This window comes from Pleurodeles waltl, chromosome 6 (assembly GCF_031143425.1).
Source record: "Pleurodeles waltl isolate 20211129_DDA chromosome 6, aPleWal1.hap1.20221129, whole genome shotgun sequence".
Taxonomy (NCBI): domain Eukaryota; kingdom Metazoa; phylum Chordata; class Amphibia; order Caudata; family Salamandridae; genus Pleurodeles; species Pleurodeles waltl.
In genome coordinates this window covers 1,135,909,345-1,137,062,777 of record NC_090445.1, presented here as the reverse complement: position 1 = coordinate 1,137,062,777, position 1,153,433 = coordinate 1,135,909,345, and the positions used below count along the sequence as shown (strand labels likewise).

Sequence of the window (1,153,433 nt, the reverse complement as noted above, 5' to 3'; positions counted from 1 at the left end):
AATGTACTCCGGAAATCTGGGTAAGGTTCAGGAAGGAGTGCCTTCTAGGATGTCGTTTTCTTGGCCTTATAGTCCTGCAGTCAACCTTTTAAAAAGAGGGAATAATTACAAAGGAGTTCTTGTGGCTAGAATCCCAACAACCCCTTTTCCCTACACTAAACACAGTAAATCTGAGAAATGATGCAATATCTGCGAACAACTGGAGGACCCCGTGTGGGGGTGGATCAAGTTGTCTTCGGCTGGGGCATGGCCGAGCAACCCATGAAAATGCCTGGGCGGCTTTAAAGCTCTGGGGACTTTGCCCGCATGTAGCTACTGGCTGGCGACATCCTTTGCCTTTAACAACTCGCGAGTACCAGGCTGTGGTGCGCAGGGACAGTCACCCTGGGAGAATGTTCTGGGGTCCTGGAGCTCTGTGGCCTACCTCTCCTCCGGGTCCTTGCCACCGCGGCCCTCGGAGGCCCCGTAGAGACAGGGGAGCTTGAGGGCGGGCCACGATGTGTGTGGCCCGAGGCTGTGAACTGTTTGCAGCCTGGATCAGATCAGCTCTAGGCATATTCATCTGCGACACGCCTAGAGGTGAGCCACACAGTTCCTGCACCCAGATGGGCCTTATTACTGTGCCGCCGCTGGCCCTGAATCGCGACGCGGCCTATTCTTGAGAACTGGTTCCTGTGCTGAATGGAGTTGCGCCCGCCTGCCGGGCACAGGGGGACTGCTGCGGCTCTGTTTACCGGTACCCTTCCTGCTCCCCCTGCTGTGGCGGGCCCATGCCCCCTACCCCTGGGGGTCCCACACGCCCGAAGTGGACCCATGAGGACCTCAGGGATTGAGGGATACATAGTAGCATCCGGCAGCTGATGCGGATGAGAGACATGCTAAGACTGATCTGTATAATTTGATGTGGGAATCCGCAATGCCTGTTTACACTCGCACATCTGCTACACTAATATAACCTACCATCAAGACCTCACACCTGGAAAGGGATGTTGGACGTCAGTCCCTTTGCATCACGTGCCTGAAAATCATTCCTGCAACACCTATACTCTGTTCCTGTGCAGGGCATACTGCGACTGAGTATTGTGGACTTCTTCCCACTGACACTCCCTCTCAGCATGCTAGCCATGTGGGATATGCTGACTGCACCTCCACTACTCAGCTTTCTTGGGGTCCACAAATCCTATTCCTGTGCTTGCCAGCCAGGCTCTAGTACCCCCTCCTATGCGCCCTCCTGCATGCAGCCTGCAATCGACATCACAATGGGGCACAGAGACCCCAAACAGCAATAGCTCTCCTTCAACCCCAATCACCCCGCGGAGTCTGGACTCCGAGACTCCCCCAGGCGATGACCCAACCATTGACACTGCATCTGCCCCTCCATTGGATGGGACTACTGCAATTATGGCCGAACTGCAGGCGGGTTTTAAGGCCATTGCTACACGTTTTGATGCGCACACCATGCGTACTGACCACATAAATGAACGCTTGGATCGCCATGCCACTAGGCTGGATTGCACGGAACACCGCATATCGGACCTGGACGACAGAGGCTCAGATGTCAACCAGCAGCTGGAGAGGGCAGAGTGCCTACTGAAGACCAGAGCCACCAAAAATGAAGATCTAGAGGCACGCTCTTGGTGGAGGAATCCACTAACACGGGCCACATGGATCTCTTTGTTGAGAAGATATTGGTGGAACTGTTTGGAATAGAATCCTTCACGGACACCTTTACCGTCGAAAGGGCCCACAGGTCCTTGGATCGCAGCCAGGGCCCCCTCATGACTGATAACTGCCGATTACTTATTTTTCATGATCGAGATACTGCTTTACGCCTGGCCTGTGAGAAGGGGCTGCTACACTACCAAGGCATAGCTCCGTCCCTATATCCTGACTTTACACAGATGTTGCAGGAGGTGAGATGCAAGTATGCAGATGTCAAGCAAACACTTCCGAAAGGTCGTCTTTGATATGGTATGCTTCGCCAGCTCGTATGCGGGTTGAACTAAACTGTAAATTCGATGTCTTTACCGACGCCACACTTTTCTGTAGAAACACAAAATCGAAATGACCCCTCATGAACATGGCTCTCCCGCAAACTTTATTGCCCCTTCTCCTTTGGGTTTGAATTCTGACTCTTCATCGTGACGATCCATAGCCAATAACCCTTCTGGAAGCCTGCCTCTACTGTCGCACCTGCCTGGATGCCCACATGAAGCAGACAGTCATAACGCTACAGTTATTGATGCACAGTTAGCCAGCAGATGCTGCACTTCATTAGTTCTCCATTACAACTGGACACCCGATCATTTTGGAGCGTTGTCACATCCCCAGGTGTACGCCTACATGTTAAGTCTGTTAGTATGTTGGGGAATTGTTGGGATTCACCGGTATTTTCACACTCTGGTGTGGGGGGAGGGTATGGGAACAGTAGTTTTTGTTCAATTGCTGCACAGTAGCTTTACTTCTAGGTGTGCCCTCAGGTTTCATGTTTCTCACACTTGCCATCCATCACACATGAATTGTATTTTACCTGATGGCACAGGTTAGGGGCACTTGACCTATTATGCATGACTTGGAATATCAGAGGATTAAACAATCCCTGGAAGGGAAAGTAGGTATTACCATACTTAACTAGACAAGGCATTAAATTGGAATTCCTTCAGGATATACATTTAGGACCCCAAAGCTCTTACACCTATGCCTCTACCTGGCACGCAAACCATTTTTACTTGCACATTGCAGCTCCTATTCCCGTGGTGTATGCACGTTAATCCATAAGAGCATCATCTTTGTCAGCCGAGACTCAGTCTCTGATCCTGATAGCCAATATCTTATTGTTTCTGGTGCTTTGGCTGGCAAGACTATATTGTTAGTCAATGTATATGCCTCCAATGTTGACTCCCCTGAGTTATTCTCCTCGGTGGAGGTCTTAACATTTCTTGCTTCCCCAGTCTGGATTCAACTGGCTCTTCTATCAGCACCAAACCACGTTCACTCAATGCCCTTGCGGAGTTACTTGATACCTTTCACCTTATGCCTGGTGCTCTAGGCACCCACACAAAAGAGAGTACACCTACTATTCTGCCCCACATAATGTATCGACCTAAATTGACCATTGGTATCTTAATCCTGGAATGCTGCTGTGGCTGTCCCCTATTGTCCACAACACCGTACTTTGTCAGACCACTCACCAGTAATAGCTCTGTTGCGGATCCTCTGTACATGCCCCCCATGGGCTCCTAGCACTTCCCTTCCAATGCACTATACAATGAAGTATTTTGCACCGAAGTTCATGATGCAGTTACCAAATATTTTACCATTAACGCTGGGACTGTACAGACACAATTCATGCTTTGGGAAGCCTGCAAATCGTATATTAGGGGACTGTGTATAACGAAACATGCAGGAGTCCTTCATAGCAAAAGGGGTGATTTATCCAGAGTTGAGCAGCAACTGTGTGATCTCGACCAGCAAACTATATCTCACGCTCCTCCCTCCTCTCTGTATAGCAGATCTCTGCTATTCCAAGAGTTTTGGTACCTGGCCATCCAGAAAGTTGCCTATTTGAGTAAATACGCTAAGGCCAGTAGGTACCGTGAGGCCGAAAGACCAGGCCGCACTTTAGGACAGGTAATTCACCCTCCATACAGGCCTCCTATGTTACGGGTATGCTTAAGGATGGTACCATGGCAACTGACGCCACCATCTTGGCCAGGTTCATGTCTTATTATAAACAACTGTACACATCCTGAGTGAGTACTACTGAGGTAGCTTTAGCTAAAAGGAGATAATTCAGGCTATCGACGTGCTGAGTGGGTTTAAGGCCCCTGGCTTACACTGCTTCACTTGTGATTTTTATAAAGTCTATAAGACTATTCTGGCGCCACATTTGCTTGAGATGTACGCCAAACCCCTGGAGCTAGGTACTATCCCTCCCACTCTCCGTGAAGCAGTCATTACTCTGTTACTTAAACCGGGCAAGCCCTCCCATTCCCTGCACCTCATACAGATCCCTGTCACTACTAAACCACAACAAAATACGGGTCAAGGTTACGCTGCACACCTTTCTCTACTCATGGATTGCATTATTTCCCCCATGTAAGCAGGCGTTGTACCACACCGGTCCACTTCACACAATCTCCATACTGCGTTTGCTATGATTAATCAAATCTCCCCTGTTCTTCCAGTGGTAGCCGTGCTCTTAGATGCAGAGCAGGCATTTGACTCCCTTGAATGGTCCTTTTTACATGCCACCCTTACAAAGTTGGGAGTTCTGAGAGCATTTTGTGACCTCATATCACCACTATACACAGCCCCTCTGGCATGTTTATACCTAAACAGCACGCTCTCTGACTTTTTACCTTTAACATGCGGCATCCAGCAGGGATGTCTGCTTTCCCTGCTACTGTTCATTATCGCCATGGATCCGTTAGTCCGACACTTTCCAGAAAACTGCCTAGATAGGGAGCTATGGTTCCACCAAGGCCCGTTATTGGCATCTCTTTACGCAGACGACATATTGCTTTTCGAGTGAGACCCCTTCCCCCAACTAACCTTCCTCCTTTGATAGAGGATTTGATTTGGAACCTTCTCAGGTGTGCTAGTCAATTGGAATAAGTCTGAACTTTTTCCACTCACGGAAGCAACAACTCCATGCGCTCTTGCCTACCCCCTTAATTTGCGTGAGGACTCTCCTAAAAACCTTGACATTTTCCTGCATAGGGATAGCTCCAAAGTGATCTGTAGCAATTATGGCCCGTCAATCTATAAACTTAAGACCCAGATCGACTGCTGGATCCGGTTGTTCTTATTAACGGCTGGCCAAATCACGATAATTAAAATGGTGGTTCTGTCCCGGTTTCTGTACTTGTTTTTAAATATTCCTAACATTTTGACGAATAATTTTTTGATACCCCACATAGCCTACTTATAGGCAGACAAGCGCCCTTGTATTTAACCATGCACAGCCATCACTTGTTCAAGATCTTGCATTGCAAAAATCATATGTTTGCGTTGGTAACTACTTTATGTTTGTCCCTCCTTAGGGTGGTTTTTTACCGCCTTGGCCATCGACCCTGTTACATGGATAATTGCACTTTTGCCAATAACTTTGACTGCGAGTGAACTTCTTTTTCCTTTTGTCTCTCTCACAACGGTGCTTTGAATCGGCTCGCTTATGTCAACTGTTTTACTTTTTATTTTCAGTTTGTGTGGCAAGAAGAGTCCAGTTAGGAATTTACAACGCTAATAGTTCTACCTTGAGCAAACACGAGACACATTGCATTGCAAATCCTTGTTTTCTTACTGGAGCGGATGAAGCGGCGGAGAGTTCTTGGACTTCTCAGGTGCATCGGAGCTGAATCAACTCCTCAGGAGCACCGGAGCTGGAACAGGTGGGTCTTCATGGACAGGAGACTCGACGCGAAGCAGCTTATTGCAGGTAGGCATGGTTTAAATAGACCATGCCCAAACCACACTCAAAGATGGTTGCGGTGTATCTGGAGTTCTTGCCAGAGTTCAGCCTTCCGTGCATATTATTCGTACTTGATTCCTAATGTTATCCTAGATGCTGGAAGGATGTTATGACATTTTACCAGAATCCATAATATCTTGATACTGACAAACGTGTACAAAGTAATAAGGGAAAAACACAATGGTAGAGACAATGATTACCTAAACGTATGCAATGTAACAAGGGCACTAAACAATGGTACAGACAATGAATACCTAACTTGGTGAGCATGTGCAGTATAACAAAGGCACAATGAGCTTTAAGCGTGTGTTCCTTGACAGTAAAGTCAAGGTCCCTCTCCAGGTCAGAACGTTTGCCACCTCTTGTTGCCAATAGGTAGAGAAAACTGGGGAAGTCCAGACAAGATAGAAGAAATCAGCTGTCATCACCATGCTACGGAAGCATGGGTGGGGGAGTTTACCAGCCCTGTGCAGGGGTGTCAGGTTTAGGTAGTTCAAATGTAAGTAATTCAATTGAATCAGTCTAAGGTGAGTGGAGATGGCTACCATGTGTGGGACCATGCGGGCCTCCCTCCAGTCTTTGTCATCAAGATCACCAACCCATCCCACCCACCCACTGGATTCGGAGTTTGTCATGGTCATGTGGAGCATTCACAAAGAGTGAACAATAGACCTGAGAGATCACCACTTAACTATGTGGTCCATCACTAGCCTGGCCTCCAAAGGTCTAAACTCTGGCACCTCCATGTCTGTCAGGATGTTAGCCAGAAGCCTATGTCGCAATTGCAGATATTTGTGAAACTGTGTCCAATGGAGCTCAAAGCAGCCTTGTATTTCCTGAAAGGGAAAGATATGTTTCCCAGCTCAGACATGTCCCACTTATGGAAGCCCTCTAGATCAGCAGTGTGGTGAAGCCAGAGGCCCCCACCACAGGGGAGTCATCCCCGTCAGTGTCCCGTTCCAGCCTATGAGACGCAGAGCAAACACCAGCAAATGAAGATCACACAAGTGATTTCTGGTAGGGTACGGGGTGCCATATAGCGAATCTAGGATGCGGCCAAAGCTCAAGGAGCAAACTTCCCCAGTATATGTTGGGTCACTCCACCCGTCACAGAACCAGCCATTTCTCACAATCAACCCGGAGGCTAAGTAGTAACAGCGCAGGTCTACCACTTCCAGGTAATAAAGGGCTTGGCAACCGTTTTGAAACGCAATTCGGGGGCAATCACCCAAACCAGACGAACAAGCGAAAGACAGAATTGAGAGCGCAAAACTAACTCAAAGGGATCGGAAGAGGGAAATGTTGAAAGATGTAGAGAAAAAGAAGTGGTGTCCACCATTTCAAACAGGGGATGCAGCCCATTACGTGTAGGGGGAGCCATGACCATTTCTGCAGGTCGCTCTTTATTGCGGATACCAGCAGGGTCAACCTAAGGCATCTCGTGAGTTCAAGGAGCAAGGAGATATGAAATGCCAAGTACTTAAAGGAGAGGTGCAGAAAAGGAATGTCCGATCGTCAAAGGTGGGTGGCAGCGTCACCCCCCAGTTGGTACCAGTACAGATTTGGAAACGTTTACATTAGGGTCGGAAGCTTCTGTGAACAAGGCAAGACAATCATCGGCGTACAAAATAATTTATTCCTCTGGCCCTCTGTCCCACGACCATCCACAAAGGTGGGCCTCACAGCAAATCAGCCTTGCCAAAGGCTTAATGGTAAGAGCAAACAATACTGGGGACAGAGGGCAGGCCTGGTGAGTGCCTCATTGGGTAGGGAAGCAGTTGGACAGAGAGCCATTAATCCAAACTGGGCGTGGGGTTGGGAGTAGAGGGCCTGATGAGGAGTCTCATGTAACCCCTATAAGCCAGTGCATTCAAGTACAGCCTCAAGAAAGGGCCAGAGTACCATGTAAAATGCCTTCTCAAAGTCCAAGGGAAGTAGTGCCACTATCGGGGGGTGGGGTGTCAAGGTACATGCCTACCACAGAGAGTGCCACCTGCATATAGTGCCTGGTACTGCAACCAGGCATAAAGCCAAACTGATCACAAAGAATCAAGTAGGGGAGAGTAGGCCAAAGACTGTTGGCTAGAATCTTAGAGTATAGCTTAATTTCAGTGTTAATAAATGAGATGGTCCTATGCGAAGAACACCTCTGAGGGAGGTGCCCCAGCTTAGGGATGACCACTATCAAGGCAAGGTCTAATTCAGGAAAGAACATGCCACTTCGGTTTAGAGTTTAAGCAGGTTGGGGTGTAACACAGTGCGGAACCAACCACAATACTTAACCGGAAAGCCATCATACCCAGGTGTTCGACCCCGAGGGCATGTCAGCGGGGGAGTGGCTTTGGTCATCAGGCATACAGGTCGCGGTAACAGGACGCTAAAGTCAGTAGAATGTCTGGGGTCCGAGAGAGTCTACAGCCATCTGCATCTATCAGCACAGGATACAGCGTCATCAGCAGCGAGCCAATAAAGGAGCTGCCCAGATTTGTGGCCGTGCTCATAAATGTTTCTCAGGCTCGTACTCCAGCATTGGCAGGAGTCGTCGAGAGCAAGCCCTGTTTGGTCCAAAGTACCTCTTTATTTCCAGGACAATAGAGGCCACAAATTGAGGATCTGAGTTACTGGGCATTCAAACGCCACATTGGTCTCTGGGTTCAGTCTGCAGTACCAAGTGTCAGGGTGAGAAAAGCATAGTCTGATATTCCGTGTGGGAAAACTGTTACACTTTGCACATGGCACATAACTCCCGGCTTTGGAAAGATCGATATGAGAGTCACGGTTGTGTGCAGCCTAAGTGTGAGTAAAGACCCTGTCTCGAGGGTACCAGGTCCTCCGTACATCACAGAGACCCAGCTCCTTCATCCAAATGGTGAGTTGACAGGCACAGGAAACTCGCCCATGAGTAGAGGAACAGGAGATATTCAATTCAGGGTTGGGCACTGCATTAAAGTTGCCACCAAGGATGGAGACAACCAGAGACAACTTCGATAGTAAGATGGTCAAGGAGGAGAATGTCCCAGCTGGAGCCTGAGTAGGTAGGTAGACAGATACAAGGTTGTAATAGTGGCCTTCAAGTATGCCCTCCACCGCCACGTAATGCCCCTGAGGGACTAAATGGGATTGGTATATAGTAATGTGGAATCGTTTGTGTAGTAGGATAGCCACCCCCAAAATCCCTGGGTAAAACCTGGGTGGATGACTCCCTCATAGCCGTATCGACCAAGAAAGGGTCAGTGTGAGCCCAGTAGATGAGTCCTCTGGAGCATGAGAAACTCCAGTTGAAAGCGCTTAGGAAAAGGCAGCACCGCTGTGCGTTTAATATGATCCAGGAGACCATTCATGTTTCAGAAATCAGTTTAAAGGAGGGCATGGTGTGCTAAGGTAGACTTAAGGAATGGCCCGAAGGGAAGCCCAGGACAGAGTGTGCGTGCACAATCATGAAGGAAGGGGAATTGCAGGATTGATAAGGACGCATGCGGACCAAGATGTAGCAATAAAGCAAGAAGTGGCATTTGAAACACAAATCAGAAAAAGAAGACCACAAACAAAAACCCCAAATCCCCCCCCCCCCCAACTACCTCCACTCCATACTTCTGCCCCAAAGCATCTGTCGCCCTAAATGGACCTCAATGGAAGCAAAGAGAACACCAATTGAAAAAGGGAAAAGCAAAAAGGGGAGCCTACAGTGAGCGCAAAAACACTCATTCCCCTACAGAAAAGCAATATGTTGAGCAAGGCAGAGAAAAGTGATATAGTCCATAAACTGCAGATTCAGCCTTTCCAAAGGATCATTGTCTGTTCACAGAAGTCCGGAGCCAGGTGTCTAGGATCAGCCCAGGCAGTTTGGAAATCCACTCTCTCAAGAGTGTGTGCTGGAGAAGTCCAGTCCTGTCTGCCCAGACACCCGTCGATCTAGAGGTGGAGGGCTCTGACTCCAAGCCCGACGAGTCCCGCCCACAGTCATCCTGAATGTGGGGTTTGTAGGTTTGTGTCCACTGTGTCTTCTGATATCCCAGGGAGCCGACAGTCGTTCCTCCGCGGGCCCACCACCAGGGCCTGGCCTATCTGTCGGGGCATGAAGGTCCTTCCTTTTCATTGATCCGTTCCCAGACCGATTCAAGGGTCTCAAAGAAAATAGGATTTGGAGTTAAATAGGACCTTAAGTCAGGCCGGGAACAGAAGCATGTATTGAAGGTTTAGTGTCCAGAGTCTTTGCTTCACCTCCATAAAGGAGAGAACGCGCTCGAGTGGCCCTTGTATAGTCAGGAAATAACAAAATGTACATTTTAAAAACACAGGTCAGACTGCCCATGGGTCTGAGGATTGTGTCTCAGTTTCTGAAATGGAAGATCCGAACAATCAGAGGTCGTGCCTGGGCATGGGAAGGGGGGGGGGGGCGGTGAGAGGGGGCACTAGGCAAGGGATGGACAGGCCAGTCCCACGACAAGTCAAGGAGACAGGACCGAAGCTGGGACCCATGAGCAGAACCAATATGCCAGGATCTTTGCAGTATCCGGAGCCTCTGACCCCTCTGGAAAGTCCACCAGATGCAGATTGTTTCAGCGGGAACAGTTTACAGCATCTTCCTCCACAGCTGCCACCAGCCACTTCAGGAGGGACACATTGGGGGATATTTTGACCTCGGCGGTCTTTTTGAAAGACCGCCGAGGGACCGCCGTGTGGAAGACCCCCAGTGGTGGCAGTTTTCCACTCAGCCCATTATGACCGTTGGCAGCTCTCCGTCCTTTTTTGGACGGAGAGCCACCAACAGCCATACTGGCGGGAGGCGGGGAAGTGGAGGTTGCTCCACCTCCACCGCCACGCCAACAGAACACCGCCCAGCAAATCACGTCCTGTGATTCGCCGTGGCGGTGTTCTGTTGGTGGTGTGGTGTCGGCGGAGCTGCCCCCATGGCTCCCGTCCCCTCCCGGAGGATCGTCAGACCAGGTAAGTCGATCGTCCGTGAGGGGAGGGGGGGTGGGGGGGTGCGTGTGTGTATGTGAAGGGGGTGTGAGTGCGTGTATGCTTGCGGGGGTGTTGTGTGTATGGGAATGGATGCGTGTATGTCTGTGGGTATGTCAGTATGGATGTGTGCGTGAATGTTTGAATGTGGGTGTGCGTGTCTGCCTGTGTGTGTGTATGTAGGCATGTATGTTGGCGTGTGTGCGTGTGAGTGTGTAGGTGGTGCCTGCGTGCGTTTCGTGTGGGAATGGGTGATGTGATGTTGGTGGTCGGGGTGGGGAGGGGGACCCTGCCACCTTTGGGGGGTGGCAGGGGTGGTGGGGGGGTAGGGGAGGGAGTCAGGGTGGGGAAGACCCCTATCAGTGCCAGGGAAGGAATTCCCTGGCACTGATAGTGCTTACCGCCATGGATTTCATGGCAGTTCAAACCGCAGGAAATCCACTGCGGTAAGCCAGGTCAAAATACTGCCGGCGGTATAGTGACGGCCACCGGGCTGGAGACCCAGGTCTCCAGCCCGGCGGGCGGAACGGAGATCCAGCGGATGACCATGGCGGTAACCGCCATGGTCATCATTCCATGAAGGGAGACCACCAGCCTGTTGGCGGTCTTATCGCCGGTTCTCCGCCTTCCGCCAGGGACGTAATGACCCCCATTATCTTCCACAGAGTACTGTCAGCGTTCGGCCTCACCAACCCTGGCAGCCACGTTATAGAGATCCTGGAGGAGAAGAGCTACTACCATCTGGACCTCATCCACTCTATTTTCCAGGGCCATTTTCAGTCCTGAATGGCCTCAATGAGCGTGGCTAGGTGAGGCTGGAGTGGTCCTGCAGAATTCGCCAGTCAGAATGGACCTCCAGAGCTTGTGGCACTGTGCAGTGTAGTGAAGCAGTCCATATTGATCTGAGCCAGGGCAGGTGGTGGGCCTTATCCTTTCCCATGCTGCGGAGAGCGAGGTCCAGTCCGCAGGGCACCTCCAAAAAAAATATCTCCACCTGCCCGCTTGGCAAGCAAGCGGATGAGCAGCCAGGGTGCAGCAGTCAGTAGAATACCGAGGATCGAAAAGTCAGCGAGGTGGAGGTGATGCCTATAGATATCACTTCCAGCCTGCTTGCACCATGGCAGCACAAGTAACTGGGTCACCTCCAGGTGGAAAGTAAGGCGCAGGTAGGACCTGGATGGGGAGTCAGTCAGCAGGGCCACAAACCCAGGCATGGGCTCTGATGAGACAGGGCATCCCAAGGTCCAACTCAAACCCCCCCCCCACCATGTTCCCCACTGGGCTAAGAGGAAAAGAGGTATCAGGCAAACGGTGATCTTTGGTTCGACGCTCTCGAACTGTTCGACGCTCTCGGGGCTGTGGCACAGGCCCCCCTCTGTGGTGAAGCAGGCAGAGGCAGAGCCAGCACAGGTAAAGGCTGGCTTAGCCCTGACCTGCTTAAGGCTCCAGCAAGAAGGTGTAAGACGGTGAGGAGGGAGAGTGGTGCACCAAAAGGGCCCAGAAAGCTTTCTGGGGGCCAACAAGAACGGCCCCAGTTGTGGAATTTGTGGAGTGGGGCTCAATCACAAGGTAGGAGGGTCTCTGACCCTTTATGTTTGGAGACTGCTGGTAACTTCTTTATCTCTGCCAGTTTAGGTGAGGGTGAAGGGGCCCGGGGACCCATGGGTGAAGCTGTTCCTACCTGTGCATTGGGTCAGGCTCTTAAAAAACGGACTAGAGGTTTGGGCAGCAGAAACAAATAGTAACACTACCCCTAAAATGACCCCCTCTGTGAGAACTTATTTTAAACTTAAGCCTGGGGTGGAAGTCTTCCCATCTAAAAAATTGGAGACTTTACAGGAAAGGCATTCTCAAGGCACTATGGAGATGCATGTCAGACTGATATAAGGGTCTCTGGATTAGGGGGCTCCCTCCAAGTAATGGAGATTCCTTTAAGTGCTGGTGAGGAGCCATCCTAGGGGGATGATGCCCCCCCCCTCTCTCCACAGGCAGCTGGCATCGAGGCTCCTCCTGTCGGATGGGTAGTACAGAGCTCTTTGGAGGATAGTGTCCCTTGTCAAGACCCAGTTGATGAGTTGGACCCCTCTCAATGTGCTTCTGGTGATAACCCCTCAGTAGAAACAATGTTACTCTCCCTTTCTAAGGATATTGGGAAAGGATTTTCCATATCTGAAAAAAATCAGGCAGAAATAAGAGAGGCCTGTGAGGCTTTGGAAAGGAAGCTTGATCTCCTGTCATTGAGAACTCAGGCTCTGGAAGTTACAGTGGGAACTATGAAAGAGGAAATAGAAGGGCATAAAGTCGATATTCAGGCTTTGAAAGAATCTGAACAGGTTCTCCAGAGTAAATTGGAACAATTGGAGAATAGCTCAAGGAGAAATAATTTGAGAGTCCTGCATGTTCCGGAAGGGGCGGAAGGAGATGATTTGAAGGCATTTCTAGTATCACTCTTGAAGTCCATGCTCTCATTAGAGGAGAGTGAAGAAGAAATTGCGCAGGACATTCAAAGGATACATAGAGACCCCTTCAGGAAAAATCCAAACATCAGCAAGCCTCAGAAAATCCTGATTAATTTTCTAACATATGGTCTGAAGGAAAAAAACTTGTTGAAGGCACTTAAGTTGAGAACCATAAAAGCGCAGGGCTTTTCCTTTGAGTTCAAATCAGACCTCTCCAGGATCACCATCAATAGGCAGTGGGAGTTGTGGCAACGGCTTGAGGAATTTAGATTGTTGAGGGCTTCTGCACAACTTAACTTTCCCGCTACTCTTAGGGTCATGTTTAATAATAAGATGTACAATGTAAGGGATGTGAAGGCTGAGGGTGAGCAGCTGGCAGCTTTCAAGTCGGGGGGGCAGTGCTACTGGAAAGTAACATCTGTGGTCCTCGCCCGGGAGTCACGTGCGCTCTAATTGTGGACATATCTCGGTTCACTATTTGAAGGGGGTTCTCCAAGGGAGGGGTGAGGGGATGGGTCACAGGGTGGGGATCATGTGGGTAAAAAAAGAAAAAAAGTTCCTATTTTACCTCAATAAATGTGGCGCCCAGTGGGTAATGGTTGGTGAGAGTAGTGAATGCTGGGACCCCAGGCGTAGTTCTTTCCAGATATTTTCTTGGAATGTTAATGGTTTAAGAACAAAGGGCAGAAGAGATAACATTTTACAATATCTAAAAGTCTCTCCAGCTCAAATTTTAATTCTACAGGAGACTCATCTAACCATAGAAGAGGGGGTGAACACTTTAAAAAGCCAAAATTGCTACACTCCTATGCTTGTACGGAGCTGAATTTTAATACCAGGGGAGTGAGTATTTTAGTCAAGCATGGGATCAAGGCAGGATTATTGGAGATACGATCTGATCCAGTGGGTAGATGGATTATAGTCAAATTACGAATTTATAACAGAAGATTTACAGTGGCTGGGTTCTACAGCCCGAACTGCGACGATACTGGCCCTTTGGAAAAGTGTTTTTCACAGCTAGTAGACTTTCCGGATCCAGTTATAATCGCTGGAGACTTTAATGTTGTGCTAGATAACAAACTGGATAGATCTGAGAAGTGCAGGTCATTAGGAACTCCAAAATCTCTATGCTTTTTGAGAGGAATGATGAAAGAGTGGGGGTTAAGGGACTTATGGCAGCAGAGAAAGAGGGATCTAAGATATCTTTCTTTCTACAATAAAAAATATAAGCATGCCTCTCGTATAGATTACTTTCTTATTTACTTGAGGCTCGAGGGTTTGGTAGGCAATATTACCTATCTGCCCGCCCACCTCTCAGATCATGCAGCAGTGACATTAGACTTAAGGTTAGTTGGAGGGTCGGGTGCTAGTAGATGGACATTTGACCGTACGCTACTACAAGATTTGGAGGTTCTGAATCAGTTACGAATCGGGACAGAGGTTTTTTTTAAAGCCAATCTGGGATCGACTTCCTTGGCAAGGGCATGGGATACTTTTAAAGCAGTTATGAGAGGCAAAATTATGAGCATAGCCAGTTATATGAATAAGCAGTTGAGGGTTGCTACTTCTCAGTTGGAACAGGAAATGCATAAAGTAAGGAGTCAATTATTGGTGAGTACTAAGAAGGAGGAGGGTGAAGTTTTGGAGAACAAGTTGAAGGAGTTGAGATCTCAGTTTGAGGAGGTGTTACAAGTTAGGGTTGTTAAAAGAGTAGAGGCTACCAAGCTTGTTCACTTTGAATACGGTGAGAATACAGGGAAATTATTAGCCTGGAAATGCAAGCGGGACTTAGTGAGGAACTATATCAAGGAAGTCGAGATAAATCAAGCAGGCAAGAGATCATCAAGTAGCAAGGTAATGGAGGTTTTCTTCTCTGATTTATATAAATAAGAGGCTGAGGTAAGAGAGGAGGATATTGGTAAATGGTTGGCGGATGATATACTCCCAACTATCTCACAAGAGGAGCAAGTTTTTTTGAATAGCCCGATCTCTGCTGGGGAAATTAGGAAGATGCTGATTGGTAGTAAGGACGGCAAGGCACCTGGGCCAGATGGTATTCCTATGGAATTTTATAAGACAATGGCTGAGTTAATAATTCCAGTTTTGGTGGAATTATTTGCGGCGATTTTTGAAGATAGGGTCCCTCTTCCGGGTTCATGGAATGAGCCTACGATAGCAGTAATTCTGAAATCGGGTAAGAGTCCGTTTAAGTGTGAGTCTTATAGGCCTATCTCCCTGCTGAACTGTGATTATAAGATATTTGCTAAAAGTTTTTCTGAGAGACTCAGCAGAGTGGTGGGTCGGTTAATCCATCCAGATCAGAAAGGATTTATCAAGGGTAGATTTCTACACAAATTGACGTATAATCTGGTGGGGGCAATAGACATGGCCACATCTTTTGAAAAGCCTCTGGCTGCTGTTACCCTTGATGCAATGAAGGCCTTTGATAGAGTGAACTGGAAATACTTAGATTTAATTTTGAGATCAGTTGGTTTAGGAGAAAATCTGTGTGGAACAATAGGTCTTATATATAAAGATCCCATTGCAAGAGTCTTAGTAAATGGCAATCCTACAGAGCCTTTGAAGATAACAAGGTCACTAGGTAGGGGACTTGTATATAGAGCCACTGACAAGGAAAATAAGAGGGAACTCGGTTATTGTACCCTTCAATTGTAATGGATGGGTGAAAAAGGTGGCCCTGTATGCTGATAACCTCTTAGTATATACAGCGGATTTACTATCTGCCTTGCCTAAGCTGCTGACTTTAGCTGAAGGCTTTGGTAACGTGTTGGGGTATTGGGTGAATACTGAGAAAACGGAGGCTATGGCATGGAATCATAAGTCAGTGGGACAAATACAACTGAAGAGAGAAATTAGATATTTAGGGATTTTCTTTACACAAGACATCGATCAGCTTGCAATGACAAATTTAAAGCCAGTGGTAGAGGAAGGGTGTAGATCTCTTCAGAGATGGATGTATCTTCCCCTGACATTGGTTGGAAGGGTCAATTTGGTAAAAATGATGATTCTGCCCAAAGTCATTTTTCTGTATAGCTCTATACCTTTATTGATGCATAAGCAGTATTTGCTAAAGCTTCAACAGGCTATTACTTCCTTAATCTGGGCATCAAAAGGCCCTAGGATGTGATGGAAAAAATTGAGGAGAAATAAAGAAAAAGGGGGGTTGGCTCTTCCGGATTTAAACTATTATGCTTGGGCATTCCAACTGAACTCTGCAAAAATGTTGTTTTCTATTCCAGACTCCTCGGCCATTGGAGTGATGTTTAGAGCTATGCTGGGCACTGTCAATGGAGCCTCAAAGGGATAACTTTACAAATTTGGAGATCCAAAATTCTTCAAAAAGATAAAATTGAAAACTCTTCGCGACTTTGCGGCAAGTTGGTATCATATGGGGGTTGCGGCAGGAGTTAGCTATTACAGCCCTCATGCCCCGATTTGGGATTCCCCAGGTACTCCTGAATGCTTAAAGGACGTCTTAGCACTGCCAATGAAGAAGGCAGGTCTAGCGACCTGGGGGGATCTATTTAGCGAAGAAGTGGTAATCTCCCTAGAGGTGCTTGAGGTTAAGCTGGGGGGTGCTTTCTCTAGATTGAAATATGTCCAAATAAAAGGCTGGTTACGGGAATCTCGAGTATCATTTGGGACTGCAGGCTTTTTGGAGGAGTGTGTGTTAGCAGAGTCCCCCAGACTCAAGCGGGTTTCAAGTTGGTATTGGGAGATATTAGAAGGATTGCGATATAAATATGTTTTATGAGTGTCTAGTGGTGGAGCTTTTCTGGAAAGATCTGTGTAACCTTCTCTCTAGTATGTTGGGACGGGAAATTCCGGTAACCCTCCCTCTGATTATTTTCGGGCAGATACAAGGGGGAGGTGTGAAAGGCATAATGGACATAAAGCTCATAAGAACTTAATTTTCTCTTCTATTTTGGCGGCCAGGAGGGAAATATGTCAAAAATGGACAGTGAATGCCCCTCCTCTTCTCAAAGATTGGCTGCAGGCCCTCTTCTATATTGCAAGAATGGATTTGGAGGTGGGAGGTTCAAGTAAGAGGAAAGGGGAAATGTGGGCTCCTTTGTTCAACTGGGGAGGAGGCCAAGCACGGCCTTAATGGAAGAGAGGGTATAGATCGAGGTTTGTATACTAACGTCCAATTATTATTTCTCCTCTCCCTCCTCTTTCGTTAGACTGGCTGGTGTGGATATTCTATCTACCGTTCGATGTCTATATGAGAGGAAATGGGGGCTGCTTGGCATGATCAGCTTCACTCTGGAAAGGGTGCAAAGACCAACTATGGGGCTGATATAGGAGTTCTTGTGAGGTGTATGAGGACTATTCATAAAAAAAATTAAAAAAAATAAATAAAAAGAGTGTCTGTGATTATTGACTTTATTATTATGAGTGAATTACTGAAGTAATTGGCTAGGGTAACAAATAATAGGTCTATGCCAACACAATTAATAATTTGCTCTATATTTTTCTGAACCATGTCTAAAAGGCAGACCTAAGCAGGAATGCATCGGGTTTAATAATGACTAAATGAAATGTAAAGTGACACTTTTAGAGCACACAGAGAAAAGGAAAGTGAGTTAATTAAAGATAACAGTGCCATATGCAACACATAAAGGGAACCTAATAACCAGTGAGAGAAAGTAAATATTTGATAAACACAAGTAACGTACTCAGAGTGATAGCAGGGTTTCTTCCCAGTTGTTGTGGCTCACTGCATCCAGTTTTAAACACAGAGAAGAACAATCTTAATATAACGTCGTGGAGAGTATTTCACTTAATGCCCTGCCATCTTTACACATGGCACAGTGAGTTCCTCAAACTATGTGCTTGTATTTCATTCAGAACTAAGGTCCTGATGTAGATATTTGTGGACAGTTACTCCATCACAACAGTGACTAATATCCTGTCTACCAAAATCTAAACCCCATAGGCTATGATAGGATTTAGATTTCAGGGGACAGGATATCCGTCACAGTTGTTGACAGAGTAACATGTCCGCCAATATCTAAACCAGGCCCTATATCTAACTAAAGGCCGGAAGACCTTGAAGTCCCTTCATACCCAAATTGAGCCCTTGAGTGTTCTCTTACTGGACAAACAAGGAGAATTCACAATCAGATCACTAAAACACTGAAGGAACCATGTCCATGTAAGTGTCTTGTTGGCTTCGGAACTGTCCAGAATAACCAGTGCCACTGTAGGTTGAGTTAATGTCTCGCAATCTTGGAGGACCGCTAAATAAGTCCATATAATTAGATAACAAAACTGTTTACTCTTATCAAACCATGGACCAATATCTGTAATATATGGTGTAGAGAAGATATGTGGTGATCCAGTCAATGGTAGCAGACTCAATCTAGGAGGATGAGAGACGATGTGGGATTAACACTATAGATAAATGCAATACCCTCCAACTGATCATCAATATGTATATCAAAGCTACAGCTTTGAGTACCCCTCTTCAAAAGGCATCATATTTTGCAGGATTTGTTGGGGAAAAAAAGGACAGGTGTACACTGCTGAAGCCAGATTACTAGCAGTGCTGGAGTGTTTGGGTTGATAAAACTTCCAACCTAGTTCTTAGTAAAAAAATAATCTTGAGATATCAATTACACTCCCAAGGTCAACTTCAACTCTTGTGAAAAGAAGATTAGGTGACAGACAAGGAAAATATGGGACCAACATGCTGGTTCTTATGTACTTTTCAAGGACATCTTTGACAGTCATGGAAATCTGCAATTCAGTGGCTCGGATGTGCAAGTATTATGTTTAGGGAGATCAAAACAATGTTTGGCATCCATCAACCTGAGCAGATACTCAAGTCGAATTAGAATAGCAATAGTCTCCATGATGCCTAGAGACCCTAGTGACTGAGCAGAGAGATTAGAAAACACGCTCACAAATACTGTTCATTATAATGTGAATCTCTTGGCAGAGGAAAATATTCAGGAACAATTAATACCATGCTCACAATTTGTATATGAGGTGCAGTATAGGTCTGTTATACCTCTCTGCAGAAACAGCTAGGGTTGGGAGATATTACATAAATGCTCATTTTCTGATTCAAAGAAAACCTTGGCACATTTCTTGCATCTATCATGCCTTACCGTATAGGACCTAGGAAGCAGAGCTTAAAATCTCTTCTAAATAAATACAGAAAATTATCTCTTTAACAATCGCTCTGTGACATGTGGAAGCTAGGTCCAAGGTTGGTTTCGAAATGCTATGTTTTATAGTTGTCTTGTCAAACATGAAAAAGGGATCATGGCATTTAAACATGTTAATGAAAAAGTAATTCATGAACTAAATAACTATAAAGCTCTATTTTTCTTTCCCTACCCTTCCTTCTAAGTGTAAACTTAATTTAGAAAATATAATAGAAACATTGTGTCTATCAGAATGATTAGGTTTATCTAACGACAGAACGCAACTGAATATGCATTTTCCTTAATCTAAAATTAGCTCATTTTTATCATAACTTTGTTAGATCAATAGTTTTCCATCAGATTTCATTCAAATAGCTACAAAACGTTTGACAGTATGTAAAATATATTTTCTGGTGTTGGTTAACGGCATGGAATGCTTTTGCTAAATTAACTAAACATTATACTAATATATCTAAAATAATCTTTGTAATCAGTGAGGGGTTGACGTTTTCACTGACATTTGGCCTTGAGGCTAGTAATGTTGGCATTTAGGGCTTAGGTTTCTCAAGTACTTGGAACAAGACCTATTTCCTCTCTGTACACAGGCTGGCCCTGAACATTATTAAAGGTTCTTACAATCCAACTTATTCTATCCAGGATGGCTGTTCCAAGGCGTTCTAAGTAAAATTAGAAATTGTGCCTTAATGTTGAGTGCAATCTATGGCTATTTACTGCTTTGCAGACAACTGAGGGTTGAGAAAACTAATTTGGATGCCACTAAAGACAATGGGGGTTGGCCAATTTGGAGCATTAAAATACCTGCTCCAATAAATGGATACTGTAGATCAATTTTGATTTTTTTCCACAGTCCAATTAATTTCAGAGCAGCACTCATTCCCAGGCTTTGGACATTTTGGTAACCACACTTTGACAGACCAAACAGTCATAAAGTATACATTTCCTCACAATTCACTATAATCCATTAACAAAAATAGGGCAAAGATATACATAAAACTACTGAACTCCGAGCCAGACCTCATAGCTTTTAAAATACTGGCAATGCAGGCACTGTCAAGCACTTTATTCAACAAGACGACATTGATCTGAAGTCTAAACACATCCACATTTCATGTTCACTACAAATTGATACAGTCTAGCATCCTTCTCGTCAGCACAATCTTAGGTCTGGTGTGATGAACATGAATGTACATAGGGTAATCAGCAGTGGGGAAGAAATACACTTTTGTGTATTGCTAAAGTGCATGTTTCTTTACTCTAAAGTTTTCAGAGCATAACCCTAATGGCAGTACAATTTCAGAATCGCAATACAGTCTATTAGTTTGTGTTGCCAATTAAAGTCCACCTTAAAATTACTGACAAAAACAGGTTCCTTCCCATAAAAGATACTGTTTGATGATCAGAGTGGGACCCCGTTTCATACAATGTTGGTGGATTAATATAAATGTGTTCATAGCTGGAGCACTCACCTCTATCAATAATTACTCACTTCTGCAGCAAGTAGCCCTGCCAATGTCCACAATGGTGAAATACTTCAGGTCTTGTTGCTGTTTTTAAAGCCAGTAGTAGCACAGTGTTGAGGACTTTCCATGGATAGTAGAGATGATAGCACACGCCTTCTTCTTTCACCTCTGCCATCTCTTTCGAAGATCTGTACAAACTCAAATTTTCTGCATTGTTTTAAATAACCTATATCCAATGTTTTTGTTGCAAATATCACAAATAAATATGAAATGTGGATCAAGCACTCTAAAACTTTAAGCTCCCTGCCTATGATGGATCGATGTCATTAATAAGGCTCTTGCCCATGATGGCAAAAATCTCTCTTCCTACCAAGTTCTACGTAGAACACTGTAACGTACAAAATACATTTCACCTTATTAAATTTGTAAATTAATGAATGGTGCAAATCCAACAATGTCTTGAAGCAGAATGAGTGCTCGCTGAAGTGGAGGTTCCACGTCAATTTCCACATGCCTTTTTCGCAGAATGTCCAAACTTGATTCAGTCACATTATGACAGTGTTTCACTTTCAGAGACTGCAGTTTGGGGCAATATTCCGCTACAGACCTGTAAAGGGAAATCACAATTGTAGAATGATTTATTAAGTTCACACCACAAACCTGCACAATTTCTACACACATTTCTTTTTAAACCACAAGATCTGTTTCGGTACTTCACATGATGGCACTACTCAGTTTATAGGTATGATTATATCGCAGTGCTCCTTGGTAAATATCCTAAATTGACGTCTCAGAATGATAGTCATTAAGGAGGGCTTTAAAAAATCTTTCCCACAGGTCTCTGATTCCCACCGACCCACTCTACACACCTGTCAATTCCTTACAAGCCACAAGGTCAGAGTGGATAACAACCTCTCACATCCAGAATAGGAAAAGGATTGAGAACATAAGAGAAAAATTACCAATACAATAAAGGGACCTGCTCCGCTAATATGTGGTACCAATATACCACAAAAGGTGCATCAATCGCTCACACTTCATGGCGCTGCATAATACAATAACTGCACCTTATTCGTCATCAGGCATAACATAGAAACATGTCCCTCAAAGGTTTGAAGCAAAGACATAATTTCCAACCACACCCACCCACCCACGATGTATCTTGTTATCAGAATGGATAAGCGCTAGAGTGCCCCAAATAGGGGTAGTAAGCACTATACAAAGGTCACAACACACTACTTGACTTAAAAATAATGCTGTATCTCTCTATAGTTTTACATCATCAGATTGCACGTGGTCTCAAAAAGCCACCTCCCACTTTATGCCTAAAACCTGCATGAACATTAACCTTTACTTGAAACTATTGATAATTTTCCTCACATTTCTATTAACTTCTCCTTACCTTTCATCCACTGCATGTTTTCTCTCTCTGGGTATAGTCTACTCTAAGTTGCATGACTGTCTGCTTATTCTCTATTATTGTATCTATGTAAATTGCCCACACTTTATTCATGGATCACTTCTTCTTTCATATCCTAGAAACCTAGCCACACCTATTCGCCGCCAGCCTGCCTATTTATTCCAGAAACCATTTGCATGAGGTCACATAACCCCACCTAATTATCATACTTAACCCCTATTAATTTATTCCACCTACAAAAAAACTGGATCACATGTATGGATCCTTTTTTGAAAGCACAAGACTAATCCCAATAACTACGTGATTAAGCACTAATTCTTTAGTTCCAGAGTTGGGTTTTACTCACCGCAAGTTGTCTCAGCTTCTCGGCAGAGGTATAAGCTGAAATATTTTCCCTCAGTACAACTGATCATATATTGGAAAGTTGGAATCTATGGCTTCCAGTTCAGAATGTAGAGTGCTGTGCACTGCAGATTATCAGTAGGAACTTGTTCAAGCAGCTGACAACACCTTTGGTGACTCTGTCAGGTAATCTACAAATAAATGTTTATGCCTACACTATTCAACTTCTGCGGTCTACTTCGTTACAACTAAAATGGGCTGACAACCTGGAAAGTGTAGGGGGTGCTGCTTGTATTTCCTTATATTAGGAAGTCAGAAATCCAAAGTGGCAAGGTCAATGCCACCCTCTGACTAGACCACTGCAGTAGCCAAGGTGAACCCAGCTACGCTCTTGGATGGGGTACTACTACTAGTGCTACTGCTAGGGGTAATTAACATTAGTAGTACTGGTGCTTTTCTTAAGACAACTGGGATCAGATGTCCTATGGCCTTTTGCTTTACAAAGAAAGCACCAGGGTTTCTTGTTAGAAGAAGAGGATTTGGACAACCCCAGAAGAAGTTTGTGGACCTATAGAAGACTCTTTCTTTTTGTCTTTAGATTTCTCCCCATCCTTCTCTTGGGACTTAAAAGCATTCTTTATTTTCTGATCACCCCCACTATGAGTTTTCTTACTCACCCTGGTGTGGACCCATTTGTCTGCCTTCTTTCTCAGTTCTTGGGGAGAGGTCAGCTCAGAGTCCACAAGGTATTGGCGCAGTTTTTCAGACACAGTTATTCAGGATGTGCTCTCTCATGATCAAATTGTACAGCCCCTTCTTAGTCATGTACATCACTACCCTGTAGCTAGCCTTCCAGAGCCTTAACTGCACAGTCTACTAAATCATCCCAGTCTTGAGAGGACTCCTTCTGGATTTCCCTGAACTTCATCCTGTATTCCTCCGTTGTAAGCCCAAACTCATCAATCAGTGCCTCTTTCAAAACTTTGTAGTTATCTGCATCCTCTTCTCTAACTGCTGAAAGTTTGTCTCTACCTTTGTCTGCAAAGGAGATCCACAGGAGAGCTGACACTGCCTCTGGGGGACCTTTTGGATTTTCCAGGCCCTCTGCAGAACGGTTACCCATTTGTAGATGTCATTCCCAGATTAGTAAGGGGGAAGTATCCTGCTGAGATTCCTGGAGTCAAAGTTTTCCTCTTTGACCCTGGAGTCTCTTGTGCTGCCACCATGGGGTTCTAACCCCAAACTCTTCCTTTCCACTGATAGGGCCTCCTTTTGAAGAGCCAGCTGCTTGCTTTTCAGCCTGAACTTAGTTTCACAAGCTTGAGCAGGTGGTAACCCCTATCTAATTCTAACCCCTGAGTTATTAGAATAGGTGGAGTCAGCACAGGATGGTGAGGAGAGTGAGGATGAAGTTGAGGAGGATCTATTCCTCCTGGTAACCTTTCAGGCCCTCCGAGGGGGAGTAAAAGTGGACCTCCCTATGTGCCCCCCTTCCATACTTTTAGTACCTCCCTCTACAGGCCCAGGGTTGTCCTTAGGGACTTCCGTTGAGTCCTTTTGGTCCAGCTCAGAGTCAGAATCTGAGGTAGGGTACTTCTTGGCCTAACTCTGAAGAGTCATCCCTCGCACCTTTGTCTCCCTGCTCTACCTGCCCTTCAGGATTCTGGAGGTCATACTGCATGAGCATTTCTAGGAGCAGAGGTTTAGTAGGGTTACTACCGGTCTTTGGTTTTCTAGACCTACATAGAGTTATACGTTCATGGAACTTAAGAATGGTATATCTAGACTGCTGAGTCTGTCTAGATTCCTCAACTGAAGACATGGTTACTAGTGTAGCCTATGCGTATCAACCATACCCTAGTGTCCTAAACGTCTTCCCAAAGATTGGCCACAGGGCTATGCCAGGCTCATAACAACCCAGTCTAAGAAATATTTTGAAAAATACTGATTTGCAAAAAGTACAGTATGTACCTAAGTCAGCAGTTGTTTCCTGTGGAAACTCACTTATGACCAAGTGGTAAAGCAATGCAAGTCTTTATCCCAACCGCTGCACCACCAACGTAGGAGGCTGGCTCAGTATATGGTGTACACCTATGGGTGGGGAACCTTGTACTGATCCCAGGCAACCCTTAGTGACAGTGTAGGGGCTCTAGATAACCAGAGCTCTCAGAGTTATCTGTGGAGAGCAGCTAAGCCTATCCAGGAGGTTGACAAGCATTGCAAATACCACACAAGTCAGTCAGTGATGTACACACAGGAAAGAACCACACCAGTGTTTGAAAAAGATGCTCTATTTATTGTAACACACTCTAGAACTAACTTTGGTATATCTCCTAACCGGAGGTATGGACATACAAAAATATATTTAGCAACAGGTAAGTTAAGGCATAAAATAACATGGGCCCCTATTGGGGGTGCCAAACCATATACTAAACAAATGGAATGCGAAACTCACTCCCAACCCACACTACCACCCAAGGACCCGTAGCACTGGGGAAGTACTGAAACCCCAAAGGTAAGTGGGTAGGATTCCCCAGGCACCCGTGTGCAGAGTAGTAATCACAGGTCAGTGTCCATGGGCTAACATGGGGAAGTCGTGGTTGGAGTTTTCGTGTTTTAGGACCCTCCCAAGAGGACCCCTGAGGAAACCCATTGGGAGAAGGGAGGTTGGACAGAGCCCCCACCCGTGGATACCCAGAACAGTGGAGTATCTATACCAGGGAGCTGAAAGGCATAGGGGTGAAGTCCTGTCAGAGCCTCCCGTTTAAGTCAGTGGGAGCCTCGGTTGTCCAGCTGCTGTTGAGACCTGTGGACCAGGTCAGTGGAACCCAGGTGTGGATTCCTGAACAAGAGAGCCTAAGGGAAGAGGGGATAGAGTCCAGACCACCAGGAGGTGCCCAGATGGCGCAGGAGGGCAATGCCCACCTTTCTTGGAGATGCTTTCCTGTAGGACGGTAGACGAAAAAGTGCAGCTGTGGAGTACAGGTGATTCAGGAATATCCTAGGAGTAGTCCACAAGCTGTTCCACGCTGGTCAAGTTGCAGAGTGGTCAGCGGGGCCACCAACAAGCCTTGGCAAATGCAGGGGCGCATTGCACGGAGTTTCCAGGATTGCGGGGATCAGCAAGGTCCAGATGACCTAACCGTGGCAGGTAGGTCAGGGCTAGGCCTCAGCACACAGGAGAGTCAGCAGGAATCGGTGGAGCCCCCAAGCAGGACCCTCTGGCAGCAGGCACAGACAGTCACAGGGAGGTCGCAAAAGCATAGCACAGAGGTTTCCAGGTTGCAGAGGAGACTTGCAGAAGGTTCCTGAAGTCATGCAGATGAATTTAGGGTGCCACCCTCACGGGAGCCCTTAAGTAACCCAGGAAAGGGGTTGGAAACTTATTGCAGTGACCCACCTATCAGAGGGGGTCAGGGACGTCACCCAGCTGGACTAACCAGTCAGATGCTCCCAGGGGCCTCTGCCCATCTTATTTCCAAAGTGGCAGAATCAAGTGGCGACCTGGCGGAGCCCCATGCAGCTTTCTAGGGGAGGATCTGGACAGGGGGGGTTGTCACTCCCATGTCTTTTGTATGGTTTCGCACCAGAGTGGTAACCAGGGGTTCCTGCACTGGAGCAAACCAGTTTATGCAAGGAGGGCACCAAATGTGCCCTTCAATGTTGCTCAGAGGCACCCCCACCCCAGCGACACCTATTTATAAAGAAGAGTTGGTCACACCTCTAGCTTACAGGAAATGCTTTGTTCGCCATTACCCTGACTGAGTTAGGCTCAGCAGCAGACGGGACGAACAGTGTCTGGGATTGGCAGAAGCACGGGCTGGCATGCAGACCCTGCAAGGCTGTACAGGCAGGCTTTGGAAGATCCCCTAGGGAACCCTCAGAATACATGGCATCATGTAACTGGCACTGGAACGAGTGTATTTGCATGATTCTAACATGTTTTATACCAAACATGTCTAGGTTGAGTAAAGCCATTATGCAGCTGGACAACTTGTGTTGACCAGTGTCCACTACATACCTTAAGATGGCTTCCCCACACTTACAAAACCCCAGAAATGGAGTCTGGGGTTTGTAGGGGCACCTCTGCTCATGCAGGGGTGCCCTTACACTTAGAACTATTCACCCTGCCCTTGCGCTGAAGTGCCTACCTTTTGGGTGATTTACAGGGTCAGGGTGCGGTGACCATGATATAAGTCAACCCTTATAACTGTGGTGAAAGGTGCATGCACCAATTCACACAAGCTGCGATGGCAGGCCTGAAATCAGTTTGCGTGGGACCCCATGGGTGACACAATACATGCTGCAGCCCATGGGGGACTCCGGTGTACCAATACCCTGGGTACCTGAGTACCAAATACTAGGGACTTATATGGGTGCACCGGTATGCCAATTGTGGAGTGCAAAATATACAATGCAACTAAATTTAGGGGAGAGAACACCGACACTGGGGTCCTGGTTAGCAGGATCCCAGTGTTCTACTGTCTAAACATACTGACCCTGGCAAAAAGAGAGGGTAACTATGCCAGAAAGATACTACTTTTCCACAGAAAGAGACACTGCTATTCAAGAACCCACACTGTGGCTCTACTTCTGCCGTTCATAGAATATATGGATTACCTGGTAGTTTGAAAAGCTAAGAAAACTTTCTAGGTAAAATGACCTCTGTCTATGACTAGCCGCTGATATAACTCCAGAGTCACAATAAGGGCAATGCACAGGGCATCCTCAGTGTGAACAAGGCCTAATATTTACCTGGCAGTATAGTCTTGAAAGCAAATGAAGCTTAGCTCTCGAAGTCTCTGGGCCTGCCATTTAGAGCATGTGCAAGAGCAATCCCAGCCGAGCCTCGCTTCCATGGACATTTATATTGCACCAGTGCTAAATTGGTTAAGGCAACATACACACAAACCTTTACGTCACAGGTTTTACCTGTAACTACGTATATATTTATGAGTCATTCAGATTGGCACTACAGAGTCCAACACATCATTCCATATAACACACACACACACACACATACATACATACATATACATATGACTGATAATTTTCTAGGTAATTAGTGTCTGATAGAGACTTCAAACCAGAGATGCATCACCTTGTGAATATTCCCAGACATCAGATTGGATCGGGAAACTTTTGCATAGCAATCCCCTCATGCACCAACGGTTGGCATTGTGCCGCATTGCTTAACCTCGTCCCACTCCATCCCTCGCAGAAGTGATGTTGGGACGCACGGCCACCAGTTCCTTTCGTTCCGTGCCAACCGATGCGGATCCGGAGCTTCAACTGCTACAGATACATTGTGTTTTTCCCCACAAAAAATGCAAAGTATGCAAAAAATGTCACTCAAACCTACAGTTTTTAAGCCCTCTAGGGAACCTTCGGCAAGATGTCTGTTGCAGATGTCCAGATCACCTGCCTTCAGTGCCTTGCCTCTGGTCAGAGGTCAAAGTCTTGTACGTCATGTGCCAAGACAAACAAAAGGGTCGTCTGCGATCGAGAGGCAAAACTTGCGGTCGCGACTGAAGTCGAAGGCACAAACGTGTTTCTGAGGTCATTCTTGTGGCTGATCTTCATTAAAGTCAGGTACGTCAAAGAAGAGCTATAAAAAAATAAAAAATCTAAGCATGGTTCACCTGTGTCTCGCCACTCAAACCATTTGGGGTCATATGGCGTAGCTGGCACCTTTTGGCCTTGGAGCAGTTCCCCTCTAGTGGAGTCAGCTTCCTTGCTGATCCCGTTTAAGACCCCATCTGATCAGGTGGCGACACTGGACAAGCTCCAACAGCTTAATATGACTATTTGTGGACGAGGTCTTTGGTACCAGAATGGATCCCACAGGAATGCCTTCAGGCACCATCGATCCAAGGAGACCTCTAGTTGGTTTACCATTGGCAGATTTGTCCTTGACACTAGCTATGCCTCTTGGCCTTGTCCCAGGGTCAATACCGTCACCAGATCCAGGTCCACTGAATCCAGATCCAACAACATCGCTGGCTCCAACCTTGGAGCCGCACAGTACCACGGTTATATCGACTGGCGGCACTGGCTCTAATACTGCCATTGATTACATTGTTGACGGTTGAGGATTCAATTGTTTTGTTGGATACCAAAGTCTGTGCTCCTCTGCCTAGACCTAGCACATATTGCTTATTCTGAACCTGACTATTCTAGAGAGGAGTTCATTTTTGATGAAGAATATCGACTCTTTGACCAAGGTGACACTTTTGATTAACACCTGGATGCCGGTGGACTGAACCCCTCTCCAGACACTGGTCTGGATTCTGCTAATAAGGCCATTACTACTGAGGAGACTGCATCTTTTGTGACAGTGATCAGAAGGTCGGCAGAGACCCTTAATCTTATCCTACCTACACAGGAGGCAAAGAAATTTCCTTACAGAGTTTTTGAACCCGCCATAGTCATCTCAGGAGCCTTTATTGTCTTTTAATGAGGTCCTTACAGACGTGTTGGGAGGCACCTAGGCAAACCAAGTTCTTGACAAGAAGACATAGGCCTGGGTGACCCAGATATTTTACTACTATATCGAACTCCAGAGAGCCTTGTTGTATAAGCTTCTATGAGTGTTACAAACCTAAATGCCTTTCAACTGACCGCACCGGGCAAAGTTAAAATCTCTTTGATCAGTCTGGCCCTCAAGGTCGGTTAATACATCATGTCTTCTTCAGAGATATTCCTGTGCATTATGGGAGAAAGTATTTGATGTTCTGCCGGCAATCCCTGAAGAAGTATTTCAGATCTTGCAATGTTTGGTTTCTGATGATCTGGGTGCTACAAAATTGGTCCGGAACACTAATGTCTGGGAAGAGCTATCGGCACCAGCATTGTGCTTATACACGATGCTTGGGTTTGTTCCACTGGATTCTCCACCCGTGTCCAACACTCAGTCATAGATATGCCCTTTGACGGCTCTAGGCTGTTTGGGGCAAAAGCTGACTCTGCCGTTGAAAGGCTCAAGGAATGTAAGGACACCACCCGTTCTTTGGGTTTAGCATCACCGAAAAGACAGATTCCTCAACGACCCTCTTTTCAATAATTTGGAAGGGGTTACTCGCAAAGACAAAGGCAGTATTCCTCTCAGCAACAACAGACCTCTCAATTCCCTAGGGGAAGAGGTCCAGGGGCTGGTCAATAGTGTTTAGGCTTCCAGGGGCAATGTCCTACACAGAGCACAGACTCCCTCCTACAGCCACCACAAAACCTCTTTACTATAACAATGGTAACACATGATCAGCTGCTTGGAGGTTGAATCACCTATCACCTCCCCAAATGGAGGGGCATCAGCTCAGATCAATGAGTGCCCCAGATCAAGGTTACTCCGAACCCTTCCTTTTCTCTAAACATACTACCCACAATACACCATCTCCCAAGGGAATCACTGCCTATACTCCAAGGAGACGTTTTATCTCTAGTACCCGAGGGAGCAATGGAGAAGGCACTGGGTTTAGAAATCAAGACTGGTTCTTACTCCCATTACTTTCTGACACCGAAAAAGAACAGAGGCCTTCGTCCCATTTTAGATCATCACCCTATGAACTTTTTCCTAAAGAAAGACAAGTTCAAGATGCTTACTCTGGCTCAAGTTCTATCTGCCCTTGATCCAAGAGATCAGATAGTTGCACTGGACATATTTTCATATTCCTATTTCCATCTTCTCATCCAACTGTCTGGCAGGCATTAACTGCGGTTTCAGGTGAGTCAGGAGCATTTTCAATTTTCTGTGCTCCACTGTGGCCTTACTAATGCACCTCTGGTGTTCACAAAAGTGATGCTGGTGGTCACAGCCATCTGCAGAGGTTGGGAAAAAAACCAGTCGTCCCATATCTTGATGAGTGGCTAATGAAAGGGGATTTGTCTCAAACAGCTGTAAACCACCTCCAGACGACAGCTAATCTATTAATAATGTAGTGGTTTTTCATCAACGTGCTGAAGTCACAAATGACTAATTCACAATGACTTCCCTTCACCTTCACTTGAGCCATCCTAGACATGTTGTTCTCCAGAGCTGTCCCTCCAATTCAACAAGTCCAGGACATTCATGATCCAATGTTTCAAACTACAGCCTGGGTCTCAGTGAGGTCAGCTCTGAGGCTTCTGGGCCTCTTGGTATCCTGCTTGTGGGCAATGTCAGGTGGCACATACAGGCTCTGGAACAGGATCAGAACTCTCACTGGGCTCAGTACCAAGGAAATCTGTCAGATTCCATCGAGGTGTCAGAGAAGGTCTGCAGCTGTGGCTTGACTGCAATTGGACCGGCAACAGACCTCCTTCCGTGCCCCACCCTATACTGACCGCTAGGATGAATGCATCATTACTGGGTTGGCGAGGTCATCTGGGAGAGGTGGAGATCAAGGGTCTCTGGTGGAGGCTCATTCTGCATCAGCCTGCTAGAGCTGCAATGGATTCACCTGGCACTGAAGGCATTCCCACCGACCATCAAAGGTGAACAGGTGCAGGTTCTCAGACAACATGACCAACATGTGGTAATGCAACAAACAGGACGTAGTAAGGCTGTTGGCTCTGTGCCAGGAGGCTCTTCATCTCTGGAAACAACTGACAGCACAGGGCATTTCTCTTGACAGCGCAGCACCTGGCAAGATCTTTCAAGACCACAGCAGACAAACTCAGATGACCTTGCCCAATGGATCTCAAATGGCAGTTATACTTGGAGGTGGCACATGGTGTCTTCTAAAAGTGGGAAGAACCTGGCTTGATCTAGTTGCCACCACGCTAAATGCACAGTGTGCAAATTCTTGTGCACTGGAGTTCCCAAGGCAGTCTTCTTTAGGAGATGCCTTTCACCTACTCTGGGGCACGGGACTCCTGTACAACTTTCTGCCCTTACCTCTCCTGGCTAAAGTACTCAAGAAAATCAAGAGAGACTGGGCCCAGGTGTCCTAGTGACTTCGGACAGAGCTAGGAGAGTGTGGTGCCCGGCTCTTCTGGCCATGAGCACAACTTTCAACCCAACTGCCTCTTCGGGAGGATCTCCTATCGCAGCAGCAAGGAGGAGACTTGCACTCGAGCCTGACAGCCTATGGGTCCATGTGTGGAGATTGAGCAGTGTCAGTTAATGGCATTCGATCTTTGTCCTGAAGTAGTTATTGTTACTTTGGAGGCCAAACGCCTTTCCACCAAAACTGTATGTGCTTCAAAATGCTTGTTGTATGGTGTTCCTTTCGTCACATCCAACCCTTACAAGCATCTATCTGATATTTTGTTTATCATTGGCCAGCAAGGCTTTGCTGTGGCCACAACTAAAGGTTACTTATTGGCCATTTTGGCCTTTGTTGCGATGTGTTTTTTTTATCTTCAAAGGGGCCAACCCATATGTTCCCACCTAATCCTTTCATAGTGGAATCTAAATCTGGTTGTGACCTGACGTGCTTGCCCTTTCAGCCTATGCACAGTTGGCCATTATGCCTACCTATGCTTAAAACAGTGTTCCTCATCGCCAGATAGGTGAGTGAATTTCAGGCCTTATCGTCACCATTGTCTCCTTTTTTCCAGGCAAGTTGGTCCTTCGAAGAAAGGCTGCATGCTGTCAAAGGTTCTCATATCCTGTCATATAAGGAAATCCATTATCTTATCAGCACTTTATGCGTTCTATCAACAATCAAAGATGGAGGAAAGATTACATCACCATTATCCTAAAAAGGTCCTTAGTTTGTACATCCAGAGAACTGGAGAATTTAGACTGAATGATCACCAGGTTTTCTGGAGCAAAGAAGGGCGGCATATAAAAGAGCCATCTCTAGATCGATTGCCTTATGTATTAAGATCTGTTAAGGGCTAGGCAAGAAACAGCCCCTGGAAGGTTTGTGTGCTCACTCCACCAGACCAAAGGTACATGGCATGCCAGTGTTGGACTTCTGCCTGGCTGCTATGTGGTCATCCCTCCACACTTTCACCAACCACTACGGCCTGGATATCCAGGTCCAGAGGGACAGAGATTTGGCCCAATCTGTACTGCAGGATTTCTTGGTCTGGGTTAATTCATAGACCCATCTAGGAGGTACTGTTGGGCAACTATTCAAAATGTAAAAAATCTGCGGCTATAGGTCTCTATCAGAAAAAACAAGCTACCTATCTTCCGTAATGTCTTTTTAAGTGGAGAATAACCTAAGATTCCTCATCTATCATTCCTCCTACCTGTTCTGTGGAATGTTTCATTCAGCCCAATCTTAATAAGATTCCATCTCAAAAGTTCTGCATTGTTTCAAATTAGTTTCTCTAGGCTTTATATCTGTTGACATGGACAGAACTGAGAATGAAACCCTCACCACACTAGTTGGCAGTTTATATATACTGGTCCAGATGTCAGTTCTACGTGGGACGAAGTGCCAAGTGAAAGAATAACGCCACTTGATTCCACTTTTCAGTATGCGAGGGAATTACTAACCAAATGTTTCTGGATCCAGTCTGATGCTGGGGATATACAAAGGGTAAGGACTCTGCAGGTAGACAGAGCTTTTAACAGAAAAGGTGTTACCCAAGTTAAGTAACTTGATCAATGAAATTGTCACAATAATTTTCCTACCCTCCTCTGGTACAGAAGAGGTATCTAAAATGCAGCCCGTTAATCTTTCACAGCCATTTTCGGAAACACCGGGCAAACCATCCATGCCATGGTAACTATGGTATTGGGCCTTTCAAATGTATTTAGGTGCCATTTGTGCCTCACGGTTAAGGTTGTTAAAAAAAAAAACTTGACCAAAGGTTAAATGTACAACAAGTTTGTGTTATGCCATACATTTTTCAAAAGGTCCCAAAAACAGTGTGAAAGTGACAATTCATACGTCACTGCTTTACAGTGACTAGTTTTTATATGTGAATTTAATGATTTCGCTGATCAATTAGTTAGGCATCAGTGTATTGGGATGACAAGTACACAACAGAAATTACTTACTCTGGGTAATCCCTCTTTGGAGGAGGTTATTCAAGTCACAAGTGGGGTACAGAATTATCATAAATAAGTAAACATTAAGAGAATTGAATGAAATGGAAGGCGAGACCACTGCAGCAGTAGAAAATAATAACACGCGAGGAAAGAGATGAAACCTAATGAAATCGTTTTTTCTAAGCAGCCCAACATTTACTTTAGATGTGGGAATTTACCGCATGATGAAAGGTAGTAAGCTATGTCCAGACAGAAATGAAACATATAGATTTTGTTCCAAGCTGGGACATTTTGCCAATGTTTGTCAGACTTTGCGTGGCACTCAAGCAAATGTAAAAATGTTATTGAAGATGAGGTTTCAGAACACATAAGCCAACATTCCCATCAGGAATTTCCAGACATGGTGCTGCTAGTTACCAAAGAAGTAGTCACCCCAGGGGATCTTCCGGAAATTGTAGAACCTTACATTGACGTTGAAGTGGGTGGTAAAAGTCTAAGGCCCTCATTCTAACCCCGGCGGTCTCAGACCGCCGGGGCCAGGGTCGGCGGGAGCACCGCCGACAGACCGGCGGTGCCCCGCAGGGCATTCTGACCGCGGCGGTTTGGCCGCGGTCAGAAAGGGTAAACCGGCGGTCTCCCGCCGGTTTACCTCTGCCCTTAGAATCCTCCATGGGGGCGCAGCTTGCTGCGCCGCCATGGGGGATTCTGACACCCCCTACCGCCATCCTGTTCCTGCCGGTTCGCCCGCCAGGAACAGGATGGCGGTAGGGGGTGCCGCGGGGCCCCTGGGGGCCCCTGCCGTGCCCATGCCAATGGCATGGGCACGGCAGGGGCCCCCGTAAGAGGGCCCCACAAAGTATTTCAGTGTCTGCCTAGCAGACACTGAAATACCTGACGGGTGCAACTGCACCCGTCGCACCTTCCCACTCCGCCGGCTCAATTCTGAGCCGGCATCTTAGTGGGAAGGTTGATTTGCCCTGGGCTGGCGGGCGGCCTTTTGGCGGCCGCCCGCCAGCCCAGGGCAAATCCCAAAATACCCTCAGCGGTCTTTCGACCGCGGAGCGGTATTTTGGTGGGGGAACTTCGGCGGGCGGCCTCCGCCGAAGTTAGAATCACCCCCTAAGTTTATTAGCTGATACTGGTGCCAGGATCACTCTGAGTATTAAAGACCTTTTTCTGGAAATGTGGGGAAATGAGAGCTGCTTCATTCTGAGAGATCCTGGGTGTCCTATAAATGGAGGAATATAGAGTTGTTAAACTACACTGAAGATTTGCTTGAATTCAAAGGGAGCAGGATACAGGTGTAACCTTATGTTGCCTTCAAAGGGCTAAATATCTTGGAGTGGTTTCATCAGGACTGTTTGGGAGTGTTCTAAGGCCAGGCACAAAGGAACAGGTCTTGCTGATCAAAGATCAATCTGCTTTGATGAGCTCATTCGTGAATTCCCTGGTGATTTAGGTAAGAGGATGTATACACTGGATCAAAGTGAAAGAAAATGCTGTCCCAAGAAAGCATAATGTAATATTATTACAAGTCAGTCTAGTCCATATTAGACAATGGTGATTATGGAATAATGACGTTCCTACTCAAGCTTGTGTATTGTCTCTAGAATGACCTGGAGTCTATTTCCTAACTTTTAAATAGATAGTTTGTGTACAGTGTCACTCTAGTGAGATGTGCAGCTAAGATTCCTGGTCCAAGTTTGAACAAAGATGAAAGATTGCCTTAAATGGTCCACAGATGACCTGAATACTCAGAGATCCCTGAATCTTCCTGTTGATGTGTAAATGTGACCAGCGGGGAGATTGGTAAGCAGGTATCATCACCTACCTCAACATGCCGAATTCTGTGGGAATCTCTTGTCATTGTTTTTTGTTGTTTTATGAGGAGACATTGTTCTATTACCAGAGGGAAGGTGGTACACTGGGGATCTGTTTGCACAGGTCAAGGGCGATAGGTCAATGACAAACTGCTATTAACTCGTATTTTAGCATTTGAGGAGGTATGTGGTGGCAAGAAGAATGTTCGCTGTTACTAAGACAAGACTACGACCAGCAAAACAACTGAGAACGAAAAACTATGAATACACTTTCCTGACTGTGAGTGTTAAGGGCATGAAAAATGTTAGTAAAACATTTAGAATATACACCCTTTTATAGAAGAGCAGTTCAGAAATAGCTTTATTACAGGAGACAGACATAAACAGAGGAGTGGGACTTTCACTGAAATGTCAGGGTGGCAGTTTTGCAATGAGCACTAGGAGTATGTCAGAGGAGCATCAATATAGATAAGATCAGGAGTGCCCTTCAAAGCTTACATAATTATAGGAGAGCAGGAGAGACACTATATTGTTGTAGTTGGTAAGTTCTATGGAATATACGTTTTTACTTGCCAGTATGTATGCTCCAAACACTGACCAAATTCGCTGCCTACAGCAGTTGACGAGGCAGTTTGTAAAATAAACACACATTCTAGTGGTATTGGGAGGAGACTATAATGGAGTATAACGTAAGTGACATGCTAAAAGATAGGTCCCACCCTCCCATGCCCTCTTTGTCAGTGGTAAGAGCAGCACTAGCTATTGAGGAACAGGCAGTTAAATGGGATGGGGATGGTTACTACTCAATTCCGTTGGCGGGCAGTAATCCTTATCCTCACCAGTACATTATTTAAATAGCAGATTGGACAAGATATATAGTTCTAGATCACTATATACTTCGACGAGTACCCCTGTAGAACTATAGCAGAATATAATTCATTGTTACGGGGATTCTACCGAGGCGTTCAGACAGCAACTGTTACACCTTTGAGGCTGCAGGTAGCCATCTTGGAATATGAGATTTGGCACTTCTTTAGAAATCATGAAGACAGTGCTGAGCACTTTGATGGAATGTGAGGCATTTAAGGTAGTGATTAGAGAGCACTACATGTCAATGGTTTATGAAGCACAAATGGACATAGTTAAGGAATCAGATATACTTGAAAATCGAATGCACAGCCTGAACATGGAAATAGCTCAGACAGGCTATCAGTTATCTGAACTGAAAGAAAGTCGTTCTAAAGCACTGGAAAGATTATAGAACCTAAATGACAAACAAACGCAGGGAGCAATATATAGTGGGGAGGTTGTTAAACTGGCTGATTAAATCAAGAGTCTAAGGGAATTCCAATAAGAAGTGCCTGGGACAGTGGAGGGGAGATAAAGTACACACATCATGATATTTATTAATTAGACATTTTGTGATTATTATTCAGTGGTCTAGGTGGCAAAAGACCAGGCTACACCTGGGTAGCTGGAAGACTTCTTAGACAAGGACAATTGCCCTAGACGAAGCATAACAGTTGGATACACAACTGACAGTCCTAGAGGTCTGGAAAGCAATTCCTCATCTAGCTAAAAGGAAACTTTCTCGAACAGCTTGTCAACTCATTGGATTCTATTATACAAATGCAGCTATAGTGGCACCAAAGCTTCCAGAAACACATGTTGCTACAGTGTGGAAGGTATACACACCCCCTTTCACTAGAAATACATTGATATGAATTGCTTTCCAGGCCAGGTAGAGATCTGTAAGAAGTATATTCTTACAGACCCTTGCCCATGAATTACAATATTCTTAGGAAGGCCACTGCTAAAGGTATACTTAAACTGCTGTGCACTGTGCATCTAGACTACAGTGGGGTTGTTACAGACTGTAATACTTTCTTGAGCATACAGTGTTTGTTTTACACGTTGGAAAACTACTTTAGACACAGTGCATTCACTAGCGGTAGTTGCCAGAGATTTAGAGAAAGAATTCAACACAGTTAATATATTTTTGCTCAACTAGGTTGATCAGGAATAGAGAGATTAAGAAGACATGGTTTATGCTATTGAACACCTAACTTAAGAGTGTGGACTGAGTGTCAGAACAATACTCAGTAGGTAGAGGCAAATAGCAAAGATCCACACTATTGCATTAATAATTGCCCTGATTATGGAGCTTCAGCAAAGGTGGAAGAATCCATGGGCCAAGAACATGGTATTATTTTTATCAGCTCCCTACGTACAGGAGCAATGCGGACTCCCGCAGGAGGAGGGCAGCCTGCTGGGCCAGAGGGGGCCTTGAGGCTCCCACTGTGGACCCCTTCACTTCGTGCTCATGGCCAAGGCAAAGCAAGTTTGTTTTCATCCTTGCATTTTTCAAGCACAATATCTCATGTAGTGTATGTAAAGAGTTGGTTCTTTCTCGTCATCTGCTGCTGAGACCACAGATCATGTATGTTCTAAACTTTTAAAAACTACCAGTATGTTACCTTGCCTAAGAGACCCGCCCATTTGGCCGCGCTTAATATACATTAGTGATAGTCAACGTCTCCCCCTTTTAGCTTACTAAAAGGACCACCCCCGAGTGAGTGTCCAGCCGATGTTGGAGACACGTTTTGGATGCATAGGAATATAATCACATCTCCACCAAACAAAGAAGCACTTTATGAGTGCTGTGGGATAGGTCGTAGGGCTTGTCATCAGGCCAGGCCCTGTGGTCAAACCCTGCAGCGCATGGTTGAAGAGCAGAGGGGAGTGCACTGTGCACTCCCCTCAGAGTGCATGGGAGTTCGGCCGACTATCTTGGGCTGGCTAAACACACATGCACACAGGGCTCTCTCCAGCCCAGTGAGCCTGCACAGGCTCCCAGTCTGCGATTGGCCGCGTTGCAGGCCGGGAGCCTGTGTATGCGAGCAGCAAAGGAGCGGAGCAGCGCAGGTGTGGAGGTAAGTTTTAAAAAATGTTATTACACCCCCAGGAATCCCCGCAAGCTGCGACTGGAGAAAACTGTCCATGGCAAGGGCGCGAGTTACAGTTACCTTAGGGCGCGAGTTATAGTTACCTGAAATAACTCTAACAGCTGAATATATATATATATATATATATATATATATATATATATATATATACACACACATATGTATATATATATATACATACATATATATATATATGTATGTATATATATATATACACATACATATATATATATATATACACATATACATATATGTATGTATATATATATATACACATACATATATATATATATATACACATATACATATATACACATATATACACATATATGGAAAATGTCACTTACCCAGTGTACATCTGTTCGTGGCATTAGTCGCTGCAGATTCACAGGCTGTGCACATCCCGCCATCTGGTGTTGGGCTCGGAGTGTTACAAGTTGTTTTTCTTCGAAGAAGTCTTTTCGAGTAAGGAGACCAAGGGACTCCTCCCATTTCGGCTCCATTGCGCATGGGCGTCGACTCCATTTTAGATTGTTTTCCCCCGCAGAGGGTGAGGTAGGAGTTGTGTATGCTAGTAATAGTGCCCATGCAATGGAGTAATGTACACAATGTAGTTTAAAGTAATATATTTTCAAATTTACAAATTTACAAATGTTCAAGATCAACTTCTTAACGGCTACAGGCTCCCGGGGAGGTGGGTGGGCGCATGTGAATCTGCAGCGACTAATGCCACGAACAGATGTACACTGGGTAAGTGACACTTTCTGTTCGATGGCATGTGTAGATGCAGATACACATGCTGTGCATAGACTAGTAAGCAGTTATATCCCCAAAAGCGGTGGTTCAGCCTGTAGGAGTTGAAGTTGTTTGAAACAATGTTCGTAGTACTGCTTGACCTACTGTGGCTTGTTGTGCCGTTAACACATCTACACAGTAGTGTTTGGTAAATGTATGAGGCGTAGACCATGTAGCTGCCTTACATATTTCGGTCATTGGAATATTTCCTAGAAAGGCCATGGTAGCACCTTTCTTTCTGGTTGAGTGTGCCTTTGGTGTAATAGGCAGTTCTCTTTTTGCTTTAAGATAGCAGGTTTGAATACACTTAACTATCCATCTAGCAATGCCTTGTTTAGAAATTGGATTACCTGCATGAGGTTTTTGGAAAGCAATAAATAATTGTTTTGTTTTTCGAATTCGTTTTGTTCTGTAAATGTAGTACATTAACGCTCTTTTGATGTCTAATGTATGTAGTGCTCTTTCAGCTACAGAGTCTGGCTGTGGGAAGAACACTGGTAATTCTACTGTTTGATTCAAGTGGAACGGTGATATAACTTTTGGTAAAAAAATTGGATTTGTCCGTAGAACTACTTTATGCTTGTGTATTTGAATAAATGGTTCTTGTATGGTAAATGCTTGAATTTCACTCACTCTTCTTAGAGATGTGATGGCAATTAAAAATGCAACTTTCCATGTTAAGTATTGTATTTCACAAGAGTGCATGGGCTCAAAAGGTGGACCCATGAGTCGTGTTAAGACAATGTTGAGGTTCCATGAAGGAACTGGTGGTGTTCTTGGTGGTATAATTCTCTTTAGTCCTTCCATAAACGCTTTTATGACTGGTATCCTAAATAGTGAAGTTGAATGCGTAATTTGCAGGTAAGCTGAAATTGCGGTAAGATGTATCTTTATGGAAGAGAAAGCTAGCTTTGACTTTTGCAAATGTAGTAAGTATCTTACGATGTCTTTGGCAGATGCGTGTAAGGGTTGAATTTGATTATTATGGCAGTAATAAACAAACCTTTTCCACTTATTTGCATAGCAATGTCTAGTGGTAGGTTTTCTAGCTTGTTTTATGACCTCCATACATTCCTGTGTAAGGTCTAAGTGTCCGAATTCTAGGACTTCAGGAGCCAAATTGCTAGATTCAGTGATGCTGGATTTGGATGTCTGATCTGTTGTTTGTTTTTGTGTTAACAGATCTGGTCTGTTTGGTAGTTTGACATGAGGCACTACAGGGAGGTCTAGTAGTGTTGTGTACCAAGGTTGTCTTGCCCATGTTGGCGCTATCAGTATGAGTCTGAGTTTGTTTTGACTCAATTTGTTTACCAGATATGGAAGGAGTGGGAGAGGGGGAAAAGCGTAAGCAAATATCCCTGACCAGCTCATCCATAACGCATTGCCCTGAGACTGATCTTGTGGTTACCTTGAATGCGAAGTTTCGGCATTTTGCGTTTTCCTTTGTTGCAAATAGATCTATTTGTGGTGTTCCCCAATTCTGGAAGTATTTGTTTAGTATTTGGGGGTGAATCTCCCATTTGTGGATCTGTTGGTGATCCCGAGAGAGATTGTCTGCTAACTGGTTCTGAATTCCTGGAATAAATTGTGCTGTTAGGCGAATGTGGTTGTGAATCGCCCAATGCCATATTTTTTGTGTCAGGAGACACAACTGTGTTGAATGTGTCCCTCCCTGTTTGTTTAGGTAATACATTGTTGTCATGTTGTCTGTTTTGACAAGAATGTGTTTGTGGCTTATTATTGGTTGAAAGGCTTTTAGCGCTAGAAATGCTGCCAATAGTTCTAAGTGATTGATGTGAAACTGTTTTTGCTGAGTGTCCCATTGACCTTGGATGCTGTGTTGATTGAGGTGTGCTCCCCACCCTATCATGGAGGCATCTGTTGTTATTACATATTGTGGCACTGGGTCTTGGAAAGGCCGCCCTTGGTTTAAATTTATACTGTTCCACCATTGAAGCGAGGTGTATGTTTGGCGGTCTATCAACACCAGATCTAGAAGCTGACCCTGTGCTTGTGACCACCTTGCGTTCGGGACAATGGCTATGCATGAGGACATCATGCCGAGTAGTTTCATCACCATTTTGACTTGTATCTTTTGTTTTGGATACATGGTCTTTATTACATTGTGAAATGCTTGAACCCTTTGTGGGCTTGGAGTGGCAATCCCTTTTGCTGTGTTGATTGTCGCCCCTAAGTATTACTGTGTTTGACACGGCAGAAGGTGTGACTTTGTGTAGTTGATTGAGAAACCTAGATTGTGGAGGATTTCTATGACGTACTTCGTGTGTTGTGAACACCGTTTTAGCGTGTTGGTTTTGATTAACCAATCATCTAGGTACGGGAACACATGTATTTGCTGCCTTCTGATATGTGCAGCTACTACTGCCAGGCATTTTGGAAAACAATCTTGGCGCAGTTGTTATTCCGAATGGCAACACCTTGAACTGGTAATGTACCCCTTGGAAAACAAACCTTAGGTACTTTCTGTGTGAAGGATGTATCGGTATATGGAAATATGCATCCTTTAGGTCTAGTGTTGTCATGTAGTCTTGTTGTTTGAGCAGTGGGATTATGTCCTGTAATGTCACCATGTGAAAGTGATCTGATTTGATGTATGTATTTAATGTTCTGAGATCTAGTATAGGTCTCAGACTCTTGTCTTTTTGGGGTATGAGAAAGTACAGAGAGTAAACCCCTGTCCCTTTCTGTTGGTTTGGTACTAATTCTATTGCTTCTTTTTGTAGCAATGCCTGAACTTCTAGTCCTAGAAGATCTATATGTTGTTTTGACATTTTGTGTGTTTTCGGTGGGACGTTTGGAGGGAATTTGAGAAATTCTATGCAATAACCATGCTGGATAATTGCTAGGACCCAAGTGTCTGTTGTTATTTCCTCCCAATGTTTGTAAAACTTGGTTAGTCTCCCCCCCACAGATGTTATGTGTTGGGGATTTGTGACTTGGAAGTCACTGCTTGTTTTGAGGAGTTTTGGGACTTTGGAACTTCCCTCTATTCTTTTGGAATTGTCCCCCTCTATATTGTCCCCGAAAACTTCCCGCTGATACTGGCTCTGGTAAGTGGGTCTTGTTTGTGAGGTTGTGGGTTCTGTGCTTTGTCCTCGAAACCCCCCTCTAAACTGTGTTTTTCGAAATGTGCCTCTGCTCTGTGGGGAGTAGAGTGCGCCCATGGCTTTGGCCGTGTCAGTGTCTTTCTTAAGTTTTTGGATCGCAGTGTCCACCTCCGGCCCAACCAACTGCTGTCCGTTGAATGGCATATTCAGCACAGCTTGCTGTATTTCTGGTTTAAATCCTGATGTACGCAGCCATGCATGTCTCCTTATTGTTACTGCTGTGTTGACAGTTCTAGCAGCTGTGTCTGCAGCATCCATTGCTGACCGTATCTGATTGTTGGAGAGACTCTGTCCTTCTTCTACTACTTGCTGCGCTCTCTTTTGGAACTCCTTGGGCAAATGTTCTATAAAATGTTGCATTTCGTCCCAATGGGCCCTATCGTATCTGGCCAACAAAGCCTGTGAATTGGCAATACGCCACTGGTTTGCTGCCTGTGCCGCCACCCTCTTGCCTGCTGCGTCGAATTTTCGACTTTCTTTATCTGGAGGTGGTGCTTCTCCTGAAGTATGTGAGTTCGCTCTCTTGCGCGCTGCCCCTACTACAACTGAGTCCGGTGTTAGCTGTTGTGTGATGTACACGGGGTCTGTTGGTGGCGGTTTATATTTTTTCTCCACTCTTGGAGTAATGGCCCTTCCTTTTACAGGCTCTTCAAACACTTGTTTGGAGTGTTTTAGCATTCCGGGTAGCATAGGAAGACTTTGATACTGGCTGTGTGTGGACGACAGTGTGTTAAAAAGAAAGTCGGCTTCAATGGGCTCAGCATGCAGGCTGACATTATGAAATGCCGCTGCTCTTGACACCACCTGTGCGTAGGCTGTACTATCCTCTGGTGGCGACGGTCTAGCTGGATAACATTCAGGACTATTATCCGACACTGGTGCGTCATAAAGGTCCCATGCGTCAGGGTCATCTGGACTCATTCCTGTAGGAGTTGGGGATTGCATCATTGGTGGAGTGGCTACCGGTGATGGTTGCGGAGAGCATTGTGGAGATGGTGGCGGGGTTACTTGTTTAGCCACCTTTGCCTGTGGCTGCTTGTCTTTTTCTTGGAAGGCAAGTTTGCGTTTCATTTTAATCGGAGGGAGAGTACTGATCTTCCCTGTTTCTTTTTGGATATGGAGCCTTCTTTGTGTATAGTCTGGCTCTATTGTTTCCAATTCCTGTCCAAATCTATGTGTCTTCATTTGTGTGGACAGTCCTTGTTCCTCAGTGTAGGAACTTGTTTTCGGTTCAGAGTCTGGATGTTTCGGTATCAAAACCTTTTCGGCTGCTTTTTTCGGTTCCGACGAAACCTTCTTTACTTTCGGCGTCGTGGTCTCTCGGTGCGACCCATTTCGGTGCCGCTATCTCGGTGCCGAACCTGCTCGGAGCCACTATCTCGGGCCCGAGATTGCTGTGTGGCGGTATCTCGACCGGAGTCGGATGACTTCGCCACCAGCGTGCCCTTTTTCGGTGCTGATGATCGGTCACCTATTTTTCGGGTTAAGCCATGGCCTGTTGGCGGTGGCGTCCCCTGGGCTTTAGTGGTTTCTTTGTGAGTTTTGTGTTTCGACGTCTTACTCACGGTTTTCGGCGTTTCTTCGGGATCGATCTCATCCGAGTCTGATTCCTGGATGGAGAATGTTTCTTCCTCCTCCTCCTCGAAACGCTCTTGTCCTGTCGGCGCCGACGCCATTTGCAGTCTCCTTGCTCTTCGGTCTCTTAGTGTCTTCCTGGACCGAAACGCTCGACAGGCTTCACAAGTATCTTCCTTGTGTTCCGGCGACAAACACAAGTTACAGACCAGATGCTGATATGTATATGGATACTTGTTATGGCATTTTGGGCAGAAGCGGAATTGGGTCCGTTCCATCAGCCTTGAAGAGACACGTGGCCGGGCCGACCAGGCCCCGACCGGGGATCGAAAAAACCCCGAAGGGCCACCGGAGCTCTTCAAAAGTCGGTGTCGATCTGTTGTAACTAACCCGATAACTAACGCAAACAATACCGATGATTTTTCCGAGATTCTAACTAGCTTTCCGACCCGAAACACGGAGCGAAAAGGAACACGTCCGAACCCGATGGCGGAAAAAAAACAATCTAAAATGGAGTTGACGCCCATGCGCAATGGAGCCGAAATGGGAGGAGTCCCTCGGTCTCGTTACTCGAAAAGACTTCTTTGAAGAAAAACAACTTGTAACACTCCGAGCCCAAAACCAGATGGCGGAATGTGCACAGCATGTGTATCTGCAGCTACACATGCCATCGAACATATATATATATATATTTTTTTTTTCTACCCATGAAGTTGCCGAACAGGTTATTTAAAGAGATAAACAGCATGCTATTAACAATGTTTTGGGATAACTACAGGCACAGAGTGGCCATACATAAGCTCTGACTGCAGACGTCAGTGGTTGGTTTGGGGTTTAACTGAATTCAAACTGAATAACTCAGCAGCAAAGTTACAATGGGAGTGTGTAGGAAAATGGCTCCTTATTGCAGTTACCCCCTCCACTTTTTGCCTGATATTGATGCTGACTTGACAGAGTGTGCTGGGACCCTTCTAACCAGGCTCCAGCACCAGGGTTCTTTCACTAAAAATGTACCATTGTTTCCACCACTGGCACACAGATAAGTCCCTTGTAAAAGGTACTAGTGGTACTAAGGGACCTGTGACCAAGGAAGGTCCCTAAGGGCATCAGCATGTGTTGTGCCACCCTAAGGGACCACTCGCCTAACACATGCACACTGCCATTGCAGATTGTGTGTGTTGGTGTGGAGAAAAAGGCAAAGTCGACATGGCATCCCCCCCAGGGTACCATGCACACAAAACACTGCTTGTGGCATAGGTACACCACCCCTCTAGCAGGCCTTAAATCCCTAAGGCAGAGTGCACTATACCACAGGTGAGGGCATAGCTGCATGATCAATATGCCCCTACAGTGTCTAAGTCCAATTTTAGACATTGTAAGTCTGGCCATATTAAGTATATGGTCTGGGAGTTTATCAAAACGAACTTCACAGTTCCATAATATCTACACTGAATACTGGGAGGTTTGGTATCAAACTTCTCAGAATAGTAAACCCACACTGATGCCAGTGTTGGATTTATTAAAAAATGCACACAGAGGGCATCTTACAGATGCCCCCTGTATTTTACCCAACCCGTGCAGGACTGACTGGTCTGTGTCAGCCTGCCACTGAGAGACGAGTTTCTGACCCCCTTGCGTGAGAGTCTTTGTGCTCTCTGGGGCCAGAAACAAAGCCTGCACTGGGTGGAGGTGCTTCACACCTCCCCCCTGCAGGAACTAACACCTGGCAGTGAGCCTCAAAGGCTCAGGCCTGGTATTACAATGCCCCCAAGACACTCCAGCCAGTGGAGATGCCCGCCCCCTGGACAAGCCCCCACTTTTGACAGCAAGTCCTGAGGGATAATCAGAAAAACAAGGAGGAGTCACCCCTCCAGCCAGGTCCACCCCTAAGGTGACCAGAGCTGAAGTGACCCCCTCCTTGAGAAACCCTCCATCTTCCTTTGGAGATATAGGACCAATAAGGATAGGGATGTGCCCCTCTCCCCAGAGGGAGTGGTAAAAAGGAGGGTGTAGCCAGTCTCAGGGACAGAAGCCTTGGGCTACTGCCCCCTGACCCTAACACACCCCTAAATTTAGTATTTAGGGGCGACCCTGAACCCAGATCAGCAGATTCCTGATGACCTCAAGAACGAAGGACTGCTGAGCTGAAAATCCCACAGAGAAGAGAAGGAGACACCAAATGACTCGGCCCCAGCCGTACCGGCCCGACTCCTACTTCGAAAAGCTGCAAGAAAAGAAGCAACACGTCCTGCAGGATCAGTGACCCCCTGAAAAGCCGCCAGGGGACTGCCTGCCTCACCGAGAACCAAGAAACTCCTGTGGACAGCAGACCTGTCCAAAGAAAAGACCAAGCAACCAACTTTAAAGGGACTCTCACCTCACTCCAGAAGTGTGAGTCCAACTACCCTGCACCCGACGCCCCTGGCCTGTGTCCAGAGAAACCAACTATCCAGAGTGGACCCCCAGACAACTCCGACAACGTGTCCAACCTGGGCTGACCTCTCTGCACCCCCATGACTTCTCCTGCAGAGGGAATTCCTAGGACCCCCCCCGACCGCGACTGCCCGGGACGAAGAAATCAGATTCCTGAGGAAGCAATGCACCCGCAGCCCCCAGGCCCGTGAGACACCAACCATCAGTGCAGCAATGACCAGCAGGTGGCCCTCACCCTTGCCCAGTCAGTGGCTTGCCCGAGAGGCCCCACTGCGCCCGGCCTGCAGCACTTAAGTGACCCCCGGGTCCCTCCATAGAGTTCTATTGAGAACCCGACGTCCTGTATGAACACTGCACCCAGCCGCCCCCGTGCTGCTGAGGGTGTGGGTTTTGTGCCTACTTGGGGCCCCTCCAGTACTCCTCCACACCCCCATGGTTTGCCCTCCGACAACGCGGGTACTTACCTGCAAGCAGACTGGAACCACAGTACCCCGTCTCCATAGGCACCCACCTTATTTCGGCTCCTGTTTGACATCTGCACCTGACCGGCCCTGTGTTGCTATTGCTGGGTGTTTGGGGTTACCTTGAACCCCCAATGGTGGGATACCTATGCCCCGGAGACTGAAACTGTAAATGTGGTACTTACCTCAGAAACTGTACTTTACTTACCTCCCCCAGGAACTGTTGAAAATTGCAGTGTCCACTTTTAAAATAGCTTTTTGCCATGTTAAAGAAAACTGTACGATATTGATTATATTCAAAGTCCTAAGTATTCCTATGCAAAGAACCTTTCATTTAATGTACTTACCTGCTAAATGAATCTTGTGGTTTTAAGAATAAATTAACAAAACAATATTTTTGTTTAAAAAACCTATTGGCCTGGAGTTAAGTCATTGAGTGTGTGTTTTCACTTATTGCTTCTGTGTGTACAACAAATGCTTGATACTACCCTCTGATAAGCCTAACTGCTCGACCACACTGCCACAATTGGAGCATTAGTGTTATGTATTATTGCCTCTGTTAAGCCTCCAGGGGAACTCCTGGACTCTGTGGACACTATATCTCATTTTGATATAGTATATACACAGCCAGCTTCCTACAGAATGCTAAACAGCTCTGTGATGTACCCTTCCTAGAAACAAGTAATGTTCAGGTCCATTTCTTTACAGATGTGTTACACTGAACTTATTCATCAGACCAAAATATCTGACTAAAAACAAACACTGATTCTAACCAATTCCCTACACTGCAGGGGCAGATAGCTGAAAATGCCAATTCAAATGATTCATATGCTCTGAACTTACCAATCATCCACGTACCCTGGCTCAGTGGAATAGACTGAAGACAAAGACTAAAGATATGGGAATGGGAAGTAATCTGAACATTTGGGGCCAGAAGTATCATCACGGCCGTTTGCGATTTGGAAATAGCGATTTTTAAGAAATCGCTATTTCCGACTCGCAAAGTGCCATGTATCACATTTGCGAATCGGTAATAGCGATTTCTTAAAAATCGCAAATGCTATTACCGATTCGCAAATTGCGATACCGGCCCCATTCGCAGCTATGGGCCTGTTGGCCCATATCTGCGAATTTTTTGCATTTCCAAAATTGCGATTTCTGAACCAGAAATCGCAATTTTGGAAATGCAAAATCCCAGGGTGCTGGGGGGCTAAGGCCCCCCCTGCTGCACCCCAAAAGTTTTTGGGGGAACATGTAAGGTGCACACATGCCGAAAGGGCATGTGTGCTTTACATGTACATTTTAAAAATGCATTTTAAATGCATTTTTAAATTTTGCACATGGTTACCACCAAGTTCAACTTTGTGGTAATTAGCGATTTCTAAATGCCAAAATCGCATTTAGGAATGGCTTCATACATGTGCTAAGAAATCGCAAATAAGGAATCCTTATTTGAGATTTCTAATTTAGAGAGTCACAATTTGCGACTCTCTAAACAGGGTCGCAATTTTAAAGAATTGCTATTTTAGCGATTCCTTAAAATTGCATTCAGAATGTATTTCATACATTCTGAAATGGCATTTTGCATTCGCAAACGGGCATTCGCACTGTTTGCGAATGCAAAATGCTTTCATACATCTGGCCCTTGGTCACCTATATGAGAACAGTTTGACTAGAGCATTTCAAGAATTAAAAAAAAACTACAAATTACAAAAAACATTTGGTGACCTGTCCTATCTAAGGACTGGGTCCCTAGAATGAGTGGCCAAGCACCCCAAAAATGAAGGATAAGCATTTTCAGGTACAGGGTTCTTGCAGATTTTCTACAATCTTGAAAACTCCACTACAGAGAATTCAAGTTGGCTTTCCTCTCAGTGCCGCTGTTGAGGTTAGGTAAAGACTGGGCTTCAGGGTGGGTGGTTCCTATGTCAGAAGAACAGAACTGATATGCGGAATGCCTCTTGTGAGGTTAATTTCTCCCTTACAATGTTCAGGAGTGACAAAACCCCTAAGAGGAAACTAGAAGTGTCACCAGACTAACTGCTGCCATAACTGAGGCCTAAACACTTTGGTGTTGAATACTCGATTTCAGGTTTGAGATGTTGTGTACATGCAGTTATCAACAGCTGCTTTATTTCAGGGAAGAAAGGGGAATACTCTTTTCCTAAATCACTATGATTAACCTATGTGCAGCTTCCCACTTTCACCTACTCGCATACAAGGTAATGCCAAAGCTTTTAATAAACAATGGGATCGCTGTATGCCTTGTGTTCTCGTTTTAGCCACTTCTTCGATATTTGATATACTGGGGAGTGTAGATAAGATATTTTTCTTAAATCCTGCATGTAGCCACCCTGCTCTTTAGCCTATGAATATTAAAACTTATTTCTCGCAGAAATAGACTCTGTACAGATCAATCATTCAGCTGCAGTCATGGATCATGCACAAACACATAAAAACGTATAGGTTAAATGGACAATACTTTGCATAGAAGCAGAGAAGACCCTGCTCTAAACCATCGTTCTAGTATCAAGTGTGGAATTCCAGATTAACAGACAAATATCTCATCTTGTGTTGGCCAACACGTGGGGAAAGTTATGAATGTAGCCCTGAATCTGAAGCTCTGTTTACAACTACAGAATGGACAACACAATTAGACTTGTAAGGTCCCTACTGTAAAGAATTTCTTTCATTGAAGAAAGTTGGGCTGTGGAGGGGATTTGTAGGTATTGACCATTCACAGTACATTACTGTCTCAGACATTCTGGTGGTTTATGACCTGTGTTCGGTTTTTCTTTTTTTCTTCTCTTTCTATTTTGTCTATTTTATATTTCTTTCTTTCTCTGGGTAGTGCCCTTTATTGCGACTTTTATTTTACGCTCTCTCCTACTAGCGCTTCGACGCTCTATTGAGTAGGAATGCGCTTTATACATTTTGGCATACATACATACATTCTATTTCCTGCATTATCTTGCAATTGTGAAATAAATACTACAAAAGTATTTTTGTGCATTTTTTAAATGTTGACCAAAGTGATGGAAGCCATCACAAATATTTTATCTAACTGAAAATGTGATGAATCCGAAAATGCTTGAATGCACACATGAATCTGCTTGTCGAATGCCTACACACTGTTTGCTAAGGTGCCCAGTATCTAGTAAAACCCCACCAATTGCTTATGGCTTAAGGCCCATGATTATTTATTGTAAGCGATTCTTCCTTTTATTGACTTTCACTTCATTTATGTTCAATATCATATAACAAAATGTAAAACATGTATTATGTATTATAATAGTGTCCTTTCAGTTTATATTTTTATAGAATGTGCAGTATTTTGGCATAGGTCTAGTGGTCCCCTATATGAAAAAATGAGGTAGGAATTCCCGTATGATTTTTCAAACACTATACCATGAATCACGGGAACATGTTTGTGCAACAGCTCTGATAACAGTAAAAACTGCGCTGCTTCAGCTCTCTCAGGCTTAACTGCGCATTTAAGAATCCAGGAAGCTCGTTTTTCCACAATCAGGGACACTGGCTAACAAGCTGGTTTCTCAAAGACAGAGACTGGCCTTGCTGTGACACAGCAGCCTGCCTTCATCAGACCGATATGTGAGGATGTACTGCACCCCTCTCAAGGACAGACTAATCAGTACTAATTCTTATTTGCAGGGACTCAGGCGGAAAGGGAGTTATATAGAGCCACAGCACTTGTGATATTTGGTACTGTAATTGTACGTAGCCTCTGCACTAGCATGGCTTCAAATAAAACCTTATAAATACCAGTACAGATTTGTTGTGTGTGCTGCCTTTTGGGAACGAGTGAGGGGAACCTAAGAAATGAACAGTGGTCCCTGGCTGGTAATGTTGGTTCTTAACATGATTCCCTTTCAGGTGAGTTTGGCAACGATTAATGGAGGACACCACCTGTCTGATTTCCCCAGTTCAGATGGTAAGCTAGTATACTTGCACTACCTGGGAGCTAAAGGAATTCAACTGCAGATAGCCAGGGCTGTCCAGGTACACAACATGCTATTTCATAAACCCATCATATGACTAGGTTAGGCCTGCAGTGGTGTAATTTACATGTAGCTAGTTCTCGTTTGCAAGGGCTAGTGAATGTGAAAACAGCAAGTAGCAGTAGTAATAACAGTGCAGTGGTTGTAATTCTATCCCTGGTCAATGAGAAACACTCCATTGCGAGGTACCTGATAGATTCATTCTTGACCCTTAGGCAACCAGTCAGATCTAGATGTTCCAGATCCCTGCAGCATTTGGCTACTTCATGCACTGCAACGTCTGTAATGTTGGCATTCACTGCGAGGGAGAGGGATCTTAGCTTGCAACTGTTTTGTGCCAAGTAGCACACTACCTCATCCTTCAGCTGCCGACATGCAGTCACATCAATCGAGTTTAAGTCCTTGCAGTGGTCGGCTAGGCTGCGCAAAGAAAGGCCATCCACCCACTCACAGTGGGCCATAGAAATGTTTTGAAGGTGCGGACAGCTTAGACATATGGCCACCAGCGACTGGCGGCTCAGAAGAAGACAGTTGTTCAAGTTGATGCTCAGGAGGTGATGGTTTTGGCCCACAACAGGAAGAAGCTCCCGGTCAGTCAGCCACTCAGAGCAGCTCTGGAGGTTCAGTCGGTGCAGCACCTCGTTCTCCTTCAGCATGTTACAGAATGCAGCTTTAGGCAAGTGCGGACCAATCTGATATAAAAACAGAAATTCAGAAACTGAGCCTCAGTAAACATAAAATGTCATTTATTTCAACAAAGAACCACTTTGCATGACAACCTGTCGAAATTTGATGAGACTGGCGATCAAATTAGTGCACAGCAATAAAGCTACAGCCATCATGATGCAAGAAAAGACCAGAAAGGGGAATGGCACAGTATATGACCCATAAAACCTGAAGCACAAGAGAAATAACTGCAGGGGTAAATACATTTACATCACCTCGCCCTAGAAGCACCGTTGTGCTCCGAATGTCCTGCAGCAGTACTATAAAAAGGGAGCTAGAGAGGTTGGCCGAAAGTGCACCTAAGAGTGCTTACTTATCCTTACTAAACCTGTCAGTTTACTTATTTTTATTTCGGAAGTGGTGAGACATTTCCTTGCTCCGTGCAAGCTACTCCTATGGAAGAGCTGCCTGGATTCACTCCCAGTATTCCACTATTCACCTAGACTCACTACAACCGAACAATTATGGTCTCCTTGTCCCTACTCTTTCTAGTTTACTAACATTGATTGCTGCGTTACATTTAACTGTACAAAACAGTACCCAGTGCCCTGTCTACTTAAAAACATTCTAGATTTCATAAGGAATGTGTATTGTGGGACACCATGATCTATCTGGACAATGTCTTTATAATTTTATCAACTTAACAGATGGGACGTTTTCTCCCCTGTGCTAACGTCTAGGGATCTTGAACTCCACCAGAGAGAGTCCACCACTCAGAGCTTGATGGGAGGCTGAGCCTCAGTCTATTTACTCAACATTATCTCTAGTCAAAATGTTGGATTTTGTATTTTTTTCACAAATCCTCCAATATGTGGATTGGCTGGTATTTTCTTTGCCAACATTTACTGAGTTTGAGGAAACTGGAATTATGACTTAAATGCCTTCTTAAACATTCTATGAATCCCAACAACCGGAATCCGATATAAAACATGATAAATACTGAAATGCGGAAGGGTGAGAAAATCAAGTGCCTAGTTTTCTATATATCTGACCGAAAAGCAGGAATACAGAAGTAAGCTCCAGAGTGGTAAAAGTAAACACATGAAGCGCATAGAGCGAAGGCTCGAACAGAAAAAAAGCGGTTCTGGTTCATACTTACAAGGGTGCGGACAGGTTATTACCAGCATCTGTGAAATCTGTTCATGATTCTCTCTTGAGAATTTTCATCCGTATTCCCAAACTGCAGAAGGCTAGTAAAACTCTACTAAACATCTAAACGTTAAAGTCAATTCTCCAGTCCGGTGTCACAATTCTTAAACTGATGACACTTGTCCTTCAGCATGCTCCATAACTATTTCATTGCTGTTAGATGCAAAATTTCCTGGCTAGCAGGAATGAAAGTTTCAATTATACTAAAGACACTTTAACTGTTACGATTCTACAGGTTAAATGATAAAAGCTTAATTAGCTATTCCTCTTCTATTGAAAGATCTTCGAGTGGTGCTTGCCTTTAGGATTATTGGTATCGTACAAAAATGAGTGCCTGAAAATATGTCCATTTCATACTAATTCCTTTTAAACTTTATCTGCACCAGAACACATTTACAATTTGTCATCTCTCCTTCCTAGGCTTCCAAGAAGCGGCTAACAAAGGTAAAGAACCCACCTCAGAAGCAGACATATCGGTAAAATGGATAACCATGGTAATGTGATACCTGAGTGGAGTCGAAGCAGTGGCAGTTTCTCAGATAAAGCTGGACCAGAGACTGGAAAGACTTGCTAACTCTTTGTAATCGCACAAGTTGATCAACTGGCAGGTAGTCCAAGATACGTGGGAACAGAACATCTTCCCAGGGTAGATCTAGTAAACTAAGACAAATATAGAAAAAACAAGTGATTTAAGTTGAACAGAGTAGAGACTGGTAGCTGTATGCCAAGGAAAAATAGTAATCACTCAAACTCATAAGCTAGATTCTAGGATCCTGACTGGTTGTACCTACCACTTCCGCAGGGAAACAATCCTCTGAATTCACTACTCATTCATTGTAATAATAATCCAAGATACTTCTTCCTTCACTTACCCCAGCCCCCATCCATTCAATTGCCCATCTCTAATTTTAAGAGAACTCTCCCTACCAATTATGTCCACATACTGTACAGGTTTTTGTTATTTCTTTAATAATTTGATTATTTCAATAATATGCCCCCTATTTTTTCTTTGGGAATCTGCCTAAATTCTAGATGCAAATTCACTTAGAAATAGAGGGGCATAGTAGTTTATTCTATATTAAATATTTGCTCTCATCCACACAAGTTACTAAACTTTAGTTATTAAGGTACTTCGAGAGCACAGACAAAGTTACATGGGAAGCGGAGCTCTTGCTATGAATAAATGAATGAGGGGGGTTTGTAGCGTGCACGGCCACTCATAAAGTGTCTGGTGCAGAGAGCAAAATGATACCCACCCCAAGCACAGAAGCCCCAATCCCTAGAGTCAAGTTATCAGTTGCCTTCTGAATACGGCCTCAGGAAGAATCCTCCTAAGGTCACATGGAAGCTTGTTCCATGCTTTGGTTGCAAGAAATTAAAATGCTTTGCCACCCTTCCTCTTGCTCTTAATGAGAGGGACGACAAGAACCGCAGCAAATGCTAAGCGCAGCACTCTAGAGAGGCAATAAGACACAAATCTCCTCCCAAGTTAGCCTGGGCTGGCTTGAAACACTGCCCTATGAACCAAAACAAGGGATTTAAGTAAGTTCCGCCTCCAGATGAGATGTAATCAGAGCATGGATCACAGTCCTCCTGCAATGTACAGGCAGGCGGTAAAGACATTTTCTAAGACTGCGCAGCATCGCAAAGCACTGACTCTCTACCATAGAGATCTGAGGTTGCACGGATGGGTGACTGTTCAGCTTGACCACCAGATTTTAAACCAACAAGAAGGTGGGTGGCGGGGGGGTTAGATGTCCTTTCCACCAATTCGATTCATGGGAACCAAACAGAAGAATCTCAATTCTGTTGGTATTACATTTAAGCTGGCTGCTCTGCATCCATTCAAAGACCACAATCATGCAGTCTTTGAAGGTTGATTTAACAAAAAGCAGTTGGGTGTGGTCAGCATACAAGATACATTTGCAGTCAAATGACTCCACTACGGAGGCCAAAGGTGACAATAAAGACATTAAAAAGGGTGGGATTTAGAGAAGAACCTTGATTGACTGCTTTATCTCCAAAAGGTGAAAAGTGCTATCCAGACTGACTGATCTCTAGATGCCAAAAAGGACTTAAGCCAATCCCATGCTATGCCAACCACACCCAATTTGGCAGACGAATTAAGAGAATGGTTTGGGTGACAGTACTGAATGCACCAGACAGATCAAGGAGTATATGTGCTGAATTTTTGCCCTGATTAAAAAATCATTTAATGTGGTCAGAAATCTCCAATACCGCCGTCTCTGCACTATGAAGGGGACGGAAACCAGACTGACTCAGGTTTAGCAATTGCCTGCTCCAAATAATTGGAAAGCGGATTGTTAACCAGTTTTTCCAACATTTTGGCAAAGGCCAGCAACAGAGAAATTGGTCTATTGTTTTTGAAGATGTTAGGAGGTTAAGAGAAGGTTTCTTGAGAAGAGCAATCACTTTGACAAGTTTCCATGTGGCTCTCATGGCACCAGAAGATAGAGATTAAAAGTTCTATTAATTACCGGATTGATAACATCTAGCACTGCTGTCAGCAATGCAGGCAGCAGACATCCAGGGGAGATCCCAATATAACAGTATCAACAGTGTCAGGACAAGGCCCCCAGGTTCTACTGCAATTGCAAGGGTGGGTGACATTGGTGTGGAACAGGGTGCTTCCCACCACAAAGAAGCAGCATATGGTAGCCCAAAAGGAGAAATGACAAAAATAATTAACAGCCCCTATCCCAGACTACACTGCACAACAGAGTGGCTAGTGTGGTGTGCAGTTAAACACTGCACACAAATTTCCTGGTAGGATACAAGTCACAGTGAATTCTGCATTAAGAATTCACCTATAACCCTCTTCCTTAAAGATCTACAGGATTTCACTATTATGGCATTGTATCAGTCTTGTGGCTTTAAATGTACACCATTTTTAAAGCCTTTGTTAGGCCTTTCTACTTTGGAGCATATGGCATTCAGACCTGGTACAATGTTCCTCCGGATCGAGGACAGAGCGGAACAACGCCACCACAAAGCCACCAATGTCCTCCTTCTCAGCCCCGATCGGTACCCCTCTAATGAGGATATAATGCCTGCGTGACCGATTCTCCAGGTCCTCCACCGCCATCTGAAGGACAGGGAAGTGGAATTCCTATCGCCCGACGCCCGGGACATCTTGTTTGGGGTAAGGGCAACAAGTTTTTATGTTTACTTTGTCCTTGGGACAAGTAGGCCCAACCCTCCGCAGCACAAACCCTTTGGTTGCTTGTTTACAGAGAGTGGAACTCTCTGCAGTTGAGGTAATGTGTTTCCATAAGATAAGGCTGTTCGAAGTTGTATTTATGGTTCATTATTTCAAAGCCTTCATTATTAGGGTGAGTGCTGTAAATAAATGTTTTAAGGTCACACTTCACTACTGACGTTGGTTCCAGTACAAAAAATAAATAAATGTGTATACACATGTTTGAAAAGTTTAGGCTATGAGGCTAAGTATAATGCTCCCTGAATGCTCTCTGATTAGATGCAAATGAAGTGTCATTTAGTAAAATGTGTTGATGCACGCTAGTATTTCCCAAAAATATTTCTAATGGGAAATCAGTGTAACCATTTTCAACACGAATATGGGAAGCATGAAAATAAACAAACACTGACAAAGCCAACTGATCTGACATATTTTTATAAGTCTTTTAGTTTCATCAATGCGTGTCTTGTTTTGACATGGCTTTTGTAACACTTTATTGTTGTGGGAGCTACCAGGCCCTCAACATTGTAACAAACACTGGCAAACCCCCCCCAAAAAGTTTTTGAACTCTAAAAGCACACGTTTCCACCAGTGGCATAACAAAGGCCCCGCAGCCGCCCTCCAGGGGGCCCCTTCAGCACAGCACCTGCCCTGAGTGAGTCTAGAGAGGGGGCTCCTCCATGTTCTTTGCAAAGGGGCACCCTCCAATTTCGTTACGTCACTGATTGCCACTGTAGTTCCTGACACTGAACAAAACTACTTTGTGTGCCAATATGCTCCTTGTGGAAGAGCAGAATGCAATCACTCACAGTAAAGCCAGCCGAAAGAGAGAGAAATAGAAGTTTAATAAAAACAAAATGTCTTTGTTAACATCAGACCTAATTAGGGACCAAGACCCACATGTAGGTAGCTTTTTGCATGTCGCAAACAACGACTTTCGCTGTTTGCGAGGTGCAAAAAGCACATTGCGATGCACAAACCCAGTTTTGCGATTCGGTAACCTGGTTACTGAATCGCAAAACGGGTTGTCGCAATTAGGAAGGGGTGTTCCCTTCCTAACTGCGACTTGAAGTGCAATGTAGGATTGTTTTGTGACCGCGAAAGTGGGCGCAAACCATTTGCAGTTTGCACCCATTTCAAATGGGTGCTAACACTTTCGCAAAAGGGAAGGGGTCCCCATGGGACCCCTTCCCCATTGTGAATGTCACTGTAAACATTTTTTCAGAGCAGGCAGTGGTCCAGCTGAAAAAATTAAACGAAAAAGTTTCATTTTTCGTTTTTGTAATGCATCTCGTTTTCCTTTAAGGAAAACGGGCTGCATTACAAAAAAAAAAAAAGAAACTGCTTTATTGAAAAGCAGTCACAGACATGGTGGTCTGCTGTCTCCAGCAAGCCACCATCCCTGTGAGGTCCGCTATTCGCAAGGGGGTTGCAAATTGCGACCCACTTCATGATTATTCATTAGGTGGGCATTTGCGAAGCCCTTGCAAATCACAGATGGTGTCAGGGACACCATCCTACATTCGGATTTGCGACTCGCAATTTGCGAGTCGCAAATCTGAACCTACCTACATGTGGCCCCAAATTCTTAAAGAAAGTCACAAAAGTGCACCCATGGTATATGTCGTACCCCTATAAAATATTTGTGAACTGTATTTTAGCATGGGTAAATACGCATGTGTAGATTTACTCATGTGAAAATCTATTGAGCATTTGCAAGTTCATTTTCCCTCCAGCCACTTTCTTCCCAACCCTGGAAGAAGTTCTAATTCTGCCATTGTCAGGAGTAAATGTCCAACCTTTCTTATTATGGGAAAATATTAGAGAGAAGCTGGTGAAAATCTTTAAAACATGCAGGTTAGTAGGTTTGCAGACTCAAAGGCATTCCAGCCCTGGAACTATTGCTTACTGCTTCCTCCAGCCCCAGTATGGAGATCTGCAGAAAGGTGGCAAAATAAGGAAATTGCTACAGTAGGGATTGAAATTGCAAGTATTCAAGCCCTACTATGGTAGTAGCCCTGGCATAATCAGAGAGGCTATTATCAGAGTTCTTACATAATGAGATTGCTGCCATAATTTGTCGCCACACTACATGGCACCAAAGGGACAAGTAGATCTTTTTACAGGACAAGTAGATTTGAGAAGCAACCTGTCCCCTGGACAAGTAGATATTTTAATAAATTCCACACCCCTGGAAGGAGGTCCTGCAGGCGAATAACCTCCTGTTGTAGATCCGCCACCTCCTCACCACGGGCGGTTTCATCATCTTCCACCTGTGTTATCCGCTCGCCCAGGGAGGTAAGCTCAACCCGTAACTCCTTCACCTCCTAAGATATGTCCTTGCGGAGTTCCTGTAAGTCGCTACGGAGAGATTCAAACAGGAAGGTAAGAAAAGCCTTTGTAACTGGTGCTGCTTCATCATCTGCTGTCTCCCTCCGAGTCTCAGGGCCCTTCGTGAACGGCGGCTTCTCCTAAGCCTCTCCCGGAACCGGACGTCCTCCAGTGAGCATGTCCGTACCGTCCAGTCCAGCTTTGCCTTGGAGGTCGCCATCACCCCTGCCCTCTAACTGTGGAGGCACAGGTATATCAGCCGAACCTCTGCGCGTCGCCCCCAGGGGTCGTGTGTTCCTGGTCATGCACTCCAGCCAGTGGCCGTCTGCCTTTCACGCTGGAGGGTGCCCCACTGTCTTCTTCACACAGCAGTCCAACTTAGCTTTGCGTTAGGCCTTCGTGGGCCGACCGCACCGCCGGCCAGAGGCCCAATCCCACTATGTGCCCGCCAGCTCCTTTAGCACAGCACCCTGCAGGACAGCTGCACCTCCGTCCTCTCCGTCTTCTCGGGCCCCATTCCGATAGGCCCAGCAGGCAGGTACCTCCGCTCCCAGGTCCAGCACCCTGTATAGCGCTGGACTCTCAATGCAAGCCCTTCTCACCAGAAGCTCTCGGCCCTGTGCGCTGCCGCTTCTGCGGCCGAGCTGCTGGCCGCCAGGTCCAGGGCTAGCGCCACAGCAGGGGCCACGGCTCTCATCCCGCGCCGGCCTCAACCACCAGCCCAGGACGCGCCGCACCTCGCGCGCAACAGTCCAGCCCCACGTCAGGCACCACGGCCCTCTAGGTCGGGAGTCCTGAGGTGATTTTAGAGGCCTAGGCGGCGGAGATCAGACCAGCGCGTCCGCTCACGCCGCCATCTTGGCCACGCCCCTGTGAAGTGTATTTAAAACGTAGGACATGTACTTTTATGTTTTACATGTCCTAGTAGTGAAAAACACTTAAGTCTGTTTTTTTCACTACTGCAGGGCCCATCTCTCCCATAGGACACATTGGGATTGCCTGATTACATTTTATAACTGTAATTTCCAACTAGGAGAGATGGGACCCTTTAATTTGGAATCTCTGGAATCCCAATTTAAAATTACATCTTATGGTGAAGTCGGGTTTTCAATAATAATTCTGAAAATGCCACTTTTAGAAACTTAGCATTTTCTTACTTTAACTATCTGGTGCCTTCTGCCGGTCTCTGAATACACGCCTGGATGGGTGACAGGTGGGCTCTTGTGCTTTCCCTCCAGGCTGCCAAACACAAAAGGGAGGTTAGGTATGACTGATGGACCATCCACAGCCTGACGGGCCATCCTGGGCAGGATGGGAAGGAGGAGCTGACACTTACACCTGAATGGGTTGTGTACTGATCTCAAACAAAGGGCTCATAACCCCCTGTAGTGAATCTGGAGCCAGGGCAGGAACTATGAACTGCAAAGGCTTTTCTCTGAAGTCTCCTCCACTTTAAAGGCACCACTGGGTATAAGAACTGGACCTCGGACACCGCCAACTCAGTACACTTCTGGTCCTGTGGATACTTCTTCCCTGCAAACAGGACTCTTAGTTCAATTCTGAGAAGGAAAAACGTCAGCGGGACTTGTCTGGGACTGTATTCAACTGTGCTCCTTCACATTCAGCATAAAGGTTTGGATTTCACCTGTTCTAGTATAACCGGATAAACGCAGTTGGCACTTTATGCTTTTAAACACTGATCTAATTCACTGTTAATCTCACCAATGCTTGTTACTAATTTCTTTGTGACCAACTCTACAAATTTGCACTCCCTTACCCATCCACTGATTGTCACTGTTCACCCTCCCACTTGGCCTGATACTTTGCTCTTCTAGTGCATTTTTGAACTAGGAGTGCAAATCAACAATTCTGATGCTGTAATCGCAGGCCACCATGTCTGCTGGGGGCATTTTTTATTGGGGTTCATTGTGGCATAAACACAAACAGTTTGGAGACATTTAGAATGGACTCAAAAGCAACTCAAGATGGAGTAAGGAAGTTCTCAATTGGACCAGAAAGAAGCTGATTGTAATATAAAAACCTTCTGATGTAGAAGATGGGATTGTTTAAGATTCTGCAGCAAGATACCCGAGAGCTTACATACCCATAAGAATTTTGTCACAATCTTATTGAAATCTTAAAACAATCATTGGCAAATCCAATATATCTGGCATTGGCTGCAGAGACTTTTGACTCTGTTAGTGCTTGTTTTGTTTTGTCACAGTTTTTTACTTAATCAAGACAGGGCGCAAACGCGCAGCGGATAAGATCGCTGAAGCGATTCTATTTTTAAAAACTGCTCGTAATCCTTCACTTTTTACAAATACTAAACGCTGGAAACTTTTGATCTTTTTTAATTCAACACACACATGACGCGAGCACGGTTCTCTTAAAGCACCAATTTTAAATGCTTTATCAGCACCTTCTTTGTGGCGGGGGAGGAAGGGGGAAACATAATTTTGTTTTGCACTAAGGAACTTTGTGTTTTTACTTTTGACCAACTAGAAGGTCAGTAAGAGCCTTTACTTCCAAAGGGTCTCAGCCATATTGCTTTACTTGGTTAGGGTGAGGGTGTCGATCCAGTCTTTTTTTCTTGGCTGCCATGCCCCCTCCAATTTCATGTGCCAGCAAACTCTACTTAATCAAGTCAGGCCGCGGATGTGCACAGCGGGCGCCCCGAAGGGTGCGCCTAAGGCAAGCCCGTCTGGGCCTGTCCATGCCCGAATGGGCCAGAAATGCTGCCAGTTTCAATATAAATTCTACCTGGATACAATATACAGGGGCACAACTTAGAAGTTATATGTCTACATGTAGTAAGAGGGAGAAGGAGACCCCTTTCCCTCCAACTGAAGGAGGGAGCCACAGGTATAGCACCTAGGAACTTGAAAATTGCTCCAGGATAGACCACCCAGATAAACCCATAAGACCCCCCCTTCTATGAACCATAGTATAGTTCTTGGAGACTTCAACTTACAATTAGAAAATAGAGAAGATGGTGAGACTCTCATCCTCCTTAATTCCATGACCTGCTTTGGTTGGAACCAAGTGGTTACCGATAGAACGCATACTGGGGGCCACACACTAGATGGTATTTTCTCTACACGAGTTCACCACGATAGGAAAGTGCAGGCAACTCGAGTGTCTGGACCATTGCCTGATACCCGTTGAGGTGAAATACAAAAGAGGGAATTAACTTAAGCAGACCACCACTTCCAGTAGAAATTTGAACCGCATATGAAAAGGGGATCTTACCCTAGCCCTAGAGAGAAGCTAAGAAAAATTAAAGGACAGTACAGGGCAGAGCATGGCAATCTTTGACTCGTAGGTCAAAGAGGCAATCAACACAGTAGCACCTTTAAGGGAGATCAAACCTAAAATAGGGGAAAAAAAAGTTTGTCCCCCTAGTACACCGAAGAGCTTACAGTCCAGAGATCGTGCAGAAAACAGGAAAGGAAATGGAAACTCGATCAGAGTCTGCCGAAAGAACAAAACTTAGAGAACTGTGGGGCACTTATAAAAGTGCCATAAAAGATGCCAAAACATGATACTTCTCTCAGAAAATTTGAAATGCAGGCAACGCTTCCAAAGAACTATTTACATTAATCAGGAAATTAGGAGCCCCAATCCCCCTTCAGGAGCTAGAAAATTTGCAAACATTCTGCAAAAGTGTAGCTACCTTTTTCAAAGATAAGGTCCTGAAAATATCTGCTGAATTCCAGGAGCACATGATCTGGAACTTAATAATACACCAGGGAGTGGAACGACCGTCCAGATTGTCACCCCTAACTACTACGAAAATTATCTCCTATAGGTCCAAAATTCACTCAGGTTCCCACAATGACCCCTGTCCCCCCAGAATACTGCAAATGATAAGTGAATGTATAGCAGCACCTCTAGAAAAGATCTATGTAGAAATATTAGAATCAAGAAAGTTTCCAAACACTTGGGAAGAAACTGTCATTATGCCTATAAAAAAAAAAAAGCCGGGAGGAGACCCACGAGACCTTAAAAATCTGCGCCCTATTGCTCTCCTTCGAATGCTGGCTAAAATATTAGAGAAGCAAATGAAGAACTTGTTAGCTTTCTGCTGGCACATGATCAACTGGACATCTCCCAACATGGATTCCGTAAACACCATAGTACTGAGTCTGCACTATTGGTCACCACTGATATCATGAGAAAACAGGTTGACCAAAAAGGATGCACCATTCTGATTCTATTAGATCTGTCAGCTGCATCTAATACCATATCACCCCAAATTCTGATCTACCACCTCCTAAAGGCAAGTCTGAGAGGCTCAGGTTTGAGCTTGTTGGAGACCTTTCTCCAGGAGAGAATTTTGGCAGTGAAGTGTGGGGATTTCTGCTCACCCCCTTACAAACTTCCTTGTGGGGTCCCTCAGGGATCACCTTTGTGTCCATCCCTTTTTAATCTCTATGTCACCCCCCTGGCCAATTTGATTTGTTCCTTTGACTTCCAGGTGTCCTCATATGCTGACGACACCCAAATCATTGTTACCTTGCAAGACAGTGTAGACATTACAGAGGGCAGATTTCAATCTTGCATGAGAGAAGTCAATAAATGGATGAAGCAGAACTGGTTAAAAATGAATGGGGACAAAACCAAAGTTATGGTTTTTGGTGCGAACCCCACCATCGGGAACCACAACTGGTGGCCTGAGACCTGTGGATCCTTACCTAACCCAATAACTGCTGTCAGGAATCTTTAAGTCATTTGTGACCCAGGATTAACCTTTGATGCCCAGGCAAATAAAGTCACAAAGATGTATTCGGCTACTCAAAACTCTTAAGAAAATCTTGCCTTATATCCCACATGATCTTAGGGTTACGGTAGTCCTGGCCCTCATTGTGTCTAGGCTAGACTACTGTAATGCCATTTACCTGAACATCAATCAACTTACCCTGAACAAGCTACAACTTGTTCAAAATTCGGCAACCGACTAGTACTCTGGATACCCAGGTCTGCTTCCATTAAGGAGTGCCTTAGGAGTTTGCACTGGCTTCCAATTAGGAAACGTATCACCTTCAAGACATTGCGCTTGGGGCACAAAACTCTACACTCCCAAGGCTCCAAATATTTACAAATTGCAATTAGCTGGCACACACCTAATCGCTCATTAATGTCATCAAACTTCAGATTAGCAAAGATTCCTAGAACTCACAAAGTAAAACGCAGAGATAGGGCCTTCTCAACAGCAGCTGCTAAACTATGGAATTCTCTTCCAACTGAGATCAGAGCTATCCCCTATCTGCTACCATTTCGTAAGCATCTCAAGACATGGCTTTTTTCCTCTAGATCTAGGATCGCTTAGGCTCTATTATCTACATAGTGCTTCGATACCTCCACTCTGAAAGCGCTTTACAAGAATCATAAATACAGTTTTTGTAAAACGTAATTGCTGTGGGTGCCACTGAGTCATCGCCAATATAAAACAAGCAGTGCTAAAGCCAACTGGTCTCGCCTTAACGCTAGTACTGCGTTGTTGGCTTTGCCAATGTTTGTAGGAATTGTTTAAATAAATACTGTAGGAAAAGGAAAAGGAAACACATATCTTATGGCATCCAACAACTGTACAGTGAATTCAATCTTTATAACTGGCGTGGTTTATTTTTCCAATACTTTTCACTCTGGAAACTCTGAACAGAATTTAAAAGGAATAAGGAGGTGGCAGAAGGTAACATTGGAAACACTTGCCAAGGGCTAATTTACTTTTTCCCTTGATTCATTAATTTGGTCATCATGAGCCTCTAGGATATGTGTCATTCTAGATACACCTTCCATCTAACGTCAGACTGAGTGCAGCAGATAGCCTTTTCCCAGCTCCATAAAAGCCTCTGCATGCCAAAGCTTGCGCTTTCATTCAATATGTTGCATGAAGCAGATTAAAAAAAAAAACATTAAAGACAGCTCTTCATCAAAACTGTTGCTGTGCCTTTTGCAGACAAGCTGGGAGGAGTAATGAGCAATACAGTCTGGTGTGGGACAGAGCTAGTAAACACATGCATTCTCATGGAGTGCTGAATGAAAAAGGAAAAATAGTTCCCGAAATGTGAGTAGTGGAAGGATCAAGTCAGCCAATCAAAAGGATCATAAAAGAAGCTATTCTCCAGGGGAGGGGCAAACACAAAAGATGAAGGCAAGCAATTGAGTAAGACACTAGGAAAAATAAAGCCCAGTAAAGGGTGACGGGATAAGCACAAAAGAGCAACATGGAGCGTGGGGCGTTTGGCAGCAGAGAAGCACTAGAGAGAGACTGCAAGCAGCACTTATGAGAGAGCAACACAGACAGGAAGAAGCATATGACAGAGAGAGCTGGAAAACATGAAATGTCATGGAGTGCTTAACCAAATACAGAAAAGTAGTACCCTAAAAGTGACCAGTGGAAGGACACAAGATAGCCAAAAAAAGGATAGTAAAGAAGTTATGCTGTAGGGATGGGTCAAACTCAATAAGAGGAAGGCAAGCAAAATAAAAGTGAGAATAAAGTCAATCAATAGCAATTAATGAGCAGGTTGCGACCCTGCTGTGAATTCTTGGTAAGGCCCATAGCTATTTTAGTACGAGAGACCTAAAGACATGGAAAAGGCAAAATAGTTAATGTGCTTAAGATGATGGGTGTAATCGTTACGTTCAGGCTACCAAGCCAATAACATACTGAAAGAAAAAACATGGGACACTATCATGTTTCTTTTTCAAAACATCTAAGACACAAATGGCTTGTGGACATGGTTGCATCACGACATTTTGAGAAGTGCACACCCAAATATTTGTAGCATTTGGAATATCCCAACTTGTTTTTTAATCTTTGAAAACTTTTCTTGTTATTACAAAATGTCCAATACAAAATGAACATTATGACCAATAAATTTACCTTAGCAGATAGAAAGGCACAATTGTCCAGTACTCGCACAACTTCACACTCAAGGGCACAAAGAGAGATTGCGTAGCACAAGCTGAAAGTTATTCCAGGGTGCCAACGTTGTTCTGAGACATTTAAAAACCTCAGGGTCTATCTGCTGCACACAGACCCCAACACAGTCCGTGAACCGAATACTACAAAGGAATTAAATGGAAATGAAAGCACAACCCCAGCACAAACCCAGAGCCCTGCACACTTCACCAACAAGAGCTAAAAATCTAAGCTGCCAGCCTCGAACCCAATATAAAAGAGCCAATGCTGGCAATTCACTGGGGCATGAAATTAGAGAAAATCGTATATTAATGTATGTTTTAATTTTCAGATTCCATAATAAGCTACTAAAATGCCTTTCAATTAAATAAGTACACCAAAATGTATTTCGGCTTAGTATTTTACTTGCTTAAATTACCATTTGGCTGCATTCTTGAAGCCCACAAATACTTACAGTAGTAGGGTACCAATTAGACCTCAAACTTTTCAAAATAAAATACTTCTCCATAAAGAACTAAATTAAGGAGACCTTCAAAATAAAATTATTAAGAACTAAGGGCCATATGTACGAACACATTTTCCCATTGACACAGAATGAGAAAAACCCGTTGCTACATCTGGCCCTAAATACCAGAGACCGACGTTCCATTCTTTTCCCTTAAGTATGTTGCACCTATTACACTGCCGCTTGTGCTACTGTAAATTCATTTTTTCTTCACTTGACAGTCTCCCTTAGGTGGTTAACTACAACCCTTGAATTGCACATAGCGCTGCTACCCCCAGCCCTTTGGTTGAATACTCCTGGTGTTTGATCACAATCTTATACATGCAACATAATAAAATGCCAGGACAATGTTTGTGGGTATAATATGTCGCAAGTTTATTGATTACACAGGTAGGGTTATCTTCAGCCAAAGAGGCCCCAGCCCAGTCCAGTTGCCCCTTAAGAGGCCTTGTGGCCTCACTCCGCCTCCATCACACCTTTGGGGGCCATAAACGCGAGGTGGCCCACCCTCCCAGTACGGAGGCCCCTCGAGCTCATCTCTACCAGGCGGGGGAGCGACGCTAGGATGCTGTCCGCCTTAAAGACGCCCTACGTGCGTCGCGGCCATCCACAGAAATGGACCTTAGGGGCTATCTATAAGTCCCCGATTCCCTGCTATTTGGAACAACGTACAGAGAAACGTATGGAGTTAGAATCCGTACATTTGTCTTTATAAATGACGAACTAGTACATTGTCTTGGATTGAAAAAACATGTATGGCTTACATAAAAAAGAACCATTATGAAAAATCTCATGTTCGAGGTTTACTGATCAACATATAACACGCAACAGGAGAGAAGTAAAATACTGCGACGGAAGGAAAGGCAAAACTGGACACCAACTTCCGCTAAAACCAGAGTCTAAGCGCAGTATAATAAGACCCAAACCTGGTTCCGCTTTCAACCGGCAGGGTTAGGCTGCTCAGCACTATTGCCCCAGAAGTTACTAGAATGGGTAACACTATTGCAGGGATTGAAAATGCCTGGCCTTGCCCAGATTTCTAAGTAGTGCCTGTACCAGTAGTATCTCCTCGGCAAAAGGCTCCTCAGGCCTCCTTTTCAGGGGTTTGTGGGGCTTCCCCAGCTCGCCGCGGCGATCCAAGTCTGGCAGACCACTCAACCTCAACCCTTCGGCAATAACTGACCTGCTGTTCTCTGCAACTGCCCACTCGCCACACCTCCACCATCCTGCGATGCCACAGATGCACTCACCCTTCTCTGCTCCATTATGAATCTGCAGTATAGCCCTCTTCCCTCAATGCCAAGCTATTCATTTCATGACCCAATATTGCGGGCACACTCACTTTTCCCACGCGAGCGCCCTCTGTGCAGCGGAGAGGGGGGAGGGATTTTGCAATGCGTTTGAGTCTGTGTGTGCAGTGTGTTTCAGCAGTAGCTGTTTATACATGGGGAGAATGTCTTAGTGCTGTACCTGCACTGTGCATGAACACCCTATCAGCAGACATGCCTGTGTCTACAGGGGGTGTTTTTCTCAACAGGGTTAACGTATCTGTATATAGGATGTGTGCGGACCACTCGTCCAATTGCTGACTAAGGCTATAAGCTTTGTATAGAACTCTTTTGAGCTTCACATGGAAGTCCACCGTTGAAATTATTATGCTGCACTCGTAACCTTACCAGAACCAGTACATGAATGAAAATGGAAGGTAGAAAAGGAAAGACGACTAAACGACGCAAAGGGCGAAGGAGGTAGGTGACAAGACATTAGATCCTCTGATGGCACAAAAATAGGGAGAACAGCAAAAGAAAATAAATAAATAAAAAAGATTTCAGCAAAAAACAAGGTGAAAACAATGATCTTGGAAACTGCAGACCAAGGAAACAGAACATAGAGCTCATTATGCAGTTCTTATTCTTCAGTCTAGTCACCGGATTTCATTTCAAGGACACTGCCACTCTGGCGAGCTTTTACCTGAAGTCTTAAACATGACCTCTACCACTAAAGTCTCTGGACTGTCTACGTTATGTATCTCTGTATAAATGCACAATTGTTCTGGCTTACCAATAACTCCGACCACTTCTAGGTTATGTACCTTTGACAACACATCATGTAATTTCCAAGTTAGTATTTATTCTCTTATGTTCCCTTTTAGATTGGATTACAAGGCTATCCAGTCGATACAGCAGCAGTCAGTGTTTTATCGCAAGCGACAGTGATAATTTATTTGGCACAATAAGGCAGTACCGGCAACACTTTTCCCAGTGATGCTTTGAAATACAGGACCTGGGAGTTCAAGAAAAGTCAAGGCAACTAAAAAGAATTAGAAACATCATTTATTTCTTTGAGTATAACTGGAAGTAAATGCAACTACTTAAGAGAATAGTGTGCACCATTGATGTTAATTTTGCTAACTGAATCGAGGACGCTAATGCACCTTCTGTAGAGATCTGAGATAACTTACATGAAAATGTTGGAAGAGAAGTTTATCGGTCTGGCATAAAGCCTCGTGAATCCTATAGCAAAAAAACACGGAAGTATGACATTTCAAAACAGTATTTATCAACAAATTTGTTTGTGGGAAGCAGACCTAGAAAGACGTTTTAGGATGTAATCCCTAACTTTAGAGCATCTCTCTGTAGGATACAGGGACCTTCACCCACCAAATTGGCATGATTCATCACTGGGTCCTAATCCTCATTGTGTGTGTGTGGGGGGAGGTGGGGTTACTAATACCCAACAGGCATTCTTTCGGTGCATAAGGTAGGTGGCATTCCTCAGGACGGAATCAAAGCCCGAATCTCTAACTTATATTGGAACACAATTATAGTTCCTAACACGCTTCAGTTTAGTGCAACGCATCATGCTAACAATAACTCATATGTAGTTTCCATAATAAGCATAGCCCTAAGGTAATGAGATGTCACTGGTAGATGCTGTGCCAGTCCTCAGGGGTGTGCAACATGCTGTGAAGGAACAGAAGTGTGAACTTGCCAGAATGTAGGACCAGACTGAGGATACTGAAAGTATATTAAGGCGAAATAATATACAGATGATGGGCCCTCCAGAAGCCATTGAGGGCCTAAAGCTGGGTCTGTACCTGGAAGACTGGGTGGTGACTGAGGAGTACTAAGGTAGGCCCAAGCAGATGTTGTTGGTACAGCTGACTCAGAGTTCTGGATAGGATGGAGCCCGTGGGAGCCCCACCCAGTCCTCTGGTGAACCAACTACTCAATTACAGGGCAGAGATTTGATTCTACAATGTGCACGAAATATGGCCCCTGGTATGTGGAAGGAGGCGAGATGCACGTTTTGCCTGATTATACGATCACCCGCCCTGACCATATAAATGTTATTTAAAGAAAACATTTTGGTACGACAGACCCTTCCGATTAGACCGATTTTTTTGTTCTTGCTTCATTAAGTTATTAACAATATATGTAATGATTGGAAACAACGCTATGTGTATTTGCCGATGTTGCACTTTTATTGTCGCACAGCTCTCCACAGGTTGCGAGCTCCATAACCATGATGCATTACGTCCCTGTTTCAAAGATTGTGTACCTCTTCTGGCAAAATGTTAATAAAAATATATTTTTTAAAAAGCATAGCCCTAACTAAAAATAATCAGGGCCTCGTGGAGTATGTGGGCCTGGTCACGTCTGGTTGAAAGACTTTCTCCCGAGTATTTAACCGGTAGATAAATCTGCATTAATTTCACTATGTCTCCAAATGAGACCCGAGAGTAACCTGGTGATCACAAGTCCTAATAGTAGTACTGAGTGGGTGAATGCATCTACTGCACTTTGTGGTGTGGAACCTGGGGCTGCCGCATCTCGATCCTATTGAAACAGATACCTAACCTGTAGTATGTGCTTTATATTGATAGATTCCCAGGGATTATAAAGAAGAAGCTCAGCTAGCCCTGCAGCCCTTGAAGAGAGTATTGCTAAAACTTTCATACTTACTTGACTCCTCTTTTTTTCGGCACTCCTGGAGATTCTGAAGAAGTCATTCTTCCTAGAATTGCAACGCTTCATTACATCTCTCAACGGGGCTAACAAAAGACAGAGTAAAGATGGACACGTTATATCCTACCCTGGAGGATGAGGGGCTGGACACTCCGAATGACTTGCTTTACTATGCGGCAGCTCATCTCCAGTGACCGCTATGATTGCTGCATGTCACTTCTAATCCTGAAAGAGATCTGTTAGGCTTTGATTTTGGGGACACTCCATAACTGTAGTGGTTCTTGGACTACAACTCCTATTGCACCATCCCAAATGCCTTACTGAAGGTGGCGACATTGTGTTGGAGGAAATACGTACATCATGGTAACAAGGCATCATCATATGCGCCTAGCCTGCTGCTCTGGCCACCCCTGCCGTGCAGGCATTTGAGGCTGGTCTACCTGGTAGATGCCTGGACCACAGCTCTATACAAGACGTCAGGGATGTGGTAGTGGTTGGCAGGCTGAGCAGTTGCAGTTCTGACTGACGAGAGGGCCTTAGATCCAGCTCAATTTCTCTAATATTCCACTTTAAGGGGTTGCAGGGAGACTATGGAACCTCAATAAACATCTCACACAGGTATTGGAATTGATGTTAACCTTAACGGGATCGGGACGCATTATCTCAAACATTTAAGGGGCTTTGAGAAGCGATTCCACACATGTCGGCTTCCAGACCCTTACGGGGTGGTGGGAGGAGGTGCTTGGGGTCCATCAGAACGACCATGCGGAATGCTCGATTCCAGTTTATACAGTTCAGCTATCTACACCACACATACCTTTCACCAGATAAGATAGGAAAAATTTACCCAGGCACAAACGGCGGTGTGCCCAGATGCCAACAGGCTGAGGCAGACTTTCTTCATAAGGTGTGGCTATGTCCGGTAATAGTGGACTACTGGCAAACAGTGACCTCCTGTATATTCGACATCACCGCCCCTATTTTGCCAAGTGACCCCCATACATTGCCTTCTCCACTCCGGGGTAGTGACGAAACAGATTAAACAGTTAAGGGTGTCTCAGGGTATAGACCTTGTAGTAGCAAAATGTCGCATTGCCATGTCCTAGAAAGCAGAAACTGTCCCTCTGGCGACTACCTGGCAGATGGATTTAATCCTTTGGGTGTCTGCAGAGTTTTCGGTCCGGGCTGATGCCAGGGCCAGGGATGGGAGATGTTGTAACCTTATAGAACAGTGGAATGATTACTATACTAGACTGAGGGATGTGCCCACTCCACCTGATCAGATTACAGATGGCTAGGCATGACACCTTGCGCTGTTCTCTGAATGCTGTAGACCACCAGTTGGGAGATAGAGTTCATACCTTTTTTGGGATTCGGGTGCGAGGGATCGGGTGGGAGGGCGAGCTGCGATGGTTATTTTTCTTGTTATTGTTTTCTAATTTATGCATGTACTGCTCTATTTCTAAACGCACAACAGTAACACAGTATCATGATGTAAATGGCACCTGTTACTAGTAAAATCAATAAAGATATCTAAAAAAATAAATTAAGAGGAAGTTTTTTTTTTTTTTAAAGTGAAACAGGTTCTCTAAAAAATGCATCTTGTTGCGACCAAGACCACCTCAAACTCCTCCTCAAATTATTTTACAAGTAAAACATTTTTTCACCTTAGCATTGTTACAAAGCATTCATTTTAATTGGCAGTTCCAGGAAAACAAATTATGAATCCTAGCATGTGTGTGCGTTATCCAAACTAATTGACTTAGAGTGGTATGACAAGTGGGCTTCTTTACATGACAAGTAGGTTTTTAAAGGTTTACGTCCCCTTAAGCAGCAGATTTTAAAAAATCCACCACCCTGCCTCACTTCTTCCCCTTTAGGTGGTGACTGGATTAGAGTGCTTTCTGCTGTGGAACTTCTTGATGAAGGGTCTGAGTGCTTGCATCATGGTGTGGCTCTGTGTACTAACTGGCTCTCTGTTGTCCAAGTGGCCCGCAGCATATGAAGCTTTAAAGCTGGAACAGCTACCTTGACCCTACCATAACACCATTTTATTAGTAACCTCCTGCGGTGTGGAACAGGTGCAAACATTTTTACTTGGGCTGATTTTGGTTTCCAGTCCAGCCCTACAGTCAGGGCTAGAGTATTAAGGGTGCCCAGATTTCAGCTGGGGCCCAGGTGCTTCCTTCAGTTCAAAGGACAGTGATTAAAACCTTGTAGCACCACAACTGCACACTCAGTAATTCTTTTTGTCAATTGGCCCTTGCAGGTGTCAAAGTCTAAAGGTACATAAACGGAGATAGTCATGCCCCTGCTTCCAGCCTATCATAGGGAACAAAGTTGAACTCTGTCTTTTGACTTTACAAGTCAGCCAAGAGATAAAGCCAGAACTTAACGTGCTTTATACTAGTAGGCAGATGAAAACTGAAGAGAATGTGTGTTATAATGCTCGTAGAAAAAGGAGGGACAGCTAGAAACATTCGGTCCAGTGTTTAATTGTAGAAAGAATGTCTATTCTACGGAATTTATGTAATGCATTGCACTTATGTAGACTGATGTGTGTAACTGCAGTAGTACTGGTTATTTGTGTGGCACACAATACAAAATTAATTGCGTTTGCCACGCGATATAAGTTTAATCACCAAGACAATTTGAGGATTGAGTTTATGCAATTTTATATAGCGCTAACTTGGTCCAAAGGAATTAGAGCACTGTACGATTTGAGAACGTACAGAGGAAACCATGTACGAAAAAAATAAAATACAACTAGTTGAACAGCAGTAGTGCAAACAAAAAAAATTAGCACAAACCTACTGAGATACAATCAAAATGTCAGCAGACGATATATAGAGAAGCCTTGAAGAAGGTTAAAACAAATATAAATAACAGTACAATTTCAAACAATCAAACATTAACAGGTAGAAGCAAACTCAGTGTGTGACTTCAAACTAAAGGACAATAAAGACGAGCAAAACAGCAGCTGAATCACACCATTGTTAAGGAAGAGAGAGGAGTTAGGACATGGCATGGAAACGTCTCTGACACAAGATAACTTTTATTTCCTTTCTCAAGGTAGGTAGGCAACAGATAGCACAGGACAGTAGGAATAGAGTTCCAAAGAGTTGCTGCACTCCAGACACAGACTGACACAAGGTTGTTTCACGTCTGAAGGCAATCGGTTGGCAAGTGACAATGGCCACCAGAGACTTTCAGGTTTAAATGAGATAGCTGGTGGTCACTGTGTATAATATTGTGTGGGTGTAACACACTAGCTTGAACTGAGTTCCAGCTTCAATATGAAGCCATTGCAGCAATACAAGCACTGATATGACGTCATCAAACTTCTTGATTACAGAGTCAAATTGATTGGCAGCATTCAGCTGTGCTCTGAGAGGGGCAAGACGGGCTCTGGGTAATCTTGTGAGGACTGAGTTGCAGTAATCAAACCTGAGGAAAACAAAGGATTGATCAAGGGATTTCAGATTCCTCCCTCCAGAATAAACTGTCAAATAGTCTAGAGCAGTGTTAAAAAAAAACTGTGGTCCAGGGACCCCAGAAGATCCACAATGCCTACTCAGGGGGTCCATAACTGCTTAGAAAATTAAACAATATTAACAGATTAATGAGTACATAATTAAATCAGCAAAATTTAAAGTTGAAACATTTCAAAAGTTCTATAAATGTGAAGGGATTCGAGACTGGAAGGTTAAAATTAAGTTAGTATCCTCAAATAGCTAAGTGGGCGTAGTGCAAGTGCAACAAACAGAATATAGTATAGACGATGAGTGGCCTAAATTGAATTTAGAAAAGGGCCAAACTTCCGATTGAAGTTATTTTTGTATATACTTGTTTGTTAATTAGATAAAATATTTCTAAATGTATTTGTTTCATGAATGCTTGTTTTGGCAATTTTGTGTACTGTGTCACATTTACAATTAACGAAAATGTTCATGCAGGAGTCCTAGGCTTCCATTAATGACTGAGTGGGAGGTCCTCAGATTCCAATAACGATTCAGTGGGGGGTCCCCGAGTTCTAGTATTGATTAAGTGGCGTTCAACTGAAGTCAAACTGTTAAGAACCTCTGGCCTAGAGTGATCCGAGTTGGAAGTAAGCACTTCTGGCCATTTCACATATGTGGAATTGGAGCTGCAGCTTGCTGTTGATGAGGACTCAACGATTTGGCATTGTCAGTGATGGTGGGGTGACGTTCGTGTAAACGTGAAAATATTCAAATACACCATGGCAGGTTATACAGTGATGTTTGCAATTAGTGTGCAGCCAATTGCCTTAATTTAACAATGGGAACTGAACGTTGTACTTGCTGGTTGCACAAATAAATGTGTAATAAGAAACAATGAAAAATCCAGCCGAGATGCTAAAGTACGAACTGCAGGTTACAAGTAGTGCTCTGCAGCAGAGAAATTAATACTCCAAGTTATTTTACTACTCCTGAAACCTCAAACCGTATTTCTCCCGCAAGTACATTAACTCACTTAGGTGAGACTTGCTGGGTAACAATCCTCTCTAAAAAAAGTGCCTTAACCCTAACGAGATCCCATAATGTAGCCTGTCTGACTGATACAGTAAGCAATAACAGTAGTTTTCGAGAGCAACTATGGGCCGGATCATGAAACATTTTCGGTCAGCCTTATTACATTCCCTAAGTTGTAAATATGGCAGTATTTCGTGTGAACACCTTTACCAGCATATAATCAAATAGAGTTTAGGCAGTCATATTAATAGTCAAAAGTGTTTGCGCATGTTTAAGCAGACGGACTGCAGTTATGGTACAGGGCAGCGTCACACTATATCACAACACCACCACCATGTTCCAATAACACAATACCGCCTACCACAAGAATACCACAAGAATAATGCAAGACCACAACATAACAAAACACTCCACAACATAACAAAACACAGCAACAAAGCTTCAAAACAGCAAGACAACAGAAAATAGCAAAACACAAAAAACACAAAACACAAAAAATAAACCAACTAACTGGATGGCATTAAGACGTCACAACACAAAATAACAAGAACACAACAAATTAGTACACCAGCACAACAAACCAGCCCAACAAATAATTATTACAGATGCAAACACAGATCACCAATACAACATAATCACACCAAAACATAACACACAGTCTCACAAAATATAAAACCCAACACAATTAATATCAGTAGTGTTAGCATATTACTTCTGTGTTGTGTCGTGTTGCATTCTGTGCGTTTTTAAGGGTTCGGTCGTGCTCTCTGTAGAGTGTGTTATTATGTTCCATTAGTGCTGTTTTGTGTGTGTGTGTGTATCGTATTTCACAGTGGTGAGTTTGGTATTTTGAGTAAGCGTAAGTCTACGCCACGCCATCGGTGCTGCTATTTCTACTGCCCTTCCAAAATCTTCAGATACACATTCGGCACATTTCTCTTTACCTCAAACAAAACATACATGATATCACTTTTATTTGCTCGCCATAAATGCCGGAGTGAGTTCTGTCATGCCTAATGTTCAAGTGGGCAGAACCTTGACACAACTCGTTCCATCAAACTGAGGGTTCAGTTCTGGTCTCATTAATATTATTCTTTGTGTGTTTAATCATGTATACTCCCTCTCACTGTCAACAGCACTCACCTGCACGTTCTATGGTTGATTTTGGCCATTGAAAGCGAAAACACAAACGATCATATGATGATGGGTCCGGATCGTGAAGCAGGAGATGGATGAATGCCGTAGGGCGAGGGAGTCACAGTGAAAATATCACTATTTTGGGTGGGGCATGATCATCATCGTGTACCCGCATATAACCAGTAGTAGCAGTATAAATCACCAGGTGAGAAAGGTTGCATGAACATAGGCAGTACCGAACTGCGGGAGAATAAACGTGGGATGGGTAGGTAGGTATTACCACAGGATCAGCAGGTCTACTTCACTAGCTCTCCTAACGCCAGTTTCCCAGCTGTCATTGACGCAAAAAAGAGTTGCCGCGTGTAGATTACACGTCAGAGCCCCTGCGTGCCGCCCTTTGAGTTTGATTGCAGTGCACCAAATACTGACCAGCAAATAGCAGCCCATAAAACATGTAGGTGCCTTACTCCTAAGGATAAAACTCATCAAGAGAAAGATTAACTCGTGAAATAACTTGTTACTCCTAAAGCTAAAATTCAACAATCTCGTGAAATAACTTAAAAACTCACACGTTATTTTAAAACAGAAGTCATTTTAGGAAAATATTAAACACATTTAAAAAATCTGTTAGGAAGTCAGACCTACGTTTGTATTTTTGAATAGAAATTCTTCAGTCAAAGCTTGTTTAATTACCTCGCCCGTTCTGGTACTAGCCTTTCCACGTTTGAGCCGGCGACACATTGTCACTCTTCTAAGATGGCCGCTCTATTAACATTACGATGAAAAGTTACTCAGACAAAGACTCACTTTCAACGCGCGTCGCCATAGAAACAGAAAGCTAGAAAAGACAGCCCGGACTTCTTGGATGAGGATACCCAGCAGGGAATGAAAAATTTGCTAGCATTTTCGCTAAGAATTTTCAATTCTATGAATCTGAGACTCCGGTCCTGACATAGAATCACGTTGAAGAGTGTAAGAAAAAACACATTATTTCCGGTTGAGTCGGTTAAGTCATATCCAGTTAGGTCGGTTAGACATGAGCTAAGGAGTTAACTATGATCTAAAATCGTCAGCAAAGGATAGAAGTTATTTGGAAAGCAGTGCCTGGTGTATGGAGACTGCAGCCCGCCCCTTTCAAAATGTGAAAGACACCGGCAATACTGCCTGGAACGTGCAGCATTGCCCGCCTATGCAGGCAAACCAGTGAACATTGCCAAACCACCAACTGGACTCCCACGTAGCTCCAGAAACGCAGAACTTCTGATATCACTAAACTACATTTCACAGAAGAGTTCTAAAATTAGTTGTGGGAAAGACTTTGTAAGCAGGCACTGTAGCCAAGCCTGTCAAAAGAAAAAAAAAGATGAAAAAAAAACAACTACCAGACACCTACTGGGATACTCCTTGCTAGTCCTCTCATCAAACGAATTCTGCCAGCCTCTCTGGTATCAACCATAACTCATGCAAGGAGACATACAGAGATTAGTCAAACACGCAGGCACAGAACTGTGAGAGGGGATAGGTTGTCACCACAACCTCGAACGTAGCAGCTCCAGTTTTACACACCCCTCCCAACCACTGTCTCACAATCTTGAACATAAAATGGTGTCCATCCCAGCCCTTGAGCCCTTCGTGGTCGAGGGTCCTCCATCAGCACAGGCCGCCTGATGGAAAGACTGGGTAGAGAGACCGGAAAACTACTTTGCAGCAGTGGCGTTGGATAACGGCAGAAGTCGCCCCATGCTCTTAAATCTGGGCGGTGCCACTATTCACAAACTAGGAAAGTCAGTGGTTGAAGAAGGCCCACCCTACACTTACCAGTCCCTAAAAAGGGCCCTCACAGCACACTTTGCACACCTTGCGAACCCGGACTATGAGCGTTTTCCTACTGCGACAGGCCAGGCAGCTCCCTGAAGAGTCTGCCGACACATTCTGTGTAAGGCTTAAGAAACTTGCAAGCACCTGTACGCTGCAAAATGTAGATGGCGAAATCCGTGCGCAGTTCATACAAGGCTGTGCATCAGTCAAGCTGAGAGAAAACATACTGCAGGTGCCGGGGATGTCCATGGCGAACATTCTCACGATGAGTCGATTGAATGAGCTCTCAAAAGTGAATGCTGCACACATGGAAGCAGCGCTACAGAACCAGGTCAAAGCGGAATCTGTGAACGCAGTAAAATCTATAATGATGGAAAGAAAAAGATTCACCAACAGCCCGCCGCAAGCTCACAAACGTGCTACTTGTGTGGATGGCCATACCGTCATCAAGGGCCATGGCCTGCCCAAGGTAAGAAATGCTCTAACTGCAACAAAATGAACCACTTTGCCAAGGGATGCCGGTCAGGTGCACATCAAAAACAACAGAGACCTAAACCGATTAATCTAGTGCAACCGTCGGTGACTATGGTGGAGGACGACGACATGGATGACGATAACGAAGGAACAGTCCACATTGTGCTATCCATGCAGCCAGGAGGATACCCCCGAAGACGCATACCAAAGTGTACCATACTTCTATCGGGCCACCAGGTCCTTGCTCTATTCGACACAGGAGCATTCATTAATATCCTAGGACAATCCGTATTACAAACTCCAAAATGGATTTGTGAGTTGGATACCATCAACTACTGTTAGCTCCATAGTCCAGCGCCGTTACAACCTTCACCACTCATGTAGGCCTACCAAGGTATAGGTGCCTCAGTTTCGGGATGTGAAGTGCAGCAGAAGTCTTCCAGGACACTATTCGGGGGTGCTAGCTGAACTGCAAGGAGTCATCATCAGCAATGACATCTTGGTGCACCCACCCAGCATTGAATTACACCTTGCCCTTTTGAAGGCAACCTTCAAGCGACTACAAGAAAGTGGTCTGACTCTACAGAGAGAAAAATCTGCATTCTTGAGGAGGGAGATTGCTTTCTTTGGCTATCGATTTTCAGGAGAGGAAGTCATGCCTGCTCCACCAAAGGTGCAGGACATTCAGTCAGCCACCACCAACGTCTCTGGTGTCCACAGCTACTCTGGAGGGTCATCTATTACAGCTGTTTCATACGGAATCTCACCGCCTTGACTGCCCCATTGAGAGAACTAACCAAATCTAATACCATGTGAGAGTGTGGCCCCGATCAGGAAGCATCCTTCCAAGTCACCAAAATGCCCCATCCGAACACACCACGCTGGTCTACTTTGACCCCCAACAAGGAGTCAGAACCGTCGGTGGATGTGAATCCCACTGGTCTAAGGGCTGTCCTGTCTCAGAAGCAAGGCAATGGTGAGTGGGCTCATGGACACCGAACAATAATATTCCTATATCGATAAAGAGGCCATTGCTGTTCACACGGCCCATAAGCCGTTAATACCACTTTTCAATAGCTCCTCATCTGAACCACCTCCAAGGATCGAGAAGTGGATCCTACGACTGCCACAATACCACTTCTCAGTAGTGTATCGCCCTGGGTCCCAAAATCCCGCAGACTACTTCTCCCGGCATGTAAGACAAGCTACCCCTCGCGAGACTTCTGATGCCGAAGATGTAGAAGAATACGTGCGTTTGGTCATGGAGTGATGAGGACCTCTCCCCATTTCTCTGGATGAGATCAAAGCAGCAACTGCAGACAACAAATGTCTTCAGTTAGCCATATCTGTTATGTCCTGTGAAAATTGGCATCAACTTCTCCACAATGTGGCTCGGAAAACTGCGGATGCACGTCTGACACTGTCTTCATTACATAAGATCAGGCACAAGTTAGCTGTGTGCCCCGGAGGGATGCCTTTTGAGAAGTCCAGGGCTCATGATGCCGGTCTCGCTACAGAAGCGGGTAGGAGAACTAAGGGGTGGTCAATGGCCAAGACAAAGTCCACGCTCAGAAGAAAGGTATGGTCCCAGGACTGGATGATCAGGTTGAGCGTGCAATGCGCCAATGTTCGAAATGCCAAGCAGTTGTTCCGGCTGAGCCTCCTCAGCCCATACTCACGGAAACAGTCCCTCCAATATCCCGTTTCACAGCCAGTGCCAACTTTGGGCTTACCTGACGGTCGCCACATGCTCCTGATGATCAATGATTTTTTAAAGTATCCAGAAGTGAAAATTATGGACTCTATTACGGCCTCACAGACTATTCTCAGTTTGGAGAAAGTAATGGCCACACATGGGCTACTGAGTGAACTCCGAACTGGCAATTGGCCCCCATTCTCCAGTCAGGAATTCACAGACAATTTGACATCTAGAGGTGTTGCTCACAGGAAGATCACTCCTCACTGGCCCCAGGCCAATGGAGAAGCAAAACGATTCATGAGAACTCTAAAAAAAGTCTTAAGAATTGCTGTGGCCCACAATCAGAGCGTAGACTTCGCAATATATGCTTTTCTCCGTGAGTACTGACTCACTCCTATTGCCACCACCGGAATACCACCTAGCACCTTATGCATGAACCGGAGGGTGGGCGACACCATCACTCATGTGAGAGAATCCTCCAGGGTCATCGACCAAGCGGCTGAGGCCTTATCAAGAGGGAAAAGCCTACATGATCGCATGTCAAGGAAGAGACGAGCCAAACAAAGGGAAGTCCAGGTTTGTGATCTAGTCCTGGTGAAGAATCGACGATCTGGGAGCAAATTCTTGCAGCCTTTTGAAAAGGAGCCAGGAGTTGTGAGCATCACCAAAGGAACCATGATCACAGCTCATAAAGGTCATGAATACATCACAAGAAACATTTCTTTCTTTAACCTGTTCCGGCAGCCTGACCCCGAGATCAAAAGCGCTGACAGCACCCAAAAGGTAATCAGGGTGCAAATGATGAAGATCGAGCTGATGACAGCCCTGAGGTAGTTGGTGTCCCCTGGTTGATCACCGGATGAAGCTGTGGGTCAGTCCCCACCCGGGGCTGAGTCCGAACTGATAAGAAGCGTTCAGCATGGTGTACTGGTCCAGGAAGGGAATGGATCAATAACGAACACCCATCTGCCTCAGAAGAAAGGCATGGAGTGGTACAAACTGCGCCCTCGACCAGATACCTCTACGTGACTAAGAGGATTCGTACTAGGCTGAGCTCCACATCACTCAGTTTCAGCAACCTTACATACATTTGACACTGACTGTGATGACCATTGTTTGTGCATTTTGGAAGTTTCCCCCTCACCTCCTCCTCTGTGTCCAGTTTTGCAGATTTGTTTTGTGTGTTTTTTATTTTTTTCAGGGTAAAGGAGGAATGTTGTGATACGACAGGAGGATTTTTGTGGTGTGCCCCACCCATCTGGACATGATGAGAATGCCCCCCGTGACGCTGGTGGGGAAGTAAATAAAAGGCCTGGGGGAAGGTTCCTCAATGTCAGAAAATGAATTAAGTTGTCAGTGTCCAATCCAGTTCATGAGCAGCGCACTACAAAAACCCTGGGCTGCGCCACACAACACCTCATTAGTACCAATTTAGCACCCAAATATAACAATAAGCAACAGAAAGATGACCAGTCCACCTTTGCAAAGGGCACTTCCACTGCACGGCACACATGTTGTTGCAAGTTTAGTAACTTTTGAACCGTTTGACCTAGAAACCATTTTTTTGTTAAAATGTGCAGATTATGTGGCAGGTGATAGATTATGTGGGAATTGTGGCAGATCGATAATTATGCGAAAATCACAGCGGCCGCACAATTGCATAATTTCCGTGGCCCTGGATATAGTGACAGAGCCCTGACAGGAAAGGACATACAATGCATTTTACAGAACTATATTGCAAGTACTTTGCCTACAAATCAACATGCTGTCTTGGAAAGGTATTAATTAACTATTTGTTGTTTAGTAGAACAACTTTATTTGCAAATCCACAACGCTGTTCAGGCTGCGCCCGTAGAAATAAATGTTAAGGGCCTGAATAAAAAGTTTCCTGTAATCATGTAAAAATGTCCCTAATAATATATGATCCATCCATGCCAAGTTTCCTAGGTCTGTGCACGAGGAACTTCTTCAATCCAGGTTTTTCTTTGCATACTTGGTTTTTTTTTTTTGTGTGTATGATCCAGCGTTGACACTTGATTGTCTGGTACAACCACCCATGCCTAAACAAAGCAGTCTGAAACATAACTGCATCTTTACCACGCATGCCTTTACAACAAATTTTGTTGTAAATGCATGATTTCTGAAAGAATATGCATGGTAAATTGCCCACCTCAGCCCCCGCCCTATGCCCTAACACCTGATGCCCCAGCCCTGCAATCCATCCTGGCCCAGCCGTTAAAACTGCTCCTCCCCCCGCCCTGAGCCCTAAAACCCAGCCCTCAAAATTACCCCATACCCTCCCCCCGCACTGAGGCCTAAAACCCTGCCCCTTGCCAAAAACTACCCCAACTCCAGCCCCTCTGCCCAAAGCCCTAAAACCGACCCCTCACCCTTAAAACTACCCTGACCCCCCCGCCCTGAGCCCTAAAACCAACACCGTCCTGCCCCTGAAGCTAACCCTTCTCCTCACCCTGCAGCGAGGCCTAAAGCCCTTCCTCCTGCCAAAAACTACCCTGACCCCAGCCCCCCACCCCCTGAGTTCTAAAACTGCCCCCACCCCTGAAAACTGCTCCTTCCTCCCCTTCCTTGAGCCCTAAATCTCGACCTGAGCCCATAAAACAACCCCACCCCTGATCTATTATTAATAGATGCTTAAGGTTAATTTTGGTATTGCCTCCTGAAGTGTGATAGAGCTGGCCCTTATGGGAGTCAGTAAAAACTTTACAATGTGTGTTTTTAATAAAGTGCTTCTGCTGCTTTTTTTGCTGTATCTTTGTCCTGCAAATAACAAGTGTTAAATTTGCCTGATTTAGAAGGTTCTCCATTTATCAGCCACAGAAGAATGTAAGGATGATTGCCAGGATTTAAAAACATAACCTGCAGATCACTACATACGTCAGTGGAATGCATTCATGGGACTAAACTATTCTTCCTGTTTTTTAGAACCAGTATATCTTTTAGAACTATGAAACACACTGTTAAAAGCTGTAAGATGGGGAGGTGTGGCCAAGCCGGCAATGTAGTCGGACGTGTAGTCCGGAGCTCCCGCTATCGATATCTGCACGGAGGGGCCATTATCCTGGAAGGGGAGCCAAATCGGACCCAAAGGTGTGTTCCTGGACCCCCTCCAGCCACAGGAAGCCCGAGGAGTAGTCAACGGAGCAGGCGCACAGAGGACCGGGGAGCGCTCAGGGCCGCGCTATGGTGGCTGAGAGCCAAGGGCCGCGGCCCATTAAAAGTTAGCAACGCGAAGGAGGAACAGCCTCCCGATTGGAGCCCGGGAGGAATGCCAGATTCGGGAGGCTGGCTCAGATACACCCTGGGAGCAGCAGTGAGCAAAGGAATGGAGGGGTGACGGTGGCTGCAGTTTTAGAGGTGAGGCCCGTCACAGAGAAGACAGAACTGGCTGTAGCCCTAGAACGTTAACAGGATGGCAGTAGCTGCGGTGCAGCACAGCCTGGCGGCGGGAGGACAGGAGGCAAGGCCTGGCGCAGAGAAGGCGGCGGGAGGACAGGGTGGGCCGGACCCAGTGGGTGAGCACAGAAGGGAGCTCAAGCACAGCAGAAGAGGCCGCAGACTGCACGGATAAGCGGCAAGGTGGGGGAAGAATAACCCCGGGGAGGCAAAATCGGTGACGCCCTACTCGGCTGACCTAATGCGCGGGGACTGGAAGAAGCAATAGGGTGGCCGCGGCAGGGAGACAGTAAAAATAAAGGCCCTGAGAGTGACCCCCTCACCCCCAAACCCCCAAGAAACTCATGGGGAAACAACGGATCGGCAAGTACACACCAGTTGGGCCACCCCCTGCGCGCTCCAGTTGAGAATGACGGGGGTAAGAGGCACTAACGCAAAACACCACAACGATTTTGGCAGCTATACAGGAATCTAAGGCTGCCTTAGAGACTCGGGTAGCAACACTTGCAAGCGAGGTGGATCTCCTGCGAGATGATCACAACAAGCTGAAATACAGAGTCAAAGCAACAGAAGATACGTTGGGAACAACAGCTCTGCAGGTGAAATAGCTCACTCAGAAGATGCCACACATGAATAATGAACTGAGAATGATGGCGATCAAATTGGAGGATGCCGAAAGCAGGTCTCGAAGACATAATATCTGCCTGGTGGGGGTCCCGGAGAAGGTGGAGCCCTCATCATTTGAACTATACATAGAGACATGGCTGAGCGATGTGGTGCTGGGGGGAACACCCACCAAGTTCTTCTCGGTGGAGCGGGCCCAACGGATCCCAACGACCCCTCCACCACCAGGGGCATATCCGAGACCAATAATAGTCAGATTAATTAACTTCAGAGACAGAGATGTGATCCTCCAAGAGGTGAGGAAAATGGGCCCCTGGAAAATTGAAGGTAAGGAGGTAAACATCTGCCCAGATTACACAAATCTGGTGCAGAAACAGAGGGCTGCATTGACCTCAGTCAAATAGATCCTACGCCAAAACAACATGAGATATGCACTGTTATACCCAGCGAAAGTTAGGATCGAATACGAGAAAAGGAGACATTTCCTAACATCACCTCATGAGGCCTGGGAATGGGTGGAGGAACACGGACTCCACCATAGAAATGGATCCGGAGAGGATGGCAGCACGAAATGGACTAAAACAAAGAAGAAACGCAGGGTGTCAAGGGCTCGGAGGGGTTCCGCCGCCGCCCCGACACAAGAGTAAATCAAAGCTGCGCAGATCAAGGCGCTCCAAGATCTCAGGGGGAAAACCAGGATTCAGATGTGCGACAGATGGAAGGAACTCATCTCAGACGCGGGGGGAAGCGGTACAGAGCAGTCGGGCTTGGAGAAGGAACCGGAGGAGGAACCGTCTCGTCAGGTGACCCCAATGACGGCAGATCTGCTGGGCTAACACATAAACTAAGTTCTAGTAATTTGTGAAAAGGACATAAACCAGCGGGATCAGACAGGTGGGGACCGACGGGGGGCTCCATATGGGGCCTCTCCTCCTCCCCGTTCCTTTTTCCTTCATGCTCCTTAGTGCAGGGACAGGACAGAAGAAACTGAGCCTCGATAAGTGGAAGACAATCTACAACGACGGCACTGGACCACGCCTCAGAGAAATTTACAGCAGGGGGCGAGGCCCCCCATTTGGGGGTTAGGGCTGATACATGTCATGAATTGGGGGGCGTGGTTAGTTCCAAAATCACTGCATGGTAAGGTAGGGAGGGGGAGTAGTTGGGGGGGGTCACGGTTAACAGTTCAATTTAATCAAAGGGTTGAAGGGACAACCTACGCCGGTACAATGGTCACTGGGGGTCTATGGAGGGAAAACTCTGGATATACAGAAAGACTATTCTTGTTGGCACCACTACAATGGGTACCGAGAAACTACCCCTCCTAAAATGGAATGTGAATTGGCTGGGGCCCAAACTCAAACGGGGTCTGGTACACAAAGCACTCTCTAGGTATCTGTCAGATTTAATATTCTTACAAGAAACCCACCTCATAGATACGCAACACAAAGCCATGGAAAGGGGGAAATACAAGATAGCAGGACGTACACAATACACATCCGGATCTAGGGGAGCCATGGTTCTCATTAGAAAATCCCTCCCATTTCACACTTCCAGCACGTGGGTGGACCCATACGGATTTTAAATAGCAATACTAAGGGAGTAAGAAAACATACCTATATTACTATTCAATGTATACCTACTCCCAGGACTGACTACAGGGCAGAGTGCTCCAAAAAATAGGCTCATATACTAATGGGTGGAGAGTTCAATTTAGTGATGGACACGTGGCTAGATAGAATTAACAAATCGGAGAAAGGACGCTCAGCCACTGATAAACTGGAGGGGTTCACGCATGCAACGGGCCTTAGCGATGTATGGCGATCCCTTCATGGACAGGAAAGAGGGTATTCATACTACTTAGCTGTTCATGACGCCCACTCAAGATTAGATTACTTCTTTACCTCCGCAGATTTGCTACCTAGAATTAAAGAGGGGGAATACCTGGCCAGGGGGGTCAGTGATCATGCTCCATTGCAGATGGCACTATCTCTGGGAACCCAGCCACCAGGGAACGGGTGGTGGATGGAAACTTGGTGCTTACAAAACACAAAAGTGGTAGAAGACCTAGGACAAGCATCACAGCATTATTTCACAGAGAATACGGGTTCGGTACAGAGCCCGGTGACCATGTGAGAGGCATATAAAGCCACTATTAGAGGGGTGGTCATAGCGGGAGAGGTGGGGGACCGAAGGTAAAGACGGAAAAGATTACTCACACTGGAAAACAAACTCATAGCACTAGAGCAGAGATATGAAGTACTGCCGGAACAGGAAACAAAGAAAGAGATGGTACAAAAAGGGAGGAATACAATATAGTGGCCAAAGATGAGGTAAGGCGCCAATACCCTTAAAAAAGTAAATGTCTATACGAGGAAGGTAATAAGACAGGTAAATTATTAGCATGGATAGGCAAGAAGGAACATAGTGACTCCCTTATCAGAGAAATTCAGACAATTTGAGGGGAGATAAAAAGGAATCATGGAAGTACTGGCCACTCAAATGGCGGATTTCTACAAATCCTGCATAACCATACCAGAGGCAGAAATAGATAGCTTCATCTCTGATTGTCCCTTGGCACAATTATCCCCACTTCAAATCACGGAGTTAGAGGAGGATGTCATTGAAGAAGAACTGACAGAAGCGATGGGTCAATTACAGATGGGGAAAGCCCCGGAACCCAATGGATTCCCCATCTAGTTTTTTCGGAAACTTGGCAAGGGGCTGATACCACACTTGCACGCAGCTTTATTAAAAGCCTTTGAAACTGGGGAACTCCCTAAAGATGAGATCAGCGACGATTGTCCTTCTACCCAAGCCAAATAAGCCCAGGGATCGGATAGACTCATTTCGCCTGATATCGATATTAAACGCTGATGCCAAAATCTTAGTGAAGGCACTGGCGATCAGACTCAGGAAAGTAATAAGAACTCTAGTCCACCCGTATCAAACTGGGTTCATACATGACCATTCAACGGCCATGAATCTCTGACGGCTCCACAATAATTTGGCTTTGATAACAAACTCTGCCAAAGGGAGAGCCATACTCTCCCTGGATGCCAATAAGGCATTTGATTCCGTGGGATGGAGGTACATGTTCGGCACTCTAGCCAAAATGGGATTCGGTCCGAAATTCCGGAGATGGATTGAGTTTTTATATAATAACCCCATCGCAAGAGTGAGAGTTAATGAACACACCACGTAAAAATTCAATCTACCTGCCCCCTGTCGCCGATACTTTTTGCACTGGCGATTGAGGGCTTGGCCAATTGGATAAGAATGGACCCATTGATCAGAGGATAGACAACCAACAGTTGTAAAGAAGAACAAATTTCATTGTATGCAGATGACATTCTGCTATATATAACTCAGACGCCTTCCTAGGTTGGACGCCGGGAAGACGTCTTTCGAGCCTTTGGGGAGGTACCAGGGTTTAGAATCAATTGGGACAAATCGTTGATACTCCAGATGGATACATGGAAGCCTGATCGACCATTGACACTGCCACTCAGGGTGGAACTAGAGAAGTTCAAATACCTAGGTATTTGGGTTACAAGCCGACCATCCCTCTAATGCAATGCAAATCTGTCCCATCTGCTAAAAAGGGTTGAAACAGAAGTCAAACATTGGCAAGATTTACACTCTTGGGCCTCATTCCCAGTTTACTTATTGCCTTTATCTTGATCATAAGGTTTTACGCTGTGACATTTGTAAGACCTTTACTTTTAAGTCCCTAAATGACAGGAGAGAGGAGGTTGGCACTGTATCTAATAGATAAGGAAAATTCCCACCCTTGTATGTTCAGGAGAAGATACAGTGAAAAGTGCCCCACCTAGCAATTTGACAAAGCCAGTGTGGAAAAAAGGCTTATACAGTATCCTGAACTTGATTTATTTGATGCAGCGCTTGCAGACAGATTCTCTCATACTTAACCTGAATCTGTAAAACACCCTAGAAAAGACAATTCACTCAAATGATGGCCAACCAGCCACTAAAAGGAAGAAATCCCTAAATAACACTTCAGTAATGATAACCACAAAAAGACCTCATTGAGGACAAGCATGTTGGCAACATCGATGTTGACAAGACCATCATCAGCAGCAACATGGATGTCTCCCTTATCACTTTTGTCAATACTGATGGCTTTGATAACAACATTGATGGCATAACCCTCAGCGATGGCAGCAACAACATCGTTGACATCGGGAACTCTGTCAATGGCGATACTGTCAAAGACACGTATTTTCACCATTAAAGGTGACAACTTCTCTACCACCCAAATTCTGGAATCAGTGCAAGATGAAGATGCAAGTTACCTAGCATCACAGACAGCATACAGTCCACAACACTTGAATGCGCACTACATCCCAGATTTTGAGCATGGAATGAAGGTGGATGAAATCTACAACAAATACAACTACAGGCAACATTATGTTCCTCATAATTCGCACTCATTTGGCTCTTCCTGATGCAGTAGGGAGCAAGGAGTGGTCCAAGGGCCTGTGGCCTTCTTATCTACTTTACACACTTTCCAAAGACTGCTTCCTTAGCAACCTATGAATCATCCTCCTGAACCTGTGATACCTGCTGTACCTGTTTCTTCACCACCCCTACCTCTGTCCTCGCCAGGTATGCCTCCTCGCCTACCTTCACCAGCATCATCCCCTCCACCCCATCCACCCCCAAAGGAAACATCAACAAGACCAGTCTATAAATCTCTTGTCCCATAAACTCCTGAAGATGTTGAGGAGGATGACAATATGATACATTTTATCTAGTCTGAGGAGAAAGGGGAATTTAAAGCAAAAATATGACAGATGTATCAATAATGGAGATTACCTTGTTATTCTAAAAGAAGATAATAACCTACCAAATACATCAGTTGGTATATGACATTTTCATTTATTAATGGAAAGAGCTGCCAAAAAATTCAACCTGCCAATTACATAAATTGAACAGTAATATTTCCTTTATGATTTTAGAAAACATCCATGAAAGTCTATAAAAACCATACCAATCTTGAATTTTGTGTAGTCTGAAGGACTAAAGCTAATGTCGACACCTGCAACTGTTCCAGCGGTCATATCATGTGTTGATAAGAAGAACAAAGCCCCTAATTCAGCTCCAACTTGTCTGACATTTACTCTGTAATACCATTGGCTGCTCAGAAGAGCTCTGAAATTCACCATCTTCTGGCTTTCCAGACAGGGACAGTAGGCATTTGGACAATCTGGGCCAAAGAATTAGTTCAGCAAATACTAGTAAGGCAACCAACACGCTGGCAATTCATGGACATTATGGTAGTCAGATGTGGCATGACACTACATCATTACTTGATCTTGTCCCAGAAGATATGAAGTAGACTGCTAAAGCTGTCCTCAAAGAGAGAGAGAAATTACTTGAACAGCCATATTTGTTGCAGCAATGGAATCAGCAAAATCAGGTTTTCACCAGCTTGTAGCAAAAACTGTTTTGATAATCAATCTATCAATCAATCACTGCATTTGTAAAGCGCGCTACATACCTGCGAGGGTCTCAAGGCGCTGGGGAGGGGCGGGTGCTACTGGTCGAAGAGCCAGGTCTTGAGGAGTCTTCTGAAGTTTTTATATAATAACCCCATCGCAAGAGTGAGAGTTAATGAACACACCTCGCAAGAATTCAATCTACCTGCCCCCTGTCGCCGATACTTTTTGCACTGGCGATTGAGGGCTTGGCCAATTGGATAAGAATGGACCCATTGATCAGAGGATAGCCAACCAACAGTTGTAAAGAAGAACAAATTTCATTGTATGCAGATGACATTCTGCTATATATAACTCAGACGCCTTCCTAGGTTGGACGCCGGGAAGACGTCTTTCAGGCCTTTGGGGAGGTACCAGGGTTTAGAATCAATTGGGACAAATCGTTGATATTCCAGATGGATACATGGAAGCCTGATCGACCATTGACACTGCCACTCAGGGTGGAACTTGAGAAGTTCAAATACCTAGGTATTTGGGTTACAAGCCGACCATCCCTCTAATGCAATGCAAATCTGTCCCATCTGCTAAAAAGGTTTGAAACAGAAGTCAAACATTGGCAATCCCTCCCGATCTCATTGATGGGAAGAGCTGCATTTTTTACGATGGTGGCCCTATCTTGTTTCCTATACATTCTGCACAACGCCCCCTTTTCCATCCCAGACACATTCTTCCACAAAGTGGACTCCCTGGTCCGTACACTTCTCTGGTCCGGCAGGCTACCCAGAATTAAACTACACACACTACAAAGGTCAACATATGAGGGGGGTATAGCCCTACCAAATATTTGAAAGTACTATGAGGCGGCACAAGTAAGCATAGTGAATCACTGGTCTTTTGCTCCAAGGGATGACCCGGCATTCCAAGGGGACAGGGAACCGATGCACAATAATAGTTACCTACATTGGCTTTACGGCGGTAAACTGAGTCTTGCATTTAGCCCAGCAACAGTGATGGTCATACAGATGTGGAGAAGACTCACTAGGGAGATGGGATGGGCCAAACGCCTGACCCCAAGGACACCCCTTTGGAGGGCGCTTGACTACCTAAGGTAAACACCCTAAAGGGTATAGGGGCTGGGACGTCATAGGGATAACGTGCCTGGCTGACAGATGGGACGCAAATGGGATGGCACCTTTTTCACACCTCAAAACAGAATATCAAATGTTGAACGCACAATGATTACAATATGCCCAGCTACGGGCAGCCCTGATCCACAGTATCCCCGAAGAAGAGGAAACACAGGGAGCCGCCACATTGGAGTTGAGACTCCTGGAGGGTGAGATACAAAAGAAATTAATATCACTGACATATGGTACAATCATGAGAAACACAAAACCCTCATTAACTAATTTGTGGGAGAGGTGGAAAAGAGACTCCAGGGTCCTGGAGGAGGCTGACTGGGCAGAAGCGCTTACGTTCCCAGCTGAGGTAGCTATCCCAACATTGCTCAAATTAATACAACTTAAAATACTGCACCAGGTATACTACACAAGATCTATGCTTTATAGGATAGGGAGGGCAGTAAATGCTAACTGTCTGCGAGGTTCTGGGGACATTGGCACATTTGATCACACCTTATGGAGCTGCCCTAAAATCACCAGATTCTGGAGAGAAGTGGGAAAAGCCCTGGAAAGCGCCACAGGGCACACTCTAGAACTAAAACCGGAAACTGCACTTTTAGGGGCATGGGGCCAAACTAACCACACAAGAGATCAAAAGCTAATGATTAACCTTGGTTTTATGATCGCAAAAAGGGACATTGCCAGAAGGGATCAGGGATAGCACCGGGCCATAATGAATGGTGGGAGGGCATGGACAGATGCTGTATACTTGAAAAGGAAGTATACCGGGATAGAGGCAAAGAAAAGAAATGCGAGAAGATATGGGGGGGATGGGAGGTGGGACAGGCACAAAATTGAAATTGGAACAAATCCAGGCCCGGTGTATAATTTTAGAAAAGGAAGGAGAGAGGAGGGCCAAGGAGACACTACATAGTCATAGAAGGGATCATGGAAATAGAAGGGTGCAGGAACTGAACGCCCACAATGCTAGACCTCCTCAGGAAGGAAGAAAACAACGCTATTTAGAGAAAATGTACCGGAGGTGGGGGGGAGAGTTTTAGTTCTCATTTATATGCCTTACGTAAATGTTTTACTACTAGAGGTGTATGCACTGTTAGTTTTTGATGTATAACCCATAAACTAATAAAATATACTTTAAAAAAAGCTGCAAGATGAAAATGTAACAAAATATTGTATTATTGCAGTAGTTCCCAACCTTTTGACTTCTGTGGACCCCACTTTATCATTGCTGGAATCCGGGGACAACCCAACTGAATCATTATTGGAATCTGGAGACCCTTCCTCCCCCCACTGAGTCATTACTGGAAGCTGGCTACGCAGGCCTATATATTGTCAATGATTTCAACCACAAAGCAGTACACAAACACATACACAAATGATAACCCATTCTATTTAAATAGTTTAATTTTTTTTAGGAACAATCGAGTTTTTGTAAATTCAACATTAAACACACATCGTCCATACTATATTTTGTGTGATGCTCCTGCACGGCTCCCATGAATCAATTTGAGATTTAATTTAATTTTTTTGCCTCCTTGACATTTACAGTACTTTAAAAAAAAATGTCAACTGTACATTTAGCTACTTTATTTATATACACTTTATTATTCTGTTAATGTTAGTTAATTTTCTAAGCAGTCAAGGACCCCCTGACAACGTTTCGCAGACCCCCAGGGGTCCTCCGGTCCACAGGTTGGGAACCACTGTTTTATTGAATAACCCCTCTAACTGCTCCATACTAGGATCAGACCCAGAGGAACACTGGTGAGCCTGGCTTTTAAAAGTCCCTTCAGGTGCAGATTCCTTTCAACATAAATAAAACTACAACACTACTAGAGCGATGTGATGCAGAGTAGCAGCCAAAATAATTTTCACAACAGTGATGTAGGACGAGTGTGCTGGTGGAACTGTGAGCATTGACAACATTTTAACTAATGTGCACTATACCCTATCTTCCGCCATCAGAACCAGCATTTGATTTATTGAAAAGATTAGAGAAGTTTTGGAACACCTTAACAGTTCTTGGAAAACTAAGACTGCCCTGACAAGGCTATGATGTGTGGTCACCTTAGTCTTCTGACTCTAACATAGTACCCAGGGGATTCATTTTTTGGCCGCTGTACACCTTGGGTGACCATTTATAAAACCTGTGTCCGTTTGAAAAAGTGAGCATTTTGTCCGCTCATGTGCACTTTTCTTAATCCCAAGCAATGTCTTCTTCATGAATATCAATAACTGGAAAGAACTGCATAAAATATAAGCTTTTTATGACTGGCAAAGACTGGTAAAATGAGTGAAATGAATTTCAAAATCACAGTTTCATTTACAAAGAGGTTACGTTTGTTCTGTGAGATTAACTTGGTATTTTATTGTTGCATGGCCTGTAATAGTTTGAATTGACATAGCGGGGTGTGTGGAGAAAATTCCATCTATAATTTTAATTTATATTTTTTTTACAGTTTCCATTTCAGTCATCTCTTTTGGGAGATAGAATCTAATTGATTTACCAGTTCAATTGGCTCAATATAACATTACTGTCTCCTCCTCATATCGGTTAACTCCAACTATAATTTTATATATTTAATTTTTACTTATTTTATTACATTTAATATGCCACAAATGCATTTTATGGTTTTTATAACAAAAGTAGCCTTGCAAATAAATAAAAAAACGTCTTTTATTCTGAATGCTCTTCAACTGTTACGTGAACATCTGTGTGTCCCACCTGATTCATGACAGTGGCTCTAGAAATAAAGGATCCATCTGAAAATAGACAACTAGCTTCCCAATTGCAGCTCAATTCATTTTGTGAATGACTCCCTAAATAATACTTTTAGCTTTAATGGTGATCTCCAAATACTGATCCTACTACAATATCATGATAAAAAACAAAACGCTTTAGGACTTTGAGCCGTACCACGAAAGTGCATCTATAATTGGCATCAATAGGTTTATGTTTATATTTGCATAGAAATGCTGGTCAGATCAGTAAGGTTACAGAGGAATACACTATACTTAAAATGTACTTAAGAGTCCAACATAATGTTTTCATTTAGCCCCACTTAGGCTGACTTTAATTGTTGTGCCAAGCTTATCGCAACACTTTTAGGGCTTTCTGACGGTACTTGATACTAAAGAGTCATTATTAATGTGCCTTGTGTAGTAATGTTACGGGATTCATTTTGGATGAGTGAGAGAAAGGGGAAGGTTGGATCGGATTATGAAAAGTTAAGAAAAGCAATGGAAGGGATCAGGATGGACAGCAGAGATGATATAGAGGGAGAATACTACCACACCTGCAACCTCTGCAATCACTGAAGAATAAAAGAATCGCTGCAGCCTATATGTAGGTAGTTAGAAAAATGGTCTCATCCTCTGGCTCCTGTACATCGCTCCAAGTCAGATCACAATCCAGCTTTCTTAACTTCTTCCAGAAATAGGCAACCCACTTAAGTCTGGATAAATAGAAAGAACTGCCACCCTGCTCAACTTTTAGACTTTCTGAATATCACAGAGAGGAGTTGTTTTCCAATATTGGCTCCTTTATATATATTCACATTCTTGAATCATTCCCGTCATCAGTTTGGGAATCCCCAGTACATTTAAATAGCAGGTTAAAGTGTAAACATAGCCCTAGGCCTGAAACAACATGTTTATTTAGTAGCACATTGATCTTGAAGCAACCCGAACTTCAGCCAAAGAGGCGGAAGTATCAGCTATCCATAGCTCAGATTTCTACCGCACATCATGTGTGAGGAGTCCTCAGGCATAGCACTGCTCTAACCTTTCAGTGACTCGAAAGGGAGACCACCCTGGTCTACCCTGGATCTGATCCAGCCCCATCTTAAGCTTCCATAGTACTGTGAGTTGTCTTTAGGGAATTTGACTACTTTCAGGACCAGGTAAACCCTTTGTCTTGCAATTAGTTGTAACCAACTGCCACCATGGCTGACAGAGAGAGGACATCTCTCTTCAAATCCTGTTCTTCCTGTTGGCAAAAGAAGATTTACACTGTTGGGCCTCATTCCCAGTTTACTTATTGCCTTTATCTTGATCATAAGGTTTTACGCTGTGACATTTGTAAGACCTTTACTTTTAAGTCCCTAAATGACAGGAGAGAGGAGGTTGGCACTGTATCTACTAGATAAGGAAAATTCCCACCCTTGTATGTTCAGGAGAAGATACAGTGAAAAGTGCCCCACCTAGCAATTTGACAAAGCCAGTGTGGAAAAAAGGCTTATACAGTATCCTGAACTTGATTTATTTGATGCAGCGCTTGCAGACAGATTCTCTCATACTTAACCTGAATCTGTAAAACACCCTAGAAAAGACAATTCACTCAAATGATGGCCAACCAGCCACTAAAAGGAAGAAATCCCTAAATAACACTTCATTAATGATAACCACAAAAAGACCTCATCGAGGACAAGCATGTTGGCAACATCGATGTTGACAAGACCATCATCAGCAGCAACATGGATGTCTCCCTTATCACTTTTGTCAATACTGATGGCTTTGATAACAACATTGATGGCATAACCCTCGACGATGGCAGCAACAACATCGTTGACATCGGGAACTCTGTCAATGGCGATACTGTCAAAGACACGTATTTTCACCATTAAAGGTGACAACTTCTCTACCACCCAAATTCTGGAATCAGTGCAAGATGAAGATGCAAGTTACCTAGCATCACAGACAGCATACAGTCCAACACACTTGAATGCGCACTACATCCCAGATTTTGAGCATGGAATGAAGGTGGATGAAACCTACCACAAATACAACTACCGGCAACATTATGTTCCTCATAATTCACACTCATTTGGCTCTTCCTGATGCAGTAGGGAGCAAGGAGTGGTCCAAGGGCCTGTGGCCTTCTTATCTACTTTACACACTTTCCAAAGACAGCTTCCTTAGCAACCTATGAATCATCCTCCTGAACCTGTGATACCTGCTGTACCTGTTTCTTCACCACCCCTACCTCTGTCCTCGCCAGGTATGCCTCCTCGCCTACCTTCACCAGCATCATCCCCTCCATCCCATCCAACCCCAAAGGAAACATCAACAAGACCAGTCTATAAATCTCTTGTCCCATAAACTCCTGAAGATGTTGAGGAGGATGACAATATGATACATTTTATCTAGTCTGAGGAGAAAGGGGAATTTAAAGAAAAAATATGACAGATGTATCAATAATGGAGATTACCTTGTTATTCTAAAAGAAGATAATAACCTACCAAATGCATCAGTTGGTATATGACATTTTCATTTATTAATGGAAAGAGCTGCCAAAAAATTCAACCTGCCAATTACATAAATTGAACAGTAATATTTCCTTTATGATTTTAGAAAACATCCATGAAAGTCTATAAAAACCATACCAATCTTGAATTTTGTGTAGTCTGAAGGACTAAAGCTAATGTCGACACCTGCAACTGTTCCAGCATGTCATATCATGTGTTGATAAGAAGAACAAAGCCCCTAATTCAGCTCCAACTTGTCTGACATTTACTCTGTAATACCATTGGCTGCACAGAAGAGCTCTGAAATTCACCATCTTCTGGCCTTCCAGACAGGGACAGTAGGCATTTGGACAATCTGGGCCAAAGAATTAGTTCAGCAAATACTAGTAAGGCAACCAACACGCTGGCAATTCATGGACATTATGCTAGTCAATGTGGCATGACACTACATCATTACTTGATCTTGTCCCAGAAGATATGAAGTAGACTGCTAAAGCTGTCCTCAAAGAGAGAGAGAAATTACTTGAACAGCCATATTTGTTGCAGCAATGGAATCAGCAAAATCAGGATTTCACCAGCTTGTAGGAGAAACTGTTTTGATAATCAATCAATCAATCAATCACTGCATTTGTAAAGCGCGCTACATACCTGCGAGGGTCTCAAGGCGCTGGGGAGGTGGGGGGTGCTACTGGTTGAAGAGCTAGGTCTTGAGGAGTCTTCTGAAGGCCAGCAGGTCCTGGGTCTGTCGTAGGATGGTGGGGAGAGTGTTCCAGGTTTTGGCGGCGAGATAGGAGAAGGATTTGCCACCGGCGGTGGTTTTTCGGATGCGGGGGACTGTGGCGAGGGCGAGGTTGGCTGAGCGGAGGCTTCGGGTGGGGGTGTGGAAGCTGAGTCGGTTGTTGAGGTAGGTGGGTCCGGTGTTGTGCAGTGCTTTGTGTGCGTGGATCAGGAGCTTGAAGGTGATCCTTTTGTTGATGGGGAGCCAGTGCAGGCCTCTCAGGTGGAGTGTGAAGTGGCTGCGGCGGGGGACATCGAGGATGAGTCGGGCCGAGGCGTTCTGGATGCGTTGGAGTCGTCTCAGGAGCTTGTTTGTAGTTCCTGAGTAGAGGGTGTTTCCGTAGGCGAGTCTGTTGGTGATGAGGGCCTGGGTAACGGTTTTTCTCGTGTCGAGGGGGATCCATTTGAAGATCCTGCGGAGCAGGACGCGGAGATGGCGTTGACTTGCCTGGTCATGGAGAGAGTGGAGTCGAGGATGACCACCAGGTTGCGTGCGTTGTCCATGGGTTCCGGGGCTGTGCCTAGTGACGTGGGCCACCAAGAGCCGTCCCAGGCTGATGGGGTGGGTCCGAGAATGAGGACCTCCGTCTTGTCTGAGTTCAGCTTCAGTCTGCTGTCCTTCATCCAGTTGACTACGGCCTTCATTCCTCGGTGGAGGTTAGCTTTGGCGGTGTGGGGATCTTCGGTGAGTGATATGATCAGCTGGGTGTCGTCGGCGTAGGAGATGATGTTGAGGTTGTGTTGTCGTGCGACGTGGGCGAGGGGGGCCATGTAGATATTGAACAGTGTCGGGCTGAGGGAGGATCCCTGTGGGACGGCGCAGATGATCTCGGTGGTTTTGGAGCAGAAGGGTGGGAGGCGGACGCTCTGGGTTTTGCCGGAGAGGAAGGATGTGGTCCAGGCCAGGGCCTTCTCTTGGATACCGGCGTCATGGAGGCGTGCTGATAGGGTGCGATGGCAGACCGTGTCAAAGGCTGCTGATAGGTCCAGGAGGATGAGGGCGGCTGTTTCTCCTTTGTCCATCAGGGTCCGGATGTCGTCAGTGGCGGCGATGAGGGCGGTCTCGGTGCTGTGGTTACTGCGAAAACCAGAATGGGACGGGTCCAGGATGTTGTTGACTTCGAGGTAGCGGGTCAGCTGTTTGTTGACAATCTTCTCGGTCGCTTTTGCCGGGAAAGGGAGCAGGAAGATGGGACGGAAGTTCTTGAGGTCCTTGGGGTCCGCCTTGGGCTTCTTCAGAAGGGCGTTGATCTCGGCGTGCTTCCAGCTTTCTGGGAAGGTTGCTGTCTCGAAGGAACAGTTGATTGTTTTCCGGAGGTGGGGCGCGATGTCTGCGCTGGCTTTGTTGAAGACGTGGTGAGGGCAGGGGTCCGATGGGGATCCGGAGTGGATGGAGTTCATGGTTTTGATGGTGTCTTCGTCGCTGACGCTGGACCAGGCGGTCAGGCGACTGGTGCGAGTGGTAGTCGCAGGGGTGGTGGACTCGGTGGTGGGTGCGGGGGGGTCGGGGTTGAAGCTGTCGTGGATGTCGGTGATCTTGCGGTGGAAGGATGTGGCCAGGGAGTCGCACAGGTCTTGAGATGGCGGGATGTCGTTGGTGATGGAGCTGGGGTTGGAGAGTTCTTTCACGATGCTGAAGAGCTCTTTGGTGTTGTGTGCGTTGTTGTCTAGGCGGTCCTTGAAGGCAGTCTTCTTGGCGGTCCTAATGAGTTGGTGATGTCTGCGGGTGGCGCTCTTGAGGGCTGTGTGGTTGTCTGGTGTTCGGTCGTGGAGCCATTTCTTCTCCAGCTTCCGACAGGTGTGCTTGGAGATCCGGAGGTCCTCGGTGAACCAGGCGGCTTTCTTGTTGGTGTGGTTGGTTGTAAAGGTCTTGAGAGTGGCGAGGGTGTTGGTACAGTCGTTGATCCACTGTGTGAGGTTGGTCGCGGCAGTGTCTGGGTCGGTGGGGTCGGTGGGTGGTCTCAGGGCGAGGGCGGTAGTCAGTTGGTCCTCGGTGACCTTGCCCCAGCAGCGGCGTGGTAGCTGTTGGGTGCGGTGGTGTGTGGTGGGTTTTCTGAAGGTGAAGTGGACGCATCTGTGGTCGGTCCAGTGTGGTTCGGTGGTGTGGTTGAAGGAGATGTGGGGCTTGCGGAGAAGATGGTGTCGAGCGTGTGTCCAGCGGCGTGAGTGGGTGTCGTTACGAGCTGTTTGAGTCCGAGGTTGGCGAGGTTGTCGATCAGGGCGGTGGAGTTGGCGTCGTTGTTGTTCTCGAGGTGGAAGTTCAGGTCCCCGAGGAGGATGTAGTCCGTGGAAGCGAGGGCGTGGGTGCTGATGAGGTCGGCGATGGTGTCACTGAACTGTGGGTGGGGTCCGGGAGGTCTGTAGATGAGAGTTCCTCTGAGGGTGGTGTTGGGGTCGGTGTGGATCTGGAAGTGCATGTACTCGGCGGTGGTGAGGGTGTCATCGGTGTTCGTTGAGATTTTGATGGAGTCTTTGTGGATGATGGCGATTCCTCCTCCCACTCTGTTGGTGCGGTCTCTGCGGGAGATCTTGTAGCCCTGTGGGATGGCTATGGCGATGTCTGGTGCTGAGGTGGCGTTCAGCCAGGTCTCCATCAGGAAGGCGACGTCGGGGGCAGTGGAGTCTAGGAGGTCCCAAAGTTTGATGGCGTGCTTGCGAGCGGAGCGGGTGTTGAGGAGGATGCAGCGGATGTGGTTGGGTTCTCTGGCTGGTGGTGTGGAGGGTTGGATGCTGGTGAATCTGCAGTTCCGGCAGGTGAAAGGCCCCTGGGTGCATTTCGGGGTGGCCCGGTAGCAGGGGTGGTCTCGTCTGGTGTTGAGTGCGTGGAGGGTGCTTGCGTCATAGTGCAGTCTGGCGTTGCGGGGGTGCGGGTTCCAGGGGTTCTGGTGCTAGGTGCGGTCCAGGTGCGGATGGGCACAGACGGGCTTGCCTTAGGCGCGCCCACTTCGCGGCCTCCATATGAGGGCAGAGGGAGGGAGGAGCAGCTGGGAGGTGGGAGCGGGGAAAAAACCCAGGGGAAAACCCGGGAAAAAACGGCGGGAAAAGACGGCGGGAGAGTGACAACAGAGCACAGGGGTACAGAAAGCAAAACACAGGGGCACAGAATGAAAAAAACGAAATGGCACAGAAGCCAAGCGCAGGGGAACAGAAAAAAGGGAGCGAGTAGTCAGGCGGCAAAAGCGGCAACGGAGATTCAACCCACAGGGGGCTGCGTGGCAGATGGGGGGAGCGACCTGCCTGGTGACAGGGTCAAAGGTCGCTCTCTACCACCGCTTCGCGGCCTCCATATGAGGGCAGAGGGAGGGAGGAGCAGCTGGGAGGTGGGAGCGGGGCGGCCAATGGGAGTGAAGGGGGCGGGGCAGCAGGGGCTCAGCAGCAAGGGAAAAACCCGGGGAAAACCCCAGGGGAAAACCCGGGGAAAAAACGGCAGGAAAAGACGGCGGGAGAGGGACAACAGAGCACAGGGGTACAGAAAGCAAAACACAGGGGCACAGAATGAAAAAAACGAAGTGGCACAGAAGCCAAGTGCAGGGGTACAGAAAAAAGGGGGCGAGAAGTCAGGCGGCAAAAGCGGCAACGGAGGTTCAACCCACAGGGGGCTGCGTGGCAGATGGGGGGGAGCGACCTGCCTGGTGACAAAGACAGTTGAGATCCAGAGCCTTCCATTCAGAAGTACAGTTATAAATCCTTAACATGCCTTTCAATGGCATCACCTTGTTTTGAAGGCATGTAGAAAGACATTAGGTCTTTTACAGTCCCATAGGTCTGGTTTGTCCAATTGTTGTGGCTCACTAAGATCTCATAATTACATGAGAGGATTTAACCAGTAAGGAACCCGTGGCCAAACATGTTATCCCCAGACACAACCCGGCTATGACCTCCAATTGCAATCAAGGGCAAGGATATGGAAAGTCATCAGGATGAAAGGAAAGCTGTTCTCAATTACATATCAATGAAAAAACAGCTTGACTCAATGACTGTGCACCATCTGCTATCCTGAACGAAGAAGATAGGGAGGCATATTTCCCTGTTTGCCCCTCATGGGCGTGCACAACATCGGACAAATGAGTGAGGCAAATTGTTCACACAGGCCAAATTTATTCAAAGACCACCTGTCTGCCTGCCCAAGAAGGAACATTGTCTCCAATTGAGGGAGCTGCAACTGAAAATTCCCCTTTTCATGGAAGCAATAGAAAAAGTCCCCAAATCCCAAGAAATCAAGGTTTTTACTGGATTCTTTTTAAGAGGAAAGAAGATGGGAAAGTGGAGACCAATCCTGGACCTCAGACAATTAAACAAGTACCTAAAGAAACAAACATTTTATAAGGTCACACTTCAAAAGATCCTCTTGATGATACAAGAGGGCAATTACCTGCTGTCCTTATATCTACGGGAAGCATATTTCCACAACCCATCCAGCAGAAACATAGGAAATGTCTCCACTTTTTGGTAGCAGGACATCATTATCAGTTTAAGGTTCTCCCTTTCTGACTCAAATCAGCACCTAAGATTTTCACCAAGTTCACAAATCTTGTTAGGCCTCACATCATGTATAGGCCTCATTCCCTTTAGTAGGCATCGAATGAGACTCGTCCAACAACCACTGGTTGTGGAATGGAAGCAAAACGAAAGTTCATGGGACAACAGTGTCCAAGTCATGACAGGGCTCAAACAAGCACTTCTGTGGTGCAGTTTCTAAACAAAAAACCCGGTCTGTCTTTCCAACCTGTAACAAAAAGGATTGTACTAACAACAGATGTGTCTAATGGACGGCTGGGGAGCTCACTTACAAGAACTTTCAACCAGAGGTCACTGGTCAAATGCAGAAAGAAGCAGGCCTGTAGCCAGAAGTATATTTTTAGGGGGGCATGGCCCTCAGCTGTGACCAAAAGTAAAGCTGTCCCCCATAAGGGGCATTTGTACCCAATACTGTTTATACTAATACATTCTGACTCCTAGAATACTGTGGCACAAGAATATTACATGATAAGTGCATGTAGGGAATTACAGATGTACTATCCCTAAATCCACATATACATACCTTGAAGATACATAAACCACAAATGCACATATGTGTGGAGTAAGGTATAGAAAATCTATACTTACATGTCAATATTTTGGATTCAATATTTTGTCTTTAATATTATGTGCTATCAGTATTCCGGTTTTGATATTCAGGGTGCACACCATGTGATTCTATGTGAAGGAATGCATGGATTTGTTTAAGGTACATATTAAAGCACACTCAATCAACTTTACACAATCTAACTTTAACTCATGTCATTTAAATGGGATTTACAGCAGAGAGGTGTAACGTTGTAAAGTAGTCTGTCTCACAGCTTTGTGTATTTTCTAAATTGCTCAAGATTTGTGAAATGTAAAGTTTATAAAGTTCTTTAAAAAAAAAATAAGGTGGCATCATCTCACAGCCCTTGCTCCAACACCTCTTACCTCTAGGATGGATTTCCAGCCTCCACACTCAACGTTTGTTTTGCTGAAGGATTACCTAACTGGGACATTCTACATCAGGTAATTATCACACCTCATAGGCCCAAAAGAATAAACCTTACCTCAGGTAAAGTTAGGAAACTTCATCTGCTTCGTAAAGTGTGGAGTTTTCCTGCTCCATCCTACTTTGGAAGTGAAGTTTTAATTCAAGTTGCCACTAATTTAAAATACCTTTCCAGAGAGCTTGGAGCATATCGATCAAGAACATTTGCGAAATCAGTGGTGACCAGTGTGTTTTAACATTTTAGGCCAGGAAAAATGGTGAAAACTATATAGATTTAGATTTAATTTTATAGACGAAGTTGAGAAGGTCCACATTGAATTTCACTCTAAAGTTGTGACAAAAGATGGATAGTTTAGTTACATTTAGTCAAATTCACCAATCAAAACTGGATGGGCTTGAAGCAGGCATCAACATTGGTATACACCCCTCACAGTTACAGGCAGGTTGTGTAAAAGGTGTTGTACAAAAGGATACCTTCGTTAAACATCGACCAGCAAGACAGGTAAACATGGTAAAGGATAGGTGATTTGGTGAGCCCGTAATGGGTCCATTTTTGGTTTGTGGCTTGGCTGATGGCACTAGTTTCATCTCCAGTTAGAGGAACAGTAAATAAGCAGGCAGCAGAACTGCCTCTAAGGCTCAAAGTGGTGGTTTCATAATTTGCATCTAGGTTACGTGGATACATGGATGATAAATACCCATCTGAAGCTAAATACAACAGAGACAGAGAATACAACCTGTAGACATTGATAAAAAATCCAGTTATTGTCATGTGGCCTAAGGATCATGAGTCCCCTCCAACAGTAACACGAGGAGTCAGAGAACTAGGGTAACTATGGATTTAGACCAATAATTGATACCGCATGTTAATAACATCAGAGTACTTTCTACTATGTTGCATCCTTAATTACCATGGATTCCAACAGAAACTGCAACCTATCCTTACACTTGTATTCTCCAAACTTGAGTACACCAACAGTCTATAACTTAACTCACTGGCATTCATCATAAACAAAGTACTCTCATCCAAAATCCTGCTGCCTTCTCTACTGTTGGAAAATGGCCCTCTCTGAAGGGTCATCCCAAACAATTTGCCTTCCTCCTCCTGTTTTCCTGACCTAATTTTTGTTGGCTTTAGGACTCTGTACACTTTATCACTTCTAACCAGTGCTAAAGTGCATCTCCATAACAACATGGTAACATTGGCTCATACCCACTTGGCATATTTAATTTACTTGTAAGTCCTTAGTAAAGCTCACTACATGTGCCCAGGACCTGTAAATTAAATGCTACTAGTGCGCCTGCAGCACTGATTGGGCCATCACCCATATGTAGCCCCTTAGCCATGTCTCAGGCCTGCCATTGCACGGCCTGTGTGTGCAGTTTTACTGCAACTTCGACTTGGAAAGCCTTAAACTCCCCTTTTTTGACAAATATCACCCCTAAGGTAGGCCCTACGTAACCCATAGGGCAGGGTGCTATGTAAGTACTTATGTGTTTTACATGTCCTGGTACTGAAAAACTCCCAAATTCGTTTTCCACTACTGTGAGGCCTGCTCTTCTAATAAACTAGCATTAGAAATGCCCTCGTATATTTTTAAGAGGTAGATTCTGATCTGGAAGGAGTAGCCCTGTCATGTTAGGGTGGCCAGAATGGTAAGTGAAAACCCTGCTTACTGGTGAAGTTGGATTTAATATTACTATTTTAGAAATGCCACTTGTAGAAAGGGGGCATTTCTCTGCACTTACTGCCATCTGTGCCTTACAGCCCTATCTCCAATCCTAATCTGGGCTGTGCTGGTTGACAGCTCCCCTTTTACATTCCATCCAGACAGCCATAAACACAGGACCTTCGGTCGCATCTGCATTCATCTGCATACTGAATGGGTCTCCCGGGGCAGGAAGGGTGAAGGGGCTCTCTCTCACACTTCAAAGGCCAGTGGCCTGCCCTCAAACAAAGGACTGATAACCCCCTACATGGATCCTGGCAGACAGGACTGGGCTGATAGGGGAACTTGTGCACTTCAAAACCACTCTTTGAAGTTTCCCCCACTTCAGAGGCATTTTGGGGTATATATACCACCAAAAAGAAGAAAACCCCCCATGCGTAGGAAAAAATTCATGCAACGCCTGAAGAAATTGACGCAGCGCCTGCTCCTTCTACTAGCGCGTCAAAGATTTTCAAAGCATCATCCCTGGGCATCAAAATATCATCGCAGTGATGAACCAAGGCTGCGCTCTTGAAAATCGATGCATCACCTTGCAGTGTGGAAAGAAACAACGCACCATCTGTGCAGCACCTTATTTTTCAACGCATCTCATCCTCTGCGGTACCCATGCGTCGTTATTTTTTACGCATCCCAGGTACTGTGTGTTACAAGGATATAACCACTGATTCTTAAGCATTGAGACTTGTGCATATTGGATTTATGGTATTTTTGGTCTTATTTTATTCAGATAAATATTATCTATTTTTCTAAACCTGTGTGGTGTATTTTTGTGGTGTTTTTACTGTGTTACTGTACGAGTTATTGCACAAATACTTAACACATTGCCTTCTAAGTTAAACCTGCCTGCTTTGTGCCAAGCTACCAGAGGGTGAACGCAGGATAATTTGGGTTGTGTTGTGACTTACCCTGGTAGGATTGGGGGCCCCTATTTGGACAGGATGCATACCTCTGCCTACTAGATACCCAATTTCTAACATATACGATCACCCAAGAGAACAGAAGACTCCAGACTTGCAACACTCCACTGGTTACATATAGCAAGAAAAGCAATGTTCATGGCACTTTTCATTGTCCACAAAGCCTCAGAGGAAAAGGACTGCTATACATATAAGCTATTTTCAAGCACTTCAGGCTTGCACCCCTTATGACAAGGTACACAAAAGAAGGATGAGACAAATTCAGGTCACCACAGGCAGATTCCGCAATTACTTGGGGAAGGATACGAATGTAGGCAGACCAGTTGTTCCTCTTGGTCCCCTGATCCCTAATGAAATTGGGCATCATTGTTTAGTTGCACCACTTACCACCATGCCACCTTACCATAAGAAATCTGTAGGAATGTACTTCTTTTTCAGTAGAAGCCGCCAAGATCTGGAACTCACTACCGGCCAGCATTCAAAGCATCGAGAACCATACATATGTCAGAAGCTAGTTGAAAACATGGTTATTTCCAAGATATTACACACTCACACATTGCAGCAATAAAATCCAGAAAGACAGTCACACTGAGGCTCAATCTTCAGCCTGCTATTCACAAAGTGAAAGCAACCCAACCAGCAAACTACTTTGGATAGACAGCTAAGTTAAAAAGGGCTGACCTATTGTTCGCTGGGGACAATATAGTTATCCAAATTCATACAGAACACTTCTAGCCCACACTAATACTAATACCATAACCCTCAGTAGTCAGCATCCAACTAAAACTTACACATCTTATATTCACATAAAACATATATGCTATGAGGACTGTCCATCGCCAATACTGTGCAGTCAATAAACCAGCCATCACTAAATGAACAGACATCAAGTACCTGAAGAGATCTGTCACACACTGCGGGTCAACAAGCAGACTTTAATGTAGTCCAGCACTGCTGCTCCCAAATAAAATACACTATGGTTGCTTCTTTACATCTCACAATAACACAAGGATATGGGATGATGGTAACAATGCGCACCCCAGCAGATCTCTACACTTCTCTCTCCCTTCAACCATGCCAATCAGACCCACAACTACACACTACATTTCTGATTGAACAACCCAGTGCATTAACCAGCTAAGCAGACTATAATAAGACATAAAGTAAAGAGGCCTACCTAGATGTTAAAAAAGACATCAATTATGCATGTGTCTCTCACACCTCATCATCCACCACACTGCTATGCGCATCCCATGATACGCTAACTGCTACTTGTGGTCATTATGCATGGCAACTGGTTCTAACAACGTGAAACCTTTGCCCAGACAACTCTAGCTGCATACAAATGGCAAAATAATGAATTAATACTATCACAAAATGTGCTGCATTAAGCCACATAATGTATGTTTTTGCCTGCCACATAATTTATTCAACCTTACCATATATTTATAAATTGAGCCTCCCCTGCCACATATTTCCAGCGCCCCTGCCTTTACTCCGGCAAGATTATCTCATAGTTAACTTTCAAAAATCGTCTCACTTTGCAGTCAGAGAAAAAAAAGAAAACAACATCTCCACATTAAAAGAGTAAGCAGCAATGAGTCAGAAGAAATAGCCTGCCATTTATGATTTGTCTTTGGACGTGCAGTGATTGTAACAAAATAAAAACATGCATTATTTACCTTCTGCACTCCAGTGTGTTTTTTTCAGTTAGACTGTATGCATTTGAAAACGATGCAGTTTTTTAAGACTTATTTTAAACAGAGTTTTCCATAAGTACTGTGCAAGCTGCCTCCTTCATTTGTTGGGGGCTAAAGATTAATATGGGCTGGCCCAGCTCTCAAATGCAATACCCCCCATCCTCCCCACTTCCTCCGCGGCTTCGGCCCTGGAAAGAAGGCTTCACATCATTGCGTTGGAGCTCCATGCCATACTATTAGGCATTCTAGCGTTCACCACTAGTATAGCAGGTCATACAGTTCAAAACAGAATAAACAACACAACATCTATGTTTTACATATCCAGACAAGGGGGAATGTGGTCCCAATCTTTCACAGAAGGGATTCAATTACTGTGGGACTGGGCCATTGCTCACAAGATCAACACTGCCCAGGATGCCACTTTGGTGGCTCCAGGTGGAGGCACAGTCGGATCCACCGTTCCTCGCCACCCTCACGGATGCCCTAGGTCAGTATATTGGTACCAACTGGGACACTGCAAGTTCCAGAGCAGTCAAATGGGAGACACTCAAAGTGGTCCTGAGGGGTGTTTGCATGTCCTCTTCACTGGTCCTCAGACAAACCCTGGAGGGAGATATATCAAAGGAGGAGACGGAACTCGCCCAGTAAGAAAAATCACTTCACACTGCACCTGAGAATAAGACACAACAGGACCGGAAACGTCACAGTGTGTGTGCATTGTGGGATTGGCTTGAGAAACATGTGCAGATGGTTAGCCGGCGACAATTGTAAATGGAGGGGGATAAGGCTGGCGGCCTATTGGCATGCTTGATAACATCTGAGACCATAACACAACTGAACTTGGCACGTCCCACCAAGGAGGGGCAGGTAGTCACCAATCAATGAGAGATCAATGGAGAATCTGAGGCCCACCTGCGGAGGACATACTCCACTGCTTATGAGCAATCCTGTCGACTCTGAATACCTAGCCGGGCTACTGTTGCAGACGCTGCTGGTTGCTGACAGGGAAACGCTGGAGGACCCCTTCGCTCGTCAGGATCTACATTCTGTGATTGACTCAATGAAAAATGCCAAGTCACCAGCAGGAGACGGACTCCCTGTAGAGTTTTATAATGCCTTCTCGAATGTTCTCATTGATAAACTGTTAACAGTATTCCAAGAGGCATATACCATGAAAATACTTCCTCCCACGATTCAGGAGGTTATGATAATTCTCATTCCGACTCGGGCAAGGATCAGCTGCTTGCAGGCTCGTATCACTTGATCTCCCTGCTGAAAGCTGACCGGAAAATATGAAGCCAGGTACTGGCATCTGGACTTCTTCCATACCTCCCACAGCTGGTCCATGCAGACCGTCGGGATTTATCCCTTGGAGAAACACACTGCACAACATCAGACGGCTTGCGCATGTACTCCACTCTCCGGGGCTGTAGGCTGGCCTCTTCACCTTGGCCTTTCTCGATATCGAACAGGCTTTCGACTCTGGTAGATGGGACTATATGTGGGGGTTGTTAGAGGCATACAGCCTGGGCCCAAACTACATAAAATGAATGAAATTATTATACAAACAACCTACCGCACAAGTTCGGACTGCCTGCTATGTGTCCTCTGTCATCACCCTCCAGCGGGCCACAAGACAGTAATGTCCGTTGTCCTCTGCTGTTTGCTTTAGCGATGCAGCCTAATGCCTGTCGTCTGCACCAGGTTCTGAGGGACTCGGGATCCAGGTGAGGAGTACGGAGCATGTGGTTTCACTGTATGCTGATGATGTGCTGGTGTTCCTGCAACAGCCGGACTTGTCAGTCCCCCTTCTGTCAAATTTAGTGCAGGAGTTCGAGGAACATTGTGGCCTAAGGGTCAATGCATCTAAGTCCACCCTGTTCCTTATAGGGATATTAGGTACGTTGCCCGAAGAGCGACTTCCAAAGGCAGGCATTCCATGGCACTGTGATAAGATAACAAACCTGGCTGTCTACCTCACCCATGGAGAACAACTACACCATTATGCTAACCTGGGAGAGTGATGAAGGTGTTGAGCCCCTCCATAGACTTCTGGAATACACTGAGACTTTCCCTGATGGGAAAGATAGCCCTGCTGAAGATGATGTTTTGCCATGCTGCCTGTATGCTTTTCAGGGCGCCAAGAACAAAGACCCCAGTGAGTGTTCAAAGACAAGCTTATCTTACAACTATTATGAGCAGGGAAGTGTCCGAGGGTTGGACTCACCAAGCTCTGGAGGGAATGGAGTAGGGGGGGCCTCGAGGTTCCGGATGTGGAACTATCATATCTGTTCGCACATCTCCAGCAAGCAGTTCACTGGTTGGACGGAGCGGATAATTGGGAGTGGGCATTGTTGGATGGAACCCATGATGGCCACCAACTGGAAGAACTCCTCATGAGGGTCAGGGATGTCCCACACACCTTGCCCCACATGATCCGCCTGACCGTGCGATCTAAGAGGTGATTTGGAGGACACATTTTGCTCCTGACCTGGATGTGTGGATTATACGTCCGTTTGCTCAGATAGCTCAAGTGATGTTTATGGAGAAATGGTGGGAGGGTGGCTGTATTATGCTCTCTGATTTATATCCTGCCAATCGTTTCATCACCATGCAAGAAGTGTTTGACGCGTTTGGGTTGGGCCGGTGTCAGTTTTTACAATATGCTACGATAGCGGCCACAGCTCGCCAACTCTGACCATCGCTCCCAAGGCCCCTGCTCTGTCTCAGACACTGGTTACTTTGCTGGAGGTTGCTGGTGGTCAAAAACTGATCACACACTGATATATGGGCTCTTTGGTCTGACAAAGATGTGGAGCAAATCCGAGCAGAACAGCGGTGGCAAGAGGCGTGTGAAGCCCCATTACCATTAGGGAGTTGGAAAGATACACAGGAGAGTTTGAATGGTGTCAGTAAATGACCAATTCAAACTAACCCATTATAACTACATTCATATGGTCTGTCTTTCCTCGAGGAAGCTCCACACTATATATCCATGGAGAAGCCCCTCTGTTGGCACTGCAGTGCTTTGAATGCAGACCTCTTACATGTAGTTTGGGACTGTCAGGTCATACTCAGGTTCAGGAAGACTATACTAACGCATATTGAGACAGTGACCGGTTGGACGGTTCCTAGACATATGAAACCTTGTTTACTGGGTCTACTCCCGGACCACCCCAAGAAAAAGCTTAGCAGTAAATATACATTTCTCTGCATCCTAGTTGCCAAGCGGCATATTGCAATACACTGGTTGAGCCCCAAACCTCTGCTGATAAAAAGCTGGAAAGATGATCTAGTGGAATGGGCAGGAGCTGAAGAAGCTCATATGCACCACACTAAACAGGATAAGAAACTATGCGACATTTTGCTGGTCTGAGGGAGATGATCCACACTTTCATGACCATGCAAGATGACCGTTCAGGCAACCTAGAGAGAGATTTACCTGCTCTGATACCCTTAAACTAGTCCCCCTAAAGGTGGATTCCGCTGCATGGCCTTTGCCCCATAGACCTAGGCACCTTACATACACGGTCCCTATACAGTATACCTTACTATTTCTTCTGTGAAGCCTTAGGGGAGAGGAGTGGGTGTGGGGCAGTAACCTATGTTGGGGAAGTTTTTAGCATGGACTTCAGAATCCTATCATGATTAGAGCTTACAACCAACAAAAAATTGCTGTACTGGTGGTCCCAGTGACATTTCCTTTGCTATGCTATGCTACATATTCCGTGCCATGCTCATTTATGTATATTTAATGTGATCCTGTTTGTCTATGCAGACAAATGTCAATAAAAATATTTTGCAAAAAAAAGTGGATGCACTCAGTCAAAATCTTTTAGACTGTCACAAGTGGAAGCTACACCAGAACCAAGTGGATTTCATATTCAGGCAGTGGGATCACCCTAAGATCGATGTCTTTGAAACACAGAGCAACCAGAAATGTCAGTACTTTGGAACCAGATTCTGGCATCCAGAGGCAACGAGCAATGCCCTTTTGAACAGTTGGTCCAAACTATTTGCTTGCGCCTTTCCTCCATTTTCCCTGATCCCCAGGGTGGTGAAGATGGATCATCGCACTTTGATCCTAATTGCTCAAGTGTAGCCATGCCAATACTGGTACAGCAAACTCATATGGCTGATGACATGTCCAGCTATTTTTCTAAAATTACATCCCAGTCCTCTTTGGAGACACCACAGAGAGATACTACAACATGATCCCACGTCGCAGAGCCTGACAGCATGGTACAAGACCAATCAGAGTTTGGTCATTTGATCTACCACAAGACTGTAGAAACATCCTTGCACAGACATGTGATCTGTCAACTACAAAACCCTATAACACTAAGAGGAGCTGTTTCTGTGTCTTGTGCAAGAGCCAGGACTTTCAACTACTTCAAATACAACCTTATCAAATACCCCAATACTTGTTGGATGTGACAAAGAATGGGCTCAAATACTCTTCATTCAGATTGCATCTGGCTGCAGTCATCTCTGTTCTCCGAACGGATCATAAAACAAATTATAAAGGGACTTGCCAGGGCATTCCACCTGTATAATGCCCTCCAATTCCTTGAGAACTCAATACTCTCCTCAGCCAGTTAATGTAACCTCCCTTTGAACCAATAAACAAGGCACAACAACATTTTATCTCATGGAAAACAGCACATCTCCAAGGATTAACATCAGCAAGGAGAGATGGGGAAATACAAGCTTTCACCGTCAAGGAACAATTCCTTCATTTCACAATGGAAAAAATCATCTTAAGAAAAATCTCAGACTTATACCCAAAGTTCCTACTGACTTTCATTTGAATGAATCAGTCGCCCTCCAATCTTGTTTTCTAAATCCATCTACATCTGCAGAAAGATCATTACATTCTTTGGCCTTATGGTAGATGCCTCAGGCTTTACATTGCGAAAACATGGGACATACCCTTGTCAGAACAGCGGTTTGTGTCTTTTGGACAGCCAGGAAGAAGTTGTCTCATGTCCAAACAGGGGTTAGCACATTTGCTCTCCTGAATTGCCTTCTGTCACACCGAGGCCAAGCACCTACTCCAGGGAACAGTGAGGGCAAATTCCATCAGGAGCATGACATAAACTACAGCTCTCTATGCTGGTATGCCCTTTAAAGATATCTGCCGAGAAGCTACCTGGAAGAAAAGGCACACGTTCATGAAGCACTACTGCCTTGACATGGACACAGAGCCTGATGCAGCAGTGGGACAGGCAGTCCTCGGAAACCCTTTTCAATTAATATGAGTCTGCTTCCCGCTCTTGTTATGCATTATAATGTGTACAGTTTGTTATTCTGATTCAAGCATGTGAAGTATATAAAAGATCCAATGTCGCAGAAGAAATTTGTTTCTTACCTGTCACTCCAGTTCCCCCGAAATGGGAAATTTTCATATATTCACATGTGACTCTCCCTCTTCCCGGGTCAGAGACTCATTCATAATATACTCATCTCACACATTCAAACTCTGACCTATGGTGACCTTGAGAGGGCGTAGGGGAGCTGATAATTCTACCTCATTGGCTGAAGTTCAGGTTGCTTCAAAGGAGGTGTGTGCGTCACTATACACACACTGTTGTTTCAGGCCTTTGTCCAACACAAAGGAGTCACAAGGAATCAGGGTAGTCAGTTCACTCCTCCTACCAATGCTATTAAACATAAAGGAACTGACTATCTCTTGTGTAGGACAAATACAATAAGAGTACCCTGAAGAGGAAGCTAATGTAGCTTAAGCATGAAACACCTCACCCACCTATTGGGTGGCATGCTTAATCATCTGGCCGCTCCTGGCATCAACCCAAATGGGTCCTCTGGCACATCCTACTACCCAATTGGTATATATATTTAGAGGGTGCTTAGGGGGATATTTTGATCGCTGTGATGCTTTGCCACTCCTAGGGTTTCCCAAAAGGGAAGAGGGAAAATAAAAACTGAAAGTTAAAAACACCTATTGAGTAGAATATTTGTTTTATTTGAAACCCCCAGTGGTGACATTAAAAGAAAAGTGGTTGATATGTTTCTTCCTTTACGACCCTTTCAACCTGCTTCTCTAAGATCTGCAAATTTAGTCTCTGCCTTCCCAGTCTAAGGCGAGATGCCACGTCCATGAGGCATGCCTCAGGAGTAGTGCAAGACGCCCGGCCAGCCCCGTTTCACCAAAGCTTGGACTTCGTGCCAGAACTGCAAAGAGGCCCTGTCTCTCAATATCAGCGCTGCCCGGGCACAGGCACTTCAAGCTCTCATCTGAGTTTGGTGGACAGCCTAAGCCATGAAGCACCTAGGAGTCCAAATAGCCCCGTTCACAGCACAGGTGGCAGCACAGCACAGTTATATACTGCTGCTGCCAAATATTTGAAACAAACTACAGCAATGGCACATATTATACTCTTCATGGCTTGGCAGAGCTGCAGCAGTGAAAATTTCGACCCTACCCAAAATCCTGTATCTTTTGCAAACCATGCATCCCCGTGACCCTCTTTCGCCAATGTCCGCTGACGCTCAGCAACTTCATCTGAGGTGGAAGAGGCCAAGAATGGCAGCAGGACATTTCTACCTGCCAGCAGCACAGTGGAGATTGGCAATTCCATTCCAGGCATCCCAATTAAGCAACCTGGCGAAATGGCGGGCAAAGGAAACTGATAAACAGTGGTACCTCATAGGCCATGCTATTGCAAAAATATCCATGGAAAAAGTGTTTTGGACAGAAAAAAAAACCCTTCTTAATCATTTATATGTGATATTATCAAATTGTGGAAACCCATTATGTGTCAAACAAGATCACTAATATCCTACAAAAAAATAACTATTATGTAGAATGGCCACAACTAATTTTTTTCAACCAAGGTGCAAACATTTCTTTTTTTTAATTGTTTATTTAAGCATAAGATAAACACATACAACTATGACCTATATTATAGCATAGTGCTATAGGGGGGGAATATCAGTCCAATCGCACATGCTATGCCAATAACAGTTTAAAGACTCCAGTTCCAAGTCCACACATCTGCTATCTGAGCGTGCATGAAGAGATAAGGAATCCGTGATATTAGATTAGGGCGAGCCAACCAACATGAATTCCTCAAGCAGACCGATAGAGCAGTGCCCACCCCTACAGAGACAGTACAGTACATTGTAACACATTAACCAACAACAGTACACTGTAAGTATAGTAAGCATTGACAGACCAGTGGATAGCGCTACTAATGACCATCATTCATCCAGTGCAATAGATACGGCCGGGGGGCACAGGGGAGGGGGCCTGTGATCCCTCCCCGGGGGGGGGGCACCTGGGGAGGGATCACAGCAGCATCCCAGAATGACACAGGAGTCAGGGGGAGGGAGTGGGGGGATCACTCACGGCGACTCCCCTCGCGTAGCAAGACTGGAAGCGCGCCCTCCCATGATCACCAAAGCACACATTCATGCCTCAGGAACCCTCAAGCCCAGTACTCCAAGGCTCGACCACGACCAGGGCTCAACAAGCAGACGCATCAGTCAAAGGACCCTCTCCCTCGCTCTCCTGCACACCAGTCAACTCATTAATCATGGCACGCCAGGGCTCCAAATCCCGGTCTGCATGCTCATCCAATCGAACCCTCCGCAAGCGGCATTCCTCCGTGGTAGCCCATTCAGTTAAATCACTCAGCCAGGTAACATGCAGCGGGGGGTGCGGACTGGCCCAACGGACCGCAATGCGTCTTTTGGCCAAAATAAGCCCCAACTGTGCAAATCTATATGCCATTTCACAACCCTTTTTAGGGACTGTGATCATGCCCAGAAGGCAGTGCTTCATCGTCACCTGCACTCTCACAGCCGTCATCTCCCTCAGCGTCCTCACCACTTGATGCCAATAAGGTTGGACAGAGCCACAGACCCAAGTCATGTGATCAAATGAAGCCGACGGCTCTCCACAACAGGTACAACTGTCAGGCTTTGAGGGAAATAATCTATTTAAGTGTTGAGGTGTCAGGTATGCTCTATGTAAGTAATAGAAGTGCGTCAACTTAAACCTAGCATTGCTAGTCGCATCTCGCACCAGAGAACAGGTCCTACTCCATTCCCCATCTGTGAGCGCCGTTCCGAGACTAGTGTCCCATCAGTCTCTAATCCCCTGAATGCCAGTCAGTCTGTCACCCTTGAGAGCTTTGTAAGTTTGGGATAGCAGACCACGGTCACCTCCAGGATCAAGTATTGACGCCAGGAGGCGAGATTCAACTGGCTCCTCCGGAAAAGACGTCCAAATGCCTCTGACCGTCTGCCAGATATTTGCATATTGTAAGAACTGCCTTGGACCTATTCTAAACAAGGATTCTGCCTTGTCCCTCATAATGAACGTGCCATTATGAAATAAGTCACCAGCATTATTGCAACTCCCTGCACGCCACTGTGCAAAATCCATTACCTCAGCAGCCTTAGCAAAAGGTCGGGCCCACCACAGGGGAAGCAGGCACGCGTATGGGGCCTTACGCAGGACCCGCACCACCGCCCTCTCCCAAGCTCTCGACACCTGCCTTGCGGAACCCCAGAGGCACCCATTAGTATATGTGGGAGGCGTGCCACACAGACAGAACCAGCTAACAAATCCTTCTCCCAATTGGGCGCATCCTCACACCACCGGGCTGCGTACTGTAGCAACCCGGGTAAGTAGTATAAGAATAAGTCTGGCAGTCCCAAGCCACCATCAGCCAGGTCCAATTTCAAAACTTCCATGCAGACTCGACATCTTTTGCCTGCCCAGACTAAGGATAAGAGCAATTTATCAAGCTGTCGGAATATCGAAAGAGGGAGCTCACAGAGTGAATTCTGCATAACATATAGGCAGCGAGACAGCAAGATCATTTTGCTGAGTGCGATTCTACCCATAACCGATACTGGGAGAGAGGTCCAAAACTGAACAGAGGTATGGAGGCCCTCCAGTACTCTTCCCATGTTTAAATTGAATTGCAATTGCGGTGAGTGCGCAACCCAGATGCCTAAATATGAAAAGGACTCAGTCTCCCAGGATAGGCCAAATTGGGAAAACTCCGATGCCTCTATCACTGACAGACCTGCCATTGGGAATAACACAGTTTTGTGTCTGTTAACGTGGAGGCTCGACACCTGCCCAAAATGATCCATCATTCCCAACAAGAGGGGGACAGCCCGTTCAGGTTCTGTGACGTACACTAGAGCATTATCTGCATACAATGAAATTATGTGCGTTCTCGCCCCATACGGATGCCCCATCTATCCAAGCCAGTTCGTAATTGAATAGCTAGCGGCTCCATGGCCAATGCGAACAGCAGTGGCGACAAGGGGCAACCCTGCCATGTGACGCGTTCGATAATAAAGGAATCTGACACAATCACCCCCATATGCACTCTCGCCGGGGGCGCTGAGTACAAAAGATGCACCCAGGAGAAGAAGACAGGACCAATGCCCATCCTGCGCAACACTTCCCATAGGTAGTCCCAGGACAAGGTGTTGAATGCTTTCTTCATATCTAGTGCCACTAGCACTGCAGGAAACACAGAGCAGTGAGTCTTGTGAAGTATATGCAATAAGCACCTTATATTCATATGAGTCCCCCTCCCCGGCATAAAACCGCATTGATCTCCCTGCACTAAATGCATCACCACTCGACTCAAACGAGAGGCCAAAACATTAGCTAGTAATTTAACATCAACATTCAGCATGGATAACGGCCTATACGAGCCCGGGTCGTCAACCTCCTTTCCTGGCTTTGGTAGCATAACTATCAAAACCTCTCACATATGCTCCGGTAGCAGACCCTCACTTTGCGCCTCATGGAGTATTTCCAACAATCGTGGAAGAAGCACAGCAGAATTTGTACGATAAAATTTGACTGGTAGCCCGTCCGGACCAGGCGCTTTCCCGGTCGCCATACCACTCAACGCCTCTCCCAGGTCTTCCAATGAAACCTATTCCTCTAATTCCTCCACCTGGGCTGCCGTAAGGCAAGGCAACCGGAGACCATCCAAGTACTCCTGAATCTGAGTCTCGCCCACTCTCCATGGTGAGGTATAGATAACTCGCATGTGCTCATGCAAGTGCACATTCACCCTCAACTGCCCTAAAATCCTTTCCTCAGAAGAGCCTCTGAACATCTGGATAATGGGGTTGGGCCTCTCTCGCCAGAGGAGCCAAGCCAGCATACTCCCAGAGCGGTCTCCTTCCCGGAACAGCCGCTGCCTATAGTTCCGGCGGACATAATTCTCTAGTCTGTCCCAGAGGTCCACAAATCTACCTCGCACGTCAAGGCAATCCACCTCCGAAGCGTCGCCACTATCATCTTGGCGCTGTATGGCTGCCAACACTTCCTACTGCCGTGTGAGCTCCCAGTCCAGGCGCTACCTGATTCTATATGTTTTGCTAAGGCTTTCGCCTCGAATAACTACTTTTAGTGCCTCCCATTCCAAGCCTCGAGTCCCTGACGTACCCCAATTCTTATGAAAGGATCCAACTAGCACATCCTGGAGATTTTTTTTTGTATTCCGGATCGCCTAGTAAGTCTGGACGCTACTGCCACAGGGGGATCACAGGTCTGTGCTTGTGCGTTTCACACTCCAGAAGGAGGGGGGCATGGTCCGACAAAAACCGGCCCTGGTAGACAACTCGGCGAATGTCCAGGGAGCAATCATTGGCTAGGAGAAATCTATCCAAACTGCTGTAAGACCCATGGATGGGCATGTAACCCAAAAATACTCTAGACAAGGGGTACATTTCTCTCCACACATCTACAAAGTGGAGATTCCTCATAACGTTCCGCAGTTTGGCAGTCATATGCGTTTTCGTATTAATCTTCGGGGGTCCATATCTAGCGCTCCATCGAGGACGCAATTAAAGTCACCAGCCTACAGGATGGGTATCCCAGTACAAGATACTAAATTCCTGTTGGAGCTGATGATAGAACCCTGCATCATCAGTGTTAGGGGTGCAGATATTCAACAGACAGATTTCATGGCTATCTAGTGTGCCGTGTAGAAATATGTAACGCCCCTGTACGTCTGCTTTTAGGCTTTGTAATATAAAGGGAGTCCCAGGGGCCACCCAGACAGAAACCCCTCTAGCGTAGGAGGAATAGGTCACCGAATATAGCTGCCCACTCAACTTTTTCTGCACTTTTTGCGCTTCATTCTTAACCAAATGAGTCTCCTGCAGGAGAGCAATATTTAGACCAAGCCACCTAAGATACGTATGTACTCTCTAGCGCTTCAAAAAGGAGTTTAACCCCATAATGTTCCATGTAACTATGTTTGTCAAGGTACCCACCATAGTCTAATCCATCCCACACACCCCACCACATCTCTGGGACGCCCCCCCACCCACACGCAGCCCCCACAACACATTCCCCCAGTTCGGCGCATGCGCAACCAGGTAAGTCGATGGCCCTAAGCAGAAGAACACCCACAGTGCTTACAGTGTCAAATACAGAACTCCAACTCAAAGAAGAACCCACATAAAAGTTCTCCATCCCACCCCGGGTAAACACTTCCCACAACTAGTGTCTTCCCAATCGTGTGTGTACCCTGCTATCAGTTCTATAGTCCAGAAGTGGGAGGCGATTGCCGTTCCCGCTCGATAACTAGATTCAGGTCCAGTCTGCGCTCCGACACTCCGCCACACGCCAATCGTCTGGCCCGCACACACACTGTACCCACAAATATAACCAACAACAACAGGGGGGGTTAGCTCAGTTCCACCACTCCGCAGCAACCCCCGGAACAATCATCGACCCGGACCCACGTCGCTTCTCATCCAAAGGCAGCAGCAAGAGGAGAGGGGAGGGTCAGAGAGAGAAGGAGGATTCAACAGTGGGAAGACCTCAAAGAATCATCCAAAATTAAAGTACCTGGCTCCAACCACAACAGAAGGGCCAATGAAGTATTCAGGTGTCCTCAGGTCCCACTTCCAAAGACAGTCTGCCTGCAACACAGGGGGACCCGGAACGAGAGGAACGAGAGGACGCCTCCGACTTGACAGTTTGAACCAACAGTTTAGCCTCCTCTCGCTTCTGTCTCCGTCGTTCAAGTCTCAGGGTGCCGTCCGAACGAACAATCACTCAGCTTCCTCGGCCGGTGCAGTGGCGTCGGGTGCTTCTGTGGGCTGCAGTATGCACCTCTGCTGTCCCTTGGGGTCTCCTGTCACTCTCTTCAACCAGGGAGTCCGCCGTTCCCGCCACATCGTTCCGCTCCAACCAGTCCCAAGCCGCTTCAGGAGATTGAACGAAATGCGAGCGACCTACATGGAGAACTTTCAACTTGGCCGGATACAGCAGCATATAAGTATAGCCAGTTCTTTTAGCTTACGTTTAACACCAGTAAAACATTGTATCTGGAGCTGCACCATCCTGGTGTAGTCAGGGAAAAAACAGATGGTGTGATTTTCAAATGTAGGATCTCCATGATTGCGCACCTCCTGCAAACTTACATCACGGTCTCTATAGTTAAGGACCTTGGCTATAATCATTTGTGGAGGGGCTCCCGGCGGCGGCGGTGCTGCTAAGGCCCTGTGTGAACGTTCCACCACAAATACAGCAGATAAGGGGGCTTCAGGCAACATTTTACAGATCCAGTCTTCCAGGAAAGCCTCAACATTCGCCCCCTCCAACCCTTCAGGAAAGCCCACTTTACGGAGGTTACACCGGCTCGCCCTACCTTCCGCATCTTCGACCCTCACTTCCTGTTTGTGCATTTTAGCTTCAAGGATGGCCACCGAGGCCTTCAGCGTGTCCATCTCAGACTGCAGGCACATCACTTGTTTCTCAGTGGCCACCGAGCGTTCCGCCACCACTCTTAGATCTGCTCGTAGCAGGTTGACATCAACCGCTATGGCCGCAATCTGAGTTTGCATTGCATGCCACGAGGACTCAATGGCAGCCAGGATTTGCGCCCGGTGGGTTCCACACCCTTCTCCAAAGGGCGTGGGGGATCTTTTTGTAGACTTGCACCCGAACTTTGTGCTGTGTATTGGTCCATCTGAGTTTGCTGCGTACCCTTATGCGTTCTCTCCTTGCCCATGGTATCTCCTGATCAAGCGGTATTTACGAAGGAACACACCTAGTGCCAGGCTCAATCCTTTCAGGCGCAAGGCAGGCAGTCGTGGTCCGTATGCTCGCCACCAAACACCGCTCAGTCTCTAACCCCCCACAGGAGTGGGGTGCCGGCACATGTAGGAGCAGCACAAGTGTTGCACTTGATCTGACGTATCCAATTCACAGCCTGCTAGTCTCGCACTCCGGAGCTGGACAACCCAGGATCACTACTCAGATCACCATCGCAGTGGAGTGTCTCCTCAAAAAGAAGTTCAGCGACAACTCCAACTGCCACTGTACGCCCAATGCAGCGCTGTAAGCCCCAAAAATCCAAAGCCTGAGCGCCCCCCGCAGGAGGCAAGCAACCGCACCCCACCGCCGCCCCAACCACTGCAACGGGCCTCCAATCCAGCGGGGAGGCCCAACTCCAGCTCTGCATTCACTTTCAGGAGTGGGCTGGGGGCGAGGGTGGGCACGGTGCCAAAATCCAATCAACACCTCACCTTGAGGGGCCCCCCTTCAGGATCATCCTCCTCAAAATCACTCCGCTCCATTGCCTCATACAGCTGATTTTTGCCGCATTTCAAATCGCGCCCACGATCGCGGCCGCTATCTTGGGGTCAGGCGCTCTTTCCCCACGCTCCCTTGCTGCCCGATTTCGGCGTCTGGCTCCTTTTTATTTTCTCCCCCGCTCCTCTCTGCGTCCTCTCCTCCGCTCCAGAGGACTCCAGGACCCAACCGCTTTGTCCGTGGGGGTACGGGGTAACAGGATCATGTAGCATTAATTAGCCGGGGTCGGGAGCACTCGTCTAGTGCTGCTGATCAGCCATCTTGCCGGCCACGCCCAAGGTGCAAACAATTTATGCTCTTTAAATGTAAAAGTCCTACAAAATAAATAAATAAGGAGTTATTAATTACGTGAACGATGCAATTCTCATGAATAGTGAGTAAAAGAGAAAGATTATTTTTCAAATAATAGAATCTTTTCGGGTGTGACCATCAGATGGTATATATATATATATGAGCTTTACAAATGATAATCCTTAGTCCTCAAAGAATACATTTAAAAAACAGTAGTCCAACTCAGAAGTTAATTTAGTGTTTCGACCCATATTTAAGCAGTATCTTCATCATCAAGTGTGCAGTCAAAATACATTTTTTGTAGCATTTTAGAATGAAACTTGTGGGACAGACAGTACTGTGTTCAAAATGAATTCATTGGTATGACAAATGAGTTAGTCACATTTTCGCTACATCAGAGGGGTGAAATCAAAGTGCATCATACACAGTCATCCATTGTGACACTATCTAAAATTAAGTAGAAAATATCAACAATTTACTAGATTCCTGTATATATGGTGTCTAAAAGAAAAGAATTGCCACTTATCCAGGCACACGGTACACCAGTTGTGCAGACTTCTACTAAAATGATAAATCGGTGTCAACCTCTGTGACGAAAAGAAAATAATCTTAGTGCGAATAAAGCAAGATAAGAAAAATAAATTAATAAGGACTTCAAGTGATCGGTGGGTAAAATCACTACAGTTAGGGTCGGGCCCGTGTACAGTCCCAAATGTCACGTAGCACGCACACAATGTTCCCAGCTAAATTGAGTGAAAAGACGGTGGTCACGTCAGCCTGCATGGCAGGGGTGGGAGGGTTTCGTATAAGAGACAAGAGAGCTACAATTACTTAGAGACCATTGCATCAAAGATTTTGGAGGACCGTATCATAATTAATAATGTTTCTGTGTGTGATTTAATTTAAAAAATGGAAAAAAAATAAGAAAATGTAATACCTGCATAACTTAGAATCAAGAAATATCTGTAACAAATCGACAAGGAGTTTCGGATCCAAACCAAGGGTACTACAGGTGGTGCAAAAATTACAGCTCCAAATATCTGAGAAATGCTTTAACAATCTTTCTAACTCTGACATAAGCACAAATACCGGCTAGCATGCCATAAACATTTGTAAACAAATTGAAAACAAAAAAGAGATACAGAAGTATCTAGCCATGCTTTTAAAATATAAAACAGGTTATCCATCTGTACATCTACAAACAGTCATATGACGGGCTCACGGGGCGCATATGTCGTTGTAATTAAAATTGTAATGATGTTCACACTCATGAACAGCCACCGAGCGGTTTATGCGCCCATGGCATAGACTTTGCCCTCTTATTATTTAATTATAATTGGAATCTATGTTTTATATATGTAAATCAAATGAGGAGTGAATGTATTATTTATTATCAAAGGTTATAATGTTTTTGCCTCTTTCCATGGTTATTTGTTTTAGGCTGTCCCGCATGTCTTTGTCCCTTCAGTGGAGCATACTCTGTTTACCACCTCTCTGAATGACACTATGGGGCTCATTCTGAGCCCGGCGGGCGGCGGGAGCCGCCCGCCTGGAGGGAGCCGCCAAATGACCGCACCGGCCATTCAGACATTTCCTCTGGGCCGGCGGGCGCTCTCCAAAAGAGCGCCCGCCGGCCCAGAGGAAATGCCCCTGCAACGAGGACGCCGGCTCAGAATTGAGCCGGCGTAGTTGCAGGGGTGCAACGGGTGCAGTTTGCACCCGTCGCGTATTTCAGTGTCTGCATTGCAGACACTGAAATACACAGTGGGGCCCTCTTACGGGGGCCCCTGCAGTGCCCATGCCATTGGCATGGGCACTGCAGGGGCCACCAGGGTCCCCGCGGCACCCCCTACCGCCATCCTGTTCCTGGCGGGAGACCCGCCAGGAACAGGATGGCGGTAGGGGGTGTCAGAATCCCCATGGCGGCGGAGCGCGCTCCGCCGCCATGGAGGATTCCCCCGAGCAGCGGGAAGTCGGCGGGAGACCGCCGACTTTCCGCTTCTGACCGCGGCTGAACCGCCGCGGTCAGAATGCTCGTGGGAGCACCGCCAGCCTGTTGGCGGTGCTCCCGTGGTCGGTGGCCCTGGCGGCCACCGGCCGCCAGGGTCAGAATGACCCCCCTTGTCTTCTTCTTCCTGGAGCTCTTTTTTCTTTTTTTGTGAGGCACTCCAAAACAGTGCACACATTTTCAATTCTCTCCCTTGTCTGCTAGTTCAGGAAGCAGTAAATGTGCTGTTTCTTTGAAATGGCGTCCTGACTCCTATCTTTTTGCTTTTCTGATTCTACGTTTCTCTGCCACTACCAGTTCATCAATTTTGCATGCCTGTGTGGAGCAGTGTTCTGTCTACGAACTTGTTTATATTGGTCAATGCTCTTCACCAATAGCATACCTTAAACAATCCTCTTCCTCAAGTTCACACCCATGCCATAGGAGGTAGGGGGTAGAAAAGGGCTGGGGGGGTTCAGCGCCCCCCCAAAATAACCTTGCTGGAGTTCAGATGTTCACTGCGCAGTAAAAAAGGCCCTTACATTTGTTTTTATCTTGTCACATTTGCTTAGCATACAAATAAAGAGATCAACTATCAGGCTCTGGCTTCCCACAATTTGCTCTTTATTCATTCTAAAGGGAACTTGGTGTTTACTTTTCTTTCTCTGACTGCAAAGTGAGAGGATTTACATCACAATCTTTCTGGGTAATGATACAGCAGCCTCAAGCCTGTACATATATCGTACTCCATTCATTTTTAAGCTATATAAACAGTCATTTTGGAAACACTACTGTTCCTTACTGCAGGCCAACCCTCTCCCGCACTATTGGCTTTGCAATTCTAGCTACTACCACTACCAGGACTTGAATCTGGATGGCACAGCACATCCTCAAGCCCCACAGGTGATACCTGGCCCAGGTCCCTGTCTTGTTTTTCCATGTCTGTTGTTCTATTGATGGTTTTGTGGGCAACGGCATGAAACCAACTATCAGAAGGAGAGGTTTTGTAGAGTACGAGGTCCTGTCCTCAGCCTCCACCAGAACATGGTGTGAGGCCTTCAAGAGTGAGGATCAGTGCATGCTGTCCCACACATCCTGAGCAAGGCATGACGCTCACCACCACAAAACAGAAAGCTCTCACAAGAAGTGCAACAGGCTTGTGCTGTGCTGTGATAAATGGCTGCCCACTAGGAGTAGAGCATGGCTCTAACAGCCATACAACGACGGGACTGTACTGTAGTAAATGGTTACCTAGTACCCTGCCAACCACAAGTGAACCACTTCGCCCACATGTATGCGGAAATGCCCCTATGCTGTGCCAAGTTGCTGCACGGCATACCAAATTTAAGGTGCTACTTTTGTATTCATGTAGTAACAGTTAACTTGTTCTGAGCTGAATTGTTGTCCAGCCCGAGGCACTGCTCCCATTGGTGTATGCGGCGTGTCATTTTTGTTGTTTGTATATAGTGGCCCCCAATTCCCTGCACACCAAAGTAAGTTATTGCTCTTATGGACATATACAGATAGGACTGTCCTGTGCAGGTCAGCTACCTACTGTATTGCACACCACATGGGGGGCACTGCTCTCATAGCCATGCACCAGCTGTACTGGGCTAAACTACCGCCCACTGGCCTGCAGATCACGACCAACATTGGTTTTATATTCATAAAGACCAGGTCTGTACTATCCTCATGTGAGAAACTGGGTTGTTGGTTGACTTGGGTGTGAGCCCTGGTTGAGGCGCAAACCACAATCCTTGTCCAGGTGAAGCACAAGCCAACCTTAAATAAATATCTTCTCAACCGTTTGGTAGCTTGGCACATAAGAGTCAGGTTTAACTTAGAGGCATTGTGTAACATATTTGTGCAACACTTCAAACAGTAATAAAGTGAAAACACCACACAAAATGGATCCCACTATAGATTAGAAAAAATGGACTTATTTTTAATAAATAAAATAAACCCAAAACAACAAAAATCCAATTAGTGGAACTGGAGATGTGCAAGTTTAAAGTGTTCAGTGAAAATATTGCCAAAAAACAGAAAGCACTAGCTGTGAACATCTGGTTGTACCGCGGCAAAGTCACAAGCTCAGGCTGACCGCAATGAAGCACAGGCTTGGTACAGGAACCCAGTTAGGCCTGCTGAACAAAGTACTTTAAATCCTGGTTTGTGGAACATTGCGAAGGTTTGTGTGGAAGACACGTCATGCAGCCAAAACAATACATCGGTTCTGAAATGCAGCGAAGCTGTGGTGCGAGATCTTGCATCATCGTTTAGGATCCTGTCAACGATGACCTGCGGTGCAGAGTCCAGCGTCAAGAATGTGTTGCGTAGTCGGGGTGATGTGTTGGTTCAAGGAGCTGTGAGGCTGCAACGTAGAGTCTGGCATTGTTGTCGAGGCTGCCATCGATGAAGGATGTGAGGGCCTATGCCAAGGATGCTTCATGCAGAGGTGGTTCCAATGAGGTGGCGCGCTGTAATGTGTTTCATGTCTTTGCAGAGTAGGGGATCCTCGCAGTGGCAGCAATGTGTTGGGCCTGCTGGGGTTGAGCTGCGCAGCAGATGAGATGTGTCAGTTCTGCTGAATGCACAGAGGCTGACAGAGTACCTTTGGCTCACTTTCAAAGTTCCAGGACTCGCTTGGCATCTCTTCGCAGGGTAGACTCACAGATGGCAGAGTCAAGCTGCTGAGGTCGAGGTTGTTGGAGCCTTCTGTCCCTGTGGCTCAAGTTAGTGGGCCAGCCAACTAGTTCTTGGAGTCACTCTGGGGTGCTGGGTTCAACAGATGCAGGTCCAGTCTTTCTCACCCAGGCAAGAGGGCAGCAGTCCTTCAGAGCAACAGTCAAGCAGAGTGGCAGTCCTTTCAGCAGCAAACAGCCCTTCTTCCTGGCAGAATATTCACCGGTCCAGAATTGTACTGAACAGTTTGTGTCTCATGTCCAGTATTTATACTCAATTGTACCTTTGAAGTGGGAAGAGCTTCTAGAGATCTCCCTTTGAAATGGCTTCCTGTCCTTCCTGTCCTAGCCTCAGGGTAACCTGAGGGGGTATGTATACTTTTGTGTGCAGGCAGGTCACAGCCTAATCAACTGAAAGTAGGGCTGTGCCCAGCCCTGCCCTCACATCCTGCCAGAGATGGCCCATCCACATACACCTAAGCTCTCTATTGTGTGTGGCTGTCTAGAATGAATACACAAAGCCCAACTACACTTAGTCATGTGACCCGGAGACAAGCTGCAGGCACTAAATTGCTAAGGCATGAAAATGCCAACTTTCTAGAAGTGGTATTTTAAAAAATTGTAATTTAAAATTCGACTTCACCATAAGTTAGGGTTTCTCATTACAATTCCAAAGACACCAAACATTAACTGCTTACCTGTTCCCATTTGAAAATTACAACTTATTAAATGTATTAAGGTAGCTCGAGTGTTGCCCTTTGGGAGAGGTAGGCCGTGCAGTACTGAAAAACAAATGTAAGAGTTTTTCCACTACCAGGGCATGTAGAACTTAAAAGTACATTTATTTATTTATTTGGATTTATAAAGTGTATACAACCCAACCGGTATCTAAGCGCTAGGTGTGTGAAAAGAAAGTCCTCGGCTGGAAACACAAATCTTCCCCAGACCTCCTAATCTCTTCTAAAAAGACAAGTTTTAACAGCCCAGCAAAATTTCAGATGTGAATCAATTCTTCTAATATCCACCAGTAACATATTCGAAAGCCTGGCTGCTGCTACTGAGGAGGCTCCCCCCCCATGAAGCCTTCCTAAATATGGGGGTATTTACCTTCTTGTTCCCTACTTTAAAAAAAGGCTGTGCTCGAAGAACACTGTCCTCCAAGTTCAACTTTTGTTTGTTCAACTTTTTAAATACACTGCACCCTGCCTTCTGGGCTGTTCAGGGTTTACCGTAGGGGTTACTTACATGTATTAAAAAGGAAAGTTTGGGCCTGGCAAAAGGTTTATTTTGGCCGGTCGACATAGAAGTTTAAAAAGTGCACACACAGGCTGAATGGCAGACCTGAGATATGTTTAAAGGGCTACTTAAGAGAGTGGCACAATCAATGCTGCAGACTCCTCATCCTAACGCATGTCATGCTGCGAAGCACGTGTGTCTGTGCTCGTGCCCGCCCATTGGCCGTATCCTGCTCCATGTTTTTTGCCGACAGCCTGCATCCTCTGGTCCCCGACGTGTTGCTGCTCTGGTTCGAGGTTCTCGACGCTCTGCCCTTTATGCTTTGTGCAGCCAGTTGGATTGAATGCCAGCTGCTGGAACGCCAAAGTGGGCTCCTTGTAGAAGCCGAAAGGAGCCCCTGCTGTAGTGGCAGGCTATTGGATTGCGTCTCACAGCTCTGCCCAATAAGGGTCTGGGTTTGATTAATTGAAAGGCCACTGGTTTCATGGCTGCTGACTTAAATCTGAAATAAGAAGAGAAAGTGCTTAAAAGAGCATACTCCAGTAGCTGTGGCCAATACGAAAACGGCTATAGAGGGTGGTGGTAGTAGCACCGTAGCATGGCTATAACTATTGCGTGCAGGAACGCTTTGCAAAAGTGTCTTAGTTTATTTTTTCTGTTTTCTCTCAAAAATGTTTTGAATCTCTGACAAGATTGACAAAGGATGCACCCACAAAGGAGAAAAAGGCATTAAAAGCCTGACAAATTAAAAAAGCAAAAACTTGGTGGTGTGATTGCTAATATTTCTGAAGTCAGAGACTTTCTTGCCCCTAAATCCATCTCCCCCTCAAGTTAGGATGGGACAAGTTATGTTGTTCTAGACTTTTCTCCCTCACTCAGAAATGTGCAATCCTCAGCTAAATCCCTGGCAGTGTCATTTAAAGACTTTGTGGGTAAACACTTCATGTTCGTAGCAGTACATGATTCTGTATAGGTGGGGCAGGTGGCATCCCCATAAGATGGACCTCAGGAGATACTAGGGCCCATATTTATACTTTTTTAGCGCCGCATTTGCGCTGCTTTTTAATGCAAAAACGGCGCAAACTTACAAAATACAATTGTATTTTGTAAGTTTGCGCCGTTTTTGCGTCAAAAAGTGGCTCAAATGCGGCGCTAAAAAAGTATAAATATGGGCCTAGATTCCCAGGAAAAGCAGTTTCTGGACTTGTAAAAAATCCTCAGATGTTGCACCCCTGGCTTTCCTCTACACCCTGTCTGTTTTGTCCTACAGAACTCAACTTTGCAAGATCAGAAGAGGAGTCGGGGGCAGTGACAGGTACAGTGGGGAATAAAAGGAATAGGAAAATACCTGAAATGGACTGCCTAAAGGAACAGCGACTGCTATGTCTGCTTTGTTAGAAGTGTCTCTTCATGGTGGGGCCAAGGGACTTTGTCAACTTCTGCAGCAAATATTGAGTCTCTACTGACTGGTCCTTCTCCGATGCTGAACGTTCTTCTTCTAATGCAAAAAACATTGAATGACTGTTTTAATCATCCCTCTCTATAAACGAGGCCTTAAGAGAGGAGGAAGGTATACTTAAGGAGGTTCTCAGTGAATGAAAGTCAATTAATTCTTGTATGCCTACACTCGTATGGCCAGTACCCACCCAATCTCTGGATTGGATGAGGCTCCGGCACAAGGGGTGGGGGGTCCAGGAAACTGATATGTATCAAGAAAGCCAATGCTGGTGAGAAGAAGGTTTCATGGGTGGGCCAGAATCTGGCGCTTTTGGCGCCTTAATGGTAGGAAAGGTATCAGGACAGGTAAAAACCTAAGTAACATCCCTCAGAAATCTAGGTGAGCTGGAGGCTTAGATAAACTATGCCAACTCAAAAAAAAGAACCAAGGGCAAATTAGGAGAGTAATTGAAGGGGAGAATGTTCTAAGAATTTGGTAAAGGAGGCCCTTGCTATTCCACAGTCTTATACCAGGACCGTAAGTAGAGGCATCAGTAACCCACTTAACAAGAAGGGAATAAGGGTAGCACAGCGTCAGGAAATGTGGTTCAGAAATGCCACCCCTCAGATAAGTAACAGTGTTAAGATTAGGAAATGCCAAGATGTTATAACTAATAGACAATTTGATCATGAATAGGATCTACTGCAGACACAGGGGCGCTGTAGGGATCCCAGAGAAAATATCTGTATTTGGATGTGACACGTAAGGGGGAGAAAGCAAGTAGATGGAAGCTGTTGAACAGGTCAAGCTTGCCAAAGGTATTTTCAGCCTGTAAGGCACTGGAGGTGATTAAAATAAGGGACATAGAGCAAGTAGCCTTCAGAGAATCCTTAGTAGGGAGAGAAATCACAAAGGTTAGTTTTAGTTCCCCAGTATTCGTTGGCCTGGTTTTGGAGGCCAGAGGTGAGTTGACTAAATTAGGTGTAAGAATTGAGCCTGTAGCAGAAGTAGAGACACCTCGATTAGAGTTGCCTCTGTTGGTTAATCATGATGTCCTTAATCTGGAAAAACTAAAGATAGTAACTAGTGTGGGAGTAAAGCAGCCTCTCTTCCACGTGGTGGGCTATCACAGTGGTACCCTTGAAGTAACTATTCCTGGACACTTAAATGATAGAGTGGTTGATTCAATCCCCTTTCACAATAGATTGGTGTGTCCAGGCATGGCTAGGGAGAGTGTCTCCTCCTGTAGGTGGGCTGGGGTGGAGATGGGGTGGGGCAGGTAGATTAGGTTGTTGCCACACCTGCAATTTGGGAGTTTTTCATTGAATATATAGGGGCTGGAACACCTAAATAGAACTATGGATCTTACAAAGATCTGGGAAGAGAGTAAGGTGATATGGAATTCAAAACACAATTTTCCCAGAGTGCACTAAAAAAAGTATGATTTGCAACTAATTACATTTCTCCCCGAGTTAGGTTTTGTTAGGCTAAATGGACGGTTTAGCGGGGATATCCTGGCAGCGCAAACAATCAGGTATGGAAATCAGAGCTGTCTGATCAACTATATGTTCATCCAGGCATGGTTGTTTAACATCTGTACAAACTTTGAGGTGCTAAGAATAACGGCAGTGACCACTGGGCCTTAAGCATGACTCTACTTGCTGCCCCATACGAAAGAGAGTGGGGAGATCCCAATTGAAGTATCTTACCCAACGCTTAACGACAAGAATTGATAAAAGATACATGTCCCTCCTAATTCAATACAAAATTACTAATGATATGGGGCTCCTTGTGAAACTGGAACTTAAAACATTGGACTAGTACTCTGAAACCATCACAGAGGCAGTCAAACGATTGCCGCCCCCCAAGTTATATTGTGTAATTATGAGGTCAAAAAGGAAATGCCCAGTGGGTTAAAACAGCCCTGGTTTCATAATGAGTGCTTAACAGCTAGAAGGATGATGAGGAAAGCAGGAGAAAACGCTTCTCAGGTACATTAATTGGGAAAGATGGTTACAACTGCATGAGTATTATGCGTTGATCAACGCTAAGAGGCAGGCTTATTATCAGTCAAACTGGGACCTTATGATTTGCACACTCCAGGATAAGGACATGAAAAAAATGTGGAAGCTAGTTCAGAGAGGGTGCACAAGGTCAGATCCCCCAATGAGGTGCACTGTCCAGAAAATACTTGGGTCATTTGCCTAAGCAATATTTACAAAGCTAGAGAGGTAACCGTGAGAGCAACCTGGCCCAAACCAGGGGAGAAGTCCTAGGAAACCTTCTCAGTACAATCTTTAGTAAAACTGATAGCCTCTGTTAGACCTGTCAGCTTTTGGCGTGGTTTCCCCTGTCTTTTAACTTCTGACTTCGTGTTGTTGATCCTGTGCAGAATTTCGTTTTTGCTGAGTTTACGGGCCATATGTACGAAAGCTTTTTCCCATAGACGTAGAATGGGTAAAATCCTTTGGTACATCTGGCCCTAGGATTCTGGGCACTTTACCAGTCCTGACCAATGATAAAGTGCAAGTGCTCTCTGTCTAAATGGTATTGGTGATTGGCATATCCATGATTGGCATATTTGATTTACCAGTAAGTGCCTACTATATTGCACTAGGTGTGCCCAGGGCCTGTAATCAAATGCTACTAGTGGGCCTGCAGCACTTATTTTGCCACTCACATGAGTAGCCCTGCAAACATGTCTCAGGCCTGCCACTACAGTGCCTGTGTCTGCAGTTTCAAACTGCCATATCGACCTCGCAATTGCACCCACTTGCCAGGCCCAAACCTTCTCTTTCACTACATTTACATCTCCCCTAAGGTAGGCCCAAGGCAGCCTAGACAGGGAGCAGTGTATTTAAAAAGGCCAGACAAATACTGGTGTGTTTTACATGTCCTGATAGTGAAATACTGCTAAATTCGGTTTTCTCTATTGCAAGGACCATCTCTCCCATACAGTGACATGGGGATTGCCTTGAAAGATCTTTAAAATGTAATTTCCCATTGGGAGCAATTAGAGATATGGAGTTTGGGGCTTCTGAACTCACAATTTAAAAATACATTTTTTGGTGACATTGGTTTTTAAATTCTAAGTTTGAAAATTACACATTTAGAAAGTTGCCATTTTCTTGCTTAACCATTCTGTGCCTTTGCCTGTCTGTGGAATACACGTCTGTGTCAGGATGACAGTTGGGCTGTTTGGGAATTCACTCTAGACAGTCACACAAAGGGAGCTGAGGTGTGCCCTGCATATCCTGATGAGTCTTCCTGAGCTAGAAACGGTGGGAGGAGCTGACACTTGCACCTGAATATGGAGGTGCCTGTCCTTACACAAAGCGGTCTCCAACCCCTGGAGAGTGTCTGGGCCAGGGCAGGAAAGGCAGGGTCTTGTGCACTACAAAGACTTTTCTTTGACATTTGCCTACTTCAAAGGCAGAAATGGGTATATGTACTGGGCCTCTGACCCCACATAGAATCCTTCTGGACTAAAGACATTCTGCCAGGAAGAAGAGTTTGATACCATAGAGGGGACTGCCACTCTGCCTGTTGATTTGCTGTGATGGCCTGCTGCTTGTGGATTCTGTCCTGGGAGTGAAAGGACTGGACTTTGCTTTTTAGATCCTGCTTCCAAATGTTCTCCAATGGATTGGACTGATCTTGCCTCCTTTTAAGAAGTCTCAGGGACATCAAAGACTTCATCTGCCAGCACCTGGGCTCTCTTGGTGAGAGTCCTCACCTACCAAGTGGTGCCAAATCCAGACTGTAGCGATGGCCTTTGGTAGTGAGTTCAGATGTAACCAAGAAGAAACAAGCACATCAACCTCCAGAGCAACTTCGGAACCATGCGGCTGCCTACACCAGAGCCAAGGTCCCCACTTAGTACAACAACCGCAACTGATGCTGCAGGCCCAACCCCGCTGCATCACCTCTAAAGTTTTGCCATACTGTGAGTCCCGAATGCCGTGTCACCGACGTCTGTAACACCCGACTCCGCTGCAGCACCTGTGGCCTCTTGGTGTGATTGTGACTCCGTGAAATCAATGCTTCGCATCATGACCTGCTAGTTTCATCGACCCCACCTTGTTGTAAAGAACTGACACCTCACCACTGACGTCGCATCACCTCCCCTGCAACCGTAAGGAACCAACGCCTCATCTCCCCTGCCTAGCAGTAAGGAACCGATGCCTGACTTCCCTGGTAGCAGTAAGGAACTGACGCCGCACTGGCTCCAGTGATGCCTCACCTCCCTGACTCTGTGCAACATCTTTGTTTCCTCATTTTCCAAGGTACTGTACCTGGGGTCCCTGCAACTCCGTGACCGGCCCTCACTCCCTTGCAAGTGGGGTTGAATTGGTGGGAACGACTCCGTCAAGATGTTATGATAACCCCAGTTGGAGTTTTTGTGTTTCTAAGTGGTATACTAAGATTTAATCTTTGAAAATTCGCATCTTTCCTTGTGAATGTTGGATTTTTGTCATTTTGGTCTTATATTACCCAGATAAATATTGGCTATTTTTCTAAACTGGTGTGGAGTACTTTTGTGGTGTTTTTTGCCTCTGAGATAAGCCTGGCTGCTTGTGACAAGCTATCAAGAGGCTGAGCAGGGGTTATCAGCTGTGTGACCCCCTAACCCTGACAAGAGTGTCGGTCCCTCTTGGACAGGGTGCAAACCACTGCCAAATAGAGACCCCATTTCTAACAGCCTCCCTAATTTTAACCAAGGCAGCTGGACCTGATAATCTTCCGACAATCGCAATAAAGTCACATCCCATCTGTTGGGCGACTTTCTTCTCAAAAGTTTTTATATCTATAACAAGGACAGGTATATTCCCAGCAAGTGGGAAAGGTGCAATTATCAAACCTATTCATAAAAAAGGGAGACAAATGACCCAGGCAATTTCCTTTTGATAAGCCTTCTTGACGTAGGAGCAAAACTGTACTCAAAAGTAAGACTTATCTCTCTTAAGAACTAGTTTGATGATATGGATATGGAACAAGGAGGCTTCAAGCAAGGGCATTCAACAGTTGATCACTGTTTCAGATTGTGGGCTCTGGAACAAAAGGTGATGGAAATGACAGGGAATTTGTTTTGTTGTTTTGTTGATTTTTGCTCAGCCTTTGATTTAGTGGATCATAGTATCCTGTGGGAGAAGCTACAGCAACTGTCAGTTCCCACTAGCTAATTAGCAATACTTCAGGAGCTACGTTCACTAAATTGGGCCAAGTATAGCTTGACCTAAACGGGCTTATCAGAAGAATTCCCTTAGGTAATGGGCTGAGGTAGGACTGTGTCCTGGCACCCATGTTGTTTTCTCTCTTTCTCCCAGACCTCCCTAGAGCCCTTGCAACCACCAATTCCTTCTTGCTAAAAATATGGGGCAGACACATTCCATGCCTCCTCTAAGCAAATGATTTGGCCATTTTAGACCTGACCTGAGTAGGCCTACAGAGGAAATTGCAAAGATTTAATATCTATTGTGAGGCCAATTAACTTAAGGTTAACCTGGAAAAAACAAAAATCATTGCTTTTGGAAAAAATATCAAACCGTTTAAGCGGTAATTGGGTAATAGGAATGTGGAGGTGGTAACCTGTTTCAAATATTTAGGAATGATATTTACTAAGAAACTAAACTGGGCTCTACATACAGAAACGGTGGAGATACATTCAGCTTCGACTATAGGAGGACTGGTGCATTTTAAGAAAACTTTTGGTAGTCCCTCATGGACTCCGCTTCTAACTGCCTTTAAAGCGATAGTCCCATCCCAATGCCTTTATGGGGCTGAGTTACTGTCTTTAAGTTTGGAGGCAAATTCGGGAGAAGTGTGATCGCAAATGCTTGAAGAAACTGTTTGGTCTGCCTAAAAGTGCAATGGGCCCGGCAATAAGATTAGAGGTGGAGCTGCAGGCTTGGAATATCCTGGCCTACAAATTAACCCTGAGTTTCTATGATAAACTTTGGTCCTCAAATGCCCAGAGTGCATCGCTCCTTTGTGCAAAGGAAATTGTGAGGAGTGAGCTAAGGTGGGCGTGCAGGCCAGGAATAGATTAGGAAAAGTTGCTGTGGCTTTACAAATGGAAAATTTCAAGCTGAAAGACATCTCCCACCTCTTGAAAGGTGAATTGAAAGAGGCATGCAGAAGAGAGTCAAGGCCATCTGACTTAAAGTATGTAAAGAGTAAACCCTCAGCAAAGTATATGTTGGAATCCTGGGATAATCAGAGGTAGAGTGTGCCTTATATAGCTGCCTAGCCTAATGGCCAGTTAACCTATTACTTTAAAAATTCTGGGTTGTCCTGAATGTTCAGTATTTAAGGCCTGAGAAGTTTAATGTACTCTTAAATGTTGAGACTAACTATACATGTTGACTAGGATTTCAAAATGTTTATGTAAATTTTTTATTAGATTATTTACATTTTTAAAGGATACATTATGTGATTTTAAAATTGCTTTTTTATAAAATAAAATGTTTCTCATCATAACAAAGCACTTGTACTTTTGGCAAACATAGAATTATTGAATTTTGCATGTGCCCTTGCAAAGTTCTCAAAAACAAGCTTGGATTAGAAATTTGTGGTTATAAATGTTTGTATCTTGAAGCCCCATATAATGGATTGGATGGTAGAAGTATTATATAGTGATACTTGTGGATTTTAACTTGATTGTGCAGAGCAGACTTGGTAGGGTTCTGTGGGTAGTTGAGGTTTTTGGAATCAGAATGGTGGAAAGTGAAGGAAGGGGGAATTATTTCATGTGTATTTAATTATTGTTTTAAACACTTTGATCTAAACATTAATAGACGTTAACTGAACTGAATGCAGGAGGAGTGATGCAGGCCCATTAGTATTATTTAATTTACAGGCCCTGGATACACTTCACACTTCAGAACGCCTAATTTTCGTATCTGAGATAGAACATCTGCTACTACCCTGCAGTGCACAATTACGGGAACTGGTTTCTATAGAAAGGCACACTTACTTCAAAACCTATGCCACCGCTTTCAGTGGCTCACCACTGAATGACTGCCACATGCACACTGGGTAGCACTGCTCACTATCAAACTCTGACATTGTGGCCTGGGGTTAAATATGCCTGGTGAAGTACCCAGCATACCATGTAGGAGAGAGGAGGCTATCAGCACTACCCCTCTAGCAGAGAGTAACAGACATGTCTGGGATTCAGGACCTCCCCCACTGCCGTGAACAACAGGTGGGGAGAGATCTTAGCAGCTCACTATGAGAGGTATGCTATGTTATTTGATTAGAAGCTCCAACTGCACTGCTCACCCACACAGATTTGCTGCTTCACTATTGTGACTGACCTGTATGAGGTTCAGTGGTTGCCAACCCAACCTTGCACAACCTGGATGAGACACCCCTTTCAGCACCAACCTGCCAGGAGTTTAGGTCCTACTCCCAGTGACCTGCATATACTGGAAAACACATATATAGTCAGAAAGCCGTAACAGGTCAGCCAATAGGTCAGTGGCTACCAAAGTCCCCGCAAAGCCTGGGATTCAGGAGCAGTGCTTTCATCACCACATCAACAAAGGCCTCTCCAGATGCATGACTGCACCCACCGCCCTGATAACTCCAGGGAAGTAAAGCTGTCAGCCCTGGACTGGGATATATAGAGTCACACTTGCAACTCCTTAAATCACACTCACACTCAATTTATCTCTGGCCCTGGTACACATTGAGGAACTCATAACGCTGCCAATGGTGGCTGCCCCCAAACTCCATAGTTATTCTGGAGTGATATGGCACCCTGGACGCAGATATGAAAGATTTAGGAAAGATCTATTTACACAACGGTCAGAGTGACCGTTTGATAGGTCGGTGTGTGGACCTTTTTTTTGGCTGTTTGAGGGCATGTTTAATGGTCAAGGTTTTTACTGTTTTACTTTCCTTCAGTAAGCTCAAATCCATTCAGTATCTTCCATATACCTCGAAAAAAACGTATACAGAGTTTGTGTACAATCCAAATCCGCCCCCAATTGGCACAACTGGGCCACTTTTATAGCCATGTAATTCACTATGGAAGCCTCGTTTATTTTGGTGCCCTATTTTGTTGTCCCAGTCCAACCCTAATTTAAACCACAGAGTTATGTGGCTGGTTTCCTGGCTAAAAGTCATAATGTAAAAAAAGGCAGAAACCTGTGAAAGAAATGTGGTTTATCTATGTCAGTGCTCACTCATGGAAATTATGTGGTAATGGCCCTAGGGAGACAAGATAGCCGCCTGTAGCCAGGCCACCTCATGAGTAACCCAATTTTGTGCTTTTAGGTCTTGAAAGTCAAGGGTATCACTTAGCAGTGTGTGAAAACATCAAAGCTCCTATTCTTTTGAAATTCACTGGGATGCCAAATGTCACCACCAGTGGCAAAGCACAACAGAAATACGAGCCGTTTGTTTCGGTCTCAAACTTGAATGGGATCAGTGCAATGTTAAATGGTTTCCCTGTTATTTGACAAAAAGGGTATCCGAGTGCAAGGAGAAACAGCATTTACAATTGATAATTAGGGCTCCTGTTTTCCATTTTTACAGATTTTTGGGGTCGTGCAGGACTTGGAGTTGCTGTTGGGGGCGGGACCGCTAAGCCCCTTCAATTTTCATCGTGCACCCGCTTCGCGGGTCGCACAGGACTTGGAGTTGCTGTTGGGGGCAGAACCGCTAAGCCCCTTTAATTTTCATCGCGCGCCTGCTTCGCGGGTCGTGCAGGACTTGGAGTTGCTGTTGGGGGCGGGAACGCTAAGCCCTGCAATTTTCATTGCACGCCCGCTTCGCGGGTCGCGCAGGGCTTGGAGTTGCTGTTGGGGGCGGGACCGCTAAGCCCCTTTAATTTTCTTTGCGCGCCTGCTTCGCGGGTCGCGCAGGACTTGGAGTTGCTGTTAGGGGCAGGACCGCTAAGCCCTTTTAATTTTCATCATGTGCCCGCTTCACGGGACGCGCCTGGGCAATGCCCGGGCCAAGGGCGGGCCCGTCCTGCGCCCTTCAGCGCCTGGAAGAGGCTGGGCTGGGCCACACCTCTTTATTTTATGCATTGGGGACCAGCGATCAGATCGTGAATTTAGAACAGCGAGGCCTGAGGAGTTTAAGTTTACTGCAGGTGAGCATTTCATTGCAGTGTTCAAGCAGAATTCTAGCTGGGGGAACAGAGGAGCCAAGCGTGCACAAGTGTGCCCAAGTGAGACAAGTGCTCAAGTGAGATTTTGACCAAGGAGCCTCCAGAAAAGTGAGAAAACGTGCCTGTTGGTCAGGGGAAGTGCAGGATCGTGCCCCTGGCGATTGGGGGCGGGACCAAGCCCCTTTAAACTGAACATTGCCCGTCCTTTGCCCGTAATTGACAGGAAGAGATAGGCTAGGGCCTATTCTCTGGGTTTTCTTTTCCCCGTTATATTTATCTTTGAGAAATTTTATTATTTTTATTAGGATGGGGAAAAGGAAAGCTAGTGGTAATCCCACTGGGCAGGGAGGGGCGAAGAAACTATCTCGACATGCTGCTGAAAACTGCACACTGACCCAAATTGACAATCTAATAGAGGAAGTAGAGAGCTTGCTAGCCACTAAATCCTGCAAGTCCACCAAGAGAGGGACTAACATTGCAACTAAATCTATCAAGTCTTTTTTTATCCCTGCAAACAGTGAGCTGCTGCCTGAATCACAACGGGGAACCCGGTTGGAGTCTACCATACTAGAAACCTCTGCTAACTTTATAGTGAGCCCCAAATTGAGCGTGTCTAACCACCAGGACTGCGTGTCACCTCCCATAAACTGTTCTAATCGCTTTTTACCCCTTGTCTCACTGGCAACCTCTAGCCCAGAGAATAGCGTACCAAGGGAAGCTGAGGAGGCATCAACAAGCCTAGTCACTCAGGGGGAACGTCCTGCTGAGGCACAGCTAGTACAAATAAGAGCAGAGATAGTGAGTCTAAGAGAGTATCTTACATCCTTCAGTCGCATGATACATGAGAAGCTGGACGGCATATCCGCCGTAATTGGGGACATAAGAAATTCCTCTTCTAAATCTGAGCTTAGCCCTCTATACAAAGCCAGCAAACTGAAATATCTACGGCAGGAAAACACATGGGAAAGAGGGCTGGAGTGGCATCACAAAACTGCCAATGGGAAGACCGTGTAGCCCCAGAAGGGGTTAATCTAAACAAACATGATGCCAATCTGATAAGAGGGGCAAACTATGAGGTGAACAGAAATAAGCCCCTCGATAACAGCAATAAAGACCGCCCATGGAGTACTCTGTCAAGCCAGACCAAGCATAGTCAGCACAACGTAGATATGATAAACATTCCAAAGTTAAATTGCGACTCAAAGAACAAGGGGACTCACTCAAAAATAAAGTAATTCATTGGATAAGGGGTGTAAAGAAGTGTAGGTCCGTTATACGGGATGACATAGTTATTGCTCAGAGATTCTCAAGTGACATCTCAGAAACGGACCTCATAGGGCTGAAATTGAACAGCCAGAGCTTAGTAAAGGGTCTTCTAGCGCTTGAGCAAAGATCGAGACCTGGTACCTCATCCCAAGTGACTCTCACCCAAACGATTCCACCACCAATGGCTAACTTGTTTTTTAGAGGCAGTCCTAATAACCCACTGCTTACTAATACATGCACTTCAAGGCGGGGTTGTAGGAGTAGCCCAATTTCAACTGTGGATTGACATAAAGCCCCCAGAGCGAAGACAGGGAGGGATGATGTACATACTAAAAGGTTCCAGAATCTTGTGCCCAAAGCAATTTCTCGCTGGGCATTGCAGAAGCAGAGGTAGGAATGCATTGCAATGACCAAGTAGAAGGAAGGGACTGTGGGACAGCACCCCCTATAAATAAGATCAATGAGAGATTGCAAAATGTTGGGGATGGTAATGATCCCCTAATCAAACTCCTATCCTGGAATGTGGCAGGTGTGCTATCAAAAACATCCAACCCGGAGTGGTGCAGTTTCATAGACCAACATCATATCATTCTACTTCAGGAGACATGGGCCCCTTCTATGATTTACAGAGCAGGTTACTGGACCTTCCAGAAGGCTGTGCTTCCATCGTCATCTGGAGGGCATCAGGGGGCCTGATAATTTGGTTAAAGCATGATCTGTTCCCCAAGGCAAAGGAGCTATCTACCCCCACTAGGGATATATTAGCTGTGAAGGTTGAATTTAGTAGTCCAAGGGGGCCTAGTCGCATAGTATTTGTAAACATATACATCAGACCTGGACCACAAAGCACCCAGATTGCTCTGTTAAACTTGCTTACAGATCTTTTGAACCATTTACAAAGGGGGGGCAGGGCTTAATCGTTGAAGGAGACTGCAATATGCAGCTGAGTTGTAAGGATGATTATCAACAAGAAGGAATCCAGTTTGCAGACCCCTGGGACAGATCAGGCCCGGTCCAGTTCACAACAAAGAAAACAGGGATAGCATTAGATTTACTTGAGAACTTTTTAAAAACTATGGGGCCAAGAATAGCAAATGGAAACACGAAGTCGGACACTCCGGCGTTGCCTGCATATAGGAAAGGACCATACTCAAACCATTTAGATTATAATTTAGTAGATGATATACTCTGGAATTCTCTTACTGATATGGTTGTCTCTCCGCGAGACGATAGTGACCACCACGCTCTCTGTACATCTTTCTCAACTTCCACATTTAATTGTAATACACTGACTAAATGGGTGAAGGGTAATGTTTTAGTCGCGACGAATGACTATAAAAATGTGGGATGGAAAATGGTGGCAGAAGATGCAAATTTTCAGATATCAATATATAAAGTGGTTATATCGATGCTTTTCCCTCTGAAATACACTGACTTTGCACTGGTTGAGTGAATTAACTTGCATGGTATCTTGGTCAACCGATTAAGACCATATTTCCAGGTGGCAAGGAGGCGGTTAGAAACTAGGGATAGAGCATTGGGATGGTTCTCTAGTTCCTGCCGACAGGCTAAAATACAGCTATTGGGAGCACTGAAGGTAGGGAGTCACCGAGAGATAAGAGCAACCAGGATTGTATACAAAACAACACTGAAAAATGCCAAAAAAGAGTAGGAAACCAAATATTGGAATGCTCTGGTAGATGCTCTCCGTGAGAAGGATACAAAATTGTTTTGGAAATTAGTGGCGGGAAAAGGAAATTCCCAAAACGTGGAGAGCTATCCAGCAATCCAGCCAGAAACCTGGGTGTCACACTTTGGTAATTTGTGTAGAGTTGCTCAGACTAGCTGCACCACTGTTCCTCCACCAACACCAGAGGGGTCTTTTATTTCTTATACACCAACGTCTGGGGCAGCCATTTCATCTAATTTTGATTTGGATCTCTTCTCCCTAAAAGAAACAACTCTTGCTCTCCAAACATTGCGTAAGGAAAGGCTCCTGGGCTAGATGGTATCCCAGGTGACTTGTATTTGTCTCGACCCAGAACTTGGTCTTTATATCTAAATGCACTTAGTAACGAGATCTTGAGGGGTGGTGGGCTTCCTCCCACATGGCAAGGAGCAATTATAGTTCCTGTCTTCAAAAAGGGGTCAAGGGAACTACCAACTAACTACAGACCTATAAGTCTAATTGATGTGAGTCAAAAAGTATTTTGCAAGCAGGTCCTGACCAGACTGCAGACATTGATAGAGGACTTTCAGATCCTCTCCAATTTTCAGGCAGGATTCAGGAAAGGAGTGAGTACAGTAGATCAGGCATTCAGGTTTAACCTCCTATGTTGGAAATACCTGATACTTAACAAGAGCCACTTGTATGTGGCCTTTATTGACTTGAAAGCCTCCCTTTGATATGGTTCCACGGGATTTATTGTAGAATGTCCTGGAATCTTATAAACTTGATAAAGAACTGCTGAGATTGATAAAGTATCTTCATGAGGGCACCTATGCTCAGGTTCGCCTGTCTCAAGGTGGAGATCTGACAAAAACCATACCTGTTGATAGGGGGGGTCCGACAGGGGTGTGTCCTGGCTCCCACACTGTTTAAACCTCTTTATCAATGGTGTGGTAGATCAGCTGATGCATTGTAACCATGATGCCCCGAAGCTATCAGGAGTCCCTGTCCCCATCTTAATGTTTGCGGACGATACTCTATTGATCTCAAGAACTCAAATGGGCCTCCAAAATGAACTTGATGCTTTTTCTAATTTTTGCGATAAGTGGGGCCTCAAAATAAATCCAACTAAGACCAAGTTTATGGCCTTCAATCCGCATAAGTCATTCAGGGGGAAAATGACCATAGCTGGACAATTGGTAGAGAGAGTTAGCCAATTTGATTACTTGGGGATTAGGTTAGCGGATGCTCAACAGTAGGCGGCACAGATTGGAAAAAGTTTGTCCGTTCCCCGGCAGAGGTCAGCAGTGATAGGGAGGAAAATTGTCAACATCTCGGAAGGGGAAATTTCACCTGCCATCATAGTATACAAGGCAGCGGCAGTGGCTGCTTCAATTTATGGTGCCGAGTTATGGGGGTACCGATATTCTAGAAGTTTAACTACGGCAGAAAATCGCTTTATGCGTAACTTTTTGCAGCTGCCGACGAGTACTCCTCTTATACCCCTCAGATTTGATCTAGGTCTAAATGAGATTCATAACGAAATTGCCCTAAGACCTCTTATGTACTGGGTCCGTCTTTGGACATCTGAACACCTGTCCACTTATCAAGCATCAGCAGCTGAGCTTTTAGCGGATGATGGCGTGTTAAAAATTCCTTGGTTTAAATATATTAGGGACATGAGTCAATTCATTAAAATGGAGGAGGTGTGGAGAGATCCCTATATTTTAACCAAGGAAGTAAAAGCACATATAAAGCGGTCCTATTGGGAGACAATTTTGGTGCAGATTTGGACCAAAAAGACCCTAGGCAATAGGACACTACAGTTTTTAGATTATAACTGCAGTCCCAAATTTGAGGCCTACATGGACAACATAAACTCTCCCCACACCAAAAGCCTTTTTTTAAAATTTAGGCTAGGGATTTTGCCACTCAAGACATTCACTGCAAGGTGGAACAAGGAGGACAACAACCTGAGCTTCTGTAATTTTTGCCATGATCAACTAGAGACACTTGCACATCTTATGTTCTTCTGCCCCAGATACTTGGTTCCAAGGAAGAAGTGGATTATTCCCTTATGTAGATCAATGGGGATAAGGAAATATAATACATCCCTACGAATTTTGATAAGCGACACAAGTGATAAAGTAGTTTTTGCAGTCGCAAGATATCTCCAAAGTGCATGGGCCATAAGAAGTAGAGGAATCCTTGCTAACTGATCGGCAAAACCAAAAGTACTGAAGGCTGAAGTAGACTATTAAGCGATATTAAGAAAGAAAGGCTCCCAGTTTTTTAAAATTTTATGCTTATCCTGTATTGTCATTGTAATTGTGTGTTTTAATATTTTATTTTAGAAGGGAATTGTCAAGACTTTTAATGTATCATGTGGCACTCTTCTTTTCTATTCTTAACTATTTTATTGTATGATTGTTGTATGTTGTTTTATTGGATACTTTTATGGCTTTTAGCCGAAATAAAGTTATTTATATACTGATTTTTACAAATAAACACAGAAAAAAAACATTATTTTTCGTAGCTGTATTTCTTTTTAACCCGTTGAATGCGGGCGTCGGCCACTGGCCGACGCCCACACTCCCTCCCTGGTGCGGGTCACGACCAGTGGCCGACACCAGGGAGGGGGTTAAAAATCCTCCGGTGCAATGCACCGGAGGATTTTTTATTTTATTTTTTCCACCGTAGGAGACGCAGAAGAGCTTCTGCGTCTCCATCCCACCCCCCTCCCGCCCCCTTATGACGTCAGCGCGCCGCGAGGCGCGCTGACGTCACATTTTTTCCCCACCGGAGAAGGAGAGACGGAGGTAAGCGTTCTTTCCTTCTCCAGTGGGGAAAAAAAGGCCAAAACGGCCTCCCCAGATGCCAGGGAGGCATTGATGGAAAGGGGAGGCTCTCCCCTTTCCATCGATTCCTCCCTGGCACCGTTTCCTGGCCGTGGATCGCAGCGCGGCTGCGATCCACGCCAGGAAACGCCCCTAGGCACCAGGGATCTTCTTTGGGGGGGTCGGCCCCCTCGTAAAAGGGCCACCCCCCCCCGGCAATATTTAAATTATTTACACTGTTTTGGGGGGCGATCGCGCCCCCCACAAAAAAAAAAAAAAAAAAAATGGCGGGGTCGGCCCTTGGAACACGGGCCGACCCCAGGGGAAAAAAAAAAAACATAGTTTTGCCTGGGGAGGCCGATCGCCCCCCCAGGGTAAAAAAAAACAAAAAAAACAAATTGTTGGTGGTCAGCCCTTAGGGTGACCATCAATGGGGCCATTTTTTTTTTTATACATGTGTGCTTTGCCGAGGGCAAGCACACATGTATAAAAAGAAAAAGAGTTGTGACATGAGTCTCATATATATGTGTATATATGTATACACATATATATATCTATATAGATATATATATCTATATAGATATATATATATATATATAGATATATATATATATATCTATATAGATATATATATATATATATATATATATATAGATAGATATATATATATATATATAGATAGATATACATATGTTTTTCAGGACAAGCATTGCAGCGTCCATGTGCTGCTTTTCTGACTTGTTGGTGTGTATCTGGGCTTCTAACAACGCCCACCTCACGCCCATCACTACCACTCCTTTGATGGCATTGGAAAATGATTTACCTTTGTCCCTCCTTGGGGAGGTTTTGCTACCGCCTTGGCCATCGCCCCTGGTACATGGCTAATTGCACTTTTGCTGTTACGTTTAACTGCGAGCGAACTTCTTTTCCTTTTGTGTATCTCTTCACCTGATGCTCATGGTGGCCATGGCGCTGTGAATCGTCTCTCTTATGTGAAAGAGTTTAACTTTAAATTATCAATTTATGTGGCAAGAAAAGTTGGGTTAGGAGTTTATAACGCTAATAGCGCTAACTCGAGCAGATGCGAGACCCATTGCATTGTAAATGCTTGTTATTCTTGTGTGTGTTGTTTTATAATGGTGAACAATTTCACCGCACTCCACGAGGACTGTGATCAAGACTCCTTGGTGAGTTGAAACACGTTGGTGGTTATTGACTGCAATAAAATACACGTTTATTTGTACTTCATGGAGTGCGGTGAAATTTTTCGGCATTAGATAATTTCTAGATTGGTCTTCCCTGTCACTGGGCACCGGCAGTGGAGTGTGCCGCCCAGCAACCCTTCAACCACTTTGTTTCTAAACATATAAATATATATATATTGTTATATATATATATATATATATATATATTTATACACAATATGCATGCATGCATGTCTTTTCTGTAGTGGCAGTTTTGCTGGATAGTACTGAGGGAATTAGAAGAGGAGGTAATGGGAGGCAGAGCACCAAAAATGACTGTTGCACAGGGTGTGTGGTAAGGTGAAGTAATACATTCTTTTTTTGTTTTTTTCAGTGTTTTCAGAGAATCTGCAGAATTGGAGAAGAAGCGAAGGTAAGGTGACGACATTTCCTGTTGTACACAACAAACATACCAACAAGCAATTTTGTGACTATCTGCCTTCTACGTAGGATAGTAATTTAGAGGGACAGTTTAGCCAGTTGCAGAGATGGCGTCTCGTTGGATGACTGCTGATCAAGCCCTAGCTCGGGTTATGGAGGACAGTTCTGATGTAGGCTCAGAGACTGAGACAGCAGACACTGAGACAGCATCTGAGGGAGAGGACAATGGGGCAGATTCTGGGAGTGATTTTTCAGTCGGCGGAGTCCCATCTGACGACACCTCTTCCAGTGAGTCTGAAGGAGACAATGACGACATCCGTGCTGTCCCTTCGCAAGCACATTCTGGGCAGCGGGACCACATTGGGTTAGCCGAACCCAGAGAGCATGTGCTTGCTGCCGCAAGCACAGAACGAGTGCTCTCTTGGCAGCTCCCCTGTTTGGTTCAGCCCCAAATTCCACCTTTTACTGGTGACGCTGGATGTAAAGTCGATACAGCTAACTTTTTGCCAGTCGACTACATCTATCTGTTTTTGGATGTTGACTTTCTTCAGAAAGTTGTGCAGCAAACAAATTTGCGTGCAGACCAATTTCTGAGGGAGCGCGGAGGCACTCTAGGGCCCCGTTCTAGGGCACGCCAGTGGACTCCCACTTCGCTGGCGGAGTTGAAGATATTTTTGGGCCTTACCCTCAAAATGGGGTTAGTACAGAAACCCACCTTGCAGTCCTACTGGACGACTCGCACGGTTTGGGTAACTCCCATCTTCGCACCATACATGAGCAGAGATCGTTTTTTGCTACTGCAGCGCATGCTGCATTTCAATGACAATTCTGCTGCATTGCCCCGGGACCATCCAGATCATGACAGGTTGTTCAAAATTCGGCCTGTCGTGGAACATTTGTCAGCCAGGTTTCCAGAGATCTATACTCCTGGAAAGAATATAGCAGTCGATGAGTCCTTGATCCTGTACAAAGGACGGCTGCTTTTCAGACAGTACATTGCGAGCAAAAGAGCTCGCTATGGCATAAAGCTGTACATGCTGTGTGAGAGCTCTACTGGCTATGTGTACAGCCTGAGAGTGTATACAGGGAAGGATTCTACCCTAAACCCTGTAGGTTGCCCTCCCGCGTTAGGGGTCACAGGTAAGATTGTATGGGAACTTGTCCAGCCACTTCTTCACAAAGGTTATAACCTTTATGTGGACAATTTCTATACAGGAGTAGAGCTGTTCAGTGAGCTCTACAAAGCTGACACTGTGGCCTGCGGTACAGTTCGTTGTAACCGCAAAGGATTCCCGCAGGAGCTTGTTTGCAAGAAGCTCCAGAAATCACAGAGTACTGCATTGCGTTCTAACGAACTGCTCGCAGTCAAGTTCCTAGATAGACGTGATGTATACGTGCTCACTACAATTCATGATGAGAGCACTTCTCCCATCACGGTTTGGGGTCAGATGGCCGGAGTCCACAAGCCCATCTGTATACTCGATTACAATAAGTACATGGGTGGAGTGGACAAGAACGACCAGGTTCTTCAACCATACAATGCGTGTCGTAAAACTCGCACTTGGTACAAGAAACTGTTTACCCACCTGATTCAGATGGCAACATATAATGCGTATGTTGTTTACCGTCAGACAACAACAGGAAGACTCATGACTTTCCTTGACTTCCAGTTGTCTGTAATTGAAAGCCTCACTGCTGTTACTGAAGAAGCAGCAGCCTCCACCTCATATGTTCTGGAGGATGTGGCAAGGCTGCAGGAGCGACACTTTGCTGATCGCATACCTAAAACACCCAAAAAGGATCGCCCATGTCGTCGCTGTAAAGTGTGCTCAAAGCATGGAAAGCGGCAGGAGAGTCGGTATTACTGTCCCCAGTGTCCATCACAACCAGGCCTCTGTATCCCTACTTGCTTTACGTTGTATCATACTAAAGCAAAGTTCTGGGAAATCGACTGAGGTTGAGCTGCTGTTGGGTAATCCTTTCAGTGGCAGTGCATGGATACCGAACGTCCATGGGCCACTGCTTCGTCAGGCAAGGAGCCACAGAATTTTACTTCATCATGGACTTCCTTTTGGCGTGGTCGGTGTTCTGTTCAATTAACATGCATTTTCTTCCCCCTACTGCATATACTAGTAGACAGAACATATGCCACATTGCCACGGAGTACCCTTTCTTCACCTGCATGTCTTCCTTACTTTCAACGGTAGATATGCTCTCTCAGTTCGAGAAATCACTTTGTAGGGCATACTTGGAAGCCCCCAACTTGCTTCCACAAACTAGTATAGGTTCACTTGGCTATTATACAGGATTAGCCAGGACTCTGATGAGAAAAGAGACATGGATGGGTAAGGAAAGCTTATGGTAGGAGTGCCTTCACAGGGTTATTGCACAGGTAGAAGGCAGATAGTAAAGGTAGTACAGATGTACATCATCTACACCTATGGATTCAAACCCATTGGTGCCATCCCAGCACTAAAGGAGAATGACTTGTATAGGTCAGTGTTTGACCTGCTTTTCATGTTCATCCTCCATCAGAACTTAGTAGATGTTCAGTTTGCTGTATAAGTGCATTATAGTCACATCACTGCACATAATGTTGGCTGGGACATATGCTACGTTCTCATGGACTCCCCTATGTACCAAACACTACCCTTTTCCATAGCCTATGACCTTCTCTTTAGGGAACATCATGAGAAATCCCCAGCATGTCTCCCTTAGTTTCAAAGGTAGATATGCTCACTCAGTTCGAGGAATCGCTTTGTACGGCATACTCGGACACCCCCAACTTGCATCCACAAACTGGAAGGAGTTGGATTTAGCACAGAGATTGCGCTAAAGGCGCATGAAAAACATGTCTTCCTGAGCCTCAGGTGGCTGTCACAGGAGTCATTAGTAAAGGTTTGTTACGCATGCATTTGGTAATGTTAAGGAAGAAGGAGGCAGGTAGCCTATGACCTTCTCTTTAGGTAACAGCATGAGAAATCCCCAGCATGTCTCCCTTAGTTTCAAAGGTAGATATGCTCACTCAGTTCGAGGAATCGCTTTGTACGGCATACTCGGACACCCCCAACTTGCATCCACAAACTGGAAGGAGTTGGATTTAGCACAGAGAGTGCGCTAAAGGTGCATGAAAAACATGTCTTCCTGAGCCTCAGGTGGCTGTCACAGGAGTCATTAGTAAAGGTTTGTTACGCATGCATTTGGTAATGTTAAGGAAGAAGGAGGCAGTTACTTGACAGGTGGTAAAATGTAGTCAAACTTATTCCGTTCTGTGGCGTGTGAATGTGATGGGCCCTTGTCTGGCAGCGGTAAGTTAATGTGAGTGGAGTGATTGATTGGATTGGGCCCGTGGCTGGCGATATGAAAGGGTTGTTTGTTGTGCGTGAATGGCGTGTGAATGGACCATAAAGAGGTTGGTGCCTGGACGCGGCTTTATGGCCCACCTTCAGAAGGCTTGGTTTCAACATTCAGATATTTTGATAAGTAATCATGCTTTAAAACCATAATTTCTCGAGGTGCTAAAACCAACCAGTGTGAGTGGTGGGTTAACTTTAACAAACTAGTACCAGGGGAGACCAAGGGTGCAGGACTTGCATGGCTCTCACCAGTTTTCCTTCACCCAGAATCCCCTTGAAATTACATTATGTGCTTAAAAAACACGTTTTCCTTGCATTCCAATGAGCAGAAGTCCAGGGATCTGCAGGGATCCTCAAAATTCCTACCACCCAGTGTTTCCCCACTTGTCCTGATAAAAACACAACCCCGCTTGTGTGCCTGCGCCTAGTGCCTGCTTCAGGAATGAATCACTCCAGGGTTAACAGTAGACCTCAAGCAAGAACTACCATTGACCCTTGTCAAGGGTGCTAGGCCTACCCACACAAGTGAGGTATCATTTTTATCGGGAGACTTGGGGGGACGCTGGGTGGAAGGAAATTTGAGGCTCCTCTCAGATTCCAGAACTTTCTGTCATCGAAATGTGAGGAAAACTTGTTTTTTTAGCCACTTTTTGAGGTTTGCAAAGGATTCTGGGTAACAGAACCTGGTCAGAGCCCCGCGAGTCACCCCATCTTGGATTCCCCTAGGTCTCTAGTTTTCAAAAATGTACAGGTTTGGTAGGTTTCCCTAGGTGCCGGCTGAGCTAGAGGCCAAAATCTACAGGTAGGCACTTTGCAAAAAACAGCTCTGTTTTCTGTGATGTGTCCACGTTGTGTTTTGGGGCATTTCCTGTCGCGGGCGCTAGGCCTACCCACACAAGTGAGGTATCATTTTTATCGGGAGACTTGGGGGGACGCTGGGTGGAAGGAAATTTGAGGCTCCTCTCAGATTCCAGAACTTTCTGTCATCGAAATGTGAGGAAAACTTGTTTTTTTAGCCACTTTTTGAGGTTTGCAAAGGATTCTGGGTAACAGAACCTGGTCAGAGCCCCGCGAGTCACCCCATCTTGGATTCCCCTAGGTCTCTAGTTTTCAAAAATGTACAGGTTTGGTAGGTTTCCCTAGGTGCCGTCTGAGCTAGAGGCCAAAATCTACAGGTAGGCACTTTGCAAAAAACAGCTCTGTTTTCTGTGATGTGTCCACGTTGTGTTTTGGGGCATTTCCTGTCGCGGGCGCTAGGCCTACCCACACAAGTGAGGTATCATTTTTATCGGGAGACTTGGGGGGACGCTGGGTGGAAGGAAATTTGAGGCTCCTCTCAGATTCCAGAACTTTCTGTCACCGAAATGTGAGGAAAACTTGTTTTTTTAGCCACTTTTTGAGGTTTGCAAAGGATTCTGGGTAACAGAACCTGGTCAGAGCCCCGCGAGTCACCCCATCTTGGATTCCCCTAGGTCTCTAGTTTTCAAAAATGTACAGGTTTGGTAGGTTTCCCTAGGTGCCAGCTGAGCTAGAGGCCAAAATCTACAGGTAGGCACTTTGCAAAAAACAGCTCTGTTTTCTGTTATGTGTCCACGTTGTGTTTTGGGGCATTTCCTGTCGCGGGCGCTAGGCCTACCCACACAAGTGAGGTATCATTTTTATCGGGAGACTTGGGGGGACGCTGGGTGGAAGGAAATTTGAAGGCTCCTCTCAGATTCCAGAACTTTCTGTCACCGAAATGTGAGGAAAACTTGTTTTTTTAGCCACTTTTTGAGGTTTGCAAAGGATTCTGGGTAACAGAACCTGGTCAGAGCCCCGCGAGTCACCCCATCTTGGATTCCCCTAGGTCTCTAGTTTTCAAAAATGTACAGGTTTGGTAGGTTTCCCTAGGTGCCGGCTGAGCTAGAGGCCAAAATCTACAGGTAGGCACTTTGCAAAAAACAGCTCTGTTTTCTGTGATGTGTCCACGTTGTGTTTTGGGGCATTTCCTGTCGCGGGCGCTAGGCCTACCCACACAAGTGAGGTATCATTTTTATCGGGAGACTTGGGGGACGCTGGGTGGAAGGAAATTTGAGGCTCCTCTCAGATTCCAGAACTTTCTGTCATCGAAATGTGAGGAAAACTTGTTTTTTTAGCCACTTTTTGAGGTTTGCAAAGGATTCTGGGTAACAGAACCTGGTCAGAGCCCCGCGAGTCACCCCATCTTGGATTCCCCTAGGTCTCTAGTTTTCAAAAATGTACAGGTTTGGTAGGTTTCCCTAGGTGCCGGCTGAGCTAGAGGCCAAAATCTACATGTAGGCACTTTGCAAAAAACAGCTCTGTTTTCTGTGATGTGTCCACGTTGTGTTTTGGGGCATTTCCTGTCGCGGGCGCTAGGCCTACCCACACAAGTGAGGTATCATTTTTATCGGGAGACTTGGGGGGACGCTGGGTGGAAGGAAATTTGAGGCTCCTCTCAGATTCCAGAACTTTCTGTCATCGAAATGTGAGGAAAACTTGTTTTTTTAGCCACTTTTTGAGGTTTGCAAAGGATTCTGGGTAACAGAACCTGGTCAGAGCCCCGCGAGTCACCCCATCTTGGATTCCCCTAGGTCTCTAGTTTTCAAAAATGTACAGGTTTGGTAGGTTTCCCTAGGTGCCGGCTGAGCTAGAGGCCAAAATCTACAGGTAGGCACTTTGCAAAAAACAGCTCTGTTTTCTGTTATGTGTCCACGTTGTGTTTTGGGGCATTTCCTGTCGCGGGCGCTAGGCCTACCCACACAAGTGAGGTATCATTTTTATCGGGAGACTTGGGGGGACGCTGGGTGGAAGGAAATTTGAAGGCTCCTCTCAGATTCCAGAACTTTCTGTCACCGAAATGTGAGGAAAACTTGTTTTTTTAGCCACTTTTTGAGGTTTGCAAAGGATTCTGGGTAACAGAACCTGGTCAGAGCCCCGCGAGTCACCCCATCTTGGATTCCCCTAGGTCTCTAGTTTTCAAAAATGTACAGGTTTGGTAGGTTTCCCTAGGTGCCGGCTGAGCTAGAGGCCAAAATCTACAGGTAGGAACTTTGCAAAAAACAGCTCTGTTTTCTGTGATGTGTCCACGTTGTGTTTTGGGGCACTTCCTGTCGCGGGCGCTAGGCCTACCCACACAAGTGAGGTATCATTTTTATCGGGAGACTTGGGGGGACGCTGGGTGGAAGGAAATTCGAGGCTCCTCTCAGATTCCAGAACTTTCTGTCATCGAAATGTGAGGAAAACTTGTTTTTTTAGCCACTTTTTGAGGTTTGCAAAGGATTCTGGGTAACAGAACCTGGTCAGAGCCCCGCGAGTCACCCCATCTTGGATTCCCCTAGGTCTCTAGTTTTCAAAAATGTACAGGTTTGGTAGGTTTCCCTAGGTGCCGGCTGAGCTAGAGGCCAAAATCTACAGGTAGGCACTTTGCAAAAAACAGCTCTGTTTTCTGTGATGTGTCCACGTTGTGTTTTGGGGCATTTCCTGTCGCGGGCGCTAGGCCTACCCACACAAGTGAGGTATCATTTTTATCGGGAGACTTGGGGGGACGCTGGGTGGAAGGAAATTTGAGGCTCTTCTCAGATTCCAGAACTTTCTGTCACCGAAATGTGAGGAAACTTGTTTTTTTAGCCACTTTTTGAGGTTTGCAAAGGATTCTGGGTAACAGAACCTGGTCAGAGCCCCGCGAGTCACCCCATCTTGGATTCCCCTAGGTCTCTAGTTTTCAAAAATGTACAGGTTTGGTAGGTTTCCCTATGTGCCGGCTGAGCTAGAGGCCATAATCTACAGATAGGCACTTTGCAAAAAACAGCTCTGTTTTCTGTGATGTGTCCACGTTGTGTTTTGGGGCATTTCCTGTCGCGGGCGCTAGGCCTACCCACACAAGTGAGGTATCATTTTTATCGGGAGACTTGGGGGGACGCTGGGTGGAAGGAAATTTGAGGCTCCTCTCAGATTCCAGAACTTTCTGTCACCGAAATGTGAGGAAAACTTGTTTTTTTAGCCACTTTTTGAGGTTTGCAAAGGATTCTGGGTAACAGAACCTGGTCAGAGCCACGCGAGTCACCCCATCTTGGATTCCCCTAGGTCTCTAGTTTTCAAAAATGTACAGGTTTGGTAGGTTTCCCTAGGTGCCGGCTGAGCTAGAGGCCAAAATCTACAGGTAGGCACTTTGCAAAAAACAGCTCTGTTTTCTGTGATGTGTCCACGTTGTGTTTTGGGGCATTTCCTGTCGCGGGCGCTAGGCCTACCCACACAAGTGAGGTATCATTTTTATCGGGAGACTTGGGGGACGCTGGGTGGAAGGAAATTTGAGGCTCCTCTCAGATTCCAGAACTTTCTGTCATCGAAATGTGAGGAAAACTTGTTTTTTTAGCCACTTTTTGAGGTTTGCAAAGGATTCTGGGTAACAGAACCTGGTCAGAGCCCCGCGAGTCACCCCATCTTGGATTCCCCTAGGTCTCTAGTTTTCAAAAATGTACAGGTTTGGTAGGTTTCCCTAGGTGCCGGCTGAGCTAGAGGCCAAAATCTACATGTAGGCACTTTGCAAAAAACAGCTCTGTTTTCTGTGATGTGTCCACGTTGTGTTTTGGGGCATTTCCTGTCGCGGGCGCTAGGCCTACCCACACAAGTGAGGTATCATTTTTATCGGGAGACTTGGGGGGACGCTGGGTGGAAGGAAATTTGAGGCTCCTCTCTGATTCCAGAACTTTCTGTCATCGAAATGTGAGGAAAACTTGTTTTTTTAGCCACTTTTTGAGGTTTGCAAAGGATTCTGGGTAACAGAACCTGGTCAGAGCCCCGCGAGTCACCCCATCTTGGATTCCCCTAGGTCTCTAGTTTTCAAAAATGTACAGGTTTGGTAGGTTTCCCTAGGTGCCGGCTGAGCTAGAGGCCAAAATCTACATGTAGGCACTTTGCAAAAAACAGCTCTGTTTTCTGTGATGTGTCCACGTTGTGTTTTGGGGCATTTCCTGTCGCGGGCGCTAGGCCTACCCACACAAGTGAGGTATCATTTTTATCGGGAGACTTGGGGGGACGCTGGGTGGAAGGAAATTTGAGACTCTTCTCAGATTCCAGAACTTTCTGTCACCGAAATGTGAGGAAACTTGTTTTTTTAGCCACTTTTTGAGGTTTGCAAAGGATTCTGGGTAACAGAACCTGGTCAGAGCCCCGCGAGTCACCCCATCTTGGATTCCCCTAGGTCTCTAGTTTTCAAAAATGTACAGGTTTGGTAGGTTTCCCTATGTGCCGGCTGAGCTAGAGGCCATAATCTACAGGTAGGCACTTTGCAAAAAACAGCTCTGTTTTCTGTGATGTGTCCACGTTGTGTTTTGGGGCATTTCCTGTCGCGGGCGCTAGGCCTACCCACACAAGTGAGGTATCATTTTTATCGGGAGACTTGGGGGGACGCTGGGTGGAAGGAAATTTGAGGCTCCTCTCAGATTCCAGAACTTTCTGTCACCGAAATGTGAGGAAAACTTGTTTTTTTAGCCACTTTTTGAGGTTTGCAAAGGATTCTGGGTAACAGAACCTGGTCAGAGCCCCGCGAGTCACCCCATCTTGGATTCCCCTAGGTCTCTAGTTTTCAAAAATGTACAGGTTTGGTAGGTTTCCCTATGTGCCGGCTGAGCTAGAGGCCATAATCTACAGATAGGCACTTTGCAAAAAACAGCTCTGTTTTCTGTGATGTGTCCACGTTGTGTTTTGGGGCATTTCCTGTCACGGGCGCTAGGCCTACCCACACAAGTGAGGTATCATTTTTATCAGGAGACTTGGGGGGACGCTGGGTGGAAGGAAATTTGAGGCTCCTCTCAGATTCCAGAACTTTCTGTCACCGAAATGTGAGGAAAACTTGTTTTTTTAGCCACTTTTTGAGGTTTGCAAAGGATTCTGGGTAACAGAACCTGGTCAGAGCCCCGCGAGTCACCCCATCTTGGATTCCCCTAGGTCTCTAGTTTTCAAAAATGTACAGGTTTGGTAGGTTTCCCTAGGTGCCGGCTGAGCTAGAGGCCAAAATCTACAGGTAGGCACTTTGCAAAAAACAGCTCTGTTTTCTGTGATGTGTCCACGTTGTGTTTTGGGGCATTTCCTGTCGCGGGCGCTAGGCCTACCCACACAAGTGAGGTATCATTTTTATCGGGAGACTTGGGGGACGCTGGGTGGTAGGAAATTTGAGGCTCCTCTCAGATTCCAGAACTTTCTGTCATCGAAATGTGAGGAAAACTTGTTTTTTTAGCCACTTTTTGAGGTTTGCAAAGGATTCTGGGTAACAGAACCTGGTCAGAGCCCCACGAGTCACCCCATCTTGGATTCCCCTAGGTCTCTAGTTTTCAAAAATGTACAGGTTTGGTAGGTTTCCCTAGGTGCCGGCTGAGCTAGAGGCCAAAATCTACTTGTAGGCACTTTGCAAAAAACAGCTCTGTTTTCTGTGATGTGTCCACGTTGTGTTTTGGGGCATTTCCTGTCGCGGGCGCTAGGCCTACCCACACAAGTGAGGTATCATTTTTATCGGGAGACTTGGGGGGACGCTGGGTGGAAGGAAATTTGAGGCTCCTCTCAGATTCCAGAACTTTCTGTCATCGAAATGTGAGGAAAACTTGTTTTTTTAGCCACTTTTTGAGGTTTGCAAAGGATTCTGGGTAACAGAACCTGGTCAGAGCCCCGCGAGTCACCCCATCTTGGATTCCCCTAGGTCTCTAGTTTTCAAAAATGTACAGGTTTGGTAGGTTTCCCTAGGTGCCGGCTGAGCTAGAGGCCAAAATCTACATGTAGGCACTTTGCAAAAAACAGCTCTGTTTTCTGTGATGTGTCCACGTTGTGTTTTGGGGCATTTCCTGTCGCGGGCGCTAGGCCTACCCACACAAGTGAGGTATCATTTTTATCGGGAGACTTGGGGGGACGCTGGGTGGAAGGAAATTTGAGGCTCTTCTCAGATTCCAGAACTTTCTGTCACCGAAATGTGAGGAAACTTGTTTTTTTAGCCACTTTTTGAGGTTTGCAAAGGATTCTGGGTAACAGAACCTGGTCAGAGCCCCGCGAGTCACCCCATCTTGGATTCCCCTAGGTCTCTAGTTTTCAAAAATGTACAGGTTTGGTAGGTTTCCCTATGTGCCGGCTGAGCTAGAGGCCATAATCTACAGGTAGGCACTTTGCAAAAAACAGCTCTGTTTTCTGTGATGTGTCCACGTTGTGTTTTGGGGCATTTCCTGTCGCGGGCGCTAGGCCTACCCACACAAGTGAGGTATCATTTTTATCGGGAGACTTGGGGGGACGCTGGGTGGAAGGAAATTTGAGGCTCCTCTCAGATTCCAGAACTTTCTGTCACCGAAATGTGAGGAAAACTTGTTTTTTTAGCCACTTTTTGAGGTTTGCAAAGGATTCTGGGTAACAGAACCTGGTCAGAGCCACGCGAGTCACCCCATCTTGGATTCCCCTCGGTCTCTAGTTTTCAAAAATGTACAGGTTTGGTAGGTTTCCCTAGGTGCCGGCTGAGCTAGAGGCCAAAATCTACAGGTAGGCACTTTGCAAAAAACAGCTCTGTTTTCTGTGATGTGTCCACGTTGTGTTTTGGGGCATTTCCTGTCGCGGGCGCTAGGCCTACCCACACAAGTGAGGTATCATTTTTATCGGGAGACTTGGGGGGACGCTGGGTGGAAGGAAATTTGAGGCTCCTCTCAGATTCCAGAACTTTCTGTCATCGAAATGTGAGGAAAACTTGTTTTTTTAGCCACTTTTTGAGGTTTGCAAAGGATTCTGGGTAACAGAACCTGGTCAGAGCCCCGCGAGTCACCCCATCTTGGATTCCCCTAGGTCTCTAGTTTTCAAAAATGTACAGGTTTGGTAGGTTTCCCTAGGTGCCGGCTGAGCTAGAGGCCAAAATCTACAGGTAGGCACTTTGCAAAAAACAGCTCTGTTTTCTGTGATGTGTCCACGTTGTGTTTTGGGGCATTTCCTGTCGCGGGCGCTAGGCCTACCCACACAAGTGAGGTATCATTTTTATCGGGAGACTTGGGGGACGCTGGGTGGTAGGAAATTTGAGGCTCCTCTCAGATTCCAGAACTTTCTGTCATCGAAATGTGAGGAAAACTTGTTTTTTTAGCCACTTTTTGAGGTTTGCAAAGGATTCTGGGTAACAGAACCTGGTCAGAGCCCCACGAGTCACCCCATCTTGGATTCCCCTAGGTCTCTAGTTTTCAAAAATGTACAGGTTTGGTAGGTTTCCCTAGGTGCCGGCTGAGTTAGAGGCCAAAATCTACTTGTAGGCACTTTGCAAAAAACAGCTCTGTTTTCTGTGATGTGTCCACGTTGTGTTTTGGGGCATTTCCTGTCGCGGGCGCTAGGCCTACCCACACAAGTGAGGTATCATTTTTATCGGGAGACTTGGGGGGACGCTGGGTGGAAGGAAATTTGAGGCTCTTCTCAGATTCCAGAACTTTCTGTCACCGAAATGTGAGGAAACTTGTTTTTTTAGCCACTTTTTGAGGTTTGCAAAGGATTCTGGGTAACAGAACCTGGTCAGAGCCCCGCGAGTCACCCCATCTTGGATTCCCCTAGGTCTCTAGTTTTCAAAAATGTACAGGTTTGGTAGGTTTCCCTATGTGCCGGCTGAGCTAGAGGCCATAATCTACAGGTAGGCACTTTGCAAAAAACAGCTCTGTTTTCTGTGATGTGTCCACGTTGTGTTTTGGGGCATTTCCTGTCGCGGGCGCTAGGCCTACCCACACAAGTGAGGTATCATTTTTATCGGGAGACTTGGGGGGACGCTGGGTGGAAGGAAATTTGAGGCTCCTCTCAGATTCCAGAACTTTCTGTCACCGAAATGTGAGGAAAACTTGTTTTTTTAGCCACTTTTTGAGGTTTGCAAAGGATTCTGGGTAACAGAACCTGGTCAGAGCCACGCGAGTCACCCCATCTTGGATTCCCCTCGGTCTCTAGTTTTCAAAAATGTACAGGTTTGGTAGGTTTCCCTAGGTGCCGGCTGAGCTAGAGGCCAAAATCTACAGGTAGGCACTTTGCAAAAAACAGCTCTGTTTTCTGTGATGTGTCCACGTTGTGTTTTGGGGCATTTCCTGTCGCGGGCGCTAGGCCTACCCACACAAGTGAGGTATCATTTTTATCGGGAGACTTGGGGGGACGCTGGGTGGAAGGAAATTTGAGGCTCCTCTCAGATTCCAGAACTTTCTGTCATCGAAATGTGAGGAAAACTTGTTTTTTTAGCCACTTTTTGAGGTTTGCAAAGGATTCTGGGTAACAGAACCTGGTCAGAGCCCCGCGAGTCACCCCATCTTGGATTCCCCTAGGTCTCTAGTTTTCAACAATGTACAGGTTTGGTAGGTTTCCCTAGGTGCCGGCTGAGCTAGAGGCCAAAATCTACATGTAGGCACTTTGCAAAAAACAGCTCTGTTTTCTGTGATGTGTCCACATTGTGTTTTGGGGCATTTCCTGTCGCGGGCGCTAGGCCTACCCACACAAGTGAGGTATCATTTTTATCGGGAGACTTGGGGGGACGCTGGGTGGAAGGAAATTTGAGGCTCCTCTCAGATTCCAGAACTTTCTGTCATCGAAATGTGAGGAAAACTTGTTTTTTTAGCCACTTTTTGAGGTTTGCAAAGGATTCTGGGTAACAGAACCTGGTCAGAGCCCCGCGAGTCACCCCATCTTGGATTCCCCTAGGTCTCTAGTTTTCAAAAATGTACAGGTTTGGTAGGTTTCCCTAGGTGCCGGCTGAGCTAGAGGCCAAAATCTACATGTAGGCACTTTGCAAAAAACAGCTCTGTTTTCTGTGATGTGTCCACGTTGTGTTTTGGGGCATTTCCTGTCGCGGGCGCTAGGCCTACCCACACAAGTGAGGTATCATTTTTATCGGGAGACTTGGGGGGACGCTGGGTGGAAGGAAATTTGAGGCTCCTCTCAGATTCCAGAACTTTCTGTCACCGAAATGTGAGGAAAACATGTTTTTTTAGCCACTTTTTGAGGTTTGCAAAGGATTCTGGGTAACAGAACCTGGTCAGAGCCCCGCGAGTCACCCCATCTTGGATTCCCCTAGGTCTCTAGTTTTAAAAAATGTACAGGTTTGGTAGGTTTCCCTATGTGCCGGCTGAGCTAGAGGCCATAATCTACAGGTAGGCACTTTGCAAAAAACAGCTCTGTATTTTGTCAAAAAATGGGATGTGTCCACGTTGTGTTTTGGGGCATTTCCTGTCGCGGGCGCTAGGCCTACCCACACAAGTGAGGTATCATTTTTATCGGGAGACTTGGGGGAACATAGAATAGCAAAACAAGTGTTATTGCCCCTTATCTTTCTCTACATTTTTTCCTTCCAAATATAAGAGAGTGTGTAAAAAAGACGTCTATTTGAGAAATGCCCTGCAATTCACATGCTAGTATGGGCACCTCGGAATTCAGAGATGTGCAAATAACCACTGCTCCTCAAAACCTTATCTTGATCCCATTTTGGAAATGCAAAGGTTTTCTTGATACCTCTTTTTCACTCTTGATATTTCAGCAAATGAATTGCTGTATACCCAGTATAGAATGAAAACCAACTGCAGGGTGCACCTCATTTATTGGCTCTGGGTACCTAGGGTTCTTGATGAACCTATAAGCCCTTTATATCCCCGCAACCAGAAGAGTCCAGCAGACAAAATGGTATATTGCTTTCAGAAATCTGACATCGCAGGAAAAAGTTACAGAGTAAAACATAAAGAAAAATGGCTGTTGTTTTCAGCTCAATTTCAATATTTTGTTATTTCAGCTATTATTTTCTGTAGGAAAACCTTGTTGGATCTACACAAATGACCCCTTGCTGAATTCAGAATTTTGTCTAGTTTTCAGAAATGTTTAGCTTTCCGGGATCCAGCATTGGTTTCACACCCATTCCTGTCACTAACTGGAAGGAGGTTGAAAGCACCAAAAATAGTAAAAATGGGGTATGTCCCAGTAAAATGCCAAATTTGTGTTGGAAAATGTGGTTTTCCGATTCAAGTCTGCCCGTTCCTGAAAGGTGGGAAGATAGTGATTTCAGCACCAGAAACCCTTTGTTGATGGCATTTTCAGGGAAAAAACCACAAGCCTTCTTCGGCTGCCCTTTTTTCCAATTTTTTTGGAAAAAACGAAATTTTCACTGTATTTTGGCTATTTTCTTGGTCTCCTCCAGGGGAAACCACAAACTCTGGGTACCATTAGAATCCCTAGGATGTTGGAAAAAAAGGACGCAAATTTGGCGTGGTTAGCTTATGTGGACAAAAAGTTATGAAGCCCTAAGCGCGAACTACCCCAAATAGCCAAAAAAGGGCTCAGCACTGGGGGGGAAAAGGCCCAGCAGCTAAGAGGTTAAATGCAGAAAAATACAGATAATTTGGCTTTTTTGAGTGAATGTCACGTCTGAGATTAATGTCCTTCAGACCAATAGCTGCACATATTGGAAGCATCGGGAGTTACAAAACTCAATGAGATTTGCTTACATTACTGCATATTTTAACATGTATTTGCGCCATTAGGCTACTTTTTTTTATTTTTTGGGTTTACTATTATAATATTTTTGGATGTGTAATGTGCTAAAACCTGACAGGCATCAAAGTATGAGTGTACGTTTATCAGTTAAATAAGTGTGGAAATATGCGAGTTATCACCTTATGTGTTCACAAAACACAAAATAAATATGGATAAATAAGATGGCCAAAAATGTAATATGGATAAGTACAAGTTAATATGTTAAAAAAATAAATACTACAAAACCAGGGGACTAATAATAACGTTTTGGTGTATAGTAGCCAAAGTACAGGCAAACGACAGCAAACCATCCTTCATGTAGGAAACTCTTTATAAATAACGCACAGGGCCGTTTTTCCTGCAGGGATAAGTGGTGCAACCTTTTTCACCTTTGTCGCTTAGCCTATATATCCCTTGCAGCAGGAGCTAATTCAGATTTGTTTGTTTGTCTAAAAGCAGAAGAAGTCTTCTGATAAAGCTGCCAATGGCCTTCTTAACCGCCCAATTTATTTTTACAGTTGCATAAAAGTTTTAAGGAATTGCGTTGTATCGGGTTACCAACAGGGCATAAGTATGGGGTATATGCAGGTAGATGGCATCCACCCACTATTTTCACAGGGTGGATGCTGTCTCCCCTGCCAAGAAGTTGGGCCCCAGTGAATTATGCTTAACTTGTCCAGGAGTAATTTTCTTACACCGGGACTCAATCAGCAGAGCTTGCAGTTGTCTGCGTTCCATCCTGGGCAGCGACGTGCAGGCAAAGGATGCCTTGCACTTTAGATTCTAGCTGGGAAGCTGGCTGGTCCCAAAAAAATGCCCAAAGTTAAAAGGCCATTAAGCTTTCTGTTGTTCCTTCTTGGTCCTTCCTGGCAGCTATGTTGAGCCTCACACCTAAATTCCAATGCAATGGAGGGGAAACAAAGGCACTCGGCTTGTTATCCCTTCATCACCTCACACTTAAGAGAAAGTAGGATCTGAAGGCAAGCTTTTCACTTTGCTCAATCCATGTATATAGGTGCTATGCATGCACTGTAAGAATATCAAGTATGTGCAGAAATAACAATTTAAGTACTTCTAATTCTCTTCATCTTATTTCTAGTGCTAATCCTCCCATTGTAGGGTGTCAGAATGCTTTACATCAATAAAAAGGATTGTTACATAAGAATCAATTGTCACATGTTAACAGATGGCTGACAGCTCATCGTCATGCAGATGATACTCAGTACAGAACTGTAGATCCTACTACACTTCAAAACAACATTCCAAGATGCATGAGAGTTTTAAAGTAATTCTGTTACCCATATGTTATGAATTCAGTAATGTAAATGGTCTCAGCCATTACTCATTTCTTATGGTTAAACTTCTTGTGGCAATATAGCACAGTCCATATTGTCTGAATTAATATATGACTAGAATACTGAGTTTTTTGATAATGGTAAAGGTGTGCTTATATTGCCAGTGTACATAATGGTGGTGTGTTAAGTAGGTTAATACATTTTATAGTTTTGATATTCACAATTGCAGTTGCTAGCATTTTTTAACTGTGCTTTGTTCTTGGTGCCAAATTTAGTATGGCCACTTCCTGTGATGTCACTTCCTGTGATACTACAAACAATGGCATGTGCCGTGATGTGACTTGCATAGTGCCTAACTTGATTAGTCACCCCACTTCTTTTTTTAAGACTATTTTTTACACACACCATACAAACCTCTATATGAATAGGGGTGCAACACTGTATGGAAAAAAAAGCATGCCACATGTATCAGCAGACAAGCTATGCGTATTATGTTAATTTTTTCCCAAATGCCTGAAATTTTTTTTTATAAAATCGCTCTGACGCCCCTTAGAACCCAATTTAAACCCACTTCAATAAATACATATATAAATAAATACATTCACATTAGTTTTTTTTCCTTATTTGGTCTTCTACATAATTGTATGCACACAAGCAAGGCATGATTCAGTTGTTGTAGGTTGGTGCTGTGTTGGACTGTGTTGCTTTGTTTTATATCAAAATCACAAGCCATGGTTTCAAGCTCCCTCTCATATTTTCTGATAATTTTATTTGTACATGTTTTTATCGCAGAGCAGCGTTATCAAGCCTTTTTTCTTTTGGCAATTTTGCAAAGCATTGCCAAAATTGACTGGCAAAGCCAATAGGTCCCAAATGCTAGGCCCATTGGCTTGGCCAGTGCTTGTTTGATCTGCATCTTGTGCCCTGTTCTGCCTTCTCCAACATTTGGATAAATGCTTAATGCCAAATGCCTAGCACTTATCATTGAGATGCTCTTGGATGCCAGACTCTAACAGTGAAAAACACATGGAGAGGACCTAGACTATGCTGTCTTCTGTTGGTTTGCTACCTTGCCCTGTATCCTCCCTGTCCTCTGCCCCTTAGGCTTGCCACTGCAAATTGAGTCACAGTCAGTTTGGCGTGGTCTTGTTACACTGGGGAACTTAGGGTGAAATCCGACAGTGGTAGCCTGGTTTGGACTTCAGTTGACTTAAGGCCACAAGATTCACTTCACCTACAATATCATTGTAAACCTGCCTACATAACATTTATTACACTTTGTCGATTTATGATTTTCAACCATTTGGACTATTGGTATTTTTTTTACTTCCCAATATGGGCTCAATTGGTATGGAAGAACGGTGAACACCTACATAAAATGTATACTGTTGAAAGGACGGTTCCATTGAACAAAAAACTTTCAATAGCTTATAATTCAGATGCAGAGAATAGACGCATGTTTCATCAATATATATCACATCATATAAAATCTTGTGCTGCAAATTTGATCATAACTCAAAAGTATGGTTTAAAGAAAATAAAAGAGATTGAGTTTGAAAATGGAGGAAATTGGATTATTAATCAGGGCGGATGTTTAACCACCTAAAGCAATAATCCCAACCCTTTAAAGTCTCTAAATTAACCTAAACTCAAACACCTAGTAGCTATGACACAGAGCAGACAGGCTTGACTTAGCGCAATGTGTAAAGTATTTCAGCAGTACCAAAATAGTAATATAGTTGAAATGCAACGCAATAAAAATTCCAAACCAAATTAGGTAAATAAAGTAAAATAAATAAGAATGAAACCAAAATGACAACAATCTAATAGGGAGAACCAGAGGTATGCTTTTTAAAAGTTTTTAAATAGTAATAGTATCAAGAAATATGAAGTACCAATGATAGTCAATTGTGGCAGTAGACTAGAACCTAGGCGCAGTTTAATGCTGAATATGATGGAGCATGAGTCAGATACACCAGCCTGGTTTGTCCTATTAAAAAATTGTACATTCTGACCTTTAGTCCTGTAAGTCCCAATCCACCACAAGAGTACAATTCTAAAGCCCCTTGGGACGACAGGGAAGGCACTTTCAGACTAAAAGGTGTAAGGCAGAGGCCATAGAACACGATTCAGATTTGGTCCAGTTGCCTATGGTTAGCCGGCTAGATGCAGGAAAAAGCCTCTTGTAGCCTTTTCTGTCCCTGTAGTCCCTGTAGTTTTAAGAGGAGGTCATTCATATGAATCTTGGAGTCCAGTTCTTTGTCCTGGGTTCATGAGAGTTCAGTTTCCATCATTAAGGGCTCTTCTTAGATCATAGAAAGCAGATTCAGTGTACTTCTGATCATCCTCAGGTCCAGGAGTGTTCTGAAGTGGCTGCCTGGAGGTGCTATGAAGTGCTGTATTTATGCCTAGCACACGCTAGTTAGTGTCAAAGATTCCTGAGCATGTCCTAACCAGTGTAGTAACAACTGCCAGGGCCAACCCTACCCACCCACTTTGGGTATTTCCAAGATATCAATGTCTTCTGCCACACTAAACTTGGGCTCTGAGTTCTGGTTGTGTGTGTGGGGAGTGTATTATACTAATCATAGTGTTCTCCCATATCTAACCCTAAAATTCAGTTTGGTGCAATCACTGTACCCACAATAAACCCAGAGACAGAAATCTGTTAGAACATAAGTAGGTGTTTTCAGCAACTAGACATTAAATACACATGATTTGTTCTGGTGTTCCGTTTTCCATCCTTTCAAGTGTGCCTACAGTGTTATATGTAAACTCAGCAGACCTATCAATCGGGATTTGACTCTGTAATATTAAAAGGGATGCTCACAGCACTGTATATTCAGTTCGGTTCAGAGGAGTAATGTCTGTCCATTTAGGTCAGCCTATCATTTGCTCCTGGGAAGCACCTTGCACCTTTTTCACACCTATTCAAATACTAATTACGGGCTGCCACAAATGGGAAAGCAAATGCAAATTTGACCTCCAGGACATTCAGGTAGAGAAAAGGTAACTTTCTAAACATTAGTTTTCCTTAATATTTATAATTGTTTGCCGGGGAACCGCAAGAAAAAAGAATACCTTCCACACTTTAAACCATATTCAAAATGGAACTGAGCAAGTGAAGGGGCGAACACTCATTCAGGGTGGTTGCGGAGGAATTTAGAAATCATTTTAACCAAAAGGAGTATTTTATACCTCAATTCTTAGGCAATTTTGCTAAAAATGTAGAATTTTCCCATTGGTTCTGTATGGATAATCATGAAATAGTCACATTTATCAAGGGATTTCTACTGTGGCTGCTGTACCCAAGGATGATCAATGAGTCACTCCTAAAGAACGGGTTTACAAAATTGAAACACATTGTTCATTTTAAAGAAGAAAATCTAATAAATTGGTTTAAAAAGCTAGATATTTTACAGAAAGTTATGAAGGAGCACTGATGCATCCATCTTTCTTTATCTGCAGCTTTCTGTTTCCATTTATCCATCCACGCATCATTCTTTCTTTCTCACATTCTCTCTTCTATTTCCAATCATCCCTACATCTTTTTCTCCTTTTTTCTTTTTCTTTCTTTCCTTCATTATCTCCATCGAGCCATCAATCATTCTTTTCTTTATCATCTATCCATGCAGCCTTTCTTCCCTCCATCCTTTTTTCTTTTTAAACTATCACCCTTTCTTCCTATTCTCCATCCTTCTTTGCCTTTTTACTATTCTAGTCATCCATCTATTCTTGACTACATCCTTCTCTTTATCCAGCAGCCTTTCCTTCCTTCCTCCATCCACTCATCTATTCATTCATCCATCCCTTAATCAATCTTTGTCCCCATCTGTCTTTCTTGCTCTCCACCTATTCTTCTCTTTGTTTTTCTCTTCATTCATCTGCCCTATTGTCTCCTCCTTATGCGTCTTCGGTTTCCTTCTGGATGCACATCTTCCCTCTGGGAGCCACCATAGTGCTTCTGTTTACCTTGGGATCCTGCTGGCTCTATGTTCTGGGGGACCACTTGGCTCTGTTTCCCATTAGGCACCACACTGATGCATCTTCAGTATACCACTGGTTCTGGGGCACACTGCAGTGCGTTGAGCCATGTTTCTCCTTCGTGGCTACTTGAAAACAACATGGTAACGGATATGTTTGTGCACCAGTCTAATGGCATGTTATTTGCCCTCGTAAATTCTTGCCCTTCTTCACTTAAAGCATAATATCGTCACAGTATAGGTTCAATTGATGCACATGCTCTACGTGAGTGTCAAGTTTTATGATGCATATGAGCTCATCTTAAAACATATATGCTGGGTCGGACGTTGTGTCTTGTATTTGACCTAGAAATCGTTGGAGATGTTGAATACTCCTGATTTGATGATGTGACATTTCTAGGGTTACATCTTCCTAGAATTACTGCCACCTAACATTTATGTATTTTTCACGTTTGTAGACTTTTGACACTGACTCAGTTGTGTGCACCGTCCACCCTGTTTGGTAGACCTGGTTTGATTTGTGCCTTCTGGATCAGGTAATTTTTATTTTTTAACTTTTAGTCCTGGTTGGTTGCAGCTCACTGTTCCCTTTGACTGTTCTCGTCTGTACTGGGTATTAGTTGAGCTGCTTGGACATCTCGGTTCTTTGCCAGTGCAACTGGCATTTGGTGATCCCAGAATTTGCTGTACATTCCTTGGCAATGATCAAGTCAACATTTAACATTAACATATGGTCTCAACAGGTTCATATCTTTTCAATATATGCTGTTTAACAATTACATCCTCTGATACATTTTCTCCCATTGCTTCAGGGTTACACTACTGAGGACGCTCTCTTTATTTTTCCCTGACTCCTAGAATTAATTAGTGTACGGGATGAGTTAGCTGGATCTAGGCCTCCGTTTAAGCCTCTGTATGAAAACTACTGAGGGGAGCTATAAAGTGCGTAGCCCCCCTTCCCTCCCTTTTACCTACTACCCAAGGGCAACACCACTGATGAGAAGCCGGGGGCGCAGTACACTTTATGTCTCCCTTCCCATCACATTGCTTCTGTGAGCTGGCACCTCATGTGTGGATATTTCATTTGCACTGTAAACCAACACATTTACTTCTGTGGAAAGTTATATTTAACTGTAACTCTAAAGTATAAATTGAGTAGTTCCGATACTACTCTCAAGAGGAGGAAACGCTCAGGGGGATCTTTTATGTTCCAAGCCTCTTTGTGTGCTCTTTTTGTGAATTTACTCTCTAATGTTATTCTAGCTGGAGCAGATATTCCCGCAGCATAGAGAGGTGCGGAAATCATCCTGATTTTCAAAAAGGGTTCAAGGGATGATCCTGTAAATTACAGACATATTATTCTGTTAGACAATGTCCCAAAGGTTGTTTGCAAACAGCTGCTTGAAAGGCTGCAAGAATGGATGTTAGATAGTCATATTCTGGCCACCTTGGAGGCAGGCTTCAGAGCTAAATGTAGCACAAACTCACTAGTTTTTTGTTTACCACACTATATTGGAAATATGTGATCATTTTAAGACAACATTTGTATGGGTCTTTTTTCGAACATTGGGCCGCATTTCACCTTGGGTCGAGGCATGAACTATGGACATTTTTGAAGGCTATGGGTTATCACATCACCTATTATCAATTATGAGAGGACTCTGGGGAGGCAATGGTGAGCTGAGTGACTGCATTGCTATTCAAAAAGGATTCACGCGGGGTTGCATGCTAGCTCCCACCCTTTTAATACTTTATATAAATAATGTAAATGAATTCTGGGGTGAACGACTCACCTAAACTTAATGACTGTAAAATCACAGCTCTGCTGTTTGCAGGTGATATGATGTTAAATTCACAAACCCAACGGGTTTACAAACATTGTTAAACAAGTTTCTCCTGGAAACGCTACGGCTTAGAGGTAAATACCAGTAAAACTAATTATATGGTCCTCAACCCGTAGAAATCAGATAGGAGGATTTACAATGTGGGGATACTGTGTTGGAAATGGTTTATACTTTTGACTACATGGGTATACAAATCTCAAAAACAGTATAATGGACCTCCCATATCACCAAAAGTGGACTGGTTGTGCAGCACAGATTTATTGCTGTTCTAAAGACACACAAAGCAACTGCATCAAAATCAGTGCCACCTCCTCTTCAACTATATAGCAGGAAGGCTCAAGGTACTGCCCTTAATGGATCTGAGATATGGGGCATTCAGAGTGTTAATAGTCTAATCATTAAAGAGAATAATTGTGTTAGATCCCTTCTGCCAGTGAGCACTACAGTGCATCCCCTCTTTCTGAACACGAGTCTCAGGGAAAGTGCTCATAACACGAACATCAGACCCCTTGTATTCTGGATAAGACTTCTGCATACTGAGGAGTTGGATTCTTATATAAATGGCTATTTGGTGCTTATAACAATGGACAAATGTAATGTGTTACCATGGTTAAGCTATGTTAAAAACTGGCTGTATTCCTTAATTTTACAAATATTCTGGGATAATCCAAGATGTAGTAACGGTTACTTAATTAATTTGTTGAAAGAATGTGTTAATCCTTGGTTAAGGAGAAATGGAAGGTGGTTTACATGAAGGGAGGCCTAACTGACAAATGCATATTAAGTCTTCACTGGAATTGAACCTTTTATGGAGGATGTAATTTCCACATTATTCCAAAAGTTTATATATTAAATTTCAATTAGTAATACTCCCCATAAAAGGTTTTACTGCAAAATGGTTGAAGGGGAGTACATCACCTGACAGATGCCCATGTTGCACTGCTGCGATTGAAAGTGAGGGGCATTTTCTATTTTCCTGCCCTGCTTGCACGCAGATAAGGCGAGGGTGGATTTGTCTGATATGAATGAACCTGGCCCTAAACATCACTAATCTGCACTAAGGATTTTAAAATTGGATACTCCAGGTTTTATCGTTTTTTGATTGAGGAAATGGAGACAAGAAGGAATCATAACAGTGACTGAGACCGGGTGCCCAGTACATAGTAGTCTTTGATGCCTTACATAGGAGTTGCACTTTAAACATGTTATATTTTAATGTTTTACAAGTGGATTGTTATAACTGTGTGTTTTATGTGAAAAACTCTCCAAAAGAAAAAATCAATGAATACATTGATGAATAAGCAGTTCTCATACCCGTGTAGGCTCCATCCCCTACACGGGGACACAGAACTTTGCAGTAGCTTTCCTACTGGATTCTTTTGTTCATCGCACTGTGTTGCATGGAGGGCTTTCCCACTTGGCAATGTTCCCCTCTCGTCTCCTCACACGCAACCCAACAGCCGTTGGCTTCTTCTGGAGATGATGTGTGACTGTCCAGCTGTGCCAGAACAAAGAAAATTAATGATTGTCATAAAGTGAAGCAGCTGCAGCTTGGGATTCCCAAGCCCCAGAAGGCTGTTGTGCGCTCCGCATCGTGCAAACGTACACAATGTGCAATGGGCTCAGGCCTCACTGGGTGTGTCGGCACAATGCACCAGGATACAGCTGATATGATAGATGATTTTCTTTTTTGTAAAGCTTTATTTATGATTTTTTAAGTAGTAAAGAACAAAAGCAACATAGCACCCAATTAGGGTTATTCAATATTACAATACTTTTTGCAAACCTGCGGGGGAAGAAAAAAGTTATCAATACTAGCATGTGCAGAGATCAAGTCCATACACTGGATGACGGAGGCAGTGCAGAGAAGGTAACAGTGTTGAAAGATGGAACATGCAAGGGATATTGGTTTATGTTCATTAATACGCAGTAGTGTGCACAGGGGATTGGTCCTGTGAGCCCCCATCAATTGTTGACCGGTAGTCCCTGAGAGGTTGGCAGATATCTTTGGGTCGTGAGGTGGGAGGCTGTAGCGCGCCGTACACTTCACTAGTAGTGTTGCAGTAGATCAAACTATTGATCCATGCCTTTACAGACGGACGTATACCACTACCCTGCAAAGTAATTCCCTGTGTGGCCAGTAACAGTGCAATTGCAGTGTATCTACGCATAGATTGAGGGACATCTGCCACGTGGCCCTATGATGCTACAAGAGAGGCTGGACTGAGTCTGGCTTCCGTCATTAGGGACAGGTGCTCAAATACCTCACACCAGTAGGCTCCTACATGAGGGCAGGTCCAATCTGGACCGCGCAATTTGGATCAACAGCTTCTCAATGGTGGGCCTGTAATTTAAACGGATCACATGTTCTTTGTCCCTGTGGATTATATTACCACGGTATTTAGTGGAATCTTCGCTCCAGTGCAGCGGGTGATTGTACCTCACCGCAAAGGTTACATCAGTCAATGCAAAGTGCTCTAATTTCACCAAGCTGATGTGTAACCCGCAGAATTCTCCAACACAGATAATCTATAATAAACCTGGTTAAGATTCCAAGCAGGCTGACGGATGACTAGCAGTATGTCGTTTGCATACATGGAGATTAATAGAGGGCCGTGTTGAAAATTTGGCCCGTGGTGCATGTGTTTCCTGTAAATGACGCACTAGGGTATCCGTGGTGATTATAAAAAGTAATGGTGACCTAGGGGATCCCTGACAGGTGCTCCTAGCGATTGTGAACTGGTCCGTAAGAGAATCATTCACTTGAAGCCAGACAACCGAGTGTGAATACAGTAGCATAATCAGTGTAATGAAGCCCTTGGGAAGCCTGAGTTTCTGCAGCGTCAACCGGAGAAAAGGCCACTCTAATGAATCAAAGGCCTTTTCTGCGTCGAGAAGAGCAACGGCTGCAGATATTTCTAGCAAAACCCGGTTGAGAACCACAAACACCTTGCGGAGGTTGTGGGCCATGGATCTGTGTGGAACTAACCCAGTCTGAACTGGGGAGATGATCTGTTTGATTAACAATGCTAACCTTGTGGATATTACTTTGGCCAATATTTTAGTATCAAAATTGAGAAGGGAAAGGGGCGGTAAGAGGAGCAGAGCTGAGTGTCTCTGTTGGGTATCAGCAAAAGCGTGACGGCAGCCTCATGCAAGGAGGAAGGCAACTCGCCATCCTCGAGGGCCTAAGCATACATCTCAAGTAGGTTTGGAGCTAGAATTGATTTATACGTCTTATAGATAATACCTGTAAGACTATCAAGGCCAGATGCCTTGTTGTCATTCAGGGTGTCAATGGCCTGTTCTATTTCCTCTGCGGGTATTGGTTTGCTTAAAAATTTATGCTGTGCTTCTGTGATCCAAACCATCGCAACCTCCTCGAGGTAGTCAGCTCTGGCCACGTCACCCCCCTTAGGTTTGGTGGGGTACAGTTGTTTATAAAAATGTAGGAGAACATCAATGATATTAACAGTATGAGTGACACATCTGCAGACATCAAGTTGGAGTTCAGATATGTAGACAGGACTGTGAGTCGAGTGCAGGAGATTGGCCACTGTGTGCCTTGGGCGCTCACCCTCCCCATAACCCCTGGCTCAAACATTTCTGCCTAGGTAGGCAACCTCTCCTTCTGCTAGGGAGCGGAACTCATCCATCAGTATGGAGTGTCGATGTGGTTCAGCACCTCCTGACCGTAGCATGTCGGATCTGTCAATGTCTTTAAGTTCAGTCTCTATGCATTTGATGCTGTTACGGATATCCCAAAGAACACGCGCATGCTTTGAGATGCAAACACCCCGGATGTAGGCCTTAAAGGCCTCCCATACGGTGGCCTGATGGGCCACTGAGCCAGAGTTTAAGTTGAAGTATTCTATTATGGAGTTGTGGCATTCTGTATGGAACACTGCAACTAAGAGGGCAGTGTCAGGAAAGCTCCATCTCCTCTCCAGACCTCTACTAATTGGGATATCAAGATTTATCAGTACTGGTGACTGGTCTGATAGTGTACGGGGCAAGTGTTGGACGCCTCTCAACAAATGGAGAGCATCTACTGATAGGAGCCAGTAATCAATGTGCATCCATATTGCATGTGGTGCGGAATAAAATGTATATGTGGATGAGGAGGTATGTAGGTGTCGCCACACAACATTCAAGGACTAGGTGTCACCAATGTCTTAGAACACTATAGAGGCCTGTGGCTTGCTGGTTGTATGCGTCCCTTTGAAGTCTAGTAAAGGGTTCTGCACCATGTTCAGATCACCCCCAAATGGTAGTGGCCACAAACCAACCCATGGTTCAGAAGAGCTTGGAAAATAAATCATGGTCATCTATGTCTGGTGCATATACATTCATGAGAAGTACGGTTTGATCAGCTAGATGACCAGAAAGCACCACATAACATCTCTTGTTGTCTGAAAAACTAGCTGTGAGACTGAAGGGGACAGTTTTGTGAATGAGTGTGCAACCCCCAGAATAGGCGCTGTAGCTAGAGAAGTACCAATGTTATCCCCAAGTTTTTGTAAAGGTTGGAGAGTTTTGTGGAGGAAGGTGCGCCTCTCATAGGAAGACAATTTTGCTCCATGTCTATTGAGGACAGATATTCTCTACTTTCCCTTTCAGGGATTTTTTAAGCCCGAATGTTCCAGGTTAGACAGGAGATCTCAGCTGATGTGTTCTGTTCCGCTAGTGTCTTAGTCATGGTGGGAAGTGAGTAATCTGCATAATCAGGATGGCTGTACGTGAATACCCCAGGTAATGGTGAAAAAAACAAGAAAAGGGAAAACAAACATCCCGACAAAAAGCAACCCGAATAACCCCTCACCCACATGGAGCGTCCAACTGCTCAGTGAATCCCTTAGAAACCAACATGAAAACATACATCACAAAAGACATCATAACATGGTATACACCAAGGGGGTGGGCAACACCACTGTCTGTGGGGCCTATTTGAAAAAAAGTGTTGTTTAATAGTAATTGGTTACAGGTGAGTTGTGGCCTATCTTGCCATGAACTGGGCCAATAAGGGGAGTATATTTTGCCATCAAGGAGTGTTTATCAGATAGATTGATTTATTACTCTCAGATTTATGGGTTAATTCGGTATAGAGGCATTCCTCACTCGGGTGGTTCGCGTGTAAGCTGGGGAGCGGTCTGGGCTCGAACGCAGAGAGATTACACCACCAGAGGTGAGTGTTCTACAGAAGGAAGGCCATCCGCCGGGGTTTCAAAGATCTGAGGTTTCCCATTGACATCTATGTGGAGCCTGGCTGGATACAGCTTGCCATATTTAAGCCCCTCTTTGTGGAGCAGTGCCTTGACTTCCTGGAAATTATGGGATGTCTCCTAGACCATCAGGGTTAAGTCAGGGTACAGGGAAATAGTGGATCCTTGCTATTGCAGTGGGCCCCGCTCACAAGCCATCCGGAACACCAAATCCCAATCTCTGAAGTTAAGCATACAGCCAATTATGGGACGCTGAGGAGCACTGGGAGACGGTTTGGGCCCCAAAGACCGATGCACATGTTCCACCACAAAGGTGTCCCTGAAGCTCCAGCGCTGAAACAGTTCAATCAACAGCCACTCCACAAACTGGTCTGGATGCCCCACATTGGTAGACTCCACCATGCCAATGATGCAGATATTTGTCCTGTGCGATCTTGTGTCTAGATCTTCATTTTTAATGGCACTGTTTTTGAGGAGCCACTCCATCTTGTCCAGGCATTTGGTGAGGGATGAGGTGCTGTCTTCCATGCTGGATACATGTCCCTATGCACCATCCAAACGATTATTGTGATGGTCTATCTTTTTTCCTAGATGATCCAGGCCACTTGACAAGGTTGCTTGTCAAGAATCAATGGATCGAACCCCAGCCCACAATCCAGTTACAACAGCATTGGTCCCAGTAAGCTGCTCCCTGCCAACAGGGTTGCTTCTGTACTGTTCAGCGTCAGAATAGTTTCAGGCTTACCAGATTGCCTGGCCTTCTTAAGAAGAATTTGGCTTTGCTTGGGATCGCCCTTCCCATGACATACGGTGGGTGAGCTCCATAGGAGAATATGATCCAAGGCTCCAATGACTAGGAAGACCAGGGCCCAGCAGTGCTACCCCCAGGTAAGGAATAGGAAGTTTAGGGGTGGGCAGTCTATGACGCAGCGCACCCAGACGGGCGAACAGCAATAAGTATCACAGCTCTGGTGTGTTCAGGTGCCCCAGATGGACGGTGTGGAGGGCCACCGGTAAAGGGGGTCAGTTTGGTCCTGCCAGCCCCAGGACGCAGCACCAAGGTGATATGGTAGATGAGCACTGGTGACCCAACCAGGATGCAAGCAGTGGGGGCAGAGGGAGCCTAGGTGGTGGGTCAGGCTGCCCAGAGAGGGAAGTGAAGGGCTCCAGCAATGTATGCAGTGTATTCAAGAAGCAGTGTGAAGCTGCTGTGGTCGGCCCAACGGCACATGCATCACAGGTCCTCCTCGTGGGCGTAGTGATCAGAAATAATAGTAAGGAGCAGCAGGGGCCACCAGTTGGGGAAGCAGCAACCGTGTGATCACCAAGAGGGCCAGTCGCCACGTAGCACTCACGGCTATTTTGGAGGTCATTGCAGGTGCTCAACTCTGGGGTGGGGTATGGATGTCCAGTCTAAGAGTGCGTTCCGGTGCGAAGCCTCCCCACTCACTCCACAGCGTCAGCCACCACCAGGCTGTCCGATGGCAAACCCCAGCACTGCCGCGTCTCAGTGCGTGCACCATGGCTCCAGCCGCTCAGGTCCTCAGAGTGTAGGTGGTTGGCAGCAGATGGCAGTCGCTGAGCGCAAGGGGCCCAGCTGGTCTCGATAGCCCATTCCTCAGGCTGTCCTGTGGCCCCTGTCATAGGTGGACCACCGAGGAGGGCTAGGCTTAATTGCACATCCACGGCGTATTGGCTCCTGTTTTACACATAGCAGCCTAAAAAGTATAGGATTACACTTGCGGGTGCTTGGGCGAATGTGACTGGCAGTGCCGGGGCCATTTAGTGTAGTTCAGCACCCGGAAACCATATTTTTTGGGCTGATGCAGCCAGAGCTTCACACATGCGTGGCCATTGTGGACAACGGCGTGGCAACACACCCAGATGGATGATTTTCTATGGCTAGATCAAATCTACCAGCTGCTTTCCACTCAATACTAACAATGGTTTCCCTACAGGAGATGATTGCATTTTATATTGCGTTTCTACTAATGAAATTTTAAACTAAAGTGGGGTTGACCATCGTGAACATTCTCATGCCTTGTTATCCGCAAGAGCAAAAAGAATAGATGATGGCCAGAAAGCAGAACAATGCAGACATTCACCCCAGGCACAGATCTGGGTTTAATCTATTGTTTTTGCTCACCCTGCCACCCCAGTTTGGACCAAGCCATATGCAACTCAGTCTTCAGCTTGCTCTCCATTGCAAGAGTCCAGCCCGAACTGCCAGACCAGGTCCTCCCTGGACTGGAAACAAGCATCCGGGGACCTGTTTCAGGATATTACCTCTCATCAGCCAGGCTAGTTGAGTCCAGTTGCATAGTGAGCTATATACAACTCAGGCTTGACCCTCCTCCCCATTGGAACAGCCCAGCCCGAACGGCCAGGCCAAGTTCTCCCTGGACCACAAACAAGCATTCTGGGACCGGTGTTGGGGTAGGATCACTCATTAGCCAGACTAGCTTCAATCCAGTGGCATGGTGAGCGAAGGACCCACATCTGAACATACGCTTCCCACTTAGGGTGACAAAAGCAAATAGAACAGATGATGGACGGAATGCTGCACAATGGAAACATTCCCCCCCCCCATTGACAGATCTGGGATTAATCTATTGTTTTTTTGTGCTCACCATGTGTGCTGCTTTACTCTTCAGAATATCAAAACTATGCACTTCAGGATATTTTAAGGCACAATGTAAAGCAATCACTCTCAAACACCTTCGTAAGTAGAATAATCAAGTTTATTTAAGGGGCAAGTTCTCAGCTAGCAAAACTAAACCACACTAATATATATATATATACATCAGGAGAATAACATGAGAATAATGATAAAGATATAAGCACTCTGTGAATAATTGCAAGAGTAAGTGCATATAATACAAGCACACACAATATACCTCAATGCTCAATAGCATGAAAATGACTGCAAGAATAAGTGCATATTACGCGCGCACACACAATATACTTCAATGCTCAATAGCATGAAAATGACTGCAAGAATAAGTACATATTACGCGCGCACACACAATACACTTAATAAATTGAAAACTTCACCGAAAAGAGCGTCTGCATCCCTCCGCCGTACACAAAGCTGGGGAACCCAAATCAGCTGGCACAGGGAGCCTCTGTTCGGGACAATCAGTCCTCCTGGCGTTGCGTCCAACCCAGAAGAGAGTTCCTAAACCAGCCCATCCAGGCCCCCAACTTTTATAGTATCTACTAACGCCCAGGAGTCTTTTCTAGAAAAAGACCCCCTCCTTTACAAATTGTGCAATCGGCGGTACCTTGTTCACCCTTCGAGACGTCTCCTCAGAACGGGCCAAGTTCCCAGGAGAGGACTCCAAGGTGAAGCTTGCATTCCTCCTTGTCTACAGGCGCATCCCCCTGTTGTTCTAACTGATAGCTCGTGGAATGTAAATAGCGCCCTTCGTACCAGGCAGATGGAGCGAAGTTGAGCAGAAAAACACCCCACCCTTCAGCTTGCCGAAGCTTGTGGAAAAACACAGAACAGTGCCTTACGCACCGAACCAGACTCGACAAAATGGAGTCGTGAACCAAAATGGAAGCGAAGGCCAATGAAAGCAGAGGCCAATGGTCCACACTCTGCACCACTGTTTACCTTGCACGTAGTGCTGCCACATGCACGTAGTGTATGTAGCAATACATTTCCACCCTTGGACCATTTGGACAATTTACAACTAAGTATATCCTATAAGCTGAAATGGCAATGCTCTTGGGCGAAACTGAGATAGAAGGTTAGGCACACACTGGATACAACAACATAATGAAATTAAAATAACTGTTATGATAATGATTACACCAAAGATATAACGCAGTTGGCCTAAATTAGGCAGCCATCCAAAAGCCCAATCCCACCACCCCTTGTCAACATCCTGCTGCACCCCCTTCACCAACTTATGCAGGGCCTCTATGTGGGAGTTGATTGATATGGAGTGGTCGGATAAATTGAAGCAACATAATCCTTCAAAATCACTGCAGCCATGGTTGTGTTTAAGCAGTAAATAATCAATAGCAGCGCGATTCTGCAAAGCAGCTCTTCTAATTCCCTGTACATCTAATAACAGCTCAGCTAAGGCAGCTGATGTATAGTTAATATTCTTGACTACTAAACATGCAAGTTTATTAATAACTCTGGTATTATATACTGCAAGTCCTGGCACCCCTACGATAGAACCAGCTAAACTAACATATTCTGTTTTGGACAGCAATGAAATTTCAGAATCACAGTCCGTAGGTAATTGAATAGTGTCTCTGGTATAGCGAGGGTGTAGAGCAGTATCCATAGGAAACATGAGAAAGCCTAAGCGTGACCAGGCACAAGGCCCTCCGGTTAGATTGGCTGGAATATAAGTAAAAGAAAGATTACCACAAGAAAAGAGCCAACCTTTAGGCAACTTAACATTTTGAATGTGGCTGGCCGCAGGCACCACATGTTGGCAAAACATCGAATTATTTACATTCAAACAGGTTAGGTCAGTCCGTGAGTGGCACAACGTCCGTTGTGCAGCAGTTAAGTTTTTGTCTCTTTTTTCCAATTTGAGCTGAGCACATTTACCTATTTTCATAGGATCACAGGTCAATGAATAGCACACATCCCCATTTGAGATGTTAAACGTGAGTATAGATGTCATGTTCCTCCACAACCGCCTGCCCACCTCCGGGCAATGACGGCAGTACTCATAGAGTGACAGATGGGAGCGAACGTCACTCAAATCCACCATTCCATCCTGGTTTGTATTGTTAAAGATGTGTAGTAATACAGCAGCAGGAGTGGGCACTGCCACTAGACAAGTGGTAATCAAATCTTGAACGCTTTGCATGTTACTCATACAGAAGTGAGATATATTCAGCACTTCCTGCGCTAGATGAATCCAAACATTGTTCGGTTGATGCAGCAGCGTTGGCATCTGCGGCTGACGGTTGAATTTTTGGGCTATGAGCCCCTCCCGCTCCCCGGTGGAGTCTCCCGAACGGGCTCCATACACCACACTCATGGCACAGGCACTCCACAGGATGATCTGAAAAGAACAAGGGACAAAACACGTATTATCATTCTCGCAGATAGCATTTGTCAGCGGGAACATGTTCCCATTTGTCTTGACCAGGTCGCATAACTACCAGGACATTGTCTGGTCCAGTGGCGATGACATCAGCGGGTTGAGGAGGGTTATTTGGGGATTCAATCCACACTTTGGCCCCTGGGTTCTTGTCAGTAGATCCGAACCCTCCTTTGCCTCTCACAGTGAGAAGAGCTGGGGCGCTCCCCTTCTTAACAACACCTCCATAAACCGGTATAATGACAATTTGGGCAACGCGATCACCAGGTTGCACCACTAGGTCTGTGTCACCACTGTTCAAGAGAATGACTTTCAACTCGCCTTGGTAGTCTGCATCTATCACGCATCCTAAAACTTGGATGCCCCTCAAGGCAAGCCCAGATCGAGGGGCGATCAGACCGTAATGCTCAGGGGGAATCTGAATTCCCACCCCAGTTTCAATCAGAGTGATGTCTCTAGGTTTCAATCGATGCATGTGTAAAGCATGTAAGTCAAGTCCTGCAGATTCTGGTGTAGCTCGATATGGGGCCAAAGCTCCTGGAGCTGTTTCCCAATACACAATGGTATTGCTCGTTGTAAACGGATTAATCTGTAAAGCAGGTGTGAGCATTCTCATGAGAGGTGTCTCAGCATTTGTAAGGGGTCGGTTGTTCAAAATTTGCAAAGCATCATACAAATGATCCCTCCACCCCTTCAGTGTCCCATCATTCAGTTTACGCAATTGTTCTTTCAGCAACCCATTCATTCTCTCAATCAGTCCCGCTGCTTTTGGGTAGTAAGGTATGTGAAAAATCCACTCAATATTGCGTTGTGCACAATAGTCCTGCACTAGTCTGCCCTTGAAGTGGCTGGCGTTATCACTTTGAATCTGGAGTGGCACTCCATAGTACAGAATCAACAGATCTAGTGTTTTCAGGGTGCTCTGCTGAGTTGCGCGCTTGCAGGGAAAGGCTATGAGATAACCAGAGTAAGTGTCTACCACAGTGCAGGCATACTGACACCCTCTGCTCACTGGCATTGGTCCAATGTAATCAATCTGCCAAATCTGTCCTGGCAATTTACCTCTACCTAGCTGGCCTCTCACCACCTGTGGGACCGGTCTGTGCTGTGCATGCTGACAAATGGGACATTCAATGATTGCTGTTTTAATCAAATCTAGGGGAAGATGCATCCCTCTAATCTCAGCCCACCTGTGAGTAGCCTTTTCTCCAAGATGTCCGCATTTCTGGTGTGCCCATTTAGCCATTCCCACCAAATCAGAACTCTGCGCCTCCACTTCAGCCTCTTGAATCTTGGCTCGATCGTCTGCAAGACAATTGAACCATCGGTCTAATTAGTCAGTTGGACAGTGAGCGTCCACATGATAGACAGTCACGGTGCTTTGAGGTAATATTTCCCAGATCTCCTGCCATAACTCCTTCCCCCATACCTCTTTGTTATGGATTTTGTACTGATGTGCATGCCACGTGGGAAGCCAAGTAGCTAACCCATTGGCGGTAGACCAGGAATCTGTATAAATGTGACATTTTCCGGGTAGCTCCTGTTTTAAAGCCTGATACACGGCATAAAGCTCTGCATACTGGCTACTTTTTCCCTGTCCTGTAGTTGTCAAAAGCTTCTTGGTAACAGGATTATAGGACACTGCCTTCCAGTGCCTTTTCGCTCCAACATATTTTGCTGAACCATCTGTGAACCACACATGTTTTTTGTCATCTGCAGACAAGTCTGCGAACGGCTGGCCCCACCCTACTGGGGATTCACACACTGAAGGTACATCATGCAACATTTCGGAATTCTCCACTGGAGCCTGCACTACCTGCTCATGCAAAACGGCGGTCCCTTTTGGACCCGCTCGTGCCCTGTCCTGAACATACCATTTCCATTTTATAATGCTGGCTTCTTGCGCATGTCCAATTCTATGAATTTTTGGGGAACTCATCACCCACTGCATGATGGGAATTTCAGGCCTTAAAATCACATTGTGTCCCAGTGTAATTTGCTCAGTATCAACCAGGGCCCAATAGCAGGCCAGCAGCTGCTTCTCAAAGGGAGTATACCGCTCTCCTGCCTCAGGTAACTTCTTTGTCCAAAATCCCAGGGGCACCCTCTTTCTTCCTTGTTTTTGCCATAAACTCCAATTGGCATACTGCCCCTGGACTGTCACATTCAACTCAATGTCTCCCTCTCGAATCGGCCACAAATCCAAAGCATGCTGAATGGCGTCTTTCGCCAATTCAAACGCGCACTGCTCCTGCTCTCCCCATTCAAACGCATTTTTCTTTCGTGTAACTTTGTACAATGGGGCCAAAATCTGAGACAAATGGGGTATATGTTGTCTCCAATACCCGAATAGTCCAATAAAACTCTGGGCTTCCTTCCGATTTCGCGGTACTGCGAATTCCTTAATCTTTTGTTTCACTTTTGGCAACACTTCTCTGTGTCCCTGATTCCACTGAATGCCCAAAAATTTCACGCTCTGAGACGGTCCCTGCACTTTCTCGGGGTTAATCTCCCACCCTTGATTCTGCAAATGTTCCACCACCCTGTCTAGCTGAATTTGCACCTGTTCTTGCGTCTCTCCCTGCATCATCACGTCATCTATATAGTGAGAAATTTGCACTCCAGGAACCACTGGTACTTCATCCAAATGCTCTGCCACCAGCCGGTGGCAGATAGTGGGGCTATGTAAATACCCCATGGGTAATCTACAGAAGGTGTACTGACGCCCCGCCCATTGGAATGCCAGCTGAGGCTGGCTCTCAGTAGCTATTGGTATCGTAAAGAAGGCATTGGCAATGTCAATGGTTGCATACCAAGTCCCACTGTGTTTCTGTATGTTCTCAATCAAGGTAATGGTGTCTGGGACCGCTGCAGTCAGAGGAGGTGTATGTTTATTCAATTGGCGATAATCAATGCAAATCCTCCAACTGTTATCACTTTTACGAACAGGCCAGAGGGCATTATTCCACGCAGTGGTGATGGGAACTATTACCCCGGCCTCTAGTAAATCATGTATAGTCTGGCTAATCTCCTCATGTCCTCCCGGAATTCTGTACTGATTCATTTGAATCACCTTAGTAGCTTGGGGAAGTGTTACCGGAGGAATCTTCAACAGCCCCACCCTTGCGGCGGCTATTGATATAAATCTTTTGGAACCAAATTGATAACATCCATCTTCCAAATGTAGGGTCATCCCTTTCAAAATGTCAATTCCAATAATGTATTCGGGAATGGGCACAATCAGGACAGTGTATTCTCTCTTTGGAAGTGCCCCTATTTTCATGGGAACCACTATCTGCACTGCCGGGGTTTCTTTTCCGCCCAATCCCGTAATGGTAAAGTACTGTCCCCTGAATTTTCTTGGATTGCCATGAATCAAAGTGGCCTCCGCTCCGGTGTCAACGAGGGCTCGAACTTTTTGAACATTTCCACGTTTCCAATAAATTTCTACTTTGACATGAGGTCTGTTATCTTTGCGAGCCCATCCCTGCACCGGAGTTTGGCCTGTTTCCTAATCTATTTTCACTCTGCGCACATCAGAGTCTGCCCAAGTCAAATCTGGATACAGTTTGCGGTAATTCTCAGGGAACTCCTCCTCCCTGTCTCTGCTTCGCAACCTCTCTGAGCTTACCAGCTCCCTCTCCCACTCTCTTCCTCAAGTTTTCCCAGAACCTGTCAGTTCCCGGTCTCTCTCCCTGCTCCGGGTTCCCTCTGCGCTTCGGTGCTCTTCCTCCCAATTTCCGTCCTCTGGGGATCTCTCTCTACTGTGGGGTTTTCTCCCTCTCTCTCCCTTTTCACCCTCACGCTCCTCCCCTCCTGCCTTTCTCTGGTTCACCACTTTGTTATCCTTCTTGTTCCCTTTCCTACTCCCCTCCTTTTTATCCAAACCGCGTTTGCGGTACATTTCCCACAGGTCCTTGGTGCTTATCCCATCGATTTCATTCCTGGTCACCCCATCTCGCATCAAGGCCTGAAACATGTCTCGCCTTGTCACCCTGTTGTTATCAGTACGATTCTCAGACCGTGAATTCCTCTCTGGCTTAGCCCATTCTCCTAAATCACTTAACTCACGCACCGCTTCTACCACCTGAGACAATGGGTTACCCGTCTGATTAATTAACAAAGTCATGATGACATGCTTATATGCAGGAGGAGCGGCCCTAATCAGCCGGTTTCGCACAGACACACTTAAAATTCCATTCATCAAATCATGGGCATTACCCATAAAGATAGCTGTTTTCATCCCTTCTTCCTTCAATCTCTGTACTGCATCTCTCAAAGTATACCAAGGTTTATCATTAGGCGGCCAGTCTGACTCTGTCGGATACTTCTGAGCACACCCTTGCGCAGCTAGCTCTAACAAATTGGTCATGGGACCATTCCCTGGATAGGTTCTAAACTCATTTTGAATAACCGGGTCTGTACTTAACATACAAAGCCTCGGGGCGTCGCCGTGATCCAATTGGACCCCCTGGCCCCCCATATCGTGCACCCGCACCAACCACGTAAGCAATGTTTCCCCAGACCTCTGTCGAAATCTGTCTATCACATCACTTAGTTCTTGCTGTGTATAATCCTCCAGGGCATCCAACATCACCCCTCCAGGATTAGCTGGGCTATGCTGTAACTTTCGCCGATATATGGGCTGCGCCCGGACAACATTCCTGCGCTCTGTCTTCTCCTGTCTAACATCTTGGCAGTCATCGCCCCCGGACCCATCTGAAAAATCAGATGTATCCCAGATGTTTCCATCCCAAAATTCAGGGTCAAAGGCTAATCCTGCCTGAGAGATAGCTAAATGCACCTTCTTTTTATTAACTTTCCCTCTTCGTTTCTTGTGTTTATATTTAGCTACGCTAACAGCCGTTCTCTCCGCAGCCAGTTGGTACATTTCCAACTTATCACTTAATAATTTATTTTGACAAGCTAGCATGGTAGAGGAATTTCGGGCTTCTACTAACTCCTTCTCCAGCTGCTCGTGGTCTTTTTGTAACTGTAAACATTTTTCATACAACTTTCGGTACGCAGAAAGCAAGATCCAGCCTCGCCTCCCCAACGCACAAATCTCCCTTCCCTTGTCAATTGAAACTTTCCGTAAACATATAAGAAGATCTTCAGGTTCCACATTCAACATACACGCATTCCAATTTTCACACAAACCAGCACAACGTGACCATTCCTGAGCTAAAAGTTTATATGGAGCAGTTTCCCACCCCGGTATTTCTATGTCTGGATTTGCTACATGAGAACCTGCTTTTGAGCTCGCTTTAATCTTATTAAGCATTTTCCCTTTTTTTTTTTTTTCAAATCCTGCAAACGACTACGCCAATTTGTGCTGCTTTACTCTTCAGAATATCAAAACTATGCACTTCAGGATATTTTAAGGCACGATGTAAAGCAATCACTCTCAAACACCTTCGTAAGTAGAATAATCAAGTTTATTTAAGGGGCAAGTTCTCAGCTAGCAAAACTAAACCAGACTAATATATATATATATACATCAGGAGAATAACATGAGAAGAATGATAAAGATATAAGCACTCTGTGAATAATTGCAAGAGTAAGTGCATATAATACAAGCACACACAATATACCTCAATGCTCAATAGCATGAAAATGACTGCAAGAATAAGTGCATATTACGCGCGCACACACAATATACTTCAATGCTCAATAGCATGAAAATGACTGCAAGAATAAGTACATATTACGCGCGCACACACAATACACTTAATAAATTGAAAAGCTTCACCGAAAAGAGCGTCTGCATCCCTCCGCCGTACACAAAGCTGGGGAACCCAAATCAGCTGGCACAGGGAGCCTCTGTTCGGGACAATCAGTCCTCCTGGCGTTGCGTCCAACCCAGAAGAGAGTTCCTAAACCAGCCCATCCAGGCCCCCAACTTTTATAGTATCTACTAACGCCCAGGAGTCTTTTCTAGAAAAAGACCCCCTCCTTTACAAATTGTGCAATCGGCGGTACCTTGTTCACCCTTCGAGACGTCTCCTCAGAACGGGCCAAGTTCCCAGGAGAGGACTCCAAGGTGAAGCTTGCATTCCTCCTTGTGTACAGGCGCATCCCCCTGTTGTTCTAACTGATAGCTCGTGGAATGTAAATAGCGCCCTTCGTACCAGGCAGATGGAGCGAAGTTGAGCAGAAAAACACCCCACCCTTCAGCTTGTGGAAAAACACAGAACAGTGCCTTACGCACCGAACCAGACTCGACAAAATGGAGTCGTGAACCAAAATGGAAGTGAAGGCCAATGAAAGCAGAGGCCAATGGTCCACACTCTGCACCACTGTTTACCTTGCACGTAGTGCTGCCACATGCACGTAGTGTATGTAGCAATACACCATGCCACCCAAGTTTGGACCCAGCCATATGCAAATCAGTCTTGACTCTGTTCCCCCACTGGAACAGTCCAGCCCAAACTGCCAGGCCAGGTCTTCCCTGGACTGGAAACAAGCCTCCTCGGATCGGTTTTGGTGGGGGGGAGGGGGTAACTCCTCAACAGCCAGACTAGCTTGAATCCTGTGGCACAGTGAGCACAAGACCCACATCTGGGCATACCCTTCCCACTTAGAAGAACAACACTGGCATATGGGAGAGGGGCAACCATGGAAAAAAGCTGGCCCTGGCATACTAGAGGTAATTCTGGCCCTGGCATTGTGTATGTAATTATTGGCATAAGGAGGCACCCATCAATCAATCAATAAGGATTTATGAAACATGTCTAATCATCCGATAGGGTATTCAGGCACTTGCAGGTCCCAGAGGCTTATTCGAACAGCCAGGTCTTGAGAGCCATTCGAAATTTCAAAAGTGAGGTGATGGTCCAGAGGTGCGTGGGGAGGCTGTTCCAGGTTTTTGCTGTGATGTGAGAGAGGTGTCCTCCACTTCTGCTTTGGTAGATGCAGGGAGTATCGGTAAGTGAAAGGGAGGCAGAGCATAGTCTCCTCGAAGGTTACTGGAAGTTCAGACGGTGGTGGATGTACGCGGGACCTCGGCTCTATAGAGCCTTGTGTGTGGGTCAGCCGCTCGAATTGGTATCTCTTCTGTACAGGGAGTCAGTGGCGTTGCCTGAGGTGGGGTGTGATGTGGGTGTGTCGGGGAGGGCCGAGGATGAGTCTGGCTGCAGCGTTCTATATGGTCTGAAGTCTCTTTAGGTAGTGTGTGGCTGTTCCTATGTAGAGGGTGTTGCCGTAGTCCAGTCAGCTGGTGATGAAGGTCTGTGTCACAGTGCGTCTTGTGAATAGGGGTAGCCACTTGATGATCTTGCATAGCATGCGCAAAGGGAGGAAGCAAGCGGAGGAGACAGCGCTGACCTGTGATTTCATTGTGAGCTTCTTGTCAATGATGATTGTGAGGTTTCTGGCATGGTCGGGTGCAGGTCCTAGGTTGATGGCCAACAGGAGTCATTCTATGTGTTGCTGCTATTGTCAAAGATCAGCACTTCTGTCTTGTCTGTGTTCAGGTGCAAGCGCTTGTTCTTCATCCAGTCAGTGATGCTTGTCATGCGTCTGTCAAAGTTGGTTCTGGTGGTGGAGGGGTCGTTGGTGAGTGAGAGGATGAGTTGGGTGTTGTCTACACAGGAAATTACGTTGAGACCGTGAGATATGACGATGTTGACCATATGGATCATATATGCGCTGAAGAGCGTGGAGCTGAGAGATGGGTTCTGGGAGACATCGCAGGTGATCTCCTTGCGTTCAGAGTTGAAAGGTGGGAAGTGGATCCACTGGGTTATTCTGGTGAGGAAGGAGGTGATCCATGTGAACACGTCCCCTTGGATGTTGATGTGGTGGAGTCTTTCGATCAGCATATGGTGGGATATGGTGTCGAAGGCTGCAGAGAGGTCTACGAGGATCAAAGCTGCTGTTTCTCCTCAGTCAAGGAGAATTTGGATGTTGTCGGTGCCTGTGATTGATGTGGAAGCCGGATTGGCAGGCACAGAATAGCTGGTTCTACTCCAGGTATGTCATGAGTTGCTTGTTGATGATCTTTTCCAGTACCTTTGCTGGGAATGAGAGCAGGGAGATTGCCTGGTAGTTTTTTGGTTTGATGAGGTCAGCTGAGAATTTTTTGAGTAGTGGTCTGACTTTGGCATGTTTCCAGGCATCAGGAAATGTTGCAGTGGTGATAGAGGTGTTGAGCAGGGTGTTGGATTCCTGACCGATCCTTTGGTTTCCAAGGTTGAAGATGTGGTGTGGGCATGGGTCTGTGGGAGCTCCTGAGTCGATGGATTTCATGGGGGAGGTGATGTCTTGGGTAGAGAGGATGTTCCAGGAGGTCAGAGTGTGATTCGTGTTGATTACTGTGGTGACGTATCTATTAGTGAAGTCCTTTGGTGTGGGTTGTGGTTTGAAGTTTCTGTATATGGTTGCAATCTTGTTGTGGAAGAAGTGGGCAAGGTTATCTCAGAGCTCCGGTGAGGGCGTGGTGTTGTTTTCGCTGGCAGCCAGGTTAGAGAATTCCTTGTTGAAAAGTTCCCTTGTGTTGTTGGCAATGGTTTTGATGCGTGGAGCAAGAGCTGTCCTCTTTTTTGGCCTCAGCAGGCAGTGGTAGAAGTTGAAGGAGGTCTTGAAGGGTGCTCTGTCAGTGGCATCCTTGCTGGTGCACCATCTCCTCTCCAACTGTTTGCCGTCTCGTTTTGCTGTTCTGAGTTCTTGGGTGTACCATCTGGCCTTTTTGGAGGATTTTCTCCTGTTGTTGCTCTTGATGGGGACGGTGCCGCGGACACAATTGGTGATCCAGGTGTTGAAGTTTTTCACTCCTTGTTCAAGGTTGCTTACGGTAGCGGGTTGGAGCTGCTGAAGGCATGTGCCCAGCTGGTTTCTGAGATTTAGTTCCACCTCCGGTGGGGGGGCACTGGTCATCTTGGGGATGGCTGTGCAGGGCCGGAGATGTTGGAGGGGACGATGGAGTGATTGACCCATGTGAATTCTGTGACATGGCTGTATTTGACGTGGTTGCTGCAGGTGAAAATGGGGTCAAGCTTGAGTCCTGCAGTGTGTGTGGGGTTGTGGATGATCTGGGTCAGTCTGATGCTGCTCATACTGTTGAGGAGGTGTGCAGTGTTGTCCTCATTGGGGTAATCGATGTGGAAATTTAGGTCAACGAGAAAGATGTAGTCCTTGGAGTCTAAGACTAGGGGTGCAATGAAGTCCGAAATGGTGTTGCAGAAGCTGAAGCCTGGGCCTGGGTGTCAGTATGCGAGGGTGCCTCAGATGGTTGTTTTGTCTTCCTTGTGGACCTTGAAGTTGAGCCATTCCATGGGGGTTGTGGTGTGGTCAGTGGTGGTGGTGCACTGTATGGTCTCTTTGTGGATAATGGCTGCTCCTCCTCCCGGCTTGTTGGTGCGGTCCTGGTGAATGATTTTATATGTCGGGGATCGCTGTGGCAATGTCTGGGGCAGATGTGGTGTTGAGCCAGGTCTTGGTGAGGAAGACGATGCCAGGTGCAAGGGAGGAGGTGAGGTCCCATAAGTCGGTGTAATGCTTGCATATTGAGCATGTATTGAGAAGGGCGCATGCGAGTTGGTGTTTTTGTTCAGGTGGTATCTGTGGTGTGTTTGGGGTGGAGCTGGTCGGTGTGCTGTTGTGTATGCTGTAGCAGGTGAAGTGACAGCAGGTGCAGGTGAAAAGTCCTAACATGGAGTGTGGGTCAGAGCAGTGGCAGTGTTTGTTGCCGCGTCAGAGGTTCAGAGTGGAGAGCTCGGCAATGGTGTATCTTCGGGGCAGGGAAGACCAGCAGTCATGGCGCTGGGCACTGTCCATGAACGGGCTGGTGCCTACAAACTTGCCTTTGGAGCACCTTTGATGTGCCAGCGATGCGGTCATGCTGCGGCCTGCATTAAGTAGGTCCTGGGCTGGGCGGGGTTTCTGTTGGCGGGAAAAATGGTCGGGAAAACACAGAGGGGAAAACCCAGGCAGCTGCAGTGTCACTTGATCAGTCCGGAAAAACCTAGGAACTGAAATCCACAGGCAAGTGGCAGGCTAGGTGTAGAGGCTAGGTGCCCGGGTGCCATTACAAAATGCTGGCCATGGCACAATAGATGTAATTTTTTACATATGGAGCATCCTTATCACACTTTGAAAATAAATGAGGGCAGTTCTTCAGGAGTGTCAGGTTTCATTGGCTTGGTATACCATGAAATCCCTTGAATATTTAATGAGTTCTCTTTCAGACTCATGGCTTTTCAGTAAATCTATTTGAAAATTGTGCTTTAAACTGCACTATTTTAAGTCCCTCCATAGAAGAGGTTTGGCTCACTCACTCCACTCGCTATTATTCATACGTCAGCACCCTAACTATAGGTGATATTGAAAATGGAGATTTTCTTAGCTTTAGTGAAGGAAAGTCTTGATTTTATTAAAACACGGAGGCGAGTATTATGCTTATCTTCTCTTGCTTTAATTCAAATAGCAGCCAAGAAACTACAAATCCCAGCAGACCCCGCTGGGAAACTACAATAACGAATATGTCATACAATATGTCATAGAGTATGTAACCAATCAGATGCACAGAGGGGTATAAACATATTGGCTGATAGCAACAAGTCCTCTTTTCTTGTAGAGCAGTTAAGATAGTCTGAATAAAGGTATTATCAACAACAAAATAATACATGCCAATATGAATGAAAATAGAGCCTCCAAACGATAGACAACATGAATAGTCTTTTGATCCAAATTGGGAATGAAGAGGTCTTGGAATAGAGTCGTTTCATGAGTCGGAGAAGATGCAGCTTGCGGAGTATCCTGGTAGGATGAAGGCAGGATCTTAAGTTGACTGGTTGGTAGTGGAAGTTGTACCTAATGAGAATAAAGGGAGGGTTAATAATGGACCCAAAGCGGTGGGATAATACTCGCCTCCGTGTTTTAATAAAATCAAGACTTTCCTTCACTAAAGCTAAGAAAATCTCCATTTTATTACAAGCACGGAGGCTCCTATTATGCTTAGTTCAAAGCATAGAAATTATTGAATTAGCTACATGGGATACAGGCTTGCAATAAAAGGTTCTAAAAGTTGAGACATTTGACCAATCAGCGGACTTGAGGATGTCCCCTAAGCTCAAACCTGTCCAAAAGGCTTTGGAAGCCATAGCTCCTCTGGTAGAATGGGCACCGAAAATGGAGGTGTTAATGCCAGCCAATTCCATCATCCATTTCACCCATCGTGCTAAAGTAGAGTCTACGAGAAACCCCAAGAATTCCATGTGATGAGATGGAATGAGGTTGGATTTGTCGTTGTTTATCAGAAAACCTAACTCTTGAAGAAGAGAAACTAACATGTCCACATGTTGTATGAGAGTGGATCTGTCCTGGTGAAGGATTAGGAAGTCGTCTAAGTATACGATAATTCTGACTCCCTGAGCTCGTAGATGAGTTATGACTGGTTTCAACACCTTGGTAAAGCACCAAGGAGCCGAGGAGAGGCCAAATGGAAGACATGTAAATCGATAAAATTGGCCGTTCCACTGAAATTGTAGAAACTTCCTGAAGGAGTAATGAATGGGAATGGAAAGGTATGCATCCTGTAGGTCTAAGCGGACCATCCAATCGTTTGTTAACAACGAATCTCGGAGATGGAGAATAGATTCCATCTTGAAATGGTGATAAACGACAAAATTGTTGAACAATTTGAGGTTTATCACAGGACGAAATTTCTTGTTCTTCTTTTGTACGAGAAACAAAGTGCTTGTAAAGCCTGAAGGGTGAGGAGCGCATGGCTCTATCGCATGCTTGAGGAGTAAAGAATGAACCTCGCGAGAAAGAAGAGTGTTTTGCTGTTCGGAAAACTTTAAGGGTTTTGGATGATGATGTTGGAAAGGAATCGAGTAGAGTTCTATGTGATAACCTGAAATTGTCTGCAGGACCCAAGGATCTGCGGTTAGAGACCGCCAATTTGTCACAAACAAAGCCGTCCGGCCTCCCACCAACAATGAGCCACAAGGAGGAACGCTTACCTGCGTTTTGGGAGCCTCTGGACCTGAAGCCACGTCTGAAGGAGCGATACCTTTGTGGATAGAACTGTGGCTTGTACTCCTGAGGGTATGAAGAGGAGCCTCTGGTCTGATTGACCGCACCCCTCTGGGTGTAGCGGCCGGCAAAGCGGCTCCTGCCTTTGCCGGCTCTTCCAAAAACACGGGAGTGAAAGATTTTGTTCATGGAAGACTGCGCCTTGTCCATTGAAGCAAAAGTTTGAACATATTTGCTGAGTTCTTTGAGGAAAGAGTCTCCAAACAGCAAACCGTTGGCTTCTGGACCCGTCTCCTTGGTTGCGAGAGAATTGAGTTTAGGGTCGATTTTAAGGAGTAGACTCTTCCGCCTTTCCTGTGCCATAGAGGCGTTAGCATTTCCAAGAAGACATATCGCCCTTTGGGCCCAATTAGAGAGTACAACCGGATCCACTTTCTGGCCCTCCATTCTAGCCTCTTCTGCTAGATCCAAAATTCTAGTGAGTGGACCGGAGATATCCAGCAGCCTGTCCTGACAGTTGGTCCAGGCTCTGTCCACACCTTTTTTGGGATCTTTCCCAAATTTTGTGAAAAACATTATGATATTTGGATCAATGGCCGGAGTATTAGTGATGTTGTTCGGTAGTGAAGGCCTGGGGCACTCAGATTTGAGTCTGTTACGTACCAGTTTCTCTAGAGGTTGACGTAAGTTCTTAAGTACGTATTCCGATACATGATCACAGGGAGTCCATTCAGTGGAATTTGGGTGACGGATAAGGGATGGGTCAAACATCGGTTGGCCCGCGAAGTCCACTAAGGTATTTTTTAATTTTGTTTGAGAAGACTCTCCCAGTTGACTCAGAGAAGTTTTACGCCTCTTCTCCGTAGGCCCTGGCCAGATCATTATGTCTGGATCCTCCTTATCCGAATCTTTATCCGAATCTGAATCACCCATGTCATCCTCAGTATCTCCCAGATTAGTGATCTGTATAGGAAAGGAAGTGCTAGGGGTGGAAGCCTGGTTAGAAACTTTTTTAGCCGGAGAGTCAGAGTCATCCTGAGCCTTGTCTGCCTTTCTTTTTTTGGATTTAGAAGGCGAGGCTGAAGAGATTAACTTTCTAATAGAGGCCTCAAATGTTTTAGAAACCCCCGAGATTGAAGCAGAAACCGCTTTCTGGACCGAATCTTTAATAAAAGAGTCCAAATCTTCCTTGAATTGCTGAGCGTCATCCTCTTCTGAGTAATTTTCCATATTCAGAGGAAAAAAAAAAAAATTGTAAATATGATATTCCGAATAAATAACTAAAATTTCCCTTTCAACAGGTTAAATAAATAAATGAAAGAACCAACCGTGAAATAAAGTGCTTGTATTGAGAAAAAACGGTGTTTGACAAGCCCAGTAGAGTGCACTATGACGATGTCGTAGAGGTTTAAAAACCTTTCCAAACGTAAAGGCGCGACCGCAGCCAAAGAAAAGGACGAAGAAACTTGAGCCAAAGGAGCGCTGCCGAACGCGTGTACGCTGAAGCAATGCCGCGGAGAACAGCCGGCAAGCCTCAGCTGAAGAAAAAACAGCTGATCTGACGCGCGTTCAGCTGTCAGAAGCTCCGTCCGCTCGCTTGAGAGGAATGCGGCGGATAGAGCGTGCGCGCGCGCCCCAGGCGTTCAAGTTAGAACGTTGGGGCGCGAAGCGAAGGGAAAGGAATTTCCCAAATATTCAGGAGAAAACGGAATGATACGGAATATAAGAAGACAAAACAACATACATTAAGTGGAAACCTCGAACAAACTATGCCCAGGTTAAATATATACACGCAAAACGAACATAAATAAATGAGTAGAAGATAGTACTTATCTTGACTGCTAGCAGCAAGAAAAGAGGACTTGTTGCTATCAGCCAATATGTTTATACCCCTCTGTGCATCTGATTGGTTACATACTCTATGACATATTGTATGACATATTCGTTATTGTAGTTTCCCAGCGGGGTCTGCTGGGATTTGTAGTTTCTTGGCTGCTATTTGAATTAAAGCAAGAGAAGATAAGCATAATAGGAGCCTCCGTGCTTGTAATAAATTGAGATTTGTCCGTGTTTCTTTTGTTATAATAATCATGCAGTTATTAGGGAACTTCATCATTGTCAATTATTGTGTTGTCATCAGGGTCATGTGGCATCACTTTTAGCGAAGACTGAGGCCCTTATTCACAGAGAGCTCAGGAACTCACAGTGGGGACTCCACAGCTGGAGGGATCTCCCTGGGCAGTTTTCATTGAGGTGATCCTGCCAAGAGTGTGGAGATCCCTCCAGGACTGCAGAGCCTCAGCCTCGGGTGCAGAGGCTCTTTGTGAAACAGGCCGGAATGTCAAAAATGTCTCATGGTGTCTCTTTCTGTGACTTCATTAAGATAAGTTGGGTGTGTGATATTAATTCCGCTACTTCTGGCATTTTAATGGATCGAGGTCCACGTTGCTCTCCACAGCAGAGATATAACTCCTATTGAGTGAAACATCTGGAAATGTAATGCACTCTAAAGAACTATCACAAATCGTACTGCCATTTTGTTTTTAAATCTATCGCTTATTTACCCTTAATACTGCACCGTGTCCTCTTATGTGGTTGCTACTGAATATTTTTGTAAGTGTTTAATATTGTTTTTTGTTAGGGTCTTGGCATTTCATCTCAAAACTCACAAAAAAGTGTGAAGCTGTAACAATCGAGAACTACATTCAAACTCCTACTTTCAGTGGGTATATTTCATGTTATTAATTATGATAATTGTTCTGCATTATATTATTCAGAGGCATAAGACATTTTTAGCCGTTTATAGCATATCTATTGTATTATTTACTGTTGTTTTCAAATTAGTGCATTATTAGCTGTGCCGTCGTTTTTCATCAAGATATATTCCCCTTGTGTCACTCATCTACCCTTCTGTCACCTTTCTTTGTTCTTTGCCTAGAGTGAACCCCCGGAAAAGCAGGGTCTTCAAAACAGAGTCTACGTTTTGGCAGCAACCCTCAGGATACCATTGGATAGAGCATTGAGACTAGGCACTGGAGCATGCGCAGAGAGCCGGAAGTTCTCTCGGAACACAGAGAAAGCCGACTCGTGGCAGGCGCAAGGAGCCGGAAACCCTATTTTTCATCAATCAAGCTTTGGAGCATGCGCACTACAGTCTCGGCGCCGGGAGCTGTCCGTTCAGCACCACGCGGTTCGGCCGGTTCGAGTGCGACCAGCCGTGCCCGGGACAACCTGTCCCCGCCCTCCAGCGGGTGCAGGTAAGTCCAACGCTATCCCGGTCATTTGTTATCTTGCTCTGATTTTGTACGGAGAAGGAGAGGGCACGGTGTATCCTCCAACCACTGAAGATGAATACAGGAGCGGCATCCCTGCTTTAATGGGGCACCTTGGGATGCAGCGTAGATCACATTCGGGTGCAGGCAGCCTCCTACCAATGTACAGCTCACCCAGAGATACTTCAAAGCTAATGTTGTCGCCTCTCCTGTCGCCGTCCTGCACCCCTTGGATGCAGTAAACACGTAGTTTATCGCTCCAGGCATCCTCACAACAAGATACAGTCGCTCTCTCTGCGCTGTTCTACACGTAGCCCGCTTGACTAGCCTGAGGTGGTTTGCAAACCGGGACCAGCCTTTAAAGGGCACATTGGTATTCTGCACAGAGCCAGATGCAGCCAGTGTTGAGCCAGGCTTCGCCAGACCGCACCAGTCGAGGGCCAGGCAGAGCCACCCAAAGCTAGGCATGTGGCGCTTAAGAAATAATGAAAAAAAACACAGTCTTGCACACAGCGACGTTCCTCTCATTTAAGGTTATCGCATCTGAGAACTGATATGCAGACAGAAACTCTGCAGTTATGGTACCCACATTTCCCTTAGATGTACTCACTGTCTATTGATGATTAAGTCTTTATATAAACTGGCAACCCCCGAACAATGTTTTAAGTAAAGGTTCTGTATTCCGGAGTTCACTGGATTTAGATACACTGACTGCACGGACCGCCACCATGGTTTAATTTTGTAAGAGTCTTGTTTGTTATCTTGTGTCCAAAGAACTGCTCCTTAAAATACATGGCTAGAACTCCCCGTGGTTTTAGATAAAAGCAGGCAGGAACCGCCTCATTATTTTCTTCTCAAAGGAGTTTCTAGTTATGTTTATATGATAATCTAACATCCTTGATTACAATAATCAACTCCAGCTTCCCCTTTAATTGAGTCAAGTGACTGTCATGTTTTTTGGTTACTTGTGAAATGCATATGCCAGCTATTTGCTTGCTTTTAATGGTCCAATCTAGTGATTTGCATGCACACGTTTTAGTTTCACTGCAGAACAGAATCTGTTACCTTTACAGATCTTGGTTAGTCAATCACGCCGATGAACAGCTGATTGGGAGGCACCACTGTTCTTCCATTGAGAGGGATTTTCAAGTGATCTCCATATTTGTGCTAAAAAATGGACGGCCTCCTTCGACTCCAAGGTCATGTCATTAATGTCCGGTAAATAGCTAAACTGTCCACAAACGCTCTGTGTGCTGATGGTCATGTGCTTTTGATGAACTGTGTAATCCAAGATTGGTTTCTTCGCTTCTCTTTAAACAGAGGGTATGTGTTTACGCAGTTACACTCTGCAAGTCATGAGCCACATCAAACCTCCTTCAGAAGGGAGGTCTACTGGTTCTATTATTAGGTCACCTGTGCTGTCCATGGGCCGCAAACAATGTTTTCATTTGAAATACCTGTCTAGAGGCAAATGTTATGGTATCGACTAAATATTGCAATACCATTCCTTTAAAGTGTGCGTCAAAAGTTTTTCAAGTTTTGACTGGAAACGTGCAAAGTAGGAACGCCTCCGTATGTCGCCTAAAGGGTCTGTTTGTTGATGTTCATGTGTTTTGAGTGTACTCTGAATTGCACAATGCACCTTCATACTTTCATTGAAATTGTCCGTCTCATTATGTCAATTTATTCTCTAATCTGTGCAATCTATGACCTCAAATTTGCTCGATTTGGTTTTTATTTTTAAGAGGGCTAGCTAAATTATGCAAGGCAATAAGTACCCCATGCTTCCATTAAAAAAAATATGTCAGGAGGCATCCACGTGTTTTAAACAAGCCAGACTTAATGTGATGTACCTTCAATATTCCTTTTAAAGAGTGTTTCTTGAGAGGTACGTGTGTTTCAGCTTAACTCTGCAATAGAGAAATCACCTCGGTCCCTCTCTGTCTTCCCCAGTGATGCAAGTGTTTAAATGAAAGTGAGCCGTTCATGAACCATAGTTTAGTTATGCTTCCCTTTATAGTGCCTGTTTGGTAGCCATGCACCGAGCATAGACAGCGACCCCTCTTAAAGAGGGTTTGTCATGATTTTTAGGTAAATTGTGCAATGGAGCGGCCAAGACTAGGCTTCTCTTTAAATACCATCTCTAGTGTTGTTCATGTTTTTTGTAACTGTGGGACGCAGAAACCACACTTGTTAAACTGCTTGAAAGTCTCTCTAGTGATGTGTGTGGCAACATTCTGCTAACCACCTGCTTCCAATCAAAGAGCCATATCGTGATGTATATGTTTAGCTAACTGAGATGCTCGGACTGGCCCCATCAAGCCCTTTAAAAGGTCTGTTTAGTGATGCTCATGTATTTCAAATGTATGAAGAAATGTTGAACACAGAACAGGGAAAAGAACAACGAATACGTCGAACAATTGACGATAGCTGCGTTATTGCTTATTTTTGTCATTGTTTTGTTATCTGGAATAACGTGGGTATAGAGGTGCAGATGTAATATGCATGTAAATGTATTTGTCATTTTGTGATGGAGGGGGGATTGGTGTCGTGTACCGGTATGACGCTGCTAAGGTGTTAGCTTTTTTTAATTAATAAAACGCGATACAGTTTTTAAAACACAGAATATCCGCACCACCTCGAAGGTCTTGTGCTGCGAGACAGTGCCCAGCGCTATAAGTTTTCCAGATGGGAAAGACAGGCTTCTGAGCCATCCCCTGTCCCACACAGTTTTTGGCCTTTACCAGTTGACGCCTGCATTCGCCCTAGGTGAGAAAATCGACCTTGAAACGTGCACCCGAGGACGTAGATTTAATTTATTATTTACCTATCCACTGGACCAGTGAACGTGTTATACGTCAAAAATTTATCCATTTACTCTGTGACGTGCCATGTATCGGCCCTCTCGCCCCAATTCGAGTGTATGGGTAGCTCTCCAGTAAAACAACCGTGTGCATATATGTCACAAACATTTAAGCAGCGACCAGCAGCTGCAGAATTTAAATGAGAAGTGTTTAATCCAGACTCTAGAAAGAGCAGTCTCAAATTAGCTGACCGCCTCCTAAAACAGTGTGAATGCTGGATTTCCAAACACATCCGTTCAACGTTTAAACTCAATTTCAAAACGGCAAGAAAATAAACATTATTTAAGCCTTTACTTTTTAACACCCCGAACATTCATTGCCCTAGTAGCATTCGTACATCACCATAGTGTCTGCGCTCAGGAACAGAGACGTGACCCCTAGCCCTCGCCTCTTCTCGGCAGCAATCCCCTGAGCGGCCACCTCCTTCTCCTGAACTTAAAATGATGTGCCTCTAAGGTCAAAGGATCATTTAGAATAGTTCTGCCATGTCTGATGGTCAAGGTCGTATCTGGCCCCTGTTTACTTAGTTTGTTTGGTTAGTTCCACGCCTTAAGCTGAATGATGAATTACTTGAACCAAAACATGCTTTCTTTTGAAGGACGTGTCTTGTGACGTTAACGTTTTTAGGCAAACTGTGCAATGCAGGAGGGGCCCTGTCTATGCTCCCTCCTGAGGGAAGCTGAGAGTATTGCCATGAGCTGTGAACGTTGATAACCAAAACTGGCGAATTTCAGTACTTTTGTGTATTTTATTTTGTTCCAGCGCCATAACTCAGGTTTTAAATGTATTTTCAGTAAATGTCATTATTTAGGTTGTACTTAATGAACAACCCTGGTACACACAACCAACCTTACCTGTCGCAGGAGGCAAACCCCAAGTTTTTGGCCAGGGCCAGATATTATTTGCAAATCAGATGCTTGCCCTTTTTCACAAGATTCTTGTGACTTCCAAATCCAGAACACCTAATATAACAGTACTTGCCTTGGTACCACGGACCCCAGCTGCTGTTTTTAGTGTTGGAGATTCACACGTCACAAGAGAATTGCAAACCTACAACCTTTTCTACATTTCTTTAAAGTTTAACCGAAGGAGGGGCCGTATTGAGGGACCCGCCTTTGAGGCCTATGGATCAGTGTGTGCCTATCCTGATCATGGCAGGACATTGGGATTGTGCCCCGCATCCTGTAATGGCTGCCACAAGAGAAATTTTTGTCTAGTCACATTTTTTTGATCCGCAGGACCAAAAAGGACAACAGTAGAAAAGGCTTCTTCATCCAGTGACATTCTTTTATTGTTCTTATTTTAGTACTCGCAAATTGTTTATCAACCCCAAGACTCGCAAATTATTTATGAGCCCCAAGACGTAGGGATACATGAAAGAATTAACCCTTTTGAAACCTGCTCAGCTATATTTTTAAACACTCATGTCTCAAAAACAACTGAATAGTTTACCTCAAACCAATGAACACCTGATTTCTGAGTAATTTTAATGTTAAGTTTGGTGTAAATCCGTTCAGCGGTTCTGGCTGTAGGCATGAGCAAAATGTTCGATGGGAGCTAAAATGGCAAAGCCCTTCTTTTTTTCGCCCCTTAACTTCTTTCCTGTGGACAGGGTTTCATGAAACTTGCATTGCCCAAGCTTAGCTGATAACGCTTGTAAATTGCCACATTTCGTGCAAATGCACCCACAGGGTCAACAATTACAAGCAAAATCAAAAAATGCCCTTTCAATGGAAAGTGCGTCTGAACCATAACTACACACACACAGAGACATACGTGTGTGTCTCTCTCTCTTATATATATATATATATATATCCACTCTAAAAAGGAAGCAGAGAACTCTGGGGAGTTCCCAAGTTTAGGAGTAATACTGTGTACTATGTCAAAAATAATGCCATTTGAGATATCAATGATGTCATAACTTATGTCATTGAGCATGCCATGAGGGATGCAATATATGAGGTCATAAGCAATGCTTGGCGGGGAACAAGTTATAGTTACCTCAGTAAACTATAAATGGTGAAGTTCAGTGCTTTTGTTTAGTTTAACATAGTATTTTTTACTTGATATTTTAACCTAAGTATAACCTCACTTTAAACTTTGTTTTCTTTCAGTGGATTTCTTAGTTTTTTTTTTAACGTAAAGTAAGATGTTATTATCAGACCTAACTATAATATCCCTTCAGCCTCTGTTTTTTTCAGTGAATTTATCGTTTTTTTTAACATAATGAAGCAAACTATTACCATCCCTAACTATAACGTCACTTTAACCTTTGTGTTTTTCACTGGATTTCAGAGGTTTTTGAAGTGTAAAGTAAGATCTTATTACACTACCTAATTAGAATGTTAATTCAATATTTGTTTTTTTCAGTGAATTTCTAGGATTTTTTAATGCAACGATTGATCTTACTACCATACCAAACTATTACGTCACTTTAACCTTTCTGTTTTTCACTAGATTTCCAGGTTTATTGTAATATAAAGTAAAATCTTATTATCCTATTTAACTAGAATGTTAATTCACCTTTTGTTTTTTTCCAGTGAATTTATAGGTTTTTTTCAATGCAAAGATTGATCTTACTACCATACCTAACTCTAATGTCTCTGGCCTGTGGTAAACAGGCCCTGCACCTGCCCAACCCCCCCACCCATGCACTGCCAGCTAATGAGAGCTCTCATCGCAATATAAAGTGGTGTCATTTTAAATAAAGCAGGTCTGCAGGGTTTGTAAGAGGTCAACATATCAATATGTAAAAGGCAGGCCTGTTAGCTTTGTCGAGGGGTGATAATTAACATACGAGGCAAGCCTACCAGCTTTTTCATGGGGTCGCCACATTAACATATAGAAGGCAGGCTTAGGTGCTATGTCAGAAAGTGACCACATCAGTGTATATACAAGGCAAGCCTACTGGCTTTGTCATGGGACACTACATCTTTATACAAAGGCAATCCTAATGGTTTTGCCAAGGAGTGAACCAACAATTTACAAGGCAAGCTTATTGGCTTTGTCAAGGGGTCATCAGATCAATATATGAAGACAAGTCTGTTGGCTCCTCCGACCACATAATGCAGCCATAAGAAAAATCACTAGGCATCAATGCAATCCTTAGCTAAAAAGCAAAAGCTGAAGCCCCGGGAATGTTTAGAAACACCTTGAACTTTTACTGGGGTCACTTTGTTTACACCGCAGGAAACATAGGGTTACTTTTAACCACTTCGCTGCCAGGCCTTTCTCCCTTCCTGTGCCAAGCCTTTTTTTGGCTATTTGGGATAGTTCGTGCTTAGGCCCTCCTAACTTTTTTTGTCACATTGTGTTTATTGGAATTATTTAAAGGCACACTTTTAATTGCAACATCTCCAGACACATAGGTCATTAAGCAATATGAATAGCACTTAGTCAGTACAGTTTCATAAGAATTAGAGTCAGACACATATCTGCAAACCACATAAGTATGTGATGTCAACAACAGAAATAATATAATTTCATCTAGCAAGTAAGAGCATATACAGTTTCTTTTACATTTCGCATTAATCCAGAGTGCCCCAAGTAAATCAAAGAACAAACCAAAACATGTATAAGTTTCAAAACATAAAGGATGATCGTCAAGTGAAGCAGAAGTGGGCGGAGCCGAGAAACGGCCCATCGTAGGAAGCAGCCGGTAAATGTCATAGTTACGCCATAGTGCAAGGAGGCAAATGGCATTATCATGTTTGGAAAAGGTGCAGCACTCGTATGCAGGTAAGGCATGAAAAAAGCCTTTCCTGGCATCCTCCATAATATCTGTCATGCGCTCCATTGTGAGAGCTTGCCATAGGCAGGCATGCCACTGGGACGTAGAAGGAGCCTCAGGCTTCTTCCATGTCGCAGCTAATGCCCTTTTGGCTGCCCTAAACACAACCACATAACAGATCATTCACCAATTGTTTGGTGTTAAAGGTTTGGAGAGTGGTGACCCAGAAGAACCAGTTCAGGAGTGCATGGCACTGGATAGCCCAGATTTCCTTGATTTGGGCTAAGATTTCTGTCCAACACGGTCGGATAGCTGGGCACTCCCACCATATGTGTTGGAAATCCCCTAGGAGGCCGCAGCCCCTCCAACACCGGTCTGAGGTATTCAGGAAGATCTTTTGAAGCTTTGCAGGGTATAGGCACCAATCATAAAGCACTTCGTAATGTGCTTCACGTAGGCCTACTGATAGGTTAAATTTCGTTATATCTGTCCATGTTTGCTATTGCTTCTCTGTGATTGGTTTTCCTAAAGTGCGTTCTCAATAAGTAACATAGTGGGGCGTGGAGGTGCGTGTGGTGGATTGCAAAAGTGAATAGAGAAAGGAGATGGAGCCCCAAGTGGCCCCTGCTCTTTTCACAAAGTGCTCTATGGGGAGAAGCTCCCTAGTGGCAGCCTCTCGCATTGGTGGGGTAAGATCCCAATGTTTCATTTGAGTATAGTGGTAGATGTCGATGATAGGAAATTGAAAGTTGCGGCAGCATTTCTCAAAAGTCAGACTCTCCTCACCATGAAACAACTCAGAAATAGTAAGACATCCGCCCTCCCGCCATCTGTCAAAGGGGCTTTGGTGGAGTGCTAGTTGAAAGGCTTCATCATAGTGGATAGGCGTATGGGGAGAGAGGAATGTCGTTAGGCCATTCATGTGGATTACCTTGTCCCATACTTTCAGCGTGGTAGCTGTTGGAGTACTTAAATATGCACTTTTTGGACAATTACATTTGGGCTTCCACAAAACATCCCAGATTGTCCTCCCCACCATTGCTCTATCTATGTGTAGCCATTGTTTCTTAGAGGCTTTAAGAGACCATTCTGCTATGATTCTTAATTGAGATGCTGCATAATAGTTTGCAAATTACGGCAGAGCCAATCCGCTGGCCCCTCGGGAGCCTGTCAGTAACTGGTGCCGTAGGCGGGCTCTACAGCCCTTCCATATGAAATTCGTCACCATGATACATATGGTTGGTAAAAAGCCCCTTTCTAATTCAATAGGGAGCCCTTGGAAGAAGTGTAAAATGCGAGGTAATACAATTATTTTGACTGCATGAATGCGTCCTATCCATGTCAAGAACAGTGGGGCCCAATGCTTAAAATCTGCTTCGAATTGTAGTAAGAGGATGATTTGCTTTATATAAATCTGTAATTCTGGGAGTGATCTTTATACCAAGATATGGGATTTCGATATTTTAAGCTTTTGAAAGGAGATAAGGTCGCTATGTTCCCCATCTCTACTCATGGGACCGTAAGATTGAGTAAAAAGGTTTTACTAAGGTTAACCCTGGAACCCCCCACTGATTCAAAGAGTTGAAGTTCAGTTTGTAGGGCTTGGAGATATGTTGCAGGAGCAGTGAGGGATAAGATAATATCATCAGCAGATAAAGAAATCTTGTGTTCCCCGGGGCTAAAGAGGAGACCGCAAATACAGGATTGTCCCAGTATTTTTTCTGCAAATGGCTGAATGCTCAAGGCAAACAATAAAAGGGGTAGGGGAGATCCCTGTCTAGTAAAGCGGGAGAGTCCAAAAAGTTCAGAAACCACCCCATTCACTAGTACTTGGGATCTGGGGGAAATGTAATTAGCTTGAATTAGCCAAATGTAATTGGAGAAAATGTTCTTCCAATTCAAACTTATGTTATGTCTGGAAAAGAAAACTCTAGTCCACTTGGTCAAAGGCCTTTTCGGCATCCAGCGCGAAGAGGATCATTGGAATATTTTTTTGTTAGCCTTCTCAATTAAGTGTATCACCGCCTTAGATTATCATGGGTGTGCCATCCTTTAATAAATTCGGACTGATCCGGATGTCTTAGTTCTGGCATGAGATCATCAGGTCTAATGGCCAATATTTGTGTATATAATTTAGCATCGGCATTAAGTAAGGTAATTGGCCTATAGGAAGCACAGAGTTGTAGGTTTTTCCAGGGTTTCGGGAGAATTGAAATTAGAGCTTTCCCCATGGTAGGAGTCACTGCGTGGGAATCAGCAATATAATTATATAATTCCGTCAAGTGAGGGGCAAGCTCAGCACTAAAAGTCTTGTAAATATGTGCATTAAGTCCATCTGAACCCGGGTATTTTGAAGTTTGAGAGTACTTACAGCATTTTGCACTTTCTCCCTGGTTATAGGACCATTTAATCTGTTGTGGAAAGCTGAAGGGACCTGAGGCAAGGTTACGGCCTCTAGGTAGGCCAATTGGGCATCAGCGTCCATGAGATCAGCAGTATACAATTGTTTATTAAATTGTTTGAATGCCTCCACCTTTATCTCTTTAGTATGATGAACAGCCCCAGAGTGCTCTCTAATGTGGCTTATATGCACTTTCTCCTGTTTAACCTCAATTGTCTCGCTAGATGCCTACCTATTTTGTTACCTTGTTTGTATGAAGTTTTCTTTAGGCGAAGAAGTGTTAATTCTGCTCTGTTGAAGTATATGGCTCTAAGTTTGCCTCTCAGTGCCGTAACCTTTCTCTAAAGAGGGAGAGAGGGCGTGAAATTATGCTGTCTTTCTGCTTGGGTCGGTTCCGCTTGTAATGCTAAGCGTTCTTTGGTCCTTTGTTGAAGCAAAGTAGACATCAAAGATATACATTTGCCCTGGATCACTGCTTTAAATGCATTCCAGTTTGTAGTTTGGGATGTATCTTGAGTGTTATTCTATTGGAAATATTTTCCGAAACGCTTTGCGGATCTCATCCTGAAAGAGATGGTCTTGTGTCAGAATAGCTGAGGAATACCACCAGCGCGCTTTCGGGGTCGAAGGGTGCCAGTCAGCACCACTTCCACTGGGGCAATTGTTGGCTAATGAAGACATAGACTATTCTAGAATAGGTTCAATTTGAGTAGGAGAAAAAGGTGTCGTTCCACGTTCTTGGGTGAAATTCACTCTAGGCATACAGCATACCTAACTGACGGAGAGTCAATATTGTTTTTTTTGTGAATCTACTGGCTTGCACCTGGTGTTGGTGAGTACTATCTACGGTGATATCACATACCATATTATGGTCTCAAATCAGAATGATGTGCCCTTCTGCTAATCCCCCAGTAAGGAAAGGAGAGGTAAAATAAATTCCGATTGGCCCGTGTTTGGTGCATAAAGTGTTACAATGGTGCATACTCGGCCCTCCAACCTCCCCTTGACCATCATTATACGCCCATCCTTATCAGATTTGCTGCCCGGGGCCTGTAATTTTAATGAGGTGTGAAATAGAAGTGCTACCCCATTATGTTTAGTGGTGGCTGACGATATATAGATTAAGGAATACATTTTATGTCACAGGTTGTGGTCCTCACTATGTTTCAGGTGAGTTTCCTGGAGGGCTATAATATCCAGGCACCTATCAAGAATATATTTCCATACTCAGTGTTACTTTGTGGGGGAATTCAAGCCCTTTACGTTCCAAGTTAGGGTATTAAAGACCATATGGGTGTATAAAATGAAAAGATGCAAAATGTCTCCCGGACAGATCCCCTCAGACCACATAGATTCTGTCCTAGTGTCTCCCTGCTCCACCCGGCTACCCCACCCCTCCAACCCCACCACCGCCCACAGACACCTGACGATCCATTCAACAGAACAAAACATAACAAAAGGAACCAACCAGAGTTTAGGGTAATGAACCCCTCACTGACTATTAAGTCCATCGATACAACAAACTAAATGGGTGTATTGGCACCTAGCCACCATGACGTCCCACATATTATTTTTTTTTTAAATATAGCAGTATCTGAGACTATAGTATGGCTAAGGCCTCGTAGATGGTGCCACAGCTAATGGCCACAGAGCATAATCCTAGTTAAGGTAGCCATCTACAAAATAGCAGAAACTAATGTAACCCCAAAGCTTTTGACTAGAGGAAGGGAGAAAAAACAGTCTCTACAATGGGTATCACTTACATGCTTACAGTATCACAGGTGCATTTAGTGAATCTAAACATCAGGAAGTCCCTGGAACAGTTCATCTCTTGTTGTCTCGTCATCCCCTCTGCTGAACACTCCAGTCTCCCGCTGAGGATTTGGCCACATGGACCGATGGGGGCCCTTCAGTACTATTGCGTGCCTCCTGGAGTGTCATTTGGGAAAGGCCCAACAGTGAAGCTGCTTCCTCAAAAGACGTGCAATGGTGTTGCTTCTTATGAAGTTCGAAGGCAATGTTAAAAGGGTATGTCCAACGGTATTTAACTCGGTCTTTATGGATCGCTGCCATTACCAGCTTGAATTGCATTCGTTGTGCTAAAGTAGCAGGAGCAATATCGTTGTAAAGGGAGCATGTCGCCCCTGGAAAGCTTAGTTTCCTTTGCACACACCACTCGCAGAATACATTCCTTGAATTTAAAGGAGTTCAACTTCGCAAGTAGATCCCTTGCTCTCTTAATATTCCCGAGGGATTGAGATCCCACCCTGTGCACCCTCTCCAACTGCACCTCCTAGTGTCCTTCGCCTAGGATATCCGAGAATAGGCCAACAACAAATGCCTCCAGATCCGGCCCCTCCACTTCTTCCTCCAAGCCTTTCAATTGGATGTTCTCCCTCCGAGATATATTTTCCAAATCTTCGCACTTGAGTAGAGCCATCTGCAGTTGCAAATGGAGGTGGTCTGAGGCTCGCTCCATCGGCTGTAGTCGACGCTCAATGTCCTGGTATTTCGTTTCCAGGTCCACTGTGCGTAGGCCGACGGAGTCAATATCTGTCTGGATAGAGGTCAAATGGACATTAATCTCAGATTTAAATGAGTCAAAAGAGGCTGCTATATATGATTTGAGTTCTTCTCTCAGTTCAGACTTAAGGTCACACAGCGAGGAAAGTAGGTGCTCTTTAGTGAGAGCCATACTTGTGCCTGTAGGGGCATCTCCGCCAGTCGCCCTTGCCGTCGTTGTAGGGAAATAATTAGACATTTGATTACCGTGGTTCTTCTTTGGTGGCATATAGGATGCTTTATCTCCAGAGCTCATGCAAAAGGAAGTAGGGTATGGCTATCGCTGGATTTTGTTCTCTCTCCGTTCCCCCGCAGCCGCTGTCTTCTCCAGCAGGAGCTAGGTGCGCATCTTTTACCTCGGGTGCTGACTTTTCCCCCTACGTGGGGATTCCCCTACGGGTACTCCCGACCAACACTGGAGCCTCCCAGATCTAACTGGTATAATGGTGAGTATAGGGTTCCTAGCACCTAGAATGCTCCATGCAGATTCAAATCGCCCGCCATGTCAAAGTCAGGCACATCAGGCAGGTAGGTATGACTACTCGGGACCTCCGCTGGGGCCCAGCTGACACCAACATCCTCCCCACTGCTAGCGCTCCATACCTGCCTCTTCTCAGCCCTCCAACAAGCCTGCTCTGTATTGCACCGCCCAGGCCTCCGCTCGAGTCCCACAAACGCTGCCTCTCTGCAGATGCCTGGAACAGGAGGTGGGCAGTACGGGGCCTGTCTCCCCGCTCAGCAACTTCAGTACTGTTTCTCCACCTCACGCCAGGTCCCTGCTCCACCTCAATGCCCCTTCCGATGCTTGTTGCTCTCGGATGTAACCACAGCACAATGTTAAGGTAGGCATCTTGAGCAGTTCTGTGAATTTCAGGGTAATGTCACCAGCGTAGAAGCTAATTCACTGGCGGTAGCATTTAATTTCTTCCCCCTCGTTTTTTGTCTGGTGTGAAAACCGGCTGATGACCTCGGATTTGTCGGTTTCTGTAGGGTAGCTGCTGGACCCACTGTGGATCACATCCACGTGGCCATTATGGCTGGCCACGCCCCTAGTCCAAGGGTCCCAAACTGCCAGACACCTACTAGGTGCCACACCCTTGGCTCACTGCACAAGGGAGAGCATGCTGACGGGACTTTAAACCCAGGGGTGTGGTACTTGCATCTTCTCCCCACTCATAACTTTTTGTCCACATAAGCTATCCATGCCAAATGTGCATCCTTTTTTCTCCAACATTGTAGGGATTCTAAAGGTTCCCAGAGTTTGTGGGTTCTCCTGGAAGAGACCAAGAAATTAGCCAAAATGCAGCTAAACTTTGTTTTTTTTTAGGAAAAATGGTAAAAAAAGTGCTGCAGAAGAAAGCATATGTTTTTTTTTCCTTCAAATGGCAACAGCAAAGATTTTGCGGTGATAAAATATCAGCTTTCAGGAACAGGCAGACTTGAATCAGAAAACGAAGGCCCAGATTTATACTTTTTGATGCAAAACTGCGCAAACACAGTTTTGCGTCAAAAGGTTTACTTGCTGGCTTGCGTCATTCCTCAGCGCCTGCTGGGTGCTCTATTTATGGAATGCCGCAAGCCAGCGCAAAGCTTGGGCTAGAGTCTAAAAAAATAAGATACCCGGTGGGGCTGGTGGTATTAGAAAAGGAGGTTGTGCGTCAGATAATGATGCTAGGCTGGTTAGAGGCAAATTAAATGCCACTAACTAACCTTGCGTCATTTTTTGACGCACAACCACCCAAAAAATGAGCCATGCCCACCACCTCAATGGCTAGCCCAGGGGACCAGTGTCCCCTGGGCAAGGCCATTCTACCCAGTCCCAGGCAGGGGGGGCCATGTTAGGGCCCCCCAAGTGCAAAACAAATATATATATATATATATATATATATATATATATATATATATATATATATATATATATATATATATATATATATATATTTATTTACCTAAACTTACCTGGGGTGGGATCCCCTATCCTTTGGTGTCCCGCTGGTGTGGGTGGGGGTGTTCCTGAGGCTTAGGGTGGGCATCTATGGGCCTATTCTATGATGTTTCACCGTGGATATGGGTTCACAGGTCCCTTAACGCCTGGTCAGACCCAGTTATTAAATAATGGCGCTAAGCAAGCTTAGAGTCATTATTTGGGTCCCCTTACTCCATGCGCACCATTTTTGCACAGGAGGGTAAATATGGTGCTAAGAAGTTAGCATTGTCTTTAAGACGAGAAGGGCTACTTTGCATCTCTTTGACACAAGGAGGGTTCGTGAATCCTAAAAATGGAGCTAACACCTATATTTTGACACTTGACAAGGCTAGCGTCAAAATATAAATATGGAGTTAAGTTTGCTCCACATTTGACACATCAAAATTAACTAAATACCTGAGGAAGTCCAGAGAGATGTGACTTGATCCCTCAGTGTTTTCTTACCCAGAATCCCCTGCAAACCTCAAATGTAGCAAAAAAAATCAAATTTTCCTCACATTTCTGTGTGGGATCACTGCACTGGCACAAAGTCCACTCAGTCTCCCAATAAAAATTATACCTCAGGTGTGTAGGTGGGAAAACATATTGAAATTGAGGGGGGAACCAAAATGGGTCCACAAGGGCACTTTGAAAAAAAAAAGTTTTTAGGCTGACAAGTGGGGCAGAATTTTTATCGGTATAAATGTGACAATGCTGGGTGGTAGGAATTTTTTGGATTCCTGCTGATTCCATAAGGTTCCATCACAAAGATGTAGGGAAAATGTGTGCTTTCAAGCAAAGTTGGGGAGGTTTGCAGGACACTGTGGGTAAGAAAATGGTGTGGGATGCATTGAAGAACACCACCCTTGACTCACACAGATGTTTAGTTTTCAGGTGTGTTTAGGTCTGGTAGATTTTTCAAGGTGGCAGCGCTTACCATTCCAAGTGGGACGATATTGGGAGTTAGCCAAGCTCTCTTGGCCCAGATGTAAAATCAAAACCCAAAAGAATCAAATGCCCTCTTGCTTGCCATTGGGATGAGATACTTTAGTTTGTAGGGGGGCTGAAAGATTATCCCCTTCAGTTGGGGTGGGGGGCATAGCAATGCCCATAGTGGTTGGCAGCCACCACCCCTCTATTTTTTTTATTAATTCCCTGGCTTCTAATGCGCTTTCTGCTCCCCCCGGGGAGCAGATGGGGGTATTTACTCCACATGCCCCCCTGTGGGCAGAACAACTTTGTCCCATTTATTTGGGGTTGGGGTATGGCAATAACCACAACCTCTTTTAAAAAAAAAGAAAACCTTCTCTGGTGTCTAGTGGGCTTTCTGCCCTTGGGGGCAGATGGGCTTTACAAAAATAGGCTGATCTGCCCCACATCAGTAATGTGCCTCCATGGGGAGCGACCCTTGCTCAAGGGGCCGCCCTCCCAAACAAAACACACATACATAACAATCTCTGGTGCCTAAGTGGTTTCTGCCCCCCTTGGGGGCAGATGGAATAATAAAAATAGACCAATCTGCCCCCAAGGGGGACAGAAATGGACCAAAATAATATGACCCCATGAGGATATTGCACAAGAGGCGCTCCCCTTATAAAAAATCCCTGGTGTCTAGTGGTTTCTGCCCCCTTTGGGGGCAGATTAGCATATACAAATAGGCTGATGTGCCCCAAGGGGGGCAGAAATTGCCTAATATAATATGCCCCATCTCCCCGGGGAGCTACACTTGCCTAAGAAGCCGCTCTCCTTATGTAAAATTTAAAAAAAATCCCCAGTGTCTAGTGGTTTCTGCCACCCTTGGGGGCCGATTGGCCTAATAAAAATAGGTCAGACAGAAATGCCTTTCCTTTCCTTTCATGCCTCTCTGACTCTGCCCCTTTCCCTAGAAGAAACTAATAATTTTCTCCTCGGGACATGCTGGAAGGTTAGGGGCAACCGTTGAGGAAGTCAGTGCGCGATGCATGCTAACGTCATCAGATGTCACGGGGGGTCAGAGGTGGCAGCGGAAGGGCTTCCACTACCATTCCTGCCCGGGGGGTTAGTTTGGTGGCCCCTGCGGGTCACAGCCAGGACATAACAGTTACGTCCTTGGCATAGAAAGGGTTAATAAATTATTTCAGCAGGGCGGCTGCACTCCTTGCAGCACCAACACTTTTTAACATGTTAGTGGTGCCCCTCCCCGATTGGGGCCCCACAAAGCAGGACAAAATATGTAAATTAGATAACGCCAGGCAGCATTATGAAGCCCTCCTTGCCGAGACAAGTGAATTATAACTGAGTGTTTCCTGCTGCTTATTTTTTATAATGTTAAATGGCTTAGTGCCAAATTATTCAATATTTTTTTTGTGATCCCACAGATTTATTTTTCGTTGGGGTCCTTGAAGGTAGTCGATAGACCACCTGGCCCTGCTAGCTTCCTACATGCAGCCTTTGTCCTCTGGGGCCATGGAGGAGCTGGCAAAATTCCCTTTGTGCTCCTGTCTGGCAGTCTGCACTGTTCAGTTTTAACCCATCTATAATTTTATGTTATGTATGGCCCCCAAAAACATCTGCCCCTGCTTTCAACTGCCGCACAGGGACAAAGAAGTAGGGGTTGGCGGAACTCGCAGAATTACATGAAAACTCAGTGAGATTCTGTGGAGTTCCGTGAATGGGCACATCGAGCTGCTTGTGTTGATTTCTAGTGCCAGGAGCTCATCCGCTCTCAAAAATCAGCATGATCCACACCATGCGACACGCCAGACGGCGCTGCTTCTCGAGTTGATTTTGCTGCCACTCAAGTAGATTTCCTACTCGAGCAGCAGCTTTCTGAATATGAACCGTTGCAATAGGGGATGCCAAATATCGTTCACACTTGCCAACTTATAGTTGTCGAGCCACCTGCAAGAGAAAACTCCATCACAACGCGTTGGCTGAATTTGGCCAGAACTCTGTGTTACAAGTGTTACGCAGAGTGGCCAAGATTCTGAAAACTCCTCTAATGGAGCGGAATTTATCACCCAACCCTACAAAGAAGTAATGAGGGAACCATTCATACCAAGGCTACTCCTCAGTGTCCCAAATAAAAAAATAATATGGCCTCCTGACACCCACCTGCACCACTCTGTGCATTCTTTCCATTCCCCTTCAGAAGCCAGCTCTCCGGGGCTGCTCGGACAAGCTGTCTAAGAGCCCACGTAGAACAGTCTGGAAACCCTTTATAAAGTAGCAACAGTGGTTAAGACATTCTGTTACCCAATGCTGCTATATCAGCTCAGCGAATTACTAAATTTAGAATCCAGTCATTCACGCTTATGGCTCTCATCAACAGTAGCATATTCTGTTTTGAAGCCAAGATTATTAGAAACATTTTCTTTTAATTCTTTTATTTAAAATAGACAATTATTTAGTCTACCAACGAACCTAAAGTCCACCCAGCCTACTGTTTTTGACATCAGTAAGGGGTTAAGTAAAGAGTTTGATTTTGGCAGGAAAAGGTAAGTCCATTGGGATGATGGAGGAAATTACCCCAGCCATACCGCCGAAGCTCCTCCTGATAAATCTAGAGTCCACCTGCCCCGCCGACAACACTAAACATTGTCAGGAACTGAAATGATGCAAAATTATGTAAAGTTTTGATGAAAGGCTCTGTCAAACACGGGGGATATCCGTCAAACATTTACATTTTTCAAAAACAAACTCCCAGAGAGGGAGTTTCTTATTGAAAAATGTATAAAATGTACAAATAATGGCCTCCACTTCACTGGGATTCTCTCCTATGATGTGGAGTCTGCCAAACCCGCAGGAGGACGCCACCGCCATGGTGGTGGCGTCCCCCCGCCCACCTTATTAGAATGTTCCAGCCGGTCTGACTGGCAGGAACATTGTAATAAAGTGTTCCCGCTGGTCAGACTGGAAGGAACAGTGCTATGAGAAAGCACTTGTCTCCCTTAAAGAAGCCGAGTGCTATCTCGTATCATGAGGGGGGCCTACCAGCACCCTCAGAATGCACACTGTATGCAAAGCACACAGTGCGCATTCTGACGGTGCTGGGCAGTGGGGCCCATGCAACGTAATCCTTCATTTGTGGAGAATATGAAACACCGAGACACAGTGTAAGAAAGATCAACAAGGGAACTGAGCAAATTAGAATAAATATTGTATAGATCCATGAATACATAATAATCACAACCTGACCTTTATATATGGGATAAAGTACAACTTGCTGTACATTAAAAATAATATTGCAAGTCACCAAGGAGTTCTGTGGCTTCGGTTGACTTGCAATGTAATTTTAATGTATGGCAGGTGGTACACTACTCCTTATAATAAATAGTCACACCATCCCTTTTCCTAAAAATCACTTAAATCCTTTGTGTTTGACATGTCATGTGAAAGAGATAGCATGTTTGCAAACATGAAAAATAAAAGAATCTCTAGTGCAAAATTAGGGACATCAAAAAAATCAGTTAGATATCTGTTGGAGCCGGTACGTAATATCTTTATTACAGGCGACTAGGGACTTCCCGAGTCACATGTAATAAGGAAATCAGTGCCACCTTTTACACAGAGATTGCAGGATCCCATGCATTATGCATCAATTACAGTTACCTGTTTCCGTTTAGCTTTGTATTTTGTATGCTGTTGGTTTTTCTTGAAGCATAAATAATTCCCATGAAGCAACATTACTCAACTCTTGAAGGCAACGATCTTCACTTGGTTTATGACAAGTCTTTTAAAAGTTACATTTTAAACCTTACAGTAATAAATGTGCACTGTCATGACTGCGGAAAGGCTGAACCATGCTCTAAAAGAGAATGAGACCCACTGTTTTTAAGGGTTTTTTTAGGTTTCAGGGATGAGTGGAGTTTGGGTGTTGTAAGCGGTTTTAAGGGGTCAGGTATGTGTGGGGTTTAGGGGCGGTTAGGGGTCAGCAAATTATAAGCATCCGAAGTAACTGTTTAACAATGTCAAATCTATGAATCTGAAATAATAACACCTGAAGTAAAGCACTGAAATAAATACCTCAAACAAACCTGCTTCTAAAAATAGGACCTGCAAGCACTGTATTTACACCTCAAAATAAGCACTGAAAAGCCGGTTTCGAACATAAAGACATTCTATGCATTGGTTTCTATGAAATGGTAAATGGCATTTATTCTGAAAACGTCCATTAAACAGTTAAGGTGAAATGGTTTCTCTGTAAAGGTATTCCATGAAACTGTCTTTTTGTGAAATCACATACAACCCAAAAAGACTTAGCCCAGACCTTTAGTTATAGCGTATTATAGAAATCCCTACTAGGTTACATCATTCCCCTTCATGGCAAAAGCTAATAGAAACCATGCCATATCCAACTGGAAATTAGAGTGGACAAAACATCAACAGAAAAGTCCCTGTAAGTGATGTGCATTTTCCCGTCATGCCATTTTAGTTGCCTTAGCAACAAAACGCAGCTCTTTTCCCAAATGGAGACATGCATTTTCAGCCTTTACAAGCTTTACATTTCGAAAGTGGGAGGGGCAGAGGTTCTGGCTTTGTTTTGAGATATTTGTGCAGCTTGTCAGCTTTGATTATGCCTGAGAAGCCACTGAACTAGATGCAGGCAGTGTGCTGTATCAAGTTGATGTGTAGTATTGTATTGTATTGTAACATCTATAGTGCTTACAACCCTTATGTGGGTTGTTGAAGTACTTGCCTACATGTTTACCGTGCTACGCACTGTAGGGTGTGTGGTTAGAAGTGTGTTGTCTTTGTTTTTGCCTGTGTGGGAAGTGTTTCCATGTTGTAAGTGATGACCACCGAGGTGCAGATATTGTGTTATGGGACACAGCTCTTAGATAGATAAGAAAGTGTGAGAGATACGCATGCTGTTTATGGTTTTCAGTACGTTGACAGCTTTGAGTAGCTCTCCTGGTCCCTCTGTGGTATTTCTGGTTTTTCATAGTCCTCTTAGCTGGTTACTGCAATGGGTTGTCCATTCTCATATTTTCAGTGTATGGTCCTGAGCAGGCATAGTTTGGAGGGAGAGATGGGGTGGGGTGTGATCTGATGGGGTGAACTTTGTTACTATCATATCATATATGATTGTCACTGTGAGATGTCAAACGTGGTTATAGTCTGTCACCAGCTGGAACTATCAGTAATTGACTAACTTAGAGTCCTCTGTTGATCAGCGTATGTGGCCGATTTCTTCATGTATTCCATTCCATGCCTGTTTAGTTAGTGATGTGTGGTGTAATGCAGTGGACTGGTACAGTGTTTGGTGATGAACATGACTTTTAGGGCTTCTCCTTATGTGAGTCTAAGAGGGTCAAGTAGTATCAGGGAGTTATTATGTAGCCTGCTTGAACTGCAATTGCCTGCCCAACCACGTAGTGGTATAGTATTAGTATTACTGCGGACAAGGAGGAATATATATGAATTGTCATTACTGTATAGCATCCAGGCTACATCACAAAATAAATTGATGGACGGAGTGTTGAAACTTTTCAAACACTCACCTGAGTCACAGATCTGGGTTTAATCCAATGTTATTTTGCTTGCCATACCCAGACCCAGCCATATGCAAATCAGTCTTGACCCTGCTCCCTATGGGAGCAGTCCAGCCGGAACTGCCAAGCCAGGTCCTCCCTGGAAAGGATTCAAGCATCCTGGGACGGGTTTCAGGGTATCACCCTTCTAGCTAGCCTGGCTGATGAAGGGTGATGCCCTGAAACCGGCCCCAGGATGTTTGTTTCCGGGCCAGGGAGGACTGGTACTGGCAGTTCAGGCTTGACTGTTCCCATGAGGAACAGGGTCAAGACTGATTTGCATATGGCTGGGTCCAAACTGGGGTGGCATGGTGAACAAAAAAAGTATGGATTAAACCCAGATCTGTGACTGGGGGAGAGTGTTTGCATTGTTCAGCACTCCGTCCATTATGATTTTGTGTTGCTATTATACAGGCTAGACACAGGACAGCCCTTCATAGCTTACCTGGACATAAAAAGTTGTGAGCTGGCATGGCTCTTCCATGTCTGTAGACTGTAGTATATAGATTGTACTTGAAGAAGCAATTATTGTTCTGGGTTCCAACCCAGAGTTATTGGATGAAATACTTAGCTTAGAAGTATTCATGTTTTCAGCTCTCTTCTTAAGTGTTAATGCTCTTGAAAGCTTCAAATCTTGGGTGACAGCGAGGACCAGAGCGTGGTGGCTTGTACTGAGAAAGCAGTTCCTCCTATTGAGTTCTTATAATAAGGTGATATAATGATTTGTGAAGTAATTCTAGAGTGGACTACTCTATTTTGTTTGTATTGCTTGTGTTTAACTTGCAGGAGTTCCTTTGGTAGCTCAGTGGATGATGCAGAGAGCCATGAACATTGTGCACCTAGCAAGTGTTTGTCGGTACAGTGGCTGCAAGACTGAAGTCATGTTATCATTTTGGGTGGAGGTGAAGAAGTCTTGCAGCAGCATTTTGGATTAGTTGTATTTTGCATATGATGAAACTGAGGATGCTAAGTTATAGTCAGTTGGCATAGTCGAGCCTGGAGATTACAAATGTAAAGATAGGTTTTAGATTGTGTTAATATCCAAAGTATGAGAATGTGCATCACAATATTTTCATTGTGTAGCAGCTGCTGTTTGTGATCTTGCTGACATGCAGTATGAAGATAGGTCTGAATGTTCACGATTATACAGTTATCAATCACTTGAAGATATAGCACTCCATTGTTTAAGTATGTTACTATTGTTACTTGTTGTTAGCTCCAGGACCAGCATTTATATGTGTATCTCCGTAAGAGTGCATAGACCTTTGCGTGAGGGCCAGGGGGGTGCTGTGATATCTGTTACCCTGCACTTCGCACCAGAGCCCAATCCTTTGCAAAGACCATCCGTACTGGACGTAGGCGTACCCTAATGAATGTAAGACCTAGCAAAGCATGTTTGTGAGCTCCACCCAGAGCTCTGATTGTCATCGCTTAGTATGACTTGCCACCTGCTGTTCATTCTTATAACTACGCAGTATGCCTACCGCTTATGAATGCCTGCTGTATTGCTGTTGATGTAAAGTCCAAATGTTATGATATAGCTGAAATAACAATAAAAAGATTTCAGAAAAAAAATGAAGATAGGTCTGAATGTTAGTATGCCTTGAAGTGACAATGAATTCCCAGTCCCCGAGTGCTCACAGATCAGCAATAGGCCCTAAAATTAAAGAATAGAGGGCCACAGGGCTGAATGTACACCTGTCACAAAAACGTTCATAGACTGAAGTTCTGTTACAGTACAGAATCTCATAGTGCAGAACATATTTGAGTTTGGCAGACAGGGTACTCTATCACAAACATGGTAGAGTACACTGCAAGTACCCTGTCTGCCAAAGTGATGCCCCTTAAGCTTTTTTTACAGTCAAGAGAACCATCATGTTTCCACCAGCGGAGCTCGCACTAACTGACATCCTAGATTCGTGGATATCAATCTGTCTTTCTAAATACCTCAATCTGTCTGCATTATTTATGTAGGATGTTCTGACATACATTTTCCTGTTAGGGACTGCCAGTTATAACCTGGCAGCCCTAAAGAGAAAAAAATAAACATGACCCACATACCTTGGGAGAAAACTCCCATGGTGTCAGGGTCATTAGTTTATTGTAAGACAGTGAGCCACCTGCTTTACCTCTAAATAAATAAGTTATGTTCCATCATTGCATGCCTTAAAGAAAGACATCCATAAATTGGAGTTAGTAACCCGTAGGGTCGTTGGCTTGTTTGTATATCTCAGTGATGTTTTCTTCACGCTAAATGGTTGCAAGTTGTGACCAGACACCTGAGATTATTGTTGAGTTCTCTAATCTGTCAAATTTTGGCGTGCTTGGAAGCAAGTTAATAACCACTTCATGCGCATACAGAAGACTAGATATTTGCGTTTTTAAATTAGTCTGCTTCTGTTTAAATCTTTAAAGTTGTTTCCCACTATTGCTACGTCGTAAAGCAATTCCAGGCCACTCTGACAGGGCTCTCGGAAAGCCTGTCATTGCGGCACCTGCTTTCTGAAATGATGAGGAGCAGAGAGCACAGCTCAAGCAGGGAGGGAGAGGAACGCTCCAGTGTGTCAAAAGGACAGGTATTATTTTTCTATTTTTTATTTGAGTCGGGGAAAGAATTGAAGAGTGGGTGGTGTGGCTTGGTAGTAGGACACCAATATTTTTCTTTTTTACAAAACTTCATTGGGGAGAAGACTGTAAGTGCACATGATGATGATGGTGGGTGACAGGAATACCAGATAGCTTTTTTTAAATTAGGATGGGATTCTCTGTATCTGTCAATATTGGGTGATCTCTTTGTTGATGGGGAACTGTTGGACTTCCAAACACATTGCAGTATAGCTTCCATCCACGCCAGGTTCTGATTTATGAACAAATTAAAAGGATTTTGGGTGCATTATTTTAGATTCGATCTTGCAAACCTGCAGTTCATGCAGTGTATCAAGTCCTTCACGCTATGGGTTACAGCAGTAGGCATTTTATATGGTTTTACAAGGCCTTTTTGCCCCACTGGCATCTGTCCTGATCCAATCTTTGTGATGCCTGGAAACTGGGCTCGGCAAGACCTTTCCTTGATACAGAATGGCACAACATACTAGGGTATCCTCATAAAGTATCCCACAATGCTCGTTTCAAATACATTCAGTTAAACATTTTGAATCAAGCATATCCCATTCTCCATCACATCAATAAAATATACCCTAGGGAACACTCTAAATGCCCTCTTTGCCACTTCTCAGATGTTGGGTTGCTGCATATGTTCCGGACCTGCCTTTCACTTTGTACTTAATGGGGCTGAATACTCAATATACTTTACAATACGACAGGGTGCACTCCCCTGAAGTAACATTTTTAAGTTTGTCTCCTCCTCCTAAGTTTGAGAAATTTGGACCTCATGATTCTGCTGAAGTACAACATTACAATAAACTGGAAGGCTGCAGCTTTGCCAGCTATTGCCACCTGGGTCTGGATCTCAATCCAAGAGCACTTTAAGGCAACGAAAAGAATGCTTAACCTTGTGGAACTTATTTTATAGCCCAAACCTGGGATACCCTGACAGAAGAGTTTAAAGCGTGCACCATGGATGACAATCACCCTCCTTAATTGTTTACTCGTGATGCAGACATTTTCTCAGTTTTTTTTTTTTAATTAAACTATTTTTATTAACATTTATCGTTTACGAAAACAGTGATATAAGCAATTCGAATCACAAATAAGCTCGAGCAATATACCAGGTGCTTCAGCCCCCCCCTCACCCCAATGGTAATCATATCAATGTTCAACAGAGGGCGGAGCTCCATTCCACATAGAACTCAAACATTCCCACCCGGAGTAAGCGCCTAAGCGCAGACATATGTGATATCACATACAGAAAAAGAGAAAGAAAAAAAAGAAAAAAACCCACAACGCAAACAACCAAACTATGTGTCCCATTTCCTACAGCTCATTGTATAAAGTCTGAGGCTAGAACAGAAAAAGGCATGGGGTTCATCTGACACTGAGTCGCCACACATCCATTCCCTCCCCAGTATCCCTCCCCATAGACTGATTCTTACACATGGAAAAGGTGCAGAGCCCTAAAACGCGGGCTACAGGTTGTGAGCGGTATGCCCCTGGAAAGGAACCTCACCAGAGGGTCCCAAATGTAGTCAAAGCTCCTCCTAGAATTGTCCAGTTTCTCAGATAAGCGCTTCATAGTGAGCCTGTGCCACAGTCCAGTGTACCACAATGCTATTGGGGCTGGTTCTGTTTTCATCCAATATGACGCTAGTACCGTCTTCACTGCACCCAGTGCCAGCCAAAGAATAGAGTGGTTGACCTGTGTTTGGTGTTGCAGTTCCGGAGCATGCAGGCCCAATAAAATATGTGGCGGTGAGGCCGGGACGGGGTAGCCCAAAATCTCTTTTAGATGTGACAGAATTTCTTTTCAGTTTGGGCGGATAATGGGACAGTCCCACCATATATGTCTAAAATCTCCCAACATCCCACATCCCCGCCAACACCTATCAGACACCTGGGGATAGAGTTTTTTAAGTTTCTGCGGGTAGAGCTACCCATTGCAGAGGATTTTATAATGTGCTTCTCTAGTGCCCATGGAGCGGTTGTATTTGACTATGTCCTGAAACAGGCAGAGCCACAGACCCTCCTCCACCGGGGACTCCAGAAGCTGCACCCAAAAGGACAAATGGCGGGGATGCAAGTGCGCTGCGCTGACGTCAACAACCAATATAGTGTGAAAATACTACTTTGCGCTGCCCCCCCGCTGAACAAATTTCTCGATGGGAAAAAGATCCCTGGTGGCCGCTGCCCGCGTATGGGGCTGAGTGACCCAGTGGAGTAGTTGATTATAATGAAAGTGGTCAGAAATGGGTAAATGGAAGTCTCTACAGCAGTTTTCGAATGTACATGTTCCCCATGGAAAAGATCAGCGATCGTCAAACAACCCCCCTCCCTCCACTTATAAAAAGGACCTGGAATAACTCCCAGGGGAAAGGCCGTGTTATAGTGGATTGGGGTATGGGGTGAGGGAAAGGTTGTGAGCCTGTACGCTGTTGTCACCATGTCCCATACCTTGAGGGTAGTAGCTGTGGGGGTGCTGAGATTAGCGTTCTTCGGTCGGTCTCCTTTGGGTTTCCACAGCACATCCCATAGTGTCCACCCTGTCACTGCCCTATCCATGTGCAGCCACAACTTGTCTGATTCTTGGGGTGACCACTCAGCGATAACGCAGAGCTGTGCTGCTCTATAATATGTGAGGGGGTCCGGGAGGGCCAAACCTCACTTGTCTCTGGGGCACGGAAGCAGTTTATTAGAGAGCCGAGCTCTTGTGTTTTGCCAAATGAACTGAGTGAACATCCTACGGAGCTCAGTATAAAAATCCATAGGAATGTCAATGAGCAGGGATTGGAACAGATATAAAAACCGTGGGAGAACCGTCATCTTGATGGTGTTGATACAACCTAACCACGAGTGCCAGAGTGTTGACCATCTCTTAAAATCTGCTCGTAGCGTCCCAAGGAGTGGTGGAAAATTTGCCTTGAATAGGTCAGCCACCCTGGGGGTGAGCCGGACTCCCAGGTATAGAATTTCTTTCTTGGCCCATACAAATGGGGAAGTGGCGGCTAACACGCTCATCTCAGCGGAAGGAACTGTTAAGTTAAGGATATAGGATTTCCCCCTATTCACTTTGAAGCCTACCTGCTCAAAAAGACCCAACTCCTCCTGGATTGCCCGAAGGGTCATACGTGGTTGAGTAACAAAAAGCAAGATGTGGTTGGCAAACAGTGAGATCTTATGTTGATCAGAACCAAATTGAATGCCTTGAAAGTTCAGATCGGCCCGTACCTGGGCTGCTAGAGGTTCCACGCTAAGTGCAAAAAGCAGTGGGGAAAGGGGACACCCCTGTCTGGTTCCTCTGGAGAGGTCAAAGAAATCCGAAGTCACCCCATTGATGCCGCCATCAGTTACCAATCTTGTCCTTACGGCAGTTAATTGCTGAGCAATATGTGGAGGCGGCACTAGCACGGACTAGACGGGAATTGATTCGGGACGGTCTGCTTTTCCATCTAATGAAGCATCTGCAGCTTTTCTTCTCCGAGTACAGGAAGAGGTTTGGTGTGGTTGGTTTTTAAAATTGAAGACACAATGTCATACATGCCCTGATGAAGGTGGCTGTGAGAAATATGTATTGATCCAGATATGTAAGTGCATCGAAACGTGCATCGGCAAGCTTTGTTGGCATATTTATTATTGGAGCAACACCAACTATAATGAACTATACCTCAAATAAGGAATGGATGGAGTTTTGTTAACAGATATTTGGAGCGATATCTTCAGTGTTGATGTATATGATATCCAGTTTGGATATGGATCTAAGAGACTCTTTGAGCGAATCATTATAAACTATTTGGAGATTACCGTTAGTTCATATATTCAAAAGCTGCATATATTAATGTATAAATATTTGTGACTTAAATGTTTTTGATATGATGATATGTATGGGTATGTGAGATGTGCTGTTGTGCATACTGAGTTGTCTTTGGTTTTGTCTTTCGGCATCAGTGTGTAATTTATTTGGTGAAGGGGGGTTTGTTCTATTCAGTATTCGATCAAAGAAGTGTACAGTATTTTGAATATACATGTAAATGGAAAATAGATGAGAATTATTATTAAAGAAGAGAAAAATTATTTCACATCCAGTATTTCAGTCTCTATCCTTTGGATTGAGCTGATTCTTTGAATGTTTATGAGAGCGATACTTTGTCTACTTACTGTACGTTTCCCTGAATCTCTCTCCGTATTTGGGCAGGGACCCTGTGTTCTACTTGATAAGTAACAGTCATGAAATGGATCAAAGACTTTGTACAGATGGTCCTCAAATCTACATTTGAACCTGGGAACTCACATTAAAAAATGGGCTTGCAAAACTGTGAGCAACATGTGACCTTATGGCACACTTGCACCACTCTTTCTCCTCAATATGTTTCCAACACCCACAACCGTGGGAGTTACTTTGCATTGTTCAACATGATGCCAGTACCCACAGCCCTTCAAGTTACTTTACATTGCCTTACTGGGTATTTACACTGTGTCTGTATAATGCCACCCTTACCATTTAAAAAGTGCTTCCTTCCTAAAGTAACATTTTTTGGTATGTAAAGTTGTGAATACAGGGACCATGAACCTAAGTTTCTTTATTACTGTGGATGTGCAACAAGAAATATACATCTCAAAGTATTTTATTGTATTGTAGATTTTATTAACAAAAATCATACTATTGTGTAGTGAGTGCCAAAGTGTATTTTCAGACTTGTGGCATGCTTCACTTTGAGGGAGCGCAATGTTGGCGGAATGTTGTAGTTGCTAAAATCATTTTAGGAAGTGTTTTGCTGTCATGCGTGAGTGACCAGTGTGGTGCTCGGCATCGAGCAGTGTGATGGAGGAGGAGATGTAAGAGATAGGCTTGTGAACTATAATTGTGGCTAGGCTAGGACTAAATTATATAGGCAGCCACACAACAACATCCTAGCCAGAGGCGCAGTGAGGTATGCTGTTTGCATGTAGACCAAAAGAGGGAGATAATCACTGGAGGCACAGTAATCCATATGGCAACTTGTGAGAGGCAGAGATGCCAGGATGCCAAATGGAGAAAAATGGAGATGGCCAACATGAGCAGTTGCCATGTAGGTTTTCCAGAGGCAGAGATGCTGCTTACTGCTCATCATGAGCGAGGAAAGTAGTGAAAGACGAATCAAGATTAGTACAATAAGAGAAAAAAACGACATAATTTTTGAAAGACTGTTATTCAAGCTACTGTATTTTCCGCACTATAAGGCGCACCTAAGAGCCTTAAATTTTCTCAAAAATTGGCCGTGCGTCTTATAATACGGTGCGCCTGATGTATGCGCTGAGTTCCAAAATCTGTAAAAATGTTGTTGTGCGACTTTGGTAAGCACTTTGCTTGATTGACAGTCGGACCATTTTTCGCTGACACAGGGACGTAATACTTACACTACGTAAGCTGGCAGCGATAAACCAATCAAAGAACATTACGTAATACGTACAGTACGTACGTTTACCTTCTCCCCTCCTCTGGTAGGTATACTACCAGTATGCTGCACAACAACATTTGTTTGTCTAAGGACTCCCGAAAATAGCACCAGTGAAGAGACACGCTTACGAGGCACAATTCAAACTACAGGCTATCAGTTACGCGGTTGTAAATGGGAATAGAGCAGCTGCGAAAGAATTCAACATCAATGAATCTATGGTTCGGAAGTGGAGGAAGCAAGAAAATGATCTGCGCCAAGTTAAGAAGACGAAACAGAGTTTCCGCGGGAACAAATCGAGGTGGCCACAGTTAGAAGACCAACTTGAACAATGGATTATTGAACAAAGAACAGCCGGGAGAAGCGTCTCTACAGTCACCATTCGACTGAAGGCAACAACGATAGCACAAGACATGAAGATCGAACACTTTCAAGGAGGTCCATCTTGGTGCTTTCGTTTTATGAAAAGGCGTAATCTCTCCATCTGCGCAAGAACTACCGTGGCCGCAGCAACTGCCGGCGGATTACAAAGAAAAGCTGCCATCTTCCACACCTACTGCAGTAACAAGATTACTGACAAAAAGATCCAGCCCAACCACATCACCAACATGGACGAGGTCCCCCTCACTTTTGACATCCCTGTGAACCATACTGTGGGGAAAAGGGGACCAGGACAGTATCGATACTCACCACGGGGCATGAGAAGTCGTCTTTCACTGTTGTTCTTGGTTGCCACGGTAATGTACAGAAACTACCACCTATGGTCATTTTTAAGAGGAAGAGGCTGCCAAAAGAAAAGTTTCCAGCTGGAATCATCATTAAGGCCAATCAAAAGGGCTGTATGGACGAGGAGAAAATGAGAGAGTGGCTGAGAGAGGTGTATGTAAAGAGACCGGATGTTTTTTCCACGCATCACCATCCCTGTTGATCTGCGACTCCATGCGTTCCCATCTTACCGCTACTGTGAAAAACCAAGTGAAGCAAATGAATTCGGTGCTTGCCATCATTCCGGGAGGATTAACAAAAGAACTCCAACCGCTGGACATTGGTGTAAACAGGGCGTTCAAAGGGAAGTTGCGAGCGGCGTGGGAGCGATGGATGACAGAACACACCTTTACTAAGACTGGGAGGCAGTGCCGGGCGAGTTACCCCACCATATGTGAATGGATTGTGGATGACTGGGCTAAGGTATCTGCTTTAACTGTTGTCCCAGCTTTCGCGAAAGCTGGCATCATTGCTGAACAGCCACCTGGCAACGAGACTGACTCCGACAATGATGAGAGAGAACCCGGCATGTTTGATGGCGAAATTGCCCAGCTGTTCAATTCAGACACAGAAGATGAGGACTTTGATGGATTTGTGGGAGAAGATTGATTAAAAAATAATGTGTGTATTGTTAAATAGTAGAATAAAGTTCAACTAAACTCACTGTTTTGCTTCCGTTACCTTTTTACAACACAATGAACACCGTTACCTTTTTTTGTAGACCGTATGTTTTAGCATGTGCCTTATAATACGGTGCACCTTATGTATGGGTTAAGTACAGAAATAGATCCCGTAATTGAGACTGCGCCTTATAATCCGGTGCGCCTTATGATGCGGAAAATACAGTACTCTTGTTACACTGACTGAAAGAAGTCAACATTTTGAGCAGACATCTGCACCTGAAACCCACATGAAGCTCTTATAGGCTGCAAACTTAACTAAAAAAGAATCAGTCCACCCAGTGTATGTCCTTCTACCTTTACTTCTCCAAGCGAGCCCAATATTTCCTTAGATACCAAAGACTCTTGCCTTTTCTACTTTAGATAAGGAGACATACTCCTGTCCATCTACCGTCGCCTCCCAAACAACTTTCAGCATTAACGGGAAATAATATTTTAGGGTAAAAAGAGACATGGTGGTGAAAGAGGACTTACCATGTTTACACTTTCATCTAGTACAGCAGCATAAGAAGCAGTCTGCTCCCATGATCTCAAACGGCAGTTAGGTCATCAGAGGAGCGAACACAAGTTCTATTAGTGTGTCACCAGGATCTGACAAAGGCCCTCATTCGAGACGTAATGAGATATAATGAAGGGCCATTCCCTTTTTACCCCTCAACTCCCCTTAGATCTGGTCATCATTTGAATTGCAGTGGAGTAGGAAATAACCATTCCACAATGATCATCACACCCCACACCACTTTGTCTGTGTTTCAGAATAAGTGTACAAATATAGTTTCTGCTCCCTTTCTCCCTCTGTATGTTTCTGCCTTGATCTCTGCTTGAAAAACCCTTGCAAAAAGGGCTCCTGTTGTGGTGGGTTCTGGGGAGAAAGAGGGTGGAGATGGTTGTGGAGAATATTCCTTTTACACTTTGTCTCGGAATAATAACATGCTGAACGAAATCATGTTTCTTTATAACTTTTCGGCTGCACACGAGACCCATGCAGGGCCTAAAATAACCTGCAAATGAGCTTTCAACCAGCTATTCTTCTGCGAAGTGACTGAAACCTTATTCAAATAACAATATGCAAGTAAAAGCTAAGTAGGGGAATCCACTGTATTAAAGCAAGATATCTCAGAAAATACCTTTTCTCAGCTATTAACAATTGAAACCACGCCACCAGCTATTCGTGCTCTCTGACATGTCTCCCATTTGTTGCTAGGCAACCTAAACTCCATCACCGTGACTGAGGCTAAAATGGATTCAGCCTTATTACATTTCACACTGCAGTCTATACTGAAGCCACATCTTAATGGGGAAACCTTAATTTCCATGCTGCAAGGTTTTTGACCAAAAGACATGGAGGATGACATTGTAGTGACTGAAGTGAGATATCAATCAGAAGAATGATATTTCAAGTAGACTGGTGTGCCTTTAGAGAGCAACACAGTTTGCTTTACTCAGCTGCTTATTTGTCATATATCTGAGTGAGTTTTTTCTTGTTTGCATATTTTGTGAAACAAATCACGTCTAGGTGACTGATGCATTGGGGTTGTCATTTAAGTGTTCATGAAATATATCGGAAATAACACCTCTGGAGACTGACTTCCATTACAGCGGTGGCTGCCTCAAAAGTCACTCATGAGTCTCTGCAGATCATAGTTGGAAAGCTGGTGGGTAACATTATGAAAGTACACAAAAGGCACAGCTTTTGGTGGGAAAAAATGGAAAAGGTTCCAGAGCTTTAGGCAAACATTGGGGACTTTCAGAAGTGTGCCGTTAGTTTCATTGGTCAATAAGACACCAAGGATGAGAAGCTAGAAAACCTGTATTAAGCAACTAAAGTAGAGGCCTTGGAGACGCCTGCCCTTCAGAAAGAGATGGATTTGAGAAGATAACGGTACAGCTTTATAAAAACACAGGTGTTTTCTGTCTTCCAAACACATATATGGTACAAAATGCAGGCCCATGGTAGATGACAGTATAGATAGGGGAGTGGTGATCATGCAGGACACTCAAAGTGTAGATATACTTTAGAGAGAATCTTGCAGTCCTTGAAGAGGTATTTTATTTTGATGTGTCAGCCCCTTCTAAAGATATGTGTTCTCCTGTAGTCTTAAGTGATGGTACTGTCTACTTTGATTACAGGGTAATAAAGAAGGGTAGTCGGCCTGTGCCTTTGTTACCTATAATGTGTGGAACTGAAGAGATGTTAGCCTAGGCCCACCACAGAAACCCCTGTGAGGAAGGCCAAGAAGTCTTAGGGCAAGAGGAAAGTGAAGTCCATTCTCTCACACCTCTCACTTCTCAATCCCTGCTGTGTCCAGACCTAGGTAATTAGTATGGTGTACTATGTGATTTACATGTACATTGCTTCTGCTAGCAATAAATGTTATGTTGACCATTTCATATACCATCTATCTTCTATATTTTTTTTCAAACAAATTTAAATATTAGTTTGATGATATAGACAATGTAGACATCAAATAAAATGTGAATGAACTGACTCAGAGCAAAACGATTTCTCATTATTTGTTGCTCAAAACCTTCCAAATGTGCAGTGTGTTACTTATTCCATTTGATATTTCATAACGTCTGTATGGAGGTGGAAGAGTGGAGCTCACTCTAAAAGTATTCCTTAGATTGGAATATCGTATATATATGTAAATAGCAAGAGAAACCAAGTTGTCTTTAAAAAAACGAAATCCTGTTCTAAAGTGTTATATTTTTGATGTAAGGTTGTGATGAATGAAGAATCCTGCAAAGCCTGTGTTATTGAACCTCCACATCCTCTCATGGTCATCATGGCCCTTGTGTCAGCTAAGAATTTCTGTTTTTCATTGTTCAGTAAACTACAGATTCTATTCACCTTTATTTCAGGTGATTTCTTTTTCTGAGATTGTTGATTTGGCAGTATCCATGATAAATAACTAACTTCTCTGTAACAGTTGAAAATGGACTCCCATTCATCTCAACAGTCACTTTTCAGGCCTTCAGATCTTGGTGTGTTTCATTCCAAACACTGCATAGGCAGTGGAATGATACACAATACATTCAATAACATGAGTTGAGAGAGAAACACTTTTCTGGGTGGAGCTAAAGTGCACTCTGTGGGCCCTAACAACAAACTGCTACAATAGTACTACTAAAGTGTAATCTTCACCTTTTCTATGTTTTCTATGGAGAGAGCCTCACATATGTAAGTTTGCTACTTAGTAGAAAATATGTAAGGGGGCAGGAGGAGTGGTTAATAAAATGGGGTGTACATACTGTCAAATAGATGGGGTTTAGGCAGTATTAAAGTGATGGTAAGCGAGGGATGTGCACCCTTCCATGTAAGTGTAAGCCCATGCTAGTCACAAACTACAGTTCTAAAGTTACCACAGCCAAAAAGGGCACAAGACTGTAGTAAATGTCCACCAGCTCAGAGCTGGAGTATGTCCAGCACCACCCATGGCCAATCACTAATAATGCAGCTTGGTCCCTTAGAAATTAATGACGATAGGGGCTTAAAATAAACCCACAGGAAATGTTAAATTGAATAAAATGGTTTAAACTATTTAAATAGCTTTTGTGAATTTAAAAAATAATGTAGCACACATTTTTATCAAAATATAATTAACTTACTTTTAATTAATTCAATATATCACTTTTAATAATTATTAATACAAAAATATTTCTACATTTGGTGGCATGCTTTTTAACTTTCACATCAGGAAAAACATTTTATTTTAATTTATATTCAAAATAATTGACCTTTAAATTAAAATTAAGTTATTAATGCTGTAACCTTTTTCTTTTGTCCTAAATTCCAACTAGGTATAAAAAAATATTTGTCATCAAGGCGGAGACCTCCCTGTAGTTAAGTTATAGGGAAAAATAAAAAAGTTTATTAAACTTTAAATCTTTCAACATTAATATAAATTAACTGTATATATTTATGTTAAATTCTAAAACTAACGTAATTTCTGGCGTATAAGACGACCCCCTACATTTCCTCTTAAAATATAGGGTTTGGGCTATACTCGCCGTATAAGGCTACCCCTCTTCCAACGCACGCCAAATAAAAATTAAAAAACATCAGATTTGATTTTAATATGGTAATTTTAATTCAAATGCTTATGACATGCAGGTACTTAGTAGGAAAACTGTCACTTATAAACATAAGGCTGTTTGTCATCAAACATGTAAACATAAAACAGTGCAAGTGGATTACACTTTTTCTAATTCACTCTAAAGCTGAAAGGAAGGATAAGACAATAAACCCATGGGAACTGCCATGCTGTTTGTTTTTTAAGCTGTCAACCAAACTGGAACTGATGATGATAGGAGGAAGATAACAAACAATAGAGAGAGAGCAAGTGCCGGGCAAGTCCCTTGCGAGTCAGCAATGCCCATCATAACTCTAAGCTATTTTTACAGGATTTGCTGGCGTGACAGTTTCCCTTTAAAAGCCTTCAAAATCCTCCTGTTCGTCATCTGATATCATAAGTACATCAATGACATCTTGTGATACATTTGTAAGGCAGTCATCGTATGGATCTAATTCCGTATCAGATGGTGTGGTCTCAGCTTCGGTTTTTTCTTCCTCTTGCCACAAGTAGTCGTCCTCCATACCATCTAATGAATTTGATATGCCACACTTCTTGAAAGACTTGATTACTGTTTCTGCATCAATATAATTCCAGGCATTTATGACAGACTTGCACAAAACATCCAACTATGGAGGACGCATGTTTCCTCCTTTTGTGAATGACTTTTCGCCACTAACCATCCACTCATTCCACTGTTCTCGAATGCGATCTTTAAATGGCTTGTTTAGGCACACATCCAGTGGCTGTACCAACGATGTCAATCCTGCAGGAATAACTGCTGCATCTGTGTTTATTCTTGCCAGCCTTTGCTTGGTGCTGGGAGTTAAATGATCCCTGAACATATCCCACACCAGTAGACTATGTTTTTGAATAAGTCCACCTGGTCGCCTGCTCCATACATTATCAAGCCATAGCTTTACCCCTTCTTCATCCATCCAGCCTTTTTCATTCACATGTACAAAACAACCAACAGGAAACTTGAGTTTCGGCATTGTTTTTCTTTTAAAAATAATCATTTGTCTCAGTTTGGCACCATCAGCTGTGCATGCTAGTATCACTGTAAAACTGGACGTCTCATGTCCTGTTGTTTTAATTAAAATTGTTTTTTCACCTTTTGGATGGACAGTTTCATTTCCAACCATATCAAAATTCATTGGAGTTTCATCCATATTTCCGATACTACTTAACGCATAGCCATGTTTATTGCGCTGTTGTATTACGTATCGATGGAAACTATTTACTTTGGCATCAAGATCTGCAGGTAATTTTTGTGCAATTTTTGTCTTTTGCCTCAGTACCAGATTATGCCTTTCGAAGAATCTAGTACACCAGGATACAGTGGCCTTAAATCTGTTGCTGTGATCTGGGTTAGATTTAGCCCATTGAAGTGCAAACAAACGTATTTTATTTCGTGTCACTACATAACCACTTTGGAGATATGTCTGCTACATGTTTTTCGAGCTCTGGCCAATGTGGGGTGCCTCTTCTTAATGCACACCTGCCCCTTGGCATACTCTTTAATGCTTTTTCATTTGCTTTCCAGTCCCGAACCATCTTTTCTGTTACTCCATATTGTCTTGCAGCAGCACAGTTATTATGTTCCATGGCAAAGTTTACAACTTTAAGTTTGAAACTGGCTTCATATTTCTTTCTTCTTGCTGGTGGAGCCATGATGGGGTCTTGACTGTTAGACATTTGTATACTGTACTGTATGTACTGGTGATGTACTGAATGAACCGATACAGATACTGGTGCTCTGCTGTACTGTATTCACCACCACATGTATCTGCTCACCAGATAGACTGCTTCACTCAGAATCGCCAATCCCAGTATACAACAACCAGCCAATCACGGCAAGCGATGCATTTCCTGTGCATACTACATACAAAGTCTGCTTGGATTGGGTGGGTCAGCTCTCCCTGCCTGCCTGCCCAGTCCTCCCTGTCTCCAAGACGATCCGAGCGGTAGTACACAGTGTGAGTACGCATGAGAGCAGGGAGAGGGGCCGGCTGGCCGGGATGCAGCACACGGTGGCTCAGCTAGAGGGCGCCTGTCCCTAAAGTTTCAGCAAGCCGTATACCAGCTTATAAGACGACCCCCGGCATATAAGACGACCCCCGACTTTTGAGAAGATGTTCATGGGTTAAAAAGTCGTCTTATACGCCGGAAAATATGTTAACCTGGTTTAGTGCTTGACTGACCATATATTCTTACTAGAACGTCAGTCTAATTTTCACTGACATACTGCCAGCCCCTATCATGCCATCTCTCAAATCAATGTTAGCATCCCCTAATGATATTAGCATTCTGAAGCATATAGTCCAACAGCAGGCCATTTTAACCCAAAATGTGCATTTTCATTTAGCAATACTTATTCCAAATATCAGCGAAATGCCCACACCATAAGCATAGTAATAGATTAATTATCATTATAAACATGTGCCAATGCTTTGATTGTGTAATAGCTACAGTGAGTATAAAACCTTATTATAACAATTGGAAAAATATACAATTCCCTTATTACTGCCCCATATATTTGCATAACAACCCGATCTATAAAGCATAGTACACTTCTTTAAATAATGGATAGTTTCCACAGTGGAAGGTAAGAATGGCATAGTGGGCATGTTTAGTATATAATACCCTTGTAAATTAAGTTACCCACTCTTGTTTTCCCCAATGTCCATACAGCTGTTCAATATATCCTTTATAATAAGGGCGCAATTCAACCTCAGCTGCTCCCCACACACTCCAGACAGCTATTGATTATTACTAGAGGTGATTGCTCAGTGTTTAGGTCACTGCTTCATCTCATGAGTTCTTCTCAGTACCAGGTTTGCCGCTTAGTGCCAGCATATTGTGTTATACCAGTGGGACTACTCATTGCTAAAGGTGCAACTCTGTGCAGGAGGGGTGCTGACTTCTGGTTGATGTTCAGTGTGCCAGTGGTGCTGCTCTTAGTTAAGTTTCTAAATGCCACAAGTACTTTTCAGTGCCATGGTTTTCCTTTGCCACTGGTGCTTTTCTGTACAATGATTCCTATTGGTTGTTACTGTTGCTGCTCTGTGCTTGGAGTTACTTCTCTCTTTAAGGAGTCACAGCTTTTTATATTGGGTGGTGCTCAGTAGGGGCAGTGCTACTCTGTGCTTTTAGAGCATTTGAGTGATGTGAGCCAGACGTTCTGCTATTTGCTGATCACAGGAGGAACTTATTCTTTCCTGTGGATGCTATACTGGAACAAGGGCAATCTCCTCATAGTGCTTTTTCCTTGCTTTTGTTGCTATTCAGTGCTAGGTACCATGTAACCGCCAGGTACCATGTAACCATGAAGCTGATCAGTGTCATGGCTGTTAAGGTGTACAAGTGCTCCTCTTCGTCTGTGGTCCTACTCACTTGCGTTGGTGTTGCACATGACATTTGGACTGCTAAATGCCAGTTTTTTATCTTTTTAATGTATTTTATTGAAATTTCGCATTACAGAAACATTTATATGACATACTGCCCTCCCATTCATCCCAAGTAGATTTATACATTCTTACAAATACAATAGACGGTTATATCCCAGAAACGCCTGCCAGCATTTATTTCTATGCATCCTACGGAGTTGCACAATTCAACTGTGGCTGAGCAAATCATACTACAATGTGTCGGCATGTGCCAGCCTGCTACCTATGGCCATGTTTGCTGCTCTGTGTCTGTGGTGCTGCCTTTTGTCACAGGTGTTTTCTTGTACTACAGGTGAAGTGCCATGGATAGTTCCTGTAAAGGTGTCCTGCCTATTATCAAATCTACTGTAGCTTGTGGAGAGTGCTGCTGTGTGTCGGGGAGCTGCTCTGAGAATTTGCTGTCTATGGCTGTTGAGGCTACTTGCTACAAACAGTGTGGAAGAACATTAGAGACAGCCGTGAGGATATTATAGCTCTACCAGGGATTGAGTACTACATCTTACATTTCAGACAGTTTGCCCTGGAATATAGACAACTAAAAGTTGGGAAGGCCAGGTTAAAGGTCATGAGTTTACATATGGCTATCCTACGTAGTGACCTGCATGCAGTGATATTGTGGTTGACCTTGCTAAGGCCCCATGTGACAGTGGTCAGTCGTATTTTGTGCCATAGGTAATCAGCTGTTAAATGGATACCAATTACTTCTCCTGGGGGACTATTCACAAAGGTAAACTTATGTGTGAATAAATGTGCATGTGTAAGTTTACTATTACACTTCTGAGTAAAAATACTTATTTTGGCTATCACCGTTTACAAGTATAAAGTTACTTGAAAAAGGAGACTTGCCTCTACTTCATAAAACAGGGAATGGACACACATTTACAAATGTAAAGTTACTACAGTCCAATTTACGAAGTGTAAAGTTACCATAGACAAAAAGGAGGAGTAGTAAGTTCAACACTCTACATGGTCAACTACTGATATTGCAACAAAAAATAATTGAAATAGATTTTTATATAAAAATATATACATTAAAAGGAATACATATGTTTTATGGTAACAAATTTAAAAAACTTTTAATGCAAAAATGCATACGTCTTTAAAAATAATTCCATGGATTTCAAATAATTCTGTACATAACGTTTTTAGACATTGTTAATTCTTAAAAAGTAAATACAACCATTTTACTTAAGGAGGATTTTTATATCAGATCTGTACAAGTATTTTTTATTTAATGTAATATGTTTAAATTATTTTAGCAATTATTAAAAGAAAGATGTCAGTTTAAAGTTACTGCTAGTAACTTTACACATGTAGACAAACTTCTCTGCCACCGCTGCCCCTGTATGGTAAATTATAGGGAAAAATTTAAAAGATTGGTACACTTTAAAAATCATCGAAGACAAATTTGGATGTAAACTCTAAATGTAAAAAATTAATATACATTTATTTTAAATGTAGAAAAAGCAATTCTGAGCATTAAGATCTTTATCTAAATATAAAATGTAAGCATATTATTATATTAATTTATTGTTATTTTTCTGATATTTAAATTATGAAAAAAATCTTATAAAAAATAAATACATTTTTTAAATCTCTATTAATAAATAGTCATATTAATGTTTAGAATTAGAAGTAATTTAATTATGTTTTAATAAAAAATAATATAACAATCAATTTTAAAATGTAAAAAAGTTATTACAGTATGTTAAATGAAAATAAAACTGTTGCATTTTTAGATTATTTTTAAAAGTGGATTCTATTTATTTACATTTGTTACCGATATATTTTATTTTTAGTTTGTTTAAGTAATTTAATTTAACATTATTTTTATGGGGTTTTATTTTAAGTCCCTATACCAATGAAAGTAGTAATGTTAAAAGTGCTTTTTGTGAATAGGAAAGGTCTTACTCTTTTGTGTGGGTTTGCACATTCCTCCCTAAACCCCTTCCCAAACCTTCCCTAATCCCTCCTTACCCAACACTTATCCCTTTTATTAGCATGTTGTAGTGTTCCAGTAGCACTAGTGTGGTACTACTAAACATACTACGAAATTATGTTTGTGAATAGGCCCCCTGCTATTTATCCTGGGGTTCATTAATAGCTACCACTCATATGGCCAACTATAGTTACTAAAGGAATTAATAGAATTACCATATTTTTGGTTTCTTGAGCTCACTACGAAAAGGAGCTGCTTATGGAAAAACAATGGAAAAGAAATATCAAAGTGGACCAAAGCGCAGCATACAAATTAAGTGAGCAAATGCATACAATATATGTTGTGATATTTATTGCAATCCCAGAGATTTATTGCAACTGTAATAACACCAGACAAGATATAGAAATGGGATCAGTATTGTGAATACCAATACAGTCTTCACAAATCGAATTTGACAGTATGGACAGAAAATGTTTGTAGAAATTCAGAGCTCCCTCTAAGGAGTCACATTCAATATATTAAGAAGATGTGCATGAAAGTTCAAGGCCTCTTTTCAAGAGACTCAGTCCAAGTTGGAGTTTTCCCTATGGGGAGACATAGTAAATGCAAAAAGAAAGAGTTTGTTCAAGTAGAAGTCTTCCTAAAAAGAGACACAGTGAACACTCATTTTATCAAACAACTTGTTCAAGGCTGTATAATATACATATAAGGGTCATTCATGGCTCATAACAGTTGCAACAGAAAGTGAAAAGGGGTGCATCGGACTTCAAAGTCATGCAAAATTAGACACAGAGAAAAAATATACCAAACAAACACTGGAGGTGACATATGTGGAATAAAAATATGTATACGAGCAGAGATAACAACTAGAGTGCAAAAGAAAAACAGATCTATAACATGGATAGTAGAAAAACCAATACGGGGGGAAGTTTCCACTGTTAACACAATCAACTTCAGTACTAGTGCAAAGAAGAAAAAGAAAAAAGATGCCTGAAATAAAAATTCCACCTTGAATTCTTCATAGAGCAAGCCAAGAAAAGCACAGTTAAAGTAGTACACAAACTAAAAATTAGATAACATTTGCAGTGGAAAGTTAGTACTACATGTTAGAACAAAGGGTCTTATATAATCATACAAAAATCATACTCACTATTGTGTAATAAAGATTTGTATAAAGGGGGAAATCCTCTTCCCATGTAGTGTGTAATGTTTTCTTATAAGTAAAAGAGGATGATGGCGGACCTGTACTTACAAGGTTATGTCCTAAGTAGGAAAGAACACAATAGTGTGGTGATAAATAGAATTAACTATATTATTATAGAAGGAACAAGCAACAAGTTGTATCCCCATAAAAACATGATTTGGATGTGTGGAATAGGTAGACTGCCAAATTTTCATGTAATTTAAAAATAATTATTTAAAAAAAACGGTTGTCTGTGACAGTATCCCTCCGTATGAAGTACATAAAAAGGAATATTCTCTGAGCAAGAGAGTTCTAAGTATTAAAACACGATATAGAAAAGGGTTTCTAAGGTAGCACCATGTTAAACATGTTTTAAGAGTAGTATGCAACCATTATGCCGATAAAGAACTTGTAAATCTTATAGGTAATGCAGACTGATGTGGAAACCCCATTATTTTTCGGGAAGATGCTCATGAAATAACAGAAGAATTTTGTCCAAATTAACACTCTCCAATTTGTAAATGTCCAAATCAACAGATAAGATGGGGGTACAACGGAAAGAGGGAAAAAGTGCTTACCATGTTGGTTCTCGAAAAATAATAAAAGAACGCCGAAATGGCGTGCACTGAGGCTAAATGGAAGCTGGCGACGGTGTAATAATAATAATGATAGGAAGATAGAAAGAGGATGAAATGTCATACGGCACAAAACATGGGCACCATCTTTGAATGTGTAGAGGAGAATGAAAACAAAATAAGTGATCAAAGAAGAAGGTAAGAGGTGAGGTGTCATAGGTGAAACAGAACAGTGAAAAGGTGCAAGTAATAACATCCACTGGGCAGCAAGGGTAGGAATTGGAATAATAGAGAATGAGTTAAGCCTACAATGTATGACAAATGTCTCTCTAATACCAACTAGATTATGCTAAAATGTTCACATTGAGATATTTATGAGTAAAAGCAGAAGACAATAATCATTTGTATTTATACATGTACATCTGTTGTCATACATACAAACTGAAAAGGACATTATACATGTAGTAGGCATAGTATATACAAGCAACAAGAATAGTGAAATTACAGAGCTAGTGCTAATGATAGATATCGCATAGGTAAGGACATTGATAGGCAGTTTAAGACCCACATAATATCAACAGTACATATGCTGATTAAAAAGGACAAAAATGAAGTATCCAGAAATATATACAGAAATCAGAGTGTAATCCCTAAATTTACTAATTGGACACCAAGAAATGATATAGCTCCCAGTCCTGTTTAAGGCCAAGGCCAAAAGAACAGATGATGGATTAAATGCTTAACAATGCACACATTCACCCCCAGTCACAAAGATCTGAGTTAAATCCATCGTTTTTGCCCACCACACCACCCCAGTTGCGACCCAGCCATATGCAAATCAGTCTTGACCCTGCTCCCCAAGGGAACAGTCCAGCCCAAACTGTTAGGCCAGGTCCTCTCTGGACCGGAAACAAGCATCATGGGACCGGTTTTGGGGTATCACCACTCATCAGCCAGGCTAGCTCGAATCCAGTGGTGCAGTGAGCATGGGACCCACTTCTTAGCATACCCTTCTCACTTAGGGTGACAAAGGCAAAAAGGACAGATGATGGACGGAATGCTGAACAATGCAAGCATTCACCCCAGTTGCAAAGATTTGGGTTTATTTCATCACTTTTTGCCCACCAAGGTCTACAGTTCCAAGTTTTATAATCCATATCGCCTCTTTCATAGGAAGTGAAAGTTATCTATTACCATCATGAGGGGTGCATATTTAGTGACAGACAATGCATGGGAACACAGATGGATATTGTCTAGGCTTGCATGTGTGTTTTTGTAATGAGCAGCCAGAGGATATGCAGTACTGTTATAACGTATAACTCTAATGTGTTCCTGAATACGTTTCTTTAAGCTTCTAATAGTACTGCCAACATATGTCAAGGAACACATGAAAATAATGATTTAGGTGACATATTTGGTATTACAGTTTATAAAATGCTATATGCAGTATTTTCCTTGGCTATTATATTGGAAAACATATTGTTGTCGATTGCATATTGGTATACGTTGCAGGTCTACATTTGTAAATGCCTTTGAGTGTTAGTTGTAGCCACGAGATTTGTTTTTGGGATGGACAGTGGTTCTATAAAGCTATGACAAAGACTATCTCTCAAGTTTGTACCTCTTTTATATGTTATCCTAGGGTTGCTGGGCACTGTGTCCTGTGAGGTGTTATCAAAAGTCAAAATAAACCAATGTTTTTGTAAAATTATGTTGATTTTACTGCTTAGCGAATTATAAGAAGTGATCAGCCTGAGGGCAGAGAAAACATCCCTCTTAGCTGTCTGTCTAGTAAGCAAAGTACACTGGGGTATCTATGATATTCTATGTTTGGAATTGTTAAGGGTAACGCTGTCGTAGTTTCTGACCAGAAAATGTCTTTCTACATTCTCCAGTTCCTATTCAGTGTTACATCCTCAGTGCAATTGCGCCTTAGCCTTACCATCTTCTTGGATTGTTTCTGAGACGTGGGGTGAGAGCTAAAAGCATGTAAAATTGCATTACATGCTGTAGGTTTTCTGGTAATCGTGCTAGCTAACTGATCTTCCTGACAGAGAATAGCAATTAAATAGTGCTATGACTTGTGGTGTTGAGTGGATTTCAAGTTTTAATTGTTGAAATTGAGATAGGTAAGCAGGACCAATAATGTATTGTAGTCACCTGTCCAAATCATAAAATGTCATCAGTGTATGTCCGCCAATAAAAGATGTGGTCTCTAATATGTGGTGGGCAAGGTTTTCACAAACAGTGTTCTTCAAAGTGGCCCATGTACAAGTTTGCATCGGAAAGAGAACTTTGTGACCCCATTGCATCTCCCTGTAGTTGGCAAAACCACTGCCATGGTGTAATAAAATGTTGTTATTGAGTACTAGATGGATTATCTAAATCATCATATATTTATGTTCAAACAAGGCAGCCTTTGGGCGTCACAAGAAATATCTTACTGCCACAAGTCTCTTCTCAGTATACAGCTGTACAAGGATGTGACATCTAGAGTAACTAGGGTCATTTTATCTGTCCATTGGGCATTTGTACATTTAAGTCAGTCCCTGTATCCAGTATATGGAGGGGTAATTTGACCACATGAAGTTGCAAGAAATGATCAATGTTTTCGGTGTGGGATCCAATTCCTGAAATGATAGGTATATCTGGGGGGAAGGTACCGGGCTTATGTATTATACAGAGAATATTAATACAATTAGATGTGGCAAATGTTTGGCTCAATTGTTTGTATTCTGTATCCGAGATTAGACACGGATCCCTCTGTTTAGTAGGAAAAAGTTGTTGATGTGACCTGTAGTTTGAGATAATAGAAAAGGACACTGATATATACATCTCACTAAGCATTCTTTTATGATTACAAGTCTGGTTAGAATATCTATTTTTTTTAAATTAAAGAATCTCTGAGTGCCTTTGTAGCTGCATTGATTCCTGTTTTTAAAGCGACAGGAGAAGGAGCAGTTATCAGAATGATTGGTGTGTTTAAAGGGAAAAACATTTAAAATTATCCCCATTTCCCTTTGCACGTTGCTTCCAGTTAATCAAAAACCACAGCCATTAACATGAATAAATCTTCCATATCAGTTTTGTACCATTTTGTAGTGGAATGACTTGTGTTGGCTTCTCACATTCTTCAAATTATAGGGCCTCAGAATTTTTGAGTTTAGCGTTCGTCATTAGCCACACAAGGCTGCAACAGTTGGTTAGTGGAATTCTACAGATTATCATATTTTACATATAAAATATTGTAGCCAACTACTGACCACCACAGTCTTGTTAATGTGAGATTATACATAGATAAGTATAGATTTACTGTTCTCACTTTCGCATATATGTACTATGACGATATGTATATCTTCAAGGTCAGGTGTGGTTTAGAATAAAACACGTCAGCTATATTCAAGAACTGAATTTCTAGTAGTTTTGTCTTGGGAGCTCTTGTAGGCAAGGATACCCCCAGGAGCATCATACATTTATGAAAAGTAGGAATCCTGAGCAATCTCGAGTAAATGGCTTATTGTTAACTACACAAGGTTGCAGTAGCTAGTTAGCTCGTCTGCAATTTTAGACACCGTTGACCACAGCCTGTTGCTGGAACACCCATTATCATTCACTTGATTTTTGATGGTGAAATTGAAAAAATGTTTTTCTTGAGTAATGTTTGAGAGAATTATGTGTAACTAGGCTTAGTACATGCATTTCTTTTGGGGGATGCCCTGCGTGAAAAATGAATGCAAGTGCATGTTCTGCATACGAAATTCACACAAATGTCACATCAGTTTCCCATTTCCTGCAATGTTTAAAAAATACACAAAAAGCCTAACTGCAGAAAAAAGAAAAAGAAATCATGCCATTGTGCGAAATCCTGTAAGTGGGAATTATGCAGCATTATGCTTGCATGATAAACAGTTTTTATTTGAACATTGATAATGACCATCCAAATGCATGAGATTCATTTGCATTCATAGGCATATGACATCCAGATATTTGTTCACTTTCTGGACAGAGTAGATCCGTTCGGTGATCTGAACAAACGTTCATTGCTATGTAGACCTAAAAGGCCATCAGCTGATTTAAGCTGAATCTCCACAGCAAAGCAAATGTTTTTTCTTTTCGTTCAGATTGCTATTGTTTCATCATGGACGCTTCTGGTAATATTCTAAACATAAGGGTGTGTAATTTTAAAAAATATCCACTTGTCCACAGGAGTAGATGCTCACAAAATCTACTTGTCTCTTAAAGAATGCACTTGTTGCCATACAATGAGGTGACAACCTATGACAACATTCCTATTATATCAGACCTATGATTATAGCCTATCTAATTGTGACATGGCTCACAGCCAGTCATGGTCAGGATTTTAGCAAGGCTCTGATCATTCATCTTTCTGATTATCCAGACTCTGAACACACCATGGGTTTTTAATTATCTTCACAGTCTCTGTATATGCAGAGGCTCTATTTATGAATAGGCTCTGTTTACACTAGCTTTCTGATGACTGTAGAGCTCTGAGAAGCCACTGTTTTGATTCTGGTGAACATCTGACTGTAGAGTTGTCAGGCCATATCAATGTTATCTTTCTTATTATAGTTTCTGATGAAGCATCCTGTTAATTGCATTGGCAAATTTACTTTTAAGCATTCACTTGATTTCACAAAATGTTACTTTAAGGAAACCCAAGTTCAATGCCTTGTTTGCCAACTGGGAATCAAAACGATTGCCCCAGTCTGACATTCTCCGCTTGACCACTTCTATCATTTTTGGGTGGATACCTTCACACCACTGTACCACTTTTCGTTGTTTCCTATGAATGTGAGCACATACTAAGTGCCAAATCAATGACTGGACATTTACATTTCAGAACTGGAAAAACTCTGCAAAGTCTTGTCAGAGTCGGAATGTTCCAGGCTATCTATGTATGCACGTTTGGCTTACACACACAAAAGTTGTTTTTTCATTTATCAAAGGTTACCCGCATGAAGATTTTTATGTGAACCAATCTACTCACAGGGCTGGAAGAACGTGGAAGTATTGCGTGTTTACGAGTTTTCACCAACCCTTTTGTTACCCCTTCTTAATCTGGAAAAGGTCAGAAATGTAATCCTGGCGATGGCAGGAGCAAACCTATTTCCAGGGTAGAAAGTGTTTTTCTCAATTGGGGGGGGGGGATATATTTCCCTGGAGAAAAAATTAAATACAACTTCAAACATTGAATTTGCATGTGCTTGACAAATTTCACTTGAACAAATCTACAAATGTATATTTGCACTTGTGAAAATGAAACTCACAAGAGTTACCTAGGAGTATACCTAGAAACCTACAAATGGCAGAATTATGCTTCAACGTGCGTCCAGTGCTTACTGTGCTACTGGAATCAAGCTACACCTGACTGAGAAGCCCCCATCAAGGCGTAATTGGTCGTAGGTTGCTTGTGTTCCGGTTCATGGAGCACGTGGCCTGGCAGTTCAGGCTGGATTGTTCCTGTTGGAGCTGGGTCAAGTTTGATTTGCATATGCCTGGGTCCTAAATGAGGTGGTATGGTAGGCAAAACACGGATGGGTTAGAATGCTACCATTAGCGATTGCCAGAAGTTAGACTTATTGCAAGCGTTCTTTCCGTTATCTTTTGTGTGTTTGGAAACTCGCAAATTACACAGTTCACTAGTCCACTGCTGTGTTTTCCTGAAAGTTGTTATTCTCTATAAATGCAAGGTGGGTGTACCTTTGTGACTTCTTTGAGTGATAAAGGGAGCAAAAATGATTTTACATTGCCCACGTTGGTTTTAACGTGATTCTCCATTATTTTTTTATGATTATTGGCATGCATCAAAAATAGTTAATTTAAATGATGGTTTAGAGAAATGGTATAAAAGATTATCCTTAAAAATGCACCATTTGCTACGATTCTTCTGCATGTAGACCACTTCCTTATCCAGGCCACTCAGGCCTCTCCCGTTCCTGACTATGCCCATCCAGACAGTTCCTATCCAGACTTCCCCCATCAGTTCTGTCCCTCCTAGACCACGTATCAGGAATACTATGCCAAATCAGACCTTGCCTTTTGAGAAGTCACATCCGAATCGTTCACCAGCCAATGGGCCCAAGCAAACCATTGTAGTCTTCTCTATCTGGCCTGAACACACTTGGCCATACTTAACCCCATGTACACCTCTACCGTCTATATGATTCACCTGTGAGACCACACTCTCCCAAACTATTTCTTTAGAGCCCACCTTCCCATAGACACTTAAAGCACGCTATTACAAATACTGTTAACATTGTCTAACGCAGGCCCGTTGGGAATGAGAGAAGCCGATTGTATAAATTATTTGAATGTAACAGCCTGTGCTGACTCAACGTAATCTAAATGAAGACTGCCAGCTTATTGCTTGGCACTTTCAGGGAGACACTGCTAGACTGAAATAGCTGAGAGCTGAAGTGTTTCTCCAGTTGTTTAAGATCCTTTAGACTCCACGCGTGCCCGGAAGAAAGTGGAGGGAACAACGTTATGCAGGATTACAGTTTTATAAAAGATAACGTGTATTGTTTAGCACCCTTGTGCTGCTTGAAGTTTGAAGTATGGTGACCGTTTGTGTGGTTCATCCTACATGAAAGAGGTCCATATTGGAAATTAGGTTTTACGAGCCTCTGCCTCATCAGGTGGCTTAGCAAGGGTACAAAAAGCCCTAGAAGAGGGTTCTGCAAAGTTGGTCCTGGAGAGCCGGGTCCATGCCAGATTTTTAGCATATCCACATTTAGAAACAAGATGTTTCAGAACGCTACATTTTTCTAAATGTGGATATGCTAAAAATCTCGCATGGACCCTGCTCTCCAGGACCGACTTTGCAGAACCCTGCCCTAGAACAAACAAAGAAAGTGCCCACTCCCCAATCCGATCTTTGGTTAGCAAAATAATCTAGATTCAGTATGCTCCTCTGGTTTCTGGGCCCAAGTGCAACTGCACCTTCTGCACAATTAGCAGCTATGCCGTTGACCTCATCCAAAACCGTTCCAAAGTTTGTTGTCTGATCCTCAGTTCTAGTTCCTTTTGCAGTGACTTTTGTAAGGTTGTGTATGCTCGGTCTCATTCAATATGTGCTCCCTACCCCACTCCTCAAGCATTCTGTGTTGTAGTTGTAGCTTATTTTCACAGAAATGTCTGGGGGGGGTGGTGTGGGAGGATTGCCACTTACAGGCAATACATGCTAACATGTTAACATGAGGCATGTAATTTGAAGCGTTGGCATTGGCGTTGGTACTATGGGGTGTCTGTGCCAGTTTACCTTTGTTGAAGACGCTTTGTTACGTAACCTTGTTGCAGGGCCATCATCATTGTCATGTATGCCATTCCTGGTCCCCTTGTTCTATCACTTCCATTCATGTTATAGATACAAATGCTAGAATTTAAAAGTAGCATTTTTAGGTCGAATATATGAATTTTGGCCATACCTTAGCTGAATTCATATGCATCTTCCCCCGTCACCCTCTTTTTACTTCTGTTCATCCACCTGATGAACAAAATGCCTCCATGGACTTTGATGGGGTCACCTGCTTTTCAAACCTAGGTCACCCTCCCAATAAGCATTCATTTCCCGTTCAGCTTAATTGGATCACCCTCTTAAACGCCTGACGTTACCTGCATTTTGGAGTCAAGAGGTTACAGGTATTGTATAGGAAGTGAATTCATAATGCGGTTACTATCCATGACGAGGCGTCGAAGTTCTTTATGACGGGTAGCATGGTACTCTGTGAGTATTGTTTATTGTTGGTTATTTTGGGATTAGTCTTGTGCACTCAAGGAACCATTTCATGCATTTACTACTGTGCTGTAGACTAAGTGAACAGGAACTGGATGTGATTATTGTTTTGAGGAGATGGGGTCAGTTTCTTGGTAGTGACTGATGGGTGAAAACAGTGGATGCCATTAGTTATTGTTAGATTGCAAGGATATGGTTTCAAATAAGGGGATGTTTTGATCTATTAAACGAGGCATGGGCAATTTGCATTAATGCAATATCAGAGAGTGGGTAGACGGGGGTGTACAATTTCATAGCAAACCGTCGGCAAACCCCTGCTTGCCGCTTTCTGTTTAGCCCTGAACACTTTGTCACCTTGTGCCTAACGCAGCACAGCTGTGATTGATTCTGCTCTGCAGTTGCTGCCACTCACCATCTGGCTTTTCTTTTTAGATTCAGTTACTTCTGAGATATATTCTTTTAAATGGGTTCATAATTGTGTTTCCTTGGCTATTTGCAGTAAATGTGTTCCTTTCATGTAATGCGCGTAGGTACTCTAGCCGTCATCAAACCAGCATGAATGTTGTTTCTTTGTAGTGATTCTGTGCAGAATATGAATGTTTCTTGGACAGGCACTTAAATTGTTCAAAAAGTTTAGTTCATGTTTTCCTATGGGGAATGGTAGCCCTCGTTCAATACAGACCCTACACCTAGGGGAATGGTACTAGTGCAAAAATGAGATCAAATATAGTGTGGCATTTCGATTTTTTAAGTACACATGCCAGATCATTAACAAATCTCCCAACTATTAACCATTGTAATTGTCTTGCTCCAGTCCATGCCTCATGTCACTTTCTCTTGCATGCCTTTTGTTAGAAGCATCTCAGGTTGGGAATGTTAGGATTCTTCTGTGTAGCTGAGTTCTACATTGAGTCAGTTATCAGCTGTGTGGTAAGGGAGCGCCATGATGTAGCAGGTTCCCTCAATAAAGCTTGTTTCCTACCTCATCATACCCTTATTCTTCATAAAATTGGCAGTGAGCACCAGCCGACGGGGAAGGACAGGTTTTGGACTCTGTGGAGTAGAACCCAGCGAGAGTTTGACCACCCATCACCCTTGTGTTGATCAAAGCAGTTTCCGATGTTTCCTAGGGGCAATGATTAAGGTAGACTGAGTGTGAGAAAGTAGCCTCTTTCTAGCATGGTTACCCCCACTTTTGGCCTGTTTGTGAGTGTGTGTCAGTGTGTTTTTACTGTGTCACTGGGATCCTGCTAGCCAGGACCCCAGTGCTCATAGTTAAAAACCTATATGTCAGTGTGTTTTGCCTGTCTCACTGGGATCCTGCTAGCCAGGACACCAGTGCTCATAGTTTGTGGCCTAATGTGTGTGTTGTCAGTAGTGCTTGACTGTCTCACTGAGACTATGCTAACCAGGACCTCAGTGCTTATGCTCTCTCTGCTTTTAAATTTGTCACTATAGGCTAGTGACTTCATTTACCAATATTAATTGGCACACTGGACCCCCCCTTATAAGTCCCTAGTATATGGTACCTAAATAACCAGGGCATTGGGGTTCCAGGAGATCCATATGGGCTGAAGTATTTCTTTTGCCACCCATAGGGAGCTCTGTCAAACCCTTGCACAGGCCTGCCATTGCAACCTGCGTGAAATAACCATATTTACTGCACTTAAGTAACTTATAAGTCACCTATATGTCTAACCTTCACTTGCTGAAGGTTAGGTGCAAAGTTACTAAGTGTGAGGGCACCTTTGCACTAGCAAAGGTGCTCCCACATAGTTCAGGGCCATTACCCCGGACTTTGTGAGTGCGGGGACGCCATTACACACGTGCACTACATATAGGTCAATACCTATATGTAGCTTCACAATGGTAACTCCGAATATGGGCATGTAACATGTCTAAGATCATGGAATCGCCCCCCATGCCAAATCTGGTATTGGGAGCCGATTCCATGCATCCTGGGGGCTCCACCATGGATCCCCAGTACTGACAAACCAGCTCTCTGAGGCTTGCACTGCAGCTACAGCTGCTGCCACCTCAGAGACAGGGTCCTGCCCTCCTGGGGTCTGGGCAGCCCAGTCCCAGAAAGGCAGAACAAAGCATTTCCTCTGAGAGCAGGGTGTTACACCCTCTCCCTTTGGAAATAGGTGTTACAGGCTGGGGAGGGGTGGCCTCCCCAAGCCTCTGGAAATGCTTTGAAGGGCACAGATGGTGCCCTCCGTGCATAAAACAATCTACACCGGTTCAGGGACCCCTTGTCCCCTGCTTTGGCGTGAAACTGGACAAAGGAAAGGGGAGTGACCACTCCCCCTGTCCATCACCACCCCAGGGGTGGTGCCCAGAGCTCCTCCAGTGTGTCCCAGACTTCAGCCATCTTTCTTTGCAAGGTGTGGGGACACTCTGGAGTGCCAGCAGGTGATGTCAGAGACCCTCCTGAAAGGTCCATACCTGATAAGGTAGCGAATCCCCCTCTCAGGACAATTTAGGGTCTCTCCTGTGGGTTCTCTTCAGATTCTGCTAGCAAGTTTCCTTCAGGAATCCTCTGCAACTACTACTTCATCCTCTTATCTCAGATCAACCGCAGCCTGCTCCAGGAACAGCTGTAACAGCAACAAAGTATCCACAAGGGATACTTTTCCTCTACAACTTCAGCTCCAACCAGCAACTGCAACAGTTTCCACGGTGTGCACGCTCTGGGGGCTCCCTGTTTTCATCCTGCACCAGAAGGACCAAAGAAATCTCCCGTGGGGAGACGGAGTCACTCCCCTGCTTCAGCAGGCACCTTCTAAGACGACGACCGGTAGCCTTGGATTCCTCTCACAAAGACGAGCGTGCTCCTAAGGGCACAAAGGTTGGACCCCATCGACATAGACTGTTCTGAGGTCATGCTGACGCAATTTGGAGGAGATAAAACCTTGCATTCCCTGAGAGCAATGGTACCCCTTTGTACTGCATCTTCTTCACCTCCTGAGGCCCCTGTGCACTATTTGCAAAATTCCTTCGTGCACAGCCTGGCCCAGGTCTCCAGCAATCCATCCTGATGCTCAACTTGCTGAGTTGTTCTCTGGCGGCGTGGGACCTTCCTTTGTTATGCTGCACCAACCACGCTTTGTACCTCCTTTGTCCCTGTGTCCTGGGAATCCCGGGGGTGCTGTCTGGCATCCTGAGGGCTCTCTAAAGTGCTGAGAGCCCCCTCTTCCTCCCCACACAGAGTTCAGGCCCCCAGGTCCCTCCTGGGTCCAGCCAGCGCCATTTTGACGCAAAACGCACTTTTGTCGTAACCAAGGCTTGTTGGCAACTTCCAACACGAAATCACATCTGCATCCATCTTCACGTCGTGGGACATCCTTTGCATTATGCAGGAACCCACTGGCATCTGCCTAGGGTGCATTACTGCAGTCTTCGACTAACCTGAGACTCTTCTACTGCACCCTCTTCTGGGTTGACAGGGGCTCCTGTCCTTCCTGGAACTTCTTTCAACTTCTGGACTTGGTCCTCTTCTTTTGCAGGTCTTCAGGTCCAGGAATCCAGCAGTTGTTGTTTGCAGACTTGGTTTGTTACTGCAATATCCCAATCATGAGGTGTAGTGTGTCCTAAGGAAACTTGCAGTACTTTACTCCTGCTTTTCTGGGCTCTGGGGTGGGGTAATTTACTTACCTTTACTGTATCCTTACTCTCCCAGCGATTCTGCACACACTACACTTGTCTAGGGGGGAATTCATGATTCGCATTCCATTTTCTTAGTATATGGTTTGTGTTGCCCCTAGACCTATTTTCTCCCATTGCATTCTATAGTATTTCCTATTGTTTGCACTATCCTATGCCTAATTACTTGCCTTATTTTGGTGTCTAGTGTATATATTGTGTATAATACTTACCTCCAGAAGGAGTATTGCTTCTAAGATATTTTTGGTACTGTGTCACCCAAATAAACTACCTTTATTTTTGGTAACACTGAGTATTGTCTTTGCTTGTGTATAAGTAACTATGAGTGGTATTGCATGAGCTTTGTATGTCTCCTAGTTCAGCCTAAGCTGCCCTGCTATAGCTACCTATATCAGCCTAAGCTGCTAGAAGACTACTACTTCACTAATAAGGGATAACTGGACCTGGTGTAAGTACCCAAGGTACCCACTACAAACCAGGCCAGCCTCCTACACTGAGGCAGCAAAAAGTCAGAAGAGGCACGTAATTGGCATTTGGTGTTTTTTAATGCCCCTTTTGATTTAGTGATTTATAGCATGCCCATATTTTCATTTGAAACTGCATGCGCATGAACATTCCAGGCAGTGAAGTGTGTGCTGGTTCTTTGCGCTTCGGAGAAACTGTAGCATATATTTACTCTACAAAAGGCACTTTACTGAGCATGAGGTGGAGGCGTGCACTTAGTTATTCCTATTTAGTGCAAATCCCAAGTGCAACCTTCGGCTTACCATTCAGTTCACACCTGGTATACATTTGATTTTGTTTCTCTTCAGTTGCAGTCTCCACCTCCTCCAGTCACACTATCGTGGAAGTCTTAAACACAAAGAAAGGGCTATGTGTGTGCAGCAATATCCCAAGGAAAATAAAAAGAAAAAAGAAAAAAAGAACTATGTTTTTCAGCAATATCAGTAGACAGAAAAAAACAGAAATAGGATTACATGTGTACAAATTACATTATGGAATCTTCTTATTCTTTTGGCATTATACCTTCTCCATTGTTTTTAACTCAACCAGGAAATTCACTCATTGTTTGGGATGAATGGGTCGAGAAGTATTAGGAAGTGCTTGATGGGCAAGATTTTTGCCCATCCAGAAAAATGGCTGTTTTTGTAAACATCTTAGGCCAAGAAGGGCAACATATTTTTAACACTTATCTGTTGCACTGGCTCAAGGTGGGAAGCAGTTTACAGATGCCTAACAAGAGACAAAATAGATTGGAAATTATATTTTCAAAAAAGACTAATGTTGTTACGACTAGGTTCAAATGTTATACTCTGCCTCAGAAAATCAGAGAAAGTGTTGATGAATTTCTCTCTAGATTATTAATCAAATGTCAGTTTGATACTATGATAGATGGATTGGTTCGTAACCAATTAATTGTACAGTGTAGGAGCACAAGAATGCAGGAGAGACTTGGGACAGAAAAAATCCCTCATTAAAGGATGCCATAAAAATTGGGAAAGTTGTTGAACAATCAGAGTATTGCATAAAGGAGATGGAGAGAAGAGATCATAGAAACTACAGCTAAGTAGCTTGTGTTGATGAAGACGACACTTAAGTTCTGACAACAACTAAAGTATACAACAAATCCAACAAAAGTGCACCTTCTCCCAAACAATTAAGTAGGGTGTGCAACAGATATGGAAGTACTTTTCATAATGCTGAATCCAAATCGTGTTATGCTATTGAAAAAGAATGCAGGAAATGTGGATGCAAAGATCATTTTGCACGCATAAGCAAGGTAACTTCCAAGTCGAGAGTAATGGTTGCACTGGAAAGATTTCTGGAAAGTGAAAGTGTGATGACGTTTTATGTGTTGATGGCAATGCTGACAAACCTGATTAACCTATGCGTTGGTGGCAATGCTGACAAACCTGATTAACTTTCTTGGCCAACTGCTAAAGTTAAGGGTAAAAATATTCAGTTAATGGTGGATTCGATTCAGGTTTACTTTATACTATTATACCTAAAGAAATTGTCCATCTGAAAGTCACCAACCAGGTTATGTTAGCTGATGATATTTCAGTTTAAGACAGTCTTGAAGGTGCTAGAGGAATTCATGATGGTAAATTGGGAGAATTGAAGGGCCATGTGCACAAAAACATGGTCAAACCTGGTGCAGTCTTTGTGCAGCCTAAGTTAAGGAAGGTACCTATCATAGCACACAAGGAAGCTAAAAAGATGCTTTGGGATATATATTGGCAAATGGTATTTTTGGGCAGACTGAAATGTCCTCCAGGATTTCTCCAGTTGTACTAACAGAGAAATCAAATGGAAGTTTAAGATTCTCTGTCTACCTTTACACAGCAAATCAAAATATTGTTCTGCCCAACTATCGATTATGCGATATTAAAGAATTAGTCCTGTTGTTTAAGATGGGTAAATACTTCAGTAAGTTAGATCTTAAAAGTGCTTACCACCAAATAAAATTAACTGAAGATTCCCAACCACTCACAGCCTTCATGACTATGGAGGTTTTTTTTCAATGTACCAGAATGTCGTCTGGTTTATCGTCAGTGGTAAGTGGTTTTCAGAGGATGATGGGGGAAGTATTCAGAGGTATGGATAATGTCATTTATTTTCATGATGACATTCTGGTATTTGGAGAAACTGTGAAAAATCACAATATTGCTCTCAAACAGATGTTAGACATACTTACTGAAGCAGGATTAATCAGGAGGAAAGAAAAGTGTAAGTTTGTGGTGGAAGAGATTGAATATCTAGCGTACAGTTTATCTGAGGATTGTGTAAAGCCAATAAAACAGATATGTTTGCAGCTTTAAGAAAAGCTCTTTTCCTGCAAGACAAAGATTAGTTAAGATCATTTTTGGGTTTGATTGAATACTACTGTAAGTTTGTTGCAGGGAAACTTTAAGAATAAAGAAAAAGACAGACTCATCTTGTGAATGTAAAAACAGCTCTTTACTCTCACTACAGGGAGAGTAGCAAGTCCACACAAGTAAACATCCAGTCTTACTTCGCTGCTTCACAGCCAGCCACTTGTACAGCAGTACCACAAATACGAAAAGTTAATCAGTAAATTTAGCAATTACATTCTTGTTGTAAAATAACATCACTTGTGTCCCTTAACCGTTAATCTTTTTCTTACACATTCTTTATAGCAGTTACACAAGGCTTAACAAACTAATCATTCACTACTCTTCAATGCATGTGTATTTGTGTGTGTGTGCCTTATCGCTCTGCTTCCAAGATCTCATCAGTTTTTGCATACCCTAGGCCAACTCAATTTCCTGGTCCCATTCTTCAATCACGTTTGTAATTCACTGAGACAGCAGAATTTGTGCCAGTGTGCTTTAAATCTGAAATTCATTCAGGCTCATAAACACGGGTTTCGTTTGACTACGACCTTGCTGATCATGCATTCTGTTTTCAAGTGAACTCTTCACCTTTCTCGCTTTAGCACAGGTTTTTGGCCTGCACTGTTCTTTCACCAAGTATAGCTGTGTGACGCTTTCTACTGATGTCTGCTGTATCTCCATGTTTCCACATTTCCCATAACATTCCCCCCTCTAGTTGGTATTTCAACTACTGGATCTAAACCTTGGTCTACACTTGTCACTAGATGATATATATTGCCCTGATTGTCTGCTACTCGAGTTGGTATCCTAAATGGAAACATACCTCCCACCTTTGCATTGATCCTTCTACAACAAGCTAAAATTAGTTGAATATCAATGCATATCATCAGCAGAGCCACATGAACTGGCAACGAGGCTTCCAATAGTTTTGACATCCAGGATGTTAGTAAAGCAAACCACCCACGAAGCTAATTATCCGGGGCACCTCCTTCATCTAAAAGTTTCTTCTGTAGATTATGCGAAGTCTGTATGGCCTCTGACAAAGTTCCATTGTCCGCATCATTTGCTAGGACAAAAGTACAACAAGCAGTTCCAATTTTTTTCACATACCACTTCTTCCATGTCCGTCATAAGATCAAGTTCATAACCGTGTTGCATTATCAACATCCATGTAGCACGCAACTCTTCTTTTATTGAGTTGAATCAATTTTTTGTGGTGGTTATAGACTTCGTAAGTTCCCACCCAGGTATCTGTAGCCATGGAACAGTTGTCTTTGCCTGACAAAATGGCAGAATACTTCCAAAGAACAACTGTGCATCATTGAACAACCGTTACATTATTCCAAGTGGTAGTGCCATAATACTCTGAAGTTCTTCTCCTTCGGTGATGTAACAAATTTGTTCGATGGCTCATGGGGTGATCATGAAGCATTGATAATTTGTCTCCAAGAATTACCAAAAGAGGGGCGTGCAAGGTAACCATGGTGCATAAGCCATTCCAGTTTGGTTGTAGCTTGACATACAATAGTTCTCCGCACTGCCAATAATAGTCCATGAGTCTAGAAGTGTCCCCTTGCATGTCAGCATTATCTTTTGCGGCACTGCGGTTGATATTTCTGCCTACATTAATGGTGCTGTTTCCTCTGAAGCATAAAGAAATAGACCTTAATTACATAAGGGCGACAGTGCTGGTCCATCTGCTCAGCCTGGGTAGACATCAACTGTGAGTGTCATGGGCCCACAACAACACCTCCCACCCCAGCTACAACATATGAGCAAATATCATCTGCCACAACCTGTGTACCTGGCACAGCATCCACCATCATGTGCCCCCAGTCCTGGACCCTGATGTGACAGTTACCACCCCAGTTACAAAGAATCTAGGAACCAGTGGGAGGGGCACCTCTAGGCTAAGGGCCAAGCATGTGGTGGGAGGAGTTGTGAGGGATAAATGGGTGAAGGCAAAGTGAGGCCACTGGGGATACGCACACCCAGTACACCATTGGCCAAGTATTGGGGATCTGTCAGGAGTCCCAAGTTTTGATGACCCTGGTATTCACCGAACTGAGGGAGATGAGCAGCTGCATATGGACGCACACAATCAGTTGGAGGCACATAACTCCAACATGGGCTTACAAATAGTGGTGCTGATAGACACCCATACCTACCTGTGGAGGGCTTTCCCTGCTCTATCAGTCTCTACCTGTGGTCCACCTCCAACAGGACCTTCTACATCTGCAGGAGCCACAGGAAGAAAGGCCCTTCCAGAAGATGACACACCATCACTCACCCCTGTTCTAGCACCTGTGGATCCCCCAGCACTGGCAAGCAGGGCCATTCCAGAAAATTACCAGACGGTGAGGATGGCAACACCTCCACCACCAAGAAACCTTGTATCTAATTTCCTCCAGTGTGTGTTACACATTCACACTGTGGACTATTCCTGGACACATATACCTTTCTGACTGCAGCAGTATTTTAGTCTTTGGACTCTAAAGATTGTGAAAACTACAACTATGGTTTCATCCACCAGGATTGCCTTCTTCACTAGTATACCCAGTGTTTCAGTTATCCTGTTCACTAAAATAAAATAAATAGTATTATACTCATTTCCTGCTGTTGTTTTTCACACATCTATGCATGTACTGCCACATGAACTTGACAACTGTATAAATATGTACTTGTATAATTAGAGATATGTTGGACATATCCAAGGTTTAGCTCAGGAGCACTCCCATGTCTCACCCAAACATACATATATGTGTGTATCCATATACCAGCTTAAATATATTGTAGCAACAATAGTCGGGCCTCATGTCAGACACAATGCAAATCAGACAAGACACCAATGTTCTGCACCAGTGGCAATGACTAATTGTGCAGACTTCCTCAACATGAAAGGAGGGGACACATCTGACTATTCATTGTGAATAGGCAAACTTTAAGTGATTTCTGTCACCAGCATGATCTGTATAACCTAGTGCACAAAGGGAATTCATTGTCAATGATGCCAATAGACATATACATGGCAGTACCACATTGCCTGATTACAGGACCATTTCAATCAACATTACCAGTATGTTGTGGAATGTCAACAATAAATCCCTGTGTCATGCTACAAGTACCTTGCCCTACACTGGTGGAAAACATCAACAGCTACAAACACATCACACATAATGAAGATTTAGCAAATCTTGACGGAGAATATAATGTTTGGGCTCCAGCACAACATCTTGTTGTAACACATGCTGGCACACACATTGCATTATGACAACCACATGAAAAGGAACAAGTCCAATGGTTTATACCTTACCTTCAAAATATCACTGTGTAAGCTGTCCTGGTCCAGGATTCGTACATCCAAGGTCTGTCTTTGCCATACCACAGAACTACCATTCTTCCCACTTTACATCAAAACAGCACAAAATACCCACTGTTGTCACAACCCTAAAATGTCCAAATGATAATGCCATAGAGAAGGAACCTGAAACAGAATAGAAGGGAAATTTAGTTGACAGCCCATAGAGGTAAGACATTTAAGACAGAAGTCCATTCCAATTTGAATGTGCATAACAAAGCCATGCAAAATCTACACATCTGTCATTCCTTGCTCAAAAAAACACCTTCAGCCAGGATTAACATGAGCTTGCTCTCCATGATATTTCTCCCCAACATACTCCTTCCAATATCACTACAACAGTATGTGGCACAGGTCCAAGTCAAGAAATGTTGACAAAATACTTACACTCATGAGAAGAAGTTACTGATGAGATCTTGACGCAAGTCAACTCCTTCCTCCTCACCACTATCATCATCATTTGCCATTCCATGATCCTCACCCGGTGGCACTTCAGGCTCACCCTCCTCTGCGATATAAGGGATGTTCCGTCGCAGGGCTAGGTTGTGGAGCATACAGCAGGCCACGGTAATCTGACAGACCTTCCCTGGTGAGTAGAAGAGGGCTCCCCAAGTTTTGTCCAGACAATGGAATCTGGCATTTAGGAGCCCAAAAGCCTGCTTCACTGGCAGCCTTGTCCTTCCATGGACCTCATTGAAGTGGACTTCCCCTGGCGTTGTAGGATTTCTCAGCAAGGCCAACAACCATGGCCAGTTGGTATAGGGTGAGTCGTCTATATGGAAGACAGTCCGAGGTGCGACAATACGTTACACAGTTCCTGTTTATACTACCTCACATCACTCACACAAAGTTAGCTCACGTCATACTTACCAACAAGCCAGGTCCTCTCCGGTTGGAGTTGTGACATCTACTGGGGTACAGTGCTGTTCCGCATGACAAAGGAATCATGGGCAGATCCAGAGAAGCAGGCACAGATGTTGGAAATGTACAGATCAGCCAAGCAGACAACTTGGACGTTGATAGAATGGAAGTTCTTTCTGTTGCAGTAAACTTGTTCCCTGTTATGTGGTTTACTAAGGAAAAATGGGTGCCATCAATGCCTCACACAACATGTGGTATCCTTGCAACTCCAAAGAATCCAGCCTTCACATTAGCTAAATCCTCACGCCTGGGGAACTGTATGTAGCTTTCCAGGTGTTGCATCATTGCTGAAAACACAACTCTTAGCACATGACAGAACAAAGATTGTAACATACCACCACAGATTGCAGTGGTGTATTGAAAGGAACCTGTTGCCAGGAAATGCAGTACTGCCATCACTTTCACTATTGGCGTTACACATGTGGGATTGGTGTTTTGAGGCACAAGATCAGGCTTCAACTTATGACATAGGTCCAGTATAGTTTGCCTAGTCAATCGAAACTTGCGGATTATGTCCCTTTCTACCATTGTGTGAAGGTCTGGGAATGGGTAGTACACAGGAGGCTGTCGTCCTCTCCCTCTCACTGGGTACCTATGTGTGGATTGGAAACAGTATTTGTAGGTCAGTCACAGTGTCCAAAATAACATATGTAAATAGTACTGAGAAATCATGTGACAGTACATAACACTTTCTAATTTTCAATAAGACATTTTCATCTAAATTGTATATTGTCCTATATCCATTAATACTCCCCATGGTTGCCCTGACAAGTCGTTTGACCATTGATGGCCCAAATGTACAATACTGATGTTTATTTTAAAAAAATAATGTGTTCCATATATAGGAGAATGGGGAGGATACCATCAATGACGGTGTACAGTGCACTGTGCTATTCAAACCAACAACCAAACTAACGCACCAGACACATGAAAGGTTTAATTAAAATCCTTGTCAAAAGTAATTTACAGCATGATAGATGTGACCCCTAGTTTGTAGTGGCGGTGACGCAGATAACAGCCTCCATTAGAGCATTATCAGCCGCTGAAATGGCGACTGCCTGACCTTGCATATCGTAAAGAATATTTTTTGACGATGAGAGATGCCAGGTGGTCTCCACTTTCTCCTGTGATAAAATCGTTCTGAGGATTCAGTCCCCGGGAGACATTATTCACTACAAGACAAGTAAAAGATTAAAAGATTTTTATAACCCTACCTGGGGAGACACACCACAAAACTGAAATTTAGTGGACACGAAGGATCAGGGGGATAACGTCTATTGAAGGCTTTGAAATAAAGATAGTATGAATGAAGAGATTTGACATACCCGAACATCGCCTGCTATTCAGGGTGCAACCTATAACAAAGACTTCTGTCCTGATGATGACCCTGTAATGATTGGTTCTTATCTGTGGGGTCGAACCGTCGACATAATTCATTGTGGATTATTATTTGATATGGATAGTGACTTCAGGGCACCTGGATTGAAGGGGTCTTCTTTGAAGAGCACTATTTTTTAAACACAATTCTGTCTATATTTTACATATCACTATGGCAGTTTTTTCACATGATTAACCTTCACTGCGCCGTCACTTTAGGAGCACCTAAAACATTTTGATCTATAATTTGAGATATCCTTATTCTTGATTTCACCATATCATAAATAAAATTGCATTGTGATTAAACAGGCTATATAGGTAAAGGTGGTTATTATGATATTAGCGGTCACCTGACCACCATAGCGGCGTGGTGGTCGGTCCGCCGCCAGGCCGGCGGTGAAGACCGCCATATTACGACTGCGGCAGTGAACCGACCCAAACACAGCCACATCACCGCCAGTTCTGCCAATGAGGTCCGAGCGCAGCCGCTGGCGGTTGCCATCCCCAGGCCGACAGAAGAAATTTCCCTGTCCACCATATTGAGAGTCAGCAGACCGCCATGATTTCCAGGGCAGACCGACTGCCATGAAAAGCCTGACGGAAATGAGCAGTATATGAAATGACACTCACTTCCAGGGACACAGACGAGTCGGTGGCCGACATGGAACCAGAACTGGAAGTCTTCCCAATGCTCTACCACGCAGTGCAGGTACAGGAACAGTGACGATGACGAAGATGACAACCGTGAGTACAGCCGTCTAGCACAAAAGGGAAGGAAGGGGACAGTAGCACACTTTCACAGTGCCCTTTACTCGGGATCTGCACGCTGCTGAACAAAAAGCCCACCTCCTGGTGTCACCAACTCAGAAAGCTATTATAGCACAGAGTTATGATGAAGCCAGGCGGGGAGAAGGGAATTAGGGTAGGGAACTGCAGGGAGAGAGATCTGAAAAGAAAAGGTTAGAACAAATATGCATATACTCATTCATAACAGAATAATTTACCAATAGACTCTTGAATAAAGGCGTCTCCGTGATATCAGATTGAGACCCTTTGTGAATTGGGCGTAGCCCCTTTTTTGAATCATGGAACAAGAACAAACTGCAACCTCTGAACCTAGAGATGGCAAGAACCTTGGGCTATGGACATACTCTGAATATCAATCATGTAACCACTATACATTCATAAACATAAACGTTTGATCTCAGCCTAGAAATTCTCAAAGACTTAAATATGTATCACACATTCTCAAAGACTTAAATATGTATCTCACATATTATGCTTCCCAAAAAATAATGAAACTATAATTTGCTTATTCTTGAAACGTTTTCACATTGACTACCTAGGCCTAGGCCTTACTCATTGAACTTGAAGCGCTTTGTTCGTTGGGCCGAAGCGCCTTGCTTGTTATACATGAAGCGCTTTGTTCAATATGCCAGAGAGCACTTTTACTTGCTTTGTCTGAAGGGTTACGCTCGTTATGCTAAGGGGCGCTTTACTCATGTGGCCTGAAGAGCTTTGATTGCCGTGCCAAGGGCGCTTTACTCATGTGGACTGAAGCGCTTTGATTGCTGTGCCAAGGGCGCTTTACAAGTGTGGCCTTAAGCGCTTTGCTCGTTGTGCGTAGGGGCGCTTTACTCCTGTGATCCGAAGCACTTTGATCGTTGCGCCAAGGCTGCTTTACTCTTTGAACTGAAAACGCTTTGCTCATTGTGCTAAGGGGCGCTTTACTTTTGGAAGTAACAACCCCCCTTCAAGGTTGGGCTCATCAAGACCTTACCTCTACGAGTACGACCTACTCGTATCTGAATTCACCATGGAAACAAGGATACTCCGATTTGCTATCAATCTGCCATGCAGGAAATCTGCTCTTCTTCAGAGGAACCCCCACGAGGTCTGACTGCATCGAAGTCTTCAACATAGTGAGCATTGTGCTTGGGTGTGGCTGAGCTTTATAGGCCTGCCACACCCCAAGATGGCCGCTGCCTCTAGAAACCTGGGAATTGTAGTCCATTCTTAAAATAGCACTGATAAGTGCATCTTGTCCACCAATGTCCTGACCCTGCAGCTACATGAGCTTTACCACAGGGCAGGCGACGCTGATGACCACTTTTAGAACAAGAGAGGATGACAAGTGGTGCGCATGAAGTGCCGCAAATACGCGCAGCGGAGTTTCGAGCGGGACCTGGACCACGCACAGCTTTATTCCTGACACACACCCACATGTAACACACACACCCACCACAGTCTGTGACGCACGTACACAAACACCCGTCCCGACACACACACACAGCCACAAACACACAAGCACACACAGATCACAGACAGGAACAACCAAAACTCACACACCACTCCCAACACACACGACAACCACATAGCATACACATGGATAAAAAACAGCTAAAAAAATACAGAAATAACATAAGCTTACAAAATGAAAGGATGGGAAAATCACTGAATTCAACACCAACGTCATCAGTTGGGCAGATATATTCAAGGTGAGAAGGATCTGTATGAATAATAGAAATATTTACAAGATCGGGCCATTGGCCAGTCCAACAAGTGCAATATGCGCACATGGGCATGATGTCGCCCCAACTTGACTTCTGACAACCACATGGCCTCTACTGGGCAGGGACATCAATGGGGCAGGAAGGTACCTCAGGGATCTGGGGGTGGGGTGGTGGCGGGGCTTTAGATTTGGAAGGGGGGTCCTTGGGCTTTGGTTTGGGAGGGGGTGGGGCTTTGGGATTATGTTTAGATGGTGGGGGAGTGGGTTTGGAGCGGGGGTGGGAGTGGCTACAGTTTTTGGCTTAGAGGGAGGCTTTTTGGCTAGAGGAGGGACATGGGAAACACTAGGGGGGTAATGGGAGGACTGTGAGCTGGAGAGACTGGGCGGGAGAGGGGAATGTGACGCTTAGGGACAACACCGGGTTGGGCTGGAGGAGGGAACAGGTCAAGGCGGGTAAGGAAAGGTTTTTTAGGAACAGTGGGGCAGATTGTGGAAACAGGTTTGGGAGTGGGGGTAGAGGGAGTGGTTGTAGAACGTGAAGGTGTGCTGGACTTGAAGGTAGGTGCATGCAAAGTGTGCATGTGTGAGGTGGATGACTGTTGGGTGGGTGAGTGGGGGCAGTTTTGTGTCTTTGGAGGGGGGATGAGAGGCTGGGAGAAGAGAGGCAGGTTGTGTGAATGTATGTTGAGGTGGTGTCTGCAAGTAAGGTGGGTGTGCTGCATGTGGGTGTGATGGTGGTGGTGGCCAGTGCGGATGTAGTGTATGGCGTGCATGTCTGCTTGTCTGATGTGGTGGTGACTGTTGGCAAGGCTGAACTTGTGGCTAGATCTGGGAGTGAGGCTGCAGTGCTGGCAGGTGTGAGTGGTGATATGACTGTGAGGGAGGAGATGGTGGGGGTGACAGTGGAGGCAGTGGCTGTTGTTGTGTTTGCTGGTGTGTGTTGGGTGTGTGTATGCTTGTGATGTGGCCTGTAGTGCTTGTGTTTGTCTTTGCGCATCTTGTCTGTTGTCTCGGGTGCATGAAGGTCTGATGGTGTGCTTGGGATGGATGGGGGAGGGATCTGGGACTGGGCACAGGTAGCTGGAGGGGGAACAGAAAAAGTAGGGACACTGGCTACCATCAAAGAGGAGGCCAGAGTATTAAACAATCTATGTAGGCCAGCCAATACACCGTGAATGCTTTGCTGCATCTGGGATGCCAGCCCCTGAATGGCAGCTACCATGATTGACTGCCCCCACAGAGATGGATCTCGAGAGGTCAACAGCCACCTCATTGAGGGCAGCAGGGCTGACTGGGGCAGTGGCAGAGGTGCCTGTGGCAAAGGAGATGCCTACCCCATGGGCAGCTGGGTGGGGAGCTACTGGGAGGGCGGTGCTGGTAATGGGGGTGGCGGACAATGTAGTTGCTGGGGTAGTCTCAGAGGGGTCCACCACCACCAGGGAGCTTCCATCGGAGGAGGAATCAGAGTCAGATGTAGCAGTTCCTGTCTCCCCCATGGTGCTCCCCTCGTCCTCCAACCCACTGGTCCCCTCGGCGTCAGTGGACTCTGCCTCCTGGGTCCCGTAGGCTGCAGCCTCCCCACTTGCTGGTGCCCCTTCTCTTTCGCCTGATGATGTTAATGCACACAAGGACGGAAGAAGAGAAGGAAGGGGGGTGGGGGAGAAAGAAAGGGAGCATAGGGTCAATAACAACACTTATGCCACATACGAGCCACATTTTACAACAATACACAAGCAATATTTAGTATGCTGTGCCAAACACCAGACCACATGAATGGCTACTGACAACAAGAGACCATGCAATTTGAATCCCCTGCAATCCTCCATCGACAACACTACACTGATGCAGCAGCAGACTTTGACTACTCACTAAACCATGTGTGGGAGTTAACTTAGGGACACCATCACCCACCCCATGACAGTGTGTGGACAACCTGCATTTGCCTGGACATACCACATAACTAGTTGAAACAGCAGTACATGAGAGTCACCAATCTTCACTTTAGTCCCGGGATGTAGCCCTCAACATATGTAGCCATGTCTGTAACTTACAACTACCTATCAGACAGACCAATTAGCATTACAATGAGGACCTCAGCTACAAACCCAACCAGAGGTTACTTAGGCGTCCACTAGCTACTAGCTAACCATACAATCACTATGCAACTCAATACCTACATGAAGAACACTGTGAGTACTCACCCCCTTGTGGCTGCTGTGCTGCCCTCAAGTACCCATCCAACTCTGGGTAGGCCACCACCAGTATGCGGGCCATTAGTGGGGTCAGGGTGCGACGGGCACCCCTCCCTTGTTGGGAGGACGTCCCCAGTGCCTCTGCGGTCTTTCAGGCCCAGCCTCTCAGGTCCTCCCACTGCTTTCTGCAGTGGGTGCCCTACCGGCTATGGAACCCCAGGGTCCACACTTCCTTCGTGATGGCTTGCCACAATCCCTTGCCTTCAGCCCCAGCAAAGATAGCAGAGTAAACCTCATCTGTAGTAATCTGTGGATAGCTGGGTTGTCCAAGTTCGATCTGCCCGATTATATCTACAGACCCAGTCCTTTCCTTAAAGACCTCTGAGTAGTGAGCCACCCATGTTGCACAGTCTGCCCTTGATCCCAGATCTGTTGGCATCCATTTTGAAAGGAAGGGGGCATTAATTGTTTCCCAAAACAGTTTGATATTATTTGTTTCTGTTGCCAGGGCTAGTTTGGACCATGCCTCTTCCCCTTAGTTCCTTTTTCCTTTGTTCCTGTGTCTTCTTATATTTTACTTGGAGTGACTTAGGGCCAGATGTACGAAAGGATTTTACCCATTCTGTGTCTATGGGAAAAAGCTTTCGTACATATGGCCCTTAATTACTATCGGGTCTCTAGGAGATGTCTGCAGGGCTAGTTTATGATTCCTCATGGCTGTCGGTCAGGCGTGGTTGAACCACGCCTTTTTATGCAAAGGTTGTCTATGTTGTTGGCTATAGGTCAGGAGCCCCTGTATTTAAGCGGTGATTGTACCAAAACACCTTAGTAACATAGATACCTTGATATCCTCCTGTAAGCAGTAACCAATTTCACGCGGGCAGCCACATATGACATCCCGCAGAATGTCAGCAGGCTCAATATCTTCCCATTTCTGTCTCACCCCAGTGGTTCTATGTACTTCGATCCGATTGAAGGTGGTATAAAACACATACCTTGGCCCCCAAAAGAACGTAGGGAGAATAATCAGATCATGATCACTAAGAAGGGTCAGCTCAGCATAGGGTGTGTCACAGCCATTTTGTGCAAAGGATGACAAAATAATGTGGTCTATAACGGAGGATGAGTTGGGGCCCCTATGAGTTGGAATAATTTTCTCGAAAACCCTGTGCTTACGTTCCATAAGCGTTAAGTCAAAAGTAGACAACATCAAATTAAGGGCCTCCCCATACTCATTGTGGCAAAAATGATCAAATCCTGTCCCATAGGGGGTAGTGAGTCAACAGGACCGAGGAAATGTATGGGTGCAAAGCTGAATATTAAAATCCCCGGCCCAAATAATAATGGGGTGAGAGCTGATGGGGTATAGAAACTTATTTAGTCTTTGGTCCAGGGCGTGGGCAACCCTACAGTGGGTGGCGTCAAAGATGTTGTTATAGTAGTTAATTATGATCATATCTACCTTATTCTTATACTTAAGCCACAGCAATTGGAAGTGTGTGGTCTCCATAAAGGTATGTTCGATGGCATCTGTCGCTGTAAATACGCATGTTTTGCATAGCTCGCCATCTGGTGTTGGGCCGGAGTGTTACAAGTTGTTTTTCTTCGAAGAAGTCTTTCGAGTCACGGGACCGAGTGACTCCTCCTTTTGTCTCCATTGCGCATGGGCGTCGACTCCATCTTCGATTGTTTTTTTTCCGCCATCGGGTTCGGACGTGTTCCTGTCGCTCCGAGTTTCGGAACGGAAAGATAGCTAATTTCGGAAGATTTTCGTCGGTATTGTTGCGTTCGGGATCGGCGTAGTTAGATTCAACACCGCGTCTAAGATCGAAGAGCTCCGGTGCCCTTCGGGGTAATTTTTTCGATCCCCCGTCGGGGCCTGGTCGGCCCGACCGCGTGCAGAAGAACGCCGATGGAACGGACCCCGTTCCGTTTCTGTCCCAAATGCCACAATAAATACCCCTATACAGACCAACACTTGGTCTGCAACCTGTGCCTGTCACCTGAGCACAGTGAAGACACCTGCGAGGCCTGTCGTGCGTTCCGGTCCCGAAAAACACTCCGAGACCGTCGAGCCAGAAGACTTCAGATGGCGTCCGCGCCGACAGCCCACCGGGAGTTCGAGGAACAAGAAGAGGAGGGAACCTTTTCGATCCAAGAATCGGACTCCGAAGGATTCGACGATACACAAACCGTGAGTAAGACGCCGAAAACCACTCAGAAGAAGATTTACAAGGCCCAGGGGACGCCACTGCCACCAGGCCATGGCTCGACCCATAAATTCGGTGACCGACCGTCGGCATCGAAAAAGGCCCAAACAGTGCCGAGATCGTCCGACTCCGGTCGAGACACCGACACGCAGCCTTCTCGGGACCGAGAAAGTGCTGGAGACAAGCATCGACACCGAGATACCGGTGTAGACACATCTCGAAGCCGAGACAGCGGCACCGAAGAAGATCGACGCCGAGAGGTTTCGGCCCCGAAAAAGAAAAAAGTCACCTCAGAGCCGAAAAAAGATGCAGACAGGGTTTCGGTGCCAAAACAAACTGCAACCGACCCAGTTTCAGGCTCTTATACAGAAGAGCACTCGCTAACCTCCCAAATGCAAAAGCATAGGTTTGAGGAAGAGCTACACTCAACTGATGTAGACCATACGCAAAAGCGTATTTTCATACAGCAGGGGACAGGAAAAATAAGCACCCTTCCCCCTATTAGAAGAAAGAGAAGATTGGAGTTCCAAACTGAACAAACACCACAAACAAAAGTGGTGAAAAAAGTTACCCCACCACCCTCTCCTCCACCTGTGATTAACGTCTCACCAGCACAAACTCCATCACATTCCCCAGCTCACACCACCATGAGCCAGGGTGACCAAGATCAAGACGCATGGGACTTATACGACGCCCCAGTGTCAGATAACAGTCCGGAGGCATACCCTACGAAGCCATCTCCACCAGAGGACAGCACTGCGTATTCTCAAGTGGTGGCTAGAGCAGCAAAATTTCACAATGTAAGCCTCCACTCAGAACAGGTCGAGGATGACTTTTTATTCAACACACTCTCCTCCACCCACAGCTCCTACCAAAGCCTGCCTATGCTCCCTGGTATGCTCCGGCACGCAAAAGAAATCTTTAAGGAGCCGGTCAAAAGTAGGGCAATCACACCAAGAGTGGAAAAAAAGTATAAGGCGCCTCCTACAGACCCGGCTTTCATCACTACACAGCTGCCACCAGACTCTGTCGTTGTAGGAGCAGCTAGGAAAAGGGCCAACTCCCACACATCTGGAGATGCACCACCCCCAGATAAAGAAAGCCGCAAGTTCGATGCAGCTGGTAAGAGAGTCGCAGCACAAGCTGCAAACCAGAGGCGCATCGCTAACTCCCAGGCACTACTTGCGCGCTATGACAGAGCCCATTGGGATGAGATGCAACATCTCATTGACCATCTGCCCAAGGACCTACAAAATAGGGCAAAACAAGTGGTTGAGGACGGACAGACCATTTCCAACAACCAAATCCGCTCCTCCATGGACGCTGCAGATACAGCTGCACGGACAATTAATACATCTGTAACTATCAGAAGGCATGCATGGCTCCGAACGTCTGGATTTAAACCAGAGATTCAGCAAGCAGTTCTCAATATGCCTTTTAACGAAAAAGAACTGTTCGGTCCAGAAGTGGACACAGCGATTGAGAAACTCAAAAAGGACACGGACACTGCTAAAGCCATGGGCGCACTCTACTCCCCGCAGAGCAGAGGGAATTACAGCACATTCCGTAAAACACCCTTTAGAGGGGGGTTTCGGGGTCAGAGCACACAAGCCAGCACCTCACAGGCAACACCGTCCAGTTACCAGGGACAGTACAGAGGAGGTTTTCGGGGACAATATAGAGGAGGGCAATTCCCTAGGAATAGAGGAAAATTTCAAAGCCCCAAAACCCCTACTACTAAGCAGTGACTCACATGTCACTCACCCCCTCCACACAACACCAGTGGGGGGAAGAATAAGTCATTATTACAAAGCATAGGAGGAAATCACTACAGACACTTGGGTTCTAGCAATTATCCAACATGGTTATTGCATAGAATTTCTACAATTCCCTCCAAACATACCACCAAAAGCACAAAATTTGACAAATCATCATTCCAATCTCCTGGAGATAGAAGTGCAGGCACTATTGCAAAAGAATGCAATCGAATTAGTGCCAAACACACAAATAAACACAGGAGTTTACTCACTGTACTTTCTGATACCAAAGAAGGACAAAACGCTGAGACCAATCCTAGACCTCAGAATAGTGAACACATTCATCAAATCAGACCATTTTCACATGGTCACACTACAAGAAGTATTACCATTGCTAAAACTACACGACTACATGTCAACTTTAGACCTCAAGGACGCATATTTCCATATACCAATACACCCATCGCACAGGAAATACCTAAGGTTTGTATTCAAAGGAATACATTACCAATTCAAGGTACTGCCTTTCGGATTAACAACCACACCAAGAGTCTTTACCAAATGTCTAGCGGTAGTCGCTGCACACATCAGAAGGCAGCAAATACATGTGTTCCCATATCTAGACGACTGGCTAATCAAGGCCCATTCGTTAATAGAGTGCTCAAATCACACAAATCAGATCATACAAACCCTCTTCAAACTAGGGTTCACCGTCAACTTCACAAAATCCAACATTCTGCCGTGCAAGGTACAACAATACCTAGGAGCCATAATAGACACAACAAAAGGAGTAGCCACTCCAAGTCCCCAAAGAATTCAAAATTTCAACACCATCATACAACGCATGTATCCAACACAAAAGATACAAGCAAAGATGGTATTACAACTCCTAGGCATGATGTCTTCATGCATAGCCATTGTCCCAAACGCAAGACTGCACATGAGGCCCTTACAACAGTGCCTAGCATCACAGCGGTCTCAAGCACAGGGTCATCTTCTAGATCTGGTGTTAATAGACCGCCAAACTTACCTCTCGCTTCTGTGGTGGAACAACATAAATTTAAACAAAGGGCGGCCTTTCCAAGACCCAGTGCCACAATACGTAATAACAACAGATGCTTCCATGACAGGGTGGGGAGCACACCTCGATCATCACAGCATACAAGGACAATGGAACGTACATCAAACAAAACTGCATATAAATCACCTAGAACTTCTAGCAGTTTTTCAAGCACTAAAAGCTTTCCAACCAATAATAGTTCACAAATACATTCTCGTCAAGACAGACAACATGACAACAATGTATTATCTAAACAAGCAAGGGGGGACGCACTCCACGCAGTTAAGCCTGCTAGCACAAAAAATTTGGCGTTGGGCAATTCACAACCAAATTCGCCTAATAGCACAATTTATACCAGGGATCCAAAATCAACTCGCAGACAATCTCTCTCGAGATCACCAACAGGTCCACGAATGGGAAATTCACCCCCAAATTCTGAACACCTATTTCAAACTCTGGGGAACACCTCAGATAGACTTGTTTGCGACGAAGGAGAACGCAAAATACCAAAACTTCGCATCCAGATACCCACACAAACAGTCCCAAGGCAATGCCCTATGGATGAACTGGTCAGGGATATTTGCTTACGCTTTTCCTCCTCTCCCTCTCCTTCCTTACCTGGTAAACAAACTCAGTCAAAACAAACTCAAACTCATATTAATAGCACCAACTTGGGCAAGGCAACCCTGGTACACAACGCTGCTAGACCTATCAGTAGTACCCTGCATCAAATTGCCCAACAGGCCAGATCTGTTGACACAACACAACCAAAAGATCAGACACCCAGATCCAGCATCGCTGAATCTAGCAATCTGGCTCCTGAAATCCTAGAATTCGGGCACTTACAACTTACCCAAGAATGTATGGAAGTCATAAAGCAAGCCAGAAGGCCATCCACCAGGCACTGCTATGCAAGTAAATGGAAGAGGTTTGTTTGCTACTGCCATATTAATCAAATACAACCATTGCACACAACTCCAGAACATGTAGTGGGTTACTTGCTTCACTTACAAAAATCTAACCTGGCTTTCTCTTCCATTAAAATACACCTTGCAGCAATATCTGCATACCTGCAGACTACCTATTCAACTTCCCTATATAAGATACCAGTCATTAAAGCATTCATGGAGGGCCTTAGGAGAATTATACCACCAAGAACACCACCTGTTCCTTCATGGAACCTAAATGTTGTCCTAACTAGACTTATGGGTCCACCTTTTGAACCCATGCACTCCTGCGAAATACAGTTCCTAACCTGGAAGGTTGCATTTCTCATCGCCATTACTTCCCTAAGAAGAGTAAGCGAGATTCAGGCGTTTACAATACAAGAACCTTTTATACAACTACACAAGAATAAGGTCGTCCTAAGGACTAATCCTAAATTTTTGCCAAAGGTTATTTCACCGTTCCATCTAAATCAAACAGTGGAACTTCCAGTGTTCTTTCCACAGCCAGATACCGTAGCTGAAAGGGCACTACATACATTAGATGTCAAGAGAGCATTAATGTATTACATTGACAGAACAAAGAACATCAGAAAGACTAAACAACTATTTATTGCATTTCAAAAACCTCATGCAGGAAACCCAATATCAAAACAAGGTATAGCCAGATGGATAGTTAAATGCATCCAAATCTGCTACCTTAAAGCTAAACGACAGCTGCCCATTACACCAAGGGCACACTCAACCAGAAAGAAAGGTGCTACCATGGCCTTTCTAGGAAACATCCCAATGCAAGAAATATGTAAGGCAGCCACATGGTCTACGCCTCACACATTCACCAAGCACTACTGTGTAGACGTGTTATCCGCACAACAAGCCACAGTAGGTCAAGCCGTATTAAGAACATTATTTCAAACTACTTCCACTCCTACAGGCTGAGCCACCGCTTTTGGGGAGATAACTGCTTACTAGTCTATGCAAAACATGCGTATCTACAGCGACAGATGCCATCGAACTGAAAATGTCACTTACCCAGTGTACATCTGTTCGTGGCATCAGTCGCTGTAGATTCGCATGTGCCCACCCGCCTCCCCGGGAGCCTGTAGCAGTTTGGAAGTTACCTTCAACTATTTGTATATGTATCATCTCAACCTTAAATAGGTACATACTTAGTCACTCCATTGCATGAGCACTATTACTACAATTCAACTCCTACCTCACCCTCTGCGGGGAAAAACAATCGAAGATGGAGTCGACGCCCATGCGCAATGGAGACAAAAGGAGGAGTCACTCGGTCCCGTGACTCGAAAGACTTCTTCGAAGAAAAACAACTTGTAACACTCCGGCCCAACACCAGATAGCGAGCTATGCAAAACATGCGAATCTACAGCGACTGATGCCACGAACAGATGTACACTGGGTAAGTGACATTTTCATTTTAACCACTACAGGGAGTTTATTAGAAATAAGCACCAGGAGCCCCCCCCCCCCCCCTTGGCACTCCCAGATTGTGATGGTGTAGCTGGCAGTGAGTGCGAGGTAAATCCATGCACATAGGCAGGTGTGGTACACCACGGTTCTTGGATGCAAACCACATATAATTTACTAAATATTGAAACCCACTCTTCAGTCTCAGTTTTACCACTTAGCCCCTGCACATTCCATATAGCAAAATAGTGGCGCCTATTGGTGTTAACAACAGGCCCCTGGTTCCGTGACTCTTCCCTACCACTGCTGGCTGCATTTGGAACTACTTCAATTGGTTCTCCATCCCCATTATGTGTTGTATCCCCACTGCCCTCATCCTCCGTGCCCTGCTGGACTAATAATATCCTGCCAGGGCTCATAACCATCTTACGTTTTATTGTTTCCTCTGCCCTTAACCTCAGCCTATCACAGACTACAGAACCCTTGCATAACAGTCAGTCATTATCAACAGTGAACTTAATGTCTGGTATTTATTGCTTAGTAGTAACAGGGTGGTAAAGTGTGCATTATCAATGCGACCGGGGCCTGGGTATGCCAATATAGACCGTGGCAGCACACAGGGTGCGGATCTAAGTCCTGACTGGCCCGGTTGCAGAGGTCTATAGAATACTGCTAGCGGGAGTAATTCCAGGGAACTTCTATCTTGGGGGCATAAAGAGGCCCTGCACAGGATATCCCTCACCATCCAGGGGTTTCTGAAATTAATAATTATACAATCCCCCCATAGTCTTTCCCTAAGGGGCCCACCCACAGGGCCCACCCACCCTACTCTCCGGGTTAGAATTGTCTGGTGGGCATTGTTCATTGAGAATAGATTGTTCTACGCTAGCCAGTGCATAACCTTGTTTTTCAGGTCACCCTGTTGCTCACTCTGGTCAGACCGTAGAGGGGGGGCATTGGTCATAATAATAACATAGGGGCAAGACTCAGGGAGTAGATTAACAATAGGCAGTTCTTCTCTTATGTGTGGGGACACCTACCTTTTTTTTTTTTTTTAATATGCCCCCGGGGGGTAAGAAAGGGGAGAGTCTCCCCTTTCTTACGAGGCCTTCCCGAACGTGGGGAAGGCCGTTGGGACCGTTTTCCCCATCGGAGCAGGAAGCGGCCTTGCAGCTGCTTCCTGCTCCGATGGGGAAATCAACAAGGTGACGTCAGAAGTCACAAAGGGGCGGGTGGGGTAAGGGGGGAGACACAGAAAAGCTTCTGTGTCTCCTGGGGATTAAAAAATATATAAAACTCCTCGTGTGTCGGGCCACTGGTCGTGACCCGCACCAGGGAGGTAGTGCGGGTGTCGGCCAGTGGCCGACGCCCGCTTTTGAAAGGGTTAATGAAGCATGCATACTTCTTGTCATTGATAGCTACCATCACAATATGTTCCTCATCTAGCCTGTGCGTCACTGACAATACTGGACACATGGAACTACTCCATGGACACCTTCATTACGTACATCCTCCCACATAATTTGACTGGAAAGGATTTCCTCCTCTCACAATCACACATCTCTGTCCAGTCTGAGGTATAGTTGTCATTGAGGGTGCCTGGTAACTTTGCTGTGGTGACATTTGTTGCATGTGAGGCATTACTGGTTGATGCACATTTTGTGGTGCCGTCTGAGGCACATCTTTTATTTGCAGGTTTGACAGTGGCTGTACTGCTATGTTTCCTGGCTGACTGTAGACTTCTGTCCTTCCATTTTGTTCATCCCATCTCTTAGTTCTGCAGTCCCTAATAAAATGTCCATATCTCTGACAATAATAACATACTTGATCTATTCTTTGGGGACCAATCCTACCTCTTCCAATTTCTCCTCGTCCTCCTCTACGACATCCCTGTGCCCTTTCTGCTGTTGTGGGTACTGTTGCTGGGCAGTCCCTGGGACCGATCTTACAGACATTGCAATCATTTGAGTGGTGGCTGCTACTACAGCTCCTTCCCCTGCTCCTTTCTTTACCGACTTTTGGTGCACTAACTTGGCTGTTGCTTTCTCGGTCACCTCTTATGTGTTTCTCTGTCCAGTTCTTGGCTTCCAATGCTGCTAAGTAATCAGGATAACCCTGAACTACTTCTTGGATCCATTTTTCCTTTATTTTTCTACTAGGAAATTGAGCGGGCTTCTCATTTGGCTGCATTGATTGAGCCATGAGGAATCCAATGTCTGACCTGTCAGGATACATTTTTCTCAGCTGATCCCAGACTACTGCTCTAACCACGTTAAAGGAGGATCTATCATATCTAGTCTCAGTGAGGGTAACATTTCTCACTCCAGATTTTCAAAAAACATTTCATTTCCTAAGAGAGCTAAGCAGACTCTTTATGTCTCCTACTGCCAAAGTGATGTTTTCAGTTTGCTTTTCAAAAGCTCTAATCCATTTCCAGTCTCCCTCTGTAAGCGGCGTTAACAATTTCTGGAGATTCTCCTTTTGTCCAGTTGTGGCCAAGGAACTTAATGGGGTGCTCCAGAACCCTTGTGTACCAGGGGCATCTGATAATTGGAAATGGCAGGATGTTGGGGATTGTGCTGTCAATCATATTTTTGCCACATGCGCAAACATTTTGCATTTATGGATAATCCCAGTTTGGACCTTCCTCACCATTAGGAATGCAATCTTCAGCATTTACCATATGGTGTGAATCAAAATGCCTTTCTTGTGGTTGGCCATGGACTCATCTGTGGAGCTAAACCTTTCAGTCTGTTCTACCACATCCACATAAGGTACAACACTGCACCAACTATTTTCTCCTTCAGTAACTATCTCACTAGGGGTGATATCAGTGCTACGCAAAAATGATAGAATACTAATCTGCTCTACTGATTTATCATATTGTGTCAATCCTCCCAGACCTTCACAAGATCCCATCCTGGGGTCTGGCTGGCCATGCGTTCCCTGAAACTGTAACTGCTGAAGCTCGGATACTTGGAGTTTTCTAGTTCTAGAGAACATATCCTGCTCTCTTTCTCTAGTATTACCACAATTAAGCAATTCCAGTACACCCCTTGTGTGATCAAAATGGATAAAGGGTCTTTCTTGAGTGCCAATATCATGAGTGGAGTGCCTTGCTTTTGGCGGTGGAAGTTATTCACCCATGTTATCTATATGCCTATGCATGGACTCTGTTCTATTTGCTATGCTACCAAACTTCCCTGAATCTGTCCTGAAAGGATATCACAATATCTTTTTCTCCTTCCTTCTCTTGCATCTCCCCCACCCACACTTTATGACAGCCATTCATGAACACTGAATTTAAATGCAGTGTAAACTGTGCTTCTAGTTGCCCTGAACACTGGGAGTCACCCACCCTGACTTGGTGTCTGGGACTGCTTTTGTGCTTTGGTTTAGACATCTATAGGGTGACATTAGGAATTACTTTTCGAGATTGTGAAGAGGTCTCAACTTCAGGGTTCTCAAATCCAACTGTAGCTGTGTCAGTGGATAAATGCCAGATACCTTGGGAAATGTACACATAGGATCATATGGGGGTGGGGAAGCAGATGGTGTACTAGAGGTATCAACCTTTGAGGAGTCCTTAGGCGTCTCACAAAAGTCTAAGGTGGCTTCTGCAGTTTGGCTCCTGTATATTTACTTCTAAGAAGCATAACAACATGCTCTAATATTTTATTGCTAAATGTCCCTTCTTTTGGCCAGGGATATGCATATTTCTGACTGGCTTTAAACCACTCCTGGCAATATTACTGTGATTTTCTCTGATAGTTTGGAAACAGATTTTGCACGTGCTCTAAGGGAGTCTCCATAATTTCCATATCTAAAACACTTCAACAATTTAACTTTTATTTGTCTGGTCAAATAATGCACCTCCTTTAAAACGTTATAGTGGTCCTTATAAACAAGAACATTCAACAACTGTATCTTGGCCAATCGTATATTAAGCATTGTACATTACAATAACATTATGCAGCATCACACATCAACATCAGTCTGTGGTCACATTTCCATTCACATATAAACACGTGCATTCACCATCAACCTTTTAAAAACACTTCAACTACAACCGGCAACCCCATGTCACTTCCCACTGCACTTAGAGAGGGTAAACATTTAAACCATAAATCTCTCAGATCATGGATTGACTTCTGGACATTAGGTCCAGGATAGTAATTCGAGAGTTCATATCGTACTTGGAGGTAAAGTTTAACGAAATCAGCCTTTAAGCTGTGCCTCTATATCAAACATTGGAACACATATTGGCACCCCACAACTTCAAATTACCCACATTGACCACTTCCAACTTTATATTGGGAATAGCAAGTCAACCGGTTATGCAGCACGTCCTGATATTGTGCAACACATGTACACAATCTTGCATGTGATACCCTTATGTCACTTTTATCTCCATACCTCTTATTTCTTATAGCTACATCTGTGCTTAACATTATCAAAAGAGATAAGTCATACTATATATACAAAAACATGGAACGTAGTCTGCATTGCCCTCACCTTTAAAAAAAGTCAATCATCGGATCCTACCTGCCCCCCTGAATTGGCAGAACATTGACCAACATGTGTTTGTTCACCTTATCAAAGATGCGTAATGATCTATGCAGCAGCGGTAGGCAGTATTCCGGTTTCAGCAGTCTGGTGTGGGCAAAAGGGACTACAGGGCTGGCTCGACAACCGTTGCAGGGTAACTATAAATATAAAGAAAAAGATGGACTCCTCTTGGTAATGCAAAAACAGGTCTTTACTGTTGTGACACGGAGAGTGCAAAATCCACATAAGTAAACAGCCAGTCTCAATTTGCTGCTTCACAGCCAGCCACTTATATAGCAGTACCAACAATCACAAAAAGTTAATCAGTAAGTTTAGCAATTACGTTCTTGTTGTAAAATAACATCACCCCTGTCCCTTGACCTTTAACCTATTTCTTAAACATTCTTTATTGCAGTTAAACAATACTTAACAAACTAACCATTCACTAAACTGAAATGCACGTGTATTTGTTTGTGCCTTACCACTGCCTAGGGCAGGGTTCTGCAAAGTCGGTCCTGGAGAGCCGGGTCCATGCCAGGTTTTTAGCATATCCACATTTAGGAAAAAGATGTTTCAGAAATCTACATTTTTCTAAATGTGGATATGCTAAACATCTGTCATGGACCCGGCTCTCCAGGGCCGACTTTGCAGAACCCTGCCCTAGGCGATTCACCCAAAGAACTATAAAAAATAGGTAACGTCAGGGAAAGAAGAAAATGACAGTTGATCATCTGATGCCATCTTGTTGTCGGCACCGCTGATAAACAGTGAATTTTTGCTTTCAGAACCTATTGATCCAGCAGGAGCGCCTGGCCTTGAAAAAAGTGGACTTGGTGCATAATGGTCCCTCCTACCCAAACTCCTGTGTCAGCCCTTCTGTGCACGGATCTCAATTCAATTTTTTCAGTTCCCTTCTAAGAGGATCTGGAGCACCTCTCTTCTCTTTTTACAGATATTTAAGCCAAAAAGCCATCATTCTTCACCTTTAATAACCAAGTTGCCTCCAGAGTGCAAGGATTCAGGCGATGTTGCACTTGTCTCAAGCTGTTCAAAGATCCTCTTAACGTTTGCCTTTGGTACTTAAGCCTCAAACACAACTCCAGCTGCTGTGAAAAATGCGGCCTTATACACTCCAGGCAATCAAGGAGAAGTAAGAGGCCAACTTTACATGACTCAAACCTGCAAATGACACAAGTGTTCCCATCTCAGATCCTTCTACAGGGATATCATCAAGAAGGAGCTTTCCAGGATGAGGTCCTCCCACAGGAAACACAAGAAACATCACAAATGGGCATCCTCACCCAGCCATTAATTTCCTGATTACATACCTGATGCTGTTTTCAGGAACCACTCTCTTTTTGGAAGAAGCTATGTCCAGAGTCACCATTAGCCATCCCACAACAAGGACATGCAGTTCACTCTGTCTCCCTCTGGCGCGTATTATGACCCAACAGAAATGTGGAATCCTTGTCCTTTCTTCCGCTGGTGCCACCTGCCTTATGACAGCTGATCCCATTTGGATCCGCTATAAGGCCATTTCAGCACTGACAGCTGCCTCCGCTTCTTTGTCGAGATACTCTACAGAGGCCACAACACTGGTGCAGTTGCTGATGGAGCATCTACTGCCACCAGCTCTGTTGTCTATCACTTCATCCTCTAAGGCACAGTCCAGTTTGACTCAGGCAATGGATAAAGTAAAAGTCACTTTTGTGTTGACCCTGTACCAGTTTCTACTGCATCCTCAGTGGTGCTCCAGGATGGATGCCCTCTTTGGCTGAGACTTGGCAATCCAGAGGCCTCACAATTAGGATGATGATAGTGAGACAGCTAATTGTCATGCTCCAAATTGCACGGTTATTGGCCTTCACATGTATGTACAGAATGTTATTAGCCTGAATGCATTTCCTGAACTTGTGCTAGGCTGTTACTGAGGAAGTTGCCTCCTTTACTGTGGTTATCCGCAAAGCTGCTTAAATGCTGGAACTTCCTGTTCTCATTGGAGAGTACAAGGCAGACTTACAGACTGAAATTCTGCTTTTCATTGAGATCCCTTTGCAAACAGTGCTTTAGTCAAGCCTTTGCTTTTTTTTAGTGAACTGTCAGGCTGTTATGTGCCATAAGCCTGAGGGATCCCAAGTTCCTATATTCCCACTCTTCACCAGAATGTCTAGTAGTAGAAGTTTCTTTGTCCAAGATGAACTCCAAAGTGTTACCACCCACTCCTCCTCATTGGGAGTCAAAAAGCATTGATGCTATAGCAAAATGTGTTTTCTCTTCTGAAAACCTGTCCCAGCGCTCAGCGTGCCCTATCATTTTGAGAGGCAGCTTCATTGCATAATTTCTGAACTCGGGGTGGATTCCGTTCAAGTTCGGAGACTCCACCCTGATGGCAGATGTAAAGATACAACTCATATCTTACCTTTCTGAATTCCAAAAAGTTGTATACTTAGACTTTTGGTCTAAACCTAGATCAGAAGTCTAAGTTTACCTTTGTGAATCAGGCGCACAGTGTCTTTACTCTTGGTATGAGAAGGGTGGAAGCTTGCTCAGAGTCATAACTATACTGTACATATTAAAACATTGTTTGCAACAAACAATATTTCATGTTAGTATCATTGTAAGTAGTCTTTCTGGTAATCTACTGGAATAATTTAAGCTTAACAATTTGATGATACATAAGGAATAATGCCTATGTGCTGTGTATGCCAGTTCTGTACAAAGTGAAAAACAGGATATACGTAGAATGAGACTGAGGCTTTACAATGTCAACTAGTATTCTACGTCATATGGGGCCCAGTTTATGAAAAGAAAACAAAACAGGTATCAGTAACTGGGTGTATTATGTAAACATTATTTATAAATGAATATAGACACTGTATTGGAGTTCCTTTCGGGATAATACAGTGTCTTAAAAACACACTCTTAGCCTACACCATATAGACGAGTTGAGTAGGCTTAACCAACAGTGGATGGGCATGAGTCCAGTTAAGGGACTGATAGTAGATCGCTGGCTGTGACATTGGCTTAACAATTGGAAAGCGACATAAATCCTACCTTATGTACCTCCTATTCCTATGGTAGTTCCTAATCCAAAGTGTGTGGCTATTTGGAATGTGCCTGTCATAAAGTAGTGTTTCTGAATGTGATGGGGCCAGTCCCTGAGGATATTGGGAGACTAGAAATAGAAAGAATCATGGGGTTTGTAGTCACTGCGCAATGCTGTGTGCTTGTATGCAGTATAAACAACCCAAAAGGGGAGGTCATTCAGAGGTGTGGTGTATTCTCAAATGTCAGAGCTCCCAGATTATTGTGTGTGAGTAATGTCTTATTGCACCAACAGTCAAAGGATATTGTAATTTGCTGTGTCCTGTGGGAATCCCAAGAGCCATGTTCTCACAGATACATATTTCTTTTTGGCATGCACCTGGAAGTTGACACTTACTATACCAGTAAAAAACAAATAAGACACTCACTGATTCTAAAATCTTACCACCTGAATCATGAGAACAAGTAGCTGACTCTGTTGTCTAATCTTCTGGAGACAGAATGTTAATCTGGGAAATGATAGAGATGTAAAAGGACACTGACCTTTTATTAAACTTACTGCAAAACAGCTTGTACAATACACTGCTGATACAGATCTTTAATTAAATATATGCTACTAGTGGCCCAGCAGAACTTATTGAGCCACCTACATAAGGGTCTTTCTCTCAAACAGGCCCTAAAACTCCAGAGTAGTAACATGGCGGAGCATCCGGGTGCCATTGGTTGCTGTGTCTGCATGAACATCATGGTGCTGTGTAGTGCTTTCCTCTTATTTAGTTTCTAAGCACTAACATAACACAACAGAAATGCACTTCTGAGGTCAAAGAAGACTTTTATTGTTGTTAATTCTTCCCCAACCACAATATTTTATGTATGACGAATTAGTAGCTTTCAAGTCCGCGTTAATCAAACAAAATATATCAGTTTGCAATATACACAGCAGGTTATATTTATAAGATATTGAATGCAAAGCAAAACAAATACTTCACTGTGTGGGAACTATTTACAGCTACATCTTTCTAAGGTCTGCAAGCTGATGACCCCTGTCAGCCGCGAGAAAGAGTTTCATCTACCCACACGGGATGCTGGCAGCTGGCGCCAAGCTCCAGCACGAGGTCCGGCAGATTCGAATCTGACTCTCTGCAGCCTGTTACATTCGTTACAAAGGTGTGCCCCCTCCTCTCAGACCTGGGAAACTGAGCAAGCCTTTTGGAGACTGGCCAGGTCTCCAAGACTACTCCTGTTCCCAAGCTCAAGCGAAGAAAAAACAACACCCATGTACTCTCTCTTATCATGTCTAGTCTACTGTGAGAAAAACATCTTGGTTCTCTGGTGCAAAAACACAGCTTGGAAAAATACAGCTTGGATTCTCAACTGCAATGTCTAACTCCACGTTAAAGGCAATGGGCAGCTAACCTAAATATCAAATGCAATGTCATGTTAAAGGCAATAGGCAGCTAACCTAAATATCAAATGCAATGTCTAGTGTCATGTCAAAGCCAATAGGCATCTAAGCTGAATACAAAATGCAATGTATAATATCATGTCAAAGCCAATAGGCAGCTGAGCTGAATACAAAATGCAATGTCTAATATCATGTCAAAGCCAATAGGCAGCTGAGCTGAATATAAAATGTAATATATGATATCATGTCAAAGCCAATAGGCAGCTGAGCTGAATACAAAATGCAATATATAATATCATGTCAAAGCCCATAGGCAGAATATCTAATAGCATGTCAAAGTCAATAGGCAGCTAAATTGAATACATCATGTCAAAGCCAATAGGAATGCAATGTCAAAGCCAATAGGCGGCTAGACTGGATACAGCATGTCAAAGCCAATAGGCAGAATACAGAATGTAATGGCTAATGCAATGTCAAAGCCCATAGGCGGCTCAACTGAATACAGAAAGTAATGGCTAATGCCATGTCAAAGCCCATAGGCGGCTAAACTGAACAAAACATACCATGTGCTACTGGTGAACATTGAGCAACTAATATGCGCAGTGGTGAAACACAAAGTCATTGGTCAAAACAAACTTTATCAAATGGCAGTACATGCTGTTACCACCTCTTCACAAACTGGTCCTCTAGCAGTAAATGGACAGCAAACATGCAAATAACCTCACCTAAAGCAGTGAGCCATGGGAAAGGCTGCCTGCAGCATAAAGGGGTGAATACTGCTATTGGCCTGCACCATTTGAAATTTCTCAACCGGGACCAGATGTTTGATCTTAAATGGGCCCCTGGTTGGTGATTTGCAAGCTTTGAGCTAAGGAATCAAGCACTTCCTGGATGAGTTCCTCTCTGTGGGAAAGCTAAACGAGGAAACCATGAGAGTGGAAATCGGAAAATATAGTGTTTACTAATTCTACCTTATCATGATCCAGCAATCAACAGCTTAAAGTATTACGAAGAAGCAAGATTAGCAAAGTGAAACTGTTTGGGTCATCCGCCAATCGTATGTTAGACTGCGATGGTGGACTGGCAAGACACAACCCTTCCAGAGATCATCGTTGACAAACATCCATGTGTAACGGCTTGGCATATCACGCATATAGGTGAACAGATTGTAGTTACCATTGAGGGTGTTGTAAAAAATAGGACAAAACCAAATACAATGGTGATAAATTTAGGGGGGCAAAGATTTGAGAGCTCTGGATAGGAGGCAATTATTAGCAGATTTGAAAAAAGACCTTATAACCGTCTTGAGGCAGGTGGGTCAGACAGTATGGATCTGATCGAATATTATACAGCATTTTGAAAGGTGAAGCACCTCATTGTTCAGCGCCATCAATTTCGGAATTTTGCAGTGGAGTGTATATGGAAATGGTGTGGCCTATCTGAAAAAGCATGTATTATTCATAGTTGAGGGTTCTACATATTTGGTGCGGAGATGGACATGCTTCTAGTCACGGCTCATGAGAGGGAAAAGGGGTGGATGGGGTGTGGCGAGTGAGGGGGGAAATGACAAAAAAATATATAATAAAAAAAAAAAAAAACTTTCTCGCCGCTCCACACCGTTCCGATCCACCCCTCTGGCTGCCAGCACTTGCAGGCACAGGCTCCCAGCCTGCCCTGCGGCCAATCTCTGCCTTCATGCTGCTGGCAGTACTGGACAGCATTAGGAAAGTAATGGGACCAAGAGTAGATCGCTGGCTGTGATATCAGCTTAATAATTGGAAAGCTAAATTAATCCTGCATTATGTGCTTCTTATTCCAAGGCAGAGTGGAAGTCTCTGTCTGCTGTATCCAACCCAGCAACACAGTGGAGAGCGACTAGTGTGCATTTGTGTTTGGCCAGCCTGAGACGGCTGACAAAACATACATGTGCACTGAGGGGAGTGCTGTGTGCTCCTCCTAGGTCCCTGTCACGCCCCATGGCCCTGCCCTTTTTACAACAAAACCAAATAAACTTGGTTTATTATGGTTTTGTTGTAAAAGTTTTGCAGCTGCTGCTGCCTGTGGGAGGCAGCACTCCTCCGCCATAGCAGAGGAGCTGGCCCTGCATGTTTCTGTTAAATGTCTCTAACGTCCTTCAACTATAAGGATGTGCATAACAAAGGGGCATCCCAGAAGCTGTAACAAAAACCAAAGGTGGTAGAGCTACAAGTGGGCAAAAACGTCTTCAATGGTGTAGCCGTAATCAAGAGACCAGTTACAAGTTTGCATCACACAGTTCTTAAAAGTGGCTCAAGGGGAAGCCTCCAACACGGCAAGCATAACAGTGCAGAACGACAGGGAAGAATGAAGAGTATGCCTGTGCAAGGCAGACATGGCACTTGCAGCCTACAACTGGTGAAAGGCTGGCTAAAATGCACAATCAGTAGCCAGTGAAACCGAGAAGCTATGAAAGGGAGTCCCTAGTTTAGAATGACTTTAGCCTGTTAAGTTCATTAAATGATTGTTCGATCACTCCTGAAGGTGAAACAAGTTTTGTATATTTGAACTTTTATTATTTTACCCACCTGTGTGTGGAGTCTGTCGAATCCCAATTAAATTGTAATTTAAACTGCATCTGTTGATCTCAGGAAGAGACTGGGCTAAATCAGAGGCCTGGGTTCAACTGGCCAAGTTACCTGAGTGCACTGGTCAATAGATCACATCTCTGATGGAGGAATACAACACTGTTATGTCTCTTGAAACCATTTGATGCATACCTCCTCTCCTCTATTACACTCCTCGTCATCCTATTTTTTCCCCTGAACCATTCTTCCTTTTTAGCTCTTACTTACATAAGCTTTAGTTGTCTAGTATTGAAAGGGCTACTGTGAACAATGCCAATACCTACAGTGGGCTTTGTGAAGCCCATAGCATTTTATTGATTAGCTTTCGTGTCAGTCTCACTTACTTCCTTCTTATTCTATAGCTTTACTTCTTCTTGTGTTTGTTCCTCCCCATAGAGCATAGCTTCCTTTTAATTAGATGACTTGTGTCCTTCTACTGCTTGCAATCAGGGAACTACTCTATTGGTCTTGTGTTATCTGTCTTCTTCCTCTCGCTGTGTCCTTCACATTTTTCTCCTGCCCACTACAGCATGGAGTAAGCCAACTTGAGCCATTGGCTAACTTTCCTGTGAGTGATTGCATTCTGCAAGGAGCAGGTCGGAAAACAAATTAGTTCCATTCCGTCCCTGGGACTAGTTTGGCAGTGCTATTTATGCTATATGTAAGCTAGTGATATATGGTATAGATCAGTGCTTCCCAAACCTTTTGAAACCATGGCCCACTTTTTAGAACTACTAACTTTAACTTTTTCAACCCACCTAGCTATAATGGACATGAGGCGGATGATTTTTTAATTTAACTAAAGCATCGTCAAGTAGCACTCTGACATTTACAGACAGCACATTTTGCATTACAATTGCCACTGAATTTGCACAGACATACAGTTTTACTGATAGAACTATACTGCACCCAAATGATGTGTGGTAATTGGGTTTCAGTGAATATCATTAGTGCATTGCCAAGTAAAGTGTCTTGGTTTGTTTTGATCCTATTAAAATCTTTGCTCCATTCACACTACAGAATTACAAAAAAAATATTATTTTGCTTCTGTAACTGCTGAGTCATTTACATTTTGTTGTGTGTTACAAAAATGACATCTTGCAGCCTTTTCTAGGCAAGATTGTCACATAATTCACTTTACTGTTCATTTTCTGACTGCAAAGTTAGAAGGATTTGTAAATACCAATTCTCATATCCAAACAAAATAAGCAGCACTTTGTCAGAAGACATAGCCTGACATTTGACCTCTGTCTTTGAAGCACAACAAAGGTGACAAGATAAACACAGAATTTGAAGGCATTTTTATTTGTTTGTTAGACTTAAATGACTCACCAAAAATGTACTTCCTGCCCAGTTTGAGAAACACTGCTATAGACGCTTATTCATGTTTTTATATACACTTTTTAAGACCAACAATATTTTTGCTTTCAGCTAATGACTGTTTTGATCTGTTGAGGGCATAGCATCCCACACAGCAATAAAGCCTTACAAAATCCATGATAAAAACAAAACAAGCATTGACAACGCTAAAAGTGAGCAGTCAACACCAGACCTCTTGACTTTGATAATGCTAGCTTCTTTGCTTTCGGGACTCCATGGAACTACATGCATCTTCCAGCGCTCTCTCTCATACCCAATTGCTGCTTTTCCCCTCAAACCTTCACCCCAAGCTCTCCATGTCGGTCTCCACATCCTAGCTCATCCATTGCACTCCTTCCCATCTCCCCTTCCTGCTTGACTTGTTTTGTAAATTGTGTTGCTCCCCGGCCCCTCCATTGCTATCATGCCCTTCTTTGGTCACTGCCGCAACTAGTCTGCAGCTTTTGGTTGCTTTTTTAAAGTAGCTGTCTTGTGATCACCATGCTTCTATTTTCTGTATCCAGGCTGGGCACTTTTGTTTTCTATTATGATCACTCCTTGGATATGGGGTTTTAAAACATGATAGCATCTTATTTCCAGTTGTGGTGGTTTTTAATACATATTTAATACATTTGAAACTGAAAATAAAAGTAGCATCTTATCAACCCACACTTCTCCTTTGCTGTCCTTCCCTACATGCAATGGTCAGCTTTTCATTTAATGTTCTGCTCCAGGTTGCTCCCCTGTTCTTTCCTTTTTGGCACCCCCTTGCAATTCATCCTCCCCACCCCTGCGCCCCCCAACGTTAAGGTCCCTCTTCATGGCAGCTTCTTGTAGCCACTTTTGAAGTGTGGTAGGTGACACCTACTTCCCTTTGTCTCAGTGTCTTGAAGTAATAATTAAAAAACAATTGCCATGTTCACTTGGTCATTTGACCCAGGATGCAGGCTGCAGGACCCAAATAGGACAAGAAATGCTAACTTTCTAAAGGTAATATTTTAGGAACTGTGACTTAAAATCCACCTTTACCACGAAAGAGTGTTTTAAATTACAAGGTATCCCAATGTTACGCTATAGAAGAGACCTTGCAGTAGTGAAAAATGAATTTAAGAGTTTTTCACTACCAGGACATAGAAACGTTAAAAGTACATGTCCAACTTTTAAAATACACTGCACCCTTCCTATGGGTGATTTATATGTATTAAAAAGGAAAATGTGGTTCTGGCAAAATGTCAATTTTGCCACGTTGAAATGGCAGTTTAAAACTGCACACTCAGGCTGTAAAGACTGGCCTGTTTGGAAGGCTACGTAAGTGGGCTCTCAAAAAGTTGTGCAGGCCCACTAATAGCAAATAATTTACAAGCTCTGGGTATAGATAGTACCACTGTACTAGTGACTTACAAGTAATTTAAATGTGCTGATTGGGTTTAAGCCTATGTCACCGTGTTTCAGGAAGTGAGCACATACACCTTAGCACTAGTCATTAGTGGTAGAGTGCATAGAGTCCTAAGGTCAACAAAAATGAGATCAGCAAAAATGGAGTAAGGCAAAACATGTGGTGGAAGACTACCCTAAGGCTGACAGGCCTAACACTACTGTGGTTTGCTTTGCCAGTGGTGAATTGACAAAGCCAATAGCATTGACCAGCCGTGCTAAAAGTACATAAAACAATTAGAAAACAGTGTTTCCTAAACTTTCATCCTTGCCACCACATTTTATGACACAGCGTTACAATCCATTGAGGTGGAGGTCTGGAAAGTATGGAGTTTTTTTGTCCAAATGTTCTACATTCATAAGTTCCCCTTCATGTTGCATTATGCAGTTTGATGACACGCATCAGGTGTGATGGAACGTAGCAGCAATTCTAAGCTAAAAGATGTAATAGAAAACAATGTTTTATATATTTTCAAGAAAGCAGCCGCTCATCATCAATGTGGCGACCATCTTGGAAGTATAGAAAACACAATTTTTTATTCTTTTTGCACTGATAGTTCCCACATTAGACTTTACTAATGTTGTATGTATATTGAGATTTATATAGAGCGTTCCGGCCTTAGCATCGAAGCGCTCGAGGACAAAAATAATGAGGGAATGACCGAAAACCAGTAACCCTACCGTGGAAACAGCCAAGTTTTCACTCGCTTCCTAAATATCATGAAGTTGTGTTCTTTCCTGATGTCTAGCGGTAGAGCATTCCAATATCTGGCAGCCGCCACTGTAAAAGCTTTGTCTCCCCACCTGACTCTACAAGTTCGACAAAGCTGAATCAGGTAGGAATTGTCCGATCTTAGGACTCGCCCTGGACGATACCACCTGAGTCTATAAGCCAGGTGTTCAGCACCGACCCCATATAGCGCTTTAAAGGTTAGGCAGAGGGCTTTAAAAATAATCCTCTTGCCAACCGGAAGCCAATGAAGACACTTTAAGCTATGGAAATCATACGAGCTGCATTGTTCTGAATTAGCTGCAGTTTCCTCAGGGAACTCTCATCGATATCCAGCAGCAAAGAGTTGCAGTAATCCAATCTGGACATAATCACTGCTAAAATAACAGTGACTCTTTCCTCCTGCTTCAGAAACTGTAACATTTTTCTCAGGATTTTCAGTGTCCAATAGCTAGGTTTGACTATAGCACTAACCTGTGTTTTAAAGCTCAATGAGTCATCAAAGATCACTCCCAAATTTCTAGTAGCCACGCACGGGACCGGGAATTGTCCAAATTCATCCGGCCACCATGGCGAACTCCACAGTTCCTTACTACAACCATACAAAACAATCTCCGTCTTGTTTGTATTAAGCTTAAGCCAATTCTGTCTCATCCACCTATTAATATCCTGCATACAATTATTAAACCGATCCACCACTTCCTCCCAGTTGCTCCTGGACACTGGGATGATAAGTTGTGTGTCGTCAGCAGAAGAGGATGGGATAAAACCATATGATCGGATAAGTCTTGCTAGGGGGGCCACGTAGATATTAAAAAGCGCTGGACTTAACGCCGAGCCCTGAGGCATGCCACATGGCAGTTGAAAAGCCGGTGCTTTAAAGCCCTCCCAGCTGACAGTATTAGATCTATCACTTAAGAAAGACTCCAGGATTTTATAAGCGGAATGTCTTATTCCAGCCTGATGGAGGCTAGAGACCAAGATCGCAGGAGAGATGGTATCAAATGCCGCAGAAAGATCCAATAGTACGAGAATAGCGCCTTGCCCCTGATCCATTAATCTCCGAATGGAGTCAGATGTCGTTAGTAGCGCTGATTCCGTACTATGAGCCCTTCTAAACCCATGTTGTGACTGATCAAAGCCTCCAGCCTGGTCAAGAAACATGGAAAGTTCATAATTAATATGTTTTTCAAATATCTTAGCCAATGTCGGTAGAAAGGAAATAGGTCGCAAATTGCTTAAATCAAAGGCAGTTTGATCGGGCTTTTTTTTAGAGGAATAACAGTGGCCTGCTTCCATGTAGAAGGGAAGACCCCTGAGGATAGAACTTCCTGAAAAATAGTAGCTAACTTCGGAACTGCAGGTTCCGAAATCCTCTGCAAAATGCTGGGTGGACAGGGATCCATAGGTGAACCAGACTTAATCCCCATTAGAAATTCTTTAATCCTATCGGGCAACAGCGGAGGGAAATATGTGAGCAGGGGGGTATCCTGACTTGGAGAGTCCAGAGGGGCTATCCAAGGATCCGTCAAGGGGAAATCTACATGCATTTGCCGGATTTTAGTTTAAAAAAACACTGCAATTTGATTACAAGTTGCCTGAGAATTAGGTGAGGTGGTAGGGGGAACAGGAGGCGTGATTAGAGAGCGAACTACCTTAAATAGTTCTTCAGGCGCATTAGATGCATTCTTAATTTTAGTTGAAAAAAAGGCTAATTTCGCCTCAAAACAAGCTGCCTTATACATTTTTAGAACAGTTCTTAATTTCTCCTTCTCTGTCTCATTAGGATATAATTTCCATCGTCTTTCTTGTTGACAGTACCTCCTCTGAAGCACCTTCAAATCACTATTAAACCAGGGTCCGGCTTTATTATCATCGGGCCAACTTATCCATAGCGATGACTAAACCTGAATTGAAAACCTCCAGAGCAGACAAATGAAGATTCACGCTACCTCCCAGCCTTCCTTTACTGCCGGGCCCAGCTGAGTCTCGGTAATTTTATTCCATAACCGCAACGATTTGTTGCCGGATTTTATCTGTTGGTTGGGAAACCACTTAGCACTTTTGAACAAGAGAAGGTGGTGATCAGTCCAGGCCAAGGGAGTGTTGGACACAGTCACCAGATACTCTGGGCGGGCAAAAATCACATCAAGAATATGCCCTGCCTGATGTGTGGCCAAGGTGACTGAAAGAATCCAATCAAACGAAGCCATGAGGTTCACCAACTCTTTAACATAAGGGAGCTGAACATTATCAAAGTGTAAATTAAAATCCCCTAGAATAATACAATTAAATGCCGCTAACAATGGTTCAATAAGAATGGGCCAGTCTAACATAAATAAAGCAGCTGAGCCTGGTGGTCTATAAATCAATAGGCCCTCAATCAAAATACAATTATTCTGGCGAATTTTAAAATACAAACCCTCACAAAACTTATGTGGAGAATAGGCCGGTTCCCACTGACAGGACAGAGTAGACCTACAAATAATAGCAAGCCCTCCTCCCATGCCTACTAACCTATCCAATCTAAAAAAGGAATAACCACTAGGAGAAGCTTCAATAAAATCCGGGTTGGAGTCTGCCGTAGCCCATGATTCTGTTATAAAAAGAGAGTCCACTTGTTTTAAAATAATCATCTCTGCAATTTCGGTCTTATGTTTCGCCAATGAACGTGCATTAATCAATGCATAAACTACAGGTTTAGTAACCACTGACCTCTTTGGAAGGATGTTGGTACATTGTAAATGCATCCGGCTTTGGCAAAGCCAGTATCGACAGTCATAATGCATTGAAAAAACAAGACCCATTGGCTTTGTGATTTCTTGTAAACTATTCCTCCCTACCGTACATCAGCCCTTTCTCCCACCTCCACAATCATCAAGGAAATGTTTGCATATTAAAGGCTTTCGCTGTGAGCAGCGATTTCACGGCTCAGCATGATGGAGGAGTCTGATGCTGCAATGTCAGCTGTGACAAGGTCATTGCTAAATGGTTGAAATCCAGACTGTTCCTGCATCAGAATGAGGCTGCTGTGGGATTAGATCCCTCTCCTTTGCAAGGTGTCTATTAAAACTATTAATAAGGCGCTTTTTTATACAAAACCTAAAGACCATTAAGGCATCCCTTCTCTTTAAAACCATGTGTTATTGCTATCCCTCTCAGTGATATTCTTGGAAAGATAAACGACAGAGTTGGCTCTTCTGGGGTGCGACCTAAAGACTTACAGTTTTCATGCAGCTTTTTTTAAGGAGATGCATGCGTTAATGAAGTGAACAACCTTACTCCTGAAGGCACATTCAAGCATAGAGTCCTCATCACATACTTTTTGCACAAGGCACATTAGATCCTTAATTGTCCTACCACTTTTTTAGGGCTTATGCCATTTTGAATGAGTTTCATAAACATCCACTTTGTTTATTCCAGTCTTTATTTTCTCAGGAATGCGTCTCCTAATGTTGGTATTCGTTCACATGTTTTCTCATGTTCTGGTTTAAGTTAGGTATGCCTTGCCATATATGTTGTTTCGTCTTAGATAATCAAGTTGCAACAGTTTATGCAATCTTCGAGCTGTACAGTGGGTTTCCTATGTAATTTCAGTTGTTAAATGTGGCTGTCCACAAATAAAGCAAAGTGCCTCCTCTGGAGCGCTAGTCACCTACAAACGGTCCTAGTCAGGGAATGGTACGAGATTCATACCTTTGCCTCAGTGTATTTTCTATTCACAAACATTCCAAGAAATAGGAATGGGGAGTTGCATCAGGAGCAGGTGTTTGCAAGCGTACTTCTGGGATTGTCGTGTGACTTTTTGTGAAGGTGCCTTTTCACATTTGTGAAGTTCTCTATGAGCGAATGGAGTGTCCTGTGCAAATTAACTTATTTTCTCTACAAGGAAAATATTTTCCCTTTGGAAAAAAAACCCTTTCTCCACATCCACATCCAGTCAGGCAGTGATCAATTCTCCTTCCCATCCCGGATGAAGGTACTGCTTTGTTCATCTTCATGTATGTCTTGCCTCCTTGTCAGACCGCTACTTCATTGGGTGTATTGTAACCATAGAACTGTAACACAGAACAGGTTGCACTCCAGTTTAGAACACATCTCCCCAGGTTCGGGAGGTGGCTAGGCCCCAGAATTCAGCAGTTCTAGGTAACACAGTCAGCTGTACTTTGTCCTAAATTTACTGCTCTCGTCTTATACAGTCTATCTGTGTCCCACATAAAATACTCCAATCCTCAGCAGCGAGAGGCTACTAATATTTGTTTGAATCTGTTGAAAGGGTTCAGATTAAAATTTTAGGTGGATTTAAGAATCATAGAGGACGATTACCTCTCTTGAGAGGGGAAACGCCTCCTCTGAGAGGGGACATATTAATCTTTGATAGGTTTGGCTTCCCTGCACTCCTGTAACTCGACTTTTGAGTTGCTCCTAAACTCCTTTGTTCATTCATTGGTTGAAGTGCCCTACCTCACTGCAGGAGTTGAAACTCAAATTGCATTTATATAGCAGTTACTACCCCTAATGAGGAGTTGCCGAAGGAATCAGTAGTACAGTTAGATACATTTCTGGTGATTTGCTACCTCAAGGGTGCTACTTTATTAATGCCCTCGACACCTTAGTCCTTATAAAGACCCATTTAAAATAATTGCTACTCAAGGGGTCGAAATGTTGACTGATTTATTATTTGGACTACTTCAAATGAAATGTAATCCATGTGTTTTTCCTTATCATATATTATATTGCACTGTATCACTTATCAAATCATAACAGTGCAATTAAGATTGACTTATGCCTGTCAATATAATCAATGCCTGTAAATATAATCATTTCTTCATGTGCTGTTTATTGTTGTTTTTTATTCTTCCTTAATCACCTGTGTGACAAATGAGCACTGTGCCGTCACTTCACTTTGTTGGACGTTTACCCCTAGAATTTTACCAAATAATATTTTAGTTGAAATTGTTGGCTCTCTTTTGAAGCCCCCACATAGACCCCCTTCCACTGTATTGTGCTTAGAGTGTAATTTGAGTGTGGAATGCCATATGTTGCAGTTTTACTGTGGCCCACAGAGCTTTTTGGGGTTACCCTTTTTAAGTTTGGCTTGTGCACTGTGCTTGCAAAATCTTTTGTGGATTAAAAAACAAATCTTAAAAGGGGCTTACAACCCGCCCCTTACCTACCTGAACTTAAAATTGCTTAGTTCAATGTTGCTCTAATTCACATGCTTCTGATTGGCCAGCACGTCGTCCACTTTCACTTCCTGCTCTCTGCTTTGCCGTGCATGTTGTTGTTTGGAGTCGGGACCAAGTACTCTTTCCTGTCACTGGCTACTGGCCAGTGTCCTTCCACTGGCTAATTCACTCTGCAGGTACTTTTTTTATTATTTACTGAACGAGCATGCCATCTGCGCTCCCACCCTCCTCCCACTCACGGCTGTGTTTTTACTGCGAGACATGCACCTCGTACTTACTTTCCACTTTTGTCCCCCTTCTTCATCCACACTCCTTTGTCTGATTTCCACCCCCTCTCTGTTCCTTTTTTATTTAGTGTGCATTTTTATACAGTGTGAAATCGACCTGAAGGTATCGGAGCACTTTGAATGAGCCCCAGTTGCATTACATACGGACACGGCGCAACAGAGCCAGCAGCTCCAGAACACTTACTACGTTCTGCTAGCTATTCGTTTTTTGGGTCATTCTAAAATGTCTTCTCATGGACTCATTTAATGACATCTGTGCGCCCTATAAAACCTTTTTAAAATCTACCTGCCCTTTAGGGTGCTCAGATAAATACTGGTCTGCTTATCTTTTGATTTCTTTTAAATTGTGTGTCATGTGGACAGCCTTCGAAATGTTTCTCTGCAGTCTGAGGGCTGTGGAGGCTCAGTAACTTAAGCTGAATTTTCTTGTTTACTAGGCCCAATACTTTCCACAAAACATGTTGTTTTGCAGTTCTTGTACAGTTTGCCAGCACTACAGATGTTACCTTATTTAGTTACTTATTCTCCCACTCCTTCCTTAAGGTATGGTAATGAACTCTTTCATTTATTTCATATAGGGCATATTCAGCCGTTTAAGGTTAGTCGGCACTTGGGAGAGAAGGGGGACACAGATATATGCCTCATAATCAATTTTTTTATTAGGTTTGTTTGATGAAGTAAGTCAGATCGTTTGGGAGTTTCTATTTTAGGAATTTGCTGGAATCACTTTCATTATAAGTCTATTCTCACGGTCTACCTTTACTCATCACTTCTGGTTTTGTTTGAGTAACTTCTAATTTTTGCAGGCGCCTCACCTGCTCAGTTGAAAGGACATTTTTAAGAACAGGACTTGTGGAATTAGTATTAAACGAATTACATTTTCGTTAATGTTTGCTTCATACAGCAGAATCAAACTGTTTTCTTGAGTTTCAATGCTCATGTACCAGGACGCAGGACACATTTTAATGCTCACCTTAATGTGCATAACAAACATTTACATATTTTTGGTGTGGCGCTCTTCAACCCTTCTATGTGTTTTAGGTTTTAAACATGTAGGAATTTTTGTTTGCATCAGTGTTTGCCTGCACTGATGATATTTTCTACTTATACTATGCCATTCAGTTTTCCATGCTCACTTGGTTGGTGTTTTTTATTATCTCTTTGTGACAAAGTTCGTTACGGAAATTGCACCCGGTAGCATATCAAGGGTGTCAGAGGGCCTGGTGCAAGCTAGACCAATTGTTACCACATGTCAGCATCAAAAGATAGTCATAACTTTGTTATACAGAGCTTTCCGCGCACCTTCCTGCCAATGACGCTTCTGCACTGATAATTGCTAAACATTTACTTATTTGGTATAATTGAAAAAATCGCTATGACGCTGTCAACAAAGGCTGCCTCCTAGCGCTTTTTTTTTCTTTTTTTAACTTTAAGCCATGTTACTTTGCAGTTTGCGCTGCTGTGCAACATGTCTAAAATTACACTGAGAAGCCAATATACCTCACATAGGCGAAACCTATTGGCTTTGGTTATGCTTGTTGATTTTCCTTTGGGAAATCCCTTAAGGTACATCTGTTTCCTTTGGTTGCTTTACACTGCCCTCTTTCCATTTTAATTCACAAAATATGACAACTTTATGACAAATGTATTTGTAAGCAACATGTATGCCTAGGTAAATGTATAAGAATAAATGGAAAGATCTGTGTTATCTAAAGGCCCCCGGTTTGCATTTCGGCAGGTCGACTCAGTTTTCATCATTCAGAGGTGGATAAAAATAGTATAGATAAGATGGGTAACAACTGGCGTATGCTATAAGCACCTGAGACCAAACAAATGGTAGATCGCGCTATGTAATTGTAAGTATTTAACATTAATTTTAGTGAGAGGAAACCTTCATAACGTTTCTTTTTTAAAAGTTATTTCTGAAATATTTATCTGACTTTAAATATGTGTACTTGGTCCAGTTACTGTTCTAAATGATCAAATTTGTCTCTACGTGGAAATTTCAAAAGCGCACAGAAATGGCACACATAAAAACTGAAGGTGATGAACACGTGGGGCTTGATATGGATTATATCTTGAAGACATATTATACGCAAACAAAATGGCCATGTCTGTAAAGCCTGCTGTTTTGTGCGAGGCCCCAAGGACTGGGAGGACTTCACCAATCACCTAGTGGGATCTCTTAATATCAGAACCGACAGCCTGGGCTGGGATTATCTTGCCGACAAGTGCTGCCTTCTGCCACAGGGAGTCCAGGACAACTTGTGCCAGTGAAGTACTACTCAAGTAGACATGTTCATCTCCTTAGAAAATGCTCAGTGCCAGCAGTTCTATACCCTCTAGTATCCGCTAAGGGAGCCTTGGGGGATGCATTTCAGTTTAGGAGGAACTTCCAGCTGCATTAAGCATTTCCCCCCATACCCTTGATCCCTCAAACTGATTAAGATTTGCCAAAACCAGGCCTGAGTTAATCATGTTGCCCAGTGTTGGCCACAGACTGTGTGGTATGTAAACCTTCTGTATTTCTCCACTTTTACCCTGCTGCATCTCCCACACAGGCTGGACCTTTTCTCCCAATTAGGGAGAATGGTTCTCCACCCCATTCTGCGAGTACTCCACCTACATGCTTGTAGACTTTGTGGGGAAAACCGCGTTCCTTTCAGTTGCCACCAGAGGTGGTGGAAGTCATATTGTCAGCAAATCGTCCCCTCCCCCTCCAATTCTGCTTACTAGGGCAGAAGGAACATTTTTGTTGCATGGTGTGTGGGAAAAAACGTAGATTCCTTGAGGACAACCTATCTCAGGTCCTGCAATATGCACTTTCTTATGCTCAGAGGGTTTGTGTGGTAGGAACTATCAATGACTTTTCTGCTTGCCTCTGTGTGCCAAACCAGCCATCCCTCTTTAAGTCCTGCATTTTTTTAAGGGGTTGACGAATATGTATCCTCCAACTCACTTTGTTGTACCCCAGTGGAACCTTAATCTTGTGCAGATGTTTCTTATGGAACTCCTTTTGAGCTCCTGCATAGTTGTCCCTTAAGGACGGTAACGTGGAAAACTGTTTTTGGTGACTATCACCTCAGCCAGAAGGTGAGCGAATAATAAGCTCTCAGCTCCTGCCCTCCTTTTACTTCTTTCTCTCTCAACAAATTGGTGTTGCGAACTAGGGCTTCTATCCCCCACTCATCCCACTACGGAAGAGGAGCGGTTGCATTGGTTTGATCCTAGGCAGGCTATCTCGACCATATCAAGGACATACAACTGGATGACCAGCTCTTTGTGGTTACTGCAAAGCCAAGAAGAGTATGGTGCTACAAAAGAGAACCTTCTCCAGATGGATCGTCTAATATATCAAACCCTGCTATGCTGTAGCCAAGAAAACCCTCTGGAAGGACTCAGGGCTCATTCCACCAGGCTAAATCCACAATTTATGCCCTTGTCAGAGGATTCCCATCGCAGACATCTGCAAAGCAGAGATATGGGCATCCCTGCACAACTTTGCCAAGCACTACAGCCTGCATTCTGAAGTGCGTGGGGATGGGCACTTTGCCATAGTTGTTCTGCTGGGCTTTCTTGTCTAACCATTCACCAACCCTTTTCCACACACGGGGTATTGCTCTGTTCTACAGGTGAGGAATCTGCAGGTTGAAGTATCGATCATAAAAAAGTTACATACTTGTGGTAACAATCTTTCTTGTGGATACTCTACCTGAGGATTCCTCACCAATCCACCTGCCACCCTGTTTGACGGATGTATTATATGGAAAGTTAATAGGATCCCAATTAATTATTATTGCTACTGCACTGCTCTATCAATGTCAATCTGTTTACTTGTCTCAAAGGCTAAGAATAAAAGGATGGAAACGTATGCGCTTGTATTAGGACGAGTGCTGTATGGCTTTGAGAAACATCCCTTGACATCACTTCCGGTGTCGGCTGAAGCCAGCGCCCCCTACCAAGGACGTAAAAGATTTGAAGTTTCCAGATCCAGACTGACACATGGGATAGTACTACAAGTGAAGAATCTACATGTAGATAGAGGGTCCACCAGAAAAATTGTTACAGCAGATAAGTAACATTTTCCCTTGTTCCCATTCACTTTATACATAACTGCAGAACGGTCCTACACCATCTTGCAAACATATTCATAAATCTGTAACATTGATATATTGTGGTATGCCAATAAAATGTATTACTTCTGCAAAGTGTCTTTATATTTTTCCCCACACAGCATTTGAAACCTTTTCATTAGACAAATAGCTTTAGCATTGTTGTCCATGTCTGTGACAGAGTACCCTGTCTGTTAACCTCTAATAAGGCCCTAGTAAATAAAACGAATAGACATTTAAAATTGTATGCTGTACTTAAATGGCCATTTAAACTTTGAACTTCAGTTCAAATCCATGACTTTCAGATGTATTAATTGATGAAATAATTGACTGTTGCATAAATTTTAATTTCTATACTTTGGTTTCATTGCAATTTTGATAATGTATTGAGGAGCGACCCAAATTGAGGCTCATTAAGGGGTCTAAAGCTTTTTTCTGTTACGTTAATTTCCTTCAAAACCGCTTAGATAAGGTGTAAGATCAATTTTATAGTTTTGTGCGCAATGAAGTAAAACTTAAAATACACAGCAGCTAGCTTTTCATTGCTGTGAAAAACGTTTGCTCATTACACCACCAAAATAATGGCTTATCATCTTCTGCTCTTTAATGTATGCTTGTATTAGTATGGCAAAAAACCTAAAGGAGAGAAAACTCTGAGAAGTGCCTAAAGCTGTGATTTCAAAATAATAAACCAACCGGCAGACCATGAGTTTTGATTCTTGGTTCTTTCATAGTGAAATTTGGCTAGCTCTCCAAGCAAGAAACATTACTTCTAGTGTTCCTAATAATATTGGTTTAGTCAGTAGAGTACCTGGTAGCAAGTTACTATCTTTCTCTCATGCAATCTGGATTTAGACTGGAACATAGTACCAAGACTACCCTTTTGATATTGTGTTACAGTACGCTGCAAATGAGGTGGTGGAGTGCCAGTGATGCTAAACCCCTCTGCAGCATTCATTACCATTGATCAGCGTTTCCCAACCTGTGGTCCGCGGACCCCTAGGGGTCCGTGACACATTCTCAGGGGGTCCGCAGGCCTGGACCGGCATGAAGGCACTTCTCCAGCTGGGCCCTCTGCAGAAAAATGTGCGTGCTTTTTTATCTGGTTATTCATTTGTGCGACAGCTTTAAAAGCATTGCAAAGTTCAGTGTAAGCTTTCGGACAAAAATAAGTGTAAACTCTGGTGATTAATGTACCTGCTGGAGAGATGGGAGTTTGTCTATTGCCAGATTTGACTCATTGTAGGTAGTACAGATGGTTAATATGCCAGATGCAAAGAACATGTATCATGCAATGAACCACATTTTATGTGCATAGCACAGTGGGTTACCGCTTTTGTCACAGAGATTCTTTTGTTATTGTGAAACTCATAAGTCACAATCATAATCTAGCACAGCGAGTTATGAACTGCCAACAAAGAACTACATGGAACAAATTATAAAATTATATTTTTTTCCAATTCTTTCATTACTGCAAAAAAAATAAAGGTTTGCTTGCATAGGAGTATGCTATTATTAAAGTCAAGGCTAGCCCCTGTGTTATGTTCTGAATCCTGAGTTTGTGTTTCTCCAGACCAAGCACTCTTAGAAAATGCCTAACAGTATGAATGAGGTGAATCCTACACCTTGTAGTCCCCTGTCAAGTGTTTTGACACCCTACACTCGTATGAGAGGTGCTATAAATCAAATTAAATACATGTGACAGAGAGGCTATGGAAAGATGAGAGGCCTTTATGGTTTTACTTTCTTTGCCCACCACACATTAAATTAAAAAGTTTACGTATCTAAAAATAAAAACAAAAATCGCTTGGGAAATGTAGAATGTGACTTGAGGATTCAGCTTTCCTAAATTAAACCAAAACATTAAAAAGTTATTCGCCAAGATGCAGCACCAACTTTCCCATTAAAGTTTTCCAATTTTGCATTTTTTTCCAATATAAAATAATGATATGTTTACTAATTTGAGTATTTGTTTGGCATGTACTTGTTTGTGTATTTTTTGCGAATTATTGTTTTAATGTTTGAAATTTAAATCGTACAAATTTCTTGGGGGTCCCCGGCTTTCAGTAGTGATTCAGTGGGGGTCCTCGGGAGTCAAAAGGTTGGGAAACACTGCTATAGATCATCAAACTCTTCTGAAGAGGCAAGAGGTGTTAGCCGCCTAAGCTCCCCACTCCATTCAAATGGTTTCTTTCTTGTCTAGGTCAAAGGACCCAATATGTGAACTCAAGATCACACCTTTCGTAAAGTGTTTCTACTAGATAATGTACTACAAAAAGTTTGCCTCAATCCCCAGTTTCATTTAATAACTGCCTAGTTCCATTACTTGATTTAATTTTTTTAAGTACTAGCTAAGGGTAATCTAATGCATACTCAATTTCACTATAAACATTCTAAAAACTCTGAATCCACCACAGCCTATTAATGGGAACTTAAGCAAATACGACCATAGATGTTTCCACAGATCTCCAATTGTATTTGAAAATCAAAATATCTGCTAGAGACTTCCAGTTACAGATTCCTTACCTTAGAATTTCCCCAAGGCGTCAGTCAAGATTAAGAGATTTTTCTCGAGCAGTTCCCCTGCGCGGGCCAGGTGGCGTCAGTTGGCTCCCCATCTGTCGTTGGTGTTGTGCGCCAGATCTGACGTTGTAGAACCTATAGGGACAACCCCGGCATGCTGACGTCAGTTTTTTTCTTTCCGTGCCAGCCACCCCTGTCACTTTTTGACTGGTCTTTTTCAACTTTAAAAAAAAAGATTTTTGAGTGTTTACACTCCTGCTGCATCAAGATGTCATAACATAAGACCGGATTCAAACCATGCGGATCCTGTCATCGGCGATGATCTGCACCTCATGTGCTTGTGGTGCCTGGCGTGCGACCATGACCCGAAGTGGTCATGCGCTATGAGCTTTGAGGGAGAGGTCCCTAAAGCTCATTGCAGTGCAGCACTTGGCTCTGCATCGCTCCTGACCTCAGTCGAGAGGAAGCTCCAGGGAACAGCCGCAGAGCCCCCATTCATCATCATCCCACTCTAAGTCCTCAGGACGGTCGGGTAAGTTGAGGCACAAGGAGAAGCGTTCTTTGACTTTACCCTGTCCGTTGGCCACCAAGACGAGGTAAAAGTAGCGTCTTCTTTCAAGGCCCCCATCCTCTAAGTATGCATCTGGGTCGATTCCACGCAGCCCAGAGTTTCCAGGAGCTGGAGTGGCACCTGCCCAACTGAGTTTCAAGAGGCCTTGCACCTCACATTTGGGCAGTCCGACTCCGTTGGAGCACCCTTGGGTCTCCTGGGGTCAGCAGGGGCCCTGGCTACAGGGTGCTCCCATGGATCCCTTCCTGGATCTGGACCCGGTGCCAGTCATACTTCCTCGACCTTTTCTGACACTAGTTCCGAAGTCAATGCTCCTGATGCTGCCTGTGCCACTGGGTGGCATCCGACCCATCCTCATTGCCAACTCCGACATGGAGCTGGACTGACGTTGCGCAGCACAGCGCTGATTCTAACTTCAACAGTGACCTTGATCGCTAGGTTGGATCCTGAACCTTATTTTCTTGGGTTGGGGTATGGTGAGGATTGGGATAGTCGCTGGACCCTTTAAAATATCAGCTAGAAGATCTCATGGACTGGCGGATGGACCTGGGTGAGGCCAGTGGTCTGGACATTTACCCTGACCCTGGCATGCTTTCTCCCCTACCTTCAGTGGCAGTCAGGACTAACCTCCTAACAGAGGTGTAAAGAAATGGCTCCCTGTTGCAGTTACCCCCCACTTTTTGCCTGATACTGATGCTGACTTGACTGAGAAGTGTGCTGGGACCCTGCTAACCAGGCCCCAGCACCAGTGTTCTTTCACCTAAAATGTACTTTTGATTCCACAATTGGCACACCCTGGCATCCAGGTAAGTCCCTTGTAACTGGTACCCCTGGTACCAAGGGCCTTGATGCCAGGGAAGGTCTCTTAGGGCTGCAGCATATACAATGCCACCCTGGGGACCCCTCACTCAGCACAGACACACTGCTTGCCAGCTTGTGTGTGCTGATGAGAACAAAACGAGTAAGTCGACATGGCACTCCCCTCAGGGTGCCATGCCAACCTCACACTGCCTATGCAGTATAGATAACTCACCCCTCTAGTAGGCCTTACAGCCCTAAGGCAGGGTGCACTATACCATAGGTGAGGGCACCAGCTCATGAGCACTATGCCCCTACAGTGTCTAAGCAAAACCTTAGACATTGTAAGTGCAGGGTAGCCATAAGAGTATATGGTCTGGGAGTCTATCAAAAACGAACTCCACAGCTCCATAATGGCTACACTGAATACTGGGAAGTTTAGTATCAAACTTCTCAGAATAATAAACCCACACTGATGCCAGTGTTGGATTTATTAAAAAATGCACACAGAGAGCATCTTAGAGATGCCCCCTGTATTTTACCCAATTGTTCAGTGCAGGACTGACTGGTCTGTGCCAGCCTGCTGCTGAGAGACGAGTTTCTGACCTCATGCGGTGAGAGCCTTTGTGCCCTCTGAGGACAGAAACAAAGCCTGCTCTGGGTGGAGGTGCTTCACACCTCCCCCCTGCAGGAACTGTAACACCTAGCAGTGAGCTTCAAAGGCTCAAGCTTCGTGTTACAATGCCCCAGGGCACTCCAGCTATTGGAGATGCCCGCCCCCTGGACACAGCCCCCACTTTTGGCGGCAAGTCCAGGAGAGATAATGAGAAAAACAAGGAGGAGTCACTGGCCAGTCAGGACAGCCCCTAAGGTGTCCTGAGCTGAGGTGACTCTGACTTTTAGAAATCCTCCATCTTGTAGAAGGAGGATTCCCCCAATAGGGATAGGAATGTGACCCCCTCCCCTTGGGAGGAGGCACAAAGAGGGTGTACCCACCCTCAGGGCTAGTAGCCATTGGCTACTAACCCCCCAGACCTAAACACGCCCTTAAATTTAGTATTTAAGGGCTCCCCTGAACCTAAGAATTTAGATTCCTGAAACCTACAAGAAGAAGAAGACTGCTGAGCTGAAAAACCCCTGCAGAGGAAGAACAGAAGACACCAACTGCTTTGGCCCCAGTCCTACCGGCCTGTTTCCTGCCTTCCAAAGAAACCTGCTCCAGCGACACTTTCCAAAGGACCAGCGACCTCTGAATCCTCAGAGGACTGCCCTGCTTCAAGAAAAACAAGGAACTCCCGAGGACAGCAGCTCTGCTCCAAAAGACTGCAACTTTGTTTCAAAGGAGCAGATTTAAAGACCCCTGCAACTCCCCGCAAGAAGCGTGAGACTTGCAACACTGCACCCGGCGACCCCGACTCGACTGGTGGAGAACCAACACCTCAGGGAGGACCCTCTGGCGACTCCGAGACCGTGAGTAACCAAAGTTGTCCCCCCTGAGCCCCCACAGCGACGCCTGCAGAGGGAATCCCCAGGCTCCCCCTGACCGCGACTGCCTGAACCTAAAGTCCCGACGGCTGGAAAAGACCCTGCACCCGCAGCCCCCAGCACCTGAAGGAACGGAACTTCTGTGCAGGAGTGACCCCCAGGAGGCCCTCTCCCTTGCCCAGGTGGTGGCTACCCCGAGGAGCCCCCCCCTTGCCTGCCTGCACCGCTGAAGAGACCCTTTGGTCTCCCATTGAAATCTACAGAGAACCCGGCGCTTGTTTGCACACTGCACCCGGCCGCCCCCGCGCTGCTGAGGGTGTACTTTTTGTGCTGACTTGTGTCCCCCCCGGTGCCCTACAAAACCCCCCTGGTCTGCCCTCCGAAGACGCGGGTACTTACCTGCTGGCAGACCGGAACCGGGGCACCCCCTTCTCTCCATTGAAGCCTATGCGTTTTGGGCACCTCTTTGACCTCTGCACCTGACCGGCCCTGGGCTGCTGGTGTGGTAACTTTGGGGTTGCTCTGAACCCCCAACGGTGGGCTACCTTGGACCCAAACCTGAGATTTGTAAGTGATTTACTTACCTGCTAAAACTAACAATAACTTACCTCCCCCAGGAACTGTGAAAATTGCACTGTGTCCACTTTTAAAACAGCTATTTGTGTTTTATGTGAAAAGTATATATGCTACTGTAATTATTCAAAGTTCCTAAAGTACTTACCTGCAATACCTTTCAAATGAGATATTACATGTAGAATTTGAACCTGTGGTTCTTAAAATAAACTAAGAAAAGATATTTTTCTATAACAAAACCTATTGGCTGGATTTGTCTCTGAGTGATTGTTCCTCATTTATTGCCTGTGTGTATGAACAACAAATGCTTAACACTACTCCTTTGATAAGCCTACTGCTCGACCACACTACCACAAAATAGAGCATTAGTATTATCGCTTTTTGCCACTATCTTACATCTAAGGGGAACCCTTGGACTCTGTGCATACTATTCCTTACTTTGAAATAGTGCATACAGAGCCAACTTCCTACAAGAGTGTTTTTAGCCTGGAGCTTCCTCTCCAGAAAGTCTTTTGTCCTTTAATTAATGATGTACTGCAGGAGACCTGGCCAAACCCAGCATAAGGGCTCCTGTGAACAGCACAAGCACCCACCGCCATGGACCTGCTCCAAATGACCCAGCGTTCCTGATGCACACCCAACCTCTGAGAGCTTGGCTATCTAAGCCTCCACGTCCCCAGGCGCATTCCCTTCCACACCCCGGATAGGGAATCCAAGAGGCTGCACCAACTTGGGAAGAATATGTTTTCTTCCTCCAGTCTGGCATTGCGGTCTGTGAACAATGCATACCTTTTGGGCAGTTACACCCATACTTTATGGGACAGGTGCTGCCACAGGTCCCGGAGGAGGCCCAGGCCATTCTCTCCCAAGCTGTTGCTGATTGAAGAGAGGCAGCAAAGTTCAAGATACTTTGTGGGCTGGATGCGAATGACACAGTAAGCAGATCGGTTGCATCAACAGTGGCCTTGAGTCACTACGCCTGGCTGAGGGCGCCTGGCTTTTCAGGGGAAGTCCAATCCATCCTAATGGACATACCCTTTGATGACACCTGTCTCTTCGGAGACAAAGCAGACTCAGTGCTCAATCGCTTTAAGGAATCCCAGGCATATGGCCAGATCCTTGGGCCTCGCAGCTGCCCCTCCACCCCCCAGGCACCCCTTTCCTGGCTACAGAAGGGGTGCCAAACAGCGTCCATTCCCCTCCAGCCACCATACAGCGCATGCTGCCCAGCCTCTGCGTGGCCAAGTATGTGGGATCCAACGTCCTTGTGGATCATGGAGCTAGCGGTCTATCAAGCCCACACTGCTCCCTCTCTACAACCACCTCCAAACCCTCCAAGTCTGACGCTTCCCCACCAGGGACCAGCCGAAGTCAGGATTCGCCATCTCCTGCCCCACTGGCAGTTCATAATGTCGGACATGTGGGTTTTGCAAATAGTCCAAAGAGGCTACTCCCTCTCCTTCGAGACTACCCCTCCATCCATGCCACCATCCTATGATCGGATGACGGAGGATCACCTGGCCCTTCTCTGCAAGGAGGTTACGGCTCACTTAGCCAAGGGAGCCATAGAGAGGGTCCCTGTGCCAGAAGTAGGTTGTGATTGTTATTCCTGCTACTTTCTGGTGCCCAAAAAGGACAAGGGCCTCTGCTCTTTCTTAGACCTTCGGTCCCTCAATCTCTTCCTCAGTAAGGAGAAGTTAAAAATGCTCACTCAGGCTAACGTTTTATCTGCCATGGACCCAGGAGACTGGATGGTAGTGCTGGACTTGCAGGATGCCTTTTTCCATATTCCCGTTCTTCCTGCCCACAGACGTTACTTGTGGTTCACAGTAGGCCACAAGAATTTGGAGTTCACCATGCTCCCTTTTGGCCTTATAAGTGCCCCTCGGGTATTCACCAATGTGATGGCAGTGGTCGCAACTCATCGCCGCAGGTCAGGGGTTTCAGTTTTCCCCTACCTCGACGACTGTCTGTTGAAGACGGGCTGGCCCCACGCTGTCGTCTCCCACCTCCAGACTAGGGTGGACCTCCTGCCTTTGCTGGGGTTCACAATATATTTGTGCCAAAGTCACACCTGACTCCCTCCCAGATGCTCTCGTTCATCGGAGCCGTTCTGGACACAGTGCAATTTCGGGGTTATCCTCCCGAGCGGCGAGTTCAGGATATTCAGGATATGATTCCGATATTTCAGACTCTGAGCCTACTGGGCCTCTTGGCCTTCTGCTGGTGACACATGCCAGATGGCATATGCGGGCTCTGCAGTGTGACCTAAAGTTCCAGTGGACGCTGCATCAGGGGAATCTCTCCGACATGGTCCAGATCTCAGGGGGAACTGCGCAGGATCCGCAGTGGTGGCTCTTGAACTGAGATTGGGTCAGAGGCAGATCTCTCTCCCTTCCCCAGCCAGATCTGACAGTAGTGAAAGATGTGTCACTCCTGGGATGGGGTGGTCACATAGGAGAGGCAGAGATCGGAAACGTCTGGTGGAGACGGGCTCCATATCAATCCTTTGGAGCCCAGGGCGCTCAGATTGGCATTGAAAGCATTCCTTCACTTTCTCAAAGGAAAAGTAGTGCAGGTGTTTACGGACCACACCATGTGGTACTGCAACAAGCAGGGTTGGGTGGGGTCATGGACCCTTTGTTTGGAGGCTGTGCGCCCCTGGACATTGCTGGAACATCAGGCCATTTCCCTGGTGAATCAACACCAGGCGGGCTCTTTGAACAGGACAAACTCAGCCAACAATGCTTGGTGGATCACGAATTGCGTCTCCATCCAGAGGTGGTGCAAGGTCTCTTTCAGCAGTGGGGAGAGCCTTGGTTAAATGTGTTCACCCCCACAGAGAACATGCAATGTCAGCGGTTTTGCGTGTCAAAGTTTTCAAGGTGGCACTCGCTTGGTGACACTTTTTTCAAGTGGATGTCGTGCCTCTTGTATGCCTTTAAACCCATACCACTTCTTCCGAGAGTTCTCAAGAAGCTCAAGAATGACCGGGCCCAAGTAATCCTTGTGGCTCTGGACTGGGCACAAAGAGTCTGTTATCTGAAGCTATTGAGCATGGCAATCGATCCTTCTGATCAGACTGCCCCTTTGGGTGGATCTTCTGTTGCAGCAGCCGGAAAGGGTTCTCCAGCTGAACCTGTTCAGTCTCCACCTTCCTGCGTGGGAACTGATCGGCAGCAGTTGACACCTTTTGACCTTCAGCCCAAATAATGCAATGTTGTCTTGGTAGCCTGGCCTCCCAACACCAAAAATGGTATACGCTTCTCACTGGCATAAGTTTGTGGCATGGTGCACAGACAAGTCTGTTGACCCCCTCTCTGTTCCCATTTCCGAGGTCTTCTTGTTTATACTTTCTTTGGCCCAGCAGGGCACTGCTTTGGGCACCCTTGTCTGATATCTCTGGTTTTCTGAGATTACCTGACCAACCCTCTTTGTTTAAGCCTCCTATTGTTAGTAAGTTCCTTAAGGGTCTTAAGGGTCCACATGTTTTCTTCATCACCATTCATTATGCCCCAATGGGATTTAAATTTGGTTCTGACAATTCTCGTGTGGTCATTTAAAGCCTCTCCACAATTGTCCTCCTAGGCTTCTAACATTAAAAACAGCCTTCCTTGTGCCATTACATCTTCCCGCAGGGTGAGCGAGCTGCAGTTATTGTCAAATAAGCCATCTTACTTTTCCATCTATCCTGACAGTGGTGCTTCCCACAAGGGCTTCCTTATTGCCAAAAGTGGGTATGCCTTTTCATGTAGCCCTATTCATCACTTGCCTATTTTTTACACATCCCGACATCCTTCTAAGGAAGAGGAGAGACTCCACCGCCTGGACCAAAAAAGAGCATTGGTGTTCTACCTTGATCACACTAAAGAGTTCTGAATGGATGATGAACTCTTTGTTAGGTATGTGGATGTGAAGAAAGGTCGGGCAGTAGAGAAGAGAACCATCTCTAGATGGGTCGTTCTCTGCATTAAAATGTGCTACGCATTGGCTTAGAAGCAACCCCCTGCAGGCTTGCGCTCTCACTCTACCAGAGCGACAGCTGCAACCAGTGTTAGCATGCTGAGTTCCAGTCCCAGACATCTGTCAGGCAGCAACGTGGGGATTGTTGCACATATTCACCTATCACTACATCCTGGACAGTCAGGTCCAAAGGGATGAGTACTTTGCCTGTTCGGTCCTGCAGGACTTCCAAGTTTGATCTTGGTTAGCAGACTCTCCTCTGGGGATGGTATTGCTTGGGCATCTATTGTAAGGTAAGGAATCCACACCTAGAAGTCTCTATGAGATGAACAAGTTTCTTACCTTCTTTTAGAGACATAGGCCCTCATTTCAACCTCAGCGGTCTTTTCACAAGACCGCTGAGGTTCCGCTGGGCCGAAGACCGCCAGTGTAGGCGGTCTTCCGCTAACCATATTATGACTGCTGGCAACCCTCTGCCCTTTTTTGGACGGAGAGCCGCCAGCAGCCATGCTGGCGGTCGGCGGTGAAGTGGAGGCTGCTCCGTCACCACCACGTCATCAGAACACCGCCCACCGTAATATGACCCCGTATTCGGCGTGGCGGTGTTCTGGTGACGGGGTGCTGGCAGCGGAGCAGCCCCCATGGATCCCGTTCCCTCCCGGAGGATCACCGGAACAGGTAAGGTAATCGTCCGTTAGGGGAGGTGGGTGGGGGGGTGTTGTGTGGTGTGTGCATGGGGGTGTGCGTGTGAGTGTGTAGAGGGGTTGTGTGAGTGCGTGTATGCATGCGGGGGTGTAATATGTGTATGGGAAATGTAACATTTATGTATGTGGGCATGTATGTGCGCATGTATGTGAGTGGTGTGAGCGTGCGTGTAGGGGGTGTGCGGGGTATGTGTGTGGGTTTCCATGGGGGTGGGAGGGAGTTCTACCACCTTTGGGAGGTGGTAGGGGGGTCGTGGGTGTTGGGTAAGGACTCAGGGGAGAGGGATGGGGGAGGGGGAGACCCCAATCAGTGCTAGGGAACGAATTCGTAGAAAACCCCACAAAATCCATGGCGGCATGCAGGGTCCTGTTACCACCGGCAGACTAGTGACGGCAGCTGGGCTGGAGACCGTTGTCTCCAGCTTGGAGGTTGTTACTGCCGTGGCGGGCTGTGCGAGACATTGGCAGTTTGGCATATGCCAGACCGCCAATGTCGTAATGGGGTGGTAATGACTGCCGGCCTGTTTGCGGTCTTACCGCCCTTATTCCGCCGTCCGCCAGGGTTTTAAAGAGGGCCATAGTCTACTTGCAGATTCCTTACCAACACTCCCATCCTCCCCGCTCTGCGAACTGATTTCTAGGGTCAGGGACTTCCCTTTTATGGCCCTAGTTTTGACACACCAGTAGTCAGTGCTCTTCATGGCTCCGCTTTTCTGGCATGGAAAGTCGTGAAAAGGGTCTGGGGGTCAAGGGTAGAGTAAGGAGACAGTGGAGAGCTCTCCATAGCTGAGAAACTGATTCACAATATAGGATTTTGAGAACTCTGCAGCACTTTTTATGCCACAATGCTCTTGAAAGGAAGTGCATTGCATTGCTGTAAATTAGAGTTGTCAGAAACAATTTTATCAGGATTGGCTAAGATGTCATTACCCTTTGAAAAATGTTTCTTTAACTACTTTACGGAGAGCATCACTGAAGTTAAAGAGGAAAGCCTCTTGCAATGACAGATTACTGCCTGCCTTCCAGGCATCTAAGATAGGTGTGTCCTGCATTGCTTTACCTTCCGCTTTAAAGCATATTTTTGAATAGGACTAGGGTGCTAATAGTGAAGCCAGCTTGTTCCTATGGAACTGGCATCCTGTGACTATATAGCTAAGAAACTAATGAGACAGAGGAAGATGGTATCTTCTGGAAAAATTCAAGTGGGTCAGTTGGAACTGGACATCTCTTGTGCTTCTAATTTGCGGGGACTCCATTGCCTGGACTATAAAGTTTGAGGTGTTTTCTTCCAGGAATGAGCGCCACCATAATCTATAGAAAATATCTTTGCTTGAAAAAAAGAACTACTCCCAGGAAACAGCACACCAAGTTGGCCTGAAAAAAAGGGTGTAACCTAAAGAAGTTCAACTTTGTGGTTCTTTCAATTTTGTGATTTTGGTGGGATGTTTGAGCCCACAGGGAGATCACTTGCTCAGTGTTTCTGACTTTGTGGAGCCCTGTCTTTTCTACACCCTTCTGTTTTTGCTCTGCTAATGAGTTCTGACTTTCAAAAAATATGAGCATAAATACTTTCACCTGGATCAACCCCCAGCTGCTTGCCAACGGTATTCATCCTCCATGTCTTTAGAATGTGGTCTGCATCTCACAGGGCAGTTTGTCATATTTTTCTTTTTCCTCCTAACTCTAAAATTCTAGCATCATTTTCCAGGATCACTTTTCAAATAATATGTTTAGTCTGGAGTAATTGTTAATGTCATATGTGATCAGTTGTATCATTGAAATTCTATATGGTAATTTCACAAATGGTACATGATGTTTTTATGGTGTGTTTAGTTATGTGTAAGAAGCAAATTAATAATGAATTACTCTTAAACATTTATTCTTCTAATTTTTAAAAGTTAAGAAAGAACTTAAAACAGGAATGTACATGTAGAAATAAAGCTGCTCACCTTGATATTCACACCACATAATCAAACTACTATCAGATTGGTGTTAGGTGGCCTGGGATTCTATGCAGAAGAAGTAAAAAATGGAAAACCCCACTTTTCATGGCAGCCCATATGTACAATTTAACAGGAAAGAGCAACCCTTTGTGGATGGCTGTTGCCAGCCAAGCTTTAATACTCTTTAGTTTTATCTTAGGAGTAGGCCCTAAAGTGCTTTTCCCTGCCATGCCCCCCAATCCTGGCATTGCTTGGGGTGTGATTATTTCATATTAGACACTGTTGAAAGTTTGCCCTTTCTGCAGTCACCACTGTTATTTTGTTGAGCCCTATTTTCACTTGCTATAGTCCTCTCTGCGTTTTGCCCCCGTTCACCCAGGGATAAAGTACTTTTGCACCTTTTTTCAGCATGTTAAAATTAGTATTACTGATTGGCCTATTTAACTTATCTTTAAATCCATTGTGTACAGCACCAGTGTGAATCAAGGGTCAAAGTGGACTGCAGCAGCTATTGTGCCATCCATTACAGTGGCAACGTAAACATGCCTGCATCTTGCCAGCAGCACCCTGGCTGTGCAGGTTTTAAATGCAAATTGGACCTATTAAGATAACCTCTTTTGACTGCCTAAACCTTCCTTCTAAATATTTATGTCGTCCCTACATAGACCTTATTGCCAGTAAGACAGGGTGCATGGTATTCAAAAGTAGAACATGTAAATGTTTAATGTGTTTATTGGTAAACATGTCCTTACAGTGACTAGAACTTCAAAAGGTATTTTCACTGTAGAACAGCTGGTTGTTCCATAGGAAAACACTAGTATGCAGTATTAAATACTAATAGTGTATCTCAAGAATGGGACTAGCTACAAAAATAATCAAACAACTATTGCTAATAGTTATTAAAAATCCAATTCAATTGTGAAGTCGTATTTATTCTAGATATTATAGAAAAGTAACTTTTAGGAAGTTTACTTTGCCATCCCTGAAGTTCGTAAAAGCTAAAACTGTATTTTGCTTTCCCATTTCAGCCAGACAGTAACTAGCGTATGAATCAGTGTGAATGTGATGTGAACTTGCTCCTGTAAAACAGGCCTGACTTGAATGGGCAAAGATGACCCATATGAACCTTACGGAATAGGCACAGGCTGTGATGATCCCTTTTGTCACTATTTTGTCAAGCCCTGCTTGAATGTCACATCCTGCTTGACAGATCAGCCTGGGGTTTCTCATGTGACACTCTGGGCACACTTTAAAGAGGCCATCCCTATCACAGGAAAACGTTAGCTGACACTTGGGCAGGGCCCTTCTTTTGTCCCCTCAACCAGTCAGGCCCCAATCATAGTGTGTCTCTTTTTTGACATTAGTGTGTCACAGCCTATTGACAGGTATGCTGGGTTTACATATAACATTCTGGGTGCTCTTCAAAGGGTGATGGCAAGATGCCAAAACAGTTCTTGCATATTCCAGGGTTGCTGAAAACTCATCTTTGTTCTATCAGACTTCTATCTGTGAGGTTGTTGTGGACTTAGGGACTGCCTAAAACTGGATTTTGGTGTTAGATGTGTGAGGACTCAATGATTACCATAGTACACCCCGATGCACATCCCTCAGAGCCAGGTTTAGTGTAGCCGAAGGCTCTGGCCAGCTTGAAAATGCCCAAAATGGGTAGCGTTAGCCCTGAGAACTATTACCTTATGAGTTAGGGCAGCCACAGGGGTCATTTCCAACCACCAGCTCGTCCCAGGGTGTAAATGTGGCATCTTCAGGCTCCCACTATAGGATACTCCAGGACCTGTGGAAGATCCGAAGAGGGCTGGATTGGCTGTCAGAGACCGAAGAAGAGCCTAGAAAACTGGACCTGCTCTCCCTCATGTACCCAGGACATAGAAGTGGACTTCAAGGTTCATCAGGCTGGCCTCCTGTTAAAGAGACACAACAAACTACTAGAGGCCTTTTCCTGCAAGGGACCAGTGGCAACTGGAAATGAAGTGGACCCTCCCAGTTGGCCTCTGCTAGCAATAGTCCCTTAGTGCCTCTCCTGAGGTCTTGGGAAACTATCAAAATGCACTTCTGTAGTGGTTTGGGTCTTAAAAGACTAAAGTTGAAATGTACAATCTCTGACAGGATGTGTTTGAGACGGGTGCTCCATCGTGGCCAACGTCAAAGTGCACCCAGGCCCTGTTCTACCACGACCACTGACTATCATTGGTACTTTGTAATTCCTGGTGCTGTTTCTACTTAAAACTTTTAAAAAAATCAGGTTCGACTAATTGGATTTTTCTCATTTGGTATGGTTTTGGGATTTTTTTGTTTGTTTTGCATTTCAACTTTATTATTGTCATTGTCCTTAAGTTAAGTCTGCTCTGTGCTATGGCTACTATGTAATTTAACTCAGCCTTATTCTGTGGCTTTAGTAGTCCATCCTGACAAGGACTGTGATTATTACCTAAATTGGGTGTCTACCCCCTTAACTAATAACCTGATGACTTACGGACAATTTATGAGAACACTTCATTGGCTTCAATTGTTCACCAACATTCTTTCAATCTTGCTTATTTGTTCTTTAAAGCATCAAGCCAAATGTTCCACATAACGAAGAAAGTTCACATATGGTGAGCTTGGAGATGGAAATAGTGGGCACCTCATTGTGATGCGAGACCACTATATTGCGCAGTTCATCAGCACAAAAACTTGTTTCCGACAACAACGTTTTGCCTAAAACTTTGGTTCTTTACAAAAATGCTATACTTCCCGTTCTTGGCAGAAGTTTAAATGTTCTGTTTATTTTGTATGCTTTTTATTAGGGTTTTTAAAATATTTAATTTAGTTCTATTTTGAAATCAAATCCAATGTACATGGAATTTCTCAGGTTACACACTTTTTTGTATGGCACGCTTTGTCTGAAACAGGGACTACAATATATATATACAAGATATATATATATCACACAAACATCAATGTGATAATAAATTGAATCAGTATTAAAGTGGTGGAAAGAAATTCTTAAAACGTGTTTATTGATTATTGCTAATAAGGCAAACAAAAATAATAGGTAAACCTTGAAAGTTTTATTGACCAGAGGTTTCTGACTCAAATACCAAGACTACCAACTACAAAATAAAATACTAAATTGACCCTTTAATTTGAGTACGTCGAAATAGGGGATGGTATTTATCACACGTACCAATGTGCAAGGTGAAGTATTTACCTGGTGCACAAAAACCTTCTATTTCGAGATGGAGTTGTAGGTATGGTGAACTTTTTAACGCTCCGAAATCTACGGGTATTTACTTTTTCTTCTAAGAAAGACCGGTGGCTTCGACCTGCCAAAATCAGTCAGGGGAAAGCTGCACAGGCACAGTGTTTATTGCCAAACTCTGAAATATAATCTCTGTACAAACTTGGATTTTTCCACCAAACTCTAAATCCGGGCCATGGCTCTGTTCAAGGGGAATGACTGAACGTAAAGTGCGCCTAGATTCTGAAAGCACTTAGGAAGCACACAAACGGTGGCATTCCACTTAACATTACAGTGAGACAACCGCCATTGTCTTGTAGCTGGACACTTCCCCGACTTCCGTTGGGTTTTCAGGGAGGTCATTTTATTACTCCTCTACCTAGTAAAAAAAACATAACAATGGGATGCGTGTAATTTAGTCAATACCCCCTGTTATTGTCGCCGTCAAGTACCGGGGTTCCGGAAACGGATACTGAACGTCCGCCCTAGAGGTACCTCTTCCCATGAAGGGAAACGAGCGCCACTGACCCGGAGGATGGCATATCATCAGAAACGGAATGAATGGCTGACGTGAAAGCACAGGGAGAGAAATTATCCGCTCGCCCCCCGAGTTATACTGCTCACTCGTTAGCCTGGCCCCCAAGGGAGTGAAAGAAGTGCCCCTCCATCTGCTGCCTTTCCCCTCGCCTGAGACCTCTGGGCTGCGCGTCCCTGACCATGCCAGCAGCCACGAGCACAATACCAGCTGAACTACACCTCTCCCATCTGCCACCAGAGCACCAGAGTGGGAAGGCGGCCTCGCCGCCTGTCAGCAGCGCCCGTGGATTGGCTGCTCGGCCTTCCAGCCCCTGAACGACAAAGAATGGGGGGCGTGAGGAGCGGAGGGGAATTAATCCTGCAGTAGGCACCTCCTGTGTAAATCCGCCGGGGGACCGGGCTGCGGGGCGAGGCGTCTTCCATCCCACAGCCTCGGGGCGCGGAGGGCTGTCGCCGCTCTTGCGCTCACGGAGCTCCGGCAGGCACACGACACCGACCTCTGGCGAACCATGAAGCTCGATGCCACCGGCGGGCAGACGGGAGGCTGAGGGTGAGTGAAAACTAACGGGAACCAAAGCATTTCCTCGCAAGGTACCACTGAGGAGACAGGACAAAAATATTTATGCAGCGGGTGGGCGTGGGGAGGGCGGGTTGTGACGCACGTGCGTGCATTTAGCTCTAAGATCTAAGGGATCATCAGGTCGTCTACGGGTAGTAAGTAGGGGGTGGGATGTATCGTCTCACACATTGTCTCGCTGATAACCACAGGAGGACACTATAGCAGTGGCATCGTTGCCGACCTGTTGATAAAAAAATCAAGACTGTGCAAAACGACGTCACCTTTTTAGAAAAATCAAAGTAGAGCCAGTAAAGTCCATTTAGTTCACACCACATATGTTTTTTAACCACCCTCGGGGAGCACTCTGTCAATGAAAAAGACGCTGACGGAGGCGTCTGTAAAAGTTTATGCACTTAAGTAAATGAGGCGAATTTGGGTTTTGCCAGCATAACGAAATCATCCGTTAAAGTAGTAAACCTGTTTTAAAATATGTACCCACTATAAAAAAAATCCTGTTAGTATTTTTATGTTTTTTTTCTCACATAATTTTCTGTTTGTTTATACTTTGCCTTTTTAAATCAAATGTATCAAATTATAACCCCTCCAGTATCAAATTAGAATCCCTCCAGATTGGCAATATGACTGTAAGTGATACCGGTTTGGAGATAGAGGCTCCATGAAATCACCAAAATATTTTTGTGCTGCATCTTGATCTCTATTCGTTTTGATAGTTTTCGCAGGTAGACGTGACAGAAATGTTGACATGTTTGTTGGAAGCAGTGTGGGAGAAGTATGTGATTACCTGTGACTGCGGGAGGGAGTCTTTGATGAAAGGGATGGCGTAAATGGGCGTGGCCTCCTTGGAGACTTGGCGGAGTCAGTGCCCAGGGACTTGTTGTCTTTGGGAAGCAAAGCCTTGTCACGTGTGTAAAGGAAACATTTGGTTCCATTGCAGTGCCCGCTTGAAGCCACCGTTAGTGTAACCACAGTGAGATGTACGTGCCTCCTGTGCCTTTCTTGGACCCAGCACGTCTGTCTGCGTACAGACTCACCAGGGAGGGCACACACTGAGGCACGGGAGATAGAGTATATCGTTTATTTATGGGCATAAGGGCACAAGTCTCTGAATCCAAGTGTAAGGAATGCTGAAGAGGTTAATTCAACGCCGTTGCTGTCATTATGCCACGACGTGTTTCTCGTGTTTCCTATGACCTTCAAAATTCTCAACGAAACTGATGATATTGAGGCACAGACTGTAGCCGACTCCACACATCTCGAAGTACCAGTTGTCTCAGGCAGCAGGAATATGAAAATCAGTACCAAGGCAGAACTGATGCACATCAGTACATTCTTAGAAATTCAGGCGCATCAGTACGTGAAAGGCAAGCATACAGGAAGGAAGGTGCATTTAATTACGTTTTGCAGCAAATGTGGTCTGGTATCTTTTACTCCTGCTTTATTTGGTTTGATCCCTTGTCGCTGTGCAGAACGTGTGCTGCAGAATATTGGATTTCACAGGCGGGGGATTATGAATTACTAGACAGCCTGCCAATCAGGGCAGAGATTATCCACACTCAGACGATCCCAAGATGTACAGAAATGGTGGCACCTTGCCCCAGGAGAAAGAGTCGGGAGCTATTCTGCTGCACGCTAAAGCAAGCTTGGTCCTCTTTAAACAATCGGCCCATCGTAGTCCCTTTATGTACTATACCTGATACTAATCTTGTGGAATAGTTGTTTTCTGCCGCCAATTTCCAGTCAGTCTTTTTAATTTTACACAAATATGCAGGGAAATATGGAGGGGTCAGGGGTGACCTGTTGAGGCAAGAAGTATACAAACACTCACTAGGCCAGTGTTTCTAAATCTGCGGGTCAGAATTTTGATATTGATATTCAATTATAAATTTAAAAAATAACAGTATTAACAAAATAATTACAATAAAAAAACGCTCTGACTCGTCCATTAAAACCAGGAGGGTTTTGAAAGTTTGTCGTTCTAAAAATTGGGTCCTGGTTGTAAAGGGTTTTGGGAGGCACTGCACTAGGCTATTACTTATTAGTTTCCTTTGGAGCTATTTTTTCTTTTTCCAATTTTTCTGTGCCAACTCCCTGCCTTGCCATACTCTTTCAATGTCGAGATAAAAAGTGTGATTGCGAATTTGGAGTTAGCACAGCTATTGGATATTACTTTTGTATTCAGAGTTTCTATTTACAGACAAAGACGTTTTTTTAAAGCATGTCATGCTATTGGTTTCAAACATGATTAATAATAGTCTTTGCTTTCGCACTTGTGCCTTAATGGGAGTTTAGCTTCCAATTGCAAATAAATTAGGTTGTAGTATTTTTTCATACAAAGAATGCCCCCCAAAGACTTTCCTAATTTGTTTATATGGACACTACATTTTGTTGTTGTTGGATTTAGTAGGAGCATCCAGTTTTTACTCTAATTCATTTTTTTTGTAGCGATGGGAGAGTCTGGAACAAAGGCACACTTGATTTGTCTAGGGACACACAAGTTGGTTAGGTTACACTACCAACATTAGATACCTGGGTTACAATGCTTTTACAATTAACATCTTAACTACCAGACCTCATATTTGTAATGAAAATCGCAAGATAATAACAACAAAGCATGACCTATTACACTATATGAACAGTGAAACTCAATTTTATTTTTAGGCCTATGTCAAAACATTGGCAAATAGCTAATGTGGCTAACAGATGTTGACCCACTGTTTGAAAATTATGATATGATGATACCTGTTTAATAATGTGTTTTTTCAATTAACCAGACATGATTATCTCAAGGTACTACAAATCGCACCCTCACCATGCACTGCTAATTACCTCTCATACTATATCACTCATGGCTTGTTCAATTACATCATTGATAATATAACTGCAATATCTGAAATGAGATCATCCGTGACAACACTGTGCATGGCAATGGTGCGAATTCTAGTTAATTTAGGGCACGAGGTATAGTTACTGGATAAAAGTATAACTGGTGAATTTCAGTGGTTGTGTTAGCTTAAAATGGCACGTTTTAACTGATATTTTCACCTAATTATAATTTTCCTTTAACCTTTGTTTTTTCAGTGAATTTCTAAATGCAATTAAGATAATATTACCATACCTAACTATAATGTCACTTTAACCTTTTATTTGTTCAGTGAATCCCTTACGTTTTTTAATGTAAAGTAATATTTAATACTATGTGTAACACCAACTCCACACCGCGCTTAGCCTTTGGGTTTCTGGGCATCTAGCTTTCTGCTAAATTTGGTGGAATTTCGTTATGCCATTTTGGCTGTAGCCATTTCTAGAAATCCCTGGGGAAATTGGGTTTTGGCACCCCCCTTTTTTCACCCCACGTGACGGATCACCCCAAAACTTTCTAGAAAGGACCTGAGGAAAAAAAGAGCACTTTTTTGGAAAGTTTTTTAAAGATTCTTCAAATGCTTAAAAGTTATTAGCAAACCGAAAAAGCTATTTCCTTTGGAAACATAGTCCTAACTATAACTACAGAGGGGCAACTGCCACTGTGTGATATATATAATACATAAAAGGTAACCGTGTAATACAGTACAATATTGCCACCGAGGGGTTCTGGTGACATTTTAAGTCTGGAGCCAGAAGGGCAAGAGGTTTATAATTGGTGCCAGAACACCAGGATGGCACCAAAGGACATTATTGCAAGTTCTCCATTACACAGTTTGTATATTAAATGTTTATTTTGGGGTTGATAGCATGTTGAAGCTCTCTTTAGAGTGCAGCTAACAATGGGAACTGATTCGTTTTAAAATGCCTAGGATTAGATATCATAAATACATTTTTGATAAAACAATGGGTTGTGGTGAAAGCCAGTAGCTTTATGCAATAATATGGCTGCATCCTTTATCACATATGTATGTATTTATGACTCACCCGAGAGACAGTTCTGCTCCAAGCAGCCAGCATCTAAAATGTCTTTTTTGTACCTTTTTTAAATTAGCATGGCTTGTGTACTTCAGGTGTGTCGTCACTTCATATTTTCACTCACAATGCTGGTCAACCTGCCGTTGTGTCCAATTACGTATAGAGATACTGGCAAACTGTATTTCACATATTTTTGGCCAATTCACACCATATTTTATTACATTTTTATAACAAAAAATACCCATCATAAACATGAAATCTGTTGAGCCATCACAGGAAAAACACTGTTGGCACAGACCAGTTTTAGAACCAGAATTTGAATAAAAAAGAAATGTGCTTGACTGGCACAAGAAAAACTTTGCTTGCCACCATAAGGCAACTTCATCTGCATTGAGGGATTTTTGATGGGATATTTCGCAACCGCTTGTCAATTTCTGTTTTTAGATTTTGGATCATAGCTATAAGAACCCTTCAGCTGATGCACTGTAGGGGAATTTTTATTTTATTTTTTAAAATCTTATTAAACCACCAGAACTCCCCTTTAGCTAAGGTTTTTCATTTAATATAAACACACACACAGATCCACATAAACACACACATATAGATATATAGGCCTCGTTGATACAGTCAACAACTTGCATCTCCTCTCTCTTATTTATTTAGTCATTTATTTCATTAAAACACAATGACTTTTCGATCAGAAATATAGCACATAGGATTGAAGCTGGACATAGTGTGACACATAGTTGTGGTAGGGAACATAAACCAGAGTAGATGATAGTAGCCTACTTGCTGATTAGTGAGATGATCAGCACAACAACACTACAAATAGACTCAGTGGCACAGCCACAAGGTTTAACTGTTTGGTTACAATATATGATTTTAGCTTTTCTTCCTCTCCAGTCTCATGGGGCGAGTCTTTAGACTGACTTTGAAGCTGTTAAGTGTTGAGCGGGCCAAAGTATTAAAGAGTAGAGAATTCCAGTGATAGAACATTTTAGCCTGGCAGGTGGTTTTGGTGTGCCAGCAATTTCTAGTGTTAGGATCACAGATTCCTGGAGTATTTGTAAAAGGTTAAAATGTCAGTGGGATGGTTTGAGGAGATACCAACAAAGTTATCAGTAGCTTATAGAAACTCTAGCTTTAGTTAAGAGCCAAAAAGCAGAGTTGGATGTTTGTGTCTTGGCAAAGCGAGTAAGGCCCTGGTTGCAAAATTAAGCTCCTTCTGCAGTGTAGAGCAAATATTGAGGGTGGCCCACCAGTAAGCTGTTTCAATAATCTAACTTGCTAATTACCAAGGATACAATAGGTTATTTTGCTCTATGGAATAGGAGGTATAGGCATATGTTTTGCATGCTTATATCTTGGTATCATGCAGCTGTTGGAGGTTTTACGCTCAGACGTCTAGCTGAGTAGACAAATGCCAGGCAGTCAGCAGGAAGTGGATGGACATTGGAGAGGTGACCGCAGTAGAGAAGGGGGGAGGTTCAAAAATTAGATTTGTTAAAATAATTCATCATAAGACACTCGTGAGTCATACGTTGTCAAATTGCAGTAAGACAATCAACAATTTATATTAGGAGGTGGAGAGTGAAGGCAGGGAAAGAGAAGAAGTTTTTTATGTTATCAGCATAGAAATCAGATGGTAACCCAGTCGAAGACATTATGTCAGCAAGTGTGGTTTCATAGAAAGAGAATTTTACAGGACATAGAAATTCTCGACTGAGAATGAGCACTTGGATAGATGAAAACAAAACAATTGAAGGTACATGTTGAAACCAATGGTTTGAAAGGAGGAGCGAAATTAATGGGTAGTGAATTGGTTGAATACTTACCAGATCCTAAAGAAGAAAGGGAGGAGTAATACTAGATGATAATTGTAGGCAGGGTAAGGCACAGTATTGTTGTGTTTGTTAGTAGAGGTAAAACCAACACTAATTTGAAACAGTCTGGGTAGATGCCAGTTAAAGGGAGTGAATGAAAAGTGAAGTTAGGAACCTCAATCCTGTTGGGGAAATAGCTAAGGGTCTAATATTTTGAAGGCTGGAAGGGTCAGATGATGTGTAAAATGGATTAGCTGATATGAGAGGAGGAATAAATACCATGGTAAGTGGCCGAGCAGTGTGAGTAGTGGCATGATCTTGCAATTCCTTGTTCCATTTGCACTCTAGGCTTTGGGCTTTTGTAATGGTCTAAAACTGTGCATAACGTGCTCAGTATTGGACAGATGAAGACAACATTATTAATAATAGACTTCCGTTAATATTCACCAGGCTATATGTTATGACTCTTTGCCGTTTAGAAAAATGAAGATTTGGGTTGCATTGATAGTGATTTACACTTTCCTCAAATTTAGGAGATGCCCTAATTACTCATATGTGAGTAGAAAACTTGTAATGGGTCACATTTTTACAAATATTTGTGCTGGAACATAATGTGAGGTGTTTTGAGCATTTTAGCGAAAATTTGATAAATACATGTTTTAAATTAAACAAGCATCTCTAAGATTTTAGTACCTAAAGTTTTCCTGTAGGGAAAATATTGCCCTACGTGATATAGTATGCCCAGTGTACATTAGAAATGTTTCTGGCATTCCACTGTTGGCTGTTTTTAGGGTCGAGCCTGTGCTAGCATGTGTATCGTTTGCAAGACGCTTTAGTAGTAAGAAAAGGGATCGGAGCCCCGTCCATGTCACCTCAGTGTCTTTCATTTGTTCGTGGGCTTGCCTTTTAAAATCTGCTTGCTTTCATTAGTGGAAAGCATGCACACTTCATGCCTTTTTCGGTGGTTAGCCCTCCTCGAGCGCAGCGCCCAAGTACTGAAAACATACGAGGCTCGATGTTTTTCCGTCTGGTTTGTGGACTACTTTTAATCTTTTTTCATAGCGCGATCTCGCTTGGCAGAAGTTGAACGCTTTGCATGACATCGACCTTGTTACATAGTTAATTGCACTTTTGCCGGTTACGTAGATAATTGCACTTTTGCCGATAGGTTTCACTACGAGTGAACTGTAGCAGTGCGATCGCGCTCTTTTTTCCATTTAATGTGGGAAGAAAAGTCCGGTTGGGAGTTTACAACTGCTAATAGCTCTAACTCCGAGAAATGCAAGACCAGTTGCATTGCAAATGCTTGTTTGTTGTATGGTTACAGTTATCTGTTAACGCACATATATATGCACATCAGAAAGATTAGTAAGGGGGTGCAATTAACCTCTGATCGCCCACATCCCTTAGGGTGTCGGGTAATGGGGCCTAAGTCTCCAAACCTATTGGACCTTTTCACATAAATCACACACCTGAGTGAAGCAGCAATAACCCCCTCCTAGTGAGTAGATAGCTCTCCTAGTGATAGTGTCCTTGAATGTTTAGAGCCTCAATTCCTTCCCTTAAATGCAGGACAATCCTCCAGTGGCTCAAACTCAAGGAGATTGATATTGCCTTCCTACATCAATCTCACCTGCTATCTAAAGATGCATCAAGGCCACACTTTTATTGGTTCACCACACAGGTTCACACCTCATACACGAGTAAGCATAGAGTGGTCAGCCATTTTGCTGTGAAAGTGTTTGAAGTTCCACATAGAAGCCAGTTTCAAAAACATGGATGGCTGCTCAGTTTGTGTAAGAGGAAAAGTGGTTCAGGCACTGCTATCCCTAATCACCATCTATTCTTCTAGTGGAGCTAGAAAGAGATAATTTGCTCATAGATCTAAGGAAACAACTCTACGAGGTTGAAACTCATCACAAATTAGTGGAATCCATCAAACCCCTTTAGATTTGCAAAGAATCAGGAGGGAGCTTGAACAGCTCCACATGCAAACCGTTGCTAGGAAAATCCTCTATATAATACATGTATATTACGAAAAAGGGGACAAGGTGGATAGGCTGCTTTCATAAAAAAAATTAGACAAGTGAAAACTTGATCCTTTATAAAATAAATAGATGATGCCAGTAGAATGCCTTCTGCAACCCTGAGACCGTAGCATAATTTCAGACTTACTGTTCACCCTCTTTCACCACCAAAATGTAGACCAGAGTACACAAGGCAAATACCTCAACACTTACATTCCCCCTTCCCTCCAAGAAGATCTTGAGCAGCTAGAGGAAGAAATCACAGTATTTGTGTTTAAGGGGTCGATTAAAAAGATGCTTGGCTGAAAGACCCAAGGGCTTGACGCCTACCCAGCTTCATTCTACCAAATATACTCTTCCCTACTGGGCGCCCCATAGCAAAGTAATTTAACCATTTTTTAAACCTCCACTATTGTTACTGACACCATGTTCTCTTGGAACCTGTAATTTTTTCCTCAAGTCAGAGAAGAATCCTTTAAATGTGTCTCTTATTGCCTAATAGCCCAATTGAATTGCAATGTGAAGTTATTGGCCTTAATCTAGTCTAGATATTTCACTTGCTGTGGCCTAGATTAATCTCTGTCCAACAATCAGAGTTCATAAAAAATTGTCAGGCTAAATACAATACTAGTTGTGTTAACCAACTGATGGACTTTTTACCGTACATGCTGAAAAGGCCTTCAACAGCATAGATTGGACCTACCTGATGAAAGTGTTAGACAAGACACAGATCGACCCAAAGATGAAAATCTCAATTCAATCCCATTGCAGTAAGCCCTCTACCAAACTAAATATAAGTGGAGAGTACTTAACCAATATGCCTATTTTGAGAGGCATGAGGCAGGGGTGTTCTCTCTTGCCTCTGATGTTCGCACGGTTAATAGAGCACTTGGTATTCAGATTTCTCAATAACCCAAACATAAAGGGGATGACATTGGGAAAAAGGGAGCCCAAGCTATCCCTATTCCCGGATGACCCTCTCTACCTCTTGATTGACTTGTGCAGGCTTTGCACAAGGAGCATGATTTATTTGCAAGCCTCTCAGGATTTAAGATTAACACCAAGAAATCCCATTGCATGGGCAGACACCTCCATTAAATACTTAGGTATTCAGCTACCTACCCCCACACAATATCTCTATACCTACACTGTTCCCCCTCTACTACAGATGCTGTTAAAAAGTATATACCCAGTGGAGTAGCAGAGGCCACCGCAGCCCCTGTGGTGCAGAGGGGCCCCAAGAGTACCCATTCTGGAGGGCGCCCCCTTGGCCCGATCTGATGTGAGTGGGGCGGGGGTCCTTCAGCATATCTTGCAGGGGGACCCCCTCACTTTTTGTTACACCACTGCTCATACCGGGGGCTAAAACTAGGAAATTCATGGATGGGCAGCATTGTGAGTCTTAAAATGAACTTCATACCTTGACTGCTGTATTTGTCTCAAATATTTCTCTTAACCTTCCCCAATGCAAATCTGAGAAACAATGATAGACTCCTTATGGAGGGATAAATCTCCAGAGTTGCAATAGCAATCCTATTTCGGCAGTTTCCCAGGTTGTTGACAGCTATATTACAGTGGAGGATTTACACCAAGCCCACAACTGGGACTTTAACCCTGAGAAGAACCCCGAGGCCCAGGCCGAAGACGATATCTCTTGGCCCAGACCCAAGCCTTCTACCCTCCCCTGGGCTATTTCTGGAGTGTTTTAATACTGGCAGCGAGTTTTGAGGGGGACAGTGCTGCCTCCCTCAGGAGTTAAGCAAACCTACCCCCTATAGGATAGCTTGAAAAGAGGGCATTTTTACAGAGAGGCCAACAGGTTGTTTCTCAATCAGGGCTAGGGCCGCTTATCTGTCTGGCTGTGATTTCTTTCAGAGGCTGGGAAGACATTGGTCACACCAATGTTTCTGTCCGGTCCATTGCATACCAACGAAGGAACTCTTCTGAGATCCTGCTGTCTTCCAGGTGAGCTGAACATCCCGGAAGCCAGCTTCTCGACTCACCTAGTTCACCATAGTTGTATGGCCCTAGGCTGGTTCTTGATTGTCTTCACAAGGCTTTCATGATGGTAGTTGCCTCCCTCTTGAAGTGTGCTCTTTGCATCACACATTGGCAAGCCCATAAGGGCGGAGACAAATGCCAGTGTAAGGGCACCCTCATGCCTTGGGAGGGCTTAAAACTTTCATGCAGGCTGCTTCTCAGCTTGCTGTATTGCACGCTCAGTATGTGCAATATGTGTAGTATGGGATGTACAGAGAAGAAATGTCCCAACGGGCCACTGTTATCCTTTAGACTTTATTCACAGCATCTTCACAAACGTGTTTACATAGAAAGAAAAGGCTCAATGTTATTGCTAGGTCTATTGACCGCTAATACATGAAGTTCTTCATAATGGACATCTATATGGGAGCACAGAGGTTGTGTAATCGTGGAATCTTTGGAACTGAGACACTCACAGGCCACATTTTTGGTGTTACTCTGACTTTCTTGTTGCAACTTCAGAAACGTTTAAGGTACATTAATCCAGAAGGGTATCAAATCGGATTTTAATCTGGGACCTGCAAATTAAACAAATATCTCAGCAGAACTCCTTTTTAACATCTGCCCTGCTTACTGTTCAGACCGGCCACAGAATTATACACCAGGAACAATAAGAGATAGAACTGTCTTGCTGGGTTTGTCGCCAGTGACATACGAGTTATGATTCTAGAGAAGACACAAAAACACAGTTAGCTGTGTCATTTGGATTGAACATTACCACCGTCCCGCACACATATTTGTGAGGCAGTCACATTACCAAAGCTATTTTACTGCCTTGCATACCCGTGCTCTGCAGGTTGCATACTGATATGTGTCTAACTGTGCCTATTCCGATCTCCCTCTTAAAGGTACCCGTCAGTTACAATATCTTAAATTTTACCTTGTCTCCTGTCTTCTATTCTCACCAGATAAAATGCACCTTGGGCAAACCCCTCTATCGTCTTCTCTTGTCGTTTTCTGGCTACTTTATCTGTCCATTGTTTGAGTTGTTTCTTGCAGATTCTTCAAATCCAGATGCAGAGCCTTCATTTAGGAAACTCTGACCTGCTTCGTGAGCTTTCACCAAGGATTTGGAATACTTTGTGCTTTTTGAACCTTTTTTTAAATCTCAACCAAATTTCCCAGGTAGCTTTAGGCATTTTAATTTATTTGTGCCAATCAAAAGAATCTGTCCCACTTTCTGGCAAAGTATCATAAATAGCTGCAAATCACTAAGCAAGACCTATTCCCATCGTTTCTCCCTTCCCTTTTATATTATGTTATGCTAACAAGGATTTGTGTAGCGCTATATAGTCAAAGCTATATAATTATTGCACCGTGTGTTCCTAGAAAGGGTGGTGGCCAAGTGGATTTCTGGCTATTACTTAATGGGTGATTTGTTCTTATTCTTGCGTTTACACACTTACTGCTGGAGCAACTATTTTTTCTCCCTGTAACACTAACTGATGAGCTTGTAGAAGTCACATCAGTTGGACCATACTTGATGGTCAGTAATATATTTATCTAACTCTAGTATTCGTAGCCCTGTAACATTCTCTGACAATTATGGATCTAATCTTTCAAACAACTGACCAGGAAACTCATGAGGTGTGCTGTGTGAGCCCCCAGTGAGAAACCTAGTGCAGTGCAACTCACCAGAGATGAAGATGGCAGCATAAAAATTATGTAACACAACTGCAATAAAACAACAGTAAATAGTAAGAAACATATTGCAGGATCCTGCTTGTAAGCTCATTGAACCTTCACAAAAAGTAGCATTCTGAAGCAAAGTGACAGTAGTGAGTTACAAGATGGCAACTTTTTCTGTAAATGCTGATGTAATTAGCTGGGCGGGAAAATGCACAGATGATGTATCTGGTTAGGGTAAGTAAAGTCATTCAGGAAAGAGAGCTGGGTGGGTGAACTGTTTGGGAAGGTCGAGGCAACGGGAAGCACAAGTCTTAAATAACCCATATAGGAGCAATACTGTGTACATCTGTGTCATCCTGATGTGGTGATGTAGCCAGTGGTTGGTAGAGATGCCCGGGGTGCTTAACGCAGAGTTCTTCATTGGTTGCTAAAGGGGGGGATTCCAGTGAGCAAGGTTTGCCAGGACGGGCTCTTCGACCAGTAGAACGAGAGCAGTAATCTTCCCTCTGCACTACAGGAGGTATAAATCAGACTGAGACGGGCGTATGAAATGTGGAAGAGTATGCTGAGCATAACCACTGCCAGATAGTCTCATATATTGCCAGTTTATCATGGTGACTGGAGTTGCTATCCAGCACGTTTGTGCACTCCGTAATTTTTTATCATTGTTAAGCTAATATGGAAGCCAGGTAGGCCATCTTGAAATAATAGCAAAGTAATCAAAACACTGTATATCTACTAAAATCTGCATTCCAAACTCTGAATGAATCATTATTCACAGGGAAAAGGGAGGTTGTAGAGTAAAAGCCACACATCAGGTAAATTTCCCTATTAAAAATCATACCATGAAAAACCTAACGAAAATATAACGGGGAACACTGATTGGAAAGACCAAATGTGTGATTTGGTCTCAGAAACTTTGAATTTAAATGGTATACCTCATTCCAAGCTGAAAGACCTGTGTTGTTGTACCTGATAAATATTACAGTCTGCAGTATTGATGTTTACTAGGTGTAGTATTACCACAAAAAAAAGGCAAGTCACGTGAGGCCATAAAATATGTTGTCTTGATCTGCTTCCACCTGCATTCATCATGCAACACTCGACGATATTATGGGAGAGTAGCTGAGCAGGTGGAACGGAATGGCTGAGGTATCATAGGTGCATAAAGTGAATTGCAGAATCCGAAAAGTAATTTCTCTTAAAACATCGAGTGTTACAACTCACCTGGTACCCATCAGACATAGAAGATCACATACTGAATGCTATGCAGCATGTTGGAGGGGTAAGAAATCAGAAGTGATAGGTTTCATACTATCTCCAAGAAACAAGTAAAGAGAGGAATATGTCTTCTCCATCACACCTGTTAGACTAAGAAAAAGAGATGGGCTACCCAAACCCTACAGCCCCAAACAGCACAAGATTACTCCCCTACCAAAACAAGTATGACGGCAGTCTTCAAATGATATAACAAAGTACACATGCCATAAACAAAATTCAGAACAAGAGGGAAGAATGGCAAGAAGAGAGGAAAATCGGTGTTAAAAACGATTGAGCTGCAGCAAGCCAGTGCATAGTTTTAGAAACTCTGAGAAATGATTGGGGCTTGGGTATACAAATAGGCCCACTCACGTTTGCACCTTTGGAGACTGGGCAGTAACTTAAAAACCAGATACATGGATATTTTGAGGCTCTGAGAGAGAAGGAGAAGGTCTTTTTATGGTATTAACAAACTGGTACCAAATGTATTGAAGCTTCCACCTGAGAGTCAAAAACCTAGGATCCTTACTAAAAACACACCATAGTACATTGGATTACTCAGAACAGTGGGAGAGTCATTGACAGAGTCAATCTGGAGAAACAAACAGTGCACAACCTTATCCCTTAAGCTGTTGAACACAAGAGAGATTTGCTAGGTTGATGGTCCACAGTCTTTATTTCTTATGCTTGCCCCCGGTCATTAAAGCCAGGAGAAGGAACCTTAACGAGATGAAGAAAGGTTGTTTAAAAGAAGGATCAAAAGTGGGAATCCTCTACCAAATTAAATCAGAAGTGGCTCTCGACAATAACCCAAAAATACTTAAAGTTCCAGTGGAAAGGGAGAGATTCTCGAAATCTCTAAAACTACCAAAGATGGCAGAAAGTGAATTAAGACACGACAGTAGCTGAACAACATATATAATTATGTTAGCTAAGTAGGTTTGAATGAAAGCATTGATTGCTAGCCAGGACAAAAGGAAATGAGGGCAGTTAGAAATACATGAGAAAGAAGGTGTTCCCCTCACCCTGCCACTAATAACTAACGATGCCAGAAAAACAGACCCTTTGGATATCAAGTGGGTTTTCAGTTTGCCCTCAATACACCACCACTAACCACCCAGTTTAAGTTAAACCCATTAACTATGTCCACAGGTCACGGTAAATAAACACTTAAAATGTTATTATCTGCCACCAGCATGGCCGCCCATAAACTTCAGAATTAACCGAAGAGGCCTAAGAAGAAGCGTTTTCTCTACCTCTCTCCACAGTGTGGGTTAATGACTTTCTAAGCCACACGCCAAAGAAGAAGCCATGCATCAAGGTCTGTTGCATGTGACACTAGCAGAGTGTTTGTTCTATATATGCAAACACACCAAGATTCCAAGAAGAGAGTAAAAAGAGAGAAATAATGTGGAAGAGGCAGTTTGGTGCTCCTCAGATAGTGAAACCCTCACATACTCACTTCCCCATCTGTCTTTAAATACTAGTCTGCTGCTTCATATTCTTGTATGTTTTACCTAAACATTTCTTCACTTGTAGAAAAGGCCTGACCAAAGATGAAAAATGAAGACTAGATTGGATTAAATAATTTAGGGGGTCATTCCAGCCTTGGCGGGCGGCGGGAGCCGCCCGCCACCGGGAACCGCCAGAAGACCGTACCGCGGTCAAAAGACCGCGGCGGTCATTCTGGGTTTCCCACTGGGCTGGCGGGCGACCGCCAAAAGGCCGCCCGCCAGCCCAGTGGGAAACACCCTTCCACGATGAAGCCGGCTCCGAATGGAGCCGGCGCAGTGGAAGGGGTGCGACGGGTGCAGTAGCACCCGTCACGAATTTCAGTGTCTGCTAAGCAGACACTGAAATTCAAAGTGGGGCCCTCTTATGGGGGCCCCTGCAGTGCCCATGCCATTGGCATGGGCACTGCAGGGGCCCCCAGGGGCCCCACGACACCCCATACCGCCATCCTGTTCCTGGCGGCCGAAACCGCCAGGAACAGGATGGCGGTATGGGGGTCGGAATCCCCATGGCGGCGCAGGGATTCCCATGGGCAGCGGAAAGTCGGCGGTACACCGCCAACTTTCCGTTTCTGGCCGCGGCTGTACCGCCGCGGTCAGATTGCCCAAAGGAGCACCGCCAGCCTGTTGGCGGTGCTCCCGCGGACCCCGACCCTGGCGGTTCGGAATCACCCCCTTAGTGTTTTTTTGCACTAGATGGAAGAGTTATGATTTTTCAGTCAATCCTTCCTATTCCTTTGTCTTTCTATCTTTGGCCTAGCACTAAGTTGTGAGCACACTGGTGACTGAATGTTCCACTCTAGGTTGCACAATGTGAGAAAGGAACAGGCTAAATGCAGTGAGGGACAGCTGGTTCTCGGAAGAATAGAATGGCCGCTGTATTGGACAAGTGGGCTTAGCACTACAAGAGACAATTGGTCCAAGGATTGGGTTGATAAGTGAGGACAGCACTAATTGCCGAATCATAAAAGCAATACAAACACTGCAAGAGCTCACCAATATGAGCATTGGATGACTGATTTAAGGCCTCTATAGAATGAGTTGGCAGAACATGAACTGCAAATAACAATTGGGTTTTATGCTGATAGTGCCAAATTACACATCGTAGCATAGTGGGGAGGGTGAGGTTTATTTTGTTAAACATATCCTTGACCATGTTCTGCCGTCGCTCTCCATCACCACCACCAACACCACTCTACCCTAACCACCACCATAATGTTTTCACTCAAAATGGCTCTCAATTCCTGTAGAAGCTCTTTATTTTTAGCAACCATTTTCAACCCGTTACTTGGTTGCTGTTTACATGGAAAGTTATGGCCTACATTTGTGTTTACTTCCTTTTGAGTAACTTGTTCTAAGGCAAATCAAAGATTAGGAAACATTTACACATCTTCTATAGCTATCTAAAGACCTGTTAGCCTGTTCTATGGAAATCAGTACGTGAACATTGAGAAGAAACTCTATGTTAGGGGTTGCTGTGAACTATAGGGTGAGTGCTCATTGGCCAGATTTACATTTTCATAAACTTCATATTTGATTGCTATGTACATGTTAGTTGATGTGCAGTGGTAATAAGATAATGTAGTGTTCTTCACATTACGTATCATGCTTTTGATAAAACAAAAAACGAACGCAGTCAATCCTGCTTCAATGACTAGTTTGGGCTTTCCTCCTCTTCTTTTTTCCCCTACTCCTTGAGCATTGCTTCATTACTTGTGTCCTTCCACTGCTTACTTTTCAGGCACTCCTTTTTCCTTTTTAGTTTTTGACTACAGGCAGTGCGCATGCGCTGTCGCGTGGGGATGATCGATTATGTCTAAAAAAAAACCTCTAAGAAGGAGCTTTTATCCCACCCGTTCCTTACCATTTGTTGACATCATTATCACTCTTCTTTGCTGACTTCTAATTCGGTAGGGCATTACAAGCATCACTTCCGTTTCTTTGTGTGGAGCATGAACCAAGTAGAGATTGATTTATTCTAATTAGTGTCAGTTTGCTGCTCATGCTTTGATTCAGGTAATATTTCTTTCACTTCCGCCACTTGGCTCCCTCTGCTTTATCTCCAAGCCAACCGACATATGTTGCTCCCTAGCCCACTAGCCCCTCTGGCTAAAACGCATTCATTTGTAAACAGCAACCCTTCACCAGGAGACCTCTGTTTTACCACAATTTTCACTATTTAATGAAATGTCGAGATCCAGGGCAAATCAGGAATTCTCCATACACCAAAAATTGCAGTGCTTGCAAACCTGGAAAAGCAAAGTGGTCTGTTTTTTTAAAAACAAGCTCCTGCATCAGGTCAGAGGCAGCAAATTGTACGTCGAGATAATTGGTAACGTATTGGATTATAATGGTGTTCATACAGCACAATGCTTTGAAGCTCTTTAGGGGAACTTTTCATAACACTCAATGCCACTCCACTCCACTCAATGCAACTTCACTCTACATAGTGCCACTCCACTCAGTCACTCCACTCAATGCCACTTCACTCCACTCAGTGCCCGTCAACTCAGTGCAACTCAGCACCACTCAGTGCCACCCCACTCCGAGTCACTCCACTCCTATCAGTGCCACTCCACGCAGTGTCACTCCATTCAGTGCAGCTCCACTCAGCGCCACTCAGCTCAGTGCAACTCAATGCCACTCCACTCAGCTCCATATCCACTGCACTCAGTGTCACGCCACACCACTCAAATCAGGTCCAATCAGCTCAAAGCCACTTGACTAAATGCTTCTATACCCTACTCCACTCAGTGCCACTCCATGTCACTAAATGTTACTTCACTCCAACCATTGCCACTCCACTCAGCACCACTCAGTAGCACTCCAGTCTACTCCACTCAATGCCATTCCACTCCACAGCACTCACTGTATTTCCACTCAGTTCCACCCCACTTAACACCACTCTACTTAATGCCACTTTACTCAGTGACACCCACTGAGTGCTGCGTGCTTAGTGCCACTTTCTGCCAGTCCACTCAAACCCACCACCCTGCTCAATGCCACCCACTCCATTCCACTCAGTGCCACTCCACCTGCTCACTGCTACTCCACTCAGTGCCACTCCATTTCACTCAAAGCCAGTCCACTCCACTCAAAGCTATTCCACTCAATGCCACTCCACTCCTCTACGTTCAGCGCCACTCCACTCAAAGCAGCTCCACTCAGCTGCACTCGACTCAGTGCCACTCCGCTCCACACCGCTGAACTCACTTAGTAGCGCTCCACTAAGTGCCATTCCGTGCCATTCCACACCACATCACTTCACTCCACTCAGTGATACTCCACTCCACGTCACTCCAATCCCCCTAGTGCCACTCCACTCAATTCCACTCCACACCACTCCACTCAGTAGCAGTGAGCGCAAATCCACTCCACGCAGCGCCACTCCACTTAGCGCCACTCCTCTCAATGCCATTCCACTAGACTTAACACCACTCCACGTCATTCCACTCCACTCACTGCCACTCCACTCCACACCACTCCATTCCACTTCTCCACTCCACTCAGTGCCACTCCAATCAATGCTGCCCCACTCTCATCAATGACACTCCACACCACTCCCCAGTTCCACTCCACACCACTCCACTCATTGCCACTCCATGCAGTGCCACTCCACTCACTGCAACTCCTCTTCACTCCACACCGCTCCACTCAATGCCACTCCACTCAATGGTACTACACCCCCTACTCAATGACACTCCACTCATTGCCACGCCACTCAGTGCCACTCCACTCTAGTCCACTCAAACAAAGCCAGTAAAACTCACAACGGCAAAACCTGTTGTCTTTGCCAGTGCTTAAGTAAGCACTCAATGAAAGTCCATGTATTTTCCAGCTCTTTCTCTTGTTTACCTCTCTTTGACTCTCCCCCACAGTCTATTTTCTTTTGCTTTTCTCTACCTCCGTGTAGTGCTTGCTCTTGTGTGCACCTCCCTGTACTGCTTTCTCGCCAGAGTGCTCCTTCCTCATTCCATGTTGTGCTGTCTCTCACCTTTGTGCTACTATTCTTCCTTTCTCCATGTTGCTCTCTCTCACCCATGTTATGTACTTCTCCCGCCACCCTCAGTATTGATTCCTACACTGCCTTCTATGATGCTTCCCCCTCACCTGCGCCCTCCTTGTTCCTTCTCCCCACCCATTTTTTCTTTTTTTTTAAATAAAAAGTTTTTTGCACTAACTTTTTTAAATTTACCAGTCCAACTTGGATCAGTAAATTTAAAAAAATGCACCCGCAGATTTTGTCGGCACGCGTCTACAAAATGACACAGCAGCCTCGTCATAGCACTTTTTTTTTTGGTTTCCTACTTAGCTATGCTATACAGAATCTCTAAAAACTATTGGCAAAGCCAGTAGATTTCAAAGGCGAGACTCAGTGGCTTTTTCAATGCTTGTTATTTTTTTCAGCATACACATCCTAGCATTGAAAAATCGAATGATGTTTGAGAGATGATGATGGTTTGTTGCATAACACATTGTTGCCTATTTCTTTTTTAGTCATTAAGGAACGGTATTGAACCATAGCCTAGTGCAGCATTTCCAAACATCATTTATGGGAAATTGTGGCCCCTTTATTTGTTTTTAATTTATATGACGTTTTGTCATGGTAGTGCACTTTAATTGAAAAGAATAAAAAGCACCTGCAGCGAAGAAATTCTACTGCATTCTGCTGGATCACGTTTTTAAATTATGTGCAAATAATGTGCATAGTTTTCCAGAGTTTGGGGAATGCAGGAGTGTGCGGTGTGCAATTCAGCATAGACAAGGCTGGAATTATACAGTAATGGAGGAACGCATTATATGTCAGGGTGAATTAAATTATGCCGCACAGGTATACAAATTATGCGTAACAATGCAGTTCTTACTGTGGCAGTATTCCACTTTACTGTCATTTTATCTCTTATAAATAATGTTTGCACCTAAGGGCTTACTCTATGAGTACCAGTTGTAACACCTCAATATAGCAATCAGATACAGAACGGCGACCAAGGGGCTTTAAGTGGTCCAGGTCTGTCCGGGAATCAGACCATGCAATAATTGCAAATGAAAATTAAAGAGGATCGCTATTGGGCTCTATACATATTTCCTTACCCATAGTGTTAAAAACACTGATCGAATTAAAAACGTCAACATAATCAATGTCAGCCATTTAATTCCTGCTTATATTTCATACATTTTATTTATTCCTGCCATCCCTAAGAGGTGCTAGCTATTTCTGGGATGTTGTGTTTCTGTATACTTTTTCGTGCCCCATATTTCTCTTGTATAGTTCTTACTTTGAACTGAGCTGCCCCCAGCCGCTTATAACGGGCCACAGTGGAGAGCTCCATCCATGGATTTGAGGTTGAAGATAGTGGGAGCTCACAGGTGGGTCAGAAAGGTGTTCACTCTACAGGGTCATCCTATCATTGGCCTCTCTGCAGAGTTCAGAGCAACTGTCACCTATTCTACTTGCAGTTATGATTCTTTGCGGGATTTTGCGTGTAAAGAAGGTACACGATTCTCAAAACATTGACAAGGAGAAAGTTAAAGAGAATGCAGGGCTTAAAGGTGAGTGGCTTCCTTGTGTGTTGGGGAGGAAGTGAAGTGAAGGCGATGCGAAGAAGTGCATTCAGGAGAGAGAGTGGAAAGAGAAAAGCGACGAGGTGTGAGATAAGCAGACGGAGGATGTGGAGAGAGAAGAAGAGCATTCGTGTCTAACAGTAAACTTAACAGGAGGGACTGAGACAATCTGAAGACCATTACCCCAACCACCGCCCTTAGTAATGTTTAATTCAGCCTAATCATTTCATAATTGAAACATTTTCAAGGTTAATTTACCACAATATTATTGTTGTTACTCCGTTACCTTTTAATAGCGAACTATTGTTGGCAAAGCTGATAATTCTGGCGGGTTTTCGGTATATGTGTACATGTGGTACTTTTTTAAAATAACTTTGTTAGTCCATCTGAGCTGAAAAACTGTTTGTTAAAAGCTGCACAGTAAGAAGCAGATGTTTGATTATTTGGCAAGTGTAATAAATCCATAGTTATGCAGAAAGCTCAGTAAATACGTAATCACACATTTCAACACGCTTTCATCATAGGCAGCGGTTCAGTTCTATTAGACCTTCAATGGATGGACTTTCACCGTTTTGTACACCTGCCGTACTATTAAAACCAGGAATGTTATTCTAATCGTATGAACTGCTCTCGTTTTACTTTATTTGATGTAACATGTCTGTTTCTCACTATTTCAAGTATAAAGTATGATATGATATTGGAGATAGTAAAAAATAATACACTACAGCATTTGGCTTTTGTTATAATCCCCTGCAATAATCCGTCTATATTTTAGGTGCCATATAGAGTAAGACTCATCACGTTTTACATTGTTATATTTGATGCTCTTCGAGGCAAAAATGCTTGAAACCAAACAGATTTTAGTAGCTACTGTAAAGTTCTCAGTCCGTGGTGGTTGGTGCATACTGTGTTTTCACAATAAAAGATGGCATATGGGCACACTAGATAGTAAATAACAAATATAGTCCATGATCAAATTAGTCAATTTATCTGACTTAAAAGAGAGGCGGATCCAGCCGGCATGAACTAAGGGCATAGGCGACAGAGCTTCTTGCTTCCCGCAATCTCCCCAGTCTCACCTGAGAGCCATCGCTTCCTTGTTTACAATGGGGGAGGCTCACTGAAGTAGCCAAGACCCCGGAGGTGTGCTTACAGAGCCCTGGGAGTGCGATGCTGAGCTGGGAGACCGCTGAACTATCCTGGCTCCATCAATTTTGACTTTGCTAAGATGGCAGGCCCACTCTGCTGCCGGAGACCACCCTTATTGTATTCATGGTGGTACATTCTTGCAGGGTAGGTGTCCTCTTTCCAGTGGACGGACTTCTTCAGGTGGGGCGTGGACATGGGAGCCCCCTCAACGACTTGCCACATATTTAGTGGCAGCAGCCCGGAGCAAGGACATTTGGCCCCACCTAGAACACCCTAGCTCCAGGACTAAGATGGCGGCCTCCCTTTGATCACAGAGATCGCCCTGATAACACTTGTAGCCTCAGCGGTGGGACCTTGTGGGGGAGACGCAGAGCTGGGAGACTGCTGAACTATCCTGGCTCCAGCACTTGTGACATTGCTAGGATGGTGGCCCACTCTGATGCCAGAGACCACCCTGATTGCACTCACGGTGGTGCATTCTTGCGGGGTAGGTGTCCTCTTCCAGGTGGATGGACTTTTTGAGGTGGGCATTTGAGCCCCCTCAACAACTCGCCACATATTTAGTGGCAGCAACCCAGAGCAAGGACATTTGGCCCCACCTAAAACACCCTAGCTCCAGGACTAAGATCGTGGCCTCCCTTTGATCAGAGACCGCCCTGATAACACCTGTGGCCACAGCGGTGAGACCTTGTGGTGGAGATGCCCCCAACTAAGGAGATCACTTCCAGGGGGCCCCCCGGACTCAGGAGCCCCCTTCCCCCATGATTAGATGGACAGCTAGTGGCGTCGGCTGAAACACAGGCTTTTGGCCCCACCCTGAATAAATTGACTGTTCTTGGCTGACCCGTGGCTAAGATGGTTTAGAGGAGCTGGTGCCCCCTTCTTCTAATGCTGCTGGAGGGCAGGAGGGCGTGGACTGATCAGCCCCCTGCTTCACAGTCCTCAACATCTTTAGCCTTCTGTCTCGTGGTGCTGATCTCTCCCCCCGGGCTGTGGGGCAAGCTCTATTGGGGATAACTGGACCCTGTCTAGACACTCTGTAGCGGAGTGATTTTACACTGCTATACTTGCTAAGAAACTCCTCCTGGGTACTCCTCCTCACTCTTAACAATGGTCTGACTGTGGGTAGGCGACTTGTGTGTTCCCTCGTAGGGCATCCCCCCCTCAGTTCTTAGTCCTAGCCCCTGTGTCCTGGGTGGATTGGGCCCTCATGTTCTAGTCCTCTCTCCTTCAGTATCACTGGGGAGTGTCAGAGACTGTTTCTGTGACTCACCGTGAGGCATCTGCTGGGGCCCCTTGCCCCGACTCGGAGCCATTATGAAACCCACATAACACACAATGGATGAAGTGGCTGCAGGTGCCCCTCGGCAGGGGATTACCAGGCCGCTGGCGGTGGAGACACAGCATATATGGACAGCAAGTTTAATAAACATCTGGCTGCCATTAATGCATCTGGGGAGTGATTGGAGGGCACAATTGACTCATTTTTAATGGAACTGGGTCTCACCCATGAGGAATCTCAGAAGGTCTCAGAAAGAGTTTCAGCCTTAGTAACCATGGTGCAGACACTGACACCAGCGGTCCAATCAGCGGAACATCATGTCACAGCTCTGGAGGCGCAGACTCAGCGCTTGGCTGCTCGCTTGCATGACCAGGAAGGTTGGGCTTGGCGTAATAATGCTTGCATGTCTGCCTGAGCATGCTGGGGTGGATTTGCTACTGGCTTTCTTTAAAACTTGGTTTTAGAAGGTCGCTGCACCCCGAGGGTCTCTCCAAACTCTGTGCCTTTGTAACGTGCGCACAGAGTGCCTCATGGCAGCCTTGTCCCAAGACCAGTGGTGGTGTATCTTCTACATTACTGGGATCATCTTCTGCAACAGACTCGTGCACACATCCCGTTTGTGGTCGGCAATGACAAAGTGTCCTTGTGCCCTCACTTTACTTTTTAAGTCCAAACGCAGAGGACATCCTTCCTGTCGGTAAAGAAGAAACTGTGTGAGCTGGGGCTGCTATACTTACAAATCCTAAGGGTCCAGGCTGAGGATAGTGTGCACTTTTTCACAGATCTTTCTGCGGCCTGTGACTGAATTGAGCTTTATGACTAGGGCTTAGTGCAACTTAAGACGTCTGGGCCTAGACACTTTTTGTGCGCCAAAGCTCTTGACAGTGACGGACGTCACATCCTTCCAAATCACAGGTGGCACTGGAACAGATGAGGCCAGTTGAGACTGCTGCCACTCGGCGTACTGGGTGGGAACCTGTACGACCCACATCCCCGGCAAGCTGCCCGTCTGATTCAGATTCTGAGGACTCCACCACTTGAAGGCACCCTGCCTCGGGTTGCTCCTGGGTCTGTAGACGACTCAGTTTGAGGTGTTTAAGGGGGCTTCTTATTTAGGTCCTGTTTTTTCTCTACACAGAGTTTTGAGGTGGGTTGTTTTGATGGCTGCTCATTAATGTTTCATTTCATCTTCTTCATTTCAGGGTTTTGGGGATTTCAGGGTGGTGAGGGGGGCTTACTGGTGGCGCTTTATTGCCATTTTGCTTTTCTTGAGGGTGGGTTTTCCACCTCCTGCTGCTGGCTTCCAATTCACATACTCTTCCATAATAGATCTTGCTGGCCTTATAGCCTTTTGTTGGTTTCTATTTAGGCCTGGACCGGGGGGTTGTTTGGACAGGATGATTGTATGTCTCAGTTCTTGGTGAGTAGTAGGGATGCTGTTGGGGTTTGGGGTGGGGTTTTGTGTTCTGTTGCTTGTTAGTCTACCGACAGTAGTGCGTATGGGACTTTGGTGATGTGTGTTTGGTACAGTGGGACCCGCCTGGTTCCACACGCTTTCTCTACTGGTGTTCCCTGGCGTCTCTTCTTCTTCCTGGTCTGTCCTTCATGGTTATGCGCATTAAATTGCTTACATAGAAGGTGCAAGGCCTCTCTTCCCCATCTAAACATTACAATGTGTTGTCATACATGAGACGTTGGGGGTCCAAGTTTAATTTTTCCAGGTGACCCACCTTATGGAAACTGAGGGCCGCACCCCTTGGGTCACTGGCGGGGTCAACTTAACGCTACTTCTTATTCTGCTTTTTCGCCTGGTGCTCTTATTTGGATCTGGCTAGGGGTCCCTTTCTGCTTGCCTAGGGCAGTTATGGACCCAGAAGGTCGTTATGTCCTAGTTTTGGGGAGCCTAGATCGCAGGGATGTTGCCCTCTTGCATATTTATGCACCCAGTGTGGATCAACCGGCATTCTTTTCCAGCTTAGCGCCCCTACTCTCAGTAATGGTCCCCTACTGGAGGGTGGTATGTGGCGTTTTTAACTGTGTGGAGAATTTGAGTTTGGACCAATCGCATCCGCCTCTGCATGGTGCGCCTGCTGGCAGACTGGCAGTGGGGGGCTTATCTGTGTCCTGATCATGGGACTTGATAGATTGTTGGCGAGTCCGCCACCCGCTGGCTTGCGTGTACTCCTAGTACTCTGGACTGCATGATCTCGAGGTTCAGCTCGATCAACTTTATACATGTAGGGCACTTTATGGTCATGTGGTGGGACTAGAATATTCAGCTAAAACACATTCTGATCATGCTCCCGTGCTGGGTTCTTTTTTAAGGTCTTTGTCTATGCCCAAAGGTCCCTACCTGGGGCTTTGATCCGGGAACTTTTTGGCGATCAGGCTTTCTGGGTATCATTGAGGGGACACATTTCCCAGTACTGGATGGATAACGCTGGCTCACCTTATCAGTGGGGATAGAATGGGAGGCAATGAAGTTGGTGATCCGGTGGCATTGTATTTCTAACAGAGCGGGAGTTTGCTCTCAATTCCTTTACCCCTTTCAGATATTAAATAGCAAGAGGCAATGTTGGATGGGCTTCCGAATGGCTTAAAGGAGACTTCGGATGGTAGGTGTCACCTGCTGGAGGAGCGGAAAAAGCTGTTTGATCTCGTGGAACGCCTTTGCCACTTTGATTACAAGGCGCATGCAGCTAGGGAACATGCTGAGCAGGATAAGTCGGGCAGAATGCTTGCATGACTTATGCAAGATGGTGGATGAGGACACTCTGCGCTCCAGTCATGCGATCCCACGGGGCACAATGTATTCACACAGGAAGAGATTAATGCAGTGTTCCTCCAGCACTCTTGCGAGCTGTACTCTTTGAGATCGGTGAGTGCAGAGGGAGAAATGCTGAATTATGTCATGGATGCTTCTCCGGTAGCCCTTCAGTCTGCGGAACAATTAGGCGGGGACATCACCGAACAGGAGGCTCAGGGAACAATTAAAGAGATGGTTTGGGGTAAGGTGCCTGCCCTGGACGGGTGTCTGATAGAATTTTATGCAGCCTTTGTGTCGGACCTTATGCCTAGATGTTCAGCACTTTTCAATGGTTTTCAACAACGCGAACATCTCCTGCCTTTGTTGAGAGAAGCTGTGGTTATGTCCCTCCCTAAGAGGGACAAGGACACTCTTCTCCTTGATTCTTAGTGCCCCCTATCCATGCTTAATGCAGATTGCAGAATATTTAGTAAGATATTGGTGACTTGGTTACTACCACATATGTGTTCCTTAAGCCATCCGGATCAAACAGGTTTCATTCTAAAGCATTCGACCATTGGGAGCACATTCCCCTGGAAGCGTTGGTTATTTTGGTGGACATGAGGAACACATGTGACTCGCTCTGCTGGGACTTACTATATGCTACAATGCTTAGCATGGGTGTGGGGCTGCCTTTTGTCAAGAGGACAAAGCTTCTTTTTACTGTCACCCTGGCAAAGATCCGTACAGGTGTTCTTATTTCAGACACCTTTATGATGGAGTGGTGTACCCACAGGGTTGCCCCCTTTCAACTTTGTTTGTGTTGGCCTTGGAACCCTTTCAAGGGCTCCACTATCAGGGTCTGAGCATTGCTTTTAACTGCACATACCTCCCTCTGTATACGGATGACATGTTGCTGTATCTTTGGGGGAGGGACTCTGACCAGCTGGGGCAGTAGCGGCATTATCAGACTTCAGGGCTCACTTGCGTCTTGAGGTCAACTGGAACAAATCATGCATCTACCCCCTGAGATGAGACACTCCTGAGTGCGTTGTAATCCTCTCTGCACCGATGCTGCAGTGGGAACGTGATACGGTGTGGTATTTTGCTGTAGCTGTTTATCGCTACCCAGACTTGCTATACGAGGGGAACTTTGGGCGTACGTTAATTGGTCTGTATCACTCCATTACATTCTGGGCCACATTGCCATTATCGTTGAGCAGCTGCATTGCCATATCCAAAGTGATTGTATTACCGCTCCTGCTTTATCTGTTTGCGCACTCCCATTGGAAGTAACCTAGAAATTATTTCAAGAGCTGGATGGGTTGCTGCCCTTGCTTTATTGAGGCACTTCACTTTGCTGGGTTGCTCTCTGGATGCTGTGTTTGACGTGTCAGAGGGGGATCTAACTGCTACCAACTTAGAATAATCCTACTTGGTGGCGCAGCTACAGGGGGTAGCATGCTGGGGAGGCCTATCTCTGGTAGGGCTTGGGAACTGCCAAGTGTGGCTCTCCATCCAAGGATTGCCTACTAGGTTTTCTACTGAAACCAGTGCCTGCTTCCAGGGTTTCTTACCTCAAATATCCTGATTAAGACTGTGCGCTGTTTGGGCCCGTACTTCACAGCGGACTCAGATGCCCACTCCATACTCCCGTGAGCTTAATCTTCTGGCAATTAGGTGTTGGAGTCATCTAGGGGGCAAGCCGGGTCTCTGTGTGTGGCCAGCTGAGGAGATAGATGTCCTGGGTGATCTTCTCGTAGGGGGAGAATTGTGTCCATTTTCAGATCTCTGGGAATCATATGATATCCCAACGGGCCATTTCCTGCTTCATAGTGCCCTTATACGTAAAATGCAGGAGTGGTGGGGTGCCGGTGTTGCTGAAACTCCGGAACATGGCTGCCTGTGACATCTCGTCCTTCTCACAGGTCGAACGAAGGTGATCATGCTGCTTTATAGGGCTTTGTTGGAGGGGGGGCGGCAGACTCTCACAACCCTCCAGTTACACTGGTAGATGGACCTCGGAACGCCTCTCTCTGACTCTTCTTGGATGAAGATACTAGAAACTCGTTTTTTCCTGTCCTGCTTACGTTCGTCCTTGGAAGAGGTGAATGGCATTTATTTGTAGACAATTAGGTGTGAGAACATGTCAAAGTGCCCTTAGATTTCTGCGCACAGAAACAAAGGAGGCAATAATATGCACAGTTGCTAAGTTCTTACAGTGGAGTTGGTCCATTTGCTCGAACACCATTAGCTTATATTAGTCTGCTCTTTACACCCACACAGCTTGACAATAAGGGAAGCCCATTTAGAAGTCATTTTATGCCTGAGCTCTTAATGACCTGATCACATTGCTGTGCATCCTCTCTCTTAGTTTTACTTTCTTCTGGGTGGCTATTGTTTTGAGAAATTTTAACAACAAGCATATGTGATAGCCGTACAGGGTATTTGTTGTATAGGTTTAGCCTTAGTCTTTCAGTAATACAAGTAGAGACGTTTACATGTGTTATTTTAGCTCACCTATTTAGGCCTGCTGAAATTCCACTACCAAGCATATAAAAAGCCTGCATAATACTAATATCACACAGGATTAATTTTATTGTCTGAGCAATGTATGCATAAAAGTCTACATGTTCTATTATATTTTAGTTATGCAGGATTGTTAATACTGAGAGTTTTAAATGGATAATTATAGGGGAATCCACATTTTTCGCTATGGTACAAAACGTATGAATGGTTGCATTGGTGAGCATAATAATGTTAGCCTAACAACGAGGTTTGGTCCTACTTTAGGTTGATAAATTCAGCTGTAGATGCACCTTATCCCTTTTGACGAGCACAGGCACTTTGTATGCACTGTTTCTTAACTTTAAGATGCATTTTGTACCCTGCAGCATTTATACATTATTGTATACCTCTTATTTAGAGGAAATATTGTATTTGATACACGCTTTTATGGTGCTATACCGAAATAAAGTATTTTTAATGATGAGAAACTAGTTTTAGGGTGTCCAGAAATGCCCGCTTCAAATGTATTCAATTCTTCTTCTTACACCAGGCTTATTTGACCCCCCCAGGTCATATCCAGGCCATGTTCCCGACCGTGACCTCGGAGTGTCCCCTCTGCTCTGTTGAGGATGCAGATTTTTTCCACATGGTCTGGTCTTGCCTTGCCCGCTTTCAACACCCTATTAAACAATAGTCCTCCAGGTGGTACAGGGAGCCTCAGATAAAGTCTCTTTGTCCAACGCTGTCCTTGGTGGGCCTCTATGAAAGTTCGGCTGCCAAGAAGGTTACTGATAAGCTTATAGATCTCGCCTTCATCCTGGCCCATAGGCAGTTGATCATGAGTTGGAAGTCCGATCGGGAGTCCCAATGTGTACCATTGGTGGTTGGAGTTAACCAAATGGGCAGACTGCGAGAGGGAGGCGATCCGCCATGAGGAGATTAAGGGGTTTAGAAGAGTGCCATATTACATGTATGGGATACCACTGTATTAGCTTACTCGCGTGTGGAATTTGAGGCTCGGTACTTATAGATGCTGTCCCTTCTGGAGGCTTTGTGTCGGCTCGAATGATGGCGTGCTGAGTCCGGCCCCGCTACCTCTCAGTAGTAGCATTTGCCTTTCCGTTTCCCCTCGCCATGTTTATCCACCCCAGCTGTGAGTGGCAGCTACTGACGTGTGCTTATAACAGAGGGGATGGTTTGGCCCGGCTGCTTTTCTTGTTTATATGTCCCATTCTTGTGGGCTCTTTCACCCACATGTTTGGGAAGAGCTCCCTCTTACTGGGTGTGTTGATATTATTACTGTTGCTCACCGTACCATTTTTCTATTGCAAAATGTAATCTGATTTTCGCAGACTTGTCTCTGCACTCTGCCTGCCGGCGGCTGTGTCACTTCTTGTACATATTGGTTTGTTGTAAAATTCAATAAAAAATATTTACAAAAAAATTGTCTTGCTTAAATATTAATATTCCATGTCACTGTGTTTAAAATTAACGCTTGGTCATTGGTTACATTTTCTAAATATGCTTTCCGAAAAATATATATTTGTCATTTATAATTAGTAGCCATCGTGTAAATACCCTAAGTCATCTTTACCGTCACTTACTTCAGAGCAGCTTATTGGTAGACATCACTTTGAGGCATTATGCTATTTTGCTGTTTTAAATCTTAGCATAAACGACTAACAGACTGGCACCTGAGAAAGTATTTTCAAGACAAACCGTGCACTATTACTTTAAGCACTCTCTTTAAACAGAGGCGGGTGATGACCCACATGTACCTATGAAGTAGTCCTCAGTGATAATCTAATGATAATGCCTCTCTCTGTACCCATTCGCAGGCCGTTGCACATGTGCACTCAGAAGCCCTTCTACTTCTGTCTGTGGAAATAAATGTGATTTAATAAGCTCGTCTTTGCCCCTTGTGTACACTAGCTGTTAGATGTGGTTATTTAAATTCGATATTTCTCATTAAGGAGCAATTATCAGTATAGTGTACTCCCTCCATCTATTATTTGTAATTACCTATATGAAGGCTGCTCCAAATGTTCTCAGAATGTCATAGAAAACTTCAGGATGTGTGTGAGATCGTTTCAAGATGAAAATACATTTTCTAAATATATATTCAGGAACTTTTTTTTCTACTCTGTTAGCATCTAAAATTGTCAAGATCTTCCCACGGATCTGATGTGACATAGACTAGTGATATCGAATATCCCATTGTTGCTGCATCTGCGTACAATGTTGGTTCTACTTTGAGAAGCGTTGAGACGACTACAGCATCAACTGATACAGGTTTAGCCATTAATAGTTTACCTCTCTGATAAATGTTTTCTAGCAATATCTTGTTAAAACTAATGAACATTTTAATATGTGCTAGATTGAAGGATTTCAGAGTTTACAATAATTGGATTGGATTTACAGTTGATATTTACCAATATCCTCATTTGAACTTTCTTCATTTTGTTTTGATTTGCATATGCACCCCCAGCACTAAATGGTCCCAGTTTACAGTAGTACATGGTGGAAAGGAATTATATATGGCCGTCACATTCGGCCCACAAGACAGTAAAATTGACTTTACTGACCTTTCTGCAAACACCCCTCCAACCATTTCCGTGCAGTGAACCATAGGATCACTGAGCTCAAATGTCATTGCTGAGTGGAAAGAGGCATTGTTTTGCGTTACCACGCCCCTTTGGGATGGGGCCTAACAGGTCCATTGCTTCAGCAGTTTAGGGTAACCCAGTTCCATAGTCCCATGCCATGGGCCAATGTAAGACAAACATCCATATATTGCTCCCATATAACACCGCTCAGAATAAGGCCAACTAATGACTGATTTTGTTTTTGTTTAAGTTACCAATCACACCGTCAGTGGTGTAAGGGGACGGACATCACATGCGCTGGATTTATCCCAAATGAGGCCGATGTAGACAGATGTAGGCACAAGAAACCTAGCATAATGCCTCACTAACAATTACTTACTGTTCGTAGGGCACTATGCCATGCACAGGTTGCCTTTCAGTGATGGTATTGACCCTTGTAGTGCCTTTTTGCAGGTCATCCTAGATCATCTGTAAAGTTGGGAGAAGACTCTGTTAAAGTTACAACATTATTGTTGAAAGCATTTGGTATCTCTAATCAACAACTTAAATGAGGATACCTTAATTGCACTCTAAAATGTTGGGGTCCTCTTCATCAAATAATTCTACTGTTATTGTTATTGCTATGCTGAGCCCTGTGTCTGAATTACAGCAATAAACTGTATTCATATTATGTTCTCAACATTAGACCCACTGTATGTGATCAATATCCTGGCTATCTGTCTTTGCTTTTTATTTATTGTTATGATCGCTAAAAGCCTTTACTCTCACCAAAATATTCCATGATATGTGCTTAAGCTGTCTCAGTAGAAAACGTCAGTGAAAATGAGTCTTCTCTGAGTTTATTACCCTCCTATTAATTACCAGTATGTAAATCAGCACAGTAATGTTGGTTTTGCTCTTTTTAAAATTGCATCTTCAGTTCGGTACCTTTGTCAGTGGTCTGGCCAACATTTTAATGGTGGCCATCTCAGCTTGGGGAGACAGGCAGCCTTCTATTCTTTGTCTGGCTGGGAGGTATCTTTGTACTGATTAAGAAGCAATTGGCAACCTCCTTGCTCTTTACAGAAACGGCCAACAAACAAAGCTATTTTTCTGGAAACCAAAGTAGTATGTTTTAATGTTGCTGGCAACTATTTTATTCTTTTGTGCAAGAAGTGAGTTACTCTAAATGATTTATGGAATTTCCATGGTTTTGTTTCATAATTTGTTATGCAGAATACCTTCTAAAGAACCACAGTAACTGTAAGTTATGGATTCTGTGCTCTTCCAATGATCAAGACTGTGTGTTATATAGTTTGGAAGAAAGTACTTTTTCCTCTCTTGGATCAGACATGAATCTCTGATTAAAGAAACCTGTCTTTAATTATGCTTAACCCAGTCTTAAGTGGGTAAAAAGGCCAATAAGGAGAAGGGTCTGGCTATTCTGTTGGGTCAAACGTCAGTTTATCTTTATTAGTATTTGAACAGTAGTCCATGAATTCATACAGAATGTTTTTTCTGTGTACTGCATGGAACACAGGCATATTTCTTCAATGCTTTATTTGCCCTAACTAGGTTACCAAGATGATTGTTCTTAAATGCTATCAAGGTAATTCACATAGCCTTTCACAGCATACTGTTACTCCCAGTGTGTTAGAGGGTGTTTGCATGTTTGCATCAACTTGTGTTTCCTACGCTTTTCTTCAGTGCCTGTCCCCAGATGTATTACTTTTAGGCCTACCTGAATTGATGCTGCCAATTACACACCTTTAGATGGTGTCTGACAAACCAAATACCATTGTCTGTCATTTTCTTTAAACTGGTACTAAAGACATGGGACATCACAATTCAGTCAGGTGGATTGATTTTAAGGTACAGGTATACTAGTTGTTCCGCAGGATGCTACCTGCAGGCTGTGCCAGAATGTACCTAAACGTGTAGAAAATAACACAGTTATCACAGGAACAGCTCTCATGATGTCACTTGACCGATGTGTAAAACAAATGAGGTAATTGGAGCAGCAAAATACCATTTACACAAGTAATCGGTATGGCTCTTAAATTTACCTCCTAATGCAGGTTGTTGGAATGACCCACTAGGTTATACATCAATCAATCAATCAATCAGTTTTTGAAAAGCGCGGATACTCACCTGTGAGGGTCTCATGGCGCTGGGTGGGAGGGGAGGGGTCTCATCTGAAGAGCCACATCTTGAGGTTCTTCCTGAAGATGTTGAGCAACGGGCTTTGTCTAAGGTGCAGGTGAGGTTGTGCCAGCTCTTTGCTGCAGTATAGGTTAAGGATTGTCCTCCGGAGGTGGTTTTTGAGGATGCAAGGGATGGTGACCAGGGCCATCTGGGCGGAGCGGAAGGATCTGCCGGGGGTGTGGAAGGAGACGCGGTGGTTCAGGTAGGCTGGTCCTGCGTAGTGTGTGGCCTTGTACGTGTGGAGGAGTAGCTTGAAGGTGATTTACTTCTCGACTGGTAGCCAGTGGTGGGTCCTCAGGTGTTGGGAGATGTGTTCTTGGCATGGGGGGTCCAGAATGAGTCTGGAGGTGGCATTCTGGATGAGTTGTAATTTTTTGATGTTCCTAGTTGAGATGCTGCCGTAGAGGGCATTGCCGTAGTCGAGCTTGTTTGCGACTGTCCTGCGACAGTTTGCTGGGATCCATGTGGTGGGTCATGTATATAGGAGGAGTCGAGGATGATGCCTAGGTTGGGGCGTGCTCGGTAGGTGCAGGGGGGCGTCGAGGGATGTGGGCCACCAGGCGTCTTCCCCAGCTGAGGTGGCATTTCCAAAGATGATGAGCTCAGTCTTGTTGGAGTTGACCTTTAAGCAGTTTTCTCTTATCCAGGTGGCGACTGCTTTCATTCTTGTGTGGAAGTTCCTTTTGGCAGTGTCTGGGTCTTCGGTGAGGGAAATGATGAGTTGTGTGTCATCGGCATATGACACAATGTTCATACCATGGCTTCTAACAATGGCTGCGAGAGGAGCCATGTTTACGTTGAACAGTGTGGGGCTCAGTGAGGATCCTTGGGGGACTCCGCAGTTGACTCCTATGGGTCTAGATGTGTATGGCGGGAGTCTGACAGTCTACGTCCTCCCGGAGAGGAAGGAGTGGATCCATTCCAGGGCTCGTCCGTGGATTCCTATGTTGTGGAGTCTGGCACGCAGGGTGCTCTGGGAGACCGTGTCGAAAGCTGCTGAGAGTTCGAGGAGTAATCGGATGTTGCCGATGGCTGCCAGGGGGGCTGTCTCCGTGCTGTGGTTGCTGCGGAAGCCAGACTGGGAGCTGTCCAGGGAGTTGTTATCCTCAATGAAATCCATAGTTGTACGTTGATTGCTTTCTCCAGTACTTTGGCGTGGTAGGATAGCAGCGAGGTGCGGCTGAAGCTCTTTAGTTCTGATGGGCCGACAGAAGGTTTCTTAAGGAGAGGGTGTATTTGGGTGTGTTTCCAGTCCTCTGGAAATGCGCCAGTGTTGATGGAGCAGTTGATTGTGTTCCGGAGCTCGGGGCGAAGGATGCTCTGGCTCTGATGAATATGTGGTGTGGGCAGAGGTCCATGGGGGCTCCGGAGTGGGTGCTGTTCATGATGCTGACTGTGTCTTCTGTGGAGAGCGTGGACCAGCTGTGGATGGTCTGGGTGGGTTATGGGGGTAAGGCTCAGTCACAGGTTCTCGTGCCGGGATTTTCCAGGAGCAACCTGTCGTAGATGTCCTGGATCTTGCAGTGGAAAAAGGTGGCGAGTTTGTCGCAGAGGTCCTGTGACGGGGAATGCTGGTGGCTTCAGAGGGGGGATCTGTGAACTTGTTGATGACTGAGAAGAGTTCCTTAGAATTGTGTGTGGAGGATTTGATGCGCTCCTGGCGTGCATCCTTCCTAGTGTTCTTGATTTGTTGGCGGTGGGCAGCAGTAGCGGCTCTGAATGAGGCGAGGTCTTCGCTGGTTTGGCTGTTTCTCCATTCTTTCTCTAAACGTCTGCGGGTACGCTTTGATTCTTGGAGTTCGATGGTGAACCAACAGACTTTCTTAGGTACAATTTGGTAATTGGATAACATTTGAAAAATAGGATAAACGTGTAAGCTTTGTGCAAGGTCATGTCTTCAAGGATAATTGGTCATACAAATGAGGTCAAGGGTCTAATAACAAAGCCTATGAAGTACTGCTGAGTACTCTACTAAAGGATGTCTTCTGAGGTCTGCCGCAATTTTGGAGCCTGTTTTTTCCCTAACTAATAATCTTTGAAGAAAGAGAGGGACCTTTGTTAAAGCAGGCAAACAAGAGGTACTGAACACATTTGTAGATATGCATCAAAATATTCCCATTATACTTTGGTAGTATAATTAAAAAGGGATGATTTATCTTTAGCCAAGAGAAAGAGAGGAGAGACTACATATAATTTTAGTCTGATAGCGGTAAGTTGTAACAACCTGTCAATTGGGACATATTTGGGTACACAAAGTTCACAGTGAACATAAAGTATTCCCCACGTTAGGCTGGTACTAGGCAATAATATGTTGAGAGCAGAGTTTGATACTCTGAAAAGATCATTGAAGACCTAATGATCAGACATTCATCAATACTTATTATGTAGTTGCAATAGAGTCATTTGTGGTGCATTTATGTCTGTACAATATGTTGAATAAGCCCCCTGATTCACTGGACGGTGGGTTTATGGCAGATACAGCTGCTCTGCAAGACACCCATTTAGGGCTTTATGAGGACTTTCACCCATTGATTGGTTGTGGCATGCTTTATCATCGAGTCCTTCATCCAGAATGATGGTACATCTGGATGGGCTCAACATACCAGACGGAGCTCTTGAAATTGCTAGGGAATGGATGTGAAGACTAAAATTACCTAGGATGAAAAAAACCTTCAGGCACTTCATTCATGGGTTGCCCTGGTAAGATTAACAAACATTTGCAATGCAGTGGGTCTTGTGTTTGCTCGAGTTACAGCTATTAGTGTTGTAAATTCCTAACTGGACTTTTCTTGCCACTTAAATTGAAAATGAAAAGCATAACATTTGACATAGGCGAGCCAATTTAAAGTGCTATGATCGCCATGAGCATGAGCTCGAAGGAGAGACACAAAAAGAAAAAGAAGTTGCTCGCAGTCAAACGTATCAGCAATCATGCAATTATCCATGTAACGGGGAAGTCTGCAAGGCTGTAACAAAACCGCCCCAAGGAGGGACAAGCGTAAAGCATTTACCAATGATAAAGGATTTTAGAAAGACAAGCCAGCAATCAAATGAAAGTGATGGACGTGCAGTGGGCGTTATTAAAAGCCCATAATGCTTAGTACAGGTCAAAGCGCTTGCACGCTCAACCTAAAAATTGTACTGATTGCACACAAAAGATGGAGGGATCTGACTATTCTTCACCATTATGGGTCTTCATGTTATAACCGTAGTTTGCCTTGAAGGTCAGTTGCCTTCCTCAGGACAAATTGAGATCCTATCAAATATGTATGCAACCACTTGTGAGTTTGTCCTCTTCATCAGAGATTCAGGTCCACTATTATAGCAAATTAATTGCTGCTGTTGTCCCTGCATGTTGATGATCGGGAAAAGCAGAAGCGTGTATTGTCAGTGTTCGTCTCAGCATTGTGCAAGGACGCCATGACATGCATGGCGTGTGATATGCCTTGCCCTTTATCGCAGTCACCACCCTGGGCAAATCATCTTATTGTGTCTGCGCTTCACCTCATTGAGTGATGGTTTAAAAGTACATCGCAAAAGAACTATATTCCTATAAAATTGAAATATAGACAGATGCACGTCCTATTTTTATTGATAAAAACAGAGACACATAGTAAAAGTGGTAAGCCATTCAGATACTACTCTGATGAACTAAGTCTAGACCACTAAACCCTCCATAAATAAGGGCATTTCCAAAGAGATCATCCACTATTCGGTACCTCTGTTTGAGGCAGAACATCATAAGGGCACACCTAGAAGTATGTGGGAAGGGGTCATGTCTATAGCTGCCTGCTAGATAAGATAATACCTAAATTTTATTGAGGCTAAACCAAGGGATGTTCGCCATTCAGTCCGACATTGTGCTTCTTAAGTCCTAAAATCCAAGTTTGTTCTTTTTCTAGAAAGCGCTTGGTTTATGAAAATGCGGGAAATGTGGGTGAAATGTAGATGGGATGGGGAAAGTAGATAAAAAAGGAGAGTAAGGCAAAAGGGGGCAGCACTAGGGGCTTTAGAAACAGGCAAGGGTAGTAAACATTCAGAGGGAGAAGATGGAGAAAGAGGAGGTGGGGAATCCCCCTTCAAAAAAGCAGGTGTTAACGGGCGGAAACACCCTCTTAAAATACGAAGAGAACTACGTACATTAAGAAGCACATTTTTCTTCAAAAATAATTATCACTCGGTTTGTTTCTTCAGACTGGTGAAAGCCATTCTGAATCATGGTAGACAAAATATATTTGTCAGAATCATTTTCTTCACGTTTGTTTTTCGTGGAAAGCTCATACAACCGTCAGCTAGGTCCAGGACAGAGATTTCCAGTGCTGGCCAAGGTGAATTGGATCCCTGAGACATGCTTATGGTAAACTGGGCGTAACTAAAAAAGTATGGGGGCAATCTTGAAAATATGACGTAGCTCTTTCCCCTTCTAGATTTACATAACCCTGTGGTCTAGGTCATCGGGGTCTATATTTCATCACATTTTCTGGGAGCCTAGAGATTCAAACATGGACGGCTGTGTACTGGAAATGGCTACAAAAGTACAACATGCTATATGAAAATGCTGGACATGGATAGTTTAATGAAACACCTGAAATGTAGGTGTGTTGTCTAACTCATTTGGCTCCAGTGACCCCAGTTTATGAATCCTGCGTAACCCAGTGGAACTGCCAGAGTGCCAGGCCTCCTCCTATCTTTGCAGACCACTTCAGTTCCCTAACACTGGTAAGTGGCTACTGTAACATGGTGCAGAAAAGTGTAATCCTGAATCCACAGTTCACCTTTAGGCCCATATTTATACTTTTTTAGCGCCGCATTTTGACGCAAGAAACGGCGCAAACTTACAACATACAATTGTATTTTGCAAGTTTGCGCCGTTTTTGCGTCAAAAAGCGGGGCAAATGCGGCGCTAAAAAAGTATAAATATGGGCCTTAATTCCTTGGCCCACTGGATGACCTTCCACTTGAACAGATTATGGAGGTCTGTACGGCAGGATTGCAAACTGAAGTTTTGAGTATCAGTATTTGTCCAATATATGTGTTAATTTCCAGCAATTTCCAGTTAGAAAAGTTTATGGCTACTAGTTGGTATATAATAGTTTTTTTAACCAGTGATTCATTACATTTTAGGTTAGAAAAGGTTATGGCTACTAGTTGGTATATAATAGTCTTTTTAACCTGTGATTCATTACATTTTAGGTTGAGTTAGATAGAGCTCCAGCTCTCTTTTAGATCTCTTGTCCTCACACAATTTGTTTTAGTTAAGGACCTGTTGTTTGGCATTAGAGGCCGCAGCCTGCTTCCTGTCTGAAGAAGACAGTAAGTGAAAGAACAGAGGAAATGGGGAAGGAGGCGCTCGGAACACGGTTTCCGTGAGCTCGAAATGAAAGCATGCTTATATTTTACTGTGTCTGGTTTCTGTTGCCATGTGAAGCCAAGATAGCCACCGTATGCGATTAAAAAAATTATTAGGATATGAACCATTTTATACTTGCTGCTGATAGTCAAATTGATATGTTAATGCTTGTAGAAGGCCTTTTATCCTGGAGACATTCTTGTGATGTTTGCACTATGCAAATGTCTTCACTTACTCACTAAAAAGGTGCCAGTGCAGAATTGCTTTGCGGAGAGTTGTGATGGCATGCAGAAGCCCACAATAGCTAAATGTTTTGCAAGGAGAAGAAGCTCCAAAGGAAACTACTCTGTCCAGGTTTCTAAGATTATACCAGTTTACCTTCTTCTATGCTGATCAGTCTCAAATGAGCCTTTCTAAGATGTAATTTGTAATTTCATGTGAAAAAAAGGTAAGGTCGAGAGTTCAATTATACATGCTGTGCCAGGATGTTATCACTGAATTGTGATATCAGTCTGTAAGGTGTTAGAAACGTTTGTTTGATGACATTTCATCTAACGGTATCGATAGTGAAAAAAGAGAGATTATTTGACTATCATGTACAGTTCCTTCCCTCTGTAGTTCTGTATTTTTTTATTGAAGCATTAGTTGTTTTTCCCCATTCGCCTACACTTTGGAGAGGATGTGTTAAATGCAGTCGTGGCTCGCGGTATTGGAGGGGGCGGGGCGTCGCGCGCGCAGGGGAGTGTGAAATATTAATAAAGGTAAAAAAATAAAAATAAACTTACCTAGACCTCTGCCCCGCCTGGAGAACCACGCTGCTCCTCACCTCTTCCTGCAGGCACAGGCTCCCTGTCTGCCCTGCGGCCAATCCTCAACGGCTGCTCAAAGCAGCATCAGTATTGCCTGGGAGTGCCCAGCCAGGGTGCTCCCAGGCAGACTGGGAGCCTGTGCAGGATCTCTACAGCCCAGCAACTGTGTTACTGGGCTGGAGAGAGCCCTGGGCGCATGTGTGTTTGGCCGGCCGTCTCGGCCTGGCCAAACACACATGAGCTCTGAGGGGAGTGCACAGAGCACTCCCCTCTGCTTGTCACAGCCTGTAGCCTGCCTCTTTAACAAGGAAGGGATAATAAACACAGTTTATTATCCCTTCCTTGTGAAAGGATTCACATTGGTTGCTTCTGGCGGTGGGGCCTCATGGAGGAGCCGTCCCTGGTTAAATGTTGTGTTGTTGTAAGTGGAGTTACTGCTGAACTCAAGATTTAGATATGTGGACCAGAGAAGCTGTGGATCACACGCCTAGCTCAACGAGAAAGTACTGTAGTGGTATTACGTTTAAAATGATAACTGAAAGCTCTCTTTTCCTTTTGGGGGTCACCACACTGGACAAGACAGAATGTGGTGGTGAAGGTTATATTTGCGATGTGCTACATGACAGAAAGGATTGGATTAACTGTTGTGGTGTGTTGTGTGGTTCTTTAAAAGTATCATGAAGAAGGGACTGATGGACATCCATTGATATTTTATTGAAAGTTGTGGTGGGGAATGTTTTTTAAGAATTGGGATACTGAAGCGTTTCAGAGCTCCTTGAGCACCTCCCTCACTAATACATTAATTTCTCAACAATGCCATTCATTTTTATCTAGATTTGACATGTGGTACATATCTGGCTTGTGAATTTGACAGCAGTGTTTGCATGTGATGGACTTTTATGAATAACTGATGGACTTGACATTTTTCTAAGTTTTAAATATTTCTCATGTGAGCTGGCTTTTTTTGCGTTTTTTTACATCATTTATTTGCTCCTCTGATTCAGTTTCTTTTTAGGGTGAGCGCAAAGCACTCTGTCCCTGCTGTAATCTCCCTGTGGGCTTTTAACCATGCCCATTTTATGCCCATCACTTTCATTGGTTTGTGGGCTTGCCTTTTAAAATCTGCTTGATTTCATTAGTGTAAGGCATGCATACATCATGCCTTTTCCGGGGTTTAGCCCTCCTGAAGCGCACGGACAACTACTGAAAACATACGAGGCACCATGTTTTCCGTATGGTTTCTGGACTACTTTTTGCTTTTTATTTCCTACGCAGCGCGGTCTCGCTGGGCAGTATTCCGGCGCTTTGCATCACATCGACTCTGTTACATAGTTAATTGCATTTTTGCCGATAATAGGTTTGACTGCGAGCGAACTTCTGTTTTACATTTTATTTTCAATTTATGTGGCAAGAAATGTCCAGTTCGGAATTTACAACGCAAATAGCTCTTACTGGAGCAAACACGAGACCCATTGCATTGGAAATACTTGTTTCCTGCTGTGTTGTAACAACTGCTTGTATTCTTGATATTAGAATTTAATCCAAAAAAGTGAAGGAAAAAGAATGGGTGAGAACGATGGCAGAGGAGACAGCAGAGCAAGCATGTGACAGAGAGAGTGAGAGGGGGGAAGAAAACTGTTAAATTGGTTAAATACATTATTATTACTTTACAGGTCCCTCTACGTTCATTCCTGCCAGAGATTGCGAGAAATAAATGTTAATATGAGTATTCGTGCATTTTTATTCGGGATAAACATGCTAGTCTGTTATGCAGTTTTTAAATGAGTCACCAAAAACCGACAGAATTCTGCATTCTCCTTTAGAATAAGAAAATTATGGTACTCTGAAAAATCTATGAAGATGTGAAAACTTTTTTTCTTCATAGGTCGGTTGTCAAAGTATTAAATCGCCATGTGTCTAACTGGAAAAGATGTCTACTTTATATCCGAAATATTATTGTTATTGTTAATGTAGTCCAGAGAGCACTGTCACCGCGTTAGGTGTTGTATATTATCCCATAAAGCATAGATATTTAAGTTGTAAGGGGGCTTTAATGAAACTCTAATGTTACGGTTCTGTGCGATATGGTGGATTCCAATGAAACATGCGAGGGTCCCTCTCTCTTGGTTCTTCTAGGCATGTGGTATTTGTATAGCGTGAACCAAGCTAAAAGGCATGGTCAAAGCCAAGCATGGAGTCAGTGAGTGATAGGAGAGGTACCTGAGTGAGTTCTGGCAGCAGGGGTGTACTGTTAGTACATTATGATGTAATATTCTTTAAAGAACTGCGCCTTCAGCTATATCCTACTTTGAAACAACGTTGGAGTGATCCTTGTGGATAAAGACATGAAGTTCAAGATTTTGGGTTCAAAGGTGGAAAAGGCGTGCTGCCTTTTTATTTTCTTACACTTCTTAGTCTCCAGGCTGATGGTGTTCTGGCTGCAGGTGTGATGAAAGCCACCACAGTTGGTCAGCTTACCTGTACGAAAGTCAGAGGAACTGGTCGTGATAGCCTTGTTTATGATGCAGCTAGTTTTGAAAATGATGCAGGCCTGCCAGGGTGGCCAGTGGCGTTTCATCATGATAAGGATGATGTGTTCAGATTTCTTAAGCCCTGGATGAGATGTACTGGAACGTGTTGAATGCCCTTAAGTGGGGCCAAAATGTAGGATGAACCTTTGTGGGGCCAGAATGGAGTGTAGGAGGAGGCAATGGAGCAGGCATTACCACCATCCAGATGCAAGATTACTGGGTTCGAATAGCAGTTCTGAAGTTGCTTTCTTAAAGAAACAGATTCACTTTCTTTAGAAAAGGAAGATGGTTTCAGGCTGTCTTTGTTTTTTTGGCATTATGTTCTTAGAGGGTAAGGCAGGTGTCCAAGGTAAATCCAAATGTATTGGCATTCAGGGAAAGTTGGTTTGATGCCATTCATGTTCATATCATTGTGCCAGGTTCGTACTATTTTTTGGTTGTTGTTCTTGGCAAATCACATGAATTCCATCCCTCTGGAGTTGCGCTGTACATAAGTCCTGGACATCTGGGTCTGTATGAAGTTCACAGAGCATTTGAGGTGTTAAGCTTGGAGTGTCGGAGATTTTCAAGTAGGATCGTGTATCAATGGCATATTGTAATTGTTTATGTTGTGTGTAGAGCTGCAAGGGTGGAACTGTTTAGAGATTGAAGGTGAAAGGGGACAGTATGGAACCCGAACACACTCCACAAGTAATAGAGATCTTTTGGGATCTGTAGGTCCCCATGAGAACTAACTGGTGTTTGTTCATGTTTGACTGTATGTCATACATTAAAATAAATAAGCAAAATTCATACCAAAAATGCTAATATAGAAAAGGTGCCATTGGTGGGGGTTGAGGCGTGTGTGTGTGCGTGTGTTTGTGTGTACACTTGCCAAGGTGTGAAATACATCTGATTCTTAAAAAACTCGATGGAAGAACATTTCTGAGCTAGTGATCTTAGACCACCAAAACCTCTCAGTGTATTTCCATTCCATTGTTTGTTAGCTCACTGGACCACAAATGACAAGGGCAGCTCAAACTGGTAGGCCACCCTCAGCCACATATTGAAGCATACATCACTTCCAACTTAAGGAGACTCACAGAGCTGACCAAAAAGCGAGGAATGGAATTGTGCAAACCCGTGCTTCAGAAGTACTGGGAATTCTACTACCCAGCACTTCATTTTATTGTGTTTTTTTGAGTCACAAAGGGACTTCAAGGGACTCCAAGGGAGTAAGCAATGTGTAAATCAGTTGAACCTAACTACTAAAAAACAATCCACCACAAAGTGTGAGGCCACATACTTCTGCAGTGGAACACAAGCATTCATGGGAGTGTTTTGGCCTTATTGAGCTCAATGAGGAGTTGCAGTTTGAGTTCCAGCTACAACGAGTTCAGCAACCATATCTTGGCAAACGTTTCCTACTCTGGGACAACAACGAGGGATGGAAATGCTTTAGTCAGTGGTTTTTTTAAAACTCTGGGGCAATTTTCAGTAGCTTTCCATTCCATTATTTTTTAACTCTTTGTTCTTTCCTAAAGAAACATTCCATCCCAAATTGCAAGGAAACATAACCTTCGGCATGGGAACATAACCGACTCACAATGGTTCTTCGCCTTCACCAACATTTATGTTTTTCCTTGGTTCACATTACATTTCTCGACAACCAATAATACCTATTTACGTTAAAATGCCATAACAGATATAATCGTTGACTATAAAGAACTATATTGAAATTGTTATAAAGCATGTCGTGTTAGGATGTAGAAGGATTGTCTTTGTGGCATAGGTGAAATACCTGTAATTGACGTAGTAGTAGAATTATTTATTTGTTTTGGGCACTAGCCCATAAAGCATTTTATACATCAAAAAGAAACTGATCGCATTCAAAGGTTGTCAAAACAGAAGACAATTCCTAAAAATACAGCGATACAAAATACTTTGTGTCATGTATTGCGACTTGGATTTAGATCGCACAATGCAACGTCCTTTTACCACTCTAAAACTGTGAAGTAGGAAAGTGTAGCACAATTTTTAGTCTGAGTCTCCAGTTTACTTCTGTGCTGTGATCATGCTCTTTCAGGAGTTAGGTGGAGCTTTGTCACGTGAAGATGGAAGAGAATCGAACAAAAGGACAAAAACTTCATCTCAAGGTAAGGCCATATATTTTTTTATTCTCCTTTATTTGTGCACTCCAAGTATGGATGGGAGAAGCAGGAAGAGAAATGGGATAGAAAGTGAGTGGAGTCGGAATTTGAATGCTTTCTGCAATTGAACTAAGGCTTTGCCTTCCCCAGGTGACTCCTGACGTAGGATGGATTACTGGATCCTTTTTCCCAAAAAATCACAGAGATCTCTGATTTTGGTGAAAACAGACCAATGTTGAATCACCTATCACCGCCTTTTTATTTAAAATTATCCATATCTTGTTACAGCAAACACAACTGTTCAGTCCTCTCTGGTTTTATAAACGATTATTTCTTTAGCCTCTCAAGCTTACACCTGTCTAAACTGGAAGCGGAATCTGTGAAGACATTCTAAGAACAGAAATGCATGAATTCCTAGCTGTGCCCAGATATACTGCTAGCCATTTGTTTGCTCGTCACAATTATTTCCTCCCATTCAGTGCGCTATACGTTTTCAGTGTCAAAGCTGCACCAGGTTCCTGGTGCTAATTTCAGATATTGGGGATGACAATAGAGTGTTTGACCACCAGCTTACATTAAGTATTGGGGCTAAGATGGTTGGAAAGTATGGTTTGCCAGACCTGAGGGTCTCTTTGAATTGGCTCATTGTCCATTCCGCTCTGTCGATGCAGCGGCTTGGCCTTGCGTCTCACTTGAGGAAGTGTAAATCACAGAATGAGTGTTGTGCATTAGAAGCAATGTACTCAGTTTAACATTTGCACCACTACGTTCACAGGAAACTGGATTCACTCACAATAGTGCACTGCTTGATGCTGTAAGCTGCAGACTTTCTGACAGTTAGTCTTCCCTTGTTAAGGATCAGTACTGTTGCAAGGCAGATTTTAATAGCTCTTGGCAACAGAGGGAGTCCAGGGATAATCAATGCTGTTAAGTGTTTAGTTAGTGTGATCCTATTAGAGTGTAAAAAATTAGTCCCCTGGGCCTCATCTGGTGAGATGCATTACAATCCCTGTCTTAGTTCTGGTTGTTTCCAATACACTGTTCAGGAGTCTGAAAGGGATGACGCCTGCGAGTTGAGATCTAACTTCGTCCTCCCATGAGCACGTAATAAACAAAGAATCATAGATTATTACAGTGTTGTACACTTGTGGAATTTGTACATTCTGCTCAGTCGGCAGTTCTCATTAACATTCAGCAGGCTACTAGCTGGCATTCACCTCAGTGAGTCAACATATGCTGGAAAGGATAGTATAAGAACACAGAATACATATAAGAATACAATATTGCTGGTTTCAATCAAAAAGTCGAAAAGAGAAATTAGCAATGGTACGGTTCACTCCTGCTTGTTTTGATACGTCTGCTTTTTGTTTTTTTCCCACTTCAGTGAAATAGAACCATTGTCACTGCTTAAAATGTGGTAAGATGAACAAAAAGTGTTGAGGCAAATATGCGAACAAGCATTTGCAATGCAATGGTCTCGCATTTCCTCGAGTTAGAGCTATTAGCGTTGTAAATTTCTAAATGAAACTTTCTTGCCACACAAACTGAAAATAAAAAGTAAAACATTTGACATAAGCGAGCTGATTCAAAGCACTGCTGTGAGTGCGATGGATAGAGACAAAAGGAAAAAGAAGTTCACTCGCAGTCAAAGTTATCGGCAAAAGTGCAATTATCCATGTAACAGGTTCGATGACCAAGGCTGTAATAAATCCGCCCTAAAGAGGGACAAACTTAAAGCAGTTACCAACGAAAACAAATGTTTTTTGAAAGGCAAGCCCATGAACGAGGGATAGTGATGGGTGTGCGGTGGGCGTGGTTAAAAGCCCAGATACATACCAACACGTCGGAAAAGCAGCGCTTGCGCGCTGCCATGCTTGACCTAAAAAGGTGAACAACTCACAGGTTTCCTCATGTAAAGAACAATTAAGTTTATAAAATGTATAGCCATTACATTGGCCACTATCAAACGTATGAAAACATGGGGCATGAGTTAAAGGTGGGAGAGGGCATGAGTCAACCCCCAATCACATTTGATCGCCTGAAGCCCTCATTGGCAATGCAAAGTCTGGGTTCATTCTTCCCAAATTAATATAAACAACCTGATATAAAAAAAAAAAAAACCTTATAACATACATATCAGAAATCACCATCTGGTACTTCCACAGAGTTTGCAAAGTACCTCAAGTAACTGACATGGGTGTTTAGAGGAGACCTGGCGTTTGCAAAGTGAGGAACATCTATGATTCTGGTTTGTTGTACATCTTTTCTAGGGTCAGAAACATTTTCGGTAGCTCTACTTTGCTAAATTCAGGTAGATGTTTGATATCCCTGCTGCCTAGTTTTTAACTTGCATGCTCCTCAAACAAGCAATTCACTTGAAGTGGGATTGTCACATAGCAGAGCGTAGGGGACAATGGTTCTACAGATTGCCCTAAACATGGGGCACTGTGGAAAAACTGTGACCTAGTTATATGTGGTTTAATAAAGCTGGCTTATCAGTTGTTCATGCAAATAGAAAGCAAACTTAACAGTGGTTAGGAATTTACAGACACGAGCTGGACCAAAGTTCTGTCCTTGACAGTCCATGGGTCTTGAAATGTTTGAAATGTTTGCCTACAATTAATCCAGTAGAATTACTTACAGAGGAGATGCCTCACTCCAAAGTACCTCTTTAGAATATATATTTTCCTACTGAACTATTGCTCTAGAAGTGCTGTAGGGAAAGCAGATTTTTGTTGGGGTGGGTCTGCCCGGTAATTGAGTCATATTGGTGAGAAGTGTGGTGGTCTCATTTATAGGTAGAACTAACCACTGAAGACCAAAAACTTGTCTGCTGGGTATGATGATCAGATCAAAGATGAATAGGCTAGAGTAACAGCTTGTTGGCTTGACCGTCTCTGTCAAGAAGTGAAACATAGCTAGATTCTGCCTCATTCTTCAAATGTGCTGTGCCTAAATCAGTGGGATCGAAAACTAAAGTGGGGAGAAATCATCCTTTTTAAACTGGCTAAGAACCATGAGCACAACCCAACATGAGAGATGGTCATAATGCTTTATATCCTGAGGGTGTGCGGGTTGTTGACCTACATTGGGTCTGTCAGCAGTAATTTCCGAATTGTATCAACACCCTTGTTGAAGAAATCTAAATACTCATTGACTTTAACAAATTATTTTTTGTGTAATATCATAACTGTTCAAGGTGGGATTGAAATTAACTCTTAAATAGAACTTTACGGGACATATTTAAACTTTGATCACAATGTAGACATTTACATCTGTCAAACAACATTATTATGGGCTTTAGAATGTTCATTTCCAAGTAGTTCCTGATGCTGTACAATGCCAGAACTAACAACCAACATTGCAATACTTGAGCTGTTTTTTCCAACAGCATCAAATCATCCATTCACATGATTATTATATTAGCCCCCTGACAATTTAGTTGAGAATCAGTAAACTTTATTAAGCTCCTCCAATGAGGCTTAAATGTACAAATAGATGAGATATGAATTTTAGAATATGACTTGCTCCCTCTGTTATGGAACCTAACCTATTACAGCATAATTGTTAGATTAGACCCAAGGCTTCTGCGTGATAAAAGTAGAGTGTAGGCATTGTACAGAAAGTATGTTGGCCAATTACTTCTAAATTAAAATTTGATTCCTTTGTTGATAAAGGTTAGTGTCACTAACCATCCAGCCAAATACTATGGAAATGTTATCATTGATGACTCGGAGGGTGGGGATGAGAATGGGAACTATAATGTCAGTTAATCCGAACTATAATGTTGTTTGTAATTATAAAGAAAAGTCGCTGCGACCTGCTCTGTACCCCAAAACCTTACTGATGGATTCCTGGTAGATTAGAATAAATACATACTTTGTCTTGGAATGTGAGTGGCATACACTATTGTTTACAGAATCTTAGTACAATTAATTACCTTTCCAAGATAAAGATATTCATGTTACAGGATACCTCACTAATGGCCCCTTTGCACAGCAAATGGTTTTAAAATATGTAATGTTATTTTAAAACAGGGAATGGGGGAGATATAGGTTTCTCAGATCATCCCGGAGCTACTGATGTCCATCTTGTCACTAGCACTGATCTAGGTATTTTTCTAGGAATGGTCCACATCGAAAGTAGTGATGACTGCATTATCATAGTGCTTGTGAACCTTGCAAATGTGTAACAGCAAAACCAGGTAATGGTGGTTGTTTGGTTGGATTACAGCTCAGCGGTGCTGTTAAGTGATTATTTGAACACTAAGCGGATGACAGATATTGGCACAGATTCTCAGGTTGAAATTTTGAATTAACCTTGAATTTTTCCTGCTCCATATTTTTCCAACCAGTACTTGATATAATTGTTGGAAGGGGTTAGAAAATCCACCTAAATGAATAGAGAATTAACTGAAATGTTTCCTTGTACAGTTGGCAGAAAATCTAAGATTCTACAAATCGAAGCCTCAGATAAGCCCTTACAAACCCATCAGATGATACGATTCTCTCATTCTCTTCAATTCAACAGAAAAAAACATTTGATAACATTTTTAAAAAGCAGCACACTAAAATTGGATAATGGAAGCACATGTTTCCTATCTTCCAGAATCATCACACTTGAAAGTTTGGCCAGATAATATTGGCAGGTTGCAACATAAATGAAAATACACTTAAAGAAAAGAGGATTTCTAAATTGTCTTGGAAAAAATATTAGGAAACATCACTTGGGAGAGAAAAACATTGGAGGAAAAGCTATGTCATAGAATAAGGAAGCAAGTGTTTACCTACGGATAGCCTTTATGAGATTACTAAAATGATTAAACATCAAATTCAGTTAGCTCTGAATAATGGGCCACAATTACACCAATTTTTCAACAAGTGGACTCCTACTCAGTAGAAAATTGTGTTCATGGTACAAGTGTATAAAAAAGGTAAAACTTTTCTTCCAGCTATTTATTGTTTGTGAGTCATGCTGAATCCACCTAATCAAGATGTTTGCAATCCTTACATCTCTGCAAGATTGGACGTGGAAACAGAGTGGTTTTATGTAATGATTGATTTACCATTACAAATTGCTTTGTCTTTGATAATGAAGATTTTACACAAAAAATGGTTTCCCTTATATGGTAGTTCCAGGAACCTTGAAGATATATTTCTATCCTGTATAGATCTGCACTCTGGGGTTAGGTGTCCCAGCTGACATTTCAGAAGTCTTATTGTTGCTGTATAATAACACCTGGACAGTGGCTCTAGTTGACAAGGAAGGAAAATAAATTGAAGTCAAGTAGGAATGCCTTTTCTGATTTCCACTGAGTTTTCAAATGTAAGTGAACTACTCCTCAAGATTAGCTCCATAAATCACATCAAAGTACTCCAAGAACAATGTGATTGTTTTAGGGCATAACCCTGTGGACCTTCAATGATTATCAAATACGCAGGCTACCTATGGTGATAGCAATAACCTTTAAATTAACAATGCTATATCTAATATCAGAGGCAGTGATTTGGAAGGGCACATGCAGCTGTAAGGGGAATCAGTAGGAAAAACTCAACGACTACAGCCACCTGACGAGTAATTGAGAACAACTTGATCTGAAAGTACAGAATCATGACATGGTCTATTATTTTCTGCTCTCTAGAAATCTAACTTGCTATATAGGGAACTTGTCTTTGTTGCCTCCGTCACTAGCAAACACTTATCCTCTGATTAGTTTATGGACTTGCTCTTTGCTATTATTCCTCTACTCGTCATAAGGGAGTCGCTTTGTTATGCTCTGCAAATGCTCGTCAGATACAGGGCATACTGTGTTTAATGTACAAAATTAAAAATTGCTAGGACTAACTTTTTATTAGCCCTCTCTGGAAGGAATTACTCAAAACTATGGGCATCTTTGAAGCTTTAAAGCCAATTGCTCTCTGTGTCGAACTCTTGAAAATCAGACCACAGAAAAAGCCCAGTTAAGTTCGTAGTAAATTATAAAGTGTACAAATTGCAGTTTAAAATGGACAAAGAATATTTGTACACAAAGATGCAATTTAGCCCATTTGTATTAGTCCTCTATTTCAGGGGTCTCTCGCCTCTACTGTATTGTACCCTTGGAAGCAGAAGTCAGGAAAGCCTGCACCCTGTTTCACCTGAACCAGCACAGCAGCTTTGTTTTCATTATGTAGGCAGCTGGAAAGAGATTACCTTAGAGCAGCTTGTTAGTTACAGGGGACCAGAAACTAAAGGCCAATTTATATTCAGTTGCACTAAATTTACCATATGAGACGACCACATGCGTCCCATGGTAGAATGTTGCACAACGTAAAGAGAAGTGTAGCACCAAACACCATATGCAAGAAAATGAGGTGCTTTGCAATTACTGAGATTTCTAAATTTTTATTTCTTAAATGGGATAAATGGCACTAATAAGAAGTTAGATATTTTTAACAAACATTATAACTATTTCATTTTCTCTGAAAAAGCTGTTCTTTTGTGCTAGTTTGTTTAAAACGATTTAAGATTCCATTTAAACACAATAACATTCATTAAACTGAACTGACAAAAGGTTGAATGAGGGCTAGTACACAATCACGTTATTACTGTTGGTAACCAATGTGCTGGGAGTCCCTCTGTGTCTCGTTTATGTGACATGGACCTTGACTACTTTGAGCAATCCAACTGGCTGCCTTTATCCTAACTGTCCCCCTCATTTCCTCAGTGCTATAAATATGCATATCAACCAAGCATTGGCACAAATACTACAATTTTCCAGAGGTTACTCCTCATCAGCCATACCTGGATTGTCAGTTTCTTCTCACTTACCCAACCATTGAGATTTTCTTTTGTGCTTCGCATCATGAATCTATGAGACAGCACATGATCTTCAATTATTGGTAACCCCACACCTTTTGATCACAGCATCTTTTATGCATCCGTTCATGTTCCCATCTTCATCGCTCAGTGTCACCATTACTTTTTTGCCATGTAGTAGTTCATTACTTGGTAGGGCTGCTCTTTTTTCCTCTAGGGACTTGTGCTGCATGTCGCCTGCAAATCAGAAGAATTCAACTAGGCTGTCATATGAGCAACAACAGTATAGCTCAGTACTTGTTTTCTGTACGTTTGAGGCATGGGAGTTGAAACGTAAGTTCTAGCTGCAGTTGGATGCAATCTAATATCAACATCATTGCCTTCAACTTCAGGACATTGGTGAACATCTCTTTCTCTAGAGAAGACTTAGGCCCTCATTATGATCTCGGCAGGGCAACCCGCCTAGATCTGTGCTGACAGACGACAGAAGACCGCCAGCGCGAAGAACCTCCCGCCGGCCACATAATGATCTTCCCGCTGGGCCGGCGGGGGCGGAAACAGTGTTTCTGCCCACCAGCCCAGCTGGAAACAGGGCCTGAACATTGACGCCGGCTCCAAATGGAGTCACTCATTCTGCCAGCCTTTCCCTGGTGGTGTAAACCGCCAGGGAAAGGTTGGCGAAATGCGACAGCGCTGCCCCTGGCGGTAATGAAACGCCGCCACCGCCAAGCTGTCTGGTGGCAGGAGCCTGGTGGTAGCGGCGTCTCCACCATGGCGTTTCACGTTCAGAATATGACCACTGGCCTGGCGGTCCAGCCCGCCATGTTCATAATGAGGGCTTAAATTTCCTTCTCTGCACTTTTGCTATCACTTGGTATTTACTTTCTTGTGACTATCTAAACCTATCATTTTTCCTGGCCTTCATTCTTTCAATCTCCAACTCAGGAATCTACACTATGTGCACATTATTATGAGATATTTTGCCTGGGTCTTTAGAAGTCAGTGGTTACTGACTCATCAAACATTGTTGGTAGGTATTGTCATTTCCCAGTTCTGTCCCAGAACCCCTGACACTACTGCACTCCAATGTCATAGTTACCCCTTTTGCTTTATTTACTCTTCTATGCTAAGTAGACTGAGCAGTCACAAATTACTCCAGGAGGAGATAGTTGGTTTGGAATTCAGATACCCAAGGGAGCAGGTCCTTGTGACAGCTCCCCCTTGCTTCTTAGCTGCCTTCCTACTTACTGAATTGCTCTCTTTATTGTGTTATTGTGTTATTGTGCTAAATTTAGTTTACTTCATTTTTGTTTAATCTTGTTCAACATGTTCAGTTTTGTACTGTCTTTGTTAATTTCAATTGTTTCTCCTCCAGCTCGCTTTCTCGCTGCTTTTTTCCTGCTACTTTGTCCTGCTTCTTTTTCCCGCTGCATCTCTCTCCAGCTTCCTGCCCTCGCAGGCCTCGCCCACCACCTCCGAGCACCCCTCCCTTCTCCCAGGACCTACTTAACGGAGGCCGCAGCAAGCCCCAGTGAGCAGGTCCTTATTGACAGTTTCCCCCGCTGCTTCGCTGCCTCCCCGGTTACTAAATTGTTCACTTTGTTATTATATTATTCTGTCATTGTGCTCAACCTTGTTTAACTCATCTTTGTTTATTTTTGTTTAACTTGTTTAGTTTTGTACTGTCTTTGTTATTTTTGTTGTTTCTTCACCTGCTCGCTTTCCCGCCGCTTTCTGACCACCACTTATTCCTGCTGCAGCCCCCTTCTGCTTCCTGCCCTTGCACCCTGGCCACCAGCTCCTCGTGCCCCTAAAACTCTTAGGACCTAGTTAATGGAGGCCGGAGTGCAGGCCCAGTGAGCAGGTCTTTTGTGACAGCTCCCCCTTGCTGCTTTTTTGCCTCCCTGCTTACTGAATAGTTTACTTTGTCATTGTGCTCAACCTTGTTTTACTCATCTTTTTTAAACCTTGTTCAACTTGTTTAGTTTTATACTGCCTTTGTTAATTTCTGTTGTTTCTCCACCAGCTCGCTTTCCTGACGCTTTTTCCAGCCACTTTTTCCAGCCACTTTTTCCTCCCACTTCCTGCCCTAGCAGGCCCTGCTCACTGCTCCTTCCTCCTCCCAGGACCTGCTTAATGGCGGCTGATGCGCGGCTGCGGTGTCGGCGTGCCAAAGGCGCATGATAGGCAGCCTCTGCACCTGGACTGTGCCCAGCCCCAGGAACTCTGGTTCTTCTGCCACACACTGGACACACTGCTGCCGAGCTCTGAGCCCTGGACCTCAGACCCGGTAACAACAATTGCACCAGCACTTCTCCACAATTAGCAGTAGGACCTTTTTCCTCCTAACAGTGTCACTTCTCCTGCAACACTGGAGCACCCGCATGCACAACGATCACCACCAAGCCGACCATGGCAACCATGACTACTTCGGAACAACTCCACTGCCTCCTGCTCAACGCACAATCACTCTACAAGCACGCCACCAAGATCTGGGACACCATCACCTCCCTCACCCGAAATCATCTTCCCCACCAAGACCTAGCTCAATCGCGCCTCTGCGCTCGACATCGCCTCAGCAACTCCAAATGGCTACTGGATAGCACACCAGGACTTCATCAACAAACACAGAGGTGGTATTGTCATCATCCAAGAAGAAACCATTCACTGCACCACCGCCGAAGACGACACCACCCCGGTCATGCTACACCTCAATTTCCAACTCCAAAGTGACTGCAATACCACCATCAGAGGCAACTTCGCCTACAGACCTTCAGGACCACACCCAAGTTTCTACAACGCGATCACCAAATTCATCGCTCCACTCGCCATCGACTCCAAACACTACATCTTCCTGGGAGACGTCAAGTTTCATCTTGACAATCTCAACTAAGCTAACACTGTCAACCTCCACAAAATCATAAACAACATGGGCCTCACCCGAACTAGTCACTGACCCCATACACTACGCAGGATACATGCTCGACCCCATCTGCACTTCCTGTGACAGAGTCAAGGTCAGGCATGTCACCGAGCTCACCTAGACAGACCACTCCATTGTCCACTTCAACGTCACATGATCCTTTGACACCGCCACCAAGCCTCCCAGCATCTCACACTGCAGCTGGGACAAAGTATTGGAGAGCCAGTGGACTGATGCCCTCAACACCACCTTACCTGACACAGCAAGCAACCTAGAACAGGCTGTCAAGAACTTCTCTGCCAGGATCACCGATTCCTCAGACAGAGTCACCTTCTCAAACCCACCAAACTTCTCGACGCCCACCAAACAGGCCAATTGGTACATCACAGAACTTAGAACTCCGAAACGCAACTGCAAGTGACTAGAAAGTAAATGGCACACCAGCAAGGAGCCCACAGACCGAGCCACCTTCAAGTTGTACCTTGACCAATGCCACCAACTATTTACAGAGACTAAGAGGAGAGCCCTTACCGACCTTATCGAGGCCAACTCTAACCACAGCAGAGAACTCTTCAACATTGTCAGAGAGTTCCCCAACCTCTCAGCTACAGAAAACATCATACCACTTCTCAGAAGCTCAGCAATTCACTGTTGGACTTCTTCCTTGACAAGATTTCCACCATCTACAAAAACGTCAACCCCAAACACACCGCCACTGACACCCTCAGCCTCCTCGTTCCCAAGGATGCAAACCCCAATGCTATCTCCTACCACCTGGGACCAGCTCACCACACAAAACACCACATCCATCATGAACCTCCTCCACTCAGGATCATTCGCTGACCCTTGCCCCACCACATTTTCAGGCTCAGGAGCAAATGGATGATCAGCGAGCTCACTGCCATCTTCAGCTCATCCATAACCATGGCCACCTTCCCCAAAAGTATGGAAACACGTAGAAGTCAGACCCCTTTGCAAGAAACCTTCCGCTGACCCCAGCCAACTTAAGAACTACTGTCCCACCTCTCTGCTCCCCATTCCCGCTCTTCGAAAAGGCCATCAACAGCCAACTCAAAGAGCACCTGGAGATCATCAGTCTTCTGGACCATTCCCAATCCGAATTCAACGCCAACCACAGCACAGAAACTGCCCTGATCACTCCTGCTGATGACATCAGAACCCTCCTTGACTGGGGAGAAACTGCAGCCCTTATGCTCCTCAACCTCTCATGAGCATTCAGCACTGTATCCCAACACATCCTTATCAAGAGGCTTCATCACATCAGGATCCAAGGAGATGTCCTCAAATGGATTGCATCCTCCCTCCCCTCTCCCCCCCGGAAGAATCCAGAGAATCTGCCTACCTCAGAACTCAAGAACATCATTTGCGGCATCCCTCAAGGTTTGTCCCCCAGTCCTACACTGGTCAGTATCCACATGACCACTTTGGTGAGCATTGGCAGAACCCACAGAATGAACATCATATCCCACAGAGTTGACATCCAGCTCATTCTCTCACTATCAGAAGACCCCTCCACCACAAAGGCCAGCTTCCACAGGTGCATGACCGGCATCACCAAGTAGATGGATAACCACTGCCTAAATGTCAACTTAGACACAATGGAAGTGCTGATCTCTGGGAACAACACTTTTCAATGGAACAACTCTGGTTGGCCCACCAAACTGGGACCAGCACCCACTCCAACATACCAAGCTCGCAACCTTGGCATCATCCTGGACAGCAAGCTCGCCATGAAAAACAAGATCAACTCAGTCTCTCCCGCCTGCTTCCTCACCCTTTGCATGCTCTGTAAGATCTACAAATGGCTCCCCCTCAACACAAGAAGAACCGTCAGTTAAGCCCTGCTCACCAGCCGGCTGGTATACAGCAATACTATGTATGTAGGACCATGCACCTCCTGAAGAGAAACAGATCATACAGAATTCACCTGCCAAACACACCTTCCACTTCCCCAAACAGACCCACACCACCCACCACCTCAAGAAGCTCCCCTGACTTCACACTCAAAAGAGATGTCAATTTAAGATGCTGATCCACACGTACAAGGCCCTTCACAATCAAGGACCAGCATACATCAGCCACCACTTGAACTAAACCATGTTTGGTAGATTGATTGATTGCTTGGCAGTGTAATCACACATTAAACTGATTGTCTTGCCAGAACCACTTCTTTAAAAAAGAACAGGTCTCTATTTGTAAATCGGAAATATATGACGGTGGAAATAATGAACAGCAAAATGTGTCCACAGCTTCTGGAGCGTGTAAAAAACCCAAACTATTTTTACAGTGTGTACATGTTAAGTTTCTATTAATTAAATCATACAGACTCCATGGACAACATCCCTGGGGTGATAGGCTTTGAATTCTCCGGTATCTTCAGAAACCTTCGGGTTTCAGTTATTTTAGAATTGCAGTATTTTTTAACAGGTTAAGTAGCCAGGCAGACTACTTTGTCCTCTGTGGTAGTTTCTCAGCTGCCATAGGAACAAACGGGGCCAATAAACTTAGTTGGAGCCGAGGTGGTAGAGAATCTGTAAAATCGTCAAAACCTATAAACCCACCACCTAATAGTTAATTTCTAAGACATAGCAGTGTGGATGATAGTGTACCAAACAACTGTTTTTCAAAGTTGAAATTATATTGTTCAGTTAAGAGATACACTGGTGATTTGGTAGCAAGTCAAGGGCACAAATACTCAAGGATTACCTATGGTGCAGATTGATCTAGCACCACCAGTTGATCCGTGGGGGTATCAAACTTTAGGAGCCAATATCACTTCAACAGTTGATTCTGTCAATCTTTCCGGTTGGACTGGAGTCACTCACTCCCTCTAGTAACTGGGGAATTTTGATTTGAGAACAGTGACAGGTTTGAATCATGTTGAAATAGCCCAGAATGTTAATGTTCCCTCTACAGAAGCTTAGCATACAAGTGTAGGCCACATATGAGCATAATGTACAAGATACCTTGATAGATAAACCTTTTTCTTGTAGAGATCGTTGTATTACCACCAGATCTCTAGGTGTGATCCTAGTCAAAAAGCATGTTGAATTATGCACCAATTTCAGCCAGCTTCATGTGACCTGTGTACTCCTAAAAAAAGGAAAGGAAGAAGATGTACCCTGTCCTAACACTGTGTGGTCAACATGTTTCGCGCCTCAACGGTCAAAAATTGATCCAATGGCGCTTCATCAGGACCATGAACTATAACTTCTCCTATAAAAACAAAAGGTAAGTGCTGAGAGGTCACTTACTGGACGTCGACTAATTGTCACTGTCAGTTGGTTGGTAGGTCGCCCATCCCACGTGGAGACAAAGCATCATAGGGACGCGTAAACCTCCAGGCACGCGACCTCGGGTAGGTGTGTCCGCAGGACCATCGGAAGAAGTCAATGAACTCTCCTTTGGTTTGAGGTTTACGCGTCCCAAATATGCATGTGTAGGTTTGCTCGTGCGAAAATATGTTGAGGTTTACTAGTTCACTTTCCCTCCAACCACTTTCTTCCCAACCCTGGAAGACGTTTTACTTCCGCCCTTGTCAGGAGTAAATTCCTCCTTACAACAGGGCGTGTGGTCAACATGTTTCGCGCCTCAACGGTCAAAAATTGATCCAATGGCGCTTCATCAGGACCATGAACTATAACTTCTCCTATAAAAACAAAAGGTAAGTGCTGAGAGGTCACTTACTGGACGTCGACTAATTGTCACTGTCAGCTGGTTGGTAGGTCACCCATCCCATGTGGAGACAAAGCATCATAGGGACGCGTAAACCTCCAGGCACGCGACCTCGGGTAGGTGTGTCCGCAGGACCATCGGAAGAAGTCAATGAACTCTCCTTTGGTTTGAGGTTTACGCGTCCCTATGATACTTTGTCTCCACATGGGATGGGTGACCTACCAACCAGCTGACAGTGACAATTAGTCGACGTCCAGTAAGTGACCTCTCAGCACTTACCTTTTGTTTTTATAGGAGAAGTTATAGTTCATGGTCCTGATGAAGCGCCATTGGATCAATTTTTGACCGTTGAGGCGCGAAACATGTTGACCACACAGTGTTAGGACAGGGTACATCTTATCCCTTTCCTTCTTTTAGGAGTACAGTGGGACATTATTCCCTTCAAGTACTCCTTTATTTGTTTTTTAATCTTGGCCTGATCCTCATTTTGAGTGATTAAATTATGATACCGGGGGTTCAGAGCCAATTTTAACCTACCTTTCACTCTCCTCCCTTTTCTTTGTCAGTACATACTGCAGACCCTATTGGACCTGCTACACCATCTCCGGTTGAGTGCCATCACTATATGTGTGGTGGTCCGCCAGACATTGCAGTGCCGGTCTGACGAGGAGACAGCCCAATGATGATGCTCAGCGTCCTAATCGATGCTTGAGGGCTCTCCTACTAAAGTACTGACACCTCTCGTCCCTGTTTATAGATTTTTTGGAACAGTGTACTCAGTCCTTTTGTAGGTTCACGTTTAGGGAGAACGTACACTAGACCACAATACTCCCAGTCCCTCTCCTTTTTTCATGACATGGGACAGGTTGCTTCATAAATCTACTTGTCCTGTAAAAAATCAACTTGTCCCTTTGGTGCCATGTAGTGCAGCAGCAAATTATGGCAGCAATCCCATTATATAAGAGCTCTGAAGATAGCCTTATTGATTCTGCCAGGGCTAATAAGTGCTTGAATACAATCAGTTTCCTTATTTTGTCACCTTTCCGCAGCTCTACATACTGGGGCTGGAGGCACCAGTAAGCAATACTTCCAGGGATGGAATGCCCTTTTGAGTCTGTGCCAGCCTACTAAACTGCATGTTTTAAGGGTTTTTACAAGCTCCTTTCCAATCTTTTCCCATGCTGAGAAAGGTTGGAAATTTACTCCTGACAAGGGCGGAAGTAAAACGTCTTCCAGGGTTGGGAAGAAAGTGGTTGGAGGGAAAGTGAACTAGTAAACCTCAACATATTTTCGCACGAGCAAACCTACACATGCATATTTACTTGTGCTAAAATACAGTTAACAAACATTTTTTAGAAGTACAATGTTCTGGTCTACTTGTATAGATTCTTGTGAATTTTTGAAATCCATAAATCTGCACTAATGCAAAGACATCTACGCTGGGTGCACTTTTGTGTCTTTAAGAATTAGGGGCCAGATGTAGCAAAGGGTTTTTCCCACTCTGTGTCAATGGGAAAATGTGTTCGTACATATGGCCCCAGGCCCCTAACTAGCTCTGGTGTTGACCAAGACCTTTTGTTTTTATTAAAATTCTATCTCTCTCTCTCTTTCTAAACTTGTGTCGGCTGGCTTCACTATGAATGATAGCAACCTGCTGTTTCACAAGGAGCATATCAGGACACAAAGTAGTTTTGATCAGTGCCAGAAACTACTGTGGGCAATGTGTACTTTTTGAGACCCAAAATATTTTTTATTTTTGCCAATGTTTGTTACAAAGATGAGGCTCGGCAGCTCCCACAACAACAGAGTTTTACAAAAGCTATGTCAAAAAAGACACGCATTGACAAAACCAAAAGTCTGACCACCAATGTCAGACCTGTTAGCTTTGCCAATGCATGTTTATCTTCATGTTTCCCATAATCCTGTTGAAACTGGTTACACAGATTTTTCCTTTATGACTATGTTTTGGAAATATACATTATGCAGCAGTACATATTACTCAATAATGCTTCAAAGAAATGTTATCTAAAATGTCTAAGTAATTTAGAAAAGTTTTTTCCTTGTTGCATTATTTTAGAACATTTTATTTTGAAAGCAAAGAATCATTGCATCTAATCACAGAGCATTCTGGGACCATTATACATGGCCTCATAATGTTGAACTTTGCAAGAGAGTGTACACATTTTTTACTGGAGCCACAATCACTAGTGCAGTCCGAGCTCACATTTATTTAAAGCGCTCACCATAATAATAAAGGCTTCGCATTAATGAACCGTAAATACAAGTTCAAACAACATTAACACAAGGTCACAAATATTACCTCAACTCTAGAAAATTGTCTTTCCATCTCCATGATATGGTACTGTAAGCTGGCAGCCAAAGGGTTTGTGCTGCTGGGGGTTGGGCCTACAATAAACATGAAAACCTTTTGTCCTTCTCTCCAAACAATATGTCCTGGGTGTCGGTTTGTAGGAATTGACACCCTTGGTGCATCATGGCTGAGCATATTTATTGCAATAAGTAGCCAAAAGGATAGGGAGGTGTAATAACAGTGTCTCTTCAGCGAGTGTCGCTTCAAGATTTTAAGTTTGAAGGATACAGAACCTGATTTTCATGATACACTGGTACACCAAGGTTTGTATAGTCAGGAAAGGAAGAGGAAACTATTTTTCTGCCCCAGCAACTAGAGGACCTGTAGTTGACTTCCAGGTTAGGGACAGCAGAGCCCTATAGCGAGTCTGTAGGTGCGGAAGACCATGTCTGGAAACATCGATTGTTTTAAGTCGTTTGCATGACGTTCTGTTTGCAACCATGTTTCTGTTCTATGCCTATGTTGTTTTTTTACCTTTTTTGGTTCCCTCCGTTTCTCTTCAGCTGATTCATTGTACACCATTGAATTCGTTTTGGACTGACCTTGGTATTAGACTTGCCTGCTGTTTTGATGTCTTTGGTTTGGCGACTACGTTTCTAGCTTGTCGGGGAGATAAGTGCTTCTTATCTTCGATTCTCAGGCATGCTTTCAGTTTTGCCTGAGAACTAGTGACAGTGACGCCTTCCCTCATGCCTGTTAAGCTATATAAAGTATTGCTATAGTACTACCAGCTACTTACTGTCTTCTATTCACTCTCTTGACAGTGAGTCGTATTGTGCTTCTGCAACTATGTGAAAACTTTAATCTCAGGGTCCGGTCCAGATTAAACACACAATCCTTTCTCTCTCTCTCTTTCTTTCACTCTCTCTCTCTCTATATATATATATATTTATATTTCTCTTTTTCTTTCTAATCCCTTGCCCCCATTCATATAAAGAAAAGACAGGTACTCCCTACTTTCCTGGAGTGTGGGACCACTTGTAAAGGAAAAAAATATGGTATTAACCTTGCTATTATTTGGGCAGCATTGCAGATGTTGTGACGGATGTTTGCAAGAAGAGCAATTTGGGTATATATTTACAATTCCTATTACAATGTATATTTATAATAATTTCGAAGGGAAAGGAACAATTGTACATAATAGAAGAAAATCTGAACTATGTTTTTAAGACAAGAGGACATAAGAGAATCACTCTTGGAGGAATCTTTGGAACACTCAGTGCTTCGGGGATGTTGAGTGGTGCGGTGAAGCTGTTGCTGTCCCTGAGGACTCCTATAAATAAACTTCTTAACTTTAGCTTGTGCATGTCTCTTGATATACTGTGTATCTAGTGTCAGCCATACACACTTTAAAATGACCTAATCATACTTGACAAAGTAAAAGATGAAATTCCAGACTACTTTTACACCAATGAAGCAAGGGACCTGGATAGTACAATACATTTACATTATAACAGCACAAGGATATAACCCGCTGTGTTTTACTCAGGGCCCCGAACTACTTTGCTGATGTGTGCAAAATTTGTATTGATAGTTACCTAAAACCATATCAAAATATGAAAACATTACACAATGCTTCCAGTTGAACGCTACAAGAATATATCAGATTGCTCCCATTTATCACATGATTAAAATACAAATAATTCCTCCATTCCAAGTTTAAACCAAAATCAGCAGAAACAAGGGTTTTTTGATTGCCAAACATAAGTATTTAGTAGCACAACTCAACACATGTACATTATAGCTGCTATTCGCTTAGAAATACATGTTGAGTAAATATCTACACTCAAATACCCAAAGCTAGGTAACAGCAGACTACATCTTCCAATTGTATTTTCTTACTTTGGGATACACAACTGTTACATCCAAAATGACTACATTTAAAGAGCAAAAAGCATGTTCACATAATACTTTGCCTACTAGGGAGATTGTCAGTTCTGCCAAGTACACTTGTCCTTTCAACACATTGTATGAAGCCACCAAGAATTCCAAATTTTTACTTTTCTCAAACTCTTCAAGGTCCTTATTTTGAGATGTTGTAATCAATTGGATCTTGATTAAAGGCTGAAAGGCAGAATATGGTATGTTCTATGCAACCTCCATGTTCAAATTCTTTATAGTATCATTGTGCCAGTCAAATTCCAGATTTCTACAACCATACATTTAGATTGTACCACAAGGTCAATTTAAAAGAAGCCAGATATAGCATGTTTCGTTTGATAACAGTATCTTAAGAAAGCACACGTATATTCCAGTGACTGTCCAATCAAACCATGTTTTGACTTGTTGGAGACTGTGGTACATTGAAGAAGATGGAATTTGAAGATGCTTTCTGATTGGACAGATTATCTTATGGTACAACCTGCATAGCCCCAAGAAACTAGGAGTTCTATATAACAGCATTTTCTCCAGGTGCCACAGAAGGATACTGTGCATACAGCAGCTTCAAATCTTATTTGTCTTCAAATTCTTTCTGTTAGTGTTTATATTAACATCTCTCTAAATTTGCCGGCTATCTTTACTATAACATTCACTAATTTTTTTCCTTGAGGTCCGTGCTTTGTACTACAATAACATGAACCTTGTTTTGAAATGATGTTGCATAGATCTATTTATGTGCACTGGAATTGCAGTGCTTTGTATGGTCAGTATCTTAACCCTCATAACCCAAACTGATAATTGGTCGGCTCAGACTGGGAGTGTATGTATTGCACCAATACCTGATTCGCCGATCTCATTTTATTTGTGTTTTGGATACGTTCTACACCATTCTAAATACATTACCATAGCCATTATGGATACTATTTGCTTTTTAATAACTCTGATTTAAAGCTCTTGGAAGACTGACTTCACACTCTTGGAAGACTGACTGAAGTAAATATTTAGTTAACTGGTAAAGTTGCAGAATACAGGAATGAGCAAAGAACGAGGACATAGGGTATATGAGGTGAGAAAAGGTGTGTTGTTTTTATGAAAGCTCCGAAAAGGGATGATGGACCCATTCTAATTCTGGATTCGAGCGGACAGTAGCCTCTTGCAACCCAGGCTATTGTGGATTTCTAATAAGTGTTTTGCCCTTACATATGGTAGTACTGCCCTACCTACCTCCTTATTGGCTACAAGGTTTTTGTGCAATGTTTGAAGGTTTGCAGTGAGACACACTCAGAGTTGGTAAAGCCCAAACACTAGGGCAAGCAGTGCTGTGGCTTCTGTCCTCTCAATAGAGCTGCAAAGGAGAGTGGTTGGAAACAACCATATTTGACCATGTCTGCCCCAGTGACCTGACCAGGAGGACTTCCATTGCAGGTCATAACCATGGGGAGGGGAGACCAGCAGTGCCTATTGCAGTGCTATAGGACAGATGCCAAAATCAATGAGTTTTAAAATTGACCAGTACCTTTTATGGAGAAAGCGCTCTGCAACTGCCATGTTCCTAGAGGTACTTTTTTTAGAGAGGAAATTTAAGTGAGATAGGTGCGTGTCTGTTTTGATGTTTGTCTTTTTGTATTCAGTTAAACGGTGGATTCCATCCCCCTTTTATATAATGACTAAGCATATTGTCTTAGCCTCCCCATTCGTTTTTATGTACTAAATAATTTTATTTTGAGTTTAAGCTTAACAAAAGTAATTTGTGACTTGCTGCCAAACAATCCATCACTGTTGCGTATGCTTTAATTTGGCCTGATGTTCTAAACCCTATTTCCAGACCTTGGGCCAGACGTACAACCATTCGTTTTGCGACTAGCAATTTGCGATTTGTTGTGAGTCACAAAACAAAATGTACAACAGTGTCTGAGACAATGGGTCGCAAAGGACCAGCGACATTAATTTTCATTGGGCAGGTCGCAATTTGCGACCCATTTGGGAATGGCCACACTTTCAGGGATGGTGGCTTGCTGGGATCAGCAGACAACCATGTTTGTGACTGCTTTTTAAATAAAGCTGTTTTTTAAATGCCTTCCGTTTTCCTTATTGGAAAACGGGATGCATTCCAAAAATAAAAATGAAACGTTTCAGTTTCATTTTTCAGAGTAGGCAGTGGTCCCTGGGACCATTGCCTGATCTGAAAAATGGTATTGCCTCCATTCACAAAGGGGAAAGGGTCCCTTGGTGACCCCTTCCCGTTTGTGAATGGGTTACTACCAGTTTGAAATTGGTGGTAACTGTGATTCATTTGCAACTGCATTCACGGTCACAAAAAAATCATATATGGGCCTGCGAGTTGATATAAGGAAGGGACGTCCTTGGAACGCCCCTTTGTAATAGCGAGGCGCAATCCCTATTTTGCGAGTCGGTAACTGGATCCAGACTTGCAAAACAGGGATAGTACATACAACACAGCTATTTTGCAGTTGCAAAAGGCGATTTTCTTATTTTGCGATAGCAAAATTGCTTTGTGCATCTGGCCCTAAATATGCTAATTGTATACTGTGTGGTTACCAAACTGAAAAAGCTAATTTTATCTGTTCACTGGGATTCACAAAGCCTCCTGACTCATAAATATTAATGATCCAGGTAGCTTTTTGCGATCCTCTTCGAATGTCATTGAATATGGATATAGAGATTGGTGAGGGACAAGTTTTCAGTGTCTGCACTTACATTCCTTCCAAGTGATCATTGTTTTTTATAACTAGCCTGTGTCCTTAAAAAAGACTTATTAGAAGAAATGATTTCCGGTATAGCAGTATTGTACAGTTTCTGTGCTTTCACAAAAATAACGAAACAATACAAAAATAAAAAAAATAAAAAAAATGTTGGGAGGAGGTTGTCAGCAACGGATAAGCAAGGATGTGTGTAGTCTGTTAGTATTATACATCGTGCGAAGCCTTGCAAAAGAAATTGTGAAAAAATAGAGGGTGTGGTTGACTAACAGATGAGTGAGGGGAGAGGGCAGGGAGAATAGCCAGCAGAGACGATAAAGGGAAGCCATGCTCCCCCATGGAGGGGTTATTAGACAAATTAAAAAGTTGGTTATTAATGTTAGCAGTAGGAGGATACAGTTCACCCATTCGAAATGATGGTTCAGAAGCAATGGTCAAACGGTGTGTCAAGAACAGGAATAGTAAAGAAACCCTGGAGCAGCATTGAACGGAGATAGATTATAAAGTCATCTAATCTTGAGCAAGTGGCAGACCAAAAGGCCACTCTGTGTATTGTTATATTATAAATGATAGATCTGCAACATTAGACTCTAAAGCTGTCTGTAGTTGAGAACTAAAAAGCATGCTGCTAAATTTTGACCTATTGTTATGAGTCACTTTATGAAGAGCTGTATGTTTTATGTAAGCATACATTTTTAGCTAGAAGCAAATCATTGATCATTACAAAGCTTGGGTATTGGATGCAGATAATGTTAAAATATTCACTGTTGGCTATTGAATATTATATTGGGTCCATGATTGACTGTTGGAGGCTTGTGGCCTTGGCCCACAATACCTTTTTAAACACTAGAAGTACTGTTGTTATTGCACTGTTCTATGTTTGACTTTCATACTGCACAGCCCTGAACTTTTCAAACAACACTCTATCATTTGGATACTTCATTATGTGACTTTGAAGCTAATCACATATTCAAACTCTTACTACTCTTATGAACATTAGACCAAATTTTGATGTAAAGGTTGTGGTTCATTTTGATAAAATGTCTGTCATTTACCACATGGGCGTTTTTTACTTTGAAAATGCACTGTTTGATTGTTTGCTGTTATATTGCTAAATTGGTAATGAGGTCCTGGCACTCACTGAGTGGTCTCTTCACTAACCGCCTTTTGATATGAGCATAAGTGTGTTTAAAAACAATTAATTTTAGATTGGAAAAAGTTTTCCTAGAGTTGTGTGTTCTTTCATTTATGTACGTCTGGTTTTATATAGGACCACTAAACTGTAAATTGGACAATAATGCACTTCATTGAGAGCAATTTTAAAGAATCAAGATTTCTTTATAATGTGACCATGGAACTAAACAGCTACTATGAAGCAAAATATCAAATGTTTTCCTAGAAGGACGTTATACTCAAAGGAAGGAGTAGGTCAGGTTAAGAAGGGAGCAAAATATTGGGAGAATCTATAGAAAAGCAGTAGAAATGGTTTGGATGTAGGTGGGAGCGCAGAAAGAAACTGGTAACAGAAATAATTATACTGTTAGTGGTTGAAAAGTTACGCTTTCTGATTTTTCCTGATCTGAAGTAGTCCTTGATGCCTGAGGTAATGAGATCCACAGACTGGAGTGGCCCAGAAAAAGATTATTACATAGCCACATGAGAGTTCAATGTCCTCATTTCAAGTCTAAAATTGTCTTTACTTAAGAGATGCTTCTTGCCTCCTGAGCTTTAGGAAGATGATATGCAGAACATTGGTTGGTTCTGAAGAACCTTGAAGGTCAAGTGAATAAGCTTGACTTTACTTTAAGCTGTTAGCTGCAGGCGGCGTAGCTCTTTTTGCATAGGGATGAATGATCAGTCCTCCTTCTTGACAAGAGCCATGTGGCCAAATGCGTTGCAGTTTTTAGAGGAAACGGGCAAATCTATGTGATACTGTTTAGAGTGGCATTAGCATAGTCTGTTTGTGACACTAGGGCTTTTAAAATTGAGCAAAGATTATTGCGTTTTAGAAACAATTGTATTTTTACCTGATTTAAGTGACGATCTTGCTCTTTTCAATGAATGTTTAATATGTTGGGCCTACCTAAAAGCTGATAGATTGAGTTTGAGGCAAGATTAGGAGTGAAGTAGTCAATGCAGATTTCTGAAAGTCTTGTTAGTTTGATGATGGATTGTGTTGTCTTGGAGGGAGCCTGATTCACAAGCGTGTTAAAAGTAATCAACTTGCGACTCCTCTCCATCTGTTGTGAATGTGAGATGGAGGTCTGCATGAAACAGCAGATCTCTAACCCAGCATGTGAAATCGACCTGTACAGGGAAGGTACCTGGAGCACAGAGCCACAGCAAGTGACAGACTATGATTGTGACATTGGGGAGTGCATACAGTGGTCTGTGACATCAATACCTTTAGCTCCAAATGTCACACAGAGTGTAACTTATCAGATTCGGATGGGACACCTTACACTTTGCATATGCTCAGAGGCTACTGTACTTTTACAACAGGGGTAAGGTTAGATTTCCTTAGAAATGCATTGAAAACATTGCATTTAGTAGCCCCTTCACATTATTAGAAATGACCCAGACTTCAAGGAACACTGATCTTCACTACCCTCGAAGGCACCACACTTCACATTTTCAACCGGCTGTTGTTTGAACGGTTGTCCCTGTTCAGAACTTTGCTCGGGAACATAATTTCTCACCGTTTTCCAGCTGATAGTGGATACATCTTAGACTTCTGCTGCAGAGTATCTAATTTTTTGTTTAGCTCACTGGAGCACCAATTTAATTTCCAGCTTGCCATTTATTTCCCTTCTTAGGAACAAAAAGAACTTCTTCCAGATAAATCAACACCCTATATTAATCTGAAGTCCTCTGTTTTTTTGAGCCTGATAGACTGTCCAAGTGATTCATCTTGTACACTAAGGGCCAGATGTAGGTAGGTTAAAATTTGCGAATCGGAAATAGCGACTCAATGCGAATCGGTATTTCCGACTCGCAAAATCAAATTCAAGAAATAATTGCGATACCAATTTGCGAATCGCATAGGTGTCGCACTGCAATTTGCGACCTTCACTTTGATTTTCCCATAGAGGTTAAGGAATGTGCTTCAGAAACTAAAATGAGAACATATTTTATGTGAATTCACACTTTCTCAGCAACATGAGAATAAAGACAGTCTCAGTAAAACATGTACTTCCAACAGGAGCAGACTGTTAGTTGATTTCATGTCAAGACGGGAGGCTAGAATTATGCATTACCTTTAATTCACTAACTTCTGAGCAGCACAACCTTAAAAGCTCAATAGAACACAGCATGAAGTCACAGAGTATTATAATCTTCACACTGTACATAAACCCCTAACACTCCATTCTGTTCCTCTTTTGTTTGCTGCTTCTGAGCAGATGAGTATTGACTTTTGTCGTACTATTATTTCATTTTGTTTAAGTGTTGTTTAGAGTATAACGTTTATTTAATTTTGTGGTTGAAGCATACCCAACTTTCTTGGCGTTTAGGTTAACTGAAAGCTTTATTTACTTGTTTTGGTATTAGGAAGCTCCATAAGATTAAAACGATATTTTGTTAAAGTAGCTAATGTGTTTGGATTATAAAATATGTTTTCTTCGAAATTTAGAAACTTTTAAGAAACACATTTTTTTATCTAATAAATTAATGAAACCTTACTGTTGGCTTGAGTGCATGGCAATCGTCAAATCGCACAAATATTCCAAACATGCATAGGAGCGCGAACCAGCATTGTGATAGTGTGGATGCATTTTTCATCCTTCGCAGGAATCAAATGTGCAACAAGATCGACGGATCTTTGGACCCAGAAAGATGTGTGGTGAACCAACAACAATTACTTCAACACCACCCCAATAAATTAGACACCATGACTAATGTGGCCACGGAAGGAAAACTCCAATCAGGAATATTGTTTAAAGATTTATTAAAGATACAAGCTCAAAGTCATGTAGACGATGCATGAAACCAAATTTTAGAGGTACATGATCACCATGGGCGGTCCAAGGCAATGAAATAGATTCAGGTGAACTAACATCAATATAACTAAGACTTTAAGAAAAATAATGCATAGGTCAATCAGAATATATATGATACAGATAAAACACATTGTCCAGAATTTGCAATCATTATTGAATTCAAATTTAGCAAAGTCAGTAATCTTTGGCTGGGCACAGATCAACCCAACAGGTAACCAAATTTGAGAAATAGATGTGTGGGGAGGAACACATGCAGGCAAAATACATAAATACAAAAGGGACCAAAATAAATTGGAAAAAGAATAACTCAGGCTACAGGACACTAACTAAAAATAAAAATAAAATACTCTTCAGCTTTGTGGAGTTTCTAACCTAAAAGGGCATTTAAAGGGGCGATGTCAAAAGGCAGAGAGGAAGATACCTCTTCAATGGATATAGCATTCAAGGAATCTCCAACAGCGAAGCATCTTGTCAGCAAGCCATCTGCACGCATAAGGAAAGCATCTGCCTCTGACCAAGACAAGACTGGGACCTCTTTAGCACTGCTATAGAACTACTCTGAGCAAAGTTCGAATGTCCACTAGTATATTAGTTCACAAAAAGCATTCCGATTTGTCAAAGACGTCAGTTCATATTACGTCGAAGGAGCATCATCCAGTTAAAATTGATCACCAGACTCCAGGTTGCAACAGTTCGGCATTTTCCCAAGTCTGTCATGTGAACATCTCATTTCCATGTGACTCCAAACAGCTTGAAACAATTTTATCGATCTTAGTCCATGTTCCTGCACTACAAAGTTCTCAAGGACAAATAGGTATGACTTTCCACGGTTTAAACAATAGACTGATTAGAAATGGGACTTTGCTTCTTATGGGGATGAAATCAGAAAAAAATTTACGTTATGAAAAAATAATGTAGTCCTTTTACATGACTGCAGAATGCAAGCTCTGTAAGCCACAGTTGTGCTAACACAAGGAAAAATATAAAATGCACTTAAATAATACTTTGTAGCAAAATACATATAATATGCAAAATTATAAATTCATTGTTAATAATATTTCATCAGTATGAGTAAAACGTTTCCTGTAAATGGAATAGCTGTGTTATTGCATTACATGAGATATAACAGAGAACTGCACTTTTTCTCACTTGCAAATATTTTAAAATCATTGGACCAGATGTATCGTCACGGACCATTGCGATTCGGTAATAGCGATTTTTAAGAAATCGCTATTACCGACTCGCAAAGGGCCATGTATCACATTTGCGAATCGGTAATAGCGATTTCCTAAAAATCGCAAATTCTATTACCGAATTGCAAATTGCGATACCGGCCCCATTCGCAGCTATGGGCCTGTTGGCCCATAGCTGCGATTTTTTTGCATTTCCAAAATTGCGATTTCTGAACCAGAAATCGCAATTTTGGAAATGCAAAAGGCCAGGGTGCTGGGGGCCTAAGGTCCCCTCTCCTGCACCCCAAATGTTTTTTTTCACCATGTAAGGTACACACATGCCAAAAGGGCATGTGTGCTTTACATGTTCAATTGAAAAATACAGTTTAACTGCATTTTTAAATTTTGCACCAGGTTACCACCATTTTTGGAAAAATCGTAATTTGCGATTTTTTCCAGCATAGCCTTGAGACCTGGAATTTGCGAATCGCAAATTGCGACTCGCAATTTCCAGGTCGCAACACAAGAAATCGGTATTTTAGCGATTTCTTAGTTGTGGTCTGCGAATGCATTTCATGCATCGCAGACCATGGTTTTGCACTTGCAAACGGCCGATTTTACCGTTTGCGAGTGCATAATAATTTCATACATCTGGCCCATTATTCTTTCATAAAAGACAAGAAATCGAATTAGTTTCTACATGGGCTATTAGATTACTGTCTAAATCACATTTTAACATCTACTTTAACCTTCGAGCATGTGAATTAATCAAAAAGGCACCTATGTCGAACTTTGAAATACAAGCAAATTGCACATTTAAAATCGGTCAGTGCAGCTTTCCAAGTTCGTTTTTCCACTCTTTTATGTTCATAAAATAAACTTGTCACTGTCTAATGACTTTAGTGACATGAAGGACAGCACTAAAATGTACGTTCTATCAATAGCAAACACTAGTGCCTATTGAAGTCTTGCTCTCTGAAGTAAGTTGGGCACACTACAGTGACGTGCCAGGTGCTCCAACCTTTTTGAAGGGAAATAGTGCCGTTTAAGAGGACGCCACATTATGTGATGACATGTTACCAGGCAGCAAAGAGTTGCTGAGTAACACGCGTCTCATATGACAGTTGGTCAGCAGTTATCTGCGCAATCTGGTAGTGTTCAAAGTTTAAAGATTTAAGAAATACAGAATAATAATCTTTTAGAAAGTTATTAGATCGTATTTTAATCAGTAGTTAATATTATAAATATGACTGAGGAAAGTATGATTACCACACAGGAGGTGCAAGAAGATCTAATCAGAAGATTAATTAATAAAGAAATTAATAATACAGTTTAGGAGACTATAAGGAATTTGATGTAGGAATGGGAAAGGAAAGGCAATTTGAAGGGTGATGATGAACATTGGTCACTTTCTGAGGAAAATGATTCTCAGAATAGACAACCAAGGGGAAAATGTTGAAAAAAATGTAAACATTATGTACATACAGAGGAAGAAGAGGAGAAATCAGGAGCTTCTAGTGATTCACAATCATGTGTCCTAAGCGGCACAAAGGACAGGCAGGTGAACCCTACAGAGGATAAGTGCAGACAGCCTATTTTTTGGGGAAACAATTTGGATGACACTAATGAATTTATCCTAGACCTGGGATATGGAGATGATTTATATTCATTTTTTGAAATAGAAAGTAATAAAGTAAAAAAGGAGATTGAAGACCCTTTGTTTCAGGCGCTATTCAATCCTTTCAAGATTAGACACCCTCGAAGTTCAGAGTGGTGGCCTTTTGCACTTATTGCTAAATATATTAAACATTGGATTAGGAGACCGCTAGAAAGAAATGAGCGGAATCTGATGTGGAGTGCTCACGTCGTGTAATTGATGTAAAAGAAACAATGACCGTAAATTTGCACCCAAATCTGATAACCTACTCATTTAGACTGGGTTGTTAGCTTAGAAAGGGTCTAAAGAGGTCTTTAAAGTAATGTGAGGACAAACTCCTTGATGGTTTAAACCTGTGGCAATAATATTTGACGTGGTGGAAGAATCATATTTAAAAGGAACAGATTTAGATATAAATGTATTGAAAGAATGGAGCCAAGGGTGATTTGTTTCTTGGGCAGTGCTAACGCTGGCCTCATTGTGGAGAGACACAAAGCTGTATTATTATAAATTAGCCCTAAGTTAGGAGACTTAGCAAGAAAAGGGTCAAGTGAAGAATCCAAGGGACTTTTATTTGGTGAAGAGTTAGTTAAAGCCCTGGGTAAACATGTTCAGACTTTTACAGCCCTAGACAGGATACATACCTCTATGAGGAAAGTCTTTGGAGAAGGCGATTTATATGGCAGGATTGGAAGGTGGGTTCAGGCTTCCGGCTGCAGTTTTTACAAAGGTCCATATACACATGGAGGATATGGACAAGGAAGAAGTGGTTACAGAGGAAATTCCTAGTCTGGGAGTTTCTATCCTCAAAGAGGAAGAAGGAACAGATAAGGCTGTGAAAGGTCTCAGAGTTTCCTATCAGGATCAAATTCAGGGCAAGGTGAGTATGAAGAATGTTTTTAGGCTCTATGCATAAAATTACAGGAGGGAGACTGATAAAATTATTTCATGTGTGGGAATCAATAACAAACAACCCTTGGGTTTTGGAAACAGTACAAGGTTATGCAATAGAGTGTCAGATGATTCCTTTTCAAAGAGAGGATCCAGGGAAATGTATTTCACAGACGATTGGACCATTAGAAAGACAGGTCATTGTAAAAGTGATACAGGACCAGAAAGGTTTTTTAAGTACTCTTTATGTGGCAGAGATAAAAAACAAAGGATGGAAGCATGTCATAAATTTGAAAGAGTTATGTTATTTCATGATTTACAGGCTCTTCAAGATAGAATGGCTCCATCTTTTAAGGCACGTTTTGTTAGGCACGGATTAGATGGTGAAGATAGATTTGAAAGACGCTTTTTTTTCGATCCCAGTAGCACAACAGAGTCAGTGGTACCTGCAGTTCAGGTGGAATGGGTAGTTATTCCAATTCCTATGCCTTCCTTTTGGACTTTGGTCAGCACCTTGGTATATTTCAAAAGCATTAAGACTGGTAATAGGATACCTCAGGGAGAGAGAAGTGAGGTTGATAATTAATCTGGACGATATTCTGAATATGAATCAGGATTTAGAGGTGACGGAACACAGTCTTATGGTACAGAGCACATTGGAAAAATCAGGTTTTGTGATAAGCTAGGAAAAGTCAATTTGAGAGCCTTCCCAAAGGATGGAACTTTGGGGTTTTGTGGTAGATAATAGTGAACGCACAGTTTCAGTTGCCAGAGAGGTGAAAGGAATTTTACAAAAGAAGAAAGTGAGTTTGAGAGAGTTAGCGTGAGTGAGAGCGGTACATCGTATAAAGGAATCTGGTTTAGCCAGAGGTCTATGGTAGGGAGACAAGGTGAAATTAACATTAGAGGCACAGGAAGAAATACATTGGTGATTACAAAATTTGTAAGCTTGGAATGGCCGAGCGATCTTTGGTGCTTCCCCAGATTATGTCCTTGATACAGATGCAAGCAAGTTAGGTTGGGGATCCAAACTAGGCAAACAGGTGAAAGGAGGGAGATGGAATTTGTCAGAAAGAATGGACCATATCAATTGCTTGTAATTGAAGGCAGGAGAGCTAGCTATACGCAGGTTTCAGGAACAGGTTCAAGGTTGTACTGGGTTGTTGAAAGTGGACAACACTTTGTGTCTTGCATTAACAAGTGAGGGGCATCAGATCAAAGACGTTATTGGATTTAGCAAAGGAGTTTTTGAGTTTTTGAATGGAACACAAGATATATATGAGAGCTCAGTATTAACCAGGAAAGGAAAACGTGATAGCCAATTGGAACACACGTCATTAGAGGGATTATAGGAGTTTGAAGCTGATGCAAAGCTATTTCAGGAGGTACAAAGGAGAATGGGCCCATTGGAAGTGGATTTATTCATGTCTCCTTTAACACATCAGCTAGAAAAGTATGTCAGCTGGAGACTGGATCCAGGTACAGTTGCAGTAGATGCATTCAGTCTCTCTTGGCAGAACCTGAAAGGATATGCATTTTTCCCATTGTCAATGATACAGAGAGGTTTAAAGCAAGTGAGGAGGCAGAAGTGTAGATTGGTGTTGGTAACACCATTTTGGGTGACACAAGCTTGGTATACATTATTGACGGCGTTACTGATGGATGATCGTCTGTTGATAGATTCTTGTAACAGGTTTTTACAGAATGTATACGGAGAGGAGCATTCCCCGATAGTATCAGAGGTACTCAGTCGTCTAGTATGGAATATGTCAGGGAATCAGAGAGATTCAATAAGGTATCAGGAGAGGCTCCGGTGTTGTTGTATGAGGCATGGGCACCAGGAACAAGGAGAAGGTATAAGAATGCTTTGGGACATTTGGGTATGCCGGTGCATAGAAAGGGATGTGGTTCCCATTGAATCAGATGAAATTATGAACGCAATATTTTCTCAGCAGAATTATATGGAAAAGGGTTAAGTTATAGGACTGTGAACTCCTAGAGATCTGCAAAAGCAGCAGACTATTCTCTTGTCTATGGGCAATTGGTGGAAATAAATCCATTAGTATGTACAGTGAAGAAGGGTATACGGATTAAAAAACCTCCAAGTGCAAGGTGTAAGTCACTTTGGGGTATTACTTTGATCTTTAAGTTATTTGAAAATTGGCCAAGCAACAATTATTTGACAAGCAAACAGTTGTGGTGGAAGTTAGCAACTTTACTTTGCATGGTATCTTCCAAAGGGGTTTCAGATGTGAAAGCATTGGAGTTATCAAGTAGATTTTATCAGCCACATGGGGTATTGTTTGAGATACGTAAAAGGACAAAGACTACGACAGAAAAAGTATCTTATCCTAGGTATGATAAACACCCTAAGTTATGTGTGATAAGTTGTATTAAAGAGTAAAGAAGGAAGAGTGAGAACAGATGTGCAAGTGTGGATCAACTGTTGCTATCTTATGTGAAACCTTATGACGTAGTTTCATCAGCCACAGTTTTGTGATGGGTAAAAGATACTATGAGTAAGTCAGGAGTAAATTTGAACATATTCAAGGCTCATTCAATTATAGGAGCAATGGCATCAAAGGTGTTACAGGCAGGAGGAACCGTAGAGGATATATTGAAGGCAGCTGACTGGTCAAATGATTTGGGTTTTAGGAAATTATACTTTAGATATGTGGAACATGTTGCAGACCTAGTTTTGAAGGACTTTAAACTTGCATAATACTAGCCTCTTGTCTTGACATAAAATGTTGATTCTCAGAAGTTAACTGCATAGAGAATTTAGATTTTATTAAAAGACAAGGAGGCTAACGTTATCCCATCCTCCCAGCCTTGGAGGGGAGGGCGTTTTACTGGACTGAGATTCATATGTTTAAGATAAGGTTTTAAAATTAAAACAAGTTATATATATTGTATTGATCTATGAATTTTAAGGTTATATTTTGAGTCGCTTTAAGGCACAGTTTAAGAGAACGGAGATGACTTCAAGATACAGACGTATTAGGTGTTGAAGCAAAACAAAAAAGGAACAGAATGGAGTGCTTGGGGTTTATGTCTAGTGGGAAGATTCTAATACTTTGTGAATTCATGTTGTGTGCTATTGAGCTTTTAACGTTGTGCTGCTCAGAAGGTAGTGAATAATTGGTGATGCATAATGCTAGCCTCCTTGTCTTTAATAAAATCACAATTCTCTATGCAGATAACCTCTGAGAATCGACATTCCCTTGTGTTCTACTGAAGCCTCCCACAGTGTTCTAAAGAACAACTAGGGCGCTAACAGTCTTACATAAGACAAATATGAGGCACATCTGAAGCCATCTTGTTTGAATCAAACTGGTAACATTTAAAACATTTAATTTAGAAAGGAACAAAATGAGGGGGTTCATTTTGCCATTGAAATTATGGTTAGTGCTGTAGAAAGAAAATTTAGGACATGCTTCAAGTGAGTTCTCAAATATCTTTCTCTTCTATTTCTTTAAGACATTCTAGCATGCAGACTGAAACATGCACTTTCAGTACCAGCATCAGACTGCCAGTTAACTCCCTGGTTGTCAGTAGATTTACTACAGTGTTCTAATGAGCAACTAGAGTTCGAACATTCTGAATTTATGCCAAAAGTGTGGCACATCTGAATACTGTCCACTATCTTTATGGAATCGAAGTCGAAACCTGAAAGCATTTTCTATTGAGGATACTGCAGTAAATGAGGAAATTAAGGAGCTTCATAACAAATAAGTCTCCCAAGCTGGCCACCAGAGAAAAAAGAGCCCAATTGTAGCCCAAATATCACTCCAAGGAGGAGGGTGCAGAGGCAACAAGTTGACCACGCTGGGCAGGAGGGAGGGACAGTGGCAGAACAACAGACCATGGAGGGAGGGGTAATGGGTGTCAGTGGCAGCCAGAAAACCAACCATGCAGGACAGGCAAGAGAGGCTGTGGCAGTATAACAGACCATTGGGCAGAAGCAAGAGGCAGTGGCAGTACTACCATACACGCCAACAACCCAATTCAGACAGAAGACTCCTGATGGTTTCAAGCCCAAAAGGGCTTTATTTTATCTGCCTCCTGCCTAAAATCTCCTCTTTTTCAATGTACGTCAATAGGGAAAATCAATTCCCCCATTTATTTTTTCAAAATCTCCTGCTTATCAAGTTCAAAATGTTGGCAAGTATGGTACATTGTATCACAGAAGGCAGAAGGAATTCTGTAGGGATATGGACTCAGATAACAGTTGGCAGGAGGGAAATGGGCTGGGGCACCAAACTGACCTTACGGGTCAAACGTCAGGGGTTGCAACAGCAACAAACACCACACAGGGCAAGCAGGACTGTGGTGCAGCACAATGGATCATGGAAAGCAATAGGGAGGGGACAGGGCCGTGCACATGGACAACAGAGAGCAGAGGGGAAAGAGGCAAGGGCAGCAAGCTGGCCATACCAGACAGACAGGAGGGACAGTTGCAGCATAACAGACCATGAAGGGTATGAGGGAGGGATCAGGTGAACGACAATGGACCAGACAAGGCACGTGGGAGGGGATAGGGGCCTGCACATGGAAAATGGAGAAAAGGGGCAGGGCAGGAGCAGCAAGTTGGCCATGGAGAGGAGGCAGGATGGATACTGGAAGCACAACACACCATTGCAGGCAAGAGTGAGACTATAATAGCATTCACACAGACAATGGAGAGAAGGTGGGAAGGGGCTAGGGGCAGCAAGCTGACCACTCAGGTCAGGTGGGAGGTTTTGTGATAGCACAAAAGACCGTGCATGGCAAGCAGGAGCGATAGTGGCAGCACTGCGGCCATGGTGGGCAGAAGAATGGGCATGCACAGAGTACCATGGAGGGCAAAAGAGATGGCTTGGGGCTGGGCACAGGCAAGAGAGGGCAGGGAAAGGGCCTTCACAACCGACCACACATGGCAGGAGGGGATGGGGCATGGAACTCAGGCAGGCGGGGTGGAGATGTCAGGGACTGGTATCAGCCATCTGACCAAGCTGGGCAGGTGAAAGGGGCAGTGGCAGGTCCATGGAACAAGGTGGGCAAAAAGGGGGGAGCAGGGGCATGCACACGGTCATCGGAGGGCAGGGGGAAGGATGGTAGGTGCAGCAAGCCAAGCATAGAGGCTAAGCAGGAGGGCAATGATAGAGCATAGAATTGGGCTAAAGAGGGCAGGAGGAGTAGGCAGGGACATCAAGCTAAATGGAGGGCAGTGGCAGCACATTGAATTATGCAGGGCAGGAGACAGGGGGCTGGTGCTTGGACCCGGATAACAGAGGGTAGGGAGGAGGTGGGTGGGGCAGCAAGCTAACTGTTCAGGGCAGGCACCATAGAAATTCAACTGTTATAGTTGGAGTTAATTCAAGTAATTATTCCTTGTGACCTAAGTTAACTATAACTTGTGCCCTTGCCATGCACTGCTATTTACCCCAGGTATTACATCACTCATGACATAATTGATAATATCACTGTAACATTTGCAGTAAAATTATTGATGAGAAATCTGTGCATGGCAACGGCGCAAGTTATAGTTACTTCAAATATCTCTAACAGCTGAATTTCTATTTTTGTGAGTGTGAAATCTGAACCTAACTATTACGTCCCTGTAACCTCTGTTTTTTTTGTGCATTTCTAAGGTTTTTTTATTCTATTTCCTAACTATAACATCCCTATAATCTTTGTATTTTTCAGTGTGTGTGTGTATATGTGTATATATATATATATATATATATATATATATATATATATATATATATATATATAAATGTCACCCCTACAGCAAGCCTATTGTGTCATAAGGCAGGGTGCTGTTTATTAAAAAATAGGATATATATTTGTATGTGTCCTGACATTTAAAACCAGACGTTGATTTTACTGTGGAAAGGCTAGTAGCCCCATTGTGAGTACAGGGTTACATGCTGACAACTCAGTTGTGGTAACTTCTGAATGGATCTATTAATGTTGGTACTTCAGGGTGTCAGATTAATCATCATATCAAACCATACTTAATGCCTGAGTCACATTTAATGTAACATTTCAGTAAATGCAACTTTTAGAAAGTTACCACTTTGTTGCCCAAATTTTCCAGTGGCCATTCGCAGACGCTGGCCACACAGGGTGTGAGCCCAAACATTGAGCCTCAAAGGGAAGGCCACCTTTGAAGGGCAAATGCTGGACACACACGAGAGGGGCTGCTCTTTTGTTCAGGCAGACTGGTTATTTCAGGGACAGAGAAGGGAAACCAGTTGCCAAACTTGGTTTTCAGTGAGCGTTTAGCCCCAGGAATCCACACCTCTAGGGTGGGCTTCCAAGCTCCACACATTGAGAGAAGGGTTCAGCCATCTTGGGAGTGGGCAGAATAGTACATTCTGGGGTAGCTAGATGAAACACAATGCAAAAAGGTGGCATCAGGTAGGAGGGGACCTGGTGGCCCATTGGCTGGTTACTGCCGCACCCCAAGGGCCTAGTCTGGGTATAAGAATGGCACCCGTGGCACCCAGACCTCAGATCACCTCTGGACCGAAGAGAGACTAAAAAATGGCTGCCCTGCTCCCTGGAGCTGACAAGAGAGGCTACACTAACCACTGGACCGCACCAGCTGATCCTTGGGCTAGGAAAGAGAGTTCAGTCTCTGTGGTGCTTGGCTTGTGGAAAAGTTGCTCCCGAACCACAGACAGAAGAGGTGAACTTCAAGCGTTGATAGGTGACTTCCTATTAAAGCAGCAGGGCCAAAAAAGCTGAAGATGCCTGTCCTGGATAATCAGTAGCCACAAGCACCTGATTGCCACTGACTGCCAACGTGCATCTAGGGAGGCCAAGTCCTGACACTCAAAATTTTCACCCAAGTATGCTGGGCCTGGGAAAGTCATTGGAGTGCAGTTTGGTTGCCTAAACTTGCCTTTATCAAAGGGAACTGCTGGTTTTGCTGTGACCAGAGACCAGTAGTTCAGTGGCAGCTGAAGCTGCTGGATCAGAGAGGTCTTTGAGGGACACAGACCTTTGTGGCCAAAGTCATCCCATCTGGACCGTGGAGTGAGGAGTAGCCACAGAAAGCCACCCGTCGACCACGCATCATCCTTAGCATCTTACAGTACCTTCAGCATCCTGTATCCCTAGCATCTGTACCACTCTGTTAAAGTCTATGACAGTTCACCCACAGACCTGAAACTGGACTGGAGACTGCTTTGGTGATACTACAACTCCTTACTGACCCCTTGACCTCCTTATGCCGGAGTTTGGCCCAGGAGAGGAAACAGTAGTAGTAGCAACTATTTTTTTGTTGCTTAATGTTTTATTATTTCCATTCACCTGATATGTACTTAGTTGTGGAGTTATTAACCTAGAAGCCTGTTTTTATTATTTCTTTTGAACCTTTACATTTTTTATATTTTTGTGGAGTGACCTAAAGGATACATACCCTTCCAAAAACTTTTTTCAAATTTTTACTATTTTTTGTTACTTTAATTTTTTGAATATTTAAGTTATTCCTTAGTTGGTTTACTATATACATACCTCATATAATCTTTCCTCAGTTTGGTTTGCTTACCTGCCTGAGTTTCTATATGTTTACTGTTATTAACGCCTTATTACCTCTGTGGGTGCTTATGTTTAAACAGAGTGGGAGTGCAGCCACAGCTCACTTTAACTGCGGCCTCTATGCAAACCATGCAAATATCCAAATCAGTCTTGACCTTATAGGAACAGTCCAGCACGAACTGCCAGGCCAGGTCCTCCCCGAACCAGAAAACAAGCAGCCTAAGACCAGTTTCGCCCTGGTTGGGGCTAGTTGCTTGGGTGTAGTCTGGCCCCAGTGGCACAGTGAGCAAGCAGCCCATGTCTGGGAATATCAATGCCATCAAATACACAGTCGGGGATGGGAGGAATGCTTGCAGTTTGTCTAACCACTGGCAATAGTTCACAGTAGCAGTCCAATCCATTGTTCTTTTGCCGGCCAAGCTGTCTCAGTTTGGGCCCAGCTATGTGCAAATCAGTCTTGACCCTGCTCTAACAGGACAGTCCAACCCGAGGTGCCAGGCAGGTCGTTCCTGAACCAGAACACAAGTTAGACAAGACCTTTAAGGTAACCTATCATGACTCTTCCTGAATGTACCAAAGTGTCATCCAACGAAAGGAAAGTGATGTTTTCCAAAAGCGCCCCCATTTTTTCTGTGTGTCCCTTGCCAGTCTTTGGAGGCTTTTAGAAATACTTCAGAAGAGCTTAGACTTGCAGTGTTTCCTATTCACGTTCCCCAGCAGTCATTATCGGTTGGTAAATGCAGCTGAAGAACAAAAGCAGTTCTTACCATGTCTATAATCATAAGATTGCGACAGTGACTGCATATTTCATTTATGGGTACTAGTTGTAAAATAAAGTCTCACAACTAAGGTCAATGAATCCATTTTCACTCCAGAAATAGCTTGTAACTGAAGTGTGCAGTAAGTTACTGCAGCGAAATTTCGGTAGCACCAGTTGTATGTGTGACAGTTTTAAATGTCATAAAAACTGAGTTGTATTTTGTTTAGATTGAAAGAACTGACACAAGCAGGACGCAGCTAGGTTTTGCCGGTAAACTCCAAGTCCACAACCTTGGTCCTTCTTAAATTCTACACAGCAAAACAAAATGAGGGTATATTAGCTTATAACAATTTATGTGAGGACACTAGTCCCAGTAATATAGCTCTTGCTTTAAGCACTATGGTGTGTGGCGGCAGCTGTCTTTCTCATTTACCACCACTAAGGAATTATCATCTGATATTTGTATTCATTTGTGGTACCCAATTCACCTGGTAAGAGGTGAAGCTGCCATTATTTTAGCCACGGGGACTCAGACATTTGCAAGATGTAACTGACTAACCACAGTGTAGTACCTCCACACTGCTCCAGTCAGCCTAAGCTAAGCACCTTCCAGGGTCGTCTTCTCTGAAATGTATTACACACCAGAACTTCTGTTGGGCTGAATCTTAACTAAGGCTCCCAGGTTTCCTATTTTACCGTTTGTTACAGATAAATACAGACAGAAAACAACGTGTTTCCTGTCTTCATTTATTTTTATAACCGGAAAACTACAGAATATTGGTCTTCTTTTAAATGACTCTCCATGCGAAACCCATGCCGACGGCTGAGCGGATAGGCAGCAGAGGGAGTTGACAAACAGAATTAATTTTCCGTGTCAACATATATTTGTAGCATAATTATATTTACCTCTACGTTTATTGCTTTGTTATATTTGGCTTCGTAATTTGCTAAAACACAACAGGCACAAAAGTATAAGTGCATGTTTATCAGTTAAATATATGTGGAAATATACGATTTTACAATTGCATTTGTTCTAAAAACACGAAATAAACATTGATAACTACCAATAATATGGCCATAAAATAAAGATAACATAGATGGAAATGTTAAATAAATACCATAAACCCGGGAACCCTAATCATAATGTACGCCTACTTTTGCTTAAGAAGATGTGATTCACAGTGACGCTGCCATCTTTACAATGTGAGCACATCACTCCCTCTGGGCTTGTAGTTGAGCTCTCCTGCTTCATGCCTTTTTCTCTGTTTGGGTCTTATGTCTTCTATGGGAATTGTACGGGTCTACAAACATTTGTCCCTGATCAAAACATTTTTTAACACCTCTACTCTGATCAATCACCGTTTACATCTGAGTAGACAGTGCAGGGTGATATAATGCCTTTCCCAATATTACATGGATCTACAGTAAGGAAGAGCATCTGGGACGTGCGGCTTCAGGCTCCAATTCTACTTCCGTAAACACTAGGCCCACCCTTTTCGTAGTCAAAATATAGACAGTATGTCGACGGAATGGCCAAGTTCAAAGATGAACAAGTACACCTGCTTGCATTTTGCACAGGCAAAATGAAATGAGGACATATTTAACCCTTACTCCCCGTTTTCTTAGTGCAACGATTCAAGATACTGGACATGATGCAAATAAATTTAACCTCACACTTTTATTTCATGTGCAAAACAGCGCCAACCTCAGGATAAACGTTGTTTGTAGCTTTGGACCCGTAAACTTTACTTCATCCCAGAGTAGCAACAAAATATGTTTCTTCACTTGTTTCCAGTGCAGAACCATACTTTGTAAGACTCTAACCTTTCTAGCATGTGTTCTTCATTAACCAGTTTTCTGATTACCCTGTGATTATATCCTTATTTTGATTTGTTTTTCATTTTATTTTAGGACTGAGCAAAGATGTGTTGCTTCAGAGAAACATCACGCTTGTATCACAATACCTCAGAGAATCTGCTGGTGTGGCACCTTTGGGTTGAAACTTGAATTAGAACAGTAAGATGGCCCAGACAGGAGGGGTTGTGCGCTTTTGCGCTGAAGGGGACTGCATTTTGTCATCTCCCAGATCCACAAGAGAGCCTGAGAGGAGATCCTGGCACTCAGTTTTGAACCCTGATTCTGTCCACCTGGCTCAACGATCACTCACCCCAAATCTCAACTCTGGAAGGATTCAGCTCCTGCGTAAAAGCCTCACCCCAGAGGCTAGACGGGCCCACCTTGGCATGTATAACAGCACAGGGTCTCTTATACGTCACCCAGCAGAGATTGGCTTGAAGTCAGGGCGATTCACAGCTCCTTGTACCCCGCTGAGAAGTAACCCGCACAGCCCTCTTAATTCCCCAGGGAACAGGAGTCCTTTGCTGCCGCGGCCATTAGGAGGCCAGAGCTCAGTGGTGACGTTTACCTTTGTAGAAAAAGCGAGTGTGAAAACTGTGAATGGAACCCCAGCTGCTAACCTTGACAACAAACTGTCCCCTCAGAACGTACGTGAGAACTCCTGCTCCACTGACTCAGCATGTTCTGGTATGCAAAAAGAGGTGAATGTCTGTCGAGGAATAGCAGATGTTCAGCAAAGGGCAATCTCCCCACATTTTGAAGTTGCCTCTCCTTTAAGAAACCCCAGGGAGTTGCATTCAGGGAGCCCTATCAGTTCACAGAGGACCTCCGAGTGCGGCTCTGGAAGAGCCAGCCCCTGTGTTACAGAAATCCAATTATTCAATACCAGTCAGCCACAGGGCTCTTTGCACAAAACAATGAATCTACCCGCAGACATAGATAGGCAAACTGTGGACCAAAGACCTTCAGAGAGCTCTGTAGTAGAATATGAAAATCTAGAGATACAGCACAAGATCATGGAAAGTATTTCTCAACCCTTGACCAATGGATCTGGGACCACAAGTGAAGACATTTCAAGCACTGAGAGAAGCCTCACGAGGACTGTATCTCCATATGAGGTAGCTATACAAGTTCCTACTTGCCGTCTTTCCTGCAAACATAAAAGTATAGAAAATTATTTCTGGGAGCCCTTCTTTTAATGTCACTTTTGTTTCGTTCAGGCGGATTCATGGGATCATACAGTGGATACTTCGTCCCGTGCTCAGCGAATAGCAAAGGCCAAGTGGGAGTTCTTCTATGGATCTCCAGGGCCTCAGAGGGCAGGTAAGTCTTTAGTGTTGTAAAAGAAACACAAAAAGGAACATCCTTTCACTGCCATATTTCTTGTGCGTCCTGGTAGTTACAAACCTACCCTTATACTTCTATTTGTGCTTTCTAATGTATTAGAAAGTATGTGTTTAGAAGTACAACTCTGTGCCTTTTATTATTGCCACCATCATCATCTCTTGAATATTGTAGAACTTCACCGGCTATAAAACACAACAATCAAATTTACATAAACCTCAATAATTCAACATATAAACCAAAGGGATTGCTCCTCTACCCTGTTATATCTCCCATTAACGCCAGATTGGGTCACGTACTTTGGGCCTGATTTAGAGCGTGGCAGACGGGTTACTCTGTCACAAACATGACGGATATCCCGTCCACCTTATTACGATCCCTGTAGGCTATAAAGGGATAGTATTACGGCAGACGGGACATGCATCACATTTCTGACAGAGTAACCACCTCCGCCAAACTCAAAATCATAAGGAAAGAGGTTTGAAATGTTGCAAGCTTCCACCTGCATTTCCGAAAATGTTTAAATGCCTCCTCATTGAGACACCCCTTTGACACCCAAGAAGAGAACCATGGTATAGTCATCTTAGTACACCTGTCTGACTCATGCAACCCTCTGCCACACACACTTCTGTGCTTTATGATGGTCTGGTTCATTTTCGTATCTCCTGATCTCTTGTATTGCCCTATATACCAGTATGTCCGCTGTCTCTTTGTTTTAATTATACCAAAGAGAATAAATAAAAATAATGAGCATAAATGACTGATACAATTTAACAACTGTACTGTTCTAATTAAGAGATGGAAAGAGGTGTTTCTTGTTCAGGTTGTCTAAATAAATTACTACAGGGTAGTTTGTTGGGTCTAGACTGGAATAGGTGGGCAAGCTCCCAGCATAGGATGAATGATACTCAGCTGAACTAGCAGCAACATCTTTAGTCTTTGTAGAAAATAACGCTGTGTTAAATTGTACCAATTGTACTGTGGTGGTGTGTACTGTGAAGGAATGAAATCTCAAAGCCTATAATTTGGGGAACATAGTAAACTTGTTTCTTGGGTCTGGTCAATGTTAATAATTTATCTCTGACAAACTTGATACAGTTAAAGAAGATAACTTTAACCTCATGATTTTTATGTCATCACAAATGCTCTGCAAGCAGCAACACAATTTTATTTTTGGTTCATGGATAGATATAATTTTCTAACTCAGCTCTGAATGAAAAAAAGATGACGAAGAGCGTATGTGCACTTGAATCTTTGGTGAGTGAGAATAGGTTGGTACCAGTCTAAGATTGTGTTCAATTAGGTATGTCCCAAAAGTGATATGAACGACTAGGTCCATGCCAGACTTTTCATATAACACCTGTTGCTGTTTGTGAGTAGATTATACATTCATTGGCCCTCATTATGATTGGCCAATATCATTTATGATGTTTATTGCACATGCTAAATAATAATATTTTGGGGGATGTTATTTATCAGATGCAATAAATAAAGCCTATTTCAAGTTTTCCTTCTGAAATAGAGCCAACCTTCATATTTTGGTACTTTCTGTTCCACAGCCTGCATACACCGAAAAAATGAAAGTGCCCTTATAATGCGCTGTTTAACTAGGGAGCAAATCACCTATAGAACAGAGTGATTCCTCTATTCTGGGTGACAAGTCTTTCCCAACCACTACGATTTGGACCACAGAGTCATTTACCTAAAAACAATGGGATGGCCTCACTCACCCCCTGGGTGTCATGCTTCATCCTTAGCCATCCTGCGGTTGCCAAAGAATACTGTAGTGGGGAATGGCCCACATCGTGAGACTGAAGGACTGTCTTGGGAAGAGTCCTGGGGTAAGGGATCCAAATAAAAATCCCTATCACCTGCCTAACCAGAAAGTCTATACTGTTATTGAAACAGTGGTGAAGGAATGGTTAAAAGAAATGGGACACATGATGCTATATTATGCAGCTCATGTCCACATCTGTTGACATGTTTCAGCCCTGAAAATGCCCCCTTCGGTGTCTGGGGGCTTTCCTAAGGACCTGAACCCTGTTTATCCCTACTTACATCCATAGTTATATACTCATACACTCACTCAGTGCATATGCATACATACAGTACCAGATACTAATCTCTAGTTACGCCAGAAAATGGCATTTTTCTTTTTGCTGGGGTCATAGATGTGCATTTATAAACACTGCCTTTACTGAAAAAAGTGAAAAAACAAATTAAAAGTATAAGGAGACAAACATTGTATATAGTGGCTAGTATAACATACTGGTAGTCAAGGTCAGCTAGATTGCGCCAGCCTCATGAAATCAAGCTGTGCCACACTTGTGATCTCACAGCATGCTGCCTCACTGTGTAAGCCATTCTCCAAAACATGGATTGAACACTTAGGGCCTCATTACGACTGAAGCTGCTGCAGCCAGCATACCGCCACTGCTGGCGGTATGCTGGCCGCCGTATTTGGAGTTTTCCCTTGGGCCAGCGGGCGAAAACAGTGTTTCTGCTCGCTGGCCCAGCGGAAAACTCACCACAACATTGATGCCGGCTCATAATTGAGCAGGTGCCAATGTTGTGGTGCTTCGGGTGCGACAGCACCCATCACACATTTCACTGCCCATTATTTGGGCAGTGAAAATCGTGACAGGCTGTCCATGGGGGCCCCTGGACTGCCAATGCCAAGTGCATGGGCAGTGCAGGGGCCCCCGATGCCCCCTGTCCGCCAACCTTTGCATGGCAATCTGACCGCCGTGCAAAGGCTGGCGGAGAGGGGACTCGTAATCACCAGGGCAGAGCTGCTTGCGACCGCTGAGACCGCCAGGCTGTGCCAGTGGTCCGACCATGGCGGTTTCGCCATGATCGTAATGATGCAGCCGGAGCGCTTTGGCGACGGTCCAACCCTGACCCTGCCGGTTTGGTGACCGCCAGGGTCCAAATGAGGGACTTAGTGTGAAGTGCCATGGTGATATCTGCACACATGCAAAGCTATTGAAGCTAGCTCTTACCCTAACTTTGGGACATTCGTACCCCATGAATGAGCAGAGGGAGGGGAGCCTTATAGTAACATACTATACATGGGATGAGAACATATATATCAGATCGTAAATATATCGGCCCCAGAGACCCCAAAATTCATCTATCAGGTCGACCAACTTCAATATCAAGACTTACTTTGTCAAAGGTCTCCCCAAGTGGACACACCTACTTAGGGTTTCATTCTCCTCACGACACTATCACATATGGCGGCTGCTCGGGTTTAAGTTCAGTGGTGATGCACGTTTACTGACACAACTGTCCCATAATGCAGGGAATGCCGGGGATTGTAGTCAAGGGAAGCTCATCCGGTAGGCACCACCGACCAGACTACGTGGAAGGGCTCAACTGAACCTGCATGGTTAAATGGACGTAAATAGTAGCATCTGCCCTCTCATTTCCATTTTATTATTAAATCCCTGCCTGTGTGGCCACATTCAGTTAACCTTGGAAAAACAGAGTGGGAGCAATGCGCATACAGTGATATGACCGTTGCTTACCACAGAGGTTGCTGGGATATGTGGTCCATTGAGGCTCCCCCAGTAGGCTCTGCCTGACCAATATACTTATGAGAGCTCAACTGAACATAGATAGGTGGATGTGAAGAGTAGCGTCTGCTCTCTCCGTTGTATAACCGCGTATCAGTAAACACTGGAAAAAGCAATAAAATATTTGAAATGAAGGTGAAGAAAAAGGTTTTTATCTCTTTTCAAGTCTCATTAAGAAGAGCGCATATATGAATTCTTGTTTAGTGTTATAAAGTCAATGACAGAACTAATGCAGTGGCTTGTTCCCCCTTGTTCCAATAGTCTCAGTATTTTATACACAGGTCTGTGGCTAGTAGGTGCAGTGTTATATCATCAATACCAGAATTTATGAAGTGACCTGTTCCCCCTTTGTACCATTTGTCTCAGTGTTTTATACACATGTATGTTGCTTGTAATTTGGTACTCAAGGGGCTGGACAATTATTGCTTTAATTGTAACCCCGGAATATCATCATTTAATCTCTGCTCATAGGTTTTCAACTGGTACACCCATAATTTTTCTCTTTCAAGATGTATATGAGATACATTGATGGAAGGACTGGGTTGGCTGTCCCTAGAATAACACAGGTTAGATCTTTATCTGTATGATGTTTGTCAAGATAATGCTTGGTCCTGCAGGTAACACTTCTTCTGCACCAGATAGTTCTGCGGGGTCACTGATTCTCAAGCAAATTTTATGGGTAGACATCCCAATGTACCTCTGGTTACAGGGGCACATAATCATGTATACCACATTTTCAGTATTGCAATTAGTGTGGTACTTGATAAACCAGGGGTGGTCAGTGCCTATGTCAATCTTTTTGTAATGCTTAGTGAAAGGACATGCTAAACAATTTCCACATGGGCAGTGTCCCACCACCAGAGGTAGCCGCCTAAGGTGCCAGGAACTTATGTTGCAGTGCTGCTGTGTGTAATGTGTGTATGTACCAGCCTATCTCTCAAGCCTTTTCTTATTTTGAAGTGAAAAAGGTGGGGGAGACCACTCATTCCCTGCCTTTCTCAGTATATTCCAACGTTTTGAAATGATCTTTTTTGCCATATTGGAAACAGGTGTAAATGTGGCGACACATGTAAATCTGTCACCCTGCTCTTTGGGATATGCTTCTAACAGTGCCTTCCTGTTGGGCAAGTTTCTTAGATCGTGAGATTATCTTGGCCGGATAACTGCATACCCTAGTGTTTTCCAGACCATTTTCTCCCTTTAAATCCGACAGGGTTGATCTGACGAAATTTAAGAGGGTTGAGATTTTTAATGGGCCCAGTAGGTACCAGGTGCGATAAAAATTAAACACAAGGGAGCTGTAATGGGAGTTACTGCACATATTGGAAATCAACTGGCCAGTTGTAATGAGTGCTTGCAGTGGGTGACGCAAACTAATGGGGCTCCCCTGTAAAATGTGACGAGGGACCCTTGAGTCTCCCATATCCCAGAGATATTCATTGGCCGTGGAGGTGTGAGTGGGCTTCCTGAAGGACTTTCCTCCTGAAGGGTTTAGGGTCACTCTGCCCTGCAGGGACTGCAGTGGCCTGTGTTATACCCCTGATGCTCAGGTATCTAAATATACCTTATATGGATTTCCTAAAAAAATTGTGATGATCTTATCCCATTAGAATTACAAGGTATGTCCCTCTGTAAGACTCTCATTGACTTGCCATGAGCTGGATTTGTACATTCTAACTTCCTCTGTTTTGTTTAGCTCTGATTTTCCTATCAGAAAAGTGGTCAAAAGTTTTGGGGTTTTGGGATGTCAACCTTAACTTGCGTTTTAGGTATGAATAGTAGTAAAATCATAATTTTACCTCCCCAAACTTCTCTCTTGTAGTTTGTGTACCTAGAGTGAGGATAGTCTCATGATCGTGTTAGAATTGGTTAGAAGGTGCCTGTATTGTTCAAACGTTAGAAGTGCAGGTCTGCTGTTTAACTGACCTAAAAGCCTTGTTGTATTCTGAACACTACTGGAGGCTTTACGTTGGTGTTTGTGATCAGGATGGTTTACTTAATTCCTGAGATGTATTCACAGGCTGTTGGCCATCTCTAGAATCATTCTGAAGAACTAGTAAGTATGCAATCCATAAACATAGAATGTCATTATTGTTAACTCTGCCTGCTGACATAGGCCCTCATTACAACCTCGGCAGTCTTCTGAGAAGACCGCCGAGGCAGTGGGCATCAGAATACCACCAGTGCTGGCGGTATTTCTAGCTCCCTATTTCGACTTTTCTGCTGGGCCAGCGGACGGTAACAGTGTTACCGTCCGCTGGCCCAGCAGAAAAGTCATGTCAACATTGCTGCCGGCTTGTAATAGAGCCGGCGGCAATGCTGATGTGCAGCGGTTGCAGTAGGACCCGTTGCGCATTTCACTGCCCGAAATTCGGGCAGTGAAATGCATGATGGGGCTATGCCTGGGGGCCCCTGCACTGCCCATGCCAGGTGCATGGGCAGTGCAGGTGCCCCCAGGGGCACCCCAAGGCCCCCTTACCGCCAGCCTTTCCATGGCGGTGTTTACCGCCGTGGCCAGGCTGGCGGTCGGGGACTCATAATCCTCAGTGCAGCGGTGCGAAAGCCTGGCGGTATAGTGGAGGGGCCGGCGGTATGGCCGTGGCTATTGCGCCACGGTCATAATAACTGGTGGAACACCGCCAGCCTGTTGGCGGTGTTCCGCCAGCTTACTACCGCCGCCAGGGTCGTAATGAGGCCCATAGTTTTAGCTGTTTTTTTGTTTTTCCAAAAAAGGCATACATAAAAAAACATTTAGAGTGTCTTTTAGTCAGCAGGTTTCGCCGTTGGTCTGTTAAATTATCACTCACGTTTTGCTTCTGCCACCTCAGCGTACAGCATGGGAGCAAGGGGCGATGGTGTAGCCCATTTTATCCAGTGATCCCTTCACTTCGAGTAGCTGTACAAGGCCTGTGCACATTCACTGAAAAATAGTTCCTTTGTCTTCAATGACAACACTTTACATTTTATTTATTTTATCTTTGAAGATCTACTGTTTATCCCCCCTGCACTTTGGGCCCAAATAGATTGTATTTATTTTATATTTTTACGGTTAAAAGTGTTCAATTAACTGGTTGCCTGTGATTTGAATACCTTTAAGGTAGTAGCACATACATACAGCAAAAAAATGAAACAAAAATCATACAGCTTGCCTAGGCCACAACAATAGGCTTTGCAAATGCGTTTGTGTATTTGGGTGTGTGCAAATTATAATACAATTCACATGCTAAAAAGGAAAAGGGGAGCGGGTTTGTTTTTTCTGACAGAGAAGATGACGCTGGCTTGAAGCAGATACTGCTTTCAAATACCCATGCAGCAGTTACTTTACAGCAAGGCGAGTGCTCATGTTAAAGGCAGTTTTCTTACATCTGTGTTAGCTAGAATTGGAGTCTCTCTTTTTCAGTTCAGACATTTTTGTGATTTGGTTTGGCAGAAACGACAATAAAACTGTCAAAATAAATGTAAAAGGTAAATGAACAGATGTCCAAAATAACAAAGAAAAATCAAATAGTACAATTGGTCATGTGACTTCCAAAAGTGTCAAGTGTCATAATATATTTAACAGTAGTCTGTAAGGTGTACATACAGATACATTCAGAATTATTATACTTCATATTGCTAATTTATTTTTTTGCACTTTATGCTTTAGCTTAAAGAAATTTAATAATCTATTGTATGTAATGCTGAGATCATTACAGCTGACAATCACTGGGCGTGATCTACTCGCCTCAGAAGTTGCACAATATTGCTCTAACATGTTATATTTTATAGCCTTAACTATGGACTATTTGTATAATGGAAATGTGTTTTATTTTTTATTATTTTTGTTCTCACATATTTGTACACTGGGACCAGAATATGAACATGTAACCATCAGTTGCTAATAATGTTCCAGGATTTACCGCAACCTGAAAGTATCTGCCAAGTGTCCGTGGCTCCCTTCTGAGTTCAGTAGCCAACTCTGTGATCGATTTTCTATGAAGGAAAGAGTCAAATAACAATTTGTCAGTGAATGTAGAAAACATTTGACGTAATTTAGAGTTCAAAGTAAATAAAGTACTCCATTGCGCTGACAAAGTAACCACACTCCGAATTTACAGATAGCCACCAACCCAGCAGACATCTTTTACTATGGCAGGAACCGCCTTCACAGCAGTTCCTGTTAGTGTATTAAACATTTCACGGGTGGCTCTGTCAACTTGAGGGTACTGTCCATCAAACATTTAACTTTTTTTTTTTCCCATAGCGGGATTGTGGTTTTGAAAATCAAAAAACGAATGACCCTTGGAGTTTTCTCCTCCAGGTTTCTCCTGGCAGTGATGGGCAGTGTAAAGTGGCCATTTTGCCACCATCTTTATACTGTACTGGCGGTCAAATGGCCAAACCTCTGATGGCCTCCAGTCCATCGGGCTGTCGGAAGAATATGACGGAGACATACTAAAAGTCTGCTCAGCTCTAAAAAAGGCAGACATACCTACAGTTTCGCTGAGAGGTTAATGCATCGTAGTCGTAATGGAGTACCCTCTCTGCCAAACTATAATTCAGGCCAGTTATAATTGAAGCTTGATCTGCTGTCTGTGACTGCTTAATTTTCATCATGGACAGTTTCCTTGAAGTTTGGAGGACTGCATTGCTGAAGATATAAAGGAACCCTTTTCCTGGCATGTGGCTTATACATTGTCGTTAGTCACTTCAGCTAGATTCCAGGGTGCTCTGTGAAGTGCTTGAGATCGTGCTCTTTAATGACCAGTAAATACAATTTGTGCTGTTTGAATGTTGTTATGATACAAGTTAGCAAATGTATTTGTCATTAATGGATGAGCCCTAAAAGAGAAGGTTCTGTTCCCACTATACCAGAGCAGTAACTATAGCCACTGTGCTGCTCGGCAAAAGGATTTGCTTGGGAGCGTTAGGCGTTCCATCAATAGCCACGGATTTAAGTTTGGGTTTCGTACTATTGAAAGGTTTAGAGTTAGTCGCAGAGTTATAGTTATGGATAGGGCAAAGATCAAGGTTCAGCTTGGTCTTGGATTGAGGATTATTATTAAAGACTGGGTTAGGTTCTATGCTTAAATGTTTGTAATGAGTTGGAACTGTAATGCAGTGTAGGTGCAGAGCCATTTTAAGGCATGGGCAAAGTGGGCATTTGCCCAAATACTCTACTATTTGGGGACCCTGGCGAAGTGCAAATGCTTTGCATCAAAACTAATTCTTTTATAATGTAACAACTGAGCTTCCAAAACCTGTGCCTTCTCTAACCCTTGGGTTCTCTGGCTGCGGGCAGCAAAGTGTAACCATAATCTTTGTGTTCCTCTCTCTTGTTACTTTACTTCACATCTTCTATTTCAATCCCAGTCTTTTTACCTCCACTCTCCTGCCTCTCTCTGTGTATCTCTGCATCCTGCCATTCCCGTGTTTCTGTCTAACTCTCTCTGCCTCATCATGCTGTACTCCTTTCTGTACCTGTCTATCATGATTTCACCACTCTCTGAGTGCCCACATCAATATTTATACTGTCTTCCCCTATTTCTGGACCTCGTCTCTCAGTCCACATTACTCTTTTCTCTATTCCTCACTCTTTTTTTACCATCTCACTTCTCAATGCCTTCTCTGTCCAATTCAACACTATCTCAAACACATCTATCTCAGTACCTCACCCTTTTCTCCCCTACTCTCTTCACCTCACCTGTAGCTCTCTCTCATCCCTCTCTTCACCTCCTTTCTACTCGTCACTCCCTGCCTCACCATTCTTACCATCTAACCTCTCAATTTACCCCTCTGTGTTTTCTACCTCGCCTCTTCCCTTTCGATTTATATCTGTTTCCACTATCTACTCTGTCTTGCTACCTTACTGCTTTCTTGCTACCTCTTTCTCTATTTGCATCTCTTTTTGTCAACCTATATTTACCTCCTCTCGCTCTCTTAGCACCTCTTTCTTTATTTCAGTACTACCTTTCATTCTGTACCTTTCTCTCTCCGTACATTCACCTACCTCACCTCTCTGCATCTACCTCACATCACCTTTGTGCCCATTCTACCTTTGTCTGTTTACCTTACCTCTGTCTCTCTACTTCACCTTTTTCCTCTTTAAGCCTGGTCACTCTACCCTTCTCAGCCCTTGTCACCTTTCTGGCTGCCTCACTACTATCTTTACATGACCTTTCTTTCCCTCTTCTCCTTTTACCCTCTCTATACCTATTGCTTGTCTCTACCTTGCACCTCTCTGTATACATCTGTCACTACCAATATACCCCGCTACCCGTCCACCTCTACCTCTCTCTGCCTGTTCCTCCCCATAACTCACCTATTTTCCTGCCATACCTTACGCTCTGCATCAGCCCTCTGTACCTTACTCCTCACTTTGGCTCAGTCCTCAGTGAACCACATCCGTTTCCCTGTATTTTCATGTGCTATTCACTAGCTCGCTCAGCCTCTCTGTAAAACCTTATCTAGCTACAGCTTTTCCTCTGGCTGCCAATTGTTTTTTTTTTCTATTTTAAATTTTTGGGCGATCTCACATTTCTCTCTTTACCTTACGTTTCTCCCTACCTCACCTAACTCTCTAACTTATCTCCTTCTCCACCTCCCTTCTTCCTCTATTTCATCTCTCTCATTATAACATTCTCTTTAACTTTGTGCTTCTTTAACTGATGTCCTCTCCCATTTTTTTTACTTAATTCGGTCGGATGTCGCTATCTATCCAGAAAAGTGCACATATATGCACAGGAGGAAAGGTCAAGACCGAGAGAGAAAGATGGAGTGGTGAAAATCCTCTAAGCAGTGCTTTAATTCTACTGTTGCACCGAAAAAGAATTTGTGAAGGTGGATTTATGTGTGGTCACGAAAAATGATTTTTACAATTTGAAGTGTTATGCAGAATGGGTTAATGATTCGATATTGGAAAGAGGCGTGTCAAGAGCGTCCCTTTCTAATAGTGACTCTGTATAAATAAATGATTTGCAACCAAAATGCAGTCTCAAAACATTCACTTTTTAACACAAAATTCAATTTGATGGTAACCCATTTGCAGACGGGGAAGGGGTCCCTTTGTGAATACATGCGAAAAAGATTTTCAGGTCCTACAGATCACTGCCTACGCTTAAAAATTAAACTGAAACATTTCATTTCTATTTGAAACACATTCCATTTTCCTTTAATAAAGACCGGCTGCATTTCAAAAGCAAAAGTTGCTTTATTTAAAATCAAACATGGACATGGTGGTCTGCTGTCCCCAGTAGGCCCCCATCCCTATATTTTTTGCAATTCCAAAGGGTCGCAAATGCAACCTAACTCATTAATGTTAATTAAATAGGTCAGTTTGTAACCCACTGGGAATTCAAATGGAACGAGTTTAGTACGTTAGAAATTGCGATTTTCTAATTGCGAATCGCATGTAATCACAATTAGGAAATCGCAATTCCTAACATACGTACATGTGGCTCCATATCTTTTAATATTATGCATTAGCTCTCTAAAAATCCACCTTAACATGTCTTTGCAACTATAGGAAGAAACAGGCTATTTAGACGCTGAATTCCATTAAAAATATTGTTGTTACAAGACAAAAAACTAAATCCTCACTAAGCGCAAAAAGAAATGGTTTCATCAATGGTTGGTCAAGCTTTCTTTTTCTGTTAGTGTTGGGTGATGAATGCCAGAAAGCTTGAGCTTTTTTGCTTGTCACCATTTCTAAAAGGCGCAAATAAAATATACTGTTGGTTTTGAATGTCTGTGACCTAAAGACCTACTCCAAACGCACAATGATACCAAACAAAATGTAGAGAAGATCTGGCAAAGTAAATATTGCCCAAGAGCGCTGGCTGAGAAGTGCCACTCTTTAAGAGGGTGTTCAAAATGCCATTGATTACAGTGCAACTCAGCCAATGTATGAAGTAAGCTGACTGATAAAGCCATGCAATCTGCTGTTGTGGGCAGAAGCACATTGTGACAGACAATTAAACAGACCAATGGTTGAAGAGAGCTGACTCAAAGCCCCCCTATATATTTATATTTATGTATATTCTATTTACAACTTTCTTTTACTACAAGAGACTGTGCAGACAGCTAAAGCTATCTCTAGGCTAAACCTAAAAATACATTCATTGTATTCCTTGATAGCACACACTAGTTTGCTAGGGCCAAACTTTAAACTAAACCAGTAGTATACAATGTTCAGTGAAACATATCCACACTTTTCAGTTGTTCCTTTAGCCAGTGCCCTGTATAAATGAGAGCATTACAAGTGAGCACAAAAAATTAATATACCTGATACTTCAGTTACTATTGACTCAGTATATGCTTTACATGTAGTATTGGAGGCAGGTTGGGAGGTATCATTGAGGGTTATACTTGTGTGATGTGTTCTGGTTCCTTTTTGGAGGTTCCGGATTCTGTTTGTTTTAATGCTTGACTGTTAAACAGCCTTATTCTATAATACAAAAAGGTAATTTTAATGATGATTTAAGACATAGAAAGACTGCAGACATTTACTGAAAATATTAAATTATTGATATGGAATTCAGTAACTTTGTGTCAATCATCATTCAAGGATAGAAGGAGAATGTCATGGCAATGGCGAGATAAGCTGTTTCATTTCCTTTTGGAGATTTTGCGCCAAAGAGTGCTCTTGCAGTGTAAAAAGTAACATAGTTTTGAGAAACGTAATTAAATCATAGTGAAGAAAACAGTGGAAGCAAGCAAGCCTCATGCATTTTAAAACCAACCACAAACATGAGGTAACACAACATAGTGCACCCCAAAGAAGTGAATAATGAAAGCCATAGTCTACACCAGCCTAATACAAAGACTTGCAGATGGCCACCCTTGCGTCGATTTTCTTCCATCTTCCTTCTCTCTCAATGCATCTTCCTCCTTTCTCCTTGAACCTGACTGCACTAAACGGTGGCATACAACAGCGGTCATATTTAAGTACTATGCACTTTAACATCTATATGATCCCCCTGGCGGCCCTTGTTATTTCTGTTACAAACAACCGGAGCTGTACTTGACTTTGTTAAAGGCATTGTCTAATATCAGTATTAAAATGGATGAATTAAAATCTTTTAAAGCTGTCCTATGATAAAACAGAACTGCCGGCATTTGGAAAAATTAAAGAACACTTAAGCAATTACTGTGGCCTTCAGAGCTTGGCCCTTCCCCATCTCTGGCTGAAGTGGCCGGAAATCTAGGACTCATTTTTGATAATAAGCTCTCTTTTAGACATCAGGTTCTTAACATTACCTGTACTTGTTTTGGTCTGCTAAAAAATCTCCATAACACATTAACATTGTTGTCTTTTGGGGCTAGGAAAACAATGATGCATGCCCTTATATCCTCTAGACTTGATTATTCCAATTGCCTTTACATTAGTTTACCCAAGAAACTCATACCCAGACTTCAGTTAGGGGAAAAGGTTTGCAGCTAACTTATTACTCTATCATCCCAGACACTCTCCTATTTCAGCAAATTCTTAGATCCTTCATTGGCTTCCAGTACTAAATAGAATTCAATTCAGGACTCTCTCCCACATTTATAGAGCTATCTGCCGCTCAGGCCCCCAAAGACTTTATAGCTTTTTTACGTTTCATATTCCAGCTTGATCTCTAAGATCTGCTCTTTAACTGGACTGTCCTTTCCCTCCAGTGCTAAGGTCATTTTATCCCACATTCAGTTTCTTTTGAGTAGTAGATCCATAAATTGAAACTGTGACAGCTCCTCATGGTTTTTCTCTGTAACTCATCTTTGTAATCACTGGTCCATTTTGAAACTGTGAAGGTTTCACACTTGCCTCCATAACCCACTTATGTAATGTGTTGTGCATTTTGAAACCATGAAGGTTGCTTGCCTGGGCTTTCTGATTTTTATTGATCTATAGCACCGCTTGTGCATTTTCTTTTGAATGCTTTAATCCACCAAAGAACTCAATGTTCATTTAGTACTCAGTGTAATATCAAACAGTGAAGCTGTACATCAGGAATGTATTTTGTCTTTTTTAGGGTGACACAAACTCCCTTGGTGCAATTTGTGGAGATCTGCCCTTCTGGTAGTTTTCTGTTTTGTGCCCATGCTTATATGCTTTGCCCTGTGAGTGTATGTGGGAGGTACAGGCGTGCTGTCTGCCCCTTTCCTGGTCAGTTTGTAAATTGCCGTAAACTATGGAGGCAAGGTGGACCACACTCATCAGATGGTCACACTGATTACATTTATATGAAAGAGTCATCATGTCCTATCTAGTTGCCTTCACCAGGTTGGAGGTAACATGCTGAGGGATATGGCAATATTACTTTACGAGAAAGAGGTAGGTGGAATGATGTGGAACTACACACATGTTTGAAAGTTGTCATACGGCCACTACCTGTGCTCAATCTTTTTGTTTATTGACACTGTTGCTTACACTTAAAAAATGTGGGGGATCTTTACTTGACTCTGGTATAATTAATTACACTATAGTATTTTTGTTTTTCTTCTTCTGGTAGCAGATATTCTTTGAAGGTGCATCCTCCTTTCTGTTCCACAATCTCTTATCTCTTTTGGTCAGCTGCCTATGTAATGAATTTGGCTTACATTTTACTGGCTTGTGCTTTGACGCATTTATCATGTGGTATTTATATATTTTATCCTGTCATGTTCTTCTCTAGAGTACATGTTTGTTTTGTCTGTAAATCACCCTTTATATGGTGTAAATTTTTGCTTTCTTGTGTGATGATCTTATGGCCATCGTGCATAAAGAAACTGTGACTGAATTAAACAATCAGTAACATCTTAAAGGCCTTATTTAATGTTTTTTTAGTCAACTGTTACGTCCCCATATAGAGCTCTCTACCAGGGTGGCAAAGGGTTCTCTTTCAAAGTGGTTGTTGCCATCGATGGAAGAGCACAATGGCAGGGAAAATACCAGTGCAATTCCCACAAGTGCCTATTTCCAATTAAAAAAATGGAACTGTTTTATATGAGGACTTGAAATGTGCTGTGAGAGTGGAGGTTCATTGTCACTGCACATATGTAGTCTCCTTAACATGCTTACAAGCAAATTGTGCACAATGCACCAATACAGGTTTCTCTGACAGTCTACCACACTTTCCATGGTAGCATTTCATTAAGATCAGACATGATGGTGGATCAGTCACTCTCAGCTGTGTAGTTGAGCCTGCTCCTTGTCTGGTACAGTTACATTGCTCCTTGTCAGACAGAATAACTGAGCCAGAATAGTTACCACCAGGGTTTAAGTGCCACTTTAATAACCCAAAATAAGTGTTATCCCAGCAGCAGTGTGGAAAGGCAAATGTACTGCAAGCTCCATCCTGTAAATCAGGGTCTAATACTTCTACTTCCCCAACACAGGTTTGTTTTGGATATACTGGTAGGTTTGCCTTGAAAGATAATTTAATCATTGTTTTAATGTATCCCTTTAGCTGTAAGATGCTGAGCAGAGTGCCTTTATTCATGCAGTTCTTGTTTTCAAAATGGGAAACACTGATTTAATTACATTGCTTGGAGAAACGTTTAGTATGTCATGTTGCATTGTGTTGAGGATTTGAGGATTTACGGATTTGGAACACCCTTCCAGTCAGTTTAATTGTTTTTAACTATGCGTACTTAAACACATCCAATAGTTTACAAGAATGGGCAACTAGGAGACTACAGCACTTGACAGCCAGTCACTCCGTCCATCCCTTGGCATTCAAATCCTGGTCGACTGCACGTCGCCCAAAGCCACTTAAAGCCCCAGCTGGGACCCCAGAATCCAGGAATGCTCCCAGAACATGCTGCCCACAATAGTACATCCTTTTGAGTTCACCCCCTGCTCTGCGCCTACCAGGGCTTTTGAGGGAGTCCAGCTTTCTATAGTGCCAATCATTAATTCAGCATGTCCCACCAAGGGACATCCCAGAAAGTAAATTGAAATGGGACCTGTTGGTGTGCATAGTCTGCGGAAATCGCACAAATGTGCCTAATTTTTACCAACTGTGCATGCACCATTTATTTTCTGCCCACACCTAGTAATGCTAGGTAGATTTTAATAGTCATAAATTGCCACTAGGGTGGTCCTGTAGCATTATTGGAGTACCTTCTTGCATTGCACTTGCAGTTTTTGTCACTGAAGGCAGTCTGATGTATGTTTTTAATAATCTTGTTTCATTTCAGGTATATGTGTATGTTCGTTGTTAATGTCAATGTAGTTTGGTGTGTGTAGCCGGAGGTCCTTACCAGTTTAGGTAGGACATGCTGTGTTGTAAGTTTGCACTAACCTGGAGTGCAGGACCCAATAGAAACAGTGCTCTTTTCTGTCTCCCACCACTTCCCACCATTGTCCATACACACAGTACTTGAGTGCCTCATCACTTCAACTGGCCAGTAAGGTGTGGGGTGTGCTGGATGTAATGAATCTGTACAAGAGAAGGACATAACTTAAGTAACCTGTCTTTTAGAGTATCAGGTGACTGTGAAGGGATTTGCTTGACCACCATCTCTGTGTGATAAACTCCTGTACTTCGATATAGAACTGGTAATTCCCGAAAACTAAACCTATTAGAAATAAGAACCTCTCATATGCATTCACATTAGTATGTCTCCGTATGTTTCGGATAACTACCTTAAGCTTCATTACTAAACACTATCTTGTGGAAAATGAGTTATGATTTCTACTTGGCCTCTGTAGAAGCGCAAAATTACCAATACTGTTAACATCCTTTTTTCCATATTGTTAGAAATTATATGTGTTCATTCGATCTCTAAAACATTGTACATGACACTCATATACGTATGCAATAATTCACTATAAGAAACCTTGCTTTTTCTCTACAGGGTACCCTTAGTAGAACATACAATCCTAGTCATAGAAGTTCAGATATATGTTCAAGAGAATAGTTCAAAGTTTGTTCCAGGATATTTCTCTGTAATCTAGTTGTGCATCAAAAGAATCCTTTAGGAAGCCATGTGACTTGGAAAGAAAATCCCGAATTCATGTAGTAAGGTCTTGGCTTCAGCAACATTGTAACATGGTTGTCTTAGCAGAGGAAACCATGAACACAAGGGAAGTGATACCCAAAAACTCAAAACAAGCTGGCTGCTCTTGCCCTACAAAATTCAAGAGTGTTTAGCTTTCTGGGAATTGTAGCCCATTGCCAATATGCTCCCTTGCAGCTCGTCCTCCATGTGCATGCTGCCTCAGTCCAAACAATTTCTGTCACTCTGTAATGAACCCCAGCCTTTTTCACTTAATGAAACCTAGCACAAATGGATTTGGAGTATTCCTTTCCACGTGCATGAGCCACACTTTAAAGGTATTGTTACAGTATCCAGTTGTTCCGATTCCGTGATGCTTTCATCAAGGGCAGGTGTTATTGTGTAGTCTTGAAGGTATTGCTCTATAGCATTTTAGAGGAGCTATTTCACGTTCTGTTGGTGACTCTCTTCTCTTATTGCAGGCATTATATCTCCTTGTATTCCAGGTGGTGTTCTGTGCCCTGGGCAAAATGTTGTTGCTCTGTGGTCTCTTGGTGCAAGTACTCCTGTTTCAGGTGATAAATGGTTTCCTCATACATATATTATTGTGTGCCCTGCTATTGTAGCTACTTTTTTTGTGTGGGTTCATAGTCCAGGTATTGTTTAATCACTCCTTGCCAACAGGAATATTTTGTATGTTCTTAGTGTAGAAGTTGCTGTTTAGCCTCATGGGGCAGATATTCTTGTGTGCCTTCTTGGTACATGTGTTGTGTGTCCTTTCCTAACGAAGATTTTTTTTTTAATGATATATGTGTGTGTGTGTGTTGTGTATATATATATATATATATATATATATATATATGTGTGTGTATGTATATATACATATATATGTGTGTATGTATATATACATATATATACGTAATACACACACACACATATAGGGCCTGATTACAACTTTGGCCGAGGGGGTTAATCCATCCCAAATGTGACAGATATTCTGCCCGCCGTATTACGAGTCCATTATATCCTATGGAACTCGTAATACGGTGGGCGGGATATCCGTCACATTTGGGCTGGATTAACCCCCTCAGTGAAAGTTGTAATCAGGCCCATGGTGGCTTCATGATGCAGGTTTCTTTATGTGTACTTTTTGTGTGAGTATTGTTGTGTTTTTTGTACAGCACAGGTCGAGGCATTTCATGTGGCTGTATACAAGTACTGGTGTGCAACCACTAGGTGTAGTTGTTGGTGTGGCCTCTGCTAGTGGGGGTGTTGTTTCCACATGAAGCAGATAGTTTTGTTTGACACAATGGTGTCATTTAAAAGTATAGTTGTTTTTGCGTTGCCATTTGTGAAGGTATTGAGGTTGGTGGTAGTCTGGTTGAAATATTTATATATGTCCTATTGATGCAATCATTGGTGTGTGGTCTCCTGTTACGTGTAGTATTGTATCTTCTCCTGATGTAGATAATGGGTCCTGGTGCCCAGACAAAACATACTGTTGTGTGGCCTCCTGGTGCAGCTATTGTGATGTTTTTTCTGGTTGTTCTTGTTCTGTGTTCCCTCTGAGTGCTCTTTTGGAGCAAATTTTGTTGAGTGATTAAAATGTATAGATATTCTTGTACTCACCTCTCAAGATTTAATGTTGGTGGTTTTTCTGACTGTAAAACTGTTGTTTCATTTCCTAGTGCATATATTGTTATCTATTCCTGTAGTTAATACGTGTTCTTTCATGGTACAGATCATTTTATGCCTTAACTAGATAAAATAGTGTTATTTCTCCCCTGGGCACAGATATTATGTGGTTTCCTGCTACAGGTGTTAATATGTGTTCCATTGGTGGATGTTTTTTTCATCTCCTCATTTCCCACTTCATCGCCTGGTGTTTTTATTTTCATTTAATGATATGGTGAGGATATTTTGTTGTGTCCTAGCACATGTATTGTTAAATGTCTCCATTTTGCAAGTTTTGTTGTGTTCTTGAATGGTGAGAGTGTTGTTATATGTCGTTTAGGTACAGGTGTTGTTGTTAGATCTGCATACCATTATGTTGTAGGTAATGTGGTATATAGTTATTGTAAGTTTTGTTGTTTGGTTTCCTGAAGCAGATGTTGCAGGGTGTTATTCTGTTATAATTTAAAATAACCCACGGTGACAGTGGGATGCTGAGAAGCATAAACATGCGATAAGGGTTAGGTGCACCACACCATGGTCCCTCATAATTCTTTAATGTGCGAGACAACTTAATGATAAGAGTTCACTCTCACATGATCACGTGTATTTCGTGTGCCGCCTCAAAAATAATTTCCTGCTAGATATCAAACTACTAAAGCAGCAAGAAGACTAGTAGAAGATAAATTCCGAACATTGAGAAATCTGTGGGATTTGTGGGATTAGAACTAAAATGGAGTCACGATAAACAGATTGAGGATGAAGAAAATATAGTGATAAAATGCTAACCCGGGACTGGAGAGAATTCTCGGCCTTCGCATCACAATTATGGATTGCAGCGCGTGCAGTGGGGCAAGGGCAGAAACCAGGAGAAGAATCATTCTGCTTATCTAACTTTTTCAGAAAAGGACAGGTGTACAGAAACCTCGGAGCACATAAAACCTTTAGGATGTATCATTTCCTTTGCAGCATTAACCACAAGACACAATTCAGAATGTTGTCTGTAAAAAAGAAGAATACGTAGAAGTGGTAGGCAGCAAAGAAACGGATTTTCAAAAAGTCTAATTTCACAAACGGCGGTAAATTGGAACAGAGCTAGAAAACTAAGGTCCTAATTTTGCTTCCCACAGACTTATTGGAGCTCCAGCCAATTAGGGTGCCAATACCAGTGGTACTAGTAACCCAGAGGGTGTGGAGTTATCAGGTATTACAAGTCGAACAGCTGATGTTTCACTCGGAATTGAGGATTTTCTGGGGATTGATGAATACAGTGTCCGATTCTGCTTGTAATTTTTCTTTCTCCCCAGGAGTTTCACCCACAGGTTTGTTCTGCTTAAACACCCAGAATTCTGATAGGGCCAGTAATTCTGGGTACCAGCCCCAGGGGATACTCATAGTCTCTGTCTTTTAGGTGACTGTATGGGCTGTCATTTGTGCAGCAATCAGTAGAGTAGATAGGGGATGAGTCTCCTATGACATTGCTTTTTATCCCTGTAGGAAAACCTGTAAATACATCAAGGTTGATTGTAATGGACGTAGCTTATTGTAATGCTTACTTTTCTTGATGCATGCTGTTTGTGCTGTGCATTTTTATCAGTTATATTGTTTTTTTACAGTTCTGTGTGTGTAGTGTTTGTAAAAGTGTCCTAAACTTCAGGTTTTAGGATGGTGGTGCCACAAACATAAATGAATAAATCCCAGAGAGTGTCCAGTGCTCAGAGAAGTGGTGCTCTGAATCTCCTGCAGTCACTCAGAAAAATGTCAAATTTAGTTCTTAATTCATTTATGCATTTATGTTTGCTAAAAACGCTTTTCAAAGTAAAGTATTTAAAAAATCCATAAGGACGTAGGCAAAAACGTGGAATACATACAAGTGTGAGGAACAAAATACATATCGAATATCTCTGATTGGACATTTACATATTACCCTGTGTTTGTAGAGGATCACGTCTGGGAGTGAGGATGGGCAGTTGGCCAGATAGTTAAGGGTAGGAAGGTGGATTTGGAGTGGAGTTTGTGAGCAAAACATTCAATTCAGAGAGTCACAATAGAACAAAAGATCTGAACCTAACTTGGGCCTCAATATGTTGTCGGATGATTAGGTGATAGAGGTAAGCTTCATACTTTAGGACTGCAGGAAAAGAACATATCGAAAAACATCTTTTGAAAGCGTTAGGAAGGTGACGACCATGTACATCATTGAATACCAGATTGAGAACTTTAAACAGTGATCCGTGGGAGTAGCCATCCAGTTTGATGACAATAGGGAGAAGTGTATGGTATTGCTGCCTGGGGAGGCTTTAGTCTGTGCAGTGGCCTAAGTGATACTTCTTACCAGGGGTGGTGATGGAATAATGTTGGAGACTAATTTGACTTTGTTGTAGTTACCCAGTTAGCAGCAGGCCACAAAGTTAATCATGAATTGGACAATGTTGAAGGGGAAATAGGGTGGTAAATCCTCAGTGCATTAGCGTTAGAGATTATGAAGAATGCCGAGACTCCTTCTACTGTTAAATTGCTTGTTTAAGGGCCTCATTTAGCCCCTGACAGATTGAGTACTATCCATCATCAGGTTGTTTGAGGACTTAATGTCTGCTACCGTGACAGATGGTAGTCCACCCTATTTAGAGATGGCCGCCAGCTCAGCAGTTATCTCTGTATTTAGAAAGGAACCAGAATGTTTTGTGGCGGCCGCCGTCAGAATTGACAACCGTCCTCCAAACTTTTAACATTATTTATTTATCAAAAACAGACTCCCAAAGGGGGAGTTTGTTATTGAAAAACCAAAAACCTAATGGCCCCCAAACCTTGGGACTTTTCTTCCAAAGTGTGTGGGTTATAATATTTTTTTTTGTGCATTAACACGATGGTTTCCCTGATGGTCACAAACAAAAACAAACAGCAGACTGTCGACTCTAAATAGAGTGGGCGGTGTAATGGCCTTACTCCGTCAGCACCTACTCCATCTAAAGTAGCCTTCTGTCACAGGAGCCAATGCAAAAGCTGATACTACCTAGTTGCTCTTGGAAGAGAACCAGTCCAAGGCAGTGCTGCTGTTGCCAATGGGTGTGGATGCTGCTGCTAGGACAAGGATTATCAGGATAGTGGAAAGGCTGATGAACAAGTGTGAGGATGTCTCAATGAAGTGGAGTTGGCAGAAACGAGAGTGGACAAAAATGAGTAGGTTGTGGTTTGTGGCTTAGAGGGTTACACAGTTGGACACCAGGCATTCAGATGCCTTGGTGAAGAATGGGATTCGGCAGATTGAAAAATATTTTACGAAGAAGGAGGATCTGTTTAATTTATTGAGCATTAGTTTGGCTACCACAGATTAAATGAATTGAACACAGATGCCACTGAGTATCACTAGGAGAACAATAATATGGAAAAAAGTGCTGAGGATTTTAACGATAAAAATTGAAGGGGGGGCATGAGATTGTGACAATATTTGTGAGCAAAAACCGGTATTGGGGCGTTAAAGGCTTACTGCAGAAGGATAGTTGGAGTTGATGCAGAAGTCAGGTTGAAGTGCATTGATAATGAGTTAAATTGAGGAGAGAAGTCACAGTTTTGCTTGATCTGTTTTAGGAGTGAGAAGATTGAGTTAAGTGAGAAATTAGAATTTCAATTTGGACATATACATAGTGAACAATAGACATGTGAGTTAGAAGATGGCTCTATGGTGGGCAGAGATTGATCTGCAGAATGAAGTATTATGATGCATATTGGAGGTTGAGGTTCCGGGTTTGTCTTTGTGGTGATCACTAAGAGGAGGGTTTGGAAAGAGACTGCTCTGAGAGTAGTTAAGCAGGGAGAATGTCTTCTTTTTAGTTTTTCATGTTAGTATAAGGTCAGCAAAGACCATGAGGAAGTTGCTGAGGCTGTCAGTGCAAGATTATACCTAAATATTTAAAGAAATATCAGATGCATCTTGGTTGATGATATGGTAGAACGATATGTAGCTTGGAAGGTGAGAGAACTGTAATTCTGATCTGTTCCACCAGGGAGGGGGTGGAAAGAAGATTTGAAAAGAAAGTGGAGAGGTGGGTGTGGGTGTGTGTGTTTTCAACCCTACCAGCAAAGTGATTAGTGAGGGAAATCAGAGTGGAACTTGTCAGAGATCTGTGTAAAGTATCCCTTGCCTTATACTACAAAGACGTTACAAGGCTGCTTTCCTTTATAAGGTAGTGAAACTTTGGCATTGCAAGTCACCGAGGTGCTCTGTAACCATATAGAGAAACAAGTCCCAAGAAACAGGGATCGGAGAACTATGTCCCTCTCCTAATCATGGCATATGAATACAAACTCAGAAGTAGAGGATCACTTAGAAAATTTGGCCCCTACTGCACCAAGCTTGGCAAGCCCTTTTAATTACTGAACATTTTTCCCAATGGATTTTGGCCAGTCTGTAGAAATTGACCTACAGAAAATTGCCATGTGCTGAGTTTATCACATCTTATAATGACCAAGTACTGCAGTCATCTCTGCAGTACTTGGAATTGACAATTAATTGTGTCTATGATGCCTTATTCAAGGATTAGGGATTTACAGCCCAACTGTGATCAGGACTCAAGAGACAGTGTATAGTCTGCATTGTCATAGTTTGCTAATTTGTCACTCACTCTCCATTGCTAGTTTGGCACTCAGTCTCTAGAGACAGTCTCTCAGTAGCACGTGCTAGAGAACGTGTGGGATAGAGTGATTGTACCATTACAGTCTTACACTTCCACGGATCACAGATTGCCAGCACAGAACATCACCCATTCCACATACTAGCATGAAATAAATACTAGAAAACAATGAGTTCGGTGTCTTTGGATGAGGTATTTGTTTTAATGAAATCGTTATTTTATTTGGTACTTTGCTGCCTGACGCTGCTAACTTGGAAATGCAATGAGCACCGTGGAGGACGGATTACAACTCTATTTACAAATGAGGATAGCATAAAAACATATGTTTGGCACGGTATTGCTAGATTCTGGCATTATTCCTGTAGTCTAATGGAGAGTAGATGGGAAATGTGGCCCACCTCCAAGATCCACATGGGCTCTGGCCGTGTTCGCAGCTGAGTCAGAAATACCAATTTTAAAATAAGAACTTTTGCACCAGATTTGCACTTTGCTTCTGTCTGCATCAGGACCTATTTTCTCCATTTAGATTTTCCAAGTAGAAAGTATAAATGCAGCTATTATTAGAGCACTTACGTAGCCATTTCCCCTGTTAAGTCAGCAGCTGCTGCTGCCTTCTACTGACATCCTCCGGTCTTTCTGTTGCAGGAATCGCACATGTTGAGCAGGCGGCAGTTTCTACAACTGAAGATTCATCGCAGAAATCCAAAAGTTTGCCACGCCATCAGCAGCCAGAGCCAGAGCCAGAGCCTGAGCAGCATGTTCACCGGCACAGCCTGTGTCATGTTGAGGTGGAAATAGATACCACTCCATCGGGCGACCTGCCTTCTGGGAACTGCGAGTCAGGTATCATAAGGAGGACTCTGAAATACTCTGAGACCGACCTGGACTCGGTGCCGCTGAGGTGTTACCGCGAGACCAATATCGACGATATCCTGGCGGAAAGGGAGGACCTGGACTCGGCCTTTGGTAGCCAGAAGGACAGTGAAAGCAACAAGAGCTTGGCAGGACCCACCGGCAGGAGGAACAGTGAGCTGGAGGAGCCATGCCCGGCCCGAGAGCAGAGCACCAGGGCTCCGAGGGACAGCGGCCTTCAGAACGGGCGGGAGGATGAGGAGGAGGATGAGGTATTTGAGGAATCGAGGCCGGGAAGCAGTACCAGGTAAGGATTACGTGCAGCAAGGCCTTAATTTACTATTCCCCAAATTATATTTTAAAGTTCATCCTGAAGTCATATCTATAGTCACCACAGAATTTTTTTATAGAGGAGTATTTGCCATTTGGAATACTCATAATTTATGTGCAGTTACTTAAAATGTACTTGTCTGTGTTGTTTCCTTCAGAAGTGATTTACATCCAAGGTAACCTTTCACAAGCAAGTCCGAACTAAATTAGAACATTTTAAAAACAGTTAAAAACGGAATTCTAGCTAAACTTATAATCACGTGTCACGATCCAGAAAATAAGGTCAGCATTAACATATGTTATTTAGGGCCAGATGTAGCAAAGGATTTTGGCGTCGCAAACGTCGAAAATCGCCGTTTGCGAGGCGCAAATGCCTCTTTGCTATGCAGAAATGCATATTGCGAGTCGGGACCGACTCGCAATATGCATTTCAGAATTGCAAATAGGAAGGGGTGTTCCCTTCCTATTTGCGATTCGGAGTGGCATGCAATACCATTTGCGACCGCATATGCGGTCACAAAGGGTGTCGCAGTTACCATCCACTTCAAGTGGATGGTAACCCACTCGCAAATTGGAAGGGGTCCCCATGGGAACCCTTCCCCTTTGCGAATGGATCCAATACTATTTTTTCAGGGCAGGTAGTGGTCCAAGGGACCAATACCTGCCCTGAAAAAATACCGAAACTAAAGGTTTCGGTTTTTTTTTAAGTGCAGCTCGTTTTCCTTTAAGGAAAACGGGCTACACTTAAAAAAAAAAACTGCTTTATTGAGAAAGCAGTCACGAACATGGAGGTCTGCTGACGACAGCAGGCCTCCATGTTTGCGAGTGCCTAGACTCGCTATGGGGCCGTAATTTGCGACCCACCTCATTAATATTAATGAGGTGGGTCATTGCGACCCCATAGCGACTCGCAGACGGTGTCTGAGACACCGTACTGCATACCAATTTGCGAGTTGCAAATTGCGAGTCGCATGGACTCGCAATTTGCAACTCGTAAATTTTCTTTTTGCTACATCTGGCCCTTAGTCCGGATACTTAATATAATCAATTGTATCATTTTTATGATGGAAATTCTTTAATCCTTTTTTTTGTAAGAGGGAAAGTGTGAGCAGTGTGGTCAGGACATCTTACCACCCAACAAGGCAGTCTCTAGCAATGCCTAGTTCCTGTATGTAATATGGACTTGTGCATGATATCACAATTATTAAGACTTTTCCATAAGACATTTCTTTGGGATACTGGAACACTGGCCTTACAGTGTTTCCTCTTGCCTTTTACAGATTGAGGTTGTGACATTGAAAGAAAGTTAGGGAGTGCCCTCTCACTACTTTGAGCAATTTGGAGGTTCTCCCCAGCAAACCTTGTATCTTTGGGAGTATGCTGACCACCCATGCATGATGATACTTATAAGAATACTGTAGTCTGCAGCTTGCACCAACAAGCCTCATGTTCTCATTTTTTGGGTCAACTGAAAGAAGCTCAGTTTACCATGTATATTAACAAATTCTGGAATGGCTTGTTAAAAAATTCAGAAGAAAAATGTTTTTTTTTAATTTCAGGAAATATTTCGCAAACTTTCCATATAGGGCCTCCTCCTAATTTAAAAACAGGTACTCTTGGAATCTTCTTTACATCATGATATCATTTCACCAGAGAACTAGAATTACATTAATACAAAAGATTTGCAGGCTGTAAAATTGGAATTACAATATGTATTTATTTATTTGTTTATTCATTTATTTATTTATGTATTTATTTATTTGAGCAACAGTCAGCTTGTAACATTAATGGTGGTCAAAATGTGACTAGTGGTGCATAACACAATACGCGGATTTGATAATTAACAGCAAACAAACCATGAGGTTGAGCTATTGTACAAAGGTGTTGTTTGTTGTCATATAAATGACAAATACAGACAGTTACAGGATATATACTGGCTTTTGATCCAAGATGTATGTGCAGTTAAGTGTAATGAGTGGTACAACTTGTTCTTTTCTGCCTGATCGCATGACACTTCAGTGTACTTTTAAACTCATGGAGTGAAGGCAAGCCTGGACATCAGGAGATAGTGAGTTCCAATGGAGGCGACCAGGGAGGTAAAAGAATGAGAGTGATCCCATCGCCCCATCTTTTACAACCGTTAATTCCATATACGCTGAACATCCAGTCCTCTGTCCAACCATACTCTCATGACCAGACCAGGGTGTTATTACCTGAACCTTTTCCATCTCTGCAGACTGCAAATGGAGCTACAGCTTACTGATGAGATTCAGAGGGAGCAAAATTATGCCTCAGGCATGTAGCCAGTATAGCACCAAAATCTTCTTGGAAGCCTCGCTTTGAATACACTGCGCATATTAATGACTCAATTTAATGTTTCCCTGGTTAAAGCATTACTGTAGCTTATTACAAGAAACCATTTGCCTGATTAGAAAATTGATTAACACAATTTGTGAATAAAAGCTCTGAAATGTGAGAAAAATGCAGTAGTGGGTTTATAACTCATTGAAAACTGTCACTCCTTGCTTTCACAACACAGTCATTTCATATCACCAGAAGGGGCAAGGTTTAAAGGTCATAAATAGTATGAGTCACAACAGTAGGGTACCAAAGAGTTCCATTTGCCAGGGGAAGAGGTAGTATTTCCACTATGAGCATGTACCCCCCCTCCCAGGCAGGAAGGGATTTCTCTGCATGATTGATCTCGGCACAGGCACTGATACTCAGTGGACAGAATACTGTTCACCTGCCCTGACACTATTTCCTTTGTAAACAGAGCCTGATCTTTGGGAGCCCAACAGGCTCAATATTGTGCTAATTAGTATTAAATATATTAATCATTGAGTACAGTTATAAAATGAAAAGTGACCTGCTTTAACCACATTAAGAAAAATACTAACGACGATTGTAAAATGTAGTGGATTGATTCGAGAGGCTTTTTCGGTTGTAAAAGTAGTGTCACGATTAAAAACGCCTGGATGTGAGCCAGAAGTTCATTTATAGAGTGTGGTCTTGTGGGAATCCATGTATATTTATTCCTGCCCAATTTGATACAGGATTAAATGCCATTACCCGTGTCGGGGCAGGTCAGGGTCTGGTTCACCTTGAAAGTTTGAGAATTTCCACCAACACTGCAGTTTGTGACCGTTCACAAATTTCTCTCCCACCCTTTCCCACTCTGGAAATGACCGGGGACATAAGAACGGAACAACCCCCCAGAGTGAGGGAATAGGGGTTTCTCCCCAGGGAAAAATGTTTTATTGAGCTGTGGAAAAAAAATCACACTATTCCCCAATGTGGAATTGTACTGTATGTACTTTTCTGAATGGGAAATCTGGCTTCGCACACAATCGTCATATGACTTTCGCTGGAGTTTGCATAAAACCTGCTACTGATTCAGCTTTCTTGACCTACTACTAGTAAGGTTTGTGATTTGCAGGAGTCATGATCGGACGCCCGTTCGTAGGGGTACATCTACGAATGTGTGCGAATGCAGGATCAGTACTTTTTATCATGAAACGAGCTGACTGAGTGATTGACATAAATGCATGTACATATACTTGAGATGAAGGTACACTGGGGCTCTGGAGAGCGAGACAGTAATTAAGAGAGGAGAGAGTTTGATTGGGTGTTGGCATGCATAAAAGGGACGCGTTTCGAGCGAGCGCGCATGAGTGAGAGTATATGATTGTGTGAATGAAAGATTGTACATGTGTAAGTGAGAGAGAACATCTATTCACAAATGGAAACCGTCGTTTGCTACGGATTTTAATGTGACGTCTGTTTTCTATACAGTAAAAAAAATGTTAACGCTTATCGAGGTAGCGCAGCGTTCAGAGATACCCCATCAGGAGCTGGAAATACGGGTTCGGGCATTGTCGGCGCAATGTCCTATGATTAGGGTTAAATCACTTAATTCCCCCATGCCCACGGACAGCGCCTTGAGACCCACACGGTTGATAAGCCGCGCTGTATAAATCTACATTTCAGGGTAATGCGTGTACTGGGCCTTCCCCTGCGTCTTAAAGAACCACTCACAGACAGTGCTTGCTGCTAATACACGCGCAGAACTGCGTCACCCGCAGTTCGCTCTTTATTTATACCTTCGTGCTCCGTGCCCCTCCCGGACACGCAGAGCACGTCAGGCGCACATGGAGAGCCCGCAGGGTTCTCCATTAACTCTTTACATCCCCCCCATGTTTTACTCCACATGGGGACTGGAACTAACAAAACTGATACCAAAATTAACACATAACGGTATAAAGTCACTTAGGAATAGTTCATACTAAAACACACGTAAACAGTCCGCCCCAGCGAAAACACTGTCCTTACGAACCAGCAGACCTTCCGTCTTCATCCTGTTATAACCACCTGGCAACGGAACTCCAACTATGAACAGCCTACATGACAGACAAAGTCCTTCAACTGACTACTCGGTGCAGGGTTATGACGTAGATCATATCTTCGGCTTCTTGTGCGCAAGCTTTCATTCCCAGGGGCATAAACAGGTAGGGTTTGTTCAGTCAGGACCGGCCTCCTGACACTCTCCACCTCATTGGTCACCACGGGTGACCCGCCTGTAATGTCCTCAAACTCTCCTTCATCATCAATTGGTTCCCTCCGTCCAGCTTTCTTAAAATGTGACACATTCCGTGTCACCCTTTGTCTTCCTCTGGCCGCAGTGATCATGGATCCCTTCACACCAATAACCTCCCATATCTCGGGTTCAAACGGAGTTATAAACTTTCCTCCCCCTCTCCGACATTTCACCACCACTTGGTCTCCTTCTTGGAACCCTCGGTACCTTGCTCGTCGTTGGGCACTCGCCCTCTGATTAGTAGCTCGCCGTCGTTTTTGAGTGGCTTTAACATCCAACACAGGAGGCCTCCATTTAGGACCTGATGGAATACAGTCACGTGGAGATACTTTGAACAGCAAAGAGGAGGGAGCACAACCAGTGGTACTATGGGGCGTTTGACGATAAGCACTCAGGAATTGGTGTAGACACTGTTCGCTGTCTTCCCTTTTCTCTACACCAATTCGAAGAGCCCTGTTCAAAGTTCGCATGAACCTTTCCACATCTCCATTTGCCTGAGGCCAGTAGGGCGTTATCTTCCGATGACGAATTGCCAGACCCTCAAGGTATAACCGGAACTCTTGTCCTTGGAATGGGGGACCATTATCCGTTCGAATTTCATCAGGCAAACCAAACAAAGCAAACGTCTTTTGTAGAACTGGCCGCACATTCTCAAACGCCGTCGACGGCACTACCTCAACCACCGGGAATTTAGTATAAGAGTCAATCAGAACAGCCGTTAACCTCCCATCCGGAAAACTTCCGAAGTCCATGCTTATTTTAGCCCATGGTTTCAGAGTAGCCGGCTCCGTTATCACCGGACAATTCGGAGGTTCCACTGACGTGATGATACAGGAGTGACACTGTCCTACCATCTCGTCAACTTGACTGTCCATACCTGGGAACCATACCTTAGCACGTAATCTCGCTTTGGTTTTAGCAGCGCCTTGATGTCCTTGATGTGCCAGCTCAATCACTCTAGACCAGAGACTTTGTGGAAGTACAATCCTTCTTCCCCGTAGAACCAATCCTTCATTATCAGTAGACAGTTCATCTCGCACTTTCCAGATGCTTTGCATGGCCACTCTCTGTTCAGGGCGAGACGCATGTGTTTTTTCTAGAAAATATTTCCACTTTTTATGGCTCAACGCATCTTTGACATGGCTCAATATGATATCTTCCTGCGTGGCACTTACAATCTCTGGTACAAGAAGGGCGTGAGGACACGCCGACTGCACGACCATGCTTACAAAGACTTCCGTACTCTCCTCATCTTGTTCTTGTTGCGCATCCGTCACCTGCGAACAAGGGTGACGAGACAGATAATCTGCCGGATTATTTGCCCCTGGCCGGTAAACGACAGTGAACCTATAAGGTTGAAGGAGAACGGTCCATCGCTCAATCCTCGGAGGTGCAAGACGCGGGCAACCAGCGAACAACGGAACTAAAGGTTTGTGGTCAGTCACTACTTGAAATTCGTGCCCATACAGATACAAGTGAAAATGGCGGCACGCCCACCGGATGGCTAGAGCCTCGCGCTCGATCTGCGCATACCTGGTTTCAACGGCCGACAGCGCCCGGCTGGCATATGCGACCGGGACCCATTCCTGATACCTCTGTTCTTGCAAGAGGACGGCCCCGAGCCCGACGGGGCTCGCATCTACCACTACTTCGGTCTTTCTGCTGGGGTTGAAATAGGCCATAGTTGCCTTGTCCAGCAACGCCTCCTTAATATCCATGAAGGCCTGTTGTGCCTCTGGAGTCCAGTCCCATCGGTGTTGCCCTTTTGTTAGCTGCCGGAGAGGTTCAGACATGGTGGCGAGATGTGGTATAAACCTCCCGCAGTACGTGGCCATCCCTAGGAAGCTACGAACCTCCGTGGCACTTTGCGGAACCGCGGCCTGACGGATAGCCTCAGCCTTCCGTGGGTCCACTTGCAGGCCTTCTTTCGAAAATACATAACCAAAGAACTCTACCGAATTTTGGTAAAAGGCACACTTTTTTTTATGAAGCGTTAGTCCTGCTTCAGATAGCCGTTTCAACGTCGCTCGTAGATGACAATGATGATCCTCTCTCGTCTTGGAGTATATCAGAATGTCATCACTCAGGTTGATTACTCCTGGTAACCCCGACAGGGTTTCCCTAATCGCATTTTGAAACACCTCCGCCGCGGAGGACACTCCAAAGCTCAGTCTCTTGTATCTTCTCAACCCCACATGCGTCGAGAATGTGGTAATATTCCTGCTTTCCGGGTCTAGCTCTAGCTGATGATACCCCGCATTGAGATCCAACTTGGAGAACCACTGTGCCCCATTCAGATCTGCAATGATGTCGTCCATGGTGGGCGTTATGTGTCTTTCCCTTCGAATAGCCTTGTTTGGCAGTCGCATATCAACACAGAGGCGAATCGCTCCTGGCTGCTTGGGTTTTGGCGCAATCACCAGCGGCGACACCCACGGAGTAGGCCCATCCACCTTCTCTATGACCCCTTGGTCCTCCAACAACTGCAGCTCCTTCTCAACGACAGGTCTCAGATGAAAGGGTACACGACGATGCCTTAGTGCCACCGGAGCCACGTTGGGATCTATGTGCAATTTGATGCGTTTTCCTCTTAACCGACCCAACCCCTCAAATAGCTGCGGAAACTCGTTGAGAAGGCGTTCCACTTGAGTATCATACACCTGTCGTGCAAAAAACACTAGTCCCAACTCTTCTGCCGTGCGACATCCTAGCAGAGTGCCACGATCTCCAGCCACCACATAGAACTTGGTTTTTGTTGAATTATCTCCACTGCTTACAGCCACCTCCACTGTTCCCTTGAGGGGAAGAGGGTCTCGCCCTCCATAATTGTAGATCTTAGTAGTTGTCTAGGTCAGTGGCGGGGCAGGTATTAGTTGGTGGAAAAGCGTTTCATCCATGACATTGACCGACGCTCCGGTGTCAATGAGTACGGAAACAAGCATGCCGTTGACATGAACGTCACTCATGGGCGGCGGTCTCCTTTTCCGTGCCTTGCCCCCCGTGAACGATATTACGAATATGTCCTCCTCTTCATCTTCCTCGAAGACCGGGCCACTCGCCATCGCCTGGTCTCTCACCTCCTCTGTGTCCTTGGATACAGCTCTAACACTTGTATCTCTTCCCTTCTGCTCTCCTGGCTTATTCCTCCTGGACCTACACACTTTGGCAAAATGATTTGGCTTGCCACAACGGTTGCAGGACTGTCCTTTAGCCGGGCATCCCATGTTTGGCCGGTGGTCATACCCACAGCTTCCACAGGCCCTGTCGCCGGGTCTGGCAGCGCTTGTTTTACGCTGCGCTGCTGGTCGTGCTTGAATCGCATCCACTTGTTCCTCCTTCACCTGGACTACACGAGACGATGACGCAGCCGCTAGTGACTGACCTCTTACAGCCGCCATCGCATACGCTCGTACTGCCGACAGTTCATGTGATCTTGCAAGAATTAGAATGTCATCGAGGGACATGCCCTGCTGTCTCAAAATCAACTTCCTCAAAGCATTCGACCGGCACCCTTGAATGATTTGCGCTCGGATCTCCTCTTGCTGGTTGAGACCTGTGCACGAGCTCGCCAGCTTTCTTAACCTGGCATAAAACATATCCATTGACTCGATTTCAGTCTGCTGGGCCTGTCGTAGTTTAAAACGTTCGTAATCCGAGTTGAGTTGAGGGTCGAAGTGCCTGTTCAGAGCAGTTACTGCTGTATCAAAATCAGCCTTGTCCCCTGTGTCAGGAAGCGAGTCAAAAAGCTCCTGTAGTTCATCTCCACCCATCAAGAGCATTACCGACCTCCGCACTTCCCCGTCCGTTTCCCTGGTTGCACAAAAGTAGTTTTCTAACCTGTTTATCCACAAGCGCCACCTGGGTGCAGCGGTAGCCGGGTCAATTAGTTGGCTAAACGGTGGTAACGAAACGATCGAGGAGTGAACCCTGTTGGTCAACTGCGCTGGGAGCTGGGGGTTCCCTGGTGGCGGTGGAGGATTGGCATCATCCTGTGGTGGGGCACTCATCTTCGCCCCTTCTCACCCTTGTGCAGTACACAAGGTGAAGCTGTCCTTTCGTTTTTTTTTTGTTTTTTTTTTTTTTTTTTTGACTCCGCCTTCCTTACTTCTTCCTTTTATTTTCTTCTTCTGCCTCCCTTTTCTTGCCCTTTATTTTTCTGTGACAGTATTCATGTTCCTCTTTATATTCCTTATTCTGTTATCGAAAACCAGGTTTATTTTCTTTCTTTTTTTTTTTTATTTATTTAGCCCCTCCCGGGGGCGGCACACATCTAACTGGCTTTGCCCCTGGTCCACTGTTCTTGTGTGCAAAGACACACGCGCGTGCACCGCGCGTCTCTTCTTTTGTTTCGGGCTTCCCCCCCGGCCTCGCAGGAGACGCGCGGCTGGCCAGGGAAGCACGTGTCTACTTCGGCTGCTCCCGTGCGGCGAGGGACGCCCTGGGCGGGGCTTATGAGCCTCGCGTGGCGCTGCTCTCAGGCAGCGAGGGACGCCCTGGGCGGGGTGTCGGAGCCCCACGTGGTGTGTTCTGTGCAGGGCAGGGCGCGGGGTGCGGCTCACCGTCTTTGGGTTTCCCCGGTGGGGAGACCGGTTCTTTCCTTCGTCGTCCGCTCCGCCAGTCGCGCTCCTGAGGTTCCCTTCGTGAACCCTGCTTTTTTTTCTTTTCTTCGGCGACCGGCCCGGCACCACGATCGCGGCCGCCGACACTGCTCCGCTCTCCTCCCGGTACGTTTTTTTTCAGCGTGGCCTCGATATTTGATTGCACTTTCTTCTCCTGTACAGCATTTCGATCCCGCTCGTCGCCAATGTACTGGGCCTTCCCCTGCGTCTTAAAGAACCACTCACAGACAGTGCTTGCTGCTAATACACGCGCAGAACTGCGTCACCCGCAGTTCGCTCTTTATTTATACCTTCGTGCTCCGTGCCCCTCCCGGACACGCAGAGCACGTCAGGCGCACATGGAGAGCCCGCAGGGTTCTCCATTAACTCTTTACAATGCGCTCTGTTTTGTTTTACTGCTTTCTTTGGTTTCTGCTTTTTGGCATACATTACACCAATCGGACCTGCTGTTCCCCTGTACTCGTGTACACATCGAGCACGCCACGCAGTCTTGTTCTCTTCAGAATATGTCGCTGACACCTCAAAGAGAGGGGTGTCTGCTGGGGATGGAGCGAAGAAGGCTAGCTGGAGGAGAGGGTGCGACCGGAGGAGTCATTTCGAGCCTCGAGGTGCCCGTAGGAGTAGAAATACTGAAGGGCGCAACGCAGGCCCCAGCAACCCATGGCGGCGCATGGTGCCCCATCATTCAAGGGCCTCTGTTCAGACTAGGTATATGGCTAGTGGTGAGATGGGAGTCTAAGGGGCTCCTCGCCAACTTCTGCGAGGGGAGGAGGGCGTCATCATTTTTTTAACGCCACTGAAAATACTTTTATACTGTAGTATACATGCTACTAAAAGAAGGTGACACAGACACAGTGGTATGGTTCTGGTAACTGGCTCTGGGCACCTGCGCCCAGCCCTTTTTATTGGCAGGGTCACCTGACTGGTGACGCCTGTGTTGGATGAGTGTGGGATTTGTGTGTAAAGCCAGCCCTCAACCGAGTGGCTGGTGGAACACTAGAACGTGTTCAGCAGGACACTATTCCTCCCAAACTTTATTGAGGAACAAAACAAAGTCCAACCTGTGAAAGAAAACACAATAAGTGAACACCACCATCAGTCTCCCAGCCTCGAAAAGGCAGGCCGCACTATTGCAGTGGACAGGTGCAGCTGGGAGCACCCAGACACCTTCGCATGAGTCCATGATTTAACCAGGTACAGCTGGGCACGAACATTGTGTGGCTGAAGTCCGGACTAAGTGACAGTCAGGTGATTGGTTCAGTGTCCATTCATGCACTGTGGGTTAGTCCTGCGGCACTTGTGGCGAGGGTGTATACAGTTCACTTTGCACGAATTGGGTGCATCAGGGGCGTTGGTGGAGTCCGCTGCAGATATACTTCTTGAGACATTCTGGCTTCATGACAGCCAATCGACATCTGTGATGGTGTGAAGTCCTCCTCTGAAGCCTTGGCACATCCTGATACATTGTCGGTGTAGCAGCTTCAAGACCACCTCTCGTTTGTGGATTCTTGACTCTGGAACTTCCTTGAGGCCCTTCCAATGGGCTTGCCACGAGACCTGCGTGGACTGTGCTGTGCTGCGTGTGGGCCATCTGTGGGCCGCTGCAGGCTCTCCGACAGGACCCACAGTCAAGTCCTTCGTGCAACCGCAAGGGTGGATGTTTCTTAGTCAGGGTGCTTGCCGACATTGACCAGGTGCAGGTGGGCTCTCAGACGGTCTCAGGGAAATTGTCTCTCATGTTGCCAAGAGGGTGTCTCGTTTGTGTCGTTGTATTGTGGAGGTGATGATCCACCTTGGTGTTTAACTGCTCCTTTGATTGATATTGTGATGCACATGACAATGATGGTGCTTGCCATTCGGTGACCTGGACCACGAATGTTGATGGTGGAGTGAGGGTGACTGGAGATCCTTTGCCGTAGCTAGTGCAGCCTTTCTTTTCCTCATCTGCAGATGCTAGCAGTGATGCCATCTGCTTCAAGCAGCCGGTGACAGGTGGCTTGGACGGTCGCACTGCGAAGTGTGGGGCAAGTACACGGTTCGTGCATGCAGGCGTCTTACATTTGGTACTCCCGCTGAGCTGTCTCCAGTGGCATCGCTGCACCCCGGTGGCTGTCTTGTCTGTGGGTGCACTCTTCCCTTGTGACATGAGTCCTCCATTTCTCCACCCTGTGATCTTTCGCTCTTGTACTTCTGTGGTCTTCAGGTGTTGCAGTGTGACAGGTGTGTCACACAATATCCTCTCTTCTCTTCCTTATTCATGGCGTGGAGTCACGCCACGCTCACTACTCCTTCACTGTGGCATATAGCCACCTATCTTCCTTTTGTGTGGACCTTTCGAAGGTCCTGTCCTGTCCAGGGATTAGGGGTCTTCTTAGTGTGCGACTCTCCTCTTGCCTGATGCGAGTCACCGCTGACGCCGTCTTGAGGCAGTGTGGGGAGGACACTCCTTGATCGGTCTCTGTCCCGTTGCCAGGCAGTGACGGCGGGCCACTTCCTTTCCCACCTCCTCTTCACTTGTGGACAGTGCTTGCGCTTCAAGGCAGTGCCGTCTCGGCACTAGATCCTGCTTGAGCCTGGGCGTGCTTTGCAGGGTTGGTCGCTTCCTGCTGTATGATGGGCCAACGGTGGCCAGCTTTTGTCGCAGTAAGGCCGGCTAGCACGGCTTCATCTCACGGCGTTCCGTCACGCTCACGGGGGCTCTGTCCATCTTCTCGGGTTCCTGCCTGTGTTGTCAGCTTCGGTGGCGCAGCTCTCTGTGCACCTCTGACACGGTCTCTTTTCCTTCTAGGCGTCTTTTGCTGATGCCTGACATGTCCCTCTCCTCTCTTGCAGTGATGTCCATCACTTCTGGGGCATGTGGTGCTCTTTCCGTTTTGGCGGCGGCAGACAGCCGCCATGGGCTGCGCAGGCCATCCGCGCTATACTAGTGCCTCACGTGACACTTGCGTCCATCTCTTACTGTTGCAGCTTGACTGGGACAGTTGCAGTCTTCTCTGCTGTGCAGTGGTTGCACACGTCGCTCTCCGTCTTCTGCGCTGTTTCCGTCCGTGGGCGCGCTGCTGGTCTTGCACAGTCACTCCCTGGGGCTGCTGCTGTCAACTTACTGTTGCCAGTGCTTGTTTCCTGCTTTAAAATAGAAAAAGGCTGCAGTACCTTTCTTTGGCCATTAGATGCCACTGTGGCACTTTTTTTTCAGCTTAAAGACAGTCTTTCCTCGTACCGGCCTTGTTGTTTGAAGCAGACGCGGGTGAGGAGCTATGCTGCCCGGGAGAAGTTCGTGGGGGACTTTGCTGATGTCCGCAGCTGCAGGTAAGTGACATTTTACTTTTTTCTTTCTTCACTTGAGGGCAGTGCTTGTACCTCAAGGCAGTGCTGTCTCTGCACTAGGTCCTGCTTGAGCCTGGGCGTTCTTTGCAGGGTTGGCTGCTTCCCTCGACCTGCTGTATGATGGTCCAGCGGTGGCCATCTTTTGTCTCGGTAAGGCCAGCTGGCACGGCTTCATCTCACGGGCGTTCCGTCACGCTCACGGGGGCTCTGTCCATCTTCTCGGGCTCTTGCCTGTGTTGTCAGCTTTGGTGGCGCAGCTCTCTGTGCACCTCTGCCACTGTCTCTTTTCCTTCTGGGCGTCTTTTGCTGACACCCACGGGCCATAATGACACTGTACTCTTGGGCTGCTTATTTACAGTCATGTAGCATTTTTGCACAGATTATCTAGTAAGATTTTTAAGCTTGGGCTTTTTCAGAACGTAGTTGGGAATTGTATCGGCAAATAGTTCTCCTGCAATATTGTAGAATCAATTTTATTGCGATATAATGAAGTTCTTTTTTTTTTTTTTCATGTATTAGAAAGTTGATATTCACATGTTGAAATAACACCCCATGCGTGCAACTTTATTTGATGTCACTTCCTGGTCTTCCTTTTCGTCAGAAGGTAACATGATGTCTCCATGGTGCCATCCGAAATCAAGACAGTGTGATGCCTCTTCCCGTGTTGTGGCCAGGTCAAACTACCTGTGAGTTCAGCTTCTGTGATGCCGTTCTGATCTCTGCAGGAAATTTGGGGGTGGGGAAGAGGTGACAGGAAAGAAGATGAGGATTAGGAAAAGGTGGCAAAAATTCTTTGTATCAGCTTTTCACATGGACCTTGCGGTAATGCATTTAGGGCCAGATGTACGGCCATTTGTTTTGCGACTCTCAATTTGAGATTTCTTTGTGAATCGCAAAACAAAATGTGCAACAGTGTCTGAGACACTGTTAGCAATTCCCAAATGGGCCACAAGAGACATGGCTCAGTAATATTCATGAGGCAGGTCGCAATTTGTGACCTATTTGGGAATGTCTGCACTCACAGGGATGGTGGCCTGCTGAGGTCAGCAGACCACCATGTCTGTGACTGCTTTTTAAATAAAGCAGTTCATTTTAGGGTCGAGCGCGCAAGGGCTCTAGCCTGCTGTAATCCCTCTGTTGGCTTTTACCCATGACCACCGTATTCCCATCAGTTTTGTTGGTTCGTGGGCTTGCCTTTTAAAATTCACTTCATTTCATTAATAAAAGGCATGCATAGGTCATGCCTTTCCTGGTGTTTAGCCCTCCTCAAGTGCACCGACCAACTACTGAAAACATACAAGGCTCCATGTTTGCTGAATGGCTTCTGGACTACTTTTTATTTTCATTTCCTATGCAGCGTGATCTCGCTGGGTAGTAGTCGAGTACTTTTGCATGACATCGACTGTGTTATATGGATAATTGCCGATAGGTTTGACTGCGAGTGAACTTCTGCTTCCTTTTCTGTCTCTCCTTCGCGCTTCGCGCTTCATGCTCATGCCGTGGCTCTTTAAGTCAGCTCGCTTATGTGAAACTGTTTTACTTTTCATTTTTAATTTATATGGCAAGAAAAACTCGGTTAGGACTTTACAGTGCTAATAGCTCTAAGTCGAGCAAATGCAAAACCTACTGCATTGCAAATGCTTGTTTTTAACCCCTTCGCTGCCAGGCCTTTCCCCACTTTAGGTGCAAGGCTTTTTTTTGGCTATTTGAGGCAGTTCGCGCTTAGGCCCTCATAACTTTTTGTCCACATAAGCTACCCACATCAGATTTGCATCCTGTTTTCCAACATCGTAGGGATTCTAGAGGGACCCAGAGTATGTGGGTTCCCCTGAAGGAGAGCAAGAAATTAGCCAAAATACTACAAAAAATTTCTTCTTAAAAAATGGAAAAAAATGGCTGCAGATGAAGGCTTGTGTTTTTTCCCTGAAAATGGCATCAACTAAGGTTTTGCAGTGCTAAAATCACCAGCTTCCCAGCTTTCAGGAACAGGCAGACTTGAAGCAGAAACCCACATTTTTCAAAACAATTTTGGCATTTTACTGGGACATACCCCATTTTTACTATTTTTTGTGCTTTTAGCCTCCTTCCAGTTAGTGACAGAAATGGGTGTGACACCAATGCTGGATCATGGAAAGCTAAACATTTCTGAAAAGTAGACAAAAGTCGGAATTCAGCAAGAGGTCATTTGTGTATATCCTACAAGGTTTTCCTACAGGAAATAACAAATGAAATAAAAAAATATTGAAAATGAGGTGAAAAACATAGCCTTCATATTTTGCTCTGTAACGTTTTTCTGCAGTGTCAGATTTTGAAAAGCAATATACGGTTACGTCTGCTGGACTCTTCTGGTTGTGGGAATATATTGGGCTTGCAGGTTCATCAAAAACCCTAGGTACCCAGAGCCAATAAATGAGCTGCACCTTGCAATGCGTTTTCATTGTGTACCGGGTATACAGCAATTCATTTGGTGAAATATAAAGAGTGAAAAATAGGTATCAAGAAAACGTTTGTATTTCCAAAATGAGCACAAGATAAGGTGTTGAGAAGCAGTGGTTATTTGCACATCTCTGAATACTGGGGTCCCCATACTTGCATGTGAATTACAGGGCATTTCTCAAATAGATATATTTTTTACACACTGTCTTACAATGGGAAGTAAAAAATGTAGAGAAACGCAAGGGGCAATAACACTTGTTCTGCTATTCTCTGTTCCCCCAAATCTCCTGATAAAAGTGGTACCTCCCTTGTGTGGTTAGGCCTAATGCCCACGACAGGAAACTCAACATGGACACATCACATTTTCCCAAAGAAAACTGACATGTTTTTTGGAAAGTGCCTAACTGTGGGTTTTGGCCTCTAGCTCGGGCAGCACCTAGGAAAACCTGTGCATTTTTTAAAACTAGACACCTAGGGGAATCCAAGATGGGGTGACTTGTGGGGCTCTCACCAGGTTCTGTTACCAAGAATGCTTTGCAAACCTCAAAATTTGGCCAAAAAAAACACTTTTCCCTCACGTTTCGGTGACAGAAAGTTCTGGAATCTGAGAGGAGCCACAACTTTCCTTCCACCCAGCGTTCCCCCAAGTCTCCCGATAAAAATGGTACCTCACTTGTGTGGGTAGGTCTAGTGCCCGCCAAAGGAAATGCCCCAAAACACTATGTGGGCACATCACATTTTCCCAAAGAAAACAGAGCTGTTTTTTGCACAGTGCCAAGCTGTGGATTTTGGCCTCCAGCTCAGCCGGCACCAGGGGAAACCTACCAAACCTGGGCATTTTTTAAAACTAGACACCTAGGGGAATTCAGAATGGAGTGACTTGTGGGACTCTCACCAGGTTCAGTTACTCAGAATCCTTTGCAAACCTCAAAATATGGCCAAAAAAACACTTTTTCCTCCAATTGCTGTGACCGAAAGTTCTGGAATCTGAGAGAAGCGACACATTCCCTTCCACCCAGCGTTCTCCCAAGTTTCCCGATAAAAATGGTAAATCACTTGTGTGGGTAGGCCTGGTGCCTGCGAAAGGAAATGCCCCAAAACACTATGTGAACACATCAAAATGATCAAACACTAAACTACCTGTTTTTGCGGCAGGTAGGGGCCTGCGGTTTTGGTCCTGGGCTCAGCAGCCATATAGAGAAACCTACCAAACCCAAACATTTCTGAAAACTAGGCACCCGAAGGATTTCAGGGAGGTGTGACTTGCGTGGATCCCCCAATGTTTTCTTACCCAGAATCCTCAGCAAACCTCAAATTTAACTAGAAAATCACATTTCCCCCCATTTCTGTGTGGGATCAACGCACCAGGACACATTTCCTACCCCTCAACGTTCCCCTCAGTCTCCTGGTAAAAATGATACCTCACTTGTGTAGGTGGGCCAAGTGCCTGTGACAGGGAAGAGCCAAAAACATATTGAAATTGAGGTCGGAACCAAAGCGGGTCCAAAAGGGCAGTTTAAAAAAAACATTTTTAGGCTGACAAGTGTGGCAGAATTTTTATCGGTATAGATGAGACAATGCAGGGTGGTAGGAATTTTGTGTATTCCTGCAGATTCCGGAAGGTTCCATCACAAGAATGTGGGAAAAATTTGTGATGTCGAGCAAAGTTGGAGGTTTGCAGGGCATTGTGGGTTAGAAAATGGTGCGGGTGCATGTGAAGCACACCACCCTGGAATCACCCAGATGTTTAGTTTTCAGATGTCTCTAGGTCTTGTGGATTTTTCTACATGGCAGCGTCCCAAAGTCCAAAAAGTGCAGCCCTCACCATTCCAAGTGGGAAGATTTTGAGAGTTAGCCAAGCTCTCATGGCCCAAATGTAAAACCAAAACCCAAAATAATCAAATGTCCTCTTGCTAGACGTGGGATAAGATGTTTTAGTGTTCAGGGGAGAGCTGAAAGACTGTTACCCCCTTCAGTTGGGGTGGGGGCATAACTAGGCCCATACTGATTGGTAGCCACCACCCCACTATTTTTAGTTTTTAAAAATTCCCTGGCATCTAGTAGACTTTCTGCCCCCCCCTTTCGGGGTTTGGATCAGAACAACAATTTTGGCCCCATTTATTTGGGGTGGGGGTATGGCCATACCACCACCCTCTTATTTTGGTGGGCTTTCTGCCACTCTTGGGGCCGATGGGCCTTCCAAAAACAGGCTGATCTGCCCCCAAGGGGGACAGATATGGCCAACAGAAATCTGCCCCCATGGGGAGCCACCCTTGCCCAAGAGGGTGCCCCCCCAAACAAAACACACACATACACACACACCAATCCCTGGTGCCTAAGTGGTTTCTGCCCCCAAGGGAGGCAGAAATGGCCTAAAATAAATTTGTCCTCCCAGGGGAGCGACCATTGCCTAAGGGGCCGCTCCCCTTGCGTGAAACTGGCACAACCAAAAAAATCCCTTGAGCCTAGTGGTTAGAAATGACCTAAAATAAATTTGCCTCACAGGGGAACGACCCTTGCCTAAGGGGTCGCTCCCCTTGTGTGAAATTGACGCAAAAAAATAAAAATCCCTGGTGTCTAGTGGTTTCTGCCCGGCAGATTGGCCTAATAAAATAGGACGATCTGCCCCCAAGGGGGGCAGAAATGGCATAAAGACTATTTGCCCACCAGGGGGCGACCCTTGCCTAAGGGGTTGCTCCCCACATATAAAAAAATAAAATAAACAAAAAAAAAATCCTTGGTGTCTAGGGTTTTCTGCCCCCACCGCTCCCCCCGGGGGGCTGATTGGCCTAATTACAATAGGCCGATCCACCCCCAAGAGGGGCAGAAATGGCCTACAACAAATTTGCCCCCGCAGGGGAGCATCCCTTACCTAAGGGGTCGCTTCCCTCACGTGAAACTGACAAAAAAAAAATCCCTGGTGTCTAGTGGTTTCTGCCACCCTTGAGGGCAGATTGGCCTAATAAAAATAGGCCAATCTGCCCCCAAGGGGAGCAGAAATGGCCTAAATACAATTTGCCCCAAGGGGAGTGACCCTTGCCTAAGGGGTCCGTCCCCATGTATAAAAAAATTAAACATAAAAAAAATATAACCCTGGTGTCTGGGGGGGCAGAAAAGGCCTAAAATATTTTGCGCCCCTGGGGAGCGGCTGTTGCCCAAGGGGCCGCTCCCCTTATGTTTAAATATAAATAGAAAACAAAACTCCCTGGTGTCTAGTGGTTTTTGCCCCCCCCTCCCTTGGGGGCAGAATGGCCTAATAAAAATAGGACGATCTGCCCCCAAGGGGGTCATAAATGGCCTAAAAGTAAATTTGTCCCCCAAGAGAGTGACCCTTGCCTAACGGGTCGCTCCCCACATATATATATATATAAAAAAAAAATATATTCCTGGTGTCTAGTGGTTTCTGCCCCCCTGGGGGCAGATCAGCCTATTATAATTAGGCCGATGCTTTTTTTTTTTAAATTACAAGTGCATGCGTTCACAGGGCGATTAGATAAACAGCGCAGGCTTGTTTACCAAATCTCCCCGTGGCTACACGCATTTCAAGCGTGCATGTTAAAGGCAATCTTGATATCTTGAAATGTGGGCAGCCACGGGGAGATTAGGTAAACAAGCACATCATTGTGCTTGTTTACCTAATCTCCTCATGGCTTCACGCATTTCAAAGTTTCAAGATTGCCTTTAACATGCACTCTTGAAATACATACAGCCACGGGGAGATTAGGTGAACAGCGCAAGCGTAGTACTTGTTTACCTAATCTCAATGGCTGCACACATTTCAAACATGCATGTTAAAGGCCATCTTGATATTCTGAAATGCTTGCAACCATGGGGAGATTAGGTGAACAAGGACAGCGCTTGTGTCTGTGCAGGGTATGCATGCAGCCATGGGGAGATTAAGTAAACAAGCTTCTCTAATGTGCCGGGTACGGCACATTAGAGAAGCAGAGCGCCAGCGCTATGTAGATAACATGTTAATAAAAAAATTGTCCTGCGAAGCAGAAGTAAACAGTATTTGGGCCTCGGGAACTGATAAGTGTGAACATATGAGGAACATGCATTGATAAAGGCAGGAGATATGCTACAGCCAATAAAAACTGAGGAAAATAAGTGGAAAGCACAGGAACCAATGAAAAGCAAGGGAAAAGCAAGGGCAGGATGTAAGCTCCTCTTAAGATTTATACAGAATACAAAAGATTTCACAAGCACAGCAGAAAGCACTGTGCAGGCGAAACCTAAAAATGAAACGTTTCAGTTTCATTTTTTCAGAGTAGGCGGTGGTCCATGGGACCACTGCCTGCTCTGAAAAATGTTTGCTCCCCGATTTACAAAGGGGAAAGGGTCCTTTGGGCACCCCTTCCTATTTGCCAATGTTTTGCAACCACATTCATGGTCACAAAACAATCATACACAGCCTGCGAGTCATAATTAGGAAGGGATGCCCTCGGGACACCCCTTCCTGATTCTGAGTCGCAAACACTGTTCTGCGAGTCGATAACTGCATACCTAACTCACAAAGTAGGGATTTGTATATAGGGAAACTTTTTTTTTGGTTGCAACCGGGCCAGTTCTGCAAATTGGCCTGTTTGCGACTAACAAAAAGCTACGTACATGTGGCCCTTAGGGTGCAGTTCTCAATACTCTCTACTAGTGTGTGCACCATGTATTGCATGTGTGTGCTAATGGTCACACATCCTCTTTCTCACTTTTTTTAATTGCAAATTTTGTTTCCTACGCCCACAGCATAAAAAATACTACTCATACAGCCCACAAGAAAGACATAAACTCTTCGATCTATCGCACTGCCAGACACTTTGGTCCCTCTCTGTGTTTGGTAGGGTAAGAAAGAAAAGGAACATATACAGTGACTTTTGAGCCCCCAAGGCCCTCGTAGGAGCACCATAGCTCACCACCTACTAACCCATAAGTACGATTTCACAACCCATAACACATTCATGTACCCATGCCTGTAGCTGCCAAGTGGGGACATGTCATGTGTTGACCATTGACAGAGAAATCCCTTTTTCATAAGCTGCCCTTTGCTGTTCGTGCACATTGTAAGCAGGCTGTGATATGCTGGGGGTTGGGCTGGTGAGGCAAATGTGGTATGAGATAAATTCTCTCTCACATCACTGAAGTGGATAAAGAGCAGGACCCAGTTTCTGGTGGCAAAATGTGTTTAGGAGGAGAAGCAGTTATATATATCTGTCTCAGTATAACTAGTTTATCTTTTATGTATTCTTCAGAATGGTACATCTGTCATTAATAGGGCCTCTTGGCGCTCCTATTCATCTTTAAATTTTACAAGGCACTTACGTCATTTGTAAATTTTCATGTCCGGCATGTTGCTTTTATCAATATTTAGTTTTGCCTGTTTAAAATATTTCACTTTTGGAAAGAAAAATATTACTGAGAATATATTTGTTTGAGGACATAGGGAATCATAAACATCAGTACAAGCTCTCTCACACAAACCTGATCAGACACACAGAGGCTCACCAATCACAAACACCACCTGCACCCACCACCAACAGGCTGTACTCTGCATCCACCACCCATCATCCTACCACCACTCTACTACCCTGCCACCACCATACCGCAACCAACCCACCAAAACCACCCTACCACTACCCTCCCAACATCACTGAACCACCTCCACCCTACCACCATCACACCATCCTATCACCACTATCACCCTACCACCACAGTACTACTGCGTACTACCATCACTACCACACTACCACTGCCCTTACAACAATAACCCTAACCAGCCTACCACCACCCTACCACAACCACCACTTCATCACCACCACTGTCCTACCATCACCACACCCTAACCACCACCATCCTACCATAACCACCATCATTACCCTAACCTAAACACCACCAGCACCCTAACCACCCTTACGACCACTCCACCACCCTACCACCTAACCACCTCCCTACCACCACGTAACACCCTAAATACCACTACTTCCTTAACCAGCCTATCACCACCCTAGTAATACCACAACCATTCCTACCACCACAAACCTAGCACCACTCTACCCCTGCCCTACCACCAGCACCCCACCACATCCATCCCCCTATTACCACCTTACCCACCACTGTAGCCAGCACTTCTTCAACCATCACAACCCTAGCCACCACCAACTATGAACACGCTAATCATCACCACCCCATAACTTAACCACCACCACACTACCCTAACCACCACCAACACCACCACTCTAATCACCAACACCACCCAGCCTAACAATAACCACCACCATAACCATTGTGACCACCACCATGACCACCACTCTCATCATACTGCCACCTTTGCCAGCACCATCATCATCACCACCACCACCCTACTACCTTCACCCTAACCACCAAAATCTCCACCCTAGGAACCACCACCACCATTACCACCACCACCCTGACCATCACTCTAACCACCATCACCAACCTCACCATCACTACTCTACCACCAGCCCTAAGACCCCACCATCCTACCACCACTACATAACCATTGTACACCACCACCCCACCATCAGCAGCCTACCACCACTGTAGCACACCCCTCTACCACCGACCTGTACCACCACACCCAACCAACTCCTCCCACCACCACCCTACCCTAACCACCACCCTAACCACCATCACCGAAACACCACCCTACTTTATCACAACCTCCATACCCTCCACAATCCTAACCACCTCCACCCCCTAATCACCATAATCACCTTGACCACCACCACTAACCATTAATCTAACCACCACTACACTTTCCATTCCACCACCTTCACCACCAGCACCACCACCTTAGCACCACCACCCCAACCACTACCTTCTCAACCACCACCTTAACTACCACCTCACCCTGCACCCACGCCCTCACCACCACCACCACTACCCTCACCACCCACCCTGCACCCTACCCTAACTACCGTCTCCACCATTTCACTCAACTTCTGTTTAAGCTCTTCATTTTTAACAAACATTCTCAACTCATTATTTGAGTAATGTTTTCATGGAATGTTGTGGCCTATGTTTGCTTTTGTGTACTCTTGAGTTATTTGTTCTCACATAAAAATGAAGTTATGTCAAAGAATAAGAAACATTGACATGTTGTCTCTAATTATCTATTGACTTGGCGGCCAAGTCAATGGAGATCAAAATGTGAAAGTTTAGAAGAAACTCTATGTAGGATGTTGCTGTGAATTCTAGGGTGAGTGGTCACAGGCCAAATTTGCATTTGATAAACTTCATATTTGATTGCCTTGTACATTTTAAGTGCTGCGCAGTGGGAATAGGAAAACGCAGTGTTCATCATATTATGTTCCATGCTTTTAAAAAAGCAACCTAGGAACACCTTCAAACCTGCTTTGTAGACTGGTTGTGTGACTTCCTTCCTCTTCTTGTGTTTGTCCCACCCCTGAAGCATGTCTTCTTTACCGTGTCCTTCCACTGCTAACTTTTCAGGCGTTCAATTAGTCTTTTTGGTTAAGCAATCCGTATGTGTCCCTCATATACTTCTCTGCCATGCTTCATGTTGCACTTGACAGTGTGCTTCTCCACAACCCCCTTTCTTGTTGTGCTTGCCCTAGTGTGCTTCTTCCCACTCATTGCTTTGTCGCCTCTGTGCTTCTACACGTTTCACAATGTCTCTCTCACCTTGGTGCTTGTTTCCCGGGATCCATGTTGCTCTCTCTTGCCCATGTAATGTACTTTTCCCGCTGCCCTCCAAATTGCTTCTGACCTTGTCCTACATGATTCTTCCCCCCACCCACACCGTTTGTGTTGCTTTCTCCCCTTCTCTGCTTGTTGCATCCCACCAACCTTTTTTTCATTACTGTTGTTATGATTTACCAATCCATCTTGAATAAGTAACTAAAAAGAGAAAAGGCACCTGGGCATTTTGTTGGTGCATGTATGGGTGGGACACATGCCTTCAAAAGGAAATGGTCGCAGTGACCATGCTGCAGAGCATCACTAAAAAACATTAGCAAAGCCTACAGGTCCCATATGGAAAGCCTATTGGCTTTGCCAGTGTTTGTTCTTGTGTACACTCTTGATTTCTTGCACTGCCAAATATACAGCGGAAACGTGAGGCTGCGCTCTCATTTTTTCTCTGTATTTCCTCCTTCTCGCTCTATCACTTACACAAAACGCGCCCTGGCACACACTATTTCTCTCTACTTTTAACTTTAGAGTTCTTGACTGTTGTGTAAAAGGCAGAGATGGAACAATGTAGATTGGGGAGTAAAGGCTTCTGCAAAGTGACCTTGAGTAGTGTTATGCTGCTGGCGCAAGGCGTTACCTTTGGGTTTTCTATGAAGTCGTACCAAGAAAGGCACCCTCCTCGTGAAAGTACTGTAAATAGAAATGGTTTGATTGAGCCTGGACAAACCACTGCAATGTATCAGTGGCTTGCCCCCTCTGGGCCCCTAATTGCCTCCTAACTCAATCAACTGTTACTTACTGAATGGACTGCTGGATGGGCTGCGCTGTATTTGATTAGTCAAGGGCTGAGAAGCTACCGATTGCTATAGGCCCAAGGACAACCAGATTAATCGTTTACAGTCACAGGAGTTTGTGACAGAGAAGATGGGATTGGCTACGGGAGGGACCAGGGAAGCTGCACCTAGGGGTTATGACAAATTGCAGTATTATAGCTTAAAAGGCAATTCTTACTTTGCTGAAATACGATGGTTCAGCTCCAGGTCAGGAGAGGAAATTGCACTGATATACCTGTGCTCTATTTAAGAAATGGTGCTCCCTAAAACCAGTGTGGTAGTGTTGTGATTGTGTATGTCTCTCTCTCTCTTTTCCTTTCTCATTTACAAAAACTCTGGCACTGTGGTGCAGACAGTCAGATTTGCAAAGATAGATAGAACAGTTCAGAAATACATATGCACAACTAGATGCAGTCTCACACACGCACAAATGTTTTGTAATGGCTTAAAACTCTTCTTTCATGCCCGGCTGTCTAGACACCCCTCCCTTGGAGTAGCCAAGTAGATTTCCACAGCCTCAGGAGTTGAAGCTGCCAGAGAAGTTCATCTGAAGATCATACATTCTGAACATGTAGAATATGAAGAAAGTGAATATAGATGTAACTGACCGGCATTAGAGAAAGTTACCTTTGGTTCTTCTGGTTCGCTCTCAAACTAGTGGGACTTAGCCCTAGTATCCACCACATTGGTGACTCACATCGTGCATTTAATAGTAATTAAAATGACTTGAGAACACTGCACAGAAGATCCTCTACAACAATACATGACAAGCTTCTTAACCCAGACGTAGATGCACTTAAACTGTCCAATTCTCTTAAAATTGCACCTTCTTTAAATAGCATAAATTAAAGAAGGAAATCTCCCGCCCATCACTAAGAATTTGTTCACAAATCTAGTGTGCAAGGGAAAATGTCACCTCCCAGGACTACAGGGTTTAACCCTTGTAGGGACTGTCACAAGCAGATGTCAGTGACATATCGCCAGCAGGTTTACCAGTCGGAACACATCTTCAAAGCCTGCAGTGACTTCAGTTTGATGAATCCCAAAGCCATTTAGCATCATGAAGCAAATCTCTACGTTGCCGGGACTCGAAAGACTCCATACTGTGACCAGTGGATGTCAAAGGTAACATCTCTTTCCCGCTCCCAAAGTCCTTCTCATGGCTGATCATTGTTGCAGATGAAATCGCCAGGTAAATCGAAGAGAATGCTTAAAACGTCCAAGAGGGACCCGGCCCCAACCCACAACTCTCAAATTCCAGAGAAGGTGTGAGGAGGGCAACGTGTCTCCTAGTCTTGCACCCGAAGATGTTTCCCCTTTAGAGCCAATTGCGAGCCTTGTCCTGAGACACCCTAAATTTCTGGAGTCATTGGCAACGTAGGAGCAAGTGGAAGAATTCCATGATGCTGTTGGCGCATTACCGTCTCCGTCTGGCACACCTCCTGGCACCAAGGCACCACAACGGCCTCCACCTGGGACCCCACTGGTGGGTCCACCAGTGGCACCACCTGAATCACCTGCATTCACCACAGGGTCCTTACCAGCTTCACTGCAAACTCTACTCCTGGCATTACAACCCATGCCATACCCCACACATTGACGCCGATGCTAGCTGACAAAGTGCAACATGTTGTACTTTCCAACTTCGAGTCTGTGCTGGTTCGACTTTGACCGAGGTCAGGCCATGGGCAGCAACCTTCAGGCAACTCTTTAGATACCTATACTTTGCCCTTGCCTCAAGGAAGGGCCTCAATATTTTTTGGAGTTGATTCTGACTGTGATGCATATGATGCTGGGGATTAAGTATACACAACACCGATGACAGTTGGTATGAGGAACTTCAGGACACCAGTGGCCTGGACACCTCACTAGACACTGGACTGGTTTCAGTTATAGGACCTTCCATAGAAGGAAGTGCCTCCTTCGTCATGGCCATGTGAAGGGAGGCTGAGGTTCTCGATGTCTGGTTACCCTCTATGGAGGTGATGGCTAGTGCCCTCACTGCGGTTGCTCAGCCTTGGAAAACAAATACTGAGCCCCTGCTTATGTTCAATGACTCCTTCACAGATACCCTTTTCGGGGCATGGGCAAACTCTATTCTGGACTTCTGGTGAACAGGTAGACAGCACGGTTCCATTGTACAGCCCTGAGTGACAAGGACTTCTTGACTTAGCACCCTAATGGTACAGGTCTCAACAATTAACATCAACCCTAAAACATTCCTTAACACACCACTGGACAGGGAATCAAAGCGCGCCAAGTCATTTGGGAAACATATTTTTCTCAACCTCTTTGGAGCTACATTCTGTCAATGCCAACTGCCTTCTAGGAAATTATACCCATGACATTTGGGGCTCCTTAGCACAAGCCTTGCTTGGTGTCCCAGGCATCTTGTATCCTGTCCTTATTCTTGCTAATCAAATTGGTTGCAACATGGCAAAATTTACCATGTGCTGGGGCCTGAACACCACAGATTGTCTCAGCTGGCAAATTGGCAGCAGTGTGGCTTTCAGGAGGCACATCTAGATGAGGTCCATGTACATCTCTGGCCACATTCAGTCCATGTTAATGAACATAGCTTTCAATGTGTATCACTGTTTTGGTGAGAAATCAGACTGTGAGCACTTTAAGGATAGTAGAGCCACTGTGTGCTCCTTGGGCTTGTCCATCCCATTAGCTGCATTAACAGTTTCGGCTCCACCCTAACTATAGTAAAGGCATCCAGTATCGCCATCAAGTTCAGCCTGCTCAGCAAACCCTTCAGTCTTTTCGTGGTCAAGGCCACAGTACCCACAGACCACATGTACAAGGGCAGCATGAAGCATAGTTCTTCACCCCTCCTGCTGCCTCAAAAATGTTTTAGTGTATTCTTCAAAGCACATAGCCATCCTGTTGGAGGCAGGATGTGACATTTTCTGCCAGGTTGGCAGGTGATAACTTTGGACAAATGAGTCTTACAGATTGTGCAGTGGGGTTATGCCATACTATTTCCTGTTACCTCACCGCACCTTCCACCATCCTCAGAACTGCTTATGGAGCTCCATGCACTGTATTTGCCGCAGGGAGTGTGGGTCCTTCTCGCCAAAGAAGCTGTAGAGAGGATGCCTGCATCACAAGTAGGCTTTCATTTTATTCTCATTACTTTCTAGTGCTGAAGAAGTATGGAGGCCTCTGTCCCTTTTAAGACCTTCACCCTCTCAATGCCTTCCTGTGTTAGGACAAATTCAGGATGCTTACCCTGGCCTATTTCTTGTCTGCCCTTGACCTTGGAGACTGGATGTTAGCGTTGGACCTGCAGGACACTTATGTCTGCCTTGCCAACCTGGAGGATATAGGCGCTATATGGTGTTTACAGTGGGGTAGGAGTATTTTCAGTTCACAATGCACCCCTTTGGCCTCTTCAGGAGCCCTTGGGTGTTCACAAAGGTGATGGAAGTGGTTGCAGCACATCTTCAGAGGTCATGGGTTGCAGTCTTCCCCTACCTCAATGATTGTCTGCTAAATGTGGCCTCGCCTAAGGCAGTCGTCACTCAACTCTAGACTATGGCACACCTCTTCATTTCATTGGGGTTCACAGTAACTGTGCTGAAGACACACACAACTCCTTCACAGGCGCTCGCCTTCATCTGAGCCATTCTGGACACAGTGCTGTTGTGTGGCTTCCCCCAGAACAGAAAGTCCAGGACATTCAGACTATGTTCCCGATGGTTTGGCTCTGCCCTGGATTCAGTGAGGATGACTCTGAAGCTGCTGGGACTTATGGCTTCCGGCATCCTGTTGGTCAAGCATGCCAGGATAACCTTTAAAGCAACTGATGCTAGGATGCACTTGTGGTGCCTACATGCGGTTCCATGCATCACTTCTGAAGCAGAACAACGTCGGCTTGGAGCTGTTTGATGCTACCTACCACCAAACAGGGATGATGCTAAAAAGCTGCTGGGTCATGTCTGAGACTTGGGGAACATTCAGAAGGTGAGGAATCTGGTATTAAATTGAGTATCTACCGGAAAGAACATTAACAAAGGTAAATAATTTGTTCATCGCCACTAAATGTTAGCTAGTGACACACACCAGGGGCGGCTCCTTCGCAATGGCGAAGGAACGTAACCCCACCTGACTAAGCCAGGAGCTGAAAAATAAAACAATATATCACTATTGTTTTATTATTCAGCTCCTTGCTCAGCCAGAAGCATTGGAAGGGAGGGGCTGGGCCATGGGAGGGGAACAGGAGAGGAGCAGTGGAGTCTATGCACACTTAGGTTTCTCCAACCTGGCTGTGCTACACAGCTGGGCTGAAGAAACTGCACAGACTCCAGTGAACTGTTTGAGTGGTAGAATCCTCTGACCAATCCTGGTGCTGCTCTCATGCTAGGTTTAGCATGAGAGCAGCACCAGGATTCCAGGGGAGCATGTGCTGGTGTCCCAGTGAATGCTGGGACACCAGAAGAAGAGCAGAGGAGTGAGGTGACAAGAACAGGTAAGTTTAAAAAAAAATATTTTTTGTCCACCCATGCCCGCCCCTCCCCTTGAGATTTGCGACGGCCGTCGATGACACTTACATTCACAACACTGACCTTAATGTACTAATCACTATCTTTAACCGGTTCTGTGCCCAGGACATAATGGTTACGTCCTGAGGCACAGTGCTGCTGTGCCCAGGACATAACCATTACATCCTGGTCACAGAGCCCAGAGGGAGCGCTAGCGCTCCCTTTGTGGGGTTCCCCCCCAAGTCAGGGATGGAAGGGGAAGCCCTTCCCCTTCCACCCCGACCCCCCACTGTGACGTCAGCGCGCGAGCGCGCACTGGTTTGTCACAGGGTCTACCCCATCGCGCTGGAAGCTCTGCTTCCAGCGCAATTGAAAGAGAAATGCTCAGCATTTCTCTTTCAATCACGTGGGGGAGGCCCGGAGAGGCTTCAAAGGGAAGGAAATGTATTTCCTTCCCTTTTGAAGTCTCTCCCAGCGTTTCAAAAGCCGGATTGCTTGCAATCCGGCTTTTGAAACCCCACTAGACACCAGGGATTTTTTTTCTTCCTGAAACTGACATAAGGGAGCGACCCCTTGGGCAAGGGTCGCTCTCAGGGGGGGCATTTTTTAGGGAAGGCCTTTTCTGCCCCCCCTTGGGCACCGTGCACCATGAGAGCGTCGAACGTGTGCTGGCTGAAGCGGGCTGCGGGAGCGGTACTGCCTTGGGGGTCGATCGGCGGTCTTGGCGGGCCGCGGCCCCCATGCCTTGTGGCCCAGGGCGGGGGGCCTGATCCGCCTTTGGCGGGATCGGCGGCCCGCGACGGGGCTGGCTTGCTGGTGGCCTGCGGGGGTCGACCTGTCGGCGGTGCCTTTGGCCGTGTTGGCCCCGGGCCCTGTGATTGGGTGGCTTTACTCCTGCTGCCTGGGCGTGGGCCCAAGCCTGGGATCGGGCCGTTCCTGCCCTGGGCCTCCTAGTGGTGGATGCCTGCTAGGGGGCCCATGAGAGACTTATCGGCGGCTGGGCCGAGCCAGTGGGCCTTCTTCTTTGGGCCTTCTTTTTGTGGCCTGGCACGTTTCTGACTACAGTGGCATCTTGGTGATTTTTTGTTTGGAAGCGGAAGGTGGCAGATTCGAGATTGTGGAAGCCTGCATGGAACTCTGCTACATACATACTGTCAATCGGGAAGTGAGTGACCAGCTTTGAAGGTGGCCAGAGCCTGCATCTGGATGTGAGGGGCTGGCGGTTGGCGGGCATTGACCTATTCCTGGGGTTTTTTTGCGCAACCGCCGCCCCGGACATAAACTTTTTGGATGGCCTCTCTCTCTTTTTGTGGAATACAGTGGTGCATTACTTACAGTGGTTTCTGGTGGTGGACATTATGGGTAAGGCGGAGCAGCGGCAAGCAAAGATTTCTTTCGATGGAGGCAAGAGGAAAGGGAAAGGTGGCGCGCCGGCATCACAGTCTGGGGAGGTGCAGATGGGGGAGGGGCCCCTGGACTCTTCTGTTAGGTCTATGTTCTTGGACCTTAAGAGTAGCTTGGCCGGCATAGACGCCAAGCTGGACCACTTGACTGAGCAGATGGATCACATTAGGGCCAGGGTGGATGACCACGATGCTCGTTTTGAGCGGCTTGAGTCGCGCACCTCGGATTTAGAAGACCAGCGACATGGCGAGCAAGAACGCTTGTTGCAGATGGAGCGGGTGTTGGAGGTAATCAGGAATAAAAACGAAGACTTGGAAGCACAGTCTCGGCACAACAACATTCAGGTGATTGGCCTCCTGGAGTCCATGGATATGGGCAGGATGGAGGACATTATGGAGAAAATGCTTGCAGACTTATTTACTGGTGAGCTCTCTCGAATGTTGGTAGTGGAGAGGGCCCACAGGTTGCTGGGACCCCGGCCTCCCCCTGGGACTCCGCCGCAACCCATTATTCTCCGCCTATTGAATTATCGCAATAGAGATGCTGTGCTGCGGCTGGCTAGAGAGAGACGGCTGGTGATATACAGGAACACGGAGTTGCACTTTTTCCTAGATTACACTCCGAGTGTGCAGGCGGCACGCAGATCGTTTTTGCCAGTTAATCGCTCACTAAGCTTGACTGCCGCTCGTTTTTCTCTTATCTATCCAGCGAAGCTCCGAATACAGCATGGTGGTACATTGCATTTCTTTATGGACCCAAAACTTGCGGCTAAGTTCGTTAAGAAAATTCCCCGCAGGGCATCAGCTGAGGGGCCGAATGATCCTGGCTCGGAGCGAGCGAACCTCAGTGACACTGATTGACTGCCCCTGGGCTGGGGTATCGGAGGGCCTTGGGCCTGTCTGGTGATACTGGTGTGGTGCCTTTGTTTCCTTTTCATGGGCTGCCCTGTCATCATAACTGCTTCATTAGCCCTTTGCCCTCCCCTGTCCCGTCTGCTCTACTGTTGGGCTGGGTGGCTAGCCTTACGACCTCTGGATGTCCTCTTACTATGTTGTGGGGTTCTGATTTCCTTTTGGGGTGGATAGGGGGGGCTCCTTGCTCTGACCCGTTTGGGGGGGTCTGTGTGGGTGGGGGGGGATCTCGTTAAGGTCTCTTCTTTGTGTGTGGATTGGCTTTCTTCTTATTGTTCTTTTGCTATGGATGGGATTGGTGAGCGGCGGAGAGTGGCCTGGCGGCAAGGCATATGGACTTGCAGCTTTGATGGTGCTGGGAGAGATAACGGCGGTTAGCTGCCTCACTTGGAATGTGCGTGGCTTGAATGACCAGCGCAAGGTGCGGCTCATGTCTGCATATGTTCAGCGTCATCACATAGATGTATGCATGCTGCAGGAGACTCATTTGGTGGCGTCCACATTGAATCGTCTGAAGGCTGGGTGGAACGGTGAGGTTCATGGCGCGGTGTACTCGCGGCACACAAGAGGCACGGCGATTTTGCTGCGTAGGGGGCTGCAATGGCGCACGCGCAGAGTGATAGTGGACCCGAATGGACGTTATGTACTGATGAGTGGAACGCTGTTGGACAGGCCCTGTCGACTTGTTTCGGTCTATTGCCCTAATGTTGATGACCCTGAATTCTTCTGTGAGGTGTGGTGTCTGATTGACTCGTTGGGGAGTGGTGCTGTGATTTGGGGAGGGGACTTCAATGTGGTACTGGATCTGGAGAGAGACCGGGAGAGCTCGACTAGGGCGTGTTATTCCTCTGCTGCCTCTGCTTTAATGACTGTAATGAATGATGGTGCCTTGGTTGACTTATGGAGGGCAAAGCATGGAAGTCAGAGGGAGGGTACGTGTGTTAACTATGTCCACAATAGATGGACCCGTATAGATCGATGGCTGGGTACGAGAGATGTGGAGCTTTGGACACGATCGGTGGAGCACTTAGCCTGGACCCTCTCAGATCACTCCCCGTTTCGCGAGGAGGTACGCGAGGCGATCCTGCACTTTTTCAATGAGAATAATGGATCGGTGAGCTCTGCCGGGACGCTCTGGGAGGCTTTTAAATTGGTCATTCGCGGAGTGTGTCTTTCGAAGCAGCATGGTGTGCTTCGTGCGCTGCGCCGGGAGCTGGCTGAGTTGGAGTCGCAGATTGCTGAACTGGAGGCGCAGCTGGTGGTGGACTGGGCTGGCGACACGTTGGCAGCTTTACAGGGCGCGGTCTCTCGCTATGAGGAGGCAGCCCTGCGGGAGGTCTGCTTTCTGGGGAAATATGCACGGGCTCGGCGCTACGGGGAGGGAGATAGGGCCGGGCGTACACTGCGAACATGTTGCGCAAACCCTTGGCCAGTGGATATGTCACCGAAATAGATGGGCCGGAGGATGAGCAGGTGACGGGGACGGAGGGCGTCATGAAGGTTTTCACTAGATATTTTATGGATTTATACTCTGTCCCTGCTGAGCAGAACCCTGATGCGGCACAGACTTATTTTCCTGAGAATAGTTTGCTCTGGTTCTAAGACGCGCACAGAGCTTATTTTGATGAGCCCTTCTCGGTGGATGAGGTTAAGGCGGTGATTAGCGGACTGCCTGGTGACAAATCCCCGGGGTTAGATGGCTTAACTCCTGCTTTTTATAAAGAGTATTCTGACGTTATGGCCCCCTACCTGCTGGAGGTCTATGCTGAGGCGATGAAAACCGGGGCTCTGCCTGCTTCCCTTCAGGAGGCGTTGATTGTCAAGATTCTTAAGCCTCGGAAGGACCCCTATAGTTGTGACTCGTATCGTCCGCTCTCTATGATCAATGTGGATAATAAAATATTAACTAAGCTGATAGCGGCGAGGCTGCAGCCATTGATGCCGCGACTGGTACTTCCTGACCAGTCTGGGTTTGTGTCGGGGCGGTCGACGATGCATAATCTGCGCACGTTCTTTGCGGTGCTGGGCAGCCTTGCAGTGGAGGAGGACTCTGCTGCTGTTTTTTTAGACGCCACAAAGGCGTTTGATTCTTTGGCTTGGTCATATCTGTTTGCGCTGCTAGGTAGGGTGGGCATGAGTGCGCGGTTCGTGAAGCTAATTCACTTGTTGTATACTGACCCTGTCGCTCGGTTGCGGCTGAATGGTTGTGTCTCTGACCCCTTCCCGGTGGCCCGGGGGACCCGTCAGAGGTGCCGTCTATCCCCGTTGCTTTTTGCAATCGCAATAGAGCCATTGGCAGCCTTTCTGCGGCAGCACCATAACAGTCGGGTGCTGCCGTTCCGACAGTGTCCTATATTAATTTCGATATCTGCTAACAACATTGTGTTATATGTGCGTGAGCCGAGCAAGAACCTTGACGTCCTGCTAAATAAGATTGTCCGCTTTGGTGCCTTCTCTGGCATAACGATTAACTGGTCTAAATCGGTTGTGCTGCCCCTTACAGCTGGGACTGTGCATGGGCGGATGGCCCAGTTAAATACTTGGGGGTCTGGCTAAGCTGTGATGTAGAAACCCTTTGGCTTGCCAGTTAAGGCAAGCTGGTAGCTTGGCTGGAGGACAGGATTGAGGTGTGGCGCTCGTAACCGCTGTCGCTTATTGGGCGCATTGGCATTGCAAAAATGGTAGTGTTGCCAAAAATGTTAGTGTTGCCAAAATTCCTGTATCTATTCGTTAACCTTCCATTGGCGCTTACTGTGGGCTTTTTGCAGCGGCATAGTTCGGCGCTGGTGCGGTTGGTATGGGCGGGCGGGCAGCCCAGGATTGCTTGGAAGAAGCTGACGCTGCCGTTTGAGATGGGGGGTCTTGCTGCCCCTGACGTGGAGCTTTAATACTATTGTGCACAGGCCCATTTTGTGTACTACTGGATCCGCACCATTAAGTATTTGCCTCATCTTGCACCTGAGAGTGATGCGGTGTGGCCGGATAGGCTGCCGAGGGTACTTGGGTGCATGTCCCGGCCCCGGTCTAATGGAGTGGACACAGTTGCATGCACCTCCGGAGCTTGGGTGGCTTTGTTGCGCCGGTCGAGGACGTGCGAGCCCTTTGCTCCTGCGCTGCCAGTGTTAGATATTGCAGATGAGAGGATGTCCCGGGATGTACGGTTACGGGACTTCCTGATCAATTCCGACCTGGCATCGTTGGGAGATTGGTTCGAGGGTGAGTGCTTGATCTCGCCGGAGGAGGCACTCAGCGCTGGACTCGACAATGCGCTGCATCGGCTATATGTGTTGCGTGTTTATGCTATGCTCCGCGCGCGATTTGCTGGCCTCCCGATGAGGCCAAAGATTTGTCAGGTGCTGGAGCTGCTGTGGCGCGCGCAGTCGCCGCGTAGACTCATTACCAGGCTCTATGGGTGTTTGTAGGAACAGCAAAGCGATGTTGTCATGGCTGCTAAGGCTAAATGGGAGCTGGATGTTGGGGAGGATATCTCTCCGGCAATGTGCAAAAGCTGCTGTGCGCACATGAGAGCGCTGTCGCCGAATTACCGACTGCGGCTTATTCACTTTAAATTTTTACATCGTTTGTATTACACTCCCCGCGGTTTGCATACTATGGGGCTGCGCGCAGATGCGCAATGTGACAGGTGCCGTGCGCCGGATGCTGATTTCATGCATTTGGCATGGAACTGTGGAGAGGTGCGTGCCTTTTGGATGGAGGTGATGCAGGCAATAGCGGGAATGACCGGCTTGGATCTGCCTCTTTCCCCTGTGTTGGCGCTGCTTGGATTGATAGATGGGGTGCCGCCAGTGTGGCAACGACTAGTGGGAATGCTGCTTTTGCTGGCTAAAAGAAGAGTGGTGATGTGCTGGGGAAGAGGCAGGTCCCCTCATAGGGCTGATTGGATGCGTGACGCAGTGTTTTGTCAGGAGCAGCTATCGGCCTTTTGGGAGCTGGTTCCTGAGTGCTCTCACCCCCGGGACATTTGGGCACCGTTTCGCTCCTTTTTGGAGTCCCATAACTGAAATGTGATTCGCTTGTCTTCCTCTGAATGGTCATGCACAAGGAGATTTGCCTTGTTGTTTCCCTCCAGCATCTTGTGAGTTGTCATGTGGAGATCTTGCTGCATGTGGCCGCCCTGCCGCTCCCATCATCATTATCTTGTTGGTGTTGGTGTTGGATTTCTCGCCCTAGGAGAGTGATGGCATTGGATTCTATCTTGCGGTGCGATTTGATGCTATTCCCTTTGCTTAGTGCACATGACATTGTATGGAGTTTGATGATTCGAGAATGTTGGGAATCTACTCTTGTATCACATGCTTGGTTGATCCCAATGGCAAATACATGTACTCTGATGGTTTATCACTGTATGTATTTGCTCCCCTCCTGGGGCGTTGTTGTCTGTTTTAAAATTTGCATAAATAAATAAATAAAATTAACAAAAAAAACTACTGCAGGGGGGGCAGAGGATAATGGGAGAGCTATAAATAACATGCCCTCTCCTACCTGATGCATATGCGTAAAATAAACATCTCACCTGCTATCCTTGACCAAGCTGTGCTTCCTGCTTTTATTCAGTGCAGACAAGCAGAGCTGTGCCAACAGGCTCTCAGAGAGCCCTCTCATCTGGCCTGGAAGGCCTTTATACCATCACAACAGTTGAAACCAGTTTTGTTATCAACTGTTGTGATGTCACATAAAGCAGTTATGACTTTCAGAAACTAAAATAAACAATAGAGACTCTCTAAGAGAGCCATGCATACCAATGCCTTAGCCACTGTAATGGTAGTAATGGCTGCACTACTCCAACTCAAGGAACCATCTATCAACTGCAAAGTCTACAAACCAGAAAAATACTGGTTCGTGTCGAACATTCCATATGTATGTAAGCTTCCTATAAATGTTTGACTCAACAGCAGCAGAAACAAAGTGAGAGCTGAGGGAAGCCTGAAAGCTTTTTGCTCTTTTAGGAAACAGACTTGTGTTCCTATCTTACTGTACGTTTTCTAATGAAAGTAGAGAAGACCTTTTATGGTCTAGCTTGACAGCTCAGCTGTCGTCAGACAATTATGTAAGGAACACTAGTGAGGGACTTTGGCTGCGCCAACATGTTGGAAGTCAGGAGTTCATGTTTTGATTGGGCAGAAGTTGTGTTCTTCCACAAAAAAATGCCCACCCTCCATGTAGCTGTGGTCAGTTTGTTTATTTATCCAGCTGCCTAATCTTGAACTTTTAGGAGCACAAACATGACGTTGTAAAGCTATTACAGAGTCTTATGTAACTAGGACATTTATGGTGTTTTTCTCCCGCAGCATCACAGGTTACCACACACTTTTCAAACAGTTTAGGTCTGATTTGAAACTTCAACTGTCACCTGACCTTTTAGCTTTAACCAACATTATTCTACTGTTGTTTGCTTCCACGCGATTACATATCCATTCACATTCTATTTACTTGTAATACTTCACATTACTATATGACATTCCTTTAAAGCTGGAATTATTGGCATTGCCAAAGCTTGTTTTTTATGTAGTACTCTGTGAGCACTGCAGTGGACCTAAAACTGTGATCTCCAATTAAACGACACCCTGGTGGTGGAATGAAATAGCATGATAAAATGTGAATCCCTATATTCGTACTCTAATAACTGAAATTTAAGATTCCCCTTTTTAGGGGAGAGCGCCAAGCTCTCCGTCCCTCTTCTAATCTCTCTTTAGGGGGATTTTAACCATGCCCATTTTACATCAGTCACGTTCATTGGCTCGTGGGCTTGCCTTTTAAAATCCGCTTGTTTTCATTCGTGAAAGGCATGCATACGTCATGCCTTTTCCAGTGTGTAGCCCTCCTTGAGAGCACCGGTAAACTACTGGAAACATACGAGGCTCCATGTTTTCCGTATGGTTTCTGGACTACTTTTTCTCCTTATTTCCAAGCGTGATGCGATCACGCTCGTTTTCGTTTTTTCTTTTAATGTGGCAAGAAATGTCCGGCTAGGACTTTACACTGCTAATAGCTCTAACTCGACGTAAAGCGAGACCCGTTGCATTGCAAATGCTTGGTAAGTAGTGCAGTTAAATCCGATCGTTATTCGAGTTAGGATATCCACTACCTAAAACATATTTAACTTCAAAATTAAAAATGTAGCCCAAGCGTATCTCATATTTTCATGTAAATTAAAGTATTGATTGTGTTGTGTTTGTCCAGTATGCAGAAGGTGCTACAAACCTCTTAAGACAAATACAGCAACTGTTCTTATCACATATGCCACAGATATTGGGGAAGACAAGTGGCCAAAGGGAAGAGTTGGTGGATGGATTGTTTGGTTGTGTTACTGTTAGGAGAAACATGTTAACAGGTTAAGTTAAGCACACACTCCACAGAAGGGAAAGCAGAGAGCTCCCATTGTTTTTATTGATGATGTGTCTTTAAATGATGTCTGTAAGGCTGTTACATGGTCATCGGTTGAAACGCAAGCATTATTTCGTGGATGTTCAGCCACGTCAAAAGGCAACAGTCGGGGAGACAGTTCTGAAATATTTGTTTGCTGCTTACTTGTATTTCACACCCACCTCCCTAAGTGAATACTACTACACAATTGATGCACTGCATGTGAATTTAGAACAGGATCATGCTGCAAAGAAAACTACTTATTTGTAGCAAGAGGTTTGCAGTTTGAAGCAATTGTAGATTGACATAAAGCCTCCCAATTGTCCACAAATTAAATAACACCTCTAGTGTTCAGTCACATACTTTGGCCATTCTTCCTCACAGATTACATCACATTACCATCAGGGAAACTACAATCTAAAGATGATAATTACATTGTGGAGTGGAGTGGGTTTATAGTCAACATCATTATGAGTCCTTTAGGTGCTGCCTGTGGTCGGCCTCCCAAAAACGCTTATTCAGATACTTTTCCGAAGCTAAATACTAGTTAGTGAATTAATGCTCAGTATGTCAGTCTAGAAAACGTTCAACAACAAATTTGATAATTTGCATCCTCCAGGGTGAATCCATGTGCATGCAGTGAGAGCCAAGGCGATACCTTTGCTTTTCAGTGTCACGCCACCAAGAACGGTATATGCAAGATAGACACATTAACCCAGGCCATATTCATTCTTTAGGTACATTGACCCATCTAATATCAGTTTGGTCTTTTCCATTTAAAGAATTTGCCTGTCTTGAGTTTGAAATATTAGTAAGATTCCTTGTCCCCTTACCAAAATATATTTTTAATCTTTTCATGGTCGTGATGGAAGAAAAGGTGGGACTAGCAGCATGTGTAGGTTGACACTGCCAGCTTCTTGCACTTGTCTTTGCTCTATGTGTAGACAGAGAGAAATGTTTTTAGTGGAAGAAGCTTGGAGGTGTCTGAGAGATGCGCATGTAGTGCACACACAGCTGCAGATCGTGTCATTTAATGAATATGGCAAAAGCTTTAGCTCCAAACTACTTGTACAACAATCTCTGCAACGTATACTGCTACTAGGCCCAATCGGATGTCATCATCTTTCACTCAAGCCAAACAGTGACTGATTCTAGGCCACCCCTTACTTCCTGGCCGTCAGCATAAGCGTGGTAGTCCACGCTTTCATTAATTGTACTGTTGGATAGAAGTCTCATTTAATCGGCAACACAGGCACTAATTTTGAAACTGCCTTGGTGCACACGGTAAACATGATAATTTGTTTTCTTGTTAATTTTAATAGTGAAATACTTGTTGGCTTTCAAAGTACTTATCTTTTAGGGATTATTGTGATTTCTACAGCACTTTTCTACAGTTTACCTTCCCTTTAGAATGCCAGAAAAGCATTATGTTCAGACAAGGCTTTTCTCCTCAGAATAACTGGTACAAGTGGAAACTTCGAAAATCTAGATGATTTTTAGAATTCATCCCTGTAGTTTCTACCACTTGCCATTAAGTCAGTTGTTTCTTCTCCTTTTCGCGGGCATTTGATTATCAAAAGTATTCCTTTCAAATTACGTATTTAAATATTCCACAATTTATTGTTACTGCTTAGAATTGTACTAACATTTTTCATTTTTCTTCGACTCTCGTGAAGTAATAAAGCCTTACTTGAGCAGCCTGGTAACTTCATGAAGCCCCCCGTGCCATCAGAGAACATGTAAAGGAATGTTTGAGGTCTGCATTCAATGTACATGTCACTTAAGCTCCTTTAACCCTTGCCAAGGTACCGCCGTCGGAACACCGCACCGCGGTCGAAAGTGGGAAGGTGCGACGGGTGCAGTTGCACCCTTCGCGTATTTCAGTGTCTGCTGGGCAGACACTGAAATACTTTTTGGGGCCCTCTTACGGGGGCCCCTGCCGTGCCCATGCCATTGGCATGGGCACGGCAGGGGCCCCCAGGGGCCCCGCGGCACCCCCTACCGCCATCCTGTTCATGGCGGGAGAGCCGCCATGAACAGGATGGCGGTAGGGGGTGTCTGAATCCCCATGGCGGCGGAGCGCGCTCCGCCGCCATGGAGGATTCAGACGGGCAGCGGAAAGTCGGTGGTAGCCCGCCGGCTTTCCGCTTCTGGCCGCGGCTGTACCGCCGCGGTCAGAATGCCCGGCGGAGCACCGCCAGCCTGTTGGCGGTGCTACCGCCGACCTCCGCCCTGGCGGTAATTACCGCCAGGGTGAGAATGAGGCCCTTAGTGTCCATGTTATATATTAAATCTTCGGACTTTTACACCTGTACCCGTTCTCTAACAACAGAGAGGCAGAGTTTCTGGGTTTAATCTTTGTATTTAGCATAATAGATGTTGTCCACCTTTTGTGTAGTGTACAGTTTGGTGTAAGGGGCACTACCTTGTAGAGAGTAAATCTACTGAGGAGACAGCCCATTTCTGTTTTTGCACACCTGCTTTAGAGGCTAGATAAACTAAACTCTTTCCAGATCCTGGGGCTACTCAAGTTTTACTCCTCTTTGAAACACATGCTTCAGTAGCTGCTTTTATGAGGGCATGGCCATGACGGCAACCTAGTCAGGACGGAACTCGGAGCTCCACGACCCACAGCCCAATCTAAATAATCCTGTGCCTTTCAGTGAGCCCTGTAACATGAAGACGGCCTTGAAAGAACACCTGGACCAGTAGGCATGGTGCATGCGCTGCGACACTGGACATTATCCTCAACATAGTGCGCACAAAAAACGTTAAGACTTCAGCAGCGCTGGATGGAACTCTGGAAACCCCGAAAGGAGAATGGGAAGCAAGCACCTCAAACTGCACCCTCACAACCATTCTAACAGAACACTCCTGTATGTGTGAAGAACTATTAACTGCAGTCTTAGATATTAAGTCTGCATTAGCCCCAAAGATCGACGCACTGCGGATTGATATGGGACACATGTGCAAAGCCCACAAGAAATTAAGTGAACAAATCAATAACGCAGAATTAATGTTGGCCGCCTTATGCCCTACTGTCATTGACAATGGTAAGCATCAGCAGGCACTGCATGACAAAGTCATAGCTGAACAGGAGGGGCAATCAAGACAAAATAAAAATAAAAGTAGAGGGCCCTAGCATGGAACTGGTTCACTAACACGATCCTGCTAGGCAAACAGTTGACCTTCTTCTCAGTCGGGCATGTCCATAGGGTTCCAGGCAGACCCCCTTCGGGTGCTCCTCCTCACCTGGTGGTCACTCTCCTCTTCAATTTCCGAGACGGAGGTCACATTCTGCAGTAGTTACTTCTCAAACATCCGAGGACTTGATTTAGGCTACTGGAAGCAGTTTGGTGTTCAACCTCGCAGCATTACTTGTGAGTATGTACCCCGGGGAGCACCTTATAGGCTACACACTTCATGCTAAGGCTGGGGGCCCCTGGCAATTCCATGAAAGGTGAAAACTCTCAGCATTACTATACCACCCCTCCTCAGATGATATATTGACACAAAAGTAGACTTGTGACTCCTATAGAGTTGTTGTTGCATCACAGTGCATATAGCCAGGAGCTCGTGCAGACCAGCCTGGGAATGGGTGTTGGGAATTAACCATATATTTTCATGGTTCATTGTTATGTTCATCTTTATGTTATTGTATTAGATGTGACGGGGGAATGGATGGGGGTGAAATGTGAGGGGGGAGAACACACAGGTGGGAGATGTGCCGAGAAGCAGCAATCCATTGCAGTACCGATGGGCACTAATAATGATTCACCAGTGGCGTCAGCCCTCATAATGTCCTGGAATGTCCATGGTTTGGTGAGTTATAGGAAAAGATACCAAGTGTACCAATACTTATGCAGGCATAGGATCCAGATAGCATTGCTTCAGGACAATCACCTTACTGCCTGCGCTAGAAACCATGCGCAAACGCTGGAGAGTCACATTGGTAGACACTTACCTATTCTAGTTACACTTGAGGAGTTCTTATATGGGTGTCCCCAGGGGTACCTCTGGTAGTATTACATACCAAAGTAGACTCAGTAGAAAAGTAGAAGGAAGATATGTCATACTAGAAGGGCTTCTAGATGGACTCCCTTTAGCACTAATCTCCTCACATGCCCCCAGCAGTAATCAAGTGACTTTCCTACACCCCCTGTTCCCGGCACTAGTACGAGACAGCTTGGTCCCTTGCTACTGGGGGGAGACTTTAATTGCACTCCGGATTCAGACCTTGACAGAGCTAGACCTCCAATCCCACAAGCTCAAACTATTGTCCTCACACAACACTTATAGAAATGGGCTGCCAATAACTGAGTAATGGATGCTTGCTGCAGACTACATCCTAATACCAAAGACTACTCATACTACTCGGGTCTTCACAACCTACACGCTAGAATAGATCTTTTCTTTTGTTCCTCCGATTCACTCACGAGAGTCACACGGGCGGAATACCTAGGACATACAATATCTGATCACTGTCCTTTACAAATGCAATTATGTTGGGGGTGTTCTTGCTCCCATATTCAGACCTGGAGCTTTCCCAAAGATGCCTTACAGGATGTAGCATTTCACACTGACCTTCCCTTATCACAAAATATTTTCAAGATAACACTGACACGGCATCAAGCACAAGTATTGAATGGGATGCTTTCAAAGCGGTGATCCTTGGACACACAGTCAAAGCAGGATATGGGGCCAAACTAACTCTCTGTAAAGAACTTCACACACTTAAGACATAAATTTGTAAACATGAACAATTATTGCCCGTAGACCAGACAGCTCCTGCTCCACAGGCACAATCCAAACTTACATACAGAGCAAAACTGGACAAACTGATCTTCTTGGACTATTGGGAATATCTAGGCAAAAACACAAGAAAGGGACAAGGCAGACAGACTTAGCGCAGCTCCTTCATTCGTATTCACCCAGACTCCCAATCATAGCAATGCATGACACAACAGGACACCTCCATAATACCCAAGGAGACATCAATACCACTTTCAGGACATATTATGCCAATCTTTATGCAGCCCTGCCAGTAGCAGATCCAATAGTGATATTCCACATTCTTGGATGGATTTACCCTCCTGCAAATACAGAGGTCTCACACAGCAGACTTGGAAGCGCGCCTTACAGAAACTGAAATCATCAAAGCGATAACACAAATGGCACATGGTAAGACACCAGGGGCGATGGCTAGCCGGTGGAGTTTTACTCCACCTGCCAGTCTCAACTAACCCCCTGCCTATTTATGCTCTACACAGAGGCAGACATAGAGGGAGTGCTTCCCCCAAAGTTACATGAGGCGGTGCTGGTGGTGCTCCCTAAACCTAACAGATACTCACTGCTCATGGGCTCATACTGCCCGCTTCCATTGTTAAATACACACTGCAGAATCATTGGTAAGGTGTTGGTCAACTGCCTGATTTCCTTAGTACAGTATGTGATACATCCAGACCAAAACAGGTTTATACCTGGCAGAAACACATTTCTGAATCTGTGTCACCTAGTTGCTTTAATGGACTGGGTGCAGGAGGCGGGTGCTGATCCCTGCATGGTGTCCCTAGACATTGAAAAAGCGTTCAACACCCTGGGGTGGTACTACCTTATGGACGTTCTCCGTAGATTTGGCTTTGGTCCCGGATTCCTGAAATGGATATCGTTGTACAACTCACATCTTGCCTGAGTGAAACTGGCACAACCATATCAGACCCATTTACAATTGAACGCAGCACTTGTCCGGAATGTCCCACATCACAGATTATTTCCACACTAGCCATGGACCCCCTGGCATGTGCACTCCGGAACGAGGCATCTAATTCGGGATTGTATGGTGGCAACTTCTGGCATGTAATTTCAATGTATGCTGGTGATGCACTGGTATACCTTTGGAATGATAGTGCAGTGATCCCGAGCCTCATGCGGTTGTTGCAGTGATTTGGTGACGCCTCCGGGTTACATGTAAATTGGGACAAATCCCAGCTATTCCTGCTGACAGCACTGATGGAGGAACAACATCAGAGGCTCTCTCACACCTTGCTGCCCTGGGCCTGTGATTTGATCAAATACCTGGGGGTCCGATTGTATCACACTCACAACTTGGGAATGGTACTGACAAATGTCTGATCCTCTCTACAATTTTGTACATCCTTGCCGTTCTCCCCTATGGGACGAGTAGCAATTATGGAAATGCTGCTTCTCTCTAGACCTCCCTATCCTAGTACCTCAAAAGATATTTAAAGAACTACATTCACTCCTGATCGCTTTGATGTGGGGCAAGGAAAGAAGACGTGGCACTCGCTAAACTATATGCACCGATGGAGGAAGGGAGTCTGGGGGCACCTAACTATGAGTATTATTACACAGCTGCCAAACTCCAGTGGCCTATTCGCTGGCTAGTAATCCATAATGTAACCAAACTGAACCTACGTACTGAGGAGCTGTGCTCAGCTTGAGTATTAGAATGGCTACTGGGATAATCACTAGGGCCACACAGAATGTTCTGATGCGAACGGCAAAGGTGTGTTGGACCACCTACATGATCAAAACACGCCCGTGTCCTGCTTATGCTCTTGAGTTGCCTCAATGGGCAATGTCTGGCTGTATAGAGCCCAGCTCATGACCTCATGCGCTCAGGTGAAGGAAATCTTGACTTACCACATGGGGGAGCGCTTTAATGACAAATACTGTGCACAATCGACAGTTTAGAGACTGTCTATGGTATACCACCGGGCTCCTTTGAATCTACACCTCACCTACGCAACATTTCCACAAGGTGTGGCATAGAACACATGACGAACCAGACACCTTGCGAATCCTACAGGTCATGTTGACTCATGGGGCTAGTCGCCACGCTGTTACGTACAACTCACTACGCGCTGACAGAAACAATCACTCCTGTCACTTGTACCTACTGGGATGCAGCACTTTACAATACCCTTATGGATAAACAATGGGCACAATACCTGACGATGCCGAAAACTCCATTGATAAATGCCAATTTTAAAAATACACAATTGAATTACTTACTTCACACATACCCTACACCCAAGAGACTGGCCTGCATGTACCCAGGGTCTTCCAGTTCCTGTCCTTCATATCACAATACTGACGCTAACTTTAAACACATGGTTTGGCTGTGCCCCCAACTTACCTCCTATTGGGAAGGAGTAGCAAACTTCCTCACCACTGCATTAAGTTCTACACTTAATATGAAAGCCGCACACTTTTTACTAGGAATCACTTCTCGCTCGGCAGCCTGGAAATCTTTTAACAAATTTATAGATTTAGCATTAGTCTTGGCGAAATGCAGAATAGCCATGAATTGGAAGTTGACCAAGTTGACAGTGGTTACTGAATCTGCGTGCTAGCATAGCAGCCAAACAGACAGCAGTGTGGAGGTCCGGGCCCCAGTTAACCCTCTGAGTTGGCAGAAATACCTGGAAGTGGTAAAAGCAAAAATTGTCACCATCCCACACGAAGTGCACAATACGGGATGGACTGTGTCGAGGGTATCGGCACTCCGCCCCTGCCCCCTACCTCCACCCGGCTCCTCCTCACTACGGGTGCATGCAACTCTAGGTGAGCATTGTTCTGTATAGGACCATGCAACACATATGCCCCCCCTCCCCCCCCCCAATACCCCTCCATCTAAACCCACCCCTCTCTAACAATGAGGGTGGGTACCTACACATCTGAGGTTTCTCAGTTGAAATTGTTACATCTTGGCAATATAATGTTGGCCCAGAGAGGACTGGAAGGCTACTCATGCTGATTTATGACACCTAGATTATCATAACTGGATATTTTACTGGATCCCTGCTGTATGATGATGTATGATGATAAACTATATTCTCACATGCTGATAATGGCACCCAATGTAAAAGTCTTACTATTGTACCAACAGATGTAAAAATTGCTATAAACATTATTGGATTTTTTTATAGCTGCTTTTATTCAGTCTTTCACCCTGCTATATGTTCTAGGAAAACATGGCAATCCCATATATTATATGCAGTGTTCACTTGGTAGTTGAACTAGAGCAGAAAGTTGATTTGTCCACATTCTTCCTACAGTCTTTTTTCAGAGACAAGACATGCGGGCCACTTTCTTGGAGATAAAACACAGCAATATTAAGAGCATCAACTGTGACATCAGGCAATTTAAATGTATCTTATTTTCAGGCATTCCCTCAGTAGGAGTTGATTTTCCTCTCAGTATCCTTTGGTAAGGAACCTCCATATTAGGAGTACTTCCTATTCACCATTAAGGATCAGCACCGCAAACACAAGAAAATGTCCTTCCCATGAGATCCAGAGTTCTAGAAAATCTATCTTAATATATTGAGCAAGGCAGAAACCCCTGTAGAGGAGACTTACAAGCAAATTGGTTTCTTGGATATTAACGTAATCATTCTGACGTAACACACTGTATTGGGCCAGGTGTCTCTGGAATCTTTAAAATAGGAACCAGCTTTCTAAGTTTCCCTTGTCTGCATGCTTGATTTGCATTGTTCATGTTGCACCCTGTGCCTCTACGGTCTCTTCTGGGCAACTGGGGCTGGAGCAGCTTCACATCCCAAACGCTACGCATCTTCTCCTCCAGACACAGATGTTTCTCTTTCAAATTGGCAACCCTCCCCTGGTTCTCCGGGACACTTAGTCAGCTCAAGAATTTCCAATCTGAACCATTGCCAGGTCTGCATTTCTTTCCAATGAGCTCTCTCAACTGGATGAGGAGCGTTGGAAATTGTGGTCTTTTGTGTGACATTCCCCAAGATTTTTGCCATTTTTCACTGAACCCGTTTTTGCTGGCAAAAGAACTCTGTCCACTTTACTCCTGCTAAACCTTGATAAAGTTGTTACGCTCTCCCATTTAAACATGGTAAAATGTACATATTCCTAATGGGCATGTTCAATTTACTCATAGGTCCCCAGTATATGGTACTACATGTACCGAGGGTCTTTGAATGGAATGCTTCTAGTGGTCTGCAGCAGTCATTGTGCCACTCACTAAAATAGCACTGTAAAACATGTCTCCAGGCCTACCCCTGCAGCCCGGGTACACACTTTGCGCTGCCATTCCAGCCTGGCAAAATAAACCTTTTGCCATGCCTAAACCTTCATATTTTATACCTATAATCACCCCAAGGTACGCCCTAGTAATTTTTTATTGCAGCAAGGCTGGCTGCACCATAGGAATACACTGGGCTACATTATAAGAACCTATTATGCGTAATGCCAGTTTGGAAGCAGCTATAACACTGATGCAAATACGAATTTGACTATTAAGTTAACATCAACCTAATGATAAAGTTGGATTTTATATTGCTGTTTTGAAAATGCCACTTTTAGAAAGTTGTAATTTTCTTGCCTAACCAAAAATATGCTTTTCTGCCAGTGTCACCTGACTGTTAATTGCTCTCCTCTGATGTTCTGTTTATTGCTCCCAGACAATAGACAAAAGGTTTGGGTTTGGAGAGTTGTTTTTCCTCCTTGAGCAGGATGTCCTGCTCCTTCCTGAAATTAAAAAGGTGTATACCCTGTCACTGGCAGATGTAGCTCACATGTATCCTTGCCTCTCTTTGTCTTCCTAGCCAGCTTGGCTCTAAGCCCAGTGGGATCTGCACCAAAACTAGTTTGGAGTGACCAAAGGGGGGGAGTGGGGGGGGGGGGTTGCCCATTCATAGTCACACCAGGGGTTGAAAAGTTCTGCCTTGTTGGATTTAGGTAGAGAAGGGCACTGTATGATTAGAGAAAATACGAAGGAAGTGCTGCAAAAATGAGTATAACTCAAGCGTGGGAACGTTTATCCTATTAGGTGGGAAGTGGCCAGGAGTTTTACTCACTCACAGGCTGGCAATGGATGTAACAGTGGCACTCCCAGTTCCCCTCTCAGAACACGTCTGGACCTGTGAATTAGAAAAAGGACTGCCCTGCTGTCTGAAGAACCTGAAGGAAGACGGGACCTCCTTGCCTTGAACCCAGAATCCCAGTGGTGACTCGAAGGGTCAGCTATCCCCCTCTCCTGTTTGAGCTACAGGGACACAATGAGCTTCCAAAGGCCTTATTTGCAACTGCCCAGCTTACCAGATCCAACTGGTACTGTGCTAGACTCCGCTACTGGCCTCTGTTGGACTGATTTGTGACCCCCATGTGCTGTCCCCAAGATCCTAGACCCTTGGCTGGTCACAGAGTGTACTCCTAAAGTTTCCTGAAACCTGGGACTTGGAATCCTTTTGCCAACTTTTTGCTCTGACAATCAACGGGGGACTGGGACCAACCTGCCAAGCTGATCTGACAAAGGTACATCGCTGCTGGGCCAAAGATTCAGTATGCACTCTGTATGTTCTTCATCGCAGCAGCAAATCTGATCTAGCTGGACCTTGTGGAGACGATGTCTAGCCTCATGGGGCCCTCTTCAACTACAGCCTGTAACCTTGTTATGCTGGAAGAATCTGAGCTCCAAAAAAGTGACAAAGTCTTAAGGGAGACATCTTCACTGCATAAAAGTTCAGAAAGTGTCTGGCGGGCGAGAGACCTTCTTTGGGCACAAAATTCTATTTTCTCCCGCTCAGAACGTTCCTGCAAAAGTCAACGGCTTCATCGAGACCTCATCCAGCAGCTATTCAATGACATGGAGTCCTCTTTGGGCACATCCTGCTTCTTTGCCCGGCTAAGGATTTTTGACTTCTATACAGAGACTAAGGGCCTGATTTAAATATTGGCAGACAGATTACTCTGCCACAATGGTGATGGACATCCCGTCCGCCAAAATCAAAATTCTATTGTATATAATGGGATTTAGATTTTGTCAGACAGGGTATCCATCATCGTTGTGACCAAGTAACCCCTCAGCCAATATCTAAATCAGGCCCTAAGTCCGACGGTAAAACTTCTCTGCTCCCTGTATCTGACCTACAGTCCTTCCCATCCCAATACGTTGTAGTTTGGACACCACTTATTCCATCAGGGAGATATCTCCACCTTTCACCGCCATGGGTGGCAGCATTATACTGGGTCCTGCTAGCGACGCCCAGTCCTCTCTAATGGACATGCCCTTTGAAAGGACATGCCAGTTTGTGGTCAAGGCTGCCTCCGTTCCGGAGCATTTAAAGAGAGTAAGGCTATGGCCTGTTCCTTGGGCCACTACACCCCTTCTCACCAACTGCACCAGATTTAGGGCTTCTTTTGTGGTTTTGAAAGAGGCATCCCTTATCGCTAGCCAGTTTAACCCGCTCAGGAGACCCAGTAATTTTGCGGTTGCGGTCAAGGTGCTCATCGAAACCGTGGCCAAAGTCAGCGCGCCGCCTAATCAGGAATCACCACCCTTGCAGCCCCACCCGCCAAACCTCACTATGCCCTTTACTGAGCGCAGCCACCCTGTGGGATGCAGAATCCAACCATTCTTTCCGTTTTGGCAGGAGATCACTTCAGACAGGTGGGTCCGGCAGTTAGTTTGCAGGGGGTATGCTCTCCCATTCCTTTCTTCCCCACCACACATTCCACCTTCTGCCCAATAATTGACAAAGGACCGTCTCTCCATTTTGGTGCAGGGAGTGCAGGCCCTTTTGCCCAAAGGGGCTATTGAGAGGGTGCCTGCACCAGAAGTGGGGTGTGGTTGCTATTCCTGCCACTTTCTGGTGTCTACGAAAAACGGAGGCCTCCAGCCTGTGTTAGATCCGCTCCCTCTCAATGCCTTGCTGTGAAAGGAGAAGTTCAAAATCCTCACCCTGGCCAAGGTCTTGTCTGCCCTCAAAAGTATACAGAGATATCCAAGCACTCAAATAGTATGCCAAAAGTAATTGTATGTCCATAGAGAAAGAATTCATAGTCCAATACAGTCCAATCAAGTGAGTTTTATTGAAACATGGAAGATTCCATTCTCCAGATTTCATATATTATCACAACAACAGCCGACACATGTTTTGTCACCATCCATGACTTTTTCAAGGCTGTAAATGTACATAAAATAAAAATCCCAAACCACACACAGGGATAATGGCAACGTAAATTATAGTCTTAAAAGCCACAAGGTCAAAGAATGATAGAAAAATGGAAAAGAAAGGGAAAAAGGCCTCCACCGGTGGTCGTCAAAAAAGGAAAAATTGCACAAATGAAGCACACAGAGCATTTCCTACACAGTGTTTAACAAACAGCTTCAAGAGTTGCTGAATAACCAAACACCGTAACGCAATGTATTCAAACAAAGGTATACGTAAGAAATTGAAAAAACACCATTGTTGTGCACGTGGATGCCCAAACTTAAAGGAAGTCCCATAAGTGTGGTAGTCTCAAAAGTTACAGAAAGCTCCGTCGGTGCAAGAGTCACTAAAAGATACCTAGTTTACTGACCTAGAAGTATATAAAAATACAAATGCCAGTAATGGATTTCAGAAGGTTGATTCACAGTAAAGCTTCCAAGTCTATAAGAGAAGGAAAGACATATCAATGGTGTGATAATTTATGAATAACCTGCAAGAATTGTAGGGTCAACAGTAACTCATTAGTGGAATCAACCTGAAATTATGAAGAAAACTTGGTTTGAAACCTGGGTCTGTTCTATATATGTATTCTTGTCTGCCCTCATCCCTGGAGTTTCAGTGGTGGCGTTTGACCTGTAGGATGCCTGTTTTCATATTCCCGTCCTGCTGGCCCAACAGCACTACCTGTGGTGGATAGGAGCATTTCCAGTTTGCTGTTCTCCCCATTAGTCTAACCAGTGCCCCTTGGGTGTTCACAAAAGTGATGGCAGTGGTTGCAGCTCATCTTCAGAGAGCTTGGGTACCACTCTTTCCCTACCTCAGTGACTAGCTCTTGAAGGTGGGCTTGTCCCGGGGAGAACCTTTGTTCAGCCTGTTTGCCACTGCTGTGAACGTGCAGTGACATTGGAGTTTCCATGGTGTCTCTTATTAGGAAACACATTGTGCCCCAGGTGGAACCCAGGACACCTATACGAGATCAGGAGAGACAGGGCTTAAATAATCTTACTGGCTCCAGATTGGGCCTGGAGAGTATGGTATCCAGAATTCGCCTTGAGCATAGTCCTCTGATTGGGCTACTCCGTGGGGAGAACCTGCTATGGTGCCGACAGGGTAGGGTTCTGCAACTGGGGCCTTTGCAATCTCCACCTTCATGTTTGCAGATTGTTCTGTTGTCTGTTCTTGCTCTTGCCAGACAAGGCTTTACTTTGGGCACAGTTAAAGGTTATTTTTCGGCCTTTTTTATGTTTGCCAGATCAGCCCTCACTGTTTAAATTGTGATGTGATTCTGGAAAGGGCTACAATATTTAGTTGTGATGCGATTTCGAAAGGGCTACAATATATGTTTCCACCTTCTCCTTTTGTGATGCCACAATAAGACCTTAATCTGGTCCTGACTTATCTGATGTGCACCCCGCTCAAGCCACTTCGCAGTTGCCCCTTATGGCAACTTAACATCAAGACTATGTTCCTCTTTGCCGTCACTTTGTCAAAGCGAGTAAGCGAGCTTCAGGCTTTTCCTGTTGATCCACCTTACACTACCTTCTTCTCAGACAAACTGGTCCTGCGGACTCAGGCACCCTTCCTGCCAAAAGTTGTGATGCTGTTCCACGTTGGTCAAACCATCACCTGGCCACTGTTCTGTAATCCGTCTTACCCCTCTAAGGAGGAGGAGAGAATCCATTGCTTGGATCCCAAGAGAGTGCTGATTTTCTCTATAGATCATGCCGAAAACCACCGGCTCTTTGTGGGGTTCTCTGGTACTGTAAAAGGCAGTGCCGAAGAGACCCATCTCCAGCTGAATCATGCTCTGCACTAACATCTTCTCCACATTGGCTGAAAAGCTTTCTCCAGCAGTACTGCGTGCTCATACAACAGGCAAGCGGTTAGCACGAGGAATCCCTGTTCTAGATATCTGCCATGCAGCTGCATGTGTGCCCCTTCATACATTCATGAAGCACTGTTGTCTACACAGTCAGGTTCCCTGTTATGGGGATTTTGCCTGCTCTGTCTTACAGAATTTTTTGGTATGAGTCCTCTCACAGACCCACTTTCAAATAGGTACTGCTTTGGTATCTATTAAAAAAGGTGAGGAGTCTGTGGCTAGAAGTCATTGTCAGACGAACAAGTTACTTTCCTTCGATAACACTTTCTGATAGAGGCTCTATCTTGCTGCAGATTTCTCAACAACTCTCCCATCCTGCCCGTTTTGTGATTGGACTCTCTCCTTAAATAGGACCCCAAGGAATGTACACTCTGTCTACCAGTTTGCTTATGGGGCTCTGAGCCTGAGTTCTCGGACTGTCACGAAAGCAACTGACGTTGGGCGTAGGAGTGGCAACTATATCAGCCTGCACCTCATTTCCAGAGCAGAGCAGCATCAGTGCATAACCACAGGATGCCATCTTCTGGCGCAGTGATACTGCTGAAAAGATTCAGAACCCAGTCTGATGCCTGAAGAATATTCAAAAGGTGAATAATCTGCAGCTATTTAGAGTCTGTACCAGAAATAGTGTTACAAAAAGTAAGTAATTTGTCCTTTTAAACCTTGCATAGCATTCTTTTGACACCAGCTAGTTATTTGGGGCTACTGAAGTCTCACTTTGTGTAGTGCCAGAAGTTCACATACAGGAAGTGCCCAGTAAAATAAGGGGTATAACCTGGGATACTGCATGGAGCCCCATCCTTCATAGCCCCTCCCACACCCAAATGAATGCCTATAAAGGTCTGTGGGTCTCAGGAGTACAGGCAATCTGTGGTTCACCACTGAGTTACATCCTACTAGGAGAGGAAACGTATGTAACTTCTCGCAAGACCAGACACACACCATCCCACATTTTTAGTTATCTCCAGCATTATTAGTCCACCTAGTAAGGCCATCCGGACAGGCACTTTAGTTTCTCCCTGATTTCTGAAAGGTAAGGTGACTCAAAATGGGACACTCAATTTCTTCTCAGCCATATTCACACTGGGTACCAAGCCTGCAGAAAATAGTATATAATGGACAAAATCAGCTGCAAAGTCCATTCACATTTGACCAGAGAAAGAAGAGGGCAGATGCGTACACAGAGCTAACTATATTGCATTATGTACAACATTAGGACAGAAGATGCACACATATGTCCAGTCACTATATTCACCCAAGCAGACAGGAGCCACAATCATACAGTGTTCCGGTGGCTCTGCTAATTTCAGGCGAGGATATATAATCATTATTCCTCAGTTTCTCATTTTGGTTAATTTGATTTTCCCATAAATACATATTTACTTTCACTCTCGGTGGGGGTTGGGAGGAATTACAAAGTGAGGTTTAGGCTGAAATGTTATCCTAATCTTAATGGTTACCTGCACACACTAGAGCAGTCACACAATCTAGAAGGGTGAGGATTCCAAGGATGACAGTTGATGGCACTGGTTGGGGATTGAGAGGAGCTGGTACAAAGAGGAGCTGTTAGTGTTGGTGGGTTTGTGAACATATCAACAATACATTCTTCAGTAACCATCATCACCGCTGTGTTGGGGTGCTTCCAGTGTAACTCTGGCAGCAAGAATGGGATAAATTCCACCACATTATATGAAGACTGGCATCAGAACTTATCACACCCACTGCAACTACATGGAAGTACACTTTAATTATTGTATGGCTTGTACAACAACACTGTACCTGAATTTTGGTGCATTTTTTTGCATTTGAGTGAAATCGTTGTGAATGCGAGATGTGAGGAGTCTCTAGTGCATCTCCATATGCGTGACTGGAGTGTGAGGAGAAGTGTGCAGGTGCGGCCAACGTTGCTGTGCAGATGCGAGGAGTCTCGCATGTGAGAAGTCTTAAGCTTGTCTCTGTACGCAGATATCGCCATCTTGCTGCCAGCTCACATTTCAAACTCGGATGGTGGGAGCTGCACCCCGGTCACCAGTGTGAACTGTCATCTTATTGTCAGCCATTGTACAATGGGCATATATTTCAAACAGTGACGCAGGGAGCTCTGCTCGCATCATGTAATCCTTCAATTTGATTTCCTGCAATTACTGTCATTTACTGAATGGCCACACTTCCAACCGCGCCGGTTCTTTCCATTCAGTTGGATTCAGCTTTCTGCCCTCTGCAGAGCTGTTTCACTTTCATTAGTATTTTACAGGATTGTAACCAGGCCCAGAAGAATTGTATGTACGGTTTTCTTTTTCTCTCTCCTTTTGCCAATTAACGCAAAGGGATCTTGATTCAGAATGTCAGTACCTAATATGTCTCAACCCCCTGCTTTCTTATTGGAAAAGGAGGACCCAATGTTGCAGCGGAGTGCTGGAGAAAATGATTTGATTCTTATTTAGTTGTAATTGGGGGTGAACGATTTTGCCCTGCCAGGAAACAAGCAATTTTACTGCATATCTTGAGGATTGATGGCAGGAGTATTTATGACAGTATTGATGAATACCTGTTGGCAATTGAGAAAGAGAAACTGCAGACATCTAAGAAATATCATTGTGTGTGCTTGAACAATATTTTGAACCACGTATAAATGTCGTTTTGGAGAGGCACAAGTTCTTCACTACAATTTAAGGGGGGGAGGGGGGGGGGGCAGAAATGTTTTGCAATTATATTGCTTCTCCTAAAACTGTTGGTATGAAATTACATTATATTTTTATGTGTAAGGCTGCGAAAGTTAACATAGTTGACAATATTGCTGATGGTGTGAGGTGGGAGGGTAGTCTATTTGGGGAAGACGTTTATACTTTTGGCTGATTGTGGCTCACCATACACCATATTGGTGATAGGATATGTGCTGCGACATTTGGGGATGAACTGTCTATCTTTATTCCCCAGATATTAATCCAGTGTGTTATGGTGGTATTAAAATTGATGTGCTTATTTGTGTAATCTTGAAAAACTCTTTCAAGGATAGAGTGACTACGGAAAGGTGTATGTTGCCAAAAGATGTGATAACTTGTTGGGGTGGGGCCTCTAATGGGATATAGGTATTACCCTCAATCCTAATATTCCTGAGCAAATGATCTTGGTGGTGACTATGAGGGTTTTTCCCCAGAATTTCCCCAGGAGTTCACTAATGAAGTGGGCTTATTAAAAAAGTTTGAGCACACAATCGTCCTGAAAAAGGTTGCTAAGCCCATTGTCCATATTGTACTGAAAGTGCCCAACCTAATGATGGAACCGTTAAGGGAGTAATTGAGCAGAGTAAAGCATCAAAAAAATGTAATCATCAGAATGGTTGGCGACCATGGTGTTGGTAAGATTATATGCATATGCATTCATCTTAGGGATCTTAAAAGGGACAACTTTAAGAAGAGCAGCAGAGTGTGAAAATGCCTTCAGAGCAGTGAAGGATTAGATTAGTAAAAGGCTGTTTTGATTTGAAAAGAAAGACTTCAGGAGAGTGTGAAAATGCCTTCAGAGCAGTGAACGATTAGATTAGTAAAAGGTTGTTTTGATGTGAAAAGAAAGTCTTTTTTGACTAAAGATGCGAGCCTGAGGGGCTTCTATACATGTGATTGATAGAAAAAAAGAGCGGTGGCTTTCACTTTAAGAGCACTGAAAGAGGCAGAGAGAAACTACGGATTGATTGAGAGGGAAACATTGGCTGTTGTGTGGACAATGCATCCTTTTAAATTCTGTCAAAACGGATCATTGTCCTATTGTTCGGATTTTCTTCTGTATAGTGAGTGAGAGACTAACAGCTCGTCCGAAGAGGTGGAATGAGGAGTTGGAAGAATTTAGTTTCCAAATACAGTATCTACCAAGACTTTAAAATAAGTCTGCTGATTGTAGTTGCTATTGAGGCTTAAACAGTGTGTTGGGCCAATGAAACTGATTTGTCTCAACTGGAATGGGAAGATTGCAAGGCTAGTGATATTGGTCAGTCTTGAAAAATATGTTGTTCAGGGTTGGCCTGATCAAAGGTCATTAGATCCGGCAATGAGCTCCTTTTGACTGTGATGCATGAGTTGACGTTGAGATCTAAAGTGATTAATCTAGCACATGGAGACCTTTAGGAAGGAATCTGGCCAACACAAGAGTGAGAGAAAGATTTTGGTGGCCTGGTATTGATCAAGAGGTGAAAGTGTAGTCAATGAGTGTTACATGTGTGCTACCAGTGACAAGTCATGAGTGACTCCTGACAAACCATGGAAGAAGTTGGATCTTGATACCCTCATTCGGTCGGAACCTTCTAGACAGCGCAGATGTCTAGTTTGCTAACGACATCTTGGAGACATTTGGAAAGCTTCCCTAGACATGCATTCTAGCTATTGCTTACCATTGGGCCACCATCTGTGGCGCCGGTCTTGCTGCGGCCACGGAACAATGCTGCGGCCACGGAACAAGGGGCTGTGGTGTGCCGGCATCGAGAGCCGTCGGTAGGGAGAAAAGCCCGTGGGTGTGTGAACGGGCTCGATGGCGGGCTGCCTGGGAGTTAGGCATTGGCAGCCGTGCTTGCGCCCGCGTAGTATGGCACCAAAAAACCCTTGCAGCACTTGGGGGAAGACGGGTGCAAGCACAGTTGACCCGAGGCAGCCTCTCTCAATAGGGGGTGCCTCCAGCACAGACCGAGGCTGATTTCTAAGTCCCAGAGGACTCACTCCAGGAGAAGGCCAAACAGCTCAAGGACTCCAGTGCAGAAAGTGGATTCAGGTCTGATGTACAGATTGGTGATGGCCCAGTGATCCCGTATATTTTCAAATTCCCTGCAACAAATAAGAAGGTTAATAACCCCACCTGGGAAAGGGGCAACTGATTCTACAACTTCAGCGTAGTGGGATCAATCGCAGGTGTGATTGGAAACAGATGATATTCATGTTACAGTGGTGCAGTTGGAACTCAATGTTAATCCCCCCAGGTCAGTGACAATTTAACTGTAACACTAAAAAATTCTGCAGTTATTGGCATAAGCGATGCAGCTGGTAGATCTAACTTGAGGGCATCAGTATCGGCCAGAGAGTGCGGGGCTTTGAAGGGGTGCAAAATGACTGTGAAAGCATACCGTCGCTTCAGCACGCAATGGATGTGAGGCACATTGGTGAGGTCACTCCTGCACAGCACCATGATGGTGAAAAGTGGGGACAGTTGTGCAGCCGGCACAGACATCTGACCATCCATGGGTTTTTAACCTGGACAAGGTGAGGCTGCGGAAAACTTTTTTTCACTATCAGATCCATCTTGGGAGGGGGAGGACTATAGCTCATCCACAGAATTGGAGTCCAGCAGTAGCTTTGCTGCCTCTAACGCAAGGTCAAGGGAGATAGCAGCCCAAAAAGGTTCCAAAAAAGTTTATTTCGGGCAAAGAGAAATAAACATTGTCGGAAAGAAAAAGAAAAAGTCCACAAGGGTTTCAAGGGCAAGGGCAGTGTCTTGGGATTATTCTGCGACTCAGCAACTTCATGGCAATTTAGCTGCCCCCGGTAATGAACCCACGGATCATGACCCTGGCCCGATAGAGCCCCTTGAACCTCCCTCTCTTCATCTTATTTATCAAACAATGATGTCACACCGTAAACAGACACAGAATGACAGCAAGAAAGCCTAGATCACGAGTAAGCAGCTCCAAGTGGCGGTAAGAAAGATCGCGAAATCCTGCTCTGGAGATTGGCGAACGCATCACTGCAATGGAGACTCGTACCAGTATGCTAGAGTCTGATGTGGGTAATGTGATACAACAATCTTCATTTCACGAGTCACAGCTTACGTATCTCCATTGGAAAATAAAAGACTGAAAATCGTCAACAACGCAATAATCTGCAAATTTTCAGAATTGAAGAAGGGGCCAAGATACCAGACTTATATCACAGAATTATTTAGAGGCGCCTTCCCTGAACTAGAAAGCTAGGACTGGGAGCGTGAAATACAGAGGGCTCACCGGTATCCATTAAACTAAATAAAACGAAAGGAAGAATCCACGGATCATTTTTCACAACCCAGGGCTGTAATTGGGTATTTTGGTAACTACTTGCTGCGACAGGTGTTTTTTGAGAAAGCCTGCCCTGACTCTAAAATTGATTGTGAAGGTGTCTCTTTTTTTTCTCGCCCTGACTACTGTCATGTTACTGTTGAACGATGTTGGTGATTGAGACAAATGATAAGCCCTTTGCGGGACAAAGGGGCAGAAGCATATCTACTGACTCCTGCTTGTTTAAAAACTGTCCACAAGGGTACTATACGGGTATTCTTTTCAGAAATTAAGGCTAAAGTATATCTGGAAAACCTGTCTTAAATTTTAGACTGTGGATGGCATATGACAAATTATTGGTTAAGGTCATAATAATAGACAGATCATTGTGGTTTCTGCCCCGGGCACTATGTTTTTTGGGTTTTTTTTTACAACAAAAAATGGGGAAAAGAGAAGTAAAGAAAAGGTCTACTTGGCATTAGGACCTTGAGATTTAGTGATCCCATCGGAGGGAGGTGGCAGCCTATCCATCTTACAGACTAGCCTTGGAGGGGTGGGCAGCTCTGGGGGGTGCTGTAGGGTTGGGCTTGGGGAAAGGGGTTGGAGGGAGGGGTGGAGGGGTCTGGGGGAGTAAGTCTGGGGGGGCGCGCAAAAGGTCCAAAAGGTCAATGGTTTGAATGGTTTGAAGTTGGGGTATTCGTAGTCGGAGCTGTAGGGGCACTGAGCTCTTATCGCCCTATTTCTTTAATTAACGGGGATGCTAAACTATATGCGAAGGTCCTTGTTACCAGGCTACCCAAGTGATTGATAAACTGGTTTCCCCTTGGCAGCTTGGCTTTATTCTAGGCAGAGGTACCACTGATCATATGAGGCGAGTCATAGCAATGCTAGACTATGCTCAAGCCATGAGGACACCAATGTCGCTAATTTTGTTAGATGTGGAAAAGGCTTTTGATCGGGTGAATTGGGTTTATTTATGGGTGACTCTTTTTAAATACAATTTTGACCCTGCCTTTATTAGGGCCATTCAGGGGCTGTATCAGAACCCAAATGCAAGGGTACAAATGTCTGGGGTAAGTTCTGAAACTTTTTGTATTACAAGGGGCACAAGGCAGGGATGCCCCTGCTCACCACTGCTTTTTGTGCTTTATATTGATCCTCTTATAAGAAAGCTGCTAGACAATAAGCTAATTGTTCCAATGAAAATGACTGAGGGGAACGTTAAAACATTAGCATATGCAGATGATATTGCTACAGTATCACCAGAGCCAGCAAAATCCTTAATAGAAAAACAGAAGGAAACGTCCAAATTTGGGGAGGTATCCGGTTATCTTTTAAATAGGGCCAAATGTCAGATAATGGTTAATGAAGGGCAACTCTAGAGGATGAGCGGAAAGCAGCTCAAGTAACCTATTTATGGGTTAGACTGACAGCCAAGTTGGATAATATTATTGATAATAAGCTTTTATGCATTAAAGAGTCATGTACGTAGGAAGAGAGGTATGAAATTGTGGGCTCCACTGACTCAATGGCTAAGTAAAACATAGGTGGCTCACTTATGAACAGTTTTATGTGGAATTCGGATTTTGATAATTTCTTTAGCCTCCTGACAACAGTATATTATTCAACGATATGGAAATTGATGTGCAGTCTTTATCTGTTCTCTGCTCATTGGCTTTTGTACCCTATTGTGTGCAATTAACAGTAAAAATATATATTTTTAAATACTGTATGCCACTTTACTCCACATCACTCTGTGCCACTCCACTCTACACCACCCCACTTTATGAAATACTCCTCTTCTTCACTCTACAACACTCCACTCCACTGTATGCCACTCCACACTACGACACTCTATGCCACTCTGGGCCTCTCTATGACATTCCACTCGATCCCACTGCACTCCACACCGCTCCACTCTACTCTACTCCATTCTCCAACACTCTGTTTCACTCGACTTAACAACACTCTAATCCACTCAGTTCTGTGCCACTCAGTGGGCCAGATGTATGAAGCAGTTTTGCCAGTCACAAATGGCCCATAGGGCCATTTGCGACCAATAAAAGGCTTCTGGCCAAGTACCATCCATCAAATAAGGATCGTGAGTCGCTATTAGGAAGGGGCGTGCCTAGGGCATCCCTTTTTAATAGCGAGTCACAGAGCCATGTAAGAATGTTTTGCGACCGGGCATGCAGTCACAAAACATTGTCGGTTACCACCTACTTCAAGCTGATGGTAACCCATTCGCAAACGGGAAGGGGTCCCTACGACACTCTATGCCACATCACTCTGAGCTGCTCTACTCTTCTATAAGCCACTCCACTCTATGACACTCCATGACACTCCACTCTGCAACTTCACTTTACAACACTGTGTGCCACTCTGAGCCACTCCACTGTATGGCACTCCACTATATGCCACTCCACTTTATGCCACTCTGCATCACTCCACTCTATGCCACTCCACTCTACAACACTGTATGCCACGCCACTCTACTACACTGCATGCCACTTTACTCCACTCTATGACACCCCACTCTACGACACTTTATGCCACTCCACTCTACAACACTCTATGCCACTTCACTCTATGATGCTTTAATCCACTTTACGCAACGCTAATCCACTTTAAGACACACTACTCCACTCTATGACACTCCACTCTCCTCTATGCCACTCCACTCTATGACACTCTACTCCACTCTGTGTTCCTCTGGGCGACTCCACAACACTCAACTTTGTCCGACTCTACTCAATCCCACTCCACTCTGACACTCTACTCCACTCCACGCCACTCTACTCCACTTTACTCCACTTTACTCCACTCCACTCCTCTCTAACAACACTCAGTGTCCCTTAACTTTACAACACTCTTCACCTCTCTACTCTATGCCACTCAACTCTACTACACTCTATGCCACTTCACTCTGAGACGCTCTACTTTTCTCTACACCAATCCACTCTTTGGCACTCCACTCTACACCTCACTACTCCACAACACTCTACGCCACTCCACTCTAAAGCACTCCACTCTACAACGCTGTATGCCACTCTTTGCCACTCCACGGCACTCCACTCAATGCCACTTTACATCACTCCACTCAATGCCATTCAACTCTGCAACATGCTGTGCCACTCTATGACACTAAATGCCAGTCCACTCTACTACACTCCATGCCACTTTACTCCACTCTACAGCACTCCACTCTACAAACTCCACGCCACTTCACTCTGTGCCACTGCACTCTACGACACGCTACTCTACAACACTCCATTCTATGACACTCTATGTAATTCCATTCTATGCCAGTCGACAACACACCATTCGACAGCGCTTTACTCCACTCTACATTACACCACACTCCACTCTGTTCTAATCCACGCCATTCAACTCTATCTATCTCACTCCCCCTACAACACTCAGCGATACGCTACTCTATGCCACTCACTCTACACCACTTTACTGATGATGCTTTGCTGGTGTCTGAGCACCAGTACTATTTTCACAATAGGAGCCATCCACTGTGTCCACTATTTGAGAGCCCATTGCCTTGACTATAGAAGTCTCAGTCAACATTGTCACTGCTTGTTTCAGTGGCAAGTTGGTCGAAACTCCCGCCCTGCCCAACCCCAAAGATGGCAAATAAATCTTGATTATCTCCAAGCAAGCAAACAATGGATGATGAGATTATTTCAAAATACAGGTATACCTGTCGGAAATTTGAATCACAATCACATTGTTAACACATGCTGTCAGGGAACCAAATTCCGATTGTTCTAAACTCACTTTCTCCTGCTAGCTACCTTTCTTGTGCTCTTGACCACCGTATTTCCATTTCATTACAGGGGATCTATCTGTTGAGTAAGAGGTAGATAAGATTGCATTAGTAATCTGTGGCAGCGAGACACTTGGCACATTTGACAAATTCCACCCAAAGGCACAATCTTGAGTAGCCACTAGCAGGATAGAAAGTCAACTCAGGGACAACTGAGGGATTAATTCATCCATTGTAAGTGAGAGCCTTCTTTCCACTAGTTGAATTTCTTTATCAATAATCCTCACCACTTTCTCAAAAAAGCACCCTGAGTTGAGTTTTTTTACCGCATGGGGTTTAGTAATCCTAATCTTACGCTTCCCCATGGTTTCAACAACAAAGGTGAAAGAGAGAGTTTATTCCAGCAGATAACAGTACGTTATCTGGTAGAGACGTCTAGTAGAAGATTCCTTACCTCAGAATTAACCCCAGGCGTCAACTGGATCTGAAACTTCTTGAGCTGTACCCTTGAGCACCTATAGGTGTCTTTGTTAGGCTCTGCCATGGTAAATAGGCACCAACCCAGCTGTCTGACATAAGTTCTTTTCACGTCAGTCAGCGCAGATATAGAAGAGCTTCCCTTGGTCACTTTTTGACTGAGTCTTTTTCAACTCTTTGTCAAAGATTGTTTTGAGAAATTCTATCTTCTGATGTGCATAGGATGTCACCCAAGAAACCAATGGGTTTTAAACCCTTTGGTGCCTGCCACAGGCAAATGTCTGCAACAGACCCACACTTTTTGTGGTGCTTGGAGTGGGCCATCAACTCTAAGGCCTGTGAGGTCAGCCATGCCATGAACCTGAAGGCGCTGAGGGAACGTTCCCTGAAGCTCCTTGCTGCCTGACAACAGACAACCCCACAATGCTCTCGATCCCGGTCGCATGGAAGGTCCTAGGACCCCTTGTGGAGCTGCTCTCAATGATCGTCGTCCCAATCGTTGGGTAAGTCCCACATGAATGAATGAATGAAAATAAAAGAAATCAACTTATAAAAGCGCAAAGCAAAAGTTCAACTCCAGGGGCCTGCCAGTACCATGTCCTCTGAGTCTGAGCCAGTGCCTTTTTCATTTGATAGGCCTGGAGAGGGAGACGATTGGGAGGGGTGTGAGGACCCTAATGCATTCCATTACACACTAGATGTACCAGAGAACAGCTGGTTTTAGGAACTGTTAGATGCAAGTGGGTTAGACACCTCACTGGACACTGGCTATGGAGGAGTTAGCCTCTTTTTCAATTGTGGTGCGGAGGGCAGCTGAGGTCAGGGACCTTCAGTTGCCCATGGTGGCAGTCAATACAAACATCTTGACAGAGGTGCTTCAGCCTGGAGTTACCCCTTCTGAACCCCTCCTCCCATTCAACAAAGCCATCACTAATGTCCTTCTCCTTCTTGGGCCCTAGTGAAAGACCTGCACAGGGGCTCCTGTGCATAGGACAATTGACCACTACCATCGCCCTACTCCTGGGGACCCTAGTCTCCTCACGATCAGCCTACCCCTGAGAGCTTGGTGGTCCAAAATCAATCCTGGTGCGTTCCCTACTTCTCCATCAGATAGGGAATTCAAAAGACTGGATACCTTTGGCAAGTGAATGTTCTCTTCTGTGAGTCTAGCACTGCGGTTGGTGAACACCACGTGTCTTTTGGGCTGATGCACCCACACTGTGTTGGACTTTGTTGCACAGGTGCTGCCCATGGTGTTGGATAAAGCTCAAGCCATACTGACCCAAGCCATTGCTTACAGCCGAGATGCAGCCAAGTGCACCATCAGATGTGGGCTGTACACAACTGGCTCACTAGGCAGTGCGATTGCGGCAACAGTGGCACTTAAACACCATGCCCAAATGAGAACCATTGGCTCCCTGGTAGACATGCCCTTTACTGGCTCTCGCCTTTTGGTGAGAAGGCAGACTCGGCGCTGGAGCACTTTAAAAACAGTAGAGCTCTCCATGGACCCCATCAACCCCAGTCTGCCTTTTATCTCTTCCGTGGCTATGGGGGGGGCTAGCAAGTGTGTCCTTTCCTCCTGCCACCAAGGCCAACAGGTTTCCTAGTCTTTTTATAGCCATAAACGTGGTTCCCGATTACAGGATGGGACAACCAGCCAGAGGTCAGGCTAGTCCACCACCTCCCGGCAGCCACAGCCTCAAAACCCCTTTAATTTCCTCCTGTACCAGCACGGGCCCCCATTGGGGGCAGGATCAGCATCACCTGCCCCACTGGCAGTCAACAACATCGGATAAGTGGGTTTTACAAATCGTCCAGAGGGGCTATTCCATCCTCTCTATGGAACCTCCCCTGCTATTCCTGCTACTTTCTGGTTCCCAAAAAGGATAGAGGCCTCCATCCAGTTCTAAACCCTTGTCTAGTCAGCTTCTTCCTGAAGAAGACGTTCAAGATGCTTAGGTCCTGACTGCCCTGGACCCTGGTGACTGCAATTGTAGCTTCGGACTTGCTTGACACATATTTCCACATCTCTTTCCTGTCCCCACAGATGTTACCTGTGATTCACTGTGGGCCAAGAGCACTTTCATTTTGTTGTGCTCCCCTTAGACCTTACCAGTACCCTTCTGGTGTTCACCAAGGTGATGGCGGTGGTTCTAGCACATCTGCAAAGGGGAGTGATTCCAGTTTTCCCCTGCCTGGATAGTTGGCTGTTAAGGACTGGCTAGCGCCAGCCAGTCATTTCCCACCTCCAGACTGCGACGGACCTCCTTCATTCACTGAGGTTCACTATCAACGTTCCGAAGTCTCATCTAGCTCCCTTTTGAATGTTCCCTTTCATCCGAACTGTTCTGGAAATAGTGCAGTTTGGGTCTATTCTCCCAAATAACGAATCCAGTATATTTGGGCTCTGATTCCAGTGTCTGAGCCTCTATCCTGGATTTCGTTGAGACTAATTTTGAGGATGTTAGGCCTCATGGCCTCCTGCTTCCTGGTAGTGAGCCATGCTCGTTGGCATATGCAGGTACTGCAGTGGAACCTGAAGTTCCAGTGGGCACAGCTTCAGGGAAATTTCTCTTACATGGTCCAGATCTTGGAGGGGACAGCAAAAGACCTTCAGTAGTGGCTGGCGAATGGTGATTGGATCAGCGGCAGACCCCTCTCCCTTCCTCCACCAAATCTAACTGCTGTGACAGATGTGTCACTCTGGCTTGGGTGGCCACCTGTGAGAGGCAGAGATCAGAGGGCTGTGGACTCCAGTGGACTCTGGTCTCCACATCAACTTGTTGTAGCTTCGGGTGATCCAGTTGGCATTAAATGCCTTTCTTCCTTTGCTCAGTGGAAGGCTAGTGCAGGTGCTCACCTCACAAACAACACCACCGCCATGTTGTACTGCATTTACAGGGTAGGGTGGGATCATGGACCCTTTGTCAAGAGGCTTTGCACCTCTGGACATGGCTGGAATATCAGGGCATTTATCTAGTGGTAGTACACCTGGCGAGCTAATTCAACCCAGAGCTGACAAACTCAGCCATCAATGCCTGATGGATCATGGATGGCGTCTCCATCTGGAGGTGTTGCAAGGTCTGTTTCAAGATTGGAGGGAACCATGGTTAGATCTGATGGAGACGCAAGTTTGTGACATAGTGTGCATTCAAGAACATTGACTCTCTTTCTGCACCCCTTTCCTAAGTTTTATTTTTTGTTCTTTCTCTGGCCCAGCAGGGATAGGCACTGGGCACTGTTACAGGTTATTTGTCAGCCGTCTTGGCTTTCTTGTGATTGTTGGACAAACCTTGTTTGTTTAGGTCACCTGTTGTGCCACGGTTTCTTAAGGGACTTCAACATCTGTTCCCTCTTGGGCCGTTAATCATGCCCCAATGGGATCTCAATCGGGTCTTAATATTTTTCATGTGTGCTCTTTTTGAGTCCCTGCTCAACTGCCCAGTTCACCCACTAACCATCAAAACGTATTTTCTAGTGGCCATAACATCGACCAGGAGGGTTAGCAAACTGTAAGCACTTTCTGTGCACCATCTTTACAGTAGTTTCTATTCAGACAAACTGGTTATAAGAACCTGCGCCTCCTCACTTCTGAAGGTTGTGGCACCTATCCCCATAAGCCAAAATATCACAGTGCCTACCTCCTTTGCTCCCTTCACCCTTCTTAAAAAGAGGACAGACTCCACTGCCTGGACCCAAAAAAAGCATTGTTCTTTCTTGGTCATCCAAAGCGTTCCATGGTGGACGATTAACTGTTCGTTGGGTATTTCAGGATGAAGAAGTGAAAGGCTGTGCAGAAACAAACCATCTCACGATCGATACTGCTCTGCATTAAAATCTGCTACACATTGGCCAAAAAAGCAACCCCCAGTGGCTTGCACACTCATTCCAACAGAGCCAAGGCTGCTACCATTCTGTTGTGGAGCCCCTGTCTTGGACATCTGCCACACAGCAACGTGGGTGTCACTGTGGTCTTTTGTGAGGGGCATTTTACCCGTTCAGTCCTGCAGGATTTGCTTGTCTAATCTGTTCACAAACCCACCCCTGGGGAGGCACTGTGTGGTTATCTATTCTAAGGTAAGATATCTGTGGCTAGATGTCGCTATCAGATGAACCTTACCGACTTTCCCATCCTCTCTGCTCTGCAAACTGATTTTTGTATAGCGTTTCCCTTCGGAGGCCTTTAGCACTGCACACCAGTGCATCAGCATTCTTTCTAGCTCCACGCTTCTGGGTGGAATATCACAAACAGAAACCAATGCCAGCGTGCTGGGAGACACCTATAGAGGCACCATGCATGTCACTTCCAGCACGGACGCCGCCGACACGGAGCTCAATGAAGGAGGGGTACACCTCAAGAATTTTCTGATCCATTCTGATGCCTGGGGATAATTCTAAGGTAATGAACCTGCAGCTAGACAGAGTTTCTACCACATGAAGGCATTCCTGAAGGTAAGTAACTTATCTTTTAGAGCTTGGGTCAAGAAGCCATGATGGGCGGACCAGCCCAGCCTTATCGAGGTGGATGAAGATGAGCCTGCCCTTCGCCCAGTGTGGCTTGTGCATGTCTCATACAGCAGGAACCCTGCAGACACTTTATATTGATAGTGTTGGCCCCTCCTTGGCATCAGGTGCAGCAGACTGCAGGGCATTGTGGCGCTAGTAGAAGTGTGGCCTGGTGTCCTCCGTTCAGCCTCACTACCCTAATCGAAGTCAAAGGCTAGCACTAAGTAACTTGGCAATGTAGTGAAGCTGTGGTACTGCCTTGTTCCATGGTTTCTTAGGTAAAAGGCAATAATTGCTATAAGGGTTTCTTAATTGCCTTTGAGTGATTAAAGCTCCGAGAACTGGTGTGAGAGATGGACAGAGGAATTAGCACGGATGACACATCCTCAGGCATTCATACATACAGAGGTCAATACACTTAAAGATGCCCATGCACAGAGACCAATAGACATACAGGCAACTGTGCACACAGCCACAGTCAACCTTGTCTTCCATGTGAATTCTGTTGTGTTAATATCACTGAGCGTCATGCTACTTTTTAGTTCAGCCTCAATTAGAAGTACTGCAGACAGTGACTGACATTTTTAACATTTTTAAGAAATTGAGTTTGATGAGTCTGATATAATTTTGCACATTTTCAGAAAACGTAGCAACACAAAGTAAGATTAAGACAGACACGAGAGCAACGCAAATATGTTTAATTGTATTTAAAATATTGATCACATTCTCACTTTAAGGGAGGATGAATATGAGTAGTTGCCAGTACACTACAAAAAACTTTCTTTTTAGGTAATCATTTAAAAATGATTGATTCTTCTGTTGGTCACTGTTTTATGGCTGTTTATGTGTGACTCGGTTAATACTCCCCAGTTTAGTCTAGACAATGGCAACTTAGCCAGACTGAGCCAAGTGCAAATTCGAAAATTGGAGTAGGGGAGTTCTTAGGGGCAGGAAGGGGTGTGGGTTTGGGATTGGAACTTTACCAAACAGGACAATTATTTAGAGGTATTATATTCATGCAGGATGCCTTCAAAAGAGGCTGGAGGGAGAGGATTTGAAACCATACAAAAGCTTAGACAGTATTTATTTACGGAACAAGTATTAAAATCATGAAATAACCTTCCAGCAAAAGTAATAAAAAAGGGGCAGTTTAAAACTACTAGACACGAGGAGTGAGGGATTGATAATAGTGAGTAACCAAGGTCAGTTCGAGAAGGTAGAAAGTAGCAGCTTGGACGAATCTGACAGTTCTTTTATGTGTAGTTTTATTTTTTTACCCCTACACATATTGGTGTGGGGGGCATATCTGTTCTTATGTGTTTTAAGGGTTGTGCTCGCCTGTTGCCATTTTTGTAATTCAATATTACTTACTTTAATTTGTTTTATCCTTTCTTAGGGCTGAAGCCCGAGCTGTGCTCAAGTCTCCAGTGCCATTCCTGCAGGGACTTAGTCTTTCCGAAGATGGCACAGACTCATTCAGCAAACACTTTGAGAGCATCATGGAGTCCCACCGGGCCAAGGGTACCTCTTATACCAGCTTGGATTCCATTGACGCCCTCTCTTCCCCTGGCCTGAATCAGAACAGTTTCTTCTCCTTCGACCTGCCCACTCTTACTCCGGAAATACAAGATGAGATCCGCCACAATGTCCGGCTCATTGAGGAGAATTTCGCACCACTGGCCCACCTGGACCCAGATTCAGGAACCAGCTCCACCACTGACCCTGCCTGGAATGAGAGAGAGGAGGAAGAGCTGCCAGGAGTAAGCAGTGAGACTTGTGTGTCCCGCAGCCCCTGCAGATCTGAAGATAGCTTTATCATGATGCAGTCAGCTGTCATGAAGTAAGTCAAATTAATTTTCTTATGACTTATGAGCTCCACAGAGAATATTTAGAAGTTAATATACGTAAACATTGTTTTATGGTTTCGCAGCTCTCTGCCCCACCATGTTCCCAAGGACCAGATGTACGAAGATGCAGATCTCAAGTACTGGGTGCAAGTTGCGCACTGACTTCTTGCAAACTCTCTGTAATTTTGTGATGGTATCTTTGTAATAATGGTTAGCATCACAAATTTCCTGTTCACAGGGATCACAGAACAACCTCTCTAGAAAATATTAATCAGGCAGGTTGCTATTTGTGAAAGCTTGCAATTGGCTGTGAACACAGGGATGGTGGCCTGCAAGGCACAGTAGACCACCATCCTTTTATTCACATTCTCAAACGGGGAAACTTTTGTTTTTTTAGATAGGCCATATCCCATAAAGTAACAGGGGCTGCTTTTAGGGGGAAAAAAGGGATTTAGGAAGGCAACCGGACACAATTTCCAAAGGGAAAGCCGTCCAATGGGGACCACTTCCCCTTTGCATATCAGTTACCACCTGCTTTGAGCAATTGGAAACATTTGAGTGGTTTGCGATTCAATTGCACTCACAATCCACTCATGCATTTCATTGTGAATGGCATTTATGAGGGTCTGTCCTTGCAGGACCCTTCTTAATTGCTATTCGGAAAGAGTCACAAACCCCTTTTGGGATGTGGTCCTAGATCAAACACCATTTTGATGTTGAAGATCACATCATTTTACAACTAACACCCCAAAATGTTTTTTGTGCATTTGGCCCTACATGTATTTTGCAGGGAGGGAGGTGGAAATACAAAAAAAGAAGCATTGACGGATAGATTTAGAGCATAATTTTGAAAAATTCAAACTAACTGTACAATGATCTGCCTAACTCATATTTATTTCACTCTGTCACAGTTCTACTGAACTTCCTTTGGCATCAACCAATCATTTGATTAACTGCTTAAGTTCTAAAACCCATTCATAAGCAATGCCATTTCTCCAGAAAAGCAAAAAAAAACAGAACCTCCCACAACTTGGGACTCCACAAAAATACATTGTATGTGTTGTGTGTTAAAAGTTTTTTTTTTTGCCTTAGCTTGCAAAGTGACTTTGAGCATGAAATACAAGGGCTTACTTGTTGTTACGCTTTCTTTAATAATGTGTTGATAATTAAGAAAAACATTAAGTATTTGTTTTAGAATACTCCCTTTTGGCTATGATTTGTTGCTTTTCAGGATAAATTCTTTTGAACTTGCAGCCAGCATGTGAATGGGAGAGCCTTAATGGAGCGAGGACCTGCTTGTTAAGTCACGATAGCTACTGTGGACACAGGGCAAGTGACAAACTCACAATTTCCCTTTGGCTGATATGCTTTAGTTACTCTGTGGCCATAGGTGAGGAGGGCAGAACCTATTCCAAATCAGGAATATCTTTGACTTTAAAATATGCTTCCAAAGATGGAATAATGTTTCAACATTTGATTGGGTTTATTACTGAAGAAGCGTGTATGTAAATATTATTTCTACTGGCTAATAACAAAATTCATGGTCTTGCTCAGAGATTGAAAGTTGGGATATAGACATGTGTTTGATTGGAAACCCTCAAATTTGTGTTGTTGTATGAACATTGCTGCAATACCCCACAATTAGGGCTCACATTACACACAATTCAGCCCTCAAACAAGTTTTGTAAAAGGTAGAATTCTTTGGTGGTGGCAGCACATTGAAAAAATGAGGGTTCACATCATTGAGTAGCAGAACAAGCAGGGAAAGAGAACAAAGGGAAGGAAGATCCAAAGTGATCTGACAAATAGTGGGGATGGGGTGTCGGGATTGGAACAGGTTAGAGGTGAAATAGTGGCAGTGGTATTTCTGGGGGATTTCTGATAGAGACTTCTAACCTTAAATTCCTCACCTTTCACCTTTTTAATATTTCCAAGAAATCATATAGGATTCAGAAAGTATGCAGCAGTAGCTCCACGTGCCAGAAGGTGGTTACATGCGGCTGCACACTGACGCTGTCCGATCCGGAAATGACATATGAAACCTATATAGGTGCCACTTCCGTGCCCTGATGCAAGTTCATTTCTTTCCATGCCTCCAGACACAGATGTGGAGCTCTCCTCATGTCTCTCTGAGGCGTTACCTCAAAACTTTCTTCAGTGAGCAAAGAATGTCGCCCCCAAACACTGTGGGTTTTAAGCTCTGTAGGTACTGTTGCAAACAAATGTCTGTGACAGACCACCCACAACTCCAAAGCCTGCAGTGACTGCTCGTCGATGAACACAAAGGCCATCAGGGAACACAAAGTGAAACTTTATGTCATAAAGCATAAGAAGACTCCTCACGGGACAGTTACAAGTCATGTTCAGCGTCGAAGGCTTGATCTTGGTCCCATTCCCGGTGTCAACAGGGCAGCTCCAGCGGCCGGTATTCTTCATGCTCCAAATCCTCTGGTAAGCAAAGGAAACACAAGAATTCGAAGTCTGTGGCCCTTTGGATCCCGGCGACTCCCTCTGCTTTAGCTTTGGGCCCAATAAGACAAGAAGCCTTCCACCCGGGCTGCCTACGGGTTTGCCCACGCCACCAGCCGGACCCTCCGAGCTTGTTTTGCTTCCAGCCCCGGGCATGTTGATGCAAAACCTACTTCACTGAAGCCCCAATAGTTCTCTCCAGCGCCGGTCCAACCTGCGCCTGAATCCACTCAAGGGACCATTCCCTCCCTTGATTTGTCATAAGGGCGGCAACACTCTCTGCATTTTGTTTTTGGGACATGTTTGGATAATGACTGTGACCCGGGTGATGAATATGCTCAGCTCTACTAGGATGACACTTGATAAGTGGAGTTACAGGAGGCTAGTGGCCTCAATACCTCCCGGGAGACAGGTTTTTTCTCCCCCTGGACCTGCCACAGAGAAATCTGCTCCTATGCCATGGTGATGCGTATGGTGGCTGAAGTTCTTGACCCCAGCTCCATGCCTTGGAGGTTAAGACAAATGTTTTGACTGAGGTACTTCAACTGGAGCAGACATCTTTGGATCCACTTCTTCTGTTCAGTGTAGCGCTGACAGATATCTTAGTGGGTGCTTGGGCCAAACTAGATCTGGCCCACCGGTCAGTCAGTAGATTGCTAAGTGCCATCCCCCTACTCCAGGTGACCCAGCTTTTCTTTCACAGTACCCCTCACCTCTATGCCTAGTGGTGATGGCTTCCACCAGCTACTCTAATCCCAACACTTCCCATCGCTCCCCCAATAGGAAATCTAAGCAAGTGGAAACATTCAGCGAATGTGTCTTGTCCTCTATCAGCTTGGCCCTCCGTTTGGTTAATGGATTCTGTGACACCGGTCCTGCCCAGTGTGCCCGAAGACCTCCAACCTGTGCTCTCTCAGGCGATTCAGAATGGTTGAGATGCAGCTAAGTCCTTAATTGGTTGTAGTTATACACCTGCCAAGCATACAAAATTGGAGGTGGACAGGCTAAGCAGGCAAACAATTGCCTCTGATGAATGGGGGCTAAAACAACAGATAGAGGAAAAGTGGGGCATGCCAGAAATACGCCTATTTGCAACCCAAGAAAACTCCCAATACATTGTATTCAGGCACCCATGCCCTCTCTCCTAGGCTAATGCCCTATCAGTAGATTAGTCTGAGAAATTTGTATAAGCTTTTCCCCCAATACCATTGCTACCATGAGAACTAAAGACGCGCCGTCACCGATGACACTGATTTTAATAGTGCCACAGTGTGCAAGACAAACATGGTTTTCAGGCCTGGTCTGGTAAAGATTGTTCATGTCAGGATGATGAGACTACCAACTGCACAGGAACAGTTAATACAGTAAGAACAGGTTTGCCACCTAGAACCAGCCTCAACTTTGAAGCTTAGATCCTGCGGATTTAAAGATCAGTCACCTGAGACTCCAGAAGGGAAGCATGGAGATCCTAAGGGAAGCAAGAAGGTTAACATCAACCAAATGTTATGCTGTAAAGTGAAAAAGGCATGTCCATTTGCTACCTGGATGAGCAACAACTCACTCATGAGCAACAACTCACTCACGTTGAACTGCAACAAGACAGAGGTAATGATTTTAGGAAACAATCCCCAAATGTGCCCTTTTATGTTGGGACCCCCTCCTACACCATCTTTTAAAGTCAAGAATCTGGGCTTCTTACTGGATGTAAAGTTGTCAATGAAACCACAGTTTGTGAAGGTGACCACCACTTGTTTTGCTATACTCAAGTGGCTTAAAAAAATCATCTGGTTTCTTCACCTGCCTGCCTAAAAGAATTTAATCCGAGCCCTAATTCTGTCCAGATTGGACTGCATTAATAGGCTTTATCTTGGCATTGACCAAGCTTCTATCCGCCGCCTGCAGATGGTTCAGAATGCTGCAGTGTCTTTTGTTGTTCCTCCCAATATTTGCCTCGCTTGCTCCTCTCTCGCAAGAGGTTCTCTGGCTGATGATCCTGAAGTGCATCCAATTTAAGGCCCCATGCTATGTCTTTAAAGCCATAGCTGGGGCTGGCCCTTGTTATATTCAGGAACTGATAATGCCCTATCTCCCTGCCGTCTTATATCTCAGCATCTGGATCTGTGCACAGTTCCAAGGTTTCACCTGGCATGGATGGGTGGTCACTCGTTTTCAAACTTGGGTCCTAAGCTCTGGAATTCTCTTCCAATCACCTCAATGAAATGCCTCACACTCCTTGCCTTCTGCAAGCACCTGAAGTGGTGGCTATTCTAATTTCAAGAGCTGACTTTCACTATTTATTTGGCTTAGCGCTGGGAAACTCTTTTGGGTAGCTGCGCGCTCTACAAAATGCTATAGCATTACATTTATGCAGCAGGGAAGGAAGGGCTCAAAATCCAATGAAGGACAGACCAGTGATTAGGTGCCTAAATCGCTTTCCAGATGAAAATCTCACCGACATAACTGGGATCTGCCTATCACCTATAGTGTCATAGACTGGGGGTTGCATTGCAGAAAGCTTCTTCCATGCACCATTTATCAAGAAGTTTCTAGAAGGAGCTAAAAGGATAACTGCAGCTGCTACACTGAATACCTCACAATGACAAGAAACACTAAAAAAAACTGGATCAGAAAAGGGGAACCAGCAAAAGTGGAAAAGGATGCCTTCAAAGCCACCCACACGAGGTACCACCAGCTCATCTGAAAAAGAGAGGAAGGCCCTGGCCGAACAAATAAACGCAAGCTCCAAAACCAGCAAATTAATCTTCAAAATCCTTAAAGACTTCACCACACCCATAGCTGTCACTGGAAACATCAATCCATCACAAGATCTGTGTAACAACCTCTCAAACCTCTTTTGCAACAAAACTGAAAACCGTACAGCAACTTTCTCCGCAACTGGGTCCCTTAGCTTTCTCCAGTGTCTCCTAGTGATGAAGGAAGTCACCACAATCAACACAAGGGGCACCATTAGGAACACACAACAATCATGAAGGCCATTCACTCAGGGGCCCCTGTCTCTACCATGCCTTCGACAAAGGAGCAATCCGTATCAGCGTATCCTCAACACCTCCATCAGTACATCCACTTTTTTAGAACCATGGAAACATGCAGCCATGAACGTCCTCTTAAAAAAAACCTCGGCTGACTTGACCAAACTTCTCAATCACTGACTGATACCCTTCTGCCCCTACCCAACCAAAGTCCTGGAAAAGCCACCAACAAACATCTCTCTGCCTACCTCGCCACACACCATCTTCTCAACACCTTTCAGTCAGGATTCCAACCCAACCACAGCACAGAAACTACATCTAGATGATCCTTGAGAGGAAGGAAACGGCAGCTCTCATCCTCCTAGACCTGTCAGCAGCCGTCGACAATGTCTCCCACCCCAATCCTAATCCAAGGACTCCACGAAGTAGGCATCCTGAAACTCACCTTTGAATGGACCTACTCCTTCCTCAACAGAAGAACCCAAACTGCCAACATGCTCACCTACACCTTTGAAGCACAAGTTCTTATTTGTGAAGACTCGCAGGCCTCCTCGCTCAGCCCAATTCTCTTCAACATCTACAGTACCCCACAGGCCACCGTTATACGAGCTCACAACATACATATCCTCACTTACGCCAAAGACATGCAAATGATACTGTTCCTCTTGTACAAAATACCCCAAACCAGGCACACGTTCATCCCATGCATGACAGAAGTAGCCACCTGGATGTAATCCAATTTCCTCAAATTGAACTTGGGCTAGACAGGTGGTAGTCTTTGGAAGAACATCTTGCCATGGGACTCCACCTGGTGGTCCACCGAACTTGAACCTACCTCTACGCCCTCCTCACAAGCAAGAAACCTCAGAATTATTATAGACAGCAAACTGGGCATGCCACCCAAGTCAATACAGTGGTCTCGGTCTGCTTCAAAACATTAAGGATGCTGAAGAAAAACTTCAAGAGGTTACCAGACAGCACCAGGAAAACGATCACCCAAGCCCTCATCACCAGCAGACTCGATTATTAAATCACCCTGGATGCAGCGATTACCAACCAGCTCACTATACGATTACACACCATCCAAAATGCAGTAGCCAGACTAGTCCTCAACCTCTCACACCTAGTCCACACCATACTACTCCATAGGGAACTCCACTGGCCCCCAATACAAAAGAGTGCAGACTTTAAACTCCTCACCCACACCTATAAAGCTCTTCACAACACTGGCCCTGCCTACCTGAACAGCAGCATTCACTTACACCAACCTTTCACACACCTTTGCTCTGCCAGTCCCTCATTAGCACTCACCACATAGAAAAGCAAAGCAGGAGGGCGCATCTTCTTGTACCTCGCCCCTAAAGCCTGGAATGACCTCTTACAACACGTTAGAGCCTCCATCTCTTTTCTTGAATTTTGCAAGAAGCTGAAGACATGTCTGGCCTATTACACTTGCTACATAGAGGCTGCATACACTCATGGGTAATTAGCAAGCTATAAAAACACGGATAACTTAACATAGTACCACCAAGGTATGCAACCATGCTGATGTTGAATCTAAATATAGTGCTCATACAGCTCATGAAAGAGCCCTTCAAACCCATGCAGAAGGCAGGACTCTAACACTTAAGACAGCCTTCTTAATAGCCATCATTTCACTTGAAAGAGTTAGTGAACTACATGCTATCACAAAACAGGAACCTTATTTACCCATAAATAAGGACATGGTGGCCCTGAGGACGAACCTGCACTTCCCCCCGAAGGTCATTTCATATTTCCATGTTAACCAATCTGTTCAGCTACCTGTTTTGTTTTTCCAAAACCCAGCAATGCAGACAGAAAGTGTCCTGCATATGCTAGTCATGAGGAGGACAGTCATGTATTACCCGGACATTCCTTTGCACCAGCAAACATAGGATGACCTGTAATCAAGAGGACACTTGCACAATGGATTTTGAAAATAATCCAGACACCTTATAAAAAATTTGTGAGTAGCAATGGAAGAGAAACCAAGTGCTCACTCTAGTAGAAAAAGCAAGCAACACTTACATTCCTAGCAATCGATTTTGTTAATGACATATGTATAGCACTAATTGAGGATCCCTACATACTTTCACCAAACACCATTGTATGGATATTAAAGCCAACAGAGTAGCTCGGGGGACAGTAAGTACTCAAATAGCTGTCTGCTAGTGCAAACCTATTTCAAACCAGCGTCCTTAGGGAGAAGAATATTTTACAGAATCAATGTGCAGCATATGAATCCAGAAAATATTAATGCTGCAAAACAAAATGGTTACTTATGTGTGGGAATAGTTTTGCAGCTTGAAGAATTTTCTGGATTCATGTGTGATCCACCAGCCTCCACAAAAAGTTGTTTTTTTTGTACATGCAAGGTGCGAAGGGGCAAGATACAAGATTAACAGGACGCCCAAGTATAGCTCAAAGTCACCAAAGGGAAGAAAAGAATCTAGAGATGGTGACCATGCTCAGGAGCTTCCCGGGAATACGTCTGACATCACAGGAGGATGGACAAGACACCAAATGGTAGTTGGCAAAGCCTAGAGGGGGGGAAAAAAGAAAGCAAGCACTAGAAAATAGACAATTCCAGACCCAGCCACTAAATAGCAGAATAATGCACAGAGGGTGAATCCAGAAAATTCTTCAGGCTGCATAACTAGACCCACCAGGAAGTAAACATTTAACACCGAAACATATATAAAACAACATATTCCTAAACAAACAAATTCAACTCAGTGCTAAACAATCTGGTTTGGTATGTATTTACATTTCATTATCATCAACAATCCAATGGTGACATGTTTCCAAGCCATCCAGTTTAGGAGGTGAGAATTAAATGGTGTCCTGTTGAGAGCTAAAGTTGTTATGACCCCCATTCCTAATCTCTGTATGAGTATTTTTTTTGTATTATGTTTGCTTGTCACTGTCTATCCTTACCCGTTCCTCTTACAATCCAATGAAGAAGGGCCCATTCATCCTCTTTCGTATCATCTCTGAACTCAGTGATTATCGCACCTCACGCCAGTGCAAACCTCAATTTACTTAGCTCTCTTTTCATCTCCTTATGGCTGAGGGCACTTTCAGATTTTGCTAGTTTAAGAACGTTGTGATGCCATTTGTTAATGCATGTGGCAATTCTGCCTTTTCGCTGAGGTGAATGTCAGGCCAGAGACTATTTAGTGACTCTCTTTTCATTGGTGTGTGGGTAGGTATGCTAAAGGCCATGCTTATGCTTTCAGCTTTCCCATCTGTAGCATCATTGACCGAGCTTGTAATTCTCCCATACATTCTCAGGTTTGGAGAAGCTACTGTCATGTGATGGAACTTTGTGTCTATCTCATTATGTCTGTGTAAAATGTATTCGTTCAGCTGTAATGTAAGTCCTGTGCAGATAGTTAAAGTGTATTTAATTGACTATGACATTTCCGGATATCCATTATATGCTCCTTTTCTGCATCCTCTAACATTCAGCCAATATCCTCCTTCCACTTTTCTCTCCAGAACATTTTGTAGCAGAGACATATAATACTCTTTAATCATAAAGGCAACACCAGTGTTTCTGGTTTTTTAAATCTTTTAATGAAACCTACAACACGAAAATCGATTTAAATATTTAAAGAGAAGCATTATTGCCCAACCACCTTTTTAGGTCGAGGCTAGGCATGCGTGGTCTGCAAGAACTGTTGTATTCAGTCTGTGGGCTTTAACCATACCCCTTATTTCCATTTGTTCATCGTTGTGCTTGTCTTAAATCTTTCCTTTTTATTGGTGCATTTTTAGGTTGAGCCTAGGCAGCGAGCACGCGCTGTCTCTCGATGTGCTGTAGTCTATTCTGTGGGCTTTCACCACACCCATCACTTTCATTCGTTCCTTGGTGGCTTGCCTTTCAGAATTCTTTTAGTTTGTTAGGTAAATGCTTCAGGTTTGTGCTGCCTAGAGGATGTTTTGTTCCTGCCGTGGAGACTGACCCTTTTACATGGATTATTGCACGATTGGCCATATACCTTAGTGTTAACACACTACTTTTTTCTTTTGCCTTTCTGCTTCATGTGTGTGGCATGTTGTTTCTTCCTCTGGTATCTCGCTGTTTCTTTGCGTGTCTACCAACTAGAGGCTGACAATATGGTAACATGACCATGTGTCTTCCATATGCTATTTTTATTATGATGTCATCTAGGGGATGTTCTAACCATTACAGTCTAATGCCAAGTGTATGAAGGAATGCACAAACACAGTTTATTTCTGATAAAGGTTTAATTGGCTGCATGTCTAAATACTTCTAAGGTCCCAAGCATAGTTTATTTCTGATAAAGGTTAAATGTTCTGCATGGCTAAATACTTATATGGTCCCAAAAGCGAGACCTATTGGCTATGCCAATGCTTGTTTCTAAATATCCCTCCTTTGTGTGCTTAGTTTCTTCCCAGGCGATTTCACTAAGAAAATATTTTTGTTGGCCATCACACTACGTTCACGCTTCGTCCTTTTACAGTGTGAGATGACGCCCCCCCCCTCTTCTGTTTGGGCATTGCAGCCTTAGTGTTCTTTTGGTTGTCGATAGCAATGTGTTCACAGCACACCAGTGAAAAAACATATTTAGAAAGGCACCAAAGGTTTCAGGTTTAGTATGTTCCTGTGCCTCTGCTGGGTATACTTAATTGATGATTTCCAAGCCACTTTTCCCTCCACTTCTGTTTTACAAATAATTGGCTATGTGGGCGTGGTTTTCAGTCTTCCTCATTGGAAAGACCTCTAAACAGTGCTGCAGCTGCTTCTCTGGGTCCAGTGGTAAATCCTCATTCTTAATCGGTTTGACAGTGCTGCTAGCTGCTTCTTTGGGACCAGTGGTAATTTCTCATTCTAAGTCCTCTAGCCAGTGCTGCTAGCTGCTTCTCTAGTCCCAGTGGCAATTCTTCATTCTCATTCCTTTAGACAGTGATGCACCTGCTTCACTTGTCCCAGTGGTAATTCCTCATTCTTAGTCCTCTAGGAAGTGCTCTGAGCTGCTTCTCTGGTCCTATTGGTGATTTCTTATTCTAAGTCCTCTAGACAATGCTCCAAGCTGCTTCTCTGGACTTGTCGGTAATTCCTCATTCTAAGTTCTCTAGGCAGTGCTGGTAGCTGCTTCTCTGGTCCCTGTGGTAATTCCTCATCCTTAGTCTTGTAGACAATGCTGCAGCTGCTTCCCTGGTCCCAGTGGTAATTCCTCATTCTAAGTCCTCTAGACAGTGATTCAGCCGCTTCGCTGGTATCAGTGGTAATTCCTTATTCTTAGCCCTCTAGACAATGCTGCAAACTGCGTCTCTGAACCCGTCGGTCATTACCCATTCTAAGTCCTCTAGGCAGTGCTGTTAGCTGCTTCTCTGGTCTCAGTGGTAATTCCTCTTTCTAATGCCTCTTGACAGTGCTACTAACTGCTTCTCTGGTCCCAGTGGTAATTTCTCATTCTAGGTCCTGTAGACAATACTGTAGCTGCTTCTCTGGCCCCAGTGGTAGTTCCTCCTTCTAAGTCCTGTGGATAATGCTGAAGCTGCTTCTCTGGTCCCGGTGGTGATTCCTCATTCTAGGCCCTCTACACAGCCCTGCAGCTGCTTCTCTAGTACCAGTGTTAATTCCTCATTCTTAGTCCTTTAGGAAGTGCTGCTAGCTGCTTCTCTGGTCCCGATGGTAATTCCTCATTCTAAGCCCTCTAGACAATGCCCCAAGCTGCTTCTCCTGACCTGTCAGTAATTACTCATTCTAAGTCCTCTAGGGAGCGCTGCTACCTCCTTCTCTGGTCCCAGTAGTAATTCCTCATCCCAAATTCTCTAGACAGTGCTGCTAGCTACTGCTGTGGTCCCAGTGGTAATTCCTCATTCGATGTCCTATAGACAGTACTGCTAGCAGCTTCTCTGGTCCCAGTGGTTATTCCTCATTCCAATTCCTCTACAGTGCTACAGCTGCTTCTTTGGTCCCAGTGTTAATTTCTCATTCTTAGTCCTCTAGGACGTGCTGCAAACTGCTTCTCTGGTCCTATCAGTAATTCCTCATTCTAAGTCGTCTAGATAATGGTGCAAACTGCTTCTCTGGTCCCGTTGGTAATTCCTCATTCTAAGTCCTCTAGACAGTGCTGCAGCTGCTTCTATGATCCCAGTGATTATTCCTCATTTTAAGTCTTCTAGATAGTGCTGTGGCTGCTTCTCTGGTCCCAGAGGTAATTCTGCATTCTTACTCTAGGAAGTGCTGCTAGCTGCTTTCTGGTCCCGTCGGAAATTTCTCATTCTAAGTCCTCTAGAAGATGTTGCAAGCTGCTTCTCTGGTCCTGTTGGAATTTCCTCATTCAAAGTACTCCAGGTAGTTCTGCCAGCTGCTTCTGTGGGCCCAGTGGTAATTCCTCATTTTAAGTCTTCCAGACAGTGCTGCTGCTAGCTGCTTCTCTGGTCCCAGTAGTAATTCCTCATTTTAAGTCCTCTTGATAGTGCTGCAGCTACTTCTCTGGTCCCGGTTGTAATTCCTCATTCTTAGTCCTGTAGTCAATACTGCAGCTGCTTCTCTGGTCCCAGAGGTACTTCCTCATTCTAAGTCCTCTAGACAGTGCTGCATCTGCTTCTCTTGTCCCAGTGGTAATTAATAATTCTTAGTCCTCTAGGAACTGATGCTAGTTGCTTCTCTGGTCCTGTTGGTAATTCCTCATTCTAAGTAAGTCCTCTAGGCAGTGCTGCTAGCTGCTTCTCTAGTCCCAGTGGTAATTCCTCATTCTTAGTCCTGTAGACAATGCTGAAGCAGCTTCTCTGATCCCAGTGGTAATTCCTCATTATAAGTCCTATAGACAGTGCTGCAGCTGCTTCTCTGGCCCCAATGGTAATTCCTCATTCTTAGTCGTTCAGGAAGTGCTGCTAGCTTCTTCTCTGATTTCTTCAGTAATCCTTCATTCTAAGTCCTCTAGACAATGCTGCAAGCTGCTTCTCTGGTCTGTCAGTAATTCCTCATTCTTAGTCCTTTAGGCAGTACTGCTAGCTGCTTCTTTGGTGCCAGTTGTAATTCCTCATTCTAAGTCCTCTAGACAGTGGTGCTAGCTGCTTCTCTGGTCACAGTGATAATTCATAATTCCTAGTCCTGTACACAATGCTGCAGCTGCTTCTCTGGTACCAGTGGTAATTCCTCATTCTACGTCCTCTGGATAGTGCTGCAGCTGCTTCTCTGGTCCCAATGGTATTTCCTCATTCTTAGTCCTGAAACCAATGCTGCAGCTGCTTCTCTGGTTCTAGTGGTAATTTTTCATTCTAGGTCCTCTAGGCAGTGCTGCAAGCTGCTTCTCTGGTCCTGTCAGTAATTACTCATTCTAAGTCCTACAGGCAATGCTGCAATCTGCTTCTGTGGTTCAGGTCGGGGATTCCTCATTCTAAGTCCTCTAGGGAGTGCTTCTAGCTAATTCTACAGTCACTGTGGGAATTCCTCATTCTAAGGCCGCTAGACAGTGCTGCTAGCTGCTTCTCAGGCCCCAGTGGTAATTCATCATTCTTTGTCATGCAGACAATACTGCAGTTGCTTCTCTGGTCCCAGTAGCAATTCCTCATTTTTGTTGTCCTGTAGACAATGCTGCAGCTGCTTCTCTGGTCCTAGTGGGTATTCCTCATTCTTAGTCCCCTTGACAGTGCTGCTAGCTGCTTCTCTGTTCCCGTCGGTAACTCCTCCATTCTAAGTCCTCTAGGCAGTGTTGCAGCTGTGTCTCTGTTTCCAGTGGTAATTCCCCATTCTTATTGCTCTAAACAGTGCTGCAGCTGTGCCCTGTTCATACATCCACTACACCCCAAACCAAAACACATAGGTAAAAGACATTGGCCCTCATTATGACTTTGGCAGTCTCTGAGCGAGACCGCCAAAGCCACAGGTGCCAGAAGACCGCCAGTGCTGTCAGTCTTCCGCCCACCATATAGTGGGTACCTCCGGATTTCTGCCACACTTTGGGCCGATATACGGCAGTAGCCATGCTGGCAGGTGGCGCCTCACTGGCGTTGCTACCATCTGCACTGCCCCACCAGAAGGACGGTGCCAACCGTATTAAGACCATTAATACGACCTGGAGGTGTCCTTCTGGTGGGGCCCTGCCGGTGGTGGCAGCGCCCCTTCCCTGCCAGACGACCTCCTTGCCGGACAAGGTAAGTCGGGCGTCCGACACGGGAGAGGTGGGAGGGTGGGGGGTGTTGTGTGTGCGTATCTGAGTTTGTGGTGCCTGCATGTGTGTGTGTGTTTGTGTGTGAATGCGACTGTGAGCGTTGTGGTGTATGTGTGGTTGTATGCGTGTGAGTGAATATGTGTATGAATGTTGAAGTGAGTGCGTGTCTGCATGTCAGTGTGTATGCATGCTTGGATGTTTGTGTGTATTCGTGCCTGAATGTGTGTGTGTATGTGTAAGTGAATGTGTGGATGGAGGAGTGTGAGTGGATGCATGTCTGGAAGTGTAGGTGAGTGGGTGTATGTGTGGAAGTGTGGGTGTCTGTGTGCAGGTATGCGAGGAGGGGATGTGATGGCGCTCTGTGAGTAGGATGGTTGGGGGGTGCTATGTGAGTGGGGGGCACTGTGACTGGAGGGGGGTTGGTGGGTCAGGTGCTTGCTGGGGGGGTAGTTGTCTACCGGTGACAGGGAAGGGATTCCCTGTCATCGGTAGCCCTACTGCCGTGGTTTTCGTGGCGGTGCTACCACTTCGAAACTATGGCGGTGGGCTGGGTCCTCATACCACTGCCAGTCCTCTGTGGACCGCCCAGTCAGAGATGAACATCTCCGGCCTGGCGGTATGGGTGGAGATGTGGCGGATTGGCAGCGGCCAACCTACTACACATAATGTGGTGCTGCTCATCGCCAGGCTGTGGGGCCGGTGATAGCGCCACATTAACCGTAGTGACCACCATTGTCTTTTACAGCGCCAATAGATCTAACTGTCACAAATGGGAGACCTACAGCATTGCAAATGCTTGTTGTTTTTCTCGACATTAAACGTGAAAAATTGAAAGGAAACAGCATATACACACAGCTTCTGGGAAGGGAATCGGTTTTGTTACATACAGTAAGAGAGGCAAAGAATAGCCACGCTTGTAGCATGCAGCTCTGTTTGGCGCTTCTATACTCATTTTTCTCGTGTGAGGATCCCTGATAACAAAGACATGCCATTCCTTTTCCTACTAGAAATGTTATGTTGAAAATCATTCTTTTATCTTTTCAGACATTTTAAGCCTTGTACAGAATGATTACGAGAAGCTGGAAATCCCCGTACTGGAATAACCAACTTCAGCTTGTAATTCTTTCCTGCACTGTGATATTGCTTATTCCTGGTTCTGGAATGGGGATTAACATGCATGTACCGTAGTTGCTAGTATGTTCATTCACATGGGGGTCCTAATGCCAGACCCATTTCAGGAAACGTATAAGAAGGCATTTGCACCTTGTGTACTCTTATCGGTTAGTCTTTACTCCTCCCCACCACTCTTTCACCAGGATATCACTCTAACCAATTTGGAACCGGCTGCTAACTGTATATCACAGACCTTCTTCCCTCAACTAAGTGTTTGATTTCATTTTTATTTCCTCATGCTTCACGTACAACTGAAGGTACTCTTTTTAAGGCCGTAGGATGCCCAGAGTGGGCAAGACAGTAATTTCACCTGCATTCTCTTTTTTTCTGTGCCGTGATTATTTTTTATTTGAAAGGAAGATGGCTTTGTCATAGTTATGAATAAAAAGAAATAGAAAAGTGGAGACTTGGTTAGTATACCAACCCCTTTAGGGCCTAATTCGCAAAGGAAAACTTACATTTTTGTGTAGGTTTACGACTGTTTGCTGCACACAAAGGTATTTTTCTAGTAGTATCTTTACGACTGTGGTGTCTCCATATGTAATAAGATAGGACAGTCCTATCTTTTTTTGTGTGAAGTCTCTGCAATCATAAAGGCACTACTAGTAAAATACCTTTGTAAATAGCAAACGGTCGTACATTTACACAGAAGTGTAGGTGTACCTTCGTAAATAAGGCCCTCAGAGTGTGACTCGTGTTTACAATTGATGTAAGCACAAGCACAGCAAAGAAGTTATGACAGAGGTGCATTTTTACTTAAGCTGTATTGGCCTTTTCCTCTGATACCTCAACGAGGTTCTTAAAGACACTCTGCTTTTTTGCACCACCTACATGTTGACTTATTGCCTCTGTAGCTCGAGAGCCCCATGACATTGATTTTTCAGTCATAAAGAGGTCTCTAGCATCAGATGGATGACCTTGACGTTGCATAGGTCTTCAGTGGCATGAAGGCCTCAAAATCGAGAAGTTCCTCTCTTTAAAAAAATATCTTGGCTTCATAACGCCTTGACTTTAAGAAGACTTAGATTTGTAGTTGACCTCAAAGTCAAGAAAATCTTAACCCATGAAAGTAGATCTTGCAGGCCACTATAATTTGGGCTTTGAGCGCATAAATTAAGTGCATGCATACCCTAGGTAGCTGTGCTCCTGTTGAACTGGATTGCCGCAATGCTGCCGTACCACAAATTGATTTTTTAGTATGGCTATGGTACTTATAAAATTTTACATGTCTCTTCAGTTGAAAGTCCTCAACATCTTATATGACATAGTCATTCTATCAGAAAACAGTGATCCAGAATGAAACACTTTGAATGGGATGTCACACAGCAGCAGCAGAAACTCGTAAGGCCACTATCCTTGAGTAGGTCATGCTTTGAAAGACTGCAACCTAAATCAGTCACAGGAGGTTCACATAGTTCATCGACTCAGGGGATCCCTCATACTCAGGCCCCAAAAATAATAAGGATCCTCAAGGCTCTGGGACACAATCAAATCATGAAGTTATGAGGCCTTGCAGGAGAAGGTGTTTGAGACAAACCCCGAGAAAGAGTATCATGTCATATTGAACCATGTCAGTAGCAGGCCCAATTACAGAGCATCAAAGGTTGGTGTGATAGACAAAAGTAGAACTAATATTGTTCTTGATTTACGAGAGCCCTGATGTTGGCAGGAACCAACGTTATGATGAGAGCATAAACAAGATATATGCAGAATGCACTACAAAAGCTCATGGCAGTTTCAGGAATGCATTATCCCCCAAAAACGTCTACAGTTCCTTAGTCTGAAAGTGGGCTATAGACTCCTAACGTGTCCATCAGAACTCTTCAACCTACACATCTGATGTCGTATAAGAAGAAATGCCCATAGATCTTTGTCTTTATTTTGTTGTCCTGTAAAAGGGCCCCCGGAAAGCAAGCCCATCCTCTGGAAAACCATCAAGAAATGGTTTATCTGCATAATCCTTAGAAAGATAATGTAAGGAGTGACCTACTGTACTGTTTTTTAAACTAAACGTTTGCTTGTTTTCCTGCATTTTGGTTAGAATACAAGATGTCTGGTAATTCTGCAACATTTTGCTTCTTCTTGGGTGCCTTATAAATCTTTGCACTACGAGCTCAGCAATACCATATCTACTCCCTCGGTGACCCCTGTTCTGTAAATGTCAGCATTACTTTTTTCTGTCACAAGAAACCTCTGAACTCAAACTTCACAATTTTTCAGTAAGGCGAGCTAAAGATATTTTACATTGGAATACCAGTGGAAGGGGTTATTCTGTGAGGGTGAGATTCACCGCACCTATTCAGAATAGGAACATATACAGTCTGGACTCGAACAATGATCTCACACTTTTATCAGAAGCCAATAAAGTTTTCAACGACTTGATCGTGATTGTGTGGAATCCATTCCCAAGCAGTGAAAAATGAAATATTAAAAGCTGGTGATGTGGAATTGGGTCTTTAGAAGAAGTGTAGGTATACAGTGTTCATACTCAAATGTAACATCATCTGAAAGTGTCTCTAAATTTGATTTACTTAACTCGTAATTTTTATTTTTATTTACTTTCCAAGCATACCAAAAAACATCACAGACTCAAGTCTATGGTCTGTTTCTACAAAAAGCGTGTCACTGTGCTTAACCTCAAGTCATACTGATCTTTACTTTCATTAGGTTTTTCTACTTCTCTTTAGATGATGAGTTTTACATTTATGTATTCCTAATTTAAAACTCAGGTTTTCTAGACTTAATCTAATGGGTAGTGTCCGATCTTAGATATGTGCCGTGGCAGTGAAATGTCTTTCACCTGCTATATCAAAATAAGGTGCTTAAAAATCTAGCTCTCACCCCTCTAATTGTCAAGAATGTGCAAATATGTTTTTGATTTGTTGTTAAGTATCCGCAAGGATGCAAAGATCTTCAATACACTGGAAGTAGGCTCATGGGTAACCATTACGTTAAGATATTTTCTAGAGGACATGTCCTTCCGGTTTCAGGAGTCTGGTGATTTTCTTTAGTTTATGAGCTTGTTCGAAAGACTTGTTCTCTTTCCCTGAAGTTTCACAGGATCAGTGATATTAGTTTACTCCGATAGTGTCAGCAATCATTTCCAAAACTCTCCTGATTGTCTGGAGGCCGCTGGAGAGTTTGCAGATGCATTCTGGGATTCCTTTCTGGACATCAAAGCACAGTTACACTTTTCATTGTTTCTAGAGTCATCAATACTTGGGGCCAGATGTAGCACTTGCAGAAAATTTACGATTCTGAAATTTCGAGTTGGTGCGACTCGCAAATTCTGATGCAGAACCGTGTCTCAGACACCGTCTGCGAATCGCTGTGGGGTCGCAAAGACCCACCTCATTAATATTAATGAGGTGGGTCGCATTTTGCGACCCCCATAGCGATTCCCTGCACTCACAGGGATGGTGGCCTGCTGGAGACAGCAGATCTCCATGTCTGTGACTGCTTTTTAAATAAAGCAGTTTTTTTTTTTGTATTGCAGCCCGTTTTCCTTAAAAGAAAACGAGTTTCAATACAAAAAAAATTCCGAAACCATTTGGTTTCGTTTTTTCAGAGCAGGCAGTGGTCCATTGGACCACTGCCTGCTCTGAAAAAACATTTTGGGCAACATTCACAAAGGGGGACCCCTTCCCTTTTGCGAATGGGTTACCACCAGTGTGACACTGGTGGTAACTGCGAAATGCTTTGCGACCGTGTTCGCGGTCACAAAGCAATTTAGCATTGCGGTGCGAGTCGCAAATAGGAAGGGGACACCCCTTCCTATTTGCGAGTCGCATTCACATTTTGCGAGTCAGTACCGACTCGCAAAATGTGAATGAGCATCGCGATGCGCATTTTGCATGGCGCAAACTGAGATTTTCGCAGTTTGCACCATGCAAAATGCTACGTACATCTGGCCCTTGATTCGGTATTCCCTCAGACTCGCTCAACTACACCAGCGTGTAGTACATATTTTCAAATTTGAAAGGCTTTGTGCTCATAGGAATAGGTTTTCTTCCGCTTTTTCTCTTCCAGAAGGGTGGTCAAGGTGCCTGACTTCTCCGGGTATACACAACGCTGTGATACGTGATGCCTCATTCCATGTGACGAGCCTGCTGAGGAGTCTAACACTAACAACTCTGCTTCCATTCCAGTCGCTTTTTCTAGTTGCTTTTCTTTTCCATTCATGTTCATTTCTTTCCTTAAAAGATGTAACATAGAAACGCATTGCCTGGGGCATTGTTTAATGGCTAGTTTGAAATCTTGTTTATAAAATGTCTTTCTGGATCCTACAGGCACATACATATTTAACAAAGATTTCCATGATGGAGTTGTGTGTTACAGAAACTTGTAACTTTTTCTTCTTCTTGAATTACAACAGCTATCCTGTGACCGCACCTCGGCGTTGCAGGAGTGTAAAAGGCTGGACCCTTGTTCTGTACAGTTTGCTCGTCTTTTGGTCAGCGGGAGTCCTTTACCCCGTTCTGGTGTTTTCCTAGTAGTCTGGGACAGAGTTGCCCAAATCAAACTTAAGAGGGTTCGCCCCTCATTGGGAGATAAGTCATCGCCTCTTTTTGACCTACAAAACTCCCTTTCTGAAGAGTAGCAGAGTGCCAGGTATTTGCGTTCGACGTTTCGTTGGTATGCGCTCACCAAAATTGTGGATATATTATGTCATCTTAGAACAGTTTCGGTATAACATCCCTGCATTTCCTCTGTCCCTCAGTTGACAGGAACACTGAAACAACATCCTTACATCTGCCCACTTCAGGTAGGAGTTGTGTAGTGGTGTATCTCGTACATCATCGTGCTCTCATTTCACAAATTAAGTGATGGACAGTTTAATTTGAAAACCAAAAATAGTTTGCTTCTGTCTAGATGTGGTTCTTCAATAGATACTTTCCTTAAGGAAAGGGCTTCGTTAGTCTGTACACTGTGCTTTCGTGAGACTTTGAACAGACCGAGAGACCTCCTTCTCAGCCTACCTGATTATTTTGCAGCCCACTGTATTCTGTTTCGAAGCACTAACTAGCCAAAGTACAATTTGTTTTTCCAGCTGGCTGCTGAGACCCAACTGCACAAATAGAAAATACAGTTACCAGTTCCTATGTTCTGGCATAACCTGTCCACACAAACTCCTCGAAGTACACAATGGTTATTCTATGACTAAAGGAAGCCAAACCACAAGGATTATTTTCATGTTTTTGCAGTTGCTTGCTGAAACCTTTCTTCAGGATCTTGTACCAAGAATGTAGAACTGCCTACCCTTCTGTGAGTCGGATAGGCTCACTCTTACAAATGTGTATCCTCGCGGATTTCCGTCACCTCTCAAACCAGAAAATAAAACAAGGAGGCTCTTCTGAGATGGACAGTTATCTGTGTAAGTGTTCTAGGGCTTATGATTCCAGTGCAAAAACTGCAAAATGAATTCCAGGACTTAGAACAATACTCAAGCCAACAAAGTGTACTCACTTCTTGCCACCAGGTTCTGTTACCTAACATCTCATGTGTTTTCAGTGTAGTCTTAGCTAGCATAGAGCAGGAACATTTCAGATTCCGCTATGGAAGGTTCTAGCTGTATCAGATAGTCTTGATAATACCCTTGTTGAGTGTTACGGCACCTAGACAGATAATGGCAAGACCTCCGGAAACAGATTTGTGCCATACTGAGCAGCAGTCTGCGGCAGGGTTGAGAGATTGGAGGTTTATTTCTCCCAAGTGAGAACAACTAGAGCTGCCGTACTTCAGGGATTCTTTTTGTCCACAGATGGGTCCTGGACTGGAGTAGGTGTTTTAAGTCAAAGGCGGTGTTGCCGTTCACTGTCCCACCTTTGTTCCAGACTCAGAGGCCCATCAGGGGACACAACAAAGATACACTCAGTCACTTCACAAGTTGAGCAAGAGATATGAAAGTGTTTGCCTTTCTTCGAGTACAGTGGTACCCAATCTATGAATTTAAGAAGGATAAAATATTGAGTTAAAACCTGCAAGAATGCAAAGTGATGCGTTACAGTTTACATACTGCTGCCATCAGCGGGTACCTAACCCACCGAGCTACTTTCCCAGGATTGGAACCTTTACCTGCAGATTTCTGCTGCAGCCACCTTGATATTTTCTTCATGTCTGTTGGTCTTATTGTTCGATTACCAGATGCACCTGGCCGTGCTAAATGATAGGTTTTGTGAAGAACGTGTCCGCTTGACTCTCTCTCTCAACTCCATTACTAACTTTCTGCGCTTTAGCATTGAAAGCACCGAAAAGTCTCCTTCAGCCAGGCAGCTTCGAAAATGAGTATTTAAGGAAAATTTGTCACCCTTCCAACTGCCCCTGTACAGCATCTGTCAGGCTTAACAGTGAGAGCTAAGACAGGATTCTGTGTGGAATACTGCAAATATTTACATTAGATTTAAATTGATGCAGCACAATGAAGACCTCCAAGTATCTTGGGGACAATGCATTGTGCCTTTGGTTGACATTCAGGTGGCCTCCGTCTACTGCTGTGCTGTCAACTATCTCTCCCTCTTTGACAGTGACATGTAGATGTTCTAGGCCCCAGACAGGCAGAGCTATAAGTAAACCTCTGATGTTCTCTGGTCAGTTACCCTGCTTGACTCCATCTTTACATGACATCAGTGATATATGATCAAACCACCGCAGCATCCTTCTACATGTCTATCCTTTGATGAAACAAACACTCATAGTTCCTGTGTGGATGGAGATGACTCAAAGGACGCATTTGCAGTGCTAACAGCAGTGCGAGATAATAGGGACCTGTCCTTGCTGCCTGCGGCTCCGCACAAGGAGCCATGATAATATTAGGTTTACACTAATTGGGATTCGCGGACCAAAAGCATGGGTAAATTGGCTCCTTGGCCTGCCAAACATGTGTGTTAGATGAGTCAAAAGTGTGAGAGGCATGGAGAGAGTGGGTTAAAGAAGGGCTATGAGAACCATCTTGAAAGTCACTGACTCAGTCACAGCTGGGGTGGGCGTCCATGTTTCCACCCTTAGCCTATTCCGAATGTTCCTTTCTTCCGTAATGCTCCACTCCTTATTTCTGTAGGGAATGGAGGCAATTGAGCATATAACCTCATGTTTTAGTGAATACATTTGTGTTGACAATCATTTTGCCAGCAAATAGGTTTAATTATCAGTGATACCTTAGCGAGCACATTATTGTGAGAAAACCCTTTGTGTGCTATTGTCAGATACCTCATGGTAATATCTAGGCATGGAGAGACGTTTTAAGGCATGGGCAAAGTGGGCAGTTGCCACGGCTCCACCTTCCAAAGGACTCACTGGAAGAGTGAATTTTGGCCTTAGCTCGAATCATTGTATTTTTGTATCCTAGCCTTTATCATAAAATTCAAAATTGTTGGGCAACATAATGTCTGAAGTAGCGAAAATCGGGTAATAAAGTTCATAGTTGTTCCAAAATGGGGCACTAAAATATTTCTTGCCTGTGGCCCCCAAGCAATTTCAAGGGGAATCACACCTGGAATTACCAATTCCCCGGTAGGGCCTTATTTTTTAGTGTAGCCTCAAGGTCCAACTTGTAATGGGCCAGGTTTTCCTAATCTTGGAGTTACCAATACCCCTGACATTCTCAACTCAGGGTGGTCGGAAAAATCTAGCCCATTTACCAGGACAGTCATAATGAGGGCCTTAGTGCCACAAACCCAGAGCAATCATCAGTGCCTGAACACAATAGTAAACCTCAATAGCAGAAACCCCTTTAGTGAGCATCAGTGCTAGAAATTAAATATAGTGATTATTGTACTGTATTCTAATTGCGTTTATACAGTGCTTACCTCCCCTGATGAGGCACTGAAGCTATTTACGCCAGGTATTACACTGCTCTGGAACCCAAAGTTAGTGGTTAATCCTGTTGTTACCTTGGGTTATAGGGTTTAGTCTTGTGCTCTGAGGAGACATTCCTCACATTTATTTGGTGTCTTTGTGATTGATTAAATTAATAGGAGTTAGTTATGATCAATAGTGGGGGTATGTGAATTCATGCACATGGGGTGGTGTGATTATTGGATGAGCTAGAGGAGATTAGGCATTGTTAGGTTGATGAGTATTATTTACAAAGGAGGCCAGGATACGATCTCTGAGGTGAGATATGGCCAGTTTGCAGAAATACAAAAACAGAGATTAATGTAAACATGCACATGGCTTAGTATAGGCTGTACTGAAAGACAGGAGGCATGCAGAGAATACAGTGAAAAAGGAGAGCAACAATCAAAAGATTTAAGCCAAGGTCAGAGAGTACCAGGCAAGGTTTTAGGAACATACAGTAGCATGCACTCTGAAGAAGCAAACTGTAGAAAACATATAATTATTTGCATGTACTGTTTTAGGTACTTTTTTATGGACCAGGTTAACAGCCTGGTCACTTCCAGGCTACCGCTAGACTAGTGTTTCAGCCAGGAGAGCTGATCAGCCCATGAGTGGTACAAAGGTCAAAGTGATTTTCAGGTCTTAGCCTACCAACAGCACAGGTGTCTGGTTTGCTAAAGATATCTTGGGGACATTCAGAAAGCTGACCTAGGAATGCATTCTGCCTGTTGCTTGCCATTGGCTTTGTGGTTTGTAACTCACATTTTCTTGCCTTCCATGTGCTGGCATTATTTGTTTCAGGCTGTCCAGCTTGAGTTCATACCTCTCCTCCCCAAACATTATTTACAGTCTCCTTCGGAGTATTCCCTTTCTGTAAAACATGCCTGTAAATCTTGTGCTTATCTCATAATAATTTGCTGTGCATTCAGAGACCGAGGTCAAATGTCAGGTGCGGTCTTCCGAGGGCGCTTGTTTAATTTTCTAACTCTGACTTCAAAGTGAGAGGATTTATGTGACAACACACAACAACATTTAAATGAACTGTGTAAGTATTTCAGAATATATCAGCATTAAGAACACAAATGAAGCACATATTTGTTATTTCTGAAGTGCATTGGAAACATATACTTTAATATGATCAAAAGAAATCATTACACTAGGTGATGCAATTTCCACACATTTTTTATTAGTAAAACTGTATGTCTGTGCAAATGTAATGGTCCTTTCAGTTGTAAATGTGTTGTCTGTAATGGCAGTGTGCTACTACAACATAGATACTCCACCCTTCGCCACTCCACCCTACTCTGCACCACTGCACTCTACTCTGCACCATTCCACTTTATACAACTCCATGCCACTGCACTCTGCACCATTCACTCTATGCCACTTCATGCTATGCCTCTCTACTCTACTCTGTACGACTGTACTCTATGCCAATGCACTCTTCTTCACTCTACACCACTGCACTCGTTGCCACTGCACTCTACACCACTCCAGCCTCGGTCACACCAATCTACTGTACACAACTCCATCTATGCCACTGGAGTCCGTGCTACTCTGCAACACTACAGTCTACACACTGCACTGTATACAAATACACTCCATGCCAATGCACTTTACTCTGTAACACTCAACTCTATGCTCCTGCACTCTACGCAATCCACTGTACGCCACTCTAATCTTCTCTGCACCACTGCACTCTGAACCTCTTTATGCCATTACACTCTATGCCACTCTACGCAACTGCACTCTACCCTGCACCACTCCACTCTACGCCATTATACTGTGCTCTGAAATAATCTACGCCACTCCACTCTGAGCCACTGTACTCCACTCTGCATCACTCCACTCTTCCACGGTACTCTACGCCACTCTGCTCTTAACCATTGTACTCTATGTCAATGTACTGTATGCCACTGCACTCTACTCTGCATCACGTTACTCTACGCCACTGCTCTCTACGTCACTCTACACCACTGTACTCTGACAGTCCACTGTGCAACTTTGCACCCTCTGCCACTCTACTCTAAACTACTCCATTCTACACTTCTCCACTCTTCGCAACTGCACCCTATGCCACTCTACTTTAAGGGCACAATACTCTACTCTGCACTACTCTTTGTGCTTTGCTGTGCACCACTCTAAGCCCCTGCATTATATGCCACTCGCCTCTACTCTGCACTCTACGCCACTGCACTCTATGCCAATAGACTCTACCAGTGCTTAATTTGTAAATAAGAAGGTGCCGGTGCCCAAAGCCCTCCTCTTAAACACACGGCTGCTGCCATTAAATGTGTGAACACGGAATACTGAGGCAGCATGATCTTAAAGCCATCTCGGGCCTCTTCAATCCATATAAAGCCACTCCCTGCCCCTTCAGCTTACTCTAGCAGCTTTCTACTTTCTCCCTTTGTGACGCTTTTTCATTTTTCCCTTCTTCCGTCTGTCCCATATGTGTCTTTTGCTCGCAGCAAATGCTTGAGGCAGAGGATTAAGCCCTGGCCCTCAAAAATAAGTGCCGGTGCTCAGCTCGGAAACAACAAGCACAGATTAAGCACTGGACTCTACTCTGAACCACTTGAATCTGCACCTCTCAACTCTGCACCACTGCCATCTGCACCACAGTACTCTACCATGCACCACTCTTATCTACGCCACTGCATTCTACAAAGCTGCATTGTATGCCGCGGAATTCAGTGCCACTACACTCTACACCACTCTATTCTGTAAAACTCTACACCAAAACACCAGTCCATTCTACTCTATGCCACTCCAGTGTATGCCCCTCTACGTGACTCCACGCTATGCCACTCCAATACATGACAATCTATGTCACTTCACTCTACAATACTCTACTCCACTTTTTGCCATTCCATTGTGCGACACTCCATACGACTCTCCTGCATGCCGTTAACTTTAAGACATGTTGAACAGATGCCATGCTGATGTACAACATGGCTAAAACACATTGGCAAAGCCATTAGTTCTTGCATAGGGGAGACTACTGGCTTTGCCAGTGCTTGTTAGGGCTAGTCCCCACAGAATGATCATTGAGTTAGAGCCCCCACATTGTTAGTTGGTATCCCCGGGAGTCCTTGATGGCTAATAAATCCGGTTAACTCTAGAAGCATCCTCTGCTGCGACGAGAGGAGTGACTGCTGCCCCCGAGGCAGGATTAGAGTCCCGCATTTCTCCTTTTTAATCTCCTCCACTATATATTTACAGTGTTTGCAGCAGTACCACCTGCGTCTTTCCCTAATCCGAGGCCACAAAACTATTTAGAAACAAATACAAGAGTGGTTTGTATGGTCATTTACCGTCGGTTTATCTGAAAATGTTGGTTGCAGAGAGGCTTCATCGTAAATCCCCCAGTCACCCTCGCAGTTCACAGTACAGTAGGTGTGTCAGTGGCAATATAGTGCTAGGTAGTGAACGCCCAATCGTGCTCTGTTATGGTGCATGTCCGTTTGTAAAACGTCAGACACAGACTTTAGTTCTGCTCTTATTATGAGTATGATAACGCATGCTGCCACTAGGTGGCGGCACAGAGCAGCATAAGCTGACTGATGGCACCCACTGCGCCAATTGTATTTACTCAGAATCTGTTTGATCTCACGTGTAAGGTGTTTCTTTATAAATCGACTGTGGAGTGTTTGGGACAGAGCAAAGTGACTGTCAACAGACTGGGTTATTGCAAGGCACGTACCATATTTGAATAGGAGGGCAAACCCTTGATCTTCGTTAGTTTTGCATTTGTTCGCATTAGGTACGCACTCGTTTTGAAGTTGTTAGGCTGATATTGCTATATAAGATTTACTTTCAGGCTATGTGTTAAGGAGGGCATCCGTTTTACTATGCCAGTCCATGTAAGCATTGTGTGCACCTCTTAATAACGACTGAGCTCGCTCCCCGCGTGGCAGGGTTGCTCAGGAGCAGGTCTATCGAGATGGGCAAGTGTGACATGAGATTTATTGGAAGGGCATTGTGATTGCAGCACCGAAACAGTCAGTTTCTGCTGAGAAATAAAAAAAAATGACTGCTGATATTAACGAACATGTGCTCGTGCTGTCAGTGCCCGGAGCCCCACAGGTAACCTGTTTACATTTAGCAAGCTTAAAACTCGCTTTTTAGGTCTGCGTTTTAACAGGGCAGCTGTCAAATGGACCGATACTAATAAGTCCCTTTTAGCTACTGGCCAATTGGCTAGAGACTGTCAATCACATTGTGGCTCAGCCCAGTGGAAGAGTATATCTCACCTAATGCTATTGGCTGTTTCGGTGTATGCTTCCACCTAAACTCAAGTGATTGGAGGGAACTGCATGAGGGAGTACTACACTACTGTCGTCTCTGCTAGCTTGTTCTTGTGTGTCTAGCTCTAATGTGCTGACACTTATAGCACATTAATCCCAGGCCTTTTCTAAACCATTAAACCAGGCGTCAACAATGATTGTTTCTTTAAGCTGCTGCTGCTCCTTATTGATGGGAACAAAGGAGAGGCCTCACACTCCCATCCCCTCCCTCCCAAATGGTGCATCCTCGTATAATGTGTGTTAGAAATGGGAACTCTAGTTGACAGTCGGTTTGCACCCTGTCCAAGTAGGGACCCTCACTCTAGGCAGGATAAGGGAGATACCTGCTCAGGTAACCCCTGCTCACCCCCTTGGTAGCTTGGCACGAGCAGTCAGGCTTATTTCAGAAGCAATGTGTAAAGCATTTGCACATAACACACAGTAACACAGTGAAAACACTGCAAAAGGACACCACATGAGTCTTAGCAAAATAGCCAATATTTATCTATATAAAACAAGACCAAATATGATAAAAAAATCAAACATACAGTAATAAAAATATTAATTCTGCAAGGTTTATTAAAAAATACAGTTCCTTGAAGTCAGTAGCTCCACCTGGGGCTCTTGCGGCGTTGTGATCAACAAAAGCAACAGTTCAGGCCGGCCGCAGCGTCGTGGGCCAGCTACGGTGTCGGGAAGACCCACAAACAGCACCTTTGATTTTGCAGGGCATCGTGATCCTCGTGATGAGATCCAGAGAGCAGCGATGCTGGTGTTGCGGTGTCGGTTCCAGAGTCGGTGCAGGAGTTGTTTAGCCCTTGAAGTCACACGTGTTGCAGATTGAACTCTGGGCTGATGAAGTCAGGAGCGCTGGCGTGGATGGCATTGGGGCTGGGGAGCGAAGCGGAACAATGCGACTTGCAGTTGCCACAGGTCACAGTGCAGGCAGCGGCTCGGTGACGGCATCCAGTGGCGTCAGTGAGACCAGGGCTGCGGTGTGAAGCGGTGTGACTTGCGGTGTCACCAGGTTAAGGTGCAGGCAGCGGCGTCGTCATTGCTGAAGCACTGTCGTTGGTAGGCCGGTGGTGCAGTACCGGACGGTGCTTTGTGACCCTCACGAGCGTTGTCCATAGGCCACGGTGCAGGCAGGGATGCCTAGTAACAACACTGGAGTGTATGGTGCTGGCGTCGGCAGACCGGGGCTGTGGTGCGGGACGGGATGGTGCTTGGTGCTCCTCTGAAGCGGTGTCCACAGGCCACGGTGCAGGCAGCGGCGCCGGTGTCAGCAGGAGCAGTGGCGTCAGGGATTCCCAGGCTGTGGTGTGAGCAAGGCCATGCCAGAGTGCGGGGCCCAAAGGTCGTGGTGTGAGCAGCGGCTTGGTGAAGTCATCTGATGACGACGTCGGTGAGACCAGGGTCGCTGTGCGAATTGGGCAGTGCGGCTCCATGCGGCGTCGGCAGGTCATGGTGCATGCCAGCGGTGTCATTGGTGGTGGTTTCTCCTCTTGAACAGCACAAAACCACATTTCCCAGTGCTGCAGGTCGAGGAAACTGAAGTCTTTGGTGTCCCTGAGACTTCCAACAGGAGGCAAGCTCTACTCAAAACCCTTGGAGCAGTTTCTCAAGCAGGACACACAGCAAAGTTCACCCTTTGCACTCTTTTCAGGCAGAAGGAGCAACTTCAGTCCAGCAAAGCAACACCGCAAAGGGCCAGTACTCCTCCTTCAAATCTTCAGCTCTTCTCCTGGGCAGAGGTCCCTCTTGATTCCAGAAAGATTCTAATAGTCTGGGTTTTTTGGGTCCAATAATTATACCCCTTTCTGCCTTTGAAGTTGGCATACTTCAAAGCAAAGTCTCAAGTGTTCGCAAGATCCTTCCGTGTCCAGGCCAAACACACAACAGGGGGTTGGAGACTGCATTGTGTGAGGGCAGGCACAGTGCTTTCAGGTGTAAGTGACCACTACTCCCTCCACTCTAGCACAGATGGCTCTCAGGATATGCAGGCTACACCCCAGCTCCCATTGTGTCACTGTCTAGAGGAGAGGTGTGAACAGCCCAACTGTCAAACTGACCCAGACGGGGAATCCACAAACAGGCAGAGTCACAGAATGGTTTAAGCAAGAAAATGCCTTTCTTTCTAAAAGTGGCATTTTCAAACTCACAATCTAAAAACGAGCTTCACTAAAATATGTATTTTTAAATTGTGAGTTCAGAGACCCCAAACTCCATATTTCTATCTGCCCTCAAAGGGAATCTGAGCTTTAAGGTTATTTAAAGGCAGCCCCCATGTAAACCTATGAGGGAGCTAGGCCTTGCAACAGTGAAATCCGAATTTGGCAGTATTTCACTGTTAGGACATGTAAAATACACCAGTACATGTCCTACCTTTTAAATACACTGCACTCTTCCCATAGGGCTATCTAGGGCCTACCTTAGGGGTGCCTTGCATGTACCAAAAGGGAAGGTTTGGGCCTGGCAAGTGGGTACACTTGCCAGGTCGAATTGGCAGTTTAAAACTGCAGACACTGCAGTGGCAGGTCTGAGCCATGTTTACAGGGCTACTAATATGAATGGCACAACCAGTGCTGTGGGACCACTAGTAGCATTTGATTTACAGGCCCTAGGCACCTCTAGTGCACTTTACTAGGGACTTACTAGTAAATCAGATATGCCAGTCATGAATAAACCAGTCAACATTACTATTTACACAGAGACCATATGCATTCTAGCACTGATTAGCAGTGGTAAAGTGCCCAGAGTCCTAAAGCCAACAAAAACTGGTCTGGAAAATTAGGAGGAAGGAGGCAAAAAGATTGGGGGGTGACCCTGCAAAAAGGGCCACTGTCAACACAGTGTTATCGTATTTTCCTATGCTGTTTATAGGGAAGCAATTTACTGAGATTAGAAAGGGTGGTGGGAGTCATATTTTATCAGGCAAGGAACATAGTGTACTCAGATAAAAAAGATGGTGGAATTCAAAGAGGAGAAAGGCAACATGGTGTGCAACAGGATTTGGAGGATGGTGTCAGGGGTGTCAGTGGGTGGTAGGATGGGATTCTGTAAAGTAATTAATCTCCTTGCTCGTGTTAAAAATAGAACCAACCTGATCTGGTGTACTGCAGTTGACACCCAGCTTTCCTAAGCTAATTACACAGGCATGTCGGATCTCATTCACATAGACCACCTTTAAAGACAATGAGCTCCCTTACCTTTCTACCTTGGTCTCATTTTCCTGCATGCCACAGCTCGCCTCATCCAGGGCCTGAAGTAGTATGATCTCATCACACTGTGTTGTTAGAACTCCATAGCTCCCCATGCCAGTCCGCAGTATCTTCATAATCAACTGCATTATTTACAAAGCCATCACAACCAGCTCCCCGCTTATCTTGCAGACAGGCCCACCATATCTGGTGGTTCTCAACACATCCACAGCCAGGACACCATCTGATGGCAGACTAAGAAGCGAAAAAGAAACAAAATCAGCAGGCCTATTCTTTCTATGCACCCCTATGTATCTCCATATCCATCAGGACTGCCTCAAGTCTGCTTCTCTTTAGGAAAGAGTTGAAGAGATACCTCTTTAAGGGACAGAGGAGCCAAAGTCCGGTGGTTCAGTCATCTTCTTGCAGTGTGAGAGAGTGAGTCCAGGTAGAGATCACATGGCACTAATAGATTTAGGGGGATCCGCACATCGAAAATTCTCTTAATTACTAGGGTTTACTCTTCTTCCGCTACAGAAGAAACAAAGTGAAGCAGTTATCACTCGAAAGCCTTAAGGGGAGAAATCTTCAGATGAAATCACTAAGAAGCTTTTTGGCCACCGCAGTAGCATTGGGTCAGGAACACAAGTATGCCTCAGTCCAGCCAGAAAACATATACAAGATTACAAGAACGTAAGAATGGGAACAAGCCCTTAGACATCTAAATAAAGTCCATCTGTATGAAGACGAAGGGGAACCAAGGAAGTAGGTACTCTGTGAGAGTGGTCTTTGTCCATTTTCCATTTTTATTGGCATGCTACACAGAAATTACAGATTTGTTGGGTATCTGAGGGAAAGAAGGGCGTAAATCAGCGGGTTGCTGCAGCATGAGTTACACCGTCCCTCCCAATATAAGCATGACTGTAATTGAGAAGCAGACATTTTAGGGCTTCAACTCTCCCCATTAATGTCCTTTCATTGCATCAGTTTTCTTTTTACACATCTGCTTGATCCATGATGCTTTTTCATTCTCAGATGCCTGCTGATGTAACAAAGACACAACCTTAAGTGAAAGTACAGGAAGTCCATCAGTACCTAGAATTAAAATAGCTATTTCATGATTTGGAAACAAACCAGCTTTCTTAGTCCTCTTTTTGGCAAATGTATTACCCTGAGAAACTGCAGAGGCTGGTGAGCAGTATCTTTAACAGTGACAATTTTACATGGAAGCATAAGAATATCTGACACGTTTTTCATGTACTTTCCATTCTTGGTGCTGGTTTCACCAGACGTCGTGGGCCACGCCAAACACATTCTTAGAATCAGTAGATATAGCTTCAGTTTTGTGTGAAGCCAAAATGCATGCACATGTGAGAGCAACAAGTTCAGCTACTTGAGCAGAGTGGACCTGAGGTAATCGTTAGCTCTTATCTGCCCATATAATTTAGATTCCGTGTCTCCAGAGCAGGTTTTCCAACATCATTCCTGTAACATGATCCAGCTTCATAATAAACAAGTTCACTGATGGGTATAGGGGCCTCAGACAGATCAGTCCTGGGGTTAGCTAAATATTAAGTAACAAGTAAGCAATCTTGAGGTTCTCCATCCTGTACAGTGGGCACAAGAGAAGCCAGTTTCAGGGTTGGCAACATACTGGATTAATGTGAGAGACAGGGAGCAACAAATATTTCATATTGGTCCACAAATGCAAAAGACAGTAGGTTCAAATGGTATAGAGTAGGACGGCTACAGAATCAGGAACAGCAGCTCCTATGGTGGAAGCCAGAACAATATTTTTAGATGCTTCTACAAAAGGTTGGCTGCAGCTACCAACTGCAAGTAAGGCGAAAGTCATGGGATAAGGACAGACGTGTAGTATACAATGGATGTTTTTAAATCACCTTGGTCTTGCACCAGTATTCTAAGAGCACACTATTACATTAATGATAAATCAAAGTACAGGGATTTTAATAATCCTGCGTTCTAAAAGCAGAGAGAAAGCGAATGCTTGCTTCACTTGCATGAACGCTCGCTCTGCCACAGTCTATTGCAAAGGTTTTGAAGTATCTTTCGTAACAAAACCCTGAAGGCTTAACCAGAGGCACACAGCCAAAAAATAATTGTTTACAATGTCCTGCCAGAAAAATGCGTACCTGAGACTTTCACTGGGCATGGTAATCTACAGATCCCTTCGATCCTCTCTGCACACTTTTGGTGCTCCACAGCGGAGATATCATGACCTAAATATCGAAGGTTTAGGAGACAAAACAGTAATGTCTCTTTCAAAGCATTCTACCCTTTTAGTCAATTAACTGAGCAAATCCATTGAATCAGCCTTGCACTGGCCCCGAGTGGCAGAAACGAGTAACAAATAATCAACTTCCTGCACAAGAGTAGACCCCTAAGAAAATACGAGTGTAGATATACTTGTTAAGGGGTTGGCAAAACATAGAAGGGCACTCTGTTAAGCCCTGGGAAAGCCGCCCTCCTGTTAGCAGGCCTCTGCCAAAATGGAATCAAAGAGATACTGACTCCCTAAGTGAATGGGAATGAAGAAGAAGACAAGCTTAAGTCAACAACTGTAAACTATACATGACAGGATGACAACAGAACTGGGTACTACAGGAAAGCTGGCTTTTAAAACCTAATTCATTGCCTGTAGATCTTGCACAAAATGGTAACACTTTTTCTTAGTATTAGTATGTTACATATATTTAAGTTAGGCACTAAACTGTTTGTTCAATTAGTGTTGCATTAAAGGGTCAAATTCCAGCTTTGGGGTCTAGATGTAGAGGATACTGTGAAATACAAGGCAGTTTCTTCTTAATTTTGAAAGGTTCAGCAGATTAAGCAGTTGCAACCATTTGCATGCTCAGACCATAAAGAAGATGTCACCTGTTTCTATAATTCATAAGATGAGTTTGTATTGCACATTTTATCTGTCGCTTCCCATTGTCAGCTTGCAGTACATCGCAAACTATCGCAGGTGTTAGTCGAACTGCAGGCTTGGTCTATGGAGAGTTTAGCAGGGACTGAACGAACATGGGGTCTAGATCGAGAATGTAGTAATGTCCAGTCAGGCTCATGTCGTGCCCGCACCGTCTTCTATTTCTCTGCTGCCAACCATGCTGCCAGATGCTGGTTTCAATGCTCCCATTTGTGCATTTCCTCCTTGCGCGCATTGTGCTGGTTGCTGCATTTCTGGGGGCTTCAATCGAAGCTCCCTCAGCACCACCTGTCCGCATTGGGAAACTTAAAACATGTGATATATCCTCCTCTTTTCTTCTTCATAATCAAGTTTGTCAGCGCTCATATGGGGAGATAGGAAGGATAGGGATCTCATTTTCAGGAGGTGCAAAGGCTTTAAAATGATGTTTGACACTTGGTTGGGAGTTGCATTGTATGCCATTACACATGCCAGTCTCTCTTCCTTCCTATCCTTCACTGTTGTCTTCAGATGGTTATCTCTGTGCTGCAAGTTTTTGTATCTTCCTTAAAACCCTTTCTGGGTAATTCATTGCCTGTAGTTTATCTGCAAGGTCTGTCAATTGTATCTTGTATTGTTCTCCTTAGATGTAGACATTAGCCATAGGGTACCTTTTCTCATGGTCTCCGGTGGAAGCTATCAAACCTCAATATATACTTTCTTGTCTCTCCAGTTTTGGTGTGTCTTCGTGTATAAACCCCTGCTCATTTCTTTATGCTCACATCTAATAATGTTATTTGTGTATTGCTGACCATTTTGTAAACTACAAGAAATGGTCCAGGCTATTCAGCTATGGAAAGCAGGGCTAGATGGAGTCTTGACCTCCATCCCAGACCCTGAGAATATCATCAATATGTCTCTTCCAAACTTTGATCTTTTCATGGAAGGGAATGGTTTTGCTCAAACTTTCAAAATTAAACAAACATACCTGAGACACTTGAGGCAAAGGTACTTCCTATTGATGAACCATGAATTTGCTTATACAGGTACCCTAAAACTCAAAGAAATTCTATATAAGTGCCAGTCTGGCACATTCTAGCACAAACTGCTGCACTGTATTATATTCCCAAGGATCCTGGAACAGTATATCCTCCAACATTTGTAGTGTTTCCTCTTGGGATGAGCTAGTATACAGGCTCTCCGTTTTGAGGCCCAGAAGAATGTTATTTTCTAGATCAAAGTTTACATCCTTCAGTAGTACCAGAAGATCCAGGTGTCCTTAAAATATATAGGGTTTATTGTACATGGGGTTTTAAGAAAATGTCACAAAACAGTGGAAGGAGAGACACTATCCCTGAGATGACTGGCTTGTCTGGTGATGGTCTCCTTTCTTTATGGATTTTAGAGAGAGTGTAGAAGTATGGTGTGGGTGTATTCCTATTTTTGAGAAAATCCACTTGCCTCTGTGTTAATCATCCCCCAGTTTCATCTTCCTCAATCATATTCCCAATCTCAATGCAGAGTCTGGGAGTTGGGAGAGGGGCCTGTACTTATTTTGTAGTAATTCCTTTAATCTCCCAACAAGCCTTTGAATGGACTTATATATGTTTTCCCTAGTCTGTACGACACCACCCCCACCTTTGTCTGCTGGTTTTATAACCAACTCCGTATCTTTGCTCAGTTCTCTCAAAGTAGTCCTTACCTCTCATGACATATTATGAAAAACATTTTTGGGGACTTTCTCAATTAAGTCCACCTCTTGAGGATCACCTGCTCAAAGGCCAGTACTTTAACTGGGATCATTTATGGGTGGGAAAATGCCGTTATTTTTAAAATCCATTATCTGGCGTCTCCTTCATCTCATGGAAAAATGAGTGAAGCTTAATTTTCCTAAACAATTCCCTCAGCTCACTATGTAACTTGAACATATCCAAATTGGATGTTGGTATAAAACCCAGTCCTTTGTTCAGCACTTGAAACTGTGTGTCACTAAGTTCTTTTGTGGTCAGGTTGACCACTAGGCCGTTGTTCCTGATATTTCATCTTGTTACGTTCTCCTTATGTATAACTATTGTTGTTCGACTTCCCACTGTAATTGGGCCCCTGCATTCTTCTCCCTTTTCTGTGGTCTCTGGCACCTTCCTGAAAAAGGTAACATAATTGGTTTTCATGAATGCGGGGCACATATTGATTGTGTGGATTGCCTGTCCTCGGATGGGGTAAGGACTGGAATAGTGGGGGGTTGTGGCTATTGGAAAAGTGTGGCGGGAAGATGTTATAATTCTGCCTAGATCTGTTCCATGGTCTCCCCCTCTGTCTACCCTATTGGTTGCCTTGTGGTTTGTCCTTTTGCCCCACTCTGAGTATCTGTGTCTGTGGAGCTTCCACCTATGGACTGTAAGTCTGATCTTCTCTTCACTTGAGCTTCTGGGGCTATATGGTCCTTAGCAGAAAATGGGTATACCTTCTCATGTGCAAATCGTTTAATGTCTTTTTGTAATTTCTCAATCCCTGATTCTGTTAGGATGTCTTTCAGTTCTGACATTTCCTTGTTGATCTCCTCTAAAATCTTCTTGTACAGAGGGATTTCAAACTAGGGAGAATTATGTGGTCCAGGGTATCTATCTCCCTACATGAACCTATAACTGAAATAAGATGCACTGTTAAAAAAAAACGGACTCCATTCCACGAATTGGGGTAGGAGGTCTTTTCAGTCAACATATGCATTACTCTTACTTGAACAGTAGCCCTCATTCACAATTGGGTGACATGCTTCATCATCGGGCAATGCTCCTCGTGAGGCCGGCACTGCAATGCCTTATGGGCCCTACTAGAGGGCTCTTTGCCGGAGATCTTTTTAAGAGAGAATGTCGGTAGTGAGTGGATGTGAGAGGGGCTGGGAAAACTGCTAAAAGTGGCTAAAGGTGCTCAAGAAAACTATCTTTAATACAACCTCCCACTCCTGCCAAGGTTAAAAACGAAAAAGGAACCTCTATCTAAATTTTTCGATCACTTTCTGCAACCAATTGTATGACACACTCCAACTTTCTTGAAAGACACCAAGGATATGTCAATGCTTTTGGACCAGATTAATTCACAGGGATTGACAGATGTATTGATTTGTCTAGATGCTGAAGTTCTATACACCAGTATACCCCAGGATGCTACTCTGTCAGGGGTGGAGGATATGCTTCTCCTAGACACATGGAATTATAATACCCGCGCACATTTTGTGGCAGACTGTGTAACACTAGCCCTTAAAGAGAACATCTTTGAATTTGAGAACCAATTATACCACCAAATACGAGGGACATCGATGGGCAGTACTTTTGCCACAAGTCTGGACTGGTTGTACATGCATGCCTTTGAGAAACGCCACATTGTAGACCCTGGTAGTCCATTCACCACTAACATCAACTTGTGACGTAGATATATTGGCAATATATTGATAATTTGGAGAGGAAATGAAAAGAAAGTACCCGATTTCATTGCTTGGTTTAATGGTGTAGATTAACATCCTCACTTTACAGATCTTGTTTTTAATCATTGTCTTTATATGGTTCTCACTAGTCTGCATCTTTATAGTTAAGGCATTTGATAGTCTCTTAGCAGTTTTTGTAGTCAGGACTAACCAATCCCTAGTGCAGTCCATACTATCAAGGACCAGTTTCATCTTAAAGTAGGGTCCACCAAAAAGATTCATGGGGTATTTGCAAACAGCAGGTAAGGTAGGAATCACCCCTTCCTAGTGACACTGCCCAGTTCCTATTGCTCTGAGATCAGACCTCCCATCATAACTCATGCAGCCCTTGTTGAGAATATAGAAGAGTAATCAGTCGCCTTATGTAGGGATCAAAATTATATGTCTCCAAAACCTAAAACCTAAAATCGGATTTAACAGTATAGAAAGCTATTTCTGTGCCAGGGTAGGTGCATAGTCCTTCTCCAGAAACATGAGCGAGTTTGCATAGGTCTAAAATGTTGTTATCATTAAAGGTAAAGCCTGACTGTTCTTGTATGCACTAATGAAGCAGTTATGTTTAATACTAAACTACGTATGGCCTTGCTGAGAAGTTTTGTATGTCTTATTCATTGAGAGGGGTCTGTGTGGTTTCATACCTATTTAGTCCTTCTTCGTTTGAGGGACCATCCCTGGAAGGACCTCCATGATTGTTCTAGCAAGAGATCACAGTTGTGGTGCCTCAGTGCCAACCTCCAATAATTTCTCAGTGAAGAGGGAGATGGTAATTCTGTAGAAGTTGGTTGGGTTTTATGTCTTTGGCTCTCTTTCAGAGCAGTCTAAACTACTCCATATAAAGCAGTGTTTCTAATTCTACCAGTAGGTCTAAGAGCAACCTCCATTGTTTCAATCTCTTGAAGTATCTCTGAATGTTTCAGATCTGGGGTGCCAGCCCTTGTATGTAGGCACCACAGATATTTACACAAATCTCTATTTATAATGTCCTGAGTATTTTTTGGCTGTCCATTTTCATTTACTATGTTAAAATATTTTTCCTTTCGGTTATACTTTTCATAAGCCATGCTAGCATTTTTCCAGGCGTGTTGTCTTTTTCTATGGAGATTCTGTGTTTAGTTTAATTTGCAATTCCCCATGTTTGCATGTTTGTTCCACTACCAGCTTTTCATTTTTTGGGGTCTGTATGACTGAACCCTTCATCTCCCTTGCCCTTCCACAATTTCTCTCAGGAGTTGCTGACCTACGCCCACGAGTTTATCTATTAAGATCCACTCATTTTCCCTTCACTGTGTAAAGCCTCAATCATTGTCAAAGTGTTCAGTCAAGGAAACGTTTATCGCCCTATTTAGGATCTTGGGCTGGAGTGCTTTGACTCTGAGCTGCCATGTGGATATTTTTGGCCATTCTGTTCTAATGTTTCAGGGCATTTGAGTATTAATGGAGAAAGGCCAAATAGAAGTCTACCTTATACAGTATGTAGCTGAACAGTTTTTGTATAATTTCCGGTTAAGGAAAAGTAGAGTAGTCTACTGTGAGATCTATGGGGTGAATAGAATAAGTTCATTAGATCATCGGGTGTTGGGTGCACCAAGCGTCCTTCATGATCAACTGGTCTACAACTTCTTTGAGTTGCAGGTTAAGTTTGCTTTCTGGGTAGCTCTTAGCAGATATCTATCATTTATATTTGACATTACACAGTTAAAATCACCAGTGCATACCTTTGTGGGTGTCACTCATGGAGTCACCTGCTTTAATATTTTCAAGGGGAAAAACATGGTGTCTATATTCAGGGCATACACATTCCTAAGGTATACCTCCATCTCATCTGGCAGGCCACATACCATCACATATCTCCTCTCATTGTTGTTCTATATTGCTCTGGCTCAGAACAGTAATCTACTATCAAGCCAAATCATTAGCCTTATGGAGTAGGAGTAAATGAATCTACACCCTACTCTTGACTTCAGCACAGGAGAGCTTGTTTCTGTATAGTTAGGTGTGCAATCCTCACATTTTTTCTTTTCAAGAATGATAGAACTCTATGGCCCTCACTTTAACCTCGGCGGTCTTTTTGCAAGACTGCCGAGGTACCACCGTGCTGAAGACCGCCAGTGCAGGCGGTTTTCCACACAGCGTATTATGACTGCTGGCAGCCCTACGTCCTTTTTCGGACGGAGAGCCGCCAGCAGCCATACTGGCGGTCGGCGGGGAAGTGGAGGCTGCTCCACTTCCACCGCCACGTCATCAGAACACCACCCACCAAATCACGTCCCATGATTCGGTGTGGCGGTGTTCTGGTGACGGGGAGCTGGCGGCGGAGCAACCCCCATGGATCCCGTTCCCTCCCGGAGGATCACCGGACCAGGTAAGGTGATCGTCCGTTAGGTGAGAGGGGTGGGGGGGTGTTGTGTGGGTGCATGGGGGTGTGCGTGTGTTGAGGGTGTGTGTGAGTGCGTGTATGCATGCCGGAGTGTTGTGTGTTTTGAAAATGTGTGCGTGTCTGTCTGTTTGTATGTCTGTATGTGTGCATGTATGTCTGTGTGTGTTTGTGTTGGAATGTCTGTATGTGTGCGGGTATGTGTAGTTGTAGTGTATGTGTGCGTGTATGGGGGGTGTGTGTCGATGTTGGGGGGTCCTGCCACCTTTGGGCAGTGGTGGGGGGTCAGGGGTCTGGGGGAGGACTCGGGGGTGGGGGGGACCCCTATCAGTGCCAGGGAAGGAATTCCCTGGCACTGATAGTGCCTACCGCCATGGTTTTCGTGGCGGTACAGAACCCCACGAAATCCATGGCGGTATGCAGGGTCATGATACCGCTGGCGGTGTAGTGACAGCCGCTGGTCTGGAGACCGAAGTCTCTAGCCCAGCGGTCGTTACCACCTTGGCGGTCGGAGTGGAGAAGTGTTGGTTTAGCATGTAATGCCATTTTTATTCCGCTGGCCTGTTGGAGGTATTACCGCCATTTCTCCACCGACCGCCAGGGTTGTAATGAGCGCCTATGTCTTTTTGTATACTGGTATAAATTATAAACACTCCGTGTCACTATTTGTGTGGGCAGCCATAATAAGCAACCAAGTTCTAGCAAGGCTAAAGTTGTTATCAGCCTTGTATCCTGCATCCCTAATCTGACCCACCCTATTTGTGCTGTTGATAGTCTATTTAAGTAATTGTCCTATTGTGTTACTCGCTGGTTAATTCCTAGTGCATAGGCCACACTCATAAACATATCATATCAACTAAGTGTGTGGAGGACACAGCTACCTTTCCAGTTCCTCAGCATTAATGTGCCATCTCACATCGTAATTCCAATCCCAGAAAACAACCAATGAAACTATACCACAGAACAGCACAAGATGCCAAGAGTCGGGACTTCCAAACATCCTACCAAATTTCATAAGACATCTGAGGGGTTGGTACAGTCTGCAAAACTTGAAGAAGTGGTGCTAGTGAAGGGGTGTACCGACATTCTCCAAAGATGCTGAGTCCAAAGTTTAAAGAAAAATATTTAAGTTTATCCTCCTTTTACACACAATTCAACACCATATATAATTGATGGGCACTCAAAAGTAATTTATTTATTTTTGAGGTTCAGCATATGTTTAGTCATATTCTCAGTGTTTAGTGTCTGTGATCCCTTTAGGTTTTCACAAGATCTGTGCAGGTGAATAAAGAGCTGCAGCTTGGCATGGTATTCATTAGATAGACCACTTGAGTTTAAGTCATTGTCTGGCTCCTTTGTTTGCATGTGAGGTCCAATTTCTTCTAGTTCTGCTACATGTCTGCCAATGACTGAGGAATGTCATTATTCAGGACATTGAGGTCATGTCCTCAGCACTGGGGAGCTTTATAGTCTGAAGAAAACTATTTTTCCCTTGGACAAGATTTCTTTTTTTGCAGTTTACACCCTTTTAAGCCTTCCACCTTTCTAGTGAGTTTGGCAGGAAGGATGTCAGTTATTGCTTGTCGAAAAGTTGTGGTGAAGTTTAGAATTCTTCCAGCGGTTTTAGGACTCTCAACCTCAGATGTATAAGAGGTAGGAGGTATAAAACCTATAAGCATTACAATGTACCAGTGTGACCCATCTTTAACCTGGTGTGGAAAAGTGGCATGTATTTTAGTTCTTTCTCTTGCATTATCTGCTTCACAGCGTCAAAATACTTTTTTGACGCTCCACACTTTGGGTATAGTCTGGGCATATTTGAATTTGTAGGCCCTCATAGTGTACTGACGTACATACATTGCCTGGACCTTTTAAGGATTGCACCTCTGTCATGGTAGTTCATGATATGGGCTATATTAGCGCACAGGGGCGCACCTTGTTTCTAGGGCTGGGGCCAATGGTTCATATGCCCTTTCGATCCAGAAGAACGTTGAGAGTCCTTTAGGCTTCATGGATTTGAAGATCTAGTGTTCCATGAAGACTTGACAAACTGAACCCCAGTTCTGTCTGGAAACCCCAGGAAGTGCATGTTGTTGTGGTGTGACCTCCCTTCTATGTCTGTCTCCTCTGGTGACCTGGAACGCAGTCAAAGAGATGCGCAGTTCAGAGACATCAGTTGTGATATGATTCGCCATCTCCTGCATCATTCCATCACTGATTAAGGTTGTTTCCAACTGTATCTTTATTGCGTTATCACACCAGGTGTGAGCTGTAATGGCTTTCAGTAGTGCAGCTCTTGATGGTCCATGTTCGTTATCCGCAGTCGGAGTTGGGTGTGTTACCACTTCTATTTTGGTCACCATAGGCACCTATCTGAACTCTGATGACAGTCGGCTCCATTCTTCCAAGCGTTTTGTGGGGGTTCTCAGTAGGCTACCTTTAATGGCAGCACCAACTAATGCTCCCAAAATGGCAGCCAGCCAACGCTCCATTGTCCCTGTTGCTTTCAGACCCCGGTTCTTTGGCACATGCAAGCCTCGACTCAAGGAACTAGTGTGTATGATTTATTTTTCTCTCTGGGACCAAGCACAATACTCCCCTGAGGTCTGTGATCATCTACTCAGCCTTACCAACCAGGCGCTACATCACAAGTCAGTGTATCTGGAGTGTAGGAAGTTGGCTCTGTATGTGCTATTTCAAAGTAAGGAATAGCATGCACAGAGTCCAAGGGTTCCCCTTAGAGGTAAGATAGTGGCAAAAAGAGATAATACTAATGCTCTATTTTGTGGTAGTGTGGTCGAGCAGTAGGCTTATCCAAGGAGTAGTGTTAAGCATTTGTTGTACATACACATAGACAATAAATGAGGTACACACACTCAGAGACAAATCCAGCCAATAGGTTTTGTTATAGAAAAATATCTTTTCTTAGTTTATTTTAAGAACCACAGGTTCAAATTCTACATGTAATATCTCATTCGAAAGGTATTGCAGGTAAGTACTTTAGGAACTTCAAATCATCAAAATTGCATGTATACTTTTCAAGTTATTCACAAATAGCTGTTTTTAAAAGTGGACACTTAGTGCAATTTTCACAGTTCCTAGGGGAGGTAAGTATTTGTTAGGTTAACCAGGTAAGTAAGACACTTACAGGGCTTAGTTCTTGGTCCAAGGTAGCCCACCGTTGGGGGTTCAGAGCAACCCCAAAGTCACCACACCAGCAGCTCAGGGCCGGTCAGTTGCAGAGTTCAAAGTGGTGCCCAAAACACATAGGCTAGAATGGAGAGAAGGGGGTGCCCCGGTTCCGGTCTGCTTGCAGGTAAGTACCCGCGTCTTCGGAGGGCAGACCAGGGGGGTTTTGTAGGGCACCGGGGGGGACACAAGTCCACACAGAAATTTCACCCTCAGCGGCGCGGGGGCGGCCGGGTGCAGTGTAGAAACAGGCGTCGGGTTCGCAATGTTAGTCTATGAGAGATCTCGGGATCTCTTCAGCGCTGCAGGCAGGCAAGGGGGGGATTCCTCGGGGAAACCTCCACTTGGGCAAGGGAGAGGGACTCCTGGGGGTCACTTCTCCAGTGAAAGTCCGGTCCTTCAGGTCCTGGGGGCTGCGGGTGCAGGGTCTCTCCCAGGCGTCGGGACTTTAGGTTCAAAGAATCGCGGTCAGGGGAAGCCTCGGGATTCCCTCTGCAGGCGGCGCTGTGGGGGCTCAGGGGGGACAGGTTTTGGTACTCACAGTATCAGAGTAGTCCTGGGGTCCCTCCTGAGGTGTCGGATCTCCACCAGCCGAGTCGGGGTCGCCGGGTGCAGTGTTGCAAGTCTCACGCTTCTTGCGGGGAGCTTGCAGGGTTCTTTAAAACTGCTGGAAACAAAGTTGCAGCTTTTCTTGGAGCAGGTCCGCTGTCCTCGGGAGTTTCTTGTCTTTTCGAAGCAGGGGCAGTCCTCAGAGGATGTCGAGGTCGCTGGTCCCTTTGGAAGGCGTCGCTGGAGCAGGATCTTTGGAAGGCAGGAGACAGGCCGGTGAGTTTCTGGAGCCAAGGCAGTTGTCGTCTTCTGGTCTTCCGCTGCAGGGGTTTTCAGCTAGGCAGTCCTTCTTCTTGTAGTTGCAGGAATCTAATTTTCTAGGGTTCAGGGTAGCCCTTAAATACTAAATTTAAGGGCGTGTTTAGGTCTGGGGGGTTAGTAGCCAATGGCTACTAGCCCTGAGGGTGGGTACACCCTCTTTGTGCCTCCTCCCAAGGGGAGGGGGTCACAATCCTAACCCTATTGGGGGAATCCTCCATCTGCAAGATGGAGGATTTCTAAAAGTTAGAGTCACTTCAGCTCAGGACACCTTAGGGGCTGTCCTGACTGGCCAGTGACTCCTCCTTGTTGCTTTCTTTGTTCCCTCCAGCCTTGCCGCCAAAAGTGGGGGCCGTGGCCGGAGGGGGCGGGCAACTCCACTAAGCTGGAGTGCCCTGCTGGGCTGTGACAAAGGGGTGAGCCTTTGAGGCTCACCGCCAGGTGTTACAGCTCCTGCCTGGGGGAGGTGTTAGCATCTCCACCCAGTGCAGGCTTTGTTACTGGCCTCAGAGTGACAAAGGCACTCTCCCCATGGGGCCAGCAACATGTCTCTGGTGTGGCAGGCTGCTGGAACTAGTCAGCCTACACAGACAGTCGGTTAAGTTTCAGGGGGCACCTCTAAGGTGCCCTCTGTGGTGTATTTTACAATAAAATGTACACTGGCATCAGTGTGCATTTATTGTGCTGAGAAGTTTGATACCAAACTTCCCAGTTTTCAGTGTAGCCATTATGGTGCTGTGGAGTTCGTGTTTGACAGACTCCCAGACCATATACTCTTATGGCTACCCTGCACTTACAATGTCTAAGGTTTTGCTTAGACACTGTAGGGGTACCATGCTCATGCACTGGTACCCTCACCTATGGTATAGTGCACCCTGCCTTAGGGCTGTAAGGCCTGCTAGAGGGGTGTCTTACCTATACTGCATAGGCAGTGAGAGGCTGGCATGGCACCCTGAGGGGAGTGCCATGTCGACTTACTCGTTTTGTCCTCACTAGCACACGCAAGCTGGCAAGCAGTGTGTCTGTGCTGAGTGAGAGGTCTCCAGGGTGGCACAAGACATGCTGCAGCCCTTAGAGACCTTCCTTGGCATCAGGGCCCTTGGTACTAGAAGTACCAGTTACAAGGGACTTATCTGGATGCCAGGGTCTGCCAATTGTGGATACAAAAGTACAGGTTAGGGAAAGAACACTGGTGCTGGGGCCTGGTTAGCAGGCCTCAGCACACTTTCAATTGTAAACATAGCATCAGCAAAGGCAAAAAGTCAGGGGGCAACCATGCCAAGGAGGCATTTCCTTACACAACCCCCCCCCAAACGAAAGAGGATGAGACTAACCTTTCCCAAGAGAGTCTTCATTTTCTAAGTGGAAGAACCTGGAAAGGCCATCTGCATTGGCATGGGCAGTCCCAGGTCTGTGTTCCACTATAAAGTCCATTCCCTGTAGGGAGATGGACCACCTCAACAGTTTAGGATTTTCACCTTTCATTTGCATCAGCCATTTGAGAGGTCTGTGGTCAGTTTGAACTAGGAAGTGAGTCCCAAAGAGGTATGGTCTCAGCTTCTTCAGGGACCAAACCACAGCAAAGGCCTCCCTCTCAATGGCACTCCAACGCTGCTCCCTGGGGAGTAACCTCCTGCTAATGAAAGCAACAGGCTGGTCAAGGCCATCATCATTTGTTTGGGACAAAACTGCCCCTATCCCATGTTCAGAGGCATCAGTCTGCACAATGAACTGCTTAGAATAATCTGGAGCTTTTAGAACTGGTGCTGAGCACATTGCTTGTCTCAGGGTGTCAAAGGCCTGTTGGCATTCCACAGTCCAGTTCACTTTCTTGGGCATTTTCTTGGAGGTGAGTTCAGTGAGGGCTGTCACAATGGATCCATATCCCTTCACAAACCTCCTGTAATACCCAGTCAAGCCAAGGAATGCCCTGACTTGAGTCTGGGTTTTTGGAGCTACCCAGTCCAGAATAGTCTGGATCTTGGGTTGGAGTGGCTGAACTTGGCCTCCACCTACAAGGTGGCCCAAGTAAACCACAGTTCCCTGCCCTATCTGGCATTTGGATGCCTTGATAGAGAGGCCTGCAGATTGCAGAGCCTTCAAAACCTTCTTCAGGTGGACCAGGTGATCCTGCCAGGTGGAGCTAAAGACAGCAATATCATCAAGATAAGCTGTGCTAAAGGACTCCAAGCCAGCAAGGACTTGATTCACCAACCTTTGGAAGGTGGCAGGGGCATTCTTTAAACCAAAGGGCATAACAGTAAACTGATAATGCCCATCAGGTGTGGAGAATGCTGTTTTCTCTTTTGCTCCAGGTGCCATTTTTATTTGCCAGTACCCTGCTGTCAAGTCAAAGGTACTTAAGAATTTGGCAGCACCTAATTTGTCTATGAGCTCATCAGCTCTTGGAATTGGATGAGCATCTGTCTTGGTGACAGAATTGAGCCCTCTGTAGTCCACACAAAACCTCATCTCTTTCTTTCCATCTTTGGTGTGAGGTTTGGGGACTAAGACCACTGGGCTAGCCCAGGGGCTGTCAGAGCGCTCAATTACTCCCAATTCCAGCATCTTGTGGACTTCCACCTTGATGCTTTCCTTAACATGGTCAGATTGTCTAAAGATTTTGTTCTTGACAGGCATGCTGTCTCCTGTGTCCACATCATGGGTACATAGGTGTGTCTGACCAGGGGTTAAGGAGAAGAGTTCAGGAAACTGTTGTAGGACTCTCCTACAATCAGCTTGCTGTTGGCCAGAGAGGGTGTCTGAGTAGATCACTCCATCTACTGTGCCATCTTTTGGGTCTGATGACAGAAGATCAGGGAGAGGTTCACTCTCTGCCTCCTGATCCTCATCTGTTACCATCAACAGATTCACATCAGCCCTGTCATGGAAGAGCTTAAGGCGGTTCACATGGATCACCCTCTTGGGGCTCCTGCTTGTGCCCAGGTCCACCAAGTAGGTGACCTGACTCTTCCTTTCTAGTACTGGGTAAGGGCCACTCCATTTGTCCTGGAGTGCCCTGGGAGCCACAGGCTCCAGAACCCAGACTTTCTGCCCTGGTTGGAACTCAACCAGTGCAGCCTTTTGGTCATACCAAAACTTCTGGAGCTGTTGGCTTGCCTCAAGGTTTTTGGTTGCCTTTTCCATGTACTCTGCCATTCTAGAGCGAAGGCCAAGCACATAGTCCACTATGTCTTGTTTTGGCTCATGGAGAGGTCTCTCCCAGCCTTCTTTAACAAGAGCAAGTGGTCCCCTTACAGGGTGACCAAACAGAAGTTCAAAGGGTGAGAATCCTACTCCCTTCTGTGGCACCTCTCTGTAAGCGAAAAGCAGACATGGCAAGAGGACATCCCATCTCCTTTTGAGCTTTTCTGGGAGCCCCATGATCATGCCTTTTAATGTCTTGTTGAATCTCTCAACCAAGCCATTAGTTTGTGGATGGTATGGTGTAGTGAATTTATAAGTCACTCCACACTCATTCCACATGTGTTTTAGGTATGCTGACATGAAGTTGGTACCTCTGTCAGACACCACCTCCTTAGGGAAACCCACTCTGGTAAAGATACCAATGAGGGCCTTGGCTACTGCAGGGGCAGTAGTCGACCTAAGGGGAATAGCTTCAGGATACCTGGTAGCATGATCCACTACTACCAGGATGTACATATTTCCTGAGGCTGTGGGAGGTTCTAGTGGACCAACTATGTCCACACCCACTCTTTCAAAGGGAACCCCCACCACTGGAAGTGGAATGAGGGGGGCCTTTGGATGCCCACCTGTCTTACCACTGGCTTGACAGGTGGGGCAGGAGAGGCAAAACTCCTTAACCATGTTGGACATATTGGGCCAGTAGAAGTGGTTGACTAACCTCTCCCACGTCTTGGTTTGTCCCAAATGTCCAGCAAGGGGAATGTCATGGGCCAATGTTAGGATGAACTTCCTGAACAGCTGAGGCACTACCACTCTCCTAGTGGCACCAGGTTTGGGGTCTCTGGCCTCAGTGTACAGGAGTCCATCTTCCCAATAGACCCTATGTGTTCCATTTTGCTTGCCTTTGGACTCTTCAGCAGCTTGCTGCCTAAGGCCTTCAAGAGAGGGACAGGTTTCTTGTCCCTTACACAGCTCCTCCCTTGAGGGTCCCCCTGGGCCTAAGAGCTCAACCTGGTAAGGTTCAAGCTCCAAAGGCTCAGTTCCCTCAGAGGGCAGAACTTCTTCCTGAGAAGAGAGGTTCCCTTTCTTTTGCTGTGTTGCAGTTGGTTTCCCAACTGACTTTCCTTTCCTCTTGGTAGGCTGGGCCATTCTTCCAGACTCCAGCTCTACTTGTTCACCCTGTGCCTTGCATTGTGCTCTGGTTTTCACACACACCAGTTCAGGGATACCCAGCATTGCTGCATGGGTTTTTAGTTCTACCTCAGCCCATGCTGAGGACTCCAGGTCATTTCCAAGCAGACAGTCCACTGGGATATTTGAGGAGACCACCACCTGTTTCAGGCCATTGACCCCTCCCCATTCTAAAGTAACCATTGCCATGGGATGTACTTTTTTCTGATTGTCAGCGTTGGTGACTGTGTAAGTGTTTCCAGTCAGGTATTGGCCAGGGGAAACCAGTTTCTCTGTCACCATGGTGACACTGGCACCTGTATCCCTCAGGCCCTCTATTCTAGTCCCATTAATTAAGAGTTGCTGTCTGTATTTTTGCATGTTAGGCGGCCAGACAGCTAGTGTGGCTAAATCCACCCCACCCTCAGAAACTAGAGTAGCTTCAGTGTGGACCCTGATTTGCTCTGGGCACACTGTTGATCCCACTTGGAGACTAGCCATACCAGTGTTACCTGGATGGGAGTTTGGAGTGGAACCTTTCTTGGGACAGGCCTTGTCTCCAGTTTGGTGTCCATGCTGTTTACAGCTATGACACCAGGCCTTTTTGGGATCAAAGTTTTTACCCTTGTACCCATTGTTTTGTGAAGAGGCTCTGGGCCCACCCTCCTGTGCAGGTTTTTGGGGGCCTGTAGAAGACTCTTTACTATTTTTAGTTTTGGTTGTCTCATCACCCTTCCCCTGGGGAGTCTTTGTGACCCCTTTCTTTTGGTCACCCCCTGTTGAAGTCTTGGACACCCTTGTCTTGACCCAATGGTCCGCCTTCTTTCCCAATTCTTGGGGAGAAATTGGTCCTAGGTCTACCAGATGCTGATGCAGTTTATCATTGAAACAATTACTCAATAGGTGTTCTTTCACAAATAAATTGTACAGCCCATCATAATTACTTACACCACTGCCTTGAATCCAACCATCTAGTGTTTTCACTGAGTAGTCAACAAAGTCAACCCAGGTCTGGCTCGAGGATTTTTGAGCCCCCCTGAACCTAATCCTGTACTCCTCAGTGGAGAATCCAAAGCCCTCAATCAGGGTACCCTTCATGAGGTCATAAGATTCTGCATCTTTTCCAGAGAGTGTGAGGAGTCTATCCCTACACTTTCCAGTGAACATTTCCCAAAGGAGAGCACCCCAGTGAGATCTGTTCACTTTTCTGGTTACACAAGCCCTCTCAAAAGCTGTGAACCATTTGGTGATGTCATCACCATCTTCATATTTTGTCACAATCCCTTTGGGGATTTTTAACATGTCAGGAGAATCTCTGACCCTATTTATATTGCTGCCACCATTGATGGGTCCTAGGCCCATCTCTTGTCTTTCCCTTTCTATGGCTAGGAGCTGTCTCTCTAAAGCCAATCTTTTGGCCATCCTGGCTAACAGGAGGTCATCTTCACTGAGAGCATCCTCAGTGATTTCAGAAATGTGGGACCCTCCTGTGAGGGACTCACTATTTCTGACTAACACAGTTGGAGACAGGACTTGAGGGGTCCTGTTCTCCCTATTTAGGACTGGAGGAGGGACATTGGCCTCCAAGTCACTAATTTCTTCCTCTGTGAGGTCATCATCAGAGGGGTTGGCTTTTTCAAACTCTGCCAACAGCTCCTGGAGCTGAATTTTGGTAGGTCTGGAGCCAATGGTTATTTTTTTGATATTACAGAGAGACCTTAGCTCCCTCATCTTAAGATGGAGGTAAGGTGTGGTGTCGAGTTCCACCACCTGCATCTCTGTATCAGACATTATTCTGCTAAGAGTTGGAATACTTTTTAAAGAATCTAAAACTGTTTCTAGAATCTAATTTCAAACTTTTAACAAACTTTTAAACTCTAAAAGACAATGCTAAACAGGGACTTAACACACAAGGCCCTAGCAGGACTTTTAAGAATTTTGAAAAATTTCAAATTGCAAAAATGAATTTCTAATGACAATTTTGGAATTTGTCGTGTGATCAGGTATTGGCTGAGTAGTCCAGCAAATGCAAAGTCTTGTACCCCACCGCTGATCCACCAATGTAGGAAGTTGGCTCTGTATGTGCTATTTCAAAGTAAGGAATAGCATGCACAGAGTCCAAGGGTTCCCCTTAGAGGTAAGATAGTGGCAAAAAGAGATAATACTAATGCTCTATTTTGTGGTAGTGTGGTCGAGCAGTAGGCTTATCCAAGGAGTAGTGTTAAGCATTTGTTGTACATACACATAGACAATAAATGAGGTACACACACTCAGAGACAAATCCAGCCAATAGGTTTTGTTATAGAAAAATATCTTTTCTTAGTTTATTTTAAGAACCACAGGTTCAAATTCTACATGTAATATCTCATTCGAAAGGTATTGCAGGTAAGTACTTTAGGAACTTCAAATCATCAAAATTGCATGTATACTTTTCAAGTTATTCACAAATAGCTGTTTTTAAAAGTGGACACAGTGCAATTTTCACAGTTCCTAGGGGAGGTAAGTATTTGTTAGGTTAACCAGGTAAGTAAGACACTTACAGGGCTTAGTTCTTGGTCCAAGGTAGCCCACCGTTGGGGGTTCAGAGCAACCCCAAAGTCACCACACCAGCAGCTCAGGGCCGGTCAGGTGCAGAGTTCAAAGTGGTGCCCAAAACACATAGGCTAGAATGGAGAGAAGGGGGTGCCCCGGTTCCGGTCTGCTTGCAGGTAAGTACCCGCGTCTTCGGAGGGCAGACCAGGGGGGTTTTGTAGGGCACCGGGGGGGACACAAGTCCACACAGAAATTTCACCCTCAGCGGCGCGGGGGCGGCCGGGTGCAGTGTAGAAACAGGCGTCGGGTTCGCAATGTTAGTCTATGAGAGATCTCGGGATCTCTTCAGCGCTGCAGGCAGGCAAGGGGGGGATTCCTCGGGGAAACCTCCACTTGGGCAAGGGAGAGGGACTCCTGGGGGTCACTTCTCCAGTGAAAGTCCGGTCCTTCAGGTCCTGGGGGCTGCGGGTGCAGGGTCTCTCCCAGGCGTCGGGACTTTAGGTTCAAAGAATCGCGGTCAGGGGAAGCCTCGGGATTCCCTCTGCAGGCGGCGCTGTGGGGGCTCAGGGGGGACAGGTTTTGGTACTCACAGTATCAGAGTAGTCCTGGGGTCCCTCCTGAGGTGTCGGATCTCCACCAGCCGAGTCGGGGTCGCCGGGTGCAGTGTTGCAAGTCTCACGCTTCTTGCGGGGAGCTTGCAGGGTTCTTTAAAACTGCTGGAAACAAAGTTGCAGCTTTTCTTGGAGCAGGTCCGCTGTCCTCGGGAGTTTCTTGTCTTTTCGAAGCAGGGGCAGTCCTCAGAGGATGTCGAGGTCGCTGGTCCCTTTGGAAGGCGTCGCTGGAGCAGGATCTTTGGAAGGCAGGAGACAGGCCGGTGAGTTTCTGGAGCCAAGGCAGTTGTCGTCTTCTGGTCTTCCGCTGCAGGGGTTTTCAGCTAGGCAGTCCTTCTTCTTGTAGTTGCAGGAATCTAATTTTCTAGGGTTCAGGGTAGCCCTTAAATACTAAATTTAAGGGCGTGTTTAGGTCTGGGGGGTTAGTAGCCAATGGCTACTAGCCCTGAGGGTGGGTACACCCTCTTTGTGCCTCCTCCCAAGGGGAGGGGGTCACAATCTTAACCCTATTGGGGGAATCCTCCATCTGCAAGATGGAGGATTTCTAAAAGTTAGAGTCACTTCAGCTCAGGACACCTTAGGGGCTGTCCTGACTGGCCAGTGACTCCTCCTTGTTGCTTTCTTTGTTCCCTCCAGCCTTGCCGCCAAAAGTGGGGGCCGTGGCCGGAGGGGGCGGGCAACTCCACTAAGCTGGAGTGCCCTGCTGGGCTGTGACAAAGGGGTGAGCCTTTGAGGCTCACCGCCAGGTGTTACAGCTCCTGCCTGGGGGAGGTGTTAGCATCTCCACCCAGTGCAGGCTTTGTTACTGGCCTCAGAGTGACAAAGGCACTCTCCCCATGGGGCCAGCAACATGTCTCTGGTGTGGCAGGCTGCTGGAACTAGTCAGCCTACACAGACAGTCGGTTAAGTTTCAGGGGGCACCTCTAAGGTGCCCTCTGTGGTGTATTTTACAATAAAATGTACACTGGCATCAGTGTGCATTTATTGTGCTGAGAAGTTTGATACCAAACTTCCCAGTTTTCAGTGTAGCCATTATGGTGCTGTGGAGTTCGTGTTTGACAGACTCCCAGACCATATACTCTTATGGCTACCCTGCACTTACAATGTCTAAGGTTTTGCTTAGACACTGTAGGGGTACCATGCTCATGCACTGGTACCCTCACCTATGGTATAGTGCACCCTGCCTTAGGGCTGTAAGGCCTGCTAGAGGGGTGTCTTACCTATACTGCATAGGCAGTGAGAGGCTGGCATGGCACCCTGAGGGGAGTGCCATGTCGACTTACTCGTTTTGTCCTCACTAGCACACGCAAGCTGGCAAGCAGTGTGTCTGTGCTGAGTGAGAGGTCTCCAGGGTGGCACAAGACATGCTGCAGCCCTTAGAGACCTTCCTTGGCATCAGGGCCCTTGGTACTAGAAGTACCAGTTACAAGGGACTTATCTGGATGCCAGGGTCTGCCAATTGTGGATACAAAAGTACAGGTTAGGGAAAGAACACTGGTGCTGGGGCCTGGTTAGCAGGCCTCAGCACACTTTCAATTGTAAACATAGCATCAGCAAAGGCAAAAAGTCAGGGGGCAACCATGCCAAGGAGGCATTTCCTTACATGGAGCTTACCACCATATTAGCACTACATGTGTTCTGGAGCCAGTGCATCGATAAGAACATCAGCTTCAGGGCATCAGGCGCAATCACAGGAAGAACAAGTTACCTACCTACGGCAACGCTTTTTCTGGTGGATACAGTAGCTACCTGTGGATTCCTCACCTTATGAATTCTCCCAGTGCGCCATCATTTAACGGAAATTTTCATCCTAGCTCTCACATCGACGAGGACGTCACCATTGCATGGCTCCGTCTGACGTCATCATGGCAATAAGAAGTCCTCGCTGGCGTGCTGACGTCAGTGTCACCATTTTTTACATGCCTTCGAGGCGAACAGGTGAATACCGACCTCACATTCAAAAAACATACCAATGCAAATACAAATATAAACCCCAATAACAGTTGATATAAAAAGACCAAAACATATTTACAATCCGTATAAAAAGGAGGCTTGGTATGACCGGACAGGCAACGGGGAGGCGGGTGGGACTGTGAGGAATCCACAGGTAGCTACTGTATCCACCAGAAAAAGCATTACCGAAGGTAAGTAACTTGTTCTTCTGATGGATACAACTACCTGTGGATTCCTCACCTTATGAATAGAATCCCAAAGCAGTCCCGCACTCAGAGGTGGGTGCCTCACCGGTCAAACCAAGAAATCCTGCAAAACAGAACGCGCAAACTGGCTGTCCCTCCTAACTTCCGAGTCTAAACAATAATGCTTCGCGAAAGTGTAGAGGGAAGCCCAAATTGCGGCCTTACAAATTTCAGCAACTGGGACACCTCTAGCCAAGGCCAAAGTGGCAGACTTAGCCCTGGTGGAATGGGCCCTAATACCCTCTGGAGGAGCCTTCTATGCTAGTGAATAACAAATCTTTATGCAAAGACTAACCCACCTGGAAAGGGTTCTCTTGTGAACAGCCTTGCCCTTCATCTTGCCCACATGTCCAACGGAGAGTTGATCATCAACTCGAAAGTCTCTTGTCCTCTCAATGTAGAAACTCAGAGCCCTTCTTGGATCCAAATGATGAAGTCTTTCCTCCTTCTTTGATGGATAAGGAGGAGGGTAAAAGGATGAGAGTGTTATAGACTGGCCTATAGGAAAGGGAGTGCCTACTTTAGGAAGGCAAGCCGCCCTGGTTCCCAGCACCACCTTGTCAGCATGAAAGGTTCTAAAAGGAGGTCTCACACTAATAGCCTGAAGCTCACTCACACACCTAGCTGACGTGATAGCCGATAAGAAAACTGATTTTGAAACTAAAAGCCTCAACGGGCAAGAATGCATAGGCTCAAACAGTGAACCCATTAAAAAAGACAGAACCTAATTCAAATCCCACTGAGGCATGGCAAACGGAGTGGGAGGAAACTTGTTAGTCAAACCTTTCAGGAACCTAATAACTACAGGGGACTTAAATAAGGAAGGCTGATCAGGAAGGCAAAGAAAGGCCGGCAGTGCTGACAAATAGCCCTTCAGTGTCGACACTGCACTACCCTTCTGTGGCAAGCAAAAAGCAAAATATCAGACAAATGGGCCTTCAAGGGATCATTTTGTCTTTCTCCACACCAAGCAACAAATTTTGCCCATCTGCCGGCATAGACAGTTTTGGTGGAGTTTTGCCTGGCCGATATGATAACATCCACCATTTCTGGAAGGAGATAAAAGGAACTCAGATTGCCCTGTTAGATCTCCAGGCTTATAGTTGCAGGCTCTGGAGGTGGGGGTGTAGAACCTACCCCTGCGAATGCGAGAGGAGATCTATCCTGTAACGGGGACGGAGCAGAAGGCACAGTGAGAGTTGGAGAAGGTCTGTGTACCATACCCTTATTGGCCAATCCGGGGCTATTAAAATGACTTGAGCCCGATCTTGGTGAATCTTCCTCAGAACCTGAGGAATCAAGGGTATGGGGGGAAATGCGTAAAGCAACTGGTCGCACCAGGACATCTGAAACGCATCCCCCAATGCCTCCTGCACCGGATAATGGGGCCTTCAGAACAACGGGCAGTGTGCGTTCTCCTGAATGGCAAACAGGTCTATCTGTGGAAATCCCCAGATCCGGAAAATGTGAAGAACCAGGTCCGGATAAAGACGACACTCGTGATCGGCCGAGAAAGGCCGACTGAGAAAGTCCGCACATACGTTGAGAACCCTGGCCAGATGGTTTGCTACTACGCAAATTTGAAGGTCCTGGGCCCAGACCAGAGCCCGAGATTCTCTCTGCAGAGAAGATGCGACCCTGCTCCTCCATGCTTGTAGATGTCCCACATTGCGGTAGTGTTGTCCGTCAAGATCTGAACTGACTGACAGCGAAGGGACGGGAGGAAGGCATTTAGAGCCAGACGTATTGCCTGCAATTCTAACAGATTGATGTGAAACATCTGTTCCACTGGAGACCAATGACCTTTGACCTCCAGGTCCCCAGATGAGCTCCCCACCCTAGAGTGGAAGCATCCGTTATGACCATGGCCACCAGTGGTGGTAGAGGAAACGGCCTTCCTTGGGAAAGGTTGCCGTTCACAACCCCCATCGTAGATCCGCTGCAGCATCTCTGGAGACCGTTATCGACTCCTCGAGATCCCCCATGCGTTGAAACCACTGCCTGCTGAGGCACCACTGGAGAGCCTTCATGTGCCAACGTGCATGAGTGACCAACAGAATGCAGGAAGCGAACAGACCGAGCAGACGTAGGACCTTGAGGACTGGAACAGCCGCTCCATTTTGAAACATTGGAATCAACGCCTGAATGTCCTGCACCCTCTGAGGAGGAGGAAAGGCCAGATCCAATAGTGTGTCCGGTACTGCCCCTATGAACAGGGGGCGCTGAGAGGGCTCCAGGAGAGATTTGGGCACATTTACAGAAAAGCCCAGGTTGAACAACAACTGGGTTGTCATTTGCCAAGTGATGCAGCACGAGCTCTGGGGACCCGGCATTGAACAGCCAATTGTCCAGGTAAGGGAATACAGATATTCCCTTCCTTCTGAGGGCCGCTGCAACCACTGCCATCACCTTCATGAAGACTCAAGGTGTGGATGTAAGACCAAAAGGAAGGCCCGCAAACTGGTAGTGTTGCAACCCTACCACAAACTGGAGATACTTCCCGTGCGACTTCAGAATGGGGATATGAAAATAAGCATCCTGCAAGTCGACAGACACCATCCAGTCTTCCTTGTTCAACGGAAGAAGCACCTGTGCTAGGGTCAGCATTTTGAACTTTTCCTGTTTGAGGAACCAATTCAAAATTCTCACATCCAGGATAGATCTCAGTCGACCATCCTTCTTGGAACTCAGGAAATACCTTGAATAACATCCCTGACCCTTCTTCTGCTCTGAACCAGCTCCACTGCACCTTTTAACAAACAGACCTGCACCTCCTGTTGAAGCAACAGGAGATGATCTTCTGTTCAAAACGAACGGCTAGGAGGGGGAAACTCCAGAAAAGGAAGGGCATAACCTTTCCCCACAATATTCAGCACCCAAGAGTCCGATGTGATTAACTCCCACTCGTGGAGAAAATGAGATAACCTTCCCCCTACAGGAGAAACATGATGTAAAATGGATAGAAAACTAGGACTGCTTTCCTTCAAGGGCCCCCTTTAGGAAGAGGATGAATTGGAAGGCTGCTGAGTGGCTCCTCGCATCCTAACCCTCCCCGGACCTCAATAAGATCTGTAGAGAGGGTTGGCAGGCTGATGAATGCTGGAATGTAGCCTTCCGCGGAAAGAGGACCCCTGGCCAAAACCCCTGAAACTTCAAAAAGAACTGAGGGGTGTAGAGGATGGAGCTTGGAGTCCCAAAGACCTCACAGTAGCCCTGCTGTCTTTAAATCGTTCTAAAGCTGAGTCTGCTTTGGACCCAAACAACTTCTCTCCCTCAAAAGGAAGGTCCATAAGAGTTGTCTGAACATCCGTTGAGAAGCCAGAAGACCTGAGCCGCGCATGCCTCCTGGTTGCCACTGAAGAGCCCATTGCCCTGGCTACCGAATCTGCTGTATCCAAACCAGACTGAATAACCTGCTTGGTTGCCGCTTGAATGTCCAACATGAGTTAATCAAACTGCCCCTGCACATCCTGAGGCAAACTTGGCACAACAGCTCTTGCCGTGTCCATCAGGGCATGAATATACCTCCCCAGCACACAGGTAGCTTTGACAGACTTCAAGGCCATACTGCACGAGAAGAAGCTCTTGTTTGCTGTTTGCTCCATTCGCTTAGACTCTCTATCAGATGGAGTAGCAGCGAACGAACTAGGTGCAGACCAGGCAGAACAAGAGGCTGCACCACCAAGCTTTCAGGTGTTGGATGCTGAAATAGAAACTGCGGATCCCCTGGAGCAACTCTGTACCTCCTAGCCACAGTCCTGGAAATCGCTGGAGTCGTGACAGGCTTCATCCAAATGTCTAGGGTGGGTTCAGGAAGGGCAACATTAAAAGGGAGGAGGGGCTCAGAAGACGTAGCGGAAGGATGCAACACCTCAGTCAGAATGTTCGTCTTCGCCTCCAGTGCTGGTAAAGGAAGTTCCAAAAACTCAGCAGCCTTTCTTATCACGCTGTGGTAAGCTGCTGCTTCTGCTGTGAGCTCACCAGGGGATGAAAAATCCCACTCAGGGGATGAATCCAGGCCACTTGCAGAGTCCAGGCCATGAAATTCACCCATAGGCTCAGGAATCTCCCCTTCCTCCAACAGCTGTTGCCGATACTCCTGCTCATCCAAGAGCCTCAAGGCCCTCCTTCTTGACCCCAGTCTGGCTTCCAAAGGTGGCATCGACAGAGAATTAGCCGACGTCGATGTCGCCGGTTTCAAAGCAGATGGACGCTGCGGAGGAGAGGGTGGCGAGACACTGCGACCCGATCGGGATCCATCCGGCGCCGGCATCAACTCCATCAACCAGCACCTTCACCTGGATAGAAGGGTACAAACGGGGCCCGTTGGTACGGCGCCGGCGAACCCAGCGTGAAAGCTAATGTACCCGTGGGACCAGCCGGTGCACCAGCAGGGGCCATAGCTCTTTTGAAAATGCTAAACATAGCATTGAGGAACACTGATGGATCCACTCCCGGAGTCGGGAAGGCAGGAAACCTCTGCTCCTCCTGAGGCGCTTGAACCGTATCCGAAGCCTGCACACCTGACTCCTGACCATGAGTGGACACAGGAGAAAAGTGAGCCGGGGACTCGAAGATCTCTTTCAACGTCGGCGCCGAAGAAACCTGTGGACTCTGAGGATGAGGAGTCATCATTGGACTGACCTCCCATGCCGTACATCGCCGTCTCGGAGGGGATCGAGACTGATCCCTGGAAAAACAGCGTTGAGAATCGTGCTGGCGCCGCTTCTTATACGACCCTGAGGACTTATGCGAAGATTAATCCCTCGCCTTAGATCTTCGATGACCCTTATGCTCCTTCTTAGCTTTTGCCAAGAAGAGCTTAGCCTCTCTCTCCTTCAAGGCCTTTGGGTTCATCTGCTGGCAGGACATGCACCCATCCACGTCGTGGTCCGAGCTCAGGCACCAGAAGCAGTTCTCATGAGGATCCGTAACCGACATGCGACCCCGCTCTCATAACAAGGCTTAAAGCCCAATTTTTTCGGTGGTGACATTGTAATAACAAGAAATCCTCGAAACAATAACTGTTCAAGAGGTAGGATAAAACATTAGCGTTGAAGGCGCGGCAAAAAAGCACGCCGGCAAGGACTTATTGCCACGATGACGTCATACGGAGTTGCATGTGAAGCTGTGCAATTGTGATGTCCTCGTCGACGTGGGAGCTAGGAAGAAAATTTCAGTTGAATGCTGGCGCATTGGGAGAATTCATAAGGTGAGGAATCCACAGGTAGTTGTATCTATCAGAAATAAAGTATATCAGCAAAAGTTTGAAATGTTTTTTCTCATGTGTGGTTAATGTAGACGGGGTCCATGTCAGAGGTTCTTAGCAGGATTGTCCAACAATCAGTTTTATATCCTTTCAACCATGGCCCCTGCCACTACCCATGTTTCTTCTTAATGTCACGTGCCAAAAAATGCCCAGTGTCTCCACAATTCCACCACTGCTTGTCATGAGTACAAAACTTAATTCATCTTGTAGCTAGGGATCAACGCTCCCTCTCCCAGTGCGGGTGTGGATATCTTGGTATATTTAACGCACAAAATATGTGTGAAGAATTATATGGCTGTATCCAACTTTATGTATGAATGACTATCCACATTTTTAACAAAGTTCTGCAGGCTATGAAAAATATCCCTGCAGGGATCAAACAGGGTGAATTTTCATAAGTGAAGTCTGTTCTCACTGAAGTTTCATCGCTCTAGCCTTCTGTAATTCAGTGAAATAGAAATAGCTAGACGGCACATTTATGCTGTGATTGGATGTAATTGGCGTGTGTTAAACAGGGCAACCCATCAGTCCTTTATTAATTGTTCATATGCATGCTCAGTTACTTTTGATCAGGGTATGCCTCTTTTCAATTTAAAAATTAATTAACATTTGTAACCTGCATGTTGTCATTAACTAGCATACAAGCTTTACGGATTGGAGGATTTCTTTGCTTGGGATGTGGTTTCACATCCTCAGCACTTTTAAGATTTACAACCTGAAGATCCCCATTTTTTCCACCAGACGATATTTTGCAGTTTATAACATTTCAATCTTTGGCCTCACTGATGAGTTGGGCAGGTAGGTTTTGCTTTTTGTAGCGAGGTTGTGGGAAAGTGTAGAGCAAATTGGCTCCCAGGGTGCAAGCACTTCCAGAGGAACAGTGAAAACTGAAAGAGCCTCCTCAAACGATCATTGTACTGCTGCTCATTTCTTTGTGGCTCAACTGCATCATTGGATTACTAAGTTACTACAGAAATGGAAGCTTTCTATTCAGAAAAATACAAAATGCTGGATAGTTTTCCCATGTCTTGTGGATGCCAGCTGGTCTCTATCCCTTTGTGCATTGTCAATGAGTGGGATATTCTCACCTGTTTCCAAGGAGATCTGTCATTTGCATCCTACAGCTAAGGATTTTGTCAGAGGTTTCATGGTCTCTCAACCCGCTAGTAGAGATATAATCAGTATAAGGCCTATAAGCCATGTGACATACCAGTGGAGCACTGTGACTGCATCAGCACCATAATACTTCGACTTGGACCTCCAGGCTGGTCAAGCGTCTTGTGAAGTATGGGCAATTCTTGTTTGAGAAATGGAAAGGTCAAGAGATAGTAGTTTTCCTCCATACCGGCATACACCTCAGTCTTGGACGCTCATTTGTATACAGATAATGTGGTAAGCTAACTTCTTCTCCGGCCTGTTGCTGTCTTAATGACAGGTGCAGAAACTTCTACTCTAAGCTTTGTACACTAAGTACCTCCTTTGTGCGATCAAGCATAAGCAACCATGTATGTGTGCAGCCCTGCAAGTTGTACCCTTTTATTTTGTATGCCCACCAGTGTGTCTGAGTATATTTTATTTGTAAGAAGAGAGGTTCTGGGTGAGAACAAGTACTTACTGAAAAAGACGCCATCCAGGTTTTCTCTTCCAAAGGTTTATTTTCAGTAAGTAAGACTGTACCAACCCTGGCAGCTCCAGCAGCAACTGACACTGCTGTCACTGCTCACAATCTTTCCACTCCCTGCATTCCGTCCTGTTGCTTAGACACCGTTACATGTCCAACATTCTACCAAAACATTCCACCACATAACCCAACATATCTCCCTCCTTTAACAAAATAAACTTAATAACAAATAAGCTACAATAACTATTTACACTAAATATGATTTCCCAAAACAAAATATCCCGCATGGACATAAATGTCAAAACTTCAGCAATAATATATGTGTTGCCTACACTGCCTATGCAATGTAGTCCCTCAAATAATCTGGTCTCCTGACCATTCTTTTTTTCTTTTCCTCCAACACCGTTTTCCTCCCCTCTTCACCCTGCCCGCCATGCTCGCATGCAACATTCTTCCACTTTCTCATTTCCAACTCATTACATTTCACCACACTACCCACATTCCATTTTCTTCTATCATCCACAACCACACTATATTTACTCACTTTCGTTATGCGCTTGGGTACGGACCACCTGGACAAGCCTTTTTTCGACTTCTCCCAATTCTTTGTTCTTACCCAATCACCAACCGCCAGATTTCGTTCCACAACACCACCCATTTCTCTGCCATCATACCTCCCTTGCCCTTCAGCAACACGAATCCTCAATCTCCTCTCATTCACTCTCTTTCTACCAGCCTTGCCCATCCACCCTGGCATGGCCTTAGTACACGGTTTCCTCCTTTCAATAACTTAAACGGAGTTTCCATGGTAAGAGAATGCAGAGTAGTGCGGTAGTTCCATAATATATCCTTGATTTCCTTCTTCCAACTCAACCCATTTTGCACAGCCAACTGAATGTTCTCTCCCAACACCCTGTTAAATCTTTCCACTAGTCCATTTTCCCTGGGATGTGCAACAACAGTTTTGATATGCTTAACCCCACAGTTCCCCAAATAGTTCTTAAATTCATTAGACGTAAATTGCGGACCATTATCAGTCACCAGCCCCTCGGGATAACCTTCTCGCCTCCACACCTCTTCACAAAATTCAATGACCACGCCAGACTTGATCTCACACACTAAACTGACCTCTGGCCATTTAGAATAGTAATCCATCATCACGATGGCATAGGTTTTACCACATCCATCCAATTCAAATGGACCGCACACATCCATGCCCACCTTCTGTCATGGCTCACGAGCAAACGGTATAGGGACCACAGGAGTGCTCTTTCCAACGTGTGTTTTATCGCTGCACGCACAACACGCAATTTCTAACAAATCTCTCAACATCACGATCCATGCCTGGCCACCAAAAATCCTCTCTAGCTTTCCTCTTCATACCTGACATTCCACCATGACCCTCATGCAAAATCCCCAATACATTATTTCTCAAATTGCGCGGTACTATTACTCTGTCACCTCTTCTCAAAACACCATTATGTTCCGATAATTCTGGCCACACATTCTTGAAATCTGACAACACAATTGACACATCTTCTCTTAACTCCCGCCAATATTTGTTCACATTATCATCAATTGCACATCCTCTTCCATCTCCCTCTTCCATACACTCTCTTCTAGCACTTTTGTTTCCATAGCTTGTATGTCCGCCACCAACCATTCTTCATCTTCCTCACCCACGAATCCTTCAATTAGTAATCTAGATAGACAGTCAGCATTCACATTTGCTATCCCCGGCACATATTTAATTACAAAATCATACTCTTGCAATCTGTAGAGCCATTTAGCTATTCAAGGAGACGCGCGATTTGCACCCTTTGTTGTAAAGATGTCTACCAAGGGCTTATGGTCGGTTCGTAATACAAACCTTCTACCCCAAACATAATTCCTGAAATGTTGAACCCCCCACCAGCATGCAAGAGCTTCTTTTTCAATTGCAGAATATGTGCTTTCTGCACCTTTAAGCGTTCTTGATGCAAACGCAATCACATGCTCTCTCCCTTTACTCAGTTGCATCAATACTGCACCCAAGCCATACATACTCGCATCTCTGGAAATAATTGTATGATTTTTCGTTACAAATGGTTTCAATTCGACAGCCTCGATGATGTTGCACTTTAATGTATCAAATGCTTGTTGGCATTTCTCAGACCACTCAAACTTTTGGTTTTTCTTCATCAACGCTCTTAAAGGTTGGGCAGTATCAGCAAAATTCTTTACAAATTTTGCATAATATTAAGCCAAGCCCAAAAATGATCTCAACTGATCTTTATCCACAGGGTTGTGTGCCTTTTCAATAGCTTCCATTAGTCCAACTCTCTGCTTAATCCCATCACCAGACACTGTATGACCCAGGTATTCTACTGTACTGCACTCAAACTTGCACTTATTCATCTCAACCGTAAGGCCCGCTTCCTCCAGGATCGAACATACTCTTCTTAACACATCGTTATGTTCCTCCACATTCTCTGCCCACACTAAAACATCATCTTGAAAGAATTTCACATTCTTAACCGCTCCCAATAAACTCTGCATCACCCTCTGGAACACTGCCGAAGCAGATGCCAACCCAAATGGCATTCTCACAAATCTAAATGCCCCTTCAGGTGTAATAAAAGAGGTGAGATGCCTTGACTCAGGATGCAGTACAATTTGATGATACGCATTGGATAAATCCAGTGTGGAAAACACCTTACCACCTTGAATGCTGGGGATAGGATGTCTATCAACCCATATCTCCTTGTTTAAATCCCTCAAATCCACACACATTCTAATCTTACAGTTGGGTTTCCGAGCCAACACCACCGGACTCAACCATTCTGACGATTCTATCTCCTCTATCACTCCCAACTGCAGCAATCTTGCCAATTCAACTTTCAGCGCATCTCTTAACACCAATGGTACCCCTCTCACTTTTTTTACTTTGGGTACAGCACCTTCCTTTAAGATGATCCTATGTTGAAACTTCTCCAGACAACCTAGTTTTCCTCCAAACAACCTTGGAAATTAAACTTCCCACCTATTTGCTTTAGATTCATCACGTAACACAGTCAACACTTGTTCCTTAGTATTAGGCTTCAATATAATACCTAACGCCCTTTGCTCTTTCCACCCCAGCAAACACTTTCCAGTTTCCACCACATACACACAACACTTGACTTCCCTCTGTTTAAAACTTACCATCCCATGGAAACACCCCATAACCGGTATCTTGCTACCCCCATACCCTACCAGAGCAATTTTGGAAGCAGTCAATTCCACCTTGCCCAGTTTACCCCATGCATCCTTATCTATGAGTGTGTATGGGGAACAAGAATCTGCACACATGCTGATGTGTATACCATTTAAACTCACATCACACTTAGGTGGTCTGTAGCGATCATTATCTAACAACATAATATCATCTTCGAGCAAATCTTCTTCTGGAACGGCTTCGCCTAACATGAACACCTGTATGCGGTCAACATCTTCATCTGAAGACGTTTTGCCCCTTCATTACAATTGTTGTGTAGACAATTTATACTTTTCTTTTTTACTGTAATCTTCTTCTGGTTACACATTTTTGAAAAATGTCCCACCTTGTTACAATTAAAACATTTGACACTTGCCGCCGGACAATTCCCAAAAACCATGTATGTGTGCAGCCCTGCAAGTTGTACCCTTTTATTTTGTATGCCCACCAGTGTGACTGAGTATATTTTATTTGTAAGAAGAGAGGTTCTGGGTGAGAACAAGTACTTACAAAGCAGGATTCTTATTGAAAACTTCTTATGCCACTGATTCAAGAAGGCTTTTTACCATCCATGTAGAAGCCATAGTCGCCTACCAAACATGCAGGATCTCTTCGCAAAGGAAGGTCAGTGGGATTGCTGGTATCTTGGTATTGTTTCGCATAAGGGCAGCAGAGTTTTCACAAAGAATTATGCAAGCTGCCGTCACAATTTCAGAACCTGAAACGTTCAGTTTGCTGGAAGTGATCTGTCTGACCAAGTGATTGATGTTATTGTGGTTGGTAGGTGACAAACAGCAAGATATGCAAATATAGGTGCAGGAGCTTGACGTTCAGCAGTTAGTGTTATTAGAGGCATTGGTGACTCACTTGAGTGCTTTGGGTGAATGTCTGGGTTTGTTTGTACAACTTAAATGCACTGTCGCTCCTGACATCTCTCTTCAGTCACTCAGTATAGATACATATCCTCTATGATTCAAGTCTGCATTATACATGCCTCTACTTTAAAAAAAAACGCCGCTGACCCCTAAACTCCCACCAACCATAGCCCTGTCTGTCTACTCACATTTGTCTAAACAATTCTGGAATAATTCGTTTTTATTGTTTTACCTTCTTTCTAATGTAAACGGAGACCAGTTTCCAGTAAGTGTCACCCCATTTGTGCAAGTAATCAAATGTGATAGATTTAACTAGCACAATTCGGTGGGTATGTAGTTTATTAGTAAGGCATGTTTTCAGTTGCATGTAGTTCAGAAAATGATTTGGCTAAAGTTGAAACTCTTTACACAGGTCTGGTAAGGATTTAAAGGTCTCATCTGTGATCATATGCTCTAATGTGGTGTTGCCATGTTATTCCCAAATAGACCAATGAAAGCACTACCCTTTAACTTGAAACTCTGAGTTGTTCCAGAGGAGTGGTTGTGAATACAAAAATATATGCTGCTTGAGAATGCTATTATATGTTGTCCACATATTTACAGCTTCTATTATCATGGGCATATACTTGGCATCTGGAGGAAGAGTTTTTTGATAAACGGTTGTGGGCATCTTGATTCCACCTTGTAGGTGACTTGCCAAGAGCACCCTAAGAAATAAGGTTATTTGTTGCGGGTGTGGAAGCCCTACTGAGGCAACAACCACAATCCTTGTCAGGATGAACAACAAAAGTCACTAAATGAACCTGTGCTTAACCCTCTGGCAGCTTGTCAAAAAATGCAGTCAGGTTTAACTTAGAGGCAAAGTATTTATGCAGCAAACAAACTGTAATAAAGTGAGAACGCAGCTCAGTGAAAATCCCAAACCATTTTAGAAAAATAGAGTACATTTTAATAAATATAATGATACCAGAATAACAAATATACAGTGCATAGACCCGTAGGTATTCAGTTTTAAAGTTTTAAGTAGATATAGCACCTAAAAGCAGCGGTGTTCTGGTTATGTTAGACCAGGGTTCAGGCTGACTGCGATGAAGCACTGGCCAGATACAGGTGAAGGTTAGTTCTGCTGAAAAAGTTACCTTCTCAAATTTTGGCATGAAGAGTTTCATATACAGTGGAGGAGGCCACGAGGAGCAGGGAGGGTGTTGCAGATGGTCATCGATGTAGCGCGAGGAGCAGGCTTGATGTCCAGATGGTTATTGCTGTAGTGCAAAGATCCAATTTGTTTCAGACAGTCATTGCTGGAGCTTTGCATTGGTGGTCACCACCGCCTGTTGTTGCTGTAGCGCAAAGTAGAGCTCTTGCATTGCAGGTTGTCTCTGGTTGTTAGACATGGGGTCTTTAGTTGGCAGTGGTTTGCACCCTGTCCAAGTAGGGACCCTCACTATAGTCAGAGTAAGGGAGACACACAGCTAAGATAACCTCTGCTCACCCCCTTCGTAGCTTGGCACAAGCAGTCTGGCTTATCTCAGAGGCAGTGTGTAAATATTTGTACACACACACACACACACAGTAAAACAGTGAAAACACCACAAAATACTTCCCAACAGTTTTTTAAAATGGCCTCTATTTATCTGAGTAAAACAAGACCAAAACGACAAAAATCCAACATAAACAAGTCAAAATATGCCTTTTAAAAAGTTTAAGAAGTCTTAATCCATAGAACTGAATGAATGTATATCTTTAGCACAAAGTCCCTTGGATGTATCAAAAATAAAGGGGACATGATGCATCGAATCTTTCCTCGCAGGTGAGATTATGCTTCAGTTCCTTACTGGCAGAGGTGATGCATTGATTCTTTCCCTGCAGAAAAGGTGATGCGTTGATTTCCCCTCACGCGGCCTCGGTTCCTTACTGTGGAGCAGGGTCGATGAAAAATTGGCACCCAAGGACAATGCGTAGAAAATCCAAATGCTCTGTGTTGATGAGACCACGGTGAACCAGGTACTACATTGATTCTCCAGCCACGGAGCAGACAGGCACTGAGTTGATTCTTCCTGTGCATTGATGTGTGGATTTTCTACTTCAGATCACTAGCTTTCACTTCCAAGGGTCCAGGACTGGAGTTTGCACCTCTTGGCAAGTTAGGACTCTCAGCAGAAGAGCCCAGACACTGGCAAATGAAGCATTTGATATCCCTGAGGCTTCTTAACAGGAGCCAAGCTCAGTCCAAGCCATTGGAGAACTTTAGGAAGCATGATGTAGAAACCCAAGTCCAGTACTTTCACTCCCAGGACAGAAGCAGCAAAAAAGCAGGCCAGCACAACAGAGCAACAGGCAGTATGGCAGCCCCTTTTACAACATCCGGCTTGGCTCTTCTTCCTGGCAGAATTTCCTCAGTCCAGAAGGATTCTAACCAAGTGTTTTCAGGGGTCGAGTACTTATAGCCATTTCTGTCTTTGAAGTAGACAAACTTCAAAGAGAAATCTTTGTAGTACACAAGACCCTGCCTTTCCCTGCCCTGCCCACTGGCTCCGTCCAGGGGGTTGGAGACTGCTTTGTGTGAGGACAGGCACAGCTCTATTCAGGTGCAAGTATCAGGTCCTCCCACCACCCTAGCTGAGAGAGTCCCATCAGCCTGTTGATGGGCCATCAGGATATGCAGAGTCTCGTTGTGTTACTGTCTAGAGTGAATGCACAAACAGCCCAATTGTCATCCTGACCTAGATGTGTATTTAGCGGACAGGCAGAGGCATAGAATGGTTAAGCAAGAAAATGCCCACTTCCTAAAAGTGGTATTTTCAAGCTTACAATTCAAAGACCAACTTCACCAAAAGATGTATTTTTAAATTGTGAGAAATTACACTTAAAAGATATTTCAAGGCAATCCCCATGTTATCCTTGCAACTATAAAAAACGAGTTCAGCAGTATTTCACTATCAGGACATATAAAGCACACTAGAACATGTCCTACATTTAAATACACTTCACCCTGCCCATGGGGCTGCCTTGGGCCTACGTTAGGGGTGACTTACATGTAGTAAAAGGGAAGGTTTGGGCATGGAAAGTGGGTCCACTTGCCAGGTCGAAACTGCACACACAGACACTACAGTGGCAGGTCTGAGACATGTTTACAGGGATGATCATGGCACAATCAATGCTGCAGGCCCACTGGTAGCATTTGATTTACAGACCCTGCACACTTAGTGCACTTTACTAGGGACTTACTAGTACTTACTAGTAAATCAAATATGCCAATCTTGGATAGACTAACCACGCATATAATGTAGACACGGAGCACCTGCACTTTAGCAGTGGTCAGCATTTGTAAAGTGCCCAGAGTCCTAAAATTAGCAAAAAAACGAAATGCAGCACAGTCAAAAACAGGAGGTCAGAGACAAAAAGTGTGGGAATAACCCTGCAAAAAAGCCATTTCCAATAATGATCGTCACTGTAGCGTAAGAGTCGGGTTCACTGGTGCTTCGTGTTGGCGGTCATCATCGGTGGCAGAGTCTCAGTGTGAATGGGCCCGTTTGCAGCCATGAAGAGCCCAAAGGTTCAGGATTTCACCTTTGTTCATAGGAGGAGCTCAACTGATACAGCAAAGGGTGGTTCACGACCTGAGGAGGCACCGCTTGGTGGTCAGAAACTCACTCCAGCAGGGCTCAAGCAGGTCCATGCAGGTCCAGTGCAGCAGGTCAGCTGGGCAGTTGTAGGGAGGTCTCTGAAGCTTGTTGCGTCCCTGTGGCTCAGACAGAAGGTTAGTTAACTAACCCTTGGAGTCACTCAGGTTAGCCTGGGATGAAGGGAGCAGGTCCAGTCTTCTTTCTAAGAGAGCTGGGCAGTCCTCGAGCAGCAGGGCAGCCCTGTAGTGGCCAAGGCAGTCCTCAAGCAGGAGGGCAGTCCTATGGTAGCGGAGCACAGTCCTCTGGGAAGCAAGGTAGGCTTTAGCAGCAGGGCAATACACTGGGAAGCAAAGCAGTCCTTCTGTAATGCCCACAGGTCCAGGAGTGTACTGAAGCATGGCTCTGGAGGTCCATGAGATATACCTGGCGCCAGCCTTTGAGGTGGAGTGATTTCCCATATTATCCCCACAGCTGGTTCCGGAAAGCTCTGCCCTTCCCCTGTCAAGGCTCAAAGAAGTCTCTGGAAACCAAAGACTAGTGTCAGGTTTCTTTATGTGTGCAGGAGTCAAAACTCAAATAAATGTAATTGGGGCTGGGTACAGCTCTGCCCCCAACCATCCTGGCCTAACCCCCTTTTGTTTCACTGTTTGGAAGGAATGTCCAAACCCCAACAACAGAGCCATTCACAGTCATGTGACGTGGGACATTGGCAGAAGACACAAATCGTTAGGACAAGAAAATGCCAACTTTCTAAAAGTGACATTTTCAGAATTGGGAATGAAAATCTGACTTTACCATTAAAAAGAGTTTTAAATGACAATTCATTTGAGTGTAAACACTATATTTCTGCCTTCCCTCAATCAAAAGGTAATAAGATAACCCTAATCATTAGGAGAAATAGGCCTTACAGTATTGAAAAATGACTTTAGTTTGCTAGGACATGTACAATTTAAACCCACATGTCCTATTTTTTAAGTACAGTGCACCCTGCCCTATAAGTCTGTAGGGCCTACTGAAGGGGTACTAGTATGTATTAAAAAGGGATGTTTATGGCTTCCCTGTATAATTTTTGCCATATTCTTTACTGTATGTTATGCATCGGGGGTTCCCTTGAAACGCTAATATACGCATTTATTTCTTCAAAATTATGTTTCTCTCTTTCATGCAGTGTTTGGTGTGCGAGGGGTTTCTCGATTAGACTGTGCTTATAAGAGTGTATTATTTTTGTAAAATGGAAAACAGAAATCTCTCTTTAGTGACCATGTCGTTTTAAGAGTCATTAAATACTCTTGATATGGGGAAATGGATCAGGCAAAGTATCTTTCTAATGCATTTGAAGAGTCTGTCCAGGAACTTTGACCTAGCAGCAAACAAATAAATGAGAAAAACGTGATGCCTACCGGAAGGCCCAATGGAGTTGGAGGTTTACTTTAAAATTCCTCCTCAGTTGTCCTCCTCGTGCTCGGTCCCTGGGTAATAACAAGGTCCACGATATTGAGATACAACATTATATCCGAATTGATCTCTATAACATCCCCCCATACCCTCTCCGCCACTGCCCTACCTTGCATAAAATGAATGCCCGGTATGCTTCTGATCGTTGGTACTGACACAGCTTCTGTTGCTGTGCCCTGCGCCATTTGTACCCAGTGCCCACCCTTTTACCTCTGACCTGCCTTTGAAGCATGTGGTCTTATATACACAAATATTTTCACGATTGTGCCATTTATGCCAGTGAAAAAATGGATGCCCGAATTCACAGCTAAAATACAGAAATAAGAAGCTAAATAAACAACAACAGATCAGCTGTGGAATCTGCTGCCACGGCAACGCAGAGGCGGAACTGCTGAACACTGTGTTATCCGTGCTTTGTAATTAGTTAGAAAAGGTTAAACCACTTACCAGCTCAGCCTCACTGCGCTAGAGAGAGAGGGGGTGAGAATCAGCCAAGAAAGAGGTTTATTTAACGAAGCTCGACAGGAAATGCTGGGGCTCGAAGCTAACCCCCACCTCCTAAGAGAGAGGAGTACAGATGATGACTGGTGTCTGCATTGCCCACAATGGAAGCAGTGGAGTAATGAAACTCGGAGGGGTGGGGGCTGCACAGTACATGCAGGAGGAGCTTTGAGGCCAGAGACAGATCGTCCGTAATCTAGTGTTTTGGACCAGATTCACAAAGCTTTCTTATCTCCTAGGTTTCACTGTCAGTTGTGAGTAAAGGACCATAAGATTCAGACTGGCGATACTAGGGCATTTATTCTCACAGAAAGAAATTGCCTTTTCAGAAATCCACTTGTTTAGGTGTTTCCACAGACTGGTTCGTGGTTAGGGGTGGACACATGGCTCTTTCCAAAGCAGTAGACAGGGTACCATTTGAGGATTAGTCAACGCTCATAATGTTGTAAAGGTTTGCGAATGTACAAGCATTCCCAGTGGCTTTCCTCTTTAAAATGATGTTATACATCTATAAATTATATTTTCACAGGGTATATGTGAAGGCTTTGGTTCGAATGAAAAAAAAATGTGTTCCTTGTCGAAGGCGAAAGAAGGGTAAAAAGTAATGTGTACATATGCACGCTCACCTTGATTAAATCTCGCAGGAATAAGTTTATGAGGGGATGAGTATAGCTCAAAACAACTTTCAGGCATATTCCTCTGGATTTCAGTGGATCCAATAAAATGTATGAATCTATACATTAATAGACATAAATACACAAAGTGTGGGTTTTTTCTCACATTTTTGTGAAACAGTCAAATTGAAACAGAAACAGCTCTATATTTAGATGTAATTCAGTTTTTAGGAAATGGAAATTCTGTACCTCTCTGTGTTAGAGAAATATAGAAATGCAATGTTACTTTAGATTAGGATTAAAGATACAGTTTAAAGACCGTTTAACACATATAAAGAAAATGTATTTGTTTCACCAGTTGAAATTAAGAAGTTCTTAGTTGATCGGGAAATGGCAGGCACCTTTGAAGTCAGGTGGATTGCAAAGCAGCCAACACTGGACATGTTACTTGAGCTCAACTTGTTATACCTGTAAACTGTGAGGTCACCAATGCTAGCATGCCTGGTCCTTAGTAAGTAAATATACAAGGGGACGCGTATAGATCGATAAACCTTTTGAATCGCATGGAGTATCCTAGTCATGCAGTGACTATTGAATCAATAACTAGCATCAAGAATCAAGAAAACATTTTATGAAAAACAATGTTAAACCACACCAATCAAGAATAACCACTACTCAGGGAAGAGTTAACAATGTTTATTTCCCTATTGCTTACAATTCTAAATCACCTGTTGGTTCAAACTGTATTCAATTAATTAATTCATTAATAAAACACCATCACTTAAGAAGACATATGCGAAAATGCAATACCATAAGCTATGATTACCAGCAGTAATAATGTAATTCAGCAATTAAGTTTGTCAGTTATTTGTCACCATCAGCGTCACCCCTAACAGCCTACCTAGCCAAGATTAGCATTAGCATGGGGGTCTTCATGCAAAAACAATTTAGAGAAAAATATCAATTTGAAAAAATCTACCTAAGTGAGAATCTCTATAAACAGCGCAGGTGGTACCTAGAAGAAAAGGCTTAAAAATCATCAGTCACATTTTCATAGCAACCTATCCAGGATGGATCAGCAAGAAGTCAGTCTTCATCTTCAGGTCATCAATCAGTCAGCTACGGATCAGGCTCACAGAGTAAACCCAATATCAGCACCTCGGACAGCGTCCCCTGATGTCATCAATTTTCTCCCCGCAATTTTGATTTCTCGCCCTTTGTCATGACTTTTTATTAGGGTATCTCAGTCCATCCCCCTAATGGCTAATCGGTCAGTCAGTCAGCAGATATGACTTTAACCTATAGTTTTTGTTTACCAAATCTACTAATTTTCATATGTTCCAAGACACAAGAAGCTGATTGGTTCTTCATGCAATGCCCTCATCTTCCGGCCCTTCAGGTATCAAAATTGATGCATATGGCTCTCCAGTCACTGCCTCTATTGTTCAAGTCCTGGGAAAGTACATTTAGCCTGCTCTACACATAATTGTATCAAATAGTCTTCATTATCTCCTGTCCACCAGTACATTGCAGAAAATTCTAGCTAAGTAACTTGAACTTCGAACGGGTCAAGGTTGAAGTCAGCGGTTTCCAGTCCTTTGCAAGGCGTCCGGTTTCTCCATGTTCAGAGTGTGTGAGGCCTAGTGGAACCAGGCCTTTAGTTCAGCTAACTTAGTACTACAAAACAGAGGTTATGCGTCTCATTATGACATATTACTAAAATGTTCTCATATATTTTCATTATTTGGCAAATTTTCAATCGTTTTAGTACACATGGTGATCATACCCCGAGGGCACATTTTTCAAACATGCACATTATTTTTCTAAGATTATTTCTCTATGCATTTTCTCATTAGTAATAACATAGAAATCATTAATAATTATTTTCTTAATCAGCATATCTGCTTCAACACCAATTAAATTGCACATGACTTCATCACAGTGGCAGGTTAATGCATTAGCATCAGTGCGCTTGAAGGTACAGGGCAAGGTGAATGACCTCTTGCAGATCTAACTGTAACAGAACTTACTAGCGTTTTGATGCCCTGTACAAAGGCCGAGTACTTTTTAGGTTGAGCAGTGACTAAGGTCCTGATCTAACTTTCGGGACAGGTTACTCTGTCACAAACGACAGATATTTTATCCGCCTTATTACACATGCTGTAGGATGTGATGCACTTGAAACAGGAAGGACGGAATATCCGTCTTGTTTGTGATGGAGAACCCCACCTGCCAAACTCTAAATTAGGCCCTAAGACTTTATCACAGCATTTCAAAAAAGTTATTTTTAAGTTATCTGAGCAGTCCACTCTTCCTGAGTCATGTACTTGGAGGTATAAATCCTCAGAAATGGATCCTTTGATGTGGCTGGGTTTGGAACTTCGGTGCATGACATCAGTCCCCTTTATGAAAGAGGCATATTGAGAGACAGCACTGCCTGAACATTTCTTCAAGTCTGCCAAGTAGAATTTGTGATATAGTGAACAGGTTGGAAAGTAATACATTGCAGTGCATTGATCAATAAAATATGTATCTTCAGGAGTGTGATACTGTATGTTGACTCTAACAGTGTGTGTGTGTGATGATATAATCCAGACCATCAGCCATTTAAGTGAAATTAACAAAATTGTCGGCTCCTATGTAGTTTTTGCTGCAGCACATAGCATTCCTTTGAATAAGGGCAACAAGGCTTCTTTGTTTTCCACTGTATACAGTGTGTGGTTAAGTAAGTAAGTAATTCAAAGTGAGGAAGAAACCCTTAATAGTTTGAAAAGCTTTGTTGAATCTGATCTCTGGTGATTTTACATGAAGGAAAAGAACTGGATTTTTTTATCAGCAGTCTGTTGCCTATTTCAGATGGATACTTCTAGCTACAGATTCCTAACCTTGTGACTGTTTCCCTCGACATCAGGATGGATCCAAAAATTCAAAAGTAGTACTCCTGCACACGGACAGGCAGGATCGTGTGGCCCTGCATGAATGTCGTTCCACTCCAGAAATGACAAGCAAGGCAGCATATTTGCGCCACTCAGATGCACTAACATCAGTTCCCTTCCTTCTTCATGATCAGTTGTGGATCCAGAGCTCTAATCTTCTCGTCTTTGATGAGTAAATCCTGTCTTTTGGGAGTTTGCAAGGAAAATATGTCACACCGCAAAACCACAGGTTTCAAACCTTGTTGGGACTGTCGCAAGCAAATGTCTGTGACAGATCCCCACCTGGGATAAGAACACAACTCCTGGGCCTGCATCACTGCGCGGTGATGTAGCCAAAAGCCAATATAAGACCTCAAAGAGAAATGATGTCACCCAGCATCAGAAAACTCCGTGCCATGACAGCTCGCAGTCATAAGAAATATCCAGTTTCTGCTCTCTAAGTCATTCTTGAAGCAGGTCCTCGTGGTGGTGGGAGTCTTCAGGCCTAAAAAGATGCACAGGAAATCAAAGTGGGAATTGGCTCTTTCCCGCCACTCTCAAGCTCCAGACAGGGATGGAGGGCATCAGTATGCCTTTCTGTCTCGCTCCTGAACTCTTGAAGAGGTGTTCTGAGGTTGGTGCCCATGCAACCCGAATTTCTAGGGCTGTAACGTTGCAGCAAATAGAGGTCTTTAAAGAGGCCATGCTGGACATATTTGGCATGCTTCCGCATCTCTCTGACGAGCCTTTGGGCCTCAAGGATCCGCAGAGGCCTCAGAACAGGATCCTGTTGGTGCGTCCACCCTCAGAACGATCTGTACACTTTGTGTTCCACACCAGCTTTGGTGCTGACTTTGGTTCCCACAGCACTCCCTGCTCCTGAATCATTCGCATCAACGCCAGAGCCACATCTGCCAGTGCTGGAAGAGAATCCGCTACCTATTGTAGTCTCAAACTCTGTGCTGGTTTCATCGCTTACTCAACACAGGCTGTTCTCCGATCCCATTGGAGCACAGCCTATGGCCAATTCTTTGGACTCCGATAGGTTGCCCTTACCACACAGCCGAGCTCCTACTGTACATCATCTCTTGGGATCATACAATAACAACACACAATATTATTAAGATAGTTGGTATGATGAATTACAGGATGCCAGTGGCCGGGACACTTCCTCAGACACTGGGCTTGTCTCTCCCCCTTGTTCTGCTACTGAGAACAGTGCTTCTCTTGCTATGGTCATGAGGCGGGCTGCAGAGGTCCTTGTCCTGTAACTCTCTACACTGGAAGTCAAAATCAATGTCATGACTGAGGTTCTTCCGCCTCAATGAAGCCTTAATGTTTACCCATTTAGGCACTTGGGTGAAGTCATGCTCTAGGCCCCCAGTCAACAGACAGGTAGCTCTTCGCCACTTATCAACACCGTGGGATCCTGACTTTTTAATACAATATCCCAGGCCAGAGAGCCTGGTGGTCCAGGCATCCACCAGCAGAGTCAACCCTAATATCTTTTCCACAACTCCTCCTGAACATGAGTCCAAGAGCATGGAAACTTGTGGCAGGTGCAAGTGCATGTTTTCATCCGCTAGCCTTGCCTTATGCTCTATTAGTGCCAGCTGCCACTAAGGCTGTTATAGTCATGTTTTACGGTATGCAGTTTGTCAAATATTGGCGGCAGATCCAGAGGACCTACAGGTGTTTTTAGCCCAAGCTTCCAAGGCAGCTAGAATGCTGTCATGTCTGGGGTGGGGCAATGGGCACAAGTGTGATGCTTTGGTGCCACACCTGGATGCGTTCTATGGGCTTCTTTAGGAATGCCTAGGCATGCTTGGTGCATATGCCATTTGATGACTTTCTTCTTTTCTGTAAGAAATTTGACTCAGCCCTGGAATGGTATATGAAGAGCCATGCCCAGCTCATTTCGTGGGGTTGTGTTCCCGTCTCACAATTTCCTTAGCAGTTTTGCCCCTCTGTGGTTACGCTAGGTGTTTCCAATACTGTCAACTGCAAAAAATGCTGCTGGCACAAAAGCCTGCTCAGCCATTTTATGGAGAAGTTTATGGCACTCAGAGACAACGTTCAGGGCATCAGGACAACATGCAGCTTAGTCCTTAAACCTCTGGCAACCAAAACTGCAAAACAGCTTTGATGTGTCCTTTTTGACACACATCAAACCTGTAAGAGGATGGATCAGACCTTTCTTCCAAGTATGTCAAGACATTACTTCAGGTGCATGGGTCCTCCAACTTGTCAAACTGGGCTATGCCCTCCCATTCCTTCGTACTCTGCTGTACCCGCCATCCCCATCAACCTGGCTGAAAAGTGAACATGTGTCCAGTTTGCAGCAGGCAGTGGAGGCAGGTTTGGTCAAAAGAAGTAGGAACTGGGTGTTATACTCCTACTTATTTGTGCTGAAGAAGGATGGAGACCTTTGTCTTTTAGACCTCCGTCTTGTGAATACCTTGCTGCAGAAGGACAAATTCAAGATGCTCTAGATGCCAGGGACTGGATGGTGGCATTAGACTCACAGGGTATACAAGAGATAAGTGTGGAGGGCACCTAACAGCATTTATAATAATTCTTATAATTTAATATGGTCGTGCATTTTATTGAATCACGTCATATGAAAAAAGGACACATATTTCCATATTCCCATCTTGCGGGCCCTTGGACATTATCCAAGCTTCACGGTAGGCCATTAGCACCCAGAGGTGGCACAGGGGGTTTTCTGGCAATGGGAAAAATCCTGAATTGGTCCTTTTCTCACCACTGAGAATGCGCAATGTCAGCATTTTTGCGTGACAGTATTCCCAAAAAAGCTCTCTCTCAAAGACACATTCCGCTCAGAGTAGAGCTTGGAAGGCTTTTAAGCTTTCTCCTCTCTACTCCTTCGTGCTTGAGTTTTAAAGAACATAAAGGTCAACTGGGGCCAAGTCATCCTCGGGCCACAAAAGTGCGGTTTCCAAAACTTTTGGGCTTGGGCAACGTTCCTCTGATCAAGCAGCTGCTTCGGGAGGAACTGCTGACATAGCAACAAGGCAGGCTCGTGCACTCGAACCTCGGCACTCCGCACCACAACTTGTGGAGATTGACCAGCAGCAGCTAGTCTCCTTCAGACCTCTTTCCAAAGTGTTTGATGTTATGCTGGCAGCTAGGCACCCATCTATGAAATCATTGTGCTCTGGGTGCTGGGACAAGCTTGTGGTGTGGTGAGGCATCCGCCAGATTGGCCTTCTATAAGCTGATTTGCCTGAAGTGTTGTTGTTTGTTTTGTCATCCACCCAGCAAGCACTTGCATTGGGCACTACTAAAGGCTATTTGTCAGCTTTCTCTTCGCTTTTTTGAGGTTGCCAGAATCAGCCTTCTCTGTTGTGATGAGATTTCTTAAATGTTTGTAGCATGTTTCCACTGAAGCCCTTTTGTGATGTGATAGGGGACTTGAAGTTAATCTCGCTTTTTTTAATTGTACACCATTTGAGCCAGTGCACAGCTATCCACTATGTCTCTTGACCTTGAAAACAGTCTTTCTGGTTGCGATCATCTCACCTTTTCAGGTGAGTGAGTTGCAGGCCCTCTTGGTCGGGCTGCCTTACACCACATTCTTTCAGACATACTCAAGCTGAATTTCTCCAAACACATTTCCACATTAGGCAAGGGATCACCCTTCCAACTTTCTTTGCCTCACCTCACCGCTTGAAGAGACTCCAATGTTTTGAACCCAAGAGAGCCCTGAGTTTCTACAGTGATCGCACCAAGGACCACTGGGTGGACAGTCAACTCTTTGTAGGCTTCTTCGGAGCTAAGAAGGGCAGAGCAATGCAGAAAAAAACAACTCTAGGAGGAGAGTCCTCTGCATAGAAATCTCCTTCATGTTAGCTAAAAAGCAGTCACCTGAAGAACTGAAAGCTCATTCCACTCAGGCCAAGGCTGCACTATTGCACAAGCATGCAGAGGGACTGTCTTAGATAACTATCAGGCTGCTGTGTGTGCATCAGTGCACATATTCACAAAGTAGGTCTGTTAAGATGGGATTTTTTCCTGCTCGATCCTGCAGGACTTCTTAGTTCGATCCACTCCATATACCCACCACCTTGGGAGGTACTACTTTGGTATCTATTCACAAGGTGAAGGAATCGGTGGTTAGAAGTATTCATCAGAAGAATAGGTTCCTTAACCTTTGTTAGAGCTCTTTCTCTCAATACTCAATCTAACCACAGACTCCTCACTGACCCTCCCACCTCCCAATTCTTTAGAATGAAATCTATTCTGTCTGTAAAGACTACATCCCGGAGATCTGCATAGTTTGTCGATAGCTTATTCGACTAAGGGCACAGATAAGTCTTAAAAAGCAACTGACGTCAGCCCGCTGGAATGGTGCTTACATTTGGCCCCACTTGTCACATCCAGAGTAAAACGACGACAGTGTTGAGCTGCATGCCACCACCTGTCAGTGCGTAGGAGAGCTGCTTTTGAGTTTCCATGTCTGGTTTGATGCCTGGGTGAATATATGCTAGGTGAGATATTTGCGGTTAAATAGAATATATATACCAGAAAGAGCTTTACCAAAGGTAAGTTATTGGTTCAATTGAAGCACTTCTTAATTTAGTGGTGCTACAGATAGTGCTTCAAAGAAGGCACGGACCCTGATTACATCCTTTTACCCCAAGATACCATAATATCCACTAGATGTTTCTTGTACATTACAACTGTTCTGGTGTGATGTGTTGGTGGCTAACACACATGAAGATAATAAATTTGGGTATGAGACTTTACCACTAGGCTAATCTCATGACCACAAGACACTAGTTTGTGTTACCCCAGGACCCACCCCCCGGTCCCCAGTGGCCCATATAAGTTAGCAGCAGATTGGCACAGTTCTTAAATTCATTCTGTTAGTGAACAGAGTTCACAATAACGTTCATTTGGTAAACACATTCACGGAACAAAGCCTGCTGCAACCTGCAGACCTCGGTCCCCTTGATGCAGCTGTGTCCATGCAGCGGCCTTAATGCAACCTGCCAATTAATATTCATGCAGTAAATAAAATTTAAGTCATTGGATCACTCAGGGGAATTTCAGTGTAATACAACTCTACGTTTTAATTTGTTGCTATTCTGACGCATTGGTACATTTGTTTCTTAATGTTCTACTCATAGAATTACATCATACTCTCACTCCTTACCTAGCTTGTGTAAGTGCCTGCTTATGTCCACAACTTTTCCTCATTTGCTGTTAGGAAAAGAGAACACATGGTCTTGCCTTCCATATGAGCACTCCCATTTTAAGAGCCAACTCCACCACATAGTCTCAAATAGAGGTCCATTCTGTATCCAGACTTGCCCAGTATACCAGTTTGTAAAAGTGATTGTCAGTAAGATATTTCAAGAAGTATTTGAGTCTGTGCCAGAAGGAACCCAAAAGGCAGTTCAGCTTGATGATGGTCACAGAAATGTTCCTACTTACTGTGGCATAAAGAAGATAGAAAAGAGTAACACATGCTACAGAGACACAGTCTCAATGACCAAGCATTGCAGCCCTGTCGGAATCACTAGTAATAAGGCATATTTGCTGCTCTACTCCTGGTGATCAACATCTACTCATTCCTTGCTTTACAAGCCACTTCTTTCATCACCAAAGTATTTGCAGAGTTTTCAATATTCAATTTCTGTTTTTAAGAGCCAACTCCACCCCATAGTCTCAAATAGAGGTCCATTCTGTATCCAGACTTGCCCAGTATACCAGTTTGTAAAAGTGATTGTCAGTTAGATATTTCAAGAAGTATTTGAGTCTGTGCCAGAAGGAACCCAAAAGGCAGTTCAGCTTGATGATGGTCACAGAAATGTTCCTACTTACTGTGGCATAAAGAAGATAGAAAAGAGTAACACATGCTACAGAGACACAGTCTCAATGACCAAGCATTGCAGCCCTGTCGGAATCACTAGTAATAAGGCATATTTGCTGCTCTACTCCTGGTGATCAACATCCACTCATTCCTTGCTTTACAAGCCACTTCTTTCATCACCAAAGTATTTGCAGAGTTTTCAATATTCAATTTCTGTTTTTGAGAGCTCCTCTCTTAACCAGAACACAAGCAACCAAAGACCAGTTTTAGAATTTTAGAGCCTTTTTACTTAAGGCAGCCTAGTTCCAGTATAACAGTGAGCACAGAACCAACTTCTGGGCATACATGTACCACTTAGGTCACTACAGTGACAAATATAAAAGTGCTGGTTGGAATGCTTGAATGTTGAAGTCAGGGTGGGGAGGGAGAGGCATAGGCTGAAGCCTCTGGTCCTGACATAGAATTAGGATTGCATGCCAGTAGCCAATCAGAAAAGATCCTCCTGTCAAGGCTTTTCTAATTGGCTGCTCGCAGCCAAAAGTTTGCAAGAACTGCTAGCAGATCGCACCAGTGGGTAATTTCACTTCCACCGTGAAATTGCCATCTGGAGTATGCCTCCTGAGTTTGCCTTTGAAAGGTAGATGTGAATATGTAAAAATGGTGGTTGTGCACTGTGATTTGCATCTGCATAACACAAGCAAAAAAAAAGCACTACTGCAGATCACCACAACTGTCCATGGTGAGCGTTCACCTCATTAACCATCTTACTTGCTTAAATGGGTCGCACTTCGAGTGCCTCCCCATGTCTGCAAGCGAGCAGCCCTATCCTTGGCACCCTCTCTTGAAATGGCTCCCACCACTTCTCTTCGCAGACTTGCAGATGTGCTGTGATACTCATTGTAAGGACCTGATTCGTAAGTACTCTAGTGTTGGGGGCTTTATCAAACTTCACTTGGGCCTGACTTGCACCCTCCTGTTGTGTTCCTTTTCGCATGTACCAGGTGCGCTGTCCGCTTAGTGTAACTAAGTACATGCTACTTCGTCCCTGAAGATTTGCACTTTTTCAGAATTCTTCCTCTTAAATGCCATTCATTAATTCAGGTTACAGATCTGGAACAGCCAACACTCGATTATAGCAGCTCATCAAATATCATATCTGGATGGGCAGGGAGGTGGTGGATGATGTACAAACCAGATGCTGGCACCTTCCCAGTTAAAAGAGCAGATTCCACTTAGAATAGTTTAAAGGAATCTCGTGCTGTGTATGGGCCATGCGAAGAATACTGAGCTACATATATGTAGAAGCAGTGGCAAAATAGTGGTTGCAGTTTGCGACTAGTATTTTTGCAACCACTACATTATTTTGCTGAGTCACCTTTATATTAATAAGTTGGATTGAGTATGTCGATGTCTGACCTACCTCACTACTATTCATGAGGTAGGTATAAAATTGCAATTTACTTAGATAGGTGGCCTTTACAGGGATGAGCTTGCTGGGTGTCATTATACCACCATGTCTGTGGTCGCTTTTTTTTAATGCAGCTTGTTTTCCTCAAAGAAAACAGTGCTGCATTAAAAAAATTTTTTAGTTTTTTTAATAATTTGCCAGTGGTCCTCCTAGATACTTGGCCCCTCCCATTTTGTTCTACACTAACAAAGTGGAAAGGTTCTCAAGGGGACTCTCTTACCCTTCGCTAATGAGCTTGCACCTCCTTTGAGCAGTCTGTAACCTATCAATAGTTTGCTATTGAAATTGTAGTCACTAACTATTGATGAATAGCATTGCAAATCGCAATGTGGAAGGGGCATCCCAACGCAACCCTTCGAAATTGTGATTTAGTAGGCATTTCTAAGCCCATTTTGCGAGTAGTTAGGTACTTACCAGTCGCGGGTATCCTGGGGGCGGTGTGGCGCACCCGGGGGGTGGGGGGGGAATTAATACATTTACAAAAATATTTTTTTTTTTAAACGTACCTCCTCTGCCGTGCGCTGCTCCTCTCTCCCGCGCTCCTGCGTCATCGCTGCATGCAGGCACGGACTCTCAGCCTGCCCTGTGGCCATTCCTGTGCTGCTCAAAGCAGCGTTAGGATTGGCGGTGAGCGCCCTGGCTGGGCACTCCCAGGCAGACTGGGAGCCTGCGCAGGCTCTCTCCAACTGCAACTGTGTTGCTGGGCTGGAGAGAGTCCTTTGCGCATGTGTGTTTGGCCTGCCCGAAATGGTCGGCCAAACACACATGCGCTCTGAGGGGAGTGCTCAGTGCACTCCCCTCTGCTCGTCACCCCCAATGACCCACCCCTTTCACAAGGAAGGGGTTATAAATGCAGTTTATTTTCCCTTCCTTGTGAAAGGATTTGCAGCAGTTGCTGCTGGCAGGGGGCAACGCTCCTCCACCCTTATGGAGTAACCGCCCCTGGTACTTACAGAATTCTTAAATGGGTTTAGTACATACTAATCACATCACAGGCTCTCTTGTGACATACCCAGATAGAGCGTCTTCTCAACCACAAAAGCTACACCCATTTTGACTTCTAGAAGTGTATTTTTATTCACGAGGGCCGACTGCCATATTACTGTGGGTTCTCATGGGGTTAATAATGTGTTATTGTTTATTTGTGTAGCTCACATTATAGGTCAACTAATAATTGTGCAAAAATATTTAGCTTTTGTTAATAAATGGTTCCAAAATATACATGTTTTAGCAATATGCAGTCTGGCTGTACCTAGTGCAAAACCTTTTATGTTCCATTCAGAATGACAAAACCCAGAACTCAGCTGGAAACAGCCTTACATTACCTCTCAAAAAACCATAATGTGACATCATAAAGCTTCAAATGAGTCCAATTTGTAAAGTAGTATAGTGTCTCAAATTCAGTGCACCATCTACATGTCTTTAAGGTAGCAGTCACCCTGTAAGGCTTAATATTTTTAACCTGGCTGCTCCCACTTGTTTTCATAGTACAGGAAATCCCCTCCCTACGTTTTCAACCTGAGGCATCTCAATGGCAGCATTAATCATTCAACAACTTTTTAACAAAACATAGTGGATCTGTTTTATAAATATACTAAAATATTGGGAACATCATTTCCCAACAATCCTGGCCACATCAACTGCTGTAAGTTCCATGCCAACTCTGAAAGAAGCATGAATATCAATTCACTCAAGAATTCAAAATGCTAAATCTGCAAATAAAGAATTGTATAAAATTCTCAACAAATTTTGAAAACCTAAATGCACGGAAGAAACACATCCCATTACTCAAGAATTCACAGACAAACTGGTAAATCATAACACAACTAAGGCAGAAACATTGAACTCCTATTTAAAACAAAGGAAAACCACCAGCACCAATCCGTTTCCTAAAATCCTCTTCAAGAGTAAGCCAACCCAATATCTGGACTCCTTCAAAGAAATGTCACAAAGAGAATTTATGAATTTGGTCAAAGCAAGCAGGCCTTCCGGCAGCCCTTCCGAGCTTTGTCCAGCACACATCTTCAAGAACATTCTTTTATCTACTTCTGCTGCCACACCTGTAAGAAGAAGAATCAATAATTCTTAAAAAGACATACATAACCCCGTTATTAAAGAAAACAAACCTTGACCTACAGGACCACAACAACTACAGACTGATTACAAATGGATCTTTACTGGGCAAACATACAAAAAGCAGCATTCGCCCAGATGTCACAATTAATTTAAGATCGCTCCATACTTTCAGACTACTAAACTGGATTTTATGTCAAGACTGGAGGCTAGCTTTATGCATTAACTGTTATTTACTCCTTCAGAGCAGCAAACCCACTTAAAGTAACCAATAGAACTTTAACAACAAAATAACAGAAAAAAGATTGTTCAGTACCATATGAACTGTGTGTCCTCTTATTTTCTGCCTCTTTTGTTTGCTGCTTCTGAGCAGATAAGTATATGATATGATTACTGTAATTGGGCTTGTCTGAAGGTGTTTGAATAATATGACTTGATTTGTGGTGAGCATTACCCAATTTATGGGCAGCGCAGGGATGAGAGATTCATGCCCTCATTACGGCTTCAGCAGTCTTCTTTCAAGCAGCGGAAGACAGCATACCACTAGTGCTGGTGGTATGCTGGCCGCCCTATTAGGAGTTTTCCGCTGGGCCAGCATTTTCTCCCACTGGCCCAGCGGAAAACTCACCACAACATTGATGCCGGCTCGTAACCGTCATTCGGCCAGTTGAATGCGCAACAAGGGTGATCAAGGGGGCCTCTGCACTGCCCATACCAAGCACATGGGCACCCCGTTTCTGCCAGCATTTGCATGGCAGTGAGACCGCCATGCAAAGGCTGGTGGAAAGGGGACTTGTAATCCCTAGGGCAGGGCTGCCCTGGAGGATTGCGACCGCAGAGACTGCCAGGCTGCCGGCAGTCGAACCACTCTGTCTGTGGCAGTCTGACCGCCATCGCAAGTGTGGCGATCTTGCAATGCCACACTCGTAATGAGGGCCTCATTGTTTAAAGTATTTTTGTACATAAAGAATATGAACAAATTAATATATATTTTGTATAAATATTAGTTGTACTTGAATGTTTTTGAGTGTACTTTAGGTGGGCATGGGATTGCTAAATTTTATAATTTCGGAGTTATAGAAAAAATGTATTTTTTATTTTTGTAAAACTCTTCCAGCCCTCGAGCAATGTGGTTTCAACTGTTTTCTCATGCACGTAGTGTGGCAGTGTGATGACATGCTTTGTCATGGAGCACTGGTGAAGACACTACGCTCAAGCCCGCTGTGTATTGTTGTGGTGCTTGTGGTGTGGCAAGGCGATGACGCGCTTGTCAAGTGCGCACGTGAAGAGTCAGGATGGATGGCGGGATGGGGGTCAGTGCGGGCAGATGGTTGCGTGTAGATCAGATTTAAAGAAGTGAACGTTGGAGCGTTCACTTACTTGTGTAAGGAAAGCGTTTAGGCTCAATATTAATAGCAAGTAGGCCTTGTTTTTGAGCAAACCATGTTGTTTCTAGAGCGGGTTGCTCTGCGAGGCCATTTCCATGACAATAAGTCACTGTTGAAGTGGTTTGTTGTGGTGGAGAACAAAACCAGTCAGAACTGTGGATTTGTGATCAATTTCTGCATAGTAACATGCAGGAATCTAATAAATATGTAAAAATGTCTGAAATGAATAGTAAAAAGAGGGGAATCGAGGAAATTATCATAACATTTTTTCAGAGGTATTAAAAGCAGTAGTGCAGGAGTCTGTAAAACAGGCTTTAGGAAAGAGGAAAGGTAATGAAGAGGAGGAGTTTTATTCTTTGTCAGAAGACGAGGATCAGCACAGGGGTCCAGGAGGACACTTGCAAGAGAAGTCAGGTAGGAATAGAGCCCTGGGCGGCTCAAAAAGGGAAGGGACCCTACGCTGTACAAAGGAAAGTCAGCTTCAAGCTAAAAGAGAGCATTGCTCTGATGAAAGTGTAAGGATTATAAATGAATATTTTGATAATGACATGGATAACAATAATTTAGATAAATATATACTGGACTTGGAATATAAGGATGGTCTTGAGGAAGAGTTGGATGGTAATGGTAGAGATGAGGGTAAGGAAAGTATAATGGATCCATTTGGCGAAAAGCTGTTTAATCCAAAAGATGTAAGACACCTGAGAGGGAAAGAATGATGGCCATCGGACCATGTTGCTGATTACATAAAGACAAGGCTACGTAAGCGATTAGAGAAAGATTAAAGCAATGTGATGAGGGCAGAGTGTTCAAGACCCATCATTTATGATAAGGTGTGTATAACACCGAATCTAGACCCAGAAATGATTAGATACTTATTTAAACTGGGAAAAGATCCAAGAAAAGGACCAGAGAAGTCCTTAAAGCAATGTCAGGTTAAAGTACTTGACATTTGTGGTCCATTGGCCAGGATATTTAATACGGTAGAAGAAGCCTATTTAAAGAGAAAGGTCATAGATATGCATCTGTTATGTGGTTGGTTTCAAAGAGCCATTTGCTTTTTAGGGAACGCAAATGCGGGACTTTTAGCAGGAAGAAAGAAGACTGCTTTGATGCTTATTAGTCTCAAATTAGCTGATATGGCAGGTAAGGAGTCCTCAGAGGAGGCTTGTGACCTACTTTTTGGAGAAGGAATGGTTAAATATTTGACAAAATATGTGCGTACGTTTACGAGCTTAGCTAAAGCTCATATTTCTAGGCAAAGAGTCTATTCAAATAGTAATCTATATGGATGGGCTGGTAGGAGGGGGAAACTTACCAGCCGAGCAGGTTTTAGAGCCCAAGATCAGAACCAAGGAACTGGGTATTACAAAGGAAACCAAGAAGGATCTCCATTTTATCCCCAACGAGGAAGAGGTCAAGGTTGTATCGCAAGAGCAAGAGGTCATAACTTTGGACACGCTCAAAACCAGGGTGAGTATGAAGAATATTTCTACTTCTTTCCTGACAAGTGTAAGAGGAAGATTAAGGTATTTCAAAGAAAATTGGGAGATGATCTCTCAAGATGATTGGTTGTTGCAGTCAATACAGCGATATATAATAGTGTTTGATTAAGAACTTGTACAAGTAATAGAGCCAAGGTTATTAGAATTTCAAACGAAGCTGGAACAAATAGTTCAATTAGAGATAACTCAGATGTTGTTGAAGAATGCGGTTGTGGAAATAGAGGATCAAGACAAAGGTTTTATAAGTACTTTGTTTCTGGTGGAGAAGAAAGACAAAGGCTGGAGGCCAGTGATAAACCCAAGAAAGTTGAATCAATTTGTAATTTACCAGCATTTCAAAATTTAGGGAATTCATCTTATACAGAATCTTTTGCAAGAGCAGGATTGGATGGTGAAGTTGGATTTCAAAGATTCCTACTTCATGATTCCAATAGCCAAAAGTAGTCAGAGATATCTGCGGTTCAGATGGAAAAAGCAGTTATTTCAGTTTCAGAGTCAATTTTTTGGTCTTGCATCAGCACCTTGGTGTGTAACGAAGATGATGAGGCTGGTAGTTGGTTTTCTCAGAGAAATAGGAGCAAGGATGATAATTTATTTGCACGAAATACTGATTTTGTCTCAGGATATCGATGATTTGAAGGAGCATATATTCCTTGTGAAGGATTTATTGGAAAATGTATGATTTATCATAAATCGGGAGACATCTATGTTGACACCGATAAAGAGAATGGAGTTCTTGAGTTTCATAGTGGATGCAAAGTTATGTCAGTTACAGCTTCCGGAAAAGAAAGTGAAGAAGATAAGACAGGAAGTTCTGTCATTGTTGAAGAAGCAGCAGATAAAACTGAGAGATTTAGCACAAGTGATTGGGCTACTGTCGTCATCCATCTAGGCAATTTTTCCAGGGCCTTTGCATTACAGGACTTTACAATGATTAAAGATGTTGGGTATAAGGAAAGGATTGTGGTAGAGAGACTCAGTGCCTCTATCTCAGGAGGCACGTGAGGAATTGATTAGGTGGAAAGAGAACTTGGAAGCGTGGAATGTCAGTGTGATTTTTGGTTCAAAGACGGATTTTATATTAGAGACATATGCAAGCAGTTTTGGTTGGTGTGCTCATTGTATAGGTGAAGAGACTGGAGAAATGTGGACATTTTCAGAGAAGAAGCACATAAATTGCTTAGAATTGCAGACTGGAATGTTTGCATTTCAGAGCTTGAGGAAAGTTCTGAGAGGCAAGTCTGTACTTTTGAAAATGGACAATGGGACAGCGGTGACACACATAAGCAAGTTAGGAGGAGCCAGATCCAAGAGCTTGGCAGATTTGGTAAAAGAGATGTGGAATTGTGTTTGGAACACAAAATAAGTTTAAGAGCAGAGTGTCAGGTGTTCAAAAAGTTGTAGCAGATTGTAATTCATGTCAGATGAGGGATTACAACAACTAGAAACTAAATGAGGATCTATTTGTGGCAATCCTACAGAGTATGGGACATTTAAAGATAGATCTGTTCGCTTCCAGACTAAGCTTTCAGTTACCAATCTGTGTCAGTTGGAGACCGCATCCAGGTGCGTATGCGGTGGATGTGTTTATGCAGGATTGGAAGGAAATGAAAGGTTATTCATTTCCTCCCTTCTCTATGATTAAGAAAGTGTTAGTACAGGTGAAATGACCGAGATGTCAATTTGTTTTTGTTGACGCCTTTTTGGATGTCCCAGCTATTGGTTTCCAACAGTAATTGAGATGGTAGTGGAACAACCTATTTTAATAAGGTGTTGCAAAGGTCTCTTGTCAGGTGTGGACGGCGAAGAGTGGAATCAGGTTCTCTGGCCCTTCTAGTTTGGATAATATCAGGCATTCAAGAGACCTCACAGAGCTCTTGGAGTCAGCTTCAGGGTTATTGAATGAATCCTGGGCACTGGATACAAAGAAAAGATACAGAGGTGCATGGAAAGTTTGGTCATGTTGGTGCTTACAAAGGAGTTTGGATTCCGTGGAGGCAGATGATGTTCAGGTAGCGAATTTTTTAACTGAATTGTTTGATAAAGGTATGTCTTATATGACAGTGAATTGTTATAGATCTGCAGTAGCTGCTGGTCATGCTCTTAAACATGGTATATCAATTGGTAAGAGTGCTTTAGTTTGCAGGATAATGAAAGGGATTAGTTTGAAATGACCACCAAGTTTGAAATATCTAATTTTATGGAATGTGAATTTCGTACTTGGGCTAATTCAGACCGGGCCAGCCAGTAAGTATTTACAAATTGAAATTAGCAAGTTTACTCTGTCTCATATCTTTCAGAAGAATATCAGATGTGAAGGCTTTGGAGGTCTCACATAGATTTTATCAACAGAAAGGTGTGTTGTTCGAAGTTTGTAAACGTACAAAAAACAATGTCTGCCACTATATTTTACCCGTTCCTTGATCAATATCCGAAACTTTCTGTAGTTTGTTTGTTGAAAGAATATGAGTCTAGGATGCTGGAAAAGTGAGCAGCAGGGATTGACCAACTTCAAATTTCTTATGTAAAACCTTTTAAAGCTGTAGCTAATGCTACCATTGCAAGATGGGTGAAGGTGACTGTGAAAGAGGCTGGTGTGGTGTGGTGTGGATGTGTCAAAGTTTACAGCTCGTTCTGTAGGAGGAGCCATGGCAAGTAAGGTTCTTATGATGGAAGGAAGCTTGGAAGATTATAAAAGCTGCTGATTGGTCTTCAGCAGAAATATTTAGAAAATGTTATTTGAAATCTATAGATCATGTTTCCAAACGTGCTTTGAATGACTTTAAACGTGCATAATGGCGATTCCTATTGGTTTACTGCATAAAGAATCAGGATTTTTGTTTTTAAGACAAGATAGCTAGCATTATCCCACCCACACTTCCCCTGGAAGTGGCTGGCAATGATAAATCTAATAGAATTTCAAAGTTATAGCAGAAGTGTTTATGTGATTAGAATATTTAAAAAATGAGAAACAGTTCATATTTTAGGTTTATGATGGTTTAAGAGTTTTACAAATTGTATTTTATTTTTGCAGAGTCTTAAAAGGGGATAATTTTGGTGTAGAATGGATATACGATGAGAAGAGAAGACCAAACAAAAGAGGCAGAAAATGGAGGACACATAGTTTATATGGGACTGGACATTCTTTTTTCTATTATGTTAAAGTTTTATTGGTTACTTTAATTGGGTTTGCTGTTCAGAAGGAGTAAATCAAAGTTAATGCATAATGCTAGCTTCCTTGTCTTTAATAAAATCCAGATTCTTTATGCGCCATTCTGCCCAGGAAGAGGAACTGAATCTGCACTCGTTGCAATTTGGGTTGGTTTTAAAAACACAGTTGACTGCAATGTAGTTGCTGCAATACTTCTCTTGGGCCTCTGAGCTGCCTTTGACACTGTTGACCATGACACCCTAATTCAAAGACTCTACAAAGCTGGCATTGAAGGAACTGCTCTCAACTGAATCACATCCTACCTTCAAAACAGAACAAATGTCATCTATTCTCCCCTTTCTCGTCCAAACCCTAATTCTCAAAAGCAGGGATCCCTCAAGGATCAGTCATCTCACCTTTGCTTTTCAACATCTACATGATGTCATTACCGGAATTGATCAATAAATTTCAACTCACATGCTACAACTATGCAGATGACACACAAATACTCCTTAAATTGGAATGCCCCAACGACATTGGAAACTCAAAAGTCTTTAGTTGCCTTAAAGTTGTTGATCAGTGGATGACTTGGAGCCATCTCAAACTGAATGCTTCCAAAATGGAAATACTCAAATGTGGCGACTGGAAAATTGATGACCCACTGTGAACCTGGCTTGATGATCAGGGACCACCTCCTCAAGTATCTAAGGAACTTAAAAAGCTTGTAATTACCATGAACTCCAAGTTAACAATGAATGCCCAAGTGGACAAATTAGCATGATCAAGCTTCATCACCTTGAAAGCTCTGCAACGCATCTTCCCCCACCTCAGATTTCCACACAAGGTCTAGTCTACTATCTCTCTTGTACTGTCTAAAATAGATTACGCCAATGGCCTCTACCATGGATCATCTCTAGCTACAACACATTCAGAACTCGGTTGCCAGAGTACTACTACATGTAAAGCCACAAGCCCACATCTCCCCTGCCTTTAGGGAAGTACATTGGTTACCGGTTTTCAGAAGATCCACCTTGAAGCTGCTTTGTATCACCCACAAAGCACTACACGGAACAGGACTGCCTTTCATCAGTAATAAAATCACCAAATACATTCGACAAAGAAACCTCCACCCTAAATCGGCATCCCACCTTTCAAAACCACCATACAAGAAAAAGACAACAGGTGGTACATCTTTCTCTCTTCAAGTGGCCAAACTATGGAATTCTAATATCCCCACATATAAGGTCCACGGAAAACTATCTTGTCTTCAGAAGACTACTGAAGAGTTTGCTCTTTCCTTCATAACCATCATATCCAAGCAGCAATGGACTGTATATGCCTGTGTTGGTAAACATTTATAATCTGATTATGTGTATATATCTAGATATGTGTATTTCTTTAAGAAATATGTATAATCACTATTTCATAATAATAAAATGTGTACATACTCCTTAGGCCTGTTTAATAAATCTATATTTACTCACGGTTAAATGTATGTATATGTGTGTGTGTGTGTATATATATATATATATATATATGTATATATATGTATATACAGGTATGTCTATAATGTATGTTTATATGTGTATGAATACATATATATGTGTATATTATTCTATGCTTAACATGGTCATAGGGCATTGCATAGTTTGTAGATAAATTGTTAGATTAGATACTTATGAATTCCTTCTTTCATTTTATCTATCACAATAAGCAGATGTTATCTTAACTATTTTATCAGCAAGCATTTTGCTATTGGAAATTGAGGAAAGATAAAATAATGTTAGAAAGATACACAAATAAATTAACCTAAAATATTGCTAATCTTGAAAGTCTGTGTTTCTACAACATAATTTTAAATCTCAAAATATTATATCCATTATTAGATTCCTTACACATATATTCCCATACTGTGTATTTACATATCTATGTACTTATTACTTTAGTCCTACTGTACAAGAGTGAGAAAAATAAATAAATTAAATAAAAAAAAATCTCTCTTGTAACCTTGACTCTTTCTCCCCATCACCCTATAACTCTGTAAATCTATCTTCCATCCCCACTCTCTGACACATCCCAAACCTTTTCTACCACTATGATCTCCAAAATAACCCTGCCTGAGCTCTTTCCTTCTCTACTGCTCCTGGATCACCCCAACCCTCAGTCCCAAACAACCCTACTAAATACTCCCTCACTTATTTCACCTTTGACTCAGTCGTAGCCCTTCTATTACTATGATCTCCCTAACCCCTTTCTACAGACTCTTCCCTCCTCGATCTCTTCTTTACTCATCCCAAGCCTCATCCTATTACTATGAACTCCCAATTAACACTTCTGGATTCTTCCCTCCTCCATCCTTCCATTATTCTACTCAAACCTACCAACAAACACAAATATCCTGTGCTCAAATCAACTCATACTAATAGTGTACTCATATTTCCCTATACAAATCCACCACTAATCCTTTTGGGTACCAGAATAGTGTGCTACTCGCCTAAAAGTGCTATATAAATACAATTACATTTTATATCAGCCACTGGCCATTAGTCTGGGCAAAATCCAGGCCATCATTTTTGTGCCCACCATGACCCATCTGAGTAGACCAAGCCATATGCAAATCAGTCTTGGTTCTGTTCTAATAGGAAAAAGTCAGCCTAAACTGCCAGGCCGGATCCTGTCACAAGAAGCCCAAGACCGGTTTCAGCCTCTTCAGCTGGGTGCATCTAGGATTCAGTGTCACACTAAGCAAAGGACCCACATCTGAGTATACCTGTTGCACAAAGGACATAAAATGCGGAACACAAAAAAGTGACGAATTGAATGCCTGAATTAATCTTAGCCAGTGGTAATTACACAGGCTGCATTCCACTCCATTTTCCATGTTCACTGTGCCACAGAACTCAAGCTATGCTTCACTGATGAGACCTTAGTAGTGCAACACCGGCCCAGAGTTTCTTGTGTTCCCGTCTGGAACGTACCAGGTCTGGCAGTTTCAGCTGAACTACTCCCATTGAAGCCAGATCAAGACTGATTTGCTGATGAATGGTCTCTGTGGCATATTGAGGGAAAGACAATGGTCTGGGAATGAGTCCCTCAGTGATTGCCTGTAGCTGAGATTAATTGAAACATTAAATTTGGCATTTTGTTCTTATTTATTTGAAGTATGCTCTCTGTCTACGGTGGCATAGTAAGTGAAAAACAGTGGACTAGGTGGCAGCCCTGTGCACTGTGGCTGCGTGTAATTCAAGCATTCGATCTATCACTTTATTCTTTTTGTAATAGATGCCCAAAGTGTGACGGGAATGGTCATGCATTAGTCCTGTACTCACTGTGCTACAGGATTCAAGCTGTACCTCACTGATGTCACCGAAGTAGCTTAAAGCCAGCCTGAGGGGAAGGAACTGGTCTAGCAGTTTGGGCTGGACTGCACATATTGGAGCATGGTCGAGACTGATTTGCATATGACTGGTCTCTTAGGAACAGTGGATGAAAAACAATGGCCTGAGATGAGGCCTCAGTTATTGGTTGTGGCTGATATTAATTCAAGCATTATATTACTGTTGCTTTGTTGCTTTGAAGTATTCTAGTATTGAATTAGACATTGTGTGGTTTTATGTGTTTTGAGATGTATCTTAAAAAGTAGTCATAGGTGGGAGCCTTCTAAGGTTTATAGTTAGGGGATTCTATGTGTTAACAGCTACTACAGAGAAGGATTGTTTTTTTGCTAGTAAAAACATAAATGTGTGTACTTCCAGTGACAGAAAGTCGTTGCTTCTCAGACCTTTGGGTCCTCCTGAGATGGTTCAAAGTTCTGCTAGATATGGAGGACAGTTTTTATGTGTGGCTTTATGGGTGAGAAGACAGAACTTGAAACATATTGTAAGTTGTATGGTAAGCCAGTGGAGGCAAATGACAATTGCATGATGCGACAAATACTTGTGCATTATGATCCAATCTGTTTACCTAGTTAAAGACAGCTTTTATTTGGCCTAGGTGAGATAGTAGACAATGAGTAAGGTGTTACATAAATCTGCTGCCTTGTGAGAGTGAAAAGGACTAAGGGTGACATATCTTCTTCAACATGTGTTGATGGAAATTTGCTGCTTTGGTGATCTTGTTATTTTGTTGGATAAATGCCGAATGGTGAATGGTGAATCCCAATGATTTAACTGATGGTGCAGGACCAGCAATGAAGTTGTTGAGGTTAAGTAGGTTCACAATGAACAGATCCAACTTTTATGCCGACGAGAAGAGGACCTTTCATGAGCAAAGAGAAAAGATTGTGTGAGAATATGATTGCTGCTACTATAAGGCTTGGGCCTTAAAAGCATGTGATACTAACTTGCAATTCATTGCATTCGAGCTGAATTAAAACACATTACTAAAATTCTGAGTAAACGTTTTCTCCATGAATTTACAAGTTGGATTACATTTCCCACAACACTATAACATTTTACATATATTTTACTTTTATTTTTTAAAAAGTAGAGAATCAGTGCATTGTTTCAACACAATTAACAAAATTGTATTGCGCTAGACTTAAAATGAAGATGGTTGTAATCGAAGAAATGTCACCACATACAGTTTATCTCTGCATCAAAATTAAAAAGCAAGCCCACCTGTAAAATCTATTCTGTGCACCAGATAGATGAAGTCTTCTTTTACTGTGGACACTTCCAGAGCCCCTTTTCCATACTAAAACCAGACTTTATAACTGATTATGATTGCCTTTTCACCTGTTTCCTTTAATTTGTTTTAATTTATCAGTATTGTTCTTTCCACAGGGTAGCCTGGGGAAGAACAGAGGGGTTGCTGGACCCCAGTCCAAATATGATTTGTTGTTACCTTTTTGCTATCACAGTGAGTGGCGTGACCTCTTTAGGCCCTGACATGCCTCGCCATGACAAGCTACTTAACCAGCTTCATTGTGCACTTAAGGGAAGCCTGTCTGTGAACGTCAGTGCCCGGGTCGCGCTGAGTGCTGGAATCCCTGCCCATTTTTCTTCCGTCGCATCTCCTCTACTGAGGTACTCAATGCAGGCACTCATGGCACTAAATATGTTTGTTAAGAACCTATCATGTGCTACCCCTTAGCCACATTTCTTGTCTGAAATAGTGAAATGCACTTCATGCAGCCTCACTCTTATGAATCACAGCACCTGCTCAAATCATCTAATCAGGCCAGACCTCACCCCTACAGCAGTCATGCACAAGGTTTCTTCATGCTTCCTGCTTAACACCAGATTATTAATAAAGCATAAACTCGAATTTACTGAATTTTTAGATGCCCATAAGCCAGACATCATATTTGTCATGAAACTTGGGCTGATTTAGCCTCTTGCCCTGAGTTGGTTCAGGTGATTCCGGTTGAGTTCTCTATTTTTAGATCTGATAGAGTCGGTAAGCGGGGTTGCGAATTGGTGATAATTTTTTTGTGACCAGCCTTCCACATCCTTCTTATCAGTTCCTACAAGCACAGGCTGTGAAGCTCTCTTATTTCAAATAGAACTTACAAAAAGCTATATTTTTTAAGGGCTATTGTTATAGTGTCCCCTGGCGTTAGGACCTCATTTGCACACGTCATTAGTCCTCTGTTTGAATCAAGCTTCAGTTCTTCAGATTTCAAGGTCTTAGGAGACTTCAGTTTTTATTTAGAGAACACTGCTGACAAAGACAGAGCTCTTGGTTGACACTGTGGCTAGCTTAGGTCTTCGCCAGGTGAACCTCCCTACCCATGTCGCAGGTCATACATTAGACGGCTCCTTTCCCAGTAATCCCTCCCTTCACTTCACTTCCTCATTACCATTAACATGGCCAGATCACAGACCAGTCATGTTTGATATTAAGATTTATTGCTTGCAATCTAGAGGTGGGATTACTTCCATGGTCAGTAAGGGTCGCACCTGGCACAAAATTGATCCCTCGGAATTTAACACAGTGCTGTCAAGTTCGAAGCCCACTGCTGTTAAGGAACTCAAATAAGCAATACTTAACTATTTGTCATGGGTATGTTCGGCAATAGACTTGCTGGCTCCCGAAAAAAATCTATACTAACAGAAGAAATATTTCATCAGAACCATGGTTCTCAGATAGACTCACAGCTTTGTAGGAGAAGTGGAGATGAAATTACGATCCACTGGAGAGAAAGGTCTACACACAATCAATTGAAGACTATAAAATACTGATCCTAGAGAAAAAAAACATACTTCACCAATACAATTCATTGATCAAAGACCTCTCCTAAATAGGTATGTTGTACAATTCAAAACTTGCCAACTTGACTGAGAATACCAATAATAACTACAGCGAAGCTTCTGTAATACACTTGCGGGCTTTTTAAAGGCAAAAATGGAGGACGATATTAATACTTAGGTGACATATAAACTTTCAACTCCAGACTTCCTGGATGAAAACAGATTTCCACCTAGTCCTGAAATTTTAAATAGCTTTTTCCCGCTCATCACAGAGCAAGTATTAAGCCTAACTAAGTCCATTAAGTCATGATCTCCCCTGGACCATGTCTACCTACAGTCATACAGCTTGCCCCTTAAATTGTAAGTACTCATCTGCCCGAAATCGTTTTTGTTTTAAACATGTTTTTATTGGCATTTAAAGAAGAAACATACCAACAACAGCATGGAATGGGGAGGGATAGGGGAGCGGCGAGGGGGAAAGGAGAGATCAAGAGGAACAGTCAAGAAATTGGCATGAATACATCATTTTCATCAAATAGACATTGACCAAAAACCGTTTATGTCGAAGTGCAGGGGTGCTAGGTACAACATAGGATCAGTGTTTCCACATCTGAGCTAGAAAAAACATCTGCGAAAATTGCATATAACCATTGTGAGAGCTTGCAGTGGGGAACTTTGGAGAACAGGCACCGTCAGATACAAAAAGGTGCAGTGTGATTTAACAAGCAACATAATGGGGCGATCTACCTGCACCCGCGTCCAACAGATTGGATATCATCCCTGACCATTACCAATGTAGATGAGTTAAAGTCTCTGCTGTGGAGAAAGGTAGCTAGAGGCTCCCATATGTCTTTAGGATGGGAGTGCAGTGGCATGAGCTCCCAAAAGTTAGATAGTTGTTCCTGACAGTATACTGCATCATTCAACCATGCCTTGGAGGACGGGGTGGGTTTCCTGCACCAATGCACTGCCACTCTGCGTTTAGCCAGCAAGAGGAGCATGGCTGTGAGGTTATGACAGGAATCAGGTATGTTTTTAGCATACCCCAGGAGACTCGCTAGTGAAGTAAAAGAAGGTGAGTGACTGGTGATCTCAGATAATGGTATAAACTTCAGTCTTAAATGTTGACACTCACGGACACTGCCTTGCGAGGTGTATGAAGGAAGCGGAGGGGAAACTACATCACCTACATTGGGAATTTGACGTTTAACCCATTTTGAAATGCTGTAGTGGAGTGCAATATAAGCTATGTAGAAATTTAAAGTGAATAATACGTAGTATGTAGTTGGGGGAAAGCCTTTCTAGTTGACCACAACAGAAGGACCAATGCACGTCTGAGAGGGGTAGGGCAATATCCTCGTCCCAAGCCAGCCTTGCCTTCTGATCTGTAACTGTGAAGGAGTATTGTATTGTGTTGTAAAGTTGGGTGATCAGTTTTTGGGTGGATGATGAGGTGAGGAGGTGTTCCAACGGGGGTAGAGGCAGCGTTGGGGAGGGAAAGGTGTCATGCACAGCTCAACATGTGACGCGCAGTGCTGCATGGAAAGTTGGGAGAAACTGTTTCTTTCGGCTAGAGGTTTGATAAGAGTCTGAGATCTCAATTGTGAGCTCGAATGATAGCACCCTTATCCACGAGTGGAGGTTGTAAGGGGATGTTATCTATGGGAATAGAAGGAGCATATAGGAGTGGTACTCCTGCTCTCTTTCATAAGCCCTCCCACACACACCGTACTCAGTCAACGGTGTTGATTACGGCCTTTGGTGCCCTGTAGGGAGCATAGAGCGCAGTTGATAAGGGCCACGCATCAACTCAATCGGCCTCAACTCCCATGTGGCACTGGAATGGTGTAGGGTAGATCCAGTAGTGGAGAAATTGAGCCTGGGCACATAGGGCATAAAGGGCCTGATTACGACTTCGGCGTAGAGGGTTAATCCGTCCCAAATGCAAAAAAAATATCAGTTTCAAGTGAAAAAATAAATCTGTCCATGTTGCATTTTACTGCCTTTGGAGTATCAGAGCTCTGCCCACCCACACAAGTGGGATACCATTCTATTGGGAAATGTATAGGAATGCCGGCTGGCAGGAACTTTCTGTATTCCCACTGAATCTGGAACTTTTCCTAACAGAAATTTAAGGAACATGTGTGTTCTTAGCCAGAGTTTGAGGTTTGCAAGGTTCTCTGGGTAAAAACAGTTGGATCATGCAAGTCACACCATCCTAAACTCACCTGGGTATCTAGTTTTCAGAAATGCTTGGGTTTTGTTGGTTTCCTTTGGTTGTGGCATTTTTCTCTCAGATTTTTTTATGTCTCCATGTTGGGGTCTGGAACATTTAGTGATGTGGGCGCTAGGAACAGCCACACATGTTGCCATGTTTATCAGAATGCTGGGTGGTAGGACATTTCTGGATTCTACACACCTTCCAGAACGTTGTCTCAAATACATTTGAGGAAAATTGGTGTTTGCAAAGTGTGAGGTTTGCAGGCCTTTTGGGTAAAAACAGACAATGTGGGATCCACAAAAGACACATCACCTTAGGCTCCTCAGGGTGTCTAGTTTTCAGAAATGACTGGTTTTGCAAGGTTTCTGTGGGTAGCGAGCACTAGGGTCCATATTCCGCAGTTACCCACATTATAAAAAAAAAAACATCACTCTTGCTGCGTTAGAAGTGATGACACCAGGTTAGGTTTTGCAGATTCTAGGCTCAACCTCATAATTGGGGTACTGTTTTTATCAGGAGATGTGTGGGACTACAGAATAGTATAACATGTATTACCAATTGAATTTTTCTGCATTTGTGGCTTCCAGTTTTAAGCCAGTGTGCATGAAAGAAGACATTTAGCAAAATGTACTCTGAATCACAAGACAGTATGGGTAACCCCAAATTCACAGGTGTACAAATAACCACTATCCCCAAACTCAGTATCTTGTGTACATTTCATAAATGCATAGGTTTCTTTCATACCTAGTTTTCATTCATCATAATTTACTATATGAATTGCTGTACAGTAAGTACACATCAGAAAATCATTGTAAGCTGCATCTCAGTTGTTGGCGCAGAGTATCACATGTTTTGGAGAACCTATAAACCCTACATATGCATGTGACCAAAAGGGTCTATCAGACTAACAGTATATTGCTTTTGAAAATTGACCAACGTGACAAAAAAATCACAGATGAAAAAGTCAATGATGGCTATTTTTCCTACACATTTTTATTATTCAAAGATTAATTTCTTTGGAAAAACATTGAGGGATCTACGAAAATAAGACGGATCTATTCAAATTACCTCTTGCTGGATTAAGAATTTTGTCTTTTCAGAAATGAATAGCTTTCTGGGATCACCTCTTGGCTTCACACCTGATTCCACCATAAAGTGCACGTAGGATGAAACCACAATATTAGGAAAAATGGATTGCTACTTTAAAAAATTGGAAAACAATGGTAAAATATGTTTTTGATACAACTATGCTTGTTCTTGAAAGCTGACAAAATGGTGATTCTAGCATAGCAAACCTTTCCTGGATACCAATTGTTAGGAAAAAAAACCATATGCTTTCTTGCACATCACTTTAAAAAAAAAGAAAAAAAACGTTGTTATATTTTGGTTATTTTCTTGGTCCTGTCCAGGAGACTCGACAGCCCCTGGGTACTTTTAGAATCCCCTGGATGTGAGTTAAAAAAGGAAGCAAAGTTGGCGTGGATATCTTTTGTGGAAAAAGTAATAAAGGATTAAATGTGAACAAGCCCAAAAATCCAAAAAAGGCACCTTGTGGTTTGAATATTAAGGGCCAGATGTAGCAACTTAAAAATTTGCGAGGTGCAAAGTGCCAGTCCATGCGACTCGCAATTTGCACCTCGCAAATTGGTATGCAGTACGGTGTCTCAGACACCGACTGCAACTCGCTATGGGGTCGCAATGACCCACCTCATGAATATTCATGAGGTGGGTCGCAAATTGCGGCCCCATAGCGAGTATAGGCACTCGCAAACATGGAGGCCTGCTGTCGTCAGCAGACCTCCATGTTCGTGACTGCTTTCAATAAAGCAGTTTTTTTTTTTTTTAAGTGTAGCCCGTTTTCCTTAAAGGAAAACGAGCTGCACTTAAAAAAAAAAACCGAAACCTTTAGTTTCGGTATTTTTTCAGGGCAGGGAGTGGTCCCTGGGACCACTCCCTGCCCTGAAAAAATATTTTTGGGTCCATTCACAAAGTGGAAGGGGTCCCATGGGGACCCCTTCCAATTTGCGAGTGGGTTACCATCCACTTGAAGTGGATGGTAACTGCGATACCATTTGCGACCGCGTACGCGGTCGCAAATGGTATTGCACACCACTCAGACTCGCAAATAGGAAGGGAACACCCCTTCCTATTTGCGATTCTGAAATGCATATTGCGAGTCGGTACCGACTCGCAATATGCATTTCTGCATTGGGAAACGCGTTTAGCGAGTCGCAAACGGCAATTTTTGCCGTTTGCGACTCGCTAAACGTTTCCTACATCTGGCCCCTACTGTGGTCCTTATCCATGGATACTGTTCACATCACGAATTGAAATGTTTTGGTACATGAAGAAGAATGGATATTCTTATTTCATAATGCCTGAGAGAGCTTGAATAAAACAGGCCACTTCTTGAAAAAGAGGTGTCTGCTGCAGATTCTGACTCTGATGTTTAAGGGACTACATGAAAAAAGGTCCAATCCAATCTTTTATTGTAATTTACACTTAAAGCCATCTTTGAACATGGATGTTCAGGTTGTTTGAAACGCAAGAAGGAATTACTGTACGCTTAGCTTGAAACTATGGATCTCAAGGTTGTTTTCTTCATATTGGGGCCAGCATTAAAATCTACTATTGACCTAGAGTAAACTATATTTCGAACGTGCAGGAGTGGCTCGCGGTGAAAACGAGGGGGGGTGGAGGCGGGGCACGTGCGGGCGGGAGGTGTGGGGGAATTAATAATAAAAAAATAACTCACCTGAATCAGCGCTGCCGTCCGCCACCATTACCACACTGCTCCTCTCCCCTCCAGACAGGCTCTAGGCACAGGCTCCCAGCCTGCCCTGCGGCCAATCCTGACGCTGCATCAGTCTTGGGTAGAGCGCCCAGCTAGGGCACTCCCAAGGAGACTGGGAGCCTGGACAGGCTCTCTCCAGCTCAGCAACTGTGCTGCTGGGCTGGAGAGAGTCTGGAGAGAGTCTACTGCTGTGCACTCCCCCTCACTGCTTGTCACCACTGTGTCCCTGCCCTTTTACCAGAAAACAATAATAAACTCAGTTTATTATTGTTTTCTGGTAAAGGTATTGCAGCTGCCGCTGCTGGCGGGGGTCAACACTCTTCCGACCTAGCAGAGGAGCAGCGCCTGCGACACATGTCTGCATTATTCATGTGTTCCTGCGTTGGCGTCTGTTCAGGTAAACTAAATATCAACCAACCCCTGGTTGGAAAGTGTGGCCTGATGGCTAAGGTGCCTAACTAGAGCTTTGCAGAATGACCATAAATGTATGATCATAGAGAATTTATAGACTGCATATAAAGATATATTTATCTGAATGTTATGTTCTTTAAAGTAGCATCTTTTGCAATTTTGTTTCTTGGAAACGTTCTTAACTCTGCACCACTATAACATTCCTTCAAAAAATACATATTTTTGTACACTGATCAGTGCTTAATTTGTGCTTGTTGTTTCCGGGGCAGAGCACTGGCACATATTTTTGAGGGCCAGCACTTATTTTTCTGCCTCAAGCATTTACTGTGAGCAAAAGTCACATTTGGGAAAGACGGAGGAAGAGAAAAACGGAACAGCGTCACAATAGAAGAAGGCAGAAAGCTGCAAGAGTAATCTGAAGGGACAGGGAGTGGCTGTAAATGGACTAAAGAGGCCCGAGATGGCTTCAGGATTACGCTGTCTCAGTATCCTGTTCTTGCACATTTAATTGAAGCAGCCGTATGTTTAAGGGGAGTGCTTTGGGCACCAGCACGTTTTTCTTTACAAATTAAGCACTAACATTGATATCACGTTATGCAAACTATTAAAATAAATTAGTAATCATTCTTAAGCATTATGATGTGTTCAGCCATTGTAATACTTTGTACCGGTTGTGGTTTCATGGTTCAAAGGGGCGCCATGTTTAGGTCTCACCTACTGACAGCTTCAGGCTGTTGGCTATTAAAGATCTTTTTTTAGACAATGCTGACACGTAGTGGCTTTGTACTAATCAGTTGCTTATTGTTTGTTGGCTTTCTTGTCAGTCTCATTTGCTTACTTATTTGATTGGATGACTTCTATCTTTCCACTGCTCACATCCAGGAAACTATATTTTCCTTAAAAGTGTATGGGAGTGTGTGTGCGTTTTCTTGCTTCTCTCTCCCTTGTCTATTGCCTCTGCCCTCAAATAGCACCCCCAGCACACTACGGTGCTCCCACTTCCCCATTCCCAGCCCATGCATTGCTTCCCCACCCCGCTCAGATTTTTTTTTGCTTAATATTTTTCATATTTTCTCCTCTCACTGCTTCATGCTCTTCCAATGCTTCTTTGCAACCCCGCTGCTTGTTGATTTCCCACGATATTGACTTCTCCTTCTGCTCGCAGCTCCTATTGTGCTGTTCCACCCCTCTCATTGTGGTGATCTACACACAAAATACTTCTTAAAAATTGTTTGGAGGGTGTGTACCTGCGGTTTGCTGCTAGACCTGTCCTTTTTCAAACCTTGCTTTTGTGCACATTTAAGGTTTTTTTTTCCGCTCCAGGATTATCATCCGCCATTTTGGGATGGCAAATAAAAAAAATACAGCTGCATCATGCCATACTCTGTAGCATAATGATAAATACACATACATGCACACATACATTTTTGTTTTTTTCTCTTTTTTTCCGATGCTCTACAGCATCAGCAATATGCATTTTTTTGTGATGATGGGAAACATTATAGACAAAAATCATTGCCAAAGAATATTGGCTTTGTTATTTTTCACTTAGTAATGCTTAAGCACCATTGGGTACACCATGGCCTTGCTCAGATATGAAGAATGGAACATAGGAAAGGAAATGACAAACCACAGACTGTATTTTGTCCCTGCAGCTGGGCTGTTTAATTGCATCGTGGCATACGGCAGTTCATTGAAGGTATGGTGGGCCGATCCTTTTCTATGCAAATTGAGGTTGAACAGCAAATTGAAAGGTTTGCTGTTGTATAAATAATGTTTTACAAAAACATAGCAATCGTACATCTAGACTGTTCCCCTCAAATATATTCATTTATTAATTTGGGGAATTTATAAATCGTGCAAACACCGAGAGGTTGTCCTGGCTCTAATAAGAAGCTAATAAATACTGAAACTGTGGAGAGTGGCTGCTGAGTAATTAGCGAGGTTTTTATTTTCTTCTGGAACACTGACAGCTTACTCAAAGTTTGTAAATAAAAAAGGCAGAGAATTTCACTTAGTAGCTAGCTGCAAGATTAACCATTTGCCTCCTGACAAGAGTTTTGATGATAGTGATCTTAAGATGGTAAGCCAAGGAGGACTGCAAAGTTTGTGAAGTAGAATAGCAGCTGAATAATCAAATGTTGAATGCAGGGCCAAGATTGTGTAGAGCTTTAAAGCGGTGTTTTAAATAGGACCCGCTTCTTCACTGGCAACCAGTAAAATAAGCACAAATGGTTTGACATGTGGACACGATGTGGGAGGTTAAGTTGGTGAAAGCAGACATAAGTAACTTAATTTGTGAGGTAATTGTTAAAGCAGCATCCAGAATGATTCCTGAATTTCTAACAACATGAGCCAGGGTGAGACATGAACCAAGTTCAGTCGGCTGTCAATTATCAGTCAAAGAGAAGATGGGCCTCAAGAATGAGCACCTAGGTCTTCTTAGAATTCAACTTAAAGCATCTAGCAGACATACAGTCTGCCACTGTGTTTGTCAAGATAATAGGTTTGCACATGTGTAGTCTCAATTACTATCTATTTGCAAAATAATGTGAGTATTCTCTCATACATGATTTCTGATGGTTCTTAATGAGTTGGGAGAGAGGGATGCAGCACATATCACAAACCACTTGTGTGAAAAAAGGCAGCTTTATTGAAACAGGTGCACATCACAAACTTTAACTGGCAAGGCGCCTTACAAAACTAAACCTCACTAAACATCAAGTCTTAACTAACCAGTGCCCCCACCCCGCCCCTTCTGCCATCACCAGAAGCCCACCCTGCAGCTATCTCATTTAACTGTAGTGCATTTCAACATTTTAACCTTTCTATTTCCCGTACAGCCTAAGCAACCAAATGTCCTAAATTGAACCTTAAGCTACCTTCCTACTCTCCGTTTGGACCTGGTTCACAAACTGGCAATGCCATCCAAACTTTTGACAAGTCCTGCAAAACTTTTGAGACCCCCACCATCCAGAAACAGAGAGTGAGCCTGCTAACTTTTTCTGAATAGGCCCCTTTTTATACTACCTCATCTTCCGATATTCAGCGTCCTAGACAAGACCTCTCTCAATTCCAGTAAGTAAAGGCCCATCCCGACGCGTGACAGATGCACCCCATCACCGCAGAAAAACTTCCTTTCCTAGAATTTTAGTTCAGAATGACAAATTCTCCAAAGCCAGACTCCTTACAATAACTGGCCATTTGCCGATTGACCTTCCTGCGCGCTCTGCCAGTGGCGGCGGGCTTGGCCACACCCATCCAAGACCTCCTCGGGATAAACGCTCTCCATAAGACAAAGCAGCTAGACCCATTTGCCTTGATTTGTAGAAAATCCTTTTCATGGCCCTCATTAAAATCACACCCTTCTCCTTCATAAGGTAATTTTCGCCTAAGTGAATGATCAGTATATCTGAACACCTGCCACCCTCTAGCATACTGCTTAGGCACTCTAACAAATCCCTTCAACACATCCCACCTTTTCCTTTCCACGTAATCGTAAACAAACATTTATTCAGACCCACATTTGCCTCAACCTCCCTCTGTTGAGCTTGCACCTCCACCCACTTGATGAACAAGTGGCCCACCAACATATGACCCCGTCTTCCACCACCGGACCTGCCACAGAAGCTGGAAAGAAACAAAACAGCAGTAAGGGCTTCAAAAAGTCTGGCACCCGCCCCTCTTTCCTCCTCCTTACCTGCACATAACGTCTATAGCAATCGGAAGTCCAATGCCCTAAGTGCATATTGTCCTCACATGTCCAACCCAGTCCCCCTGCCTCAGTTGCCATGCGGAAAGAATGGAATCCAAAATCAGCAGGGGGCAACACCAGTCACACCAGAGCTTTTCTCAATACTGATAACAACTGAAAGCACTGATCTTATTCCCAGATCCTTGTCTGAGAACCAAAGCAGTGCTAGATCCACTGCATAACACCTAACACACCCCCATGTCACTGGGCATTGCACAGAGGGGACCAACTGCGTGTAAAACTATGCTGTTACCCTGTGCTTTTGGTCTGTTTTGGAGCTACGCACCTGGACTTCTCATCTACCCCTTCAATGAGAGACATGCTCCCACAGCACCCCTCCCTGGCCCCTGCCTCCCAACAACTCCAACACCTGGAAGGTGCCAAAAAACATCCACGACATAAGGGCCAAGAGTAAGCAATGTTCTGACTCCTCACTACAAACCAGCTGTAACTGTCCCAAAAGACTGAATAGTAGCGGCCAAGTTATCAGTCTTCTAGTCCGCCTACTCCCCACCCTTCCAGCATCCTGTGTCCCAACTCATCCACTGAAAGAGCATATGCCCACAGCAGTTTTCCCTTGAACGCCATTCCTACCAATTTGCCCGTTGTCGTGACCCAAGACAGGCCATTATTGATCAATTCTAGTATATACTGAAACACATTCTCCACCTGCAACCAACCTTCTTCCCTGCGCTTCACCCCCAAGGCTAAGAACTGCAACCACCCCTGACCGCTAGTTCTCCGCGTGGACTCTGCAAGGGACCCTACCACCAATTGTAACTTTTTGTGTTGTCTACCAACCAGAGATCCTCTGGCACGGGCATCAAGTCTCTGTTGGCATCCTTGTCCAACCCACGGAATATCCCATGCTGTGTGCCAGACAAAGCATCTGCAATATTATTGTCCACACCTGGCACGTGTTGACCCCTATCTCTCTGTACTCCCTCCTCCAAAAAGCTAGCAGTCTCCTGACCCCTCTTCTGCAACCTCTCCCCATTCCCAAGTGCTCATCTAAATGAGAAACCACATCCCTGCCCCCCTCCCCAGCTCATCCCTCAATAACCCTACCAATGCAGAAGCATCTCCATATGACCACCTCGTCCACGCCTCCGGTCGGTCTCTGCCAGACCCCTAGATCACCAGTAACAATCTGTCATTTACCCCTTCTGTGTCTGTCATGGGGAAATCTAGTGTGCTCCCCCCGCTCCTCCTCTTGCTGTTCTGTGTCAAAAATCCCTATACCCATGCCTTCCTCCACATCTGACAATATCCCCTCCACCAGCCCCTCACCATGTCTCCTCTTTATGTCCTAAAGCAGGTGGGAATGGGGCTGGATTCGTCGCTTGCTTTAAAGCTCTGCTCCCTGTTGTGCGGTGGTCTCACGGGTGACTCTATAGACACCGCCTGCTTCCTCGCTTGTTGCTTCCCCGCTGCCCCATACAAATGTATAGGGCTCACTGTAGCTGCCGTCATTTGTGTCTGGCCTTTGCCCGCATCTGCAAGCCTGAGCTTGTGCCTTCTCTCCATCCTCCCCTCTGCTCCGCACCACTCCCTCGCCCGACTCTGTGACAGCAAGCTCGGGCATAGCAGCCAGGCCCGCTCCATACGTAATCACTCCTCTCCTGCCTGCTCCCCTAGGGGCTGCTCTCATGGACACAGTGTAACCCCTCACACTTACCCGCACAAGTGATGTTGCCACCGCTGCCCTCCACTTGCACAGCGGTGAGCAAGCGACCAAAGCGGCAGTTACTTGTGTTGACGCATGGCAGGCTGGGGAGGCCGAACCCACTGCAGTCTCACCACCGATCACAGGGTCGAAGATTCATCCTTGAGGAGAAGCCGCAGTGCTTTGGCAACCTTACTTTTCAGCTGCGGCCATCGACAACCAGGCAAAATGCCGCAAATCTGGTCAGTGACATGATACTGTTTGAAAAATGTCCCACAGAATAGCCGTAGGCTGCAGAAAATAAACCAGAAAATCTCCTTATTGCTCCATGTCACCAGCCTCAAGGTCACATGAAACTAAAATGGTGAAAGCGAATCCAACATTAAACTTTTTGTAACTTTGGCTATCTTGGCCAATAAAAATAACCCAACACAAACATTTCAGCTCATGGGATGCACCACCCTCCCAATCTGCCCTGGAGCAGACCTCCCTGTAGTCAACTGCCACCCATCCCCCCTTCTGCAAGTGATATCTCCAGGACTACCTGTGGAGGACTCCATAGTTGAGAGGTACAGTGGATGGTCTTAAGGGAGGCATGATGAATGTTTGGCTTTTTCCAACAAGGAAAGAGCTTAGCCTGTGCAGTGCACCTCCTCTGACTCCCAACTCTGCTAGCAAACTCAATTTGCAAATGCAAAATTAGAAAATCATATTTGGTACATAGTTTCTTCTTTCTGTATCTTTCTTCCAGTATGCTGGTGTATACTGCCATGGAGAGAAAACTGTATTGATGTAACGTTACCGAGTTAAAGCTCTTTGATGTCCTCTATTCTTGTGTTTTTCGCTTTTCTGTTCTTTTTTCTGACTCCTGATTTTTCTTTTCAAATGATACTGCAGCATCTGTTTTTCATTAATCCACTCAAGGTGTAAAACTGTAAATACCACAGGAAGGATACTGTTCAACTGACGACTTGGCAAATAATGCCTGCCTCAGGGTGTGGATATTATCAAGGCTAAAGAAGAGGAAATGGAAAACATATTGCATATATTTTACTCAAAATCTAGGAAATAAAACAAATGTTAATATGTGCCTTGTGATGTGGCACAGGAAATGATGTTCATTCCACGGCCTCTATTAAAGAAATACGCCGTCCAAGGATCTCTGAATTTTGTCTGTCATCAGTACAAAATGTTTGCACTGTGGTAAGGTTCCAGCATAAGCGAAACCGCTGCGTGTACAAACGTTTCTCTTGAAAATGTATTTACAAGCAAACGAACCAAGTCTCAGGATTTACTCCACTATTTCTTATTTTTATTTCAATAGAAACTTTTTTTTCATAGCCCTTCCATTAAATCACAGAAGATACCAATTTTGAAATAGCGAAATTATCCTAAAATCTGTCACAATTCATAAAATCAGTATACCATCATCAGTAATATTGCCTGGGGCTACCTTCGAGCAGCGGCTTAATAAAAATAAATATTTGCGGAATTGAATAAAATGATGGTCAGTGGACCTCTTCCTAATGTGGCAACTTGAGTCAGAGTTTTGATTTTCTGTAATGACGTTTGCGACACATACTCAACCCTCTAGATTTATATTCCATTGAGTGTGACCTTTGCCTCCGTAATACTAGGAGGGTATGGCTTCAGGCCAGCAGATAATCAAAGTAGATTGGCCTTGGGTAATGGCGGGTAGAGGTTGACACCAAGTATTGGGGTTATCAGGCCACTGGGTTGGGATTTCAGGTAGATGCAAGATCCTGCTTTTGCCCTGCACTGTTATAGATTAATGTTGGGTTCACACCCTGTACGTTTTGAGAGTTATTTCACCAAATTAGCATTTGTGCCACTAACTTTCAGACTGATTCTATGAATGAGACTGTATTTGCATATGATACTGTGGAGTGTCACGTTTGCGATGTCGCTTGTTATTTTCTAGTCTATTACTGTATGTGGTTAACCAATACAAACCTAAATAAAATATAATAAATACATAATTTAAAGTGTGCCCAAAGTCATTGACACCTTTTTTGTTTGCTTCTTTGTTCAGATCCTCAGAAAGTGCCATTTGCTCCAAAGCATTACCCCTCTGCTATAGCTTCTTCAAGGCTCCCCCTATTGACTTAGCTGGTTGCTCCTGTATTCCGCACCTCTATTCCTTATGTATTTCCTTTCCTTATCGCTGTCCATCCATTTATTCATGTATTGCCCTTGCTTTTTGTAGTTTAATCTTTTATGTGAACAAAAGTAATACCAGCTGATGCAGTCTACACTCTATACAATTGTTAAATACCTATTCCAAATAATTTCATTTTAATAGAAAGTTCATGTTGCTTCAGGAGAAAAATTGGGGTTCTTAACTATAAGAACACATGCAGAATAATTATCTTTCACATACTATTCCACATAAATAGTACCTAAAAACATATGAAAAACATAGCAAGATATACCATCATCAGGCAATGATAGTGAAGGTGATATTAGAATTTCTTCTCATGCATGTATTTCATGTGTATCCATTTGTTAGGTCTGTCTGCCTATCTGTCCTTGCTGTGGCAATGTGTGTGTGGTTCCACGTCTGAGACATTTTTGTTTATCTGTCATTGGTATTGGTGTTTATATTGTAATTTAGGAGTTAGAAGTTTGGAAAAATGTAAATACAATTCTATAGTGAAACCGTCGGGTCATGGGGGCTTTCCCTTTTTTTGATTAGATGCATAATGGGAAGGATACCGTCAATAAGAATGTAATCATCTAGTGAGGAGAAATTTATATCAGGGGTTTGAGGTAGTTAAATGGAAGATAAATATCGAAGAGTTAAGGAGTATATAGATTACAGAAGTAATTCGTGAATTCTGATAAAATATCTTTGTTTTTATGTACAAAAGAATTAGTTGCAGAAAAGATAGATTCTATCTTGACACAATCTTTTTTAATTTTAAAATATTTAGCAAGAAGCTTCCTAGTTCTCCATAATATTTAGCACAGGATTTAAGAAGATATGAAGATGCATTTTCCATTGAGATCTTAGTAAGGGCAAATTTGGTTTGAATTAGTGTATCCAAATATGTTTTGGATTTAGACGTGTAATATGTATGTTCTAATTGCTTACTATGTTTCATAGTTTGAAGTATTTTTTTAGAAGATTATTTTTTTCTTACGGGCCTCAAAGGAGATGATGAAATCTCTAGAGGCAGCTTTGAATGCATCCTAGAGAGTCTGAGGAGCAATATCCAATGTTTCATTAACATTAAAAAAGTCTTATGAAAAACCCTCAAATTGATGAGTGAAATCAGGATCAAGGAGAAGAGAGTTATCAAATCCCCTTTGCTTGTTGCCAGGTGTATGAGGAATGATAACTAAATTTAATGTAAGCGCTGCATGGTGAGAAATTAATGTGGAGCCGATTTCTGACTGTATAATGTATTGCACAAGAAAAGGTGAAATAACTGATAGTCAATTATATATTGAGGAAAGTGAGGAGGGGGAAAAAGGTGTATTCTTGTATGGTAGGGTTACATAGTCTCCAAGCGTCGCAATAGGACAAACTTAGATTTGGAATTCCGATCAATAAAGGGGTTCAAAATCATGTTACAGTCACATCCAGAAATTAAATAAGTGTCAGTGAGGTTCATTAATTTAGGTAAAATTGTAGACCAAAAAGATCTATCTTTGTGGAAGCATAAACATCAAGATTTTTTCTAGGTATTTTATTGATAGCGATGGAAGCAATAACCCATTTGCCCATGGGATCTGAGTCTTGGGAGCTAAATTGAATGTCCTGTTGCAGCGTATAACCACCCTGTTATGTTTCCTTGTACCTTGGGAAGGAAAATATGTCCAACCCATTGCATTGTAAGTTTAATCATTTCTGTTTCTGCAACTTGGGTTTCTTGTAACAAGACAATGTTTCCCCTGAGTTTGGAAACGTGCAGTCATACCCTTTGACATTTTATAGGAGAACCCAAACCTTTAATATTCCATCAAATAATTCTTAGAGTGTAGTAATAAATCTATAACATTTTGTATGTAACAATAACAATACAAAATCATTAGCAATGTAGATATAATGAAGTAGTTAAAAAAGAAAGCAATAATTAGATAATATGAAATGATCTGTCAAGAAAAGTTGAGAGCATCCAGAAGGAAAAAGAGAAAGAAGAAGAACTCAATAAAGGAGGAAGGTCAAAACAAAGAAAATAGGATAAAAGGAATAACAGATTTAATATAAAGAATAACGAGAAGAATACCTAATGACTAATAATAGGAATTACAAAATTTGCAACATTTTGCAGGAAACATTTACAATTAACAGCTAACATTAATGGAAAAGAAACGAGGAGTTGAGGAAGCAGTGAAACATGGGAATACAAGATTATTAACGCAATTGAATAGGGAACAAAGGGAGGGAAAGGAGAGAGAAACGAAAGAGGTCAGAGGATAGAAAACATGAAAGACATAATGGCTAAAAAGCATACTTATAAAACAAACAAATAGTTGAGGGTCGTGGAGCCACATGAGGAAGATGACACAACGGGAACCATGATGCAGCCGAAAAGGGGAGGAGCAGACCACATAAAATAATAATGGCGTAATCTTCAGAGCATGAGCAAAACAATACCTGAAAAAAGGGGAAGAAATTATGTATTTGAGGAGACCTCCTTAACGATGTGTAAGAGATAGCTAAATATACACAGATAAGTGTTAAAGCCCACCAAGTATTTAAAAGAAACATCACATGAACAACAGGCATCAGGTGGAAGTAAGTTTTGATGTATCCATTTTTTCTCCCCTGCAAATGTCAATAAAACGCTGCAATAAAGATGGGTCTTCATATGTCATAGTCTCATTCTTGTGAGCCACTTTAAAATACAAGGATAGAAAAGGCCGAATCAAGCATTCAAAGAACAAAGAGCTGGCAGCATATCCAGGAATCTCTTCCTCCTGTCCGCTGTAGATTTGCGAAAATCCTGAGCAAAAAATAACTGTGAACCAGACCATGAAATTCTACCTTTGGCCTTAACAGTTTTGATGACTTTAAGGAGATCAACGTACTCTGAAAACTAGGTGATGAAATCCTCTAGGTTTCTGTGCAGACAAAGGATGACCGGAAGAACAACCAAATATATGCGCTCGCTATGTATTAAATAATGGGGAAGTTGGACTATCCAAAACATTAAGGAGAAAGAATTGGAAGAAAGAAAAGGGGTCGGAACCCTCCACCCCTCCGTCAAACCATAAATGTGAAGATTGTTCCTTGCACCACAGTTTTTCAAGTCCTTGGCATGTATTTTCAAATGTGACACTTCAGATCTCAGATTTTGCAGAGTTTTCATGGAGTCTTCTAAGTCACTAACTCTTTGTTCCACGAGTGAAATTCTATTATCCATGAGCGACCAGTTATTGTTCAAGAGCTATTGGTGTCCTCCTTATAGGGCTGAAGTGCTTGAATTTCTTCAAGTGAATGTTCCATTGAGATAGCCTTAGGAGGTTTGATGGGAGATGGAGGCTCTTTTTAAACTCCTTTGTTGGCCTGAATAATACTCAACGAGTTCAGCTTGGAGATCATTCTGATATAGGTAGCAATACTTCCACTGGAGGTTGAAGTGGGTGATGAGGAGGAATCCTGAGAGTTGCCCCTTAGATTGTTAGCCACCACAGAGAATGAGTTAGCAGTGTGTATCGCAAAGTTATGTGAGGAAACAGATGCATTAGACTTAAGGTGTCACAAACCTCTGGTTCTTCCCATATGGCAAAATGCAAAGTAGTAGCGAGGCGATAATGTGATAAAGTTAAGAGAGGCTGTCTCTGTATTTTAAAAACGTGGAACAACGGAGCAATAATGATAAGGAGGTATTGGAACGAGCAAGAAAAACGCTGCCCTTAAATGAAACTCATTTATAAGTAGATGTCAGCAAAAGATACTGAAAATAAGAGGCAATGCATCACATAAATGCAATGGAGACCACTTCATCACAGATTCAAAATGACTGCCACAACAGTGCTGTCAGCACGCCCTCCATGTTATGAGGAGAAAATGTCACTGTGGCGCTGCGATAAAGCGAACCTGCAGATAGCAGCATGTTTATTATGACACCTTCTGCCGGACAGGGATGCAATGGTGTTGATCCAACTCTTCTCTCCCCGTGGCTTCTGCGACACTTCTCACGGTGCGGCCATCTTCGAATGGTGTCAAGCCACACCTCCTACACACTCTTACTCTACCTTGCTTTTTTTTTTTACTTTCCTTTTCACCCCATCCTTCTTGCTCCAGCTCTTTCTCTCTTCTTTCTCTTCCTTCATCTCTCACGGTCTCCATTCTTTGTAAATCCTCTCCCCCTTCCCAGGCCCACTGTTCCTCCCTTTCCTTTCCATCTCTGGCTACCACATACCATCAGTCATAGGGCTGTCTGTGCCACCGATTGCCCTTTGGAGTAAGGTACAGGGCCTGGGATAAAGTGAGTGAGATTCACCTGCTCTGACACAGCCACAATAACTAGAATCTATGTAACTTTGGTGAAGAAAATGACTATTTTGTCCCTGCACAGCCTGCAAGCGACTGTCATTTGAAGTTCAACCTGATTTTTGCTCACATTTTTACTTAGACATATTAAGTCTTCCTTCCTTACTGCCCATCTAGCAAGGCGTTGGGTAATTATCTTATTATTAGCGAGTCTCGCTTTGTACACTAGTCAAGAGCTAATTTCCCACAGACTCAGGTCCTGGCGCTGAAAAGTGAATCTTGACCCAAACCAAGGTATCATCAGCACAAATGCCAGAAACTATTGGTTTTGTGAAAACTGCTTTATGTGGACAATATAGTGCATAAAATGTATAAAGCTTCAATATTTTGTGTCAAATGTCTCAGGTCACAGAGTCGAGAGGTTTGCTCTAAGCTTTGGATGCCCCAGCAGACAAGGTCCACCCTTTTACCTGTTCTTCCATAGGTCCCGTTATGGCGCCGATGTTTAGCCAAAACATATGTTTGTGGGTCAACACTGCAACTCTTGAGTGTAACGCATTATTTGTATCTGTAAGAAGATACAGTTCAGGGCTAGTCCTGCCAGGACTGGTCAATCTGCCAGTGGCGCTTATTCCTGTGGGCTGAAGGCCAAAGGGCGCTTTCAGAGCAAGATGGGTATCTTTGACCCAGCCATGCTTGCGTAGCCATGACCTAGTCACGGTCTCCTGCAGTGTGGAACTGGTGTAAACATGTTTGCCATGGCTGGATTCGTTTTACAGCCCGGCCTTCTACAGGACCATTCACTGTCTCCGTGTAAACGAGCTTGAATCACCTCAGGGCTTAAACTCCCTGTTCAGTGTTCTGTCTATAACTCTATGCACAGCTCCTGAGTCGGACTGGGACTAAAAATATTCCCAGGCACAAAAATAAAAGTGATCCACATTAGCAAAGCATATAGTTAAAAATGTGGTAATATCAGGGAAGCCAACAATAAAAACCGGCCTACCTGGCCATAAAACCGGCCCAAAACTGCTAAAAAAAATGCCTACAAAGATCTGTCAGACTACCTCAGCGAGCATTGCCTGATTGCCCTGTTGGACAGTCCGAGCCAGCACTACACATATATCCCATATGTACATGCTGCAGTGCATGCCGCCAGGGAGCATGATTTTAATCCCACCTTTGGCACTCAGCAGCGCACCATTCTTCTGCGATCTGAATGTGAATTCTGTCGCCCATCGAGAGCCAAGTTCCCCACGGGCTGCTGGTGGGCGTCGACATGCTAGAAGTAAATGGAAAGCAATTAGCATTTCTGCATGATGATGAATGGGGGCCGACAGCAGGACCGGGGCTCTATGTTTCGGCTGTTATATAATCTTAAAAAGACATGATTCACTCCGGCAGACGTCACACACACAGCCAGCTGCTCTGTGTGTACAAACAAAATGAATTGCCTAGAATTAATTAAGATAGAGGCCTTATAGATGTTATCATTGGATCATCTATATATGCACACCGATTCTCTATTTGAGTTCACATTAGTTATCTGTTTCAGTCCAAATTCTTGCCATGGATGTTTGGTTCTGTTGCAGAAATTGAAGCAGGTCTGTGTCTAATCCCATTGTATCTTCAGGATAACTCACTGACACCGAGAGTATGGTACAGCCGTACTCGCTCTCCGCCACAGAAAAGCAAGGGACCCAGTCTGGGGATAAGGAAACGTGGCTTCAACTGTCTTCTGAAGCATAGTCTCGTTCTAATATAGCCTTAGAACCCGCCGTAGCGGGCTCTACCGGCTATTAAAGGACCGCTCCCGCGTTAAATGCCCGAGCCGAAGGCGAGGGCATTTAACAAGGGAGAGGAACTTTAATAGCCGGTAGATCCTGCTACGGCGGGTTCTAAGGCAATTAGAACATTCTGCCACTCAGGGTAGAATGTTCTATTAGATAAAACAAATTCCTCATGAAGCCCGAAGCACTCTATTGTTTTCAATGGAGCTGCCAACATTCCAATGTTCTAATATTGCTTAGAACGAGACCATGCTTCAGAAGACAGAATGTTGGCATGTTGGAATGTTGCCAGCTCCATTGAAAACAATTGAGTGCTCCGGGCCTTTACTGGCCGGTAAAAGCCCAGAGTGCCAACATTCCAATGTGCTCTTTGTTCACAGCAACAGCTGTGAACAAAGCCTCACAGAGCCCGAGGGGATTTTAATCCTCTGGGGCTTCGTGAGGAATTTGTTTTATTTAATAGAACATTCTGCCCCGAGTGGCAGAATGTTCTAATAGCCTTAGAACCCGCCATAGCAGGCTCTACCGGCCGTTAAAGGCCCTCTCCCTTGTTAAAGGCCCTCGGCTCCGACCTTTAATGCGGGAGCGGGCCTTTAATGGCTAGTAGAGCCCGCTACTGCGAGTTCTAAGGCTATAAGAAAATCACCGGGGAAAATGCACATAGTACCACACAATATTAGTTTACTTCAAGGATGTTTTTGTACACGATTCTCAGTTTTCACCTCTCCTTTAAAGAATAAAGTGCAGTAGCAGGCTTTGTGACTGGTATTACCATACAGTGCCCCCCATTTGCCTGTTATTGTGATGGTGCAATTTCCTTTAGGTACAACTGGAGAAAATTGCACTTGCCAAAACCATGGATCTGAGCTCCGTTGTCGCGGAACCCAGCATTTAAATTCTGGCGCATATACAATTTGCGTCTCTGTTAAATTTGACATGATTTAAGGCACACTGACTTATGTTTTTCACACCATATTCAAGGAGTATGTTCCCATTTCCTCTTTTCTGGCCCCAGGAACACCCATCTCAGACTGCCCTAAATTGTTCTTCTCAATTGTACTTTTCATCTGGATCTGCCATAATTACTGTCCGAAGGATGCTACTGCTTTACCATTGCCTGGAATGCACGTTTCCAGGTGGTATCTCCTGATATGAGAACCAACTTTAAAATTGAGAAATTATTTACCCCCTCATGAAAGGAGGGAGAGGGATCTTGAAGTCAGTAACTTTTTTCCTTTTTCTTGTGATACTTACACTTTGTAAGAATCTGCAGGCAAAATGTTGAGTGAGTATTGAGATTCCTTCTCAGGCAATCCTCATTCGATAGTGTTTTAAGAATAATCGAAAGATTTAAAGCTGAAAACTGCTATGTCTCTTTTTTCGTCAGAAAAAAATGCCTAGATCTGGACCTTGCCACCAGTACTACAAGAGAGCATTTAGTTGCTATCCTTGTTCAGACAGAGAGCGAAAAGTTCAGAAACTCCAGCAGAGACGAAGCAATATAATGGGTTTCCTCACAAAATAAACGCAGTTTTTTAGATTGCAGCCTGCCAGAGAGCACAGCTGTCTGGTTTGCTAAAGACATCTTGGGGACTTTCAGAAAGTTGACCTAGGAATACATACCACTCGTTGATTACCATTGGCTTTGTGGTTTGTAACTCACACTTTCTAGTTTTCCATTTCCTGGTTTTATTTGCTTTAGGCCCTCCAGGATCAGTTTGTCCCTCCTGTTGCCTAAACTGTATTTACAGTATCCTTCCACGAGTTCGCTTTCTGTTACCTAGCCTTTAAATCTTCTTGTCATGTTTTCTGGGCATTCAAAGACTGAGGTCAAACGTCAGGCGCTGTCTTCTGTGGGCATTTGTTTACTTTTCTTTCTCTGGCTGCAAAGTGAGAAGATTTATGTGACAATCGCGCTGGATACTGGGGTTAGGAAATACTTTTTTTCTAGCACACAACAACATTTAAATGAACTGTGTAAGTATTTCATAATATATAAGAAATATGAACGCACAAAGCCTTTGGGTTGAGTAAATGAAGGATCTAACCCCAATTAACACTTCTGGATTTCTTTCCTCCTCCACCCCTCCATTACTCCAGTCAATCTAACTAACAAACTCTCATATCCACAACTCAAATTAACTCATAATAATACTAAAACTGTACTCATATTTCCTGATACTAATCCATCACTAATTCTTGTTGGGTTCCAGAGTAGCGTGCTACTCGCCGAAAAGCGCTTCAACGCCTCGTCAGGGGTAATAAGCTCTATATAAATACTATTACAATACAGTGCAATATAATACAAATGAAGAACCATTTTTTGTTATTTCTGAAATGTATTGGAAACAAATACTTTAATATGATCAAAAGGAAGAATTAAACTAGGTGATGGAATTTCCACATATTTTCGTTTGGCATTGTATAGTTTTATTAGTAAAACTGTACGTTTGTGCAAATATGATGGTTATATGAATTTAAAATGTATTGTCTGCAATGGCAGTGTGCTACCACATCATGAATACTCCACTCTACGCCATTCCACTCTACACCACTCCACACCACCTCACCCTACTTTGCACCTCTCCACTTTACACCACTCCACGCCACTGCATTCTGCACCACTCCACTCTATGCCACTTCACACTATGCCTCTCTATCCTGCTACCATTCTACTCTTTGTCAGTGCAATCTTTGCCACTCTACTCTACAACGCTGCACTTTTTGCCACTGCACTCCATAGCACTCCAGTTTGGGCCACACTAATCTACCCTGCACAACTCCACTGTACTCTATGCCACTGCACTCTATGCCAGTGCCCTTTACTCTGTGACACTCACCTCTGTACCCCTGCACCCTTTGCCAATCCACTGTATGCCATTTTTATCTTTTCTAAACCAGTGCACTCTATGCCACTGCACTCTACGCCACTGTACTCTATGCCATTACACTCTACTCTGAAACAATCTACACCACTGCACTCTATCCCACTCTACATCACTCCGTGCAACTCAACTCTTAACCACTGCACTCTACGCCAGGTCACTGTACACAACTGCGCTCTATGTCACTGCACTCTATGCCAATTCATCCTACTCTGCGTTACTGTACTCTGTGTCACTGCTCTTTACTCCGGTCTACCCCACTGCACTCGGACACTCTACTCTGCAACACTGCACTCTCCCCCATTGAACTCTACACAACTCTACTGTGCACTACTCCACTCTATGCCACTACACTCTATCCCACTGCACTGTATGACACTATACTCTACTCTACACCACTCTATGCCACTGCACTCTATATACTCATCTGTACTCTGCACTCTACGCCACTGCAAACTATGCCACTCGACTCTACACCACTGCCCTTTGCATCACTCAATTCTACTTCACTCCACTTTGCACCACTCTGTGCCACTCTACGCCACTGCACACTACACTACTTTACTCTGTGCCACTCTACTCTGCGCCACTCCAGTCTGTGCCACTCCACTCTGTGGCACTCCACTCTACTGTGCACCACTCTAATCTACGCAACTCCATTCTTAGACACTGCATTGTATGCTGCTGAATTCAGTGCCACTGCCCTCAATGCCACTGCACTCTGTGCCACTATACTCTACAACACCCTACCCAAATACAGTCTACACCAATCCACTCTACTGTATGGAACTCCATTATATGCCACCTGACTCCAGAGATGCCACTCCAAGGCACAACACTCTCTGCTATTCCACTCTACAGCACTCTACTCTAGTCTTTGGCATTCCACTCTATGACATTCCACGTCACTCTCCTCTATGCCACTAACTTTTAGCTGTGCTGAACAGCAGCCATGCTGATGAACAACATGCCTAAAACAAATTGGCAAAGCCAATTGCTTTTGCATGGGAGAGACCAGTTGGCTTTGCCGGTGCTTGTTGAAACAAGCCAGCAAGGAGTTGAACGCAAGCATACTTTGTTAAAGCATGGTAAGGTGGGATATTTAGACTGCTTTAATAAGTATATTTTACCATATCGTCTTAATTGAGTACTGGTAACATAAAAGAAATTCAGCTATGCACAGAGCGAGATACATCTCTCTCAGTTATGCTCAGCTTTGCGCAGAGGGAGATACATCTATTCGGGCTGATAACCTTTCGCTCACATCTGTGAGTTGTCTTTTGTGCACATTTTCGGCATTTAAGATCGAATTACATCATTGTTGTGGAAATGTTTAACAGACAAGTATGCTTGAAGTTATTGGTGGAAGGGAGACTTTTGATGGATGCCAAATGTCGAGATATATGGACAGTTCAGCAGTTTGGTGCCAAGACTGGGGGATGTTGTAATGAATATACTTTTATTCATTTGTGGTTGGGCTCGGTACCTGTCTTGTTAACTTGCTTTCCTCTTCTTTTCGTCACATTTTATTGCTTTTTTTTTTTTTTTTTTTTAAAACACATTGAACATATTGATGATAAGATAGCCATATATGTTTTACCATAGTGTCCAGGTGTCAGCATTTTATAAATCTATTTTGTGCAGTCCCTCGAGGATCGTACAGTCTATGTCACTGATAGTTTACAATGATCAATTGTGGACCTAAAACCAACTCGACCGTTATCTTGTACCAGCGCAGGCCCAGTTCTAACAGGGGGGCCGTGTGGGCCAGGCCCACCAAAACATGTCCTTTGGACTTCCCAGTCACGGCAGAAGAGGCCATGGAGAAGGCACCTGTTAAGTGCTTCATCCATCTCCACACTGGAATTTTTTTCCACTGGATTTAAAAGTGCAAGTGGGCGGTGTGTTTTGGGGTAGAGGTGTACGAACCAACAATTTAAAGGGGAGAGATGAGTCAGAGCTGACCCAGAGCAGAGCCTGGCTTGACTATTAGAGGCCATTCACGAGTCGAGCCCTGAAAATGTTTGTTATGCCAAGACATAAAACAAACATCACGTAAAATATGATAAAGTCTCTTAAAAATTAAAAAAGTGTATTTGTTTAACACATGGAATCTTCAACATTAATATGTCACAACATAACCAGGGACGCCTCCTTCGGAAGGCAAAGGAGCATTGCCCCCGCTATCTAAGCCAGGAGCTGAAAGATAAAACAGCATTTAATTATTGTTTTATCTTTCAGCTCCTGGCTCAGCCAGGAGCATGTTGAGGGAGGGGTCGGGCTGGGCCACAGGAAGGGGGAAACGGGCGGGGGAGGAGAAGAGAGTGCACCTAAGTGCACGTGTGTGTTTGGCCGGCTGTTTGAGGCTGGCCAAATAAACATTCGCCTTTAGGTTTCTCCAGCCCAGCTGTGTTGAACAGCTGGGCTGGAGAAACGCCACAGAACCCAGGGTTGTGTCTGAGCGGCAGCGAATCCGCTCAGACCAATCCTGATGCTGCTTTCATGCTAGCTTTAGCATGAAAGCAGCGCCAGGATAACTGGGGAGCCTGTGCCGGTGTCCCCGTGAATTCTCAGACACCAGAAGAAGAGGAGCGACGATTGAGGTGGCAGGAGACGGCGGCGACAGAAAGAGGTACGTTTTTCAAAATGTTATTACTTTTTTATTGAATACCCCCTGGCCGTCCCTCCCCATGAGATTTGCGTCTGCTGCCTCTGAACATAGCGCTGCACTGAGAAGTACTTTAAAAAAGTGATTGTTTTTAAACATGAGCTTAGAGTCATTCCTGTCCTCACGTTGGTGACAGTGCCTTTAGTGAACCAACAGGCAAGAAACAGTTCCATGTGGACCCTGTCTGTTGCCCAGATTATTATAGAGCAACATTAGTCTACTAAATCAAACACAATAGGTTTTTGTATAGTTGGTTTTCTGATTCATGTATTTGAATGTGGTTTTATGCGCAAACATGAAAAAAAAACGAGTTTTGATGAAGTAAAATATTTGCCTAAGATCACACAATTTAAGTAGGGAAGCTGCAATTCATACAGGTTTTATATTTGCAATTTGTACAGATAAGCCACGAAATGGCTACCTATATGTCTCTCCTTTTTATGTTAATGCTTTGTTTTACCTCTTTGTTCAGTTTTCTGCAGTTTTTATATAGTGCGAACTCGACCTGGAGATTATTGAAGCGCTTTACTTGAATACCAGTTACAATACACAGGGTCACATTCATTTATTTTAGGCACTGGAGATTTGCACAGAATCACAGGATGTTGAGCCAGTGCTGAGACTCAACCCTAGCTTGTTCAGTTCCATATCGTGGGTACATTGATGGTGGCAGGCAGAAGGAACATGAAAGCTCAGCTCGTTATGGGCTCGAGGTATCAACAAGATCTCAAGCTGACCCAGAGTAAGACTTCAAGGTGAAGCCCAAATCAAGCTTTTAGTGGGTCCCCCTCTCTATTTGGGAGAGTGGAGACAGAGGTTTACCTGCCAGGGATGCAACAAGTACAGTGACACCAGGGCCCAGGCCTGTCGTAAGCCTTCAGCACCTCAATTATGGTTTGTGTGTGGATTCTGAGAGTGTTTATTTTAGCTTGTGTAAAATACACACCCTAATATACTGTAGGATGGGGCATGCATTATACTATTCAGATAGAAGCATTGCATGCCTCATTTGATGAGCTACCACCATAGTGAGGTAATCATAAATGTCCCCCAAGAATAATTATGGAATTACAGTGCCTTCTAGAGTAAGGGCCTGACTCACAAAGGTAAACTTTTTGTGTAAGTTTACTATTATTTTTTGTATTCTCGAACTACAAGTTTATTTTTACTAACAGTCATTTTACTACTCTGGAGCTGCAACAGTCTGGGTGGAGTGCTCTGCACATAAAATGATAGCACAGGCATAACTTTTTATGTGCGGGTCCCTGCCACATGTGCGGTTTCTGCACAGTCGTAAAATTACTGTTCGTGAAATTAAACTTGTAGGTTATGAATACCAAAAAAATAGTAAACCTACACAAAAGTGCAAGTTTACTTTTATAAATCAGGTGCTAAGCACAACTGTCTGTTTTCTGCCAGATGCTGCGGTGAAGTAAATAACTGTGTTATCTCAAGTGCGATATTGTGTTGTGATGAATTTTCACCAGTATGGCAGAATTGCAAATGTGAGCATTTCATATTCTGATATTTTATCACAGTACATTGCACATTCCCAGGTTATAGTAAGCGCCACTGGAATCAGCTAATTCTATGGCGTTGGTGTTTTGTGCAAAGTTATGGATTCGCTGCATTTGCTACATAATCTAGAATCTGCTGCATAATTTGCAGATTTAAAAAAAACGTTTCTAGCTCAAAGGGATCAAAAGTTACTAAACAAATGCTTCAATACTTGTTGCTGCGCAGTTGAAGACCATTTGCAAAAGTTGACTGTTCACCTTTCAGTTGCTTATTGCTATACGTGTATGTTAAACTTGTACTAATGAGGTGCAGCCTAGGCCCAGACAGTGTTAACAAGTGTAAAGAAATGACAAAATAATGAAGTAATACTATCACAAACTGTTGCCGCATTACACCACATAATCTGCCTTTTCTTGCTGCCTAATTTAGTTATCTGTGTCGCAGAGTTTGGTCCTCTCCCTCCTCATAAGTTCAGTGGCCCTGCTGATACTCTTTGTCTAATCACATCTCGCAGTGGGAATGGTCATAATTTAGTTCAATAAAGGGCTACTATGCGTTATGCAATGTGGGATGATATACACACAGTAGCATTATTGCTAATTATCTAGACTTACCTCAGAACTAAATAACCCAAGCCAAGACATTTCCAGTCATCTTCAACTGCAAACAATATCACAAACCAGGTCAACGCCATAATTGCCTCATGCTTCCACATTCTGAATATTCTGAAGACAAATTTCAAATGGCTTCCAGTCAACATGCAGAAAAACATCACCCACACTCTTGCCACAAACAACCTAGACTACAAGAAGGCCCTCCATGCTGGGATAAACAAGCATCTCATCAGGAGGCTGCAGAACATCCAGAATTTGGCAGCCAAAATCACTCCCAACCTCCCACAGCACTCATACATCTCACCTGACCTCAAGGTGCTAGACTGGCTACCCATACCCAAATGAGCACAATTTAAACTCCTCACCCAAACTTTCAAAGCACACTGGCCCAGCATACTTCAACAATACCATCTGCTTTCACAAAGCTTGCAGACACATCAGCTCAGCAGACCTGCTATTTACGCACATCCCACCCATATGGAAAACCATATCCGGTGGTTGAGCCTTCTCCTACATCGGTCCTAAAGCGTGAAATGGCATGCCGTTACACATATTCGCCTCCTTCTCACTTCTTGAATTCCACAAGAAGCTGAAGACCTGTATTTACGGATAACCACATTAGGCCCTGGGTTTGGCTACTCTCACACCTGCTCAGTGCCAGGATACCTTCCCGGGTGAGAGTGTGCTTCACAAACCAACATAACATGACATGACCTCACCCATGAAAAGCAAATGCACTTTATGGAGCATTCGGTTCAAACTAGTACAAAACCCAACAATGCTGGAGTATTCTGTTAGCTTGGATCATTGCTTTTGTTTCCCACGTTGTGTGCCTGTTTGCCTCTGAGCTTACATTCATAATATGGGGGGCTAAGAGGCAAAATGATTCCCTTGTTTGCGTAGGGTCACGCCCCATGCAAATGAGGGAATGGCCTCTGAATATTGCTATGGCTATACATGTGTGCCAGCGCTATCAATATTACAGAAGGGGCTGCATAAGCATCTGCTGCCCCTTCTGTACCCGGGGCACTCTGTGTAATACTGCCCCAGAAGGTTACCTGTTTAACTGCAACTACTGGTTTTACATTTGTCAGGCATGGAAACTGCTCTTAGTTGTCAACAATACTGCTTTCCTGTTTCCTAATGTGTTGTTGTTTTTAAACTTTTTTATCAATGGAAATACACAGCAAAAGAATGACATGAAAATAAACAGTTACAAAGTTCACAGTATGTAAAGAAAAAGGTGTTGGGCAAATTTTAAGGGGTAAGTAGCCAGTCTTTCTGGTGCAAGATGTCGAGGTTCAGGTGTGGTAAAAGGGACCTTAACCTTGAACTGCTATTACAGTCTGCTTAAATTCCTGGAGCCTATGGTGAAGCCTGGCCCGCCTGAAATTTTAAGGGTTGGGGCTATTGAGTATAGACATCAGCTCTTAATTTCAAATAACTCTAGATGCAGTGTATGCCTGTTTGGAAAGAGATATGATGTAAATCTGGGGCTTGTAGGCTATATCCAGAATTGACAAAAAATGGGCCGTCATTGGCCCACACGACCATACCCTTGGCCAATCCAGATAAAAATTCCTAGAACTGCACCAGCGCCATTTGAAGTTTTATTATTTAGGCCTGAGTTCAAGAAAAGCCTTTGTGTGGTACCCAGAAACCCAATATGGTATGGAGTTTTTGATCACTCTCTCTCATGAACATATTTCTCCACTGTCATACACCAGTGAATTCTGTTCATCTCCGGTAGGTGCGTCATCTGCTCCCCAATGCTGACAGTATTATGTTTTGTGACTACCAGACCCCGATCACATAATGGTTTAGCATCTTATATCAGTGGTTCTCAACCTTTTGACTTCTGTGGACCCCTCCTTCATCATTACTAGAACCCTGGAACCCCCCCACTGAATCATTACCGGAATCCGGGGAACACTCACTGAGCTGAGTCATTACTGGAAGTCCGGGGCCCCGGCTTAAACACTGTTGATGATTTGAACCGCAAAACAATACACATAAAATACAGAAGCAAGCATTCAGCAAACACATACACAAAAGAAAACACATTTTATTTTATTTAATTTGCAAACAAATAAAAAATAAAAAATAAACATTTTATTAGGAAGAATAGAGCTTTTTTAAATTCAATTGAAGCCACTCATCATCCATACTATATTATTTTTTAATCACCTGCACTGCGCCCACTAATCAATCTGAAGATACTAATTTAATATGTAGCCTCCAATTTGAAATTCTTGACATTTACAGTACATATGCAATTTTTCAACTTTACATTTAGCCACTTTATTTATATACAATTTATTAATCTGTTAATATTATTAAATTTTCTAAGCAGTTGCGTACCACCTGAGGAGGCTTCACGTACTCCCAGGGTTCCCCAGACCACAGGTCTTAGATGAAGTACTATCAACCCAGACACCTCGGAGTATTATTTTTGTTTTATCCCCAGCTATTAATTTTGTCACATGTCAGTCAATCTGATCCTTTAACAAAAGGGCCTAGGAAAGGACCAAACAATTGGAAAGAACTCTCCCACCTGCTTGCATCCTCTAGGCTCAATTCAGAATCACTCTACTAAATTTTATGAAATATATTATATGCAATATAATCTGGATCGGTTTTCAGTGATACTCGAAGTATGGCCCGGGGGCCGCATGCGGCCCTCCTGACCTTTAGATGCTGCCCCCTGATAACAGACCGGTGGACTACTTTTTACTAGACTCATCACTAACATTAAAAATGTTAATTTAACACGCTTTCAGGTTAATTGTAGTTTAAAAAATTTAACTAGGTTGTCTTGCACCCTATAACTTCAGGAACACTTTCATTTTTAAGACATCTTGCAGCAAAAGTGTAAAACTATGATAACTTCTCTTCAGATTTTAAAAGTGTATTTCATTAGCACACAGAACTGTTTCCCCTCAGTACATCAGATTATACATCAGATTGTACATCAGGTTTTTTATTTTTTTCGAAAGTGATCATTTTTTAAACATGAATTTGGAAAAACGTTCATTCTTTCCATATCCTAGCAAAAATGCCAATAGTGAACTAAGAGGAAAGTCAGTTGTTGCGTGATCCTTTGGGTGTCTTGGGTTTCTATTATACATGACCAACATTATTGTTTATTAAATCAAACACAGAAGAAAGTTTAGTACAGTTTGCATCCTGAAGTCCTGTATTTTGAGTCCTCTTATACGTGATAATGGAGGGAAACTGGAATAAAACAATTGCCTAAGATCACACAATTTTGTAAAGTGGGGAAGCCGGGATTAATCCAAGGTTTTTTGTTTTTACATTGTGCAGTTCAGCCAATAGATGTATATGCTTTGCTTTCCCTAAACCCACTGTACCCCCAACACACCCACAAACCAACCCCCACAAAACCACGAACGCCATACTGATGGCATCAGAGCGGCCCTTCCATTACAGACCAAAATATTGACCCCCAGAGAAAATCTTTGCGAGCATCCATGGTCTATATCAAACCATTATTGCCATTTCACTAGGATCTTGGAGGACTTTCTACCAATATGTGTGTTCTCATACCCTACTCTGTCCCACGTAGAGCTAAAGTATCTGGTGCATTGTTAGTAATGGCTTAATATATTAACAATTTAATCTGGGCATTCACATCTGTAATTTCATTTTATGTCAGATCACCCTTCAATATTTCTCTAGTGAAAGTACATTGTTGCCCCCTCTGGCTGAGCCAGCAGATGAAAAATAAAACGATAGCTTGCTATCATTTTACTTTTAATTTTTCGTCTGCTGGCTCAGCCAGCAGGTGCAGGGAGGGGCTGGTCTGGTCTGATCCAATAGGAGGTTGGAGGGGGGAGGAGTGTAGAGTGCACTAAGTGTGCATGTGTGTTTGGCTGGTCGTCTGAGGCCGGCCAAACACAATTCGCACTTAGGTTTCTCCAACCAGAAACAGTACAGACCCCAGGGCTCTGTCTGAGCTGCAGTGATTTCCGCTCAGACCAATCCTGACGCTGCTTAGCATGTAAGCAGTGCCAGGATTTCTGGGGAGCCTATGGTGGTTATCCGAGCGAATGCGCCCCACATATGCGGCGTCCGCCACTGGAAAGTACAGGAGTCAGCAGCTTAAATATAAACTTGTTCAATTTTATTTTGTCATTGTTTGCATCTGATGCGACTAGGCCTTCAAAATAGGTTTCAAAGCATTGTGCAGTTTTGGTGTTCCTTTAACCAGTTTCCCATCAACAGTGATCAGTTATCTTTTCTCTCTATTTTCAACCAGTCTTCTTCCAAGCCAAGCTGTCCATTTCCCAGCTTTATGCATCACTTCATAGTCTTTCTTGAATGGTTAGATAGTGGTTTGTTCTATGATACTGGACAGAGTCTAATTGGCTAGTTGTTTCAGGTCCAGGTGGCGGCTAAGATCCTGGCCTTTAGCAGTCTCCTTTTTTTAAATGTGTAAAATAGATATTATCTATCCCCAATCACTCAGTATCTGTCGGTTTTACTGAGCAAATGTTGTCTGGAAAGTACTGGTTTGTAGCTTACTCCCAATGATCTACCACAACCTTTTCTACAAAAAGCCAAATGCCCATTTCCCATCCAGTCGGGTGATTAAGCCCAGTGGCAGTAAGTACTGTACATACCGTAGTGTGTTCTGACATTCCCTAGCTAAACACCTTTATCACAAAATCTGTGTGCATACGTGTTATGTGCTTCTAGGGGGGGCTCTGCCATTTGTACCACCAAAATCCATTTACCATTGTCTCCCTCCATTAATTCTCCAAGACATATGTCTGAACATCCTATGTGGTGAGGTTATCGTGATTATTAACATAATTGCACATCATGTGCGAAGTCATCATTAATCTGGTTCACCCCAACACACTGCACCAAATAAACCATCTACGCCATCAACCTTGCCTAAACAGGCCTAGAAAAGGAATCCTAAAATAACCCATCCAAATCAACTACCTCCTTCCCTGCATCCATTTGCTGCCTACCCCATACTGCTCACAACCCCAGTTCGTAGGGGGACAGTTGTGTCCTCTTCTTGTTGCTTTTGCATGAACTTGTGCCATTATTGTTTTATTTAACACAAGCAAGAAACTTTACAACTAGGAATCATTTTCCCAAAACTCATACCGCCCTTAGGCCCAATGTATCTCCTAGAATTCTGTAGCAGCTGGATGTCCCAGTGAGTGTGAGGATTTGTACGGGTGTTCTCCTGGGAAGTCTGAAACTTGAGAGACACTGAGTAATGGGGAATTGGCCTCAGGGTAAAAAAACTAGATGCTTAACATCAGCTGTTGGTGGCTGTTAAAAGTGGCAGGCACAAATCACTGGCGACTTTAGCTCTTAATGAAAATGAGTAACATAACATAACGTAATCTAACATAATATGCCATACCATAATGTCCACTCAATAGACGTTATTTTCCTCGTCTATTTTAGACCGAGGCAAATATATCTGCTTGCCGCTCGTTTTTCTATGTGTAATGTCGCATAAGTTTTTTCACTTTCCCCCTGAAGCATTTTGACTTTTTTAAAGAGCTTTGTGAGGTAAGAGATTTAATTTTTCAGTTTATCTCTTGACTTGTGTGAGACGCAACAGTGCCTGGCGTAAAATCTGCCTTTGTTAAAAACTACAGACTTGGGAATTACATGGGTAATACCAGCCGGAAAAACGGTTCCACACAGTTATTCCCCATTCCTTTAACCGCGCTGTGCGATTTAGTGAACATGATGACGTCAGTACACCGGTCACTCAGAGGAGCACAGCAGGAGCAGTCCGTGCAAGGGCAGCACATACTGCGGCTGCTCCCGCGGAGAGCCGTTGGTGCTAAACGACATTGGTATAGTGAACCTGCTTTGGTGAATTAACATTCATTAAAGTTTATTATGAGCGATTGTCTCTACTGTAATGCCTTTCCCATTTTCTTTCCTTCTGCACTGTTTGTAGATGTTGGCCTCTGTAGAATTCGTTTTGTGTATCCAGCTACTGCCCACTAGTGTGAGAACCTCTGTTCTCGCGGGATCGCCACGCGAGCCCGGCACCTCCCGATTCTGCTTTTGCTTCACAGCCTTCCTTCGTAGCCATGCAAGAAGGCACAAGAAGTGTTTTTATTTGGGGGGGGGGGGGGGGGGGGGGTAGACTGCCCTCCTACTTCGTTTTATGCAAAGAAATTGCTTCAGCAAAATTATTTTAAAATGGTTTGAAATGTTGTGTCGGATGTTCTTGAAGCGAAATTGATCAGTAGTTTATAATATTGTATGGCTAGAAATATGGAAAATGGACAGCGGCAGCATATGATTTCTGAAGCCCTTCCATTTTAGGTGAAGAACATTTCAAGTTAAACAGGTCATTTTGCCCATAGTTTAATAAATTGCCTGCTTAAACGTGTTTTCTAGGTGACTTCAGCCTACAAGGGTAGTACAACCGAACTACAGTGATATCATTTTCTGTTTTGTATACTTAATGCAGTACGTTATCTCAAGCTTTTGTAAGGTTTGTTTTCACTAGCCCTGGGTCCCCTAAACTAAGCTCCAGTCCCCGGATGAGCTCCAGTGAAGGTAAAACAGGTGCCAAGAACTGCTCTAATTCCAGATCAATCATTTCATTAACCCAAAAGGTGCGCATTGCTTTATCTGGGGTGTTAAAAGATTATGTTGTTTTCTGGCTTTCCAAGGGTTTTGTTCTACTAATGCAATCCTTTACTACTTCACCTGAATGTAAACAGCATTTCTGGTGCCTTGATGAGCTTCACTTGGAATGCTCATGGGTTATTCACTCTACACATTGTTTTGTACATAACACAACTCACCATGAGTTGCTTTGTCGTTCACACCCACTTCTAATAGTGTACCCGTTGCAACAAGGCGCATTGCCGATGGGAAGTCGTTCTACTACATAAATCGTGTCACATATAACATCCACAGGTTGGTTGAACTATTTCACAGAGCACCTATGTGTGCCCTACAAAAATGTGGACAAAATATCAGTCCAAAAGGAAGAAATTCTGTTTGTAAGAGTGGAGCAGCGGGATTAAGAAACAGGATAGCAAAGGTGGGCTTGGGCTCTATACTGTAAATTCCCTATCTCGAGCCCTGAAAAATGTCACTACATTTGCTGAATTCACTCAGTCTGGTTAATTATGAACATGTGAGGCTGGGGTCTTGGCTATCACTGACAGGAAAACTGACACGCCTTCTCGCCCATCCAAGTGTTGTTCTCCTTCATGTCCCCTTAGCCACTCCTATGAATGAGGCTTAGAAAGGTAAACATTGGAAATATGAGTGATTCACTTTAGATCTGTACCGCTGTTATGCCTCCATTTTGCAAAAATATAGGACAAGTGAACCCTGCCCTACATCACCAAGGGGCTGAAGGGTAAAAGGGACAGGAATACGGTGATATTACACATAAGGAATGCATTTCCAAAATCACATTAAAGAAAAAATCAAACGTGGATTAACAGTATGTACTGAAATGTGACTATCCGTTGTAGAGTTCCTGCAAGAAATGACATTTTGATGGTTGTTGTTCTGTTGCACAAAATGCCACTAAAATGGTTTTCTGGAGAAAAAATAAGGCAGATTTCATTCAGCATATTCTTGCAAATAATCTGCGAAAGCAGAGATGGACGCTTGCAAAGACAATTGACCTCCATTGCTGCATTCACTGTTGCAGTGTACCACCTTTCGTACGGAGTTGCAATACCCAACAGCACATTATGAAAGGTACTTTAGGGGTAGGGGGTAGTAGATAAGCAAGGAAGGGGCGACTAGCATCTAAGGAGAGGTGGGCGGGCAAGTGATTGGTGGGTAGTAGCATGCACTATAATGCTGCACACCACACACAAAATAAGTAAAGTAAACTTACCTTACAGGAACGACATGTCCTCCTCCTCTGCACGCCCTCCTCTGCACGCCCTCCTCTGCAGATCGGGTGTTGAGCACGGGCCCCAGCCAGCTCCCTTAACCAATCCTGGCGCAGCTCTCGGGCTGTTGATCAGCATGAGAGAAGTTCCAGGATTGGAGGGAGTGGCCTCTCTCAGCGCTCCTGATGGCACTGGAGGCCTGTGCTTTACACCTGGGTTAGAGAGGTTTCAAAGTGCGCATGTCTGGCTGGCCGTTGCAAGACGGCCGGACAAACCGACATGCACACTTTGAAATGAAGTACCAAGGCAGCCCACCCTCCTACCTGCTACTTCCATTCACCAGGCCCCGCCCTGTCCTGACTTGGTTCAGGACAGGTGGATGAAAAATAAAAATGTAATAACTTAACTTTATTACCATTTCATTTGTAATCTCTTGGGCTTTTGGGGGAATTTTATTGGGAGGGGCGAAGCTCCTCTACTCAAATGGAGTAACAAAGGTCCATTGGACTATTTGTTCTGGTGCTTAATTTGAGCCAGTGTTTTCCAGTGCTCGGCACCGGCACTTATTCCTTGAAACTTGCAGATATTTATGACACTTCACCTCGTGGTAGCGCTGTCTGTCTGATATTGAACATCAAAAGACAAGTTACCATTGCAAAATACTAAAACAAATAATAATATCAGCACCTCGAGCCCATTCTTACAGTTGGGGATGGCCAGGAACAGTTCATATTACCACATTTGCAGGTGTGTGATGGTTAGGAGGCAGCAGAAGTGCTGGCATTTGACAGCGCTGGCAGGGAGAGTGGGTTGTGAAAGTTGCAGTGGAGTTCTGTGAAATATCTCGGACCCCGGCACTTATTTTTTTCCATAAATTAAGCACTGATCTGCTCCGTCCGATGCAGGCTGCTAGCCCTGGACAGCTTTCACTTTGCAAACGTTAATGATTGTCCCTGTGGGTTAGTGGATTTGTGATATTGATACATTTTCTTGCACGACGCAAGGGTGACGGGATGATCATTTGCAGCTTTTATCTACTTGTAACTTGCAAAGACTCCCACTACGTGGATCATGATTTGTAATAAGAACTGTGAATCGCATTGCACTTTTTCACATTGCGAAATGTCATTTTCCATTTAAAAAACGAGCTGCATTGCTGAGTAATGGCCTTTGGAATGTAAAGTCACATTAGTACAGATGAACTAATGTTCCTAAGAGATGATAATATAGCTTCGTGATTCTTATTATCATGTATTATGGATTAACATTAGTCAAATATCTGGGTAGAAAGTAATTCTGAGGTGCGGTAATAACACGTCAGTTCAGCTGGTCCCGTGAACAATATAGAATATAGAATGGTTTTCTGCCCTGATTCCTGCAGTTCACCCCAAAACCCCTTTAATTATAGGCCATTTCCTTAGGCTTTTCCTAGTGAAATGTGTGCAGGGAAAAAATTCCAGTGGCCTTTCCCCCCCACACACCCTGTAATCTCCTATGTGGTACGTAGCTCAAATCTTTCAGCGGTGAGTTTTCAGCTCCCTTAGTCATTCTCCCTCCTCTTTGAATAAAATAGAAGCAGGGATATTGGAATTATGCGATTTGCGGCTGCGAAGTTTCCCGCATAATTCTAGACAAATATGTTGCATGTGGGTGTTATAGTGGTACTCAAGTTCGTGAAGCATTTACTCAGGCAGTGTTAACATGTGTAAAAATGACAAAGTAATGAATTAATACTTTCACAAAATGTGCCAAATTACACTACATAATTTGCCGTTTCTTGCTGCTTAATTAAGTCAGAACTGCCACATAATTGTGTCCTCCCTGCCGCGTAACTCCAGTGGCCCTTGTTAACGGGTAACCATCACGCATGTTAAGGTTTTTGCTCACGTACTGCCCGCTGGTCTCCCCGATGCCCCCTGTCGGAGGTGTTGCTTTATGAGGGGTCACATACTCGCCCGGGCAGTGATTGGAGAGCAGAGCTGGCGCAGCACTTGTCTCCCGCGAGCCTCGCGTTCTCCTGGGGAGATGTGCTGGTGACTCAGGCAGCCCACTCGGCCTAGTGGGTCATTAGCAAACCGAAAGAAAACTACATCTGCCAGACCGTTTAAAACCCTGCTGTTTCTGCGATGAGCGGGGGTGTCTGAAGGGAAGCTAGTGGGGGGAGGGGTGGGGCATGTGACACAGAGTTACACCACAACATCAGTAAGTTGAAACAAGCATTGGTAAAGCCAATAGGTCTCAGCAACGCGAGACCTATTGCCTTTGTCGATGTTAGTGTATTTTACCACTCTGCCTGGAGCGTCCCTTTGCAGCCGAAACTATATCACAGGCCACAGAATCAAATGGTCTGGCAGTATGAGAAGAAAGGGGAAAGGAGAAGGAGGGCGGAGAGGGGAAAAATGTGTAAGTGGGAGAGGAGAAGGGTAGAAAAAAGCGAGGGGGTGAGTAGAGAGAATTAAGCCAGGGAAAATGTATAGTTGAGGGGTGGGAGGGAGAGTAGGGTTTGAGTGGAACCGCAAATGAAAGAAGAAACAGTGTAGAAAAGAGTTTAGGGGAGAGGAAAGGATCAGGTGAGAGGTGGGCAGCAAAAGACGAGAAGAGAGGAATTGGAATTGAAGGGATGGAGTGAGAAGAACATGAATAGAAGGCATGGAGAAAGAGGAGAGGGGGAGTTAGAGGTAAAATGCGGTGCAAGTCGAAGAAGGAGGGAGGCAGGGTGAAAACGAGAGAAGAAAATGGAATATGGGGTGCAGGCGGGCGGTAGGCGATATGGAGGTCCGAATATGAGAGAAAGTTAGAGAAAAGAGGGGGTGGACATGAGGAGACTGAAAAGTGAGAGAGGAGCAAAGCGCCAAGTATAGAGGGAGAGGGCAGCGGATCGGGAAGCAGGAGAGTTGCATAGAGGGCAGAAGAAGACAAAATACAGGGGGATTTGAGACAGTAAATGGGAGATGAGAGAGGTGAATAAGAGGGCAGCACAGTCTGTGAGTGAGGGGTGGTGAAGCAGAGAAGGCCGATGGAGAGCAGAGGTCCAGACAGGAAATGGGAGAAGCAGAGAAAATAGAGGAGAGTAGGAAAAGAGGCAATTAGGCCGACTGGGTGGTGAGAGAAGGGGAGAGAGGGTTATGGTGGGAATGAGATGAAGAGAGAAGGAAGAGGGGGCTGCGGGTAGTGGTTTTGAAAGGGTACGAGGAAAATATGTGATCTTTCCAAAAAGAGGACAGCAGGGGAAAGGAGGGAGGCATGAGGGTCAATGGGTTATGTGAGGCGGGATAATGCAGGAGGGAGAGTAGGGGGGGGGGGGGGGGAGGTGTGGTAAGCAAGATAGAAAAAAGTTCGAAAGAAAGAGGGGGACAGGGGACAGACCTGCCGGAGGTTACGAGAACGGAGGGGGGACACATCAGCAGGGGAAAGGAAGGCGAAGAGCTGGGTACAGGAGATGAAAGGGCCAGAAACACACAGGAAGTGACAGGGCGGGTGGCCGTCGGAGGACGGCTTGAGGGCGGCAGCAGAGTAGGAAGGGACAATGATAGAGGAGGTGCTGGGAGGCGAAAGTGCATTAGAAAGGAAAGAAGGAGGAGGTATAAGACTGGGTGGTAACTAGAGAAGAGCGAGTATAATTAAGGGGAGAAAGGAGGCTGACAGATCAGAGCGGTGATGGAGAGGGGTCAGAGGTCCGGGAGTAGGAGAAGGGAGCTGTAAGTGAAGGAGGGATGACCGATTTCGGCAAAGATGAGAGAGAGAAGAACTAAGCGGGATGGGGCACGGACGGAGGAAGTGAAAGAAATTGCAAAAGATTTTGAGGAAAAAAAACTGAATTTATGTTACTTTCAACACATTTCTGTCGGCTTCGAAAGATCCTGTTGGCGCTACCAGCTGAAATGTGGCTGAAGGAAAAAGTTGACTATTAAAAGCCATATCAGAGGAAGGAGGGGTGAGTAATCCCGGGTGAAAAGTGAGCGGGGTCAAAGGGAGAAGAGGGGCAGGGGTAACACAATGAGAAAGAACCAAAGAAAAGCAAAGAAGGTGGGGGTTAGAAAGTTTTTGGAAGAGGTCTGGGAGGGAGAGTAAGTGGGCTATGGCACAACAGGAAGCGAGAGAGGTGACAAGAAACATTATACGGTGTGGAAGGGGACCGAAGGGGAAGCTTGAAAAAGCACTATGATGCGGCCAGCACTGGCCCATGCCATAGTTTTTTTTTTTCTTATAACAAGTAGGGGAGGGGCAGCACAGGCAATGGGAGGGTTTAGGATGGGAAGGAAGAAGCTACTCACACAATGGGAAGGTTTGGGGTGGGAGAGAAGATGCAACTCACACAATAGGAGGGTTTGGGGTGGGAGAGAAGAGGCAACACGGACAACGGGAGGGTGGGTTATGGGAGGGAAGATGCTTACCAATGCAAAGCTTTTGATACAAGACCAATGGTTTTGAGTCACTGTTGCCTTACATCACTGAAATATGTAGGCTCCACCCCTGAGAGCACCGTTTAATTGTAAAAGAACAATTATAAACAGCTGCAGAATGTTACAAAAGAGCACAACACACACAAGCCTGAAACTTGCATTCAAGCAAAAAACATTGATCATCTCCCACCGTGATACTCTGAGATGAATTGATGCACTGATGGTGCATCGTTCTTCGGGAGACTTCACCCAGTTAATATGTGCAAGTGAACACGTCAAACGGCGCAGGTGCATTCTATCCAGGTTTGTGAGGTTTCAGGGCCGCCTTCACATTAAAACAAGCAATGATGGACAGAGGGGGCAAGCAAGAAGGGCGTAAGCAGTGACGAGGGAAGGCGTGGGGGAACGGCCAAGCATGGATGCGGGATGGGGTTTCGGAAACAGGTAAGCAACACCAGGACATTAACAACAAAAAATCCTCTCACTTTGAAGTCAGAGAAAGAAAGAAAACAGGTGCCCCTGGAAAACAGTGTCTGACATTTGATCTCGGTCTTTGAATGTGCAGCAGATGTGCCAAGACAAGAACAAGATGTGCAAGCCTGTTTAAAGAAATGGAGCTCGGAGAGAGTGAAAACACAAGCACGCCTGCCAAGTGGTCAAAAACATAGAAAAAAATTAGTACCTAACATAGTTCCTAAAATGGGAGCAGTAGATGAATAGTAGTAATTGGTCCATGCTCTTGGGGAGGGCAAAACACAGGAAGAGGCATGATTCTTGCACGCAGTGGGCAAATGGGGAGAAAGGATATGAGAGCAACGATGGAACCACCAAATGAGAAGCGTCTGAGCAGACTGAAGCCCACATATTGAATACATGTCTCTTTAAGAGAGAGCATGCGCTGTCTAATCGAGCCCTAAAAAGGAATTCACAAGATTAGTGTCAGAGTGGTCATTGAAAAGAGGTACATTTTGAAGCCAGTAAAATTATACTGCCAGTTTGGCTATTCTTCGTTAAAACATCAGTCAATAATATACGTTATCTAATGTCATTATTTTAGCAGTTGAAGATTTATTTATCTATTATTAATATTATAAACACGTTTCACCATGTAAAAGCACCTTTCCTATAATGTCACTACTGAATAAAGTCATCGCAACACTCCTTATTGAGCAACAGTTGACAGGATTCTGTGAACACATTTTTAACCAGACCAGCAACGTGAAACAGTACTCGGGTGGTTAATGCTACTTCCGTAGTCATCTGTATGGACCCTTTATGTATCAGGTTATGCTTTATCTAATACATCTTGGTGGATTAATACTGTTACTTAAGAGATGTATGTCTGACCTGCTGATCACAGGCACAGTGGTCTCCTTTCTTCCTTCTGTGCACTGTCTCTAACTTCCAGATTCCCTTCATTACTTTTCCTTCTGTACCCCTTCTCTTGATATGTTGTCTCTTATTTCACCTTCTTTTCCAACTCTCTTTTTCATGTGACTTAGCACTCTTCTCCAGCCCACCTCCCCTTCTTTCTAGTCTTCTCTCACCCCTTCCTCTACATTTCTTCTTATTTGTCATTTTGATCCCATCCCGGTTCTTCTCTCTTCCCCATCAGCCCTCTCGCCATTATTAGACTCTTGTCTCTCCGGCTGGTAGTTTCTGCCAGTTCCATGTTCACTCTGTTTTCAGTTTACTGCTAACGTAAAGTCTTGGACAACCATTTGAATTTTTTGACTCTGCTCTCTACCAATCAAGTTATCTATGGATACACCTTTTTCAATAGACCTCTTTCTCTGCTAGCTCTTTAGAAGCCCTCTCGTCCAAAGTTCCATTTGAATCCATTTGTTTAGGTTTAATGACAAATTGCACTATAGAAAATATTGAAGCAGCTCAAATAATTTGAGGCTCCATTTCTCATAAGCAGAATTTGTGGGCACTGCGGTTGCTATGGTCCAGACACAGGAATTCACCTAGACCCAGTTAAATAAAGAGTGGATCACACTGATAGAAAATGCAAGATTTCAAGACTTTCATGGCCAGATGAATAGACTCAACGCCTTACTTTATCAACTTGTCCTTAGTTTCAGAAAGTAACTGCACTCATTCTGCCTTAACATCATACCTTTATTCCATTGTACCAGAAAGAAGTGAAGTTAATAGGTAACGGGCCCAGCGCCAATTCCTCCAAGATCAACTCCACTGGTCTTATCCAAGTTAATGTTTACCTCTGGATGTATATGGTCATTTATAATCCTCGAACTTTGTATAAAGTCACACAAGAGTGATTATGTTGATTTGAGTGGAACTGAATTCAAATGAAAGGATATTATCTAAGGATTGTAAATTACCGCACACCTCCATAGGTGAACAATAAGTTTATTCCATTTCCATACATATGTTGATAAACCACTTCACGTAGCTTGTACTTTCAAGAGGTACTATATGTTACATATCAGCTCTAGGGTTAATGTAATTTTATGTAGTAGGCAGTTTTATAGAATATGTGAGCCATGCCGGTCAATCATTATGTCATCCTGTCGTTGTTAAGTTCTTGAGCAGTGTCTGAAACGTTTGGAGTGTTAAACTCAGATTTTCATGAAATAGCAGTGGCTGTCATTAAATTTTCAATATTTACCAAAATCTTTTGTACTGGATGTGAAATTTTAATAGATTCAATATATTCATTTAATGCTCCATCTAAAATGTGTTGTAAATGTTCTTGCATTGTACAAAACTGTACGAACGCACAGTATATAGTAGCAAAAGTTAAAGACCACATAAGTGACATTTGTGGAAAAGGTATTGTTTTCCCCATGGTGGGTTGAACGCTAATATTTCTGTTTGCAGAAGCCTCACTTTCATAATTATTAAAAGCAAAGGTCTTGATAAAGAAAAATACATGTATATTTAAAAACAAGTGTTAAATAAGCAGTAACCTATTCAGATTTTTCTACTTTTAAAAAAGATGATAAATAGGGAACCAACTATGGCGGCCACTCAGTAACAGAGCTCCGTGCCACCACACTGTAATCTGTCAAAGCCCACTGATCCCTGTGGACTTAGAGACCTAGTTTGATCCCAGGGGAACGGGAACACTGAGGATACCCACCATCCATCCAGCACCGGTCTCCGATGTAGTTGTGAGGCCCATTCACCGAAGGCCCGAGGTGACGCTGAGTGATCGCTGCGGAGTGAAGCAACTGGACCCTGAAGTCGGGGGTAAGCAGCTCCTCAACCCAACCTGGGGTTGTGGGGGCACCTCTGTTAGTCTGGAGAAAACACCTCTGGAGAAGACTAGGCTGACGGTGGTGAGGGCTGGAAAAGGCCAATGTGATCACAGTGGGTGTGGCTCACCTATCCCTCCCCCGTCGGAGCCCTGGTCGCAGTGAGAGGTAGGAATCCCCTCTGGGCCTGGCACACACGATGTGGCCTGCAATCTGTTCATGGAGGAGGCACCGCACAGCGAAGGGTGGGGCTCCTGTGGAGCTGCTAGTTAGGGACAGTCAGAGACACAGGTGCAGTGGCCCATTCTGAGGATTGAGAGTGGGGGGCCCGACAGGTCGGTTTGTTGGGTGGCCCCTGCCCTCATTGATTCCTAGGCTGATGGGGAGAGGCTCCGGGTCATACCAGAGGGGAGGAGCCACTGTGGCAACTGATGAAATGGACCTCTTCATTGTGATGCCGAACTGGCCGGGCAAGCCTGTGAGGAGGCGCCCACACTTGCCCCAGTGTCTGACGCAGCCAACACACGCCAGCTACATCCTGGTACCCTTAACTCCTAACTGGTGGCACATGTGAGCTGCAGGGTGCCGTGGGTGGATGCTAGGTGCACCTGGAATCTTCCACGACCTGCTCTGGGGTTGTGGGGGTGACAGCTGGGCTGAGCTCCACTGCGGTGGTGCTGTGTAGGTAAAGGGACTAGATTCACCACTCGGACTGGTGATTCCCCACTGGGGGCATTGGAGGGAACCACGAATGGCATGAATGGCACAAACCTGAAAGGGCCACAATGAGGGGGTGTGCTGGAGAATTCAGAAAGGTCAGTTTCGGGGGCTGAGCCGCACCCCCAAACATTACAAGAGACAATGCCCTTTGCCACTCGGCAGGAGAACCTCAGTATACTTGAACCCCATGCCACTTGCCGCTGGACTGTAGCCACCTCCAGCTAGGTTCCCCCCATCATAGCACATAATAAGCCATCTGCTTCCATGGCATAACAAAATAATTTGATAAGTAAACTTATCAAACAATGTTGCAGGAGGAGGCCGTGGTGACGAGCGGAGGAAACACTTGGGTTGATGGACTTCAGGCGGTCTCCATTCTACAGGCTATACAGGATATCCAAGACAGAATGGAAGGGACACTGGGAGAACTTAAAGTAGATCTATCCCTGATCAGACAAGACTTGCAGAACTCAGTAGCCAGAGTTAAGGAGGTGGAGAGCAGAGTCTCTGTGGACAAGGACACTGTTAAGTCACATGAGTCTAGACTAGCCTCACTGCAACAGGTGGTTAGGCAGTTGGAGGCTAGAGCTGAAGATGCCGAGGAATGATTGAGGTAGAACAACCTGGTCATTGTGGGCATACCTGAAGGGGCAGAGGGGGCCAAACCGACCATGCTCATTTCAGACTGTCTGAAAAGTTGGGTGCTGACGTTTGAGGTCTCACCATACTTCTTCACAGAAAGAGCATACAAAGTCCTGATTGTCATGCCGCCCATGGGTTCTTCTCTGCAGCCCTTTATCACCGCAGTCCTCAATTATTCTGATCAGGATGTTATCCTTGAGTGGCCCGAAGACTTGGGTCGTTCACTTTCCATTCCTCCCCAGGGATCACCTTCTCAGACTGTATGTTGAAAATCTAGTAGCAATGACGAGCCTTTCAAGAGGGAAAAACTGAAACTGAGAGCAATTGACAAGCTCCTGTTCCCCACCCAACTGAAGGTCATCTTTCACATTGTTCTTCAACACTCCAGAGGCTGCTTGCGACTGGGCAGAAGAACAGCCTTATCTGCGGGTTCGTGGCACACTTCCATCAGGGAAAGGTATCGAATGAGTAAGCAAGAGGGTCGGCGAAAACAGAGAGCTACCAGGGAAGTGGAATGCGGCCGCCGAAACAGACAACAAGAGTGTGGGGCTCACTCGATGGGAGTGAGTGGTTCTCAGGTGCGACGGCGGGCCTCAGACACAGAGACAGACCCCACAGAGGTGGGAGATGTAACAGACTCCTTGATACCATCCCAGGAGCCTTCGGCGTTGACATGCCTCTCTTCCAATTGATGGGTGCCAAACACCTTATCCTGGAACTGCGTGTTGGTGCCTGGGGAAGGCTGGTAATCCATGCCACAGGCTGTTTCAATCTATTTTGAAATATGTTTTCAATGTTTTTGGGGGGTGAGGAAAGGATGGGATGGGAAAGGTTTGGGAGGAGGTTGCACGATAGGGGAGTTGTACACTCCAAGCTAGCTCAATTGACTACTATCCCTAGTTGCTTCACAAAAGGTACTTCTATTTGGGGAAGTATGCAGGCGTTGGGTTAGGAGGGGGGAAGGAATGTTTGTTTCCCTTGTTGTAACTTATCTCTGGCATATCTATTAACATGCATCTTGCAGTCTCACATGGAACATGCAAACAGGTCATGGATACTTTTACTCATACAGTCACCTCCCTGGTAAATGACTGATACACAACAACCCACCTTCACATGGAGGTTACGCATCTTATCATGGAATGTCAACGGCCTTCTGGACAAAATCAAGTGGGGAGAGCCCTGTGAGTGGCATCCTAACAATCTAGACATATTCTTCATACAGGACACCCACTTAATGTGTAACCACTGTCCCTACCTGGCATTTAAGGGGTCCTCAAAGGTGTTTCATTATGGGTATCATCACGGATCCAGGGGAGTAGCCATCCTAATCCAGAGACATACTCCCATTGTGGTGTTAAATGTATGGTGTGATGCTCTGGGGCATTATGTGGTGGTGACCGGAACCTTAAAAGGGTCTCCGATCACTCTAATCTGCGTTTATGCCTCTCTCCCACTAACAGAGGAATTTGTAATGACATTAAGTTGACTCCTCCTCACTGGAGCGATGCTCCACCACCTTCTCACGGGTCGTTCTCCCATCCAAATTACTTCCTCCTCCCAAAGAAGGAGGGACACTGGGTGCTTTCCATCCAGAATCTGGTGAGGGGAGTGTCCAATCACTCGCTAATGCTGCTTGACTTGGCCTGGGGTCCCGAGAGGCCTACTGCGAGGTTGCGTATGAATTGCTGGTGGCTGCAGGACTGGAGGTTTTACCAGGCTTGCCGGCAAATGGGAGAGCGATACTCCCAGGTGTTCTTTGGGAGGCCATGAAGGCTACTTGAGGGGGGCAGTTACACCAAGGGCGTGCGGGATGGACCGAGCAAAAAGTAACAGACCTAGAGCACAGGATATCTGAACTACAATGACAATACCTGGCTGTGGCAGAGGACAAGACTCTGTGCACTCCCTACACACCTAGACACTTCTGAGTCAGGAACACACGCAGGAGGCTGCGCAGCATGGACGGTCTTGCGTATCTGGATATACCAGTAGGTGGATAAAGCCAGTAAATCCTTACATTGGCAAGGATGCTTCATACTACAGGAGATCCTATATCCTACATTGAATCTGATAATGGCTTTTACATAACTGGGAGTGCAGCCATCGCGGACAGCTTTGCGGCATACTACCAGCGGCTGTATAGTCCAGAACAGAAGGGTACATGCATAAACCTGAAGCAACTTGTTGATGAACTCCCGGTGATTCGTTTTGGAACTCGCAGACAGAAATATTCTAGAGACCGACATTACCCATGAGGGAATGGGAGGGGCAAATCACTGGGACCCAGTGGGTCCCCAGCAGAATTTTGCAAGCTTCAATGGCCTCAGACGGGCCTGCTTGTACTGCACACTTTTATGGAGATACTGAAGATGGGTCGATTTCCCAGTGACCTCTGAATGGCAAAAATAGTAGTGCCCCTGAAGCCGGGTCAGCTGGGTACGCGATACGAGGAATACAGACCAATCTCACTCCTAAATATAGATTTCAAGGTGTGGGCCAAGACGCCAGCCAATAGATAAGCTTTGTGATTAGGAAACTTGTTCATCCCGATCAGTCTGGGTTCATGCCCTGCTTGGCCACTCAACACATCATTCAAAGATTCCACAGTGCCGTTGAGATCAGCACCAGCCTGCCAGACCACCAGGCCTTTGCTTATGGTTAATATCCAAAAGGCATTTAACTCAGTGAATTGGGTATTACTTCTTCACATTCTTAACGCGCCTACACTATGGACCCAAATTCATTAGTTACCTCAAATTATTATACATTCAGCTCCAGGCCAGGGTATGGATCGGCAGAATCGTATCCCACTGGTTTGATATAGTTAGAGGCACTTGTCAGGGTTGCCTGCTCTCGCCTCTACTCTTTACCCTGGCAATAGAACCCCTGGTGGTGTGGTTGAGAGTGGACACGCTGTACCACAGCTTCTAATGGTCCTTGACAGTCAGCGACAGAATTTCCTCATATGTGGATGATGTCTTATTATTTCTAGACAACCCAAATGAATCGGGCTCAGGAGCCCTTCAAATTATGAACATATTCAGGTCCCTTTTAGGTCTCTGTATGAATAAGACTGAGTCTTCAATATACCCCATCGCCCAGTGCCCAGTAGTCATGCTGTGGGCCCCCGAGCTTAGAGTACTTCTGGATGGGTTCAACTGCCTGGGGTATTTGTCAGTGAAAATAGAGTTAAGGCGCATGTCACCAACCTCAACTGGGGAGACTGGCCAGAAACATCAAGTTCTGGACCTCTTTCCCGTTGTCATTGCTTGGTCGCTCTGCCATCTTTAAAATGGTCTCTCTAGAGAGACTCCTATACCAACTTCCAAACTACCATTTCCCGGTGGAGAAAGACTTCTTTTCCAAAACCAACAGGGCTCTGTGCGACCTGCTGTGGAGTGAGGGAGTGTCCTGAATTAGCCTAGAGAAATGTTGCAGACCCACCTTTGAGGTTGGTATAGCAAACCCAGACCTGATGTCATATTACAGAGCTATGCACCTTTTAATGCTCAATGACTGGCGGTTCGATGGAAGGCAGGCTGGGTGGGCAATGTGTCAGGACTGTCTTACACACTTCTTATATGGTGGAGTTATGCTTAGCTCTTTGCCCTCCTTAACCAAAGTGGTGCTAAACATTGGGGGAGAGACCACGAGAGCCACAGGATGGTCCAATAGACTCACACTGGAGACCTTGCTATGTCAGGGGTCCAGACTTTCTCAAATGGTGGCTTTGCCAAGTGGGACACCCTAGGCATAACGAGCTCGGAGACATTCTCATAAATGGGTCCATTAAGTCCTTCACAGGGGCTACAGACTGAAAACAAATGCACCGCACCCAGTTGTTCCGCTGTCTTCAGCTTCGTCATGCACTCACACCATATCTGCCGAAATACTGACATACTGACTTCTGTTCTCTTCCAAACACTGCTAAACCATCAACCATACTCATTGTTAAAAATTAGAGAGACTTGCTCTCACCACCTAGGGCAGCTAGAAGACGAAGACTGGAGAGAGGCTGTGGCAGCCTTAAACTATTGCACAACACTTACCTCACTAGAGCACGACTATTCATAATGGATGTAATCGACTCTGAGGATTGCCTGAGATGCGCTGCTACACGCTTTTTGGAGCTCTCTGGTGCTTTCACAGTCTGTGGAAGGGGTTTTGAAGTCTTAGGGGATCGTATTGGGTTGGAGGATCCCCAAAGTTCCGAAATTAATCCTACTGCACATAGCGGATGATGTGGTGGGTAATAGATGTAAAAGGGCACTGCTGTGGTTGGGACTGATAGCTAAAAGAGATATGGCTAAAAATTGGAAGAATACAGCAGCACACCTCCATGGATGGATAGGCAAGTGGTATGGACAACACCATGGGTATGGAGCGCCTGGCATACCTAGCTAGGGGTTGTCCACAAAAGCATCACAAGATCTGTAAGAGCTAGGTGGACTAGCGAGGTATACATATTAAACCCTGTCTGATTAGGCCATAGTTCATGGACAGCAAGATATACTGCATCGAGGCTATACCCGCTGTGTTTTGGGGGGGAGGTAGCTAAATATTTAACTGAGAGGGTGAACACCAACTTGGGAGTTAACTTCACTTATGTTTCAAATTGTATCTGCATGACCGACTATGTGAAACCGCATTCAGATCTTCAATGCAATAGCTTCATTGCATCATGTTGTGTACATGTGCCTGACGTAGTTTATGTTTGTGAAAATTCCAATAAAAAAAGTAAAAAAAAAAAAAAAAAGATGATAACACATGGAAGTAGGAAAATACCCGAAGTTGTTTCTTAACTTGCAAGGTAAATACTGATAATACGTTATGCTGGCTCCACTTATCAAGTCTAAGTCAATAAATGTCTTAAGGCAGTTGTTAACCCAGCGATCAATATTAGGGGCTCCCAAATGAGTTAAAATATATGGTCAATTCATGTTCTTTACTGAAACCATGATTTTTGTTTCTTATTATATGAAGATTCTTTATATAATTTGCTTTAGCTGCTAGGGCTTGATTTAAAAGATCAAACAATGGAAATATCTGAGCTTTTTTTAATCAAGCAATACCATAAACATGTAACGTTATTGTTATTTGTGTTTATAGAGCGCATGCACACCAGTGGTTTCATTGTGCTGAGAAAAATACGTGAGTGAAAAGGGGAAAGATGCCCTAAGAACCATTAGCAAGAAAAGCTTGTTTAAACAGCCACATATTTCTAAAAAAATACACAATGTCCCATTTAAAGTGGACATAGAACAGTAGATGGCTGCATTCTACTGGGCCTGAAACAAGAGACTCTCCAGCCTCCTTATTTACGTTTACGAGATCTTGGAACTACTAGCAAATTTGCAGTAGATGAATTAAGTGCCCAAGATGGGGTATATCTAGAAATTCGTTTGGATACGAATTGAGGGGCTAGACTATGGGGGTCATTCTGACCCCGGCGGGCGGCGGGAGCCGCCCGCCTGGAGGGAACTGCCAGAATACCGCTGCGCGGTCAAAAGACCGCCGCGGGTATTCTGGGTTTCCCACTGGGCTGGCGGGCGACCGCCAAAAGGCCGCCCGCCAGCCCAGTGGGAAACATCCCTCCATGAGGATGCCGGCTCCGAATGGAGCCGGCGGAGTGGAGGATGTGCGACGGGTGCAGTGGCACCCGTCGCGTATTTCAGTGTCTGCAAAGCAGACACTGAAATACAAAGTGGGGCCCTCTTACGGGGGCCCCTGCAGTGCCCATGCCATTGGCATGGGCAGTGCAGGGGCCCCCAGGGGCCCCACGACACCCCTCACTGCCATCCTGTTCCTGGCAGTCGTAACCGCCAGGAACAGGATGGCGGTGAGGTGGTCGGAATCCCCCATGGCGGCGGAAAACCGGCGGGAGACCGCCGGTTTTCCTATTCTGACCGCTGCCAAACCGCCACGGTCAGAATGCCCTGCGGGGCACCACCAGCCTGTTGGCGGTGCTCCCGCATCCCCGGCCCTGCAGGTTTTAAATCGAAAGGTAGCAAGTGGAGTTTTTTTTCAGAAGAGGTGTTATTGATGGTGCTTAAAAAGTAAGCCTAGCCTCTTTATTTTGAACAGTCTGTAATCTGGTCAAATCACCTTTGGGAAGACCAAGCTAAATAGCATTGGCATAGACTAGCCAGTACCCAATCAATGGTAACGTAATGAACTCCTCTGCCAAGAAGTAAAGAAGGGGTTTCCAAATGGTCCATAACCAAAATAAAGACACACTTTGATACCACTGCGTTAATATGCAAACTATTGATAGCTGCTAATCCATTGAAATATTTTAAATATTTTTAATATATTGAAATATTTACACTTAATTTAAATATTTAACTTCCATTTTTTTTATATATTTAAATAATTTAACTTGAACCCTGTGTGTTCATTCCAAGTATGATTTTGTGGGCATAAAACCGAGCTGAACAAATGTAGCTTTTATGACTTTTAAAATTGGGACAATGGTAATCTTTCTAATTTGAGAAATATTATAGGCATTGCTAACATTAGCCTATTCGCACATATTATATGTAAAGCCAAGTGAATGCTATATTGTCCACCTTCCTCAAGAAACATACTCAAATAATTATATTAGTCCACTCATATTTTAGAGGGGTCTGCTTCCCAAACTCTTTTCCTGATATTCCTACCTCCAACCACTGTGGCTGTAGGTGCACATTGTGAATGTATTCCTTTCAGACTGAATACCATATCATCTGCATGTTGAAAACAAGTAACATGTTATAGGTCTAAAAACAGACAATGTGTGACTTCAATATATTTTCCAATATTTGCCATGTGCAAACGAAAGAGGAGAGGGCCAGACCAAAATCCTGTTTGAGGGTTTTATGTGTCATGATTCACCTTGAGACGACTATACCTGCCCAGGGTAACTTATGTCCAGATATCCTGCGAAAACTATTGTATGGCTTTCAACAAAGAGTCCTTTATCTCCCAGCATCTTAGATTATTTCATAGCTGACTCTGGTCTACTTTATCAAATGCCCCATGTCTACAAATATAACAAGAGTAAGAAGGGTTTCCGAATAGAATATATTGATAAATCATAAGTGCAATAAGCATAAAGTAAGCAATGGATCGAAAAAAGGGTTGAAGCGTGATCTGGACAAAGGGAACAAGATTGTTAGCATGCACCAATGCTTGTTATACATTCAATAGGATTTATGCACAAAATTTTGCCGCAGCATCTGGCGGGGCAATCGTGGGCTAGTTTTTAGGCTTTGACAGATTGCTGTTTTTATATAGGGCATGTAATATTGATCTGTCCCAGCTTTCCATAACCTAATTCAATATACAACATCTACAACAGTGGGAATATAAGTATGATGTATATCTACTTTAAAAAGAGCTGTCCGTAAACTATTGGGCACAGGTGCCCTATCACTGTGGCATTTGCTTATTGTCCTAGCTCCAATGGTTACAGTCAGTACCACCCAGATCAGTCACAAATTTGGTGTTACCTAGTTTGACTTGTGCAGCTAAACCGGCCACTTTGCTAGAACAGAGAGCATTGATATATATTTCACATATCTCGGGTTAAACCACATTCATATTCCCCTGAAAGTCTAAGGAGTTGACAAACATCCAAAAGTCAAACACACAAAAGGTGATGGGAGGAATGCTTGCAATCAGTCTAACACCTGGCTAACGCCAGAACTGCCAGGCATAGTCCACCTTCAGACAGATCACAAGTCACCCAAGACCATTTTCACCCTGATTGGACCTTCAGTCAGGTGTAGCTTGGCCTTACAAAATAACGGGGACTAGGAGGTTAACTGGTCCAGTGTACATCCTCCCTTATCATACTGCATCTATCAAAAAGGTACACTGTTCCAAAATGTGACAACGACTGCAAACTCCAGGGTGTCATTCAAGTATGGCTCCTTCAGAAGAAAGGGCCCTCAAGTATCATCATTGGGCTTGCTCCACGTCAGACTGGCATTGCAATGTCTGACGGGACCCTAATTGAGGCCACTAAGCCAGACGTCTGTGCAAAAAAAAGGCTGAAAAAGAAAGTGGAGAGAAGAAAAAAAGTGTTAAAATTGACTCAACTGTCCGTAAAGAAATCCTTTAATTAGCATCAGAGAGCATTGGTCAAGGTTAAAAACAAAAAGGGAGTTAAGGGAATTGATGATCCTTTACTCTGACAAAGGGTGGTTTACAATACTATCTCTTATACCACTCTGAAAGTCAACATGTTTCGCGCCTTACCATGTCTTCACAGATCTAATGGCGCTTCTTCAGGACTAAGTGAAGTCTTCTCTAACCAAAAAACAGAAACAATGTACAATAGTCACAATAACTTATGGCACAGACATCTAATAGTGAGACTCTAGTCACAGAATTACTCAGTAGGCTCCTACAAATGAACCATACCTGTAGTCAAGAAACACACAAAAAAGGATTTTTTTGTGTGGTACATAATAGTGCGGAAGTTTTCTCTCCCCCTTTATTCAGGGCAATTCATTAAATTAGTGTAACATCATTATTACAAATTGAACAATACGGTCATCATAGCAATCTCAAAGGAAGAAAGCGTTTGAAAAAATGCTTACCATCCAATTGTGGGCACGGCCTTTTGCAGGGATGGGCAAACTGACAATCTGTCACACAAACAAGATCATCATCCTAAAAGGGAATCTTAAAACAAGAAGGATGGACATTTGGCCAAGATGTTTGGAGGAAATCGATCATTAAGTATCCTTAAGTTAATTTTTGATTGAGTTCCCAAGAAATCTGGCTTTTGATTACTTTCAGATGGTTTCCATTATTGTAAAGTAAAACCAGAAGACGTGATCATCAAATTAACATCTGACCTGAAATTGCACTTAAAGTCACCAAACACACAAGAATAACTGTAGGATTTCATTGATTAAATTTGTGTAACAGTAACAGTTTCATGGCTTGAACTTTTATGCTTCTTGAGTGTTAATATAGGCATTTACTATTTGTATCTTGTTTGAGGGCAAGTGAAGTATTTGACAGAATTTCATCAAGCGATATACAGTGGTAGAGATACAAGTGTAAGTCTGTTCACTTTTGTCTGAGTAACACCCAAAAGACAGGGAATAATTGAAGGCTGTGGACGACTGGTTCTTGGTGGCTGGCACTTCCAAAACACCGAGCCAAGAACAGACAGTTGTAGGTCAGAGCTGGTAGAGGGAGCACAGTAGCCCTTGGTTCCTAGAAACAGTCTGCAAACTAGCAAGATGGTGCCTTGCAGCCTTCCGCTTATCTTATGACTTTCACCCTTGCTTAGCTTGTCACCTCTTTGGGTCCTTTCACATTTGTTTTGTTTCCCTTCACCAGTTCAGTAATCATTTATTCCAATGACATCCACTTCAGGCAGGCAGAGCAAATATCCTGTTAGGTATTCTCACTAACCTTTCCTAACTCTTACTCGCCTCTTTCTCTGTTCCAGACTGATTTAGGACGTTGCTCCAACAATACCACCTTGCAGGAAGCCCTTATGGACAGAATGGTGGATTATTGTTTCAGTCCGGAACCTCTCTCTCCTGGGAATGGGTGCAGTCCTTATTATTAACAACCTAAGCTCAGTCGTGGGACTTCAATACATTTAGGGGGTCATTCCAACCCTGGCGGTCGGTGTTAAAGCGGCGGCCAACCCGACAACAGGCAGGCGGTAAAAAAAATGGAATTCTGACCCTGGCGGAAACCGCCAACAGATCCCGCCACTTTAACACTCCGATCGCCACGGCGGGACAAACAAACAGCGCGGCGGTCACCGCCAACAGACAGGCGGAAGACAATGTACCGCCCACCCTATCACAACCCACCAATCCGCCACCTTTTCCGGGGCGGTAGCCCCGCCGATAAAAACACGGCGGAAACAGACATTACGAACGGAAAACGCTCACCTCTACACACTCCACGAGGAATCTGGACAGCATGGAACCCGAATTACACATCCTACCAGCTATTGTCTTCCTGCTCCTCTACTAGGAGCACGAACGCCGGCGCAGAAGACAATGGTGAGTACTGCACCTACGACACAGGGGAGGGGGGAGGCAAAAAATTACGGGGACACACATACACGACACACCCACCCTCACCCACAACTACATACACATCAATGCAGAGCAACAACTCAGAGTGACACCCCCAAACCCCCCGGAAGAATGCAAAGACAAAAAAAAATGATCATGAAATTTGAAGTATATTGTACGGCTAAGTAAAAAAATATATCAAACATCTATAACTATATATACATATGTAAATTGTCCTGTCCAAATTGGGTATCAGCCATTGTTCGTGGGCCAATGGGCCTAAACACATGGGCAAAGCCCACACAGGATACCCGGCTCCAATGGAGAGAACACTGCAGGGGCATCAGATAGCAAAACTACAGGCACCTCAGAGGGAAGGGAAGGGGGGGCACCTCAGCCAGATGAGTCCACGACGCCAGATCCACAAGGGGCCTCCATGGCCACTGTTCAATCCTGGGGAGTGCAAAGCCACAGTCTCACAAGTCTCTACAGTGGGTGGATTGCCCACTGTGCCATCCTGGGGAGTGCAAAGCCACAGTCTCACAAGTCTCTACAGTGGGTGGATTGCCCACTGTTCCATCCTGGGTAGTGCAAAGCCACAGTCTCTCACGTCTCTACAGTGGGTGGATTGCCCACTGTGCCATCCTGGGGAGTGCAAAGCCACAGTCTCACAAGTCTCTACAGTGGGTGGATTGCCCACTGTGCCATTCTGGGGAGTGCAAAGCCACAGTCTCACAAGTGGATTACAGACTCCACTGGTTCTGGAGGAGGCATGGTGCCCAGAGTGCTTCGTGCAGCCCTGCCCGACACAGATGCGGGCCTGCCCCTTCTGCCAATGGGCCAGCGGTGCTTGAGACGGCGGTGCCCAGCGGAGCGGTGCTTGAGTTGAAGGGCCCAGCGGAGCGGTGCAGAGACGGCGGTGCCCAGCGGAGCGGTGCTTGAGATGAAGGGCCCAGCGGAGCGGTGCAGAGACGGCGGTGCTTGAGATGAAGGGCCCAGCGGAGCGGTGCAGAGACGGCAGTGCCCAGTGGAGCGGTGCTTGAGATGAAGGGCCCAGCGGAGCGGTGCAGAGACGGCCGTGCCCAGCGGAGCGGTGCTTGAGATGAAGGGCCCAGCGGAGCGGTGCTTGACTTGAAGGGCCCTGTTCAGCGGTTCTTGACTTGAAGGGCCCTGTTCAGCGGTTCTTGAGATGGCAGTGCCCTGTTCAGCGGTTCTTGACTTGAAGGGCCCTGTTCAGCGGTTCTTGACTTGAAGGGCCCTGTTCAGCGGTTCTTGACTTGAAGGGCCCTGTTCAGCGGTTCTTGACTTGAAGGGCCCAGTTCAGCGGTTCTTGAGATGGCGGTGCCCTGTTCAGGGGTTCTTGAGATGGCGGTGCTCTGTTCAACGGTTCTTGAGATGGCGGTGTCCTGTTCAGCGGTTCTTGACTTGAAGGGCCCTGTTCAGCGGTTCTTGATTTGAAGGGCCCTGTTCAGCGGTTCTTGACTTGAAGGGCCCTGTTCAGCGGTTCGTGACTTGAAGGGCCCTGTTCAGCGGTTCTTGACTTGAAGGGCCCAGTTCAGCGGTGCTTGAGATGGCGGTGCCCTGTTCAGCGGTTCTTGACTTGAAGGGCCCTGTTCAGCGGTGCTTGCCTTGGCAGTCCTTGCCATGTTCAGCGTTGCTTGAGTTGGCGCTCCTTCATTGCCCAGCTGGGCTGTGGCTGGCGCTCCTTCATTGCCCAGCTGGGCTGTGGCTGGCGGGGCCCTCCTGGGCAGCTGGGCTGAGGCTGGCGGGGCCCTCCTGGGCTGCCGTACCGGGCCTCTGGGTGTCCTCCTGCACACCTGGAATGGGGCTGGTGGGGCCCTCCTGGGCAGCTCGCCTGCTGCCGGACTTGTCGGGCGTGCTGCCCTTGCCACCCTTCCCTGCTCGTCTGTGGCCCTTTCCTCCCTTTGCCGGTGTGCCAGGTGGCACCCCACTCCCTGACGGTGCCAGGGTAGTGCTTTTGGAGCCTGCTGTCTTTGGCCTCTCGCGCCAGGCACTGGCTTTCTTGGCTTTTTTTGCAGGGGGTGGGCTGGCCGTCTCTTTACTCCTAGCCGAAGTAGCTGGGCTTGAAGGTGGTGGACTCCAAAATCCTTGGACTATTGTCTTTGTAGGTCCAGGTTTTGTGGTGGCTGAGGTGCTGATTGGAGCCTTATGAGATGGAGGGGGTGGGTCAGTTGATGGAAAGGTTGGAAAGGAAAAGCAATTTAGTAAGACAGGGACGGGTAGTTGTAGTGGGTATGGGAGTGGAGGAAGAGGATATGGTTGTAGGAGAGTGAAGTCTGGTGTCTTTGGGTGCAGGTGCTTGTGCTGGAGGCTGTCGTGAGGTGGATGGCTGTTGGGTGGGTTGCTGCCTGCGTTTGTGTGGTTTGGAAGAGGGGGTGACAGACACACTGGGAGAGGACACAGGGGACGTTTAAATGGTAGTGGGGGTGGTGACTGCACGTGTGCGGAGTGTTCTGGTGGGTGTGCTGGTGATGGACGTAGTGGCTGAAGATGTTGTGCATGCAAGTGTGAGTGGAGACGTCACAGGGAGGGAGGAGGGAGACGAGGAGGAGGGGGACACAGAGGAGGCAGTGGCTGTTGGCATGTCTGCATGTGGATGTTGCTTGTGTGAATGCTTGTGTGATGTGTGGTGCTTATGTCTGGATGAGCTTCCCTTGGGTGTTGAGGTGTGTGCAGGCTGGTCTGATGGTGTGTCTGGGATAGGCAGAGGTACAGGGGAGTGGGACTGGGTTGAGGAAGCTGGAGGAGGGAGGCAGGAGACAGGGACAATGGCTGCCGTCAGTGCTGAGGCCAGAGCGTTGAACGATCGCTGATGGGCAGCCTGACCCGAATGAATGCCCTCCAGGTATGCATTACTCCGGTGCACCTCCCTTTCTACACCCTGGATGGCATTCAAAAGGGTAGACTGCCCAACAATGATGGTCCTCAGGAGGTCAATGACCTCCTCACTGAGGGCAGCAGGGGTGACAGGGGCAGGGCCTGAGGTGCCTGGGGCGAAGGAGATGCCCACCTTCCTGGGTGAGCGGGCACGGGGCGAACGCAGAGGGGTTGCTGGGAGGGCGGAGCTGGTGCGCTGGGTGGCGGCTGTACCTGTTGTTGCAGTGGGCACGGATGTTGCCGCCACCACAAGGGAGCTCCCTTCCGAGGACGTGTCTGTGTCGCTGGTGTCACCACGTGTCCCCGCTGTGGAGCTCCCCTCGCCCTCCGTCTCACTGGTGAAATCCGAGTCAGTTGCATGGCCCTCCATGGCCATGTGAGATGCAGCTCCCTCGTGCTCCTCCGCCTGATGATGCTAATGCACACATGAACAGGAAGACCACAAAAAAAGGGGGGGGGGTGGAGAAACAAAGACATGTTGAGTGCATGCATTGGCGACACCGTTGGCGGAGAGGACAGACACAGAAGCCCCCTGCACTAATGCGTGCACTTGGGGTACACTACTCAATCCGTGGGACATGGCCTACAAGCCTATGGACGACAACTCCACACATAGGTGACACAGGGCCATGAATAGTTGTACTAGGCAACCTACAGAGGTGGGGGGCGGGGGTAGACAATGGAAGAAAGACATGTCATACTGACATACATGCTTGACCGAGCCACTATACAGGAACTGTGTTCCCAGCTGGAGCCAGACCTGATGTCACCCATCCGCCAACCCACAGGGATCCCCCCCTCTAGTGCAGGTGCTGTCAGTACTCCATTTTTTGGCAAGTGGGTCATTTCAAACAACAGTGGCCATTTCATCAGGGATGTCTCAGCCTATGTTTTCCAAGGTGTTGTCCAGAGTGTTGTCTGCCCTGCTGAAATACATGCGGAGCTACATTGTTTTCCCTGAGGTGGGCTATTTGGCTACAGTGAAGGGTGATTTCTATGCGCTTGGACATATTCCCAACATCATTGGTGCAATTGATGGGACACATGTTGCTTTGGTCCCCCCCAGCACGAGTGAACAGGTGTACAGGAACAGAAAAAGTTATCATTCCATGAATGTCCAGGTGGTCTGTTTGGCTGACCAGTACATCTCCCATGTAAATGCCAAGTTCCCTGGGTCAGTGCATGACGCGTACATCATGCGAAATAGCACCATCCCTTACGTGATAGAACTACTTCAGAGACACCGTGTGTGGCTAATTGGTGACTCTGGTTACCCCAACCTGTCCTGGCTACTGACCCTAGTGAGGAATCCCAGGACAAGGGCAGAGGAACGGTACAATGAGGCCCATGGGCGTACTAGGAGGGTGATCGAGCGGACCTTCGGCCTCCTGAAGGCCAGGTTTAGGTGCCTCCATATCACAGGTGGATCCCTAATGTACTCACCAAAGAAGGTGTGCCATATCTTCGTGGCCTGCTGTATGCTTCACAACCTGGCTTTGCGACGCCAGGTGCCTTTCCTGCAGGAGGATGGTCCAGATGGTGGTGTTGTGGCAGCTGTGGAGCCTGCGGAGAGTGAAGAGGAGGAAGACGAAGAGGACGACACAGACAACAGGGACACAGTAATACAGCAGTATTTTCAATGACATACAGGTAAGAATCAACACCGGCATTTTACATTTACTTAAAGTCTCCTGCCTCTCTACTGTCTGAGTTTCCCTCCAGTGTATGTTAACTGAGTTGTGACTTTCCCTTCCAATTTCAGAGATGTGGGCCCCACTCCGTGACCTCTGCTTTGTTTCCCCATGGACTACAGCTGTGTGACAGTGGTATGTTGTCATCACAATGTAACAGGACATTTTGGCACGGTTCTGTGTAATACATTTGTTCAAAAATACAGGCAGACTCCAGATTATTTTTGTGCAATAAGTGTGTTTATTAAAGTGCTCAATTTTGGGTAATGGTTGCAATTCGGTGATGGGTGATGGTGGGGGAATGTCCATGGCAGAGTCCAGATTTTCAGTCTCACAGGTGCATTGTCCATATGCCTGTGGAAGGTGGAGCAGGGGCAGTTTAAGGTTGGACAGGGTGACAATGTGGGACAGTGGGATGACAATCAGGGGGTATCCTTTCCTGGCGGGTGTCTTGGCATCTTACTCTGTCTTCTTCCTAGATCTCAGGCCCCGCTTGCGGGGTGGTTCTCCTTCTGCAGGGGGTGGGGTTCTGGTGGCCTTTGTTCTTGTGTTGGGGCCTCCTGTCCACTAACGCCGGCGGAGGTGGTAGCCTGTTCTTGGTCCATGCTAGTGACAGGGGCCCTTTGTGGTGCCACATGGTCCCGCAATGTGCTGACAATCTGATTGAGAGCCACAACGATGGTGCCCATTGCGGAACTAATGTTTCTGAGTTCTTCCCTGAACCCCATAAACTGTTCCTCCTGCAGTACCTGGATCTCCTGGAACCTGGCCAGGACCGTCGCCATCGTCTCCTGGGAGTGGTGGTATGCTCCCATGATGGAGGATAGGGCCTCGTGGAGAGTGGGTTCCCTGGGCCTGTCCCCACCCTGTCGCACAGTAGCCCTCCCAGTTCCCCTGTTTCCCTGGGCCTCTGTCCCCTGGACCGTGTGCCCACTACCACTGCCCCCAGGTCCCTGTTGTTGTTGGGGTGGTGGGTTAACCTGGGTGCCCTGTAGTGGTGGACACACCGCTGCTTGACGTGTCCTGGAGATAGAGGCATGGGCCCGCTGGGTGGGTGCTGTGCTGGTGTTCCCAGAGGGGGGTAGGTCTGCTATGGCCTGTGGCTGTCTGAGGGGAACCGACTGTCCCGAGGTCCCCGATGGGCCGGGCTGGTCATCTGGGTCCAGGGAGACAGAGCTGCTGTCATCACTGTGGGCCTCTTCTGGGGGTGGAATGGACATTTCTGGACCCTCCTGGACGGTGTCGTGGCGTTCGGGTCCTGCAGGGGTATAAGAGTATGGTTATTGCTTCTGTGTGTGCCATAGCGTGCAATGGGTGGGTGCCCGTGTACCCCAGTGCTGGCATTCCCTTGTGGGGGCTGTTGTGAGGGTGGTTTGGGGGGGGATGGGTATGTGCAGTGGGCATGCTTAGGTGATGGGTGTCCATGGTTTGTGGTCGCATGCAGGGCTTGGTGTTGGGATGGGTGGGTTGTGATGGTGAGACATTAGCAAGGAGGATGTGTGATGGGGGTGGGGGGGGAGGGTGGGGGTATGATTTGGCATGCCGGTGGGTGGGGGGGGATGAAGTAGTTGAGATTAGACTTACCAGAGTCCATTCCTCCACCTACTCCTGCGAGGCGCTCAGGATGCAGGATCGCCAAGACCTGTTCCTCCCATGTTGTAAATTCTGGGGGTTGAGGTGGGGGTCCGCCGCCAGTCTTCTGCACCGCGATGTTGTGTCTGGATACCATGGAACGCACCTTCCCCCGTAGGTCGTTCCACCGCTTCCTGATGACGTCCCGATTTCGTGGATGCTGACCCAAAGCGTTGACCCTGTCCACTATTCTTTGCCATAGCTCCATCTTCCTGGCAACGGTGGTGTTCTGCACCTGTGTCCCGAAGAGCTGGGGCTCTACCCGAACTATTTCCTCCACCATGACCCTGAGTTCAGCGTCTGAAAACCTGGGGTGTCTTTGGGGTGCCATGGGGTGGTGTGGATGAGGTGTGGGGTGGTGTTTGTGGTGATGAGTGTGTTGATTGTGGTGGTATGTGGTGTTTTGTGCGTGGATGTTGTGTGAGTGATGGTGTTATGTGCCTGTGAATGCTCTGTACTAGCTGGTGGTGTCTCTCTCTGGCCTTAGTCAATAAATGGTGGTCGTAGGGGTTTGTGGGTGTGTGTTTTATATTGTGTTGGGTGTGTGGGAGTGGTGTTTGTATGTGTATCAGGTGTGTGTATTTCAAAATGACCAATGTGGCAGTGTTTTGGAGCTGTGTGTGTATTTTGACCGCGGCGGTGTGTACCGCCAATGGAATACCGCGGTTGAAAGACCGCCGCGTGGATTCGTGGGTCGGAATGGAATGGGCATATTTCTGTTGGCGTGACGGTGGAGGTTTGGTCATCGACAGTTTTTCGCTGGCCATTGGTGTGGCGGACTTTTGTGGATGTCGGTTTTTTTCCGGTTTGCCTGTTGCGGGTCAGAATGACCGTGGCGGTTTCCCGCGGCGGCGGCGGTGTTATGGCGGTCCTCTGACCGGCAGTAAGCGCCTTTTACCGCCGAGGTCAGAATGACCCCCTAAATGTTTAATGTTTTTGACACAAGTATTGGCAAACACCCCAAGGCATGGGCACACCTTCAATGACAAATAGCATACATAAAATAGCCAATGAGGCAACATTTCTCAAGTGGCCATGTTTCTTCAAAGCAAATTATATTCATGTAACTATTTTAACACCTGTTGATCTACTAGCCTATTTTGTGCTCTGGCAATATTTAACATGGTCAAGAATATATTGTGGCACTGATGTTTGAAGAAACATATCCAGATACTACTTCTCAGCACGCTTGCAAGATTAAAAAATTTACCCTTTTGAAAATAATACTTATGGAATTGTTGGACTAAAAGATTGACTTTTAGCATCCTCACTCCCTTCGCCATTAGTGGAAGGGATAAACTGAATTCTATCAATGCTTGGCCCCGTGGAATGGACAAATGGTTGCTGTGATTTGAGACGTTACAGTTAATTTTTACTTGTTAGTATGTTGCAAAGTGCATGTGATTCATATTCAGGGTGAAATGTGACTGATAGCTCCTTATAATATATTGTTTACTTAGACATGTATGTGCATTATTTGCATTGTGTAAAACATATGATTGTTCCAAGGTTTTACAACTAAATTAGACCTAGCTACTGTTTGGTACAGGTTTGTGAGCCACTGAAAGCTAAAGACAGATGTCTGGCAGTGGGTCAGCGCAAGGTCGACTTGGAACCTCAAGGACAAAATAAGCCAATCTATTGCTTTTGCCTCCCACCCACACTGTAACCTTATGTGCCAAGAATTAAAGACAAAACATTAATGTAACATTTGATGTAAAAAGGAAAAATAAATACCGATTTAGTGGCTGAATTGCACAAAGTGAAACTTAGAAACCTGGGATCTGTTCTGCCTTCCCGCTAAACCAAATTAATTGATCCTAGGCAAATATTGCATTTCATTGAGTCTTCTTTTTCTTTCTTATATGAGAGCACCTTCAAATGTGTGAGTTCCGGAATGTGCTCTACAAAATTGTAATAGTCTGTAATGTTGCTCCAGGTATATTATGAATCTAGGCCACTTATAGGATGCACTTGACAACTAACTTGCCTTTTAGTTCACTTATGGCATTATCCTCAGGGCAGAGGCCACAAATGTTTTTAAGTTCGTGCTTAACAGCTATCACTTTTACTAAATGCCTCTCAATGCAGTGGCATAACCTGATGATTGAAGGGAGAACACTACTGTGTTTTAGGAAATTTACTTTTTTAAATTTTGAAGAGATGTTATTTACATGCTTAGATTATGCCCAGGCTCGTTGAGCCAAGGAAGACCTTTTGCCCGACTCTGAATTGGCTCTTCCTGTGTATTAGTTGGGTCGCCGATCTCTACTGTTTAATTTGTAGATGGACCTTCTAAAGGATGTTAAGCGATGGAAGCCAGGAAGACCATGGGACTCAAGGATAATTAGGAGTTTTCTTTACAGAAATTAGGGAGTGCTGGTAATTCAGTGACTTTAAGTCTGAATTAGGATCAATAATTGGTATGTGCTTTGACCGGATAAATGTTAAAACGTACCAGATTCACTGTCTGGTTTGTTTTATGGATTTAAATAACTACAGCTTCTTTAGTGGGCAGGAAGGTTAAAATTCGGGCAAAACAGGGGAAGATCGAATTAAAGTATGTAGTATATCCCTGTTAGGGTCGGAACCTCATAAATTAACTTGGTGCACAAGGATAAGGAGGATATTGGGACTGTGACTCAATTAGCAAACTCTCCAATTGTTGATCATTGAGTTGTGGTCTCAGCAATGAAACATCAGGGGTGGGTGGTTGCAAGTCGAAACTTGTGAGGCAAATAGGAGAGATCTATGCAAACTTTGCTATGTCGTTCTTATGGTTTTTGGTCCTTTAGTGACTTTAAATCTGAAATAGGAAAAGTAACTTATTGGTATTTGCTTTGGCCTGCCTTGCACATTAGGAAATGTACAAAGTTTGACTGAAAGGTAAGTACATTTTTTTAAAAGCCAGGAAGGTTTTTGTTCGATCAACGCCGGGGACCAAAAGTACTTTGTGTGTCACCTTTTGGTTCAGAAACCCTGTTATTAACTAAGGTGGTCCACATGGGGAACAGAAAAGTTTTGGGATCAAATACTGGTCCCTCCAGTTGTTGTGCGTTCGGTTGCGAACTCAACACAAGAAATCCAAAGGCTTGGTGATCTTAACTTGAGCAGCAAGTCGAGGGAGTGATCTCTGATGCTTTGTTTCACCCCGGTGGGCTAAGGGAAGTGAAATGAAATGTGCAGCCCTTTTTCAGCTTTTAGAAGTGGTTTTCTTTTTCTCAACATAGTTGTCTAAAGACCTGATAGCAGATATTGGCCATGTTTTACTTCCCACCCATACTGAAAAGGCTCATGGTTTGTCCTCAGCCAAAGAAGCATCAGTTGTTATTATTATGTGATGTTGTCCTATCCTTCTTTCACAACTGTAATTACAGGTTTACCATAGATAGGGCCTGTTAGAATAGTGTTAAATGAGATAAGCGGCTTAAACAAGGTTGGTTTACCCGATTCCTCAAAAATGACAAAAGAATTATCATTGACCGAAGCCCCTATATGAGCTTTGAAAGCCAATTGAAGGGGTGAGGGAGTAGAGCTGTTTACAAAATGGATTTCCTTAGCCCCTGCACAAAATAATGTTTACATTCAAATTGTATTTACCCTCCCCAAAAGAACTTTGTACACATCTGAAAGGGTCATAGATTTGTCTACAACACACAAATATTGACAATATAACATTCAATCGTATATAGCAACTTTAAAATTCTTTAAAATTAAATTTCAATTTTATTCCAGTTGCTGGTTGATGAGCAAACACATACAGCCATAGTGGTTCAGGAAAATGTTTCAATTGTGATGGCTGGCGTTATGTTTAAAGTAACAATAAGTCTGTTTTAAAGAGGAACCCTACCCACTTTAAGTGGCGGGTGCATTGTAAGCTAAATTAATTGCTGATGAGTTAAATGGCTCCTTTATGAGACAAGGCCTCAATCGCACAAGGAGGAGACCTAGGGGTAAAATAATTTGACTGTATTCATCTAATGGGTGGTTAGAGTGCTGCTTGGCCAATAAATGTTACTGAAAGATAGGTGTATACCCACCCTCACTAGCTTTTTTAGGTTGACGCCTTATTTGTCATGGACAAAGCTGAGTCTAAAGCAAGAGATTATTTGAAGAAGGTCAAAACGCCTCTGGATTGTGCCCCTTGATGTCCACGGCCATTCCATCAGTATTTCGTTAGAATGATTTCTCATAAACGAGGTCATTTTTGGTTGAGTCTTTTTCACAAAAGAACTTTCCAGATTAGAGATATTTTGTTCAACAGAGTGTTTAATTTATATGGGTGCAGTGTTGTCTTAGATGGCCAGAACCACTGGGTTATTGGACTTCAATGGCCTAACATCAGAAAATGTTCTTGCACAGTTTGCTTCCCTCTGGCTTTCTGTCTGCTGGTGACACGCTTTGTGCAGATTGCACACAGCGCATGTGATACTGTTGTGATGCTTCTCTGGCAAGTTTGGTTTTATGGTGAGTCCAGCAAATGGGGGGTGGCAGGGAGACCTCACTCCCCACACCAACGCCAGCTTCACAGTACTGCACCGTACCTTCTCCAGAGTAGACACAGGCTTTTGTGGACTACGCTGGTAGGAAGATTGAAGCTCATAAAGTCAAGTGAAATATTAAAATAAAGAAATTATTTCCTTGTAGCCGAAGGAAGAACTAATATTACCTATGCCTTACCCAATCCTCCTCTACTGCCTAGGTGTGTCCCAATCAACATTTCCATCAATGCAAACTGCCATCCTGGATTTTTATCTGACACTTTCATCAGCGTCCCAACCCATCTGGCACTTCCAGGTGACCTGTTACACATTCAACATTCCAATAACTCCCCATGCTAACTATGTCCCATTTTACACTCCCATAAGTACCACTGACCCATCCAGCACTCACAAAGTCACCACCCCCTCTGCCTCTTTTTTGTTCATCGTTGCTGTAACTTCATCAGCATCTCTGCCTGTGTCTCCTTCAGCACTCCAATAAGACTCCCATCTGCCCGTCTTCCATGAGTCTGGTTCAGTACTGTCTTAAGCCACCTACACTTGCCACTGTCCCATTAGGCTTTCTTTTCACTTTTAGGCCTTCACCCACACACCCCACATACCGGCCTGTGTGTTCTGCCCCCTTCTGTAGGCTTGAGCTACCAGCCTGCCTGCGCTCATTAGTGCACCCACACAACTCATTTGTGCTCCGTTCATCAGCCTGATGTCGATCCTTACACTGCCTTCCAGCACAGTTGAAGGGGGCTTCTTCTGACTTCTGAATAATGCCCTTCTCTAGAATCAAAGACACTAGTTGCGGACGGTGTTTACGTTGTTGGCTACGGAACCTGGAGACCGGGATTTGAATCCTACTCCTACATTGTACCACATTGTGTAATGGTGGCCACTGATTTTTTCTAGTTTGGGTTTGGGCTCCCTTATCTGTTGAAAGAAAAGAGCACCCAGGCTAATCCTTATATAACGTGCTATATAAACTTGGTCAATTATATTTAATTTAGTATCCAAGTGATTCTTTGTGTATGATGTGGTGTTCACAGTTAGCATAAAGTGGCTGATATAACCCTGGCGTTCTGGTAACATCCAGTGTCTCTCAGGTAAAGGACAGCTGGCTGATGACATGCAGTGTGGCCTCAAGATCATAATACAATCCTGAGCTCTGATGACGCACAACGGCGTTGGACCGATATAAGTCCATATTTCTGGTGGCCTGTCTCTTTATTTGTTAGGAACCAGAACGGGCCGCAGAACAACCTGTATATCAGCATATATATCAACAGTGCAAGCATGGAGCAGTTATAACTCAGTCAGTAGTGTAATGCAAGCATCGACTTGCATAACCACTGCAGGACTGGATGCAACAGCGTAGATACTGGGTGCACAGACAGACATGATGGCGCTATTTTCAGGTTTAAATCAACTTTGCATATTAACTTAAATCTTTTGCAAATTACAAAATAATGCTGCCGTGTACAGAACTATATTTTTCTGACCTATGCCTAACTACTCCTCGACACTATCTTATATTAATGTGACTGCTGCTTCATAATTTTCAATGTGTTTATTTCTCATTGATATCGCGCGTAGCAAAACATGCACTGTTGTTTTGTAATGACATGTTCTCGATGAGCTCCGCAGGAAGCCTCTAGAGATGCAGTGCTGTTCCTACTCGCTCGATGTAGGCCACTCATCTATAAGTCATTCCACTGTTTATGTAACCAGGTTTGCTCTGACACCTCTAATAGCATTAAGTCGGAGGTGGTTCATTATTTTTCATTTAGCGCATGGGTACTCACAAATATTTTCCCAGGGGCCAAAAACTTTGGTGTGTGATATGCACGAGGGCTTCATTGATTCCAGCGGGGTGGCGGTTGGGCGAGAAGGGTGTAGGGGAAGCAAAGCAAATACATCTAGTGGCTGAATTGAACAGTTTGACACCAGAAAACCTGGGATTATTCCCGGCTTCCCCACCTTACTAAATTGTGTGATCCTTGGCAATTGTTTTATTTCACTTTCCCTCCTTTTTTTCATTATCACATATAAGAGGACCTCGAAGTACATGACTTCAGGATGTGCACTGTACAAAACCTTCTCCTGTGTTTGATTTCATAAACTATAATGTTGTTAATGTATAAAACGAACCCAGACCCAAAGATTGTACATAACAACTGACTTGCATGTATAATTCACTTTTGGCACTGTTTCACATTAGGGCTAAGAAATAATATTTCTAAATTTATGTTTGAAACCTATCACTTTTAAATTAATACTTCTAAATGCACTGATATAAGGTGAAAAGGTTCTGCTTGTTAATTAAATACACTTTTTTGAATATTTTTACACTCTTGCAAGATGTGTTTAAAAAGCAGGGGCAGCTCCTCCGCTGGGGCGGGGAACGTCGCCCCCCCTCCACCAGCAGCAACTGCAAACCTTTAAAAATAAAACGATAATAAACAATGTCTATTAACATTTTATTTTTAAAGGGGCGGGGCAATGGGAGTGACGAGCACTGGGAGGAGTGCACAGAGCACTCCCCGCAGTGAGTATCTATGTATTGCCGGGTTAGAGACAGCAGGGCGCTCCAGCCAATCATAAGGCTGCTCTAAGCAGCGTCATGATTGGCTAGAGGGCAGGCTGTGATCCTGTGCCTGGAGTGCGACGGAGAGCAGAGGTACGGCAGTGCGATTAAGGTAAGTTTAAAAAAATATATATATGTTTTTGTTTTATTCCCCCACGACTTTGCCCAGTCGCCAGTCGCGACTGTTAAACAGGATGGTGTTTCCTAAATATTGGAGTACAGGACTCCCTAGTTACATCCTTTCCTTAACACCAGTTCATTTTTAAATAAAGGATTCCCTGTTTATATAACATATTGCTGAGTTGAGTAAACAGCAGCCCAGTGCTCCTGTTGACAAGGTGACTGCATATAAAGGTCAGGAGGGCTGCACTTCAAGTCCAGTTATTTAGTGGGATAGTGCTAGGACGTTGGTGTCAGTAGCGGCTGGTGGCAGGGCGCATTGGGGTTGTGGGGGCTGCACAACACGAACACAAAAAAAAAACACCAAACGGACAAACACAAACAAAAAAACTAAAATAACTTACCTTCCATTTCAATGCTATTCTGCTCCTCTCTACTGCAGCACAGGCTCCCAAGCTCCCCTGCAACCAATCCAGACGCTACTCCTAGTAGCATGAGAGAAGCAGCGGGTTTGGCCTGAGTGCCCTGACTTTGCGCTCCCAGAGAGACTGAGAGCCTGTGGCTGTTGATTTCAACCCAGCAACGCAGATTGGAGTGGAGACAGCTCAGTGCGCATGTTGTTTTGTCCGCCCTGGAGATGCTGGCCAAACCCATATGTGCACTGATAGCAGTGCATACCACACCACCCCGTGCCTATCACTGAGGTGGCCCTGTCCCCAAGACTTGGCCCCGGCCTTAGAACTTTAAAAATAAAACAATAATGAACCTGTTTTATTATCGTTTTTTTTTAAAAAGGCTGTTGGGCGGGGGGAGCTCCTCCACCATAGCAGTGAAGCTGCCGCTGGGTGGTGTATATGTATTGATACATTTACTCATCATATGCTGACTGTGTGATTTCCATTGCTTTCTATAGTGAAAATTATTATAAAGGGCCCTCAATTTGGGGGTAAACTAGACTCTTGTCTGGTCATATAGGGATGCTGCCTGATTTTCTGTTTAATTGCTGCACATTCTGGACCTTGACTAATTTTCAGATTTTGTTCATTTCTGCATCTATTAACATGCTAGGAGCCTTTGTGGCAATTTATTTACAAGCCTTAAGATTGATATATTGAATCTAACTATATTTTTGACTTCTGTATTGCACTATAAAATTTTAATAAACCTTCTCAGTTTTTGCTAATTTACTGATCTCGAACACCCTTTTTGAGTCAGTCTTTATTTATTAACTGCATTTTAATTGCTATTTGAATCTTTCTTTAGACAGACATTGCTTCAACTATTCTTGGGGACAACACCTTTCCTGACCCCACACTGGGGTGCTTTGTCTAAATCATGCAATTTATTTCAGAGATATATCACACACTTTCACACACACACACAAAAACACCCCGCCGTTTCCACACCTCATTTATACTGTGTTGATAAAAGTGTAACTTTGTAAAGAGACATCATACAGTGCAACAGGTTCAGTACTCCACTTGAAATTGTGGGGCCAATTAAAAGTTTGCCAATAATTCTGTCTCCACACAAATACTCCCGTTTTTGGCCAAAACTGATTTACAAGAGTCATGGTACTTGTAGACACATATATACTTGCAAAAAGCGGTTATAATTCTTCTTGGGAAATGGTCTGAGTCTGCAGAACGGGGTTTTGGGAAGGGGGGGTGGGATGGCTGAATCTTCGGGATCTTCGGGCAGGTGGTAGGGTCAAAGGGCAGCGCGATTGGCCAGTGGGTCTTCAGGGTGGGGCAAAAGGCTTCTTATGTCCCCTTACATGTGGCACAGGTGCAATTTTAGGTGAAAACACACCAACTGGCAAGGGACAGTTAGTGCAGGTTTTTCCCCACCCACCCATCCCTGAAGCAGTTTGGTGAATCAGTTGCAGAATAGAGTTTTGTAGTGTTGGGGGGGGGGGTGTTGTCACTTATGAGAATGTGAGCAGGCGGGGTTTACATAAGTTGAAAGTTATTGACAGAAACATTGATCATGTTGAGTTCTAAGTGAGGCTGCAGGGAGAAGGGGAAGTTTTACGAATGTAATAAGATGGCAACAATGGTGTATACATGATGGTTGGAGCGGGGAGTTTAAATGTGGAGAATTGTGAGTGGACATGTGGTTTGTAAGGAGTTATTTAGGGGAGGAGGATGGATAGTTATTAAGATGTATTGTGAGGCCAGGTTTTGATGGTTAGTATGTAAGGTGTGAAACCAAGGTTTATGCTTAATGACTGTGCACCTGTTTCATTAAAGCAGCCTTTTACACATTATTTAGTAGCAAGTTGTTCTTGGATGGGGCATCCTACCCGAAACTGTGTGGTTATAACACTATTCTCACCTTGTGACAGAAGTAGATTTCCCTGGGTATGAGAAGAGAGGTTGTCACCTGAGGTTGTTCTTTCACATCCAAGGGTAGAATGCACTAAGCTTGGATAGAAAAACAATCACAGTACTGCACATTTTGTTTACTAAAGTGATACTCATTAGTATGACACAGGTACCAAGACATAAGGTACAAAATTATTTTTGGTCAAGTTCTGATTAGGAGTACCAAAGATGATGTTTTGGTTGCGTCTAACTGTGTCTTGTGTGCATGAGAGGCTAGCCAGGTCCCGCCTCTTCATTTATTAAAATACAGAACCAGAAGGACACCAGGGCACATATGGAGGAAGAAAAGCATCAGACCCGCTAAAACCTCTGGGGAAATAGACTGTGTAAATCAACGGCAGTAGACAACGTGCTTTGATTTACTAACAGGCAGCACTGTTATGAGATATAATTAAATGGCCTGTCATTTGTGGGCCTAAAATCCTCCCCCGCGCAGTTCTGCGTGTTTTCACTACTTGACCTTGAGGTTGAAGGGGATTTCACATATTGTGTGGAAGTTCCTGGTTTATTTATGCGTGGTTTATTTGTAATTTCCTGGAATACATATTAAGTGCTCCATGCTGCCTGCTTTGGGTGCTTTCTTTTTAATCTCATTACACGGTGTTAGATATTACTGAAAAACAATGCTGTGCATGATAAATAAATGACCTGATATCCATCGTGAAATATTGAAAGGTCTGAAGAAGGAGAAATGTTTCCGGATCCAAGAACAAAGTGCTAGACAGGTACTTGTGCTTTATGTTGAAGTTCCCAGTTTGGGGTGAGGTGGGGTATTGTGAAAAGTTAATTTTGGCCTTTGGCGATCCTCATTGCGTCCGTTACTCTACATATCACCACATCTAAATAATATTTACCATTTTAATTGGCATTCACATAAAAATAGCAAGTTTACAAAAAACTTGCCATTTTTAGGGGTAACCCCAAGAGCTTGGCTTGGGAAGGAAGACGTTATCCTAGTCAGAGTTTCTGATTTTAAGACAAGCATTTGGAGCAGAACTAAATGCTGGTACTTCCTTGGTTTCCTCGCGTGGCAGACATATTACAGCCATGATCGCTTGTTACAAAAAAAGGAAGACTTTATTTTTTTACTGCTTGAATCATTGGAAGAGTGAAAGCAATTCTGAAGTGCTATAAGAGAACGTTGAGCTCGCAATATTATTGAAGGAATGCTTTTTAATAATGGTATCTGAGCGCAGGAGTATTATAAAATTGTGTGGGGAAACAACGGACAAACAAATTACAGGAGCTCCACATTAGAACATGTGGTGCAGAGAAAACGTGAATTTGTATCGTTTACCCTGTGTTTGAAGTGCGACGGGAATGCGCAGGAGGCAGGCTTTTGTCTTGTAATTTGCCTGTGACTGGGGGTGGGGGAGGGGAACTTCTCCTTTTTGAATCACAGAGGAGTCTGAGGTGAAAATCTGCCCTTTCCCAGAGCGCACACAAAGCCGGCCACACGTGCAGCGTGCACACAGCAGCACGGGCGCGCGCGAACGCGGGAACTATCATGGTCACACGCGAAATAAACACCTTCCCCTTCAGTGTCACTTGCTGATGCTGTGCTGACCCCCACTGAATAGAAGGCACTGGAGCAATGTGACCAGGCAGAGAGAGCGTAGAAAATGAAAGCTGAAGAAAATACCTTGTCAACATCCGTGCGGAGCCGAGGGCCCATGTTGTCTCAGCCAAACCTGCTGTAATGCAACACATGAAGTAGGCGCTTCAGAGAGCTCTGCAGTTTACTGCTGATCTGCTGCGCGGAAGGTGCAGGCTGCCTGGCACAAGACCGCAGCAACATTCCAGGCTTAGCACAGTGGCCCCTTCAGACCTGAGGCATTCTAAGAATGGGGGCTGGTGATCCCCGCAAAGCACGCAGACGCCAGACACGTGAGAGAGATGGGTACCCTGGCACAGGAGATGGGTGCTGCTAACTGGCCTGGATGCATGCAGTAAGTACAATGAGTTCCACCATAGTTTACAGTTCGGAAGAGAGGCATGCCCTCACCCCTTAATGATACATTGTGCGAAACATATTTAAGAGGAAACAAGCAAGGCCAAGTTTTAAGTTCATTGCTCCTTGTGAGAGTTGAAGGGTTTTTATATATATGATCATTGTTTTCCCCTAAGACAGTGGTGACTAAATTACTCTTGCCACTAACATTGCTTTATTTTGGGAATTGGGCCCGTGTATCTGTCATACATTGGTCTTGGTGTATTTTAATTAAAACTTTCTACCCTCGAGTGTACCTGCATCAAAGTGCATCTACAGTCAAGTAGCATGATAATCTGCCAGAGATGGAGGAGTGTGCATCAGCCATGTGGCTTATCAATAGCTGTTCAATGTCTTGCGTAAGGGCCCATATTTTTGTTGCTGCACTTTTGCGATGAATGAAGCAGAAAGAAGTGAGAGGATATTTATGCCTTAGATTATAGTAGATGAATGGATAAAGAGTATGTGAGTGCGGGATGGCACATATGGAAAGAATTTTGGTGGCATGCGTGTTTGGCAGACTACTCATACCTTGTCTCATCAAATGTGTAGCTTCACAATAACAGTCGAGGAGGCAAAAAGTGTGAGCCTACGCCCGTGTAAGTATGTAAATAACAGCCATCTTTGGAGTGATGATTTAAGATTAAGTCATTTTAGTTATGGAACAGAGGGAATCTCCCCAGTGGTCAAGTGGTATTTTCACAGTGGTGTCCACCTAGGAGCTGTAAATGAAAAGCTCAAACTAATGGCCATTATATATCCAGCTATGGTATATACTCTGATCAGTATTTGTGGGGAGGTAGGGAGCAACTCTTCAGCATGGGCATTAGATAACCAATCATGGTCTTTGTTCTGAGGAGTCTGCCAAGGAAGCAACCCTTAGGAATAGGCATTATACAATTGGCCGCGGTATGTGCTTTGGAGTGCCCTGGAACAACCTATAGGAATGGGCATTATACACTCAGTCATACTATATTCCCCAAGACGTCCACCCACGAGCAGCAGAAGAGCAACTCTTAAACCACAGTCATGGTATGTTCCCGAGAAGTCTATTTAGGAGCAGCTGAGAATAACCTATACAAATGGGCATTATACAAACATCCATAATAGATGCTTGGAGGGCGCCACCCAGATGTGTCAGAGGAGTAATCCATAGAACTGATCGATATACAGCTAACTGTGCTATGTGTCCTGAGGTGTTCATCCAAAAAGGGTTAGAAAAGCGACCCACAAGAATTGTCGGGGTGCACCCCCACCAGGGTTTATTGTCAGACGGCCCATCCATGAGCGACAGAGAGTAAATCATTGGGGCGGACAATACAACCAGTCATAGTATATTCTCTGAACAGTCCACCTTTAGAATGGAAAGGAGAAACAGACAGAAATGGTCATTGTAAAACCAGTCATGGTATATGTTTTGAAAAGTTCCCCCATGAGTAGCAAAGGAGTAGCAGAGAAGAAAACTATGTGAATCAGCAGTATCCCTCCGGACATGGTATATGTTCTGACAATCAGCAGAAGAGTAACTCACTGAAATGGACTTTGTACAATCGGCCATAAGCTGTGCTCACCCATGAGTTGTAGGCGGCAATGCTTATGCAGTGAGTCATGATTTATATTTGAGGAGTCCAACCATGAGTGGCAAGGAGCAACTCCTCAGTATGGGCTTTCAACAACCATTTATGATGAGCACTTTGGAGTCCAAATCTTGAAGCAGCTGGTATCAACCTGTAGGAATAAGCAGTATACAACAAACCATCGTCTGTGGTGTCTGATAGCATTGCGTCCCACTGGAGTGTGCAGCTTTGACAGTCGCAGGTTGGAATATCTGAGGAGTCCCCTGATGGTGGCAGGATTGCAATTCATAATGAGCACATGGTGCACTCTTGCGTGTGGGCATTGATTTGTCGGAAACTGCTGTTTTGAGAAATAGTTTGTGTTGGATCAGAATAAGATAAAGGTTTATGAGAGGTGAGTTGTTGATGGATATAGTATGGGCTAGTGAGTCTGTGGATCAACCATCGACCAGGGTTATGCTAACCACAAGACAGAGGCCCAAGGAGAGGAGACCACAGTGACTACCTTTTGCGAATAATGAACTTAAGTTGGGAGAGCCAAAGAGTGACACAAGGAGGGGATTGAGGAAATGGATAATGGAAAAAGGGACAGGGGTTTTGGTCCTATGCTCTTCCTGGTGCTAACAGGCCCAAACAGAGAAACTACCACTCGAGAATTGTTTATGGGTCTCACTGAGGAGTTTATTTTCACAGTGACATGGGAAGAGGGATTTAGCAGGTTTCTACCCTCCTGGAGTTAAATTTAAAAGTGAATTAAAATGAGAGAAATGTTAATTTATGTTCATAATTTGTAGGTTGGCGCATACAGTGCTCGAGAATGGCTGTCTGCTCCCACCAACAAACCCAGGGTTTCTCTGTATGCCAGTGATAACTACTGATGGGCTAATTAAAAGGATGTCTTAATACACCCATTGCATTTGTATAATGTTTTTATAGCTGTGGAATCTCAGATAGTTAAAGTTTGGTATACTTATTGTTAAATGTTTCAAACTGAACATTCAGGGTAGAATATTTAGCAAATTATTTTTGTTCAGAGCTAAAGATGCCTACTCACCTGCAGTTCTATACTTCCAAAGTAGCTTGAATTATGAAGGATTATGAAGAAGAAGGAGGGCACTTTGACTAGGATTCCAACTGCCTCGATTCTTGAGGGGGACCGTTCTGTATAGCAAATTGTATTTTGTATTATTGCATTTGAACATGAGATAACACCCATGTCACTTCGAAACAAGAGTGTATTGATGTAGAGATGACCTACATGAAAGGGCTTACCTTAGACTCTCAAAATTCCTACCAGTGCGATCGAGCAGAGGCCCTTGCTGTATTGAAAATATAAATGCCATCTCAATCAGTTTACTAAACTATAACATTATTTCTTCACCCTTTCCACATGGTATCTAAAATGTCACCATTCCTTCATGAGAAGAGTCACAAGGAATTCTTTTTGTATTTTTTTAACATTTTATTTGGACAGTTCATATAGCACAGCATTTGAACATGAGATAACATCCATGCCACTTTAAAACAAGAGGGTTTAACATTTTTTTTAAATGCAGGTAGTGTTCTGATGTAGCGATGGCCTCCTACAAGAAAGGGCTTATTTTAGACTCTTGACATCCTTACAAATGCGAGGGACAGCAGTTACTAACGGGTTAATTTATTACTTTTGTATACATCTTCCTTTTCACACTACTTACTCAGTAAGATGAGTCCAAAGCTTGGATGACAGTTACACTTTTGCTATATTAATATAAATATGTTCTCTTCATCCTAGCTCCTCCCTAGGGCACGAAATGGTTTCACTGTAGAATAAACCTTCAGAGACTAAACCATTTACACGCAGTCATAACTAGGACAATAAGCAATAGGATAAAGGCGAGGGGGCAGAGGGGTAATGAAGATTACCTGTTACTGTTCAATGCATTATCTTCGGCAATCACTTCCTCGTCACATTCCTTCTTTTTACTGGAACCCTGAGCCACCTACAAATAAACTACACATTCTATAAATTAAGAATCACACATTATTATTAAACCTCTACACAAATTAGAAGCTTCGTTTTCTTGAGAGAGAAAAGGACCTCAGTACTAAAGCCCAAATTATCTTCCATATCTAGATAGTAATGGAGGATGAATGTGAACAGCAGCATCCACATGGTGGTTCGGTGAGTATTTGCTATGAAGCAGAAAGCCTGAACTTTCAGCCGGGATGCAGACATACCCCAACTTGATCTCCACACAGTCACCTGCAGCAGCATCATGTCGGTATTGGGATAAGTACTTGTAAACAGAGTTTTTATTCATCCGATAAAGGAAGCTTCTGACTAATGAGTATTACTTCAGGTTGAACCAAAACTCCTGAAAAGAGAATCACATCAGGATCAGGACCAATAGGTTCCCACTGCCCTGCTAACATTCCGAAAGTGGATTAACTCACCTCACAGAGAAGTGGGGCATGGAAGAAAGACGTCTGGACTATTGGCTGATGTATCCTCTGAGTAGAGAGCACCATAGTGATGAAAACTCCAGTTTGAGCTCGTGTTAAAATTGAAGTAAACATTGAAGTAAAGTCAATGTGATTCATTGCAGGGCTATAACAATGACCTTAGCCTCCACCAACTTCATTTTTTGGAGTAACTTCAGTATAAGAAGACAGAGAATTCTTTAAATAGGTCTGAGGACCAGTTACATGTCATGGTAGGAGAGGGATGGAGGTGGAGCTCGGGAGATGATGGGGCATAGTGAATGGCGTCTGGGCCTGGCTAAACTATAAATCATGGAACCCTGTTTGAGGTAAAGACCCTTGGTGAAGATTTTACTTTCAAAATGTGAAACTGCAAACTATAATAGCTTCTGCATGCTTGCACATTGCAAAACAAAAAAACTTAAGTCTCCCTGTCTGACAAGAATCCTTATGTATGCTAACTTTAAGTTAAGTAATTCTGCGACCATGCAAGGAAGAATCATGAGTACGATCTACTAACACATCTCCATTTTGATATGAGGGGTTGGAAAGAAGTGATGACACTCTTCAGAACTAACAGTAGCTTGGGTCTTCCTGACAGCTACTTTGCTAAGAAAATAATGTTAAACAGCCCTCTGCCTCACTTGCCACGGGGAATCTGAACTACTTACCTAACCAGCTGTTGGCCTGTCTCAACTGAGAAGCAGTTGCCTAGACCATTCTGAAGAACTTAAGATTGGGGCTTAATGGTAGTGGTGTCAGGCCGTTATTTTTTAAGATCTATCTTTGGGGTGACACTGTCTACCATCTCCACCTGTTTCTGAAGCATAATTAAGGGACACCGCTCTTTCCTTCTTGTGTGACATGTCGGTCCTTGGATCTGTCTTTATGAATCATCCCCACACCCATTACTTTATAATTTTCTAAGGGCTCTGCTTTTTCCTTTCTTCTTTTTGACTTCTGTTTACCATCCTTGTCAAAATTCCCTTCGGGAACATTGAGCCAAGTAATTCCTTATAGGAAGATGACATGGCATACATATTATTTTATGGCTTAGAAAGGACGGCTTTGCTTCCCCCATCCACCTGTGGTGGATGTTGATTAAGCTCGGAAATACTTTGCAGTTTAACACCATCTAAAACCTCTACACTTGAAATCTGAAAATTAGTGGTACACATAATCATAGCTGTTTATTTCCCTTTAATTTGTAAAAACATATTCGAAATCAGAGGTAATATTGCCCTTCCCGATTGCGGCAACACTTTTTCGGCCTCTAGAGTTGTGTTTCAAAAATACCCCAGTGTTAGCCTGTAACTCTAAATTTGACCCTTTGTGGTAGATGCACATTTATTCTCCCCATCTTAGTGAACATGAGATTCTATTTTTTCAAACGGTTTGGATTTTGACAATAGGAAACAAAATGCAGAGGTTACAAAGGTGTCGAAGCCCTGTTTGAAAGAAATGATGGTGCATTTTTAAAACCATTAGAAAATCATTTAGGACAACCATTGTGAATAGTCCCTCCATAGGCCTTACAACTTACGATATTTCTACATGCATCCACTTGAAGTATATACATATTCTTCAGCCTTCGCACAGTAGTCCATACCAAGAATCCATTCCCTGATAGATGGAGCCATGTATAGCTGCCAGTGACAAGCTATGTCTCACTTGGTTATTAACAATCCCATTGCCATGAAGAATATTGAGGAATGTTTGCCTCCTGCTCATCCATTAGGCTCTAAAAGCGACATCTTTTTTTCAGGTGTAACGGGCCTCACTAGTATTTGTGTCAGCTTCTCATGCTTGCGGTGCCAGTATCGCTGTTAACTAGGCAAGTCGAGGTCATGTGATAGAAGGTGCCGTGCTCCACTCTTCATCTCAAACAGTTAGGATCAATACCTGGCTTCATTCCTCTCAATTAAGTCGGACTATAATAGTCTTAGTGTATATATTTTAATTGTGTGAGCTTTAACCGTGTGGATACTGCAAGGACTCTAGGGGCCATCTTCGCCTTTGCCTAGTCAGCATAGTTCAGTGGGCCAACTTTGTGTGTCTATTTTTGCCGCTGTTGCAGAAAACGGTCTGGTGAATTGTTAACTAGTCTACAGTGTAGAGTAGCCATCCTTGTTACTTCAGGGTGTTGTTGTAAGCCTATATTCAAGTCAGTTACATTCAGGGAGAACTTTGAGGTTGGGTCTATAAGATTCTAGAGCACGCTGTGCTTGTAAATAACAGTAAGTCTGTGTCCTGTGCGTACTAAATGTATCTGTCAAAGAAGCAAATGGTCGCATATGGCCGCCCACCCAGGTGCCTCCCAACTTGGATATCCCAATAAGATCCCACTGATGAAATTCCAGCAGCCCTATAGTATGGCCCATATTTATACTTTTTTAGCGCCGCATTGACCCCGGTTTTTAACGCAAAAGCGGCGCAAACTTACAAAATACAGGGCCGTATTTATACTCCGTTTGCGCCGAATTTGCGTCGTTTTTTTCGACGCAAATTCGACGCTAAACTAACGCCAACTAACGCCATATTTATACTATGGCGTTAGAGGCGTATAGCGCCAAAGTTCCCGGAATGTGCGTCATTTTTTAGCGTGAACCCCTTCCTTGCGTTAATGATATGCAAGGGAGGCGTTCCCGTCTAAAAAATGACTCCCAGGCCTTTACGTGGTATTTATACTCCCGGGCAAAAGAGACGCCCGGGAGTGGGCGTGGCTAAAAACGGCGCATTTGCGCCGCTTTTTAACGCCTGGGTCAGGCATGGCGTTAAGGGACAAGTGGGCTCAAAATGAGCCCAGAGTGCCCTCCCCTGCCCCCAGGGACCCCCCCTGCCACCCTTGCCCACCCCAGGAGGACACCCAAGGCTGGAGGGACCCACCCCAGGGACATTCAGGTAAGTTCAGGTAAGTATTATTTTATTTTTTTTAAATAATTTTTTTTGGCATAGGGGGGCCTGATTTGTGCCCCCCTACATGCCACTATGCCCAATGACCATGCCCAGGGGACAGAAGTCCCCTGGGCATGGCCATTGGGCAAGGGGGCATGACTCCTATCTTTACAATGATAGGAGTCATGTTGATGGGGGATGGGCGTCGTTAAAAAATGGCGCAAGTCGGGTTAAGACGATTTTTTTGCCTCAACCTGACTTGCCCCATTTTAAGACGCCCTAACGTCATTTTTGCCCAACGCCGGCGCTGCCTGGTCTACGTGGTTTTTTTCCACGCACACCAGGCAGCGCCGGTCTGCTTGCGCCGGCTAACGCCATTCCATAAATACGGCGCCCGCATGGCGCTTCAGAATGGCGTTAGACGGCGCAAAATTTTTTGACGCTAAACTGCGTTAGCGCAGTTTAGCGTCAAAAAGTATAAATATGGGCCACAATTGTATTTTGTAAGTTTGCGCCGCTTTTGCGTCCAAAAATGCCGCAAATGCGGCGCTAAAACAGGATAGATATGGGCCTATGTTTAAGCCAGATACTGGGCTACAACGGAGCTTCTGATGTGAAGACTCCCTCTCACTTAATTAATCTAGACATGAGATTCTTAATGGTGCCACTGGTTTATAGATCTCACACTACAGGAGCAGAAAGAAAAGTGCTGGCTCCTGACAGTGAAGAAAGCTATGTAGCTCAATTAGGGGTTAGCACAGGATGAAGAAAGTGTAGAAGATCAGTCATTATCTTTAGAGATCAATAATAGTGCAGTATTGATAGAAATAAGTGAACTGTTACTAATTTGGTGTATACAATTCAACAATGAAGAAATTCAATAGAAATACACAACGGTTATTAAGTAATTCCAATATCAATTTGTGCACTTTCATTGGTCTCCACTATTCTTTTCTAACAGTTAGTGCGAAGCAGAAATGTGACATACCTTCTAGTAATAAAAGGTGACTTGAAAGCAAGTGATAATCGCTGTTATCAGTTAATTACTTTACAGCCCAATACTAGGGTAATTAACGACACTGGGACAGATTAAGTCATTATCAATAAATACAGAACTAAGGGCCAGATGTAGCAAAATGCTAATTTGCGACTTGCAAATTGCGAGTCCCTGCGACTCGCAATTTGCAACTCGCAAATTGGTATGCAGTACGGTGTCTCAGACACCGACTGCAACTCGCTATGGGGTCGCAATGACCGACCTCATTAATATTCATGAGGTGGGTCGCTAATTGTGGCCCCATAGCAAGTCTAGGCACTCGCAAACATGGAGGCCTGCTGTCATCAGCAGACCTCCATGTTCGTGACTGCTTTAAATAAAGCAGTTTTTTTTTTTTTAAGTGTAGCCCGTTTTCCTTAAAGGAAAACGAGCTGCACTTAAAAAAAAACCGAAACCTTTCGTTTAGTTTTTTTTTCAGGGCAGGTAGTGGTCCCTTTGACCACTACCTGCCCTGAAAAAATATTTGTGGGTCCATTCACAAATTGGAAGGGGTCCCATGGGGACCCCTTCCAATTTGCGAGTGGGTTACCATCCACTTGAAGTGGATGGTAACTGCGACACCATTTGCGACAGCGTATGCGGTCGCAAATGGTATTGCATACCACTCAGAATCGCAAATAGGAAGGGAACACCCCTTCCTATTTGCGATTCTGAAATGCATATTGCGAGTTGGTACTGACTCGCAATATGCATTTCTGCATTGGGAAACGCGAATAGCAAGTCGCAAACAGCAATTTTTGCAGTTTGCGACTCGCTATTTGTTTCCTGCATCTGGCCCCATATAATAGCAGTAGTACTGACAGAGAATTATAATTGATCATTATCACAACTCTTTCAAGCTGGTTAGGGGGGCATTTGAGACAGTAAAGAAGAAGAACGGCCTTTTATTCAGTCCATGAATTGCTTAGACGGGGTGGAGTTCGGATGGGAATGAACCAACCACAGAACTGAATTTTACTCAACAGCATTTTTTATGTCTTTATCCCTGGCCAATGCTAATAATTTTATTTTGTTTTTAAATACATTTAAGAATACTTAATATGGAATCTAAGGTGTTTTAAGAACCAGATCAGATGTGTCTTCGTGTATGGCCAAGTAGTTTGGCACAAAATGAGAAGTTAGGTTATAAATTGGTACCCTGAAAATCTCGATGAGCAGATGGTGCATGGCGATGTCCACATGTTAACTCTTTACTCTAAGTTGTGACTCTTCATTAAAAATGAGTTAAAAGGTCATTCATTAAAGTACAAACAGAAGCTAGAGACAGAATAGCATTGTGTAACAAGCTACATAAATTCAATATAACTCAAAGAGGCAGCATGCAATGTGGGATTTTGTTTTCTGCAGCACCTGCTTTTTTCTGTGTATGTGTGATGGGTCAGTGGTCCAAGCTCAGTCCATCGTGCAAGCAGTTTGTATTGTTTAGGGTGCAGGTGCACGAATGCTTCTGCTTGAGACTGAAAATGTGAACTTTTGCTGTCCTTCAGTGCACTGAATTTCAGTGCTTTAAAGCCAGTGACAGAACCTGTGTTATGATTACAGTGTGATTGACAGGGCCTGTAACTCAGCCAGTAACTGAATGGTGATACTCATGAATACAGACCCAGAGTTATCAATCTTATTATTATTGTGTGTAGTGGGACTGTCATGCTTCAAGAAGTAGGACGGGGGTTAACCTGGAACTGGGAGCTGAATTAAGGGCGTGAGCAGGTCAGTTGAGGGGAGGGAGCTAGTGTGGGGCACGTTGCAGGTAAATAAAGCGAACAAAGTCATAATTGTTTATAGCTGGTGCGTGGGTGTGTGTGTGTTAGTATGTTGCGTGATAGTATGAAAGTGATGTGCCCTTCAGTACAGTGCTTGCCTTGGCATTATGTTGGTAATTTTGGGTATATTGTGGATATCACTGGCACAATGATATCCCCTCATAATGTAATACTTGGCATGGTGTAGTGATTTTTTACCATATTATAGTCTTTTGTGCGATGATGTGCCCACTGCCATAATCGTTATAATTCTTGGCAAATTTTGCACACTTGTAGCATGGTTCTGAATCTGAAAATTCATTTTCGTCAATTTGTCACTCCACATTTGAAATGTCTACACTGGCTCCTGGTGTCTATATACATTACATTCAAAGCATTAGTCTTTGCTTACAGGGCCTTCTTTCACAAAGGCCTGGTCTGTATTAAGAAGAGACTTAAATCATTTCAACAATCGAGATCTCTCAGATCCAACAACGTTCTGTTGTCACAGATCCCCAAAATATGCACGGCCAGGAGTGGTGGCAGATCCTTTTCCTACCTTGTTTGCAAACGTTGGATTGATCTTCCTCTAGCCTTGCTGAAGGCCCCTGCGATATATATGTTTAGTAAGCAATTAAAGACTTTTCTTTTTTTTAGTAGTTTCCCAATCGATTTCTTTCACCTTGGTATCTGGCTCCTTATTTTGCAGTTGGAAAATAAGGCCCGATGTTTTTTTTGAAGCAGCTGCACAACATATAAGTTGTTTATGATTATTATTATGGTGGTGCCTGACCATTCGGTGGCAATTATTGGCATATTGATGCATCTTTGGCATGATAGTGCCCCCACCCTAATATGAAGCTTGCCCTGGCATAATGGATCTAATTCTTCATACATAATGAGCATCTCTGCACAATGGTGGTATAATGTTGGCCGTAGATGGGTCACATGCTGACTAATGACTCCTCCCCTCGCATCCACTGTGCTAGTGTCCGCCCACCTTCATGATATGGAGCTCTGCAGCAGACGGATGGGTGGGGATCAGCAGCATCAACTACTTTGGTGGTGTTTGGTGGCGTTGGGAGAAGGCGCTTGACAGGGCTTACAAGGGTGGTCTCTCACTGCCCCAATGTGCTTCTGTGCTCCCCACCCCATTTGGCGATACAAGACTAGGTAGGATTCAGGACCTCCTAGAGTCTCATAGCATCACAAAACCTGCACACCGGTCTCCCTCACCGCCCTGCATGTTTTTCGGCTGATCTCGTAACTGTGCCCCTTCCCCGCCCTCTTCCACCAAGGGAGCTGAAAGGGGTTGGGCATGAGCTAGGGCTGGTCATCGGGTCACGCTGGGTAGGAGGATAGGAGGTAGCAGAGGCCTTGTTTGGAAGTGAGACAGTTTTTTCTTTTAAGACTTTTTTTTAGGCTACTCAAGGCTATCAGGAGGAGGGTTTAGGTGACCTCTGACTGCTCCAGATTGCACCTAGGGACCAGATTGTCGAATCACCAGTCAGCAAGTTAGCATCAGGCAGTATAGGGGACCTGGTATCAGCACTTTCTGAACAAATGACATGCAATGGGGAGAACTCGGGCAAACGCTGATGTAGGAGACTGAACCCTACACCTTTCCAGTGCTTGTGGTCTTCACTAGTCTGGCCTTTGCAATTATCTCTGAGATGGCTGGGTGGGGGCTGCATTAGCAGGCCAACAACACACCTCTGTCAACAGCAGTTTCAGGTGTGTCAGGCGTGTGTTCTTATTGACAGTACTGCTTAGACTGGCCCAGACCACACCATAGACTTCAGCACGCTGGGCCCTCTCTTATGGGGTAGTCCCTCCTCAATTCCAGTATACCAGAATACCAAGTTGCACTATGCTGGGGCATAGAAACTAAATACATTAGAAGCTTTATGAAGTTTTAACCAATTTATGTTATCATCCATACCATTCTTTTGCTGGTAAAGGCACCATCTTTTCATCAGTCCTTCATTAGGAGTGAGATTTCGACTAGTTTTTTTTTATTTTTTTTTACGAGGCTTAGCAACGATTCCAAAAGGTAAATTCGATCTTCCCAAAGCAAATGCTGCAGATGATTGATCTGGAACATGCCTGGGTAGTGAAAGGCATTGATGAAGAGATTCAGCTGCCCGAGCAGGCGACTTTCTCTAGCTGCCGACTTCCTCCTCACAGAATCACCATCTGCTAGTCTAGTCGGCTGGTCCAGGTTTTCAGTCACAACCATAATTCATCTTCCACACAAAGGACTGGGCTTTGTGAACCCACTCCTGATGCAAGCACTACTACAGCTCTAGCACACCCTCGACCCAGTAGCTCCAGCTCCTGCACACAAAGGAGAAAAGAAACGCTGTAGTCCCAGAAAACTTACCTCATTCACAAATGAAACTACCTTTCATCACCTTAGCTATACTGTTATGGATCAATTCAAGTCTGACCTGGATTCCAGATCACTGAGCATTTAACAGCCACCCTTAAGTCCTGTCTCAAACCGATTTGTGCCATCTGGAGAAAACTGAATCGTATTTGTTCTCAAAATAATGCACTGAAGGGGAAGCACCATCAAAGCGGCTTCCTCTGAAGTCCGTCTCCCCTAGGCGGTTACTTTGGCTCCATCTTCTAATTATGAGGAGTGGGTGGGCAAAAGCATTAGAGTCGAGACCCCAAAATTGAATGCAACACATAATCATGTGAGTGGAGCTTCTGTGCAACCTAGGGCCTGCTCATATACAATAACTATCAGGTTGCCACCCCATTTTTTGGGATTCTCAGACCTGCCTGACAGGCTCTACCCTTCCCGCAACTCATGTAGCAAACTCGATTTGGAGAAAGTATATCTCCGTTTGCCTTTTGCCACCTGCAGCCTTTCCTTATGTTTTGATTTTAGCCAATGTACCCAGGTTATCTAGCAATACCTCTGAGTTTACATAACAGTTGATGAACAAAGTGACCTGCTGGCTACATAAGCATACCAACAACAGGCTATGGTTGTTCAGGGACATCTTATTCACTCATAGAATTGACTGGCAGGAACCAGGACCCAAAGAACTGGAGGATTACTGCATCATTGTGAAATTTAGAAATCCAAAAATAGTTGGTGATTTGTTACAGATCCTTAGTGCAAATAAGTTGGCCTGGGAGGCATTAGTCTGGCCTCTGTTTTTTTGTTTTAGGGCCTGCATGGGTGGGAACAATCATGACCTGCTCGTGCAGTAGGTGTTATGGTTCCTGCCAACTGGGTTCCTTTTTGTTAACCAATAATAGATATTTGGTTCTTTAAGGTTTACAGGAGCAGGATTGACTTGGGTGTTCCACAACAGAGGAAACTTGTAATGCAGTCCGGAAACCACCATCGGGAACTCTTCAGGTTACCCATAGCAAATCTAATGTCCCAGCCTCTGAAATTCCTGTGTCAAATGCAATTTCTCCTATCTGCATGCTGAATCCCAAGCCTATGGAGTCAGTACGTTCCAATGGGGGGCTCAGAGAGTTCAGAATCTTAAGTTGGAATATTGCATGGTTAGCTGGGAAACTCAAAGTTGATAGTTGGCTAGAATATGGTTATATAAACACAAGGGAAAACCATGGATAACAGGTACTAAGGATAACAATTATTATCATGGAACCAAAGGTCCCTATACAACCAATATCAGCTTATCGGAAAAATAATGTCCAGGGCAATGGTCCTGTCGCCTGTTAAAACAATATTTTATTGGCAAAGTTAAAAGAAACAGTTGTGGTGAGGACCTTCACTAGGACCAGCAAGAAAACAGAAAATAACTTCAAAACAAGACTCAGGCATGTTCATGTGACGGAAATCATAAAATGATACAGTCACTTTTTATAATACACATTAAGACACCTCTGCACCCAAAAGTAATTTACCAAATTGTCTAGGGTCAGTGTATCCAAGTGAACGATGTTTTGATCCCTTAATTATTATAGGATCATCATCAGGGCATCAAGGATCATGCCTGAACTATAACACCTAATTGAAATACAAGAGAGGAAGCAAGCCCCCGCTGGCATCACATAGGAAATCAGACAAAAACTGTGCCTCTGATGAAAATAAGCAATTGCTGAACATTGCAATTGCCTCAGAGGGACAGAAATTAGTGATAAACAGGCAAGCGAAAATGGAGGTATCGCGCAAAGTATATCTGCAGTCAAGACAAGTCCATTCTAAATTGTAATAACAGCATGCTCTCCATGTAAACACCTAGTTTGCTACAATATGTCAAATTTTATGACATACTTCTCTTCCAGAAAAGATGGGCGGTTGATGACGTGTTCAGTGGAGGCTATGTATGTTTTACCACATCTGCAGCCCCTTCACCTGCGGAGCGGGTGCACTCAGAACTGACCACTTGGTTCAAAACAGCATAAGTGTGGGGACGCGCATTGGTGGTGCCGGGAGGCCGGGACACAGCGTCACAGGGCAGGAGCCCTTTAAATCTATTTTGCGCTCCAGCCGCCGCGGGACGCGCATTGGTGGTGCTTAGGCTTGTATATTTGCCGGGAGGCCGGGACACAGCGTCACAGGGACAGCGCAAGGTTCGCTCTAGTCCTGACCCGGGTATAGCCAAACCTAAAAGCCTTAAATCCAACAGAGTAACGCAAATTCATTCCAATTGCATTTCCAGAGAAATTGATAACTTAATTGAGGAAGTGGAATCCATCCTTAAGGAAAAAGAGGGCAATGCCCGTAAGAAACTGAAATCAGGATCTTTACTTCCATTTTTAACAACTGGCCCCACTAAACCTACTGATACAGAGTCTCAGAAAACCTTACCTCATGTTGCTGTCTCTCCCAGCTCGACTGGTCTGGCTAATTTTTCATTCTCATCTGGTATTGGTCACAATTTGGATGTAATCCCTCCTGTTTCTATTATCAATGAGATTCCATGTACAAATCGGTTTTCTGTTTTGGACCAACCAGAATTGGCGAGTGCTATACAGCCTTTGCTCTCTGTGCCTTCTAAACCCATTTCCGATCCACCTAGTGACGATGTCTTAGCTTTGGTATCTAGTCTAAAGCGTGAAGTCGGGGATTTGAAGAGTCTTTTATTTGAGGTCCTTAAACTTCTCAAAAAATCAGACTTAACTCCTCAGTGCATCCCGAATCCAGTCACAGCACAAGCACAAGTTTTTCCGCCATTGGTCCCTGTTGCTTCACCAGTTGACTCACCATTGCTACGGGAATCGGATAAAGGTTCTAGTCATAGACATCAATATGGAAATCATTTGACCTCAGTCCAAGCAAATTCGCCATTTTTTTCCTCAAATCTGGGTCAATCTGTGGCCCATTCTACTTATGTACCCAACCGAAATTGCATTGACATGTGTAATGTCCCCCGACTTTCACTTCACACGAGGGAAGATACTTCTTCTCTTATTAACAAAGTGTCGTATTGGATTCGCCACATTAGGGGTTGTGGATCTATCATCCAAGCGGATATTGTCTTTGCTTCTCGTGTGCGAGGCCCTGGTGGGCGGGACATTATTAAACTTCACCTTGCCAGCTTGATTTAGCTAAGGGGATTTTGCAGATGGAAGCTCGTAATTTACTAAGATCTGACTCTGACATATTTTTTATAGAAAGTTTGCCTGCTATGGGTCACGAGATTATGTCCTTTCGCCCATCTAGAGTCAACCCAATTGCTCGAAATGCTTCTGTTCCAATTGTCTCCCCTGGCTCGTTGCCTTCTCTCGGCGACGGGGCTGCTCTGGTTTGTAACAACAAAGGTACTTTTACACAAGATCCTGTTACCTCAGGGGATACATCAGATGTGGATTGACTACGCCATCCTAATTCTTGCAAATATAATGTTCCACATGCCCGGGTAGCGTTACCCCCAAGATCTTCATCTAGTTTGGGTGCCAACACTACGAGGGCTCTACCCTGCATTACTAACAGGATTTCCAATTCAACTCCTGATGCCGACTCTTGCACGACAGTTTGTAATATTTCAACAAGGAAAATATTGTCCTGGAATGTGGCTGGCATCAAGAGCAAATTATCCGATCCGGACTGGGGGGCTTATGTTGAAACTTTCTCCATATGTATGTTTCAGTAAACTTGGTCTACGGATTGTGTGTTCAGGCAAGGCTATTGTTGTTTTACTAAAAAGGCGATTCAGTCCTCTAGGGGAAGGGCGATTGGGGGTCTATGCACTTGGGTTAAGCTGACTGAGGTGGGCAGGGTAAAGGAAATCACTGTTGACTCTTGCGATATTCTTGCAATAGTAATATGGCCTATTACAGGTATTCCGGTGTTATGTATTAATATTTATAATAGGCCAGGCCCTTCTAACCAACGGTATGGCACCATCCATTTGTTGCACAAAATTATATCTGACCTTCATTTTAAATATTGTGTTATTATTGCAGGTGATCTTAATGCCCAAATTGAATTCGATTCAGCCTTTGCCGAGTCTATCCAGGCCGAAGATGAAGCATGGAATATCCCCCAGCTTTTAATCCAACCAGTGTCATGTACTCCTTCCCCTAGGGTTATGCAGATAATAGACCTTGTAGTAACTTATGGCCTTCAGTTTGGAAATGGCCGATTTTCAAATGACAATTCTAGACCCACCTTCTACAGAGGCCACTATAGTAGCACTCTGGATTATGTTATTTTTGATCTGCGAGTTTGGCATTTTATAGTCAATGTAGAGGTGGGTTCTCAGTGCACTAGTGACCATGCCCCCTTACAAATTGAATATAATGCAACTCTTTTTTTAGGGCCCACTCCACCTCACGTGTTGGATGCTCCCAATGACTGGCTGGAATTATCCAGCAATAGGTGCGTGGTGAGATGGTCTTCGTTTTTGAAATCCAACCTGCTCAAAGATAAGCTCCGTGATCTAGTTTCTTGCCATCAGCTTTTTGATGACTCTATTGTTTTATCTCCCTTAGAAGTTATGTCCTCTCATGCAACTTTTTTTATGGATCTTAAGGAGCTCTTTACTAAACCTCCCTTAATTCAAAACAATTCTTCCTTGCCTAATCGTAAGTGGTTTGATAAGGAGTGCTGGGAGGCCAAGAGCCTTTTGTCCAAAGCTCTAAAGCAAAAGAGCCAGGACGCCATCATATATGCGAGAAGGAACTATGCTTCTACTTGTAAGTCATCTAAACTTAAATATGAGGAAAAATTGTGGGAATGTTTGGTGGAGGCGGCTAGTGCCCGTGATCTTAAACTTTTCTGGACCTTGGTCTCACGCAGAGACCCCGCCCTTTCAATTACTCCTGAATGCCACATTGACGCAGAATCTTGGCTTTCCCATTTTCAGGAACTCTATGGGTCCTGTTTCGATTCGAACAACACCCCTACTGATTCTTTATTGTGCTTTCCTCCTGTGTCGCCCTTTACCCTAAAGGAAACTGAGTTGGCAATCCGTGCTCAAAGAATAGGGAAGGCTCCTGGCTTAGACAGTGTTCCGTCGGACCTGTACAAATCAGACTTACCTGTTTGGACCCGGTACATTAATAGGCTATTGAATATTGTTCTGACAACTCGATCTTACCCAGATACGTGGAAGGTGGCTATTATTGTCCCTATACATAAAAAAGGAGATAAGAGTTCCCCTGGGAACTATAGACCGATTAGTCTATTAGACAACTTGCAAAAAATATTCTCCTTCCAGTTGTTATCCAGATTAAAATGCTGGATAACAAAAAAACAGGTTTTAAGCCATCTCCAGGCTGGTTTCCGGGACGAGGTCAGTACCATCGATCAGGTCTTCCGATTTACTACCATCAAGTGGAAGACCGTAGACGCAGACAACGGCCATTTATTTGTGGCCTTCGTCGATTTGAAATCTGCGTTTGACCTCGTCCTGCGTGCCAAGCTTTGGGAGGTCTTGAGCAATATTGGAGTTCCGGGCTCTCTGATTAATATTATCAAAGACCTTTATTCTGATAACTATGCCAGAGTTCGCTGGGGTTCGGCTGGTGACCTGACCCCAGCTTTTTCTACAACGCGAGGTGTGAGGCAGGGGTGCGTTCTTGCGCCCACCTTATTCCTATTGTTTATTAATGCCTGTATCCCATACCTCTCAGACTGTCATGATGATGCCCCGAATTTGGGTGGGCAGAAGTTCCCCTGTCTTTTGTTTGCAGACGACACCCTGCTACTCTCCCGAACTGCCACGGGCCTTTCCAGAGTGCTATCACGATTTTTGGAGTTTTGCAAGGACCATGGGTTTGAAATTAACTCAGTAAAAACTAAATATATGGTTTTTGGGGACAATAGGTATAAAATGAAGAGACCGGTATACCTAGCTGGCGCTCCCTTGGAAAGAGTGGACACTTTTGATTATTTAGGTATTAAATTGGAAGACTCACAACTTTGGCATGCACACCATCAGAAATCCTTATTCTGCCTGAAGCAAAGGGCGGGTGGCATTGTAAGATTTGCCTCTAGATCTCCCAAATTTGCGATGTCCCCCGCCCTCGAAATATACAAATCTCAAGCCGGGGGGGAGGCCCTGTACGGTGCCGAACTTTGGGGCCATTGCAACCTGGCGGATCTGGCAAGGGCGGAAAACCATTTTTTGAAATCATTGTTAAAACTTCCTTCTAGCACTCCATCTCTGCCCATCCGTATGGATTTAAATCTTTTTTCTATCTCGCAGATTGCGGCTTTAAGGCCTTTATTATATTGGATCCGGCTTTGGATAACAGACGCCCTTTCTCCATTTTGCTGTGGGTTTCTCAAACTGGTGGGCAGCACCACTATTAGTAACACGAAATGGTGTGCCTATGTCAAAGAGTCTTTAACCCATCCAGGCTTAGGGTCCTATTGGTTGGACCCACTTTCCATTCCTAAAAGTGCTGTGCAGTTAGTGAAGGATGCTTTTTGGCATCACGTTCAGATTGTGCAATTTACTAAGATTGCCCCGCGGTCTATGTCTGACAATTATTTATCAATTAAATGCCATTACGAATTTGAGCCTTACATGGATATAGCACTATCTCCATTTGCGCGGGCTCTTTTTGTCAGATTCAGAATAGGGTCCCTCCCTCTGTGTTCCTTAACGTACAAATGGCATTGTCCTACTAATAGATCCAAGCTTTGTCCGATGGGCTGCCAACATGAAGAGTCTATTTCACATGTTCTTTTTTACTGTCATGCATATCACAAACAAAGAGCTCTTTGAATCATCCCGCTCTGCAAATCTATAGGTGCCAGGTCGTATCTCCATGTTGAGAGAATCTTAAAATCCGATCCATCTGCCCAGGTAGTTTTACCAGTGGCAAAATTTCTCGAATCAATCTGGTGCCTTAGATGAGCTATTTTAAAGAACAAGACTGGGTAACTAATTTTTAGATCTATGTATGTATATTTATTGACTTTTTTGATGTCTGATTTTAGTATTTAATTTTTAGGATAAAGATATTCTCTTATTGTATTATTAAACACCTACGGGCATTGGGAATAGGGTCCTTGTTGTGTGGTACAGTCCAAATTTAGGAGACATTTATTTTGATCATTTTGTTTGGATTTTAACTCCCCATTATCCTTTTTCAATTTTTATTGATGTTTGTACTGTACTTTTATGGTATGTTTTTACTTACCGAAATAAAGTTTAAAGTGAAAGTGAAAAGTGTTCTGCGCAACCTATTGCCACTAATGCTACTTTCTTCCAAGCCTTCCTGTTGATATGGAATGTTGAATTTAAACTGTTTTTTATTAATTTTTACAATGACAATTATTCTGCAAGCGCTAATCCGAATTTTGTCCAGCTTTTCAATTTTCTAGATAACCACATTAAAGCATCCTCCTCAGAAAATAGGAATTTAAAAGTAGTCCTAACAGGGGACTTTAATGCTAGATGAGGTGGCAGACACATTTCTCGCATCCTGTGCGAATCAACATAGCAAAAAAGTATGCTGGCAGGCTGAATTACTACACAGGAAAAAGAAAACAACCCTCAGGGAAGCCATTATGAAGCAGGCAAGGAAAGAACATAGGAAAGTAACCTGGGAACTGAAATCAAAGGGTATAGAAGAACGTTGGGAACGCATATATGTGTTGTTGTTGCCAAAGAAAAGCAGAGAATTTTGGGGTTATGTTAACACCCTGATTTATTCATCTACCAGTAAAGATAGTGTGGTCTCTGCCTCCACTGGGAGAGCCATGTGGTAAAACTGTATGTGGATTCCGACAATGCAGATGCTCAAAGTATTTTAATGCTGCAACATGCATTAGATGGTCTTGACAATAGCCCCCTAAAGGTTGCAGCAGCGTCAGTACAAAACATCCTTAGGAGCATCTGGAGTGATGGGGCACCTGGACCAAACAGTCTTCCGGGGAGCATTTTCAAGGAAGACCATGATTTCTGGGTTGCGCCTATGACAACCCTATTCATCAATTGCCCGTACTTGTCTGTGGTTTCGGAGGCTTATAACGGGTTGATCCTGCATCGGAACCATAAAAAAGGGGATGTTACTTGACCTGAGAACTGGAGGCTAATAGCGCTATTAGATGTGGAGAGCAAGGCTTATGCAAAAGTTCTTTTACAAGAGTTTGAAAACTGGATAATGGAATATATTATCATACCTATGTATAAGACCGGGTTCAGATCCAACTCTTCCACTATAGATAATGTACTTGCTCTCTCATATTTGGCACCAATGCACAGGCATATTTGTCCCCTCCACTTTATTCCTGCTTTATAGATTCCAGTGCACCTTTTGATGGAGTTGAACGTAACACCCTCTGGAAAAAAAAGCTGGCAGGTTGGGGGATACCCAAAAAGCTGCTTGCGGCCATAATTGCTTTATATATAGGGACACATGGGTGTGAATTAAGATATCACAAACGCATACAACAAAGAACATTTACACTAATAGAGGTCTAAAACAAGGCTCCTTTGTGACCCCCACTCTTTTCAATTTATATATCACTGACCTGGGGGTGGAGCTGCTTAAGGGGAACACCCACCAAACTGGGTCAAACAACTCTCCCTATCATATGATGACCTGGTCCTGCTCGCCCAGACTCGGGTAAGGTTGAAAAGGGGTCTGGACATACTTCACTGATATAACCTGAAAAATGCTTTGCGGGCAATTGCAGCTAAGACTAAGGTCAGTCAACCAAGAAAGTATCTGACGGAATGGAACCTCGGCCCGCTAGAGATAGGGACAGCAACTGAATATAATTACCTCGGAGTTTAGATATCAGATACTGGCAAAACCTCACATCAGGCAGCATTGCTGGTAGAGAAAGCTGGGAGAATTAGCTATGCCGTGTCCAAACTCCTCCATAGGCTTAAATCTCCCACTACAGAGGCAATCAAGAGAGTTATTAAGGCCAAACTATTATCAACAATTACCTACGGCCATCTTGCATACCCTGGCAGGCTCACCACACTACCCGGGAATTGCCATCTAAAAGCCTAAAAGAAAATATTTCAGATCCCAAGATCTACAAGGCAGAGAGTGATACATCTGGAATTTGACTTAGTGAGGACGGAGATAGAATGTAAGAAGGGTATAATCAAATTCCACCATCGAGTTTGCAGGGCCAACAGTGCTAATCTGTGTGGGTCTCTGAAAGCTATTTTCACAGACAATTCAAGCAAGCAGGGGTGCAGAGAAATCTTTGGATCTGGTTCCAACGTACGAGCGAGATCACATAATGACGGCCCACTAAAGAAAATTCGAAAAGAGCATGGGGTGCCAGCCTCAAGGGAACTTGACACTTCTTGTATCAGGAATATTAGAGGCGCAGATAGTCTTGTGGAGTTTTATGCGACACCATCTGCCAACCATTCCTAAAGGCGGCATTGGGTGCCCGTGCATTCCAAAGCATACTGCAGATGCAGATTTTAACTCTTCCCGCCTGGGAGTATAGATGCCATTGGAAGTCCTCACACGGCACTCAGAAACAATGCAGATTGTGCAACTATCATACAGAATCAGTTGTCCATCTCACATGCTGCTGTCCGGGACTGTCTTTGCAGAGGCGCTCATTCCTAAAACCTTTATTTCTCAAACATAGGTTAAGAACATGTAAAGAGGCCCTGAAGCACATGTTCATAGCGGTAGTTTCTGTGTAATTTGCCTGCTTTGGTAAGTTTTTCCTGATGTCGGCAGGGCTCCCCTGGAGAAGCGGGATCAGCATGGGTCAGTGATTGGGGGTGCCATTGCTTGAAAGCAGAGTACCAACAATTAAATGCCCGACACTCATAAATTATTGACTCCACTTGAAGCCTAAAATTACTCAGGACTTGTACATGACACTTTAGTCTCTCAGATGCGCCTTAAATTATCTGGTATATAGGTGATATACATGTGTGTTGTTTCTGCAGATGAGTCGCAATTAATGTATGTATCTGGATTACATGTTTATATTTTGCTTTTTTACTTTGTTTTAACATCTCTTGCTAGCATACTGCAATATAACAGCTCTCGACAGTAGTGTATTTTATCATTGTTTTTTAGTAGATGATTTGCGATGATGGTATGCACTTTATATTGTTTAACACATGGGTAGAAGGTGATTTGTTATGATTGTATGCACTTTGATTGCACAATTTATAAATATACTCCCTCTGGTTTTATTTCTGTTGTATTCTTGTGTATGACATTTTTACAGTGATTTTAAGTAATCACACAATAAAGTTATGACTGACTGTCTGACTGATTAGGTAGTCATTGTAACATTCCTACTATAGATCTCTTCAAGGGGGTGAAAGAGACCCACCCCAATACTTGGGGATAGACCAGCATGGAAGTCTGCTGCTCCCTTATATACTTGAATATAACCTTTGCACCACTATCAAGTTCTTGGTACCCTCCCCGTGCAGCATTCCCACCTATGACTCTTTAAGGAGCCAGTTGACAATAGGTAATATGTTTGTCTCTAGACATATTTTGGATCAAATTGTGGCAGGTGGTACTGAACCTAACATTCATAGCGATCACAACCCTCAAGAAATCACCATGGGTATTCCTGATACGAAAAAGACTAGTGTGGTGGTTGGCATTGGGCACTCATTGCTAAAGACAACAACTGAAGGCTGGTGTGGAGAGGAGCTAACTTCCCAGCGATTGTGCACATGCTATGTACTGATCAACTGTCACTGGTAAACACATGTCCCTCAAAAACAAACAAACCCTTTCTCCGACAGTTAAGGATTTTGAATGCTTAGGTCTATTTATCAAAGAATATTTGACAAAAACAGTCAGGACTAGAGGAAAAGGATCTCAGCCCTGGTTTGATAGGTGTAGGCTAGCCTGTATGCAGGCTAGCTTGTCTACGTCATGCTCTTCAAACTGTCCCTAGAGATTGTGCCAAAATAGCCAACTGCAGGAAAGACTACAATTAATCTTGAGGAAAAAGAAAGTGGATAAACAGTACCAAGCAGGGGATTAGATTAGATGCATTTGTTATTGTCTAATATCTCTCAGACTCCATGGTCAAGTTAGTAGGAAGGATCATTTGAGAAAGGGTGCTAGTCTGCGTGGAGGATAATGACATTTCGAGCAGGGCAAGGGACAATGGAACAATGCCTCAATCTGTATCTCATAATTAATAATTATACTGTAGCAAAGCAAGGGTTTATTTTTCTAGCATTCATGGATCTCACCTACGCTTTCAGTAGTGTGGTCTGGTTCAAATTGTGGGTCAAGTTGGAGAGCTTAGGGATCGATAAGAGTTTGTACAGTTCTTGAGGGCCCTAAACTATGACTTTGCCACAACTGACAGGTATGGGTCTGGCATGAATGCACCAATTGTTTTGGAACAGGCCGAGGGGTGCATCAAAGGTGTGTCCTTGCACTGGAACATTTTCTTTTGTATGTTGTGGCTTGGAGGGGGCATTGTTGGCAAAGAGGGCATACATTCCCATGATTTGAAATATCCCTATCCCTGCCATTACTTGTGCAGATGATGCAGTGTTACTTGCCAGAACTCCAAAAGCCCTGAAACTGTTAATAGAAGGCTACTTAGACTTTATGGAAACGTTGAAGCTGGCCATGAATCCCACCCAAGACTTTTGAAATGGCGTGTGGACCACTGAATGTCACAATGCTGATATTGACAATAGTTGGCAAACCAATAACAAGAGTTAATTAATTTTCCTTTCTTGGGGTTACTTTTGATTCACTGGGTTCATCGCTAGCATGTATATCCAGGGTTTTAATCCAAATACTTAATTGTTATGGGTTTATCTCTAACCTAGCTTCTTTTATTGGCAAAAAACTTATTGCACCCTTTTTAGAAGTTTATAGGAGGAAATGTCATCTGGTTCTAATTTACGGCTTGAGCCTTTGGGGCTATAAAAAGGTCCCTAGCCTCCATGTGGAGTAAAATAGGGTATGTTAAAGGCATTTAGGCCTCCCCCATTTATCCCAAGTTTCATATTGCAAGAGGAGCTTGGCTTGGAGTACATAGAGGGGTACATCAACTTGGCTCCATTGATACAGTGGTGCTTTAGATGTAGCTTTATATGTAGCAATCCTCAAACCCTACTTATAAAGATATCATTGAGTTTTTTTTATCATGTAGCACGGGCCTCCAAATTGTTTGGCTAGCCAATGTCATGCAGATATGTTGCTTACTTGGTAGGCAGAATTGCTTTCACAAGCCAGAAGGGCTGCATAAGGATGACAGATCACAGCTGAAGCAATTGTTTCTCGAAATGAGGCAGTGAGAAAGGAAGCAGGAGAACTGATTAAGACCCAGAATAAGGATTACACTTTAATCCAAACCAGCCTAATCTATCCTGTTCTATTCACGTGTCTTGTCGAGTGCACGTCTACCCAACACAGGCTTCCCAGGGCTTTTGGCCCCAGCTTGAGTGATGGATGTTTAGGTATAAAGATAGGTTTTCAGTTGTTCTCTGAAACTTAATAAGTTTTCATCTAGTCTCAAGCTAACAGTTAATAAGTTCCAGAGTTTCAGACTGAGGTACATGAACAAACGACCTCCGCCTCTGGCTCGCTTAGCTCTGGGAACAATTTGAAGGTCTAGATTGTTTGACCTGAGATCTCTGTTGGTCCAGTGGGCATTGGAAAGCTGATAAATAATGTTTTACCTGATGTGTGATGCATAGTGCCTTGAATTGTATTCTACTCCTTATTGGCAGCCAGTGAAGGGTAGTGAGTGCCGTGGAGGCTAATTGAGTTTTTGGAATGCCCACACCCAGCAGTGTTCGTACTGCGGCATTCTGGATGATTTTATAGGTTTTTAATGACAAATATTGGGCTATCCATATAAAGAGAGTTGCCGTAAAACAAGGTGAGAAAAAATTGGGCCTCCTTGAATTAGTATCCTTCAATACTCCATCAGGAGCCGTTTCAGTCTTCCTCAAAGCTCTAAGGAGGCCAGAGCAGCTGGCTGGAACTGTCTTTGCCTGGGAATTCATGGTGAGGTGTTTATCCAGAGCACACCCCAATCTTTTTACTTCTAATTCTAGGGTCGACGCTACCCTAGGGACAGAGACCAGTTAAGTTGGTCCCAAAGTATTGGATTGTTATCGACTACCAAGACCTCCGTTGTGTCCCCGTTTAATTTCAGGCAGCTGGCTGCCATCCAGTTAGAGACCTTCTCCAGACTACTGTTTAGTCTTAGAGAGGTATAGCCTACATCAGGTGACAGACAGATGATAATCTGTGTCTGGTGTGCGCAAGATAGTATGGTGAAACCAAGTGAACAGATGATATCAGAGGGGGGGCATACAGATTAACAAAGTGTGGGGCTCAGGGGGAGCCCTGCGGCACTTCACATTTTAGCTGACAAATTGCAGGAGAGAAAGGAACCATCACTAACCACCACTAGGCTCCTCTCACTCAGCAATGACGAAAGCCATTTTAAGGTGTTATCTTTAATGCCTACTTTTTCCAAACTACAAAGTAGGGTGGGATAAGAGACTGTGTCAAAGCCTGCATTTAAGAAGAATAAATGCCCCTGACTCACCCTGGTCAAAGGCCTTTTTAAGATTTCCCATAGCTATCAGGAGCACTGTGTACTACAGCCTGGGTGGAATGCTGTTTGATTCAGACGAATTATGTTGTTAGGTTCCTGGAAGTCTGAGAGATGTCTGGTTATTGCCCTGTCTAAACGTTTGCTAACACCTGGGAGTAGTGATATAGGGTTGTAATTTTCAATACCCTCCGGGTCCAGTGTTGGTTCCTTCTATAGGGGACGTATAATATCGTGTTTCCGTGCATCCGGGACAATACAAGTGTCCAAAAGGAACTGTAAATATCTGTCAAATCGGAGAGCATAAAACCCGCCCCTTTCAATAAGATATCTTATGGGGCATGATCAAGTGGGGAGCCTGATTTTACAGTGCTTGCAACAGTAAGGACTTTGTTTTTGTCTAATTGAGGGAAGGTCAGCTTTGATTATATTAGCTATGGGCATTTTGCCTCTCTTATTTTTATGATCTGTCAGTCCAGAGAAGGCATCATAAATGAGCCTCACTTGCTTTTCTTGTTACGAGTTGTATGATCTTGTGATATTATAATGTAATAAAGCCAGGATTTGAACGTACTGTTTTAATAGTTTTAAAATCAATTGGTATTCTATGTTTTTGCTTTTACGATCATATTTAATGGTTGAATAAAGCTATTTGATTGATTGCTGGCTCTGGCATTAAGTTGGAAGTTCTTGTCACCGTACTGGCCTCCCGGGAGTAAGATGATGATACTTAGGGATGCAAGACAGTGTGTTCTTCTGCACCAGTTGTATACTGGAATATGTAAGAAAAAATGACAGACTTATGTTTGAGCAGCAAAGCTGTATGCCATAAAGAAATTGTGTTTTTCATTAAGCCTTTTTCTTTGAGATTTAAGTTCATTTTTCAAAAACCAAAGGCTTTTTTGTTCGCAAAACATGCGCATGTTCATGCTCTGACAATCTGATTTATATTGACAAATTTATGGTGTTTCCAAATGTATGTTTATCCATGGTGTTTTAGCGATAATCACTACTGCTGTCTGAGCCCACAGCCTGTTATATTAGAATAACTTGACTTGTCTGAATCGCTACGAGCTTTATCACATGGGAGATAGCACTGCTGTATGAGGCTGTTACACCTGTCTAGGTCGGCTGTCAACAGCATAATATTGTTTTGTTTTTCCAAGGAGATTTTCACCCATATTGTGTGAGTGAGAATCAGCTAAGTACAGGCAGAATGGATAAAGTAAAGGACGTGAAATGTAGAAGATACTATAAAAAATTATAGGTTGTGTGAACTTTGTTAGTAAATTATGCCGAAACTTGTACCATTTTACGACTTTGTTTTTAAAATTTCCCTAAGGCTGATGAGTCTAGAAAGCTCCTGAATGGTTAATCTTGCTTTACACACATAAAAATATTGGAATATTTAATGAGTACTCCTTCAGAAACCTTGGCCTTTCAGGAAAATGATGCACAAAACTGAGCTTTGCATTTGGTCATATTAGTTTTTTCAAATTATTCTCAATGGCCAGCCTTACCATACTGCCCATAAAGGAAGTCAGGGTCACTTTAATCTCTTGCCTTCTCTGTGCAAATTCAGGGACAAGTACATAAGACCCTCCATTTCCTAAGGTCACCACCCGCTTTGCCCTCTTTTTCTGCACTTTTAAATTTCAGATGACTGTTCATTCAGGTTCTCTCTCTAGAACATTGGCAAGCAAATAGGCCTTTTCAAGGGTGTAATGTTTTTGTTTATTTATTATTTGCCTATACACATTATATGCACAATAAATAAATTGGCAAAAATATAAAAATAAAGGACTGACTATGCAGCCAGGCACACTGGCCCTAGAAGCGCACTCCTTTTCATGCAGCTGTACATATGTTAAGGGAAAATGTCATCACGCGCAGTGGAGGCCCGCCAGTGGAGACCTGCCATATGCTGCGTGCTGTGGTGGGCCAAAGCAATATGTGAATGATTCTTCAACAGAGCAGTGGATGAAGAATGTTGACCGAAAGCCCCTGGATGTTTGTGTATGTGTAGGTATATTTTATTGTGAACGTTTTTGAAAACATGAGAATGACAATAGAGATGAAGATGTCTTTAGACTTGATGTATACATCTGAGCAATACCATAAGTGAAAGAAGAATTATATCTCTGTGGATGGGAAAAGTATTTTTAGCTGTGCCATCGGCGGAGGATAGGATGGGACATTACAAAAATGTCAGTATGATCACATATCACCATTATTTATGTACTATAATGTTGATCACTGTAAAATGCGCAATAGCAATAATCTAATTCGGGTTAGACCTTATTACATTGCATTGATGTAGAGTTTATGCACATAAGCTTTACCTCAATCAATATAAAGGTTAAAAAAACAGAAGAAATTACATATTAAGATGATGGTAAGTCCAAGATGGCTGGAAGGAATGGCTACTAATCGAAACAGGTCGGAAAAACAGTTCATGGTAAGAGCATCATTATTTTGGGGACATGATGGAAACGGTTGGAAGGACTCTGTGAGATGGTAAGAGAGCATGAAACCAGTTATGTGGGGTAAAAAGTTCGAAGAGGGACCGAAAGTGCGAAGAGAGGATAAGTAGAGCAAACCATAGGTATGTGTATTAACCAAAACAGAAGACAAAACACATTTGGCCTGCACTTAAAAACTACAGAAACTACATAGAAACCCTTCCTTGACCTCTTGCTTACATGGTATATTCATTTGTGGTTTTCTTCCAGATCCATTACATCGATTAGGTGTAGTTTGTTTCGAAAACCTGTCATGAACAAATAAACACATTGATTCTTACAAACATGTAATCATTTGACAAGTATAAAATTACCAAGGCAATTCAACACACAACATCAAAAATAATGTATAAATCTTCTTGAAACCCAGTTTTAATCAGCAATACCCCCTTGTTTATCTCCCCATCAAATACAACATGCACACCCACAATCACACGTTAGAAAGACAGTCTCCACTAACATGTATACCCCATGCTGCGAAAAGTCCATCTTCTAAGGATTTAAATATACTGACACAAACAGTTTGGCATGTAGATCAGCATCAGTCTTGGCCACCTTCATTAGGATAATGAACATCATAAACAGGCGTTTCAAACAATGGAGGTTTGCAGTATTATGTAGGGACTTTCTTACATCTAAGGTAGGATCAATATATTCACTTGGTCCATTTGTCTCTTGATGCCAGTCAAGGTTTGTGGAGCCCAGATAGTCAAAACCATCAGCTGTATATAAAATTATATCTGCCCTCTCCGAGAAATCCAAGAAATCTCATTAATCTTTAAGTAGTAGCAGAAACACTATGGGCCTCATTTCGAGTTTGGAGGACATAAAAGCCTGTTTGCCAAACTCCAGTCAGGGTGGCCGCCGCCTAATTGACGACCTCCCTGCCAGAGTCATTACGAGTTTCCCGCTAGGTCGGCGGGCGGATACCAGAGTTTCCACCTGCCGGCCTAGCATGAAGCAGGCTACAGTATTGTCTCTGGCTCGTAATTGAGCCTGCTGCAATGCTGTAGCCAGCAGGGTGCACAAACACCCTCACATTGTTCACTGTCTTTAAAGCAGACAGATAACATTGCGACGGTGCTGGGCAGGGGGGACCCTGCACCTGTTCTCCACCAGCCTTTTCATGGCAGTGTTACCACCATGAAAAGACTGGCAGAGAACGAGGTTGTAATCCGCAGGGTAGCTCTGCATGCAGCGCTGCCCTGGGGGATTAGGATCTCCACCACTGCCAAACCGCTGGGATCCACGATCCTGGTGGAGCTGGCGGTTACCTGGCGGTCAGACCACCGGGTTTGTTATGTGGCGGTCGGACTGCCACATAGGTGGCGGGCCAGACCGCCACTGCGAGACACTCATAATGAGGCAGTTTGACCTGCTGGGAAGAGGGCTACTTCACAGTCCATACACGTCCTATGCTCCTCAGCTGTTCAGTAAGTCAAACTGTTCCAATGTGACACCCATATCATTGCACCATTGTAAACAAATACACAGTGCGACTGAAAACCTAGCTAGGTTAGCAAGGCAAGGTAGGGGAGAGTTGATCATGAACAAAAAAGGAGAAAGTCTGAAAAGTGCAAGACTAAAAAGGAAAGAAGTTTTAAGGTGGTAAGCTACGGCTAGAACAGGGGTGGGGATGAGGGTTTAGGCTCTTGGAAAGCCAAAAGAGTTTGAATGTTGGGAATGCTGTAGAGCTGCCATCATCATGTGTAAGAGACCAGAAAGGCTTGGTGGAAAAACTCGGGAAGGATCAAGTAGGTCATTTGTAGAAGTGAATAAAGAAACGGAAGGAACCTAAGAAGACATAACTTCCAGTTTTATTAGAGTTAAAATAAAGAACATGTGGTGCCCTCCAAGTTTGTATTTAAATGATAGCCAGAAGTTAGGTTCTGTAAATACAGCCTAGCAGGTTCTCTCCATTCGCCAGTGGAATTAATGTATGACTCAACGCTATAAGACGTTCACCCAGGAGTGATGCAGGTGGGCGGAGTCAAATGTGTTTTTCCTTGGAACCCCTTCATCTTTTGAAAATGCTTCATTTCCAGGATAGTATTCTTTTTGGGTATTGTCTAGCACTGTAACGCGGTACTGCTTACCCTTCCAGCCACTGTGCTCAAAACTGGTGCTATTTGTCCAGGTTTAGGATTCTTATTAGTATTTTATGTTGAGACTGTTTTCTGATAATACTTTCACATCGTTAGTTAAAGGTGTTTTTCTTCGCGTTACTGGATGGCACAGTTTCGCGATAGGCACATAGATGTGTTTGCTGTAGAGGAGAAAGCTTTTGGATAATTTCATGACCTTCTTTTCAGAACAGCCGCCTCAACTTATTTCCTTTTATCCCCACAGTATTTGCGGAAATACTTTTTAAAGGAGGACTGTTGTCCCTGTTTTTTTTTTAATAACCTCGCCCCAAACTTTGACCTTGCCATTTGACCCTGTACTCGTGTTCCCTTTTTGGCGATTTAAATTAAGTGTCTGAGATAAACACTGCCCAGTAGATCAGTTAATTTCCTTACTCTTTGTGGTAGATACATTAAAAGCTTGACATCTATTGTGATTTCGCCGCTGGTGCTTGCATACCAAAGTTTCTTTGTAAGTAATAGGTTAACCATGGAGGTTTCAGCTAGCACGTTTAAAACGTTTCACGTAGGATTTCAGGGGCGGCACTTTAGCTCGTCAAACAGAATGGGATAGGAACAGGGATTTATTTATGGAGATACGCGGCAATGCCCAAATCAGAACTCATCTTTTAATTGTCAGGGAATGTGCTGACGTGACGCCCCTGCGATTAATAGTGAATAATGCGCGCTTGCTGCTGCCATGGCATCCTGTAGATAACTATGTGTTTTTTGTTGACTCGCGGCACCGTCTGAATAGGAATCAACGGTTTGGTCTGAAATAACACATGACAAAGTCAATAGGTCTAACTTTTAGAAACGTGAAAATCTGTATGGTTCAGCATATTCAGAGACATTTTGCAGAGGGCGCTAGGTGGATTGGTAAACGGACTGACAAGGCTGATAAAATGCAAGTGGGGTGAAATAGTGCGTCTGCTGTACTTGGAAGACAGATCGGAAAAGGGCATCAGACAAGGGCACAGAAAAATGGGGAGGTGGTGTTGGGCATTGCAGCATGTTGCTGAGAGGTGAACTTAAGCAGGTGGAGGGAGTGGATGTAGGAGGCTACGGGCTCTGAAGTTCGAGATGTAGGGAGAGGGATTTGTGCACAGCCAATTCGCGCATTCTGGGGCACAAGTCCATATTTGAGAAAAGCAGCATCTGGGGACGTATTGCAGAAATTGTATGGGGGCCAGCGGGGCACTTGCACCCATTCTTTGCACCCAGGGCACTTTGCTATATTGGAAGGACCTGCCCATGATTTCAGCCCGCTATATGATATGGATTGCGCTGGCACACATTATGTCTCCCTAACTTGCGAAGAGACAGGGTTTTTCATCATTTGCACGGCAACCAGGCCCAGTGCCCTGAAGTAATGTCTTTGCCCCTGGACCCTGCTTGGTATTAATGACACTGGTGCAGTGTCGAACAGGCTATTGCAGGATGCTAAGGAATTAACTATCTACACTTTAGCTAAAGGATATTTATGGCAAGTCTCCTCAGACTTCTGCAATATTATAAAGTAGGTGCGTCCAGCTCAGTTTGAGATGTCCTGCTCCATGCTTTCAGCTTTCCCCAAAGGATCAAACTTAACCCAAGTAGAGGTCAATGGATCTGCCATTGGTGTGGTGCTCCTGGACATACGTTAGACAGCAGACTCACAAAACTCTGACCCCCACGCCTTTCTTCCATATGGCTACAGAACCTCTCAGTGACAGGCAGCATTCTTGTAATGTATGAAAAAACACTTCATCGCATATCTAATTACTTCGGCAATTAAACTAAAACCTAGAAAAATGTTCTTGTATGTGTTTCTTCAAAGTGTGGCACATGTAATTGCTACTTAATTAAAAATAGTGTACTAAGCAATCACGGCTCCCCATTCCAGGGTATCTCACATCAAATAATCAATGGATGGGCTCCTAGCGTTCATCCAGCTTATGGCCACCCTATGCCTAGCCAGCACTAGAGCCAGTTGTGCTAGTCTGCATGAGATTTTCCTTCCTTGTGGTCGCTTTACAACTCCTAAGAGAAATGTCAACTCGGTTGCTTCTAGACCCAAACCCAGGAACTCCTCAACCTTCCCATTCACCTCCCACCAAAACTGCTTCACCTCCCTACAAGACCAAGCCAGATGTAGACAGGAGGCTCCCAACTTGCCACATCTGTGGCACCCAGCTTCCCTAGTTGGGTCAATCTCGTTGAGACGATCAGGCGTAATACAAGTACTGTGTACAAAATTGAAATGTTGAAGGTTAAATCTATTATTGCATGAGACTGTGCACACCAGCGACAAGGTCGTAGCCCAATCAGTGTCCTCCACTGGATCCCCCAGTTCCGGCTCCCAAGCTCTCTGCGCCACACAGACCGCACCTGGTTGATCCCCCCCTATAAAACAAGGTAATTAAATGATTCCCATCCCCACCAATTTATCAGCCTGTTCAACACCTTTGAAGACGGCGGGCAGCTGGGAAATCACACCAGATCTCCCGCACCACACTTTCCACCTTGGCATATTGCAAAAATTGGCCCGGTCCCAAACCAAACGTGTTCTGTGCTTCCTGAAAGGATATAAACTCCCCATTGGGGAATAAATCCCCAGCTACAAAACATCCCCCCCGCTCTTCAGCTTTCCAGAGACATAAAATTATCAATATCACTGAAGGGAGCCTAGTCCCATATCTTAAGTTCCCTTTCAAAGGGAGCACGGCGAAGCACCTTCTTACCGGCCTGTTCCCAGATCCATGCAGTATTTCTAACCAGGTATGGGATGGCTGTTTCCGACCAACCACCTTTCATCAGTATGTGTTCTAGCGTGTTATTGCCCAGCATTCCTTCAAATAGTCACTTCTCCAAGTTATCCGACTCAGTCATCCACTTTGCAGCATGTTGTAAGTGCACTGCGTAGTACTATAGCCTAAAATTAGGGATAGCCAACCCCTGTATAAAATCCCTCTGCATTGTGGCTAGCGCCACTCTACTGCGTCGGGCCACACCAGTGAGATCAGCAAACTAGTCAAACGATTAAATAGCCAATAGGTTAACGGAAACAAATAATTTTGTACCAGATATAGACACAGTGGAAGAAACACCATCTTTGCTATAACCGCTCTTCCCATTACAGAGAGAGGCAGCCTGTTCCAGAATGATACAGAGATCTCAAGGCCTGTCACTACTCTTTCCATATTACATGTCTCATGTGCCGGTGCGGTGTGGGCAGCCCATATGCCTAAGTATCCGAAACTCTCCAGTTCCCACCGGAGCACCACTACCTGTAAGTCCTCCAGTTGTTTACTACAAAGAATCCCTAGAGGAAACAGGAACAACTTATGCGTATTCACCTTAAGTCCCGATACAGCCCGAACTCATCCAACAACCACAACAACAGGGGCACCGAAATACCCGGCGATCAAAGTTATGCCAAAGTATCATCTGCATATAACAAGATGATGTGGATCTTATGTCCCACTTGAATGCCCCAGGGGGCAAACTCCTCATGTAGCTATACTGCCAGTGGTTCCACCGCTAAAGCAAAAAGGAGCAGTGAATGTGGCCAACCCTGTCTGGTTCCCCTGCCAGCCATCCAGGACTCCAATAGCTCCCCTCCCACCTGAACTCGTACTGTGGGTGCAGTATAAAGAAAGCAAACCCACGCACAGAATTGGGGGCCAAACCCTATTCCCTGCAGTACCGCCATGAGATAGTCCCACTCCACCGTCTCAAAGGCCTTTTCTAGGCCTAACAACGCAAGCGCTAGTTCGTCCTCCACACTCATGGTTTTATGTAAAATATGCATCAAACGACATAGGTTAAAAGTCGTACTACGACCAGGTATAAAACAGCATTGGTCTTCATGCACTAAGCCCCACACTACTCCACACAGCCTAGTAGCCAATATCTTACAAAGGATCTTTTTTTGTTTGATAAACCATTTCATTTATTGTTATTGCATCAACATGATAACAGCAGGCACATCTGTACCACAGATCCACAACAGTATACATTTGCAATTACAATTATCCCCATGGCCCTCAATCGAGCATATCGCTAATACATTGGTTCGTCCACTGCTGTATTCGCATAATCTTACCATATGGCAAAATTACATTGTCCCTCCCCATTTCCCCCACACTTTATTATACCTACCCAGGCTTCCTTTCGACTCATATACTAGTTTCTCCTGTTGGACACACCAGTCGACCCCCTGCCTCTGTCGGGCGAGCGTTGGCGCCTCCTCTGCATTCCAAATAACAGCTTTGTCACGCTTGGCCACCAGGCATGCCTTCCCCAAGAAAACACGATCTGCCATGCTATTTCCTACTCCCTCTAGGACACCCAAAAGGATTTGTAGCAGGGCCATATCTACCTCCATTGCCAGCACTGCAGAGAGCTCCCTGGTCACTGCTCGCCAGTAGGTTGGTATGCATGGACAGGCCCACACCATGTGATAAAAGTCTGCAATGGGACATGAGCATCGGGGACAGTCGGCATGTGGTCTGTGCCCGTTTTGTACGTTCTGTCAGGGTTAAGGTATGCGGTCTTACAAAGGATCTTAACATCACAATTCAACTTTGTGAGCGGCTGATAGAAAGAGGGTCACTTAAATCACCCCCAGACTTGAGCATCAGACAAACAATGCCCTGGTGCAAGGACTCTGGCAGGACGCCCCGTAGTTGGGCTTCTTCAAACACTGCCAATAATTTCTCTCGCAGAAGGGGGGAGTATGTTTGATAAAGCTCGACCGGGAAACCCACCCGCTGGAGTCTTAGATTTAGACAATGCCTCCACCGCTGCACCCACTTCCTCTACAGTTATCTCAGCACCCAAGTCTCTCATACTCTCAAGGTCCAGCTGTAGGAGCCGCTGCTGCTGCAGAAACTCTCCCAGATACTCATCTGCCACCAATGGGCCAGCACGTGACACTGTTAGCAAATGTTCCGCCAGTACTTTTAAGATATCCCTGCGATTGGTAACCTGTACACCTGCAGCATTTCAGATATGCAGAATGGGAGTGGGGGATTCCACTTTACGCTTTTGGATCCACGCCAGCAACTTGCCAGATGTGTCCTCCTCCCTGTGTAGCCACTGTCTATATGATCTAAGGTTTAGCCTTTCAATGGTCTCCCAACATCTACTGACTTCCTTATACAATCGGAGCTGCTCTCTTTCTGCCTCCCTTGTTAGAAGGATCTGGCATTGTATATCCACTAGATTTCCCTCCCATTTTTTAAGATCCTGTTCCAATTGTCTGCACACCCCCACAAGTGGCACCTGTACACACCCCTCTCAGAACAGCCTTCATTGCCTCTCACTCCATCCCTCTGGAGGCAGTGGTACCCCAATTCATGTCTATGTAGTCCTTAACTGCAACTACCATTTTTTCTCGATGCGCAGTGACTGTCAGAAAATCTGGGGGCATGCGCCAGCTATGTGTCACCCCGTCATCTGAACCCCATTCCAGCTGCAGCAGTACCAGAGCGTGATCAGATAAAAACCTCCCCAAATGTGTTATATCCAATACTTGCAAGCAATTCAGGCCACCTAGGAGGAATCAGTCTAAGCCACTATACAAGTTGTGCGTCTTAGAGTGACATGTATATTCTCTACTCTCCGGGTGCAGTTCCCTCCAACTGTCCCATAATCCTAAATTATGCATGACCGCTTTGAGGGATCTCGTCATCAACGATTTATTACCCTGTTTAGAAGGGTGACGATCTTTCTCACCGTCCAATATACAATTGTAGTCTCCAGCCTACACAATAGGAGAACCCACCCCAACCCTCAGCACCTCAGCTATATTATTGTAGAAGCAATGATCATCTGTGTTGGGTGCATAAGTATTGAGTATAGGAAGGGGCGCGCCATCTAACATACGATGTAGGAGTATATATCGCCTCTCAACATCAGCTTCGCAGTAAACATCAGTAAATGGAACCCCTGGCGCAACTCATATTGCTACTTTCCTGGCATAGGAGGAAAAAGATGAGGAGAACAATTGGTCCCCCCATTTCTTAGCAAGCTTTTGAGAGTCCTCCGCCATCCTATGCGTTTCCTGTAACCAGGTTATTTGAATCTTATGCCGCCTCAGGAGAGAATGTACTCTATAGTGCACTGTGTAGTCTTTCAGCCCCCTGACGTTCCATGTCAGCATCTTAATCTGTCGACCCATGTTAGTACTTTGTATTATCCATCCGTTGTCGACCACTCCCTGTCTAACCCGCGAAGGAAAAGCAGATTGAGTACTTATCTCACATCTCATATACAGGTATGCACTGTTGCTGTTACTAATGAACACATGCAAACATGCACTTACAAACCAATTCCCAGCCCCCATTCCCACCCCGGATAAACAGTAAAACAAATACATCAAAGCATACTGTAGATCCATAGGTATAAATGCTACCAGGGCAACAGCCTAAAACCCCAATACCCCAGTTACTAGATCCTACCACAGCAGCGGAGGTAACCACCCCCCACCCCGTACGCTAAATACATCGTGCCTGTATGTTTAATCAATCATGTTTCAATAAAGGCAATACCCCCGCCGTATAGTGCGGACGCAAGGAGTGCCCTATCTTTTTCAGATCCACTATAAGCCCAGTACCCATTACTCCACAAGCAATAAACATCTAATGTAATAACATGCCCTACCTAGAGAAATGTTAGAACACTGTTCACTCAAGAAGAATAAAGTTAACTGTCAACGGAAATCATCTCCACTCCCAAGTTAGACACCATAGTCAGATTGGCAGACAAGCCAGGGTAAACCACTGCCCTTGTACCATCTTTTTGAATTTCAGTTCTGCCGTTATTGCTTCCCCCCTGCCCTATGGAGCCATCCATCCTGTTCTCCCTGTGTTTACTCCAATCTGAGTCATCCAAGCCAGACACAGTACCAGCAGCAGAGTTGGCCCACCCACACCTACCCAGTGCAACTTTTTCCTACATCTCCAGCCATCTCCTGACCTCCTACGGGCGGTCAAAAAAGTGGGATTTGCCTCCCGAGATCACCTTTAAATGTGCCGGGTACAGTAACATGTATCGAATGTTCATGGCACGAAGCTTGGCCTTCACCTCCATAAATCCCTTCCTCGATGTCTGTACCTTGTTTGTATAGTCTGCATAAATCGAAATTTTGTGGTTTTCCAAAAGAACGTTGTCCGTTTCACGTGCTGCCCGTAGGTTACAATCTCGGTCCCTATAATTCAGAAGACGTGCAATGATAGCTCCCGGAGGGGCACCAGGCCGAGGAGGTGCGACAAGTGCCCTGTGAGCACGCTCCACTACGAATACACAGGACAGCCCGACAGGCTGCAGTACATCCCTGATGTGCTCCAAGAAGACCTCCACAGTGCAACTCTCTGCCCGCTCCAGGAACCTAAGAAGGTGCACATTATTGTGTCGGACCCTACCCTTGACATCCTCCAGTCTCGCCTCAAGCGCCCCAGATTTTGAGGTGACCTGTGCCATCTGCTTCCGTAGAGCGCCAACCTCCATCTGTTACTCCTAAATGGACCTCTGCGCTACTGTGACCTTATAAGAGACCTTCCAGAGGTTCGCTCGGAGAAGGTTCACCTCCACAGCCACTGTCTCTATTTTCCCCTCGAGCCCTGAATTGCCGTAAGAAGTTCAGCAAGTGACGGTTCTTCCGCAGTAACTGGCATGCCCAGGTCTTCTCTGGGATCCCCCAGTCGCATCTGGTGCTGCGACAACAGAGTAGGAGGGGTGTATTGCACTGTGGTGTTCTCCTGTGACACAGCAGTTTGCCTGTTCTGCCCAATCTCACCACCAACCAGGGGGAAGTGGGCTGATGAGGTGCATCGCTGCCGTACCTGGTCTGTAGGATCAAGGTCAAAGTTCTCTTGGACTGTGTCTCACCTCAGTCAGTACAGATCTAGGATCAGTACCCAGTAAAATACCAACAGTGGGCGGGATGGCAGCAACCAAATTTAGGTCCATTTAACCTGCCAACAATCTGCTACTTCACATGATATTTGATCGCTATTCCAATATGGTATAAAGTCCGCACTCTGGCACCAGTTCACATACACACAATGGCACCTTACCAGCACCTCATGTCCAGGATTCGTGCCATTGGAGTTCAGGGATGTCCATGCCACCACTCCAAGCGTTGAGCTTTAGCCTCCTCTCTGCCGCCCTGCTGAGCCTCAGTTCGCCCCACAGAGCCACACCCTAACAGTCCCAGTGTGGCGAAGCACCAACCGGCCTGCTGCTGTCCTCCTGGGCCCCCTATCTGCACTGCCGGCCGACCCCGTCCTCGAGGCCTTGCACACAGGCCGCCAGCCAGGATAAAGGGCTTGGGCCCTCCTCAGCCTGCGCCCCGCAGTCCACTCTTCAGGCCCGCACTCTGTGTCAGGAGCACCAGGGAAGCCCCCGGTCTCGCCACACCGCCTGCGTGCGGTCCGATCAGGGCAGCAGGCCCGCCGGGGAAAGCAGAGAAGAGGCCTCACAAGCCCACCTCTGGGCAGCTGAACACCACCCAGGCTGGGCCGGGCCTCACCCACCGCCGGGACTGTGAACCCCTGAACCCTCCCAATTGGGGATTCCAAGCTGACGCAAGGGTCAGGGCACACACCTCCTCCTGGGGGAGCACTCAGATTCCCAGGCATGTCAGGATAATTGCAGGATCAGACTGGGATGGCAGAGAGCTTCCTAGAAGTGCCGGCCATCTTGCTTCAATTTATGCAGTATTAAAGAGTATTTCTTATATTTATTTGACCCAGAACACAATATATATTTACCCAGTAGGAGTGTAGGAGGATTCAAGATGTTTGAAGAGAATCCCTGTAACTATGGATTTCTAGCCATTTACGTGGTGAGATGCTCAAAGGTTGGGACCCTCCTCCTGCACTCAGAAATGCCGCTAAAAGTGTCACCCCTCCCCCAGTTTTTTAAAGCTAATAAATGTAGCAAACTGTTTCGGTACTTCAATTTGCATTTCTAACTTTCAGGCATTTTTATTTAAAATTCAGGCCATTCAGTACCCTGCTTCTAATCTAAGATGAGTCGTGGTTCAGCGATACATAGAACGTCCTGGAAGTAACTCTCTTACACAAACTGCCTTTGCCCAGCTATAAAAAGTAAACTTGCCCCACCCCAGCATCTTTACACTGTTCCTTTCCTCTCTCAATATCCCTCCATCATTACTTCATTCACTGTTATGAGACTCCATCACAGCCACAAAAGCAGAATGAATCCACACCTGTTCAATTTGGTAAATAGATAAATTCCCAAATATTACTATATTTCTTTATTTATCATTAGGAGTGCATGCTCATTTGGAATGCCTGATTGACAGAGATGTTATATTTAGGGTTTTCAAATATTCCTAAAAACAGGATAATATGACCAAGTCAAAAGTGATAATTTTTCCTGTTAAAGCTTGTAACACAAATGTCTATTGATGGTAGGTCTGTCTTTTTCCATGCTGCCATTATCAGTAGTTTAGATTACATTAGTAAGTGACATAAGAGAGTTCTATCTGATTTTGTCTTACCTTTCTTCCCGGCATCCTGCAATCCAAAGATCACCACTTTTGGGTTGCACGAAATTGGATATCCCACAACATTTTTTATTTGACAAAGTACCTCTTTTCAAAGTATCAGTAACATCGGCCAGGTCCTCCATATATGTAACACTGTACCTTCCTCCAAACCACCACCCCAACCCACCACTATCAACAACTTTGTGATACAGAGAGATAAACAATTGTAAGCTTCTTGTCATTAGACACCAAATTCAAAAGAAGTTTCTAACACTTCTGTTTGTGTTTCACACTTCAAATGTCCTGTAGGATGCAGGTGACGAAGTCTGTCCACTTTGTATTTCAGTTTTTTCTTTACACAGAGCACATTCCCACATTTTGTGATAAGGCATGTTTTTTTATATTCTCCTTGCCTTGTAAGGCATTTTTATTGCGATTCTCCTTCTTTTGAGAAGCTTATTGGTCATTGATATTAAACCCCATTTGAGGTCGTCTTACTCTTCATAAGTTTCTCAGAGCTGTGGTCTTCTGGTAACTGCTCACTGGTTACCTAGATTTAATGGTCAGTGGCAAATCTGACAGCAGGTCAATTCTGTCTGACTCTTTTAGTGAAAATTACAATTTAGAGTGTATAAAAGTTTTAACTTTCCCATCTTGGGACATATCCCCTAAAATACTACGAAATAGATAATCTTCCATCACATGCACAGTTTCTGGATTATAGTACATGGGAGTTATGTGAGAATGAAAAGAAATCCTATGGTCTGTGGACCTCTGACTCCCATGGTTCTAACGATGTGGGTAATTGTGCTAGTATATGTGTTTGAAGAGCTCTCTGATTTATTGGGTCCCAAAGATGTCTAATGGCAACTGCTTAACCAATATAGATTTACTACTTAGCAAATTTCTGTGACATGCCTATGACCGTAAGAGTCACATTAATACTGTCCGATAATGTCTCTAGTCCTATGAGTTTTCCAGACTTTCTCTACACCTAGGATCCATCATGACTCTCCTCAAGACTTTAGCTCTCTTTCATCCCCACAGAGAATAGTCTTGCTTCGTCTGCAGAACCTGAATGTCTTCTTTAAGTGTAGTTACGAGGATGGCATGAAATAAGCATAGCAATTTTGATAACTTGTCTGTCTTAATTCTCTCCACTCTACACATCCAGGACAACCCTAATGAATTACATCTAGCTAGGGCACACAGGAAGTCTCCTTTAAATTGGTTTTACTTAGCTCCAATAAGTTAAGGGTTGTTGAAAAAGAGTAAGATGTACCTAAAGATAAGAAATCAAACCTTGAACCTAGTTAAATTGCAGAGATTCGTAGCTGGAAACCAGTTTCTGTTATGGGCAATCTCATGCATTTCTCGGTTAATTTTAAAGTCCAAGACCCCTTCAAATCATTCCATTAGTGTGATGCTGCATCCAGAAATGTATGTGGTTTGGAGGAAGTGAGGATCTCATCTGCAAAAAGATTTATGTAATGGTTAAGCCCCAAAGGAAACACATTTGATGTCCCTGTTACGTTCAATAGTATCTGCGAAGAGTTTGTTTACTAGTGCAAATGATAGAGGAGAGGATCCCACTTTTGGGACAGTGCAGAGTCTCAGCACCGTTCCCAAATGCAGACTCTCCCTCCTCATTGTAGAAAAACCTGACATTAAAGACGATGAAGCCAGAGTTTCCATATCAGTTGGCCAGCTCTACACAGGTCGAGGTGTTCTGACCAGCTGTGGTGGATATGTTCAGGACAACTTGCTACACTTTAAGCCACCTGCCAGGAGTGAAACCAATCCTTCTGTTTTGTTGTCTCTGTAGCTCAGACTCCTGTACCACCTGCCTCCACACCACCACATGCTCCATCCCTGACACCTACCAAAAAATAAGCACCTACTAAGGCTGTCACCTATTTGTTTGGCCAGCACCCTCAAGGCCGACAGAGATGCCAACTCTCTTCTCTATCGTGGTGTTAATTGTCTTTGAAGTTAGCTGAAGTCATGAGAGTGGTGAGAGAAAAGGTCAGAGTTTGTTTTGGCGAAATGCCATTGGCAGAGCATCTGTCCAGGGCCCAGATAGAAGAACCTTTTGGAGGCTTCTCCTAGGTTCTTGGCATGCCTGGTAAATATTTCGGCTTCACAGAAGAAAATGACCAGAAGCTGATAACCTTCTTCACCCCCTAATACTGATGATGACTTATATCTTGATTTACAAATTGCAGGTGGCTTGGGTACTTTTCCATAATGCCACATCCTGTCCCCCTTTGGCCCCTTCTTTAGAAAAAGTATCATCGTTCACTATGGTGGTTCCAAATGCAGCACAAACGTTGGAGTTAACCCTGACATCTGTTCATCCAAAACCTAACATTTTGACACAAATTTAGCAATTATTCATCTGCGTTACAGAGCTCTTGCTTGCAGTGTTTCTGTTCTGGAACCTGTTGTAGCTGTATGGATGGAGCCCTTTTTGGATCCAGCAGTCTACATAAAAATACCCAGAGGCCCTAGTAACCCAGCATTTTTGTCATCACACCATTCACCAGAAAGTCTCCTGGTGCAAGCTTTTTCTTCAAGCATGAACCCATATGCCTTTCCCACGGTGTTTCCAGATAAAGTGTTTGAACTCTCTGGGCCAAAACATCTTAACCTCTTGCAGTCTCATCCTTCATATGCAATTTCCACTTGTGTTCTATGCAGTTTTGTCATGCCCTTTCAGAGTTGGCAAAACGTATGGTCATCAGACTGCTAGACCATAAGAAAAGCCTTTTTTTTCTGACATCATCATTGACAGTTTGGTGTCTCTAAACAGATCCTGAAGTGCGGCCTAGATTCTGCAGATACCATGACTTGGCCTATGTGCACAGACTTTGTGCTGTGGTACCAAACTTGGATACTTTCCACTAGTTACTCAGGCGAAGTGCCTCCTGGGCATGCCCTTTGATAGTGTCCTGGTATCTGGATAGAGGACCAACCACTCTCTGGAGCAATTCAGAAACTTCAGAGCTATGGCATGCTTGCTGAGCCTGGCCTCCCCAACACAGAAGTTCCACCAAAATCATGGAAGATTCAAAAGCTACTCCAGGGCACAGCTCTTGCAGCAGAGCCATCCTTTGCAGTGACTCAATATACCTGAACAGATGTACCCTTTTTTCCATGGCAGGGGTGGAAAGGGACTCCATCACTAACAGCAGCAACAGTTGCAGTGTCTGCCATCCTCTGTTGGCTCTTCTCCTTCAAAATCTGTAACATACACCGCCATCCTCTGATAAACAAGATGCAGGTTTTCCACTTGTCACCAAATTCCCGAGTCCCTGAGTCAGTCGGCTAACCCACAAGGGCTACACCCTAAACCTTCCTCTCTGGACTACCCTCTCTCCACCTAGATGTGCCGTCCGGCTCTGCTTCCATTATAGAAGCAGTATTTTCTCACCCCACTGAACAAAGGGACCATAGAGATGGTGCCTGTGGAAAAAAGAGTGGCCAGTGTTTTAGTGTCTTTATTTTCTGGTCACCAAGAAAGACCAAGATATTATGTCCATCTTTGACCTTCACCTCTTGAACCAGTTCATTCATCAAAACAAGTTCAAGATACTGTTCCTAAGCCAAGTTCTGTTGGCTTTCAATACAGGAAATTAGCTGGTGTGGATCTCCAAGACACCTATTTCCTTCTAGCAACTCCTCTGTCCACAGGCAGTTAATGAGATTCACAGCATTATTAGTTCACAGTCCTACTGTTTGGGCTGATGACCACTCCATACATCTTTACAAAAGTGCTGGCAGCTGGAGTGGCTTCACTGCAGCTATTAGGGTTCCTTGTGTTCCCATACTTGGACGACTGGCTGGAGTTCTTGGACCTGGTTGACAAGCACCTTCTGAGAATGATGATTCTCCTTTATGACTTGGGCTTTACAGTCAGCTCCCAGAAATCCCATCTAACTCCCATGCTCCTGTTAACCTTCATAGAAGCAGTGCTAGACAGAACCCACATGAAGGTTTTTCCTTCCCCTTAAAAGAGTATGAACATTTGCAAAATTATTGTGATGTTTCTGGCTCAGACACAGATCCTGATTCTGCATGTCCTATGTCTGTTGGACCTCATGGGCTCTTGCATGCTTTTGATGCCACATGGCAGGTAACAGATGAGGGCTTCTCCCTGGTGGCTTAGAAAATAGTGGCTCCCACATCAAGGAAGCCTTTTTGTAAAGGTGCAAATATTTGAGCCAGTCCATAGGATCTGCATTGGCAGATGGCAACATTCAAACTTTTGGAGGTGTCATACCATCAGCCCTCCGCAGCTGATGACTACCACGGTCACAGACACCTCCTCGATGGACTGTAAAACCCTATGGGCAACATGACTGCATTACGTTTTTTCAGTGCATCAGAACAGCTTCTACACCTAAACAGACTGGAGCTGCAGGCAGTCTGCCTGGCCACAGGGCATTCACGTCTTCCATTTCAGAGAGCACTGTTTGAATAGTGTCTCACAACACCATTGACATCCACTATATTAACAGCCTGGGTGGTGTGGGGTTATAGGCCCTGTCTTTGGAGACAGTATGCCTGTGCAGTTGGCACAGCAGTGGGAAATGTTCCCAATAGCAGCTCCTCTTGCAAGTTCCATCATCAAGAGCAGAGACTCAGCAAGGTGTCTTTCACTGCAAGACCATGAGTGAGAATTGCATCTAAAAGTGTCCAACTGACCTTCTCCAGATTGGGATTTCCCTGTGCAGATCTCTTTGAGACGGCCTAGAAGAGGAAGTGTCCTTGGTTTGTACTATATCTCTGATGGATGCATTCATCTTCTTTTCATCTCACAGCCTGTCATATGTATTTCCACAAAATCTGCATTTGTTGAAGGTCTTGCAGAAGAGGCAGAAACATTGAGCACCCCTGATCGCCCCAGATTGGGCAAGGAAAATATGGTACACCAATGTTGGGACTCCACATTTGTTTACCTATTCCTTTCAGGGTTCTACCTGCTTTCTCAGAAGTATATAAGGCGACAGCTAGAGTCCTTTTGTCTGCCTTTTGAAGTTGCGATATTCAGCTTGGCTGCCAGAAAACCTACCACAAAATAATTTTATGCGGAATGCTGGAGCAAGTTCCACCAGTCAAGGGGGGTACTTTAGGGCCTGGTGTCCTCATGCGGATGCTTGTCTCCCCTAAATGTTCCTGGCAGCAGAAAGTGCCAGGGAACCAACAGTATTTGGAGTATTTGTTAAACCACCACCTAATATTATATGAGACCTTGCTAGGAGCAACAGGAGCAACCCATTGGAGACACTATTTATAGCATCCATCTAGGATCAGGTGGGGAGGACTATGTAAAAAATAAGATAGGGAATGAAGGCACAGATTACAGCCTTAACGCTAACCTCTATCAGGCAGGATAAGAAAGACACCACACGAGGACGCCTTCAACCTTCTTCCCTTTATGTGGATGTCTGGTCTAGAGATCCTGATAAAAGTGGGAAATTAGATGAGCTGAGTGTTAGTAACAAAGAGGTGGCAGAGATGTGGAATTCCTATCGCCCGACACATCTTGTTTGGGGTCAAGGGCAACAAGTTTTTATGTTTACTTTGTCCTTGGGACAAGTAGGCCCAACCCTCTGCAGCACAAACCCTTTGGCTGCCTGTTTACAGAGAGTGGAACTCTCTGCAGTTGAGGTAATGTGTTTCCAAAAAAATAATGCTGTTCGAACTTGTATTTATGGTTCATTATTTGAAAGCCTTCATTATTAGGGTGAGTGCTGTAAATAAATGTTTTAATGTCACACTTCACTACTGACGTTGGTTCCAGTACAAAAAAAAAAAAAAAGGAAAATACATGTTTGAAAAGTTTAGGCTATGAGGCTAAGTATAATGCTCCCAGAATGCTCACTGATTAGATGCAAATGAAGTGTCATTTAGTAAAATGTGTTGATGCATGCTAGTATTTCCCAAAAATATTTCTAATGGAAAATCAGTGTAACCATTTTCAACACGAATATGGGAAGCATGAAAATAAACAAACACTGACAAAGCCAACTGGTCTGACATATTTTTATAAGTCTTTTAGTTTCATCAATGCGTGTCTTGTTTTGACATGGCTTTTGTAACACTTTATTGTTGTGGGAGCTACCAGGCCCTCAACAGTGTAACAAACACTGGCAAACACCCCCCCCCCCCCCCCAAGTTTTTGAACTCTAAAAGCACACGTTGCCACCAGTGGCATAACAAAGGCCCCGCAGCCGCCCTCCAGGGGGCCCCTTCAGCACAGCACCTGCCCTGAGTGAGTCTGGAGAGGGGGCTCCTCCATGTTCTTTGCAAAGGGGCACCCTCCAGTTTCGTTACGTCACTGATTGCCACTGTAGTTCCTGACACTGAACAAAACTACTTTGTGTGCCAATATGCTCCTTGTGGAAGAGCAGAATGCGATCACTCACAGTAAAGCCAGCCGAAAGAGAGAGAAATTTAAATTTTATAAAAACAAAATGTCTTTGTTAACACCAGACCTAATTAGGGACCAAGACCCACATGTAGGTAGCTTTTTGAATGTCGCAAACAGCGACTTTTGCTGTTTGCGACGTGCAAAAAGCACATTGCGATGTACAAACCCAGTTTTGCGATTCAGTAACCTGGTTACCGGATCGCAAAACGGTTTTGCCACTCGCAATTAGGAAGGGGTGTTCCCTTCCTAATTGCGACTCGCAGTGCAATGTAGGAATGTTTTGTGACCGCGGGCGCAAACCAATCGCAGTTTGCACCCATTTCAAATGGGTGCTAACACTTTCGCAAAAGGGAAAGGGTCCCCATGGGACCCCTTCCCCACTGTGAATGTCACTGTAAACATTTTTTCAGAGCAAGCAGTGGTCCTGCGGACCACTGCCTGCTCTGAAAAAATGAAACAAAAACGTTTCATTTTTCGTTTTTGTAATGCATCTCGTTTTCCTTTAAGGAAGCAGTCACAGACATGGTGGTCTGCTGTCTCCAGCAGGCCACCATCCCTGTGAGGGCCGCTATTCGCAAGGGGGTCGCAGATTGCGACCCACCTCGTGATTATTCACTAGGTGAGCATTTGCGAATCCCTTGCGAATCACAGATGGTGTCAGGGACACCATCCTACATTCGGATTTGCGACTCGCAATTTGCGGGTCGCAAATCTGAACCTACCTACATGTGGCCCCAAATTCTTAAAGAAAGTCACAAAAGTGCACCCATGGTATATGTCGTACCCCTATAAAATATTTGTGAACTGTATTTTAGCATGGGTTAATACGCATGTGTAGATTTGCTCATGTGAAAATCTATTGAGCATTTGCAAGTTCATTTTCCCTCCGGCCACTTTCTTCCCAACCCTGGAAGAAGTTCTAATTCTGCCATTGTCAGGAGTAAATGTCCAACCTTTCTTATTATGGGAAAATATTAGAGAGAAGATGGGGAAAATCTTTAAGACATGCAGGTTAGTAGGTTTGCAGACTCAAAGGCATTCCAGCCCTGAAACTATTGCTTACTGCTTCCTCCAGCCCCAGTATGCAGATCTGCAGAAAGGTGGCAAAATAAGGAAATTGCTACAGTAGGGATTGAAACGGCAAGTATTCAAGCCCTACTATGGTAGTAGCCCTGGCATAATCAGAGAGGCTATTATCAGAGCTCTTCCATAATGAGATTGCTGCCATAATTTGTCGCCACACTACATGGCACCAAAGGGACAAGTAGATCTTTTTACAGGACAAGTAGATTTGAGAAGCAACCTGTCCCCTGGACAAGTAGATATTTTAATAAATTCCACACCCCTGGGTGGAGTGAGGGATGATCCGAAACCGAGTCAGCCACTAAACCTCTATGTCACAAGGGGTGTTAAATACCAGTTTTTGAGGTGGAAGTGTGTCAACTAATGGAAGGGGAAGCAAAGGGCTGTAGAAGATAAACAGAAGCCAATAATATGAAAACATGAAAGGAAAACAGCAAGCAATTCAGGACACACAAAGCAGAAGGCAAAGGATTTTAAACCTAAACCACTTCAGTTGCACAATAATCAGCAAAATATGTATAACTTTAAGCTTTCTGACGTTCTAGTTTATTGGCAGGGGATCTAGGAACACTCAAACATGACATCAGGAGTGTACACGTGATAAAGAAAAGCCTAGCTTGCATGTTGGTTTTCAGTCCCCGCAAAGAAGAAGAACACAAACAAGGGGCTCCTGTTATCGCCCTTTTCGGATCGTGGAAATTAGGTCCCTCTTTGTAACACTAAGTATACGTGGATATCCCATCAGCCCCGTGATGGAATAGAGCAATAACAAAATGCATGAAATGCTGCTAGGACTCCGTCATGAAGGGCATACGTTATAATTTAGGCTTGGTATCACAATCAAGTACAATATCCTGAGAGCAGTGAAAGGATAAAGGAATGCTAGGCAAAAATGCTGAACTGGGGCGTGACACAACTTTATCCAGGAAAAAACAAATGAAAAGGGATACAGAAAGGAAAGCGCCAATTTCAATCCTGCACCCATAACCAATAACCATCAAAAACATAACCTTTTGTGTCATATACTTAAGCTCCATAGAGTCCAAAGGCTCATCTATTTTGCGTCTTCTGTAAGAAAGGGCACCTCAGCCACCACTTGAAGGACTAATGGAAAATCCCTGGGATGAATTGGGGACCGTACAACTGGGCACTGCAGAAAATTCTGTCATAGCCGGGAAACCAAAGGCGCAGGTGTTAATATCTCCTCATCCCGAACAGCCTGGATAGCTGCCCACTGAGTCCGAATGGTTGAGACAACCAAACCGAGTACAAATGCATCCCCCACGAAATCCAACACCTTGACTGGGTCACAACTAATGGTCAACAACTGTTTCGAGACACACCATTTCTTGAACTTCCCCCGATGCCTATTGTGTGACTCCCTAGTAGAAGAACAATGGGACTGTTGAATGGAGTCCGCCACTGCTGATGAACAACCCCAAGCCATTAACTTTAACCTTTCAGAATCCAAACCCTCAGATTCAAATGACTGAGAGACCCCAGAGAAAGGTTTGAGTGAAACAAGGAGGGGCGCATGAATGGCCAAGGTCCAAGGAGGAGCCACTGCCATCTCTTGCAAAAGGGCAAACCAAGGCCTCCAAGCCCAACCTGGGACCACTAATAGGACCAATTGGTGATCCTCACGGATCTTCTAAAGCACTCTTGGAATCACTGGGAAAGGAGGGAAACAACACAGAAGTCCGTGAGGCCACCTCACTGAAAAAGCATCCGTTGCCCATGTCTGCTTGGCTGGAATCAGAGACCAAAACTGAGGCAGTAGCAAATTCCCCTTTGTGGCAAAAAGGTCCAACCATGGATGGCTGAGCCTCCGAGTGATTTCTTGAAAGACCGGGGGAAAGAGGCACAGGGAGATTGATGATGGGAAGGACCTGCTTAGTATATCGGCAAACCCATTCTCCTTCTCCGGAAGATAAACTGCCTGGAGAGAGAGAAGATTGAACTCTGCCCAAGAACAAATCTCCCTGTCCAGAAAGTAAAGCGATGAAACCATTCCCCCTGCCTCTTGATATAGGCTCTGACTATCTAGGTGTCTATCTGAATACTAACTGGATGCCCCTTTATCAGAGAATGGAACCAGAGTAGGGCAGGTATCACTGCTGCCAATTCCCTCAAACTGGAGGAATTCTGCACCTCCTGTCTGGACCTGGCCATGTGCTTGGATTTCCTCCAAAACTGCACACCAGCCCTTCTTGTTGGTGTCTGTTGATGTAACCAGAGGAATGGGCTGTTTCAACTGGAACCCCTTCTGCAGGGTTCCTGGAACTAACCATCAGTGCAAATCATCCCTGATCTGAAGAGAGACAGGAACTAAGGCCCTGAAGTCTTTTGAAAGAGGATTCCAATGGCGTAACAAATGGTGGACTAAGGGATACAGATGTATATGGCTCCATGGTACAAGGACCAGGGCTGAAGCCATTTCCCCCTGACTTTGTAACCACAGGTGGGACGACGCCTGAGGATTCCTCAAAAGACCTTAAAGATGATCCACAAGCTTGATGGTCCTGTCTGGGTAAAGAAACACCACCCCTATCCATACAAAACAGCCCTGATTAACTGAAGTGCCTGTACTGGATGCAGATTGGACTTGGCAAGATTTGACAGGAATCCATGGCTCCTCGGAACGTGACACACTGCCCTGACATAGTCTTTAGAAGAGCTGATTAGCCAGTCATCCAAGTATGGGTATACCATCAGCATGTAAAATACCCACCAAGGGAGCCAAGAAGTTGGTAAAAACTCTCAGTGCTGAAGTTACTCTAAACGGTAGGACTTGAAATTGTAATGTTAGTCCCCAGTTGGAAACATAGAAACCGCTGGTTTCTGAGGAAGGTTTGCACATGAAGGTAGGCATCCATCATATACGGAAAAGATAGACATTCTTCTTGTTTCAGCAAAGGGAACATGCTTTGCAAGGTTGTCATCTTGAGGGTTTGGTGCACCAAGAGCCCGTTCATGGCCTTCAAGTCCAGAACTGGACGAAGGTTCCCTGAAGGCACAAGGAACAGAATTGAATAATACTCTGACCCCAATTTGTCAGTGGAGCTGGGACACTTGCCTTTTTTTTGGACCAGTGTGTAAACACTGTCCAGCAGTGCCTGCCTTTTCAAGGGCTCCCTGGGTAGCAGGGTAAATCCTTCAGAATTTCTCCAAACTATAACCTTCGGTCACCACTTGGACTGCCCAAGCATCTGAAATGATGGAAGCCCAAGCCTCTTTGAAATGCCATATACGTCTCCCCGCTGGAACATCCGGACAATAGTCAAGATTTTGGAGGTAAGGCACCTGAGGTACTGGGGACTGTGGGTTTAAAACTAGGACTTATCTGAGTGAGGGGGCCCCCAGCCACGACCTCCACCCCGAAAGGGCTGAGATGCCCCCCTACTTGAAGAAAAAGGAATTTCTCTCTTGTAGGCAAAACTTTTATCGCTAGCAAAAAACTTCACAGGAGCAATCAACTTCCTGTTTTCAGCAGTCTTTTTAACCATTTATGCCAGATGCTGCCCAAAGAACTTGGGCCCTCATTCCTACTTTGGCGGACGGCGGTCGCCGCCCGCCAGGCGGGAACCGCCAGAAGACCGTACCGCGGTCAAAAGACCGCAGCTGTCATTCTGACTTTCCCGCTGGGCTGGCGGGCGACCGCCAAAAGGCCGCCCGCCCGCCCGCCCAGCGGGAAAGCACCAGCAACGAGGAAGCCGGCTCCGAATGGAGCCGGCGGAGTTGCTGGTGTGCGACGGGTGCAGTTGCACCCGTCGCGATTTTCAGTGTCTGCCAAGCAGACACTGAAAATCAATGTGGGGCCCTGTTAGGGGGCCCCTGCAGTGCCCATGCCAGTGGCATGGGCACTGCAGGGGCCCCCAGGGGCCCCACGACACCCGTTCCCGCTAGCCTGGTTCTGGCGGTGAAAACCGCCAGAACGAGGCTGGCGGGAAGGGGGTCGTAATCCCCATGGCGGCGCTGCTTGCAGCGCCGCCGTGGAGGATTCACAGGGGCAGCGGGAAACCGCCGGCTTCCCTTTTCTGACCGCGGCTTTACCGCCGCGGTCAGAATAGCCCCAGAAGCACCGCCAGCCTGTTGGCGGTGCTTCCTCCGTCCCCTACCCTGGAGGTCTCGGACCGCTAGGGTAGAAATGACCCCCTTGGTGCCATCAAACGGAGGTTTAATCAAAACAGTTTTCTGTGAAGCATCTGCCCTCCATGTACGCATCCACAAGTGACGGCGGGCCAAAACAGCTGCCCCTGATGCTTCTGCTGAGGAACATAAATTATCAAAGGACACATCTAACAGGAAACAAACTTGCTGCTACATAAGAGCAAGAAGGGCTGAACAGCCTGATCCCTCTGCTTGTTGTTAGCCAGAGACTAGAAATCTTTGAGCAACAATTAAATAGTGGAAATGGAAATGGAATATGCTTTTGCTCTCACTGCAAAATTGGATGCTGCATATGCCCTCTTGATAGCCCTCTCCACTTTTTATCCGCAGCATTTGGTGAGTAAGCATCCTCAGAAATCACATTTCCCTGGGTAGATAAACCTGCCATAAGGGTATCGACTTTAACCGAGGCAGGAAATTCCTCTGAAAACTTGTCAATGAGATACCGCTTGGCCAAGAAGTGAGGAAACAAGACTTATTGAAGTCTCTCTGTTCATGTTGCAATACCTTTTTAATCGCAGCATGCAAAGGTAGAGATGCACTCTTGCCACAAAAACGGTGTCAAAAAGTCATTCTCACCAGGTGCCAAATCTACCCCCGGTAAGTCCAAACTGGTGAGCAAATGCTGCAGGGCGTCTGAAAGTTCAGCTCCCTAAACAAAACAGCCTTTTTGTTTTCCTCCTCCATTTCCCCAACATTCGGGGCAGGAGGGCCTTCTCGGGCTCTAAACACCACCTCCACAGCCATTGCAATCATCTCCTGTAAGCATGCAGAGGGAGCCTCTGTAGATGGGCCAGGAGCTTCCCCAGTGTTAGTCTCCATCATGCCTCAGTAATGCTCGTGCCAACACCACTTCAGTAATGAAACGAACCAACTTACAGCTTGTCAGCCAGTTTCTAAGCAACGCAGACTCTTGCAGGAATGCACGCAAGATTTGCGGGGTCGCGCCATCATGTAATGGGTGCACACGCCAATTAACTTTAAAAAGAAGTTTTCGGCACTTAAAGTAAGCAATGCACGCTGCCAAAACCGGCGCTCTGCACCAAAATAATCAATGCGGGCAGAGATAAACTCACTGTGCGCCTCTCAACTGCGAAGGCAAGTCCGGGAGCGTGCCGAAACACTGCAGCAGCATAACAACCCCTCAGGCCCCCCTATACCACTAAAGTGAGTAATGGGAGCGCGGCTGCCAGAATCCCTGCCTGCTGGTGCAAGGCCCTGGGACAACAGATAAAAAACAAGCATTTTCAATGCAACGGGGCTCGCATTTGCTCGAGTTGGAGCTATTTGCTTTGTAAACTCCTAACCTAACTTTTCTTGCCACACAAGTTAAAAGAAAAAAAACACAGCGCGATTGTGCTATATAATCCCCAGCGCGATCGCGCTGCGGGGAAAATTAACAGATAAAGTAGTCCAGAAACCAGGTTCAAAACATCAAGCCTCGTATGTTTCTAGTACTTTACCGGTGCTGTGTAGGCGGGCTAAACACCGGAAAAGCCATGATGTATGCATGCCTTTCACAAATGAAAGCAAACAGATTTTAAAGAGCAAGCCCAGGAACAGATGAAAGAGACTGACGTGACCTGGGCGTGGTTTGAAGCCCAAAGAGTGATTACTTTATGGACATAGTGCTTTGCGCTCACCCATGACAAGAAGGACTGCTGTAGCAGTACCTTCCCCAGAAAACAATAAACAAATAACACAGGGGTCTGAAACTAACAAACCTCACTTATCTGAGCTAGCTAGGGAACTCTTTTCTGCAGAAAAAAATGATAGAATGTTTGTTGTGTCTACTTCCCCTTTATAGAGGCACCTGGGTAATCGTGGCCATGCTGGGGGAAGTATTTCGAATTGGCTAGGAAATAATATCTGGTAGGAAGAGATGGTATCTCATGTGTAAGGACTGGATTGGCGAAGATGGATGAGGAGGTAATGTTTGATAAGGTATTTTGATCAACCATGTTATGTGGAAAGCATTTGGGATCTACGGATTACTGTTTGTGGGATGGAATCACATTGATGTTTTGTCAGAGAGCCTGGCATTGCAGTTGAACCTACAGGGGTTGATGAAAGGCTAAACGAGGGTATTAGCGCACAGGCACTTCAGCTTTCCAAACTGCAGGCTACTCCTTACCTCCAACATGAATTAAAAAGCTTTACTCTTATCTCATCCTTTGTAAGTGGGGCACTCCAAGTTCTCCTGTATAAAGCACTTTTTAAACTGTTTTTTGAGTTGTGTGTTTTGGCCAGATAACATGGTTTTGGGTGTGTTAATTATCTGCCATAGACACTGCGGAAAGCACCTGGCAGTAAAAGAGTGAACAAAACTAACAAACATTCCTTAGGCATTTTACAGTACAGTCAAATCCCTCCTCATTGATATTTTATCCCAGCACTTCGTAGACAATTGTAAGTTTCTCTGAGAATCACATCACTTGTCCTTTCATGAGTACCTGCCAGCTGTCACTGTTGTAAAATTTAGCCAGCCATTTTTTAGGCACTATACAAGATGCAGCTCACATTTTATTTGGACAAGTGAGACTACATGTCTTAGACTACTAGTTGCCATATGTACAAAGGCTTTTTTTATCATCATAAACAGCCCGATTCTCAGAATCTGGCCATTTGCAACCACAATAAAGATTTCTAAAATATAAAAAAGCCAAACTGCCAATTCAGAAATCTGTTAATCACATTTTGGATTTTGGTATATCTTAATAATCTTTATGAAAGAGTTGCAATGGGCGCAAGTGCGATGCAACTCAAGTTAGATTTGTCAATCCACGCAAGGCCACCTTGTCTGGCTTGGTAAATCAAGAGTAACACAACGCAGAACAAATCGCTGCATTGCGTTACTCTGCCCTGGGAAGGCGTTCGATGGGTGGAGCTTGGGTGTTTCCATGCATCAACCCATAGATTTTGGCGCATTCCCAGATTTACTATGACTGGTAGACCTGGGAATGTGTTAAAATCCTACGCCTCCCCAGGTAAGGCGTAACAAGGAGAAATATCTATATCTCTCCTCGTTTCTTACTCTTCTGCAACACAAATAGAAAGAGGAAAATGCCACTCAGGATTGTTTCTGTGCAGGAAGGTGCTCCTTCCTGCACAAAAACAATCCTACTTACTATGCCGGCACCCATGCACCATGGTGCAAGGGTGTAGGCATTGGCGCTAGGCTGCACATTGTGCACCAGCACAGGAAGAAGACCGTACAATTTTAAATACAGTGTATTCCTGCCCTTTCCCTATCACACAGGGCAACAGAGTAACTTGCTGTGCTGCGCTGCATGTTTTCTTAATAAATTTGTTCCAAAGAGAATAGCTAGAATTTAAACCCTACTATATTATGAACCACTGCATAATCAGAAAGGCTATTATCAGAGTTCTTATGTAATGAAATTTCTGCCGTAACTTGTTGCTGCACTATGTGGCACCAAAGAGACAAATAGATTTTTTTACGGGACAAGCAAAGAAGATTTGTAAAGCAGCCTGTCCCACAGACAAGTAGATATTTTTTTAAATTCCACATCTTGTATGTGTGTTTAATATAGGGCCTACTTGTAGGGCTGTAGATACTGTATGCGTCTGTAGATAGATAGATAGATAGATAGATAGATAGATAGATAGATAGATAGATAGATAGATAGATAGATAGATCTACAGTGTGCAGGATGATTATTACCAATGTTGATTGAGATGATGGGCCATGAATCCAGAGAACCGAAGCCTCGAGTGTGTCACAAAGCTATGTCAGCTCCTGTTGCAATGATATTAAGTAAGTTATTACTTTCTGCTGTACAGTTATTGTTTTGCTGTTCATTTATGTGATATTTAAAGAGATCCAGACCACATTCTCATTGCATAGGCTCATAGTGTGAAGCTGTGAAGGTCTAGAGTATTATTCAGTTCCATAAGACTCAAAAGATGCACCTCTACCATGGCAAAAACATTGGACTTCACCCTTGCTCTGTATGTAGCACAAATAATTATTTTCTGGTCTACTTATCTCTCCACTGGCATGGCATGAGACATCTGTGTCTATTTGTAATTTTTAACACTGACAATGATACATTTAAAATGTTTTATATTAATATAAGGCCTAACTATAACATCACTTTAAGCTTTTTTTCAGTAAATTTCAAGGGTTTTAAAAAGTGAAGTTACATAATATGACAATACGTTACTATAAGACTACTTTAACCTTTGGAGTTTTTCAGTGAATTGCTAAGGTGCTTTTTATTGGTGAGTAAAATCTTATTATCATACCTAACTAAAACATAACCTTTGTGGTTCTTTCAGCCAGTTTCAGTTTTTTTCATCATATTCATCCGACTCTCCTATTAAGCACATCTTTTGGCCGTACACAGTAGAGAATTGGCCACAGGGCTTGGCCTACAGCTAAAGCCTGCACCAAACTCTACCAGTGCCCCAAACCAAACTCCACCTATCCCCCTGTGCACCGCCTTCGACTGTGACCAGGTTAGGGTTTGACTGCAGTGACAGACCTGCAGGCAAGCCCTGCCACCTACCCTTGTTGTTCAGCTCATTCCAAAACTCGATTGCTGGCCAGCCCCTCACGGTCTCTTAGACCCCCCCATGGACACTTACCTCCCATTTTCTCTTTTTGTCTTTCCACAGTACTCCACTTTCATTTTTTTGGGCTTCAGGGCATCCTTCTGGAACCGTTTCTCTTAAGGTTCTGGAGTAACGCTATGCCTACCTGCCACCTCATGGCTTAATTGTTTTTAATTTCAGAACATTGGGATTGAGTCCCTGTGTCCTTAATGGGGACCACAGCATTTCTGTTAATGTTGTGGTCAACCTATCAGATTCCTCAGTACCATTGTATCAATGCAGCTGATGGGGAAAAAAAAGCCCTCATGACCAATCAGATCGCTCTATGTTTTTAATTTATGATACAGCGGGCAACTGTCCAGGTATCACTACTTTTTGAAACTTTTTCAGAAATGTCTAAACAGATTTACACCAAATCACACAAACACTCTTTCTGAGTAAAGAACTAGCTTTCTGCCACATTTGATGTAAAGCTGTTTTTTTTCTTAAACGCTTCTTAAAATTTCTATGGAAAATTGCTTGGGGAGACCACTCCCTTTTACTCAGGCCCAGGTTGACAGATTGCCCCAAAACATTCCAGGAAGAAGTTGCAATGGAAGAACTTTTTATTTAAAAAAATTTGTGACGATTTGTCAAATGGTGCCAAAGTTAGTCTTCTTATGTAAACTCTGACCTGATTATAACTACACAGTGGTGACCCATACTGTGTAATTTATATCTATGTATTTGTATGTGTGTGTATATATATATATTTTTTTTTCACTTAAAAAACTGAAGTTTACAGGAACATTATAGTTCGCTCACATTTCAAACGTACAAAACCATAGAATTTCAGCTGTTATAGTAATTATAACTCATGCCCTAAGGTAACTATAACTTGCCCTCTCATACACAGTTTTCTCATCAATAATGTTACTGCAAATGGGACAGTGATATTATAAGTGATGTCATGAAAGATGTCATGAGTGCTGTAATATCTGGGGTAATTACCAGTTCTGTAACAGCTGAATTTCTATGGTTTTGTATGTTTGAAATGTGAGCCTAAGTATAACCTCTGTAACCTTTGTTTTTTTAAGTGAATATATATATGGCAATCCCCACTGAGTAGGTCTGTTTAGGGGTGTGTTTCTTTAGGAAAAACATTTTTGAATTTGCTTATACCGTTGGTGTCATTTGAAAATTCTTTACAAAACTGTCCAAAAAAAGTCTCATCCACCTAGGATCATTTCTGGAAGTTTGGGGGAGGTGAATAAGGGTCCCAAAAGGCATTTTCCAATTAATTTTTCCACAGGAATTCAGACACAACTACAGTCCATACGGCTGAACGGATTGACACCAAATTCCCCATGCACTGCTAATTACCCCACATATTACCTTACTCATAACATCATCTATGGCATCATTGATAGTATCACTGCAACATTTGCTGTAAAATTATTGATGAGAAAACTGTGCATGGCGGGGTCACAAGTTATAGTTACCTTAGGGCATGAGTTATAGTTACTTGAGATAACTGTAACTATAACTGCTGAATTTCTATGGTTTTGTGTAACTATAATGTCTCTGTAATCTTTGTTTTTTTTAGTGAATATTTACATATATATATATATATCACACACACACAAACATTTAAATGCATTTATCTCCATATATAACTACAGCAAGTAGAATTGTTTGATCTTTGAGTGACTTTTATGGAGCAGCCCTTAGGAGTATTTGTTAAAAATAAAATGACTGGAGGCATATTAGATAAGGAGCAACACCAGTGCCAGCAGTGCTGTGGTAGCACCACCGTACAAGTGGCAATACAGATGTAATAATGCCCTTACTAGTACTCCAGGGTGAGTAGGTGTTTTGTTAGTGTCGCAGGGAAACTTTGCATCAAGGCATGCTGCAGTAAAATGGGCAGTTCAAGGTTCAGAAGCACTTAATGCAATACCTCTTGGATTTAATAAATTGTTAAAGCATTTCTTGGTCAGAGTTGCAACCCAAAAATGAATGTCTTTAAATGGATTTATATTGGCAGTGTTTACAGAAGTGCATGGGCGCTGTTGTGGTGCATGTATGGGTACCAGGGAGTGTTGCTGTATTGTGGGCCTTCGATGTGATCCAACTCCAAATGCCATACCAGCTTGCAAACTGAAGCCAAAATTTGGAAAACATCTCAAAAATCCCAATGCCACATTAATTTCAATGAAGGTTGCAACACTTGTGTGGGGCAAAATAAGAAAGCATTTACATATGTACCTAAACATTATCTGTGTCCTTCCAAATTATGACATTGATACAGCGGGTAGCAATGTATTTCAGAAAACATGTCTCAAAAGGTTTTTTCTTTGCAGTGACCATCCCCTCAGCCAACTAATCTCCGATTCAGACTCCGAGATGGACAGCACCGAACAGCTGGCACTGGGGAGCACAGACACCCTATCCAACGGGCACAAGGCTGACCAGGAAGCTGCACAGCGCTTGGCAAAGAGGCTGTACAACCTGGATGGGTTCAAGAAAGCAGATGTGGCCCGACACCTGGGGAAGAAGTACGTGTGGGTATTGTAAGGAGCAGCAGTCCTTCCAAAACCTTATCTGCTAAGTATTAGGCACATTTATATCACAGTTTGCCTTCACTCCTTTAATATGCCAATCTAACATTTGCGTAATTTCTGAATCTACATTCTCAAAGAGAAACTGAAGTGCCAATTATTTAGGATCGATTCCCCCTCCAGAGTATCCCTTGGATGCCTTCTTCACTTATTCTTAGTGGAACTACGTGGTATAAGAAGTTCTCAAGATAGAACTACTTGCTACTGTGGTCTGCCAAGGGTTCTTACTCTATAACTATTCAGAAACCCTCTGAGTGAGGTTCGCTTAGCTCTGTTCCACTCCTTTCCAGGTATTTCTTGCACACTTAAATGCATATGTGTGAATATTAGAATTTATAAGACCTTCTTTCCCTGGTGGTGGGTCTGGGTGCTGTGTTTCCGAGCATGAGCTTGCAACATGTTTCTGTGCAGTTTCCAAATGTGCATTTGAAAAGTGCAATATATCTCAGCTTCAGCTGCATCCTTTTACATGTATGTGACATGTAAATGAAATGACATTGTTTCAAATAGATTTGTTTCTTTAATTACATCATTAAAGCATCAATGACTGTTTTTAGTGTAGTCAGCGCAGTCCCCTTCCTGTAACCAAAACAATTATTTAAGGGTGGAAATGTCCTTGTAGGTTTTCCCCTGATGCTTTTGTTTTGCTTTAGTCTTAGGCTCTGTGGATATTTAATTACGGTTTGTTTCTGTGAATATGCCTAAATTCCATATTTTTTTATTGCACACTACATTTTGCCTTGTGGTCAGTTTAGCCCATTTTGTGGCTTATTTAGGGTTTGGCGGCAAACCTGTCCTCAAACAAGGGTGGCTGAGGTCAAAAGCTCCGCCACTCTGGCAGATGATCTTCTGCCATATTTAGAGATCTCCGCTTGCCTGAAGAAGAGATCTGTGCCTTCAGAGAACCAGTTGCCATGGTGGCTCTTTTGAAGGCATTGTAACTTTGATGAGCGGCTGCCATGTTTAAGGCAGCTGCTCAGTTGAGTTATTTTGTCAAAAATAATGAAAACATGAGACTTGAAGGTTCACCTGACTCTAAATAGAAGGGACAGAACGAGATTTTGGTGGCCACAGTATTCTGGCAATTTTGTGGAGAGGATTCGTCCTGACTCATTCATTTGCAAGTACCTTTCAGGGATATAGCATTGAATCAAAAGACTAGATTTCATTCTTTGAAACTGACCCTGTGTGAAAGGTGCCTGCAGAAAGGTTCCTGCCTCAGAACTCCAACTTGACTGATCAACTTAGGATAGATCAAACATCAAATTCCATATGTCCAGAGCTGTTGCACTTACTGTCCTTAAAACATCCCACCAACCTATGGTCTATATAAGGTGTGCCAGTAAGGGGTGGTGATCAAGTTCTAGAAGATAAAACCAGTAGCAGTTCCAGCTTCCATCAACTTTTCATCAGAACAAAGCCACGGAAAGCACAAGAATGGAAAGTATGGGAACAAAGTGCTCATTTAGTTACCAGTAGTGTGGGCAAAATCATTTTTTTAACTTGCAATTGAGTGTGGGATTTGTTCATTTTTCCCTCTTTCCTTTTCTGGTACATTTGAACAATTCTTTGGTTCTTCAAGGGCCTGCAGTTAGAACACCAACTCCCAACATCTCCTCCGATTATGCAGACTTTCCTCATTTTGATCAAGTTCCTTTTTTCATTGGTTCATCATCTTACTCTAAATATTTGCTCAAGTTCCTCTTACTTTTCATGCAAATACAGAAAAACCTAGACCTATATGCTTTTCTTGCTGGTACTTTTAAGCATAGATTTCCCACCTTCAGACTATTCCCAGGTGCCAGACTTGAGCCATAAATGTTTTTCAGCGATGGTTCTTACTTACTGGTAGGTGGCGCCGTAGAACTCCTGTGTGGCTTCATACTGCCCTGCAAGTAAAGGAGTGGAGCCGCATTTAATCAGCACCCATGCACGCTGATTTCTTTTTCTTTCTTTTGGTGCCATACAATGCAGATTCAGAACCCTGCTCCCAAGGTTGTTGGTTTTTAGACAACGCTTTGTCTGAAAGACAACATACCAGGCAAGATGTTTTCCCCAAAAACAGCTGGCTTCAAACAGTGCCACAATTGCAGGATACAGATATTAGCCACAGACCCACACAAAATGTACAAACAGTCACACTGGTTTACACAGAGCCAATATACCAAAGAGGTATTTGATGAAAACATCTATATTGCTGTGGCTAATATGGTATAATACCATGACAGTCTAGGCAGTTGGTTTCCAGTGCAACGTGCAGATTTATGTACATCATAAATTGAACATGTTAAGTGCAAAGTCATGCATAAGCAACAGTCACAACCAGACAAATAAGCGAAACAGGTGGTGAAAATCATAGCCATGTAGGTATGCATATATTAGTGCCCACCCAAAATGTGCCTATGGTTCTTCGGCTCCAGTTACGACTTTGTGTTGCGCAATATCTGAAGTTCATGCAATCAAAGGCAATCAGGGAGCAGAATGGCGTAAGAAGAGGTTGCATCCTAAACAAAGGTCCTGCTCCAAGTCAGTGGGCTAATCTTGATCGTGGTCACCCGATAGGTCCATCTAAGCCCTGTTCCTGCTTAAAGATTTCTGGTAAGTAGAAGTAGAAAACACATTAGCGCCAAAAAGCCAAATGGGACTCAACACAATCTTGTCTCTTACAGTCTAACATGAAGTGATAAGGACATTACTGAAAGGGGCCGGTGTCTTCTGATCCAAGCAAGCTCCACATTTGGTCCTGGCCCGCCCCCGAATTCCTGTCCTGTCGTCGAACCTGCAGGAGCTTGTGGTCTTCAAGAAGGCATGCTGCAAATTTTTCAGATTCTCCCAGCTCCCTCTGACACAGCCTTGGGCTGAGGAGACCTTAGTTGAGACTCTATTAGCGGGCCCTTTCCCAGCGCAGACTCTTTCCTGGGGGCTGGTTCCTGGGTGAATACCAAATCTGGTCCAGACTTCCATTCCAGCCCCAGAGTCCACCTATATTTGGTCACTGGTGAAAGCCTGTATTTAGACTTTCGAAAAGGTAGGACCCTAGGTACTCCACCAGAGATAGAACTGGACTCACCACCTGGTCCACCAATGGAAGAAAATGTCTCTTTTGATGTAATAGTACATAGAGCAGTAGAAGTATTAAATTTGCATTTGCCTAGACTGGAAACAAAAACCATTTTCAACCAGATCTAACTTCATCTGAGCCACCGCTACCTTTAATAGGGCCTTTGCGGACACTGTCATAGCCTCACTGTCTAAGCCTTGCTCAACCGTTCTGGTCAGCTGACCAGAGGCTAGATGGCACAAACCAGCTCTTGACAACCCTGATTTTTTAACAAGTCACCAAATTCCTGAAAGTATTGTGATGCAAGTATCCACAAGTAAAGTCAATATGAATGTTTTGCCTATGAATATCTTGGTTAGGGAGTCAAAACATATTGATGCCTTTGGAAAGAATTTGTTTTCCTCAGCTGGCTTGACATTTGCAGTCTTTGAATGCTTTGTACCTTTAGGGTAGATACACACATGAGTTATGGAACATCACGATAGATTTTGCAGCTGTTCTGGAGCACCTTTGGAACTGACTGGCTCAAACGTACTAAGATGGACAAGATACAGCAAAGTATGTGTTGCCTGTGGGCCCGGACACCACCGATTGCATAGGCTGTGCTATTGACACAAGTGTACTGCTTAGAAGGTGGCCTGAATGTCAGGGGATGTCCAACCCTCCTTTATAGACATGCCTTTCGATGGATCGAGACAGAGAGAAAGTCGACTCACCACTCGAGTGAATTAAAGATAGTCATGCCACAGCTTGGTTCTTCAGGTAATTGTCCCAAATCAGTTAATTCCACCAGCAGTGTAAAACGTTTAGAGGCTATTCCAGAAGTATAGTTCATTGGCAGCCCAATCTTCCCAGCAGGTGCAGGCAAAAAATTAAGCCCTTCTGGAGCAGAGGACGTGGTGGCATTCAGTCCGCTCACACCAGGAGGGACAGATATCTTTCAGCTCTTCCTCCGATGCTGTTCTAGATCCCAAACTACTTTGATTTTCTCTCCCCGGCCTATAAACAGCTGGTAGGTGTCAGGGTACGATATTTCCTTTCCTGCAGAAGATCTAGTCTGAAGAGTCTTTAAAATTGTTCAAAAGGGTTATGCCCTGCCTTTCATTTTATCAGTCTTTTAATCACACACCCCACACAAGAGTCCTTTTCGATAAACCATGCTGCTATCCAGAAGCCATGCTTCTGCTGGCCTGAGATAACATTGAGTGGGTGCTGCACTCTTAGAATGGGCAACGGTGCTATTAGCACTAGCTTTCTCATACCAAAGGTGGGTAGAAGTGTCAGGTCAATAATAGACTTCCTTCTTTTGAGTACCTTTCTGAAGAAAGACACATTGAAATTCTCACTCTGGCTCAGACCCACTCTGCTTTGGATCCTGTGGACAGGATGGTACCCCTGGACTTGTAGTATGTGTATTTTCATACACCTGTCCTGCAGTCCCACAGGCATTAACTGTGGTTTACGACTGGGCTGTAACATTTCTAATTTAGCATGCTGCCATTTTGCCTTACCTTTGCCCCTCAGTGTTCACAAAAGTGATGGCAGTGGTCACTGCTAATTTTCAGATGGTTGGGGATACATGTATTCCCCTGCCCCGACCACTGGCCACTCAAAGCAACCTCACTGTAGATAGTCACAAACTACTGCCGGGCAGTGAGTGGGCTCTTAATCTCCTTGGGGTTTACCATCAATGAACCAAAGTTCCTGCTGAGCTGTACAGAGAGGATTCCCTTCACAGGGGCTGTCTCGGACACTTAGATTACAGTATTCTCAAGATTTCCAATATTGAGATATGTTTTGCTTCTCGACAGGTGATGATTTCCTGCAGTGGTGAGATGGTCGTGCAGGGAAGGCTTGTTGCCATTTAGAAGTGATGCAGAGTCATCTTTCACAGAAAGTTTCCAGAAGACTGGTGCGGGGTCTGCATTTTGCTTTTAATAATTCCCAAATGATTTAGCATTTGCTAGTCAGGCGATTGAAAAAGCCTTGAGTCTGTGATAGTACAATGCCTTTTACAAGTGTTAAGTTCTCACAGTCCAAGTGGATAATAACACCCTTCAGAGAGTATTAGTTAAAACAACATACTCGAGAAATTGAACGAGATGGGAATGGCTGCTGTGACCAAGTTGCAGGCTTTCATTAGACAATGGAATTGTTATTGTCCTGATGAAACTGGGGAGTAGATACTTCACTCATAGATTTAATTGGCATACGTCACCCAGGACCCTGCTATACTTCAAAGCGTGATGTCCTAGTTTAGATGTCCGCACAGAGCCATGCAACATTATTGCTCAGATTAAAGGGTATTTATTTGCAGTTTTCATCACTTTATTTTCTTCACAATGGGTTTCTTAATTTTCACATGATACGGCTACTTGGTTAGCTGGTTTTTGTTTATTCCTACAACTCTTCAAGACCAAACACATAACTTAAAACAATTTAGTCCCTGAAGTGTTCACTAGTAATTGCTTACTTTATAAATACTTTCATAAATAGCTAAAATGTACCTTTAGAAAGACAGGTCCATTATAACAGGCACTTCTCCTATCTGACTCGTAGAGCTCCACTCGTGGTTGATAACAGCAAATGTAGGGGGCTCACCGAGATCACTTGCGCTGGTCTTCTTACTCTCTGCTCGTTGTATCAGAGGTCTTTTCTGCAGAAGAGCATCTTCTCTCACCACCGCATGGGTTCGAGAGGACTTGTTGTCTTCTGCCCTACATACAGAAGCCAAACTGTTGCCTAGTCGCTTTACTACAATGGTGCAAGATGATCAGCACCTTTCCTCATGTATACTACACCTGTATGCTCTTGGAAATGTGAATAACACTGTGTGTTGTCTTCTACACATATGTAAAGGAGTACCTACACCTTTTAGCCCATACCTTTTACACCCTTATTTTCTACATATAGATACAGGAGTGACCCCTTCTTTGTGAATATGCACTGTCTTCTGAATACTCAAAGCTTCCAAGTGCAGCCATGGCTCTCTCTGTGACCTGCGTCCTGTTTCCACAACCCCTGCATTTCCAGTCTTCTGACTTGCCATAATTTGATGTGTCATTTCCCCATGAATGGCATGCACACTTATAAGGCTCCAGAGCAAATGTAGCATTGGAGGACGTAGAGCAGTGGTCAGAGTTACCTACTTGCCCTTTTTTGTATATTGTTCTTTACTTCCACCTGATTTTCCTAATTAATTCTCCTCTTCTCCCAGCAACGTCTGTTGTACACCTCTGCAGTGCAGCTGCGTGGAGTACCTCACCATCTCTATACCTTGTAATGGAGTGCTTAAGCCTATATCTCTGTTACCTGCTTCGTTCACATGAGAGATATGGGTCAGTCATTTGTAGGTTACTGAGGGAAGGGACTTGGCTCTACCTCCGTATGTCCATGACGCGTTTTGCTTGATTCTGGCCCTCACGTCTCTTTGTGGGAATTAATTTAAGATCTTCCCTCATCATGGTGCTTGTTTCATGAATGAATTAATGAATTATTCGTATTACGCTGCATGTCTCACTACGGCCATAAGCAACATCTGTAGAGGTCTTGCTGGTTTGCATGAAGAGGGAACCAAGATCCCAAGATGTAGCAGAAGATTCTAGTACCTGCTATTAATCATAATCCTCACTACCCTCGAAAACGCAGTTAGCAGCTGCTTCAGCATGTGCATTTTTTCCTCTTCAATTTAAAATGCAGCTGTTTTGGCGAGAATAACTAAGCTCCTATTGTCTATCAGGTGCTAATCCCTCTCGCTACTGAATAATCTTCACAGAACCGGGTAACATTAGGTGCTGCAAGTAATAGAAGTGGTACTGCGGCTTAGGGATGGCATGTACAAACAAGTCAACTCATTGAGTAAATGAGAAATGTGCCATTCTACTACTTCTTTCCCCTGGGCTTCCTCATGCTATGTGCTCAGTTCCGCTTCTGGCAGTTCTTTCTTCCGTCTTCCCTCCACATGCAGCTATTGTCTTCCCCACACTAGGCTCCTCCCTCCTCCTAGAATCACCTCCCATCTGCTTTAACCTTCCCCATCGTACTCCTACTGTATCATCCCCACACCTGCTTCTACTTCCACCTTCTCATACCTAACCATCCTCACAGGGCCACCTTACACCGCTCCTGCCTAATTCAATCAATTTCAACATCTTCCCATCTACTAGGGCTTCCTTGGAACTCCCAGGTGTCTGTGGAGAAGCATTCGTCCTTGGTAATGGGAATTACTCTGAAATCACCGGGCTCTTACCACTCGAGACAAGCTCTTGTGTAAGGAAGGGTGTGGTGGACATCACACATTAACTTTGTGCATTTTCGTAATGGCAGTTTTATTTTAAACCATATTGTAATCTGAACTATGAAGAAGAGTGGGACCCTGGGTTACAACTAGCTTACTGTTTCAGTTAGGCTATGCTGTTATGTTATTTTTTTATGAATTAAGTTAATAACTTCAAAACATTCTGTGTTTTGTGGAATGCCAAAACCTGGGCAGTGGCATGTGCTTTTATTATAACAGCACCTAATATAACTATGATAATACTTAATAGTATGGAGTTTGTGTGCTCTAACAGGTGTAAGATTTGGGGAAGTTGAAATTCCTGTGCACTTTAATGCCCTTTAGGGATAGCACGTCGATCAAACCACTGAGTCTAAAGTAGCTTCATGAACACGACTATGCTGCCATGAGTGATTAGGGTCTGATTTAGGTCTTGGCGGAAGGGAATACTCCGTCACAGACGTGACTGACATCCTGTCCTCCTTATTATGATCCCATGGTTTCCTATGGAAATCAGGCACGCAACGCCCGTTGGGCTAAAAGGGCTTCAGCCCATCTCCGTCTCCTTTTTCAGCCCGTACTGCAGACCGGCTACAGCTTCTCCTTCAGGGCACGGATTGCACCTCAGTTTGGTGGCTTAGTATCAAGTATGAAAATGGAGTTTACAGCAGGAAAACTACAAGGAATGGGATAATGAAGGATGCTGGGAACCAGTTATTTTGACAGAATTTCTACTTTAGAACTCCTACTTTAGAACTCCTTAGAACTTTAGCTCAGCATCCAGGGGCTTCCATATAAATCCATAGCGCCAGGCGCCATTTATGAGTGGCATACTCTTTTCAGCTGAATAGCCAGGAGACGCCTAATCAGCAACTGAAGTTGGTGGTGACGGGAGGGGCTGGAAGCCTGACCTGCGGCACTACTTCAGTTAAGGAGCTGGCTCAGCCCACCCCAGAGGACATGATTATTTAAGGGGCAGCACGAGCCTAAAAGTTGCTCCATTGGGGCAGTGAAACTGAAAAGGAAGTGAGGAGTTGAAAAGGGAAGGGAGTGCATTTGGGAAACCAGCAGCACCTGAAGCCCTTAGAGGGTCAGATGCCTTTGGCAGTGCAATGACAGGCAGCAGAGTGGGAGCTGAGGCCCGAGCGAGTGCGACACCCTGTTTCTCTGTTTAGATGATTGATTTGTTACCCTCCATAAGTTTTTCTCCTTTTGCCAACCTGAGAAGCTTGAAATTCTGAGCCAGGCCAGTGTTACCGGGATGTAAGCATAATACACCGGCTACACCTAGATTACTGCAGCTAGCACATTAACCAGCAGTGCTAGCTCAGGAGCTAAACATGCTTTCATGAAAGGAACTCAAATCTGTGACATATTGTTACTATATAACAGAATTGAGGGTGCAAGTCTTCTAAATTTGGCAACAAGACCAGTTCTGTCCTTAATTTAAAATGTGAACAGTCTAAAGCTTCAAAACCAAGGGATTGGTGAAAGGAAAAGGGGCAGGCAACAGTTGGAGGACTAGTGGCACTGGTGTGGCACAGGATGGCATAGAATGGTTAGATACAAGGGCAGGGTGATATGATGGAATTGGTGGAGGGGCATGGGATGGATTAAGACAAGGAAGGATAAGAGCAAAGGAAGTTTGGAGGGACTGGACAGCTGATAAAGCTAGGGACAGACATAAGGATTGTAGGTGCATGGCAGTACTAGCAATCAGTGGAGGAACAAAGGTGAAATAATGGGTGGACAGACAAGCTAATGATAGGAAAAGAAAAGTCAAACTGTGGGCAGAAGGAAAATGGCAGGGGTGTCAGTCGTGGCCTGGGATGTGAGGAGAGACCGAGGGGATAGGAAATACACCGGTGTTGAGACCAAGACAAGGGCATACTTTGTTGACAAGAACAAGGAATGGGTGGAGAGATATCCCAGAGATTAAAAGTGAGGGCCGACCCAACGGCAGAGAGACAAAACATGAATGAATGATAGACAAGACATGAATGGGCAGAGAAGATCAAGGGGTGGATAGATAGGCAAGCATTGGGTGGAGGGACATGGGATAGACACAGAGACAATGCCAATGGAAAGATAGTGAGTGGACCAGTGGAAGGGAGGAGAAACAAGGTCCAGAGATGGGTCGGCAAACATAGCCAATGGATCGAAAGAGGAAGGCAGTGCTAAGGGACGGAGAACTACAAGGTCAAAAACAACAAATAAAATAAGCAGGTTTACAGATAGAATGTGCAAAGAGTGTGTTAGATCTTTGTAAATTACATACTTGTTTTGCATAAATAAAAGGCTAATTGAGTTTAGGAATGGGTCTGAGTAATAACAAATGGATCCTTGTTGTAAGACACAATCATAACAGTGACAGTTTTGCGACACAAACTCATTGCATAAAAGGGAATCTTTGTGAAACAGTGAGATCTGTGAACAAATAAGGATCAAATAGATAACATGGCAAAGACATGCGTAGAAAATAGAGCAACCTCAGAGGTTGGGATAGCTAGCTGAGTGCATTTGAGAGACCAGCAGTGGCATGAGAGGAACAGTAAATTGAAAGTTGAAGATGGAAAGGACAGCAATCTCCAAAGTAGCAGAGGACTTTGAACAAGTGCAGCACCCTAATAGGAAGAAACAAAAGCAGTGACCTGAGAGGTGTTTTAGAAGAAAGTAGAAGCACCTTGACAAACAACACAAAAGAGAGGGGCAGCAACACCCTAACAGAGTAGCAACAGTGCATTGAGAACTGTCCCTAGATGGAGAAACACTGTGAGAGAAAGAGGGCAGTATACTAAGAAAAGGCAGCACAGAAAAGGAGAAGCCAGAACAGTACTTTCAGGGGTTTCAGCAGGGAGGTATATTACAGGAGAGGGCCGTGGCACACAAGCAGTATTCTAAGCTGGAAGCCTGAGCAGTATCATGAGAAGGGCTTCACAGGAAGTCTGCGTCAACATTTCAAAGGAACAGGTGTGCATTAAGACTATTATCAGCATTACGGAACTGCACACTTAGAGAAAGCTGCACCTAGAGAGAGGATTTTCTAGAATGGGACTGCATCCCCATTGAGGACATCACTTTGAGAAGACACACAGAATAGTTTTTTGAGGGGGGAGCGGATTGACGGAAGAGCAGCTTAAAAGGCAGTAGAGACAGGACTGTACCTAAGAGAGGGACATATCAGAAAAATACATTAACACTCTGAGAAGCTACACTAAACCACATACCGTGATAAGGATTTTACAGGGAAGGGACAGTACCTGAGAAATAACACCAGAGTGGGAGGGCAGCAACATCCTTAGGAAATTGGACCAGAAATATGAACAATAATCTGACAGAGGTGTCTCTAGGAAGAGATAACAGAAAGATCTGCACACCAGGAGAGGGTTCTTTTGAGGGGACAGCACCCTCAGATATATCAGCACCATAAATATATAAAGAAAGTATCATCCTGCAAAGGATTTCTCAGATGGTGCTCATCACTCAAGGCAGCATCATGAGAAGATTTCCTTAGGTGGAGCAGTACCTGAGAGGAATAGAAGAGAGCTCAAAGAAACATCAGCACCCTAAGAGTATGTGTGTTTTAGTGAGGGATGGTGGGAAATACAGAGGCAAAAAGACCACGTCTGGGGAGGAAGCATCCAGAGAGATAGTAGGAGGCTCAGAATGACAGGACAGTACCCTGAAATGAGAGAATGCTACCCTGATGAGGAGTTGGATGTAGCATTCACAGCATGGGCAATACCCCTTTTCAAAGGACAATGCGCTAACAGACAGCTGCACCATGAGTGTGCCTGGGTAGTGCATCCTGAAAACAAGAGAGCAGCATCCCCATGTAGGGAATCGAGAGAGAGAGAAATACAGCACATTGAGAGGGTCATACCCTAACACAAAGTGTGGGTAGCATAGTGAGGAGAGAGGAGTCGGTCAGTAAATTGAAGAGAGAGGAGGGGACCAGCATACCTTGGAAGTATAATAGTACCAGCATATGAGATTAGAGGCTCCTTGGTGAGCAAAGTAGTGGACAACATCCTGAGGATAAATAGTTACCAATACTTTAAAATATAGATATGGGTCATTGGAAAAATTATGTTCTGAGGCCATTAGTCTGAAGTTTTAAGGTTGGGTGGATTTAGGAAGGATTGTATAACACTTTGGAAAACATGACTGTAGACATATACTGTGTTACACGGATCCTCACAAATTACTCTAGTAGGCAAAGGGATTTGGTATTGGTTCCCCATTTAATAAACCATGTTGTCGATGGTTAGCACTGGGATGGTCCTTATTAGACCTTCCTAAAGAGTTTTGCGAACAGTAATGTTATAGGTACTAGTCATTTTGCTGACTCTTTCCTGATGCATGCCTTGTGAGTAAGCTTATGCTTGTTATGGTAGGACTGAGCTAGTTTTGGTGATGAGCTAGTGATAAAGGTTTTAAGACTGGCTCATTAAGAAAAAGTAATCAGTGTCCAATGCCATAGGTTCCATTTGTTTAATATTAAAAATTACAACAGACACAGTAAACCTGACAGTGAGAATCATATGTTAAAGCCAATGGGCCTTTAGGGTGTATTCTTATTACACTGTGTTAAAGCCTGTTCACAGGTTTTTTGTTCCATAGAATCTTCAGATTTCAGTGTTGGTTATGTACTTAAACAAACCCTTGAAGATTTGCTCTGGAATAATCCTTGCAAGGCCATCTTGAGAGGACATAGCAGGTTTTGTTTTCTGCTAGGCACTTGCCAGCCTTTGGCAGTTCATGAGGGAGTCCTACAGGACCGCAGGGGGTTAAGTGGGTAATTGCAAGAATGATTCAGTGATAAATGAATGGTTACATTCTCAGTCCTTATCAGATTAGCAATGTGGATGTCCCCGCCCCCATTGCTTTCTATGTTAATTAACTCCACCCCATCCCTTGGTGTATCAGGCCCCCCTCCCCCCCCCCCAATTTCAGATCTAGTTGGCCCCCTGATGGAGATCGTTACAAGGCAGACAAGATATCTGTCCCGTTTGTGACAGTATTCCCTCCGCCAAGACTGAAAGAGTGTACCAATTATTTGCCATTATAAAACATGAAGCAAGTCAACTACAGTGTTTTCCTTTCGCTGCATTTTTTTTCAACTTTTGTTTCTTGATTATTAAGATTTAAGTTAACACAAATCGTTGTCTTTTTTTCCAGTAATGAGTTCAGTCAGATGGTGGCCGAGGAATACTTGAAGTTTTTTGTGTTCACCGGGCTTACCCTTGACCAGGCCTTAAGGTGAGTTTCCAGCTTGGGCGAAAAGTGACACCGGCATTTGATCATGGTAGCTTTGATTGCCATTCCGACATGGAAGTGACAGGGAAGCATGCTCCATAAATCAACAAAAAACCTCTAACCATCAAGTAAATGAGATATTGGGTGGCTATTTTGAGATGTCAAAATGATATCAAAATGCAGACACAGTTTTATGTCACAATATCGTCTACCACTTTATCAACAATCGTTCTGTCGTCAAGGTAAATATATACAGACTTGCCATTTTTAGCTACACATTTACTCACCTTGCCGACATAGCAGTAGGTTTGCCCATGTTATTGTGACCCCCCCACCCACACGGGATATACTGGACGGATTTAGATTGCCAGAAGTTGTTAAAGTCACTGTGGCATCAGAACATTACAGTAAAATTAATTCATTGTATTTTGGTGGCCCTGATGAAGTTTGTTTTCAATTGATTTTGAGTCGAAAGTTGAATAGCTGCAGTGTCCATGAAGTGTGCCACCATAATGATTTCAAATTAGACACCGCCACGTTTGGCTAATGTATTCGTTTCTCAAAAACCTTGCTGAAAGATCACCATTCCATCTCAGCACCACCTCTTTTTGAGAAAAGTGTGAACATCTGGTGCACCCCTACATTGTAACATTACTGCACCCAGAGCTCCAAGCTATTATCCCTCAAAATAGTTGGTTTACAGGCAGGAACAATATGAAAGGATAATTGTGTTTCTGTCATGAAGTTATAAAACAGATGACCCACGAGGTTCAACTCCATCCAACACATACATTTCTTCCAGGAAATCATCATCAATAGTCATAAGTACTAAATAGTCCTCCCCTCATCTGCAGGGACCCCTGAGCACATATCAAATATTATTTGTGTGTGTAATTATACATACTCAATATATGTATTATTACCTACTAGTGATTGGCAGTGGGTAGTTATAGTTGTGACGATGTTTCCATAGAAAGAGCGTTTTTGGACTTGCCTATGTCTTTGGCACCATTTGACGAATCTTCACAAATGTTTTTTTTTAAAGTGTGTTGGTGATTCTTGTTGTGTCTGGTAAGTTTTGGTGTGATCAGTCAAGCAGGATCGAGTAAAAGGGGAAGTAGTTAAAAACATGCATTTCCCATTTTAATTCCCATAGGAGTTTTGAACACCACTACGGCCTGAATCGCTGGACGGATTCACACCAAATTTGGCTGAAAGGTCGCTTTTGGTACGCAGATTATGGTTTTTGTTATTTGGTGTGAATCCATTTGGAAATTTAAGAGGAATTAAAGAAAATCAAAATTTGTATATGTAGGGCTGTGGATCCTCCCTGTCAACTTTGCAAATACTAACAAGCTTGTGTGGGGAAATGCAGAGCTTTGATTGGATGCCAACACTTCAACCAGGCAGTGTTGGTAGTCTTTTTGGGACTCTGCTTCAGCCGAGTCCCAAAAACAAAGTGAAAAAAAGAAAAGGGGCCAGAGTATAGACACCCTGACCCCTTAGCTCTGGTGCTGGGATCCCAAAGGTGCATTGCCAGGACAAAAAAGCACTTAAAAAAAAATTAATGTTGCTGCAAATTTGCAACAACATTGCAAACTCACTACAAATTGTTTTTTTAAAAGTGCGGTCTCCCGCACCTGTTTTTATGGAACCCCCAAGTGGGCCAGGTCCCAGTGGCATGTTGAAATAAAGGGTGGGGTGCACAGGCTCACCATCCTTGGACAATTTTAAGCCCTGGTGACCGCCACCTCCCTGGGGCTTATAATTATTATGCGGGTGGACCCGCTGGGCCCGCCATCTCCCCAGGGCTTAATTCATATTAATGAAATCTGAGGGCGTGGCAATCCCCCTCTCGCCCCCCCCCCCCACAGCCCCGGGGACAGCCACCTCTCCGGGACTGAATTTAAAGAAAGAAGGGGGTCCGTGATGGACCCCTGGCCCAGGGGATCACCACCTACCCGGGTCTAATTCACATTTTATGGGGGCCACGTGGCCCCCTTCAGGAACCAATGATGGCCCTGTGGACCGCCACCCCCCAGGGCTGGCTCTTGTTGTGTCCAGGGGTGCCCCTCCTAGGTACATAGCTGTTTGCATTTGCTTGGTGGGAGCTAACAGCTCCCACCAATCAAAAGCAAACAAATTCTGCTTTCTGAAAGAGGGAGCTGTCAAACAGCTCCTGCTTGCATAAAGCAGAGTTTTCGTCTTTTTCCCTGCACACAAATATGCACACAGGGAAACAGATGAAAACATCTGTTTAGCGCAGCTCCCTGCTTGTGGGAGCAATGCCGGCCCCAGCAGGATATGGGGAGCCGGCTAGGACCGCCGAGTTGCGCGGCACTCGGGGACAGACAACGGGTGTGGCGATATCCAGGGAGCAGACTGTGGCCTGCTGAAGACAGGAGACGCTGGGCACAACCACTGACAGTGTAGAGCAGTGTGCCCTGCATGCGTGCGGCCGGCAAAGACAACGGGAAATGCCACGCTGGGCACCTGTGAGGTAAAGGCTGGACCGGGCCCCTACTGGGGCTCCTGGCAATGAGACGGGAAGCCAGAGGTCACTGGAGAGTAAGTGAGTGGACTTCTGGGGAATTGCAGTGGGGATAGGTGTGGCCTGCGGGGAGACTTGCGTGCTGGGGCCTTGCCAAAACTAGCAGCTGCGACACGCTCCTGACCCCACATGCCAGTTCCGAGCCTCCGCTCCCCCCTCACCATTCCCTCATGAACTGATGCAGCAGGAGTACATGCGAGGGGCTGGGCAGCTAATAACAATAGCTTTACTGGCCTTTACCGCAATGACGCATTCTTGACACACCTTGGCCAAGCCGTCCGGACTTAGAGGCGGCTGAGATGCACAAAACGTCCCAGGACACGACCGCAGCCTTGAGGAAGCTCCCGGTCCGGTGGGAACAGCTCCTGGAAGAGGGGCCCCTGGCGACACCTGGCATTGCAAAAGAGGTGAGCATTGTTCACTTGCCCACCTTGATGGGAGAGAACAACGCAAACACAGCGTAAGCCACTCAGACGCAGGTGCCACTGGAATGGGGAGCTGCTTGTGCTATTGCACCTGCAGACGACCGTTAGACACAGACAAGCGGGCTTCTTGCACACTAGACTTTCTGTGCTGTGAGGCCCCACAGTACAAAGTGCACCCGCAGTGAAATGGCACCTGTGAGTGGCTCGCCATAGCGTGGTTGCCCCAGCGAGATAGGCTGAGCCAGCTGAAGCAGTAAAGGCTGTAAACCCAACAAAGTATAACAACTTTGCTGCATCACTGTTCATCTGATACTGCGGCCTGGCACAACCAGGCCCCTGTTACTGTTGCAATGGGTCGTCTTCGCTCTGGGTCAGGGTGCAGCTCACAGGCATCAAGACCTGAAGCTCATGCCTCCACTTGTCACAAACTAGATGCGGTACTGGCAGCAATGGAGTGTATAAGTGCAGCATTTGATTAGACACGAACGTCACTGGAAAATAAAATAGACAACGTAGCAAGTGACCTCAATCTATTACATGCAGACCACCGTAAACTGGTGGACAAAACTAAATTACTGGAAGGTACCTTGACTAATCTTACCCCCAAGACTAATCAAGTAGATGCCTCACTGCAAGAATTAAGCAATAGGGTCACAGCACTGGAACGCCGGGCGGAGGATGCGGAGGGACGCACAAGGAGGAACAACATTCGCGTGGTGGACCTTTTAGAGGGAATGGAGGGTGAGGATGCTGTCTCTTATGTAGAAAAATTGATTCGTGATCTGGTCCCAGCAGACACTCTTACGCCATTCTTTTCAGTCAAACGTGCCCACCGCGTTCCGACAAGACCCCGGCCGCTGGGTGTGGGTCCAAGACCATTCTTGTTCCGCCTGCTGCATTTTGTAGACCGAGACAACATCCTGCGAGTGGTGCTCTCGCACCCTGTCCTCCAAGTAGCCAATGCTAAGGTGATGATGCTTCCAGAGTACACTATTACAGTGCAAAGGGATCCTACATGCCTGTGAAACGTAAACTACGAGCACTTGGCCTGACATACTCCCTCCTCTTCCCTGCTAGATTGAGCGTTGCAGCGCAAGGGACAACACATTTTTTTATACCCCTGAGGCAGTATGGGAATGCCTAGAATTGATAGATGTGGTCAACCAACAAGAATTAACAGCAGAGCGGGTGGAACAATGGAACCCGAAACCTTGCAGATGTAGGAACCGCTGACGCAGCGGACCATTCCCTGGACGACAGGGCTATACCCCAAACTTGGAGCAGATTATTCAGGAACAACGACGCGCACTGCAGACAGCTGCGGCTATCAGGGAGCCAATTACCATCTCAGATACTGACAAAAAATTAAATGGATCCGATGCAGGCAGTGACCCTATTGACGGAAATCTTTCAGACACGGGGTCCATGACCTCCCCTACTGTTACTCCTCAGATGGCGGACAACATGATTTAGACTTGGAATGATGCTGTGTTCTGTTTTCTCTGACACTTACTGTTCTTGTAATGTGGAATGGCTGGCTTGGGACGAGCTATGCGCTTTGCAGCTGCACTGCGTCCCTGGGCTGAACTTGCCTTCTCCCACTTAACACTTTGCCCCATGGGGTCTCCTGCGGAGCAATTGCGAATTTGCACTGAGCGGCTGCCCAGCCTGTGTCCACACATGAGACATGATGGGGCGCCGCCGCTGAGCCTACCGGCTAATTGCCCCCTCTTACCCCTTCACTTGCGGGTACCTTCTTTTCCCGCGCTAGTTGCGCTGAATAAGTGAGTTAGATAGTTCGGGCAGGTACCTGTTGTCCCTCTGCTGGAATGGTATTTCATTATGTTAATGCTGTGGCTGTTGTTTGTTTTTTACTGCATTCGTGGTTACTGACTGGTGTCTGGCCCCTACTGTACCCATCCCCTCCAGAGATTCATAGAGCATCCTGTAATGCTCGCTACTTTGAGAAGTAGTAGACTCAAAGATCCTCTTCTGAAAAGAGGACTCAGCACTTGGCTGTGGTAGAGAGGCTGCGCTGTCTTAATTATGCAGCTCATTCGGCACGCCCGCATGCTGCGGCTGACAGATCGGGCAGACTATTGGCCTGGTTGATTTGCCAAGAGCAGGAACGTACCCCTATTCTAGAGCTACTTTCGGTGATGGGTGGCACACTATACATGCAGGGTGAGATACATGCCGAGCTGACACGTAACTATGCCACCCTATACCAACCGAGGGTACCAGCGGAACTTGTAAACTGTATGGAGTTTTTCTCTCCACTTACACTGCCCTGCCTCACAGATGAACAACGGGCAGAATTAGATGAACCGTTAACCTTAGCAGAGGTGCAGGATAGCATAAACGCATTGGCCATTGGCAAAACCCTGGGCCCTGATGGTTTGCCACCAGAGTTTTACAAGGCATACTCCTCTATGATTGCACCTCACCTGCTGCAGCTCCTTGAAGAGGCCTATTCGGCTACATCCTTGACAGCATCCCAACAGGAGGCATTGTTGATCTCCCTCTCTAAGCTGTGCAGGAACCCAGTGGAGATGGGATCGTACAGGCCCTTGGCAATGCTCCATACAGATCATAAAATCCTGGCTAAACTGTTGGTGATGTGGTTGTCGCCAATGGTGCCTCGTCTGATCCATACTGACCAGAATGGTTTTGTACCAAAATGTAGCACTTCCCTGAACATTATATGCTTGTTCCGAGTGATGAGACACACCGTGCAGACCTGGCCTAATGCGGGTTGCCTGGTGCTAGGCTTAGAGAAAGCCTTCGACTCCCTGGAATGGCCCTTTCTATTTGCAGTGCTCCGCCACTTGGGTTTTGGACCAGGCTTTGTAAGATTGGTGAAGCTACTGTACATATGCCCGCAGTTCAGGGTGCGAACTGGCTCAGTTATCTCGGATCCGATTGAGATGGGAGGGGAACTTGGCAGGGTTGACCCCTAGCCCCACTGTTGTTCTTGCTGGGGACAGAGCCCCTGGCTGCAGAACTCTGCTGATTAGAAACAACCTGGAACATCCCATTAGGGGATGGTGAACATACCGTGTCTCTGTATTTAAGGGACATCTATACCATTCTGGAGGAAGTTGCAGATATTTTGCAACAATTTGCCTCATTGTCAGGGTTACGTGTTAACTGGGCGGGGTCGTGCCTTTTCCCTTTTAGTCCTGATCGGACAGATCTGGGTCTCACTCTATCGGGAGTGCTCACCCCCTGGTAGCCAAGGACGTTTCTATACTTGTGCATTAATGTCTATGACGGAAATCTCAAGAAAACAGTCTATTCGTGAACAAATGACCTTTTGGCAGACACTACTACTCTCTGTGATAGGGAGGATAGCGTTCCTGAAAATGGTGGTCCTTCCCTGTCTGCTATTCTGTTTCTCCAACCTACCACTGTATGTCCCGGCCAAATTTTTCAGAGAACTGGAGTCCAGAATTAGGGAATCCATTTGGAACAAAAGCCACTGTAGGGTGGAACTAGCGAAATTATACTCGCCTTTAGAAAAAAGCGGACTGGCAGTAGCGAACATGGAGCACTACTATCTGGCCTCCCAGCTGCAATGGGTGGCCAAATGGCTTTCTGGGTTTCAGCTGTTGGACACAGCGGCAGAGACACAGCCCTGGTCACTCTCTGAGATATTGCATCTGTTCCACCCGACTACACGGGCTAAAGCACCGAACCTGCTCCTGATGGATGTGGCTCACCACTGTTACTGTCGTAGTCATGCAGTTACTCCTTATGCACTGGCACTAACTGTACTGGGCACAATTCGCAGACCACGGTGCACGACCTCAGCAGAATTGGAGTTCTGCCAAGCTGCGGATATACACACGCTAGGGGATCTATATACTGAGGGAATGCTTACCCCATTTGATGCTCTGGTGGAGGAAACAAACCTCTCACCGGCAAAATTTGTACTACATACTTCCCTGATAACGTAGTTGACTAGACACTGGGGGGACATATCCGCGGAACCACCAATGCATCTTCTGATACAATACCTGCATGTTATGGGATACGGTAGCCATTTAGTACGTTAGCTCACAAACGCACTCCGCACACACACAATACATGACTGTTCCTTGCGGCGGACTGGCTGGGAAAATTACATGGATAGGCCTTGTATGGCTGGGGAGTGGGCAACTGCCTTGCATAGTCATGTTAACGTGCCACGTAATGCACGCTTCCGCCTGAACCAATTTTATATCCTACATAGGGTGTACCTCACACCGGCGAAGATTAAGCAGTACTTTCAGCGCACAGACGCAGCATGCCCTCGATGTGCGTTAGTGGCAGCCAATCTGCTACACATGTTATGGCCCTGTCCCTCATTAGGTACTTTTTGGCATGCAGTACTGGCGCAGCTGTCAGAATGCACGACACGCCCGCAACCGACCACATGGGAGGAGTGTACCTTGGGCCTTTTACCAGAGCTAAACAGCATAAAGCTTCAAAAACGTTTCTAGATCTAGGTCTCTTGACAGCTAAGCTTATCACCTAGAGGTGGAACTCTGCAGAACCCCCTTCGATAGAGGCATGGAGAAAGTAATTTGCGATATGGGCAGAGGCGGAAGTGGTGGCGCTGGTGAGAGAAGCCCACCTGGGGCTATGTAAATTTCCCTTGGCTTCTAACTGGGATGTGTTGTTGCCGGGTCTTCAAAGGAGAGAGTAGCGATTGACGTAGATATGGTACATGCGGTGAATACACCAGTGGAGGGGTGCCGGGTTAACTGGGAGAGGTGGATTGATAATATCCTGGCTGGGTGGTGCACTAGACACTCCCTTACTATGGGGAGTGGGGTTGGATATGATAATCATCATGGGTGCTTGCAAGGTGCGCCAATATGACTTAATTGAATAGCTGAGAATACCCACAAGGGCCTTTGGTGGGTGAGGGGTGGAACGGGAGATCAAAGGGTAGACACTAGTCACAGTTCTTGTTTTGTTACTGTATTGTTATTGATTATGAAAATTATGCTGAATCTTCTCTCCCTCTTTATATGATGTACAGCAAAAACCTAAAGAAAGAACACAATGAAGTATTATTTACTGTATGCTTATAACAGCCCTGTAAGCTGATGGCGTATGATACATTGCAAGCATTTATGCCATCATCAATTACAATAGTTGGAAAGCAAAGAACCACACAAATGATGCACCCCAGATGTTGTAACTCCAACCTCTATACAATAGCTAATTTACATGAGATGTATTTGTATTCTCTCTTTGGAAAAAAATAAATAATAATAGAGTCAAGCAAAAAAAAAATCAATGTTATAGTTACGTTTGGATGCAGAGTAGAACAGGGTCACTTCTGGCCTGATGGTCAAGGTCCTATGCTTCATTGGTATTCATTTATTAAGTATAGAAAGAACATATCACAATAGCTGAAACACATCTGGGAACTTTCACATACATGTATTGATGCTATTACTCTCATGTTATTTTATGATCACTCACTTTTATTGATGGAAAGGTGTGCATACATATTGCGGATGGTTTCATTTTTCCACTGTTTCATATTGCCATTATCGGGATTGCTCTTACATTGTGTATACTGCAGATACCTCTTTCTGCTATTCGACTATCTGAATTACCCCAACACCTGAACTAACATCTCTCACTTTCATAGCGCTTTGTTCTATCGACTTTCTAGTCCCAATCCCCACTCCATTATGGCCGACTTTTTCTTTTCCTTCTATTTCTCCTCTTCTTAGAAACATGGTTTCGGGTACAGAAGTGATAACTCACTGTACTTTGTGTGAATTAGTTGGCTCCTATGCTCTTTGTGGATTACTTTATGTCCATATCAGTCTATTTCACTTTAATAATCACGATTCGTTCCTGTTGAAGCTTTTATCTGTTTCATACATCCGTCGCTATTTCAAGATGGCCTCCAGCGTGGACCGCTTCTGGCCGTCACTGTGTCATTATGTTTTTTTCGCTATTTAAATACTCGTCTGAAACAGCTTCGACCGCGTATAGTGCATAACATGTAGCGAACTACCCCGGACGGAAGAACATAATATACAGTACGCAATGGGTTTTTTTCCTCTCATTTTCCAACTCAGTAGATACATGGGCATTAATCACAGAACCCAGAGCTACCACGGTTGTCTCTCCGATTACTATATATTCGACCTAATGCCGTACATAGTGTTACAATCACATGACTAGCACCATAGTTGCGGTTTATGTGTATATTTTTCTATTTTGACGATGAGATAGACTGCTTCAATTATGCTCGCATGAGGGGTGTGACTACTAACATCGAACCGAATTATATGCCACATTTGTGGGGGGTGAATCAAATGCCACCATGTATACAACCGGATACGCATGTATACAACCGGATACGGAGTGGTTCCCCTTATTATTATAATATTTATTTTTTCGTCAATAATATACTTTATTTTACCTCTTTTTCTAATCGTTAACCAGCAGTACTACATGGGCAAGGTTTCCTGACCTTGCTTTTATATTTTGCACGTACTGATTTTTCTATCTCCTCACTCGTAACACCAACATTAACGTTTTAGCTTTTGTTTTACAACACCTTATTTGTTGTGAGGTACTTTTTGCCTCCTTCCTGGCGTTTCTTATCGACACTATTTACACATATCCCAAATTAGTCCTGGCCACTGGACTGTCCTTAGCACCGCTTCAGATTATTTATACCAGTTCAACTACTATCAATCCCTAACTTCCTCATGATTCTTTTCTTGTTACCACGTTACCTTTGAGCGGTGACAACATTCCCATCTGTCCTTTTTATTTTTTGTGATTTTCATATTCCTTTCTTTACAGAGCACTAGGCTTACCATGGCCCATGTGAATTGAACCCTATTAATTTATATATCTACATATGTACCCTTGAGAAGACATATCTCTCGTACTCTACTGCGCAATAATTACTGGACGGGCTGAATTCCCCCTTTTTACTTGGAAAATTACGCTTCGTGACCGGACGTGCTTTACAGAGAAGCGCTAGCTTCGGAATCTTACTAATTCTGCTTACGTGCTAATGCAATGTTCTTTGGTTAGTGTAGTTCTATACAGATTCTCGTCTATACTATTCTTATATATTCTCTCTCTCTTTCTTTTATCAGGATCTAAAATTTACAAGTGTTTAAGACTGACGCACTTATGGTCTTATATTACTCTCTGATGCACTGCATAAGGATGGTTACTCTTTAACTCATATTCTTATATCCTAATGTTTGCATGTACTGCATCTCTCATATAAGTACTTTGATACACATGTGGGTGAGACACACTCCTTTATTACTCTCTTTTCTCTTGTTGTATTATTTATAATTGTTTTTTGTTGTTTTCTCCTCTACGCTGGGTGGTGGCTTATTTAATATCATCAACAACTATCTTCACATTTAGCCAGTATCTCATGTTCTATACATCTATTGCTTATACATTTGATGATTTGTATATCTTACAGCCTTGACAAAGTCACATTGGTGACGAAACACGTGTTGGCTGTCCACATAAACGTCTGGAATGAAGATATGTATGTAACATATGAACTGAAACTTTATTTCCTCTGAATAAAAGAAGACATTAATACACGGACTGAATAACAAAAAGATTTTTTTGAAAAAAAGAAGACTTGACAATATCATTGAGATCGGTCAGAGAGACATATATTCTGGACTTTTTCTCTTCATGTTCTTAACCTATAGTGTGCTATGGTTGTATTGTCTTTGAATTCATTATGTATTTTTAATGCATATTTCTACTTCTTGGTAGCAGGGTAAACAACCATTTAGCACCGTGGGTGGACCTCAGAAGTATGAGGTCACCACCTTTGTACGTTTGGACACTTATGGGAAGTGCAACTTGTGTGTATACCATTGCTACCATTTTTGTGTTTATGCATGCATTATATGTTTTATGTTAATTTGCACTCCTGTCCTTTGACTTATTTTGAAGAAGTACACAAATATACATAAACACGGTCCAACAATATCCTGATGGACAATAATAGACAGTAGACTCTTTCTTTACTAACATGACCTTTTTTGATGATAATAGAGACACCCTGGCTGCTGAATTATTTTCTTCCACAGCAACACAAATAAAGGCCAGTAGTGGCACACATACACAAGAGGGCCTTAAACAAAAATTATTTTAAAAGAGGTGCTTAATGCACATCAACTTACCATTAAAGATAAAAAAATTGAAGAAACGTAAGGCGAGATGATAATGATTATCGAAATGGTCGGATTTTTACTTTTTCTCTCAAATTTGATGACATTAAAACCAACACTCAGTCCAGGACTGGCGACAATAACGTGTCCGCTTCCAACAGTGTGACAGATGTTTCCAGCATTTCCAGTGGAGGTACTGACACACGAGAGGAAGGCACTCATGGTATAGGTAATACATGTGGGGAGAACAACTCTTCTTCTTCTTCTTCTGTTTTATTGGAACTAGAGAGATACAAAAAAGGCACACAACTTAGGTACAATCCAAACACAAAACAAGGAGTGGGGGGACATAAAGGACACAGAAAAAAGGAAGGGCGTAACCACCAGATCAGCATCACGCAGTTCAAGGACCTAAACATAGGTTCGCAAAATGTTGTTACAGATACTGTTGAAGGCGCTACTAATCATCCTGATACTGTGCAAGTCATCAACCTGTCCGACGTTGAAATGTCAAGTGATAAAATAAATGTTCTTAGCAGAGGTCTAGGCTTTTGTCTTACTTCAAGACCGGATTATACCAATATACATATAGATCTTTTCAAATTCATCAGACATCTAAAACTACGCAAATACTTTATGGATAAACCCAACTTTCAAAAGGGGCCCGAATGTCAGTTTGCCAAGTGTAATAAAACTATCAAGGACTTACAGGACATACAAATGGTTTTGTCTTTAGAAAACACGGTGACACCTAATATATTGAGCATTATGGAACATATAGATAGCCAACCCTCTCTAGACTCAGATAGTGGTTTGAAACCAAAATCTCGTTTCACCCCTTCCTTTCCTCCAGACAATCACATAGATACTTTCTATGAGGCAGTATGTATGGACCTACATCGTCTTGAAGACAAACATCTAGGACGCCATTTTAGACATACTGACAATCCTAATGTTGGGGAAAGATTAGCCTTAAAAACACTAATTCAAAATAAGGACATTGTGATTAGAGAAGCAGACAAAGGGGGCAACATCGTTGTGATGAACAAGAAAGACTATATGACTGAAATTGATTGACAACTAAAAGATGACAAAGCCTATTTACACCTTAAGGGCAATCCATTAATGGAGACTACAAATACAATAGAGAAACAGCTTACTCACTAGAGGGATCTTAGCTTAATCACTGACCTTGAGTACAAATACATGCTCAACACTGCAACGCGAGCTCCTTTCATTTAGGTATTACCTAAGGTCCACAAAGCGGGCAAGTTTCGCCCAGGCTGACCTATCATTTCAGGGATTGGTTCTCCTACGGAACATATTTCCGGGTATATTGACACATTTCTAAAACCATTGGTATGCAACTTACCCTCGTGTATTCAAGATACCTGAGATTTACTTCGTCAATTGGAGGATGTAGAATGGACAGAGGAATGCAAATTTGTAAGTTTTGATGTTAACTCACTACATGCATCCATCCCTCTGGCAAAATGTTTGGAGGCTATTACTTACACACTATACAAGAGGGATGCAACCCTTTATGAACACACACAGTTGCTGCTTGATCGTATACGTCTGGTTCTGGATAATAACGTATTCTTGCATAATGGCGAATGGTACAGACAAGCCCAAGGTGTAGCAATGGGGGGTAAATTTTCACCATCGTATGCAAACCTATATATGGGTCATTTCAAAGGTGACCATCTTTGGAATAGCTGTCCTCAAACTATTCTACAGCACATCTTATTTTGGGGCAGGTACATAGATGATATACTGGTAATTTGGACTGGTCCTGATTCGGATTTGGAAGTTCTTACCAAACATCTCAATCAAAACTCCTACAATCTCTTCTTTCACATCAAGTAGGCACATTCAGTATTGATTTTCTTGATGTAACGCTGTATGTGGTGGAAAATAAGATACTATCTAAAATGTATAGAAAACCAACAGCTTGTAACTCCATCTTGCACGCTTCCAGTGCACACCTTAGTTCACAAATCAACACAATCCCCTATGGGGAAATGTCCAGAACTAGACGTAACTGTAGTGATGATGGGGTTTGCAACCAGGAGTTGGATCTCTTGGAAACACGTTTCAGAAATAGGGGATATCCCAACCATGTACTTTCCAAAGCTAGGAAACGTGGCATGGCTGTGGAACGCAGGGGACTATTAATTCGAAAAAAGAAACGGATCAATTCCAAAGGAACCAAGTTGACCATTATAACCAGATACAGTACAACGAGCACTGGAATATATTGCATTCTTAAAAGACATTGGCATTTGTTACAAATGGATACCACCTTGAATAAGGTCATAAACAGGAAATCTTTGTTAATACATAGCAGAGGCATAACTTTAAGGGACAAGCTTTGTCCCAGCTATGTCACACCTGAGACACAGGGGACATGGTTACCTGTAGAACCTAAGGGATTCTATAAATGTGGGGGATGCATCTCCTGCCAATTTGCGTTACATAGGACAACTACATTCTCCTACAACACCATAGAGGTGCACCACTTAAAGGAATTTATTATTTGCAACACCAGATTTACAGTCTATTGCATTATTTTTTTTATGTGGCAAATATATGTGGGTAGCACTATCCATCCACTCAAAGAGCGGATACAGAAACATATTAGAGCCATCCGTAATGCCACTCCCAACTATCCTATAGCTGTACATTACAACAACACACATCACAACACCGAAGTGCTTAACATAACATTTCATGGCATCACACATGTTTACAGTCATCCAAGGGCTGGGGATCGAAACAAAGAACTTAGAAAACAAGAAACCAGATGGATTACTAAACTACGAGCTGTAGAACATGGTCTAAACATTGACAGGCAATTGTATGTATTCTTGGATTGACGTGTTATATGATAAATGGAAAGTATAATTATTATTTTTGGACTGACCTTATTTATAACTAGTGTTATTACTGTTTACTTTGGTATTCATCTATTAAGTATGGAATGTACATATCACAATAGCTGAAACACATCTGGGAACTTTCGCATACATGTATTGATGCTATTACTCATGTTATTTTATGACCACTCACTTTTATTGATGGAAAGACGTGCATACATATTGCGGATGGTTTAATTTTTCCACTGTTCCATATTGCCATTATCGGGGGTTGCTCTTACATTGTAGATACCTCTTTCTACTATTCGACTACCTGAATTACCCCAACACCTGAACTAACATCTCTCACTTTCATAGCACTTTGTCCTATCAACTTTCTAGTCCCAATCCCCACTCCAATATGGCCGACTTTTTTTTTTCATTCCATTTCTCCTCTTCTTAGAAACATGGTTTTGGGTACAGAAACAATGACTTATTGTACTTTGTGTGAATTAGTCGGCTCCCATGCTCTTTGTGGATTACTTTACGTCCTTATCAGTCTATTTCACTTTAATAATCACCATTCGTTCTTGCCGAAGCTTTTATCTGTTTCATACATCCGTTCCTATTTCAAGATGGCCTCCAGCGTGGACCGCTTCTGGCCGTCGCTGTGTCATTACCTTTTTTTCGCTATTTAATTACGTGTCGGGAACAGCTTCGACCGCGTATTCGGCATAACATGTAGCGAACTACCCCATACGGAAGAACATAATATACAGTAAGCAATGGCCACTCCCATGGTATTTGCGCCAGAAGAGCTTCTTGGCTTCTCCTTACAGGCCTAAAACCAGAGGCCCAATACAGGATCATGAATCTCCCCTTCACAGGAAACCTGCTGTTTGGAATCACGCAGATGAGGAAATGACCAAAATGAAATCTGAGTTGGACACGCTGAATGCTGTGGGTCTGGAGAAGGGAAAGGTATTACAATGGAGATACTGGCCTTACAGTAGGCATTTTTCTAAGCAGAGGGTTCAAACCCCATGGTGGACTCAATGCCACCAACAATAGGCATGATTGCATTACCATCCCAGACAGCCATCCATAGCAGAGGATCTTAACAACCATCCGCATCCTCTAGCAAACAAACAACAAAACATTGGGTCCTCATGTCCCCCATCTTCGTTACCCGTTCCGGTGGGGGGAAGCATTACAAAGTAACTGGACAAGTGGCACTCAATTACAAGAGACAAATGGGTCTTAAATATTGTTCACGCTGGTTACTAACTTCAGTTCAAATCCCCTCCTCCTGCATGTACCATCATCAAGACCTCATGCAAAAGGAAATCGACATACTGCTGTAAAAGGAGGCCATAGAGGAGGTGCCACACCATCAAAGGGGATTGGGAATCTACTCCTGTTATTTCCTGGCAAGGAAAAAAGGTCCAAAGCAAGAATTCAGACCTATTCTGGACCCTTCTTCACTAAATCTACCCACAGTTACACCAAGGGGACTGGATGTGCTTGATCGATCCACAGGATGCGTACTTCCACATCCCGATAATCACAAAACACCAAAAGTTTCTATGCTTCAAAGTGGGATTGCACCACTTTCAGTACAGAGTACTACCCTTCCGCCTATAGTCTGCCCCCTCAAACGTTTTCAAAATGCATGGCCGCGGGCGCAGCAGACTTAAGGAAAAAGAAGATACTTGTCTACCCATACTTAGATGATTGGCTCATGAAGAGTTCCTCCCAATCACAAACAAGAGAAAATTTTTGAGTCTGTATTGAGATGCTACAAAATCTAGACCTCTGCATCAATTTTATAGAAGTCTAAAGAACATCCAACACAACAGCTTCACAACCTGGGGGCTACATTGGATACTGTAACCGTAAGAGTGTGTCCTTTGGAGGAGAGACTATCATCAGTCAGTCTGAAGTGTCACAATCCCCTGAACCCTTCACATCCATCTGCGAGACAGATTGCTTCGCTACTGGGATCAATGGCCTCTTGCATTTCCATAGTTTCTCGCATGAGACTTCACATGAGACCTCTACAACAGTGGTTCCCAGCCTTTTGACTTTTGTGGACCCTCACCTTTTCATTACCGGAACCCATGGAACCCCACTGAATCATTATTGGAATCCAGGAACCCTCCACTGACTCATTACTGAAAGCTGGGGACCTAATCTGTTAATCTTATTTAATTTTCTAAGCAGTCGCGGACCCCCTAAGGAGGCTTTGCGGACCCCCAGGGGTCCCCAGACCACAGGTTGGGAACCACTGCTCTGCAACAATGTCTAGAGGATCAATGGAACCAGTTTTCAGATCACTGGGAGGACAAACTGCTCCTCTCGAAAGCAGCAATCCAATTACTGCCATAGTGGTCTCAACAACAGAATTTGCTGGCAGGAGTTCCCTTTCACTTGGATCCTCCAACACAGACACTGATCACAGATGCCTTGTTACAGGGTTGGGGAAGCTCACATGGATTCCTTTCAGATTCAGGGAGTGTGGTCGAACAAGGAAAAGAATTACCACATCAACATGCTAGAATTTAGAGCAATTTATCTGGTGCTAAAAACTTTTCTTCTATCTATAATATCATTCTTTCTTCTTGTGCAAACCGACAACATGACTGCCATGTATTATCGAAACAAACAAGGAGGTACTCAATTCTCGCCCTCTACGTCTGGAAGTTCAGGCCATTTGGACATTGCTAATAGCCAGGAACTTAACAATAACAGCCATTCACTGTGCCAGGAGCCCAGAACACTAGCGCAGTCTCTCTGTTAACATTTCCATGAAAATCACGACTGGATCCTACACAATGACATTGTGCATGACATCTTTCAAGAATGGGGCCACCCACAAATAGACCTGTTTGCAGATGCTAACAACAAAAAATGCATTGACTATGCATCCAGGTTTTACTAAGCAAGATAACTGGGTAATGCCCTTTTGATAAGTTATAAGTTGGTTAGGGAAGTTTCTCTACACAGCTCTATTACCTCTGCTGATTCCAACAGTGATCAAAAAACTGTACAGGTCCAAGACCGGAATGATCTTCATAGCACCAGAATGGCCTCGCCAGTGGTGGTTCATGAACCTTCTCCACCTATCAGAGAGGCCACACACAAGGTTGCCGTGCATACAGGATCTTGTTTACAAGTTTGGAGGACAAATTCTACATCCCAACCTCTCCTTCCTGAACTTGACTGTATGGCTCCTGAATTCCTTCAATATATGGACATCCAGGGCTTTCAGAGGAATGTAAGCCCATTCTAAAGGAGTCCAAAAGAGCTTCCACCAGAAAATTGCATGCTTTTAAATGGAAGAGGTTCTATTTATGGTGTGTCCAGAACGATATCCATCCTATTTTATGTCAAAAAATGTAATTCTACTGTATCTCCTTCATTTAGCAAAATCTGCTCTACATTTCTTTTCCATTAAGGTACATTTTGCAGCTATAACAGCTTACAGAAAGTCACCCTCTCAGGCCTCTTTCTTTAACATGCCAGTGGTCAAGGATTTCTTGGAAGAGCTAAAAAAAAGTTTCCTCTGTTTAGGTCTCCCTCTCCTCTATGGGAACTTAACCTTGTCTTTTCAAAACTCATGGGTCCTCCTTCTGAACCAATACATAGATCCTCTTTAAAACATATTATATGGAAAGATGCTTTTCTAGTTGCCATTACTTCAGTCCATGCAGTCAGTGCAATTCAGTCTTTTTGTGCAAATGAACCATACATGTTTTTTTATTCTAATAGGGTGGTCATGAGAACTCATCCTAGCTTTCTCCCCACAGTGGTATGTGATTTCCACATTAACCAAACTATTTCACTTTCTGCCTTCTTTCTTAATCCCTCTACTCCAGCCGAAAGGGCCTTACATTTATTAGATGTTAAAAGAGTATTAATGTTTTATCTGAATAAAACAAAAGATATCAGAAAGTGAAATCTCCTTTTTGTCAACTGTGGTCCAGTGAGAACAGGCATGGCTTTATTCAAAGAGACCATTTCTAGGTTTATAGTTTCCTGTGTACTGTTTTCCTATCAGTTAGCCAATAAACACCTACCTGCCAGAACTAAAGCCCATTTGACCGGAGGTGCAGCAGCGACAGCTGTCCTAATAAGGAATGTACCTTTTTCTGAGATATGTAAAGCTGCAATTTGGAGATGTGTACATACTTTTACTAGGCATTACTGTCTAGAGTCAAACTCACAAGCAGATACCTAAGCAGGGCAGGCTTCTTTAAGGAATCTTAATCGATAACAGTCACAGCTGCTATTGCTTGGTTCTTCTACAGGTTTGTGGAATGGACTTCCTATTCTATTCAGTGCTTATGACTATTGATGAGGATCCCCTGGAAGAGAAGGAAAAGTTTATTACCTGTAATTCTACTTCTCTTGCAGGCAAGTCCTCATCACATAAACAACCCTCCCACTTCCCGGATGACACTTTATTGCAATTCTTGCACTCTTTGTGGTACCGGACTCTGTCGCTGTAAAAAATGAGCTGACCCAACTGTCAGCTCTGACGCAGGATGGGATACATGGGGTCCTGTGAGGTCTTAAAGGCTCAGTGCAAGTTTTCACTCTTGTGTTTTAAGTGTTAGTCTATTGGCTAAAAATGTCTCATATTTCCTTTCATTTTCCTTTCAAATAAAGGTTGTGAAACAGGCCTATGCTCTTTTTTTCTGTGTTTAACAGAAATAACTTGCTGATTACCTATTGATCTAAAATGAAATTTCAATGTAATTTAGACGTTTTCAGTGTTTTATTATAGTCTGCCTATAGACACATATAAATGTAGTATTTGACATGTGCTCTGGGGTCCCTGCAGATAGGTAGGACTAGTCAGTGCTTATGACTCTGATGAGGATTTCCGTAGAAGAGAAAATAGGATACAGGTAAGCCACTATTCCGTCTCTATGTTTGCACACTAGGAAAACACCTTGAAAATTCAATTCAGTGGCATTTGCAGCACAATGTAAAATAGCAATTTAAAAATAATTATATTTCTCGCTGCAGATTTTACGAGAATGACATTCTGCTGTAATCTTAGTCACATGAAGTGTCACATAACAGACCAAATCTTTGTCTTCTTAAAGGAAAGGCCATAGGAAATGGCATTATTGTCAAAGTGTAAATCTTAATGATGGTTATGGCCTTCTCATCAGCTCTACTGCCAACCCTCAAATGTTACTTTGGGTGTGGCAATATACTCGAGTCCCTTACATCTTAGTGAAGCGGCAAAAGCTATGCTCAAATCGACTGTGATATAACGTGACTTGGTAGGATCAGCAAGCACGAAAAATAAAAAACTCAAATCTTATATTCTTGTTACATTTTTCTTCCTCCTAATTCTGTGATTCGATTGTGACGTTACCGAATGTACTCTTGAGAGATGTCGCAATTGTTTAGGTCCTAGAATTCAAAGCCTACGTTCTTGACCACTGCTTATTGCGGATCCACAACACCCCCTTGCTTGTGGATAATGTTTTTCTTCGGTGATTAGTTACAGTATCTTACTTTGTCAGTATTCACAATATATGTGTAAGGGTTACGAGCTTGGGCTAAAACAGTACAAATGTACATGGTTGACAGCAATTGCTCTGTTTCATTCCCTTCTATGTTAAAACTTTACTGGTCCCTGTGTTGTTCTTTGCCTATGTTTCAGTGCAATCTATTTCTTAAGACAGAAAATTTCTCTCAAAAGCTTGGTTCAGTACGGACAGCGTCGTTTTCAAGAATTTTTAATATATTTGGGATGGCATTTGAATATTGCATATCCTCTGCTGTAAAATCAGAGGAAATAAACGCAGGGCAGGGCTGCTGTTACAGACTGATGAGTTTTCTAATTTATCCTTCATTTTAACACTAGGATCTCTCGTGCCAGTAGTCCACAGTAGTAAGATTTTAGGGTTTTGGAATACGTTAGAACGGGTTACCAGCGAAAATAATGCTCCTCAGAGATTTCATTCAGACTCCATTAAGGTCGAAGAGTGAGACTTTGCTCGTAAGGTTGAGGCTGACTTTAGGAATGTGAAATTGTGTTTCAGATTGTGAAATGGCGCGCAGAGCGTGAGACTGTGTTCTAGTGTGAGACTCATACCTAATGAGTGAGTGTTCTAGAGTCTAGGAGCCTCGCACTTAGCAAGAGAGGCTTGATGTGTCTGGTAGTGTGAGAACAGTGGGCGCTTGTCTGATTGAAAAAAAAGAAGTAGCCATGCTGCCTAGTGCTAAAAAATCTGAGTTAGTGGGAGTTATTTCGTTTTGCAGCTGTTACATGGCGAAGACTGGTCTTCGGACGGTTGATGTGGTCTGAAAGCGCAATCCACGCCAACTACCTGTTTATGACGAAAATGTGTATGTTGGGTTTGTTTTCAGATAAGGGGGATATGATGTGAGTGGCTGGTTGCGATGCGAGGATTAACGGCATGCAGTGGATGAGTAACCTACTTTATTCTTCCCCCCCTTCAGGACATTCCTACGAGAACTTGCCCTCATGGGAGAGACTCAGGAGAGAGAGCGAGTCCTGGCCCACTTCTCCCAGCGCTATCATCAGTCCAACCCGGATATGATCTCCTCTGAGGGTGAGATGCTTGCTACCTGCCGACTCATGGTTGATCTGTTAATCATGTTTGTTAGAGGACGCATGTCCAGACATGTACACCCGAAATTAATAAGACGTCACCTCGCTGTTCACTTGAGCTGAAAATATGTTGCTGATTATGGCTGAGTGCACTACCACTTGATAGATACGCAGAAAGAATTTGCACCGCATACATCGGTTCACTGTTGAATGGGTTGTTTATACACTCGTGCAATCATTCTTTAAACATTTTACATGTGTTGGTTTATTCCACTGAACTTTGTACTATTCAAATGATGGGTTCCCTCTCTCCTCCCTCAAGACGCTCACACTCTTAAGCCGGTAAAACTTCTGAAGTATTTTTGTTTAAAAAAAATAATCTATTTGAAGTTTTGCATTGTGCATAACAACTTAACAGCGTCAGGTTTCTTTATAAACTGACGAAAAGTAACACAAACATTTATAATTGTTTGTATAGTGAGAAGAGGACACAGGTTTTACTTGTACGAGCGATAAGTAATAGTTCAGCAAATTTAAATTCACCATTTTAGCACAGCTACCTAAGTAAAACATACAAGAGTATAAATAAACTATCAGAAGAAACGTGAAAGCAAAATAAAATTCATTCGAGGTCTACTAATAAAAATGGCGATGCCCGGAAACTATGCACAAAACAAAGAAGAGTATAAAAAAATAAAGAGAAGAACTAAAACCATAAAGAAACTGATTTGACAAACTACGTAAAGTAAATGTGAAAGGTTATAACTTCAAAATGCCTGATAGAGACTGTACATTATCATACATTTTAAAAATACATTACGGCAAAACACATAGGGGGTCATTCTGACCCTGGCGTTCTATGACCGCCAGGGTCGCGGATGACTGAAGCACCGCCAACAGGCTGGCAGTGCTTCAAAGCCCATTCCGACCGCGGCGGTAGCGCCGCCATGGGGATTCCGACCCCCTTCCCGCCAGCCTGTTTCTGGTGGTTTTCACCGGCAGGAAGAGGATGGCGGGAACAGGTGTCCTGGGGCCCCTGGGGGCACCTGCACTGCCGATGCCACTGGCATGGGCAGTGCAGGGGCCCCCTAACAGGGCCCCAGCATGCTTTTCACTGTCTGCTTAGCAGACAGTGAAAAGCGCGACGGGTGCAACTGCACCCGTCGCACACCTGCAACACCGCCGGCTCCATTCGGAGCCGGCTTCAGTGTTGCAGGCAGCTTTCCCGCTGGGCCGGCGGGCGCTAACAATGTTAGCGCCATCCGGCCCAGCGGGAAGGTCGGAATGGCCCCAGCGGTCTTTCGACCGCGAATCGGCCATATGGCGGTTCCCGCCTGGCGGGCGGCGACCGCCGCCCGCCAGAGTAGGAATGAGGGCCATAATGGCAATACGTCACAACAAATACCCAGCAGTCTCCCGCAACACTGTATAGTCCCATAACCCCGATCCCCTTTGCAAATGGGATGAGTCCAGCTGAAGAAGAGTGCACATCGGCTTTTCGACTGTTCCCTCTAACCCCCTATTCTTCTGCCTCCAGCAATCCAGCCGCCCCCAGGACCTCACTTCCCACACCACTCCACTAACAAGAAAGCAACCACATGAAACAAAAGAAAAGAAGAAAAAACGCTGTACCGCTATTAATCAGAACAAGTCTGACACCGCCGCTTTCCACAGAAGATCTCGGGGACCAGGTGGTGACAGCTCAGTGTCCAGGCCTGGAGCACCTTTCTACATCTCGTGAGTCCTCTCCCCCCCCCACAACCGCCCTGGCCCCCCGGGGACCCAACTGGTGTCTATAGTTCTGGTTCATTCAGACATTCCACCAAACCATCCCATGCACGTGCCACTTTAAGGGAGCCACAACCCTCTTCGGGCCGCCTTCCATATCATTGTAATCTTGTGTCACGCCAAGATCAATGCTGAGTTGGCGTATCTAGATGTAACCTTATGTTTGGCCAGGAAAGGGAACCAACCTAGCAAGCAAGCAAGGTCCTGAGGAGCATTGTATACTACGCACGTAATCTCAACGTCCTCCCAAAATCCAGAAAGGGAAGGACATGCCCAAACCATATAGAATATTTCAGCCTCATTTCCCCACGCCGCGGGCACACTGCTCGGCTGCCCAGTAGAACTTGTTCACTTTTCCTGGAGTAAGATATGTCCCGTGCAGGAAGTAGAAATTAATAAATTTAAATCGGCATTCCTGGACACTTTAGGAACCTGATTTGGTTGGAAGTCCATCAAGTGTGTAATTATCTCTGCTATGACTGGTGTGAAGAAGCATGTGACCGACTGCCTTATGTGTACCAGTTGTGCATATAGCATGACAGATTTTGTGCATAGGTGTTTCAGCTATTCCAGCCCCCACTGTTTCCTGATCTCTGCAGTCACGGCCCCATGCAGCAGAAAATACCTCCCCTGGAGATCATACTCAAATTGAATGTCCTCATATGTGAACATCTCCACTGTACGATACAGGTCTCTTATCCACGCAATGCTAAATGCGGCCCATCGAGTAAGGCCTCTCCAGTCCCCCAAATGGGGCTGCGCCTCCAGCCTCTGTAGTGGTGTATCAGGGAAATACCGGAAACTCGTCCGGGTATTCTGCAGGCACTACAACCAACATTGTTTTACAATCTGGAGTTCCCCCAGGTTGTCCTGTAGTCTTTTGCCTAGGACTGAGGAGGAGCCGGAAGAACACATATGGCGGAGGGTCCCCCTCACTCTCCAGAGTCTGTCCACTCACCACCTATTGCGTACACCAGTGCATCTACATTTCCAAATGGTAAGCATCAAAGTGTGGGACTGCCAGGCCACTGTCCTTGACCAGACGTTGCAATTTGGCCATCGCCACCCTGCACCTGCCAGAGCCCCACACAGACGAGATCGTCAGAGAGTCCATGTCTTGAAACAAATCATGGAGTATCACTATGGAAAGAACTGGAAAAAAATACGGAAGCCGGGGAAGAGCAACTGTCTTAGCAACGGCTATGCAGCCTGCTACCCAGATCGGTAGAATTTCCCAAAATTCGATACTGAACCACAAAGCCCTAAAGCCACCCCCACGTTGCCCTTTAGTATGTCCTGTGTGTCATGGTATATATTGGCTCCTAGATACCGTAAGCAGGTGGGCTCCCATTTCAACCCCCAGGGGGCAGACTGGACCCGCGCACATGGAGGAAGAAGGTAGACTTTTGCCAGTTGACTCCCAGACTTGACACAGCCCGAACGGATCCAGTGCAGCCACGCTCATGCCGCATCCCCAGCTGCATCTTTAAGGAATAATAGCATATCATCGGCATATAATGCTATTTAAAGCGTCAAGCCACACACCTGCTCAACATTATAACTGGTCACCAGTCTCAAACTGCAGGCCAGCGGTTCAGCCGCCAACACGAAGAGCAGTGGAGACAGCAGGCAACCCTCACAAGTCCCACAGCCCATCTCGTATTCGGCAGAGATCACACCGTCTGGCCGTACTGTAGCCACGGGTGCGAACACAGACGTTTACTCTAACTTACAAAGCCTCAGTCCAGCACCATCATTTCCAGCACCCTACACTGAAACTCCCACTCTAGACTATCAAAAGCCTTCTCTGTATCCACTGTCATGATACCTGCCATCCTTCAATCATAAGAGTCATCAACCAACAGTGCCAATAGCCTGCGGATATTTAAACGCTGTCTTCCGGCCTGGTATAAACCCTGCCTGATCTGTGTGTACCAAGCAAGGTATGTAAGGCAACAGCCGTGTTGCCAGTATGCAGCTTAAGATCTTATAATCAGTATTTTGCATTGATAAGGGTTAATATGCCTTCACATCATGGGAGAGGTGGCCTATTTCAATAAGGGGATCACCAGTGCCTCGCAGGTGGAGCCAGGAGATAACTGGAATTATGCGCCGCCTTATAGACCTCCACCAACTTAGGGGCGGGGGCCTCTATAAACTTGGCATAAATTCGACCAATAGCCCGTTAAAGCCCTTCCCGTGGCCCAATGCTTCACTGAGGCTTTGATCTCCGATAGCTCTATGGCCACACCCAGTGCCAGGACCTTCTCCCTTGTGAGAAGTGAAGGCAGGTGTGGATCAAGGAAAGAGGCCAACCCTGGTAATTCTTGATCGCTACACTCTCATAGAGGAATGCATAGTATTTCTTAAAGCCCTCATTTATAGTGTCTTGTCTGTAAATTCTCTCCTCCTGTGCAGATTCCAGTTCGATGATCAAAAAACTTTGCTTAGACAGATAAACCAACCAAGCCACGAGCACCTCAGATTTATCATGCTCCGCATGTGCTTGGATCATATATGCACGTTAGTTGTAGCAACAAAACTTCTCCACTCAACTCGCCAACTGTTCCTTGACCTCCAACAACTCTGGTTAGAGAGCCGGGTCTCTGCTTCTCCACATCATGCAACTTTGCTTCCTGATTCTCAGCTTCCTGCAGCAGTGTACGCCGCACTCACACCACCTCTGTTATACATTGACCCCGAATCACCACCTTAAAAGCGTCCCACAGTATCAGTGGAGTAGACACTGTGGCTGTATTAAGTTCAAAGTACTGCTGAATCCCCTCCGCTATCGAGAGTTGGAGGACCGGGTCCTCCAGGGCCTCAACTTTCAATAGCCAGTTTTGGATACAGTGACGTTCCAAGTCCCAATGCACGGACAGTAATATGGGGTTATGGTCTGATATTGTCCTTGCTAACTGTTCATCTCCTGTACCTCCACCTGCACCCCAGAAGAGCAAAGGAACGTGCCTAGACAGATGTGTAGGTCATGGATGCTCAGATGGAAGGAATAGTCCCTGCCTAATAGGTGAGTGCCTCCATTCATCCATAAGCTCCCACTGAACCTGCCATCCCACAAACTTTCTAACCAGCCTGATGACTGGTGATACTCTCAAGGGAGGATGAGATCTATCTAATGTAGGCTCCTCTACACTATTAAAATCACCACCTAGTAAAGCAGGGTGCACCAAATAGGGCATCATTACTCAGGAGAGCTCTTCCAGGAAACCCGCCTGGTCTATATTAGGGGTAAATACACTATCGACAGGTCCCACCCAGCCAGTCTCCCCATGACTACCACATACCGTCCGACTGGGTCCACTATCTCTCCTGTTTTTTGGAACAGGACTCCAGGTCGAATCTAGATAAGAACACCACGTGCAAATGCAGAGAAGGTGGTATAGTAGGATTGAATCCAGCATGGCTTGTGGAGCGCTAAGCCCTCAGCTGCTGTAAGGTGGGTCTCCTACAGCAAAACCACCTGCAACCCTGCCCACATGTGAACCTTCCGACCTCATGTCACTCCATCCATGCACAGCATCCACACAGCCTACTTATAGGTTTTCAATGTTTTGGAGGTCCTTATTCCCCCTCCCCTCCCAGCACCCTGGCCTCCCCGACCTAAAACTCCCCAGCTAGGACCACCAGCAGCAGTCAGAGAAGATCATCTGCTGTGGGGGCATCACTTGGGGCAATGCAACGTCCGTGCCCATTGTGGACACAGAGGCCCCGTCTGAACAGTATCCTTAGGATCCTCATCTCCAACCGTCAACGGGGGCTCGTACCAGTTACACTCAGGGTTGCAGCCACCTCCTCTGCCTTTAATTGTTCTTGCTGCACCTGCAGCTTAGAAGGTATTGCTCATCTACCTCTGTGCCCTCTTCTCCGGGATGATCTCCCAGTCGGCCTTACGTCTCATCTAGACCCCAGGGGAGGCAGCTGAGCATTTGTGTCCATCGATCCACTCTAGCGCCTCCATCTGCGATGCAAAAAGCTGCACTAACCCTCCCCGTTGTGAGTTGCAATTTGCCCAGAAAGAGCACTGCATATTTTTAGCATCCAAGAAGGAGGCACGCTGCTTCTGGGCCACTTGAGTAAAGTCCAGAAATTCCATGATCCTTTGGTTGTCTATCCACAAATCTCCCTGAATGGAGCCTGACTGAGAATATGGTCCTGAGTCTTGTAGTGGAACCGTTTAGCCACCACTGGGCGCAGTGCCCCCCCCGTGGCAGAGCCCACATCAGAACCTCATACACTGTCTCAAACACAAAGAAGGGAGAGAGACCCTCTTGCACTACTTCTGTTTTCAGCCAGGGTTCTAAGAACTGCACCATGTTGGACCTTTCAGTGCTCTCCGGTAAGTCTGGCACTCAAATATTTTTCCGGCGGGCTTTATTCTCAGCATATTCAGCTTTATATTCCAAAGTCGTAACTCTGACTTCAATGGCCTCCAGGCACCCTCTCAAGGCCTCCATCTCTGGGGTTATTTCAGTCACAGTGCGTTTGTGGCTGTCACCCTTTCAGCCATTAGCCAGTGGTTGCCCCGCAGGATCACCAAGTCTTCCACCATGTTGTCCATTTTCAATTCAAGAGCTTCCTGGGAGTCGGCAGTTGCTTGTAGGATAGCTTCTTATGAGGCACCCTAATGGCACCTAGCAGGTGGTGGCGTCGCTCCACTACCATCCTAGATATTACTGATGGCTAGGGAGGGGTGTCAGCAGGGATCTATACCCTTCTTTTTTGGATGTCTTCCCCATGATGACCCTCACCCCTGAGAATGTAGCGTTCTCACAAGCCAGATCTCCGCTTGTGAATCTGCTAGGGCTCTCGGCTTACAGTCGAATTTCTCCTCGACCCAAGACCAAGCCAGGTACTCCTCCCGGCTCCAGATCCCAATCACCAGTAGGAGTGGCAGCAATGAAACTCCTCCACGGTCAGAACCCCAAGTGCAGTGTAGGTCCACAGACAGCACCCCAACTGCCTCTTGGTGCAGGGTTGAGGAAGTCACCACACCTCCTGTTTTACCAATCAAGACGAGCCACTAAGTGAACAAGTTTCGGATCCACCAATATATACCAGCTCAGGGAGAGTCCCAGAGGAGGGACCCAAAAGACCACTCGCATCCAGATAGGGGTTGCCGCACCTCATGGCCTCCCCTACTGCCACAGCTTGAGCTAACCAAGCCACAGATCCAGAACCAGGTCCACACCCCAATGCACTCCTATCTTTCACAGGTTGGAAACCTTAAGAAAGAGCTCACAATCCCAACATTATCGCACCCGCAGGTCTCCCAGGGCAGAATTCCCACCGACACCAGCGGCGGCCCCCAACCAGGTCTGGCATCCCAGGGACACATTTGAGGCCCAGTTGATCTCCTCCAGCACTGGCCCGACGCCCTTGCTGTCAGCGGCTGCACAGCCTGCCCCTCCGCCTGACCTCGAGTTCCTCAATGACCAAATCCCTAGTGGACAGCTGACATCCCCTGATTGCTCTTTCTGTGGGTGAGCACCATCCACAGCAGCTCTCATTCAGCGATCGAGGCCCATACTGGAGCACCTGAGGACAGGAATCGCCCCTCTTTATCTAGGCCTCTCCTTCCTATGCTCCTCGGGCAGTGGTTGGGCCCTACAGCCTGTCCTCAGGGCAGGCAGCCCACTGTTCTGTAGCGGGCAGAGATAGTCCACCAGTCAGCTGCACTCCTTTCCCGGCTCTAGTCTGCCACTGTCGCCTTGCCATCACCTATGCAGCTCGGCCATGTTGCTAGAAGGGCCCTCTCAGGGCCTGCAGTGTACTGCTCTGGAACGACCGTGGGGTGGGGATTCAGCTCACCAGAAAGCTGCACACTTCACCCAGCCCTTACTGTTGCGCTACCTTTACCGCATCCACGCAAATGCGGGAAGGCCCAAGTATCCAGTGCTCCATTGGAGCACAGGATGGGTTGGCATGAATGGCCCCAGCAGGTAGTATCTGAGATTAGCAACTCCAGTTCCCCCATTCGGTAGGCGAGGTGGGCAGTCTCCCGGGTAGCCACACCCCACACCTGGTAGAAGAGAGCTTAGGCCGTGACACCGCCATCTTGGCAGTATGGTGCAAAAGGCTAAAAATGTTGATGCCCCTGTGGGAAGCGGGGGGGACACGAAAATCAGACACACACAAGAGGCCCCAGATTCTAGAAGCCCTCATGGCACTGCTGGAGGTTCCCTGGGCTCAGGAGCACCTCAAGATGGATAAGGATAGGAGTGTGTGCCTGGATGCGCGAAATCTCCAAGCTCACTCCGTTGGCGTCAAGCCACGTCCCTCGGCTGTCCATTATCACTCATGTCAACATTTCAAAAATGGGAAGTTGGAGCTTTTGAAAAAACTATTGGGGGGGGAATGTATTTTCCCCACTGTCTTACATTGAAGCATAGGTAGTTTCAGGCAGGAGACAACTACAAATTTTCCGTTTTGACTTCCAAGAATCAGGAGTATCATGCTTGAATCTGGACTGTTGGCATGAATGCATTATTTATTGGGTAGGAAGAAACTAATAGTGACACATTAGAAGAGGCGGTGGGGTAAGAGGAGTTAACACAAAGAGACTCATTATGTCTTCCCCTTTATATCAGTGTGGAGATAACAGCTGTAATTAATTGTAATTGTATTTATATAGTGCTTACTACCCCTGACAAGGGGTTGAAGCGCTTTTCGGCGAGTAGCACGCTACTCCGGAACCCAAGAGGAATTAGTGGTGGATTAGTATAGGGAATTCTGAGGACAGTATTAGTATTAGTATGAATTAATTTGAGTGGAGGAAATGTGAGTTTGTTAGTTGGATTGATTAGAGTAATGGAGGGATAGAGGAGGCAAGAATCTATAAGTGTTAATTGGAAGTTTATAGTAATAGGATGAGGCTTGGGATGAGTAAAGGAGAGATGGAGGAGGAAAGAGTCTGTGGAAAGGGGTTAGGGAGATCATAGTAGCAGAAGGGGTTTGCGGTGAGCTAGATGCGGTAAAGAAGGGAAGAGCTTAGGCAAGGTTATTTTGGAGATCAAAGTAGTAGAATGGGTTTGGGATGAGTCAGAGTGGGGATGGAGGATAGATTGATAGAGACATGTACATAACAATACAACCTCAGCCACCTCGAAACTGTGCTTTTTCTCTTCTTTGAGGATCAAGCACTGACCACGGATTGACAGGTCTCAGCGTAGTTCCACCCCTTTGCATTTGTGATTTAATGACCTGCCGGTAGTACGTTGGGACTTCCAGAATCATACTTACCTCCAGAACACGTATATGTGGAAAATAATTCTCATTGCCGGAGGTGAGTCTTCTCAACCCAGACTTAGAAATAGAACTACAAGCGTGCTGATCCTGCCCCTTTCCTTCCTATTCAAACCATATCTTGCAGGGACTCACAGAGCGAGCTATCCTGATGTCATATGAAGGTGCCTTTTCTTGCATACGTAACCAGCACCACCGGCTACACTAGTCACCCCTCACATTGTGAAAACACTGACAGAAGCTTTGCAGTGAGGCTTCTCTCGTTCCTCAGTCGACCTGGAAGGGGTGCTCGAAAACTGTATTTACGTGACACTCAATAGTTGTAAACCCTTACCTCACTCACAGCCATGGCCTCTGTCAGACACAAGAAAGACTCTTCTATCAGGGAACTGCTGAAAACACCAACAGCGATAAACCCACTCACTCCTCAAGATCATCACCAGAAAGAGGAGAAGATAGCAGCACACAGATTGCCATTTCGCATGATTTCCTCAAATTTCCTCAAATGGTTTCTCTCAGAATTGTCTCAAAGGTTATCACAGTTAGAACAGATCTCAGTGAATTTCTTGAGGCGATCTAAAAGCACATCAATAAAGTAGGAGTGAGGGTCGATGATATGGATGCTAGATCAAAAAAAACATCATATGGGAAACAAAGTGCTCGGCCTAGAGTGTCATAGATGGACTTTCAATTTAAACAAAAGGATCTTGAAAACAGGTCTGGACGAAATTATATATGCATACATGGCCTTCCCATGGGAGCAGAAGGCTCAGACATTCAGACCTTTGTCCAGGGCTTACTCCATTATATACGAAATTGAGCTCTTTAGACCATGTACTTTATGAAGGACGCCAGCAATGAGTCTTTCAAGACATGGCTGCTGCAACTCTAAGGCAGTACAGAGACATTTCTTACAAATCACAGATTATCTCGGAGAGCAAGACACAGCTTCTAAATAAGGGCATCCATTTCAATTGATCTTGACTTGTGCAACTGCAAGCACATGGTTTGTTCTGTAGAAGAGGCAGCGTCGGTATTGGATCTCTCCAGGGAAGCATCTCCAAGAAGAAAGCATTTCAACAGCCCAAGACACACCAATGCACAGTGGGGTACAGTTCAGCAGGGTAGAGGAGGGATTTCCACTTTACAGAAAGGAGCCAGAACAAGATAAGAGTAAAGCACTGCATGAAGTGGAGAAAATGACAGACTCCAGACCAGTTCGTTGCTAACATCCTGAAAATGTTGTTTAAATAATATCAGGTTCAGGCAGTTGGCAGGGCTGGATGAGGATGCTGGTTGGGGGGGGGGGTGAGGTTTGAGCCGGGTAGTTGGGTCTGCTGGTGGGCTGAGAAGAGGGGGCTTCTCCATGGATAATATCTTGGAACTTATAATGACCATAGGAGTAGAGGTTGGAAAAATGGGATGTGACTAATTGGATAAACACTTATTGACACTTATTTTACACAGTTGATGTGACATTGGGTGAGAAGGTGATGTTATGCTCTGGGGAGAGGGTTACCAATTACTTTTATTGTCTTCAACCAGTTCCTATTCCAAATGGAAAATCCCTAGTCTGGAATTTTCTATTCAGTGTGGTTGTAAGGATACGGAATTGTGCCTTGTTGACAGTTGAGAGAGAGACAAGGGTACAGGTTGCAAACCTTTTTTGTGGAGATAACAGCACAGCATAGCAACATGGAGACTATGGGGGTTATTCTAACTTTGGAGGAGTGTTAATCCGTCCCAAAAGTGACGGTAAAGTGACGGATATACCTCCAGCCGTATTACGAGTTCCATAGGATATAATGGACTCGTAATACGGCTGGTGGTAAATCCGTCACTTTTCCGTCACTTTTGGGACGGATTAACACCTCCTCCAAAGTTAGAATAACCCCCAATATGTAAGACAAAATTGTTAAAATAGTGAGCCTCAATGGCGGTGGCTTCAACTCTCCAGGTAAATAGAGAGCGATACTAAGCCGCCTGAAAGAAAGCTAGGCAGACATATGCTTTCTGAAAAAAACACGTCTTATTAGAGCAGATTGGCCTAGACTCACTTCTGATTTTTTTCTGAGAATTTTTCTTATCCCACAACACAAAAACAGCCATGGTGGCACTTCTATGCATGCATAATTCTGCAGGCACAATAAAAATAATTACTCCAGAGAAATTGGGGAGCTTGTCGGGGCTGATAATTGAAAAAGCACACATCCCATACACAGTAGTCTCAATATATGCCCTCAACACACACCAGGATAGTTTTCTCAACTCTCTTATCACAGATATCCTAGGATAAGCAGAGGGGGGAATTGTCATCTTGAGGTTGGGGTGGGGGGTGGTCATGTCAGTTTAGTAATGGATAGCCAGGAAGACTGTTCGAAACAGTGCCTTTACGTCAGGGATGAAGCCAGCCGAGGTTTCAAAGATTGGCTGAATGAGGTGGCCCTTTCAGACACATGGATGGAAATCCATAGAGATAAAGTGAATAATACCTTTTACTTGCACTAACACAAGATATGTCTGCCTAGACCATTTCCTCCTAAGCCTCAGTCACATGGCACTCATACAGATTGTCAGTTTGGGCCAGATACCTATATCAGCTCATGCTCTCATCATACTACACTTGGGTACCCTTTTTGCGACAACACATAGCTATTGAAATACTTTCTTCTCCAGGGCCTAGTGGTTAGGGCTAATATTAAAAAGGCCATAACTAACATCATAGCTGACAGTGACATGACGACCATAAAGCCAGCCACTGTGTGGGAGAGTCTCAAGGCGTTCTCCCAAGGCTCTTTGGGGGTCATTCTGACCCCCGCCGGCGGCGGATGCCGCCGGCCTGGCGGGAACCACCAGAAGACCGTACCGTGGTCAAAAGACCGCAGCGGTCATTCTGAGTTTCCCGCTGGGCTGGCGGGCGACCGCCAGAAGGCCGCCCGCCCGCCCAGCGGGAAACCCCCTTCCACGAGGATGCCGGCTCCGAATGGAGCCGGCGGAGTGGAAGGGGTGCGACGGGTGCAGTTGCACCCGTCGCGATTTTAAGTGTCTGCCACGCAGACACTGAAAATCTATGTGGGGCCCTGTTAGGGGGCCCCTGCACTGCCCATGCCAACTGAGGGCAAAGTAACCTCAAATTGAGGGCAGGTAATTACATCAGCCACAGGAGGGGTAGTTTCTAAAGACAGAGTAATCACAGAAGTGTTTAGAGGCTTTTATCAGGCCCTTTATACTAAGATGGATAACTCTTCCTTAACTACAGAACTATAGAAGAGGTGATGGCCTCCATTAACACTTTGAAATTGGAGAAGGCTCCTGGACCAGATGGCTCTTCTGCCCTTTTTTGATACAACATTTGGCTCAACTTTGGATCCTACGCTTTGGAGGTTATGTAATGAGTTTGGCACAATGGGGCACTACGAGAGATGCCTCTATTTTTGTAATACCTAAGCCAGAAAAAGATCTCATGAAGCGAGCCTCTTATAGGCAAGTTTCTTTAATAAATAAAGACGTGAAGGTGTTTATAGGAACCTTGTCTACCAGATTGTCTGCATACCTTCCAGGCTCAGCAGACCCAGATCAGTCAGAATTCATTCCGGGATGGCAATACAGCAACAACATGAACAAAAATTGTTAATGTTTTACAACACACACACACAGAAAGAGGGCTAACAGCCTTCTACTGGCTCTCAATGCCGGTAAGGTATTTTACAGAGTCAAGTGTCCTACATGACCAAGGTTGTGAAGAAAATAGGCTTAGGTAATCGCTTTCTTCCATGGGTGGTGGCTAGTTACAGACCCCCTAAGGCACATATCAGAGTTAACTGGTTTAGATTGGCCAGATCTTTATCGAGAGCAGAGAGGCAGGAGAGAGGGATGCCCGCTCTTGCCTCTTTTAGTTGCCCGTACAATGGAACCCGTGTCCAAAGCTATTCAGCAAAGAGCAGAGTTATAGGGAGTTAAATTATGAAAAGAGGAATAAAAGATGAATGTGTTTGCTGGCGATATTCTGGTATGCTGCGCGACAGAGTTAGCGACCCTTGACCCAAGGGTAGGTCGCTCCCCCTGCCGCTGCAGCTCCACCAGCCCAGGCTCCTGAGACCTCCTAGCAAGCCCAGCGAAATCACAGTAAGTACCCCCCCACCGCCCAGCCCCTCGCCCTGCCCTGCGCTACTCACCTCCTCTCCTGCTTCTTTCCTTCATCTTTGATCTTCCTCTGTGCTCTTCATCTGTACTCTTCATCTGTGTTCTTCTTTCTTCCCTGCACCCCGTCCTGCGTGTTCTTTCGTCTGTCTTCATCTGTGTTCTTCTTCTGTGTACTTCATCTGTGCTTCTTTCTCTCTCTTCTGCACTGCGACCTGCGTGTGCTTTCTTCTTCTGTGTCCTTCTTCTAGGCTCTTCTCTCCTCTGCTCCTCTTCTTCTTCACCGTCTTCTTGGCTCTTCTCTCTGCTGCTCGTCGCTCCTCTTCTTCTTTTTCCTTCTCCTTGGCTCTTCTCTATCTGCTCTTCGCTCCTCTTCTTCTCCACCGTCTTCTTGGCTCTTCTCTCGTCTGCTCTTCTGCTCCTCTTCTTCTTTACCTTCTTCTTGGATCTTCTCTCTTCTGCTCTTCTGCTCCTCTTCATCTTTACCTTCTTCTTGGATCTTCTCTCTTCTGCTCTTCTGCTCCTCTTCTTCTTTACCTTCTTCTTGGATCTTCTCTCTTCTGCTCCTCTTCTTCTTTACCTTCTTCTTGGATCTTCTCTCGTCTGCCCTCCCGCTCCTGACTCTTCTCTCTGACCTCCCTCACTCGCCACCCCCTCTGTAACCCCCCTATCTTCCTATCTTTCTATCTTTCTCCCTCACTCGCCACCTCCTCTGTAACCCCCTTATCTTCCTATCTTTCTATCCTTCTATCTCTCTCCCTCACTCGCCTCCACCTCTGTAACCCCCCCTCCCCTATCTTCCTATTTTTCTTCCTAACTCCCCGCCACCTTTAACCCCCCCTCCCCTATCTTTTCTCCCCTCTACCTGACCCCCCTCCCTCCGCTATCCCGCCGCCACCTCCTGCACGTCCGCCCCCCCAGCTCCCATTCGTCGCCCCACTCCCGTCCCCCGCCCCCAGCTAACCCCTCCCCCCCCCTCCTCCCTCTTATGGCGGCCGCTGCGCGACAGAGTTAGCGACCCTTGACCCAAGGGTAGGTCGCTCCCCCTGCCGCTGCAGCTCCACCAGCCCAGGCTCCTGAGACCTCCTAGCAAGCCCAGCGAAATCACAGTAAGTACCCCCCCCACCACCCAGCCCCTTGCCCTGCCCCGCGCTACTCACCTCCTCTCCTGCTTCTTTCCTTCATCTTTGATCTTCCTCTGTGCTCTTCATCTGTACTCTTCATCTGTGTTCTTCTTTCTTCCCTGCACCCCGTCCTGTGTGTTCTTTCGTCTGTCTTCATCTGTGTTCTTCTTCTGTGTACTTCATCTGTGCTTCTTTCTCTCTCTTCTGCACCGCGACCTGCGTGTGCTTTCTTCTTCTGTGTCCTTCTTCTAGGCTCTTCTCTCCTCTGCTCCTCTTCTTCTTCACCGTCTTCTTGGCTCTTCTCTCTGCTGCTCGTCGCTCCTCTTCTTCTTTTTCCTTCTCCTTGGCTCTTCTCTCTTCTGCTCTTCTGCTCCTCTTCTTCTTTACCTTCTTCTTGGATCTTCTCTCTTCTGCTCTTCTGCTCCTCTTCTTCTTTACCTTCTTCTTGGATCTTCTCTCGTCTGCCCTCCCGCTCCTGACTCTTCTCTCTGACCTCCCTCACTCGCCACCCCCTCTGTAACCCCCCTATCTTCCTATCTTTCTATCTTTCTCCCTCACTCGCCACCTCCTCTGTAACCCCCCTATCTTCCTATCTTTGTATCCTTCTATCTCTCTCCCTCACTCGCCTCCACCTCTGTAACCCCCCCTCCCCTATCTTCCTATTTTTCTTCCTAACTCCCCGCCACCCTTAACCCCCCTCCCCTATCTTTTCTCCCCTCTACCTGACCCCCCTCCCTCTGTTATCCTGCCGCCACCTCCTGCACGCCCCCCCCAGCTCCCATTCGTCGCCCCACTCCCGTCCCCCGCCCCCAGCTGACCCCTCCCCCCCCTCCTCCCTCTTATGGCGCCCGTCCGCGCCTGGCCCGCGCCCAGCGCCACGACCCCTGGCCCCCAGCACTCCCAAACCCCGCTGCACCGCTACGACCCCATCACCCTCCACGCCCTCAACCCGGGGCGCTCCAGCACCTGCTTTCAAGCCAACCCGAAACGTACCCACGGACCCTTCGTATGTCACACCTGCAAACTTACCTTCCACCACGAAACCACCACGTCCGCCAGCCCACGCGCCATCAACCACCTCAAATGCATCCGGATCAACGCACCCTCCGTCCACAAGCACGCCGTTGAACTCTGGGACCTCCTGGACTCCACCCCACCAGACGTCGCCTTTATCACTGAGACCTGGATGAACGCCTCCTCGGCCCCCGACATCGCTATAGCCATCCCCGAAGGCTACAAGATTTCCAGGAAAGACCGCACCAACCAAGTAGGAGGAGGAATCGCCATCGTCTTCAAGGACTCCATCAACGTCACCACCTCCACCTAAGACACCCCCCTCGCCGCCGAACACCTGCACTTCCAGATCCGCACAGACCCCAGGACCACCCTCAGAGGATCTCTCATCTACCGTCCCCCCGGACCGCGCGCCCTCTTCAGTGACTCCATCACCGACTTCATCTCCCTGCACGCCCTTGCCTCGCCGGACTACATCCTCCTCGGCGACCTCAACTTCCATCTGGAACAGAACAACGACCCCAACACCACCGCCCTGCTCGACAACCTCGACAACCTCGGTCTCAAGCAACTGGTGAACACCCCCACCCACATCGCCGGACACACGCTCGACCCCATCTTCTCCGCCAGCAACCACGTATCCTTCAGCCACTCCTCCGCTCTACATTGGACTGACCACAGATGTGTCCACTTCACCTTCCGACGCGAGACTCGCCACCTCCGCACACAACCCATCCCACGTCGACAGTGGAACAAAATCCCCGAAGAACAGCTTCTCTCCACTCTCATCAACAACCAACCCACCTTCTCCGACGACCCCAACGACGCAGCCCTCAGCCTCACGAACTGGATCACCAACTGCGCAGACAACCTCGCTCCCCTCAGACGCCTCCCAAGACAGACCAACACCAAAAAACCTCTCTGGTTCACTGACACCCTTAAGGAATCAAAGAAAACCTGCCGCACTCTTGAGAAAGCCTGGCGTAAGGACCACAGCGCAGATAACATGACTGCCCTCAAGAACGCTACCCGCGAACACCACCACCTGATCCGCGACGCCAAAAGGAATTTCTTCACAGACAGACTGGACAAAAACAGCCACAGCAGCAGAGAACTCTTCAACATCGTAAAAGAGCTCTCCAACGCCAACGCCATCTCACCCTCACAAGACCTTTGCAACTCCCTCGCCACCTTCTTCCATTGTAAGATCACCGACCTACACGACACCTTCGGACACCAGACCCAGTCGACCACCACAGAACCCACAACCCCAGCCATCACCCTCAACGCCTGGACCCACATCAACACAGAAGAGACCAAAGCCACCATGAACTCCATCCACTCCGTTGCTCCCTCGGACCCCTGCCCACACTTTATCTTCAACAAAGCCGACAACATCATCGCCCCGCACCTCCAGACCATCATCAACAGCTCCTTTTCATCTGCTACCTTCCCCGAGAGCCCAAAACACGCTGAAGTCAACGCCCTACTAAACAAACCTACGGCTGACCCAGGCGACCTGAAGAACTTCCGCCCCATCTCGCTCCTCCCCTTCCCTGCCAAAGTCATAGAGAAGACCGTCAACAAGCAGCTTACCAACTTCCTTGAAGACAACAACCTTCTCGACCCCTCTCAGTCCGGATTCCGAGCCAACCACAGCACAGAAACCGCCCTCATCTCAGTCACAGACGACATCAGAACCCTGATGGACAACGGAGAAACAGTCGCCCTCATCCTCCTCGACCTCTCGGCTGCCTTCGACACCGTCTGCCACCGCACCATAATATCCCGCCTCCGCTCCACCGGGATCCAAGGACAGGCCCTAGACTGGATCACCTCCTTCCTTTCCAACCGCTCCCAAAGAGTCTACCTTCCACCTTTCCGCCCAAACCCCACCGAGATCATCTGCGGCGTCCCACAAGGCTCCTCGCTCAGCCCGACTCTCTTCAATGTCTACATGAGCCCCCTCGCCGACATCGTACGCAAACACAGCATCATCATCACCTCCTACGCCGACGACACCCAGCTGATACTTTCCCTCACCAAGGACCCCACCAGCGCCAAGACCAACCTGCAAGACGGAATGAAAGACTTCGTAGACTGGATGAAACTAAGCCGTCTGAAACTGAACTCAGACAAAACGGAAGTCCTCATCCTCGGAAACACCCCGACCTCCTGGGACGACTCCTGGTGGCCCACGGCCCTTGGCACCGCACCGACCCCCTCAGACCACGCACACAACCTCGGTTTCATCCTGGACCCACTTCTCACCATGACCAAACAAGTCAACGCCGTATCATCCTCCTGCTTCCTCACCCTCCGCATGCTCCGGAAGATCTTCCGTTGGATCCCCGCCGACACCAGAAAGACCGTGACCCACGCCCTCGTCATGAGCCGCCTGGACTACGGCAACACCCTATACGCAGGAACCACCGCTAAACTCCAGAAACGTCTGCAACGAATTCAAAACGCCTCCGCCCGCCTCATCCTCAACATACCCCGCAACAGCCACATCCCTGCACACCTGAGACACCTGCACTGGCTTCCCGTCAGCAAAAGGATCACCTTCCGACTCCTCACCCACGCACACATAGCCCTCCACAACAAGGGACCCGAATACCTCAACCGCCGCCTCAGCTTCTAAGCTCCCACCCGTCTTCTCCGCTCCACCAGCCTCGCTCTCGCCGCCGTCCCTCGAATCCGCCGCTCCACGGCGGGTGGGAGGTCCTTCTCCTACCTGGCGGCCAAGACTTGGAACACCCTCCCCACCATCCTCAGGACCACTCCGCATTCCGGAGACTACTCAAGACCTGGCTTTTCGAGCAGCAGTAACCCCTTCCCCCTAGTGCCTTGAGACCCGCACGGGTGAGTAGCGCGCTTTATAAATGTTTATGATTTGATTTGATTTATGGTTAAATACACCGCTCCCACTACATATGGACAGCCTACAGAAACGTTTAGACCTCAACTGGAAAATGGGCTCACTTTCATACCTGTGGATACGAATATGTTGGTCTACGACACACATCGCTCAGTTAAATTATTGGATGCTTTTAGCCGATCTTAAGCATCGATTTCCAGTTGGCGATTATATCATTTATCATGGTTGGGTAGGCTAGCCACCTTTAAAATGATGGTTTTGCCCACAATTTTATATCTATGCCAGACTATCCCACTGCCGGTCAGAAGAACTTTCTTTAAGCAACTACAAAATTTAAGAAATAACTACATGTGGATGAGAATAGCTCCTTCAGTAGCCAATGAGACACTTCATACACCTGTTAGCCAGGCATGCTTGCAGTCCCACCCGCATCCTCTCATACTATAGAGCAACTATATAGAGCTATTTAGTAGATTGGGAAAAAACAGAGGTATCAAAACAGTGGTGCTACATCGACTACATAACAGTAGCTATGCCTTTGTGGCATGTCCCATGGTTACATAAACACCAAAGAAGCTGGGGACTATACTTCCCCCCAAGTTACTAGAGTGACTCTTTCAGTATGGGATGGTGTTTGTGTACATAGAGGGTAGACCATTTTTCCATGACCCTTTAGTCCCATCTCAGCACAGTCTTCACTTCTGTAATGTGGGCAAACTGATTCCATAAATGGAGATCCTTTGCAATTTGTCATGGTAGGCTCTATATAACAAGACGGTGTAATCAAGCTATTTTTCGACCTAAAGAGACAATACCTCCTACTGTACACAGAGGGGTTTGCCTATTTCTACATGCGTCAAGGGGTGCTGCACCCAAAATTGAAATCAGGTGAGTCCCGTCCATTGACAGTTTGACAGATGGCTAAAAGATGGGCAACAGGATCAACATCTCATATCTCTCATATCATAAATACCTCATGGATTCTTGCACTTCAGACAGCATACCAGTGCAACACAGATGGTAAGCAGAGCTAGCGAAGATATCCCACCAAAACAATGGGAAAGGCTTTATGATAAGGCACAAATCCCATCCACATGTGTAAAGATAAGGGAAACATACTATAAAGTTCTAACATACAGATACCACACACCAGAAAAGATAGCCCAATAAGACAAAGGAAAGTTACATGAGTGCTGGAGAGGTTGTGAAGCTACCCTGGCACTTTTGCATAACTTGTGACATTGTCCTAAGTTACATAGATGGTGGGATGATGTGTTGGGAGAGCTGGACCATGCTTTCAACCTAAAAATACCACAAGAGGCAGCAGTAGCAGTTATAGGTCTTCCACTAGTAGGTGGGCAGTTGCATAACTCCAGATTGGGCAAATGGCTTACTCTAGTTCTCTTGTCAGTCATTCAGATTGTCCTTAACTACTGACAAAAACAAACATTAGTACCAACCATGGACAATTGATTTCTTAAGATGTAGGACACATTAGCAAAGGTAAAAGTCTCCCTTTCCATAGAACAGAGTCGCAAACAATATGAAACTGTTTGGGGCCTGTATATATAAACTGTTTGGGGCCTGTTTGGGGCCATGTACTTGTGTATACTCAAAATACTTTTGTCAGGAACTAAGCAAACATTTGCACGAACAGAGGGATACGTGATCCAATGGACCAATTTTGTACTGCCAAAACTCAACAGCTAAAGGATGGCTTAAGCATCGTGGTGGGGGTGGAAGGGTGGGAGATTGGGTGTTGAGTTTCTTAAAATACACTTTTATATGATACTCGTTGGTTTTGCATTTGATTTTTTCAGCTAGTCATTCGTTGGCTGGTAAGTTGTAGGCGAGAATACGTGTAAGCATTTGGAAAATAATAAGAATAGTTACACCATAAATGCCAGTGGATGGCCACAGCCGGTTGCTGTGTGTTTGCTAATGGGAGGTGAGGTTGGTGGCGGATGGGCTAGGGGGTAGGGCAGGCTCCTGGGCTGCTTAGGGAGGAGGGGTGTTGTGGACCAGACTGATCACATGTTCATTGCCAACCATTGGTTATATCAGTTGCACCCCTACCACTTAAACCTGCATGGTGTCCCTACATCAAGTAATTCCTGGTATGTCTGAATTGCCTGAAGTGGTATTGATATAGTTGCTGGGGATACCACTCCAGTAAATTCATATTGAAGGTCAAAGTGTTGTAATAGGGGTGAGAGATTCAGGGAAGCGACCTTAAGGTCATAGATTAGCGTTTCAGACACCACTTCTCTATCAGTAAAAATGGCACTTTTGAATATTTGAATTTCCTAGTTTTGTTTATAGTTGGTACAAATAGGTCATGAGTGCTGTCACACCCCAGTGCCTACTTCGAGTTAAGGGGTCGGAAAAGAGTGAGTCATTGAAGCACAAAGAGAAGAATTTGTCAGACATGAACTATAAAAGACTATTTGTTAAGAAATAAACACTCACTGATTAAAGATTTAACACAAGAGAGGTTAAATGGCAGACTAAAGGCTAACAAAAAAAAGGAAGTTACAAAGTTTTTTCCCAGAGAGGCTCTGCCTGGAGCCTGTGTTTTTTCCGTATGTGCCCATAGTACATTGCATTCTGCTGTCCCTCTTAACTTCTTGGGAATTGCTTCAGTCGTACTTAAGAGCGAGGAATGGTTCAAAGAAATAAAAGCTGTCATTTGAAAAAATGTTAAGCTTCCCAGAAAGGTAATGCATGCAGATGCAAAACTCTTACCCAAAGTGATAAAAATCTTTCTCTAGAATGGGTGTTTTTTTTTTTATTTTGCTCATTTCAATCAGCTAATAAGTGGATTAATGTTTGAAATCTTTTTGCACATTGCAAAGTCTGCGAAATTAAGTCTATGGCAGATCCCTCTCTCTTCTCCATCCAGAGCTGACAGTGGTGAGCGATGCATTTTTTCTGGGTTTGGGCGCTCATGTGAGAGAGTTGAAGGTAGAGGTTTTTGGTCTCCAGAGGAATCTCAGCTCCACATCAGCCTTCTGAAGCTGGGAGCAATCTCATTGATACCGAAAACCCTTCTCCCATCCATCAATGGAAGGCTGGTACAAGTGTTCACAGATTACACCACTGCTATGTGGTATTTCCACAGACGGGGCAGGGTGAGTTTGTGGACCCTGTGCCAGCAGACTCTGCTCCTCTGGATATGGCGGAATGGCGGATTGCTAACACATTTTTATTAGTTATGCAGCACTTGGGTGGCTCATTGAATGCCAGGGTGGACAAACTCAGCTTTTAATGCCTTGCGGATCACAAGCGCTGACTACATCCAGAGGTGGCACGAGGTCTCTTTCAAAAACGGGGAGAACCTTGACTCGATCTGTTCACCTCCGCAGAGAATGCACAATATCAGCACTTCTGCACATTGCAGTTTCCATAGCAGCTCTGGCTTTGAGATGTATTTCACGAAAAAGTGGCATTCAGGACCCCTCCACGCCTTTCCACAGAAATACCACTCGTGTGCTGGGTTCTCGTAGGTCAGGCATACCAGGCCCAGGTCATCTTAAGGCCTCAGACCTGAGCATGGAAAGTATGGTCTCCCAAATGCCTCAGCATGAGTATCAGCTCTCCGATAAGGCTGCCTATTCAGGAGAATCGTCTGTTGCAGCAATAAGGCAGGGGCCTGCACCTAAACCTGTGCATCTCCACCTTCAGACACAGAGATTGAGCAGCGACATTTGATATTTTTTTTATCTTCCTCCTGAAGTCTGTAATGTCATCTTGGCAGACAGGCATCCTTCCAGTAAGACTGTATACATCTGCCATTTGGAGGTTTGTGTATTGGTGTCCCTTACACCATATGGACCCCATTCCTGTGCTGCTGTCGGATGTGTTGCTGTTTGTTTTATCTTTAGCACGGCATGGCGTTGCCCCAGGCACTGTTAAGGGTTACCTGTCGGCCACTGTGGCTTTTCTGCGTTTGCCTGATCAACCCTCTCCATTCAAGTCATGGGTTGTAGTCATTTTTTTAAAGGTTTGAAACACTTGTTCCCTCCTACCCCTCTCGTGACCCCTCCGTTTGGTCCTTACATTTTTCAATTGTTCCCCTTTCTAGCCCCTACACAACTGTTCTCTGCGTCTCTTGACTATCAAAAAAGTATTTCTAGTGGTTATTGTATTGGCCATGAGAGTCAGCAAGCTCTGTTGTTCCACCTTAAGTACACCAGCCTTTTCCCTGCCAAATTGGTTCTTGAAACGCATGCCTCTTTACTGTTGAAGGTTTTCACCCCATTTCATGTTAGTCAGGGCATCACCCTGCCTACATGTTTCGCTTTACCTCATCCTTCCAAGGAGGAAGAGAGACTCCATCTCCTAGACCCAAAGAGAGCTCTCTCTGCATTGATCGCCCCAAAGACTATCAGGCAACTGATCAGCTATTTATCAGGTTTACTGGAGTGAAAGAAGGCAAAGCTGTGCAGAAGTGGATCATCTCCCGATCCACTCTGAATTAAGATCTGCAAAGCATTAGCTAAAAAGCAGCCTCCTGAGGATATGTGTGCCCATGCTACCAGGGCTAAGGCTGCTTCTACTGCATTGACACGCAGGGTACTTGTTGTGGACATCTGCCTAGCCGCTACGTGGGCATCACTTCACACTTTCACAAATCACCATTACTTGGACAATCAGGCCTGTTGAGATGTGGAATTTTGCCCATTTGGTCCTCCAGGATTTTCTGGTTTGAGTCAGTTTGCAGACTCACCTCCGGAGAGGTAACGCTTTATTATCTATCCTTAGGTGAGGAATCTGTATTCAGAAGTCTTTGTCAGAAAAATTATGTTCGATGGCATCTGTCGCTGTAGATACGCATGTTCTGCAATAGCTCGCCATCTGGTGTTGGGCCGGAGTGTTACAAGTTGTTTTTCTTCGAAGAAGTCTTTCGAGTCACGGGACCGAGTGACTCCTCCTTTTGTCTCCATTGCGCATGGGCGTCGACTCCATCTTCGATTGTTTTTTTTCCGCCATCGGGTTCGGACGTGTTCCTGTCGCTCCGAGTTTCGGAACGGAAAATTAGCTAATTTCGGAAGATTTTCGTCGGGATTGTTGCGTTCGGGATCGGCGTACTTAGATTTCACACCGCATCGAAGATCGAAGAGCTCCGGTGCCCTTCGGGGTAGTTTTTCGATCCTCCGTCGGGGGCCTGGTCGGCCCGACCGCGTGCTGAAGAACGCCGATGGAACGGACCCCGTTTCGTTTCTGCCCCAAATGCCACAATAAATACCCCTACACAGACCAACACTTGGTCTGCAACCTGTGCCTGTCACCTGAGCACAGCGAAAACACCTGCGAGGCCTGTCGTGCGTTCCGGTCCCGAAAAACACTCCGAGACCGTCGAGCCAGAAGACTTCAAATGGCGTCCGCACCGACAGCCCAACGGGAGTTCGAGGAACAGGAAGAAGAAGGTACCTTCTCGATCCAAGACTCAGACTCCGAAGGATTCGACGACACACAAACCGTGAGTAAGACGTCGAAAACCACACAAAGAAACATTTACAAGGCCCAGGGGACGCCACTGCCACCAGGCCATGGCTCCACCCATAAATTCGGTGACCGACCGTCGGCACCGAAAAAGGCCAAAACAGTACCGAGATCGTCCGACTCCGGTCGAGACACCGGCACGCAGCCTTCTCGGGACCGAGAAAGTGCTGGAGACAAGCCTCGACACCGAGATGCCGGTGTGGACACGGCTCGACGCCGAGACAGCGGCACCGAAACAGATCGACGCCGAGAGGTTTCGGCCCCGAAAAGGAAAAAAGTCACCTCGGAGCCGAAAAAACACGCAGACAAAGTTTCGACGCCGAAACAAACTGCAAGCGACCCAGCTTCAGGCTCTTATACAGAAGAGCACTCGCTAACCTCCCAAATGCAAAAGCATAGGTTTGAGGAAGAGCTACAAGCAACTGATGTGGACCATACGCAAAAGCGTATCTTCATTCAGCAGGGGACAGGAAAAATAAGCACCCTTCCCCCCATTAGGAGAAAGAGAAGGTTGGAGTTCCAGACGGAACAAGCACCACAACCAAAAGTGGTTAAAAGAATTACACCACCACCCTCTCCTCCGCCCGTGATTAACGTTTCACCAGCACAAACTCCATCTCACTCCCCAGCTCACACCACCATGAGCCAGGGTGACCAAGATCAGGACGCATGGGACCTATACGACGCCCCAGTGTCAGATAACAGCCCGGAGGCCTACCCTACAAAGCCATCTCCACCAGAAGACAGCACCGCGTACTCTCAGGTGGTGGCTAGAGCAGCACAATTTCATAACGTAAGCCTCCACTCAGAACAGGTCGAGGATGATTTCTTGTTCAACACACTCTCCTCCACCCACAGCTCCTACCAAAGCCTGCCTATGCTCCCTGGTATGCTCCGGCACGCAAAAGACATATTTAAGGAGCCGGTCAAAAGTAGGGCAATCACACCAAGGGTGGAAAAGAAGTATAAGCCGCCTCCTACGGACCCGGCTTTCATCACTACACAGCTGCCACCAGACTCTGTTGTTGTAGGAGCAGCTAGGAAAAGGGCCAACTCTCACACATCTGGAGATGCACCACCCCCAGATAAAGAAAGCCGCAAGTTCGATGCAGCTGGTAAAAGAGTCGCAGCACAAGCTGCAAACCAGTGGCGCATCGCGAACTCCCAGGCACTACTTGCGCGCTATGACAGAGCCCACTGGGACGAGATGCAACATCTCATTGAACATCTGCCCAAGGACTTCCAAAATAGGGCGAAACAAGTGGTTGAGGAGGGACAGACCATCTCCAACAACCAGATACGTTCCTCCATGGACGCTGCAGATACAGCTGCACGGACAATTAATACATCTGTAACTATCAGACGGCATGCATGGCTCCGAACGTCTGGATTTAAACCAGAGATTCAACAAGCAGTTCTCAATATGCCTTTTAATGAAAAAGAACTGTTCGGTCCAGAAGTGGACACAGCGATTGAGAAACTCAAAAAAGATACGGACACTGCCAAAGCCATGGGCGCACTCTACTCCCCGCAGAGCAGAGGGAATTACAGCACATTCCGTAAAACGCCCTTTCGAGGGGGGTTTCGGGGTCAAAGCACACAAGCCAGCACCTCACAAGCAACACCGTCCACTTACCAGGGACAGTATAGAGGAGGTTTTCGGGGACAATATAGAGGAGGGCAATTCCCTAGAAATAGAGGGAGATTTCAAAGCCCAAAAACCCCTACTACTAAACAATGACTCACATGTCACTCACCCCCTCCACACAACACCAGTAGGGGGAAGAATAGGTCATTATTACAAAGCATGGGAGGAAATCACTACAGACACTTGGGTTCTAGCAATTATCCAACATGGTTATTGCATAGAATTTCTACAATTCCCTCCAAACATACCACCAAAAGCACAAAATTTAACAACACACCATTCCAATCTCCTGGAGATAGAAGTGCAGGCACTATTGCAAAAGAATGCAATCGAATTAGTGCCAAACACGCAAATAAACACAGGAGTTTACTCACTGTACTTTCTGATACCAAAGAAGGACAAAACGCTGAGACCAATCCTAGACCTCAGAGTAGTGAACACTTTCATCAAATCAGACCACTTCCACATGGTCACACTACAAGAAGTATTGCCATTGCTAAAACTACACGACTACATGGCAACTTTAGACCTCAAGGATGCTTATTTCCATATACCAATACACCCATCGCACAGGAAATACCTAAGGTTTGTATTCAAAGGAATACATTACCAATTCAAGGTACTGCCTTTCGGATTAACAACCGCACCAAGAGTCTTTACCAAATGTCTAGCGGTAGTCGCTGCACACATAAGAAGGCAGCAAATACATGTGTTCCCATATTTGGACGACTGGCTAATCAAGGCCCATTCGTTCATACAGTGCTCAAATCACACAAATCAGATCATACAAACCCTCTTCAAACTCGGGTTCACCGTCAATTTCACAAAATCCAAAATTCTGCCACGCAAGGTACAACAATACCTGGGAGCCATAATAGACACATCAAAGGGAGTAGCCACTCCAAGTCCACAAAGAATTCAAAATTTCAACACCATCATACAACGCATGTATCCAACACAAAAAATACAGGCAAAGATGGTATTACAACTCCTAGGCATGATGTCATCATGCATAGCCATTGTCCCAAACGCAAGACTGCACATGAGGCCCTTACAACAGTGCCTAGCATCACAGTGGTCTCAAGCACAGGGTCACCTTCTAGATCTGGTGTTAATAGACCGCCAAACTTACCTCTCGCTTCTGTGGTGGAACAACATAAATTTAAACAAGGGGCGGCCTTTCCAAGACCCAGTGCCACAATACGTAATAACAACAGATGCTTCCATGACAGGGTGGGGAGCACACCTCGATCAACACAGCATACAAGGACAATGGAACGTACATCAAACAAAACTGCATATCAATCACCTAGAACTTCTAGCAGTTTTTCAAGCACTAAAAGCTTTCCAACCAATAATAGTTCACAAATACATTCTCGTCAAAACAGACAACATGACAACAATGTATTATCTAAACAAGCAGGGAGGGACGCACTCCACGCAGTTAAGCCTGCTAGCACAAAAAATTTGGCATTGGGCAATTCACAACCAAATTCGCCTAATTGCACAGTTTATACCAGGGATACAAAATCAACTCGCAGACAATCTCTCTCGAGATCACCAACAGGTCCACGAATGGGAAATTCACCCCCAAATTCTGAACACTTATTTCCAACTCTGGGGAACACCTCAGATAGACTTGTTTGCGACAAGGGAGAACGCAAAATGCCAAAACTTCGCATCCAGGTACCCACACAAACAATCCCAAGGCAATGCCCTATGGATGAACTGGTCAGGGATATTTGCTTACGCTTTTCCTCCTCTCCCTCTCCTTCCTTACCTGGTAAACAAACTCAGTCAAAGCAAACTCAAACTCATATTGATAGCACCAACTTGGGCAAGGCAACCCTGGTACACAACGCTGCTAGACCTATCAGTGGTACCCTGCATCAAATTGCCCAACAGGCCAGATCTGTTGACACAGCACAACCAAAAGATCAGACACCCAGATCCAGCATCGCTCAATCTAGCAATCTGGCTCCTGAAATCCTAGAATTCGGGCACTTACAACTTACCCAAGAATGTATGGAAGTCATAAAACAAGCAAGAAGGCCATCCACCAGGCACTGCTATGCAAGTAAATGGAAGAGGTTTGTTTGCTACTGCCATATTAATCAAATACAACCATTACACACAACTCCAGAACATGTAGTGGGTTACTTGCTTCACTTACAAAAATCTAACCTAGCTTTCTCTTCCATTAAGATTCACCTTGCAGCAATATCTGCATACCTGCAGACTACCTATTCAACTTCCCTATATAAAATACCAGTCATTAAAGCATTCATGGAGGGCCTTAGGAGAATTATACCACCAAGAACACCACCTGTTCCTTCATGGAACCTAAATGTTGTCCTAACTAGACTTATGGGTCCACCTTTTGAACCCATGCACTCCTGCGACATACAGTTCCTAATCTGGAAGGTGGCATTTCTCATCGCCATTACTTCCCTGAGAAGAGTAAGCGAGATTCAGGCGTTTACTATACAGGAACCTTTTATACAACTACACAAAAATAAAGTCGTCCTAAGGACCAATCCTAAATTTTTGCCAAAGGTTATTTCACCGTTCCATCTAAATCAAACAGTGGAACTTCCAGTGTTCTTTCCACAGCCAGATACCGTAGCTGAAAGGGCACTACATACATTAGATGTCAAAAGAGCATTGATGTATTACATTGACAGAACAAAAAACATCAGAAAGACTAAACAACTCTTTATTGCATTTCAAAAACCTCATGCAGGAAACCCAATTTCAAAACAAGGTATAGCCAGATGGATAGTTAAATGCATCCAAATCTGCTACCTTAAAGCTAAACGACAGCTGCCCATTACACCAAGGGCACACTCAACCAGAAAGAAAGGTGCTACCATGGCCTTTCTAGGAAACATCCCAATGCAAGAAATATGTAAGGCAGCCACATGGTCTACGCCTCACACATTCACCAAGCACTACTGTGTAGACGTGTTATCCGCACAACAAGCCACAGTAGGTCAAGCCGTATTAAGAACATTATTTCAGACTACTTCCACTCCTACAGGCTGATCCACCGCTTTTGGGGAAATAACTGCTTACTAGTCTATGCAGAACATGCGTATCTACAGCGACAGATGCCATCGAACTGAAAATGTCACTTACCCAGTGTACATCTGTTCGTGGCATCAGTCGCAGTAGATTCGCATGTGCCCACCCGCCTCCCCGGGAGCCTGTAGCAGTTTGGAAGTTACCTTCAATTATTTATATATGTATCATCTCAACCTTAAATAGGTGCATACTTAGTCACTCCATTGCATGGGCACTATTACTACAATTCAACTCCTACCTCACCCTCTGCGGGGAAAAACAATCGAAGATGGAGTCGACGCCCATGCGCAATGGAGACAAAAGGAGGAGTCACTCGGTCCCGTGACTCGAAAGACTTCTTCGAAGAAAAACAACTTGTAACACTCCGGCCCAACACCAGATGGCGAGCTATTGCAGAACATGCGAATCTACTGCGACTGATGCCACGAACAGATGTACACTGGGTAAGTGACATTTTCATTACTTGCCTTCTGTAATGTCCTTTCTGGTAGAGATTCTAATCTAACCGCACATTCCTCACCGACCCTTCTATCCTCCACTCTCTGCGAACTGTGTTCTTCACCCTTAAGACACCATAAGACACCGCACATGGACCCCAACTACCAGCGCACAGAGGATTTTCCTGATCCAGTCAGGTACCTGGGAATTTTCTAAAGTGAGGAATCTGTTGTTAGATAGAGTCTCCACCTGAAAAAATGGTACTGAAAGTGAATAACTCGTTCATTGAGTAGCACACATATTTGTGACTCACGATGTTCACATTGTGAATTCTTGTAATTCTTTTGTTTCCAACAGAACTTCTTTTTTTTTTCAAGTTACAAGAAACTTGTGCATTAAGGATCCTTGCAAGTTTTAAGGGAAACAGTGTGTGAAAAGGCATGCCTGTTCCTTAAAAAGCACGCTAGTGTATACCAATGGCGTGAAAACCATAGATAGGATAATGGCTCCCAAAAGGGGGTAGTTGTTATTCTAAGAAGTTTCCTTAGAAACATTTAGGGGGTTATTCCAACTTTGGAGGAGGTGGTAATCCGTCCCAAATGTGACGGATTTACCACCAGCCGTATTACGAGTTCCATAGGATATAATGGAGTTGTAATACGGCTGGTGGTATATCCGTCACTTTACCGTCACTTTTGGGATGGATTACCACTTCCTCCAAAGTTGGAATAACCCCCCTAGTCTGTCTAGTTTTGACCAATTTGTTAGTTCACTCACTAGTTACATAGGTTTCACAGAAGTGCCCATGCCAGGGATGTATATCACTGTACAGTAAACAGCATACACTGATCCAGTCTTACCTATTTTACTAAAGACTCAACTACTTCTCCATTGGCAGTTGGCAAGGAGAATTTCCTGTCATGTCCATGAAAAACTGGTTATTGAAGTTCTAACAAATATTACTAGCATAGTAATGCCATGCATTGTGACAGAGGCTTTTGTAGACTTTCTGGCAGAGCAAATGGCAAAATTCAACTTTCACAAATTCCTACTATTATAAAGAGCCATTTGTAGCAAGCTTGGTCCATAAGAAGAACCCCAACAACCCAAAATACCTACAGGAAGAAATTAAGCCTGAACATGAGTCTACCAGACAGTCTGGCAGTTGGACCAGAACACCCTGTGGTGACAGGACACTTCAAACATGATCTTTGATGGAAATGTTGGAATGGTATGGGGTCTCACCCCAAATTGCCAGCAGTGCTGCAAGGCCATGTTAAAGATAAACCATCATTGGCCAGCAACACATGAAGGGAACAGGTTAACACTGATGCTACTGAAGCAGAAGAGAGAAGTTAGTCTTATTTTCTGCAAAACATTTCATTTGGTAATGACCAAGGCAAAGCTTTGTATAAGGTTCCTCCTCCAAAGCAGCTTTACCAAGTTTAATTTCATGATTACCACTCTTATCTGATACTAAGCTCATTTCAGGCATGCAGTTGTGTTTTGAACAGTGTTAAACTGTCTGCAATAGGCTGTACTCAGAGTCGTCTAACTCTGAGGCATTGGCTAAAAAGTTTTTAAAAAAACATTGTTGTACTATGTTTGAGGGTGGCAAACTTTCCAACTGGGCAGGAATCACTGTTGCTGTAGGAGAAGACAAATGCAGGCTCCCCAACTTTCTAAAGAACCAAACAGAAAAGGCAATGCCTGGGAATCCGAGTGAAAGAAATAATACCAAAAAGGCTGCCTTCTGATACCTTTGTTGATGGCATGCCACATATACAAAACTCAAATAATTTTGACAAAGTTGCCGAATTACTCTATCTTGATGCCTGTAATGCATTTTTTGGTCATCAGTTCGAAACAAAGCCTTCCTGCAACACTTAGTTCAAAACCTTGTGGACTCATAAGCCTAAACTATGTAATCCTCTATCTGTATGTATAGATATGCTTGGCTCCACACTTCCTGTCTGCCTGGTGACATTTTAGATAAGGTAGCTGGACAAATCATAATTTCTCTCTTTACTATGTTTTACAAAAAATATTTTAAGCTTTGAATGTCAGCAAATTTGAAAGGAAGCCAAGTGCCTTCAACTAAAAGAATAATGTTGTATGAAAGAAAAAATCCTTAATCTCCATTTCCTAACCTACAGAATATTCAGCCAAAAGATCAGGTTTACTCACTCTTAGCGATGGTAGCAAATGTGCCTCCCTAGTTACAGGGACAGTGTTCACATTACCATGTATGTGTACTGATAACATTTGAGGTTTGGGTCCTATAATTCATTAAAACCAGTTCTTTCGGTCTCCTCAAGATTCAACCCTCATTGCTTTCAAAGTTACACCTTAACAGGTACTCCTGTAGAAGATTTAAAAAGTATTCTTTTTGAATGTGTATACCTGATTCCAAGGTTTGAAAAACAGCTTTTACTCTACCGCTTCAAATCCATTTTGGATCTTTATGATCTTAAATTTCTTCGGTTTCCATTTGTTGATCTATTTTACATGGTAACCTGTGCACATATTTGGAGACAGTGCAGACAAGAGATTGAATGAGTTTCCAAATTGTTTACTTCTCTATTAATAACAGTAAGAACATTATATTTTCCTCAGTTTTGCAATAGGCAGCTCTGCACAAATGCCTCTCAAGCTGAAACTAAGTGTTCAGCAAAGTTCTTTCTTTAGTGGCTTTCCCTTTATCGTTTTCAGGTTGCGTCCTTGCTCCTACTTAGATAATTGACTTAATTTACTATGTCCATCTCACTGTGGCTTTCGTTAGCAAGATGTCAGATCAATTGATGTCTTGTCAAAGGATAGAGATTTTTAATTTTGACCATAATGAACACATCCATAGGCTTGCCCTTTCTGCATTAGCAGGCAGTAATGTTGATACTTAGGCCCTCATTATGAACTCAAGTTCTGAGCTGGCAGTCTAAACACAGACCGCCAGCCCGTCGAGGACCCCGCCAGCCCAATAAACAACATTCCGCTAGGCCGGCGGACGGAAACAGTGTTTCCGCCAGCCGGCCCAGCACAATGCTGTGCCTGGACATTGCCAACGGCTCCACATGGAGCCGTTGGCAATGTAGCAGTGCTGCAGGTGCAGCAGCACCCGTCGCGCATATCACTGCCCGTAAATCGGGCTGTGACATGCGCGACGGGGCTGTGCACGGGGACCGCTGCACTGCCCATGCTAAAAGCATGGGCAGTGCAGGGTCCCCCATTCTGCCAGCCTCCCTGGCGGGCTAAACCACCAGGGAAAGGCTGGGGGAAAACAGATTCAATATGCCCTGTCGGATAAGGAACTCCGGCATCGTCAGGCTGCCTGGCGGCAGTAGCCTGGTGGTGGCGGAGTTCCACCTGTCGCGGTCTCAATATGAACATTATACGGTAGTCCAGACCGCCATGCCGGTGGCAGTAATTACCGCCAGCATGGCGGTCCAGACCCCTGTGTTCATAATGAGGGCCTTAGTCTAACCACTAATCATTTTGCCTCATCTCCTTCCATGATACACAAACGTGACAATAGTGATAAAAAGTGTGTAACTAAAAAGAAGACAAGCCTATTACCGATAGGCTGTAAACATTATATATAGGGTCAGTAGTTAAAGTTGACAGTTCAGTCCCATGGAAAATATCGGGATCTTCATCAGGACTCTAGACACATTGAGTCTGAGATTAATCTTTTTAGAAACTCAGGGGATAATAGGGCGTGGTATTGAAATTCCTGGGGCATGGTATCTGTAAAATGTTGCCCCCAGTTATGAAGATAAGGGATGGTCCCTTGCGCTAAATACCCGAGGGAGAAGGAAGAAGTGCTCAATCTGATGGAGACGAGAATCCATATTCCAGGAATATGGCCGGGTGTCGAGACATCAGCAAGGAGGGCAATGCTGCTCGAGCAGTGTGTTGCCTCAGTCGCCAAATACATTCACATTTGCTCCAAATCGAGTTGAAGGGATAAACTCTGGGCACTAGGTAAGGCCCAATGGCAGCAGCGTCATAGCAGCCAAGTAAACAGTGTCACTGCGGTTGGCGTGAGGGCAGAACCTAGCTCTAAGGTGATAGAAACTCAGTCCAGTTCCTTTGACACTTAATGATGAGTCATTGATATTTGGCCATTGTATATAACATTTTAATGTTATGTTCTACCAACTTGGGAAGAGAAATGTGGAGGCAGACTACTTTAAGCTCTACACAAATGCTAGATAGCAGAATATTTAAAGCTGTCTTACATTCATGAAAGGTTCCACACTTGCAATGCTTGAGAACAGTGATCACCTCTCAAGGGGATGCATTTCTATTCAACTCTTCAGGAACATTCTGTAATTTTATATGCCTTGCTCCTATTTCTCGATACACTAGACTCTTAACATTTATATGAGATAGAGAAACCCCCATAGAATGCCACTTCCTTTTATCATTCATGTAGCTAATACATAAAACACGGATGATGTATGCAAACATTTCTGGACATTGTGCATGCCTCAACATACCAAGTGCCAACCTTTCATCAGATATTTAGGCTGTGAAACACTGTGTTGATGGTCTGCACCATTATCCCTCAATTAGTGATTTACCTAATTACTGAACTGTTAGCGCTTATGACAATCATAATCTTTTGAGACATTTTTATCTTGCAACATTGGCTTGTTTACGTGGAATATTGCCTTCTTGATAACTATCCCTTTTGTCTGGAAGATTAGCAAGTGTTTGCATTGTCTTCAAAGGACCTTCACTTTGTCTACTACATAGTCAGGCTGGTGTCCCTTTCTCTGTCTGAAGGCAGAATGTAATCTTAATCATGAAATAATTATTTCTGCCTTCCAGCTGAACATGTACCATCTCTTCACAAAGGATACATTAGCCATTCAGCATATTTCCAGAACTATACATTTCTGATCCATACATCTCCTGGCTGGGCCCTCGCCTTTTGAATATCCCCAGGCATCACACTGAATCTGGAAATTTTAAAATAGCTTTTTGGCAACTGAATGTGGAATTCAGCTCTCTTGATATGTGGTGCTACTGGAGTCTTATAGTGGCATCCCAGCACCCTGATGTTAGTTTCTATGTTTTAATATCATTCAGTGAGGATCAGTATGTGCTTTACATGGAGCATTTTCGTCAGAAATCTTATTTTTGCAGCATGAATATTTTCTGGATTCACATGCTGTGCATTCTGCCATCTAGTGGTTGGGTTTATAATTCTTTTATATATTAGTAGTCCTTCTTCTCTGTTTCATTCTTTCTTTGAGCATCAACAGTCCCACCATTTGGTGTCTAATTGAGCCTCTCTTGATACTATACTGTATTTCTCTCCGGAAAGCTTCCACGCTTGGTCGCCATCTTCAGATTATTTATTTCTGCCATTGGATCTGGAAGCACCACTGAAGGCTCTTCAAGCATCGAAAAGAAGGAAGATTTTATTGAAAGTTCATAGAGCTAAGAACACGAGAGACCAGGAAAAAAGACATTGGATTGGAGTTATCAAGTGTCTACACACTGGTGGATACCGAAGAATGTTTAGGCAGGGGGCCCCCTTTTTCATGTGACATGGAAAACACACAGTTTCACTTCTGCCCCAGGTGACACCACAAGTTTGCACCAAAGGATAGACACCAGGGGGGTCATTCTGACCCTGGCGGCCGGTGACCGCCAGGGTCACCGACCACGGGAGCACCGCCAACAGGCTGGCGGTGCTCCCAAGGGCATTCTGACCGCGGCGGTTCAGCCGCGGTCAGAAAGGGTAAACCGGCGGTCTCCCACCTGTTTACCGCTGCCCCATTGAATCCTCCATGGCGGCGGAGCGCGCTCCGCCGCCATGGGGATTTAGACACCCCCTACCGCCATCCTGTTCATGGCGGGAAACCTGCCATGAACAGGATGGCGGTAGGGGGTGCCGCGGGGCCCCTGGGGGCCCCTGCAGTGCCCATGCCAATGGCATGGGCACCGCAGGGGCCCCCGTAAGAGGGCCCCACAAAGTATTTCAGTGTCTGCTTTGCAGACACTGAAATACGCGACGGGTGCAACTGCACCCGTCGCACCCCTGCAACTACGCCGGCTCAATTCTGAGCCGGCGTCCTCGTTGCAGGGGCATTTCTGCTGGGCCGGCGGGCGCTCTTTTGGAGAGCGCCCGCCGGCCCAGCGGAAATGTTTGAATGGCCGCCGCGGTCTTTTGACCGCGGTGCGGTCATTTGTCGGCGGTACCTTGGCGGACGGCCTCCGCCGTCCGCCAAGGTCTGAGTGACCCCCCAAGTGTGTAACCTCTGTCTCCCGATAGATCACCGAACCAACGCCTGTACAGTTTTTAAACCAAAGACTCTGATGGTGAGAGAGAAACAGAGACAGACACACCACGCCATAGAAAGGAACTCCGTTGTTGAAATGACTCCTTCCAAGGACACCGCAGACGACAGGTCTTCAGAGAAGGCTACAGTGTTGAGGGATGACCAAAGTCGGAAAAAGTAAAAAAAGCCACTGAGCAAGACCTTCGACAACAGAAGGCTCGACTTTGAAAAGGAAGCACCCCCGCTTGAAGTGGAAGATCATTTGGTGGAAATTGAATGCAAGAAAAAGTGTTTTGAATCTGAGATGGCTGCAGTTCTTCAGAAGAAAAAAGAGTTTGATGCTTCTCTTAAAATTTACAGAATTACGCTGAAAGCTTTGATGAAACAGAGGGAAGAGACAAAGAATGTTGAAGAACTCAAGCTCTCAACAGCACCAAAACCTCTGGAGGAGGAAGAACAAGACATATTTTTCAAGAAAGAGAAAGACCAAGACCTAGAGTCACAGGGCATGTTCCAGGACACAGAAGGGTTTGAATGCCTGGATACCCAGTGGCAAGACCTTGAAGCAGACTCCCCAGAAGCAACCCTCACGTCCAGACGACATCAGCATGTATAATCAGCTTATTAGGAGGACTGCTTATAGGTACAGGAAGTATAAGAATTACTTCAAATGAGGTAACAAAAAGAATGCCTGAGAAACGAGATAAACCAGGGAAACTGCTCAACATACTTCGTAATAACAAAACAAGACACATCTCTTCATCCAGTTCTAGATCTCCAATTCCGAAACAAATGCCTAAAGACACAGAAATTCAAAATGACAATTCTGCAGGCTGTCCTACCGCAACTCTGGAAGTTTGCCATCCAGAGACAATTAAGCATAACGTCAATACACCTATAAGGGAAGAACAATGTACAAGCAGATAGGCTGAGCAGGCAAACATCCACCACACACGAATGAGAACTCAACCAAGTAGTACTCAAACAGATTTTCAGACAGTAGGGAACTTCAAAGATGGATCTGTTTGCAACACAAGAGAACGCAAGTTGCCAGTTCTTCGAGTCTCACACACAGCAGGTGCCCTAAGTGCCATTAAATGGAGACGTCAGTGGTCTTAGGGGTAATCCATCTCATCTGAATAGGGAGCATCTAAATAGGCTGTAGATTGTTCAAGCTTGAACTCTTAAAAGGACTTTCTCCCCACTTGGTGTTCCTTCTCTGTACCCAGTATCCAACATGGCTAACACCATAGACATTGCGGAAAATGTCAGACACACTTTAACACAACATCTAATAGCCCATAGCTTGGTGGTGGGGATGTTACATTTATAGTGGAAGCCCGTGAGGCTTACCAAACAGAAAAATTCTATTCCTGGGTCACCTTTCCTGAAGAAGATGAGACAACATATATATTTCACACATACAAAATAGCAAATGTTCCGCAGCAGTACCGAGCATATCAGTATCTGGAGACACCCCTTTCCTTTCAAGAACATCAAAATTGGTTGAGTGGCACCCTACCACATGTAATACAACCTGTGAGATTAGGTCCTTAAACAATGACGGACCAACGTGGCCCATGTTTGGCACTCACACCACATCCTGGCGTACAGGCACTACAAATATCTGACGTACCTGTACCTTACAATGAGCTAGTACAACTTTACAGACGATTAGTGCAATTTGCAATGCGTACCTTGAACACCACTCCAGCACGGACTGTACCAGCCTGTCACCAATTGGCCGTTACTGGGACTAACCCACAAACAATACATTCTATCATGGGCAAAGCATCCACAGAACATGAGAAGATTCTGTTCTGGATAGCACCAAATACTAACCAGCTGGAAGCAATGTTTCCCCATACGGGACCCCTGGATAAACACAGAATTCTCGCAATGTGCATTACATTCAGAATGATTCCCTCAGTGGATGACTGCACCACATGGGGTACAGTCTTCTCTGCAATTCACACTACAGCGCCTGATACCACAACACTTGCCAATTTACCAGAAGTGTTAAAACAAATCCAAAACGAGCATGGGGCTGCGCCAGCCCCGGATTTGGGGATGAAACTGATGTGTAACTTCGACACAGTCTCCTCAATAGCACTCAGTAACATTAAAGGGGAAGCTGTAGCGTTGGTTATACGCCAGCGGCTCCAGGAAATTCCAGTTGGAACAGGAGCGTCAACTACTGACACCTGTACTGGTATAGGACGGGATAGATTGGGAGTCAAGCCAAAAAGGCCTGAGTACCACCCCTAGGGAAGGTACTGAAGAAACACAAGAGGGTTCTAAAAAAAACAAAAGCAAAAACAAAGTAAAGACATACGAAGTCAGAGAGCAGACTCCCCACATCCGGAGAGCTCCTATAGGAGATATAATCTCAGAAACAGAGACACTATAAAGGCTCCCGACATATAATCTGATTCACATCCCTCTCGTTCCTTTCAGGGCACACCGAATAGACGTAGTGAGAGAGTGGGCTGGTCAGAGCAACGTCCTGACTACGTGAAACAGAATAAAGACTTACAACGGTTTTCAGATAAGAAAGAAGGCAACTCCCCACAACATAAGCCACAATGTAAAAAGTAAAAGGTGGCAGAAATTTCAATTAAACATCTTGACAACATTGCTGAAGAACAAAACGTGGGCGGTGACCCTGCAGGACAGCGCGGCAGAAGTCACAATATGTCGCCAGAGTCTTAAAGATCATCTTAATGAGACAGAAACTAACGACTTTCTTGCAGTCGAGACTGCGGACAGGTGCGTTCTCCCTCTCAACAGGGTTTATGATTTAAATATTGAATTTGAGGGAGACATAGATTGCACCATTAGTGTTATTTTCTGGATTGAATTTAGTATTGTGGTAACCTATTGGCAGAAAGAGACTTGCCACCCGAACACGTCTGTAAGCTCCCACAAGGGGAAGATGTCATTTTGCCTTCTTTCTCAGATTTTGTTCCAGAAGCAGTAAAAGAAGTCTACGCTGTCGACTAGGCTTTGGTGCAGGCCTCTGTGCTATACCACAACCACGTAGGGTGGGATTCCTCCCTACCACGTAATACCTAGCAGTCTGCACCTCAGCCGCAGCCCCAATATCCTGTTAAACACAAGGCTGAAGCTCCAGTTAGAGAGATCTTCACTCAGCTCGAGTACCAGGGACTGATAGAGCCCTGTGTCTGTGCAATGAATGACCTGTTATTCTCTGTTGCAAAAGCAGTCCATTCATGTAGAATAGTCTCAGATTACAGACACCTAATCAATACAACCTATGCAATACAAGATTCAGACAGCACTGCACTAATTAACAACATAGTGCATAAAAAGTACAAAACAACCTTGGATATTTCCAATGGTTTCTTCTGCCAAAATTTAGTGCATGAGAGTCGAGACTTGAGTGCATTCTCATTTGGCTTACAAAAACATTTCTGTTGTTTGTCCCTGGGCTATAAGAACAGCCCAGGGTTGTTCTTTACCCGTGTAACATAAATATTGCATGATATTGATACCGTGGCGTTGTCGTATTTGGATGACATCTATCTCACAGATGAAAACCTCCAAGTTAATCTTCTCTGGGTTGGTCGGATCATTTTAGTATTTGCAGCCCTTGGCTACAAATTCAATTTCAAGAAAACTAAAATAGCCTTTCTCAGTGTATTGTTCCTGGGATATGAGCTATCAAATAAGGGCAAGAGCCTGGGCCGTACTTTTTAGAAAAATGTGCTCAATTTCAACATCCAAATACGATCAAGAAACTGCAGTCTTTACTTGGTTTCTTTACCTTTGACATAATATACATTCCTGATTATGCTCAATGCATCAAACCACTCAATGATTTAATTTGCCCAGATTTCTCAAGCAGAAACTGGACAGTTGAACACATGCACATCCTTAGAGGATTGCAGCAAGAGATGCTAGAAGCAAAACATTTACACACACGTGACAACAAAACAGATTTGGTCATCAGACCAATTGCTGGTGCCATTGGGTTCACCTATGTCACCTTTAATGAGGGTGACATAGTGCCCATAGCACATAGATTACATTTACATTCAAATGCAGAACAATGATTTGCACCCACAGAAGAAATTCTGACTGTTGTACAGATGGGCGTCATTAACCTCTTAGCTGCTGGGCCTTTTCCCCCCCAGTGCTGAGCCCTTTTTTGGCTATTTGGGGTAGTTCGCGCTTAGGGCTTCATAACTTTTTGTCCACATAAGCTAACCACGCCAAATTTGCGTCCTTTTTTTCCAACATCCTAGGGATTCTAATGGTACCCAGAGTTTGTGGTTTCCCCTGGAGGAGACCAAGAAAATAGCCAAAATACAGTGAAAATTTCGTTTTTTCCAAAAAAATGGGAAAAAAGGGCAGCCGAAGAAGGCTTGTGGTTTTTTCCCTGAAAATGCCATCAACAAAGGGTTTCTGGTGCTGAAATCACTATCTTCCCACCTTTCAGGAACGGGCAGACTTGAATCGGAAAACCACATTTTCCAACACAAATTTGGCATTTTACTGGGACATACCCCATTTTTACTATTTTTGGTGCTTTCAACCTCCTTCCAGTTAGTGACAGGAATGGGTGTGAAACCAATGCTGGATCCCGGAAAGCTAAACATTTCTGAAAACTAGACAAAATTCTGAATTCAGCAAAGGGTCATTTGTGTAGATCCTACAAGGTTTTCCTACAGAAAATAACAGCTGAAATAAAAAAATATTGAAATTGAGCTGAAAACAACAGCCATTTTTCTTTATGTTTTACTCTGTAACTTTTTCCTGCGATGTCAGATTTCTGAAAGCAATATACCGTTTTGTCTGCTGGACTCTTCTGGTTGCGGGGATATAAAGGGCTTATAGGTTCATCAAGAACCCTAGGTACCCAGAGCCAATAAATGAGGTGCACCCTGCAGTTGGTTTTCATTCTATACTGGGTATACAGCAATTCATTTGCTGAAATATCAAGAGTGAAAAAGAGGTATCAAGAAAACCTTTGCATTTCCAAAATGGGATCAAGATAAGGTTTTGAGGAGCAGTGGTTATTTGCACATCTCTGAATTCCGAGGTGCCCATACTAGCATGTGAATTGCAGGGCATTTCTCAAATAGACGTCTTTTTTACACACTCTCTTATATTTGGAAGGAAAAAATGTAGAGAAAGATAAGGGGCAATAACACTTGTTTTGCTATTCTATGTTCCCCCAAGTCTCCCGATAAAAATTATACCTCACTTGTGTGGGTAGGCCTAGCGCCCGCGACAGGAAATGCCCCAAAACACAACGTGGACACATCCCATTTTTTGACAAAATACAGAGCTGTTTTTTGCAAAGTGCCTACCTGTAGATTATGGCCTCTAGCTCAGCCGGCACATAGGGAAACCTACCAAACCTGTACATTTTTGAAAACTAGAGACCTAGGGGAATCCAAGATGGGGTGACTCGCGGGGCTCTGACCAGGTTCTGTTACCCAGAATCCTTTGCAAACCTCAAAAAGTGGCTAAAAAAACAAGTTTTCCTCACATTTCGATGACAGAAAGTTCTGGAATCTGAGAGGAGCCTCAAATTTCCTTCCACCCAGCGTCCCCCCAAGTCTCCCGATAAAAATGATACCTCACTTGTGTGGGTAGGCCTAGCGCCCGCGACAGGAAATGCCCCAAAACACAACGTGGACACATCACAGAAAACAGAGCTGTTTTTTGCAAAGTGCCTACATGTAGATTTTGGCCTCTAGCTCAGCCGGCACCTAGGGAAACCTACCAAACCTGTACATTTTTGAAAACTAGAGACCTAGGGGAATCCAAGATGGGGTGACTCGCGGGGCTCTGACCAGGTTCTGTTACCCAGAATCCTTTGCAAACCTCAAAAAGTGGCTAAAAAAACAAGTTTTCCTCACATTTCGATGACAGAAAGTTCTGGAATCTGAGAGGAGCCTCAAATTTCCTTCCACCCAGCGTCCCCCCAAGTCTCCCGATAAAAATGATACCTCACTTGTGTGGGTAGGCCTAGCGCCCGCAACAGGAATTGCCCCAAAACACAACGTGGACACATCACAGAAAACAGAGCTGTTTTTTGCAAAGTGCCTACCTGTAGATTTTGGCCTCTAGCTCAGCCGGCACCTAGGGAAACCTACCAAACCTGTACATTTCTGAAAACTAGAGACCTAGGGGAATCCAAGATGGGGTGACTCGCGGGGCTCTGACCAGGTTCTGTTACCCAGAATCCTTTGCAAACCTCAAAAAGTGGCTAAAAAAACAAGTTTTCCTCACATTTCGGTGACAGAAAGTTCTGGAATCTGAGAGGAGCCTCATATTTCCTTCCACCCAGCGTCCCCCCAAGTCTCCCGATAAAAATGATACCTCACTTGTGTGGGTAGGCCTAGCGCCCGCGACAGGAAATGCCCCAAAACACAACGTGGACACATCACAGAAAACAGAGCTGTTTTTTGCAAAGTGCCTACCTGTAGATTATGGCCTCTAGCTCAGCCGGCACATAGGGAAACCTACCAAACCTGTACATTTTTGAAAACTAGAGACCTAGGGGAATCCAAGATGGGGTGACTCGCGGGGCTCTGACCAGGTTCTGTTACCCAGAATCCTTTGCAAACCTCAAAAAGTGGCAAAAAAAACAAGTTTTCCTCACATTTCGATGACAGAAAGTTCTGGAATCTGAGAGGAGCCTCAAATTTCCTTCCACCCAGCGTCCCCCCAAGTCTCCCGATAAAAATGATACCTCACTTGTGTGGGTAGGCCTAGCGCCCGCGACAGGAAATGCCCCAAAACACAACGTGGACACATCACAGAAAACAGAGCTGTTTTTTGCAAAGTGCCTACATGTAGATTTTGGCCTCTAGCTCAGCCAGCACCTAGGGAAACCTACCAAACCTGTACATTTTTGAAAACTAGAGACCTAGGGGAATCCAAGATGGGGTGACTCGCGGGGCTCTGACCAGGTTCTGTTACCCAGAATCCTTTGCAAACCTCAAAAAGTGGCTAAAAAAACAAGTTTTCCTCACATTTCGATGACAGAAAGTTCTGGAATCTGAGAGGAGCCTCAAATTTCCTTCCACCCAGCGTCCCCCCAAGTCTCCCGATAAAAATGATACCTCACTTGTGTGGGTAGGCCTAGCGCCCGCAACAGGAATTGCCCCAAAACACAACGTGGACACATCACAGAAAACAGAGCTGTTTTTTGCAAAGTGCCTACCTGTAGATTTTGGCCTCTAGCTCAGCCGGCACCTAGGGAAACCTACCAAACCTGTACATTTCTGAAAACTAGAGACCTAGGGGAATCCAAGATGGGGTGACTCGCAGGGCTCTGACCAGGTTCTGTTACCCAGAATCCTTTGCAAACCTCAAAAAGTGGCAAAAAAAACAAGTTTTCCTCACATTTCGATGACAGAAAGTTCTGGAATCTGAGAGGAGCCTCAAATTTCCTTCCACCCAGCGTCCCCCCAAGTCTCCCGATAAAAATGATACCTCACTTGTGTGGGTAGGCCTAGCGCCCGCCACAGGAAATGCCCCAAAACACAACGTGGACACATCACAGAAAACAGAGCTGTTTTTTGCAAAGTGCCTACATGTAGATTTTGGCCTCTAGCTCAGCCGGCACCTAGGGAAACCTACCAAACCTGTACATTTTTGAAAACTAGAGACCTAGGGGAATCCAAGATGGGGTGACTCGCGGGGCTCTGACCAGGTTCTGTTACCCAGAATCCTTTGCAAACCTCAAAAAGTGGCTAAAAAAACAAGTTTTCCTCACATTTCGATGACAGAAAGTTCTGGAATCTGAGAGGAGCCTCAAATTTCCTTCCACCCAGCGTCCCCCCAAGTCTCCCGATAAAAATGATACCTCACTTGTGTGGGTAGGCCTAGCGCCCGCAACAGGAATTGCCCCAAAACACAACGTGGACACATCACAGAAAACAGAGCTGTTTTTTGCAAAGTGCCTACCTGTAGATTTTGGCCTCTAGCTCAGCCGGCACCTAGGGAAACCTACCAAACCTGTACATTTCTGAAAACTAGAGACCTAGGGGAATCCAAGATGGGGTGACTCGCGGGGCTCTGACCAGGTTCTGTTACCCAGAATCCTTTGCAAACCTCAAAAAGTGGCTAAAAAAACAAGTTTTCCTCACATTTCGATGACAGAAAGTTCTGGAATCTGAGAGGAGCCTCAAATTTCCTTCCACCCAGCGTCCCCCCAAGTCTCCCGATAAAAATGATACCTCACTTGTGTGGGTAGGCCTAGCGCCCGCGACAGGAATTGCCCCAAAACACAACGTGGACACATCACAGAAAACAGAGCTGTTTTTTGCAAAGTGCCTACCTGTAGATTTTGGCCTCTAGCTCAGCCGGCACCTAGGGAAACCTACCAAACCTGTACATTTCTGAAAACTAGAGACCTAGGGGAATCCAAGATGGGGTGACTCGCGGGGCTCTGACCAGGTTCTGTTACCCAGAATCCTTTGCAAACCTCAAAAAGTGGCTAAAAAAACAAGTTTTCCTCACATTTCGATGACAGAAAGTTCTGGAATCTGAGAGGAGCCTCAAATTTCCTTCCACCCAGCGTCCCCCCAAGTCTCCCGATAAAAATGATACCTCACTTGTGTGGGTAGGCCTAGCGCCCGCGACAGGAAATGCCCCAAAACACAACGTGGACACATCACAGAAAACAGAGCTGTTTTTTGCAAAGTGCCTACCTGTAGATTTTGGCCTCTAGCTCAGCCGGCACCTAGGGAAACCTACCAAACCTGTACATTTTTGAAAACTAGAGACCTAGGGGAATCCAAGATGGGGTGACTCGCGGGGCTCTGACCAGGTTCTGTTACCCAGAATCCTTTGCAAACCTCAAAAAGTGGCTAAAAAAACAAGTTTTCCTCACATTTCGATGACAGAAAGTTCTGGAATCTGAGAGGAGCCTCAAATTTCCTTCCACCCAGCGTCCCCCCAAGTCTCCCGATAAAAATGATACCTCACTTGTGTGGGTAGGCCTAGCGCCCGCGACAGGAAATGCCCCAAAACACAACGTGGACACATCACAGAAAACAGAGCTGTTTTTTGCAAAGTGCCTACCTGTAGATTTTGGCCTCTAGCTCAGCCGGCACCTAGGGAAACCTACCAAACCTGTACATTTTTGAAAACTAGAGACCTAGGGGAATCCAAGATGGGGTGACTCGCGGGGCTCTGACCAGGTTCTGTTACCCAGAATCCTTTGCAAACCTCAAAAAGTGGCTAAAAAAACAAGTTTTCCTCACATTTCGATGACAGAAAGTTCTGGAATCTGAGAGGAGCCTCAAATTTCCTTCCACCCAGCGTCCCCCCAAGTCTCCCGATAAAAATGATACCTCACTTGTGTGGGTAGGCCTAGCGCCCGCGACAGGAATTGCCCCAAAACACAACGTGGACACATCACAGAAAACAGAGCTGTTTTTTGCAAAGTGCCTACCTGTAGATTTTGGCCTCTAGCTCAGCCGGCACCTAGGGAAACCTACCAAACCTGTACATTTCTGAAAACTAGAGACCTAGGGGAATCCAAGATGGGGTGACTCGCGGGGCTCTGACCAGGTTCTGTTACCCAGAATCCTTTGCAAACCTCAAAAAGTGGCTAAAAAAACAAGTTTTCCTCACATTTCGATGACAGAAAGTTCTGGAATCTGAGAGGAGCCTCAAATTTCCTTCCACCCAGCGTCCCCCCAAGTCTCCCGATAAAAATGATACCTCACTTGTGTGGGTAGGCCTAGCGCCCGCGACAGGAAATGCCCCAAAACACAACGTGGACACATCACAGAAAACAGAGCTGTTTTTTGCAAAGTGCCTACCTGTAGATTTTGGCCTCTAGCTCAGCCGGCACCTAGGGAAACCTACCAAACCTGTACATTTTTGAAAACTAGAGACCTAGGGGAATCCAAGATGGGGTGACTCGCGGGGCTCTGACCAGGTTCTGTTACCCAGAATCCTTTGCAAACCTCAAAAAGTGGCTAAAAAAACAAGTTTTCCTCACATTTCGATGACAGAAAGTTCTGGAATCTGAGAGGAGCCTCAAATTTCCTTCCACCCAGCGTCCCCCCAAGTCTCCCGATAAAAATGATACCTCACTTGTGTGGGTAGGCCTAGCGCCCGCGACAGGAAATGCCCCAAAACACAACGTGGACACATCACAGAAAACAGAGCTGTTTTTTGCAAAGTGCCTACCTGTAGATTTTGGCCTCTAGCTCAGCCGGCACCTAGGGAAACCTACCAAACCTGTACATTTCTGAAAACTAGAGACCTAGGGGAATCCAAGATGGGGTGACTCGCGGGGCTCTGACCAGGTTCTGTTACCCAGAATCCTTTGCAAACCTCAAAAAGTGGCTAAAAAAACAAGTTTTCCTCACATTTCGATGACAGAAAGTTCTGGAATCTGAGAGGAGCCTCAAATTTCCTTCCACCCAGCGTCCCCCCAAGTCTCCCGATAAAAATGATACCTCACTTGTGTGGGTAGGCCTAGCGCCCGCGACAGGAATTGCCCCAAAACACAACGTGGACACATCACAGAAAACAGAGCTGTTTTTTGCAAAGTGCCTACCTGTAGATTTTGGCCTCTAGCTCAGCCGGCACCTAGGGAAACCTACCAAACCTGTACATTTCTGAAAACTAGAGACCTAGGGGAATCCAAGATGGGGTGACTCGCGGGGCTCTGACCAGGTTCTGTTACCCAGAATCCTTTGCAAACCTCAAAAAGTGGCTAAAAAAACAAGTTTTCCTCACATTTCGATGACAGAAAGTTCTGGAATCTGAGAGGAGCCTCAAATTTCCTTCCACCCAGCGTCCCCCCAAGTCTCCCGATAAAAATGATACCTCACTTGTGTGGGTAGGCCTAGCGCCCGCGACAGGAAATGCCCCAAAACACAACGTGGACACATCACAGAAAACAGAGCTGTTTTTTGCAAAGTGCCTACCTGTAGATTTTGGCCTCTAGCTCAGCCGGCACCTAGGGAAACCTACCAAACCTGTACATTTTTGAAAACTAGAGACCTAGGGGAATCCAAGATGGGGTGACTCGCGGGGCTCTGACCAGGTTCTGTTACCCAGAATCCTTTGCAAACCTCAAAAAGTGGCTAAAAAAACAAGTTTTCCTCACATTTCGATGACAGAAAGTTCTGGAATCTGAGAGGAGCCTCAAATTTCCTTCCACCCAGCGTCCCCCCAAGTCTCCCGATAAAAATGATACCTCACTTGTGTGGGTAGGCCTAGCGCCCGCGACAGGAAATGCCCCAAAACACAACGTGGACACATCACAGAAAACAGAGCTGTTTTTTGCAAAGTGCCTACCTGTAGATTTTGGCCTCTAGCTCAGCCGGCACCTAGGGAAACCTACCAAACCTGTACATTTCTGAAAACTAGAGACCTAGGGGAATCCAAGATGGGGTGACTCGCGGGGCTCTGACCAGGTTCTGTTACCCAGAATCCTTTGCAAACCTCAAAAAGTGGCTAAAAAAACAAGTTTTCCTCACATTTCGATGACAGAAAGTTCTGGAATCTGAGAGGAGCCTCAAATTTCCTTCCACCCAGCGTCCCCCCAAGTCTCCCGATAAAAATGATACCTCACTTGTGTGGGTAGGCCTAGCGCCCGCGACAGGAATTGCCCCAAAACACAACGTGGACACATCACAGAAAACAGAGCTGTTTTTTGCAAAGTGCCTACCTGTAGATTTTGGCCTCTAGCTCAGCCGGCACCTAGGGAAACCTACCAAACCTGTACATTTCTGAAAACTAGAGACCTAGGGGAATCCAAGATGGGGTGACTCGCGGGGCTCTGACCAGGTTCTGTTACCCAGAATCCTTTGCAAACCTCAAAAAGTGGCTAAAAAAACAAGTTTTCCTCACATTTCGATGACAGAAAGTTCTGGAATCTGAGAGGAGCCTCAAATTTCCTTCCACCCAGCGTCCCCCCAAGTCTCCCGATAAAAATGATACCTCACTTGTGTGGGTAGGCCTAGCGCCCGCGACAGGAAATGCCCCAAAACACAACGTGGACACATCACAGAAAACAGAGCTGTTTTTTGCAAAGTGCCTACCTGTAGATTTTGGCCTCTAGCTCAGCCGGCACCTAGGGAAACCTACCAAACCTGTACATTTTTGAAAACTAGAGACCTAGGGGAATCCAAGATGGGGTGACTCGCGGGGCTCTGACCAGGTTCTGTTACCCAGAATCCTTTGCAAACCTCAAAAAGTGGCTAAAAAAACAAGTTTTCCTCACATTTCGATGACAGAAAGTTCTGGAATCTGAGAGGAGCCTCAAATTTCCTTCCACCCAGCGTCCCCCCAAGTCTCCCGATAAAAATGATACCTCACTTGTGTGGGTAGGCCTAGCGCCCGCGACAGGAAATGCCCCAAAACACAACGTGGACACATCACAGAAAACAGAGCTGTTTTTTGCAAAGTGCCTACCTGTAGATTTTGGCCTCTAGCTCAGCCGGCACCTAGGGAAACCTACCAAACCTGTACATTTTTGAAAACTAGAGACCTAGGGGAATCCAAGATGGGGTGACTCGCGGGGCTCTGACCAGGTTCTGTTACCCAGAATCCTTTGCAAACCTCAAAAAGTGGCTAAAAAAACAAGTTTTCCTCACATTTCGATGACAGAAAGTTCTGGAATCTGAGAGGAGCCTCAAATTTCCTTCCACCCAGCGTCCCCCCAAGTCTCCCGATAAAAACGATACCTCACTTGTGTGGGTAGGCCTAGCGCCCGCGACAGGAATGGATCACACAAGGGTCAATGGTAGTCCTTGCTTGAGGTCTACTGTTAACCCTGGAGTGATTCATTCCTGAAGCAGGCACTAGGCGCAGGCACACAAGCGGGGTTGTGTTTTTATCAGGACAAGTGGGGAAACACTGGGTGGTAGGAATTTTGAGGATACCTGCAGATCCCTGGACTTCTGCTCATTGGAATGCAAGGAAAATGTGTTTTTTAAGCACATAATGTAATTTCAAGGGGATTCTGGGTGAAGGAAAACTGGTGAAAGCCATGCAAGTCCTGCACCCTTGGTCTCCCCTGGTACTAGTTTGTTAAAGTTAACCCACCACTCACACTGGTTGGTTTTAGCACCTCCAGAAATTATGGTTTTAAAGCATGATTACTTATCAAAGTATCTGAATGTTGAAACCAAGCCTTCTGAAGGTGGGCCATAAAGCCGCGTCCAGGCACCAACCTCTTTATGGTCCATTCACACGCCATTCACGCACAACAAACAACCCTTTCATATCGCCAGCCACGGGCCCAATCCAATCAATCACTCCACTCACATTAACTTACCGCTGCCAGACAAGGGCCCATCACATTCACACGCCACAGAACGGATTAAGTTTGACTACATTTTACCACCTGTCAAGTAACTGCCTCCTTCTTCCTTAACATTACCAAATGCATGCGTAACAAACCTTTACTAATGACTCCTGTGACAGCCACCTGAGGCTCAGGAAGACATGTTTTTCATGCGCCTTTAGCGCACTCTCTGTGCTAAATCCAACTCCTTCCAGTTTGTGGATGCAAGTTGGGGGTGTCCGAGTATGCCGTACAAAGCGATTCCTCGAACTGAGTGAGCATATCTACCTTTGAAACTAAGGGAGACATGCTGGGGATTTCTCATGCTGTTACCTAAAGAGAAGGTCATAGGCTACCTGCCTCCTTCTTCCTTAACATTACCAAATGCATGCGTAACAAACCTTTACTAATGACTCCTGTGACAGCCACCTGAGGCTCAGGAAGACATGTTTTTCATGCGCCTTTAGCGCAATCTCTGTGCTAAATCCAACTCCTTCCAGTTTGTGGATGCAAGTTGGGGGTGTCCGAGTATGCCGTACAAAGCGATTCCTCGAACTGAGTGAGCATATCTACCTTTGAAACTAAGGGAGACATGCTGGGGATTTCTCATGATGTTCCCTAAAGAGAAGGTCATAGGCTATGGAAAAGGGTAGTGTTTGGTACATAGGGGAGTCCATGAGAACGTAGCATATGTCCCAGCCAACATTATGTGCAGTGATGTGACTATAATGCACTTATACAGCAAACTGAACATCTACTAAGTTCTGATGGAGGATGAACATGAAAAGCAGGTCAAACACTGACCTATACAAGTCATTCTCCTTTAGTGCTGGGATGGCACCAATGGGTTTGAATCCATAGGTGTAGATGATGTACATCTGTACTACCTTTACTATCTGCCTTCTACCGGTGCAATAACCCTGTGAAGGCACTCCTACCATAAGCTTTCCTTACCCATCCATGTCTCTGTTCTCATCAGAGTCCTGGCTAATCCTGTATAATAGCCAAGTGAACCTATACTAGTTTGTGGAAGCAAGTTGGGGGCTTCCAAGTATGCCCTACAAAGTGATTTCTCGAACTGAGAGAGCATATCTACCGTTGAAAGTAAGGAAGACATGCAGGTGAAGAAAGGGTACTCCGTGGCAATGTGGCATATGTTCTGTCTACTAGTATATGCAGTAGGGGGAAGAAAATGCATGTTAATTGAACAGAACACCGACCACGCCAAAAGGAAGTCCATGATGAAGTAAAATTCTGTGGCTCCTTGCCTAACGAAGCAGTGGCCCATGGACGTTCGGTATCCATGCACTGTCACTGAAAGGATTACCCAACAGCAGCTCAACCTCAGTCGATTTCCCAGAACTTTGCTTTAGTATGATACAACGTAAAGCAAGTAGGGATACAGAGGCCTGGTTGTGATGGACACTGGGGACAGTAATACCGACTCTCCTGCCGCTTTCCATGCTTTGAGCACACTTTACAGCGACGACATGGGCGATCCTTTTTGGGTGTTTTAGGTATGCGATCAGCAAAGTGTCGCTCCTGCAGCCTTGCCACATCCTCCAGAACATATGAGGTGGAGGCTGCTGCTTCTTCAGTAACAGCAGTGAGGCTTTCAATTACAGACAACTGGAAGTCAAGGAAAGTCATGAGTCTTCCTGTTGTTGTCTGACGGTAAACAACATACGCATTATATGTTGCCATCTGAATCAGGTGGGTAAACAGTTTCTTGTACCAAGTGCGAGTTTTACGACACGCATTGTATGGTTGAAGAACCTGGTCGTTCTTGTCCACTCCACCCATGTACTTATTGTAATCAAGTATACAGATGGGCTTGTGGACTTCGGCCATCTGACCCCAAACCGTGATGGGAGAAGTGCTCTCATCATGAATTGTAGTGAGCACGTATACATCACGTCTATCTAGGAACTTGACTGCGAGCAGTTCGTTAGAACGCAATGCAGTACTCTGTGATTTCTGGAGCTTCTTGCAAACAAGCTCCCGCGGGAATCCTTTGCGGTTACAACGAACTGTACCGCAGGCCACAGTGCCAGCTTTGTAGAGCTCACTGAACAGCTCTACTCCTGTATAGAAATTGTCCACATAAAGGTTATAACCTTTGTGAAGAAGTGGATGGACAAGTTCCCATACAATCTTACCTGTGACCCCTAACGTGGGAGGGCAACCTACAGGGTTTAGGGTAGAATCCTTCCCTGTATACACTCTCAGGCTGTACACATAGCCAGTAGAGCTCTCACACAGCATGTACAGCTTTATGCCATAGCGAGCTCTTTTGCTCGCAATGTACTGTCTGAAAAGCAGCCGTCCTTTGTACAGGATCAAGGACTCATCGACTGCTATATTCTTTCCAGGAGTATAGATCTCTGGAAACCTGGCAGACAAATGTTCCACGACAGGCCGAATTTTGAACAACCTGTCATGATCTGGATGGTCCCGGGGCAATGCAGCAGAATTGTCATTGAAATGCAGCATGCGCTGCAGTAGCAAAAAACGATCTCTGCTCATGTATGGTGCGAAGATGGGAGTTACCCAAACCGTGCGAGTCGTCCAGTAGGACTGCAAGGTGGGTTTCTGTACTAACCCCATTTTGAGGGTAAGGCCCAAAAATATCTTCAACTCCACCAGCGAAGTGGGAGTCCACTGGCGTGCCCTAGAACGGGGCCCTAGAGTGCCTCCGCGCTCCCTCAGAAATTGGTCTGCACGCAAATTTGTTTGCTGCACAACTTTCTGAAGAAAGTCAACATCCAAAAACAGATAGATGTAGTCGACTGGCAAAAAGTTAGCTGTATCGACTTTACATCCAGCGTCACCAGTAAAAGGTGGAATTTGGGGCTGAACCAAACAGGGGGGCTGCCAAGAGAGCACTCGTTCTGTGCTTGCGGCAGCAAGCACGTGCTCTCTGGGTTCGGCTAACCCAATGTGGTCCCGCTGCCCAGAATGTGCTTGCGAAGGGACAGCACGGATGTCGTCATTGTCTCCTTCAGACTCACTGGAAGAGGTGTCGTCAGATGGGACTCCGCCGACTGAAAAATCACTCCCAGAATCTGCCCCATTGTCCTCTCCCTCAGATGCTGTCTCAGTGTCTGCTGTCTCAGTCTCTGAGCCTACATCAGAACTGTCCTCCATAACCCGAGCTAGGGCTTGATCAGCAGTCATCCAACGAGACGCCATCTCTGCAACTGGCTAAACTGTCCCTCTAAATTACTATCCTACGTAGAAGGCAGATAGTCACAAAATTGCTTGTTGGTATGTTTGTTGTGTACAACAGGAAATGTCGTCACCTTACCTTCGCTTCTTCTCCAATTCTGCAGATTCTCTGAAAACACTGAAAAAAACAAAAAAAGAATGTATTACTTCACCTTACCACACACCCTGTGCAACAGTCATTTTTGGTGCTCTGCCTCCCATTACCTCCTCTTCTAATTCCCTCAGTACTATCCAGCAAAACTGCCACTACAGAAAAGACATGCATGCATGCATATTGTGTGTATATATATATATATATATATATATATATATATATATATATATATATATATATAATAATATATATATATTTATATGTTTAGAAACAAAGTGGTTGAAGGGTTGCTGGGCGGCACACTTCACTGCCGGTGCCCAGTGACAGGGAAGACCAATCTAGAAATTATCTAATGCCGAAAAATTTCACCGCACTCCATGAAGTACAAATAAACGTGTATTTTATTGCAGTCAATAACCACCAACGTGTTTCAACTCACCAAGGAGTCTTGATCACGGTCCTCGTGGAGTGCGGTGAAATTGTTCACCATTATAAAACAACACACACAAGAATAACAAGCATTTACAATGCAATGGGTCTCGCATCTGCTCGAGTTAGAGCTATTAGCGTTATAAACTCCTAACCCAACTTTTCTTGCCACATAAATTGATAATTTAAAGTTAAACTCTTTCACATAAGAGAGCCGATTCACAGCGCCATGGCCACCATGAGCATCATGTGAAGAGTTACACAAAAGGAAAAGAAGTTCGCTCGCAGTTAAACGTAACAGCAAAAGTGCAATTAGCCATGTACCAGGGGCGATGGCCAAGGCGGTAGCAAAACCTCCCCAAGGAGGGACAAAGGTAAATCATTTTCCAATGCCATCAAAGGAGTGGTAGTGATGGGCGTGAGGTGGGCGTTGTTAGAAGCCCAGATACACACCAACAAGTCAGAAAAGCAGCACATGGACGCTGCAATGCTTGTCCTGAAAAAAATATATATATCTATCTATATATATATCTATATATATATATATATATCTATATAGATATATATATATATATATCTATATAGATATATATATCTATATAGATATATATATGTGTATACATATATACACATATATATGAGACTCATGTCACAAATCTTTTTCTTTTTATAGCCCTCGGCAAAGCACACATGTATAAAAAAAAAAATGGCCCCATTGATGGTCACCCTAAGGGCTGACCACCAACAATTTGTTTTTTTTTGTTTTTTTTTTTACCCTGGGGGGGCGATCGGCCTCCCCAGGCAAAACTACGTTTTTTTTTTTTCCCCTGGGGTCGGCCCGTGTTCCAAGGGCCGACCCCGCCATTTTTTTTTTCTTTTTTTAATTTCTTTTTTTTTGTGGGGGGCGCGATCGCCCCCCAAAACAGTATAAATAATTAAAATATTGCCGGGGGGGGTGGCCCTTTTACGAGGGGGCCGACCCCCCCAAAGAAGATCCCTGGTGCCTAGTGGCGTTTCCTGGCCGTGGATCGCAGCCGCGCTGCGATCCACGGCCAGGAAACGGTGCCAGGGAGGCATCGATGGAAAGGGGAGAGCCTCCCCTTTCCATCGATGCCTCCCTGGCATCTGGGGAGGCCGTTTTGGCCTTTTTTTCCCCACAGGAGAAGGAAAGAACGCTTACCTCCGTCTCTCCTTCTCCGGTGGGGAAAAAATGTGACGTCAGCGCGCCTCGCGGCGCGCTGACGTCATAAGGGGGCGGGAGGGGGGTGGGATGGAGACGCGGAAGCTCTTCCGCGTCTCCTACGGTAAAAAAAAAAAAAAAAAAAAATCCTCCGGTGCATTGCACCGGAGGATTTTTAACCCCCTCCCTGGTGTCGGCCACTGGTCGTGACCCGCACCAGGGAGGGAGTGTGGGCGTCGGCCAGTGGCCGACGCCCGCATTTAACGGGTTAAGGAGAGGCCACTTGCCCAAGGGAAACACATTATTGTCGTTACCCCGGTGCTAGCATTAGAGGCTGTCACCAAAGAGAGCATTCCCAATGCCTAAGCATTACATCCACATTGGATACAATGGGTAGCCTCCCTGACTGCCACTGATGTTTATTACATTTTTGACCCAAAACATCAAACACAAGAATTTCTCCAGTATGAACATGAGTACTCCGCACCTTCTTGACATCTTGCCACTTAATAGATATCATACTGTCATTTACACTTATGCTTCAGCACAACCAGCTGTAGGTACAAAATATCAATACTCAGCCACTTGCGCAGCTGTGAGCGGATTGATGAAGGATCGTATATTCCACCCTCAGAATACCTACACGCAGACCCTGGGGGACTGCACAGCTCAGTTAGCTGAGCTTAAAGCTCTTATCTTGGCACTGGAACATACAGTCCAGAACAGCTCACATTGATTGTTTGTGATATGTACTATTGTGTCCAGTCCTACAATGATTGTCTCAATCATTGGCGGTTGAACAGGTTCAGAGACTCAAAGGGGAACATCATAAAACACAGACGTCTGTGGGGGAGGGTGGTTGATCTTAAGGTTAAGCTACCACATGCTCATGTAGTATATACACTGGGCCATCAACGTGTAGGAGTACATGTTATTGGAAACACCTTGGCTGACGAAGCAGCCGAATCCGCAGTAGCTGCTGCTTCTGTTGCTGCAGTGACTCGTTCTCACACAAGACTTGATAATGAAATTTAGGCTACCATGAAAGCTCCAGCTGAAGGCAAGCTTCTTCCAAAAGCATACCCTACACATTATTCCTACCATATCAGTGCACAGAATGTTGCCTTTGTGGCAATTCCTGGTGTGGGAGATCAAGAGATCCCCAACAAAGGCCACAGATTAGATCTCATCAAAGCAGCGCATGAGGGTGCCACATCTGCTCATGCTGGTGTCGCGGCCACAGTATCACTCTTACAGAAATGCTTCTGGTGGCTTGGTCCATACAAACAGACCAAGCAAAATGTCCTTTGCTGCGACATTTGTCAGCAAATAAAGGTCTCAAAAATCAAACACCTGCCACAGACATCCCTCTTAGTGTCCAATAGGCCATTACAATGTGGGTACCTGGACCATTCTGACCCCCTACAACCTGATGGTGCATACAAATACATCTTAGTCACTGTTGATTCTTGTTCTAGATTCCTGTGGGTATGACCGCAGTGGTTGGCTGACGCTCAAACTGTTATATAAGATTTGCTGGTCTTTATCAGTACGTATGCGATTGTAGCATTCCACTCAGACCAGGGACCTGCTTTTGCCTGTAGGGAACTCATGAACACCATGAGGACAATGGTTGTTGAACTCTATTACTCTTCCCCATATCATCCTGAAAGTGATAATGTTGTGGAGAGAAGGAATCATGACCTGAAGCAGTCCTTAACAGCTAGAGTATTAGGCTCTGGCCACAGTTGGCTTCATCACCTATATGGGGTCCAGAGAGCTCTGAATAATCTGCCAGGACAGTCCTTGGGAGGACGCACTCCTTACGAGGTCCTCTTTGGGAAACCTATGTTTGTCCCAGATCTAGATGGCCCTGGTGTGGTTACAGCAGACACACCTTTTGACATAAATGATCTGTCACTGTTTTACAGGAGCTTCAGCAATTTTGTGCTGATTATTCATCTGCAAGTGCTGCCCCTTTAGGAAAAGGGATTTACCAACAACTTCTACAGGATGGACTCCTAAGGTTGGAGATCTGGTTTGTTAAAAGATTGGTATGAAGAAGGAATTCGGCCCATCCTACAAAGCACCAGTTCCAGTCCTGGGAATACAAGACACCAAAACTGTTCATCTCAATAGACAACATCAAATTGCATCATGTGGCCTATCCTGCAGGGTAGACCCAGGGGTCCCTAGGGTAGTCCCCTGTTCCCTCTCACTACCCAACAGCATATACCTCTTCAAAGAATAAACCACAAAACTTCTGAACACCAACATGTACAGCAATGCTACAAATGCCTCCTCAAGCATGGGGAGGGCAGAAAATGAGTTTCTGCTGATTCCTGTTACCACTTCACTGACAAGAACTGTCCAAGATGTGGTTGTTTTCTACTGCAGTTCAATGCAAATTGACAACACTGTTGCATAGGCTCTCATTATCCTAATGAGACTACTGGATTTTGAGCGGCAAGATCGTTCGCAGTGTAGGGGACTAGGTCTGACCCACGGTGAAGGACCCTTGTCACTCTAAATCCGAGTTTTGCTCTGGGTAACTAGCAGTGCCTCATCTCTCCCAAAGGCAACAGGGCAGTCAGCATCTAGTTGTGGGTTCCTGGTCGGAATCTCCCTCTAACGTGTACTAGGACTACGAAGTGTTTTATAACTAACACGCAGATGTTCTAAGAAAATGTCCCTACGTAAGGATGTGTATTTTCTACGAATACTAGAGACTAAACTTCTAACACGTTTACCGGCAATGTACCAGACTGTAGCCTTGACTGAAGCACAGGGCGATCAAGAATGCAATGTTTGAGAACACAGTGCTGAACTAAGCTAAACGGTGTGATAGAAGGAAATTAAAACAAGACCGTAAAACTGGTTATTGTAAAATAACAGTGCGAGGCTGAATAAAATGTATCTAGGGCAAAGTGCACAGCGGCCTAGTATGTTAAACTAACGTGCATGAAGCTATATTAAAAATGGCTACACTACAACACCATCTACTACAAACCTCCACAGGAAGTAGATCCATCCACCAGTAATGCACCAGCTCCTGTTTTCGCAGAGGTTGCCTCTGGTTACTTCATCAACCAAGTTGACTTCTCAACAACTTCATTTACATTTGCATCTGAAACAGTTTAAAGACATGTAAGCTGTACATATGGCTTAAAAATAACTATTTGGTTGATCCATGGTATTATCTGTGGATATTTCTGACATTGCCTGCCTTTCTGTTATAGATTGTTTTTTTTACTGTTTTCTTTTTCTTGATGAATGGTCATTATCTTCCTAAATGCTCTTCTGTCGAACCAGTGGATGAAGTTATAACACCATATCTTTCCTCACCTAGGTGGTCATTATGACCCTGGCGGTATTACAACCGCAGGGCCAAAACGACGGGAGCACCGCCAACAGGCTGGCTGTGCCTCCCGGCGTATTTTGACCGCGCTGCGGTCGCATCACCGGGGCCGGCGGTTTACCGCCACAATGGCCCCTGCGGATGTAATCCGCCAGGGGATTAAGAGTCCCCGACCGCCAGCCTTTTTCTGGCGGTCTGAACCGCCAGGAAAAGGCTGGCGGTACGTGGAGTCGTGGGGCCCCTGGGGGCCCCTGCACTGGCATGGGCAGTGCAGGGGTCCCCTGACAGGGCCCCATGCGGCTTTTCACTGTCTGCTGTGCAGACAGTGAAAAGCGCTACGGGTGCAACTGCACCCGTCGCACGGCCGCAACACCGCCGGCTCCATTTGGAGCCGGCTCACATGTTGCGGCCCACATCCCCGCTGGGCCGGCGGGCGGAAAACTTGGTTTCCGCCCGCCGGCCCAGCGGGGATGTCCAAATGGGCACCGCGGGAGTGCGCCCGCATTGGCGGCCGCACGGCGGTTACAACTTGGCGGGCGGCAGTAGCCGCCCGCCAATGTTGTAATGAGGCCTTTAAGGTCTGAAGAGACTTGTCCGTTGTGAACATTTCAGCGGTACCAATTTCAGATGGGATTGTTTGGGATAAAGTTCCTTTTAATATTTACGGTGTTACTGAGGTTATCCAAATTCCTTATGTTTTCAAAATTTCAATGTCTAATGCAGTTCCACCTGTTGTTTCTGATGAATGTTCTGTTAAAACAGTTGATTCTGTCCTTGCTGAGCTGTCGGATTACACTGTATTTGAAAGTGATGATGTGTATATGAACACAGCGAATTATGGGGAAATGTTCTGTTATAACCATTGGTGACATTACTATCTGCACCGAGTAACTAGACATAGATCAGTATGTAAATACACACAGTAGGAGCACTGTTCTACTCCACCTGTGGAGAGCTTGAAACATATACAGACAAATTTGCATACTTTTCTGGGCATGATACAACAAATGCAGAGGAACATAAGATAGGCAAATTCAGGGTAGGAAAGCTTTGTTGAGAGCGTGCCTTATTGCTGTTCAAATGATATTTTTAAATGACACAATTCCGGAAACATCCTGCCTAGGATTAGCAAAAATAAAGGAAATGAGTGCGCCCAGTATCTCCACACCAGCCAAATTCACAGATTGGCAATCATTCCTAAATGTCATTGAGGAAGAACTAAATGCTTGGGTTCAAAATGGTACCTTTAATTCCACACTTTCAAGTCCTGGGTGTCAGGTGCGTTTTGTGAATTCCTCAGGGGGTTTCGAGAGTAGCTGACCCGACCCTTGCTATGTCTCAGGTCAACACTCTGGTATAGTTACCTCATACAGTGTGGGTAAACTGTGTAAAAAATGGTTACATACTAACACCTTAGCAGCATTTAAACAACAACTTAGGGGGTTATTCTAACTTTGGAGGAGTGTTAATCCGTCCCAAAAGTGACGGTAAAGTGACGGATATACCACCAGCCGTATTACGAGTTCCATAGGATATAATGGACTCGTAATACGGCTGGTGGTAAATCCATCACTTTTCCGTCACTTTTGGGACGGATTAACACCTCCTCCAAAGTTAGAATAACCCCCTGAGTCTCTTATCAGAGGAAGTAGACTTGTAAGATTTCTTACTAGGTTCAAGGAAGCCACTCTCTAAACGATTCCTGTATGCCATATACAATGAAATATAGAAGCTTTCTCAAATTGAAGTAGCAGCACATTTAAGGCAGATAGATAAGGAAAATATGGAAATTGCTTTAACTATTTTTGATAATAATAATGGCATGAATGCTCTGTCCAACAGAATATGCATTCTTGATAACATAGTGTCATCTGTGATAGATATCATTCAGAATGACATATCCCTTTAACAACATGGGCAAAGTCAGCTGCGTTCCATCATGCAGTTGGGTTGAACATTGAAGATTCTGAAACATGGCTGCGTCCCATTTGAGAAAGCTCAAACAAATTAAAAGCAGCAAACAAGTACATTAAAAGTAGTGACTGGTTTGCTGCTTTTAATTTGTCCAGGGAGCAACAAATAATGGCTAAAAAAGAAACGAGTTACACCATGCTTAACATAGAAAAGTTAGAAAAGCTGCCTTTCACAGTAGCAGAAAGTCCTTCAGCAGTATGGCTCGTACATGGCGTTATATAACTGCCAATTTCCACCTTTCGTTTCACAAAATGTTTGAAACAATTTGCTGGGGGCAGATACAAGCGGCTAGGAAATAGCTATATGAAATGAGAGTTTGAGTTGCCTTTGAAGTTCAAATGTCTGAACGGCAAAACAGAGGTATTTCTGAGTGGAAGTGAATGTGAGACTACTCCGGTTTTTGCAGTGCGGGGGTCGCAAACTTGGCATGCTTTCTAAAGGGTTCTCCCGTCCCTTTGATTCGTCCAGCATTTCACGTACTTTCAAATGGAAGTTATGTGGTCCTGAGTGATCACAGCTGCTGCAGAAAGAGACCAAGAATTGCCTACACAATTTCAGTCTCTCAAATTGTAACTTGTGGACATGTTCTATTCCCCCCACACAAGAGATGAGAGTAGCAGAAATGTGGCCTCACATGGATACTACTAATGTAATTTATGACAAACTTAGCAAACTAAGAGTGCTACTGGTCCAAAACAACTGCTGTTGATATTAACCAGAGAGACGTATGCTCTCCAGATAGCAAGATCATCAACCGCGATACAATCCCTATTAAATACTAACTTCCCCAAGCACTTTGGAGAGCTGGTCTTCAGAATATTCAATGCCTCAAGCACTACTGGGATTGTACATTTCTTTAAGGCTGTTGGGTATGTATTCCTTTCCATCTTCCAAACTGTCTTAGGAGTCATTCCATCAGCTATCCATTCACTCTTTCAAAGTGTGTTTGGCAGCTTTCCTGTGACTTTGGCATTGATTGGCGGGATATTGCTGCTGTTGTTTCTAATACGCAGTGGTTGTGCTTTCTCATCTAAGCGGAGTGATGGAGCTACTACCACCAGCCCAGCTGTGCCATGATCTGGCAATGGGGGAGGGTGTAGTGAATCCATATAGACTTTTATTGGTACTCAGGAGATTAGCTTAGCCTATTGGCTTGCAGGCCTGTGACCCCATCACCTAGTGACTTTTTACCTTCAGAGCTTGCTCTGTCTTAGTCCATTTATTTTATTATTTCTTTTAAGATAGCTGCTATTGTTTTTAGTTCGCATTTGATTTGCATTATCAGTGCCACTCTGTGAAGGCGTCACTATCATCTTCATAATCAAGTGATGTACATAGGTATTCACATCATGGCCCTTTCTCACTTACGTGTGACAGGAACATCATGTACACTTGTTTTGTTGGGGATTGTTTACATAGTTGGTGCCACAAGTCTGCCCCTTATCAGTTGTTTCGGAACATACCTGCATCAGCGGTCCTACATGATCTGTATAAATACTCTCACACAGACAAGGCTATTAGAGGGATTCCTACCAGATACCATCTACGCCATCTATGCTGCACATCACTTTGCTGCAGAAATCAGCCTTTGTGTCACCATGGAGTCTCTCCTAGAGACCTCATTCTAAGGTAACAAGGGTTGGGGTGCGCTTCTCATGGACATGGTACTGGCAGATTAGGTTTATCACACGTAGCTCTCATTAGGTTAGAGATTAGGTTCTCCTTGCTAGGGATTTTCATGTTTGCTGCAAGATGGTGGGAGACTTTGTATTCATGACTCACATCTTCATAATCATGCTTATTTTATTGTATGTTTTTCAAATCATTACAGATAATGCATTTTACCATAGATTGCAGTCTTTTCACTAAATATATTGAAAACTTTCCTTCATTGTCTGTGTGTGACTGAGACTTATTACTAATGTGAGAAAAGGGTAACTTCTGTTCCACTATGACTCCCCTGAGATGTCGCAAGCTAGAGTCCATGCGTAAGGCTGCCAGAAATCACCTTTTAATGTTTGGGTTTTTGGTGAGGTACTGCTGGTGAGCCAGGTGGGTTAGGCAGACAGTTGTGACTTATTGTAGGACTGGCTTAGTCGCCTACAAACAAAAAGGCTGTCATCCCTAAACCAGCAGTCTCGCCTAGGAGCGAGTGTCCAACTAAGACAGGAGGGGGAGGAGAGGTAGCAAAGGCTGGACGCTCGTAGGCCAGTCATCTACTCTGTCGACAGGACCAAAGATTACTGATCTAATGACAAACTTTTTGCCAGATATGTAGGCAAGAAGAAGGGCAAAACAATCCATAAAAGTACCCTGGCTCAGTGGATTGTACGTTGTGTTAAAATTGGCTACTTTCTTAAATCCTCACCAAAAAGGAACACCCGTAAGGTATCAGAGCTCATCCTACCACAGCAAAGGCACCTTTTTCGCATTGGCCACACACAGTAACGGACTGTGGGTGTGCTTCACTCTTCTTTAGTTAGGATGCACCTTTTATTGGTATAAACCGTCATCGGTTTGCATTACAAGTGCTTATTCATCATCTACGTGCAACTGCAGGACCTATATTTTAAAGAAAGAGTTATACTTTAATAGAAAGGTAAGTTTATCAGTAGAGTAATTTACGGCAAAAGACATCTCAAGGGGCCTCTGCTGGTCCCTTATCTCAGTTTCAAGGCCTTAATTGTAAGCGAAAAACCTCTCCTAAAGGGCACACCCTGGTTACACATTTGTACGAGGTCAAATTTTCAGGCACATACTAATTTTATCTAACCGAAAGCACTATTTTACAGTCAAATGTTTTGTGAGAAAGTCCATTGCAAAATAACTAATTATTTCCCTCAATTCCACAAAGGTTCAAGGCCTAAGATTGCACATAGCTAACAAAAATGGCCTCCTGCACTGCACCTGCTTTTTATAATTGACAAGCAAGAAACCTCATGTTTTCTTCAAGTACTTCCTTTTTTAGGAACATGAGCATGTTGTAGAAATCATTCTAGAAGCAAGATTTTACAAATAATTGCCAAATGCTTGGTCAATGGTTCAAGTTTCTATGGTTTATTGTTGTGCTTTTAAAGAACAACGTCTAATACTCATGTCCCAAAATACTGCACTACTGAGTATGTCCATGTCATGTGAAGTAAGTCAATGTTATGAGTTTGGCAGCTAAGGCATTTCCCAAACAAAGCTCTTGAATAACAGATATAAGTACACATGGTGCAAAGGGTTAAATCGTGCATTAATTGATAATCGTATAGTGCAGTCCTGTCATTTTTCCCATTCAGCATCAAGGAGTTGTGTACCACAATTAGAGCTTTGTATGTAGCAGATAGATGGCAGCCCCTCTGCTCAGCGCTACCAGTTCTGTCAATCAACTCGATTCTGAGGGCCTGCCAGAAAAAAAAATCCACATATCGCAAATTGCTTTTGGTAATCTAGCATATGACAGGAAATGTCCTGCTTTCATACTAAACTATTTCCTTGTCTCTTCACATGTTTTCTACTTGTAACATACAAATATATGTCCCATATTCACACATCCATTATTTAACCAACCAGCCATTTTGATTTGTGTGTAGAGTCTGCCCACTTGACAGAGGTTTTCATGCAGGGTTGGCAGGCGGCCTGCCATCCACCAGGGGGCAGAGCTAATAACCTCAGAAGCCCTGGTGGATTATTCCTGACATATTTGGATTACACTGTCTGCTTGATGGAGGGGAGCCACGGCCACTCCCTAATACAGCAATTTATTTTTGTAAAATAAAAACAAACAAACAAAATGACCCTGGGAATCTTCACCCAGGGTGTTGGGGTATGTTTTTTTAAATTTTTCTCTTCTGGACCAGCAGACTTTCACTGGCAATCCTGAACAGAAAAAAAAGTCAAACCAGCAGATCAAAATAGGGCAGATGGGCTGAGACACTTAGGGCCTCATTACGAGTTTGGCGGTTGGACCACCATGGTGGCAGTCTTTCCAATGGCACCAGGCCGACGGTCTCCAGACCGCCGGATTAAAAGTTCTCCACAGGGCTGTTGGGTCTGGCGGGGGAAGGCAGGGGCCAATATAATTGGTGCTACGCCCATGCTTCCCTACCTGTCAGAACGACAGGCAAACTATGCCCATGCACCACATCGTGCATGGGACACAGTGCGCCCACAAACCCCAAATTTTTGAGGAGGCCCCACCTTACCCTCCATGGGGCCCTCCATTTTTTGACCCCTTACCTACATGACCATCAAGCTTTCCATGACGGCAGGATTGCCATTGAAAGCTTGGCAGTCAAGCAGGTTGTAATGGCCATGGCGGTCCCAATGCCGGGATCTCCAACATTGGCCGCCGCTGTCCCTGCCGCACTTACTATGGCAGTGCCGGCAGTCTGTTTTCGGTCTTCTGGCAGTCCGACTGCCAAACTTGTAATCTGGCAGTCCGACCGTCAAGGTTTCGGCGGACAGACCGCCATCATGGCAGTCCATGGACCACCAAGCTTGTGATGAGACCCTTAGTCCAAAAGCTCTAACTCATCAGGGTAGCCGAAACAACTGTCCACCAGACCCTACATAGATTTGATGGACTGTCAGTTTTGTGGATCAGGCCTCAAAGTGGGGACTTTGACCCTCATTTAGACTGTGGCGAGCACCATGTCTGCAAAACTTTGAATGAGGGCCATTTTTTGTAGGATTGAGTGAGGCATCCTGTCCCATTTCAGCCACATTATTGATACCATATATGTTATTCCACACATATTCTTGTGGGTGCCTTCTAATAGTCGACTTTCACTATTGAAGCATTATTCACTGGATCCAGCTCTTGAACAGGAAGTAATACAGGATATCTAGCTTGAAGATTATTTAGGAATTCACTGCCTATCCCTCTCATTGTAGTTTGACTGGAGACACAGGTTCTCCAACTGGGAAGAAGGTAGGTCATGACACAGAAAAGGTAAATGTACCTTTCTTGTAATACAAGTATTAAACATCACTCCCTCTATGACAATACCCATTCTAAACATCCTGTCGAGCATATGCTGAACTTCAACAGAGGTGTTTAGATAAATGGTTAGTAATGGTTGCTGGCGCCTTCATGGTTGAGACATTTTGGCACACAGAGACTTGCTTATCCAGGGGGGACCGTTTTAGCTTATAACGTGTTTGCATTTTTTAAGAACCCTTTTCTTGTTCTGTTGACATCTTTGTGCTATTTCAAGCCAGCTGTAACAGAGGAAAAACGTGAACAAAGATTACGTTATATAATTGTTTTTGTGTGTGGTGCAATTACCCAAAAGCTTGTAGGTGATGTCACATTGAGTTTCTATGCATTGGATGTCTGGAAATAGGCACAGACTTGAAAAACAAAAAAGTGATCAGTCAAATCTTAATGGCTTTACAATATTTCAAATAGTTACTTTTATGCTTGGGGTATTTTGGCAAAGAATGTCAAAGGCTCGGTGATTTTGACCACAAACTATGTGCTACCAACTGTGGTATGGTTCAGTTTGAATACCAGCAATTTTTGATCATTCAAAGAATGAAGAAGCAAAGAAACAAACCTAGCAGCCAATAAGTAAGGGCCACAATTTCAGACAGCATGATGAGTCAAACAGAGCATTCTAAACGTTATGGGGCCTATTGACAAACTGCATTTGAATAAAACCTGAGAAAAGAGACAATAACAGAGATCCAGCCACAACTGAGGGAGAAGAGAACATGTTTGACTTTATAAATACAGGACACAATGAAGAATCCGTTGGGGGGTCGGTAGCAGACAGAAAGAGACTTTTACTTCTCCTAGTTCTTTCACCTCACCAGTCACAGTCTTAATATAGCCTCTCTGTTCCTTGTTTGGATTTGTCATCAGAGTTACCAGTTTGAGAACATTCAGCCTGAAGCCGTTACATTGCAGCCCCTCCTGCTTTCATTTATTATATTTTTACTGCTCTCCGGGGTTTGTAATCTGCTCAAGTATTATGTGGCTGGAAGGGGAAGAGAACATTGCTTCCTAGGGTACATGATTTAGTAATTGACTCCCTGATTTCAGAGAAATGGTCTTTCACCCGTGACCTTGTGTCTTTCCTTCAGATGGTGTCCATACGCTGACATGTGCACTGATGCTGTTGAACACAGATCTTCACGGCCATGTAAGTAGCATTGAATACACAAATATTGCTTTAACTTTGTTTGACCTTAAATTCGCAGTTGGTGTATACACACCATTAATTATGTGAAATTACTTTATGTTATACCTGTTATACTGGGCTAGACAGGGGAGACTTGCGAACCAGTCAGACTTGCCTTCATGTCTTGAATTTATTAGTGAAACCTCCCATTCACAGCCCGCAAATATGATTATTTTGTTACAGAGTTCTTAGTATTCTGATGGAAATAAAAATCCTCATGGTGAATAGTAGTTAATATAAAAAAAAAATCTTCTTTCCAATATGTCTTCTATACAAGGCATTGATTTAGAAAATCTGCTTCAGGCCTTTTGATTTTTTTTTGTAAAATATTTTTTATTACGTTTCGTACATGGATAAACAACACAACAAACCCATCTCAACTCTAAGAGGAATGTATTTGAGCATCTGTTTAATAATAACCAATCCCCCATATTAGTTCCAGGCTGGACTGCTTCAAACCCTGGCTCCCTGATATACTGCCATGAAAAAATTGTTGTCCAGAGATATTCATTTTTGATTTGCGTTTTTGGATCATTAGAGAAATAATTTAGCTTAGGTAGACATTGCTGATCCGGGACGAATTTTTGTGGATGACATTTTTAAAAATGGCGGATGTGTTGCAGTGATGATGTAATAGTAAGGAAACAATGAGACCTACATACTCTGTGTTGGTGTCATAACTTAGGTTTTAGTGGTCAAGTAATCTTATAGAGACAGAAAATAACTCCTCGGAGCAACCCTTCTATCATATTCTAATATGGTGGCTATAATAGAGGAAGAAGAGACATATCTAGTAACAAACAAATAATAATGATGTTTTATGTATACACCAAACAATGTTTATGATCTGAATATGAAAATAATGTTTATCACTCCTGTTTTAGACAGATTTTCATAGTTCACTATTTATTTGTTTCCGCATTCGCTCATGGTACATTTGCAGAATGTTGAACATTTTAGAAGAGCATATCGACAGGGTCATTTTTTTGTAGCACAGGTTTTGCAAGTACATGTATGTGTAGGTTCTGTGGGTAGAGGCTTTAGAAATTTCATAGATTTTAGCACACCATCAATATCTTCCCAACCAAATTTGCACGTTTCTTTCTCTACACATGCGTGATCCACAACATTTACACATCTTGTGATCAAGTAGAATGCTCCTTTAATGTGTCCATGCACAGAATATGATGTTGGTGGGAGGTCACTTAGTGGGATTGATCTCTTGAACTCACTGTACCGAAGATTGTCAAATGTGTGACAATCAGAACTCGTTTTCCACACATGCACAAGGTATTTTTCTCTGTCCTTAAAGTCACATTCTTCTTCTGTCTCATCAAATTCTTTTAGAAACTTCACAAGTTCAGCAGTTAAAGCTCCAAGCTTTGTTCCAATTTTGCTCATAGTATCATCACCTGTAAGAATATGTGCCTTGATAAGAACACTGGGCATCTCTGGGTCAAGTTTCTTGTGCAGAATATTAAGCCGGATTAAGTGTCTTTTCTTGCCTGTTCCATAATGTATCCATAACTCTGACAATCTTTGACTTATGAACATTGCAACAAATCTAAGTAACACAATAATAACATCTGTGTCATTTAACAGTACAATGACTCGATTGGAACCATATCGAACAGCCCACTCAACATATGGCATAACTTGAAGGTCAGCTTCTTACAATTTGCTGATAAGTTCTTGAACAATATGGCCCGTACCTTTTGAATATCTCTGCAGGCAACAACTCCTCATTGACAATCATTCCATTTATGGTCCCTATGGTCCATTAATTTTGAATTTGTCATCTCACTGAAAACATTGCAAATAAAAAAGACTTCATGGTAAACTATCTGCCACTGAGCAACATATTCACTTTTACAAGTCTTACCAGCAATTTCCTTGGAGCTTTTCTGTGATCTCTGCATAGTTTCAGTTTCGTATCTGGAGCCACAGCATTGAACCTTCCCTCTTTGTCGTTCACCACAAAATGTCTTAAGATGAGGTTTCTGCAGAGGTATGTTTTTTCCACCTGTACCTGCTTCTCTCTTTCCTAATACCAGGACCCATATCTCACGTAGTTTATGCAATCAAATTAGTGAAACACAGTAATCAGTGACTCCACAGTCTTCACATGCATCTCCCAATCAGCTTCCTGATCAGCATTTACCAGGTTTTTCACTAGAGCTATCATGTGTAAAACGTTCTCAGTACTTGAAAAGTTCTGATTTTTCTTCACAATCTTTAACAAGCTCTACGACAGCTGCAGCCGGTCCTGTGAGGCTGAAGGGCAACGCCCCCCACCTTCTGCCCCTCAAGAACAGTGTCTGTCAGGCTGAGCAAAGGTCAGCCTGGCAGACACTCTTCATTTACAGGTCAGGCAGCCAGGAGTTAGACTTGTGCTATTTGCGCAGGCTCCCGGCTACCTGAGCTTAACTTTGGTGGGCTGAAGAAGTCATAGCCCTGGGGGTGTGACCTCTTCAGCCTAGCAAAAGTGCCTTGAGGCACTCCCCCTCATGACGAGGGGAACGTCACCGATTGCTCCGGACCTGGGCGCTTCAGTTTTAAGCCCTGAAGCGCCCAGGACCGAGTATCAATCAGTGACACATTGTCACACAGTGGAATGGGGTCAGCAGTCTCACCGACCCCATCCCACTCTATGACGAGTTGGGACTGCTGCCTTCCCTCATTGGCTGACCTTCGGTTAGCCAATGAGGGAAGGCAGCAGTCCCAACACTCCTGGGACCTCTGAGGCAGAGCTGAAGGTAAATGTGTGTGTGTTTTTTTTAAATAAATGTTTGGTGCGTGCTTGTATGTTTGAATATTTGATAATGAGTGTTGTGAATGGATGTGTGCATGTGCACGTGTGAATGAATAAGTGTGAGTGTGCATGTGAGCCCCGCCCCCTTCCTAAAATTCCCAGCCCCCACTGCTCTCCAAACCTGTTTTTCAGGTTTTCTGATTTTGAACTAAGTATATTGAACATTGCCTGGCGTAGTATTGCCTTTTGAGTGAAGTGCACCCTGTGCCTTGTTCACTTCTGAGATAGGATATGCAAAAACTAATATGTCATTCTTGTTCCAGAAAGCATTCCAACGCAATGTTTCTATAGCCTCAGATATGATGAGCATACCTTGTTACGAAAGAACATAATGAGTTCTGCTCAATAATGATTGGACAGTTTTGCTTCCAGAGATTTTAGCCTCAATAAGTGCATCCTCTATGCCTCATCCACTGAGATAATTTCCTGCATACTGCAGCGCAACTATTGTCATGTGGAAAATGCCCATCTCTGGATAAAGATCATCAAATTGTACTAGACTGCTCATAATAATGTCAGCTAAAATAGGGAAAACACCTTCATCGCAGCAAAGTATTAGAATAGGCTGGTCTTCAAGCTGAGCACACACATTTTGGAAATTGTTTAGAGCGGTGTATACTGTTGCATAGTTTGTGACTAGAGATGGTATAACTGGTAAAAGCCCAACCTTTTTCAGTCGTGCGGTATTCTGGGAAGTCAGAGGAACTGGCTTTTCATCATCCTTCAGTCCTCACCGAATAAGCAATATGATAAATTCAGTTAAATCAGCCCTGCGGACCGCAGCATCAGGTAGAAGAAGATCGCTGTCCTTAGCCACTTTGAAACTTTCTGGTAGCCTTGGACGTGTTGATGGCTTATAGTAATTTTGCAAATGTTGGCAAGTTGGGTTATAAATTTGCAGCTTTGTTTTTGTTTATGCCTACAGCTGACACAGTTTGTTTTCCAGCAGCTACTTAATTGGGACAGTGTTGAAAAGGCACTGTGGCAGCATCAGGTGTGCTGGATGTTTCAGACAAAAAAGAGCTGTATTAAAATTCAAAATTATCAAGAGGAGCAATTGTAAATCTTTTCCTGGAAAAGTGACTTGGAAGAGTTGTGCTGCCGGATTAACAAGATTTTACAGCATGAGCTGCTAACAAGCTTCTGCTCGTACTATGTCATTATACCTTGTTGATACACCAGTCCTATTCATTGAAGTGATTAGCTCTCTACTTTTGCACTGTCATAGCTTGCATGGGCAGTCATCATGTGTAGCTGTGTTTTCTTTTTGCCGTGATGTAATTCATAAAACATGATTTGGAAAAGACAGTACATTTGCACAGCATAAGCCTGTCGGTTCATGTGATTGTCTTCAACGTCTTCGCTTATATCTTCAAACCTAACATCATTGTTGTTGACTTCTGTTACAAACTCAAGAACTTAAGTTTCTAACAGTTTTACTTTGCTGATATTAAACAATGATTTTAAAAAATGCGCCACCAGATTCAAGCTAGCCTAGCTGATGAAGAGTGATACCCTGAAAAAGGTCCTATGCTTGTTTCCGGTCCACGGAGGACCTGGCTTGGCAGTTCGGGCTGGACTGTTCCCATGGGGAATAGGGTCAAGACTGATTTGCATATGGCTGGGTCCAAACTCAGGTGCGTGGTGAGCAAAAAAAAGTGTATTAAACCTAGATCTTTGTGACTGGGGGTGAATGTTTGCACTGTTCAGCATTCCGTCCATCATCTGTTCTTTTTGCATTTGTCGCCCCAAGTGGTAAGGGTATTCCCAGATTTGTGTCCCCTGCTCACTGCACCACTGGTTTCAAGCGTGCCTAGCTGATGAAGGGTGATACCAGGCGCAGCCCGTCCTTTAGGACTAAGGAGCCACGACCCCCCCCCCCCACACACACACATACCTTTTGACCCTCATGAAGAGTGCCGGTCAGGCTGAACAAAGGTCAGTCTGACAGACACTCTTCATGTTCAGGTCAGGCAGCCAGAATCAGACATGCACGATTTGTGCAGACTCCTGGCTGTCTGAGCTGAGCTTTGCTGGGCTGAAAAGGTCACAGCTCCTGTGGGCGTGACCTCCTCTGCTCAGCCAAGGTGCCTCGAGGCCCTCCCCTGGGTGACGAGGGAAGCATCACCCATTGACTTCGACCTGGGCACTTCAGGTTTAAGCCCTGAAGCGCCCAGGCTGAGTATCAATCCGTGACACCTCGTCACAGAGTGGGGTGGGGTCAGCAGTCTCACTGACCCCATCCCACTCTGTGACGAAGTTGGGACTGCTGGCAGCAGTCCCAACCCTCATGGGACCTCCGAGGCTGAAGGTAAGTGTGTGTGTGATCTTTTGAAATGAATGTTTGGTGCGTGAATGCATGTTTGAATGTTGATGAGTGTTGTTAATGGATGTGCGTGCATGTGTGTGTGTGTGAAAGAATGAGTGTGCTTCCCGCCCGACCCCTCCCTCCTAAAACCTATGGCGCCACTAGGAGATACCCTGAAACCGGTCCTAGGATGTTTGTTTCTGGTCCAGGGAGTACCTGGCTTGGCAGCACAGGGTGGACTGTTTCCACGGGGAACAGGGTCAAGACTGGTTTGCATATGGCTGGGTCCACACTGGGGAGGCATGGTGAGCAAAATAACAATGGATTAAACCCAGATCTTTGTGACTGGGGGTGGATGTCTGCATTGTTCAGCATTTGATCCATCATCTGTTTTTTTTTTTTAAATGTTGAGACAACATCAGGCATTCTTGTTGACTCCCATGATTTGTAGAGCTCTCGGGCCTCACAAAATTTGTCGTTAAGTCCAAAATCTAAATCTTTCAGGATGTTTCCTTAAATGATTCCTACTGATTCTACTGCATCTTGTGATCTTATTTTGGCAGCAAGAACTTCAGGAGTCAAATCAGCTGAGAACACCATAGGTGGCTCATTCTTTTTGTTAGACTGACAAAAACTAATTCTGTCATCGTACATTCTCATTGACCATTATTGCTCTAGTCTCACTGAGTGTGAACCCATAGCCAAACCCAAGAGTGGCTTTAAAACTTAATTTGCTTTTTCAAAAAGTGAAAACTTGACTGAAGGCTGGCTGTTATTTTGCTGCTTGGAGCTCATTGTACATCCATATTTTCCGATGTATGCACGCATACAGTTTGTGTGGGTATACATATCCACTACAAATACATTCACTTCGATGTTTAGATCAGCTTCTCGGCTGAAAACTTCATCTCAGAAGAAACTAGCTGCAGATAAAAACATTTTGCCATTTTAGACTCACACACTCTGTACTTTGTTCTTTCCTCAATCCTTTTGGCCCTTGTTCTGGCTAAACCACAGAGAAGACATTGAAGATCCTCTGCTTTCTGATCAGTTGTTAGAGGTGGAGGAAGAGTAGCCATTGATCTTCTAAGTGGATGGGCACTGGATTTGGTTGTTGTCGCTTTCTCAGAAGACTGGGATTCTTGTTGTGATTCACTGGTTTCTACTGTTTTTTTGTCCAGGCTTTTATCCATTGCGTACAACTTGTAGCACTCGTTGTTACAATGATAAAAATGTGATCCTCTTCACATATCAGCTTCAATCTTTAGTGAACTTTGTCTTCCAATATTTCGCAGCATCTCCAACTCTCTTCTGTCCATCAGGAGTTGATGTTAGCTTTTTTTCAGATTAGTTTGGCATATGACACATTTTTCTTTGTTGAAGGAGTCCCCAGATTTTGTAGTTAGCAACACTCTGTCAGGGGAGTGAAGATCCTCTACCACCACCTGCTTTGCTCATGTTTGCGAATTTGAATCAACAGAAAACCTGAAACAAAAACAATATAAAAATAAATTGTCAATACGTTGGCTAAAACACATCATTAAAAAGCCTCCATTTTAGAAAATGGCAGAAGGGCTGCTCTGAGGAGTTATTTTCTGTCTCTATATGACTACTTGACCCCAAAAACTATGTTTCGATACCAAAATGAAGCATATAGGTCTCATGGTTCATGAAATATTCCATCATCTCTGCAACACATCCGCCATTTTTTTAAATGTCATCCAGAAAAAAATCGGCCCGGATTAGCAATGTCTACCCAAGCTAAATTACTTGATACCAAAACACAAATCAAAAATGAAAATCTCTGAACAACAATATTTTTACACAGGTATATCAAAGGGCCAGGACTAATCTCGTCCTGCCAGAGTATTAGATGGTGTATTCCCAACCCTCCGATCTCTTTTGGAGCCTGTCACCCTTCTTTGTTTTGCAACTCAGCCTCTCCTGTACCCTCTTCATAGCACATCTCTTGCAGCCATTCATAGGCCTTATATTTTGTCAAATTTACGGGAGAGCCCCTCACTTGATACACCAATATCGCAGCCCCCAAGCTCCAGTCCATACCATCTTCCCATTCTCTTAGGGTCAGTAGCAACCTCAACCCCCACTATTAAGGCCTTAATTGCTGTTTTTTTGTTTGTTGGTTTTTCGTTTGCTTTTGTGTTGCAAATTATTCCTTGAAATGTTCTGTGATATTTTGGATGTATTATCTCGCAGTTGTAAATATGCCACCTCTGAGTTTTATCATTAATAAATAAAATGTTTTATTATGTTGTAAAACTAACTAAAGAAAGATTCTCTGGATTTTTCCCTCATTTGTGGTGCTTTCTTAATTGTGCCCTCTGTTTGCAACGATATTCAGTTTTATAACTTATATCACTTTTGGACTATCATCCTTTGCTTCAACCTACATTTGCATGGTACGTGCAGACCCCATTTCATCATAGGCTTTTGTTTCCTGTGCATCTTGCAAGATTGCTGTGGAGTGCACTTACATAAATAATGCCAAGGCTAGCAGCGTTGGCACTTACTGCAGTTGTTAATGCTGAAACTCAAATTGCAACATCTGCTGTATGTCAGAGCAGCTAATGGATACCTCGGTCTCCCACCAGAGATCCGGTGCAAGGGGAAATGTGGTCTTTAATAGCATTTATATCCAACTAGACCAACATAGACCATGGTATCACCATGGCTAAAATAATTGCAATTGATGTTTTAATATGGATACCTAGGGTCTGATTATGACCTTGGCGGAGGGGATTTCTCTGTCCCAAATGTGATGGATATCCCGCCCACTGCATTACATGTTCTATTATATCCTATGGGACCTGTAATATGGCGGACGGGATAGCTGTCACATTTGGTACAGAGTAATTCCATCCGCAAGGTAGTAATCTGATCCTTTATGTGCTAAGACCACATATCTATACAGTAACAGCTTTTGATCTCTGCTATTGTTCGTGCTTACAGGGATTGCAATTAATCTGAAAGTGTCAGCTTTTACAAGCTTAAAAAACAGCAAACAAGATTTGATCTGTCAAACTTAGTCACATATGCTATATTCGATTTCTGACACTTGTGTAACCACTCTTTACATATATAGTGGCTTTATGGGAAGGACATATAGGTGGTCATTTTGATACTGGCGGTAAAAAAACCCTACCGCCGAGATGACAGCCACCGAAATACCACCACTGCGGCTACTATCCGTCCGGCAAATTATAAGCACTGCCAGACTTCCGCCACAAGAAGGACGGAAATCCGGCAGTGTTCATGGTGGCGGACAGTGGTAAGGTGGTGCTGCTACCACCAGCACCGCCACGCCAGTAGAACGTCACCAGCTGTATTATGACAAGTAATAAAGCCTGGCGGTGTTCTGCTGGTGGGGTGCTGCTGGCGGTAGCAGTGCCCCCTCCCTGACGGAAGACCTCCTCAACCAAGGTAAGTCAGGCTTCCGACTGGGAGGGTGGGGGGTGTTGTGTGTTTTTGTGTCTGAGTGTGTGCGTGCGTGTGTGAATGCGCCTGTGTGTGTTGGTGTGTTGTGTTGTTTGCTTGGTTGTATGCATGTGAGTGAATATGTGTTAGAATGGTGAAGTGAGTGCGTGTCTGCATGTCATTGTGATTGTGTGTAAGAATGTGTGCGAACATGTCTGGAAGTATGCATGTATGAATGAGTGTATGCCAGTATGAATGATTGGGTGTATGTGTGGTGCGTGTCTGCGAGTGTTTGCATGTATGGGGTGGGGGGTGAATGAGAGGATCCGAGGGGGTGTGTGTGTTTGGATCAAGGGTGGGGGTGGGTCTTTGGATCGGGGTGGGGGATGTATTTGAATGTCAGGGTTGGGGGGTTAGTGTGTATGGGGGTGGGGTGGCTTTGGATGGAGGGGGTGGGGGGTGTCTGTTGTGTATTGGCAGGAGTGGGGGAGCCACCTACCGGTGACAGGGAAGGAATTGCCTGTCATCGGTAGGACCTACACCATGGTTTTTGTGGCTTTGCTAACGCCACAAAAACCATGGTGGTAGGCAGGCTCATAATGCCGCGGACGGTACTGTGCCAGCTGCCGGGCTGGAGATTGACATCTCCGGCCCAGCAGCTGATACCGCCATGGCGGTATGAGTGGAGAAGTGGCCGGTTGGCTGCAGCCAACCTGCTATTCTCATAATGTGGCAGTATGAACGCCAGCCTCTTGGCGGTACTACGGTCACATTAACATTCACCGCCAGGACCATAATGACCCCCATAGTTTGCTGCTGTGTGCACCGGGCTCTTTCCTGGGAGTCGGAAGGTGGTGTTAGTTTGGCATGGTTAGTGTTTAGTGGCCTTCCATGGACTGGTCTTTAAAAAAGCACTGTATGTTTTTCAACAAGAAATAATTTTGTGGACCCATCAATGTACAATGCAGACGGAAGCTATGGTTCTGAGAATAAACACCAGAATCAGAGATCTAGTGCTGTTTAGAAAGATTGGAAAGGGGATAAGACACCCAATTTCTAATTGTATTTGTAGGTCTCACTTCGAGACAGTTTTCACTATCTGATATTGAAGGTCTGTTGTTTATTATCGAAGGCATATTCTATATTATCCAAGAGGTATTTTAACTAATGCATTAAAATATATACACATAATGGGCATTGGGTCTACACCTCTCGGTTGGATGGCTTTCTTGTCTGTCTTATTTCCCTGCTTCCAATTAGATGTCTTTCCTCACTATTCTTTGTTTATCATGCCGATATAGGTTTTCCTTTTTACTGTTTTTTGATTGATGACTTGTATCCTTCCCCTGCTTGCATTCAGGGAACTACTCGTCTTTCCTATCAACAGTGCAAGCTGTCCGGTGGGCTTACTAAGAACTTATAGTGGGCTTACAGCCCACCATTACTTACTGTTGGCTTGATTTATTGTCACACTCATTTGCTTGTTCCTTATTTGAGGGCTTACTTTTCTCATCTTGGGTTGCCCCACCCCCCGCCAGTAGGCTCTTCACCATCCTTCCCACTGTCTGATTTGTATCCTTCCATTGCTCACTTTTAAGGAATTATTATTTTTTCTTTTTTGGCTAAGCAATCCCCTGAGTTTGCATGTATTTTTCAGTTGTCTCCTGTGTGTGTTGCTCTGCCCTGCCAAATTCTCCCTTCATGCTCTGGATTGCTCTCTCTCTTGTGCTGCTTGCTCTCATTTGCTTCTCCACCTCCAAACTCCCCCATCTGTGCTCCTTTTTGCGGTCTCCCTCGCATGCTTCTCCCCGCCCCTCTGTGTTGCTTACTCCCTCCTGTTCTGCTATTCCTCTGCTTTCTCCACTCGGCTTTCTTTTAGTTCCATCACCTGGCCCCCATTGCTTCCCACACTTGCTCCCCTCCCCACCACTCCATTGTCTTCCCCACTGCCACTGTGTCATTTCAGAGTCGCACGGGTGCATTTTCTTATACAGCAACAGTTATGCGCACACCTGCAAAATGATGTGGTTAGTGTCCGTTTTGGTTGCATCATTGCAGCGATATTCAATTTGATTTTTATTTTGTACGGTGCTGTACCGTAATAGCCAATAAGTAAGACCTACTATCTTTTGTGAACACTTTTTATTTTATTTTTCTAACACTCCACCAGAGTGCATGGGTTTTCTTGCTCTCAACCTCGTATGCTGCTTTGCCCCTCACATTCCTTCTTCTTGATTCTAAATGTTGTTTCTTTCACTGGTGTTTTTTTCTTTAATTTCCTCATGATACATGTGTGCCTAAACACTCATTGCGCTAAGAAGCGATGCAGAACAACATTGGCAAAAAAGCCTCAGTAAAGCCAATAGGCCTGCGTTGCTTTTACAAGACGAGACCAGTCAGCTTTGCCGGTGCTTGTTTGTTGTAGCTGGTTATGTTTTACACCAGTTGTGTTTTTCTTTGAGATAATGTGGACAGGGTCGTCTTTAGTTACCCTTTGCTCATTACTTTATGTAAAATTGTGTTCAAAAGATCTTTCTGTTTCTGGAAGATTTCATCCGTGTGCTTGTAAAGGGAGCTTGTTTTAAGTGTATTGCTTCTGTGTTTATTTGGAAGGACTGGTAAATGTCATTGACCATCTCTGTGTTTGGATTGAGAGTGACATTTCAGTGTCTTGTAAAGACAGGTTTGTGTTCTTCGTCCATGCTTCTGGATTGACTGGTGCTTGTGTTTCATTGCCTCTGGGTTGGTTTCGGAATGGAGTTGCAGTTGTGCCCCTTGTGCTGATTGGTAGGGGAGCTATGTGGTTTCTGGATATTCTGCTGTATTATATGAGTTGCATGTAATCAACAAATACGCAGATGCTGATACTCTGAACTTTGATTTGGGGGTGCCGTTGTGTCACACCAAATGTGTTGGTTATTTATGTGGGTGAAGTGATACATTCATGTCTTAATAAACTAAAGGAAGTTGACATCACACTCTGCTAGATTTCCTCTTATCTAAATAACAGATCACAATAGATCCACACACTGCCTTTCTCTTCAGATCCTTGCTGCGTAAAAACAAGAATTTTACAAGGATCTGTCGTATCACCTCTTCTTTACCAAATACATGAAACCACTACTAAATCTTGTCAACAGTTTTGAACTCACTACAGCTTCAGATTACATAGAAAATGTCTTAAAACTGGAAGCCTCTAAGGAGCCAGAAACATCTAAACTAAACACCTGCCTCATAGCCATTGAAAAGTGGATGACGTGGAATCACCTCATGTAGAATGCTTCAAAAACTGAAACTACTGGTGTCCGTTTACTGGAAAAACTGACCCTATATATTTATTGCCAGTTGAACTGGAACCTCCACCAAAAACAACTTCACAACTTTGTTTTACTCCACACTTCCCATAAATACTCAAGTGGACAAGCTGTCCCAGTTTACCTTGTACACTGCGCAAATCTTTAAACACATCTTTAAATGCCTTAGATTTCCTTAATAAGGTACAAGCAGCATCACACATTCTCTCGGTTCTTGACTATTCTACTAAACTATACCACAGCACTTCACTCTCAACTATCAGAAGGTTACAGAGAATGCAAAACTCAGCAGCAAGACTGCTTCTAGATGTACAAACTCACATTTCTGCGGTCCTGAAAGCTATACACTGGCTCCCAATAGCAAGAACATCCTCTTTCAAACTACTGTGCATTCCTCACTTTGCTATTAATTGCAAACGACCAACATTCAATCAAGCAAAAATCACAAAATATTCCCAACTCAGGCACTAACATTCCAGACTGGCACTGTGCTTAATAATTCCCCCTTAAAGGAAGAAAACCATTGATGCCAGCAGCAAAATGTGGAATTCTCTTAAACAGCAAAACGTGGAATTCTCTACCTGCTAAGTTCAGAGCCACTGAGAATCACTTAAAGTACAGAAGGATGGTTAAGACCTGGTTATTCCCAGCGTTACCCAAGAATCCACACATTCTCACTTCCTTCCCACAGCCAGATAGCCTTAAAGATAAAAAAAAAAGTGCTAGATCAGCAGCATCCCTTAAAAGCAACCACAATATGTCAGAGAACCACATCTCCCTGCAAACTCAACACCCACTCGTCTTTTTCAAGCAAACACATAATCGGTATGATCAATGCAAACCCCAATGGCTGTCTGCTCACTGTCAAGACATACTCAATAGCCCATAAAGCAAAGTCTGACCGTTACAGTGATATTCAATATGTATATATAAGACGTCAGCGTCATTGGGAGTCAGGCGGAGCAGCAAAAGATGGAACAACTTATATCACTGGGCCACAGGTAATCATTTTTCCGCCTTTCTTTTTACACTTTTTATTTCCTCAGATTGCTTCCTACCACAACATTCCAAAAACCCTGCATTAAAATAACATGTTTTATAACTATGAATGTTTCTGTTTGCTGCCTTCCTATAAGGATGATACTTTCATTAAACTGAGTTGGCTGCATGCTTAGTGCCTCCGTGTTTCTCCTGCTCTTGCACATGCCTGCTGCCTTAATATGCACAAAATTTAAGTAAAATTACCACACCTCCCCTTACAGAGCATAAAAGTATATCCGTTGCTGCAAATGCCAAAATCTGTCTAACCTGTCTACTCATTCTGCTCCCATAAAGCAGAGTTTCATTCTCTTCTTCCTCTCCTTGCTTGTGCACAATATTTAGTCTCTCTCATCCTGTTAACCCAACCCATTTTATCTCCTACAATAACTCACTCTAGTTACAAACCTGAACTCCTATTAACATAATGCATCACTGTAGGAAAGTACCATCTTGCCTGGCATGTTACCCCCATTTTTCACTGTATATATGTTGTTTTAGTTGTATGTGTCACTGGGACCCTGTTCCCCAGGGCCCCAGTGCTCATAAGTGTGCCTGAATGTGTTACCTGTGTAGTGACTAACTGTCTCACTGAGGCTCTGCTAATCAGAACCTCAGTGGTTATGCTCTCTCATTTCTTTCAAATTGTCACTAACAGGCTAGTGACCAACTTTACCAATTTACATTGGCTTACTGGAACACCCTTATAAATCCCTAGTATATGGTACTGAGGTACCCAGGGTATTGGGGTTCCAGGAGATCCCTATGGGCTGCAGCATTTCTTTTGCCACCCATAGGGAGCTCTGACAATTCTTACACAGTCCTGCCACTGCAGCCTGAGTGAAATAACGTCCACGTTATTTCACAGCCATTTTACACTGCACTTAAGTAACTTATAAGTCACCTATATGTCTAACCTTTACCTGGTAAAGGTTAGGTGCAAAGTTACTTAGTGTGAGGGCACCCTGGCACTAGCCAAGGTGCCCCCACATTGTTCAGGGCCAATTCCCCGGACTTTGTGAGTGCGTGGACACCATTACACGTGTGCACTACATATAGGTCACTACCTATATGTAGCTTCACAATGGTAACTCCGAATATGGCCATGTAACATGTCTATGATCATGGAATTGCCCCCTCTATGCCATCCTGGCATAGTTGGCACAATCCCATGATCCCAGTGGTCTGTAGCACAGACCCTGGTACTGCCAAACTACCTTTCCTGGGGTTTCACTGCAGCTGCTGCTGCTGCCAACCCCTCAGACAGGCATCTGCCCTCCTGGGGTCCAGCCAGGCCTGGCCCAGGATGGCAGAACAAAGAACTTCCTCTGAGAGAGGGTGTTACACCCTCTCCCTTTGGAAAATGGTGTGAAGGCAGGGGAGGAGTAGCCTCCCCCAGCCTCTGGAAATGCTTTCTTGGGCACAGATGTGCCCAATTCTGCATAAGCCAGTCTACACCGGTTCAGGGGACCCCTTAGCCCTGCTCTGGCGCAAAACTGGACAAAGGAAAGGGGAGTGACCACTCCCCTGACCTGCACCTCCCCTGGGAGGTGTCCAGAGCTCCTCCAGTGTGCTCCAGACCTCTGCCATCTTGGAAACAGAGGTGCTGCTGGCACACTGGACTGCTCTGAGTGGCCAGTGCCACCAGGTGACGTCAGGGACTCCTTCTGATAGGCTCCTTCAGGTGTTGCTAGCCTATCCCCTCTCCTAGGTAGCCAAACCCTCTTTTCTGGCTATTTAGGGTCTCTGTCTCTGGGGAAACTTTAGATAATGAATGCAAGAGCTCATCCGAGTTCCTCTGCATCTCTCTCTTCACCTTCTGCCAAGGAATCGACTGCTGACCGCGCTGGAAGCCTGCAAAACTGCAACATAGTAGCTAAGACGACTACTGCAACTCTGTAACGCTGATCCTGCCGCCTTCTCGACTGTTTTCCTGGTGGTGCATGCTGTGGGGGTAGTCTGCCTCCTCTCTGCTCTAGAAGCTCCGAAGAAATCTCCCGTGGGTCGACGGAATCTTCCCCCTGCAACCGCAGGCACCAAAAAGCTGCATTACCGGTCCCTTGGGTCTCCTCTCAGCACGACGAGCGAGGTCCCTCGAATCCAGCAACTCTGTCCAAGTGACTCCCACAGTCCAGTGACTCTTCAGTCCAAGTTTGGTGGAGGTAAGTCCTTGCCTCACCTCACTAGACTGCATTGCTGGGAACCGCGACTTTTGCAGCTACTCCGGCCCCTGTGCACTTCCGGCGGAAATCCTTTGTGCACAGCCAAGCCTGGGTCCACGGCACTCTAACCTGCATTGCACGACTTTCTAAGTTGGTCTCCGGCGACGTGGGACTCCTTTGTGTAACTTCGGGTGAGCACCGTTTCACGCATCCTCGTAGTGCCTGTTTCTGGCACTTCTCCGGGTGCTACCTGCTGCTGAGAGGGCTCCTTGTCTTGCTCGACGTCCCCTCTACCTCCTGGTGCAATTTGCGACATCCTGGTCCTTCCTGGGCCACAGCAGCGTCCAAAAACGCTAACCGCACGATTTGCAGCTAGCAAGGCTTGTTGGCGTTCTTTCGGCGGGAAAACACTTCTGCACGACTCTCCACGGCGAGAGGGATCCGTCCACCAAAGGGGAAGTCTCTAGCCCTTTTCGTTCCTGCAGAAACCTCAGCTTCTTCTGTCCAGTAGAAGCTTCTTTGCACCCATAGCTGGCATTTCCTGGGCATATGCCCATCTCCGACTTGCTTGTGACTTTTGGACTTGGTCCCCTTGTTCCACAGGTACCCTAGATTGGAAATCCATCGTTGTTGCATTGTTGGTTTGTGTCTTTCCTGCATTATTCCTCTAACACGACTTCTTTGTCCTTAGGGGAACTTTAGTGCACTTTGCACTCACTTTTCAGGGTCTTGGGGAGGGTTATTTTTCTAACTCTTACTATTTTCTAATAGTCCCAGCGACCCTCTACAAGGTCACATAGGTTTGTGTTGCCCCTATCCCTATGTGTCCCCATTGCATCCTATTGTAACTATACATTGTTTGCACTGTTTTCTAAGACTATACTGCATATTTTTGGTATTGTGTATATATATCTTGTGTATATTTCCTATCCTCTCACTGAGGGTACACTCTGAGATACTTTGGCATATTGTCATAAAAATAAAGTACCTTTATTTTTAGTATAACTGTGTATTGTGTTTTCTTATGATATTGTGCATATGACACTAAGTGGTACTGTAGGAGCTTCACTCGTCTCCTAGTTCAGCCTAAGCTGCTCTGCTAAGCTACCATTATCTATCAGCCTAAGCTGCTAGACACCCTATACACTAATAAGGGATAACTGGGCCTGGTGCAAGGTGCAAGTACCCCTTGGTACTCACTACAAGCCAGTCCAGCCTCCTACAATCACCACTTGAAATGAAGTATATTCTTCAGTTTCCTTAGAGCACAAAGGCTTAACCTAATGACAACATTAGTAATAATTAACCACTAGATTACCACTAATTGTGGTCTACGGAATAGCATGGTACTCTCTATAAAGCACTTCAGTACCTCGTCAGTGGTAGCAAGCGCTACATAAATGCTCTCAGAATACATTACAATTCTGAGTTCACTGTTGCTGTTACTTTGGGTTTTACCTACTTTGTTAGTGAGATATGTGTGTCCTTTGTGTTGAATTTGCTTACATGATAAGGTTTGCATTTAAATGGTTTGTGTTATCTCTTGTTTTTGTTTGTACGTTTTAAGGGGGCAGTTGCACAATCTCAAGTGCAATCTGCTATATTGATGATGTAGTGAGCAGTGAGACTGTAGAATATGGTGTGTTCCCTTGTGCTCTGCATGAGCTGAAAGCTGTCGACAAACTTTAGAGTGAGGGTGACAGTTTTTGTGGAGCGTACACCATCTTATCTTGTAACTTAAAATGTAAAATCACAGCAACTTTTGTACATCTGCCTGATGGACGTGATTTTACAGCAAATGCGACTGTGACATCCTAACTCCTTTTTTTGTTTTCTGGCCTATCAATTTTATTGTTCTGTTCAGAGCCCTAATGTAGTTATCATTACGTGTTAATTGACAGTCTCTCTCTCTCTCTCTACATATATGGGCTTTTTCTGGCACTGTTTTTTCTATGGTCTGCCTCGTTACTTGGAAAAAACCCAATATGATGAGAAGGACATCTTAAATCCCTCCAAACACCCCCACTGAAATACAGAGGCCCGGAAGGTAGTAGCCTAATCCTAATGATATTCAGTCTCTACCTGCACCCCAGGGATGTTTCCAGCCAATAAAGATATTGTACATCACTAATGTGTGGATGGCACTCATCGCTATATTAAGATGTCATCTTCAGCTGACAAACATCTAAGCATTGCCTACATTCCATTCAGTGCGAGGCTAAAGCTAAATCTCACTGACAGAATTTGTACTGATCAATAGGGATGAACTTCCATTGATATTGTGAGTTTGTTGATAATGCAGCTAGATGGCTTCTCCACTCACTGTGAATGGCAAATCTATCTGATTCTCCATTTACCACTGTCTTTCTTCAAAGATCACATCGATTACAACGCCTAAACAACTCGTATCAGATCAGCCCCTTCCAATTCCTACACAAGAAAACCCTCTGCCACAGTACTTTCGCACTTTACAACCTAATATGCCTTTGTCACAGCCCACATAGACAGGGGTAATAGCTTCCCCACTGACCTCCTTCACTTCAGCCTCATCTCACAGACAGCTGCCTTCCACCTGGCCCCCTAACTAATCACTGGAAATTGAAAATGTTACCACTTTCAGATCTCTCCACTGGCTCCAGTTAACACCCTATATTAAACTCTAATCACTGTGCAACATTTACAAGACCACAAATGCTTAAAAACCAAACTACCTAGTGCAAGGAATCTCCTTCACTGGCTGAACCCATATTAACCACGTCACAAACAGCTGATGTAGGGAGTAGCCTGTTCCAAGAACTCTAAAGCAAGAAATAAGCCTTTTCTTTCTTAGCTTCCTAAGAAACACCACAAATGTATTATTAGCATCCTCATTCTTAATTTTTAGAAAAAAGCCAAGACCCTGCTCTTCTCATTACATTTCCATAATAGGGAACCCACAATGTAGATAATGTAAATTACAAGAATTGTGTAATCTTTTTATTTTATGACTCCTTATAAACTATGTAAAACTGTAACTGTGATGTAACCTGCTCCTCTTCTGATTTTGTAAATGTCAGTGCATGCTATATATACACTTAATGTTTGAACAAGTTGAGCCCGCTCCATGTATAGTGCTCTCTTTCTCTTGTGGTTAGTGCTTCATAATATAAGTACTCCCAAAATAAAATAACTTTAAAAAGATGCTGGGAGAGATGTCTGATAAATTGTGCAACCGGGTCCATGTTGATGCAGTGAGAATAGTAAATGTCTCTCTTTTAACACCTTCCCCTACGTGGTTCACCGAAATGGCTTAAATTGGAGTGGTGGTAGTAAATATTATCCCTTTAGTGTCCAGCATCTTCCCCTACATGGCTTAGGTTGTAGTGGGAATATTAAATATTACCCCTTTAGTGTCCCACCACTTACACAAAATGGTTTGGATTGGAGTGAGAAAATTAAATGTCACCTCTTTAGTGTCAAACACCCTCATCTAAATGGTTTGGATTGGAGTAGAAATAGTAAATGAAAACCCATTTAGTGTCCAACAACTTCTCCAAAATTATTTAGATTGGAGTGGAAATAGTAAATGTCACCCATTTACTGTCCTACTTTCCCTCGCAATGGTTTAGATTGGGGTGGGGAAAGTAAATGTCACCCCTTTAACATCCAACACCTTCCGTTACATGGATTAGATCGGAGAGGGAATAGTAACTGTAAACACTTTAGTGCCAAGCGCCTTCCACTAAATGCCTTAGATTGGAGTGGCTATTGCATGTTTTTACATACATTATTAATATTTGCATTTTTTGTATTAATAAAGGTAGCTCTCACAATGTTTTCATTTTTATTTGTATTTTTTAACATGTATTTAATGTATATTTGTTAGAAATTGAGTCTCTAGTTGGCAGTCAGCTTACGCCCTGTCCAAGTAGGGGCCCTCACTCTAGTCAGTGTAAGGGAGGTACACAGCTCAGATAACCCCTGATCACCCCCTTGGTAGCTTGGCACAATCAGTCAGGCGTATCTCAGAGGCAATGTGTAAAGTATTTGTACCAACACACACAGTAACAGAGTGAAAACACCACAAAAGGAGTCCACACCAGTTTAGAAAAAAAAACAATATTTATCTAAGTAAAATAAGACCAAAATGACAAAAAACCAACATACACAAGAAAAGATTCAAATTTTCAAAGATTTATCTTCAATATAGCGCTTAGAAACGCAATAGCTCCAACTTGGGCTATTGCAACATCGTTGATGGAGTCGTTCCCAAATAATCTGACACCACTCGCGAGGAGGGCGGCGCCGGTTACAAAGTCGCATGGACCCCAGGTACAGTACCTTTGGCAAACGAGGAAACAAGCCAGTGAACAGAATCAGGGAGGAGAGGGCGTCACGGAATCTGGTGTGGTGTCGGTTCTTTACTGCAGAGCAGGGGAGTTGATGCAGCGTTGGTGCAAGGTGTTGGTTCCTTTCGATATGGCGGGGTTGATGAATCTGGCAGGTCAAGACGGATTGAGTGACCTCACGGGGTCACGGTCACACCACAGGGCTACAGGTGCCGCTGCGGAGTTAAGTGTCACGGATGTCAGTGACACCACCTATGGATGACATCCTCCTTAGTGTGCTCTTTCCTTACACTCTTGGGAAGGTGCAGTCTCCTCTCAGACTGCACTGAAGAAATGCTGCCACCATCTGTGCTGGACCTGCTCCTGAAATCCAGCTCCTTCAAGCTCAGCTCCTGAGCCAAACACATTTTCTCCTTCTCCTTGGCAATTCTTTCTTTTTCCATGGCAATTTTTTCTTTCTCTTCATCCCTTCTCACCCTAGCCAGCTCCAGCTGAAACTCCCTGTCATGCTGTAGCTTGAGCGTCTCCATTTCCAGTTGATACCTCCTGTTTTCCCACCTGTCCTCCAGTTCCTTCTGGGTTAGGCCATTGGAAGGAACACTGCTTCCTGCCCTGGAGGTCCTCCCCACAGGCATGCCTTGGTTAGCCAACAAACATCATGGATGCTCTGCACCTCCACATTACCAGCAACATTCTCCTACTCTGTGGGCCCACCAGACTCCTTTGCTGCCAGACAGGCCCTTAGCGCCTTTTGCAGCTTCTCCAGTTTTAGTAAAGTTTTTAATAGGACACTTGAATTCTCTGCAAAGCTTTTTGAGCTGAGGCACCATATAGGTCTCCAGCCTCTCCTACTCCAACACTATTTCTGAAGATCCAGCGGACGGCTCACTACTGAGACATGATTGTGAGTAAGGCTTAACAAAGGTGCAGAGTTTCAGAAGGCAAGGGAAATCCAAAAAGGAAAAAGCAAAAATCCCTGAGAAAAACAGTATGTGGTTGTGTAATGGTCTGCAATAAAACAGTAACGTACACCAGTCACTGTTTGTCAAGTACAAATACAAGTCCTATCCCACCGCTGCCACCAAATGTTAGAGATGGGGGGTCTCTATTTGGGAGTCATTTTACACCCTGTCCAAGTAGGGACCCTCACTCTAGTCAGGGTAAGGGAGATACACAGATCAGATAACCACTGCACACCCCCTTGGTAGCTTGGCACAAGCTGTCAGGCTTATCTCAGAGGCTACGTGTAAAGTATTTGTACCAACACACACAGCAACACAGTGGCAACACCACAAAAGGACTTCACACCAGTTTAGAAAAATATAGTCAATATTTATCTAAGTAAAACAAGACCAAAACGACAAAAATCCAGCATAAACAAGCAGAGATACACATTTTCCAAAGATAAAACTTCAATATAGCGCTTAGAAACACAATAGCTCCATCTTGTGGTATTCGAAGTCGTTGACAGAGTACTTCCCAACAATCGGACCTCACTCGCGAGGAGGGCGGCACCGGTCACGGAGTCGCACAGACCCCCAGGTACAGTACCGTTGGTAAACGAGGAAACAAGCAAGTGCAGGGATTCAGGGAGGTGAGACGACGCAGGATCAGATGCTCGTACCTTACTGCAGAGCAGGGGAGGTGATTTTGTGTTGGTGCAAGGCATCAGTTCCTGACGATCAGGCGGGGTTGATGAATCCTGCAGGTCAAGACACATAGGGGGTTATTCCAACTTTGGAGGTGGTGTTAATCCGTCCCAAAAGTGACGGTAAAGTGACGGATATACCACCAGCCGTATTACGAGTCCATTATATCCTATGGAACTCGTAATACGGCTGGTGGTATATCCGTCAGTTTACCGTCACTTTTGGGATGGATTAACACCTCCTCCAAAGTTGGAATAACCCCCATAGTGTGACCTCATGAGGTTGCTATCATGCCACGGGGCTACAGGTGCCGCAGCGGAGTCAAGTGTCACCGACGACGGTGGCACGGCACTTTGGGACTCACAGAGTTGCAGAACTTTAACAAGGATGCAGCGGCGTCAGGCCTGCGGTGTCGGTCTGGATCGTCTCACTCCAGGGGGGGCCACAGCTTAGTATTGCAGGCAGTGGCGTGGAGTCGTGCAGCGGTGTCGGTTCTGGAGTCGTCCGGAGTCAGTGTGCCTGGATTTTCTTGTTTCTCACCAGAGCCCACTTCCAAGGGCCCAGGAACTGGATTGGCACCACTTGGTAAGTCAGGGTACTCAGCAGGAGTACCCAGGTGCTGGCAGGTGAAGACTTGGATGTCCTTGAGACTTCATAACAGGAGGCAAACTCAGTCTAAGCCCTTGGAGAAACTTCACAAGCAGGATTTCAGAAAGCAAAGTCCAGTCCTTTCCCTCTTAAGGCAGAAGCGGTAGCAGCAGGCCAGCACAGCAAAGCAGCAGGCAGAGTGGTAGATTCTCCTGAAGCATCAAGCTCTTCACCTTGGCAGAGATTCCTCTTGATCCAGAAGTAATCTAAAAGTCTGGGGTTTTGGGCCCTTTACATATATGCATTTCTGCCTTTGAAGTAGGCACACTTCAAAGGAAAGTCTCTCTTGTTCACATGATCCTCCCTTGCCCAGGCCTGGCCACAGACATACACCAAGGAGTTGGAGACTGCATTGTGTGAGGACAGACACAGTCCTTTCAGGTGCAGGTGTCAGCTCCTCCCTACCCACTCAAGCTCAGGAAGACTCATCAGGATATGCAGGACACACCTCAAGTCCCTTTGTGTCACTATCTAGAGGGAATTCAGAAACAGCCCAACTGACCCAGATCTGGATTGCACAGGCAGGCAGAGACACATAATGGTTTAGCAAGAAAGTGCTCACTTTCTAAAAATGGCAAAAACAGACAATCTAAAAAACAAAAGGTGTATTTTACGATTGTGAGTTCAGAGACCCCAAACTCCACATCTCCATCTGCTCTCAATGGGAAACTCCACTTTAAAGACATATAAAGGCAGTCTTCATGTTAATCTATGGGAGAGATAGGACTTGCAATAGTGAAAAACGAATATGGCAGTATTTCACTATCAGGACATGTAAAACACACCAGTATATGTCCTACCTTTTAAATACACTGCACCCTTCCCACGGGGATACCTAGGCCCTACCTTAGGGGTGCCTTACATGAAGCAAAAGGGAAGGTTTGGGTCTGGCAAGTGGGTACACTTGCCAGGTCGAATTGGCAGTGCAAAACTGCACACACAGACACTGCAGTGGCAGGTCTAAGACATGTTTACAGGGCCACTCGTGGGTAGCACTATCAGTGCTGCAGGACCACTAGTAGGATTTGATTTACAGGCCCTGGGCACCCATAGTGCACTTTACTAGGGACTTACCAGTAAATCAAATGTGCCAATCATGGAAAACCAATTACTAATATCTTTCAGACAGAGTGAACTTGCACTTCAGCACCGCTTAGTAGTGGTAAAGTGCCCAGAGTATCAAAACCAGCAAACACAAATTACAGCACAGGGTCCAAAAACAGGAGGTCAGAAGCAAAAAGTACAGGGAAACAATGCCAAGAGCTGCTAGGTTTTAATGCATATATATTTTGTTTAGAAACAACATTTCGATAACTGTATTCATATGTTTTACATTTTTTATAGCTTTTCAAAATATTTTCTTTTACATTTTTTAACCATTTTTATTTAAAGTTGAATTGCATTCTGTAGGGAGATAGTCTTTTTTTTCATTTTGCTCCCTTTTTTACCACTAACTTTAATTTTGTAACATATGTGTGTCACATGTCAGTGGTTTCTATGGTAGTGAGTAGCGAAAAGGTGCTGCTGCTCCTTGGATAAAGTAAGATCTTTTTTAAGGTTTACAATAGAGTTTCGGACTCAGGGAAATGTTGGCGGAACGAGTTAATGGTAGTTATAGTGATGGTTTCTAGTTGTATTTATTTGTAGTTTGTAATATTTTGTTTAATAGTGTTGTGTGTTATGCCTAGTTAGAGTTTGGTATTACTGTATTATATTTTATTTAATGCTATGTTATATTATGTATTCTTAATAGTTTTAATTTAATGCTTTAAGATAGTGTTTTCTGTGGGTGAGTATTGTATGTTTTTTTACAGGTTTTCAGTTCCGAAATTATCTTTTGGACGTTTGGACTTTGCATTTTTTCCATAGGAAATTATTTTGGTTAATAGTAAACCATTATTTTTACTTGTGAACCAGTTCTTTTTTTTTTTTTTTTTTTACATTCTTTAAAAAGTTTTTTTATGGTTCCTTACGATGTTGAATTTACTTGTTAGATTTTAAATCGACCTATTTCATTTTTTCTTTTTTTTAAACTTTTTTACCTTTTTTGGATTTATTTTTCCCATTTGTGGTGGGTTATAATTTTGCAACCTGACCATGGACGAAGATCTTGTACTTTTGCTCCACACAAAGAACAGGAAAAAGAATGATTTGAGCTAATGCAATCAGGAAATTATAGAAGATCAGTCTGGGCCATTGGTAAATAAAGAATGTTTGATGTAAGGATCACAAGTCCATTGGCAAATGCCAGATTTTGGCCTGCTGCATGTGACGAATGCACAGGTTGTGAAGAAATTCCAAGAAGGTACCGTAAAAGTGATTTGGTGTTAGCGCTAGCTAATGTTAAAGTAAGCTCACCTGTGAGCATACAATTCAGAATAGAACAATAAAATGTTTTGCAGATTCTGACACCCCTGTTACCGTCATATCCACAGCTCATTTCAAAACAAAATGCCATAAAGACAATGTGAGTGAATACTCATCAATCTAGATATCAAAATATATGTGTGCTCTAGGGTTATTTAGCTGCTGAGAGTTCATTGCAGATGAGGGTTTAGATACAGTAGAATGGAAGAATCAGAGTGGACTTAAGATACAACTGGATCTGTGGCCGCACCACAGGTCATGTCTTTCAGACAGTGGGGTCGATTGGAAATGGCATTGGCTGAAGGCAGGTTGGTCTTCCTAGAAGGCTTGGGTAAACTTGGGTAAATCTTCAAAAGAGTGCAGACTATAAAGTCATCTAAGGATGGCATCTTCAGCTACTGTACTGTACTTTTTATGCAAAGACCATAAAATTAATCTACAACTTTTATGTTATAGTCTATCTTGTCTGTGTAATATCGAAGGTATTTAAACCCAAATCCATTCTCTTATCTGCCAATACGTGCGCTCTGCATCTCACGGACAGGGGACAACATGTTTAATTTCTGGGTTTACTAAAGTACTATGCCAGGTTTTTACCTATTTATTCCATTAAAACTGCCCCCTCTTCTCCACGGGGTACTGATTAAGTTGAAAGTTGTTGGAATGAGCATAGAGAACAAAGATTCGATTTTGTAAAGTGTGATATTTTGCCTGTACATGGTGTGCAATCCTTTGACCTCTATCTTTGGTGAGTGTGTGGGTGTTTGTATGTACTCATCTGTGTAAAAGGCCCATGGTGTTGTTGCCGTTATAAGTAGGATCGACAGAGAGAAAAGCCACACCATACATATTGCATCATAAATACTATAACAAGCAGTTAATCACTGCTGAGTAACTGCATGCAAGTCTTTGAAAAGTATATGGGCAGGCAAACATTTTGCTAATGCTTCGAATCTCAAGTCTCTGTTGCAAGTTCTAATGTGCTGAAACTTTCCATTGCAAGACATCAGTATGTTTAATGTGATGGGCGCCGCCTATTCATGAGTATCAATTTCACTGAGTATATTGTGGGAAAATCGAATAATTAATGCCTTTGTAAACTGTTAGGCTGGATCTCCACTTGAAGTGCTGGAATGAAGGTGATAATAATAAATGTTTGTTGACTGAGGTGGAGTTCAAACATGCTTTGGAAGTTCGTGGCTCAAACCGTGTACAGAGCGGGCTTTCACTGGGACAGGGTTCTTGGTGAGATCTGTGAACTTGCTTATCACCTGGTCACAGACGGAACAGTGTCTGCTGGGGGGGGAACTGAGTTGTAGAAACGGTATTAAACTATTGTCTATTAAGGGCAATTCATTCTGCTGATGTGACAAGTCTGTACCTCCTTGTAAGGTATAACTACTTTTAGTCAGCCTTACCCAAAAGTGCCAACTAGGTACGCCTGCCCAAATGAGTTACAAAAAACATGTTGTGGGAGAAACATAGATGTTATAGTGGAATTAGTGATTATCTTGTGTTATGTGTGCTGTTTAACTATTACAGGGAGGCATCCCTCACTCCTGTAAAATAAATCTGATAGCTGAAGTAAAAACTGGAAATGTATTTTATGGGTCCATTTTTAGTGCTGTCAGAAAGTAAGCATTATACGATCACAAACAAAGCTGAAGTTGTTATAAGTAATGACTTGGGTAGGGATAGCCTGCACCCGAACAGTTTGTGATGATCTTCAACTTACATCTTCAGACAATAATGTTTTTGCATATGGCTGGCATGCACCCATCATTGCGCAGCCTTGCACCATCTTTAGACCAGGGTCCAGGCAGAATAATCCCACTGTAGTGAAATTGTGTGGACAGTGGGCTGTAGCGTGTGGTGTGTGTTGGGAGTGTGTAATGCAATCAGTTTTGTACTCTGATAAGGCATCCCCAGTTCCGATATTTGTGAGGGCATTAGGCATTGCTGGAGTACTGCTTGGATGAAGAAATTTGGAAAGAGGTTTTTGCTTGGCAATAAGCTAACCCTGTGAAAGCTTATGAGGTGATTTGGAGAAAGGAATGTTGTTAAAATAATTTTCAAGGCACTAAGGTATGTGTAAATTATTGGCTGGTGTTTGAGTGGTCTTGTGTTAAATATGCATTGATGATGTCCAGGATTTGAGGATGGCAAGTGGTTTATTTTGCAGTGAAATCTGAAAGAGGCTAGTAGTGGCAGTGGTACTGGGGTGAGACCTCTTTGAATGGTTTTTAATGTGAGGATGATGGAGGTCAGGGAGCGGACCAGCCAGGCTTTTAGAAGTGTGTCAGGAGGAAGGTAATTCCTCATCTGCTGTCTTTGTCAAGTTGTCCATTGCCATAGGGCAAGCAGGTGTCTAAGTTGGTGTATTTGTGCTGGCAACGTGCACCTCTGCACATAGGTTAAGGCAATCAATCCATTTGAAAACCTGCGCATTAAATGTGTGCTTTTCTCTGGTGTAATTGTTATGTTTCTTTCTATATTTTGATTGTGAGGTAAAAGAAGTGCCTTATCTGTGACTTTATTGGGCTTTGTCCTTTGAATGTATATTAGAATAGGATAGTGGTTATGACCTGGGTTTTGCTGGATGGTAATACGATAAACAGAGACTATTTGTAATACAGAAAATGAACTGTTGATCTACCCATGTGTGCTGTTTCGTTCATTTATTGGATATACTTTCCAAATTCTAAAAAACAGATATTGATAGCTTATGGAAATAGCTACTAATGAACTGCATTCACAACGATTACCACTTCAGCAGAACCAATTGTTTATTTATTCAAGAAATAAAAAGGCAGAAAGCCAGGAATTAAAGTTTCTTTTGCATTTCACAACTCTGCTGTTTAGCACTACAACACAGAATACCAGCATATTTTTGTCAGGCAACATCATTGTGCATTGTGGGGTTTGTAGTTTAGCTTTTACCAGTTTTATTATGTGCTAGCCCGCATAAAAATTGCGGTTGGCTAAAATGCCAAAACTTTCATTTGGCCAATATGTTATAGGTGACGTAGTGTCACTTGTCCTCTATTTGTAAAATTTTACAAAGTTCCTTAATCCATTTCAAAAACGTCTTATTTGATGCGTAAAACCAAAAGTAAACTCACTTTTTCACTCACATCAAGCTTTAGAATAAACATGGGCAATGTGGAGCATTTTTTCTTATGTACAGTGGAACGTCTTGTACTGAGCTTCACTACACAGTGAAGGTACAACATGGACAGCTCAGCTCAACCTTACCTAACACATAGTATAAGTAAAGGACAGGTGGCGGTAGCAGAAGGAACATCACACCATTCCCTTACATATACAGAATCGGCACAATACACGTGGCTAACACACTTAATAGTGAATGAGAGGCATTAAATTACTGTTTCATGGTTTCATTAAACAGACATAAGCCCACCAGAAGGGAAACATCCTGAACAACTAGGTCTAAACCACTACTTGCCTGAACCACTACTGCTAAACAACTAAAAAGTCTCTACAACTAAGTACTGAACAACTACTGTCTGAACAACTACTGTGTCTGAATAACAATTGCCTGATCAACTAATTTTAAGGTAAGGTTTTCCTTTTGGTTTTTATGGTTTATTAGTTGTTTAGAATATATATATATATTAGTTGTTCGGGCAATTGTTATTCAGATACAGTAGTTGTTCAGACAGTAGTTGTTCAGTACTTAGTTGTAGAGACTTTTTAGTTGTTTAGCAGTAGTGGTTTAGGCTATAGTTGTTTAGGACCTAGTTGTTCTGTCACATATTCCCACCAGAAGTATAAAAGTCCTGGAATAAGCAGACAAACCTCTTAAGGATATATCAAACTCATGTAGATGATGAATACCTCCCTAGCTAGTATGGTATGCTTCATCATTAGCCCCGATCTTGTACTGTGAAGTATTCTAGAGTATTGCTGCTCACCGGTTGTGCTGTTCCCCAGTTATTAGTTCTCTAGTTTGGGTGAGAATATGTTACTTATGTCAACATTTAAGTTCTCCCTTTGTTAAACTATCAGTTTACATGTTATTTGCTGGTGTCTCCCTATCACAAGATTAAAAACTGGGTGGGCCATCAACTCTTTTCCATTAACATGTTTCAGTTGTTGTATATTGTCCCTGTTGTCTCAGGCCCTTTTCTCATGAACATAGGTATTTCACATCAAATATTGTGAAATAATCCCTGCTTCATAATGCATGTTCACCAGCATCAGAAGTGGGGGCGGGGACGATGGGGCAAATTTCCTCATGGCCCACTCCTTGAACAGGTCTCACAACATGTTATTGGTGAGGTTGTCAGCACTTGCTGCATGTTTCACAGCCTAAGCTCTGAACAGGCCATTTCCACGCTGCCAAGTCACACTCGCAGCTGACAGGGTGTGTGCACCAGGAGTGCATAGGACTTGAGACTGAGAACACAGGGCCAGATGTAGGTAGGTATACAATTGCGACTTGCAATTTGCGAGTCATAGCGACTCGCAAATTGCAACTCGCAATTCGAGATGCAGAAAGGTGTCTCAGACACCTTCTGCGACTCGCTATGGGGTCGAAAAGAGCCACCTCATGAATATTAATGAGGTGGGTCGCAGTTTGCGACCCCATAGCGAGTCTAGGCACTCACAGGGATGGTGGCCTGCTGGAGACAGCAGACCACCATGTCTGTGACTGCTTTTAAATAAAGCAGTTTTTTTTTTTCTTTTTGCAGCCCGTTTTCCTTAAATGAAAACGAGCTGCAAAAAGAAAAAATACTGAAACCATTTAGTTTCGTTTGCTCTGCTCTGAAAAAATTATTTTTGTGGCATTCACAAAGGGGAAGGGGTCCCATGGGGACCCCTTCCCTTTTGCGAATGAGTTACCATCCACTTCAAGTGGATGGTAACTGCGAGTTGGTTTGCGACCGCTTTCGCGGTCACAAAGCAACTCAACATCGCGATGCGGTCGCAAATAGGAAGGGAACACCCCTTCCTATTTGTGAGTCGGAATCACATTTTGCGAGTCGGTACTGACTCGCAAAATGTGACTCTGCATCGCGTTCAGCCTTTTGTGCCTCGCAAACTGCATTTTTTGCCGTTTGCGAGGCGCAAAAGGCTTCCTACATCTGGCCCTAAGTACCCAACACCAAAGCATCTCCTACCGCACTACCAGCGTCAGTAGGGCAGCGGAAGTGAGGCGGTGACTACCAGGTCCCATAATTCTCATTGGCCTTATCTGTTTTGGAGCCTGTGTGGAGAAGCAGTGCCATGAATGCTAAGGAGAATAGCTCTTAGCTCAGCTGAGTGGCCTTTATTAAAATTAGAGAACTACACACTTTCTGCTGTGACAATTTCATTAATGACTCAAAAGGCAAGTCAGTTATCTTGTTTCTTCTATATAAGGCTTCATTTTTTTTATAGATTGTGTGACATAGCTCATACATAAGAGAAGATGTTGCATAGAATGCATCCTGAAATATTTTAAGGTGCTCTCAAATGTGATGATCATGGAAAATAAGGTACATTGAAGAAAAGTAATTGCTTAGAGTCACACTGCTTGGTCAAGCTTATAAAATGGAATCGAAACCAGGTTTCCTGATTAGACACTGCAATTCAGATACTGAATGCATGTCATGCTCTTTTCCCCTTCAGCCATCATTTTATTAGTGACTCAAGAGGTCAAGTCAGTTGTCTTTTCTCTCTTATACGGGACCAGCATCATTGTTATGGAGCAACGTTATGGTCCATTTAACTATATACACGAGACATATACAGTGCATACTTTGAACTGAATTATTTAAAGGTGTCCTCAGATATGATGATCACTCAAAATGACAGAGAAGGAAGAAAGTAATTGTCCTGTGCCACACATTGTGTGTGAAGCTGTGATTGATACCTGTGTCTCTGGGTCGGAATGCCGCAACTATGTTTGCTCTCTGTACAATAAAAGTTTCTGACTGGCCTGGGTATGTTATGTAAGTGCATTAAAATATCCTTCATTTTTTTCAGAATATTTTATTACGTTTTAAACGAAAGAAAACCATGACATATATTATATCACCTAATCTATATTGTGTCAGATTTTAAGAAAATAAAACATAGTGAAACATAGACTAGTATGCTTAAACCGAGTATTGAATTAAAATTACACAGACAAATACAAAGTAAAAAAAGATTCCATAGTATCAAACAATGAAAGATACATACCATAACACTTTGGCCAGAAATAGTTCAAGCTTCCTTCCTTCAATGGACGATGTGTACCTATAGGGTAACATCAACACCATTTTTTCACATCACAGTACAGATACAAATCGAGCAGCAGCGGTGCAAGCATCACTGCCTCACAGGATAGGGAAGTGTCACTGCATGACATTAGCAAAACACGTTTTTCTCTTTCACATATCAGGCTGTAAGTGCAGTCTTTCATTTCCAGCAGAACAGATCCAACTGGGCAGACGAGTTCATGCTTTCATCGCTCACAGAACATGTACACTGAAGGGGTGAATGACATGTAGGTCTGAGACATATCTTTAGAGCGGGTGCTTAACTTACTGAGAGGAATTTACAGGAGGATGAATGAGTAAATATGCAAGTTCTGACACTGTTCTCACTTAGATTCCAGCTGCTGTCACTCAGAGACCTGCTGCTTGTGTATCGGGAAATTTCAGTAACCCAATAGATAGATCATGGCTATTTGGCGGAGCCTCACTGTAGCCCAAGTAACAATGCTCTAGACAAGCACACAGTAGCCGACCTCTTCGAAGAGACTTAGAATACATGCCCATCAGGCACTGTGCAATGCCAGCCTCGGTGCTGCACCTGTTCAAAATGTTGAGGGCCGCCAGTGATGCCCAGGTCCGAATTTAAACATGGCTGATACTATTCATGTAATATAAGTTGTGTGTTGCCCCTACAGGGACATTGGTGGGGTGTTTCGTGTATTTGAACAGTTCATTCTAAAATAATCCCTGGTCAGTGTGCCTCGCCGTACAAGATTGAGAGCACATCTTTTTTTGTCAGTTGTAAGGAGCAGCATTACGTGGCTAGGAAGTGCACCGTTGTAGTTATTGATTAAGGGGGAAGTGGAAGGCCTCCCTTCGCACCTAGTAAGTAACTTTCTGGACCATGCTTATTCAATAAATAATATTACCGACGTATTTAATACCTGTAACGTTTTAAACTAAATTAAACAAAATGTTACAGATTTTTTTCGTTGGTACTACTAGGGCAAAACACACAGAGTGCTGCCGTGCAGCGTCCTTGGTGTTCCTTAACCAGCGTTTTTCTTTCCCGGTTTCCGAGGTAACCCTAACAACGAAAAGGTGACGCAACATGAATAATTCTATTGAGATGCATTGGTTTAAACGATTATTAGGAGGATCGGAACAAAGGCGGATATGTACGAAAGATGAAGCTATTTAAGTTACAGCTCATGTTAGAGGCACTACACTGACTTCAGTATTGAAATGAAATTTAGAGTGATTTCAGCATATCAGACTTTTTGCCCATTACTGGGATTCGACGCGCGGTCTTAGCAAGGATATTGTGTTTTCCTTTGTTCGTTCCATGAAAATACGGATGGTATTCTAAAAAAACTGGAATGATTGTTATGCAAGCAAGACACAAGGCGTAGTTATACATAATTTGTGTCTGTGATGAGGCTGGTATCAGCCTCAGGTTGTGATTCTCTCTGGTATATATTAACCGGCATATAAACAATAGAAATGAAGCATTTTGTTATTGCACATTTATATCAATTAACAGCCTTTATTAGTTGTATTGTTTGTTGATGTACCACAAAACATTGGTGCGCTGTTCTCCTCTATTGACATCATTTTGGGAGAAATAGAGCTTGTGCACGAAAGGAGCCAAGAACTTAGACTGAATTAAGGACCTTTCCCAATCTACATTAATTTTTGTGTGTTTTTATTTAAGAGAAGCAACTATGTATTTACTTAAGAGCAGATATTTTGCTAGTTTAGGATTGATGGAAGAGTTTGTCTCCTAACTTGCATAGCACACCTAATGTTTTATTCCTGCACCCATTAGAAACGCAACAATTAATTATCTTTAAAATGGATCAGATATTCTCGGATTGTTTTTGTGTGCAAGCAGTTTACAAACAATGTGTAAACGGGCATGGACAGATCAGCGGAAACCGAACAAGGACGAGCAAAGTCACATCATAATCATGATTAAAGTCTGGGTTGTTAAGGGAACTGGGTTATATTATTTCAAATTTCAGTGGGGTACTAAATTCGGTGTGAAACATTTTGAATCTTGATTCTCTGCCCAACTCGCAACAACACTCCCACACCCCTCCCACCGCTGCAGAGCTCAGTTGCATGGGGTAAACGTGCAGATATTGATGAATCACACAGATTATGAATAAATGGTGGGGCGATTGCTTGGCAATTTTAACTTTACATCTGGGAAAACTTTGAGGATCATTCAGACATTACATACTATTAGGGCATGTTTTGGAGAACATCATATCCTACTTTTGAAATGTTCAATTTTTGTGTGTACCTCCTGATAGCACTGGGACCTGGAAACTGCTTTGTGGGACACCTGCATGCCATTGTGTCTTGCCGAGTAGTGCACTGCATTGCAGTGCTTGAAATGATATTTGATGGGAGACATTTCTAAAATCCTATATACCGGAGGTTTTTCTGCACGATCACAGGTTGGAGTATGGTCAAAGTAACTGTTCTGTAAATGAACGGGCAACAAACTAAGACTGTCTGTTTGCTATCCGTTTATTTTATTTTATTTTATTTCAAGAGCAGTCACTAGAAGTACGAATTAACATTTCCTCCCGATTCGATAAGGAAAATGGGCCTGTTTTCCTATTTTTCGATGGTTTTGCCTAGGTATTACGTGGTCTGTCATGGCCATGGGGTAGACTGATAAATGGCATGATGTTTTTTACTCTGTCGCACGCCCCAGTCTTTCCAACTTCATTTTGGAGTATTCAAGGGAGAGAAGGAAAAAGCCCTCACCTAGGGAGCAATCAAAAGACTTTTCCTTTTCTATGTGTAATGTGGACGTTGCATCGACATCTGAGGGAACTGCTTTACTGGATAATTATTATATGGTGCTCAGGGCAGAGGTATCCTGTCATTCTGAGCACTAAAACATGTTTTAATGTACTATAACATATCTATCAGTAAGCCTTCAATAACACTTTTTATCCATGATGAATGCTCCATCATCATTGGAAAGGCCAGTGTACCGTGCCCTGAAGTGCCTGTGTAAGCTGCAGAAGAGATGGGTTTCCCGTCCAACCCCTCCCGGATGGTCGCTCCCGGATGGTCGAGTGCCCCGCAAGCTCCTCAGCCGCTAGCAGGCACCCAACCTTTCCTTGTGACAAAAATGAGTCTTTGATGGTGCAAAAAAGTCCACAGTTTTATTTAAGTAACATGTTCAACCATAGTGTTGAAAATGATCCCCCAAACATAGAACAGTTGTCCGTTGATCCAGTTCAGTTGATTCAGTCCAACACAGCATCCCCTTACAGCACCCTGAGTGAATGCCCCGTTTGAGCAGCGGTCTAGCACATCCTGCGACCTCTGAGCTACATGTTGCCGCCAAGTGTTGTGGGCGGCTCTTGTGCCTAACCCAGGCTGCGTGTGCTGTGTCCACCTTCTGCCGACCCCTTGCTGACCAATAGCCTGCTCCCCACTCTGCAATCCGTGACTGCGATACACACAATTCTGGTTTGGGTGGGTGGGCCAATGCAAAGGCTCATGACCTCCTTTGGAAACACCCCCCACAATACCTAAAAACCTTATGGCCTGATCCATGGGGGCCCCAAGCTGATGATTCGTCCCTTTAAATCATGCTGCCAATCAGGTGCCCAGACTTTTCTCGGGCTATGTACCCTCCTGCTCCCTGGTTCGTCCCTCAGGTAGGTGTTTGTCATGGGCCACCCCAGCTATTTGGTTACACTTCCCTGGCCTACGTGCTAACCCCTCCCAGATGGGTGAGTGCCCAACAAGCTTCTTGGTCACTACATGCATCCAACCTTTCTTTGTGATAAAACATGAGTCTTTGATGGTGCACAAACAACCGCAGTTTTATTCAAGTAACAGGTTCAAACATTCTGTTCAAAATTATCCCTCAAACATAAAACACATTATTGCCAATTGTTCGTATATCCAGTTCAGTCGGCTCAGTCCAGTACAGCACCTCCTGACAGCACTCTTAGTGAATGACGCACTAAAGCAGGGTTCTAACACATCCAGCGACCTCTAGACCACACCTTGCTGCCAAGTGTTGTAGGTGGCCTTTGTACCTAACCTGGGCTGCATGTGCCATCCTTTGCTGATCCTTTGCCGACCAATAGCCTGAAGCCCGTACCCCTGCCATGAGGCATCCCAAGGGCATGCACTTGAGCGGCTCCTTCTTTGGCTATAACGCTTCCTCTGCTATCCCTTTGTGCTCTCATGCCCCGCTGCCTGTGTTTTCTCGACCTCAGACAGCTTCCCCACCTGCTCCCCCCATTGTTGCCTAATTATAAGCCTAGCAGCTCAAGCGCCCCCCAATGTTGAGGAGGAACAGGCCCATGCCTATGCCCATCAAGTGTACCCCGTCTGGTTTGTAAAATATCTTTGTGTTTTGAGGTTGATGAGCACATGCCTCACAAATCCCCACCCATAGGCCTTGCACACCTTAGATGTGGTAATATTCAACTTCTTCCTGGATCTTTCTGTTGCTGCATTATCTACTGCTCCCCTCCATTTGAATCTTGGTATGATCTCTGACCATACCAGCTCTGCTGGTGTTGTGAGCCTGGCTACTGCTGTCAGCCCAGCTATCGTAGCCCTGATTAAATCTCGATGCCCCAGGTCAGCTACGTTGTTCCTGCCCGGATACACTACTATTGCGTCAGGCTTCTCATCTTTTGGCACTTCGTATTTATCGGTAGGCAACAGGTGCCTCCATCGCATCCCTGGTTTGCCTGTCCAGGAGGTCGGTGTGTTGCACAGCCACATTCCCTCATAATCCTTTTGTGCCCACACCCACCTCTGTGCCAAGTATCTATACCATGCACGCTTGACTGGAGGGACCTCTCATGAGAAAAAAATCTCAGCTTAAGTCAGTGTAACCCCAGAAGGCCCCCAACGCCCAATGGCCTATCCGTTTGATGCGCTCTGCGTTCAGACCATTGGCAGCTGCTGTTGTTGCAGCACCTGTGCGGAATGAGTATGGCACAAATTCTTTCAGTGTGAGGCCTGCAGCGCTAATGGCCTTTCTAAGGACTGCGTTAAATTGGAAGCGGCTTAGGTGTGATCCGTCCTTGTGCTGGAAAAGAGGCTGGTTGATCTGGACGCCAGTCTTCAGGTAAATACACATTCAGCAAACAGGGCAGCATTCATTGTCTTCCAAGTAGTGCAAGTCTGTGTGCTTGTCTCTGCCCTCTAGGTCTGTTTTTGATCTGCGTAGGTATATTGTCATGGCTCTCCATGTACTGGTCCCCCTCTTTCAAGCATATGATCCCCGGATTGAATCTGGCAGGGGCTACCAGTTTGCTAACCCTGTATCCCCTGAAGAAGGCAAGGGAGAAGGCCGTCCTAAAGAGTAGTAACTCGTGTCTGTGTGTGCAGATGCTCTGGAATTCTCAAAGTACTTTCTGCAAGGTGCTGAAACATGTTGGAAGTCTCCCGTCTCACTGCTTTGGTTGGGAGGTGCCCCGAGCTCTTCGTAGCTGCACTACAATAAAAAGCACTGGCAGGGTCTCTGATACCCGCTAGTTTTCCATAATAAGATACTACGCCAATGTGGTTTTATGCCCAAGATTTCATTTTTCCCCTCGAGAAGGCCCTCTGTATAAAGTCTTCCACATACCTACTGGACACTTTGCCACACCCTTGTGCGCCTGTTATGGCCAGGAACGTCTCCCAGCACTTGCAGTATTTGTTTGCTGTCTTGGGTACTAGGGCATTTTCCAGCAGCATTGTCAGATCGGGTCTACCAGGTTCCAGAGTTATCGAGTTATCTTACAATAAGCCTCCAATAACACTTTTTATCCATCATGAATGCCCTGTCATTGTTGGAAAGGCTTGGTCGTGAAGTACATCAGATGCAGAATAGATGGGTTTTCTCATGCTTCTGGATTGATATAAAATCAAATTATGCTTGATTCGCAAATTACTTTGAGGTCAGTGTTGAAACTTGTCAACCACCTCGCATAAAGGTAGGGATTTTGAAAACATTTTGTGAGGCTGACTGTAGAAGTTGTAGTACGCTGCTTTATTTGAGAAAGGTGATGAAACCAGTTTTGTGTGTTGAGGTGTTATCCTACTTTTCTGAGGTAGAGGCCTGTGTACTGTGCAGAGTGGCCGTACTCACGGAGATGTAAGCTGTAGTTTGACAGAAAATGTTTTCTTATGACAAGGTGGTCACAGACGGCTTTGAATTGTGAAGTTGTCATTATTACACTGTCTTTCTCTTAACCATCACTGCATCAGATGGTTCACACGGGTATTACTCCACAAGGCCACAAACAGCTAAGAAAAATGTACTTAAGGGAAATGATTGCTGGAATACCACTGATTGCTGTTTCTTTGGCCTCTTGTTTTTAGAACATCGGGAAGAGGATGTCGTGCTGCGAGTTTATCGGAAATCTGGAAGGACTGAATGGTGGCAGCGATTTTCCAAGGGAGCTGCTGAAGGTAAAACATATCAAATTATCCTTGGCTGATGCCAGGCCATCCAGTTTTGATTTATGGCTCAGATTCCATGTCTGACACCTGCATAATATATCTCTGCTTCAGATGAGTTTGTTGTTTCCCTTTTAGCTTTCGGTTACATTTTTGGGCCTGCTAAAAAGATGCACATTTCATTTTCTATTCTTTAAAAAACAAGTTGTGCAGAATTTACATGCTGCTCAATCTGCTTCATCACTTATCTTTGTGATCCTTACTTACACATGCCACAGTTCCTATCATAGGTAATCATATGATTGAGATAAGGAACAAGGGGCTTGGTGAGAGACATTATTTGCTAATGGCATTAAATTAAAGGCAAACCGCAGTTTGAGATAATTAGCAGTACTTGCCGATGGAGCTGTCATGATCCCAGCTGCATGCTTTCCCTATGAAATTACTGATAACTAGGCTTTAAAAAAAGATTTAACAAAAAAGTAGAACATTAAGCGCTGAAAAGTTTGCCTAATAAGTTGTGTATATTTGTAAAAAATATTTTCATTTGAAAAAGCTCAGTGTTTCGTTGGTATGTATGCTTTTTACTTCGTGTCATTCCACGCGGATCGTTTTCGTTCAGCTTGATTTCATTTTCATCCCTCTGATTTTTTGGGTATCACTTGTAGCTTTTTGTTTGAAAGGAAAGCTTATTTGTTTTATAGTGCTGCCAACTCTCTCCTGTCTATTGAATGCGGTACTTTTGTATGTATTTGTTAGTTCTCATTTGCATCATGTCAAAAACAGATTATATTGTGATCAGTTTGCATTATTGTAATTAGCAAACAGACAGTTAAAAACAGATTATGTTATACTCACCATAGGCAGTTCCTGGTCTAATTTCAGTTCTGTAAATTGTTTTTGTTGTCTACAGCACATGGTTGCCCGTTTCTAAAATTCTGGACCATTCTAGTTTTTCATAGTTTTCCTTTAATACTTATTTTGAAGGGAGGATACAGTAGTTCATTTTCAATTTCGTTTCGGTGTTATCTGTATTGCTTAAAATAGCTTTCCTAAGCAGCTTATTTCTAGTGTTACAAAGATTTATCTAAATATACAGCAGTGTAGAAACGCTATCTATTTGAAAATATGTTTTAGTAAATAATTCTTATTGTACTATTCATATGTTAGAGACAGTAGTTCTTATACACAGAGCAAGTAAATGTGGCATTTATTAATGCCCACAATGACTACTAAACACACTTTACTTAAGCTTTAGTCTGATGCTGCCATGATCCCCCGGGCCTTATGTAGTGGAGGGGGCATTGCGGGAGGCAAGCATCAGTGGATAAACAGGACGATGTGTGCACAGCGCTCTCTCTCGCTCTCTTACTCTCGCATTCTCTCTTTCTCATTTTTAAGTTTTGGTCAATTGTCACTTTTGGACTTAGGGCACTATCTGCCCATTCATTACCTTTTAGTTCACTGTTACTGCCTACTTCTGCGCCGAGCCATATCCTTGCTAGATAATAAGCTTTGACTCCTGTGGATTCTTTATTTGGTTTTTTTTCTGGGCACCACTGACTTTGTGATACTGTGTGTAGCGATCAATATTACAGGCTTCTAACTAGCTGCAGTTTTTACCCCATGAACAGCGAATCTGTCACTATTTACATGGAATTCAGTTGCCTCTTAACTTTTATAAACCAAGGTATAATTACTGTTTTCCTTGATTATGTGCTAGAATCAAGAAACAGAATCAGGATTGCACGAGACGTGGCAGGTGGCTCTGTGGGCTTTGTTGACATGTTTTGTTAATTGTGATTTAATTAACTGTACCTTACTATATAAAATAAAACTCCTTGATATACTATAGTTAGTTACTATTTAGGTACGATCACTGAATCATACCCATTCATATTCACAATGCTCTCTCAGTCGGTATCCCATAAATCTCATATTGACACAAAGGGTCATCTGTTCACACTAATACATTCATACTTCCATTAACAAAAGATGTTTGCAATGGGAGTATTTCCTTTGATTTTTTGTGTAAGAATGCAGAAAGTGGCCCAGAAGTACTTCATCCTTTGAATATGATGAAGAACTTGTCATTGTTTGCAGTGCCCCCTTGGTAAAGGGGCAGGTTATTCTCTGAGTGGGCAACTGTAGAAGAAATGTTATGGTTTGCATCTCCACCGTACCGTTATTTAGAGTGTGGGATAAACTGGAACAAGTTGACATGTCATTTGTAGCACTGGATAGCAGTAGTAGAAAGACCTGCATGACTGTGCTAAGAAAGTAAATTATTTATTTATTCAATTTTATTTATTTGGTGTGTTTCCATAGTCAGACCTTTCCAAACAGGGCGTTGGTGTGTGTATGGCCTTTACAGAAAACGTAATTGATGGGGAGGATATTCTGAAATGTATTTACAAGGAAGATAAAGCCTGAAAAGATGTTTTCAAATCCCTTTGAAGTAAAAGGGTAAAAGGGTAGGGTTTAGCCTGATGCAGTCTGGAATGGAGTTCCGTAGTCTCATAGACTCAGAGCTAGGCCAGCTTAGTTGTTTTGGTTTTTCTGGTTATAGGGACTTCCAACAATAGATGTTTAATCACCTGTAGTTTTCCTTTGTCCTCCAAGGTGGTCCATGTTTTTTGTCTGTTATGGTTACATCTTTGACAGCATTGGCTCCCAAGTCCACCTAGTTTGCGTGATATAATCCTAGACTGACAAGTCTTAATGAAAGAAGGGATCCATATGGAGTTGTTATTCTTCAGTTGAAGCGGTTACACACCACCAATGGCTGTATTTTTGGTGGACAACTGAGAAGTGTGGAACCTGGGTTCTAAGATAGACATCCTCATCTGGCCTAATAGATTTATCAGGGTCTAACCACTCTATCTCTATTTTTCTCAGACCCATATCTTCCAGAACTGAAAGTAATTAAGTATGATACAATAGAGTGATCATTTATATAGGACACTAAGACATAAGATGTATACAGGGAGTGCAGAATTATTAGGCAAGTTGTATTTTTGAGGATTAATTTTATTATTGAACAACAACCATGTTCTCAATGAACCCAAAAAACTCATTAATATCAAAGCTGAATATTTTTGGAAGTAGTTTTTAGTTTGTTTTTAGTTTTAGCTATGTTAGGGGGATATCTGTGTGTGCAGGTGACTATTACTGTGCATAATTATTAGGCAACTTAACAAAAAAAAATATATACCCATTTCAATTATTTATTATTACCAGTGAAACCAATATAACATCTCAACATTCACAAATATACATTTCTGACATTCAAAAACAAAACAAAAACAAATCAGTGACCAATATAGCCACCTTTCTTTGCAAGGACACTCAAAAGCCTGCCATCCATGGAGTCTGTCAGTGTTTTGATCTGTTCACCATCAACATTGCGTGCAGCAGCAACCACAGCCTCCCAGACACTGTTCAGAGAGGTGTACTGTTTTCCCTCCTTGTAAATCTCACATTTGATGATGGACCACAGGTTCTCAATGGGGTTCAGATCAGGTGAACAAGGAGGCCATGTCATTAGATTTCCTTCTTTTATACCCTTTCTTGCCAGCCACGCTGTGGAGTACTTGGACGCGTGTGATGGAGCATTGTCCTGCATGAAAATCATGTTTTTCTTGAAGGATGCAGACTTCTTCCTGTACCACTGCTTGAAGAAGGTGTCTTCCAGGAACTGGCAGTAGGACTGGGAGTTGAGCTTGACTCCATCCTCAACCCGAAAAGGCCCCACAAGCTCATCTTTGATGATGCCAGCCCAAACCAGTACTCCACCTCCACCTTGCTGGCGTCTGAGTCGGACTGGAGCTCTCTGCCCTTTACCAATCCAGCCACGGGCCCATCCATCTGGCCCATCAAGACTCACTCTCATTTCATCAGTCCATAAAACCTTAGAAAAATCAGTCTTGAGATATTTCTTGTCCCAGTCTTGACGTTTCAGCTTGTGTGTCTTGTTCAGTGGTGGTCGTCTTTCAGCCTTTCTTACCTTGGCCATGTCTCTGAGTATTGCACACCTTGTGCTTTTGGGCACTCCAGTGATGTTGCAGCTCTGAAATATGGCCAAACTGGTGGCAAGTGGCATCGTGGCAGCTGCACGCTTGACTTTTCTCAGTTCATGGGCAGTTATTTTGCGCCTTGGTTTTTCCACACGCTTCTTGCGACCCTGTTGACTATTTTGAATGAAACGCTTGATTGTTCGATGATCACGCTTCAGAAGCTTTGCAATTTTAAGAGTGCTGCATCCCTCTGCAAGATATCTCACTATTTTTGACTTTTCTGAGCCTGTCAAGTCCTTCTTTTGACCCATTTTGCCAAAGGAAAGGAAGTTGCCTAATAATTATGCACACCTGATATAGGGTGTTGATGTCATTAGACCACACCCCTTCTCATTACAGAGATGCACATCACCTAATATGCTTAATTGGTAGTAGGCTTTCGAGCCTATACAGCTTGGAGTAAGACAACATGCATAAAGAGGATGATGTGGTCAAAATACTCATTTGCCTAATAATTCTGCACTCCCTGTATATGTGAGAGTAGAGTGCAATAGAGCTCCAGAAAATGAAAATGTGAGAAGAAGCTTTCTTGTTTATCCTAAAGACACAAAATATGGAGGCAGTTTTCATTGATTAACTGGAGGACAGGATGGGTAAGGAGTTCGTAGAACCTAACAAAGCATATTAAGTTTAGAGGACTTAGGCCCTCATTCCGACCCTGGCGGTTTCAAACCGCCAGGGTGGAGGGCAGAGGAAGCACCGCCAACAGGCTGGCGGTGCTTCCCGGGCCATTCTGACCGCAGCGGTAAAGCCGCGGTCAGAAAAGGGGAACCGGCGGTTTCCCGCCGGTTTTCCCCTGGCCCAGGGAATCCTCCATGGCGGCGCTGATTCCGACCCCCTTCCTGCCAGCCTGTTCCTGGCTGTTTACACCGCCAGGAAGAGGCTGACGGGAACGGGTGTCGTGGGGCCCCTGCACTGCCCATGCCACTGGCATGGGCAGTGCAGGGGCCCCCTAAAAGGGCCCCATAAAGATTTTCAGTGTCTGCTTTGCAGACACTGAAAATTGCGACGGGTGCCACTGCACCCGTCGCACCCCTGCGAATCCGCCGGCTCCATTCGGAGCCGGCTTCCTCTTTGCTGGGGCTTTCCCGCTGGGCCGGCGGGCGATCTTTTGGAGATCGCCCGCCGGCCCAGCGGGAAAGTCGGCATGACCCTCGCGGTCTTCCGACGGGGGAACTTTGGCGGGCGGAGGAATGACCCCCTTAATGTTCGGAGTGTACTACAGATTTCTCCTAGAAGTAAGAATGTCCTAGTCTACCAAGAAGGGTCGCTTGTCAATCAATTAACGACAGTGCCCACATGAAAATATGGTATCTTAACCCTTTGTCAATGGCAGTGAGGTACTGGAATAACTGCAGTTTGTTGACCGTCTATCAATATGTTTGGTGCTGTTAGGTGCCTGCATTTTGCCTTTTACTCCGATATCCTTTCACTCTTTGGATGGAGTAAATGTTTGGGTATAGATTTTCCTTAGATTTGTACAGTGTATGTGTGTGCATGTCGTGGTGTGTATAATTGTGTGTTTGTGTGCTCACTGTAATAGAAAGAGCATGTTTTTCATTTAATCCGGGATGCCTGGCAGACTATCCTTTGAGTCTGTTTCCTAATAGTTAAGGGACATATCTTTAGAGGCTCAATTCTTTATGAACTTGGTTGTCCAAAAACCCATGACTTTATAAAATGTATATATTGCTGAAACATCCAAGTTAGGTGCTATGATATTGTTCGATGACTTATTTGTGCTACATTCAAACAAGTGAACAATTAAAGGCCAACAGTGTGACCTAAATTAACCAGAATAGAAAACACCTAAAAAAGGAGAAGACTTTGATACTGGAAGCACAGGGGTCACGTCACGGGAAGGGGAGAGATGCTGATAGAAGAAGGTGGGAATATAAAGGGAAGAGCAGAGACATAATTGCAGTGAAGTCGGGTTGTTGCTCCCTGAAGGACTGAAAGGTGAGAGTAGAGGAGAAAGAAAAGATTGATGCTGATTAAGTCTTAGGAAGATTTAAAATGTCATGTAGAATATAAAGGGATGACAAATTATTCTTTAAGTTGAAAGGAATTCACAAAGTTGCATGCAGCAATTTGGTGAATGGCATTAATTAAAAAAAACAAAACAGGTTTGTGGTGAAACCTTAATCGGAACAGGCTGTCACTAGTCAGATTCTACAGCAAATCACTTATAAAGAGTGGCTGTATTCAGGAAAAAAAATCTAAAAATACAGGAAGATATTTATATCTGAACTCAAATGTATTTTTATATGTTTTTTTTTATTCTCAAACATTCCTAGTAGTATGCTTGGAAAGCTGTGCCAGGTGCATTTTTTCAGGTGCTTTACAGAAAATGTAATTTGTCATGTCCCATAGGGTCCTCTTACGTCTGGGTGAAATTTTACATATCCTAGAATTACGGACAGGGTAAATGGAGCCTCTGGTGCAAAAGCACATTTTTTTCTACATGTTGGAAAAACTAGCCCCGTTAAGAAAGTTCTTCCCCTACGTCCCCAACAAATCTGAAGTGATCCATCCCACCTTTTCCATTCTACAACGGGAGTTACTACACCTTATGTCTGAAATAACCTTTTTAATATTTCCAGGGTTGTAAGTGGCTGGATCGGAGTTCCTAGAATACTCACAGACGTGTATTTGTGTGTATTCTCAAACTCCGAGGCAAACCACATGTTGAACCACCAACTTTACTAGTATGGATTACCCTACACTCATGGTGACGGCATTTGCTGTAATAAATGCATTTACGACTCCCTAGAATCCCTTTGCGAAATCCTAGAAGTCAAAATCAGATATTTTCAGCCACAAAATTAAGTTTAAGGATGAAAATACCTTTGCAAGTGGGACCCAGTGTCATTATACTAAATTTATATGCCAGGCTTATAAATTCTCTGCTTATGTACTCCCACCAAATGGCAGATATTGCCATCATATGTCCACATACTCCCTGCACATACCAGTTGTGACCATCATATGTCTGGGCACTCCCAAAACAAACCAGTCATTGGCAAGTTACCTGTTCCCTGGTACCTCTCCCATATGCTAGGTATTGTACTCATATGCCAACGTTTCCACCTTATTTGTGGTATGCAGTGAGAGCTGAGGGCCTAGGTATGTTGCCATTTGTCCAGATACTCCACTTATATGGCAGATAACCCCCTTGCATGCCTAAGTAATCTCTCCATAGGATAGGTGCCATTACACCAAATGCCAGGAGGTATCATATACCTACGTACTTCATTGCCTGCCATATATTTCCATTTTAGGGTCTAGTAATTCCTCCCTATTTCAGAGATTGCCTTTATATACCCTGACACTTCTCTCAGATGTCAGTTAGTTACCAAATAGCCGGATTCTGCAATTTTCCACTGAATAACCAATGAAAATGATGATGCACTGTGCTGGTCTGTGTTGTTAAATAACCGCCTTTGGGCTGAGAAGAAGCTTTCACATGTCTGTATTCCCAGCTGCATTAGTTCTGGCAGAGATCTCTGATTTCTGCTGCCAGGCTTAAAAGTAACATATTAGTGTTCAGACGCGAGGGCCAAAAGGATCAGTGTTTCCAAGAGGCAAATACGTAATCCATGAAGAAAATAGAAGAGCCGTCTACTGGTGAGTCAGGAGACAAAGGAAACATAAGAAAGAAAAACGAGTAGCTCAACAAGAGATTGAGAGAACATTTTAGTTAAGATTGAGATTGTTGATGTAAAGCTACAGCGGTTGGGTTGTGAGTTGTGAGGCTGAAGGCAGAAGAGTAAACATGTTATATAAATGAATGTAAAAAGGTAGAAGTGCTGAATTGGTGCTTTTACTAAGCATTGACCGAAGAAAGTATTGATGAGGGCTGCAAATCTGCTGCCGAAGAGTACATGGGGGTGGGTGGGTATACTGTGAACAGAGCAAACATAGGATCAGTGTAAATAGTGTCAATTTTTCAATTTTAATTGAGTCAGTCTCAGCACAGTTGTAGAAAAATACTTTTATTGTAACATTTGTATAGCACTCATTTGCCCTATGAGGGGTACAGAATAAAATACTAGACTATAAAGTGTGTGTGGTGGGAATGGTTGTGTCTTTGTTTTGATCCTTTGGGGAAACATGTTTCCATTTCATGGGATTGTAACCACTTGGGCGCAGCTATGGTGTTATGGGGCACAGCGCTTAGCAGTGTGACATGAAGAAGCATGGAAGATAAGAATGCAGTTTATGATTTTCCGTAAACTGAGAGCTTTAAACAAGCCCCCAGTTCCTTTATGGTATTTCTTATCGTCATAGTCCAGTTACCTTGATCCTGCACTGGTCTGTCCATTTTGAGATTTTTATTTCAAAATTGATGGTCCTGAACAGACATAGATTGAAGAGAGAAATGATGGGGAGATCTCTTGGGATTTACGTTGTTACTATTGTCCCATATATGATTGTCATTGTGCGGTGTCAAGAAGCAGTTATATGCAGCTGATCGGGATCTACAGTGGTGGATTAAATTGAAGTCCTCCTTTGGCCATGAGTATGTGACAGATTTCATCAGTTGTTCAATGCCTGTTCAGTTGGTGATGAGTGGTTTATTGCTGTGAACTGGTGCTGTAAAGGGTAATGGACATGCCCTGTAGCAGTATTCTTTTAGGTGACTAAAAGGGGTCAGGTACAACAAGAGAATTATTTTCCATCCTGTTTGAACTACGGGATGCATACTCGTTCTGAACTAGTCGCCCAACCAGTGGGTGTTATTGTATTAGAATCAGTGCAGACCAGAGGAGTTAAACATGAATTGACATTACTATATGAGATGTTGCATCTCTTTCTTCGTGCTGTGATGGTGCTTTATGGAGGTTTGGTCTAGTATAGGGTGAAGGGCAACAGCATAAAGGATATAGGTGGGAATGGGTTGCTGGTCTTCCAGTTATAGATTGTGGTGGAAATGCAGGTAGGGTTGTTGGTGAGAGAATTCTGAAGTGTGAGAGTAAAGTGTGGGATTGTGGATTTGTTATGTGAGGCAACGGTGTTATAGCTGCAGGTTTGCATGGTGGTTTGATTAGGATGTGGGGGGCCCTACCTAGGCTAAGGCACGATCAGGAAACCTGCCAGTCATGCATTGTCACCTACCACCTGAGACTAGCATGATGAGTGGACGTGGCTCGATGCCGCATATATAGAAATCACCTTACCAGTTAGTAAGATCCAAGCCCAAATGTGCAGAAAACCATTATACATTCTTGACGCTTTGTAGTTTTCATTTTGTGCCAAGCTCACATCAGCTTCAGAAAGTATGTTGAAGCACCTGTAATGACAGGAGGTTAATAAGCCGTCCATGAGGGGTTTAAACCCCAGGTTGGCATATCAAGCTGCAGCCCTAGAGAACTTGCAAATAAATCACATATGGGAGAAATTGCTGCCCAACCACAAGTCAAAAAGTTAACCATGAATCAAATAAAAGTCATATCATTTATAAAGATTATGCTCGGCTAAAAAAGAAGAAAAATATTTGGATGGTAGTTAATTTGTACAATAATAATGCCCTCCGCAATACATTGATCTTCCTTTGAGCTTGGAAAGACATTGCAAATTAACCACAGTAAGATTCTACCTGTTTCCTATTCGGGGTTTTCACTGTGGTTGACTGTATGGTAAGACAAACACAAAATGACACCTTTGCTTATGTATCGATGAACCTCAAACATATTCTGTGCATTTGTCAAGATTTCTATGCACTAAACACAGATCTGTTAAAACCCTCTGTTTCACTTCTGAATATTAGGTGATGTGGTGACGCAGTGACATCCGGTTACAGTGGTGCTGATCCTCAGTAAACTGCCCATTTCTTTTTAAACAATTTATGAAAAATTTTTCTTTACTAAGATTGCACAAAGTGGAGGTTGAATATATATTTGGTTATATGTTTTAAGTATAATTAGATATATTTATATTTTAATCTTGAAATAGTTATACTTGTTTTAGTTAATTGTAATGATTTTAAACAATTTTGCGATAACACTTTCAAACTCAAACTCGACACTGTGTGTCACTTGTTTTGGTTGTGGTTTTTAATTTAGTACATTGTTTTGATAAACTGTTTGGTTTAATAGTGAGGTCGAATTTGTTGTGGTTGAAGTTATACAAGTGATGTGTTTGTTGGTATGAGTTCTTTAAGGCCTTGTGGACTATTAGCTAATGGAGCTGGAGGTGAATAATAGTGTCTGGTGGAGCTGGCAGTCGATAGAAGTGGTTAGATGTGACTGCTGCTGGAGACAGAGTGGTGCGTTAGTGGCCTAGGGTGATTTTCTCCTTGTTGGGGGTTGCTCATGGGCTGCGGTTCATGTTATTTGATGTATGTGTAATGTTAGCCAAGTGAGTACGAGTTGTTTATGATTAGGTATGATAGTCACCTGTAGCTCAGTAGTACTTATATTCATCCTATGAATATCTATAAGGGTGGGCCCCTAGGAATGATAATCTATAGAATGTGATAGATGTTGGTTGTTTTGAAGGCAGAGAATCAAAGTTTCTGGACCAAGGCCCTTTTTAGGCCCTAATAAGTCCAAACTCACTTGCACAGGGAACAGTAGTCCATAATCTTGTAACTGTCCACATTCAGGGTCCATGGCAGTGGGGTTTCAAAGCAGAAAGTCAAGTTCGATAAATCTAATTGAGATTTTTTTGTATGAGGATCAGGAAAATAATAATGTGTTTTTATTCAGCGCCTGTTAGCACTCTTTTCGAGCCCCCAGGGGCCTTTTACGAGTCTCGCAGTGCAGGGGTCCTGGAACTACCAGGGGGAGACGCACAAAGTTGGGATAGAATTGCATCCCTGCACAGTGCAAATACAGGTTTTAGCCTCAGGCATAGGGTAGCAAAATAAAGACAGGGAATCACCAGATCCTTTTCTGAATGGTTATACCCGATTCTTGGGACTTCTTTGCTCCGATTTACCATCTTCTCTGAGCAGGTGCAAAATGGGAGTGGGGTAAAAGATGGGGAAATGCAAGTCAGCATAGAGTAGTTCTTGGAGGCAGGGCTGCTGAAAAGGAGTATTAAATTTGCTGCTTGTACTGTAGAAGTGGGTCTGGTAGTTGCCAACCGTGCCTGTTTACAACAGCTTCAATGGGCTTGCGGGCGGTTTTATCAAATGTAGATGTGCACCTGAAAAAAGCGGACTTGGTGTTCCCACACCATGTAATGTCAGGTGTGGAAATAACACTGTGCCTCCTGGAATCAGCCAGTATCCTGTTACCCTGCCCTGCAGGATAATGCTCTGGACCATTAATCCACCCCTAAGTGCTGTACATGATGAATGTCACTAGTACTGATTTTACTGACCACAGAAGGATAGAAGACAGAGTTGGTCTTGCTGGGATTTGAACTCTTAACTGGAGATAACAAAGATGTCAGCAGGGATTTTTCACTTCACTTAGCCACCTTACCTGCTAAATGGATGCAGGCGTAGCATCACCCTGTTCTACTGAGGTTAATGAACACTTTGATATCATTGTACATTGACAGGTTGGAAGCACACTGCCAAGCATTAGGATAAAAACATTTATAGAAGAATTGATGATGAATTTGGTGAGTGGATTGAGACAAAGTGTTGATAAACAGTCATTCTGAGGAATCAAAAGTGAGAGATAGTTGAAAACGTGGAGCATTGGCATGACCTGAATCACGCCCCCAAACCTCCTCACACCCCCCACCAATAGACACACTTCCTCTTTTTTCACTCTTTATATATATATATATATGTATATATATATATATACAGATATAGATATATGATTGCATTCGTTGTGATCTTTCCTAAAATGCCCGTTTGAAATAGCAGAAATGCTTCTTTTGTCTAGTGGTATAAGTATGACAGAAATGGTAAAGAGATGTTGGAGGCATTTTAAATGTACTTCCCCAGCTCCCTGCTGTGAAATCATCACTTCCCTTCTGTCCCCTTTGTGTCCTTCGCTGAAATCTGTGCTGTAAAGATTCATCACACCTGTCCTAAGCCTTGTGTCCTTCCTTGAATATCATCTGTAGTAACGAAGCACATATACAGCAGCATTTGGTTTCTCAAAAGCCTATTTAGTTGACAGCCTATATATTATTAATGTACATATTCATTATTGGTGTTCCTTCAGTAAAGAGTATTTGTCGATCATACCTGTGATTGAAGGCATCATTCACTAATACAGAGAATCTGTTTCTGTGGCACTTCCATCTAGACCTGCCCTATGACTTCCCAACTTCGTCTCGTTCTGCCACACTAGACATGAGCCTGTAGTGGGTAGCTCTTTTAAGAATGGGACCCTCTACCCATTTAAAGAGAAAGATCTGAGTGTCAGGCTGTACTCTTCTAGGATCCAACTTACTGCATAAATACTGGAACATATCATCCTAGAACAGATGTCATGCATACAGGTATTTGTAGAGTGCAAATCTAACTTGAGAGCAAGTAAGCAGGAAACAAGGATGGGAGCCGTGAGAGACAATTTACAGTCCTTTAAGAGGAAGGAGAATGTTAATGGGTGGTATATTGATTGTGTGCAGGGGCTTTGACCAATGAAGAGGTAGGTCTTCGAGCACTTTCTGAAATTCAGTTAGATAGCAACAGCTCTGATGTTGATGAGCATGTTGTTCCAGATGCTTGGGTGACTATGAAGATGGATTGTCTTCTGGTTTTCTGCGGGTTTTTTTCAGGCTGATGATGCCTTGGTTGGCTTTAATTGTGGTACTGTCGACCTGAGGTAATTTCTGTACCAGGCACAGAAGTGTTCAAATTCCTCTGGCCTTGTTTCTTATGTAGCTTATTTTGGAAGATGATGTGGGCTGGGATAGCAGATTGGAGCTGAGCTTAGAAACTTGTGAAAATATTATTTCAGAGCTGGGGTCCAGTGCTTTGAGGTTCCTTTCTCAATGTTCTTCCTTCTAAATCCATTAGCTGACTAAAGAGTAAAACAGTAGGGTCTTCTATGCCTCCTGAACCCATTTCAGTTTTAGGATGCTGAGGGGTACAGATCGTCTAATATTGGTAAGAACTGAGTGAAGCAGCTTACAGCTTGTGAAGTATGTGTGTGGTCTCTGCTGATTTTCTAGTGAAAAGATGTCCGGATTGCTAAAATACATGCTCCAATTGGCACTAGTGGCTAGGCGATGGTCTTGTGACGAGGCAGCCCAAGTGTTAGTACAAACAGCAGGATTTTTAATGCAGCAAGCCTGTCACTGTTAGCAGCAGTATCTGCACCGTAGTACGAAAATGTGGGAAGAGAATATGGAGGGGCATTAGTCGTATGGTTGTCAAAAACAGGAGAATCCGTCTGAGCTGTCTCACTCCACTGGGGCAGTAGTTCAGTGATTTGTAATAGAAGATGATGTGTCAAGTGTCCATTGGTACCTGCAGAGGAGTTAATTGCTTCACAATGATATTTACAGGGATTTTTGGGGATTGGCTAGTGACTGTTTTGATTCTGAGCTTGAACAACCCTAAAATACCAGGATGAATTCCCTGGCATATACAGTTCAAATTATCAAACAAACCACACAGTGATTTACACGTGTTATCTTGGTTTTGTGCTGTGCACAACTGCCATTGGTGTGATGATGTGGCACTGTTGCCATGTTTCAACTCTTGCAGGCTGGTGGATACATGTTTGTTTGAAAGCGCTAGGGTGATGGTGTGTGATAAACTGAGGTGTGCTCCTGTTGTGTCACAGAGATCATGATGCCGAGGCTAGGTCTGCAAATGTGAATTCGATTTCATATGTAGCTTGCATTTCAGACATCTACTGGAGTCAAGGAATTTGAATGAATATTCCTTAATAATAGATTTACGGGTTCACGTAGCATCAACTGGATATCTGTGGGTCTGCTGGTGGTGAAAGCTATGCCCTCTGCCAACCTGGTGGAGAAATATTCACTCTATTTAGAGATTTCTACTCGCTGGCCTTACTCACAATAAAGGAATGCCGTTTTTTCCCTGTTTAATTATGTGTATAGACATAGAACTGCAAAATAAATATTAATGCATTCCACCATGTAGTATGATAACACATTAATTCATCAAAATGAAATGTTCACAATTTATAAATTCCAAACAAAAAATGGCCTACATTTTGACACTGTCTAATTACAAATGTCATCACCTCATAATACTCCATTCTACTAGTAGCAGCAAATAAGCCATACGAGCTCTGGTTTCACAGTTCGTCATATACAAAGTTGAAGATTAATTCATAATCAGATACTTAGATATGGGTCTCATGGCTCAACTCCAAGTGGAGTGAACCAAAACTGCAACATTGCATACTGCTAAAACAGTTAGTACTCCTTCCCTAGAGCTCATTTGTGCCACTACCCTGAAATGGATCAATCAAAATTGTGTATTTCCCAAGTGGGCAACAGTATCACATTTGATCATTCTGCGTTTTTCTGTACCTATAATTAAAAAGTAAATGTACTTCAAAGGATAAATAAACAAACAAAATAAGATTTCTCATATTTTGAAGAGTTTTAGTGAATGTAAAAGATCCTCCTCCACATTCAGACCATTGGGATTTTTATTACCTGGTTCAAGTATATTCCTTGATTTTAGTTTACATAGCTTTTTCTCTCTATTACCACCTCTTAAGAGCTCTAGCGGCTGAATCAATTACAAATATTGAAACAATTCTCATCTCTTTTATGCGCCATATTAAAATGACGTGCCACCGGGGTACATTTTAGTGTGATATTTTATCCCACGTAAATGTTGCAATATGCGCTTGTGCGCATGGTTTACTGTGCTTCCTATGTGCACCAAGGAACAAGGGCAGGTTAACGCATATACTGCATACTCTGTTCTGCGGTTAAATGCTCCTTTGATTTTGCATGTTCTGTTCTGGAAATTTGATTTGTATTCAGTCTTATTTATGCCATACTGGCATGCCGTGCATTTGATACACTTTCTAAATGCCTTACTTTTAGCTCACCTACTAGTTTTATCTGTGGATTCAAGATTGCTGTTGACCAAAACATTTCTCATCAGTTTCCCTCTTCTATAGGTGACCGGTAGTCTTTTCAATACCTTGTCCCCAACAATAGGATTACTTCTGACTAAGTGCCAATATGTCATCATTATCCTTCTAATTATCTGCCATTCTGAGCTGTAATTAGTTATAAATCCTTTTTTTTCTCTGCTACTGAAAATTGGTTCCTCCCTTTTCAGAGTGTGCTCGCTATTTTTCTGCTTGCAAAAGTTGATTCTGAATAATCTTTCTGTTTGAGTCTGCTATCAAGTTCACGTTGTGCTCGGAGAGTTTCTTATGGATCACTACAGCTTCTCTTTATTTTCAGATTCTCCCATATGGGATACTTCTTAAAAGACTATTTGGATGGAAACTTGTAGCATGAAGGACAGTTGCCGGTAGTGGGTTTCCAAAAAGCTCTACTGTGTAGCTTATTGTCTTTGACATAAATGGTCAGGTCTAGAAAATTATTCTGTGTTTTACTTATATTACTAGTCAGCCTTATATTTAGATTGTTCTAATTTAATTCTCTGACAAAATCGACTGCACTTTCTTCTGTTCTTCTCCAAATCACAGACAAATCGTCAATAAAAGAAAGCCACATTATCTGTCCATTCCTGTTCAGATCTTTGATGATGCATCTGCTCCTCCCACCAGCCCATATGCAAATTTGCATAGCTGGGGGGGGGGGAGCAGGTGCCCATTGCAGTCCCAGTAATCTATTGAAAAACCTCTGTATTGAATAAAAAGAAGTTGTTAGTGAGACACCATTCCGTCATATCAAGTAGCATATGTGTATGTCTTCGCAGATTTGTCCGTCGTCCCCCTCGAAAATGCTTTATGGTTTTAAGTATATCCTTATGATGTATGCTTGTGTAGAGCAATTTTACATTGTGTAATCAGTACATAATCAGTTTCCCATGCAGTGTCCTACATTTTCCTTAAAAAGTCTCCAGTGTCCTTCAAATATGATGGTAATGCTCTCACATATTCTTCTAAAAAGTAATCCACGTATCGTGATGTATTCTCAAACATTAAACCAATATCAGATATTATGGGACGACCAGGCGGTGTAACTTCTATTTATGGGTTTTGGGGATCAAACAGAATGTGAGAGTTCGAAAAAAAGTACTCCTCTTGACTGAGAAAACCTTGGTCTTTTCATATATTTAATGCTTTGTTGTATTCCATTCGGGTTTCCTGCATTTTTGATATGTGTTTTTCCTATAGCATTTTGTATAATTTAATTGTTTATACGCCCCTTCATTATACATAGTTAGAGGCCAGAATACTGTATTGCCTCCTTTGTCTGCCGTTCTTACTTCAGTGTCGTGTCTGTTTTGGATTTTAGTCATCAGGTCATAATATTTGCGCTGTCATTGTCCATATTGTTGGAAATTTTTATGACCTATATTATAGTATAAATGTGTATATTTGCCCTGTTGCATAGTGATTTTATCTATTTCAAACGTGACCACTTTATGATTTTTTATTGTTTCTTCTTGTACTCAATTTTTCTTTTATCTCAAGCATGCGCTTATTGATGAACTCCTGATCCAGTACTTTTTTTTCAATCTTCTGCGATTAGTTCATTTTCTTTTAAAATCCTTTTTCTGTTGATTTCAGCATATTTAATTAACATTAACATGAGCCTAATATATCCTTCTTTGCTGCTGGCCCATTATCTTAGCTTGTCCAGGTTTGGGCAATATAGATACCAGCCGCAGTCTCCACTGAGTAGTCATAGTTAGGTCAGCAGTTCCTTAGGAAAAACAACCATTGTGTTGCTAATAGCTTTCGGCCCCATTTGACGAAGTTAACAAATCTCCACAAAACTTTCCTGAGTAGATTGTGCATGGAAAGTCTCTTGATGATCCATCAAGTTGGGGCAGAGAAAAATGGGGGTCCAAAACACAAAATCCCCATTCATTTTCCATAGATTACTTTCAAAAGGACTGCAGCAAAAACTGCTGAATGGAATTACCAAATTTGTCAGGAAGCAAGATCTTAGTCCGCAGATTGTTTTTTGTGGTTTGGTAAATCCTTTCAGTAGTTTTTTCGAAATTAAGGGTAAAAAATATTTGTATATTAGGACGGTTGGGTCCGCAAGAGGCTTGAGAGAGTCTTGTGGGAGTGCCAATTCACAAACCAAGCGTTCTGCTTGGCGCTAGGAGCTTTATTTCCATTAAGCCAATTTGCTCCACCGGGAGTCAGACTTCTGTGGGAGCAAACACTGTGATTGGCTGCCAGCAACATCAGAAAAATGTTTGATAAAAATAAAGGTAAGGGGCAGGGACGCCTTAGGCCCCATAGGTGCCAAATTACCTACAAGCGCCGCCTGTTTGGCCTCACCCCTTCCACGTTAGTAGAAAGAAACAATGTTCTTGCCATTTTCCAAGCTGATGGACAGTGTGTTTTCTCTACAATTGCACATTCAAAAAAATCTGTGAAGTCCTTGATAGAGATGAATGTATCATTGATTATTGGAGCGCAATCTCCTCTGTATTGACTGTTCAAGACGAGTGGGTTCTTTCTTCTTGTCTCCTAGTATGAGGGCAGACTCCACGGTTCTCCCTTTTAATTGCTGTTGGGTATCCAAAGGTGCCAAATCACCTACAAGCTCCACCCATTCGGCCCCGTCCCTTCCATGTTACCAGTTGGCAACGGCCTTCCCGACATTTTCCAGACCGATGGACAGTGTGTTTTCTCTACAATTGCACGTCGAAAAACGATCTGAAATTCTTGATGGAGATTAATGCATCATTGATTTAATGGAGCACAAACTCTTCTGTAGTGATTGTCTCCTGGTATGAGGGCAGAGTCCATGGTTCTCCCTTTTAATTGCTACTGAGTTTGCAAAGGTGCCAACTCACCTGCAAGTGCTGCCTGTTTGGCCCTGCTCCTTCCACGTTAGTAGTAAGTAACAGTGCTGGCTCCAGGTAGGTTTGCCGCATGGTCAGGCCCTCTTACCAACCCCCTTCTGATGTGTGCAATGTTGGGTTGGCTTCCTGTGGGGACGGGCAATAATTATGTTTCATTTTATTCTGAGCTATTTTGAGCTTACTTCCAAGCCTCTAATGCCTTACTAGTTTATAGAAAAATGTGTACAAAAGAAGCTTAAATGATGTCATCAGTGATGTTATCAATTATGTCACGGAACATGTCAAGAGTAATGGAACATTTGAGGTCATGGGCTTTGCATGGCAGGGGCGCAAGTTATTGTTAGCTCCCCTAACTATAACGGGTGAATTTCTGTGTTTTTTTTAGTTCAAAACGTTTACGTTGTCACTGGCGATGCGATCGGGCAGCAGAGATGCCCACTAGACACCAGGGAATTTTTTTATTGTGGTAATTGTCATGAGGGGAGCGGCCCCTTGGGCATGGGCCACTCCCCAGGGGGGGGGGCAATTTTTTTTTGTTGGGCCATTTCTGCCCACCCTGGGGGTAGATCAGCCTATTATAATATTAATTAGGCCGATCTGCCCTCAGGAGGGCAGAAAACCCCTAGACACCAGGAATACATTTTTTTGTTTGTTTTTTGTTTTTTATGTATGGGGAGCGACCCGTTAGGGGGCCATATTATTTTTAGGCCTAATTATATTAGGCCGATCTGCCCCCATCTGTTTTCATTATACTTACCCATTAGGGGAGCGGCCCCTTGGGCAAGGGCTGCTCCCCAGGGTGGCAAAATGATTTTTATTGGGGGGGGGGGTCAGAAAACCCCTAGACACCAGGGATAATTTTAATTTTTTTATTTTATATGTGGGGAGCGATCCCTTAGCCAAATTATTTTTAGGCCATTTCTGTCCACCCCTGGAGGCAGAAACCAGTAGACACCAGGGAATTTTCTATTTTTTTTATACTTACGCATAAGAGGAGCGGCCCCTTGGGGAAGGGCCACTCCCCAGGGGGGACAAAATATTTTTAGGCCATTTCTGCCCCCCAGAGGCAGATTGGCTTAATATAATTAGGCCGATATGCCCCCAGGGGGGCAGAGACCTCTAGACACCAGGGATATATATTTTGTTTTATTTACATTATGTTTTTATGTATGGAGAGCGACCCCTTAGGCAAGGGACGCTCCTCGGGGGGGAGGGGGAGGTTAGGGCAAAATAGTTTTAGGCCATTTCTGCCCCCCCCCCCCAAAGGGGGCAGAAACCACTAGACACCATGGACTGGTGTGTGTGTATGTATGTGATTTGTTTGTGGGGGACAGGGTCTCTCCCCCTGGCGGGGCACATTACATACATAGGCCTATTTTTGGAAGGCCTGTCTGCCCCCAAGGGGGTAGAAACCCCCACCAGAGACCAGGGAAGATTTTTTTTTTCAAAATAAGAGGGGGGGGGGGGGTATGGCCATACCCCCACCCCAAATAAATGGGGCCAAAGCTGTTCTGCCCACCAGCGGGCAGATTGGGCAATTACCCCCGATCCACTCCCCGGGGGGGGAGGGGGCAGAATTCTACTAGATGCCAGGAAATCAAAAAAATATATATAGTGGGTTGGTGGCTACCAACCAGTATGGGCCTGGTTATGCCCGCACCCCAACTGAAGGGGGTAATAGTCTTTCAGCTCTCCCCCCGCACACTACACTATCTTATCCCACGGCAAGCAAGAGGACATTTGATTATTTTGGGTTTTGGTTTTACGTTTGGGCCATGCGAGCTTGGTAACTCTCAAAATCGTCCCACTTGGAATGGTGAGGGCTGCACTTTTCTGACTTTGGGACGCTGCCATGTAGAAAAATCCACAAGACCTAGACACATCTGAATACTTAACATCTGGTTGATTCCAGGGTGGTGTGCTTCACATGCACCCGCACCATTTTCTTACCCACAATGCCCTGCAAACCTCCAACTTTGCTGGAAATCACACATTTTTCCCACATTTTTGTGATGGACTCTTCCGGAATCTGCAGGAATCCACAAAATTCCTACCACCCAACATTGTTTCATCTATACCGATAAAAATTCTGCTGCACTTGTCAGCCTAAAAATGTGTTATTTTCAAACTGCCCTTTTAAAACCCCTTTGGTTCCCCCTCAATTTCGACATGTTTTGGCTCTTCCCTGTCACAGGCACTTGGCCCACCTACACAAGTGAGGTATCATTTTTACCAGGAGACGGAGGGGAACGTTGGGCGGAAGGAGATTTGTCCCTGTGCAGTGATCCCACACAGAAATGTGGGACAAATGTGATTTTTTTGCAAAATTTGAGGTTTGCTGAGGATTCTGGGTAAGAAAACATTTGGGGATCCACACAAGCCACACCTCCCTGGACTGTCTCGGGTGTCTAGTTTTCAGAAATGTCTGGGTTTGGTAGGTTTCCCTAGATGGCTGCTGAGCCCAGGACAAAAAAACACAGGTGCCCCCCGCAAAAACAGGTAGTTTTGTATTTGATCATTTTGATGTGTCCAGGTAGTGTTTTGGGGCATTTCCTGTCGTGAGCACTAGGCCTACCCACACAAGTGAGGTTTCCCTAGGTGCTAGCTGAGCTAGAGGCCAAAATCCACAGCTAGGCACTTTGCAAAAAACAGCTCTGTTGTCTTTGGGAACATGTGATGTGTCCATGTTGTGTTTTGGGCCATTTCCTGTCATGGGTGCTAGGCCTACCCACACAAGTGAGGTACCATTTTTATCAGGAGACATGGGGAAACACTGGGTGGAAGGAAATTTGTGGTTCCTCTCAGATTCCAGAACTTTCTGTCACCGAGATTGTCTGGAGTCTGTGTAGGAGTTGTTTGGAGATTCCAACATAGAGAATGTTGCCGTAATTTAGTCTGCTGGTGAAGTGTACTTGTGTGACGATCCATCTGGTGTTCTTTGGCAACCATTTGAAGATCTCAGGGTGTGCAGGATGTGAAAGCAGGAGGTGCACACTGCATTGACTTGACCCTTCATGTGGAGCTTGTCATCTAGGATGATCCCTAGATTTCTTGCGTGGTTTGTGGTTGTGGGAGTTGGCCCTAGCTCTGATGCAACCAAGTGAAATTGCACGGGGAGGTCTTGTTGCTGAAGACCAGCACTTCCGTCTTGGAGTTGAGCGTCGGGCAGTTGGTACGCATCCATTCTGCTACCATGGTCATGCAGTTGGTGAAGTTGGTTCTGCTGGTGTTTATCTTGACTGTGAGGGAGAGGAAGAGGTGGGTGTATTTGGCACAGGAGAAGACAGTGATGTCATATGATAGAATGATGTTAACGAGCTGTGTTATGTAAATGTTGAAAAGGATGGGGCTGAGGGACGATCTCTGTGGGAAACCATATATCAATTTCTTTGTTTCTGATGTGAAAGGTGGCAACCTGACCCTTTGGGTTCTTCCCGTGAGGAAGGGACCGATTCATTTGAGAGCAGATCCTTATATGCCAGTCTTGTGGAGTGTTCTGATAAGAGTATTGTGGGAGACAGTGTAGAAGGCTGTGGAGATGTGGAACAAGTTAAGGGCTGCTGTTTCTTGTCAGTCCAGGATGTTTCAAATATTGTTGGTGGCCGTGATGAGTGCTGTTTCAGTGCTGTGGTTCTTTCTGAATCCTGATTGTGTGTTATCTAGAAGAGGGCAAAATCCGAGGTGGGTTGTGAGTTGCTTGTAAATGGCCTTTTCAATCACTTTGTCTTGATAGTGGAGTAGATAGATGGGTTGGAAGTTGCCTAGTTGATTCGGGTGGCTGTGGGCATCTTGAGGACAGTGTTAATTTCTGCAAGATTCCGTTCAACCAGGAAAGTGGTGGACGTGAAGGAGATATTGATGATGTGGGTCAGGTAGGTGCTGATTGGTGTTCCCAGGCTGTGTATGTGGTGGGAGCATGGTTCCATTGGAGCCCCTGAGTGGAGGGTCTGCATGATTGCCTCTGTGTTGTTTCTAGTGAGGGTTGTCCATTCGGTCGGGTGCTCGTCTTGGTTGGTGGTAGAGAAGTTAGTGATCAGTTCTCTGGGGTTGGATCGTTGTGCAAAGTTGCTGTAGATGTCTGCTATTTGTGGAAGAAGTTGGATAGGTTGTTGCAATTGTTGTTGGGAGGCAGCAATGTTGACAGTGGCTGAGAGTGAGGCGAAATTCTTGACGATCAGAAGATCTCCTTGCAGCTGTTGGAGCTTTCTTCAATGCGGTCCACTAGTGATTTTTTCTTGGTGCCTTTAATTGGCTGGCGAGAGCATGTGAGTGCAGCCTTGTAGGTAGTTCTTTCTGTGGCATGACTGGCTCTCCATTTCCTTTATAGGTGTTTACAACGTTGTTTGATGTCTTGGAGGTCTTCTATATAGAAGATGGCCTGCTTATTTGATCTTCTATGCTTGTTGGGTGTTTGTTGGGAAGGTTTTATCTAGGTACAGGCTGCACAGTGTTTGACATATTTACTCACATCTGACCTAATTGTGTCCCACTAAAATTGTCGAGTAACCAATTGTCTGCCTTCTTTTTCAGAGGATGCCCGGCACATAGAGCATTGTGGCACCATTAGAATACTTCTCCCTGTAACTCAAATGATGGAACAAATAATTTCTTACTTTAATGTCATCAGTGACATTTTCCTGCACCTAACGTTGTGATTCCAAGGCTGAACGTTCTCTTTCTAGCTGTGCCAAACATCCTTTCAAAATTGATACATTAATGCAAAGTTAAGATAGAAGGTTCAGTTGTTGAATTTTTCTGAGGTTTGGCATATCATGATAGGCATCTGCATTTCTATGCCTTTTGCACATGGTATGTGAGGCTATATTAGAATCTGTAAAAGAATAACTTCCATCTAACATTGTAAGAGTTGGTACTTTTCATGGACTTCAAGAACCCTACATTTTTAGGATCTGTGAATATATTTACTGGAGGTTAAAACCCTAGAGGATGGTACCACCAGGGACCATAAGCCTTTTTAATTACTAATAATTATTTGTTTTAGATCATATAATTTTGCTCTGACATATCAGTTCTAGGCTAGAAAGCTACCAGATGCACAGTTTTCAGATCTCTTTGTGGAACGAAGGATTCCAGAGTGAGGAAGCAGCATCAGTTTACATAATCAAAGGAATATCTTGATCAGTGTACTTCAAAATGAGAGCTGTATTGAAGGTGGTTTTCAGTTTGTTGAACTCTTCTTGCTGAGAACCACAGTAAAGTGAAAATCCTTTTCTGGTAAGTTGTACAATTGTTGCAACTACAGTAAAGAAAGATTCAATGAAGTGAGGATACAAATTGGCAAAACTAAAGAACGTCTGTATCTCCTTCCATTGCAAGGAATAGGACATTCTGCCATGACTGCCACTTCCTTAGAATCCATAGTGATATCTTTATCTGACAGGAGAAATCCCAAAAAATGTACTGTGAAGACTTCAAAGATGCATTTCTCAAATTTTGCATATAAATTATGATCTTGTAGGAATCTCAATACTTCTCGAACGTGTTGTTGATGTAGTTTCAGACCCTGAGAAAAAAGTAAACTGTTGTCTAAGTAGATGATTACAAAAGTGTCCAAAATATCTGTGGATATGTTGTTCACAAATGTTTAAAGGAGAAGGGAGCACTGAATGAAGCAAAAGGCATGACCAAAAACTCAAAGTGACTGCATATTGTGTTGAAGGTTATCTTCCATTCATCTCCTTCTTTAATCCTGATAAGACTGTAAATGCACTTTTATTCTTATTTTTTGCCTGTTATGAATGCTGGGTTCAGTGAGTGCCTCCAGCGGAAAGAAAGGATTATACTTGCTACAACTGTCCACAAACAAAATAAGGAGCTGGGTGACATAGCCACCTAATGTTTTTGAAGGAAAGCCTCATAGTTGGGTGTAGTATGTTCAGATGTCAGTGTTGAAAGTGTGCCCCTTCTGCAGGGTCACCCTGGACTTGTTTGCCTTTTTGCTGAACCCTATTGTTGGTGGTTGTAGAACTCTATGCACTTTACCCCTGCTAACCAGTGCCTGCACTCCCCATTTAACATGGTAAAATTGGTGTACTCCTGATTGGCAGAAGTAACTAGAGCAAAACCCACAAACTGATACTGTTTGAACAGAAACCTCATCACCAGAAATCAGAAAATGAATTTGAGCCTGAAGAGGCACTCTGGATAATGGGGTGGACGAACATGCCCAACACTGGTGCAATGACATCACTACGCCTTGCACACAGCACTGGCAGCACACTTTTGCAGCACAGCACCATGCGGCAAGGCAAAGATTTGCTATGTTATTTGTCAGTAGATTTGCTATGTTATTTGGCAGTTTTGTATTGCTGTGCCAAAACGAAATTACATGTAAATGTTACTAAATTCAGTTGAAACAAAGAATTTTGAAAGGTCGAAGGCAACAGAGTCTCTAAGCAAGGCAGACAGTCCGAGACTGGTCTCATTAGGAGCAACGCAGGGAGTACGTAAGTCACATCACTGAATGCAGTGTAGGTTACCGAACCAAGGGCCATATGTATGAACACATTTTCCCATAGACATAGAGTGGGTAAAAACCTTCGATACATCCGGCCCGAAATTAGAAATGTAGCTGTTATTTTGTTTGTGTGGAGAGCGGATAACACTCTTTGCTGGGCCGTGTGGACAGTCTTCTTGCACCGCCTCTCTCATAGGTTTGCAGGTGCGCTCCTAACTGTTTGTGACTCATAGGTTTGCTGTTCTATAGAGGCCCAGGTCTATGCCAAAAATTGTTGTGTTCTCCATACGTATTTGCTGAATACATACTATTACATTCTGCTTCAATGAGTTTTGATGAGCTGTTATCAATGAAAAATGTAATAAGTATACGTGTGAAGATGTGGGATGTTAAATAAGTCATTCAGTAGACAAATTACATAAAAGAGAACAGTTTTTCTTACTTTTCAATTTTGAGAAATAAGAACTGGCTCTCGCTTGAATCAGGTTCTGTAAGTGGAGGATTGGAATAAAATCAGATTATTAGTTTGGAGGTTTTTTTCTTCAGCGTGAAAAATAGAAAATGCCAGCTCCATGCCCCCCTTGTCAGCGGCAGATAGGTTACAGGCTTGGACATAACTAGGGCAGGCAATGCAGCCATTTCAGATGAGCGTGTTGCTGATACTCGTCACTTGTGTCCACTTCAGTCCTTTTCCTCTCCCCTTTAAAGCCTCCAGTGTCTTCAGGAAGCCGTGCTCAGATTCTGACGCCATCTACAATACTTGAAGATTCCTTTTGGGAAAACATTAAGCAATTTGTGTTTGTAAATCGACGTATATGGTACAAGAGCAAATTGATTTAGGAGTAGAAGAATGCTTTCCATTCATCAGTTCTTCTAGTTCCAGGGATTATTACCATACGGCAGCATAATATGCAAGAGTAAATCACCACAGGGAGTGGAAAGTGGCTGTTTCAAGGCTTGGTGTACCTTCAAAGTTTGTGAGTGGCCAAACTGGACACAGAGATTTGCTTCCAGCAAAGGCTAATTAAATCCTTTTACACACATGGAGGAGGACCAGACACCCCTAAACTCATTACGCCTGAATAGGAGTTCTCAACAGAAAAAGCCTTGGCAAGGCTTAAAGGTCTCGCCTTTATAATGGGCATTTTAATCCACTGGCCTTGCAAATGTTTCTCTGTAAGCTATTGTTTGTACAAAAAAGTAAAAGAAAAACAATTCAGAATATTGAAGGGAAAGCAAACCTATCTTGTAGCAAAGGAGGAGACAAAATAATAAAATATTCCTCAATTTGACCCTTACTCCAAATAGCAATGAGTGATCCCTGTAATCTTCAGGGATTACCCCCCCCCCACACACTCCCAAAAAAAAACAAATATGTAATTAATTTCCTTCCTCTCATCCTTATTTCTGTACATTCATTCTTCTTTCAATCTATCCTTCCCTCCATCTACCATCCATTCACCCTTCTTTCAATCCATCTGTCCATCTAAACTGCTCAGTGGCACTCACACACGCTCAAGCTGCTGAAGTAGGTGGTTCATAACGCCCCTGACTTGCAGTATCTCGAAACTGTACATTGAAATAAAGGATTTCAATATTTGTAAATAGCATGGTTTATTTGTCAAATGCTATTCATTCCGTAAACTCTGAACAGAATTAAAAAAGAACAAGGAAGACTCATAATTTCAAGATTACCAAGGCCTAATTTACTTTACATCTAATTAAGCCATTTGACGCTTTGTTGTAGCCAAGGAGCAGATTTAGGGGTCTTAGGTGTCATGCTAACTACACTTTTGGTCTCAACAGCTAGCTAAGTGGGTGAAGTAATGGCCCATCCCCCAGTGCCATAAAAGCCTTTGTGTACCATAACTTGTGCTTTCATGCAATATGTTGAATACAGAAGATAAAACAAAAGCAACCTTAAAGTCTGCTTTTTAAATATACCCCTGCAAACAAAAGCCCCTGTTGTTGTGCTTTTACAGACAAGTTTAGAGGGTTGGGGCAACACAGTATGGGGCAAGTATTTAAGGGGGATGCAGCACACAAGTCGTAGAGCTAGAAAACACATGCACTGTCATAGAGTGCCTAATGAAAAGTAGTTCCCTAAATGTGTACAGTGGAAGGATAAACGGTAGCTAATCAGGAGGACTGTGGTGAGAGTATGCTCCAAGGATGGAACAAACAAAAGAAGAGGAAGGCAAGCCATCAAATAAGAAGCAAGCAAATGAGTGACAATAAAGTCAAACAATGGTAAGCAATAGGCTAGCAGTAATCCCACTGTAAATTCACAATAGGTCATTTGCAACCAGACAGCTTGTGCTGTCTGGTAGGCCAGACCTAAATTGGAAATTTAAAAACTAAGAGGGGAGGGGTGAGGGAGAAGCGGATAAAGACGAGTGAAAAGGAAGAGCAGAGACCTGAAGGAGAACCAATGGAGTGGGCCCAGAAGAAAGCAATGACAACATGCCCTCCAAAATGTTGCTTAAAATAAAATAATGTAGATCCCTGATGTAGGCTGTGGAAAGATATGTCATCCAGTTAAAAGGATGGTAAAGAAGAAATGCTTCACGGGTGGGATAAAAAATAATATATCGAACATCTACTCAATCTGGAGCATGGAACAGAGAAACAATAAAGCCAGCGAATCATGAGTAAAGAGCTGACCCAGAACCCACTTTGCATGTTGTATTGGAAGAAATAGGTAATCAGGACACAGCGATCTTTATGTGAGACCAAGAAGGCAAGAATGAGGAAATTGTGTATTCAGATTCTTTTAGCCACACACATGGAGTTATGGCTGTAGCGGATGTGGCTTACAGCAAACAGTGGCTGGGTGCAAGCATGTGCTTACTCCACGGCCATCTGTATACACGGGCAACGCCATTGTGCTGTGCTTACCAGTGTTGGCACTCTGTCCTTATTTTGGATAAGGACGTGTGGTTCCGCTCTGAATTAAGGACAGACTGCTCCGCAGTTTACACTTCATAAGTCTGCTACCCTTGTGGCCATTTACACTCACTGTGGATCTACTACGGACTCTTGGAACCGTTCCATTGTAGACCATTCATACAACTGCCTTCTTTTCATTTTGGTCTACAATTTACCACATTACTAGTTAATGTCTTATGTCAATACCAACTAAGGTCCTGAAGCTAATTCCACATTAGTACGGGATCAAAACGCTGTTGACAAGACTAGTTTAAATTATCTTAATTTCAAACATACATTCTGTATATAAATATGAAGCTGCAACATATTCTGTCATTTGTACACTCATATCACATTTGTTTGTGCACTGAGCACTTCACTCATCTCATTGATTATTAGCGACAATTTGGGTTATGTCATTGTTTAAGACTATAACATTGTTTAATACAAAGAAAAACTTCCTTATTTCCATTATTATTAAGGGACCACTGTATTGGGGAAAGGATGTGACACAAGGGCCAGAGCTGCCCACATTGGAGCTGGGAAACAAGATTCGAGTCTCGGCGTCGGTTCATCATCCTGTGATTCTGCGCAAATCACCTAATCCTCCCTGCCAAAAATGAATATGTCATTGTGTAATGTAACTGGTGCTCATGTGAAGCGCTCCAATACCAGTGGGTCGAGTTCGCGCTATATTAACCTGCAAAAAAATACTTTTATTTCATGACATCTTTTGTTTGATGTTTTCGATCTAAATCATTCACAGTAGGTTTACAAAAAAAGCAAAAAAATAGAATTTTATCCGAACATTGTTTGACGCGCTTCTGAATTCAGGCAGTTTACAGTAAGTACCACCAAGACAATAACTGCCATGATGCATCTTTTACGCACTCAAAACTAAAATTGACACATTAAAATGTAGCCGTATATTTATGGAGCATGCACGCTTCAAGCGTCATGCACTTTCAAAATAGTGGTATTTTTAAGAGTTGGGTTTCACCGCGTTAAGCAATGTACTGCCCTATTTTCAGAGGTGTTTCCTGTATCTTCCTACAAATGGAACGTAAAATCGGACACCCATTATTAGAACACAGTACAATGTCATGAAGATCTCTGAACAATAAACAATGCACATTATCACAAATTTCACTTTATAAAAGCATGCCAGCTGCAGCCTAGCACGGTCTGAACGCACATTTCATTCAGCTTTTTGTGCATACCTAAACTTATTTTTAAAAAAATAAACAGCAAAAGGCAAATGATGCGGCTGCCTGCAGATACCGGAAGCAAACTTGAAAGGCGTGCGTGCGGCTCATTATCCTTTTCTCACTCCTAGGGGCTCTTTTCTTGCAAGTCTGGCGAAGGACGGTCAGCTTAACATTTGCTTCCCCCAATTGGGCCACAACCCTAAGGAGGCACTCACGGTTGAACGGAAACAAATACAAGCATTGGCAATAGGTCTCACCTAGGGAAGCTATTAGCTTTGTCATGTCCTTTAGCCAGGTTTTACATCATGGCTGGAAGTTAAAAAAAGAGCTAGGACGTGGCCAGCACTGGCTGCGTCGTGTTGCTTTATTTCTCGCGGGACTGGAGGGGCAGGCAACAACATGGTAGGAAGGGCTGCAAGCAACAACGGTTTGAGAGGGGGTGGGAGGGAGAGTGAAAACTACACCAATGTGAGATGTGTTGCTGGAAGGAAGGAACAAGCAACAATGGGCGAGGGATTGTGGCAAGCAACAACAGTGCGGAGGGGGGGAGGAACAGGACAAGCAACAACACTGAAGTGTGGAGGGAGGAAAGGGGCAAACAACAACATGGGAGGTGTCAGGGGGGATGGGGCAAGCAACAACAGCACAGGAGAGGTGGGGGCAAGCAACTGCAGCAAGAATGCAGGAGGTGGCTGGAGGGATGCGGCAAGCAACAGCAACAACAATGTGGACTGGGTAGGAGGGACCGGTCCCGCAAAAACCATGCGGGAGCACTGCTGCAATACATTTCATTGGAGAGTACCAGCACATCCTAGGAGCAAGCGAGTACTGTGGATAGTGAGTACCAGCACTTCTTTATTTACACTTAAAGCAGTCGGTTTCAGTAAAACAGCCCTAGGAATGCATTTGAAAAATCAGGGATGTGTCCTATTGAAGAAAATAAAGACCTGTCCGTCTTTTTCCCCCACAAAAGACATTTAATATGTCTTGAGTTATTTTGCTTTTAGCTAAAAGCAAAATAATTCAAGGTTTGTAGAATGGTCATTTTTTACCAAAAGGGGGGTTGTCCCTTTATATACTTTCAGTGGTGCTTCATCTTACTGTATGTAATCTGCCCCTGTGCGTTGTTAAAATAGCTCATTGGGCTGAGCACCTGGCTGGACACCTGACCATTGCGTCTTTTAATCTGTTCATCCTTCCAAGGGTGACCACAAGAACATTCTGTCAATGCCTAGACATAGTTAAGTTTATGGAGTGTGTTCTGTAATCATGAATGTTCTTATTTTAATATATGTGCGTTACAGAAAGGTTGTGTTGTCCGGGGGCAGACCAGACAGCAGTCTTTGGTACTCAGTAGTGTAAAATGTGCAGTTGTGAAACATTGACCTCCTTGATGCCAAGCCTTTCTTCAAGTCTTGCAGCATGCATTGTAAAAATAATAGCTCTTCTCTGTTCTTTATGTCCCCCTGGGGGTGCTATTGATTACAGGAGTAATTACTGATTATGTAAACAGACCTGCTGCTGATTGTTGACGGTGTTGAGCATGATGATGAAGGTGTAATTGATACTGTAGTGTTGACTGGGTTTCCTATAGTGGGGCTGATGTGAAAGTGGAGATGATTAGCATTGTTGCCATACCGTGCTTTTGAACTGCCCGCAAAGGTCCTGATTCACAAACATTGTTCTGAGAGTAGGCGAGACTTCATTTTGGAGTTCTCATATCTTACTCCTGAGTTCTCAGTAAGTCACACATACTTAAAGAAAGCTTTGTAGATATGGCCCACATTTCTTATTTTCATTGGATAATAGTATGTTATCAGTCTTTCATTGGAATAGTGTATAGAGTACCATCGAATTGGGTATTAAAAACACCTGGTGTTTAAAACACACCAAAGTTTATTTAAAAAAACGTTTTTGTTACCGTCATGGTTACAATAAAATGTGCCCTTTGATGGAGCATTCAAGAAAATATTAGTAAACGGAAAATGCTTAAATTGCGACAATATTAATACTTAATCTTACAGAGAATCTACTAACTACTTTCAGGAAGTCCCCTAGTCGAAGTGTTGTACCGAATAATTAAGTTACTTCTTAAGATCACTTCCAGGTATTGGTTGTGTTGAGGCGTCTGATTGGTGGGTGACTCAGTCGTTATTTGCAAAACAAAATGTGACAAGACCATATGCCTTATGGATTATTGCTGTAAGGGTACATATTTACATTAGACAGCATACCATTGTTGGGGTCAGATAGAACTGTAGTTAGTGCTGACAGATTGATGGTGTTCTGGCTGCTTACATTTTTCAGTGAGAGGCTTTGAGTGTCCATTTGAGACCTGTTGACCATTATAACTGCTCTTGAACAATACAGCATTTCTTCTGTTAGGGAGAGTGCTGATGAGCGAGTGAGAGCATGGGTGAGCGAGAGGACGAGTGATACAGTAAGTGTCCGTGTTTATGTTTGGATGGATAAAGGGAAGGATGAGTTAAGAGTTGTGAGTATAGAGGTCGATGGATGTGTTTTAAAGATAGGATTCGTAAAGTCTGAGTGGTGAATTATTAGATAAAAGGATTGATTTGTGGATGGATGAAGAGGTAAATGGGAAAAGGCGAGCCTCTGAATGGATGGGGGCTGGAGAATGGTGAATCCTGAAAATGGATCGTGAATGTTAAATGGAAGATAGATAGTTAAGTTATGAATAATTAATCGTTAGAGATTAGTCGGTGACTGATGGATGATAATGATTAGATGGATGAAAAATAGTCAAATGGATTGACAATATATGATGAAAGGTGAACATTAGCTGTATGGTGTTTGTAGGCGGATTATGTGGATAGATGGGTGCACAGTTTGTGTAAGTAAACAGATGGTGTGCATGTTTTAGTTGAGAGTGTTGTGGATGATATGTGTGTGGGCTTGAGTCGGTATGGTTTGTGTCTGGGTGGACTGATGCTGTGGGGGGATTGTGCGACTAGATGTTTGCGGATGAATGGGTAATGGGAAATGATGGGTGGTTAATGGATGATACATAGGAGAGTGTGTGTCGAAGGTGGATGTGGGTGGAGGGTGCGGAAGTTGAGCACCGGCAGCTGCACCACAGATCTCTCGGATGAGTCAGCGAGTCTCAGAAGGCACTTGCTTGTACATAATTGGCGATTCTGGAAGCTCCTAATTGGTTTGTGAATTACAAAAACTGCCTGCCCTTTGCTTGCCGATTCTTGATCACTGAGACTGATGCGTCTATATTGTTTTAAGTGGTTCTTTGAGGGTAATCATAATTCATTCTTTTGCTTATGCCAGGTATTTGGACGAGTCTAGAACCATGGGACCATTGGATGCTTTACAGACAATGTTATTACAGCGGGCCCATGTCAGTCATGAGGTGCAGTTACAATGACAGTGTTGTACCTGGGTGGGATCAAGTTGACACCAGTTAAAAGGAATCAGGATGTAGTTCGGAGCCATCATGTAATTGGAACACGACGTTGCACAGTTCTTCTAACATGGGATTAAATATATTCCTCAACTAGCACACATTTTCAATTTGGGTCATTGAAAATTCAGCGATTTCCCAGAATTACGCAAGTTTTGATCAAGTGTTGTGTCAGGGATTAGTACTCATGTATCCAAATTCCAGTTACTAATTTAGCCAACAGTGCATTTCTATTTCGCATCTACGGGATCACCCTCGTTGCACTATTTTATAGCCAAAGTAAAACACTACCAAAATTCTCTGAGAGCAGAGAGAAACTATTTGCTGTCTTTCAAATAATTTGTGCAGACCTTTCACCCGCTATAATAGTGGACAGCTGTCCTGAAGCAAACCAGTGCTACCGTAAAGAACACTCTATTTTTTTTAATGCACAGGAGTCTTGGATGGGTTTCATGGTCATGGGTGGCTCCTCCGTAATGGTGAAGGAGCGTCTCCCCATTGGCTCATTGCCAGCAGCTAAAAAATAAAATGATATTTAATTATCGTTTTATTTTACAGCTGATGGCTGTGCCAGCATGTGCATGGAGGGGTGGGCTGGTATATGGGGGGAGGGTGTGTGTGTAGTGAGTGCACATCAGTTCGGCCAACCCTCTTAGGCCGGCCATACTGACATGCGCACTTAAGTTTCTCCAATCCGCCTATGTTGTACAGACTCCAGTGCACTGTCTGAGCGGAAGACCAAGCTGCTCAGACCAATCCTAGTGTATGACTTCCATCCTGCCCATCCAGATCAACCCTGCTTGCGAACGAACACTTCTTATATTAACGGAAATGAACATTTTCTGCAATTATTATTAACTTTTTTGGGCCTCCATCATGTACTGTCCTAATATATTGCGTGTTCCCAGTTTCCTACCTCTTCCCTAAAAGCCATAGATTCAGGGCAATCTGGGTGGCAAAAGACGCAGTTCAAGTAATTCTGTGTGACATAACATTGTCAACATGACAGAAGCAATGTGTCCTTCAATAACTTTGAAATCACCCAAGCCAAATATTTTCTGTAGCACGTGTGTCAATTTAAATACATCGCAACAAAACAATCTGTTTCTGATGGATACAACTACCTGTGGATTCCTCACCTTATGAATTCTTCCAATGCACCAGCATTCAACGAAAATTTTTCTTCTCACCTCTCTAGGTCGACGAGGACGTCACAATTGCCCGACTCCCACGCGACTCCGTCTGACGTCATTGTGGCAATAAGAGGTCCTCGCTGGCATGCTGACGTCAGTTCCCTTTTTTCCGTGCCTTCGAAGCATAACGTTTTTTTCCTAGCTCTTGGGAGTTACTGTTACCGTAGGTGTTTATTTGTAGGTTACAATGTCTCCTCCTCGTAAATCCGGATTCAAGCCTTGTCGGGAGTGGGGGAGAGGGCGCATGTCGGTGATGGACCCGCACAATGACTGCCTGTGGTGCTTGAGTTCTGAGCACTATGTGGAGGAGTGTGGTTCATGCCAGAGGATGAACCCGAAGGCGCTCAAGGAGCGGGAGGCCAAACTCTTTTTGGCCAAGGCGAAGAAGAAGGAGAAGCATAGGAGTCATCGGAGGTCTTCTTCCGGAAAATCCTCGAGGTCGCACAAGAAACGGCGTCAGCATGAATCCTGGCATCGTTTGGATAGATGTCGGTCCCGATCGAGGTCTCCATCAAGTCGGCATCGTGCAACGTGACTCCGACGGCGACTCCATCACCTCAGAGTCCTCAAGCTTCTCCGGCGCATTCAGTCTTTGATGTGGTTGGGCTTCAGGAGAGTCCTCGCTTTTCGACCTTCAGCGCCAGTGACGTCACCTGCGAGACTAATGGTGTAGATGACGTCTCCCCATACTCATTCGACGCCGGTGAAGCGGGTCCACGTGTCCTCGGCGCCAATGGATTTGGTTCCGGCATCGGATGGATCCATATAGTGGGGTGTGTCTCCTGGTCCGCGTCAGCCGAGATCTTCGACGTCAGTGTATTCCATGTCGACGCCAAGAATAGAGGCCAGGTTAAGGTCAAGGAGAAAGGCTCTCAGGCTTTTAGAGGAACGTGAGTATCAGCGGCAACTCCTGGCGGAAGGAGAAATTGCTGAGTCCCTCGGGAACTATCAGGGTTTGGACTCAACAAGTGGACTAGATACTTCCCCTGTGTGGGATCTAGCCTCTCTTGGGGAATTTACAGAGGAGGCAGCCTCTAGTCCAAGACTAATATCTTAACTGAGGTCCTCCATCCTCCTTCAGCTGCTGCGGAGCCACTACTGCCTTTTAACGATGCTCTTACAGAGCCTATTCTGGAGGTCTGGAAGAAGCCTTCGACTTCGTCTGCTGTTAGCAGAACGGTTGCAAGGAGGTATAGAGTGCCTCTGGGGGACCCGGGTTTCCTGTCGAAACATCCAACTCTGGAGAGTTTGGTGGTCCAGGCTTCATGCTTGTCTCATTCGGCTCCTGGTCCCTTCCCTGGCACACTTTCAGATAGGGAATCCAAGAGGATGGAGCAGTCGGCCAAAAATACCTTTTCTTCATGTAGCATGGCCCTCAAATCTGCCAATGTGACTTGTATTTTGGGCAGATACATACATGATCTGATAGACGTGGCCAAGGCTGTGCTACCGGATCTGCCTTTGGACATGAAGGGACTCCTGTCGGATGCTCAGGCTTCTGCTACGCAAGTTATACAGTCGGGTCTGGACACCACAGACTCTGTGGCCAGAGCAATGGGCACTTCCATTGTCACCAGAAGACATGCATGGTTAAGGTCTTCTGGGTTCTCGACGGATGTCCAGACAACCCTCTTGGACCTGCCCTTTGATGGGGACAATTTGTTTGGGGCTAAAGCTGACTCTGCATTAGAGCGCTTTAAGCAGAGTAGGGCTACTGCCAAGCCCTTGGGCCTGCAGGCTTCCACTGCCACCCCATTCAGATCCTTTAGGAGGTTTAGGGGGTTCGGACGAGGAGCTTCCTTTCATGGGAGACCCAACCAGCAGGCCAACAACCCTCAAGTCTGCCCTATAGATCCTATAGATGGCGGGGTAGAATTAGAACAAGAGGGGCCACCCAGCAGCACCCTGCCTCTTCCTCTTCTTCCGGGGGGGGGGGGTGCAGCACAAGGAAAGCAGCCTTAGTTCTCTGCCCATTACGTCTCATGTTTCTCCTGTAGGGGGAAGGTTATTATTTCATTTTCTCTGGTGGTGGGAGTTAATCACATCGGACTCCTGGGTCCTCAATATTGTGGGGAAAGGTTATGACCTTCCTTTTCGGGAGTTTCCCCCTCCCATTACTCCCCATCCATCCTTTTGCACAGAAGACCATCTCGTGTTGTTACAGCAGGCAGTTCTAGTCCTTTTATCAAAATGTGCAGTGGAGTTGGTTCCAGAGCAGGAAAGGGGTCAGGGTTGTTATTCAAGATATTTCCTGATCCCCAAGAAGGATGGTTGTTTGAAGCCTATCCTGGACATGAGGGTTTTGAATTGGTTCCTCAAACAGGAGAAATTCAAAATGCTGACCCTAGCGCAGGTGCTTCAGGTGTTGAACAAAGAGAATTGGAAGGTGTCGGTCGACTTGCAGGATGCTTACTTTCATATCCCTATTCTCAAGTCGCACAGGAAGTATCTCCGGTTTGTGGTGGATTCGCAACACTACCAGTTTGCGGTTCTTCCGTTTGGTCTTACTTCCGCACCTCAAGTCTTCACGAAGGTGATGGTGGTGGTTGCAGTAAGTCTCAGGAGGAAGGTAATAGCGGTATTCCCTTACCTGGACGATTGATTGATCAAAGCCAAGTCTCCAGAGCTCGTGCTGCATCACCTGCGGATGGCAACCCAGTTGTTGTTCAGGCTTTTCGACAAACGTGCCCAAATCTCACCTGGAGCCCTCTCAGTGCCTCCCGTTCATTGGGGCAGTACTGGACACGACGTTGGATCGGGCCTTTTCCTTGCCTCAGCGGATTCAGGACATTCAGGCCTTGATTCCAATGTTTCAAAGTGGAGCGGTCGTTTCAGTCCTTAAGGTCCTTCGTCTGCTCGGTCTGTTAGCTTCATGCATTCTGTTGGTCACTCATGCACGCTGGCACATAAGGGCTCTTCAGTGGTGCCTCCGCAGGCAGGAGTTTCAGCACAAAGAGGATCTCGAGGAGTCGATAACGATCTCCAGAGACAGTGCAGCAGACCTACAATGGTGGGCTGTGGACAGCAACCTTTCCCAAGTATGGCCGTTTTCACTACTGCTTCCAGTGGCCTCGGTTATAACGGATGCCTCCACTCTAGGGTGGGGAGCTCATCCGGGGGACCTGGAGGTCAAAGGTCATTGGTCTCCAGTGGAACAGATGTTTCATATCTGTTGGAATTGCGGGTGATACGTCTGGCTCTCAAGGCCTTCCTCCCTTCCCTTCGCGGTCAGTTGGTCCAAGTCCTGACAGACAACACTAGCACAATGTAGTATATAAACAAGCATGGAGGAGTAGGGTTGTACCTTCTCTGCAGAGAGGCTCTGCGGCTCTGGTCCTGGGCTCAGGACCATTGGATTTGCTTAGTAGCAAACCATCTGGCCAGAGTTCTGAACATGCATGTGGACAGTCTCAGTCGGCATTTCTCGGCCGATCACGAGTGGCGGCTCCATCCAGACCTGATCCATTACATCTTCCGGATGTGGGGGTTTCCTCAGGTAGACCTGTTTGTCACTCGGGAGAATGCGCACTGCCCGTCGTTCTGCAGCCTCCAGTATCCTATGTAAGGAGCGTTGGAGGACGCGTTTCAGATGTCCTGGAACGGCCAATTGCTTTACGCATTTCCTCCATACCCTTGATTCCTTGGGTTTTGAGGAAGATTCGCCAAGACCAGGCCCAAGTCATCTTAATAGCTCCGGATTGGCCGAAAAGGTGTGGTACACAAATCTTCTCCAGGTTTCACTGTGCCCTCCGCTCTGTCTCCCTCACAGGGCAGACCTCCTCTTGCAGTCGCAGGGGCAGGTTCTACACCCCACCTCCAGAGCCTGCACCATCATGCCTGGAGATTGAACGGGGCAATCTGAGTTCCTTTTCTCTCCCGCCAGAAGTGATGGACGTTATTTTATCGGCCAGGCGGCACTCCACCAAGACTATCTATGCTAGCAGATGGGCAAAATTTGTGATTGGTGTGGAGAGAGGCAAATTGATCCCTTACGAGCCCATTGTCTGACTTTTTTTGTTTGCATTGTCCTTGGCGCAGAAGGGTTGTGCAGTTGCGACTGTCAAGGGCTATTTATCGGTACTGTCGGCCTTTCTGTGCCTTCCTGAGCAACCTTCCTTGTTTAAGTCCCCTATAGTTGTAAGGTTCTTAAAAGGACTAACCAATAGGTTTCCTCCCACTCCTTTTGTTATGCCTCAGTGGGATTTGAATTTGGTTCTCACTTTTCTGATGGGTTCACCGTTTGAACCTTTGCATTCTTGTCCGTTAAGGCTTTTGGTTTTGAAGACAGTTTTCCTCACAGCCATCACGTCTGCTAGGCGTGTGAGTGAGCTTCAGGCTCTCAGTGTTAAACCCCCTTTCACATCTTTTCATGCAGACACAGTGGTGCTGAGAACCAGGGTGGCTTTCCTACCAAAGGTAATTACTCCCTTTCATATGGGGCAATCCATCACACTCACGTCCTTTTACCCTCCTCCCCATCCATCGAAAGAGGAGGAGAGACTGCATCGGCTTGACCCAAGGAGGGCTTAAAGCTTTTATATTGAAAGGACCAGAGAATTTTGAGTGGATGATCAACTCTTCATTGGCTATGTGGGAAAGGGGAAAGGCAAGGCCGTCCATAAGAGAACGCTGTACAAGTGGTCAGTCTTTGTATTAAAATCTGTTATTCTTTGGCAAAGAAGGATCCTCCTGTTGGAATTAGGGCCCATTCCACCAGGGCTAAGTCTGCCACTTCAGCAACGGCTGACATTTGTAAGGCCGCAACTTGGGCTTCCCTCCACACTTTTGCTAAGCACTATTGCTTGGACTCGGAGGTTAGGAGGGATGGCCATTTTGCACGGTCGGTGCTGCAAGATTTCTTGGTGTGACCACACAGGCACCCACCTCCGAGTGCGGTATGTCACTAGCTATCTGTGGATTCCTCACAGTCCCACCCGCCTCCCCGTTGCCTGTCTGGTCATACCAAGTTTTCTTTGGGTAAATATGTATATGTATATATTTGTTTTTACTGTTTATATTTGAATAAATATTATATATTATATTTGATTGATATATTTATGTTGAGTATGTGATCTCGCTAATCACCTGTTCGCCTCAAAGGCACGTAAAAAATGGTGAAAACGGACGTCAGCACGCCGGCAAGGACCTCTTATTGTCACGATGACGTCAGACGGAGTCGCGTGGGAGTTGGGCAGTTGTGACGTCCTCGTCGACGTAGAGGGCTGGGAAGCAAATTTTCCATTGAATGCTGGTGCATTGGGAGAATTCATAAGGTGAGGAATCCACAGGTAGCTAGTGTATCCACCAGATAAAGCGTTACAGAAGGTAAGTAACTTGTTCTTTTAAACCTACATATTTTACAAGATTAGTAGTGCATTGGCCATTGTTAAATGCTCATAAAAAGACACTGGCTCTTCATTTTATATTGTGGATAAATAATCTGATAACGTGTTCCCCCCACCATTATGATAACATATAGCAGAGAGGACAGGGCCATTGATTGGAGGAAAAAAGATTGATGCTAGAGGGAAAGTGTAGCTAACTCGCTAACCAATTCGTGTCTCAACCGTATTGAGCGAGCGATGCTTGAAGCCTTTGTTGCTAAGTTCATAAACAATTTAAAGGATGGTTATAAAAATGAAATAGAATGAGTTCTCCTAATAGATCAATACCACCCCTCCAGCCTCCCACTGTGCATAGATTTTGCGTCTGAAATGGTTCCCTTACAGCCAGTTTCTTGTCCTCACCACTCCCTGGGGATTTTGCTCAACGCTTTGAAATTCCATGAATGAAATCACGCCTGCGTCACTTGTGCGTGCCAAACTGATGCATTCTCGAAAGCTGTGAACAGGACGTCTTGTTTGTTGTACTAAATCTTCATCTAATTTAGTTTAGTTTAATGCGCATACTGGCCAACCTATGAGATTAAAACAAAGACCAGGTGAAAATACCGGTAAAAGCTGCATAAAAGAATTACAGGACCAAAGAAACAAAGTACATTCATGTTTTGTGTGCATGAACTGTTTATTATATTCAGGCCTGCATGAAAAATAATTACCAACCTGATTTTATGATTCATCTTATATTCTTTATTTCTTATTTCTGCCTTTCAGACAGTTATGCTCCGCTATAAATTGCTCCACGATAAGAGTAACTACAGTACATTTATCCTTGGGTATTTTAGAACTCTCCATCTTTTAATTTGGCCTATACTACAGCGACTTCATGTGTGTTCTATTTTGTGAAGTTAATTGTTATGTTTGATTATTCTAATTCTCGAACACGTGCACGAGGATGCCAGACATGCAGTCTGGCTTCCCTCTTTGACCAGGTTATGTGGTCCTGATAAAATCACTTTCACTACTGCGCCCAGTGGTCAGCGGCAGGAGGGCTTTGAAGCAGGGGAAACATCAGTGTTGAGAGATACTCAAGGGAGTGTCCGGTGAATTAACCCACAGTACACATAAAAAACACAGCTGATATCCTCATATCAACAGTCATGCATTTGTTGGTGATTATTAGAAGTCTGGGACTGTGAGAAAATATTTGTTTATATTCTGTACAATGGACGCCTCCTTTAAAACATGAAGATTTACACCTGCACCACATTTTACCTGGTGATACTGTTTTAGATATGCAAGATATTGTAGTTGATAAGAAACATTGAAATGTTCGCCCATTCTTACTTTTTATTTTGAGTGACACTTCCCTAGATGATCAAGGCTTATGGGAAGATACAAGAGTTAGAGCTGGAGCCCATCACATGGTGCTTGAAGCTTGGTCTAGCTTTCTTTTAGGCTATAGTGGCCTGTACTGGGCTTTTAGTGCTGAAGCACGCACTTTAGGTTGTTTGGCTGACTGCTCCTGTGAGACCCTGCTAGAGGAGGTCTGGGTCGGAATGCATGTAATGTGAAATCAGCAGTGCCCTACCTGTTTTTACACCAGGATTGATAGGGCAAGTAGACAGATGTATAAGTCCTTGGCCTTATGGGTTGAAGGCCGATGGCATAACGGAGAGAGGGCCTACCTTTGTAGTACATCAGCACAATAACATACCATGAAAAATACTCTGGCATTAGTCTTTCTGGAAACCGGAAAAAGTATGTTAATGGTGGTTTATAATGCTGCCTTTTCAGGCTCCACCCTATGAATACTGCCTTGCCCGCATCTCTTCTGGTGGCATGTCCAAAACAAACCTATGATCCTCTCTAGTAACAAATACATACAACAGATGCGCAGCACATCACTCCTGCACCTCATCCTCCACATTTGAGCCACCTTGCTAAGAAGCTGGAGCCCCAAACCATTTCTTTTTTGCGTAAGACTTGCACTCACTTGGTGCTAGGGTGCCTCTTCACCACTCCTGCACTGCCATTGTTGGTCACTGATCACAGGCTTTTGGTCCTGACTCCAGTGTCTTGTGTCTCGCTCAGTTGTTCTTTGGAAATTAAGAGCCAAATGTTTGTAGAATACATGATGGCAAGGAGCTTTGGTGGGCAGAACATACAACATAACAAGCCTGGGTGGTGAGTTTTCCTTCACAAGGAGCTTTTGTCATGAGCAAAGAATATCTATAGAATTACATGTTATGAGGGTTAGGTCTGCCATGGGCCTGATGATGTAGCACAGGCGGTGAAGATTTCAAGCAGGCAAGGGGAGTTGCCCAGCACTGAAGGACAATGGCCATTCAGTACAGGGCAAGGCTAGCAAGGGGTCTGCTTATACATTGTGCATTCCCGAGAGACAGCCAAGGTCAAATTACTTCTAAAGTTACATAAATTGCATTGGAGAGTTTTTGTGAATCCAGTTTAGATTGGCATTCAGTGGAGGGTGATCTTCGAAAAGTTCAGTTTTGTGGTATTTCCTAAAACTGTATAGTACATTTTACAGTCAAGCTTGGCATAAGACCATTTCACGGCCTGGGCGCAAGGGACTTCCAGTGATTTAACTGTGTGTTTCAACTGCTTGAAGATACTTCATGTGATCCAATGAGCAGCCACAGAGCATATGTTCCTGTTTGGCTGGTGGTGAGGGCCTTTTTTAGGTCCGGCTTTACAGTGCAGCTGTCTCCTTACCTTATGTGATCAACTTAAAAATTTCCTTTCATGATTGCTACAAAGAGCAGCTTTGGCTCCACTCACATGTTGGTAGACATGAGAACATGTTTTGATTGGGCAGAAGTTGTGTGCTTCTACTGAAAAAGTGCTCCCCCTACCCATGCAGCTGTAATTATTTGGTTTGTATATCCAGGTGCATGAGCCAGCAGCAGTATGGTTGCCTAGAGAAGGCCCTCTGATATACATAAAATCAAGTTTACAACGGGACAGAGCCTGAACATTTAGGGGTACAGACACTACTGTTAAGTTGTCATAGATAAGTAAATAATTTACATTGTTTTTTTCCAGTGGTAGTAGCATAGATATGCATCTCTTTCCATCATTAACTTTAGACTGCAAAGGGCAGTTGTGTGTTTAAGAGCAATGTGGAATTCCCTGGTTTACAGTAATCCATACTCATTTTTAGATTAGCCTAGACAACGCAGCTGTCGCTGTAATGTACATTATAAAAAAATGGAGCTTTCAACAGACTACTGAGAGAGGGACCCAGGATCCACTTGCCTGTCGATTTCTCTGGATAGAGAATGTATTTGGCCAAAGGTGTGTTTTTCTACTAAAAATAAAAAAGTTCTTATAATGCATTTTTTGGCATGTGGGAAAGCTCATACTCAGCTGACTTGCTTACGTGGCAAACTAATAATTACGGCTATTGGCCTGATCTATGCAATGTTAAACAAAAGTCAATAGGCCTGATGTATTTATTGTGAAAAGTATATGTTAGATTCAGTAGGCTTTTAAGAGTAGATTGGTGTTACTCTGTTTCTGATGGATACTTCTAACTTCAGATTCTTTCCTTTGAGAATACCCCCAGGTGTCAGACTGGATCCAGAGATAAGTGACGTGGTAAAGCTCAGTGTCTGCTTTGTTCCACCCTGAAAGTGATGCTGGAGCCACACATAGGTGGCAACCTTTTTCCCCACCCCCCTAACCCCCATACACACATACACTAATGTCAGTTCCTTTCCTTGTGCACCTTTCGACATGGATCACTCCAACTTTTTTTTTCTTTTTATATTAACACGTTTTTGTACAAATTTACTCTACATTTTGGAACGGGCCTTGTCCCCTTCGAAGACTAAAGGATTTAAACCTTTAAACGTTCCTGCTGCTGCTGTCTCTCCTGACCCAGGTTCTGAAGAAGATCAGGAATGGTTGGCTCAGGTCATCCTACTCTCTCTGGATTTGTCCAGGAGAGTGTGGTTCCCGAAACGTTTGGGCAGGACCATCTGTCTTCTAATCAGGCTGCTGCTTCGGGAGGATTTTCTGTTGGGAAGCAGTGCAGTGTCCTGCCCTTGTGCTCTCTCCTGAAACAGTGGACGTCATTCTTGCAGCCAGACATCCATTTATGAAATCTGTGCATGCTCAATACTGGGGCAAGGTTGTGGTCTATTTCAATTCTGGCCTCAGTCCCATCTTTTACAAGCAAAGTTGTTGAATTTTCTGCTTCTTTTCCTGTCTTTATCCCAGCAAGTACTTGCCGAGGGTACAGTTAAAAGTTACTTGTTGGCCCTTTTTGCCTTTTACATTTACTGGACCAGCCATCATTGGATAAATTACCTCTTGTTTTGCATTTCCTTAAAGGTTTGGTCTATATGTTTCTACCCAGACCTTTTGTAATACCGCAGTGGGCACCTTAATTTGGCTTCACATTCCTGATGTGTACTCCATTTGAGCATGTGCACAGTTGTCCTTTACATCACTTGACTCTTTAAAAATACTCTTAAACATAGTGATAACCTCAGCTTGTCATATGACTGAATTGCAGACTATGGGGGTCATTACGACCTCAGCGGTCTTTTTGCAAGACCGCCGAGGGACCGCCGTGCGGAAGACTGCCTGTGCAGGCGGTTTGCCGCTCGGCGTATTATGACTGTTGGCTGCTCTCCGTCGTTATTCCGACGGAGAGCTGCCAACAGCCATACTTGCGGGCAGCGGGGAAGTGGAGGTTACTCCACCTCCACCGCCACGCCAACAGAACACCGCCCAGCGAATCACGTCCTGTGATTCGCCGTGGCGGTGTTCTGTTGGCGGTGTGGTGTCAGCGGAGCTGCCCCCATGGCTCCCGTCCCCTCCCGGAGGATCGACGGACCAGGTAAGTCGATCGTCCGTTAGGGGAGGGGAATGGGGGGGGGTGTTGTGTGTTGTGTGCGTGCATGGGGGTGTGCGTCTGTGTATGTAGAGGGGGTGTGTGAGGCTGTGGGTATGTCTGGATGGATGTGTGCATGTATGTTTGTATGTGGGTGTGCGTATCCTTCCCTGGCACTGATAGGGGTCTTCCCCCACCACCCACCCTGACTCCCTCCCCTACACCCCCCACCACCCCTGCCACCCCCCAAAGGTGGCAGGGCCCCCCTCTCCACCCCGACCCCCAACATAACATTACGCACACACACCCGACACGCATGCAGGCACCACCAACACACACACGCACACACCCCGACATACATGCCTACATCCACACACAGTCAGACACGCACACCCACATACAAACATACACACACACATCCATCCAGACATACCCACAGCCATACACGCACTCATTCCCATACACACAACACCCCCACAAGCATACACGCACTCACACACCCCCTCTACATACACAGACGCACACCCCCATGCACGCACACAACACACAACACCCCCCCACCCCCCTCCCCTAACGGACGATCGACTTACCTGGTCCGTCGATCCTCCGGGAGGGGACGGGAACCATGGGGGCAGCTCCGCCAACAGAACACCGCCACGGCGAATTACAGGACGTGATTCGCTGGGCGGTGTTCTGTTGGCGTGGCAGTGGAGGTGTAGCAACCTCCACTTCGCCGCTGCCCGCAAGTATGGCTGTTGGCGGCTCTCCGTCGGAATAACGATGGAGAGCAGCCAACAGTCATAATACGCCGAGCGGCAAACCGCCTGCACAGGCGGTCTTCCGCACGGCGGTCCCGCAAAAAGACCGCCGAGGTCGTAATGACCCCCATAGTGCTTACCGCCATGGATTTCATGGCGGTTGAAACCGCTGGAAATCCACGGCGGGAAGCCGGGTCCAAATACCGCCGGCGTTATACTGACGGCCGCCGGGCTGGAGACCCAGGTCTCCAGCCCGGCGGGCGGGACGGAGAACCGGCGGTTGTCCATGGCGGTAACCGCCATGGTCATAATACACAAAGGTAAGACCGCCAGCCTGTTGGCGGTCTTACCGCCGGTTCTCCGCCATCCGCCAGGGTTGTAATGACCCCTATGTCTGTTCACCCACTACACACCGCGTGGCCATGTACCAGGCATGTAGTTTGTTGGTTCCTGGCCACTTGACCGGCCCCTTGAAGCACATTACTGGGATTACGGCCTGTGATTTAGGTGTCTGGCCATCATGCAGGTGCAGGTTAATAAGTAAATCGCCTCGTCTTTTCTACTCCATCATGAGTAGGGCATAATTATATAAGGCCATAATGAGTTAATGGTTCTTAAGAGGAGTCTGATACAAAGGGAAACAAGCAATCTAGTGATGTGAAAGCATGACTGACAAATTGAGGAGGTTTCTTGGTTGTGTTGCTTCTGTTGGGGGACTACCTCTATGGTGGACTGGTATATTGACTAAGAATGTATACACCCACATGATAAACCACTTGAAGGAACAAGAAAACAAGAATGTATTAAAATAATAATAAGTTATGGAGGTGTACTACGAAGTCTTTGGAGTTTCGAGGGAGATGATGGATGGTGGTAATATTAAAACTTCATTCATTAAATGTGCCGAAGTGATTCATGGGCCAATAAGAATTGATGGTTGTATTGCATAGACTGAGTTGCAGATAAATTTAACCCCCACTCTTCCACCGGTTGTATTTTCCTGTGTGCAGCCCAGGAAGGTGGGGTTATATGGGCAAACCTATGTTTTTTTACTCATTGGCCAAGAATCATCCCTCAGACTGTCTGAGGTTCTTTCGAGCTGAGTCAAGGTTGCCATCACTGTGCTTTCACAGGCAATGCCAGGTCTGACAATCTGTCAGGCCACAAACTGCGTGTTACTGCATGCATTCATAAAACACCTCTTTATTGATAGGCAGGTCTAGGGGAAAAGGAACTGTGTCCACTTGGTCCAGCAAGATTTTCTGATTTGAACCATTCCACATACCCACCCCTGGGGAGGTGCCATTTTGGTATCTCCTCACGAGGTAAGGTATCTGTGTTTAGAAGTGTAAACCATCAAAATCCATCAGAAAAAAACAGGTTACTTACCTTTGGTGATGCTCCTTCTTTCTGATAGAGGCCTATATCACAGAGACCTCACCTTTTGATTATCTTCCAGGTGGCAATCTGGATCGGGACTCTTTACAGCAGTACCAATGCGCTCTGGGAAATGGTGCTGTGTGGTTCTGCACTTACGCAGTTCCACTCCATAAATGATGTGTGCGGCCTATTTAGGTGCCACTCGTGCGCTGATATCAGTTCCTTCTTTTTAACGCCACCAGATGTTTGTCTGGAGTTTCCTCTTTTCTCTTAGAGGCTTTTAGCTCAATATTTTCCAGAATTTCTTCAGTCTGCAAGGGATGTCACCCCCCAAAACAACAGGTTTCAAGTTCTGTAGTGACAAACAAATGTCTGACGAATCCCCACCAGGTTTGCCACTGGTGCTCTAAGCCAAGCTGCGATTCCAAGGCCTGCGGTGTCTGCGCATCAATGAATTTGAGGGCTATCAGAGAACGTTGTCAATCATAAGAATACTCAGCACCAGACCATTCCAAATTCACTCTATGCATCCAAGGTTCAATCTCAGTCATGTTGATGGAGTTGCTCCAGAGGTCAGTCTTCCTTGAGCTCCCAAATCCTCATGTTAGCATAAGAAACACAAGAAATCAAAGTAGGATTCCACTTTCTCACACCACACGCATTCACCTGAGTCAGTGCATTGGCGGCACCACCCTTCTTGATCTCGCTCCCGAAGTATGCTGACTTCAGAGCAGATCAACAGCTGGCTCTGTCACAACCTGAGTCTATGGGGCATACAGCCATGCCACGTCAGATCGAAGACTTATTCGCAGCTAGCCTCTGGCTCATTAAATCTCTGCTGACTCCCATTGGTGCACCTTTTGGCCCCAACGAGGAGAGAGACCTTCCACTTGAGATACCACCATTGGGTTCGCCCTCAGCACCAGCTGGGTCCTCCAAGCTTTTCTTGCCTTCGACTCCTCTTCTAGGAACCGGACTCTCACTGGTCCCAGGCACACCAATGCTGACTTCGCCACCTGAGTAGTAGGCCCCAGTTGTTCTTTCCGGTGCCGAGTCTACACCGGTCTGATTTCAAACAACTGGTGTCCAACGCACCGCTTCCCTCAAATTGTAACACCATTCCACATCGATCAAACTTTCACCCTTATGGCATTTTATGCTCTGCCGCACACCTCTCAGGTGAGCTTCTATATAGTTCGTACCAAAGACCACTGGGTGGATGATCACCTCTTTGTGGAGTTCGCTGGAGTGGAAAGACGCAAAGCGGTATAGAAAAGAACGATCCCCTGCTGGATCGTGCTCTTCATTAATATAAGCTACGCATTGGGCAAAAAGTAGCCTTCCGAAGGACTGCTTGCTCATTTCACCAGGAACAAAGCTGCCACCACTGTGTGGACATGTAGAATCCTTGTTCTGGTCATTTGCCAGGCAGCTACATGGGCGTCCCTCTGCACGTTCACAAAGCATGCCTGGACAGTCAGGTTCTCTCTGAGTGGTATCTTACCCACTTGGTCCATGACTTTCTGGTGTGTTCCATTTACAATCTCACTTCCGAATAGGTACTGCTTTGGTATCCTTTCAAAGGATGAGGAATCTGTGGCTGGAAGTCTGTATCAGAAGAACAAGCTACTTTCCTTCAGTAAGATTATTTCAGGTAGAGACTATCTAGCTGCAGATTCCTCACCCACCATTCCCTCCTCCCTATTCTGTGATTGGACTCTTTCAGTTAAGACCCCAACTCTATTAATATAAACACTGTCTGCCAATTTGATTTTAGCGCCCTGCGTCTAGGAGCGTGGACAGTGTCCAAAGTAACTGATATCAGCAGAAGGATTAGTACCTATTTAGACACCGCACATCATTTTCAAAACGGAACAGTTTGAGTGCAGAGCTGAAAGGCGCCACATTCCGGTGGACAGAAATACTGCTGAAAGTTTCCAGATCCAGTCTGATGCCTGGGGAATATGGAAAAGGTGAGGAACCTGTGAATAGATAGCATCTCAACCATAAAGCGTTACTGAAGGTAAGTAACTTGTTCTTCTGATGGATATTCTATCTGAATTCATATTCTCTGATGCCACCCTCCTCCCCATTCTATGGAATGGATTATGTTCACTAGCCATAAACTGATTCCAGACTAGCAATCTGAACGAGCTCGTATCTGATTAGTTAATACATTCCACATGTAATGGCGCAGACAGTCAAGAAAGAAACTGTCACTGTGTAACAGTGATGCCTGTATTTGGCTCCAGCATCACTTTCAGGGTAGACAAAGCCGACATGGAGCCACATGCCATCACCTATTAGCGCACAGGAGTATTGCTGAAAAAATATCTGGATCAGGTTTGGCACCTGGGAGTTTAGTTTAATGAATTTATAGAGTGCATGGCTACCTGGAGGCTTCCCAGCACTAGAGTGGAGGAATTAGACTCTGACAAGTCTTTGCTGTGAACAAGAATGTCTTCAACTTCTTCCGAAATGCAGATTCTAATTGTTCCTGCCGGAGATCCAGAGGGAGCGAGTTCCAGAGGTACGCGGCTTTAGCTGAGAAAGAACTGCCTCCCCAGGTTACTTTCTTGAAACGAGGTATGATCACCAGTGAGGCAGATGAAGACCTAAGTACCCTCTGAGGGATACAGGGTGTGATACTCTTCCTAAGAAACATAGGACCTTTGTTATGAAGGGCTTTGTGTGTCATACAGATAGCCTTGAAATTAATCTGTTGTTTAATTGGGAGCCAGTGAAGATAGGCCAATGCTGGTTTAGCCGACAAATGTCTGGGTGTGTTCATAAGCAGGCATGCAGCGGCGTTTTGCACATCCTGCCGTCTATTTATCACATAGATTGGAGAGCTGAGGAAAAGGGAATTGCCATAGTCTAGGCGAGACAAAATCAAAGCTTCAGTGATAAGCCTTCTGGCACTAAACAGAAAAATATTAAGAATTTTCCTCAGGGATCTCAATACGCCGAAACAAGATGCGACAAGAGTTTTATATTGACAGTCCATCCTGAGGTGCGAGTCTAGCCAGAAACCCAAGCTTTTTATCTTTTTCTTAAGTGAAGGGAATTTTTTAAGATCTTCAAAAGCCAGAGAAGGAGACTTAAGAAGGGCTTGGTTTCCAACTATCATTACTTCAGATTTCTTATTGTTCAGTTTAAGTTTAGAGATAGTCATCCATCTGGCAATACCCGCAAGGCATGAAGAAAGATTGGATTGAGGAGTGTTGCTGGCATTGAAAAGAGATACTACCAACTAGGTGTCATCTGCATATGACACCAAGGAAAGACCATGAGGTTCAACAATTTTAGCTAGAGGAAGCATATAAACATTAAAGAGAGTGGGACTCAACGAAGAGCCCTAAGAGACCCCGCATGCAAGAGGAAGCGTGTTGGAAAAGAACGTGCGGTCAAGAACATGGGAGGTTCTATCTTTCAAGAAGGAGGAGAACCATCTTAACATTGTACCCTCAATTCCTACAGCCAGGAGTCTTTGAAGTAATATATCATCATCCACTGTGTCAAATGCAGTGCTGAGATCAAGTAAAATAATGGCTGCAAGTCCGCCTGAGTCCAATAGTTTCCGAGTGTCTTCCACAACTGCTACTAGGGCTGACTCTGTACTATGTTGTGGTCTGAATCCCATTTGTGAAGGATGGAGGAGCTTGTGATCTTCAAGGAAGCATGTTAAATGCTTATTACCATGTTTTTCCATTATCTTTGATACAGTAGGGAGGAGGGTAATCCACCTATAGTTAGAAAAGAGAGATGGATCGAGCTTCGTTTTTTTTAGTAGGGGTTTAACAACTACATGTTTCCTGGGCTGGGGCACAAGGCCAGAGGTTAGAGACTGGTTCAAAATATAATTTAAAGTGGGTGAGATTATGGTTGAGACTGAGGATAAGACATAAGGGCAGGGTCTAAAGGGGATCCAGATTTTATGGTGTGCAAATAATTAGTGACTAAGGCTTCAGTTGTAGGTAGAAAAGAAGAAAAAGTAACTCTGGGATGTTGGAAGTTGTTGTCTGAATAGCACTCTATATTTTGGGAGTGGTTAGGCGGAAATGTTAGATAGATGTCTGCGATTTTCTTTTGAAAGAAATGTGCCAAATCATTGCTATGGGCTGTAGAAGCCTCCACTAGGTTGTCTACTGAAGGGTCCTGAGTCAGTTCTTTGAGGATCATAAAGATCTCTTTGGGAGAGTTAGCGGACTGCTCAGTTCTAGATGTGTAGAATAACGCTTGTACTGATTTAATTTCCGCATGGAATGACCTAATCGCCTCCCTGTATTGAGTTTTAGAGGTGATGTCATAATTCTTTCTCCACTTTCTTTCAAGTTGCTTACACTTCTTATTCAAAAGGTGAGGAATCTGCAGTTAGATGGAGTATACATCATAAAGAATGTTAACCTGTTCATTAAAGCCTAAATAGGTGTTTTGCATCATGGAATCCCACAGATTACTTTAGCAGGCAAGGGTTTTTGCATTTTTGCTCCCTCAGACTAACCATAGGTATAGAAGATTTGCACTGTGGCAATCCTTGTTAAGTCCTCCAGGAGAGTTAGTATTTTGCTTTGCTAATTGAAATTTTGTATACACTTGTAATTTTATGACTGTATCCCTGATGATTGCCTTCAGGGAAAGATTCCGCTTAGTACAGTCGGCCAGAGTTAGTTATGCTGAGAAGTCAGTAATACTACTCATAGCCTTGATTGGCGCGTAGGAAACATTTGTGCCAGGTGCTGTAGGTTTGGTCTATTTATTATGTAAAGTAATGACAGAGCCAGTAGGCCTGACTAATTTTTTGTAAACCGCATTTGTTAAAGCCAATAGACCTCTAACAGCTTTTGCATTACTCTATGTTACAAGCTGTAGACTGGTGTTTGGTTACATATAGTCTCACTGATCACCCTAGTAGACAAGTGTTTTTGGTGTTGATCACCCACTTGACAATGGTGGGAATAGAAGATTTTTCCTGTGATCGATCTTTTTGGCCCTACTGAAAGGCATTATATATTGTTTTGCCAATTGTAATTCTGTACATATTTATATTTTTCCATCTGTATGCAGGATGGTTGCCAGTTTATGCACACTTCAATAAGCCTGTGTTGGTTATAGTATCAAGTCAATGGTTAAGGCTACAGGCCTCATCAGTGAAATTTCAAGAAAATTATGTGAAACGTAATACTGTCATTCAGCACTATATTTTAGTATGAAATGGACCCTCTTATCAGTTTTTGAAGTGATGGCACAATTAATCGAGTTCTTAATAAAAGATAACCAAGAAATTCTTGCCCCATTATCTAAATTCATACAGTCTTTCAAGATATACCAGGAAAATCTGTGTAAGGAGAACTCCAGATTTTTACCCATAGCAGAGGTGCAGCTAGCTGGACCAAATCCTCTATATAGGGTAATCCAACTTCTGAATGAGTAATAATACTGGTGGTGCTCCTAGGAGCCACCAGTAATTTGGCCAAAAATGTGTTCTCTGCCATCTAAAAGGGCTGACAGTCCACATAACCCCAAACTCAAGCCCCTTACAGACACAGAGAAAGACATTTTGATCTATAGAGGGACATATAAGTTTGTCAGTTGGTTTCTGTTTCAACCTGGTGGCAAATATGAAAATGGTCTTGACCTCCATTTCTATCTTTACTCTTCTCTGGGCCAAAAGCTTGTCCCATTAAAGGATTGTATGAAATAAAAGTTTCCAAATAATTAACATTTTGGACTCTAGTGATGGGGATGTCATTGATACAAATCCTCCAAGAATGTATAGTTTTAGTGCCGAGGACGATCACAAAGAAATTCTTGCGATTTATCTTCAGTTATAAGTCTCTCAATAATGTACTAAAAGAGTGTAGGAGACTGAAGTTCATTAGCAGTCCAAGATAAAAGCACTGCATTGTCTGCGTAAAGTAAAACAGGCACCAGTTACCTCCCACCCCTAGGGAGACCTTTCCCTGTATTTTGTAAGAATTTATTGAGTTCATGTATATAAATCAGAAGGGAACTAAAATTCAACCCTGTCTGACTCCTTTGCATACCCTAAAACTTGAGAGACATTCCCCATCTTCAATATAGCGAACTTGGGCCACGGTGTCCCATTGTAAATGTTTTAAAATGTCAGTCAATTAAGGATCCACCCCTGCAGTTGTCATTAGGTCCTACAATCTGCCCCTTGTAGGAGGCTGGGCCTCTATGTAGTGTGCAAAGCTAGGTACACTGTGCATGGGGTCCAGGCAACGACACATTGGTTTACAGAGGTAAGAACTAGACCACCTACTGCTTTAAATTTTATGGTAGCTTGGTCGAGCAGTTTGGCTAATCTTGGAGAAGTGCAAAGCATTTGTTGTACTCACAGTAGCAGTAAATGAGAAAGAATAGCTGAAGACCAATTTACAAAAATACAGTTTTTATAAAAACGTTAAAACCAAGATCATCAAAATTGGTTAAGTACTTTTTAAGTTATGAATTTTTGAAGTTTTAATAAAAACAGTCTTTTTGTACGTAATTACACACCATAGGAATCAAAGGAGAAAATACTTTGAAAATGCACATAAAATAAGGCAATGCGTTTACCAATTTCTCCTTTCGCAGGAATGTCGAGGTCATTGGTGGGCACTATCGACCAGCTGGAGAAGTTCGTGCGACTAGTGGTTTCGGCAGAAGCAGCTGCAGAAAGTCGTTGGAGCTGATGCCAGGCCACTTCGGGGGACCACTTGGAAAAGCACTGCACAGGTGGACTTAAAGGTAACTCCAGTGGATCCCCATGGAGTGTCTAGGTCGCAAGTGGTGGGGGACCTTTAGGGCACAGCTGGCTCTTCGGTGCAGGGCACGGAGCAGCCGGGTGCAGAGCAAATTGGTGAGCAATGAGTTGTGCGCAGAGGTGCCCTTGGAAGCAGGAGGTAGGTCTCTTTCGGAGTCGCTTGAAGGTCAGCAGGGGCACTCTGGTTGGAGGTCCTGGTGGTTTCTAAAGTCCCTCTGCTGGGGTTTGCTCCTGGTGCTTTTTCAATCCGGAGTGGACTGTCCTTCTTGGTGTCCAACTTTGGGTGACTAGTACCAAGGGCTATTGCATAATTTGGCCACTGGAGGACACAGTGCCACCAAACTTGGCATACTTGGATGTTGGTCCTCAGGGTCCGTAGGCTGGAATATGGGCCGGCTGTGGGGTCCGGTTCCTTGGTCAGCAGCTGGTCAGTGAAGTAGCCTTCACTGGGTCTTTGGTCTTGGGTTGCAGGAGAGTGATGCCTTCACTCTGGAGGGAGAACTTTGGTGATTCTTGAAGATTGAGGTCCTCTGGGGTTTTGTATCTGTCCAGTGTCCAGGCAACCCCTCAGCGGTGAATGTTGAGTCTTGGGTGTAGCAGGCAGGGTTTGGCGCCTTTCTTTGTGCAGCAGGGCTTCAGTTCTTGAGCCTTGGGTCTTCTTTGTTACTTGTCTTTTTTGTCCTTGGAATCAAATTTTTTGGTCTAGGGATGCCCACTAAATACTGTAATACTGTATTTAGTGGGCGTTTAGGGGAGTACCTAGTAGTGACCCATGGGTTATCTACCTTAGGGTGGCTACACCTACTAAGTGACCACTTTGTGTGGGCAGAGGTCACTTCCCTACACCTGATTGGCTACTTTTCTTCCATTCAAGATGGAGGAAAATGAAATAGAGAGGTCACCTAGCATGCAACACCTTGGGAATGGTGTAAGCTGGGGATGACCACTCCTCCTACCCCTGTGTGGTTTCCCACCATTGCTCCAGCCAAAAGTGGGGTTTGCATCGGGGGGCATCTCCTTTTAGCCATCTGCTGCTAGCAGCAGGTTTGGGCGTCAGGTTTCAATGGCGGCAAGTCCTTTGAAGTTCGCTAGCAGGGCAATGCACATTTCTGAGGGAGGCGGTGTTTGCACCTCCACCCAGGAAGGGCTTTGTTCTGGGACCCAGAGAGCAGGATCTCTCACCCCAAGATTCCAGAGTCTTGTCTGGGAGTGGGAGGCTGGTTGTGACTGGCCAGCACTCATGCCAGTGTAGTTAGATTTTGTACAGGGCACCTCTAAGGTGACACCTAGGTACATTTTGTAATAAATCCAATACTGGTAGCAGATTGGATTTCTCCTTCTGATTAGTTTGATACCTTTCAACCCAGTCGCCATCATGCAGCTCCGAAACTCGTACTGACCAGTGTCTAGCACATGTATTAAAATGGCTGTTCTATTCACTTACTATGTTCCAGGGTTGACAAGGACACAGTAAGGGAATATTGCTCATGCATCTATGCCCTCACATACAGTATAGTTTACCCTGCCTTAGGGCTGGAAGGCCTGCCCGAGGGATGACTTGCCTATAGTGCATGCAGTGTGTAGTGGAAAGGCTGGGTGCCCTGTTGAGTTTGTCTTTTAGGATTGCTTCACAAAACGCAGCCTGCATTGGCAGTGCTGGGTGCTTCTGGATGCATGGCCCTAGAGGGTGGCACAATTTGTGCTGCTGCCCTCAGGGGGGTCTAGCCTTAGTACTCCATGCCCTGGGTACCTAAGCACCATTTACTAAGGACTTATAGTGGCAGCTAAAGGTGTTGCCAATTTATCACAACAGTTTTAGGGAAAGAGATATTGTCCAGGGAACCTGGTTAGCAGGGGATCTGGGCACTACCAACTTTGAGACTACATCAGATACGAGGCAAAAAGTGAGGGATAATCATGACAAGAGAGGCCTTTTCTCACACCCCTTTCCACCAAGTCACTAAAAAGGTCCATGAAGGCAAGATGTAGTGAACCATTCATACACTTTACTTACTTTTCAGAGATCAGAAGCAGATTGAGGGACTGCTCCACTGTGCCTACGCCCTATCCGAGACTGAACTGCACACCCGTGAGAAATCCTCTCTTTTCCACTCAATCTTCTAACTTTTAAAGGAGTCACCTACCCAAGATCTTGACCCATGAGTCCATTAATAAAATCGGATGATAACAGGATGGATCTCCTCAGTCACCCTTTTCAAAAATGGGGACTGTTGTCGACTTTCTCTAGGAACAAGGAATTTCTGCCATAAGGACAGATCAGAACATGTTTGTTAGCAAGGGAGCCCAGAGCCCGAATTTTTTTCTAAAGACATAAACCAGGATCCCGTCAATGCCCGGGACTATACTCGGGGTGCTGCTCAAAAGTGCCAGTGAGACATCATTGACATCAGTTACGGTAGAACATGAACTGATCACACTTAAATGGGTGGTGAAAATCGACCCATCCGTAGCATGACAGTCCAGAGAAATAGACAAAGTATCCTCAAAGATATTAGAAAAGTGAGCTAGTCAGACATCCGGGGAGGGGGTGGGGGGGGGGGGGGGGGCTGACATGAGTATCGGTCTTGTGGTTTTTGTCCTCTTGAAAATAAGGGTGATTTATCACTTCTCAAAAAGCTTTTGAGTTTTTTAAATGAGCAGCAGGTCATCCCAAGCCTTATCCCTAATTTCTCTATTCCTATTTTCGAGGGTTTACTTATAGAGTCTTCTAGCGGACCTGATATTATCCAGGTTTCTGGGGGAGGACTTAATGCCCAATGTTAAATTCTTATGAGGAAGAGTGCAGGCGTGATTAAACCATCTGCAAGGAGGGGAACCTGCTAAAGTCTTCTTGGTCCTCATAAAGTTAGACAAGGCTTTATACAGAAGCTGCCCAGTACAGATTGTGGGTCGATCGTAACTGAGAGACAGATCATCAGGTTGTCTCTTTTCGCAGGCACAAGGTCTGCAAGGTATTTCTCATGATGAATATTTTCCCATCCAATGCGAATCCACTTATTTTCATTATAATGCAAAGGCACAAGGCCTTGCGAGGAAGGTGATTTCATACCAGGAAGCCTAAGTCGTAAATTAACTAGGCTTTGATCACTCAGCTTAAATGGCAAAATCATATTGTCTAAGATCAGAGATATAACAGTGAGGAAAATAAAGTCAAATAAATAGTGGATCCTGCTCTTCTCCCAGTAAATGTTGGGGGAATCAGAAGCTTCTAAGGCTCCACATCGGTGTTGAACAGAAAAGCGTGCTTAAGAATAAGTTAGTTCAAAGCCTTCCCACAAACATTATGAATAATGTGGGTTACATCACCCCCTGTCCAATCAGTCAAGTCACAGACATGGTCACCCGGTAGGGGGGTATTTCGTTATATTAAAGTTCCCACCCCACATATCATTGACCCGGTCAGGATAATTCTAAAAAAACAACAACTCAGAAATAAGTTTGTCCAAATCATTAAACAAATCAGCCAGGTAATTGGAACAAAGTTAAAATAAAAATTCATCAGAAGAAAACAAGAATCAGGTCATCTCAACAACTAAATTTGGTAAGTGGGGCAACTCCACATTTCGGTAGTTAATACAGTTGCCAACTTAAGCGAGAGTAAAACTCCAAGGCCACCCTTTAGACGGTCTAAGGGTGAAGGCATGGCAGAAACACATACTGATTGTAAGCCATTAATATAAACATTATTTACCGACCAAGTTTCCTGCCAACACACCAAATCAAAGGACTGGACAATGCTCAACCAATCTGGGTTGTCTAATTTTTTTTTCCTAACACCTGTTAGAATCCAAGAGAGAAAACAGTTCATTCGAGTCAGAAGGATAATCTCCTTCAATGTCATCAGGCTCTAGAGTTCCGTTAGTGGTCGAAATGCATTCTGGGACTGAAGAAAATCGATCAGTATCAGAAAGGCTAGATAATGGAACAAAACGGTTTATGTTAGAAACGACATCCAGGTGCTGTATGGGCTTTAAAACACGCGCCCTGTTCCCTTTGTTTAGTGAACTGAAGCACGGAGAAGAGAGGAGTTGGTGGCTGAACTGTAGTGATCAACTAGTCTCAGCTGGTTGAAAAAAAGAAGTAGTAAGCTCGTCCATTCAGACGCTGTTGTGGCCCGCTAATAGCTTATGTTATAAATGGGCCAAGAGGGGGCCCAACCCAGCCTCAAACAGATAGGTCTGCAGTCTGCCCGGTGTTCGCCCAAGCATGCCCCGCGCCGCGGCGTGTGGCCTGGCGCTTTATAGCGCGGTTACCAGCTGATTCCCACCTCTTCCAATGCAGCTCTCTTGGGAATGAAGTCGCTCCCCAGGTGTGATGAAAACAGGCAGAAAGTGAAATTGTGTCCTACGCCACGGGGTGCAGCCAATCGCTTTATAGCGCAGTTACCAGCTGAGTCCCACCTCCTGCAATACGGGCACCTGCGGGATGAAGTCCCACCCCAGGTGTGATGAAAACAGGCAGAAAAGTAAAATCATGTCCTGCGCCGGAGAGCGGCCAAGCGCTTTATAGCGCAGTTACCAGCGGAGGCCCACATCCCACAATGCGGTCCTCTGGGGCATGACGTCCAATACCAGGTGTGTTAAAAACAGGCAGGAAATTTAAATTGTGTTCTGGTCTTTTAGTAGGGATTAATTTTTATTTTTTTGACAATTGTAATTGTGTTCAGTTTGTAATTTTATTATACTATGACTGATAGATGCGTTATATGAAAGCTTGTGACCAACAGAGTAAGTCTGAGTATGTTATGGGAATAAGACAATGATAATGGCTGTAGGCCTGATTGTATATATTGAACATTTACTATAAAGCCAGTAGGTTTGGCATATTAATTGTAAAAAGCATAAGTTATAGTGGGTATTTAAGGATGGATTTTTATTACGCTGTCTTAAAGCCTATAGATATATATTTTGTGATATGGGATCTCACAAGTACGATAGGAGGCAAGGAACTTGGTGATGATGGGCCAAAGATTTCCACTGTAACATTTCTTCCTAGAATCACGTAGGAAGGTGTGACAGGCATAGCAGTTTCCCAGGATCTTGCAGTTTGCCCCTCATTCCATCAGAAGTATGCCGCATCCCACGTAGGTACTTTCTCCGAACCAGACGACCATTATGGAATGCTGTTGTCCATAGTGTATCATCGTTTTACCATTCCAACATGGTCAGCATGTGGGTTCTAAATGGGGTAGCCATGATGGATCTTTAAAAAAAGGATAGACTATATAAATACCTCTGCAATACAGACACCCACTGTTATATTTGTTTTTGGTATTGCAATCATATTCCAGCCCTGTGTAGAGGGCAGCATGATTTCCTTTTGTGACTTGTATTCTTTTAATTTATCTTGCAAATATTTTTGAGTGCACGTGATTTATTGTGGTTCCGTCAGAAGGCGAATGCAAGAATGAGTCAGTGGATAGAAAATAGATGCATGATTACATAGATGAGTGAGAGTCCATGTTAAGTGGCTTATAGAGTGCTTAAACCCATCAATATTACAAAATGCACTTTCCTTCATGATCCAGACCTGTTGGCATTGCCAGTGCTTGTTCCCAGTTTAATCCTTTCATCCAGTTGAAGTCAGTGGGAAGCACGTGGTCACATACTGGTTTTGTAATCCTTGCAGCCGTTCAGTATGTTTCTTTGTGAGCCTTTATAGATGGTATTGCAGTAACCTATGTGTTTTATCTCCAGGGTTCTCATCTATCCACCTGATGTTTACTTTTGAATAACAGCATCTCCGTAAACTCCGCAAATGTGAGGGCTGTATGTTAACACTCAAGATAACTACATTGTCTCTTGGGAAGGAGCAGTCAATCCCAGACTCGTTATATTTTTTAAATGAAAGAGATACTTCCGGTCTATTGGCCACTTAAAAGCAGTTCTGGAGGTACTGTGTATCTTAGACAAAAAATGATAAAATACCAAGAGTAAAGTACATAATATGTAATCAAAGATACCAAATTGCAAACAATAAAAGCATGATAAAAGCAGAATATCACATGAGTTGTAACATGTTCCTATGCTCATCATCTGTAATTAAATAAAGGCCTAATCTAGCATTTGCAAAATATTTATCCAGCCAACTCATTCTAAAGTGCAAATGCAATTTAGTGAGTTTAGTTCGGATGCCATGAGAGCTTGTGTGCATTATCAGCCCTTAGAAAATCCCTTATGATAGCTTTTGTCAACTTGGTCTCTTGTTTACTCCAAATAGAATGCCACAAACGGACGGGCCTAATTGCTGATCCATCCGTGTATGCTATATATGCTGGTGTGGATTGTGGTGTGGCAAGCAGACACCAAATAAATATATTCTTTTGTGTTTGTAGAACGGTAGATTCTGTGAAGCCCCATTACCTACTTGCATATGAAGCTGCTGATACACATTTGCCTCTATAAATTGAGACCATTTCCCAAACTTGTTTGCAGCCTAACTTAGTGGCAAACCTACTATACCCTTGCAGGCACGTGTCATCTTCAGCCTATTATTTTCAATGTGCTTGGACCCAAAGCTATTAGAGCTGAGGAGAGTACCCTGGTAAGGACATGAATTGATTGCTTCAATTAATGTCCCATTTATATGATGGTCATGGTATTTACAAGCTCCCTTTCCAGAGATCATTGTGTAGGTTTTCTTCAAATTAATTTGAAGATCCCTTCCCTCCATAAAGGCCGCAAAGCAATCTATCAGTCTTTGCACCCCATTAGCAGTTCGTGATAGGAAGACAAGGTTATCGGCATAGAGGACAATAGGGACTGCCTTTCCTTCCACTCATGGAGAGTCAGTGGTAACTTCCTGGAGTAAATTATCCACACTGTTTATAAACAGAGAGAATAAGGAGGCTGCCAGTACCCTTGCCTGACTCTGCCCTGAGTACTACATGGTGGAGAACACTCCCTAGTAAGCAGATAACGCACCCTGACTGACAAATTCCTGTATAGTTGTGATAGCAATTACACTATTTCTGATGGAGTGCCCATTAAGGACAAAATTTACCAAACATTAAATGTTTTACCAAATGAAAGGCTCTTAATAGGTCAACAAACCGTATGTGCAAATGGCTGATGTTAGAAATGGGGTCTCTAGTTGGCAGAGGTATACACCCTTGTCCAAGTAGGGACCACAATCCTAGTCAGGGTAAGTCACAACACAGTCCAAATTATCCTGTGCCTACCCTCAGGTAGCTTGTCACTGAGAAATCAGGCTTAACTTAGAAGGAAATGTGTAAAGTATTTATGCAATAAATCATACAGTAACACAGTGGAAACACCACAAAAAGGCACCTCACAGGTTTAGAAAAATAGAGAATATTTATCTGAATATAATACTGTTGAAATTATGTAAATCCAATGTACACAAGCAAAGTTATGAATTTATAAAGATTAAATCGAACTAAAGCACCTAGAAAACACAATAGCTGGGGATATCACGGCAATGTTGACGGAGTCATTCCCAACAATCTGACACCAACGGTGCCCGGTCACGGAGTCACACGGACCCCCAGGTACAGTACCTTTTGGAAACGCAGAACAAGGACATCGCACGGAGTCGGAAAGAGGCGTCGGTGGAGTAGGTGCGGCGTCAGTCCCTTACGGCTTCCGAGTAAAGAGGTGTTGGTTCCGCGCTGCGAAGCAGGTGGAGGTGAGGCGTTGGTTCCATCCGGGTGAATATGGAGATGATACGGCGGCGTCTGCGATGCATCGATTCCTTGTGACCCGGCGGGGCCACTGGTTGTGGGCCGTCAGGAAGTGATGTGTCGACTTTGCAGTGTCGCGATGACCCTGTGTTACTTCAGTGGAGTCGCAGTAATGTCGGACTTGCGTTTCAGGCCGCGGTGATTGCATGCAGCAAAATCCACAGAGCGGGAGCAGGCTGCAGCGTCGTTGAAGTCGTTTCAGCATCACTGAAGTCCGAGACTAGCAAAAAGCTAGTTGATGAAGTCTTTGTTGGCCCTGAGACTTCAGAACAGGAGGCAAGCTCAATCCAAGCCCTTGGAGAGCACTTTTGGGGAAGGCAGAGTCCTTCCAGCACAGTCAGAGGCCAGCAGGGCAGCAAGGCAACAATAGGGCAGCAGTCCTTTGCAGCAAAGCAGTCGAGTGTGTCCTTTTGGGCAGCCAGGCAGTTCTTCTGACAGAGTGCAGGCCCAGAAAGTGTCTGAGTTGGTCGGGTCAGAGACCCAGTTTATATACCCAAAGATGCCTTTGAAGTGGGGGAGACTTTGAAGAGTGGTTTTGAAGTGCACACGTTCCCCTTTTAGCCCAGTCCTGTCTGCCAGGGTCCCAGTGGGGGGTTATCAGTCCATTGTGTAAGGGCAGGCCACTGGCCTTTGAAATGGTAAGTGTCAGGCTCTCGACTCTTCCAGGCCAGGAAGACCCATTCAGTATGCAGATGAATGAAGATGTGACTGAGTGTCCTCTGTGGTTGTCTGGGTGAAATGCACAAGGGAGCTGTCAGCCAGCACAGACCAGATGTTGATTGGAGACTGGCTGTAAGGCACAGATGGTTTTAAGTGTAGAGAAATGCTCACTTTCTAAAAGTGTCATTTCTAAAATAGTAAGAAGAAGTCCAACCTCACCAATAAGCAGGATTTTCTGTTATCATTCTGGCCATACTAAATATGTCCTGGTTACCCCTTTCAGATCAGAATCTACCACTCAAAAAGTACATGAGGGCAGTCCTAATGCTAGTCTATGAAAGGAGCAGGTCTCACAGTAGTGGAAAATGAATTTAGGAGATTTTCATTACTAAGAGTTTAAGAATAGGCAAGTACTTTTAAATTCCAAGTCGAAGTGGCAGTGAAACTGAACACACAGGCCTTGCAATGGCAGGCATGAGACATGGTTAAGGGGCTACTTACGTGGGTGGCACAATCAGTCCTGCAGGCCTAGTACTATTTAACTTACATGCCCTGTGCACATGTAGTGCACTTTATTAGTGACTTACAAGTAAATTAAACATGCCAATTGGGTATGAGCCAATGTTACCATGTTTTTAGGGAGAGAGCACATGCACTTTAGCACTGGTTAGCAGTGGTACAGTGTCCAGAGTCCTAACACCAGCAAAAATGAGGTCAGAAAAAGAAGAGGAGAAAGACAAAAAGTTTGGAGTGACCCTTCAGAGAGGCCATTTTCAAACAGCTGGTCTAAGCGCTTTTGTATTCTCTATGAGAAGATCTAAATTGATCTACTGCTCTACTGTTCCCAACACCCTCCTGAACCCTTATTGTGACTCTGTGAGGACTCTATCATCCTCAGCCATTTTTCCAATCTTTCTCGGATCACTCTACCCAAGAACTTAGTGGAAAAGTCCAGGAGGAAGATGATGTCGGACACGTGGGATCACTCTTAGAGCCCTTTTTAAAAATCAGAATTACCAGTGATTATAACTAGGTTGACGGGATATAACCATTGGCAGCAACATTCCCTACTTGGTCAAAATAGGAGCCTATAGATCTGGTAGGTATTTATATGTGTCAACTGGGATTTTTTTCTGGTCTTGCTGCTTTCCCGCTGGCACTTTTCTCTATAACCTTTGTGATTTGGTTGAGAGAGTTCGTTAGTGGCCGGTTCCCTCTGTGGGATGCATGTGTTTGGTTACGAGCCTTGTCTGAGTTGGCTGGTTTAGATGATGGACTGAATATATTAGAAAGCTGATCAACCCATGCTTGCACGGTACATGTAAATCTAGATTAGTAACTGCAGTCTCTTTCAGAAAGGGAGAATTAATTGTCTTCCAGCATAAAAAATATTTGTGGCCTCAACCTCGTCAAGCTTTGACCAGGCTCCTCTTGTAACTCCTGTTTTTTCTGGCAGACAGTGCCTCCTTGTATTGCCTCCTATGTAATGCAACCAGGGAACGATCTCTTGGAGATGCGTTTAGGGCATGTCGTAGCTTTTTTGCTGCAAGTGATCAAGAGTGGTCGAACCAACCATGCAGCCCTGTCTTGCTATTCCTGGCATTCAGTGAAAAATGGCCATTAGTAGAGCAAGTAATCCTCTCAAATGCTATTTGAATGTCTCTGTAATTGATAACTGTGCATAAATTGGTCTCAAGGTACTACTTATTAGTATCAGGGATGGTTTTAGTGAACTGGCTTAATTCTGGTCCATTTAAGGCGTGGGCCATTTAGTCTTCCTAAATCAATGCTATTTGTGATGTTATAGTCAATGTGCTCACTGTTTGGAAACCGTATTGTGAGGACCAGTTGGTTATGATCGCTTATGGAATTAGGTTTGATTGCGAGATTGGCCAGATTTAGAATTCCATTTGTTGATAATATAATGTGATCAATAGTGATATTTGCTCCCATGCAAATAAACATGTGTAGTGACAAGACTTGGCGTTATCTTAGTCTTCCAGAAGGGATACAATCTATTTAAATGAAATGCTATTCAAGGCATTCTCATGTGTATTATGCGGAAAACGCAGTGGACTCGCCCTGAGAGCATCTGTAAAGCCACACACTTCCATGGGCAGCATAGAAAACTTAGAAATATTTAAATCGACAACCCAAAGGAGTTTGTATTGTGACACCTTTGAAGGAATAAATAGAATCTAGTCCTCTTCCATTTTATTGATTACTGCACAACTTGTGGAGTCAAAGATGCTCTTATAAAAATTAACAATAAGCAGAGGACAATCATTTCTAACGGAAATGAGCAAAAATTGCTAGTGAGGAAATCCGGTAGAGGTCTGTAGGACTTTCACCGAAAGTAGTGCAGAAAGAAAAATACTTATACCTCCTCTAGCACTCCCAGAATTAGAAGGTGTGGCTGTGGCGGCCACTAAAACAAAACCGTCAATGTGCGCTTCACCAAGAGTCTGTTACTTGTGTGCAGATTATCTGAGCAGATGACACTAAGGTTTGCTAATCAGGAACCAATAGCTTGCTCCTGAGACCAGCCATACTCCATGAAATAATTTGAATATGATTAGCCATGTGAAGGCGATTATCATGGAGCTGGGCACTGATGTTGCCTGCTTCAGGGCAGCTATGACAAGAAGGAGCGGAGGACAGACGCACCCTATTTTTTGTGTTAGAGGTCAAATGGAAGGGGCCCTCACCCATTGGGAGGGCCCCAAATATGCTCGCCTAGCTGGGTCGAGCACCCGGGCTGTGGGGGAGGGGGTCCGCATTGCACCCCAGCTGCCCACACAGCACGGCACCGGATTGCTTAGCGGCCTGGAAGCACTTGAGTGCTTCCGGCACGCGCTTCGTAATGACACACACAGAGCTCCCGTCTGTTAAAAGGTGGGAGCGGGTGGCGAGCGGGCTTCTATTAATGCCACTCGCCGCCTGGTTACTGCGCTCTTCAGGACTAGGAGCGAGGAGCACGGTGTGGTGTTTTTTTTCGAAGTTTTATTATGTCTATGTGACATTTTCTCCCTACAGCATCGAAGCGGCCAACGCAAAGTATTTTGTCTTATTTTTTTGTGGTTATGATTGCCGGGGTGAGTTCATGACTGGAGGAACAATTGGATGTCTTTTTTCATTACCTCAGCAGGACGGTAAGGTAATTCGACCCTCCAGGGGGTGCTGGCGGGAAGGGAGAATGACAAGAAGGGGTGCGGGGTTCCGAGTGGTCGTTGGCAACTGGTGCCTAGGGCCAACCACCCACACATATACAGGGACGCGAAGCTAGCACAAGCCCCGGGGCGGGGGGGGGGGGAGAAGGTAGAGCACGAGAGTATGTGGGTGGAAGGGGTGCACAAGGTAGGTATCCTGGTGGGCGGAAGGGCCCCTTCCAAATGGGTTACAGGCAACTAGAAGGGTTTGGAGGAGGGGCTGGAGCAAACCAATCCCATATGGAGATACTACCCCTGGGGCCTTAAAGCTGGAGGTTTGGGGACGTGTGACACACTAGGCAGTCATGATCTCATTCGCAGTCCTTGATATTTGATATTTGGGATGCACAGGAACTGATTTAGTCAGTGGCAGGAATTCTGATGTATTAGCAGACTGTGTTAACGCTAGGCATCTTGACTATATACTGTGTAAATAATGTGGGGTTACAGCGTAAAGTTTTTTTGTTGACAAATTTTGTTTTATTAAATAAAATACGGCTGGTAGTTTACAACTCCCGATTCAAATGAGTTGTCGTTGTTAAAGGTGAAGTATTGCCATGCTGGGTGTGACATAGTGTGAGAAGGTGTCTTTTGGAGGCGAAGGGGAAAGGGGGTTTTCAGGGCAGGCTTCAACGAAGCCAGAACATTGGGAAACAAAAGGCACTTTACTTGAATTTTCGTAGGAACCTTGCTGTTCAGCGCCTTGTGCTATCTTTACATCCCTGCTCACTGAGGCTTCGCCCTGGCGAAAGACAAACAGTCAAATGCTCTCAGAATAATAAGATCACAGTTTACTTCAAATCTAGGAGACAGGCAGGATTCACAGACTCCCCCCACCCTCCCAAAAAAGACATTACAACGTGCCAAATTTGCCGGGCCAAAATTTCAGACTTAACAAAAGCTATCGAGATTGACATTCTGCCCTGAAATGCTAAATTGACACCATCTCAGTAAAGACCAATTGTAACCTCAAGTAAATGCGTAAAATCATCCAGCCACACAAGATTTAAAATTGCCTTCTTGGGGAGTGGGGACTCGGGTGGTGGGGGGGGGGGGGGGGGGGGGGGGGCGGCTTGGCGAAGAAGTTCACAGTATATAGAGGAGGCAATCTAGCAGAGAGCAAATCCCGTTTGCAATACTGGACGAGACAGAGCAAACCACAGGCGGAAGGGGCAGGGATTGGATGTTCAAAGGAATCATCAGCACACGAGAGTCAAAGATGGGAATTTAACTGCTTTGGAGGCGGAAAAAATGAAAACATTTGTCAGCACTCGGTGCAGAAAGTGAACCAGCAATGGCGTTTTAAGAACACACATTTTGCTTAATATCTTTTAGGATTACCCACATCTCGCAGATTTGAGCTGTGGTAAATCCGGACGCAGGGCAGGGACATAACGTGGTGTTACTGTTCTTCCATACTGCAGATGGAAACTAAATGTATAGCTTCTGTTGTTATGTTTTGCTTTTAGTGATCTGAGCATATCTGTCCAACATAGTGCAATGACAATGACCAAGGAAACCTTGTAAATGCAAACTGAACTATGTGAATGCTCTTTCGCTTGGTTTTCTTGAATACTCACGTGACAGGTCCAGAGAGTCAAACACGCCGCACAATCATTGCTGGCATAAGCATGGAAGCCAGTGCGCTGTTACCTTGGAAGCTTATATAAGAGCCAAGGTAAACTTTCACAGAAAGCTAACTCTCGATAAATGCTTAGTATTTCGATTTCTTATCTCTGCGAAAAACATCCCTAACGTTGTCAGAGGGCTTTTGAATGCAGCTAACTTCCAAAATAGTACCATGCCAACTTCCAGATGTACATTCCAACAGAAAATAAACTTTGGCATCTACACACACATAACCCATTACAAGCCTCCTTTATGCATGCAAATTCTTGCAAGCTATAGTCTCAGGCGGTTGGTCCCTAAAATCTTCCACTACTATTCTCCGAGTGTCAAAACACTACAAGGTCCCAACAAATAGTAAAGCAAAATAGAGTGCACCTACATTTCCCTCCAGACAGTTGTGCGTTAAATGTAAAACGTATACAATTATTAATATCATGGCAGTCCTGATGTTGTTTTGGGACTGCCATTTTAAGTTTCAGGTCAGTTCTATTCCTGGTTCATAGAATGTTTAAAATGGTGCAAGTTAACTGGAATGACAAGTGAAAGGGACTGCTGCCAGTAAAATATAACATATGTACAAGTACTCTACACAGATGTAGTGGACTCCATTTCAAAGCTCCATGTTATTGTCCCCATCAGGAAGTTCGGAGCCCCAGCTAGAAAATCCGAAATCATAGCCACCATAACAAATAAAAGTTTTCCTCATGGATCTACAAAATAGTGACTTATAAGCTGTGGTGGCTGTTGTGAAATAGAAATTGGTGATGCAGCGTTTGGTAGAAAAAAATAACACTACTAACCTGCTAGCTGCCACCTTTGTGCTCTTCTGTTCCTGTCGACTTCTGGCAGTCCACGGGCTGGTACACAGGCTCCCAAACTCCTTTATGCCAATCCAGATGCTGCTGTAATGCTGGTTGTAGTATTACTCAGCATTAAAGAAGCACAGGTATTGGTCTGAGCAGGTTAGTTTGGTGCTCAGCCAGGGCCTGGGAGCCTGTGCCTGTTCTCCACCCAATTGTGCAACACAGCTTGGGTTGGAGAAATCATGGTACTAGTTTGGTAGTCCTAAGACACCCAGCCAAACCGATATGTGCACTTACAGTGCCCACCACTCCTCCGCCTGCTGCCATCTCTCTGGATGGCCCCACCCTACCCTAGAGTCAGCTTTTTCATGATGAAAAAAAATAGTGATAGCATTGTTTTATTGTCATTGTATTTTTTCAGTTTGAACTGCTGAGAGAGCAGTGGGGCGACGTTCCTCTGCCCTAAAGGTAGAGCCGCTGCTGCCTGTGCGTGTTGTGGGTGTAGAGCATATAGAAAAACTCACAAAAACTGTGTTGTGGAAGTTATCGTGGGTTTCCAAAACCCGCTGCCCTTTCAAGCCGCCAATAGAAACCTGTGTGTGAATAGTGTATCCTTTACTTGTCTCTAGAGGGTGCATTGCACTGGGGTGCAGGTTTTCCATCCTTCGCCTTACCTATATCCACTGTGTGGTGTGTGCTGTCATTTCGGGTTTTGTCAGACTTCTTGCTGCACATCTGAGGTGCTACACTTTCCTTGTTTGCAGAGTGCTTTTACAGAGTAAATTGGTGGAATTGCTTTGTCCAAGTGCAGGTGTTCAAACTGATCAGCCACGTTATAGAACTTATATTTTCCCTCCACTCCTAGTTAACCACAAAATTGTTTTTGCAAAGGATACTGTGAAACATTTGGACTATCTTCTAGGCAGCACACACTGCATTCAGTATTAAGTATTGTTGAAGTCTGCAGGTGCTATTTGCTAAGTAGTACATTGTAACTGTATTGTTGAACATTGTAACTGTACATTATTATACGGCTTCCATCAATTTCTACATTTTGTACCAATAGAACTGAATTACTTATAGGTGCTTGCAAGTACAATGACACTGAAAGCGGGCATCTTTAGGAATATAGAATATGTACTTTTCAGTCTTATCCTGATTTTGAGTAGGTTATGAGAGTTGCATGTGCGCTGTGAGACATAAATGTTCATGAGCTGGAGAGCCAGAGAAATGCCTGTGTCCTTGGAACTTGCAGTTTGTTTAGGGAATGTGAGGAAGTTGAGGATGTTAGAGCTGAGGTTTTTGAAGGGCTCGCAGTTTTGTTATTGTCTATTATGTGGTATGTCTTTGTGCATTACATTATGTCTGAAAGATTATCAAAGTGCATGTTGACAATTGATATGCAAGCAGTTTGCTAGATTCATTTTCATTTCGTTTCTAACATGTAATATAGTCAAGCTCCCACTGAGCCTCTTACCATTTAATGGACACCCTTACCACTTACTGACACCCTTTTGGGACACCTGGGCTTAGCCCCATTCATGTGGCCCCCGTTAATAGAGAAGTACTCTTTGCCAAGGACCTGCACCTGGTCATCTTACCTTCCTAATGCATCATCCATGTACGGAGAGTGTGGTGGAGCAAGTGTACGCCAGCAGGATTAATCTCAATGCCTTTCCCACCACTCCTACTGATTGTGAGCCCAAAAGCACATAGACGTTTGGGAAGAGAATTTCTCCTCCACAAGCCTTGCTCTAAGATCAGTAAATGCCAGCTTTCTCCTCTGCCGCTACTTCCTTAACTTTGGGACATGGTGGAAGAAGTTTTTCCAGCTGTTCCAGACAAACTTCCAGGTGTCCCTTACTCAAACTATTCAGGACAGCCACAATATAGCTAAGTTTGTGATACAATCTAGATTGGACACAGCTGACTGCTTGAGATATACAATGGCTACCAGAGATTCAGAGGCTACTGCAGATATGTCCAGGCCTCCTTACTGGACATACCCTTTGAGGAATCCCACCTTTTTGGGGACAGAGTGGACTTGGCCATTGGAGGTTTCAAGGGGATCAGAGCTGCAGCACACTCCTTACGCCTTTCTGCCCTCACAAGGCAATTCCACCAACAATTTAGTCCTCACTGTGGCTGCGGTAGAGGTTTTCCCATCTGTCAACACGAGATTCCTCCTTCAGACCAAAGGAGTTTTGAGCCCTTTCGTTGCAGAGGCCATGGCTTTCAAAGACACCGAGGTTAGCATAGAAAGCGCCTGACTCAGTCCCTTGCCCCTACAGCTGCAGCACCTGCAAAACTGCTTTAGTGTGTTCTTACGAGCACAGAGCCACCCTGTCAAAGGCTGGATTTGATATTTTCTCTTAGAGAGGCAAACCATCATGACAGACAAGTAGGTGTTCCAAATTGTCCATTAACTATGCCCTCCTATTCCTTACTGCCCGCTGCTCCTTTCGCCGCCTTCAGAGCCGCTGACAGAATACCATCTGTCAGTCTTACCCCAGGAAGGTGCTGGCCCTTTTGGCCAAAGAGGCCATAGAGAGAGTTCAGGTCTCTGAAGTAGGATCTGGGTGTTACTTTTTCTGCTTCCTTGGGCTGAAGAAAGACAGGAGGCCTTTGTCTTTTTTGGATCTTCAGGCTCTCAATACCTTCCTATGGAAGAAGAAATTCAATATACCAAGCTAGCCAAGTCCTGTCTGTCTTACATCCTGGAGACTTGATTGGAGCTTTAACATGTAGGACTCTTATTTGCATCTGCTGACAGATGCTACCTGCAGTTCACACAGGACTAGGAATGTTTGCAGAACTCCCTTTGGCCTCACGAGTGTGCCTCGGGTGTTTACGAAAGTAATGCCGATGGTCGCAGCCCACGTTAGGAGATCGGAGTTTTCCTCCACCTCAACAACTGTCTGTTAAAGGCGGACTCACCCCTAACTGTCTTCAACCATCTTCAGACAATTACGGGCCTCCTAACATGCTTGGGGTTCACTGTCAATATCTCAAATTATGCTTGACTATTTTACAGATTCTGCCTTTCATCAGAGCCTCTCTGGATATGGTATGGTTTTGTGCCTTTCCCCAGGAAAGGAGAGTCCATAACATTCCGGTTATGATTCTAACGTTTTAGGCTCTGTCCTGAATCTTGGTGCAGGTGACTCTGAGGCTGCTGGGATTACTGGCTTCCTGCATTCTTCCGATGACACATGCCAGATGGAACATGCAGGGCCTAACAACCCATTGGGCACAACCTCAGGGAATTTTGTTGCATCATATTCATATTTTGGAGCAGACTATGAAAGATCTGCAGTGGTGACTGTTGGGCCGTGGCTGGGTCAGTGGCAGACCTCTCCCATAATCTCACCAAGAGCTGATGGTGGTCACAGATGCATCACTGCTGGGTTGGAGAGGCAGTCTTGGAGAGATGCAGACCAGAGTCCTCTGGTTACCAGTGGAGACTCAACACCACATCAACTTGTTGGAGTTGACTGCGATTTGCTTGAGCTGCTCTCCGGTAACACCACTTTCATGTGGTACCGCAACTAGCAAAGCAGGTGGGGTTTTGGGTCCTGTGCCATCATGCCTGGGGCCTCTGGAATTAGCTGGACCACAAAGGAATTTCTCTGGTGGTGAACCATCTGGTAGGATCTTTAACCTCCAGGGAGGTCGAATTTCATCACGGGTGCCTAGCAGATCACGGATGGCAATTGCATTCAGAGGTGGAGTAGCCAGTCTTCCAGCATTGGGGAAAACCCTTGCTTGATATTTTTACCACCGCCAAGAGTACGCAATGTCAGCACTTCTGCATGCTGCTTTTGCTCAGAGACACCTTCTGTCTTCAGTGGAGCTCAGGACTTCTCTATGCTTTCCCACCACTACCTCTCCTGCTCCACATTATGAAGAAGATCAGGAACAACTGGGCCAAAGTCACCTTTGCGGCACCAGGTTGGGCTAGGTCATTGTGGTACCTTGAGCTCCTAGGCATGAACATATATCCTCTGATCATGTTGCCGCTTAAGCAGGATCTTTTGTAGTAGCACTAAGGTAGGGGCATGCACCTAGGCCTGCACACTTTGCAACGCCATACGTGAAGTGTGAATGGTCAATGCTGACCTGCTTCAGCCTGCCTCTCGTGGTTGTAGATTACATTTTTGCAGTAAGGTCTCTCTACACAAAATCTCTATACACTAGCCATTGGGACAAATTTGTGCATTGGTCGGCACCCTACAAACTGACCCTTTGCAGGCAAAGTTGTCAGAAGTTTTATTCTTTGTTCTGTCCCTAGCCCAGAAGGGCACTGTTAAAAGCAACTTGGTAGCTCGTTCGACCTTTTTGCAGCGTTCCTTATTCAAATCACCCATTACGATAAGGTTTTTGGAAGGTTTTCAGCATTTGTTTCCACCAGAGCCCTTTGTTATGCCCCAGAGGGACTTGAATTTAGTTCTCCCTTTCTTGATATGCGCCTCTTTTCAGCCACTGCACAATTGTTCTTGAAACTTCTGACTTCGAAGACAGACTAAATCATTGCCGTACATCAGCTAGATGTATGAGCGAACAGCTGGCTCTCTGTCTCAATCCACTTCATACTACCTTCTTTCCTGACAAAATTGTTCTAGAGACCCGACCTTCTTTTCCATCAAAGTAGTCAGTCCTTTTCATGTTGGTCAGGCTATCGCCCTTCTGCCATTCTTTTTTTCACCTCATCCCTCTAAGGAGAGGGAGAGCCTCCATCATTTGGATTGTAAAGAGCATTGAGATTCTATATTGATTGGACCAAAGATCATCAAATAGCTGATCAGTTCTTTCTTGGTTTTTGAGGAGCAAAGAACCGCAAGGCATGCCAAAAAAGATCATCTTTCAAGTGGTTCCCATATAAAGTTCTGTAACACTTTAGTGTAGAATGAGGCCCCTGAAGGCTTTCTTGCACAGTCCACTGGGCCAAGCTGCTACCACTGTGTTAACATGTGAAGTTCCTGTCCAAGACAACTGCCAGGCGGATTTGTGTGCTTCAGAAGCACTACTGTGTCAACAGTCAGGTCCATCTAGATTTTACCCACTTGGTACTGCAAGACTTTATGGTATGAGCCAGTTCACATACACACCACTGTGGGAGGTATTGCTGTGGTATCTATTTTACAAGGTGAGAAATCTGCGTTATAAGTATCCATCAGAACAAGTTCGGTAATTATCTTTCTGGGATACTCTATCTATCCACAGATCCCTCCCACCACCACATTCTTTATCCATCTGAAAAGGTCCAAAGTCTAGATATCTGCACACACTGGCTGGGCTAATCTACTGATGCTGCCTGCGTTTGAAAGTATTGACATTCTCAAATGCCACTGATGCCAACGCGCATGGGTGACGTTTATATGCGGCTCCTCTCAGCACTTCCTAAGGGGAACAACATTTGCACTGGACTGCACAATTCCATCTAACGAGAACCGCTGAGTACCGTTATTAATCCGTTGATTTCTCCCTTTTGTTGAATGGAATTTTAGTCCCTGATTTTGTGGCTCTTAATCCTCATCCTTCAAATCTACCAGGTCTGGTAATCTTTTTTAAAATAAGGTATCTTTTTAAAGTGCTCAGTGACAGAGCTGGGAAAATAGGTTGAGTCCTTAGGAAAGTAGAAGGACTTTTAGGGTTCCGCATATTTGCAGATGAGGATATGATCTGATGCAACACAACTCTACAGTCTCCAGCTGAAGTAACAGGTGAACCCGAGTTTGAGTCTTTATTTTGAAATTTGAAATATTAAGGAACAACAAGTGCTGAAACCATACTGTGCAAGTTTATTCTAGTGACCGTGCTTCTCATTTAGGGACTGTGCCCAGTTTCTGGAGGTACCCCACTCGACCTAGAAATGCCCAGTGAAAATAATTTACTCATTGGAGGCCTTGTCCTGCATCTGAGATAATGTTCATTCTATTCTCTGCAGGACTGGCCTTTAAGGCTGACCAAAATGTATACATTGATTGAGAAAAACATGCATAATTTGGGTTTGCCACAGGGCATAGCCTTCGGACAGGGCCTGTGTCTTACCTACCATGCTAACCACTAACAGTTAAGCACTGCTGCCTACAGCCTTCGACTCTGTGCACAATGGGTATTAGCTATAGAGCATGGTGTTCAGTCAGACCCTGCACCTACCTTTGCAGGTGACTAGTATTTAATAGAGACATGCTACTTTATTGAGTTTCGAAGGTAACTCCCCTAAAGATCTTCCTTTATTTTGGTGTTTCTGATGGCATTTGTTTTGGATTTTGTCTTTATTTTTGTATTTTCACTGAACTGTGATACAGCTGTGGTGACAAGTAGCCACTTGGAAACTTGTTAAAGCATTTTTTTAAATAATGGAATCTTTCATAGTGGACTTCAGTCTTCTCTTTCCCAATCCTAAGCCTCTGCACCAGACATTTGTTTTGCACTCCATGCAACAGAAAGATAAGTTTTAAGGTGTGACTTGTCCTCCAGCTCTGCTTGCTGCAGTACCCGTGCAGGAAGATTGTGCTGTGTGTCTGTATCCTATATTTTAGGTGTTTGGGTTTCTATCACCTGTTACCACTTCAATTTCATATACTCTTTTTAATGGTTCAACTTTGAGGTATTTTGTTGTGGTCAGAGTTGAAAAGGAGTTCAGATTTGTCTTCTCTTTGCTGAAATACTGGTCATTGTGCTTGCGGATGATCCTTTTCATGTTCAGTTTTTTATATCCTGGTTTTGGAATGGATCTGAAATAGTGACATGTGGCGACTGGAAATATTATCAGCTTCTTCGCGCCTGACCTGATGATCTGGGAGCACCTCCTAAAGTATCCAAAGAAGCAAGAAACCTTGGAATTACCATGGATTCCATACTATTGATGAATGCCCACATGGATACATTAGCAAGATCAAGCTTCATTACTATGAAAACTCTGCAATGCATCTTCCCCGTCCTAGGATTTCCACGAAAGGTCCAAGCTACTACCTCTCTTGTACTAAGTGTGATTATGCCAGTGGCCGCTACTACTGATCATCTTTATCAACTATGAAAAGACTACAGCAGATTCAGAACTCTGCCACAAAACTACCCCTGCATGTAAAGGCACATGCCCACATCTCCCCTGCCTTGCAGGCCCTACATTGGTTACCGGTTACCAGAAGAGCCACATTCAAGCTGCTTTGTGTCGCCCACAAAACAAAACATGGAACAGGACCAATTTTCATCAGGAATAAAATCACCATATACATACAACAAAGGAACCTCCGCTCCATAGTGGCATCTCGTCTAAAAAACCCAGCATGCAAAAAAACAATACATGGGTGAATTATCTTTCTCTGTTCAAGCAGCCAAAGTATGGAATTAACTACCCCCAAAAATAATATCCACAGATAACTGTATTATCTTCAGATGACTACTGAAGAGTTGACTGTTTCCTACTTGACCACTATACCCAAAACACAAATATACAGCATATGCCTGTGTATGTAAATATGTACAATTTGATTGTGTATATGTAGTTAAATATGTGCATTTCTTTGTAAATGGAGTAGAATTGATTATGAAATGCAGACAAAATAGCATAAATGTAAGTTTCACGTATAACCTCAGTCGTGAATATGCATAGTACCTAGATATTGCTGTTCTTGTCAGAAATAACAAACTCATCACTACTTTACTCCGAGAGGCCACAGCTGGCAATAGTGTGCTACATGCACAGAGTTACCATCCCGGCACACTAAAATGGAGTATCCCCTACGGGGAACTATTGAGGGCCCGTAGAAACTGCAGCGATAATTTAGATTTCAACAAAGAGCAGGAGTTCATAATAAACAGATTCAGGCAATGGGGATACCCAAATAGGGTTTTGCAACAGCCCCAATCTAAGTACAGGACATGAAACAAAAGGAAGTTCTCTTTAAGGACAAGAGGACTGAAGTGAACAAGAAGATTACTAAAAAGACTATCCCCAGGTTTATTACAACCTTCAATAATATCAAGGAAAATTAAGAACCTTCTGAAACAACATTGGTCCTTCATTAAAGCAGTTCATGTAATAGGAGAAGATACAGCAGATGTTCCTGCTATAACATACAGAAAACCTAGGTCAATTAGGGAGACAATTGTACCAAGCTACATCTCTCCCAATGAATCTACTTGGTTTGCCATGACAGGATTTAATAGATGTGGCTCATGCAAGGCCTGGAAGACCAGTATAAATAAGAGATCACTATACACTTCCATCTGGCAGATTGAAGAAATTCAATACATTCATTACCTCTACATCGGATCATGTAGTTCATGTACTTGAGCGCCTTTGTGGCCTTAATTAAATTACCAGCACTAAACTAAGGGTGAAAAGGAGAATCCTAGCGCATCCCTGAGCCATAAAAAAGAATGACCCCAGTAACCCAGTGGTCCAACATTACCACATCAACCATGCCAGCAATCATGAATTGATCACATATTATAGTATTGATAGGATAGAAAACAAACCCGGGGCGGGTGATTGTGAAAAATTACTCTGAGTTGCAGAATCCCGGTACATTATTCAGTTGAATGACGAGTACCCATTTGGACTGAATAGGGAGGAGGAACCATCTGTACACATTGGTGTTTAATCTGGAGGTTCTCCTCTAGCTCAGATTTCAGCATCCTCACATATGAACATGTTTGGATTCACCATTTAGTTGATATTTTAAATTGGTACTCTTCAATACTCCTTTATTATGCTCCATTATGTCATAGCTGCAGGACCAACTCTAGTGCACTTTTCCATACAGAATATACAAGGTGTAGTGGACTGATGTTCCTTCACAGTACTTTCAATTTCACTTACTCAGTGCGCTTATTTCGACGACAGGCATGTCATATTGATTTTATGATGCCCCTTTCTTTTAATCTAATATAATGATTTGTGTTTTGTTGCTTTTGTGGGACAGGCCCGAAAACAATGCTCCATTCCTCTAATCTAATATAACCTTTTGTGTTCCTATTGCTTTTTGGGCGCAGACCCGACAACAATGAAATGTATAGAGAGGATTACAATAGATTGCTTTGCCAAATATTTTTTACGTGGTTTAAGCATTGTTTTTTTACATGCATAAGGAGGAACACTTATTATTTATTATTATTTGCTTTGATGTATTAAGAATTTGATTTGTATATGTATATGAACATGATTATGCTATTTTCCCTTTACCTTTGTGCTAGTGGAATTAGAGAGCTGCCTCTTATTATATGCATTAGTTTGTCCCTCCATGGTTTTAGGTATCCTTAAGAATGTCTATACATTTCTGTTAATGTTATGTGTAGCCTGGGGCATTTGTTCAGATGCCTGAGAGTAATCATTTGGCCCACAGGGTTTCACATGATTGCTTATGCATATGCCAATAATTCGTACCTGCATACACAGATATGATTTACCTTTCTCTCCTCTTTCGCCAAATGCAAATTGGACATTTGAGTATATGTTCATTTGAGTGCATATCATTATGGGGCTACTGTCCCCTCACATTCATGTTTATGTATTTGTATAGCATTTTCAGCACTTGGCACTTTTTTTTATCCCGCAATGATTTTAAGCACTACCTTTACACTGAGGACCTCAGTGTCTGGGTTTTTGTATATAACAATTCCCGGGTATTTAGAAGACACGGGTAATTTTGTTGGGGATTTAAATTTGGTAACTGTGCATTTCCTTTGACAATTTTGGGAACATATGCATGAACCCTGAATTATTTTAATAACTTCTTGATTTGTTCTGTAATTACTTCCGAACAAGTGTTGCACCTAATTTGCTAAGCCAGGTAGGGCAACCTTTGAAATTGCTGAGATTATGTAACTCACATGTAAAGCGTATACTTTTTAGTCTTCTTTTTATGTTCATACAGGGAATTGAAGACAGACATCAGTTGCATCCTCAGAAGGACACACAGATTTGTTTGCTTTTACTTAGGGAATACGTGAAAGTAACATTGACTTAAATGCACATTTGTTATAATAAATTCATATTTTGATTTGAAATAACATTTCAGTTATGTATTCTCATGAGACGAGCAAAATAGTATGTTGATTATGTCTATAGGTAGAGCATCATTTATGTTGTGTCAGGGAGTGGGGCACACTGAACTCGACAAAGGCTACAGGAGGTAGCTGAAACACATTATTTTTTGCCAATAAACTAACTATATCGGACTACAGTGTGCTCATATTCATTGCAAGTTGGACATTTTGAAGTGGATTATCGGCAGAGAAGCAAGCCACAAGACATACAGGGGGTCATCACGACCCCGGTGGTTGGTGTAATAGTGGAGGTATTACTGCCAACAGGCTGGCGGTACATACCTCCACCATTATGACATTGGTGGTTTGGCCAAAGCCAAACTACCAAGTCAACACACCGACAACCATGACGGTAACAACCGCTGGGCTGGAGACTACAGTCTCCCGCCCGGCAGCCATCACTAGGCCGCCCATGGCATTTTGACCCCGCCCACCGCCATGGTTTCTGTGGTTCCTGTACCGCCACTGAAACCATGGCGGTAGGCAATATCAGTACCAGGGAATTCCTTCCCTGGCACTGATAGGGTCTCCCTCGCCCCCCTCCGCAGAGTCTTCCCCCACCCTCCCCCTCCGACCCACATATTCATACATACATACATACACACACGCATACACACATTCACCCACACATGCATACATTCATTCACACTCACAGCAACACTCACAAACATACATGCGGGCACACACACCATCACACGTCACAACATGCATGTACACACACACACACCCACTCATGCACACACTCATTACACACGCATGCACGCATTCAAACACAGTCACACACACCCACACACGCACACAACACACCCCGCCTCTCCTGTCAGAGAACCCGACTTAACCGCCTACAGGGGGTCCTCTGGCAGGAGATGGGACGCGGCGCTGCTGCCAGCAGCAGGGTCCGCCACCAAAACACTACCAGGCCTTATCATGGAACATGATACGGTAGGCGGTGTTTGGCTGGCGTGGCGCTGCTGCTGGCAGTAGCGTCACCTTACCGCCATCCGCCGCCATGACTGTAGCCAGAATTCCGCCAGCCTTCTGGCTGAATTCCGGCTTTGGTCATTATGCCATTGATGGTTGGTAGCCACGGCTATGGTATGTTGGCGGCTGTCGCCGTGGCAGTAGGCGGCATTTGCCACCAATCATATAATGAGGGCCACAGTTTTATAAGATGTGAACAAATATCAAACAATAATACTATGAAGTGCACAGCTTGAGTTGATCCCATCGCAGTACACGGGGGGGAGAAAAAAAAGACCCATCATGGGTTGCCATGTTCGCTTGAACAGGAGTGGGAGGACTGAGGGTCTGCCCATCGGTGGAGGGAAGGGGGTAAGCATGGGCAGGGTCATCCAGTCTCCATCATATTTGTGCTTAGGCTCATATATCATCAATTAACAACTACTACACACACTATACAGCCCTCACTTATCAGGGTCGATCTTCTGTTGTGGGGGCAGGGGGATGCAATATTATTTCAGAAAGGGAGAGAGTGGTGATCTCCCCATCGTGGGCCTCAGCCCCCCTCTCTCAAGCCACTGACAATGGCAGCATTTTCCAAAATTGTATGGAAGAGGCAAGACTCTCTAGAACCCTCCCCATGTTCAATTCATATTGTTGGTGTGGGTCGTGTGCTATTTTCATCCCCGGTAGCGAAAGTGCCCCACCTCCCAGTGCAAGCCCACCCAAGGGCGGTTGGCCTCCGCTCGGGCCGCATGTGACGCCGGGGGGAAGTCACCATCTTGTGGCGATTAACATGGAATCCCGACACTTGCCCAAAGTGTGCCATCAACTGTCGGAGGCAGGGCACTAAGGTCTCTGGGTCCGCACTTAAAGCAAGGTGTCGTCTGCATACATGGACACTGTGGGCCTCATTACGATTTTGGTGGATGAAAACGCCCGTCTGCCGAAATCCTGACAGAGAGGCTGCCGCTATTGTGGCTGCCTCCCTGCAGGGCCCATTACAAGTTTACTGCTGGGCTAGCGGGCGGAAACCTCAGTTTCCACCCGCCAGCCCAGCGGGAAACAGCCTACAGCATTGTCTCCGGCATTGAACTGGTGGCAATGCAGTAGCACCTCGCAGTGTTCACTGTCTGCAGAGCAGACAGTGACCATTGCGACAGTGATGTCCAAGTGCATGGGCAGTGCAGGGGCCCCCTGCACCTGTTCTCCGTCATCCTCTTCATGGTGGTGCTTGCAGCGCTACCCTGGCAGATTAGGACTGCCATTACCGCCAGACCTCCGGGACAACTAACCCTGGGGATGCTGGTGATCCAACTGCGGTACAACCACGGCAGTCATAATATGGCCTTCGGACTGACACATTGGCCGCACTCCGACTACCACAGCGAACCTGGCAGTCATGAGACCGCCAGGTTCATAATGAGGGCCTGTGTGTCACATTGCCCCCACAAATTCCACAGTCCCTCCGATCCACTCTCAAATGTATGGCCAAAGATTTCATTGCAAGGGCAAACAGGAGCGGGGACAGTGGGTAACCTTGTCTAGTCCCTCTTTCAATGTGGAAGGCGGTGGGCACTATCTGTCTAGTGCGCACCCTCGCCTTGAGTTCCTGGTACAAGAGACAAATCCAAGTTTGGAATCCCGGGCCACCCATTCGCTCCACTACCACCCGCAATAGTCCCAAGAGAGGGTGTCAAATGCCTTCTCTGTGTCTAAGGCAACTAGTGCAGCCTCATACCCTTCATTCCAGGTCTCATGCAACACGTCTTCTGAGATTCATGTGGGTACCTCTTCCTGGTACAAAACTGCACTGATCTTTATGCACTAGGTGTGTGATCACTCGGCCCAATCCCAGCACCAGGACTTTCGCAAGGAGTTTGACATCTGTGTTAAGAATAGACAGTGGTCTATATGAGCCAGGCTCTGCGGGATTCTTTCCAAGTTTAGGGAGCACAATTATCAGGGCCTCGCAAATGTGAGTCTGCAGAACACCACTGCTACTGGCCGCAGCCAAAGTTTTTAGAAGGGCAGGGAGTAAGGAGGCAAAGTATTTCTGGAAATACTTTACAGGGAGACCATCAGGTCCAGGGCAGTGACCCCAGGTCATATCACGTAGAGCCTTCTTTAGTTTCTCTATTTGTATAGTCTCTTCCAGACCCTCCGACTGGGCTCTTGTCTGGTAAGGGAGTTCAACTTGGTCCAATAAGTCTGGCACTTGCCGTGCCTCACCACCCGCCGGCCTGGTGTACAATTTTGCCAAGTGGTCATGTAGCAGAGAATTAATGGCCGTCTGTCCGACAGCCACACCTCCTCCAAGGCGGTTAAGCATGTGTATCATGGGTGGGGGCCTTTCGCTTTTCAGTAACCAAGCCAGCATACGGTCCGCCTGGTCCCCCTATCTATGCAGTCATTGCCTAAAGTCTTGTCGCACATTGCATTCGAGTCTGACACAAGTAGTCTCCACTCGTCTCCGTGCTTCGGCCAGTGCCCCCTCATCTACCTTGCAAACAATCATCAACTGTTGTGGGTTTTTTAGGTGTTCCTCCCCCACCCGTGGTTCACACTCCAACTTTTTCTGCCTTCCTTAGATCTTGCGTCTGCCTCTTACGACTAAATTGAGTGCACCCTACACCGTCCCATGCAATCTCGTGGAATTCTAGTTAGTATCAAAGTATCCCTGCAGGGCCAATTGCTTGCCTACCTTATATTCTGGGTCCCCATGACTCCGGTCTTAGTCGCCACAGCGAGATGTCCGACCTGCTCAGCTTTCATTCCAACAGAATGGGAGTGTGGTCTGACAGAAAGTGTACTTGGTAACACGCTCTCTGGGCGTCCAATATACCGTTCTTCATCAAAAGGAAATGATCTAGATTAATAAACGCTCTATGGGCCAAAGTGAAGCAGGAAAATGCCCTAACTGTGGGGTGAAAGCCTTTCCAAATGTCCACAAGTTGTAGCCTGGACATCACCACTATACGCAGCTTCATGCCCAACTTGGATGGATACGTGTTCAGTTGCCCATCCAAAACACAGTTAAAGTTCCCAGCCCACACAACTGGCATCCTTACATAGAGCAGGCGCTCAGTCTCCAAAGCCCCGTAGAAGTCCCTGTAGTGAGTGTTAGGAGCATACACATTACGTAGACACAGCCCCCTGCCATCAAGTATTGTATTGTGTTGTATTGTAATCGTATTTATATAGCGCTTACTACCCCTGACGAGGTGTCAAATCGCTTTTCGTGGGTATCACGCTACTCTGGAACCCAACAAGAATTAGTGATGGATTAGTATCGGGAAATAATGAGTACAGTTTTAGTATTATTATGAGTTAATTTGAGCTGCGGATATGAGTGTTTGTTAGTTAGATTGATTGGAGTAATGGAGGGGTGGAGGAGGAAAGAAATCCAGAAGTATTAATTGGGAGTATATCCTTCATTTACTCAACCCAAAGGCTTGGGATGAGTAAAGGGGGATGGAGGAGGGAAGAGTATGTGGAGGGGTTAGGGAGAGCATAGTAGCAGGGTGAGATAAATGCAGGAGAATTTAGTAGGGTTGTGTGGGAGGTCACAGTAGTAGAGTGAGGTTTGGTGAGTTAGATGTGGAAGCGGAGGGAAGAGCTTAGGCAGAGTTATTTAGGAGATGAAAGTAGTAGAAAGGATTTGGGATGAGTCAGAGTGAGAATGAAGGACAGTTTGATAGAGACATGACATATGATGATGGGTAGATAAGTGTGATAAGATGAGAGCAGGAATTCATAGATATCTTGTATATAACAACCCACCCAGGAGCCATGCAATGACCCACAAACATGCCAAGCACAGAAACAACATATACATATATGTATATATATGCATACACACATACACACACACACACATGAATACACACACATGAATACATATGCATATACAATAGATAATTAGAACCATGGGTAAAATATACTTAGTCAAACAGGTTTAAAGAGTGTGTGTGTAATTTATTGTTATGACATAGTAGCGATACATATTTTCTAAAGAACTATACATAACTAGAAATATACACATAATCTGAAAAAAATATTTATCAACATAGGCATATGCAGTCCATAGTTGTTTGAATATGGTGGTTATGAAGGAAAGAGCCAACTCTTGAGTAGTTTTCTTAAGACAAGAAAGTTATCTGTGGCTCTTATAGTTGGGGGTAATGAATTCCATGGTTTGGCTGCTTGAACGGAGAAGGATGTGCCACCTATAGTCTTTTTCTTTTATGGTGGTGTTCTAAGGCGGGGTGCCAATCTTGAGCGGAGGTTTCTTTGTTGGATGTATTTGGTTATTTTGTTTCTGATAAAAAGCGGTCCTGTTCCATGTATAGCTTTGTGGGTGATACAAAGCAGCTTGAAAGTGCATCTTCTGGCAACAGGTAACCAGTGTAGTGCTCTCAAGGCAGGGGAGATGTGGGCTTGTGGCTTTACATGTAATAGTAGCCTGGCTGCGGAATTCTGGATACGTTGTACTTTTTTCATAATAGAGATGATCCATGGTAGAGGCCATTGGCATAATCCAGTTTGGATAGTACAAGCGAGATAGTAGCTTGCACCTTGTGTGGAAATCCGAGGTGGGGGAAGATGCGTCGTATACCGTTTAGGAGAATGTATCACCCTGCCGCATGACAATGTAGCTGGAACGGGACTGCTGGGGCAACCATAATGGATACCCTCTATCATATGAGTAGTATGTGGAGGAATACACCTGCCCCCATCACTTCCTCTGGAGCTCTGGGCTTATCCCTACAATATGTGTGTTTCCTTCAATAGTGTGATGTGCACCTCCGCGTGTCTCAAGTAGGAGTGCTTTCTCATAATGAAGGAGTTCATGCCCCTCATGTACATTCACCCCTCACAATTCATTGATGTAGCAGACAACTCCTCCCCACTGCCCAGAACCCCCAGCCCGCTACCCACCTGAGCAAGATCCACCACTCGCTGCACATTAAAACAAGACAATAACTCATGCCTTCAAAACAAGCATAACTCAAATTCCCTCACCTGGTAAACACAGCTAAACTAAACTTGTGTCTCCCAATTCCCTGAGAGAACCCACCCACCCTTATAAACAGCAAGAACACTCCATGTCTGTGCAGAGGTGCAACAGGGCTGTGTACCTATCTGGTAATTTAATTAACCTAAAGGGTGAGGTGCGGTCCAGGGCCTACAGGCACCCGAGGCGCAATCCTGCCACAGTGGGTGCCTACAGCCCAGCTCCCTCCACTCGCCACGCACAAACTGACAAGGAAAAAGATCTATAAAGAAGGGAGGAAAGAAACAAGCAAGGGAGAGGAAAAGAGGGGAAGAAATAGAGAGGAATGGGTTGCGATGTAAGTGTGTCTAATTAGCCTGGCCCAGGTATTCTCAATCCCCGCTTGAGGATTAACATCAACGTACTCAACCTCACAGTCTCAGTCAAGCCCTCGCAACTGTACATTGCATGCACAATGTATATATGTTACCAAATCTACCAAACGATCAGTGGCGGGCTGGGAGGAGACACTGCTCCAGGCAGAACCTCCTGGCAGTACTCCTCGAAAGCGGGATGCACCGGCATAAGGTGGTCAGTCAATTTAAAGTAATTCCAGGCATTTGTGTGTCCACCACTCCGCTCAAGCTACTCTCAATTGTTGGAGCCGTGGTAACAGACTCCACTAGAACCCTGGCTTCCTCCCGTTCCATGCTATACCGCTCCAAGTCCAAGGTACCGTTGTGGCGCACCACCACCACCACCATAGTGCTACCTTCTGCTTCTCCTCCTCACTCCCAAATCATTCTGTTGACCCCACTGCCCCGCCCCTCACCCCGATCCCACCCAGGCTGGTACCCGAATCTGTCCGTCTCTGATTTCCAGCCAGTCCCAGACTTCTTCGGGGGTTGTAAAAAAAAGTAAGTGACCCTCATGCATCACTTTAAGTTTGGCTGGGTAGAGTAGCAGATTTTGGTTCACCCCGCTGAAGGATTGTTACAGATGTTGAACTGTTTGTCTGTTAGCCAGGAAGATTCGGATAACCTGGTTTTCTTATGTGTAATTTGCTTTCCGTCTCACCTCTTGCAGGATTGTGTCACGGTCCCTATAATTGAGTAGCTCAGCAGTGATGGGTTTTGGGGGCACTTCCTGACAGGGTTGGCGGGCCAACAATCTGTGCGTTGCTCCACTACAGAGAACTGCAACAGATCGGCATCTGAAAGCTGTTATTTCATCCATGTTTCCAAAAATAACCCTGGAACGGCACCCTCTGCTCTCTCTGGGAATCCCAAAAAGCTCAAGAGTGGTCCTTTGTCCTCAGCTCAGGCTTCCAGTCTCTGTGATCATAACTCATGGTACCTCACCATGGCTCGTAATTTCAGCATTTCCTCCTATAGTTTGAACACCTGTTGTTCCTTGGTCATAGACTTCTCTGCCACCTTACGAACATCCGCAGATAGCAAATTTACATCCAGTGCAATGAATCCAATCTGTGCCTACAATGCGGCCCCAAAGGCCCCACCAGGATCTGAACTTCCGTTGGGACCCGTGACTCCTGTGGTGCCCCGGCCCACTCTGCCGGGCATCCCCATCCCCCTAACCCAGCAACTGCGTACTGATCAACCTTTGTCTGCTGCGAGCCCCAGAGCACTCTGTCCTTACCCATATTTCTCGACAAGTCAAATGTACTGTAAGTTCCCTTCCTTCAGTGGGAGGCGATGAGGCAGGGGGGCTGTGAGGGCAGATGCCAAAATGGCACATGGAGACCGCTTGGAGCAGTGCCACCACCACCATTCGGAGTCACACCGGCCCATATCTGACAAGGCCCCCAGGTGGGTTAGCCCCCTTGATCACCAATTCAAAGTGCCCTACGCCATCTCCATGTGGGCACACTGCTTGCTCTCCAATTCTGTGTATCCCTCCTTTAACAGCTGCTACAGGGCCTGCAAACAGCCACTCAAGGGGTGGGGTAGAGGTCCCTGCAGCAGACAGTCGAGTATGGGCCCAAGGTATCAATCCAGCCCCCAGCAGTCTACCATGCACCACTACACTTTAAGTTGTATTCACTTCACAGCACAGCATCACCGCATCCCGGGGGACACCAAGGCAGCAAGGGCGGCTCCAGCAACACCGGTCTGCATGGTCTAGCACCGGGCATTCATGGGTTTGCGCCGCTGCCCACAGCACAGCATCCCAGGGCGGCGGGGATAGGCAGGATAGAGAGTTAACTATAAGCAAGTTAGTTTGCGCGTCTCTCCCAGGTGTTGCACTGGCAAGCGCTATGTAGGACTGCAAGTGTCCGGGGTTGGTGGGTGGTCAGGCCTCCATTTCAGATGCTTTCTCCCCGCTCTCCAGGCAAACCCTCTCATCATACGAGCACCACAAACAGGTGCATTTTCATGACAGAGCGCGGGGCCCAACAAGGGCACCATACCTCGCTTTTCAGCTGCTGCTCAGTTTAGTCCGGAGCCACAATCATGGAGCAGGGACATTGGGCGAAAATACCTCCTCCCCAGCAGCTCACCCACGCTTAGTCCAGCCGGAGGCAGGCCGTGCCCAGCAAAGAAGGGGTGGGGGGGAAGCACCACTGCAGGCACCAGGACAGCAAAAGGGCCACTTCAATGCAGTGCACTGGGCAGCCATCTAGAAGGCCGCAACTGTGTTGCTAGGCATTACAGGCGTCACAGGAAGGGCCTTTAGACTACATTTGCCAGCCTCACTGACCACTGGCCGGGGAACTGACAGACAGCACAGCTGTGCTCAGCCAGGAAGGCGTCACCATTCCTCTCCACCAGCAAGGCTGTTTATTTCGGTCCCTCCAGGACCCCTAGGCTGCATTATGTTCACCAGTGGTATGTGGTGGCTCTGTCAGCTTCCCAGGCGCGGTGTGCCGTATTAAGGGGTTCTCTGCATCGCCACTATTCCAGTGCAGGTTTTAGCAGGCAGTAGCGGTATATTATTTGTCTCAGGGCAGCAGGATGTCACAGGATTATTATAGCGGGCCAGGAGCTTAGGCTAAACACTGCCGGTCCGCCATCTTGCTGGCCACGTCCCCCCATATTATTTTATGCTCAACATTTATATAGGTCACTGCATACTTTATATACAAGTTATTTGATTATATGCTAACGGATCTGTATTTTATTTTATCCACCACAATATGTGATAAGTGATAGAAGTTATTTGACTATATACTGATGGGTCTCTATTTCATATTTACTTATCTATCAGAATGTGCAATAATGATCATAAAAATTTATCTATGAGTAATTCACTATTGAGATATTGGGAAACGAAAAGAAAAATAACTAAATATAAGTAAACAAGTTAAACAAAAGAAAATCATTTTTTTAATTATACGTACGAATTTAGCTTTATGTCCAGCAACACTTCAAAGTCTGAGTTTTTAACAATTTATCCATACATATAAATATAGGACTTTATATAACACGACTTTATATCTCTTTATTATTTCCATATACATATATACCTTTCTGTGTAGTTATGTATCTATATATTTGTTACTCTACTCCTAACGTAGAATAGCTAAATAAATAAATAAAAAATAAACCCTTCAACCTGCTCCAGTTCACTACTCTGTCTTTTTCCGATATCTCTTGCATTATATCCTTTACCTCCACTCTCTGACCGATCCCAATCCTCATTATATCGCTATGACCCCCTTAATAACCCTTCTAGACTCTTCCCTTCTCTACCCTTCATTTGACTCATTCCAAACCTCATTTTACTACTATGATCTCCCTCCCCTCAAAACCCTTTCTAAACGTTTCTCTCCTCTGTCCCTCCTTTGACTCATCCCAAACCTAGATGTTCTTTCCTCTCTCCCTCCTTTATCCTATTAAATCCAACTAACAGACTCGTTCACATGTCCACCATTAAAGTTAACAACTTAGATTTCCTTAATCCATCTTTAACCCAGTTTGAGTTCCCGAATAGCGTGCTACTCTCCGAAAAGCACTTCAGCACCTTATCAGGGGTAGTAAGTGCTATATAAATAAAATTACATTATGTGTATCATCTACATGCATATGAAAGTGAACGCCATTGATAGTGGGGTCTCATATATAAATTAAACAACAGAGGAGATAGACTTGAGCCTTGCAGGACCCTATCATTATCGAATGCTTATAGGCTGCCGGTCAAAACGTGGCAGTGTCACGATCGAGTTAGATTTGTTAGAAAGGGCATGAACCATACTAATGATTGCTGATTGTCATCCACTTCTTCAAGAAAGGATACCAAAAAAGGCATAGTGGTAGAATATAATAGAAATAATATAAAGGGGAACATTGCTAAGTACCACTGTTGGAAGGTGATTGTCCATAGTATTTATGACTGGGCCCTCCTTTCGACTACCTCTGTATTGATAGTGCTGCTTTAAATTGCAGCCCACCTGCCTCTGAGGCCGAGATGCAAAAACTGTGGCAGATCATTGATCTGAATTGTGCCCCATTTGTGTATCAATCGGAAAAATAATCCTGTTTCAGTGCCATTGCTGCCGAGAGCAGGCCTCAATGCAGATAGATCTTATAAACATGATTTCAGTTGGTTTTTAACAGAAGCATTGCATAGCTATAATGTTCCTTATGTTGGGAGGCTGCAGACCACCAACAGACCACGTCAGAGAGTTTGGGAGGCAATTTGAGAGAGATTAAGTTCTGCATGAAAAGATTCTTGTAAACTGGAGTTGGAGCAAAAGAGGGCAACAGAAGAAACTGATTCGGAAACGAGCAGGCCTGTGACAAAATGTTTGTTAATCCGTTCTACAACAAAGCTGAAGCATGGGTGGTAGGCCTCTTAGCTGTAAAGAGGTGTCTAGACATAACGGCATAATGAATATGTAAAACACACTTGGAGGTGAGAGTTCTTGAGTGCTGCATAAACAGATACATGTTGTCTTCCAACTCAGTGGTACTCGTCTTTCTACCCGGGGACATTGAAATGCTGAGTAAATCAGCTGGGATTAACATCTGTGACAGTAGAGTAACATTGCTTCCACAGTTTCTCCTCCTGTCATGTCATAGGCTCATGCACTCATAAGACACCTCTTTGGCAATGCTGTGTTACAAGTATAAAATACATGTATAATAGAGACTTCTAGTTGCAGATTCCTTACCTTAGAATTTCACCCAGGCGTCAGAGTGAACCTGGAGATTTTTCTTCGAGCAGTACCCTTACACGCCGTCAGGTGGCATCGGTCAACTCCACGTTTGTCATTGGCATTGTGGTCGCCGTGATGACGTCAGGGTTGTACATAGGCACCACCTCGGTGCGGTGATGTTAGTCCTTTTCTTTCTGCGCCACACACTGATATGGAGAGAGCTAACCTGGTTGTTTTTTTTACCAGTTTTGACACTTTTGTCTTGTTTTTGGTGACTTTTGGTGCGTCAAGGATTTCCAAGAAGACCGGGTTCAAACCATGCGAGGACTGTCACCGCATGATGTAGATGACGGGGTCTGTTTATGGTGTTTGGAGCGCTACCACAACCCGAAGTCGTGCTCAGATTGCCAGGCCATACATCCGAATGCTTTGAGGGAGTGGTCCCTAAAGCTCATGGCTGCCGGATGCTCGACTCCGCATCGCTCCTGGTCTCACTCGAGAGGACGTTCTCAAGACTGCTCGTGGACTCACCACCACTCGTCTTCCTCCAAGTCTTAGGATCACTCTGGTAAGAAGAAGGAGAAGTCGAAGAAGGTTAGGCATTCTTTGGTTTCACCCCGTCGCTCGGCTGATGCCACGTGGGAGAAGTGTCGATGCTCTAGGCCTCCTCTCCGCGGAACTTACTTCTGGGTCCGCTCTACGCCTCCCCAAGTTTCCGGGAGCTTGAGGTACCCCTGCCCAACTGAAGGAGTTCTATGAGACCATGCATCTCATATTTGGGCAGTCCGACCCCCCGGCGGTACTGTCGGGCCTGAGGGTCCGGCTTGGGGCCCTTGGGCAGCTTTGGCCTCAGAGGGCCCCTCCTGATCCGCTATCGGATCCGTGCCAACGCCGGTCACGCCATTGGGACCTTTCCCGGCACCGGCTAAGTCGTCGACGTTCTCAACACAGTTGTCCCCACTATCAACGTCGACCCAATCCTAATTCCCGACAACCCGGAGTCAGAACGGTGTCTGCCACTGCCACTTTCGACTTCAATGGTGCATATTCACCCTGGTCAGATTCAGACCCTTTTTCGTATGGGTACGAATATGAGGAAGGATTGGAGGGGTCGCTGTACCCTTATGACTACCAGCTGGATGACCCTAACATGGACTGGGCACAGGAATTAAGCAAGTCAGTAGTCAGGATACTTTTCCAGATGCTGGCATGCCTTCTCCTCCTACTGTGGCTACAGCGGAGGGAGCCTCCTATTCAATAGTGGTCAGTAGGGTGGCTGAGGTCCTTGGCCTCGAACTGCACTCTGTAGTGGTCAAGACTAATCTGATGGAGGTGCTTCAGTCTGGGTCTTCCACTTCGGAACCTCTACTCCCATTCAGTGAAGCCCTCACTGATGTCTTTATGGGTACTTGGTCCAGACCCAGCACAGGGGCTCATGTGAATAGGACAATCGCCCGCCCCCATCGACCCGCCCCGAACGACCCTACATTTTTGTCCCAGCACCCCACGCCTGAAAGTCACGTAATTCAGGCTTCCTATTCTTCCGGCGCATTCCCCTCTACTCCCCCGGTTAGGAAATCAAAGAGACTGGACCAACTTAGGAAGAGAATGTCTTTTTCCTTCAGTCTGGCATTGCAACCAGTGAACACTGCATGCCTTTTGGGCCGCTATACCCACTAATTGTGGGATACGGTCGCGCAAGTCTTGCCGCAGATCCCCAAGGAGACTTGGGTTGTCATCTCTCAAGCTGTTGCTGATGGGAAAGACGCAGCAAAGTCCACTATTCGCTGTGGGCTGGATATGAACGACTCTTTGAGTAGATCGGTTGCATTGACAGTGGTCTTGAGGTGCCACACCTGGTTGAGGACATCTGGTTTTTCAGGGGATGTCCAACAAACCCTTTGATGGCACCCGTCTCTTCAGAGAAAAGGTGGACTCTGCGCTTAAGAGGTTCAAGGAGTCCTGGGCTACGGTTCGGTCCCTTGGCCTTTTAACTGCCCTTCACCCACAACAGTCTGCCTTTCGCCCCTTTCGCGGCCACAGAAGGGACTTCCTGTCGCATCCCTTTCCCAGCCACCGGGCCACCCATGCTACTCGGCCCCTGCGTGGCCGGGGATGCGGAATCCCATGGGCTCATAGGACAGGGACCAGAGGTCTGCCCAGTCCACCACTGCCCCTGCTGCAGCCTCCAAGCCTTCCTAGTCTGGTCCCCTATCTCAGACCAGTTGGAGGCAGGATTTGCCATCAACTGCCTCACTGGGATTCCATCACAATGGACAGGTGAGTTTTACAGGTCGTCCGAAGGGGGTAGTTTCTCCCCTTTGAGACTGCCCCTCTGGCCATGCCTCCATCCTATGGCTGCTTACTGGAGGATCATCTGGCACTTCTCCAAGAGGAAGTCGCGGCTCTCTTGGCCAAGGGAGCCATAGAGAGGTTCCCTGCGCCAGAAGTAAGCTGTGGTTGTTATTCCTGCTACTTTCTGGTGCCCAAAAAGGACAAGAGCTTAAGTCAAATCCTAGACCTTCGGGCCCTCAATCTCTTCCTCAAGAAGGTAAAGTTCAAAATGCTCACTCTGGCTCAGGTCCTGTCTGCCTTGGCCCCAGGAGACTGGATAGTAGAGTAGGACTTGCAGGATGCTTACTTCCATACACCTTTCTTGCCTATCCACAGACACTACTTGTGATTCGAGGTAGGTCACAAGCACTTTCATTTCTCTGTGCTCCCCTACGGCCTTACCAGCGCCCCTCGAGCGTTCACGAAATTGATGGTGGTGGTTGCAGCTCATCTACACAGGTTAGGGTTTTCAATCTTCCTCTACCTTGATGACTGGCTGTTGAAGGCGGACAAGCCCCAGAGAATTGTCTCCCACCTTCAGACTACGGCAAACTTTCTGCGCACACTGGGGTTCACTATCAACATGCCGAAGTCACACCTGACTCCCTCTCAGATGCTCCCTTTTATCAGATCTGTGCTGGATACAATGCACTTTCGGGCCTATCCTCCAGAAAAGCGAGTCCAGGATATTCAGGCTATGATTCCTATGTTTCAGCCTCTATCCTGGGGGTCAGTTGGAATGACTCTGAGGGTCCAGGGCCTCATTGGCTCCTGAATCCTGCTGGTGACACTTGTCAGATGGAATATGCGGCCTCTGCAGTGGGACTTGAAGTTCCAGTGGGCGCAGCTTCAGGGGAATCTCTCCGACATGGTCCAGATCTCGGAGGGGACTGCGAAAGAGCTGCAGTTGTGGCTTTCGAATCAGGATTGTGTCAATGGGAGAGGCGGAAATCAAAGGTGTCTGCTCTTTGGCGGAGTCTGGCCTCCACATCAGTCTTCTGAAGCTTAGGGCAATCAGGCTTGCATTGAAAGCATTCCTTGCCTCTCTCAAAGGGAAAGTGGTGCAGGTGTTCACGGACAACACTACTGCCATGTGATACTGCAACAAACAGGGCAGAGTGGGTTCCTGGTCCCTTTGTCAAAAGGCTCTGCGTCTCTGTGCTTGGCTGGCACATCAGGGCATTTCCCTGGTGGCTCAACATCTGACTGGCTCTCTGAAGGCCACAGCAGACAAACTCAGCTGTCCATGCATAGTTGATCACGAATGGCGTCTCCATCTGGAGGTTTTCGCAAGGTCTCTTTCAGCAGTGGGGAGAGCCTTGGTTAGATCTCTTCACCTCCGCAGAGAACGTGCAATGTCACCTCTTTTGCACGTTGGAGTTTGCAAGGTGGCACTAGCTCGGTGATGCTTTTTGTCTCAGGTGGAACTCAGGCCTCCTTTACGCCTATACCACTTCTGTCCAGAGTTCTGAAAAAGATCAAGAACAACCAGGCCCAAGTAATCCTTGTAGCTGTAGACTGGGCACGGAGAGAGATTATGGTATCCAGAGCTACTGAGCATGGCCACAGATCCTCCCGTCAGACTGCCCCTTTTGGAGGATTTACTGTCGCAGCAACAGGGGACGGTCCTCCACCTGAACCAGTTCACACTTCCCCATTTTGTGTGTGCCTGCTGCTTGCCCTTCCCCCCCTCGCATGGCTTTTTTCCTTGCTCTCAGCAACGTTTTGTGTGTGCCTGTTTTTGCCTTTCTAATTCTCACTGCTTTCTCCTGGCACTCACCCCCCTTTTGTGAGTGCCTGCTTCTTGCCTTTCCCTCATTCTCACTGCTTTATCCTTGCTCTCAGCCCTGTTTTGTGCATTCCTGCAGCTTACATTCCCATTGCTCTCCCTGCTTTTGTACTTGCTCTCAGCCCGATTTTGTGTATGCCTACTGCTTGCCTCTCGCTTCTTCTCACTGTTTTCTCCTTGCTCTCAGCCCCTTCTTATGCATGCCTGCTGCTTACTTTTCTCTCATTCTCACACCTTTCTCCTTGCTCTCAGCCCTGTTTTGTGTGTGCCTGCTCCTTGCCTTTCCCACCTTCTCACTGCTTTCTCCTGGCACTCACCCCCCTGTTATGCGAGTGCCAGCTTCCTGGCTTTCCCTCTTTCTCACTGCTTTATCCTTGCTCCCAGACCTGTGTTGTGCATGCCTGCTGCTTGCTTTTCCCTCATTCTCACACCTTTCTCCTTTCTCTCAGCCCTGTTTTGTGCATATGTCCTGTTTGCCTGTCCCTCCTTCCCAATGGCTGTCACCTTGCTCTCACACCAGTTTTGAGCATGCCTGCACCTTGCTTTTACCTCTTTCTCACTGCTTACACATGTTTTCACTGCTTTCTACTTGCTCTCACACCAGTTTTGAGCATGCCTGCAACTTGCTTTTACCTCTTTCTCACTGCTTACACATGTTTTCACTGCTTTCTCCTTGCTCTCAGCCTCGTTTTGTGTGTGGAGATTGTGCAGCGGAAGTTGACAGCTTTTGACCTTCCGCCCAAAGTCTGTGACATTATCTTGACAGCCAGGCGTCCCTCCACCAAAATGGTATATGCCTGTCGTTGGCATAAATGTGTGGCATAGTTTACCAATAAGTCTGTTGATCTCCTCCCTGTTCTTCTGTCTGAGGTTCTTTTGTTCATCCTTTCGTTAGCCCAGCAGGGCTCTGCTTTGAGCACCTTTAAAGGTTACTTATTGGCTATCTTAGCCTTTCTTAGATTGCCAGACCAACCTTCCCTTTTCATACCTCCTATTGTTGGTAGATTCCTTAAAGGATTCACCCATTTGTTTCCTCCCACTCTGTTTATTTTGCCCCATTGGGACCTCATTCTGGCCCTCACTCACTTGATGTTTGCGCCTTTTGAGCCGTTACACAATTGTCCTTTGCGGCTCCTTACTCTAAAAACTGCATTTCTTGTATGCCATCACCTCTGCTCGCAGAGTGCGTGAGCTTTGTGCTCTTTCTTTTAAACCCTCATTTTTGTCTGTTCACCCTGAGAAAGTGGTGCTTTGTATGAGGGCCTTTTTCCTCCCTAAGGTGGTCACGCCCTTTCATGTAGGCCAATCAATCACCTTGCCTACTTTTTACGCACCCCCACACCCTTCTCATGAGGAGGCGAGACTCCACCACCTGGATCCAAAAAGAGCGTTGTTGTTCTACCTGAATCCTATTAAAGGTTTCCAGGTAGATGATCAACTCTTTGTTGGGCAGGTGGGTGCGAGAAATGGATGGCTGTGCAGAAGCGTTCCATCTCACGATGGATACTACTTTGCACCAAACTATGCTACCCTTTGGCAAAGAAGCAACCCCCTGAGGACTTGCACTCTCACTCCACAAGAGCAACTGCTGCTTCCATAGTGTTAGCACGCGGAATTCCTATCCTGGACATCTGCAAGGCATCAACATGGGCATCCCTGCACACGTGTTCACAAAACATTACTGCCTGGGCAATCAGATCCACAAAGACAGCTACTGTGATCATGTGGCCCTGCATGGCTTTTTAGTATGTTCTTGGTTTGTAGCCCACCTCCAAGGATGGTATTGCTTGGGTATTTATCCTAAGGTAAGAAATCTGCAATTTGAAGTCTCAATCAGATGAACAAGTTACTTACCTTTGGTAACAATTTATCAGGTACAGACATATTCTAGTTGCAGTTTCCTTACCGACCCTCTCATCCTCCCCGTTTGCAAAATGATTTCTAGGGACAGGGATTCCCTTTACAGTGCCTTAGCTCTGATACACCATTTTCAGTGTTCATCATAGCTCCACGATTTGGCATGGAAAGTCATGAAAAGAAATTGATGTTGTTGAGGTGGCAACTATGTATGACCCCAACATCATCACGGCAACTACAACACCAATGATGAACGTGGAGTCGACCGACGCCACATGGTGGCGCGCAAGGGTACTGCTCAAATAAACTCCATATCCAGTCTGATGCCTGGGAGAAATTCTAAGGTAAGGAATCTGCAACTAGAATATGTCTCTACCAGATATATCGTTACCAAAGGAAAGTAACTTGTTCTTTAAGTAAAGGCTAGTACTGTGGTGTGATGTGTAAAAGCAAGTACAACCGTTTCTTCTAGAACACCTGTTGAATGAATGAATATGGAAATGTTGAAGCTACATTTTTATTTCAACAATTTGGATAGTTTTATTTAAAAAACATTAAGGGGGTCATTCTGACTCCCGCCGGCCGCGGTAACTGCGGTGCCGGCGGGAGCCGCCAGAATACCGCTGCGCGGTCAGAAGACCGCCGCGGTTATTCTGTGTTTCCCGCTGGGCTGGCGGGCGACCGCCAGAAGGCCGCCCGCCAGCCCAGCGGGAAACTCCTTCCCACGAGGAAGCCGGCTCCGAATGGAGCCGGCGGAGTGGGAAGGGTGCGACGGGTGCAGTAGCAACCGTCGCCATTTTCAGTGTCTGCATGGCAGACACTGAAAATCTTTTAGGGGCCCCACGACACCCCTCACCGCCATCCTGTGACCGCCAGGAACAGGATGGCGGTGAGGGGGTCGGAATCCCCATGGCGGCGCAGCAAGCTGCGCCGCCATGGAGGATTCCTCAGGGCAGCGGAAAACCGGCGGGAGACCGCCGGTTTTCTGTCTCTGACCGCGGCCATACCGCCGTGGTCAGAATGCCCTTGGGAGCACCGCCAGCCTGTTGGCGGTGCTCCCGCGGTCGTTGACCCTGGCGGTCAATGACTGCCAGGGTCAGAATGACCCCCTAAGTCTTGTATCTTGTGGGTGTAGGTGATGACCACCACCTCAGAGATAATGGATCGTCAGCTTCCGTGTACACCTGAGCTCTGCCTGATGGGCCATATGACTTGGACTGAAGTCAGTCGATTGCAATATAGATTTGTTGGTCTGGCACTGGTACTGTTTAAGAGGTGCAAGGCCCATGGCCTGGAAGATGATCATACCCCTGGAAGGGGGTTGCTAGACACAGGATATATTGAATTGGGCTTGGGTGGTGGCCGACACGTTAATGTTGCTTAGGTTGCGAGGAGGCTGTGCGCCTGTGAGACAATCTTAACTATATGATGGACTTTTGCTTTCTCTGCTGTTTAGCATTCCGCAGTTGCACTGGAAGGAAAGGGTGCTGGTGTGATGCTGGTGGTGAGGGGTGGAGTTGTACTGGTGTATTATATGGGACAAGACTATCTGTTGAGGGAGTCTGCACAGTTGTATTGTTGTTTAACATACAACAAAATATTTATTTTTTTAAATAACGTCTTATATCAAATCATAAGTATCTGGCTATCCATTGGTCTTGGAGTACAGACAAAAAGGGAAAATGTATACATCCATGAGGTGATAATTTTAATTGGCTAAAATTCACATTTGGCAATCTAAATTTCTGATTAGTAGTAACTCACCTTATTAATTCGGTAGATAGGTTATCTACCCGATAAGGTTATCTCGCCACAGATTCCTTACCGACCCTCTCCCCAACCCTGCTCTGTGATCTGATTTCTGCATAGGGTCACCCTCTTGAGGCCCATAGTAAAGCACACCAGTCCATCTCAAGTCTCCATGAATCTGCGCTTCTGTCATGGAAACGTCACTAAAAGAAACTGATGTCTCTTTGAAGCCTTTACATGTCCCTTTGAGCCCTGAAAAGTGCTACTTTGCCCCTTATGATGATAGACAAAATGGAACAATTGTTTCCAGTACGGAATACACTGCAAAGACTGCTAGTGGCCAATGAAACCCATTTTACAAACTCAGAGCCTTTCTTTCATTTGGTTCCATATTTTCTACTACTTTAATCCCACAATACACTTGCACCAGCAGGTTCTCAGTGTTTGGCTGAGGGTAGTTTTCTTGTAATGTTTCTCTCTTAACCGACAATGCAGAATTAATTTGGGACTGTTTTTAAAACCATGTAACGTACTTCCTGCGTCGCTCTGGGAATTTGACATTGGCTAAATCAGCAAAAGGTGCTCCTCCACTATGACGGGGGAGCGTGGCCCCCCTGCCAGCAGCAGCTGCAAATTGAAAAATAAAAACGATATTAAACAATTCTTGTTATCATTTTTTTTTTTTCAAGGGGCAGAGCAATGGGGGATGACGAGCACGGAGGCGGAGTGGTGAGCACTCCCTCCAGTGTGCATGTGTGTTTGGCCGGTCATTTCAGGACGGCCAAACACACATGCGCACTGTGCTCTCTCCAACCCGGCACTGTGTTGCCGGGTTGGAGAGAGCAGGCACAGGCTCCCAGTCTGCCTGGGAGCGTCAAGCCAGAGCACTCAGGACAATCCTAACGCTGCTTTCATGCTGCCAGCAGCATGAGAGCAGTGTTAGAATTGGCTGCAGGGCAGGCTGGGAGCCTGTGCCTGCAGTGAGTAGAGACAGAGGAGTGGCGCAGTGGCAGCAAGTCAGCTAAGTTTTGGCTTTTTTTTATTTTATTTGTAAATTTGTCTTTGTTCTGTGCCCCCTGTCCGCCGCTTTGCCCCGATAGGAGCTACCCCTGTAAATCAGCTGTTTCCAGTGTGGGTTCAGGTGGGCGGGGTGCTTGAAACATTTTCATGGGATAATCGTACGATTAAATTACACACAGTAAATGTAATTGGAAATTAGAGACATCACCACGATTATCTTGAAAATCTGGCATGAACTCTGTTTTCCTGAAACTTTGTTAAACATTCCTCAAGGGTTCATTGTTTCTTACAAAGTAAAAGTCTGACTTTTCATAATAGCTCTGTTTCTGGCATAATCTCATTTATTTCAGGTCTGAATTTTGTAAGTGCCCACGGGTTATATTGATTTTATATTTATTTAAATTGTTACTATATCATAGCTCTGACCACGGAAAGTAAGAGGTGCTAAATAAAACAATTCACCATGGATAATAGCAAAAAACCTGTTAACATTAAAAAGTATTATGAAAACAGTTTAAGCCAGTAAATCTGAGACCAGAGAAACAGCTGGCTTGAAAAAACATGTTTTTAGAGCTTTGCAAAAGGTGAATAAAGAAAGATAAGTGAGTTTGAACAGAAGTAGCTCTAAGTCTTCAGTTTGAATGGCAAAGCTTAAGTATGAAGACAGAAAAAAATTTATTAAGTGACAATTGTAGAAAACGCAATTCAGAGAGAGTAGAGATCTGCGTTTCATAGTTATAGCCAGAATCAACCAAAAAAAGCCCTCGGACTTAACAGCGAGTACAAGTAAGGGGTTTACCTAAAGTGTGATTGTGGAGCACAAACATTGACCTATAAAAGTGGTGAATAAAGAAGGGGAGAAACTCAGTCTAGGTTAGTTTGCATTTTCGAAAATATATAGACTTCAAAAACTCTTATTTCCCCCCGATAGGTTCTGTCATGACGCAAATATTACAGATTTTGCAACCTTAGGCATAATTGTTATTTGCATACTGGTAGATCAATATGACCGTCCTACCTTTATATCTGCCTACAGCTTTACTGAAATGTTGAATGTGTGCCTCCCAAGATTGACCCATAAGGGAAGCCACATATTATGAAAGCATGTGCTTGAGCTGTACCTCTGAACAAATTGAGCCTGTCCTTCAAGCAAAGAAAAGAGGATGTGATCTCCCACACTTATTTGGGCAGATGAGATAATAATTAGATCAACCATCTCAAAAGCTGCAGTGAGATGACAAGGCCTGAGAGACATGTACTGTGCCATCCAGCATGCTCATGGCATACTTCACCACCTGAGGAGTTGCTGTTCTAAGATTCTACTTAGAAATGTGAGACGGTAGTTGATGTGCAATATATCTTTCTAGGAGCTTGTCCATACAGGGCAGATTGATGATCATTGAATCATTTAGTCATTGAATCAATTAATCAAACTTTTTAGAGCGTGGCTTATCACCTGCTAGGGTATCCAGGTGCTTGCAGGTCCTGAAGGCTTATTAGAACGGCCAGGTTATGACGGCCCTTCGGAATTCCGAGGTGATGGTCTGCATTTGCATGGGGAGCTGTTCCAGGTCTTTGCTGAGATGCGTGAAAAGGAGCATCCTCCACTTCTGCTTTGGTAGATGCAGGGAGTATAGGGAAGAGATAGGGAGACTGAGCGCAGTGTCCTCAACTGTTGGTGGAAGTTTACTTGGTGGTTAATGTAGGCAGGGCCTTGTGTGCGTATGTTAGCAGCTTGAATTGGCATCTCTTCTGGACGAGGAGCCACTGGATCTGCCTGAGGTTAAATGTTATGTCGGCTCATCAGGGAAGGTTAAGGACGAGTCTGGCTGCGGCGTTCTGTATGGTCTGAAGTCTCTGTAGGAGGTGTGCGTCTATTCCTATGTCGAGAGCACTGCCTTAGTCCAGTCGGCTGGTGATGAAAACCGGTGTTATGGTGTGTCTCATGGACAGGTGTAGCCACTTGAGGATCTTACATAACATGTGCAGGGTGGGGAAGCACACGGACGAGATGGCGTTCATCCTTGATTTCGTGGTGAGCTTCTTTTCATTGATGATTCAGAAATTCCTGGTGTGGTCAGAGAGGGTGGGTGTGGATCCTAGATCTGATGGCCACCAGAAGCCGTACCAAGTATTGCTGCTGCTGCTGCTGTTGCTGCTGCTGAATATCAGGACTTGCCTCTTTTCTGTGTTTAGCAACATGCAGTTCTTTATCCAGTCGGTGATGCTTGTCATGCATCTGTGGAAGTTGATTCTGGTGGTGGTGGGCTCCTTGGTGAGTGAGAGTATGAGTTGTGTGTCGACCGTGCATGAAATTATGTTAAGACCATGGGATCTGACGATGTTGGCCATCGAGATCATATATGCGTTGAAGAGCATAGGGCTGAGGGACGAGCCCTGGGGGACAGTGCAAGACATTATCCTTCTTTTGAAGGGTGAAGAAGGGAAGTGGATTTTCGGGGTACTTCTGGTGAGAAAGGAGGTGATCCTTCTGAGTGGATCCCCTTGAATGCCGATGTGGTGGACCCTTTCGATCAGCATGTGGTGGGCTACGGTGTTGAAGGCTGCCCAGAGGTTGAGGAGGATCAGATCTGCTGTTTCTCCTCAGTCAAGGAGGGTTTGTATGTTGTCAATGGATGTGAACAGGGTGGTCTCAGTACTATGGTTGCTGTGGAAGTTGGATTGGGAGGCATTGAGAAGCTGGTTCAGCTCTAGGTGTGTCATGAGTTGCTTGTTGATATCTTTTCCAGTACCTTTGCTGTGAATGGGAACAGGAAGACTGGTCTGTATATTTTTAGTTTATTGGGGTCAGCAGAGGGTTTTTTGAGTAGTGGTCTGGCTTCGCCATGTTTGTTGACATCGGAAAATGTTGCAGAGGTGATGGAGAATTTGAGCAGGGTGGTGAGTTCCTGGCTGAACCTTTGGTTTCCGAGGTTGAAGATGTGGCATGGGCCTGTGGGAGCTCCTGAGTGGATGGATTTCATGGTAGAGGTGGTGTCCTAGGTGAAGAGGAGGTTCCTGGTGGTCATCCTCTGGTTAATGTCAGTTGTGGTGGTGGTGCATCTGTCTGGGAAGTTCATGCGTGTCGCTTGGGGTTAGAAGTTTCTGTATATGGTTGTGATCTTGTGGAAGAACCCAGCGAGGTTGTCACACAGCTCTTGTGTGAGTGTGACTTTTTTTCTACAGCAATCAGGTTGGAGAATTCCTTGATGATGTTGAAAAGTTCCTTGGTATTGTTGGCACTAGTTTAAAAGTGTGTGGCTAGGAATGCCTTCTTTGTTGACCTTAGGAGGCGGTGTTAGAGGTTGAGCGACGTCTTGAAGGCTTCCCTGTCGGAGGTGTCCTTGCTGGAGCTCCATCTGCTCGCCAGCTGTTTGCTGTCATGTTTCGCTGCACTGAGTTCTGGGTGTACCAGCTGCTCTTTTTGGAGTATTTCCCATGGATGTTGCTCATGGTGGGTGGGGCCTATGATGCTGTTGGCAAAACTGGTGATTCAGGGGTTGGTGTTTTTGACAGGTGGTTCGAGGTTGGTAACAGTAGCAGGGTTGGAGGTGTTTAAGGCGTCTGTCCAGCTGGTGTATACATTTTCTTCAGTCTCTGGTGGGGGGCGCTGGTCGTCTTCGGGTTGGTGGTGTGTGGGCTGGAGATGCTGAAGTCGATAATGGAGTGGTCAGTTCATGTGAGTTCTGTGACATGGCTATATTTGACGCAGGTGGTGGAGTTGAAGATCGTGTCCTGCGGTATGTGGGGGGAGGGCTTGGACGATTTGGGGATCAATTGAAGGCTTCTTTAAGAAAGTCATTATGTGACTCTCTTTGTATAATTTGAGAGAGAAACCTTGCTATCATTTTTGAACCTCATAAATCTCCTCAGTTTATATAGCCTAATTGAGGAATTAGACAGATGGATACTCTTCCTGTGCTGGCAGAAGAGCGGGGTTTGTTGGGGGTAGATTTTCTCCCTGAAGACCAGTAGAGGCATTTGGATAGGAAAGCAGTAAAACTTAGAGGAAAACACAAGCTATCCATGAATACAGGAGTTACTTCACGGCAGCAACCTTTATCGCAAATACAAAGTTATTACCATCAAGCATTGAATCCACCTACTCCTTATAAATAGAGATAGGTAGGTAGATAGATAAATAGCACTTGCACAACATTAGTCTAATAATTTCATCAGGCACATGAGCACTGAATACAAGATAAATTCACAGATGGAAATACGCTATTTATTTCAATGCTGTTTGTAGGAGAAGTCCATATGTCACATCAGGCAAAGCCGTAAGTGGGTCATGTGATCAAATCCCACAACAATAGTAATAAAATGTATATTTGCGGTGCTGTAATAAATGTGTGACTTCATTTACCACTGCACTTGATGGAAGAATATATTTTATCGGGGCATATTTATTGACACTGGCGCTACGTAAATATACATGTATTTTCCCACCCATACACCTGTGTGTGCGTGTACCTCATCTCGCGTATCTCCCACCTTTAACCCCTTCCTCTCATATCCTTTCTGCCCCCTCCCGTCATTTTACAACCCCCTCAGATATCTGCCCCTCCTCTCACATCCCACTCCCTCCCCCGTGCTCTCCTTTTGCTGCATTACCGAGCGCGTTGCTCCCACACGGCCCCCTCGCTGCTCTGAATACTGAGTGCCGCTCGGTGGATGTGCGCGCCCGGGCTCGCCATTGGCTGGCGGAGGCCGAGGGTAGTTCGGTTCCTCCTGCAAGCCCCGTCTCTCTGAGATTGACTCACTTCGTTTCGAGATCGCAGCTGGCCTTCATCTGCAGCAGAAAATCATCTCCGGGCGGGAGGCGCGGTGGTGAGGCTCCCAGTCATGCGAGGGGCTCAGGTGTTCTGTCAGCGGTGACAGGGACTGGAAGCGCGAGGGCCCTAGCAGTGTGGCTTTGGGAAGTTGCTGGGTGCCGTGCGTCTTGGCTCCAACAGGCAGCAGCTGGCTCACTACCCAGGAGAAGGGCAGCGTCGCCAGTGCAGTGTCGCCTCCTTTACCTGCCAGCTTTAGGTAGGGTAGCTTCTCTCAGGGGGAGAACAAGAGGTATTAGGAGAGCCCTTCGCCATCAAGAAAAGATGATTGGGGTGAACAGCATCAACAGCAGCGGGGCCGGGCGCCTACGGTCCCGCTCCATGTGCTCAGTGCGCTACGGGCGGAATTACCGAGGCATGGAGACCTTCTGCTACGGGTGGCCCCAGCGCTCCAGGACCCTCAAGCCAGTCCTCTACACCGACCTGGTGGTGAGCCGCTTGCAGAACCGGAGGAAAAAGAAAACGGTAAATTATGGTGGTGGGCGGGCATGAGGTGTCACAGGGGCACCTGCGGGTGAATGGCGGGAGCCCGCGCCGGGACTGGATTGACGTCTCCTGGGTTGTGTGTCCTCTTCTGTGCAGCCACTCTTGCTGTTCTCTCCCGGAGACACATCTGGCAGTGGGGATTACCCGTTTGCCTGTCCACTTACTGTGTTAGACTTATTAGAGCCACCTGACGAGGTCTGGCAACAGCTCCACATGTGGGGCAGCTTTTGGAGCTAGGGCATTGCCCGTCGCACGGGACCACTTTAGCCGTGGTATCGAAGCCTCATTTAAAAGCGTATGGTTTTGGTAGGATTGAGCGAGAATTGTGATTGAATTATATGACACATGTCAGTAACCCTTGCATAGAGAGTGTATTGCTTTTCTACAATTATCACAGCCGATCGCGAACATACTTTGCATGTGAAAATCCAGTAAAATAAATACTGTTCCTACAGACAGTTGTGTGTGTATGTAACATTTATTCATGTTATATATATTGATATATATTAATAATATAACAAAATGCCCTGCGGATATAGATATATTACAAAACAATTCACGCACGCATACACGGCCACCCAGGTCTACCAGGTCAATCTGAAATGGTGTGAACATTTAATACAGATATTTGTTCCACATATTGAGAAAATCGCAGGCGATAGTGACTGCCATGTCATGTTGGATCTTTAATCCTGGTTCTCGTGATCTTTTGTTTCTCATCTGCTAATGTCTCACGGCATAAACCTTAAAGAGCCTGCTACAAAAACCTATCAACAAAGCATATTTACTTAAAACTGAAGGTTTTACGGGCAAAACATTTCATAATTTTTGGTCAGGTTAGTTGTGGTAATGCATAATCAGTGTGTGCCTACATGCCTCACGAGTAATTTACGTCACTTCTGACTCATTTCCGTAAACCATTCTAGCGCTTTAGTTAAAGCAGTAATGTTTTCTGTTTCACTGTATGTTTTTGAGTGGATGTGCTAGAATGTTGTGTTGAAGCAGACCGGAAGTGACACACAATGCAATTTCCCACCTGCTTTACTTCACAATACCATAATCGATCAGACGCTAGTGCAGTAAATAATACCAACGAACACGTGTGTGCACGTGCTAATTGTTTTTCTGTGTTAAAAGGCTTTTTTACATGGCGTAGATTCAAATTCAGCTCTCGATTTGGTATCTTGGTAATTGACGCCTGTTATGTATTAACACAAATCTCCAAGCCTCTGATGTAGCGTTCTCAATCACTTTTTGTACCCATGGGCGTAGTTTGGTCACTAAGACTGGGGTGAGGATATGAGCTTCAGATTTCACAACAACCTCTGTGGCATAGAAATACATCTTTGACAAGCAGAGCGCTCAAGAGGGGCTTTAGGGACAGTGAGAATAGCACGGATTGGTAGGGGTATTAACTGAGAGAAAATACAGTATTTGGTAAAATAACCAACATTTTGAAGACTTTCAGAACAGGAGAAGGTGAGTATGTGTGTGCACGTGCTTTTTTCTGTGTATTGAAAAATGCCTTGTGAAACCCGACAGGCACTTCACCATACCTGACTGAAAGCACCTGTACCCAACTATTTTCCAGAAAGTAAATTTATTAGGGGGTGTAACATCCAAAACACCCCCCCGTGCTATGCCCCTGTTTGTAACCGAGATTTGTTGCCAACTGTATCTAAAAAGCATTGGCAATGCCAGTAGGTCTGGCTTTAAAGGAATGTGGTATGGGCATGTGAAGCATTACAGGTAAATAGTATGGGAATGGTTATGTATTTGCGTGGAAGAAAATAACTATCTAACAATATTGGTGAAAGTTAAAAGGCCAGGTGACAGTTGTACTGCCAAACCAGATCAAAATCCATATAGCGCAGTGATTGCTCTCTTCCCATTTGTGCTGCTTCTAGATTAAAAAAAAACTTTAAAATATCTAGTTATCTAAGGCACTTTAATAACATTACTGTCATAATTATTACAGCTGTGTAGCAGGCAAGTACCTTTTTGTGGAAGTGCACAATTTCTACCCAATCAGAATGAACTCCTGGCTCCCCACATGTGGGCCGAGCCAAAGCCCCTCTCTAGTGATGCCCGCATAATTGTCTGGTGACAGCTGCCCTATCAAACCAGAACATAAAAATGTACATCTTGAAATAGGACACACAAACAGTCGAGCATGCATTCTAAACGTTTTTTGATCTGACGCAAGTAGGGGACGAAGAGCCATGTTCCAGGAACACAGTGGCCATCATCTGAGCAGTTTCTGGATACCTGGGCCAGCCAGAAGATGAGCCAGATACCTCAGATGTAGATTGTGGTAGATTCAGAGGAATTAGTGACAAAGGAAAACAATAATGTAACTCACAAATTCTGGGAGATCAGTCTGCTGATAAGAACCTGTAGATCGCAGAAGATTTGAAATTTCAAGATCCCAGTAAAAGAGGAACCTAGGATTCCTTTCACATACACGAATTATAGATCTAAGAAAATACAAGGTTTCAGAATCAAAGTAGACCTCATTCTTTAGATGCACGCACATTCAGATGATCTGGATCCATGTAGATCTAGTGTACATAGACCAGATTTGGAAAACAGTTATCTGCGCTCACCATGTGATCACAGTTAAGTGTCCTGAATGTTGAAAAAAGATTGATGTGTTATGAACCAGAGGTTCTAACATGTTACACACCCCAGGTGAATGATTAGTCCTCTGTTCTTAAAGAAGTTTTGTGTTCTGCGTCTCAAGATTCAGGATATGCAAACCAGACAATCAATACCATCAAAAACACAGGAGTGCTCAAATCAGACCCAAATCAGAAGCTTCTTCCCTTCCCACGCATGAAAGAGTGTCTGGCAAATGTTGAATGAACTATGACCCATCAACCACAAAAGAAGGTTTTATGAATGAATTACAGATCGAACTGAACTGCACATGAATCCATGGAGATACACGATTTGCACATTCCGAAACTACAGCACCCTGGATGACAGTTGCTGTGAACCAAGAAAGATTTACCTAGATATCCATAATATCTTAGCAGAGGTGCAATTATAGACACAGAAGCATAACATTGCTCAGTCTTACTTGAAGGACTTCCTATAACCCTCGAGATCCAAGGTAGTCAGACTAACCATGGCCTACAAGCTGTCCAGATCCCCGAAGATATTGGGATCGGTGAGGCAGACACAGATCCTCTCTCCTCTTTGAATTCTGGATGTTTCAAATACGATTCCGGAGCCAGATCACTAAAAACACCAAGATGCCAGTAAACAGTACACTGCACCTGGATTCTCTGGTGTTACCAACACAGCCATGCAGGCTGGTTCAGTGTTCATTAAATTGAAACGTAAGACGAGGCCTGAAATTCCAAATATCTTTATTAGATCTCCTTCTTTGAGTCCGGGTTTGAATTTGGGTTTCATATGGTCTTGGGAGGATATTGTCTGCTCTTCAAAGCATCATAAAAACTACAGTTGTGTACATTGTGTTGCTAAAGGATAGCTTCAGCAGTTGCAGCATGCTTGAGAATAACCAAATATGCACTAAGTGCCATTGGCTAGGCACATCCTATCCACAGATGACATATTGATGATGCATACAGCACTGCTGTCCCACACTAGACCATATGCAGCCTCAGTTAATTTTGACTTTCAGGATTTAAGCTTTAAACAAAGTGATGTATTAAGGTTAGACACATTGGGGCACCAGGGTATCTGTTATCTATGCAAAAGATTATTTGCACATGTCCTATACTCTTATTTACGGGCACAGACCCAGCTGGACTCCAGACTTTTTGTTTTGGGTGCTGCACACATCCAGTCAGTAGACAAAGCGGAGCTGTTATTAGAAACTTTGTTTAACTGGACGAACAAAATGAAAAAAATATTGTAGTGGATATTAGTTTTGCGGGTTTTTATTTAAAAAGGCTTATTAAGATGTTGGTGAACAAGATCATTGTGAAAAGCTTACTGCCATAAAAATCACAGAAACAATTATATTTAACCATTGACCCTAAATAAATCTTCAACATGCATACCTGCAGGACACAGCTTTTATTTGGAGGAACGTGGATGCGGGTGCATAACATATAAACGTGTATTAAAAATATTGTGAGAATAAACCCCAACTGCTTATGTTATGTATAAGATATGTGTAGAGTCCATAAACACTAATGGTGGCCTTGTGACCGATGGGGATTAAAGTTGTTCTCCCTACCCACTGCGAATGACTGTTACTTGTGTATAGAGTTTTTGAACAATGTCGAGATTCTCCGCCCCTGCGTTCAGTGCCTGCTGGAGCCCAGTTTGAATGTGTCTTCGCCAGAAAGGTGACTCCTCAGCGCATTACTGCAAAGTCAGGGCTTGGCGGACACTTTGAGCTCTACTGAGCACACTACGTTTGCACTGTAACTCCTATTCATTTCGCAGTTCTGGAAAGAGAGAGCAGAACCTGACATTTAAAGTGATTTTCAATTTCACTGGGTGCATATAAGTTCTTCTATCACTTACTTCTCAGTACTAGCATATCTAAAGGCTCCGTATCTTTGGAAAGTGGGTGGAATGACAACTCAGAAAATGAAATTTTTGTATTTTCGTTTACCAGACATCCCAAGCTACCTGCTTGCAAAATATATTTTGTGACTTCCAAAAAATACACAGTAGGCTAACAGCCAAACCATGTTTTACCACTAGTTGGCTTTAATGTCTCCCATTTGCTTGCATCTCATTCGATGTCTTGCCTTCCTCTTCTCGTTTCTGTCCTTCCCCTGTAGCACAGTCTTTTTTATCATCATTTTGATTGGCTGGCTTGTAATCCTTCCATTACTCACTTTTAGAGTATTGCTTTTTTCTTTCTGGTTAAGCACTCCACGAGACTGCATGTTTTCCTCCGCGAGCCTCTCCCCTGCCAAATAACTGCCCCAAGCTCCATGTTTCTCTCTCCCTCATGTGCTGCTCTCTGTTTCTTATGTTTCTCCCCTGCAATACTACCCTGTTCCCATGTTGCTCCATCCCTTGTGTGACTCTTCCCATGCCCACGTGGTCCCCTTCTGCCTCCTCTTTGCTTTATTTTTTTTTATCCCCCACACACTCCGTTGCTTCCCCTCTCCTGAACTGCCACCGCCCACTCCCCTGTCTCCCCCCATCCCCCACCCAATGCTTTCTTTTATTATAATTTATTTTAGAGGTCAGTGCAGCAAATTGCTGCTTGCCCCTACACCCTACAAAAAAAGTACCTTCGTGCCGCTCCAGTTTCATTTTTAGGTTGAGGGCACAAGTGTTTTGACCTGTAGTAAGCTTTGTCGGTTTTTAACCACACCCACTGTACGCCCATCACTTTCACTTGTTTGTGGGCTTGCCTTTCAAAAATCCTTTGTTATCATTGGTAAATGCTTTAGGTTTGTCCCTCCTTGGGGCGGTTTTGTTACTGCCTTGCAGACTGCCACTGTTACATGGATGATTGCACGACTGCTGATACGTTTCACTGTGAGCTAACTTCTTTTTGTGTCTTTCCTTCCTGCTCATTCTCGTGGCAGCCATGGCGCTTTGAATCGGCTCGCTTATGTCAACTGTTTTAGTTTTCATTTTCATTTTAAGTGCAAGAAAAGTCCAGCTAGGAATTTACAGCGTTAATAGCTGTAAATTGAGAAAACGCAAGACCCATTGCACTGCAAATGCTTGTTCTTATTTACCAATCCACCTTGAATCAGTAAATACAGAAAAATGTTGTCTATGTCATTTTGTAGGCACTTGTATGATGATGCATACACACTTACATCATCATGCAAGCACGATTCTGAAATGACCAGCTACATCATCACGCCTTTTATTTTTTTCTCTTTTGGCAAATGCTGCACTGTGTCAGAAGAAAAATGTTTTTTCTGATCCTGTACAGAAACCCAAAAAAAGCATTGGCAAAGCCAATAGGTTTCAAAGGCTAGATTTTCTGGCTTTGCCATAACTTGTTTCTTTTTTACAGCCAAGGTAATTCATCTTTGGTGAGATCGTCAAGGGGAGTCAGTTCTTTATTAGTGGTGCCATCTGCAACATATTTAAGGGATCTAGGGTGGGTTTTGGCAGGATTAGCACACTATGTAGTGCTCTAATTTGATGCAGAGTTGTTCCATGAATGCTTTTGTGGTTATCGGAGCGGTCCTTGATAGTGACTCGCTCATTGATGAGAAGTCAGTTTAGTGATACAGGATCAGGTAGATGAAATACTGAATTTTCCCTTGAGCTACCAATATGACTGTTAGCTCTTTGACCATTTGGATCTCGTGATTTCATGTTTTGGCAGTTCAAGATAGGGTGAGTAAATGTTGTAAGGATAGGGTATTTAGACTCCTGTTGGCCTGCCCTGTTGGGAATTAGAAACTAAGGGCCACATGTACGAACATTTGGAATTGCGATTTCCTAATTGTGATTCTATGCGAATAGCAACTAGGAAATGGCAATTCCACATTGAGTTTCTTTTGCGATTCCCAGTGTATCTCACATAGATGTACCTCATTAATAATAATGAGGTAGGTCGCAGTTTGCGACCCACTGTGAATTGCAAAAATCACAGGGATGGTGACGCCCTGTGCTCAGCCGACCACCATGTCTGTGATTGCTTTTAAATAAAGCATTTTTTTTTTTTTTTAATTCAGCTCGTTTTTCTTAAAGCAAAACGAGATGCGTTTAAAAAGAAAAAAATGAAACATTGTAGTTTTATTTTTTATGATTAGGCAGTAGTCCGTGGGACCACTGTCTGTTCTTTAAAAAGTTTATTCATGCATTCACAAAAGGGTTAACACCATTTTGAAACTGATGCTAATTGCGATTGTTTTGCGACTTCATTCACGGTCACAAAACAATCATTCAGATTCAGTATTGGGAAGGGACACCATGAACATGCCCCTTCCTAATACCGAGTCACAAATTCCATATTGCGATTCAGTAACAAGTTATGATTTGGTAAGAAGGTACTGAATCGCAATTTGGCCTTTGTACATCCCAGAAAGCATTTTTCTAGTTGCAAACGAGCCGATTCTGCAAATCAGCCTGTTTGCGACTAGAAAAATGCTTTGTACATGTGACCCTAAGAGTAATAAGTGAATGATCTGTTCACCACATCTGCAGGCACGTTTTGGCCATCATTCTTGAGTCATGTTTGACTGCTCTGCTTTTGAATTTGAGGCTGGTGATCGTTGACTGTCCTAGGTTAATAGGGCGATATTGCTGAAGCAGTTGATGTTTGGTTTTCCTCTTTTTGGGCCAGCTCATAATTCTTTAGTTTTTAAAACTGTGACTTTGAACTCGCCCGCAATAATTTCATTTTCTATTAACCAAACAATAGAACGCACAAAAATGTGGACTGAATTACTTGATAGCATCTGGCCACAAATGCTTGTCAGTTAAAGACCCCATTTTTTGTGTTCATTACTATAATAAAAATATGAACTCTTGTAAATGTAGGCTGAACCCAAACTTCGACTGCTTGCTTAATAAAAGGTTTCCTATGAGAATGACGTTAATGACCTATACGCGTTTTGACTTCTGCTTGTTACAACCAGGAAATGGGAAGAAACTTGCATTAAAGAACAGACTTTTGAGTGTATGTGTATCTAATTCACACTGATGGAAATCCTCATTTCAGCTGCAGAGATTTCAAGCATAGCTCAGTACAGGGTTCCAAAGCCAGTTTCTCTATTGAATGGGAGAGCCTGGCCTCTCGCAAGATGCCCACTGTTCACAGATTGCCCAGTATGAAAGTTGAATGCAAGCAAAATTGTGCACTCGCTTTTTTCAGTCCTTAATTGATAACCAATTGTCTCTCTTAACTTTGTGCACCGAACCTCTCGTCCTTCGGTGAATCAGTAGTTGCAGAAAGTCAGTGGTCGGGGGTGTGGAGGGGAAGCATAGCTTATAATAATAATAAACGAACAACTAGAGCATCTTGAAAGGCTCAGGCATCGAAATTTGTGAATTAATTGTAAAACGCCTTAATTTTCTGAGACCATGTTTCCAGCAAGAAAGCCTGCATGTGCTCTGGACTTGCAGGTGCCTCCGACGGTGGATATCTGACTGCCACATGTACTCCCAGCTCGAAATCTAGAAATTGCAGCCTCAAGGTAGTGTTGGATTAACTGCTCCTCAGCCCCTCTGAAAAAAATTGACCGAAGAGTGAAGAAGTGCAGTAATTCAGGGACTTGGGAGAAAAGAGATGAAGGGAATGAAGCCTGCTTGCTTAAGGGGTTTGTGGCCTACCCAGACATATGCAGCACTTTCTTAAAGCGCTAATTTCCGGATATCTAATTAAACACAAAATTATTTTTTTTACTGAATTGTTTTGTGTTGAAGAATATATGGTCACTCGTCAGTGTTATGTTTCTTGTCCATATGCTTCATGGTCTTCCATGTTGCACGAATGTGAAGTTGATTTTGTTCTAGATTTGAAGTTTCTTCTCATTTCTTCATTGCAGCAAATAAAGGTTAATATAGGGTAATTATCCAAAAGGAGCAAAATTAGTTTACAGCCAAATTTCTCACTGTAGCCTTTTAAGTAGTTGGAATGGATAGTCAATTAAAGAAAATGGACAGCACTACCTTTAAATTGCTGAGAGTGGAATGCAAAACTGAACGAAAGCTTTATAAGACTAAAATATGCTAATGCTTAAATTACTTAAAGGTAATTCCATTACTCTGAGTCCTTCCTTGCTCCAGCCCTTATCTTTCAGGAGGTTGTCTCCTCATGCCAACTGATATTTTAGTCCTATTACTCTTGCTAATGCAAAAGAGAAAAGAATGCCCCTGTGTTTAGGGATTCTCCACCCTTCCGATCGTCCTGTCATAATCAAGATCCATCAACCTGAAATGTTCTCTGGGAAGGTAGATGGACCTGACTGGAGTGAGGAAGGGCTCAGAATAATGGGATTGCACTCAGTAATTTAAGCGTTATCCTCTTGTTCATTCTTTGCTCCGTCTTTATCCAGAAATATCCAAGGTCTAAGCGTTTAAGGATATAAAATGCCACAAACTTAGCTTGAATGCTCAGAATATTTTTAACAGTTAAAACTTCACTGCTGCCAAAAGTACTTATACTCTGAAAGCCTTAGAGCTGACAGATTCACACTGGTCTATAATGATTTGTAAAAGTAGAAGAATGCGACCATGTGAATGCTCTGTAGAACCATGTGGTAGAAGCTCCTGGAACCTCTGCTCAGGGAGTGGCAGTACTGGGTTGATCTACCCTAAATCTCTCTAAGGCAAGGCAGATTCTTTTTCTGAGTAAATGCAACCAATAAGAGATCATATCTACATGCCCAAGGAAGTGGTTTAATGCTTCAAACCTGTCCAACCCACAGTTGACAAATTAGGATCTAGCTTCCTGAACGACGCAATTCTACCCATATAAGTAAGAGCTGCTCTAAGATATGAAGAAGTTGTTCCGCCTGTGAAACAGGACGAACTCCGTTAAAATTCACCTGCTTTTGACCATGAACATTTGTGCTCACCTAGGAGAGGAACAAGTACTTTAAAGTAAGGGAATCTACAAGAAAAAGCTCCCAACTCACCACTTTGCTGGTTGCCACTAGGAAAAAAACGTCCCTGTTAAAAAAAATTATGTTACACATTGTAAAGAATGTTTCTGTATTGAGACCAGCATCGATAGCAAGTCCCAATCCAGGACCACCATTTTCAACATAGATTTGACGATGGAAAACCACTTCTGCATTCTGGAAACATAAGACTCTAACCGCCTTGTCCTCTCTCATTGTTTCCCGAAGGCATTAATTGCGGCCCATGGGGTTCTAGGGTAGACACCCCAAACACTAAAGTGATGTCATATTCCAGAAAATCCAAAATCTTTATCACACTACGTGATACAGGGTCTGAATCCAACTCTGTACACCACCTCTGGAATGTATCCCAATGTTTGGAATAGACATGCACTGTTGAACGTCTTCTAGCGGCATGAACTACTAAGGCTACTTTCTTAGGCAATTTCTTCCTCTTTAATCCTAAGCTTTCAACCTCTAGGCTGTCATCTTTAGATGGGAGAGCACTTCCATGCTCAAAACTGGGACTCTAAAAGGGATGGAACAAGAGGAAGAACCTGCTAACCACCCAGCCCCCCGTCCCCCCACCTACCTGATGAAAGAGAGGAAATACAAAAGGAGTATTACCAGAAGGACACAAACATCACCACCTTTGTGCTCTCTTTACATTGGCACCCCTTAAGGATATCCTTCACGCCTCAACACGTCTCATCTAGGAACTGAAGAAATATGATCACATCACTCTCATCCTGATGGATCTCCATTAGCTCACCTTGCTGTTCTGCACCATTTTCAGAAGCAGCTGCGTCATTTACAAAGCCTTCATAAAAAGGGCACTCACTTATCTTTCAGACAAGCTCACCTTCTCTAGTGGTTCTGAGCACACCCAAGCAAGCACACCATCAGAAAATGGAGACATAACCAAGATTGACACTGAATTGTGTGCAAAAGGCTGCCTTATTGAAGACAAGCTGGCCTTTGCCTTACAAAACTAACTGCCTCACTATAAATGTGCTTCACCTTGCCAGCCCCCCACCCCGCCCTACCCTCCCCACAAACAGTATCGCAATCTTGTCTCCTTGCTTTTATCGTTGCAACTGCTAATTTAAAACTCCTTTGAAGATGCTATTATTCTACAACTATAACAACAATAACTTCCTGCTGAACATTTGGCTCGACTATGCAAAGTCCAGTCTCCCCTCCTCTTTTCCACCTGGGCTGCCACTTTCAAGCCTAAAACTGTGCAAACTGTGCCAACTGGCCCTGCTCCTGCTATAGCACCTGCCTCCAAATGACATAAAAGCAAACACAAACTTGAACCCAGAGAACCTGTCCTCAAGAAGACGTCCTTGCCTTATCAAATACCCACCTTAATGACAACATCCCCACCTCCCGAATGCCATACTAAAGAGTGGGCGGGAGAGAATTTATTCTCTACTCCTATACTGACAGCCAGCCACTGTGTCGCCTATGACAAAATGGTGTTTGAATCATAAAATGGCAGGTTGAATAAACGGAGCATGAACAAAGCCCAAATGTAGCCCAAAATAGCCAGAGCAGTCATGGAGTGCTCCATTCCCTCTCTAATTCCGGGAGGGTGGTTGGGGGGACCTCCCCTACTCAGCTACCCCCAAAACCTCATTCTGCTGTCCTTTCCTTCAATAGAGCATTGGAATGCTTGAGTGCAGTGGCTGGCGTACATTCCACTGTCACTCCAGCCTGGTAAGAAGAACTAACAGGGTGTTTGCTAGGGGCTAAGACCCTTGTACCCTGGGGTGTTCTCTTCTGCAGCAGAGAGAGAGTAGTAGGACTAAAAAAATCAGTCTGTGTGAGGAGACAAGCTTATCAAAGATAAGGGCTAAACTGAGGAAGTAACAGAGGGTAATTGACACAATGATCATGTCTTCGTGGTTTCTGCTAGGGTTACTCCCTAATTTCATATCATTTCCTTGCCACGTTTATACTGCAATCCAGTTAATTATACTGCTGTCTAATTTATTTTATTTTGAATTCACTTCCCTTTGTTTTTTTCATCACACTAGTTTGAAGTCGATCTCATCCTAGTCAGCACCAGCACATAGACTTTTATTCTGTTTTTGCTATTAAAGTACTAGATATATTTATTTTCCATTCAAATATTAAACTCATTTTTTAGGTGGATTTTTCTTATATACAGCTCTTCAACCTTTAATCCTCCCTATGGCGCTGCAAACAGCACCTTTTATTATTGCTCATTTTATTGGTGTTTGTGTTTTCAGACTCTTGAAAATCTGGGTTGTCGGCATCTTTGGCACCTACAGGTTGCCGCGGGCGTCTCTCGTAGACGCATCAACACAATAAACTATGCTACCTGCGTAAATGCATAGCGTACCTCTCTTTTTGTAGAGGAAGCTGCCTCTAGGAGAGGCCTGCGTGCATTGTTTTGTAAGTAGCTCGGATTTATCCCCTACACGCCGCAGGTTTTAGGTAGAAACAAAAGTCATTGTTGGGAACTGTTCTCAGTGATTTATATGTGGGCTTTTTCTTCCAGTCGACGCTCTTGTTGGCTCATCGATGCATGTTGGGAGGGTTGCTTGGCAACTGGGCGGCTTGCTGGTTGCGATGGTTACTGGATGTTTCATCTTTTGGAATTAATGCTTTCCTGCTTCTGAAGGCAACTTTGTACTCATTGCTGCATCCGTGCCCTCTTTGAGCATTCTAAATGATGGGGGAGAAAATTAGACTGCCCTTATGTTAGATTTTCTATAGTAATATATTAGAAACTGTTATTTTCTTTGTCTGTTTATGAAAAACAGTTCGCCTAAGAGTTTAGCAGTAGCCTTTTCATTTGGGTAGGTTAACGGGTCAGGTGCGCACTATAGATAGCTGTGTGATACCTGATAGTCGCATATTGTATTCTCTAGCTGGGTGTTACAGTCTTTCATACTGCGAACATAGAAAAAATAAGTTACCTTGACTTTTCTCGAAGGGACCAGATACAATTTGTAGTGTGAGCGTCACAAATGGTCATTGGTGTTACCGTGCAGAAACGTATTATAGCAAGAAGAGGGATTTGTAGTTAGTCATTTAAGGTAAAAATGTCTCTTCCACAGCACGTCAGCATGAGCATGGAGACACTACAGTGAAAAAGCAGACAAGTACAGAGGAGCAGCGCAAACACCAAAACAGCACACAATAGGTGACAATCATGTTTTTTTTCAACCTTTTTTATTGGAATTTTTTTATTATACGTACATAATATTCAGAGGACATCACATATTAGTCACTGCGGTGTGCAGACCACGCATGGAATCTGAGGTAGAAGAAAACAAAAGAGAGGTGCAAATTAAACTGACACAATAAATAATCCCCACCTCTCTGCCTTAATAGACCAGGCGGGTGGTGGTCCTCAATGTGTGACTCTATATTCTCGCCCATCTAGTCTATTATAACACAGGAGGCGGGGAATAAAGATCTTGTATACCTGAATAATAACAAACAAACCATAAAAACCCCTAAAGAAAAGACAAACGATAATGTAACTGTCTGGGGTTATTCCTGTCGTGTAGCATCTTGTGGCCCAGTATTCCGATCTGAATGAAGCATGGCCACCCTGCCCATACTATCCAGAATGCTTGAGCATGGAATGAAAAGAGGCCAAGAATCCCATGTGGAGCCCATCGAGGGTGGGGTGAAGCGAGAGAGGGGGGGTAGGAGCCTCAATATGGCTAGTGAGTTAGGGACACTGAAGGGAGGGAGGCCCAACATATCCGATAACCTTCGTAAGCCACCAAGTTCGTCAGTAACTCAGTCCATCACCTGACTCGGATGAGCCCCCTTCATCCACCACACCTGGCCCTGCCTGTCTGCCAGAACTCCTGACGGGGTCCTCTTCGGGACGCTCCCATCCCTTCAGTACTTCTGTCCACAGCTCAGCATTTAGTCATCTCTGTATTCCTCAAGCATCCTCCTGCTTCAGTGCTCTCTTCAGCCCTCCCCCGCATTGTGACATCTTTCACCCATGTCTCAACTACCAGCCCTGTATAGATGACAATCAAAGTTAAGAAGGCTTTTAAAAAATAGTGCTGGAGTCTTGACAAGAAACCACACAAGCTCCTATGTACCACCCCTTTGTGAGAAGGGGTTGCATACAATAGACACAAAAATGCAAAAACACATGGCCGCTCCACAGGAGCAAGTGTAGACCACACTTAATCTTATTTTTCTTCACAAGAAAAATGAAAAACCCCATATTTCACATCACCTATTATTGGAAATTATAGCTTGTACAGACAGCAGGGCCTGGTTCTTGCTTTGCTGGAGAGAGTTATTGTGTCTCATTAGCCCTGACAAGACCAACTGGTTAAACCTTTACTACATACGACTGAGCTTGTATGCTGCATTTTTGGCTCTCCATTTTAGATAAACTAAGAAATAATGTTCATATATAAAGAATGGAATAAAATTGACCAATATGTATAATCCCACTGGTCAGCAAACGTGCAAACTCCTCTCCCCCATTCAATGTCTTTGTGTCTTATAAGGTTGGCTCAACCTTCCCTACTAAAAGTTTTGAAAGTACGGGCCATCAGTGAAGATTGATTCCTGACAAGTATCAAGCCTCGAACCTTGTACCGAAAGCAAGCTGCACCCTCCACAAAAGAATTGCTAAACTCTTTAATAGCTTGATATATCTCCCCTAGGTATAGTCCTTTAAAATGCTCGTAAGAGTCAATGTTCTCTTCCCTCGGAAGGCCCTCGCAGTAGCATCTAAAATACGTGGATAACTTAGGCAGACACCTGGCACTCTCTACTGCTCAAAACGCAGTATTCAGGGCCTTATCTTCCACGACGTTTGTGGGTAACCTGACTTGGTGAGTACAAATGCTGTAATATTCTTCTGCAACCATGCATATAAACTACAAGGGATAGTGTTGTGATTTGACACGTAAGCACGGAAGGATTGCCCTGGAACTGGAGGTATACCTTTATGGCACGTTGTGGTTGTTATGTTCTCTACTCCAAGCACTTAAGAGTTCCGCCTGCTGTAAATACAGGACTTTTGTGGTTTCATGCTCTGCTCCAAATCAGCTTGTTTATTCCATGTCTGACAGAGGAAATCATAATTTTTCACCACAAACCCACCTCTAATTGAGCCTGAATAGAAATTAGAAAGACTGAAGTATCCGTCTTTGATCACTCTGTTTAGGCAATGTAAACACTCTTGGAGCCTCCCTGTGATGACTTTGCTGCCCTAGTCAAACTCACTTTGGGTATTATAGACATGTATCAGATTACTTAGCCTAGAAGCTAAAAAGAGTCAATTACATATTCTAGATGAACTAGAAAAGTTCCTACAGACGAAAGGGAACTGGGCGTACTAACCCAGAGTCAACAGACCCTATTCTTTTAACACTTTTGATCCAGCATAGGGAAAATAATCAACCTGGGACTGTCTCTGTTTAGTCAGCATATGTTCTACAAACTCTCAGAATGTATCTTCGACAGTGGAGGTATTGTGGATCCACAGACAACATCAGGGACCTGTATGAACCAACATATGGTGTAGAAAACAGTCCAAGTCTCATTTCTTGTGACAAGGAAAAAGAGATGGAAACATTCTAAGACCTTCCACTGATAACCAGCATAAGGGCTACAACAAATCTGGCACCTCGATCATGTGTGTCGGAGATGGTACGTACATGTCCCCAGATCATAAGCCGAACCCACATCCAATTGCTTCAAACTCTCTCCCTTCAACATTTGCTTTCTTCCCCAGGCGAAAAGGTATTCCATATAAGTGATCCTTGTTTAAGTCTCAAGTCCATAAGTAGGGGATTGCTCAGGATAACAGACCTGAACGGTTCAGTCAGGTGTGCCTACATTAAGCTCTTTTTTCGTTGCCAACTGAATATTTACATACCCAAAGAGGTGGACACGGGGAACCGGATCATGGAGTAAATGAAACAGAACGCATTGACATAAACACATATAAGACCCGAGAACATAAGTAAGTGAATAATGCAACCAGTGGGTTACATAAGTGTACCTGTGAATGGAAACAAATACATTGATGCATTAGAATTAAGTTGGCGACAGAGAATTACACTTTCTGTTCTCCTGCTTAAGATCGAAAGAAAAGAATGGTTGAAACCAAGCAACACATTGCTGCTACTGTTATTAAGTTCTTACAAAAACAGCTAAGTGTACAGTATTTGGTTGCAAATTATATATGACATGTCGAGGAAGTCAGCAGGCTTCTGATGGGAATATAATTGTTAACATCATTTAGATATTTGCATGCTTCTAAATGTAGACTAGGAACGGGGAACAAATTATGTTATTTAAAATACTTTTAAATTTGTGATTTCCTTTTTCATTTGATGTTATTCTGCCCATTATAAAGGGTGCCTGGTTGCACACTACTCAGAGTGGCCGGTGCTCACCGTTCGCAGTGAGCTGCACATCCAACGCTCCCGGCAATGAATGTAGGAGTTGCATGATAATTATTGAATTGATTAAATGTACCTGCCTTTTGTAGTTACTGTACACTTCTGTGACGTTTTCCTGAAATTTTTTATAGCTATATTTAACATTACATCCACAACTTTTATTATCAACAGCAGCACAAATTAAACATATTGAAACGTATACCTGTTGCAAAAAATAACGATTGCTAAGAGAGTAGCTGAGGGAAGGAAAAGATATGAAAAATGTTCTGTTTTCGTGGCCGGCATATATTGATGCTGCCACAAATATATATCAGATATTTCAGGCCTGAATAAGTAAAGTCTGAAATGTCAAAGTTTCCGTTAATATGATAAAATAGTGATGGGTGAAAAAATAGTCTTTGTGGCTATTAAAGGCATTACGGTACCAGTGAACATATTAATGGCACTCACAGTTTTAAAGGTGCTCATGATATCAGGACAGCTTTGCACATGTGGATAGTTTAGTGTGATGTTAACCAATTGATATTTGTTTAACAGCATCCACTTCCATGGATAAATTAAATATTTCGCTCTGTGTCTTTGGGAAAAACTAAACCAACAAGAATGCAATAGCGTTTTTGTAGGTCTTTGGGATGGAATATCAAAGAGCCCAGACGAGAGACAGCCCGGGCTTTATGCAAAAGGTCTTAAAAGGAAGCAGACCATTCGTCTCTTGTCTCATCACATGCTGAAGACTTAACGATACATAGCCAGTCTCGTACATGGGGAACACTGACCCAGGATTCAGGTGGTTTGATAGAAAATCATGAGGAAGGGTCACTAGTCTTCTCCGACCATAGATTGCGCCAAGGTGGCATTTACAAAATACAAGAAAGGAAACGGTCTATTGAACCCCTTATCTTTATCATTCATTCGTCCATTCATTGCAAACTAAGCGCCAGTCTCTTGTCTCGGTTTTGTGAGGCTGAAACCAAGTGTGAGAAAGGCAGGCCACATGGGGCTGACTTACTCGCACCTGGGGACGTGCGTTTTAGAGAAACTGGATGCAAAGGTATTGATCATCTGTGTGGGGTGTGAAAACGTATGCAGCTGTGGTCGGGTGCAGTAAATAACACCTGCAGTGAAATGCGATCAAGCAAATGGCTGCAAGCAAAGTGAGTGGTTCATAAACCTTCAATAAGTAAATACGATGGAAATGAACGATGAACTTGGTTTGTATTTGTAGAAAAAGCCTAATTTACCTCTGCACAGAAGGTCGTATTGAATTATGTAAAACATGCAAAGTGATGGGAGGATTGGATGCAAATAAGCTAACCACTGGCAGTTGCCCGGGGTAGCATCCTAACCCATCATCTTTTCGCCTACCATGACACCTCTGATTAGACCCAGTCATTTGCAGATCAGCCTTCTTCTTTAACGTAATGCCTCAAATGACTGGCAGTATGCCCAGAGATCGGTCCCACTCTCTCTGCCACTGGATCTGTGCCACTAGAGTCAAGCTGCACCTGACTGAAGAGGTCCAGTTAGGCTGAAACTGGTCTACGGCTGCTGGTGTTCCGGTTCGTAGAAGACGTAGCTTGGCAGTTCGTGTAGACTGTTAGCACCAAGGCTAATTTGCATATTGCGGAGTGTAACCTCAGATTGCATATTGGACAAAAAACGATAGGTCAAATTGCCAGTGGTTAGGCTGTTTGCAAGCACGCCTCCATTTTGTGCGTTTGTTTTTAAGTATGTAGCCTGTGCCTGTTGTAGCTCAAAGACCACTGTGACAAAGAGCAGGGATTTATACCTTTATTGTAATTCCATGTGGAAACTGAGGTGGTCGTGGGACATTACTGGGTGTTATTTTCCTCACGAAAATGTGTTCGCTTCTCATGAAATCTAGAGATTTGCAGCATCTCCCTTTTAGCTATTAACATGAGCGCGCGGCCTTGCGTGTGTATTTTCGTGGGGGTGGGTGTTGGTGGCACGGTGCACTGTGCAAAGCGGGATGCAGTTTAATGTTTTTGTTGATCTTAATCACTGGTTGAACGCTGGCCAGTTGCTGCCAGATGCACGCAGCACCGAAGATTGCTTGTTGCCATGGCCACTGAGAAGTCTTTTTTAACATCTAACGCGTGTACACACCGAAAATACAGTACTCCATAATGTACTCTTGAGTTCACATGCCAGGAGTGAGGCTCTGGGTGACCATCTCACCCGATTCACCGCGTCGAGTGATGCTGAGCCTGGGCGCTGGTATCAATGAATGGGTTCCATCTCGACCAGGCAGCGATCCCTGCGCTCGGTAAACCATGTGCCTAGGTGAACAATGTGCCTAGTTTCCCATTGACGAAAAAGCGGGCGCCGCAAGGCAAACCGTGAACACGGCCGGTACACAGGGCTTTTATTTGTTTGTTTCTTAAAGACCCTGGTATCTGCGCTAAATTTGAGGACTAAAGCTTATTTTCCATCATCAGCATTTGACTAGCAGAGAGGGCAAGAGGAGAGCAGCAAAAATAGGAAGCAGGATGAAAAGAACGTTAGGAGAATAGTGACTACAGCAGTGACGAAAAACAACATGCAAGAGTGAGATAAGGAGACAAAAGAAAGGAGGTGTCGGTGGTGGAAAAAAAAGGTGAGCAGTGGAATCAACATGACTTTATATCGTTACCCCTTGGTGAGAGTGGCCTTTTATAATGACACGTGGTGGTCAGCTCCACGTTTCTTACTCTTAATGTTTTTAGTGATTGAGGGTTTGAAGTGGCCAGGGAGTGTGGGGACAGGCCCAGAGACCTGCCTAAAGAGATAAAGAAATATCCTGGAACTATTTTGTAGGCTTTTCACCTTCAAGTAAAAGGATCTATAATATATTATCCAGGGTAATGTAATTGGTGGGAAATGCAATTTTACCTTATGAAAGGTCAGTTTATTAATGCAATCATTACAGATGTTTTATGTGTTACCATCAAGCATCACATGTCCTAATCTCGGTGCATCTGTGAGAATCTGCTAGCTCCCTTATAACTGCCCGTTGATTCGGGTAAGAACCTGCTTCTCTGGATCTCTACATTCCTTCAACGAAACCTAGCCCCTTTTTTTACGAATACTGGATTATATTTAGCTGTTTTCCCCTCAATCCCTCAGATTGGGTAATTTATGCCTCACTACATCCCCTCTAATAAATGTGCGCAGAGCCACTGTCTGCTTCTAGTAACTAACCTGCTCCTTGGGGAATAGTCATCCACTGCATGCTTGTGCTCTGTATGCTAACATTGGTATGAGATCCTTCTGGTGCCACTTGGCTTTTTGCAGAGAAAATATCCATCAATCACGAGTAGGAGGATGGATTTCACAACCAGAAGGAAGAGCCCCGTGGCACAGTACCAAGCACCATTCCTGCCTGTGGGTTAGAGTGGACCCTTCCTTTTTTCCCATGGGGGTCACCATCAGTGGCCCAATCTTGGGGGTGCAAGTAACTTGTGAAGCTGAAACCACCAACTCAAAGGGCCATTGAATAAACCTAACAACTTGTTCCAGCCCGACTACGTTATTACTGTCCAGAGGAATAATGTGAATCCCTTGGGAGCAGAGGGTCATCATGGATCTCAGCCTGCTGCCCTGTCAAGTCGAGCACAGCTCCTCGGCTGAGCGGAGATCTCAAGCCATCAAAAGAGGGAACTAGTTTTTCTTATAAATATGCAAAACGACTCCAATATATGTATGAACAGACATAAATGGCAACATGTACTTTGATTCCAGGACACTCTTCTCCATCATTCAGTTGCTATTACTATTAATCTGATTAATTTTGATGATAAACGTCTGCAATTCCCAAGCAAATCGATGCTGAACCACTGCAGAAAGTATTCTTTTATTTTTTTCCACCGTTTCCCCTATTGTGCAGATTTTGAGGAACTGAAGACTTGCTACTTTCTTAAATCTTTCTTTTGGAACGATGCACTAATCCTTGCTAAACACTTCAAAGACATTTCTATGGAAGCTTTGATTCATTTGCTTTCGATTATAATGTTATCTTCTTAAATTGAATTGAGACCTATGTCTCGACTGTTAAAAAATGCACATAACTTGGACAGTTCTATGCACACTAAATTTACAGCTATTGCAGCGTACCTTTTCTGGAAAGAGGTATTGAGATGCCTCTTACTCTTCAGCTACTGGCCTATATGCTTGCCTACCTTCCTAACAAATCGGATTCTGTTGCCAGTGTAATCCTAAAACTACCATCCTTCCAGTGATGGTTGAAATTCTTTTTTGAAGTTGAGAGTTGTCTGCACCATCTGTAAGTTACTTCTGAAAAGCAGTGTTGTAAATAGAAAAAAATGTTTAATAGGTTTTCATTTCCTGATTTATTGGGGTGTGGGTTAGAACTAATTTCCTGTATAATTGGTAACAGTGGTGAGAAACTCTCTGTGGCAGTGCTAAACATTTCTACTCCCCTTCCACACTTTTTAGTATTTTCTTTACCTTGATGGTCTTTGTCTTTGCCTCTTGTATTGATGCCTGCTATTTTTAAGTTGAAACCTACCAGCCAAGGCAGCTGTCTAGTTGCAGAGACATATTGGTTATATGCCTTAAGCTTCCCTAGAAATGCATCCATTCCTTTGCTTACCATTGGCTCTGTGTTTTATAACTCACATTTGCTTGCTTTCCATTTGCTGGTTATATCTGTTATAATCTGTCCAGCATATCTTTTTTCCTCACATGGTGTATAGCCCGTGTACCACCTTTCTGACAGGCTTCTTGTTTTCTTCCACGAGTGCTTGCTAACTGGGAACTCTTTTTTCTTTTTTCATGAAGCACTCCACAAGAGTACGTGTATTTTCAGTTGTCTTCGTTGTATGCCAGTTCAGGAATATGTTTACTGTATTTCTTTGAAAAAGGTTTCCTCCCCCTTTCGTTTTGCTTGACTAATCCTCCTTATCTCTGCCACTACCAGTTCATCAATCTTGCATGCCTGTGAGGAACAATGTGCTTGATTATTTTAGTAAGAGCTCATTATTGAAAATGTGTTGTCTGTAATGGCAGTGCGGTATCACACCAAGCATACTCCACTCTATGCCACTCAACTTTACACCCCTCTACTTCACTCCACTCTACGCCTCTCTACTCCAATCCATGCCACGCCACTCTAATCCACTCCACTCTAATTCACTACACTCTACGCCACTACACTCTGTCCCATTCCACTTTACCCTACAACACTAAACTCTGCTCCACATCAATCAGCTCTACATCACACTACTTTATGGCCCTCTACTCCACTCGACTCTGACACTCTACTCCTTTCCACTCTACACTACTCCACTAAGTGCCACTTTACTTCACTCTGAGACACTCCACACCACTCTGCGCCATTCCACTCTCCTATGCTACACACTCTCCAATCTCGGCCACTTTACTGCACTCTGTGGCACTCCATTCCACATTCATTCTATGCTACACCACTATACTCCACTGTACGATACTTCACTCTATGACACTCATCTCTAACCCACTCTACGACAGTCCACTCTACGACAATCTACTCAACACTACTTCACTCCACACCACTCCTTTCTATGACACTACTCCACTGTACTCTACACCTCTCAATGCTACTCTGCACTACTCTTTTCTATTCCACTCTACGACACTCCACTTTTCGCCCCTCCATTCTAGGAGGCACTGCTCCACACTAGACCATTCCACTGTACTCCAGGACACTCTATTCTATTCTACTCCACACCACTCCTTTATACGGCACTCACCTCTGACAGTATACTATTCACTACTTTACGCCACTTTACTCAGCTCTAAGCCTCTCCACAACACACTCCAGGACGCTCCACTCTACAACACTCCACGACTCTCTTCCCCACGCTACTACACTCCACTCTGTGACACGCCACTCCATGTTACTTTACTCCACTCTCAGACACTTCTCCATTCTACAGTATTCAACTCTTCAACACTCCGGTGCACAGCACTCTACTCCACTCTGTGCCACTGCACTTTGGCACTCCACTTTGCACCTCTTCACTCCTCACCACTTCACTGTACGATACTCCACTCTGCAGCTCTCGACTCTATGCCACTCCACAACTCTCCTCCACAAACTACTCCACTCTATACCACTCCACTCCACACTTCTCTACTCTAGCCCACTCCATGGTACAGCACTCCACTCTGTACCACTCCATTCTGCAACACCCTACACGACTTCACAATACTTTTTTGCCACTGTACTCTACTTCACTCTACTATCCTACTCTACTCTGTCACTCCACTCTAAGACACTGTACACCACTCTACGCCACTCTGCTCTATGCCATGATGCTCTATGGCACCCTGCTCCACTCCACTCTCCGCACTTCACTGCACAACTGTCTGCTTTATGCCCCTCTCCTTCTTTACTACACCCGGTCGATTTTAGCCAAGCTGAACATCAGCCACAATGGTGCACAACATGGCTAAAACATGTTGGCAAAGCCAATAGCTTTTACATAAGCAAGATCTATTGACTTTACCAATGCTTGTTTTGTTACTGTTCCAGCATAGCTATTACTTAATATTAATAATTCGGAAAAGGCATTGCACAGTATTAGTTACCGATTTTATTTAATTATCCAGATTCAACACAGATGTCGTGGATACCTCTAACCGACTGTGGAATCTACTTTACATAGTTTGCCAATGACTTACATACATGCAGTGAGTTGTGGTAAGAGATAAATGCTCACCAACTAAAGTCTACCTCTTTATAACTGAGATCTAGATAGTCACAACCTATCTCAGTTTTATTTCAAGCAAACATAATTTGTCCTGTTTACTCTGAATAAGCCTGGTTTCTTAAAACCTTTTAGAATATTCTTTTGGCCCTCCAATGAAGTTTCCCTATCCTAGCTTTTTCAGTTCAATTCCTAAGACTTGGGGAAACCAAACTCTCCTCACAGAATCCATGTTAATGAAAACATAGATCGTGCAGTTTAAGCATGCCATTTTGAGTGTGTCAAACCCTTTTCCTGACAAATCATTACCCTCAACAGTGGAGTGGAGTTGTCTCCTCTCATATTGATGCTGTTAATGCTATAGCTATAGGTTCACCTTACATAGAGCCATGCTTCATCTTAAATACTGGTGGCCCAGTTCACATGGCGGAAGCCTCACATTTGTGGTGGGGGGGGGGCGCACTTGTGGCAGGACTGCTGTGTTGCAGTTACCAATTGGAGAGGTCCCATCATGAGTGTTGGGCTCCCTGCCACAACTTTGGGGCCTCTGCCACGAGTGCAGGGGACCTTTGTGAATCAGGCCCTCGGTATTTCTTCCTCCAGTGCCCTTCATCGTTGGAGCTAGTACGTAGAAACACGTCACCTCAATCCCTTGGAACCCAGAACCTGATTGAGATGGGTCTGAATAACATAGGCTTTTAATTTTAACACTCTTGCTGCTAAATTAGTGTTGTGAGGATATTCACATTACACTTATTAAGATCACCAGTGGAGAGATGTATGCTCTGTGTAGCAGACTGACATTTTGCCCCCACTATCACATAGACCAGACCAGTGAAAATATATCTTCTCCGTGTAGCAGATTGATATTTTGGCCCCACTATCCTGAGCACAGACCATCATTTGCTACTTTTATGACCAATATGATACCTCCTATTTGTTAACATTCTTGGCACCACTGAGGTCTTGATTTTGAGAGCCTGGTTAATTCTGATATTTATGGTAACTCCTGTTACCACATATACTGGATTTGAGAGTTTTACAGCAACACCTGCACCCTTCAGTTTTCCCTAGGTAACAGTGTTGGAATTGGGGAAACATTTTCTCCGGTAACCCATAAATTTAAGGGTGAAAGTGAGGTAGAGGAAAGAGGAGGATTCATGAGAGGTAGTGCTTGAAAAGCAGAGTCTGACAGTCAGCATATACATTTATTAATAACAAATCTGCTGCAAATAAATTGACAACAAGGACACGTGACAGTAGCCTGCTCTAGCTTACGCAATTGGTTACTAAGATTCTGTTTTTCAAAACATCTTTCAGTGTTAAGACGTCTGCTGCTGAGATCTTTGGGCACCCAGAAATCCTGAGGCGATTATAAAAGTGTTAAAATAAGTTTGGTGGTTAATGCAGTTCTGGGACAGTTCTGTGTTTTGTCCAATCACAGTTTTGACTCTTAAGTAACAGAGAGCTAATGTGCCTTCTGCAAAATACATTGTGTAACACGCAGATTATATATTTATATTTTATGTAGAAGGGTAACTGGGCTACTGCTTTTGACACCAGTATCATATTGTGGCTTCAAACTCTTGAGTTTCAGACCTTCTAATATAACTATTTACAAGTATCAAGGAGTTGCAGGTAAACTCGAATGCATGGGTTTAGATCCTTATGTTTTTACTCAGTCTCTTGTTATTGTAACTTTGCAAAGGAGAACTCCTCTGTGAATTAATAAAGTATTGTTTGCACAGAAAACCCTGATCACAGTGTTTCACTTTATATGCTGATTTTGAGTTTCCCCTGACTGTTCACTCTTAACATATAATGTCAACAAGCATGGACTATATGTGATTCTTACAGATTATAACTGTTATTGTTTTAATGAACTTCTTCTGCACATTGTTTGTGCCTCTGTGTTTGATGTAAAGTACTCAGGCACCCCACACTGGGTTGAGTAGCGCTTCAAAAGAACAATATAAAAATAAATTAGTAGGTGCCATTAAAATTATTATTAGTGTAATTCATGAACCTAAGTGCGCCAAAATGCCAGGGGTAGCGTAAGTGACCATGCACCCTTTGACCTTCAATTTCCCTTACACACACCATACATACTTACAAATACACACATTCTAACTTACACACACACTATCTCTCTCTCGTAAATTGTCACTAATCCGCTAGCACGCACAACATACATTTAAACTCAATTTCTTTTTGCTTACCTGAGTTGCCAGCGAAGGTCATATTCCAGCTAATTGTGCTCTTTTATTACTCTAATAGTGAGTAATGAAATATTACATAGTATATAAAAAATGAGAGAAAACCAAGAGAGTAGAGTCCCAGCCAACGTCCTAAAGATGAGCTGCCACTGTATTCCTGGCATGGAATTTGCTACCTCTGATGCCAGGGGTCGCAGCTGGGACTCCTAAATAATGTCCAAGGAGTAATTACTCATACACAAGGATAAATCTTGTTTTCTTACCATGCATGCACATGTCTTACATAAGGAGTGTTGAACAACGTCAGAAACCTGCCTCCAACTCCAGTCCTAGTTTTTCTAAAGTACTGATCTCAAACCCAGCGGCTGTAACAGAGATCCTATTCCCTTGGCAACCATGCATATAGAGTTTAAGCAACTCTCTACTATTGGTAAGGTCTGTCTAACAGAAGAAGGTTCAAACACACTAGGGTGGAGGCACCTAAAGGAATTAGGAATGTAATTAGATCGCAAATAGCCGAAACAAGTCCTACTATGTGAAGGAGCATACGCAGGAATAGACACTTGCAGAAAGTTCCCAGAGTTATTTGAGCATAAATTAGGTCCGCTATGGGAGTACCAACATAAGATCAAACTGAAAAACAAATCCCGTCCAGTTGTGCACAAGGGTGGGGCCATACCTCATCATTGAGTGGAGGAATCACTAAAGAAAAAACTCAGTAAATTAGAGGAACAGGAGGTAATAGAACCCATAGGGAATTCAGAATAGCTAGCACCTGTTGTAGTCACGAACAAAGCTGGTGAAAGTGAAATAAGATTGCTTGTGGACCTCCGAGACCTCCCTAGAATTAATTAAATACTGCTATTTTAGTGTGATCAACCTCTCGAGCATACCATGGAGTAGATCTCCACCCAGAGTCAAGGTTGTACATAACATTTATTAACCCTTTTGGAGTTGACAGGTATCGCAGGATGCCTTTTGGGCTAGCTTCTGCTGCTGCATTTGATCAAAGAATAATGCAGTACATTTCGAAGGGCATCAAAAATGTCCTGTGTTTCCAAGACAATGTCTTGGTTTAAGGCAACTGAGAGACTGATCAAAATTAAACTCTAAGGTCAGTCTTTACAGCTTTAAAGAAGGTGGCACTAACCTTAACAATGGACAACTGTCAGATTGGTGTAGGGTCTGTTGAGTATCTAAGGATATCATTTCTAAAAACGGAATAAAACCAAAGGTTGACCTATAGGAAGCAATTAAGGAAGCACTCCCACCGTCTACTAACAAACATCTCAGATCATTTTTAGGGCTGGCAGAATACATATCCAAATTAATTAAAAACTTCGCAGATAAGGTTGCACCTTCAAGGGAAATTATGAAGAAGGGTGTCCATTTTGCATTAAATGATAAGTTGCAATCCACTTTTGAGAGTATCAAACAGGCTATTATTACTATACCTATCCTTGGGAATTTCGATGGTAGGTGCCAGACTGTTGTGACTACTAATGTGAGTAGAAGAGGGATAGATGTAGTTCTAACACAAGTGGTAGACAATATGGAACAAACAGTGGCTTTAGCTTCTTGATCATTTTAAGAGTCGGATTCCAATCTCTCCACTGTGGAAAGAGAAGTGCTAGCCTGCTATTGGGCCACATTACATTTTAAATACTTCCTGTGGGGCCTACTACTCACCTTAATTAGGGACCATTAACCACTGACCTTCATCCTTTCACCAAAGAGCATAGAAAACACTGCACCGCGTATCGCAAGATGAGTGTTCAGCTTTGAAGATTACTACTATAAAATATGAAATATCCCTGGCAGTAAGAACCTAGCAGCAGACTCCCTCTCCAGGTTGCCCGTAGAAAAATATGAAACCACCAAGTGCAGTCAGGAAGAACTTGTTCTTGTGGTTACCTTACTAGGCATCACAAGATAAGAATGGGAGACAGGACCGAGGAGTATGACACGTTGCCTAAATAAAAAAATTAAATTGTTCAGGGACGGCCCAACATACAATCAAATTTACCCGAAGAGCTCCAGAGTTTCTGAGGAGCAAAGTAAAAACTCAGTAGTGAAGGTAAACTTGTGAAAAGAGGTGATAAGGTAACACCACCTAGAGAATTGTGGGCCATAATAGCTGAATTAGCCCATCAAGGAGACACTGGAAGAAATCGCACGGAAAGTAAAGTCAGGGCTCACTATTGGTTACCAAGAATGGACACCCTACTAGAAAACAAGGTAAATATTGTATCACATATGCACATAGTGACAAAACTAAGACAACCAGAAATACCCCAATATCCCCAGTAGAGGTCGCATGTGAACCATGGGGTAAATTGGCTTCGAACATTATAGGACCTTTCAAGCACTCATTGTATATTCTATAACCACAAAAATACTGCTAGAATTTCTCATGGATACATTTTGTACAGAGAGTATTCCTAGCACATCAATTACGGACAGTGGGGTACAATTAATGTCTGAAAAGATTAAAGATCTCCTTAACATGTTGTCTATTAGACATCTCAGAGCAGCTTTGCACTGCCCTAGGGCCAATGGCCAAGTTGAGCGAGCCAACCAAATGAATAAAGAGTGTTTACAATTCGCAGTGGTTTCAGGGGAATCTTTGGAAAAATCCTTACGTGACTATCAGCGGTCCATAGTTTTGGATGGTGATAAAACATGGAGAATGAACAGACTACCTAAATACCATGGTATATCAACACGTTTGCCAGATGACACAGTACCGGTTGATAACAAAGTATTATTATAAACAAGACTACGTAGTGAGTGAGTGAGAATACCCTATTGGCACAAGGATTATATCACTAAGTAAAGAAAGCATGCACACAGAGGACTGGTAATCTAAACCTCCCCTTCTCACTTCTTTTATTGACCATATAACTACCGGGTGAGAAGCAGGTGAACCTTGTTAGATTGCCCCTTTCTGCATGCCTCTCGTTTCTCTACTTCCCTTCGCAAGAGTCACACTTCGAGTATTCATCCTGCTATATATATATTTTGTAATGTATATGCTAGGCTGTAGGTAGGGTGAAGTATAGATCTTTAAGTTGCATTAGGCCTTACTTGAAACAATGGAGCTATCTAGATCTGATTCTTTCTGATGTGCAGTACAAGAGAACGCATTCACTTACTAGCTGGTGCATTCACTCGCTTACAGCAGCAGCCTCACACAACAAGGTGTTGGTTAAGGATTTCAATGGATTTCCCAGGTGTCCAATCTCTCATATTTCACTGCACACTTGGTATTGTTTTTATGTTAATTCAGAAGTCCATTCCCATCAGTTGTATTCTTCCCTTTGGCATGAGGAGATGGACCATTGGACAAACGGTGGGCCATTCATCATGTAGGCTCTGTATGTACCCAGTCAGTAGTCCTATTGTTCGTGCCAAACATTTCCCAAAAATCCAACATGTCACTGTAATGCGCCTTTTATGCTAAATTAGAGAGAATTACGGGGCCAACAAAGTGTATAAAATAGGTCATGACCAATTGATGGCGTGCTGTGACTTGCTTTCAATACTTAAGGACTGATTTAGATTTCGGCGGAGGGGCATCACAACGGTGACAGAAATCCCCTCTGCCAAAATCTATATCCCATTATTTCCTGTGGGGTTTAGGTGTTGGCGGACGGGATATCTGTCACTGTTGTGACTGAGTAACCTCTCTGCTGAAATCTAAACCAGGACCTCAGTCATGAAAATAGTTAAGAAGTCAGGGAGCCACAGATTTACCTTATATATGTGTGCTCAACACATATATTGCCTCTATGGTTCCCTTAGCAATGTTGTGAAGCAGCTATTGCCTAGCAACTTCGCAAGATTTGCATTGCGTTGATGAAGCAAGTAGACAGAGGTTTGGAGTATTCACTGCTTGCAGGTAACTTGCATCACTCACCTTCTCTCTGTCTCAGAGTGTCTGTCTTTCTGTAGCATATTGGTCTCACTCTCTGGATTCAGCTCTGAGCTGGTTCTAAAAAAAACATGTGGGAATGCAATGCAAAACTTAACTTGGTTGTAGGTTTAATCAAATTTAGATGGCGCGTGAGGTAAGAGAAAGAGAGCGAGTAAAGAAAGGGAGAAAAAAATGAGCATGGAAGAAGAGAAAGGAAAAGCATACATTAGAAGGGAAGGTGGTGCATAATGTAAGAAGCTTGATTGAGAAAAATAGGATAGACACAATAAAACCTTGGGCATGTGAAAACTGCAAAGAAGGACAAGTATTGGCCAGGCCAGTAGGTTTTGCCTATGGAAAACTATTGTCTTTGTCAGTATTTTTGTGCATGGCTAAAAGTATCCTGAGAAACAAGACGATAAAGGGTCTTTAAAGTGTGGGGAAAACAGACTGATTGAAAGCAGGCTCCTCTCTGGCCTGTGAATTATGGTCGGGTAGGACAGGGGCAGAGGGCACAGACACTCTGAAAAGATAAGTAAGGGGAAGAGGGCAGAAAAGGTAACGGAGGGGACACGAGTGTGGAGGGAAAGCATAGAACAGATAGAGATGCGAAGAATGCAGAGAAAGAAGAGGCATGTTTGTACTGCCAATGCTTAACTCTATGCAACCTGACTATCTGATATCTTAGGATACCTAATCATGCTACGGGTGCCGCTGCCTTCATTTAATTTAACTGTGCAGCACTCCCCAAAGCTGATAAATGCTCTATCATAGGCTATCCCGCGACAAGAGAAAGATCAGATGAACAGAGCTCCTTGGCATCTATAAATGCATGCTAATATAGCAGGCAATAGATGTCTAGACTCAACATGACTGCAAGTGAAATACATTTTTATGTGATGCGTGCGTCATAAAACAGAACCTCCCACAAAACAAAGGTGAAGTGTGGTAACGCCTACCATCTCGTTTCCCAGTAAATATGCTGAAATAAAACGTCAGAATCACCGGCTGCCAGCTCGCAAAATGGCTAACGAGGCCACCAAATGTACCTGGTCATAAATGTGCTGTGCTGTGTGAGACCAGATGGAGGAGTGGGCGGGGTAAGTGTAGGATGTTGGCTCTGTATGTGCTATTTCAAAGTAAGGAATAGCATGCACAGAGTCCAAGGGTTCCCCTTAGAGGTAAAATAGTGGTAAAAAGAGATAATACTATTGCTCTATTTTGTGGTAGTGTGGTCGAGCAGTAGGCTTATCCAAGGAGTAGTGTTAAGCATTTGTTGTACATACACATAGACAATAAATGAGGTACACACACTCAGAGACAAATCCAGCCAATAGGTTTTGTTATAGAAAAATATCTTTTCTTAGTTTATTTTAAGAACCACAGGTTCAAATTTAACATGTAATATCTTGTTTGAAAGGTATTGCAGGTAAGTACATTAGGAACTTTGAATCACTTCAATTGCATGTATACTTTTCAAGTTATTCACAAATAGCTATTTCAAAAGTGGACACTTAGTGCAATTTTCACAGTTCCTGGGGGAGGTAAGTTTTTGTTAGTTTTACCAGGTAAGTACGACACTTACAGGGTTCAGTTCTTGGTCCAAGGTAGCCCACCGTTGGGGGTTCAGAGCAACCCCAAAGTTACCACACCAGCAGCTCAGGGCCGGTCAGGTGCAGAGTTCAAAGTGGTGCCCAAAACGCATTGGCTATAATGGAGAGAAGGGGGTGCCTCGGTTCCGGTCTGCTTGCAGGTAAGTACCCGCGTCTTCGGAGGGCAGACCGGGGGGGTTTTGTAGGGCACCGGGGGGGACACAAGCCCACACAGAAATGTCACCCTCAGCGGCGCGGGGGCGGCCGGGTGCAGTGTTAGAACAAGCGTCGGGTTCGCAATGGAAGTCAATGAGAGATCAAGGGATCTCTTCAGCGCTGCAGGCAGGCAAGGGGGGGCTTCCTCGGGGAAACCTCCACTTGGGCAAGGGAGAGGGACTCCTGGGGGTCACTTCTGCAGTGAAAGTCCGGTCCTTCAGGTCCTGGGGGCTGCGGGTGCAGGGTCTTTTCCAGGCGTCGGGACTTAGGTTTCAGAGAGTCGCGGTCAGGGGAAGCCTCGGGATTCCCTCTGCAGGCGGCGCTGTGGGGGCTCAGGGGGGACAGGTTTTGGTACTCAGTCGTAGAGTAGTCCGGGGGTCCTCCCTGAGGTGTTGGTTCTCCACCAGCCGAGTCGGGGTCGCCGGGTGCAGTGTTGCAAGTCTCACGCTTCTTGCGGGGAGTTGCAGGGTTCTTTAAAGCTGCTTCTTGAAACAAAGTTGCAGTCTTTTTGGAGCAGGTCCGCTGTCCTCGGGAGTTTCTTGTCGTCGTCGAAGCAGGGCAGTCCTCAGAGGATTCAGAGGTCGCTGGTCCCTTTGGAAGGCGTCGCTGGAGCAGAGTTCTTTGGAAGGCAGGAGACAGGCCGGTGAGTTTCTGGAGCCAAGGCAGTTGTTGTCTTCTGGTCTTCCTCTGCAGGGGTTTTCAGCTAGGCAGTCCTTCTTCTTGTAGTTGCAGGAATCTAATTTTCTAGGGTTCAGGGTAGCCCTTAAATACTAAATTTAAGGGCGTGTTTAGGTCTGGGGGGTTAGTAGCCAATGGCTACTAGCTCTGAGGGTGGGTACACCCTCTTTGTGCCTCCTCCCAAGGGGAGGGGGTCACAATCCTAACCCTATTGGGGGAATCCTCCATCTGCAAGATGGAGGATTTCTAAAAGTCAGAGTCACCTCAGCTCAGGACACCTTAGGGGCTGTCCTGACTGGCCATTGACTCCTCCTTGTTGCTTTCTTTGTTCCCTCCAGCCTTGCCGCCAAAAGTGGGGGCCGTGGCCGGAGGGGGCGGGCAACTCCACTAAGCTGGAGTGCCCTGCTGGGCTGTGACAAAGGGGTGAGCCTTTGAGGCTCACCGCCAGGTGTTACAGCTCCTGCCTGGGGGAGGTGTTAGCATCTCCACCCAGTGCAGGCTTTGTTACTGGCCTCAGAGTGACAAAGGCACTCTCCCCATGGGGCCAGCAACATGTCTCTAGTGTGGCAGGCTGCTGGAACTAGTCAGCCTACACAGACAGTCGGTTAAGTTTCAGGGGGCACCTCTAAGGTGCCCTCTGTGGTGTATTTTACAATAAAATGTACACTGGCATCAGTGTCCATTTATTGTGCTGAGAAGTTTGATACCAAACTTCCCAGTTTTCAGTGTAGCCATTATGGTGCTGTGGAGTTCGTGTTTGACAAACTCCCAGACCATATACTCTTATGGCTACCCTGCACTTACAATGTCTAAGGTTTTGTTTAGACACTGTAGGGGTACCATGCTCATGCACTGGTACCCTCACCTACGGTATAGTGCACCCTGCCTTAGGGCTGTAAGGCCTGCTAGAGGGGTGACTGACCTATACTTGCATAGGCAGTGAGAGGCTGGCATGGCACCCTGAGGGGAGTGCCATGTCGACTTACTCGTTTTGTTCTCACTAGCACACACAAGCTGGCAAGCAGTGTGTCTGTGCTGAGTGAGAGGTCTCCAGGGTGGCATAAGACATGCTGCAGCCCTTAGAGACCTTCCTTGGCATCAGGGCCCTTGGTACTAGAAGTACCAGTTACAAGGGACTTATCTGGATGCCAGGGTCTGCCAATTGTGGATACAAAAGTACAGGTTAGGGAAAGAACACTGGTGCTGGGGCCTGGTTAGCAGGCCTCAGCACACTTTCAATTTGTAAACATAGCATCAGCAAAGGCAAAAAGTCAGGGGGTAACCATGCCAAGGAGGCATTTCCTTACAGTAAGCCTCCCACTTAGGGCTCAGGTGCCCGTGAAACCTAGGCGGCCTTATTTGAATGGACCTGTTTGTTATTGTTACTATGTGGTGGCAAGCCACCAAACTTGGCAATTTTTGGAGGAAAGGCAGAATGCTAGCATGGACCTGTTTCAAAATCTCAGGTGCCACTGCTAGTTTGTGCATTCTTAAAAATGTCCCAAATTACTTAAAAATAGAAACTTGGAATGCCGGAGTAACTGTGTCAGCCATATTGGGGGGGACCTACTGTGAAGAGAGCAATGGAAGGACACTGACCATTTCATTTGCTAGTGTGTGCGTTCTTTAAAATGTCCTGAAACAACTTAAAGATAGAAACTTTGGATGCTGGTGTAACTGTCCCATCCATATTGGGATGACCTACTTTGAAGAGAGTAGTGGAAGGACACTGATCATTAGCCAATGACAGTGACCGGAATTAGTACTTAGGACCTGATTACAACTTTGTCGGAGGGGGTTAATTCGTCCCAAATGTGACAGAAATCCAGTCCGCCGTATTACGAGTCCATTATAACATATGGAACTCGTAATACAGCGGGCGGGATATCCGTCACATTTGGGACGGATTAACCCCCTCCTCCAAAGTTGTAATCAGGCCCTTAGTCCGGACTCCACAAAATGGCAGGAGGGCAAAGCAGCAAGCAGCAGAGAGGAGGAAGTGAAAGCAGATGACATGCTGGCCAATCTGAACCATGTAAATTACAGCGACTTTGGACTAAGCCGTTGGTAAGTTCAGGTAAGTAAGGGGCAGGTTCTAAGCCCCATGTATGTGTTTTTTTTATTCACAAAAACTTTTGCAAGCACAGTCCGCAAGCATGCGTGTGCAGGTGAAACCTAAAGAACGAATAAACAGTAATTCTGAGGATGTGACAGAAGCGAATGATACCTGATTAAGAGACAATACACTTGGGTGGATACATAATTGGTGAAAGTGTAGGCTTAAATTAAAATGCATGCATTGTTTCAGATTTTTATACATTAGCAATGGCTTGCTGCATGTTATCGAGTGTGGTGTAGAGGAGCTCTGAGAAGGGCAGATTTTTCCGCGGTTTTCAGAATACTAGTACCTGCTGACCAAAAGGACCTGTCTGAGCTGGACTCGAGACTAATAATTGTTTCTTTTACTTGATTGATAGTGAGGTGTGTCACACATATATTGAAAATTCCTCCTATTTCTTAGATCATGAGAAACAATGCCTTGTAAGATAAGTGTCTGTTTCAGAAAGTGAGGAAACATGCATAACCTACGCTTCAAAGCTTGCTTACTGGTTTGAATCTCACTTCTTGGGGGTGAGCTGGTAGTAAATTTTCTTAAACCTTCGGCCAGGGAAACAAAAAAGCCCAAGCACTGTCAAAGCTTATAGCTCTGGCATCGCTGCCCGCCTTTTGACTTTGTTAGAGCATGTTTATGTTGTAATGCTTTGAAAAACTTTGTCGATGAAGCTGATTGGCCCTTGTATTTCTAAAAAAATCTTTTTTAAATTGGCTAAAAGCAAAAACACATTTTAGGTCCCAAAAAGCAAACATTATTATAGTAGTCCCTGGCACATAAGGGGCCTAGTGTGTGTGTGTGTGGATGTGCTCCTTGTGAAAGGGCACAATGCTGTCATTCACAGTGATGTCAGCCAGTGACTGAAGTGGGCTGAACCACTGCTCCTTGCTGAATGCTGTAGTGGATAGAATCAAAATGTGAATGACACAACAGAGCTATGGACGGAGAGGTCTGGCCAACATCCCATATAAGTATATTATACTAATAATTTTAGTAAAATCAAAATGTCTTGGTTAATGTCAGACCCAAAAATGGTTACTAGGCCCGATATCCCTCTTTAGTAGTGTCAGTGAGGCCGAAAAACCAACTGAACCCTGTCGGTGGGTAGCACTAGTATTTATTTGTGCAGATCTGAAACGCTGCCCCAAGCACTTTACAGTACATTTTGATATGGGATAAGAGCAGGACAAAAGAGTACAAGAAACAGAAAAAAGAAAGACAATCAAACTCATCGAGGGTAATGGTAAGGGGGAAAAAGTGTATAATGTATATACTGTGAACACAAACCAGTCGTAATTAAAACCTGAAAGATAAATAGTGCGTGTGCATATGCATTGCAAGTACCAACAGTACAGATCTGCACCGTACACTGGCGTTTGTGCTCCGCTTACCCTATCTGATAATGTGAGGACTTTCAAGAAAACTCCTGCCTTTTGAAAATACATTGAAGCAAGAACATCAGCTAGAAATGTCTGATTTTAGCACCCTCGCCACTCCTGCCTCCCCGACTGAATATTCTGAGCACAGCAGGAACGGGACTGACAAACCAGCTGATACCCTAGAAATAGGGAAGCAGTCACGGACAAGGGCCATACAAAGCACCACAAACAGGTTGCTGCCCGTGAAATAGTCCAGCTGTACAGAAGATATGGTGGTGATTTGATTAGGAGACCATGCAGAAACTGAAATTACAATAGGAAGCAAGGCGCAACAACACAATAGTATAGCCTACAAGCTAGCAAGGCCAGGCAGGACAATCGGCCATGTTAGTGGTCAGGCCAGAAGTGTGAAAAGGATGCGCATTTTTTTAAAAAGTCAAAAAGGTGAGTTGTCCCAAGGTTTAACCCATACAGTTCTACAGCACCTTATGCATAGTAGGCTCGATAGTAAAAGGGAAGCAGACAAAAAAAATAAGAAACAGCATCCTTGCAGTGGGGGGAGATCATGTATGGGTTATCCCGTTCACTAGACCAAATTAAAAAAAGAAAACATATGGTAATGTTTCATGTGTGAAGAGTAAATAAGTGCTGATGACCAACATTTTTCTTTAGGAAGCTGAAGGGGATGTACACTTTGGTGACAGGCCACTCTTTCTCAGTTTTTTTTTAATCAGGTCCCAGCCTCAGCTGAAGCAAAGCTGCGCCCCAGAGCTCCAGAATGCTGAGACCGGGACAGTAAAGAAGGTGGGAAAGAGTCAGATCCCCTGAAATATATGGTGTGGTGTCTACTAACACAAACTGTATCCACTGCACACTGGATCAGCTTGGGAAATTCACTTTGGGCCTCAGTGAATTTCCACAAGTTGAAATTACCCAGAAGCATACCTAACACAATCATAAAGTCGATCCTCTTCTAATGTTCCTTCATAGACTCGTGATCCCAAATCTTGATCAGATCACCAGGAGAAATGGCTGATTTCAAAGAATCCATTCTTATTACTGATTCAAGCTTTCATCATTTAGGCACTGATAAAAACAATGAACTACATGTAAGATAGTTTGTGTAAGTTTTCAGTTATTTCGTAGTACTTAGCATAGAAGAATTTTTCCTATTTTAAGTGCCCCAAAAATTTGACAGATGTGGAAACTAAAGTGCAAAAAAGTAGATTGCTCAAGATCCGTCTCGGTGGTATATTTAGGCTTAGCTTTTTGTTAGCACGTGTCTCTTCTTTTGCCAGCCCTGGATTGGATGAGGTAAGCTTTGATGGGTTCTGGATTGGACCAAGCAAGGCTCCCAGAAGGGCTGATATGTGCTCTTGCTAGAAAGAGGGCTCCATTTGGAGGTAAACTAGAGTAGGTTGTGTTGGACAATGTGCTGGTTTTGATTTGCCACAGCGTTGAAATGGATGGAGCTTTGGATTGGTCTGGCCACTGATTTAGGTTTGCTATGGATCTGTCTACAATAGGCATCAATTAGCATCTGAACTTGGCTATGGACCTTTTTCTTTGATCGAGTGTGCCTTGCATTGATAGGTAAGTTATTGTAACTATGGCCTTGAAGAGATACTGATAATGCACAGATGTATGTTGTATGAACAAGGATATGCTGAAATGCCTCATAACCTTATGGTACACTGTATGTGTCTACTGTTTCATTGTCACTCCCAAAATGATAATAAAGAGCTATTAGAAAGAAATCTGAACTGGGCTGTGTACATCTGGGCAGTGGCCATAACAAACCATGCTCCATGAATGTCTGGTTTCTAAAACGACACTCGCAACAGAATGGTCAGTCATTTAGCTTAGTGCTTTGATTGCCTGCCTTGATAGTTGGAGGTCACAGGTTTTAGTACCAACTCAGCCTTTTAAAATTTCGAAGTGAATGAAATTAGAAACATTGATTCGATTTATGTAGACAGCTGAAATACTACCAGCAAGTGCTGTGATGCACCACTCTCCTCTGCGAATTATCAATAAAAATGTAATTACCTAGTGACAGTCATTAAATATTTTTAATGTTTAAACAAACATGACTGGTCAAAATGATCTCCGATCCGGTTAACGTAGGGGATTCTATTTTTGTATATACATTAGTTACCTATCTTAATATTTCTCAACTTGAAACATCCTTTTTTACGAATTTTTTATTACGAAAGTCGTGGTTAACGAAAGCGTAACAACGCTTTTTTTAACCACGACTTCGTATTTTTGTGCCTTAACTACGTATGTTCTGAACAACGAACATGCGTGGTTAAGGTACAAAGAAGGGAGTTGGCGAAGGTAAGTGGTGGGTTTAGGTTTTGGGGTGGGGTTGGGGGGTCAGGGGGTTTTAGGTTTTGGGGTGGGGTTGGGGGGGTGGGGTGTTTTTGGTTTTGGGGAGGGGGTGGGGGTTAGGGGGTTTTAGGTTTTGGGGTGGGGTTGGGGGGGTGGGGCACTTTTGGTTTTGGGGAGGGGGTGGGGGTGGGGGTTAGGGGGTTTTAGGTTTTGGGGTGGGGTTGGGGGGTGGGGCGTTTTTGGTTTTGGGGAGGGGGTGGGGGGTCAGGGGTTTTTAGGTTTTGGGGTGGGGTTGGGGGGGTGGGGCGTTTTTGGTTTTGGGGAGTGGGTGGGTGGTCAGGGGGTTTTAGGTTTTAGGGTGGGGTTGGAGGGTGGGGCGTTTTTGGTTTTGGGGAGTGGGTGGGGGGTCAGCGGGTTTTAGGTTTTGGGGTGGGGTTGGGGGAGTGGGGTGAGGGATTTAGGGTGAATGGTGCCTATTGCTAATGATTTTATCAGGAATGCCTTTACAACGAAATATCGTTGTTAAGGCATTCGTGGTAAAATCATTAGTAGTAAGGACAAGGTCGGTGTTCCGACCTCGTTGTTAAGGTTAGTAGTTGTTTTTAATTCGGTGTTCCGTCATATAATCTTTCTCAACCCTGCCCTGTGACTGATGCTACTAGGCGGGGTACGCGCCAAACGTGAGCTTGTTAAAACGTAGTAGTTTCCTACCTGGGAGGAGACTAAGAAGAGAGCACTAGATGGTGGGAAGTGACAAACATTCTCAGACCCGTGGGGGGCGGCGAGATGGGGGTGGGGTGGTCTGTTAAATACGGTGTAGTGACCCCCATAGGAATTTCAAAGTGTTCCATTTATGTTAGTCCGCATGTGGATTTGCTCATTTCCTTGGAGCTCAGTCTCACTTATTGCTTCGTAATCACTTTCCTTAGAGCAACAGGGCCACGGTTTGTGTTTCAGTCACATTTAGCGTAATTATTTTCATGTGATTATCACCCGTTGAAGCATCTTTTAACATTTTCAGTGTTGGCCGTAGGTGTGGGAGCATTTTCTCACACGTTGGACACGAGTCCTGCAGTTTAGACCACAGGCACAATCCGTTCTAAATATAATTCCATAGAACATAGCTTTACAATAGGTGTTTCTTAAGTACGTTACTGATTTTACGTCTCATACTTTTTATGTGTAAGTTGAAACAAGGACGATTTATCAAAACCACTCTGAACGTTTGACCCTTGAAATCTCCTTGACATTTGTTGCAGTATCTTCATCACGCAGCTTCCCGCACCAGCATTCTGTAGGCAGAGCGTTTTACTCCAGGTCAAAATAAAACGAATAGTAATTAAGTAAGGACGCCAAGAAATGAAATGATACATTTTTTTTCTCAAAAAACTGAAAGGCATTACATATTTGATAGGAAGCCTGGCATATGAGTCACAGTGTTTATAACTTGTTTTTTAGGAATCGTGTCTGAAACTTGTACTTTTCTTAATTCATCTAATTTTATTACCACAACGAGTAATGCGCACATTCATTTCCCAGGATATGAACCAGGCCATCTGTTCCCTTTAACTTTCTATACCATTAGAGTTAATTGCGTCTCAGCGAAGGAAATGCTGTGAAAACTTCCTGGTCATAAAAGATGGTTGCATCCTTCAATGCTCGGAAGTCGCTCATTTCAAGAAGGGCAAGTAGTAGCCTGGGCAAATGAACGGACAGTGCGTGAATTAAGAAATTACATGTTATCATAGACAAATGTTTCCTCTTTTATTGTGGGTTACAGGGTCTCTTTTACTCCATGTCCATCTGTTTTAGGAGAGAATTATTCCTATGTAGCCCTATGGAATGAAATGGCTATATTTATTGATAATATGATTTCGATTATCCTCACTGTTAGAAATGGGGTTTATGGTAGGCTAGGGTACGCACCTAAGCCAGGTAAAACCCACTAACTGTAGTCAGGGCGAGGGAGTTACACATCCAATATAACTCCTGCTCACCTCCTTGGTAGCTTGGCACGAGCAGTCAGGCTTATCCCAGAGGCAATGTGTAAAGCGATCTCACAACACACACAACACACGTGACGCAATAAATACACTGCAAACGAAACATAACACCAAGTTATATAAAAATAAACTGTATTGCACAAAGCATCATTGGACAAACCAAAACATGTCAGTAATACCCTGCTACACAAGCAGTTGTCAGAACATTACTCATTAACTAGTTCTCTGCCAAAGCCAGCAGTATTCACCTAAAACACATTGGTCCTGGTTATCCTGCAACATAAGCAGTAGTCAGGTTGTCATTGTTACTAAAATGTACTTGTCATAATAAACATATCATAAATGCCAAGACATCATCCTGAAGGTACACAGAATAAAACAATACAAAAAATGCTCCTGGCAGAGTAATCACATTAGCATGGAGTCCATGACCTCCTCATGAAAGCCCATTCATTTCCCAAACCGTATAGGTCACACACTGGAAAAATGCACGTAGCCTTGCAACACCCCCAGCAAATCATGTATGGTGAGGGCGAACAAGTTGGTACATGTCTCAGCCTAGTAGCTCCTGCATTCCGATTAGGGGAAATGTGGACCTCCAGTGAGTACTTGCAACAACGAGAAACTTCCCTGCTCCTATCGAAAGAAAAGGAGGGTAGAAACAAAGGCACATGCAGCTCAGCAAGCAACGAGGAGACCTCTCAGCGTCCCCCGTGTAGAGCTAAGTGCCCGGCAGAAGCTACCGCAGCCGCCCGTGTCAACGCGGAGTGGCTACTAAGCTACGCTAGCCGCACGCTCTGTCGCTTTAAACAGAAAGCACACCAGAAGGCCTCTCCCTCCCCCACCCCCAAGATTCCTGGGGTCGCTGCTGACCTGTACAAGAAGCGGGCGGCTCCCGCCAACTTTGCTGAACCACCTGGCCCCACGCCTCCTCCGAGCAAGGCTCCCAGCTCGGGGCGTGACGATCAGCCCTCCCACTCCACCGGTGGGAAGGTCGTCTGTCCTGTCCGGTCGGCAGGTGAAATTACTTTCACCCCTGGCCCAGTACAAACCTCCAGCAGCCACTCCAGATCTGCCCGGGTTGGGCCAGTGGCTCTTTAGGAGATCAGTTCCTGCTTGTGCCCCAGGGCACTGTTCCCAGTGCTCTTGTGCCACGCGGTCACCTTGGCAAGTGCACCTCAACTTGCGGCTCCTCACAGCCCGCTGGGTTGCGGCTGTGATTGTACATCAGAGGACACAGATTCTTTCTGCACCGAAAGGGAAAACAGGCACCCACAGATGAGTACTTGTCCTGTACTCCATACTGAAGCTTAAAGCTCTCGTTAAGCACCGAAAAGGCACAGTAGTTAAAGCGCTCTCCTTGCGCTCAGTAAATAAAAGGGTTGAGCGTTCTTCCTGCGCTACAGCAATAATCTAATGCTGTGCTGTCCAGCGCTTGGGGACAGGAAAAGTTGCAGGGGAACAGTGGAGCACCCCACCCAACCCCTGGAGACAGAAAAATGGAGCACAGAGCGGTAGGGCCCAAGCCAGCACAAAGAGATGCAGTCAGTGGCAGTTTCACCTAGTGACCCAGCAGGTCACAGGTCAGCACATCAGCAGCCGTCCTGGCAAAGTCCCTCCAGCAGCATCTTGTGTCCAGTTCAGTAGTCCATTAATGTCTCTTCAACATGGGGAAAACCCCCTGTACTTGTACTCAGTTTTGCACAACTTTTACAAAAGGAGGGGGAAGAGGTCCCAACCAACCCTAACTGGTTCTAGGAGTGTCCCCTCTCTCCTCCAGAACAGGCTCCGGACATCAGTGGGGGTAAACAAGCCCTTCGTGTGAGACCAGGGCACAGCCTTTACAAATGCATATGTACCCTGCCTCTCCTCTCAGCCCAGGAAGACCATTCAATATGTAGATGCACCTCTGTGACACCTTCACCCTCCCTCTGTACAGGCTGTCTGATAGGTATGCACAAAACCCAGCTGTCACTCTGCCCAGACTTGGATTGACGTCAAGTTGCAAAACACCAGAGTCATAAGCACAGAGAAATGCCCACTGTCTAAAAGTGGAATTTCTATAATGGTAATAAAAAATCCACCTACACCAGTAGGCAGCATTTCTCATTACCACTACAACCATACCAAACATGCCTGCGCTACCCCTCATAGATAAAACAATACCACCTAGACATAAGGTAGGGCATTTCTAATGCAATCCTATGAGCAAGGCAGCACCCACAGCAGTGAGAACCCAAATAGACTGTTTGTCAGGACAGGCCACACAACCAGGCACATGTCCTGTCTTTTACATGCATAGTACCCCGCCCATAGGGCTAACTAGGGCCTACCTTAGTGGTGACTTATATGTAGTAAAACGACGAGTTGCAGGCCTAGCAAGTAAATTTAGATGCCAGGTCCCTGTGGCAGTAAACTGCGCACGCAAGCCCTGCACTAGCAGGCCTGAGCCAGGTTTGAAAGGCTACTTCTGTGGATGGCGCAAGCAGTGCTGCAGGCCCACTAGTAGCATTTCATTTAAAGGCCCTGTGTATAGGGATACCATTGTACACTGGAGGGACATACAGGTGAATTAAATATGCCAATTAAGTGTGAGCCAATCATACCAACTTTAGAAGAGAGAGCACCTGCATTTTAGCATTGATCAGCAGTGATAAAGTGCTCAGAGTCCTAGAGCCGACAACAAGAGGTCAGAAAAAATAGGAGGAGGAAGGCAAAACGTTTGGGGATGACCCTGTAAAAAGAGCCAGGTCCAACAGTCATCACCTTTATTAATATTATTATTACTGTTCTTATAATTAAATTCATGAAAAAATGCAAGGTACAACCATGAATAGATTAAATTCTTGGTAGAGCATTTTACTATTCTTTGGAATTAAGCAGGCACCATATGCTGCTTACAAGTGTCCTCAAAGTGCCGGGCAGTTGGAATAAGAGCAGGGGGAAGAGGTATAAGAGATGGATAGGAGCATAGTAAGTATAGAAAATAGTCATGTAACTTGCAGTTCCTATAGTTTGATGGCTTTGAGCCATCCAAGAGGCTGAAATCAATTCATTCCTTGACAGTCATATGCAATCACAACTTTTTCAGTAACTACCTGTTAAAACATACAGGTGCACATTCACAAAAGAATTTGAGTCCAAGAAGTAGTACTTAAAGATTACTCCTTTACATACTCTTATACGCCTTTTTAAATTGGTCTCCAAATGTTCAAAGAGAGCACAGTTGTTTCTGTTTGTATGAATATTCCCTGATTATCCCCATTTTATTAGGTCGAGAGTAAGCGTTCGACCTTGTGTATAATTTTAGTAAACGTCTTATGGTTTAAAGCAATTTAATTTGTTAATTGCAGTGTCCTCTAAAAATTGTTGCTTGCTAGTGGTCAGTTCTGCTGTTTTCTCCCTCCCTTTTGTGTTTCAGAGCAGTGACCAACTACTGTATTATTCCACTTTGGTTTCTTTATCTGTTGCTGTGATGGGCTATTTTTGTTATTTCTTTGGTGCTCCCCTTTCACTGTGGGTGTTTTAGGCTGGTAGCTGCCTGCGTTTTATTGCAGCATTCTGTTCCTCTGATGTCGCTGGCATTTGTTTTGGCTTTATTCCAGTGCTGTCCTTGTTTACCTCTGGCTCCTAAAATAAGCTTATTTTACAAAAGCAACACCTGTCATTTAGCTCACTGCTCACAAAAGCCACAATGTGCCCTTTCCGGTTGAATCTAGCTAAACCCAGAAGCAATGATGTGAAACTTGCTTAGTCTTGCGTCAGATCTCCAGTCTCTCTCTCCAGGGCCCATCCCTGCCCGCACTCAGGACATCGCACATAGGGCATTGCTTATCTCCTATATTGGGGCCATACATCTTCTCAGGCTGGTCTGCTCGTTGAAATGCAGGCAAGAATGCTTGAAGATTTTTCATTCTGTTAAAATAAAAATAGAATACTTTTCCAGCCTTATTTTCCAATTTCTGTTCAGATGTTTACGCAACACGAGGTAGTGCAGTCATCTCCTCGTCCCTCGCCAAGGGCTTGTGATTTCTGATGTCAGTAGCCGTCCATGACCACCAAAACATGGCAAGAAAAGACGAAATCATGAGACAGGGTTGACCAATTTATGTGGCAAGAAAAGTCTAGTTCTGAATTTACAATGCCAATAGCTCTAACTCAAGAACATGCAAGACCTAGTGCGTTGCAAATGCTTGGTTGTTTTGGGGCCTATTCACAAGAGCATATCAGAGTATGGAAAAAGCACTACAGCACTACCTTATGTATCAAATGCCTTTGTGAATTGCCGTTATAGTTTTCACCTTCCTAAGTCTTCCTGTTGTCTTGGTGCAGATTTACGACTGTTCAAAGCTTCAGCACCTTGTGATCCAATGACTTTCCACCAGTACCCTTATTGTTAAATGTAGCGGAGTTGTGTATTGTCTAAAGCTGATAAAAGGTTACAGATTGGTACTACATCTTTGCCAAGAGCAATTCCGCAAGCTTACATGAGACTACATACGTTCAGTGGAGGGAGAAGTACCCCACCGGTTCTCAACAGTGCATTGCCGGATGCGAAGCTCAATGTATGGTTGGTCCTCCTCACCTTTTGGATTGTATCGGGCCTCTGGTGTGAAACTTAGAACTTTATTCTTGTTTGCCAAATAAACACCATGAATTCCAGGACAGGGACCTGGACAAATCTTATAAACTCCCCATTTCAGTATGGTAACCTGTCCATAGAATGCCATCTTAGGTAACCAATCAAAGATAAAGTAGTCTTATTTTGTGACATCAGTTCCTGCTTGAATTATATTTAGTGAAGCATTTTCAAGTCATGATTGTGTCACCACGTATTAGTTCCATTATTTTTCATTGTGTTCTTTATCAATTTTGCTACTATTACGGTCCCTGATTGTTGCTTCTATCCATTGAAACTTGTACTGGACTCTAGCTCTGGATAGCATGTCAGGTTATTTTATCTTCCCTGATGTCAGGGAGAGTTTGGTGCATTGCTTATCATTGCAGTATTAGCCTTTGTCTCCAATCAACAGCTCCCAGATCGCAAAGGAGATTTTTTATCATTTGTGTTTTTTTTCCACTGAACTATGATCCTCGAACGAGACACTTGACACCTTTTGCTTGCACTTTTCTGTACAGTGTTGAATTCCCCTTTCCTCAAGCAGTCAAGACAGCGACACAACAAACCTGCTGAGCTTCCACTTCTTGGTAGTTGTCTCCTAGTATGGTTCTTTTTATCGGGTACTACGGGACTATGAGTCCAGTATGTTCTGTGAGTTATACAAGTCATTTTTCACAATCCATTAATGTAAACAAAGTGAGACACTTTAACATGCTGTACCCTCTTCATGCTTAGGACCGGTCTTGTTACTTGGCTTTATAGCACATGACGTAGTTTTAACATCTTCGTTAACAGTGTTATAGTAGACTAGGCATCAGAGTATCAGTACGCAGAGACAGTCTACTTTGTGACTTGAACCAGCCATTGGTGTGGTGTGGTGTGACCCGTTGATTAAATTTACGGAACAGAATGATTTCTGTCTTTGATTGAGGCACCGGCTGCTTTACCTCAACCTTATCTAGGTATTTCTAGGCATTGGTGAGGCAGGGAGAAATGGCAAGGTGATTTGACGATCTTTCTTGTATTTGGATCATGATTTTATTTTATGCGTACATTTTTAATGCCATTTTATAATGACAATAATGTTTAATTGGGGATCCAATTATGCGTGTAAGGGCGTTGGAATTGGGAAGATGCTAAGGGCACCAAATGTGATATTTATTGAGACTGATCCTAAAGAACGGCCAAGTCCATGCTAGGATTATCTAATGCCCATGTAGTCCTGAATATGACAGAGTAAGGAGTGATTGACAGGGCTATCGGTTCTGAGACGTTCAGCCTTATAAATGCTGCTGGTCAATTCTCATCAAGGACCCTCAGGGTCATCTCACAGTGACTGTACTTTAGTGCCACTAGCTCTTCTGAAGTCAGGCTGCCTTTTGTGTGAGAGCAATAATTAATTGATTTATTGTTGCAGGACTCTGGTTACAACAGTTTCCTACACATTTGCCATGGTTGGGAAGTCAAGGGTATTTAAGAACTGACCACGCTTTGAAGTTCATTACTATTTTGGCATCTCTTGCTACTGACTGAGTGTGGCATAAATATTGTGAATCCTAGATAAATGCTGGTATCATGCTGGAGGTGCTTCTAATTTGGCTGTCTGGTAGTTGTTTGTTTGATTGATTCTTCTTTATTGGAACAGTACAAGCATAAGTAACCAGTCGGTTTTTGTGAGGATGTTAATTGTTGGGAAACCTCTTCTGTGAATACACCAAGTAAGTTTATTTTATTGGCACTTTTGACGAAGGGGGGTAGAGTTCATGATATTTCGTAGCCTTAAACACAAGAGATTCTACAGTGGATAGAAAATCCTGAGTATACCTTACAGGAGAGAGGCCGTTAACAAGAAACTCTTGGTGACCGGCACTTCTATCTGTCAACCAATATTGTACCAGTTTACAAAGTCTTTGGAGAGAAATGTCAGAATCTCCATCACAAGTGAACAGGTATTAGGATGTCTCAGTTGCTTTCAGTAGTTCCTTACCGGTTATTAATCATGGGCCTAAATCTAAAACATTATCCTAGGTCGGTGATCTGAAGCGCTGTCTATGTTGTACCCATTAATGGCCCCTTTGGATAACGGTAATACAATCAGTTTGACTTTGGCCTTTTGTTAGATTAGAGTCAATGTGAATGGGTTTTGGTAATTCTGAACTCAACCTCAGAAATGAAATCAAGATTATTTTATATCTCACAAAACACAAATAAGGCTACTTGTTTTTGTCGAATTGATTACTAGTATTAGAGGACTTTGGGCCTGATTCTAACTTTGGAGGACGGTGTTAAACCGTCCCAAAAGTGGCGGATATACCACCTACCGTATTACGAGTTCCATAGGATATAATGGACTCGTAATACGGTAGGTGGTATATCCGCCACTTTTGGGACGGTTTAACACCGTCCTCCAAAGTTAGAATCAGGCCCTTTATGTTCTAACTAATATTCTTATTTGCTGTTAAAGTTTCCTCTTACCCCTTTCGGTGCTTGCTCAATCTTAACACTAGCCTGCTGTCAATGTCATCCACCCTCTTCCTAATCTCTCGTGCCCTTCATTGACCCTCAGCACATATAGCCACTCACCCGTGTACATGCTCTCATGCCCATCTACACTGTCAGCTCCTACCCTGGCATGTACTCTTTCTGCACTTACCCTCACACAATGCACCCACCCTCACAACCTGTATCCACTCTCACATACATCTTTCACCTCATCCTGAATTTCACTCTGTGAATTCAATGAGGATTTCGGAGTTGACACTTTTTCTCATAGTAAACCTTAATGAGGCATTTAAATAGGAAAGTCAACGTCCCGTGCATTTCCTTGTTTCACCATTAAATTCATGACACTCTTGAAGATTTATGAATAGTTATTGCAGTAATGACCTTTCAGTTCTATATTCTTGTTGGTATGTTATTACTTTTTTATAGTGCATTATGCCACCTTTTTCACACACAAATATTTTTGGGAAGGCAGTTCGAAGATTACTGAACCAGACTGGGCTCAGAGGAAACCTGGAGGCCAGTTTTGCACATTTGAAAGGTACTTAGGGGATGGGGAGGGACAACTACATATCCAGCTCTACCTGACATGTAGCTCTACCATAGCACTACATATCTTTGAGTCTGGTGGTGTAGTAAGGGTCCCATTGGACCTGATACAGGTAAGGAACATGCCCTGCTTGCCACCAGCTGAGTAGTAAAATACATCCACTATTGGTAAGTAGAGGGCCCCTAATCTAGAACCCAGTTCCGATGCACCTACTGCACTTTCCTCTATTTCAATCCTATTCTCTAAAAGTTCCTTTAGTTTAATAATTTTTCTATTGTAGGTGAAAGAGACTCCGGCTGACACATCCATCTTTGGCCATTGGTACATGTATTAATTCACAATATTATAGCACGGTATGTAGTGATTTAAAATGATTTGCAAGGTACATAGACATTATGGAAATGAAGAGCATGACAGACCGGAAAATCATTTAGGCTTAATAAATCTTTAACACTCCCATCATTCAACCACCTTCCCATATGCAAAATAAAATGTGAAATACAACTCACATTGTAGGCCAAGAAGCACTATATCTCAGCAGGTTATATATAATGCTGTCCAGCTAGGTAGGTCTCTTGGTGCTTAGAAGAGAGAAACATATTTAACCACAAAAAAAGCCTGCCACTCTTCTTTATGTGTGGAGATCCAAAACAATGTTGTTTTTGGGATTGTAGTGTTTTCTGTCTTCAACAGATAGGCCAATGCCATCTTCTAGGGTGACCTCAAAAACCAGAGAACCTTGAGAGGTACTAATTTACTGTTTTGTGAAGTTCTTCCTCACAGCTCAATTGTCGACAGAAATAGGAGGTGGCAATGCATGATTTCTGTCTCTTTCTCTGGCTAACTTTAAGGTCAGCACTTTACACACCAAGCCATTGATGCAAGAGTTCAAACCTACCATTCACCAAAATTAAACTCCAGTCCGCAATTAGCAGTTGCTAATCCTTCACCACTGGATGACTGTTGAAATTATAGTGAGCACTCTCATCAGTGACTGAGCACTTCTTCACAAAAGTTCCAAGATTTTGGAACTCCCTACAGGACAGAAAAAAAAACGAACACATGCATACGTTACTTTCTGCTTCAGTAGTATCATTCACCTCTTGAAACACTGTCGCAGTTAAGAGTTTCAGGCAAGTAGTGCTTACTTAATGGCGACCCCATGTGCAAGTGGATGCATGGCTCAAGTGCTGAAGGCACGCCAGAGGCAAGTCCATCTATGCCCATCTGCGCCTGTACTGCGCACAGCTCCAGGAACCTTGGTCAATTCATCACCCAATGATATTCAGCAGCCCGGCTCAGGTCGCTCAACCAATGCCGTTCTGCCATTCCCTGGCTTGCCGCACCTCACACCACGGTAAAAGCCTTCACCTGCAGCCACTGCCGTTCTCCTGCAGCCCACTCACAAATCCCACGCAAACTCCAAGAACGCTTCCGCCACCCCCGCCAATACCACACACCAAACCCAAACACAAAGCCTACTATTGTGCATGCTTCTGAATACACAATTACACAGCAAACACACAATCAAAATGTGGGACCTGTTGAACAGCGATGCACCAGACATTCTGTTCATCACAGAGATCTGGCTCATTCTCACATCTGCCCCCCAACATCGCCATAGCTGTCCCAGTGGGCCACAAGATCACTTAACATAACTGTCCTCCCAAGCCAGGAGGAGGATTCGCCATCATCTTCAAATAATCCATCAGATGCACTACCTTCACAGAGAACAACATCTCATTTATGGAACACCTGCACTTCAAGTTGCAAGTTTCCAAACATTTTACCATGAATTGAACCCTTGCCTACCAACCACCCAGGCTGCAAGCCCTATTCACCAGTCTCATCATGAACTTCGTAACCCTGCTCATTGTGGGTTCCAGAGCCTACGTACTCCTCAGTGTCATCAGTTTCCACCTAGAAGACAGAAATGACAATGCTCCACAGCACCTCTCGAAGCCTGAGCAACAGCAGACTCACCCAGCTTGTCTCAAAACCATCTCCCACCTTAGGACACACACTGGACCCTGTATTCACCACCAGTGACAGCATCATATTCAGCTCCACCACACCACTCACATGTACCAACCACACCATCATCATTCCAGATCAACTCTCCTCAAGTTAACACCACAACCAGTATCAGCATTCCAAGTTGCAGCTGGGGCAATATCTCGGAAGCAGACTTGCTCAGCAGAGATCACCCTTGACCACAGACAACCATAAAAAAGGCATAAAAAAATTTAATAACTGGATCAAGCGCTGCAGACTCCCTCATGCCACTCAAACCCAGCAAGCAAAGCAGATAACACACGCAGGCCAGCTGGTACACAGAAGACCTCTGAGACTCAAAACAACACTGCAAACAACTAGAAAGAAAATGGAGAGCCAGCCACAATCCCGCAGACAGCACCACATACGAGGCTGCACTCAGACGCTATCACCAGCAAATAAGAGACACCAAGAAAAAGCACTTGTGGACTGCATCAAAGAAAGCTCCAACAGCTGCAAAGATATTTTCTCGATCAAGAACTTCACCTTGGCCTCTGTCGCTATTGATAGTCTCACTACCTCCCAATAACTCTATGACAACCTATCTAACCTTTTCCTCAGCAAAATCACAAACATCTAAAGCAACTTTGCACACCAACCCGAACCCAGAGAAGTCATCACCCCATGCCCACCACCAACAAAAAAGGCCACCTAATGAAATGAACAACCCTCACAAGCAACAACACCGCAGCAATCACGTGGACCATACACTGTGGGGCCCCAAAGAACCCTTGCCCCACCACATCTACAACCTGGGAACATCACCAACCAGCATCACCTTGACCCACATCATTGGCACACCCATCATGACCGCCACCTTCCTGGAGGAATGGAAACTTGGAGAAATAAACGCCTCAATGCAAGAAGCCAATAGCCGACCCACACTAATGAGCAACTCCCACCCTATTTTCCTACTGCTGTATCCAGCCAGACAAGTCGAGAAGGCCACCAACAAGCAATTAAATCCCACCTCGCGCTCCACTGGATGTTAGACAACACCCAGTCAGGATTCCGAAAGAACCTCAGCACTGAAACACCATTACCTGTGGCATTTGATCACATTTGATTAATCCTAGTTTGAGGAGAAACAGTAGCCCTCATTCTGCTCAAACTTCTGTTGCCTTCAACACTATCTCCCACAACACCCTCATCAGAAGACTCGACAAAACTGGCATACGGGGATCCCCACTCCAGTCTGCTTCTTCCTCACAGGAAGAGCCCAAAGGGTGAGGCTTTTTCCTTTTACCTCAGACACCAAGAACCTGATATGCTGAGTCCCACAGGGTTGGTCCCTGAGCCCCCACCCTCTTCATCATATACATGACACCACTGGCCAACATCATCCACTCACAGTTCATCACATCATCTCCTACGGTAATGACCCCCACAATTATCCTCTGCCTAACAAACAAGACAACCAGCAACAGGGACCATCTTCAACAGCTACATGACCATGGTAGAAGACTACATGCGAAACAACTCCCTGAAGCTTAACTCTGACAAGAAGGAAGTAGTGGACTTCGGCAACAAGACCTCCCCATAGGACTCCACCTGGTGGCTGGCAGAGCTAGGACCAACATCCACACCTACACCCACAGACAATGCAAGAAATCTGGGCATACTAGACAACAAGCTCAACGCAACAGTACCAGTCAACACAGTGAGCACCTCCTCCTTTCACATCATACATATGCTGCGAAAGACCTTCGAATGGCTGCCACAGAACACCAGAAGAACCCTCACACACACACTCTTCACCAGCTGGCTTGACTGTGGCAACACTTTCTATCTCAGAATCTCCAAACAACTCCTACACAGACTCTACACCAGTGGTCTTCAAACTTTTTAATGCCTCATCCCAACTCTACCCTCTATGTGGGAAAAACATCATCAGGGCCCCACAACGCATTTTTCACAATTATTCTATGAAATTGACAATGTTTAAATATGTCTGCACCTATTTAAACATTGCAGTTACATTGTTACTGATTTAAAAATGCATTCAAGTACATGATGCCAAGCATACTTTTCTGATCAGGCAGGCCTTACTAATGTGTAAAAATATCCACAGCGTGAGTATTAGAAGTGGGGGTTTTGAAGAGTATTTGGAGTCCCTTCCCTTTTAACACATACTCCCAACATGGATATGAATGACAAAACATTTCAGTAATGGCCCCCCCCCCCCCCCCCCCGGATCACTTGAGGCCACACTTGGGGGACCTGCCCCCCAGTTTGAAAACACCTGCTGTAGACCATCCAGAATATCTCAGCAAGGCTCATATTCAACCTTCCACACCACGCACACACATCACACCACACCACAAAACACTTCACTGGTTTCCTTTTCACAAGCGCAGCCAGTCCAGACTTCTTGCAAACACATACAAAGTCCTGCACAACACAGGACCAGAATATCTGAACAGCCGCATACACTGCCACCACCCCACCAGACACCTACGCTCAGTCTCACTCGCACATACTCACTGCATTTGCAAAAGCAGAGCAGGAGTCCGTTCTTCCTCCTACATCTCACCCAAAATGTGGAACGACCTCCCGCACCGCAACAGAGCCTCCTGCCCACTTTATGAATTCTGTAAGAAGCTGAAGACCTGGCTCTTTGATTAACCCCAAGAGGACCACACACATACACATCTGCCAAAGCAACCTCACGGGTGACTAGTAGTGCACTATACAAGTCAACATAACATAAGAATTATAATATTTTCGTCAACATAGTAAAGTCCTTGATCTTTACTGATTGTGAAATGCATTGTTGCATGGTTCCACTACTCACTGTTTGTCTATTCACTCTGTTATTGTAATATGAGTTCATCTTGAAAAAACTGAGCAGTCCATTTTCAGTTTCAAAACTTGTTAAAGAAGTATAATGCACAGATTAAACATACTCAACTGTCATGCATGTTAACATTTATGCTCACAGAGTAACTGAGAAAATACAAATAATGTTATAGAAATCATCATAGGTCTTTGTAAGAAAAAAAGGCATTTGTAAGGTAAATGGTCATATTATCTAACTAGTGTTCCCTATTTCAGCCAGTGTTCAAGTTTGCTAATCGTTTTGCCTCAAGGTGCTGTATTTCTTCTGTTTTAATAGATCCTTAAATATAGTTGCCTTTGGTTATTCGGCATGGCTTCATGATTAAACCAACAATGCAGTTATTTGCATTGAGTGCTTTCATGCAGAAGAAAATCCCTTATAAACAGAAGCAGTAAAGCATAATCTAAGTCAGCCATGTATAAACATTAAAAAGTGATTTAATTATTGCTTTGAAAAAAGTAAGCTTCATTTAATCTGAGCATGCCTGCTGTTCTAAAAAAGCTTCTTCCTTCGGCCATCTCCCATGCATGATAATAGTGCTGTGGCTGAAATACACATGGGATCGGAATTCAAATCCTCCAGTCTGTACAAAATAACGTGAAACGAATTGCATTAGCGAAAGCTTGTATCATCTTAGTTAGTAGCAAGCAAGAAAAAGAGACAGGTCCCTGTTGCAACAAGAATACAAAAGTATGACAGCTCTCAGGTGGCATTTTGGCACCTAATAAAAGTGTCTTTTATAGAAACATAACCCAAAACATAATATACTATACGATTGTTTAAAACCCACCTTGTCTTAACATAATTCAAAATATCATAATATGTGTGTCTTGTGTTCCTGTAGACTACGTGCTGCATATGCTCCTTTCATCGTTTGCTGGCTGCAAACATTGCAAGCTCCTTTAAAGATAACGTTTTCTTTTCAAGGTGTCTTGTGATACCTCTGACAAAACCCACAATGCACCCGGACTGAGACTCCACCTCAGATTGTTCTTTTCCACCATTGGGTTCATATATGTTTTGAGTGCTCTACAGGAGCCAAGAACTTTTATATCAACACACCAGATTGATAACGTCCACATATGAGATCTTCATGCAACTCTCTCCGTTTTCCTTAAACAACAATGGGCTGCATTTCAAACAAAAAAATTAAAAGTTTTATTTTCTTTTTTTTTTTAAGAGAAGGCAGTGGTCCGTGGCAGCACTGCCTGCTCTGAAAAACTGTTGGCACCCCCATTCACAAAGGGGATTGGGTTCTATTAGGGACCTCTTTCCGTTTGCAAATGGCTTACCACCAATTTGAAATTGGTAGTAATCTGCGAATGTTTTGCAACCACATTCTGGTCGCAAACATTCATACATACCAGTGCAATTCGGTATTAGGAGGGGGCACCCTAAACATGCCCCTTCCTAGTACTGAATCGCAAAAGTAAAATGTGATTGGGTAACACGTTACAAGGCCACATTTGCCTTTATACATGGCAAAAAGCATTTTTTGCCATGGGCCATTTGCGACAGGTAAAATGCTTCATACATCTGGCTCGTAGTCATTGGTATCTTTTCCCAGTCGGGCATGTCTCAGGTGGGCTGGTTCACTTCCGTGGAAAATACTCAATACCACCAGTTCTGTACCCTCCAATATTCATTGAGGAGGTCCTTGGGGGATGCATTTCAATTGAAGTGGACTTTCAGCTGCATTACGGGCTTCCCGCTATACCCTTGATTTTTCGAGTTGTCAGGATGATTCACCAAGACTGGGACTAAGTCATTCTCATTGCCCTTGATTGGCCGAAAAGGGTGTGGTATGTGGACCTATTTCAGTTCTCCATGTGTCCCCCACTTCGTCTCCTGCTCAGGCTGGACTTACTCTCCCAGTCAGAGGTCATGGTTCTGCACCACAATCTCTGAGCCCTCCATCTTCATGTTAGGCTGTTGAGCGGGGACAGCTGCTTTCAGCTGCACTTGAGGTGGTTGACGTAATCTTCTCAGCATATTGCCCCTCTACCAAGTCTATCTACTCCGGTAGATAGGGCAACTTTGTTGCATGGTGTGCAGACAATAATGTGGACTCTTTGCAGGCCAAATTGTCACAGGTAGTGAAATGTGTGCTTTCCCCTGCAAGGAGGGGTTGCTCAATTGCCATTGTGAAGGGGTATTTAGCTGCCTTGTTACATTCTGCCAACTCCCTTTGGGGTTACACACTGGGATTTCAATCTTTTTCAATCGCAGTTGGACCTTCTGAATGTTAACCCTTAAAACTGTGTTTTAGGTTGCTATCACGTCCTTCACTTATTTCTTACCAAATAAGTATGGTGCAATTCCAGGCTGCTTTCCTTCCTAAGGTGGTGATCCCTTCCATCTGGGTTAATCGATTATCCTTCCTACCCTTCTATCCTCCACCCCCTCCATCCTACTAAGTAGGAAGAATGGTTACATCGGTTGGATCTTAGACGGATGGTTAATAATTACCAGGACTGCGCTAAGGAATTGCGACTGGACGACCTGCTGTTTGTTGAGTACTGTGGTGCCAAAAGGTATGGCAGTACAAAAGAGAACTTTCTCATATTGGATCCTCCTCTGCATCAGTATCTGCTGTGCCTTTGCCAAGAAAAAGCCACCTGAAGGGATCGGAGCCCATCCCACTAGGGCTACGACAATCACTTACGCACTTGCCAGAGGGGTCCTGATTGTAGAAAACTGTAATGCAACAACATGGGCTTTCTTGAACACCTTCACAAAGCACTGCTTCTGGATTCGGAGGTACGCAGGGACAGACATTTTGCCAGGTCTGCTCTGCATGATTTACTGGTCTTACTATCCATGCACCATCCTCCTGAGCAGGTTATTTCTTTGACTTCAGTTCTACAGGTGAGAAATCTGCAGGTAGAAGTATCCATCAGAAGAAAAGTTACTTAACTGTGGTAAAGATTGTTCCGGTGGATGCTCAATCTACCTGCAGATTCCTTACTGACCCACTGACCTCCTTTTTGATGGATGAGTTATAGAGAAAATGAATATGATGCCAATACATATAGTTTTTGGTGCTGCAATCCTTTCATGAAGGCCGTCTGCCCTCTCGCCTTAAAGGCTTGGAAAAAAGGAGCAAAACTGGTGTTTCTGCATCAGAGCGGGTGATTTATGGCCATGGTGACCTTGCCTGACTTCTCTTCCGTAGTCCAGCGCCCTCTGCAGGCGACTTGGAAGCTTTGAAGTTTTCTGGATCAAGTCTGGTGCCTGGATTGTTCTACTGGTGAGGAATCTGCAGATAGATAAGAGTATCCACCAGAAAGATTGTTACCGCAGGTAAGTAAACTTTCCTTCTGTACCAATTAAAATGTTGGTGTGGAAGAATGTTTTGGCAAAATGATATACAATCAGATCGTATTCAAGTGGGAAGTCCAATATCTCTCTGTTATCAAATACATTGTGGTGGAGTGCCACCCAAATCTCCTCTTGATTTCCCACCTTTTCTTCATTTAACCCCTTTCTTAGTTGTATCCATACTGCGGGACATAGACCTGTGAACTGAGATGACAGTTCAAATCCTTATGCAACAGTGAGACCAGAAAGGCAGATTGGGACTGAGGTAGAGATTGAAGCCCAAACTGAAACCACATACCCTCCTCCCCCAAATTCCCCGCCCCTCCTCACCCTTGGTGGGCACAGCCCCGGAATCCTTCCCTCCTGTCGCATGAAAAGCTGTAGAACTGTATCTGAACTGTGGGTTAGGAGATGTAATGCACACGACGTCTATGTTGAGCTGTACACTGTTTTGATATATTTTTGTATTAAGCTGCAGTTACTGCAAAAATCGATGAATAAAACCTTTAGAAAAACATCTCCGGACCATTTTTTGACAAAAATGCAAAAGTCATACACTGTTATACATACCCTCAGTTGATGTTTTTGACATGCCCATCAAATTGTTCCTATTTCCGTACACATAATATTTTAGTTCGTTGCGGGAGAACTGCGGAAATGATTTAATGCAAAATCTGTATGTTTATGCCAGTATTTGGTAAGCGGAGAGCTTTTGTCTTTTTTTCTTCTTTTTACAGTCTCCACTTAATAGCACGATGACATTTCAGGAAAGGCAGTAAATGAAAAGTGGGCCCCAACCTAATAGCTCAGAAGAGCTGTCTCACCGCCACTAGACTCAGTCCCAAGCCTGCTGTCTTGCTGATTGAGCGTCTAATTAAGAATGACTGACAACTGCTCGATGAGTGTGGTGGCGAATATAAACCGCCAGATCCATTTAGTCAACTCACTTTTCTTAACTACTTTTGTCAGACTGTTTCTGCATGTGCTTTAGTCCAATTTGAAGTCACGGACATCCACTCCGCAGCTGAAAGGTTGTTCCCTGCAGTCAATTGGTTTTATGTAACTTTTCTGTTTATCAAAATATATAATGTAATGCTTCTTTCACATAGCCTCTTTCTTTCCATTTCACATGCATTGTACTGCTCTTGAAACGCCTGCTTAATTTTGTTGACATGTCCTTGACTCTTCTAGTCTGTTATTTCCGGGATGAAACTTTATTTTGATGATAGTACCACCTCTCTTTCTTTCTCCGTGTGTTCATTCTGTCCCCCTTCACAGTAATTGCGGTTGAACCCCCTCCCCCCATTTCTATTTCTATGTTTGCACACTTCTGCGCCCTGTTCATTTTACCTTCCGCAGCTATGGTTCAATAACGGTGCATCCTCCTCTAGGCAAAGCCCAACTACAAATGTGTTACGTAGAGTGGTTCCCACAGCCTTCTTCCTTACATCTAAGATACTTCTCACCCTCTCTACATCCTTGTTTTGCTGTTGGCGTTTTATAATAATCTGAAATAGTAACCCCTAGATCCACTCCTGTTTTGTCACTTTTAAGACAAGCCTTATACTGCAGCCCTGATTTAGCGGGTAAAATATTTAAGATTTTAAGGTTTTTATATAACTCCCGAGTTTTAGGGTTTACGTTCGAAATATTTTAGGATTTCATGTATTTGGATTACATTTTGATGACAAGTTTGTTTATTTAGATTGAGCAGAGTGCAGTAGATCTTAACCATTGTGCCTAAATGCTATGGAATGGATAATAATCTTAAGCATGTCACGGCATACTACAGAACTGAGTTGGTCTAAGGTGAAATTTCAGTTCCCAAATCATGGTTTGCATTTTTTTCAGATATGTATACCGCGAATTCTAAAACTGTCATGTATTGGGAGTAATTGTAAGGTTATACATTGCATTTATACATAAAAGTTTGTTCAGATTAATTTAGAGACAAATTTGATGGAAAGTTTTTATACTGGCCTACTTAGTAGGAATTTATGCATCATTACGCATCATTAATATTCATTCTTAATGAGTCACTAAACTAAACGGCATACTGAAGTCTGGAGAATAGCAGCTAGATATGCATTTAACATGTGATGTTCTCATTTTCCATGTTTAGGCATTTGTTTCAAGTAAAGAAAGAGACCCAGATAAAATAGGCCCAGAAAATTATTTATGGTACCTGGTAAAAATATTCAAGGCATCAGAACAATCCATCTTCAATATCTAGAATTATTTTACATCTGAAATTGCCAAAGCACAATGGTTTTTAAGCTGACAACTTGGTTCTTAAAGGTTTCTTTAACTGTACTAATGATTCAAATCCTTTTGATGAATTTATGGTCCCTAATGAATATTATTGAGATCAAGATTCAAGCAAGGGCAAAATCTGGAGTATTACCAATGTACTGGACTGGGTGTCTTAGCAGTCACTTAGAGTGAGAGGAAACTATGGTTTCATGTTGTTGGAAAGGGTTTATTGTGGTCTTTTATCCTAAAATGAACAGCAAGTTTGTTCCTTATTTGGCCCATAGAATGGCTAATATGTTTCTCCCATTCTGACAGATGGAACACAAAGAAGGTTTTGCTGGTAAGAACATAGCTGCTTGAGACCGTTTTTGGATAACTTTTGTATCAGAACCTTGCCTAACACTGCAATAAGCTCTGTGTACCAAAAATTAGCAAAATATTTTTTAAAGTTGATAATGACTGAAGTGCTGATATAATGTACTCTTTCCTGTTCAGACCACATTATTTTGAATGTGCTTGAGTTCTATACTTTGTCTTTGGACAGTGCAAGATACATCTCATTACTATGGCGGTCATTCTGACCCTGGCGGTCAAAGACCGCCAGGGCGGAGGACCGCGGGAGCACCGCCGACAGGCCGGCGGTGCTCCAATGGGGATTCCGACCGCGGCGGTAAAGCCGCGGTCGGACCGGCACCACTGGCGGTCTCCCGCCAGTGTACCGCCGCCCCATTGAATCCTCCAAGGCGGCGCAGCTTGCTGCGCCGCCGAGGGGATTCCGACCCCCCCTACCGCCATCCAGATCCCGGCGGTCCGACCGCCGGGAACCGGATGGCGGTAGGGGGGTCTGGGGGCCCCTGCAGTGCCCATGCCACTGGCATGGGCATTGCAGGGGCCCCCGTAAGAGGGCCCCTAAATGTATTTCACTGTCTGCTGTGCAGACAGTGAAATACGCGACGGGTGCAACTGCACCCGTCGCACAGCTTCCACTCCGCCGGCTCGATTCCGAGCCGGCTTCATCGTGGAAGCCTCTTTCCCGCTGGGCTGGCGGGCGGCCTGAAGGCGACCGCCCGCCAGCCCAGCGGGAAAGTCAGAATTACCGCCGAGGTCTTTCGACCGCGGAACGGTAACCTGACGGCGGGACTTTGGCGGGCGGCCTCCGCCGCCCACCAAGGTCAGAATGAGGGCCTATGTCTTAATGAGACATTTACCTTGACAAAAGGATTTTTTGTTGAGAGAAGTTAAAGAGACCAACTAACTAATTAATTTGGTTAGATAGTAATGGCAGCTGTTTGTAACTGAGCTTTTAGGTATTCCCAATAGGTCTGTAACACTCAGTGTTACAATCACGTTCCCAAGCACTCAGTGTTACATGCCTGAACTAAAGAACTATGGCTACAACTGAGAGCCACAGACTTGTGTTTGAAATCGTTTGTCAGTGTGGAAGAGAAGAGCACAACTGATTTGAAAATATTCCACTTCAGTTTGTTACAGTTCTTTTAGCTAATACATTTCCCATATATGGAGATAGGCTTTAACTGTGAGTGCTACTAGAGAGATCCTGCCCACTCAGAGTAGGATTTGGGGGATCATAAGAATATGTTCAAAACACATCTTAAAAACAACATACTTAAAATGATTTTTCAAACCTGCAAAGTTGAGAATAAGCGGTCAAAAGATCAAGGGGGCATTAGAGAGGGTAGCACCAAGCGCCTTCTGTGGGGTGTTATCATCCACAGTCTTATGCTTGAACACAGCTTTCTGTCTGGCTTCAACATTCCTCGAGAAAAGTTTGGTTAAATGGTGTATCATGTAGCCATTAGATCCCACAATGTAAGAGCACCAACACGGCGGACTTCCTCCTAAGTTTACCACCAAACGGCTACACCTGGATGGATTCTGTCCAATTGGCTTCTCAGACTCAGCTCCAAAATTGTACCACAAAACATTGTTGGCTTAAAAAGAGGTGATGGACTATTGGCATGCGCCATAAGCTTCATCAATTGCCAGTATACTCCAGAATTGCATTCCATGGTTTGACTTTAATCCAGAAGATTTTTAAGAGTGTGTTTTATTAACTTATGTTACAGAACTGTGTATAGGAATAATGTTATTTTGGACCTTTAGTGCTCTCTGAGTTCTGAATCTTTACAACCTGATCTCAATGATTCTTTTACAGACCAGTATTTATTTACTGATTGAATTGTTGATCAGTAGTGTACTGCCTTCTTGTAAATATTTGGTTGTATATGTGTTGCAATAGTGTTGTTTAGTGTAGATAGTTGGAGGTTTTTACCAATTCAGATAATTACCATCTGGAAGGGTTGTTAGACGCATTGTCTGGCTTGATATTAATTTGGTAAAATGTGTTCTCTTTTCTGTTACATTGCTGTTTAACTAACTGATGCTGTTGAAGAATGCACACAGGCATCCCACTCACAGAGCCCAGAGGCATCCCAAAATGGTCACTACTATCGGACAGCAATGTAGTGACGAAAAAGAGGATTCAGCCTCTAAAGAGAAGAAAGAAACTGTGCAAGCGAAGGCCAGAGGAAGGGAACAGTGGGTTTGCATGTAGATCTGTTCTTTCTGCTAGAGATCCCCAAGGGGAGAAATTGAGAATACTAACTTGGAGCAGTAATCAGCAGCGGGGGTTTGGGAGGAAAGAGTGTCTCATGAGGGTCAAGGAAGAGTAGAGACTGTTCCCATGGGCCTCCCAAATCCGGCAACTAAGTCTCTTTTACTTGCCCTGGAATGGATGGTTGAAGAAGGCATTCTGAAGTATGGCCTTTTTTTCATTGAGGTCTTGTGTAAAGAGGAGATCCATAGACTTAAAAGATAGATGCTTGACCAGTGAGTAGAGTGAGCCATGAAAGCATTTAATGATGGTCCTTAAATGACATAGAGTATACTCATTGTAAATACCAAAATCGGGACCCCATGCAAGGCTACTATGTGTGTGAAGAAGTCTCAGCTTAAATGTTTCTTTTGGGGACCATTATGTGCCTGGTGTCTTTAGAGCTCGCTGCTTGTACTTATTATTTCCTGATTTGGCCATTCTAAAATAATTCTCATCCTTTTCCTCACTCCAGTCTTGAGCCTGTATCTTGCATCCTGTTCTTTAGCCTCCCAAATGCTACATCAGTCGAGGTGCAAAAATGGACCTGAAGAGAGGTTAAAAGCATAAGCAAGTTGAGGCCATTTTATTTTTAAACACAATGTGAACGCAAGTGAACCCTCCCAGTAAGAAACATCCCTTTACCCACCTGAAAAAAAAACAAATGAGTCCCCACCTCCACCATCAGGACTCCGCTACTAATTAAAATAGGATAACCCCTTCCAATTACTAAACCCCTTTCCGAAATACGAAAAGGAAAGGAAATACCATGCAGGGCATGGTTGGATTAAAAATATTAATAGTTTGTTCTCAAATGGTGCCCAAGAAGATTGCACAGAAGGGCTAGCTAGGTCCCTTGACATCAGTGGCACCACAGCAACCACGGGGTAAGAAGGCACACTCCTGTTCCAAGGAAATTAGTGTGGACCTCACTAAGACAAACTTTCTAGCGAGCCTAGCAATCTTCAAAATTAGAATAATGGGATGATTTAGGCCAGGATCTATATAAGATCTTTATAAGAGTTTACAAGAAGTGAGGTTAACCTTAGGTATTATATCCTATGATGAGGAAGAGGGCCTTCAACATTCTGTGGAGCCCAAGGCAGAAGGGCTAGAAGGCTCTTAGAACATTCCACCCACTAAGGATAGAATGTACTAAATTGAAAAGAGAGCAACATGAAGACAACTGGAATGTTAGAGCTTCGGGCTTATACCAGCTGTTGTAAAACCGGAGCTACTCAATTGTCTTCAGTGGAGTTCTCAACTTTCCAACGTTCTAATAAAAAGCTTATCTTTTTCAGTAAAGAGCGCAAGATATACAAGCTAGGTTAAAATGTCATGCTGTTCATTTGGTTCAGTTTATGAACCAAAACACTTTGATTAAAAAAAGAAAATATTGATTATGGCTAGTTAAATAACAGCATTAAGCAGTAGTGTGTTTGAAAAGCAGCCTAGGGGCCTAATTTAGAGTCAGGTTGTAGCAGAATATTCTCTAATTTGGGAAGGAAATGATGATAAACCTGAAGGAAAAACAATTTGAAAAATGTTCACCATCATGCTCTTCCTACAGTGGAGGAAAATTCTCTAGTGTATTCTCCTCTGACGATTCTCCAGTAACCATTGTTTTTTTCATTACCACCCAACTCTAAATGAGGCCCTAGGACCACCTTAATTACACTACAAGAACTGTATTTGTCATTTTTTCCACAAGATCTTCTTCCTCCCAATTTTGTACTAAATGGTTGTAAAGTGTAATCTTATATTCACGACTAACTGGATCTTCTCGATTTTATCTCTTTAGGCGTTGTATAGCTCCATTAAGAATGAGAAGCTGCAGTGGACAATGTAAGTAGCAAATAAGTCTATCAGTTTTCTTAATATTAGTACCAAAAGTATTACTATTGTGTTGCATGTTAATATACAGTTTCATCGTGCCCTTTTTGGCCAAAATGTTCAGTTTTAGTATAAAAGGCTAATTTTGCAAACTTTCAGTGTTAGGCCTATGGCTAAGGTTGCTATAGCTTTGGTTGAAGACTCCCCAAATGGCAAAAGCAATATATATGGATGCATGGACCAAATCCTTGAGTAAACATATAGGTGAAAATTTTAGTCTTCACCTACAGACATTGCCCATCACTTACACGTCTCTCTTGCCCCAGTTCTAGAAGAAGCCATGGTACAAAAAAACATGCATTGGCAATAGATCTGGCCTATAATTGAGATGCCGCTTCAATCACTGGTGTGTTTAGGCGTTCAGTAAGTCATCATGCATTCACTCTGTTACTCATCATTGCTTTCAAGGATCCACTTGTTCTTCCACTGACTCATTCTGTTATCCCACCGGTTTCCCTTCTACAGCTAAACACATACAAACTTAATAAGCTCATGCAAGATATATTAAAAGAGTAAAAGTAGAAAAAGAAAACCTGCTGCCAACTAAACATGGTAGGCTTATGCTTTCAGTACAAAATAAAGTTACATACACATAACAGCAGGTGGTCTGTCCTGCAGTGCTATTGTACATAATGTATTGCTGGTTTAAGGCTCAAAAGTTCCTGTCACCATTTCGAAACAAGGTGATAGCCATTTTGGAAGAAAAAAGACAATGGTAGGCAATGGTACCCTGTGCCCACTAAACATTTCACTGGGTGCCCATAGTAAAGGTATTGTGCATAGTGTATTGTTGTTGAACAAATCCATGATGGTGGAAATAACGCTTCTAAATATGGAAACAGTCTTGGAATGGTAAAATATTATTACACCGTGGACAATACCATTCCCAGAAGGCCTTCTTATTTAGAACTTTATGGGTCCAGTCATTGGTTTCAATATGTCAACCTGTGTTCAGCCCTGCCAGCTATGGCACAAATCAGATCGGCTTAACTAAGTGAAAATGTATAAACCCTTTAGAAGTATCAAAAGAGTTAAAAAGTTGAAGACACTACACAGTCAAAATTCCAGTCCAATTTATGATAATAATCAAACAGTAATAAACAAAGTGACAACGCAAAAAAAAATCCAATAAGAAGAATGAGAAATATGCATTTTTAAAGTTTTGAGTATAAAGATTTGAGTGAAAATAGTACAGCAAAGTGCTAGTGGTCGTGGTAGATGAGGATGTAGGCGAGAGCTGAGGCTGACCATGATAGAGTGCAGGTTGGATACACTAAATATATTGGTCCCGCTGGAGCATAGAAGTAGACAAGTTCAAAAAAATTGTAAGTCTCAATCCCAAAAAGAGCTTTGTTGGATTTCTTCTCCATGCAGGGCAGAGCTGAAATTGTATCTGCGGAAGGTTGGATTAATCAGTCGGTATGGTCCAGCTAAAGCTATGGAGCTTCTGAGATTTCTGGTTGAAAATGTTTCTTAGTCCCAACACAGAAAGGAACTTTGTCATTTTTTCAGAGATGCATAACTCTTTGTGCTGGAAAACCCTGAAATTCAAACCAGCTCCATGGAACTGCTGGTCAAATACTCTTGGCAGTAGATTCCCTTGAAGCTCTTGAGTTCTATAGCAAAAGGTTTTCAAACACTTCCAAACTTCTTTTAGTGGCCAAACAACCACAGGAGTACACCCCTAGAGCCCCCAGGGACCTCAGAAGGGCTCCCAAAGACTCACTGGGTTTTAGCAGAAGCCACTTGTATAGTCCAGTTCAAGTTCCAGTTGCCACTGTTAAGCTGATAAGTTCCAGGAAACGGCCTCTTGTAAGTTGTTGTGTCCCTGTAGCCACACAGGAGGTCAGCTAACTGACCCTTGGTGTCTACTTCTTTGGTACAAGCGGGAACAGGTCTAGTCCTTGTCGCTCCCTAACCAATGGGGGGAAAAGTCATGGGGCATCCTTATCAACTTTTTCAGTAGTTCCATTTACTTTTCCACAAACAGTCCCAAAATGCCATGTGCCAGGCCAATGTCAAGATGGCCAAAGTCTTCAGCCACATTAAACCTGACCTCTGAAGACGGGGAGTGTGTAGCAGATTGAATTATGTAACTCACTGGTGTCCACACACAAATAACACTAAAATCCATTTTGACACAAGCTGTGTGCCCAGAACAAAGCAGGAGTCAGAGGTCTGATAAGGCAAAATCTGGGTTCCTCAGCACTTGACTTGGGATACACAAGAATGGTCTGGGCATACTCTGTGCTCACTTGCAAGTGCACCAGAGTGTTACATGAAGCTCAAACAGACTTGTTGTGCAGGACTTGATATTGTTGGGCCAACAGGATGGCAGTCCCCCATCATTTTGCTGAGATAAAAGGAGCCATCCTTCCCCATCCAGGTCGACCTGTTAACCTCTGTGACCAGTTGTGTAGCTCCTGAGAAGAATTTCTCTTCTTCATTCAGGCCAGGTACAGGTTGGGAGTTGCTGGAAAGTTCATGTAAATTAGCCATCAGGAACTTCTGGCAGGTGAAATGTATATTTTTAAAAGTTACTTTTCCTGAATATTTATTACAAATTAAACTTCACCATTGAAATGGATTGCTAACAACTATTAAAAATAGTTGTTTAATTATTTTTCTAACTGGTTTCATTCACATTATACAGTGCCCTATTTTAATTTGTACTCTGATACGTAGCACAGCTAGCCTCTCCAAGTGAAAATAACTTATAGGGCCTTGTTACTGTAGGGACATTGTAACATTAATTTTCTACATGTCTCACTTGTATATACCATACACCATACGTTGTGGGCTACAATGCTTTCATAAGGATGACTTACTAATATTTAAAAGGGAGGTTTTTACCTGTCGAAAAAGGCTATTTTACCATTTTGCACTACAGGTTTTTCAATGCAGCAGTCAAACTACAACGGTAGGCCTGAAGCCATTATTTCCTTTGTCACATTGGTGGATGGCACAAGAAGTCCTGCACTCTACAGGTGACATTTAACTTTATATTCCATGGGTGTATTCTGCACAATATATTATGGCCTTACAGAAACGTAAGGTTGAATTTTTGTAAACTTTAGAGATCAGAGCGCAGTGTTTAGCAGCGCCCCTGTTCAGAGAGCCAAAAAAACAGCAGTGGAGGTCACCACACTAAAGGGTTTTTTCACAGGGATCAACAATTATTTAAATGCTTTGGATCAGGTTCCACTGAACCCTGGGAGAGGTGACCGGTAAAATGGACTGAGGAGACGGGAGTCCTAATACACCATGGAATCAAATGCCAGAGAATCTGAGGGTGTGAACATAGACCAAAAAGTGTTTATACATTTAGAAATCATTGGCTTAAATATGCATTATTTGCCTCTTTAACTCTGACATTTCTAAGGCCTTCCTTTTTTGCTAAACAATATGTTTTATTTTAATGATTTTTTTTCTTTTTTTGGTTATTAAGCCAATTGTTTCCTTTCAAGGACACAAACGGGATGGATGAGGTTTTGGATAATATGTCAAACAAGAAGATGACATGGGCTTATGAGATACAAATGTACCACGTTAGGGTATGTGATCATATTATAACGCAGCATCTAATATCTAGTTAGATTGCCCACCGGGGCTCGAGTGGTCTAAATGAATTACCTATCATCTATGGCAGAGAGGCCCTTCGGTCATACCAAATGGACACATACTTTCAAATGAATTGGATTGGCCAGTTGGGATTGTATTAAGGACGGTGAATATTTTATCTACAAGTCGAGCACAGTCTTATATATTGACGTTAATTCTGCCATTTCCCCTATGGCTATAAATTGGTATTTTTGGTCATGCTACTTGGGTATGAACCCGTTATATTGTAACAGTAACATGCTGGGGTTATGGAGAATCATTTTTTTGATATGTTATATAATCATGTTTTAAGCCACACAATTATAAAATTTACCAATAAGAATGCCAAATAGCATGTGACATTTTGTAACTAATAAATATGATTTAATAATTAAATTTATAAAATAAATTATCATTCCAAGATGTGTTTGCGAAAACCACTGTGCTTTGTGTGTCTGTTTTAGACAAAAACAAGGGGAACACAAGAATCACTGGAGGGGCATGGGGTTATATAGGCATAGTATACACCATTATTATTAACCATTAGCCATTTAATAAAAAAATACATTTTAAAATCTGAAAAACAGATTTCAGTGTTGAACATGCTTGGTACTCTCTTTAGAGCGATACGCAGGTGTGAATCGCATTAGTGATCATTGTGCATATCAAGAAACACAAATGTTGCAGAGGTCTGCGTTTAATGTCAACAACGTTTCAAACTCATAGTACACTAAGGGATTATCATAAGGACTCTAAAGGAATGGAGCCAGAATGAGTTCAATAAGTAAGAACACATTAGAGAATAGACATGTTAGAATATAAAAACAGAACTTCAAGGCACATTAGTCTATAGTAAAGTACTGGTTTAATAGTAGGTTACTTACATACAAGTGGAGAAGAAAACACTAAAAAAGAAAACAAATGGAGAAGAATTAGGGAGCGAAACAGTGAAAATAACTGGTTCCAGGGAGTGTGAGAAAGGAAGAAAGAATTGAGATGATCGTTGCAAGGGAAATGTGGGAACACCAGGGCCTGCTGTGTGCAAAGATTACCTGAACAGATCTAGTCACTAACTGGTGTATGGCGGGGCCGCCACATTAGGGCGAAGCAGTAGCAAGAGGTGCGTCAGACATTGAATTCCCTTGGTGTCCGGAAGCAAGTTGCATCCAAAGGTGATGGCTGTAGAGACTTCGGTGAGATTGAAGCGGTGAGTGCAGACCCAGAGGCGCGCCAATCGAGATCAGATGACATGAGGGCCAAGAAGGGGCGGAGTTAAATAGAGTCTGGAAAACGAAATAGTGGCCATCTTTGAAGGGAATAAAAATGAGCTATACCCTCGGAGTAAGAACAAAAATAGAGGATTAAAAAAGAGGATGAAAGAAACCTGAAAATAAAATAACTAATTAAGATAATGAAAGTACAAAATTGTATCGAAACGTACGTACTGAAATATGAAATCGGAACAGAAGCATGCACTGATGTCATAAAATGGATGAAGGTTGTGAAGGCCCCACACCGGATGGAGGCATTGTGAAAAATAGCCTGCCATCTTGAAGATGAGCCCCACAAGGGTAGATAGCAGGACCTCGAGCGAAAAAGAAAAAAGAAAGGCAATGCAAAAGGGTAGGACACCTAATAATGTACACATATATGGTAAAAATGCAGGAGAAGCAAAGCCCGTTGCAAGAAATAGAGCATAAAAAGGCTGAGTGGTACTACATTAATTGCAAGCGGGATGGTAATATACCAACCATCTAGAAAAGGGGTCATAATGAGGGTCAAGCTGGTCAATCTAACAGGATCTAGAAATGATTTTCACAGTGCAAATAGTCTACCGGCAGAATTTGCAAGCAAGGGCGACCAAAACCTTTGCTTCTTACGTGTGAGAATCCATGTTCAAAATACCTCTCTACAGTCTTTACTGTTGTATAATAACAACCCACTTTTAAGTGCCTATGAGGTTGAACAAATTATTCTCAATAAATTCATCAAGCCTGGTGCCCTCAGTGTAACGTCCCATAATAAATAGCTCACACCTGTGTCACCTACCTGAATTTCCCCCAATGAACCAAACATATCCATAGCCTTGAAAATTGGTTTGCCACCGTAATCAACTCAGCACTGCTGTATAGAACATACATTTTCCCTCAAAGCAACATTCAGCCGTACAGCTATGAAATACCCATATGTACGAAATTAAGGTTGGCAAAATAGTACACCACCCCTCTGAAGACAGCCTAACAACGATGATTGCAGTGGAAATCTTCTACCTCAAAGGCTTGCCAGAGGGGGTAACCAACACCAAAATCCCTGTCAATTAGATATTCTGAAAGACTGTATGCAACAGGTTACCTCCGCAAGTTTTAACATTGTGTAATAACAATCCATCTTCAAGGTCTATTGACTAATGTATGATTTTCACAGTTATTATGTTTGGGCTACTGCCTCTGTCATAACTTTTCAAAATAAACTCATCAGGCTTATAAGCTTGATAGTTGGCCATAACCCATTTAGTCATGCTGTATTTAGCATAGACTTTTCCACAAGGCAAAACTTTCAATACAAGCCTTCTTTTTCAGCAGAGGTACAGCAGTTCTGCCACTAAAATGCTGTGCTCATGATAAAAAGCAAGTGAGTGCAACCAAAGCCCCTCGTTCAGTAGTGCATAATAAAGTTATGTTTCTGTTAATCATATTTGGTCTGGAAGCAGCTGCACACTCAATCGAGGTCTAAAAACACTTGTGGTATTACCTGATTTAGCATTTCTTTTTTATCTTCATATGACGTGCAGGCTCTTCATCCTTTCAAATGTCCTCCTCCCCCTGGAAGTTTTTGTGCTTAGCTTCCCAAAATCCGATACTTTTTTTATATTGTCTTCTGACGAGATACCTCTAGCTCTTTTTTTCTTTTTTAACTTTTTGAGTATTTTAATCCATTTGTCAAAATTGTTTGGCACTGTATTTACTCATGTTTTTGTAAACCTGATAGTACATTTGTGTGAAAAAATACTTCAGTTTAACCTTGTAAATGGGGATGACAAGACGTTCTCGTCCTCCTAATTTCATCATTAATGCAGGGGACGTGAATACTTTGCCTTCCACACTATAAGAGCAAATCTTTCTGGTGCGAGCACCAGTAGGTCTTTTTTTATGAAATAAACTCTGGGTTTCAGAGAAGATCTTCCCTCATGTCCTAACTTTATTTTTAGGATTAGCCTAGACAGCACATGCGCTGTGTCTACAATACATTTGTTTACATACAGTTGGCTTGCAGCCTGCCCACAGCTTTCAATTTGTTTGCTTCACCATCACTCTCATTTCCTTTGTTCCTGTTTGTCTTGGCATGCCTGCGTCATGTCCTTTTTTTATGTTTGGCCTTACCCTGGAGCTTGGACGAAGTACTGTGTCCTTCTACTGCTCCATTGTTTGGAAGTGCTTTTTTGTGTTTAAGCATTCAGTATGAGTGCTTATTTTCAGTCTCTCTCCCATATCCCACCCATGTAGTTTCTATTACCTCCCACCCGCACGCACCCCTTCCATGTTTCTTTTTTTTCTTTCTCCCACCTCCCTGCCTAAGAATAAAGAAATCAGCTCATCTGTGACAAAGAATAGGTCCGTTGTTGTGGCACAAGATAGCATATCCTTGTACTGTGAAGTTTTATTGTGATTCTGTGTGCCTTCCAAATAAAGAACACTGCAATATTATTTCTTGTCCCCTAAATATCATTTCCCATGGAAAACTGTGTTCCCAACCTTTTGACTTCTGTGGACAACACTTTATCATTGCTGGAACCCGGGGATTTCACCTCCACTGATTCATTATTGGAATTGGGGGACCTCCCCTCCCACTGAGTCATTACTGGCAGCTGACCACCCAGACCTATACATTGTCGATGATTGAAACCGTAAAGCAATACACAAACAATACACAAAAAATAAAGAAGTAAACATTACATCAAACACATACACAAATGATGACCAATTCTATTTAATAATAAAAAAAAAAATAGAAAGGATGGAGCTTCTAAATTCAATTGTAGCTACACTTCGTCCATAGTATATTCTGTTTGATGCTCCTGCACTGCTCACGTGAATCAATTTGAGGATGTTAATTTAATTTACGCCTCCTTAACATGTACAGTACGTTTTATTTTTTATTTTTCAGTTGTACATTTAGTCACTTTATTTAAATATACTTTATGAATCTGTTAATATTAGTTACTTTTCTAAGCAGTCACGGACCCCCTAAGGAGGTTTTGCTGAGACTCATTGGTCCTCACACCACAGTTTGGGAACCACTGATGTAAAACATTGTTTCTTCTGCGTTGTTCCACTTTGTCCAGTACAGTACGCTACAGCTGCACTCTACACACCTCTGCTCTACTCTGCACCACTATACCCCACTGCACTCTGCACCACTGTGCTCTATTGCTCTATGCCACTCTATTCTGCACCACACTACACCACAGCACTCTGACACTCTACTCTGAACCATTCTACTCTTTGTCACTGTATTCTTTGGCGCTCCATTCTATACCACTGTATTTTGCACCACTCCTCTCTGTGCCATTACACTGTACGCCACTCTACTTTATTCTACACGCTGCACTCCAAGCCACCACACTTTACGTCATACCACTCTACTATGCACCAGAGCACACTGCGCTACTGCCCTCTACTCTGAAGCACTCCACTCCACTGCACTCTACTCTGCACCACTCCACTCTACTGCTCTCTACGCTACTGCACTATATTCCACTCCAGTGTGTGCATTTCTTTGCACCACTCTTCTGTATGCCACTCTGCTGTACGCCACTGCACACTACACCACTCTGCTCTACTCTATGCTACTACACTCTTATCTGCATCACTTCACTCTACTCTGCACTACTCTACTCCACTCAATAACACTCCACTCTATGCCTCGCTACTTTATGCCACTCCACTCCTTGCCATTGAACTCTATGCCACTCTGCTCCACTCTATGCCACTCCAGACTACAGTAGAGTGCAGTGGCACAGAGTGGAGTGGCATAAAGTAGCGAGGCATAGAGTGCAGTGTTATTGAGTGCACCACTCTACTCTATGGCTCTGAAAAACTTGGACTTCATGTACTATGAATTGATTTGCAAAACGTGGTTGCAAACTATGCACTGACTTTTGAGAGTCAGTTCTGATTTTGTGAGCCATCCTATGTACATACAAATAGGTCAGGTCACAAAATACTGAATCGAGTGCATAGCACAACTTTCCTAATGCATATTCTTTATGTTGGAGGCAGTTTGCAATCCTTTACAAATGGCCACAATCGCAGGGATGGTGGCCTTCATGTCAGTGATTGTGTTTAAGTAAAGAAAACTTTTTTTTCAAATGTAGCCACTTTTCCATAAAAGAAACAGCATTTAAAAAATACTTTCGAAGGGGACCTCTTCCACTTTGCAAAACAGAACCCCCCTTTTTGAGGAGCTGTTATCTGATCATTGATTTGCAAATGCAATTGCGGTAACAAACCTTCAATACCTTTCCCCCCAACTTGTAAAAATGGGGGTGGTTCTCCTTTCACACACCCTTTATTTGCGATTCTGTCAGGCTCATAGATAGGAGTCAAAAAGAATTATCAACTTATGATATGTTTTTTGCTTGAAAATCCTGTGATTTTGCAAATCTCAGAGTTTGTAATCCCAAAAGTGCTTGTACATGTGGCCCATTGCTACTTACTTCCATTTTTTACATTATTTTTATTTCAACAATTAGTTCATCCATGGGTTTTACATTTGTTTCCACCACAAATTGCAAATTGGTAATAGACCACAAAATATAGGAACAATTGACTATCCCTTATAAAAATACAGAAAACTATGGTAAAAATTGATATTTTACAACTCTTCCTGAAAGGCGGAAGCTGCCTGATCCTGAAATCTGGGAAGATAATGACCTTAGCACACCAAACGGTTTGCTGCCCTTTTTTTAAAAAACAAAACGTACATTTTTTGGCACAGCCTTTTTGACATTTTTTCCAAAAAGAAAAAAAGACACATTTTTGCCATATTTTTATAATTTTTAGGCTTCCACCAGGGTAATCCACCAACCCTGGCTACCTTTAGAAACCCCAATATGTGGGAAGAACAAATGCTCCCTGGATACCTTTTGTGGAAAACAAAGGTGGGAATGCTTAAGGCCAAGTACCCCACAACCATCCAAAATGACTCTGCACTTGCGGGGTGTTGGGGAGGAAGCCTCAGCAGTTAAGGGGTTAATAGCGCTTCTTTAGCATGTATGAAAATAAGTAAAAGCAGAGGTTGTGGTCACTGTTAAAAATGTGTCTCGTGAGGTGAAGGCATCAGGCATAACGCATCAAACATTCTATATTATGTTCCTGCGCTAGGGAGATTTGATGGAAGGTATCTTCATCTAAACCCTGACCTTTGGACATGATATGTTAGACAAGACTTCATCATTTTGCCCCCAGTTCTGTCTCACCCACTGCCAGAAGACTAATCTGGAGGTACATTGTTGCTGACCGTGGTCTGTATCATGAAATCCTTCTTCCCATCATGGAGATCTAGCAAAGGTGTCCGCATTTTTGAGTGATCTGTTACAAGTTAACATTCTGACAGTTTCTGTGACTATTTAGGATACTAGCACATTTGATACTGGTTGCCTCTTAACCCACCTCAAAAAAAAAAAATCTGACTGCTTTACTTGCGGTTACATGAGGCCAGTCTACATTGTCTACCTGTTTGGTAGCAGATTCTGAAACTGACCAGCAAGGCGTTTATTGGTATTTCTCAGAAGTAAGAACACCTTTAGACAGCTTTGGCATTTGACCTCACCTTTCAAACAGCACTTGCTATGTGCAAATGGAGATGCACGTTTCAAAATGGAATACAATGGAAAATAAACATCTGCCAGCTTCATAACTTAACTTGTAAGCAAACTATATTTGGAGAAATACTTTATGCAAATCAATTGATTTGTCAACAATTACTCATATATATTTGTTGGAGATATTAGTGTTTTGTAAATGATGACAGCTTTATGAACACACCTACCCAGATGCTCACATTACGTGACCAGTGCCTGAGCATTTGATTTGCTTATACTTCTGTACCAATGTTTGGTTAAAGTTTCCGCAGGTTATAAGCCCACAGTAAGACAGCGAAAGCTCTCAAAATTGTGTCTTGTGGGCATTGACTTGTACTACAGGGCTATGATGTCGATGAGGCATTGATGGGCCAGAATTGTATTTTCTAATTTATATGCATTTCCTCAGTACGCCTAATGAGCTACTGCAGTCATTGCTCTGACTTGTTTAACATGAAAATGACAGCACTACTGTTTCCATCCTCCGTCCCGCAGTTTATAACCACTTACTAGTACATTTCTTAAGTATTTTTACTGCCGGCTCTTCCTTTATTTAAATTAGCATCATAAACTGAAGCAACTTAGTGAGTGTACTCTACTTTTATTCTGGAGGGAGCAGGTCATTCTTTTCCTCAGTCCAAATATTGGTGTTACAGCTCAGTTTTTTTTGCCTTTTATCTAAGTTCGGCTCCAGAGTTCACCGTATGGAAGGCAGTGTCTTTTTGCACTCGCCACATGTGTGCAATTTCCAAACGTGCAAGGCTGCAATTTTTCGAGGGAGTGAGTGCATTAATTTATAAAGGGTAAGCATATCCCTAAAGGAATCTTGATGCTACAGAATTGTATGCTCAAACACTCTGAATCCAAAAGGGTGATTAACAGTCTAAGTATGATTTCAGTTCCATTCTAAAAGTAAAGAGATTTTCCTTTTTGGCAAAGCTAGTGGGTAGCGCATTCCTTACAGAGGGGGCAACCAGTGAGAATGCTCTATCCCCAGTTCTTACTTGCGAAGTATGGAACATCTTCAACAAAGGCAGATTGTCTAAGCTCAGCGAGCTGCCAGCAGTTTATCTTGGCAGCAGGCTTTGAATTCCTGTGGTGTGCTTCCAAGGAGTAGCAAAGATCATTCAATTTAATCCGTCCAGCGACCCGGAAGCCCATGAAGCAACATTCAAGCATCAGAAACGACATCAGATTTTCAAAGTTTGAAAATTGCCATTCCTGCACAATTCTGAACAAGTTGGAAACTACAAATCGTATTGGTTGGAAGACCCAAATAGAAAGCATCTCATATTGCAGTTGTGAAATGATTTGTCAGCAGCACTCTCAAATTATTCAGATTTTTTCTCAGACTTTCAGCTGCTAAATGCATGACATAACTATATTAATTTGTAGGAGGCTCAAGTCCATATCAAGTGTAAAGCCTGAAATGTGAACTTTCTGACGAGGCACCTTAGCATGAACGTCAATTCATTGAAATGCCAGGGGTAGTGACATCACACGCCATTTGATCTTTACTTTCACAAAAACACACTCTCACCTGCAAGCATGCACACAAAACACATTTAAAAGCATTTTTTACTCACCTCACCTGCCAGGGATGCTCATACTTCAGCTAAATGTACTCGACTTTTAGCTCGAGCTGCCTATGTGATCCCGGCACTGATTTTGCCACCTCTGAGGCCAGGGGTCGCAAAGGCAGTGTTAGGGCTCGACAGGGGCAAGCCAGGTGTCGCGGCTGCGACCCCTAAATGACGTCCATGCACCTCAGGGGGACCTCATAAATGTGGGCGTACTACAGGAGTCCAAGATTGTTTCTGCCCAGCATATGAAATGTTGTCTTAGTGCCATTAAGTATTAGCTAGTTGTAATTTATTGACTGGAAAATAGAATTAAGTCATTTAGATAGATCATTCTTTATTCTTTGCATGATTGATTTATCTGTTCAGAAACAAATCTGGGTATCTGTGCAGGAACCAGTCCTGGGCTGCTAGTAAATGCACACCTTTGGCTTTTTCATTGCTGTGGATGAGATTGGCTAATGGGCAGTGATTGATAATCCACAATTCTTAAAAACTCCCTCAAGAGAAAAGCCTCAAATGTGTCTTCAGATTCTCAAAATCCGAATGTTGTTTGTGACCTAGGAAGGTGATGGAGTGTGTTAGGCCAAAAACACCTTTCACAAACATGGCTGTTAGCATTGCTTACAATACATTCACCCAACTGCAAACGTCTGTGCCAAATCCCATGCATTTAAGAACTTCCTTTAAGTAGACCCAATTTAGCGTGTCAAAAGCCTTCTCTAGATCAACCAACACTAATACATTGTCTCTTTTTTATCCATAACAGAATGCCTTACGTTTGTCAGTTTTCTTATATTAATTGCCATACTACATCTAGGAATGAAATCACATTGATTCTCACAGACCAAGTCTCCAGCCACCCAACCCAGTCTGGTGGATAGTATCCTGCATAATGTTTTGGTGTCCAAGTTAATTATGGTCAAGGGGCAATATGATGATTGTTCCATTGAGTTACCCTGAAGTTTTAACAGCATACATATGATGCCATCTCTCACAGCGGGAGGGAGAACACCTACCTGGAGGCCCAACTGCAGGGTCTCAAGTAGCTTTTTAAGTCAACCAATGCTTCAGGCCTGATACATTTCTGCTGGGAAATCCACCACTCCCAGATATCTTGCCCTTCAGCATCGTTTTTACAATTTCCCTCCACTCCTCTTGGGCAATTCCCCCTTCACCCCCCCCCCCCCCCCCAAGTTCCTTGCTAAGAGTCTCACAAATCTGCAGGAAAACCAATATTATTTAGACAACCTGCCACGTCTCTGCTGTGGTAACTAGTCTGTATGTGGGCAGACAGCATCCTATTAATGGCTGCCTGTGTTGTGGACACTGTGCTGACACTGCGCCGTCGAGATTACATAATGGCAATATAGAGGAAATGTCAGATTTCTGCATAAGAATTCAAGCCAAACATTTACTAGGTTTATCTCCCTTTCTGTGTAGCCGCCGATGACACTCCTTCAAAGTGCATTTATCCAACCTGTCCAAAGTGTCTCCTAGAGACCTTTTTGCAGATAACACCATAATTGAGCAACTGGGTGAGGTATGCAATCTCTGCTGCACCTTTGCCAGCCTCGACTCCTCGGCCGTAAGTCTCCTTCAAAGTATCTCCTTCACCTTATGTATGAGGCCTTAGCATCCCACCATACCAGCACCTCCTGCATTGCATCACATTATTTCACCATAGATCAAATAGTGCCCCAGTTGCCCATGCGGTAGGTCCTAAATACTGAACTCAGGGTTTCAGGACATAAAGCTTCCCTAAGAGTTTCCGTCCATGTAAGCTGTGCTCTGGAAACTCCCCCCAAAGCATACTCCAGTAGTTGAGGTAAGTGATCTGACCAAAATCTACCCTAGTATTGAACCGATCAGACAGCTGGAGCAGTCAACCTTGAAACCAAAATACTATGCAACCTACTACAGGTATAATCAGTCAAGGAGTGACAATAATATTCTTGATCTGTTCGATTAAACACAGATGTCTGTGCACCCTATGTTCTCCATCACTTCCCTCGCTGTTTGTGTCACTCCCGGCTTTGTACCATGTTTCGGTTATTTGTAAAGAAGCCTATCTGTTTAGCAGTGGAATTCAGCCATGCATATGGGTGGAATAGCGGTGTACATAGCTGGAAGGCCATGTATTTTGTAATAGAGCAGTTTATCATCATTATTAGCAGCATAGACATTCAGAATGCATACCTCTCTCCCATCCAACGTGTTGTAGAGGATGAGATAGTTTCCCTCTGTGTTCGCCTTAGAATAGCTCAGTTTGAATGTATCAGGTCTTGCCAAACCAATACTATTTTTGCCCCGCAGAACACTTTTACTATACTGAGAAGGGCTATATCAAAATGTTCTGCAGCTGCAAGATGCTACAGTCTACCAACCTGGTATTTCAAGCGGCATCAGAGGATCACGAAGATGGCATCCGCATTAAGTAAAGCGACTAGTGCTTTCCCCTTCGAGGACTTGCAAGAGTTCTAAGAATCCAGTGAAGTACATTCACAACTATCTGAGGGGCACACTTCAACAGAGTAATTGCAGCAAACGCGTCTTGCCTCAACGCATGCACACTATAGATAGATTTTCGGAGTAGTGTTGTTCGGTTTTAGCGCGTTTGTTTAGGAGCTGTATCAACGGGTATTACCCATTTTGTGTCTATGGGGAAATGTGTTCGTACATATGGCTCTTAGTGTCTTGTTTTAGCGCTGGGCTCTTTTTTGTGACTGAAAACTTGATGTTTTCAGTCGAAGAAAACTCCTGAGAAGACAAGAATACATTTTCCAGTAAGAAAGAATTACTTATCTGAAGGTCGCAGTCCAGGCGAGGAGAAGAATATAGCAGCCTGTCATCCTTCAGGGTCACGCATGTACAATATCTGAAAGAGAAAAAGCTTAAATCAACATTAACATTGAATTTATTTTATCAACAATGTGTGTCTAATTTAATGCAAGAGCAAAGGAAGTGTTCCGAAGTGTAATAACAGATAAAAAAAGGAGAAACAATAGAAGTAACAATTAATAAAAGACTAGAAAATAGTATCAAAAAGAACAGAAGAGTAAAAAGAACATTTACCTTTTTGAAGAGTTTTCAAGACATCTTTATTCAAAGAAGAGAAGCTAAAGACCTTAATCTAGATGTTATGAGAATTAAACAGGGCATTATCAATATTAGTAAATAGTCTAGAATAGGGAAGAGTGTAGGGATTTTAATGTTGTGACTTTGTATAACAGTTTACTCAGCGTCACCAGCATATTCCAAGGCTATTAGGAGCAGGCTGTGGAAAATAACGAGTGAAACCTGAGAATGTAGACAAGGCAGTCTCTTCTCTCTATTCCTATCTCCCTTCTCCCTTGGAGCACACTTGGCCCTTCATTATATTAGTGACGGTTAAGGGGATTCTAGGTGGGGAGATGTCATCTGTGCATCATTCTGCTCCCGTGAAGTATAGGGAACCACCCTGTGAGTATACTAGTCCATGACAGAATGACACCCTGGCTGCATCCAAGATTACCCGACCCCCCCCCCCCCCCCACTGCATAGGAAGAAAAGGTAGATAAATACAGCTGCCCCAACCCTTTCATTTTAACATTTGAGCATAGTCCCTTGTAGAGAGGCAATTTCCACTTTGTCTTCTAAGAAAAGACAGTGTTCTGTATCTTTTGGTGTAAGCATTCAATTTGCAAACAACCCACATAAGTATCCTGTATTGTGTGACCATAAAGTCTCTCCATAGTTATTGACATTTGTAGGGATATTTAGGAAGGCCACTGATTACTTGGAATGAGCAACGTCCTCCTGGCTGTCTTCTTTTATGATATTGGCATCAAACGTGTCTGGCTATGTATTTGGAATTTCTCAGATAGTTCGTCATAGTTCTGCCAAGGCTTGTGGGGGTAGACCTGCATATCAACCTTAAATTCAGTCATCTACCCCTTTACTTATATATCTTTCAGGTTTAGGAGCAGAAGGTCTTGCTCATTAGTGTAGCTCTGATATATAAAAAGGATGGACAAATCAAATCTTTGTTTTCGTGTAAGGAAATTATACTATTATGAAAGTACTATTATGAAAGTAAACATGCAGTCAGTCTTTTTTGTTACCTCTCATCAGAAGCTACATCGTAACATCTAGTAAAATTTTACATAGAACAAACTATTTTAGCTTTTACTTTTTTTAATGGACACCAATGTGAAGGCAGTACCGGAAATAAAACCTCTTTGCAACCAAAGAGAACCAGCTACATTCCTTACATGCCATAAGTCTCTATATTGTTTCATACAGAATTGGGAAGGAAGGTTCACTCTCTCCAATATATGCTTTCCCATTGCCAGCATTGCACATGTTGTATAGGAAGAATGAGGTTGGTAAAAACCGGAATCCTGATATGCCCAGTATGTATTTAATTGTACCTCTTTAAAGACTAGTTCAGACAGTGTACCAGCCTTCACAATATCAAGCTACTTTACTCTCCACCCATAGCTAGAACCTTAATTAGGACAACCTCTTAAAAGACTTGTTCAGAGAGGTAAACCTTTCAGACGCGTTTTTTCGATGTGAGTGTACAGTCTTCAGCATGTTGTTAATAATGAAGATATCTTAATTTTGTGTATTCACAAGGTCTTCAGGCCTTTGTCACATAGAGTAGCATTTGTTCTTCTGTGTTGAATTAATCTGGATAGTCCAGAGGTCTGTTTTAAAACTGTTGATTTACTCGTGTTTATGTCTCCTCCCTTTCTCCAACTTAGAAATCCACACTAAATGTCATGGTCAGCCATAGGGTGTGTCTACTGTATTTTTAACAAAACTATTGCTTTGTTTAAAATGCAAATCCTATTATTCTATGATGATATCTCAATGACATCTCAGTAAAGGTTAGTCAGCTGACCTCACAAAATTAAAATGATCTGCCAGGTTACTTACATATGAATAATAGTGTCTCCATTACTGAGTTTGGATACTTTCTCATCTGTGTTCTGTACCAGCCCATCATATATTTTTCTCAGAGTCACATGCATAATCTGTCCCCAGAAGCAAAGTGCCCAGGTAGGAGTAAACTGGTAGATTCTGTTAGCGGAAGAAGACTCCAAATGGGTGATTTGATATTGAGAAGTGAAAGAAGTTGTGTGAAAATATAAACACACACAGGCTTAACCTCACAAATCACAGGATAGAAACTGTAGTGGGTGGCAACTCCACCATGATGCGTTCACAATTTATAAACTTTGCAAACACACAGTACTGAAGAACTTCAGATCTCTATGATTCAAAGATGTCATAGCAAGAGAAGAAAGTCCATAACTGGAATGTTTGCCATAATACAGTGTACTTTGATTATGTCACAATCATGACAATTACATCAACAACCGGCTAATCTTTGAATTCCCCTGACACACTCACATCTCTACATTATATGATCTTTCTTTATCTTGTTCATCCTTGTTTTTCTGAACCAGGGACCAGTCCATCTGCATACACAATGTTGTGGTACTCTTCCCCCCAGGTGTTGCACTCTGCATCTCTTCAGTTGCCTTCTCTTCCTAAAATCTGTTCTGTTTCGTGGCCAATCATCCTCTTTCTTAGCAGTCAAACAGTGGGTCTCTCTTACGCACCATCTGACTGCTTAACAATGTTCTCACATTTCGTGAATGGCTGAAGACCTTTCTCATGTGAATCCCACTACTGTGTCTTGTTCTGGTTTGTCAGTGGTAGAATACCCTTTTGATGAGTGAATTCTTAAGACATTATGTAGAATAGAACAATGGTACAGTAGATATATGCATATGATATTTGAGTACATGGCAACCCTATAAGTATCTCTGAAACGCTAGCTTGTGTGACCCCTGAAGGACAAAACCACAAAAAGCCATAGTACAAATATGTGTGGGTAATTTCCCAAGGCCATCTGGCCCCTACCTATGTGGTTCTACTTTCAGTACAGAGCCATTCTCACAATATTCATCAATGGGGGACCCTTGGCACCATTGGTGTCAGGACAGCGGCCTTTTATCAGGTACTCTTGTAGTGTGGATGTCTGAGTTGCTTGTCCTTTTTGGATACCTCAAGTAGTAACAATTGTTCATGCAAGAAACACATTAAAAAACAATCAAAAGACATCCTCAGAAATAATCAAAATACCTTTTACCATTTGCCATCTAATAACATCCCTCTTGTAATAACCTTGTCACAGTGTTTGCCTTCTTTATTGATATAGGGGAAGCAGTTCATGTCAAAATTACAGTTCTACAAGTATGACTCCTCCTAAGATGCATAGCACATAAAACAAAATGTACTGTATCTCAAAAGCAATATGATACATTGAGGAATCAATATACCGTGTTGCAAACCAAGTAAGCTACACAGCAGCATGAATACTTTACTTAGTAAATTATATGAATAACACGCGCTATATAAATACTATTACAATACAATACAATATGTGAAATTGACTAAAATATATACTAAACTAAATGTGAATAGTACTGAAAAGGATATGGCCCACAATTAAAATAACTGTTGTAAGTACTGAAATAAATAAGACTTCCATTAAAAAGAATACAACATTCTCTGAAGTAAATGACATGGTAAGAGAACTATAACATATGTTAAAAGGATGTGCTGAATATTACATTCACTTAAATGAATGTGACATGTTAAAATTAATATTATACAAGTTAAATAGAATATGACAGAATTTCAAATGAACATTACAGCTATGCAGGCGACTATGACTGTTCCTATATAAATGTGACCCACATTGAAATGAATATTACTCATATTGAAATGAATATGACATTTTAAACCCACTATAACACTTGTGAACATTAATATAAGACATGTTGAAATGAGTATACATTGAAACAAATATGACCCTTGTTCAAATGAAGATTAAATAAAATTAGTATGACAAGTGTTAAAATGATTGGTGACATACACTACAATTAATGTGACATGCATTGAGAGAAAAATTACACACCTTGAAATTAGTATGGCATGTGTTGAAATGAGTATGAGATGCATTGCAATAATATATGAAACACTTTAAAATCACTGCCCATTGCTGGAATCAGTTTGTTCTATACTTAAATGATTAAGGCATTCTATGAAATGAGTATGGCCTACTTTGAAATAAATTTAACATACATTGAATTCACTGTGGTATCTATTGAAATTAATATTGACCCATCTTCAGAGGAATATGACGTCCATCAAAGTAAACATGACGTATGCTTATATGAATATGACACTCAGTCCAATTGCTATTAATAGGGGACCCAATGTAAAAGTCTCATTACAAGTTGCTGATGAAGCTGTCCACCTGGGAGAAATTTTTCACATGCTCAGGCTGGCACTATATTATGGCAAATGACAAACATGTCTGACATTCCAAAGCCAAATGAACACAAATCATCACACATACAAGTACACTGACATGAAAAAATCAACACAACAGAAAATGGCTCCTCAGTGACCTCACAAATCCAGACATCACACAATATAGCCTAGATCTGAAACATTGTCTTGTTAAGAAATATGTGAACACAATCGTACATTTAAGAAAAACACGTCCTCAACAACACAAGAAATAAAGCTGGTAACTACAATATCTATGCTATGGGCAGCCTCTATCTATCCCTCACTCTAGCCCAAGCTATCCCATTTCAAGACAGACCAATATTAATGCAATCTGTGCCCCTAGCTAGCTCATTTGTAACTGCCAAGCTAAACCCAACTATCTAATGACCCAGATCTAGAATGAGGATTACTTTCTGATAGTTTTAGCCAGAGTCTGACCAGCCTCAGTAAACTATGCAGCTCCTGAAATCTGAAGGACCTGAGGACATTCCTCTAAAGTCTTCCTCATGCTCAGAGCAGGTGGTAACCTATGCAAACCACTACAGGAACACCGCTACACCCCTATATTGTGGTAGGATCTAATCACAACATACAAATGTCAATGCCAATTTTTTAATTAATTTGCCACACAAACATTCAATTTGGGACCTATTAAAAAAGGAACTACCTCAACAGCATGAAGGCACACTGCATATAGCTTACTCCCAATTTGTTATGCTCATGCCTCTATAGCTGCCCTTTCATCTGGTATTGGACCATCATATTCCTTTCAGTCCTCCCCTTCTTCCACCATGACATTAGCTGCAGGTTGTGGAATGGGAGTAGGTGAGGTGATGACAACAGTGAGTTCAAAGTGGGTCTCTGATAGTATTACATGTAGTTTAGGACACTGAAGTGGTGGTTAACACACCAGGCCACTGGAGTCTTCAACCACTGTGAACACTGTGAACCTGATGCATGTTAGAGCAGTGCTTGCAGTCACAGAGGCAGGCACACTGGATGGGGCTTTGGTAGTAGTTGCAGGGCAATGCACGTGGAGTGGCAGGTGATGCCAACCTGAGTGGTAATGCTTACTTAATGACATCAGCAACTCTAGCAATGACTATGACGTGATGTCGGGCCTTAAGCTACATCTGAACAATGTTTCCTATGCTGCGATCTTGAGATGCACTGCCCAAGATTTCAATGCACTGTCACCTACAGGCCCTTCCTCCCCTTTTTGTCATGGGTGATATCTTCCAAGCACTACATTGCGTGCATAGGTTCCCATCCCTTATAACTCAAGGGAGTTGCCTCCTGTGAGGCATAACATTTGTCTCTCAAGTGCTTATCATGTTTGTGAAATGTCTGCTGGATGCAACTACCTTTTTAGCATTGGGCAGTCATGTCATCACTGCCATGGATGACATTGGCATGTCTCTGGACAGGAGCCACAGTGGCCCTCATCTACCTGGACCTCGCTGCAACATTTCACACAGTCTTCCACTCTATACTCATCCAAAGCCTACACAACATCACAATCCAAGTACATGCATTCCAGTGGATCTGCTCCTTCCTGACTGGAAGAACCCAGTCAGTCAGCATGGCACCGTACACCTCAAATGCCGGGAACCACATCTACGGAGTTCCACAAGGATCTTCCCCAAGCCCTACCTTTTGAACGCACACATGATCCATCTAGCCAGCATTATCCACTCTAATGATATCAACGTACTCTCTTACACAAACAACATACAACTTACTCTCTCCCTCACAGACAGGACGCCCAGTACCTCTACAAGTTCAATACCTGCATAACTGAAATTACCCACTGGGTGAAGATCAGCTGTCTAAAGCCGAACACCGACAAGACCGAAATCGTGATCTTGTGGAAGAGCACATTACTCTGGGACTCAGAACTTAGCAGCTAGAATAGCTCTCTACCTCCCATATGGCACTCACATAATACCACACCTGAAGAAACTCCACTGGAGCCCTATTTATAAGCGAGCACAGTTGAAACTCCTCACCCACACTTCCAAGCAACTTCATAATAATGGCCCAGCATACCTCAACCAACGCATCTGCTTTCACAAACTTTCCAGAAACCTATGCTCGTCCGAACTCCTACTTGCACAAATACTGCGCTTACTAAAAAATCAGATCTGGCAGGTGAGCCTTCTTCTACGTTGCTCCTAAAGCATGGACCAATCTACTTATACACATAAGAGCCTTCGCCTCACTTCTTGAATTCACCAAGAAGCTGAAGACATGGTTTTTTGATTGGTACCACTCGGCTCTAGGTGTGCGTAGACTCACCTGCTCAGCACCAGGATGTCTGCCCGGGTCATAGTGCACTCTATAAATCTGCATAACAAAAACTCTATCTTCCACTGTCGGGGTTTGAGAGGAGTCTCCACTGACTTTCTGGATTACCAGCTGCCAGTTCTGTGCCATGGACCTTTGGAGCAAATGTCCTATGAGCCAGACCTCCTCTTTCACAACCTGCACTTCAGGCACAATGAGGTCAGAAACCACGGTGGACAGATGGCTGGTTTACAGGAGTGGGTGGCTGTTTCCAGCAAAGGATTAAAGTGGATTGAACATCCTCAAAATGTTTGCCAGCAGATGCACTGTTTGACGCTAGCTTTCAAGAAGGATCAATGCGTCAGTATGGTGCATGGTGACTCAGATGTAGTTAGATGGTGTTAATACACACTGTGCCACTCCACTCTGCACCACTGCACTCTACTATGCACCACTGCATTCTACGATGCTGTATTGTATTAAATTTAATGCCACTACTCTCAGTGCTACTGCACTCTACACCACTATACCCTGCAACACTCTATGCCACTGCACTCTACACCAGTCCACTCTACTCTGTGCCACTCCAGTATATGCTACTGTACACAATTCCACACTGTGCCACTCCAATACACAACACTCTACTTCATTCTTCGCCATTCCACTTTACAACACCCTAAGTGACTCCCCTCTAGGCTACTAGCTTTTAGCCATGATGAACAGCAGCCACGCTTGTGTACAACATGGCTAAAACCCATTGGCAAAACCAATAACTCTTACATAGTTAAGACCTATTGGCTTTGCTAATACTTGTTACTTGAAGGGATTACTGTTTGTTGGCAGCACAAACCATAAAGCCAAGCCTCTGTTTCATGTGTTCATATGTAGGAGTTATAACATGCGTACTCCTAATGTGGGGACTAAACCAATTCAGCTACCCAGTATTATTCTTGCAATTTTGTAGTGACTTTTTATTCAGTCTGTCAGCAAACCGTAGAGGAAAAGTTGCAGATGTGGCACCAGGCTGCTAGAGGACTTAGGAAGGCAAGTGAAAGAAGTAGTATAAGAGGAAGAGGAATGGCTGCATAGAGAGAGTGAATAGAGAAGAAATAAAGAAAAAGGAGTTTAAGAGGGTGAAGAATATATAGTGCAGTGTTCCTCAAGGAATAATATATTGGATCAAGGCTGATTCAATTTCAACATAAAAGACAGTATTAGAACATATTCTTTATTCATACTTATTAAAAACGTATACTATAAGTTTAAATAATGAATCCACCTGTGATAAAAACCTACCTCAAAAGCTCTATATACCCTGAAATCGCCACACCAAAGTGCATATCAAAGTACATTACAGAAACTTTTTCATTACGATTCCTCAAGTGGATCTAAATGAATTGTTAAAGAGAATACAAAGATAAAACTATTTACACCAGCACCCAAATGCCTACTTAAAATAGAAGGATATAGTTTAGGAAGAACCCCATGTGATCCTAAGTGTTGAAAAAACATTTAAAAAAAAAAGAAAACATACGTGAAAATTAAATTTGGTTAAAACAAAAAGACCCATCAAAAGGAGATTTTATTACCTTGCTCCTGGTATTAATTACTTCTTAGCAGAGAAAATAACCACTAAAGAAGAAACACCAAGTCAAGACTCTGCATTTAAGACTATCTACACAAATAATAAGACCTAAGGTGCCATGTATAAACTAGCCTCATACTCTGCCTAGAGTGAGGAAAGTATGCGTTCCAATTATGCGGGAATTTCAAATTCCAATGAAGAAAAGGTTTACTTATTCCAATATCAATATACACTTTATATGATGTAATTGATGTATCTAAAAAGACAAGCAAAAATATGTATGAAGGTTTAAGTAAATATTAGAGTGAGTATTGGAAATCACAACATATCCAACCTCAATAAATGTCCAATAACAGAACAATATCCAACATACCAATTCTATAAACTCATTTAAATTCTAAGACTCCATGTTGACCCAGACCATAATATGTCCCTTACAAATCTGCCAGTCCCTGTTCACCAACGGTGAGAGGACTACTTTGTTATCAATGTTCTTAATAGCACCTAATCACATTGTCCCGATGATTTGACCAGCCACAAAAGGCCCATTCCTCAAAAGTATAAAACAAAGTTCCAAGATTCCCACTGTGAAATCTAAGATGTTTGGCATCAGGCCAATCCTTATGTGCCATTTAACAATAGAATTGAGGCTATTCCCTACTTACACACTCCATGTTTAGAAACATGTATATTTCAATACCTAGTTGTATACAGTCCTAAAAAAAAAAAAAAAATCACATGTTATTTTCCAACACATATACGCGTTGCTATGAGAATCTCCGTCATTCCACTAATCAGACAAGAAAGTAACTATCCCTGAAAACACGGCCCATAGGCTTACATTAGTATTATCTTATCCGTGGTTTATAGGCATGTAAAACCAGCCCGATACAGCGTCTACAACGTATACTGACCAACCCTTATGTGTTTAGCTTGACAAAAAGAAAAACATTTTTAAAATAAATATTTTACAGGCTGTCCCGTACTCGAACACACCATATTAAGATTCTTATTACTGAAAACACAGCCTATAAACCTTCAGAGAGATTATTTTACCTGTAATTTATCGTCAATATAAAAAATAACCCAAATCGGCGTCCACAGTGTATGCTGACAAATTGGAAATGCCTCTGTTAGCCCCAGTTTGAGAATGGAATACCCAATTAGGCAAGGCTCTCCAGAAAGTGAAACAGAAAAGACTAAGGCGGCCTGACATTAAATCAGTCGCCATGTTAGAGTGGATTTATGTGCATATGTAACCTTTTATAATAAACATTTACTATACACCATCCTCAGACAGTCTCAAACATTATTTTACACCACATCTACATCAACTTGTTTGGAACTGTTATTCCCACTACTCAAGTAGAACAATGAATACTGCTAAAAACACAGCACCTGCATCCACATAAGCTTTATCTTTCCCGTAGTCAATTGGCGTCCAGAAATAGCCCAACTCAGTGTCAAAACCATGTGTTGATACACTAAACAGCCTTCCCTAAACCTCAATTTTAAATAAAACACCCAATTGAAACAAGGCCTACTCAGGAGTGGGTAGGTACCAGATAATGGCATCCCATCATTGAATTAACTACCATATTAGAGTGATCTTACTACCCTACATATGCCAATCAATAATTTCATCAACCGTTTCTGAATTCTAAAGAGGAGAAGTATAATATTCAGTTATCATCATGTAATACAAAGATCTGTTGTTGATAACAGGATAGCAAGTAAACCTTGATACTTATCAAACATTGGAATACGCTAAACTTTCACAATAAAGAAACAAGAAAAGAAAGAAGATAGGAATATAAGTAAGGTAGGCACTGTGTCATGAGATGAAATGAAAACACGGGATATGGGAAAGTGAACACCACTCATCAGATTTACAAAGTCAGAATCTCTATATTTTTTAATATTCCAAACTCCTGATGCAGTTACCAATTGTTACCAACTATCTAATTCACAGATAATAACATTTTCTAATTATAACTAATTGATTATCTCACAAGTAATAAAGAAAAGTGAAGAATTTTCAACCATACAATATACACATATGATATTATGTTCAATGGGTATATAGTTACAGAATAAAATGCACCTCACTGTCTAAATTCATACCTAATTCTACAGTTCTAAATGTAATGACCCACTTTGCCTCATTTCTTCTCAATTCAGCTGTGCGATTGCCACCTTTAAGGTTCACTGTGGTTTGACTAATCCCCATTTATTTGATCACTTGAATCTCTCATGTCGGATGTTCTTCACTAATGTGGCATACTATGGGGGAAGATGGATCACTGTTTCTCAGTGATTGCATGTGTTTGTGTATTCTCTCCTAAAGAGCCAGAATTGTACTAACCACATAAAGTTTGCCACATTCACATAGTAATACATAAGCAACATATCTTGTGTTACTGTTTATAAAAGTATCATTTTTATATGTGTTACTACCATTGAAACTAAAACTGAAAGTTCTGTTAAGTGCTGTGCTGCACATGTTGCAATGACTACATTTATAAAATCCACATAATCTCTTGGATAGCTAAATGTCAGTATTTTCTTTTATAGGAGGCAAATAGCTGTTACAAACCACATCCCTGATTGTTCTTCCTCTCTTGTGAATCATTTTTGTTTCAGAAGGTATTATGTGCAATAGAGTATTGTCTATGCGCAGAACATTCCAGTGTTTACACAAAAGTTTGTAAATGTCATCACTATTCCAACTGAAAGGTGTGCAAAAAATATAGAATTTTGTGATGGTATCTTCTTAAATTTTCTTTGTTTATTTAATAGGGACGTTCTAGATATTTTATTAATCCTCTTCCTACCTGCCAACACAGTTTGTCTAGCATAGCCCCTTTGTAAGAATCTATTTTCTAAGCGATCTAACTCAATTTCACATGAGTCTGCTTCACTGCAATTCTTTTTTATCCAGCACATTGCATGCTGTAGGTTTACAATAGATCTTTGTTTGGACCATAATACCTTTGGTAAATAGTTGTATGTCCAGGAAACAGATAGAATCCTTGCTGTAATCAAACATCATTTGTATGTTAAAATCATTTGTATTGAGATAGGTACAAAACTCCAACAATAGTGACTCAGTCCTGTCCAAATCAATAAAATATCATGGATGTATCTACCCAAGAAAAAATTTGTTATGTCAAAAGTTGGGGAACCCCTTTGCCAAATATGTGTCAGCTGGAAAAAAAACATATATAGATTTGCATATGATGGTGCAAATTGTGAGCCCATGGCTACTCCCTGAGCTTGTCGGAACCATTCATCCTCATTGATAAGTACATTGTTGTCCAATGTGAACTCAATCATTTTAATCAACATATCCGTGTGTTCCAGGTGTGAAGCTGATCAGTTTGAAAGAAAATAACAAACCGCTTCTAGACCCTTAACTTTAGGTATACATGTATACAATGAGCTAATGTCCCTTGTCACCCATGTCATTTCTGATGTCCGTAGTGTATATTCCAATTTAGTAAGAACATCCTTCGTGTCCTGCAAATACGAGGGTACGTTTCTGACAATTGGCTGTAAATAACTATTTATATACTCAGAGAGTTTCTTAGTGGATGAACCAATCCCTGATATAATGGGTCTCCCAGGAGGTGAGATGTTATTCTTGTGTATCTTGGGTAGAATATATATGCAAAGTGCCATGGGTGTCACAACTTACATGCTGCTTTACCCTGGAGGCCGCAGAGCGAGTGGCGTGGATCCTGTTCTTGAATGTTCGGCCTTGGCCCAAGTAGGGGCGACTCTTTCTGAAAGGCACGGTGCTGCAGGCAATGGGTACGCCAAAAGCAGGCCGTGTCCCTCAGAAGTAGTGCCAGAGGGAAAAAAAAACGAAAAGGGGAAAAAACCTCCGCAAAGATAGGTTCCTGCAACAGGAACAAAAAAGAAGAGGTAACAGCAGGAGCAAATACAGGAAAATATACTGGATCTGACGAGAACTAGCACTGGAATACAAGGAAGCAGGAGCGAAGACACCATCCAAACAGAAAGTGTTGCAGCGCAAGAGAGAAAGAATCACAGCCCTTAAATACCAACAAACAGGAAACAACCAACAGGAGGTAAAAGGACACCATCTTAGATAGGGAAAAGCACATAGAACAGAATGGACTAGGAACCATAGAGAATAGGGAACAAGGAATGCTGGGAAGAGAAGGCTAACATGGGAAGGGGGGGGGGAAACATAAAGGAAGGCACAACCAGGTGTCCAGAGAAAAGAAAAGAACAGGTGAGTGGGGGGTCAGATCTGCCTAGACACGCGAGGCGCTTAAGTAGAACGAAGCCCCATGCCCAATTTGGGGCCTCTTAAAGTACAAAGCAGACTGGGGGCGCGTCGCGTCTTAGTACCGCGTGCTGCGACCCGAGCCGAATGTTCAGCTCGTGCCGCGACAATAGGGTGTGTATTCAGTATGTATCAATATTTTAAATCCGAGATCAGACATTGTTCCTGCCACATTTGTAGTACTCCAACCAATCTTTGGACAATGAGATTCATCGGATTGTCATTCAGTTTTGTGTATGATACTGTATCTGCCAATTGTTGATCAATTTCCTTAAAATAGTCAGGTCTATTAAGAATTACTGTTTCCACCCTTATCGGCTTCCTTAATAACCACCATCCTATTTACACTTACATTTTTTTAAGCTTGCCTTTCCTTTTGAGTTATGTTATGTAATATATATGACTTGCATCTATAATATGAGCTGTGAACCATGCATTGTGCAAAGCAATGTGATCTGGTTAGCCATATGGGTGCTGTGAAGAGTATTAAATGTTTTACTTTGCATGATAAGTGGCTCTTGCTTCCTTATCAAGATGTTGTCTATCGTTGGTTTAGTCAGTATTCCAAAGATGCATTGTGCTTGCACCACCTAGTGAGGATGTCTACCTGGGAAAACGAAACCAAACAATTGATGTTTCTGGTCTCGCTGCAATAAGAAATCTTTTAAAAACGAAACTAGGAATAATCGTGTCCCCACTCCAAACTCAAGTTCATCTTCTAATGTTTGTATGCCAGTTATATTCCAAGAAAGGTGCCCCAGACTCTCCAAAATATTTTATTTTTAATTTTATCAATTAATTGACGTGCTGAAGGTCTGGTCCCAGTACGGTTTTTACATAGGTTTCTCCTCCTCTTCCTCTCATTGCTGTACCAGCCGACCCCCAAAGTAATCCTTCTGCTATGTGTATATCATTGTATGCAGACAGGCAGGACTGAAGTGCTGGGTAATAGGAAGACTTGATAAAAGAGCACAGATACCCCCGGTTTTTAAGACTGCATGGAAACCGTATTACGTGCATTGCCAATTGTCCTTCTTTTCGACCCTGTCAGACAGGGCGAAATGTTTCTAGAGGTATTACATCTGTTCCCTGTACCACCACCCACACTGACAATTCCGTGAGAGACGAAAAACAGATTTTCCATTGTTAGTATAGTTGACAAGTGGAACATTAAGACTTTCAAGCATAGTCACAAAATAAATCATATTTAGTATTCACATGTGCTATAAAGTGATCTGAAAATTGTGCCTGAGTCATTGGACGGACAGTTGAGAATTATAAATAACTGTGTGCAGGTCTGTACTTACTCTCCGATTTCTCTATTAAAAAATGTAAACGCACAAAGATCGTGTGGTTTATTTCACTCCTTTTCCCAAAACAGCTGAAGAGTTGTGAATGTCCCCTCACTCCCGACACCCTCAAAACCATTAATAACAGAGGTTTATCTGTACCCCTTTTGTTCCCATCACCACACATATATTGTAACAGTTTAATTATGTGGGACCCTCCAGCTGTTCTATCACAACATTTATGAAAGCATCTTCCCTTCTCAGGTAGAACATTTGGTGTGAGTACTATCAGTTGAACTGGATATGCTGGCACAGTATGTATCATAGTGTTATATTTCACACCAAAAACATCTACAATGGAAACAAATCTCAAAGAAATAAAGAGTATATGCGTGGTGGCAGCTAGTGGTATTCTTTTATTCTTAGTTGCAGTTCAGAAGTCTTCAGCCAACATGTGTTTCCACCTCCATTTGCTCGCAGGTCTGGGGATTTTTGAAGCCTGCAAGTTAGTACATATTTGATATACAAGTTGGTACATAATATAGAGTCATGAAAAGCGATGTCTCGTTATCTATTTGTATATTCTATTATTCACCTTATCCATTTGGTATGTGAGAAAAATGTCTGTGAACACACTTCCTGACACACTACAAACGTGAAAAAAGGTTGTATGTAACAGGCAGGATAAAAAGATGGGCTGATGAGTGTTTCTGTGAGCTATATCCACACACTTGAAAACTTTTTTGAAAACTTTCTGAATAATTTGAAAACTTTCAGATATATATCTAAGTGGTTTAAGACAGTGGTGGTTACTAAGCATAGAAGGGTTCCTGTTTAGGAATATATAATGATTGTTGAAATTCGTTTTTTTTGTTCAAGATCTGGGCCAGAAGAATCGTGAGTCATTAGTGGTAGATACAAATTGTGTATTTTAGGTAAAACCACCATGGTTTTAAATTAATCGGTTTGAATGGCTAAGTAAAACAAGTACTGGCAAGTTAATAGGCCTGGCTTTAAAGGGATGTTTTATGGTAATGTGAAGCATTACAAATAAATAGCTTTGGAATGAATGTGCATTTGTGTGGAAGCAATGAACTGTAGAAAAATATCAGTGTAGGGTAAACATTTAGGTGGCAGTGTAACTGTCAATCCAGAACAAAAAAATCCATGTAGGTAAAGGACTATCCTCCTTTTATCCATGCTGCTGAAGAAGACAAACACAAAGAACTATCTAGTTATGTAAGACACTTTTACAACATTACTATGTCAAGTATGTGCCCCTGAAAGTTCCAAGCTCAACCAGCTGGATACATAAACAAAATGATCACAGCTGTGTGGAGGGCAAGTTATTTGTTTTTTGTGGAAGTGCACAACATTTGCTTGGTCAAAACACGTACTTCTGGCTCCCAACAAGTGGGTGGAGCCAAAGTCCTTCTAGGGATGCTCAAATAGTTGTCTGGCTACAGCTGCACTGACAAGCCAGACCATAAAAAGGAAGTGGGAGAGTAGTCTGTTTTTTGTCTTGGGGTGACTGCGAGTTCCTTGATTTGACAGAAGCGTATCTTGAAGTTGGAGAAATAATAGCCTATACTGGCAAGAGTGTGCCTTTGTGGCATGGCCATAATGTGCTGCGATGAGGACACAAGAGAGGAAGAGGCATTATTTAGGTCATATTTTATTTTACTTTAAAGTAGCTGCAAGTTCCTAATTAGAGCAGAATTTCTCCTGAAATTAGAAAGTCTAATGTCTGGGTTGACAGGATAAGTAATGTCATCGCATTAATGCTCTTTTGAATTTGTGCCTTGTGATTTGAAGCTGCGAATTCAGTGCAGAGTTTCAGGAGGTGCCTGGCAAATGTGACTGTCCTTTCAAGGGCCAAAGGATTCCTTGAGGGAATAAAACAGATAAAGGGGTAAGTCCCGAGGGAGCGGGGCCCTTTCGAAAGTTGTTACAATGGTGGGGGGGGGGGGCAGAGAGCGGCGGGGTGCGGGTCACAGAAAAAACAGAGAGCGAGTCTGTTGTACCTTAATGTTATTGTGGTTCCGAGGTGTATCACCCAAGTGTTTTTATGCTGTAGGTAACAGTTTTGTTATTGGGCATTGTCGTGCTCCTCTATTTATGGAGGTGAACATCAAGATGCCATTCTGACATGGCAGCCATCTTAGGCTGGTTTAAGGTCACTAGAAGTGAAGGTAATTATTTGAAATGAATGGGAGAATGAGTTTTACATAGACTTTGATATGTATTTGTTGTAGAGAAGTGTGAAAACGTGAACCGTGTTAAGCTGTGTGGTTCAAGGAGGTGAAATTTGCCCATAGTACTAACCACCCAAGCATACCTTTCATGGCAACTGCTCGGTAAATAGTCCTCACAGAAACAAGCTGCATAGAAATAGCAATGAGATAATTCTTTTTACTAGAAAGTTTAGAACAACTTAGAGTAGAGATACTGTGTGATAGGTAGCAATGGTACTATTGTGTGACATAGTTAAAGTTTATTGCTTTTTATTTGAAATTGCAATTGTGAATACAACAGCTGCCACTCCCCTTTCTTTATTGGTAGAACAAGTACAGTATAGTCCTCTTATGGTGCCCATGAAAAGAGCCAACACAATATCATGCCAATCCAATGCTTATGTAAATAACATATTGCTGTCCTGCTGATGGAGCTTTCCTATAATTTGTACAGTTTAATCCCTTCCCCTGTGAGTTTTCAATGACATAACACAACCCAGACCCTTCTCTAGCAAAGGTTTGTCCTGATAGTGCACTAGTCTCCCACCCCACAAGTTTGGGAACAATTAGCAAGATGTTACCCAGACATATCTAGTCAGCGTAAGAATCACCATGCCCACAAGCAGCCACCCCAGTGAGCTATCATAGTAAATACACGACAGAAGATATTTTCCCAACCCTGACGTCCTTTGTAGAAATAAAGGAGATTATTAAATTGATATATCCATGCTTCTTAATTTAGGGGCTCCAGGGCAACTTGTATTTGCAGCGTTCCCTGGTTAACTCTCTTGCGTTTACGTAATCAAATGTTAAAGACCCTAATAAAAAATAGAGTAATCAGTCATGTTAATGGCCTTGTTAGCCTAATTGGAATACACGGATGAGCTAACGAAATCCATGGCTTATCCATAATAATTTCAGAGCAGCAAGCAAACTCTCTTTCGACAGTGCTAATCCCTGCATTCTGTTGGACTCGAATCGCTGACCAAACAGTATTTTGTTAAATGCCATATCATAAGAACCAACACAATGCCTGGCTCTCACGGTCTCCGTTTTGTAGTACATCTCAAGGTATTTCAGAAGCCATGTTCAGGTATATGTAAGAATTAACTAGATAAATTGCCCAGAGCAGTATATACCCTCTTTTCACAATGTGCTTCTAGTGCTAGGACTTCTGCGTCCTTATCTCTTTGTAATCTACTTAACGCTTCAGAAGGCTTTAGATAAATATCTTTGCTTAAAACTGCTTTGTAAGAGTCTTGGCCTTAACCTTTATTCGTTAAATAGATCTAGTCTATAGGGGTTCTCATTGTTTACCGGTAACTCTGCCTCATGTGGAGATAAGAGAGGGTGGTACTGTATGAGGCAAACGTGCGTTTACATATATATGAGGTGAAATACTTGTTAACTTGGGTCATAAATAAAACAAGCATTTGGCAGAGCCAGAAGGTTTGGCCTTGGAAACCTGATAGAATGGTTATTGATTTTTTTTTTAAATATATTTTTTATTGCAAGCATGTGATACAAAAAGAAAAAAGCACGTTGCCTCCTAAACATGGCCCCCATATGCTTGCAATACACATTTCAATTTTATAAAAACATTTGTGATGTGGTTGTTTTACTAGTATTCTTAAAAAGCAAACCTTTTAGGGGTGACACACATACATTTTTCTTCTATTCTTTTTATTATGTACATTATTTGTGAATTTAACAAGACCAAACCAAAAACTCAAATAGAAGGCAGATTCAGTGTAACAGTATCACAGACACACTTTTAAATGCAACTTTAACAAGCATTTGCAAAGCCAATAGGTTTCACCTTTGTTTTTTTTGCATTCTAAGTGGATTATAAATATTAGAAAAAGGCTATAATAAAGTTTGTTTTTAAATTTAATAAATGTTAATAGTTTTTTTTTCTTGTGATGTATTGTGAATTAACATCCCAGAGTTCCAAACTCGTAATTTGTAGTTTACTTAATAGAGCTTTGCATTAGGGTATAGTAATGTGTAGTTAGCAAAGTGCCATTGCACCTGCTGCACCATTCAAATCATGCCCCTTTTAACTGCAAGGTAACCGAAATTGTGATGCCTGATCAGTAGTAAAATATAGCAATATTTGGTGTCTTGAGGAACTATGAGAATGGTTGCCCGTGGCACCACCATCATCCAAATCATGACGTTAATGCCTGCAAGGTAACTGCACTTGTGACTGCCTATTTAGTAGTAAGCGTTAGTAATAATCTGTGTTTACAGGAGTTCTGACAACTTTTGGGCCTGGTGCCACTGCACCTGCTGCACCATTCATATCATGACCCAAGTGCCTGCAAGATAACTGTACTTGTGACTAACGGTTTAATTGTAAACTACAGCAATAAGTGTTTAGCAGGATGCCTAGAGCTTTTGTTCCCGATGCCACTGCACCTGTTGCACCATTGAAATCACAAGCCCTAATGCCTGCAAGATTACTGCACTTGTGACAGCCTGTTTAGTAGTAAAATTTAGCAATAATCTTTGTTTAGTGGGGTTCGGACACCCTTTGACTCTGGTGCCACTGCACCTGCTGCACCATTAAACCACAACCCTAGTGCCAGCAAGACAACTGCACTTGGGACGGCCTGTTTACAAGTAAAATGTAGTAATAATTTGTATTTAGAGGAGTTCTGAGAACTTTTGGGCCCAGTGCCACTGCACCTGCTGCAACATTCAAATCATGACCCTAGTGCCTGCAAGATAACTGCAGTTGTGACTGTCCATTTAGTGGTAAAATATAGCAATATTTGGTATTAAGTTGCGTTCTGACGACTTTTGGACCTGGTGCCACTGCACCTGCTGCACTATTCAAATCATGACCCTAGTGGCTGCAGTATAACTGCACTTGTGACTGCTGGTTTAGTTGTAGAATATAGCAATAAGAAGTGTTTAGTGAGGTGCCTAAATCTTTTGTTCCTGGTGCCACTGCACCTGCTGCACCATTTAAATCATGATCGATAACTGCACTTGTGACAGCCTGTTTAGTAATGAATTTTAGCATTCATCTGTGTTTTGAGGGGTTCTGACACCCTCTGGCCCTGTTTAGAGGAGTTCTGACAATTTTTGGCCCTGGTGCCACTGCACCTGCTACACCATTCAAATCATTAACCTATTGCCTGCAAGGTAATTGCACATATGACTGCCACTTAATAAGTCACTGAAAGAATAACAATTTGAAATAAAATTTCGCCCAATTATACAAATGATTTTTCCTTAAAAATGAGTGAGTGGTAATTTAAGAAACAAACGCACAAATAATTTTAATATATGCAACTGTTATTTAATGGAAATGTATTTATTATGTAATGAAAAACACAACATAATGAGCCCACTCGGTGTGTGCATTACATCTGCACTAGATACTCCAGTGCAAGATGGCTGACATCTTTATACATATATCTGATACAGACTTTTAGTTGGAGATTCCTCATCTTAGAATTTCCCCCAGGCATCAGACTGTATCCGGAGATTTTTTCTTCAAGCATTACCCTTACGCGTTGGTAGGTGGCACCGGTCGACTTCGCAGGCGTCGTTGGGGCTGTGATGATTTCGGGAGTAATACATAGACGCTGCCTCAGCGCAGTGACGTCAGTTCTTTTCTTTCCGCGTCACACGTAGGTCCGGAGAGAGCTACCCTTCGTCAATTTTTGACCAACTTCGACTCTTTTGTGGCGTTTTTGTGAAATTTTTGGTGTGTTGAGGGATGTCCCCGACGACCGGCTCCAAACCGTGCGAGGACTGTCACCGCATGTTGGTGATGGATCCACATCGGGTCTGTTTGTGGTGCCTGGAGCGCAACCGCAACCCTAAGTCATGCTCCGAGTGCTGAACCATGCACCCGAAGGCCTTAAGGGAGCGGTCCCTCAAGCTCATGGCAGCCTGGTGCTCGACTCTGCATAGGTCCCTGTCTCGCTTGAGAGGAAGATCTTGAGACCGGTCGCGGACCCACTACCACTCACCTTCTTCGAAGTCTTCGGGTCAAGGTAAGAAAAAGTCGAAGAAATCCCGTCATCTTTTGAATTCACATCGTCGCTCGGCTGAAGCAATGCTGGAGGAGCATCGACGCTCGAGGCCTCTGTATTCGGAGCCTGCTTTTGGGTCTGCTCCACGCCTCCCCAAGTTTCCGGGAGCCGGGGCAACCCCTGCCCAATTGATGGAATTTTATGAGGCCATGCGCATAATTTTTGGGCAGTCCCACCCCGCTATGGCACCTTCAGGCCCAGGGGGTTCGGTTGGGGGCCTTCGGATTCCGCGTTGGAGGCTCCAGATCTGCTCTCGGATCCGCACCAACGCCAGTTGTACCATCAAGACCTTCCCCGGCGACAGTTCGACCGTGGACGCTCCTGACATCAGTGGTGCCAGACATCGACCAGATCCTGATCCTTGGCTATTCGGAGTCGGACTGGCATCAGCCGACGCTGCCTCCTTCTTCGATGGTGCCTATTCACCCCAGGTTAGATTCTGACCCTTATTCTTAGGGGTTCGAATTCAGGGATGGATGGAGGGGTCCCTGGACCCTTATGAACACCAGGGTGACCCTAACTTGGACTGGGCATAGGAGTTGGGTGAGGCCAGTGGTCTGGATACATATCCAGACGCTGGCATGCTGTCTCCTCCTACCATGGCTATGGCAGAGAGAGCTACTTATTCCATGGTGGCCAGTAGGGCAACTGAGGTCCTCGGCCTTGAGCTGCCTATGTTCAGGTCGGGTCTAATCTCCTGACGAGGGTGCTTCAACATCTGAGCCTCTTCTTCCATTCATTGAAGCCCTCACCGATGTCCTTTTGAGTACTTTGTCCAGACCCAACACAGGGGCTCCTGTGAACAGGACAATCGCATGCTGCTATTGGCCCGCCCCAAACAACCCTAAATTCCTGTCCCAACACCCCATGCCTGAGAGCCTTCATATCCAGGCATCCTCATCCTCAGGAGCATTCCCTTCTGCATCTCTGGATCGGGAATCAAAAAGGCTGGAACGATTTGGGAAGAAGATGTCTTCTTCCTCCAGTCTCGCACTGCGGTCAGTGAACACTGCATGCCTTTTGGGCCGTTATACCCACTGTCTGTGGGATACGGTCATGCAAGTTCTGCCGCAGATACTGGAGGATGCCTGTGCTATCGTCTCCCAAGCTGTCACCGATGGGAGAGACGCGGCAAAGTTCACTATCCGATGTGAGCTGGACACGACCGACTCTCTGGGTAGATCAGTTGCAACGACAGTGGCCTTGAGGTGCCACGCCTGGTTACGTACATCTGGTTTCTCTGGAGATGTCCAACAGACTCTTATGGACATGCCCTTTGATGGCTCCCGTCTCTTTGGCGACTCCCAGGCTATTGCTCGGTCCTTCTGCCTTTCCACTGCTCCTCTTCCCCAACAGTCTGCCTTTTGCTCCTTTCGTGGCCATGGAAGGGGCTCCCTGTTGCGTCCCTTTCCTGGCCACTGTGCCATCCATGCTGTTTAGTCGCTGCGTGGCTGGGGAAGCAGAATCCCTCTTGGTCATGGGACAGGGAACCTGGGTTCTGGCCAGTCCACCCCTGCCCATGCTGCAGCCTCCAAACCCTCTTAGTCTGTCCCCTCTCTCTGGTCCAGTTGACGGCAGGATTCGCCATCACCTGCCCACTGGGAATCCATCACTACGGACAGGTGGGTTTGCAGATCGTTCGAAGGGGCTTTCCTTCCCCTTCGAATCTGCCCCACCAGCAATACATCCATCATTCAGCCGTATACCAGAGGATCATTTGGCACTTCTCCGCCAGGCAGTCGCGGCTCTCTTGGCCAAGGGAGCCATAGAGAGGGTCCCTGCACCAGAAGTAGGTTGTGGTTGTTATTCCCTCCACTTTCTGGTTCCCAAAAAAGACAAGGGCTTACGTCCTATCCTAGACCTTTGGGCCCTCAATCTCTTCCTCAAGAAGAAAAAATTCAAAATGCGCACCCTTGCTCAAGTCCTGTCTGCCGTGGACCCAGAAGACTGGATGATAGAGTTGGACTTGCAGGACACTTATTTCCATATTCCGATCCTGCTTGCCCACAGCTGCTACCTACGATTCGTGATAGGTCACTAGCACTTTCAATTTACCGTGCTCCCCTTCGGCCTTACCAGCACCCCTAGGGTGTTCACGAAAGTGATGATGGTGGTTGCAGCTTATCTGCGCAGGTTGGGGGTTTCAGTCTTCCTCTACCTCGACAACTGGCTGTTGAAGACAAACTCACCCCAGAAAGTTGTCTCCCACCTTCAGACTACAGGGAACCACCTGCACATGCTGGGGTTCACTATAAACGTGTCATAGTCACACTTGACTTTCTCTCAGACGCTTCCTTTCATTGGAGCTGTTCTGAACACAGTGCAATTTCGGGCATATCCTCCTGAAAAGCGGGTCCAGGATATTCAGGCTATGATTCCGATCTTTCAGACTCTATCTTGGGTTTCGGTGAGACTGACTCAGAGGCTGCTGGCCGTCATGGCCTCCTGCTTCCTACTGGTCCAACATGCCAGATGGCATATGTGGGCTCTGTAGTGGGACCTGAAGTTCCATTGGCCGCATCATCAGCGGAATCTCTCCGACAAGGTCTAGATCTCATAGGGGACTGCACTAGATGTGAAGTGGTGGCTATTGAATCCAGATTGGGTCAATGGCAGATCTCTCTCCATTTCCCAACCAGATCTCACCGTAGTGAAAGATGCGTCACTCCTGGGATGGGTGGCCACACAGAGAGGTGGAGATCCTAGGCCTCTGGTCTCTGGCAGAGTCCGAGCTCCACATCAACCTTTTAGAGCTCTGGGCGATCCGATTTGCATTGAAAGCATTCCTTCCCTCTGTCAAAGGGAAAGTGGTGCAGGTGTTCACGGACAACACCACTGCCATGTGGCACTACACCAAGCAGGGCAGACTGGGGTGGTGGACCCTCTGTCAAGAGGCTCTTCGCCTCCGGGCATGGCGGGAAAGCCAGGGCATTTCACTGGTGGTTCAACATCTGGTGGGCTCTCTGAACGCCATAGCAGACAAAGGTGGTGCAATGGTCTCTTTCAGCAGTGAGGAGAGCCTTGGTTAGATCTGTTCACCTCCGCAGAGAATGTGCAATAATAGCTGTTTAGCGCGTTGGAGTTTCCAAGGCGGCACTCGCTCTGCAACTTTTTTGTCACAAGTGGATCTCAGGCCTCCTTTACGCCTTCCCACTCATACCTCTACTGCCCAGAGTTCTGAAGAAAATGAGGCACGACCGGGCCCAAGTAATCCTGGTGGCTCTGAACTGGGAATGAAGAGTCTGGCATCCCGAGCTATTGAGCATGGCCATCAATCCTCTGATCAGACTGTCCCCTCGGGATGATCTTCTGTCACAACAGCATGGCACCGTCCTTCACCTAAACCTGTCCAGCCTCCACCTCCTTACGTGAAGCGGCAACAGTTGACAGCTTTCGACCTTCTGCCTGAAGTCTGTGATGTTATTGTACCAGCCAGGCGTCCCTCCACCAAAACAGTGTACGCCTGTCTCTGTAACAAATCTATGGCATGGTGTATCAACAAGTCGGTTGATCCCCTTTCTGCACCTCTCCCGGAGGTTCTCCTCTTCATTCATTTTCTTGCCCAGCAGGGCTCTGCTCTGGGCTCCCCTCAAGGGTTATTTGTCTGCCATCTCTGCCTTTTTAAGGCTGCCAGACCAACCTTCTCTGTTCAAATCTCCCATTGTTGGGAGGTTTCTTAAAGGACTTACCCATATATTCCTCCCTATTCCGTTCATAATGCCCCAGTGGAATTTGAACTTGGTCCTCAAATATCCCATGTGTGCTCCTTTTGAGCCGCTCCACAACTGTCCCCTGCAGCTCTTGACTCTTAAAACTGCCTTCTTGATTACCACTGCTCGCAGGGTAAGTGAGCTCCAGGCTCTCTCTTCGAAGCCACCATTTCTAGCTATCTGTCCTGACAAGGTGGTGCTTCATACCGGGGCTTCCTTCCTTCCCAAGTGGTGACACCTTTTCATGTAGGCCAATCAATCACCTTGCCTACTTTTCACACACCCCCACATCCCTCTCATCAGGAGGAGAGACTCCACTGCCTGGATCCAAATAGAGCATTGGCTTCTACCTAAATCATGCCAAAGATTTCCGGATGGACGATCAACTCTTTGTGGGTTATGTGGGTGCGAAGAAAGGAAGGAAAATGCAGAAGAGGACCATCTCGCAGTGGGTAGTCATCTGCCTCAAAATGTGCTACGCTTTGGGGAAAAAGCAACCCCATGAGTGTTTGCGTGCTCCTTCTACCAGAGCAACTGCTGCTACCACTGCATCAGCATGCGGAGTTCCAGTCCTGGATATCTGCCAGGCAGCAACGTGGGCATCCCTGCACACGTTCACTAAACATTACTGCCTGGACAGTCAGGTCCACAGAGACGGATTCTTTGGCCATTCGGTCCTGCAGGACTTTTTCGTGTGATCTTAGTTTGCAGCCCACCACCGGGGATGGTATTGCTCGGGTATCTATTCTAAGGTAAGGAATCTGCAACTAAAAGTCTATCAGATGAACAAGTTACTTACCTTCAGTAACAATATATCTGGTAGAAACAATTCTAGTTGTAGATTCCTTACCGACCCGTCCATCATCCCTGCTCTGCGAACTGATTTCTAGGGACAGGAACTTCCCTTTAGGGCCCTAGTTTTCGCGCACCATTCTGTGTTCTTCATGGCTCCGCGCTACTTGCTTGGAAAGGCGTGAAAAGAACTGATGTCAGCTCACCGGGGTGGCGCCTATATACGACTGCAACATCATCATGGCGACCACAATGCCCGTGGAGTCGACCGATGCCACCTGACGGCACGCAGGGGTACTGCTCGAAGAAAAATTTCCAGATCCAGTCTGACGCCTTTGGGAAATTCTTAGGTAAGTAATCTGCAACTAGAATATGTCTCTACCAGATATATTGTTATCAAAGGTAAGTAACTTTTTCATTCAGCAGTTTGGAGATCACATTTGTTGTAATTCTGAAGTGTTCTGTGAGCAGCGATTTTAATATAATTTAAAAAAATGAAGACACTTTACTTGGTGAAGCGCAAATGATAAATATTCATGGAAACTCGAATGCCACACTATCATTTGTGTGCTATGTAGTTTTATCAGTAAAACTGTGCATTTGTGCAAATTTAGTGGCCGTTTCAGTGGAAAATGTGCTGTCTGTAAATGACAGTGCACTTATGGCCCTGGAACACAATGCTTTAGTTTAATTCAAAAATTGCCCCACCTCATGTCCATTAAAAGCAGAAGGTCTCAAAGGTTTGTGGTTCTGAAAATTGGTTGGTGCTTCTAAAACGTTTTCAGAAAGACTGCACCACCCAAATGCTTACGGCCACGTCTTAAATCATGATAGCTTGAAGCCCATTTTGAGCATATCCCTTCATTCAGTGCCCCTTTTTGTATGCATGTATTATTGTTTTCCACATTTCTTACTGATCGCTACACATGAGCAGTATTTCACAGACCCGTGTGGTACATAATAAGACTATGGTGATCCTCCATGTGTGGTTTCTCACCGTAAACACTGTAAATGCCCAGTGTAAGTGCAGTGACATAGCCACCGCGTGCCTTGACATCTTTTCTGCGTGACCCTAGATTTCTGACAGTTCAAATAGCCTGCACTTTAAATCGTGTGGTCAGACTTAAATGATGATCAATTATTTTTTCTGTAGAGCAAGAACGTTATCATTTCAAGGTACACAAAATGTTGTCAGCACGCGTTTCTTCACCGCCACCTCACTTCCTTTTCTGCAGAACCAATAAAACATGCAAACACTAGTGTGAAAGGGGTCCATGTATGTGCAGTTCTAGCGCCTCCGGTTTGATGTGAAAAAAAACTTGCCTATTAAATGAACCCGTTTTTAGAGAGGAAAACGTGCTTATGATCACAGGGCAGACGTGTTTATCATGAGGTAATCTTCTTTTCCATCATTACACTTCTCTTACTCTGCAAGACCGAATACTTGGATCCTAGGCATGGAGCCTTCCATGCAGAGCCAAGTATGTAGGCGCTCGGTCAATAAAGCGCACGTAGGTAATAGAATAAGCATGCTGTGGGTTCTCCCACGTTTTCTGAGAAGAGTTCTTTGCAATCCCTTCCCTCTGGAGAAAAGAGTTGAATAGTGATCAGCTTACTGTATGCGCCCAGAAAGCCGAACAATGTCTGAGAGGAGGTTAAAACATTTGCAGCGCTTTCTCTGATTCCATTGTGCACCTGACACGTGTTTTTATCAATATCAAACTCGTCCCACCCACCGCCTCTGCACCAAGTCTCCGGAATATACATACATGATGAGTGACTCATAGGGAGCCAGCATTAATCCTATAATAGAACTCGGCATAAGACGAAGGCAGGATTCTACAATCCATCTGTGGGAAGGAGTTTGTATTGCATTAGTTCCAAAGCAATAAGTTCTTCTACCGAAGCACAACAAAGATGACTCTGCGACAGCAGCATTCAAGAGCAGAAAGACATAAATGATTTCTAGAGTGCAACGTGCTTTTTGTTTCTTTTTCTTCATTTATAATTGGAGTGTGTTACTTTGGGAGGTAATTTACGTTAATCCGTGCACGGATTGTGGGGTATTGCGTTAATAACGGTAACTCTGAACCTGGGCATGTTTGGTATCAAACATGTCCGAAATCATACCCCAACACTGTTGCAAGTATTGGAAGTATGATTATATGCACTCTGGGGGCTCCTTAGTGGACCCCAGCATTGGTACCACCAGTCTTACAGGGTTTTCCAGGCAGCCCAGCTGCTGCCACCCCCAGACAGGTTTCTGCCCCCAGCTGCTTGATCTGATCAAGCCCAGGAAGGCAGAATAAAAGATTTCCTTTGGGAGAAGGAGTTAACACCCTCTCCCTTTGGAAATAGGTGTGACTGGCTTGGGAGGGGTAGCCTCCCTAAGCCACTAGTATGCTTTGAAGGGCACATTTGGTACCCTCTGTCCATAAACCAGTCCACACCGGTTCAGGGACTACCAGTCCCTGCTCCGTTAGTGAATTCAACAATGGAAAGGGAGGTGACCACTTCCCTGTCCATCACCACCCCAGGGGTGGTGCTCAGAGCTCCTCCAGAGGGTCCCTGTGTTCTGCCATCTTGTTTCCAAGGTTGGCAGGGAACTCTGGGAGCATCTGAGTGGCCAGTCCAGGCAGGTGACATCAGAGCCCCCTCCTGATAGGTGCTTACCTGGCTAGGTGACCGATCCCCCTTTCAGGGCTATTTAGGGTCTCTCTCTTGGGTGGGTCCTCAGATTCGGCTTGCAAGACTCCAGCAGGATTCCTCTGCAACCTCCACTTCGACTTCTAGCCACTGGAACTGCGACGGGACCCTCCGGGAACCGACAACATCGCAATCAACGTAGAAGACTCTTCTACAACTTTGTTTCTACTGCTCCATCCAGCTTTGCAACATTTCCCCGGCCGTGCATTCTCAGAAGTCAGCAACTCTTCAGCCTGCACAAGAAGAAGGAATCTCACTTGCAGTGAAGGAGTCACTTCCCTGCAACTGCTTGCACCTATAGTAAGCGACGACCGGCTGCGTGGATCTCCCCTCATCTTGAGCTGCGTGGATCCTGCATCACAGTTGGTGGTCCAGAGTAGTCCTTTGGTCCTCTCTGCCAGCTGTCCAACTTTGGTGGAGGTAAGCCTTTGCCTTCCCACGCAGGACAGTACCCCGTGCACCTCGTCTTGTGCAGCTGCCAAGGCTTATTTGCGTCTCCTCCAAGGGATTTTCAGGCGACGTGTAGCTCCAGCCCCCAGCACTCTTTCTAACAAAGCACAGCCTCCCGTGTGGTTCTCCGGCAGCATGGGATCTTCTTTTGTAGTGCTGCATGGGCTTCTTCTGTAACTCCTGTGTTCCTGTCCTGTGGGTGCTGCCTCTGCTCCTGTGGACTCTGCAATGCTGAGGGTCCCCTGTGACTCACTCTTCTGGGTTGAGTCCTCCTGGGCCTTGCTGGTCCTTGCTGGTCCTCGGCAGCACCACTTTTCCACTAACTGCAAGTTTGCCTTTGCCAAGGCTTGTTGGTGGAATTCCTGCACCGACACCCGTCTGGAGTCTTCACTCCAGTGTGGGACATCTTCTGCATCCATCAGAAACTCTTCTCCGGCTCCAGGGCTGCAGTGCTGACCTGTTCTTCTGCGCCGCCGACCAACTCCCTCAAGTACATCTGGGTAGGTAGTAGCTACTACTCCTGGACTCCACTGTGACTTTTGGAATTGGTCCCCTCTCTCCAAATGTCGTCTTCTTCAGGAATCCACTGCTGGGTTCTTGCAGTCTTGTCTGGGTGTCTACTTTTCTTCTTTTTCCTCCATTTGGGTGCTTTGTGGAAAATCCAGTGATTTACTCCTGCTTTCTTGGTCGCTGGGGGTACTATTTCACTTACCTCTGTGGTTTTCTAGTACTTCCAGCTCCCCTCTACACATTCCACTTACCTAGGTGGGAGTCCTGTGTTCGCATTCCATTTTTTTAGTATATGGTTTGGGCTCCCCCTAGGCTCACTATTGGTTATTGCTATTTGCACTGTTTTCTAACCTTTTCTATGCCTATTTCTGATTGCTAGTGTATATAATTAGTGTATTACTTACCTCCTATTGGAGGATTGCCCTTCTAGTATTTTGTGGTATTGTGTTCCAAAAAAAGTACCTTTATTTTTGTACAACTGAGTGTTTTCTTTCATGTGTGTAAGTGCTGTGTGACTAAAGTGGTTTTGCATGTCTCCCAAATAGGCCTTGGCTGTTCATCCACAGCTTCCTCTAGAGAGCCTGGCTTCTGGGCTCTGCCTACACTTCACTAAGAGGGGACACTTAGACCTGGTATAAGGTGTAAGTACATTAGGCACCCACCACACACCAGGCTAGCTTTCTACAGTCTCTCAGCACCAGATCATAGTCCCACTAAAGATTAAAATCTGCATTCTATGGCCCCATGGTAGACAGGACTGAAATTTAGGGGAGACATTTGTGGTTCAAAGGGGAACCCTTTTAACCACCCCCAACTTCAAAGGCACTCTTCAGTATAACTATGGGTTCCGCACTTCAGCAATTGAGAGACACACTTGCAGAAACGTGGAATGGAGACCCTGAACTGCACGGTGCACACTCCCAGAGGAATCTGTTGTGCACAGAAGTACTTACCGCCCTGAGAAAGGATTGTACAACCTTCCTGCATTATGGCTGGCCTTTTACCTGTGTCATCTGGAGAGCAGTGCCCACCTGCGTGTCTACGTCGTCTGCTGGTTTCCACCAGTTAGCAGCAGTTTGAGCGCAGAACTAAGTATTGCACCTGGGGAATAAATTTGCCTAGTGCAGACCCTTTAAAGTACTGCCCGTGTTCAAGGAGTGTAGCACTTCATCGTGGGGCCACGACACACATAGGCGTCTGGTTGGTAGAGAGCAGATTCATCGGTTGCGGGACCCTGCGTGGCCCGCTTTTGTTGATCATGCCACATTTCTGTTGTGCGACACCCGACTGCATGCTCACTGTTTGCGGTGTCCATGTCACTGGTTGCGACCTTCGGACGTGGGGCGTACCCATAGAAGTGCTGCATTCTACCTTGTGCATCACAGATGAACTTGCATCTCCGTGTATGTGACCGGATTTGTTGGTGGGGCTCAAGTCATCGTGCACCAGACATTGTGCCTCATTCCATGGAGGTATGGAATTGGAACTAATCATGTGTTCAGAATTGTGTGGTGCGACTCAAGTCATTGCGCACCAGATGTTGTGCTTCATTCCAGGGAGGCACTGTATCGGTAACTTCAAGTGCGAGTGGGAGTGTCTGGTACAACTCAGGTCGTCATGCACCAGATGTTGTGCCTCATTTCAGGGAGGTGCTTTATTGGTAACTTTTAGTGTGCCAGCAGAATTGTCTAGTGCAACTCAGGTCCTTGCACACAGACACTGTGCCTATACCAGACGGGCATGGAAATTGAAACTCTTCGTGGGTGATTGGAATTGTTCTGTGCGCCTCAAGTCATCAAACACCTGATGTTGTGCTTCCTTTCAAGGAGGTGAGGACTGATAACTCTTCGTGACCAATTGAGATGCCTTGGGAGGGGGGCCCCAGTCATTGTGTCCCAGACGTGGTGCCTCCGTTCTTGGAAGGCAAGGAATTGGTGACTATTTCGGGCTAGGGTTTTCTGGCTTGGCTGGTCACCACTGTGAACAGCGTGTGTCCGAAGGCGACCCTCCCCGTGCTTTGCAGACTGAGGCCCACGCTGGAAGGCCGGTGTGGAGACCCCTGAGTGAACTTCCAGTGTTGTGGTATAAAACCTACACTTCTCAACTTCGCCTGATCAGCTAGTCTCTGTTTCTTCCCCCCTATTTTGCCCTGGGATCCTGAATAAATGTAACCACTGGCTGCGAGCAGCCTAGTATCTGGGGTAAGGTTACTACATCTCTAGCTTTTGGGGCGTGAATTGGTTGGAAGGTGGAGGAAGGTTTGGGTCCAAGAAGGCTCATCAAACTCATTGAAAACTCGCCTTCCAAATGTCAGAGCACTGTATTAGGGTGCAGGAAGCGAGAGTGTGTAAGTCTGTGTATAGTAGCTTGTCTGATATCCGTGGTACCGAATAGCGGTGCGGAGTGAGTGCGTGGGAGTGATTGCCTAGGATGGACCACACCGCACAGTGGGAGTGCCCTACACGCTGTTGACTATTGCAGTTGACACTGAGGTTTACCTGTACGGCCTAGGCCTTGGAGCTGTCATAAAAGGGCTGAGATTCTCTGTATGTACACACTACTGCTATCGTTGGGTACCGGGAAGCATACTATAACTGTTTGATATTGCATTGGGGTGATCGCTGGGGTGGGTCTTGTGCTGCCATTGTGGTTGCACCGCACAAGGGTGCTGGGAGGGAAAGTATGATATTTTCTGATGTGTACATGGTCGTATTAACACAGCTGGGCTTAGTACTAGCAGCTGTATTTCTAAACGTGATTGATGACCAGATGTACGTGATAATTCATGTTGCATTAATCGATTTGTGTGTCAAATGCAAACTTTTTTTACATACACCTCATGAGAAGTCTCTTTTGTGACACTCAGTGCAATTGTATGCTAGTTCTGTGCCAATGCTTTACACATTGTCCCTGTGACAAGCCTAACTGCTCTCTGTCAAGCTACCAAAGGGGACTGCAAGTTATACAGTGAGTATAATCACCCATCCATGATGGGAGTAATAGGTTTTGCCTGGCTAGGGCCTTGCCTCAGCCAGCCAAAACTTGCTGCCTCTAACACCCTTGGTTGAGACATTGACCTCATACCTGAAAGTTACCCTAGAGAGGTACTGAATCTGATTAAGGATTTGACATTTGACACACAGAATTAAGTGTTAGTGAGGTTGGATATCGAATCTCCATACAGTCATATCCCCCAAGAAGAGACGCTCACGGTTAGTCTCCACTGTGCCAACAAGAGTGGGAGTACAACACCCCACAACGTTTTATAATTAATTTAGCAGAATTGTCTGAAACCAGAATTTTTTTTAAATTTAAGAACACCTTATATCTACAATCCTATAGGCATTCTATGAGGAGTACATTCACGCTGAGCATGGCTTGCCTTTATGTTGCCGTATTTGAAAGACTGTACAGTTATTTCCCTACTAAACCTTTCAGGGAATTGATTAAACTGTGGCATTGGTTTATTTGACGATGTTCTAATGGTCTGGGAAGGTGACAGCGACTCTATACAGGCATTCTTGGAGTGGATTAACAGCAGAAAACCTTTCCTGTATTTCACTTCAACAGTAACCAAGGAGAATCTGCCATTTCTAGATCTTGAGATCAAACCCAAAGGAGGGGGGGGGAGATTGACAACTGAAATCTACCATAAACTAACTAATAGAAACAGTCTTCTATAATTTAAGAGCTTCCACCCGAAGTCATTGAAAGAAAACCTCCCGTATGTACAGTTCCTGCGCATAAGGAGGAATTATGGAGCACATGAGCAATGTGAGGTGTGGCTAAACCATGGCAGGGCTCACCTCCCATCACCGCGACATGAATCATACAGTGGAAGACTTGAAGTGTGTTGTCACCGATAAACCCTTCATCCTGAACATCATAAAGGATGTGAAACACTTCCCGTTACAGCGAGAAAAGAGATGGGTGTATATTAAAGCACATTGATACTGGTTTAAATAAATGACAACATCCCCTGGAACCATCTACATAGATTATGAAAGGGGGGTACGTATAGGAGGACTGAAACATAGGCCGCTAGGCCCCTCAATAGCCTGGGAAACCATATACAAGGGGGAACTTCCTCTGGAAGGGTTCGCCATGTTTTCCCACCAGCAATAACACCCCCAACTATGATAGATGGGCTCCCATTGAGTCTATGAATCCATTTTGTGGTGGGAACTACCTCTGGAAGGGCCCACTAGTATTATCCACCCAAAAATAATTATCCTGGTTGCAGAGAAGGTAAAAGGATAGAGAGGATATGAGTTTTTTCCACCGAGGGTTGATTGAAGATATATGTTATCTATTCTTGATGGGTACATGGGAGGAAAATGTTCCCCTGAGTAAACCTATAACTCAGACAGATGCACAGAAGCAGAGCCCCTGGGGGTCTAAAAAACTCAGGTGATGGAGCCTTCAGTGTGGCTACAAAGATGGTGCTTAAAGGTATTTTGGGTATATAAGGAGGTCTGGAAGATAAAAATCCATCCAGAATCGCAAGAATAGAAACGGCCATGGAACTGAGATTTATAAAGGGAGGGAATGCCTGACTACAACAATATAGACAGGCCGTGACACTGAGAATTAGTGGCCAGAAAAGGTAAAGCTGACTGAGCAACAAATGTTTATACACCACCCAGAATGGCTCTGAATGAGGGTAGACTGAGAATACACTGCAGGTGCCACTGTACCGAACAGTGCAGATAAATAGTAATGAGCCTCATACCCTCATTATTAACCGGACACGGGTGATATAATGCTAGGGGGGTTTACCACAAGTGTACCATCACCAAAATGGCGGACAATATGCTCCCTCCTAAGCTGGGGTGAGCATGTAAGATGAGTGGCAACATGACCAGGTCACTTGATAGAGTCACAAGACAGCGTGCTAGCGTAAAGGGTTTCTGGCCACATGTGGTAACATCTTCAGTGGGCAGCAACTGAATGGAGAGGCGGCGTTGGAACCCTTGTTGATGTAAGTACCTGCATGGGGATGTAGCTTCAGTATGAGAGAGGTAGCGGAATGGGGAGAGGGCCCAACTGTGTCCCTTAAAGTTGATTCCAACACAGCCATTAACCTATGAAAATCAGATATGGGCCGGGAGGGACGGGCTTACCCCCGTGAGAGAGAGTTGTGATGCACAGACATGTATGACCATGGACTGCACATGGATTGAAAAAGCACCTGATACTGAGTGCAAGACAGGTGTGAGTAGGGTGCAGCAGTTGCACCAGAAAATGTGATACACCCATAAGCACAGCATTGGTACACAGAATCCCAATGGGGGACAGGATATGAGTTTTTGTACAGGGGGCACAGGTCTGTATCTGCTATTTCAGGTCCCAGCCTAAACCATAGAGGGTGCTACATGAACGATTGAGGGACTCCAAGCAGGATATAAGATGGGTCCATATGTTTACATGGAGCCCCAATATACATTAGTCGTGAGATTAATATAGAAACTAATAAAAGAGTTGGAATAAACAAATCACATTGTCTTGAATGTCTGTGCAGTGTGTGACTACAGGGAGACACTCCATATTCTACCCAGGTTTTGGAGGAATTGATGTGAAACTCGGTTAAGAGCAACGGTTTAGACAGTGAATATGGGCTCTCACTTAAGGGAAGAGTGTTGTATAAAATCACTATATGGTGCGGAACACTTGGTGGTGGCACAGGTTGAGCATGGAACCTGGTTTTAAGTTTTTAATGTCTGGGTTCTCTTGATTGATTTCAAAGGGAAAGTAAACTCTATATATATTTTCCCCACAGGAACATCCAAGGTGTTAATAGAGAGTAGGGCTAGGAAGGCCATTTTAAACAGTCACCCCTACACACAAGGTATTGTAAAAATAGTGGGGCCATCAAGGTAAGGGATCATTTATCCTGATGAAAGCACAGTGACCATGAGGGGAAAATACAGAGGGCTGAAACATTTTGATACATGTAGGTGGGGGGAGAGGGAGATAGTGACCCATGGTCCACCCCATATCTTGAGTTTTTAATCGTGCCAAAGGGGACAGAGAAAATAGTCTTGCAGCTTAGCCCAATGCGCATACCAGAAGCATACTTTTTGAAGATTGGGTGAACTCTTTATACTACTGTACTGGTGCTCCAGGAGGACTACGATTCTGACTGGATGTCTTAAAGCTTTTGTGTGTGGCGGGGGGATGCACGCACCAAATTTTAGAGAATGTTGTTGGGCAGCCCAACTCCAGAATGTAGTCCCATGGTTTGTGGTGGGGAAAGTGAATCGGGTAGTTCCGATTTTTAGGCGCATATTTCATCCACTGAAATTGCTGTTGCTACCCGTGGTTCACCACGAGAAAAGGAACACTCTTCAATTGCAGATCTCAACATTGCTTGATGTCTGGGCGCAGGAGTCCAGAGGAGAGGGGGTGGGTGAACATATTTACTCACAGCAGCTGATCCCCTGGAACAGAGATTTGCTCTACACTACCCACGTTTCTTAGACATAGAAGAGGGGTGATATCTCCAGTGCCTGGGAGATCTATACAAGGATGGGTGAATAATCGGGTATGCAGCCTTTTGTGACAGGTAGGGTGTGGCCAGCAGCTGTTGTAGTGTATCCTGGTTTAGTAGCAGCAATACAGAAGGCTTGGCCGGGATTCCAGCAGGAACTAGAACACATATATTGAACCAAACACTGACTGACATGTATGGAAGTGGCAAATTGATCTCATAGTTATATACGTTGTTGATGCCATGTACAGCTGACCGCATAGTGAATCTCAAACTACAATGAGAAAGGGAGAGGAAATGGGGGAGTGCAAGTATATTTGCATACAAGTCACACGTAATGGGAGTTTGAAACTGATCCATTATAAGTGCGTGCACAGAGATTATGTAACACCACAATGGCTACACCAGCTAGATCCATCTACACCACAGAACTGTCCTACATGTAGGATGTCAGTGGGGACTTATATACACATGTGGTGGTCTTGCCAACCGGTGAACAATGAAGAAATCTGAAGAAGAAAGAAAAAAAGAAAACCTCCTCATTCACCTCAGGTCTAACAGGTATGTAGGGGATGCGAGTAAGTCATTTTTCTGTGATTTGTGGGTAGGCAATTGGGTTGTAGAGGTTTCTGAAGATGAGCCCACAAGAGATCGCCTTCACCAATTCTACCTATGGAACATTCAACCTAAGCTGGTATCTCCCTGTTTCTAGTGATCAGGCCATTACAAGGCATATCCCAGGCTTTTTTTCTCTGTCTGGATGATTCCGAACCTTTCTAACAACCATCAGATGCATCCTAGTCATCATGGAGGACTTCTACTGCATAGGACAACGTCCTGTCTAAGATGTCCAGTGTTGCTCCACCACCTTTGTTTTTACAGTGTAAGGGCGATCATCCGTTGCAATGGAAATTAATGTTTTTGGCTTATGTTAATGTTTTGGAAGGGGAAGAATGCACTTAACAAATAAAACCAGCTTTATTAAAGCATACCTTAGGTGGAATGGGTCTCTAAGAATTTAAAACATTAGCTCCTGTAGAAAGCCAGGTGATTTGGATGTTTTGACTACCTTGTGAAACAATTGTCAAATAGATATGGAAAAAAATATTAGCGTAATGGAAAGGTTTAAGTTTTATTCAAGAGCACAAAAACAAGAAGAAAGTATTGAGTAGTATACATCAGCCCTTAAAGCTTTAGCAGCATCATGTGAGTTTGGGACTATAAAACATGACCAGGTTTTAAGGGATCAGGTAATGATGAAAACTAAAAGTAGGAAGGTGCAGGAAAGACTCTGGGTTGAAACCAACATGACGGTGAATGCCACTTTTAGCATTTCTAAAAGCATTGAGCAATCTGAAAAGTTTGTTCAAGTAATTAGAGGATGCAATGGCAACGGTAGTGAGGATGGGAAGAAACCAGTACAACTTTCAATGCCATTAAAGGTGACAAGGAAAAAAACATTTTGCCACAAAAATCGACAAATTGTTACAGGTGTGGAACTTGTTTTCACTTTGGAAACTTTAAAGGATGCTCTGCAGTTAACAAATCTTGTAGCCTAGCCGATGTGGAAAAAAAGGCATTTTGGAAGGGTGACCTGTAATAAGTGTCAAATGTATAGTGAATGAGGATGATGAGGTAGAACTTAATCCTAATTCCATATTGTGTGTTCGGGATGGTGGGGTAAATAATTTTCCAAAATGTGTGGTTAATATAAATGAGAGAAGTTTGGAGGTCATGGTGGATTATTGTGCCTTGTATAGCATCATCAGTAAGGTTCTATGGGAGTCAAATTGAAAGCCTGAGAAATTGTTGGAGCCAGATACACGTCCAGGTGGCTATACGGGTCACAAGATTGACTTACTTTGTTATTTCTGGGCCGACATGATTTCAGGAAAGGAAGACTCAAGGAAAAATCATGTGGCTGCTCAGCGTGACCTCATTTCGGGATGGTCTCATCAGCAAGAATTGAATATGAAGTTAGATCATAATGCGGTTCCCACCTGTTTATGTGGTGGAAAATGTAAAAAAGAAATGACCTAGGTGTGAATGATGTAAAGGCAGAATTTGCTGGTTTTTTTTTGTGATAAGTTACATAGGTTTGTTGGGTCAAAACACAAAATTGCTTTATTGGCTAATGCAGTTGGATAATACTGTACCAGTCAGGCATAAGGTTTGCAATGTTCTTACTACATACAGAGTGAAGCTGAGAGAAATGTTACAGGATTTGTGCAGGAAAGAAGTAATTCAACTGCTAGAATTTCCACTATAGGTGTGTCTAGTCCTGGTCAGCAGACTCCTGGTCGATGTTTGCTACCCTCTTCAGCTCCTGTGGCTGCTGCTGCCTCTAGCCTGGGACGAACTGAGAGTCTCCTGACTCTCAGTTCCAGGCCCTCCTCCTCCCCCAGGCTTGTCCCTGTGCCTTGTCCCTGGTGGTCTAGTGGTCATCACAAGTAAGTATTTTCCTTTTCTTTTCTTCTCTCTGTCACTCTTTCACTCTTGCATTTTCTGCCTTTCTCTTCTATCTTTTGCCTTTTCTTTTCTTCTCTATCACTCTTTCACTTTTGCATTTTCTGCCTTTTTCTTCTATCACCCCTCGATTTTCCCTAGTGTTTTTTTCCTTTCTCCCCTCTTCCTCTGCCCCTCTCCCCCCTGCGAAGCGCCTTTTCCGCCCTCCCGCCTCCCAGCTGACTGCTCCCCTCGACCCCTCCCCGCATTAATGGCTGCCGCAGCGCTGTGAGAGATCAGCTGCTCTGACCTCCTGGTCTGTGTCTGCTGCCCTCCCTAGCTCCTCTAGCTGCTGCTGCCTCTGCCTCTTGCCTGGGACGAACTGAGAGTCTCCTGACTCTCAGTTCAAGGCCGTCCTCCACCCGCAGGATCGTCCCTGTGCCTCATCCCCGGTGGTCTAGTGGCCATCACAAGTAAGTATTTTTCTTTTCTTTTCTTCTGTCACTCTTTCACTCTTGCATTTTCTGCCTTTCTCTTCTGTCTTTTGCCTTTTCGTTTCTTCTCTGTTGCTCTTTCACTTTTTCATTTTCTGCCTTTTTCTTCTATCACCCCTCATTTTTCTGTAGTGCTTTTTCCTTTCTCCCATCTTCCTCTGCCTCGCCCTGCCCCGCTAAACACCTTTCCCACCTTCACGCCTTCCAGCTGACTGCCCCCCCCTTCTTAATGGTGGCTGTGCCAAAGGCATGCCCGTCTGCACCCATTTGCGCCTGGACCGCACCCAGTGCCAGGAACCCTGATGGCTTTTATTTGGGGTCCCCCCCCCCACCCCCAGGACCTTCAGACCCTCACGGGTGAATAGCCACGCTTATAAGCATTGATTGATTGAGTGGTCATTGCTTGAAACGTTCAGAGGATCTCAGAATATGTGTTTACCTTAGAAGTCTTGGATATTTACAGAGTGGCACAATGCATGTATTGTGCCACTTTGTGCCACATTATTCCTGCGCCAGGCATAATGTATGCAAAGGGGGCATTCTGGCGTTAGAAGGCCCACAGAAACGGCGCAATGAAATGTACAAGATTTATTTGCTCAATTTTTGGCATCATTTTTAATGGCTGCTAAAAGCATGTGTTAAAAGGACCCACCCATTGACATCAATGGGCCTCCTTGCACTTTGCTACACTGGCGTCAACATTTTTTACACTAGTGGAGCAAATGTTGAAACTAGTGGAACAAACCGCCACATTAGCGTAAACTTTTTTGATGCTATTGGCCTAACGTGTGCCATATTGTAAATACGGAACACCAATGGTGGTGTTAGGTGGCGTGGGAGGGGCGCAAGAAATCTGGAGCATCTGTACTGATGCGCTAGATTCTTGTAAATCTGGGCCGTAGTTGGTCAAAACGTATGTATGCTCTGAGACTTGTGTCATCTATCACGTAAGCAGTTATGTCTGGCAGAACAAGCTAAAAGATATTGAAATTAGTACTTAACTTTGAAAGAAATGGAGAAATACTGCGTCGATAGTCTATATATTGGCCATTTTTAAAGTCAGGATGGCAACTGGAAGAACAATTAGTCACCGTTGCTGACGTAAGACTTGGTAAAGAAGTGTTGGTTGCTCTATTGGGAAATTTTTGCTCCATGTTCAGCAACTGCAATGTAGAAAAAAGCTCTGTACAATTTAGGAAACTGCTCTTGTAAAAATAGCTGTACTAGCTATCCCTTGCATAAGTTTCGAATTTTCCTTGATCAGTTTTAGGTAATGGAACCTTCAGTCTTTAAAAAAAAAAAAAAAAAATCTCTGAAGGAAAAGTAAGAATGATTATATCTGATAGAGTCTTTTAGTTGCAGATTCCGTACCTTTCTTCGAGCAGTACCCTTGCACACCGTCAGGTGGCGTCAGTCGCCTCCGTGTCCATTGTTGGTGCTGCGGTCGCCGTTATGACATTAGGGTCATACATAGGCGTGCCTCGGCGCAGTGACGTCAGTTCTTTTCTTTCTTCGCCATGCGCTGATCGGGAGAGAGGTACCCTGGTCGTTTTTTGACCAAATTTAACAGTTTTGTCGTGTTGTTTGGTGAATATTGGTGCTTTGAGGGATGTCCCCAAAGACCAGGTTCAAACCATGCGAGGACTGTCACCGCATGATGTCGGTGACGGATCCGCATCAGGTCTGTTTATGGTGTTTGGAGCGCGACCACGACCTGAAGTTGCGCTCCGAGTGCAGGGCCATGCATCCAAAGACTTTAAGGGAGCGGTCCCTAAAGCTCATGGCGGCCCGGCATTCGGATCCACATCACTCCTGGTCTTGCTTGAGAGGAAAGTCTAAAGACCGCTTGCTGAGTCACCACTACTTGTCTTCCTCTAAGTCTTCGGGTCTTTCGGATAAGAAGAAGAAGAAGTCGAAAAAACGAGACAATCTTTAACTTCACCCCATCGCTCGCCTGATGCGATGCGGGACAAGTGTCGGAGCTCAAGGCCTCCGTCCGCAGAGCCTACTTCTGGGTCCACTTTGTGCCTTCCTGAGTTTCCGAGAGCCAAAGTGGCCCGGCACTCGAATCCGCATTGCTCCTGGTCTTGCTCGAAAGGAAAGTATTCAGACCGCTTGCTGAGTCACCACTACTTGTCTTTCTCTAAGTCTTCGGGTCTTTCGGATAGGAAGAAGAAGTTGAAAAAACTAGACATTCTTTAACTTCACCCCATCGCTCGCCCGATGCAATGCGGGACAAGCGTCGGAGCTCAAGGCCTCTGTCCGCAGCCTACTTCTGGGTCCACTTCGTGCCTTCCTGAGTTTCCGAGAGCCAGAGTGACTTCTGCCCAACTAAAGGAGTTCTTTGAGGCCATGTGTCTCATATTTGGGCAGTCCGACCTCCCTGGTGCACCGTTGGGGCAAGTGGGTGCGGCTGGGGGGTCCTTTCGGTTCCGCACCGGCGGCTTCGGCCTCGGTCTCCGAAGGCCTCTCTGGATCTGCTATTGGATCAGTGTCAATTCCTGTCATACCATTGCGACCTTCCCCAGCGTCCACTAAGTAGTCGAAGCTCACGCTGTCAGTTGGGCACACGATCGTTGTCACCCCATTCCTAATCCGCGACGACCCTCAGCCAGAACGGCGTCGACCGATGCTGCTTCTGAATGCGATGGGGCCTACTTACCCCAGTTCGGATTCAGACCATTTTACTTATGGGTACGAATGTGAGGAGGGACTGAAGGGGTCGCTTCCAGCTGGATGACCCTAGCATAGGCTGGGCACAGGATTTGGGCGAGAGCAAGTGGTCTGGATACTTCTCCAAACAATGGCATGCTTCCTCCTCCTACTGTCACCACGGCGGAGGGAGCCTCCTTACTCAGTGGTGGTCAGTAAGTCAGCTAATGTCCTTGGCCTCAAACTGCCCTCTGTAGCAGTCAGGACTAGTCTCCTGACAGAGGTGATTCAACCTGGGGTTTCCACTTCGGAGCCTTTACTCCCATTCAATGAAGCCCTCACTAATGCCCTTCTGGGTACTTGGTCCAGACCCAGCACAGGGGCTCATGTAAACAGGACAATCGCCTGCCACCATCGGCCCGCCCTAAACAATTCTAAATTCCTGTCCCACCACCCCACGACTGAAAGCCTTGTGATTCAGGCTTCCTCTTCATCTGGCGCATTCCCTGCCGCTCCACCGGATCGGAAGCAAAGAGACTGGACCAACTTGGGAAGAAGATGCTTTCTTCTTCCATTGTGGTGTTGTGGTCAGTGAACACTGCATGCCTTTTTGGCCGCTATACCCATTAATTGAGGGATCCGGCTGCACAAGTCTTGCTGCAGATCCCGGAGAAGGCCTGGGCTATCATCTCTCAAGCTGTTGCTGATGGGAGAGATGCGGCAAAGTTCACTATTCAATGTGGGCTGGACACAACGGACTCTCTGGGTAGATCAGTTACATCAACAGTGGTCTTGAGGTGCCACACCTGGTTGAGGACATCTGGTTTTTCAGGCGATGTCCAACAAACCCTTATGGACATGTCCTTCAATGGCACTCATCTCTTCGGAGACAAGGTGGACTCGGCGCTTGAGAGGTTTGAGGAGTCCCGGGGTATGGCTCAGTCCCTTGGCCTTTCGACTGCCCCTCGTCCACAACAGTCCGCTTTTTGCCTCTTTTGTGGGCAAGGAAGGGGCTCCCTATCGCATCTTTTTCCCCAGCCACTGTTCCACGCATGCTACTCAGCCCCTGTGTGGCTGGGGACATGAAATCCCACGGGCTCGTCAGACAGGGAACCAGAGGTCTGCCCAGTCCGCCCCTGCAGCAGCCTCCAACCCTTCTTAGTCCATCCCCCTATCTCAGATCATTTGGAGGGAGGATCCGCCATTACCCGCCCGCTGGGAATCGGTGGGTTTTGCAGATCGTCCAAAGAGGCTACTCCCTCCCCTTTGAGATTGCCCCTCCGACTATGCCTTTATACTATGGCCACTTACAGGAGGATCATCTGGCACTTCTATGTGCCGAAGTCGTGGCTCTCTTGACCAGGGGAGCCATAGAGAGGATCCCGGCGCTAGAAGGAGGTTGTTTTTCCCACTACTTTCTGAAACCATAAAAGGACAAGGCCCTACGTCCTATCCTAGAGCTTCGACTCCTCAATCTCTTCCTCAAGAAGGAGAAGTTCAAAATGCTCACTCTGGCTCAGGTCCTGTCTGCCTTGGACTCAGGAAGCTGGATGGTAGTGTTGGATTTGCAGGACGCTTACTTCCATGTCCCTGTCTTGCCTGCCTACAAGAGCTATTTGCAATTCATGGTAGGTTACGAGCACTTTCAATTTACTGTGCTCTCCTTCGGCATTACCAGCGCCCTTCGGGTGTTCACAAAAATAATGGTGGTGGTTGCAGCTCATCTGCGCGGGTTATGGGTTTCAGTCTTCCCCTACCTCAACAACTGGCTGATGAAGGTGGACACACCCCAGAAAGTCGTCTCCCACCTTAAGACTACGTTGAACCTTCTGCACATGCTGGGGTGCACTATTAACCTGCTGAAGTCACACCTGACTACCTCTCAGATGCTCCGTTTCATCGGAGCTGTTCTGGACACAGTGCAGTTTCGTGCCTATCCTCCCAAAAAGCGAGTCCAAGATATTCAGGCTATGAGTCCGATGTTTCAGCCTTTGCCCTGGGTTTCGTTGAGAATGACTCTGAGGCTGCTGGGCCTTATGGCCTCCTGCATCATGCTGGTGACACATGCCAGATGACATAGGCAGGCTCTGCAGTGGGACCTGAAGTTCCAGTGGGCACAGCATTAGGGGAACCTCTCTGGAATGGTCCAGATCTTGGAGGGGCTGCAAAAGACTTGTAGTGGTGCCTTTAGATTTAGGATTGGGTCAATGGCAGATCACTCTCCCTTCCCCAGCCATATCTTACTGTAGTGGCAGATGCTTTATTGCTGGGATGGGGTTCCACATGGGAGAGGCGGAGATCAGAGGTGTCTGGCCTCCAGGTGAGTCTGGACTCCACATCAGTCTTCTGGAGTTCCCGGCAATCAGGCATGCATTGAAAGCATTCCTTCCCTATCTCAGGGAAAGTGCTGCAGGTGTTCACAGCCAACACTCCTGCCATGTGGTACTGCAACAAACAGGGTGGAGTGGGGTCCTGGTCCTTTTTCAAGAGGCTCTGCACCTCTGGACATTGCTGGCCCATCAGGACATTACCCTGGTGTACATCTGGCATGCCCTATGAACACCAGATCAGACTAACTCAGACGTCGATGCATAGTAGATCACAATTGGCATCTCCATCCGGAAGAGGCACAAGGTCTCTTTCAGCAGTGGGGAGGGCCTTGGTTAGATCTGTTCTCCTTCACAGAGAACGCACAATGTCAGCTGTTTTGCGCGTTAGAGTTTCCAAGGTGGCACTCACTCTGCAACACTTTTCGTTTCGAGTGGAACTCAGGCTTCCTTTACGCCTTCCTGCCTACACCACTTCTGTCCAGAGTTCTGAAGAAGATCAAGAACACCTGGGCCCAAGTAATCCTTGTGGCTCTGGACTGGGCAGGAAGAGTATGGTTTCCAGAGCTACTGAGCATGGCCAAAGGTCCTCCAGTTAGACTGCCTCTTCGGGAGAATCTTTTGTCGCAGTAACAGGGGACAGTCCTCCACCCGACCCTGTCCAATCTTCACCTTCATGCATGGCGATTGAGCGGCGGCAGTTGACAGCTTTTGACTTTCCGCCTGAAGTCTGTGACGTTATCTTGGCAGCCAAGTGTCCTTCCACCAAAATGGTATATGCATGTTGTTGGCATAAATTTGTGGCATGGTGTACCAACAGTTATGTTGACCCCCTCTGTGCTCCTCTTTCTGAGGTTCTTTTGTTCATCCTTTCTTTAGCCCAGCAGGGCTCTGCTTTGGGCACCCTTAAAGATTACTTATCGGCTAACTCAGCCTTTCTTAGATTGCCAGACCAACCTACCCTTTTCAAGCCTCCTATTGTTGGTAGATTCCTTAAGGGATTCACCATTTGTTTCCACCCACTATGTTTATTATGCCCCAGTGGGACCTCAATCTGGTCCTCACCTACTTAATGTGTGCACCTTTTGAGCCATTGCTCAAATGCCCCTTGCGGCTTCCTACTCTCAAAACTGTTTTTCTTGTTGCCATCACCTCTGCTCGCAGAATGTGTGAGTATCAAGCTCTTTCTTCCAAACCCACATTTTTGGCCATTCACACTGACAAAGTGATGCTTCGAACAATCACCTCCTGCCTTCCCAAGATTGTTAAGCCGTTTTGTGTAGGCCAATCCATCACTTTGCCTACTTTAACACACCTCCACATCCTTCTCATGGAGAGGAGAGACTCCACGGTCTGGATCCAAAAAGAGCGTTGGCGGTCTACCTCAATCGTACTAAAGACGATCAACTCTTTGTTGGATATGTGGGTGCAAAGAAAGGGAAGGCTGTGCAGAAGCGAACCAACTCACGAAGTGTAGTACTTTGCATCAAATTGTGCTACGCTTTGGCAGAAAAGCAACTCCCTGAGGGCTTGCGTGCTCACTCCACCATAGCAACTGCTGCTACCACAGCTTTAGCATGCGGAGTTCCTGTCGAGGATATCTGCTAAGCAGCAACGTGGGCATCCCTCCACACGTTAACAAGACATTACTGCCTGGACAGTCAGGTCCACAGAGACAGCTCATTTGGTCTTTCGGTCCTGCAGAACTTTTTAGTATGATCTTGGTTCGCAGCCCACCACCTGGGATGGTATTGCTTGGGTACCTATTCGAAGGTAAGGAATCTGCAACTAGAAGTCTCTATCAGATGAACAAGTTACCTACCTTCAGTAATAATTTATCTGGTAGAGACATATTCTAGTTGCAGATTCCTTACCAACCCATCCATTCTCTCCGCCTGCGAACTGATTTCTAGGGACAGGTATCTCCTTTTCAGGGCCGTAGCTCTGTCACACCATTTTCAATGTTCTTCATGGCTCCGTGCTTTTGCTTGGAAAGTTGTGAAAAGAAACTGATGTCACTGTGCCGAGCCAGTGCCTATGTATGAACCCCAACATCATCACGGCGACCACGATGCCAACAACGGACGCGGAGTCGACCGACGCTACCTGACGGCGCACAAGGGTACTGCTTGAAGAAATATCTCCGGATCCAGTCTGACACTTTGAGGAAATTCTAAGGTATGGATTCTGCAACTAGAATATGTCTCTATCACATTAATCGTTACCGAAGGTATGTAACGTATTCATTAGTAGAAAGGAAAATAAGTTTTAGGTGTGTTTGTTTGAGTTTGATGTTATTCAAATGTTTTTAAGAATGACGCCTTTGAAGGGCATTTTTATGTTTTAAACTATAATAAAGGCTGAGTGAAAAGTGTTATGCTTTTTTTTCAGGACTTTCAGAAAAGTAAAATCACAGTGTCACATGCACACTAATCGTAAAACTTCAGTTCAGATTATTTTTACACTTTTCATTTTATAGAGAGCATATTTTACGTCGCTATAGAGTGGGCTTCTTTCACATTTAGTTAACAGAAAAGTATAGTGTGGTCACATTTCTAATTATTTTTTGACCGGTAAAGGAGATACACTTATACATCTTTGGAGCATGAATGAAGAGATACTGATTTATAACACCAGCAAAGTTAGAATATTTTAAGAGGTTTTTCAGTAAATGTACAGCTGCACCATTTCAAAAATTATTACCTAGGGTGTATTAATCATAAAACTACAGAACTGTTGTAACTATTTATTTGAAGACTTTTTCTTGCCTCAGCAATAAATGTTGTGCACTAATTATATATACTATGGGGTTACATGTTTGAGTAGGAGAACAAGTGAGTACATTCGTATCATTTGTCTCTAATGAAATTGTAAACAAACTCCAGTATGTCAAGATCTGGGCACAAAGGTAAATAAACATGAGACCATATTAATGACAGAGCTATACAAATCTGTGTTTAAATAACATAAAACGTGCATTTATAGCACGTGCAGTGTATTGGGAAAGGGAAGCTTTGTCACATGAATAGTGATAGTTTCACTTGCTTTGCGTCCTTGTGGCATCTATGTTTGAGTTGAAAACATGTCTTTTTTTAGCAAAGTTGTTTCCATCTAGGGCATCGACTGGGTGTGCTTGTGATAACACCTTCCCAATGACTTACCAATGTCCTGCAATACCTCACTCCTCATTGCCATCTTTAGCTTGTTTTTCTGTGACCAGTTTGCTAGAAGACGAATGTAGATCAAGCTTGGATACCATCGCAGGTTAGTATTTTCTATCCAAATGGAAAAAATAATTGCAGAGAAATGAGTTATAGGTACAACATCCCGGAGCTACTGCTTTCAGTTCGACAAGAAGCCAGGAAATATAGCCCCAGAGACAAACCTTTGAAAAATACAACTTACTCATTCTGATAGAGTAGCTAGCCACATTTCTGAAAAAAAGAAGAGACAGGCATTGAACGTGAATGGTGATAATACTTTGTATACTTCGTCCTATCGAAGAAAACAGAATATTCAGGCTCATGCTGGACGTCAGACCCTTAATCAGGTCATTTTGAATGTCATACCTCTCATTATGAAAGGCCACTTCATGACAACTTGCAGGAGACATGCTTTTCCGTTGTGGTCCATCGGAAATAGAAGAAATACCCCATTTTAAGGTATCTGATAAACTGTGTTCATGATCCACCCCAGGGTGTTTATTAAACTGTTTGTCTAATTGCAGTTCTAAAGAAAGGACCTACATTTGAATCCACACCTACATGACTAACCCACCAGTGGGTCTTCATGGATAATGGATTGTGCTGTTTTCTCGGATTGGGTACTCTTTTATATCATATATTTTTAGAATAGCCTCCCTATAGTTGGGGTCCCAAAACACATTTCCATGAATACATTAATTTTTTTAAATGATAATTTACAGAAAACATTTAAACGCAAGGCAACATTTCATATACTTTTTAAATCAAACCACCTATAAATAAATGTGTACTTTAAAAAGCATATTTAGTTGGGAAGCCCACTTTAATTGACCTGAAAAGAAAAAAGGAAAAGCAGGCCAGGAAATTGTCCTCCGAGGCACCAGCCATCTGAAATGCCTTTTTACTGGAGCTAAGAAGATTAGTCCTTTCTTGTTTTTCAAGAGAGAATATCCTGAGCTCCATTTCCAGCCACTGTGTCAGCTGTCTTTGCTGTTATTCCTGTGCTGCTAAAAAATCTTGAAACCATGTACACACATTTTTGTTTGTCTTTCAGATTTGCACACCAAAGGTTGTGTCACACGTCTTCACATGCCATATGGGTGTGAAGGACAGGCATCGTGACTGATGGCTAAGCTCTGCTTTTAGGAAATGTCTTCTGAGGCCTACCCCAGCAAAAGGCCCCTCACAGATGGTCCCTTTTGGCGCTCTTTAGAAGCAGCTCCATTTTCCCGATTTTTCTTTCAATTCAGCATAGAAACACACATTGTTAATTTGTTCATTCAACATCTAGTCATCTTTGTTACCAAGGTCTCCCTTGACCCCAAGGGCTTTATTTTCTACTTATGTTTTACTAACCGGAGCCTCAGGGCAAGAATTAGTCAAGTGTTTGTCAGTGTTTAGCAATCAAGTTGTGAACTGCCACAAAACCCAGACCAACAGTGTCGGACAGCTCAGAGATAATAAAGAGAGGCAGGAAAAAAATTTAAAGCCAGGGTACATAATCCACTATTCTTGAGAGAGAACTCATCCATAGATTACCTATTTATTGGCAGTAATTGCAAAAGGTTCTATTCCACTTTTTTGGCATCAACTCCTCTGGACAACACGAGCAGACAATGCACTTAAGGGTCAAGAATATATACCAAAGATCAGCAGCGTTAAATCAAGCAGCCAGTTTCACAGCCCTCTTAGGTCACTGTGATCTTGCAGTATAGATTCCATTGAGGAGTTTGAAACGGTTCTACCCAGTGATTGCACATAGTGCTTCTTTGAGATCATTAATGAGAGAATAATCACCAAAAATCAGATAATCTGCTTTGCCATTGACCCACAGAGCTTTCAGCATAAGGCCATGGTACTGTGTTGAGATGTTCATAGTAGCAATGTCATACCATACTTTGCATAAGATCTTCAGCTATCTGTAGCCACAGGATGTGGGTATTGTGCTAAGGAGGAGATTCAATAATTAAAGATGAAAGTCAAGGTTCTGAAGTCAGTTGGCTTCAAGAAGAAACGAGGACAAGACAGAAGGGAGTTTCTGAGAGCACAACTTAGGTCATATGAGAGAGATGTCTGCCACTAGAAATATTATACACTCTGCTGGCAGAGGCAAAAGCAAAACCGGCGACACTAGCAACACCAGAAGCCTTGCCTCCTATCAACAAATTCAGAAGCAGCCCGCCAGGAACAGAGGAAACTAGCAGCCATCAGTAGCATTTGTGAAAGACCCAGAAACCACCATACAAACGACTCCATCATTCTGCATCCACTGCCCAGCTCATGGTAGGAGATAACATATCTAACAATGTTATGGCATGGCGGGTATAACTGTAGACAACGGATGCTAGAAACTATACGTTTGCCTACAGACTAAGGGTTAGGAGTTTCCTCCCCAGCATTCTATCCATGGCTTCAAGACCTTTTCTTCTGTACCAGCTAGTGTAGGGTTTACAAGTCTTTGTTCAGAAAGGACTGCATTCTGAAACATCGAAGGATGAAGGGGAAAGTCAGACATTTGTTTCTAGTCAAGAAAAAAGGTTCAAAGAAGGAACGTTTGCCAATTTGTGATCTAAAAAATGCAAAGTCTGCAGGTAGGTAAGATGTACCCTCACCTGCACCATGGTAGCTGAATTGCCATCAGCTTTCAAAATGCATACTGACATATCACAATCATCAGAAAATACCGGAAATTCCTGTTCTTCAAAGTGAACACCAGTACAGACACCTAGCCTTCAGCTTAAAGCCAACTTCATATGCCTTTTCACAATGCTTGAGAGTGTGGCACAATTTCCAAGATGTGAGACGTTTTTTGGCTATCCATTACTAACTTACTAGCTGTTCAACACACTCCTATCAGAAAGATGTGCAATATTTACAAATCTTCCTACAGCAAATTTGTGTCAATTCCCCTACAAGTTACCCAATACTTCTGAAGCAAAGCATATCTATCGAAGGACAAGCTGGTTCATAACTTCCTCTTCAAAGAAGTATTAATCAGATGTCCTAACGAAAGGCTTAAGAAAATAGACAGCCAAAGAACAACAATAGTGTATATTCATATACTAACTGAGTGAAACCTGTATACCTCTGAAATCCTTCTTAAACTCGATAACATTGAGCCTGTCTTGATACAGATTCTATGGTTATGTATCCATTACTTGACAGATGGCAACATGCAGGATATTCTCAAGGAAGGCACAAACGTTTTGCTTGGGCGTCTGTCATGGAATCTCTAACTAAAGAAAATTCACCTGCTGGGCCTTCAGAACATCAAGGCAAACCCAGCTAAGTGGACTTTTCTTGGAAGAGTGTCAGATGCTTAATAGCAAGATGCTAAACGATATGTTGTCAGTGTGAAAGTCACAAGATATAGTTTCATTTTTTGCTGCTCAAAAGATGCATAATTTCAAGACTTCATCAAGATTCCCAGGGCCCAACTCCAAAGAGAATGCTTTTGAAAGACTGGTCAAAATGTGTGCACTTTATCATGAATTGCTTTCTTTCCCGAGGTGATTGTCAAACGATGGAACACAAAACAGAATCGAACTTCATTACTGTCTACTGCCCAAGTCAGCAATGGTATCCTAAATCAAATGCCGCATAATCTTACATTATCTCCTGCCATTACTGAACTTAAATGACTGGCTTCTGATTTCAAAATCGCCCAACAAATTACATGAACATCCTGAAGGAGATGAATTTCTCGTTTAGGAGAACATTTTGCATCTTCATTGGTAGAGCCTCTGTATTTGGAGTCTGGACAAGCTGGAGGACATGAGAATGTCAAGATGAGACAGATTTGCACTGCCTCCTTTATTTAGTAAAATTTTACCTTGCAGTGTTTATATTGATAAGAGTACATTTAATTTCCTGTGGCCCGGTAGAGAGTATTGCCCCTGTAACCAAACTTGTCCCTCGTTGAGAGCAAAATATTGTTGTGTAGAAGTTTGTCCGCTCCCTACCAACCCATAAGGCAGAGCTGTGTTTGTCTTGAAGCTAGCCTTTTTAATGGATAAAATATTCGTTATAAGAAGTGGGAGACAAACATTTCACAGAAAGCCATCACAATTAAGTGTCATTAAGAGTTTTCTCTTTTTTCCTTCCAAGTGCTATTTTATATTGATTCAGCTGTTTTATTGCCCTTATTTTTTCACTTCAACTTTTTCCGCAGAAAGCTTTCCCTGCTGTATGACTCCCCTTGTAGTAACAAGACTGCTGGATTTTGGGCACAAGCACCACCAAGCTTGGGGGACTAAGTCTGATACCATATCGTGTGACAGCTGTCGGCATAACCCTTCTGGCTAGCTAGCAGCACCTTACCAGTACCAAAGGTAAAAGTGATTTGTGGCAGCCTGTCACATGACACTCAGACTCCTGAGGGAAGTTGTGGTAGAACAGATCAAACCGCTTTCTCTCGGCTATACACGTTTCATACATGCAAAGACAAACAGAAGCAGGCTCCTGGGTCAATATGTTTTATTGAAACAGCTGCTTTCTATGTAAAAAGACATGAACTGTGATTGTAAGGATAATGAAGCACAACACTGTTACAGCAGTGACCAGGAAAGTGAAACACAGGAAGAGTCCCACCATATTGTCACCAAAGTGTATCTAATATGCCTACCTACACTACTAAGTTTCTACATGAGAACAAATAGCAGTGGTAGCCCTAATCTACCGATGTAGTCCCGGGAAGGAAGCCCAATCCCCATACTTGTGTTCGGAGGTAAAGAAAAGGTCTGTTAGGCTGCTGGGAGTCCTCCCATGTAGACAAAGAGGAAGCACGGATTGTCAGCAGAAACTGTGATGACTTGCAGCATAAGATGGCAGATTGGCTGAAATGTCCCTTCTGACTTAGTTTGGGGAGCATAGTGTTTTATAATAAACCATGATCTGAGAATTGGTCTGACTTGATAATGTGTATTTTCTGTGCAAGGTAGACATTGCACTCTCTGGACCGGCTTTACCCAGTAAACTATTGTGTACAGCCTTGGATTGAGTACAGGATGAAATGTCATGCAAATGAATAACAACTTCTGCATGGAAGGGCAACTAATAAAAATAATTAAACATTGCCACTAAAAATTTAGCCTTATGGAAATAAGAGGAATTAAATGACAAGTGACTTGATGAGAGGACGCAGGCCTCAGATCCAAGCTAAAATAAACGTGCCTACATAAATGTTAAAATAACCTCACAACATCCCCAGAGCTTGTTTATTAAGGGAAATATAAGTATTCTCTTAAAAACAGGTGATAATCAACATCAGTGTTTGCCCAATGTTAGGTGAAAGCTACTTTTACTTATTCTTAATCAAAGTTGGCAATCTTCTTTGAATTGTTTGCTAGCAAACCGCTCTACAAATTAAAATAGGTCCATAGTCTTAAATTGGTTTGATTGGATCTTTACTCAGACATTCCTATGACAGTAGTTACCTAATTGACACAGCTGTGCTTCATGGGACAGTGGCACACTTAGATTTCTTAAAGTAGGAGGGTCAGAATTCTTCCATGTAAAGAGTGATGCCTGTGCGGATCACTTCCTCCATTGCTTTAGATTTGGGTGGACAATTAAAGTGGGTTTTAAGACCGAAATATTTTTAGTCTGAAAATGTAGGCTTTTATGCGAATATTTTCAGAATACATATTTTAGCTATTGGGATGTGTTTTTGCAGCTTACACATAAGCAGCCATTTTGCAGTATCTCGAAACATACAGAAGATAACCAGCAACAATAAATTGGGAGTATAAGTTATTAGTTTTTCTTCACTCACATCATCCGGGTTTCTCACTGTATTCAAACACATTAAAATATGTAGTTGGGCTATTAGAGACACACGAAAGCAAGAATATTGCGTAGTAAGGAGAGGATGTCCTCATTGCAGAAAAACACCCATCTCAGCCGAACATCATAGTCTCTGATAGCGTGGAATGTGATGACATCCCACATTCATCAACTTTTGAATGTCATATTGCACATTTTCTCTATTTGTTGCAACATTTTTACAGTCCATCTGTGAAGGTCTCAGACATCTCCACTGGAATCAGCCAGTTTCCCAGCCCCAAACGGCCATCATGACAGACGCACTTTTGACTGGTTAGGGAACGTACTTAAAAGGGCTGATGACATTAAAAAAACATAAGCATCCACATATCCTGCTACCTATGTCATAAAAGTCATTCAGGACATTCAGTCATGCAAAATGACAGTGATTATGAAGGCATAAAATGGACACACCAGGTGTGGGTTCCACGGAGGGTTTAGAATCCCATTGCACCACCCTGGAAATTATAAGTACACCTAAGCTACTCACTGTGACTATATAAGTGTGTAATTACTATGTAAAGATAGCCCTGTGGAAAACTACTCTTTATCATATGGAATGTCTCATGGCACAAATACCAGCTGATTTAATAGGATGCACTTCTCTGACAACTGCTAAATGTTTGAAACATTCAGAGCATGTGAATCTATCAGATCTTCGGGCTGCAATACAATTGTTGCAAGTATATGACAGTACTCTTTTGGGCATTACTGCCTACTGTTCTTGGGGTGTGCGTCAGTGAAAATAGAGCACCGAGTTAAGGTTGTTCATTATGTTAACATCTGAATTTCCAGACTTTATTTTTAAAGAATTAACCATAGCATTAGTTAAACTTTTTTATTGAATGTTCCCAGTTGTTTTTTTTTTGTGGTGGAATTGAATGAGAAACGTCGAACCTTTCTTCATACACTGGATACCGAAGGCAGTGACAATTCAGAAATGTCTTTATCGTGCAGATTATTCAATAAGCACAGACATTTGCCAGATTGTGGAACATCATTGCAATGCATTTGGGAAGCTATGCAGGTAATGGTGCGCATGGGGTGGATAAACAGCTCAAAAATATTTGAAAGAAATATTGAAATCTGCTGCGCAGCGGAGAGGAAGAAAACATGTCCTAGCCGTTTTGCTTCATCACCTCTAAATAGTTACGAGCAATGTTCCCTCATTATATTTGCCTGTGTGTATTCATTCTTAGCTGAGTGCAGAAGATAAACAAGTGAGAGGTGGGAGGCTAGCACCGAGCTTGAGGAAGGCTAGGGAGGAAGCCACCTGAACAGAGGAGAATTTACTAGAACGAAAACAGTGAGATCTCAGAAGAGCTCAAAGGAAGGATGTATGGAGTTGCAACACTCCTGTGGAAAAATAGATATTTTTGACGATGCAATAGAGCTGATGTGCTGAATAGGAAGCACCTCTGTTTTGTTTTAGAGGTGGGTCTATCAAGCAGTCTGATCAGACGTTATTATGTATTTTATTCCAGATTTTAAGTCGATTTTTCCATAGGGTGGGAGACATCACAGCTCTAACAGTGTGCAATAGCACGTGGTGTCTCTAAGCTAGTCAATACCAGGGAAAGGAAGGGCATGACTGGTGATAATGCATTTGAGAGGGGCTCCCACATTACGGGGGGAGGTCCCACAATCCAAGGCTTAAAAGATTCAGAGGAGGTGGAGCTGCAAGGAGTAGTCAGTGAGGGCTATTTCGAAGAGCCATAGAGAAATAGCTGGCTGATACTTTGAACCAAGGTCTAGAAAAGCAGGATACAGATTGGTTCTAGAAAAAAATGGATTTTGTTATTCGAAGTCAGCTCGAACTTTCTGAGCATATAACCGAAAGAGAGGTATGACTAACAGAATTAGCAAAATTAGTACAAATGGTGGGTGTCTGACTGGATTTTTGGGTAGAGTGCTGTGAAATTAGGAAATGAGAAACTTATGTGGCCTCAGAATAAAAAAGGCCAACCTAAACAAAGCTATATATTAATATAAAAGAATGCACACATTTTTGCAAAAAAATAAAATTTGAATGTCCTGGATTCATTCAGTATTGTTATTGTTTGTGACTGTTTTATCATCTGTGAGCTTTAGAAGAAGTTTATGGGGGAGAACACTTTTTGTGGCACACATATCCTCGTTTTGCTTTGCTAAGCTTCAGCCCCCGAGATGAGGGGTAAGTTTTACCTATAATTTTACATGATTACCTGTCTTATCACTAGGAAAATCTTAAAGTAAATTAATGCACTTGACGTGAATCTTCTGTTTATATTACCTAGGCTTAAGTCTGTAGTTATCCTTTCAGAGACTCAAGAAGTGCAGCTCAGTGGCAGACAAGCAGCACAGTAGTGCCTTATTGCACTATTATAGGGTTTTATTTAGGGAATTAGAATGACATGCTGTGAGAAATTGGGTTGTTGGTGTGAAGCAGCAACCACAATCCTTGCCAGGGTAAGGCACAAGCAAACCCCAAATTAACCTGTGGTGAATGAAAGTACAAAGTACAAAACAGAACAGCAAATTGAAAGTAAATACAATTCAATTCGTGACTTACTTTGACAATTTTCATATATTTATTCACACACACACACACACACACACACACACACACACACACATATATATATATATATATATATATATATATATATATATATATATATATATATATAGTTTCTGCACACTTTTTCTCTTATGGGTGACTTTTCTGTATACTTGTTTACTTGCATTCCTTGTCATTATGCTTTCTATACATAAACGTTATTTGGGAGCATCTTTATTTGCCACTCGTTTGGTAGTTAAGTTAAGTTTTTATGATGGTCACGTGTTATTTGATGTGCTTTTTCAGCCCTGAAGAAGTCTTCCATGCAAAAGACGAAACACTTGTTGGCTGTTTTTTCTTTGTCTCTATTTGGTACAAAACAAGTGAAGACAATAATTATATCTTTGATGACCTAAGGCTGTGGTTACAACATTCCAATTATATGGAACGTGAAGATAATGTTCCTAACTTGGAATATCTAGATTAACATTGCATCTTATTGGGATTTTTTAATAGTTTTTATATTGTCAGTATATAAATAAATATGATATTTTGTCAAAGTAAGTCATGATTTGTCAAAATTGAATTGTATTTAATTTCAATTTGCTGTTCTGTCTTGTGCTGTGGACTATTGTTCATAATATTCAGTGTGGTTTTGCGTCTTGCATTTCCCATGTAGGTACCTTTTTGCAGCAGGGGATCTGTCTGTTGCAGCACAACTAATCTTTACTTTATCACTTGTAGGAGGTGGGTCTCAGTGAAGGTTATAAGGTCCCATTGCTGCAGTTTGTAATAAAACTAACCAAACTAACCTGTGCTCATTCTGGAGTAGCTTGGCACAGAGCAGTCAGGCTTAAATTGAAGAAAATCTGTTAAGTATTTTGCAACACTTCAAACAGTACAACACCAAACAGAAAGGATCCCATACCAGGTTGGCACATATAACCTAATTTAATAAATAAAACAAGACCTAAACAACAAAAAATCCAATCAGTAGAACTGGAGTTACGCATTTTAAAGGATAAACTGCAATATAGTACCTAAAAGTATAAAGTGCCATCCAAGGCTATCTTGTTGTTCTGGACCGGGTCAAAATCAAAAGTTCAAGGTGACTGCGATGAAGCGTGAATTGGATACCCTCGTAGATTAGTCCCACCGAACTTTTACCTCCTAAGGAATTGTGCTAAGCATCTCATTTATGGGGGATAAGTTTGAGCATCTCTAGGAATGGTCAGCGGGTTTGAAGAATGGATGGGCTGGAGCCTCGTGGTTGGGAGCAGCGATACTTGCTATGTAAAGAGACAACTTGCAGCTGCTCATGCTGGATTTCCAGGTGGGCGTTGGGGTTCTAGAGCAAGTAGGCCTGTTCTCACAGAGCCCAAAAGCTCGATTTTAAGAGCAAAAAGACCACTATCAAGGGTCCACGACCTGAGAAGTGCCTCATGGGGGTCAGGAGCTCATTGAAGACGGGTCCAGGAGCTGTGGGAAGCCTGTTATGTCACTGAGGCTCAGATCAGGAGGCTAGAAGGCTACCACTTTGTGTCACTCTGGGGTGCTGGGTTCAAGATGAGTGCCACTTCTTCCTCTCCAGGCAAGAGAGCAGCGGGTCAGCAAAGCAGCAGGCCCTGCAAAGTGACAGTCCTTTCTGGCAGAGAGTCTACAGAGCTGTACTGAAGAGGTGGTGGTGTCTGAGGTTCAGATCTTAAACCTTTTGATACCTTTGATGTGAGAAAGACTTTGAAGACTTGCATTTGAAGTGCACAGATACCCTGCCCTTCCTGCCCTGGCTCCAGACTCACTACAGCGGGGTATGCAGTCCTTTATGTGTAGACAGGGAACAGCCTATTCAGTTGTAAGTGTGGCTGTGTCCAGCTCCTCCCTCCCATCCTGCCTATGATGGCCCATCTAGTCACACATAAGCTTCCATTGTGTGGCTATCAAGAGGGAATACACAAAGGCCAGCTGCCACCTACCACAGCAGGGATGTGGAATTTATTAAAATATCTATGTGTCCATGGGACAGGTTGCTTCTTAAATCTACTTGTCCTGTAAAACAAATCTGCTTGCTTATAAAAGCTCAATAGATGTTCATGTGAGCAAATCTACACATGCATATTTGCCCATGCTAAAAAACAGTTTACAAATATTTTACATGAGTACGATTTCCTGGTATACTTCTTGTGAATTCATGAAAGCCACTAATTCAAAGACAAATACCATGGGTGCACTTTTGTGACTTTCTTTAAGAATTGGGTCCTTAATTAGGCTTGGCGTTAACAAAGACGTTTTGTTTTTATTAAACTTCTATTTCTCTCTCTGTCGGCTGGCTACTGTGAGTGATCGCATTCTGCTCTTCCACAAGGAGCATATTGGCACACAAAGTAGTTTTGTTCAGTGCCAGGAACTATAGTGACATAACAAAACTGGAGGGGGCCCCTTTGCAAAGAACATGGAGGGGCCTTCTCTCCAGACTCACTCAGACAGTCCTGAAGGGGCCTCCTGAAGGGGGGCTGAGGGCCTTATTATGCCGCTGGTGGCAATGTCTGCTTTAACCCCTTCGCTGCCAGGCCTTTTCCCCCTCCTGTGCCAGGCCTTTTTTTGCCTATTTGGGGCAGTTCGCGCTTAGGCCCTCATAACTTTTTGTCCACATAAGCTAACCAAGCCAAATTTGCGTCCTTTTTTTCCAACATCCTAGGGATTCTAGAGGTACCCAGACTTTGTGGGTTCCCTTGAAGGAGGCCAAGAAATTGGCCAAAATATAGTGAAAATTTAGTTTTTTTTTTTTAAAAATTGAAAAAGTGGCTGCAGAAGAAGGCTTGTGGATTTCCCCCTGAAAATGGCATCAACAAAGGGTTTGTAGTGCTAAACTCAGCAGCTTCCTAGCTTTCAGGAACAGGCAGACTTGAATCAGAAAACCCCATTTTTCAACACAATTTTGGCATTTTACTGGGGCATACCCCATTTTTGCAATTTTTTGTGCTTTCAGCCTCCTTCCAGTCAGTGACAGGAATGGGCATGAAACCAATGCTGGATCCCAGAAACCTAACCATTTCTGAAAAGTAGAGAAAATTCTGAATTCAGCAAGGGGTCATTTGTGTAGATCCTACAAGGGTTTCCTACAGAAAATAACAGCTGAAAGAGAAAAATATTGAAATTGAGGTGAAAAAAACATCAATTTTTCTCTACGTTTTACTCTGTAACTTTTCCCTGCAATGTCAGATTATGGAAAGCAATATATCGTTACGTCTGGTGGACTCCTCTGGTTGCGGGGATATATAGGGCTTGTAGGTTCATCAAGAACCCGAGGAACCCAGAGCCAATAAATGAGCTGCACCCTGCAGTGCGTTTTCATTCTATACCGGGTATACAGCAATTCATTTGCTGAAATAAAAGAGTAAAAAATTGCTATCAAGAAAACCTTTGCATTTCCAAAAAGGGCACAAGATAAGGTGCTGAGGAGCAGTGGTTATTTGCACATCTCTGAATTCCGGGGTGACCATACAAGCATGTGAATTATAGGGAATTTCTCAAATAGATGTCTTTTTTACACACTCTCCTATATTTGGAAGGAAAAAATTTAGAGAAAGACAAGGGGCAATAGCACTTGTTTTGCTAATCTATGTTCCCCCAAGTCTCCCGATAAAAATGATACATCACTTGCGTGGGTAGGCCTAGCGCCGGCGACAGGAAACACCCCAAAGCGCAACGTGGACACATCCTAAATTTTGGAAAAAAACAGAGGTGTTTTTTGCGAAGTGCCTACCTGTAGATTTTGGCCTCTAGCTCAGCCGGCACCTAGGGAAACCTACCAAACCTGTGCATTTCTGAAAACTAGAGACCTAGGGGAATCCAAGGAGGGGTGACTTGCGGGGCTCGGACCAGGTTCTGTTACCCAGAATCCTTTGCAAACCTCAAAATTTGGCTAAAAAAACACATGTTCCTCACATTTCTGTGGCAGAAAGTTCTGGAATCTGAGAGGAGCTACCAATTTCCTTCCACACAGGGTTCCCCCAAGTCTCCCGATAAAAATGATACCTCACTTGCGTGGGTAGGCCTAGCGCCGGCGACAGGAAACACCCCAAAGCGCAACGTGGACACATCCTAAATTTTTGAAAAAAACAGAGGTGTTTTTTGCGAAGTGCCTACCTGTAGATTTTGGCCTCTAGCTCAGCCGGCACCTAGGGAAACCTACCAAACCTGTGCATTTCTGAAAACTAGAGACCTAGGGGAATCCAAGGAGGGGTGACTTGCGGGGCTCGGACCAGGTTCTGTTACCCAGAATCCTTTGCAAACCTCAAAATTTGGCTAAAAAAACACATGTTCCTCACATTTCTGTGGCAGAAAGTTCTGGAATCTGAGAGGAGCTACAAATTTCCTTCCACCCAGCGTTCCCCCAAGTCTCCCGATAAAAATGATACCTCACTTGCGTGGGTAGGCCTAGCGCCGGCGACAGGAAACACCCCAAAGCACAACGTGGACACATCCTAAATTTTGGGAAAAAACATAGGTGTTTTTTGCGAAGTGCCTACCTGTAGATTTTGGCCTCTAGCTCAGCCGGCACCTAGGGAAACCTACCAAACCTGTGCATTTCTGAAAACTAGAGACCATGGGGAATCCAAGGAGGGGTGACTTGCGGGGCTCGGACCAGGTTCTGTTACCCAGAATCCTTTGCAAACCTCAAAATTTGGCTAAAAAAACACATGTTCCTCACATTTCTGTGGCAGAAAGTTCTGGAATCTGAGAGGAGCTACAAATTTCCTTCCACCCAGCGTTCCCCCAAGTCTCCCGATAAAAATGATACCTCACTTGCGTGGGTAGGCCTAGCGCCGGCGACAGGAAACACCCCAAAGCGCAACGTGGACACATCCTAAATTTTGGAAAAAAACAGAGGTGTTTTTTGCGAAGTGCCTACCTGTAGATTTTGGCCTCTAGCTCAGCCGGCACCTAGGGAAACCTACCAAACCTGTGCATTTCTGAAAACTAGAGACCTAGGGGAATCCAAGGAGGGGTGACTTGCGGGGCTCGGACCAGGTTCTGTTACCCAGAATCCTTTGCAAACCTCAAAATTTGGCTAAAAAAACACATGTTCCTCACATTTCTGTGGCAGAAAGTTCTGGAATCTGAGAGGAGCTACAAATTTCCTTCCACCCAGCGTTCCCCCAAGTCTCCCGATAAAAATGATACCTCACTTGCGTGGGTAGGCCTAGCGCCGGCGACAGGAAACACCCCAAAGCGCAACGTGGACACATCCTAAATTTTTGAAAAAAAACAGAGGTGTTTTTTGCGAAGTGCCTACCTGTAGATTTTGGCCTCTAGCTCAGCCGGCACCTAGGGAAACCTACCAAACCTGTGCATTTCTGAAAACTAGAGACCTAGGGGAATCCAAGGAGGGGTGACTTGCGGGGCTCGGACCAGGTTCTGTTACCCAGAATCCTTTGCAAACCTCAAAATTTGGCTAAAAAAACACATGTTCCTCACATTTCTGTGGCAGAAAGTTCTGGAATCTGAGAGGAGCTACAAATTTCTTTCCACCCAGCGTTCCCCCAAGTCTCCCGATAAAAATGATACCTCACTTGCGTGGGTAGGCCTAGCGCCGGCGACAGGAAACACCCCCAAAGCGCAACGTGGACACATCCTAAATTTTGGAAAAAAACAGAGGTGTTTTTTGCGAAGTGCCTACCTGTAGATTTTGGCCTCTAGCTCAGCCGGCACCTAGGGAAACCTACCAAACCTGTGCATTTCTGAAAACTAGAGACCTAGGGGAATCCAAGGAGGGGTGACTTGCGGGGCTCGGACCAGGTTCTGTTACCCAGAATCCTTTGCAAACCTCAAAATTTGGCTAAAAAAACACATGTTCCTCACATTTCTGTGGCAGAAAGTTCTGGAATCTGAGAGGAGCTACAAATTTCCTTCCACCCAGCGTTCCCCCAAGTCTCCCGATAAAAATGATACCTCACTTGCAGGGGTAGGCCTAGCGCCGGCGACAGGAAACACCCCAAAGCGCAACGTGGACACATCCTAAATTTTGGGAAAAAACATAGGTGTTTTTTGCGAAGTGCCTACCTGTAGATTTTGGCCTCTAGCTCAGCCGGCACCTAGGGAAACCTACCAAACCTGTGCATTTCTGAAAACTAGAGACCTAGGGGAATCCAAGGAGGGGTGACTTGCGGGGCTCGGACCAGGTTCTGTTACCCAGAATCCTTTGCAAACCTCAAAATTTGGCTAAAAAAACACATGTTCCTCACATTTCTGTGGCAGAAAGTTCTGGAATCTGAGAGGAGCTACCAATTTCCTTCCACCCAGCGTTCCCCCAAGTCTCCCGATAAAAATGATACCTCACTTGCGTGGGTAGGCCTAGCGCCGGCGACAGGAAACACCCCAAAGCGCAACGTGGACACATCCTAAATTTTTGAAAAAAACAGAGGTGTTTTTTGCGAAGTGCCTACCTGTAGATTTTGGCCTCTAGCTCAGCCGGCACCTAGGGAAACCTACCAAACCTGTGCATTTCTGAAAACTAGAGACCTAGGGGAATCCAAGGAGGGGTGACTTGCGGGGCTCGGACCAGGTTCTGTTACCCAGAATCCTTTGCAAACCTCAAAATTTGGCTAAAAAAACACATGTTCCTCACATTTCTGTGGCAGAAAGTTCTGGAATCTGAGAGGAGCTACAAATTTCCTTCCACCCAGCGTTCCCCCAAGTCTCCCGATAAAAATGATACCTCACTTGCGTGGGTAGGCCTAGCGCCGGCGACAGGAAACACCCCAAAGCGCAACGTGGACACATCCTAAATTTTGGGAAAAAACAGAGGTGTTTTTTGCGAAGTGCCTACCTGTAGATTTTGGCCTCTAGCTCAGCCGGCACCTAGGTAAACCTACCAAACCTGTGCATTTCTGAAAACTAGAGACCATGGGGAATCCAAGGAGGGGTGACTTGCGGGGCTCGGACCAGGTTCTGTTACCCAGAATCCTTTGCAAACCTCAAAATTTGGCTAAAAAAACACATGTTCCTCACATTTCTGTGGCAGAAAGTTCTGGAATCTGAGAGGAGCTACAAATTTCCTTCCACCCAGCGTTCCCCCAAGTCTCCCGATAAAAATGATACCTCACTTGCGTGGGTAGGCCTAGCGCCGGCGACAGGAAACACCCCAAAGCGCAACGTGGACACATCCTAAATTTTGGGGAAAAACAGAGGTGTTTTTTGCGAAGTGCCTACCTGTAGATTTTGGCCTCTAGCTCAGCCGGCACCTAGGGAAACCTACCAAACCTGTGCATTTCTGAAACCTAGAGACCTAGGGGAATCCAAGGAGGGGTGACTTGCGGGGCTCGGACCAGGTTCTGTTACCCAGAATCCTTTGCAAACCTCAAAATTTGGCTAAAAAAACACATGTTCCTCACATTTCTGTGGCAGAAAGTTCTGGAATCTGAGAGGAGCTACAAATTTCCTTCCACCCAGCGTTCCCCCAAGTCTCCCGATAAAAATGATACCTCACTTGCGTGGGTAGGCCTAGCGCCGGCGACAGGAAACACCCCAAAGCGCAACGTGGACACATCCTAAATTTTGGGAAAAAACAGAGGTGTTTTTTGCGAAGTGCCTACCTGTAGATTTTGGCCTCTAGCTCAGCCGGCACCTAGGGAAACCTACCAAACCTGTGCATTTCTGAAACCTAGAGACCTAGGGGAATCCAAGGAGGGGTGACTTGCGGGGCTCGGACCAGGTTCTGTTACCCAGAATCCTTTGCAAACCTCAAAATTTGGCTAAAAAAACACATGTTCCTCACATTTCTGTGGCAGAAAGTTCTGGAATCTGAGAGGAGCTACAAATTTCCTTCCACCCAGCGTTCCCCCAAGTCTCCCGATAAAAATGATACCTCACTTGCGTGGGTAGGCCTAGCGCCGGCGACAGGAAACACCCCAAAGCGCAACGTGGACACATCCTAAATTTTGGAAAAAAACAGAGGTGTTTTTTGCGAAGTGCCTACCTGTAGATTTTGGCCTCTAGCTCAGCCGGCACCTAGGGAAACCTACCAAACCTGTGCATTTCTGAAAACTAGAGACGTAGGGGAATCCAAGGAGGGGTGACTTGCGGGGCTCGGACCAGGTTCTGTTACCCAGAATCCTTTGCAAACCTCAAAATTTGGCTAAAAAAACACATGTTCCTCACATTTCTGTGGCAGAAAGTTCTGGAATCTGAGAGGAGCTACAAATTTCCTTCCACCCAGCGTTCCCCCAAGTCTCCCGATAAAAATGATACCTCACTTGCGTGGGTAGGCCTAGCGCCTGCGACAGGAAACACCCCAAAGCGCAACGTGGACACATCCAAAATTTTGGGAGAAAACAGTGCCTACCTGTGGATTTTGGCCTGTAGCTCACCCGGCGCCTAGGGAAACCTACCAAACCTGTGCATTTCTGAAAACTAGAGACCTAGGGGAATCCAAGGAGGGGTGACTTGCGGGGCTCGGACCAGGTTCTGTTACCCAGAATCCTCTGCAAACCTCAAAATTTGGCTAAAAATACACATGTTCCTCACATTTCTGTGGCAGAAAGTTCTGGAATCTGATAGGAGCCACAAATTTCCTTCCACCCAGCGTTCCCCCAAGTCTCCCGATAAAAATGATACCTTACTTGTGTGGGTGGGCCAGGTGCCTGCAACAGAATAAGGCCCAAAACCTGAAGGGATAGAAGGGATAGCACAGCAAGTTTATAAGGGCATATTCTTTTATACATCTTTAGACGGACTCTGCTTTGGGGACCCACATAAGTGAGGTGTCATTTTACTTGGGAGACTGAGGGGAAAACTGGGGAGTAGGAATTTTGTGCTGGAGCGGTGATCCTACTAAGAAAAATCAGGAAAATATGCTTTTTTATGCAAATTGTGAGGTTTACAGAGGAGTCTGGGTAAGAAAATGTTGGGGGAGCCACACAAGCCACACCTCCCTAGACTCCTTGGGGTGCCTAGTTTTAAAAAGTTTCTGGGTTTTGTAGGTTTCCCTACATGACGGCCGCACCCAGGACCAAAAACATAGGTGGGCCCTCCCCCCCAAACACAGGTATTTTTGGAATATATCCCTTTGATGTGTGCACATACGTCCATGATGTGCCAAACACTAAAATTGTGAAAAGAAACACACTTAGGTTATGTGAAGAAGACCCCTCACCCACCAACCAAGTTGGTGGCATGCTTCATCATCGGGGTCCCACCCGAGGCACCTAGCGTGTCTCAAGTGTGCTGCAACGCCTGATTACAGCGGAGCAGGTTTTGTCATTTGTACCACACATACTGGTTGGATTTGGCACGAGGGTGAGTGATGGTTCAGTAGATCAAATTTTATTAACAAGAGATTTCACAAAAGTGAAATGCACTGGTAATAACTGAAAGGCCAAAAAACTGAACCAATGACTCACAGCTCGTGAGCTGTAAAGCCACGACAAGGCACCAACCGCTTTACAGTCCATTCACACACCTTTCATACATGACATGCACTAGACCATTCACGCCGCCAGCCACGGGCCCAGCACATTACAAGACTCGCATCCACAGACAGCGCCAGTCAAGGGCCCATCACTTTCATACGCCCACATGCCTGATACAGCAATCACACCAGCTGATGAGTGTGTGGACTGGCGTTTGGCCGGCACTGCCAGCCAAGCGCCACCCCACCCACACCACCAGCCAAGCGCCACCCCACACACACCGCCAGCCCAGCGCCACCCCACACACACCGCCAGCCAAGCGCCACCCCACAAACACCGCCAGCCAAGCGCCACCCCACCCACGCCGCCAGCCAAGCGCCACCCCACCCACGCCGCCAGCCAAGCGCCACCCCACCCACGCCGCCAGCCAAGCGCCACCACACCCACGCCGCCAGCCAAGCGCCACTCTACACATGCCATCCCCTTTTTTTTGTTTTTAAACAACAAAGAAACCACTAATCATAAATTAGTACAAAACTACAAACACAAAAGCTCTAACTGAATACATGACTAATGCCAACCGTGAAACCGAACATATAAAAATATAAAACACCAGTTTACGCTCACGGAATTTCCCAATAATTCTTCTGTGTGTGGTAGCTCCTGAAACAGCCACCCACACACAGCCCAGGCTTTGAAGGACAATCAGGGCAGTACATCCTAGTCTCCTTCCTGATACCTCTTCGAGCACAGACTCTACATCTCTTAGCAGGAAAGTTTTTTTTGGCCGTGGGAGGAATGTGCTCAGCAAAGTGACGATCTTTCAATCTAGCCACATCCTCCACCACTGCTTCTCTAGGAACTCTTGCCTGTTCCAGCACAACAAGGCTAGCTATGATAGACTCCTGAAATTTCACAAATGTCATCCTTGACTCTGGAGAACTATCCTTAAACACAACAAAAGCATTAAAAGTTGCCAAGTGGAACAAGTGAAGCGCTAATTTCTTATACCACACATAAGACTTACGAGCAGCAGTGTAAGGTTCTAACCTCTGATCTACTCTATCAACACCACCCATGTGCTTATTATAGTCTAAGATGCACACAGGTTTGCGCACTTCGGCAACCTGACCCCAAACAGCCACAGGTGAAGTACTCTCATCATGGATGGTGCTTAGCATGTATACATCCCTCTTGTCTACAAATTTCAGAGCTAGCAGCTCATCATTCCGCAAGGCACTGCACTGTCCCTTCTCAAGTTTTTTACAGACAAGCTCTTTTGGATAGCCTTTCCGATTAGAGCGGATTGTGCCACAAGCAACAGTGTCCACTCTGAACAACTCCTTGAACAACCGATCTCCAGTGTAGAAGTTATCTACATATAAATGGTGACCTTTGTTAAACAGTCGTCTACCAAGTTCCCACACAATTTTCTCACTAACTCCAAAAGTGGGAGGACAACCAGGGGGGTCAATATTGGAATCCCTACCAGTGTAGACCCGGAAATTATAAACATATCCTGTACTACTTTCTGACAGCATATACAATTTAATTCCATACCGTGCCCTCTTGCTAGGAATGTACTGCCTAAAAACCAAACGACCCTTGAACAGGACCAAAGACTCATCTACAGATATTTCTTTCCCTGGAACATAGATCTCTGAAAACCGATCTACCAAATGATCAAGGACAGGTCTAATCTTAAAAAGACGGTCAGAATCAGGATGATCTCGTGGCAAGGCTAAAGCATTATCTACAAAATGCAACATCCGAAGAAGAAGCTCATACCGGTTACGACTCATGATGGCAGGAAATATAGCAGTTGCCATCAAGGGACTAGTAGACCAATATGAAGACAGCGACGGCTTCCTTATCAGCCCCATCAAAAAAGTTAAACCCAAGAACTTTTTCAACTCTTCCAGATTTGTGGGAATCCACCGGCTAGCTCTAGAGTGTGGCCTAAGTCTGGCAGCGTTGTCCCTCAAAAACTGCTCTGCATACAAATTAGTCTGCTCAACAATCTCTTCCAAAAATATATCGTCCATAAACAACTCAAAAAAGTTGACGGGCAAAAAGTTTTCCGTATTAACTCGACACCCTGGAAAACCAGTAAACGCAGGCAACTGTGGCTGCTCCATGTTTGGTGCAACCCATGCGTCAGGTCTTCCAATGGGAAGCCTTTCAGCCGCTGGCTCCTGCACCATTGGCACATCACTGTCCTCCTCTAAAACAGGCCCTTCATCAGCACTGAGAGTGGCTTCATCATCAGATGATTCATCTCTGACAGAAAATTCACTTCCAGAATCCTGCACTTCCTCCTCTGCCTCAGATGCAGAGTCAGTCTCATATTCATGGTCAGAAGATGACTCAAAAAGCACACTAACAACCTGCTGAGCGGTCATCCTACGGCTGGCCATGATCCTTCCTACAAAAATTAACTGGACAAATACACCACCAACAACCAGCACTGTGTAAGATAAGTAACAAAGTATAGGTTTATCACTAAGAATTATAAACTCAAAAACTATACTGCTCACTTGCCTGAAAAAGCTTGACTCACCAGCAACTACTCTGCACAGCCACAGCAATCACCAACGATATCCCACTAAAAAGAGAAGAAAAAAAGCAAATTAGACATAAGACAACACAATAATCATTGTGCATAACTCTAAGGACAATTTCACACACAATCCTGCATTCAGTACACCACCTACAAACATGTCATTCATGCATTGCAACAATACTCACTTGGAGTAAATTTATTTACTTACCTAAAACATGCAACTACGCAAACCGCAGGACAACTACTGCCAAAACTGCAACAAGCCACAGCAAAGTCAGCAAAAGCTTTGAACTAGAACAAAAAGGAGAAAAACTGTTATTATCATAAAAGCAAATACTTCGCCAGTTGACAAACACTCCGCCACTAACCATTTTTTCATTTTCCCTTGTGTCTAGTCTTCTCTGCTTGGGGAAGATGGGCCTAAAAAAAAATAGGCCAATCTACCCCCAAGGGGAGGGGGCAGAAATCGCCCAGATTACATTGCACCCTTTGGGGGGGGGCGACCCTTGCCCAAGGGGCCACACCCCCACACAAAGCACACACACACACATATAGTATCCCTGGCGCTATGGGGATTCTGCCCCCCTTGGGGACAGAAAGGCCTAAAAAATAGGCATATCTGCCCCCAGCAGAACTGCCCAAAAATACATGTGGGCCCCTGGGGGCGACCCTTGCCCAAGGGGCCGCCCCCCAACACAAAAAATAAAAACCAACAATAAAATCCCTGGTGTCTAGTGGCTTTTTGCCCCCCTTGGGGGCAGATCGGCGTAAAAATAGGGCCAATCTGCCCCCAAGGGGGGCAGAAACGACGATAAATACATTGCGCCCCCGGGGGAGCGACCCTTGCCCAAGGGGCCACCCCCCAACACAAAGCACACATACAAGCATATCTTTCTGGCGCTATTGGGGTTCTGCCCCCCTTGGGGGCAGAAAGGCCTAAAAAAAATAGGCCTCTCTGCCCCCAAGGGGGGCAGAACTGCCCAAAAATACATGTGGGCCCCTGTGGGCGACCCTTGCCCAAGGGGCCACCCCCCAACACAAAAAATAAAAATCAACAATAAAATCCCTGGTGTCTAGTGGCTTTCTGCCCCCCTTGGGGGCAGATCGGCCTAAAAATAGGGCCAATCTGCCCCCAAAGGGGGCAGAAACGACAATAAATAAATTGCGCCCCTGGGGGGAGCGACCCTTGCCCAAGGGGCCACCCCCCAACACAAAGCACACATACATACATACTATTTCTGGCGCTATTGGGATTCTGCCCCCAAGGGGGGCAGAAAGGCCTAAAAAAAATAGGCCTCTCTGCCCCCAAGAAGGGCAGAACTGCCCAAAAATACATGTGGGCCCCTGGGGGCGACCCTTGCCCAAGGGGCCGCCCCCCAACACAAAAAATACAAATCAACAATAAAATCCCTGGTGTCTAGTGGCTTTCTGCCCCCCTTGGGGGCAGATCGGCCTAAAAATAGGGCCAATCTGCCCCCAGGGGGGGCAGAAACGACGTAAAATACATTTGCCCCCAAAGGGGAGCGACCCTTGCCCAAGGGGCCGCCCCCCAACACAAAAAATACAAATCAACAATAAAATCCCTGGTGTCTAGTGGCTTTCTGCCCCCGGATCGGCCTAAAAATAGGGCCAAACTGCCCCCAGGGGGGGCAGAAACGACGTAAAATACATGTGCCCCCAAAGGGGAGCGACCCTTGCCCAAGGGGCCGCCCCCAACACAAAAAATACAAATCAACAATAAAATCCCTGGTGTCTAGTGGCTTTCTGCCCCCCTTGGGGGCAGATCGGCCTAAAAATAGGGCCAATCTGCCCCCAGGGGGGGCAGAAACGACGTAAAATACATGTGCCCCCAAAGGGGAGCGACCCTTGCCCAAGGGGTCGCTCCCCTACACTAATAAGCACACACACAGAGAAATCCCTGGTGTCTAGTGGGCATTCCTGCTGCCCAATCGCATCGCGATCGGGCAGCAGGAATGCTCAAAGAGACATCGAGGGAAAGGAAAACCCTTTCCTTTCCCTCGATGCCTCTCTCAGAGCACCCCCACCCCGCACGAAGGTGAAAAACTCACCTTCTCCCTTAGACGCGCTGGAAGCAAATGGCTTCCAGCGCGTCTTTCCCCCATTCCCTGAAATCAGCGCGCGATCGCGCGCTGACGTCATGGGGGGGAGTGGGGGGGGTGGGCGTGAAAGGGGAAGGGATTCCCCTTTCAGCCCTGGCCTGGGGGTTTGTTGGGGGGCGGCCCCGCTTCCCCCGACTGCCAGTCCCATGACGTAATGGTTACGTCCATGGCGCCACACGGGCACTGCCATGGACGTAACCATTACGTCCCTGGCGGGGAAGGGGTTAAGAGATCAAACACTTTTTGGGGTTTTTGCCAGTGTTTGTTACAGTGGTGAGGGCCTGGCAGCTCCCACATCAATAAAGTGTTACAAAAGCCATGTTAAACCAAGAAACACATTGACGAAACAAAATAAATGTTGGATCGGTTGGCTTTGTTAGTGCTTGTTTATTTTCATGCTTCCCATAATCTTGTTGGAAATGGTTACACTGATTTTCCATTAAGAATATATTTGGGAAATACTTGCATCCATCAACACATTTAACTAAATGACTCTTCAAAGGAATAGCACTTAAATTTCACATTAGCAAAAACTTTTTTTTCCTGCCTGCATTTTTTTCTGAACATTTTATTTTAAAAGCAAGGAATCCTCACTCTTGCTTACAAGCTTCTGAAAACATTTGCATCTAATCAGAGAGCATTCTGGGAGCATTATACTTAGCCTCATATTGTTAAACATTTCAAACATCAGTGTACCCTTTTTTTTTTTTTACAGGAACCACTGTCAGTAGTTCTGTGTGACCTTAAAACATTTATGTACAGCTTTCACCCTAATAAAGAAGGCTTTCAATTAATGAACCATAAATACAAGTTCGAACAGCATTACAAATAGACATGAATTACCTTAACTGCAGACTGTTCCAGTCTCTGTAAGCTGGCAGGCAAAGGGTTTGTGCTGCAGAGAGTTGGGCCTACATGTCCCAAGGACAAAATAAACATGAACGTTTGCTGCCCTGGACCCCAAAAGAGATGTCTTGCCCTTGACCCCAAACGAGCGCATCCCTGCACAGGCAAGTTATATGAGACAGGCTATGGGAACCAAGTGGCTAAGGCAAGAAAATGCCTTTGTGGCATTTTCAGAATGGTCATGGAAAATCTGACTTAAATTGGGATTTTAAATTGTGATTACAGCAACATCAAATTTGTGGGTGTTATCTCTTCCTATTTTGAAAGTACGCTTATAAAGTGTAATAAGACAATTGCAATGTTAATCCATGGGAGAGGGAGGGCTTGCAGTGGTGAAGAACACATTTAAGAGTTTTTCACCACCAGGACATGTAAAACTAAAAAGTACATGTCCTACATTTTAAATACATTGCTCCCTGCCCTATGGGCTATCCAGGGCCTACCCTAGGGGTGTGACTTATATGTATTACAGAAGAAAGTTTGAGTAGGAGGTCTAAAGGCAAAAAGCTAGAGGAAATCACGCCAAGGATGCCTGGTCTAGCACACACATTTCAGTTTTCCTGTGGCTTGACTTTAATTTAAATTAGTACCATGAATGCTGATGCTCTTTTCGAAGTATTCCAAGAAACATACATTTGTATGGATGAAAAATTGGCATTCTTTGCACATTTACAAAAACACACTGCACAATTTGTGTCCCTTTTTGCTCAGTTACTGCAAAACAGTTTGTAAAGCAGAGTTTTAGCAAAGAATAAGTCCACTCAGTTTGAGTTATAAAGTTTACGTGCCAAGCTTTTCCTAGCCTTTGTCCTAGCAAATAAATTAATTTTTAAAGCTATGCCCTGGAGTTTATCTTCCTCAGCTTCCTTAGCCTCTCTTTTTCTGAACTACAAACAGAAAGAGTGTCACTCTCACAATGCAGAACCCAGGTTGGATGCAAATGAAAATAAGGAAGAGTTTCTTTGAATTGGGTCATGGCAGGGCAACTTCATGTTTGTCTGCATATGCGTGCTCAGAGCATGATAGTGCGAGGCATGAAAGTTATGCTGTGGCAGTCACTTTCTATTTATTAGGTCTCTGCTCTAGATGGTACGCACGTGCTGTCTTGAAAAGTTTGAAAAGAGACATGGTGTTTCTACATCGTGGGCTTCAGCCCACTCATAGCCTTACCATTTGCTGGCACCATTGTCGCTCCATTTTGCAGTACCCCCATTCGTCAAGGGCATGCATACGTCATGCTTTTTCCACTGTTTAGCCCTCCCGAAGAGCACTGGCCAACTTCTGTTTACTTACTCAGCAGCCATTTTTTAGCCATTGTTATGGGACTACTTTGTTATTTTGGTTTCAATGGGTGACTGATTCTGGCACACATTAGGAGTGCTATTGTTCCTTTCGCTCGTTTATTTTGGTTTCAATGGGTGACCGGTTCCACCACACATTAGAGCGCTATTGTTCCTTTTGCAAGGTTTGTTTCATATGGGTGCTTTCTTTTCCGTGTAGACTTAGATGTTTAACATTGCAGTTTGGGTTTTATGAGCTGCGTCCTTGAGTGTGTGAGACTGGAAACATGTATAAAGCGACAGTGTTTGCTAAAGGAAAGATCTGCGCTATTGTTCCTGTCACTCGGTTTGTTTCATATGGCTGCTTTCTTTTCTGTGTAGGCTTGGATATCTAACATTGCTGTTTGTGTTTTAAGAGCTGTGCCATTGAGTCTGCCCTCTGTTTGTACCTCTTTGCCTGTTTTCCACCTGTTTCTTGCCCTCTGTTGTGGTTTTCTGCTTATTTCTCGCCTGCTGTTTGTGCCCCTTTGCCAGTTTTCTGCTCATTTCTTGCCCTCTGTTTGTAGGCTGCCAGTTTCTCACACTCACTCCCATTCATCACTCCCACCGCCCTTCTGTTCACCACTCCCACCCATTGCCAAAGGCAATAGGTCACCCATGGCAGAGACCTGTTGGTTTATCAATGCTTGTTTCTCGCTCATGTCAGCAAAACTTTAACAATAATAATCAAATTTGAAAATGAGGAAAGTTTCCTATTCACCTGTTCAGATTACAACGAAGTTTGGATGGTGTAGCATTATGTATTCACGTTTTATGTGAAGAGATGGAAAATTGGGATTTTTCATGAATTTACATTTGTATATTATTTTTGCTATCGTGTTACGAAAACATGTTTTTGGAATTTGGTGAATGTTGACGTCAATCTGATGTGAAAAATACTGTTTCATCCAGCCACCAAAAAGTGCTGTTACCAAATTTCCAAATATCATAAATTGAGTGCCCAGAGATACCCACTATGTGTGATTAATCCACTCTTCTTGCAAAAGTAATCGACAGAGTATAGGGATATACCATAAAATCTGTGCTTTAAGTTCGTTGTCACTAGCATGATAACGTATCTCCACTCAGTCGTGCCATCAATTCTCCTGCAGTCTCTATCTCTGTTCCTGAAAGCTTACCCTGCCTCCCAATTGATTATTATGCTTCCTAAACCCTACCCCACTTCCTCTCTGGGTATTTGGGGGTTGAATTTGTATTTGCCCCACATCCGTTTCTTTTCCCTGACTTTTTTCCTTTGTCCAGAGAGGATCTCTTGCCGATAGGATTGGATTAGTTACTTCCTCTTCTTTTGTGATGTGTTTTTTCACAGCCCTCTATTTTATGATGAATGAGGAACAGTGTCGCCTTAATGCCATATGTGCTGGTTTCTTCATGGCAATACCATCACTCAGGTGTTGAGTTGTTGCAGTGAGACATCATAATGCTCTCTGGATTACGCAGATCTCTCTCCCACTCCGTCCCCCACTATACCAAGGCGTCAATCTCAGTGCCACTTTTCAGTGCCTTCCATTTCAGGGGGATTATTCGACTGCTGCGTAATCCTAGCTTTTGAGCAGCCCCAGCCTCGGTTGCCATGGAGATGAGGCAGCAGATGCCACGGGTTTTAATTAGCACCTGATTCGGGTAGAAATGTGCTTGAAGGAAGCCAAATCCTGCAGGTTTCCTGCTCTATTTCTGCGGGCTAGGACGGCGCTGAAGGCAGCAGTTTACAAGAATGTGCATACATTAGACAGTGCTGGTCTCACCCATCCTGGGAGAGTACAGAAAATGACAGCACCTGACGTTCTAACAGGCACCGGTAGCTCCAGTAAACGTCAGCTGCTCCAGCTGTGATTTACATTAAAACGTCTTTGCATACGCCTCTCTGAAAGTGACCATCATGCCAAGCGTCGAAATGCGAAATTTGTAATGGTGGCGGGTACCAAAGAAACTGCGCTGTAAAAAAACATGCAACTCACGCAGAGCAGACAAAGGTGGCTTGCACTCGAAGGCTAAGCAAGTTCCTTGCGTGCTGCAGTATAGTGATATTTTTAACATGCTTGGATACAGGAATACTATTTCCTAACTGTCAATTTCGTTTTTTTAATTTTTATTTCTGCATGCGTGCAGTGACTCGGTAGGTCCTATAAGGTGGCGGGTTTCCAGTTCATAGTGCCTAAACACGCAATCCACAATGGTAGTTTCGATGGAACCCCAGTCTTCACGAAAAAGGAAGTAACATAACCAGATTGTCCTTGCTGTTTTTCCAGTGTCCCGGTGCCCTGGTCTATTTAAGCTTCATTGTCTTGATAATTGTGAATGTTAAATTCTTGCTTGGGCAATTAAAGGCCCACGCCACCGACGAGGGCTCATGATGAGGGTGTGAGTAACTAACGGCTGTTAGAGCACGGTTGGTAAAGTGCTAGCTTCCTGATAATCCTCTCCTCCGCCTCTCCGCCAAGCGCAGAACCTCCTTTTCAGAGAGAGAAGTCAACTACTGCTGGGTATCAACAGAGGTGCACTGTAGGGGGACTCAGAGCGGCTCTGGGAGAACGCCACTATCTCATACACAGGCCAGCGTTTCTGGAGCATCACATCCAATCTTGAAAGCTCTCCACCCTTAGCACCATAACCATATCTCTCCGTTGTTTGCAATTTCATCATATAAAAATAAGAAAATGAGCAGCCGGATGCTCTCAGTGTGAGTAGCTTCTCAGCAGCAGAGGAGAACTGGTACTGAGCGTGCTCACTCTTATCAGCATCCTGGAGGCACGGGAGAGGGTCACCCAAGCAGGGATGAAAGAGCTGCCAGGTGGTTTAGAAAGGAAGAAGCGGTACGTTGGCATGGGAAAGGAGCATTAAAGTATTGGCTGTGTGATGAGTGACGGTACTTTTCAGATAAGCAAATATTGTTTGTGTGTTTGACCATACTGTTCAGATGTGCAATCGCCTCTCATGGATCCCAGTGGAGGCAGAAGGAATGCACTCACTGTCAGTAAAAGAGAGTGCAACTAAAATACTCCTTTGGGCTGATCCAAGATATGATGCAAGTAAAAGAGCATGTACACCATGGTTATGAGAACAAGATAGACAGACGTGGAGGTCCTTTGTTGCTGCCCTACATGCCAGTCTGCATAAATGGCAGTAAGTAAGTGAGTAAGATGTGATCAAACAGTGTTTCCAATGAACTGCTTGAGGCATCGTTACAGTGTATGAGAGGGTACAGCAACTCTCTATACAAAAATTTAATAAAGTAAATACGTTACTTTTCCAGTATTTTCGAATGATCTTTCCTCCACGCAGCAGCATACAGCTCCAGCGCCTCAAGACCCTCACAGGTGATTTCCATGTGCTGTAAATGTTTGATGAATTGAATATGAATTTTAAAATTTCCTTCTGTCTTTCCACCAACCTTCTTCCCACTCCTTCAGTTCAGCAGCGGCTTATCCATATGGGCTGAGGGGTCACGCCCCTCACCTTTTTTCTAGGCAAGAAGAGTGTCTGATGTTCAGCCTGACAGACACTCTTCTTGTCCAGGTCAGGCAGCCAGGAGCTAGAAGTTTGCTAAATGGATATCCTCCTGGCTGACTGAGCTAATATTTACCAACCTGAGGATTTCACAGCCCTGTGCATGTGACCTTCTTAGCCTTGCAAAAGTGCCTAGAAGCCCTCCACCTCCTGACGAGCGCCTCTGACCTGGCGACTTCAAATTTAATCCCTGAAGAGCCCAGGCCAGAATGTCAATCAGTGAAACATCGCCACAGAGTGGGGCCGGGGTCAGCAATCTCACTGACCCCATCCTTCTCTGTGACGAGTGAGGGAAGGCAGCGGTCCCACCCTACTGGGACCTCCACAGATTCCCACTCGGAGAGCTGTTGTGAAGGTTTTATATGTTTTTATGTTTGGTACACACATGCTTGTATGTAGGAAGGTATGTTTATTTTTGAGTACGTTGTGAATGTGTTTGTGTGCGTGTGTGACTGCATGTGTGTGAGTGAGAGTATATGTGTGCGTGTGTAGCCAACCCTTCCCTAATATAATTACCAGTCGCCAATGCTTCATTTGCTTTCCAACTATTTTTGATCTATGGTAGGTGATGGTTCCTTGTTCCTTTCGATCCCTGACATGATAATTGCTTCCCATCCCAATCTTTTAGTTATACCTTTCAGCTCTATATTTGCCTATGTGATTTTACTTTATTGTTGATGTAAAGCACACTACTACTACATGGTGCAGGTGTGCTTCTCCCTCATTGTACTACTGATGCCTTATAACTGGATTTACAAAATGCTAGTGGCCTTGACACCTCCCCTTGTGCTTTGTTTGCAGTGGTACTGTAGATGGCTGCTGAGGTACTAGAGTTGCAGTTGTCCTTCATTGAGACTAAGACAAGTGTCCTAATGAAGATTCTCCAACTTGGGACTGTAACATTGGAACCCTTACTCAGATTCACTAACACTCATGTGTGCCTTAATGGCTGTGTGGTCAAAACCATGTTTATGTCTGCCCATTAGTGGACAAGTAGACAGGTACTTCAAAGGCACACACGATGAAGTTGGCTGGAGTGTCTAGTGGTGTTCAAGCATTGCAGATGAATGTGCACTTCAATAGGTTAAGACTCTTTAGATAGAAAACAATTTTACAGTGGAAACATTTGAAGATGGTATGGCCATAGCATGCTTTTTGGAACTACTGACGTTCCGGACACAATTTCCACACCAGTTTAGCAAATGTAGGGGCTATTGTATGGGGTAAGACTATAGACGACGGCCTTTCTAGCCCCTGATGCAATTACCCGTTCAACCATCTTGGGGCTGCTGACATGGCAGCAGAAAACATCAGAAAAGACAGCAGGGACACTAGTCCTCCAACACCTTACCGCCAAGCTGCTTTAGTTTGTCCTCAGTGACTTACATCCAGCTTGTGGTAGGAGAATTTATTTCCTCCTAGGTTGGTGATCTGTCACCTCCAGCAAATGGGTTTTACAGAATGGCAGAGGGGCTACAACCTGCCTTTGATCTCCTCCTCACCTTCCTCCATTACTACAACACATTTTGGAGGAGCATCTCTCCATCCTACTGCAGGAGGCACATCTCTTCCTCTCCGAGGGTGCTATTGAAGGGGTACCAGACTCTGAGAGAGCCAATTGCAGTTATTTACACTACTTCCTCATTCTGATAAAGGACAGGGGCCTCAGGTCTATCCTGGACCTTCAGCTTCTAAATGCCTTCCTGTGGAAAGACAAGTTAAAAATATTCACATTGCTTCAGATTCTTTCTGCCCCGGACCATAAGACATTGTGGTGCACCTGGACTTGCAGGATACACATTTGATATAGGCTTTGCTTTTGGGTCAGTATGTGCCAGGAACACTTTAATTTGCTGCGCTCACATTCGGCTTCACTTCAGCGCCTTAAGTGTTCACAAAAGTGATGGCAGTGATCATCGCCCATCTTCCGAGGTCAGAAGTTTCTGTATTTCCATTCCTCAGTGACTGACTGTTGGAGGCAGGCTTGCTGCAGTAAGTCATAGACCACCTTCTAAAGATGTCAGAACTCCTAAAATTGTTGGGTTTCTCCTTGAGGAAGTCCCACATGTTCCCTTCACAGAAGTTTCGTTTCATTTGGGTGATCCTAGATATGATGAGCTTTGAGGCCTTCCCTCTATTGCAGCAAGTCTGGTAATTCCGGCTAACATCCTGATGTTTTGAGTTCAGCCCTGGATGTCGGTGACAATGGCTGTGAGGCTTCTTGGTCTCTTGGCTTCATGTATCCTCCTTGTCAGCAATGCCTGGTGGCACACTGTATTGTATTGCACTATTTATATAGTGCTTCCTACATTATGTGGGGCGCTGAAGCCGCTTGCTTCCCTGGATAGCATGCTCCACCTGTAGGGTGTGGGAGTGTAAGTATGTTGTCTTTGTTTTGATCCTATGTGGGAAGTGTTTCCATGCTGTGTGTTAAGACCATTGATGTGCCTTCAGCTTCTAAATGCCTTCCTGTGGAAAGACAAGTTAAAAATATTCACATTGCTTCAGATTCTTTCTGCCCCGGACCATAAGACTTTGTGGTGCACCTGGGCTTGCAGGATACACATTTGATATAGGCTTTGCTTTTGGGTCAGTATGTGCCAGGAACACTTTAATTTGCTATGCTCACATTCGGCTTCACTTCAGCGCCTTAAGTGTTCACAAAAGTGATGGCAGTGATCATCGCCCATCTTCGGAGGTCAGAAGTTTCTGTATTTCCATTCCTCAGTGACTGACTGTTGAAGGCAGGCTTGCTGCAGTAAGTCATAGACCACCTTCTAAAGATGTCAGAATTCCTAAAATTGTTGGGTTTCTCCTTGAGGAAGTCCCACATGTTCCCTTCACAGAAGTTTCCTTTCATTTGGGTGATCCTAGATATGATGAGCTTTGAGACCTTCCCTCCATTGCAGCAAGTCTGGTAATTCCGGCTAACATCCTGATGTTTTGAGTTCAGCCCTGGATCTCGGTGACAATGGCTGTGAGGCTTCTTGGTCTCTTGGCTTCATGTATCCTCCTTGTCAGCAATGCCTGGTGGCACACTGTATTGTATTGCACTATTTATATAGTGCTTCCTACATTATGTGGGGCGCTGAAGCCGATTGCTTCCCTGGATAGCATGCTCCACCTGTAGGGTGTGGGAGTGGAAGTATGTTGTCTTTGTTTTGATCCTATGTAGGAAGTGTTTCCATGCTGTGTGTTAAGACCATTGATGTGCAGTTATTATGCTATGGGATACAGTGCTTTGCAGTGTGATGGATGAAGCATGAGCAATGGGCACAGTTTATGGTTTTCAGTAGGCTGGCAGCTTTGGCCAGCTCCACATGTCCCTTATGGGATTTCTTATTTTCATAGACCACTGAACTTGTTACAGGTCTAAGTTATCCATTCTGAGATATCTTGCTTAAGGTTTGTGGTCCTGGGCAGGCACAGGTTGGAGGGAGACATGGACCAGAGAACGTTGTAAGATGCCAAACGTGTTATGGAATTAGTATTAGTATGAGGCAGGAGGGTTATGTTGTATTGTATTGTAGCTCCATTTATATAGCACTTGCTACCCCTGAAGAGGTATTGTAGCACTTTATGCCAGTCAGCACGCTGCTCTGTAACTCAGGGTTAGTATTTATTTTAGTTATTCTTGGTTATTGGAATTAGCCTTGTGTTCTTAAATAAATCATTCCATTCATTTACTTCAGTTTCTGTATGGTAGATTCAATTATTAGGAGTTAGGTGTGATCCTTAGTGGGAAAGGTGGTACTTATGTATTGGTTTGAGGCATTAATAGAGGAGTAACAGGAGCTTAGATATTGTTAGGTTGGATGGGTATGACTTTTAAAGAAGAAGTTGTGATATTTTAAATGAAGTGTGAGCAGTTTATAGGGGTCCAATAATACGGTTTGAGGCGAACCTGTATGTGGCTTAGAGAAGGCTGTGATCTGAGAGAGGAGGCATGCAGAGGATAGAAAGGAGGGAGAAAGTCATTCAGAAGAAAAATGAGTTGAGAATTGGACATTTTAGTTCGGTCAGTTTTCATGCAGGATTTTTAGGAATATTGTGGAGGCTTTTTGAGACAGGAAGCAAACCTGTAGAAAGAATTTTTTTTTGTGCATGTGTTGCAACATCATTGTGGGCCATGAGAACACCAGTGCACACACAATGATTACAGTGGTTCATAGAATTAAAATAAGTTTGACTTCATTGTCCCCAAAAATCTGATGGAAGGAAAAACAAAACAGGAATGATGTACTTCAAATGTTTTCGCTAGAGATGTGCCTCATATTTCCCTTCTGAAGATCAATGTGAGATGAATGAGAACAGCTGTATTTGTGCAAAGTAATGCCTCTCAGTGCTGGCAGCACTAGGGCGGTGTCCAATATGTGGAAGCCCTGCAGTGGAACCTGAAATCGCACCGCTTCTCCAACTTCATCCATGTCTCAAGAGAGACTGCCCATCATCTGCAGTGGTTACCGTCTAATATTAAATGGAGTTTACTTTACACAATGGAATCCTCCCATTTGGATAATGAGGAAAGTTCAGCAGGTTATTGTGTTTAGCTAGATGTTATGAGAGTGATCACCAGTATTTCAGCAGGATGTTGTTCAATCTCATGAGTTCCATCTTCTGACTAGTTGAGAAATTACTCAGTTAACTACATTTAGATTAGCACTTTTATAGGCTAGGAAACAAATACTGTGGTGAAACTCTTAATGATAAAGGAAGCATACATTATGTATTTGGATGATGCTGTTGGGGAACATTTGTGTAGTCCCAGAGCAGTGCAGCATTGCTGGCGGTTGCATCTTACACCGCAAACAGATCAGTGCTACATTGCCTAATCATGTCAGGGGTGTGGAATGTTGGGGTCAAGGACAACACGTTTTCATATTTGTGTTGTGGTTGGGACAAGTGTGCCCAACAACCTGCAGCACAAATCTTTTGGCTGGCAGTTTACAGAATTACATTATGGACCAGGGAAAATAATTGTCTGTAGTTGAGGTAATATGTGTGTCCATTTGTTAATGCTGCTAAAACTTTTATTTACAGTTAATTAATGCAAAGTTCTTATTATTAGGGCGAGCACTCTAAATAAATTTTGTAAGCTCGGACTGCACTACTGACAGTGGTTCTAGTAATAAAATGTGTAGACACGTTTGCAAGGTTTAACAATATGAGACTACGTATAATGCTCCCAGAATGTTGTTTGATTAGATGCAGATATTTGCAGAAGCTTCAAGGCAAGATATGACTACTTTCAAAATGAAAATGTTCAGAAAAAAATGCAATTGGGGAAAGAAATGTGTTTGCATGGTAGTATTTCCCAAAAATATTCATATTGGAAAATCAGTAACCAGTTTCAACAAGATTACGGGAAACATTAAAATAAACAAACGTTGGCAAAGCCAATAGGTCCAACATCTGTGGTCAGTTTTCTGGTTTTATCAATGTATGTTTTGTTTTGACGTGGCTTTTGTAAACCTTCATTGTTGTGGGAGCTACTGGGCCCTCACCTTTGTGATACACATTGGCAAAAAGCAAACATATTTGTTGGTCTCAAAAAGCACACATTGTCATTTTAGTTCCTGGCACTGAAAACAACTACTTTTTGTGCTGATATGCTGCTTGTGAAAGAGCAGACTGGTATTACTCACAGTGAAGCCAGCCGACATTGCTAGAGAGAGAGAGAGAAAGATGATACATTTTAAATAAAAGTAAAAGGTATTTGTTAACATCAGACACAATTAGGGGCATAATCCGTAAAGAAAGTCACAAAAGTGCACCTAGGGTAAATGTCTTTGCATTAGTGTAGATTTACCTAGTTCATGAATTAGTAAGAATTTAGACAAGTAGACCAGGACATTGTATTCCTGCAAAATATTTGTGAACTGTATTTTAGCACAAGCAAATATATGTGTGCCGTTTTGCTCATGCCAAGATCTGTTGAGCGTTTACAAGTTCCCTTTCCCTACAGCCACTTTTTTCCCAGCCATGGAAGAAGATTTACTTCTGCTCTTGTCAGGGTTACATTTCCAGCCTTTCTTAGTATAGGAAAGGGTTAGAGAAGAGCTGGTGAAAACCCCTAAAACATGCTAGTTAATGGGTTTGCACAGACTGAAAAGGGCATTCAAACCTGTCAAGATGGGGCCACTGACCTGAAAAGCAGGATGTCTGCAGGGGCAATGGTATGCCTCCGACCTCCTGGAACATCTCTCTGCAATTCCTAGTGGACACAGAAACCCCAGCAGGTGTCCCAAAAGGAAAGGGGGAGTGGAAGAGAAAGAGACAAAACACTGCCACATCTTGCCGGTCCAGCCATTATCTTCGGGGGGCAGGTCGTTGTTGACAGAGTGATAGTAGAGTTAGTGCACTCAAATTCCTTGAAACTGAATCTCTCTTTCTGATATGGGCACAGTAGCGGTAGAAGAGCACCGGGATGCTCCGGGTAATAATAACTGTTGGCACAGTTACTAACACTGCATTACCAAAAACCCAAACTGAGTACCATAACAATAAGTACTGCAACACTAGGGCTGGCTTCACAGAGATTCATTGTTGCACACTACAATTAGAACTGTGGTTGCACTTACCATTACAAGAAAGACAAACAAGGGCATTAATTATATCACATATAACTTTCCTGCATTCATAGGGTTAAACTAAAACAAACAAAAACAATCCAAGAAATACAAATGTCGACTCTGGTTCAAACAGTTAGGGTGGCACGGTTTCACTCTGTGTGTGAAACACCCTTCAAAAAGCAAATTTCTCAAACCTGAAACACAGGTATAAATGACACAATTTAAATCTAAGATTTATGCTATTAGAGAAAGAAAAGTCACATAAATGCTCTTTTAAAATTGCACTGTCACTTTTTGTAGTACTTGAGCTCAAACAGATTTCCTGGAGCACATTTAGGAAAGTAACTACAATAATAATGTAGAATGTCCAGAAATGCATTTGTCTCTTCAAGATAAGCACTCTGCCAAAATACGAGGTCTGAAATACACCAGCTGTTCTAGGAAAGCACGGCGCTCAAAGAACAAACTCCCTGGAGAATACTAGTCACTTAGCTGCAGTCTTTTCCTATGTGTGCTGGAGGAATGCCTGGTGTCAGCTGGTACAGGAACGAAGGAAAGAATGGCCTCAAAAGTCCTGAATACGCTGAGATCAGGAAGCAAAACAAAGCCGAGCATGGAAGCATGCTTCACTCTGCTATTTATAGTCAATCAGGAATGCAGTTGAGATGAGTCACCACGCCCAATTAGAAGCACATGTCTACACCTGCTCACATTAGCAGACAAGCATTGGTAAAACAAGCATTGATAAAACCAATTGTGTAACACTGCACATTATGTTTACTTAAAAACATGAAGGTTTAACCAAGAACAGAGATATGATTTAACCCTAATCCCTGGGGATGCTGACAGATAACGCAGGAGGCACCTTGAGGATTCCTGACACAACCCTTTAACTATTGGTTACTGCTACCTCCAGTCCCAGTATGTAAATCTGTGGAAAGGTGGCAAAATAAGGAAATTGCTAGTTTTCATGCCCTACTACAGTGTTATCCCTGATATAATCAGAGAAGCTATTATCAGAGCTCATATAATGAAGTTGCTGTCAAAATTTGTTGCAGCACTACATGGCACCAAATGGACAAGTAGATTTTTTTACAGGACAAGTAGATTTATGAAGCAACTTGACACATGGACAAGTAGATATTTTAATAAATTCCACATCCCTGCATATACTGGAGTGTATATCTAGTTCTGGATAAAATAGATTCACAGCAGTCTTCGATGCCCATCTCAGATCTGGAAACCTGCAAAGATGCTGCCACTTCAGCAACAAAGCATTGGCAATGCTAGGAGGTTTAGCTTATAAATGGAGGGCCCTCTTCAGTCATTTATGGATGTAAGCCCACAAGAAGTCATCACACATGCACTCTGTCACTCATCCTTGCAGCTATTCATCAACCCTCTGACACATTCTTGAACACACCCACTTTCACAACATATGTAAGGTGTAAATCAAAATAATCAAAATAGAAAAAATACGAAAATAAAACACACTGCCTAAGCATAGCAAGAACCATGCAAGTGTTTGACATGTTGGAATGGTAAAAGAATGCTACACTAAGGGTAATTCCAATCTGTATTGGTTTCATGGTTTGGAGCCAGTGGCCACAATGGATGTAGCATAGAGTAGGGGGGTCTCACTGCACGAAGGAAACATGTTGTTGCCAAATTGTGGTAGTCCAAATCACCACAAATCACAGCATGAGTTGAGTGGTGTATTTATTTTTGTTAATCCTATGCAGCACCAGGAGACAACTGTCCACCTCGTTTCAACAATCAAATCCCATATGGAACATGGAATACTAACACATCTCACTCTACACATAGAATGACAGAGATCACCACACACAGATTAGATGAGCAACAAGCGGGCGGTTAGAACAGTCTAGCCACCTATACTATGCTCTGGAAAATAAAAATAGGAGCAGGAAGAAATGAAGGGAGGAATATAAAATGGAAAACAAAAGATTAAATTCCTCCTATCCAAACCCCCTCTATAATCAGTTGCCGGGTGCTTGTTAGGATTGATTTGGCAATGCTGTGCTGACCGGTGTCCTGCAGAGCATCAGATATCAGGGGCACCTGATATCTGGCGGCCATGCTGCAGCAAGACTCATGCCCTGCAATAAATAATTCAGCCACTTTACTCCTATCCTGCTGATTGCTCTGACTACTTGCTGAAGCCAGTGTAAAGTACAAATCGGGATGTCTGGCTTTTACGGCTATCCAGTTCAACACCTTACCCTAACTAGCTTCCTTGCTGAAACAGTTGGGCGGTGACAGATCCAAAGAGAAACAATAATTTATTAGCTAAACTTCTGACTGCCAAAAGTACTCATACTGTTCATGCTCAACAGCAAGCCTTTTCTGGAGCTGCCTCACTCCTGTGGTACTCACAGCGGACTTAAGAGTGAAACCCATCCTGATGTCTTTTCACAAGCATTTGAAAGCTTGTCTCTTCATTCAGTATCAGAATAATTACTTTGTCACCTAGAAAAGACCATCATGGCTGCTCCTCCCATACAGTACTATTATAGCTTGTCTGTAATTGCTGATTGCCGGTTACTTTGTTTTATTTCACTTCTGTTATAAGAGGTTGTTCCAAACATTTAGAAACCTATCTCTCTAACTTTTTTCAGTCTAGTTAATCCACAGTCTACACATGCTCATCTTTCCACCACTCTATACGTGTGAATGCCTGTTAACATGTTTTTGTTTGTTGTTCAGAATATGTTCTATGTTATATATGCTCATTGTTGTTCTATGTAAAGCGCTGTCATGCCTGTCGATGCTCTGAGACATATAAATATATACAGGATTTTAAATAAAGAAGTGTCTCATTAGACATAGCATGGATGCATACTCATTTTCAAGGTCTTTAGACAAATGTGGTGACTTGTAGGAAAATAAATACTATAGCTTAAGTGGGCTGACCCATAGCCCAATTCTGTATGTTGTCATGGATGAAAGTAGAGTCTAAATGACACACAGAGGTCTTACCTAAATCCCATTTATTTATATGTAGTAAGGGCTATCATAGCGAAAATCATCCCCATGGCTAGGTCTTGTTTGTCACAAAATATAAAACTCTTACCTGCTACATGCTACAGAAATCTAATCTGCCCATTAAATCACATAGCCTTTAAGATATGCTTTTAACAATAATTAAGTCAGTGTGACTGGCTTTGTCATAATTGTTCATAATAAATAGAACAAGCCAGTGAAATTTAACTTAATCTTTCCCTGCAAACTAAATCCTTTAACCTTTACCACTTCATGACACCATGTCTAATACAGGCCTACAGAAGTATGTGTTTGCTAGCAACCATTCAGCATGCAGTTATACAATTACAAATATGTACAGAATTGCAGAAGGCAAACCAATATGCACCCTCTTTCAGATGAGTCCAACATGGATTATCACAGGGAAAATCTTCTGCCCCCAACTTTGTCAGTGCGGTATGACTAACACCAAACCCCTGCGAACTATCATAATCTGTGATATTTAAGTACAAAAAAATACCTGTGCACAGCCTGGAATACAGAGTGATAACAATCCACTGTTAAAGGACTATTGGCTTCAACACATATGATTCAGAGTAAATAAGCGCGGCCTACTGCTTTGTCATAACTTGTTATAATAAACAGATCAGACTTATAGCATCATGCAAATCTTTTCCCAATAAACCAATCAGTCCTATAGTCTTTATCATTGGGCTTATTACCAAAACACAGTCTCACAACTGTATGGAGCTTAAGCTTTCCCATATAGCAGCTACCAAGCATACAGTCATAACACTGCAAAAATATCACTTCTGTTATAGATGACAAAGCAAAATGCCCTCTCTCCTAAGAGGACCAAATAAGATTTTTTAAAGTGCACATCTTCTATCCCTCAGTTTGTCAGAGTGGGAAACCAACACCAAACCCTTTGCTACTATGGTCATCTGTGAGTTTCCATATATTGAAACACCTCTTAATAGGGTTTAACAAAAAGTTAAAACAATCCGCCCTTAAACCTCTTTTGACTTGAACATATGTTTTCACAATAACTACTGCATTTATTGTAATTTTTCATATTAAAGAGATCAGACCTCTTAATCATTGGTTTGGCGGCATAACTGACACAGACATCCGATATCTGGCAGAAAGTGTAGTACAAGCATTTTTTCAGTCGAAGAACGCGTCAGTTCAATTAAATGCAGTACTTAAGGAAATCTATATGTGGGTGGAGCCAGAGTATCTCTCTAGTGCTGTCTTGCTTTTAAACACATATGGTTTGGTGACAGTTGTGCTGTCGAGCCAGGCCTAAAAATAAATATGCATATTCTGAAGTCAAACATATTCTAGCTTGACTACTGGCATTGCATAGTGTTATTCAGTTTAATCATACAACCATATTATAAATACCCCAGTGGGGAATATTTAAAATTGTGCCCCCACATGAAGAATTAAGAGATTGGTGAAGAAGCAGTTGTTAAAGGATTTTGTCTTGCTTTTTTTAATACATTAGAAACCTAGGTATACATACCACTTATATCTTTATAACATCATTGATGAAGCTTGTCTCCTTAAGTACATTAAAGGTAAAAGGGCAGCTTTAGACAGGTTGTTTAAGAAAGTATAGGAATGAGGGTGCGGTGAAGGAGGTCACGACCTAGACTGGAACTTAGTATACAGGGCTTTTTGAAAGTTTCTCACCTGACACCGGAGCAAAATTACCAATAGCGTTACCGGTACATACTTTGTGTGAATACTGAGGTAGGGTAAAAAACAAACAATGCACACCTTTTGCCTTCAAAAGGGCCCATAGTTTGATAAAATTATTTGGGTTTGTTTAATATAACTACTACACACAATAGAGTATGTAGATGGATGGATAGAGCTGTATGAACAGAATAGTGTTTGTTTTGATTTTCCTGGGAAATACTACTACCTCAAAGGTGATCAATTGGCAAAATAGATTAGTTTCCTGTCTTGATTGATTCCGCAGAGTAGTATGCCTATGTGAAAGAACCTGGGCAGTCAGAGATCTAAGTCAGTTACTTTTGTTAACTATAGTAACGTGTTTCATTGTTAATTTCTCCACAGAGATGAAGAAGAGTTGAGGCGGTCACTCTCAGAACTTGCAGACCCCAACCCCAAATCCATGAAACGCATCAGCAGTTGTGGCAACCCTTTCCTGGACTTCTCTCAGGACCCCAACATCACGACCTACAAATATGGGTTGTTGGTGCGCAAAGTCCATGCAGATCCAGACTGCAAAAAAAGTAAGACTTATGAATAGAAATGCAAAACATGCGCTCAGGAAAAAGCATTTTGGTTTTCATTTTAGAGATAAGAAAAAAATGAAAGTTTAAAATATATGGCAACTGGTATAATTCAGATATTATTTCACTTCCTAGACTAAAAATGTTTGATGAAGACTTATGGTTGTATGCATATTTAGTTATCAATTCATTATTGGACTATTTTCCGTGCCATGGTGGTAGAAGAATAAAAGACCAGTTACCAGATCGATAGATTAAATGTCAGATAGAAAGTTTCTTTATTGTTGCTTGTTTCATATTTTTCTTTTCTTAATTTGTTGTACAACATGTACTCATGTTACAGTGTCTCTAGTTGTTTTCCCTGAGCTTTTCCCTCAAGGCAGCACCCTTTGTCATTCAAAATGTGTGCTTTTCAACCCTTCCTAAAATACTTGGGGAAACTATAACTTTCCCCAAAATATTCCAGGGCTGGAGTTAGAATGGTAAATAAGCTTTCTGGAATATTTGGGGGAAAGTTGTTCTTTCCCCAAATAGTCCAAGACTGGAGTTAGAATATTAAACTTGACCTTCCAGTGTCTTCCACTCCTCCTGCTGCCCTGAGAGGCAGTTCAGGTCAGGAAACATGAACGAGCATGTAACCCTGCGGCACGTTCACAACACTGGGATGCTGATTGGTGTAGCTAGGCTACACATCCTAACTGTTGCGAGGATAGTTGCTTATCTGCTAGGCATCTTGGTCATTACTCCTCAGTAGGTAGGGGGCAGGAGGGAGAGTGATGTGCGGACATCGGCATTGCTAGTTTTTATGGTTCCTTCTTTGAAAGGGATGTGGACCCAGCAATACCATTCTGGGAGTCAAACTTCCCTTCCAGTTGTAGTGAGTTCTGCTAACGAACAAGGTGGATTTTAAACACAACTTTTAACAGATATTTCTCTAAACCGTCATTTAATAAAATATTTCACATAATAATATTTGAAAAAACAATAAAGGAGTATCAGTTTAAATCATGGACAAAAACAACCAAACTGAGGCACAGTGAGATCAGGTTATATCCCTAAGATAAAACAATGTGGTAAAGTGCATAAGATCAGAGTGTGATCTGTTTTATTAACACTAAGTGAGCAACGTAAGCACTGTATCGCACGTAAACTATGGGTTTATTTTCTGTAAGGTTTTATAATAGCACCTGAACATTTTACAGTAAATGTGACAATGTAGTTTACAAGACACTTCTCCTGAACTAAAAGAAAGAAATACATGACATAATTAAAACCCCAATATATTTGGAACTCCAATGAAGGGGGTGCTTATTCAGAGCCCTACCATAATCAGAACACTTGCTCCTGCAAACACATAGCTTGTGATTAATATTCAGATACTATGGGGGTCATTCCGACCCTGGCGGTCATGGACCGCCAGGGCCGGGGACGGAGGAAGCACCGCCAAGAGGCTGGCGGTGCTTCAGGGGCAATTCTGACCGCTGCGGTAAAGCCGCGGTCAGAAAAGGGAAACCAGCGGTTTCCCGCCGGTTTTCCCCTGCCCCAGGGAATCCTCCACGCCGGCGCTGCAAGCAGCGCCGCCATGGGGATTCCGACCCCCTTCCCGCCAGCCTGTTCCTGGCGGTTTACACCGCCAGGAAGAGGCTGGCAGGAACGGTTGTCGTGGGGCCCCCTAACAGGGCCCCATTAAGATTTTCAGTGTCTGCAAATCAGACACTGAAAATCGCGATGGGTGCCACTGCACCCGTCGCACACCAGCAACTCCACCGGCTCCATTCGGAGCCGGCTTCATCGTTGCTGGGGCTTTCCCCCTGGGCGGGCGGGCGGCCTTTTGGCGTTCGCCCGCCTGCCCAGCGGGAAAGTCAAAATGACCGCCGCAGTCATTTGACCGCGGTACGGTCTTTTGGCGGTCTCCGTCCGGCGGGCGGCACCCGCCGGGGTCGGAATGACCCCCTATGTGTCTATCTATCTGTCTGTTTGCTATCTGGGTACCTACCTATCTGTCTACGTGTCAGGAACAAGAATTTTGGTTTTCGTTTTAGGGCTAAGAAAAACATGAAAGTTTAAAATATATGGCAACTCGTATAATTTAGAAATTATTGCACTTCCTAGACTAAAAATGTTTGATGTAGACTTACGGTGGTATGCATATTTAGTTATCAATTCATTATTGGACTGTTTTCGGTGCCGAGAGAGAGAGAGGCAACATTGCAGTTGATTTGTTATACGGTCCAGCCATTGATGGATTCCGAGGACGTCACTGACAAGGTGACCAAATGCCAAATGGTCTGTAATTGTTTCCAAAACTCCGAGATGGCAGTTTAGGACTATGGGGGTTATTGCAACTTTGGAGGAGGTGTTAATCCGTCCCAAAAGTGACGGTAAAGTGACGGATATACCACCAGCCGTATTACAAGTCCATTATATCCTATGGAACTCGTAATACGGCTGGTGGTATATCCGTCACTTTACCGTCACTTTTGGGACGGATTAACACCTCCTCCAAAGTTGTAATAACCCCCTATATTCTTTATGTTACGCATTATGACGTTTAAAAAATTACATTACATTATATATTTTTGTAGTGGGCTTGAAAAGGATGTTTTTGCAAAATAAGTAACTGTTTATTGAAAATAACTGAAAAACTTGGCTATACTGTTTGATTATCTGCAGTAAAAGAAGAGAAACGTTTACTTAATTATGTCAGTAAGACAAATTTTGCTTTGTTAAAACTCTCAGATATGTATTGGTTTTCAGTATTAACAACATTGTTCAACATAGTTTTAGTTCACACGAAAACAGCTATAAATATGTTTTCTATTCAAGTGCTGATAAATTGTCATCAAACGAATTCCATATATAATGACAATGGCAATATCTCTGGTTCCTTTCATTTTCCCCAAAAAATTAAATGATCCATTCTTTATTAGCTCCGTATTTACCATCTTATTGATAATCATCACCTATTATGTTGGTGTATCTATACAGATTATAATTTCCACACCACGTTCCCCATATCTTCTGATATTTGTGGGGATAACTTTGCTCATATACATCTGTTTTTGAGCCCCACTACACCAGGTCAGGTTTATAAGCTAGTCCTCATAGTTAGAAGTTGTATCTGGCCACCACAAGACCCCTAGTGCAGAGAATCCATTTCCCTCCCAGATACTGTAGACAATAAAAAAAACAAAATTTATCGGTGCCACAGGGAGCTGGCAGAGGTGACACAGGCCTTGGAGCTCCTCCTGTAGCCCCAAAGTTAATAAAAAGCGTGGGTGTCACGTGTGAGAATGGGACCCTCCCCCCCCCCCAAAAAAAAACAAAAGAAGAAGAAATGAGCAGCAGGAAGCCTCTCACTTATTACTACTCCAGGCAAAAAGCTCCCCATAATGCCATGCAAGGGATTTTTAGTAATATGTTTTGATCCTGATAGTGCCCCAAGAAGGATCAAGGGCACCACCTAGCATTTTTGTTATGTTGTGGAGGACTGATAGGAGCTCTGCAACCCCATGGCAACATTGAATAATAAATAACAGTAAGTCTTTTGGGTCATTGAATCCATGACGCCAGGCGTGCTTACCATAATATCTGATAGAGACTTCTAGTTGCAGATTCCGTGCCTTCTAATTTCCCCCAGGCACTAGTCTGGATCTCGAGATTTTTCCTCTAGCAGTACCCCTGCGTGCCGTTAGGTGGAATCGGTTGACTCTGCGTCTTTTGCCAGGTTTGCAGGATATGACATGCGGGTCCTATATAGGCGCCACCCCTGCACGCAGACATCAGTTCTTTTCTTTCCACGCCAGCATACACGCAGATGAGTAGAAGTACCCTACAGCCACTTTATAACTGCCTTTTCCACTTTTGTCGAAGCTTTTTTTACATTCTAGTGCATCGAGGTGTCATCACAGAAGACCAGATTTAAGCCCTGTTACTAATGTCAGCTCCGCACCGCTCTCGGTCTCAGTCAAGAGGAAGGCCCCAAGACAGCATGCGGAGCCCCCACTGCATCGTCCCACACAAAATCTTCACGACGTTTGGGCAAGCACAAGAAGATGTCGAAGAAGAGCAAGCGGACTTCAATTTCACCCCGTTGGTCAGATGGCGCGATGCAGGACAAGGAGCATTGTCACTCTAGGCCTCCGTCTTCAGAGCCAACTTCTGGGTCGGCTCCATGCCTCCCAGAGTTTTCGGGAGCCAGAGCCACCACTGCCCAATTGCATGATTTTTACGAGTCCATGCATTTCATCTTTGGGCACTCTGACTGTGCCGGACCGCCTTTGGGCCACAAGGGGTGGGCAGGGACCCCTGCGAGTTCTGCGCCACTGGCTTAAGCCTCTGCTCTGGAGGGCACGTAGGGATCTGTTCCCAGATCTAAACCACCATTGGTCGTGCCACAGCAACCTTCCCCAACAATGGTTCAGATGTCAATGCTCCCATCGGCACCCGGGCCCACGGTGGGTGTTGATCCCATACTCATTGCCGACTTCGACTGGGACCTTGCTCCCTAGGTTGGATCCTGTCCCTTACTCTTATGGGTATGGGTACGGTGGGTGAGAGTATGGAGGCATCGCTGTACCCTTTAGAATACCAGCTTGATGACCCAATGGACTGGCTTCAGGGCCTGGGTGAAGCCAGTGGTCTGGACACTTCCCCTGGTGCTGGCATGCTTTCTTTCCCTACTGTGGCTACAGAGGTGGGCATTATATTAAAAGCTGGTGACGAGAGCGGCCGAGGCTCTGAGTCTCTATCTGCCTTTGGTGGCCATCAGGACAAACCTCATGACTGAGATGCTTCACCCTGGGGCTTCCTCTTCAAAATCCCTTTTTCCCCTTAATGAAGCCCTCACTGATGTCCTGCTGGGGACTTGGTCCTAACCCAGCACAGGGTATCCTGTTAATAGGACAATCGCTCACTGCCAAAGGCCAGCACCTAATGACCTAGTGTTCCTGACACAACACCCCACCCTTGAGCGCTTGGTTATCCAGGCCTCCACATCCCAAGGTGCATTCCCTTCCGTATCCCTGGATAGGGAATCCAAAATACTGGATTAGCTTGGGAAGAGGATGTTTTCTTTCTCCAGTCTGGCATTGCAATCCATGACACTGCATGCCTTTTGGGTCTTTACACCCATACCTTAAGGGACACTGTTGCGCAGTACTGAAGCAGGACCCGGAAAAGGTCCAGGCCATTCTCTCTCAAGCTGTTGCTTACAGGAGAGATGCAGTGAAGTTCATGATACGATGTGGACTGGATATGACTGACTCACTAGATAGATCGGTTGCATGGACGATGGCTTTGAGGCGACATGCTTGGTTGAGGACGTCTGACTTTTGAGGGGTTGTGCAGGTTACTCTTACGGACATGCCCTTGAAGGTACCCATCTTTTGTAGACAAAGCTGACTCAGTGCCAAGTGCTTTAAGGAGTCCCTGGCTACAGACTGGTCCTTGGGCCTCACAGGTGCTCCTCAGACCCGCCCGCCCACCCCCGCTCCTCAGTCTGCTTTTTGCCCCTTTTGTGGCTACGGAAGGGGTGCCCTACCACTTCCCTTTGCCACCATGCCACACATGCTGCCCAACCTCTGCGTGGTCGGGGAAATGGGAATCTAACGTCCTCGTGTATCAGGGGGGCTAGCGGTCTGCCCAATCCACCACCCCTCCTGCTGCAGCCTCCAAACCTTCCTAGTTTGACACTTCCCCATCAGGGACCAGTTGGAGCCAGGATTCCCAATCACCTGCCCCACTGGCAATCCATCACGTCACACAGGTGGGTTTTACAAATGGTCTGAAGGGGCTACTCTCTCCCGTTCGAGAATACTCCTCCATCCATGCCATCATCCTATGATCAGATGACGGAGGATCACCTGGCACTTCTCTGCAAGGCAGATTCAGCTCTGTTGACCAAAGGAGCTATAGAGAGGGTCCCTGTTGCACACGTAGGTTGTGGTTGTTATTCCCGCTACTTTCTGGTGCCCAAAAAGGACAAGTGCCTCCGCCCTATACTAGACCTCCGGTCCTCAATATCTTCCTTAAAAAGGAGACGTTCAGAATGCTCACACTGGCTCAAGTCCTACCTGCCCTGGAACCAGGAGACTGGATAGTAGTGTTGGACTTGCAGAATGCATATTTCCATATTATCGTCCTGCCTGCTTGCATTTTCAGTTTACCATGCTCCCTTTTGGAATTACCAGCACTCCTTGCATGTTCACTGAAGTGATGGCGGTTGTCGCAGCTGCGCAGGTCAGGGGTTTCTGTCTTCCCCTACCTCGACGACTGGCTGTTGAAGGTGGGATCGCCCCAGGCTGTCGTCTCCCACCTTCCATCAAAGACGGCCCTCCTGCATTTGCTGGGGTTCACCATAAACATGCTGACGTCACATCTGACTCTCTCTCAGACGCTTCCTTTAATCGAAGCTGTTTTGGATACAGTGCAGTTTCGGGCCTATGCTCCAGAGAGGCAAGTCCAGAATATTCGGGCTGTGATACCATTGTTTCAGCCTCTATCCTGGATTTCGGTGAGAATGACTCGGAGGCTGCAGGGCCTCCTTGCCTCGTGCATCCTGCTGGTGACACATGCCAATTGGCAAAATCGGGCCCTACAATGTGACCTGAAGTTCCAGTGAGCGCAGCATTAGGGGAATCTCATCGGAGATGGTCCAGATCTCGTAGGGAACTGAGCAAGATTTGCAGTGGTGGCTTTGGAACTGTGATTGGGTCAGAGGCAGATCCCTTTCCCTTCCCCCAATCAAATCTGACAGTAGTGACAGAAGGGTCACTCATGGGATGGGGCGGCCACATGGGAGAGGCGGAGATCAGGGGAGTCTGGTCTCTGGTGAAGTCCAGGCTCCATATCAATCTTTTGGAGCTCAAGCGATCAGACTCGCAATGAAACCATTCCTACCCTCTCTCAAAGGGAAAGTGGTGCAGGTGTTCATGAACAACACCACCGCCATGTGGTACTGCGACAAGCAGGGCAAGGTGTGGTTGTGGACCCTTTGTCAAGAGGCTTTGCACTTCTGGACATGGCCGGAACATCAGGGCATTTCCCTGGTGGTTCAACATCTGACGGGCTCTCTGAATGCCAGAGTGGACAAACTCAGCTGTCAATACCTGGTCAGTCACATACGGTGTCTCCATCCAGAGGTGGCGCAAGGTTTCTTTCAGCAGTGGGGAGAGCCTTAGTTTGATCAGTACACGTCTGCAGAGAACGCGCAATGGAGTTTCCAAGGTGACATTTGTTCGGCGACACTTTTTGTCTCAAGTGGAACTCGGGCCTCCTTTACGCCTTACCACCAATACCACTTCTGACCAGAGTTCTTATTATAAAAAACCATGGGGCACAGGTCATTCTTGTGGCTCCAGATTGGGCACAAAGAGTCTGGTATCTTGAGCTCTTGGGCATGGCCATCGATCCTCTGATCCGACTGCCCCTTTGGGAGGATCTTCTGTCGCAGCAGCAGGGGACCGTTCTCCACCCGAACCTGTCCAGTCTGGACTGTGGAGATTGAGCAGCAGCAGTTGACAGCTTTTGACCTTCCTCCCAAAGTCAGTAACATTATCTTGCTAGCCAGGCGTCCCTCCACCAAAACGGTATTCGCCTGTCTTTGGAACAAATTTGTGGCATGGTACACAGACAAGTCTGTTGACACCCCTCTCTGCCCCTCTATCAGAGGTCCTTTAGTTTGTTATTTCTGTGGCCTAGAAGGGCTCTGCTTTGTGCACCCTTAAGGGGTACTTGTCTGCTATCTCTGCTTTCCTGAGAATACCTGTCCAACCCTGCTTATTTAAATCTCCTATTGTTGGTAGATTCCTGAAGGGTCTTACCCATATGCTTCCTCCTTCACCGTTCATAGTTCCCAAATGGGATTGAACTTGGTTCTTACTTTTCTGATGTATGCTCCTTTTGAATCACTTCATTACTGTCCTCTTGTCCTTCTTACTCTGAAAACAGCCTTCCTTGTAGCCATCACTTCTTCCTGCATGGTCAGTGAGCTGCAGGCTCCTTCAACAAAGCCACTCTTCATTTCCATCCATCCTGACAAGGTGGTGCTTCGTACAAGGGTTACCTTTTTACCAAAAGTGGTCACGCCCTTTCATGTAGGCCACTCCATCACTTTACCTACTTTTTACACGCCCCCACCTGCTTCTAAGGAAAAGGAGAGACTCCACTGCCTGGACCCAAGAAGAGCGCTGGCGTTCTATCTTGATCGTACTAGAGAGTTCCGGGTGGATGATCAACTCTTTGTAGGTTATGTGGGTGCGAAGATAGGTTGGGCAGTCGCAAAGAAAACCATCTTCAGATAGGTTATTCTCTACATTAAAATTTGCTACCTATTGGCTAAGAAGCAACCCCCAGAGGGTTTACGTGCTCACTCCACCAGAGCAGCAGCTGCGACTACTGCATAAGCACGCTGTGTTCCAGTCCAGGATATCTGCCGGCAGCAACGTGGGCATCTTTTCACAAATTCACAAAACACTACTGTCTGGACAGTCAGGTCTGGAGGGATGGGTACTTGGCCTGTTTGGTTCTGCAGGACTTCCTATTTTGATCTTGGTTTGCAGACCCACCTCATGGGGATGATATTGCTTGGGTACCTATTCTAAGGTAAGGAATTTGCAACTAGATTCTCTATCAGATGAACAAGTTACTTGCCTTCGGTAACAAATGATCTGGTAGTGACATATTCTAGTTGCAGATTCCTTACTGACCTACCCATCCTCCCCACTGTGCAAAATGAATTCTAGGGACAGGGACTTCCTTTTCAGGGCCCTAGTGCTGACTCACCAGGATCAGTGCTCTCCATGGCTCCGTGCTTCTGCAGTGGAAAGTCAAGAAAAGAAACTGAAGTCAGGGCACCAGGATACCCCCTATATAGGACCCACAACGTCCTATCCGGTGAACCTGACACCAGTGACTGACATGGAGTCAAACAGCGTCACCTGATGGCACGCAGGGGTACTTCTCGAGGAAAAACCTCTGGATCCAGACTGACGCCTGGAGGAAATTCTAAGGTAAGGAAACTGCAACTAGAGTATGTCTCTACCAGTTCGTTTGTTACCAAAGGTATGTAAATTGTTCTTTTAAAGCACTCTGAGCTGGTGCTGTAGGCTGTTCAGCTGGAGCACCAAGGCCCCTTGTGGTTGGTTCTAAGGCTGAGCTTTGTGGTATGAAAACATGTTAAGGCTCTTGAAGACATGTTACTTTTAAAAATTCGATTGAAAATATCTTAGGACAATCACTATTATTTAACCTAGCGATGTGTGAGTTTATAACTTATACATTTGATTATAGTTATTGTTGACTTTTTGAAAAAGCCAATAGGTCTGATTTATATGTGCTGACCCCTTGATAAAACCAATAGGCCCACTTTTTTATGTTTGCGTTCTGATCCTTTGACAAAGCCATTAGATTTGCACTACTTAAAACAACACCCTTTATATAGTTATATGATCAAGCCAGCAGTAGGTGCGCCCACAGGGGTTGGTTGCAGGACCTTTGTCACAGGCCAGGTCCTGCACCCTCCCCCCATGCCACATACAGCAAAAGGCCATTTGTGAAGAGCTGTTGGCCGCCTGCGGAGGGTTGAGCGCCAACCTGATCCTGTGCCCAACCCCATGCCTTTAACCGTGCTTGGCTGGCGAGAGGGCTTCTGCAATGGGTTGGACATCTTACTTTATGTTAAAAAAAAATAGGCATTCACTGGAAAAAACAAGGGATAAAATGAAGGTGTTGCTAGATGAGTGTCAGTAAAAACATACTGTAACTCACATTCTCTCCGTGCGTTGCTTATGACTTTACTGGGGAGGAAGAGCTAGGGAGAAACACCACTTTCCTGGGTCAGGGGGAAAACTGAAGCCACCCTAGAAAGAAAAGAAGGACAAGTAATTTAAGGAGTGGAGGAGAAAAGGTGAGGTCAGCAAAAAGAGTTAAATGCTGGGGTTTCTGAATTCCAAGGCTGTCTGTTTTTTATTCCCTCACACCTCTTTCTCCACCACCTCACACTTGTCTTTATCTCTTACACTGCAAGTTCCTTTATATCCCAGCGTTCTCTCTTTGTCCTTAATTTCCTGTTCTCTTCCACCTTCTTTCTCTGTTTTCTAAATTTCTCTATTTTGTTCAGAGTCAATGTCTAATGATGAAAATAAGTCCTTCTCCTCAAAAATAAGTGTAGCGAAAGCCTGGTATTATCAGAGCTTTGCTATAATCGGAACACTGGCATAAAATTGTGACCTCACTTAATGGCACCGAATGAAGCAAGTGGATTTTGGAGACATCACAGATTTCTGTTATAACTCATTCCTTAAAGTAAGTAGATTTTTTTATAAAATTCGGTATCTTGTCTGTCAAATGCTGCTGAAGGATTCAGGAGCAGTGAGAGGCAGACATAATCCTCTTCAAACATATTTAGGATATCGTTACATACTTGGGGGCTCGCGTTTCGGTGCTGTATTTGGGAATAACTCCAAATTGAAAGGGGTTTAGTAGCTTATTGGCTGAGATGTTTGAAGAAAGTTTTAGACAAACAGCATTTCTAATGGGTTTTTTTCCAAAGAAGGGACGTTTGGAGACAAGGCTTACGTTTTGAAAGTCACTAAAGTAAAGATGACATTTCTTTAATAAAGGGGGGGATTCTATCAGTTTGAGGGCAGAGGTAAACTTGTTTTCTTCTAGAGAATAATTAATGATGATGAACTTAATTGGGGCTAAATCGTTGACACATTCTTTATTAAGTTCCCAGGAATGGGGAACAGAGTCATCGGTTTAGTGGAGGCAGAAATTGGTAGATTTTATCGTTTTACAAGCGGTTTAAAGGATGACCATTTTGGTACCTTACTTTTTAGTATAATGAGTGTTGAACATTGTAAGGTGTTTCTTTGACTGTATTTAGTATTCTTTCAGGAAGTTTGCAGTTTTAGCTGAAATTTGGATTTTCGACTTTGAAAGGTTGCAGTTTTTACGAGTTTGAAAGAGTGTGCGTGGACGATTTGTTGTTTCATTGATTTCTTGCAACAATTCACATGGTTAAGTAGGTCCTAGTGGGTTCTTCTGAGAATTCAGAAATTGTACCCTTATTGGGTTTTCAAGTTCATACAGGTTTTCTGATTGTCCTTTTTCTTATGTTGAATGCTGTAGTAAACATTCCAGCAGAAAGCGTTCCCTTGGATGATTGTGGTGTGTGAGGTGCCAGGTTATTTATGCTGTTATGGGTGATCTAGATATAATGATTTGTTCGTTTATAGTGGAAGCAGAAATGAGTGACAGTTTTGCAGAAGCTTTACATAGAGTGACCTTTTAGGTATCATTTTTAATATTGCAGGTTGTCCCTTATTGTGGATTTCTGTTTTGGTAGAGTGGAAGGTAAAGGATAAAGGTCTGAAAATGCTATCAGGTGGATAAAGGGATCAAGGGTGTTGCCTGTGTTGAGGATTGGGGGAGAAAGTGAGGATGAAAAGTTGCTGGAGATAATATAATGTTCTTTTAGTTTAGAAGAGTATATTTTTGTATTTATGTGCTAATTGTGGAGCGTGAGCCTAGCCAAAATGCAGCGGTTCGTTGTACAGGGTCAATAACACAAATACAGTTAATGAGTGATTGGAGCGGAATATTGATTCAGATGGTAAAGGCGTACAGTCACTTTGTGGTGGCTGTTTATTGATGTTTCATGGCATATGAAAGTACCTAGAATAATATTTTTAGAATAGTGGGACAGAGTATATTTAATGAGCTCATTGAAACTTTAAAAAAAGCAGACTTCCTATTTCTTAGCTGGCTGTAGATGATAAGAAAACAGATGGGGTTCTTATGATTAGTTTTGATCATTACTGATAGAATTTCAAAGGAAGAGAATAATGAGGAATCCCCGGTAGCACATGATCAATTACTCTTCTAAATGATGAGTACTCTACCTCTGCTTTTGTAAGCTCTGCCTTTGTGGAGGATAGAATCAATCTGGTACCAGGATAACACATGACGTAGTAGAGCTAGGGGAAAACATATTTCATTGAATAAAAGCAAACATAAAAATTGAGGTTTACTGTGGTCAACTACCTGTGATATATACGCTTGCCTCTTGTATTTATTTACATTTTAGGTAGTTGCTTTTGCAGAATGCGCTATGTAAGACAAAATTTATACTGATCTGAATTAAGCATTCCAGTTGATGGTCTTACTTTGGGTAGGTGCAAATCTCTTGGTTGTGCTCAGACAGTGAGTCTGCATGTTTCGAAAGTTGCCTGTTGGACTGTGTCCAATTAAGAAGGGAAGGAAATAGGAGAAGTTGAATAGGGAGGTACTGGATTGTAAGTATTAGGCAGGAGGTTTAAACAAGGCACGGAAACCAAGCAGAGGCTGACAATAATGAGGAAGAGCAATAGTATCTCCTGATGTAGAACACTAAGTAAAGAAAAAGGAAGTGAGAAATCATGTCTTTACTGGCTCAAAATGGTGAATCTAGAGGTGTGAGAAGTTATGCAAACTAAGCATAAGATTACACCAGAGAAGAGTAGTGGTAGTACCTCTTAATGTAGGACACATATGTGTAAAAGAAAAAGATAGTCTCCTGATGCCACTAAGAGTGTAACTCGAGAGATTGAGCCATCAGTGGAGAGGGCAAAAAGGTTAGACTGGGGAAGAGTCTGTTGAACATTGGTCGTAGCGGAAGAAGAGTTAAAGGGGATGATGTAAAGTGTTTCAGAGTGAGCTCAGGTGAGTGCAGTTTCTGAGTAGAGTAGGGAATGTATAATAAAGAAGAGAAAACTGAAAGTGATAGACTCTAGAAGGAGAGTACATTTTGAATAATAGTATTATCAAGAAATATTTGTATATTATATCTGAGGCAGCAGTATGTCTCCCTTGATAACTGTGGATGTGTCCAGGATAAAGCAACATATGTGATCCGGTAAGAGAAACAGTACAGCCAGGAAGCCAGCAGTGGTGAGCCCAGTTTGGAAAGTAACTATGGGGTACAGAGTCCAGGACTAGCAGATCCTGTCTTCATTAATTGGTAAGGTGCAGAGACCTGCAGGGCCTATAAATACCGGCAGGATCCAGAGAGGTGAAGAATCTTGAATTACCTCGTTGATGTTTGCAGGAGTGTTGCTTGAAACGCCATGAGGTAGTCAAGCACTTTATTGGTGTCCTTCAGGATGTAATCCAATGTGTTATGATAGGGTTAGAGATGTACATTGTTTCTTGCAAATACTCAGCAATGTGCTTAGCTGTAGAGCACCAAGTTTAACAAAGTGTGTTAAGAAATGGTTAGGTATTTAATTTATGTCTTGTAAACTGTTCTTCCTCTTTTTCTTTACTATACAAAACACTGATACCACTGGTCTAATGCACTACAACTGTAAATAAATACAGGTAAAAAAATCAGCTGTGCCTGTTACTAGTGATAGAATTCCAGGAAGATATGAGATTGTACAGTTCAGTTTGACTTGTTCCTGACAGAGTTGATGGAAGTGCAGTGAGTTCACCAGTTGCTTGTCATTCCTGCAGAAAATATTTTTAGCAGTTATGTTTGAATGGAAACGTTTTTGCATGGTAAAGGGCGATGCACCCATCCGATAAGTACCCTACTGAACTGATGTCTGGATCCTGAATACTGATTTTTGATGGCACATGCAAACACTGATCATGAGTGTCCACCATGACATAGGCCTTACTCACAGATTGTGGTCTTGTTGGACCAGAATAACACCCAAAGTGTTACCCTCATAGTGGTAGAAGGCTACTGCCTTCACCAGGAGTTAAGCAGCACAAGCAGGGTGGTGGCAGCATACTGTTTGGTGATCAGTATGAGTGAACAGGTTTTTTTTAACCTCTAGCACGGAAGTGAGGCATTCATTTTTGAAATTCCGCTGCTGTGTGCTTAACTCACCCATGGCCTATATCGCTTTGGTGTGAAGGACTGCGCAGCACAGAAGTGGTGTATCTACACTGGTTGTATGTGTACCTGGAAGCATGCAGTACAGTGATAATGCACTACTGAGCACTGTGTGCATGGTGAATGCATGTGCTGGATATATGTGTGCCTATGAGTGGTACAGTACCAGAAGAATGTAGTACTGTGCAGTGCATGCAGAATAAATGCATACGCTGGATGCATGTGTCCCAATGAGTGATCCAGCACATGAAGGGTACAGTGTTGGGTAGTGTGGGCATGTTAAATGCAGCTGTTGAATATTTGTGTGGTACACTACAGGCCTTGAAAAATCATAAAAATGTCACTAGACCTGCAGGTCGAGTAACTTGAATAATCTACTCAACATAACTGTAATGTACTTGACCCATAAACGTGTCTCAAATTGTGTGATCCTAGACAAATATTTGATCTTACAGTCGCATTTTTCTTCATTCTCACATATGAGTGCACCTTCAATTATGTGGGTTTAGCATTTCTGCTGTTAAAAAAACAAACTCTTGTTTGATTAAATAGACTAAGGGGGTCATTCTGACTTTGGCGGGTGGCGGAGGCCGCCCGCCAAAGTCCCGCCGTCAGAATACCGCTGCGCGGTCAAAAGACCGCCACGGTAATTCTGAGTTTCCCGCTGGGCTGGCGGGCGACCGCCAGAAGGCCGCCCGCCAGCCCAGCGGGAAACCCCCTTCCATGAGGATGCCGGCTCCGAATGGAGCCGGCGGAGTGGAAGGGATGCGATGGGTGCAGTTGCACCCGTCGCGATTTTCAGTGTCTGCTTGTCTCAATTTATATTTAAACACTTACTTTAAAAAAATATATTACTAAAGCATGATGTGGTAAATGACTGTAAATTTCCAAGGAATGTCCAAAAATCTTCCGACTAACTTCCAGCTTTACTTATAAAACTGTGTAGTGTATTAACAATAATCTGTGAAAATTGGTTTTCTGAAAACATAGTTATCATTTTCACATCACCAAGTACAGTGTTCTGATTTGTTTTCATCCTAGTAAAATATTTTTTCATCTCACAGAAGTACAGCAAAATTGGCTTTCACAACTACTGACATATATTTTGAAACGTTTGTACAGTTGACTTAGTTATTTAAATGGTGTATGTTAAGAAAAACCTGACACCCTACAGCTGTTCATTCCACATTTTTACAGCAGGTCAGACAGTTCACCTTACAATATCCTCGAACTCTGCAGTCAGAAGGAAAAAGACAAACTGACTTTTGACCTCTGTCTCTGAACACAGGGCAAATATGACAAGAACAAGATTTAAAGGCTCCTTTATTGCTCATCACTTTCTGACTGAACAGTACACCTGTTCTTTGTCAACTGCCAGAAGGGTGAAGTAGGTCCTAAAAATAGCTCGACCTGATAAAAAATGACTTGCCATAATGAGTGGGCAAGTAGATTTTTCAAGGCCTGTGACAGTACATCGAGGATACAGTACTGTGCACTTCGTGTATGCTGTGTACATGCTGTAGGTGTATGTGTGTCTGTGGATGGTACAATAGATGGAGGGCCCTGGGTTCTATTTTGGAAGACCCAGGCCTGCATGGTGAAACATGGAGAGGAGGTATATAAATCCCCCATCCTCAGACACCTTTGTATATTGCTACATTCCTGTATACTGTGTAGAACATACACTGGGGGAGGGGAGGGCCAGGCTTCTCCTGCACAGTTTAAAGAATGCTCTTTGATTCACGGATATGTCACAAAGAATGGGCCTGGGTTCATCTCATGAAGGAGATGGGGCTGACAAGAGAATCATAAAGAGTAGGGATGGGGGTCAGAGGCTAATCTTTTGATGCACATATTACTTTGGCTGACATCCAGGTGTGAACTTTAATCACTCCCATGGCCTGTATTGTGGAACTATCAGCTTTTGAGACACTCCTGCTGTGACAGACTGCTTTTCAAGAGGAAGAGGGAGCAGATAAATGGATGCTTCAAATGAAGCAGAACCCCAACATAAAACGCTAAAGACTCAGATCCTAAATCACATTTGGTATCTGGAAATGGACAATAAGAAGGGGAGTGAGAACCCAAAAATTGTTGTGGCAAGAGTGGAGGGAAAGCTCTGCAAGACGTCTGCCTGTGACCAGGACTGGGGCCCAAGGTCAGCTAGTATCCATGGTGGGTGAAGACTCATCACCCAGGCCCTGGAGCTCCAAAGCCTGCCTGTTTACCAAGACCAGTGTGCCTTGTGCCCCGTCAGGGAGAGGAGATCCTTGGAGGAAGCAAGGTCCAGCCAGTGGGGAGCACTGTCAAGTAAACTCTGTATGTGAGGAAACTGCAGATCCACCAATTGTGTTATTGTCTGTGGGCAGGATGCCCATATTTCGGGAGAGGGCTGTTGTGAATTGAGCCAGGTGTTGTGCTGCACCAAACAGGCCAGAGTATGTTCATTGAACCAGTTTTGAGACTCCGTAGGCCAGGATGGGCCGCTAGGAGAAGACAGCCATGCGGTAAGGGCCCTTGCCATGTGGAGTAGCGAGTGGTGACCCCATATGCAAGGAGGGGCCAGCATGAAAAGGATTGCCATGTGGTCATGGCGGTAGCCCTGTGCAGCAGCGGGCAGTGACTATATGCCAGGAGAGGTTGCCGTTAGGGATTTCACCATGCTGCTCAGGCAGGAGCCCCATGTGAGATACAGGGACCCTGCATGCCAGAGGGGGTCACCTGGAGCATCAAGTGCTGTGACTTGATGTGCCCTCTCCCGTCGGAAAAGTGGGTTTGCCGTTGGAGCAACTGTGTACCATCAACCAGTTGAGGAACCCAAGACCCAATACAGTTCCTAAAATTAGGCAGGACTGTATATTAGGTCAACATGAACTTCAGAATATAGGGGCTTAGTCCACATATACCATCAGTACCTGTTGACCCATTTCCTCGCTAGCTCACAATGCTCCATATGAAGACCCAACCTTATGAGGTTTACAGTTGGTATTAGCAACCTTAAATATAGCCACTCTTATTCCGAAGGGAATCATGAAAACAGATCTACACTTTTGTTGTTACTTTGCATGCCCAAGATAAACACAAGAAAGATATGAAAATTGCTTTTCGAACCTTTATTGAAACAATTGTATACTTGTATAGAAAGGATGAACTACGATTATTAGGCAGATGAAACAAAGCAATGGTCCCAGTATGAGGATGGTAAAAAAGATAATCAATTCAACCATGATAGGTTACTATATTATTACACTCCTATCATACTACTACCTATACTATAGAGAACATACTAGGAGTACCCTCTGCCAGATACAATGGGATAGCTTAACCCCTCCATACCTGAATATGATGTGCCAGGAAGCCGGTCTGCGGTAGTGCAGGTTATCATTCTTTACACAATGGAGGTCAGAGTCAGCAGGCCTGCATCTCAGTCAGAGTGCACCACCTTCCAGGATAATCCCAGCACAAGTGCTCCTCTGCCAAATCTAACAGTGAGGCTGTCCATATTGCACTGTGTCAGGGGTGCAGAGCTGATGTGAAGGTGTATCTGTATCCCCAGAGCTCTCTCCAATGAACAATCATGACCCAAGGGCATCACGGTCTATGTTCCTAGCCTTGGACAGAGTGTACAGACTACATGGCAGCAACACCTACTAGGAATAAGCTGCTTGTACAATGTCAACCGATTATCATATACGGGGAAAAACATGTAAAAAGTCAGTATTCAAAAAATATGTCATCCTAAAATGTGCAATCTAAAATGGAGACTCAGCACGGTCCCTAATGTTCTTTAAGGAGAGGAACCGGACACTTACCCTGCAGGAGGAGCTCCAGAGAACTTTGCTTTGGGAGCGTGATCACAAGTGAGAGAAGGCTGCACTTGCTGAGAGTAGTTGCCTGGGCCTCGTGCGGCCTGCTCACCTGAACTCAGCTACAGCCTCTGCAAGTGCCTGCGGACCGGGTTCTCTCAGGAACTCCAGTTGCTTCATGCCTGCCGGTAAAGGTAAGACTGGTTCCAACCAGGGAGAAGTTGCTGCTACTAATGATGTAGCTCTGCAAACCTGTTACCTTTAATTTATAGTCAAGTTGGACTCTTGAGACTCGGACTGCTAGAGAGCCATACCCTGGATGTTACCAATACTGAATGGGTAATAACCACTATTGCAAGGAGAGCGTTGGACAGGTAATCTACAATCCAAAGAAACCCTAGACTATCAACCTCAGGGGAAATTGTGTGATTGTTTGTGAATATTGCATTTTTCCTTTGTGTTGGTTAGTGATAGAAATAAAATACTTCCCCTTTAAAAAAATTAAAAAAATTAAGTATTTGGCGGGACAATGATTTATTGCTGCTGCTGTTCTCATTTTGCGTTGTGAGCCTGTGTTCACTACCCTGCATCCACACCTCCCCCAGAGGGAGTCTTGGACAGCTTGGACCAAGCAACCCTGAGAGTCAAGTGCAGAAGGGGTAGTTGGCCCAGTTACTTAGGATCCATAGTAAGTTGGGTCCCTGCACATCAGGAGTAAGAGGCCTCAACCCCCACAATTGGACCAAGAAACCCCTGCTTGCTCAAGGGGTCTGACAAGTTACGAGGAGGTAATCCTGTGTGTGTATTTTTGCAGTATTTGTCACAAACCTTGGAGGATCTAGGGTGTAATGCATCTTCTAATATACCAGTAATCTTGATATCAGCACGTATTCATGGAATCCAGCACAGCATTTGCTTCAGGGCAGAAGTCAGGCCCAAATTTCAAAGTTCTGCTGTGAGGACCTTTAACTCGCGAAATAATGCCAAGTCTAGCATAACGTCAAAGATGAGCAGGAAGCAAAGACTTGCTCTTTCGCATGAAAAATAAGTGCTACTTCCGCTAAATGTGGAGAGAGACAAAAAGTTATTGGAGCACTCCAATCACAGTTTTTCTTTCAACTACAAGTGTTGCTCTGCAGCCTTGCATGTTGCAGCCCAAAGTGCTAACCATATAAATTATGGAAGGACACCTGCCGGCAAGATAAACTAAAAGCTCCAGATAAGCGTCCATGCACTGCAGCACAAATTCTTCCAAAGAGTGGGGGTCACATAAAAAAGAGGCAAACCAATATCTGGTTCTTGATGAAAGCTGTAGAAGATTTCGGATGTAATGAGGGATCAAGGTGTAGAAAAATGTTGTCAGAATAAAGCAGGCACTATGTCTAAGAGCATAACAGAAAGGTGTTCTACATTCTCCAGTTAGACTGGCATTAGGAACCAAAAAATGTGATCACATTACACCAGTGCTGAAAGATCTTCATCTGTGAATGAGGATGTAGTAGGTCAACGCTCACTGATGAGGCAAAATCCCTTTTTCAAATCAGTGAAATTCCTTGCCGTAAATACCAGCATTTGCTGAACTTGCAAACGTCCCCTTTTTAGGTCAGGCCTTATTAGACATTTCACACTGTTTGTTGAGAGGTATAGTGTCGCTTACCAAGAACCTGGAAGGGCATGGAGCCTGACCATTGCTTACCCTTGGTTGGCTTTCCTGAAACTCTCATTTGCCTGCTTCTTCTTCTTGTCCCAGCTTGTCAATCTTGTGTTTGCCCATTCTGTGGATCATGGCCTCTCTGCTTCCAGTGCTTGCTTTTCAAGCACCATTTTTTCTCTTCGTGGTAAGCACTATATGAGAGTGCATGTGTTTTCCAGCTATCTCCCTCATGTACCTCTCTCCACTTACACTTGTGTTGCTCTCTGTTGACCAAATGCTCCTCCCCTTCCCTGTGGCACTCACCTATGTGCTTCTTCTCATTAACTCCACATGCCCTCTGTGTTGATTTCCCCCACCCGTGCCCTCCTTCCTTCTCTCCTTTGTTTCTTCCCCCGCCTATGTGCTACATGGCGCTTTCCCCCAGTGCCTGGGTTGTCTCACCATTACTTCCACCCACTGCTTGTTGATCCCACATTGTTCCCACCCTCCCATGTTAACTTCTGCTTTCCTTGTCCTCCTCTATGCTGCTTCCTTCCTTATTGCTTCCTTTCCCCCTCTTGCTTAAAAAAACTATTTTTTACAGATTTTTTGTTTCTTTATAATTACTGATCAAACTCTGATTGGTAACTAGAAAATAAAAAAAACCTGCATCTTTTTGTAGGTGTATGCATACGTAGTGTGTTGCCCTCAAAATGACGCAGATGCCTGGATCAAAGACTTTTTTTCTTTTTGAACTTTAAACCTGCATCATTGTTAGTGTTAAAAACTATTGGTTAAGGTACATGGTCGGAAGAACTATTGGCTTTGCCAATGCTTGTTTAAAATAATTCTTGACATTGGTGGTAGGCCAGTTTCTGTTGACAGTCTCACTTTTGCAGATAACGCAGCAGAGGCACTGGAGAAAGAAAGGTATAGGGTAGAATCACATAATCTACCCGCGTGGAGGAAGCTAATCTGGGATTGGAACTCAAATGCCATATTTCCTATAGAATACTTAATTTAGGCATAACAGTGTTGGAAAGAAAGGTATTATTCCTTGTAATCCACAAGTCTTGTTCCCCCCCAGTTTTAGGCTTTTATCAACATTAAGAAACCTGCAGTGATGTCGTTCTTCAACTAATAATCGCAGTTTCCCTGAACTACCCTATTTACACTTAGCACCCACTAAACCTACCACCCTTCAGCCCATACTGACCCTCCACTGGCAGTCTGCATAACCATTCAGTAGATTTGCAACCAGACGTCTCTATGTCTTATTTATCAAGAATTATACAACTATGGACCTCTGAGTCTTAAGTCTTTTTGGCTAGTAAATTTCACAACTTTAGCCATGAGATCATCACAGGTGTGAAGCTGCCTATCCCAGGCTTCAAGAAAAGTAATGTTGGATAGGATACAAAGGCCCTCATTTCAACCTTGGCGGTCGGACGAGGCCGACTGCCAAGGCTGAACCACCAGTCGGCCGCCCATGCAGCCGGCTCCTAATGGAGCCGGCGGCAATGTGGCAGTGCGCGGGTGCAGCAGCACCCGTCGCGCTTTTCACTGTCTGCCATGGACAGGCTGGCGGTAAGGGTTGTCAAAATCCCCAGGGCAGCCCTGGCGGATTCTGACCGCTGGGACATCCATGGTGTTAAACCGCCGGTCCCGGCGGTGTGACTGTGGCACTACCGCTGCGGTCATAATATGGCGATTCGTACAGCCAGCCTGTTGGTGGTACGAACGCCACTTTAACCCTGGCGGTCGGTGACAGCCAGGGTTGTAATGAGTTCCAAAGTGTTCTAAGCCAATGCTGCAAATCTCTGACACAAATGCTTAGGAACTTGCTCATAACACTTAGGGGGTCATTATGATCCCGGCGGTCGACGCTAATGTGGCAGTAGTACTAACAGGCTGGCGGTACTTACCGGCAAAATAATTACATTGCCGGGTTGGCTGAAGCCAACCCGCCAATGTGCCGCCCCAACCGCCATGACTGTAGCAGTTGCCGGGCAACCATCTCCAGCCCGCCGGCCGCCATTGTGCCGCCACCCCCTCCCCTGTCGGAGACACAACTTTCCTGGATCCAAGGGGGTCTTCCGGCAGGGGACGGGACAGGGCGCTGCTACTGCCAGCAGCGCCCTCCAGCAAAACACTGCCAGGCTATATTATTTGACATAATATGGCTGGCGGCGGTCTACTGGCGTGGTGCAGCTGGTGGTAGCAGTGCCACTTACCGCCTTCCGCCAGTATGGCCACAGCCGGATTTCCGCACTTTTTGTGTTGGTAATCCGGCTGTGGTCATAATATGGCGGACAGATGGTAGCCGCGGTGACAGTCTTTTGGCGGCCGTCGCAGCGGCGGTAGGCGGCATTTACCGCCAATCTTAAAATGAGGGCCTTACTCTTGTATTTTTCGGTAGAGGAAATCATCTTTGTTGATAGAGCATCTATTCAAAACAATTAACATAATTTGGTTTGGTTTCCACTTTCCTAGCTGCCCTCTGCACCAACTCATCCATGGTTTGCACATGCTTGATTGTACTTTGCATACTTTACTTAGGCTCATTTGTGATTCAGCAGCAGAATAAGAACATGTTTGAAGTTGTAGCAGGAGGCAATACATTTCCTTTTGAGAAAAGAATAGGGGGAAATAAAATGGGAGCTTTCCAGAAGCCAGTAGGGAGCACCTCTTTGCAGAACTCTACATATTTAATAGGAAGTTCTAGCACATAAGTGTAGGTTGTTAATGCTTTTTATGGTACAGTTCCAGGGGTGACGAGCAGGAAGCAGATATTAGTCACCATGGTCTGATTTAGAGTTAAGTGATAATAGAAAAGACATTGATTTCTGTAGGAGGTGTCAAATCGGGAGAGAATCTACACCTGGAATGACCCTCAACATGTGACCCATACTGTGGAGAAAGTCCTCCAATGGATTCTCCTGCAAGATATGAGAAAATACTTGGATTTTGGTCAGCTGCTTTTTAAACCAAACTTCATTTGTTAATACTTAGTATTCCTTTCATAACATTGCAATCCCATCTCCATTGTACACTAAGCTTCTGTAGGGAACAGAGTCCCATACAGTGTACTCTCTGAGATGATTCTATTATTTCATGCCTCGGTGGCTATGAATGTGTGGACGGAATCAGTACTGCAACGTGACAAGGGATCAGGGTGCTTGACACTGCCTCCACCTAAAGAGAACGGAGCTTCTGCCCGGCTGTGTCAGACAGTTGACACCATAGAGGGAGTATGTTGCTTTGTTGGATGCCTTTCTGTACTCTTCTCTTCTCGCAGCTCAAGAACACTCAAAGTTTTAGTGGATTGTGAACCCGTTCAGGTCAAGGGCAATGCTGCACTTTTGCAGTATGCCATCTGTTTTGAACTTGCATCACATTGTTCTAAGCACAACTAATATGCTAAGAATGGAATATTTATTACCTCCTGCTGAAAATGGTCAATTTTTCATTCACCTTGGACCATCATAAAATAGAGTTAAACCTACTGTGATACAAGCCTGCCATCATCATCATAGTTGTTGCGACATAAGTTTTTATGTACCACATTCGAGCAAATAGTAAGACACCACTGAGTCAGAACAGCCTGAACATAGTGAATAGTCTTTATGTGCTTTCTGAAGGCTAGCAGGTTCCCGACCTAATCAGGTGATATGGACGGTTAATAGGGATGGGGGTGGTGGCGGCAAGTGGCAGTAGAACTAGAATTTTCAATTAGTGCTTCCCAACATGGCAAACAACCTTCTTTCTACTTTTGATTTTATGACTCGTTTGATGCCAATCACTCTTTCTCAGTAAGATCCAAAGTCTCAAAAGGGCTCTGGATATGTGTGCGGTCCTTCCAAATAGTCTAGCGCTGTCTCTTTGAATGATTGTGGACGCTCTGAATTTCACACTACCCGAGTTAGGGAGCCAGAACGTTTATGCTCTTTTTTACCACTTTGCTACCTATTCATGTAGCGTTTTGAAGACAGATTTGTCACCTCTGTACTGAATTCTGTAGAGCTTGGGGATAGAGAGGAACGGTGGAAGAATGGAGAGACAATCTTTAAAAGTTCAAAACAAAATAAGAAAGATCAGACCAATCTGATCACAAAAATGCCACCCCCAATAAAAGTAAGGCAAAATATAGGAAGAATGAAGGCTGTTGAAAACCTTACTGCCCCTTTTTAATTTTTCTGAATTCTAAAATAACCTGAGACATTTTTGCGCTTAAATATTCTTTTTCGAATGGCCAGATTAGGCAGCTGTTTAATTGTACACACCCACAAAGAAATATATATTAATAATTGTCAGGTTTATTAGACCTGTTTGTTGAGTCTGTCCTCACAGGTCTCTGAAATGAATGAATGCCAATGATCGAACAAATGATTCATAGAGTTTATTCCGTACCCACTATAAGTGGGTCTCTTGTGCTATCATCTAAAATTAACCCTAAAATAATATGATTTTGAACATCGTGCAGTTTGCCAAACAAATTTTTGTTGTAATGAGGAGTGACACTTATGCCACATATTCATGATTAGTATCCCAGGTTATAGTATGTCCTAGGTTTGAACAAAATCACATACTGCATCACGAGAACAAAAACACCTTCTCAGAGATGTGGGCCTCACTGTTGTCATACTTTGCGTAGAGTACAGAAACATCACAACCTCATGGATACAGAGGACTTGACAGATAATTGTGGTTGGTATGACAACACTGAGTCCCAAATGTAAACTAAGCAAGATGCTGACTACAGACCAGGAATAGCACTCAGTTGGTAAGACTTAAGGTGCTGGGAGGGGGAGGTGGGAGAAAAAACTGGAGGACAAGTTATATTTTGGCCTTGCTAGTCCGCATTTTTGTATTTATAAAATTCAATAACAATGCATTGAACTATACAGATAGCCCTCAATACTACCTCTTTTTACTTTAACAAACAAAAAACTTCAAGATGATAGCCCCATGTACTGAAAAGGCCCAGCTTCGACAAATATTGAACGTCTCTGGAGGAATCCCTACAAGAAAATTAGCCTTATCTCATTTAAATCCTAACAGAGTTGTAGATTGTACTCTTGCTCTTAAGATTTGTTGAGGCTAACATCTTTACACATTTGCCCCAAAATATCTTGAGAGCAAATTGACAATCTACATGCTTGTAAGAAAGGAACTCATGATCACATTTAGTATGCTTGACACCAGATGCTGTTCCAACAAAGTGAAAAGCACTGACCTTCACAACTGCAATATCGAAATACACCCTTGCATTAAAAATTGTCCACGCGTGTTTCAGAGAAATGTGCAGTATAGTCGGAAACCAAAAATTTATATCCATATCGGGGGCCTAAAAAAACTGCTCTTAATTTCACTTTTTGGAGGAAACTGGGATGATGTATGGATTTCAAGGAAGTTCTAGATTATATTTCACATGATATGTTTTTCCACCAGGTAGTTAATATCAATACAAGTCATGACTTGGTTTTCTCGTTACATCTCTTTACGCAATTTCTACTCCTGCCTATTCATCTCAGAACCCATTTTCTGAGTTTCCGGACAGAGTAAAACCTACCTTTAAAAATGCTTCCAAACATCTGTGAAGCGGCCAATATACGCTACTAACGGTCAATATTTGCAGCACAATGCCAACCATTGTTTTCTTTTTGGGTATTTCTCACCACTATTTATAAAATAGTTTAGACCACAATTTAAACATATACATTTTTACAGGTACAAGGTGATCCATTTAAAAACACTTTCTGCTTCTTAATATTTACTGTTTACACATCAAACAATACTCTGCATTGTTCCTTGCATCTTCCAATACTCCATATTACATCTTACTCTCTATTGTTGTCTCTTTCACCTCAATTGCATCTGCTAGCAATGCAGGATTCAGGACTTCCATGCAGTCCATAAGGTGTGACCCATGTCACGCTTTTAACTCCTGGAAATTCTTTTCCCCCATACAGGTGCCTTGATGTAGTAGGTCCCTCATTGAGGCTGGTGAGAAAAGACTGGATCGGTTTTTAGAAGCTCTGTTGTGAGAGTTTCCCCCTTCCTAACACTTTATGACCCTTTCACACCTACGTAGGTCCTCCCAGTTCATGGTTGATATTTACACTGAACTTTGCAGCCCCCAGATCACCTCCAGGGGTGGAAGGAACTGTTAGAATGTATATGCTTCTGTGGAAAGTCAAATCTGCATAAATTCCCTTGAGGTTTTGATAATTTAATGTGAGGGCCAGTGGGCTTTCAGGCTCACTGATCTGCACTTATATAACTTTAATCTTTTCTGCATTACAGAAATACATTTTCTCTCCAAAAGCAGTCCCTGGTGCACTCCATGAAGTGAGGCAGTGGTCAACGAACTCAGTTATTTTGTACCGGTAGTTCCTCAGTGATCTTCAATATTGATATGTCAAAATTAGTTAATAAAAGGAAATTTTGTTTAATATAACCAAGCTTATGCTACGTTTTGTTGGAATTAATGTTGAAACATGGAGAAATTTGTAGTAAATAACTGAGATTCTGAGGACCACTGGCTTACTCAGGGAGTGCACCAAGGCACGCACTGGCTACTGAGATATAGAAGCTGATTTCTGTAACACTGATATGTTTGGAGTCAGAGGACACACCTTAGTTGCACCCCATAAACCAGAAACAAACACATTCATTCTTGATACACATTTAAGTGCATATTTGAGGGATACCAGAATTGTTTGCAATATAAAAGTCTTTTCTGTCCTTCCAGCCGTCCCTGTTAAGCACACTGTTGTTTGTAGTCTTCATAACTGTCAGCTATCTCTCTGATCATTAATCGTTCTTACATGCCTCTCCTTATTTAGTTTTGCTACTTTGCAAGCAAGCACACTTGCTTCTGACACTTTTAGACAATACTTCACCAATTCTTGGCACAAAATCAGTGGCAGCACTTTCCCGATTAGTATATCTCTCAGAAGGAGCCCGCACTCCAGGTAATAAGTTGCCACAAAGGTTTAGTGCATTCCAGAGTGATGTGATCTCCTCATGCCTTGGCTGACCTTTGACCTTAACATACATTTTTGGTTGTACAGTCTGTTTGTGAAGTAATACGCTCGTAGAGTTCTCCATAGTCTTTCAACTGAAGTAAAGGTGCAAAATCATTGTATACTGATTTAATGTTGAAGTGCCTAATGTGTCTGTTGTCTTCAGAATCAAAGCCAACAGTGCTGTGTGGGATTTAGAATCGAATTTGCCCATACAATATTGCTAGTTGGCCCCAGATCATAACATTGTAATCACCAATACTATGATGGTTCTTTACTTCATTTTTAAATCATTCATGCATTCGTTCAAACAGCTCTTTACAAATCATCGTCTTGGTATGCCAACACATCCCTTTCTTCTCCCAGCAGCTGATACATTAGTTTCTGAAATACCGTAGCTGCTGAGGCTAAACCAAACATATTCTAAAAAAAAAAAAAAAGCTCCAGATGTCGTATTGAAAGCTGTCAAAGCATGAGAATCTCTCCTAAACTCTACTTGGTGGTAAGTAGCCCCTAGATCAATAGTAGAGAACATTTTGGTGCCACTCAATTGTGCTAACATAACCTGTATCTTTGGCAGCAGGAAGCAATCCACTTGTATATTCGTATTTAGCGATCTCAAATCAACACACAGTTTGAGCTCATTAGACTTTTTTTTATAGCAACAACAATCAGAGAAACACACTGCAATGAATCCACTGGCTCAGTGACTCAATCAGAGCACAATTTATGTAAATGTTCTTTCAGTTTTCCTCCGATACTCAATGGGACGTTACAAGCCTTGTCAACTATTGTGATGGTATCTGGCTTCAAAATAATATTATTCTTGAATCCCATCACCACCCCTAAACTGTCCTCGAAAATGGAACAATGTTTTCCTAAACCTCCACCAGGGATTCTATTTCCACTTCAGCCTTCTCAGCCAGGGAAATAGGATGTTCTGTGCCAGGTCTCAGTACCATTCTAAATTTTCCCTGATCCCTCCATCCCAAAATATTATATCCTTTCTTTGCCACATATATCTTGTAATGAATCATTCTGTCCCTTTATCTGATGTTCTCCTGAAAATAACACATCATGTCAGTCTTCTTCGCCCCGAATGCCGACAGTGTAGATATCAGGCGGTAGGAGGTAATCATTACCCCATTCATTTAGAAAGAGTGTCTGCAATAATCGATATAGGAGACCCTGAGTCCACAGTGACCCTAGTTTCAGCCTCCCCGATTTTTAGTTCACAGATGGGATCACCTCCTCTTTCCTGAACTTGGTTGTCATTAGATAGCATGTTGACAGGCAAAACTAAGCTTTTACTAAAGTCACTCTCCTCCACATTGGAAACAGACAAATGTTCCTCCTGAGAATGACAATTCTCCAATGCTGAGAGAATTTTGATTTCATTAAAGACAACTGAGGCTATCATTATGCATAAATCCTTTATTGCAGCCTTAACATGCAGCCCTTTAAAGAACAAACATACATCATAAATTAAAACATATTCCCTTGTGGAACCCTGGTACATGGTATATGACTGTAGTAACAACCATCTTCCTCTTTTAGGTTGCGATACGAAGAAAAAACTTGAACTTGAAACAACGTGGAGCTTTTGAAACAAGGCCATTAGGAGACATCCAGACAATCTCTTGTGGTCTTTTTCAATTAAAAACAATTCCCTATGGATGAAAGATAGTTTCTATGGAAGAAAGACAGTTTACAAAATAAGATATAGCGGAGAATGTACTCTGTATAGTTAAAAAAAAAAACTTTTTACTTTATCAACAAAATAAATAAATATGAATACTTTACCCCACTTAAAAATAGGAAACACAGGGTGAGGTGGGTGGGATAATGATAGCCTCTGTTGCTTTTAATGAAATAAATATTCTCTCTGCATGTTGATTGGAGAATCGTCATTTCATTACAAGACCAGAGGCTATCATTATGCATATTTAAAGCTATCTACTAATAAGCTACTTACATGCTTCTCTGATCTCAGATAGAAATTTGCAAAGGTGTTAGCAGTCGACCAGTCTGCAGCCCTAAGGATCTCAGAGAGAGTACCACCAGCCGAAAAAACCTTACTGGCCAAAGCACCTCTTGCTGAATGAGCACAAAAAAGTGATAAGTCTGTGAGTGTTTCACACAATATTGCTCTAATCCACCTGGCTATAGTTGTGTTAGAAAAGGCTTTGTGCAGCTTCACATAAGATATCAAAAGTTGGTCTTCACCATAATGTCTGAACTCCAGCATTTTCTGTTCATACACTTTCAACCTACTCACCATGCATAGTTTTGGGCAATCCTGGAATAAAGGATAGAAGACATGACTAGACATATTCTTTGTCCTTTCCCAAATGTAAAAATGAACACCATCCAATGAATAAACGCTGTCACAAACTTCTAAGACTTTAACATCAGAAACCCTTCTGAACAATATTAAACAGAGAAGAGTTGGTAATTTCTGTGAAATTTGTCTTGAAGAAAGATAACAGTTATTTGGCCTAATTTTGTAAACTACATTAACATCTCAAAGGGAAGTATAACAAGGCCTAGGAGGTCTTTTGATTCGAATAGCCTTCATCATCCTGCAGATTAGTTGGTCATTCCCAACCGTGGTGCCACCTATTAAGGCATGACTGAAACACCCGGTTGTTGACAATTAATTGTTAATTGTCCTGTAAGACAATCATTATTGAAGTGGTTCAGCTAAATAGTTTGCTAAAACAGTCACAGGAGCTTCCACAGGATCCAGACTCATTTCCATGCACCAGCTACACCATTTGCACAAATCTCCTCTATTTCTTTTCCTAGTTCCTGGTGCCCATTTCACGTCCAGTAAATCCTTAGCCTTTCCTCAAAGACCTGAGAAACATGCAGCATCCCTATTATTCTCCAAACAAGGTCTAGCCTTCCTTCTGCCAATAAAGGATGTTCTTCTCTATCTGAGCCTATCAGCATACCCTGATGTACTGGGATAAGACTTCATTTCTGCACTGCCAGGTCCATCACCCCTGGAAACCAAACCTGCGAACTTTAAAAGGGGTGACTAGCACTAATTTGCATTCCTCTTTCCGAACTTTCCAGAGTACCCTCTGGATCATGACGAACGTCAGAAAGGCATAACGCCTCCCTGAATTCCAATTCTGGACAAACACATCTACTGCCATAGTTTTGGGGTCTGATCGCCAGCTGGAATATCTGGGTACCTAATGTTTAAGCCTGCTGGCAAAAAGATCCAAATCTATTGGACCCCAACGTTTCTGAATCCCCCTGTTAATTTCCAGATTCAACTGGCAATCGCTGAAGTGCCTGAGGTGACGAAAATTCCAATCTGCCCGTAGGTTTGCCTGGAATATGGGATGCTGTCAAGATAATCCTGTGTTTCCAACAGAAATACCAAATTTCCTTCACTAATTCCACTGCCTTGATCTCAAGCCCCCCTAGGCGACTGATATAGGGGACTGCTGTGACACTGTCCATACAAAACAGGACCACACTGTTTTATCAATTGAGCTACGAAGCTCCTGCTATCAACTCCAAACAGTTTATCTGTAAGGTACTCTCTAAACTTGACCAGCGACCCCTTGATTTTAAATTGTTCAGATGGGCTCCCCAGTACAGAGAACTGGCATCTGTCTCCAAGGTAAACTCTGGCACATTCCCCAAAATTGCTTTGCTGGTCCAACACTCTAGATTTTTCAACCGCCATTCCAAATCCAAAAGAGCCTCTGGGGATAATGCTGTTGGATCCGCATACCAAAGGCCCTTGTGTAACCCAAATGTCCTCAATCTCTGGAGAGCACTGTAATATAGGGGACCTAGCAAAATAGTGTGAATCAAGGAGGACAGAAGACCAGTTATCCTTGCTAAATCTCTGATAATCACAATCTCTCTTTCTAGAATATGTCTCACCTTATTCCTTATTTTGTTTATCTTTTTCTGATGTAAAAGCAGTTGAGCTTGCAGTGTATCTACCTATAACCCCAGAAATTCCAGTGTCTGACTTGGAACCAGAACTGATTTTTCTACATTGAAAATGAATCCCAAGCTCTCCAAAAGTTCCATTATCAAATGTAATTGATCCAAAACATCTTTCTTTACCTGACTCATCAACAGAATGTCATCCAGATAAATTATACCTCTCTCCCTTAAAACAGCCATCACAGGTCTTAAGCCCTCAGTAAAACACCATGGAGCAGAGGAAAGACCAAACAGAAGACAACAGAACTGAAACAACACTCCCCTTCATCTGAAGTGGAAGTACCTTGGTGAATTTTCTGCCATAGGAATTTTACAATATGCGTCTTTTAAGTCTAGTTTCACTAGCCAATCCTTTTCCTGCAAAACATCCTGTAACAGATGGATTCCTTCCATATTGAAGTGAAGTTAGACCAGATACTTATTTAGTTCTCTTAAGTTTATAACTGGGCGCCACCCCTTGTCTTTCTATTTTACTAAACATATTGTGCTCAGGAAAACTATTGTGTGAGTGTGCTACTTTTACTATTGCATCCTTTTGTAACATTTGAGAAACATCCACTAGGTTCAGACTCTCTTTGTCTAAGACAATTTCTTGTCTTTGACATGTCTGAAAAGGAACCTTCCATAATTCTATAGTGAAGCCTGATACGGTTTCTAGAACCCAGGGATCGTTTGTTATAATTACTTATCTGTGAAGGAATATTTTCAGTCTTCCGTCAAGCTTTACTGGGGGTTGAACAATTGCAAATTGTTCCACCTACCTTAAGAAACAGATCTGTGTGATCTCAATCTTCCCCTTTTGCGGGTAAAAACCTGGTGAGGTGTGGAAGCCTCTACCATAGCCATTGCAACCTTGAGTGTACTGGCTCCAGGCATAGAGATGGGACCTGTTGGGACCTCGCCCGGTACAAGTCCCCTCCTATCAGCCTTTCCAAAAACACGTGCCCCAAACATCCGTCTTAAATTACACTGGGGTTTGCTTAACATGGTAAAGGTGGATACATACTTGCTCAACAGTTTAATAAAATCCTGCCCAAACAGGAGACTTCCAAGGTCACCTTTTGTTTCCATATAAGCCAAGTCTGCGAGTTTGTGGCTGATCCTCATAAGGATGGCCTTCTTTCTTTCGGTTATGAGGGCTGAGTTGGCATTCCCCAACATACAAATTGCACTCTGGCTCCAACACCAGAGCAGGTTCAGATCTATCTCAAAGTCATTCATAAGTGCCTCTTTAGCCATATCCAAAGTTCTAGCCAGGGGACCCATAACATCTAGGAGGCAGTCCTGGCATATTTTTGTGGCACTGTTCTAGGTCCTTCAATGGGTCCTTGCCAAATTTAAATAAGAACGTTTTTAGTTCCAGATCCAAGTTTGGTGTTTGACATGCTTTGTCATCAGTGACTGGTCTTGGGCATTCAGCCCTCATTAAGTTTCTTTGCTGCCTCTCAAGGGGTATCCTAACCCACTGCTTAATAAATCTTGCCACATGTGTAAGTGGCCACCATTCGGAATTGCGAGGGTGCTTTATCGAATCTGGGGTAAACATTTCATTGCCTAAAGGGTCTTTAATAGGTTTAGTAGAAGAGGTGCCCTGCAAATCATCATCCAAAATGTCCATGGTGTCGGGTCCTCTACAATGTTGAAGAGCAATTCATTCAAGCCCTTTTCATCGTTATTGGCAAAAAACTTATCCAGGCTAAACAAATCCTGGCTGTCTATTGTGCCGTGAAGAACACCATAATCTCTTTTGCTGTGATGGACACAAACACCTTTAGTACCACTGTGGCTATCCTTGGTCTCTTGAAAGGCTCAGGCTACCATGCATTTAGGACAGGGTGCCATTATGCCTTGTCCTCGATCCAGTGTCTTTGGGTCCGTCAAGATGCCTTGTCTAACATAGGGTTTTACCGCCTTTTTTTGGGTTATGGGGTCTTTCATTATCAGAAGAAGTACTCGTCCTCTGAAGGGGCACTCCTGTTCCTCTTGGTTATTGTGACCTCGACCGCTTCCTTAATGAAGCTTTTCAACCTTTCTTCAAAATATATTTGTAGTATCTCTTCCCCAAACTCCATCTGAGATGAACTATTCTCCTCAGCTATATTATTGTATTGATAAGAAACTTTGTAATAGGATTAACTATTATAATATTCATTGTTGATTTGTGGTGGTGAATGCCCTCACCTTGCTGCAGTAGGTGCAGTGAGCAAGTTTGGGCCCTAAGGGCAGATAGTGACGTGCTCTTAGCGCGGCAGAGCGCCTCTCTCTCCTCCCAGTTGGTGCACCACAAGGCCTTTCGGGAGTTGGAGGCCGCTTAAGAGCCCTCGTGCGGTAGAGGCTTACCTTCTCCTCCATGCCATGTCACTGTGTGTTGGGGGTCCCAGTCGGCTGTTTTATGCAGCACAGAAACTCAAGCAAAACAATTATCGAAACGGTGCGCTTCTAGCACCAAAGATCATATTTAAAAAAAACTAAAAAAACATTGTGAAAGGCAATATACCCTTTACAACTGATTAGAAGAAAAAAAATCCAAACTCATAAAAATGTCTTAGAAGCAGAAAACAAACTAAAAGGAAACACTATAATAAAACAGTAAATACCACTAGTAATAAGAGAAGCACAAATAGATTAAACAAAAAAACGAAGAGCTTATTCCATAAATTGGAATAACTCCTATAATATATATGTGTATTCAAACAATACACATAATCACCAAAAAAACTATAAACAGTAACCAAAATATTCAGTTAGGACAGAAATCGAGTACATGTCTGTATGGTAACAGCTAATAAAAGAGGAAGAGCTAACTTTTTACTAAAGTCACTCCCCTTCACATTGAAACAGACAAAGGTTCCTCCTGAGAACCTACTAACATGACTGTTTGTAAATTTTTGCACACATGTGCAAAGTGGCCTATTTTTCTGTACTTTAAACAGGTTTTTCCAACTCCTGGGCAACTATTAGAATTAGTTGCATGAGACTTAGACCCACAACGGAAACGTGCCATCCCTTTGTATGATATTTTGTTAAGTCTACATTGTTATTTGAAGTGATTTTAGATTTGCTTGAAATTTCCTTTGATTTTCCTAACTCCTTAGATGCTAAGACAGATCTTTTCATACCACTAGCTATTTCAAGGGTTTCTGATGATGTGGGACTCCAGCAACACAATATTCTTTCTTGGACTCTGTTATCATAACAGTTTACCACGAGTTGATCTCATAAATACTGATCAAGCTGCCCAACAAACTCACACGATGAGGCTAACACCATCAGTTCAGTTTGAAAATTGTCTATGGACTCATGTTTGTATTGTTTATGAGTAAAGAACATATTTCTCTCCGCTATGATGCATGAGTCCTCCTTCACTGATTCAGTGAACAATTTCTATTGCACTGATGGTAGAGGACATAATTGGGGTTGATGGTCAAAAATCCTCTGACCTTCCTGGCCGAGACAATTGTTTAGTATGGCCTTTTTTCTTACAGGTGAGAAATGTACCCCATGAACGGCCATTATACAACTGTCAAAAGACCTGTACCAATGATGCTGTTTAACCCTTGGGGTCATCCTGATGTATCAGATCTGGAAAGCTTTAAATTTAATGTTATTGTTGTTTAATTAGAATACCAGTCGGTGGGAGGATAAGGACTTGGCAGAGTGCAAGGAGTTACAAAAGAGTATGCTACAGACTTTAAAATAGTAAAACACAGCACTTAAAATATATATTTTGTAAGCAGTCTGAATTAGTGTTTTGACTGATTTACAGGCAAATGTAAAAATGCTTAACCAGATTTTCCACTTCCAAGCACTATGATGGAAATATATCCTCCTTAAGCAGGATTATCTTTGCGACCTTTTGTTGACCTGAAGTTGCTTTTGTTTTAGTTACTAGAAATCTACTCTGGGAACCGTGGCACCCCAGAGCCTTTATTGTCAACCTTAATCAAAGTCCATCCAGGAACTATGCTCGAGTAAGATGGGATAATCATAGGAAACTTACAAGAAAAATTCCTGTAAACAAGGGTGTTAGACATTAATGCATCTTAACTCCCACTTTATTTGGTATTCATATCAGTGGGTTGGTTGACTGGCTCAATGAGTGTCAAAATGACGCTCCTTAATCAGGGAAGTTATCTATCCCCAGTGTTAATGTTCGTTGACAACACCCTGTTGATGTAAAGAACCCGTATAGGGTTGCATGGATACTAAATCAAATCTCACATTGTTGCTCCCATTGGGGTTTTGAGATTAACGGAAGGAAAAGACATGATTCTGAACCCCCACTCACCACTTACAAAGGAAGAATGCTGGCAGAAGGAATTTCTTTGGAGAGAGTGAAGAACTTCAACTACTTAGGAGTAAAACTTGCTGACACTTTGGCCTAAGGCCCACAAATAGACAAACAAAGGAATATATTACAACATAGATCAACACTGGTGGTTAAAAGGAACAAAGCTACATCATGTAGGAAAATGTACCCTCCCCTTTATTTTACAGGGCAAAAGCATTAGGAGGGGCTTATTTGAGGCTGAAATATGGGGTTTTGGGGGCACGGTGCCCCTAAATGTATCTGAACATTCTTTTATAATATCATTGTTTAATATTCCCAACATTGGCCCTTTGGTTCCGCTACGTTTTGACCTAGCCTTACATGGGGTCGACCCCACTGTTGTATTGGATAACAGTTTGGTATGTTAATGAATAGGAATATCATAGAGCTCTACTTACAGATCTGATTTGCTTGGACAAATATTGCTCTACCTCCTGGCTCAGCTTTGTTAGAGTATGGCTACTGAGGCTTCACATTGGGGAATTATGGAAAAATCCAGAAACCATAAAGGGAAGCTTTAGACTAACAGTGAAGGTTTGTTACTGGCAGTGTGTGGCAGGGAGAAGATTTGGATTGAACAGAGAGATGGAGGTCTAACTGACACATTTCTATCACATAAATGCACTCCAGGATTTGAATCCTACATGAACAAAATAGTACCAAATAACGCAATAAAATGTACATAAAATTCAGAATATGTATTTTGCCAATCAATTGCTTCTCTGCTAAGTGATGGAAAAATATATTGGCAAAGGAGATCTGTCTACTTTGTCTCACATCAAAGGAAACGTTATTCTTTTGTCCAGCTTATAGTGCCCTAGGAAAAAAAATGTTAGATTCTTTATGCCGTCTGATGAGTGTAAGACATATTCGGAAGGCAATGAGGCTGTTGAAAATTAATACCTCAGTAAAGATGGTTTCTGGAGTGTCCACATTTTTAATGTTGGTTTAGTCGAATGCTCTCCTATAACAAAATCTTAAGATGAAGCACTGCACTTTGTTTATGGACTCTAGTGGACATTTTGGGTTGTTTGTGATAACCTGTATTAGTCTTACCATTTTAAAATGTCATTTAATTTTTAAAACTTCGATCTTGAGATACGGGTTATGAACTTTAGCAGTACATTTTTATAATTTTATTGATGTGAAGTTTATTATTCTGTGTCTGTGAGTTCTTGCATGCTTTATCGGGAAATTCCCGAAATAAACTATTTATGATGATAGTGTTTTTGTTGTGCTGATATTTTATCTCAGTTTCTGTTCAATTAAATGCCGAAGTATGTGTTCCACTGCGTGTTATTAAGGTTTTTTAAATTACGATGATGTCCTCTCCTTAAGATTCACCCCGACACCTCCCTCGTGGCACCGTCAATAAAGTCGAGTTAAGAAGGGGGCACCATTTACCATCTAGAACTTTAATACAAAGAATGGCATCATGGTTCCTGTCATTTAGTGCCAGGGCAGTATTTGTCTTATATTGTCATAGGCCTTTCCTATGAAATGGCGTTCCTTGGGGGTTGCGCTCTCTGCTGTTACTAATTACATGCTGCATAGTACTCGTTTGTTTAAATTCCTGATGTTCCTACTGCAGTATCCAACCGCACTAGGTCATATTTTCATTATGTGATTAGTGCCATAGCAAACAGCCAAAACATGAACATTCTTTTGTTCCTTGTCGGGGGGCACAGCGTTACCTGTTATTTCCTTTTGGTGCCGAACGCAAGCATCCACCCATGCTGGTGAGGTGTCAGTCTGCCTTTTCAATTCCTGGAGGAGCAGTGCGGATCTGCGATAACCATAGTGAGCACCACAAAGACTGCCATACTAGAGCTGCAAAAGATGACAGTGTTAATTTTTCTGATGTGATTGACAACAACAAATTGTACTGGGAGAATGATCATGATCCATTATATTGATTGGTCCATCAGAAAGATATCGCCAGCTTTCTGTAAGAGCTTGTGCTCCTGTTTGCTGATTCTGTTCTTAGTTGATTTTTTTTCTTTGATTTTTTTTTTTTTTTTTTTTTTTTAGCTCCGAGGGGCAAACGAGGATGGAAAACATTCAATGGGGTCCTGAAAGGAATGATCCTCTATCTTCAAAAGGTAACCAACATTGCAGGCTTGACTGCGTTAATTGTTAATTGAATGAGCTTTACAGCAAGTTGCCATATGGAGGATGCTTTGTGTGAAAACTTTGTTAACTCTCATGGAGCTTTCAGGAAAGCTCCTAAGACCTTTCCGTTTTGTTAGTTGGTTTATGTGATGGTTACCTGCTGTGCCCTAAGAGCCTGGTGTACCCCAGAATGTTTTGTGCCGTATAAGAATGCAGATCAGGTCACTAATAAACTGTCAGGGGACTGTGTAAAAGGGAGGATATTTGGGGGCATATTTTTACTCCTTACGTCTGTTTTTTTACACAAATTTGGCACAAACTTAACTCCATCTTTATATTTTGACGTTAGACACCTCTAACGTCAAAATATAGGGGTTTGCCGCATTTTTTGGATGAGTGGACGTACCTTGCTTCAATGAGATGCAAGGTAGGCATGCCCATCCAAAAAATGGTGCTATCCCGATAGCGCCATATTTATCTTCCCGTGCTAAAATGATGCACAGGTGGTAGGAGGGGTTAAATAATGGTGCTAAACTAGCTTAGCACCATTATTTAACACCTGGGTCAGACCAGGCGTTAGGGGACATGTGGACCTATTCCCAGGTTTAAACACCATGGAATGGGTCAACAGGTGCCTTCCCTGAGCCCCAGGAACACCCCCACCAGAAGGACACCAACATTTTGCCACAAAACTGGGATAGCACAGTTTTGCAGCCATAATTATAAATACGGGCTATAGTATTTTAGCTCACAACTTCTGGTAAACGTACATTGCCCATTCATCAAACGCATACAAAACTATCAGCGTTCATTGGTGGCTAGTTAATGAATAATAGGAATTAAAAACACAATTTGCACAGTATAATGTTCCCACTCTGAGAATGGGGAGACATGCTGCTGGTATTTAAAACTGATATATTCATGCTATAGTCCCATGTTACATTAGAGGGTGTCTCAAATGAGTACGGGTCTAGTACTTGTTGGCTTGAATATGGCTACTACTTACCCTGCCCAGACATGAGCTGGCCTTTTTAATTTTTAACATTGGTGCTTTTCTGTCACACTGTCTTGCACTCCCAACATCCAAGAACCATTTTACCACTCGGTAGCACTGTATCTTACTAGTTTAATTCTGAGCCTAGGAAGCTTACAGCTTGCCCTCCCACGTTTGCTTTGACCGACCCTCAGGCACTGCTTGCTTCAGACCAATTTTCTGATGATACTGTTGGGCTGTAAAGTTGCAGCACTATTTTAGACTGCTGACTCTGAGACATTGTTCTCACTTTGTTGCTCCAGTTTCGTATGCCATTTCCGTGCCTCGTTTTAAATTAAAAAATAACAAGGTAATTGATGAAATGCTTGAATTAATGTTAGCCACCGACAATTGCTCGGGCCCCATCCCAGTACATCGCTCTTTTGCCTGCTATGCCACCACAGTTTTTTTTCTGTGTCCTTAACCATTCGCTATTTGGGTTTGCGACTACAAACCGAATTGATGTTTGCAAGGGGTGTGTTTAGATTGTCCTTTACAAATAGAGAACCGGACTGGGATGTATTAATATTTTGCAATTGAGATCCATTTGAAGAACATTAATACTTGACGGACTACTGAAAAGTAGTGGTAAACCTTTCGCAAAGCAGGATGGGGTCTACAAGAGATGCCTTCCTCTTTGTGAATGTTCCCAAAAACATTTTTAAGAGTACACACTGATGCTATGGACCACTGCCTAGTCTTAAAAATGTTTTCCGTTTAATTTTTTTTCAAATGCATCACCCTTTCTTTCAATGAAAATGGCTGCATTAAAGATGTATATATATATTGCTTTATTTAAAAGGAATCACAGACATGGTCGCCTGCTCACCCCTGCAGGTCACCATCCCTGTAATGTAAGTGAATCGTAGTAGGTCTCAACTTGTGTCTACCTCATTAATTTTCATGAGGTATGTCTCATTGTGACCCACTGCAATTCCATATTTTGTAACCAACCCATAAGTACATAGGTCAGTGTGTATATAACACACTGGTCGCAAATTGTTACCAGTGTTCTCATCATTAGTGTTACTGAATCGCAGTTTGTGTTTGGTACACATCAAAAGGCCATTTTACCTTCCAAACGGTCTCATTTTGCGAATTGGATCTTTTGCAATGACAGAAAGTATTACTCCATCTAGCCCTAAGTAATTTACCAATCCTAGATATACACATGGATTTGATGTACGCAGTCTAGTGTTAAAATTGAATAAACACACACCTTCTCCTTCCTTGTGTTGAGTGACTTTGTTTTGGTCCATCTGTTTTTTAGGAGGAATATAAGCCCGGCAAGACACTCTCAGAAGAAGATTTGAAGAATGCCATCAGTATTCATCACTCGTTGGCCACTAGAGCATCAGACTACAGTAAAAGGCCAAATGTTTTCTACCTCAGGACAGCAGACTGGAGAGTCTTTCTCTTTCAAGCTCAGTAAGCCCTTAATATTCAACTAGATAACAGTAAGATTAACACCAATTTACAGTATCATCCTTTCCAGTAGTGTGTTGTAGATTACGATGTTTAGTTTGAATAATTTGAAGCATGTACTTTGTTTTACAACATAGTCGTGTTGCAAGAGGCTTTTAAGGCTAAGGACGTAAATAATGTCAGTCCAAGCTTAGCTTTTTTTACAGCTCCTTTGGAAATTGTTTGTGATTGCAGGGCGACACCTCCGCTATGGCGGAGGAGCATCTCTCCCCCACCAGCGGCAGCAGGAGCTGCAAACCTTTAGAAATAAAGCGATAGTTAACAGTGTTTATTATCGTTTTATTTTTGAAGGGGCGGGCCATGGGGTTGACACGAAGTGCAGGGAGTGTACAGAGCACTCACCTCAGTGCTCATGTATGTTTGGCCGGCTGTCTACGGCCGGCCAAACACACATGCGCACAAGGGCTCTCTCAAGCCCGGCACTGTGTTGCCGAGTTGGAGAGAGCGGTCCCAGGGTCCCAGTCTGCGTTGGAGCGCCCAGCCAATCATGATGCTGCTCTGAGGAGCCTCATGATTGGCGCAGGGCAGGCTGGAAGCCTGTGCCTGGAGTGCGGTTGCGACGATCAGGTAAGTTTCATTGTTTTAATACGCTTATATATATGTTTTTTGCTCCCATGCCCGCCCGCCACTTTCCCCAGTCGCCAGCTGCGATTGCGTAATGGCATTATTACCTCAGATTGTGTGCCAGTAGCGATTAGTTTGTCTCATATTTGGAACTTAAATGTAGTATTTTTTCTGATCTTGGCATTTTGTTTCTAGTTGTAAATACCTCTAAGCAAACTGAATTTCAAAGTGCCCCCTAATTTACGACTAGGAACATTTAAAGGAATAGGGATTTTCACCACTCAAAAATTATGAGAATGCCGTGTCATGGCTCAGAAGTTTAAACCCTAGTTCCCGAGTCAGATATGTTAATTCATTCATTGCCGCTGATGATGACGACAGAATTTAGACTTTTTTCTAGTTATGAATGGTTCACATATAGCGTTTATTTTTTGCTTTCTGATGTCCCAGCCTAGATAGTCTATTAAAATAAAAAGCAAATGACAGTTTCCCTGACTTTTCAGGCCAACACAATGCTTGTTGAAAGCTCAGCGAACTGCTTCCAAGTAGATAGCTTCCCATGTTTTTTTTCCATTAAGGTCGGATCTCTGAAAGATAACTCACCTGCTTGAGGCTGATGTGAAGGCTTTTTCCACATCACATACACAGGCTTAACACTCATGGATGACCTTTTTTATCAGACCTTTTATTAATCCTTCCATAACTGCCAGCGTGATTACCTTACTAAAATCCAACCTTACAGTTCAGCTCCCAAACACATGTCCCCATCAAAGCAACATGTTCCTTATTTCCTACTGCTGGCATGCGACCCACTGATTTCTGTCAAATTATTCTGCCACTTGCGGCATTTATTTTCAGAACTTCCCTCCTTGTCCTTCTGAGCTATGTGGAATTACCTAAGTTTCCTTGTTTTTGTTCTGTTTACTTCTGTTTTATTTAAGGTTTACAGTGGCAGCTAATAATACCCACTTCATTCATTCCTTTTTGATTAAGTATTGACAGCACAAAAGTAACGAAACGTTACGTAGACCAAAATGCATTATTTATGTGCTACGGATTTTGATAATCCGTGTCAGACCGATAAGTAGTGATACAACTTTAAACTAGGTCAAATTAGTTATGAATTACTCTGATGGTTGAACTAGGTCCACAGGCACGCTGATAAAAAGGAATATATACGAAATTGTAGTTGCCAGTGATGGACAATGTAGTTAAAGACCCTGTGGTGATTGACTTCAGATCTATCAATGTTTCTACTTATCACAGAACTGTGCAGCTGAATGCTGCTTCATAATGTGCTTTCTCTGTTAAACAATTCTTTTGTTTGTTTTCAGGAACACAGAGCAGATGCACTCATGGATTACGCGCATCAATGTTGTGGCTGCCATGTTTTCTGCTCCTCCGTTCCCTGCTGCAATAGGCTCACACAAGAAGTTCTGTCGTCCTCTTTTGCCAAGTGCTACAACAAGACTTTCACAGGTAAACCGTGCCTTTTCACGTGACCACACACATATATATATATATATATATACATATATATATATATATACATATATACATATACACACATACTCTCTCTCTCTCGCTCTCTCTCCTTTTTAAAAATGATCTTCATGGTAATTGTTGGAAAGAACTGGGCTTTATGGGAACCAAAGGACATAATTACAGACTCCTCACCTATAAACTTAGCAAATGAACAAAGATCCTTTGGGTCATATAGTTATTTAGGGTTTGGTGAACTTTACTTCACTGTTAAGAAATAATTAAACAAGTGATTCACCTCAGAGGTGAACCAAAGATTATAGGAACATATTGATTTGCTTTGCTAGAATTGATCTACAAAACAGGGCCTAACCGTTCGTGGAGCAGATCAGACAGTTCCCCGGGAAGCTGGAGGTATGAGGCCAGTTTTGTTACTTGGAGCTGGTTTTGCAATGGTACTGCCATATTGGCCCCCAGTAACAAAAACAGCAATCCAGCATAATCCACTCACTCATTTTTCAGCCTCTGTGCCGGAGCTGGTCTGAGAAAATTGCTAGGGCTTCTTTCGGTTCCCATTCCCGCCCTGCCCAGAAAGAGTTATTAAGATGTAGGAAATAGACATCTGCACACATAAAATGGACATTCCATCTTCTAGGAAGAACAAGTGAAAACCCATGAAGCCAAATTCAAGTCTATGTCTACAGATTTGGTGGAACATCGCACCTGCCCTCCAGAGAAAAAGCTTAAAGGAAAAGAGTCTGATGAATTTAAACAGAGGGAAATCTATTTAGAATTTGAGGTAAGCTGTGTGATTTATTATTTTTATAATGGCTCAATCGGCGCAAATATATATATATATTTGTAATGCTACCCAATGCCTCACTCCAAAAATTTTCATTATTTGAGGCAGTCTACACCTTCCCTATAAGTCTTGCATTTTCCGTAGGCAACCCAACCTGCCCAGCTTTTTTTGCCTGGCACGTAGATTGTAAATTCACCTCACTTGGTAGTTCTTGTGTTCTCTGGGTGTGTCCGACCTGTTGATTTCCTTTTTTCTATGGGTTGAGTCCCATGTGGTAATTACCTTACTATGTAAATTGATGTCCACCTGCAAATTCACCTCTTCCCCAATGAGAATCCCACCACTTAATTCCCTACTGCAAGATGAGTTTCACTTTGCTAATTCACTTTTTACCTTATTTTCCCTTCTTCTCCATGGTGAATCCCATCTATTAAATTCCTTCTCTAACAGTATCTCTTTCTTGAAAGGTTGTGTCTATGTTGCTATTTCCCCTATTTTCCAAGTTGACCCCACCTTTTTAATTGTCTGGTTGAAGTCTTCCATATTTAATTCCCACTTCTCCAAACAAACCCACAAAACAGATACGATGCTTCTCTTATGTGAAACTTGTTGTAAAGCAGTTTCCTTCCCTTTAGTAATCAAGTGGCATACTCATTTATTTTCTTAATTAAAACTCCACCTGAAAATCTGCTTTTTCTCATGGGAAAATGTTGCACCAATCCATTGAATAAATGAGATCCTTTATACTTGTTCACCCAACAATTGTCAGAGAAAACCCCTATAACCTGCTTCCCGTCTTCAAAGAGAACTTCATGCAAACCTTTGTCTTGGAGGCATTGTTCATAGATAACCACCCCATTGTACTGAATTGTATCAGTATATGCTGATATGCCATTTTAGTAAACTTTTACTTCTTACATTTCCCCATCTGATTACTCCTGATTTTATAGTTCCATTTCAGCGTTATTGTGGAAACCCAGACAAATAACCAGATCCATTCAAAAAGATTTTGGGTGCTTTTCTTCCAAGTATATGTTTTAGTGTTTTCAAAATCCTTAGTTTGCGTGTGGTTATCCAAAGTTTTCTCGGTGCCACAAAGCGATTTTACTCTTGTTGAGTTTTGATATAATTTATTTGTTGTGTTGCATGCTTAATTTTACTCTTGCTTATTCATATGTTGTTTTCTGTCCTTTTACAGTAGTAATTCATCATCTTTGTAGATCTCAAGTTACAGTTACTTTTAGTTGCTATGTTATTTGTCATTAGTAAACAGATATATGTATAGTGAAACAATACTTTTTTTCTTGTACCTTGTAGAAGTCACGATATGGTACCTACGCCATGCTACTGCGAGCCAAACTAAAAGCTGGCACTGAAGATTTGGAGGCATTTGAAAAAACCATGTTTGACTCAACAGAAATTGATGAGGATGGACTGAAGAAGTCCCGTTCCAGCCCATCTCTCAACCTTGATCCCCCCGCTGCATCAGCCAAAGTCAAGCGCAATGTCTCTGAAAGGGGCAGCTCCAGACAAGCCTACAGCAGCAATGCACAGAAATCTTAAGAATGTGCCCCTGCAGACCAAGGAAGACAAATGTACTTTTTCTTCCTAAACCATGTTACCACTCCAGTAATGGAGTCTCCAGGCTTGCGCAGAGAAGGAACATGCATGATTTAACACTTCTCTTGGTAACACTCCTTAAGGTGTGACAACATTCGTGGTTTTCCTGATATCCATGAAGTTTGCCTCTTCAATAATTGGTGATCAAACAGGAGATTCAGTCCCACTGTGCAGCCTTTGGGGGAAGAACTTGCAGAATCAGTCATTGATTAATTATTCGCCAGTGGCTGTTTCCATTCTTGAGTCCCATTTAGCGGCCCGCCAGCTTGGGACTACGTCTGGTGCTTACACCAATGATGTAATAAGCCATGACTCTTAAAACTCTACCACGGTTGAGTTTTGTTTTGTATCTATAGAATTTGTTGCCACCTCACCCGCTAATCCCCCAGGAGAGAGAATAACAGCCACAAACTTAGCAGAGCTTTGAAGTGAATGAAAGCTAAAGCATTCTGGGGCCCAAGACACAGCACAGGCATTTTCAGAGTGATTTCCCACAGACTGGGACAGCATAACAAAAATGAAATTCTTATAAGGGCATTGTACAGAATTTTTATTGTTTTACATTTTATAGGAAAAACGCATTCTGGTGACCTCTCTCCAAAGTGGAATGTTGTGGCCTGCGGAGCTTGCCCTAGGACTGAGAAAAAATGTACGTACCATATGGACACTTTATGTGGAGAAGAAGCAGAGATCGAAGGGCTTTGTGATGACAGCCATGATGGCTGTGGGATTGACTTGGCTCACTCAGCTACAAACCCGTTGCTACACAGCGTCTTACTGGTTTCCATCTTTTTTGTGATTCGTTTTTGCACTTTTACTACTCGAGTAGGATAACAAAAAACTGTGAAAGATTTTTTGTAGTTTTTGATGCTACTTTTGGAACTGGGAAAATATTTCTGTTCATGATACATTTTGAATGCCAGCATTTACTATTGCAACCATTCCGTGAGAATTCCAAAGCAGCGAGGAGGTTGGTAGGAGTGGGCAGAATGTAGTAATCTGCATGCCGTGTTTCCACTCTGCTGTCTCAAATTCTGTCTTGAATACGAGTCCAATTTAGACCAGTTTGATGGTCTTTCCCACATAACCAAAACCATCAGAAATCTAGCCTGTGCTAAGGCTTTGAATGGAACTGTTTGGTGGCAGAGTGTATGGCAACCAGACTGATACTCAGTAGTCCAGAGTACCATAGTGGAAGTAGGCTACCAACCGTTTAATTATGTCAGTTGTTCAAGGATGAATGAAAAAGATTATACCTTTTGATTCTAGTTCAAAATCAACACCACAATTATAGTCACACAGACATAATACTTACGATAGGCAAGACAATTTTACTAGAAGCAGATAAGTACATTGAGTTAAGCTCCTTGAGTGGATAGTAATTGGTTTGTAAATATATTTTCGATTCCCAGGCCACTTGCCCATGGGGTTACCTGGACATGGGTTAAGGAAGAACACACTAATTTCAAATGTGTTGACTTTCCATCCCATGCCTAAAACATTACACCTGTTGTCTTATTCTAGGGACATTGTTGTTTGTTGTCCTGGAATGAGTTAATGAATGTGTAATAAAGTTAATACTGAATAGTAATGCCTTCAAAAAGCGGCTCCACTGTACATCGTATTCTGGAAAGGTGGAGCTTTGGGACACTGTAGTTCAAGATAACAGTTCGGTTATATTAAGTTGTGTTTAGGGGTATTTTAACAAGTGGTCTAAGAGGTGTAGACCCACAGACATTCAAAAAGGAAGTGTTCATCTTAAAAGTTGTAAAGCAATGACCAGCTACTCTTTGACTCTTAGCCGTTCAGAGGACACGAGACAGTGAGCCTCATTACCTCTATCCTAGATGTCATTTGTGTGTTACAATACCATTCATGAACAAGTAAAGTAGTGTTTTTCCTCTTAGTCTTAACATTCACTTTCATCTGCTGTTTAATTGGCATTGTCCACTGTGTGTCTTGTATCCTGTCCTCACCTATGTGATGCTTTGTTGACCAAGGTAAAAGAGGGCCTGATTTTATAGTTTAGTAGTAATCCACAGAGCAAAGCACCTCTCTGGTGCAGGAAACCGCCGGAATATCCTCTGGATTTAGCACTTTCTCTGGAAATTAGAGGATTTTCCATTACCCCCAACTGTGAATCAAGTTGTGAATGTCTGCAGGGGGTTTTGTTTTTGAAATGAAAGACAAAGGAGATGACATTGTAGATCATCAACAGAGCAGAAAACTCTCCTACATGTTCAGTCAGAAAAACAATTGAAACTTTTTACTAGCAACTTTGTTGATAACTTAAGTTGGCTTTCTTGTCCTGCTTAACTAGCTTCATAAATAGAGAGGAAAGAGGATTATACATTCGAGTTTGCTTAATTTTGATTATACTGCTACAGGACACAAGAGCCTCTGTGGCACAGGGAAGGGAGGCACTGGGTAGTGGAATAATAACTTAGGGCGTCATTACAAGTGTGGCGGGTGGAAAAGGTCAGGTTGCTGCCAGTGCAGCCACCTTCCTGCGAATCTTATTACTAGTTCCCCGCTAGGTCAGCAGTTGGAACCAGTTACCACCTGCTGGCCCAGCAGGGAAAGCTCTCAACATTGACTTCAGCTCATTATTGAGACAGCGCAACTGCCATGTAAAAGCTGGCGGGGAGGAGGGTCGTAATTCCCAGGGCGGCTCTGTATGCAGCGCTGCCCTGGCGGATTAGGATCCCCAGTCCAGCCAGTTGAGGGAAACTGGCAGTGCTGGTGGTCCCACCGCGGCACAACAGCCACGGTCATAATATGTCGGTCAGACCGCCACCGTGACCCTAGCAGTCATATTGAGGCCCTTAATGTCTCGAAGGGGACTAACACAAAATCTCTTAGGGTAAAACATAGGCATAAAGGAACAGGAGACAAGCACATATACACACAAAAATTGCACTTGAAAGTGGTAAGAACAAGATTAGGCCACAAAAGGGCGGTGGGGTAAAAACCAGAGTCTAACAATTTTAAGGCTGTGCAAAGAGGGGAGTATGGATTCTATTAATCCTACCGGTTAATGTTTAAAAAACTTATTTAATGTCTCTTGGCGTTGGTTTGTCCTCCTTTGGGAATCAGGGAGCATCTTAAAGTCTCTTGTCGCACTTGGTGTAGACTCAAGAGGGGTTGTGGCCGTCAGTTTACAAATTGTCATCACTAGCCAATTTGAGGAGTAGGACAGGCTAACAAATTTTCATTTCTCTGGGGGCTTCATACAGCAGTTCCTCATCCACAAACAGTTAGTGGGCCTTGTGGGCCAGCCATGAAAACACCCTGTCAGCCAGGAGGGGAGAAGGTGCTAGCTGAGAGGGAGGTCAACTTGGGAGTCCACAGTCAAGGCTTACTTCCCCAACACCCCATTTACCCAAACCAAACCCATCACTGCTGGGCAGTGTCACAAAATTGATGGACGTCCTGCTCCACTCACTGGCCTCTTATAATGCAGTGACACGGTTAACCTGGTAGTAGAGAGGTTTGCTAATAAGCATAAAAAGGACATAGTAGTAGGGTATAAACAATAAAGAGTAAGGCCTGGGGCACAAGGTGGGATTCTGTAAAGTAACTCTGTGGGATGTCAAGTGGGCCATCCCTTTAACCTCTGGCTAAGGGATATTTATGGGAGCTGCTAAGGAGTCATTCAGAAATGTAGCATTGTAGCCTCTGCATCAAGATTTCCCAGTCACTCTCGTAGGCCAAAGAGGTGACAGCTTGTTTCCAAAAATGATAGCGCACCCTGGAAAGAGTAAAAAGATTTCACAAGAAGGAAGTTTGTAATTGTATGCTTTCAAGAGTGCATTCTAATCATACAGTTACGTAGAAGTGACATACCTCCAACAATTGAAATATATTGCACCTGGAAGTGCCTATAAATGACCTAGCCATTGAACTGTCTGAGACCCATAGCTAGGCAGAAAACCTTATTTTCTCAAACAAGAAACTGATTACATAAACCTGCAGGCAAATTTAGCATTGGCTGAGCTTTTGTATTTTTTCAGAACTCTGTCTGGAGTTTTAAAATGACAGGGCCAGAGTAGGATGGGTGTGCACTAAAGTATGATTCAGCCATGGCCATCATCCTGAGAAAATCCTGGTTTCATTTGGCAACATCTTTTACTAGTCGAATCGTAATTACAAATTGTGCGTTTTCCACACACACATATTTGGTAGTTAAAGCCTGCAATAGATATCTGTATAGTATTGAAACAGTATATATATATACCTTCAAATCACCAGGAGGGATGTTGAGATTGAACATTCTCCGGCTCGGTTCTGTGGAGTAGATTTACTAATGTTTAATTTGTGATTTACTTTTCAACTGTAAACTTCCTTTACACTGTAAAGTAGCCCTAAAGAAACATAAAGTAGCACTAGTACTGCTTTGTTTGAAGGGAGATTAGTTTTTGATACAAATCTCAATCAACTAACAATGGTAGACAGGGCAATGCACCAAAAAATATTGAGAAAGGTGATAAAAAGGAGCAATGTTTTTATTTCTCTAAACGTTTCTGACTGCAAGTGTGCTGCACTGTAAAGCATAAATCCAAATTGGAAAAAACTTTTGCAGTTTCCCTAGGCATAGTATTTTGTACTGGAAAGGTTGCTTCTGCGTACAAAACCTATGTTTGATATCATGGAGAAACCTCTGCACTGTGGTGCAAAGGTGTGTGCATGTGTGAGACGCTAGAGTGCCTACCCATATGCCTTTTGACACTTGATATTTAAAACCATTGTGAATCACTTCTACAAATGTGCAGACCCTGATGGTCATCACAGTCCATTGACAAACATGAAGTAAGGAGACCTCTGTTTTTTTTACAGCGAAAGACTGCTTCTGTTTGGAGACAGAGGCTCTTGAGTGTTGAACTGTGCTACAGAACTGGACCAAAGGTCCGGTGTGGTGCCTGGAATCTGGTTTGCAGTTTCAAAAGGGAACTGATATTAAGTACTTGCGCATTTTCAAATTAAATTTCAGTGTTTCATGACCCTGCCCAAGATATCTTGCTCCTGGATCTATTTCTTTTCAGTGTTCTACAGCAACCAGAATCACCTTTTTCTCATAGAGAGTTGGCACACATAGCCCTTTGTAATGGCCTGACAAAATAAGGATGGACTTGCCTTCACATTGAATTTTATCAGATTTATGAAGTTGCACCATAAATACATTTTTTGCTGTTCAATCAAGTTAGGGTAATTTTGTTCTGGGTCAGTGTGCCTGGTTTGTGTTTACTCTTGGATACTGTTACTTTTTCCTCATTCTGTTCCAAACGAGGCTCTCTTACGAAGCTGCTACAACTGAGATCCATAAGTTTGAAATTGTTAAGGAAGCTTTTTAGAGAGAGTGGTCTTGTGATTTAAAGAGACATGCTTGCCAAGGTGTATAAAATGTGCCCAAAATATATTTTTAATCTTTATAACAGCATGCCAAAAAGAAAGGGCACATTGGAAACGCCAGTAATGAAAAGGGAAATTATACATTTGAGACACAAAAGAGAATCACATTGATGCTAACACCTCTTGTCCTGGATTCATCGTTTTTGGAATTCTTTAATAACTGATTGGTCCAACAGAAGCCTCAATAGCATGCTAATACCCTCTTTATTAAAGCACTGGGCATTAACTAAGGGATGAAGGTGTAGGGGGTAAGGCGCTAAGGGGATAAAAATGTGATAAACACTCCTATTTTATTAAAACAGACAACATTACTTCACAGAGTAAATACACATCCTTTCCAGAGCCATAGGAACATTACCCATCAAGCCCTACGAGCCTTGTCTGGAAGCAACTTAGCACCATCCTTCTAGCTATTAGTATTGGGTAATGTTTTCCTTTCTGTGGGTCTAGGCATTGCAGATGCCCCACCCAAGACATTTCCACATTGCCGTTCCTGCTGAAAGTCTCATAAAGGAATGACAGTAAGTTACAGTACAATACAGAGGAATCCCCTTTCGATATTTCCAACTTTGTCTTTAAGACATATTTAGCCATATGTAACTCTCAGAAGCTACCACTTTCTTTTTCCAAGTCTGCTTAAGCCTCCCTCTCACAGATGGCGGTCGAGCTTGGATGAGTGTTCGCTTCAGGACTTCTTCCCCCTTTGGTCTTAGATGTCTGTATTTTGTTGAATGTCTCCTGTTATTTCATTAGGGACTCATACATGTTTTTGTACCATGAAAAGATTGAATCCTCTTGTGTGAAGGAGAAACCCTCATCTGATCTTCATTTCAAATTCTTGGAGCGCTTTCAGAGACATCTGTTGTTCATGGACACTTCATTGGGAGATATGGCAAACCTTTCCTTTGTTTTATGCCTGTGCCAGAGTTCTAATGTTTTGTTTGCCACAGATTTCTCAGTGGCCACCTCTGATGGAAAAGTGGTGAAAGCCAGATACAAGTATCACAATAGATTCAGTTAGTTCTCACGTTATTAGATCAAAAACAGCACAATAAATAATCATACAAATCAGATAACATTAAGTATAAATACAGTCTCCAATGACATTACGTTAAATTGTTACTGTTAAGTGCTCACATCAGTGCTTTGGGTACAAGAAAACAAACATTTCAAATGACACTCGAGTACATGCAGCTGCATCTCATGATAAAGGCTGATATTACATTTTATAATTTAGCAGCTTAAAGCAAAGATTCAGTGGTTCTACTGTAGGGTGTGTGCAAGCATCAGCAGATGTGAAAGAAACTGCAGTCAGAGGCTAAGCGCTTGCAGAGTGAGAGTCTGCTCTTAAGTCTCAGTAAGCATGCACTCAAAAAAACAATACTGATTTCGAATGGATTACCATCCTTGGAGCTGCTGTGGAAAAAAGGAGGCATCAAAACAGTGTATCCTCCCTGTCAAACTCTGATGAAACACCTTGTGTTTGAAGATCTACAGCAGAAGAATAGATGCTGTTACAATTGAAGATTCCTTCTCAGTAAGAAGTCAGGTAGCCAGTTCACATAGGTTAACAGATTATAGGTTTATTGAAGAGGTAATCTGTTAGTTAGTAGAACATCCACCAGGAGCAGCAACTTCCTTGCTCAGCCTACTCTTTCTAACTATCATCCATCTTCCCGGTCACTGACCAACATTC

At 44.2% G+C, this 1,153,433-nt stretch overlaps 2 protein-coding genes across 3 annotated transcripts; one reads left to right on the top strand and one right to left on the bottom strand.

Annotated features, from left to right (window-relative positions):
• Positions 1–20,109: 20,109 nt before the first annotated feature.
• FBXL15 (F-box and leucine rich repeat protein 15) lies at positions 20,110–75,236 on the bottom strand. The gene is made up of 4 exons (XM_069240343.1): positions 74,904–75,236; positions 52,819–52,972; positions 50,627–51,129; positions 20,110–21,158 (listed from the first exon to the last, which is right to left on the bottom strand). The coding sequence occupies exons 1-4, from the start codon at positions 74,930–74,932 to the stop codon at positions 20,969–20,971; spliced, it is 876 nt and encodes a 291-aa protein (XP_069096444.1). The 5' UTR covers positions 74,933–75,236; the 3' UTR covers positions 20,110–20,968.
• Positions 75,237–304,855: 229,619 nt separating this feature from the next.
• On the top strand, positions 304,856–1,146,838 carry PSD (pleckstrin and Sec7 domain containing). 2 transcript variants are annotated; one of them, XM_069240341.1, is made up of 17 exons: positions 304,873–305,083; positions 386,468–387,531; positions 387,634–387,736; positions 411,225–411,738; positions 478,469–478,912; positions 703,199–703,393; positions 715,975–716,055; positions 736,553–736,665; positions 801,478–801,536; positions 838,209–838,298; positions 1,001,491–1,001,534; positions 1,102,392–1,102,570; positions 1,139,262–1,139,332; positions 1,141,646–1,141,803; positions 1,143,759–1,143,903; positions 1,144,562–1,144,705; positions 1,146,026–1,146,838. In XM_069240341.1, exons 2-17 carry the CDS (start codon positions 386,578–386,580, stop codon positions 1,146,269–1,146,271), a joined length of 3,540 nt encoding a protein of 1,179 aa, XP_069096442.1. In that variant the 5' UTR covers positions 304,873–305,083; positions 386,468–386,577; the 3' UTR covers positions 1,146,272–1,146,838. The 2 variants fall into 2 exon arrangements, with proteins under 2 accessions (XP_069096443.1, XP_069096442.1); XM_069240342.1 differs by lacking the exons at positions 386,468–387,531; positions 387,634–387,736 and having other exon boundaries at positions 304,856–305,083.
• The last annotated feature ends 6,595 nt before the right edge of the window (positions 1,146,839–1,153,433 follow it).

Bases quoted from the DNA above. Each gene is read 5' to 3' on its own strand.
- FBXL15 (XM_069240343.1), bottom strand. From the start codon at position 74,932: ATGGCCAAAATCAACCATAGAACGTGCAG. The intron at 52,973-74,903 runs GTGAGTGCTGTT...TATTTGTCTTAG, and splicing joins ATCAACCATAGAACGTGCAG to TTTACTAGATCTACCCTGGG. The intron at 21,159-50,626 runs GTACCTCGCAAT...TTCCCTTTACAG, and splicing joins GTCAAGAATGAATCTATCAG to GTCTGTAGCGGAATATTGCC.
- PSD (XM_069240341.1), top strand. From the start codon at position 386,578: ATGGCCCAGACAGGAGGGGTTGTGCGCTTTTGCGCTGAAGGGGACTGC. The intron at 387,532-387,633 runs GTAGCTATACAA...TGTTTCGTTCAG, and splicing joins GGACTGTATCTCCATATGAG to GCGGATTCATGGGATCATAC. The intron at 1,139,333-1,141,645 runs GTAACCAACATT...TCTGTTTTTTAG, and splicing joins TGATCCTCTATCTTCAAAAG to GAGGAATATAAGCCCGGCAA.